The sequence below is a fragment of the Geotrypetes seraphini genome, chromosome 2, assembly GCF_902459505.1.
Source record: "Geotrypetes seraphini chromosome 2, aGeoSer1.1, whole genome shotgun sequence".
Lineage (NCBI taxonomy): Eukaryota > Metazoa > Chordata > Amphibia > Gymnophiona > Dermophiidae > Geotrypetes > Geotrypetes seraphini.
This window is the reverse complement of record NC_047085.1, coordinates 229,985,586-231,117,707: the sequence shown is the minus strand read 5'-3', so window position 1 is coordinate 231,117,707 and position 1,132,122 is coordinate 229,985,586. Positions and strand designations below refer to the sequence as shown.

General features: G+C 44.5%; 2 protein-coding genes across 14 annotated transcripts; one reads left to right on the top strand and one right to left on the bottom strand.

The window, feature by feature from the left end:
• Nucleotides 1-135,065: 135,065 nt before the first annotated feature.
• Nucleotides 135,066-197,081, top strand: MB (myoglobin). The gene is made up of 3 exons (XM_033929469.1): nt 135,066-135,250; nt 187,513-187,732; nt 195,809-197,081. Exons 1-3 carry the CDS (start codon nt 135,156-135,158, stop codon nt 195,953-195,955), a joined length of 462 nt encoding a protein of 153 aa, XP_033785360.1. The 5' UTR covers nt 135,066-135,155; the 3' UTR covers nt 195,956-197,081.
• A 95,156-nt stretch (nt 197,082-292,237) lies between these two features.
• On the bottom strand, nt 292,238-1,131,320 carry RBFOX2 (RNA binding fox-1 homolog 2). Of its 13 annotated transcripts, none has more exons than XM_033935143.1 (16): nt 1,131,093-1,131,320; nt 1,002,892-1,002,927; nt 941,056-941,094; nt 713,001-713,225; nt 687,380-687,523; nt 656,405-656,458; nt 572,206-572,298; nt 522,161-522,221; nt 521,374-521,427; nt 521,126-521,218; nt 464,033-464,177; nt 373,435-373,464; nt 372,886-372,925; nt 328,871-328,962; nt 325,343-325,415; nt 292,238-294,127 (listed from the first exon to the last, which is right to left on the bottom strand). In XM_033935143.1, the coding sequence occupies exons 1-16, from the start codon at nt 1,131,285-1,131,287 to the stop codon at nt 294,083-294,085; spliced, it is 1,419 nt and encodes a 472-aa protein (XP_033791034.1). In that variant the 5' UTR covers nt 1,131,288-1,131,320; the 3' UTR covers nt 292,238-294,082. The 13 variants fall into 13 exon arrangements, 12 of the variants coding, with proteins under 12 accessions (XP_033791034.1, XP_033791035.1, XP_033791036.1 ...); XM_033935144.1 differs by lacking the exon at nt 1,131,093-1,131,320 and adding an exon at nt 1,130,409-1,130,750; XM_033935145.1 differs by lacking the exon at nt 373,435-373,464.
• Between the last annotated feature and the right edge of the window lie 802 nt (nt 1,131,321-1,132,122).

Genomic DNA, 1,132,122 nt, shown 5'->3' with positions numbered 1-1,132,122 from the left:
GGGTCATTCTCTATACAGAGCAAAGAGCGCTACAGCTGACAGTAACGCAGCATTTACTGCTTCCTCTCATTTGCAAGGTTAGAGAAACTTTGCAGCTTTTTTTTTTTTTTCTCTCAAAACTTCGTGATTTTGCAAAAAAGAATGTTACTTTCAGCTGGATCTATTGCTGTTTTAATCTAGGCAAGAGACCGAAAATGGAATCATTGCTTAGCATTTAGTGCTCTTCACATATTCAATCACCCATGAGAAGGCTGTATTCGTATTTGATAAAGCTGTTCAGGTGGAGAAAAAATATATACAGTTATTTATTTATTCTGTAAACAGTGCATTATGTTTTTCAGATTAATGTTTAAAGTGTCCAAATATGTATATAAAAGTCACAGTACTGTATCACTGCTGTATGCGTCCTGGTGCCTGTATGCCAAGCCTCATCTGTTTGATAGTGTGATCTATTATATCAAATGAAACATGATGTACAAACAGAACTGAATAGGTATTTTTCTGTAGTAATGTGCATTTTCACGCTGTAAATACAATAAAGTTGTTTTAACTAAACATGTGTACACGTTTCTCCTGCTGCTCTTTTCGGTTGTGTCCACTATACCTTTGCTAGTTGTCAGTGCATCAATATTTTCTTCTAAATCAGGAGTCACACTTCTCACTTCAGTTTATATTTTATTTTTATTTATTCAGTTTTCTATACTGTTCTCCCGGGGGAGCTCAGAACAGTTTACACGAATTGATTCAGCTACATAAGCATTTTTCTCTGTCTGTCTTGGTGGGCTCACATTCTACCTAATGTACCTGGGGCAATGGGGGGATTAAGGGCCTACCTTTTTAAAAGCTCTGGTAGTCTAGTAGCCTCTTCAGGACAGAAGCATCCCAAGTTGCTCCTGCCCCCACTGGCTGCGTTGTTAAATTGGTGACCTCAGCTTCCCATAGTGGGAAGTCATGGTTACTATTTTAGAACTGGGAATGGCATATGAGCTGACTGTAGTGACTTCCTGCTCATGCCATTCCCAGTTACAAAAATGGCAGCCATGACCTCCTGCAGCAGTTGTTTGAGGCTGCCGTGGGAAGTTACGGTGTCATTTTCAGAATGCAGCCAGTGAGGGCAGGAGCAACCCTTAGCCCTTAAAAGGTCACTAGACTACTAGAGCTTATAAAAGGTAGTCTTGAGGAGATCCTATGAAGGAAGCTGGTGGGTGATCCAAGGGAAGAACAGGTTTTCTGTTGGATAGAGACTGTACAGGAGGAGAATGGGTTTTCTGCGAGTGGGGGGGGGGAGAGAGGAGATAGAGCTGCAGTTTTGGTTTCTGCCAAGAATGCATAGGCATTTTCAGCAAACATCCAATCCTGGAATTTGAGTCAGTTTTCTGTGCTAAATTTGAAACTAAAATCAAAACTTGGTCAGCCTCTAAGATAGAGTCCTATTGTGGATTAAGAACTGGTTAAAAGATAGAAAACAGAGAGTAGGTCAGTATTCTCAATGGAGAAGGGTAGATAATGGGGTTCCCCAAGGGTCTGTGCTGGGACCTCTGCTTTCAAATATATTTATAGATGCTAGAGAAGGGAATAACTAGTGAGAATTAAATTTGCTGGTGACTCAAAGTCATCAAGAAGATTGTGAAAAATTGGAAGAGGACCTTACAAGACTGGGAGCCTGAGGGAGCCTGAACATCAAATGACAGATCCTATACTATAAAGCGAGTATAATTGTATTTTGTAGGTACATTTTATCTTGAAAATGACCCTAAGGATTTTCATGAAATGTGATGAATCTAGGCTTTTCAGGCAGTGGCGTACCTAGCATATGTAACACCCGGGGCCCATCATTTTTTTTACACCCCTCATCTGTACGAAAAACATGATTTTTAGTAACAATCCACACGTCACACATGAGTACCTAGGAAAAGGCAGCATCTTACATACTGCAATGAGCAGTACAACATCAATACACCCATTGTAAAACTAAACAAGCCAGACTAGTACAGATCAATCCTGCAGTCAATCCTAACAAAAAACCATGTCTTTCGAACACACAGGACACAGAAAACACCTTTGCCTAGTATGGAATATGTCATCACAAACTAACCCCTCCGTCTTTTACAAAACTGTAGTGTGGATTTTAGTCACGGTGGTAACAGCTCTGACGCTCATAGAATTCTGAGCATCAGAGCTGCTACCACCACGGCTGGCGTTAAAAAACGCTCCACAGTTTTATAAAAGTGGGGATAAAATAGAAGTACATAGACAGAGGTTAAATTGAACCAGCAAGAAGCTGGACTCTGCATACAATGCAACACCACAGAAACAGTGACACGTGTCTCCTAAAGCAATAAATAAATAGAAAATTTTTGTTCTACCTTTGTCTTCTCTGGTTTCTGCTTTCCTCATCTTTTTGTTACTCTCTTCCTTCCATCCACTGTCTGCCATCTCTCTGCCCCTACATGGCATCTTCTCTCCTATGCCCCTTCCAGAAACTGTATGCCCCCCCTTCCATCTCCACTTTCACCCCCATTGGTCTGGCATCTCTCTCCTCTCCCACACCTCTCTTCTGCAATCCCTTTCTTCCCTTTTCAATTTATTTTCTGCATCCATCTAGATTACGTTCTTACTACCCTCTCATCAATTTCCTTTTTTACTGTCTACCTACAGTTCGCCACCTCTTTCCCTCACCCCCTCCAGTATTTCCCTAATTCAATCATTTTCCCCCCATCATGTGCCCTCCTTTTATTTATCCCCTCCTTCTATCATGTGTCCTCTTTCTCTACCCCTTCCATCTAGTACCTTCTCTGTCCACTTCCATCGTCTGCTCCCCTCTTTCTCTCCTCCCATTTCCTTCCTGCATTTGCTCCCTTATCTCTCCCATCCGCACTTCCATCCAGCATAGGCTCCCCCTCTACCCACCAAACTACCATCCAATGTCTGCCCTTTCTCTCTCCATCCACCCCTTTTCAATCAGCATCTGCCCCCTTTCTTTCCCTCCAATCCAATTACATCCAGTATCCTTCCCCTTATGTCTCTTTCCCCTTTCCCTGTACATCAATTCCATCAACACCACCCTTCCATACCACCCTGCCCCCTTTCTCTCCCTGCAACACTTTTTCATTCCAGCAGTCCTGCTCCTTTTCCGCGATGACTGTAGCTGCCGGCTGCCGGTCCACCCCACTCCAACATACTAGCTCTGAAGCAGAGTCGGCAGCCACGTGCTGGAAGGTCCCGCAATGACTCGTCTGCAGGCTTTGCTCCAGAAGAAGTAAGTTACGTCGGAGGGGGTTGACCCGGCAGACGCAGGGAATTGCGGCAAGGTCCCATGATGACTGCATCTGCTGGATCCACCCCCTCTGACTTAACTTACTTCTTCTGGAGCAAAGACAGCAGATGAGTCATCAAGGGACCTTCCTGCACCTCAGTGCAGCTGCCGACTCTGCTCTAGAGCAGTGTTTTTCAACCTTTTTACACCCATGGACCGGCAGAAATAAAAGAATTATTTTGTGGACCAGCAAACTACTAAGACTGAAATTTACAAAAACACATTTCCGCCCCATCTCCGCAAGCTCGGTCCCCGCAAACCATCTGATCCCATCCGCACAAGCCTCAGTTATGATTTTATATTGAATGTATTTTATTAAAGTATAAAAAGAAACAATATTCTGTACAATTGTCATTTTAGAAATACAAATATACAGAGCAAGGACCAACAAAACCCCTGTCTCCCCTCCCCTTCACATATATCCCCTCTACTATCAAGAAAACTGAACAAGCCAAATTATTACAGAATGCTACATAGAAATATCATGCTAACAGAATACTGCTGTCACACATGACAGGAATAGTGTTAGAGGAGTGCCCCCTGGTCCGAGAGAGCCCTAAGTCAGCTGGAAGCTAAAGAAGCACTGCCTGGGCTTTTCAGTCCAGTTATGTCTCTAGCAGGATATATATTTCAAATCTGATATGTTCTAGTGACAAAATAGAAATAAAATTATTTTATTCTACCTTTTGTTGTCTCTGGTTTCTGCTTTTATCTTCTTTTCACTCTTACTTCCAGCGTCTGCCCTGTCTCTTCAATCCAGCATCTGCCCATTCCATCCACTGTCTGCCCCTTCCAGAAACTGTCTGTTTCCCCTGCCATCTCTCCTCTAGCCCCCCCCCCCCCCCCCACACACACACACTTTGGTCTGGCATCTGGCATCCATCATCTTCCCTCTGTTCCCTCATGGTCTGGCATCTTTCTCCCTTCATCTCTCTTTCTCTCCCCCCTGTGGTTTTTAGCATCTCTCTCTTCTCATTTCCTCTGCTCAGATCTGATATTTCTGTCTCCTTCCCCATTCTCTGGCATCTCTCTCTCCTCTCTCTCTTCCCTTTCCTTCTCTGGTCTTCTTTCTTTATTTTCTGCCTCCGTCTAAATTAAATTATTTCTTACAGTCCTCAGTTTCCCTTTTCACTGTGTCTACCCACATCATGCCACCCATTTCCTTCACCCCTTCACTATCTCACTAACTTTATCTTCTTCCCCCATCCAGCATATGTCCTTTTTCTTTATCCCTCCTTCCATCCAGTATGTGTTCTCGTTCTCCACTTCCATTCAGCATTTGCTCTCCCTTCTCCCCACTTCCATCATCTGCTCTCTTCTCGCTCCCTATTTCCATCATCAGCCCCTTCTCCCCACTTCCATCATCTGCCATCTTCTCTCTCTTTTCCCCCACTTCCATCATCTGCCCCTTCTTTCTCTTTCCCCCAACTTGCATTATCTGCCCCCTTCTCTCAATCTCTCCATCCACCACAGGCCCATCTCTCTCCCTTCCTCTCACCTTTCTTTCCGATTTTGGCAACAAGATCGGCAAGCCCCTCCCCCTGCGATGACACTCGCAACGGGCCTCCTTCTCCCCCCCCCCCTGGCATCAACAGTACTTCAGATTGACAACCACGGTGCTCAGGCTGAAGCTTCCCTCTGACTCAAACTGCCTGGGCGGAAACAGGAAGCTGAGTCAGAGGGAAGTTTTGGGCTGAGCATTGCAGTTGCCGATCTGAAGTGCTGTTGATGCCGGGGGGAAAAGGAGGCCCGTTGCTGATCTTAAATTGCATCGCGGGGGGGAGTGTGCCGATGCAGCCCAGACGCTGCCGATGTTCCCAATCTGATCATGCCGGCCCTGCACGGACCAGCAGGAATTTTCTGCGGACTGGCATCGGACAACCCGGACCTGGCCAGCTATGCACCCACCCCCAAGGCGTGCACCCGTGGCGAACCTCCCCCCCCCCCTGCTCTGCCCCTTGGTATGCCACTGCTACAACCTATTGGTCAGATATTCCTCAAGAAACTTAGCCAGCCAATAGGCTGCAGGGAAAAGCAGTACTGAACATTGCTAATGTACTATTTGTGTGAGAGGCTGAGGGAAGATATATGGAATGTAAAAGGGAGAACACAGCTAAAGTTAATGCAAGCTGGGGAGCCATGGAAAATGATACAGTCATAACTGCAGCCCATTAGTCAGATATTCCTAAGAAAGCTTAGCAACCCAATAGGCTGCAGGGAAAACCATGAATGAAGGTTGCTAAGGCACTGTCTCTGTAGCTACTGCTACCACCTCCCCCTACAGCTCACTCACTCTACTTCTAGTGAAGCTCAGTCTTCCATTTAATGTAAGTACAAACTATAGCTACATGAGGGTTCCACATTAGGAGTTACTACACAGGAAAAGGATGTAGGTGTCATTGTTTTGGGGTTTTTTGGTGGTTTTTTTTGTTAAAATCTTTATTCGTTTTTAAAGCCAAGACAAAGTGCAACATATTATACAGTTAACAGAATAAACATCACTCAAATTCATCAATTATTATTGTACGTACATATCCCTTCCCCCCCCCTTCCCGAGAGTGTTAAAACAGTCATACAGATCAAAGGATAATACAAATGATCAGAGCATATAAAATTACAATGATATGACAAGATAAGTACATATTCCCACCCACCCATCCTGGATGTGTATAACTTTCTTTCAGAAATCAAGGGTAAGACTAGTATTCACTTTGCAAAATTTTGTTAATGGGTCCCAAATTTCCCTGAACTTCTTATAATATCCCATATGCATGGAATTCATACGTTCAAATCTATAGGTTTGGCAAAAGGTTTCCCACCAGAAGCAATAGTTTAACCAGTCCCAGTTTTTCAAATTCTTCATAACTGTATGGCAACTCCTGTCATAATGAGAAATAATTTATTACTATTAGGGGTTAACGGACTCTTAGGCATTAATAATGTACCAATCAATACTGCATCGTACGTCAATACCATTGGGACCTCCAGTATCATATTAATTTGATTCCAAATGGATTGCCACAATTTAAGTATCAGGAGACAAAAGAAGAGCAGATGATCCAATGTCCCTATATCCAGATGGCAATGCCAGCATCTATTAGACTTAGAACTATCTACCTTTTGTAGTCTAACAGGGATCCAGAAAATTCTATACAACAAAAATAACCAAGTTTGTGCATCTCATCCTCCAAGTCCAAATTCGTGGCCATTGAGTAGCAAAAATTTGCTGCTTTGTCTTAATGCTCCAAATGTCTCTTGGACTAGTTTTTGGTTTTTCATTCAGATGCTCAGATATTAATTTATACCACTTGGCTGCCTGATGCCCTAGCAAATCTGTCTGGAAACACAGGCCCAGCAAGTTATACTGAGTTTTTAAATTACACCAATCAGGGAACCCCTTCTGAATGGCCTACTTCAACTGCAACCACTTAAATGCTTGAGATTTTGAAATACCAAATGATTGTTGCAGTCTTGAAAAGTCAAGCATCTTCCCGTCTGATAACACATCATTTAATGTGCATATGCCCGCATGCAACCAGTGCTTCCAGAGGATCTTAGACTCGCCAATTTTAATCTTGGAGTTTAACCATATGGACTGACATGTGGATTGATGAACTGGAATAGGTATTATGTTATTAATAAATTTTAATGTCTGCCATGTAGATAATAAAATTCTATTATCCTTATGCAACCTAGGTAACTTGATACTTAACGTATGACACAATCTCAATGGAGACAGGAGTTGCCATTCTAAATAAAGCCAGTCCGGAAGTTGCTCCAAGACCTCAGGAAGGATCCAATACATACCCTGATGCATTATGAAAGCTTGATGGTATCAATAAAAATTGGGAAAAATTTACCCCACCCTTCACAATTGGTTTTTGTAAGGATACTAAAGCAATACGAGCAGTTTTACTCAGCCCAAAAAATTTCCTGAGAATACCATTCAATTTTTTATAGAAGGACCCCTTAAAGTATATCGGCAACATGCTCATTTGGTAGCAAACTACGGGCGAAATCATCATTTTTACAGTTTGGACTCTTCCCCACCAAGAAAGATGTAATGGGTTCCAGTGCTCACACATTTCTTTGACTTTCAGCAATAAGGATTTTTCATTTACTGTCATTGTATCTTCCAATGTTTTCTGAATCATAATGCCTAAATATTTTATACCCTCTTCCTTCCAAAGGAAAGGGAATGAATCAAATAATCATTTAGCACTATGCACATTTAACGGAAGAACCTCCGATTGTAGGTGTCATTGTTAATGATATGTTGAAATCCTCTACTTAATGTACTGTAATGCTAAGAAAGCAAATAGAATGTTAGAAATTATTAGGAAAAGAATGGAGAACAAAACTGAGAATATTATAATGCCTTTGTGTTGCTCCATGGTGTGACTGCACCTCAAATACTGTATGCAATTCTGGTCACTACATCTCAAAAGATATAATGGAATTAGAAAAGGTACAGAGAAGGGCAACAAAAATGATAAAGGGGACGAGACAACTTCCTCATGAGGAAAGGCTAAAAGACTAGGGCTCTTCAGCTTGAAGGCTGAGGGGAGATATGAAAGAGGTACAAGGGTTCCTCAAAAAGTTTCTTCACTTTCATATCTTTGCGGGAAATGGTTGGGGCAGGAGAAGTGGTAAGAGGGCGTGTTAGTAGGACGCTGGGAAAATGTATCGCAAATCATGGTGATTATGTGGAAAAGTGATGTAATTTGCTTTTGAGATATTTAATAAATAGTGTTTAAAAAATTTTTTTAAAGTGTGGAAACTTTTTAAAGATCCCTCATATATAAAATATTGGGAAGTGGAAAGGATAGACATGAAACTCTTGTTTATTCTTTCCAAAAATTTCAAGGACTAGGGAGCACGTAATGAAGCCACTAAGTAGTATATTTAAAACAAATCAGAGAACATATTTCTTTACTCAGTGTGTAATTAAACTCTGGAATTCTTTGCCAGAGAATGTAGTAAAATCAGTTAGCTTAGCAGGGTTTAAAAAAAAAAAACCCCCAACAAACCACAACCACTTGGAATAATTTCCTAAAAGGAAAGTTCATTAGCCATTATTAAGATGGACTTGGGAAAATCCACTACTTATTTCTAGGATAAGCAGCATAAAATCTGTTTTTCTCTTCTGGGATCTTTCCAGGTAATTGTGACCTGGATTGTTCACTGTTAGAAAAAGGATACTGGGTCTGTCCCAGTATGGCAATGCTTATGTTCTTATGATACTGGGCTAAATAGAATTTTGGGCTGACCTGGTATTGCAATTCTTATGTTCTTGTTGGATTGGGGTAGGGGATCCACCTGGGCCACCAGCGAGTCTTTTTGTGCATTGGGAGGAGAGTATGGACTTTGAGGATCAGGAGGAGGGGGTATTCAATGATCTGCCCCCACATTACTAGATTTTAGCAGTTTTTTTTATATTGGGAGCAAATTTTTAGGCAGTGATATGTATGCATCCTGCACACCCATTCCACCTTTTAATACAGTGGAATGAGCACATAGGACCTCTAAGGGAGAAGAAGAGATAGTAGATGGTATAGATTGGGAGACTGGATAGGCCATATGGTCTTTATCTGCCGTCTCTTCTATGTTTGCATTTTCCTGTGCTAATCTTTTTTCATGCATCAGGAATAAGATCAGTGCATAAAAAAAAATCATGTGTAAACCCCTAATGTGCTAATGGGTAGTACAGCTCACTGCATCTTCACCTCAATGTGTGCCCCACACCCCCACCCTCATATAAAGTTCTTACATTTATTGCCAGCCTTTTTCTTCAGCCTGTAGCATCCCACTGCCCCTCATCACTATTTCATGCCTAACCCTTCTCAATACATTCCAACCTCCTAGGAAAAAATGGATCCTAGTTATTTGGCAGAAACCTAGTATCTCTTGCAGAGCTCAATTCCACCTTCCCCCCCCCCCCCCCCCATACACATATTTTATATAGAAGGCTCATTTATACAGCACAGGAACTTTTCTCTCTCTCTCTCTCTCTTGCACTGATTACAGCTGCCTTCCACTGATCTTATCTCCATTAGGTACATTAGATCAGTGTTCTTCAACCACCGGTCCATGGACCAGTGCCGGTCCACAGAAATTTCCTGCCGGTCCACAGGGCCAGCACATGCATCAGGCCCAAAACAGTGTTCTTCAATCGCCGGTCCACGGTGCGATCAATGCAGTGTTATCATCGAGCCAGCTCTCTCTTCCTAACTGATTCAGTGCACAAAGCCACTGACAATGGCTCCTACAGGCATCCTGCGCCTGAACCGGAAGCCTTCTCTCTGACGTTGCAACGTCAGAGGGAAGGCTTCCAGATGAGGCACGGGAAGTGTAAGGTGCAATTAGTATTATTATGGGGGCGGGGTCTGGGGTGGAGATTGGGTAAAGATGGGCAGGGTCTAGCCCACGACTTAGCCCCGTGTTCCTCAACCTCTGGTCCACGGATCGATGCCGGTCCACAAAATAATTATTTTATTTCTGCCGGTCCAAAGGTATAAAAAGGTTGAAAAACATTGTATTAGATAAATTGTGAGTCTACCAGAACAGATAGGGAAAATGCTTGAGTGCCCGATTGTAAACTGCCTAGATAACCCTGATAGGCAGTATATAAACACATAAATTAAATAAATAATAAATAAATTACCTTCCCATTGGTTAAATTCCACCCACAGTTTCTGCTGCTAGTGACACTAAACCAGGTTCACTCACACAGGGGTAGAGAATTGAAGGGCTGCAATTAGAATATCAGCCATCATCCTTCTAGTTTCTGGACATTAATGCAAAATTACATATATTCCTGAAAAAGTCATGCAATTGGCAATTCTAACCTTCGGACTCATAAGTACATCTAAAAGGGATCCCCTAGACCAGGGGTGCCCAATACGTCGATCGCGATCGACAGGTCGCTCACTCAGGTGACCCCAGTCGATCGCAGAGCGGGTTCCCTTCTTCCCTTCTCTTTTTCCCCTCCTGACTGGCCCGCCTCTTGAAGAACGCCAGCCAATCAGAGTGCTGGCAGGGCGGCGTGAAGGTCGGTGGCGTACCAAGTGGGGGGGGCGGTCTGCCCCGGGTGCACGGCTTGAAGGGGTGCGCAGCCGGCCAGGTGCAGGTCCTCCTGCCCTTCCTTTCCCCCTGTCCGCGCTCGGGGCTCGTGCCTGCCTGGTCCTGTGCCGCCCCCCAAATGGTGCTGTTCAACTCTCGCGAGACTCGCGGGAGTTGACGGCACCATTCGAGCGGCGGCGCAGGACCAAGCAGGCGCGCTCGGGGCTCGCGTCTGACTTTAACTTCCGGCGCAGATGGGGGAGCCTGCCGAGCTGACACAATTCGGCCGGCACGAGACCAGGCAGGCACGCTCGGGGCTCACACCTGCCTATTACTGCCGCAGCAGATGGGGACTTGGGTGGCTGTCCAGCAGGGAAGGCTGCCGATGCAGCGCTGGACCGCCAGGATTGCATCAAGGTACCAGGGGTGAGGGGATGTTTAAAATACCAGGATAGCCATCTAGGGAGGGAAGGAGGGATTTTAAAAAGTACAGGGGGTATAATTAAAAAAAGGTACTGGGGGATACGTAGGGGGATGATTTAAGGTACTGGGGGGTATGGGGGATGGTTTAGGGTACGTGAGGGGTATGGGGCCAGCCTGCCTGTCACTAGGCCTGCCTGCCTTGTGCCCTGTCACTGCCTAGCGGCAGTGGTTTGGGGGGAGGGCAGGGAGAAAGAAAGAAAGGGGGCAGGCAGGGAAACAGAAGGAAAGAAGGGAAACAGAAAAAAAGAAAGGGGGCATGAAGAGAGAAAAAAAGAAAGGGAGGCAGGGAGAAAGAAAGAGAAGGGAGAGAGGAAGAAAAAGTTGGGGGAGGGAATGAGGTCTGGAGGAGAGGAAGCATACAGGCTGAAAGAAGGGAAGAAAGATTGAATGCACAGTCAAAAGAAGAAAGTGCAACCAGAGACTCATGAAATCACCAGACAAGGTAGGAAAAATGATTTTATTTTCAATTTAGTGATCAAAATGTGTCTGAATTTATATCTTCTGTCTATATTTTGCACTATGGCCCCCTTTTACTAAACCGCAATAGCGTTTTTTAGCGCAGGGAGCCTATGAGCATCGAGAGCAGCGCTGGGCATTCAGTGCAGCTCCCTGCACTAAAAACTGCTATTGTGGTTTAGTAAAAAGGGAGGGGGGTATATTTGTCTATTTTTGTATGGTTGTTACTGCCTTGACCTCTTTGAAAAAAAACCCGGAATAGGAATGATATTTAATATTTTCTCAGTGTACAGTGTGCTTTGTGGTGTTTTTTTTTTATTTTATTGTTGGTAGATCATTTTGACTTGGTCATTTTAAAAGTAGCTCGCAAGCCCAAAAAGTGTGGGCACCCCTGCCCTAGACATTCAGGCCCAGTAATGTGCCTACTACTACCACTTATCATTTCTATAGCACTGAAAGGCATATGTAGGTTACCAGATGTCCAGGAAAACCTGGACCTATTCTCTTTTTAGAGGATTGTCCAGGTGCCTGGAAGGACTTTCCAAAACCTAGCAGTTTGTCCAGGTTTTGGAAAGCCCCAACGAGCTCCGGCCATATCTGGAGGGCCTCTGAGCATGCATGAATGATGTCACACGCATCTGCCCATGCTCTAGGGTAGGCCCTCCAGACATCATCAGAGCTTGTTGGGGAAGAAGAGAGGAGGCTTTGTGGGGGCAGGAGGTGGAACTGGGTGGAGTCAGAGACAGAATAGGACGGGGCCATGTGTCCGGGGTTTTGCGGCCCAAAATATGGTAACCGTAGGCATACGCAGCACTGTATATTTAACATTCAATAGATGGTCCTTGCTCAGAAGAGCTTACAATCTAATTTGGACAGACAAACTGGACATCTCAGGTTTGGGAAGTTTCTGGTAGAAGGAATGATACAATGGGTCTATCTGACAGTGGGTGGGAGTTAAAAAGTTGAAAGCAGCTTCGCTGCCCAGATTGACTGACATATGATGAGGAAGATTTAAATCATATGCCAGTCAATCTGTGCAGCGAATCATTTGTTTGGATTAGCATCTGAATATGGGCGCATCGTCACTTCCGGTTATGATGACAGCATACCGGGAGTATTCAAAGCCGATGCAAGCTCTGAGGAGCCATCTTTAGATGCAGGAGAAGCGTTTAGCGTCCCATTCAAAGGTATGTCCCGCTGGTTTTTATTATAAAGTCTTTGTGTAGATAAATACTGGTCTAATTTTAACCTTAAGATTTTGTTTTGGTTCCAGTTTGATCGGATACATTACACCCTGAGACAGCAGACTTGTGAAATGCTAGCTACCGTTGGTGTACCGATCAACAGAAGATAAGTTGATTAATATTTCATCTATCTTCCACTATATTTTACAAACAACGCATAACACAGCACAGTGCTTGTTTCATACAAAGGAGGTTTTTTGCCAATGAGGTGAATGCCTAACCACCGATATACCACCATTTGTGGAGGTGGGAGGGCCCATGTCTGAGGCTTTTTCCTCCATTTAATTATGACCATCTAGCCTGGACTGTGTTATTATTTTACATCACATGACATTGTGCATCCTTCTCAGTGAAAGTGTTTGTTAATGATTATGCTAATATTCTAAACATTTACATGTGAAACCGCTGTGTTTAATTCTAGAATCACCTTCAGATAATTACCTCTAGGGCACAGTGGCAGATCGAGAGTGTAATCTGGTTGTAACTGCTAATTATATGGATAGCTGGACATATCCATATAGCTAAGTGGATAGCAGAAAACAGAAAGGCTGTTCCAAATTAAATGACTTAGCTGAATCTCACCAACTAAGGGGGGAAATTACCACAAGTCATGCTATTTTAGTACAAGGTCTCATTGCATAAAATGGGACCTGTGCTTTATTTTTCACCATGCGAAATGGGCATTAAATTTGCCATCTGAAATCCCTAGAAGCTATTTCTGATACTCACCCTGTTGGAAGCATTATTCAGTCTTATTGCCTAAAGGTCGTCTTCCATCTGATGCAATTATGAATAGACTTCCTTTATGTAGAAAAAGCTCTGTTCTACTTGTCTCTTTTGAAGATTTATATATATACTGTATATATATATTTATATATTGTGATTGACAAGAGATCTCCTTCATTGTTTTATCTCTTTAAAAGGGCAGAGGCAGCATATGAAAGAAATGCTGATGACAGGGTTTAAATACCGGCGCTAGAATATATTTTCTGGATCATTTGGACCGCATAAGTTCAACATCCCAGAGTCAGCCTGTAGCAGGGATGATTTTTTTTTCCTAAGCTATAGAAGGTTGATTGAATCTTCCACATGTTTCCATGGCAACCAGCTATCACCAACAATAGGTTTTCTGTCAGAAGAGAAAGGTTTCAACCTGTGTGAGCAATGTACCACAGAGATACATCAGTCCCAGCATGCGATCTATATTATTTTTGTCTTCGTGGGAATCTACCGTTATAACATGATCTTCTATGTCCTCCCATATTCTCAACCACTGACAGGGAAAGGGAACATCAGCTAGTTAATGGGTAAGGCTGCGACAGGTGTCAACCGAGGTTTATTGGCTTCTGCTGCCTGATGGAGCAAATGAAACCTGTTTGTTTTTAATAACTCTTACTAAAAATCATATCTGGCACCCAAAGGATCAAGCTTCTCCCTCTGCATTTTCTGGTAACCCTATGTAACATGATTTTTGATCCTGGGCAGTACATGTAATTTCCTAATTGCTCATGCCTAAAAAGTATAGAAAATGTATCCTATTTCCATACAGCAAGATCAAAATAATGTTACTGAGATCAATACCACCATATAAATCACAAGAAATAAATAGAGGGAAAAGCCTCAGAAGTCCACTGCGTGAAGCACTTTTTGTCCATCACACTACCAACACGTCACAGGACTAGCTCTCATTCATTGACTAAAAAAACCTCCATTACTGCTACTATGCATCACTTTCATGCATTTAAACATGATCAAAGATGGACTGTGTTGATTTAACAGACACTTATTTTTTAATCCCATCAGGGATCTGTTTCACAAGTTGCTTTATTTCCATAAATCTTTGGGCTCCTTTTACTAAGCTGCGTTAGTGTTTTTAGCGCACACAGCATTTTGGCGCGCGCTAAACCCTTGCTACGCGGCTAGAACTAACGCCAGCTCAATGCTGGCATTAGCGTCTAGCGCGTGTGGCAATTTAGCGCGTGCTATTCTGCATGGCCCTAATGCGGCTCAGTAAAAGGAGCCCTTTGTTTTTGTGACCAGAATAGTCAATTTTTGCAATTTATTAAAAATGTGAAAACACTGAAGTTTCATCTTTTCATTCCTATAAAGTCATTTAAAGCACTGTTCTTCAACCGCCGGTCCGTGGACTGGTGCCGGTCCGCAGAAAATTCCTGCCGGTCCACGCAGAGCTGGCGAGATCAAGTCGGTGGTTAAATTTCCTGCTGACTGCGGTAGTGTTGGCGGAAGGCTGCTGTTCCTCCCAGCCTCGGGCGATCGATAGACTGCCAACGTCAGGGCCTTCCCTCTCTGAATCTCACCTATTCGGAAACAGGAAGTTGTCAAGAAAAGATGGAAGACGTGAGAGTTTGATTTTGAAAACCAGCATTATAAAATCTTAATGCTGGTTTTCAAAATCAAACTCACGTCTTCCATCTTTACTTGACAAACTTATTATCCCTCTCTGTTCTCCTCTGTTCTCCCTAAGACCAGCAGATCAAAACTTACTGGCTGTTCCTTTCATCAAAGAATTCTACTATACTAGGAAAATTAACTTCTCCATAGCTACTCCAACTTTATGGAACACCATGCCACCTCAACTCAGTCATGAAAATCTTCTCGATAAATTCAAGACCAAACTAAAATCATTTCTTTTTCAAGATGCATATCATAACCTCTAAATACTCCCTTCCCCCAAAACAGTAAAATCATCTCAACCGCTTTTATGAAGCGACTCTATCCCTGATGTTATATCCTATCCCCTCTTCCCTTCTTTTAATTTTCATTTTAATAATGTATTTATCAATCTTTCCATCACCTTAATACCCTCAAATTCATGTAAGTCCTTGTCTATTGTCTTTTAATGTTCACTCCTCCCCATATATATATATAATTATTATTTTACTTTTTATCGTTTTTTTTAAGCATTGTAATCTGGCCAGATACATGTTGATGGTTGCTATATTAAACACAATAAAACTTGAAACTTGAAACAAAATAGGCGGGACTCAGAGAGGGAAGGTCCCGATGTCGACAGCCTGTCTTGATCACCGCCCCTGCCGAGTCGCCAAAGATGGCCGCGGGGAAGATGCAGGTGGAAGGGAGAGAGCTGCAGGTACAGGTGCAGGTGGAAGGGAGCGTGTGCAGGAGCAACATCATGGGGAGCCTTAGATAATGGCTGTCTCCCCTCCCAGCAGCTCTCATACTTGCCAGGGCAGTGATTCACTGGCAACTTCCACTTTCCTCAGAGGCAGCAATGGACCCAAAGCTGCCTAAGTAAATCGCTGCTGCAGGCAAGTACTGAGAGCTGCTGGAAGGAGAGGAAACCACTGTTGGAGGCTGGGAAGCTGCTGGATAAAGGGAGAGCTGCTATTGGACCTGGAGGGAGGTAGAAGGAGAGATGCTGTTGGGAGGGGAGGAGGGAAAGGGATCGGAAGAGAGTTACTGTTGGATAGGGGGAGGAGGGAAGGGAGAAGGAAAAAAGGAAGGAAACAGCTGGCAGGGAGATTACAGGAAGGGAAGGGGGGTCAGGGTGGAATGGAGAGATCAGATGAGGGAAAGGGGAGAGACAGGAATGAGAAAGTAGAGAGAGATTGATGCTGGAAAGGGTTCAGCAGAGAAATGAGAGAGGGATAAAGATGCTAGATCTGGTGTAGGAGAGATAAAAATGAAGAAAGCAGTGAACCTGTAATGAACGATGTAAAAAGGAGACAGGAGGTACAGGCTGAATGGAAAGGGGAGAGGGGCATAGAAAGAAGTCAGATACATATGGAAGGGGGAGAGGGCAGACAGTGGATGGAACGAGCAGATGCTGGATTGAAGAGACAGGGCAGACGCTGGAAGGAAAAGAGTGAAAAGAAGATGAAAGTAGAAACCAGAGACAACAAAAGGTAGAAAAAAAATCATTTTATTTCTATTTTGTCATTAGAATATATCAGATTTGAAATATATATCCTGCTAGAGACATAACTGGGGACTGCAAAGCCCAGGCAGTGCATCTTTAGCTTCCAGCTGGCTTAGGGCTCTTTCGGACCAGGGGGCACTCCCCTAACACTATTCCTGTCATGTGTGACTGCAGTATTCTGTTAGCATGATATTTCTGTGTAGCATCTGCTATAATAAAATGCTAAGCACGCATGCACACTCTTACCGCCGTGTTCCCTGATCCCTGATCTGTAGGTCTGTGGCAGGTAAGAGTACGCATGCGCGCGTTTTTGTTCTATTCTAACGACCGGCGGCAGGTAACATGCCGCGACTCCCCCCCGGCGCCGACCCTACCCGACACACACGAAATCCCTGTTGACCCTCCCAGCTGACCCTCCTACTGCGAGATGAACACAAACCTTCTCGCTCCAGCAGCGTCCGAGGCACAGTAAACACGCTGCTTCGCATCCTTCTACTGGCCTGATTTCCTCTGCCGCATCCCTGATGACATCATCAAAGACGCGGCAGAGGAAATTAGGGCAGTAGAAGACTGTGAAGCAGCGTGTTTACTGTGCCTCGGATGCTGCTGGAGCTAGGAGGTTTGTCAGCCGTCTAGCAGTGGGAGGGTTGGCTGGGAGGGTCAACGGGGGTTTCGGGTGTGCCGGGTAGGGTTGGTGCCGGGGGGGTGGGGTTAAATGGAAACATGCTGCTCAAGGGGATTGGAAGGAGGAAGGCAGGCTGACATCGGGGGGGGGGGGTTAAATGGAAACATGCTGCTCAGGGGGATGGGAGGCTGGCAGGCTGGCATCGGAGGGGTGGGGGTGGGACAAAGTCTGGAAGATAATGATGGGGACATAGGAAGAAGGCACTGGGGGCACTAAGGACATAGAAAGGGGCACTGAGGGCACTAAGCAGGACAGAGGCACTGGGGGCACTAAGGACATAGGAAGGAGGCACTGGGAGCATTAAGGACACAGTGCGCTGGCATTGGGGCACTAAGGACACAGTACGGAGGCACTGGGGGCACTAAGGACATGGGAAGGAAGCACTGGGGGCATTATGGACACAGGAAGGAGGTACTGGGGGCACTAAGGATGTAGGAAGGGGTATTAAGGAGGCACTGAGGGCACTAAGGAAAAAGGGAGAGATACAGACAGAAAAAATGACAGACAGACAGGCAGCACGCAAGGAGAGAGAGACAAAGAAAAAAAAAAAAAGACAGACAGACAGACATCTACTCTAGCACCCGTTAATGTAACAGGCTTAAACACTAGTTCTATAATAACTTGGCTTGTTCAGTTTTCTTGATAGTAGAGGGGATGTATATTAAGGGGAGGGGAGACAGGGATTTTGTTAGTCCTTGCTCTGTATATTTATAAAATGACAATTGTACAGAATATTGTTTCTTTTTATACTTTAATAAAATACATTCAATATAAAATCATAACTGAGACTTGTGCGGATGGGATCAGATGGTTTGCGGGGACCGAGCTTGCGGAGACGGGGCGGAAATGATTTTTTAAAATTTCAGTCTTAGTAGTTTGCTGGTCCATAAAATAATTCTTTTATTTGTGCCGGTCCACAGGTGTAAAAAGGTTGAAGAACACTGATATAAAGCACCATATGATTCACAATTAACAAGTATTTATAATGAAGTTACACAAAGATGTCACACAAGATTTAAAAGAGTAGTTTTATGAGATTTGCAATTATATTGTAAGTCACTTTCAAAAATCAGCCCCAAAATGTAGTCTCTTGTCACGCTCTCATTATATTGTCCTTTATAGCAGCATTCAAAGTCCAATATATCCTGGTGGAAGCGCTCATCTTGCTTCTTTAGAGTATGCTCCCATGTTCTTCTTGAATGTCTCAAGATGAGCAACATGGACTTTGAGAGATACCATAAAGCCCATTGTACTGTAATTCTTCATCAGATTCTCAACCAACTCCACATAGTTTTTGGCCAGCTTTGACCTTTATCTCAGATATATTAGGGGTGCTAAATTTGCATGTGCCCATCATTGGTGATAGTGATCAAAACAAGTGCAGAATAAATGCACAATAATGAAAAAAGAATGGAAGGAGAGAGAGAGACTGAATTGGAGGAAGAGGGGAGTACACTGGACTCAGGGATGTAGAGATGAGGACCACAGGAGGAGAGCAAGGAATTGAGAGGGAAACATGCAAGCCACAGGGTGGGAGGTGTGGGCAGAAAAGAATAGAGAAGTGATGCACAGAGAAGAGATGCTAGGCATGGAAGGATGGAGGATAGGGACAGAGACACAAAGGGGAAATGCTGGATGGAGACACAGAAGGCCAATTCTGATTACAGTGGTACAAAGGGACAAGTATACAGAGGGTAGTTGCTGGATAGAATAGATAAGAATGCAGAGGGAAGATGTAAGGTAGGCATGGAGAGAGAAGATATGTCAAATGGGCAGGACACCCTGAAAAGACAGAAGAAAAAAAATTTGAGAAAAACCAGAGACACTGTGACCAAAGTGAATGGAAAAATAAATAAACTACTCAGACAACAAAGGTAGAAAAAAGTATTTCATTCTGAATTTATTAATTGGAATGTTTCTGTGTAGAAATCTTGCAGCAGTCCCATTGTTCTGTTGGATGTGTGTCTTGGGTGTATCGTGTGTTTATATGAGACCGAAATATAAGAGATTATGTAAAGTATGACTTGGGCTCTACTAGAGAGTAATGCAGGAACAAAGATTCATCCCCTTCCTCTCACTGTCCCCACAGTCTTAATTTTCTTCCCTGCATCTCCCCGCTCAAAGCAGAAAGATGATTGTATGCAATTTTATAGGCCTAAAGCATTGCAAATAAACATTTTAAGCCTGTAAGGAGGGGGTGGTTCTAACTTTTATTTTTATTGAAAAAACATCAATAAAAGTACAATTTGTGAGGCATGCTGGACCTAACATTGCACTGGTGATACTTTAGTCCAGACAATAATTATAGCTCTAATTATTCATGCACAAAACATATCAAGAGCAACCCTCAGAATATCACACACAAATACTTAGTGCTTTATCAGAGTAAAAGTAAACCATTAGCACATGGCTTAGTGCTTTTCTCAGTGTGAAGGCAAACCAAACAGCACAAACAGACAATGTCCATTTCCAAGCAACAAAACAAAGTTCAATCAAGTGCAGATTCTATACAGTGTGCCTAACTTTCATAGAATCACGCTTAACACTGCACTAGTCAGTGCCAATTTTATAGGTGACATGTATAGAATTGGGGCCCTATAATGCAAATGTTCCCAGGGACCAAGACTGTGGATAAGAGTATCTTATAAATTACATGTAAAAGTACTGATGCCTACCAGCACATACATGCACAGAGTTACTCCTGCCTCTGAGCAGCTTTGCACAGGAATTTTCAGGGAGGTGATTTTGTAAAGACACACCTAGATGCATAGGTACCTATATAAAATAGATAAAATTTCAAGTTTAGTCATTTCTTATTATACTGCCCAACTAGCAATCTTTACCCCCCCCCCTTTTTTTTTTTACTAAGCCACAGTAGAGGTTTCTACCATGGCCCGGAGTGCTAAATGCTTAGATGCTGCTTAGATGCTGTGTCTCTCCTGCAGCGCTCTCTCTCTCTCTCTGTGCAGTCCCTTCATCAGCCAGGCTGTCTCCTTTCAACTTTCCAAGGGCTCACTTACAGCTTCTCTTTGCCGTTTCCTGGCTGGGCTCATCCTGTGTCTTCTTCCAGCATTTGGGCTTGCCTTTCCAGCTCAGACCTACTGGATCTTCTCTTTTGGCCAGGGAAGGATTAAGCAATAGACCAAGTAGGCACGTGCCTAGGGCCCGAAATGGTCAGGGGGGCCTGATGAAGGAGGGCATCAACATTGTTTTTTCCAAACGGCGATGGGCCACTCCAGAATCGATCGCTAAAGCGGGCCCTACCCCGATCGGCAACGCGACCCCTCCATCAATGGAAAATAAGACAAGCAAGCAATGCGGGAAAGAAAGGCAACGGGAGCTGTAATTGTGCAAGCGGTGCTTCTTGCCCAAAGCTTCCCTCTGACGCAGCCTTCTGTTTCCACCTGGGCGCATGGTGGGGTGGGGTGGAGCAGGGGGCCTGAGTGTACTTGTGTGCCTAGGGGCCCTCGACAAATTAATCCTGCCCTGATTCTGGCCTGCCTTCCTCTTCAACTTGGTCCCTCTTGGTCTCCTTCAGCATGCTGCCCCTCTGCTGCCTGGACTTGCCTCTGCTTACCACCCTCTCTAGTCTGTCTCCTTCCCAGCGAGACCTTGACTAACCTTTTTCTCTCTAGGGGCTACAGCATGATTTCTCTTGCCTGGACTTGCTGGACCTCCTCCTCAGGATTGCCTCCTCCTCTGTCTTGCTAAATGGCCATTCCTCCTCCTCTCTCCTAGCCTGCAACTCCTCTCCAGTCCAGACTTGCCTCTTCTCAGGCTTGCAGCAGCATGGCCATCTCTCTCCCATCTGCTCCTAGACCTGGCAGAAGGTGATGGTAAATGGAGTATATTCACAAGATAGAAATGCAAGTAGTGGAGTACCTCAGGGATCTGTACTGGGGCCACTTCTAGATATATAAGTATGAAAAAAAGTAGCAAGCATGTTGAAATAAGTCTCTGAATGTTGTGACATGTCTGAAGGTTATTCATGCACAGTTGCAGCTCAGTGCGAGTCTAGCATTCTAAGAGGCAATATGTCAGGAGAGTCCTCTTGTGAATCAAGTATGAAACTGCTAGATTTGGAGCACCGTTCAATGATAACATTTCTCACAAAAGAAGGGAAAAAGCCAAAGGAGATCTGTGAATGCAAGATTGCAGTTTATGGTGAGCCTGCCCCATCATTCTACAAAGTAAACCTTTGGAGCATGCAGTTTAAGTGGGGTAGAGAGTCTCATTGAAGAGGGCCCTCAGACTGGACAGCCTATGGAAGCAACTTTCACAGAAATGTGCAAGAAAGTCGAGGATTTATTTTTGTCAGACAGACAAATTAAAATTTCCTGAATAGCTGAAGAAATAGGCATCTCTGTTGTAGTTCCTTCCTATTTCTCCTACTGTAAACTGCGTCGAGCTCTACGAACGTGGAGATGATGCGGTATACAAACCTAAGGAATAGATTAGATTAGATCTCAGCAGGTACAACGGTGCAACGGATGGCCTCCAGGATGCTCTCGGGGCTCAAGGATCTATCGTACGAGGAAAGGCTGAAAAATTTGCGGCTGTACTCACTCGAGGAACGTAGGGAGAGAGGAGACATGATCGAGATGTTTAAGCATATTACCGGCCGTATCGAGATGGAAGAAGAGATTCTCTTTCTCAAAGGACCCTCAGCCACAAGAGGGCATCCGCTCAAACTCAGGGGCGGGAAATTTCATGGCAACACCAGGAAATATTTCTTCACCGGAAGAGTGGTTGATCCTTGGAACGAGCTCCCGGTGCAGGTGATCGAGGCTGACATGGATATAACCTGGACATACAGATGATTCAACTGGACATACTGGCCTCACTTGTGTATGCTGGACACTACAGACCTATATTTTCCCATAGCCAGGCCCAGCCTGTACCTTGCTGTCTGTAAACATCTGCAGCCTTTGCAATGCTAACAATGTTTTTGTTTCCATTCCCTGCTGGGAGGATATTTCTCCAAGGTTCTACTGAACTGTTATCAGTGCTGTATGACTTCATATGCCAGGCACCCTGGAAAGCCATAAAACTTTTATAATGAGCAAGGATCCCTGCAGGACGATGTGGGTGTAGCGAGATGAGAGAACTTGGTATCAAAACATTTGCTCCCTGTCTCTGAACCAAGTTATGGGAACCAAGCAGCTGGATTGTTGAAAGGTCACCTTTGCCAACTTTCAGCATACAAGGACACCAGAAGATGCACAGAATTGTAAAACCACTAATTAGCATCTACAAAGTGATAAAGTGATCTCAGCGCTTAGGAAAGAAAGTTCACCAAGAGTTCTCTGTTTCTGCAAGGCCCCCCCCTTACTGGGGAGGGGGGTGGAGGTGAGAGAGGCGTGGACTGAGAGGAGGAGGAGTTAGCTATACATTATTTTATGTACCAATAGGGAATTACATAACCAGAATTTGGGGATGGACTTTCTTGGAACAAAGGAAGAATTGCTCTGTATAAAAATCACGTGTATTTTAGGTAGAGCCAGAGAGATTCACTTATTTATGCTACGGGGAACTGCTAGCCCCCTGCTAAGCATATGGGTGCAAATTCTTCTCTCCATTGCATATTCTGAACTGACAATACATTTTTCTGATATGCCTTTGCTGTTGTAATACTGTAAGTTTTTATACTAACAATAAACAAATATTGTCTGTTTTGGAAGATACAATGCCGTCTTGTAGTTATTCCAATGAGGTAAACAAAGCAGCCTTTACTTCAAGGCAAACAGCGTGCAAGAATTTAAGAGCAAATGGGATGCCCATGTGGGATCCCTTAGAGGGTTAAGCCAAGGGAACCTGTCACCAGGAGTGGGATCCCTAAGATAGTAGACTTGGGGGTGGGTCAGTAGAGTGGGCAGACCTGATGGGCTATGGCCCTTATCTGCCGTCATCTTCTATGTTTCTATGTTTCTATGTACAGTTTGGAAAATAATTCATGAAAAGTTGGACATGCCCAAGGTTAGTGCAAGATGGGTTCCTAGAATGCTGATGCCATGTCAGAAGGCAACAAGACTCCAGTGCTGTCAGGAGAACTTTGAGATGCTCCGTGAAGACTAAGTTAATTTTTTCATCGTTTGCTGATTCAAGATGAGACTTGGGTGTATCATAGAGATCCTGAGTCCAAAATGGAGTCAATGCAGTGGAAGCACAAGCCATACCCCCCCCCATAAAAGTTCAAGACAGAAAAATCTGCAGGCAAAGTCATGGCAGTTATCTTCTGTGATGAAGAACTTTTGCTTCTGGAGTTCATGCCACACAAGACAACCATAACCAGGGAGAGTTACACCAACACAATGGTCGCTTTGCCGGAGTCAATCAAGGAGAAAAGACGGTGAAAACTCATAGCAAGCATGCTGCTGCTTCAGGACAATGCAGTGGTGCACATGTCACGACAATCACATGCTGCCATCCGAGAATGTGGGTTTCAGCAGCTGAACCATTCATCCTACAGTCCTGACCTGGCTCCCTCGGATTATTTCCTGTTCTGAGTTTTGAAGAAATCTCTCCATGGACAACAGTTTTCAAGTGAAGAATATGTCAAGGAATCTGTGATGTCCTGGTTTAAGCAGAAGAATTATTTTCAAAGGGGTTAAAGCCATTGCAGGAAAAGTGGTTGAAGTATATGGAGCTATCAGGGGACTATACTGAAAAATAAAACAAAAATTGTTTGAAAACTCTTTTCTTTACTAATGAGGTAGATAAATTATTGAGCGTCCCTTATTTATGTGAGCAATATTGCTGAAGGGTTAAAAGGGAAAGTTTGCGTTTTTACAGATGACACTAAGTTGTGTGATAGAGTGGACTCCCTGAAGGAAGTGCACAACATGAGATCTACAAAAATTAGAAATATGGTTGAATGTTTGGCAGTTAAAATGTAATGCAAAGAAGTGCAAAGTAGTGCTATCCGATTCACGATTCAAATCGGTTCACCGATTCACTTCAGGTGAATCGATTCAAAACAAAAAAAAAAAAATCAGCTTCCCGATTCGGCAGACCCTCCCCCCTCGCCCCCTAAAGCTGGAGCGGCAGCGCTGCTCTTGCTGGCCGGCCGCTGCCACACCTGCTTTAGAAGGCGAGGGGGGAGCCTCAGCCAGTTAGTGCTGCTGTCCAGTTCCCCCCCGTGGCGTCCGGCTTCCCCCTCTGCATCTCGCTTGCCCCCCCCCCCCACAGCATCTCGCTTCCCCCTCTGGCCTCCCCGGCATCTCGCTTCCCCCCTGGCCTCCCCGCACCGGCGTTTACCTTAACAAAGCAGCCTGCAGCAAGATCGCGATGCCAGCAATCTTTGCACTGCTTCGGAGATCGAAGCTGTCCTCCGCCGTGGTCCTGCCCCTCCTCTGATGAGATCTGCAGCACCGACTTCAATGGAGAAAATCATTAGGGTTGACAGATTTTACTATAGTAAAATCTGGACCCCCTAGACCCACCCAGTTCCACCCATCCCCTCCCCAGTTCCACCCCGCAACCCCAGCCCCGCTGCTTGCTCTCATTGGGCAGGAGAAAATCCACACATGCCCAAAGCGATTTAGAGAAGGTTTTTCAAAACCCAGGCAAATTGCCAAGTTTTGAAAAGCCTTCTGGACCCCCAGACATGTCCTCGAAAAGGAGGACATGTCCGGGGAAAATCCGTTCGTCTGGTAACCGTAAGAATCATGGTCTACAAATACTGCATTGCTTTGGGATGTAAGCCCAAAAGTTTCCCTCCTGGAATGGCTAACTTGGTAGCCCTGTATTCATTGAAGACATCTTGGGAATCACGTTGGCCAGTGGTTCTAGATTTGAGCTCCACTAATCAACCCTGGAACAGGAATTAAGCTTAGCTCACCTATCAAGGAGCAGAGAGCCCTAATAAGTGGCACAGAGATCCTGAAAATATCATTCCTACCTACGCCTTTACCTACGCCTTGAAATTAGTGTCAAAAAACCATCACTAAATGGATTAGAAGGTGGGAGGACAGTCGCAATGAAAGATATATTCTGCTTTCACATGACACATTAGCAGCTAATAAATTCTAGCTTTAAAGTAACAGTGGAACATAAAGAGAAACACAGAAAACCCCCACAGCCCCTTTTAAATGTTTGGGTATACTGAAGGGAAGAATAAAGATGTTTTGTTTATTAATCATCATACTTTTAGGTACAGTTTAAATATACTGGGACCAATATTCAAAGGATGTATGCTCCTTACTTTGAGAGACATTAAAATAACCTCTTAAAATTCACTAAGTTTTAGCTGAAAACATATCCTCCTGTTTGACTGAAAACAGGACACAAGTTTAGGAGAATAACTTGTTGTTGTTAGGTGCCATCGACTTATGCTCGAGTCCTAGCGACTTGATGAATTGCAGATCTAAAAAGAAATTGGTTTTGTGCTAGTCCGGAAAGAACCTCCAGTGTCATCTCCATGATGATGAGGAGGAGCATAACTTAAATACATAAATTTAGACCAGGAGTGCCCACACATTTTGGGCTTGCGAGCTACTTTTCAAATGACCAAGTCAAAAATGATCTACCAACAATAAAATTTTTAAAAAACACAAAGCACACTGTACGCAGAGAAAATGTTAATTATCATTTATATTCCTGGGGGTTTTCAAAGAGATCGAGGCAGATGACTCTATGCACTGCCACCTCAGTAACAACCATACAAAAATAGACAAATATACCACCCTCCCTTTTTAATAAACCGCGATAGCAGTTTTTAGCGCAGGGAGCTATCGCGGTTTAGTAAAAGGGGGCCATAGTGCAAAATATAGACAGCAGATATAAATTCTCAAAATGGACACATTTTGATCACTAAATTGAAAATAAAAGAGAAGATGATTAAAGCAGAAATGACAAAAGGTAGAAAATACCATTAGCAGTATATAAATTGCATTAAATTAAATAAAATATGGAAGAGATAGAGAGGGAAGACAGTGAATGGAAGGGGCAGAGAAAGAGGGCAGGTGATCGAGGCAGACAGCGTGCCAGACTTTAAGAATAAATGGGATACCCATGTGGGATCCCTACGAGAGTCAAGATAAAGAAATTGGGTCATTAGGGCATAGACAGGGGGTGGGTAAGCAGAGTGGGCAGACTTGATGGGCTGTAGCCCTTTTCTGCCGTCATAAGAACATAAGAACATAAGAAGTTGCCTCCGCTGAGGCAGACCATAGGTCCATCCTGCTCAGCGGTCCGCTCCCGCGGCGGCCCATCAGGCCCATTGTCTGAGCAATGGTCTATACCTATCTATACCCCCCAATCCCTTTTTCTTCTAGGAATCTATCCAAACCTTCTTTGAAACCATTTAATGTTTTCTTGTCTACAGCAGCCTCTGGAAGCGCGTTCCATGTGTCCACTACCCTCTGAGTGAAAAAGAACTTCCTAGCATTTGTTCTAAACCTGTCCCCTTTCAATTTCTCCAAGTGCCCCCTTGTACTTGTGGTGCCCCTTAATTTAAAAAATCTGTCCCTGTCTACTTTTTCTATGCCCTTCAGGATCTTGAAGGTTTCTATCATGTCTCCTCTAAGTCTTCGCTTTTCCAGGGAGAAAAGTCCCAACGGGACAAATAATTCAGTGTTCCCGCTAAGCTGCGCTGGCCTGCGTTCGCGCACAAAATATTACATCGCAGCGCAAAGTTTCTCTTCACAGCGCACACACGCGTCGGTAAGGTAAGGGGACGCATTGGGGGGATTGCACTTCCCCACAATTGCCATGCTTCGGTTCCTCTTCTTCCTTCCTTCCTTCCTCCCCCCCCCCCCCCCCCGCGGGACCCTGCGGCACCATCAACTCTTACTCCCTCTAATGTCGGCCCTGCAGCTCCAGACTTCCTCGCACCTTCTCCCCTCCCCCTTTGGATCGCTATTATTTTAAATGTTATAGCCGCGGAGCTGTATCCATCAGTGGAGATGTCTAACCTCGGCCTGCCCCGGAACTCTTACTGCAACAGTGACTTCCTGTTCCTGCCTAGACGGGCGTCTGCTGCAGTAAGAGTTCCGGGGCAGGCCGAGGTTAGACATCTCCACTGATGGATACAGCTCCGCGGCTATAACATTTAAAATAATAGCGATCCAAAGGGGGAGGGGAGAAGGTGCGAGGAAGTCTGGAGCTGCAGGGCCGACATTAGAGGGAGTAAGAGTTGATGGTGCCGCAGGGTCCCGCGGGGGGGGGGGGGGAGGAAGGAAGGAAGAAGAGGAACCGAAGCATGGCAATTGTGGGGAAGTGCAGAGCTGCAGGGAAGAGTGTTGCGGTACCCAGCTGGAGGGAGAAGGAAGATGAGGGAGGGAATTAAAGGAGATGCCAGGGCTTGGAGCGTAGGAGGAAGGTATGCCAGTCTAAGGGAAAAGGAAGGGGGAGATGTGAGAGCATGGAGGGGGAGCGAAAGATGGAAGAAAAGGAAAGGAGAGAGATGCCAGAGAATCAGGGAAGGGGAGATACCAGACTATGAGGAGAGGTGTGGGAGAGGGAAGGCGAGGAGAGAGATGCCAGACCAATGGGGTGAAAGGAGAGATGGAAGGGGGAGGCATACAGTTTCTGGAAGGGGCATAGAAGGAGAGAAGATGCCATATAGGGGAAGAGAGACTGCAGACAGTGGATGGAAGGAAGAGAGTTACAAGAAGATGAGGAAAGGAGAAACCACAGAAGACAAAGGTAGAAAAAAATTTCTATTTATTTATTGCTTTAGGAGACATGTGTCACTGTTTCTGTGAAGCATTGTATGCAGAGTCCAGCTTCTTGCTGGTTCAATTTAACCTTTGTCTATGTATTTTTATTTTATCCCCCCTTTTACAAAACTGTGAAGCGTTTTTAGCACCAGCCTTGGTGGTAGCAGCTCTGATGCTCAGAATTTTATGAGCATCAGAGCTGTTACCTCCGTAGCTAAAATCCACACTACAGTTTTGTAAAAGAGGGAGGGGTTAGTTTGTGATTACATATTCCTTACTAGGCGAAGGTGTTTTCTGTGTTCTGTGTGTTCGAAAGACATGGTTTTCTGTTAGGATTGACGGTGTAGGATTGATCTGTGCTGGTCTGGCTTGTTTAGTTTTACAATGGGTGTATTGATGTACTGCTCACTGCAATATGTAAGATGCTGCCTTTTCCTAGGTACTCATGTGTGACGTGTGGTTTGTTACTAAAAATCATGATTTTCTTACAGATGGGGAGGGGGGTGCCAAAAAATTATGGGTCCCGGGTGTTACATATGCTAGGTACGCCACTGTATGTAAAGATACCAGAAAGCTGGCGTAGCAAAAACTTCTAAGTTTTGAGTATTTAACCCTCCCACAATCTCACGGGCACTCGTTTCAAGTTTATTGAGATTTTGATTTAAACGCAATATCAAATATTTTCAATGCGTATAACAAAAATAAATTTGGGGAAATAAATAAAACCATTTGAACCAGTGTTCCCGCTAAGCTGCGCTGGCGTGCGCTGGCGCACAAAATATTACATCGCAGCGCACACGTTTCTCGTCACAGCGCACGATCGGAAGAGGCGTACGGCAGATGGCAGGGCGGCGAGAGGAGAATCGGGCGAGTTGGCTCATAACTTGCTGGCGCCCGATATTTTTGGCTCACGGTGAAAAAAGTTTGCTCACAACACCCGCCCGCTTAGAGGGAACACTGGTCCCAACTGCTTCAATCTGTCAGAATATGGGAGATTTTCCATTCCCTTTATCAGTTTGGTTGCTCTTCTTTGTACTCCCTCAAGTACCGCCATGTCTTTCTTGAGGTACGGCGACCAGTACTGGACACAGTACTCCAGATGCGGCCGTACCATTGCACGATACAGCGGCATGATGACTTCCTTCGTCCTGGTCGTAATACCCTTCTTAATGATACCCAGCATTCTGTTTGCTTTCCTAGAGGCTGTGGCGCATTGCGCCGATGCCTTCAGTGTTGCGTCTACCATCACTCCCAGGTCTCTCTCCAGGTTACTAACCCCTAGTGGTGTTCCCCCCATTTTGTATGTGAACATCGGGTTCTTTTTCTCCACGTGCATGACCTTGCATTTCCCCACGTTGAAGCTCATCTGCCACTTTTCGGCCCACTTTTCCAGCCGCGTTAGATCCTTTTGGAGATCCTCGCAGTCTTCCTTGGTTTGAGCCCTGCTGTATAGTTTGGTGTCATCTGCAAATTTAATGACTTCACACTTAGTTCCCGCCTCTAGGTCATTTATGTAGATATTGAACAAGAGTGGTCCCAGCACCGACCCCTGCGGAACTCCGCTCGTGACCCCTTTCCAGTCTGAGTAGTGGCCCTTTACGCCAACCCTCTGCTTCCTGTTTGCCAGCCAGTTTTTGATCCATCGGTGGACCTCCCCTTGTACCCCGTGGTTCCATATCTTTTTAAGCAGTCTCTCGTGTGGCACCTTGTCGAAGGCTTTTTGGAAGTCAAGGTAAATGATGTCTATAGATTCCCCTTTATCCACCTGGCTGTTCACTCCCTCAAAGAAGTACAATAAGTTTGTGAGGCATGACCTACCCTTACAGAAGCCATGTTGACTCGGTTTTAGCTGCCCATTTTTTTCGATGTGCTCATAGATGCTGTCTTTAATCAGTGCCTCCATCATCTTTCCCGGGACTGAGGTCAGGCTCACCGGCCTGTAGTTTCCCGGGTCCCCCCTTGCGCCCTTCTTGAAGATGGGCGTGACATTTGCTATTTTCCAATCCTCCGGGATCTCTCCGGTTTTTAAGGATAGGTTGCATATCTGTCGAAGTGGCTCCGCTATTACGTCTTTTAGTTCCTTGAGTACCCTTGGGTGAATGCCATCTGGACCCGGCGATTTGTCGCTCTTTAGTCTGTCGATCTGCTTGAGTACATCCTCTTGGCTTACCTCTAAATCGACCAGCTTATCGTCTTGGTCTCCTATTACGATCTCCTCGGGTTCCGGAATGGTGGTTATATTCTCCATCGTGAAGACTGACGTGAAGAACTCATTTAACCTGTCAGCTATCTCTTTCTCTTCTTTTACAACTCCCTTTCTGTCTCCATCGTCCAATGGTCCCACTTCTTCTCTCGCCGGTTGCTTCCCCTTGACGTATCTGAAGAACGACTTGAAGTTTGTTGCTTCCTTTGCCAGTCTCTCTTCGTATTCTCTTTTTGCTTTTCTAACCACTCGGTGACACTCTTTCTGGTGTTCTTTGTGCCCTTTTTGGTTCTCCTCTGTTTGGTCTTTTTTCCATTTTCTGAACGATGCTTTCTTGTCGCTTATCGCCTTCTTTACTGCACTTGTTATCCACACTGGGTTTTTTGTTCTATTTTTTTTGCACCCTTTTCTGAACTTGGGGATGCATATGCTTTGTGCTTCGTGCACAGTCTCCTTGAATAAGGTCCAGGCCTTTTCTACGGATTCCGTCTTCCCTATGTTGCTTTTGAGCTTCTTTCCCACCATTTTTCTCATGGCATCATAATTTCCTTTTTTGAAGTTGAGTGCCGTCGTTGTGGTTCTTTTCCCCTTTGATGATCCAATTTCAAGCCTGCACTGGATCATGTTGTGATCGCTGTTACCTAGTGGGGGTAATACCGCCACCTCCTTTGCTGTCCCCCCTAGTCCGTTGAAGATTAGGTCAAGAGTGGCATCGCCCCTTGTTGGTTCCTTGACCAGCTGTTCCATGAAACAGTCCCTCGTGACTTCTATGAATTTTGTCTCTCTTGCGCAGTTTGAGTGCCCAATACTCCAGTCTATCCCAGGATGGTTGAAGTCCCCCATCACCACCACATTTCCGCTTCTGCATACCTGCTTCAGTTCAGCCTCCATCTCCTGGTCGATTTCTTCCGGTTGTCCAGGTGGGCGGTAGTACAGACCCAGTTTAATGTCTGCTCCTGCTCCTCCCTGTAGCTTAACCCATAGTGATTCCAGGCCATCCGCCCATACTGTTGTTTCCGTTCTGGCTGATGGTATGGAGTCTTTTATGTACAGCGCTATTCCTCCACCCTTTTTATGTGTCCTGTCTCTCCTGTATAGTTTGTACCCTGGTATGGCCACATCCCATTGATTGTCCTCAGTCCACCACGTTTCTGTGACTCCAATTATGTCTAGGTCCTTATTGCTGGCTGTGATTTCCAGTTCTCCCATTTTGGCCCTCAGGCTCCTAGCATTTGTGTATAGGCAGTTTAAGACCCAGTTTTTTGTCCTCTCTCTTTGTTTCCCTTGTGCTTTGGTATTCCTGAAGTTTCCCTCATGGTTTGCCAGCCCCTGAGCTTCGTCCTCCTCCTGTTGTGTGTTTGTGACGTCCTCTGCCTGTTTCCCCTGCACCTCCTGCTCTCCTAATTCCCACTCAGTCCTGGGCTCTTTTTCACAATGACTTTGCCCCTCTGTTTCCTGTTGTTCTGTGTTGGTGCCGCTTACCTGGTCCATTTGTGCCCTCGATCCCTGCAATGCGTCTTTAGGTCCTTTTTCAACCCATACACCCTCAGACCTGAGTCCTATTTTGCAATGTCCCAGTTCAGTACCTTTGTCAAGTACTGATGTCCGATGTGTCGAGGTCAGGTCGACTATCGGCTTTCCCCTTCTTCTCAGTTTAAAGCCAAGTCTATGACGTTCTGGACGTTGCGTGCCAGAATCCTCGTCCCAGCTGTGCTAAGGTGCAGTCCATCTCTTCTGTATAGCTTGTTCTTCCCCAAGAAGGTAGTCCAGTTCCTAACAAAGTGGAAGCCCTCCTCCTCGCACCATCTCCTCAGCCAAAAGTTAATTGATTGTAGTTCGCTCTGTCTCTTTGTGTCCGCTCTCGGTACTGGCAGGATCTCTGAGAAGGCTATCTTCCTTGTCCTTAGTCTCAGTTTCCTCCCCAGGGTCCTGAACTGGTCAGTTAGTGTAGTCCTGTTGAAGTTTCTCCTGCTGATGTCGTTGGTTCCGATGTGGATCACTACTGCTGTCTCCTCCGTCTCGGCTCCCTCCAGGATCCTCTCGATATTGTTGATGATGTCTTTTGTTCTTGCCCCTGGGAGACATGTTACCAGTCTGTCCTCTCTCCCTCCGGCTATATGACTGTCTACTCCTCTCAGGATTGAGTCCCCGACCACGATAGCCGATCTCCCCTTCTTCAACTGTCTCTCTGGTCTCAGATCTGTGTCATATGTGTAGTCCGTTTGTCCTTCCTCTGGGCTCTGCTGTGTCTCCGCCCCTGGTCTCAGGTCTGTGTCATCTGCGCAGTTCGCTAGTCCTTTCTCCTGGCTCTGATGGATCTCCTCCTCCTCTGCCTGCCCAGGTCCTCCGCAAGGTCCTAGTTCCATGGTGTCTGGTGATTCCTGTCGTCCAACTGTCGGTTCCCTCCTGGTGTGTTGGTGGTCCTGTGCCTCTACCATCTTGCAGGCCTCCTCAATGAATTTCTCGAGCTCCCTAACTTGTTCTGCGATGTGGCTCTCTCTGGCGGTGTCCACGGTTGTCCAACACTGTTCTTCCAGGGTGCACAGTCCCTCCAGTTCTTGTACTCGAACCTGCAGTCTCCCGACCTCCTTCTTCAGGCTATCCAGTTCCTGACATCGATTGCAAATGTATACCTGCCTCCCGGAGGGGAGGTAGTCATACATATGGCACTCGATGCAGAAAACTGGGTAGCTCCCCTGGGTTCCTGTAGCCTCCATTCCTGTAGCCTCGGTGATTTGGGAGCGGTGCCTGTGCAGTTATCTGAAAAAGTAGAGAGAGAGAAAGAGTGATAAGTGGAGAATAGAAATTTTTTTTTTTTTTTTTAAGGTTAGAAGTTATTGAGGTTAGAAGTTAGAAGTTGGGTTAGATGTGCTGCTGGGCTGCCTGGGCTCCTTCACAGGCTTCCTTCGCAAAGGCGCTCTCCTGTTTCCTCAGCCGCTGCCCGCCCTCGCTGCCTCCACGCGCTGATGATCCTTAGCGCCGCTGGCCCCTCCTTTTAAGGGGGGGAGTCCAGGCACCGACGCTGCTGTGACGCGACACGGGTGGGCGGAGCTACCTCTCGCCACCCGTTCCGCGCTGTCGCTAGCCCCTGCCTCCTCCTCCGACCTGAAAAAAAAAAAAAAAAAAAAAAAAGGAAAAACGCCTCCTCTCCTCTCCCTTTGGCTCTCCTGTTTCCTCAGCCGCTGCCCGCCCTCGCTGCCTCCACGCTCATCTTCTATGTTTCTATGTTGCATGGAAGGGAGAGAGAGGACAGACGCTATACGGAAAGAAAAGAGTGAAGAGAAGATGATTAAAGCAGAAATAACAAAAGGTAGAAAAATATATACATTTTTTTGTTGTTGCTTTCGAATAAAGTAGTATTGTAGCTGTATTGATAAAAATTTATAAACAGGAAATGAAAATCAGACAATCTTTTTATTGGGCTAAATTTCCTTCCTCAAGTCAGAACAGGATACCCTAACAGCAGTATACCGTACTGACCTGAATAAGGAGGTTTTGGCCCCTGAAAACTAATTTAAAAATGGATTAGTCCAATAAAATTGTATTTTCTTATTTCCTATTATTTGTTTTATTTCTATTTGTTAATTTGTAAAGTGATGATTGCTATTTCTCAGATTTTCCAAATTTAGAAACATAGAAACATGATGGCAGATAAAGGCCAAAGGGCCCATCTAGTCTGCCCATCTGCAGTAACCATTATCTCTTTCTCTCTCCGAGAGATCCTACGTGCCTATCCCAGGCCCTCTTTATATGTATATCTTTATATTTTGCACAGAAATTGGAGTAACTGGGAATATGGCTTCTGAATCAGCCATAGGCAGCATGTAGGAACCACTGCCCATCGCTTTGTGAAGAAGTACAGCTGGAAGGAGGAAGAGGAGGAGGAGGCCTACCCAGATTCTGCGGGACTCCCGTCGGCCCCATTCTCATGCCAATTTTTAGGGAGGCCATGGCCCCCTCCCTTTCCAACGCCTATGCATGTAGGTACAGTAGGATTAGGGTGGAATTGGAAAGGCTCACATAATCCACCATAAGTGTAGTAGTTAGAATGAGATATGGACTTGAGATCCCATCTCTATAATCTACTGCACCGCCCACTGGCTGCAGATTCAAGACTTTTTTGGATAGGACTCTTGCATTTCAAGCAAGTAAGCAGCAGTCCTGGTGGGGTAATTGTATTGATGGAGTTATGCTGTCTTATGGTGCATTTCAAAAAGTAATTAAGTCAGTGTTGTTTGATAAATTCATTTCCTCAATGTGGATATTACTGCTAACAAAATTTTACATTGAACATATTTAAGAAACTTGTTGTATTTTAATTATTTGTATTGTATTTCGCCGATTGTCCAGCCTTCTTTTGTGTAAACCGCCTAGAAATTGTTTGATTATGGCGGTATAGAAGAATAAAGTTATGTTATTATGTTATGCTGTATTACTAGGTTATTCAAGGGACCTGCTTGCTGCTCTACTAGGACTGGCCATAATTTCTGAAGCTATCATACAGGCAGGTATGTACTGCTTCATTCACATCTTTTGTGGGGTGTGAGAGGGTCAGTGACCACTAGGGGAATGCGAGGGGATCATGCCTTCATCCCTCCAGTGCATATCTGATCAGTTTAGACACCTTTTTGGCACTTATTCATTGTAGATCTAATTCCAAACGCCCAAATTGTACTCTGGACGTTTTCTAAAATGTTCGATTATTGAAAAAAAACAAAAAAAAAACCTTTCAAATCGTACACCCACCCTAGTCCCGCCTAAACCACATCTCTAATATGTCCCTTTCAGATTTAGATGCATTGCAAACAACCAGCATAGAAATCCATCTAGCAAATTTTTAGGGTTTGGTGAGAAAAACCATCCATCTGCCCCTATATGCCACATTTTTGGACATTTTTTCTTTTTTGAAAATGAGCCCCCGTGTCTCATAATTTAACTCTGATCAAAACACACATCTGCTATAGATGACCACCTCAGCACATATCAGATCCTACAAAATATTCTAAAACCCTGTCTGATGTTATGACAAACTAGAATTGTATAAATGTTTTGACGCCATTTCAATAAGACCAATGCCTATCTTTCCACTTCAAAACATTATGCACAAACTTGTGCAAACACACTCAGAAACTCACCATACCATAACAGCACTAACTCTCGGGACTCAAAGAACAACCTTTTTCTTGAAAAGGCATCACTTACTTCTGGAGGAATTCTGTGCACAATATCTTGAAAACTGACTGTCTAAAGGAAACACCAAGGATCAAGACAGCAGAGAAGGCAGAATCGGTCCAATGTAGGGCTGGTCAGCTCCCTCCGCTTGCTGTGCTGGAGTGGTATGTGTGTAGAGAGGCAGCTTGAAATGGAGTATCTGTGCCACGCTGCAACAGCAAATGGAAAGAATTCTGCACAGTTTGCAGAAAAGGGAAATTTTGCTCAAATCCTGCAAGGAGTAAGCAGTGTAAACAATACACCTGGCATTACAACAAGAACAACATACTACCTAGTGAGAAAAAAGAGCCCGAGAGCTGGTCTATAACGAGGGGCTGGATGGCCCCAGATTGCTCGCCCATGGAGAATCAGCTTATAGGTGATGGGAAGGGGTGGGGAGGGGGAGCTGGGCATGATGGGAGAAGGTGGAGCAATATGTGTCTATGTGATTCAGGGTCTTTCCTGTTCACTGGAGGAAGCTTTCCCTCCCACCCTCCCTTTTTGCACAGGAGGTGCTTGGGGCTGTCGCAGCGGCGGTGATCCCGAGCTACAAGCTTTGGCTCATCAGAAGATGAGCGGTTATGTGGTAGTGTGATCAGATGAGGGATGACGTCACGGGTCATGTGACCTGGCAGGGGAGGCATGGAGGTACATGCATTACCCCCGCAGGCTCATCCAGGGATGAGCCGTTAGGGGAAAGTGAGCTCAGGGGAGCTAATGGGCTTTTAGCCACGTATCACGAAAAGGGGCATGGAGGTCCATGCCACCCCCTAGACTCTTGCTTCATGGCGGGGTCAGGTGGAATTTAACTTTGATTTGTCAAAATTGCAATGTTTTGTAGCTCGGGAGGTGACGCAATTGTGAATTGCTTATTTACTTCTTGTCCCAATAAACAAAGCTGCGGCCTGGTTATGACCATCAATAAGAGTCTGTGGTTATTTAAGGTTGTCATTATTGTGGAGGTGATAAGGGATTTGATAAACTGGAAAGCTTGGAGATTGGTGTACATAAAGGTAAGGGGGTGATGGGTGAGGTGGGGCGACAACTGGGCCATTCCAGATCCATATGTTAAACAGAACAAACCAAGACTGCTGCAGATCTACACAAAAACTATAGATTAGCAGACCATAAAAAGCCTCGCAACAAATATGAAAAGACCACACATTAGCAATATAGAATTGAAAAGACTGAAATGGACCATCGAGAATTCAGATCTTGCGTACAGCAACATAGAGAAACTGAAATGCAAGACATTTTCCAAAGCTAACATATTCCAGTTAATACATTCAGGCCCTCATCTCCAGCACTACCTCCTTCCTACCTACCCCCAGCCCCTATCTCCCTCTTATAAATAAATAGATTTCCCAATCAGAACACCTTTCTGTTACTAGGACATGACAAGTACCAGGTCTAAGCATGGACCTCCACATTTGTGACATTTTTGATGTCCCTTCTCCTGCTGCAATCAAAGTGGGAAAATAGAGGGAAGGCTGAGAAAGAAACGATGAAGAGAGAATGAAGGAAGAAAATGAAAATTGTAGGAAGAGGTGGCAAGAAGCAAATGAGAGATTATGATGGAAGAAAGAGGACTTAAAAGATCTGTTTCTGCAAGACACACAAGAGAAGAATGAGCGACAGAAACACAGAGAAAGAAAAGTAATGGAAAGGAGTCTGAATTAGGGGCATGCATTTTTCTTTTTCTTATTTTGCTTTCCATCTTGTGTTTTGCTTAGTTATGTCACAATGACAGAAGCAAAACAAAATTGCATTTTGTTCTGTTTTAGTTTCATTTTGGATCAGAACATGAAGCGTTAAAATGTTTCTATTCCCTATTATTTTAATATGACAGCAGATCCCTAGTCAGAAGGCAGAGATCAATATAAAGACAAGGAGAAAAAGACAAGAAAGAAAGAAAGAAGAAATGTTTATTGTCATTTCTGTCTGGATCATATGATTTTTTTGTGTGTGAAAAGTAAGTTCTAGAACAAAAAAACTGTAGTGTAAGGTTGGGAGAAGCAAGGGCAGGGCAGACTCTCATATGGAAATATGTCTTAGCAAGGTCATGGTGATGGAAATGGTAACAATGCCAGAATTTAAGAAAGTCTGAGATACCCAGAAAAGGAACCTTAGCTACAAGGAAGCAAACGTAAAGCCAGTGTTCAAGGACAGTCCGTGTAATGCAACAAGAAGGAAAAACAGGAAGACTGCATGGCCTTCAGTCTTAATTTGCTATTATATTACTGTTTCTGGAATTCCACATGATTTCAATAGTTCAGCTGAAATTGACTGAGATACTTTACACACTTCACAAAAATGTAGCGTTAGATATTGAGACGCTAAAGATTGTGGAGGAAGTGAAGGATTTAGGAGTATATTGACAAATCTTTTTGACAGAAAGAAGTCTCAAGAATGTCAAAGGCTGCATTTTTTTAAAACTGTATATGGTGCAGGGGGTTGTGTCTTTTTAGATTAGAGTTCTTCTAGAAAAGTGGTACAGGAGATTTCATATCTGAAACTTCAGTGATCCGTGCACTGGCCTCCCAGTGAAGTTAATGCACAGGTCATAGCCGTCGGAATGAGGAAGGATACAGGGGCCATGGCCTCCTCAAAAATTAGCAGTTTACAGTTGGTTGTCCGCCCTCCCACCTGTTTTCTGGTCTTGTACTTTATATCAACGAGCAGGTGTGCCCCGGAACCCTTCACTTGACTTCCAGGGGCACACTTGCTCAATTGCATACATTCTAGAGTCTATACCGAGCATATAACTTTCCCCCTTTATAGCTTGTCATACAAAACACCGCCATATTGGGTGACTCTCTTCATAAGTTAATAAATTCCAATAAATAGATAAAATGTATTTTCAAATTCTGTGTCACGTCAGTAACAGCAATACAAAATCCCACTACTGCCAGGGAAGTTTGCTGGAGATACCCCTTGGGTGGAAGTCAGATGAGTCAGAAATTATGGATTAAAGTTAAATGCATTCATCAAAATATGAATCTGTCATAATGTAGCATTTGTCTTATCATAGCATCTTCTTTTTTTGTGTTCATTGATGTCACTGTTGAAATATGTTTTTGAAAAAGTTTTCCTTATAATATATTTGAAAATTTGAAATAATTGTACTGGAGGGGTTGTTGGGGGTTTTTTTGGACTGATGATAGAAAATTACCTGCTCTGGACTTGCTGGTCAACGAGCATAGTTTTAAGGTCCTTTTTTCTGTATTTCTTCAGTTCCTCAGTGGTCTTTAGGCTTGTAAGACTATGAGACCCCTTTTCACAATTGCCTCTGTTGTGTTATGTGAGGCCTTGTATTGCACGTTCCAACAAAACTTTCTTCGTTTGCTTCCAAACTCAATTGTTCTTTCAAAGTTTCCAGGATTGCAGCGTAATACTTTTGAGTAATCCTCCAATTGTTCTTTACAAGTTCATCAAGTTTCAAGTTTTATTATATTTGATAAACCGCTTATTGAAGCCTAAGTGGTTTCCATACAAATTTTACAAAAATAAAAAATAGGGGAGACCTCGTGTGACACTTGTCCGGTTCTGTCACTGGACATCCATTTTGTTTTTGATCACACAAATCAGCTATTCCCAATCCACAATATTTACACTCTCTGCCTTACTGACAACACAGTCATTGCCACAGACAACCTGCAAAACGGGGGTGAATTTCAATTGGAAGGGCTTCTTCAGCAGTCAGAAATTCTATCGCAGAATCACAACAGTGAGTGCTCCCTGTATGCTTCCATTTCACAAACAATAGCAAAACAGCCTCTTCATGTAGCCACTTCTCGACAACTTGGGAGAAGGAAGAGATTTGAAAGGACAAGTGAACAAATGTTGTGTCAATGCTGCCACCTATTGAAGAATGATGGTGGTGGCACCATTACATTTCAATGAATCCTCATAGATGACCACACTGCAACGGGGAGACATGTTGAAAACAAAATGAGGAAGTAGGCAGCTGTGTTTTCAGACAGCTGGTTTGTTTTCATTTTATTATGACCCCCTTTTATCCAGCTGCGTTAGGGTTTTTAAATTGCTGGCCTCTGCGGCAAAAGCTCCAATACTCATAGAATTCCTATGAGTGCCAGAGCTTTAACTACAGTGGCCGGTGATAAAAAAAAAACAAAACACTAACTCTAGGGTTATCATATTTCTGCCCACAAAACTCTGGACACATGGCCCTGCCCCTTTCCATCTCCAATCCCGCCCATTTCGGCCTCCAGCTCCACCCTGTTTTCTTCCCCGATGAGCTCCAGCCGCATCTGGATGGCCTGGAGCATGCACAGATGTGTGTGACATCTGTCCTCCAGATACAGCTGGAGCTCGTCAGGGCTTTCCGAAACTATGTTTTAAAATATATATATATGAGAGAGAAAGAGAGAAGAGAGAGTGAGAGTGAGAATGAATGAGAGAGAGAGAGACCAAAATCGCAGCAAAAGAGCTGCATACTGTTCCACAATAAGTGGACTATTACCCTTCCTGAGAAAAGGCACTCTCAGGGCAGGATTAATTCGTTGAGAGCCCCTAGACACAAGTATACTGGGCCCCGCCCACACCCCCATTTAATTACCTGTTTTCTTATTTATTTCCACTTGTATTTCTTGTTTTCTTTTATTATAAAATTCAAAACAAACAACAAAGATTACCATACCAATGCTAGTGTACAGTTTTAGTTCTATGCAAGCCCCAAACATCTCTGAACAAATCCCCCCTTCCTTCCCTTCCCTTCCCACCTACTTGCCCAGGCCTTTAACTCAGAACCCTTTCCTAATGTATATAAAAGTGTTCAAATGCATTGTACAGCAGTAATACTTTCCGAAACATAAGTCTATATTAATAACAAAGTTTGCAACTCCTCTCAACTGCCTCACTCTATGTCGTCCAACTTTAACCCATATGTATAAACAACCAAATCTGTATCTCCTCTGGTGTATTCTACATGTATGTTAATTTGTAACAAAACAACAAGGCAAGCGGTCCACCAAAGAATCCAACGTGGAACAAAAGAAGATAGGCAGACAATAAGGAGATTCAAATCAGGTTTATTCAAGGTGCTCCCAGGAACCATGCCTGATGCATTTCACCAAACAAGGCTGGTCAATGCTAACAGAAAACCATGTCTTTCATATACACAGATCAAAACAAAAAAACCAAAATGGGGAAGACTACAATAAACACACATGATAAAAGTCTCCCATAACCCCAAAATAGGGAGAAGGATAGAGACTCCAAACCTAAAAACAGCCCAAAACTAATAATTAGTAGTGTGAATGGAATCCCTCAGTCTCACAGCTGCTATGGGAAAAAAATCCCTAAAACACCAGCTGCCACAATCAAAACCCAGTAAGGGTATTACTTGTGAAACATCCCTGAGTTTCCAAACTAAATTTACTAGTGCACAAACGTGCTAAAAGTAAAAAAAATAGGTGAGGTAATAAGAGAAAAATCGTAAAACTGTAAATAGGTTCAGCTGATTCTATCCCTCTTCCGAGGGTGAGGAGCGTCCACAGTCACCCGGGCTGGCTCAAACACTAAACAATCCAAAAGCAAAACAACTTAGCTTCTCCTGATGAAATCTAGAGGGCAGAAGAACCAGCTATAAATCAACCCATCCAACGGGGCTCCATTTCGAGGGGAGACCACCCCTCTTCTTCAGGAACTAGCTGAATAGTGCAATTGTGCTCTCAACTGCCAGCCAAAGAGTAGAAGGTCCGGAATGAAAATGGCGCAGAATAGCACACGCTAAATTGCCGCGTGCGCTAGCCACTACCACCTCCTTTTGAGCAGGCAGTAGATTTTTGGCTAGCGCGTGCTAACCCGGTGCGTGCGCTAAAACGCCCTAAGTGTTTTTAGGAAGGGTGGGTGGGGATGGGGGAGGGGGTTATATATTTATTGTGTCATTTGAAGGAAGTGAGTGCTGTCTATAGTGTTAATTGATTGATAATATGTTGCACTTTGTGCTGGTTTTAAAATAAATAAAGATTTTTTTTTTAAAAACTTAGAAATTTTTTATAAGCGTTTTTAAATCAAATTTTAATAAAACTTGGAAATATGGAAACATGCTAACTGATTAATGCAGACACGCCCCCTCAAAAATTAAAAAAATAAAATTTAACAACATGTGACTACCATGTGTGGATGCCAAAATTACCACAGGGTGCTTATCCTATGATAAGCATTTTATCCTGTGATTTTATCCTCTGATAAGCGTTTTTATGTGCACTAAGCCTCCATTAAGTCTTAGGGCCCCTTAGAGTTTTTCTGGCCAATATTCAAAACTATTTAACTGTCCAGAAATGGCTCCTAACCAGTTAAGTTTTAGCAGTCAAATAGGAATATATTAAATAGCTGTCCTATCTTTAACTGCTCAAAAGTTAACTAGTTAGCACTGAATATTGGCATAACTGGTTAACCTTTTAGCAGTTAACACCTCCCCTCCCCCCCCCCCCCCCCCCCCCAGATTTTCAATTACAGTCACTGGAAATGGCCTGACACTGAAGATTCAGCCTTAACATGGGTGACAGATAGCAAAAGTGCTGCCTACCATTGGATGAATATCAGGCCTTAAAACTAGTTGCCTCACTGCTGCCACCTTCTGTATTTGTGCTGTGTCTGCAATAAAGCACAGAACAAATCAAACAGAGACCTGTATTTTCTTTCAGGGACTTTTCTATAAGCTAGAACAGTTCTTGGCTGCACTTGCTGTAAACACAGAAAGTTCAGCGTTAAGGCACAGCTTCGGCACTGTACCATTTAGGCTTCTTAAGTCCCTCTGGGGATTATCCAGGATATGGAATATTATTTCATATCCTGGCCTTGAGCCAGGCCTGATGGATCTTCCAATCTACTAGTCCTTAAACTGTTTTTCTATTGTCATTTTTACATAGGGCCCAAACATATGGTTGGTTGAGTCAAGCTTAATTCTGATATCGATTTCTTCTCTCCCTGATCCATATATTTACTCTCATCTCTATAATGCTCAGGAAGACATAGGGAAATCAGATATGTCAGATCTCCCAAACAAGATGTTGATTATAACACTCCTCTCTCTTCCATTTTGGGTGAACTGGTCTCCTGAGTTGCTGGGCTCTATCCATGGACCAGGCAGTCAGTGGCATAGTAAGGGGCTCCATAACTAACGTGCGCCGGACATTGACGTGCCGACAATTGCAAGCAGGACATATGCGTGGTGTTGGTACCACCACTTTAAACCAATATCATTACCGCTGTGAGGGGGGTTTGGGGGGGGGGAAGGCCCCCAGTACATGTAGAAGTCCTTGCTGTCCCATTCAGTTTTCGGAATTTGGAAATTTTTAAGTGTAGTGGGAAGGGGCTCCCCCCACCCCTCAACAGGAGCGCGAGGACTTGTATATTTAGTAGGGGGGCTCCCCCCCACATCTCCCTCACATTTCTAACTTTAGAGGTTTAAAGCGACGGGACCGGTGGCATGCATGTGTTCTGCGTTCAATTGTTGGCATGTCTTTGTTGGAGCGCTTTTGTCCTGCGCTCAACTGACGTGCCACCTAGTGAGGGGAGGGTGGAGACCACCCCAGATGCTGTCTTGTGCCCTCCCTTCCCCACCCCCTTACCTCTTTAAAATCTTCATCAGCGCAAGCAACTACTGTAGCCTGTTGTTCATGTAGGCCTGGCTCCCTTTGAAATCACTTCCGGGTTGCAGGGCCAGGAAGTGACATCCGAGGGAAAGCCAGCGTGAGCAACAGGCGGTGCAGAGGCGTCTGCAGGCCGCGGTGGCGCAGAGACGGCTGTCTGGAGGGCAGACGTGAAGTAAGGGGAAGGTAAGTGCTGCTGGACAGGGGGAGATATGGGGGAGAAAAAGGAAGGGAGGCCTACTGCTGGATGGGGGAACAGGAAAAAGGTGAAGGGGGGAAGAAAAAGGAAGGGAGGCCTACTGCTGGACGGGGGAGCAGAAAAGAGGTGCTGCTGGACAGGGGGGAGATTAAAAAAAAAAGGGAGAAGGGCTGCTGCTGGATAAGGGGAGCAGTGAAGGGGTGGTGGTGGACACAGGGAAGGTAAAAGGAAGGGCGAATGGGTGGACAGTCGAGGAAAAAGAAAGACAGAAATACAGAAAGCGGCTAAGGAGAGAGAGAGAGAGAAAGAAATAAAGACAGACACACACACATATATATTCTAGCACCCGTTAATGTAACGGGCTATAAGACTAGTCAAAGAATAAATTAATTATATACTCACCCATTCTGGATGTGTATAAATAAAGGGCTAAAACCAATAATCAATCTTTATAAAATTTTGTCAATGGCTCCCAAACATCCTTAAATTTCTCATAATATCCCAATTGTAATGCTCTCATACGTTCAAATTTATATATTTGGCACAAGGATTCCCACCAAAAGCTATAGTTTAACCTGTCCCAATTTTTCCAGTTTTTCAGAATGAGTTGTATGGCAACTCCTGTCATGATAAAAAGTAGTTTGTTGTTCTGGGAAGTTATTGGACTCTTGGCCCTCATTATCGTGCCAAACAGCACTGTATCATATGTCAATGCTACTGGAGCTGACGATGAAAGGGGGAACCAACAAAGGCTGCAGTCAGGAGTACGAAAGCAAAAACAAGGAAAACTGCAGACGGGCGTACAATGGTGCAGGCAAAGTTTATGGATAAAATGCGGTTAAAAACATCACCTAGGGGCGAACAAGGCAAAGGACCCGATACGGTCTGTGTTTCGGAAAACACACCTTCATCGGGGGTCCCAAATGAAGAAAGAATCAGTTAAAGCTGCACACGTATAGACTCTATCTCAGAGTTATTCGCATACAGGCAAAAAGCTTTTTTGCAGCTTTAATTGATTTTTTCTTCATTTGGGACCCCCGATGAAGGTGTGTTTTCCGAAACACAGACCGTGTCGGATCCTTTGCCTTGTTTGCCCAATGCTACTGGAGCTTCCAGTATTCTATTGATTTGATTCCAAATGGATTGCCAAAATTTAAGTATCAAGGGACAAAAGAAAAGCAGATGATCCAGTGTCCCTGTATCGAGATGACAGTGCCAGCAACTATTTGACTTAGAACTACCTACTTTTTGTAATCTAAATTTCTAAGGTTTTAATAAATAAAATATTAGTAATAGTAAATAGTAAATAAAATAGTAAATAAAATATTAGTAAGAAAATATTCTTTAAGACAAATAAACAACAGACATTACATATGTCAGACTTTAAGGGGAGGATAGAAGGCAAGAACTACAGTTTAGATAGGAAAGCACATAAAAGGGAAAAACACCAGGAAGGGGTCGAGAATTATCGAAAAGTTAATTGTTGTATTCGTTTAGGCCCCGACTAAAATTATAGTGAAGAGAGTTAGGGCTCCTTTTACTAGGCTGCGATGGCGGTTTTAGCACGTGCAGAATTGCCGCTTGTGCTAAACCCATGCTATGCGGCTAGAACTAATGCCAGCTCAATGCTGGCGTCAGCGTCTAGCGCGCGTGCTAAAACCACTATCGCAGCTTAGTAAAAGGAGCCCTTAGTCTACCTAAGTATTCTTATTATCTTTCTAAAGCATCTTTATAAAGGAAGCATTTGAGGGAGCCTTTAAATTTCTCCAGGGTAGATTTTTTCTAAGGTAAAGTGGTAGATGATTCCAAATTTGGGGAGCAGTAATCGAGAATATCCATGTGCTAACTGATTAGCGCAGGGTTAATGTAGGAGCCCTTAATACCTCCCTGCAGTCAATTTATAATTTGGAACATGGCCATATATTTAAAAAAAAAAAAAAAACCAGAACGATTCCTATCCTTCCAGATATATTTTTTAGAACATCAGGCTGCCCGGTAGTATAAATTAATATCTGATTTCTTGAATAAGAAAACAAAAAATAGTCTTAGAGACATTTGGAGCATTGAGATAAAGCAGTATATTTCTGCATCTCGATGGCCACGTATTTGGACTTGGAGGATGAGATGTACAGCGTCAGCGTCTACGAGACAAACCTGGTTTTTCTTGTTACATAGATCGTTTTGGACCCGGTTAGGTTACAAAAGTTAGACTGTTACTAAATCTAATAGATGCTGGCATTGTCATCTAGACATCGGGACACTGGATCATCTGTTGTTCTATTGTCCTTTGATACTTAACTTTTGGAGATCAATATGGGGTAATATTAATAACATATTGGAATCATCAATTCCATTGACGTATGAGGCGGTCATATATGGAATACTATTACATGTTAAACCTCTATGGATCGATATAAATGCCGTCTTTTCCTAACCGGGATAGCCATGAAGATGATTACCCGTAATTGGAAGAATTATGACCGCCTAAATTTTCCTTTTCGGTGCGCAAATCTGTGCTCCAGCTCTAAGTACGAAAAAAATGAATGGCGATAGTTTGGGGCACAGTAACTTATTTAAATTGGTTTGGGGGCCGTTGACATCTTATATTTCTTCAATATAGTAGGTCTTTGTTTGAGTCAATTTTCGTTTATTTTTATACACATCCAGGGAAGGGTAGAGGGGGGCTATTTCTGTCCTAATTTTGACCTTTAAGTATTTGGGTGGATGGAAGGTGGGAGGACATCATTAATTTGAATAGGGTAAGTTTATTGGGAAAAATCTATGTTTCTATGTTTTATTGATTAAGCATTGGATGGATGGGGGGAAAATGATTGCTTATGTACATTTGTAAGTTGAATGTGCTTTTATTAACCTAACATATGTTATATATATTGTGCCTTGCACTATTGATGTTTGGAAAATCAACAAAGAATTTTTAAAAAACAAACCAAAAAAAAACAACACCCCAGAGCGAGAAGCCCTTTTTCAGCGCCACACTAAAAACTAGCTTAGTATACAAAGAAATGCATCAGGAAGCATTAAGCTCATTTCTCAGTCCAGTAAAAAGGCCCCTATGAAACATAAAATGCTTTCATTTTCTTTTGATTATGTCAAAAATAAAAATGTCTTGTTACAAGTCCATAATTTTCTTTTAAAAATTGCCATAAACTGTACAAAATGTTTAAAATTGTCATAATGAATGAAATCTGAAAAGAAATGTCAAAATAGAAAAAATTGCTCCCAGCCATTTTTCTCTGCTTTCCTTTGCTCTTTCATTTGTACTTTGCTAACTGAGTAATTGATTTTTTTAAGATCCCACTTCTTTTTTAAAAGTAAGTAATCTAGAGATATGAATTCTGTATTTGTAACTATTTCTCCCATTCCAGATAAAGTTCTGATAGGAGCAGCAATTAAATTCATGGATGAGTTACCACCCAATGGGTGTCCCAAGAGCATATCCATCATAATCGAAAGAGAAATGCAACATATGAGAAGGGAGCCAAAAAGACGCTAGCTGGAGCCAGAAGAAGCACTTAGCAATGTCAATACAGACAGTCTCAAATGAATCCAGTGAATTTTAAGGTCCATAAACAACCAGTGGCGTAGTAAGGGGGGGCCGTCTTGGTCGGGACGCTGGCACCATTCCTTCTTTCCGCCCCCCTCCCCCTGCTCCTTTCCATTCCCCTGCCGTGTATGCGCCTTCACTTCCCCCCCACCATACCTCTAGCTCTTCGCTGGCACGAGCAGCAACTCTGGCTCTCCGTGTGATGTCACTTCCGGGTCTCGTACCTAGGAAGTGATGTCATAGGGAGAGCCAACATTGACAGCAAGTTGGTGATGCTGCTCACACTGGGGAAGTTAGCGGTATAGGGGAAGGAAAGGGGCATGCATGCTTATGGCGGGGGGTGAAGAAAAGGGCGGGGGGAGAGGCATCACCGCCCCGGGCGCCTTTCACCCTCGCTACGCCACTGTAAACAACCCAACATGTTACAAACCTGGACCATAGATCCAAATGAATAAAAAAGCAGCTTGGGAACAAATAGTTATTTTCATGATAGTTTGGCGGTTTCCCCCTCCTTGTTTTCTCTGTTGAGACTCTTTCACAAACATCAGCAGGCATTACAGCTTTTAAATTTTGCGACTCTTGAAGCAGGCTTTTTTTTTTTTTTTTTTTTTTTCCCCGAACCACAGTTCTGTGTCAAGTCCACTGCTATGTTATAGTGCTACACCATAGACCTCATGGCGCCACAGTATTATTTGAAACAAAATTACACCTGCAAATTCCTTTATCACCCCTCAAACTGTCCCAACTCCAAGAATTGCCAGCCCCCAACTGTCTTATCAATCTCAAAACTGCCCCATCTTATTTATTATTTATTTATTAGGATTTATTTACTGCCTTCTTGAAGGAATTCACTCAAGGCGGTATACAGCTTCCTAAAATACCCCTAAAGCTACTCCCAACTGCCCCACAAGCTTCCGCCACCCAACAAAACTAGCCTGCAACTAGCCCCACTCAAAACTAACACCTTCCTGTAAATGTCCCACCACCCACAAACAACTCACCTTCCTATAATAATACTCCTGCAATTGCCCCAACTCCCCAAACATCCCTACCTCTAAAACTACCCCCACAACCATCCCAACCCCCAAATGACCCCATCCACCTACAATAACCCTTCTAACTGTTACAATGCCCAAGCTGCATTATCCCTTAAAATTAATTCCTCTACAACTTTCCTAACCTCCAAACTATCCCTGCCCCTCTAAACTACCCCTGCAACCAGTGTTCCCTCTAAGCGGGCGGGTGTTGTGAGCAAACTTTTTTCACTGTGAGCTAAAAATATCGGGCGCCAGCAAGTTATGAGCCAAATAAATATGTTGCTTTCTACCACAGAACTTCCTTACGTTTGTATGGAATCTATCCCCTTTCAACTTTAGAGAGTGCCCTCTCGTTCTCCCTGCCTTAGCTACTAAGTCTATTCCCTTCAGTACCTTGAATGTTTCTATCATGTCCCCTCTCAATCTCCTCTGCTCAAGGGAGAAGAGGCCCAGTTTCTCTAATCTTTCGCTGTACGGCAACTCCTCCAGCCCCTTAACCATTTTAGTTGCTCTTCTCTGGATCCTTTCGAGTAGTACCGTGTCCTTCTTAAAGTACCAGTGCTGGACGCAGTACTCCAGGTGAGGGCGTACCATGGCCCGGTACAGCAGCATGATAACCTTCTCTGTCTCTTCAGTCCAGCATCTGCCCCTTCCATTCACTGTCTGTCTTTCCCTGCCATCTCTCCTCCTGCCCCCCCCCCACCCTCCAATTTGGTCTAGCATCCATCATCTTCCTTCTGTTCCCCTCATGGTCTGGCATCTCTATCCTTCCCTCCCCCCTGTGGTTTTTAGCATATCTCTCTTCTCATTTCCTCCACTCAGATCTGATCATTCTCTGCTCTCTTCCCTTTTCTTCTCTGGTCTTCCTTCTCTATTTTCTGCCTCCATCTAAATTAAATTCTTTCTTACTATTTAGTCCCGTTTCCCTCTTTTCACTGTGTCTACACACAGCTTGTCACCCCTTTCCCTCACCCCTCCATTATCTTACTATTTTCTTCCCCCTTTATTTATCTCCTCCTTCCATCCAGTATGTGTTCTTTCCCCACTTCCATTCAGCATCTGCTCTCCCCTCTCAACTGACATCCATCTGCCTTCTGCTCTCTCTCCCTTCTTCTCACTTCCATCATCTGTCCCCTTCTCTCTCTCTCTCATCTCCTCCATTCCATCATCTGCCCCTTCTCTCTCTCCCCCCCCCCAACTTCCATCATCTGCCCCCCTTCCCCTCACCTTTGTGGGTCACTTTCTTTCCCCTGAGGGTGGCTCATGTCACAGGGGAAGCTTTGGCCGAGCAGAACCGCTTGATTGACAGTGGAACTTACTTGATTGATGTCGATGCTGGGGCCCGTTGCCGTTTGAAGGAAAAAAAAAAAGGTGGAAAAAAGGAACCTGTAAGGCGAGAGGAAGGGAAACCTCCAGGATAGCTGCTTTTTGCCCTCCTTCAGCGGCCCAAGAGTTCAGACCAGCAGCGGCAGCTCTGTATGCTTTTAACTTCGGCACAGAGCTGCCCCTAATCAATAGTTTAGCGCGGTTTCATGAGGCAGCCTCGGGGCCTTTGATAGCCGGCCCGCTTCGATGATGCGATGTGGGCCGGCCTAGCAAAGGCACCGAGGCTGCCTTATGAAACCGCGCTAAACTATTGATTAGGGGCAGCTCTGTGCCGAAGTTAAAAACATACAGAGCTGCCGCTGCTGGTCTGGAGGTGCGGAGACAAGGCAGGAGGCAAACGCGGTGGAAGGCAGGAGTCCCGGCGAAGGCAGGAGTCCCGGCACAGCGACTGCAACAGGAAGTTGCAAGTCAGCTGACGCCGGCCTTTCGTTGCGGCGGGGACCGAATCCTTCGCGGACCGGCAAGATTTTGTTTGCGGACCGGCGGTTGAAGAACTGTGCTCTACAATGTGTGCGCTGTGACGAGAAACTTGTGCGCTGCCAGGTAATATTTTGTGCGCAAGCGCACACCAGCGCACCTTAGCGGGAACACTGCCTGCAACTGTCCCCAACCCCTCAACTTGCTTTCATCCCCAAAATTACCTCCACAATTGACCCACCATCCACAAACTGCCACATCCATATAACTTCCCCAATACCTCAAAACTGCACACACCCTTCTAAAATATCCCAACTGCCCTCAACCCCAAAACTACTCCCCACTCGCCAGAATTACCTCTCTGCAACTGCCTTACCACTCTCCAATTACCTCACCCCCAAAACTACTACCTGTAATCTACACACATGCAAATATATTCACAAACTCACAAACTTACCCATACAAACATGCTTAAACACACAAATACCTCGACATCCAGACATAAACATACTCACATTCATACACAGTGAGGTTGGAAAAAAATTCCATGCTTTACCCACTTGCTATATATATAAAAGATATATATATATATATATATACACACACACATACATATACATATATATACATAGAGGGGCATAATTAAAAGAAACGTCTAAGTCCATTTTGGGCCTAAGTCGCTAGTCGTCCAAAGTCAGACATGGGAAAAGGTCCATTTACAAAAAATATGTCCAACATTTTTTTTTTTTTTTTTAAATCGTCTAACTGTACGTCCAGCCATCTGATCGTCCAGGCCGCTAAATCGTCCATCTTTATACCCCATTTTTGACCATAAATTCATCCAACTCAAAAACGCCTAGAAAAAGAACTTTTGGGAGTGGGAGGGGCCAGAAAAGTGATGGACTGGACACCCAGACATGGCACCAGAGTAGTGGGGTACCTTACAGGGCACTGCTGTGAACTTCACAAAAAGGGTACCACAAACATCTCACCACAACTCCCTTATAGGTCATGGTGAGCCTCCCAAATCACCCCCAGAATCTGCTAGACCCACCTATCTACCACCCCAATAGCCCTTATGGCTGCAGGTGCCACTTATATGGCAGTACAAAAGGGTTTGGGGGGTGGACGTTTCACCATGAATGCAGTAATTAGAGTAGGTTATGGGCCTGGGTCCTTCTCTCCATGGTTCACTAACCCACCCCCAAGACCACTTAAGCCACCTCTGTGCAGCTCAACTAGGTTTTCTTATGCCAGGCTGCCAGGTGCTGATGTTCTGGAGGCAGATATGTAAAGTTGTTATTAAGATTTTTATGGGGGTGGGGAGAGCCAGTGATCACTGGGGCAGTGTGTGGGGGTCTGTACTTTGTGTCTGCAGTGGTTATCTGGTCACTTTGGATACCTTCTGTGGGACTTAGACCTGGTTTAAATGGCCTAAGTCACAACGTCCCAAGTTCCGTCTAGGCAGTGTTGTAAAACTTTTGGTTATACATGCAGTATGACTAAGCCTAGGATGGCCCACGTCCCGCCCAAATCCTGCCCTCACTACTCCTCTTAAAACGCCCTTTTTAGCTCTGGGCGTACTGCAGCACTGTGAAGGCCTAGGTCATTTTTAGATACGTCTAAAACCTGGTTCGATTATCGGCACTTGGACGACTTGTCTCACTGATCGTCTAGGTGCCAATTTAGGCCGATCTTTAGATGTATTTCTGTTTCAATTATGAGCCCCATATTGTTATTTTATATTCTTATCTCTACACTAATTTGGGCAATCCTTCTGGTACAGGAAGGTGATTTATAAGAGTTTTAGATAAATAAATATTACTCCCTTTTTAGAGTCCATTCATTGACTCCCAAGATAAGACAGATGTTAGTTCAAGTTGTCGCTGCATCTGTTCAAGCTCAAGTGAGGTCTTTGCTACACCTCATACCCCTACTCTTTACTTAAGATCTTCTCAGGATGGACTATTTTGTTATTACCTTTCTTCTCTCAGACACAATATAGGACCTTTTCAGTAGTTGCCCCTCTGCTATGGAACAACTTCCTTAGGCACAGAAACCTAGGGTTACCAGACGTCTGGATTTACCCGGACATGTCCTCTTCTTAGAGGACTGTCCAGGTGTCCATCCGGGTTTTGAAAAGCTTTGAGCTCGGGGTTGCATTTGGAGGGCATCTGTGCATGCGCGGATGCAACGCGATGACATCACATGCGTGTGCACAGGTGTGCGACACCGTTGCGTCACAGCAGCGCATGCTTGGAGGCCCTCCAAAAGTGGCTCTGAGCTCGAGAAGATGTTGGGGGGGGGCAGAGCTGGGGCAGAACGGGATGTGACTTGGGTGGAACAGGGTGGGCCTGGGGGCAGGGCTATGTGTCCAGATTTACATAAACCCACCCTTTTACTAAGGCACGGTAGAGGTTTCTGGGGCACTAAATGTTCCGACGCTCTTAGGGTGAAAGTCAGAACATGACATTTGGGGAGGGGGGGGGGTCTTGGGTTTTGTTTATTTTTGACAACCTGGTTATTCAGATAGGCATTTGCTGGTTGAATGGGTTTTAGATGTTGTTAAAACTAGAATGCAGGATTTGATTAGGGTTCTCCAAGCCCTGGTCTTTAAATTCTCCGTTTCTTATTATTCTCCCCTTACCTATTGTTTTTCCCTTCTATGTTTTACTATCTTTTAAACTTGTATTTCTTTTCCTATTCTCTTCCTCTTGTGTCATTCGTTTGTCTTGTGAGTCATATTTACATTGTCTGTTTCCCTTTAATTATTGTAATTTCATATTTTAATATTTTGTACATCGCTTAGAATGTGGAATAAGCGATTAATCAAATACTTAATAAACTTGGAAACTTGGAATTAAATACGCATTATATATTTGTGGTACAATATTGCATATTAAGCCTTCTTTAGATAGATATAAAAGCTGGCTCTTCTTGATTAGCCATCCAGATGATTACGCGTAACTGGAAGAGTTACGACAGACTGAATTACACATTTTGGTGGGCAAATATTTGTTCCACGTATAAATATGAGAGAATGAATGCGGAGTGTTTGGGGGTCTAGTATGACATTCAATAAGGTGTGGAGCCCATTGACTGCATATGTTGAATTGCAATGAATGTCAGGTATCTTCCTTTTTATAGATTCCTTACACATCCGGGGGGATAGGGTGGGGGGAGGGGAAGGTATTTGGGTTTGCTAAAGGTATTTATCTATAATATTTCAAATAATATATGCATATGCAGTGTAATAGTTATGTGAGGAAGGGAGGGAGAAAAGGATTGGTAATGTATTAATTTTGTGTATTTTAAGTGCGTTATGTATAATGCTCATGTTTAATATAGTTGTATTGCACTGTCAAAATTTGAAAATCAATAAAGAATTAAACGTAAATACACATTATATAAAAAAATTGTCTATGTAAGTATTTGTACTTGTTTTAAGTGATTTATAAACTTTATTAAAATGTAAACTAGATACAGAACTGGGAAACTGCCAATCTCAGGACTGGTCAGTCACATGGGGCTCTGGTAGATGGAGCTGCTGAGAACAGGATGGGTGTGTGCTTGTTCCACACCCTTACTGAGGATATGAGGAAGGAGATTGAAATAATGGAAATCCTTCTGAGAAAGTACAACATGTGGAAAAAATCCGAATTCAAAGAGCTCTACCTTGCCAGTGTTTTCTTTCCTCTTGTTTTTCTGTGATATGGATTGTGGCTGGGGGAGGGGGGTGGACAAGAGTCTTCCTTTCTCTTGGGCTTAAACTTGCTCAGTTGCCAGTGTGGAGGAGCTGAATCAACCTCAGAATTTGGGGGTGGGGTGGGGGGGGGGAGAGGGTCTCTTTTTCTTGTGATATGAACAGTTGCTCTGGAGGTATGGACAAAGTCCACAGGCATTGTTGTTTGCCTCTAATGATAAGGTAGTTTAGTGCAATAACACTGCAATAGCGGTCGGATGAAGAACAGTAATACAGTGCTGAATGTTACTTAAATAGAAGTTCGACTGTTCATGCTACTATTACTCCCATAATCTGGATCAGGGGTTCTTACCCTTTTTGTGCCATGGATCGCTTTCAGAGTCTGGAGAAACCTATTGGACCCCACCTCAGAAAAAATGTATTTAAACACATAAAATAAAATACATAGACAGAAAATGTATTACAAAGAAAACCTATTATGCTCAAATGTAGTTTTGGGAGCTGTAGTTCATCAGTCCCTGAGGAAGGGGCTTCTCAGCCTTGAAACCGAGCTTGGTTGGACATTTGCACAGACATTGATCACTCAACTTACAGCCCTAGGAACGTTGGGCCCGTATTAAGAGTGGAATATGAGCGGTTCCAGCATCTTCAGCTAAGTAGTCATTTACCGATGAACAATTTATCACACCGGTTGTTTTTTCTCCATTGACTCACAGGTTGGGGCAGAGAAACTCTTTTTCATTGTTTATTTAATTTGAAACACTTGTTGTACCTTTAAGGTCACTATTATTAGCACACATTCGGGGTGCCTGTGATGGTGTGTGGCAGGAACTTTGGGGGCTTTTGCCTTTAGCTTTAAGCAGTTGAGCGGGTGCTTTGCAATCTGCTCCTGAGGACCCCAAATTAAAAATTAATATATTTAAATATGTATATTTTGTGGGTTTCTTCTGCCCACAACCTGTGTCCCTTTAAGCCAGGGGTGTCCAACCTTTTGGCTTCCCTGGGCCGCATTGGCTGAAAAAAATGTTTCTGGGGCCGCGCAAACGCTGCAGCAAGACAGAGGAGGGAGCCGGCAAGATGATAAACACCCAGGGGCAGCAGAGAAAAACGCTGCATCGCCCTTGACCGGGGCCGCACAAAATACTTCACGGGGCCGCAGTTTGGACACCCCTGCTTTAAGCAATTGTTTTGGACCTGTTTTAAAGTATTTTGTGCTTAAATTGGGGTTATTTTTGTGGCAAACACAGTTATCTACATATTAAAAAAACAAATATGTCCCATTGGCTGTCCTCCTTCCATCAGGTCCCTGAGAAGTCTATTATATCTACCTCTTCATTGAAGCCCATATTCTATAAATGGCGCCTAAGTTGAGTCCGAAACACCATTTAAAAGAGCTTTTAAGACAAATTTCAAGGCACCCTACTGGTGCCTAAAAAAACTCTTCTGGCAGTTTGTGGTACTTCCTCCTCTCTCACGGCTCACCTGCAGCTTTTCCTGTCCAGGCATGCCTCCTTCTCCCTCCAGCAGGGCTTTTCCTCCCAGCCTGGGCTTGCCCACTCCTCCCCAGAACTGCTGGCATGGTCCTGGGCTGCTCCCATTTCCAGGATTGGTCCTCCTCTTCTGCCCTGGGATTGATGCGATTTTTGCACCACTTTAGGGCTCCAGCCTCCTTTACTCTCCTATTGTTCCCTCCTGCCCTCTTCTGTGCAAGCTTACCCGCAGCACCAGAAAAGTCACGGATTTATTCTGAGCTTGTCTCTTGCCTTTCCTGCAGTGCCTGCAAGTGTCATGCATCGCCCTGCTGGTTTTGCTCTCTGCTGCAGAGACCGGAGACTGCCGCAGTTCACCCTGCCTGAAGTCTGTCTTCTTCTTTTTTCCTCCCCGCAGCCCAGAATGCAGCTGTCACATCATAGCCTGATGCACTTCCAGATGTGCAGGTGTGGCTGGCTTCGCTCTCTTTCACATAAGGGCACAATAAAGACACTTTTTACCACAATTTAGTAAAAGGGCTTCTAAATTAGCTGGGGACCTTTTTTTTTTTTAAATTACTTTTTTATTTGCTTTTCCAGATTTTATACAACATAATACAAGAAAATGAACAAAAATAAAGAAGAAAGCATAGAGGAACCTTTCGCAAATACAATAGTACAAAGCTTATTACTGCAATGGCCCATAGTAGTGGCACAGAAGCCCATTTGTTACTTAATGGGCTTTGGTTCCGTTGCCACGCAGCTTTGTAAAAAGGAGGGATTTCCTCCTCTCAGAAGCAAAGAAGGGTCAACAATCAAGTAGGAAAAAACCAAGAACCTATTTATAATGCAAAAGACAGGATTATATATTAAATTCCCACTTCTAACTAATTCAACCCTCAAAGAAAAATTTTGGGGCTCATAAACATCCAGATGTCCAAAAACCCGCCTAAGTCGGCACTTGGACGTCCTAATAGCCGATATTTGAAACTGACTTTCTGGACATCCAGCAGGACTTCTAGGCTGTTGTATGTCCAGAGTTCAAAGGGGTGTGTTGGGAGGCATGTTATGGGCAGGCTTAGACCTGGACGTCCTGCAGCGATAATCAAAGCTTTCCCAGGATGTCCTAGAAGGAACTTAAGATGCCCAGAGTTAGAATTGTTTTAGATGTGTCTAAGTGCTCCAAAGGTGCCCAAACGGACCAAATTATCACTGTATGCATTAAGGTATAACCCCCCCCCCACACACACACACACACCCCTAATGCTTATATATCCCCTGCCATCCCCAAAATATCCTATGTAGAACAGCAGCATGGGAAAGCCTAGTAGAGCATAACACAGGTGTCTTAAGTACCCTAGTGGGTGGGCTAGTGAACCATAGAGAGGAGGATCCAGGCCCATAAGATACTCTAACCACTACATTTATGGTGGAAAGTGTGAGCCCACCAAAATCCTACTCGTATATGCCACCTGAGAAGGAATGAGAAAGATTGACGATACTCATGGCCATCTTACTGGTGAGTTCTTATTCTTTTTAAATTTGCGATTAAGCTCTGTGCTGTTAGCACTGGCTACACCTAAATGGGGGGAAAAAGGAAGGTAGTGGGTTCCTCCACACCTGTTAAGGGCCCCATGGATAAATATGTAATTCCAGGAGGGAAGCCAGTGATAACATCTGATGCTTCCTCACTCGAGAAAGCTTCTTTCAGCGCCTTAGAAAAAACTCCTTTGCCAGCAGCTTCCTCACCAGTAATTGAGAGCCAAGACCAAGAAGATTGTAAACTGTATATTGGTATTAGGTCCTTAGTATGTGTCAAGTTAGGATAAAAACGTGTACAAAAAAACCCAAAACAACCAACCTTGTACTATAACTGTGTTAAATTGTTACCTGTTAACTGTATATTATATATACAACCCGTTCTGAGTTCTTTGGCGAGGATGGGATAGACAACAAATTAAAGAAAGAAAGAAATTGGGGTGGTAGACAGGTAGGTATAGTAGGTTTTGTGGAGATTTTGGAGGTCTCACCCTAAATTGTAAGGGGATTTTGATGAGATGTTCTTCTGTCACTCATGTGAAGTTCACAGCAGTGCCCTCTAAGGTGTCCCACTGGTCTGCTGGCATGTCTGTGTGGCCAGTCCATTACAATGTTAGCCCCGCCCACATCCAAATGGTCTGTATTTGGACATTTGGAGCTTGGACACATCTGTGGTCAAAAATGCTGCATAAGTTGTTGGCCAAGATGTGGAAGTAGGCGATTTTCAGAAAAAAATTTGCACATCCTGGATGTTCAACAATACTTGTTTTCCCATATCCGATTTTGGATTTCTAGTAGTAAATGCACAAAAGTCAGACAGACATACTATTGAAAACACCCCTCTATATCATCTTGAAAAACTGGTTTTTATCCAGAAGAAATTATTTCCAATGGGTAGAGTCTACTAAGCAAGGGTAGTAATGCACTGGTGCTCCAATTTGATCTCAGTAGAGCCTTCGATCTTGTAGACCACACTAATCTGTTGACTTGCTTGGATGCATTAGGTATCCAAGGAAATGTATATTCATGGTTTAAAGGATTTTTAGAAACTAGACTCTACCAAGTCAGGTTTAAGACTCAGCTCTCCTCGATTTGGAGAAACTCATGTGGTGTCCCTCAGGGGTCTCCTCTTTCACCTACATTGTTTAATGTTTACCTTTCATCGTTAGGATTGTGTTTGAGTAATTTGGATATTGTAATGTTCAGCTACGCTGACGACATCACTATTGTAATACCCTTTAACTCAATTCTATCTCAGATCACCACTAAAATTGAAAGCATAATGAAACAGATGTCTATTTGGATGCAGCAATTTAAACTTAAACTCAATCCTGACAAAACTAAATTTTTCGTGGTGTCTCTTAGTAAAACTCTTCCTGAATCCTCCATTAGTATAAATTCAACTCCATATACAATTCACTCAACGATCAAAATATTAGGAGTTGTTTTAGTTCAAATATTTTATTCAGTTTTCAACAACAGAACAAATAATAGAACAACAAGATCAAGTTCCATAAAGCAATGCATCAGCAATATTGATTAGTTTAGACAAATTCCAATACCTGACAGCGCATTATAAATCTAGGAAAGAGAAAGAAAAATGTAATAATAAGATCCTAATAGTTAAGAGAAAATAGGAAAATAAGTGGTAATAAATGACTGCTTGGCTAGGAAACTCAATGCACATGAGTAAATTATCTAACATATAATAAAATAATTCTATTTCAATCAGTACAATAGTCCAGAAAAGGCTGCCATATGGCATTTATTTTGTGCAGTGACCCTTTCCGTTCCGCTGCTGCTAATTCAAATTTGGCAATAAGGCAGACTTGATTCCACCAAGCTGTATAGGATAATGAAGAGGAATTCTTCCAGTTGAATAATATCTGCTTAATAGTAATAGCAATTAGGGCCTTGAGTAATTTGGCGTGAGGTTCAATAAGAGAAGACTGAAGTCCATGATGGCCATACATCACAACTGCTAAAGTGATGGGTTCCGAAATGTGCAGGATGGCACTTATAGTACGCCAAATTTGAGACCAATAATGGCTAATGATGGCACAATGAAAGATCATATGATCTAAAGTTCCTGGAGAGTTGTGGCACGACCAACATTTTCCTTCTGATACATTGGCCTGGTGCGCAATTTTGGCCAACTTTAAAGGGGTCCAGTATGCCTTGTGGAGGAGAAAGAAAAGGGATTGAGTTATAGCTGAAGAGGCAAGCGTGGAATGGGATGTCTTCCATACCTCATTCCATTCAGATGTATCCAGTTTCAAGCCAGTGTCATTGTTCCATATTGAGTGCAAAGTATTGAGTGAAAAAGTATCATGCTTCCTCATGATTTTGTACCATTGTGATGATTCATGTCTGTTAGAGGAAATCTGAGCACACAAGAGTAATATCTGAGGAAGTTCATCTTGAACAGGTTGTCGTTTTATGTGAGCAGTAATGGCTGATTTCAGTTGAATCCATTTAAAGAAATGCGATTTTGGAATCTGATAGGATTCAGCCAGTTGTTGAAACGGGATCCATTTTGAATTCGAGTAGAGTTGACAGAGACGAGTTATTCCTTTGGATTTCCATGTTGAATTATGGACCGGTGTGTTTTGTATACGAATGTTTTGATTATCCCAGAGTGGCAGCTGGGTGGTTTCATGCCATTTCGGAGAAAGCAGAGCATCAACATGTCTGATGGCTGTGCAAGTGGATGCAATGATTGGTTTTAACAGTTGAGAGTTGGTACGACCAATGAAAGGCAGGTTCTCAAGGGGTACGTCTTTAGAAATAGAACGTTCCAGTTGAAGCCATTTGGGTTCTGTGGTAATATCCGTAGGTAAGAGCCAGCGGGAGCCATGTCGGAGCATGAAAGCTATATGGTAATTTTTAAAGTTAGGAAAATTAACTCCCCCAGACTCTTTAGCATTTCTCAGTTTTTGTAAGCTTATACGTGGTGGTTTATTGTTCCATAGGAAGGCTGTAAGTATTTTGTCCAATTTAGTATAGAAGGTTGGTTTCATCAATATAGGTAACATGCTCAATGTATAGTTTATAACTGGAGAAATCATCATTTTAATTGTATCCAGTCTACCCCACCAGGATAGTTTTAGTGGGGACCAGGTGGTAGTGAGAAGTCGGATTGAGTCGAGTACGTGATCCGAGTTGAGATCTACAGTTGCTTCCAAGTCAGATGTGTAATATAGTCCAAGATATTTCAATTTGGTAGGTGACCACATTAGTCCAAGTTCATTGATGGATTGACCTACTTCTGGACAGTTCAAAGGCATTACCTCTGATTTGGAGAGGTTTAGTTTGTATCCAGAATGAGTGGAATATTCCGACAACAATTGAAGTAATGGGGAGATGGAGTCTGGCGTGAGGTATAACAGAATGTCATCAGCATACGCTGACAGTTTAATATTTACTCCGGCATAGGTGAATCCTTTGATATGAGATGATGTACGAATTGCAATCAGGAGAGGTTCCAGAGCTATATTGAAGAGTAGAGGGGATAATGGACAACCTTGTCTTGTTCCTCTGCTAGGATTGAAAGGTGAGGAAAAATGTTGATTAGCATAAATTTTATTGGTCGGTGAGGAGTACAGTACCTTTACCATATTAAGAAATTTAGATGGGAAGCCAAACCATGTCATTACATTAAAAATAAAAGACCATTCTACACGATCAAAGGCTTTTTCTGCGTCTAAGCCAACGGCCACAATTGGGTAATCCAATGTTTTGGCAAGAGAGATTATGTGAGTGAATGTTCTCGTGTTATCACTAGAAAGGCGGTTAGCCATAAAACCAGTTTGATCAGGGTTAATCAATTTGGGGAGAATCTGTTGTAATCTAGTGGCTAAGATTTTAGCATATATCTTAGCATCTGTATTAATGAGAGATAAAGGTCTATAGTTGTGTACTTTAAGCGGATCTTTATTGGGTTTGAGTAATACAATAGTGGTTGCCTCTGTAAAAGAGCCCCTGATGTCACCAGAGTTCTGCATGTAGTTGAAAAATTCTAGTAGGTAAGGGCATAGCGACTTTCTGAATACCTGGAAGAATTCAGCTGGTAAGCCATCAGGGCCAGGGGCCTTTTTAGTGGACATGAGATCCAATGCCTCACTAATCTCATCAATGGTGATATCCATTTCCAATCCTATTGTGTCAGCATTCGTTAAAGTGGTGTGTATATCTTTAAGGAAAGGAACAGAGGTACTTGTTTGCTGTAGTTCTGATGTATACAATTTGGAGTAAAAAGTGTGGAATTGATTGACAATCTCCTTCGGATCAGTGATCAAGGTATCATCGGGGGTGGATAGAGCTGAGATAATGGTCTTGTTACGTTTCCCTTTCAGATAGGAAGCAAGGTGGTGACCACATCTATTACCATCGGAATAGTATTTAGCTGAGGTCATAAAAATTTGTGAAGCTGCAGTCTTACTTAAGCTAGTATTATATTGAAATCTAGTGTGTTGAAGTTGTTTGAGTGTCTGGATGTCACTAGGATTTGCTTGGTGAATAGTCTCTAAATTTTTAAGTTCAGATTCAAGAGCAACTAAGTCTTTATTGAGAGACCTTTTTATATGAGCATTATAGGAGATTATTACTCCCCTGATATACGCCTTGAACGCATCCCAAATTGAAATCCAATTACTATCCTGAGGGGAATTAAACAAAAAATAATCTTGTATTGCTGCGGATATATGCTCGCAGAAGTTCCTATCTTGTAAGAGAGATGAATTGAATCTCCATGCTCTCTGTGGAGAAGGTGGTTGTAGATTAGTTAAAGATAGAATGACTGCAGCATGATCTGATACGCTGATCGTTTTAATTTCAGATTGGAGTATGGATTTAACTAAAGAAGGACTTATTAAGAAGTAGTCAATCCTCGTGTATGATGAGTGAGGGGCAGAGAAAAATGTGAATTCCTTTTCATCAATGTGGGTTATGCGCCAAGGGTCAGTTAATCGAAATTGGGTAATAATATCCTGTAGGCATAACCATGTCTTTGATTTTTTATGTTTATATATGGATTTCCTATCTTTTGTGGGGTCAATTGTTAAATTGAAATCTCCCCCAACTACAAAAGGAATGTCTTGATAACAGTTAAGCTGATCAGCTATGTTAGTGAAAAAGGCACAGTCATCAGTATTGGGTCCATAAAGATTTAAGAAGTATATTTCCTGTGATAGTATACTTAATTTCGTAGAGATCCACCTGCCCTGATTGTCAGTAGTATGTGATAATATTCTAATATGGTTTGAGTTTCTAATAAGAGTAATGACACCGTTTTTTTTATCTGCAGCAGGGGAAAAGAGTGGTGGATATGCCCAAGGGAGAGTGAGTTTGGCAGAGGAGATAGCATCTAAATGTGTTTCTTGGAGAAAGATTATATCAGCTGATAGGGAAGATATGTAGTTTAGTATTTTCCTAGCTTTGATGGGATTGTTTAAACCTTTAACATTTAATGTAACACAAGTGAAAGACATGAGGTGTTATAAGATATAGATTAAGTATGTGTATACCAAATGATATGCATAGATCAATCCATATAATCTATTGACATCTGAATATAATACAAAACTTAGCCAAGCAGTCAAAAGGAAAAAAAATAAAATGAAACTTAGGAATTGCATGTAATGAGTGAACTAGGTAGTTAAACACGGGTCAGTGAGCCAGGTGGAGTAACAGAGCATCACTGCCCAGCAGAATCAAACAAGTTTAAATTTCAATAACCCTGCATTAAATATGGGACACAGCTATACAGGTAAACATCCTGTAAGCATACTGAAAAGAGCCCATGAGGTGAAATAACACAGCAAGATAACATGAATACGAGCAGTCTATATAACAGACACTAGTTTTCAGGTACAATCAATTGTACTCGGGCTCAAGCTTTCTATGTATTCAGCCAGTTCAAGAGGGTTAGTAAAATCCTTGGTGTGATTGTTGTATGTAACCCTAAGTCGGGCAGGATACATCATGCCAAACCTGGCACCCAGTTGCTTCAATTTGGGGCGATATTCCAGCAGTTGTTTTCTAAGTTTGGCTGTTTGTTTCCCCAAGTCTGGCACAAATAAGAGGGTATTACCCTCAAACTTAATTGGCGCTTTAACACGTGCCTGCTACATAATAGACATGACTTGTGTGTATCTCAGGAGACGCACTACTGTTGGCCTAGGATATTGGCCGGTTCCATGAGGAAGTGAGTTGGAGGGAACACGGTGCGCTCTATCGATTTCAAAAGGTAAATCAAAGTTTAGATCGAGTAATTTCGGCAGATTTGTAGTCAGAAATTCCGACATGTTACGTCCCTCTCGAGATTCAGGGATCCCGAGGATTCTGAAATTATTCCTACGGGATCGATTACTGAAATCCTCAAGCAATGACTCTAATTGCGCTATACGCTTTGATTGCCTGTGCAGATCTTTATATTATTTTCAGCGACAGACATCCTGGTGTCAGTCGCTTGTACCTGGAGTTGCAACGCAGCGATATCTTTTTTAAAGGCAGCCAGTTCCTCTTTGATTTCTTCGGTGTCGGCCTTGACTTTCGACCGCATGGCTCTTATTTCCTCCAGTATGGTTTGTGAGGAGGCTTCGTCGGCCTTGGATGTCGTCGCTTTTTGAGGCGAAACCGGGTCCGTGTTACGGCGCTTTCCAGGCTTGGTGGATGCCATATGGGTTTAGGGCACTATTTGTATAGCGTGAGCCGAAAGAATAATGCTAGAATAGCAGGGAATATCGAGTCTAGACAAGATTCTGCGGGAGCTGCGTCGCTATGCGTCCACCATGAATCGCGCTCACTAGCGCCCCCTCTAGGAGTTGTTTTAGATCAGAAGACTCAGTAGTAGTGATTGCACTAATAGTTGAAAAGCAGCAAATTCAAAATAGGATTTAATTGTTCGTAAACTCCATAAAGTGAAATAACTTTTACGTACTACTGCATCTATCTAACAAAGAATTAGGGAGACTGATACTAATACACAGTGGTCAGGCTAATCTACGGCCTGAAGAAATATGGCTATGTCACATTCTATTACTGTGAATTACATTGGCTTCCTATGGAAGCTCGGGAGCTATTTAAGTACTGTATGGATCAGCTCCTCCTTATTTGGTCAATAAATTTTCCTTAGCTTCAAATAAACAAAGCAGAAAAACTCATCCTTTGTTTAATTTTCCTTATGTCCAAGGCTGTAGAAGTAAAAAATGTCTTGATCACACACTAGCGTACCAAGCAGCCTTTCATGACAAAGAATTTCAAGCGTTATTGCTCACAGCTTATTCTTATAAACATTTTAGAACACAGCTGAAGACATCTATTTTCCAAGTATCTGATTATCTAATTCATTTGTACTATGCTTATCGTTAATAGTCTTTTGCAAACCGTGTTGAACGTGTGGTTTTGCAGTCGACAAGCACAATGTAATGTAATGCGATACCTATTATTTCCATATGCAAACAGACACAGGGAAATCTACGGAAAAAAGTAGCTCCTACTGCCAATTCTCTAGGTTTCAGCTGTAGAAATTGCTTCCTACGATGCTGTGTCTATCTGGATGGCCGGAAATATAGCAATCTGTTGACCATTTTTTCTTAGATAAATACAACTTCAGTATCACATTTTTATCCAGAATGAAATTTCATCAGTTAAATAGCACACTTGGGTGTCCTTTTACTAAGGTACATTAACCAATTTAGTGCACGCTAATTAACATGAGCTAAATACTAAGATGCCCGTAGGGATATAATGAGCATTTTAGTAGAGAATGACACGGGGACCGTTTACCGTGATAAACCGCTATAACTGCAGTAATCTATGAGAATGGGAAAATGTGCAGCCAATTTACTACGGGAACTTGAACAAGACCCTTTTATCATCCCACGGGAGTGGTAAACTAATGTCTTGTTCCTGCTTGTAATGTCAAGTATCTATTTAACAAGGGTGTGCAATAGTAACATCCAAAGAAAGCATCAGAGGAATAGGATATTTTATTGCATAAATATCAGATAAACAGCAGATAATACAGATTTTATATATATATATATATATATATATATATATATATATTGAAAAAAAACATCACCATGCCTGCCATGTCTGTCCCTCACAATCGGGAACCCTTTCGATTGATGGGTCAGTACAGTTCACGGGCTTCCCTTGGTTGCAGTTGGATTCAAAGTTTAGGATGCGACTCAAGTCTTATATAGCATAACAAATGCTGAATTAAGTTGTTCTCACACACACACTGCTGTTCCTGCAGTAAACAGGTGTCCCACTTATCTCATAGCTCCCACATTCCTCATCACAGGACCATGAGAATCCTTCCTCAGTAACAAAGTTGAAAGCAGACATGAAACAGATTCAGGAGACGCCCGCAATATGCTCTCATGAAAACAAGTTTGAAAGTTGAAACAGATACAGAGAGTTAAAACAAGAATTGAAGCAGACATGAAGATTCATATATAAGTTGTGTCACTTACGTCACGCCCTGGCCATAGGCATAACACTGCTGTAAGAAAAATTGCACCCGAGTCAGACTCAGCATCTCCTCCCCAGCTCCCCTTGCACCTATTTTACCTTCAGGAGCCAGCCATGCCACGATCAAGACAGAAGGAAACCAAAACCAGAGCTTGAAACTCATGTGATTTGAAGAATAAAATGACCAGACAAAAAAGTAGAAAAAATAATTTTATTTTCTATTTTGTGATTAGAATATATCAGATTTGAAATGTGTATTCTGCCAGAGCTGGTGTTAGACATAGTGAGCTTTGTGGTCCCCAGTTATGTCTTATGTCTAATACCAGCTCAAACCTGACTATGATTCTTTAGCTTCCAGCAGGCCTAGGGCTCTCTCTGGCCAGGGGGCAGAGAGCCGTTGCCTTAATTGTACTCCCCTAACACTATTCCTGCCATGTGTGACTGAGGTATTCTTTTAGCATGATTTTTCTATATAGCATTTGGCTTGTCCAGTTTTCTTGATAGTGGAGGGAATATTTGTGAGGGGCAGGGGAGGGGAGACGGGTTTTGTTGATCCTTGTTCTGTATTATTTGTGATTTATAAAATAAAATTGTATAGAATATGGTTTCTTTTTATACTTTAATAAAATGATTTCAATATAAAATCGTAACTATTCAATGTTTGTGTGAATGGGATCAGACAGATTTTGTGGGGACGGGACTAAGCTTGCACGGATGGGGTGAGAACGGGGACAAAGTTTGTCCCCTTGTCATTCTCTACCTCTTAGTATTTAGCATATACTAACCATTAGTGTAAGCACACACTATTAGCAAACATTAAATCAGTTAGCACACCTTAATACAAGAACCCTATAGTAATTAACTCTTAAGATAAAACTCTGAAAATTCAGACACATCAAGACTATTTATAGACACTATAGGGCTCATTTTCCAAAACTGCAGATGTCCAAAATATGACATATGACAACAACTTTCCTTCCTCTCATGCCTTTCCTCTCCCTGTGCCAGTAACGTTCGTTCCTCTCCCCCTGTACTCTAAAGCTTGCTTCTTCGGGTCGTGGTATCGGCAGCGACTCTCACATGCTGCCTGCTGCTAACCTGGAAGCTTCTCCTCTGTCGCAGAGAGACTTCTGGAATAACGGCAAGCAGCATGTAGGAATTGTTGCCAATACCGCAACCCAAAGATACTGACAGTGTCGAGATTCTGCGCCACTGTGCGTTTCTGTGGAAATTCTGCATTGCAGAATTCCACCAGGAGTAAGCTGGCTAGGGAAAAGGAGAAACTGAATAGGCTAAAAGAATTTAGTGTGTGGAGCAGGAAGAGAGTGAGAGAGCGAGAAAGAGAATGATTACATTCCATTAGTGATTTCTATTCCGCCATTACCTTGCGGTTCAAGGCAGATTACATACGATCGCCATGATATTGTCATGATGCTGGTAAGCAAGGGGGAGGAAAGAGAGAGTACCAAGACCCTAACTAGAGAATGACACGGTGGCGGTTTACCCGCGGTTACCGCGTTTAGTCGCGGGTAACCCGCCAAAACGGGGAATGAAAAATAGCAGCCTCTGCGGGGACAGGGACAAGGCCATTCACCGCCCCGTGGAGCAGTGAATGGTCTTGTCACCGCCCCGTGGAGCAGTGAATGGTCTTGTCACCGCATTGAGGCATCAAGGATTGCGCGGTCCCCGCAGCCCCCACCCACCCACCCGCATGCTGGCTCGATTGTTTAACCAGCTTCCTCTCTCCACCTCACCTTAGTTTGCCGGCTTTCTTTTTCGGCGACCGGCACGCTATCAAAGAGCCGCGCATGCGCGGCTGCTCAGTATTCAATCTTCTGCTCTGACCCAACCGGAAAGAGGAAGTTGCAGCAGAGCAGAAGATTGAACTTTGAGCAGCCGTGCATGCGCGGCTCTTTGAAAGTTTCAAGTTTCAAGTTTATTAGTATTTTATATACCGCCTATCAAGGTTATCTAAGCGGTTTTTACAATCAGGTACTCAAGCATGCCGGTCGCCAAAAAAGAAAGCCGGCAAACTAAGGTGAGGTGGAGAGAGGAAGCTGGTTACACGATCGAGCCGGCGTGCGGGTGGGGGCTGCGGGGACCGCGTGTTCCCGGCTCACACAAGGAAGGAGGGAGTGAAAGGGAAAAAGTTTCTCTTCCTTGGAAATAGATTCTGAAATGACCTCATCAAAGAAGACCAGCACCAAATATACAAGAAATCCCTTAAACAATGTCAAAAGAGCCCAAAAGAGAAAACTGCTACTGCCGTGAGACTCCATTATTGAAGGAATCAACTTGAAATCACAGTTCAAGAGATAGGAAATGGTTAAATGCCTCATGGAATCCTCAGCCACAACACAAACCAAATTGTGAATGAAATCAAAGCAGACAGTAAGAATTATAAAATTGATGTCTAATGCTGAGGCATTAGAAATAATGCCTCAGCAATACAATTTTCAGAAGTTCTATTTGCTCATGGTAAGGGAGAAGAGAGACTGCTAGTGATGGTGGGGGGACTGATAGAAGATATGAAAGAAGGGTGGTAGAAAGGAACAGATGGTAAAGGAGGGAGGGAAGGGTGGTGGTGGAAAGGAATAGAACAGACCCTGAAGGGAAATGTGGAAGGCAGAGTGGGGAGAAGATGCTGGAAGGGAAGAAGACAGATGCCAGACTATGGGGGAGCGGAGGGAAGAAGATGGGTGCTAGACCAATTGTGGGAGGGGGTGAAGGGAGAGGCACAGTAACAGCAAATGGAAGACGCAGAGAGAAGACACACAGTGGATGGAAGGAATTGAATGAGAAGATGTGGAAAGCAGAAACCAGACAACAAAGGTAGAAAAAAAAATTCTATTTATTTATTTATTTTTTGCTTTAGGATAAAGTAGTATATTAGTTGTGTTGATAAAAATTTATAAACAAAGCCCTGCCAGCTGAACATCTCTTTCTCTAGTTCAGCAGCAGGAACTTTGATTTATAAGAAAGGAATAAGCTAAATATTGCAGTACTAAGGCTTATATGGATGCTGAGGGGACAGTGACGGGGCGGTGAATGGGATGGCAGTGACGGGGCGGTGAAGGAAAAGGCGGTGACGGGGCGGTACAGAGGATGGTGGGCTGGGGACGGTGCAGTGACGGGGACAGATTTTTTCCCCATGTAATTCTCTAACCCTAACTTTTGATATATCCATATTACCTACCCTGCTCATGACATTTAAATACAAGCTGGTCAAGCACTATCAGATGTGCTTTTCTGGATGATGGGAAATTTGTTGTGAGTTATGAGTTGAGCACCCTCAATCACTTTCAAAGGTTGGCTCCTATGGATTTTTATATAAACATATTGGGTTTTCTAAGATTATATATCTTTTCTTGTTAAAATTGGTTCTCTTAGAAAAGCCATTTTGTGCTGTCATATGTTGCCAAGAGACAAGGGATATTTTTAAGATATTGCTTTGCAATTGGGGCAGAAGTGTTCCTGTGTAAAATACATCTTCCTTTATTATGTATTCTTGTCGCTTACAGAGTGTTGAGTTATTAGATGTGGAATGAAAGCGATTAGGCACAAAGTGAAGGTTTTTGCTTCTATTATTTTGAGGAGGCTGCTTTTAATTAACCCCTTATCCATCTGTTCAGTACCCATCATATTTGAATCATTCCCACAATAAATATACTCCCTAATTCCTTATTTGCCCTGTTTGTGTTGAATAGATTGTAGGCTTTGTGAGCAGAGACTGTCTCTTACATATTTGTGTACAGTGCTGCATTCATTTAATAGCATTATAGAAATGATAAGTAATGGCGATACCATGTATAATTGATCCTCTCCAAACTCATCTCATCCCTACTTTCTAGACAGCCTTGTTTTGTGTTGGCACCATCCATTGGTCCTGTGGTTCTCAAACCTGGTCCTTGAGGCATCCCCATTCCCAGCCAGCCAGTTTTTCAAGATATCCACAATGAATATTGCGACTGGGCGTGGTCACACTGACCGCAGCAAGTGGCTTTGCCCGGATCACACAGACCTCGGCCGAGCGGTTTGTCGAGGCTTGGAGTGGGGAAAGGAACGCAGTGAAATACAGACAAGTCTTTTTAAAGTTGAAAAACAAACGGAAATGTACTTTATTGCACAAAATCAGTTCAATAATCTGAATAACTTCTCAGTAGGTCCACCCATGGTGCAAAGAAAGGGGGGAAAAACCCACATCATACTCAGTTCAAGCTTTACTTTCCCTTCCGTTGCTTCCAGGCTGGTCAAACAACACAAACAGGTAAGTCCACCAAAAGAACAAACACAAGTTGTTTGTAGAACAAGTTCACCACTCAATATTTCATGACCAGTGCTTGGGGGGGGGGGGGGGGGGGGGACAGGAATATAACTTCCCCAAGCCTTGGGATTTCACCTCCCATAAATGGAACCAAATCTTCAGGTTCCCTGCCCACAGAAATACACAAAATAAACTGGCAGCCATAAATGGTTCTTAGATATGGCAAAGCAAAAAACAAATACCATTCAAAAATAACTGTGCCTTACCATACCTCTTCCAGCAGAAGGTGAAACAACCAAATCATGCCAAAGGCAACATCTTATTAATCTCTGGATCCTGGCAAGGTCTTGAACAGTCTTGCTGCCTTGCTCTCAAAACCCTTCTTCCTGCAGCTCACCCTTGGTAATTCAAGCAGGGATCATTGGTTTTAAACCACAATCTTTTCCTCTTGGTTGTCATCAAGCACATTTACTCCATAAGAGCTCCAAACTGAGCTCCACGCCTTCTTCATTAGCCCATCCCCCACACTCTACAGACTCCATTTCCCAGGCATTTACTTCCTCCTCCATAGAATCTTGCTTCATTTCAGTGTCCTCAATATCATTAGCAAATTCAGCATTAGAGGCTTTAACCTGGGAGTAGGCTTTAACCTGAGAGTGGGCAGCTTGCTGCTTTCCAGCCTTGAGCTGGAATAAACTCCTCTCTACATCAGACATTTTTGCTCAGGGAGATGGTGTGGGCTTCTTCTGCTCCCTAGCAGCCACTCCCTTTTCTCCCACTCTGTTCTGATTAGAACTCCCATCAGCTGAGCTACCCTGCCTCATGTTAGCAACATTCTGGGTTGTTCTCAGCTGATTTCAGCCTTTCTCACCTGGGTTGCTTGTCTTAGCAGTTCCAGCCCGGGTTTGTATACTTCCCACCCTGGGCATTCTGGGGCTTGTAGTTCCTTGTCTTTCTCTAATGTCAATTGCCTTTGAAAATCTGAACAGGTCTTAGGCATTTTAGATAGTTTTAGAACTAGCATTTAAAGGATGATCTTGGTGCTGCAGTGTTCTGGGCCTATCTTTAGGGACAGTGCTTCACCCCTCCAAGTCTTGTCCATATCTTTATCCCTACTTTCAGAGCGCTGCAGTGTTTCCTTTAAAGGCACTGTGGCAATATTCATGAGGGAGAACTGCATGCAGTCACCCTGGGGTTGTAGGTTCAAACCCCCACTGCTCCTTGTGACCCTGGGCAAGTCACTTAATCCCCCCATTGCCCCAGGTACATTAGATAGATTGTGAGCCCGCCAGGAATAAACTCATGTAAACCATTCTGAGCTCTCCTGGGAGAATGGTATAGAAAATTGAATAAATAAATATGGTGTTTCTGCGCAATTGAATTGACACACAAGTGAAGGGGGATTGGGGAGTAGATTTATTGGGTGGAAGATGTAGATATGGGTAAGGACAATTATTAGAAAATTTGTCATTGCATGGTCTGCTTTGTGTTCAATACTGCTTGCCCTTATTCAATTACTGCAAAACCTCCCCAACCCCAAGAAAACCAACTGTCAAGGGGGAGAGACAAGAAGAAACCTCAATCTAAGTTAATCAGCAAATTACACGTAGTGTGAAACAGGAGAACCCTCAGTAACACAGCCGCCCACTAAGGGAAAGGCTGTCACCGGCTGACACTCAGAAAGAGTGTAAACTGTGAAACATCCCCGGGTTCTTCCTGTAAGTGAGAATAAATCAAGTGCACCCCCAAAAAGTGCTATGTGTGAAAAAAGAGGAGGAATCACCAGTCTTATTACAGTCCAGTTGTTCCTGAGGAAGGGGGTGTGCACCCCCGAAACGGAGTCCCGTTGGACGGACGATGTCACACATCGGCTGGCTGTTCTACAGTTTAAAGAAGCTAAGTACTTCCACTCATTGACTGGCTTGGTTCTGATTTGGACAGATTTGGACACTTTCCTTCCTTGTTTGGCCCCCCTGGCAAGGAGTAGAGACAAGAATTTCTTAACCTCATAGTGTGTTTTTTTGATTTCTAGAATCTTTTTTCACACATAGCACTTTTTGGGGGTGCACTTGATTTATTCTCACTTACAGGAAGAACCCGGGGATGTTTCACAGTTTACACTCTTTCTGAGTGTCAGCCGGTGACAGCCTTTCCCTTAGTGGGCGGCTGTGTTACTGAGGGTTCTCCTGTTTCACACTACGTGTAATTTGCTGATTAACTTAGATTGAGGTTTCTTCTTGTCTCTCCCCCTTGACAGTTGGTTTTCTTGGGGTTGGGGAGGTTTTGCAGTAGTTATATATTTTTCCTCCCTATATATTTTTGGGTTCCATTTTTGTGCCCTTATTCAATGACATCAATAAAGATATGTGAATATTAATAATAATAATAATAATAATCAGTTTATATACTGCAAGGCCATAAAGTTCTATGTGGTTTACAATAGTTAAAATAAAAGAAGTTTAATAGAACTAAAAAAGTTACAAGTTAATAATTAGAGACACTAAAATGATCAAAATATAGAATAATAAAATTTTTACAAATTAGCTGCCTAAATACTTCGAAAACAGATATGTTTCTAGATATCTCCTAAATTCCCCATGTGTCAATCCAATTAGTGCCAATAATTGGGAACTAATAATCAATTATTGGCATTAATTTAACTTTACACATATATCTGTAGGTGCCAGGATCCACATGTATATACAGATCAGAAAAGGGGGCCCAGCTATGGGAGGGGCATTCCTGAAATTTGCACTCAGCGCTAGAGAATAAGGGAGATCCACGCCTAATTTAGGTGCAAGACCTTATACCAGGTTTCAGTCGGTGTAAATCCTCACATTCAAAAACAGGTATGGAGCCTGGCACCAAATGTTATTTCATAAATGGTGTCCAACTCTGAGCACTGTTTATAGAATAACACTTAGGTCCGGATTCTCTATAGGGTGCCAATATCAGCGGCCACTTAAAAAGTGGCAGCCGATCGCATGTCAGTCACATAATAGCGCCTACAGAGAATTGCACCCCTGCGAAAGATAGGCGTCGGCCATGTAGGTTTTCCAGGCCTACATTTCCAGCTCCTCTCTTTGTTGTGAATGGTGCCTACATAGGTGCTTTAAGCTGCCTAATGCCACTTCCAGCGTTAGCCACACCCATAGTGGCATTCAGCGGCCTAAAGCGCCAAGGTAACCATGATTCCAGCATATATTATCTAGGTGCTGGTAGGCACTTTAATGATGCCATTATTTGCTGTTTTAAACAGCATTTATTAATTAACTTAGGCACCGGTTGGGTGCCGTTTCTAGAATTTCCTCCTTAATGCTAATTTTTATCAGCACCCAAATTATAAAATTTAGTCCTATATGCTATAACTGTAATATAGAAACATGATGTCAGATAAAGGCCAAATGGCCCATCTAGTCTGCCCAATCGCAGTTACCATTTCTGTAATAAAGTTGTATGAGCTGGCATGGGTTTACATTATTCCACACACAAGAGTCATGAGGCAAAGATGTCATCGACCAGAAAGGATTTCATCTGATAATGCTTTATTGGACATGGACTCAACCCTGCCAGTGTTTCAGCAGCACTTGCCTTTCTCAAGAATCACAGTCTTTCTGAGAGAGTCTTCATGTATCGTCAATTGGCAAATATAGAACAGCAAGAATCAACCGTCAGATTTAAACATTTCAAAAACAAAGTATAACTAGCCAAACAATAGCATATATGCTTATATGAGAGCCAAGAGTCAAATCTCTTCTAATAATAATAAACTTTTGCTCATTATGACAGGGGTTGCCATACAGTAAATTATGAAAAACTGGAAAAATTGGGATCGGCTGAATTATAATTTTTGGTGGAATTTGTTATGCCAAATCTTTAAAATGGAAAGGGTAATAGCCATACAGCAGGGGCATTTTAAGAAATTTAGGGATGTTTGGGAGCCATTAACAAAATATTGTACAGAATGAATATTATTTTTTCCCTTTGTTCATACACGTCCAGGGTGGGGAAAGGGGGAGGGAATATTTCATGATTTATTATGCTTAAGTACAATTGATGGGTATAAAGGAGGGTGATATTTGATGTGAGTTAAACTTTGATGGTATATTAAGTGATGTTAAAGTATAAAATGACTTTATCTTATGTTACACTTGTTGAAAGTTTTAAAAATGAATAAAGATTTAAAATAAAAAAAACATTTCAAAAACAAAGTATAACTAGCCAAACAATAGCATATATGCCGTAACTCTTGAGAAAGACACGTGCTGCCGAAACAGTGGCAGTATCGAATCCATATCCAATGAAGCACTCGTGTGTGTGGATTACTCTACTTGTCAGAGAGGTGTAGATTTGATTCCATTTCTGCATTCCTATGGAAGCGTAGGTTTACATTATTGCATACCATCTTCTTGTGGTAATATCCTGACTCAAATGGGAAAGGTTAATCAGCTTTCTCTTAACTACTTGAGAATGAACAAAGCAGTTTTCAGTCAGAATGATAACACTTTCAGTGGCTGAAAACGTTATTTCACGGGCGGAATATGTAACAACATGTCTTTGTGTTTAGTTTGTTCAGATATTTGACAGTATCTTTTTCTTTCATTGTTTAGGTACAGAAATGAAGAACCATTAAAAAAAAAAAAAGATATGAAAAAATGGGTCAGTGCTAAGGTTTAGCATCTCTCTGCCTTTTATTAGATAAATCTGATGACTGCATTAATTATCAGGCCACATCAATTAAACGATGAAAAAAAAAAACAGAAATCTGGACTAGGCTCTGACCTGAGGTTGGTGATTTGGAATAACATCGCTATATCTTAACTTTGTGTAGTCCTTGCAGATTTGCAAGGTTGAACTGTGTTTCAGATGAGAGAATCAAAAGACACAAACGTAAAGGCAGTTAAAGTCAATGGGTTCTGAATATAAACAATCGTGTGAACGCCAAGCAATCAATACGTTATAAAATATATATAAAATTTTTTGTGAAGCAGGGTATCCTCAGTGTGAGAGGTCAGCGAGGGGAGGAGACCCTCCAGCGCGATGAACAGTAAGGTGAGGATCTAGCAAACCCCTACCAGCACACCATCATCGGATACCTCACGTGTGCTTAAATGGTGAAAATCAGTGTAATCAAGAAATAGTAAATAATTAAATAATCACACGAGTGAAATCACACAGAAAAACCACTCTGAGAACCCCCCAGCCAACTCCCCAGATGGACTCAGACTTAGCTTGAAAGATGAAAACAATTTCCTTGGGTGTAACAGGAACCCAGGGAATCGCCACGATCAAAGATCCCCTCCGGCCGGGTTCAACCAAGCCCGGTTTCGGTAACTCAGCGTCCCTTCATCAGGAACCCGTTGGTGCTAAATAGCAAAAAGAAATCAATTGAGGAGGACGGAGAATGATTAGAGAATGACACAGGGACAAATTTTTCACCAACCCCGCAGGAACTCATTTTCCCATCCGTCCCCACGAGTTCTTCTCCTGTCCCTGCCCCATTCCTGCAAGCTCCATCTTCATCTGCACAAGCCTCAAACACTTTAAAATCATAAGCGTTCGAGGCTTGTGAGGTTAAGGCAGAGCTTATAGAAATGGGACAGGGACGACGACAAAACTCAAGGGGACGGGACGGGGAAATTGAGTTCCATGTCATTCTCCATTTCAGATTGTTTGATTCCATCATGGATGAATAGGATTTGGACTAGGATGTCTGGTCAGGGCTGACGAAGCTGCCAAAAAAAAGATGACCATTTTTGCCTGAGCTATTTAAGCTAAGTACCAAGAAAGCATGCAAATATATCAAGCAACAACATGTGACATTACAGGCCTTTCAGATCTCAATTAATACGATTCCCTGCAGGAGCGCAAATATGTAGCAGTAAGATATTCAAAAAGTGTAAGCACAACTGTGAAGCACACATCACTGTGTTGCAGAGAGGAAAAACGGAGGAAAAATATAAACAAGGAAAATTAGCCATCTAGCACTGATTTAAGGTTGCAGCAGGGAGACAGGGAAGGACTTAGCCTTGCTTAAGGGAGAAGGGTTGCCTGCAATCTGGGACATTTCCTTCAGGTGAATGGGAGTCTTTCTCCTTTCCCGGCTCTCCAGGCGTCCTGGTCCCTGAGTTTTCTGGATCATTTTGCGTATCGGCAGCTCGCTCATTAAGTTGCTACTCTGCCCAGGGAGTCTCTCCAGCAAGCTTTTTTAGTCACATTGCAGGAATTCTTTTTTTACGATAATTGGGAATGGCTCTCGGTGTCTCAATACCATCGCCAGCTGGTTGCTCTGCAGCCCTGGAGGGACTATCACCAGCTTCTGTCTCTGTGGACTCGGGACTTGAGTTGCCGCCCTCGGGTAGCATCCTTGTCTCCTTTGGTGCAGCAGATTCCCCCAGGTGGTGCACAGCGCTGAGCTCCAGGAATGTCAATTTCGGGTCCTTCATTGGGGTTATATTTCCCAGAAGTAGGCCTTTCACTTCGGGTGTGTCTCTACCTCTACGTGTTTGAAATGCCACTGGGTTGATAACTCTCCGGCGCATGGTCTTTGGTCTTGTGCAGTCATTGCTGCCTTTTGGCTTGAGGTTCGTTGTTATTTGCAGACCCTGGTGGGCTTTGCACTTCCTTTTCAGGTGGAGGGGATCCTCTTTTTGGCTAAGGGTTATCTGGGTGGGCTCTCTGCTGGTGATTCTTTACTTATCCGCAAGGGCTATATAGTGGGTAAGAAATGTATTCTACATCATTGGCTCTAGGATTTCCCACCCACAATTTGGTATTGGCGCAATAAATTCCATCTTCTAATGGTCTGGGAATCCCTGTCAGCTTAGATTTCTCATCTTCATAGTAAGCTTTTCTTGTCCATTTGGGCACCTTATTTGGATACTCTACCCCCCTGATTAAAAGCCAAGTCCTCAACCAGTTGGAGAAGCCAGTGGTACCCGTGCTGCCAGTGGGTTAAGGGTGGGACAGGGGTGGGGGGTGGGGAGGATTCTACTGTTGGGTGGGGCTTGGCCGAGTCTGGGTATAAGAACCCAATCCGGATTCTACCGGTCTCCACCCGTTCAGGTGGTTTGTTGTTTGCTTTCTATATACTGAAAATGTTGTATCAACTTCTCTGTTTGTTTGGATTTTATCGTTTAATAAACTGTTTTGGAAAAAAAAAAAAGGGAGAAGGGTTGCCGTGTCAGGATCACCATCCCATGCAACACTGACTTACCAGAAGGAGAAGCTGGTAGCTAGGGAGCAGAAATATGAACACTAGAGGCAGTGAGGATGCCGAGGAAAGAATGGGCTTCAGATACTATTTCCTCCCTCTCCCTCCCATGACCACACAGGAATTGATCTCTTGGCACAGGCCCAAGCGTCAGCTCTTACCACATCCTCTGGCAACGCATTTGTATCTCAGGATTGCGCCCAAATTATGGTGTGTAAATTTGGGTCATGTGGCCTTTTGTATTATTGTATGCAGGCATTATAGCCAAAACAAAGGCCATGACGAGTCCATGATTTGAAATTATTATCCACCATATTTATGTGACTTAGACTGTTTGCACTTATTTTAATTGCTACCAATAAAGAAGGGTTTTAAAGACCAGATACACTCTGCTCCTTTTCTTAGATCTTACTGCTGCATGTGCAGAGGGGACTGTTTCCTTCAAGGTGTCTGGGTAAATTTGGGTGACATTTATAGAATCTGTGGATTGATACCTAAGTCTCACATCTTTAGAAGTTTCCTGCCCACTCTGCTGAACCAGTGGCCTCTTTTTTTTTTTTTTTTGCCTTCAGGACCTTGCTGGGTTGCTGCCTGGCCTGATGTGCTTTGGCTTTCCAAAACAAAAAGAAAAAAGAAAAGAACATTATAAAATGAAAAAGAAATAAACTTCTCCTTCCCTGGTCCTCTCTGATGCCTTGGACCTTGTTGCCACTTTTACTACTGCTGCTGCTATCTTTCTGCTCTCTTGGTGCCTTAGGATCATGAGAACATAAGAATAGCCTTACTGAGTCAGACCAATGGTCCATCTAGCCCAGTATCCCATCTTCACGGTGGCCAGTCCAGGTCAGAAGTACCTGGCAAAAACTCTGATAGTAGCAACATTCCATGCTACATTCCATAAATGGTGACAGCCCAGCCTACTTGAACAACCGCCTAATCCAAACGACCACAACCAGACACAGGAGAACCCAGACACCATTCACATACCCTCCAATCAGAGACATCAAATGGAAAAAACTGTACGATGGCCTTCTAGCCACACAGGCAGCAAAACTAGACCACCAACTCTCCAATCTACTAATCGCAACCCCAGACTACAAAACTTTCAGAAAAGAAATAAAAACCCTGCTATTCAAGAAATCCATGAAGACTAACTAACACCATATGAAACATTTCAATCCTCTGAAGCAACCCGCTCTACTCTGTAACACCTCTGGACATGTCCAGAAATCCTCTTCTGTAATCCGCTTTGAACCGCAAGGTAATGGCAGAATAAAAATCACAAATGTAATGTAATGTAATTCCTCCAAGTCTGCTCTTCTGGCCTCCAGAGATTAGACTCATTCCCTGTACAGAAATATGATATCTCATCAACTGAGGGATAATCAAACATGTAGCACTCAGTGCAAAAGACTGGATAACCCCCATCTCACTGCCGAGCTGCTACCTGCATCTTTAGTGGTCCTTTTACTAAGCATACGCTAACTGATTTAGCGTATGCTAAATGCTAAGGCACCCATTATATTCTATGGGCACCTTAGTATTTAGCGCACGCTCTAAATGAGTTAGTACACCTTAGAAAAAAGGACCCCTAAAATTGGTGATTCCATTGTTAAGTTTCTAAGAGTATGAATATGTACACTAAATTCTCCTAAGACTACTTTATTATATGTTAAGCTATGCTAATATTTACTTTTTAGTATAATTTTTTAGTGTTATTAGTAGGTTCCCCTCTATAGATCTAAGTAGACTGTATTTCTAAGAGCTAATTACTTGCTGATAGAGATGCCCTAATTACATACCAAATCTTTAAACTATTAGTCCTCCGCCTTCAACAGCCTGTCTATCTATCTGACCAATAAGATTGAGGCTTTTGATAATATCGCAGAAGTACTCAGCAGCACATTATAAGGAAGCCTAGGACATGTACATAGGAGTTCTCAAGAAAAGAAAACATTCAAATTACATCTCCAATATGTATTAATAATATTCCAATCAAATCTGTCGACATGGCCAAAATTTTAGGCGTAATTATAGACAGCCGACTCAATTTTCGTTCACAAATAGGTACTGTGGTAAAAAGCTGCTTTTACAGACTCTGAATGATCAGATCTCTGGCAAAAATCCTGGAACCATCATCAATGAATATTTTAATTCATTCACTAATCATCTCAAAAATAGAATATTGTAGCTCTTTATATAAAGGAATCTGTCAGAAAGACATGTAGGCATCTTCAATTAATGCAAAATACTGCCATCAAAGTGATTACAAACACTGGAAAATACGAACACATTACCCCTCTTTTAAAAAAAGCCCACTGGCTTCCAGTCCAACATAGGATAACTTATAAGATTGCCCTCTTAATATTCAAAACCCTCAAAACTAAAGAACCGGCTTTCCTCGGCAAAAATCTTATACCTTATGAATCTAAGGGCTCCTTTTACAAAGGTGCGCTAGCGTTTTTAGCGCGCGCTTTAGCACGCGCTAGCCAAAAAACTACTGCCTGCTCAAGAGGAGGCGGTAGTGGCTAGCACACGGAATTTTAGCATGCGCTATTCCATGCGTTAAGGCCCTAACGCACCTTCGTAAAAGGAGCCCTAATAGATCCTTAAGATCCTCTGGACAACATCTGCTCTGGGTTCCTTTTCTAAAAATAATAAATACCCATAGATCAACAGTATTCTCAGTTACTTCACCTATACTTTGGAATGCATTACCTACTCATCTTCGGACAGAGCAAAATGTAGACAAATTTAAATGAGCTTTAAAAAGCTTCCTATTCACTGATGCTTTTGACTAATGATCCCGTTATTCTTTTCTCATTGATCCCCTTAGCCCTTTTGTTTTTCTCCCATATACGTTCTCTTTCCTGTATTTATTGTAGTTCTCCCCCCTCTCCTGCTTGTTCTTAGCACGTTTATTTTGTGCTTTGTGTTTGCTAAGTAAAATTGGTCTGTTTATCATTGTTGTTTTTAATTTTGTTCTTACCCCTATTTTATTGTTGTAAAATGCATGGAGGGGAATAATAGAAAGGAACGTCTAAGTCCGTTTTTGTCTAAGTTGCAAGTTGTCCAAAGTAAAAAATCAGCCAAATTTTTTTTTGTTTCGAAAATCATCTAAGTATACGTCCTGACGATCTGATCGTCCAAGTTGCTAAATTGTCTATCTTTATACCACATTTATGGCCAACTTTTCGTCCAAGTCAAAAATGCCTAGAACAAGCCCTTTTGGACGTGGGAGTGGTCTGCAAAGTGATGGACTGAACACCCAGACATGGCACCTAAATAGTGGGGTACCTTACAGGGCACTGCTGTGAACTTCACAAAAAGGATGCCATGTCATCATTTCACTACAGCTCCCTTATAGGTCATGGTGAGCCCCCCATAACCACTTCCAGAATCCCCTAGACCCACTTATCTACCACCCTAATAGCCCTTATGGCTGCAGGAGCCACTTATAAGCCAGTACAAAAGGGTTTTGGGGGTATATAGGGGAGTGCACATGTTTAAGTATCAATGCAGTGATTACAGGGCCTTATGGGCATGGGTCCTCCTCTCCATAGGTCCCTAACCCACCCCCAAGATGGCTTAAGATGCCTCTGTGCAGGATGACTAGGCTTTCCTATGCCAGGCTGACAGGTGATTATGGTCTGGAGGCTGAAATTTAAAGGTGTGATTACGATTTTTATGGGGTTCGGAGTGATCACTGAGGTACTGTGTGGGGGTCTGTTTTATGTGTTTGCAGTGCTTATCTGGTGACTTTAGGTGGGTTTTTGTGACTTAGACCATGTTTTAAATGGTCTAAGTCACAACGTCCAAGTTCCATCGATCCTGTGCTATATAACTTTCGGTTATACATGTTGTACGACTAAGTCTAAGCCGGCCCACGTCCCGCCCAACTCCCGCCCTTGACACTTCTTCTGAAACGCCCCGTTTAGCTATGGTCGTTCAGCAGCACTATGAAGGCCTAGGTCTTTTAGAAATACGTCCAAAATCTGTTTTTATTATCGGCACTTGGACGTATTTTGACAATATTCGTTCATGTGCCGACTTAGGCCGATTTTTGGACGTTTTTCTCTTTCAATTATGAGCCCCATAGTATTTGATAAGCGTTCAATCAAATTTACAATAAACTTGGCAACTTGGATGTTCAGCAGTGCATTTCCCTCAAAATTGGATTGGATGAAGTATTGCATTTCCCATGCAATGCTAGGTACCCTTTATGTTTTCTCTTCATAGTATGATGTGCCGATTGCCTGTAATGAAACTTCCTCACAGGCCTGCCTCCTGTGCACACTAGAGACAGCAGGGTTCAGCTAGAGCAGATTAAAACCCAGCCTTGATTCCCAAGAGTAGGGGGTTACCAAATTTTAGTTGACTCATAGCCCCACCCCTAGGCCTGCCCAGTTCCACCCAGCCCCGCCCTGTTATGTCCATGTCACACATCCAGCCCCGCCCCCTTAGCCTGTTCTCGTCAGGAGGGAGGGCATCCACGCATGCTCTCCAAACACGGTCCCAAAGAAAAAGCTTTTCAAAACCCAGATAAAGTGCCAGGGTTTGAAAAGACACCCGGACATGCCGTCTAAAGAGAGGATGTGTCCGGGTAAATCCGGATGTTTGGTAACCCTACGCAAAAGACTCAAGATGCCATGCCTGAGAAGCAACAGGCTTCAGTATATCACAATTGAAGTAATAAAAAGTTTTTCTGTTTATTTTTACACCTTTATTGGTTGTTTCTTTGAGGATCCATGAGGCCGGCCCTCGACCCTGCTACTGCAGTATCAGCAAGTGCAGCAAAGCTTTACAGGGACCAGCTTCTCCTCCAGGATAGATCAGTAATCACTTCGGGTTGAAAAAACATTGGTCCCCTGCCTTCAACAACTTGCCTGGTTTGACCAGTGATCAAGCACAAACATGCAGTTAAGGATTCTTGAAGATATGATACACAGTGGTTAATTTGCCTTGAAATCTGTTTAAATGCAATAACACAGTGTTCTTCAACCGCCGGTCCATGGACCGGTACCAGTCCACATAAATTTTCTGCCAGTCCACAGGGCCGGTATGTCCATCGGGCCCAAGACAGCATTCTTCAGCCGCCGGTCCACGGTGCGATCAACGCGGTATCTTCGGGCCGGCTCCCTGAGTGCTGCAGTGCACAAAGCCATGGGAAAAGGCTCCTACGCGCGTCCTTCACCTGAACCGAAAGCCTTCTCTCTGACGTCGCAACGTCAGAAGGAAGGCTTCCAGATGAGGCGCGGGACGCTGCCCACAGCTTTGTGCAATGCAGCACTCAGGGAGCCTGCCCAAAGGCGCTGCGTTCATCGCACAGTGGACCGGCCCAAAGATAACACCGGGGGGGGGGGGGGCAGCCAGAAGGCAAGGCACATGGAGGGAGAGAAACAACAACAGTAGGGGAAATGCTTTTATTTTTTTATTTAGTGATTAATTTGTCTGTTCAGGAAGAAATGCATTTGTTTCTTTTCCTCTGGGGTTGTACTGCTTGCAGAGTCTTGCATCTTAGGGTCTGTTTGTGAATATTAGTACTTTTAGTTTTTGGTCCTGCATTTGCATGGGGTTATCTCTTTTCTGGTAGGAATGAATGTTGAAAACCAGACAGTGTGCTTTGTGTATTTTAATTTTGTGGTTAACCATTATGTGTTATTAATACAATTATATTATGTGTATATATGAAAAATGAATGGCAAAAATGGTGTTACAATTAGTACTATTATGGGGGCAGGGTCTGGGGTGGAGATGGGCAAGACTTAGCCCAGTGTTCTTCAACTGACCGGTGCTAGTCCACTAAATAATTATTTTATTTCAAGCCGGTCCATAGGTGTCAAAAGGTTGAAGAACACTGCAATAACACATTTCTCATGCAACACTGGGAACCTCCACCAGCATTTTACATCAAGGCAGCGTATACCAACGTTACAAAAGAGGCTTAAAATAGACAGACGAGAAAACACATTAACTGGATGTGACTTTATAAAACAAATCAATAAAATTATCCTCCGCATTCAACAAGGCAACAGCCTGCGAGCTGTCCACTGTGATGTCGCCTGTCATGCATTGCTCAACCAGAGAGAAGGCTTAAAGTGATTGTTACATTAATAAACCAAAACCTCACTTTGAACTTGAATAAACCACCTGTTCACTTCTGTCACTCAGCTGTTGTCAGCTTAGAAGATGGTGGATGACAGAAGGAAAGAAAGACAAGGACAAAGAGATGAAAACAGACAAAGAGAATGAAAGAAACACAAAAAAAGGCGGGGGGGGGGGGGGGAATAGAGTACTCATGGAGCCAGACAGACATTATAAATGGCAACTGGTTGTTATATCCTGAACATCCTTAAATGGCACTTCTGTATTACCAACAGTGACTGCTACTTGGAGGATACTATTACATATGTTTGTTTCTTTGGGATGTGTTGCTCAATTAACATCAAAAAGGCATCTGTGGAATGGCAGGACAAGCAGACCAAGGGCTAGATTCACTAACCTGCCTGATCCGTGGCAGGCTGACGAATTCTGAACGGGTCAGCATGCAAATGGGGGGCGATCAGAGGAACGTCCCCCACCAACTACACGGATTGCTAGTGAGCAATCCTGAAGCATGCGCAGACCACTTTCTTTGTCTGACTAGCTCACTTAGTCCCTTCCCCCCCTTCCCTTCCCGTGGTCCCGACTCCAAACCTGCAACTCCAGCAGCATCTGCAGCACTGGAGTCACAGGTTTGTCGGGACCGCAGGAAGGGAAAGGGGGGGCGGAAAGGGACTAAGGGAGCCAGCAGACCGCGGGAAGGGAAAAGGGGGGTAGGGGAAACAATGCTGCTGCACAGGAAAAGAGTGTGGGGGGAGGGAAATGGAGGGGAAGGGAATGCTGCTGTGGCTGCTGCACAGGGAAATGGGGGGAGAGAAATGCTGCTGCATAGGAGGCAGGGAGAGAGACAGACAGATAGATAGAAAGAAAGACAGACAGTGGGAGGAAGGGAGACAGAAAGAAAAAAAGAAAGGCACAGGGGCAGGGAGAGACAAAGAAAGATAGACAGACAAAGGGGGCCAGGGAGAGAGACAGACAGAAAGAAAGACCGCGGGAGAGAGAGACAGAAATAAGGAAAGACAGAGAGACATATATTCTAGCACCCTTTAATGTAGGGCTAAAATACTAGTGGTATAATACTAATGGTATAATAATCATTTCTACTGATACAGAACCTTTATCTGAAACAAGATTCTAACAAACTTAGCAGTGTCAGCATTTTGGAAAGCTTCATGCTGCCACCTTTTAGATGGGAGGTCTGGCTACCAGTTTTAGTGGCTCTTCTGAAATCAAGTCTTGCAAGGGGGAAAGAAAGGAAAAACATGAAATACACAAAGAGCTGAAGGTCAGAAGTGGAAAGTCACTAGCAGGGTAAGGATCAGATACTGCAGCATGTTGTTGATTTGTTGATGAGTCAAGAGTAATCCCATTTTTTACTTCCCATGGCTATCGCTCATCATAGGACAGGGGTTCACAGGGTTAACAGATTTTCCATCTGGTAAAAGAGGATGCATGACCCCATCCTGTTCCACCCTGGGATCGTCCCGTTCCACCCCCTGGGTCCGCCCCGGGTCTACCTCCAAGCCCCGCCTTGTTTCACCCCCCAAACCTAGCTCCACACAAGCCTCGTCTCTTCAGGCATGCAAAGATGCACTCCAACCCCGGACCCCATCTCATCAGCTTTTAAAAACCCGGACAAAGTGCCGGGTTTTGAAAAGCCATCTGGGGCAATCCAGATATCTGGTAACCCCATCCCAACCTGGGTTGCCTGCATCCTTTTGGGGTACAAGATGTAATTTCAGGGGATGTGACAAAGAGTGGCTTGTGTCCCTTAGCCACGAACCATGAGTCATACTTCAGTCAACTGCCGGTGTGCCTTGAACAGGTGGTTGCGATATTACGGTTGTGGAGGGTGCAAATATTAATCAAACATTTCCTAAGAGTGTGGGGTATAGTAAAGGTTGGGGAACCACTGTCATAGGGAGAGACAGTGGGCTACTGTACCTTACACATTTGAAGGTCTCCACCTTGGCATTTACACAAAAGTTCATGCAGTTGTGACCTTCTAACTTTTTCTCGTGCCCAAATGCCTAGGACTATAATGCCAAGTTGAGGGTTAGAATACCAATGCCATACTGAACTCTCAAACTTAATATAGTCCTAGGGTTGCCAACTAAGCTTCTTGCTGTAAGGAAGAAGCTGAGCCAGTCCTGATTTGCTACATTGGAAAGATATTTCCGTAGAGACAATGCAACAAATTCGGGACTAGCTCAGTCTGAGCTTTATGACACAGAGCTTGTTGGCAACTTAACTAAAAGCTGGTAACACCTGCTGTCTGCATCAACTATCACCAGACAGGGAAAGAAGCAAGAGTTCAGACTTCTGAAAAGGGAGCAATTTGAGACACAGCTTTTAGTTGTCTGGGGTTTTTAATTTCTTACTTAGCCCTACAGTTTCCTCCTGGTTTTTAATGCTTTCAGCTCAGCTGGTGCCATGAGCCTTCATTCACAACCCAAAGACTTTCTCCTCTATCGTCCCCCCCCCCCCCACACACACACCCCTCCTCTCAGGGCCCTGTAGTTATGTGCCCTGGTTTCAGTCACTAGATGTCTCCCTTAAGCAACTATTTTCAACCCAGTTCTCAGGGCACACCTAGTCCCAGCAGGTTTTCAGGATATCCACAGTGAATATGCATGAGCTAGATTTGCATGTGAATCTATTTCTTGCATATTCATTGTGGATATCCTGAAACCCCAACAGGACTAGGTGTGCCCTGAGGACTGGGGTGGGAATGGCTACCCTTAAGCAATAACCGCAATTCCTTCCTCCTATCAAGGCAGTCTTAGTCAATCTGGAGACTGATCCAGAAACCTTCTGGTTGGCAATGAACAGCATTTACCACCTTAATCACTATGTTTTACTAAATATAAATTTACTCATCCTATAAATATACAGTACTGGCAATCAATGCTATACACTTTGCATGGGAGCATTTAATATAAGCAAGAACCACTATCATAGGAACAAATCTCAAATTGAGCCATATCTTCTCAGCTTGGTACAAAAATCTACATTGTTCCTGCAAAGAGCCCTGGAAGCGCAACAGGAGGGTGCCATAGTCCCATTCCACAGGCCTATGGAGGACTGATTCAAGGAGGCCCAGAAGTCCCCGCCAAAGGGTGAGCTGGATTGGCTCGCTGTTTGTATTTTGCTGGACTCTGGTCTCCCCTTGGATTGACTCGCTACTTGGGGGCATTTGGCCTTCTTTGTTCCTTGTGTTTTTCCTGTATTGTTCTTTTCTTGCCTGTGTTTCCTTGTCTGGACCATTTGCCATTTTCAATAAAAATATAATAATAAAAAAAAAAAGAACCACATCACTCAGAATTGTCCTTTGTGACTTAAATTTTAAAAAAATCTATTTTCAGTCTGCCTTCCTCCTACTAGTTCATATCGTGTTTCCCCGATGGTAAGACACTGTCTTATTTTTTTTGGAAGGCCAAAATATGCTCTAGGGCTTATTTTCGGGGGGATGCCTTATTTACCCATGAAGAAGACTACAGTACACAGTTATTGTTGAAAAAAAACAGAATTTTATTACCTGTATTGGATGTTCTGGCCGTGAACAAACTCCTGCAGTCTCCGTTAGGGAGGGATGAGGGAAGCTGCCTGTGTTTCCTTGCGCGGAGTCACGTGCGCGCGCTGCAGTCCTGTCACTTCCTCCTCTTCACTTCATGACGAGGCGCGGCACGCAGCCATGGAGGCAAATATGGTAGACGGAGGGACCACACGGAGTCACCCACCGTACCACCCGATTTGGGTAAGCGCAGGTATTGGTGGGTGGCTTATTTGCGGGGGGGTGCCTTATTTTACATTTTTTTCTAAAAAGGGGGGGCTGTCTTATTTGATGGCCCTGCCTTATCATCGGGGAAACACGGTAGTTCATTTAATTTGATATACTGTTTATCAGTGTATAACAGGGATCTCAAAGTCCCTCCTTGAGGGCCGCAATCCAGTCGGGTTTTCAGGATTTCCCCAATGAATATGCATTGAAAGAAGGATGCACATAGATCTCATGCATATTCATTGGAGAAATCCTGAAAACCCGACTGGATTGCGGCCCTCAAGGAGGGACTTTGAGACCCCTGGTGTATAACATATCTAAGCAGTGCAACTTTATAGCAAACTAGCTGATGCCCCGGCGTTGCACGGGTATTTAATTATAGCAATAACACTGTAAATGGATTCAAATAAAGATACTTTATAGTGGTGAATGAAAGTATTTTTTTACAGCTTAATAAAAAGTACAATATTCAAATTATAAAGTGAAATAGTTGGCAAAATGAATACAATACAACTAACGCAAAACGTGATTATAAACAACAATTTTAGTTTCACCTCCTGGAGCAAGAACATATAAATTCTTGGGTGAACCCACCCTTGAGCAAGCAACATAGAGTTGTGGGCCACGAGACCCCCAGAACATATCAACCCAGGTAGTGAGGGATTTGCATACCAAGTTTCGTTCAAATCGGTCAAGCCGTTTTTGAATTACTGTGAGAATGGCAGCTTTTTACATATTTTCCATTGACATGAATGGGTGAAATCTGATTTTCTGTTTGTAGCTCCAGCCACGTGTGCAGGTGGGCCGCGAGACCCCCAGAACATATCACCCCAGGTAGTGAGGGATCTGCATACCAAGTTTCGTCCAAATCGGTCAAGCCGTTTTTGAATTACAGTGAGAATGGCAGCTTTTTACATTTTTTCCATTGACTTGAATGGGTGAAATATTATTTTCTGTTTGTAGCTCCGCCCACATGTGCAGGAGGGCCGCGAGACCCCCAGAACATATCACCCCAGGTAGTGAGGGATCTGCATACCAAGTTTCGTTCAAATCGGGCAAGCCGTTTTAGAATTACAGTGAGAATGGCAGCTTTTTACATGTTTTCCATTGACATGAATGGGTGAAATCTGATTTTCTGTTTGTAGCTCCGCCCACGTGTGCAGGTGGGCCGCGAGACCCCCAGAACATATCACCCCAGGTAGTGAGGGATCTGCATACCAAGTTTCGTTCAAATCGGTCAAGCCGTTTTTGCGTGATCGCGGCACATACATACATACACACATACATACCTCCGATTTTATATATATAGATACCAGGCCTTCCTTCAGGGGTGGAGTGATCACTGAGAGGCCTGCCTCACAATAGCCAGACCCCCTGCAACCAGACTCGGAATCCATGATAAGGCAGGAGTGGGTGTACAGAGCCTGGGCTCTTTCATTAACACCGAAGCAACGGGGCAGTATACTGGATGGCACTGATGAAAGGAAGATGGTACAAATGAGGAGACCCTAAACCAGTGGTTCCCAACCCTGTCCTTGAGGACCCCCCAGGCCAGTTGGGTTTTCAGGATAGCCTTGGGTGTTTGTAGTCTGGTAATTCAATATCACTTGATATCGGTTTGTTCTCTATATGATGAAGAAACTAGTTTAAACAACTTTAAAATCAGATTTAAAAGTTTTCTTTTCAAAGATGCTTATGCGATCTACGAATGATGATGAAAAAAAAAAAAAAGGCGAAGACGTCAGTTCCAGACAATCCCTCTTTCCTGTTGATTTTTTCCTGCACCATTTCCTTTTGTTTTTAATATTGTACCCTTTCCCTTTTTCCTTTTGTTTCAATCCTTTTTGTCTTAATAGTCACTATTAGTTTGTTTGTCTATTCCCCGGTTTTTAATTTTTAATACTTGTAAAAATGTAAATCGCTTTGGTATGTAAAAAGTAGTATATATCAAGTAAGAATAAACTTGAAACTTACGGTCTCTTTTACAAAGCCGCGCTAGCGGCCCTGAAGCCCATAGAGATTTAAAGGGCTTCGGGGCTGTTGCTGCGCGGCAGCCGCTAGCACGGCTTTGTAAAACAGGCCGTTAATGTAGCTGATTTTCAAAAAGGTTTGGACAAATTCCTGGAGGAAAAGTCCATAGTCTGCTGTTGAGACAGGCATGAGACTATTTGGGTTTTTGCCAGGTACTTGTGACTTGGATTGGCCTCCGCGAAGACGGAATACTGGGCTAGATGGACCATTGGTCTAACCCAGTAAGGCTATTCTTATGTTCTTATGATTTGCTATTGTCTTCTACAGTCCACTAGTGGTCTCCTATGCAGGAACTAAGGTCCTGATTCTATAAAAGGCACCTCACTTGTAGGCGCCATCGAACACAATTGTCAATCATTCGCTAGGCACCGTTTATAAAATCGCACCTAAGCAGTCTTAAGGACCAGTAGATGCTGAAATCTAAGACACACTCCTATGTATGCCAGGATTTTCTTGGCTTAAATTAGTGCATCTAAGTTAGCCTAAGACAAACCAGGTACAAAATCTACCCAGAATCCGCCCTTAACCACGCCTACCAGCTAATTATTTTTTTTTAATTGGTTTTAAAGTCACTTTTCAATTAACAGCACCGATTAAACTAAATTGAATAATTAACCCCCTCTTTTACAAATGCATAGCACGGGTTTTAGCGCCAATGCCACAATGCGTTCAGTTCTGGTCTCCTTATCTCATTTTCATTCTCGCCTTTCACATTTACAGATCGCTGGATTGGAATTTTTGGAGTCATCACAAGCAGTGCTAGAATTTCTGAAGAAACCGGGGGGGGGGGGGTTCTCCCTCTGAAACAGAGTCCGTTGAATGCAGAGAAGCACGCGGATCATTTGGCAAAGTTTTTGGTCTACAGACTAAGAAAATGATCTTTGTTTACAGCCGATTTTATTTCCATCGTATTTTTCTAAGGCTTGAACTAGAACGCTGTTTGTGTGGAATTGCAGCGGCCAAAGTGTCCTTATTTTGGGACACTATTCACATTTATATATTTTTTATCACAATTTGTACTTATGGGAGTAAGTCCAGAGATGCTTCACAAGTGAACCCTTTTGGGTAAATGAAGTGACAACTGTGCCCTTAAGGTGATATCGGGCGTAAGTTGTGAAGACTGAGGACTCTCCCCACACAATAATTATTTGTGTATTTTTGATAAATACTCTGGCAACATTACCCTTTGGCTGTCTGCTTTTCCCCACTATATGAAGGACTTTTTCTTTTTTTTATGTCGTTACATTCCTTCTTAGTGGATTTTTGTTATTGGTTTAATCTATCATGACAGCAGGATTGGACTTTTGTAATATTGTGTTTCCGGGTTTACCAGCAACAAGTATGTGAGTTTTACAAGTGGCTCAGAACTCTACAATACATTTGTTATGTGGGATTAACAGATTTGAGCATGTTACCAAGCATTTTAAAGCAATGTATTGGATATCCATAGAGTTTCGTGTAAAGTATAAACTGCTATGATGGCTCAACCAAACATCACTCAAACATTTGCAAGCCTGATTGGTGCCTTATGTGCCATCATGATCCCTACATTCCTTAGTTCAATCTGGGTTGGTTGCTCCTACTCAGAAATATCCACACCATCAGAGTGGAATAGACTGGGGGAAATGCAAGGTCATGCATATAGGGAGAAGGAACCCGATGTTCACTTACAAAATGGGGGGATCAATGCTAGGGGTCAGTAAGCTGGAAAGAGACCTGGGAGTGATGGTAGACACGACATTGAAGGCGTCGGCACAGTGCGCCACAGCCTCGAGGAAAGCAAACCAAATGCTAGGTATCATTAAGAAGGGTATCTCGACCAGAACGAAGGAAGTCATCCTGCCACTGTACCGGGCTATGGTGCGCCCCCATCTGGAATACTGTGTACAGTACTGGTCACCGTACCTCAAAAAGGACATGGCAATGCTTGAGGGAGTCCAGAGAAGAGCAACTAAACTGATTAAAGGTATGGAAAACCTTACATACACTGACAGACTGAAGAAGCTGGGGCTGTTCTCCCTGGAAAAGCGGAGACTCAGAGGAGATATGATAGAGACCTTCAAGATCCTGAGGTGCATCGAAAAGGTTGACAAGGACAGATTTTTCAATTTGAAAGAACCCACAAGAACAAGGGGTCACTCGATGAAATTGAAGGGGGACAGGTTTAAAACAAACGCAAGGAAGTACTTTTTCACACAGAGGGTGGTGGACACATGGAACACCCTTCCGGAAGCCGTGATAGGAAATAACACAGTACAGGGTTTCAAGGAAGACCTGGATAGGTTCCTGGAGGACAAAGGGATTGAGGGGTACAGATAAGAGCAGTGGAAGGTTTAGAGATAAGTGTAGAGGTAGGTATAAAATTAGTCAGGGACCGCTGCTCAGGCAATATGCCTGATGGGCCGCCGCGTGAGCGGACCGCTGGGCGGGATGGACCTCTGGTCTGCCCCGGCGGAGGCGACTACTTATGTACTTCGGCAACATATAGGGCTCCTTTTACTAAGCCACGTTAGCAGCTTTAGCGCGCATGACTTTTCATCACGCGATAACCCCCATGCTAGCCGAAAAACTACCGCTTGCTCAAGAGGAGGTGGTAGCGGCTAGCGCGGCCGGCGATTTAGCGCACGCTATTACACGTGTTAAACCGCTACCACGGCTTCATAAAAGGACTCCATAGATTTGTATCAATATTTTTTTAATGTTGAAAAACATATTTTTTTTGTCAGATGAAATTTGCTACTTAACATGCAGATTCGGATTGAAGCATTGATTTTTAGTTTTCCCCCCCTTTTTACAGCATAATTTATGAGTGAAGTTTTGACATTTTATGAATGAGATATTTGTACGCTGTGATATTGAGTATGAAATATTTGTAATCCACTTTGGATAAAAATGGAATAGCAATAATAAACTATAAAACTGTATAGCTTCTGAGCTCTGACTGGTTCAGGCTCACTGCAGGGCAGGTATTAGAGGGTGGCAAAGGAGAATAATTGCCCTGGACCCTACGCCATAAGGGGTCTGAAACCTGAAGGAGACAGACGAACTCCTGCCGGTTCAGAGCGGCAGGAGTTCGTCTGTAGCCCAGATAAGCGTTGCAAAAAGATTCTTCCCTGACACAGCGGGGATGTAATTTGATCCCGCGAAACATAGGCCACGTTTGACTGAGAGTAGCAAGCAACGGTCCTGGTTCTTAAAGAGCATAAGAACAAAGCTAAGTACTTCAAGCTCTATGAGGTTTAAAAGTTCCACCCGCCCCCCGCCCTGCCACGCCCTGGTCCCATCCCAGCCCTGCCTCCAATCCCGTCCCGGCCCCGCCCCTCGCTGCCTGCTCTCGTCGGGCAGGACATCAGCCAATGCACGGATGCATCGTGATGATGTCACGTGCACGTGACATCATTACGTCGTATCAAGTTTCAAGTTTAATAGAGATTTGATTAATTGCTTAATCATAATTCTAAGCGATGTACATAATAATAAAATTACAAAATGTGGGGAACAATACAATAAATAACAAAAATCAGGTCTGACAAGACTATTGACAAACGTAACAAAACTAAGAACATAAGGGAAGAGAGGGATAAGAACTACAAATTATTTAAAAGTTAAAGAGACATATAAGGGAGATACAGAAGGAAAGGGAAGTTAAAAATTACTTCAATAAAATTAGAGAGAAAAAGTAAAATTGGTTGAAAGACTAAATGGCTAATTTCCAAAGGCGTCTTTAAAAAGAAAGCTCTTTAGTTTACTTTTGAATTTTTCTAAGTTGTGTTCTTCCCTCAAGTGAATAGGAAGTGAGTTCCAAGTTTGGGGGCTGTAACAGAAAAAAATCAATTGCCGTCTAGTATTAATAATTCTAAGAGAGGGAATCGTCAGCAAGTGCTGCTCAGTAGATCTTAACGTTCTATTGGAAGTATATGGAATTAATAACTTATAAATGAAAGCTGGAGTTTTGTAAAGAAGGGATTTGAATGTGAGCAAACATAGTTTATATGTTATCCGGTGAGCAACTGGAAGCCACGCATGTACAGATGCTCTACTGCACGAAGGATAGCTTTTCAAAACCCAGACAAAGTGCCGGGTTTTGAAAAGCCATCCGGACTCCCAGACTTGTCCTCAAAAGGAGGACATGGCTGGGGAAATCCAGTCTTATCTAAAATGCCCCTCCACGTCATGTAGAGTGCAGAAAAGGTTACATATACAGTAGGTTGTAGCCACCAGTCATGCTGGTCTACTGGTCAGACTCGTACTGAGTGAAGAGACTCTCCAAAAACTGTTTATAAAGCAAAAGAAACATAGAAACATAGAAACATAGAAATTGACGGCAGAAAAGGGCTACAGCCCATCGAGTCTGCCCATACCAATGACCCACCCCCTGACTCCTACTCTCCCAGAGATCCCACATGAATATCCCATTTTCTCTTGAAATCTAACACGCTGCTGGCCTCAATCACCCTCTGAGGCAGCTCGTTCCAATGATCTACCACCCTTTCAGTGAAGAAGTACTTCCTCGCATCACCTTTAAATTTCCCTCCCCTGATTTTCAGCGACTGACCTCTGGTTACTGAGGGCCCTATAAGACTGAAGATATCATCTTTCACCTCTATACGCCCAGTAATATACTTAAAGGTCTCAATCATGTCCCCTCTCTCTCTTCGCTCCTCCAGTGAGTACATCCGCAGTTTTTTTAACCTTTCTTCATACGTGAGTTCCCTGAGCCCCAAAACCATCCTGGTAGCCATTCGCTGAACCGACTCAATTCTCAACACATCTTTTCGGTAGTGTGGTCTCCAGAATTGAACACAATACTCGAGATGAGGTCTCACCATGGATCTGTACAGCGGCATTATGACTTCAGGTTTTCTGCTGACAAAACCCCTACGGATACAGCCCATCATTTGTCTTGCCTTGGACGATGCCTTCTCTACTTGATTGGCAGCCTTCATATCGTCGCTAATGATCACTCCTAAATCACGTTCCACCGTGGTCCTGGACAAGGTTTCACCATTTAGTGTGTAAGTTCTATGTGGATTTTTTTTGCCTAGGTGCATTACCTTACATTTTTTAGCATTGAAGCCCAGCTGCCAAGTTGATGACCACTGTTCAAGCTGTCTTAGGTCCTGCGTCATAAAGTCAGGCACACTGCTTTTGCCAACTATGTTGCATAGTTTGGCATCGTCGGCAAACAGTGATACTTTTCCTCTAAGTCCTTGGGTCAAATCTCCTATGAATAAATTGAATAGAATCGGCCCTAAGACGGAGCCCTGAGGTACTCCACTCATCACTGCTGACGTTTTGGAGGGGGTACCGTTTACCATCACCCTTTGAAGCCTACCATCTAGCCAATCCCTTACCCATGTTGTGAATGTATCCCCTAATCCCATCGATTTTAGTTTGTTCAACAGCCTGCGGTGTGGAACGCTGTCAAAAGCTTTGCTGAAGTCCAAGTATATCACGTCAAGGGACTCACCGGCATCCAGATGACTGGTCACCCAATCAAAGAAGTCAATCAGATTAGATTGGCAGGACCTTCCCCTGGTGAATCCGTGTTGCTGTGGATCACGTAGATTTTCTTCATCTAGAATTTTGTCAAGTTCCTGTTTGATTAGTGTTTCCATGAGTTTGCACACTATGGATGTAAGACTCACCGGTCTGTAATTTCCTGTCTCCGTTCTGCAGCCCTTTTTGTGGAGTGGAATTACGTTAGCTGTTTTCCAGTCTAGGGGTACTATTCCCGTGCGCATGGAAAGATTGAAGAGTACGGATAGTGGTTCAGCCAGAACTTCACTCAGCTCTCTGAGTACCCTGGGGTGTAGATTGTCTGGCCCCATAGCTTTGTCTACTTTGAGTCTTGAAAGTTCGTGGTAGACATTACTAGGTGTAAACTTGTAATCACGAAACAGGTCATTTTGGCTGTTTCTTATTTGTAGTTGCGGACCATCTCCCGGTGCTTCACAGGTGAATACTGAGCAGAAGTATTCGTTTAGCAGTTCTGCTTTGGTAGTATCAGATTCTGCGTAGTTTCCATCTGATTTCCTAAGGCGTTCTATTCCATTTTTGTTTCTCTTCCTGTCGCTAATGTACCTGAAGAAGGATTTGTCCCCTTTTTTAATGTTCCGTGCTAGATCTTCCTCTGTTTGAAGTTTGGCTTCCCTGACTGCCTTTTTGACAGCCTTAGATCTGGCCTGATAGTCTTCTTTTGCCTCCCTTTTCCCAAGATGTTTGTAGGTAATAAATGTTTCTTTTTTCATTTTAATGAGGTCAGAAATTTCCTTGTTGAACCATTGTGGTTTTTTGTTTCTCCGGCGTTTGCTTACTGTTTTTACGTAGCGGCTAGATGCTTCGTTCAGGATGGATTTTAGGTTTGACCACATATTTTCCGGGTTGTCAGTTTCTGCATGGTTTTGCAGCTTTTGATGGACAAATTTTCTCATGTGGTCGAAATCTGCCTCCCTAAAGTTGAGGACCCTCGTTGCTGTGTTTGATTTAGAGAAGCCTTTCCTGAGGTTGAGCCATACCATGTTGTGGTCGCTGGAGCCCAGCGTGTCTCCCACTGATACTTCCGAGACACTGTCTCCATTTGTGAGTACCAGGTCCAGTATTGCTTTTTTCCTGGTGGGCTCTAATACCATTTGTTTTAGTTGTGCACCCTTAATGGAGGTTATTATTCTCTTGCTACCGCTCGTAGTTGCTGAGAGGGTGTTCCAGTCTGCATCTGGCATGTTGAAGTCACCTAACAGTACTGTGTCACCACGCAAAGTGATGTTCTCTATGTCCTCAATCAATTCTTTGTCTTCGTCTTCCTTTTGTCTCGGAGGCCTGTATACCACACCGAGGTAAAGACATTTTTCGTTCCCTCTGGTCAGGTTTACCCAAAGTGATTCCCCTGTGTATCTAACCTCTGTGATCCTGGTAGTTTTGATATTATCTTTAGTGTATAGTGCTACCCCCCCCCCTAATTTGTCCTCTCTGTCCCGACGAAGTAGATTGTAGCCTGGTATAACCATATCCCACCCATGCGAGTCTGTGAACCAGGTCTCGGATATCGCTACTATATCAAGGTCTGCATTCCTTATTTCTGTTTCTAGTTCCAGGATTTTGTTGCCCAAGCTGTGTGCATTAACATACATTGCTCTCCAAATTTGTGATGATATGCCTATCCCCGTTAGTGTACTTGCCTTAGGCTCAGAAGTGTGTATACTATGGGTACTTACCTTAGGCTCGGAAGTGTGGGTTTTACTTGCTTCATCAGGATGGATCCTTACTGCTCTGGTATGTATGTGTGAACCCTCCCCCAACTTACCTAGTTTAAAGCCTTCCGAAGTAGATGTGCTAGTCGATGTCCAAAAACTTTCTTGCCTCTCTTTGTTAGGTGAAGTCCATCAGGTCCCTGTAGTCCTTGTAGCGCTGCTCCGTGGTCTAGGAATCCAAAGTTCGTCTCTAAACACCATTCGCGAAGCCACTCGTTGGTCCTATGGATGCGCTCTTCCCTGTCTCTGCCTTTGTCTCTTACCGGGAGGATTGATGAGAAGACCACCTGTGCTCCTGTCTGCTTTAGCTTCCTTCCCAGGGCCTCGAAGTCTTTAGGGATGCTGTCTGATGTGCTTCTGGCAGTATCGTTGGTACCTACATGAATGAGAAACATAGGGAAATGGTCAGTAGGTTTTAGAAGTTTGTCTATACTGGTGGTGATGTCGCGGATCCTGGCTCCAGGGAGACAGCAGACCTCCCTTGACTGCAAATCTGGTCTGCAAATTGGTCCTTCGGTGCCTCTTAGCATGGAGTCTCCGATGACCACCACTCTACGCTCCTTCCGAGGGGGGGTAGATCGAGCATCGAGAACCACAACCGGTGTTCTGTGTTCGGAATCCTCCTCTGCTTCATCCTCGTCAGTTCCTTCTTGAAGGACGTGAAATCTGTTTTTCAGGGAAAGTCGTGGCGTTGGTGTTGAACTGCCCTGTTTGAGAGAAAAAGAAGAAGAAGGTGAGAATGGGGGGGGATTTCTTTGCTTGCCAGTAGAAGAGGTTACCAGCTGCCAAGGACCGGAATCTCCAATCATTTCCTGTATACCAAACGTTGTGTTTAGTGCTGTAGGTTTGGGTATGTCGAGAATGGACCTGTCGTGGGTTCTCTCTGTGATGTGTGACAGTTCCAGAATAGCGTCGTCGATGAAGGCCTCGTCATCTCTTATGCTCCTCAGGCGCTTTACCTCCTCCCTGAGGCTCAGTAGTTCCTGCAGGGTATCTTCGCCTAAGTTTCCTAGCTCCTCTGTCTGCGTTGAGACTGCAGTGCACATAGAGAGGGGGGGGGAGGTCCCGGTCTGCACTGAGACCTCTGCCCTCTGAACCATGTTGCCCTCTGCCTTCTGTGTACAGACCTCGAGCGTCCTCTGTGTCCCTCCGGATGCTGGAGTGTCGATCTTGATCGTAGCTTTGGTACTCCGTGTCCTCCCTGCCATTTCCAAGTTGGAGCAATTTAGTTCTGTAAAGAGAAAGAGTGAGACGTTAGAGAGTATGTAAGGAGAAAGAAGATTTTTATTTTTTTTTTATTTTTTTTATTTTTTTTTTTTATTTAAGTGTAAGAGAGTGTATGGGTGTATTTAAGTGTAAGAGAGTGTAAGAGAGTGTATGGGTGTGAGAAGAAAGGATTAACTATCTGGCTGAGAGTGTAAGAAGGTGTATGGTTGTGAGAAGAGAGGAGGAAGAGTGTGATTGATCGAAGAGTTTAGATTAGGCTCTTCTCAAGGCTCTTCGCAAAGGCGCTCTCGCTAAGGCGAGCGCCTTTGCCGCTTGCCTTCGCCGCGCGCCGAACGGCTGCGCGCCGTTGGCCCGCCTCCTTTTATGGAGGGGCCCGGCGCCAACTGCTGATGCGGTGGGGGTGGGCGGGGCTACACGCCGCTACCCCGAAGCCTCGTTGTAAGTTTGCCGCTCGCCCTCGCGCTGCCTTAGCCCTCTCCTGCTCCTGATGCCTCGTGTGCTGCTGCAGGTATCTCTCCCTCTCCTACAGCAGTGGCTTGACCGTCGGCTCTCCTCCTTTTATGGAGGGGCCCGGCGCCAACTGCTGATGCGGTGGGGGTGGGCGGGGCTACACGCCGCTACCCCGAAGCCTCGTTGTAAGTTTGCCGCTCGCCCTCGCGCTGCCTTAGCCCTCTCCTGCTCCTGATGCCTCGTGTGCTGCTGCAGGTATCTCTCCCTCTCCTACAGCAGTGGCTTGACCGTCGGCTCTCCTCCTTTTATGGAGGGGCCCGGCGCCAACTGCTGATGCGGTGGGGGTGGGCGGGGCTACACGCCGCTACCCCGAAGCCTCGTTGTAAGTTTGCCGCTCGCCCTCGCGCTGCCTTAGCCCTCTCCTGCTCCTGATGCCTCGTGTGCTGCTGCAGGTATCTCTCCCTCTCCTACAGAATGTCAGTAATAACCTAATATTAGCCCACTAGCATTCTAGCTGATGAGGGCTACAATCTGACACAGAGACAATCCCCCAAGGCATTTGCCTGCATGCACGCTCTGTTCTCCAGTGATCTTTATAAGACAGCTGTGATGTTAAGAGCCCTGAGAATCCCACAAAACTATGTACTGTAGTCCGGTAAAACTGCAGTCTGATTTGCAAAGCAGCTACAGCATTTCGGCCTACGTTTACCACAAGGACATCCTCTGCAGATGATTTGCTTTGCTTTCTTGGTGTCCCTTCTCCTGACGGAAGATGTGGGGGACTATAAACTTCGCAAGTAAGGTATTCAGATTCAAAATCACAGAGAGACCAAAAATCTCAGTCTGAAAGCAGGATCATATTAGCATCCCTGGGAATTATAAAGCCAGGGTAAATTCATTTGAGCCTTACAATCCAAAGCTAGAGTCACTGGAGAGTTGACTGAGGGCAAAAAAGCTGAACATTAGAGAAGACACACGTGCAGCTGTTGAGAAAGAAAATGAAAATGAAAAGCAGGCAGCAATCTAAGGACAGGAGGACTGTGATCCTGACAGGGCCTTCAGCTCCAGAGAGTGCTGCTGCTCTCAAGTGCATAGCATGGGCACTGCACCCTTTATCTCTAATACTGATTACACTTCTCCCTCAATATTTGCGGAGGGCAGAGCTGTCCCTCGAATATTAAAAAACCACAAATAATATTCTGGCCGGTTCTGACTCCCGGAATCCCAGACCTTACCTTAAGCCCTCTGAGACTCCCCAGAACCATACCTGATGATCTAGCGGGCTTTCAGGGCAGGAGCGATCTTCCTACGCTCCTACCCCTTGCAGATCACTCGTAGGAAATGGCTGCCATGAGCTCCCGTCGTAGTCTCGAGTGATCTGCACGGGGCAGGAGCGTAGGAAGATCACTCCTGCCCCGAAAGCCCGCTAGACCACTAGGTAAAGTTCCGGGGAGTCTCAGAGGACTTAAAAATAGCCTAAAAAATTAAAAATGATTAAAAAAAAAAATTTGCGAATAACCGAATCCGCGGATATTGAAACCGCGGATTCGGAGGGGGAAGTGTAGCTCTTTGGGACTGCTGGTTTTTGGAATCAAAGATTTTCTGGCTCCAGTGGATGATAACATAAAATTAGGGTTACCAGATGTCTGGATTTTCCCGGACATGTCCTCCTTTTGAGGACGTGTCTGGGTGGCTTTTCAAAACACGACACTTTGACCTAGATTCACTAAGCCCAGCGATCTTACCGGATCCGTGGGCGATCCGAGGCAGGCCGACCGATTCTCCAACCCTCTGCATGTAAATGGGGGCGATCGTAGGCATGCCCCCATCCGATGACACAGATCGCTAGGTAGCGATCCCAATGCATGTGCAGACCATCTACTTTGCCTGTAGATGATCTGCGCATGTGTTTGCTGTCTGGTTTAGGTTGGTTTTTTTTACTGGCCCCGACTCTCCTGCTCTCTGCCGCCCTTCCCTAAAGTGCGAACCCGTGGTTTTAACCTGCGGGTTTAAAGCGCGTTAAAACCACGGCTCGCAATGCAGAGAAGGGCGGCAGGGAGCAGGAGAGTCAGGGGAGGCAGAGAGCAGGTTTATTTCAGGGCTGCAGGGCTGGCAGGACAGGCGGAAAGGACATGAGTGACTGGTCCCCAGCAGTCGCTTCTTGTTGATCGGCCAGCCCAGTCTTTGTTCAAGATTTTTGTTTAGTGAATCGCTGCCTGCCTACTTTGCATGCATGGATCGGAATCGAATTGGCACAGAGGTTAGTGAATCGGGTCGGAGGAAAGGGGTCGCAAACCGATCAGTACATGATCAGATTGCTTAGTGAATCTGGCCCTTTGTCTAGGTTTTGAAAAGCTTTCCTCCACATCGCGTCAGGCAGGAGGGTATCTGTGCATGCACAGATGTCCTCCTGCCAGATGAGAGCAGGCAGCGGGGGCTGGGGCGGGAATGGGTAAAACTGGGTGGGCCCGGGGCAGGTCTAGGGCTCCAGATTTTCCAAACGGAAAATCTGGTAACCCTACATAAAATGTCATGAGCTAGGATTCATTTGCAGCATGCTTCTTGTGCCCGTCCATGATGACCAAATGAAAAACCGTCTTCTCTGGTTATGCATTTTTGAACAATTGAAAAGCAGCAGTAGATTTTAAAGAAAAGATCAGGACTGGAAAGGGAAACTCACTGCCCTAGGCATTCTGTATAAGTCTGAACAGGTCATTTTGCGCATCCTCCCCAGGATCACCGCAACAGTTCTGGCCTTATTTGGACATCGGTGTGACTGAGAGGGAGAAACTGTTGAAGCTTTAGAGCTGTGAAGGAGGTGAACGATAAAAGGAATGGTGAGATGGGGTGGAGGAGAAGATTGGGTAAGGTTAATACCAAGAGAAGAAGGTGTAATGGAGCCATAGATTAGACTGATACACTTTAGGACAGGAGCTGCTTCTCTTCTCTTCTGACCTTTCATTTTTGCCATTCTGAATTTTGGTGTACTGCCTGTGCGGTTTAATCTCTGCTCACCACTAGTCTGTTATTTTGAGCTAAGCATTACATTTTAAATTCTGCCTTATTCTGATTTTGAGCTAAGCATAAATCTTAAATTCTGTCTTATTCTAAATCATAGGCGTCAGAACGGAGAGGGGGGGGCACAGGGACCACAGCATTCCCCAAAATTGGCAATCGGAAGTATGGCTCTCCTGACTCCCCCACCTATCACCATTCCACCGGTAATTTAAAATTTCCGGACAACCGGCAGCATAACGAAGCGAGCCTCCTGCCATCTGCCTGTCCCAGAAGTGTTCTTTCTGCAGCGTCCTGCCTACGCAGGAAGAGAAAGTGCTGCAGAAAGAACACTTCTGGGGCAGGCCAACAGTGGGAGGCTGGCTTCGTTATACCACCAGCTGCCCAAAGATTTTAAATTACAGTGGCAGGGAAGTGGTAGGTGGGGGATTCGAGAACTGGTGAGAGGTCTTACCACAAGATCCAGCTGAGAAGGGGGGACTGGGGTTGAGAATGAGGAAAGGATAGAGGCTGCATGGGCTGCGGGGGGGGGGGAGCAAGAAGGACAGATATTACATGGATTAGGAGGGGTTTGGGAAGGCAGGGAAGGACAGATGCTGCATGGGCTGGGAGGAGGTTGGGAAGGACAGGTGCTGCACGGACTGGGGGTTAGGAAGGGAGGGAAAGAGAGATGCATGAGAGGGGTGGTGGGAAGGGAGGGAAAGAGATGCTACCAGTGGGTGAGGGAAGAGAAAAATAAAAATTGTTGGACATAGGTGTGTGGAGTGGGAGAGAAAGAAAGATTATATACATGGGGAAAGGAAGAAAGAGGAAGAATTGTTGGACAGGATAGTGGTGGAGAGGAGGGAGGAAGAAATGTTACACTGGGAGGGAGGAGAGATGACTCAAAGTAGGAAGAGATGTCAGATTATGGAGAAGGGTGATGGAAGGAGGGAAGAAAGAGATGTCATTGTCATACCACTGGAATGGAAGGGAAAGAGGGAAGAGAGATATGCCAGAATGCGAAGGAGAGGAGAGAGATGACAGACTGCGAGAAGGAGAGAGATGTTGGACCATGGGAAGAGGGAGGGAAGGGGAGAGATATGCCAGACCATAGGAGAGGAGAAAGATTCCAGGCTATGGGAAGGAGAGGAGAAAGATGCCAGTCCATAGGAGGGAGAAGGGAGGAGAGAGATGGTACACAAGGATGGAGGTGAAGGGGAGACAGAGGGGAGGAGATGGTAGGGGAGACAGAAGAGAGGAGATGGTGCACAGCAGTGGGTGTGACAGGGAAGAGATAAGAAGAAAGGCTTCTTATGGATAGATGGAAATAGGGGAGAAGAAAGAGGGAGGAGATGGTACACATGGATAGATGGGAAGAGAAGACCTGGAAAAATACATAGATTTTGAGAAGAAAGTAGTAAAATGGAAGTTGAATGTTAAAAGTTAATGCTAAAGACGGATGTAGGCCAGAAAGTGAAGAAGGAGAGAAAAACAGCAAATGGATAAGTAAGCCCTGGATACACAGTTAAGAGGATAGATAGACGGAAGTGCAGTCAGAAATTGGGAAAAGATGGTTAGAAAAATAAAATCACCAGACAACAAAGATAGAGGAAATGATTTTATTTTCAATTTAGTGATTAAAATGTGACAGTTCTGAGAATTTATATCTGCTGTCTTTGGGCTCCTTTTACAAAGGTGCGCTAGTGTTTTTAACACACGCACCAGATTAGCGCACGTTACAGCGCGCGCTAGCTGAAAATCTACTGCCTGCTCAAAAGGAGGCGGTAGCGACTAGCGCAGCTGGCGGATTAGCATGCACTATTACACGTGTTAAAACACTGGCGCGCCTTTTTAAAAGGAGCCTAAGTGTATGGCCCTCGATGGAGACTGCCCCAACATTGTCGGTTGGGCTGAAAACTTTTCAGCGGCCCCTCGTATTAAAATATTCTGAAATTCCTAACAAAGAACGCCAATTCATGTTTTTCTCGCATGGAATTAGCAGGCAGTAGAAATTTCTGATTCTGTCACTTTAATACAAAAGGAGCAGAGCCAGTGTTACACATGTACCATTAAAATGTTTATTTGCAATATAGCACAGCTCACAGGTCATTCAAGGATGTCAAGTTCATTCTAGGAATGGAGACAGACATAAATAAAATATTATATTTGGATAAGAATGTGTTGCTGCAGGTCAGCCCAGGGGCTTTGGCAACGCTGAATGCTGCTATATGGATGATCCCAATTTTGATTCCCGCATCAGACCTTCCACAGCCCGGAGCATCTGTCAGCAACCACTTTGCAATGATGGAGGAAGATCATGGCCGTCACCAAGGAAGATGCATGGTGGCTGGATTTAGAAAGCATGATAGAATATTCCCAAAGGAGTCCTACTATCTAGCTCCTGGCCTCAGGACTGTTGTTGCACTGGCCAGACTATGGATACTAGGAGGGTCCAGGCACCAGGAGCCCAGCATAGATTCCAATCAAGCCAGAAAAAAGTAGCAGAAATGAGGAACTACCACCCCCCCCCAAAAAAAAAAAAAGAACAGAATATGATGTTGAATTGGATAATCTGTTCACAAAACTATTATGCATTTTCAGAGATGGAAAGAATGCACTAAAGCAATACCATCTGTCAACAAGCCATTGAAATAAAATTTATATTGGTTGCTGAAGTGCTTTCTGTGTTAGCATTGGAAAGTGGCTCGGCAGGTTTTTTTTATAAGGCAGGTGGCAGCATAATGGATTTTAGTTTATCAACCAATATTATGTCTATTCAAACAGCTACTTTAATGCTCAGTGCAAGCATTGGAGCGGGGTCTGAATAGACTCATGGTTGGAAAGTGGGCTCGATTCCCACCGTGGCTCCTTGGAACTCTGGGCAAATCGTTTAACCCTTGACTAGGGGAGTTTGAGGGAAGGAAAAGAGGAAACAGTGCTGGAATCAGGGGAGGTGGGTTAAGGGAAGAAGACAGAGAACAGTGTTTGTCTTGAAAGGTCACTTGGACACACAAAGTCAGAGGCGTGAAGAAACTACAAGAAATTTATTACGGTATACCGGACTCTAGTGCAGTTAGTAGCCTGCTTACTAGAGTGTCAGAAACAGGAAATACACGGACTTTTATGCCCTTTTTGCAAACTAATATATGCAAAAATTACAATTTTCATTTGTTACTTCTATAACTTTTCTACAATTATTATTGGTCCTAAGCTCACACTAGCAGGTCACTTATCTAACTCTTACAGTTCTAAATGTTAAATGTACAGAAGGGCAGGGAACATCATGGCTCAAACTCTTATCTATTTAGCTTACAATGTGGTAAGGCAGGGACATACATTTTAGGCAGATGAAGTCAATAGATTGTACACTTTCTTCAGCTATGTAGGCCAGAGCAATATTTTAAACAACAGTTAACCATTTCATGACCCTACAGTCTGTGTAGCTGTGCTGGGGACAGGGAGATAAAACAAGATGCTGGTACGCTGTACCAGTGCATACCAGCACAAAATTTATAAAAAGCCCTGACTCTGGGAATCATACACTATTCAAAGGAATCCTCAGAACTACAGATGACCTGCATACCCTGCAAAGATATTTACCAGCATTATAATTTAGGTCACGTTTTTAAAATTATATTCAATTAAAACTCCCTATACCATCTCCTCTGAACCACACCTGATCATATTTGTGGGCTCAACAATGGAAACCAACAGCTGTGTTAACTGAAAGTTTGAATTTACTTCAGACTATACCGAGGAATGTCAACCAAAACAATAATACAGCAATCCATCCAAAAAATCAATAACGCATGAAGCAGAATATGGAACATAGATAGAAAATTTTGAATAAGTGTTTTTGGACGTGATTATCTTAATTATACAGACTTCAAATAAAGAGAATCCATAAAAGAAAAAAGTAGATAAGGAATTATCTTTCTTGAAAGAGCATGATGCGGTTTTCGATTTACTATTTGATGATTATAAGCAACAGTTGGAATTGTTTAGAAAGAAATTAAGACAGGCTATATTTGAAAAATTCACACAAGATGATTGGGATTTGGTAATGTTTATTAAGCATCATACTGATAAGAGATTGCAGGGATATAATCAGAGAAATCAAGTGGTAAAATAAGATAATTTAGCTCAAAGAGGAGACCCAATTTATAGACAGGACCACTTAAAAGCAAAAAATGTAGTGGAAAGGAGTCAGATTAAACTTTTGACCCCTCTGCCCCTCTATAGATAACACCTCCCCCCCCCCCCCCCCCCCCCCCCGACAGAATATTGAGCAGCAAGTTCTTAAGTTAGGGAAAGTATGGAAAAAAGATTGAGAAACTATTCAGAAGGGCCATTTTCAGAAGGACCCATAAATTCACAGAGGAGATAGAGGAGTAGGACGAACATTGCTCAACAGAACAATAGACAGTTACTTTGTCTTTCACTCCCACACCACATTATAATGCATGCAATACTAGTAGAAAGCTCTTCAAATTCACAAGAAAGTTGAAGATAATAGATTACTTTTCCAGATAGACAGCAAGTGCATCTGACATGTCAGTTATAAAGCGTGATAGCTAATGAATGCCGCCGAGTAACTGTAATTGCATGAGTTTTGGTTATTTGGAGAATAAGGGCAAAACGATTTTCAATAATGTAAGCAAACAAGAGAAAGCTGCAATTGAGTCCCTAAAGAAGGATTTGAATATTATTAAACATAGAAACATAGAAATAGACGGCAGATAAGGGCCCACAGCCCATCTAGTCTGCCCACCTTAATGTCCCTTCCCTTACCTTTGCCCTGTGAATAGATCCCATGTGCCGATCCCATTTGGCCTTAAAATCAGGCACGCTGCTGGCCTCAATCACCTGTAGTGGAAGACTATTCCAGCGATCAACCACTCTTTCAGTGAAAAATAATTTCCTGGTGTCACCTCGTAGTTTCCCGCCCCTGATTTTCAACGGATGCCCTCTTGTTGTCGTGGGACCCTTGAAAAAGAAGATATCTTCCTCCGCCTCGATGCGGCCCATAAGATACTTGAACGTCTCGATCATGTCCCCCCTCTCTCTGCGCTCCTCGAGCGAGTATAGCTGTAATTTGTCAAGCCGTTTTTCATATGGTAGATCCTTGAGTCCCGAGACCATCCGGGTGGCCATTCTTTGCACCGACTCCAGTCTCAGCACATCCTTGCGATAATGCGGCCTCCAGAATTGCACACAGTATTCCAGGTGGGGCCTCACCATGGATCTATACAATGGCATAATGACTTCCGCCTTACGACTGACGAAACCCCTTCGTATGCAGCCCATGATTTGTCTTGCCTTGGACGAAGCCTGCTCCACTTGATTGGCAGACTTCATGTCCTCACTGACGATTACCCCCAAGTCTCGTTCTGCTACCGTTTTTGCTAGGATCTCGCCATTAAGGGTATAAGACTTGCATGGATTCTGGCTGCCCAGGTGCATAACTTTGCATTTTTTGGCATTGAAGTTGAGTTGCTATGTCCTAGACCATCGCTCCAGTAGGAGTAGGTTGTGCATCATGTTGTCGGGCACTGAATCTTCGTCTGTTGTGCATTTGCCCACTACATTACTCAGTTTGGCGTCATCGGCGAATAATGTTATTTTACCTCGAAGCCCTTCTGCCAAGTCTCTTATAAAGATGTTGAATAGGATTGGGCCCAAGACTGAGCCCTGTGGTACTCCACTAATCACCTCCGTCATTTCGGAGGGGGTGCCGTTCACCACCACCCTTTGGAGCCTACCTCCAAGCCAGCTCCCAACCCATTTCGTCAATGTGTTACCTAATCCTATAGAACTCATCTTGCTCAGTAACCTGCGGTGTGGTACGCTATCGAATGCTTTGCTAAAGTCCAGGTACACGATGTCCAGGGACTCCCCAATATCCAGCTTCCCCGTTACCCAGTCAAAGAAGCGGATCAGGTTGGATTGGCAGGATCTCCCCTTAGTAAATCCATGTTGTCGGGGATCCCGTAGATTCTCCTCATCCAGGATCTTATCTAATTGGTGTTTGATTAGAGTTTCCATTAGTTTGCTCACTATCGATGTTAGACTCACTGGTCTGTAGTTTGCTGTCTCCATCTTTGAGTCTTTCTTGTGGAGTGGAATGACGTTAGCCGTCCTCCAGTCCAACGGGACGCTGCCTGTACTAAGGGAGAGGTTGAAGAGCGCGGACAGTGGATAAGGGCAGTGGAGTGCTTGTGATGGCTATAGAACAATATATAAGGGAGAGTGATTGCCAGTTAGATCATAACTTTTATAGGAAACTCCAAAGTGACCATTTAAAATTTAAAAGGAGGATTGATTCTGTTATAAAAATGGGTCTGGAAGAAATTTATATAACGAAGAAAGAATTTGAATTTATAACCGATTATTTGCGATTTCTGGTCCTCTATATTCTACCAAAGATACACAAATCCTTGAAGACACCCCCTGGCAGACCCATTGAGGGGCATATTCGATAGTCCAGCTAAGTCCATCTTTGGACGTTTCTCACAACTCATGCAAACGTTGGGGTAAGGAAACATCCATTTTTGAAACCGCTAGATGTCCAATTTGGTTTGTTTTTTTAAAATAACCTATTTGGACATCTTGGCCCTTAGGACATCTAACGTTTTTGGCCATTTTCAAATACAAAAATGGCCATGTTCAAAACGTTAAAATTAAGCCCTTTAGACATGGGAGGGGCCAGCATCTTAATGGACTGGCCACGCAGACATCCCAACAGGGCAGTTAGGCACCCTAGGGGTCACTGTTGTGAACTTCACATAAAGGGTGCCAGAACCTCCTTTAGTGTATGCTGAGCCCTCCAAAACTCCCCTAAAATCTACTATACCCACCTGTCTATCACCCCAATAGCTCTTATGGTTACAGGTGTCACCTATATAGCAGTACAATAGGTTTTGGGTGGAATTTAGTAGGCTCACACTTTCCACCAAAAATGCAGTGGGTAGAGTGGCTTAGGGGCCTGGGTCCTCCTCGGTTCACTGGCCCACCCACCAGGCTACTTAAAACACTTGGTGTGCTGCTGAACTAGGTTTTCCAATACCAGGTGCTGCTGTTCTAGAGACAGGTATGTATTGTTTCATTCACATCTTTGGGGAGTGAGAGGGGGGTCAGTGAGCACTTGGGGAGTGTGGGGAGCCATACTTTCATCTCTCCAGTGGTTTTCTGACCCTTATTCACTTTTAAAACAGGTCTAACTCTGAACGTCTAAATGACGCCCTGGGTGTCTTAAAAAAAGGTTTGATTATCCTTGCAAAGCATGCAACTCCTAAGCTTGTCCAAATCCTGCCCACACCACACCCCTTATACGCCTCCTTAACATTTAGACCTCCTGGAGGATGAATGCCCTGCAATATGTCTAAAAAATTAGTTTTGAAAATCAGCACATGAATGTTTTGGTGATTAAAACGTCCAAGTGCCAGTTAATGCTGTTTTGGGTTGTTTTTTTTTTTACGTTTTTCTCTTTTGAAAATGAGCCCCATAATATTTGGGAATTAATCTGTTTTAGAATCTATATCCTCTGGTTCCATATACCCCTTCATATGTTAGGGATCCATCTGACACATTGCATTTTGGTCACCCTATATATGGAATCTCTATACACCAACCTTCCACAAGACTGTATTTTAAGAGTTGTTCAAGATGGCTTGCTTAGTAACACATTTTTGAGATACAAACCTGTAGAATTTATGTTGAATCTAGCAGAGAGAGCACATAGAATTATTTTTGTTTTAATAAAGTGGGTTTTTTTCAACAGGTAAAAGGGACAGTCATGGGCTGCACCGTAGCACAGTCCATTGTGAACTTATGTATGGCAGAGTTTGAAAGTAAATTTTTGTTAAAACACCTATTTAATGGACAACTAAGCACATGGAAAGATACATAGACAAAATATTGATTATGTGGGATGATACTGAAGATGAACTTGTGAAGGGGCATAATCGAAAGGGACATCTAAGTCCGTTTACGTCCAACTCGCAAGTCATCCAAAGTAAAACACAGCTTAAGACACATTTTTGAAAAATATGTCCAAATTTTTTTTAGTTTCGAAAATTGTCTAATTATACGTCCTGCTGATCTGATCGTCCAAGCCTCTAAAAAATCATCTATCTTTATACCACATTTTCGTCCAACTTTTCGTCCAAGTCCAAAACACCTAGAACAAGCCCTGTTGGACATGGAAGGGATCTGCAAAGTGATGGACTGCACCCCCAGACATGCCACCTAAATAGTGGGGTACCTTACAGGGCACTGCTGTGAACTTCACAAAAAGGGTGCCATGGCTTCTCCTCACTACAGCTCCCTTATAGGTCACGGTGAGCCCCCAAAACCACCTCCAGAATCCCCTAGACCCACTTATCTACCACCCCAATAGCTCTTATGGCTGCAGGAGCCACTTATATGCCAGTAAAAAAGGGTTTTGGGGGTATATAGGGGAGTGCACATGTTTAAGTATCAATGCAGTGATTACAGGAGCTTATGGGCATGGGTCCTTCTCTCTATGGGTTCCTAACCCACCCCCAAGATGACTTAAGCTGCCTCTGTGCTGGACGACTAGGCTTTCCTATGCCAGGCTGCCAGGTGATGATGGTCTGGAGGCTGAATTTTCAAGTTGTGATTAATATTTTTATGGGGGTGGAGGGTCGGTGATCACTGGGGTAGTGTGTGGGGGTCTGTTTTATGTGTTTGCAGTGCTTATCTGGTGACTTTAGGTGGGTTTTTGTGACTTAGACCATGTTTTAAATGGTCTAAGTCACAACGTCCAAGTTCCATTGATCCTGGGCTGTATAACTTTCGGTTATACATGCTGTACGACAGGGGTGCCCAATACGTCGATCGCGATTGACCGGTAGATCGGGAAGGCAACGTGAGTTGATCGCGGAGCCCATCCCGGGCTCCATGATAGACTCGTGTTGCCATCCCGATCTACTGGGCCAATCAGCCTTCCTCTCCCTGACGTCAAAGACGCCACCGCCGGGCATCCATTTTAATCTGTTTTTTGTCATTTCGGGGATAACAAATCACTTATAGTAAGGAAAAAATAGATTTTATTGATATTTTAATTACCAATAAAAATGGTGAATTTATGACATATTTTCAGAAGACTCACAGACATTAATATGTTATTGCACTATCAGAGCTTCCATATCAGATCTCTTAAAATAAATCTACTACTATCAATTATTTCTATAGCTCTACCAGATGCATGCAGCGCTGTACAGATTCACAAAGAAGAAGAAAATATTCCCTGCTCAAAAGAGCTTACAATCTAAACAGCCAAGACAGACAAATAGTACGACATATTTTTTTTTTTAAATTCTTTATTCATTTTCAAAATTACATTAAGTGTATATGTATATTCAATCACATTAACAATAAATATATCACTTATATTCTATCATTTGTATATTACATAAATAGTACGACATATGGGAACCTGTGAGTGACCTCAAGTTTAGATTTTATGAAAGGTAGCCCAGAAGAATAAGTAGATGGAACTTCTCTCATATGAGGAAAACTAAAAAGGTTATGGCTTTTCAGTTTGGAAAAGAGATGGCTGAGGGGAGATATGATTGAAGTCTACAAAATCCTGAGTGGAGTAGAACTCGATTTTTCGCTCCATCAAAAATTACAAAGACTAGGGGACACTCGATGAAACTGCAGGGAAATATTTTTAAAACCAATAGGAGGAAATATTTTTTCACTCAGAGAATAGTTAAGCTCTGGAATGCGTTGCCAGAGGTTGTGCTAAAAGCGGATAGCATAGCTGATTTTAAGAAAAGTTTGGACAAATTCCTAGAGGAAAATGTCCATAGTCTGTTATTAAGACAAGGGGGAAGCCTCCGCTAGCCCTGGATCGGTAGCATGGAATGTTGCTACTCTTTGGGTTTTGGCCAGGTACTAGTGACCTGGATCGGCCACTGTGAGAACGGGCTACTGGGCTTGATGGACTATTGGTCTTACCCAGGAAGGCTTTTCTTATGTTCTTATAAAAGGGTGAATAAGAAAAAGAGAACTTATGCAAAAGGCAGAGAGATATACGGTACTAATAACAAAATTCTGTTTTCAGTAGAGTTCAATCATTTATCAAATGGCATTACTAGAACTTTGAGGAAACACTGGCACCTGATTACTTCTATAAATACCTTTGCAGACAAGGAATTATTGATGGCGTACAAAAAAGGAAAGAATTTAAAGGACATTTTAATGTCGTCAGCATTTTGCAACACAGCTCTTATCAAGAGCAAAATCCCTTACGGGCATTTTCCATGTGGCAATTGTTCAATCTGTTCAGTTAACATGATTATTAAGTCTTTTACGCACACTGTAATAGGCAAAACATCCCATTTGGAGCATTTTAGCAACTGTGAAACAGAAAGGAAAGTGTATGCATGCACTAGCAATAGCCCAAGTGGCCTCATGTATATTGGGAAGAACAAATGAGCTTTCCACAAAGAGAGAGAGAACGCCATAGTGCTGTCAACAGAAAACATTTGAATAAACCTCTGATTGAACACTCCTACTGAGAAAGATCATAAATTTGAAGACCATAGGGTTTTTTTTGGTCCTACATAAACAAGGAATGTCATGGAGAGGTGGAGGCCACACCTTCAAAAAGATATTAAAAGGATGGAGTCGGTCCAGAGGAAGGCTACTAAAATGGTGTGTTGTCTTCGTGGTAAGGCATATGGGGACAGACTTAAAGATCTAAATCTATATACTTTAGAGGAAAGGTGGGAGAGGGGAGATATGATAGAGACATTTAAATGTAAGTCTCCCTCCATCTTAGGAATCAAGGAAACTCTTATATCTTGGCATCCCAAGTCCTCTAAATTTTCTTCACACTTCTACCTCTAACCCTCTGTTGTAGTTCCTTCCTATTTCTCCTACTGTAAACCGCGTCGAGCTCTACGAACGTGGAGATGATGCGGTATACAAACCTAAGGATTAGATTAGATTAAATCAACTTTCAATCAAAAAATGTTATTAGCCGAGTGGTGGAAATGCTCACTGAAAAACAATTTCATTACAGTGGAGAAAAAGCCTCAACTTTGTTTAATATGCAAATGGAAACCCAATGAGTTTTTCAGCCGTTCTTATTCTGTATCATGGGCAAACAACTCCACCATTTTTCAAAATGCAATCTTTTAAAATGGGGACATATCCCACCACTGTGCACAGGGTGTAAATGTGCATGAGTCGAGTCTTTTTCATTTGAAAGGAAACTCTGCAATGAAAGGGCATAGGATGAAGTTAAGAGGTGATAGAAGACTAAAATGGTTAAGGGGATGGAGGAGTTGCCGTACAATGAGAGATTGGAGAAGCTGGACCTCTTCTTCCTTGAAAAGAGGAGACTGCGAGGGGACATGACTGTTCACCCTCTCCAAGGTAGAGAGAACAAGAGGACATTCTCTAAAGTTGAAAGGGGATAGATTCCGTACAAACATAAGGAAGTTTTTCTTCACCCAGAGAGTGGTGGAAAACTGGAACGCTCTTCCGGAGTTTGTTATAGGGGAAAAATCCCTCCAGGGTTTCAAGACAAAGTTGGACAAGTTCATGCTAAACTGGTGAGACTGGACTCATTTGGAGCACTAGTCTTGACCTAGGGGCCTCCGCATGAGCGGACTGCTGAGCAGGATGGACCACTGGTCTGACCCAGCAGCGGCAATTCTTATGTTCTTATGTTTTTAATATAAGGAAATATTTTTTTTACAGAAAGGGTGGTAGATGCGTGGAACAGTCTCCCGGAAGAAGTGGTGGAAACAGAGACTGTGTCTGAATTCAAGAGGACCTGGGATAGGCACGTGGGATCTCTCGGAGAGAGAGAAAGAGATAATGGTTACTGCGGATGGGCAGACAAGATGGGCCATTTGGCCTTTATCTGCCATCATGTTTCTATGGAGATGTAGATAAGCAAGAATTTAACACTGTGCACCCTTTTGGATTAGATAAGGAGCTGGAACTTTTAGCCTGTCTGTAACCTTTGAAAGTCACCAGTGTATGTTGTCTTATGGGCTGTTGCTGCACCAGCTCACTCCTCACCCATGCATGTTTATTTTTTGCACATATGTAGGAGGGATGAATGCTTAGGGGTGACCTGTAAAGAGTGCCGTTGGCTGCAGCAAGTATAGGAGCATACTGGGCCTCCGGAGCAGGACCCCTTCGGCTGGTAAGGTTTGGGGATCCCCACCAGCTCAGGTACTGATTGAATTTGGGTTCAGCAGAGAGAGAGGAGAGAGGCGCACAAATAGTGTGTGCCCACCTACTCTGTGCTCAGGCCCACCCAAATTGGCATGTCTGGCTATGCCCCTTCAGGACAGTGATTTGGGAGAAGATAATGAAGCTAATAAAAAAGTTTAAAAAATAAATAAACTGAAGGTGTGTGCGGGCCAGGATGGCAGGTGTGCAAGATAGTATTTTTTATGTTGGTGTTTTGTTTCCTCATTCTTCTTTTCTCTTTCTCTCATTTCTTTGATTTGTAGGATTTAAGTTCTGCTCACTCTCTTTTGGGAAATGGGATGCTTCTATCTTGAGAGACTATAAGAGTCAAAGTCTTCTAAGTTTCATTTGCTTTCTAATGAAGATTTACTGAAGGTAGGGGGCGCTGGGTATAGTGGGAAGGTGTAATTGTAAGTACTTGGTATGTGGACTTTTTGGTTGTTTCTAATTGTGGTTGTGAAAGTGGAATTTTGTACAATGCTTTGTTGGAAATTTCAATAAAAATGCTTTAACATTAAAAAAAAAAAAAAAAAAAAGAACCACAAAAGCACTAGGCCCAGTGACCAGGATTCTTGTTAGGACACTAAAAGTTAGGCAGCGGTAAGCGTCCTAATGCCGCCTAACTTCATTGCTTTAATTGGTGCTAAACAATGTGGTAATTGGTTGCATCATTTAAAACCAATTAAAAAGTAACTACAATAAGAGGTGCCACTAACCCGGCCTCCGTGACCAGTACCTAGGTCCCTGGCGGCTAGTGGAACATAGTGACGCTGAAGCCCTAAAGTGGGAGTGGTTAGGGGGCAGCGCCAGACTTCGACATCACAATGCACCACTGGTCATGGTTCTGACAGGACCCTAGGCATCGGAAATGTAGGCCTGTGAAACCCTGGCATGCATTTCTGGTGCCTGGGGTCCTGTCAAGCCGTGATTGTGAAAGCGGCGCCTATCGGCGATTAACACGTGGCAGGCGCCTGCCATTGCAGGCACTGCTTACAGAATCAGCCCCAATGAGTGGTGTAGTAAGGGTGAGTGGCCGCACGCGCACCCCCCTTCCCTTTCCCCATACCTTTTTAACTTCTCCTGCATAAGCAGCATGCCCACATCAGTGTCGGCTCGCCCTATGATGTCACTTCCTAGGCATGGGTCCTGGAAATGAGGTCAGAGAAAGCACCGATGCCGACGTGGGCAGCAACCTCACAACGGGGAAGTAAAAAAAGTATGTGGGAAGGTATGGGGGCTTGTGCGTGTGGCAAGAAAAGGCGCAGAGAGGAGGAGGGGTGCCACACCCTTAGGAAGACCATGCCCAGAGCGGTTCGCCCCTCCCCGCACCCACCTTACTACGCCACTGGCCTCAATATTCCTAACACGGAACATAAAATACTTAATGATTCTTAAACTTATAACACTACTGCAGTGGTCTCAAACCCAAACCCTTTGCAGGGCCACATTTTGGATTTGTAGGTACTTGGAGGGCCTCAGAAAAAATAGTTAATGTCTTATTAAAGAAATGACAATTTTGCGTGAGGTAAAACTCTTAATAGTTTATAAATCTTTCCTTTAACTGTTAAAGGAAATATTTATAAACTATAAAGAGAGTTTTACCTCACAGTTATAGTTTAACATCTTTCCTTTTCCTTTGAAGGCAGGAAGGGAGTGGTGAAGGAGGAGAAAAAAGTGGCGGAAAGACTAAACATGTTCTTTTCATCTGTATTTACAAAAGAGGAAACATCCAACATACCGGAACCTGAGCAAATCTTCAAAAGAGCCCAAACAGATAAACTAACATCCATGGAAGTAAGCCTTGAAGACGTACGCAGGCAGTTAGAAAAATTAAAAACTGACAAATCGCCGGGCCCGGACGGAATCCACCCAAGGGTTCTAAAAGAACTAAAGGAGGAAATAGCGGAACTACTACAGCAGGCGTGATCCCGGAGGATTGGAAGATAGTCAATGTTACGCCCATCTTCAAGAAGGTATCGAGAGGTGTCCCGGGGAACTACAGACCGGTGAGTCTGACCTCGGTTCTGGGGAAAATGGCGGAAGCGCTGATAAAAGACAGCATCGATGAGCATTTTGAAAGAAATAAACTTCTAATAACAAGCCAACATGGATTTTGCAAGGGGAGATCGTGCCTAACGAACTTACTGCACTTCTTCGAAGGAATTAACAAACGGATGGACAAAGGGGCCCCCATAGACATCGTATATTTAGAGTTCCAAAAAGCCTTTGACAAGGTACTCCATGAACACCTACTTCGGAAACTGAAGAACCATGTGGTGGAAGGAGACGTACACAGATGGATCAGAAATTAGTTGGCGGGGAGGAAGCAGAGGGTAGGAGTAAAAGGCCACTACTTGGACTGGAGGAGGGTCACGAGCAATGTTCCCTCTAAGGATTGATGAGGTGTGTGCAAAAAAAAATATGCATGAGCGACAAGTTACATACTCCACAAATTTATGAGCAGGCGCGGAGGACGAGTGCCCGTGAGATTGTGGGAGGGTTAAATACTCAAAACTTAGAAGAATAACAATTTACTTAAAGTTTTTGCTTCGCCAGCTTTCTGGTATCTTTACATACAGTGGCGTACCAAGCATATGTAACATCCGGGGCCCATCATTTTTTGACACCACCACATCTGTATGAAAAACATGATTTTTAGTAACAAGCCACACGTCACACATAAGTACCTAGAAAAAGGCAGCATCTTACATATTGCAGTGAGCAGTATATCAATACACCCATTGTAAAAATAAACAAGCCAGACCAGCACAGATCAATCCTACACCGTCAATCCTAACAGAAAACCATGTCTTTCGAACACACAAAACACAGAAAACACCTTCGCCTAGTATGGAATATGTCATCACAAAGTAACCCCTCCCCCTTTTACAAAATTGTAGTGTGGATTTTAGCCACGGTGGTAACAGCTCTGACGCTCATAGAATTCTGAGCATCAGAGCTGCTACCACCACGGCTGGCGCTAAAAAACGCTCCACAGTTTTGTAAAAGGGGGGATAAAATAGAAATACACAGCTTTAGCTCAGGGGTGCCCAAACTTTTTGGGCTTGCGAGCTACTTTAAAATGACCAAGTCAAAATGATCTACCAACAATAAAATTAAAAAACACAAAGTACACTATACGCTGAGAAAATGCTAATTATCATTCCTATTTTGGGGGCTTTTTCAAAGAGGTCAAGGCAGATGACTATGCATTGTCACCTCAGTAACAACCATACAAAAATAGACAAATATACCACCCTTCCTTTTTATTAAACCACAATAGCAGTTTTTAGCGCAGGGAACTGCGCTAAATGCCCAGTGCTGCTCTCGACGCTCATAGGCTCCCTGCGCTAAAAAACACTATTGCGGTTTAGTAAAAGGGGGCCATAGTGCAAAATATAGACAGCATATATAAATTCAGACACATTTTGATCACTAAATTTAAAATAAAATCATTTTTACTACCTTGTCTGGTGATTTCATGAGTCTCTGGTTGCACTTTCATCTTCTGACTGTGCATCCAATCTTTCTTCCCTTCTTTCACCCTGTGTTTCCTCTCCTCCAGACCTCATTCCCTCCCCTAACTTTTTCTTCCTCTCTCCCTGCCCTTTCTTTCTTTTTACTCTCTTGACTCCCCCTTTCTTTTTTTCTGTTTCCCTTCTGTCTCCCTGCCTGCCCCCTTTCTTTCTTTCTTTCTTTCTCCCTACCCTCCACAAAGCCATTGCTACCACCATCGGGGGAAACAGGCCCCAAAGCCACCACCGCGGCTGCCCCAAGCTCTCTGCTTCCCACCGTCAGGCCGACCAGCATTCCCCCGACATCAATTCTGCCATTGGAGAGGAAGTTCCGCCCAGCCAGGCAGTGATTGGCTGGCCCGAACTTCCTCTCCGACGGCAGCCTTAGGGGAGGTGCACAGCTGGCCAGATCCGGACCTGGCCGACTGTGCACACCCCCTAAGGCTGCACCCGGGGCGGATCTCCCCCCTTGGTACGCCACTGAAGACATGGCAGCGGCTCCTCTCACGAATCCCCACCTGCGTCGGAAGTCCGATGCAGTCGGGGATCTTGAGAGGAGCCGCCGCTGCATCTTTCCACTTAAAATACACTGATATAGAAACAGGGATGAAGTGCGAAATAATAAAACTTGCAGACGATACCAAACTATTTAGTGCTGCTCAGACTGCGAGGAATTACAAAGGGACCTGAATAAGCAAGGGGGAGTGGGCAATGAGATGGCAGATGAGGTTCAATGTAGAGAAATGTAAAGTATTGCATGTGGGAAGCAGAAACCCAAGGTACAGCTATATGATGGGAGGGATGTTATTGACTGAGAGTACCCAAGAAAGGGACTTGGGGGTAATAGTGGACAAAACAATGAAGCTGTCGGCACAGTGTGCGGCGGCCGCTAAGAAAGCGAATAGAATACTAGGTATAATCAAGAAGGGTATTACAACCAGAACAAAAGAAGTTATCCTGCCATTGTATCGGGCGATGGTGCACCCGCATCTGGAGTACTGCGTTCAATATTGGTCGCCATACCTTAAGAAGGATATGGCGATACTCGAGAGGGTTCAGAGGAGAGCGAAGCGTTTGATAAAAGGTATGGAAAACCTTTCATACATGGAGACTGGAGAAACTGGGGCTCTTTTCCCTGAAGAAGAGGAGGATTAGAGGGGATAGGGGAGAGACTTACAAGATCATGAAGGGCATAGAGAAAGTGGAGAGGGACAGATTCTTCAAACTTTCGAAAACTACAAGAACGAGAGGGCATTTAGAAAAGCTGAAAGGGGACAGATTCAAAACCAATGCTAGGAAGTTTTTCTTCACCCAGCGGGTGGTGGACACCTGGAATGAGCTTCCAGAGGGCGTGATAGGACAGAGTACGGTAATAGGGTTCAAGAAGGGATTGGACAATTTTCTGAAGGAAAAGGGGATAGAGGGGTATAGATAGAGGACTACTACACAGGTCCTGGACCTGTTGGGCCGCCGCGCGAGCGGATTGCTGGGCACGATGGACCTCTGGTCTGACCCAGCATAGGCACTTCTTATGTTCTTATGAATTAATATAAGATTATAACAGTTATAACAGGCGTCCGCAACCACCTTCAGCTCTCACCTCCTCCAGCACCGGACACGCACACAAGCTGCACTGCCTCCAACTATTGCTCCAATGGTTACCTTACATTCTGGAATGTTGCCCGCCTCACTGCTATAACCTCACGCAAGCGCTTTCCTGTGTCTGCCCATGTTTGGACTTCACCTCACAATCGCATACAGATGCAGGAAAGCGCTTGCTTGAGGTTACAGCGATTGCTGGACGCGACCACTGGACACTTACGGAGTGGACAATCATGTACAAACTGAGGATCTCAAAATAGTACCTGGCGGGCTGTGAGTTTGAGACCACTGCACTACTGGATGTGTGCAGTGCTGATAACAGTGGGGATAATTACTCAGGCTCTGTTTGTCCTTGCCCTAAAGAACACACTTGTTTCTACACGAGTGCAGGAGGTAATAGGATATAAAATGATTTGCCCAAGGTCACAAGGCGTGCCAGTAGAAAAAGTAGAAACGGAACTTGATTTTCCTGGTTCTTGGCACATTGCTGTTATGGCTAGGCAAATGCCTGAGACTTTGCATGATGGCTGTCTCGGGGCAAACTGATGAAAAGGAGAGAGGAAATAAGCAAAAGTAGAATTCTGCTTTGTGATATTCAGTAACTTTGCAGTGCACTTGGGTTCATTACAATGTAAAATTCCATGGTGGTAAATTTAGATCTGAACTTTGCTGTTGGCAGATTATCACCGGTGCCCAATGTGGCTCCGGTAACTCTATCAGAATCTGTGGAGCTGTATCAACACCTGACTTTCATTTGTGTGCCTGAATCTAAAGGGCATCAAAGCTACATTGCTGGGCGCCAACTTCTTAATAAGTAGTCTAGTTTGAACTTTAGTTACTTTACTGAAAAAGTCGTGTGACCTGGTTAACTACATTTGTCTTGCAGTAGTTTAACTACATGAGACAACTACTGCAAAAGTAGTTAACTGGTAATTAACTACTTCAATAGCATTTAAATTTGCCTTAATATCAATTGCGCAACTGTTGCACTTAGGAGGAAATGTGTTTAATGTTTAAGAACACAGTTGATAAATTCTCAGCAAATCACTAATTAACTAATGCTAAATATTTTATGATGACTCTGCTTTATGTTTAAAGTCTCAGAATTAATAAGGTTACCAGACATCCAGATTTATCCAGATATGTCCTCTTTTTAGAGAACTGTCCAGTTGTCCGGATGGTTTCCTGGACTAGAGGGAGTTTATTTGGGTTTTGGACTCACTCTCTCCAGTCCAGCCCCCAGAGTCGGGTCTGGCTCTTGGGAGTCTCTCCTATCCCTAGTACCTTCTCTGGCGCTACAATTTAAAATCTTTGGGCGGATTGATCTTTTTGGACCCCTGTTCGTTTACAGAAATTGGATGGTTCAAAGTCTAATAGATGCTGGCACTGGTATCTCGATGTAGGGACATTGGATCATCTACTGTTCTATTGTCCCTTGATACTTAGATTTTGGAGATCCATTTGGGGTCAAGTGACTTTGACGTACGATCCATTCTGGAGATCCATTTGGGGTCAAGTGGCTTTGACGTACGATCCATTTTGGAGATCCATTTGGGGTCAAGTGGCTTTGACGTACGATCCATTTTGGAGATCCATTTGGGGTCAAGTGGCTTTGACGTACGATACCATGCTATTTGGCACATTAATGAGGGCTAAAAGTCAAATATCTTCCCATAATAATAAACTTCTCTTTATTATGACAGGGGTTGCCATACAACTTATTTTGAGGAACTGGAAAAACTGGGATCAGTTAAATTATACTTTTTGGTGCGAATCTCTATGCCACCTTTTAAAATGGAACACATGATGGCCATACAACAGGGACATTATAGAAAATTTATGGATATTTGGGAGCCATTGACAAAATTCTGTAAGGAGTGATTGTTGATTTTGCCCTTTGAGCATTCACGTACAGGGTGGGTGGGGAGATACTTTTAATTCGAGTGCAATTGTTGGATATGTAGAAAGGGGGGATGATATATGTATTTGTCATAAAATATAATTTGCAGTGGCGTACCAAGGGGGGGCAGTGGGGTGGTCTGCCCTGGGTGCACGGCTTGGGGGGTGCACAGCCGGCCAGGTCCGGGTCCTCCTGCCTTACTACTTGGGTCCTCCTGCCAGATCCGGGTCCTCCTGCCCTTCCTTTCCCTCGGTCCGCGCCTGCAATCTTACCTCCCCGCTGCTGCTGCTAATCGCTGACAAGAATTCTTCTTTCCGACACAGGAAGGAGGCACTGGAGGCACTATGGACACAGGACGGAGGCATTAGGGGCACTATGGACACAGGACGGATGCACTGGGGGCACTAAGGACACAGGATGAAGGAACTGGGGGCACTATGGACACAGGACGGATGCACTGGGGGCACTAAGGACACAGGACGGAGGAACTGGGGGCACTATGGACACAGGACGGAGGCACTGGAGGCACTATGGACACAGGACGGAGGAACTGGGGGCACTAAGGACACAGGATGGAGGCACTGGGGGCACTAAAAAAAATAGATCCTGCCAGACAAACTCATATATATGTTAATAACCGCACATACATTAACCTGTTTTTCTGCAAAAACACAAAGGAAAAACTTAAAGGAGGAGGATAAAGAGAAAGTGAGCAAAAAGGAAAGCTCAGTTTAACACACCATAATAAAATTAGTTATATGAGAGCTGATAGTCTAAGACACTTATTCAGTTAGCATGTGCTGCTAATTGGATAAGTGCTGATGACAGGGATATTCAGAGGTATTAAGTGAATAGTGCCACTGACTATTTCCTCTGACCACCTCAACACTATCCTGCTTTTCATCTCTTTCCCTCACCCCAGTCCCCTACTGCCCATCTCCCTCTCCTTCCACAGCCTTTCATTCTCCAGTCTTTCAGTAACTCTCCCCTTCCTCTCTTCCCTGAATCCAGCACCTCTCACCTTCTCTCCTCCCCTGTCCAATGTCTCCCCCTAACTCTCCTTCTCTCATCCCCTCACCCACTCCAGCTCACTCCCTGTTATTGATCCCTCCCCCCTTCTTATGTCTTACTCCCTTTTACATTCGCTGTTTCTATTTCCTCTCACCTGTATTACCTTTATCCATTGCATTTTTCATAGTCCTTTGCCTCTTTTTCTTTTTTCCTCAGCAGCTATTGTCCCATCCCTTCTGCATTTCCTTCTCTCCTTAAGAGCATAAGAATAGCCTTACTGGGTCAGCCCAAATGTCCATCAAGCCCAGTAGCCTGTTCTCACGGTGGCCAATCCAGCTCATTAGTACCTGGCCAAAACCCAAAGAGTAGCAACATTCCATGCTACTGATCCAGGGCAAGCAGTGGCTTCCCTCATGTCTTAATAACAGATTATGTACTTTTCCTCCAGGAACTTGTCCAAACCTTTCTTAAAACCAGCTACGCTATCCACTTTTACCACAACCTCTGGCTACGCTTTCCAGAGCTTATCTATTCTCTGAGCGAGAAAATATTTCCTCCTATTGGTTTTAAAAGTATTTCCCTGCAGTTTCATCGAGTGTCCTCTAGTCTTTGTAATTTTAAACGGAGTGAAAAATCGATCCACTTGTACCCGTTCTACTCCACTCACTTATCTCCTTCTCCTTTATTTACCCTATTTTCCTCTACTCGATCCCCGTCATTCGTGTCCCTCAATTTTCACCTTCCTCTGCCCTCTGCCCTCAATTTCCACCTTTCCCCTCGCCCAATCTGTCTTTCTCTTCCTTCTCCCACCACCAATATCCTCCTCCCATCTCCAAGCCCCAGCTCCTGTCCCCCATCCCCACCATCAGAGTGGTCTCATCATTCCCCTTCTCCTACCTGCCCAGTACCACTATATTTATGTGGCGTGAGGAGCTCCTTTCTTCACTCCAGGCACTCTGACTTATGGAGCCACATAGGAGTTGAAAGCAGAGAACAAGTATTTACTGCATTTCACACAAAACAGGAAGTAGATTCTCTGATTTTAGCAGCTATGCGGTGTCGGCAACCATAGTGACTGAAGTTTCAAGTTTTTATTTACAATTTGATACAGTCACTTATCCAATTTCTAAGCGAGATACAAATTAAAATATAAAAGGGAAAACAAAACCAACAAAAAATAAAAACAACGCCCATAACAGGACAATTAAAAGAATTTTAAAAACTACATCAAATAAATGGCGTACTAATGGTTGACAACTTTAACAGACAAACATGAAAGAAAAAAGAAGCTGGATTGGAACTACAAATTATATAGGAAAGAAAGACGAATATGGGACAAACAAGATGAAAGGGAACATTGCTACTTGTTTCTTTAGAGGTGTTTGAAGAATGATAAGAGGGAAAAGTCAAATGTTGAAAGCTACTTTGAATAGATGGCTCTTAAGTAGGCCCTTGAAATGGTCAAGGTTACTCTCCTCTATTACTGGAGCTGGGAGTGTATTCCAAAGCTGTGAAGCCACCACTGAAAAAAATGTCATGCCTTTTAATTCCTATTACTCGAAGGGAGGAGACTATAAGCAATTTACGGTTGGATGATCTAAGACTTTGGGATGGCTCATATGGAATAAGATATTTATCAATGAATTGCGGTGATTTGGAATACATTGTTGTAAATGTTATTAATGAAATTTTATAATAAATTATTTAATTAATTGGTAACCATTGGGCATTTCAAAGCAGGGGGGTTACATGGTCATATTTCCTATCTTTTGTTATTAGTTTAATTGCAGCCTTTTAAATTATTTGAAGGCGCCTCGTTTCTTTCTGAGTTAGTCTTGTTAATAGGCTGTTGCAGTAATCCCGTTTTGCATAATTAATGAGTGGACCAATATGTTCAAAGATTTCGGTTCTAGGAATTTAGAGATTGACCGAATCATCCTAAGCTTGAAAAAACTGAATTTGATTACAGAACTTATCTGATTGTGAAAAAGGAGCTCCTCAATGTCCAGCTGATTTAGTGGCACTGGGACAAGTAGTATAAACGATCAGCTGGCACAGATTTTGGTGGACAGGGGACCGGCAGGTCAGGGGTAGCACCCATGTGCCCCTCCCTCTCCCATATCAGAGATACCAAGGGTGGCTCGTCCTAAAAAGCGAAAATCAACACCACAATGAACTGAGATTGAAGGCGAATGAGCGAGATTTCCCAGCCGTGCATCTCAGGTATAAAATTTGGAAAGCTATGCAAGTTTTGTTTTCTAAATGCTGCTGAGAGCAATGACTATTGACCTTTTTCTCAGTTGGGACACACCTAATGGACTATTACATTACATTACATTAGTGATTTCTATTCCGCCATTACCTTGCGGTTCATGGCGGATTGCATAAGAGTTGTCATGAAGTTCCATGAGATTCAGAGACTATCTTCTGAGAGTTCTATTTCATCTTTTCCACCATGAGCCTTCTTTGTTGAATGAAAATTAAAGGCCCTATCAAGGACTGGTACAGATTCAGAAGAGGTTCTAAAAATTTCACTAAAGTTTCACTTTACCATACTTCACATTTACATATAATATAGAAACATAGAAGATGACAGCAGAAAAGGGCTACAGCCCATCAAGTCTGCCCACTCTGCTTACCCACCCCCTGTCTATGCCCTAATGACCCAATTTCCTTATCTTGACCCTCGTAGGGATCCCACATGGGTATCCCATTTATTCTTAAAGTCTGGCATGCTGTCTGCCTCGATCACCTGCACTGGAAGCTTGTTCCAATGATCAACCACTCTCTCTGTGAAGAAATACTTTCTGGTGTCGCCATGAAATTTTCCGCCCCTGAGTTTGAGTGGGTACCCTCTTGTGGCTGAGGGTCCCTTGAGAAAGAAAATATCATCTTCCACTTTGACACGTCCCGTGAGGTACTTAAATGTTTCGATCATGTCTCCCCTCTCCCTACGTTCCTCAAGAGTGTAGAGCTGCAATTTGTTCAGTCTCTCTTCGTATGAGAGACCCTTGAGCCCCGAGATCATCCTGGTGGCCGTCCGTTGAACCGATTCAATTCTCTGCACATCTTTACTGTAATGTGGCCTCCAGAATTGCACACAGTACTCCAGATGAGGTCTCACCATGGCCCTGTACAACGGCATTATGACTTCAGGCTTTCGGCTGACGAAACTTCTATTGATACAACCCAATATCTGCCTTGCCTTAGATGAAGCCTTCTCCACTTGATTGGCAGTTTTCATGTCTGCACTGATGATTACTCCTAAATCTCGTTCTGCTGAAGTCCTAGTTAAAGTTTCTCCGTTCAAGAAGTACGTCCTGCATGGATTTCCGCTTCCGAGGTGCATGACCTTACATTTCTTAGCATTGAAGCCTAGCTGCCAGGTTGAGGACCAACTTTCCAATGTAAGCAGGTCCTGCGCCATATAATTCTGTAAACTGCATTCACTTACTATATTACATAGTTTGGCATCATCGGCGAATAGTGTTATTTTACCTTGAAGCCCTTGAGTCAGATCCCCTATGAATATGTTGAAAAGGAGTGGACCCAGGGCCGAGCCCTGCGGCACTCCACTGGTCACCTCCGATGTTTTAGAGAGGGTACCATTAACCACCACCCTCTGAAGTCTGCCACTCAGCCAATCATTGACCCATGCAGTTAGTGTCTCTCCTAACCCCATCAATTCCATCTTGCTTAGCAGCCTGCGGTGTGGGACACTGTCAAAAGCTTTACTGAAGTCCAGGTACATGACGTCCAAAGACTCTCCCAAGTCCAACTTTCTTGTTACCCAGTCAAAGAAGCTGATGATATTGGATTGGCAGGACCTACCCTTGGTGAATCCATGCTGACTGGGATCCCGAAGATTCCCTTCATTCAAGATCGTGTCCTATTTGCTTTTATAATGCAATCTTGTGATCTTCCCCACCAACATTCATCCCTTTTATCCCCGCTGATTCTCTGTCAGCCTGTGCCAGGGGCTCAGGGGCAAATCCAAACAGTGGGGACAACTATGCTTGCCTGCAGTAGCGTAGCGAGGGTGAGAGGGTGGTGTCGCTCCACCCTTGTCTCCGCCCCCGCTCTTTCCCCACTTCCCCCCGTCACACTCGCACCCCTCTTCCCTTCCCTTCCGCTGTACTAGTTGTTCACCGCCATGAGCAACAAGAACTTCAACATGATCCTCACGACCCCGTCGTCTCTCCCACTGACATCACTTCCTATACGTGGCACCCAGAAGTGACGTTAGTAAGAGAGATGATGCGGACATAAGAACATAATAATAGCTTTACTGGGTCAGATCAATGGGCCATCAAGCCCAGTAGCCCATTCTCTCGGTGGCCAATCCAAGTCCCTAGTACCTGGCCAAAACCCAAGGAGTAGCAACATTCCATACAGAATCTCAAAGACTAGCAAGATTTCAGAATCCCAGAGAGTAACAAGACTAGAATCTCAGAATGGCAACATTCCATGCTACCGATCCAGGGCAAGCAATGGATTCCCCCATGTCTTCCTCAATAACAGACTATGGACTTTTCCTCCAGGAGCATGTTAAATTTGTTACGAAGGGGGAGCTCACGCGTGGTGAGGGGAGGAGTGGGAAGAGATGGGGACGGAGAGGAGGAGGGGTACCAGCACCCGGGATGGACCATCCCCTCTTACTACGCCATTGCCTGCATGTGTGACACACAACATAGCTGACCCTCATAGACCTTGGTGAGACACAGTATTGGAGTTCTTATGAGTTAAATGGAAACATGCTCTGTATCCACATAAATTCAACCTCTGCACAAGTGCAGATCAGAACTAGAACATTTCTCCAGGGAAGTTACCATATAAAGATTAAAAAAAAAAAAAATAATCCTGATTTTCATGTTATCTGAGCAATAGCAACAGAAAGCTCTCCCCCACTAGGCACATTGTGAACTACAAAACCTGCAAAAAAATCCTACTTCAGCATACAAGTGTTACCCCCCTTTTCTCCCAGATGCTGGCAAGCATGCCTCCAACTATTCTTCTTGAAATATGGAAGAGGCACACTCTTGAACAGTGAACAGTTACTTTCAGAACACAGTCCAACTATGTACAGATTTTCCCTCTCCTTCAGTCCAAGGTGTTGTTTCTAATTTCCAGACTCCAGTATAGATGATCAGATGGTGGGCTCTAATAAAGCACGAATCTTCCAAATCAGCTCTTGCACTGATTAGTTGGTGTGTTCTGACCAAAAGACAAATCTCCCACCCAGATCCAGATCCCCTCTGGAGTGAGGTCACAATTAGAGAATGATACGGGGAAATCCACAGGAATGGGAAAAATTGTAGCCGGTTTACCACAGGAATGGGAGGGAGCAAGCCTTTAACCACCCCGCAGGAATGTTAAAAAGCCTTGCTCCATTGTAAAAAAAAATTGCGCCCAGGTCAGCATCTCCTCCTCAGCTCCCCTCTCACCTATATTACCTTCAGGAGCCGGAGCCACGCTATGAAGAAGAATCTTCAGAGGCCTACACCAAGACCTTCTTTCTGCCTATAAGTCCCTCCTTGATGTAACTTCCGGTTTCGAACCAGAAGTTACATCAAAGAAGGACTCATCGTCAGAAGGAAGGCCTCAGTGCAGGCCTCTGAAGATTCTTCTTCATGGTGTAGCTGAGGCTCCAGCTCCTGAAGGTAAAATAGGGCCATAGATTCCAGAACACACAGGGGAAATCTATTCCTCAGGGATGAGGGAAATATCTATCCCTTCTTGTGGCCCCAGCACTCACAACAATGCTGCACTCCAAGGCAGACCCCTCAGCTGAACACTAAAGGTAGATAGTAAGCATTGGTTGAGTCAGATTGGCATAGATTCTTGTGACAAATTCCAAATCTTCCACTCCTGTTTCACTATGACAGAGGCAGGGCTAGGGCAGGATTAGGGGCATTTTGATGAAAAAAATAAATGGTCACATTAATCATGTCACATGTCTGTACACCCACAAAAAACAAAAGGGAACAAGCCTGAAGAAGTGTTTAATACCTTATTTAACTCAGATGGTGCTCAGAATCCACGGATGGAGTAGAAAAAACTCAGGATGGGGAACAAACCCCAAAGAGATTTTTTCATAGAATCTATCATTGCACCAACTAGTGTGTTAGAAAGGTGATTAAAAGTGCTTCATTCTGTTTTGCATGTCCATAACATAAGTAAGTATTCAATGATTCAAAAAATATATTTTCAAAAAGTGCAAGCAAACTTAACTTCAAAGTCCATACAGCCGGACCATCGCTGTATGGACTTTGAAGTTAAGTTTCTTCTTCAGGCTTGTTCCCTTTTATTTTTTGTGGTTGTCAACGTTTGGAACAATCCGTTTGATATAACTTTTCCCAGTTGTTTGCTTTGGGTATCCAGAACATGTCTGTACACTGCATCTACAAAGAAGGCTGAGATCATACTCCACATAACTGTCTAAGGAGTGAAGTTCATAACTTTAAGGGGTAACAAAAGTGCTTCACTCTTTTGGCTAAGAGTAATGCCTTTTACGGAAGAAAAAGCCTCAGGTCTATTTTAGGTTGAGCAAACGTGCTCAAACCTCCTCCACCCACATCATTGGCTCCAAAAAACTTCCGTACAGACTTTGCTCTTGCCGCTAGGCTGATAAATTCCAGCGTGGGGCAAAAATCGCTAACGTAGCAATGCTCTTATAAGTGTTGAGGTCTAAACGTGGCGTCACTTTAAAGCCAACGTTTCACGGATTACTACTGCTTCTTCAGGGCTTCCTGACACCCCTCTTCTTCACACAATTGTGCCTTGGGCGGGGGAAGGGCACTACTGCCTCAGACGCCTCTAAATAGGAGATTCATGAATTTAAAATCTGGGACTGATGAAGAATTTCACATGAGCAGTTCACCTCTGATGGTCCCTAAAACACCAACAAAATTGATAAAATAATTAGATGTGTATTAGATGGCTTTATAATATATGCATCACAGATGTTTTGTATTGCATTTAGTGGTATAGCCAGATATTTGATGGGGGGAGGGCTTAAGCCCAAATCAAATTTTCACCCCACCTGTATACAAAATACTGTATATAGGTTCTGCCAACCGAAGACCACCTCCTCCAGTCCAGCAGCCAGAAATCTCCAAGCTCTGCAGCTGGTGACAGTATCCCTGATTGGCCACTGCATATGTGAAAGCCAAAGTTGGTTGTGGGGGTGCTGCTGCTGGCTGCAGAGCTTGGACCTGAGGGGGAAAAGGTGAACATCAGCAGGTGAGGCTTGAGGATCCCCATCAACCACAGCAAGGGAAATGTTAATGGAGGAGGGGGGGTAAGTAAGCTCCCCTCCTCCATTGCGGTTGTGCCACTGATCGTGTTCAGTACAAAATTAAGTACTTTTCTGTTTTTATTTCTCCAATGTTGTAATGCTTTCTGAGTTTGCCTTCTTGTAGTTCCCAGTTTAATTTTCATTATTCATATTTCTAATTTGTGATACCTTGTTCTGTATTTGGTGAAAAAGTAAATTAAAATTGTTTTATGTATGGTAGTATTGGCAAGTCAGAAAATGGGAGGTGACAAGGAGGAGGGGGGATTGAAGGACCTCGCCTTAATTTCTGCCCTGGGCCCCAGCATGCCTAACACTGGCCCTGAACACAAGTCTTTTCTTGTGTTCTTACGAGGGTAGTTTGAAATGTTCGGTAAAAAAAAACCAAGTTAAACAAATTTTTTTAAAAAATTTGACAAAACCTAATCCAAGATGGCTGCCGCTATCTGAACGCTGGCAGGATGCCTGAGAGTGTCTTTCTCATACCTTTCCACGATGCCGAAAAGAAGGGGCAGAAGCATTGGTGGTGCCTCCCAGCGATTGGTGCCCACAATTCCCACTGTTGAGGACATTTTCAGACGCCTGCAAATGGAGCAAACTTCTTCGGGGAATTGCCCGTTGAGAGCGCCGGCAGAGAGGAGTGCTTCGGCAGAAACCCACGGGCTAGACGTCACTCTGAGCCCCGACGTCAGGACGCCTCCCCTCCAGCCGCTACCGCTCAGAGCTAGTTCACTGCTAGAGGAGAGTGCGTCCGATGAGGCAGTATTCTCCTCTCGAGAGGCCAGTGTATCGGAGGGCTCGCAGCAGGAAACAATTCAAAAGGACTTGCTTCTTTTGGAGAAACCAGTGACCGGGACATCTTTAGCCATGGAGGAACAAGGCACTGGGGAGGTAAACCAACCATCTGAGCTTGCTTATTCTACACCAATAGTTCCTTTTGCTCCAGTTAAACCCCCAGAAGTTACACTAGATTCGCTTTGGGAATTAGTTTTGGCGTTGGGGAATTCACTGAATCCTCAAATAAAAAATTTAGATAAAGAATTGAAAGACCCGAAAGAAGAAATTAATACTTTGAAAGAGGATATTACATTATTGAAATCAGATATGCAAGAAGAAAAGAAGGACATAAAAATGATTGGAAGCCATCATGATTTACTTGTAAAAGATAATTTGATTACAAGGAGAAAATTGGAAGTACAGTACTTGAAAACAATAGTCGTATTAATAATTTACGCTTAATTAACTTTCCAAGGGTTCCGTCAATTTCCCCAAGAGAAATGATAAAGCGCTACTTTCTGGAAATACTTAAAATTCCTGAGAACTCTTTACCACCATTGTCAAAAATGTATTATTTACCTACATAGACTCAGGATTCTCAGAAGAAAGAAGATTTTGGAAAACCTCAGGAAAGTTCCCTGGATGTCTCCACTTTATTGGAACAATCAGATAGCTCTCTTATTGTCTGTGGCTTTGGTTCCAGACAAAGATTGGATCCTTAAACTTTTCTTTAAAAAAAAATCTAGAGACTTCCTGGGTTTCCATATTCAAATTTTTCCTGATGTCTCTAGGGAGACTCAAAAGAGAAGAAGGGAATTTCTAATATTGAAACCAGGTGTGACTCAAAATGGAGGTTTATTTTTCCTTAGATACCCTTGCAAATGTGTAGTGAGGTATCGTACTTTAAAATATGTGTTCTTTGAACCGGCTCATTTGACGGCTTTCCTCTTCACAATGCGCCTTGAAAATGGAATAATATCTATGTCTAAGTAATAATGTAGCTCTATTTCAGCATCAGATAATGTGTTTTCTTGTTCATTTTTATATAGTTCAATCACTCCTATTCTCTAATCATGGATCCAAATTTTGAGGACTAGTGTGTGATTAAGTAGAGAAATAATTTCCTATCATAGTTTGATTTATTTTCTGGATGGAAAGTAATTTTAAATATTATGTTATCTTAATTACACTGGCTGTACAAGATGATATGCTTGTTAAATAATGTGAAAAATTTATAAATAAATAAATTTTTAAAAAATTTGACAAAACCTATTTTTCCAACAGGTTGGAAAAACTGGACACTCGCTGGACTAAGGGGCTCATAATTGAAAGAGAAAAACGTCCAAAAACCGGCCTATGTCAGCACTTGGATGAACATTGTCAAAATACTTCCAAGTACCGATAATAAAAACGGGTTTTGGACGTATTTCTAAATGACCTAGGCCTTCATGGTGCCGCTGAACGACCAAAGCTAAACGGGGCTTTTCAGGAGGAGTGTCGAGGGTGGGAGTTGGGCGGGACGTGGGCTGGCTTAGACTAAGTCGTATTGCATGTATAACCGAAAGTTATACAGCACAGGATCGACAGAACTTGGGCATTGTGACTTAGACCATTTAAAACATGGTCTAAGTCACAAAAACCCACCTAAAGTCACCAGATAAGCACTGCAAACACATAATACAGACCCCCACACACTACCCCAGTGATCACCGACCCCCCCAAAAAAAATATTAATCACAACTTGAAAATTGTGCCTCCAGAACATCTTCACCTGGCAGCCAGACATAGGAAAGCCTAGTCATGCTGCACAGAGGCATTTTAAACCATCTTGGGGATGGGTTAGGGACCCATAGAGAGGTGGACCCATGCCCATAAGCCCCTGTAATCACTGCATTGATACTTAAACATGTGCACTTCCCCTATACACCCCCAAAACCCTTTCTTACTGGCATTTAAATGACTCCTACAGCCATAAGGGCTATTGGGGTGGTAGATAAGTGGGTCTAGGGGATTCTGGAGGTGGTTTGGGGGGCTCACTGTAACCTATAAGGGAGCTGTAGTGAGATGAAGACATGGCACCCTTTTTGTGAAGTTCACAGCAGTGCCCTGTAAGGTACCCCACTATTTAGGTGCCATGTCTGGGTGTGCAGTCCATCACTTTGCAGACCCCTCCCACGTCCAACAGGGCTTGTTCTAGACGTTTTGGACTTGGATGAAAAGTTGGACGAAAATGTGGTATAAAGATGGACAATTTAGCGGCTTGGATGATCAGATCAGCAGGACGTATAGTTAGACGATTTTCAAAACTAAAAAAAATCCATTTTGGTGGGAGGGGTGGAAGATAAGAGCATATCATTTGTACCATTGAAGATTGTTAAGTAACATAATTATTGTTAATTTGTTTGAATATATTGTTGCACTTATTGTAATTTGAAAATGAATAAAGAATTGGGAAAAAAAAAAAAAACAACTAAAAAAAATTTGGATGTGTTTTTTTACTTTGGATGACTTGCGACTTGGATGAAAACGGACTTAGATGTTCCATTCGATTATGCCCCTCTATGTGTACAGCCCTTGATGGAGACAATGTTGAGAAATATAACTTTTTAAAAAAAATATATATATATTCCACTTGTTTTTTTACCAAACTTTTCAAACCACCCTCATATGTAGTAACCACCAGACTAACTATTGTAGTAACCTGGAGCAATTGGAGACCATAGATCTTTGTTCTTCACTGCCAGTGTTTGCAAACTACCAAAAAGTCAGGTTTTCAGGATATCCCTAAATGAATATGCAGGAGAGAGATTTTTATACAATGTTGTCAGTTTCTTGGTAATGGTTTCTCATAGCTTATATTGAGATTGACTGTTTGTTCATTTATTTGAGCTATGAAGATTTATTTTTTAAAAACCATCCTTTAGTGTACACTAAGCTCCACATGGCCCATAGATATAAAATAGTGGATATATAATTTAGCACATGCTAGTGTCTGTTAGCGCACACTGAGCTGTAGACTATCTTGCTTCCCACTTCTCTTTGAATTATCTTAACAAGAGTACACGTAGAATAAATCTATTCAACTATCCCCCTTTAAAATCCTGCCAATATAAGAAGTTTTTTGACAGAATCTTTTCCTTCCAGGCCGCCAAACTGACTATGTGGCTAGGAAAACCTATATTGGAGGCCACTTCCTATTTTGATTTAAGGAAAACTAATGTTTTCCTTAAATCAAAATAGGAAGTGGCCTCCAATATAGGTTTTCCTAGCCACATAGTCAGTTTGGCGGCCTGGAAAGAAAAGATAATACTATAATAAATAATATAAAATAAGATAATAAATAATTCAAAAATAAGATAATAAATAATTTTTTAAAAAAAGACATGTCGAACAGGCAGATCTTTAATGCCTGTTCGACATGTCTTTTTTTTTTTTAATTATTTATTTATCATTTTAAAATTATTTATCAAGTATAAACATGTACAGAAAGTAAAATTTAAGTCAAAAGTACATAACCAATTAATCAAATCAAATCAGGAATATAAACTTAGTAGTACATAACCATATTAATCAGAATTGAATCCACAACATAAAATGTACTTAAATTTTAACTCAAGTCCTCCACAACGGATCAAGATGGAGCAAGTGCGGGTTTAATAATGGAAAATAATATATCATAGAAGAATGCTACGGCTAATTTAGACTGAGCACAGGGTTCCCTAAAAATACTTCCTATCTAGGGCCAGATCTTATCTTTTTCTTTCTCCAGTCGTGACAACAGGAAAGCCGTCAGCTGGAAAGGTTCAAAGAAAACATATTTCTGTGAGGAATAATAGACTATACATTTGCATGGGTGACGTAAATTAAAGATTGACCCTAAGGCTAACACTCCTGGTTTTAGTAATAGAAATTCTTGACGACGTCTCTGGGTTTCTCTGGCAAGATCTGGATACATTTGTATTTGCATTCCTAAAAAGGGTTTTTGTTTATGTTTAATGAAAAGTCTCAGTAGCCAATTTTTGTCTGGGGCCAAAGCCTCTGTTAATAATAGTTAATAATAGAGAATAATAGAGGCACCGCCCGTTCACGGATTCCAATAAAGTGGACACATCCAAAGTTTCCTGCACAACCTCTTGCTGCTGTTTCTGCTATTAGGGAGATAGTAGACCTGTGTAAATGGTGGTATTACTTCCTCAGTGAGTCCCAGAATTTCCAACATGTATTTTTTCAGCATCTCCCAAGGAGTGATCATTGAAACCTTAGGAAAATTCACCAATCTTAAATTATTACTGCGGGAAAAGTTTTCCAAAGACTCGAGCTTTCTCCTAAGATTGGTGTTATCTTTAATAAATGTTTCATGAAACTGTTTGGTCTTGGATAACTCTTGGTTAATGCTGACAATTATTTTTTTAGTCTCTGACGTTTCTATTTTTAAATTCTGAATATCCTTAGCTTGCCTTTTATTTTCTCCTCTATTTGAATAATTTGAGGTTTTATTAATTTTGGAATGTTAACAACCAGGTCCCAGATAGAATCTAATGTTACCTCTCGGGGTTTTTGAAGCCGAGGAAAATGGGCTGCAAATTCTTCTCCAGCTGATGGTTCTCCTTGTTGAACACTCTCCTGAGTCTGTCCGTCCCCTCCAGAAGTTGACTCCTCAGTCTCTCCATACAGGCTCTCTTGTGAATGTAGAGAATCTGACTCCATGCTCCCTTCACGATTACTGTCAGCCTCCAGAGCAGGACATGTTCCCTCTTCGGAGAGCTCCCCCACCCGCGGAGAGCTGGTGACTTGAGGGTGTGGGGGCGGAGCCCTCATGTCGGGGCTTAGTGTAGTTTCTAGTCCCAGAGAGATCGCCTCCATTCCGCCCATTTGGGGGCGTATCTAGTGGGACAACCTCCGGCTGCTGAAGGGCGCTCTACATGCAGCAGATAAGCTCATCTATGTTGCCCATTCCGGGTGCTCCGGAGCTCCGTGAGGCCCCAGCTGTGCTCCTTCCTCTCCATTTGGGCATCTCGGGGTAAATTTAAATCCAGCAAATGCACAAAAAATAGTGAGCTCGCCGACGCGTGACGCTCAGCTAGATCAGTCGGCAGCCATCTTGTTCCTGTGCGACATGTCTATATCCTAGTACTAAAACTGTTTAATTCACTTTTGTTCTTAATTGTTGCACTTCAATTTTAATTGATTGTTTTTATTATGTCATTTCAATTTTTATTGATTGTATGTATTTTTTATCTTGTTGTGAACCGCTTTGAACCTTTTATTGATATAGCGGTATACAAAAATATATAAATAAATTATTATTTTATTAATCATGTTTCCTGGTGGATGTATACATTACTACTACTACTATTATTTCTATAGCGCTGCCAGACGCATGCAGCACTGTACAGAGTCACGAAGAGTAAGAAAACAGTCCCTGCTCAAAAGAGCTTACAATCTAAACAGTCAAGACAGACAAACAAGATGTCATGGATACAGTTAAGGGAGAACGGTTAATCAGCTGGAGGGCAGAGAAGTAGGAGTGTGTGGCGCAGTGTTTGAAGCTACAGCCTCAGCACCCTGGGGTTGTGGGTTCAAACCCCGCGCTGCTCCTTGTGACCCTGGGCAAGTCACTTAATCCTCCATAGTCTCAGGTACGTTAGATAGATTGTGAGCCCACCGGAACAGATAGGGAAAATGCTTGAGTACCTGATTGTAAAAACCGCTTAGATAACCTTGATAGGCAGTATATAAAATCCTCATAAACTTGTTAAGGATTGAAAGATATATCATATATATATATATATATAGTGTATTCATATCTACTTTTGGGAGCTGGTAGCAATTGTAATTATTCAAGGTAGTTGCTTCGCTGCTGAATTTATACACTGGATCTGGACCAAATAAAATTAATTTAGCTTTGTTTGACATTAATGGAAAGTGTCTGCTGCATTCTACAATCTTTCCATCCGTTATTTCAGGATTGTCCCCCACACTGTACTTGGTGTGTGGTTTTAGTATCCAGGAAGATTATGACCAACTTTTCACCTCTTTTAGAGCTCGGTAATAATGAACCACTGAGTCAGATCTGCATATTTAGAGCGTGTTTTGAAGCACACAGAGTTGTGATGAAAGAGAAAGGAAGGGGAGGGAAAGACCACTTGAAAAAAAGTGATAAAGTGAGAGGAGAAGGGGAAGGACAGGCAATCATAGCAAGGGAGAAGGGAGAGAGTGAAAAAGAAACTCGGAAATTCGAGATGAGAGAAATAGTTTTTAAAAAGCAGGAAAGGGGAGGCAGGGAAGGAAGAGGGAGGGTACAGTGAAAGAAAAGGAGAAGCAAGCAGGGATGGCCAATAAAAAAAGGTAAAATAAGAGATAAGCATGGGAGGAAAAATGAAAACATAAAAAGATAGAATGGACATAATTGGGAGGAACAGGAGAAAAGAATGTCATGCAGTGAGGCAAGGAAGAGGAAAAACTGCAAGTAGAGTGAGAGAAAATTGTTTAGCAATCTTTCCGTGTAATCTTACAGCTGTGCCTAGGCAACATGCACAAACTATAAAATGTCAATAAAGATTCTGTAATCAGAAGAGAAGGGAGAGTGAAAGAGGTGACAAGGAAAGAATGAGAAGAGGAGGATGGGGGGAGAGCATGAAACTAGCAATTGGGCAGAGAGAGACCGAGGACGGTGCCAATAAAGGACAGGGGCTGGACAGAGAGTGAGCCCATAGGTGTACATGAAGCTAGCTACATCCTGACTGACAGGTCAGGGAAAGGCTATAAAACCCGAGCGCGCTCCAGCTGCAGGAGGCTTAGAGAAAGGAGGCTGTCTCTTCTTGCATTTGCTGTCTGACTTTACCAAGCAGCTGTCTCGCAATGGTTCTCAGTGAGTCTGAGTGGCAACATCTCCTGAAGCTGTGGGAGAAAGTGGAAGTAGACCCTTCAGAACACGGAAAGATTGTGCTCCTCAGGTAAAGCAAAACGATGGCTAGACATATGCGAATCGAAGGGCAACCAGCAGCTCTTGTTGCACAGACAAAACTCAGCTCTGGCCACCCTAAACTGCCTAAAACTAGGGTCTCCTTGTACGTAGCTGCGCTAGCTTTTTTAACGCGCGCTAAACCCGCGCTATGTGGATAGAACTAACGCCAGCTCAACGCCGGCATTAGCGTGCGCTATTCCGCACATTAAAGCCCTAACGCGGCTTAGTAAAAGGAGCCCTAGGTACTCTAGAAGCCAATGGCTTCAAGCAAAGGATTAGGTCTGAATTATAAAGTCAGGGGTATAAACTGTTGGTAGAGATTTTAAAGGGGAGGGGGGGGAAAGTTAAGATGCTCAAACAAGATTAGTGGAAAATCCAGAAAATGAGAAGCATTTCGAGGGGTAACTGTATCCCGGGGACTAATCATGGCGGTTCATCTTCTTTTGTGCAGGTAGAGGGGAGGAAGGTTAGTTCTCTTTTTCCTTTTGTTAAACGTTTCTGTGCAGACCCCAAGAGGCTGCAGTCTTTCTGCGAACATCCAAGCTGTGCGATGCACAAGGCGCATGCAGACATGGGAAAGAAGAAATGGAAGGGGAAGGGAATTCAGATTTAGTGCATGCCTTTTTTTTTTTTCAGTAGAAACTCAAGGTGAGTCACATCCAGGTACAGCAGGGGTGTCAAAGTCCCTCCTCGAGGGCCACCATCCAGTCAGGTTTACAGGACTCCCCCAATGAATATGCATGAGATCTATTTGCATGCGCTGCTTCCATGGTATGCTAATAGAGCTCATGCATATTCATTGAGGAAATCCTGAAACCCCGACTGGGATTGCGGCCCTCGAGGAGGGACTTGGACACCCCTGGGGTATAGCAAGCAGTTTTGTGTCCCTGGAGGATTTGCAATCCAGGGTTTGTACCTGAGGCAGTGGGAGACTCAGTGCCTTACATTCACACACCGAGTGCACAGGTGAGTTAGAGAACACTAGGACTTCTGAGCATAAAGGGTAGTTGAGTGCTAAGAAGTATTCTAGTTTAGCACTCAACTCACTTAGCGGCGAATGCACAAGGGGAAGCGTACAGCCAGGTCATGAGCATAACTTACAGTTCTGTGCTTGCTTGCTTATTATATTTAAAATACTTAGAATCCACACAATCCCACTTGTTCTTGGCGGCTTACATATAAGAACGTCCATAGTAAAATCAGAAACAATGCAAAAACAGTTCCTTGGCTCCTACTCATCTCAGATATGATCTATTACAAACAAATGTACATCTAATCAATCTGCATGACATTCAGTTCAATAGAATTATTATATAAGAATAGCCTTACTGGGTCCATCAAGCCCAGTAGCCCGTTCTCAAGGTGGTCAATCCAGGTCACCAGCACCTGGCCAAAACCCAAGGAGTAGCAACATTCCATACAGAATCTCAAAGAATAGCAAGATTCCGGAATCCCAGAGAGTAACAAGATTCTAGAATCTCAAAGAGTAGCAACATTCCATGCTATCGATCGAGGGCAAGCAGTGGCTTCCCCCCATGTCTTTCTCAATAACAGACTATAGACTTTTCCTCCAGGAACTTGTCCAAACCGTTCTTAAAACCAGCTACGCTATCCGCTCTTACCACAACCTCTGGCAACGCGTTCCAGAGCTTAAGTATTCTCTCAGTGGAAAAAATATTTCCTCCTATTGGTTTTAAAACTATTTTGCTGTAACTTCATGGAGTGTCTCCTAGTCTTTGTTCAGTGCCACATTTACCGGTGGGCACATATGCCTTCTATTGGAATGATGCACTCTAGATACATAGATACTGATTTACAGTGGTGTAGTAAGGGGGTGAGGGGCACCGGCACTTGTTCTCCCCGCTCTTCCTGCTCCTTCACCCCCCCCATCCCCACTATTCTGCATGTGTGCCCTTTCCCCCACACCTCTTTAATGTTCCAGGCCCCCCAAATGATCCAGGCAACCCCCAACCTGCTGCTCACACCTGTAACGTTATAGAAGTACTGGAGAAAGGACAGGGCACGCGCGCACATGGCAGGAGGGGGCGGGGAAGGAGCGGATGGGGGTGCAGGGGAGGGAGAAGAGGGCTGGGACACCACCACCCCGGGCGGCTCTCACCCTCACTAGGCCACTGCTGGTTTATACTAATATTCTGGAAGCTGAACATCCAGAAGCCATCATAGAATAAGCACTAGACGAGACCGCCATGATGCGACCTCACCTTGAGTACTGCGTTTCTAGCCATATCTCAAAAAAAATACAGAGGAATTAGAAAAGGTGCAAAGAAGAACAAGCACAATGATAAAGTGGGGTGCCTGGGGATGACAGGCTAATAATGTACTGTCTTTTAGCATATGTGCTTGGATGTGTGGTATCCCTCTCCTTTACAAAGGCACAGATTCACTAAGGGCACAGATCGGATCCAATCTGTGAGCGATCTGATCCGATCCGTGTCCGGGGATCTGATTCACAAATCGCCCTCTTACAAATGAGGGCGATCGGAATCACGCCCCCAACCGACCGCCCGAATCGCTCTATAGCGATCCCGATGCAAGCGCAGACCATCTGTAGATGGACTGTGCATGCGCTGGCCCTCCATGCCCAGCAGAGCAGGAAACTTCTTTTTTTTTCTTCACAAGCCTGTGGTTTTAACCCACTTTAAAGCCCGCGGGTTAAAACCACTACTACTTGCTACTATTTGGGTTTCTGCAAGGTACTTGTGACCTGGATTGACCACTGTTGGAAGCAGGATACTGGGCTAGATGGACCACTGGTTTGACCCACTCTCTTTCCCTGTGGCTATTTTTGTTCTTAGGTGCTGAATTTTATGAACTTTTCCCCTGACTGGTCCAAGGTCACAAGGAGTATCAGTATGATACAGTGGCATAGCAAGGGAGGTTGGCACCGTGCACCCCCCCCCCCATTGTTCCTTGCCACTTGAGCGCCCCCCACTCCTTATGTACCTCTTAAAATGTTTGCCGGCACAAGAAGCATCTTCCAGCTGCTACTTGCACCATCATCGGCACCCTTCTGACATCACGTCCTGATCCCATGACCAGGAAGTGACATCAGAAGGAAGCTGAGGTCGGTGCGAGCAGCAGGTGCAAGATGCTGCTCGCACCCGTGAATATTTAAAGAAGTGTGCAGGGGTGAAGAAGAGGAGAGGCACCGGCACCCCTTACGAAGACGGTGCCCAGGGCAAGCCGCCACTCTGTCCCTCCCCTTCCTATGCCACTGCATGAACCTTGGTTTGTCTGGTCCTCAGCCTATGGCTCTAACCTCTGGGCTGTCTCTGAATGGGGGCGATTAGGGGCTAGGGATATTAGCCAGGATGTCCAGGTCAGAGCTGGGCTGTCCTGAGTACATGGTATGACCTTTAGCAAGGTACTTTAGCTTCCTGTGCCCAGATGTCATTCTGTGATATAATACTGCAGTTCCTAAGACTATAAAATTATATAATCACTGACGATGACAGAAGGCCAGAGAGGTCCCTGGGGTACAGCACAATTTCCGGTTACCTTTGTGGATGTGGAAAACAAATCAAACTACTCTTCATTACAAAAATGGGGAGGGGGGGGAATAAAAGGTCTCCACAACCTTGAGTAAAGTGGTATATTAGCCATGTTAGTCTACTTTTAAAAGTAATAAATATAAATAAAGCAAAACAGAGAAAAGAAAATAAGATGATACCTTTGAAAGCTCATCAGAAATGTATTAAAATTCCAGTAAAATAAAAGTATCTTATTATTTATTTTCTATGTTTTGTTTTATTTGTTTTTATTATCTCCCCTACCTTAAATCTGGCCCTTGAAATTGCAGAATTAGCACCTTTCTTCAGCATGTATCTGTAACATTCATGCATATCGATGTCCTTTTCTATTAAAATCTTGATAGATTTATATTTCAGTTTACTAATGTAGCCATAAAAGTTGTTGATTTTTTTTTTAATCTTTATTAATTTTCAAATATTAACAGTGCAACACACAGGTATAAGAACATATCACAAGTCAATAAAAGCACATTCAACTTACAGATATTCAAAATCAATGATTCCTCTAACCTGCCTGACGTCAGATTTTATTAACCTTTTAGCTAACACCCTATATCAAATTGAGTTTTGGATGATTGCTTTTAAATTGAAATTAAATACGGAAAACACTAAATTTTTTCTGGCAACTCCCAATGAAAAGATAAAAGAAAATTTGATTTATGTATGTGGACGAGAATATAAAATTGAACCTACTATAAAAATATTAGGTGTAACTCTTGACAAGCATCTCACTTTGGAAAAACATACAGACGTGGAGGGGCATAATAAAAAAAAAAACGTCTAAATCCCCTTTTGGCCTAAGGCCTTAAACGTTGAAAGTAGAAGCAGGGAAAATATCCATAATCAAAATAAATGTCCAAAAGGAGGGTTTTTTTTGATAATGGCCTGCCTCTACCTTCAGCTGTTTAAACGCCCAGACCATCCACCACACTACGTCTAAACTTATATCCCATAATGAACCTAAAAAATGCCTAAGCCCCAAACGTCCAACACAAGGGCTTTTAGGCGAAGGAGGAGCCAGTCCTTTGCCTAAAAGCTGGATTCTGTAACTGGTGTCTGTCAAAAACAACACCTGTTACATAATCCCCCCCCCCCCCCCGACATCGGGGCAAGAGGGAGTTCAAGCCCTCTTGCCCTGCGGCACCCCCAAACCCCCAATGAAAATCAGGGCAAGAGGGAGTCCAAGCCCTCTTGCCCCACGGCACCCCCAACCTCCCCGATGACATCGGGGCAAGAGGGAGTCCAAGCCCTCTTGCACTGCGGCACCCCCGAACCCCCAATGAAGATCGGGGCAAGAGGGAGCCCAAACCCTCTTGCCCCGCGATCCCCAGCCCCCCCCCCCCCCGCCAAGTCCGATGGGGCCAGGAGGGAACCCAAGCCCTCCTGGTCTCTCACCCCTCACCCCCTATAAGATCGGGCAGGAGGGAGCCCAACCCCTCCTGCCCAGGCGGACCTCTTACCCCCATCCCCCACTACAATACGGACAGGAGGAATCCCAGGCCCTCCTGCCCTCGACACAACCCCCCTCCCAATGACCATCCCCCCAAACCCCTGATCAGCCCCCCCGCCAACCCGTGACCCACCTGCTGACCCCACGATCCCCCCACCCCCAATCCCACCCCCCATACCTGTTAAATGTTGGACGGACGGACGGGTGCCAAGCCCGCCCGTCCGGCAGGCCAGCCGGCTCCAGAATGGGACCGGATTGGCCCAGGCAGCTGAAACCCCGCCTACAGGTGGGGCCTAAGGCACCTGGGCCAACCAGAATAGGCCCGGGAGCCTTAGGCCCCTCCTGATTTTATTAGTTGCCCATCCTTAATTATCACTCCTCTATTTAAACTATGTTATTATCCTAACTTTTAGATTTTAAAAGATGCATTCTTATAGACTTTATTGTATTTAAGATTGTTAACCTTTTCTTCAATTTGTATTTTAAATTGACTGTGTGTACTTTTGTTGTTAAGCGCTTCGAACTTCTGGTATAGCGGTATATAAGAAATAAATTATTATTATATTCGTCTAGTGGTAAATATTCAGCAGTGAGTAATGAGAAAGAAGTAGATCAGAAGTGGGGCATGTTAATGACAGAAAATAAAACATAAGAACTGCAATACTGGGACAGACCGAAAGTCCAAGCCCAGTATCCTGTTTCCAACAGTGGCCAACTCGGGTCCCAAGAACTTAGCTAAATCCCAAGTAATAAAACAGATTTCATGCTGCTTATCCTAGAAATAAGTAGTGAATTTCCCCAAACCATCTCAATAATGGCTTATGGACTTCTCTTTTAGGAAATGATCCAAACTTTTTTTAAACCCTGCTAAGCTAACTGATTTTACCACATACTCTGACAGCGAATTCCAGACTCAGTCCTTTCCATCTTGCTGCGCCATATGCATGGAACAGAGTGCCTGAGTCATTACATCAGGCTTCTTCTCAAGCAGTATTCAAATCCAAGCTAGAGGCCCACTTTTTAGAGGCTGCTTTCAACTCCTATGTCCCACTCACTGTAAGACACTTATGTCCATTCTATCTGTAAGAAACTCCCCTATCTGTCTGTCCAAATTAGATTGTAAGCTCTTCAGAGCAGGGACCATCTATTACATGTCAAATGTAAAGCACTGTGTACACTTTTCAGGGCTATAGAAATGATAATAGTAGTAGTAGTAGTAATGAAAGTAGATTCAGAATTAATGAGGTGGGGATAATATTCAGAGGGAAAGCCAGTGATTAGAGTTTGCAGAATTGTCATTTAACCTTTAGGTTAGAGTGCTTCCGTGTACCCACTCAGCAGTAGTTTTCTAGTATCTGTTCGGTCTACTGAGTAGAAGAAACAGAAACATTGCAGCAGATAAAGGCTGAAGAGTAAAATTGCATCTCCTCTTCCCATTTACTGCACTCCCAAGTTCCAATGTCCCGGATGCAGTGTCTGCCGGGCAGGAGGTTGCCAGTGATTGTGGTATATGATCTCAGAAAGCAGCCATCTGTGCATCTGAGCGCAGTCCCCTGACTCAGCTCGGAATCTAATTAGACCCTGCCAGGCGGAAACTAGTTTCAGTTGGGTTTGAGCCTGTCCTGCTATTTAAAGGGTAAAAGATCAAATTTGAAATCTATATGCCAGAAATGGCACCAGCGACACACTGCAATCTTTCCAAGAGGCTTGTACACGTCATTGATCTCTCTGGAAAGGCAGGGTAAACGTTGAAAGCATCATGCTGGGTTATCACACGACTCTGCAAGTATATGTAAATCTACTACACCTCAATCCTGCTCTGCAGCACCACTTGCAATTCCCATACTGACACCCCCCCCCCCCCACACACACACACAGCTCTGCTATTGCACCTCAAAATTGTCCTCCAGCACCCCCTGCTATTCCAATACTGAGACCCCCTTTTTCGCCTCCCCACTTACAGCTCTACTAATACCCCTCAGTCTTTCACCGCAGCTGCTTAAGCCAATGAAAGTGTTTGTTAACGTTGGAATATTGTTTAAATCTACCAGGAATTGAGCTGAGATTTAGCAAGTTTACATCATGTGCAATTTACCAGCCTACTACCTAGGTTACTGTTCTTCCGTGCTAGGCCTAGCAGCCAGTGGTGGCCCTCAGGCATCTCTGGGGCAGCCTCCATTGTCTGGCTGTCTTTTTTTTCCTGCTACTCTATACCCAACAGAAAGGGAAAAGCGGTTGCATTTATCAATTGACCAGAATGCATCTGAAAATGCTCACAGCCTTGAAGATGCTCCTCAGTGAAGTTTGAAGGTGGAAATGGAGGTCATTGACACACAAAGATATTTGGTGGCTCTCCTTCAGCTCATTAGAATCCAGCATCTTTATAAACGATCTGGACATTGGTACGACGAGTGAGGTGATTAAATTTGCGGATGATACGAAGTTATTTAAAGTAGTGAAGATCTGCAACGTGATATAATCAAGCTTGAGAAATGGGCATCGACATGGCAAATGAGGTTCAACGTGGATAAGTGTAAAGTGATGCATGTCGGGAACAAAAATCTCATGCATGAATACAGGATGTCCGGGGTGGTACTTGGAGAGACCTCCCAGGAAAGACTTGGGAGTTCTGATCGACAAGTCGATGAAGCCGTCTGCACAATGTGCAGCGGCTGCAAAAAGGGCGAACAGAATATTAGGAATGATTAAGAAGGGGATCACGAACAGATCGGAGAGGGTTATCATGCTGCTGTACCGGGCCATGATACGTCCTCACCTGGAATACTGTGTCCAGCACTGGTCGCCATACATGAAGAAGGACACGGTACTACTCAAAAGGGTCCAGGGTCCAGAGAACATAAGAACATAAGAAGTTGCCTCCGCTGAGGCAGACCAGAGGTCCATCTCGCCCAGCGGTCCATTCCCCGGCGGCCCATCAGGCCTATTGCCTGAGCAGTGGTCCCTGACTATTTCTATAATTACCTCTTGCCAGTAGCGTACTAAGGGGGGAGGCGAGGGGGGGGGGCGGTCCGCCCCGGATGCCAGCCCTGAGGGGGGTGCTCCCGGCCTTGCCGTTCAGTCCCCCTCACCCCCAAAGGACCGCTCGCCCCTCTGGCCTCCCTGTACCACCTATGAAGCAGCCCGCAGTGGGATAGCGATGTCGGCGATCTCTGAGCTGCTTCGGCGCTGCTTCTTGCGCCTCAGTCCCGCCCCTCCCCTCCTCTGACATCAGAGAAGGGGCGGGACCGCGGCGGAGGAAGCAGCTCCGAAGCAGCGAAGGGATCGCTGACATCGCGATCCCGCTGCGGGCTGATGCAGGTGGTGCAGGGAGGCCAGGGGGGCGAGCGGTCCTTCGGGGGAGGGACTGAACTCAAGGACGGGAGCACCCCCTCAGGGCCTGATTCAGGTGGTGCAGGGAGGCCAGGGGAGGCGAGCGGTCCTTCGGGGTGGGGCGGGCAGGCAGGCCTTCAAGGGAGAGGGAGGGGTGACAGGCAGGCAGGCCTTCAAGAGGGGGGACAGGCAGGCCTTCAAAGGGGAGACAGGCAGGCAGGCCTTCAAAGGGGGGACAGGCCTTCAAGGGGGGGTCAGGCAGGCAGGCAGGCTTTCAAGGGAGGGGCAGGCCTTCAAAGGGGGGGGACAGGCAGGCAGGCTTTCAAGGGAGGGAGGCCTTCAAGGGGGGGGACAGGCAGGCCTTCAAGGGGATCAGGCAGGCAGGCCTTCAAGGGGGGGGACAGGCAGGCAGGCAGGCTTTCAAGGGGGGTGCAGGCCTTCGGAGGGGGGTGCAGGCCTTCGGGGGGGGTGCAGGCCTTCAGGGGTGGGATGCAGACCTTTAAGGAGGGGGACAAGCCTTCATGGAGGGGGCCCCTGGTGTAGAAATACACGGAGGGAATGAGGGGGTTTAAAGAGACGCGCATATGCCGGACTTTGGGTGGGAAGAAATAATGGGTATGAAAATAGAGAAGAGGGAGAGATGATGGACCATAGTTTTTAGAGAGGGAAGGAACAAAAAGGGAGAGAAGTTGGACACAAGGGATGGTGTGGAGGGGGGTATAGAGATACTGAATAGGAGGGTAGTTGGGAAAAGAAAGGGAGAGATGGTGGAGCTTGGGGTGGTGGGGAAGGAGGAAGAGATGCTGGATGAAAGGGTAGTTATAAAAAGATAGATCTGTGGAGGGAGACGAAAAAAGGATAGATGCCAGACCTCCTGGGGAGGGAAGGGAAACGGGGAGGACAGAGATGGCAGATGGATGGTTAGCATGAAGGAAGAAGGAGACCCTAGCTAGCAAGTTATCAGAAGACAACCAGAGCCTTGGACCAACAAGATTTGAAAAATAACCAGACAACAAAAGGTAGAAAAACTAATTATATTTTCTGTTTTGTGATTACAGTATGTCAGATTTGAAATGTGTATCCTGCCAGAGCTGGTGTTAGACCGCAAACGTGAGCTAGGATTTAACAGAGAGGAAAAGTCCTTTTTGTTTCTTTATTTTATTTACACCACAGTGCCAGTGTGGTTTGGAGAAGCCAAAGGGGGGGTGAAAAAGCTATAAAGTAAACCCACCAGGATGTTTAAAAAAAAAACAAACAAACACCCAATTGGGCAGGAAAGTTGAATCGAAAAGCCAATTCAATAGGCTGAATCGAATCGAAAAAAATTTTTTTTTCTTGAATCGGGCAGCACTAGTTTGCACTACTGTCTTAGACTATAGGACCTGGGATTGGAGAGAGATGGCATCCTCAGTACTTTATAATGCAAGTGAAACGAGGATTTGGTCAGACTTTTGAAGGGTCTGCAGAAGAAAAATATTGTATAGGCAGGCCGGGGACATGAGACAGCAGGAAATGGGAACTTTTCTTCCTTCTATTTTTGTGAATGGCAAGGCTGAGGATGTCAGAGTTCAATTAAAATATGTGCTTTATAAGAAAATATAATAATGTGTTTTATAAAGTTTATAAGCATTGCTGGCATACCCGTTGAGGTGTTCCTAATGGTGGTGGTGGTGGCGGCAGCGTGTCAATGTATTGAGAGGAAGAGGTGGTCTGGGAAATTCTGCTGAGCAAACTCTGGGCCCATTTCCACCCCCCAGTTAGTCCACTCCACTCAACTGGTTCACACACTGAGTGTGTCTTTGGGTGTTGTGCCTGGGTAGTTGTTTTGGGATCTCTTCTAGTGGTTTGTCAGTATCTCCTTGTGGTCCAAGGAAGGAAACTTTGTTAACCTTAGCATTGTCCTTCAGAATATGTTTTTAACAGAGCTGCTTGTATGGCATTAGACTATGTAGTGATCGAAAGAAAAAAACAGACCTTTGCACATTTTTGCACTATATGGTGGGTATATGAGGAGATTCACATTTCCTGCACAGCTAAGTCCTTGTGAAGTTACCTTGTTTTTTCTGTATTTGACATCTAGCAAGGTCTCTGTTTGGAAGGAAAGAACTAAGCTTAAAAATGAAGTGGCCAGAAGTTATGGTAAAAGCAGATAGCATTGCTGATTTTAAGAAAGGTTTGGACAAATTCCTGGAGGAAAAATCCATAGTCTGTTATTAAGACATGGGGGAAGTGTCTGCTTGCCCTGGATCGGTGGCATGGAATGTTGCTACTCTTTGGGTTTTGACCAGGTACTAATGACCTGGATTGGTTACCATGAGAATGGGCTACTGGGCATGATGGACCATTGGTCTGATCCAGTTAGGCTATTCTTATGTTATGTTCTCATCTGTAGGGGCCTTTGTTTTCACTTCTTATTTTAATGTATTTTTTTCTGGGAACTTATCAGTGTTTTTTAGAATGGGAACAAAAATGGAAGAGAATTAATGTGTGTGGAATGGGGGGGGGTTACTAATTTCTTCAGCTAAGTAATTAAATCCACTTCAACCAGACATAGGAGAACTCACGCACCATTCACACACATAAGAACATAAGAAATGCCTCCACTGGGTCAGACCAGAGGTCCATCGTGCCCAGCAGTCCGCCCACGCGGTGGCCCAACAGGTCTAGGACCTGTGCAGTAGCCCTCTATCTATACCCCTCTATCCCTTTTTCCAGTAGGAAATTATCCAATCCTTTCTTGAACCCCTGCACCGTACTCTGCCCTATTACGCCCTCTGGAAGCGCATTCCAGATGTCCACAACACGCTGGGTAAAGAAAAATTCCTAGCATTCGTTTTGAATCTGTCCCCTTTCAGCTTTTCCGAATGCCCTCTTGTTCTTTTATGTTCTGAAAGTTTGAAGAATCTATCCCTCTCTACTCTCTCTATGCCCTTCATGATCTTGTAGGTTTCTATCATGTCCCCTCTAAGTCTCCGCTTTTCCAGGGAGAAGAGCCCCAGTCTCTCTAATCTTTCAGTGTATGAAAGGTCTTCTATGCCTTTAATCATTCGTGTCGCTCTCCTCTGAACCCTCTCAAGTATTGCCATATCCTTCTTTAGATACGGTGACCAATACTGGACACAGTACTCCAGGTGCGGGCGCACCATTGCCCGATACAACGGCAGGATGACTTCTTTCGTTCTGGTTGTAATACCCTTCTTGATAATACCCAACATTCTGTTTGCCTTCTTTGAGGCTGCTGCGCATTGTGCCGTTGACTTCATTGTTGTGTCCACCAGTACGCCCAAGTCCCTTTCAAGGCTACTTCCCTCTAATACTAATCCCCCCCATTTGGTAGCTGAACATCCGGTTCTTTTTCCCTATATGCATGACCTTGCATTTCCCTACATTGAAGTTCATCTGCCATTTATTCGCCCACTCCTCCAGTTTGTTTAGGTCCCTTTGTAGTTCCTCACACTCTTCGGCAGTTGTAACCCTGCTAGAGAGTTTGGTGTCATCTGCAAATTTTATAACTTCACATTTCGTCCCCGTTTCCAGGTCATTAATAAATACATTGAAAAGCAGTGGTCCGAGTACTGACCCCTGCGGAACTCCGCTCGTGACCCTCATCCAGCCCGAGTAGTGACCTTTCACTCCAACCCTCTGCCTTCTGCCTGCCAACCAGTGTTTGACCCATCTGTGTACGTCCCCTTCCACCCTGTGATTCCACAGCTTCCTAAGTAGCCGCTCATGGAGTACCTTGTCAAAGGCTTTTTGGAAGTCGAGGTAAATGATGTCTACGGGTTCGCCTTGGTCCAACTGGTTGTTTACCCCCTCAAAGAAGTGCAGTAAGTTTGTTTGGCACGATCTTCCCTTGCAGAAACATGGCTCGCTTTCATCAGCCCATTTTTTTCGATGTGCTCACCGATGCTATCCTTTATCAGTGCTTCTACCATCTTGCCCGGAACCAATATCAAACTTACCGGCCTGTAGTTTCCTGGGTCTCCTCTCGATCCCTTTTTAGAGATAGGTGTAATATTTGCTGTCTTCCAGTCCTCCGGGATCTCTCCAGTTTTCAAGGATAGGTTGCAAATTTGTTGGAGTATTCCCGCTATCTCGTTTTTCAGTTCTTTTAGTACCCTAGGATGTATTCCGTCAAGGCCTGGTGATTTGTCGCTTTTTAATCTTTCTATCTGCTGGAGGACATCCTCATGGCTTACCTCTATCACCCTCCAACCAAAATCGTCAAAAGAAAAAAAACTGTTCGACAACCTCCTAACACTCGACCCCCAACTCTACAACCTATTGACCTCGACCACAGACTACAAATCCTTCAAAAAAGAAATAAAAACCCTTCTATTCAAAAACACATAAAACCGAACTAACACAATCAGAACTGTCCCAAGCATCACCTGCAACTACTCCATATGTACTTCTGATGTCATGACAATTCAGACAAAATTTATGTTATGTTTGGATTAATGGTTACATATATGAGGTTCAATAAAAGAAAATTTTCAGTGCCTGTTTCTATGATGACCATTTATTTTTCATGGTTATTACAAAAAATATTTTTTTACATGGGGGGGTGTCAAAAAATGATGGGCCCCGGGTGCCACATACCCTAGGTACGCCACTGCCTCTTTCTCCTATCCCTATAACCTACCTCTACTCCTATCTGTACCCCTCAATCCCTTTGTCCTCTAGGAACCTATCCAAACCTTCTTTGAAGCCCTGTAAAGTGCTCCTGCCTATCACAGCCTCCGGAAGCGTTTTCCATGTATCCACCAGACTCTGGGTAAAAAAGAACTTCCTAGCGTTTGTTCTAAACCTGTCCCCTTTCAGTTTCTCCGAGTGCCCCCTTGTACTTGTGGTTCCCCATAATTTGAAAAATCTGTCCCTGTCTACTTTTTCTATGCCCTTCAGGATCTTGAAGGTTTCTATCATGTCTCCTCTAAGTCTCCGCTTCTCAAGGGAGAACAGCCCCAACTTTTTCAGTCTGTCAGTATATGAGAGGTTTTCCATACCCTTTACTAGCTTAGTTGCTCTTCTCTGTACTCCCTCAAGTACTGCCATGTCCTTCTTGAGGTGTGGTGACCAGTATTGGACACAGTACTCCAGATGCAGGCGCACCATTGCACAATACAGTGGCAGGATGACTTCCTTCGTCCTGGTTGTGATACCCTTCTTAATGATACCCAACATTTTGTTTGCTTTCCTTGAGGCTGCGGCGCACAGCGCCGACGCCTTCAATGTTGTGTCCACCATCACTCCCAGGTCTCTTTCCAGTTTACTTACCCCTAGCGGTGATCCCCCCATTTTGTAAGTGAACATCGGGTTCTTTTCCCCTACATGAATGACCTTGCATTTCCCTATGTTGAAGCTCATTTGCCACTTTTTGGTCCACTCCAGTGTCGTCAAATCCTTTGGGAGATCTTCGCAGTCTTCCATGGTTTTAACCCTGCTGTATAGTTTGGTGTCATCCGCAAATTTAATGACCTCACATTTTGTTCCTGCCTCCAGGTCGTTAATAAATATATTGAACAGGAGTGGTCCCAGTACCGACCCCTGCAGAACTCCGCTCGTGACCCATTGCCAGTCTGAGTAATGGCCCTTTACTCCAACCCTCTGTTTCCTGTCTGCCATCCAGTTTTTGATCCATCGGTGGACCTCCCCTTGCACCCCGTGGTTCTATAGCTTCTTAAGCAGTCTTTCGTGTGGTACCTTGTCGAAGGCTTTTTGAAAGTCAAGGTAAATGATGTCTATGGATTCCCCTTTATCCACCTGGCTGTTTAATCCCTCAAAGAAGTACAATAAGTTTGTGAGGCATGACCTACCCTTGCAGAAGCCATGCTGACTTGACTTTAGCTGCCCATTGTTTTCGATGTGCTCACAGATGCTGTCCTTAATCAGTGCTTCCATCATCTTTCCCGGGACCGAGGTCAAGCTCACCGGCCTGTAGTTTCCTGGGTCACCCCTTGAACCCTTCTTGAAGATGGGCATGACATTTGCTATTTTCCAGTCTTCCGGAATCTCTCCAGTTTTTAAGGATAGCTTGCATATTTGTCGAAGTGGCTCTGCTATTTCGTTCCTTAGTTCCTTGAGTACCCTTGGGTGAATGTCGTCCGGACCTGGCAATTTGTTGCTCTTAAGCCTGTCTATCTGCCTGAGGACATCCACTCGGCTCACTTCTAGTTGGACCAGTTTATCATCCTGATCTCCATTTACGATTTCTTCAGGTTCCGGAATGTTGGTTGTGTCCTCCCTCGTGAAGACTGACTTGAAGAACTCATTTAACTTGTCAGCTATCTCTTTTTCCTCTTTTACCACTCCCTTTCTGTCTCCATCATCTAAGGGACCCACTTCCTCCCTTGCTGGTTGCTTCCCCTTAACGTACCTGAAGAATGATTTGAAGTTTGTTGCCTCCCCCACCAGTCTCTCTTCATATTCTCTTTTTGCTTTCCTTGCCACTTGGTGACACTCCCTCTGGTGTTCTTTATGCTCTGCAAATTCAAAAATAATTTAAAAACTTTTTTATTTAGAGATGCATTTAATGTTTAAATAATTCATTTCTAACAATCCCAATCCTATTCCTCATGTTTTTCCCTTATTTGGTTTTTCTTTTCTTCATAATTATGATAAATATTAATATTGTAACTGTTCTCTCTTATTTTCCATTCCCTTAAGTATCTGAGTCTGTTTGTTTTGTCAGATTGTTTTTATCCCTTTTTAATGATGTATAATGAACTCTTGATCTATCTTATATTTTAATGTTACTCGCTTAGTATGTAATAAGCGATTTATCAAATTTTAATAAACTTGAAACTTGAACTTGAAACTCCTTTTGGTTGTCTTTTGTTTGGTCCTTTTTCCATTTATTGAACGATGCTTTCTTGTCACTTATCGCCATTTTCACTGCATTTGTTTTCCACACTGGGTTTTTTGCTCTATTTTTTTTGCACCCTTTCCTGAACTTGGGGACACACAGGTTCTGTGCTTTGTGCACCGTGCCCTTGAGTAGGGTCCAGGCTTTTTCTACGGACTCTATCTTCCTTGCGTTGCCGTTGAGTTTCTTTCCCACCATTTTCCTCATGGCATCATAATTCCCTTTTTTGAAGTTGAGTGCTGTCGTTGTGGTTCTTTTCACTTTTGGTGATCCAATTTCTAGCCTGCACTGGATCGTGTTGTGATTGCTGTTTCCTAGAGGGGCTAGTATCGCCACCTCTTTTGCGGGTCCCCCTAGTCCGTTGAAGATTAGATCAAGAGTGGCATCTCCCCGTGTTGGTTCCGTGACCAGCTGTTCCATGAAACAGTCCCTCGTGGCCTCCAGGAATTTGGTCTCCCTCGTGCAGTTTGAGTACCCGATACTCCAGTCTATCCCAGGGTAGTTGAAATCCCCCATCACCACCACACTTCCGCTGTTGCATACCTGCCTCAGTTCAGCCTCCAGGTCCTGGTCGATTTCTTCCGATTGTCCAGGTGGGCAATAGTACAGTCCCAATTTTATGTCTGCTCCAGTTCCTCCCGGTAGCTTAACCCATAGTGATTCCAAGTCATCCGCCCTTACTGTTGTTTCCATCCTGGTTGAGGGTATGGAGTCTTTTATATATAGCGCTATTCCTCCACCCTTTTTGTGTGTCCTGTCCCTCCTGTAGAGTTTATACCCTGGTATGGCCACATCCCATTTATTGTCATCAGTCCACCACGTTTCTGTGACTCCAATTATGTCTAGGTCCTTCTTGCTGGCTATGACTTCCAGCTCTCCCATTTTGGCACTTAGGCTCCTAGCATTAGCATATAGGCAATGTAAGTCCAGTTGTTTGCCTTCCCTGCTGGTTTTTCTCATGGTTTGGCGCTCCTGGCGACCCCCTCATGGATTGCTAGTCCCCGAGCCTCGTCTCGGTCATCCTCTTCCTGCGGTATGTCTGTTTCGTCCTCAGCCTGTTTCCCCATTTTTGGTTGCCCCTCTGGCTCCCGTTGTTCTCTGTTAATCCTGCTTGCCAGTTTCATTTGTGCCCTGGGCCCCTGCATTGCATCCTTAGGTCCTTTTTCCAAAAATTCCCACTTAGTCCCGAGCCCTCTTTTACAGTGTCCTTGCTCAGTATCATTATTTGATACTTTGGTCCGATGTGTCAAGGTCAGATCGATTATCGGCTTTCCCCTTCTCCTCAATTTAAAGCCAAGTCTATGACGCTCTGGATGTTGCATGCCAGCATCCTCGTCCCAGCCATGCTCAGGTGCAGTCCGTCTCTCCTGTAGAGCTTGTTCTTCCCCAAGAAAGTTGTCCAGTTCTGAACAAAGTGGAAACCCTCCTCTTCGCACCATCTCCTCAGCCAACCGTTTATTGCTTGTAGTTCGCTCTGCCTCCTTGCGTCCGCTCTCGGTACTGGCAGGATTTCTGAGAAGGCTATCTTCCTTGTCCTCAGTTTCAGTTTCCTCCCCAGGATCCTGAACTGGTCAATTAGTGTAGTCCTCTTGTAGTTCCTCCTGCTGACGTCGTTGGTTCCAATGTGGATTACTACTGCTGTCTCCTCTGTCTCGGCTCCCTCCAGGATCCTTTCAATTCTGTCGATGACGTCCTTCGTTCTTGCCCCTGGAAGACATGTCACTAGTCGGTCTTCTCTCCCTCTGGCTATGTGACTGTCCACTTCTCTCAGGATTGAGTCTCCCACTACGATAGTAGATCTCCCCTTCCTCAACTGTCTCTCTGGTCTCAGGTCTGTGTCAGTGGCACAGTCTGCTGGTCCTTCCTCCGGGCTCTGTTGGGTCTCCACCTCATCTGCCTGTCCAGATCCTCCACAAGAAAAGTGACTAAAATGGTTAAGTTGCCGTACAGTGAGAGATTGGAGAAACTGGGCCTCTTCTCCCTTGAAAAGAGGAGACTGAGAGGGGACTTGATCGAAATGTTCAAAATACTGAAGGGAATAGATTTAGTAGAGAAAGACAGACTGTTCACCCTCTCCAAGGTAGGGAGAATGAGAGGGCACTCTCTAAAGTTGAAAGGGGATAGATTCCGTACAAACGTAAGGAAATTCTTCTCACCCAGAGAGTGGTGGAAAGCTGGAACGCTCTTCCGGAGTCTGTTATAGGGGAAAACACCCTCCAGGGTTTCAAGACAAAGCTGGATAAGTTCCTGCTAAACTGGAACGTACGCAGGTGAGGCTGGACTCATTTAGAGCACTGGTCTTAACCTGAGGGCCGCTGTGTTAGTGGACTGCTGGGCTGGATGGACCACTGGTCTGACCCAGCAGCGGCATTTCTTATGTTCTAAAATGGCCCTAGTTAAAAAAATTATCGAAGACCACTGCCTTAGGTAGTTTCCCTTTGCATGATAAAAGTACTATGACTACACAGGCTACTCAAAACTCCCCCCCCCAATATTTTAAATAAAAATATAATAATATTGATACATACTCAAGTTTTTGAATAGCACTTTCAAAAGACATATAAAATCTTTTAAAACTGAGTCACATGATAATATTTGTGGGAAAAGATGTGACAGCGTTGGAGCTCAAGTCATCTTTTGTCAGCTAAGTCCTTGAATGTGCCTCTGGGTGACTTTGCCCTTTTCTAAACCTGAGCTGTTCTGTGAGGGAGTTTTTTGCCAGTGAAAGTATCAAAATCAGTTTTGATTTGTACCTTTTGGTTCTATACTGTCACATTAGTCTGAGGCTTTTTCTCCCTCTTTTTCGGTGCTTGCTGGGTTTGAAGAGGGGGCTACTTCGGTGCCATGATCACACAACATTTTGAATCATTATATGAACATATTATATGTTGTGCATCCTCGTATAATTTGTTACATAGTAACATAGTAGATGACGACAGATAAAGACCCGAATGGTCCATCCAGTCTGCCCAACCTGATTCAATTTAAATTTTTTAATTTTTTCTTCTTAGCTATTTCTGGGCAAGAATCCAAAGCTTTACCCAGTACTGTGCTTGGGTTCCAACTGCCGAAATCTCTGTTAAGACTTACTCCAGCCCATCTACACCCTCCCAGCCATTGAAGCCCTCCCCAGCCCATCCTCCACCAAACGCCCATATACAGACACAGACCGTGCAAGTCTGCCCAGTACTGGCCTTAGTTCAATATTTAATATTATTTTCTGTTTCTAAATCCTCTGTGTTCATCCCACACTTCTTTGAACTCAGTCACAGTTTTACTCTCCACCACCTCTCTCGGGAGCGCATTCCAGGCATCCACTACCCTCTCCGTAAAGTAGAATTTCCTAACATTGCCCCTGAATCTACCACCCTTCAACCTCAAATTATGTCCTCTGGTTTTACCATTTTCCTTTCTCTGGAAAAAATTTAGTTCTACATTAATACCCTTCAAATATTTGAACGTCTGAATCATATCTCCCCTATCTCTCCTTTCCTCTAGGGCAGGGGTGTCGAAGTCGGTCCTCGAGGGCCGCAATCCAGTTGGGTTTTCAAGATTTCCCCAATGAATATGCATGAGATCTATGTGCATGCACTGCTTTCAATGCATATTCATTGGGGAAATTCTGAAAACCCGACTGGATTGCGGCCCTCGAGGACCGACTTCGACACCTGTGCTCTAGGGTATACATATTCAGGGCTTCCAGTCTCTCCTCATACGTCTTCTGGCGCAAGCCTTCTATCATTTTCGTCGCCCTTCTCTGGATTGCCTCAAGTCTTCTTACGTCCTTCGCCAGATACGGTCTCCAAAACTGAACACAATACTCCAAGTGGGGCCTTACCAATGACCTGTACAGGGGCATCAACACCTTCTTCTTTCTACTGACTACGCCTCTCTTTATACAGCCCAGCATCCTTCTCACAGCAGCCACTGCCTTGTCACACTGTTTTTTCGCCTTTAGATCTTCGGACACTATCACCCCAAGGTCCCTCTCCCCATCCGTGTATATCAGCTTCTCTCCTCCCAGCATATACGGTTCCTTCCTATTATTAATCCCCAAATGCATTACTCTGCATTTCTTTGCATTGAATTTTAGTTGCCAGGCATTAGACCATTCCTCTAATTTTTGCAGATCCTTTTTCATATTTTCTACTCCCTCTTCGGTGTCTACTCTGTTACAAATCTTGATATCATCTGTAAAAAGGCACACTTTTCCTTCTAATCCTTCAGCAATGTCACTCACAAACATATTGAACAGGATTGGCCCCAGCACCGAACCCTGAGGGACTCCACTACTCACCTTTCCTTCCTTCGAGTGACTTCCATTAACCACCACCCTCTGGCGTCTGTCCGACAGCCAGTTTCTGACCCAGTTCACCACTTTGGGTCCTAACTTCAGCCCTTCAAGTTTGTTCAACAGCCTCCTATGAGGAACTGTATCAAAGGCTTTGCTGAAATCTAAGTAAATTACATCTAGCATATGTCCTCGATCCAGCTCTCTGGTCACCCAATGAAAAAATTCAATCAGGTTCGTTTGGCACGATTTCCCTTTTGTAAAGCCATGTTGCCTCGGATCCTGTAATCCATTAGATTCAAGGAAGTACACTATCTTTTCTTTCAGCAACACTTCCATTATTTTTCCAACAACTGAAGTGAGGCTCACCAGTTTGTAGTTTCCTGCTTCATCCCTGTGACCACTTTTATGAATAGGGACCACATCCGCTCTCCTCCAATCCCCAGGAATCACTCCCGTCTCCAGAGATTTGTTGAACAAGTCTTTAATAGGACTCGCCAGAACCTCTCTGAGCTCCCTTAGTATCCTGGGATGGATCCCGTCTGGTCCCATCGCTTTGTCCACCTTCAGTTTTTCAAGTTGCTCATAAACACCCTCCTCCGTGAACGGCGCAGAATCTACTCCATTTTCTCGTGTAACTTTGCCAGACAATCTCGGTCCTTCTCCAGGATTTTCTTCTGTGAACACAGAACAGAAGTATTTGTTTAGCACATTTGCTTTCTCCTCATCACTCTCCACATATTGGTTCCCAGCATTTTTTAGCCTAGCAATTCCATTTTTCATCTTCCTCCTTTCACTAATATATCTGAAAAAATTTTTGTCTCCTTTTTTTACATTTTTAGCCATTTGTTCTTCCGCCTGTGCTTTCGCCAGACGTATCTCTCTCTTGGCTTCTTTCAGTTTCACCCTGTAGTCCTTTCTGCTCTCCTCTTCTTGGGTTTTTTTATATTTCACAAACACATTAATATTTTTTCCCCAAATAGTTGTGATGCATATATTCCTAAGTACAATGGAAAGAAACAAATGAGATGTCGGATAATCAACCAAACATTGTGCAAATCATTCTAGGCATTCCTAGACTTTGCCTACTCTTACATCACAAGTTTTGGATCTCTTTATGAGACTTTATATCTAAGATGGACATTAGGATATAGACTTTGCTCATAGTATACGACTTTTAATGATTTGTACAATAAAGTAACTGTTTGGTTGACTATCCGACATCTCATTTGCCTCTTTCCATTGTACTTCTGTGCTATTTCTGAGGCAAAAGTTCTTACCCCTTTCTGTTTGCATATATTCCTAAGTCTTGGTTTGAGGTTAAAAAAAAAGTCATTCTCTTGGACTAGAAGATGCATATACCCACAGGAAGTCCACAGGATATTGTGACTCTTGAAAATGAAAAATTGGTGATTATAAATCTTGCAGCTAAGATTGTATGTGTGGGTTGGGGAAAGGTCTGTCATTATAAACAGACAATTTTAGGTGAAAAGGTGGTGGAGAGAAAGACTGTGAGCTAGATGCACTAAAGTCAGCGAGCGTCTAACAATGATCGCTAAACTAGTTTTGACTGGTTTAGCGACGATCGTATTTGCCGACCCGATGCAGAAAACAGCTCGCCACATGGTTTTTTGCTTGACCGCTCATTCTCTGACTACCCAAATAAGCTCATTAATATTGAAATGCCATGTAAACTAGCAGAGTGATTGATGCTCTAACATGGTTTCCCAATACACAAAAAAAGTGAACACTTTTAGCAATCTGAAGAAAGCGTCTGAGGCATTCTAGGCCTTAGGCCCCTCCTTGTGCATCACATGATGCACCAAGGAGGGACAGGCCAACCATTTTGGATTGACGGGCCTTGGAGCTGGAGGAACCAAGCCTCACTCATGCTCCTTTTTTTGTGGGGGGCAGGGAAGGGATGGTTCAGGGGGCTCCCTGGTGTGGGGAGGGGGCTTCTGTTGGCAGGAAGATGTGGGCATCCCTCCTGCCATATTTTTCTCGTGCTGGGGGGGTCAGCATGGCAGGAGGGAGTAGGCATCCTTCCTGCCATTTTCCCTGCCGTGGGGGGACAGTCCCTGGTGCCAGTTCATCAGTGGATGTCTGGGAGGTCCGTTATCAGTGGGGAGAGGGGGCTTTTTCCTTCTTTTTTTTAATGCGACAAATATTGTGTGTGTGTATAGCACACCCACAACATCTGTCCATAAAAAAGAAGGTTTCCTGCACCAAATATCTGAGTGGCAGGAGGCTTCCCCTTCTGGCTTTGCGCATGTGTGAGGGTTGTTCTCACAGTGATCAACTGGATGGGAGAGACGGGGATTACGATGAACCTCTGCGCAAATCATTTGCATGCAAACATTTTAGTGCATCAATAGTTCTTTTAGAATCAGTCAAAATTTGGATCGGAGAGGACTCACGTGGTCCTACCGATCCTATTTAGTGCATCTAGCTCTTTGTCTGAATTCAAGAACGCATGGGACAGGCACTTGGGATCTAGCTAGGTACTTGGGACCTGGGTTGGCCACTGTTGGAAATAGGATACTGGGCTTGATGGACCTTTGGTCTGTCCCAGTATGGCAATTCTTATGTTCTTATGCTGCGAATGGGCAGATTGGATTGACCATTTGATCATTATCTGCCATCAATTTTCTTTGTTTCTATTGCAAATGTTGCTGTTAACGGAAGGATGATTTGCCTTTATTTATCATTGATCATGAATAAGATTTTTTTATTTTTATTTTATATGAATCAACACTTTTTTTTCCACAAGAGCCACAGACATCTGAATCATGAGAACATAAGCAATGCCTCCACTGGGTCAGACCTGAGGTCCATCGTGCCCAGCAGTCCGCTCACGCGGCGGCCCAACAGGTCCAGGACCTGCGCAGTAGCCCCCTATCTATACCCCTCTATCCCTTTCTTCAGCAGGAAATTGTCCAATCCTTTCTTGAACTCCAGTACCGTACTCTGTCCTATTACGTCCTCTGGAAGTGCATTCCAGGTGTCCAGAAAAACTTCCTAGCATTTGTTTTGAATCATCATATAGGAAGGCCAACAATTTCTTTAAATTATTCTCGCTAGTGGTACTATATGTAGCTGCCTTTAGGGGACCCACATACCAACCTGCAAGGATCCCCTGGATAATAGTGACCCATTTATGGCTAAAATTTGAATGTATGCAAAAGAGGCGGAAATTTTGATATGGGTAGCAAAGGCAGATTACTTTTTGAACACGCTTTCAACTTGCTGGTTTTCAGAAAATTCACAATGAGCTGTTGTGTATGCTTTGGCATCACAACAGCTCTTTGGAGGAAGAGGGTTACAGGACAGAAATGAGAAAGAGGAGAGGAGGGTAAAAAGAAGAGATATGGGGAAGTCATGGAAGGAGGGAGGCAGGTGAAGATGGAGGGTAAGAGAGATGAGAAAGAATGGTGTGAAGGAGAGCAAGGGGAGAAAAGGGAGGAGAACTAAGTGGAATTAGAGAGGGAAGAAGGGTGATGTGGAGGACAGAGATAGGGAAGAAATGGCAGAGGAAAAGAGGTGAGCCGGAGCCGGAGCAGAGCAGTATGTGCTAGCTAGGGAGTGGAGATGTGGCCCAGTGGTTGGAGCTGCTGCCTCAGCACACTGAGGTTGCAAGTTCAATCCCCAGCTCAGCTGCTCCTTGTGACTCTGGGCAAGTCATGTAACACTCCATTGCTCCAGGTACAAAATAATGGCTTTTATTTGACTACTAATCACAGAAAAGATGGTATATCAAGTCCCATCTCCTTTACCCTGCAGGGAAGGGTTAGTGAAAGGGGGGAAATGCATACATATGAATAGGAAAGGAGTGAAGAGGGGGTGTGAGAAAGCAGATAGGGAGGGAGAAGAGAACAATGAATAGAAATAGGATATAAAGAAACACAAAGAAATCTGAAATGGAGCCTAAACACAACATAAGCAGTGTCTTCAAAGAAGGTATTGTAGTATGTTCAGTGTGCTCCAAAGGTCTAGGGAAAGTTGGTGTTTCAGTTACACAACAGAGTGTGCTGTGGACTCATTTCTTTAACAGCCCCTCATCAAGGCATGGACTTGCTTTTGTACGCCCATACAGACACAGACTACGGGAGAAGTGCCTGACAGGGGTCATTTGAAGACCCATTGAAATGTGAAGTGGTATAGGAACTTGAAGAAGGGTCTCTCCCTCCCCCCCCCCATGTCTTCTAGGCCCACAACTATAAAATTTGCCCTATAGCCCCACAAATCTGCCCCGTTGAACAGGGGATCCACCAGGGTCCAGCTACAGTCCAATAGTATGCATCTGTGTCTCTGATCCTACCACCGTGCCTCTCAAACTAAGCCTTCATAATGGCTGGTATTTTAGTGCCCCTATTTATAGCCCCACGGTTATTCTTTGCATGCGCCAATTTCTAATTTATCATTTTGAGAACGTAATTTTCAGATGATTGTTAGGTGTTTCAATTAAAGTATTCTTTCTCAGATGGTCCGACTCTGATTCTCACACACCCTATTCAGATCTAGCCTGACATTGTCCAGTTAGAATTTCTGTCCTTCCTTTTAAATCCCAGCATGATCTTTCGGTTACAAATAAAGATGCTGTTGTTTTTTGTGCTTTTCTTGTCTTCAGTCCTGATTTTCGGGTGTCCCATTTCTTCTCGCTGTTGGACTGAAGTGGAATAAAATGCAGCACCATATTAAATATTCACTCTAATTAATGGGCTGACAGTTCAGTTCTGTAATCAATAGCTGAAGCAAGCGCTCTGTTAAGGCACAGAGGCAAGCAGTGCCAATAGATCTTTTGTGGGCCCCTGGGGCAACCAAACAAGGCAGCATTCTCTCAGATTAAGGGGAAATAGATTTCAGACGTTTCAGTGGTGGGGAAGCAGTTTGAAACACTACAGAAAGTCATACGAGAGGTTGTAGACAGATAAGGCAAGTGTGATGACACAGTTAAGGAACAGTATTGATTTTGATGATTTGTTTTATAACTTATAAAAGCCCACTCTGGCTACCAATTTCATACCGAATCACTTACAAAATTCTTTTACTAGCATTTACATCTAAAACCAGAGTTCATAAACAGATTAGTAATCCCCTACACACCTAACAGAGAACTCCGATCTCAAAATCAACACCTACTAGTTGTACCATCACCATAGCAGATAATACAGGACACCATACCTTCATCTATATTCCCCACTACAGTTCTTCAGTTATGGAACTCAATGTCTAATCACCTTCAGGAAGAATCCAACCTCGAAACATTTAAATCAAACCTAAAGTCTTTTTCTACTCAAAGATGCATTTGACCTTTAACATCTGACAATCTGCTTCCTTCCTCTACCTCAGACATTAATTCCCCCTCCTACTTGTATTACCCTTCTACGTCTTCCTATCCTATTCGAAATTGTATTTCTTCGTACCTCCTGTTATTATTGTCAGTCCATAATGTCCATATATATTGTCTTGTTTAATAACGAATGTTTGTATATCCCACATTTTTTAAATTTTATTATAAAACCGCTTAGAAATCTGATAAGCGGAATAACAAATTTTAATAAAACTTGAAACTTATGTGGACTGTTTACCTGCTAAGAACAAGCCATTAGCATCAGTAGATATAGATGCTTTTAAATAAATAAAACATTTCCTTGCCTTGCTGCAAAATTTAATATAGATGCATGACCTATATTCAGCTGCATAAGCACCCAAAACAGTGGAAAATAGATCACAAACCTGTCCTGGAAGCTCCCCAAACAGTCAGGTTTTCAGAATATTCACTATGAATATTCATGAAATAGATTTCCGTGCACTGCCTCTTTTGTATGCAAATGTCCCTCGTGTACATTCATTGTGGACTGGTTGGGGAGCCTACAGGACAAGTGTGGGAACCAGTGGACTAAGAGACTGTCTCAGAGGTGCATTTGTAACAACTAGGGCCTGTACGACAATGCACTGTATGGCAGCATTTTTCCTTACCATATAATTTAGGGAGTAATTAATCTATTATCTGTGATATTCTCAATAGCAACCTATTAAATCACAGTTTAAATCCATTAACTAATGTGACTAATTCAGATAGTGCTCAGACCCACAACCTATCGATGTCTTACCGCCTAGATCTCATAAACATAGCAGACAAACAAAAATACTTATCTGCTCGTTGTGGCAGATACAGTGCTGGTCACGTGACAGGCAGACCCATGTTTAGTGATAACTGTGTCAAAACCCATATTTAAAAATCCTATGGCAGAGAAGCCATGAAACTTAAGTCTTCCCCTCGACTCGAGTTTCGCACACAAATGCTTCCTCAGGAGAAATTTCTACAACATAAAACAATTTCCCATTACCACACATACCATATAACTCACTCTAGCAATAAATAAATATCTTTATAAACTCAACCATATATAAATTATCATTCTTAAAGCTGCTATAATACCTTTTTAAGCCTTCAATCTCTAGCATTTTTCCTTAGCAATAGAAAAGGACAGAGAGAAATGGAATGGCTGACCATCATATTACAGAAGGAAACTTTGAGGTCAATATTTAATGCAATTTAACAGACCAGAAATAGCTCCTAGCCAATTAAATTGCCTGTTTAGGGCTAACCACTCATTTTCAGTGGCACTTAACAAGTTAGCACTGCTGAAAATAACTGGTTAGTGCCATATTGAAACTCTTTGGGGGGCATTGTGCAAGCCAAGTCGGCACTGTACATGAAAACACAGAAAAGATAGTCCCTGCTCAAAAGAGCTTACAATCTAGGTTAAGTGCCAATATTCAGCACTTAATCAGCCAAGTTAACTGCATAAAAGTTAGTTCTAAATTTATGCAGTTAGATGCTGAATTTATAGTAAATTTATAGCTAGTTAAGTACTGAATATCATACTTAATCAGCTATGGTGTACCCAGCTCCAGAAACCCGGAATTTCAGTGGCGAAACCCGGTCATAACCCGGCATTTAATTTCCAGTTTAACGCCAACGGTAGTCAGCAAAACACTAATCACTGCCAGCTGAATATTGAGCCCTTTTTGGGGGGAGGGTCCCCCCAAAGAATGTCTGAGGCATATTCTGTCATTAGTATCGACTAACACGGTATGAGTAATTTTATAAACCATTTTCACAGATAGAATACTGATTTACACGTGTACATGGGTTCTTACACCAATCGGCGTAACAGTGTACACTGTGACATGATAATGCATACTATGCTGGCAGACGTGTGCACGGGCGGAGTTTAGGCAGAATGTGGGCGGAGTTCACAAGTATGCTGTATAAAATGCTGTATATTCTACATGCCTACTTGACCATCCAGGCGCAGACACTGGTACCAGCCTGCAGGACCAGCGTGATTTCTGCCGCTTGCTAGTGTTTTATAAAACCACGTAGGTGACTATTCCTCTTTAGAAAATAGCACCTAGGTAAGTGCCTCCTTGCCCTCTTAAACTAGGCACCTTTCATTAAAGTAACCTGTATCAGTATAACAGGAAATGCTGCATGTGAAACGGGTGGGAGTGCCAGGAGACACAGGTGCTAACTCGAGGAACGTAGAGACAGGGGAGATATGATCGAGACATTCAAGTATCTCACGGGCCGCATCGAGATGGAAGAAGATATCTTCTTTTTCAAGGGTCCCACAGCAACAAGGGGGCATCCGTGGAAAATCAGGGGTGGGAAACTGCACGGTGACACTAGGAAGTTCTTCTTCACTGAAAGGGTGGTTGATCGCAGGAACAGTCTTCCACTTCAGGTCATTGAGACCAGCAGCGTGCCAGATTTTAAGGCCAAATGGGATAGACATGTGGGATCTATTCGCAGAGTCAGGTAGGGAGGGTCATTGGAGTGGGCAGACTAGATGGGCCGTGGCCCTTATCTGCCGTCTATTTCTATGTTTCTATGTAACACCGGAATGCTGATGCCACATGTTAATGTTTAGATAAATTAATTTATATATAAAAACTTAAGCTTGAAACTTTACCAGTACATTAAAGAAAGCTAACGACAAATTGGGAGCATAAAGCTTAGCGCGATGAGAAGGTTTGAGTGTCAAGTGGCTCCGCTCAATCGTTGGGGTGGGAGGGGATGTGCACAGATGGATCGAGCACTGGTTGTCGGGTAGACTGCAGAGGGTCGGAGTAAAGGGCCAATATTCTGACTGGCGGGGAGTCACGAGCGGGGTGCCACAGGGATCGGTTCTGGGGCCGTTACTCTTCAACATATTTATCAATGACCTAGAAAAGGAGGCAAAGTGCGAAGTTATAAAATTTGCAGACGATACCAAACTGTGCGGGAGAGTTAGCTCCAGGGAGGAGTGTGAGGACCTGCAAAGGGACCTAGACAAGCTGGAAGACTGGGCAAACAAATGGCAAATGCGCTTTAACGTGGAAAAATGCAAGGTCATGCATATAGGGAAAAAGAACCTTTTGTTCAACTACAAATTGGGGGGGGGGCATTGTTGGGAGACAGCAGACTTGAGAGAGACTTGGGTGTACTGGTGGATGCATCACTGAAGCCATCTGCACAGTGCGCAGCAGCCTCGAAAAAAGCCAACAGGATGCTGGGCATCATAAAGAGGGGCATAACAATCAGGACGCGGGAAGTCATCATGCCATTGTATCGAGCGATGGTGCGTCCACATCTGGAATACTGCGTTCAGTATTGGTCGCCACACCTCAAGAAGGACATGGCGATACTTGAGAGAGTCCAAAGGAGAGCAACGAAACTGGTAAAAGGGCTGGAACACTGCCCATACGCTGAGAGGTTGGATAGGCTGGGGCTCTTCTCTCTGGAAAAGAGGAGGCTCAGGGGTGATATGATAGAGACCTTCAAAATCATGAGGGGCATAGAGAGGGTGGATAGGGACAGATTCTTCAGGCTGAAGGGGACAACAGGTACGAGGGGGCATTCGGAGAAACTGAAGGGAGATAGGTTCAAAACGAATGCAAGAAAGTTTTTCTTCACCCAAAGGGTCGTGGACACTTGGAATGCGCTACCGGAGGAAGTGATCAGGCAGAGTACGGTACAGGGATTCAAACAGAGACTGGACGGATTCCTGAAGGATAAAGGGATCATGGGATATTGAGAAAGCTAACCAGAAAATAAGTATAGAAACCCAGGTCGTGCATGTGCAAGACCGGAGGGCTAGGAAGGGAAACCAAGGCGGCATGGGGGCCCCTTCTGGTGATTTAGACAGGTCGTGACCTGTTTGGGCCGCCGCAGGAGCGGACTGCTGGGCAGGATGGACCTATGGTCTGACCCGGCGGAGGCACTGCTTATGTTCTTATGTTCTTATGTTTATTAATACCCGAAGGCTTGTATTTTGGTGAATGCTTAGGGATAATGGCATTTATGCATAGCTGACAATATTCCTCCAAAGTGCTGCTTTGTGAATATTAGAGTTGTACCAAATAGCACATTTCACTATCTGGCCGAATACAAATAATAAGAACATAAGAACATAAGAAGTTGCCTCCGCTGAGGCAGACCAGAGGTCCATCTCGCCCAGCGGTCCGCTCCCGCGGCGGCCCATCAGGCCCATTATCTGAGCAATGGTCCCAGACTATCCCTATAACCTACCGCTACTCTTATCTGTACCCCTCAATTCCTTTATCCTCTAGGAACCTATCCAAACCTTCTTTGAAGCCTTGTAACGTGCTCCGGCCTATCACAGCCTCCGGAAGCGCGTTCCATGTGTCCACCACCCTCTGGGTGAAAAAGAACTTTCTGGCATTTGTTTTAAACCTGTCTCCTTTTAATTTTTCCGAGTGCCCCCTTGTACTTGTGGTTCCCCATAATCTGAAAAATCTGTCCCTGTCTACTTTTTCTATACCCTTCAGGATCTTGAAGGTTTCTATCATGTCTCCTTTAAGTCTCCGCTTTTCCAGGGAGAACAGCCCCAGCTTTTTCAGTCTGTCAGTATATGAGAGGTTTTCCATACCTCTTATCAGTTTAGTTGCTCTTCTCTGGACTCCCTCAAGTACCGCCATGTCCTTTTTGAGGTACGGCGACCAATACTGGACACAGTACTCCAGATGCGGTCGCACCATTGCACGATACAGTGGCAGGATGACCTCCTTTGTCCTGGTCGTGATACCCTTCTTAATGATACCCAACATTTTGTTTGCTTTTCTTGAGGCTGTGGCGCACTGTGCCGACGCCTTCAAAGACGTGTCCACCATCACTCCCAGGTCTCTTTCAAGGTTACTTACCCCTAGCAGTGATCCTCCCATTTTGTAGCTGAACATCGGGTTCTTTTTCCCTACATGCATGACCTTGCATTTCCCTACATTAAAGTTCATTTGCCATTTTTTGGCCCATTCTTCTAGCGTCGTTAGGTCCCTTTGCAGATCTTTGCAGTCTTCCATGGTTTCAACCCTGCGGTAGAGTTTGGTGTCATCCGCAAATTTAATAACTTCGCAATTTGTTCCCGCCTCCAGGTCATTAATAAATATATTGAACAGGAGCGGTCCCAGCACCGACCCCTGCGGAACTCCGCTTGTGACCCCATGCCAGTCTGAGTAATGGCCCTTCACTCCAACCCTCTGTTTTCTGTCTGCCAGCCAGTTTTTGATCCATCGGTGGACCTCCCCTTGCAACCCGTGTCTCCACAGTTTTTTAAGCAGTCTTTCGTGCGGTACCTTGTCAAAGGCTTTTTGAAAGTCAAGGTAAATGATGTCAATGGATTCCCCTTTATCCACCTGTCTGTTTACCCCCTCAAAGAAGTACAATAAGTTTGTGAGGCATGACCTACCCTTGCAGAAGCCGTGCTGGCTCGACTTTAGCTGTCCATTGTTTTCTATGTGTTCACAGATACTGTCCTTAATCAGTGCTTCCATCATTTTTCCCGGGACCGAGGTCAACCTCACCGGCCTTTAGTTCCCCGGGTCCCCCCTTGAACCCTTCTTGAAGATGGGTGTGACATTTGCAATTTTCCAATCCTCCGGGATCTCTCCAGTTTTTAAGGATAGGTTACATATTTGGCGAAGTGGCTCTGCTATTACGTTCCTTAGTTCCTTGAGTACCCTTGGGTGAATGCCGTCCGGACCTGGCGATTTGTCGCTCTTTAGTCTGTCTATCTGCCTGAGGACATCCTCTTGGCTTACCTCTAGTTGGACCAGCTTTTCATCCCGATCCCCATTTACGATGCCCTCCGGTTCCGGAATATTGGATGTGTCCTCCCTCGTGAAGACTGACGTGAAGAACTTATTTAACCTGTCTGCTATCTCTTTTTCCTCTTTTACCACTCCTTTTTTGTCTCCATCATCCAATGGCCTCACTTCTTCCCTTGCCGGTTGCTTCCCCTTCACATATCTGAAGAACGATTTGAAGTTTCTTGCTTCCCCCGCCAGTCTCTCCTCATATTCTCTTTATATCTGGGTCTTTTCCAGATAAGCCCCGCCACTAATGCAAAAAGTGCACGGGCGAAAATTTAAGCCCCGCCACCTTATAAATTATTAAACTATTGAAGCCCTCTGAGGAAATTATTCACATGATTTGAATAATGACTCGGGAGGGTTCAAGGGGGGGAAGAGCCCCCCCTTGTATATATCACTTTCCCCAAGTATTCACTTAGTATGGTGTTAGCTAAAACTGTGGCGGGGGTTAACTTTTTGGCGGGGCTTATCTGGAAAAGATCCAAAAATCTTATTTGGCAGAATATGAATGACGAATCCAAATCCCTCCAGGGCACTGAGCTTTAACATAACAAATAATAAAAGAAGCAACGTAACATCAGGGATCAAGTGTTTATTTCAGTAGGATTTAGCACAGTAGAGCCTCAGATTATTCGTATTCGAATTTAAATCACTATTTGGCCGAATACAAATAATGTATCCGGGGCACTATTCGGGTCCGAATCGGATACTAATATTTGGTACATCGCTAGCAAATATATACATGAGTGTGCACTTGCAAAAGAGATGTACACGTGGATGGGGTTCAGGTTTATACATGGAACTTATGGATTACTATACGTAATGGGTGTATAATAATAATAATAATAACAGCTTATATACCGCAGTACTATGAAGTTCTATGTGGTTTACAAAAGATTAAGCAAAGGTACAAATTGATTGAGTTCAAGAGGAGCAGAAGAAAGAGAATTAATAGGACAGGAAGTCCATTGTTGAGGAGAAAGTGATCAATAGGACAAGTTAATCGCTATTGAGGGAGAGGGATGAGTGGATCAGTTGTCTAGATGCTTTAAGAACAGGTGTGTTTTTAGACATTTCCTAAATTCCTCATAAGTAGTGGGTACAAGTAATTGTTCTAGGTCTTTACCCCATGATGCTGCTTGGTGTGAGAGAAGGTGTTCGTGGTATTTTTTCAGTTTGCAACCTCTCACTGGGGGGTAAACGAAGTTGGAATGTGAGCTTCTCTTGTGTCTGTTAGCTGAGAAGGAGAAAAGGTCAGTAATGTATTTAGGGGCAAGTCCATATAATGCTTTAAAGCAAAAACAGGCAAATTTGAACTTTACGCGTGCCTCCATCGGCAGCCAATGCAGCTGCCGGTAATAAGGTGTCATGTGGTCAAATTTCTTTAGTCCAAAGATCAGTCTAACTGCTGCATTTTGCATCAGTTGTAGCCGTCGCATATTCTTTTGGGAAATTGCTAAATAGGCGATGTTACAGTAGTCAAGTAGACTCAGTACGAGGGATTGGACTAGGGTTCTGAAAGCCGATGTATCGAAATAAGCTTTAATGGATCTGAGTTTCCAGAAAGTAAAGAATCCCTTTCCGATTAAGGAGTCCACCTGGTCTTTCATGGTTAGGCATTGATCCAGAGTTACACCTAGTTTCTTTTTTGGTGGGCTGGATAGGGTAACTAAGTTTATTGATACATAGTGGTAATTTGGTGTCAAGCGGATGTGGTGAAGCAACGAAGAAAGTCGTTTTTTCTGAATTGAGTTTGAGCCTAAAGTTTGTCATCCATTGCTCCATCACGTTTATGGCTTCTGAAGCTTTGGGAATAGTTTCAGAGACAGAATTAGTGAATGGGATGATAATCGTAAAGTCATCTGCATAACTAAATAGTTTTATCCCCAGCTGGATTAGCTGCGTGCCCAGTGAGGACATGTAGACGTTGAAGAGCAATGGGGATAGTGGAGACCCTTGTATCTGCAGCAACTAGCATAGGGCAGGCACAAGAGCGCTTGCACCTAACTTTTACCCATTCAGCTGGTATTTATAAAGGAAAACAAAAAACAAGTGGGGCAGGGACACATCAACCTATAGACCAATTACAATTTATTGCAAATAATCATCAAAACATATCACATATGTACAAGCCTTATTTAGAGTCCTTTTTGGCTTATATCTTTGGACCCAACACCTAGAAATGGTGCATAACATCAAAATTCTCGGTATACTAGATCCAAAATTATCATACTGTGATCAAATAAGTTCGTTGGTAAAAAGCTGCTTTTGTAAGCTCCGAATGATAAGATCGCAAAAGTTTTAGGACCAGCCGCATTAAACACCCTCGTCATCTCTAGACTGGACCTCTGTAACTCACTATATAAAAACGTCACCCAGATCCAACTAAGACGCTTGCAGTTAATCCAGAACGCATCTATAAAACTCATCACTAATTCCAAAAAATTTGATTAAGTGACGTCCCTTCACAGAATGCCCACTGGTTGCCAATATCCCATCGGATTACTTATAAAATAATCTTGCTTTGTTTTAAAATACGACAACCAAACGTACCAGCATTCCTAGATAAACTCTTAATACCATATACACCATTGAGAACTTAGCAATCTGCAGATCACAATTTACTTGTAATTCACTCCCTAAAAGTTATTAATACTTGAAGAAACTAAATATTCACAATTTTTGCTCTGCAGCTATGGAATACTTTACCCTCTTATTTTAGAGAACAAAAACTCGATCACTTTAAAAGCAGCTTAAAGTCTTTCTTATTTAAATATGCTTTTCACACTTAAGTATCAAATGTATGATACTTATTTTTAAAGAAGTATACAACTCAGGAGACATCAGAGATTTCCCCGTCAACTATGTGCTTCCCTAGACTCCTTTCTTTACCATAACTATTATAGTTCAACCCCTTTCCCTGTTGTATCATGTTGGTCCTTGTATGATTTGAGATGTATTCTTATTTTATAATAATGTACCCCATGTACCCCATTATTTTTTTTTTTTATAAATCTTTATTGATTTTTAAACTAAAAACAGTGCCAATCAAATAAAAGGACAGTAGTTATTACATACATTACACTATTGTCTATACAGGCAACCTATATATCATTCAATATTTTATTTCCTACAATTAATAATATGATAATATAACATAATATATAATTTAAATGAAGAATAAAGTTACCTAATTGTCACCATCAATATTTATTTCTCTCCCTCCAACCCCCCTCCTCCCATGGATGTGTAAAGGTAAATGAACAGAAGGAAAGATAAAATAAATAGACATTATTGTAATTCCACAAATTTAGTCAATGGACTCCAAACTTATTAAATATCCAACTAAATCCCCTACATTCTAAATAAATCCTTTCATATTTGTATGTAGTACATACATTCACCCATCAAAAAGTGTAACTTATTCTGTCATGGTTTTTCCAGTTACTCGTGATCAATTGCATGGCTATGCCTTGTCATGATCATAAAAAGACGGCTCTTATATTTATTTAGAGTGGGTTTTACATGTAATATAGTTCCACAAATTATAGCCTCATATGTTAGTGGAACATTTGAATCCAAAATCTGATTTATTTGTCCCCAAACTGACTTCCAAAATAAATATAAAAGGACAAAAATACAACAGATGATCCAAAGTCCCAATATCAATATGACAATGCCAGCATTTGTGGGTTCAAACCCCGCGCTGCTTCTTGTGACCCTGGGCAAGTCACTTAATCCTCCATAGCCCCAGGTACGTTAGATAGATTGTGAGCCCACCGGGACAGAGAGGGAAAATGCTTGAGTACTTGATTGTAAAAACCACTTCGATAACCTTGATAGGCGGAATATAAAATCCTAATAAACTTGAAACTTGATCTATTAGACTTAGAACTATCTATTTTATTTAACCGAACTGGGGTCCAGAAAATCCTATGTAACAGAAATAACCATGTTTGTCTCATAGATGCTGACGCCATGCATTTCAATCTCCAAGCCCAAATACGTGGCCAACGAGACACAGAAATATACTGTTTTATCTCGATGCTCCAGATGTCTCTAAGACTATTTTTTGGCTTTTTATTCAAAAATCCAGAAATCAATTTGTACCACTGGGCAGCCTGATGTCCTACTAGGTCTGTTTGATAGAAAAGGATCTGCAAGCTATAATAATTTTTTTTATTTTTTCCATTCAGGGAACCCACTCTGAATAGCCTGAATACCCCATTTTAAAGTGTACATCACTTAAAAGTATTATAAGCGATATAATCAAATTTTAAATAAACTTGAAAGCCTTCTTCAGGGGTAGACTTATGATCTAATAGATGGCACTAATATCTAAAGGAATGGCTGTAATACTGTGCTAAATGACTCAATTTTAACACTGCATGAAAAAGCTGGCAGCATCGTAACTGACAGCTTTTTCCTAGAGCCATTCCTTTAGATCAGGGCTGCCCAAGTCCGGTCCTCAAGATCTAATGGCAGGCCAGGTTTTCTGGATATCCACAATGAACATACATGAGAGAGATTTGCATACCAAGAAGGCAGTGCAGGCAAATCTCTCTCATGCATATTCATTGTGGATATCCAGAAAACCTGGCCTGCCATTAGATCTCGAGGACCGGACTTGGGCAGCCCTGCTTTAGATATACATTATATCAGCGCCACCTACTGGATCACAAGTCTACCCCTGAAGAAGGCTTTCTAGTGGAAGCCGAAACACAGACCGTGTTGAGTCCAAAGATATAAGCAAAAAATGACTCTAAATAAGGCTTGCACATATGTGATATGGTTTTAAGATTATCTTCAATAAATTGTAATTGGTCTATAGGTTGATGTGTACAGTCCCTGCCCCACTTGTTTTTTGTTTTGCTCTGCTCTGCGTGGGGTTGAGTTTTCCTGTCTCTTGTGGAGTGCATTTATTCTATAAAAGGAAAGCAGGCACCTGCATTCCTAGATAGAAGAAGCTCCTACCAGGCAACCTCTTGTAGAATTTTCTTCCACATGTTTATGCTTATTATACTGTATTTGCTTAACCACATTTCTACATTGTATCAATCATGGAATCAATCATAATGACAAAATAACAGTTGGTAAATGCACCCAGCCAGTCAGACAAATATATGAGATGGGTGTACCAAATTTGGAGCCTCAACTATCCATAAGTTTTGCTCCTGGTGATGGCCATTGTGAGTCTGTGATGAAATTTGGATGCAGATTGATTGAATCCCAGGAGGCTACAAAAGGAAGCACAAGACAGTGCAGCGCTCCACCGAGAGGTGCAGAGCGGAATGGATCCTTGGCTCGACTGTAATGAAGAACTCTGTCCAGGTTTGCAGTGGTGCTGCCTGATCCACGATTCAAATTGATTCAATCGTTCTGCCGCTTCCTGGCCTTCCGCTGCTGCTCCTGCTTGAGGGGGGAAGGGTCAGTCGGAAAGACCAGCATGTTCCCCCAGATTCCCCGCTCTTACCTTAAACTAATACGGCAGCCTGCAGGGTCGCCGGTGCTATAGCGATCCCTGCAGCTGTCTTGTCGTCCTCAGCAGCACGTTTTCTCTGCTACGATCCCGCCCCTCCTCTGACGTCAGGGTCAGAGGAAATGTGCCACTTAGGAAGATGGCAGCTGCAGGGATCGCTATAGCACCGGCGACCCTGTAGGCTGCCATATTAGCAAGGTAAAAGCAAGGTAAAAGCGGGGAAGCTGGGGGAACATGCAGGCTTGCAGGGGGAGCAGTCTTTCGTGGCGGGGGAGGGCAGGCTTTCGCAGGGGGAGCAGGCCTTCACGGCGGGGAGGCAGGCCTGTGCAGAGGGAGGAGGAGGAAGGAGTATGAGAGGGAAGGGGAGATGCCAGACCTGATGTGAAGGGAAGGGAAGAGAGAGACCAAACCAAAAAGAGGGGGAGGAAAGCAGAGGAAAGGTGCTGGACTAATGGAGAGAAGGAGAGAGAAAAATACAAGACCACAAGGGGAAGGGTACAAGAGGGACAGATACTGCTCCAAAGTAGGTAGGCAGGGTGCAGGATGGCAGGAGAGATAGTAGGAGAAAGCCTGTACATGGGGAAGGGGATACAGGAGGTAAGGAAGAGAGAAAGAAGCAGCTAGATATGGGGAGAGACATGAAACAGAGATATGATGCTGGGCATGGAGGGAGCATAGGACAGGGACACAAGGGGGATACTACTGAAGAGGAGAACAAGGACAGGGACACAGAAGAGAGATGCTGGATGAAAGGGTAATTGAGAAAAGGAGAGATGGTGGATCTGTGGATGGTGGGGTCCATCGCTGCAGCTGCGGGGGGATGGAAATGAAAAAAAAAGGAAAGATGCCAGACCTCCAGGGGGGAGGAAAGGGAAACAGAAGGGGAGGACAGAGATGGAAGATGGATGGTTAGCACATAGAAAGAAGAAAGAAGGAGAGCCTGATCAGAAGACAACCAGAGCCTGGGACCAACATGATTTGAAAAATAACCAGACAACAAAAGGTAGGAAAAATAATTTTATTTTCTGTTTTGTGATTACAATATGTCAGATTTGAAATGTGTATCCTTCCAGAGCTGGTATTAGACTGCAAATGTGAGCTAGGATTTAACAGAGAGGAAAAGAATTTTTTGTTTATTTTGTTTACACCACAGGACCAGTGTGGGTAGGAGAGGGAAAAGGGGGTAAAGAGGCTATAAAATAAACCCAACAGGATGTTTGGGGAAAAAAATCCAATTGGGCAGGAAAATCGAATTGAAAAATCGATTCAATAGGCTGAATCGAATCAAATTTTTTTTCCTGAATCGGGCAGCACTAGTGTGCACTGAAGGCCTGTTGTTTCCTGTTCCCTCTGCTAGGAAGTTTGCTTCAGAGGAGGTGGGACATGACAAACCTCAAAATGCTCAAGGGCTTCAGGACTATAGGATACCCCAGTGGAGGTAGAGGCAGCAGTGGACTAAGGGAGGAAGCAGTCGTGGTAAGGGGAAGATGGGGTATAGGGAAGGAGAGATATTTGATACCCAGGGGAGGAAGGGAAGAAGAGATGCTGAACTATGGGAGGGTAGGGAAGGGAAAGGGTATATACTGGACACCTCGGGTTAGGATCTTGATCTACCCTTGGAGGTAGCACACAGCTGAGGGTTCACCTAGGGTGTTGGATTCCCTTGGGCCAGCACTGTAAATTCAGGAGTAACACAAGGAAATATGTATTCACTAAAAAGGAAGCAGTACTGGCAAAATCAGAAAAGCACGAGATAAGCACAGAGGATCTTTACTTACAGAAAGTGAAACTAACATTGGAGACCAAGTGGAGTCTATGGTTGTTCTGCCTCCATTTGCATGGAAGCAGGTGATTGGTTAATGTAACTGAACTACAAATCTGTGTAATCCTGTAGTTCTCTATGATAGGCTCTTTCTGAGCACATGTGCCAATTCCCTGTGTCTTATTGGATACGTTAGTTCTCTGCATGTTTGGCTACTGGTCTTCCTCTAGTCCCTTCTTTCCCTGGGGCTGAAAGAAGTTGGAGCTTTCTGATATTGCTGTGATTGCCTTCAAAGACTTCTGCAATTCCATCAAGTTTTTCACCATCCTATTGTACCTCATACAGTACCTCCATTGTACTTCACTGTAAACAACATTGCTATTCAGCATGTGCTGAACTCTTTCCCAGTCTCTTGAGCCTAGGACGTGCTGGTTGAGAATGGACTCTAGTAGCAGAGGCTACAATTCTTTCTAAGCAACTGAACTATAAATCACTTTCTCCTTGATTTTGTTACTATACTTAAAAAAAGAATTGGTTAAGAATTTGGAGTCTATTCTGGTGAATTATATGCTTGCAGTTTAAACTGCATGTAAATCACCCAGAGAGTGAGAGGGTACAACAATGGTATTGGAAAAGAAAGAAAAAAAATCGGTAGATGGGTCTTGTGACCTTTAGGCTGATGCAAGTCTTATAGGTCAGTGTTCTTCAACCACCGGTCCATGGACCAGTGCCAGTCCACAGAAATTTCCTGCCGGTCCACAGGGCCAGCACGTGCAGCAGGCCCAAAACAGTGTTCTTCAACCGCCAGTCCAAATTGCGATCGATGCGGCGTTATCTTTGAGCCAGCTCCCTCTTCCTAACTGATTCAGTGCACAAAGCCAAGGGCAGTGGCTCCGACGCGTGTCCTGCATCTGAACCGGAAGCCTTCTCTCTAACATTGCAACGTCAGAGAGAAGGCTTCCAGATGAGGCACGGGTCATGCAAAGTGCAATTAGTACTATTATGGGGGCGGGGTCTGGGATGGAGATTGGGTAGAGATAGGCGGGGTCTGGCCCACAACTTAGCCCAGTGTTCTTCAACCGCCGGTCCACGGACCAATGCCGGTCCACAGAATAATTCTTTTATTTCTGCCGGTCCATAGGTATAAAAAGGTTGAAAAACACTGTTATAGGTGACCCTTCAGTCTTGTGCTCTCCTCAATTAACTTTCAGGCTTCTAGACTCCCTCCACTAAGACATCATACTAAAAGACCTCACAGATATAAACTGGGACATATTCCTGTCAACTAAAACCTGGCTTAAAGACAATGATAGTTACACCAGGTATATGTCCCTTACACCATCATATTTTAGCAAGCTCCCGTACACACAAAGGAGAAACAGCCATTGCATGCCTATGGCAAATGGATTGCATAGAAATGTATATTGGTACTAGATCTCAATATGTCACATTAGGTTAAAAACTTGTATTGAAAAAACATGCCAAGGATAATATGCAAATTGTAACCTGGAAAATCTATTTGTACTAGATCCCTAGTTTATATCAAGTTAGAATACAACCTTGTATAGTAAACTTGTTCTGAAATTATGTCAAATTGTAACCTGTCAACTATATAATATGATGTATGTTTAACCTGTAAGCCATTCGGAGCTCCTTAGGGATAACGGGAGGGAACTGGTGTGGGAGGAGGGAATGCTGCTTCGGACAGACAGACAGAGGGAGGAAGGGAGACAGAAAGAAAAGAAGAAAGACACAGGGGCAGGGAGATATACAGAAAGACAAACAGACAAAGGGGGCCAGGGACAGAGACAGACAGAAAGAAAGACAGCGGGAGTCGCGTCAGGAGGGGTGCGGGATGCCGCAGAGGGAACTTTTCCAATGGGTGCAACTGGGCAGCTGTCGGGAGCCTCTGATCAGGGGCAGAGCAAGGTAAGTGTATATATGTGTATCATAGGGATAAGAAGGAGGAGGGGGGGAGAAAAAGGAAGGGACGACTACTGCTGGACAGGGGGAGAAGGAAAGAGGTGCTGATGGACAGGGGGGGGTGAAGAAAAAGGAACGGAGGCCTAATGTTGGACAGGGGGAGAAGGAAGGTGCTACTGGACAGGGGGTAGGTAAAACAAAGGGAGAAGGGCTGCTGCATAAGGAGAGTTGTGAAGGGGTGGTGGTGGACACAGGGGAGGTAAAAGGAAGGGAGAATGGACAGGGGGAGCAGGCAGAAAGAAAGAAAGCAGCTAAGGAGAGAGAGAAAGAAATAAAAGAGACACACACACATATATTCTAGCACCCGTTAATATAACAGGCTATAAGACTAGTATATATATATATATATATATATATATATATATATATGTATTTATCAATCATATTCACCCCAACACCACTCTTCCCAGAGCAGAACTGTAAATCATATAATTGGACATCACATTTTCAAATATTACATTTTATGTATATACATAAACAAAAATGAGAGCAATTTCCAAAAACATTTACCTGGGCACAGGGGTCATTTGAAAATTGCCTCCCCTCCCTCTCTCTCTCTCTCTTGTAGGTAAAAGTATGTGCTGATGGTGCTTTGAATTTGTGTGGCTGCCAAAATCTATTGTTTTGGGTTTGTGGGTTTTTTTGTTTTTTTTTTATAAGTCTTAATTCATTTTTAAAACTTTCAACAAGTGTAACATAAGATACAATCATTTTATACTTTAACATCACTTAATATACCATCAAAGTTTAACTCGCATCAAATATCCCTCCCCCACTTATACCCAACAATTGTACTTAATGAGAGAGAAATCAAGATGGCGTCAGGGACAGACATTTTGTAAGAGGCTCCCCTTCCATCGGCATTCTTAGCTTAACCTTGGAGATTTACTCACCGGTTTTCATATCAAAAGAATGCCGAAGCGTAGGGGGAAACAGAGGAGTGATCTCCCGGCTTCTTCTGCCTCGTCGACAACACGCCAGACAGCAATAACAGCTTTTGCTGTTCCATTTGGTCAGGGCGAATCCGCTTTCCGAGGGGGGGCAGACCTCGGAATTGGACAGTGATTTTTCGCTGAGCCCGCTGGGTCCTGTAATCCCTCCCCGTCCCGGGATGATGTCGGGCAGTTCTGCGGGTCAGCGGGAGACGTCGGGGAGTGAATCCCTGTTGGACCCGATGATGTTGCCTTTGACCCCGGAGGTGGAACAAGCTATGCCGGGTTACCAGCAATCGGCAGAGGGAGGAGGAGGCGTTCAGGGAGCAACGAGTGTGGGAAATGGAGTTTTTTCTCCACTTCAACCTCTGAAACCCCTGATTAAGCCGAAAGTGGTGGATATGGAGGCGTTGTGGGGAGCCATGGAGAGCCTTCACCAGGTATGCTCCCAATTTATTTCCTCAACTCAACAAACTGCAGTTCAAATTAATAATTGTGAAGAGAAAATTCAACAACAAGCAACTAGAATGGATAACATTGAGAAGACTGTCTCTGAAATAAAACTTGTATCAAACTCTCAAATGAAGGAGAAAAATTTAATGATCAGGAAAATTGAAAATTTAGAAAATGCAAATAGAAATTTAAACTTGAGACTTTTAAATTTTCCTGTATCAAGAATACTATCACCGAGATAACTTTTTCACTCTTTCTTGATTTCAGTTTTGAAATTTTCAGAGACAAATATGCCACCATTACAAAAATTATATTATCTTAATATAGTTGAAGAGGATAAGGACAAGACAACTATCCATCCCGGAGAATTAGATCTCACTGGCATGTTAGAATCTTCACGGATTGAGATTTCAGCGAGAGCCACTTTGTTAGTAACGTTTGTTTTCTTACAAGATAAAGAAGCTTTTCTTCGTCTTTATTACATAACTGAGAATATTGAATTTTACAATCACAACATTGCAATTTTTCCTGATGTTTCTAAGTGGACGCAGCTTAGACGTAAAAAATTTCTGACATTTCGTCAGTCAGTTTTGGCTGTGGGAGCAACCTTTCAACTTAGGTTTCCTTGTAAATGTTGTATTACCTACCAAACAAATAAGTATATCTTTTATGATCCAGAACAATTGCAACTTTTCTTGGAAGGTAAGGCTGCCATTAGGGCTCCTGACCCCTCTATAATTATAACTACTTAGGCCCTAATGTAATTAACCAAAGAACCCTGTATATTTGAGGCATATGCAAATATGACTGAGTTTAGTTTTTCTTTAATTCAACTACCCTTGACTGTGTATGATTCCACTCTTCCTTAATGTGGACTATGATCATTGTACTGGAATTTATGTCTTGATAATAATTTCCTGAATGTATTTTGTTGCCTGTATCAAAGTTTTCTCTTTTTGATCTTTGATGTGAAAATGAATAAAATATAAAATTATTAAAAAAAAAACCACAATTGTACTTAACCATAAGAATTCATAAAATATTCCCTCCCCCCTCCCCACGCTGAACGTGTATGAATAAAAGGAAAAAATTATATTCATTCTGTACAATATTTTGTTAATGGCTCCCAAACATGCCTACATTTCTTAAAATGCCCCTGCTGTATGGCTATTACCCGTTCCATTTTAAAGATTTGGCATTAACGAATTCCACCAAAAATTATAATTCAGCCAATCCCAATTTTTCCAGTTTTTCATAATTTGCTGCATGGTAAGCAAAAGTTTATTATTATTAGAAGAGATTTGACTCTTAGCTCTCATGGAAGTACCAAATAACACAGTGTCATATGATAATGCCACCGGATTTTCCAGTAGATTATTCACTTGGCCCCAAATGGATTTCCAAAAACTAAGTATCAATGGACAACAAAATATTAAATGATCTAATGTCCCAGCTTCGAGATGACAATGGCAACATGTATTAGACTTAGAGCTATCTAATTTCTGTAAACGAACTGGGGTCCAAACTGCTCTATGTAACAAAAAAAAACAAATTTGTCTCATAGATGCCGATGCCGTACATCTCATCCTCTAAGCCCAAATTCATGACCATTGAGACGCAGTAATTTGATGCTTTATCTCAATGCTCCAAATGTCACGCAGACCAGTCTTTTGTTTTGTTTGCATCCTGCTTGCCATCCTGCCTCTTCCCACAGCTCCAACATTAAAAATTTAAGATGCTACTTTAGATCCTAAACTCCCCCTCTTCTACGAAACTGCGCTAGCAGTTTCTAGCACAGAGAGCCGTGCTGAATGGCCCACGCTGCTTCCGACGCTCATCATAGGCCATGAAGTGCCAACACTTGAGGAAGTGGCATCAGTAGCTTTCAAAGAGAAAATAGGAATGAATTATCTTAGCAGTCCATGGGGCTAGCAGCAAAGGTACAGGGGGACAGGTGCTGCAATCCAGAAGCCTTGAAGCAGACTGCAAAGCCAGAGGAGAAAAGAAGGAGCCAGAATAAGGATGCTTTTATTATGGAGCAGCAATGCTCAGTGCTGATTGATTCACTGACTGATCACATTAGCTACTGGGACTCAAGATAGGTGCAGTACTGTCAATCCTCACCGCTTCTTCTTCCTCTCCCTAGCCCAGGCAGCTGGCTTTGTACAGTAGGAAGGAGAGAAGGGAGACAAAGGTTAGAAGTAGAAAAATGGAGGAGAGAGGCAGGGAAAAGAGAGAGGAAGGGGAAGACAAAAAGAAAGAAGGAAAGCAAGAGACGAAGAGGAAAGTCATTGGATGAAAAGGGAAGAGATGAAAAAGGAAGAAGAAGAAGAATGGTCAGGATGGCAGTAAGGAGGTGAATGTTGGAGGAAGGAAAGCAGAGTGATGAGAGAAAAGGGGGAGGTATGATCCTAAGCCTGGCTCTCCTCCTGTCTATCCCTGCCCAGCAGAAGTAACAACACAGCTTTAACTTCCTGTACTGTGTAGGGCCAGTCTTGCAGTATAATCCATGAGTTTTACAAGATCGGGCACCTCATACCACAAGTCTGAGTCACAAAGCTAATGCTGTGATAAGTTTTGTTACTCCTGCCTGCTGTATGGGACAGGGAAAAGATAATCCAGGAATCCTTTCCTCCATCTCATGCTGTTGCTCTGCTGCTAGGTGGCACCTTTGCTTCTTGGCTGATTTATATGAATGGAGGAAGAAAGCCTCGAGGCATCCCCATGACCTACCAATCCAGCTGGGCAGAAAGCAGAGAGACAAAGCCAGGATCTGCACTCCATCAGCAATTCAGCTACAGGACACTACAGGAAATATTTTTCACTCAGAATAGTTAAGCTCTGGAACACATTGTCGGAGGTTATAGTAAGAACGGATAGCATAGCTGGTTTTAAGAAAGGTTTGGACAATTTCCTGGAGGAAAAGTCCTTAGACATGGGGGAAGCCACTGCTTGCCCTGGATTGGTGGCATGGAATGTTGCTATTCTTTGGGTTTTGGCCAGGTACTAGTGACCTGGATTGGCCACCATGAGAACGGGCTACTGGGCTAGATGGACCATTAACTTAAGAACATAAGAATAGCCTTACTGGTTCAGACCAATGGTCCATCAAGCCCAGTAGCCCATTCTCACGGTGGACAATCCAGGTCACTAATACCTGGACAAAACCCAAAGAGTAGCAACATTCCATGCTACTGTCCCATGTCTGTCTCAACAGCAGACTATGGACTTTTCCTCCAGGAACTTGACCAAACCTTTTTTAAAACCAGCAACATTAACTGCTCTTACAATATCTTCTGGCAACGCATTCCAGAGTTTAACTATTCTCTATGTGAAAAAAAAAAATTTCTCCTATTAGTTTTAAAAGTATTACTCTGTAACTTCATTGAGTGTCCCCTTTGTAAATCTCAATGCAGTAAAAATATCGATCCACTTGCACCCGTTCTACACCACTCAGGATTTTGTAGACTTCAATCATATCTCCCCAAGCTCAAGAGCTCTAACCTCTTTAGTCTTTCCTCATCCCCTTTATCATCTTGGTTGCTCTTCTTTGAACTTTTTCTAGTGCCACAATTTCTTTTTTGAGATAAGGAGACCAGAACTGAACGCAATACTCAAGGTGAGATCGCACCATTGAGCAATAAAGAGGCATTATAACATTCTTAGTCTTGTTAACCATCCCTTTTCTAATAATTCCTAGCATCATGTTTGTCTTTTTGGCCACTGCCGCGCATTGGGTGGAAGGCTTCAGCGTATTGTCTATGATGACACCTTTTCTCGAGCCCAAGGTGGTCCCTAGCATCCGATAACTATGATTTGGATTATTCTTCCCAATGTGCATCACTTTGCATTTGTCCACATTAAATTTCATCTGTCATTTGGACGCCGTTTTCCAATTTCCTAAGGTTTTCTTGCAGTTTTTCACAGACCGCATGTGTTTTAACAACTTTGAACAGTTTAGTGTTATCTGCAAATGTAATCACTTTGCTCGTAGTTCCAATTTCTAGATGATTTATAAATAAGTTAAATAGTACCGGTCCTGGCACAGATCTCTGCGGCACACCACTATTTACCCTCCTCCACTGAGCAAAATGGCCCTTCAACCCTACCATCTGTTTTCTGTCCAATAACCAGTTCTTAATCCACAATTGAACATTGCCTCCTATCCCATGACTTTTTAATTTTCTCAGGAGCCTCTCATGAGGAACTTTGTCAAAAGCTTCTGGAAATCTAGATACACTACATCAACTGGCTCACCTTTATCCACATGTTTATTCACATCTTCAAAAAAGTCAAGCAAATTGGTGAGGCAAGACCTCCCTCGGCTGAATCCATATTGACTCTGTCTCATTAAATCAAGTTTGTCTACATCAGGGGTCCCCAAATGGTCGATCGTGATCGACCAGTAGATCACAAAGGCAACGCAAGTTGATCGCGTTGCCTTTGCAATCTTTTTCTCCCTGCTGCTTCCCCAAGCCAGGCCTGGCACGTACAAGCGCCGGACTTACAAAACTTCACCTCCAACGTCAATTCTGACGTCGGAGAGGAAGTTCTAGGCCAGCCAATTGCTGCCTAGCTGGCCTGGAACTTCCTCCCCGACTTTAGAATTGACATCGGCAGTGAAGTCTTGTGGGCCTGGCACTTGTACGCACCAGGCCTGGCTCAGGGAAGCAACATGGAGAAATCGCGTTGGTGGCTTGGGGGTAGGGAAAGAATTGGGGAAGTGGAGAAATCAACACGATGGCTTGGGGCAGCAAGGGGGAGAGAGAAAGGCAGGAATAAAAAGTGGGGGCCAGGGGGAGAGAGAAAGAAAGGCAGAAAGAAAGAGTATGGGTGAGAGAAAGAGAAAGAAAGGCAGAAAGAAAGAAATATTGGCTTTACAGAAGAAGGAAGTGCAACCAGAGACTCATGAAATCACCAGATAAAAAGGTAGGAAAAATGATTTTTTTTCAATTTAGTGATCAAAATGTGTCCATTTTGAGAATTTATATCTGCAGTCTATATTTTGCACTATGGCCCCCTTTTACTAAACCGCAATAGCGGTTTTTAGCGCAGAGAGCCTATGAGCATCAAGAGCAGCGCAGGGCATTCAGCGCAGCTCCCTGTGCTAAAAACCGCTACTCCGGTTTAGTAAAAGGGGAGGGGGTATATTTGTCTATTTTTGTATAGTTGTTACTGAGGTGACATTGCATATTTTAGTGTTATCTGCCTTGACCTCTGAAAAAAACCCTGAATACAAATGATAATTAACATTTTCTCTGCGTACAGTGTGCTTTGTGTTTTTTAAAATTTTATTTTTGGTAGATCATTTTGACTTGGTCATTTTAAAAGTAGCTTGCAAGCCAAAAAAGTGTGGGCACCCCTGGTCTACATGTTCCACAATTTTATTTTTTATAATTGTTTCCACTATTTTGCCAAGCACCGAGGTCAGGCTTACCAGTCTGTACTTTCCCGAATCTCCTCTGGAACCCTTTTTAAAAATCAGCATAACACTGACCACCCTCCATTCTTCAGGTACTACAGATGATTTTAACGGCAGGTTACAGATCACTAACAGCACATCAGCATTTTCTTGTTTGTGTTCTTTCAGCACCCTGGGATGTATACCATCCAGTCCAGGTTATTTATCACTTTTTAACTTGTCAATTTGGCTTAGTACATCTTCCAGATTCACTGAGATTTCTTTCAATTTTTCTGCTTCATCACTTGAAACAAGTTAATCACTACTATCATCCATAATGGAACGAAGATAAGTTCTTTAAATTTAACATATTTTTAAGATATATGCACGGAAAAACGTAAAAAGAAAATTTTTTTTAATAAAAAGTATAAAGAGTATAAAAAGTATAAATTATACTGAAAAAATATATAAAGACATCACTAAGTCATAACGATTGGGGATGTATGAAGAATTGACAGACCGTTGAAGCGTTCTGCTTTTATTGGTCATATCTGACACCCCATATCGGGTCTTTCACACTCACTGGAAGTATAGTCTTTCATCACTTGAAAACCATTTCTGGTTCAGGTAGATTTCTTACATCTTCATCCGTAAAGACCAAAGCAAAGAATTCATTCAGTCTCTCCCCTATGGCTTTATCCTCCCTGAGCACACATTTTACTCCCTGATCATCCAAAGATCCCACGGATTCCTCCACAGGTTTTTTTTGCTTTTGATGTATCAAAAAAAAAATTGTTACTATGAGTTTTTGCCTCTTTAGCAAGTTGTTCTTCATATTCTTGTTCAGCTTTCTTTATCAATGCTTTGTATCTAACTTTTCATTGGGATTCTTGTTCCATTCTTTAAAAGATGTTTTCTTGGCTGTACTAGCCTCTTTCACTTCACCTGGAAACCATGCGGACTCTCGTTTTCTCTTCTTTCTACCTTTGTTAATATGTGGAATACATCTGATCTGCACTCCCACGATGGTATTTTTGAACAACCTCCATGCCTGGTTTACACTTCTGACCTTTGCCACAGACCCTTTTAGCTTCTTTATAACTATTTCCCTCATTTTATCATAGTTGCCTTTGCAAAAATTATATGCCGCTACAGTAGATTTCTTTAGCGAGCGATGTCACTCCAGTTATCAGCTCAAATTTGATCATGTTATGATCACTGTTTCCCAGTGGGCTCAACAGTTACCTCCCATAATATGTCCTGCATTCCACTAAGGACCAAATCTAAAATAGCTCCCCCTCTTGTCGGTTCCTGGACCCAGTTGCTCCAAGAAGCAGCCATTTATGACGTCTAGGAATTTTACCTCCCTAGCACTCCCTGATACAGCATTTATCCAGTCAATGTTGGGGTAGTTGCAATTGCATAGTTTTTGGCTAGTCTCCTGCATTGAATTTTGGTGTTTGAAACTTATCCATCCTCTAATATAACATAGGGTATTTATTATTATTTATTATTTGTTGCCCAATTTGCCAGCTTTCCTGATCTATGAAAACATTTCTTCATCTGTCTGCTTATTCTGTCCAGGGAGACAGTAGTATAACTCCACCCATATATTCCTTCTTTTCCCACATGGAATTTCTATCCATATGGACATTGCTATCTGTATTGCTCAGTGTTTATTTTGCTTTATTCAATTCCCTCTTTAACATATAGCACAACCCCCCCCCCTCCAATTTGATCTACTCTATCTTAGTGATATAATTTGTACCCATTTATTGTCGTCCTTCTACCAGGTCTCTGAGACACCCATTATATCTACCTCATCATTAAGTGCTATATACTCTAACTCTCCTATTTTATTTTTTAGACACCTAGGATTTATATTCAGACACTTCAAATTGGTCTGACCCAGTAAGGTTATTTTTATGTTCTTATGACACTCCCTCATCCAACTTACTCTTCTGCAAGTGCATAGTTCATAGACTAAATCAAGGCAATGCAGGAAAAGCAGCTCACATGAGCCAGTAAAAAAGAGGAAAAACTGTACAGTGTTTTCTTGCACAAGTCTGCAGGAGTCCCCCCCTCTTTCTGCCCTGTGGCACCCCACAGACCATTTCCTGAATGACCCAAGCATGTGCCAGCAGAGAGAGGACTTAGTGCATCAGATATGGCAGAATCCATGAGATAAATGAAATAAAGAATGGGAGAGGGATTTAGGACCAGGGATCACCCTGGAAAGAGGTGTCAATCCATAGACCAAGCTGGTGAGAAGGAAGAAAAGGGCAAGAGAATGAAGATCAAACTGAGAAAAGAGAACAAGAGCAAACTTTTGGATATTGAGGAGTGTGTGGCGCAGTGGTTGGAGCTACAGCCTCAGCACCCTGGGGTTGTGGGTTCAAACCCCGCGCTGCCCCTTGTGACCCTGGACAAGTCACTCAGTCCTCCATAGCCCCAGGTACGTTAGATAGATTGTGAGCCCACCGGGACAGATAGGGAAAATGCTTGAGTACCTGATTGTAAAAACCGCTTAGACGGTATATAAAAATCCTAATAAAACTTGAAGAACGGGAGGAATAGCCAAAGGAGAGAGGGGGTATGGAAGAGAAGCATGGGAATAGCAAAGGGAGAAGAATGAAGCAGGAAAAAAAAAATCAAAGGGATAGAGCTGAGAAGTGGACAAAGGAGATAAAGGCATTAAGAGAAGCAAGAGTTATCCTTCAAAGGAAATGCATGTGATACAGGGATTGTTAGGTCCCACAACTAGTATCATCTTACAGTATATGTTGGCCCTGTCCAGAAGTCAGCTGTGCCTCTTCTCCTCTCTTGTGTAGAAGTCAAACCTGGCTTTCTTACTCTCTCCCCACCCCGACCTTTTCTTCCGACTATGCAGGTGCAACCACAGAGGAGCACAATATGGCCATAGTATTTATGCATGCCTAAGACAGTTTTTGATCCTCTCTGGAGAACCTGTTGGGTCTTTTGTTGCAAACTTTGATGCCAAACTGTTTTTCAGTTGTTGTGAAATCATTTCTCTGGAAGAGTTACAATAAACACTGCTTTCAACTGTTTACAGATTTGACCAATCCTTCTCCAGTCGCATCTCTTGCCCCATCTTCCAAAATCAACCGACCTAGGAACACTCAGGAAACGTGGCCGACAAACTGCAAGTTATGAGGCTCATAATCAAAACTTTGAAACGTCCAAAAACCAGCTTAAGTCAGCACTTGAACGTCCTAATAGCAGGGAGGTCCAAGTGCCGATAATCAAAAACAATTTTCTGGATCTGCAGCAGCACTTCTATGCTACTGTGTGTCCAGAGCTCAAAGGGGTATATTGGGAGGTGTGTTATGGGCAGGAATCAGGAGGGCTTAAACCTGGACATACTGCAGCGATAATCAAAGCTTTCCTATAGGGAACTTAGACACCGACAGTTAGACCTGTTTTAGTTGCGTCTTAAGTGCCCCAAAGCTACCCAAGCTGACCAGACGACCACTGGAGGAATTAAAGCATGATTGCCCCCTTACTCCCCCAGTGATCACCGACCCCCTCCCGCCACATAGAGATGGGGGTTTGCCATCAGCACATTGAGGAATCACCATCAGCTGAGCCGGATTCAGAGATTCCTACCAGGATCGGCTGAGTCGCAAAGCTCTATAACCCTCCTCCTGACATCCCTGTACCCCCTGATATCCCTGTACTCTCCAACATTCCTCCCATATCCCCAACATTCCTGGAACTCCCCCCCACATCACTCCCACACCCTTGACATCAGGCAACCCTCCCCATATCACCCGATACCCCAAACCTTCCGCTGCAAAATCACCAGGAGGGAAGCCCATTCCCTCCTGCCTAGAGGGCCGTGTGCTGCGAATGACAGGCCTTCCCCCTTTCAATGCATCTTGGGATGCAGTGGGAGTGACATAAGGCACTGATTGGCTCAAATTACAACCATTGTTATTTTCAAGGCAAGTTTTTGAGCATCAGAGTCTCAGTGTTCCCTTTATTCTAACTAGTAAGAAAAGTCAGTAGTCCATTCTTTGGAATAGGATTTCAATAAAATTATTTCTTTTTCAACCTAAAAGGATAAAGGAAGGTTATCTTGGGTTTCAGAATAAATTAAAAGCTTGGCTGTTTCCCATATTATCTAGTAGCTATAAGAGGTAACAGCGAGGGGATGTTGTTGGTTTACAATCATTCCTAATTTATAGAAGAATACTAGTCTTTAAGCCTGTTACATTAACGGGTGCTAGAATAGATGTGTGTGTCTATCTTTCTTTCTTTCTCTCTCTCCCCTTGGCCGCTGTCTGTCTATGTTTATTTGTTTTTCTCTCCTTGGACACTGGCTGTCTCTCCTTGGACGCTGCCTGAATGTCTTCCTTTCTGTCTGTCTCAATGGCCCCCTGTGTGTCATTCTTTGTGTCTGTGTCCTTGTGTCATTCCCCCGCCCCCCCAGAGCTGTCTATTTCCAGCATACCCCTTCCCCCAAAGCAGCCCCCTTTCCCTCTCCCTGACCCCCTTGTGTCTTCCCTCTCCTCCCCCCCCGAGCAAAGCTGTCTACCCCCCAGCACACCTCTCCAACAAAAGCATCCCCTTGTACCTGCAGCACTGGCACGACACCCTTCAGCCAATCGTGAGTGCTCAGAGCGCGACAGGGAGTGGGGCCTGCAGCTTCTTTGGCGTCGGTGAGGAAGGAGAGGTTGGCCCAACTCTCCGCTATCTGCACTCAGCACAACCCTCCCACCAGAACAGCCCCCTTTCCTGCCTCCTCCATGGCCCTTCTTTTTCCTCTTCCCCTCCCTCCAGTCACCGCTGCCATTCCTATTTAAAACGGCCTGCTGAGGTTCGCTGCCGGCTGTAGCGAACCTCGCAGGCTGCTCTCCACGTGGTAGCACGTTCCCTCCGACGCGATCGCGTCAGAGGGAACATGCTACTACGTGGAGAGCGGCCTGCGAGGTTCGCTACAGCCGGCCGCGAACCTCAGCAGGCCGTTTTAAATAGGAATGGCAGCGGTGACTGGAGGGAGGGGGAAGAACAGGAGCGGTAGCGGTTGTTGCGGGAGGGGGTGAGTCGGCGACGTGCAGGCCGCTGTGAACAGGAGCGGCAGCGGCGGCAGGACCATGAGCCCACCTCCCGCCAGCCGCTGCCAGAGCCGCTCCTGTCGCCCAATGCAGCTAACTGGCGCATACGCCTCAAGCCGCTGCCAAGGCTGGGGACTGGTGCATACGCACTCCTGCGGCCACAGACCTACACCGCACAGAACACGCAAATAGGAGTGTGCATGCGCGGCTAGCTCTTTATTATATTAGATGATAGCAGATGGGTTTTGCCAATGTGTGGTTTGTATTTTTATATTTTGCATATACCTATTGTAAACCTCCTTGAGTGTCTTAAGGCTGGGAGAGCAGTATTTATTACATTTTAAATGTAATAAATAAAATTGAGAGAAATCTCAAAATTGCTACAGAATCCACTGGCTGGGAGCACATCCAAAATTCAGGTTTCTGCCGTTGTGCTTGCAGCCTCCTAACATCCAAACACACTGATGTTTTAAATAGAGTTCCAAGCCTTCTTTCACCATAATCTCTGCCTCCCTGCAGGCTCTTCCATGACAACCCCAAAACTCTGGAACACTTTGAGAAATTCAAGCATCTGAAGCCCGATGAGCTGAAACACTCAGAGGATCTGAAGAAGCATGGAAACACTGTCTTTACCGCCCTGGGTAAAATCCTGAAGAAGAAGGGTCACCATGAAGCTGAGTTGAAGCCACTGGCACTGAGCCATGCCACGAAACACAAGATCCCCATACAATTTTTGCAGGTATGTGGTGCTGACAGCGTGTGCATGCCATGCTGTTGTCTCCTGATTAGCAACAAGAATTAGGGTTCCATTTCATGTCAGGATCAACAGTTGATGCTATATAACTTTCTCCCCCTTGTGAGACTTAATACAAATGTCTAAACTAGAATCAGGAGTGTCAGATTGCAATACTGGAGGGTTGCAAACCAGTCAGGTTTTCAGGGTATCCCTAATAAATATGCATGGGAGATATTTTCACGTAATAGAGGCAGTGCATGCAAATATCTGGTTTGTGGCCCACCTGAATTACTTACCAAACCAGCCAGACAGTGAAAATGCAGGTTCTTCCCTACATTTTGCTTTACTAAAGTAACTTCAGGAAAAAAAGGAAACATATCATGGATAATCTAGCAGCAATGTTAGGGCCGGATTTTCAGCGAAGCTGATTAGAGCTGGTGCTTGGTTTTACCCTTATATTCAATGGCCCTAACCATTGAGATATTTGCTAATAAATATCCATAGCAGTGCCATCACTTCTACATATACGTCAAGGGGCTCTTTCTTTGGCCAAATTTATGCATATCAGTTATATGCCAAGAGTGCAATTCTATAACTGGGCATCCTCTTTTGGGTGTCTCATGGCTGCGCAGTGACACCCTATTTTGACACAACATTATAAGAATACTAGCGTAACCAAGCATCGCCAAGCAGTTACACCATCCATAGGCCTTGGCGTAATACTGTTCCTTGTGCATAACGTTCACTTCTCTGGTCTTCCTTTATATCTTAGTTCTCCTGCCCCTTATCAACCGCAAAGGTCCTTCTGCCTTCATGCTCCTTCCTGGAGAAAGCTACCGTTTGCCCCTTCTCGGCAGTCGGCATTATGCTCCCTATTCTTTAGAATTCACTTTTTGCAACTATTTGTTGCGAATCCTCATTGCCAAAATATAAAGTGCTTTTTATTTGTTTTATTCTTATTATTACACAAAATAAAACATATAATAATATAAAGACAAAAGACAAAACATAATTCCAACAGATCAAAACCAACAGCAAACATTTATTCTTCACAGAAAACAGAATAATCCCTCGGAAGACCACCACCCAACCAATCCATATAAGGAGCTTTTAAAAATGTGGTTATCCCATATGGCCTTTTCTGAATTTGTTACTTGAAGCCTTTGGGGTTTTTTTTAAAACCAATATCTTCCCTCTTAGCATATATTCCTCTGTGTGTTTTATAGTTAATTATTACTGTGCACCTACAACACTTCCTTCCCTTTCATGTCTTGTCATTTAGGATAATGTATTACTAATGATTTCTCATTATGTTCTGTTGACCTTTTTTTTATTGTTCACCGCCTTGATGGAATTCGAATGGCAGTTTACAAAACTGCTTAAATAAATACCAGTAACTTTGGTCACACAAATGCAACAGGAGCACATGTAACTAACAGCAGCTCTGTCCATGTCTCTCCTAAGTTCCGCCCGTGAGAATGTCCCTTTGTATTTAGGTGTTATGCCACTTGTCTTATGGAATAGAAACATGGTGGCAGATAAAGGCCAAATGGCCCATCCAGTCTGCCCATCTGCAGTAGCCATTATCTCTTCCTCTCTCTAAGAGATCCCATGTGCCTATTCCAGGCTTTCTTAAATTCAGACACAGTCTCTGTTTCCATCACCTCTTCTGGGAGACTGTTCCACACATCTACCACCCTTTCTGTAAAAAAGTATTTCTTTAGATTACTCCGGAATCTATCACCTCTTAACTTCATCCCTCTCATTCCAGAGCTTCCTTTCAAATGAAAAAGACTCGACTCATGTACATTTACGTCATGTAGGTATTTAAATATCTCTATCATATCTCCCCTTTCCCGCCTTTCCTCCTAAGTATACAGATTGAGATCTTTAAGTCTGTCCCCATACGCCTTATAATGAAGACCACACACCATTTTAGTAGCCTTCCTCTGGACAGACTCTATCCTTTTTATATCTTTTTGAAGGTGCAGTCTCCAGAATTGTACACAATATTCTAAATGAGGTCTCATCAGAGTCTTATACAGAGGCATCAATACCTCCTTTTTCCTACTGGCCATACCTCTCCCTATGCACCCTAGCATTCTTCTAGCTTTCTCTGTCACCTTTTCAACTTGTTTGGCCACCTTAAGATCATCACATACAATCACACCCAAGTCCTGTTCTTCTGTCATGCCCATAAGTTCTTCACCCCATAAACTGAACTGTTCCTTTGGGTTTTTGCAGCCCAAATGCATGACCTTGCATTTCTTAGCATTAAATTTTAGCTGCCATTCTGCAAGCTTCGCTAGGTCTTTCTTCAGTTATTCATACCATCTGGGATGTCTACTCTATTGCAGATTTTGGTATCATCCACAAAGAGGCAAATTTTACCTGACAGCCCTTCAGCAATATTGCTTATAAAAATGTTAAAAACAACAGGCCCAAGAACAGAACCTTGAGGCACACCATTGGTAACATCCTTTCCCTCAGAGCGATCTCCATTGACGACTACCCTATGTTGTCTTCCACTCAACCAGTTTCTGACTTAGCCATAATTTTTGGGCCCATCTCGAGAGCAATCAGTTTATTTATTAGACATCTGTGTGGGACACTGTCAAAGGCTTTGCTAAAATCTAAATACACCACATCTAGCGCACTCCCTCTATCCAATTCTCTGGTCACCCTGTCAAAGAAATTGATCAGATTTGTCTGACAAGACCTACCTCTAGTGAATCCATCTTGCCTTTGGTCCTTCAATCCACCGGATTCCAGAAACTTCGCCATTCTCTGTTTTACAGTGTTTCCATTAATTTGCTTACCACAGAAGTCAGACTTACTGGCCTGTAATTCCCTACTTCTTCCTTACTTCCACTTTTAACATAAGAACTTAAGAATAGCCTTACTGGGTCAGACCAATGGTCCATCAAGCCCAGTAGCCTGTTCTCACGGTGGCCAATCCAGATCACTAGTACCTGACCAAAACCCAAGGAATAGCAATATTCCATGCTATCAATCCAGGGCAAGCAGTGGCTTCCCCCATGTCTTTCTCAATAACAGACTATGGACTTTTCCTCCAGGAACTTGTCCAAACCTTTCTTAAAACCAGCTACGCTATCTGCTCTTACCACATCCTCTGGCAATGCATTCCAGAGCTTAACTATTCTCTGGTTTTAACAGTATTTCCCTGTAACTTCATCAAGTGTCCCCTAGTCTTTGTAATTTTTGACGGAGTGAAAAATCAATCCACTTGAATCTGTTCTACTCCACTCAGGATTTTGTAGACTTCAATCTTATCTCCCTTCAGCTGTCTCTTTTCCAAGAGCTGAAAAGCCCTAACCATTTTAGTCTTTCCTCATACGAGAGGAGTTCCATCCCCTTTACCATCTTGGTCGCTCTTCTTTGAAACTTTTCTAGTACCACTATATCTTTCTTGAGATAAGGAGACTAGAATTGAATGCCATACTCCAGATGAGGTCGCACCATGGAGCAATACAGGGGCATTATAACATTCTTAGTCTTGTTAACCATCCCATTTTTAATAATTCCTAGCATCTTGTTTTCTTTTTTGGCTGCTGTCGCACATTGGGCGGAAGGTTTCATCGTATTGTCTACGATGACACCCAGATCCTTTTCTTGGATGCTAATCCCTAAGGTGAACCCTAGCATCTGATAACTGTGATTCAGGTTATTCTTCCCAATGTGCATCACTTTGCATTTGTCCACATTAAATATCATCTGCCATTTGGATGCCCAGTCTTCAAATTTCCTAAGGTCCGCCTGCAATTTTTCACAATCCGCATGTGTTTTAACAACTTTGAACAGTTTAGTGTCATCTGCAAATTTAATCATCTCACTCATTCCAATTTCCAGATCATTTATAAATATGTTAAATAGCACTCCACTGTTTACTCTCCTCCATTGAGAAAAATGACCATTTAATCCTAGCCTCTGTTTTCTATCCGATAACCAATCCACAACTGAACTTTGCCACCTATCCCATGACTCTTTAATTTTCTCAGGAGCCTCTTGTGAGGAACTTTATCAAAAGCTTTCTGAAAATCTAGATACACTATATCAACCGGCTCACCTTTATCCTCTGTAGCCCCAGGTACGTTAGATAGATTGTGAGCCCACCGGGACAGCTAGGGAAAATGCTTGAGTACCTGATTGTAAAACCGCTTAGATAACCTTGATAGGCGGTATATAAAATCATAATAAAACTTAAAAAAAACTTGAAACATGTTTATTCACAGTTTCAAAGAAGTTAAGCAAATTAGTGAGGCAAGATCTCCCTCGGCTGAACCCATGCTGACTCCGTCTCATTAAATCATGTTTGTCTACATGTTCCACAATTTTATTTTTTATAATTGTTTCTACCATTTTGTCTGGCACTGAAGTGAGGCTTACCAGTCTGTAATTTCCCATATCTCCCCTGGAGCCCTTTTTAAAAATCGGCATAACATTGGCCACTTTCCAATCTTCAGGTGCTACAGACAATTTTAGCGACAGGTTACAGATCACTAACAGCAGGTCAGCAATTTCATTTTTGTGTTCTTTCAGTACCCTGGGATGTATACCATTTCGGTCCTGGCGATTTATCCCTTTTTAACTTGTCAATTTGGCTTAGTACATCTTCCAGATTCACCAACATTTCTTTCAGTTCCTTTGCATCATCACCCTTGAAAACCATTTCCGGTTCATGTAGATCTCTTACATCTTCTTCTGTAAAGACCGAAGCAAAGAATTCATTCAATCTTTCTGCTATGTCCTTATCCTCCCTGAGTGCCCCTTTTGCTCCTTGATCATCCAATGGTCCCACAGATTCCCTCACAGGTTTTCTGCTTCTGATGTACCTAAAAAAATTGCTATGAGTTTTTGCTTCTTTTGCAAGTTTCTCTTCATATTCTTTCTTAGCTGCCTTTATCAATGCTTTGCATCTAACTTGCCACTGCTTGTGTTTCTTCTTATTCTTTTCATTCGGATCCTTTTTCCATTCTTTAAAGGATGCTTTTGGGCTCTAATAGCTTCTTTCACTTCACCTTATAACCATGCCGGTTCTCGTTTCCTCTTCTTTCTACCTTTGCTGATACATCTGGTCTGGCCTTCCACGATGGTATTTTTAAATAACATCTATGCCTAGTTTACAGTCCTAACCTTTGCAGCTGATCCTTTTTGGCTTCTTTTTAACCATTTTCCTCATTTTATCATAGTTGCTCTTTTGAAAATTAAACACCCCTACAGTAGATTTCTTTTGCGATGTTACTCCTGGTATCAGCTCAATTTGAATACTGTTTCCCAGCAGACCCAACACAGTTAACTCCTGTACTATGTCTTGCATTCCACTAAGGACCAAATCTAAAATAGCTCCCCCTTTTGTCAGTTCCTGGACCAGTTGCTCCAAGAAGCAGCCATGTCTGACATCTAGGAATTTTACTTCCCTAGCACTCAGCAATGTAACATTTAACCAGTCATTGTTGGGGTAATTGAAATAATATATAAGAAAGAAAAATGATACATGCTGGACACACCATACAGACAGACAGGAACTCCACAACTCAATATATCTTATTATCAAAATTAGAGGAGCACCCAAAAATGTTTTGGAGAAAAAAGGAGACCTTAGTTAAAAGGGCTTCATGGGTCCCCCAAAATACTCCAATAGGAGTGCTTACAACTCAAAAAATAAATATATTGCAGAATCCTAATGCTTTAATAGCAAAGTTCAATCCTGACTGACTGAAAGTTGGCAAAACCATGCTGTCAGTCAAAACTTCCAGGCTCCGGCCTCAATTGTATGGTAAACCAAAAGGAGTACTTAACTGCACATTCAGACATCAATGGTGTTCACATTGAGCTACAAATCTTCAGCTTCATGCAGCACCTCCTCTTCTAGAACCCGAGAGGGAATCCCCATTTTGCTATAAAGAGCTGCAGTTAAGTGCGGTCTGTTTCCCATATATGGCCATTCAGTTGAGGATGGGCTGGGAGGGTTTAGATGAGCTGGAGTGAGCTTTGATGGAGACTCCAGTAGATGCACAGTACCAGGCAGAGCTCTGGGTTTCTGACCCAGAAATATCTAAGAAAAAGAACAATTTAAATTAAATCATTAAAATTATAGAGTGTATATTTGGGCAGACTGGATGGACCATTTGGGTCTTTATCTGCCATCATTTACAATGTTACTATAAGTATTAATGCATGTTATATAATACAAGTCCTGTTATATTCAGTGGGGGTTACTTACTAACTATTGAGCTAATATTCAAAGGCACTTTCATGTGTGGAGCCTCATTTTTTAGTTCAATTTCTGTATTAAATTTTAATAAAAACAATATATAAACACAAACACATAACTATCTCTTCCCAAACAAACACACACCAAAGGGGCCACAAAATACTTAAAACCAAAAATTAAAAATATATACTTATCTGATACAAGGGAGGTCCATTTTATCTAAAGCATAGAGATCAGAACTGAGACATCCAGGTTTGGCCGTGCTTATTGTCAGCACTGGTATTTTAGAAGAGGATCACCAGATTGTGCTAGAATGGTTTAAAAGTGGTAATGGGGCCTAGAGCTTGTTTCTGCTAAACTACCAGTTTGAGTCTTTTATGGGGAACGGGAGGAGTGGCCTAGTGGTTAGAGCTGCTGCCTCCACACCCTGCTCCCTGTCACTCTGGGCAAGTCACTTAACCCATTGCCCCAGGTACCACAGTTAGAGTGTGAGCCTGCTGGGACAGAGAGGGAAATACCAGTACTTAAGAGTATCTGATTACTACTCAATGTATTATAAACCACTTTGGGTGAATCTCTTCATGAATAGGCAGTTAATAAATCCCAATAATAAGGACCTGGTCATCAGGTACAAGGAAATTGGTAAGAATCAAAAGGGCATGTATAGTAGCAGCACTGCCCTTGAACAGGTCAGATGTAGACTGGCAGAGCTGTAGGAAAGCTTTTTGTATTGCAGCTACACTTCCCCCTCCCCATTCGCGGTTTCGGCAATCGCAATTTCACATATTCGTGATTTTTTGGGGAGGGGAAAAAAAAAATTCATCGTTAAGTCTTCCCCCCGGCATCCTGGCCTTACCTGGTTGTCTAGCGGGCTTTCGGGGCAGGAGCGATCTTCCTACGCTCCTGCCCCTTGCAGATCGCCATTAGGAAATAGCTGTAGGGCGTTCCCGTCGTAGTCTCGAGAGACTACGGGAACTCACAGCAGCCATTTCCTAATGGCGATCTGCATGGGGCAGGAGCGTAGGAAGATCGCTCCTACCCCGAAAGCCCACTAGACAACCAGGTAAGGCCGGGAAGGCGGGAGTGGGTCACAGCTGGATATTCACGGTTTTTCGCCATTCGCGGTCCGGCTCTGCCCCTATCCCCCGCGAATCTGGAGGGAGAAGTGTAGATATTTATTTGCATTTATACACCACTTGTAGCCTAAGTGGTTTACATTCAGGTACTCAAGTATTTCTCCCTATCTGTCCCAGTGGGCTCACAATCTGGCTAACATACCTGGAGTGTTAAATGACATGTCCAGGGTCACAAGGAGCACTGCTGGTAGGGTTATCAGATATCTGGATTTCCATGGACTTGGCCTCCTCTTGAGGACATGTCCGGGGGTCCCGACGTCTTTTCTTCAAACCCGGCACTTTGTCTGAGTTTTGAAAAGCTTCCCGACAAAATTGCGTGGATGTGACGTCACTGCGTTGTGTCCGTACATGTCAGGAAAGGGCAGCCATACGTGTGCTGACACAATGCAGTGATATCACATCCACGCACATGTGTGGATGCTATCTGGGGGGGGGGGGGGGCGGGGGGAACTGGGCGGTCCTGGGGGCATGGCCATGGGTCCGGATTTTCCTTCAGGAAAATCTGGTAACCCTAAGTGCTGGGCTTGACCTTGTAACCCCAGGATGCTGAGGCTGAAGCCCTAACCACAAGGCCACTCCTCCACCTTCCAGCATTCAGTTAGCAGTAAAACTTACCAATATGAAGAAAGAAAATCTAAAAGGTCTGAGACTGAGAAAAGCCACCCAGAGACATGTTTCTCACTTTCTTCTCTCTTTGCTGTTCTTTAGGACTTTGGTTCTGCATTTAGCCATACTATGGCAGAGAAACACCCTGCAGAGTGCGGTGCCGATACTCAAGCAGCCATAAAGAAGTTCATGGATATGTTTTGCCATGATATGGCTGCTGGCTACAAGGAACATGGATTTCATGGTTAAACGCGGCTAGGGTGAGAGAGCGGGGAGACTGCCAATATTATCACATTACTTTGTGCCAGCACGCCTCAAAGCCTCTTCCCATTTCTGAGCATTAGCAATACCTAGAGAAGCTCACAAAGTGCGCTACGCACAACTTAGAATTTAGTGCAATAAATATTGCATTTGGTTTGGGAAATAGCTGTTAATTCACCTTAGTAAGGTATAAGGCTGGTAGTCATTTCTCTCCTATTAAAGAGGAATAATGGGACAATAAATACAAAAATCCACTGGAATAAGACTTAAAAAATTGTGAGCTGAAACACAGTACCATGTTCTTGCATTTTGCTCCTTGGCACCAGGGCCAGGCCTCCCATTGAACAACTTTGATTTTCACACATCCTGCTTTTCAGCCTCTACGGACTTCTGCAGACAAAGTCCTACAATGAGATCTCTTAGGGAGAGGAGGAGATAGTGCAGACGGGCAGACTGGATGGGCCATTTAGCCTTTATCTGTATCATGTTTCTCTGTTTCTGTGAGTCTCTGCACATGGCCCCACATCCCTCTGCATCTCCCATAGGCTGCCCGTGGTTGGGACTAGGGTTCAACTTACAAGGCATGTATCGTCCAATAACTCAGTGGTTCCCAAACCTATCCTGGGGGAACCCCAGCCAGTCAGTATTTTAGGATATTGTCAATGAATATTTATGTTAGATTTGCAAACATTGTCCCCATTGCATGCAAATCTTACCCATGGCTATTCATTGCTGATATCCTGTAAACCTGACTGGTTGGGGTTCCCCCAGGACAGGTTTGGGAACCACTTTAGTAGCTGGTAGCAAGATTTCAGTATCCCAAGTTTATCTATAGAAATCATCCATGGCTAGCTAACGAATTAACTGTTCTAACTGTACTTGTGATCTGTATAACTGATTTTTGGCTACTGTAATTCTGCCCAGAATCACCAGAATTAGTTGTGTAGCCAGTTGTCCATCTTAAGCAGAGCACATAATATAGAGGGACAGCTCAGCATTCAAAGAGAAGATTGGTCATCTTGAACAAAATTAACTTTGTAACATGTAATTTCAGTGTGAGCATGAATTAGCTTGTTTTCTCAAGAAATCAATAAAATGTGTTTTGCATATTAAACAAATGCAGTTGTTGCCATTTTTGCTGGGCTGTGACTTAAGTCAGGAAGGGCTCCCTGAGACACACAACTCTCTCTCCAGGTTACAACCCGTGGGCCTGCTTTGCCACTACCCACAGAACCTATGAAAACTACCTCTTTAGTGCCCCTATCTGGTCTGGAGAGCAGACACTAGGCCTGGGAATTGGTCTTTCAGCATAGCAGTGCACAGGGCCAGTGATGTAGAAAGGGGGGGTGAAATGCCCCCCCCCCAGACGCCATCTTGGTGTTGCCACTGTCACCTCTCCACGACCCCAAGCCATGCTCACGCCCTCCACCCTCTTTAATTCTTCGCCAGCATGAGCAACGTTTCCAGCCTGCTGCTCTTGCAGGCCTGGCTCCCCTATGAAATCACTTCCGGGTCGCAGGGCTAGGAAGTGACGTCAGAGGGAGACCAATGTCGGTGTGAACGGCAGGTGGGAAAAGTTGCTCATGCTGGTGATTTAAAGAGGTACGGGGAGGGGGAAGGGAGAGCGCAAGTATAGTGTGGGGGGTGAAGAAGGATCGAGGGGCATGTAAGGAGCGGGGGGCATGTAAGGAGCAAGGACGCAGAAGGAGTGGAGGGCGAAGAAGAGATGCTGGGGGGGGGCACCACTGACCCTCGCTATGCCACCACATAGGGCTTGCCATTTTGCCAATGAGCCACCAGCCCAGCCCTGCCTATTTGTGGTCGCATACAGCAAGCAGTAGTGTTCACTCATTATCAAGTGTCAGCAATGCTATTATTAGATCCACCATTCTCCAAGTAGTTGCCCCATTCTTATACTACAGCCCTTGAGGAGTCGCCAGATTAGCCACAATTAAAATCAAGTCCATATAGTTTCATACTGTGCTCTTACAAGTGACCTAAAGTACGCTGGATGAAGCAGTTGTATTCTATTCTACACAAAGGGGTTTGTGGCATCATTATGAAAACACAGCTGCTCTCGTGGGACTCAGGGAACAGTTAAGGACTCTCACAGATAATGGTTGGCAGTAATATCGAAAAGTGGATAATGATACCGTTTGCTTCTTCAACTCTCCTCAATTGAGTTGATAATGTATTCCATCATACTTTCTTTTTAGTTTCATTTATTTATCATTTTGAGCAAAGCCAAAAATAAATTTCAAAAAGAAACATAATACATTCACTGACACCTAGAGTACAAGCGAGAAGATCAAACTTCCATCACACTTTCTAATTCATTTCCTCTAAGATGTTGCTTTCTCAGTTCTTGGATGGATTGATTTAATAAAGCACTTTTAAAGTCCCACTACCAAGATCCATGCCTGGATGCTCCTTTTCTCCTAGGAGCAAAGGTACAGTTACTATATTTGTAAAGCCAAAAAAGAGGATACATAGACTCACCCCGGACCCCGCCACTTACCCCTGCCTTCCCCTAGGCGGTTGCCTGCTGTGTGCAGTCAAAGGTCGCAGCAAGTTATAATTGCATTCCATGCGATTTGCCCTCCATGCCACCCCTATCCTTTCTTGTGCTGCGCCCATGATATATCAGGCTTTCAGTTGTGAGTCTATAAAATGAGTGGAGTGGACCAACCCTTGAGTTGATAGCCTTGTGGAAACAACATTAAACAGTCCTCCATCTGTAACAGATCCGAAGCATCAGGGGCAACTGCAAACACCAACCAAACACGAAAATAGCTTGATTGACCATTGGTCTGACCCAGTATGGTTGTTCTTATGTTCTTAATTGAGCCAGGTATAAGATAATTAAACCATTGTGACATCACTGATGAGGTTGGCTCTTAGGCACTGTTGAGTGAGGCATTATGACATCACAATCAGAGCTCTGGAAATGTTGCTTTCATTGGGGTTCCAGAATCTTGCTATTCTTTGAGATGCTGGAATGTTGCTACTCTTTAGGTTTTGGCCAGGTACTAGTGACCTGGATTGGCCACTGTGGGAACAAGCTACTGGGCTTGATGGACCATTGGTCTGACCCAGTGATGCTATTCTTATGTTCTTATGACCATAGTCAGGTTCAGTACCTCTCCCTCTCAACCTTTTAAAAACATTCAGCAAATGGTCACATATAACAAACGGCCCAAGAAATCTCAGCAACATATGTAGAGCACAAGTGACAGATTGTCACCCCCACCCCCACCTCCCTACTGCTGCAGCATCAGGTCTAGAACTATGAGGCCAGCCGGCAGGTGACGTACCTAGCATATTTGACACCCAGGGCCATTCGTTTTTAACACCCTCTCCTCTATATGAAAAAAATATATTTTTAGTAATACTCCAAGGCAGCATCTTAACCATTGCAATTAGCACTAGAACATCAATACACCCAATGTAAAAACTAAACAAGCCAGATTAATACAGATCGATCCTGCACAATGCACAGTCAATTCCAACAGAAAAGCATGTCTGGGTGAGAGTATACCTGCAAACTAAAAATAGAATATGTAGACAGCAATGAAACTGCACCCTAAAAAGCTAGATTCTGCATAGAATGCAGCACCACAGCTGCTCCTTGTGACCCTGGGCAAGTCACTTTATCCCCCTCCCCCCCATTGCCCCAGGTACATTAGATAGATTGTGAGCCCACTGAGATAGACAGGGAAAAAATGCTTGCATACCTGAATAAATTCATGTAAAACCATTCTGAACTCCCTTGGGAGAACGGTATAGAAAATTGAGTAAATAAATAAATAAACAGAGATTTATTTATTGAAAATTATTTATAACCCATTTATCCACAAATCTAATTGAGGAACAAAATCACATTAAATAATACAGACATGACAAGATGCTTGTGCAAAATATAAAGATAGCAGATCTAAATTTGAAAAGTCTGAAATATCCATTTTTCAATGTGGTTCTTGGTTTGTCCAATAACATGGTATTTTATTTTCCATTTTTGTTTTATTTCTATTAGCATTCAGAGGCCAAAATCTCCTTCCTCAGTTCAGTACCGTATATTCCCATTACGGTATCCTTTCCTGACCTGAGGAATGGGGTTTTGGTCTCTTAAAGCTAGTCAAAAAATGTCTTATAATTATTCTAATACTAGTCTTTAAGCCCGTTACATTAACGGGTGCTAGAATAGATGTGTGTGTCTGTCTTTCTTTCTTTCTCTCTCTCCCCTTGGCCGCTGTCTATGTTTATTTGTTTTTCTCTCCTTGGACACTGGCTGTCTCTCTGGCCCCGTGTGTGTCATTCTTTGTGTCTGTGTCCTTGTGTCATTCCCCCGCCCCCCCAGAGCAAAGCTGTCTGCCCCCAGCATACCCCTTTCCCTCTCCCTAACCCCCTTGTGTCTTCCCCCTCCCCCTGCGAGCAAAGCTGTCTACCCCCCAGCACACCTCTGCAACAAAAGGATCCCCCTGTACCTGCAGCATTGGCATGACACCCTTCAGCCAATCGTGAGTGCTCAGAGCGCGACAGGGAGCGGGGCCTGCAGCTTCTTCGGCGTCGGTGAGGAAGGAGAGGTTGGCCCAACTCTCCGCAGGGGCTTTGGGGACAGTCTTGTGCGGCTCGAAGCCCTCCTCCCAGCAGCACTCCATACTGCCTTCCTCCCGCCGCGCAGAATAGATGTCTGTATGTCTGGGGGTTTTTTTTATTTGTCTCTCTCTCCTTGGACGCTGTCTGTCATTATTTGTGTCTGTGTCTCTCCCTGGTCCCCTGTCTGTCCGTCTTTCTTTCTGTCTGTCTCCCTGGCCCCCCTGCTTGCCAAAGCAGCCCCCTTTCCATCTCCCCCTGTTCTGCAATGCCTAACTGCTCCGTGGCCCCCAGCACACCCCTCCCCCCAAAGCAGCCTCCTTTCCCTCCCCCCCCCTGTTCTGCAATGCCTGCTCCATGGCCCCTTTCTGTTCCGCCCCCCCTATGATTGCTATCTGCACAACCCTCCCACCAAAACAGCCCCCTTTCTTGCCTGCTCCATGGCCCTTCTTTTTCCTCTTCCCCTCCCTCCAGTCACCGCTGCCATTCCTATTTAAAACGGCCTGCTGAGGTTCGCGGCCGGCTGTAGCGAACCTCTCAGGCCGCTCTCCACGTGGTAGCACATTCCCTCTGACGCGATCGCGTCAGAGGGAACATGCTACTGAGGTGAACAGCGGCCTGCGAGGTTCGCTACAGCCGGCCGCGAACCTCAGCAGGCCGTTTTAAATAGGAATGGCAGTGGTGACTGGAGGGAGGGGAAGAACAGGAGCGGTAGCGGTTGCTGCGGGAGGGGGTGAGTCGGCGACGTGCAGACCGCTGTGAACAGGGGCAGCAGCGGCGGCAGGACCATGAGCTCTCCTCCCGCCATCCGCTGCCAGAGTCGCTCCTGTCGCCCGATGCAGCTAACTGGCACATACGCCATTTGGCTGTGAGTTCGGGCGTGCAATGTAAGTCTGCATGTGGTTCAAGTTGTGTGCATCGTCGGTCTGGAGGAGTGAATCGAGCTGGGGCTCCCGTGCGATATTGCAAGTTCGGCTGCGTGGGAGTTTTGGTTTTGTGAGGAGCCGGCATAGTGTTTCGGGTGGGGAAGAGTCGCGGTTCCTTTTTTGTTTTGGGCCCGTGCAGGAGGAGCTGAAAACAGGGCTGGGGGCTTGGTAGGTGGTGGAAGAAGGCTGGGGAGCCGCTCGATGGATCGCAAAAAAAGGAGGAGGGGGTGGGCACTCGGAGAAGAGAGCCGTTTTCAAAGGCGCCCCCGCGGCTCCTCTCATAAGCTGCAGTTGCGTCGGAAGATGAGAGAGGAGTCGCGGTGGTGACTTTGTGGGTCCGTAGTCAGAGAGAAGTAAAGCTGGGGACTCGCGCATGCGCAGTCCTGCGGCCACAGACCTACAGCGCACGGAACACGCAAATAGGACTGCGCATGCGCGGCTAGCTCTTTATTATATTAGATAAAGATCACCTTATTTCTACTTTCAAATTATACACATTTATTATCACAGCTATAATACTACACTTCTCCCTCCATATTCGCAGTGGATGCGGTCGGAACAAAGCCGCGAATATGGAAAAACCGCAAATAACTTTTCAATAGTTATTCGTGTTTTTTTGTAAAAGTCAGCGTTTTTACTATTGAAACCACGAATGCAGTAATGTACAGTAATAATCTCAGAGTAAAAAAAAAAGTTATGAGGTGTTTGCAAGAAGGTACAGGGCGAGGGGGCTCTTTAAAACCTGTTCTTTACTACTATGGGGATTTAAAAGAGCTCCTGAGCAGGGGGAAAGTACACACTGTTGAGTGCATGGCGGGCTGGCACCAGCGATCGCCTCCCCGCCCCTTGCTTACCTTGGGCACGATTAGCGGCTCCCCCTGCTCCAGGCCCCCTTTCAGAGTAAAGCCCCACAGCACTCCCACTTGCAGATGCACATGAATGCACTGGAAAGGGATGGCTCTGCTCTCCATTCTCTCCTCCAGGCCGGCAGTGGGAGCCCCCCCTCCCCGATCCATGTTCTGCATTATTTAAAACTCATCCGTGGCCAGCTCCATTCACTGTCCGCTCCAATTTTACATACAGGAGAAAGAAGAGTTGGGGGACACGCGCACACGCCTCCGGCAAGTTTCGAGAGGCACTGACAGTGACCTGTTCAACCAAAGCCCTGCAACTGACAAGACACCGCAGCAATGTGCGGCCTGCGCCTGCTAAAATCCAGCCAATCATCTCGCAGTATACAGAGAAAGGGGGGTGTCCTCTGAGGGGTAATTGTTTCACTCTACCCTTCTCACTCCCCCCCCCCACACACACACACACTCCCTTCCGAAAAAATAACAAACACACAAAACACAAATTCTCAGCGCGAGGAAGAAAGAAGGCAGAGCATGGAAGCAGCGATTTTCAGAGTGATGTAATTTGGGGGGACGGAGTCAGCATGCAAAAAATCATGAATAAGCGAAACCATGAATGCTGAAACCGCGAATACAGAGGGAGAAGTGTACTTTATCCTCAAGCAAAAAAACAAAACAAAACCCTTTTATCTACTACCTTGGTTGTGTCTGGGCTTCTTATCTTCTCTTCATTCTCATGCCCTCTTTCTTTGCCCTTTCCATATGACTTGGCCTTCTTTCTCCCCATTCCATCCAGAATGAGCCCCCATCTCTCCTTGATCCAGCATCAGCCTTCTGTGTGCCCATCTCACCTTTGTGCCTATCGCATCTCTTTTCCAGATTCTTCATTGTGTCCCTGTCCTTATCCTCCCCAAATATTCACCATCTGCCCTCGCAATGTCCTTATCTTCCCCTCTTTTTTCAGCTTTGCTTCTCTGTGTCTCTATTTCAAGTTTCAAGTTCAAGTGTATTAGGATTTTATATACCGCCTATCAAGGTTATCTAAGCGGTTTTACAATCAGGTACTCAAGCATTTTCCCTATCTGTCCCGGTGGGCTCACAATTTATCTAACGTACCTTCCCTTTTTCAGCACTATCCCCCTTCAGCACTATCCCACCTTCAGCATTGCTCCCTCTCTGTGTCCTTATCTCCTCTCCCCCTTTTCAGCATTGCTCCATCTGTATCCCCATTAACTCTCCATTTCTGTATTATCCCTTTGTTTGCCTATTCAGCCTCTTTCAGCTTTGCCTCCCACTGTAAACTCATCTATCCCCTTTTCAGAATTGCTCCCTCTATGTTCCTATCTACCCTTTTGTATCCCTATCCTTATAGTTCCCGCTTGCCCCTTCTCTTCTCTGAGTCCCTATTTGCCTCCATTTTCGACATATACTCTTTTCTTCCCTTGTTCTAGCACCCTGTAGCCAGCACCTTTCCACCCTCCCTCCTGCCCAGTATGACATTTTTCCTTTCCATCCCCCTATCTCTCTCCTTCTCTCCCTTTCCCACGAGTCCTGAATCTGGTCCTCCCCCTTCCACCTGCACTCGCACCCTCTTCCCCACAGCCCTCTGTGACAATTCTGCAGCGGCAGTGATCAAGACAGGCTGCTAGCGTCGGGGCCTTCCCTCTGCGAGTTCCACCTCTTTGTTTCAACTTCCTATTTCCGCATAGGCAGGACTCGCAGAAGGAAGGCCCTGACGTCAGCAGCCTGTCTTGATTGCCAGAGGGCCATGGGTGCAGGTGAAGGGTGAAGGGAGAAGGTCAGATGTGAAGTCTGCCTGAAGGAGTTTCAGAGCACGCCGACCCCAGCTTGGATTTCTTTTTCAGGCTGCCACCGCCCAGAGGAAAAAAACGAATTAAACAGGCAAATTGAAAAGGACACCTGGATGCCCGACGTAGTCCTCAAAAAGAGGACATGTCCAGAAAAATCTGGACATCTGTTAACCCTAATAAAAGGATAACATTGAAGTTCATTGATGGATACCATGGTCTCTCCCTAACAGTTCAGAGACTAATTAAATAGAACATGCCTGTGGATTCCATGGTTTGTCCTGGAATCCACAGGCATGTTCTATTCAATTAGTCTCTGAAACTAAAACTTCATTTACATAGTCAGACTCAGAAAGCTATTAGGACAACTTTAAAGGTAAAAAAGGGTATAAATTAGCTGTTTAAAAAAATGTGCTCTCTTAAAGCACACACACTTCTTTCAAAATTAGTACTAATTTTATGGGTCTAAGTACCCAACAATTTTGCACCTGTAACCCAGATCTTGTTTTTTGGCCTGCAGACTTCAAGAAGGTACTCATAATTTGTAAAAACTGCAAAAGGGGTTCTGGTGGACAGGGATGGAGACGACCTCAAAGCCCTGACTGCCAGAGCCAGCCTTAAGAAGGGATGGCCACACAGATGCCAGGCCCCAGCACATCCCATTTTCTTTAGCCCCACCCCACCAACTTAAAGCAGCATTTCTCCATAGAGAGCTTAGGGTAGCAGCAGCGATTCACATAGGCAGTCTGTTGCAAAGTCTGGAGCTTGTTCTCTGTTGTGTCCTGCTCCCTTCTGATGTAAGTTCCTGCTTCCACAAGGGTGGGCTTTGGGGTCAGTGGCAGACAGCCTAGGTGAATTTCTGCTATTGCTCTAAACCAGTGGTCTCAAACATGCGGCCCGCCAGGTACTATTTTGAGGCCCTCGGTATGTTTATCATAATCACAAAAGTAAAATAAAGCAGGTTCTTGATCATATGTCTCTTAAGCTATAAATTACAATATTATTATTAAGACTTAGCCAAAAGGAAAGATTTATAAACTATAAAGAGTTTTATGTCATGCAAAATTGTCATTTCTCTAATAAGACATTAACTGTTTTTTTCTGAGGCCCTCCAAGTACCTAGAAACCCAAAATGTGGCCCTGCAAAGGGTTTGAGTTTGAGACCACTGCTCTAAACCGTCTAAAAAGAAATGCATGTTTTAAAGTAGGGGAGTTCGGAGATAGGGGTACATACCAGACCACTGGGAGCTCACCCAGACTGGTCCACACAGGGCCCCACAGTTGGTAAGGTCAACCCTGCTGACTGCCTGATACACTAGGAAAAACTTCACACTGCTTCATATTGAAATAGAAAGCCAGTCTGGTTCAGAGGATATTTTCTTATGCAATGGGTCCCCAGCAGACTGTGGCAAGCATGGCTCCAGAGGGCACAAATACGGAGAAGATAACCCCTTACCTCCTCACCTCAGTGTATTAAAGGAAAGCAGAGAAGAATTCCCTTCACAGTCCTTGTTCCTGAATGTCCAGTCAGTACGTCTCAGCCTTTCTTTCAGGTATTCAGCCAGTTATAAATTCTCACACCTACCCCCACAAATTCTCTTCTCGCACACATGTCCTTTCACATCACATCCTTTAGCCCTTCTACAACTGCTCATCCCAGGAAACAATGACTCTGACATCATCATTCCCACTATAGACCCTCTCGGCCAATCACCTGCATGCACTTAAGAACCTTAAGATTTTGCATGCAAGCTACAACATGTTTCCATGTTAATATCAAACAACAAAAAATCTAAAACAGTATGTGTTTAACCATAACTTTTTCTAATGGGGGAGGGAGCTAGAAAAGAATCAATTAATATACAAAAAGCCTCAAAGGCTCAACAAGCATAGAGGTAGGCTCAATGGCTGCTCTAAACTATGCTTTTCTGGAGCACAGACTCTTAATAGCCCCAGAAAAAAAAGTTGGAAAAAAGCCCTCTGCTTAAAAAAACCCCCCCAAAAAAAACAAAACCCCAACAACCTGGAACTATTAGTAATTATTTAGAAAAAATGCCTCCTCCCAACATAAGAAGGGTAAATGTAAGGGAAAAAGAACTCAGATGCAAAATGCAAAACAAATTTGGGAAAAAAAAACCCCAGACGCTTAGCTCTATTGGTAGAAGAAGAGATCCATGAGAATTCCCCATGTTGTCTGGAAAAGGTTACAGAATAAACTGTAGTGTCTCCATATAGGTCCTCTTTAACATTGCAATGCTACATATATGAACAGCTTCCACGTTGCAGTTCTCCAGTAGGAGCCTGAGCTTTAAACAAACCGGACCTCTACCAAGTAACTCCTGCTGTAACTTCCATTCTCATAAATCCAGTGTTTCCTTCATATCACCAACCTCACCAACATTCTTCTCCAATATCCTAGAAGCTTGACAAGGGCCACTTGTTTAAATGAAAACTTGCTGCATCAGAGTAAGGTAATATGGAGGGGGGTGAGGCAAAGTTGGCACCTTTCCTTGGGGAATTGAATCAGGGCTCTCTCTAGAACAACACACTTTCTCCTATACAGTGGCGTACCTAGGGTATGTTAGAATAAACACTTTCAAAAAGAGTATGGTAAAGTCCAGTAAAGTAAATCGAACAGACACAGCATAGACCAGATTACTACAAAATGAAGGAAAAAGCCTCAGAAAAGGCCCTCCCACCTCACCAAAACGGCTTAAAGAAGTGGTTGAGCGGTCACCTCACTGGCAAAAAAACCTTCAGTTTAAGAGCACGTCTTATGCTGTGCTGTATAATGCCAATAAATATTTGAAATAGAGGAATGAAATCCACTTATCCTGCTGATCGGAACACCAGCTAGCTAGGTTTTCCAGCAGTACCTAGGGTATGTGGCACCCGGGGCCCATAATTTTTTGGCACCCCCCCCCCCAATGTAAAAAAATATTTTTTGTAATAACCATGAAACTGAATAAATGGTCATAATAGAAACAGGCAGTGAAAATTTTCTTTTATTGAACCTCATATATGTAACCATTATTCCAAACATACCATAACATAACATAAATTATGTCTGAATTGTCATGACATCAGAAGTACATATGGAGTAGTTGCAGGTGATGCTTGGGACAGTTCTGATTGTGTTAGTTCGGTTTTATGTGTTTTTTGAATAGAAGGGTTTTTATTTCTTTTTTGAAGGTTTTGTAGTTTGTGGTCGAGGTCAATAGGTTGTAGAGTTGGGGGTCGAGCGTTGCAGCTCGAATGGCTAGGAGGTTGTCGAACTGTTTTTTACTTTTGACGTTTTTGGTTGGAAGGTGTGTGAATGGTGCGTGAGTTCTCCTATGTCTGGTTGAGGTGGATTGAATTATTTAGCTGAAGAAATTAGTTACCCCCCCCCCCCCATTCCACACACATTCATTCTCTTCCATTTTTGTTCCCATTATAAAAAACACTGATAAGTTCTCAGAAAAAAAATACATTAAAATAAGAAGTGAAAACAAAGGCCCCTACAGATGAGAACATAACACAAGAATAGCCTAACTGGGTCAGACCAATGGTCCATCATGCCCAGTAACCCATTCTCATGGAAGCCAATCCAGGTCACTAGTACCTCGTCAAAACCCAAAGAGTAGCAAGATTCCATGCTACCGATCCAGGGCAAGCAGATGTTTCCCCCATGTCTTAATAACAGACTATGGACTTTTCTTCCAGGAATTTGTCCAAACCTTTCTTAAAACCAGCTACGCTATCTGCTTTTACCATAACTTCTGGCCACTTCATTTTTAAGCTGAGATCTTTCCTTCCAAACAGAGACTTTGCTAGATGTCAAATACAGCACAAGGTAACTTCACACGGATTTAGCTGTGCAGGAAATGTGAATCTCCTCATACACCCACCATATAGTGCAAAAATGTGCAAAGGTCTGGTTTTTTCTTTCGATCACTACATAGACTAATGCCACACAAGCAGCGCTGTTACAAACATATTCTGTAGGTCAGTGCTAAGGTTAACAAAGTTTCCTTCCTTGGACCAGAAGGAGATACTGACAAACCATTGGAAGAGATCCCAAAACAACTACCCAGGAACAACACCCAAAGACCCACTCAGTGTGTGAACCAGTTGACTGGAGTGGACTAACTGGGGGGTGGAAATGGGCCCGGAGTTTGCTCAGCAGAATTTCTCAGATCACCTCTTCCTCTCAACACATTGACACGCTGCCACCACCTCCACTAGGAACACCTCACTGGGTAGGCCAGCAATGCTATAAACTTTATAAAACACATTATTATGTTTTCTTATAAAGCACATATTTTAACTGAACTCTCTGACATCCTCAGCCTTTCCATTCATAAAAATAGAAGGAAGAAAAGTTCCCATTTCCTGCTGTCTCATGTCCCCGGCCTATACAAAATTTTTCTTCTGCAGAGTGCAGACCCTTCAAAAATCTGACCAAATCCTCATTTCACTTGCATTATAAAGTACTGAGGATGCCATTTCTCCCCAATCCCAGGTCCTAAAGTCTAAGACAGTAGCGCAAACTAGTGCTGCCAGATTCAGGAAAAACAAATTTTGATTCGATTCAGCCTATTGAATTGGTTTATCGATTCGATTTTCCTGCCCAATTGGGTGTTTTTTTCAAACATCCTGGTGGGTTTATTTTATAGCTTTTTCACCCCCCTTTGGCTTCTCCTAACCACACTGGCGCTGTGGTATAAATAAAATAAAGAAACAAAAAGGACTTTTCCTCTCTCTGTTAAATCCTAGCTCACGTTTGCGGTCTAACACCAGCTCAGGCAGGATACACATTTCAAATCTGACATATTGTAATCACAAAACAGAAAATAAAATTAGTTTTTCTACCTTTTTGTTGTCTGGTTATTTTTCAAATCTTGTTGGTCCAAGGTTCTGGTTGTCTTCTGATAACTTGCTTGCCAGGGTCTCCTTCTTTCTTCTTTCTCCGTGCTAACCATCCATCTGCCATCTCTGTCCTCCCCTTCCATTTCCCTTCTCTCCCCTGGATGTCTGGCATCTTTCCTTTTTTTGTCTCCCTCCACAGATCCACCTTTTCTTAACTACCCTTTCATCCAGCAGCTCTCCCTCCTTCCCCACCACCCCAGGGTCCACCATCTCTCCCTTTTTTTTCCCAACTACTCTCCTAACCAGTATCTCTAATCCCCCTTCCACACCATCCCTTGTGTCCAACTTCTCTCCCTTTCTGTTCCTCCCTCCCTAAAACCCATGTCCATCATCTCTCCCTCTCTCCTCTATTTTCAGTCTCATTATTTCTTCCCACCCAAAGTCCGGCATATGCACATCTCTGAATCCCTCCCCCTTCCCTCCATGTACTTTTACACCAGGGCCCCCCCTCCCCTGAAGGCCTGTCCTCCCCTTAAAGGTCTGCATCCCACCCCTGAAGGCCTGTCCCCCCCTTGAAAGCCTGCACCCCCCCCGAAGACCTGCACCCCCCCGAAGGCCTGCATCCCCCTAAGGCCTACACCCCCCTCAAAGGCCTGTCCCCCCCTTGAAGGCCTGCCCCCCCTGAAGGCCTGTCCCCCCCTTGAAAGCCTGCACCCCCCTGAAGGCCTGCACCCCCTCCCGAAGGCCTACACCCCCCTCGAAGGCCTGTCCCCCCCTTGAAGGCCTGCCTGCCTGTTCCCCTTGAAGGCCTGCCCCCCCTGAAGGCTTGTCCCCCCCCTTGAAGGCCTGCACCCCCCCCAAAGGCCTGCACCCCCCGAAGGCCTACACCCCCCTCGAAGGCCTGCCCCTCCTTGAAGGCCTGCACCACCCCGAAGGCCTGCACCCCCCCAAAGGCCTACACCCCCCTCGAAGGCCTGTCCCCCCCCTTGAAGGCCTGCCTGCCTGTCCCCCCCTTGAAGGCCTGTCACCCCCCCGAAGGCCTGCCTGTCCCCCTTGAAGGCCTGCACCCCCTCGAAGGCTTGTCCCCCCTTTGAAGGCTTGCCTGCCTGTTCTCCATGAACGCCTGTCCCCCTGAAGGCCTGTCTCCCCCCCTCAACAAGGTCTGCCTTGCCCGCCCCACCCTGAAGGCCTGCTCCCCCCCCCCACTACCTCGAAGGACCGTTCGGCCCCACCACCACCACCACGAAGCACTGCTCATTCCCCTGGCCTCCACGCTTCATTTCCCTGGGGAAACAGCCTGCAGCAAGATCATGCGATGCCAGCGATCTTTGCTTGCTTCGGCTGTTTCCTCCGCCGCGGTCCCACCCCTCCTCTGATGTCAGAGGAGGGGCGGTACCGTGGCGGAGGAAACAGCCGAAGCAGGCAAAGATCGCTAGCATTGCGATCTTGCTGCAGGCTGTTTCCAAACGCAACACCCGGCGCAGGGGGGGGGGGGACCAAACCAGACCGGGAGCACCCCCTCAGGGCTTGGCACCCGGGGCGGACCGCCCCCCACGTCCCCCCCCCCTTGGTACGCCACTGCTCCTATATTTTCAGGCTATGGGAAATGATTTTTCTCTAGTCATCATCTGCCAGCAATCTCCTTTAATTACAGTAGATATTCAGGAAAAACAATTGCGTTCTATTATTTGCTCACCACTGATCTGATTTATTTGAGATTAATCAAGCCCTAAATCCTTGGACATAATTCGCAACCTTAGAATTACAGGGTTCTAAGTGACAATTTTCAGTATTTTTAACTTCGATGACTTCCGTGTTCTATCTGGCATGTAGATGTTACAACACTCACGAGGACTTATTGCAACTTAACCGTTCCTTCATTTCATAAGATATTACATGGTTCTATGTACAGAAATTAGTCTATGCATGGGATTACAAGGTTCTAACTGCGAGCCAACTTTCGGTACAGTTAGAACCATGGAATTCTAAGGTCATAAAATGGTAATCCATTTTAAATTTATGCACACAAACTTACTTGCAGGGGATTTTTTAACGTAAATTTTTCCCTCAGCACCTATAAATAAACATTAAACTGTGTAAAAATAATTTTAATGGCATGCCACACGCCTGGACATTTAAGAGTCTGGCTGCAACTAAAGTTTACTGCAGTGAAGGGCATAATTAAGGGCATCACTGCGGAAATAAGGTTAAGCTGGGAGGGGAATTTCTATTTGTAACCTGTCCAGTTTCTGGTTATAGAGCAGACATCTCAGCTGTTGCAAATGATCAGACCAGCTGCACAAATTCAAATGGAATCACTGCATCATGGCACTGCTAAGACCCAAAGAACTACAGGATTCGAGTGTCTAAAATACATGATCCATGGCTTTAGGATATGATTCTCCATTATTGTAAAACGTTACTTTTATTGTAAATGAATATAAAAAGTTTAAACACAGCTAAAGAGTCTGAAATTATGACTATTGTATCAAGGCCATGGTGGTACTAAAGATAATGAAGTAACAGCCTTAGGTGCAACTGCTGGGGTGGGCTGACCCCTTGCTAAAACAAATTTTGCAGAAAAGGTCTTGGCAGATGGTTCAGACTGCAGATCACTAATGACTTTCAGGAAAGATGATGCTGTATCCTTCCAGCATGATAATTGCTGAGGATGGGTCTTCATCCCCCTCTGACACAGTGTGGACTTTGAGGGGGTGCAAAGCTTATGATTCTCTTTAGAGCAGGGGTCCCCAACCACCGGGCTGCAGACCAGTACCAGTCAATGATATCTTTTCATTGGGGAAATCTTCAAGGAGTGAAAGGAGGCTGCTGGCCTTTCACTGTTTGGCAATGACCAACTCAACCACAACACATTTGTTATATCAAAGATTTATTTTATTAGTAATATTATCAATAGGCAGCTTACAGAATTAGCATTTGGCAAATGATCATACAGCAAATAGTGCCGAGTGGAGGAGACGACCGAAGGCTAGCAGGTCTGTGAAGTCCCAGTCCACTTTGGCAAGTTTCTCATATGTTAGCTTTTTTATACCTTTACATGACATGTTAATTAGCCATTCTGATTGGCTATTTTACATGATTGGTCACTTCTCATGTTCCCTTGGGTCATTACAAGACTTGGGTGTTGTCTAATCAACAACTCTCTTTTCTCCCCTGAAAACTTGTCCTTGGAGCTGACCACAAGACCCACTGGACATGAACTCCACCTTTCTCAGAGTCCCCCCCTCCTTCCACTTTTTCTTGGGTGCTGTGGTTTAGTAGTACGTGCAGGATGCTGCATACTCAGGACATATTAGTTATTTCTCAGCTACCACCCTGTGACTGTCTTTCCACGGTATAGCAGGTTGTTCTGCTTTTAGTCCTTATCTGTGAACAGCACATCTCTTGAAACATCTCCCCAGCATATACTTAGAAACTGTGAGCAGGTCTGGGTCAGAGATGACTTTTATGGAATCCATTTTGTCCTTGGCCTGTTTTTCTTGTTAGGCCTCCATTCCTTGGCCCTGCATCCCAGGGCACACTGCTGAGGGGTCCCCCTCTGGTTCTCTCAGGAGGTGTACATTTCCAAATACATTCTTTTTGTCTATTGAAAAATGTCTTGTCCTTCAAGCATGCAGCAGAGTGTAACCTTCGGGACAAGCACCAGTGGGGTTGAGAGATAGGACGGCAAATTCCAGGACATCGCAGAGGAGAGAAGGGAGGGATTTTGGATGGGTGTGAAAAACCTGCATTTAAAAAATATATATCTAGGAGGGGGAGGCCCATCCAAGTTAACTGTGAGTCCATCCAAAATACTGCGTCTGGCTATGCCACTGTATTGGACCTGGGAGGGAAGGAGAGATGCATAAATGTTGTACATAGTGAAGGGGGGAGAGAGAGAGACACAGCAGAGGGATTGGGACTTGTATACTGCCTTTTTGTAGTTTTACAACCACACTCAAAGTGGTTTACATACAGGTATTTGAAGCATTTTCCCTCTTTGTCCTGGTGGCCTCACAATCTATCTAGCAAACCTGGGGCAGTGGAGGATTAAGTGACATGCCCAGGGTCCAATGAATAGCATGGGAGTTTGCACTCACAACCTCAGGCTCCTGAGGCTGTAGTTCTAACCACTATGCCACACTCTCCTCACCCAAAGCTGGCCGAAAGCAGCTGTTGCTACCGGCAAGCAAGATAATGTTTAGAGGATTGTGGAAGAAGGAGAAGGGAGGGAGGAAGAGAGCAATGCCAGACGAGGGGCTGGAGAGAGAAGCGGAGAAAAGTTGGATTGAGGGGGAGAAAGCTTAAGCTTGGGGGGGGCCTCCCAACTGCCCCTTTCCCCTCCTGTACAACATTAACTGTCAACCCACTTCGCAAACTAATACAAACATAGATATGTCCCATTTGCCAGAGCCAACCGCTCTAAACATTGTGACACTCATATTATTATTTAAAAGAAAAAAAGTCAAAGAAAATTAAAGAAGCAATTCAGATATAGGCCCAATAAAATAAGTTATTCTGCCGCATAATTCTGCACCTACTATGGATTATACCGTAGTGCCAGCAATTTCTTGTTGATCTCTCTGTCTACAGCACAAACTCAAACACTCATTGGCATTGGTCCACTCATTAGTCCCACTGCTGCTCCTTGTGACCTTGGGTAAATCACTTAATCTTCCATTGCTTTGAATACCAAAGGCAGTATACAAGTCCCGTCCCTTCCCTTCCCCATGCAGTCTGCTATGATGATTAGCATCTTTAAACTTCTAATGGGTTCAAAGTCCTTAGGCACTGCAGATCTTTTCATCAACATAATGATCAAGCATTATCCTTGATTGCAAACCTCTCCAACTAAGATAACCTGACCAAAAAACTGTTCTAAACTTACCATGCCTTTAACAACTAACACTAGCATTGAAGTATTTTAGCTTTGCGTGGTCTTTTCCTTGCTTCATAGCATCCTCTGATAATACTATGTAACTGTAGTACAACAAGGTCATTAATATTAAAACGAGCACTTTGGATGATGCCTAGACATTGCTTGGTGATGCATTAAATGAAGCACTGACCTTTAACACTCCAAAATTACCAGAAAGTCTGTAGGTGCAGATAGTATGTTAAAAGCATATCTCAGGCGCTTGTGTTAAAAACACATCACCACTATATCCAACTCAATTTCTTCCTTCACAGCTTCTAGATCCAGAAACTTGTTTCCCATACTTCGAACATTAGTATATACTGCTTTCCAGACATTGCCCCCCTTTCCTATCCATGTAGAGATATTCAGTGATTTACTTACCTGGGGGCATATACTCACCTGGGGGCTTTGATAACCCTTCCCCATCTACTATACAGCCCTCTTCAGTAGATTAGCCAGACTGTCGCCGCAGACACTTCTTCCCTTCTTTGATAGATGTATACCAGAGGTGCCCAATACGTCGATCGTGATCGACCGGTAGATCGGGAAGGCAATGTGAGTCGATCGCGGAGCCCATCCCGTGATAGACTCATGTTGCCGTCCCGATCTACTGGCCGATCAGACTTCCTCTCCCGGACGTCAAAGAGGACGCCGCCAGGCATCCAGTTTAATCTTTTTTTTTGTCATTCGGAGGGGGGGGGGGGCGGTGGCAGCGGCAGCAGCCTGAAAAAGAAATCATCCTGGCTGGGGTCGGTGTCATGCTCCGGAGCTTCTATAGCCTTCTTATCTGGCCTTCTCCTTTCTACTTGCATCTAGCCACACCCCTTGCTCCGCGGCTCTCTTCGGCAACTCAGCAGCAGCGATCTACACAAGCTTCTGACGTCGGGGCCTACCCTCTGCAAGTCCCGCTTGTTTCAACTTCATTTTTCTATAAAAGCAGGACTCGCAGAGGGAAGGTCTCGATGTCGGCAGCCTGTCTTGATCACTGTTGCTGACGAGTTGCTGAAGAGGGCCGCAGGGCAGGGTGTGTGGCTGGATGCAGGTGGAAGGGAGAGGGCCAGATGCAGGACTCGTGGGTGAGGGAGGAGAACGAGAGAGAGAAAGAGAGAGGGGAGGGAAACAACAGGAAATATTTCATACCGGGCTGGGCCGGAGTGGAGGGAGGGTGGAAAAATTCTGGCTACAAGAAAAGGGCGGAAAGCTGAAAATAGAGATAGTGACACAAAGAAGAGAAAGGGTAAGCAGGACCTACTGAATAAGGATAGAGATACAGAGGGGACATGAAGAGGAGGTGAAATAGAGACATAGAAGTAATGCTGAAAAAGGGGGGGAGATAAAGAAATTGCAAGGGCAAATGGTGAATATGGGGTAAAGACAAGGACATAGACAAATGAAGATTCTGAAAAAGTGGTGAGATAGGGATATAGGTGAGATGGACACAAAGAAGGGTGATGCTGGAAAATAGGTGGAATGGTAATTCTGCCGGCCCAGAAGGGAAATGCTGGATCAAGGAGAGATGGGGCTCAGGCTGGATGGAATGGGGAGAAATGCCTGGTTGGCCCAGAACTTCCTCTAAGACGTCAGAATTGATGTCGGGGAGCGGAATGCTGGTCAGCACAACAGTTCTGCAGAGAAAGCTTGGGGCAGCGGTGGTTTGGTGGCTGTTCCCCAATGGCGGCGGCAAACAGAGTGGCTTGGGGGGAGGGTAGGGAGAAAGAAAGAAAGAAAGGGGGCAGGCAGGGAGACAGAAAGAAAAAGTTGGGGGAGACAATGAGGTCTGGAGGAGAAGAAACATACAGGAGGCTGAAAGAAGGGAAGAAAGATTGGATGCACTGTCAGAAGAAGAAAGTGCAACCGGAGACTCATGAAATCACCAAACAACAAAGCTAGGAAAAATGATTTTATTTTCAATTTAATGATCAAAATGTGTCCGTTTTGAGAATTTATATCTGCTGTCTATATTTTGCACTATGGCTCACTTTTACTAAACCACAATAGCGTTTTTTAGCGCAGGGAGCCTGTGAGCATTGAGAGCAGCGCGGGGCATTCAGCGCAACTTCCTGTGCTAAAAACTGCTATCGTGGTTTAGTAAAAAGAGAAGGGGTATATTTGTCTATTTTTGTCTGGTTGTTACTGAGGTGACATTGCATAGAGCAGTGATTCCCAACCCTGTCCTGGAGGACCACCAGGCCAATCGGGTTTTCAGGCTAGCCCTAATGAATATGCATGAGAGAGATTTGCATATGATGGAAGTGATAGGCATGCAAATTTGCTTCATGCATATTCATTAGGGCTAGCCTGAAAACCCGATTGGCCTGGTGTTCCTCCAGGACAGGGTTGGGAACCACTGGCATAGAGTCGTCTGTCGTGACCTCTTTGAAAAAACCCTGGAATATGAATGATAATTAATATTTTCTCTGCCTTTCAGTGTGCTTTGTGGGGGTTTGTTTTTTTTTAAGTTTCATTATTGGTAGATCATTTTGACTTGGCCATTTTAAAAGTAGCTCGCAAGCCCAAAAAGTGTGGGCACCCCTGATGTGTACCATCCTTGCTCAGCAGCCCTTGGAAAATCATCCTAGGGTCCAGGAAGCCAAAATGCTCTTGACACCATCTATGTAGCCACGCATTCATCTCCAGGATGCATGCTTCTCTGACCTGGCCCTTACCCTCGACAGGGAGGATGGACGAGAATACCACTTGCGCTCCTGACCACTTCACCTTGTCTCCCAAAGCCACATAGTTACTTTTGATATGTTTGCAGGAGTATCTGGCAGTATTGGATAATAACTCAAAAACTATCACCCAAAGTGGCTCTGAAAAATATGCTACCCAAAATTGTACAAAAATACCACTTATACTAGTGTTACACCCACATAAACTTCTTTTTTTCTTTTTTTCAATTTTCTTTTTCTTTTTTATCTTAATTTTTATCAACACTTTCAACAAACTTTTTTCTTTTCACTCAGGAAAAAGCCTCAGAGTAGGAGCCCACGCTCAGTCCAATCATAGACTTAACTTTCAGCGTGGTTTTTTTCGCTCCGTGGTTCCAGTCATTGGCTAAAAAAACCTGAGACTCAATTTTATTGCTAAATAGTCTAAAATATTTCTGTATTGCTAAATCGTCTAAAAAGTTTCTGTCATAAATATCTTAATCAATCTTAGCAAACGCTACTTCTTTTGTATCAATACTGGTTGTGGAAGCAACACTATTGTAGTTTGAAAAAGCTAGCAACCAAGCACTTATCTTATCTCAGCGTTCATTTTGTATGTTGTCATGCTATCAGTTCATTGCCGCTGCCTGCCAACGTTTCGCGGATAACACACTTAATCCGCTGCTTCAGGGCTACTGGCAGAAGCATTCAAGCATTGTGCTCAACTGTACATATGTTCTCAGCTGCACAGGAATTTTTCAGGTTTTTTTTAGCCAATGACTGGAACCACGGAGTGAAAAAACCCACGCTGAAAGTTAAGTCTATGATTGGACTGAGCGTGGGCTCCTACTCTGAGGCTTTTTCCTGAGTGAAAAGAAAAGAAAAGTTTGTTGAAAGTGTTGATAAAAATTAAGATAAAATAGAAAAAGAAAAAGAAAATTGAAAAAAAGAAAAAAAGAAGTTTATGTGGGTGTAACACTAGTATAAGCAGTATCGGATAATAGTCATCAGGCTTGATGAGTCTTGGCAATCTCTCCATAACATCTTGTATTTTGGCCCCAGGCAGACAGAATACTTCCTGGGACATTATGTCTGGTCAGCAGATGAACGCTTCTGTACCCCTCAGAAGGTAATCACTAACCACCACTATCTTATGCCTCCTAGTGGTCACGGATCCAGCTATTTGGGGGATTTCATCCTCTCCCTGGGATGCTCTCATATCTTCCACTTCCAGGGCCGCATACCGGTTCTTCAATTCAAGGGTTCAATCTTGCAGAGTTCCATAATCTGAGTTCAGCTGTCTTCCTTCAGCATAGCCTCTTCTTCCCCACTGCTGGAAATCTTTGATGCCTCATGAACCATTTCTTCGATATACCTCTCATTCTCACAGATGTTCTCAGTCTTGCCACTTCCTCTGAAGACAGCTTGCACATGGGACCACTCCCTCTGCCTGGGTAACATTTTCTGTCTGCATAGAGACAGAAGCTGTAACCTGAGCAGCAGCTTTGGTGACATGATGCTTCCAGCCATACTGTGGTTGTAGAAGTACTTATACCTGAAAGAATAGCATCTGACCTCTAAGAAAGTCCTCAGAGTTCAGTCTCAAACTAAGAGGCTGAAACCAGCTGTAGATTGGTTTAAAGTTCAGCTTTGTTAAAATGGTTCTCTGAATGAAGGATTATATGGCTCCCTTAACATGAAAGGTTTAAACTCCCCGAGTAAGTTCAAATTATTATTTAAAGAACTGATATGATTGAGTCTCAATATAGCTTTTATTCAGGAAAATCTTTACCCCCAAGCAATATTATTGTTGCATCATGAAGCTCATCCTTATATTTATGCAAGTTGTAACTTGGAGGGGCCATAAATAATGAGGAGTGGCAATTTTAACACACTGAGATCTAAGGGCCTCTTTTACAAAACTGTACTAGCGGCTGCCCTGCGCTAACAGCCCCGAAGCCCATAGAGCAGGGGTGTCAAAGTCCCTCCTCGGGAGCTGCAATCCAGTTGGGTTTTCAGGATTTCCCCCATGAATATGCATGAGATCTATTTGCATGCACTGCTTTCATTATATGCTAATAGATCTCATGCATATTCATGGGGAAATCCTGAAAACCCAACTGGATTGCAGCTCCCGAGGAGGGACTTTGACACCCCTGCCATAGAGATTTAAAGGGCTTCGGGGCTGTTGCCGCGCGGCTTTGTAAAAGAGCCAGTAAATTGGTAGGTAAAAGATCTCCCCTCGTTACCTCTTTTTGTGCATATCTGTTGGTGTGTGGTGAAATTCTGTGAATATCGGTCTCCTTATTAAATATTTATGCACCAAATGAAAATGAAGCGCCCTTCTGGGAGCAAATTAAAGCATTATTGGAAACATGGTCAGGGTAATGTCCTATTAGGGAGAAATTTTTAATATGATGGTTAACCAACAACTAGACTCATTGCCAGAATGGCCCTCTACTCCTAAAGAAATAAAGAAATTAATACATAAGTTAATGCAGGACTATAAACTTAATGATATTTGGAGAACAGCTAACTCCTCATTAAAGAATTTTACATTCTATTCATGGGTTCATGATACTCATTCTAGATATATTTTGGGGAGACCCATTTTGGCTGCAACAAATGAAAACCTGGGTAATTGAAATGTCACATGGTCAGACCATGCGCCTATATGGTCTGAGTATGAGGGTAGTTTGAAAGACTCTCATTAAGCCTCCAGAGCTTCCTAGCCTATATGAGGGTAGTTTGAAAAGTTTGGTAAAAAAAAAAAAAAAAAAAGCAGCAAGATAAACAACAAAGGGCCTCTTCTATCAAGCTGTGCTAGCAGGTTTTAGCAGAGAGAGCCGCGCTGAATGGCCCACGCTGCTCCTGACGCTCATAGGAACTCTATGAGCATCGGGAGCAGCGCGGGCCAATCAGCGCGGCTCACCGTGCTACAAACTGCTAGCGCAGTTTGATAGAAGAGGCCCTAAGTCTCCATCAAAGTCTATACACTTACCCCCTCTTTTACAAAGGCGTGTTAGCCATTTTAGCATGCGCTAAATGCTAACACATCCATAGATTTATAATGGGTGTTAGTGTTTAGCACGTGAGTAGATTTAACGTGCATTAAAACGCATAGCGCACCTTAGTAAAACTAGCCCTTAGTCTAGTGAGTTTCTAATTATTTCATAAGCTATGTTTGCAACGATATAAAAAAAAATAAAAAAAACCCTGGAAACTCACAGGGCTAAGTGTATAGCCCGGAGATTTCATTGTTTAACTTGCTTTTTTTACCAAATTTTTCAAACCACCCTTGTATAAGCTAGGAAGTTCTAGAGGCTTAATGAGAGTCTCTTACAATGTGAAGAGGTTAAGAAGGACATCAATAATACATACTGGATTATCTCAAAATTAATGTTACTGGTGAAGTTAATGATATCATATAAAAAGGTCTTTAAAACATTTTATTTACTCTCCTTTTACCTGATAGTGTCCTTCTGGCCTTCCTCCTGTGCACATAATCAGCCACAGGGTTATAGGAGGCCAGGAGTTACAGAGAAATAACATCAACATAATTAGAGGAAGTAAGGGAGAGTTGCTTTACCAGGAAGAACTAATTAAAAAAAAAATTGGGGGGAGTTTTATGAATAATTATATTCTAAGGATTAAAACAGCACATATTTCTCAATTCTTATGAGGCGTTGATTTACCCGAGATCTCCATTGAACGGAGTAAGAAATTAGAAGAAGATATAAAGATGGCAGAAATATTAGGGACTATTAAATACCTGTCCAATGGTAAAGCCCTGGGGCTAGAAGGCTAACACCTTCTCTAAGGCATTTCAAAATTTGCTAGCCCCATTACAAGCCTGAGTTTTTAATAGATGCATACACCTTGGGCAACTCCCTATTTCTATGAACACAATCTTAAGCAAGCCAGGTTGAGACACTACCAGCTGTAGGTCTTACCATCCTATTTCATTGATCAATATAGACAAAGATCCTCTTCAAAATATTAGCAGACCATTTGGGTCCAATGATACCTCACATTGTTCAGGCAGACAAGGCTGAGTTTATACCAGGTAGACAGATGACAGATAACATAAAGAGAGTATTGAATTTGGTTTGGGTGGTTAAGGCAAAACAATAACCAGCATTGCTGGTAGTAGATACTACAAAAGCTTTTGATTGTGTCCAATGGGAATTCATGTTCCACATTTTAAAGATGTTTGGAGTGAGTCAGGGATATTTTCAGTGGCTTAGTTATATAAAATAATCCACGAGGCTGTGTTTAAAAAGCAATGGGGATACACTAACACCTTTCTGCTCGGCAGAGGGCTGAGACAGGGTTGCCCTATGTCTCCCTTATTGATTGCACTGGTAATAAAACCTTTCATGCAGAGAATAAGGGATTCACAAGACATTGCGGGGATAGATATAGGAGGGGTATCCCATAAAATTTAATTATTCTCCTTAACTAATCCACATTTCACACTCCCTGTGGTAATGCATGAGATGCAAGCCTACGGGCTAGTCTCTGGTTTTCAGGCAAATCTTAACAAAATCGAGGCTATGAATTTCATTTAGAAGAGGATGCATGGCGAGGGATTAAGGCCAATTTTCCATTTAAATTAATCTCTACCTATAGAGCACGTCTTAGTTCTTCTACGTGCTGTCCTAAATGTAATGCTCCTAGGGCAACCCTTGGGCACATGTTTTGGTTATGCCCTGATATTCGGGCCTATTGGCGGCGCATAGGTCTTTTGATTCAGTCCCTTTGGAATTGCTCCTGGACACTCACAGTTACTTTTCTTTTCACTTTAAAGTTTTCTCTGGTCCCGGTTAAACTGGGCATGACTGCCTTTGTACAAAGAGCCATATTTGTAGGTATAAAAACTATCTTACAATGTTGGTTATCTCCACAAACACCTACTGTCTCTCACTGGCGGATTCATATGATCCATTTGGTGGGTTATGAACGCCAGGCCATTCCTGATCTACATTCTAAGCAGGGTATTTTGTTCCTTTGTTGTTGGAGGCCTTTCTGTTCTACTATGTCACCTACTGTGAGGGCACATTTGCTTGATTGATTACTCACCTGCTTGTTTACTGCAGTGACTGTTCCCCCTTGGGGGGGTGGGGGGGTCTTTTGTATATTGTATGGTTTATATTTTGCATACTAGTGTATCTTGAAAACTCTAATAAAACAGATTTAAACATAAATTAATCTCTACTTTTTTTCCCATGACCTCCCACCTGAGTGCTTTAATGACTTTTGTAAGACAACTCCAGAGGCAGATTTGCTTAGACGTGCACCAATAGTAGGTGGTTGCAAGGTCTTTGCCTCCCATCTACTGCATACTATCAGTGTTCCACTGTGCCTCTGGAAGTCCATGAAGAGTGAGAGAGGACTAATGGGCTGGAAGAGTGGCGTGGCCTAGTGGTTAGAGCAGCTGCCTCAGCGCCCTGAAGTTGGGAGTTCAGTTCCCATTGTAGCTCCTTGTGGCTCTGGGCAAAGTCACAATAAGTACCTATCTAAAACATGTAAACCACACAGAAAAAGGGGTATATTAAGTCCTATCCCCTTTACCCTTTAATGTGGCACAGATTTTAGAAAGGGCAGGTCTGTCTACCTTGACATCTAGAAAAGACTGGAAAATATTGCTCAGAATCTATTTCAGAGAGGTATTTTCAATCCATCTTTTGATTTAAATTTGTTCAGTAAAGTTTCAATTGCACACCAGTTTGGAATTAGTTTTAGAACCCCTTCTACAAGAAGTGGTCTGCAACAGAATTGTATCACAATGCATATAGGGCCTTGGACACGGAGGGCTAGATGCACAAAACACGGTCATTAAGACTGTGTGAGTCACTGTGGGCCGATTTCTAAACAGTGATCGATGTTCATATGGCTACCCCTGCAAATTAGTTTTGTGGAGGACAGTCGTAATCCCATCTGATCACTCACTTAGAAATCGGCTCTCGCACATGTGCCGAGCCACTTTGGGGAAGCCCGAACAGCTTTGCAGCAGGGGATGCCCGAAAACAGCCTCCTGCCACTCAGCTGTTGGCCTTTTTTTAATACAAAAAACCAGTAATGGCTATAATCAATCTTCAGACCTCCACCAAATAAAGCCTTATCAAAACATCAGCTGGAAAGTCCAAAATAGTTTTCAATATATGTTCTATTACTTTCTCACGGACCTCAGTAGTACCGTCTGCATGCCACTAAACTTTTAGATCATGCAGAACACTGGCACCCACTGGCAAAAAAAAAAGGGGGGCGTGTTTTTTACGTTAAGATCGATGTCATCACGCTCTAAAGGGAGCTAATCTATTTAAAAGTGTGAACGCCGCGACCATGTTTCCTGTCTTAAATTTCTAACGCGGGGAGCATGAGCAGGTTGATTTGAGGTAACTTAGAAAGTAATAAGACTGTTAATTAATGATCTATGTTACTTTTGCTAAAGCTATTGCGTAAATTCGATATTACTATCCAATATTATTTGTTGCAGGGGGATTTCCTTGACACAGCCCTACGGGGCGAAACGTAGCCTACGTCGGAGTGCTTACCCCCATCCGCGTAGCATAAGATAAGTACCGATTTATCTAAAGTATTTAAAAAATTGAAAATATTTAAAAATTATGAATAGAAAAAATTGAACTACAAGGGACCGATGACGATGAGGGGTGCCAGTGTTCTGCATGATCTAAAAGTTTAGTGGCATGCAGACGGTACCACTGAGGTCCGTGAGAAAGTAATAGAACATATATTGAAAACTATTTTGGACTTTCCAGCTGATGTTTTGATAAGGCCTTTTTTTAATGGCAGGGGTTTTTCATGGCAGCAGGAGGGAGTTGGCATCCCTCCTGCCAATTTTTATTGGCAGGGGGATGGCAGGTGGTGGGGGGTCCTGCAGGAGGTGTGGTTCAGCACAAGATTTGTTATTTTTTGCAGTGGCAGGAGAGAGTGGGCATCCCTCCTGCCTCTATTTTTTGTTCTGGGGGGCAACAGGGAGGGGTCATCATTGGGGCGGGGGGAATAACCTGACCTTTTTTTTATGGGCCAGATATGCATGTTACACTAACACTTCTGTGTCCATACAAAAAACATGTCAGACCTGTTGGTAATGCAGTTTTAGGCAGGTCTAGACCTGTCAGATTTTTGAGTTGGTATTCCCGATCTGATTAAAGCAGGCAATGTTAGGCCATCAATCGGATATCTACTTTTAATATTAATGACCTCATTTTTAATAGTAATGAGGTCATTTGCATGCCAGAATTGGAGAATGTATGACCGCACAGAAAACCATGCGGTGAGCTGTTTTCTACATCAGGTTGGCAAATTCCATCAGTTGCTAAACCAATCAAACTGGTTTAGTGGCACATCGGTACCCGATCGGAGCGTTTAGTGCATCTAACCCAGAGCCTCTCCAGCTCCCTCTGGATCCAACAAAAATAACTAAAATTGTTTATGGAACCCCTGTGAATTTGTCTCACTGAAAGGGGGGTTCCCAAATGGTTGTTTATATTAATTTTATTCTATGCCCACTACCTCATATGGGAAGGTAGATTCAGGACCAGCTGGGTTCATTTGAGAACTCTACGTCTAATATCTTGAGGGACAAGTCTGAAAAGAACTGTGAAGACCTCCAAAGACTTGGAGGGTCCATAACCTTAAACCGTGTATTTTACTTAATTGTGCGAAAACTCCATACATTTTGCAAATAGTGTATACTAAAAAGCTTTAGCCTACACAGTTCAACCGAAACAACAAGCAACACTTCTTTCTTTTCTTTTATCATTTCAGGTGAGACAATAAATATCTGATATTTTATTGTCTTTTTAAAACAAAAGCAAATTTCTATCAAAATCTTCTAGGCTACACAGGATCTTATATATATATATATATATATATGTGTGTGTGTGTGTATATATATATATATGTATATATACACACACACACATATATATATATATATGTATGTATGTATGTATATATATATATATATATGTATATATGTATGTATGTATGTATGTATATATATATATATATATATACATACATACAAATAAATTTATACATACAAATATATATACATATATTTATACATACATATATATATATATATTTATACATACAAATATATATACATACATACAAATAAAATTCTGTATGTTGAATGCTGCACATTTGGGATGATAATCTGTTGTTAGCAACAGGATCTCATATATATATATATGAGATCATGTTGCTAACAACAGATTATCATCCCAAATGTGCAGCATTCAACATACAGAATTTTATTTGGACAGACTTAGCCCAGAGTCAGTTAGCAACTTGATACCCTGGCAACCTTTCCCTTCTCCTGTTTAGAACTACAGTATCAGGATGCAACCTGAGTTGGAGAGAGCTGAAGCTGTGATCTCACTTTTCTAGACTTCACAATGTGACATTCAGGTATCGAACAAGGGGTATGTTATTCTCCATTTTAAGTATGTCCTATTTGAGAGTGGAAACCATTCAAGATGAGAACAAAAATTGTTAAAAGACAGGAAGCTTTGGTTGCTCAGTGCTTTTGGAAAAAGATATTGCAACATATTTCTATCCTGTGGCAGGCACAATGTATTTTAACCCCTCTTTTCCCAATGTCCAATAGTTGCACTGGTACCCAAAGGCATGTGAGCTTTTTTAAAATATGTTCTCTCTTGGCCGTTAAAACTATACTATTACAATGGCTAATCCCAGAGACTTCTACTTTAGCACAATGGAGGGCGCTTTTTATACAATATTAGCGGAAGATAGGGAGTGGGAGTGGGAGTGGGGCGTTGGAAGGAAGGGGGACAAAATATAAAGCACAGTTACTTACTGTAACAGGTGTTATCCAGGGATAGCAGGCAGCTATTCTTATATGTGGGTGACGTCAACCACGGAGCCCGGATGCGGAGAGCCTCGCAAGCAGACTTGCTTGAAGAAACTCAGAAGTTTCAAATCTGCCACACCGCGAATGCACGAGTGCCTTCCCGCCCAGCACAGGGTGTGTCTCCTCAGTTCAGATAGCTAGCAGAGAAGCCAACCAGGGGAGGAGGGGGGGTTGTGAGAATAGCTGCCTGCTGACCCTGGATAACACCTGTTACGGTATGTAACTGTGCTTTATCCCAGGACAAGCAGGCAGCCTATTCTCACATGTGGGTGACCTCCAAGCTAACCAGAATGGGATGGTGGGAGTGTTGGCAATTCAGGAGAATAAATTTTGTAATACTGCCTGGCCAAAATGGCCATCCCGTTTGGAGAAAACATCTAGACAATAATGAGAAGTGAAAGTATGAACCGAGGACCAGGTGGCAGCTTTGCAAATTTCCTCAATAGGAGTGGATCTGAGGAAAGCCACTGAAGCCGTCATGGCTCTGACTTTGTGGGCTGTGACTCGACTCAGTAGATGCAGTCCAGCCTGAGCATAGCAGAAAGAGATATTTATTTATTTAGATTTTTATCCTGTCCTCCCAGTAGCTCAGAACAGTTTACAAGCTCACATACACAGTGGAGTACATTTGGACAATACAAAGACTATACAGCAATTAAATACATTTGGACAATACAAGGACTATACAGTAATTTAAGTACATGTTAAGAATGGACTGTACAGCAATTTAAGTAGAAGTTTTGAATGGAGAAGACAGGGTAGAGGGGAGGGGGGGTTTTAAGGGGGTGAGGCGTAGACTGTGGTTGAATTTTAGTTGACGATACAAGCAGCCATCCAGTTGGAGATGGTTCACTTAGAAATTGGATGTCCCAACTTGTTTGGATCGAAGGAGACAAAAAGTTGAGGAGCAGATCTGTGTGATTTGGTGCGTTCTAAGTAGAAGGCCAAAGCACGCTTACAGTCCAGGGTATGAAGAGCTGATTCTCCAGGATGAGAATGAGACCTTGGAAAAAATACTGGAAGTACAATGGATTAGTTGAGATTAAATTCTGAAACCACTTTAGGTAAGAATTTAGGATGAGTATGGAGAACCACCTTGTCATGATGGAAAACTGTGAAAGGTGGATCAGCAACTAAAGCTTGCAGCTCACTGACTCTTCGAGCAGATGTGAGGGCAATGAGAAATACCACTTTCCAAGTGAGATATTTCAGATGAGCCATATCCATTGGTTTAAAAGGAGGCTTCATCAATTGAGCAAGAACAACATTGAGATCCCATGCCACTGGAGGCGGTTTGAGAGGAGGTTTGACATTGAAAAGTCCTTTCATAAATCTGGAAACCACAGGATGAGCAGAAAGGGGTTTCCCTTCGATAGGCTGATGGAAAGCGGCAATTGCACTAAGATGGAATCGAATGAATGTAGACTTGAGGCCAGAGGTAGATAAGTGCAGAAGATAATCCAAGACGGAAGACAAGGAGGCATCTCGAGGCTCCTTGTACGAGAAATGCACCACGTAGAAAATCTAGTCCATTTTTGGTGGTAGCATTGTCTAGTGGCAGGCTTTCTGGAAGCCTCTAAAATGTCCCGAACAAGTTGAGAAAACTGAAGAGGAGTCATGTTGAGAGGTACCAAGCTGTCAAGTGTAGAGACTGCAGGTTGGGATGAAGAAGAGATCCTTGACTCTGTGTAAACAGAGATGGAAAAACTGGTAGAAGGTATGGCTCCCTGCTGCTAAGCTGAAGTAGAAGGGAGAACCAGGGTTGCCTGGGCCACCGAGGAGCTATTAGAATCATGGTGGCATGATCGTTTTTGAACTTAACAAAAGTCTTGAGAATGAGAGGGAATGGAGGGAACGTATACAGGAAAAAAAAACAGGGGAAAAACACCAACACAGACACAAATATGCAACAACCAGAGTGGAATTGTCCAAAGAGAAAGTGTCCTTCAATCCGTCTGGTGAAATGACAATCTTTATTGTTCAAACATCAAATTGACAAATTGACTTGACATGCACATGTTTCGGCCAACAGGCCTGCCTCAGGAGTCTTAAAAGTCACTAATGATGATATACGAGGTATACTGACACTCGAATGAAACTGACCACAAATCAATCAAAGAAGAGTGTCATGCCACAAGGAAAACGAATGCTGTCAATTTGATGTTTGAACAATAAAGATCATCATTTCACCAGACGGATTGAAGGACACTTTTTTAGTGCACATCATTCTCTTTTGGACAATTCCACTCTGGTTGTTGCATATTTGGGAACGTATACAGGAACAGATTTGTCCATTCCAGAAGGAAAGCATCTGCCTTGAGGCGATGAGGAGAGTATATCCTGGAGCAGAACTGAGGCAGTTTGTGGTTGTGGGGAGACGCAAAGAGATCTATTTGAGGAGTTCCCCACTGAGAAAAAATGTGATGAAGAGGTGAGGAATTGAGTGTCCATTCGTGAGGTTGCAGAAGATGACTCAATTTGTCCGCCAGACAGTTTTTCTCTCCTTGAACGTAGACTGCTTTCAGGAAGGTGTTGTGATGGATCGCCCAGTCCCACCCCCTTTGAGCTTCCTGACAAACAGGGAGAGATCCTGTTCCTCCCTGCTTGTTGACGTAGTACATGGCAACTTGATTGTCCGAATAAGGACTACCTGGTCGTGAAGACGATGCTGAAAAGCTTTGAGAGCACTGAAGATCACTCTGAGTTCCAACAGATTAATGTGACACTGACGATCCATGCTGGACCAATGGCCTTGAGTACGGAGACCGTCGAGATGAGCGCCCCCAAGCGTAGGTCGAGGAATCTGTTGTGAGGACCTGCTGAGGGGGTGTCTGAAACAGTAAACCTCTGGAGAGATTGGAAGAGAGCATCCACCAGTGAAGAGACTTCTCAATGAAGAAGTGACTGTAATGTGTTGAGAGAGTGGGTCGCAAGCTTGTGCCCACTGAGATGCCAGGGTCCACTGAGGAATTCTGAGGTGAAGTCTGGCAAAAGGAGTCACGTGAACGGTTGAGGCCATGTGACCAAGTAATACTATCATGTGTCTCGCTGAGAGTGAAGAAAGGGAAGACACTTTGCGGCAAAGCTGAAGGAGAGCATCCAGACGCTGCTGAGGAAGGAATGCTCTGAGTTGGACAGTGTCCAGAACAGCTACGATGAACTGTAGGTTCTGAGAGGGCTGAAGGTGGGATTTGGGAAAGTTGATTTCGAATCCCAAGCTTTGTAGGAACCACGTAGATGTTGAATCTTTGATGAGCCAGTTGTCTAGGTAGGGGAACACCTGAAGACCATGGTTCCGCAGAGCTGCTACAACCACCACTAGGCACTTGGTGAACACTCTTGGAGATGATGCCAGGCCGAAGGGTAGCACTCTGTACTGAAAATGCAGATTCCTCACCTGAAATCTGAGGTACTGATGGGAGGTCGAATGAATGAGGATGCAAGTATAAGCCTCCTTGAGATCTAGAGAACGTAACCAATCATTCTGATCTAGAAAGGGATAAAGGGATGCCAGGGACAACATGCAAAATTTTTCTTTGATCAAAAATTTATTGAGAGCCCTGAGATCCAGTATGGGCCGCAGATCGCCCATCTTCTTTGTAACTAAGAAGTAACAGGAGTAAAACCTCCTGTTCTGCAGTTCCAAGGGAACTTCCTCGATGGCATGGAAATGAAGCAGAGCTTGAGATTCCCAAAGAAGAAGGGCGGTCTGGGATGGATTGGAAGGATACTCTCTTGGAGGAAGCACTGGAAGAATCAGAGTGAAATGAAGAGAATATCCTTCCCTGATTATTGACAGCACCCAGAGATCGGATGTAATGGTCTCCTATCAATGGTAAAAATGATGGAGATGACTTCCTATGGGAAGAGGAGATGACAGAGGCTGAACGATGGAGGTTAAGCTCTGTTTGAGACAGTCAAAAAGGCTGAGAAGCCTTTGGTGCAGCAAAAGGCTGAGGTTTCTGTTGCTTCTGCTGTTGTTGCAGTTTCTTGGGAGGTGCTCGAGTGTAAGGAGCTGCCCTTGGAGGATAACGCCTCTGATAGGATGGAAAAGGTCAAAAAGGCTTGGAAGGAGCTGGCTTAGGCTTTGATCCGATTATGGAAGCAAAAGATTTCTCATGCTCAGACAACTTCTTGGTGGCGGCCTCTTAGATTCATCAAAGAGGTCATTGCCTTCACAAGGAATATTGGCCAGACGATCCTGAATGTTGGGATCCATATCAATAGTGCAAAGCCAAGCAAGGTGGTGCATCGCTACTGAGAAAGCAGTGACCCTCAAGGAAAGTTCAAAGATGACTGAAAAAGGTGCAACCTGAGTTGTGCTAAGGTAGCAATGACTTGCTGGAACTCCAAAAGTCTATGCTGAGCAAGGTCTTTAGTAAAACCAGGGAGTATATCAATAAAATACTTAAAATAAGTAGTAATGATGAAATTATAATTCAAAACCCTGGAGGACATCATTGAATTTTGATAAAGACAACAGCCAAACATGTCCATGGTCTTGCCCTCTCTGCCAGGAGGTATGGTAGCATGGTTATAGACAAACGCGTGCCGACAATTCAGCGCAAGACTTCAGCGTGCCACAGGAAAACATTCTTTTAAAGGGCTCCGAGGGGGGGGTGTTGGTGGGGAATCCCCCCACTTTACTTAATAGGGATCGCACTGGCATTGGGGAGGGGTTGGGGGGGTTGAAACCCCACATTATACTGGAAATATAACTTTTTCCCTCTCAATCTGGATGTATGTAAAACTCAATAAAATGGAAGGCTTGGACTAATAATTGGTGGATACAAAATTTGCTAAAGGGCCCCAAATCTTATTAAAATTTTTACCATAACCCTTTATTTCTGAATTCATGCATTCATATCGATAACACAAGCACAGGGATTCCCACCAAAAGGTGTGATTCAGTCTATCGCAATTCTTCCAGTTGTTTGTGATCATTTGTATAGAAATCCCAGTCATTACTAGAAGTAATTTATTCTCAGCTGCAGAAATTAGGGACTTGGGTTGCAGTTTAGTTACAAAGAGAACCACATCATAAGGCATGGACATGGAGGTACCCAATATCCTATTAATTGTAACCCAGATCGACTTCCAGAAGCCTAATATTAAGGGGCAAAAGTACAACATGTGATCCAGCCTCCCTATATCAAGATGACAATGCCAGCATCTATTAGACTTTGAACTATCTAATTTTTGCAAATGAACAGGGGTCCAAAAAAAACCTATATAACAGAAAAAACCAGGTTTGTCTCATAGATGCTGACGCTGTACATCTCATCCTCCAAGACCAAATCCGTGGCCATTAAGTAGCAGAAAGCTTTTGATAAAGTTCCTCATGAGAGGCTCCTGAGAAAATTAAAGAGTCATGGGATAGGTGGCAAAGTTCAGTTGTGGATTAGGAATTGGTTGTCGGATAGAAAACAGAGGGTAGGGTTAAATGGTCAATTTTCTCAATGGAGAAGAGTAAACAGTGGAGTGCTGCAGGGGTCTGTACTGGGACTATTTAACTTATTTATAAATGATCTGGAAATTGGAACGACGAATGAGGTGATTAAATTTGCAGATGACACTAAACTATTCAAAGTTGTTGAAACGCATGTGGATTGTGAAAAATTGCAGGCAGACCTTCGGAAATTGGAAGACTGGGCGTCCAAGTGGCTGTTGAAATTTAATGTGGACAAATGCAAAGTGATGCACATTGGGAAGAATAACCTGAATCACAGTTACCGGATACTAGGGTCCACCTTGGGGGTTAGGGCCCAAGAAAAGGATCTGGGTATCATTGTAGACAATACGATGAAATCCTCACCCAATGTGCGGCAGTGGCCAAAAAAGCAAACAGGATGCTGGAAATTATTAAAAAAGGGATGGTTAACAAGACTAAGAATGTCATAATGCCCCTGTATTGCTCCATGATTCAACCTCATTTGGAGTATTGCATTCAATTCTGGTCTCCTCATCTCAAGAAAGACATAGTGGCACTAGAAAAGGTTCAAAGAAGAGTGACCAAGATGGTAAAGGGGATGGAACTCCTCTTGTATGAGGAAAGGCTAAAATGGTTAGTGCTCTTCAGTTTGGAAAAGAGACGGCTGAGGGGAGATATGATTGAAGTCTACAAAATCCTAAGTGGAGTAAAATGGGTACAAGTGGATCGATTTTTCACTCCATTAAATATTACAAAGACTAAGGGACACTCAATGAAGTTATAGGGAAATACTCTTAAAACCAATAGGAGGAATTTTTTTTTTCACTCATAAACATAAGAATTGCTGCTGCTAGGTCAGAACCAGTGGTCCATCATGCCCAGCAGTCCGCTCACACAGCGGCCCCCAGGTCAAGGACCAGTGCTCTAAATGAGTCCTGCCTCACCTGCGAATGACATGGGGACAAATTTTTCCCTGTCCCCGCGGGAACTCATTTTCCTGTCCCGTCCTCGCAAGTTCTTTGCCTGTCCTTGCCCCATTGCTGCAAGCTCTGTTCTCATCTGCACAAGCCTCAAACACTTTAAAATCGTAAGTGTTCAAGGCTTGTGCGGTTAAGGCAGAGCTTACAGGAATGGGGCAGGGATAGTGACAGCGCCAAAACTTGTGGGGATGGGATGGGGAAATTGAGTTCCTATGGGGACGGGGACAAATTTGTTCCTGTGTCATTCTCTACTGCATATGTTCCAGTTTAGCAGGAACTTATCCAACTTTGTCTTGAATCCCTGGAGGGTGTTTTCCCCTATAAGACGTCGGAAGAGCGTTCCAGTTTTCTACCACTCTCTGGGTGAAGAAGAACTTCCTTATGTTTGTATGGGGAATCTATCCCTTTCCAACTTTAGAGAGTGCCCTCTCATTCTCCCTACCTTGGAGAGGGTAAACAATCTGTCTTTATCTGCTAAGTCTATTCCCTTCAGTATTTTGAATGTTTCGATCATGTCCCCTCTCAGTCTCCTCTTTTCAAGGGAGAAGAGGCCCAGTTTCTCCATTCTCTCACTGTACGGCAACTCCTCCAGCCCCTTAACCATTTTAGTCGTTCTTCATGTATGGCGACCAATGCTGGATGTAGTACTGCAGATGAGGGCGCACCATGGCCCGGTACAGCGGCATGATAGCGTTCTCCGATCTGTTCATGATTCCCTTCTTAATCATTCCTAGTATTCTGTTCGCCCTTTTCGCCGACGACGTGCATTGCACAGATGGCTTCATCAACTTGTCGATCAGAACTCCCAAGTCTCTTTCCTGGGAGGTCTCTAAGTACCGCCCCAGACATCCTGTATTCGTGCATGAGATTTTTGTTACCAACATGCATCACTTTACACTTATCCACGTTGAACCTCATTTGCCATGTCGATGCCCTTTTTTCGAGCTTGATTATGTCACGTTGCAGATCTTCGCAATCCCCGTGTCTTCACTACTCTGAATAACTTCGCATCATCTGCAAATTTAATCACTTCACTCATCGTACCAATGTCCAGATCGTTTATAAAGATGTTGAAGAGTACGGGTCCAAGCACTGAGCCCTGCGGCCCCCCACTGGTGACGCTCTTCCAGTCCAAGTATTGTCCATTTACCCCCACTCTCTGTTTACTATGCTCTAGCCAGTTTTTAATCCACGTGAGTATTTCACCCTTGATTCCATGGCTTACAATTTTCCGAAGTAGTCGTTCACGTGGAACCTTGTCGAACGCCTTCTGAAAATCCAGATATATAATGTTAACCGGGTCGCCCTTGTCTATCTCTCTGTTTACTCCCTTGAAGAAGTGCAGCAAGTTCGTTAAACAAGATCTGCCTTTGCTGAAACCGTGCTGGCTGGTCCTCATCAGACCTTGTCCGTCAAGGTGATCAATGATGCGGTCCTTTATCAGCGCCTCTACCATCTTTCACAGTACCGAGGTCAGACTCACCAGTCAGTAGTTTCCCGGATCTCCCCTTAAACCTTTTTTGAAGATTGGCGTAACATTCGCCACCTTCCAGTCTTCCGGAATCTTTCCCGATTTGATCAACAGATTGCTATTAGTTGAAGCAGTTCAGCTATAGTCCCTTTTTGTTCCTTGATGACCCTCGGATGGATGCCGTCCGGTCCTGGGGATTTATCACTCTTAAGCCTATCGATCAACCTGCATACCTCTTTCTAGACTGACCATCAACCCTATCAGTTTCCTGTCTTTGTTTCCAGCATATAGCCTGATGAGTTCCGGTATGCTGTGTATATCCTCTTCAGTAAATACAGACGCAAAAAATGTGTTCAGTTTATCGGTGATTGCTTTGTCCTCCTTTAGCACTCCCTTTATTCCATGGTCATCCAACAGTCCTACCGCTTCCTTCGCAGGTCGTTTCCACTTAATATATCGAAAGAACAGCTTGAAGTTTTTCACTTCCTTGGCTATTTTTTCCTCATAGTATCTTGGCAAAAACAAAAAAAAGGGTTGGGGAGGGTGGGAGTTAATAGCATTTTATGTGTACTCTTGATGACTATTAAGTGATATATTTATGATCTATTTGTTATATTATATTGATGCACTTATTGTACATTTAAAAATGAATAAAGAATTTTAAAAAAAAAACCCAAAAATGTGCCATCTTCCTGATGGATTTAATTTTTAAAATCCTTGTTACAAATGCTTGTTGCTAGTTCCATTTTACAAACCTACACATTTAAGTGCTACCAATTAAGTAGTGAGCCTGCAATTTATGATTGTTTCTGCCTAAAAAAAAAAAAAGACTATCTGGCCTGATATTCAGATAACAGGAAGCAACCCACCTAAGTCCCACAGTCAGCGGTGAGCCCGAATATTCAATGCTAGGCCATTTCCAGTGACCAGAATTTGAAAATCCAGTTTTCTTTTTTTGACTGGTGCAGTGGTTAAAGCTACAGCCTCAGCCCCTGATGTTGTGTGTTCAAACCCAAGCTGCTCCTTGTAACTCTGAACAAGTCACTCAATCCCCTACCCTCCATTGCCCATCAGGACACACAGGGAAAAATGTATGAGTACCTGAATAAATTCATGTAAAACTGTTCTGGAAAGCCTACTGTGCTTTATGGCAGCAGTTTTTGGACAATAATGCCTGAATGTTAGTGTTCGTATTGTATTGTACTATCTTCTTTGTTGCGTCTGATGTGCTGCCTCTCCTGGACTGGCCTTGCCAGATTGAGCCTACCTGTTTGGAGAGGGTACGATCCCTCGGCGGGGAGAGAGCGTGTGTGTGCGTGAGTGCATGTGCATGAGTGTGTTGGTGCGTGTGTGTGTAGGGTTGCAAGGCTGGTGGGATGGATGATTGTGTTGAATTGTTTGGGGATTCTGTCTGGTTTATTTTCAAAAATGGACGGGGGCTGCTGAATGGCAGTTTTGTTAGTCTTCTTCTTATGGTATTGCTGGTCTTCCTCTGACCTGGTTATTTAGTATTTATGTTTTCTCGCTGGTTGCAACATCTTGCCCATGTATAGGTTAATACCTGTTCTGATGTACCGTTTTTGTATTGGATGTTTCACTTGCTGTTCAGTTGCCTACTGTCTTAATAAACATAATTAAAAAAAAAAAAAACCCTGTTCTGAACTCCTCTGGGAGAATGGTGTAGAAAATTTAATAAATAAATATAGTTTAACCGATTAAGGTGCTATTCATCGCTAACAAGTTATACTATAATGGGCAATGATAGCACTGCTATTTAAAGTGATCTGATTTGCCCACTAAACTTAGCTGGTCAACGCTGAATATTGCTGGTTAACCTTGCAGATTCCATACTATAGGTGTTCAATCTCTTCCCACAATCAGGGAGTTGCAGAAATCCAAACACTTTTCTGAGTATGTGTTCCTCCTACCTTAGAGAGAGATTTAGAGCCCCCTGCAGTTTTCAGTTTCTGCAAGCAATCCATGCAGAAGTCTTCTGATCTGCTCTGCATCTTTTTCTTATTTTTTTTTCGCTTAAAGATCATTTTTATTTTGTGACTTCACTGCCATAAGACCCCATGCGGAGTCCTCTGCCAGAAGAAAGGATGCAGTCCAGTGGAGTCGGACTGCTGCTTCACAGCCTGCTATGTGCCACACTTCTCGAACTTGAGATCCATTTCAATGGAAGCTCGTTTCCCTCTGACCCTGTTAGGGGATTAAGCACAGGCTGTATGCATCCTGAATAAAAGTCCCTCCGGGTTTCAGGGAACAGGCTGTGTTTCCCGCCCCTGGTCATGTGGAGAGGTTCTGTGGGGATAGAGGTTACAGTCTGAGTCCAACGACTGGCAGTCTGAAGATCTTCACGTTTAGTCATTTTGGAGTTGTTCTGAGGCAGAAAATCCTTTTCCTCCTTTCAGCTGCAGTATATAGAGCTAGTAAGCAGGCGCTTCACATACTGTAAGTACACCTCCATTATTTCCTATGGAAGCTTTGGGGGTGGTCTGTGGATCTCTGTAAAACTCATTTTTTAGAGTTTCTGAGGGTAGGGTTCAGGTCTCCCACATCTCAAACCCCAAATTGCTATTTTTTTAAATTTTAGATTTTCTTTATTTTTGCCGTAAATTCGCTGGTGACAGCCATCTTGAATTTTTTTTTCAATTCGTTTTTTTCAAAGCTTGATTTCTACTTTAAAACCCCTTGAATTTGTTGAAAATTGATTGGGACAGACTCCTCAGCCCCTAATTATCATCTACATGTATGGATTGTGCTGGATCAGTACCAGAAAAGTGTCTGTGTATCGTATGCTGCAGCACGCTGGGAGAAAGGCCGGGAGCTTTGAGCTTCACCTCCTCTGGGTCCTCCAGGGCTGGAGAGCCGGCCTGGGTCTGTGATTTGGGTAAAAAGTCTCGCCCAGATGCCATTCTAGAGCCTGGTGCCAAAAGCCTGCGTTCCGAGTCTGGGGACTCCTTTGGTGTGACACGAGTGCCTCGGCTGGGCCAACAGTGACCACATTTTCCACAGATTTCATTTGGCTCCTTTGAAGAGTGTATTCTTTGGACCCAGCTCATTTGACGCAGCCAGTGGGTGCGTCACCTTCTTACAAGCTAGGAAGCTGGGCGCATCGCCAAGGAGGGGCGGGACCGTAATGGAGGAGACAGCTCCGAAGTGGTACTAAGATTGCTAGCACCGCGATCTTGTTTACAGGCTGTTCCTGCAAGGTAAACAGTGCGGGGAGGCCAGGGGGAGAAGCGGAAGGCCAGGGGGGTGGAAGCCGGATGCCCGGGGGGGGGGGGAGTGAGCAGTCCTTTGGGGTAGGATAGGCAGGCAGGCCTTCAAAGGGGGGTCAGGTCTTCAACGGGGTAGAGGCCTTTAAGGGAGACATGCAGGCCTTCAGGGGTGGGATAGGCTTTCAAAGGGGGGGACAGGCAGGCCTTCAGGGGTGGGATAAGCTTTAAAGGGGGGGATAGGCCTTCAAGGGGGGGGAGACAGGCCTTCAAAGGGGGGACAGGTCTTCAAGGGGAGGGCAGGCCTTTAGGGGGACAGGCAGGTCTTCAGGGGTGGGATAGGCCTTCAAGGGGGTGACTAGTCTTCAAGGGGAGGAACAGGCTTTTAAGGAGGACAGGAAGGCCTTCAGGGGGGATAGGCAGGCCTTCAGGGGTGGGATGCAGACTTTTAAGGGGGGGGACAAGCCTTCAAGGGGGAAACAGGCCTTCAGGGATGGTGGCACAGGCCTTTAGGAGTGGGGTGCAGGTCTTCAGGGGGGACAGACCTTCAAGGGGGGGGGACAGACCTTCAAGGGAGGGGGGCCCTGGTATAGAAGTACACGGAGGAAGGGAAGGGGGGGTTCAAAGAGATGTGCATATGCCGGACTTTGGGGAGGAAGAAATGGGTCTGAAAACAGAGGAGAGGGAGAGAGATGATGGACAATGGGATTTAGGGAGGGAAGGAACAGAAAGGGAGAGAAGTTGGATGCAAGGGATGGTGTGGGGGGGATAGAGATACTGGATAGGAGGGTAGTTGGGAAAAGAAAGGGAGAGATGGTGGACCCTGGGGTGGTGGGGAAGGAAGAAGAGATGCTGGATGAAAGAGTAGTTAAGAAAAGGTGGATCTGTGGAGGGAGACGATAAAAAGGAAAGATGCCAGACCTCTTGGGGAGGGAAGAGAAACGGAAGACAGAGATGGAAGATGGATGGTTAGCAGGGAGAAAGAAGAAAGGAGAACCTGGCAAGTAAGTTATCAGAAGACAAACAGAGCCTGAGACCAACAAAATTTGAATAATGACCAGACAAAAAAAGGTAGAAAAACTAATTTCATTTTCTGTTTTGTGATTACAATATGTCAGATTTGAAATGTGTATCCTGCCAGAGCTGGTGTTAGACCGCAAACGTGAGCTAGGATTTAACAGAGAGAGGAAAAGTCTTTTTTTGTTTGTTTATTTTGTTTACACCACAGCGCCAATGTGGTTAGGAGAAGGCAAAGGGGGTGAAGAGGCTGTAAAATAAGCCCACCAGGATGTTTTAAAAAAACACCCAATTGGGCAGGAAAATCGAATTGAATCGAAAAACCAATTCAATAGGCTGAATCGAATCAAAATTTTTTTCCCTGAATCGGGCAGCACTAGATTCCTCCATGGCGATGGATACCTGGCACATGGCCCTCCCTAGCGATGATGGTGTAATGCTTAAAGACTCCCAGGATCGCAGAGTGGATATTATTTTGAAAAAGCTTTTTGAGATGGCTTCTTCAGGTATTTAGGCTGCAGTGGCAGCCTCCTTTGCAGTGTGTTCTTGTCACACGAGATTGCACCGAGTACCTTCTGTGGAGGAAGATGCCTGTCCCCACCTGGTGATGGAGGGTGCGGATTATGTGGCAGACGCCCTTTATGATCTCATCAGTTTTTCAGTAAGGTCTCGGCTTACGTGGTGTCGGTGCGCCGGACTCTTTGGATTTGTCATTGGGCTAGGGACTCTGCCTCCAAGGCCACTTTAAGCAGGCTTCCTTTCATAGAGTTCCTATGAGCGTCAGGAGTAGCGCAGAGCATTCAGCGTGCTAGCCTGCGCTAAAACACTTTCATGAGAGATCAGAATGTTTTCATTAGCAATAAAAGGCACAGAAACCAAGTCTATCAGCAATCTATTGTGCCTTTGTGGTCCCATGAATTGCTTTCCACTTCTCCCTTTCCAAGAGGTACGCGGGGGCAGGGGGCACCCAAGTGGCAGGGAAGAGTAGGGGGCACCCAAGTGGTGGTGAAGAGTGGGGGTGCATAGCACAATGATGCTGGGCACCAGCACCCCAGGAACTAACCTCCCTCGCTGCGCCACTGCTTGGTGTGTCCTGAGAACTGGGCTAAGAACACAACAGGTGGAATAGAGAGAGAAAAGTTAATGATGAAACTTCACTAGGTGCAGTGGTTGGAGCTACAGCCTCAGCACCCTGAGGTTGTGGGTTCAAATCCTACACTGCTTCTTGTGACCCTGGGCAAGTCACTTAATCCACCTTTGCCCCAGGTATATTAGATAGAGCGTGAGCCTACCAGGACAGATAGGGAAAATGCTTGAGTACCTGAATGTAAACCACTTAGGCTAAGTGGTATATAAATATTACAAAATAAATAAATAAATAATAACCCCATTGCTGAATTCAGAGTCCCATATGTGTAGCCTTATTTAAGAATGAGTGAGAAAGAAAAGGATGGAAGTGAATTAAAAATAAAACACACGCACACAAATGACAAGGAGAAAAGCATCATCACAGTAAGAAAGGAGGTGAAAATGCAAAATGAGAGAGAAGTAAGGAGACTGAAAATTTTTGAAGGAGGACAAAAAGAGAAGGGAAAATGAATGGAAGAGAGAAAGAAAAAGGAGAGAAAGAGAGAGTGATATGGGGAGAGAGGGACAATGCCAAAGTGAAGTCCAGAGAATGACTTTCTGAGCACGTACACCCAGACTCCAGTTACAACGGGCAGCAGCTTCCAGTCCTGTGACTTGTGAAAATAACAGCAAGGTGACCTCCATGGAAGCAGCTTATCTACTCCCTAGCAAGGGAGGAAGAGAAGCAGTTTGATTCCAAACTGGCTGTCATCACCCTCCTTCTGTTCTCATTCCTTTCAGCCAACGGATTCCCTAATATGAACAGCTTCAATACCATGGTTCTATTTAGTCAGTTTTAACAATGAGATTTCACCTTAAAACTAGTATAACAAGAGCTCCCCCAGATCTGTCCAAATAGTCGATTGGATACAAATAAGCACATGAAATGAAAATGGTACTTCGTACAGGCAAATCTTTGTTATATATGTTCATTTTATGTATTCTGTAAATCCAAAAAAGTCACCAGAACATGTTTTTGAAGCAAACAGATCTCTGCACAAGAGAATCAGTTTGTGAAGATTTCAGTCAACTGTAAGTCCCCAGATCACATCATTTACTTCACTCTCATCCAAAAGTCAAAGCTCCTATCCAGGAAAGGAAAACTTAGATCTATATGCTCAAAACTCACCATGCCTTCAACGATTGACGCTAAACTAGTTTTAACCAGTTGATCTAAGTATTTCAGCTATCAATACACAAAATGGCTAATCACAGGCTCTTCCGTAGTTTGTAGCAGCCTCTGATAATCATATGTAAATGGATTACAATGAGCTCATCAGTATTAAAATGAGCACTCTGATTGATGCCCATATGATATGCAAAATGAAGTGCCAGCTTTTAATGCTCCAAAATCTCCAACAGGTCTGGAAGTGCAGGTTGTGTTAAAAAAAAAAAAAGTACAGCTTTTTTTTTTAACATATTTTAATGGGCACAGATATTTTATATATTTATTTATTTTATTAGTTTTCTATCCTGCTTTCCCCAAATAGCTCAGAATAGGATACAGGTTAAACATAAATAAAATACAGTTAACAGGTTACAATATGGCATAATTACAGTACAAGTTTACGATACAAGGTTGTGTGTGTAACACACACACACATCTGTGCCCATTAAAAAGAAACCCAAACTACTCTTCCTGCTCTGAATAGCTGAGCGGCAGGAGGCTAGTGCAGGGCTTCCTCTGCTGCTCAGCTGTTCGGGCTTCCCCTGCCAGTTCTGTGTATGTGTCTGTTTCCTCCTCCAACAACTGATTGGATGGGATTATGGCGGACCTCTGTGCAACTCATTTGCATGCAAAATTTTCTTCAACATTAATCGCTGTTTTCAAATTGGACAATTCACTGGCACTACAGCGACCCACAGGATTTTAACTGCAGTTTTAGAGCATCCAGCCCTTACCCCTTCTTTTGCAAATTAACTCCCTCTTTTACGAACTCATAGCGTGGGTTTTAGCGCCAGCAACGGCGGTAACTGCTCCGACGCTCATAGGAATTCTATGAGCATCGGAGCAGTTACCACCACTGCCGGCGCTACAATTCATGCTATGAGTTCATAAAAGAGGGAGTTAATTTGCAAATAATAAAACACAAATACACAAAGGGGCTCATAATCAAAACAGAAATACGTCTAAAAACCCGTCCAAATCGGCACTTAGACGACCTAAAAGACAGGTCATCCAAGTGCCGATAATCAAAATGGGTTTATAGACATATCCAGAGACTTTTTAGGCCTCTGAATACCGCTGTGAAGTTAAATAGCAACTATATAGGAGCCTGTGAAATCCTAGTGGGTGGAGGGAAAGTTGGTGCTCAGAACTGCAAATTCTGCAGAACTGCTTGCTCATACCAATTGTTTCTTCTGGAGTTTTGTTCTAAATAGTAGTGAGAGATGAAGGTTTCAAGTTTCAAGTTTATTAAAATTTTGATGTAAACGCAATATCAAATATTTTCAATGCGTATAACAATAATAATTTTGGGGGACAAAATAAAACAATTTATACCAATAAACATACAGTCAATATACATAATTAAATAGTGATACATAAGGAAAGAGGGGGTGAATTATAATTGTTTAAGAAAACAGAAAAACATTTAAGGAGAAACAACATCAGGAGGGTAATTAAAAATATTTTAAATAAAAACTAGGTCTAAAAGTAAAAAGGAGAAATTGTGACCTATATACAGATCTGGTTAAATTTAAGTGTTTGATCCTAAGATTGTTGATAGAAAAAGTTATCCAATCTATGACTCATATGCATCTTTGTATAGGTGGCTTTTTAGTGTGCTTTTAAATTTTTCTAATGAGGTTTCAGCACGTAGATAAATTGGTAGCTTGTTCCAAAGCTGGGGTGCTAGGATAGAAAAAATTGTAGCTCTTCTAGTGCCTATTATTTTCAGAGATGGAATGGTCAACAGATACTGATCTGTTGATCTTAGAGATCTAGCTGGAGAATATGGTATTAAATAATGATGTAAGAATATTGGTGCATTGGTTTGTTGAATTTTGAAGGTTAGCAATGCAATTTTATATATTATTCTGTGTGAGCCAGTGTGCTTTTTGCAAAAGAGGAGCGACATGATCATATTTTTTGGAGTTAGTAATAATTTTTATTGCTATGTTTTGTATAATTTGTAACCTTCTTATTTATTTCTGAGTTATGCCATGGTAAAATGTATTGCAATAATCCAGCCTGGAAATAACCAAGGAATGAATTAGAACATTAAGAGCTTTGGGTTCTAAGACTTTGGCCAAGGATCTGAGACGTAGTTTATAAAAACAGTTTTTAACTACGGAACTAATCTGATCATGGAAGATAGTTCATGGTCCAATAATACTCCTACTATTTTTGTCGTTGTCACTTTTTGTAGTGGGAAATTGTCCAAGAAAATTTGTGATGCAAATGTAAGATCCTTTTTCCATGGAAAAAATATTATTGAAGATTTAGATGGATTCAGAGCCAACATGTTGTCTTTTAGCCATTGACTAATTTGTATTCATTTATTGTTTATGTTTGTTATCTCATTAGAATCGGCAGTATTTAATGGATGTAAAAACTGGATGTCATCTGTGTAAGCAAAAACGGAGAATCCAATGGATTGACTTAGTGTGAGAAGTGGAGCTAAGAAAATATTGAATAAAAGGGGAGACAAAATAGAACCTTGAGGAATACCATAAGAGTTTGTATAGTTGCTTGATGATGAATTATTTAAAATAACTTTAGCTGACCTGTCTTGAAAATATGATTTAAACCAATTTAGAACTTGTTCAGAAATACCAATGGAAGACAGTCTCTTGATGAGTAAATGATGGTCAATAGTGTCAGATGCTGCAGATAGATTGAGTGAAACCAAAAGTACCGATTTATGGTGATCCAAATAATATTGAATGTTCGTTGTAAGACCTATCATAGAATGTTCTGTTGAATAATTGGCTCTAAAACCTGTCTGGTTGGGATGTAGTGTATAAGTTTTTTCAATGAAATTGCTTACATGATTAAAAACAACTTTTTCTATTAGTTTAGTGATGAATGGTAAATTGGCGATAGGTCAATAATTTGATTCAGTTGAAATTGAGTCTTTAGGATTTTTAATTATTGGGCGGATGATTGCTTCTTTCCATTCTTTTGGTATAATTCCTGTAGTTAAACTATTTTCAATCATTGTCTGAATGAAAGGACCAAAGAAGGAAAATAAATGTTTTATAAAAAAAAAGGGAGAAATTGAGTAAGAACCTGCACCTTTGATGTTGATACTTTGTAACAATTGTTTAAGGCCCTTTAGGGATGGTATTTGAAAATTGGTACATTTTGAAATAGATAAAGTTTGTATTGGTTCCATATCGACGTTAAAATTACTTTTTGAGCTAATGCTATCTCTAATTTTATTAACTTTGTTAACAAAGTAGTTTGCTAGATTTTGTGCTTTTTGTTTATCTTCTAATTCTAGGTTTTCTATTCTTTTTGGGGCTGTAAGATTTTTATAATGTAAAAAAGGACAGAGGAATTTTTAGCACTTTCAATTTTTTTAGAATAATATGTTGTTTATGCTAAGTTTATTTTGGTTTTATAATATAACAGTTGTTCTTTATATTTACTCAAATTCTCTCGTGATTTAGTTCTTCTCCATTTCCGTTCTAAGGCCCTAAGTTGTTTTGATTAGAGTGAGTTCTTCTGTATACCAAGGGTTTCTTATTTTCTTTTGACTTATAGTTTTTGTGCATAATGGAGCTAATTTTCTCATTAGTTCTTCTGTTGCAGTGGATCAAGCTTTGATTTGTTCATTGATTGGTAAAAGACAAAAGTCTTCTATTTTTAAGTTGAATGATGCAATAATTGAGGAAAGTTCAATTTTATTGTAGTCTCGATAGGTGATTGATTTTGAATAGTAGTTGTTCCTAACAGTTTTAGAAAGAAAATTCAAAGTAATTAGAGAGTGGTCTGACCATGGAACAGAGGGAATTTTGAGATTTGAAACGACTTCATTAAGGGATGTAGAAAGAATTGTATCTAATGTATGACCAGCAGAATGAGTTGGTTCTTTGATCAAAGAAGTAAGATTTAAATTTGAGATTAATTCTAGAAATTCTTCTGTAAAAGGATTACATATGTCGTCTAAATGTATGTTAAAGTCACCTAGTATGACATTATTTGATAATGAATTAAAATCAAATAATAGTGTTTCTAATGAGTCAAAGGTATCACGTCTCATTGGTGGAGGAATATATAAAAGCAGAAAATCAGTTGGTGGGGAGGTATTTATTCTAAAATGTTGGAATTCAATAAGTGCTCCTGTTGGTGATTGGTCTACTTTAAATAATAAGGAATGTTTAAAAATGACAGCTAATCCGCCACCCGTTTTTCCAATTCTGTGATTATAAATGTAAGAAAATTCTAGAGGGCACGCGAAAGAAAGATATGCCTCTTCTCCCGTAGAGAGTCAAGTCTTTATTATACAAAGGATATCCAAATTGGATTGTAGTATTAAATCTTTAATTATATGAAATTTGGTTTGAATCAAGGAGCAAGTAGCCATTAGGTATCTCCCTCCCTGGCATTCTGAGGACCTGTATAGATCGGTCACAGTTTAAGAAAAATGTTAAAAAACACAATTATATGTAGAGGTTTTCCTTTGAAGTTATGCTGAAGGGAGATACCTAAAGAGGAATCTTATTATGGCCTGTGTCTTAGATTTATTGAGAACTGATGATATGGAATTTTATTGCAGGTTTTTTTTTAGTGAGCTAAACACAGGGCTCCTTTTACTAAGTTGCGATAGCATTTTTAGCGAACGCTAAACCCATGCTACATGGCTAGAATTAACGCCAGCTCAATGCTGGCGTTAGCGTCTAGTGCGCGGCATTTTACCACGTGCTATTCCGCACATTAATACCCTAACACAGCTTAGTAAAAGGAGCCATAGTATATTGAAAGTATTGTTGTTGTTTCCGGAACCTGGAGCCTAAGAGGATGGCTGGCTGTTGAGCTCCCTCTCATGAGCAATACTTATTTGTTTTAATTAACAGATATTTCTTCAATTTCATTCAAAATAGCAGAAAATGTCCTCAAATAAACAAAAGATACCAGAGTCTCATACTAAAGCAACAGAAAAAACCAAAAGACTAAAAGAAGACCTGCAATCTTCCAGTGAAGTTCCTCTTCCCATGGATGCCTTGGACTTAATTGAGGTATTGGAAGAAATAAGGAAAGTTAATATGAATATTATAGACATGAAAAAAGAGTTAAACATGATAAACAGCAAATTTGATGTTTTAACTAACAAAATGGAGAAGTTGGAAAATAGAATTGAAAAAATTGAACATGTTCAACAAAGTAATAAAGAAGATCACAGTAAATTATTAGAATTAAATAAAAGGATAATTGACATGGAGAATAGATCTAGAAATCAAAATTTAAGAATAGTTGGTTTAAAAGAAGGAATTGAGGGAAAAGACATGAGTGGTTTTTTAGAAGAAATAATTCCAAAGATTCTTCCACTTAAAATAAAAGGTTCATTAACTATTGAAAAAGCGCACAGGATTGGTGTGAAAAGAAGTCAAGATAAAGACAAGCCAAGAACTGTTATTTTCAGATTAGTAAAATTTCAACATGTATTGGAGATTCTGAGAGCAGCAAAAGAAATAAAAGATGTGTCATATAAAGATTCCAAAATTATATTTTTTCAAGATTTTGCAAAAGAGACTATTCAAATTAGGAAAACATTTTTGCAATTTAGACAACAATTGAAAGAAATGGGGGCTAAGTATGGACTTTACTACCCTGCGTTAATGAGAGTCACCTACAAAGAAAAATTTTATCAATTCGAGGATCCAGGGAAACTTAAGGAATTTTTATCATCCCAGGAAATACCCATGAATTAACAGTTAACTTCAGATATAGATATAAAACTTTAGGTGGTGAGTAGGGTGTTTTAAATTTTGTTTGAGTAGGGTGCACGAATGTTTGGAATTAAATAAAATATAAAATTTTCTTTTTTCATATACTTTAATGACATCCAAGATGGCTGCTATAACTAAAGGAATAACTGTATTAGAATCAATAGAACAGTTTTAAAATAATTTGAAACAGATTCTAATACAGAATGGTGAAAGTAACTGGATATAGAGAGTTTTCAGTCTTTCCTGCATTCCCAACGTCAAAAGAATTCTAAGATGGGAAAGGGGTGGAGTGGCAATTGAGGCCTTACGATTTTAATCTCAGATAAGCATCCAGGAATTTTCCTAGTGCTAAGAATGATGTTTCAGAGAGAGACATTTCGGGAAGTTTGAAACAAGGAACTCAGCACCGGGTCTTTGGAGCACTCCCCCTCCCCCTCCCCACCTGAATCAGAAGAGAGTTCTAAGAATAGAGGATACGGATTTAACATTCATTGGAAATATACTGGAAGATTAGAACTTTGCTCCGTTTATCATCCTTTGAACTTACATGACGTTTGGTGCTTGAAAGGGATGAATTAATTAAATATGAAGACCAGCGTTCTGTGGATCGGCATCGAGGAATTGAACTTCCGGTTGCAACGTCATTGTCGTCAAAAGAAGCGGGGTAGAGCGGATCTGGAGGGGAGGAACAGCGATGATGTGCAGGGCGGTGCTTAGAGACGAAGCAAATTATGAAGAATGGGGTTTTAACCACGATCACGTCTCAGCACAAGTTCTGTAAGGGTCTCTTCGGGAAAGCAGTACATGGCCTCCTTCTCAGCGGCGAGGATTAAGGTAAAACATAATCCTATATAAAAGATTGGTTTTGCGGTGTGGATATACCATTAGTGGAACTAATTCGTGGAAGGATATCAACATATTTCCGGGCCTATAATTGTGGAGTTAGACACTGATCCGCTCCCTCACATTTGTAGTGGGACTTAGCCTTTAAAAGCTTAGTGCTAATGTTAATGACAGTATCTGAGTATAGCAGTGGAAATGTTTAAGTGCTTTAAGAAAAACACTATAACAATTATTGAACTGAAACTTGGAATCATAAATAAAACTGCTACTGAATAATTCAGAGACTAATGAAATTATCATCCAGCAATTTCTGAATTTAAGGGAAATTCAGATAGTAAAGGATTGTTATGAGTGCTGGTTTGGAATCCTGAAAAAAGAACAGGGTTAACTGAAACCCATGGAATGAGGATCTTCGAGACTCAACACTTAAGAATTAGAACTGTGCTTTCCTTGCCCACATGAACCAAAAAAGGAGCACTTAGATAAAGGATAAAGTTTGTTTGGACAGAGTGATAGGAAGAAAGTACTGTAGAAGAATATATGGTGTATAATATTTGCAGGATAGAATGTAATGGTTAAAGTTATAGCATATATAAAGGTACTTATGGATACAAAGGGTCAAAATAAAAAATAAAAAAATTATTAAAAAAAAAATATATATATATTAAGGGGGGAAGATTAGTACAGATAAAGATATGTTAAAATTTTACTATGTTTTTATTAATGAATTTTAAAAAAAAATAAAAAATTAAATTATTAAATATTATTAGACGGAGGTATGAAGTAGAATAAAATACATGAGTGGAAGATATTTAAGATGAGTATTTAAGTCTCTAAAATGTATGGTTGGAATAAATGGTATTTTAAATAGAAGAAATAGTAATATATAATGCTTATGGGAGAGGAGGGAGGGTTTGCTAGGGCGTTCTTATGACTTCAAGTTATCGCAATATACATGGGGGAGGGATATGGGTGGGAATAGGGGAGGGTTTTTGGGGTATTATGAGTAGAGTATACAAAAGATTACGAGAGGGGAGGGAATTGATAAATGATAAATTAAGGAAAATGTTTGATATAAGAGAATATAATAATAATTTGAAATTTTTGTTGGAAAACATAAATGACAGTGATAAATGTATAAATGGAAATTAAAATACTTTCGCTAAATGTTAATGGTTTAAATCATCCAATTAAGAAGAAGAAAACACTTTTATTTTTGAAAAATCAAGATGTAGATATATGTTTCATCCAAGAGACACACTTGTCAGCTGAGGAGTCTCAAAAGTTAACAGGAAGTTGGATTAAGCAAGTTTTTTATGCCCCAGCTGTCAAGAAGAAAGCAGGGGTTGCAATATTGGTAAATAAAAGATGTAATGCAAATTTCAAACTAATTGCTGCTGATCCATTGGGAAGGTGGATACATGTGGCTATGGTTCTAGGAAATACATCCAAGGCGCTTTTCAATATATATGCACCTAATTCTAATCAATTTGAATATTTTAAATCATTACAACAATTATTGTTATCACTGGCTGCTTCTAATTTAGTGGTAGCTGGGGATTTCAATGCTGTTATGGATCCTATTATGGATAAAAAAAACCTAGTAGAGTTATGAAGTCATTAGGATTAGATAATTTGGTACAAAATTATGATTTAAAAGATATATGGTGAATCTTTTACTTTAATGATCAGGAATTTTCATTTTGTTCCCACGTTCATAAGTCTTTTTCAAGGATTGATTATATATTTGTTTCTAATACATTAGTTCAACAAGTAACACAAGCCTCCATAGATCCAATTATTTTGTCTGATCATGGTGGGGTGTGGATTAAAATAAAGATAATTGATAAGGAAGATAATAGACCAATCTGGAGATTTGATAATACACTGCTGGTGGAACCAAATTTTATTGAGGACATTCAAGTGAAAATAAATGAATATTTTCAATTTAATAATACGATAGATATCTCTATAGCAGTGGTTCCCAACCCTGTCCTGGAGGAACACCAGGCCAATTGGGTTTTCAGGCTAGCCCTAATGAATATGCATGAAGCAAATTTGCATGCCTATCACTTCCATCATATGCAAATCTCTCTCATGCATATTCATTAGGGCTAGCCTGAAAACCCGATTGGCCTGGTGTTCCTCCAGGACAGGGTTGGGAATCACTGCTCTATAGAAACATTATGGGATGCTTTTAAGGCAACTCTGAGAGGTCAAATTATTTCTTTTTCGGCATATCTTAAAAAACAAATTAAAAAACAATTTTATAATTTGGAACAAGAAATAAAGATACTAGAGTCAAAATTAATTGAGAAATGGGAACATTCTGTATTAAAAGATCTCATGAAAGCGAAAGGGAAATATAATGAAATGTCCTCTAAGTTGATTAGAAAAGATTTATTTTCTCAACAAGCAGTGTATTATGGAAATTCAAATAAGGCGGGAAGAATGTTAGCAAACTATCTAAAAGCAAAAAAACAGAAAACAAAGATAGTAATGATTAAAGATGAAAGGGGGAATTCTTATTCTCAAACTGGAATGATTTTAAAACAATTTTTAAATTTTTATAAAAACTTATATTCTTCTGAGACTTATTTAGATAAAGAAAAGGATGGTTTGAGATTTTTAAAGTTAATTAAGGGACCGAAAATTCCTGAACATGTAAAAGAAAGTTTAGAAAAGCTAATATCATTAAATGAATTGCAAGCAGCACTGAAGTCCCTTAGAGTTGGATCCGCTCCAGGTGGAGATGGTTATTCTGTGGAGTTTTATAAATCATTTCAAATTACCCTGTTACCATATTTATTAAATTTATATCAGACTCAACTTAATAAAGGTTGTATTATGGGTACCATGGCTGAATCATTAACTATAGTTTTGCCAAAGCCAAATAAAGATCCTACACTGGTGTCAAATTACAGGCCTATTTCGTTAATAAATGTTCATGGGAAAATTTTAGCTAAGATTTTGGCTATATGTTTGGCTAAAGCTCTCCCTTTTATTATTGGTATGCACCAAACAGGATTCGTTGCTCAAAGACATTCTTCTAACAACATTAGGCTTGCATTACATATGTTGAATTTATCCAAAGCCTTAATAGATCCAGTTTTTTCTATATCACTTGATGCAGAAAAGGCTTTTGATCGTGTTGAATGGACCTTTATGTATCAAGCGATGGAATGGTTTGGTATTGGCTCAGGTTTTATATAAATGGTTCAAGCATTGTATAGCTCCTCCATTGCTAAATTATATATTAATAATAATTTTTCAGAAGGTTTTAAGTTGCAAAGGGGGGTTAGACAAGGTTGTCCCTTATCTCCTTTGCTGTTTGATATTGTTTTGGAACCCTTGTTATTAGTCATTCAGCAAACAGAGGGGATTCAGGGGATTCCTCATAAAGATCGGGAATATAAGATCTCGGCTTATGCGGATGATATATTGCTCTATTTGAGAAATCCTGAGAAAACCATTCCTTGCTTACTTGAAATAATTGAGAATTTTGGAAAATTTTCAGGATATAAAATAAATTGGAATAAATCAGAAATTCTTCCACTCAATGTTCATTGTACAAAAGTATTGTTTGTTTCTTTTCCCTTTCTTTGGAAAGAGGAGGGAATAAAGTATTTAGGTATTTGGATTAAAAATACATTGGACGAAACAGTGAAAACAAATGAAAAATCGTTATTACAGAAGGTTATGGAGATGTGTGAGCAATGGAATCCTTTACATCTTTCATGGTAGGGGAGAGTCCAAACTATAAAAATGATGATTTTACCTGTGATTTGCTATCAGATGGGAATATTGCCGGTTTATTTTCAAGGGTCCTTTTATAAAAAATTAAATAGTATTCTTTTAAATTTATTTGGCTGGGTAAAACTCCTAGAGTGGCTATGGCATCCTTACAAAGACCAATTTCGGAGGGAGGGGTAAATTTTCCAAATTTTTATAGGTATCATCAAGCCTATATTTTGCGTCATGGTATGTATTGGGTCCTCCCAGAACTCATGGAAACACTCCCTGACTGGTTATGGGTAGAATGGCAACTCGTGTCTCTGTTGCGTTTATGCCAGGTACTCAGTATCAAAATGCCTAGCTACAGTAAAGATAATATCATACTAGCAGATACATGGAAAACATTGAGATATGTAAGTAATTTAAAATCTATTCCAATTCATAAATCTATAAAACAGTCTATATGGGTTAACTCCAAGATCCAAATTGGCGGGGAGAGACTAGTCTGGAAGCATTGGATGATAGCAGGAATACGAATATTGGATGATGTTATTGCTAATGGTACCATGCTTGAATTTTCACAGTTGCAAAACAAATTTGGTCTTAATAAATCAGAAAACTTTAGATGGATGCAACTGAAGCATGCCATTCAGGCGGGGTTCCCTGATAGGAAAAACCTCAATAAACATCACAGTTTAGAATTTTTGTGTTTTCAGACAGACTTCTTGGGTCACCAGGCCGCCCAGTGGTACAAAGTGTTAGGCGGATTTAATAAAAAGAAATTAAAAAATGGCTTAAGAGATATTTGGAGTACTGAGATTAAGCATGAAATTACTGCATCTCAATGGCCACGAATTTGGTCTTGGAGGATGAAATGTACGGTGTCAGCATCTATGAGACAAACTTGGTTCTTTCTGTTACATAGAGCGTTATGGACCCCCGTTAGGTTACAAAAATTAGATAGCTCTTTGTCTAATAGATGTTGGCATTGTCATTTGGAAGCAGGAACTTTAGATCATTTATTGTTTTATTGCCCATATATTATGAATTTTTGGAAATCAATTTGAGACCAAATTAATAATTTATTAGATAACCCAGTGGCATTATCCTATGATACTGTGATATTCGGTATGAAAATGAGAGCAAAAAGTCAAATTTCTGCAAATAATAATAAATTGCTGCTTATAATGACTGGTGTTGCCATTCAGCAAATTACATATAATTGGAAGGATTGGAAGAGATTGAATTACACCTTTTGGTGGAATTCTTTATGTCACATCTATAAAATGGAAAGATTTATCGCAGTGCAAAGAGGATATTTTAAGAAGTTTCAGGATGTGTGGAAACCATTGACAAGATATTGTACAGATTAACTAGAAATGTTTGCCTTAAATATATCAGTTTAAAAGGGTAGGGTGGGGACTATGGTATTGATGTATATTTATATGATTATTGATTATGTGGTAGGGAGGGGTGGGAGGGGGGAGGAGTAAGAAGTTATGTAATTAACAAATGATAGAATGTAAGTGATATCTGTATTGTTTATCTGATTGAATATGTACTTACACTTTATGCAATTTTGAAAATGAATAAAAATTTGGAAGAGAAAGTATTGTTGTTTGTTTTCTGAATTATTGTATTGAAAGTATTATGTATGTTATCCTCTGAACCATTGTGAATATTTTAAATTGTAAATGGCTTAGTTATAGGCGGTTAAGAAATTTTAGAAATAAATAAATAATAAATAAATTTTGTAGATGTCCTCATTAAATGCAGAGCAGAAATGAACTACTAAACCAGCCATTGTCTGGAGACTGTGCTGTTACACGGTCCTGTAGTGTCAGCCCAGCCTAAATATACACAAAGGAAATAAGTTTGCTAGTCAAGTGGAGATGATTCTCTTGGTAACAAACTCCAAGCATGTTAGGGTCAAAAACCACAAAAAGGATTTTCTATGAGGTTTAGCCCAGTCCAGGTGATTATGCCAATGCATATTTGCAGTTCAAGGTGTGAAGAGCTGCTTTTCCAGCATGGGAGTGTAGTTTTGGAAAGAAAACAGGCAAAACTATAGACCAGTTGAGATGGAATTCTGAGACAACCTTGGATAGGGACTTTGGGTGAGTTTGAAGAATCACTCTTTCATGGAAGAATCTTGTATAGGGAGGATCTAATGTGGTAAAAAAAAAAAAAGCAGATCAGTTGGAAAAGTCCTTTAAGCAGATTATTTATTAAAGAACTACACTTAAAAAATCAACAGTAGGCCAACACAGCCATGCTTTGCATCCTCCAGGGATAGCATCAGAAACTATAAGAACTGTTAATAAACATATTAAAAAAACAATCTATAATAATAAAACCCTAGAGTGTGCATGCGCTCTTGAAACTCCGTGATTCCTGGCGCCATGAGGTGTGCCTCCGTGCCGAATTCGATTTTTGAACACGGAGGCAGGCCAGAACATGGAGCAACTCCTCCCTCGCCGTCACTCACCGCCAGAGGAGGTGGAGGATCCTCTGCAAACTCCAGCCGTCTCCCTCTCGAGCGCTCGGTCCTGTGAGCACTGCAGCTCCGCTCACGCTCCTCTCCTCCTCCCGCCTCTCGATTCCTGGAACACCAAGATGATGGCGGGGCTGCGGCTGCGGGCGCTGGGCCGGCAATGGCAGCCACCTTCACTCACTGAGAGAGCTGGGACATGGGGAGCCATGACCGGGGGGGGGGGGGGGGGGAGGAGGAGGAGGGAGGCGCCATTGATCAGGACAAAGGAAACTGGTGCGAGGCTTACAAGCCCCCGACTGATGCCTCTGAATGTTGGAACCAGGCGTCCGGCAGCAACTTCCAGCGGCCGCAGCACTCTAAACACGCTGCTTTGCAGCCTTCTACTGCCCTGATTTGCTCTGCCCGACACGGCAGAGCAAATCAGGGCAGTAGAAGGCCGCGAGGAAGCGTGTTTAGAGTGTTGCGGCCGCTGCTAGAGTCTGCACGTTTGGCGGGACCGCGGGAAGGGAATGGGGCGGGGCGGGGGGGGGCGGCAAGGGACTAGAGACAGTCAGGGAGGAACTGGAGGGGGAAAGGGAAAGAAGGTTGCTTTGGGGGAGGGGTGTGCTGGGAGTCAGATAGCTTTGCTTGGGGGGGAGACAGAATGGGGGCCACGGAGAGACAGGGAGGAACTGGAGGGGGAGAGGGAAAGGGGGCTGCTTTGGGGGAGGGGTGTGCTGAGAGCCAGACAGCTTTGCTTGGGGGGAAGACAGAAGGGGGGCCACAGAGAGACAGTCAGGGAGGAACTGGAGGGGGGAGAGGGAAAGGGGCCTGCTGTGGGGGAGGGGTGTGCCGAGAGCCAGACAGCTTTGCTTGGGGGGGGGGGGGAAGACAGAAGGGAAGCTACAGAGAGAAAGTCAGGAAGGAACTGGAGGGGGGAGGGGTGTGCTGGGAGGCAGACAGCTTTGCTTGGGGGGAAGACAGAAGGGGGTCACGGAGAGACAATCAGGGAGGAACTGGAGGGGGAGAGGGAAAGGAGGTTGCTTTGGGGGGAGGGGTATGTTGGGAGGTAGACAGCTTTGCTTGGGGAAGGGGAGACAGAAGGGGGCCACGGAGAGACAGTCAGGGAGGAACTGGAGGGGGAGAGGGAAAAGGGGCTGCTTTCTAGCACCCGTTAATGTAACGGGCTTAAACACTAGTGTTAATATAAAATCATTACAACTCAAAACATGCAAAGATTAAAACCATTAAGTGCATAAATAAATAGATAAATATTACCACAGACCATACATATAAAATTAAAAGCACAAAGTCAAATATAAAACATAGGGACAACAATACAACTACATATGAACAGATACAATCATGTGAAAAAATTAGGATGCCCCATTAAATAGTCAGTTCTTTCTTAAGAAATGTTCACATATTGATGTCAAATCTATTTTTAAAAATTTATCTCTGGAAAAGAAAGTGATGTAATTGCAGGTAAATAACAAAACTTTTCCTTGATTTACTCATAAAACAAAAGATATCCACAAAAATGTCTATTCTAACTGAGGATTAAATTAGGATACCTCCACATATCTACCCACTTACAGTGGCTCAAATCACACACTGGTTTATCACATCAGGTGCACATGATTAGAACATTGTTACTCAGCATTTTGAAGGAGGTTTGCCCTACTACTTAAACCTCAGGACATTTAGTTTGGTGTGCTCACGACTGCTGCCGTGAACAGCATGGTGAGATCAAAAGAGCTGTCTGAGGCCTTCAGAAAGAAGATTATAGCAGCTTATAAGTCTGGTAAGGTATTTAAAAGATCTCTAAAGAATTTGACATTAGCTATTCCACGTTCCAGAAAATAGTATTCATGTGGAGGACTTTCCAAACAATTGACAAGTCCAGGTCTGTCCGTCCAAGCAAGTTGACCCCCAGAGCAGACCACAAGATGCTAAAAGAAGTCTCCAAAACTCTAAAATGTCATCTTGGGACCTACGGCAGGTTCTTGCTACTGTTGATGTGAAAGTGCATGCCTTTACAATCAGAAAGAGACAAATTTAACTTGAATGGGAGGTGTGCAAGGAGGAAACCTTTGCTCTCTAAGAGAAACAACAAGGCCAGGCTGAAGTTTGCCAGAAAGAATGTAGACAAACACCAGATCTTCTGGAATAGTGTTCTATGGACAGATGAGTCTAAAATTGTATTATTTGGACACCAGAAGAAGACATGTTTGGCTTACACCAAATACAGCATTCTAGGAAAAGAACCTCATATCAACTGTGAAGCATGGAGGTGGAAGTGTCTTGGTTTGGGGATGCTTTGCTGCAGCAGGACCTGGGCAGCTCACCATCATAGAATCCACCATAAATTTTATCGTGTATCAGAGGGTGCTTGAGGAACATGTGAGACTATCTGTAAAGCTGAAGTGGGACTGGATCCCTCAACATGACAATGACCCAAAACATACCAGTAAATCCACCAAGACTGGCTGAAAACTAAGAATTGGAGAGTCCTTGAGTGGCCGAGTCAATCCCATTGAGATGCTGTGGGATGATTTGAAACGGACTGTACATGCAGGAAATCCCTCAAACATTTCACAGCTGAAAGAATTCTGCACTGAGGACTGGGCCAAACTTTCTTCAAACCGATGTGAAAAATTTAGGACAGGTAAACCTCAAAATTTTTCCTTGATTTACTCATGAAACAAAAGATATCCACAAAAATGTGTATTCTAACTGAGGAATAAATTAGGACACCATACACCCTAATAGCTAGTGTTATCCCCTTTGGCTGAAATAACTGCAGCGAGACACTTGTAACCATTTGCCAGTCTCTGACATTCATTTTTTTCACACTCTCATATATCACTCATACTCAATTCATAGTTTCACATTTTGGCATATTAAAAATGTTTTATTTATTAATTTTTCATTTTCCCTTATGTTTGAATCCACCAGCCATGATCGATAAGTTTTTAGATTTTTTTCTGCCAGCAGTCTAGTGTTCTTGATGCTTAACAATAGAGATTGCATTTCTAAAAGAGAAAATTGTACCATACAGATGACGTCACACTGTCCATAATAAGCGCCATCAGTGGGAGACCACATAGCTTAATATAGCATCATCCTGTTGGCATTTGCCATTTTCAAACACTTTTTGACAGAACTTATACCAGTGGTTATTCAATCGGCAGGCGAGTCTTTATATGGCACTTTTACTGTTTTTAAATCCATTTTTATCATTTACACATACGATCTTGTAAGCTGTATTGAGGGTCCATTTTTATTTCAGGATATACATTTTTGTTTCTGGAGTGTACCTGATTCACTATCACAGGTATTTCTTTTTATCTTTTATTTCTCTTGCGGCACATCACAAAAAGTTTTTCTTGTTTTGTACTTTCTTTGGTAACTCTCAATTAGATTTTTTTTTAAGTCTTGTGCTCCTCGCTCACAACGTTCATATTATTTATGTTCTTTCCTTTTCAACAGTTTTCTCCTTGTTTTACAGCTCACTTTTTTTCAAGTTGTACTTATACCATGATATGTTTGTCTAGTTATTTTTTATGTCACAAGAGCGCCACCTGCTGGGTATATTACTTCATTTTTTAAAATTTTCAGACATTCACCTGACATCATATTAAAATTTCATTCGCCATTCATCTATTACATTATAATTTAACATTTTCACTACATAAAATATGATACCTTGCACAGTCCCTTTATTATTAAGACTAAGAATGTTATAATGCCCCTGTATTGCTCCATGGTGCAACCTCATCTGGAGTATGGCATTCAATTCTGGGTCTCCTTATCTCAAGAAAGATATAGTGGCACTAGAAAAGGTTCAAAGAAGAGCGACCAAGATGATAAAGGGGATGGAACTCCTCTCATATGAGGAAAGACTAAAAAGGTTAGGGCACTTCAGCTTGGAAAAGAGATGGCTGAGGGGCGATATGACTGAAGTCTACAAAATCCTGAGTGGAGTAGAACGGGTACAAGTGGATTGATTTTTCACTCCATCAAAATTTACAAAGACTAGGGGGACACTCAAAGTTACAGGGAAATACTTTTAAAACCAATAGGAGGGAAAATTTTTTCACTCAGAGAATAGTTAAGCTTTGGAACGCATTGGCAAGAGGTTGTGGTAAATGTGGATAGCATAGCTGGTTTTAAGAAAGGTTTGGACAATTTCCTGGAGGAAAAGTCTATAGTCTGTTATTAAGAAAGACATAGGGCAGGGGTAGGGAACTCGAGAGCCGTATTCCAGTCGGGTTGTCAGGATTTCCCCAATGAATATGCATGAGATCTATGTGCATGCACTGCTTTCAATGTATATTCATTGGCACGCACTGCACAAACAGGGACGAAGTGTGAGATAATAAAATTTGCGGATGACACAAAACTATTTAGTGAAGCTCGGACTAAAGAGGACTGCGAAGAATTGCAAAGAGACTTGAACAAACTAGGGGAATGGGCGACGAGATGGCAGATGAAGTTCAACGTTGAGAAATGTAAAGTACTACATGTGGGTAGCAGAAACCCAAGGTGCAGCTATACGATGGGAGGGATATTATTGAAGGAGAGTACCCAAGAAAGGGACTTGGGGGTAATGGTGGACATGACAAAGAAAGCCGACGGCACAGTGCGCAGCGGCCGCTAAGAAGGCGAATAGAATGCTAGGCATAATCAAGAAGGGTATTACAACCAGAACAAAAGAAGTTATCCTGCCGTTGTATCGGGCGATGGTGCGTCCTCATCTGGAGTACTGCGTCCAATATTGGTCGCCGTACCTTAAGAAAGATATGGCGTTACTCGAGAGGGTTCAGAGAAGAGCGACACGTCTAATAAAAGGGATAGAAAACCTTTCATACGCTGAGAGATTAGAAAAACTGGGACTCTTTTCCCTGGAGAAGAGGAGACTTAGAGGGGATATGATAGAGACTTACAAGATCATGAAGGGCATAGAGAGAGTGGAGAGGGACAGATTCTTCAAACTTTCGAATAATAAAAGAAGAGGGCACTCGGAAAAGTTGAAAGGGGACAGATTCAGAACGAATGCTAGGAAGTTCTTCTTTACCCAACGTGTGGTGGACACCTGGAATGCGCTTCCAGAGGACGTAATAGGGCAGAGTACGGTACTGGGGTTCAAGAAAGGATTGGACAATTTCCTGTTGGAAAAGGGGATAGAGGGGTATAGATAGAGGATTACAGTCCAGGTCCTGGACCTGTTGGGCCACCGCGTGTGCGGACTGCTGGGCACGATGGACCTCTGGTCTGACCCAGCGGAGGCACTGCTTATGTTCTTATGTTCAATGTATATTCATTGGGGAAATCCTGAAAACCCGACTGGAATATGGCTCTCGAGGACCGGAGTTCCCTACCCCTGACATAGGGGAAACCACTGCTTACCCTGGATCGATAGCATGGAATGTTGCTACTCTTTGGGTTTTTGCCAGGTACTAGTAACCTGGATTGGCCACGAGGCTTGATGGACCATTAGTCTGACACAGTAAGGCTATTCTTATGTTCTTTCTATGGATTTACCTTTTTTTCTTGGGTTCCTTTGTTCTGTTCACATATTTAATTATAGTTTGGGTTGCATAATTTTGGGTCCTTTTATCTTACTGACAATTTGCATGTAATTTTTCATTATTATCTTTATTTTTATTTACAACGATATTGGTTTATTGTTATGCTGATATTTTAATAAAATTCATTCTTCAGATGTTGATTATACCCCTGAGGCAGGCTCCTAAGTCGAAACATGGACCGTGTCAGGTCCATGACACACAGTGATTATATGATAAAGACTGTTACATTACTATCTTAATAAATATTTACTCATTTGACCTATCCCTGGTTGATGTGTACATTTTCTAACCCCACTTGTATGATTTACACTGTTCCTCTGTGGGGCTCATTTCCTTGTTTTTTGCATCACAACTAGTTACTGTATGCATCCACTTGTCTGAGCTTTTGTTCTGCAATAATGTTGGGAGGGTGGGAGGGTTATGAGAAGGAAAATTTGTATTTCTGAAAATATAAGTAGCTGTTGTGTTTTGTGAATCTGTTTCAATAAAAAAAATTTGAACATATTTATTGTAAAATAGAACAAATTGAGAATTATACAACAGTAGACTAAATCTATGTGTCAATGTTGATGCACTCCCAGTATCAGATGCAGCCCTAGAAACCACTGGGATCAGTGCTTCTGATGCCAATGGAATGGACTTTGAGGAGCCCAAAAGTTGCTTATGGTGGGCCTGTGTTCTTTTTTGCATTTTTAAACAAAAAGCACGGTTAGATGGATCATGATCAGGCCCCTGGCACCTTACACACCAATTGTGTGTGTCAGTGATGTAAATGCGCATGTGTTGAGTCTTTTTCATTTGAAAGGAAATGCTGCAATGAGATGGATTAGGATGAAGACTACATGTTTTATAGAAGCTTTCCAATTAATGATCTGGTTCATTTTGGGTTTTGGATTAATATATCACAGAGCGCTATGAGTTAATTGTTTCCATTGAATAATCTGTAATATTTAGAAAAAAATGGGAGAGGGTGAATTAAAGTTTTACTATAGGTTTAATCAATAGTAAAGAATATTTATATTTGTATATTTTTGATTGAATGCTAAAGGAAAGGGTGGGTGGGAAGGGAATAAATTTATTTATTTGATGTTATACTAGAAAGAAATTCAAGTGATGTATTTAATTTTAAATGTTTTATTATTTGTACACTTGTTGTAAGAATAAAAAATGAATAAAGAATTTAAAAAAAGAAAGAATAATCTGTAATATGTGATGTTTGTACAAATCTTGTTTGTTTTTATTATATGTATGTTGCTAATTGTAAAGCCGCCTAGGTATAGGCGGTTGAAAAATCTTTTAAATAAAATAAATATAAATAAAGTTAAGAGGTGATAGGCTCTGGAATAATCTAAGGAAATACTTTTTTACAAAAAGGGTGGTAGATGCGGAAGAGGTGGTGGAAACAGAGACTGTGTCTGAATTCAAGTGGGCCTGGGATCTCTCAGAGAGATAAAGAGATAATGGTTACTGTGGATGGGCAGATTAAATGGGCCATTTGGTCTTTATCTGCCATCATGTTTCTATTACCCAATTGCACTGGGTACATCTCTTGTAGTCATTGGGATTTTCTGGGCTATGGCAAAAGAGACCATTGGCCAATTCAAATCGCTCAATGATGAAGCCAAAAAGGAACTTACCTTTAATTGAGCTCAGGGCTCCAGCTTAAGGTAGCCTTGGATGCTGGGAAAAATAAAAGAAAAATTTAAAGTGCTAAAAAAAGAAGTAAAAAGACCATAAGGAATAATAAAACCAAAACTATGAAGAAACATGAAAGAACAAAAAATAAAGGTACCTGTATGGGAAGGCACAAAACAATAGGGAAAAAAAAGAGTACTGATAAGCAGATGTGACTTCCCTGCTCTGCAGACAAAATGAGACTGAGGCTCCTCCATTTGTGCTTACGTTGTGGAGCCACTGCCAAAAGCCTCTTAAAGACACAATGTGCTGGGCAGCACCTGCACCTGGCTATGTCAGGCTCTTAGGCAACAGAATGCTTTTTTGTTGGGGGGGGGGGGGCAAAAGCTCCGCCCCTACCCCCAAATAATAATAGTACCAATTGTAATATATTTTCCAATCATTTTCCATATATACATACACAAAATAATATTAATAACACATAATGGTTAACCACAAAATTAAATTACACAAAACACATTGTATGCTTCTTAACATTCATTCCTACCAGAATACCTGGCTTTGGTCACACATGCAGAACACAGATAACCTCTATGGAAATACAGGACCACAAGGATCACAAACTAAAAGTACTAATATACACAAATGAAATAATAAGATAGCAGACTCTACATGCAGTACAATACCAGAGAAATAGAAATTAATTTCTTCCTGAACAGTGCACAATATAGACAGCAGATATAAATTCTCAAAACTGACACATTTCAAGCACTAAATTGAAAATAAAATCATATTCCTACCTTTGTTGTCTGGTGATTTTATTTTTCTAATCATCTTTTCCCAGTCTCTGGTTGCACTTCCTTCTGTCTGTGCTAACTGTTTTTCCAGGGCCTTATCATCTATTTATTGTTTTTATCTCTCTTCACTTTCTGCCCTACATACATCTTTGGATCACTCTCTGGAGACAGTACTCTCATTAAAGTCAGTTTCTTTCATATTCATCCTAAATACTTTACTGACTTCTAGTATTGAATTTACGTTCCCTGATTCTTCTAAGGAAACAACATACATCTTTGGCATTAACTTTTAACATTCAACTTTCTTCCAATTTTCTTCTCAAAATCTATTCTTTCATCTAACTGTGTGTACCATCTTCTCCCTCTTCCCGCTTCCCTATTTCCATCTATCTATAAGCATTTCACTGCCACACCCACTATTGTGCACCATCTCCTCCTTCTCTCTCCCCGTTCCCTCCTCTCCATCCCTGTGCACCATCTCCTCCTTCTCTCTCCCATGGTCCGACATCTGTCTTCCCCCTTCCTATGGTCTGGCATCTTTCTCCACTCCTTCCCACAGCCTGGTATCTCTCTCCTCTCCCATGGTCTAGCATCTCTCTCCTTCCCTCTCTTTTCCTGTGCTCTAACATCTCTCTCTCCTTCTCTTCCCACAGTTTCATATCTCTCTCCTCTCTTTCTCTCAGTCTAGCATCTTTCTCCTCTTCTTCTAACAGTCTGGTATATCTATCACCCTCCTCTTCCATTCCCTGGTCTGGCATCTCTCTCTCCTTCCCTTCCAGTGGTCTAACATCTCTCAATCCCTTCTTCCATCACCCTTCTCTGGAATCTGATATCTCTCCCTTGAGTCATCTCTCCTCTCTCCCAGTGTAACATTTCTCCCTCCCTCTTCTTTACCACTATCATGTCCAACAATTCTCCCTTTTTCTTCCGTTCCCACATACATCTCTCTTTCCTCCCACTCTATGTACCTATGTCCAACAATTCTTTTTCTCTTCCTCTTTCACTGGCAGCATCTCTCTCTCTCCCCCCCTTCCCACTACCCATGCAGCATCTCTTTCCCTCCCTTCCTAGCCCCCTAGCCCATGCAGCGTCTAGCCTCCCCAACCCCCTCCCAGTGTGTGCATCTGTACTTCCCAGTCTTCCCGAGCCCGTGCAGCATCTGTCCTTTCCTCCCTTCACAACCCCCCAGTTCATGAGCATCTGTCCTTCCATGCCTTCCCAACCCCTCAACCCATGCAGCATATGTTCTTCCCTCCATTCCCAACCCCATCCCCAGCCCCCCACCTCAGCAGGATCTTGTGGGATGACCTCTCTTCCCAGTTCTCAACTCCCCCACCTACCACCTTTGAGTCACTTTCATTTTAAATTTTTGTGTAGCCGGCGGTGGCAATGAAGTAAGCCTGCTGCTATCGACCTGTCCTGGAAGTCTTTGATCTATAGCAACCTCCTCTTTTCGGGTAGATGGAATGCTGCAAAATGAAGGCTTTCGGGGCAGGCCAATGATAGCAGGTTCATCTTGTTGCTGCCGCCAGCTACCCCAAGATTTAAAATTACAGTGGCCAGGGAGGAGGTAGTTGGGGGAAATTGGGAGAGACATAGCTGACTCTGACTTCCAATTTTTGGAGAGGCAATGGCGCCTGTGCCCTCCCCCCCCCCCCCCGTTCCAATGCCTATGGGTCACTTAAATGTAAGGATACTACTGTCCTGTTTGTCCTTGGAGAATACCCATTGTAGAACAGAAAATTGTTACTTTAGCACATGAAGAACCTCAGCAAATAATATTTCCTGGGCTATCACCTGTGATAAGTACAGACCAAACTTATTACTATTTTTAAAGAAACTCTTATCATAGCTAAATTAGGTCACTAGCCACTTTCCATTGTCCAAATACTATCATCAGATTGTCTAAATTTGCTACATGGTGCTGTAGTGGAAGGATGTGCTGAATGGTCGCGCTGGAAGGATGTGCTGAGTGGAGGCACGCTGGAAGGTCATACTGAAAGACCACATGAGCAGGGTTAGGTGTTTGAAGAGTTTTGGCTGCCATACCTTATTTCCCTGTCATTTTTCAATGGGGAAAAGGAGAAGAAAAGTGCAGGAGCCTCCCCCAATGGCACCATCCACTCTGGGAATGAGACAGCCGACTCTTGATTTCTTCCGAGCACCAGTGGTACCGGTGACCTTCAGCCGCTCTCAGAGTACTTGTATTGGGCAGCAGTTTGGAGGCATCTTTATGCCCCGTAGAACAAATGGCTCACCCACACCCAGGTGAAAACTTATCAGAAGTCCAGTGTTCAGCAGGGGAAGGGGGGCTACCTTCTGAGGATTTGGAGTCTGCTCCAAAGGAAGAACTGATGCAAGCTGCTTCTAAAACCTTGGGTCAAGAAACAGTGAGTAATCTAATGAAAGTTAAGAACTGGGTAACTTTGATTTCAGAGGAGCGGGAAAAGCCAAGACCAGCTGTTACACTTGATTCACTGTAGGATGCCATTAATGGCATACAGTCATCTCTGTTTAAAGAAGTTATACAAAATATTGTGGATCTGAAGAATATTTTGAAGCAGTTTTGGTTCAAATGCAGGTTGCAAATAAACATGGTTTCCTTAAGGCAGGGGTGTCCAATGTCGGTCCTCGAGGGCCGCAGTCCAGTCGGGTTTTCAGGATTTCCCCAATGAATATGCATGAGATCTATTTGCATGCACTGCTTTCAATGCATATTCATTGGGGAAATCCTGAAAACCCGACTGGATTGCGGCCCTCGAGGACCGACATTGGACACCCCTGCCTTAAGGGCTAGGCTCCAGGGAGTGGAGACATGAGAATCTTCAATGGTAAAAGATAGAAAATATATTGCAAAATGCTTAGAGTACCTTGAAAATCAATAGAAACGATTTTAATTTATGATTTTTCAATTTTCCTAAGTCTCCTCTGGTGTCAGCTATGGGTATGTTTAAGAAATTTCTGATGGAAGTTTTGAAGATGCCAGAGGTACTTCCTCCTATTACACGTGCTCAGTATCTCCAGGGTTGGAGGAGTCCTGCTAACCTGGAGGCAACAGCTGAGAAGGAAGAACCCCTGGGACTTGCTGCCTTTTTGGAATCCTTTCTGGAAATGGTTACCTTTAGGCCTACATTGCTGTTTACCTTCGCTTTTGAACTTGACCGTATCAATGTTTTGAAGCTTTCCTTTAGACATTTGGATTCTGTTTCTAGGGCCTAAAATAAGAGTATTTCTTGACTTAGCACACGATACACAGATAAGGTGAAAAGCCTTTTTGACCCTTCAGACTAGTGTTCTGCTAACTTTGTATTAAGATTTCCTTGTAATTGTTCATGAAGGTAAACAATTTAAATTCTTTGACCCTAAGCAGCATGAGGAATTTTTAAGTGCTAGAGAAGAAATTAATGTTATAGTGTAAATTCCATATGTTTGCTGTAGGTTGGCTAGGGGCAGGGTCTCAGAGTGGCCTTTCAATGCATTTGAGTTCCTTTATTACTTAGTTACTTTTTCCTAATTTTGGATCACACTTACCTAAATGTTGTGAACGAAAGGTGTTAATTATTTCTTATTGTATTCTCAGTTTTATTTTACTTTATTTCAAGAATTTCTGTTAATCTCCAAAATACTGATGATGTAAAAGTGAAATTAATAAAGAATGTTTTAAAAAAATTGCTACAGTTCCCCTTGATTGGTGGACAGTGAGTGTTCTAATCTGTTTATCTTAAAGGTGCTTTATTTGTATTTTGACCCCATGGTCAGGAAGACATACTTATTTATCCTGATATGTAGCTTAATAATAAGCTAATATATCCTCTGGAATAAACAAAGAAAAGCTCTGAAAAATTGGAGAAACAGGAAGGAAAAACCCCTATGTGAGAAACCTCGAAAGAAGTATAGGTGGACCAAAAGACTTTCAGCAGTCAGGTGTGAATAAATCAAACATTTATTTCTAAAGCACTCAAAATTGCTTTTCAGACAATTTATCTGGTGCAATCATATACTACAACATTCCATCACCACATCTCTGGTTACCAATGCCTATACTGACATTCCAGGCTTTATCTAATATGCTGTCTCTTGACATGGAAGAGACATTACATAAACTGCTAAACTTTGTAAAGTTCCATGTTTATATGAGTCATCTTTAGGCAACCTTCAAAGAAGTGACTCATACCATCACTTACAGTCATGTGAAAAAATTAGGAAACCCCATGAAATACTCAGTTCTTTAAGAAATGGAAAAGAACAGATAAACAACAAAATTTTGCCTTGATTTACTCATGAAACAAAAGATATCCACAAAAATGTGTATTCTGAGGAATAAATTAGGACACCCCCACATATCCTCACATTTAAAGTGGCTCAAATCACACACTGGTGTATCACATCAATTCCCTCGCTAAAAATTATTAGTACAAGAAGACAATTTATCTTCTCATGTACAGCTCCCCAGATTTGGAATGCGCTTCCCATGTTTTTACGGGAGGAGAAGGTATTTGGGAAATTTAAAAGCGAATTAAAAACCTTTCTGTTTAAAGATGCATTTGCAACTTAATTAAATTTTATTATAAAATGTTATTTTAGTGAATTATTCTGCTTTTTTTTTTTATTTTTTTATTATTCCAACTTCCTTTTCTATTTTCCCTGTATGTCCTTTCTTTACTATAAAAATGGATTTCATCCCCTCTTTCCTTTTGTTTATATTATAATTAATTATGTGTATGTTATGTTTTTGTCTCCTTATGTATGTATATTTTATTGTACATCGCTTAGAAATCCGATTAAGCGATTGAACAAACCAATTAATAAACTTGAAACTTGAATAACATCATTACTCAGCATTACCCAGTAGGTTTGCCCTACTTAAACCTCAGACATTTAGTTTGGTGTGCTCTTGACTGCTGCGGTGAGAGTGAATACCATGGTGAGATCAAAAGAGCTGTCTGAGCCTTCCGAAAGAAGATTGTAGCAGCTTATAAGTCTGGTAAGGAATTTTAAAAGATCTCAAAAGAATTTGACATTAGCCATTCCACGGTCTGGAAAAGTGTACAAGTGGAGGACTTTCCAAACAACTGCCAACTTGCCCAGGACTGGCTGTCCAAGCCCAAGTTGACCTCCAGAGCAGACCGCAAGATGCTAAAAGAAGTCTCTAAAAACCCTAAAATGTCATTACGGGACCTACAAGTCTCTTGCTACTGTTGATGTGAAAGTGTATGCCTCTACAATCAGAAGAGACTACAAAAATGTAAAGCATGGGAGGTGTGAAAGGAGGAAACCTTTGCTAAGATAAACATCAAGACTAGACTGAAGTTTGCCACAGAGAATGTAGACAAACACCAGGACTTCTGGAATAGTGTTCTATGGACAGATGAGTCTAAAATTGAATTATTTGGACACTAGAAAAGAGAACATGTTTGGCATACACCAAATACAGCATTCCAGGAAAAGAACCTCATACCAACTGTGAAGCATGGAAGTGGAAGTGTCATGGTTTGGGGATGCTTTGCTGCAGCAGGACCTGGCCAGCTCATCATCATAGAATCCACCATGAATTCTACCGTGTATCAGAGGTTGCTTGTGGAACATGTGAGACTATCTGTAAGAAAATTAAAGCTGAAGAACTGGACCCTGCAACACAAAAATGACCCACAACATACCAGTAAATCCATAAAGGTCTGGCTGAAAACTAAGAAATAGAGATTCCTGGAGTACCGAGTCAAAGTCCTGATCTTAATCCCATTGAGATGCTGTGGGGTGTACATGCAAGAAAACCCTCAAACATCTCACAGCTGAAATAATTCTGCATTGAGGAGTGCACCAAACTTTCCTCAGACCGATGTCAGAGACTGGTAGATAGCGGCTTCAAGTTTCAGCCAAAGGAGGCAACACTAGCTATTAGGGTGTAGAGTGTCCTAATTTATTCCTCAGTTAGAATACACATTTTTGTGGATATCTTTTGTTTCATGTATAAATCAAAGAAAATTGTTGTTGTTTACCTGCAATTACATAATTTTGTTTTCCAGAGATAAAATACAAAAAGATTTGACATCGATATGTGAACATTTCTTATGAACTGAATATTTCATGGGGTGTCCTAATTTTGAAAATGGAAGAATTCTATAAACTGTTGAAAAATTGATACCAGATGCTCATGTTTCTGCATGGGAAAGCCTATTTGGATCTTCATGTTTTAAAATGATGATAGTCCGAAAAAGAAATATAAACCGATATTCAAATTTTTCTATGCATTGTCATGCAGTGGCGTACCTAGGATATACTATTCTATACTCAGAATATCATTATAATTCCTATTTATTTTATTACCTTTATCTTCTAAAACTTTTACATCATTTCTTACATTTTATTTCTACAATGATTATGTTACTACAAATATAAAGTGCAAAGTGCAATCATGTACAAAAACAAAACTGGACTATGGCAGTAATCATTTCATATAGTTAATATAATTCATCAGTTGGTCTTTTTATGTAGTTCATCCAAAGGTATAATCCATAAATTCAATCCAAGGGAAATTTATAAATCAATTGGCACTTATCTCTGTCCTTTCACCAATTGGAATCCTCTTCTATACTGCCGCGACCAGATGGATTAAACTCAGTGCGTGATTCAGTGTCCAAAATCCACTAGATAAAACAATGTTGTATTCACTTCATAGAGTGAACTCTATCTTCCACTCTCATTAGCCGCCAATAGCCTCCAACTCCAGCAGAGTTTCAGTCTATTTGTCATCAGGGAGGTTTAGATTGTAAATATTAAAACAATTAAAACATTAATAAACTTACTACTTTTCAAATTACACTTCACTAATTCAATTCATTTGCTGTAGTAAACCTAGTCATCTAACTTTTCACAAATAAATTAATTTACCTCATAATTCTTCTGATAGTTTCTTCGGTTGAGAGTTCCAGTTAGGAAAAATGAATGTGAGGGTAACCACCACGGAGCTCCTTTTCAATATGGAAACTCCCGGTCATGTGATCACTTACGGACCTATTCACTACTAACATTTTTATAGCCAACTAAGGCTATTATCCAATGAGATCCTAGCCTATTTTAGCAGGACCGATCATTTTTTAAACTCTCCCCCCATATAAAAAATATTTGTAGTAATTGTATTTATTTTTATATCCCATCCTCCCCATGCCCACGCTGTTGTGTAAACAAAAACAAGAAAGACTTTTCCTTTCTCTTTTAGGTCCTAGCTCATGCTTGCTGTCTAACACCAACTCTGGCAGGATACACATTTCAAATCTGACATATTGTAATCATAAAACAGAAAATACAATTATTTTTCTACCTTTTGTTGTCTGGTAATTTTATTATTCAAATCATGTTAGTCCCAGGCTCTGGTTTCTTTGTGTCTTCTATTAACTTGCTCAACAGATTCTCCTGCTCATTTGATGTTTTCTTTTTTCTCTGTGCTCACCATCCATCTTACATCTCGGTACCTTCCACTGCCATATCCATAATTTATTCCCACCATCTACCACAGGGATCTCAAAGTCCTTCCTTGAGGGGCGCAATCCAGTTGGGTTTTCAGTATTTCCACAATGAATATGCATTGAAAGCAGTGCATGCACATAGATCTCACGCATATTCCATTGGGGAAATCCTGAAAACCTGACCGGATTGCGGCCCTCAAGGAGGGACTTTGAAACCCCTGATCTACCATCTCTCTCTCTCCCTGTCTTGTGCCCTAGGTTAAACCTCTCTATTCCCCTCCATGCAGCATCTCTCCCTTCCTCCCCTCTATTATCATGTGCAACATTTCTTTTTCTCTCCCAATGCACCATCTCTCCCTGCCTTGCACCCTATGTCCAACATTTCTCCTTCTCTCTTCTCCATGCATGTCTCCCTTCCCTCCCCCATATGCAGGATTTCTCCCTCACCCTTTTCTCCCTCTTTGTTGCATCATCTCTCTTCCTCTTCTCCAGGCAATGTGCAATAATTTTTCCTCTACTCTTTCTACCTCTTTGTTGCGTCTCCCTTCCTCTTCTCCAGCTCACGTGCAACAATTTTTTCTCTCTCTTTTCCTTCCCTCGTACAGCTTTCCATCCCTCCCTTCAATCCCTCTAATCTCTCCTGCCATTACTACCACACATAAAAACAATTTTAAATGACTTCACACACAAAACACAGACCTTTACCAAATATAGAACTGGGAACCCCAATAAATTATACTCAGCAAGAGAAAGAAAAACAGATACTGTAGTACCTCGGAATCCGAACTTAATCCGTTCTAGAACCCCGACTGCATCCCCATGCATAACAACACTATGGATCCTAGTCCTTTTCTTAAAGTTCTCGAACCACCCTCTACTGGCTTTAAACTCCTCCTTTTCATCAGTAGTATCAGGCAGGCCTTTCACTAGATCATCGTGAAGAACCTTGGCTTTCTCACAAATGATTTGTCTCTGAAATCACATCAATAGCAAGCTGTCTTTCATTAATCCAAATACATAGCAGTTTTTCTATCTCTTCCATACTTTTTGATCTCCTAGAGGTCAGTGTAGTAACCCTTTTGCCCACATCTGCTGCTTTGATAGCTTCTTTATTTTTCAAAATCGTGCAGTCGATTTAGGCATCCCAAACAAAGTAGTGAGATCTACCACATGTGTACCGCTTTCATTATTAGCAATAAGCTCTTTCTTAACTTCAATTGTAGCTCTAACAGCTTTTCTCTTGCTCTTTTCTGCTGGACACATGGCTAATATAGATGGCCTGAGGGCTGTGCAGGAACAATGGGCTGTGGCACAGACAGCAAGATCGGGCACTCCAACCAGCATAGACAGCAAGATCGGGCACCCAAACTGGCAGAGACAGCAAGATCGGCAACAGCAACTGCAAGCTGTGCTCAGCCCAAAGCTTCCCTCTGACACAAATTGCCCAGGTGGAAACAGGAAGCTGGATCAGAGGGGAAGATTTGGGCTGAGCAATGCTTGCAGTTCCCACAGGTTTGGATTCCAAAGCAAAGTTCGGATTCTGGGGCAAAATTTAATTAAAAAAAAATAGTCCAGATTCCAAGTTGTTCGAGTTCTGGGGCATTCAGATTCCAAGGTGCACTTTTTGAATTGAACACACAGGGGTCCTGGGCCCAGAATCTCCTAAAATTAGCCACCTCCCTTGCTGGTGGGGATCCCAAATTGCTACCAATTGAAGACCACTTCCTCTGGTGTAGCAGCCAGAAATCTCCAAGCTCTAGTTAGCAGCAGTGTCCCCAAGATACCACCAGCTGCAAAGCTTGGCAAGTTCTGGCTAATGGACTGAAGGAAGCGGTCTTCAGCTGCCAGGGCTTTGGGATAACTCCATCTGCTTAGTTATTTATATTTTGCATTTGGGCAAGGAGCATGTGGAAGAGCAGGGAGAAAATTTGGTGGTCATCCATTTTGGGCTCATGGCCACTGGCCTACTCTCCTTCTTAAGAACATAAGAATTGCCGCTGCTGGGTCAGACCAGTGGTCCATCATGCCCAGCAATCCACTCACATGGCGGTCCTCTGGTCAAAGACCAGCACCCTGAGACTAGCCCTACCAGCGTACGTCCTTGTTCAGCAGGAACTTGTCTAACTTTGTCTTGAATCCCTGGAGGGTGTTTACCCCTATGACAGACTCCGGAAGAGTGTTCCAGTTTTCCACCACTCTCTGGGTGAAGAAGAACTTCCTTACGTTTGTATGGAATCTATTCCCTTTCAACTTCAGAGTGCCCTCTCGTTCTCCCTACCTTGGAGAGGGTGAACAACCTGTACTTATCTTCCCCTATCAGCTGTCTACTAAACCAGTGTTCTTCAACCGCTGGTCTGTAGAAATTTCCTGCCGGTCCGCACAAGGCTGGCGAAATCAGGGGAGCTCCGACGTTTTGCTTCCCAACTCTCAGTACTTGCCTGCAACAGAGCCAGTAGTGTCAGCGCAGCGATTCACTTAGGCAGGCTTGGGTCCTTTGATGGGTCGCACCGCCTCAGAGGAAGTTGCATCATCAGAGGTGGGCCACGACTCAGCAAAAGCCCACTGGCTGCCTAAGTGAATCACTTCGCTGATGCAGGCAAGTACTGAGAACTGCTGGGAGGGGAGTAGAGGGAAGATGAAGAAGCCACTGTTGGAGGCTGGGAAGCTGCTGGATAGAAAGAGCTGCTACTGGACCTGGAGGGAAAAGGAGAATTACTGTTGGATAGGGGGAGGAGGGAAAGGAGAAAGGGTACTGCTGGACAGGGGAGGAGAAAAAAGGGAGGGACAGGAGAAGGGGTACTGCTGGACAAGGGAGGAGGAAAAAATGAAGGAAACAGCTGACAGGGAGATAAGAGTAGGGGAAGGGGTCAGGGTGGAATGGAGAGATCAAATGAGGGAAAGGGGAGAGACAGAGGAATGAGAAAGTAGAGACTGATTGATGATGGGAAGGGGGTCAGCAGAGAAATAAGGAGAGGGACAAAGATGCTAGATCTGGGGTAGGAGAGATAAAAATGAAGAGAGCAGTGAAGCTGGAATGAATCATGTAAAAAGGAGAGAGGGGTGCAGGCTGGATGGAAGGGGAGAGGGGCATAAAAAGGCAAATACTATATGGAAGGAGGAGAGGGTAGACAGTGGATGGAAGGGGCAAATGCTGGATTGAAGAGACAGAGAGGGAAGACGCTAGAAGGAAGATGAAAGCAGAAACTAGAGACAACAAAAGGTACAAAAAACAAGTTTATTTCTATTTTGTGATTAAAATATATCAGATTTGAAATATGTATCCTGCTAGAGCTGGTGTTAGACATAACTGGGGACTGCAAAGCCCAGGCAGTGCTTCTTTAGCTTTCAGCTGGCTTAGGGCTTTATCTGACCAGGGGGCAGTCGCCCTAGTTGCACTACCCTAACACTACTCCTGTTATGTGTGACTGCGGTATTCTGTTAGCATATTTCTATGTAGAATTCTGTAATAATTTGGCTTATTCAGTTTTCTTGATAGTAGAGGGGATATATATGAAGGGGAGGGAGATAGGGGTTTAGTTGATCCTTGCTCTATATTATTTGTATTTATAAAATGACAATTTTACAGAATATCATTTCTTTTTATACTTTAACAAAATACATTCCATACAAAATCATAACTATTTGAGGCTTGTGCGGATGGGACCAGATGGTTTGCGGGGACTGAGCTCATGGAGACGGGTTTTTTTTATTTCAGTCTTAGTAGTTTGCCAGTCCACAAAATTCTTCTTTTATTTCCGCTGGTCCATAGGTGTAAAAAGATTGAAGAACACTGTGCTAAACTGAACACAAAACAAAGATCTGTGATAAACATATCCCAAAGCTAACATATTCCAGTTAATAAATTTAAAATAAAACACTTTTTCTACTTTTGTTGTCTGGACATTTTATTTTTCCTTCATGTTGGTCTCATTTTGTCACTTTTGCTTTCATGTGTCTTCTGATAATTTTCTTTCTAGTGGTTGCTGTCCATATTCTTTTTCTCCTCTCTTCTGTCTTGGTTCATTCCCTCTCTACATCTTTGATATATTAATCTCTCCTTTTTAGCTCCTCACCCTTTTTTCTTTTCTGCCTCTCCAGCCACTCAAATGTCACCCTTTTTTTACTTTTCAGCTACCTACCAATTTTCAATCTCCATTTCTCATGCTCTAGCTCTATTTCTCGTCTCACTCTGTTTCCTTCTTCCTACTCCCCATTTATCACATTTCTACCAATGTACTTACTTCTCTCTCATGGTTTGTCTCATTCATCTTCTTTGTCATCCCTCTTTTGACCTCTTCCGCATAGCTTCATTTCCAGAAACCCCCCTCCCTCTCTCCACTCGTCAGGCTATATCTCTGTCCCTTTCTCCCTATCCCCAAGCATCTTATTATTCTACCTCTCTTCCTTCCTGCCCTCCCATGGGGTCATCTCTTCTATTCCTCCCAAAGGTTCAACATTTCCCCCTCTTTTCTGTTCTTCCCTATCCCCTTGAGGCTGAATAAGATGGAAGGAATAAAAGAGATGCTGCATCTCTCTCTCCCTTACTCCCCCAGACCTAACATTTGTCCCTCCCTCTCTCCCATCCCAAGGCCGAACTTCTCTCCCTTTCTCTTCCCAACTACCCCACTCTCCTCTATCCTATATCTTTCTATCCCTCTCCCGGGTTCATTTCTTCCTCTCTCTTCCCAACTGTCCTCCCTTCAAGTGGCTCTTTCTCCCTCCTTCCACACCACCTTGCGTCAAACTTCTCTCCATTTCTCGTCTCCCTCTAGAGCTTTGCCCACTGTTTTTCTATATCTCCTGTTTCTGGGCTCCAAAAGTTCTTCCCCTTCATGTCACCCCCCTCTAGTCTGGAACTTTTTAAACCCCTCACCCATTCCCTTAAAAAAATAAAAAGCTAGCTGGTCCAGAGGGCTTTCTCAGCTGGCATGCATTGCCATTCCCCTTCTTTCAGCGCCGGTCCGACGTTGCCCTATCAGTCTTATCCCACTGACAAACTGACCAAAGTGCTGCTCGTGGCCTCCTCCATGCGTTCTTTTTGCTGCACTCTGTCTCCAATGATGCAACTTCCTATTTCTTCTTGGACTTGGAACTTGGCAGAAACACAGAGGAGTCCGCAGGCAGTTGTTCAGTCAGTTTGTCAGCAGGATGGAGAAGACAGGGTGACAGTGGGCTGACACTGAAATGGAAAGATAGGTTGATCCATAGGGGGCCCCCACCAAGTCGTGGGGGCCTAACGCTAATCCTGCTCCCATCCCCTTGAGCAGCACCTCCGGACCCAACCGACACCCCCCTCCCCCCGATGAGATTTTTTGTGGCCTGCATTTTTTAAACTCTAATTTTAGTAACTGTAAACCGTACAGATATTTGTTTGATGGTTGGTATATCAAATTGTAAATAAACTGGAAACTTCTCTCTGCCACATCATCAGTGATAGGGCAGAGGGAATGCCCCAGCAGAAAACAAGAAATAGAGCATTCTCTCGTTGGCAGCCTTAACTACCTGCTCTGCTGGCATCGACCTAAATTAGCCACCTATGTTATAAAGATTTACACACAAGTTCCTCAGAATGTCACACCGTATGTTCGTGTGGTAGCCGTCCTCATAGGAACTTTATAGTGTGTATTTATATTGTTTTATAATATTTCTTAATAATTTATAAAGGGCAAGTGCTTAAATAAGTTATAATTTTCATTATTAAAGTGTTGCTGCAATGGCAGTTACTTAGCTTTTGAAACTGGGTCTGCCTCAATCCCCACCAACGCGTTTCATGATTTCATCAGGGTCAGGGATGGAGAAAGCTGAGATAGAATGGAAAGATACATATATTAAAGAACCCAGTCGTTAAAATGTTAAAACTAAACTATTGCTAAATTCCTTACCAGAGCAGTTCTGAATCTTAGCGAAATGCTAAATCCCTGTTCAGTATGCCGGTGTAGAGAATGGCCGCGGCGTGGTAGGTGGACCTAATAAGTCAGCTCCCCTGATCATGTGACCCCATATTAGCCAATGAGTTACTTACAGAAGGAAATTTAAAACCGGAGAAAAATCCAGCAGAATCATATAGCCGATGTTAACCAATCACTGGTCAGATTAAGACCGTGAGGATCAAGAAAATAATTCTTAAACACTGGCATGTAGTACAATTGGCTTTGGGATCTGAGTATGACCCCCCGATTTTTGCATTTAAAAGAGCTAGAAATCTGGGGGAGCTCATTGCTCCATATAGACAAAAGGATCCTTCTGTCAAGAATGGCCACTATACTTGTGGCCAATGTCAGTGGTGTGAATATGCCCTGACAGGGGAAACTTGGGGTCATCCGCAGACTGGCAAAGTATATTCTGCTAAATCTAGAACTGACTGCAAATCGGATCATGTTATATATATGATCACTTGCCCCTGTCCAAAAATATACATAGGGCGCACCACTAGACCCGTGAATGTCAGACTTAATGAACACAAGTCTCGGGTTAACTCTGGAGTTGAAACTGCTCCATTAGTTCGCCACTGGTCTTTATTGAAACACAAAATCACCGACCTGAAATGGCGTATCATTGACACTGTTTATGTCGGGTGGGAGGGAGGTAATCTTGAACACAATTTAAACATCAAAGAATTCCGTTGGATGTTGGACTGAGGAGGCCTTCCGGAGGCCGTGATAGGAAATAGCACAGTACAGGGTTTCAAGGAAGACCTGGATAGGTTCCTGGAAGACAAAGGGATTGAGGGGTACAGATAAGAGCAGTGGAAGGTTTAGAGATAACTGTAGAGGTAGGCAATAAAATTAGTCAGGGACCGCTGACCAGGCAATATGCCTGATGGGCCGCCGCGTGAGCGGACCGCTGGGCTGGATGGACCTCTGGTCTGCCCCGGCGGAGGCGACTACTTATGTACTTATGTACTTATGTTTCAACTTAATACAATGTATCCTTACGGTCTTAATCTGACCAGGTGAAGATGCTATGCTGCTAGTTGAATGTGCCTTTAAGGATACTGGAAATTGCTTTCTGATTTCAATATAAGTTGAAGAAATGGCCATACAAATCAATCTAGAAATGGTTGCTTTTAAAGCTGACCGGCACTGGTAGCTAGTACCCACCAACACAAAGATATGATCAGACAGGCTAAATGCATTCGCCACTTCCAGATAACAAAGCAACACTATGAACACCCAACAATTTCAGAATGTTTATCACTCTTCTTGTATCTGCCCAGCACATGAGACACAGACAGTCCTCAGCCTTCTTGTGGGAGCTAAATGAGGGGGATAAAAAAATTGGGGGAGTCAGATTTTAGAGGTGGGGGATCCTGGGGCTTCTCAAAGCTTTGCAGTAAAACCGATGTGTTGCTGCCATATCGCACAACCTCTCGACACCCACTCTGGCAGTGGGAGACATGCCTTCTCTCCTGCCATCGTCCAACAAGAACTCCCCCGTGCCCGATTATATCACCCTGCAACTGGAGAGATGCCCACTTTCTCCTGCCATAACCCAACCACCCATGCCCTGATTCTATAACCCCCGCAGTGGGAGATGCCCACTGTATCCCAGTTGTCCAACTCCAACTCCCCCGTGCTCCCGATGACCACCCGCCCTTCCCCTCCTAAGGAAGTCCAGCCAGAGTGATGCATATCTGCTCTGGCTGGCAGGACCACCTCTTAAAAAATGGCAGGTCTTCTCCTTTCCAGTGCATCCTGGGATGCACTGGGGAGTGGCCTAAGATTCTGATTGGCCCAGGTTGCTTAAGACCCCTAAGGGAGTTAGCGTTGTTGGGTGATTATGCGACATGGCAGTAGAGAGTGGGCATCTCTCCTGCTGATCTTCAATTTGTTTTGTTTTTTTAAATTTTAATTTGTGTTGAGCTGTCAAACCTTACTTTCCTTCAATCAGTGCTCAGGTACTGACCAGGAAATCTGCCACAGCTTAGACCTGTCGGCAAATTTTGGCCGCAAATGTGGCACAATGAAGTTAGGGAATCACTCAGCGATGATAGAGAATCGCTCGGAGTGCTCATTTTAATATTAATGACCTCGTTGTACTACATTTATATGGCAGTATTGGAGACTACTAGAAAGTTTAGAAGAGACCACAGTAAGCCGTTTAAATCACTGTTCTTCAACCGCCAGTCTGCGGACCGGTGCCAGTCCGCGCAGGGCTGGCAAGATTAAGGTGACCATAGGTCCCATTTTCAGACCTCCTGTCCCGTTGTCACCACACAGCTTCGGGACAGCATCCCAAAGCTTTGCTCGGGGACAACGGGACAGGCAATCATTTCCTGTCCCTACCTGTTGCGCAAAAAAAAAAAAAAAAGCCTCCCTCCTTCCTTTCCCCGGGTCGGCTACTATCTTACCGCTCTGCTGCTGCTGCTAAAGCCAACAGGAAGTCTTCTTTCCGACGACAATTCTGACGTCAGAGAGGACGTTCTGGGCCAGCCAATCGTTGCCTGGCTGGCCCAGAACGTCCTCTCCGACATTGGAAAGAAGACTTTGTGTCAGCTTTAGCAGTAGCAGCAGCAGGGCGGTAAGATAGCAGCCAACCTGGGGATAGAAAGGAGGGAGGCTTTTTTTTTTTTTTTTGCGCAGGAGGGAAGGAGGTAGGCAGGCTGGCTTTGGCCAGGGAGGGAGATAGGTAGACAGGCAGGCAGGCTGGCTTCGGGGGTAGGGGTGGGACAAAGTGTGGAAGGCAGTGAGAGGGACATAGGAAGGAGGCACTAAAGATATGGGAAGGATGCACTGGGGGCACTAAAGAAATAGGAAGGGGCACTAAGGACATGGGAAGGAGGCACTAGGGGCACTAAAGACATGGGAAGGAGGCACTGGAGGCACTAAGGACATGGGAAGGAGGCACTGGAGGCACTAAGGACATGGGAAGGAGGCACTAAGGACATGGGAAGGAGGCACTGGAGGCACTAAAGACATAGGAAGGGGCACTAAGGACTTGGGAAGGAGGCACTGGGGGCACTAAAGACATGGGAAGGAAGCACTGGGGGCACTAAAGACAGGAAGGGGCACTAAAGACTTGGGAAGGAGGCGCTGGGGGCACTAAAGACATGGGAAGGAGGCACTGGGGGCACTAAAGACATGGGAAGGAGGCACGGGGGGCACTAAGGACATAGGAAGGAAAGAGGGAAGGAATAGAAAGGGACAATTCTTGGGCCTGAGTGCAGAAAGAAAGGATACACAGACAGAAGGAAACGCAACCAGAGTCATGAAATCACCAGACAGCAAAGGTAGGAAAAATGATTTTATTTTCAATTTAGTGATCAAAACGTGTCAGTTTTGAGAATTTATATCTGCTGTCTATATTTTGCACGATATTTGTCTATTTTTCTATAGTTACTGAGGTGACCGAGCTTGCGGAGATGGGGCTGGAACGGGTTTTCTAAATTTTAGTCCTAGTAGTTTGCCGGTCCACAAAATAATTCTTTTATTTCTGCTGGTCCACTGGTGTAAAAAAGTTGAAAAACACTGGTTTAAATAATCCGCTGCTAAAATACATGCATGTTAAACCAGCTGGAACCATTTTAGCTACGGTGTTAAAGGAAACCTTAAGTTTTGGGAATGTAGCCCCCTATCACTAGCTCCAGAAACCTTCAAAAACTACTTTTATAACCCTCCCTCCCCCCCCCAAAAAAAAAAAAAATTCTCTCATAGGCCTGTACTCACTGTGCCATGCAGGTGCCGGGAGCTGCTTAGGCTGAAGCTGCAGCCAGAGAACTTCTTCCTCAGACAAGCCTGGAAACCCAGATAGCTTGTTTCTTCAGACAGCCGAACTTGGGGTGGGCGGGAAGGAAATGCAGACAGTATCCAACCATGAAAACCCGCCATGGGGCCACTCAGCCTGCACTCAAGCTCTCTGTGGGCAAATCCTGGAGTAAGCCTTGCTCCCATGGGAATAGTCCTTGAGCTCCTGAACTGGTAATGCAGGCTGGCCAAGCAGGCAGCCTCTTGGCTACAGACTACTGTCCTCAGAATCTGAATTCTCTTGCAGCCAGAAGCACTGAAAAGCCTAATGGCCGAAAAGCCCAAATTAAAGGAAAAATAAACACAGGCAGAACAGACAGGCGTGTAGAGTAAAACTGAGGAATTACAGGACAGTCCAGAATGAGGGATGGTGGAGCAGAAAAATCTAAATGAGGCTCTCTACACCAGATCCTGCGATCAGAGGTACACTACCCACAGGTTCAAGAATGATGTGTCTATTGCACTAGAAAACACGTTCGTTCTTTTGACTCTTATCTGCTTCAATATTTTTTTGCAACAGACAAAAACAAACACACTGTAGATTTTTTAAATTTTTTTATTTTATTTAAAAACAGTGCTTAATTACCGTTTTACAAGGGGAAATGGAGCCTGCTACCCCTTTTTCCCACCTTGCTTAGAGTTTATAAAAGCCGGTAACATCCTCAATAATTTATACACATGAATAATACAAAAAATATAATAAAGAATAAAAGCTAGAAATCTAACTACTCCGACCTTCACAATTCCAGCTACTCTAATAATGGTAACTACCCCAATGAATACTGAATGGTCTGATCACTACTACTATACAATAATATACTTAGCAATTCAAAGGGTGGGGAATGGGCATATTTTCATCACCCAGTTCTGGGAGCAGGGGGCTCAATGGAAGATTAGGTTTTTACTTTCGATAATCTTCTATCTGTTAGTCCCTGTAGGATTCCATACTCCCTTCCCATAATCCGGGAGTTGAGGAAATCCAAACACTTTTCTGAGCATTTGCTCCTCCTTAGAGAGCGAGTTAGAGCCCCCTACGGTTTAGAACCAAAGCCAGGCAACCATACCAGAACCAATTCATGACAAATAAGGGGGCAAAGGGGAATCTACTCGACAACAAAACATTTCTGTTAAGATCAGCTCTGCAAAATATAAAAACAATAGCTCTGCAAAATATAAAAACAATAAACGGGCAAAATGCAACAGAAAAGACATTGAGGAACAATGTAGAACCTACTGTGTGAAACGAGCACCCACATGAAACATCCATCAGCAAGATGCTTACTCAAAGAAGAGCGAACTGCCCCCAGAATCTGTTGACTTACTTACTGGTAGATCCTGAAACCTGTAAGGAGAATAACTGAGGCATAAAGAAATGCAGGTGATTCTGAAACAGAGCTTGCATAGAGAGGGCAGGTTGTATGGTATCCTATTGGGACTAACAAAAAGAAGATTATCAAAAGTAAAAACCTAATCTTCCATTCTGTTATGTCCCTTCCGGATTCCATACTCTAGGTGATGTACCAAAGCAATGGCAGCATCTAGAGAGGAACAGAAGAGCCTGCCCACAAATTTCATCTGGATGAATCACTTGAGAATCCGCCCATGAAGCAGCAACACATCTAGTCGAGTGGGCCCTAACAGAAACTGGTGGCTATCTATCGCAGGCGATGTAAATCGCAGAAATGGCCATATGAATCCAACAGGCAATCAAGGATTTAGAAGCTGGCCCACCTTGCAGAGACAGAATAGTCAGAACAAAGAGATGATCAGATAGCCAAAAGCCATTAGTCTTCTCCTAATAGTGGAGCAAGACTCTCCTGACGTTCAGTTTGTGGAAGATCTGACGCTTTTGAACTGATCCTGTGAAGTAAAATGCAGGCAAACAAATCTCCTGGGTGACATGGAAATCAGAAACTACCTATGATAGGAAAAAGAAGGTACTGTACGAAGAAACACCCATGATCTGTAGAAAGGGTTCACTGCACGAGTCTGAAGCTCCGAAACACACTGTTTTGAGACAAAGGCAACCAGAAAGACAGAGTTGATCATCAGATCAAGAAGCATCTCAGTGGCTCGAGTGGAGCTTCCACAAGGCCCTAAACTAGGTTAAGATGCCACATAAGGAAGAAAAGACGCAAGGGAGGTCACAAGTGAAGCACCCTTCTCAGAAAGCTGGTCATATTGGGATGAGCAGTAAGCAAACTGGAACCACTATGTGCTCGGAAGCACGAAAAGCCTGCTACCTGAACTTAAGGGAGACCACAGCTAAACTCATATCCAAGCCTGCTGGAGAAAAGACAGGACCACAGGAAAGGGAGTCTGCTAATATCTACTGGGTCCTTGGCACACCACTGTTGGAAAGCCTACCAGGCTGTGGCATAAGAAGACAAAGTAGAATTTTCTTAAGACTTTAAAAATGTCAAAACGACATCATAATAACCACGCTCCATCAAGGCTGAGCGCTCAAGAGCCATGCCAAAAGACCAAAGCGCTGTGGAGTCTCCATGGGCACTGGACCCTGACTGAGAAAGTCATGAAGGAGCTTTTGCTTCCGGTCCTGCTGAAGATGTATGAGATCCATAAACCATGGAAGACGAGGCCAATTCGGAGCCACTAGGATAACTAGGCTGGGATGCATTGCTATCCAGCAGATGAATCAACCAGAGTCCACGGAGGGAATAAAGAAGGTTGTGAGTAGGCCAGGGCAGAACCAAGGTGTCCAGACTTAAAATTTCGGGCTTTGTTCTTTGACTGAAAAAGCGGCTGAGCTAAAAGGTCCTGGCTGAAGCCATCAAGTCCAGCTGTGGCAGCCCACAGCACTACTCAATAAGATAGAATGCTATTCGCGAGAGGGACCATTCTCCAGGTCTAGGATTGTCGAATGAGAAAGTCTGGCTGTACAGTTTTGATTCCGGACATGTGTGCTGCAGAGAGAGACAGAAGATGTAACACTGCTCAGCGAAACATTATGCAAGCTTCCTAGCCCATGGGAGCGCTTCTAGTGCCCCCTTGATGATTTGCATATGCCACTGCCATGGTGTTGTTGAACACTCGGGACCTCTTTCCCTGCCAGAGTGGGCAGGAGAGCGAGAAAACGCCAGTCGAATTGGCCGACGCTCCAGACGATCGATCGACCAACACTTTGACGTGGTAGTTCACTGCCACTGAATGAAGCAGTCTTCACAGAGCACCCCAGCCCAACAGGCTGGCATCTGTCATGAGTGAACCACTCCATGGCCGAGAGGTGTGCCCTGGCGGAGAGCCTCAACCCTGAAGTCACCAGCAGAGATTGCTGCAAGCTAATTCAGTAAAGGGGAATGGCATCTGAAGGGGATGACACTGTGGAAACCACCAAAGGAGGAGAGACTCTTGCAGAGGGCACATGTGCGCTCTGGCCCAGTGGCTACTGCTAGGAAGGCCACCATGGATCCCAGCACCTGCAAATAATGCCAGGCTGAGGGAACAAAAAGAGCCAGGAGATCCCTGATGTGCTTCTGAAGTTTCTGTCTGTGTAGCTCAGGAAGAAACACATGGCCCTACAGGGTGTCGAAGAGAGGCCCAAATACTCCAAGGTCTGCGATGGCAGAAACCGGCTCTTCTTGAATTTGACAATCCAACCCAAGCATTGTAGCACAGATACCACCATCTCCACCGCTCGCTCACACTCCTGTCAAGATGGAGACTGGATCAACCAGCCGTCTAAGTAGGGATGGTTCTGGACACCCTGCCTAAGAAAAAAGGCTGTTACAACCATCACCACTGTAAAAAGAGTGGGGTGCTGTTGTGAGTCCAAAGGGCAGAGCTGCAAACTAGAAATGCTGCTGCAGAACATGGAAACAAAGAAACCTGCGATGCTATGGGTAGATTGGAATATGGAGGTATGCCTCCATGAGATCCAAGGATGGCAGAACACTCTGGGAAAGACAGATGCTATGATCATGTACATGGTTTCTATTTGGAAAGGAGGAATCTGCAAGAAGCGATATTGTGTTCCCTCTAAGCTGAGCAGGTGTCCTCCAGCTGCATTGCTACCACTAGGGGGTGGAATATTTTCAGTCGCTAAGGACAGGTATGTTCCCTGGAGTCCTGCAGAACTTGCCTGTCCCTCACAATTGAAAAATGTGACAGTAAAACAGCACCCTCTATTGGTGAGACTGTGGGTGGAGGACTCCTGCTCAGCTTAGAGGGAACACCTCAGAGCCTGTCTTTGGCACGATGAAATATAAGGAGTATCTGCCTAAGCCCAATTCGTTTTCCAGAATGGGCTCGATCGCTTGAATGTCCAAGAGATGGTGCAGGGTAGCGCAAACCAACTCCTGCCGACCTGCTGCAGTCCAGAAACAAATCCGAAGGCAGGCAAAAGATCAACTTGTGCCCCTCCTGAACGCTGTCCGGCACTTATGCGCATGACATCTTTATATTGATTGAGATCGACTCAAATACTACCAATTTAACTTTTAAAATAAACCACTGTATTTCCAAACTTCAAACTTGGGCTATGTCTGTCCAGATGAAGTTAAATGCAGCCAAAACTAAACTTCTGTGGTTAGGCCCAAAATTGGATTATCTTCCTTCCACTGTACTTTTGGATTCTGGAGCCTCCTTACAAATTGAGTTCTCCTCCAAGATTTTGGGAATACTTTTCGACTCTTCCCTTACCTTTAAGGATCAAATAAATTCTCTAGTTAAGAAATGTTTTTTTCAGTTTACGAATGCTGAGGAAGGTTAGATCTCTTTTCCATGAACGTCGTTTTTCTATCTTGGTCCAATCAATTATACTATCTCAGCTAGATTATTGTAATGCCATTTATCTTGGCATCACAAAGATCTGCCTTCAAAGACTACAACTGATTCAGAATACCCCTGCAAAGTTAATGTATGGAAAAAGCAAATTCGATCATGTGACTCCTTTGCTTTTGAGTCTCCATTGGCTCCTGGTTTATCTCAGAGTCCAGTTTAAATGTTTATGTATTATTTTTAAAAGTTTATATGGTATTTTTGTTCCTCTTTTATGGAATGTTTATAGATTTTCATATGCGAGAGGCACTCATCAATTTAAACTTTCCCTCCCTTCTAGGAAAGGAATTCAAGGAGTCAAAAATTTTAGCCTTTCTTTGGCTTTTAAATTTCCACAATTATGGAAAGAACTTCCTTTAATTTTGAGGTGTCCCAGCTCTTTCCAATCTTTCCGTAAATCTTTAAAAACTTTTCTATTTGCTAAACATTTTGAAAACTAATCCTCTTGTATTTTATCTTTTAACTTATTGTTAACTGTGTCGAGCTTCCTCTGGTTGGAGACCCGGTATATAAAGTAAAATTTTAGTTTAGTTTAGAATATGTGAAGCCACTCAGGGTGAAACAGAGAGGGAGCCCCATGTGACTTCTGGAGCCATGGGGCTTTTTTTTTTTTTTTAAATTAGGGACAGCAGTGGTATGGGATCCGGACGCCTGAGGATATCTTGAATTGGAAGTGTGGTAACGGGGATGGTATCTGGACAGAAAAGCCTGACGATCCCTAATGAAAGTTGTGGGAGGGACGAAAAGTGCTACAGTCCCTTCCCCAAGTCCGGTCAACAAAACTGGTCAGGAGCTGCTTAGGCCTTTTCCAAAAAGAAGCTGACCCTTGTAAAGGAATGCTAAAAATGGCCTTGGAAGAAGAGTCCCCAGCACAATGATGGATCCAAAGAGTCCGGGGGTGCTGACACCTTTTAAGGCGAGACCTTATTGAGACACTGAAGAGATCATAAGGGGCATCCTCCACATACTTCACACCACCTATCAACATGTGGGGGGCAGGCATCCTCCTCTACAGAGAGTACATGGCACAATTTCGAGAGACAAGCACACACTGCAGCCTTGCTACCTGAAGAAGCTCCCTCAAAAAGCTGAATGAAATCTGCAGAAAATGCACCCTGCACTCACTGCTGAGTCCAGTTAAGGTGACCGCGCCACTCCAAAAAATCACCCAGACTCAGAACGCAGCATTTTGCGCCAGTGTCCAGAACGGTCAGTGGGCGAGACTTTTAGCCCAAAACACAGACTCAGAGGCAAAGCCCAAAGCTCCTGCCCCTTCCCCCAGCATGCTGCGGAACACAGTACACAAATGCTGTTCCAGCGCCAATTTAGCACAATCCATGCATGCAGTCAACAGATTAGAGGCTGAGTCCATCCCAATAGATATGCAACAAAATCGAGGGGTTATGAGATAGAAATCAAGCTTTTGAAGGAAAAAAAGGCTGCCGCCAGCAAATTCATGCCAAAAACAGCAAAAATAAAGAAAATCTGAAAATAAAAAAAATAGCGATTTGGGGTTTGGGGATGTGGGAGACATGAACCCTACCCTCAGAAACGTAAGTTTTACAGAGCTCCACAGACCACCCCCGAAGCTCCCACAGGAAATAATGGAGGTGTACTTACAGTCTGTGAAGTGCATGACTGCCAGCTCTGTTACACTTTGCCTGTTGTCAACTCTGTTCAGCTCTGCAGCTTAACGGAGGAAAAAAATTTTCTGCCTCAGAAACTGCTCCAAATGATCAAACTTGAAGATCTTCAGACTGCCAGTCAGATGGACACTGACTGTAACCTCCACCCCCATGGAAACTCTCCACATGACTGGGGGCGGGAAACAAAGCCTGCGCCCTGAAACCCAGAAGAATATTTTACTCAGGACACTTACAGCCGGCACTTAAACCCCTGACAGGGTCAGAGGGCAAGCAAACTCCCAGGGGAATGGACCCAGAGTCTGAGAAGGGTGGCGCAGACAGGTTGGCTCCACAGATCCACCAAAGTTTCTCTGTGAAGCAGCAGTCTGGCTTTGCAGGACTGCATCCTTTCCTTCGGCAGAGGATACTGCACGGGGTCTCGTTGCACTGAAGCCACCGAAAAAAGAACTTTAAGTGGAGAAAAAAATGAGAAAAAGATGCAGAGCAGAAGAAAAGCCTTCTGCATGGATTGTTTGCAGAAACTGAAACTGTAGGGGCTCTAACTCACTCTCTAAGGTAGGAGGAGCACATGCTCAGAAAAGTGTTTGGATTTCTGCAATTCCCAGATTGCAGGAAGGGATTGAACATTTAGAGTATAGCATCTGGAAGGGACGTAACAGAATATTCATTTACTTCAACTTATCAGATAACTTGAGAAAAGCATTTATAGGAAGCTCTAGACAAAAATCTACAAACTCTAAATGTGAGAAATTTTCCCCTGCAGAGGAGATGCAAATACAATTTCTGATGACATTAAACTTGACTTTTAGGCATCTCTTTGGGGATACAAATCACTTTGCAAATTGAAGGGCCTTTCTACTAAAGCTCAGTGCATTCTAACGGACATTATCATGTGCTAAATGCCACATGGCCCATAGATATAAATTAGGACATGCAGAATTTAGTGCTTGCTAAGCATTAGTAAAATGGAAAATGGCACCTAAGAGAAGTCTAAGCATGGTTTCTGGATAACATCCTTGCAACTTATAAGCCATATCTGCTCAGTTTATCTCACAAAAGTCATTTCTTTGGCCCTTTCATTTTAGTGTTCAATGAAAACAATACATAAATATCAAGAGGTGCTTTTTCCTGAACAGAAACATATTGAATAGCTTTTTTTATTACAAGATAGCCTGAACAATGTCAGTTTAGAGAAAGATACTAAGTTCAGCATTCCATTTTCAGTGGGCATGAAAAACTTGAAGCAGCACTTCAGCATAGCTAACTGTAAAGATAACTTAAAATATCATGTAAATATTTCAGTATTGTATAGAGAGCTTCTGATTTTAGATTTTAATTGATTAAACACCCTGATGCAAAACAAAACAAAAAAAGTGTTTACTGGATGTGCAGGAAAATCACCACTTTCCCTAGTTGTCTCTTACTCCTCTCCTTGTCTGTTTGGATATTCCTAGCTATTAGTACTATTTCCATTCTAATGATTCCTTCCATACCTAAACAAATGTATATATTTGATTCAACCAAAAGGATTACCTAGAAAGTGATGTGTAGACAACAAACATCGATTATTCATACCCTTAAAAATGCATTCTTAAATTTACAATTTATGAATATCTAAAAATAGAAGCCCTGATTAAACAGCACTATATACCAAAAAGAAATAAAAATAGCTTTTAAAAGGACTATTTTTTTTTTGCACTTTTGAAAATTGGTGTTGATGACCCTGTCTGCTCTCAAGTATTTGAAAAACAGCAGTCCCTTAAGAAAACCTATCTTGAGAGAATTTAGGAATAGATTTACTGAAGTACACCAAACATGTTAGCACACACAAATGCTGTAAGCATGGATTAGACTCCATTAGATAACATGGGCCTTTGCTAATTAAAGCATGTTAGAATGCAGTAACGTGATAGCATCTTTTAGTAAATATAACTCTTAGCTTCCAGCCAAATAAGCAGAGACAAAAGTAATATCTTAGGTTAACTTTCAGTGCTTTCATATCTACAGACCTCTAGAACAGTGTTCATGTTATCTTGATACAGCTAATCTAAACGCTGGCCAATACTGAAGTGCTACAAAAGTGATTTAACTGGTAGTCAGTAAGGTGGACCACATGTCCTGGCAAAGGCAAATCTGAAGGTTTCATTGTTATGCAAGGCAATTTTCTTTCTCTGAACATACTACAGAGATACTAAGCACATGTCTGTTCAGCTCTTGGTTTAATTACTGTAGCTAATTTTTGCAAAAGATATGTTTAAATTAAATACCCCCTGTCATTCACAATGGAAATGTATAAAGTAAATCACTGTGGAAACTAATTGATAAAAATAATTTTTCAATTCAGAAATCCTACCCATTGTAATTTAAATTTATATATACAGTCACAACAAAATATAATTATGAAAGCATAACACCCAGCTTGGTGAAGTTAGAAGAATTTACAAAGCAAGTCATCAAATCCTCCCCTTCTCTCACCCATCTCAAAGCAAACCTGGAAACTTCCAGAAATCATGGACATTTATACAATTCTCTTGTTAAACAATTTGTGATTTAAATATCTGAAGCTACTTTGCTACATGTGTGAGCAAGTGATTATACTCACAGTAAGGGGCTTTCAATAATTCAAAGGGAGTAAAAGTGATTTTAACCCTTAACCAACCATGTAATCCTAAACCACCACTTGCCCTAACACAGCAAAATTGACCTCAAAATGGGTGAATTATTAAGTCAAAGCAGTCAGTAAAGTTTAAGCGGGACACCTTATTTACACTCTTGTTGGCTAAGGCAAAAAATATGATCAAATGGTTGCAAGCTAGTGAGGAGTACAATATAGTGGCTTTGGTTCATTTGATTAACTTCACTGAATTCTGAGGCTTTCTGCCATGTTCTGACTAAAATAAGCGTGGCAAATTGTTGACACAGAAATGAATATAATTGTTTGAAGTGTGATGTAGCAATTACATAGTGAAAGAGAAAATAATGGCCCCTCTAAACTGCTGTTATTTTTTTTTTGAGTGCAATTAAACAGGAACAATTGAAAAAAAAAATCTTTAACTTAAGCAGGCTCTCCTGGCCTAATTAAAAACTGTTCTCCCTTAAAAATTTTTAGCTTTAAATTCAAACATATCCAAACATAATTATTGTTTCCCAGAGCCAGTGTGATATAAAGTCATCAAGCTTGCTTCATTTTGCTGTGTCATCAGTCTTGAATGAATCACACTAATGAGATGAGAGTAGGTAGAACATGGGAATGGCAGTGGGATAGGGATGATGCACTATAATGCACAAGACTTCCCAAGATGTCTCAGCTGAAATGGATTGTTTTTCCTGCCTCACTCGTCATATTTTGAAAGCTACAATTGGAAAATCCACAGGGCTTAACATAAGCATTGCCAGGGGAAAGGATTGTCAGCATTTTATCTACTTGAAGAGAAATGTAGCATAATGTTTTATGCAACAAAGCAAGTAAGATCAGTGAAAAATATATAACCAAAAAAAGTCAACTTCTTCCACAAGCATTACAATTTCAAGAGAACAAAAAACTTCTGATAAAATTTACAATAGTTGCTGTCTAGGAACTTTACTACTTTCCTATGTAAACAGTGATAGTGTGTGATGTTCTTTAATCTCTTCTCCTTTCCTCGTTGCAAGCCAAAGTCAAGTCAGCTCCTTGGTCATTTCTAGAACTAAGGTAAGTTTTGCAAAAAAGGACTTGCTAAATCACCACCACAATAATAGCTTCATATAGTCTTGTGCCAAAGGCAGTGATGTATACATCCAGGAGCTCTTAATCATGGAGATTTTTGGCTCAAATTTAGGGGTGCCCTTTAAAATCAATCCATGATGTTGTCCTACTACTTATAAAACAGTTATGCAATTTTATTCAGGTTCTGGATTCCATCAGAGTCCCTTTTTGTAATAATTCATATACAGTATAATAAACTTACCAAACTAGCTTTAAAGAGACCTCCCTGCTTTTCTTGTATGACAAGAGGAAAGAAATGCAATTTAGAAAGCTCACACACTAAGAATTCATGACAGCTATGTGTGTTTTTCTTTTTTTTTAAACATTTAACCATTTCTTGTGTAATTTTTATTCAAATGTCAAGTTTTAGAAAACCCCAAATTTTTTCCTCTTCCTTTTTTTTTTTTTTTTACCATTTTATCTAAAGTATTTATTAAAAAAAAAGAAAAAGAAAACCTGGTCCTAACAGCAACAAACCAAGTTTTACCAGGAAAATAATATATTGGCCATTGGGATAGCAGTATTGATAATTCTAGTCCCTTTATTTTTCCTCTAGACAGCCAATAACTATATAAATTTGCTTAACTAAACTGGCAAGAATGTTTTTGTGATTGTTTTTTCCAGACACACAGATAGACCAATAAAAGGGTATGGCCATCTGGGCAATTATACTTCTAGAGCAGGGGTGTCAAATGTTGGTCCTCGAGGGCCGCAATCCAGTTGGGTTTTCAGGATTTCCCCAATGAATATACATGGGATCTATTAGCATACAAAGAAAGCAGTGCATGCAGATAGATCTCATGCAAATTCATTGGTGAAATCCTGAAAAACCGACTGGATTGCAGCCCTCGAGGACCGACATTTGACACCCCTGTTCTAGAGTTAGAACAGAGAATGGAGAAAGAGCAATAGATAAACTAATGAGTAGAAGGGAACTGCTCTTCTACTGCTAGAGAGAAGATTCAGAATCACATATGCCCTTACAAAGTGGAGAAAAAGACCTCATAAATGCTCCAAAGGAGTTAACACCATGTTGTGGATGCCAGACTAACAAAGTATTGGCAAATAGTGCAGGTATACATTAGTGCTGCCCAATTCGAATCGGTTCACCAATTCACTTCAGATTAATCGATTCGAATCGATTTAAAACAAACAAAATCGGCCTCCCGATTCAGTGACTGACCTTCCCCCCTTGCCCCCTAAAGCAGGAGCGGCAGCGCTGCCTCTTGCTGGCCAGCTGCTGCCGTTCCTGCTTTAGAGGGCAAGGGTCAGTCGGGAAGTGCTGGTGTCTGGCTTCCCCCCTAGCCTCCCACGCATCCATTTACCTTATTTCAGCAGCTTGCAGAGAAGATCACTTGTGCTAGTGATCTCTGCAATTTGCTATAGGCCTTCGGAGCTGTTTCCTCTGCCGCGATCCTGCCTCTGACGTCAGAGGAGGGGTGGGACTGTGGCAGAAGGAAGACAGTTCTGAAGGACTATAGCAGCTTGCACAGATCGCTATCACAAGTGATCCTCTCTGCAGGCTGCTGAAATGAGGTAAATGGCTGCACGGGAGGTCAGTGGGAACACGCAGGCCTTCCGATTGGGGGGGGGAAGTCCTTCAAGGGGGGGGCAGACCTTCAGGGGAGGGGGGCTCTGGTGTAGAAGTACACGGAGGGAGGGAGGGAAGGGGGAAATTCAAAGATACATGCATATGCCGGACTTTGGGGGGAATAAATAATGGGTCTAAAAACAGAGGAGAGGGAGAGAGATGGTGGACAATGGGCTTTAGGGAGGAAAGGAACAGAAAGAGAGGGAAGTTGGACACAAGGGATGGTGTGGAGGGGGGATAGAGATATTGGATAGGAGGGTAGTTGGGAAAAGAAAGGGAGAGATGGTGGACCCTGGGGTGGTTGGGAAGGAGGGAGAGATGCTGGATGAAAGAGTAGTTGAGAAAAGGTGGATCTGTGGATGGAGACGAAAAAAAGAAAAGATGCCAGACCTCCGGGGGAGGGAAGGGAAACAGAAGGGGAGGACATAGATGGATGGTTAGCACGGAGAAAGAAGGAGACCCTGGCAAGCAAGTTATCAAAAGACAACCACAGCCTGAGACCAACAAGATTTGAATAATGACCAGACAACAAAAGGTAGAAAAAGTAATTTTATTTTCTGTTTTGTGATTACAATATGTCAGATTTGAAATGTGTATCGTGCCAGAGCTGGTGTTAGACTGCAAATGTGAGCTAGGATTTAACAGAGAGAGGAAAAGTCTTTTTTGTTTATACCACAGTGCCAGTGTTGTTAGTAAAAGGTAAAGGGGATGAAGAGGCTATAAAATAAACTCACCAGGATGTTTGAAAAAAACACCCAATTAGGCAGGAAAATCGAATCGAAAAATCGATTCAATAGGCTGAATCGAATTGAAATTTTTTTCCTGAAATCGGGCAGCACTAGTATACACCACTCATAAGTCAAAAAACTCCACTTGGTAAGGCAGCATTCAACTCTTCACATATAATACGTTGCAGAGTAATATGTTCATAGGGACAAAAAGAATACAGTCCTCAAAAAACAGCGGTTAACAAAAAATGGCCACTTATCACATGCTGTTCCATCGGCTTCCAGACCGAATCCAAATGAAGTAAGTCCCAACTGAAGAAATTTAAATCCCAACGGAGTACCCCATTTCGCCGGTCGTATCGTCAGGGGAAAGCAAAACGAACAATCCTCCGCTCAGGCTATGTTGCAAAAAATAGCAAGGGAAACAACAACACACGCTTCTTTTAAAGGTCACACTGAAATACGTCACACGTACTAGACTGATGCATGAGGAACAGCATGAGATAAGTGGCCATTTTTTGTTAACCGCTGTTTTTTGAGGCCTGTATTCTTTTTGGTCCCTGTGAACATATTACTCTGCAACATGCTATTTGTGAGGAGTTGAATACTGCCTTACCAAGTGGAGTTTTTTTGACTTATGACTGGTGTATACCTGCTGTATTTGCCAATACTTTGTAAGTCTGGCATCCACAGCATTGGAGCATTTATGAGGTCTTTCTCCACTTCTAAGTTTGTATGGGCATATGTGATTCTGTAGCAGTTCCCTTCTACTTCTGGAGTTATCAAATGCAGAACCACAAACAATAATTTTCCCTATATCACTGTTTGCACTGATGGAGCAGAGCAAGAGAGGATTCCCATCACAAAAAGACACAAAAAGAGAAGGAAACAAGAGAGGCTGACATACAGATGGGTGTCAATAAAAAATAGAAATTTACTAAATAAAAAAATGGAAGTGGTGGAAACAGTCATGTGCTCCTTGGTTTTATTCATATACCAACATGTTTTGGGACACGTGAGTTCTTATTGCAAACCTTTTACTACTGGTTCAACTTGCCAGAGCCTTTTTATCATTGGTTCAACTTCCAACTGTGCATTACTATCTAATAAAGTCATACAGAGTCTGAAAACTCAAATGTTTTCAAATGAGGACTCATATATAGGTACATTATATCTACACATCTTACATAAGCTCTCAAAATTCTGCTTCAAACTCTAGTACATTGCCTGGAATTAGAAATCATTAAAATGTTGGTGGATCTAGTTAAACTTGGAGGGCAAATATTTTTGATGGAAGTTGATGGAATAATTGCATGCTCATTACTTCAGGACTTGCAAAACTGTCAGCTGCCTCAAATTAATTTAGGGAAATACTACATTAATTTCTCAGATAAACCCAAAGCATGATGTAAACTTGCTCATTTTTCATGGCATCTCAGACCAGAAGTGGTATGACCAACTAATCTTCCTTTTGAAATAGTATCACACTTGTAAGGTGGTATACACCAAGGAGGAGAGAAAAAGTCTTGATCAAGAGACAAGCCCTATTGGTCAACTAATCGTGTGGAGGAACCCCACAAGCTCTGGGTTCTTGTGATGCTTGACAAGGCCTTTTGCAGGCAAAAGTGGTAAGATTTAAAAACAAACAAACAAACAAAAAACAACATACAACCTCCCCACCCCAGAAAACAAATTCATGCAAATCTCAGAGGAGCTAGTAAAATTGATGATAGCTAAACAATCTTAAGACTAATGTCATTTGTAAATTCTCACTTCCAATCTTTGTCACCATGGGATTCTGGGAGAATTCTCTTCAGAAGGTGTAAATATATAGGAAAGACTGAACTTTTATTTTCAAAATCAATCCAAACTGGTTCAACCAGATTATCAATGCCATAACAGGCCCACACAATCTTTTATGTTCCTATTAAAGAATTGGTTTAACAAAAAAACAACTAATTAGTATAGTCCCGAATCACCACTGGTGACAGGGTTAACCAAGCTAATAAATATATTAATATAAGGCAGCATGTGATTTTATATCTGGCTTTCTGCTGCCTTATACACACAGGGTCAATTAAATAGAAATTTATGAAAAGTCAAACTAGATCCTGTGTAATTTCTGAACTTTTTAAAATCAGCTCAGCACTTCTGATGCCAATTCTTCTAGTGCAATTTGTGCATGGCCTTTTCCTATTCAATACCATACTGATAAAGCAGGAATTCTCAACCCAGTCCTTGGGATACACCTGATGGAAGCAGTACATGCATATTTATCTCATGCATATTCATTGTGGATAGCTTGAAAACTAACTGGCTTGGTGTGTCCTGAGGACTGGGTTGAGAACACCTAAGATAAAGTATACCATCTGAAAATAACTCAAGACTGGATGGACTAAACTTAAGCCTAGATTTCTTGCACATCTATTCATGATATCATTAAACCCACATCCATTATATTTTAGAACAATTTCAAAGATGGAGGTCCATGAAAGAACTCAGAAAAAAGTGGAGATGGAGAATCACTACTTTCCCATAGCAGAAATCTGATTCTTTCTAAGAATGGCAGCAAAATTCTGCTTAGTAATTTAAAAAAAAAAAAAAACCTCAAAAGGTAAAAGCACTGATTCCCTTGGGGACAACAGTTTTCTGCTTGGACATCAATTGAAGGCCACATTTTATACACACATTTATTTATGGTTCAAGAGATAAATATAAACTTGATGAGAGAGGAGATAAGGGGTAAAGGTCATCAACCCAGAGGATTCTGGGCGCACAACAAAATACATAAAAGTTGGAAGGTTCATTTACTGTTAAGGTGGGACAAAGCCTAGCATTTCCAGCTCCTATCCTCTGTTTCTAACAGTTCTTTCTATATTTGGTTGCAAAATTTTAAAGGATTCTCTCCTCATCTTCCAAAATTCTCATGCTGCCAAGTACTGCATTACATTGTGCACATATTGGTAAAGTAGAGAAGTAGAGAAGCATATGAGAATATCATTGATAGAATGGGGTCAATTTTTAGAATGTAACAAAAAAAAAAAAAAAATTCTCAACAGAATCCCTTTCAGCAATATCTGAATAGTTTACTGGACTCGCAAAGGATCTTAGAGATTCCAACTGCATGAAGTTCTCTATGCGGGCAGAAAGATTTCTTATTCCAAATGGGTACAATTCCTTGCACCCACTTCCTACCCTGGTAATGTAGCTTTTGCACCTGCATGAGCTGCTACAAATGCCATGATCTATGTTCCTAAAAATCATAACTTTTTGCCAGTTGTGTTTTGTTATCATTTCTTCCATGATCTGCATAATAAACTAAGCAAGTACATATTGTATATACATGGAAAAAAAAGACTGCACTTTTCTCTTTTACCACAGTTTTAAAAAAACCCACAGAACAAAACTCAAGAAAAAAAAAAACCTACACAATCTTTGGAACAAAAAAAATCAAGGCAGAAATTTAAAGGCAAAAAATATTTAAAGGACACAGTGAGGTATAAAAAAGTATTTTCTTATTTTCTGCTTTTTTTGTTGTTGTAATTCCTCTTCGACTTTGCTATAGAGTTCCTTTACTAGTAGGTATTGCAATAGCCAGGCCTCAGGAACCAGAGGGGTCTTGTCCCACTGCACATAGGAATTTGGGGTTAGGGAGGGGAGGGTTTCACGTCACTTTAGTAAGGAGCAAATCTGCTGTAACCGCCTCGGTATAAACTTGCCTGGAGGGAGAGAGACAGAGAGAGGATTATTCAAAGAAAGGTTAAAACAGGCAAAGAAAACAGAATAAATACGGAATGATGTATCTATTGATTTTGCTAACAAGATTACAACTACATTATCATTTCAGTCACTTAAGAGGGTGATGATAGCTTTCCTAGATCTCAGAACTAGTGAGGCTCTTCTCATGTGCAATGGCTTCTCAGACCCTCAACAACTTGAGAAAGAACATAACTCTCATAGGCCAATGCTCAGGATCTAATGCCAGTGCTAGAGGCAATTAGTGCTGGAATAGCGCAGAATGCTTTAATGGTTTTGAAACCATTAGTGCAGACTGCATTTAAATGCAGTCATTAGAAAGCCCACAGCATGTTTTAAATGTCTGATCCAGGGCAGCTTTGAGGGTTGGTTGGTTGTGAGAAGAGGTGTCTAAAGGCACCCCTTCTCTCCACCAAGACCACCCTGCCCCGACAGACTTCTTGCATGCCTGAGTTACCCCTTCCCAAAACCCACTGGTGTCCATTGGACCCCCCCTCTGCCCCCCTCACAAAAGAATAGCCTGGTGGCCCAGCAGACTCACTCACATGACCCCCGGCAGGGCCAAGCTCAACTGTGGTCACCTGGTTACCTTGATGGCCTAACGGAATCCCATGACCCCTCCACATACTTTGCATAGTAGGCAGGAAGAATATCTTCTCCCTCCTGCCTTTGGGCCCACCCTCCTCAAAATGACAATGTCCTGCCCCTGCCTGGTACATTCTGGGATTCACTGGACAGGGTCTAAGTACCATATACAATGATATATAATGAAAAAAAAAGAATACAGGACTTTGGGCTAGATTCACTAACCTGACTTCTGTGGGCAATCCATGGCCGATTCCAGCAGGCCCGACGAATTCACAACAAGAAAAAATTCAAATGAGGGCACTCGGAGAAACACCCCCTCCGACCGCATGGATCGCTAATGTGCGATCCTGACGAATGCGCAGACCATCTGCTTTCCCTGCAGATGGTCTGCGCATGTGCTTTGCGTCCGGGTTTGTTTTTTTTTTTTTTTTAATGCACGCCGACGCTCCTGCTCTCCCCTTCAAGCCAAGCCCTGCTCTTGCCACCCCGACTCTCCTGCTCTTTGCCACCCTTCCCCGCAATGCAGCCTTGCTTTAAAACCACAGGCTTGCACTGCAGGGAAGGGCGGCAGAGAGCAGGAGAGTCGGCGCGGCATCTGCATTATCATAGTGATCTCTGATCTTGCTTCCACTGGCGCTGCTTTGAACCTGACGAATGTGCTCCCATTATCCTGCTGCTGCTGTCGCAGTGACCACCGAGGACCCCTTCTGATTATTAATATAATAATGACAACAACTTTATTTTTATATACCGCCATACCACAAACAGTTCTAAGCGGTTTACAAGGGAAGAGACTGTATACAGACAGCGACATTACAGAGAACTTTCGAAATTACATTGGCATGCTAAGTTTAGTCAGGTTTATCTGGAAGTGTTTTGGAAGTACATCAGGTTGAAGTGGGGTCAGCATACTGGGCCAGATCCAAAAAATACGGCTGCTTCTTAAGACAGCTTTCAAGACGCTGCACTGCACTTGAGCCAGAAAATACTTTTTTTTCCCTCCCTGCTGTTTTTTTGCAAGTTCTATGGAAGGGGCAGAGAGCAGAGTAGAGCAGAGAGCTGGGATTTCAGGCCGAGGACAGTGGGAAAGGACGTTTACGACCCCAGCAGTCGCTTCTTGTGTTGATCGGCCAGCCCAGTCGGTTTCAAAAATTTGGGGGATGAATCGCGTCTCTGCCTACTTTGAATGCCGTTCCCCTCATTTGGATGCACGGATCAGCACAGAAGTAAGTGAATCAGGCTGGAGTAAAATCGGGTCGCAAACTGATTGGTACACGATCGATTTGCTTTGTGAATCTAGCCCTTTGTGGATGTTGTGAAATTGCATACATCCTGGAGTATATACCATTAAACTAAATAACTTGGGATTAATATGGATTATAATTTAAATACATGTTTCTTTCTTGCTATGTAAAATTCTCAAGTTATAGCAATCACAATTGCATTAGAAATATTGTGCTTTCCCAGTGACCATCAATGCTGTTTAAATTCTGACAGAACAGGAAGAACCAGCTCTCCGTAAGAAAAATGATAGGAGAAACCAGGAAAACAAAAAGCAGAGACCGACTGACATGCACTAGCAAACTCCACTCCAAAACCCGACATGGGCGGTGTTTCAGCCAAAAGACCTGCCTCAGGGGTTCCAATATATTAAAGATTAAATATTCAATGTACATAAAATGTATTAGTATGATACATACTAATTTGTTTTGGTGGTAAACAATGGCTAACTAGCACTGTGCACCAGATTCTTCCCTCAATAATTCAACACAACTGTACTTCTTTGCTCGAGCTAATGCAAATTTTACCACTTAAACTTGATCAAATACTTTGACATCTGAAAAGTGACATTCAAAGCAAATTACTGCCCTTACACACTTCATAAAACGGAACTAAGAAAAGCAATACATAATGCTTTTTTTGCATATGCATCTGATAAGTAAAGGCAAAGGAAACATGTTGGTAAGAAAGATTAGGAATTGTACTTACCTCAATAATCCTCTTTCTTGTAGATGTGTTTAGTGGTCCTGAATGCTAGGATTATGCATCTGAACCCATAAGTTTTTTGCAGAATGCTGCCAATCCTCTTTTGAACTATGCCTTCTTTCCAGGGAGCAGCTCCTGCCCCCTCAGTTTGTACAAAAGCAATCAAGTAGTTCTGTAATGACAGACAATTCCAAAAGGAGGGAAACAGGGAAAAATCCCCGATGCCACAATTCTGTTCTGCTCTGTAACAAACCTATCCATTAACATAACATTCAAGTAACTGAACAGATATAAAAACTGTGTGCAACCAGCACTAATCAATAATAATAAAAACCTTAGCCACACATGCACGATTGAAACTCCTTGCCTCCGCATGCACAGTACACCGCCAAGCAGGGAAGCGCTGGGGAAGCCAAAACTGTGCGATCCTGGAAGCCTTTTCACAGGCGAACAGACAACCTGGAAAAGTCTGTCTTCAGCTCCCTCCTTCCACCCAACTCGCACTCAGTCCTTCCCCTCCTCAACCTTAGTGACGACCACCACGCCGGCGACTCCCCCCCTCTCTCCATCTGCCAAGGAAACCCCGGGAGAAGTACGTGGCAGTGGCCCACCAAGGGGGGGGGGGGGGGGGGGCGGCAGACTGCTCCGGGTGGAAGCATGAGAGGGGTGTTCCTGGCCTTGGGGTCATGGTCCGAGAACTTCCAGGTGGGGGAGAATAGCAGGCAGGGTCGTGGCTCTGCTGTGATCCCAGGGCAGGCAGGAGGTTTAATTGCGGCTCTGCCGCGATCCCTCAGGGGCTCCAGGCAGCGCTGAAGATGAGGCAGCAGTCCAGGAAGAGCAGAAGAGGCCGGGAAGAGCAGAAGAGGGTCCAGGGAAGGAGTAAGAAGACAGCGGGAATGTGAGCGGACCCCAGCTAGGTAAACGCTGGGGTCTGGAAGAGTTGTGGATGTTGGAAAGGGGAAACAGAGACAAAGGGAGCCATGTTGGATGAGGGGGAAGGGATTGAGAAATGAGCTGGTGATGGATGAGGGAAGAAATTTATAGAGAAAGATGGGGTGATTCTTGATGGAGGGGAAGGAAGACACAGAAACATGCTGGATGGGATAACATAGAGAGAGAAGAAGATGGAATGATGCTGGATGGGGAGAAGTGATAGAGTGATGCTGGATTGGGAAGAGCGGATGATGATGGATGAGATGAGAGATGGGGTGAAGCTAGATAGAGAATGACACGGTGGTTGTTACTCGCGGCTACCCGAGGGTAACCCGCCAAAATGGTGACCAAAAAAAAGGTCACCGCGAGTTCGGGGACAAGGCCATTCACCGCCCTGTGGAGCGGTGAATGGTAGCACGGGGCGGTGAACAAGTAGTGAACGCGCGGTGAACAAGCGTTCGATCTGGCAGCCCACTCACTCCTGCCGGCCGTCCATGCATCTCCCTCCCTCCTTTTCCCTTACCTTTTCTTCTTGAAACTGGTGATTTCTATAAGGCTACGAGCTGTATTACAGCCGGAGCCTTATAGAAGTTGCGTCGCGTTGCCTGCTGGAAAAAGTCTCCTCTGATGCAACTTCTTGTTTCCGGTTGCATCGGAGGAGAATTTTCTAGCAGGCAACCATAGAAACATAGAAGATGACGGCAGAAAAGGGCTACAGCCCATCAAGTCTGCCCACTCTGCTTACCCACCCCCTGTTTATGCCCTAATGACCCAATTTCCTTATCTTGACCCTCTTAGGGATCCCACATGGGTATCCCATTTATTCTTAAAGTCTGGCACGCTGTCTGCCTCGATCACCTGCACTGGAAGCTTGTTCCAATGATCAACCACTCTCTCTGTGAAGAAATACTTTCTGGTGTCGTCATGAAATTTTACGCCCCTGAGTTTGAGCAAGTGCCCTCTTGTGGCCGAGGGTCCCTTGAGAAAGAAAATATCATCTTCCACTTCGACACGTCCCGTGAGGTACTTAAATGTTTCGATCATGTCTCCCCTCTCCCTACGTTCATCGAGAGTGTAGAGCTGCAATTTGTTCAGTCTCTCTTCGTATGAGAGACCCTTGAGCATCGAGATCATCCTGGTGGCTGTCCGCTGAACCGATTCAATTCTGCGCACATCTTTACTGTAATGTGGCCTCCAGAATTGCACACAGTACTCCAGATGAGGTCTCACCATGGCCCTGTACAACGGTATTATGACTTCAGGCTTTCGGCTGACGAAACTTCTATTGATACAACCCAATATCTGCCTTGCCTTAGATGAAGCCTTCTCCACTTGATTGGCAGTTTTCATGTCTGCACTAATGATTACTCCTAAATCTCGTTCTGCTGAAGTCCTAGTTAAAGTTTCTCCGTTCAAGAAGTACGTCTTGCATGGATTTCCGCTTCCGAGGTGCATGACCTTACATTTCTTAGCATTGAAGCCTAGCTGCCAGGTTGAGGCCCAACTTTCCAATGTAAGCAGGTCCTGTGCCATATAATTCTGTAAACTGCATTCACTTACTATATTACAGAGTTTGGCGTCATCGGCGAATAGTGTTATTTTACCTTGAAGTCCTTGAGTCAGATCCCCTATGAATATGTTGAAAAGGAGTGGCCCCAGGACCGAGCCCTGCGGCACTCCACTGGTCACCTCAGATGTTCTAGAGAGGGTACCATTTACCACCACCCTCTGAAGTCTGCCACTCAGCCAATCATTGACCCATGCAGTTAGTGTCTCTCCTAACCCCATCAATTCCATCTTGCTTAGCAGCCTACGGTGTGGGACACTGTCAAAAGCTTTACTGAAGTCCAGGTACACGATGTCCAAAGACTCCCCAAGTCCAACTTTCTTGTTACCCAGTCAAAGAAGCTGATGAGATTGGACTGGCAGGACCTACCCTTGGTAAATCCATGCTGACTGGAATCCCGAAAATTCCCTTCATTCAAGATCGTGTCCAATTTGCTTTTAATTAGTGTTTCCATGAGTTTGCACACTATTGATGTGAGACTCACCGGTCTATAATTCGCAGCCTCTGCCCTGCAACCCTTTTTATGCAGAGGAACGACATTAGCTAATTTCCAGTCCAGGGGAACTTTCCCCTTACTTAGGGAGAGATTGAATAGCTCAGCCAATGGTTTCGCCAGGACATCGCTCAATTCTCTGAGCACTCCTGGGTGCAAATTGTCTGGTCCCATGGCTTTGTTCACCTTGAGTCTTGCCAGTTCACTGTAAACCTCACCTGGTGTGAACTCAAAATTCTGAAACGGGTCTTCTGTGCTTTGTGTTGCCTTCAACTGCGGACCGTGTCCCGGTGCCTTACAGGTGAAGACTGAGCAGAAGTATTCATTCAGTAGTTCGGCTTTATCGGAATCTGCTTCCACGTAACTTCCGTCCGGTCTTCTAAGGCGTACTATTCCGCCTGTGTTCCTTTTTCTGTCACTAATATACCTGAAGAAGGATTTGTCCCCCTTTTTAATGTTTTTTGCCAGAATTTCTTCCACTCGAAGTTTTGCCTCCCTGCCATTTTGACCACTGTAGAACTGGTCCTATATTCTACCTTTGCCTCTCTTTTCTCCGTGCGCTTGTAGGAGAGAAACGCGAGATCTCTGCGGTGAACCATTGGGGTTTATTGTTTCTTTGTCGTTTATTTATTTTATGAAGCGGCTAGTTGCTTCATGTATGGTTGATTTCAGTGTTAACCACTTAGCTTCTACATCATCGGTCTCCGCTTGGTCCTGCAGCGTCCGATGGACGAAATCTCCCATGCGTGCGAAGTCTGTGCCCCGGAAATTGAGCTCATAGCCTGATAGAAATCGCCAGTTTCAAGAAGAAAAGGTAAGGGAAAAGGAGGGAGGGAGGGAAATGCATGGCTGGCCGGCGGGAGGGAGCTGCTGGACCGCATGAAGGGTGCTGGGGATGGGGGGATGGAGAGGAGAAGACGCTGAAGATGGGGACGGTGACGGGGCAGTGAAAGAGACAGCGGGGACGGTGACGGGGCGGTGAAGGGGACGGCAGAGATAGGGACGGGGCGGTGAAAGGACCAGCGGGGACGGGGCGGTGCAGAGGATGGTGGTCTGGGGATGGGACGGTGACAGAATTTTTCCCCGTGTCATTCTCTAATGCTAAATAAGGGAAGAGAGATAGATTGGGGGCTGAAAGGGAGACAGAACAATGCTGGGTGGGGAACTGGAAGATAGATATTAGGGTGATGCAGAATAGGGAGGGAGAGAGAGCAATGCTGGATTGGGGAAGAGAGATAGATTGGGGGAATGAAAAGGAGGGAGACAGAACAATGCTGGGTGTGGTGCAGGAAGATAAATAGTTTCATGCTAGAGAAGAAGAGGGAGAGATGCTGGATGGGGAAGAGAGAAAGAGACGGGGCAATGGTGCTATGCTGAATTGTTTGAGAAAGGGAGATAAGATGTAATGCTGAATGGGGAGGAGAGAGATTGGGTGATTCTGAATAAGGGGGAAGAAAAAGAAAGATGGGGTGATGTTGGGTAAGGGAAAAGATGGGACATGTGAGGGAAGGAGGCTTTAAAGGGAGATTCTTGGGAAAAGAGACCTGGTGTAGGAGGCTGTTAAAAGAAGACAGTTCGGATAACAGGGTTGGAACTTGGAACTGCAAAAGGTGAGTTGTGAGAGAAGGAGTCTGGGTCTGGATTTGGGGGCTGAAAAGGAAGACAGGTGTGATAAGGAGACTGGGGCTATAACTGAGGGCTGGAAGAGCAATGATAAGAAGGGGGTTAAGGTTGGGGGATATAAAAAGGGAATGTGTGAGAGAAGGGAGCTGGGGATGAAAAAAGAGGGAAGTGGGAGAAGAGGGCTACAAAAGGGGACATGTGAGAAAAAAGGACTGCGACTGAAGCTGGGGGCTAAAAAGGGGGCATGTGAGATAAAGGGGCTGAAGATAGGAGCTGGAAGAATAAGTGAAGATGCAGAAGCAAAGGTTGATGGGGAAAGGGAGAATGGAGAGTGAGTTCTATGGAGCTGAAGGACAGAGAAAGGGGACAGATTTTTAAGTTGGTGGAAATAGGGAAGGTAAAAGGGGAAATGGTAGCCTGAATATGGGGGTAAGTCATAAGAAGAATAGCCATACTGGATCAGACTAATCTATTCTAGCGCCTGTTAATGTAACAGGCTTACATATTAGTCTTATATAGAACTGTAGCTACTTGCATGTCCTGCTATCAAGCAGAGACTTAAACCAGATTTTACATTCTTAAGTGTTTTCCTTTTTTTTAATATATCCTCTCAGTTCATCAGAGACAGAGAATTCTCCAAATTTGGACTGATCATAAGGCAGGTGGCAGGCAAAGCCCACTAACAGGGCAGGACTTCAGGATCACTAAACACATCTACAAGAAAGAAGATTATTACTACTACTGCTATTAATTATTTCTATAGCACTACCAGACGCATGCAGCGCTGCACAGAGTCACAAAGAATAAGTAAACAGTCCCTGCTCGAAAACGCTTACAATCTAAACAGGCAAGACAGACAAATAGGATATCATGGATACAGTCAAGGGGAATGGTCAATCAGTGGGCTGGGTTGGAGGGCAGAGGAGTAGGGTTAAGGATTGAGAGCTATATCAAAACGGTGGGTTTTCAGTCTGCTTTTAAACAAGGGAAAGGAAGGGGGGCTTGACAGACAAACTCGAGTAATTTATTCCAGGCATAAGGGGCAGCTAGATGAAAGGAACACAGTCTGGAATTGGCAGTGGAGGAGACGGGTAACGCTAAGAGTGACTTATCTGAGGAACGGAGTTCTCTGGTAGGTGTATAAGGAGAGAGAAGCAAAGAGAGATATTGAGGGGCAGCAGAATGAACACACTTGTAGGTTAGCAATAAGATCTTGAACTGTATGTGACAGAAGATAGGGAGCCAGTAAAGTGACTTAAGGAGAGAGGTGACATGAGTGTAGCGAGGTTGGTAGAAGATGAGTTGTGCAGCAGAGTTTTGCACAGATTGCAAGGGGGAGAGACGACACTTTGGGAAACCAGTTAGGAGTAGATTGCAGTAATCTAAGCGTGAGGTTACGAGAGCTTAGATAAGGGTTCAGGTAGTGTGCTCCGAGAGGAAGGGGCTAATTTTGGCGATACTGAAGAGATAGAAGCGACAGGTCTTAGCAGCTTGTTGGATATGTGTAGAAAATGAGAGATCAGAATCGAAGACCATTCCAAGGTTGCGAGCAGAGGAGACTGGAACAATGACAGTATTATTTACAGAGATGGAGAAAGGAGGAGGAGCAGAGGGTTTAGGAGGAAGGAGGAGCAGCTCTGTCTTGGATATATTTAGTTTCAGATGATGGCAGGACATCCAGGCAGCAATATCAGCTAAACAAGCAGAGACTTTTTCTTGGACTTTAGGTGAAATTTCAGACTTAGAGAGGTAGATCTGTGAGACATCAACATATAGGTGATACTGGAAGCCAAAGGAGGAGAAAAGGGCACCGAGGGAAGAGGTGTAGAGAGAGAAGAGGTCCTAAGACAGAACCCTAGGGTACACCAACCGTTAGCAGGGAAGCAGCAGAAGAAGACCCATCAACACATACACTAATGGTGTGTTGGGAAAGGTAGGAGGCAAACCAGGAGAGGACAGATTCACAGAAGGTCAAGAAGGATAAGGATAGAGTAAAGGCCCTTAGATCTGGCCGTGAACAAGTCACTGCAGACCTCAGTGAGGGCAGTCTCTGTGGGGTGTTGGGGGCGAAAACAAGGTTGTAGAGGTTTGAGAATCTGATTATTGAGGTAAGAACCTAATCTTTCTTTCTAGTGCAATGTGTCTAGCAGTTGTGAACACTAAGGACGTACCAAAGCAGTCCCTGGTGTTTAGGGTGGGCCTGCTGAGCCTGCCTTCAAAACAGAGGACCCAAAAGTGGCTTTTTTCCTGGCAGCTATGTCCACCCTATAGAACCTGGTAAAGGTATGAGGGGTAGACCAATTAGCTGCTCTACAAATTTCCTCAAGCAAAACCAAGTCTCCGCCCATGAGGTGGCAACTCCTATAGTGGAGTGTGCTTTCAATACGATCAGCGGCTACTTACTGCAGCCTACATATGCAAAGAAACATAGAAACCATAGAAACATGATGGCAGATAAAGGCCAAATGGCCCATCCAGTTTGCCCATCTGCAGTAACCATTATCTCTTCCACTCTCTAAGACCCATGTTTCAAACACAAGGCCTGCAGGGCAAATCCGGCACACCTGGCCTTTTTATGTGGCCCACGGCAATGCTCCCGAGCTTCCCCTTCTCACAGCCCTGTGTGTCCTCCCTCCCGAGCTGGTCCGACGTCGCCGTCACACCAGAAAGTCTGCCGGCTTCGGCAGTGATTTGGCAATCGGCATGTTGTCCGTGGCTTCCCCCTCCTGTTCCCATCTGCCGTTGTCCACCCGGGCAGAAAGAGGAAGTTGCACGTCATTGGAGACAGACCGCAGCAGGCGAAAAGCAGGAGGGGGAGCCATGTAAAACACTGCCGAATCGCTGAGGCTGGCAGATTCCTTGGTTTGGCAGCGACATCGGACCGGTGGCATAGGGAAAGACACGCCGGGCTGTGAGGAGAGAGGGACTGGTGCTGGAGGGAAAGGCAAGCTGGGCTGTGAGAAGAGGGATCGGCGCTGGAGGGTAAGGCAAGCTGGGCTGTGAGGAGAGAGGGACTGGTGCTGGAGGGAAAGGCATGCTGGACTGTGAAGAGAGCAAGATGAAGGGAGAGAGGTTGGACCTGGGGTAGTGTGGAGAAAGAGGGAAAAAGATACTTGAAGGGAGACCATTGGGAAGAGAAAGGGAGACATGGTGGACCTGGAGGGAGGAAGGCAGACAGGGGGAGAGATGGGATGGGGCAGTTGGGAAGAGAAAGGGAGAGTTGGATCTGGAGATGGGAAGAGAAAGGGAGAGTTGGATCTGGAGATGGAAAATTGATAGGTAGCTGAAAATTTAAAAAGGAGAAGGATGAGAAAGAGGGTGAGATTTGAGTAGACAGAGGCAGAAAAGTTGAAAGGGAAAAATCAATATGTTTGAGACAGGGACTGGAGCAAGAGAGGAGAAAAAAATGGACAGCAGACACTGGAAAGAGAAACGGAAGACAGACAAAATCAGAAAGAGAAACTGGGACTAAAAGCAAAATGACCAGACAACAAAAGGTAGAAAAAATAATTTTATTTTCTATTTTGTGATTACAATATGTCAGATTTGAAATGTGTATCCTGCAAGTGTTGGTGTTAGACAGCAACCGTAAACTAGGACCTAAAAGAGAGGAAAATCTTTTTTATTTATTTTGTAGCCTGCATGGGGTTGGAGAGGTTGTATCCCTATACTTCTACTAAGACTAACCCCCTCCTTTGCTGGCACACAGCGTGGGTTTTGGCAGTGGTGGCGATTGATCTAACATAGAAGTCCTGTGAGCATTGGAGCCGCCACCGGAGCTGGGGCCCTCACCGTGCATCACCAAAGGAGGGGGTAAGTATCTTAATAAAAAACCCAGCCCACGATTTAGCCTGTGTTTTAGATTTCGGTCCCTTATGTGATTTGAGTTTGACCCCCCTGCCTTAAGGGGTATCAGTTGGTGTTGGAGGCATGGGGCAGAGATCTGGGTAAATGAATACATCTTGCAACTTCAAGATGTTATGTAAGATATACCTCAGGTTGTAGTCATTTTTGTATTATACAAGGGTCTATTTTTCCCAGAAACAGGTTTTTCTTGTCAGTTGTACCAACTCTCTTCAAAGTTTGAAAAGTCAGGCTGTGAAGAGCTCTCTTGCTCATACCTCTACTAAGACTAACCTCCTCCTTTACTGGCGCGCAGCGTGGATTTTGGCAGCAGTGGCGATTGATCCAATGCTCACATAAATCTTGTGCTCGTCCGAGCAGCCGCTGGGGCCCACACTGTACGTCAACAAAGGAGGGGGGTAAGTATCTTAAAAAAAAAATATCCAGCCTGCGACTTAGTCTGTGTTTTATATTTCGGCCCCTTATGTGATTTGAGTTTGACACCCGTGCTCTAAGAGATCCCACGTGCCTATCCCAGGTTTTCTTGAATTCAAACACAGTCTCTTGTCTCCACCACCTTTTCCGGGAGACTGTTCCATGCATCTACCACCCTTTCTGTAAAATATGACCATTTTAATTATCTGGAAATCCTAGGCTTTAGACAGCGGCCTCCCTTTCTTGGCATGACTTGTCAGAACAAAAAAGGTGATCCAAAAAGCGAAATTCATTGGTAACTTCGAGGTACCAGAGAAGCACTAGTTTCATATCCAGCAAATGCCACGCTTTAGCCTTTTTCTTAGACTCTGTACGGTGTAAAACGGGCAAATGGACTTCCTGATCAACGTGAAAGGCCGAGACTACTTTCAGTAAGAAGAATAGAACCACGCTCAAGAAAAGCCCCGCTTCTATAAACTTTAGGAACGGTTCCCTGCAGGACAGAGTCTGTAACTTGGAAACTCAACTAGCTGATATAGTCATCACCAAAAACACCATCTTGACTGTAGGATTTAAAAGGGAAATCTCCTGTAAGGGCTCATGTAGAGTTGACATTGGAGGGAAGCCTTCTGGGTCAGCAGGGGAATCCCAATTACCTCCTTCCAGGTGGGCTGTTCCTTCCTGCCATCAGCAGCACTTATTGCAGGGACGCGTCAGTGGCTCTTTTACACTGCACATGGCTGACCTGGAAGCCTTCTCTCTGACATCAGAGCTAATATCACAGGGAAGGCTTGTGAGTCAGCCATGTGCAGTGTGTTAAGAGCTGCTGAAAGCAGAAAAAGCATTCCAGCTTGAGGATCCTGAAGGAAGCAAGTTTGGCCCTAGAGCGAGCAAGTAAAGGAGAGAGGGGACATGATCTGGTATAAGGGGGGGGAGGAGTGCATTGGGACATGGGAGGAGCACTGTTTTGTGACAAAGGCTGAAAGGCAAGGAGGGGGCCACGAACTCGGGAAGCAGCAGGGAGGGAGGAAGGGGGCACTAACTTGGGACATAGGAGAAAGGGAGGGAATAGAAATGGAGAACGGTTGGGCATGAGTGTGTGAGTGAGAGGAAAAGAGATGGTGCATATGGGGAAAGGAAGAAACAGGAAAATTGGGCATAGAGAGAGGAAGAGGAGTGAGGTAAAGATGCACGGGGAAGTGAAGGATGAGAGGGAGAAATGTTGAATATGGTGATGGAGAGAGAACAGAGGGACAGATTGAAGGGGATGCAAGGGGGAGGAATGCTGGACATAATGATGGAAGGAGAGATGTGGCATGGTGCTAGAATGGTGATAGAAGGAGAAATGGGCATGAGGCTGGTGGGCAGTGGTAACAAAATGCTGCACATGATCCAGGGGATGAGAGAGGGGAAAATTTTGGATGTGGCAGAAGAGGACCCCCTGGATCTCTCTCTCTTTCCCCATTTCTTCTGCAGCAAGGGAGGGAATGAGAGAAAGACAGATGGACAGTGAGAGAAAGACAGGTGGACAGTGAGAGAGAGCGGAAGACATGTTGCCAATAGGTGTGGAGGAGAGAGGAAGAAAAGTTGGACTCAGGGAGGGACAGAGAGAGAAGTTGGTTGGGGAAGGGAATGAGGTCCGGAGAGGAAGCGTGCAGGAGACAGAAGGAAATACTGGATGCACAGTCAGAAGGAAGTGCAACCAGAGATTCATGAAATCACCAGACAACAAAGGTAGGAAAAATGATTTTATTTTCAATTTAGTGATTGAAATGTGTCTGTTTTGAGAATTTATATCTGCTGTCTATATTTTGCACTATATTTGTCTATTTTCTATAGTTGTTACTGAGGTGACATTGCATATTTTAAAGTCATCTGCCTTGACCTCTGAAACACTCCCCAAATATAAATAATTAACATTTTCTCTGAGTGTGCTTTGTGTTTTAAAAAAATATTTTATGGTTACCGTTATGTATTAATAAGATTATATTGTATGTAAATGAAAAATGAATGAAAGAAATTGCATTACAATTAGTACTATTATTATGGGGGTGGGGTCAGAGCTTGAACGGGGTACTTGGTTGATATTTGTTGAGACTTAGGGGGGTACTTGGCTTGAAGAAGTTGAGAAACTCTGCTCTACATCAACCACAGCACACCAGTACTGTAAGGACTTCCAGGCCTTGGAATAGGCTGCTACTGTCAATGGTTTCTTAGCTCTAAGCAGAGTTGAACCAACCACGTCCAAGTAACCTTTGCTTGTCAGGGCCGCAGGCTCAAGAGCCATGCCATAAGTCCGAAGTGTTACAGATTCTCGATAGGGACCTGTCCCTAAGTGAGAAGATCCATTTGGACTGGCTGTCTGAGGCCTTCATCCCTCTGGAGGCGAACTAGGTCCACATAATATCAAGTTTCAAGTTTAATATAAATTTGATCGCTTATTCAAAATTCTAAGCGATGTACAATTCAATAAAATTACAAAATTTAGGGGACAACAAAACAGATGACACAAACTAAATCTTGTAAGACATATTTAAAAACTAATATTATAAACATATTAAAACAAAAGGGAAGAAAGGGTTTGCGGGGTCAAGAGGGCACCACTAGGACTACCAACTCTGAGATGACTTGGCCTAGCATTAGCCATGGGGGAAACACGTACAAGAGTCCTTTCTCTGGCTACTGTTGGACTAATGCATCCAACCCCGCGCTTCTGGGCTTATATCTTCGGCTGTAAAAGCAATCTACCTTTGTGTTTACAGTCGAGGCATTCACCTCTGTGGATGCCCCTACGGCTGAACTAAGGAGGTAAATGCCTGGAGGGATAGAGACGATTCCCCCAGATTGAGAATTTGCTGACTGAGAAAAGTCAGTCTTCACATTCATTACATGCATAGCCGAGAGGGTCTGCAAATAAGCTTCTGCCCATCGAAAGAGGAATTGAGCTTCTAGGCCTAACAGGGTGCTTCTGGTGCCTCCTTGCCTATTGACACAGACCACCATTGTTGCATTGTTTGAGAAGAATTTAACTGCCTTGCCTTCCAGAGACACTTCCAGTGCCTGAAGCGCTAGTTGAATGGCTCTGAGTTCTAGTCGATTTATACATCACTTTTGCTGAGCCAGTGTCCAACAACCCTGAACTGGGTGTCTGTTGCATTGACTGGCATTGGTTGCTAGAATCTCCTAGAAGGAAATTCGGAGAGGCATGCTCCTTCAGAGGGCAGCCAGCTGCAGCCACCACCGCAGACTGTTCTTTGCTTCCAGTAACCATGGAAACAGTTGCTGAAGAGTCTATCTGAGGAGCCCATCAAGATAAAAGAGTCTTGGAATGGCCACATGTGCACTCTAGCCAAGGGATCACCTCTATGGCAACTGCTATTGACCACAGGACCTGCAGATGCCATGCCATGGGAGTCGGACTCTGTAGCAGGTCCAAAAGCTGCTTCTCGAGCTTCAGTCTGCATGGCTCTTGAAGAAAGACCTGATCTAAGGCTGTGTCAAACAAAGCTCCCAAGTACTCCATGCACTGGGTCGGCTACAGCTGGATTTTCTCAAAGTTGACAATTCATCCCAAGTCCTGGAGGAGTAGGACCCCTCTCAAAACTACCAGTTCGCATTCCTCCTTGGACAGGGCTCTGATTAGCCAATCGTCCAAATATGGGTGCACCTGATACCTGGCTTGTGGAGGTGTGCAGCCACCATCACCACCACATTGGTAAAAGTGTGAAATACTGTCATGAGGCCACAGGGGAGCACTGAGAACTGGAAATGCTGCTCCAGGACATGAAACTGCAAGTAACTCCTGTGGGCCAGAAAGCCCAGTTACTTACCGTAACAGGTGTTATCCAGGGACAGCAAGCAGATATTCTCACTAATGGGTGACGTCACCGACGAAGCCCCGGTACGGAGACTTGAAAAGTGAATCGCAACTTTAAGTTTAGAAAGTTCGCGAATAACCCGCACCACGCATGTGCGAGTGCCTTCCCGCCAGACTTAGGCACACGGTCCCTCAGTTAAGATAAGCCATCTAAGAAGCCAAACTGGGGAGGTGGGTGGGTTGTGAGAATAACTGCCTGCTGTCCCTGGATAACACCTATTACGGTAAGTAACTGTGCTTTATCCCAGGACAAGCAGGCGGCATATTCTCACTAATAGGTGACCTCCAAGCTAACTAGAAAGGGATGGGGGAAGAGCTGGCATTTAAGAAAACAAATATTGCAAAACTGACTGGCCGAAGTGCTCATCCCTTCTGGAAAAAATTTTCAGACAGTAATGTGAAGTGAAGGTATGAAGTGAGGACCAGGTGCCAGCTTTGCAGATTTCCTCAATAAGCATAGATCTGAGGAAAGCTACAGAAGCTGTCATAGCACAGATTTGTGAGCAGTGACACGACTCTCCAGAGGCAGTCTGGTCTGAGTATAGCAGAATGAGATACAGGCAGCCAACCAGTTGGATATTGTACGTTTTGTGACAGGATGACCCAACTTGTTAGGATCAAATGAGATGAAGAGTTGGGAAGATATTCAATGAGGCTCTGTCCGATCAATGTAGTAGGCCAAAGTGCGTTTACAGTCCAAAGTGTGCAGCACCGTTTCTCCTGGATGAGAATGAGGCTTAGGGAAAAAAACTGGAAGAACTATGGACTGATTGAGATGAAAGTCCGTAACTACTTTCGGGAGATATGTGCGTAGAACCATTTTATCATGGTGAAAAACTGTGAAAAGTGGATCTGTGACTAATGCCTGTAGCTCACTGACCCTCCTGGCAGAAGTGAGTGAGATGAGAAAAACAAATTTCCAGGTGAGAAGTTTGAGATGAGCTGTTGCCATTGGTTCAAATGGTGGCTTCATCAACCTGGAGAGAACCAAATTAAGGTCCCAGACAACAGGCAGAGGCTTGAGAGGTGGTTTAACATTGAAAAGCCCTTTCATGAATCTGGAGACCAATGGATGAGCAGTGAGAGGCTTTCCCTCGACTGGTATGTGAAAAGCTGTAATAATGCTGAGATGAACTCTGATAGATGTAGATTTAAGACCAGAATCAGAGAGATGAAGTAGATAATCCAGCACCAATTCCAATGACAAGGAAGCTGGATCATGATGATGATGACGGAAACACCAGGAAGAAAACTGAGTCCACTTTTGTTGATAACACTGTTGAGCGGCTAGTTTCCTGGAAGCGTCAATAATAGTGCGGACAGGCTGAGAGAGATGCAATGATGTCAGCCCAAGAGATACCAAGCTGTCAGAGGTAGGATTGCAGGTTGGGATGAAGAGCTCCTTGATTCTGTGTAAGCAGAGTAGGAAATATTGGAAGAAGTATGGGCTCCCTAGTACTGAGTTGAAGTAGAAGGGAGAACCAATGTTGTCTGGGTCATCGAGGAGCTATGAGTATCATGGTGGCTGACTCCTGCTTGAGTTTGAAAAGAGGTTTCAGGATGAGAGGAGTGGGAGGAAATGCACAGAGGAACAACTGCGTCCAATCCAGAAGAAATGCATCTGCTTCCAGGCAGTGAGGAGAATAAAGCCTGGAGCAGAAGTGGGGCAGTTTGTAGTTGTGGGGAGCTGCAAAAAGTCCACCTGAGGAATAACTCACTGTGCAAAGATGGAATGAAGAGTTGTTGAGCTGAGTGTCCATTTGTGAGGCTGGAGAATTCTGCTGAGGTTGTCTGCCAAGGAATTCTGTTTGCCCTGTATGTAGACTGCTCGCAGGAAAAGATTGCAGGTGGTTGTCCAAAGACAATTCTTTTGAGCCTCTTGACAAAGGGGAAGATAGTCGGTGTCTCCTTGCTTGTTGATGTAGTACATTACTAATTGATTGTCCGTGCGAAGGAGAACTTAGTCGGTCGGGAGATGTTGAAAAGCTTTTAAAGTGTAATACATTGCTCTGAGCTCCAGCAAATTGATGTGAAATTTGCGTTCTTTGGAAGTCCAATAACCCTATGTTTGAAGGCCGCTCATGTGCGCTCCTCAGGTGTAGGGAGAAGCATCCATCGTGAGTACCTGGTGATGTGGAGGAAGATGGAAAAGACCTCTGGATAGATTAGAAGAGGTCATCCATCAGTGGAGCGACTGCAGAAGAGATGAGGTTACAGAGATATGCTGTGAGAACGGATCTGTCGCCTGACACCACTGAGAAGCTAGGGCCCACTGAGGAGTCTGAAGATGCAATCTGGCTAGTGGGGTGACATGAACTATGGAGGACATGTGGCCCAGGAGAACTATCATGCGCCTCACAGAGATCGTTTGTAGCTGAAACATCTGCTGACAGAGATGAAGCAAGGCAGCTAGGCGATCTGGAGGAAGAAACGCCCTCATGAGAGTATTATCCAGAATAACCCTGATGAACTGAAGACGTTGAGTCGGCTGGAGTTTGGACTTTGGGGAAATTGATTTCGAAGCCCAAGGTTTGAAGAAAAGAAATGGTGTGAGTCGTTTCCCAGGTCACCTCCTGAGACGATGAAGCCTTGATCAACCAGTCGTCCAAATCAGGAAACACCTGAAGACCCTGGGATCGTAGGGCTGCTGTCACTATAATTAAGCACTTCATGAAGACTATGGGAGAAGATGACAGGCCGAAGGGAAGAACTTTGTACTGGTAGTGACGATGACTGATCTGAAAGCGAAGGTATCTTCTGGAAGCCGGATGAATTGGTATATGCGTGTAGGCTTTCTTGAGGTCTAGAGCAGTGGTTCCCAACCCTGTTCTGGAGGACGACCAGGCCAGTCGGGTTTTCAGGATAGCCCTAATGAATATGCATGAGAGAGATCTGCATATAATGGAGGTGCCAAGCATGCAAATCTGCTCCATGCATATTCATTAGGGCTATCCTGAAAACCCGACTGGCCTAGTGGTCCTCCAAGACAGGGTTGGGAATCACTGGTCTAGAGAACATAGCCATTTGTTCTGAGCCAATAGGGGATAAAGGAGAGTGAGAGACAGCATTCAAAACTTCTCCTTGACAAGATATTTGTTGAGAGCTCGGAGATCCAGGATGGGTCTCAGACCTCCTGTCTTTTTGGGGACCAAGAAGTATCGGGTGTAAAATCCTTGGTTGTGTTGAGATGGAGGAACTTCCTTGATGGCATTGAGGAGGAGGAGAGAATAAACCTCCTGAAGAAGTAGGGAAGACTGCGTCAGATTTAAAGCAGACTCTTTTGGAGTATAGTTTGGAGGAAGGGTGTGAAAATGAAGGATATACCCTTGATGAATGATGTTGAGGACCCAAAGATCTGATGTAATGCGCTCCCAGCGATTGATGTAAATCTGAAGATGTCGCCCTATGGGCTGAGGCAGAGAAAGTAGTAGAGGAACTTTGGCTATGCTCTGAAGGAACACGTCAAAAAGGCTGTGCAGGTTTCTGAAGGAGCAGCCGGTTGTTTGGGTTGTTGACATGGCTGTTGTCGCTGTCTACAAGGCTTGGCGGGTGCCTGAGGAGTAGGTTTAGCAGCATATCTACGTTGGTAAGAGGAAGCAGGCTTAAAAGACCAAGCAGGTGGAGGCTTCTTTTTGGGTTTAACCAACACATTACACTGAAAACTGCCAAATACCCAAAAAACGAAGGAAAACAGCAGTTTCCACTGTAAGGGGGGGGGGGGGGGGGGCGGTGGTTTCCACTGTAATGGGGGGTTACCCTCCTCCAACCTCCCAATAGAAGCGCTAACACTTGTAGGCTTAATGGGGGGTTCCCCCCAAATCCCCCTCAGAGCGCTAACAGGAACTGTTATAAGGCCACGCGCATAAGTTCTGTGCAGGATTGTCAGTGCATTCTTGTCCGGTGTGCTTTAGTTGTGGTACATTTAGAGAGAGGAAGAGATAATGGTTACTAAGGATGGGCATACTGGATGGGCCATTTGGCTTTTATCTGCCATCAAGTTTCTGGTTTCTTATGCACTGCTACATCCACTCTATAAAGAACATAAGAAGTTGCCACCTCTGGGTCAGACCAGAGGTCCATTGCGCCCAGTGGTCCGCTCCCGCAGCGGCCCATCAGGTCTGTGACCTGTGAAGTGGTTCCTGACCATTTCTGTAACCTACCTCTACATCTATCTGTAACCCTCAATCCCCTCATCCTTTAGGAACCTATCTCTAAACCTTCCTTGAAACCCTGTAGTGTGCTCTGGCCTATCACAACTTTGTAAAGGAATGAAGTGTGGACCATGTGGCTGCTTCCTTCTCAATCTGTCTGTTTTCCCATGTCTTCCCCTCCTCTCCATCCATGTGCACCATACTTCCTCCTTCCTTATTCCTCCCTTTTTCCCCTTTCCTACTCCTCCCATCCCTGTGCACCATCTCCTCTCTAACCCACCCATGTTCTGACATCTCTCTCTTCCCCCTTCCTATGGTCTGGCATCTTTATCTCCTCCTTCCCTTCCCTCCTACCCCTTAATGTGTTCTGGCATCTCTCTCTCCTCCTTCCTTCAGTCTGACATCTCCCCTTCCCTTGATATGGTATCACTCTCTTCTGGTATCACTTCTCTTTCCCGCAGTCTCGCATATCTTTCTTACCTTCTTCCCTTCCCTCCTATCGTGATCTGGCTTCTTTCTCCTTCCCTCCCCATCTTCCTTCCAGTGGTTAGGCATCTCTCTCCTTCCCTTCCTCTTTTCCCATGGTCTGGTATCTTTCCCTTCCCTTCTCCCCCTACTGTGTTCTTGCATCTCTTTCTTCTTCACTTCCCTGGCATATTTCCTTCCCTCTCTCCCCCTTCCTCTTCCCGTGATCTATTTCCCTCCCTCCCCCTTTTCTCGTGGTCTCTCTCCTCTCTTTGCAATCTAGCATCTCTCTCTCAAACTCCTTCACTTTTATCCCTGCTCTGCATTTCTCTCTCCTTCCCCCCTCCTGGCATCACTATCCTCCCCTTCCCTCTTCCCACAGAGGTCTGGCATTTTCTTACCTTTTCCTCCCCATCTCTACAGTCCATCATCTTTATAGTATCCTCTCCCTCCCCCGGTGGAATCCTTTGCTTTTTGACTATTTTTATTTCTAGCACTCCACTCTTCAGCCACAGACAGTGTGAGTGAAGTAAATATGCTGCCTTTGGCGGCCCCAGAAGCCTTCCCCTTTTTATAACTTCCCACCATGGGGGCAGGAAGCTGTAAGCAAAGGGAAAGCTTCCAGGACCACTTAAGGCAGTATGTTTACTTCACTCAAGGTGCCTGTTGCCCTAAGAGTGCAGCTCCAGAAAAAAGGGTAAAAAAGTGCTGGATTCCACCTTGGAGAAGGGGGGGGGGGGAGAGAGATAAAATTCTGGATAGGCTCCAGGTCTTGGAGGGCTACCATCAGCTTGCGGGCCTTCAAATGAAGACCACTTTTCTAGCATCATCTTATCCCACCTCTCTCCCCATAGTCCAATATCCCTCCCTCTCTTTTCTTTTCTTCTTCACGTCCCCCCCCCTTGATGCTGAATGGGAGGGAGAGAGAAAAAACCTGAGAAGTTGCATCTCTCTCTCCATTCCACCCCAAGACCTAACATTTCTCCCTCCCTCCCATTCTCATATTCAACTTCTCTCCTTTTATCTTCCCAATTGTCCTCCCATCCCATCTCTCTCCCTGCCTTCCTCCCTCAAGTTCACAATCTTTCAAATGTTGTGACAGAGTTGCTATGACTTCTTGAAATTCGAAGTGCTTCTGTGTATCTAAATAGCTGAGAAATTTAGGAAGAAGATCCATAGGTGTTACTGCTGTGCAAAAGCACACTCGTTCATCTTAAAATCCCATAGTCTCTTCTACAGTCGAATTTGGGTTGTAAACTGCAAGGGAGGCGCTCCCTACCCACACCCCTTTTCACCATGCTTAGAAATTTCTTAACATAGTCTAGAAGGTTACCCAGAATCAGACTTTATTCCTCTGACATTCTCCTTAGAAGAAAAAATGTACTCTACAAATTCATATCAATCTCATTTACCAAACAAATCCCTTCTCTTTGTTTCAGGAAGCAGAGCTTTCTTCAGCTGAGTTTGCCTAAATAAGTTTAATTTTTTTTTTTTTAACTTCTAACATAAGCTCCAAAGGCCACAGTAGCCATCCCAATTCATAGTTTCGTGCAAGAGCAACAGTTTTTTATGTTGCAAACCCTACTAATGATTTAAAGGACAATTCCATAATTGGATGCCACAATTTAGATGCTTAGATGCAGCACACTGAATACTAATGGCATCTAGAATCTAAGATTCCATGTCAATAGCATCTGCTCCCCTCTCTTTCTCTCTCCTCCCCATTTCCATCCAGCATCTGCTCTCCCCTCTCCCCCATCCCCACTATCATCCAATGTCTGCCCCTTCTCTCTTTCCATCCACCCCACTTCCATCAGCATTATGCCCCTCTCTCTCCACCCCATTTCCATCCAGCATCTGCCCCTTCTCCTTCCATCCACCACCCTTCCATACCAGCATCCTGCCCCCTCACCTCCCCACCATTGCAGTATGCTTCTTGATCCAGCAGCAGCTGCTTTAAACTTAAATGCAGCTATGGCGGGACTGATCCCCCCCATTTTGTAGCTGAACATTGGGTTCTTTTCCCCAAGTGCATGACCTTGCATTTCTCTAAGTTAAATTTCATTTGCCATTTATTTGCCCACTCCTCCAGTTTGCTTAGGTCCCTTTGTAGGTCTTCGCAATCTTCCGCTGTACTGACTCTGTTACAGAGTTTAGTGTCATCTGCAAATTTTATAATTTCACACTTCGTCCCCATTTCCAGGTTGTTTATAAATACATTGAACAACGAGTACCGACCCCCTGGGGAACACCACTCGTGACCCTCCACCAGTCCAAGTAGTGGCCCTTCACTCCAATCCTTTGCTTTCTGCCTGCCAGCCAGTGTTTAATCCATCTGTGCACGTTCCCTCCACCCCGTGGTTCCACAGCTTCTTAAGTAGCCGCTCATGAGGTACCTTGTCAAAGGCTTTTTGGAAGTCGAGATAAATGATGTCAATGGATTCCCCTTTGTCCATCTGGCTGTTTATCCCTTCAAAGAAGTGGCTTGCCTTCAATTGTCCATTTTTTTTCTATGTGCTCGCAGATGCTGTCTTTTATCAGTGCTTCTACCATCTTGCCCGGAACTGAAGTCAAGCTTATCGGCCTGTAGTTCCCCGGGTCGCCCTTCAATCCCTTTTTGAAGATAGGTGTGACATTAGCTATTTTCCAGTCCTCCGGGATCTTCCCAGTTCTCAAAGATAGGTTGCAAATTTGTCAGAGTGTTTCCGCTATTTCATTTCTTAGTTCTTTAAGTACCCTTGGGTGGATTCCATCCGGTCCCGGTGATTTGTCGCTTTTCAACCTATCTATCTGCTGGAGGACATCCTCCTGGCTTACCTCTATTTGCGACAGTTTTCTTTCTTTGTCTCCACTTATGATCTCCTCCGGTTCTGGCACGATTGACGTGTCTTCGCTTGTGAAGACTGACGAGAAGAACTCGTTCAACCTGTCTGCGACCTCTTTTTCCTCCTTTACCACTCCTTTTCTGTCTCCAACACCCAAAGGTCCTACTTCCTCCCTCACTGGCTGCTTCCCTTTAACGTATCTGAAGAACGGTTTGAAGTTTCTTGCTTCCCCAGCCAGCCTCTCTTCGTATTCCCTTTTAGCTTTCCTAACCACTCGGTGACATTCCTTTTGGTGTTTTTTGTGCTCTTTCCAGTTTTCCCCGGTTTGGTCCTTCTTCCACTTCCAGAATGATTTTTTCTTGTCACTTATTGCTTTCTTTACTTAATTTGTTATCCATACCGGGTCTTTTGTTCGGTTTTTTTTGCACCCTTTCCTAAACCTGGGGACGTACAGATTTTGTGCTTCTTGCACCGTGTCCTTGAATAGAGACCAGGCTTTTTCAACGGTTTCTATCCCTTGTGAGCTATTTCTGAGTTTCATTACTCTCATAGCATCATAGTTTCCTTTCTTGAAGTTGAGTGTTGTCGTTGTGGTTCTCTTCACCTTTGATGCTCCTACTTCTAATTTGTACCGGATCATGTTATGATCTCTGTTTCCTAGTGGTCCTATTACTTCCACTTCCTTCGCAGGTCCCCCTAGTCCATTAAAGATTAGGTCGAGGGTGGCATCCCCTCTCGTTGGTTCCTTGACAAGCTGTTCCATGAAGCAATACCTCACAGCCTCTAGGAATTCTGCTTCCCTCGCACAGTTGGAGTTTCCAATATTCCAGTCTATCCCAGGGTAGTTAAAATCCCCTATTACCATCACTCTTCCGTTTGTGCATTCCCGCCTCAATTCTGCTCCCAGCTCTTTGTCGTTTACTTCTGCTTGCCCAGATGGGCGATAATACAGTCCTAATTTTGTGTCAGCTCCATTTTTTCTTGGTAATTTAATCCTTCCGCCTTTGCGGTCTCAAGTCGGTATCCTCGGTGTGGTTCAGTACTTCTTCCTTGGGGTTCTGGTTAATCCTTCAGTCTGCTCGATTCTTTCATAAGGTCCTTCATTCTTGGTGTCCGATGGTTGCTGGTGGTCCTGCTCTTCCACCTTCCTGTAGGCCTCCTCGATGAATCTCTCAAGCTCCCTTACTTGCTCCTTAATGTGGCTCTCTCTTGTGGGGTCCCCAGTTGTCCAGCGCGGTTCTTTCGAGATGTGGAGTCCCTCCAGCTCCTGAACCCTGTCCTGTAGTATACTGACTTCCTTCCTTAGGCTTTCCAGTTCCTGACACCGACTGCATATGTATGCCTGCCTTCCTGAGGGGAGGTAGTCGTACATATGACACTCCGTGCAGTACACTGGGAAGCTCCTCTGGGTTCCTGCTGCTTCCATTTTACCTTCTCTTGGTAGTCTCTGGGTGTGTGGTGTGCGAAGGTGGTCCCTGTTGTGCTGTTATCTGGGAGAAGAGAAAAAGAAAGACTTAGGGGATAAAGAAGTACTTGTGGCTTATGTTTTAGTTTAATCTGCTGGGCAGCCTGGTCTCCTGGCTCCTTCTTAAGGGCTCCTTCTTAAGGTGCTCTTGCTAAGGCGAGCGCCTTTGCCGCGCGCCGTTGGCATGCTCCCTTTTAAGGGGGAGCCCAGGTGATGACGCGGTGGGGGTGGGCGGAGCCGGTTTACCTCCCGACTCTCCTGTTCTCCCGATTCCTCTCCGTATTCCTCCCAACTCTCCTGCTCTCTCTCCTGCCTCAACCGGCTCCTTGCTGCACTCCTCCTTGTTCTGCTGACTCCAATCCGCTCACTCTCTCTTAAGGGGGAGCCCAGGCGATGACGCTGTGGGGGTGGGCGGAGCCTTCTCTCGCCACTGCCCCTTGGTCTAAGTTCACCTTTCTACTCTCCTGCTCTCCCGACTCCTCCTTGGGTAGGTTTATGAGACTTGGTGATAGTTTTAGTACTAAATCCTCCCGACTCTCCTTCCTACTCTCCTGCTCTCCCAACTCCTCTCCGTATTCCTCCCGACTCTCCAGCTCTCTCTCCTGCCTCAGCCAGCTCCTTGCTGCACTCTTCCCGGCTCTGCTGACTCCATTCCGCTCTCTCTCTCTTAAGGGGGAGCCCAGGCGATGACGCGGTGGGGGTGGACAGAGCCTTCTCTCGCCGCTGCCCCTTGGTCCAGGTTCATCTTCCTACTCTCCTGCTCTCCCGACTCCTCTTTGGGCAGGTTTATGAGACTTGGTGATAGTTTTAGTACTAAATCCTAGCTGTGTTTTCCTCTCTCTTAGCAATTTAGTTTCTTATGTATAGTCTGTATCACAGAATTATTATTTGTGCACGTGTTCAGAGTCATTGTGTCTATCTGCATGTATGTATATAAGCTCTGCATTACCTTATATTCATGCACAATTATTATCTGTTGGGCTAACAGCTTAATAAAGACAACTGCTTTTCCATGACAGCGTGGTCAGTGTTTATAAGCGAGTAACCAAGCAAAAGCTGTTCCTAGGGCAACAACAGAATACAGTGCTAACCCCTAGACATACAAGATTTTTATTACCAGAATTATAGCACTGAATATCCTACAACTCTTCCTCTCCTCTTTTGTCCAACCTTGCAGTCACTGAGATAAATAAGGTTTTCACTAGATGGATGTTTATCACTAGATGGATGGGAAAGGGGAAGAGATTGTGGAAGCACGGAATACCATGAACTAAACACCACCTTTTTAAAACTTACTTTCTCTGATATTGAGAGGGCTATAGTTAGGGACTGAACTGAGGGAGAATGGAAAGCAGAACTGTTCCCCATTCTTCACAAAATGGTGGGAGCACTGGACTATGTGAGCCTAAAGAAGCAGCAGCAGGAAGAGGTGGAATGAGACCACTGACAAAAGTTGGAGGGAATATGGAGAAGGAACATACAGTATTGTCTTACAAACTCTGTGTCTGGCTCTCTGGGATTCCTCCTGTTTAACTGCTGCATCATTGCTCCTCTCTTTACTCTGCAGCAAAGGGTGGCTATTGGCCTAGAATCTGTGAGCACCAGGGTAGTGCTGTAGTGGAAAAGGGGATGGGGAAGCAATAGGGCATGTCAATTTAAGAGGGTAGATTATTTTTTCAAACTTTATAAACTACTAGTGATCAAATTATGCAACTTTGCATGCTGAACCTAAAACTATCTTCAGAAACTGCTTAAAGTGAGTCTTTACCTATATCAAATGACAGTTGAAATATGTAGAAATTATTTAAAATTTACTTGAATGTACAAATAGTGTGAACTACAACTGTAGTCACATAATTTTATTTAAAATGTCATTTATGTAGTTAATTTATTTAACAAAATCCAGGAAAGAGGCCATATCGTTTGCTTCTGTTTTGGCTCATGAGTTCCCTGCTGACCATACGACCCTAATATAATGTTCTCTCCTCTCCCAATTGTACACATGAGCAGCAAAATCAGTTGTCATTTTTACACACTTTTCTATAGACTGGGTGTATTATGGCCAGTCCGAAGTCATTAAGGGCTTGTTCAGAAATACCTTTCATCTTTGCTGATGTCATGGTATAGGTAAGAGGAGGCTCAGAAATGCTAAGCTCCAGAGTAGTTGCCTCAGTGTTGATGGTATTTTCCTGGATCTCACCCAGCTGACTCTAAACTGTGTCTTCTCATCTCCTTCATCTCTGATCTTTAATATCTTCTCCACTGCACCTCTTCTCTCCTGTTCCTCTTCACTGCACAACATAGTTTGTAGAACAGACTCGCTATAACCATACCAAGCTGACCTTCTCACTGTAGACATGAGAATCTTCCTTACCTCTTCACCCACTGTTCTTTCAACAGTTGAAGCAGTGTCCAATTGCTATTTGTTTCTATATTGAACCAGTTTACAATGTAACAGTGGAGTACTAAGGGGGCCGGGGGGCCGCCCAAGTTCACGCTTTAAGGGGGTGCATAGCCGGCACACCGGGTCCTGGACCTCCTGCCCTACTCTGCCACTGCTGCTTTCCTGAACCAGCAGCAGTGACAATAAACTTTTCAGCCATTGTGGGACCTTTCTGCTGCTGCCGGTCCATCCCTTCCGTCACTTCCTTGTTCTGGAGCAGAGCCAGCAGCTGTGAGGAAGTGCAGGAAGGTCCCGCCATAGCTGCATTTAAGTTTAAAGCAGCTGCTGCTGGATCAAGAAGCATACTGCAATGGTGGGGAGGTGAGGGGGCAGGATGCTGGTATGGAAGGGTGGTGGATGGAAGGAGAAGGGGCAGATGCTGGATGGAAATGGGGTGGAGAGAGAGGGGCATAATGCTGATGGAAGTGGGGTGGATGGAAAGAGAGAAGGGGCAGACATTGGATGATAGTGGGGATGGGGGAGAGGGGAGAGCAGATGCTGGATGGAAATGGGGAGGAGAGAGAAAGAGAGGGGAGCAGATGCTATTGACATGGAATCTTAGATTCTAGATGCCATTAGTATTCAGTGTGCTGCATCTAGGCATCTAAATTGTGGCATCCAATTATGGAATTGTCCTTTAAATCATTAGTAGGGTTTGCAACATAAAAAACTGTTGCTCTTGCACGAAACTATGAATTGGGATGGCTACTGTGGCCTTTGGAGCTTATGTTAGAAGTTAAAAAAAAAAAAAATTAAACTTATTTAGGCAAACTCAGCTGAAGAAAGCTCTGCTTCCTGAAACAAAGAGAAGGGATTTGTTTGGTAAATGAGATTGATATGAATTTGTAGAGTACATTTTTTCTTCTAAGGAGAATGTCAGAGGAATAAAGTTTGATTCTGGGTAACCTTCTAGACTATGTTAAGAAATTTCTAAGCATGGTGAAAAGGGGTGTGGGTAGGGAGCGCCTCCCTTGCAGTTTACAACCCAAATTCGACTGTAGAAGAGACTATGGGATTTTAAGATGAACGAGTATGCTTTTTGCACAGCAGTAACACCTATGGATTGAGATGGCATTATACTTAGCTGTTAATATTGCACAAATGGTAAACCTTTATAGTAACCCAACTTTTTGAACATCTTTTGCAGAAACATGTGTGGTTGCTCTGGCAGAGGCAGCAAAACATATGGTGAACATTCATTGACCTCTGTGATAAGGATCAGAGCAGATGCCATTGGAGGTTAGATGGCTGATTGTTGCACAGAAGATTGTACATCAACCATAAAGCAAGGCAACATCTGCACTTGTCTGTGCTATTAATGTATTCTTCTGCTGCTGGAATAGCCTTTTCTGTGCTGAGGGGCTGACATGATGTCTGAACTGATGAAATATGATGAAAGTCAAGCCAACACTACTGTCCAACTGGAGTTGTTTCAAAGGTGCAGATAACAAAGGCAATACCTATGTTGGTCTGCACTTAGGACAAGTGCTCTGTTGCCTCAACATCAGGACTGTGAAAGTGAGCAGAAAATGACAGCATTTTAGGCCTTGAAGCCTCAGAGAGAGTTTGTACTAATTTGAATGATGTTGGGAGCTGATATCGTCATTGTACCACGTATAGGATTCAGAGGCAAAATCCACAGTGAAGGATCTCCTAGTGTGCAGTCAGTTGATCTCTGCACATGCAATGCTCTCCTTTCTCCTCCTGTGTGAGGAAGATTCTTCTTTACATCATAATGATTGTGAAGGTGGTTCAGGTGTTATTTTCAGACATGTGGAACATCTTGTCATATTTGCAGTAGCCTGATTATGGTCTGAGCCCAGACAATTCAGATGTCTGGAATGAGTGATGAGGTTCTGGATCTTTCTCCCAACACTGAGACAACCAGAACCCAGACTTCACCTAAGACATTTCACAGAACAAAACAATGAGAAACAGTATACAGACAAAGAAAACTCTTCAGTATGGGAAAATTTAATTTCTGTGGTTGCTCAGCAGGATGGAAAGAAAAAACTGAGAAGCTGAGGAGACCGCTATGTACAGGAAAGTTTGCACATATTCAACATTTATGCTAGTTTTGAGCCTAGGAAAGCTGTTCTGTCCTGGTGCCATTAGATGATGTCACCTACCTGTGTACACTTAACTCAGTCTTGCTCAGCAATGAAACATTTATTTACTGAAAGAATATACATTTGCAAAGTCCCACTTTTAACACAGAAATAAAGAATATGATAGCATTTAAAGCCCATCTAGCTTGCCCAGCTGCTACAATAGGAGTGGGCAAATTAAATCCCACATGCTTGGATTGTAGATGCCTACATTATAGCCCCTTTCCGCACCACTAATGTTTAAATTACCTCCACTGCTGCCATTACCACTAAGGAGAGAAAAGCAAAGGAAGGAGTTTGCTAGTGCTTCTGCCAATTACTTTGCTTTTGTGTCCATGATAATGTATCGATATTGCCATGTAATTAAATATGGACATGCAGAGCTCCAAGGGATAACCGAAAAACAGAACACTGTGGAAACGATCTTGATAAACAGTTTATTGTGAAAGACTCTTCACAGATAAAAGCAATGCATATACTTGAAAAGTCCAAATAGTACACAGTATCAAGGGATGACAGTGGCAGAGTAACCAGCAGGAATGCTAGCATGCTCTTGCTTGCGCTTTCATGTTAGTATTATTGATTACTGGAAGGAAGGGGGCGGGGGCACCACAGAAAACTGCATCCAGTAAGAGTTGGTTTTCTCATAATATCAGTGCCACAGGTATTTCATTTTTACAATAATTGATTAATTACTTGGTAATTAATTAAATTGCCTAGTAATTCTTTCACTAAAAAATGAATGCATGTGGTACAGGTACTTTGAGATAACCTCTCTTCATTTATACATATAGTTAATGTAAAGGTTACCCCCCTCCCAAACATACACTCTTCAATTCATATCAATTCACAATCCTTCTGGCCTAGTCATGGCTCCTTTACCAAAATGTTTGCCCAAACCTGTCCTAGGACAATACCAGGTCACTGTTAAGGATTACCCTTAATGGCTGGATTCAAGGTTAGGATTACCTCTGAGAAAACCTAGACATGTCCTCTTTTTAGAGAACTGGCCAGTTGTCCAGACAGTGGTTTTTTTTTTTAAATAGGGGAGTCTGGCTTTGGCTGATCCACAAGCCCACCTAGTTTGGCAGGGCCGGCTTATACCCCGGGGATAATTGGCTCTCCCAACTCCCCCTGGCCGCTGCAATTGAATCTTCAGGCACTGGCAGTGACAATGAGGTGAGCCTGCTTCCATTGGCTTGCCCCGGAAGCCACCTCTCTGCAGGTCCTGTCTACACGAAAACAGGAAGTCGCTGCAAAGAGGTGGCTTCTGGCAGCAGGCTCACCTCATTGCCATTGCTGGCTGCCCATATATTCAATTGCAATGACTGAGGAGGAGGTAGGCGAGGGAGTCGGGAGCCGAGAGGAGAGAGGACCATAAAAATGGCTGTAAAATTAAAAGCACCTTTAGAAATGGAAGCAGGGAGAGCTGAAAAAGCAGCTTTGAGGTCAGAAGAGGGAGTGCTGAAGTGGCATATGTGGCACAGTGTTTAGAGCTACAACCTCAGCACCCTGAGGTCGTGGGTTCAAATCCCATGCTGCTTCTTGTGACCCTGGGCAAGTCACCTAATCACCCATTGCCCCAGGTACATTAGGTAGAGTATAAGCCCACCGGAACAGATAGGGAAAAATGCTTGAGTACCTGAATGTAAACCACTTGGGCTATAAGTAGTATATAAATACAAAAATAAAAATAAACATGAGGAGAGGGCTGGAGAAACAGTATGGAGGAAGGAAGGCAGGGATGGAGAGAAGCATCATGGAAAGGAGAGAGGGCTGGAGAAGGGTAGTTCTGGATGGGAGGGAAGACAGAAACAGCAGTAGAGGAGGTTGGAAAGAGAGAGGAAGAGAAGCACCCTTTGGGAAGGGGGGTTAGAGGGAGGGGAAAAGAAAAGCACTAAAAGGGTAAAAAGGATGGGAAGGGGAACAAAGGAAATGGGTGAAAGAAGTGGGGGCATTGGGTGAGGCATGGGGTTGTGGATGGAGTGTGGGTAGGGGTCATATGTCCTCTATTTGTCTTCACAATTATGGTAACCCTATTCAAGGTCCATGATTGCAAGTTTGCAGAAGCAGCACTGTCTCTGGGACAGAATCATGACTGCTAAAGCAGTGACCAGACTACATACTGTATGTTCATCAAGAGAATGGAGTTCTAAAAGGAAAAAAAATCTATAAGTAATTAAAAACGAACCCAATCTCAGTCTTGGTTCCAACTCATTTGGAAGTACAAAAGAGTAGGAAGCTGATAGATAAAAATAAAATAAAAACCAAGAGAAATTGTGTGTAAGGAAATATTGAAAATACAATGTATGAGACCCTCCACCACTCTTTGTTCAATTTTTCTTTGACAACAGAAAATATAAAATATTTGCTTACCACAGCACCCACTCCATAGCTGGCAGCGGGGGCCAAAGCATGATAGGGATCAGCTGTGTAAACCCGTCCGTAGCTGAAAAATAAAGGGTTACCAGATAACTAACTTCTTCATTATGAAGCAGAAGAGGTAGGGTGACAATAGGTTTCCCATTTTAAGCCTGCATGAGTGAGATATCATACACATTTCCCTTGACTGAGGGGAAGATTCTCAAAACTAAAATGTGCCTTTAACGTGCTTGCTAAACTGGCTCCAGTCAGTTTAGCATGCATGTATTTTAGTGGCAGATTATCAAAACGGCTTGCAGTGATCTTTTCCGCATTTTCTAGCAGTCTCTGATATTGCCATGCAAATGTAGTACAATGAGGTCATTAATAATAAAATGAGCACTCTGAGTGATTCTCTATAATCACCAAGTGATTCCCTAACCTCGCTGTGCCACATTTGCGGCCAAAATTTGCCAACAGGTCTGAGCTATCGTAGCCTTACTCTCTGATCAATGCACTGTTAGGAAAGTAAGGTTTGACAGCTCAGAACCCCTCTCCAACGCAAATTTTTTTAAAAAACCAACGACCCCCGAATCGAAGATCAGCAGGAAATTCCCACTTTCTCCCACCGTTGCCCAAACCCCTGTGACAACTTCCCCCATGCCCTCGACTCTATACACACACACACAGCAGGAGAGATGCCCATTCTCTCCTGCTGTTGCCCATCTCCCTCCCCCGACAACTTCCCCATGCCCCTGACTCTACATCCCCCCGCAGTGGGATAGATGTCCACTCTCCCGCTGTAGCCCAACCCCAACTCCCCCCTTGTCGACTCTACTTCGGTTATATTTTTTCTGTTAGAAGTCATAGAATTCTGTTCTAAACATAGAAACCTGATTGCATGTTTCTATGTGTACACCAATAAATGGCTATAGTGTATTAACTTTTATATCAGTCCAAATAGTATAGTAATTTATCAACGGGGGACTAGATATTCAAATCCTCTTGAAAATTCACCAATAAACAGTGTATTTGGAAAGCCTCAGTCCCACCACTCCACCGCTTTACCATTTGCAACCGCGGGAAGAATTACGTGGTAACCTTCATCATTGGCTGTTCCGCATTCATAAATATTTAAATATAGTTGCATATTTAAATATTTATGAATGCGGAACAGCCAATGATGAAGGTTACCACATAATTCTTCCCGCGGTTGCAAATGGTAAAGCGGTGGAGTGGTGGGACTGAGGCTTTCCACATACACTATTTATTGGTGAATTTTCAAGAGGATTTGAATATCTAGTCCCCTGTTGTTGATAAATTTCTATATGTTTCTATGTGTAGCAGATAAAGGCCAAATGGCCCATCCGCAGTAACCATATAGATAGAAACATAGAAACATGATGGTAGATAAAGGCCAAATGGCCCATCTGAAGTTGTTGTCCTCCTATAGTTGCAAACTTTGTGTTTGTGTCCTCCTATAGTTGCAAAAGTGTGTCACTATATCTTTCAACATCCCCCCTTCAATAGTGGAGAATAGCTCCCTCTTCAGTTAGTACCAAAGCAATCAAACGCCACTGAAACATAAAAAAAGAAGGCGGGGCATGGGGAACTTCCCCAGAGAAAACATACATTTCTGTTCTGCTCTGTAATTTATGAAAAAACAATAATTAACATGAACTCGCAACTTTGAAGTATTCAGAAACCAACCTACTCTGTGCATTATCGCATAATAATCCCAAAGTACAATAAAAAATAGTGTTGCTCTTAATAAACTCTTTACTCTTGTTTTGTGTGTATGTGTGTATGTATGTATGTATACTCATCCAACTGACAGTAGAAGAAGTCCTGTGATGGACTCTAGAACTGTCCCTAGTAGCAGAACAGGGCGGGTCTTAAAGAATCCTATCTCTTTTAACAGAAAGAAGATTACCGAGGTAAGAACCTAATCTTCCATTCTGTTGCAAAGACATATGATTTTGTACTGATGCTGATGTACCAAAGCAATGTCAGACGTCTAGGGAAGGACAGATGAGCCTGCCCACAGCACTAAGGACCCAAATGTGGCATCTTCTTGGTCCACCACATCCACTCTGTAGAACCTGATAAAGGTATGGATCATAGACCAAGTAGCTGCTCTACTGATTTCATCAGGTGGAACAGCCCGGGACTCCACTCAGGAAGACACTTCTAGTCAAATGTGCTGTAGTTGAGATAGGTGGCAGTTTTCCACAAGCAATATATGAAGAAAAAATTGCCATGCAAATCCATCTAGCAAGCCAAGTCTTGGAGGCTGACCTGTCCTGTCTTGATTGGCTGGTCAGCACAAAAAGATGGTCAGATAGATGGGAATTATTGATCTTCTCCAGGTAGTGGATTAGGACTCTTCACACATCCAGCCTCTCCAAAATCCTGTCCTGTTTAGCAAAGCTGTAGGGTGAAAAGCGGGCAAACGAATCTCTTGATTGACATGAAAAACTAAGACCACCTTTGGAATAAATAAAGGAACCGTTTGTAAAGAAACATGAAGAAAGGTTCTCTGCAAGAGATAGCCTGTAATTTTGAGACCTCACTGAGACAATGGCCACCAGAAATACCGTTTGATGACAAGGTCCAAAAGGGACCCGCTGGAGTGAGACAACTTCCTAACTACCTCACCTTTATTTCAAGCTAAGTTTTTCAAAACAATTTGCACTTTAACTCATTGGAGTCTGCTGTTTTATAAAGAAATGGACACTTTAAAACAAATATTTATTTAGACACAGTTTAAACCTTTCTACCGATTGAAGATGGTGCAGTGATAGATTACTGAAAACACTTACAGTGATTTGTCCCCGGTTTTGTGATTTTCTTACCATCCGTTGGTTCTGAGCACCTCCTCTGTTTAAAGGATTTACATTTACTCACAGTCCCTTTTTCTTGTTTGCTTATTTGTTCAGAACTTTGGGGACATTTTTTGTCAAAATCTTACCCAGTAGTGTGATTGGGAAGGTCCAAAAGGGACACATTTTGCAGAGGCTCATATGAAGCCTAAGAGGCCCTTCAGAACAACATTAAGGACTCATGACAGGTGAAGCCAACGCAATGGAGGATGCAATCTGAGTGCCCCCCCCCCCTCAAGAACTGAGTGTTGTCTGTAAAAAGAAAGCAGAGCAGATCAGAACATACTAAAGAGGGAGCTATTCTCCACTGGTGAAGGGGAGGAGTTGAAAGATATGATGAGACACACCCATCTGCAAAGTTTGCGACTATAGGAGGACAACAGCTTCAGTACAGAGTCCTATGTCTTTGCAATACAAAGAATCTCATTCTCAACAATATTCCTGACCTCAGCTAGCTTGAGTGGATTGAAATCCTATCTTTGAAATCCATCCTTCTCTCAGGATACTGAATTGAAGAAGATATGAAGAAGGATAACAGAATGATGTCAGAAGCATTACTGGAAAAGGAGAGATCAAATCCAATGGCACCAAAGGTTAAGTGAGCAGAAATGATGAGTGGAGATGTTGGTACTGAGGGAATGTACTACATATACTTCCATACCTGTCGCTGTAGGCAGCTGCTGCTGCGGCGGCTGCTGCTGTAGCTGCTGTGGCAGTGGCTGGCTGTGTGTATCGGTAAGCTGCATATCCACCCTGTAGGAGGAGCGAGATAAAATGAGGCAAGTTACAAATGTTTCCCAACCACAGTGACAAAAGAACAGAGGGGTTGGGGGGAAGAAAAAGTCTCAAACTGCTTGTATTTCACATGTCACAACTGCAAAGTATATGGGGAACAGTGCAGTCAATCAATGTGCCATGTATTTAAGGGAAAAAGGCTTCAGTTAACCTCAACATGGAAGATTTCACTTTCTAAGAACATTCAAACTAAGAAGTTGGAAGTACTGTATAGGATGCCCCAAATATTGTTTTGAAAATCAGCTTATTCTTATTTCCAAAATGAACTGTGCAACATTTCATTTTCAAAAATATTTAACTGAGCCTCTAGGTGACACAGGAACATAGCTTACAACATGCCATCTGCTTGTCTGAAATATTACCTATTATGCCTACAGAAACTGAAAAGTCATATGAAGAAAGACTTCTTGCTATGAAATATAAGGTGTCTGACAAACGTCAAATTATTTTACTTATATCACCTGCTCAACCCTTGGAAGTGTAGTTTTCATTTTTTATTCTTTTACCTTCCCTCTCCCAAGAGTGCATTAGAATTTTCTGCAGTCTCTCCCTGACAGCATAATCGAAATCTGTCTAGCCCCACTGCCCTTAAATTGTAATGGAATAGTGCTTGCATTCTTCTCGTGTACAGTGAATTCTCCATAGCTTTCCCTTCCTTAACCTCCTAGCAATCTAAATAAAAATCTGTTTCTATTAACTTTTAATTTAAAATAATGGTATGCACTAGTTAAAGCAGCATGCCTCCTAGGACTGTACAAAGAATCTGGCAACCACTGAACTTTGTATTTGTTGTTAAATTCTGCCCCATCAGCTAGAAGATGGTTTGCAAGGGAGCAGAGGTTCTATTCTGGGTGGAGGCCAGGGCAGATCAACTGTCAGAGCACAATTGCACCAGGCTGCAAAGAAAGCCATAAGCATGTAAAGAGTAATTTTATAATAGGACTGTATTTTAAAAAGGCATCTATTTTATAATTGTTTTGTAATAGTATACCATTGTGACTTTGTATAAAACCAAATGATATAGCAAATTTTAATGAACTTTAAGCTGATTATTTTAAATAACAAAAAAATCTTAAATCTTTTGTTCCAAATCAAATTCAGTCCAGCAGTGAACACATGTGGATTTATCACTGGTCGGCCCTCTTTTTTGATTTAGGGGCACAGCTGTGTTACTTTAAAAAGACAGGTTCATGGCCTTGCTACAGTAGAATCCCAGTTTTCAGGCACCCATGGGGATTGGTGAATACTGGATAACATTTTTTCTGGTTAACTAAGAGTGTGTTAGAAACCTTGTCTAACGCACTCATATCCCCCCTCCCTTCCTGAAGCACCAGTGTGACAGTGGTCCTGAGCCACAAAGTTTTCAAGTTTTTATTTGATTTTGTTGCTTATCAAACTTCTAAGCAAGTTTAAAATATAAAGGGGGAAAAAAATAAAAACGCCAATAACAATACAAATATTATAAAAAATTAAGATAAAACAACTTTAAACAAATGGTATAACTAATATAACAAACAGGAGAAAGACAAGATGGATGTCACAATCAACCTAAAAGGGTCTTTATTTAAATTGTACAAACGTAAAAAGGGACTCAATAATGTGTGTACTCTTTTTACGTTTGTACAATTTAAATAAAGACACTTTAGGTTGATTGTGACATCCACCTTGTCTTTCTCCTATTTTTGCATCCTTATACCAAGACAAGGGGTTCTTCTTTTGTAACTAATATAAGACATGGTGGACTAGACTAACACGAAACGATAGGTAGATGGGGAAGAAATACAGTTGATATAGGATAGAGAAAAATTAAGGAAAGAACAAAAGGAAGGGGAATGCTGCAAATTGTTCTTTTGAAAGATTGATGTGAGGAAGATAGAGTAAGGTTTAGATATTGAAAGCATCTTTAAAGCCCTCCTCCCTCCCTCCAGCCCCAAAGTGCAAATCCTCCCTCAAGCCCCGAAGCAGCTACGACCCCCCCCTTCCGCCGCAAAGCACCAGCACGGCAGCAGTCCTGAGCCGCAAAGTCCTTCTCCCACAAACCCCGAAATAGAAGAAGCAGGCAGTGGTCCTGGGCCACGAACTCCCTCACTCGTTCTCCCCCTTCCTTACCTGAGAACAGCCAGTCAGCAGGAAGCAGTCTCAAAACAGGCAGCTCGCAACCAGCAGCTGGCACTGATAAGGCCTTTCCTATGATGCGTTGAGCAACTTGTTTTGAGGTTGCCTCCTGCTGACTGGCTGTGCTTGGGTAAGGAAGGGAGGGAAGGAGTTCACAGCTAAGGACTACTGCCTACTTCTGCCATTTGGGGGCTTGAGGGAGGAGGGCTCTGCGGCTCAGGACTGCTGCCATGCTTTGGGGCGGAAAGGGGGAGTCGTAGCTGCTTTGGGGCTTGAAGGAGGATTTGCAGCTCAGGATGCTGCCACTGTGCTTCAGGGGATCTTTTTTTTTTATATCAGTGATTCTTTTTGTCAGTTGTGTAAGAGTCACGGTTAACTGAGACTCTACTGTATTAAACTATGCTTTGGGAAGTTAAACCCCAATTATGCTTCCATTTAGCTTATCTAAATACACCCCTGAAATCAAGCAATTTGCTGAAATATTGATGCTGGATGGATACATGCGTAATGCTTCCTGTTTTGCACTATGTAGGTTGAACATATTGAACCAGATGATATACATTAGAACAGGTGTGCCCAAAAAGATTGTGATCGACCAGATCGCGAAGGCAACGCGAGTCAATTGCGTTGCCTTTGCATTCTACCTGCTTCCCAAAGCATAAGCGCTGAGCCGACCACCCTTCCCCACCTGATGTCAATTCTGACGTCGGAGAATAAGTTCTGGGCCAGCCAATCGCTGTTTGGCTGGTCCAGAACTTCTTCTCTGACGTCAGAATTGATGTCGGGGGGTGAAGGATGGTCGGCCCAGCGCTTCTGCGTCGGGAAGCAGGGAGAGCATGGGGTGGCGGTGGTTTGGGGGCCTGTTCCCCGATGGCGGCGGCAGTGGCTTGGGGAGGGCAGGGAGAAGGAAAGAAAGGGGAGACAGGGAGATAGAAAGGGGGCATGGAGTGAGAAAGACAGACAGAAAGAAAGGGGGACAGGGAGACAGAAAGAAAGGGGAGGGGGCAGGGAGAGAGGAAGAAAAAGTTGGCAGAGGAAATGAGGTCTGGAAGCATACAGCAGGCTGAAAGAAGGGAAGAAATATTGGATGCACAGTCAGAGGAAAGTGCAACCAGAGACTCATGAAATCACCAGACAACAAAGGTAGGAAAAATGATTTTATTTTCAATTTAGTGATCAAACTGTGTTGGTTTTGATAATTTATATCTACTGTCTATATTTTGCACCATGGCCCCCTTTTACTAAACCGCAATAGCGGTTTTTAGCGCAGAGATCCTATGAGCGTCGAAAGCAGCATGGGGCATTCAACACAGTTCCCTGTGCTAAAACCGCTATTGCAGTTTAGTAAAAAGGGAGGGGGTATATTTGTCTATTTTTGTATAGTTGTTACTGAGGTAACATTGCATAGAGTCATCTGCTTTGACCTTTTTGAAAAAACCCCAGAATATAAATAATTCATATTTTCTCTGCAACCTTTGTGGGGTTTTTTTAATTTCTGAAAGTGTCCTTTGTGGGGGTTTTTTAATTTTATTGTTGGTAGATCATTTTGACTTGGCATTTTAAAAGTAGCTCACAAGCCCAAAAAGTGTGGGCATCCCTGCATTAGAACATTCAACTTTGAAATACAAGATAAGTACTGTACAATTATTTTCTACAGAAGCACAGACATTAAGGAGGGAATCATCATTATTTACTGAGGTGGCAGACAAGTGCCAGTGAAATATGAATTGGTAAATATATCCACATTATGCAATTCTTTTACTTTCTCGTGTATAGTTTTATATGAAAATTTGATTTGGGTTGAAAGATTTAAAATTTATTTGATAACCTAACTTGTTCTCTCATTACTACTTGATTTTTGGGATTGTCACTATACAAAGTTTGAATTTTTATAATAGCAATAATGTGTGTACCTTTATAATGAATAATTCCCAGTAGCACACAAATGCATCCAATACAAAATTACAACCATGCTGAGGCAAGTGCAGCTGTGTACTCCATGAAGGTGAGTATATTTATAATGTATGCACATATCTCCCAGCTCCAAATGAGCTCTGCCCAAATGCTGCTCTTGAGAATGCCTAACTATTGACCATGTAAAAATATGCATACTTATTGGTATGTAAATATGTGTACTTTTATACACCCAATTTTTTAATACCCATTATCAACATTACATGGGAAAATGCTTTATAAAAATTACCCCTCATAATGAAGAACTTTTAATGTAGTGAATGAGGTTCATGCCATCTTTACTTCAGTATTCCTCTCCTCTTAATTGTTAATACTGTAATGATAAACAAGACTATACAATAAAGTATAGCAATTGGTGGCAACGTTAAAGTCAATAGTGATAAATTATAATGGATTACCACCACATACTTTAATTGGCACAGCTCCATTAAATTTAATGATCTGATCTATTAATTAACTCATTCACAGTAACCTGCAGTAAAATTAGCATGAACTATATTTCAGTGGGGTATGAGCTGTTTCTGACTGGGCTAGCTGGAACAAAAATCAAAAGTACAACTTCCAAAATCATAGTTGCAATTAAATAAAAAACAAACAGAAGCTTTTGTGCCACTGTTTTAATCCATGTATGGTGGTGGTGAAGAGGGGAGGGGCGAGGAGGTGAGGAGGATAGTTTGTGTTTGTCACACGTGTACACAATGCAGTATGAAACAATATTTTAGAGATTTTTTATAATTAGATTTATTTTGGGGAAAGGAGCAAGAAAAAAGCACAGAAGGGCAGGAGAACAAAGTGAGGTAGAAAAGGATATCAATAAATCACAGTAAAAATAACAATATACATAATTAGAGCATGCGAACATCTGGAGCTAAAACAATCAGCAAAGAAAAAAAAAGATATAGGAAGAATAAAAGGGATACTAAAATCACCACGATCATACTCCATTAGCTAAATTCTATCTATCCCAGCATTCTCTTGGGACAGATGATTCACCCTAGGCGTCTAACACAAGCTTTGGTGAAGAATATAAGACAGCCTTCAACTAGCACGTGCAATCACAACGGAACATTCTGGCAACAAGTCAGTCAAAATTGAAAGGGGGAGAAATAATAAGAAATAAAAATTAAAAAACGCCAGTCACCAGTTAACATTCCGGCCTTGCACACCCACACTACAGGCCCTCCCCCGCCAATCATATGTAGAGAATTAAAACAAATTCTAGTACTCCCTTATCCACCCCCACCCCAAGTCCCCCACCCCAAATGTTAATATTGATAACAAGCAATTCCCATCTGTTATATCAGAGAGGGGAACAGAGACCTAGATCTAGGAGTTTAATGTCTTTCTGGGAGGTTGTATAAACTAATGAGTAATAGTGGTGGGAGGGGCATAAGCAGAAAACAAGGTAGGCAGTAAAAATAAAGCAGGCAGACCTAGAAATTTTTTTTAAGGCTAATTCATATTGCTGTCTCACACTGAGAATTTATTTTGAGACCTTATATCTACCTTTACTAAAAGAAAGTAAAGGTTCAGCATATACTAGTGTGTACAAAAGTTTAATAAGTACTCTTGCTTATAAGGTATGTTCCAAATGAATCTCTAACTGAACAGAAGCTGGCACAACTTTTGCATGGCACAGGGTTAAATAGGACATTTCTTTACAAATTTTAATGCATAATTTATTACTTGTAGTTTTTTTCTTTCTAGATTCAAAATACCAAGAAATCTGTAAATATGACAGATGAAAAGTCTGGACACCCTTTCAGTCAATATTTTGCAACTCTTCCTTTGGCAGAATCATCAAGTTCAAAAGGTTTCCTGTAGCCAGCTAAGATTATTGCTATTCTTGCTTTTGGAATTTCCTCCCTCTTCCTTGCAGAGTTCTACCTCAGAAACATCTTAGATTTTCTTGCATGCACAGCGTATCTTACCATAGATTTTCAATAAATATTCAAGTCTGGAGATTGTGAAAGCAGTTCCAAAACCTTAATCTTATTTTCCTGTAAGTACTCATGGTTAATTCAGAGGTATTTATTTTTTTTAAAAACAACAAAAAACTGAATTCAACAATCTGCAATTCTTTGCGGATCATAAACACACATTATGTAAAAATTCATTAAGTAAAAATACAAAAAGAATAAAACAGAACTATATTTAATCATCATCCTATAAGTATGCCTCTTTTTAATCACAGTTCAATCTGAAATGGAGTGACTGATATACAGTTTCAACTTAGAGCTTCTAATCTAAATGCTCATTCAAGTAGCTCTAAGATAAATATCCTTAGTTCAACTCTTCTTTACTTCATATTCATTAACATGTATCTTTGCTGAAGACCTCAGAAACACCACTCCGGGGAGAATTATGTGTTGAATCCTCACTGGCCACAGCTTAAAGATTTGCATTTTATTTATTCTCAAAATCTATGTTTATAAATGATTATAAATAATTTTATAGATTTAGGGCTCCTTTTACTAAGCTGTGCTAGGGGTTTTAGCGCGCGCTACAATGTTATGCATGCTAGACGCTAATGCCTCCATAGAGCTGGCATTAGTATAGCGCGGGGGTTAGCGTGCTAAAAACGCTACCACAGCTTAGTAAAAGGAGCCCTAAGTTAATGTTTTTACTTATCTTAGCAGTAGTAAACCTTAATTATGTGTTGGTGAACTTAGCGGTTGGACTCGACATGTTTTGCACTAGCTTCATCAGGGATCCACCCAATGCTGCTATAGGTGCAATAGGTGAGTCATTCTAGACATATGGGACATAAAAAAGCAGTCCCAAATTCCTAGGGCGGGCTGACTGCATCAATCCTCAAGACGTAGGACCTAAAAAGAGAGTCCTATCTCGCTACCACATCTAATCTGTAAACTTTGGCAAATGTGTGCAGAGTGGACCAAGTAGCTGCTCTATAAATCTCCTCAGGGGAGATTACCCTAGCTTTGGCCATACTCCTGGTCGAATGTGCCTTAACAGAAACTGGAAACTGTTTTACGCATAGAATGTATGCTGACAAAATGGCCTTACGGATCCATTTGGAAAAAGTGGCCTTGAAAGTGGGAGTGCCCCACTTAGAAGAACGAGTCAGCACAAACAGATGGGCAGAGACGAAACTCATTTGTGACCTCTAGATAACGCAGAACTCTGCGCACATCCAAATTCTTCAAAATGTGATCTTGCTTCCTAGAACCAGAAGACTAAAACGCAGGCAAATGCACTTCCTGATTAACATGGAAGACTGATACCAACTTTGGCAAAAAACGAAGGAAATGTGCAGAGAAAGATCCCAGTCTCCGAGATCCTCAAGAAAAGCTCTCTACAAGACAGAGCCTGGAGTTCTGAGACGTGTCTAACTGAGGTAATGGTGACCAGAAAGACTGCCTTTAGCATTAGGGCTAAGAGGGAAGCATCCTTCAGAAGTTCAAACAGAGGTTTGGTGAGGCCAGACAGAACCACATTAAGGTCCCACGAAGGAAATGACGGTTTAATCGGTGGTCTAATGCAAAGAGCACCTTTCAGAAATCTGGCCACTTCAAGGTGAGATGCAAGTGAAGGGCTATGGTCTTAGGCTCTAAAACAAAGGAGTCCAGCGACTTGGACCTGTAGGGAAGCCACAGTGAAGCTCTTATCAAGGACCGCATGGAGGAAGGCTAGAACCACTGACAGCAGAGCCTGGGAGTGCAGAGCAGAGCAGAACATGGCTCCACAATGTCTTGGTTGCACCAATGTTGGAAAGTCTTTCATGCCTTAGTGTAGGCAGACACAGTAATAGACTTCTTAGATTTCAGAAGAGTAGAAATGACTACATCAGAATATTCTTTGTACCCCTGAAGTGGATGAAGGGTCCTATACGCTATTTGGGAATAACTTTGGGAGCAGATTGGACACTTTTGTTCCAACAAAATTATATACCATTAGTAAAGGACATCCAGAAAAATCTAGATAGGTGGAAAAAGTTGTTCATCTCTTGGCTAGGATGTATGGAAGTGATAAAGATGATGATTCTCCCTAAGTTTCTTTACTTTTTCCAAGTTCTACCGATAGAAATCCCAAAACAGTATTTTTAAAAATGGAATAATATGATACTCAGATTTATATGGGAAGGGAAGCGCCCAAGGGTTGGAAAACAGGCAATGTTTAAGTCTAAGGAAGAAGGAGGACAAGGGTTACTTTCTTTGGAGAACTATTATAAAGCAGCACAGCTGAGAGCAATAGTTGAATGGCACTCATCTCCTCCCAAGCTTTGGGTAAAAATAGAACAAGCAATGTTAGAAGGGAGAAAAGGTATAAGAGATTTGAAATACTTACCATGGGTCAGAGAAAAAGATTCAATAAATATAAATAATCCCTTTAGTAAATGCTCTCTGAAAATCTGGAAAAGTGTTAGGAAAAAACTTTTAGGTGGGAAAAAAGGCATCCTTTTCACACCTATATTATATGCACAGGGTTTTATGCCAGGAAGGGAGGGTGGAATCTTTAAAAAGTGGGAGCTAAAAGGGTTAGTATGTTTTGGCCAACTAGTTGAAGAAGGGGAAGTCAAAAACTTTACAGACCAATATCAATTAGAAATGAGAGATCTTTTCCCTTATTTACAGATAAAAAATTACATAATGACATATAAGGCAAATAGGAATGGAAATTTAAAGAGATCTGAATTTGAAAAAGGTTTAGGAAAACCAGTAGAGAAAGGGTGTTTATCCTGGTTATATAATATTATAAATGAAGATAAAGCAATTAAAACATTATACATGAAAGCATGGGAAAAAGACTTGGGGAAGGATTGGTCCATAGATGAGTGTGTGTGTGTGTGTGTGTGTGTGTGGGGGGGGGGGGGGGGTAATTGTATTACATCTTTTTCAGACAGCTAGGGCAGCCACTTTGCTGGAAAATGCTATCAAACTCTTAGTACATTGGTACACCACCCCGGTTTTAATTAGTAAATGTAGCAAACAGAGTGATACTAATTGTTGGAAAGGCTGTTGTGAAAGAGGTACATTTTACCATATGTGGTGGGAATGTCAAAGGGTCCAGAAGTTTTGGAAGCAGGTATTTGAATATGTGAGCAAACTAATTCAGACTTCACTCAAGCTGAACCCTGAAAGAGCACTGTTGGGAGGTTCTTCACCTTCTCAATCTAAACTTTTGAACTTAGCATTTATAGCTGCTAGACTGACCCTTGCTCAGCAATGGCATACGTCAAATATACCTACTTTAAGAGACGTGAGGGAACGTTTAGGAATAGTCTGTGAAAAATATAGACTTTCGGCCCTCTTAACTAATCAATGGGCAAAATGTAATGATATATGGGAGAGTTATATTGAACTGGAAAAAGAAGCCTTATGAAAATATTATTCTATTGTTATGTAACCAGGTCTCCTGGGGGGGGGGGGGGGCGCGATAGGGAATGGGATTCTTTTAACTTTATTATTTGTAAGTTGTATTACTTTTTTTCCAATTAGTTTATAAATTGTAGGCTGTACTGAGATTATTGCATTGATTGATTGAATGAAAATACATAAATAAAGAATTAAAAAAAAAAAAAATAATCCTTTGTGCTCTAACGCTTCGTGCTCAATAGCCATGCCGTAAGAGCAAAGTGATCTAGATCCTCCATGCAGACTGGACCCTGAGAGAGGTAGTCTTGAAGGGTCTGCAACTGAAGGCTGTGACCTATGTGAAGATGCATTCGATTTGCGTACCTGAGTCTGTGAGGCCAATCTGAAGCCACCAGAATGACCCTGGAAGAGTCGTAATTCAGCAAAGGACACATCCTATCATGGGCCAGGGAGGAAAAACATACAGTAGAACACCCTGCGGCTGTGGCTGTATTAGAGCATCTAGTCCCTCACTTCCAGGCTTGGATCTTCGACTGAAGAATTAGCTTGCTTTCAAGTTCTTTGCTGTTGTCATATGAGATTGAAATGAGGCTGACCCCAGTGCCATACAATGGCTTGAAATGCTGCCATGTCCAGATCCAAGGTTTGTTTGTTGAGGAAGTCTGTTTGAACAGTGTCGACTCCCGCCACATGCGCTATCGAAAGGGCTTGGAGATGATGCTCTGTCCAGAGAAAGTACAGGCAGGCTTCCTGAGCCAGAGAAGCACTCCCTGGCGATTGACATATACTACTCCTGTCGCATTGTCGGAGAAGACTGACTGCTTGGCCCTCTAGCGTCATCTGCAATTTCACCAGAGCTAAGCAATTGGCTTGCAGTTACAATTGGTTGACTGACCATTTCTTTTGAGAGGGCATCCAATGCCCCTGAATGGGATGGCGGTTGCAATGGGCTCCCCAGCCGTGGAGACTTGCATCTGTTGTCACAATCACCCAAGACCCAATCTACAGCGGCATGCCCCTTGAGAGGGACTGCGGAAGGAGCCACCAAGTCATGCTGGCCCAGGCCTCCAGAGTCCAAGAAAAAGCTGCCTGTAACTTTTCCATCTGCAGAGCCCAGCGAGAAAGCAATGCATGCTGGAGAGGACGCATATGCGCCTTTGCCCAAGGAACCACATCTAGAGTGACCATCATGGATCCCAGGGCCTGGAGATAGTCCCGTGCTGATAGAGCTGCTTTGTCCAGGAGACAAGAAATCTGAGAGAGCATAGCTTCTATCTGTGTGCCTTAGGAATATAAGACACGTCCAGCTGCCATGTTGAACAAGACATCCAACTATTCTAGGGACTGAGTTGGGGTCAAATTGCTTTTCCTGTAATTCACAATTTTACCAAGTTTTCTAGGACATGAACAGCCTGATCAAACGAGGGAGCTCTGATCAGTCAGTCGTCCAAGTATGGATGTACCTGCAGCCCCATTTTCCTCAAGTGAGCTGCCACGATTATCACCTTGGTGAAGGTACAAGGAGCTGTTGCCAGGTCATAAGGCAGAGCTGAAAATTATTAATGGTTTTCCAGAACATGAAACCTGAGGAAATTGCACTGCACCAGAAAAATTGGAATATGCAAGTAAGCCTCTGTAAGATTCAGACAGGCCAGGAACTCCTCCAGGGTTACCGCTAATATGACAGACCGCACTGTTTCCATGTGAAAGCATGGGACCTTGAGCGCAGCATTTACGTGCGTAAGATCCAAGATTGGTTTCCAATTGTCAGAGCCTCTCTTTAGCACTATAAAATATATGGAATATCTGATCGAGCCCAAGTCTTTTGGCAGCACCGGTTCTATAGCCTAAATATCAAACAATCTTGCGCTTTGACTGTTTTGTCCGGGCACCCTGCTGGAGAGGCCACAAAACCAGTCTGTTAGAGGCCAGGCAAATTCCAGCTTGTAGCCAGACTGAATGATGTCCAGAGCCCACCAGTTGATGAGAGTCTGCCTCCAATATGTAAAGAGGCCCCCCTTGGCCTGGTGTCATTGTGCTTTTTTGGCAGAGGAAACTAAATAGGAAGTGGAAGGCTGGTTACACCTGGAGCTTAAGAACCTCTGCCTGTAGCCCTGGGAAAATCTCTGAGACATGAAGCTTGAATATGGGCGGTAACGCCTGGAGCTCTGAAAATTAGAGTGTCCCCAACTTATAGAGGTTCTGGGTCTGCTGTGAGGCAGGGTCTTAGGGCGATGGTTCACCACAGAATTCATGAGGTTATCCAGACCTTTGCCAAATAACTGCCCTTTAAAAGGGAGCAGTGCAAGAGTAGCTTTAAAGGAGGAATCACCTGCCCACTATCTGATCTAGAGCATTCTGCAAGCAGAAATCGAATACACCGACACATTACCCGACTCTCATAAGGTCATACAGAGCGTCAGCAACATAATCTACCCAGCTAACAGAAGCTGAGGAGTCGGCTCCACAGCCTCACTCTCCAGAGTATGCAGCTGGAACAAGCAAGCATGCGTGACAAAGGACGCTGCAGAGGCAGTTTTGACTCCTAAAGCCGCTGCTCAAAGTGTCTCCTGAGAACTTTTATCATTTTTGTCACCCTTCTCTGTAACTTTTCTAATTCCACTATATCTTTTTTCAGATGTGGAGACCAGAACTGCACACAATATTTGAGGTGCAGCTGCAACATGGAGCGATACAACAGTATTATAATGTAACATTCTCGTCTCTATTTTCTATTCCTTTCTTGATAATTCCTTACATTATAGTTGCTTTCCTAGCTGCCGCTGTACTCTGAGCTGAGGATTTCAACATATGCTCAACGGTGACACCTAGATCCTTTTCCTGGGAGGAGACTTCTAATATGAAATCCTACATAACGCAGTTATAATTTGGGTTCCTCTTTCCCACAAGCATCCTCAAACAAAGCAAGTCAAACTTAAAGATAAAGTGTACCATATATCACTATTACTTCCATTATTATTTATAGAGCACTACCAAAAGTACACAGTGCTATATGGAGTCACAAAAGACACAGTCCCTGCTCAAAAGAGCTTACAATTTAAACAAACAGGATGCTAGGGTGGGATACAGCTAGTGGGGAAGGAATCTGGTGGTGAGCAGTGAACAGAAAATAGTAGGGTTATAGACTGAAGGCTAAATCAAAAAGATGGGTTTTCAGTCTGCTTTTAAACAAGGTAAGGGAAGGGGTGTGATGGACAAACTCAGGTAGTTTATTCTAGGCATAAGGGGCAGTTAGATCTGCCTAATTGAAGTGTCGATATATATTTTACAACTTCCCTTTATTCCGTATGAGAAAATTATCTTCATTTTCAAATTCTCAGAGAACTACTTAGAGAAGTCCATGGTTGTTGAAATAATTATCGAGAGGTTGGAAGAATAAGAACACCTGACTGTTGCAGGTTTCCGAGTCTTGCTGTGTCTTGTCAGGTAGAACCTATGTTTCAGCCTTCATACTGTGGCTTTCTGCATGGTATGCTGCGAGGTCTTAAGTTTTTTATATAGTAGGTCCTCAAGCCCGATTGGTTGGGGCTTGAGGTGAATGAGGCAGAAAAGTCAGTTGGTCACAAATTTGAATTTTGGTGGGAAAATTAGTGGGTCTGTTTTTCCCTTAGAATGGAAAAGTCTGGTGAGTTTAAAGATGTTCTCCCCGTGAAGCTGGGTTATATGTTCTCTCAGGGTTTCTGCAGCTGGCATCATGCTTGTTGCAGGTTTCCAGGTCTCACTGTGTCTTGAATACCTATTCAAATGTGGAACTGTCTTCATGTGATTAAGGTTTTAACATGTTACTAAAAATTTTGGGCTTCATTAACAATTTCTAATAATGAATCAACCAAAAGAGTGTCCAAATTTTTGAACTTACCATATTTACTTTTTAACTATTTGCATAATGTTAAAACCTACAAGTAAATGTTTATGCATTAAATTTTGCAGACAACACTATCCTTGGGCTGACTTGTACTTAGTTGCAAATGTATAAAACGTCACAGCTGTATTGTGAGTTACAGAATCTCCAATATTATAGTGGAGGGAAAACACTTTAATGGCTTACACAGCAACTTATTGTCTGTGTTAGTTTGCCACATATTCACTCCATATCAATCTAAAAAAAAAAAAACCCCCACCCACCTCATTTCATTATCCAAAAGTCAATATTAGTTCAAAAGTGATTACATGTTTTCCCCACTATACTATTGGAGATTCTGTAACTCACACTTTGGCTGTGGTGTTTTAAATTTTGTGAAATATCTTCTGTTTAAAATTGTATTACAGAGAGTTGTCAACTTCTGTTTACTTAGGGCTCTTTTTATCAAGGTGCGATAGGCGGTTAACGCGTGGAATACCACGCGTTCAACCGCCTGCCGTGCTAGTCACTAACGCCTCCATTGACGAGGCGTTAGTTTTTTTGGCTTGCCGCGGAGGTTAGCACGTGATGAAATGTCCAACGCGCTAACCCCCGTAGCGCACCTTGATAAAAGGAGCCCTTAGAGATGCACTGAAACATGAATAAATCAGATTTCCAAAGCAGCTAAGAATTCTCATTCCTACTAGAGGATTTCCAATGAAAATACAATTGAAATTTAAAGGAAAGATTTCTCTCTGTTAAGCATCGTTGTCAATATAAAGAACATGAGAGTTCAGGAATGCTTTGTGTGTAAAATTAACAAACACAACAGTCTTTGCTAAGTATTGTTGCAAAGATATAAAAATAGTTAATTTTCTAAATATTACCTAGTGTGAATGAGAAAGTCTGGTTATTTTGGAAATATCTGCTTTTAATGATCTTTGTGTTAAGATCAGGATTCTTGCTTAGAATCTAAAGTATACAGCAACAAAAATGTTGAACACCCTTAATGCATTTAAAAAAGAACAATGTTTTAATTTTTTAAGAAACTGTTTTTAAATCAATAGGAAACATACTTTTTTAAAAAACAGTATTTATGCGAAATTTTGGAAGCCCACCTATCCCCTCTTTTATGAAGCCACATTAGGACTTTTTATCGCAGACAGCGATGGTAAAAGTTCCGACGCTCATAGGAATTCATATAAGGGGAGTGGGGTATATTAGGATGTTGTCCTATCAGATAACTGTGAAATTAAAAAAAAAAAAATCCAACCCATGTTTTAGCTATGAATTCTGGACAGGGGAAGGAATTTTTTTGTCTCTTTATATTTAATTTGAGGATATTTGTCACATCAGAGTATTAGCAAAAATCAAGGAGACTAATGCATTAAGGTTCTATTTTGCTACACAGATTTCAAGGGATGTGCCCTTGCCCTGGTATGCACTGACGTGTGCAAAACAACAAAAGTACAATTTATATTGTCTGGGGAAATCCCTGCTATAAAGCTAACATATTAAAGGTTTTCAAATAATATAACTAGTGCAGCCTTTTGAAAGAAGATTGCTACAGGGGAGCAGGCGCTAATGGAGATATGAATTCATGGGATGTCTAATGGTTCCCTCACGTAACCGCAAGAACAAGTCCAGCCATGAAATTCACATTAATAACAATTAGGCTGACTTGTTCCTTTAAAGAAATAAGTATACACTGAGATGTTGGGATACTAGCTTCTGCAAAAGGCAACATTCCCAAAATGACAGATTGTACTGCAAAGCATGGAAAGATTCTCATGTGAAATACATGTTTTTTTTTCTCCTTCCCAAAATTAAACAATTTTGATTATTGGAAAATTAACAAATAAAAGGCAAGGGACCAAATACTAAGCCTTCACAAAGTTAAAGTGTATTGGATAGTATACGCTTTTTATCTGGGTGCTAAAGCTCATGGCTCAAATAAGTGCCATAGTACATTTTATGATACATCAGGCCTAACATGCATTCTGTTCTCAACTGCTGTTTCCTGTAGCAAAATGAAGTCTGATATAGCTCAATATGTACTTTCTAGACAGATAGGCATTTCACTTGGCTCAACAGACATTGTTGAAAAACAAACAAGAATGTTCCCTTAAAGACCATAAAATAAAGATGAAATTCATTCTCTAAACATTTAGAGCAGGACATTTGGCTTGAAAGTTGTGGACACTATGGAAACCTATGAATGTGTTAAATAAATCCAGTTGCTCTTAGGTGTGTGCTACTCTCTGCTAGAAGATTTCAAAGTCTGGAGCAGCACTGCAACCTTGTCAGAATTGGTCATACTATGCAAATGGTAATGATGAATGTTGTGGAAGAATTCTTTGGGTTTAGGTAGGTTACAAACTGTAAACTCTGGCTTTCATTCATTTTCACATGTTTCAAAGTTTTTATGTTCTGAGATGGTTCTGGCTAAAATGGCAGAAAATAGAGTCACAGGGAAGCTAGGTCTTGGCATATCAAGAAAGGCCTACGCTAATGTGGATCTTTCAACATACAATTACATGCATGTTCACTACTTTGCAGGTATATTAGATAGAAATATGCCCATCAGGACAGTTAGGGAAAACACCTGAATGGAGTAGGTGGCTTATGCAAAAACTTCCCTGGGACAATAGTAAAGAACCTTGAATAAATAAGAATATTGTTAATAAAGGACTACGAAGACTATAGTAAAGAGAGGGAAAATAATATATTTAATTGTGTGATTTGCTGGTTAAGCAGGATTTAGGAAAGGCTAAATGCATTTAAAAATTTGCTTTGTAAAGGTAAAGTGGAAAGACACTTTCTTTGTTCTCTAGCTTATAACTATGTGGGCTGCTCTTCTCCCCCCTTTTTCTTTGTCCTAGTACTGAACAGAATTTTCCCACCTTTAGCTTTCTCTTTGCTTTTCCTGCTCTTATAAAAATAACTGAGATAGATGTTAAGAGTTAAGCTTTCTAAAAGTAATAATAATATGGACTGAGTGTATGAAGTGAATGTTGTTGGAGCTCCAATAAGTGAATGTTTGAATGAAAATGTGTGTATAATATTCAAATAGAATTATGTTATACTACTATTAATTATTTCTATAGTGCCTACTAGATGTACACAGCGCTGTACAGTCACAAAGAAGAAGAATATATGGGTTGCTGTTTTTACCTTCAGAATAGTGTAATGGAAAGAAATCAACTAGTAGTGGTCTCCGATCTTTGATGACTTCTTGGTTGCTCCTTGGACTGTTGCCATGAAAGCCATCTATCTTTCTTTCTGTCCTTGTGGTCTGGTTACTGACATTTCTTTATTTTAACTTAACACAATTTAGCCTGGCTAGGTGATCTTTTGACCCTGGCTTCTTGAAACCTGAATCTTCTGCATTCCATTTTGGTAAAACAGTGGAAGAATGGAAAAGGTATCCTTAAAGCTAGATTTTAAAATATAAATATTTCCTAATTTAATAATATTTTTCTGCTCTCAAACTGTTCTTTTTCTCTCTTAGTATGGGCAATATTTTCTCATGCCTTTAGATTAGATTGCTCTGTTAAACCTGAGAAAGAAATGCAAGTTGCTGGAAAAATCTGTCAGCTTATCTTATCTTTAGTAAACAATGGACAGAATGTTGGGGACTAATTAACTTGCATTAGAATCTAGCATTAAAGGACATTGAAACTGTCAGCTTCACTAAGACAGAGGGAGCCAAGATAAGGGTAAGAGAGCTTCTTTGATTTATTCTTTAAGAGCACATAGTATCATATGATGTTGTATATTTCCAAATACATATTTTATTTCCCTTAAGAATATTTTATAAGCTGTTTAAGAGTTTATTATTTTCTTTACAGAAATGTACTAAACTAAACCTTAAGTTTATATACCGCATCATCTCTACAGATGTGGAGCTCGGCACGGTTTACAAGAACTTAAACTATAGGAAGAGAAGGAAAAAAAAAGTTTACATGAACTTATATGTAGAAGAGAAGAGTAAGGGTGGATAGAATTACATTTTAGTGAAAAGCCAGGTTTTCAGTTGCTTGCAGAATAATTGGAGGGAGCCCAGGTTCCGCAGCGGGGTAGTAAGGTCGTTCCAAAGACCTGTGACTCTGAAGAGAAGGGATTTTCCTAGTTTGCCTAACATTTTTCTGGTTAAAAAGAAGCTAAAATGATTGGTGGCAAAAGATTTCAAAACTGGCATGGACAATATTTAAAAATACCATCATGGAAGCCCAGACCAGATGTATTCCGTGTATTAACAAAGGTGGAAAGAAGAGCAAACGACAGCTGGCATGGTTAAAAAGTGAAGTGAAAAGAATGAAAAAAGGAACCAAATGAAGAAAATAAGAAGCAACATAGGCACTAGCAAGTTAGATGCAAAGAAGGATAAAAAAAAATATGAAAAGTTAGATGCAAAGAAAGATAAAAAAAAATATGAAAAGAAACTTGCCAAAGAGGCAGAAAGCTTGTGAGGGAATCCATGGGACCATTGGTTCATCAAGGAGCAAAAAGGGCACTTAGGGAGGATAAGGCCATAGCAGAGAGACTAAGCACCAGATTCTGTAAATGGCACCTAAATTGTCAGCCGCCTACAGAAAAGGCACTAGCTGCTTGTCAATCACGCTTATGCACCGTTTAAAGAATCATGGCTAACGGCGCCTATCACAAAATGGAGGTGTTGGTAATGTAGGCCAGATTTTACTAGCCTACATTGTGGATACGTTAGATCTTTTAAGAATCATGCCTAATAGTACCTAAAGTCATCTCTACCCCTAACCATGCCTACTTTGACCTTAAATGCTTTGCTGCAGACGTGATTCCAGCACCTACTTTTTTTAAAGAAGTTTTTAATTGTGTGTGTAGCAGGTTTTTGTGTCTCACTGTGTCTTGTCAGGTAGAAACCGACATCTTCATCATAAGGCATATGGGGACAGACTTAAAGATCTCAATCTGTATACTTTGGAGGAAAGGCTGGAGAGGGGGGGACATGATAGAGACGTTTAAATACCTACGTAATGTAAATGCACATGAGTTGAGTCTCTTTAATTTGAAAGAAAACTCTGCAATGAGAGGGCATAGGATGAAGTTAAGAGGCGATAGGCTCAGGAGTAATCTAAGGAAATACTTTTTTACAGAAAGTGTGGTAGATGCATGGAACAGTCTCCCAGAAGAGGTGGTAGAGACAGAGACTGTCTGAATTCAAAAGGGCCTGGGATAGGCACGTGGGATCTCTCAGAGAGAGAAAGAGATAATGGTTACTGCGGATGGGCAGACTAGATGGGCCATTTGGCCTTTATCTGCCATCATGTTTCTATATATGCTGTGAGGTCTGCCTTTGTCTTTGTAAATAGTGGGTTCACTCACCTGATTGGGAACAGGGTAGTCCACAAATTTTTTTAAAACTATTTTTATCTAAATTATAATAATAATAAACATACTTGCATACAGATTAGAAACAAATATTAAACAGTCATATAAAGACAGATACAGATTAACAAAGGAAATAATTGATTATTCAGTCCACAAACTTGTGATCCAAGAACAATGAAAAACAAGGAACGATATGGCAATCCATCAATTTGAATTTTGTTGTGAAAGTCAGTTGGTCTCTTTTTCCATAGAACGGAAAAGTATCTGGTGGGTTTAGAGATGTTCTCCCCATGGAGCTGGGTTAGATGTTCTCTCAGGGTTTCCGCAGCTGGCATTGTGCTTGTAGCAGGTTTCCGTGTCTCACTGCTCAACCTTGTATAGTGTCTAAGAGAATTCCTATAAACTCCAATGTCTGAGGTGGATGTAGATGTGACTTTTGGTAGTTGACAGAAAACCTGAGAAGCTCCAGTAGATGAACTGTTGAAGTCATGGCATGCTGAGCTACTTGCGATGACTATGTTACTATGTGTTAACAAGTCTTCCAAGTAGGGGAATATGTGAAACTCCCATGAATGAAGGGCTGCTGCCACTACTACTAGGCATTTCGTGACAACTCAAGGAGCTGAAACCAGTCCAAAAGGCAACACTTTGTATTGGAAATTCTGAAATCCAACGCAAAAGCAAAGACACTTTCCTGTGAGCACGTTAGATGGATATGTGAGTTTAAACCTCTTTGAGATCTAGACGGCAAGCAAATTACCTTTTTCCAGGAGAGGTAGAAGAGCTCCCAGAAAGACCATGTGGAACTTCTCCATCAGCAAGTATTTCTTGAGGGACTGAAAGTTTAGAATAGGTCAAAATGGTATTAGAAAATACTTGGAGTAGAACCTCCGGCCTCTCTCCTGCAAAGAAATAGGTTCTATTGTGTTTAGCTACAGAAGGGCTGAGAGTTCTTGGTGAAGGAGGGTCTTCTGAAGGGAGCTGAACAGAGACTCTTTTGGCGGGAGGTTTGGATGGTTTCTGATCAAGCATAACCCTGAATAACAAATTTAAAGCACACACTGATCTATTGTTATAAGAGTCCAGCAGGTTTGGCTAGATAGATCTTTGGACCTCAATTTCTGATAACTGTTTTAGTAAAGATTTGAAGTAAATTGACATGTAAAATTGGTAGTCCATAATTCTGTAAAAAAATTGCACCCGTGTCAGATTCAGCATCTTCTCCCCAGCTCCTCTTGCACCTATTTTACATTCAGGAGCTATCCATTCCACGATGAAGACAGAAGGAACCCAAAACCAAAGCCTGAAACTAATGTGATTTGAAGAATAAAATTACCAGACAACAAAAGGTAGAAAAAATAAATGTATTTTATATTTTGTGATTAGAATATTTCAGATTTGAAATATATATCCTGCTAGAGCTGGTATTAGACATAACTGGGGACCGCAAAACCCAGGCTGTGCTTCTTTAGCTTCCAGCTGGCTTAGGGCTCACTCTCTCTGACCAGGGGGCAGTTGCCCTAGTTGCACTCCCTTAACACTATTCCTACCATGTGTGACTGAAGTATTCTTTTAGCTTGATTTTTCTGTGCAGCATTCTGTAGTAATTTGGTTTGTTCAGTTTTCACAATAGTGGAGGGGATATTTGTGAAAGGGAGGAAAGACAGGGGTTTTGTTGATCCTTTCTCTGTATTTTTTGTGTTTATAAAATGACAATTATACAGAATATTGTCTCTTTTTATACTTTAATAAAATAAGTTCAGTATAAAATCATAACTATTCGATGCTTGTATGGATGGGATCTGACAGTCTGCAAGGCGGGGACGGGGACCGAGCTTGCGGGGCGAGGACTGAGCTTGCAAGGACAGGGACTAAGCTCGCAGGGATGGGACAGGGATGGGGACTGAGCTTGCAGGGGGATGGGGCAGGGACTGAACTCACGGGGACGGGGCAGAGTTCATGGGGTCGGGGCAGGAACGGTTATAAATTTTTTCCCCATGTCATTCTCTATTCTGAATCTTTCCCTTGAGGAACAGAAGTGAGCTGTGTAAACACTTGAGAGCAGATTCCACAACTAATGAATGATGCTGAAGTTGAGTTTTGTCATATCCTGGACATGTTTATTTTGTACATTGTTTCTATCTTTCTAGGAGCTACTTGGACTAATAGGGGAGTCTCCCAGTTTTTTTTTAAGTCTCCTTCATGAACTTGTGTAAGGGTACTTTAATGCATTCAGTTGGTGGTGTTTCAAAATCAAGGAGTTCAAAAAGTTGAGAAAGAGGTTCATCCTCTGTTTCCATCTTGATGAGCAGAGCCTGTCCATCTGCCTTATAAAGCCAGTAAAAGATATACTTTCTGGTGGCGATGTGTGTTGTTGAGGAGGAGGGTAAAGATCAGAAGGTATACCATAGGACACTTCTGCTAACTACTTTGGCTAGTCCTCATCTGAGTGATTGGAGATACCCGAGTCAGACACCTTGAAGTACTCCCTACTAGAGTGTATGTCAAGAAGAGTGCTGACTGTGCACTGAGGTGTGTTCAGGTGCAGACTGATATTCCAAGGAAGGATATAACTCCCCCATCAATAATGATGTATGCCTCAAGTGGGTCCTTGCTGACTCTGATGCTAGATGTCAATCAGGGATGGGTTTCCTCGTCCTCAATCGATGCTCCTTAGGCTGGGCTGAGGCTGGCATGGAAGCCTTTAATACCTGTGAAGATTGTGACTGCAGTAGCCACAAAAGCTCTTCTCTGAGCATAGCCCGGATCTCCTCCTGGAGAGACGGTGCTAGTGTCTGTACCGGAAGAGATATCAGCATGGAAGCAGTCTGCTGTACTGGCTGGTGTGGTGAGGGAGACCTTGATGTCAAGGCACACCTAATAGGAGACATAATATGGATGGAAGGAGAATGGTCATTTTTGCATCAACGCTTACTGTGTATTGAGAAAGTTGATGCCTGGGAGGATGCAGTGGTAGCTTTCTTACATACTACATCCTTTGATACTCGAGGCACCAATGAGGAAGATGTAGAGTTCTGTGTTGATGCCAAGGTTATATGAGGCTGAATGCTGGGTTCCAAGATTTATGCCATGCTGGATGTTGATGCCAACGTAGTACCAAAAAGTTTTTTGAAATGAAGTTTCCGGGCTTTGAGTGACCTCTTTTGCATATGGAGACAAAGGGCACAGTTACGGCTCCTTTTACTAAGGTGCACTAGCGGTTTAAGTGTACACGCTACAATACCGCACATACTAAATGCTAACGCCTCCATAGAGCTTGCGTTAGTATTTTTCATTTAGCGCGCGCTAAAAACGCTAGCACACCTTAGTAATAGGAGCCCTTAATGTCCCGATGTTCAGGACTCATACATCGGAAATACCAATTCTGTGAATCAAAGCCTGAGATGGTCCAATTACACTTGGTAGATCACAGGACTTGAGTGAAAAGTATCCCATAAGCAATTGATGCTCCTGGGTAAGAAAAGAGGCTTGAGATGGCCGGAAGGCTAAAAAAAACAAAAGCTGACAAATTAAAACCAAAGTTGGGATAAAATACTGGAACACAAGAAAAACAAAGAATTATGAAAAATAAAGATGGGTAGGCACAAAAAAAGTTTGAGATGCTGAAGAGAAAACTGAAAACACAATTTCTCAGCTCCATGGAAAACAAAGAACTAATGGTCCTGAGAGCTGACATCAGGCAGGAACGCACCAGTGCACACGGTATAGGCAGTGCCTAAAAAATTGAAAGTAACAATGCACTAGGTAGTGTCCGTACTGGGTTCCGTGGATGACATCACCCACATGTGAGAATATTATACCTGCTTGTTCTCGGAATAAAGAAATTGATGGCTTTGCCACCTGTGTCTTTCATTTATCACGAACTTGAAACACGAACTTCAGCATGAGCCATTCTAAGGCATTGAAAGATAGCCTACCATTCTCATACTTTATGCACTATTGTGGACTCTGTTCCCGATATTGATTTTAAATTAAATTTTAAATTAAGCTGTGCATTGGAACATACTACTTCAGGTAGATATGTTATTTAAATTATTTGCAGGTTTTGGATGTTTTATTAACACAACCAGTTTTGTACAGTGATCAATAGATTTTACGTACAGCAGAGAAAGAAATTTAAAAGAATTACTATGTCCGTTAAAATTAACTGTAATAAGAAGTAGGAGGTATGCAGGTACCATGGCAGCTTTCGATGTTGTCCACCACGACATACTACTTTTATCAACTTTCCGAGATAGGAATTGAATCCACCGTCCTAAAGTGGTTCTCAAACTTCCTACGCTCTCGCTCCTACACTGTCAACACAAATAGCACCATGTCCGTTCCTTGGACACCATCTTGCGGTGTCCCTCAGGGATCACCCCTATCCCCTATTCTCTTTAACATCTACCGTATTTTCACGCATATAACGCGGGCGTTATACGCGTTTTTACCTACCGCGCATACCCCTCGCGCGTTATATGCGTGAGCGCGGTATACAAAAGTTTTAAAACATAGTTCCCACCCCGCCCGACGCCCGATTCACCCTCCCAGCAGGACCACTCGCACCCCCACCCCGAACGACCACTCGCACGCGCTCCCACCCGCACCCGCATCCACGATCGGAGCAAGAGGGAGCCCAAGCCCTCTTGCCCGGCCGACTCCCCGACGTCCGATACATCCCCCCCCCCCGGCAGGACCACTCGCACCCCCACCCCGAACGACCGCTCGCACGCGCTCCCACCCGCACCCGCATCCACGATCGGAGCAAGAGGGAGCCCAAGCCCTCTTGCCCGGCCGACTCCCCGACGTCCGATACATCCCCCCCCCCGGCAGGACCACTCGCACCCCCACCCCGAACGACCGCTCGCACGCGCTCCCACCCGCACCCGCATCCACGATCGGAGCAAGAGGGAGCCCAAGCCCTCTTGCCCGGCCGACTCCCCGACGTCCGATACATCCCCCCCCCCGGCAGGACCACTCGCACCCCCACCCCGAAGGACCGCCGACTTCCCGACAATATCGGGCCAGAAGGGAGCCCAAACCCTCCTGGCCACGGCGACCCCCTAACCCCACCCCGCACTACATTACGGGCAGGAGGGATCCCAGGCCCTCCTGCCCTCGACGCAAACCCCCCTCCCCCCCAACGACCGTCCCCCCCCAAGAACCTCCGACCGCCCCCCAGCCGACCCGCGATCCCCCTGGCGACCCCCACGACCCCCCCACCCCCCTTCCCCGTACCTTTGGTAGTTGGCCGGACAGACGGGAGCCAAACCCGCCTGTCCGGCAGGCAGCCAACGAAGGAATGAGGCCGGATTGGCCCATCCATCCTAAAGCTCCGCCTACTGGTGGGGCCTAAGGCGCGTGGGCCAATCAGAATAGGCCCTGGAGCCTTAGGTCCCACCTGGGGGCGCGGCCTGAGGCACATGGGCCCAACCCGACCATGTGCCTCAGGCCGCGCCCCCAGGTGGGACCTAAGGCTCCAGGGCCTATTCTGATTGGCCCACGCGCCTTAGGCCCCACCAGTAGGCGGAGCTTTAGGATGGATGGGCCAATCCGGCCTCATTCCTTCGTTGGCTGCCTGCCGGACAGGCGGGTTTGGCTCCCGTCTGTCCGGCCAACTACCAAAGGTACGGGGAAGGGGGGTGGGGGGGTCGTGGGGGTCGCCAGGGGGGTCGCGGGTCGGCTGGGGGGGCGGTCGGAGGTTCTTGGGGGGGGCAGTCGTTGGGGGGGAGGGGGGTTTGCGTCGAGGGCAGGAGGGCCTGGGATCCCTCCTGCCCGTAATGTAGTGCGGGGTGGGGTTAGGGGGTCGCCGTGGCCAGAAGGGTTTGGGCTCCCTTCTGGCCCAACTACCAAAGGTACGGGGAAGGGGGGTGGGGGGGTCGTGGGGGTCGCCAGGGTGGTCGCGGGTCGGCTGGGGGGGCGGTCGTTGGGGGGGGGGGGGTTTGCGTCGAGGGCAGGAGGGCCTGGGATCCCTCCTGCCCGTAATGTAGTGCGGGGTGGGGTTAGGGGGTCGCCGTGGCCAGGAGGATTTGGGCTCCCTCCTGGCCCGATATTGTTGGGGAATCGGCGGTCCTTCGGGGGGAGGGATGTATCGGACGTCGGGGGGGGGGGCATCAGGCTTTCAGGATGGGGACAGACCTTCAAGGGGGGACAGTGCACGGAAGTCAGGGGGGGTGAACGGAGAGTCTGGACAGCGCACGGAAAGTCGGGGCAGTGCACGGAAGTCAGGGGGGGGGTGAACGGAGAGTCGGGACAGCGCACGGAGAGGCGGGGCAGTGCACGGAAGTCAGGGGGGTGAACGGAGAGTCGGGCAGCATGCGCGGTATAATCGTGAGCGCGTTATACCAAAGTTTTTGTGCTTATCATCGTGATTTCTGCGCGCTATACACGTGTGCGCGTTTTATACGGGTGCGTGTTATTTGCGTGAAAATACGGTATATGTCCTCCCTGAAACTCTTCCAATTATCCCCCCTTGAAACAATCTACACATATGCTGATGACATCCTTGCCTCCTTGAGACAGACCAGAACCTCACCAACCTCCACGAGAACATTACAGCTTGCATAATGAGACTCCATTCCTGGTCCTTCTCGGTACAGATGAAATTGAATGAATCAAAAACAAAATTACTCTGGCTCAGCCCAAAATTAGAACACCTGCCCACCCTCTTCACACTACCCTCAGGCGCTGCACTGCAGCTTGAGTTCTCAAGCAAGGTCCTTGGCATCATTATCGATTCTTACTAAATCATGCTGTTTCAGCCTCCACATGCTGAGGAAAGTAAGATCCTATTTTTGCCAACAACATTTCGCTGTCCTTGTCCAATCCATCATCCTCTCCAAATTAGACTACTCCAATGCCATCTACTTAAGCCTATCAAAAAAAAGTCTTCAAAGACTCCAGCTAATCCAGAATACTGCAGCCAAGTTGATCTTTGCAAAACGCAAGTCTGACCATGTCTCCCCACTCCTAGCCAAACTTCACTGGCTCCCAGTGATTTCCAGAATCCATTTCAAATGCTCCTGCCTGGCTTTTAAGATCATTCACGGCATCCTTCCTCCCTTAATCCCACTATCTTATAACTCCTCGAGTCCTGTCTCTACCAGACCCACCCAAAGGTATAAATTATCCTTCCCCTCTCTACACGGTATTCGCTATGCAGGCAAACTGGGAAAATCCCTTCTCTTCAGAATCACAGGTCTTTGGAACGACCTTACTACCCCGCTGCGGAACCTGGGCTCCCTCCAATTATTCCAAAAGCAACTGAAAACCTGGCTTTTCACTAAAATGTAATTCTGTTCCCCCTTACTCTTCTCTTCTATATATAAGTTCATGTAAACCTTTTTTTTTCCTTCTCTTCCTATATTTTAAGTTCTTGTAAACCGTGCCGAGCTCCACAACATCCGTGGAGATGATGCGGTATATAAACTTAAGGTTTAGTTTAGTTTAGAATCATTAACTATAGCTTTGCCTAAGCCAAATAAAGATCCCACACTGGTTTCAAACTACAGGCCTATTTCTTTAATTAATGTAGATGGAAAACTCTTAGCTAAAACATTGGCTATACGTTTGGCTAAAGCTCTCCCTTTTATTATTGGAATGCACCAAACAGGATTCGTTGCTCAAAGACATTCTTCTAACAACACTAGGCTTGCCTTGCATATGTTGAAATTGTCAAAAGCCTTAAATGATCTGGCTTTTTCTGTATCCCGGAATACAGAGGTCTTTGATCAAGTTGAATGGACCTTCATGTATCAAGCATTGGTTCAGGATTTATACAAATAATTCAAACATTGTATAGCTCCCCTGTTGCTAAACTGTATATTAATAATAATTTTTCAGAAGGTTTTAGGTTGCAAAGGGGAGTTAGACAAAGCTGTCCCTTATCTCCTCTGCTTTTTGATATTGTATTGGAACCCTTGTTATTAGCTATTCAGCATTTGAAGGAGATACAGGGTATTCCTCGTAGAGATCGGGAATATAAGATCTCTGCTTATGCGGATGATATATTGCTCTATCTGAGAAATCCTGAGACAACCATTCCTTGCCTACTTGATTGAGAAATTTGGAAAATTTTCAGGATACAACATAAACTGGAGTAAATCAGAAATTCTTCCACTTAATGTCCACTGTACAAAAGGTTTGTTTGATGCATTTCCCTTTCTTTGGAAAGAAGATGGAATAAAGTATTTAGGCATTTGGATTAAAAATACGCAGGAACAATGAAAATAAATGAAAATTCTTTATTACAGAAGGTAACAGAAATGTGTGAGCAATGGAATCCTTTACATCTTTCGTGGTGGGGGAGAGTACAAACTATCAAGATGATGATTTTGCCTGTGGTTTGTTATCAGTTGGGTATGTTGCCGGTTTATTTTCAAGGGTCCTTTTATAAAAAATTAAATAGCATTCTTATAAAATTTATTTGGCTTGGTAAAACTCTTAAGAGTAGCCTTGGTATCTTTACAAAGACCAATTTCAGAGGGAGGGGTAAATTTTCCCAATTTTTATAGGTATCATCAAGCCTATATTTTGCGTCAGGGAATGTATTGGGTCCTCCCAGAGCTCATGGAAAAACTCCCAGATTGGTTGTGGCTAGAATGGCAACTCATGTCTCCATTATGCCTTTGCCATGTGCTCAGTATCAAAATGCCTAGTTACAGTAAAGATAACAGAATATTAGCTGATGGAAAACATTGCGTTTTATAAGTAATTTAACAACTATTCCAATTCACAAATCTACAAATCAATCTATATGGCTGAACTCCAAGATTCAAATTGGCGGAGAAAGGCTCGCCTGGAAGCATTGGATGATAGCAGGAATACATTTATTAGATGATGTTATCTCTAATGGTAAAATGCTTGAATTTTCACAGTTGCAACATAAATATGGCCTTAATAAATCAGAAAGTTTTAGATGGTTGCATCTGAAGCATGCCATTCAGGTGGGGTTCCCTGACTGGAAAAACCTTAATAATCAATATAGTATACAGTTCTTATACTTTCAGGTGGACTTCTTGGGTCACCAGGCTGCCCAGTGGTATAAATTGCTGACTGGATTTGTTAAAAAGAAACCAAACACTGGTCTGAGAGACATTTGGAGCATTGAGATTAAGCATCAAATTACTGCATCTCAATGGCCACGAATTTGGTTTTGGAGGACGAGATGTATAGTTATCAGCATCTATGAGACAAACTTGGTTTTTTCTGTTACATTGAGCATTATGGACCCCTGTTCGGTTACAAAAATTGGATAGCTCTAAGTCTAATAAATGTTGGCACTGTCATCTCGAAGCAGGGACTTTAGATCATTTATTATTCTATTGTCCATTTATTATGAATTTTTGGAAATCAATTTGGGACCAAATTAATTGTTTGTTAGACAACCCAGTGGCATTATCATATGATACTGTGCTGTTTGGTATGGCAAAGAGAGCAAAAAGTCAGATTTCTACAAAAAATAACAAATTACTACTTATAATGACTGGGGTTGCCATTCAACAAATTACTTATAACTGGAAGAACTGGAGTAGATTAAATTATAATTTCTGGTGGAATTCCTTATGTCACGTTTATAAAATGGAAAGATTTATTGCAATACAGCGGGGATGTTTCAGGAAATTTCAAGATGTGTGGGAGCCATTAACAAAGTATTGTACTGATTAGATGACATTTTCTTTTCCCCTTTAATTTACAAGTTCATTTGTGAGGGGGGAGGGGGTAATTTGATTGTTACATATTGTATAAGGTATTGATTATATGATAGGAAGGGGTGGGAGATAAGAGCTTATCATTTGTACCATTGATGATTATTAAGTGATATATTTATTGTTAATTTGTTTGCATATATTATCACATTTATTGTAAGTTTGAAAATGAATAAAGAATTTATAAAAAAAAAAAAAGAAGTAGGAGTTATGGAAAAACATGAAAGTGGAGATACTTACCTGAGCAGGTGTTTTCCAAGGACAGCAGGCTTATATTCTCACGTGGATGACATCATCTGTAGAACCTGGTATGGCACTTTAAATCTTTAGGCAAAGCCCATACTATGTGCATGCAGGTGCCTTTCTGACGTTGGCATGCAGGACTATCAATTCAGTAAAAAAATACCCCAAAATTTAGAAGCCAACTAAGGGAGAGAGGCGGGTTGTTAGAATATTATGCCTGCTTGTCCTCAGAGAAAGAAAAGAAACCTACCTGTTAAGCAGGTGTTCTCAGATGACAGCAGGTATATAGGCTCACATGTGGGAGCCCAAGCTGCCAGGATCATGACTCTGGTAGAGTTTAAGCATTGAAGATACAGGAGCCTGGCAAAATCCAATAGGGACAGAGGGAAAGTTGGCTTTTATGTAGTGAAAAGATTCTGTAGAACTGCTTGCCCAAACCAACTGGAACACAACTCCAGAAGAGACAAACAGTAATGAGAGGTAAACTTATTTACTGAGATGTCTTCAGTAGATATTGAGTGGAAAAGAGATACTGAGGCAGCTATAGCCCTCACTTTGTGAGCTATTACATGGTCCTGTAGCGTTAGTCCAGCCTGAATATACGTGAAGAAGATACAGCCTGTTAGTTCTTTTGGAAACAGTAACCCCTAGCCTATTAGGATCAAAAGCCACAAAGAGTTGGATTTCCTATGAGGTTTAGTCTGGTTCATGTAGTATGCTAGAGCTTGATTGCAGTCCAAGATATGAAGCACTGCTTCTCAAGGATGTGAATCTGGTTTTGGAAAGAAAATAGGCAAAACTATGGATTGGTTAAGGTGGAATTCTCAAACAATTTTAGGAAGAAATTTGGGGTATGTCTATAGTACTATCCTATCATGATCGAATTTTGTATAGGGAGGATCCGAAACAAGAGCTTGAAGTTCACTAACATGGCATGCAGATATGTATATAAGGAAAATGTTATTTTAAGTGAGACATTTCAAAGAACAAGAAGCAAGCGGGGATGTGGCGGTGTCTAGTGGGAACAGCGCAGAGCAAGTAACAGAGACCTTTCAAGTTCTGGACAGAGTGTGAATATTTATTTAAGCAAACATAATAAAAAAATCCGTATAAGGATAATTAACAAAAGATCAGGAAATTATATGGTCTTATAATGATGATATATGATTTCACATTCCTGAGCGGGGGAAGTCTGTATGTTAAAATCTCCTATATGTGCTTTAATAATTATTGAATATGGGAAACATGAATGTGTGAATGTATGAGTGAAATTTGGGATCCCAAAGAATGGAAGATGACCAATGGTATGACAGTAACCTCTATAATAAAACCCTAAGCGTGAATGCGCACTTAGGGTTTTGTGATCCCTGCCACCATGCTGTGTCCCTCTGTGCTGAATTCCATTTCCAGCGCATGGGGTGGAATTCGGCTTGTGGGGTGGCTTGCAACGGCGGCGGTTTGACTCCTGCGCTGCCACGACACCTCTTCTCACCCCCCACCAGCAAACGCATTTGCTAGGCCGGCCCACTTCAATAATGCGAGGTGGGCCAGCCTAGCAAAAACCACGAGGCTGCCCCTCCCCTCCTTCTGTGCCAGCATTTTTCTTTCCTTCCACCCCCTCCCCTCCTCCATGCCAGTATTTTACGTTCCTCCACTCCCCTGTACTCTTGCTCCTTAAGTAAGGCTTGCTTCAGCAGGTTGCGGCTTTGGCAACGATTCCCACACACTGCCTGCTGCTAATCCGGAAGCCTCTTCTCTGTCACAGAAAGGCTTCCAGATTAGCGGCAAGCAGTATGTGGAAATCGCTGACAATACAGCAACCCGATGAAGCAACACCATCGCAGAAGGAGATTCTGCATGGGAAAATGGGAATTCCACGTGACTGCAATTCTGCAGAAATTCTATATTGCTGATTGACTGGTGCTGAAATAGCAGATCATGCTTCAATTTCAGATTGGCAGAATTACTAAAAACCCAGGAATGTTGCTGTTCTTTAATAAGGTAAATTGATAGTATGGTAAGAGTCCAGTAATAGAAAAGCAGGGACTGTTGTAGTACAGGGGTGAGGCACACTGATAGAGCTCTGATTGGTGCTCAGTACTGTCATAATTCAGGATCTGGTAGCCATGAGGACAGAACAAGGCAGTGCTGATAAGATCTGAGATACTTTGGAAATGTATGGTACAATACTGTTTACACAGCATACTGGACAGAGGGAGCAGGGAAAGGATAAAAGGGTACTACTGGACAGGCGATCAGGTAAGGGGTGCTGCTGGACAGGGGGGAGGTAAAAGGAAGGGAGAAGGGCTGCTGCTGGACAGGGGAAGCAGGGAAGGGGTGCTGTTGGATACTGGGGAGGTAAAAGGAAGGGAGAAGGGCTACTGCTGGACAGGGGGAGCAGGCAAGGGGTGGTGGTGGACAGCTGAGGAAAAAGAGAGACAGATAGAAAGAAAGACACATCTATTCTAGCACCCATTAATGTAACGGGCTTAAAGACTAGTGTGTGATATTTAAAAACTTATATTTTATAGACTTTAGAAAATCGAGTTGAGAATATGTGGAGTTTGATATTAGTTGACCTTTAGCAAGTGCAGGGGAAGATTGCTATAGAAATTTTCAATCCTTGACTAGACAGGAGGCCCAGAATGGGAGATAGGTCATCTATTTGACCCTGCATGGTTTAGAGAAAATTACTTAAAACTAAATTTAAAATACAAGGTTTCCTAATTTAAGAATATTTTCTGTTCATAAACTGGTCTTAGTATAGAGAAAACTTGTGATCTTAAAGCAAAGGTATTGAGGAAGAAATTAGTTAATTTTTGTGTTTGTGACAAACTATGGGTTTTTCCATGAAGCAGAGAGTTGGTGTCTGTAACAAACTATCAGTTTTCCAAGGAAAATCTTCACTAGTCAGAGAAAGTGTTTTATGATTCATTCTTTAAGACTATATAAGAAGGGTACTGATTAAGGATAAGAAACTGTCAGCTTAAATGGTGCTAAGGAGTTCTTTTAAGCATATATATATTATCATATAATTTTATGTAATCCTAAATACATATTTGGAATATTTTAGAAATTGTTATAATAAAAATATATACAGTAAAACTATGGAGTGCAAGTAACTTGGTATGCAAGTGTTTTGCAAGACAAGCAAAACATTTTATTCAACTTTAACTTGATATACAAGCAAGTCTTGCAATACAAGTACAGTACATACAGTATACATATATCACATCATCACAACTGAGCCGATGGTTCTTCTCTCCCTCTTTGACACTGCAGGAGTGTAATGACTGTTCTAAACAAGAATGGTCTTGTAATACGAGTACATACAGTATTTTGTATTAAAGTTTTTGGTTTGTCGTGTTTCCATTATTTCTTTTCGGGAAATTCGTTTTGATATATGAGTGTTTGGATTACAAGCATGTTTTCAGAATGAATTATGCTCGCAAACCAAGGTTTTACTGTATTTAACTTGTATACTTTGTAAAACTCTTCTTTAAGTCTGTTATCTATAAAAGCTTAAGGAATGTCTTTGTTTGAAATAGTCCTGCCTTTTATGGTAACGTGGTAACTAAGCATTGGAAGACTGAAGTGACGTGTCACCGATCATTGCAAAAGTATATAAGCAAGCCCCCAGCCTCTGATCTGGAGTGAGAACTTTTTTTTTTTTAACAAGGAACCACATAGAGCTCCTTTTATGAAGGTGCGCTAGCGTTTTTAGTGCACACACCGGATTAGCACGCGCTAGTCGAAAAACTACCGCCTGCTCAAGAGGAGGCAGTAACGGCTAGCATGCGTGGCATTTTAGCATGCGCTATTCTACGCATTAAGGCCCTAACGCACCTTCGTAAAAGGAGCCCTTAGTTTCTGGAAAAGAATTCCTCAACCATACACACACAGACTAATTAAGGTGTTATGGCTTACGGAAATGCATATAATTAATTGGCATTTTAATTCTAATTTTAACCTCAAGTTTAATTTGATATAAAGTGAATAAATATTATTTTTATGAAAATACATGTGTGTGTGTGTGTGTGTGTGTGTGTGTGTGTGTGTGTGTGTGTGTGTTATTGGCATAAGGTTGGGCCGCAATTCAAGAAGCATGCTCAGCAGTTCAGACATTTAATGCGAACAGAAAAAAAACACATTAAGATGCCAAGCAATAGCTGGAGGCTTGATAGATGGTTTTCTGTGAAATAGGACTTTCATTAATTGGAGAGATAAACAGATAAAGGCTTCATCAAGAAGCGAGTGGAATGAGTTGATAGCACCAAGATGGACTCCGAGCTGGTTTTAAGACCAAAATTTGCTAGGTATAAAAAGTAGTCTATTTATCAATAGAAGTTGACAAGTGATAGGTTCTAGAGAGGCTTCTGAGATGCTTCAATGACAGCAGATACTGCTACTGAAAGGCAGTAGGATCTTATTTGTTCAGAAAAAAAAAACCCATATTGTTAGTGCTGAGTGGGGATTTGGATGGAGGGCGCCCCATTTTTTTCTGAGTTACAGGGATAGAAACGGTCACAACTTCCACAGTTCCTTTAAGGAGAGCTCTAGGAGTAGAAACCAAATCTGGCATGATTATAGAGATGCTATTAAGATCAAGGTGCCTTGATCTTGGTGACATTTGAGTAGAGTTTGCCCTATGAGAAGAATTGGAGGAAATGTGTACAGCAGTGGTCTCAAACTCGCAGCCCGGGGGCCACATGCGGCCCGCCAGGCACTATTTTGAGGCCCTTGGTATTTTTATCATAATCACAAAAGTAAAATAAAACAGTTTCTTGATCATATGTCTCTTTAGCTATAAATTACAATATTATTATTAAGACTTAGGGCTCCTTTTACTAAGGTGCACTAACATTTTTAGCGTGCGCTAGCCACGCGCTAAATGAAAAATACTAACGCCAGCTCTATGTAGGTGCCAGTGTTTAGCGCATGTGGTATTGTAGCGCGCCTTAGTAAAAGGAGCCCTTAGCCAAAAGGAAACATTTATAAACTATAAAGAGTTTTACCTCATGCAAAATTGCCATGACTTTATTAAGACATTAACTATTTTTTCTGAGGCCCTCCAAGTACCTACAAATCTAAAATGTGGCCCTGCAAAGGGTTTGAGTTTGAGACCACTGGTGTACAGCATTGTTTTCCTAATGAAGTAGAAAGGTATCTGAAGCGATGTGATTGGGAGCAAAGAGTCTGGAAAAGAATTGTGGATGAGTATTACCTGTTGGAGTAGACGGTCCTGGAATGTTTTAAGAGTGTTGCCCATCACCTTTAACTTGAGAAGATTGATATGTAGGGGTGTTTTTTTTGTGGTGAGACCACACTTTTTGAGTATATAGATCATCCAGATGAGCTCTTCAGCCTAGCACAAACATCTGTGGTTAGGAGTTTTTGATACTTTGGGAGTTGGAAAGGTAGACCCTGAAGTAAAATTGTGCTACTAACCACCACTGTAGGGTGTGAAATAGATTCAGGGTGACATGTTATTGGAGCAGATAGGGGTCCCATGGCCTGGGACCACTGGGTTGATAAGAGTTCACTGTGGTATTCTGAAGTGAAGATGCGCAAATGGGGTCACGTGAACTGTCAGTGCCATGTGACTGAGCAGGTACAACATCTGGCATGTAGAAGTGCTTTTCAGGGTTGAAATTGTTTGACACAGGTGAATGAGATTCTTGATCCTCTGCATGGATAGAAAAGTTCGACCCTGAATGGTGTCAAAGAATGCTTTTATTAACTCTCAAGGTTTAAGCTGAATGTAGATGTGACTTTTGGTAGTTGACAGCAAACCCAAGAAGCTCAAGAAGACGAACTGTTGAATTTATGTCAATCTGAGCTATTTGTGATGATGAGGCCTTGATCAACCAATTGTCTAAATCGGGAAATACCACTACCAATAGACACATACATAACATAGTAACATAGTAGATGACGGCAGATAAAGACCCGAATGGTCCATCCAGTCTGCCCAACCTGATTCAATTTAAATTTAAATTTTTTTTATTTTTTATTTTATTTTATTTTTTTTTAACTTTTCTTCTTAGCTATTTCTCTTCGTGAAGACGAGCAGAAGCCAGACCAAATGGAAAGACTTTGTAATGGCAATGTCAAGATCCTATGCAGAAGTGGAGGTACTTCCAGTGCATAGGTAGGATGGAAATGTGAGTGTATGTTTTTTCTAGAGAGCAAAGCCAATTGCCCTTTTCTAGTAGGGGAAGGAGGTTTTTCAGAGAGACCATGCAAAATTTCTCCTTCATCAAGTATTTGTTAAGGCCTTGGAAGACTAGAATAGGCCAAAGGCCTCTGGTCTTTTTTGGTATCAGGAAATACTTGGAGTAGAACCATCAACTCCTCTTCCTGCAGATGGACAGGCTCTATTGCATTTTACTGGAGAAGGGCTAAGAGTTCCTGGTGAAGGAGGGTCTTCTGGAAAGAGGTTAAAAAAGATTATTTTGGTGGGTAGTTTGGAGGTTTGTTGACCCAGCGTAGGGCATATCCCTGAGTGATGACTCAAAGCACAACTGGTCTGTTGTGATAAAAGTCCAACGTTGGTGAAAAAAGATCAATCTGCCTCTGACAGGGAGTTAGAGAAGGGGGAGGGATGTTGGCAATGCTATCTAGAAAGGCGTCAAAAAGATAACTGCTGCTTCGACTGCAACTGAGTTTGCGACTTCTGAATCATTTGTTGCTTTATGCAGGGGTGCTGGTTAGCAGACCTAGAGGATGATGAAGATGTTTAAATAACAACATTTAGTGTTATAATAATAGGAATATCTGGATGGAGCAAAGTATCTTCTAGAAAAAGATGTAGAGGCTTGAGGTTTAGACAAGGTTGCCATGTTGTCTGTGTGTGTGTTTTTTAAATTCAATCAATCTCATCTCCAAACAAATCATCACCTTAGGAAGGAACATCAGAAATGCATTCCTGTACTGAGATTTAAATATCAGAGACTCTGAGCCAAGATAAATGGCACATTGCTACTGCCTCTGCAGATGTTTGAGAAGAAAACATTGAATGCGTTGAATATGCTTCTAGCGAGAAACTTCCTCATAGTGAACAAGTTCTTAGATAATTGTTGAAATTCTTTTAGCTTCTCTTGAGGGGAGTTCGAGTGATACAAAGTATCATCAACACTTCCTGGGATTAAACTCGGTAGAAGTACTGAAGAACGATTAAAAAAATAAGAATTATGAAGAAAACAAAAAGAAAATAATATTGGGAAGGCACATAAAAAAAACCCTTCAAAAGTTTGACACACCGAGAAAAGACTAAAAAAAACCTTCAGTTTCTCAGTTTCACAGAAAACTTAGAAATGATAATCCTGACACCACCCATGTGTGAGAATATTATGCCTGCTTGTCCTCGGAGAAATCAATGGTCATTTTACCCCTTGGAATGGTCTTGCTTGTGATATTACATTAGACATCTCAATTTGTTAATGATCTTACATAAGAAAATTGATATTGTATATGAGATCAGTATCTTTTTTTAGAATTTTTAAAGAAAGTAAAAAACAAAAAACAACAACATAGTGAGAAAAATATTTTAGAAATAAGAAGGAAGGAAGGGCGGTGGTTTTGGCTGATGATTAAAATAGGAGCACTGTGAGTTATTACAAGTTGACACCAGCTGGTGCTCTGGTTCCATATCTGAGGCTTTTTTCTATCTAGTAGGGGAAGTGTATCTGACTGGTTTGTAGAGATTGAAAATAAAAAAAAAATATATAAAAAAATAAATTAAATTTGCATGCTAGGGATTTGTAGTATTGCTAATTTTCAGTGGATTTACTTGATGTTTGTGTGATATGATCTATAGTACCATATAAACTGCAATACAATTGTATGATGTTTTTTGAATAATGCCTAAGTAAGAAGCTATATAAAGGATGTTTCACATATTCATGATTGAACATTGGAGCACCATTTTCATTCAAAAGACAATTCTCTTTTTCTGGGTAGTTGGAACCACTGGGGTTAAATGGTAAAACAGAATGGCACCATTTTTTCTAATGACAAACCAATTTTTATTTTTGATTGGCTGAGACAGTGAAAGTAGATTTCTATTTGATAGATTTAAATATCAGCATTTGCAATTTATGAAACCACTAGGATTGTAGAGTCCAAAGATAAAAGAAATGCAATAAGTACTGGAAAGTTTTATGTACTGATCTTAATAAATAGAATTTTTTAAAGGTAGAAATAATATTAACTATGCTGGCAAATGTTGGACAAGGACAGCTTATCGAGAACCATCACATTTTTAAGTTACAAAATATAAAAAATTGAAAAATGGAACAAAGTAAATATTTCCAGTGTGACATTTTATGCTATTTCAATGGCAGGCTATTTTTTTGCGTACAGATGAGTTTAAGCTTTAGCTTCAATATTTTCAAGAAACTTTCTGAGGTTTTTATTCTTCCACATTTTGCAGATTTTTTGAGTTTACAGAATGTTATTACAACTGTTTGAATGAGTGGAGCAGGCCCAACTAGAGATATGATAGAGACATTCAAATACTTTAAAGGTATTAAGCATAAGAAACAAATCTATATAAGATAGAATAGTCTAAAACAGTGCTCTCAAACTCATGGCCCCAGGTACTATTTTGAGGCCCTTGGTATGTTTATCATAATCACAAAAGTAAAATAAAACAGTTTCTTGATCATATGTCTCTTTAGCTATAAATTACAATATTATTATTAAGACTTAGCCAAAAGGAAAGATTTATAAACTGCAAAGAGTTTTTACCTCATGCAAAATTGTCATTTCTTTAATAAGACATTAACTATTTTTTCTGTGTTGATGATACTTTGTATCACTCGATCTCCCCTCAAGAGAAGCTAAAAGAATTTCAACAATTATCTAAAAACTTGTTCACTATGAGGAAGTTTCTCGCTAGAAGCATATTCAACGCATTCAATGTTTTCTTCTCAAACATCTGCAGAGGCAGTAGCAATGTGCCATTTATCTTGGCTCAGAGTCTCTGATATTTAAATCTCAGTACAGGAATGCATTTCTGATGTTTCTTCCTAAGGTGATGATTTGTTTGGAGATGAGATTGATTGAATTTAAAAAACACAAGTACCTACAAATTTGTTTGGAGATGAGATTGATTGAATTTAAAAAACACAAGTACCTACAAATCCAAAATGTGGCCCTGCAAAGGGTTTCAGTTTGAGACCACTGGTCTAAAAGAAAAGGCCACTCACTCTATGGAGCTCCAGAAGTATATATTTAGATGCAAACTCAGAAAATACTTCTTTACTGAGAGGATCATGACACACTGAATGGATTCACAATTATGGACTTTAAAAGAGCATTGGATAAACCCTAGTGGTGAAAAAGTTAAAGTGGCTGGAGATGCTGGGAATGACTGGGTCCTGCTGTGTTGTATATCAGATTAACCTGATAGTCATTTCTACTGTGAGTCTGAAACAATAGCAGAAACACAGAACCAGAAGCTACTGATACAGTGCCTTAGGAAAATATCAGTGTTGTCAGATTAGTTAAACCAGGTACTGTCCCACCAATACCTGGGACATACCAACTAGGAAAGCTGTTTAGATTTATAATTCTCTAGGTTATGGAACATGGTAGGATTAATTGGTATGACCCAAGGAGGCAGTTAATCTAGTCAGAACAATGTGCTTTGTGATCCCTCATTAAGTGGCCCATTTACTAAAGTTTAGTGCATACCACCATGGTTCATTTATGTTATGTTAGACTCTAGGCAATTCACTTAACCCTCTATTGCATCAAGTACAACTTAGATTGTAAGCTCTCTGGGAAATACCTTGTTAAAATGCATGTGGACTGTAAAAAACTGCAGGAAGACCCTAGGAAATTGGAAGACTGGGCATCCAAATGGCAGAAGAGATTTAATTTGGACAAATGCAAAGTGATGCACATTAGGAAGAATAACCCAAATCACAGTTACCGGATGCTAGGGTGCTAGCGTCCAAGGAAAGGATCTGGGTTTTATTGTAGACAATATGATGAAACCTTCCGCCCAATGTGCAGCGGCAGCCATAAAAGCAAACAAGATTTTAGGAATTATTCAAAAAGAGATGGTTAAAAGACTAAGAATGTTATAATGCCTCTGTATCGCTCCATGGTGTGACCTCCTTGGAATATGTGTTCAATTCTGGTCTCCTTAAGATATAGTGGCTCTAGAAAAGATTCAAAGAAGAGTGACCAAGATGATAAAGGGGATGAAACTCCTCTTGTAAGAGGAAACACTAAAAAAGTTAGGGCTCTTCAGCGTGGAAAAGAGATGGCTAAATGGAGATATGATTGAAGTTTACAAAATCCTGGGTGGTGTAGAATGGGTACAAATGGCTAGATTTTTTACTGCATCAAGATTTACAAAGACTAGGGGAAACTTGAAATTAAAGTTTAAAACCAATAGGAGGAAATATTTTTTCACTCAAGAGAATAGTTAAGCTCTGGAATATTGCAGTAAGAGCAGTTAACATAGCTGGTTTTAAAAAAGGATTGCACAAATTCCTGGAGAAAAAGTCCATGTGATGTTTCACAGCAGAGTACAGGAGTTGTTTGCCATTGCCTTCTACCACACAGTGTCTGGCTCCACTGTGTCATCACTGCCTAACATAAGGTCCCTCTGCCTACAGCACCTGATACTCCTAGGCGGTCTCCCATCTAGTTAACTAGCCAGGCCCAACTCTGCTTAGCTTCTGATAGTAAGAGCGGGCCTATTCAGGGTGACCAAACTATAGGTGTATGTTTAAGTAATATCATATATTTCATAAGAAAACAGAACACTTTTATAAAAAAACAAACACTTTTCTTCAAAGTTTTAGTCTACTGCCAATTTTAATTTCATGCATCACAGACTCCACACAGAAGGAATTATACTACTGCACACTCATTTAATTTTATTTTCAATTTTATTATTTTACCATTGTCTATTAAATAATTTTTTAAGGTTTCATTTACTTGTTCAAATGATGACCATTATATATTGAATCATTTTTATACTCTTTTGATTTCATTTGTTCAACAGGCATATGAAATGTTATGTTTTGATATTGGTGTACTTGTTCTAATTATGCATATAGCTCTTTGTAGATTTTGACTTTTTGACCCCTGACGCAGGCTCATTAGAGCTGAAACATGGACCATGTTGGGTCAGACTAATTTGCATTAATAAAGAGTCGTTCAAAGGAATGGTCATGACTGATTTTTCTTCATACATCCCCAGTTGGAAGTTTTCTGGCTACTCCACTTTTGGGGGGTTTTTTCTGGTTGTTTTCGTGGAGATTTCATTCTTTTTTCTTTGATCATCTTTGTCTATCCGCCATTTGTTTCCTTCTGTTTTCTTCATTTGGATCCTCCAAAGCAAAAGTGCAAAAAACTTGACATTTATTTTTCCTATTTCTTAATAAATAACTGGAGAAGCTTTTGTCTTCTTTCTACTATTGATTGTGTCTCTGATACCAGAATGCATCAAAAGCACCTGGAACTTACTTACAAAATGTGGAAGAAATTATTATATCCACAGTTTATTATTGAATTCACAATTTTTAAAGTAATTTTTATATGCTTTTATTGCTTTTGATAGTAGATGCACTTACAGCCTTCATTTTATTACATGATCTGGTTTCCCAAGAAACTTATGGAAATCACCAAAATTAAAGTTACATCAACATTTTAAAAAGCTCTCTAGTATCACTTTCCTTTAATTTATGGTCTCATCTTGAAGAGCTGAAAAACAAGTCTAAGCCCAATGAACTGGTACCAAAGACACTATTGAAATGCTTGGACCCTAGAGACCTACCAGTTGTTTGGCTTTTAAGGATATTGGTAAATTTGTATATACTGGGTTTTCAATGCATTTGAATATCCTGAAAAACAAAACAAAAAACTACTTGTGGTATTTACCAGGTCAGGTCTGAGAAGTTCTGCTCATTGTTGAGGGCAAATAAATGTCATGGGATCAGTTTTATTCAGCACCTTATGAAATGAAAAGTTCTGGGAGGACTAGGGTTAAGTGCAGCTAATTAAAATAATGCTAGATGATATTTTATCAGGAATAACACTTTCCAGGCACTTCTTAGGTTCTAAGAGTGTGGCAGTGAGAGTTTTGATCACAAAGAATAAGGGAGGAAGGACATTTCTCAGGAGAAAAATACTTTAAATAGCAAATACTGTATAAATTTGAATCTAAACCGACCCGAATATAAACAGAGGTAACCTTTCCCCCCCCCAAAAGGAGGAAAAAAGGCAGACTTGAATATAAAGTGAGTGTGAGTTTGTGTTTATTCAAGTGCAGTGTGCCCTGCCAGGCTCTGCGCCATTTTTCCCCTCCCCTGCCAGTCTCTGCACCCAGGCCCCCTCCCTCTCTGCCCAAGTACTTTTACCTCCCTGCCGCCTCACCGACATACCTTTTAAATGCCTGGTGGTCCAGCGGTAGGCTGGGACAGGAGGGATTCTTCCTGCCTTCTGTTCCGGCTGACTCAGAACTTTTTACCTCCCTCCTGCCTCCCAGCATACCTTTTAAATCCCTGCTGGTCAAGCAATGAACCACAGCAATCTTCCATCGCTTCTGCCCTGAGGAGAGCTGCTAGCTGAATGGCTGCCACAAGTTCTTGCTCTTACCAGCTCATTAAACAACTTCATATCCAAGCAGAAAGTAAGCAAAATGCTTACAATCAAAATAGAAAGTTCTTCCAAAAAATCTGGGCACAGGGAGCAGAGATTTTGCTCTAGTCACATAATAAAGAATCTGAACCTGGTTCTCTGGTTTAATAATTCTAAGCTCGTTGCAAGCTCCTATCTTTGAGCATAGGAAGTGATTTGATTTATGATATGGAATAAGAAATATCACGTTAACTACTTTGAACCAAGATGATACTTAAAAGAGCAATCACTGGAAATATTTTTTAAATGATAGCAACATACCTTACATGATGTAAACAAAACACAGTTGAGTCAGTCCATCTCTTGTAGTCAGGACTCTTGGATTCAAATCCTGGCTCAGTCACTAAGTTTCACACTGGAGACTAGTTATTTAATTCCTGCCTATATATATAAGGGTTATTGGGTATAAAATATGTCTTAATATATACATGGACTAGCTTAAATTGTTTCCGTGTACTGAACCCAAGTATATTTATTAGATTGATTTCAAAATGCTCACTGAATAATTTAAATTATAGGCTTGTTTAAAAAAAGGCTTCTGTTCCCATCTCCAATGTGCTACTGGAATGGTTAGTAATAAAATTTTCCACAGCAATCCACAATTTGATTGGATGGCGGGTCACACGGGCACTCCTACCTGAGGTATTTTAGCGCTAATGATTGGTTCCTGTAAGACTATTCTATAACAGAACAACAGAAGAACAATTCAAACAAGAAAAACAGCTGCGGAGGGAAAGAAATTATACAAAACACGCAATGCCACCCCCAAAATAACAAACAAAAATTGAATTGAGGGCAAGCCAGCCTTTTCCACCCAAGAATCCATTTATGCGAGCAAGCTTCTCAGTATCTTCATTTTTAATTAAGACTCACTGTTAACTCTGAAAGATCCTGCATTAATTAGGTGGCTTTATTTCATTGACTAATGTTATTTTCCCAGCTTGCACCCACCACCCTCCTCTTGGAAATCATGTATTTACAGCCATGGCACTTTTCTTTCTAGACGTTCCTATAGAAATATGATTTCATAAGGGGTTTCAAGTTGCAAGTAAAGAAAATGTTAAGGGAAAAAAATAATGAAAAGGGGGAAGGATAAGTAAATCTAAAATTAACACCTTTAGCTCAAGAATTAATGTATGTATTCTAGAGTCGCTTACAGAAATATGTGAACATAAAATCACTTCTCTTGGAAAGTATATGAATGTGTAAGTTGTTTATAAGCCTCACTATCATCCTGTACTCTTACATGATTTGTGTATTGCTTTTTTAGCCCTATGCTTGTGTCTTACAAATGAAACCTAACACAATCCTAAAACCTAACCCTGCAGAAGAATCCTGAACTCAGTAATTATCATACAGAGTCAAGGTAAAGATTGCAATACAAAATTCTACTTTCTAAGCACTGGACTACTGGGGTTTCTGTCTAGGAGTAAAGACTGAAAATTTGCCTGTTCCAGTTTGACAAGGAACATGGCTCAGCCCAATAACACAATACATGCTGCTATTTGTTGTCCTCCTGCTTTCAAAAAACAAAATGCAGTGGGACGTATTTAAACACTTACTTAACAAGGTGACCTGTTTTTAAAAATAAAACAAAAAAAATGCAACTACCCAAACTACTATTTCTACCAATGCAGAGTAGCAAAGGAAAATTTTAATGATTTCTTAGTATAAATCAACAGCAATGGAACTTATGTATGTGATCTTATTTTTTGTTTTTTGTAATAGTATAAATAAGTCTATTAAAATTGCTGTTCCTTCTGTCCTCATACTTTATAAGTATAGAGTAAATCAGAATCAGGAACCAGAAATATACAGAAAATGTAGATCATGATGATAGTCAGTGACAGTTATTTGTGGGTGAAACTCTAGAAACAGAGGAAAAGATTGTATGATAAAGAAATATATCTGAGTTGTACCATTAGGGGCAGGAGAATATGTGAAAAGTTATTTTTAAGCTAGATCACAAATTGCTTTCCTCAATTTGTTAACACAGTATATCCTAGTCTAAAATTTTCCTATACAAATTCAATGCAGCAGCCAATTTAATTGAGTTGTGAAATAGGGGGACAATTGGGACTATGCAAGTGTAAAATTGAACAGTTCTTTGGTAGGCATAAGCTTACTCGAAGAACAAATATTACATGAAGCCATGTCATATATCCCCTCTAAAGTGAACTAATTTTTGATATCTTGGGATAGCATAGGTCACATATGATAAATTCTAGCTATGACATTGGTACTGGTCTCAAGTCAAGAATCAATCAATAAATTTAAAATCCCCATAACAAAACCTGACAATTGAGTTAAACTACATCTATGCACTGCTACATTTTACTGGTTTGCCTAATATCCTTCAGAGAGAGATATCTTCAATGTTCCTCCTATAAGATCTAGAAACGTCAAGAAATTAAAGGCTTACAGGATTTCTCTCCCCATTCCCCTTTAGGGCAAGCATAGTGACAAGGAAAAGCATGCTCACATTTCTAATATACACACAGTACTCAACAAGGAAAGAATGAATAGATAAAATGATAACCAAAACTAAAGAAAAAAGGCTGGCTTGCTCAAAAAGGTTATGGATGATAAATGCAATTTGTGTACTTACATACAGCTCAGCGCCATAAAATCCATCCTGATAAACCACACTGCAGAATCACACAAGGAAAGAAAAAAAAAAAAAAAACAAAGAAAAAAAAACAAAACAAAACAAAAAACAGAAAAAAACACATTCCGGTTATTGAGGACTGTGGCATGCACATGCGAGAATTCACAGGCAGGTGATGTATGAATCTGCAAAACACCCAGACTTTTTCAGGCAGGAGCAAGAGACAGAGTGTGAGAGCAGTATAATGGCAAAATCCCATTTTCCAGCATGCTGGGGGTGGAGTTGGGAGAGAAGGCAGAGGAAAGGCAGGGAGGTGGGTGGACAACCTTTTAATCACAGTAAAAATCATTGGGGAGGTTACCATTCCCAAAGTCTTTTAGACCCTTTTCTTCCCCATAGTGAAAAGCATCTTGTTAAACTAAGAGAGACCCTGGTGCATTCAAAGAAAACAGGGAGCAGGATGAGATGGACCAGGTGCACAACTGGATTGCAGCCAAGTTCAGCACAGGGCCCTCTGGAGGTGAGGAACTGAACATGATCTCCACTTACTGTCCAGGTGACAGAGGTTCAAAAGTTCGCCTGCCATGTAGTAAAGCTCAGGTTCAGGTTACTTTGTAAAAAAACAACAAACAAAAAACAACAAAAACAAGGAGATGGGTTACAGATTACCAATTCCCACCTCAGTCACATAACTATTCCAAAGAAAGGAGAAGTGCCAGTAAAGTTACAAGGAAGTACTGTATACTCCATCCCTACATGTGGACACACTGAGGGTAATTTATAAAGTATTACATATTGAAACTGGCTCTTAAAAAACTCTGCATGAGTAATATACATGCAAAAATTCTGCAAAACTGGTCCAACATTTACAAGATTTGTGTGCAGATGTCCTGGGGATGGTTGAGGGACACAGTTTGGGTGGAACTATCATACAGATAAGTATTTTATAGCACATGTGTGTATACATATATACACCTTCTTCAGAACTGATGTAAATTTGTATGAGACAATTTGTACACTATATTTGTGCCTTATATTGTCTTTATAAAATAGACATAAAACAGAAGCCCTTTTATGAAATTATCCTCACTACAATCAAAGCAATAACTCATTGCCTACATGTGTTTCACATGAATTTCCAGGGAATTCTGCGGATCACAGAATGCCTAAATAAACCTCCCTTTTTAACTTTACTGCTGCTCCTTTTTCTAGTTTGTTTGGGATCCTGCTTTCATGAGAGATATGATGCCTTTACTCATGAGGTCTCTAAGTTGTACAACTGGGTTTTGATATGAGGCAGCTTACAAATAATCAGTACTTCACATAAAAAAAGAATACAGTTACAAAATAATGATTACATATCAACACTCAAAATATATTATGTTTTATTCTTATTTGTGCTTGATAAAGAGGCCCATTATAAAGGCAATGTGAGCATATGTGCAGGTGAACTTTTGAGACAATCTAGCAGCATGTGGAGTCATTCCATTGGGCTTGGCCATGTAGATTAAATATATATAAAAAAATTCCAGTTCCTAATAATAATCATCAAAAAATTCTGCAAGGTAGGGTATGCAGACAAAACAGGAAACACATTATAAAGATATGTATACTTCAATGAAGTTTTACCAGGCTCATTCCTTACTAAGAATATTTAGTTAAATAAGACCAATGGCAATGTTGGGCACTGCCTTAAAGAGACCTAGATTCAATTCCCAGAAATGGCTTCTGATTATCTAGCTGATGAGCAAAAGATACCATGGGCGCAGTGTTCAGAATTTCTGAAAAGGGAAAGAATTGCAGTGATCCTTTATGTGCATACTAAGCTCTGGAGAGTCGTGGTCTTTGAATCCCTATTGTGCATTGTTGAGGGAACTCTCACAGTTCACTATGAATACATTTGTTATTATAGTAAATTTTTTAAATTTAATTGAAAGATCACAAGAAGCAGTAGGATGCTCCTGGCCAACACAATGAAAACTACGCAAGCCCTTAAAATTCATGAAATAGTACTATATCTTGGCAAGAAAAACTCCCAGAATTTTCAAGAAGTAGTATATTGCAACCTTATTTCTCTCAAATATACTTTAAAAAAAAAAACACCCCACAAAACTGTTGGATTGCGAGTTCGATTTCTACTGTAGCTCCTTGTGAGTCTCTGGGCAAGTCACTTAACACTTCATTGTCCCATGTAAACTGTTTAATTGTGCAAACCACACAGAAAAAGTGGTATATCAAATCTCATCTATTTTACCTTTTAAGGCAAAGGTCTAATTCAGTGGTTCCCAAACCTGTTGTAGGGGAAAATTTATGTGAGAGATCTGCATGTGCTGCCCACCTTGCATGTATATTTCTCTTATGCATATTTATCATGGATATCCCAAAATCTGACTGGCTGGAGGTTCTCTAGTACAAGTACAGAAGTCATTGGTCTAACTGTGCCACAATGGTTGGGTGCAGGTCATTCTCTTGGATTTCAAAGTTGTCAATAAAGAAAGATCTTAATGGATTACAATTATATAGAGTCTGAAAAGTGAAGGCTGCAAAAGGTCCTTTAATAAGACTTCTTGAAATTACAAAAAGAACCAGAAGAAAAATGAAGGTGGTGGTAAGTTGGAGGCCTTTCAGCCAAAGCAGCACTCAGCCAGAGATCTCGGCGAAACAGCCTTGTCGCTATGCCCATATTACTCCTCTCTTCAAGTCACTTCATTGGCTCCCTATCCATTTCTGCATACAGTTCAAACTCCTCTTAATGACCAAAAGTATATTTACTCTGCAGCTCCTCAGTATCTCTCCCCACAGTCCCTTCCCCCCAGGCACTCCACTCTTCCGACAAGTCTCTCTTATCTGTACCTTTCTCGTCTATGACCAACTCCAGATTCCGTCCCTTCTACTTTGCTGCACCATATGCATGGAACAAACTGCCTAACTCAGTACGTCAAGCTCCATCTCTGGCAGTATTCAAATCCAGACTCAAAGCCCACTTCTTTGACGTTGCTTTCAGTTCCAAACTCCAAACCACTTGCTCAGCACCAATATCTGTATTATCATTCCCTCTGTAATTCTCCCACCTGAGCACTGTATATAGATGCATCATCTTTGTCTGTCTTGACTAGATTGTAAGCTCTTTTGAGCAGGGATTGTTCTATGTTTTGATGTACAGTGCTATGTAGCGGTATAGAAATAAGTAGTAATAGTGATTGCGAGATCAGTTGCAGAGAGCCTTATTTTAAATTTTCTGCTCCACCTCCTATCACTCTGTGCAGCCCTCTAATTCCTGAGTTTGATCAAAGCAGATGGTCAGCCCTAGAGAAGAAACATAACAGGGAGGAGTATGGGGACTCTCCCTGAGAAACAAGCCTGTTCTGCTCATATTACAACTTCTAACATTTAACATGAAATAAACAAGAATCCTGTATGACACATAACAAGGTGGAATGAATTAGCCACCTACCTGGGTGCAACCTGCACTAACAGTCTTGGAGCTCTGAAAGATAACCCTTGAAATCTTCAGATAAGAAGTGGACTTCTCTATCCTTGATTTTGCAGGACAGAGAACAGAAACTAGATATCCGGTAATACTGATATGTCTGAGACAGCAAGCAGGCTAATGAACATCTGACTTGGTGGGTTTCAAAAATGATGTACCTATTTACTAGAAAGAAATTTATTTATTTATTAAATTTTTTTAGCCCATCCTTCCAAAGGTTATCAAGTTAAATACCTAATCTTCCCTTCTAGCACAATAGGCACATCATTCTTGAATACGTTGGATGTACCAAAGCAAACCCCAGCATCTAGGGCGGGATAGATGAGCCTGCTGAAAGTGGTATCCAATTTGGCTTCTAATCCACCCTATAAAACTTTGTGAAAGTATGGAGGGAGGACCATGTGGCTGCTCAACTAATTTCTTCATGTGAAACTGCTCTAGACTCCGCCCAGGAGGATGCTACACTTCTGCTAGAATGTGCCTTTAAGGATACCAGAGGTTGCTTTCCGCTTCTGATATAAGCTGAAGAAATGGCCTTGTGAATGCATCTAGAAATAGTTTATTTTGATGTCAGTTGGCCCCGGCAGCTAGTACTAACCAGCTTGAAGAGATGATCCGACAGTTAAAACTCATTCATCACTTCCAGATAACAAAGCAACACTCTGTGAACATCCAGCAATTTCAGAACTTTGTCACCCTTCTTGGACCCTGAGGGCATGATGACAGGCAACTGTACTACCTGGTTGACATGAAAACTTGGTACTACTTTTGGCAAGAAAGAGGGGCCTGTACGCAGTGATACCCTGGTCTCCAAAACTCTGAGAAAAGGTTCTCTGCTGGATAAAGTCTGCAGTTTGACACCTACCGTGTTGATGTGACCGTCACTAAAAATATTGCCCCAGGTACATTAGATATACTATGAACCCGCCGGGACAGAGAAAAATGCTTGAGTACCTGAATAAATTCATGTAAAGTTGTAAACCATTCTGAGCTCCCCTGGGAGAACGGTATAGAAAATTGAATTAATTAATTAAACTGTCAGGTCCATCACCGATGCCTTCTCCAAAGACCCATAAAGAGCTCTAGAGAGACTGAAAGACAAGATTAAGATTCCATGTTGAAAAGGGGATGAAGAAATAATGTTCCCTTTATAAATCTGGTCAATGGCCTTCTCTTAGTCTGTGGCCTGAAGTATGACAGACTCGCTATCTGTACTTTGAGGGAGCCGACCGCCAAGCCTTTTTCAAGACCCTTTTGAAAGAATGCTAGAACCAAAGGAATTGGAAGCATGACCGGATCCCTCTCTTTTGGGCACACCAGCCCTGGAAGAACATACAGGCCTTCGCATAGGCATCCAAAGTTGTCTATTTCTTGGACCTTAGGAGTGTGGCAATAACCAACTCCAAATAGCCTTTGCATGCCAAGGCTGTGCACTCAAGAGCCATGCCTTAAGACTAAAGTGCTCCGGATCCATCAGGATGATTAGGCCATGATGAGAGGACAGCCTGAAATCTCAGCCCCTCTTTAGATGGACCAGTTCTGCATACCATGGACGCCTTGGCCGGTCTGGCATGATAAGAACTACCAGCCTGAGGTGTGACATTATTCTCCGCAGAACTCTATCATAGGCTATGGAGGAAACACATACAGAAGTCATGCCTGTGGCCATGGCTGCACCAGGGCATCCAAGCCATCATTTCCTCGCTCATATCTTTGATAGAAAAACCATGCCGCTTTCTTGTTGGCCGTGACACCATCAGATCGAACATCGGAAACCCTCAATGACTCACAATGCAGTCAAATACCTTATGGGATAGGGCCCATTCCCTGTGATCTAAAGTGTTGGCTGAGAAAATCCACTTGCTTGAGAACGTGAAACCTTATGTTCTTGTGATCTAGAAAAATGGGGATATGTAAATAAATCTTTGCCAAAATCAGAAAGGTGAGAAATTCCCCCAGCGTCACAGAGGTAACCACCGACCTTACAGTTTCCATGCAGAAGCACGGTACCTTGATCCAGCATTGATCCAGAATTGGCCTCCAGTTTTCTGAGTCTCTTTTGGGCACAATAAAGCATATGAGTATCTACCTAAGCCTGATTCTTCATTCAGGAAGTTTTCTATGACTGCTTCCCCACTAGAGAATCCACAAATAGGTTTTGGAGGGGATGAAAAAAACTTTAGCTTATACTCCTCTTGAACAATTTCCAGCACCCAGTGGTCTGAAGGGATTCTCACCTATGCCTCCCAATAAGTCGACAACCTCCCTCCTATCCTTGGAGGTACAGCTCCCAACCTGGCGTCATAACTGCTTCTTGGGGGCCGCTGTGGGGCAGGATCCTGATGACTGGAGCCACTTGGCACTCCCAAATATCTGTCTTGAGCCTTGAAATGATCTTTGGACCGAAGGTCCTCCCAAGTACTGGCAAAAACACCTGGAGCTGTAAAAATTACCTCGACTTGACCCCCTAGGGACCCTGGGCCTGTTGTCTGGTAAGGACTTTGGTTTATGATCCTGCACGCTGGCCATCAGATCAAGATCATTATCAAAGTGCAATTGACCTTTAAAAGGTAATTTGCTCAGAGTATTTATTTATGCTGTACTTATTATACTACTATTTAAATGTAAACATAGCATAGCGGTATACAATCTAATTCACATAAAAAGAAAGAAAAATGAAGTACAATTTTCATATAGGAAAGGAGAATTGAATAATATAAAGTTTTTTAAAAAAATAGTAGACACCAGATGTTCCTGAGAAAAGCCAAGATCAATTTTTCTAAGGTTCATGATCATAGACGAGATGAATGGAATCACACCATAGTTTGTATTTTTGAGCCAAGATCAGTATTCTTGAGGTTTGTGAAAGGCCTGGTTAAAAAAAATCAGGTTTTGATTGCAATTTTGAAATTTTAAACCTGAGATTCACTATGGACTGTTAAAGACAGAGTTCCATAGGGCTGGAGCTCTAAAGAAAAAGGCAGATTGTCAGATAGATTCTAGATATGCAAGATGAGGATGAGGGAGGACTAGCTTATGATCATTTACTGAGTATAAGGTAAAGATAAGGAATTAAGATAATCAGGATGGCCTGGTCTAATTGCCTTAAAAGTAAGGAATAAAATTTTGTATTTATGCCAATATTCAATAAGGAGCCAATATCGTTCTTTAAGAAGTGAAGTCACATATATCTGTTAACATGACAAAGAAGCCAAATAGCACAGTTTTGCAACGTCTGGAGTTTTCGCAAAAGACTTTGTGTGATGCCAGCACAGACTATAATACAATAATCTAGCTTAATTGTAAAGAGTGCGAGGATACATGTGGAGAGAATTTTTGCATCTATTAGATTTCTGATTGTATGAAGTTCTCGAAGTGTGTAAAAACAGGATTTGCTCAGAGCACAGATCTGATGAGCAAATAAAAGCTGAGAACCAAGAGCACTTTAAAATGTCTGGTGCTAGAACAAGTGTTGGAGTCTCCACGGCATGGTGATTGGCAACGGGGCTCTTAAAACATGAACATTGGATAAACGAACTTGATATGGTGTCTCCACAGGGTTTAAATGCCCATACTGAGTGGCAGTGTTCCCGCTAAGCTGCGTTGGCCTGCGCTCACGCACAAAATATTACATCGCAGCGCAAAGTTTCTCTTCACAGCGCACACACGCGTCGGTAAGGTAAGGGGACGCACTGGGGGGATTGCACTTCCCCACAATTGCCATGCTTCGGTTCCTCTTCTTCCTTCCTTCCTCCCCCCCCCCCCCGCGGGACCCTGCGGCACCATCAACTCTTACTCCCTCTAATGTCGGCCCTGCAGCTCCAGACTTCCTCGCACCTTCTCCCCTCCCCCTTTGGATCGCTATTATTTTAAATGTTATAGCCGCGGAGCTGTATCCATCAGTGGAGATGTCTAACCTCGGCCTGCCCCGGAACTCTTACTGCAGCAGCTGCCCGTCTAGGCAGGAACAGGAAGTCACTGTTGCAGTAAGAGTTCCGGGGCAGGCCGAGGTTAGACATCTCCATTGATGGATACAGCTCCGCGGCTATAACATTTAAAATAATAGCGATCCAAAGGGGGAGGGGAGAAGGTGCGAGGAAGTCTGGAGCTGCAGGGCCGACATTAGAGGGAGTAAGAGTTGATGGTGCCGCAGGGTCCCGCGGGGGGGGGGGGAGGAAGGAAGGAAGAAGAGGAACCGAAGCATGGCAATTGTGGGGAAGTGCAGAGCTGCAGGGAAGAGTGTTGCGGTACCCAGCTGGAGGGAGAAGGAAGATGAGGGAGGGAATTAAAGGAGATGCCAGGGCTTGGAGCGTAGGAGGAAGGTATGCCAGTCTAAGGGAAAAGGAAGGGGGAGATGTGAGAGCATGGAGGGGGAGCGAAAGATGGAAGAAAAGGAAAGGAGAGAGATGCCAGAGAATCAGGGAAGGGGAGATACCAGACTATGAGGAGAGGTGTGGGAGAGGGAAGGCGAGGAGAGAGATGCCAGACCAATGGGGTGAAAGGAGAGATGGAAGGGGGAGGCATACAGTTTCTGGAAGGGGCATAGAAGGAGAGAAGATGCCATATAGGGGAAGAGAGACGGCAGACAGTGAATGGAAGGAAGAGAGTTACAAGAAGATGAGGAAAGGAGAAACCACAGAAGACAAAGGTAGAAAAAAATTTCTATTTATTTATTGCTTTAGGAGACATGTGTCACTGTTTCTGTGAAGCATTGTATGCAGAGTCCAGCTTCTTGCTGGTTCAATTTAACCTTTGTCTATGTATTTTTATTTTATCCCCCCTTTTACAAAACTGTGAAGCGTTTTTAGCACCAGCCTTGGTGGTAGCAGCTCTGATGCTCAGAATTTTATGAGCATCAGAGCTGTTACCTCCGTAGCTAAAATCCACACTACAGTTTTGTAAAAGAGGGAGGGGTTAGTTTGTGATTACATATTCCTTACTAGGCGAAGGTGTTTTCTGTGTTCTGTGTGTTCGAAAGACATGGTTTTCTGTTAGGATTGACGGTGTAGGATTGATCTGTGCTGGTCTGGCTTGTTTAGTTTTACAATGGGTGTATTGATGTACTGCTCACTGCAATATGTAAGATGCTGCCTTTTCCTAGGTACTCATGTGTGACGTGTGGTTTGTTACTAAAAATCATGTTTTTCTTACAGATGGGGGGGGGGTGCCAAAAAATGATGGGCCCCGGATGTTACATATGCTAGGTACGCCACTGTATGTAAAGATACCAGAAAGCTGGCGTAGCAAAAACTTCTAAGTTTTGAGTATTTAACCCTCCCACAATCTCACGGGCACTCGTTTCAAGTTTATTGAGATTTTGATTTAAACGCAATATCAAATATTTTCAATGCGTATAACAAAAATAAATTTGGGGAAATAAATAAAACCATTTGAACCAGTGTTCCCGCTAAGCTGCGCTGGCGTGCGCTGGCGCACAAAATATTACATCGCAGCGCACACGTTTCTCGTCACAGCGCACGATCGGAAGAGGCGTACGGCAGATGGCAGGGCGGCGAGAGGAGAATCGGGCGAGTTGGCTCATAACTTGCTGGCGCCCGATATTTTTGGCTCACGGTGAAAAAAGTTTGCTCACAACACCCGCCCGCTTAGAGGGAACACTGCTGAGTGGGCTCCGTCAAATATACAAAAAAAGGGGGGTTGAACTTGAAATTATCAAAAGAAGAGTGCTTGTACATATTCCTTGTTTTTCAAGCTCAATTCTAATCTCTTAATTTTAATTTTATTTTTACCCCTTCCTTATGTATGTAACTTTAATGTTTTTCCCATATTAGATCGAGAATATTGTAACTTTTTCCCTTTTTTCCCTAATGTATCAAGTTTGTGATGTAACTCCTTAAAGTTCTAACATTGTATGTTATAAATTTTTGCCTTTCAAAAATTTTAAGAAGTTTTGTTTTAACACTATTTGTTATCATTTATGATATTTTACTGTACATCGCTTAGAAATTGTTATAGGCGATACATCAAATAAAATTGAACTTGAACTTGAACTTGAGTGGGTGGCACTTTTTTGAAGGCTGTGTGAAGTCAGCAGATGGAGGAGTCCCGATTGGTGGTTGGAACTGAAGATGAGGAGCTTAGTATTAAAGGAAGTATTTCTTCTGGTTTGCCGATGGCTGGGTGTCACTCAGAAGTTGAAGTTCCTTGCTGTTCTGTGCTGGTTTGGATGGTAGATTCCTGAAGAAGCTAATATGGTAAAACAGGGATGACCCTGTAGAATAACATAGTAACATAGTAGATGACGGCAGATAAAGACCCGAATGGTCCATCCAGTCTGCCCAACCTGATTCAATTTAAATTTTTTTTATTTTTTATTTTATTTTTTTTTAACTTTTCTTCTTAGCTATTTCTGGGCAAGAATCCAAAGCTTTACCCGGTACTGTGCTTGGGTTCCAACTGCCAAAATCTCTGTTAAGACTTATTCCAGCCCATCTACACCCTCCCAGCCATTGAAGCCCTCCCCTGCCCATCCTCCACCAAACGGCCATACACAGACACAGACCTTGCAAGTCTGCCCAGTAACTGGCCTAGTTCAATATTTAATATTATTTTCTGATTCTAAATCTTCTGTGTTCATCCCACGCTTCTTTGAACTCAGTCACAGTTTTACTCTCCACCACCTCTCTCGGGAGCGCATTCCAGGCATCCACTACCCTCTCCGTAAAGTAGAATTTCCTAACATTGCCCCTGAATCTACCACCCCTCAACCTCAAATTATGTCCTCTGGTTTTACCATTTTCCTTTCTCTGGAAAAGATTTTGTTCTACGTTAATACCCTTCAAGTATTTGAACGTCTGAATCATATCTCCCCTGTCTCTCCTTTCCTCTAAGGTATACATATTCAGGGCTTCCAGTCTCTCCTCATACGTCTTCTGGCGCAAGCGTCCTATCATTTTCGTCGCCCTCCTCTGGACCGCCTCAAGTCTTCTTATGTCTTTCGCCAGATACGGTCTCCAAAACTGAACACAATACTCCAAGTGGGGCCTCACCAATGACCTGTACAGGGGCATCAACACCTTCTTCCTTCTACTGACTACGCCTCTCTTTATACAGCCCAGCATCCTTCTGGCAGCAGCCACTGCCTTGTCACACTGTTTTTTCGCCTTTAGATCTTCGGACACTATCACTCCAAGGTCCCTCGTCCGTGCATATCAGCTTCTCTCCTCCCAGCATATATGGTTCCTTCCTATTATTAATCCCCAAATGCATTACTCTGCATTTCTTTGCATTGAATTTTAGTTGCCAGGCATTAGACCATTCCTCTAACTTTTGCAGATTCTTTTTCATATTTTCCACTCCCTCTTCGGTGTCTACTCTGTTACAAATCTTGGTATCATCTGCAAAAAGGCACACTTTTCCTTCTAACCCTTCAGCAATGTCACTCACATACATATTGAACAGGATTGGCCCCAGCACCGAACCCTGAGGGACTCCACTAGTCACCTTTCCTTCCTTCGAGCGACTTCCATTAACCACCACCCTCTGGCGTCTGTCTGACAGCCAGTTTCTGACCCAGTTCACCACTTTGGGTCCTAACTTCAGCCCTTCAAGTTTGTTCAACAGCCTTCTATGAGGAACTGTATCAAAGGCTTTGCTGAAATCCAAGTAAATTACATCTAGCTCGATCCAGCTCTCTGGTCACCCAATCAAAAAATTTAATCAGGTTCGTTTGGCACGATTTACCTTTTGTAAAGCCATGTTGCCTCGGATCCTGTAACCCATTAGATTCAAGGAAGTACACTATCCTTTCTTTCAGCAACACTTCCATTATTTTTCCAACAACTGAAGTGAGGCTCACCAGCCTGTAGTTTCCTGCTTCATCCCTGTGACCACTTTTATGAATAAGGACCACATCCGCTCTCCTCCAATCCCCAGGAATCACTCCCGTCTCCAGAGATTTGTTGAACAAGTCTTTAATAGGACTCGCCAGAACCTCTCTGAGCTCCCTTAGTATCCTGGGATGGATCCCGTCTGGTCCCATCGCTTTGTCCACCTTCAGTTTTTCAAGTTGCTCATAAACACCCTCCTCCGTGAACGGCGCAGAATCTACTCTGGGCATTATCAAAAAAGGTATCACTACAAGAACGAAGGAAGTTATCCTGCCATTGTATCGAGCAATGGTGCGACCACATCTGGAATACTGTGTCCAATACTGGTCACCGTACCTTAAGAAAGACATGGCGATGCTTGAGAGGGTCCAGAGGAGAGCAACCAGGATGATAAGGGGAATGGAGAACCTTTCATATTCCGAAAGGTTAGACAAACTGGGGCTCTTTACCCTGGAAAAGCGGAGACTGAGAGGAGACATGATACAGATGTATAAAATCATGAAAGGCATAGAGAAGGTGGAGAGGGACAGATTCTTCAGACTAGCGGGGACAACAAAAACAAGAGGTCATTCAGAAAAACTGAGAGGGGACAGATTCAAAACGATGCAAGGAAGTTTTTCTTCACTCAGAGGGTGGTGGACACCTGGAACATGCTTCCAAATGAGGTAATAGGACAGAGTACAATACTGGGTTTCAAAATGGGGCTGGATGACTTCCTGGAAGCGAAGGGGATTATAGGGTATAGATAGAAGGTTATTCTACAGGTCATAAGCGAAAAGCGTATGACAGTTTTAGGGTATGAGCACTATCAGGTCCTGGACCTGAGGAGCCGACGCGTGAGCAGACTGCCGGGCACGATGGACCTCCGGTCTGACCCGACAGGGGCATTTCTTATGTTCTTATACTCCATTTTCTCGTGTAACTTTGCCAGACAATCTCGGTCCTTCTCCAGGATTTTCTTCTGTGAACACAGAACATAAGTATTTGTTTAGCACATTTGTTTTCTTCTCATCACTCTCCACATATTTGTTCCCAGCATCTTTTAGCCTAGAAATTCCATTTTTTATCTTCCTCCTTTCACTAATATATCTGAAAAAATTTTTATCTCCCTTTTTTTACATTTTTAGCCATTTGTTCTTCCGCCTGTGCCTTCGCCAAACGTATCTCTCTCTTGGCTTCTTTCAATTTCACCCTGTATTTCTGACTGGATTTCATGGTTTGGATATACAGTGGTGCCTCACACAACGAACTTAATCCGTTCCAGGAGCAAGTTTGTTATGTGAAACGTTCGTTGTGTGAAACGCGTTTTCCCATAAGAATACATGTAAAACAAAATAATTCGTTCTGTAGCATAAAATATGCTAAGATGACATAAAAAAAGATAAATTTTTGGTTATTATTTTTATTTAGATACATCTAAAAACATAATTGTTTTTTAAAACAACACACATTTTTTAAATTTAAAGACAGACTAAGTAGAGTCTAATTTTACAGTGAGAGGGCAGAGTCTCAGCGGCAAAAACTGGGACTTAACTGTTCATTTTTTTTTTTTTCTACCGTGTTTCCCCGATGATAAGGCAGGGCCATCAAATAAGACAGCCCCCCCTTTTTAGAAAAAAATGTAAAATAAGGCACCCCCCCGCAAATAAGCCACCCACCGATACCTGCGCTTACCCGAATCGGGTGGTACGGTGGGTGACTCCGTGTAGTCCCTGGCACCCCCGACACGATCGGGGCAAGAGGGAGCTCAAGCCCTCTTGCCCCCCCGACTCCCCGACACGATCGGGGCAAGAGGGAGCTCAAGCCCTCTTGCCCCCCCCCGACTCCCCGACACGATCGGGGCAAGAGGGAGCTCAAGCCCTCTTGCCCCCCCGACTCCCCGACACGATCGGGGCAAGAGGGAGCTCAAGCCCTCTTGCCCCCCCGACCCCCCGACCCGACCGGGGCAAAAGGGAGCTCAAGCCCTCTTGCCCCCCCGACTCCCCGACACGATCGGGGCAAAAGGGAGCCCAAGCCCTCTTGCCCCGCCGATTCCCCAACTCCCCGACAATATCGGGCCAGGAGGGAGCCCAAGTCCTCCTGGCCACGGCGACCCCCTAACCCCACCCTGCACTACATTACGGGCAGGAGGGATCCCAGGCCCTCCTGCCCTCGACGCAAACCCCCCCTCCCCCCAACGACCGCCCCCCCCCAAGAACCTCCGACCGCCCCCCCAGCCGACCCGCGACCCCCCTGGCCGACCCCCACGACACCCCCAACCCCCTTCCCCGTACCTTTCTGTAGTTGGCCGGACAGACGGGAGCCAAACCCGCCTGTCCGGCAGGCAGCCATCGACGGAATGAGGCCGGATTGGCCCATCCGTCCCAAAGCTCCGCCTACTGGTGGGGCCTAAGGCGCCTGGGCCAATCAGAATAGGCCCGGGAGCCTTAGGTCCCTCCTGGGGGCAGGGCCTGAGGCACATGGTCGGGTTGGGCCCATGTGCCTCAGGCCCCGCCCCCAGGAGGGACCTAAGGCTCCCGGGCCTATTCTGATTGGCCCAGGCGCCTTAGGCCCCACCAGTAGGCGGAGCTTTGGGACGGATGGGCCAATCCGGCCTCATTCCGTCGATGGCTGCCTGCCGGACAGGCGGGTTTGGCTCCCGTCTGTCCGGCCAACTACAGAAAGGTACGGGGAAGGGGGTTGGGGGTGTCGTGGGGGTCGGCCAGGGGGGTCGCGGGTCGGCTGGGGGGGCGGTCGGAGGTTCTTGGGGGGGGGGGCGGTCGTTGGGGGGATGGGGGGTTTGCGTCGAGGGCAGGAGGGCCTGGGATCCCTCCTGCCCGTAATGTAGTGCAGGGTGGGGTTAGGGGGTCGCCGTGGCCAGGAGGACTTGGGCTCCCTCCTGGCCCGATATTGTCGGGGAGTTGGGGAATCGGCGGGGCAAGAGGGCTTGGGCTCCCTTTTGCCCCGATCGTGTCGGGGAATCGGCGGGGCAAGAGGGCTTGGGCTCCCTTTTGCCCCGATCGTGTCGGGGAGTCGGGGGGGCAAGAGGGCTTGAGCTCCCTCTTGCCCCGATCGTGTCGGGGAGTCGGGGGGGCAAGAGGGCTTGAGCTCCCTCTTGCCCCGATCGTGTCGGGGAATCGGCGGGGCAAGAGGGCTTGGGCTCCCTTTTGCCCCGATCGTGTCGGGGAATCGGCGGGGCAAGAGGGCTTGGGCTCCCTTTTGCCCCGATCGTGTCGGGGAATCGGCGGGGCAAGAGGGCTTGGGCTCCCTTTTGCCCCGATCGTGTCGGGGAGTCGGGGGGGGCAAGAGGGCTTGAGCTCCCTCTTGCCCCGATCGTGTCGGGGAATCGGCGGGGCAAGAGGGCTTGGGCTCCCTTTTGCCCCGATCGTGTCGGGGAATCGGCGGGGCAAGAGGGCTTGGGTTCCCTTTTGCCCCGATCGTGTCGGGGAATCGGCGGGGCAAGAGGGCTTGGGCTCCCTTTTGCCCCGATTGTGTCGGGGAGTCGGGGGGGGCAAGAGGGCTTGAGCTCCCTCTTGCCCCGATCGTGTCGGGGAGTCGGGGGGGCAAGAGGGAACCAGGCGGAGAGAGGGCAGTTAAGCGCAGTGCCTGCGCGGAAGGATGCAGCTCGGGCGACTTCGTTGTGTGAAACGAAGTTCGTTGTACGGATCAAGACATAAAGTTCGTTGTGCGCAGCGTTCGCTGTGCGAGGCGTCCGTTATGCGAGGCACCACTGTAGTTGATACTGTACGGAGGAGAATCAGAGCAAGCTAAGTGCAGAGTGCTGTGTTTAATTTCAATTGAATGAAGAAGATTTAGGATTGAAGTATTCTTTTGAATTGAAATATATGAAGCATATGAGACCAAGACAAGCGTGGTTTGGGATATTTTTGTGGCATATGAAGCCAAACAGAGGCCTTTATCTCCCACCCAGTGGATTTTTCCTCAAACTTCAATGATATAGCAATACACTCTGGTTGGTTATAGACTTCTCTTTGTTATTTTGAGTAAGAGATTAGTAAAAAGTTGGTGATTTCAATTACCCCCAACTTTGACTGGTTAAATATTACATCAGGGAGTGCTAGGGAGGTAAATGCTTCTTGGAGCAACTGGTCCAGGAACCGAAAAGAGGAGGAGCTATTTTAGATTTAGTCCTTAGTAGAATTCAGGGCAAAGTACAGGAGTTAACAGTGTTGTGTCTCTGGGAAACAGTGATCATGTGATCAAATTTGAGCTGATGTTGCAAAAAAATAAAAATAAAATAAAAAATAATAATCTACTGTAGAGGCATTTAATTTTCGACTATGATAAAATGAGTAAAATGGTTAAAAAGTAGCTAAAAGGATCAGTTGCAAAGGTAAGGACTGTAAACCAGACGTGGATGTTATTTAAAAATACCATCGTGGAAGCCCAGACCAGATGTATTCCACTTATCAGCAAAGGTGGAAAGAACAGGAAATGAGAGCCAGCATGGTTAAAAGGTGAAGTGAAAGAGGTTATTAGAACAAAAAAAAAAAAAAATAAATCCTTTAAAAAAATAGAAAAAGGATCCGAATGAAGAAAATAAGAAGACACGCAAGTAGTGGCAAGTTAGATGCAAAGCATTGATAAAGAAAGCTAAGAAACTTGCAAAAACTCATAACAATTCTTTTAGGTACATCAGAAACAGAAATCCGGTGAGGAAATCCGTGGGACCGTTGGATGATCAAGGAGCAAAAGGGACGCTCAGGGAGGATAAGGCCACAGAGGAGAGACTGAATGAATTCTTTGCTTCAGTCTTTATGGAAGAAGATGTAAGAGACCTACCTGAATCGGAAATGGTTTTCAAGGGTAATGAAGCGGAGGAACTGAAAGAAATTTTGGTGAATCTGGAAGATGTACTAAGCCAAATCGACAAGTTAAAAAGTGATAAATCGCCTGGACCAGATGGTATACATCTCAGGGTACTAAAAAACTCATTAATGCAGAGTGATTGCGATTTAATAAAAAACTCAAACATGAATTGCCTCCACCGGGCCTGCCGTGAGACCTGATGGTCCAGTGGTGGCCAGGACAGGGGGATCCCTCTCTCCTCCTGTCCCAGCCTGATTCTAATTATTTTTCTCTCTCTCCTGCCTCCCCTGCGTACCTTAAGTATCCCTGGTGGTCCAGCAGTGAATCGCGGCAGGAGCGACCTTCGTTTGCTCCTGTTCGTGCAGAACCGCTAGTTAATTGGCTGCTGCAAGTTCTCTCGGGACCGGGCTGGGACAAGAGGCGAGAGGGAACCCTCCTGTCCCCGACACCGCTGGACCACCAGGCGTATTTGGTACACAGGGGAGGCGGGAGGGAAATAAAATAATTAGAATCGGTCTGAGACAGGAAGCAGGAGGAATTTCTCTTGTCCTGGCCACCGCTAGATTACCAGATCTCATGTTGGGAGGGGGCAGGTCAGTGATGACTCAAATATAAACTGAGACCCCAATTTATGGGTAATTTTTGACCCAAAAATCTCAGTTTATATTTGAGTATATACGGAATATATTCATATTTGTACCACACACAAATCCCATCTGCACTACTTGACGAATGAGCACTCCTCTTACACATTAACACTGCTATAAGGCATATACATTTTCACTTTCTCATGACTACTAACATTTCTTTAGATTATGTTCCGGTTAGATAACATCCATTCACCTCCCTGTTTTTTTTTTTTCAGTACTCATTCTCACACCACACATCACTTTTCACTTAAATGTTTTTATTTTTCAGACTACATATCCTTCTTTTATTCCTGCTCATTGCATTCACATTTACCCATAATCATCCTTTTACCAACATTCACATCATTTGTTAATTTTCACAAAATTGTTTATGTTAATTTTAGGAAGACGGTTTAATTGAAAGATGGACCGTGTTGGGTCTGTACTCTTCACAGTATGTGAATTCTTCTGATGTACTGTAATTCTGCATCTTTTTATTGCCTTAATAAACGCTTGTAACACGAACATCACTTCTGCTGGGTTTTTGCTTTTGTTTAAAATTTTTGAACATTTCTCTTTCACTCTCACCACTACAAATAAAAGCACACAGGGACACAACGTTGTCCCCCATCATAAATACCTATAAGCAATGCATTTAAGTTCTTAAAAAAAATAATATAGCATAATTAAAGAGTAATTGTTGTATATGAAATTTAAAACAATGTGTGTGCAGGCGACCTAATTAAAGGTTCATGCTTAATTTTGAAAAAGTATAAATACATGGCAAACATCATAGTGTGGGGATAAATCATTAAATAAGATTTTTAAAAAGCACTAAGGTAAAATGTATTCTTTCCTAAATTTCTTTTCATTGAATCCTGCTAGACTAGTCCAGAACAATGGGTTATGTCCTTTACTAGCAGATGGAGGCAGAGGAAATAAAAACATGAAGATTTTAATAGCACCACTGGTGGTAGAGTCATAATTATGTCAGTATGCTAATACTAAAGCCATAAGTAATAGTAGAAACTGATAAAATACTTGAGAACCCCCCCCCCCTCTCTCTCACACACACAAAAAAACTCTTCCCAAACACCCCTGAGAACATGAAACTATTTCCAAACCAGTGATAGTCAAAGAACCTTCGTCTTCCAGGACTGGTCTACCAGGACTCAAGATAAAAATAATTATCTCATTTTCCTTTATCACTCTGGATGTACCAAGCTCATCCCTCAGGGTGGGAGGAAACAAAACTCCATCTAAAATTATCTTTCCAAATAACTGACCACTCTGGAACAGACAGCAACCTTATAATATCTGACAAACAAAAGCAGAAATGACCAAGTTGCTGTCCTAAGAAATATTATCTGAAACACTGCTCTGACTTCTGGCCAAGAAGCTGTTTGAGCTCTCACCAAATGAGTATGAAGACCTTGTGGGACTACTTTCTGATTAAGAATGCTTGCAACTTCAATTGCCTCCCTGATCCAATGTACCAGAGATCACATGCTCCTTATGTGGGTCACTAAAAGTTAAAACAGATCATCTGATTTGTGAAAGGAATCAGTAACTAATAAATACACTTTATGCAGAGTGATGACTAATCCTCTTTTGGAAGAGTAGAAAAGAGGAAGAGAAACTACCCAGTTCACATGAAATAGAGATTCCGCTTTTGGCAGAAAAGAGGGATCTATGGGCTAGAATCACTAACCCCCGATTGTGTCTCATCCGTTCCTGATTGCATACAGGCCGAATTCACAAAAGGCCTGCATGCAAATGGGGACGATCGTTGACACGCCCCCAACCCACATCATGGATCGCTAGAGAGCGATCCTGGAGCATGCGCAGACCCTGACAGTAGTGATAGGAAACGTAGCCTCCTGTCACTGCTGTCAGGGCTTCTGCCAGCTTTTTTTTTTAATAGGCCACAAAATATCAGGCCTATTAAAAAAATGGGAAAAAAAAGCCTCCCGACCGGCACGGCCCAACACCATGTTAAAAGTTGGGAGCAGGAGGGGTGCTCAGTCCCTCCTGCTCCTCCGGGTCCAGCGATGCGTCTGCCCGGGCCTTAGGCCCCGCCCTGGTGCAGAGGGTGGAGCCTAAGACCCTGATTGGCTTAGGTGCCCCGGATTCCTCCCCCCCTTGGGAGAGGCCTGAGTCAATCAGGGACGTCCTTAGGCAGCCCTATGGTACATTTACAGTAGCTCAAGTTTCAAGTTTCTTAAAATATTTGTTATACCGCTTATTCAAATTTCTAAGCAGTGTACAGCAATAAAAAGTAAAGTTTATAAAACAAACATTTAGTATTAAAATCATAAAAACAAGACAGTGTTAGTCTAATAGGGGTTAAACAGGGAGCACATAAGTTGACTACACACAAGTAGGAAAGGGGGAAGAACTACAATAATTTAAGTAAATAGAACATTAAAGGTAAAAACACAAGGTAGGTAGGGAGACTAGCATAGTTTAGTCCTAAAAAGGACAATTTTTTTTTTTCTTTTTTATCTAAAGGCATCCTGCAGCAAAGAATTCACAAATTTTGTTTTTGTGTCTAAGTGAATTAAGAGAGAAAACTTGATCTAGATCTTCTGCTAAAGAGAGGATTAAAAAGAATATAAACTTTCAAAGAGGATGTATCATGAGCAGAACACTAGCACTCAGAGAGAGAGTGCGGCCGCCCAGCCCAACGAGGGAGGATCTTCGAGCACTGGCACGTCCTGTGCATTGGTGCTGGTGCCCAATTGGGTAAGTGACCGATGTCTTTGAGGTGCTGGGGGGGTGTAGGATCGCGGGGGAGGGGGGCGACGCGAGCAGGGGGGATGCCGGATCGCACTTTTTAAAAAAATTTGTATAACGCGCTCACATATATAATGCGCATGGTTTGTAAAATCGTGTATAATGTGCGCGTTATATGCGTGAAAATACGGGTAAGTCAAATCGACAAGTTAAAAAGTGATAAATCGCCTGAACCAGATGGTATACATACCAGGGTACTAAAAGAACTCAAACATGAAATTGCTGACCTGCTATTAGTGATCTATAACCTGTCACTAAAATCGTCTGTAGTACCTGAAGATTGGAGGGTGGCCAATGTTACACTGATTTTTAAAAAGGGTTCAAGGGAGGAGATCCGGGAAATTATAGACTGGTAAGCCTGACTTCAGTGCTGGGCAAAATGGTGGAAACAATCATAAAAAAATAAAATTGTGGATCACATAGACACAACAAGAATCAGTACAGGTTCAGCAGAGGAAGATCTTGCCTCACCAATTTCCAAGGTGAGTCGGTTGATGTAGTGTATCTAGATTTTCAGAAAGCTTTTGACAAACTTCCTCATGAGAGGCTCCTTAGAAAATTAAAGTCATGGGATAGGTGGAAAAGTTCAGTTATGGATTAGGAATTGGTTATCGGATATAAAACGGAGGGTAGGTTTAAATGGTAATTTTTCTCAATGGAGGAGATTAAACGGTGGAGTGCTGCAGGGATCTGTACTGGGAATGGTGCTATTTAACTCACACTGGTCAACAAGCATTTTGCTACTGGAGTTCGGTCATCTGTACCTTAACAAGGACCACATGCTGACTCTAAATTTGAAAACAGTTTTCGTCTATCACATCCTGTTTTTAAGTTATGTGTCAGTTTTTGTTTATATCATTTTCGTCAATAACGCTACCGTGAAGCATCAATTTTTACTGTTTTTGTAACACAATATTGCATGTTAAGACAGCTCATCGATCACATATACCAGTAATTTTAAAGTTTATACTAAAAAGTGATTGTGCTGCTTTTCCTACCTGTGAATTTTTATATTTTGCTTGATTTGTCTAAGATATTATAATTAATATGAACAGATGAGGTTGTGTTAACCATCCTGATCATTTCTGTTACATCTGTGGACAATTTATTGCACAAGATCAATGAAAGAATTCGTCCAGCAAATTTCAAAAGTGCATACAAGCATTATTTTAGCTATAAGTCGGTGACCAAGATAAAGCATGGGCACATCATGTATGCTGCACTGTCTGCTATTCCGGATTAACACAAAAGAAACGGTAGAAGATGCCTTTCACTGTACCCATGGTGTGGCGTGAACCAACAAAACATCGCTCAGACTGTTATTTTTGCATGACAAAAATTGCTGGATTCACAAAGAGGAATAAATAAAAAATTGTGTTATCCTGATTGCCTGTCAGCAATCAAACCCGTTCCTCATGACTCGGAGAATCCAGTTCCAATTCTTCCTTCCACATCTGCAGCACAATGTGCCAAAAGTTCAGATGAAGAATGTGCCTCTGCTACTGTGGAGGAGTTGTATGAACCTGAAATGGATGAAAAACAACCTCACCTGCTAACTCATGAAAATCTTAATCTGGTTAGAGACTTGTCACTGTCAAAAGAAAAAGCAGAATTGTTGGGTTCAAGGCTGAAGTAATGGAATCGTTTAAGGCAGGATACCAAAATATCTTTTTTCTGTGACTGTTACACCATCCTGGCTTCATTTTATTAAAAAGCATTCGTTTCTGTACTGATATTTATGGTCTCATGCGTGAAATGGGCCATGAATATGTTTCTGACGAATGGAGACTATTCATTGATTCAAGCAAAGCAAGTCTTAAAGCGGTACTTTTACACAATGGAAACCAGAAGCCATCTGTTCTTGTTGAAGGAAACATACGAGTTGATGGAGACATGCTAGTCAGATCACCAGTGGAACCTCTGTCGTGATCTCAAAGTTGTGTCACTCCTTCTGGGTCTGTAATTGGGGTACACCAAATACATGTGCTTCTTGTGTCTTTGAAACAGTCGTGATGATGCCAACCACTACAGGCAGAAACAATGGGCAAACCGAGATGAATCCATACCTTGCAGATATAATGTGAAGCACCTGCCGTTAGTATATTGTGAAAAAATCTATCTTCCAGCACTTCACAAACTGGGTCTGCTAAAAAATTTTGTCAAGGTGATGAACAGAAATGGTGATCAAGTTTCAGCACCCAGAAAGTATGTTTGATTTTGAGAAAAGTGAAGCCAAAATCAAAGAAGGTGTTTTTGTTGGACCCCAAATCTGTGAACTGATCCTTGATGATGCGTACAAACAGAAGTTGAACCCAGCTGAATTAGCAGCATGGGAAGCATTCGTGTTGGTTGTTCAGAATTTTCTTGGTAATCACAGATCAGAGAATTATGCTGAGCTTGTGGAGAACATGCATATCAACTCATGGGTGCCAGAATGTCACTTACAATGCACTTCTTACATTCTCACCTCGACTTCTTCTCATCCAATCTTGGTGATGTCAGTGATAAGCATGGGGAAAGATTTCATCAAGATATCAAGGTGATGGAAAGCAGATATCAAGGAAAGTTCAATCCCAGTATAATGGGAGACTATTGTTGATTCCTGCAAAGAGAGACAAATGTACAGCACAAGCATAAAAGCAAGTGTCTCAAACATTTCTGAACATGCTGACATCAATTTTGTGTGAGTTAAGAGAGGTGTAAATATATACATTAACATGTCTCCTTATTGTCTTCGTCTTTGTTTTCAGAATAAACTCCTTAATACAAGTTTGTTGGGACACAGTTCATACTCGCAATATTGGACCGATATGGCAAACTCTCTAAAAAAATCAGTAACGTGCATCTCGGAAACCTGACATGCTAGCTGAATTTCAATTACAGATCTGAAATCAGCATCATTAAATTAACTTAGAACACTTCTTAATTTCTCAGTAGCAAATAAAAACTTTTGTTGTTGACCAGTGTTATTTATAAATGATCTGGAAATTGGAACAATGAGTGAGGTGATTAAATTTGCAGATGACACTAAACTGTTCAAAGTTGTTAAAACTCATGCGGATTGTGAAAAATTGCAAGTAGACATTAGGAAATTGGAAGACTGGGTGTCCAAGTGGCAGATGAAATTTAATGTTGACAAGTGTAAAGTGATGTACATTGGGAAGAATAATCCAAATCATAGTTACCGGATGCTAGAGCCAGCATTGGGGGTTAGCGCCCAAGAAAAGGATCTGAGTGTCATTGTAGACAATACGACGAAACATTCCGCTCAATGTGTGGTGGCGACCAAATAAGCAAACAGGATGCTAGGATTATTAAAAATGGGATAGTTAACAAAACTAATAATGTTATAATGCTCCTGTATTGCTCCAAGGTGCGACCACATCTGGAGTATTGCGGTCAATTCTGGTCTCCTTATCTCTAGAAAGATATAGTGACACTAGAAAAGGTTCAAAGAAAAGTGACCAAGATGCTAGGGTCCACCTTGTGGGTTAGGGCCCAAGAAAAGGATCTGGGTGTCGTCATAGACAATATGATGAAACCTTCTGAATCAAAAGTGACTTCATGGCTCTGGGAAAGAAGGTGAAGCAGTCAGGTGAACAGGTGGTATTTATTCCCTGTCGAGGGTAAAGGCCAAGGCAGAGAATCCTGTAGATGAATGTGTGGCTGCGCATATGGTGTCATTGAGAATGTTCTGGCTTCATGGACTATGGGATGATTTTTCCAAGGGCTGCTAAGCAGAGATGATGTGCATCTATCAAAAAAGTGTTTTCAGCAGCAGACTGGCTAACCTACTGAAGAGGGCTTTAAACTAGAATCAATAGAGCACGGTGATCAAAGCCCCCAGGTATGTATAAGCCCTCACGGTAAGTGAATCATTAAATACCTCTACATACATGGGAAAAGAGGGGCAATGTCTGGAAAACAGTACCAGGGGTGCTGAAGTTTCCAGCCCAATCAAGAAGGGAATGATGTGGACCCATAAAACTTACAAGTTATTCCACATATTCAACACACTTGGCACATCATATCTGAAGTTTCTGTAACCCTTCCAAAAAATACTGTAATGTCTGGTCACTGAAATACTGCTGCGCTGCTGCAATCGCCTCCGAATTACTCAAAAACTGCCAACCTTTCAAATTCTTTATAAGGTATGGAAACAGAAAATAGTAAGATGGAGCAAGATCTGGTGAGTAGGGTGGATGGACTATGCACTAAAACCCCAACTGCATCAAAACCTCCATCGTTTTGCCTGCCTTGTGAGCAAATGCATCATCTTGCAAAGAGAGAGCTCCTTTCTGCAGTTTCCTCTCCTTTTTTCTTTAAGTGCTTCCTTTAATCGGCACAAGTTACAGTAGTATCGAAAGATTAGGTTTTTACCTTTGCTAATCTTCTTTCTTGTATATGCTTCCTTTATTCCGGGACCAGTGGGTTGTGCATCTCTTTCCGCTAGGAACTGTAGGAAACCTCAGATGATTAAGTCTTAACTCCTCCCTCTGACAGCATGCCCCTTGGATGCCAGTCAGTCTTAAAAAGCAGCCAGGAACATCTACAGAAGATAATAAACAAGAGAGAGAGGAACGGGGAACTCCCACCAGACAAATCAATTCTGCTCATGGCAACAAGTGCAAGAACAAATGCAATAGTAATAATACAAAAATGTAATAACAGGCTAATAAACATAAAAGCCTGAACCACAAAGCAGTGCTAAGGGGAGACACAGCCTGCACTGTCAGAAGGGGGCACTTGAACTAGAGACACTCCAAAATTCAGTGCTAAATCCAATCAGATTGCATTCTTATAAAGGCTGGTTAGAAACGGAAATCCGGCTTACCAGTACTTCAAGGCAGGCAATCAGTGAATCAGACAGATATAGGGTGGGTTCTCGGAATAAAGAGAGGATTTACAAGAAAGAAGATAGCAAAGGTAAGAACCTAATCTTTCATTCATGTACAATCTCCCTTTATTCTGGGACCAATGGAACATAACAGAGCAGTCCCGAAAACATCAGGGTGGGACAGATGAGCTCGCTGCCAATTCTGAGGCACCAAAAGCAGCATCCTGCTTGGCTGCCACATCAATCCTTGGTGAAGGTGTGCAAGGTAAAACTTGGTGAAGGTGTGCAAGGAGGATCATGTACACAGCCCTACAAATCTCATCTGGGGAAACCGCCGATGACTCAGCCCAGGAGGAGGAAACCCCTCTTGTTGATTGAGCCCTCACCCCGAGAGCTGGCTTCTTTCCTGTCACTATGGAAGCCGCAGAAACGGCTGCTTGAATCCATATTGAAATGGTAGCCTTAGAGGCAGGCCTGCCTTGGTGTGCAGAATCCACCAGGACAAACAGGTGGTCCAAGAGACGAAACTCGTTGGTAACCTCCAAGAGCCTGTACACATCCAGGGACCGAAGCACCCAGTCCTGGGCCTTTGAACCAGAAGGAACAAATGCTGGAAGCTGAACTTCCTGATTCACATGGAAGGCAGAAACTACTTTCGGAAGAAAGGAAGGAACTGTATGCAATATGCATCCTTATTACGCAGGAAAGGATCCTGACAAGAAAGAGCCTGAAGCTCTGAAACTCTCTGAGCTGAAGTGACAACTATATGGAAGACCATCTTTATCGTGAGATCCATCAAGGACGCTTGGTCCAAAGGATCATAAGGCAGGCAAGCCAGGGAGTGGAGAACCAGATTCAGATTTCATGTTGGACAAGGGAGGTGCAAATGAGGCCTCAGACGAACCACGCTCCATAGAAAATGGATCATATTCAGATGAACTGTCAAAGAGCCTTTCAAGGCAAGAGGGTCAAGACCAGACAGACCTGCAATCTGAACCTGGAGCGAAACTACTTTAAGGCCCTTTTTCAGGCCATCCTGCAGAAACTCCAGCACCCAAGGAACCCTGTCGGCTGGCGCACCATGCTTGGTAGCACCGCCGAGCCTTCACGTAGGCTGCCACTGTGGACTTCCATTTACTGTGAAACAATGTAACAATCACCGCAGAATAGCCCTGGGCCTTCATGGCCGCACGCTCAAGACCAAAATGGTCTGGGACCTGCAAAGTGATCAGCCCTTGCATGAGGAGAAAAGGGTGACAAGGCAAACATAGTCCTTGACCCCACTGAAACCGAACCAGGTCGGCATACAATGGCTGCCTTGGCCAATCAGGAATTACCAGGATCACCGGCCCCCTGTGCTCTGCTATCCGATGCAACAGACGCCCTATCGTGGGCCATGGAGGGAAGACATAAAGAAGACCCTCCTGGGGCCAGGGCTACACCAGAGTATCCAGGCCATTGCTACTGGTCTCTCAACGACAATTGTAAAACCAAATGGCCTTCTTGTGTGCTGCAGTTGCAATGAGACTGAACATGCGGGTGGTGGTGGTGGTGGTGGGCACCATTGTATTATGCACTCGAATGCTCTCTGGGAGAGAGTCCACTCTCCGGGGTTTAGTGTCTGGTGACTGAGAAAGTCTGCCTGAACATTGTCTACACCTGCCACGTGAGCCGTGGAGAGAGCTAAAAGGTATCTCTCCGCCCAGCAAAAGAGCAACCGAGCCTCCACACTCAGGGGGGGGGGAATCCTTGTGTCCCCGACGATTGACATAAGCCACCGCCATGGCATTGTCTGAGAACACAGACAGCTCAATGACAGAGATGACCCTGGATGTGGAGAAGGACCAGTCAAACTGCCCTCAATTCCAGGTGATTGATCGACCACTTGCGCTCCAAGGGCACCCACCGGCCCTGTATCAAGACAGACATACATACTGCCCCCCAGCCAGAAGGACTCGAGTCTGTTGACAGGGTCACCCAATCCGAAATACAGAGCGGAAGGCCCCTGGCCAGCGAGAGGGGACGCAACCACCACTCCATGCTGCTGCATGCCACCGCAGTCCAAGGCAGAAGGGGAAGCAACTGATCTTGCAATTGATTCCATCAGGACAACAGAGCCTCCTTCAGAGGACATAGTCTGGCTCTAGCCCATGGAACTACATCGATCGTCGCCACCATAAGCCCCAGGACCTGGAGATAGTGCCAAACTATCGGGGTCAGAGTGGCCAGAAGGTTTCTGATGACTCTCTGAAGCTTCTCTTGATGAGACATGGGGAGGAACACTTTGTTCTGCCCTGCGTGAAAGTGGACCCTCATGTACTCCAAATCCTCAGGGAGTTCCATGTAAGTCTTCCAAAGGTTGATCACCAGCCCAGACGCTGCAGCAAGTGAACCACCTTCTGGACCGCCTGGAGCCCCTCGGCCAGAGAGGAAGCCGTGATCAGCTAGTCATTCAGATACAGATGGCCCAGGACACCCAGGCAGCAGAGATGCGCCGTCACCACCATCATCACCTTGGTGAAAGCCCTGGGCGCCATTGCTAATCCGAAGGGAAGAGTCGTAAACTGAAAGTGCTGCTCCAGGACATGAAACCACAGAAACATCCTGTGCGCAGCAAAGATGGGAATATGGAGATACACCTCCGTGAGGTCCAGGGAAGCCAGAAACTCCCCCGGCGCCACCAAAGTAATGACGGAACGCACCATCTCCATGCAGAAGTAGGGCACCTTCAGCACCGCACTGACTGCTTTGAGATCCAGAATCGGTCTCCAATCTTGGAGTCTTTCTTTGGAATGATGAAGTATTTAGAGTATCTCCCAGAGCCAAGTCGCATTTTTGAATGGGTTTGATTGTCACAATAGATAAGAGTCTGCGGACCATGGCCTGCACCTGAAGCGTCTCTTCGGGGAGGCCCAAAGAGGAATCCAGATACGTCGCACAAACACCTGGCAGACACACGCAGTCTGGCTCCGATTCTGGTCGCGCCTCCATGGAACCGCTCAGCCTGAACTACACCCACTAGTGGATGAACCTGGGGTGAGCTAGCTCCCGATCCCAGAACCATGATCTGATTTACAGGCTATCAAGGGGGCTTACTGCAGAAGCAGACATTTTCCAACAGTCTATCTCCCGCTGCAAGGACGTCTTCGCAGGGAAAATCCACAGCAAGAGGGCAAAACCACAAAAGAAAATACTGAAAAAAAAATACCAAAATAAACACGAGCAGAAAAGATAAGCTCCTACAGGCTGGCTTGTAGGAAGACAAGACTGGTGTCCAAGGGACATGCTCCAGGGTATGCTATCAGAGGGAGGAGTTAAGACTTCAATCATTTGATGCTTCCTACAGTTCCTGGCAGAAAGGGATGCACAACCTACTGGTCCCGGAATAAAGGGGGATTGTACAAGAATCTGCATTAACTGTTTTGCCCCTTGGAAGACAGTCTTTACACCTTCCTGATCCCAAAACACTGTGGTCATGACCATTGCTGCTGACTTTTGGGTCTTGAATTTCCTTGGCCATCAACAGCAACTAGTTGTTCCAAAAAGTTGGCACCAGATAAGTGTCTACTTGACGTCGTTTCTCATCAGCATTCAAACATCTGGGCACTCACTTAGTTGACAGCTACTTGTGAATTATACACACAACACATTCCCAGGATATCTGTAGTGTCTCAGCAATTGTTTTAGCTGATATTTGTTGTTCTGCCAAAATCAAGTCATAGACATGGTCAACAATTTCAGAAGTTGACACCATTTGAGGCCTGGCACATCTTGCTGCATCTTTGGTCTCAAAATCTCTATGCTGAAAATTTGCACACCAGTTCTTCACTGACCTATTAGTTTGTTATCTTATTTTTAATGAACTGTAAACTGAATCGAGTTCCTTCGGGAAATGATCTAGTATATAAATTGAAGACTAGATTAGATTAGATGGGCATTTGGCACTCAATGTTTGCATCATACATTTATGAATTTCCTTTGGCGTTTTCTTCTGCAGGAATAGGGACTTCATAATGGCTCAGAGTTCCACACTTGAAAAGTTGACATGGTTCAATCAATGCTGACATGGTTCAATCAATGATCTGAAAATGTCAAAACATAGCATTACGGTTCTGCAAATTGGCACTTTGCAAAATAAAATAACACTTTTCAGCTACAGTGGCAAAATAATGCTCAGAATTTAGGAAGCTGGTTGGGCTGACAACTTTTCAGCACCCCTCGTACCAATGCTCAAAATATAGGAAACAAGGTTCTGGATCTAAAGGCTGTGATGGAGGAGGCTGAGTTGGATTTAGTGGCGATTACAGAGATGTGCTTCACAGAAAACAATTACTTAGATATAGTTATACCGGGATATAATCTGTTCAGGAAAAGCAATGTTACTTACTGTAACAGTTGTTATCCAGGGACAGCAGGCAGCTATTCTCACTAGTGGGTGATGTCATCCGACTGAGCCCCGATATGGGCATCTTGCAAACATGTCTTGCTTGAAGAAACTCAGAAGTTTCGAGATGCCCGCACCGCACATGCGCCAGTGCCTTCCCGCCCGATGCTCCGGGCGTGTCTCCTCAGTTCAGGTAGCTAGCAGAGAAGCCAACCCAGGGGAGGTGGGTGGGACGTGAGAATAGCTGCCTGCTGTCCCTGGATAACAACTGTTACGGTAAGTAACATTGCTTTATCCCAGGACAAGCAGGCAGGTATTCTCACTAGTGGGTGACCTCCAAGCTAACCTCAATGGGATGGAGGGAGAGTTGGCAACTTAGGAGAACAAATTTTGTAACATAGTTTGGCCAAACTGCCCATCCCTTCTGGAGAAAGTATCCAGACAATAATGAGAGGTGAATGTATGAACCGAGGACCAAGTGGCAGCCTTACAAATCTCCTCAATCGGTGTCGATCTGAGGAAGGCTACAGAGGCTGCCATTGCTCTGACCTTATGGGCTGTGACCTTACAGGGAAGGGGTAATCCAGCCTGGGCATAGCAGAAAGAGATACAAGCCGCCATCCAGTTGGAGATGGTGCGCTTCGATACAGGTCGTCCCAACTTGTTTGGATCAAAGGAGACGAAAAGTTGAGGAGCAGTTCTGTGTGGTGTGGTGCGGTGCGATCCAAGTAGAAAGCCAAAGCACGTTTACAGTCCAGAGTGTGAAGAGCCGATTCTCCAGGATGAGAATGAGGCTTTGGAAAGAACACTGGAAGCACAATGGATTGGTTGAGGTGAAATTCAGAGACCACTTTAGGCAGGAATTTCGGGTGAGTGCAGAGGACCACCTTGTCATGATGAAATACTGTGAAAGGTGGGTCCGCCACCAAGGCCTGAAGCTCACTGACCCTGCGAGCAGATGTGAGGGCCACCAGAAAAACCACTTTCCAAGTGAGAAACTTTAGTGGAGCCTTGCTCAGAGGCTCAAAAGGGGGTTTCATAAGCTGATAAAGGACAACATTTAGATCCCAAACCACTGGAGGCGGTTTGAGAGGAGGATTGACATGAAAAAGTCCTTTCATAAATCTGGAAACCACAGGATGAGAAGAGAGAGGTTTCCCTTGTAGAGGCTGATGGAAAGCCGCAATAGCACTCAGGTGGACTCGTATAGATGTCGACTTGAGACCAGACTGAGACAGGTGTAGAAGATAGTCCAACACAGAAGAGAGGGAAGCACGCTGAGGCTCTTTGGAATTGGAAATACACCAGGAAGAGAATCTAGTCCACTTTTGGGAGTAGCATTGTCGAGTAGTAGGCTTCCTGGAAGCCTCTAAGACATCCCTCACCGCTTGAGAAAACTGGTGAGGGGTTACGTTGAGAGGAACCAAGCTGTCAGGTGGAGAGACTGCAGGTTGGGATAAAGCAGTGATCCTTGATGTTGAGTAAGCAGAGAAGGAAACACTGGGAGAAGGACCGGGTCCCTGCTGCTGAGTTGAAGTAGAAGGGAGAACCAAGGTTGCCTGGGCCACCGAGGAGCTATTAAAATCATGGTGGCATGGTCTGATTTCAACTTGACCAGAGTCTTTTGAATGAGAGGGAATGGAGGAAACGCATACAGAAATCGATTCCCCCAATCCAGCAGAAAGGCATCTGCCTCGAGGCGATGAGGAGTGTAGATCCTGGAGCAAAACTGAGGCAGTTTAAAGTTATGGGGAGCCGCAAAGAGGTCTATTTGAGGCGTCCCCCATTGTGCAAAGACCTGATGAAGGGGGTCGGAATGGAGAGTCCATTCGTGAGGCTGGAGGAGACGACTCAAGTTGCCTGCCAAGACATTGTCCTTCCCCTGAATGTAGACAGCGTTGAGGAAGGCATTGTGGCGAACCGCCCAATCCCAGACTCTGAGAGCTTCCTGGCAGAGGGAGGCCGATCCCGTGCCCCCCTGTTTGTTCACATAATACATGGCGACCTGGTTGTCTGTACGGATGAGGACCACCATGTCGTGAAGCAGATGTTGAAAAGCTTGAAGAGCATAGAAGATGGCTCTGAGCTCCAGAAGATTGATCTGATGGAGGCGGTCCACACTGGTCCAGAATCCCTGAGTGCGAAGCCCATCCAGATGAGCCCCTCAGGCATAGGTCGAGGAATCGGTTGTGAGAACCTTCTGATGAGGAGGAGTGTGAAACAGCAAACCTCTGGATAGATTCGAAGAGGTCATCCACCAAAGTAGAGACCGCCGAAGAGCAGGAGTGACTATGATGTGTCGAGTCAACGGGTCTGACACTTGAGTCCATTGAGAAGCTAGGGTCCACTGAGGAATTCTGAGATGGAGCCTGGCAAAGGGTGTCACATGAACTGTAGAGGCCATGTGGCCCAGGAGGACCATCATGTGTCTTGCTGAGATGGACCGGCGAGAAGACACAGACTGGCAGAGACGAAGAAGAGCATCCATGCGCTGAGGAGGAAGGAATGCTCGAAGCTGAATGGTGTCCAGTACCGCCCCGATGAAGGGAAGGGACTGGGTAGGCTGCAGATGAGATTTGGGAAAATTGATCTCGAAGCCTAGGCTCTGCAGGAAGCAGATCGTGGTCAAGGTCGCCGAAATGACCGTTGGAGCTGACGGGGCCTTGATGAGCCAGTCGTCGAGGTATGGAAATACCTGAAGACCCCTGTTCCGGAGTGCAGCGGCCACCACCACCAGACACTTCGTGAAGACTCTGGGAGACGAGGACAGGCCGAATGGAAGCACCCGATACTGCAGATGTAGATGTCCCACCCGAAATCTGAGGAACTTGCGGGAGGCCGGATGAATGGGAATGTGAGTGTAGGCCTCCTTGAGATCCAGAGAGCAAAACCAGTCGTTCTGCTCGAGGAGAGGGTAGAGAGAAGCAAGAGTCAGCATGCAAAACCTCTCAACTAGGAATTTGTTGAGGGCCCTGAGGTCCAAAATGGGTCGCAGGTCGCCCGTCTTCTTTGGAACAAGGAAGTACCGGGAGTAAAACCCCTGGTCCAGTTGGTCTGTCGGGACCGGCTCCACGGCACGAAGCCGGAGCAAAGCCTGAGCTTCCTGGAGAAGAAGGGCGGTCTGAGTCAAGTTGGAAGGATACTCTCTTGGAGGGTGGTCCGGAGGGACCCGATGGAAATGAAGAGAGTATCCTTCCTTGATGATAGTAAGGACCCAGAGGTCGGTTGTTATGGCCTCCCAGCGATGATAAAATTGATGGAGGCGCCCTCCGATGGGAAAAACAGGGGGAGGCAGAACGAGGTTGGTTATGCCCTCGACGAGACAGTCAAAAAGGCTGAGTGGTCTTAGGGACAGCAGGCGACTGAGACTTAGGCTGACCCTAATGGGGAGGGTGGCGCTTCACCGGTTGCCTCGCAGGTGGAGTTTGCCTCAGCTGATAACGCCGCTGATAAATCAACGGCGGACGAGAAGGTCGAGACTGCTGAGGCTTAGGCTTCGGCCTAAGGATAGATTGGAAGGACTTTTCGTGGTCAGACAACTTCTTCGTAACAGTCTCGATGGATTCATCAAAAAGATCCGCCCCAGCACACGGGACGTTCGCCAGGCGGTCCTGAAGATTCGGGTCCATATCAATGGTCCGCAACCAGGCCAACCGGCGCATCGCCACCGAGCAGGCCGCCGCTCGGGCTGAGAGCTCGATCGCATCATAGGCAGATTGCATTAACTGAAGCCGAAGTTGGGACAGCGAAGCAACCACTTCCTCAAACTCAAACCTAGCCTGGGACTCGATGTACAGTGTGAACTTCCGAAGCACAGGTAGAAAAAATTCCAAGTAGGCTGCAAAGTGGAAATTGTAATTCAGGACTCGAGACGCCATCATCGAGTATCGAGACCCAGCATCGAGAGTAATGTCCATGTCATCTGCCATCTGCCTGAGGAACGATGAAAAGGACAGTTGGTCCGCCGTCGCCGGTCTGCGAGACGGACTAGAAGAAGAAGAGGCTTCAGGCTCCAGAGAGGCCTGCGAGCAACAGGACGAGTAGAAAACCTCAGGGTCCTCGAACTCCGGGCCCGGAGGAGGAGACCCAGTCGAAGCAGCATACCCCAACCGAGGCAATTTCTTCTGAGGCGAGACGGTCGAGTGTCGAGAGGAATGCTTCGAAGAATGTCTGGATCGATGCCCCTCCCGATGCCTGGAAGGGGATCGAGCCCGTCTGTGAGAAACTGGTTCAGACGCCTCCAAGGAGCAGATTGGACTCGATGCCGTCGATCGCAGAGGCGGAAGAGTCGGCGCCTCCCCCGACGCCGCCCAGGTTTGATAGGGGGTTCGGAAGAACTCGTCCTGCTTCCTGCTATGCCCAGGACTGGGTGGCCCCAAAGGTGGACGCCACACTGAGTCATGGGGCGGAGTAATCAGTTCCAAGGGAGGCAGGTCACTAAAAGAGGCTTTCCTCGAGGGGATGGGCTCCAAGGGAGGCATATCACTAAGGGAGGCCCTCCTCGAGGGAATCTGTTCCAAAGGAGGTACAGCGCTAACGGAGGACCTCCTTGAGGACCCGGACACCGCTCGCCGCTCCTCCTCGCCGAGCAACGAGGTCGTGCGCGAGGAGGAGGAGGAGGGGGCGGTCTGCCCCTCGAAGCCAAAGCTGGAAGGTCACCCTGGATGGTGGCAATCAGCCATGGTCTGCATGAGCTCCTCGAACTGAGCCTCCAGAAGGGACCGCAACGAAGCCGATATGGAGGGATCCGCACCAAAAGGGGGCCCTTCCGCACGGTCTCCGCGCTCCTTCGGTGCTGCGTGCTTCTGCTTGCCAGTCTTCGGCACCTTGAGCACCACCGGTGGAACTGTCGGGGTCGATACCTGCTCCGAGGAGACGGAGGAAGGCACCGGCGTGAACGATGCCGGTTTCAGGAGGCCCGAAGCAGCCAGGGAGGCAGAGGGCTTCGCGGAAGGAGTCAAAGCACCCGTCGATGTCGAAGCTGCAGGATCCGATGAAGCTTCCATCTTGAACATGGACTCCCACAGCAGACAGCGGCGCTTAAACACTCTCGCCGTCAAAGTGGAGCAAGGCCGGCACGATTTTGGGAAGTGATCCGGTCCCAGACACTGTAAGCAGCGTCGATGAGGGTCCGTGAGCGAAATCGCGCGCTGGCACTTGCTACACTTTTTAAAACCGGTAATCGGCCGGGACATAGGCCGGAAAAGCTCCGCCGCAAGGTCGAAGGCGCGGGGCCCCAGCCACGCGGCCGACCCGGTATCAGAAGGAAAATTTTTTTTTTTTTTTTTTTAAATAAATCAAAGAAAGAAATAAATGCACAGGAGAGCCAAAAGAACTCAACCCGTGGCAAAATAGAAGGCAAAAAAAAAGATTCAATGGGCACAAATTGAAGATAGACTTCTCAGCTCTGCGGAAGAAAAAGAACTGAGGAGACACACCCGGAGCATCGGGCGGGAAGGCACTGGCGCATGCGCGGTGCGGGCATCTCAAAACTTCTGAGTTTCTTCAAGCAAGACATGCTTGCAAGATGTCCGTATCGGGGCTCTGTCGGATGACATCACCCACTAGTGAGAATACCTGCCTGCTTGTCCTGGGATAAAGATAGGGTTGGAAGAAAAGGAGGGGGAGTGGCATTATATGTCAAAGATCATATTAAATCCACACAATTGCAGGGTCAACAGGTAAGGAAGAGGCACTGTAGGTCAAACTGGAAAAAAGGGAATGGAAAATGTATTTACATTGGTGTGATATACAGGCCTCTTTCACATATTTAATAGAAAACATTCAAAACATAGCTGTAAAAGGCGAAGTATTACTAATAGATGATCATGACAGATGTTGATTAGACTCCCGGGATCTTCTAGAAGTAGGAAGATTCTGGATTCTCTACAAGGAGAACTATTCCAGCAGTTGGTAATGAAACCAATGCGGGATGAGGCTATACTAAACTTAATGCTTACAAACGGGGAAAGTGTTTCTGATGTTATAGTGAGTGATCATCTGGCATCTGATTTGGGTTACTATTAACACAGGTGTAAAGAGGGTTCATTTGAAAGCAAAGGTTCTAGATTTAAAAAAACTAATTTGGTTCAGATGGGGGATTATTATTTATTAATTTGTTTGTGTGTACATTGTAACTGCATAGATTGGTGTGATATGCAGGATAAAAGTTTTTTTTTAAATAAAATATAAATTATGTCAAGGAGTTATTGTCTGGTTGGGAACATATGGAAGAAATAGGAAAGCAATGGGAAAAATTGAAAGGAGCTATTGTAAGGGCAACAAACCATTTTGTAAGGAAAAGAGGAAAAGAAGACCGCTTTGGTTCTCAAAAGAAGTAGCTGAGAAGATAAGAAAAAAGAGGTTAGTTTTCATAAACTACTGTACAAATGATCACAGAAAAAGGAAGACAGGCAAAAATATCTGGAAAAGTTAAGAGAGGCTGGTCAAGTAGTCAAAAAAGCAAAGATGCAAATGGAAGAAAAACAGCCGACACAGTAAAACGACATACAGTGGTACCTTGGATTACGAGCATAATCCGTTCCAGGAGCATGCTCGTAATCCAAAATGCTCGTTTATCAAAGCGAGTTTCCCCATAGGAAATAATGGAAACTCACTTTGATAGGTTCCCACCCTCCACCCCCGAGGCCAGCAGCGCTGCTCCCCCCCCCCCCAACGAGAACCGGCATTGCTCCTCCCGAAGGCCCCACCGCGAACCGGCACCCTCCCCCCCGCGATCCGGCACCCCCCCCCCCCCCCCCCGCCGCCATCGGGCACCCCCCCCGCTGTGACCTGAGGTCCCCCCAACCCACCTGAACCCTCTTCTTACTTTGATGTAGCCTCCGCACCGGCACCAGCATGTCCTGTGCTAGTGCCGGTGTCCGAAGATCTGCTTCCTGTGCTGGGCCTTGAGTATGTGCGCATGCTCAAGGCCTGAGAGTTCACGTCGAACTCTCACATCGAACGTGAAACACTTGCAAACCGGTGCACTCGTAAATCGAGGTACCACTGTATTTAGATATATTAGTGAGAAGAGGAAGTGCAAAAGTGGCATTGTGAGACTCAAAGGTGAAGTGGAGGAATATGTAGAAGCTGCATTGCATAACAAATATTTGTGTGTTCACAGCTAAGTGCTGAGAGCAGGACTGCAGAAGACAAATGCAAATTGGGATGGCAGTGTGGTAAATCCTGAACAAATTTCAGAGGATTGTGTTTGTGAGGAGCTAGCTAAACTAAAGGTGGTCAAAACAATGCAAATCTCTTTTATGCATATTCCTTGTGGATATGCAGCAATATTAGTAACATATACTTAAACACTCATTTCATTTAAGCAAAAAAGTTAAGTAAATTTTCAATCTTACAACGGCTCAGAAATGTGTAGCTCTCCCAGGGAAAAATCTATAGGAGGACCCACTGCCTCATCACTACGTTTGTACTATGATAGATTGGCAAATTTTTGAATGAAAACCAAACTGTGTAAGCTTAAAATTTATAATCACCAAACACTTATCTGAGGTCTTGGGTCCCTACGTGGACCACGTTTAAATATTCTTCATCAGGAGACCCCAAAATTATCTTTCTGACCTATAAAACTGCCATAAATATGTTGGTCAAAACTGCCGATGCTTCAAACAACTAAACAGTACCCTTAACCGCCAATAGAGGCGTCAAAGGAGTTCAGAACTATTCCCACAACAAGTTATACATATGTATAAACTCTTCTTAACCCCAAAGGGTTGGTCTCCAAAAAACAGCATGGAGAAGCAGGAGACTAAAATCTGAAATCAGAATCTCAAACAGGCACAGCAAGGACAGGGTGAGGGGTTTAGAACAGTGTTCTTCAACTACCGGTCCATGGACCGGTGCCAATCCACAGAAATTTCCTGCCGGTCCACAGGGCCAGCATGTGCATCAGGCCCAAAACAATGTTCTTCAACCGCCGGTCCACAGTGCATTCAGTGCGGCGTTATCTTCGAGCCGGCACCCTCTTCCTCACTGATTCAGTGCACAAAGCCACGGGCAGCGGCTCCTACGTGCGTCCTGCGCCTGAACCGGAAGCTTTCTCTCTGACATCGCAACGTCAGAGGGAAGGCTTCCAGATGAGGTGCGGGATGCGCAAGGAGCCGCTTCCCGTGGCTATGTGCACTGCATCAGTGAGGAAGAGAGAGCCAGCCTGAAGATAACACTGGGGGTGGCATAAAATGGCTATGCGGGAGCAGGCCAGAAGGTAAGGCATAGCATAGAGGGAGGTAGACAACAAAGGTAGGGGGGGATTATTTTATTTTTGAATTTAGTGATTGAATTATGTCAATTCTGAGAATTTACATCTGCTGTCAGTGTGCTTTGTGTAGTTTAAATTTGTGGTTAACCATTATGTGTTCTAATAAGATTATATTGTGTGTATCTATGAAAAATGAATGGAAAAAATAGTATTACTATTAGTACTATTATGTGGGCGGGGTCTAGGGTGGAGATTGGGTAGAGATGGGTGGGGTCTGGCCCACGACTTACCCCAGTGTTCTTCAACCGCCGGTCCACAAAATAATTCTTTTATTTCTACCGGTCCATAGGTCCACTGGTCTAGAATGTCTGGCCTATCTAATGGAAAAGAGCTTACCAGGGTAAATACATAATTTCCTTTACCAGTGCAATAGGTGAGACATTCTAGATCAGACATAGGCAACTCTGGTCCTCAAGGGCCGGAATCCAATCAGGTTTCAGGATCTCCCCAATGAATATGCATGAGATCTATTTGCATGCACTGCTTTCAATGCATATTCATTGAGGAAATCCTGAAAATCCGATTGGATTCCGGCCTTCGAGGACTGGAGTTGTCCATGTCTGTTCTAGACCATAGGGGCATATAAAAGCAGTCCCCCAAGAAAGCTAGGGTAGGCTTGCTGCATTGACCCTTAAGACTGAGGACCCTAAGGCAGAGTCCTGTCTGGCAGCAACATCCACTCTGTAGAACTTGGCAAATATGTGAAGAGAAGACCACGTCGCCACCCTGTAAAACTCCTCAGGAGAAATGGATCTAGCTTCGGCCCACGAAGAAGCTACACTCCTGGTAAAATGAACTTTAAAAGAAATAGGAGACAATTGCCCTGCAAGAATATAAGTGGACGGAAAAGGCTCTACAAATCAACCTGGAGATCGTAGCCTTAGAAGCAGGAGAACCTCGCATAATAGAATGAGCCGGTACAAAACACCTGGAGATCATAGCCTTAGAAGTGGGAGAACCTCGCATAATAGAATGAGCCAGCATAAACAGGTGGTCAGAAAGCGAAACTCGTCAGTAACCTCCAAATAACGCTGGAGCACCCTGTGCACGTCCAACTTCTTTAGGAGACGATCCAGCTGTTTGGAACCATCAGTTGAACAACAGGCAAACACACTTCCTGATTGATATGGAAAGCTGAAACCACCTTCGGCAAAAAGGAAGGAACTGTCCACAGGGAAACTCTAGTCTCAGAAATTCAGAGCAAAGGTTGTTGACACGACAACGCCTGCCATTCGGAAACCCTATGGGCCACAGTGATGGTGAACAGAGAAAAGGTCTGGAGTATTAAATCCAGGAGAGAAGCAACCCTCAGAGGCTCAAAAGGAGCTCTGGTAAGGCCAGACAGTTCTGCATTAAGGTCCCAGGCTAGGAACAGATTCTTAACCGGCAGCTGGACCCGAAGAGCTCCCTTCAAAAACCAAGCAACATCCGGATGCAACACCAAAGAGAACCGACGATCCTGGGATCTAAAACGGACCCAACGGCCACCTGGATCTTCAAAGACTCCACCATGAGGCCTTTATCCAAACCAGCTTGGAGAAAACCAAGAGCCCGCAACACCGGAGACGAATAAAGGTCCACCTGTTCCAGGTCACATCAGTGCTGGAAGGTCTTCCACGCCTTAGCGTAAGCAGACACCGTGGACGATTTCTTAGACCTGTGAAGCTTAGCTATCACATGCTCCCAATAGCCTTTATGTTCTAAGTCTGTGCGCTCAAGAATCAAGCCATAAGAGCAAAGCGACCCAGATCCTCCATGGTTACCGGGCCTGAGTGAGAAGGTCAGGATAGATGCTCAGGCGCAGACTGTATTCCACCAGCAGCCGCATCAGATCTGCATATTACGGTCTTCAAGGCCAATTGGGCACCACCAAAATGACATGGCTGGGATGAGTCAAAATCCTCCGAAGGACCCGGCCCGTTCAGCAACCAAGGAGGTCACAGTTGCTCTAGAGCCTCGAGCATCTCGCTTCCAGGCTTGGATCTGCGACTGAAGAAGCATGTAGCCTGCTTGTTTCATGCAGTGGCCATGAGGTTGAGGCGGAGCTTCCTCAGCACCACACAATCGCATGAAACGCCTCCTGCACTAGGGTCTACTTGCCTGGATCTCGAGTCTGACGGCTGAGGAAGTCTGCTTGAATGTTGTCCACTCCGGCCACATGCACCGCCATCAGCGCCAGATGACGTTCCGCCCAAAGGAAAAGAAGTCATGCCTCCTGAGCCAAGGGAGAGTTCAGACGATTAACATAGGCCACTGCCGTCATTAATCGACCACTTCTTTGGTGACGGAGTACAACAGCCCTGAAGAGGATGACGACTGCAGTGAGCCCCCCCCCAGCCATGAAGGCTAGCATCCATGGTTACTACAATCCAGGAGCAATGCTTAACGGAACGTCCTGGCAGAGTGATTGAGGACAAAGCCACCAGGTCATACTCACTCTGGCCTCCAGAGTCCATGACAGACTCAGCTTTAAGACATCTTGGTGGGGCGCCCAGCGAGAGAGCAAGGCATTCTGGATGCATGTGCGCCCTCGCCCAGGGAACTACATCCAGCGTGGCAACCCTGGAACCCAGAACCATTAGGATGTCCCACGTCAAAGGAGCCGCCATATTCAATATCTCCAAAATCTGTACCCAGAGCTTCTGTTTCCAAGCCTCGGGCAGGTAAACATGGCCCGCCGCCATATTGAAACGAATTCCCAGGTATTCTAGAGACTATGTTGGCGTCAGATGGCTCTTCTTGAAGTTGACAATCCAGCGCAGGACTTCCAGTACACGGAGCACTGTCGCTACTGTAGTGTGCCCCTTTTCCGAAGGCGCTCTAAGCAACCAGTTGGCCAGATAAGGGTGAACCTGCAATTCCATCTTCCTCAGATGAGCCGCTATTACCACCATCACTTTGGTGAAGGTCCGGGGCGCTGTTGCCAGCCCAAAGGGCAGGGCTGAAAACTGATAATGCTGATCCAACACATGAAACTGCAGAAACTTGCGGTGATCTGGAAAAATGGGAATGTGCAAATGTGCCTCCATAAGATCCAGAGAGGCCAGAAACTCTCCCAGAATCACTGCTGCAATGACTAATGTAATGTAATGTAATTTATTTCTTATATACCGCTACATCCGTTAAGTTCTAAGCGGTTTACAGAAAATATACATTAAAATTAAAGATATGAAAATAATAAAGGTACTTAAAAAAATTCCCTTTCTGTCCCGAAGGCTCACAATCTAACTAAAGTACCTGTGGATTAATAAATTAACTGCACAGTCTCCATCTGAGGAACCGAGGAAGTTAGAGAGCCGGATGGAAGTGCTCCAATCTTTCGGAATGATCTCTCTTAGGAACGATAAAGTAAACAGTGTATCTGTCTGAGTCCGAATGTTCACTTGGCATCGGCTCTACTGCTAGAATATCCAGCAAAAACTGAACAGCAGCCAGGACTTAGCATGCTGTGACCAATCTCCCGACAGGAGAAGACACGAACAAGTCTGACAGGGGCTGGGCAAATTCCAGCTTGTAGCCTGACTGAATAATTTCCAAGACTGACTGGGCTGTCATTATGCACATCCAGGCAGGCCAAAACTCCAAGAGCAGACCTCCTATCCGCAGAGGGGCCCTCGGCTCCCTGGTGTCACTGGGTTGTACAGACAGGTCAAGGCAGTACGCGCCTGTACCCTGGAACCCTGAGAAAATCTCTGTGATGAGGAAGGAGAATCTTGCCTGTAGTCACAAAAATTTCATAAGGAGCCACGAAAAGAAGGATGCCCAGAACCCTTGTGCCGTGTTCTACTATCCGGCAAGGTCTTCGGGCGACGGTCCATTACTGAATTCATGAGGTCATTCAGATTCAAGCCAAAGTGCCCCTTAAAAGGCAGCCGCGCCAGAGTTGCCTTGGAGGTGGAATCACCAGTCCACTACCGAACCCAGAACATTCAGCAAGCTGAAATAGAATACGCTGATACCTTTGCCAGCACTTTCAAAAGGTCATATAAGCCATCTGCCATGTAGTCCATCCCAGCCAATAGAAGCTGAGGAAAAGGCATTCAAAGGCGCATGCCACAAAGGACAGTCACAGCAGCTTTAATGCCTAAATTAGCCTGTTCAAAACTTTCTGGAGAATCACATCCATCCGGCTGTCTTGTATAGCTTTCAACACAACTCTCCCGTCACTAGGGAGAGAGGTGCACCGGGTTACCTGAGCCACCAGGGAATCCACCTTGGGCTGCCCCAAAAGCTGCTGATATTCCTGTGCCAGAGGATACAAGCTGGACATTGTCCTAACATTCCATAAAAGACCCTCCTGAGAGTCAAACTGCTCCTTAACCATGAACTCATATCCGGATGCCAGGAAAGGATGTAGATTGGAACGAATGCTGCAGAGCCAGGGAGAAGAAGTTGAAGAAATGGAAGGAGCGGGCTGAGTATCCAAGCTCAACTCCTGTAAAGATGCAGCAATCAAATACGGCAGCGCCTCAAATTTAAACAGGTGCCTGACAGTTGGATCATCTCTAGGACCCAGAGCCCAGATGGGATCCGTGAATCCAGTACCCAAGTCCGGATCCCCAAATCTGGGAAGTGCAGCACTGTCCCCCACATCTCGCAGGTGGTTTCCACCTCATAGCAGATGACAGCAGATAAAGGCCCGAATGGTCCATCTGGTCTGCTCAACCTGATTCAATCTAAAAATTTGTGTTTGGTTTTGTTTTTCTTCTTTTTCTTAGCTATTTCTGGGCAAGAATCCAAAGCTCTGCCCGGTACTGTTCTTAGGTTCCAAATATTGAAAGGGGACAGGTTTAGGACAAACGCTAGGAAGTTCTTTTTCACCCAGAGGGTGGTAGATACATGGAATGCGCTTCCGGAGGCTGTGCTAGGCAGGAGCACGTTACAGAGCTTCAAAGAAGGTTTGGATAGGTTCCTAGAGGACAAAGGGATTGAGGGGTACAGATAGAAGAAGTAGAGGAAGGTTATAGGGATAGGAGTAGAGGTAGGTTAAAGAAATAGTCAGGGACCACTGCTCAGACAATAGGCCTGATGGGCCGCCGCGGGAGCGAACCGCTGGGCGAGATGGACCTCTGGTCTGACTCAGCGGAGGCAACTTCTTATGTTCTAATACTGAAGTCTCTGTCAAAGCTTACTCCAGTCCATCTACACACTCCCAGCCATCGAAGCCCTCCTCAGTCCATCTTCCACCAAACAGCCATATACAGACACAGACCGTGCAAGTCTGCCCAGTACTGGCCTTAGTTCTTCAATATTTACTATTATTTTCTGATTCTAGATCCTGTGTGTTCATCCCATGCTTTTTTTAACTCCTTCACCGTTTTCATCTCCACCACCTCTCTTGGAAGTGCATTCCAGGCATCCACACCCTCTTCTCGTAAAGAATTTCCTTACATTGCTCGAGTCTACCACCCCTCAACCTCAAATTATATCCTCTGATTTTACCATTTTCCTTTCTCTGGAAAAGATTTTGTTCCACGTTAATACCTTTCAAGTATTTTAACGTCTGAATCATATCTCCCCTGTCCCTCCTTTACTCTAAGCCTTAGTCTAAGAGTTTCCAGTCTCTCCTCGTACGTCTTTTGTCACAAACCTCCTATCATTTTCATTACACTCCTCAAGCCTTTTTGTGTTCTTCGCCAGATACGGTCTCCAAAACTGAACAAAATAACCCAAATGGGGCCTCACCAATGACCTGTACAGGGGCATCAACACCTTCGTTCTTCTACTTGTTACACCTCTCCTTATACAGCCCAGCATCCTTCTGGCAGTAGCCACCGCCTTGTCGCACTGTTTTTTCACCTTTAGATCTTCGGCCACTATCACCCCAAGGTCCCTCTCCTCATCCGTACATATCAGCCTCTCACCTCCCAGAACATACGGCTCTTTCTGATTATTAATCCCCAAATGCATTACTCTGCATTGAATTTTATTTGCCAGATATTAGACCATTCCTCTAACTTTTGTAGAACCTTTTTCATGTTTTCCACTCCCTTCTCGGTGTCTATTCTGTTATTAATCTCGGTATCATCAGCAAAAAGGCAAACCTTTCCTTTTAACCCTTCAGCAATGTCACTCACAAACATATTGAACAGGATCAGCCCCAGCACCAAATCCTGAGGGACTCCACTACTCACCTTTTCTTCCTCCGAGCGACTTCCATTAACCACCACCCTCTGGCGTCTGTCCGTTAACCAGTTCTTAATCCAGTTTTCTACCTTGGGTCCTAACTTCAGCCCTTCAAGTTTGTTCAAGAGCTTCCTATGATGAATCGTGCCAAAGGCTTTGCTGAAATCTAAGTAAATTACATCTAGCATATGTCCTCGATCCAGCTCTCTGGTCACCCAATCAAAAAATTCAATTAGGTTCATTGGACAAGATTTACCTTTAGTAAAGTCATGTTACCTCAGACTCTGTAACCCATTAGATTCAAGGAAGTTAATATCCTTTCTTTCAGCAACATTTCCATTATTTTTCCAACAACCGAAGTGAGGCATGTAGTTTCCTGCTTCATCCCTGTGATTACTTTTGTGTATAGGGACCACCATCCACTCTTCTCCAATTCCCTGGAACCACTCTTGTCTCCAGAGATTTGTTGAACAAGTCTTTAATAGGACCTGTCAGAACCTCTCTGAGCTCCCTCAGTATCCTAAGATGGATCCTGTCTGTTCCCATCACTTTGTCCACCTTCAGTTAAGTTGTTCGTAAACACTTTCCTCCATGAATGGCACAGAATCTACTCCATTTTCTCGTGTAACTTTGCCAGACAATCTCAGTCCTTCTCCAGGATATTCTTCCATGAACACAGAGCAGAAGAATTTGTTTAGCACATTTGTTTTTTCCTCATCACTCTCCACATATCGGTTCCTAGCATCTTTTAGTTTAGTAATTCCATTTTTTATCTTCCTCCTTTCACTAATATATCTGAAAAAAAATTTGTCTCCCTTTTTACATTTTTAACCATATGCTCTTCCGCCTGAGCTTTTGCCAGATGTATCTCCCTCTTGGCTTCTTTCAGTTTCACCTGGTAGTCCTTTCTGTACTCTTGTTCTTGGGTTTTTTAATATTTCAGGAACGCCAATTCTTTTGCCTTTATTTTCTCCGCCCTAGTTTGGAGAACCATGTCGGTTTCCTTTTTCTCTTGTTTTTATTTATTTTCTTCACATAAATTTCTGTAGACATTTTTATAGCTCCTTTCAGCTTGGACCACTGTTTTTCCAATTCTCTTATATCCTTACATCCTAACAGCTCTTTCTTCAGGTACTTTCCCATTTTATTACAATCCATATGTTTGAAATCTAGGACTTTTAGTATTGTGTGGCTGCCCTACACTTTAGCCATTATATCAAACCAAACCGTTTGATGATCGCTACTTCCCAGGTGAGCACCCACTTGTACATTAGATATACTCTCTCCATTTGTGAGGACCAGATCCAATATCGCTTTTTTCCTCATGAGTTCCATCACCATTTGTCTGAGCAGAGCTTTTTCAAAGGCATCCACAATCTCCTTACTTCTTTCCGATTCCACAGACGGACTTTCCAGTCCACATCTGGCAGGTTGAAATCTCCCAACAGCAGCACCTCCTCTTTTTCCCCAAACTTTTGGATATCCACATTCAGATCTTTATCAATTTGCTGCAATTGAGTCAGAGGTCTTTAGACTACACCCACGTAGATAGAAGTTCCATCTTCTCTTTTCTCAGCGATTCATATCACTTCTTCCTTTCCCCAGGTTCCTTGCATCTCTGTCCTTTCTAAAAAGATTCTATCCCGGCATGTTTGCATCCCATCCATGGGATTCAATGAACCATGTCTCTGTGATATCAACAATATCCAGGTCTCCCTCTAACATCAGGGCTTGCAGATCATGAACTTTGTTGTTTAGGCTGCAAGAATTTGTGGGTCATCGCTTTCCAACTATTTTTCAGCGGCAATCTTTTTTGTATAAATGCCTGGATGAGGAGATGGTGTGAGGAAGAGGGATTCCACTTCGTGAGAAACTGGACAACGTTTTGGGGCAAGAACAAGCTCTTCAGGAGAGACGGACTACACCTAAGCACAGCGGGAACTAGACTTCTAGCAAACAACATCAGGAGAGGCATAAGAAGAAGGGGAAAGCCAACAGTCGATCGGGTGTCAATCATTTGGAAGAAGGTATCCCGAGAAGACACTTAGTGGGAAAAATGCTGGGAAGACCTAACGGGCATACAACAAGAGTTGACGGATCAAGAGGACGATAAGAAGAATGTAGCACAGGGGAAAGACAAAATGGGCAAAAAACAAGAGTTGACACGACAAGAAAAGGATGTTAAGAAGAACATAGAACAAGAAAAGGAAAAGAAGACAAGAAAATATCAGGACTTAAATTGCATGTATACTAATGCAAGGAGCCTAAGGAACAAAATGGGAGAATTAGAAGTCATGGCCATAAAAAAGAACCTACACATCATTGGGGTCTCTGAAACATGGTGGAATGAAGAAAATAAATGGGACATAGTTCTGCCGGGGTACAAACTCTATCGCAAAGATAGGTCGGACCAGAAAGGAGGAGGAATAGCCCTATACATAAAGGATAACATACACTTGACCAGAGTGGACACAGCGGCAATGACCGACAAACTGGAATCGCTATGGATCAAAATACCAAGAAGGAATGGGCCCGAGATAAAGATGGGCCTGTACTATCGTCCACCTGGGCAAACTGAAGAAAACGATGAAGAAATGGAAGCTGAAATGAGGCGGGAATGCAAAAACGGTAACACCATTGTTATGGGAGACTTCATCTATCCCGGGATAGACTGGAGTCTTGGAAACTCAAAATGCGCTAGGGAAACCGGATTCCTGAAGGCAATACAGGACTGCTTCATGGAGCAGCTTGTCAGAGAACCGACGAGAGGGAATGCCACTCTGGACCTGATCCTCAATGGGCTAAGAGGACTTGCAAAGGAAGTGGAAGTACTGGGACCGTTAGGAAAAAGTGATCACAATATGATCCAGTTCAAAGTCGAAGTAGGGATATCGAAGGGGAAGAGAACCACAGCGACAACTTTTAACTTCAAGAAAGGAAACTACGAAGCGATGAGAGCAATGGTAAGAAAGAAACTAAGGAACAGCTCAAAGAAATCACAGACTGTGGAGCAAGCCTGGTCTTTATTTAAAGATACAGTGAGTGCAGCGCAAAATCTGTATATCCCCAGATTTAGAAAAAGATGCAAAAAGGACCGAACAAAAGACCTGGAGTGGATAACTAAAGAAGAGAAGAAAGCGATAGGAGATAAGAAAAAATCATTCTGGATGTGGAAAAAGGACAAAACCGGGGAAAACTGGAAAGAGCACAGGAAGCATCAAAAAGAATGTCACCACGTGGTTAGAAGAGCAAAAAGAGAATATGAAGAGAGGCTAGCCAGGGAAGCACGTAATTTTAAACCGTTCTTCAGATATGTTAAAGGGAAGCAGCCTGCAAGGGAGGAGGTGGGACCGCTGGATGAATGAGATAGGAAGGGAGTGGTGAAGGAGGCTAAGGAAGGGGCGAATAGACTAAACATGTTCTTTTTGTCAGTTTTTACAAGAGAGGACACATCCAGCATGCCGAGATCAAGCAGAAAAATTAACATCCATGGAGGTAAGCCTCGAAGACATGGCTCATGCAGATAGATAGATTAAAAACTGACAAATTTCCGGGCCCAGACGGAATCCACCCTAGGGTATTGAAAGAGCTAAAAGAGGAAATAGCGGATTTACTAGAGCAGGTTTGTAATCTATACCTGAAAACAGGAGTGATCCCGGAGGATTGGAAGATACCAAATGTTACACCGATCTTTAAAAAAGGATCGAGAGGCGACCTGGGGAACTATAGACCGGTAAGCCTGACTTCGGTTCCGGGGAAGATGGTGGAAGCGCTGATAAAAGACAGCATTGATGAACATCTAGAAAGGAATAAACTGATGAAAACAAACCCATGGTTTCTGCAAGGGAAGATCGTGCCTAATGAACTTATTGCACTTCTTCGAAGGAATAAACAAGCAAATGGACGAAGGGGCCCCCATAGACATTGTATACTTGGATTTCCAAAAAGCCTTCAACAAGGTACCCCTTGAATGCCTGCTTAGGAAATTGAAGAACCATGGGGTGGAAGGAGACGTACATAGATGGATCAAAAATTGTTTGGCGGGTAGGAAGCAAAGGGTAGGAGTGAAGAGCCACTACTCGGACTGGAGAAGGGTCATGAGTGGTGTTCCACAAGGGTCGGTATTCGGACTGCTGCTGTTCAATGTATTCATAAATGACCTAGAAACAGGGCTGAAGTGCAAAGCTATAAAATTTGCAGATGGCACAAAACTTTTTATTACAAAGGGACCTGAACAAACTGGGAGAGTGGGCAAATAAATGGCAGATGAAGTTTAATGTAGAGAAATATAAAGTCTTGCATGTAGGAAACAGAAACCCGATGGGAGGGCTGGTAATGGGTGAAAGTAGCCTAGAGAAGGTCTTAGGGGTACTGGTAGACAAAACAATGAAGCCTTCGGCACAGTGTGCAGTGGCCTCTAAGAAAGCAAATAGAATGCTAGGTATTATCAAGAAAGGTATTACAACCAGAACGAAATAAGTTATCCTGCCGTTATATCGGGCGATGGTGCACCTGCATCTGGAGTACTGCATCCAATATTGGTCGCCGTAACTTAAGAAGGATATGGCGATACTCGAGAGGGTTCAGAGGAGAGCGACATGACTGAAAAAGGGTATGGAAAACCTTTCATATGCCGAAAGATTAGAGAAACTGTGCCTCTTTTCCCTGGAGAAGCAGAGGCTTAGAGGGGACATGATAGAGACTTATAAGATCATGAAGGGCATGGAGAAAGTGGAGAGGGACAGATTTTTTAAACTTTTGAAAACTACAAAAATGAGAGGGCATTTGGAAAAATTAAGAGGGGACAAATTCAGAACCAATGCTAGGAAGTTCTTCTTCACCCAAAAGGTGGTGGACACCTGGAATGCGCTTCCAGAGGGTGTGATACGACAGAGTATGCTACTGGGTTTCAAGAAGGGATTGGATGATTTCCTGAAGGAAAAGGGGATTGAAGGGTATAGATAGAGGATTGGATGATTTCCTGAAGGAGAAGGGGATTGAAGGGTACAGATAGATGATTACTACGCAGGTCCTGGACCTGATGGGCCGCCGCATGAGCGGACTGCTGAGCGTGATGGACCTCTGGTCTGACCCAGCAGAGGCACTGCTTATGTTTTTATGTTCTTATGCATAGTTATTTGTTTCGTTTCCCTTCCCGTTGCAATGCTAAGAAGTGAGTTGCTAGTATTGTTTGTGTTGCAATCTTTACTACTATCACATCCTGTCTTTTGCTGGGGGTGGCCTCTATAATTGTCCTTCATATATATGCTGCCCCCCACCTTGTAGCTTAAATACCTAGAAACATATTGTCTACATTTCTCCGCAAGGATTCTTTTTCCTGCTGTAGTAATATGTAGGCCGTCAGTACAATATAGCTTCTTGTCCTTCCATGTATTTCCCCATCCTCCTATGTACCTACAACCTTCTTGATGACACCAGTGCAGGGTTCCCGCAGAAGTGTACTTGCCAGCGTCCTCCTAGACATTCAACTTCCATTCCCTCCTCCTCCCTTCAATGATTCATTGCAGCTGCACTAGCTATCTGCCCTTCAAGAGGTAGCGGTTCTTACACTCTGGTGGCAGCTGACCCGGAAAACTTGCCGCAGTTGCTCCAAATACACTACTCTAGTCTCAAGAAATTGGATACGTTCTCTGAGTGCTAGGAGCACTTTGCACTGAGTATACATATACAACTTCTCACCAACTGGGAGATAATAAAATATGTGACACAGTACAAAAGACTGCATAGCCTCCATCTCGCTTCTGGACTGCAGCCTGTATATTAATATTGGTGATTTCTTTGTTAAGTTGCTAAGAGAGTGGGAATATGTATACTAAGGTTCCCTAGGATCACTAGTTGTATGTTAGATCACATGTGTCAAACACAAGGCTTGCGGGCTGAATCCGGCCCACCTGGCCTTTTTATGTGGTCCGCGGCAACGTTCCCTATCTTCCCCTTCTGAGCCCTGTGTGTTCTCCCCTCCGCGCCGGTCTGATGCCGCCATGCCGGAAAGTCCACCAGCCTCGGCAGCGCTGTTCGTGGCTCCCCCTCCTGCCCTCCGTCCGCCGTGGCCCACCCGGCAGAAACAGGAAGTTGTGCATCATCGGAGACAGACCGCGGCAGGCAAAAAGCAGGAGGAGGAGCCATGCACAGCACTCCCGAATCGCCGAGACCGGCAAATTCCCTGGCCTGGCAGCGACATCGGACTGGTGCCGGAGGGAAAGGCATGACGGGCTGTGAAGAGAGCGAGATGAAGGGAGAGAGGTTGGACATGGGGTAGTGTGGAGAAAGAGGGAAAAAGTTACATGAAGGGAGACATGGTGGACCTGGGGGGAAGGAGGCATGCAGACAGGGGGAGAGATGGGATGGGGGGCAGTTGGGAAGAGAAAGGGAGATAAGTTGAATCTGGAGATGGAAGGGGATGGAGAAATGTTAGGCCTGGGGGGTGGAAGGGAAAGAGAGCTGCAGCATCTCTTTTTTTTCCTTCCATCTCAGCATCAAGGGGGGAGGGAAGAAGAACAACAGAAAAGAGAACGAGCAAAATGTTGGACCAAGAGGAGAGAGATAGAAGGAAATAGGAGGCTGGGAAAGGAGTGAGATGGGAAATGGGAGAGCTACAGAATAAGAGAAAATTGAAAATTGATAGGTAGCTGAAAATTTAAAAAGGAGAAGGATGAGAAAGAGGGCAAGATTTGAGTGGACAGAGGCAGAAAAGAAAAAAGGAGAAAAGTTGAAAGGGAAAAATCAATATGTTGGAGACAGGGACTGGAGCAAGAGAGAAGAGGAGAAAAAAAATGGACAGCAGACACTGGAAAGAGAATTAGAAAGAGAAACTGGGACCAAAAGCAAAATGACCAGAACACAAAAGGTAGAAAAAATAATTTTATTTTCTATTTTGTGATTACAATATGTCAGATTTGAAATATACATCCTGACAGAGCTGGTGTTAGATAGCAAGTCTTTTTTATTTATTTTGTAGCCGGCGTGGGGTTGGAGAAGTTGCATCCCTATACTTCTACTAAGACTAACCCCCTCCTTTGCTGGCACGCAATGTGGGTTTTGGCGCCAGTGCCGGCGACTGATCTGACGCTCACAAAAGTCCTGTGAGCATCAGAGCCGCCATCTGCACTGGGGCCCACACTGCGCATCAGCAAAGGAGGGGGCAAGGATCTTAATAAAAAATCCGGCCAATGACTTAGCCGCGATACAGCCTGTGCTGCCGACACTGCCGTTTGTTTCCAGGCATTTCAGCTTGTGGTTGGGGTTCGCATGGGAGGGAGAGATGAAAGGGTCAGCAGGGAGGGCGGTGTGGCGGCAGGGGGAGAGATGGGAGGAAGGGAGGGATAGAAGCTTCAAGGGTTCTGCTGCACAAAGGATGGGATGGGAGGGAGGGAGGGATACTGCACAAGGGGATCGGTGAGAGGAGAGGAAAGATGCTGCACATGTGGGGGAGAGAAAGGAAATAGGAAGAATTGGGGTGGAGAAGAGGGAGAGATGATCATTGTACAGTACATGAAAAAATGACCTACTTGAAAATAAGATCTAGTGCCCAAAATTAATATAATCACACAATAACTCCAAAAAAATACTGCAAAAAGATACTAAATAGAAACCACATGAAGCAATAAAAAGTCTAATGGACTCTCAGAGTGACTCACTCGGTCTAAGGCACTAAATATTAAATCCAAAATATAACATGTGAAGAAGGAGGGAGTGAGGGAAGGAAGGGAAGAAGACAGAGATGCCATACCATGGAGGGAGAGGAGGGAAGAAGATGGGTGCCAGACCAATTGGAGGGGGGGCAGAGAAAGGAGAGATGGATGGGAGAGGCAGAGAGAAGGCAGACAGTGGATGGAAGGAAGAGAATGACGAGAAGATGAGGAAAGCAGAAACCAGACAACAAAGGTAGAAAAAAATTTATATTTCTTTTCTTTTTTGCTCTAGGATAAAGTACTATTGTAGCTGTGTTGATAAACATTTATAAACAAAGCCCTGCCAGCTGAAGATTTCATCCTCTAGTTCCGCAGCCAAGGCTCTGATTTATAAAATGACAATTGTACAGAATGTTGTTTATTAAAATAAGTTCAGTATAAAACTATTCAAGGCTTGTGCAGATGGGATCAGATGGTTTGTGGGGACGGGGCGAGGACAGGGACAAATCTTTTCCCTATGCCATTCTGTACTTCCATCCATCTTTTTCTCTTCCCTCCATCTGTGTGCCACCATCTCCTTCCTCTCCCCTCCATCCATGTGCTCCCCGTTCCTCATCTCTGCTCCTCCCATTCAGCATCTTTCCCCCTCCCATTCAGCATCTCTCCCTTCTTCCTCCTTCCCTCCCTACCCCACTGGTTCCAAAGCTCCCTTCACCACAAAAGCTATAAAGAGGTTGCAGGCATAGGAATGATTCTCTTGTACTGCCAGCAGCCTCCTCTGCCCCATTCCTATCCTCCACTACCCACTTCCCCCCTGCCCCAGACCGACATCGCACTTACAGGTCCAATGCTCTGTAAACCATCACCGACGCTCTGTACAGATGAAGGGCCTTGAGCGTCTGTGCATGCTGGAATCCCGGAGAGGGCAGGAGCCAGCAGGCCTTGAGCATGCACAGATGCTCAAGGCCTTTCAACCCAGCACAAAGCACTGGCGTTGGCTTCTAGAACATCAGGACTGTAAGTGCAATGTCAATCTGGGGGGAGCGAGTAGTGGAGGATAGGAGTGTTGGTCATCGGGGGAGTGGGAGAGATAGCAATGTCACTCATCGGGCGGGGGAAAGGAACAGCAGTGCTGGACATCTGGAGGGATGGAAAATAGCAGTGTTGGTCATTGGGTGGGGAGGGGAAAAAAAAAGCACCATCAACAAAAGGAGGCTTGAATATAAACCGAGACTCCCATATTTGGTAACTTCGAGGTACCAGAGAAGTACTTGCTTGACATCCAGAAAATGGAATGCTTTATCCTTTTTAATCCCAAGTCCTGGAGGAGTTCGACCACTCTCAAAACTGTCAGTTTGCCTTCCTCATATGGGGTTCTGATTAGCCAATCGTCCAAATACGGGGCACTTGGATCCCTGCCTTATGGAGGTTCACTGCTACTACCACCATCATCTTGGTAAATGTGCATGGTGTGAGGCCAAAGAGGAATGCAGAGAACTGGAAATGCTGCTTCAGCACATGAAAATGCAAGTACCTCCTGTAGGCAAGAAAAATGGGAAAGCGGAGAAATGCCTCCGCCAAATCAAGGGAAGCAAGAAACTTACCCTGCGCCACTGCCGCTATGACCGACCAAACGATCTCCTTGTGGAGATGTGGCAATTTCAGTGCAACATTGACTGACTTGAGGTCTAGGATTGGCATCCAATCATCTGAGCCTTTCTTTGGCACAATGAAGTATATGCCTGAGCCTAATTCTTTGTTCGGGACTAAAGCTGCCCGATTCCCAATTCGAATCAATTCACTTCGGGTGAATCAATTCGAATTGATTCATTTTTGGAAAAAAATAAACCCACTGATTCATCATCAGTGGCACAAGCCTCCTTGCTGTTGGTCTATTCAGCACTGGCCTGCTCAGATCTGTTTCTCTGCTGGAACCCTTCCTTCTAGTATAATTTGAAGCTTCCCGTTTCATGAAGTGCAGGGTTGCATTGGAGGGAGGGACTTTGGCAGAGGGAATGCCTGAGTGAGCCTGCATTCAGCATGTGCAGTACCAGCCGTATTATAAAAGTAAAAAACTCATCTGCAGTGTTCAAAATTTTAAAATCGTTAACACCACCAAAACTTAAATCAGAAAATGACACAAGGAATCAATTTACAGCACAATTCCTGGGAGCTTATTTTGTTGATAAGGTGGAGAAAATCAGCCATCAACATCATCAAATATCAACAAGACAAATAATATACTCAATATACCAATTTCCAAATGCTCCAAATTCAATAACTTCAAGCTGAACGACCTGAAAAAGTTATTCCAAACTGTAAATACCAAAGGTTCTCAACAAGACTTGCTACCCCCAACAATTCTAAAACTTTTTCTAATCAGTTTTCGGGCCAGTAATTCATAAAATAATAACTACTAGTCTGACTACAGGGACAATTCCAAAACAATGGAAAAAATCTACAATCCGTCTAATCATGAAAGATCATGCTGCTCCCCTTAACGACTAATTAAATTACCAGCCCATAGCCAATCTTCCATTTCTTGCTAAGATAATAGAAAAGGTAGTATTTAATCACATGTCAGATTTCATTGAAAAAACTCAAGTATTACACCCTAACCAAACAGGATTCAGAAACAACCATTCAACTGAACATTCAATGATAAGCTTAACATCAAATATACTGTACTTTTTGGATCATCATAAATCTGTCATGCTTATTTCCCTAGATCTCTCAGCTGATTTTGATACGATAGATCACTCATTATTACTTGAAAGGCTTGCTTCAATCGGCGTCTCAGATCAGGTTTTGAACTGGCTTCAATCCTATTTCACAGACTGCCAGTCGAAAGTAATCTTTAATTCATCCTCAAACTACTTTCCAAATACTTTCAGCATTCCACAAGGATCAATACTCTCCCCACTCCTGTTTAATATTTCTCTCTCTCCTCTAATAACGCTTGGTCAATCCATCTGTCTGTCACTATACGCATATGCTGATGACATACAAATCCTGTATCCATTAGACACCAAGAATCTTGAGATTTCTGATTTAAACTTAAAACTTGGACAAATTAGCCGCTGGTTAAGGGATAATATGCTTGCGCTTAATATCAACAAAACAAAAATAATGTTGATCCCTTGGAAGGAAGGTCTTACAGTAAAATCCCCAATCCAGATAAACAACATCATTCTTCAATCAGTCACCTCTGTCAAAATCTTAGGAGTGATACTGAATCAAAAATTATTGTACCACGAACAGATCAGTTCAGTCGTAAAAAAAACCCTGCTTTTTCAAGCTAAGAATGATTAGATCTCTAACTAAGGTACTTGACCCACCAGCCCTAAATAGATCGGAGAAGGTTATCATGCCGCTGTACCGGGCCATGGTACGCCCTCACTGGAGTACTGCGTCCAGACTGGTCACCGTACATGAAGACGGACACGGTACTACTTGAAAGGGTCCAGAGAAGAGTGACTATGATGGTTAAGGGGCTGGAGGAGTTGCTGTACAGTGAAAGATTAGAGAAACTGGGCCTTTTCTCCCTCGGACAGAGGAGATTGAGAGGGGACATGATCGAAACATTCAAGGTCCTGAAGGGAATAGACTTAGTAGATAAGGACAGGTTGTTCACCCTCTCCAAGGTAGGGAGAACGATAGGGAACTCTCTAAAATTGAAAGGGGATAGATTCCGTATGAAAGTAATGAAGTTCTTCTTCACCCAGAGAGTGGTAGAAAACTGGAGTGCTCTTCCGGAGTCTGTCATAGGGGAAAACACCCTCCAGAGATTCAAGACAAAGTTAGACAAGTTCCTGCTGAACCGGAACATGCTCAGGTAGGGCTAGTCTCAGTTAGGGCACTGATCTTTGATCAGAGGGCTGCCGCGTGAGCAGACTGCTGGGCACGATGGACCATTGGTCTGACCCAGCAGCGGCAATTCTTATGTTCTTATATACTGATTCATTCATTATCACTAAACTTGACTACTGTAACTCTCTCTACATAAATCTGCCGCAAACATTATATACTGATTCATTCATTATCACTAAACTTGACTACTGTAACTCTCTCTACATAAATCTGCCGCAAAGGCATCTACAAATAATACAAAACACAGCAATAAAAATAAAAATAATCACAAACTCAAAAAAATTTGATCATGTCTCCCCCCCTTTTGAAAAATGTACACTGGCTACCGATATGGCATAGAATTACTTTCAAACTGGCACTATTAACTTTCAAAATCCGCCAAGCAAAACAATCATTCTTCCTAGATAAGCTTCTTATTCATTATATACCATCAAGATCTCTCAGATTGGCTGATCAAAATTTACTGACCATCCCCTCTCTAAAAATAATCAGTACAAGAAGAGCAGAAATTTTCTCGGTAACTGCACCACAAACTTGGAATAACCTACTTGCCTTCTTTTAGCAGAGCTGAAACAAGGTTAGATAAATTTAAAGGCTCTCTTAAAAGTTTGTTTAATGATGCATTTGAAAGCTGAAGCTAGTGGCAAACATTGGGTCCATCCCCAAACAATTAACTTCTCCAAAGTGGCAACTTAGCCTTTTTAGGCTACTATTTTACTCTTCCTTTTGGTTTTTTCCCTTTCATTGTTTCTTTCCTATTACAATTGTAGTTCTACCCTCCTTCCACTTTTATTCCTGTTAGCGACAGTCTTGTTTTAGTCTTGTATGACCTAAGTGTTCTACCCTGGTTTTTAATTGTAAATCGTTTAGAAATTTGTATAAGCATTTAATCAAATTTTAAATAAAACTCGGAAGCTTTCCCCCTCCCTCCTATCTCCCTGTGAGGCACCTCCCGACCGCCCCCAACTCCTCCTCCATGAGATTTGACATAGGTCTCCCAAAGCTGCAGCAGCAGTGGCGGGCAGAAAGAGGCAGCAGCTTAGAACAGGCTACTCCTGGCCAGCCTCGCTGGGGCCCTTCCTCTGCCATGCCACTGATGACATCACTGGTGACGTATCAGAGAGAAGTCCAGAAGCAGCCTGTTCCAAGCGCTGCCTCTTCCCGTCGGCCACCACTGCTGCTGCTTTGGAAGGCCTATGTCAGATCTCAGGGGTGGGGTGGTCGGGAGCTGTCTCATAGGGAGATAGGAGGGAGGGAAAGCTACTGCACAGGGGGGATGGATGGAAAGCTGCTGCACATGGGAGGAGAGGTAGAAATCCTGCATATGGTGGAAGGTAGGAAAATGCATGGAGAAGAGAGCTATACAGTATATAGAGTGCACTTACAGTTTTTAACCCCCCCCCCTTTACAAAACCATGATAGTGTTTTTTAGCGCAGGCTGGTGCGCTGAATGCTCTGCGCTGCTCCTGACGCTCATAGGAACTGTGTCGGGAGCAGCGCAGAGTATTTAGCACACTGACCTGCGCTAAAAACCGCTATTGTGATTTTGTAAAAGTGGGGGACGAGTATGCAAGGTTTTTTTTAAAAAAAGTGTTATTTTTGGTTCCAGCCATGTAAGTTTACTTATTTATAATATTAACATAACATAATATCCAATTTCTATACTGCATTACTGGTAAGTTCTATGTGGTTTACAAAATTAGTTAAAAACAATATTAGAAATGTTCATAATCAATAATTAGGGAACAGATACACCTTCAGTTGCTTCCTGAAGTGATGGTATGATACATAACTCAGTAACAGGGGCTTCAAATCTCTATCCCAGAAAGTTGCCTGATAGGAAAGAAGGCATTGGTGGAATTTTTTTTATAGTAACAACCCTTATAGTAACCCTACGTCTTATTCGTTCAATTTCCACCTTCCTTGACTCCAAATCAATCAACATTCTGGTCCATTCTCTTATCATATCTAAAATTGATTACTGTAATTCCCTCCTCATTAACATAACTCAGAAAGAAAAAAAGACGACTTCAGATAATCCAAAATACTGCAATAAAATTAATCCATAAAGCGAAAAAATATGATCACGTCACTCCATTACTGATTAAATCACATTGGCTACCCATTTCCCACCGAATTACTTTCAAAACTATATTTTTGGTATATAAAACATTGATCTTCAATGAACCACAATTTATCTCAAAAATGATTATTCCATATAACTCCGCACGTTCCCTACGATCATCCTCTTCAAACTTACTATCTATTCCCTACTTGAAAATTATCGGCACAAGAAGAAATGACATATTTTCCGTTATGGCCCCTACATTATGGAATTCCCTACCAAATTACATAAGAAATGAAAAAGACTTATTATCGTTTAAGAAAATTTTAAGAACTTTTCTATTTCAAGACGCATTTGATACGTGACACGACACACTTAAATTTCTTACGTTTTATTATGACCATCTTATTTACCAATTCCCTTTGTTCCTTATTGTGTTTTCCCTTTTTATGTACATTTTAACAGATAAAGATATTGTAACTTTTCCCTCCTTCCCTGTCCATTCATGTTAGTCTCTATCTTAACTGTTTTAAGGTTAATGGATTTATATTGGCTGTTCTTTTCAATTGTTATACTGTTTAAAATTGTTTGTCTTATGTCTAATTCGTCTAACCTGTACGTGAAACCACCATCCGGTGGCTTTTAAACTGTCCATCGCTTAGATATTTTTATAAGCGATTCATCAAATGCTAATAAACTTGAACTTGAAACTTTATTGATGTAAAATTAAAAAGACCGTGAGAGCTTGGCGGATGTGTTGACTGGGCAATAGAAAATGAGTCAACTAAGTAACTCGGTGACAAACCAAATAAAGCTTTATAGAAAAAAACAACCGAACTTAAATTTAATACGGGCCTCAATGGGCAGCCAGTGAAGTTCCCGATAAAAGGGAGCCACATGATCAAACTTCTTTAGTCCGAAGATCTACTTGATTTTTCATGGTTAAATTTTGGTCGAAAATAACACCAAGGATTGAATTGGATTATTTAGTGCCAAAAATGTTTCAGGAAAAGTTTGACCTGAAGATGCAGCAACAAATTTTGTTTTTTCCAGATTGAGTTTTAATTTGAATTCTGACATCCAAATTTCAATATTTTTAAATATCTCCTCAACTTTGCTTCTGCTGTTGAAAATCGATTGGGAGTAAAATTATGGTACTATCGCTGCATAGCTGAACAACTCTATCCCTAATATAGTTAATCTAGCACCCAATGATGACAGATATACATTAAAAAGCAGGGATGATGGTGGGGAGCCCTGCAGAACACCGTATGGGCTCTTTCATTTTCCAGAGCATTCACTGTTGAATCTGACCCAATACGAACAGGTGGATAAAAAGCCTTCAAATCAATCATAGACTCCTTCTTGTATGCCGATAGCTTCCAAACATTCTAGTAATTTTGCATGATCCACCAAGTTAAATGAACTGGTCATATCAAATTGCATGATCAGCGCACTAGAACCTTTACTGAGAAGATTATAATGAGATCCAAGATGGCAGCTATCACTGTTTCTGTATTAAAAATTTGACGGAAACCTAACTGAGATTCGTGCAAAAGTGAAAGGGACTCCAAATAATTCAGTAGCTGAGAATGGACTAAACCCTCAATGCTATTTGTCTGTAATTATTGGCCAATGAAATTGGATCTTTTGAAGTTTTTTTTATTATAGGTGTTAATATATGTCCGCCATTAGAGGGGAAAGCACCTTTTTCTAGTGTATAAGATAGCCAAATGGAATAAATCTACAAAAGTCCATTGGTGCAGATTTCATTATATTTGGGGGACAATAATCAAGATAACTAAATGATTTCACTTATTTACAATATAATTTATTTATATAGATCCCAGTTTGATTTTTCAAATGTGATCCAAAACAGGTCTGCACGTGCTGCATCAGATGTAGTCAATAGCATTTGAGTTTCAGTTAACTGTTTGAATACATGATGTTCTTGTTAATAATTTTTGAACTAAAGTAATGTGCTAACTCCTCAGATGACTGTGGCATTAAGTGCAGTGATTGTATATATGAAGTGGGAGGAGTGTGTGGCGCAGTGGTTGAAGCTACAGCCTCAGCACCCTGGGGTTGTGGGTTCAAATCCAGCGCTGCTCCTTGTGATCCTGGGCAAGTCACTTAATCCTCCATAGCCCCAGGTATGTTAGATAGATTGTGAGCCCACCGGGACAGATAGGGAAAATGCTTGAATACCTGATTGTTAAACCGCTTAGATAACCTTGATAGGCGGTATATAAAAACCTAATAAACTTGAAAAAAACTTGAAACTTGAAAAAAGTGGTATTGAATATTTCTGATACCAGATCAAACATTTTTTTCAGTATTAGTTACTGAAGGCCCAATTTTAGCTGAGTAAAAAAAGGCTTTCCATTTATCCTTTAAAATGCTGTACTTTATGTTGCCAAGTTTCGCAATCGGCTTGGTTCCCTGTTTTTAACCAGTTACGCCCTAGCTGTCTAACTAAACGTTTGATTTCACGCAACTCTTAATCAAATCAACCATTGGAATTATAGATGAATTTTCTAATATTTTGTATGGTTGCTATTTTATTCAGAATTGTATGGCAAGAACTCTCTCAATGGGAACTAAACTCGCTTATATCATGTTGCCTATAAACCTGTTCATTCCTATTTTAGGTCACATCAATGATTTTTTTTTTTTTTACATCAATGATTTTTTTATTTTTAAACTTAGTTCTTTTAACAGATCTGCTGCTTGATTATTATTATTATTTTTTTTGCAGTGTTTATCTTTGACTTTTAAAAGAGCTGGGCTATTTGTAATTTTACTCCGTTTCCATAATGTTCCTTGAGTGACATCAGCAATATTTTCAATCTCTTTGCTTTCATCAATCCAGTGATAATTTTACATAATGGTTCTTTCAGTGTAGTTTTCTTTAGCAATATTGCTTTTTTTTTTTTAGTTGTATTGACACGTGTTTTAGAATATAGGAACTGTACATTTAGAGTAAACATTGGTATTGATTATGCAAGGATTAATAATCCTTGTGCAGAACCTATTTTGCAAATGGCTTATCCAGTGGGTTTATACTTTATTTTATCCTCTGTTTTTTATTTTGTAAGCTTGTTCTTGTTATGGCCAATATAGCTGGATTTATATATTTTGGATTATGTTTATTTGAAAGCAGTGTTTATTTTGCCTGTTATTTTAATGTTTGTAGTGTCTTATTTTGAAATTTTGTTTTTTTTAGGATGACCTTACCTTGTTGATGGAGTTATTTTACTTTTATTGAAGATTCTGATGGTAATCTTGTTTTATTTTTCTTTTACTATTTTTAAACAAATTTTTATAGCATTATTTATGCATATATATTTTCAATTTTGTATGGTTTTAATGTATATTTGTATATTTATACAGATCCCAGTTTGATTTTTCAAATGTGATCCAAAACAGGTCTGCACGAGCTGCATCAGATGTAGTCAATAGCATTTGAGTTTTAATTAACTGTTTGAATACATGATACTTGATACAGGCAGTAGCCAAAACTTAGCCAAATTTGGTCTTTCTTCAATAAACTTATTTGTGTGCCACTTGTTCCTGTTTACTTGACCACTTCTTGACATATTGAATTGCTAGCTGGTTCTGCAGAGATTACACTCCTGTCTTTTCACTTTAAATCTGAAGGACATAGGGCAGGCTTAATCCGTCTAATTATGCATAAATTACTTAAAGCTTTCCTCATGGTAAAAATTAACCTGGTCTTCCACTGACAAAGCAGTTATCAATCCAAAAAGCAATGTTACTTACCGTAACAGTTGTTATCCAGGGACAGCAGGCAGCTATTCTCACTAATGGGTGACGTGATCCAACGGAGCCCCGATGCGGACGCCTCACAAGCATTTTTGCTTGAAGAAACTCTAAGCTTCGAGTCGCCCACACCGCACATGCGCGAGTGCCTTCCCGCCCAGACCAGGGCGCGTCTCCTCAGTTCAGATAGCTAGCAGAGAAGCCAACCCAGGGGAGGTGGGTGGGACGTGAGAATAGCTGCCTGCTGTCCCTGGATAACAACTGTTACAGTAAGTAACATTGCTTTAAACCAGGACAAGCAGGCAGGTATTCTCACTAATGGGTGACCTCCAAGCTAACCACAATGGGATGGTGGGAGAGTTGGCAACTTAGGAGAATAAATTCTGTAACACTGTTTGACCAAACTGTCCATCCCATCTGGAGAAGGTATCCAGACAATAATGAGAGGTAAAGGTATGAATCGAGGACCAAGTAGAAGCCTTACAAATCTCCTCAATCGGAGTCGATCTGAGGAAGGCTACAGAGGCTGCCACTGCTCTGACCTTATGGGCTGTGACTTTACTGTGAAGGGGTAATCCAGCCTGGGCATAGCAGAAAGAGATACAAGCCACCATCCAGTTGGAGATGGTACGCTTAGAGATAGGACGTCTCAACTTGTTCGGATCAAAGGAGATGAAAAGTTGAGGAGCAGTTCTGTGAGGCTTGGTGCGTTCCAGGTACAAAGCCAAGGCACGTTTACAGTCCAAGGTATGAAGAGCTGATTCTCCAGGATGAGAATGAGGCTTTGAAAAAAACACAGGGAGAACAATGGATTGATTCAGGTGAAATTCAGAGACCACTTTGGGGAGGAATTTTGGATGAGTGCGAATGACCACCTTGTCATGGTGGAATACTGTGAAAGGTGGATCTGCAACCAATGCTTGAAGCTCGCTAACTCGACGAGCAGAGGTGAGGCCAATAAGAAACACCACTTTCCAAGTGAGATACTTCAGATGAGCCTTGTGAAGAGGTTCAAATGGAGGTTTCATAAGTTGAGACAGAACAACATTGAGGTCCCAAACCACTGGAGGCGGTTTGAGGGGAGGATTGACATGAAAAAGTCCTTTCATGAATCTGGAAACCACCGGATGAGCAGAGAGAGGTTTCCCTTGAAGAGGCTGATGGAAAGCAGCAATTGCACTAAGGTGGACTCGTATCGATGTAGACTTGAGGCCAGTATGAGAGAGGTGCAAAAGATAATCCAAGACTGACGACAAGGAGGAGTGTTGTGGCTCATGATGTTGAGAGAAACACCAAGCAGAAAATCTAGTCCACTTTTGGTGGTAATATTGCCTAGTAGCAGGCTTCCTTGAAGCTTCCAGGACATCTCTCACAGGTTGAGAAAACTGGAGAGGGGTTGCATTGAGAGGAACCAAGCTGTCAGGTGTAGAGACTGCAGGTTGGGATGAAGTAGAGATCCTTGATGCTGTGTAAGCAGCGATGGAAACACTGGTAGAAGGAAGGGCTCCCTGCTGCTGAGTTGAAGTAGAAGAGAGTACCAAGGTTGTCTGGGCCACCGTGGAGCAATCAGAAGCATGGTGGCGTGGTCTGACTTGGGTTTGACTAGAGTCTTCTGAATGAGAGGAAATGGAGGAAACGCATATAGAAAGAGGTACGTCCAGTCCAGAAGAAAAGCATCTGCCTCGAGGCGGTGAGGAGTGTAGATCCTGGAGCAGAACTGAGGCAGTTTGAAGTTGGGGGGGGCTGCAAAAAGGTCGATCTGAGGTATTCCCCACTGAGAAAAGATGTGATGGAGGGGCGTTGAGTGGAGGGTCCACTCGTGAGGTTGCAGCAGGCGACTCAAGTTGTCCGCCAAGGCTGAATGTAGACAGCTTTGAGGAAGGTGTTGTGGCAGATTGCCTAATCTCAAACTTGCAGAGCTTCCTGACAGAGGGAGGCCGATCCCGTGCCCCCCTGCTTGTTGACATAATACATGGCAACTTGGTTATCCGTGCGAATGAGGACCACCTTGTCCTGAAGCAGGTGCTGGAAAGCGTTGAGGGCATTGAAAATCGCTCTGAGTTCCAGGAGATTGATGTGGTGCTGGCGGTCAGTGCTGGTCCAATAACCCTGAGTGCGGAGACCGTCCAGATGAGCCCCCCCATGCATAAGTGGACGAGTCGGTCATGAGGACTTTCTGGTGGGGGGGCGTTTGGAACAACAAACCTCTTGATAGATTGGAGGATAGCATCCACCAGCGAAGAGACTGTTGTAGAGCAGGAATGACCTGGATGTGTCAGGACAGAGGGTCGGATATCTGCGTCCACTGAGATGCCAGGGTCCACAGGGGAATCCTGAAGTGAAGTCTGGCATGTGAACTGTAGAGGCCATGTGGCCCAGGAGAACCATCATGTGTCTTGCCGAGATGGACGGGCGAGAGGACACCAAGTGGCAAAGATGGAGGAGAGCTTCCAGACGTCCGGGAGGGAGGAACGCTCTAAGTTGGGTAGTATCCAGAACAGCTCCGATGAAGGGACGAGTCTGGGAAGGTTGTAGATGGGATTTCGGGAAGTTTATCTCGAACCCCAGATATTGTAGTAGCCAAATCGTCTTCTGGGTCGCGAGGACGACTCCCTGAGACGTGGAATCCTTGATGAGCCAGTCGTCCAGGTAAGGGAACACCTGGAGGCCGTGGTTCCTGAGCGCTGCGGCCACCACTACCAGGCACTTTGGTGAAGACTCTGGGTGATGAGGCTAGGCCGAAGGGGAACACTCGGTATTGAAGATGAAGATGTCCCACCCTGAATCTGAGGTATTGACTTGAGGCCGGATGAATGGGAATGTGGGTGTAGGCCTCCTTGAGATCCAGAGAGCATAACCAGTCGTTCTGCTCGAGGAGGGGATACAGGGATGCCAGGGTCAACATGCGAAACTTTTCTTTGACCAGAAACTTGTTGAGGGCCCTGAGATCCAAAATGGGGCACAGATCGCCCGTCTTCTTCGGCACAAGGAAGTACCGGGAGTAAAAACCCTTGTTCTGTTGGGCCAAGGGGACTGGCTCGACAGCCCCAGCTGTAGTAGGGCCTAAGCTTCCTGAAGAAGGGCGGTCTGGGTCAAGTTGGAAGGATACTCTCTTGGAGGATGTTCTGGGGGAACTTGATGGAATTGCAGGGAGTATCCATCCTTGACGATGGAGAGGACCCAGAGATCGGAGGTAATCGTCGTCCATCAATGGTGAAAGTGATGGAGACGACCTCCAATCGGTGGTAAACTTGAAAAGGGCAGAATGACAGAAGTTATGCCCTCTTTGAGACAGTCAAAAGGGCTGAGGAGCCTTAGGGGCAGCAGACGAATGTGGCTTCTGCTGTTGCTTTTGAGGATGTGGTCTCTTAACAGGCTGATGGATGGGCGGAGCCTGTTTAGGTGGGTAACGCCGCTAGTAGATCAACGGTGGACGTGATGAACGAGGAGGAGCAAGCTTGGGCTTCGGATGTGGGACGGACTGGAAGGACTTTTTGTGGTCCGAGAGCTTCTTGGTTGCTGCCTTGATGAATTCGTCGAAGAGGTCGGTACCAGCGCATGGCACACTGGCAAGCCTGTCCTGGAGATTGGGGTCCATGTCGATGGTCCTAAGCCACGTCAGCCAGCGCATAGCCACCGAGCATGCTGTGGCCTGAGCCGAGAGCTCAAAGGCATCGTAGGAGGACTGCATCAATTGAAGCTGGAGTTGGGACAACGAGGCCAGAACCTCCTGGTACTTAAACTGTGCTCTGGGGTCCAGATAGGGCATGAACTTCTGGAGTATAGACAGGAAGTATTCAAAGTATGTGATGAAATGGAAGTTGTAATTCAGAACTCTGGAAGTCATCATGGAGTTCTGATAAATTCTCCTGCCAAATCGGTCCATGGTCTTGCCCTCCCTACCAGGTGGAACAGCGGCGTAGACCTGGGAGGGGTGAGACCGCTTCAGTGAGGACTCCACCAAAAGGGATTGATGGGAGAGTTGGGAGCCATCTAACCCTTTGTGGTGAACCGTGCGGTACCTGGCATCCAATTTTCCCGGCACGGCGGGGATGGAGTAAGGTGTTTCGAGGCACCGCACAAAGATCTGATCCAGCAGCTTGTGTAAGGGAAGCTTGAGGGATTCAGCCGGAGGTTGAGGAAGGTGCATAGTCTTTAGGTATTCCTTTAAAAATTTAGATCCTGTGTCCAGGTGTATGTCCAAGTCAGTTGCCATCTGCAGGAGGAACGAGAAAGACAGCTGATCAGCCAGTGCGGGGCCCCGAGAAGGAATCGAGGATGTCGAGGCCTCTGGATCCAATGAGGACGGGAACCGTGGAGGTGATAAAGATCCCAGGGTGTCCTCGAGCTCCGGCATCGGAGGGGGTGAAGTAGCCGGTGGTGAATAATCGAGGAAAGGCTGCTTCTGATGAGGCGAGGCGTGCCTGGAAGAGTGCCTCGATGAATGCCTCGAACGATGGTGCGAGCTGTGCCTGGAAGTCGGCCTCGATGGGCGAGGCGAGCGGGTCTTCGCTGAGGCCCCCAGAGAGTGGATGGGGCTGGAAGTGGTTGATTGAAGCAGTGGTTGCTGGCTGTGCTCGCCCCGAGGGACTTGTAGAGGCTCGAGTCCCGGTATCGAGTAGATGGGCTCCAATGGAGGCACTCGTAAAGACTCTGCTCCTTGCATCGAGTGGATTGGTTCCAGTGGAGGCACTTGCAAAGATTCTGCTCCTTGCATCAAGTGGATCGGTTCCAGTGGAGGTACTCGCAAAGACTCTGCTCCTTGTGATGCATGCATCGATGCCAGACCAGACACTCGCAGAGACTCTGCTCCCTGTTGAGAGTGTGTGTATCGCTGAGGCACCGGAGGCGGCTCGACCTCGCGGGAGGCCTCCGCGTGCCCAGGCTGGATTTGGAGAGAAGCTTAGGCCCAATGGTGGTGAAGAGTTCAATGAATTGCTTCTCCAGTAAGGTCTGGAACAAGGCCGGCAAGGATGGATCCGCATCAGCAAAGGGACCACCTGCATGGGCCTCGCGCTCCTTGGGGGCAGTGTGTGAGTGCTTGGGCTTGGAAACCTTGGGCACTTTTAGCACTACCGGTGGAATGGGCTGCTGTGCTATCTGACCTGAAGAGACCGAGGTAGGCATCACAGAGGGCGCTGGAGTCTGGGCCAGCACGAACGATGCAGGCTTGATGAGACTCGGCGCCGCAAAGGTGGAAGGCTAGGGAGCGGCGGAAGAGGTAGAAGGTGAGGGTGCCTTCGATGAAGAGTGTTCCGTCGAGGACTCCATGAACAGCGATTCCCACAAGACGCAACGGTGCTTGAAAGCACGTGCGGTAAGTGTGGAGCAAGGCCGGCACGATTTCGGAAGATGTTCAGGCCCGAGACACCGAACACAGCGTCGAAATCGCGCGCTGGCACTTGGCATACTTTTAAAAACCGGTGATAGGCCGGGACATAGGCCGGAAAAGCTCTGCCGCAAGATCGAAGCCGCGCGGCTGCGGCCATGTGGCCTGCCCGGTCGGACGGATGGAAGAAATTTTTTTTTTTAAACAAGAAAGAACGACGAAAATCAGCGATTAGGAGAAAAATAACTCAAAACCGCGGACTTTAGATGGCACAAGTGAAAAATCTTCACGCAGAGAGTCGAAGATGGACTTCTCGGCTCCGCGGAAAAGTAATAACTGAGGAGACACGCCCTGGTCTGGGCGGGAAGGCACTCGCGCATGCGCGGTGCGGGCGACTCGAAACTTTGAGTTTCTTCAAATAAAAATGCTTGTGAGGCGTCCGCTTCGGGGCTCCGTTGGATCACGTCACCCATTAGTGAGAATACCTGCCTGCTTGTCCTGGAATAATCATAGCTTCACATCTTAATTTGATTAGAAATGGAAAAATCCATGCATTCTTGACCTTAAGCTAGATGTTTTTCCTATGCTCCAAACTAGAAAATAATGCTCTAAAAATTAATCCAAAAAAATCATCTGCCATCCAGCTACTAGTTGATAACACATGATTATTTTACCAAATGTTTGCTGGTTGGACCCATCAAAATTGATAAAAATCTGTATATCTTCTGCGTAACAGTGGTAGGTGAGAGTCAACCAACTAATAATGGCTTTGTATATCCTCTGGGGGGGGGGCCTTGAAAAACGAATACATTTTATTAGAAAGCCCTGGGGAGCTCTGCAAATGATGGTCCAAAAGTCTGGCAAAGGATCCCTTATTAACCTACAAATGCTTCCTATTGGAATATTTCCATTTACACTTCATTACTTTACCTAAAAAGCTCATGCTCTATTACACTGTTCTTCAACTGCCGGTCTGCAGAAAATTTCTGCTGGTCTGCAGAGTGCCGGCGAGATTGACCCGGTTAAATTTCCTGTCGGGCATCTCTTCTCCTTTCCCTTCCAGGGCTGGCATTAGGATCGGATGTGGTACTGCTACAACGGACAGCAAAAAGAAACACAGAAGCCGCGGGACTTTTCCTCTTGCCTGCATCACTATAGGCTCTGCCGATCCTGATCCCGCCCCCCCCTCTGAAGTGACTTCCTGTGTTTGAGGGGCAGGATTTAGACCGGCAGAGCTTGTAGCGAATAACAATGCAGGCAAGAGGAAAGGTCCCGCGGCTTCTGATTTCGTTCTAGCCGTCTGATTTAGCCGGACCACAATTGAAGGCAGGGCTGATAGTGGTCAAGTTCGGGAGAGACAACCCTAAGCCCCATGGAATGGGTGGCTCCCCTGCCACTGCAGTTCAGCGCTTGTCTGAGGCAAGTACCAGCGAGCAAGGGAGGCAGACAGCAGAATTATTGGTCTTAACTCTGAATGAAGAACAAGCCCTTCAAGTTGCTTCCAGACTTCTGGGCAAGGGAACTGTAAGTAAACTGATGCGAATTAAGAACCAGGCTGCTTCCGATTTAGTTAAATAATCAATACAGGTTCCACATACAATTGGCTTGTACTTGTTCAAGAGGGAAAGACCTCAGTAACCTGCTCCATGCACCAAATAAGCAATTCAAGCAATGGTTTCTTCAGCAGGACAAAATCACCATCATTGGTCGTAAAACCCTCACAACCAACCAAAACAATTTTTTTATGACAGTGTCTATAGCACCGTACTCTTTAAATCGGTAAATGGTTGAAAAAAGTATATTATGAAATGCACTTATCTGTTCACAAATAAGAGCCCGACGGGACCCGTTTCGCCCTCCTATTGGCTTCTTCGGGGGACTTTCTGACAGCTGAACAGAAATGAGAAAAACAAGTGCTTCAAACTCCTATACGTCAATGGCACACGTAAACAATTGTTTCTAACACTTTTTTCACGAAAAAGTACTCACTGCATTCAGTTCAGACTCTCACTCATCAGAAAAATGGCGCCGGTGGCGATAAAATGCCACGCATGCGTATTTAAAGGCACTCCCCATGACGTCACTTTTCATGTCAGAAAAAAGAGTGCCAGCCGATGTTCCCATTCAAGCCAGTGGGTTTTAAAGCCCTCAGCTGAAAAGTCCATCTGGCCTCTCTTTGCAAAAGTTTTGTATGACGATCACCTCCCCGTTCATTTTTTGTCTCTATCTATACACATGCATTTTAGTTCTTGAAACGTATGGGAGAACTCAAGACAGTGTTCAACTAAAGGGGCACTGGTTTTCTTCAACTTCAGGTTGGAACGATATTCACACATTCTCGTTCTAAACGAGCGTATTGTTTTCCCGATATACACCATCCCACACGGGCAAAAGATGGCATACACCACAAATTCAGAATTGCAAGACATAAAATGCTGTAGATGATATACCTTATTGTCTACAGGATTCGTGAAAGTAGATCCTTGCATAGTCATAGCACAGATACTGCATGAGCCGCACTTGAAGAACCCCCGTGGTGAAGACAATATCTCCACAGGGGTCCTCCGGTACATCGAAGGACACAACAGATCTTTCAAATTTCTGTCCCTTGTGTAAGCGATCCTCAACGGGACATCTTGGAAAACGGGCAACGTTTGCAAAATCTTCCAATTTTTCTTGATTATATTTGCAGGGATACATCCCTGCGCAGTAAATCTCATCACACAAGTTTGTACCCTGTCGTTAGTGTCTTGGCACTTGCTGCCCACCAACAACCAGTCCCGGTTATAATATCTGGCTCGTTTCTGTGCATGTTTCAACACTTGTGGAGGATATCCACGAACCCTTAATTTTTCACTGAACATTTTTGCTTGCATCCGATATCTACTGGTTGTAGAACAATTCCTCTTAATCCGCAAGAATTGGGAGAAGGGCAAGTTATTCCTTAAAGCCACCGGATGGCAACTGGTGTATTCCAGGATCGTATTCCTATCTGTAGGTTTGACGTGTAAATCTGTGATGAACGTGTCCTCTGATTGTGTAACAATGACATCTAAATACACTACCGAAGACCAATACGGGCCTGGTAGCTGGATTCATCACACAAAAAGATCATCGGTTTTTAAACAAACAGTGGCCTACGACCCCAGTGTTCTACACGTTACCAAAAATACACAAGGATTTACAGTATCCTCCAGGGAGACCGATCATGTCTTCTCGTGATTCGTTGCTAGAGCCAGTGTCCATGTTTCTGGACCAATTTCTGAAGTATGAGGTTTTGAAAGTTCCCTCCTATATCAAAGACACCACAGATTTTTTGAATAAACTAGCAACAGTGGAGGCATGCAATTTCCCGTTTGTGTTAGTGACCCTGGACGTCGTTTCTTTATACACCTCGATCCCTCAGGACGGCGCGTTATGCGTATTAAGAGACATCTTTGAGGGAAGAGAGAGACCACATGCAATACCCACTGATTTTTTGTTGAATCTGGCTAGAATCACCATGAAAGAAAATTTTTTCATTTTTGATGGCTCCATGTATAAACAAAAAACCGGAGTGGCCATGGGGGCTACTTTCGCCCCCTCAGTTGCTAATTTGTATATGGCAACGTTTGAACGTGAGTGGATTGAGTGTTCCCCATTTTTAAGCAAAATTTTCCACTGGTTCCGATACATAGACGATGTTTTCATGCAATGGAGTGGCACTGAGCAAGAACTACATCAGTTTCATATATGGTTGAATTCGTGCGAATCATGTATTCAATTTACGATGAAGTTCTCTAAGTCTTCGGTAGTGTATTTAGATGTCATTGTTACACAATCAGAGGACACGTTCATCACAGATTTACACGTCAAACCTACAGATAGGAATACGATCCTGGAATACACCAGTTGCCATCCGGTGGCTTTAAGGAATAACTTGCCCTTCTCCCAATTCTTGCGGATTAAGAGGAATTGTTCTACAACCAGTAGATATCGGATGCAAGCAAAAATGTTCAGAGAAAAATTAAGGGTTCGTGGATATCCTCCACAAGTGTTGAAACATGCACAGAAACGAGCCAGATATTATAACCGGGACTGGTTGTTGGCGGGCAGCAAGTGCCAAGACACTAACGACAGGGTACAAACTTGTGTGATGAGATTTACTGCGCAGGGATGTATCCCTGCAAATATAATCAAGAAAAATTGGAAGATTTTGCAAACGTTGCCCGTTTTCCAAGATGTCCCGTTGAGGATCGCTTACACAAGGGACAGAAATTTGAAAGATCTGTTGTGTCCTTCGATGTACCGGAGGACCCCTGTGGAGATATTGTCTTCACCACGGGGGTTCTTCAAGTGCGGCTCATGCAGTATCTGTGCTATGACTATGCAAGGATCTACTTTCACGAATCCTGTAGACAATAAGGTATATCATCTACAGCATTTTATGTCTTGCAATTCTGAATTTGTGGTGTATGCCATCTTTTGCCCGTGTGGGATGGTGTATATCGGGAAAACAATACGCTCGTTTAGAACGAGAATGTGTGAACATCGTTCCAACCTGAAGTTGAAGAAAACCAGTGCCCCTTTAGTTGAACACTGTCTTGAGTTCTCCCATACGTTTCAAGAACTAAAATGCATGTGTATAGATAAAGAGACAAAAAATGAACGGGGAGGTGATCGTCATACAAAACTTTTGCAAAGAGAGGCCAGATGGACTTTTCAGCTGAGGGCTTTAAAACCCACTGGCTTGAATGGGAACATCGGCTGGCACTCTTTTTTCTGACATGAAAAGTGACGTCATGGGGAGTGCCTTTAAATACGCATGCGTGGCGTTTTATCGCCACCGGCGCCATTTTTCTGATGAGTGAGAGTCTGAACTGAATGCAGTGAGTACTTTTTCGTGAAAAAAGTGTTAGAAACAATTGTTTACGTGTGCCATTGACGTATAGGAGTTTGAAGCACTTGTTTTTCTCATTTCTGTTCAGCTGTCAGAAAGTCCCCCGAAGAAGCCAATAGGAGGGCGAAACGGGTCCCGTCGGGCTCTTATTTGTGAACAGATAAGTGCATTTCATAATATACTTTTTTCAACCATTTACCGATTTAAAGAGTACGGTGCTATAGACACTGTCATAAAAAAATTGTTTCGGTTGGTTGTGAGGGTTTTACGACCAATGATGGTGATTTTGTCCTGCTGAAGAAACCATTGCTTGAATTGCTTATTTGGTGCATGGAGCAGGTTACTGAGGTCTTTCCCTCTTGAACAAGTACAAGCCAATTGTATGTGGAACCTGTATTGATTATTTGAATTTCTAAGAGGTTCTGTTCCATTAGTTTTGGAGTAGTAGTTGCTTCCGATTTAGTGTCAGTTATGGTGAGACCAGCCATTGTGACACTGGAGTCACTCTGGGGCCAGCAGCCAAGAGAGGGAATAAGAGATGCTGGATTCCCACGTGTTGTGGGTAGGGGATAGTAGACCCAGGGGTGGGATTGGTGTGACAGAAGTGAGATGGTGGATCCCTTTGGGGGGAGGATAATTATTGGAACTAGGTGGGAGTTGGAAGAATAGGGACACAAAGACAGATGCTGGACCTTGCAGGGCGCAGAGAGACACGGAAAATTCTGAACAGGAGGAGGGTGGAGTATGAAGACAGAAGTAAGATGTTGGACATGGGTAGAGTGAGTAGGGAGACAGAGGGGATATGCTGGACATGGTGAAGGGGGAAATAGGGAGACAAGGATAAGATGCTGAATAAGGAATGGAGGGAGTAGGAAGGTAACTGCTGGATTAAGATGGGGAAAAGAGGGGAGGTACTGGAATGCGTTCAATATATAATCATAACTGAGGCGTGCAGATGGGATCAGATGGTTTGCGGGGACTGAGCTTGTGGAGACGGGGCGGAAATGTGTTTTTCTTATTTCAGTCTTGGTAGTTTGCCAGTCCACAAAATAATTCTTTTATTTCTGCCGGTCCACGGGTGTAAAAAGGTTGAAAAACACTGTTCTACTAGATCAAAAGCTGCAAGAGTAAGTTAAAACAGAAATCCTTCCTTGCCCTATCCAAAGTGTCCTTCACTTCTTTAAACAAAGCAGCTAACACTAGTTTCACACTATAACATCTTCTAAAGCCCAACTGAGAAGGGTCAAACAACCTCCAGTTTCTAGAAATCCTTCACCAAGTTTTCTAAAATAAAGGGATGAGCTACTGGACAAAGGTTTGCACCCAAGGAGAGATTTAGAGGTAGCTTCTTCAATAAAGGTAATATCATTATCACTAAATAGTAACATAGTAAACGACAGCAGATAAAGACCTAACGCTATATCAAGTATGCCCAATAGCTGCACTCATTGTATATTCATGGTTAAATTATCTTTTTCTTAATATTTCTGGGCAATAGAACATAGAAGTCTGGCCGGTACTGTCATTAGGTTCCCACTGCTGGAGTTGCCATTGAAGCCCACTCCAGCCTACCTAACCATCCTGTCACTAGGGCTTCTATCAAAGCCCTCCCCATCTCATCCTAAACCAAACCACCATTAATGGAACATAGACCATGAAGGATTGCCCAGTACCAGCCTTAGTTTGTTTTATACCATTCATTTTCACTTTTTAAAATTTCATCACCGTTTCCATCTCCACCACACCCCTCGTGAGGGCATTCTAGACATCTACCACCCTCTTCGTGAAAAAGAATTTTCTAATATTACTCCTAAGTCTGCCACCTCACAACCTCAACTCATGCCCTCTAGTTTTACCATTTACTCTTCTCTAGAAAAGATTTGTTTCTATATTAATAGCTTATAAGTATTTAAATGTCTGTATCATATCTCCCCTGTCCCGCCTCTCCTCTAGAATATATATATATAAAAAATCAGGCCTTCCAATCTCTTCTTGTACATCTTTTGGTGCAACCTCATACAATTTTTGGTGCTTTTCTCTGGACAGAATTAAGTGTTTTTACATCCTTAACCAGATACAGCCTCCAAAACTGAACAAAGTAGTCCAGGATTGGTCTCATCAACAACCTGTACTGGGGCATCAACACCTCCTTTCTTCTGCTGTTATGCCGCTTTCTATAAAGCCCAGCATCCTTCTGGCTAGTCACCGCTTTTTGTTGTACTATTTCATTGCCTTCAGATCCACAGAAACTATCACCCCAAGGTCAATCTCCCCATCTGTGCATATCAGCCTCTCACCTCTCAGCACATATTGCTCCCTCAAATTTCTACTCCCCAAGTGCATCACTCTGCACTTCTTCGCATTGAATTTCAGTTGCCAAACATTAGAGCATTCTTCTAACTTTTATAGATTATTTTTCATGTTTTCCACTCCCTTTGGGAGTGCTCTGCTACAAATCTTAGTATTATCTACATCAGGGGTGTCCAACCTTTTGGCTTCCCTGGGCCGCAATGGCTGAAATTTTTTTTTCTGGGGCCGCATAAACACTAACAATAGCCAATGAGTCAAAAAAAGGTTGAGCAGGTCTCAAATTTGCAATCACTAATATAGAAGATGTATGTATCTAATAATAAACCTTCATTAAAGGGACACTGTGGAGAGGAATCCTAAAAAACAGTAATACTTACCCTGATTGAATGATCCTTCACGTGCACTGCTGACAGTGGGAGCAGCCACAGGCTTCCACATCCCCACTCTGATGAGCAAGGATGCGCGATCCTGGTTCTCCCATTCACTTCTATTACAGGTACAGTGAGCCTCTTCAGAGTGGGGATGCTGAATCAGCTGTCTGGAGCGCATGTGGAGGATCGTTTAATCAGGGTAAATATTACTGCTTTTTTGGGCTTCCCACTTGGAACTTAGGCTCCCTCAAAATGAACATCTCCCCTGTTGTAGATCCCCAAGCCTCACCAACTGACAGCCACCTCCTCCTCCTACAACTTCCCAAGTTCTGCAGCTGGCAGCAATATTGCAGAGATGCTGCCTTCCCTCCTCCCTGCCCCCCCTTTGGCTTTCATGCATGCATGAAAGCAGGGGCAGCTTGAGGATATTGCCATTGGCTGCAAAGCTTGGAGATTTTGAGTTGCCAGACTGGAGAAAGATCTCTTCAGTTGGCAGGGCTTGGAAATCCCCACTAGCTCAAGTATTTATAAATTGCACTCAGGCAGGGAGAAACCTTGGTGCCCATCCACTAATTTTAGGCTCATCCCTCCCCCAAATCAACTGAATACAAAAATAATTGTGATGCACATATCCCAAAGCTAACATATTCCAGTTAATAAATTCAAAATAAAACCATTTTTCTACCTTGTTGACTGGATGTTTTGTTTTTCCATCATCTTGGTCCCAGTTTCTCTTTCTGTTTTTTCTCTATCTTCAACTAAATCTCTTTCCAGTGTCTGCTGTCCATTTTTTTCTCCTCTTCTCTCGTTCCATTTCCTTTCATATGCCTGTCTCCAACGTATTGATTTTTCCCTTTCAGCTTTCTTAACTTTTTCTTTTCTGCCTCTGTCTACTCAAATCTTGCCTTTTTTCTCACCCTTCTTTTTAAATGTTCAGCTATCTCTCAATTCTCTATCTTCTCTGTCTCTAGCTCTCCCATTTTCCATCTCACTCCTTTCCCAGCCTCCTATTCTCTTCTATCTACTCCCCATTACCACATTTCTACCACTGTACTCACTGCTCTCTCACTCATCTTGTCATCTCCATTTTGACCTCATCCACATGGCTCACCGCTTTCAGAATCCCCCCTCTCTCCACTGATCAGGCTATAATGCTGTCCCTTTCTTTCCATCCCCCTAGCATCATCTTATCCCAACTCTCTTCCCTCTTGCCCTCCCATGGTTCAATTTCTCCTCCTCTATCTCCATGGTCCAACAATTTGCTCCCTCCCTTTTCTGTTTTTCTTCTTCCCTCCTTGATGCTGAACAATGAAATGCGGGAAAAAAGAGAGAGAGATGCTGCATCTCTCTGCCTTCCAACCACAGGCCTAACATTTCTCCCTCCCTCCCATCCCCAGATCCAACTTCTCTCCCTTTCTCTTTCCAACTGCCCCCATCCCATCTCTCCCCCTGCCTGCCTGCCTCCCTTCTCCAGGTCCACCATTTCTTTCTTTAACTTCCCAACAGTTCTCCCTTCAAGTATCTCTTTCCCTCTTCCTCCGCACTACCCCAGGTCTAACTTCTCTCCCTTCAGACCATTGCCTACCATCTCTCTGTCCTCTATTTCTGGTCCCATAAGCTTTCCCCTCACGCCCAATCTGGCACTTCTTTTAATACCCTCCCACCCCAAAAAAAAACCATCTCTGAACAAATCCCACTTGCTTTAATCATCTTATCCTCACTCTCTTCTTTCTAGACAGCATCTGTCCTCTCTATGTCTTCCATGCAGCATCAGCCCCTTCCATCCACTGTCTGCCCTCTCTCTCTCTGCCCCTTCCATTTCTCTGTCTGCTCTCTCCCCGTTCCATATATCTTCCCTCTTTCTATGCTCCTTCCATAAACTGTCTATCCTGTGCCCCTTTTCTCCTTTGTATATGATTCAGTTCAGCTTCACCCCCTCTCCATTTTACTGTCTCCACCCCTCCCCTATGCTCTGACATCTCTTTCTTCTCCTTTCCTTCCCTCCCCCATGCCCTGGTACCTTCTCTGTGGCACCTCTTCTCCCTCTGGTCTGGCATTTGTCTCCTTAGTTTCCCTTCCCTCCCCCCATGCCCTGGTATCTCTCCTCTCATTCCAACTCCCCCTTCCCCTCCATTATCTGGCATCCCCTCTCATTCCTTTCTCTCCTTCCTTCCTTCCCCCTGGCCAGGCATCTGTCTCCTTCCCTCCCCTCCCCTCCCCTCCCCTGCTCTGGCATCTCTCCCTCCCATGGACTTGACATCTCTCATTCCTCTCCCTTTTCCTTCTCCATTCTTCCCTCTCCCCAATTGAGTGCAGCAGCAGCAGCAGCAGCATTTCTCTTCCCCCCTTCCCTGTGCAGAAGCAGTCCATTTACCCCCACTCTCTGTTTCCTATCCGCTAACCAGTTTTTAAGCCATGTGAATATTTCACCCTCGATTCCATGTGACTTCCAAAGAAGTCATTCATGCGGGACCTTGTCAAAATTAATCCCCCCCCCTCACACACCCATCAGCAGTGCAGCATTCAACCCCAAATTACCCCTCAGGGCCAAGTGAAGCATTTGCTTAATACTGCTGATCCCTTACCCGTTCTCCAGCAGGGTCATGCAGAGCACTGGGTTGTTGGCCTTGTCCATGGAGCAGCTTGTATGTTCCACGTGGCCACGCACAGCAAGGGTTGGCACATGTGCACGCCGGGGAAGGATTCAATGGGTGCATGTGCCACCTGCAACTGCCCCAGCCTGGCTCACCCCCGGCAGGGTCATCAGCTCCTCCTCAGTGGCCGCATTGATGTTCGGTCACTATGGGCTCCCTAGGATCAGGCTGAAGTTACAGGCGGCATTGAACTTGCAGCTCTTGGAGCAAAAGCTCTGCCTGCAGCATTTGCTCAAAGCCGCGTGCAGTGTCTTCCATGCGCCTCCTGCAGCTGATCTGGAAGCGTTCCCTCTGATGTCGCAACGTCAGAGGGAACACTTCCGGATCAGCCATAAGAGGCACATAGGATCTGCTGCTCGTGGCTTTAAGCAAACGCAACATCAAGACGGAGGAGGGAGTCGGCAGAGGAAAACACCGCATGGTGAGCAGAGCCGCACAGAATTCTTCATGGGGCTCCATGCGGGCCGCGGGTTGGACACCCCTGATCTACATAAAGGCAAATCTCATTGTCTAACCCTTCAGCAATGTCACTCAAATATATTGAACAGAATCGGTTTTAACAATGATCCTTGTGGCACTCCACTACACACCTTTCCTTCCTCTGAGCGAATTCCATTAACCACTAACCTCTGGCTTCTGTCCATCTACCACTTTCTAATCCAGTTCACTATGGGTCCTAAATTCTGCCCATCAAGTTTATTCAAGAGCCATGGTGCGCCATAACCTGGAGTACTGCGTCCAGGACTGGTCACCATACATGAAGGTCACGGTACTACTTGAAAGGGTCCAGAGAAGAGCGACTAAAATGGTTTAAGGGGCTGTAGGAGATCTGAGAAAGTTATCATGCCGCTGTACCGGGCCATGGTACGCCCCCACCTGGAATACTGTGTCCAGCAAGTGCACGCCGTACATGAAGAAGAACATTGTACTACTCGAAAGGGTCCAGAGAATAGTGACTAAAATGGTTAAGGGGCTGTAGGAGTTGCCGTACAGTGAGAGATTAGAAAAACTGGGCCTCTTCTCCCTTGAAAAAAGGATAAGGAGAGGGGACATGATCAAAACATTCAAGATAATGAAGGGAATAGACATAGTAGATAAAGACAGGTTGTTCACCCTCTCCAGGGTAGGGAGAACAAGAAGGCACTCTCTAAGGTTGAAGGGGTTAAGATTCCGTACAAACGTAAGGAAGTTCTTCTTCACCCAGAGAGTGGTGGAAAACTGGAACACTCTTCCGGAGTCTGTTGTAGGGGAAAACACCCTCCAGGGACTCAAGACAAAGTTAAGACAAGTTCCTGCTGAACCGGAACGTATGCAGATGAGGCTGGACTCATTTAGAGCACTGATCTTTGACCTAAGGGCCGCTGCGTGAGTGGACTGCTGGGCACGATGGACCACTGGTCTGACCCAGCAGCGGCAATTCTTATGTTCCTAGATTTATGCATGCAATGTTTACATGTGGAACCATGTCAAAGGTTTTGCTGAAATTTAAGTAAATTACATCTAGTAAAGCTTATTCAAGAGCCTCCTATATTTATGCATGCGATGTTTACATGAGAAACCATATCAAAGGTTTTGCTGACGCCATTTTCTGATCTGCTAAGGCAGGTCGAGCTATTCGCGCTCGAACATACAGACCCCTGAAGAAGCCTTAATTGGCGAAACAGGTCCCGTTGGGCCGATTGTTCCAGCTCAATAAGCAAGCAACCAAGTATAAAGATAAGTGTCGCTGCTTTGCATACAATTTTATATACAACTCGTATACAAGTTCAAGCACTAAAGTTAAAATTTTAAAAATTCTAAAAATTTCAAAAATTATATGAAAGCCCGATGAAAGATAACTTGTGAACCTGTATCTGGCTGTTTCAATGTGATCATTGTTCAGCACAGGAATCTGAGGGCTTCATTAGTGAACCAAGAGCAAACAAGTCCGTCTTTGGGTTTATTTGTTATTGCTGGGACTTGACACCATTGTTTTTCAAGTAGTGAACATAGAACAGAAACATTTGTTTAGCAAGTTAGCTTTTTCCTCATCAGTCTCCACATAGTGATTTATAGCTTTTTTCAGCCTCATAATTCAATTTTTTGCCTTCCTCCTTTCACTAATATATCTGAAAACATTTATGTCAACCTTTTTTACTTTTCTAGCCATCTGCTCTTCCACTTGCGCCAGATATTTCTCTTCTCTTGGTTTCTTTCAATTTCATCTGTTATTCCTTTGTGTGCTCTTCGTCTTGAGATTTTTGGATTTCAGAAATGCCAACTCTTTTGCCTTTATTTTCTCTGTCACTTCTTGGAAAACCATTTCGGCTTCCTTTTTCTCTTGATTTTACTTACCTGAAGGTCAGAGGCCAATTTTATTGCTCCTTTCAGCTTGGACCACTGTTTTTCCACTTCTCTTATATCCTCCTATCCTATCAGTTCTTTCTTCAGGTACTCCCTCATTTTGATAAAGTTCGCACGTTTAAAATTCAGGACTTTGAGTTTTGTGTGGCCACCCCTCCACTTTAGCTGATATATTAAACAAAACTGTTTGCTGATTACTATCGTCCGAGGTGGGCACCAACTTGGATGCTAATACACTTTCCCCATTTGTAAGTACCAGATTCAGCATCGCTTCTTCTATCGTCACAAAATGCTTTCCTCAGGCAAATGGTAAGGCATCCACGATCTCCCTGCTTCGTTCCGAATCTGCAGACAGAACTTTTCAATCCACATCTGGCAGGTTGAAATCAACCACCAGTAGCATCTCCCCTTTCTTTCCCAACTTCTGGATATCTCCAAAAAGATTTTTATCAAGTTGTTCCGATTATGTCAGAGGTCTGCAGACAACGCTCATGTAGATAGAAATTCCATCTTCTCTTTTCAAAGCTATCCATATCGCTTCCTCCTTTCCCCAGGAGACCTACCTTCCAACCAAAATTATGAAACTGAGTAAGCCAAAGCAAAAATTAATCATTGATGTCTTTTGCCAAACACCACCGCCATCACATTTGGACAAGGATCCGGGAAACCATCTTTCTTTCTTTAATAATTTGTTTATTGAATTTTCAATCTATACCAAGCAAAAAAACTTGTACAGAAAGGAAATATACATAAGTCACAACAGCAGGAAATATTATATAAGAAACTATTAAGAATATATTCCTCAAGTCTACAATCAAAGATCCAAGATTACAATAAGTGGTATCAAAGACAGGAAATCTAATATAAGAAAAAAAAAAAAAAATAGCACCTAACACCTATGAACTGGGGAACACCTATTAATAGTGAGCTAATTACTCTCTAGATTTCACTCTATACACTTTGTTACTAGGAATGCAGTAAGTTCAGAAGGTTCAAAGAACACACATTTTAAAGACTGATATCTCATACATTTACACCAGTGGTCTCAAACTTGTATATCTGGATTTTCAAAAGGCGTTTGACAAGGTCCCGCATGAATGACTTCTTTGGAAAATTGCGAGCCATGGAATCGAGGGTGAAATATTCACATGGATTAAAAACTGGTTAGCGGATAGGAAACAGAGAATGGGGGTAAATGGACAATGCTTGGACTGGAATAGCGTCACGAGTGGAGTGCCACAGGGTTTGGTGCTCAGGCCTGTGCTCTTCAACATATTTATAAACAACCAGGAAACTGGCACGACAACAGAGGTGATTAAATTTGCGGACGATACAAAGTTATTCAGAGAAGTGAAGACACAGAAGGATTGCAAAGACCTGCAACGTGACATAAACACGCTTGAGGAATGGGCCGTGACATGTCAAATGAGGTTTAATATGGATAAGTGCAAGGTGATGGATGTAGGTAACAAAAATCTTTTACACAAATACAGGATGTCCGGTGCAGTACTCGGAGAGACCCCCCAAGAAAGAGACTTGGGAGTACTGGTAAACAAGTCAATAAAGTCATCCGCACAAGGTACAGCGGCGGCAAAAAGGGCGAACAGATGCTAGGAATGATTAAGAAGGGGATCACAAACAGATCTGAGAAAGTTATCATGCCGCTGTACCGGGCCATGGTACGCCCCCACCTGGAATACTGTGTCCAGCAAGTGCACGCCGTACATGAAGAAGAACATTGTACTACTCGAAAGGGTCCAGAGAATAGTGACTAAAATGGTTAAGGGGCTAGAGGAGTTGCCGTACAGCGAGAGGTTAGAGAAACTGGGCCTCTTCTCCCTTGAAAAGAGGAGACAGAGGGGACATAATCAAAACATTCAAGATAATGAAGGGAATAGACTTAGTAGATAAAGACAGGTTGTTCACCCTCTCCAAGGTAGAGAGAATGAGAGGGCACTCTTTAAAGTTAAAAGAGGATAAATTCCGTACAAATGTAAGGAAGTTCTTCTTCACCCAGAGAGTGGCAGAAATCTGGAACGCTCTTCCGGAGGCTGTTATTGGGAAAAGCACCCTCCAGGGATTCAAGACAAGGTTAGACAAGTTCCTGCTGAACCGGAACATATGCAGGTAAGGCTAGACTCAATCAGGGCACTGGTCTTTGCCTAAAGGTCTCCATGTGAGCGGACTGCTGGGCACGATGGACTGCTGGTCTGACCCAGCAGTGGCAATTCATATGTTCTTAAAATAAAACAGTTTCTTGATCATATGTCTCTTTAGCTATAAATTACAATATTATTATTATTAAGACTTAGCCAAAAGGAAAGATTTATAAACTATAAAGAGTTTTACCTCATGCAAAATTGTCATTTCTTTAATAAGATATTAAATATTTTTTCTGAGGCCCTCCAAGTACCTACAAATCCAAAATGTGGCCCTGCAAAGGGTTTGAGTTTGAGACCACTGATTTATACCGATATCTGAAGAAAAAAGATCCACCAATCTGGGCAACCCCAGGATTTAAAAGCAAAAACTGTCATCTGTGTCTCTGAGCATCTTGAGAAACATCTGGGAAAATTTGAATCTTACAACCCAGAAACAACTTATGTCCATGTCTTATCTGGTGCTAAAACAACTGTAGCAATCAACATTGAGGGTTTGGCTAAATCTTTATCAGAAGACTCCAAAATTGCTTAAACATTTTGAGGAATATCTTGATTGTTCTGTTAATGGGTCTGCAGATTCCTCATTGGCAAATAGTACACTTGTGAAAATGGTGGAATTGTTTCTTCAGGAATAGATAAAACTTCAAGAAAATATCTTTTAAGCATTTCCCTTGGTGTTATAATAAACACCACGGAAATTTCACCTGAGGAAAATTCAAAAATCGCAAATTATTATTACATATACTATTCTCCAAAGATTCAATTTTTCTTCTCATATTGGTAACATCTTTAACCACAGTATCTTATACTAATTTTACTTCAATCAAGTCTTTTTCAACTTTAACAACTTGGGCATTCAATGTCTCATTATCAGCTCTCATTGATTTCTTTACTTTAAAATTTAAAGTTTGGATCTGCGGTGCAGACAAATACATTTTCCCAAATTAACAACTAAGTCTACAGAGAATCCAAGATTACCTCTGCTGGTCTGGTCACTAGAAAATCCAGTAAATGCAAAGCCGATACTTGGGCTGAAAAAGATTATCTTCCAACTTCAATCTTGGGACCGTCTCTCAAGTCTCCCATTGATGTTGAAGGCAAAGAAGATTCAGTTCAAACAAGGACTTCTTCAGGACAGCTAATTTCCAGCTCTTCCAACAATCATAAACAAGCCTCAGACAGAACAGTACCCAAAACAATAGGCTTGGCTCGCCCCACAAACGGAGAGCTGCTATCCTGCAATTGTGGAGGAGGTGCTTTCTCGTTGAGTCTTAGAGTAATATCCAGCCCTGGGAGTTCAAACGAGTCTCCACTCTGAGCGGGAAACTCCAGCAAGGCACTTTCTGACACTTGCACAGCCCCCACTCTCCTCAGAAAGGTATCTATTGGGCCTTCTATGGCAGAGGTTAGATGCTGTGAGGCTATGGCTGCTAAATTCCCACAACGCTTCAGCATCTTGAAAACTACAACAAGAAAAACGCTAACAAGAGAAGACCGCAACAGGCATCAGGTGCATACCGTCATCTTGGATCCCAAGGAAACAACCTCTCTTATTAAACTACTTTACCAAGCTCCTAACTTGATTAATGTTGCTGGGGCAAAATCTGTCTAGATTTTATATGGAAAGTGTAGACAACCTGGGGAACTAATGCTAATGCTATTCACAAGAGGGACCAAAATTAGTGGGGTCATGAACATATTCTCTAGAGAAAAACTCATCTAGCAACCTATGTTCAATTGAATACTGTTGGACCATTCACTTCAAAAGTTCAGCTTAAATATTGGTAGTTTTCAGAAGAATATCAGCAAGCAAAATAGTTCCCTATTTGGACTGACCTCCTTGACAATTTGTTTAGATTAAAACCACTATTTAGTTTCAGCCACTGCAAATTATTATTCTTTAGCTTTTTCTTCACTGTAAACTATTATCTATTGAACTTATAGCATATCATTCTTGCTGCAAATGCCTTTTTTTTTCATATCCCTATGCTACTCTGTATACCACAATGACGACAGCTGTCATAGGACTTATTTACTTATCAGGTATATACCACATGAGAAATCCACAAAAAAATACTACAAGCAGTGGACAACAGAATAAAATGCAGGTTGGATAAAAATCAATGATTTTTTAAAAAAATGTAAAAATTGGATTTTTAAAAAAAGAAAATGATTTCTTGAGGGAAAAAATCTATCTAAAGACAGTTTTCTAGTTTAAGATAGTTATTCATCATGAAATAAGGATTAGGTTTTAATTATGTAGTCTGAGGCTGTATATTTATGCATGAAATGTTTATATTTTTTGATAAATGATTTCCATTAATCCTTTCATATCACAGACAATTTTTCTATCTAGAAGATATTATTACAGATGCTTGGTTTTTTTGCATGTCTCAAACCTGCTTTTGTGTTTGCAGAGATCACATGCTTCTTCACAGCAAAAATTTTATGAAATATACAGAGTTGAGAAAAATACCTTAGCCCCCTTGTTCCTATGCAAATCGATGTATACAGAATCAACCCCTATCAGTTAAGTAGTAAGTTTATATATCTGCATAAGGAGTTAAGTGTGAGGAAGAAGTGCAAGCAGTGAAAATGGAAGTGAAACCTTCTGAGCAGAATATTGCACAAGTCTTGGGATCTTCGAATGTATAGCCTGAGGTTTATTATATTATTCTCTCCTTGGAGGAGAAAACCTATAATGGCAGCAGGCTGTAAAACAGACCCAGTTTAAAATATTCCCAATGAAGTTCCTCTACCCATGGGTAAGGCAAGCATGCGTGCAAAATACAAACACTGTAACAAAGAAATGCAAGACCTGATGGCACAAAAGAAACATGAGAAGTGCTTTGATGAAGATGACAAAAGGAACATGTTTAAACAGGCAGGATCTTCAGGCTGGTAAATGTTTTGATTTCATCATTATTTCTTAAAGGTTGTCTTGAAAAATTGTCATATTTGAGAAAAATGTATTTGCTCTTATTACTGCATGTTACTGTCATTTTAATACAGTTATAAAGAAATAAAGAGTTGAAACAAGCAAATATTCCTTTTTTGGGCAGTACTGAGTGGCAGTGAATACAATGAGTAATACTTAATAAGCAGAAATGGTATCAATAAGAAAACAGCAGTATTGACTTTTTTGCTTAGGGGAATCTTATCATCAAATTAAAGGATTCAGGAAACTATCCACCCTTGAGATCACCATCCTCCTGTTCTACAGTTTCAGAGTTATTTTCCAGGATAGTATTTCAGTCACATTACATATCTACAGTGTATCATCTAAAAGAAAGAAAAAAATCCGACCATCCAGGAACCACCATAGAAAAGTTTGTGATAAAAACCAGCAGATTAGAAAAACAGGTAATTGATGAAAAAATTGCCCAGTTTGTTTATGCGACAAGATCTTCTTTCTGTTTTGACTGAAAACCCACACTTCATTAATATGATTCAGTGATTGAGACCAAGATACAGTTCACCCAGCAGAGCAGATGCTGCAGGTAAACTGCTGGATAAAGTATATGACAGAGAAATGGAGCAATGTGCACAACAGGTCTAGAGGGTAAAATTGTTAACGTAAATCTTGATGGGTGAAGTAATGTTCACAATGATCCTGTTGTATAACAGAAAAAGGGAATGTCTTTCTTGCAGCAACAAGTGATACCTCAGAAAATGCAAATATAGCAGAATACTTACAGGAAGCTATAATAAAATGTGAACAAAAATTCAAATGTGTAATATTCAGTTTAGTCACAGACAATGCTGCAAATGTATCCAAGATGAGAAGAAATTTAGAAGTGCATGAAGAGAACACCAAGCTAATAACCATAAGTTTCAGTACTCCTAGCCAAAGACTTCAGTGTCCCAGAACTAAAAATTAATGTTGCTGAAATTGTTAAATACATCTGTATCAATAATTTTGTAGCATCAGCTCTGAAAAGAATGGATGAAGCCAAGCTAACACTCCCACAAGATATCAGATAGAACTCTGTAGAGGCTGTTTTGAGCGTATATCAAGAACTGGCCTATTTGGACAACATGTTCTCTTAGGCTTCTACAGCTGGCGTCACGATTGTTGTTGTTGTCTGGGTCTTGCGGCTTCTGGGTAGGTAGAACTGATATTTCAGCCATCATGTTGTGGCTTTCTTTAGGGTATGCTGTGAGGTCTGCAGTTTGTCTTTATATATATATAAAGACAAACTGCAGACCTATATATATATATATAGTGGCCCCACTGACCTGATTGAGAACAGGGAAGAACATTGGTCTCAGATTTGAATTTGGTGGGAAAGTTCGTTGGTAACACAAATTTGAATTTTGGCAGGAACAGCATATCCTAAAGAAAGTCACAGCATGATGGTTGAAACATTGGTTCTACCTACCAAGACGCAGAGAGACCAGGACAACAGCAACAATCATTTCAGAAGAGAGTTTGTGAACAAAATTGAAATAAATGGCATAGTTACAGCCAAAATCCTCAACATTGGGATTAAGAGAAATGTTGAAGATATGCTGAGAATCCTGAAATCTATTTCTGAAGCTTTAAAGAAAATACAGAAAAATAGTTGTATTGCTGATGCTGTTGAAATTTGGAAGGAACTAAGTGAGCACTTAGAAACAAAACTGCACAATGACAGAATTAAATTACAATCCACTCAGCAATATCATCTCACATCAAAATTCAGAACATTTCATTTCATTTTACAGGACTAGAACCAAATCCTTAGCTCTTATAGCTCTTACAGCTTAGCTCTTCATTGATCCAAACATAACCATATTTTTATGTGTATATTTCTTATTATATCTTATATTATTCAATAATTTTCTCAATTTTCATAAATTTCATTTTCAATTTTCTCAATTCATTTCTGCAAATGCAGTTAATTAAAAAGACCTATCTGAAATCGTCTTCCTTCAGTTGCACCTCTCCCGACATGAATTCATATTTCAATACTTTCATCATGGTCGAGGTTCAAAATTGAGGTGGTTAATTATTTTACCACAACTGCAATGATAAAAATATTCACTCATTTCTGTTCATATTTAAACATCGCTCTTCAAACATTCTCTTAAAAAGTTTTTTGTTATATTCACACCAAGCAAAAGGGAATTGGCAGAAGGGTACGTTTCTCTGATGTATTATCAGCTGATCATTTTAAAAGCAGCATAACTGGAGATGCCGTAGCCATTTTTGAATTAAGACAAGCAGTGACAATAATGGTAAGATTTGCTTGGTGTGTATATCAGACTAGTATTTTAGCCCGTTACATTAACGGGTGCTAGAAGTGTGGTCGGCTCTCGTAGTCCCTTGCCGCCGCCCCCCTTTCCCTTTCTGATGTCTCAACTCCAAACCTGCCGACTCCAGCAGCGTCTGCAGCACTGTACACACACTGCTTTGGGGCCTTCTACAGCCCCAAAGCAGCATGTGTAGAGTGATGCAGACGCTGCTGGAGTCGGTAGGGTTGGAGTCGGGACCACGGGAAGGGAAGTGAAGGGGGCGGCAAGGTGAAGAACTTACTTTTACCAGAGCAGGGAGTCCAGCGCTGGTGGCAGTCCTGCCGGCGAGTGTAGTTAGGTGCTGTAAGGCTGGGGACCCGAACATGCGCACTCCTGCCACCATGGACCTACATCTCACGGAACAGGGAAAATGGAACACGCAGGTAAGAGTGTGCATGCGCGGCTAGGGTTTTATTATATAGGATTGTAATCTGTCAACTATATAATATGTATTTTAACCTGTAAGCCGTTCTGAGCTCTTTAGGGACAACAGGATATAAAACGAATTAAATAAATATAACAAAAAACTTTTTAAGAGAATGTTTGAAGAACGATGTTATTTAGATATGAACAGAACTGAATGAATATTATTATCATTGCATTTGTGTTCAAACAATTAACCACCTCAGTTTTGAACCTCAACCAGCAAGAGAGGCAGTAGGCCCTCTCGACGACCAAGGAAGAAAAGGGTGCATCAAAGATGACAAACAGATTGCAGATAGGCTAAATTCATTCTTTGCCTCTGTCTTTACCAATGAGGACACTACAACAATGCCAGAAACAGGGAGGGTATTCAAGGGAGACCTAGAGGAAAGCCTGACCACAGTGAATGTGGATCTGGACAAGATATACTATCAGATTGACAAACTAAAAAGTGACAAATTCCCTGGACCGGATGTATTAAAGGAGCTTAAGGTTTAAATTGGAGAACTATTACAAACTCTAGCTAACATGTCAATTAGAACCGGGAAAATACCAGACGACTGGAAGATAGCGAATGTCATCCCAATCTTCAAAAAAGGATTGGGAGGAGAACCGGGCAACTATATACCTGTGAGTCTCACGTCGGTTCCTGGGAAGATGGTTGAAGAACTAATCAAGGATAGCATAGTGCAACACCTGGAAGATCATGACCTGATGAGAGCAAGTCAACACGGCTTCAGGAAGGGGAAGTCATGTTTGACGAATTTACTTCAATTTTTTGAGAAGGTGAACAAACAAATCGATAGAGGAGACCCGGTGGATATAATTTACTTGGACTTCCAGAAAGCGTTCGACAAGGTCCTGCACGCAAGGCTTATGAGGAAACTACTAAGCCACGGAATAGAAGGGGACGTACTCAGATGGATAGGCAAATGGCTAGAGAATAGATTGCAGAGGGTAAGCATAAATGGGAATTTCTCGGACTGGGAGAAGGTGACAAGCGGTGTGCCCCAGGGCTTGGTTCTTGGGCCCATCTTATTCAATATCTTCATAAATGACCTGGAAGAGGAAACAACAAGTAATATAATCAAGTTTGCAGATGACACAAAACTATATCGGGCAGTTGGGTCACAAAAGGACAGCGAGGATCTCCAGAAGGATCTGAACCAGCTGGAGAAATGGGCGGAAAAGTGGCAGATGAAGTTTAACATAGAAAAATGCAAGGAAAAACAAGGAACATGAATATAAAATGTTAGGTGTAACGTTGGGCAAAAGCGAACAAGAAAGGGACCTGGGGGTACTGATAGACAGGAACCTGAAGCCGTCGGCTCAATGCGCAGCGGTGGCAAAGAAAGCAAACAGGATGTTGGGCATGATAAAGAAGGGGATCACGAGTAGATCAGAGGGCGTCATAATGCCGCTTTACAGAGCAATGGTCAGACCACACTTGGAATACTGTATCCAACACTGGTCTCCATACCTAAAGGAGGATATAACCCTGCTGGAGAGGGTGCAGAGGTGAGCCACGAAACTAGTAAAAGGTATAGAAAATTTGAGCTACAAAGAACTCCTCGGAAAATTGGGACTGTTCACCCTCGAAAAGAGGAGACTGTGAGGGGATATGATAGAGACTTTTAAAATACTAAAAGGATTCAACAAAATAGAGCAAGAAACATCGTTATTCACATTGTCAAATGTGACACGGACAAGAGGTCATGGACTGAAACTGAGGGGCAGCAGACCCAGGACAAATGTCAGGAAGTTCTGTTTCGTACAGCGAGTGGTGGACGCTTGGAATGCTCTCCCGGTTGTGACGGAGACTACCATTCTGGGATTCAAGCGCAAGTTGGATGCACACCTTCTTGCAAATCACACTGAGGGATACGGGTAATCAAGGTCTCCATCAGGGAGCACCTAGCTTGGCCTCCATGTGTGCTGGTCGCCAGACTAGATGGACCTAAGGTCTGATCCGGTGAAGGCGTTTCTTTATGTTCTTATGATTTCAGATAAGTCATTTTAATTAACTGTGCATTTGTAAAAATAAATTGAGAAAATTGAAAATGAAATGCATTAAATTTATGAAAAGGAGAAAATTATTGAATAATAAAACCTTAGTCGCACATGCGCACTTGAAACTCCGTGCCTCCGCATGCGCAGTAGAAGAACCGCCAAGTAGGGAGAAACTGCCAAGCAGGGAAGCGTTTCAGTGTAGTGGCAGCAGTCCTGATCTGTCAATCCCCCATTCCTTACCCAAAGCAGAAGTGGCAGCGCTGTAAACATGCTGTTCGTAGCAAGCCCTGGCAGGGCCTTTCCTCTGTTGCATCACTTCAGATGTCTGTTTCCAGTGCTGCCACTGCTGCTTTGGGTAAGGAATGGGGGGTTGGCGGATCAGGACTGCTGCCGCTGCTACTGCTTTGGGGCACAGAGAGGGAGGAGGGCTTGTTAGGTCAGGACCACTGCTGCCGCCTCGGGAAAGTAATGGGGATCCAGAAGGCCAGACCCACACGGAGGGAGGGAGGGCAGACCTGTGGGGGAGGTGGACCAGGGGTGTGTGTGTGTGTGTGGAGGGTCCATCAGGGTGAAAGGCTGTGGAGGGGCAGCCTGCCCAAAGATTCAGTGCAATGGCCAGAGAGGAAGTAGGTAGGGGAGGGGGGTGGGGTTTGAATTGGTGCAGGCTCTGGTGTTGGGGTGCGGTTGGGTGAAGAAGGTTAAAGTAATGGGGAAGGGGAGAGTTGCAATACCTCTGGGAGGGGCAGGGGAAAGACGAGAGAGAAATTGGTCCTGGGGTGGGGTACAAGAGAAAGGGTAAAAAAGGAAGAAAAGCTGGGTGAGGGTGGAATATAGGGATAGGAAGAATGGCCTTGGAGGCAATGGAAGAAAAGATAGATAGGAATGGAGCTGGGACTGAAAGAGTGATAAATGCAGTAGAGGATCGATGAGGGCCAAAAGGGCACAAAGGACTAAGGAAATGGTGATGGATAGCGGCGGAAACAATAGAAGAAAGAAAGAAAGACAAAGACAGACGGGGGCAGGTAGAGAGACAGAAAGAAATAAAGGGGGCAGGTAGAGAGACAGAAAGAAATAAAGGGGGAAGGGAGAGAGACAGAAAGACAGACGGGGGCAGGTAGAGAGACAGAAAGAAATAAAGGGGGCAGGTAGAGAGACAGAAAGAAATAAAGGGGGAAGGGAGAGAGACAGAAAGACAGACGGGGGCAGGTAGAGAGACAGAAAGAAATAAAGGGGAAGGGAGAGAGACAGAAAGACAGACAGGACAGGGAGACAGAAAGAAAGAAAGAAAGACGGGGCAGGGAGCGAGACAGAAAGAAAGAAAGAAAGAAAGATAGCGAGAGGGAGAGAGAGAAAGAAAGAAATTCTATACATCTATTCTAGCACCCGTTAATGTAACAGGCTTAGACACTAGTTATTGAATAATAAGATATAATACAAGAAATATACACATAAAAATATGGTTACATTGGGCTCAATGAAGAGCTGAGCTGTGAGGTCTAAGAATTTGGTTTTAACAGCAATCTTAAGATCCTGTAAACTACAATGAAATGTTTTGAATTTTGATGTGAGATATTGCCGAGTGGATTGATATTAAATTGAGCCTAGTTTAATACAATAATAAATTGAAGAATTAAATTACAAGCATTAAAAACCCAAAATGGACATGCATTGTCTCTAGATCATTTTTAGTAAATATTCTCAATATCTAGTACCAGGGTCAAACCTTAAGTGCTGAAGAGGAGGAGTTAGCTATGACATGGGTATCCAGGAATCATCCATCTGTAATACCAACTATAATAAACTTCAGAGCTAAGGAGGAGCCATTCAAGAAACATCTTTGGTGAGGATGCTTTAAAGAAAGTCACACCAGTGAACTGCTGGCGGTCTCTTATTAAGCACTTGGATTTAAAGACTATTTAAATAATGATTTCACTTTTAAGAGCAACAGCTTCTTCTGTTGGAATAGAAAGAATATTCTCTCTCTTTGGACTCATTCATTCCAAACTGAGAAATCATTTGGGACCCGATAAAGCAGGAAAGCTTGTTTTTCTTTTCCAGATTATGAACAAACAAGAAGATAAAGATGAGTGAGTTATAGAAGGCAGTATTGTTTCATGTGTGGACCTGGCTGATAGTCTAAGTTTTTTTTAACCAGATCAGTTAACATAGATGTTTAAGCAAATACAAGATTGCATATGCATAGCATTATTATTTTGGTTACATAAAACTATTTAAATTATTAAGGTTGTGATTATTTTCCCCTTTCAATAAAGTACAGTAGTGGAAGATGTCCAAATATAAACGATTAACCTATAAACTCACAGTAATTTTAAAATTATTTATCTATTTCTAATATTATAACCAAATCAGTAATTTTTTATATAACTGTAAAAATATGTTTTTCAAAAAATGAAAACATTTGATTGTAAATATTAAGATTATACCAGCAAGAATGAGTCTTTCTGTAGAAAACCATGATTTAAATCAAGTCTTTCTGACTAGTGATTTAAATCTATTATATTTAAATCAAATCCACCCTGGAAAATGTAATTATTAGCTGCAATGGAAAAAAATGAGGTCTTCAAGTATTTACTGAAAAGATTAAGAACATGAGCTCTATGCTAGAAGAACCTATATGCGACACTATGGTAAACTGATTGACTTTAGTAAATGATGATTTTTTTTTTTCAGGCTCACTATGTAACAGGACTATTATACGGCACTTCCAGGAATCTAGTTCCTCCTTGACCCCTCAGGAGTCTGAGGGGGTACACAAAGGATTGTTGAGAACAGTACGATGCAAAACCTTGTGCTTACCCTGGGTAGGTGGGAATAGCTGCTGCTGGGGGCACAGCCCTCACGGCTCCATACACAGTTCGCCCTCGACCTCTCAGGTGAGCTCCTCGAAAAGCAGCTGCTGTTGTGGCAGCGGCAGCAGCAGTAGGGTATGGAAAGCCTGGAACTGCAAGGAAGGAAAAGAAAAAAGGGGTAAGAGAACAATATCCACAAAAGCCTCAAGCAAGGGAGTGTCTAGGCATCCCCTCTAGAGGCTACCTGACATCAACAGTAAAAATAAATACAGAAAATATAATCAGAAAGCAGATGCTTACATTAAATACTAGAGATGGGCAAAACTGACCAGAGTTCAATGCTTTCATATTTATTAATTTCCAAAAAAGTCTCGTATATGGAGCACAAGTGCCTCTATCTGTGCCCAATCTTTAAGATCACATGTATGTATACCAACTTCAAAGGAAAAAAAAGTGAAATTTATTTATGTCTGGTAATTTCGCTTCCATGAATCCCACTAGACCAGTCCAGGCGATTGGGTTGTGTTCCCTTACCAACAGATGAAGGTAGAGAAAATGGCATCACCAGTATAAGGACTGGTACAGTCTGGAAACCTTTAGTATGCCAATGCCAGAGTTCTTCATGCAACTGAAAAACTCCTTAGGATATCAATGTAGAATATCTTAAAATCTCTTATCAATTAACTCTGTTTAAGAGGCTGAAGGAGGGAGAGTGAACAATACCCTCAAATGTACCCTGGCATCGTAGTCTTCCAGGGCAGGGCCTGGACTGGTCGAGCAGGTCTCAAGGAAAGAAAATTCACAGGTATGAATAAATATGACCTCATTTATCCTGTTAGACCAGTCGATGATTAGAATGTGCAAGAGCAATACATCACAGAGATAGGGGAAGACAAAGTTCCTTGAATGATAACTACTAAAGTCCACTTCCTCCCTGGTCAAAACATTTTGTAATGTTTTAGAAATGAATGAAGCGATGATCAAGTTGCTGCCTTACAGATATATTCTGGGGTGGCTACCCAGGCCTTTGACCAAGAAACTGTTTGTGTCTGCATGTACTAGGCCCAAAAGCACAGTAGTATTTTCTAGAAAAGGATACAGATGGCCTCATTGACCGCCTTAATCTACATCAAGGATGTCCAACCTTTTGGCTTCCCTGGGTGCACTGGCCGAAAAAAAATGTTTCTGGGGCCACGCAAACACTGCAGCAAGACAGAGGAGAGAGCCGGCAAGACGGTAAACACCCAGGGGCAGCAAAGAAAAACACTGCATCGCCCTTGGCCGGGGCCGCAGAAAATACTTCACAGGGCCGCAGGTTGGACACCCCTGATCTACATGTTATGGAGGACTTTGAGGATGCCAACCCTTTGCACAAATCATCAGACAAGATGAACAAGCCATCCAACTTACTGAAGGTTTGCTAAAGTCAGAAAATGCAGGAACAATGTGCGAACATGATGAGCCTTCACGATGATTCCACCGAGTCCACTACTGTGGGGCTGGAAGAAATCATGTAAATTTGGGAAAACAAGGAAACTACGTTAAGCAAAGGAACTATACGGAGAGAGAATATCTCATCCTTGAAGTCTAAGCACAGGTCCCTATGACCTATAAGCAACCAGCCACTAGGAAAACCATCTTCAATACAAGGTCCTTCAAGGAGGTTCCCTTCATAATATCAACTGGCTGTTTGCCAGGACACATAGCACCAAGTCAACCCACCGCGGTCAAATGCATCTGACATCTCATAAGATCCACACTACATCAGGGTAAGCCACAGACCCTGGATGGGTTGGCTGAGGCAGTGGGTTCCCTAGCAGTATAGGCTCACATACATGATCTCCATCACTCAAAACGAAAGGGTCTGAGGGATTGCCACTACAAATGTACATCCAAAAAGCCCAGGGTAAGTGAAGCTTCACCTCAGAGAATGCTAAGAGCAAGGGTCCCAATGAAACAACACTCTCTGTAGCATCTATTTGAAGGCTTTTGCCCAGGGTACCACCTCTAACATTGCCACTAGGGACCTGAGCAAGTGAAGGTAGTCCCAAGTTTAAAGGGCCTGCTGCTTATAAGGAATAGTCTTTGAGCTTGCAACTGGAGCATACATTCCACTTGGAGAATACTGTCCTCCGGTTCATTCAAAACATACCATCAGGATTCCAGCTGTTTCAAGTACCCTGATTGGCCCTTGGCTAAGCTCACTAATCAATTACCCCAGGGTAAAACAAACCAGCCAGGCAGCTCTGCCACTGTTTTTCAGAGGCTCTGCACCTGAATGCACTGGGCATCCTCAGATGACCCTGACCAAAATCTCACTGGGGTGGAGGGAAGGGATTGGCCTGAATATTCTCCCTGTCAGAGATATCTGCCCAGAGCTTATACTGCTCATAGTCTCTCCAGAAAACAGCAACCAATCCACTGCTGTCTTTTTTTAAATTTCTTTTTAATAAAGCTTTATTTCCCCATCAAACAGTACCTGATTTTTACCCAAAGGAGTTCTGAGGAAGGGAGACTGGGTAAGAAAGAAAGACTTAGGGGAGGGATCAATACCGAAGCAAGGGGACCACAGCAAGAGTGCCTCACCGAGTGCAAGTTCATGGGTCAGGCTCCAGAGAGACAGTCACCTATCAGCTCAACTGGCGGTAAGGACTTTGGTCCAACCCCCAGGAGTATTCAAGGCAAGAGACTCAACCTCAGGAACTGCAGGCCATGGACTGCTGCCAGATGAGTCAGGCCCTGGAACAAAACCTCACCAGCCAAAACTAAACCATTTGCTAGAAGAAGAAAAATACTGCATGTTTCCAGATTATACCAGCCCTTATAGCGGTGATATTACTGAAGAGTTCAGTGTCTCTACCTCCCTCTGCTGGTAAGACAACCCAACCCAATTGTCTGGACTGGTTTAGCAGGATGAAGGAATCATCCTGACATCCTGCCAGTAGGTGTACCGTGTTAGCAAACAGCACTATACAATTTGCTTGTGTAAATTAAAAAAAAAAAAATTAAAATAGTAGGAAAGGAATGATAAAACACACTTTTCTATTCCTTTTTAACATCCAGCAAACTCAGATAAGGACCAGAGAGGATGTTGCAGTTCTCTAAACAAGGTGCTCTTAAATAGCCTTTATAATTACACAAATATCTGAAATAAATACAAGCTGTACTGTGTGAATTCATAGGCAGTATTCATTTTATTCAAGTCCCACATTTACAAATTAAAGTTCTATTTTTAAATATAATACTAATCTGTACCACCAAACTGCAATCATTTCAGCAGCAGTACCTTAGGAGTTTATTGGCACAGAGGCAACTAGGCCACAACAGGTCAAATATACAGGATTAAAAATATTTAAAACAGGCTCAAAGCTCACTAACTGAATCAAGTTATGTCATTTCCTCTGTAACATTGCCAAAATGGCACCAGTTTGGATTATAATTGTCATTTTAAATCCTAGTCCAATTTGCCCATCCCTAGGTAAAACAGCAACTGTGTTCATTCTTTATCACGCACAGCATGCAGCTTGCAATGAAGGGTGCATGCATACGCTTCCACAGACAGGTGCCACTCACATGCCTCTGTTTTACTATGCTACACAATTAATGAGACCTTCAGATTGTCATGCTGTACCAAGTTTTCATACTCATGCCTAGCTTAATTAGAATATACTTAATCAATACATTTTTCTATTGATACAAATAACTTTTTTTCCAGAAATTTCTTAGTGGGATGCATGCAAGGTCTGACAAAATATTGTTTTCGTCCCCCTCTTCTAAACAGCATGCGGTCAGAAAAAAGCAAGATGAAGCTACCACATGCTTTATAGAATTTTATTTTTGCTTAGAAGTGAAGATAAAAAAAAGGTGGGGGAGGTAAAAGATTTGCATAACTCTGCAGCACTAAAAACGTGCTATATTTACAGGTTTACATGACCTTTCTATAGCAGTATAAGGTGCTTGTCATATTGATCAAGTGGAGGTCAATCTTTATAAACCCAGTATTTCCCAACTCATATTCCCTGAAGACCATCAATAAGTCTGTTTTAAGAATATCTACAATTAATAATCATGAGATGTATTTACTTGTAATTTAGGTCAAAGAATTAAGATCAAAGAACAAATCTGGGAACACTTATTAAGCATGTCCTTCTCATGGTTAAAAGATACTGTGAAAAATCAAACGAGACTGGTTGAATACAATCGCTCTGTGATCAAGTCCTAGTTTGCATTTAAGCTATTACTAAACATATCAAGCCTACAGTAAGCTATATTTAAAATGTTCTCCAGTGAAACAGAATCACACTAAATCTACTCACAAAGAAGAAATGCATACTGATTTGAGTTTGAGACTACTGCTCTAGAGGCTCACGGTTTGCTGAGTCAAGAGTTTTGGGCCAATGATCTGCCACAAAGTTGTCCAGACCCTTTTCAAAGGATAAATTAGGTTATTACCTGCTAATTTTCTTTCTTTTAGCCTTTCTAGATCGGTACAGTTCTTTACCAGTTCCAGCAGGTGGAGACTGAGACCAAACTTTTGTTGTAGTATATTAGCTGAGGCACCCCCTTCTAAACCAGTCTGCCGAATAGCCAAGTAGAACTAAGAAAAAACTAATATGGAACAGTAACAACACTCCGAACAAGAGAAAAACAACAAACATATAGCAACGCTGTTGGAAAATGCAGAGCCAAAACCCTGTCCTCACAGCTCACCAGCTAAGCCATAGTCACTGTTCTTTTATCTCCCCGGCCCTAGAAAAATACTAGAATCCGCAGAAAAGCAAAATCTTCTTGCGAACAAAAACTGCAATCATCGCAGAAAGACAGATCGGGTGAGGAATGTAAGGTTATAGGGGATATGGTTGAAGCGCCCTTACAAACACCAGGTCCTGGGTTCAATGCCTTCACAGAGGTTTCATTAGGAAGTAAAATCACCGACAAACACCACTAAGAGTGCTTGCATAAAGAATATATAATATTACAGAAAAGCCAGATGTATAAAGATTACAATTAAGCATTACAATTAATGAGAGATATAAATTTTACAATTACAGAGATTGATTCTGTGTTCTTGTGAATAAGAGAGAATAGGTGCTGTGAGGACAGAGGTAGAGAGAGAAAGAGGGTTGGGGGGGTGATGTTCCAAGTTTCAGGTTCCAGAGAGAGAGAGAGAGAGAGCGAGGGGTGTTGCAGAGAGGAGGCTTTTATAGGTTGGAATAAATAGAAACTATTGTATTTCCCAGTATCTTTCTGTTTAGACTTTGTAAACTGTTTGAAACAATGGTTAGTTTAATTGATAAGGAAGATGTGATACTTGCAGGCATGGTATATGGGATTAGTCTCTGGCTTCTTTGTCCCATTCAAGTAGCCTATCTTCTTGATAAACAATCCTGTCTGGATGAATGCTTAATGTATGTGAATTCTGTGCAGGAGCACTTAAGAGTATATCTGCATTAACATTCCAGAGTCAGATTGATATAATGTCCCATAGACCTTTGCTGATGTTGGTTAGGTCAATTGAAAATGCTGGCTGCTAGCAATGCTAGGCTGACAGGGAACTGTACCGGTTTAGAGAGGCTGAAAGAAAGAAAATTATCAGGTAAGAACCTAATTTATCCTACTTTGTCGCTCTCTAGACTGGTACAGTTCTTTACTGATGGGACGAACCAAAGCAGTACCCATCAAGGTTGGGATCCCTGAAGGGCCGACACCAGAACCTGTTCACTGAACACTACATCCCGACGTGTCTGAACATCCACATGGTAGTGTCAAACAAAAGAATGCAGAGAAGACCAAACTGCAGCCTTACAAGCGCAGATATTTTCTGTGTGTTGAAATAATGGAAATATGGGTATAAGCTTCAATACCTAGAGAGCAAAGCCAGTTGTTTGTCTGTAACAGTGGTAACAGGGTTCCCAGAGAGAACTTTTTCTTCACCAAGAATTTGTTGACTGCACAGAGATCTAAGATTGGATGGAGTCCTCCGTTCTTTTTTGGTATGAGGAAATACTTTGAGTAGAATTCCCGGCCTTTCTCTAGAAGAGGTACTTTTTCAAAGGCATTTAGCTGGAGATGAGCCAAGAGCTCTTGGTGAAGGAGAGCTGTCTGATGGGAAATGAAAGATAACTTTCTTGAAGGGTGGACTGAGGGTTTTGTTTGAAAGCGAAGGGCATAACCATGTCTCACTACTTTGAGGACCCATTGGCTTGTTGTTATGAGGGCCCATCAATGGTAGAAATGAGTGAGACAACCCTCTATTGGAAGAGGATATCCACAATGAATATACATAAACTTGATTTGCATATACTGCCTCCATGATATGCAAATTTCTTTCATGCATATTTATTATGGACCGAGTTGAGAAACACTGCTCTAGTGCATTGGTGGGGCTGAACTTATTACAGAGTGACTGGATCTTTGAATAAAAGTAATCAGCATATTCATTGACAGGTGGGGGTTCTTCCTTGGGGCCTGGGACTAGTTTGGTGATGTTGGTCAGTTTAGACACTACCCTGAAGTGTTCCTTGATGTTGATGGAGTAGTTGCCCAGTAATTGGTAGTAATAGGCTTTGCGCTTTTCTTTGAGCATTTGTTTTTATTTTTGTACTTGTTCATGCTAGTGTCCCTTGTTGACCTGGGTTTGATCTTTGTGCCATGTCCTCTGTAGGTGGCGGACTGTGTATTTTAGATCATGGAGCTCTTCATCAAACCATTTGTCAAGACTCACGGACTCAACTTTTTTGCAGGGATTTAGGGGCAAATTGGTCATAGATATCAGTGCAGACTTTGTTCTAGGTAGCATAGAAGACTATCGAGTCTGAGAATTCTTCAAAGTTTTTGAACTTGAACCAGAAGGAGGGTGCTTCAATATGATGTCTGGTGTTATAGGTTTTTATTGGCTTGGGTACATGTTGTTTGGCTTCCTGTCAAAGTAAGTTAAACCAGAACATGGTCTGACTAAAGTGAGGGAGACCATTCCCGATCCTGTAGAGCTATACTGGGGTATATATTGTTTATTTCCAGGGTGGTAATGAGGTCTAGATGGTGGCCTTGAAGAGGTCCTTGACAGTATGGGTTTGAGTGAGTTCCAGGTGTAGATTAATATCTCCTAGCAGAAAACAGCAGGGGGAGGAGAGTGAGTTCCTAAGAAATCTTGTTGGGCATCGGTCCACTTGCTTGGGGGAGGGGGTTGGAATAGAATAGGATTCAAGTGAGAGGGTCTCTCAGTGTGCTGTTGATTTGGTATGATAGAATTTCGAGGTTGTCCATTTGCCTGGAGTTAAGGATTGTGAATTCAAGAGAGTCCTTGATCATAATGGTCAGTAAGGAGACTGTTCTATATCCTGGGAGGCAAAATTCTCTGATTAGAGGGTCCTCTGGGGATGGAAACCAAGTTCCTGTCAGGAGCAGGAGATCCAGCAGCTCAGATGTGAACCAATCTTTCACCAAGGCTGCTGTTTTTCTTATGGATCAGATATTAATATAGGCGCAGGGAATAGGTTCAGCCTTGCAGTGTGCATCTGCAGGAATAAATGGAATTTGTCTGAATAGTCTACACTTTCTGTTCTTTTCGGAGTTGTGTCCCCTGTGTGGATTCCCACGTCCTATTATTGTTGGGATGCGGCAAAGGCCTAAATCATGGCAGTGAATCAGGTTACAGTGGTGTGGTGAGGTGAGGGATGGGAGTTAGTTAGTTAGGCTAGACAACATCGCTCTTGGTGTCTTAGCAGAGGATGATGAGAGATGAAGCAAAAATACTCTCCACCACTCCATTCTCGCTGACAAGGGGCAGAAGAGGGAAGGTCAATTAGAGAGAGACAAGCTCATATGGTGTGCAGTGGTGGAGGATGACGTGGAAGATTAGTACATTCTGTTACTACAGCAGTGTTCTTCCCAGGGCCTTTTAGCCGGGCACTCCGCACAGCTAATTTAGATGACCGCTCGGTGAATCCTGCTGCTGCCGCCGATGCTCCTTCCTGGGCTGACTCGCCGTCGAAAATTTAGTTTGACGCATGCCTTTTTTTTTTTTTTGCCAGCATGCTTTTACTTGCTTCGGGCCTTCCTCGTTGCTGGGTCCTGCCTACTTTGTTTCCGCGAAGACAGCAGCGAGGAAGGCCCAAAGCAAGTAAAAGCAGCAAGTTGTAAGCTTCCCTCCGGAGCTCTATCATGTGCCCTTCCTTACTGCCAGGTCTTGCCTTCGCGGAAACAAAGTAGGCAGGACCCGGCAACAAGGAAGCCCCGAAGCAAGTAAAAGCAGCAAGTTGTAAACTTCTCTCTGTCGCTGACCTATGGAAGATAGGTCAGCAATGGAGGGAAGCTTACAACTTGCCTAGCGACTCTGCCAACTGGTGTGTGAGCTGAGAGGGATGGGAAGAGAAATGCTGCTGCTGCACCGAATGGGGGGAGGGGGAAGAGAAATGTTGTGCTGATGCACCCATTTTGGGGGGAAGGGAAAAGAAATGCTGCTGCACCGAATGGGGGAGGGGAAGAGAAATATTCTGCTGCTGCACCCATTTTGGAGGGAGGAGGAAGGGAAGATAAAGTGTTGTTGCTGCTGTACCCAATTTTTTGGGGGAGGGAGAAGAGAAAAACTGGTGCACCCAATTGGGGGAAGAGAAAAGCTGCTGCTGCATCCAATTGGGGAGGGGGAGGGGAAGAGAAGTGCTGCAGCATCATCCAATTGGGGAGGGGAAGAGAAGTGCTGCTGCAGCAGCACCCAATTGGGGAGAGAGAAGGGAGAAAGAAGACCAGGGAAGGGAGAGGAGAGGCAAGAGATGCCAAGACCATGGGAGGGAGGGAAAGGAGCTACCAGACCAAGGAGGGGTAGAGATGTCAGTGCATATGGGGTAGGAGGGAGATGCCAGGGCATGGGGGGAGAGAATGGAAGGAGACAGAAATGCCATGGGGTGGAGTGGGAAAGAAGGAAGGAAAGGAGAAAAGAGAGATGCCAAAGCATAGGGGAAGGGGTAAAGCTGAAATGAATCATGTACAAAGGCGAGAAAGGGCACAAGATATACAGTTTATTGAAGGGACATAGAAAGAGGGAAGATGCCATATGGAACAGAGAGCGGATGGAAAGGGCAGAGAAGGTGGGCAGTGGATGCAAGGGTTAGAGAGAGGGTGGACAGTAAATGGAAGGAGTAGAGAGAGAGAGAGAGAGCAGAGGCTGGGTGGAAGGGAGGACGGAAGTTGCATGGAAGGGAGCAAGGACAAATGCTGAATAGAAAGAAGAGAGCAAAGAGAAGATGATTAAAGCAGAAATGACAAAAAGTTAAAAAAAATTTTTTGTTGCTTTATGTAGAATCAAGTAGAATTGTAACTACTGATTAAAGTTTATATATAGGAAATGGAAATAAGGCAGTTTTTTGGGAACTAACCCCTATCCTCAGGTCAGGACAGGATACCATAGCAGCAGGGGTGCCCAAATGGTCGATCGCGATCGACCAGTAGATCGCAAAGGCAATGTGAGTCGATCACATTGCTTTTGCAATCATTTTCTTCCTGCCTCCCCGAGCCAGCCCAGGCGCGTTTAAGCGCCGGACTCATAAGACTTCACCTCCGACGTCAATTCTGACATCAGAGAGGAAGTTCTGGGCCAGCCAATCGCTGCCTGGTTGGCCTGGAATTTCCTCTCCGACATTAGAATTGACATCGGAGGTGAAGTCTTGTGAGTCCGATGCTTGTATGTGCCTGGCCTGGTTCGTGGAAGCAGCAGGGAGAAATCGGTGTGGTGGCTTAGGGGGTAGGGTAAGAATCAGGGAAGTGGTGAAATCGGCGCGATGGCTTGGGGGGGCAGGGGGAGAGAGAAAGACAGGCAGGCAGGGGGGAGAGAGAAAGAAAGAGAGACAGAAAGAAAAGGGGAGGGGCAGAAAGAAAAAAAATATTGGATTTACAGTCAGAAGAAGGAAGTGCAACCAGAGACTCATGAAATCACCAGACAAAAAGGTAGGAAAAATGATTTTATTTTCAATTTAGTGATCAAATTCTGTTTTGAGAATTTATATCTGCTGTCTATATTTTGCACTATGGCCCTCTTTTACTAAACCGCAATAGCGATTTTTAGCGCAGGGAGCCTAAGAGCATCGAGAGCTACGCAGGGCATTCAGCGCATTTCCCTGCGCTAAAAACCGCTATTGCGATTTAGTAAAAAGGGAGGGGGTATATTTGTTTATTTTTGTATAGTTGCTCCTGAGCTGACATTGCATAGAATCATCTGCCTTGACCACTTTGAAAACCCGCGGAATATAAATGATAATTAACATTTTCTCTGCGTACAGTGTGCTTTGTGTTTTAAAAAAAATTTTATTGTTGGTAGATCATTTTGACTTGGTCATTTTAAAAGTAGCTCGCAAGCCCAAAAAGTGTGGGCACTCCTGCTGTAGAGCCATTTATTGTTTGACTAGATGAGCTATATTTATCTTTTTTTGTTGTTGTTTAAATTCATGCAGAAATAAATGGCTAGATTGAACCTAATAACTTCATTAACGCCTTTCCCTTTTTTTAACCTCTATACCATTTGAAAGAGGGCAAATACTTCTTAAATTTAGTAAACATATTCTGGCACAAGTGTCAAACCTTAAAAAAGGAACTCATATTGAGCATTGGAAAATAATAATAATTAATAAAAATAGCACACATTTAGGGCTCCTTTTACTAAGTTGCGATAGTGGTTTTAGCGTGCGCTTAGCGTGCGCAGAATTGCCACACGCGCTAGACGCTAACGCCAGCATTGAGCTGGCATTAGTTTTCCCACGTAGCACAGGGGTTTACACATGCTAAAAATGCTAGCACACCTTAGTAAAAAAGAGGGTTAATTTTCCCCACCACCAAATTTCCCCATCCTGACCTACCCGGCTACTTTATCATGCCACCCGGTTGGAAAAAAATTTCTGGGGAGAACACTGCTACAGTATTACAGATTAAAGAGCAGTGCCCATCTAGCATTACAATCTAGGTCATGATTAAAACTGTTCTGGTAAACTAAGGTTATGGGTTACAGAGAACTAACAAAACCCACCTTATCTAGAGTAGATTTACTCACTGTCTTTCTGGTTCTCTTGGTCCACATAAAGGGCCACAGAAAGGCAAGGTCCTGCCGCTAGTACAGATCCACCTGTCAGGCGGCCCTTAAAAGAGCCGATTGAAGAGGCCTGAAGATGGGTGGGAGGGGCCAAGAATGGGAAGAGGAGGGATATTCAGCCAGTCCCTTCATCCTTTCCCTGCTGGAGTTTAAGAGCATTGGTGCCCAGATCACCTCTGGAACCATTTTTAAAAATTAGCATCATGTTGGCCACCCTCGAGTCTTCTGGTACTATGCTGGATTTTAAAGAAAAATTACAAATTACTAATATCTCTGCAAGTTCATTTTTCAATTCTATTAGCACCCTGGGATGTATACTATCTGGTCCAGGCAATTTGCTACTGTTCAATTCGTCAAATTGACTCATTACATCTTCCAGCATTACAAAGATTTGCAGAGTTTCTCTGATTCATCAGAATTGAATAGCATTTCTGGCACCGGTAACTCCCCCGCATCTTCCTCAGTGAAGACCAAATCAAAGAATTCATTTAATCTCTGCTATGCCTTGTCTTCCCTGAGAGCCCCTTTTATCCTTTGATTGTCTAGCAGTTCAACTGATTATTGTCCCAGATTTTTGCTTTTATTTATTTATTTAAAAATTTATTTATCGCATACAACTATGCAGTTTACATATCACATACATAAAATCCACATATAACAAACATAACTAGACAACAACATTAATATCCCCCCAACATAAAATGTCAATATACCAAATCAAATCAGATTTCAACAATTAAGGAAGCAAAAAGGCATTAGATCAAACAATCCATTTCAAGGTAGGTGGCAAAACCGATCCACATATACAGGCAAAACAAGTCAAATTCCAACAATTCAAGAATGCAAACAAGTTTTAAATCATACATTACTGTCAGAGCATTCTGAAGAAGATATTTTCAGATGGAATACATATTAGCATATAAAGTCATTAGCAAATAATTGTGTTTTCAGCATTTACTGCACTTGCAGCGCAATCTTCTTTTCAATCTTCTTTAACTTCCTTATTGGTGCCTTGCATTTGACTTGCCATTTCTTGTGCTGTTTACAGTTATTTTCAGTTGAATCCTTCTTCCACTCTCTAAAGGATTCTCTTTTGGCTCTAACAGTATCCTTCACCTCACTCATTAACCACACTGGTTGTTGTTTAGACTTCCTTCCTCCTTTTTTAATACATAGAATATATCTAGTCTGGGCTTCCAGGATGGTATTTCTGATCATCATCCATGCCTGATGTAAATTTTAAACCTTTGCAGCTGCTACTCTAAGTTTCTGTCCCCTTCCCCCCTTCTTACTTTACTTATATTGTTAATTACCCCATATTCCCACTCTGTAATCCACTACTGCACAGTTCTTCAACCGCCGGTCCACGGACCGGTGTCAGTCCGCAGAAAATTTCTGCCGGTCCGTGCAGGGCCGGCGAGATCAAGTCGGCAGTTAAATTTTCTGCCGACTGCGGTTCCTGCTCATTAATGTTCCTCCCAGCCTCAGGCGATTAAGATAGGCTGGCGACATCGGGGCCTTCCCTCTGTGAGTCTCGCCTGTTCGGAAACAGGAAGTTGAAACAAAATAGGCGGGACTCAGAGAGTGAAGGTCCCGACGTCGGCAGCCTGCCTTGATCGCTGCCCCTGCCGAGTTGCTGAAGAGGGCCGCGGAGAGAGCTGCAGATTCAGGTGCAGGGAGATGGTCAGCGTGTGTGAGCAAGATCCTGGGGAGCCTTCACAGTGGCTGTCTCCCCTCCCACCAGCTCTCCTACTTGCCAGGGCAGTGATTTACCGGCAACTTCCTGCAGGCAAGTACTGAGAGCTGCTGGAAGGGGAGGAAGCCACTGTAGGAGGCAGGGAAGCTGCTGGATAAAGGGAGAGCTGTTACTGGACTTGGAGAGAGTTAGAAGGAGAGATGCTGCTGGGAGGGGAGGAGGGAAAGGGATGGGAAGAGAAGAGAGTTAATGTTGGATAGAGGGAGGAGGGAAGGGAGAAGAAGGAGAGATGCTGCTGGAAGGGGAGGAGGGAAAGGGATGGGAAGAGAGTTAATGTTGGATAGAGGGAGGAGGGAAGGGAGAAGAAGGAGAGATGCTGCTGGAAGGGGAGGAGGGAAAGGGATGGGAAGAGAGTTAATGTTGGATAGAGGGAGGAGGGAAGGGAGAAGAAGGAGAGATGCTGCTGGGAGGGGAGGAGGGAAAGGAAAAGGAAAAAAAGGAAGGAGGGGAGAAAGAAAAAAGGAAGGAAACAGCTGGCAGGGAGATTACAGGAGGGGAAGGGGGTCAGGGTGGAATGGAGAGATCAAATGAGGGAAAGGGGAGAGAGAGGCATGAGAAAGTAAAGAGACATTGATGCTGGAAAGGAGGTCAGCAGAGAAATGAGAGAGGGATAAAGATGCTAGATCTGGTGTAGGAGAGATAAAAATGAAGAAGGCAGTGAAGCTGGAATGAATGATATAAAAAGGAGAGAGGAGGAACAGGCTGGATGGACAGGGAAGAGAGACATAGAAAGAAGTCAGATACATATGGAAGGGGGAGAGGGCAGACATTGGATGGAACGGGCAGATGCTGGAAGGAAAAGAGTGAAAAGAAGATGAAAGCAGAAACCAGAGACAACAAAAGGTAGAAAAAAATAATTTTATTTCTATTTTGTCATTAGAATATATCAGATTTGAAATATATATCCTGCTAGAGACATAACTGGGGACTGCAATATTCTGTTAGCATGATATTTCTATGTAGCATTCTATAACAACTTGGCTTGTTCAGTTTTCTTGATAGTAGAGGGGATATATGTGAAGGGGAGGGGAGACAGGGGTTTTGCTGGTCCGAGCTCTGTATATTTGTATTTATAAAATCACAATTGTTCAGAATATTGTTTCTTTTTATACTTTAATAAAATACGTTCAATATATAATTGCGGCTTGTGCAGATGGGATCAGATGGTTTGCGGGGACCGAGCTTGCGGAGATGGGGCGTAAACGGGGTTTTTAAATTTTAGTCCTAGTAGTTTGCCGGTCCACAAAATAATTCTTTTATTTCTGCCGGTCCACGGGTGTAAAAAGGTTGAAGAACACTACACTACTGTATCCACTATTATATACTGTCTAGAACTGAAAAGGTTTATCTTCTACTTTGTTCTTTTCCACTATTGTATACCGTCTTGAACTAAACAGGTAAGATGGGATATAAATAAAGCTTTATTATTATTGTATTAAATTTCCTGTATAACTTATTCCAGGGATTATATAAAATCTGATCATATTACATATGACCACTATTATCAAATGGCCCCAACACCATTACCTCCCGTACCAATTCATGCACTCCACTAAGAACTAGGTCTAGAATTGCTTCCCGTCTTGTTGGTTCCTGAACCTGCTCCTCCATAAAGCAGTCCTTGATTTCATCAAGGAATTTTATCTCTATAGCATGCCCCACTGTTACATTTATCCAGTCAATATCAGGGTAATTGAAATAACCCATTGTTATTGTGTTACCCAGTTTGTTGGCCTCCCTAATTTATGATAACATTTCAGCATCTGCCAATTCATCCTAGTCAGGCAGATGGTAGTACACTCCTATCTTTTCCCCTTTACCCATGGAATTTCTACCCATAGAGATTCCAAGGTATGTTTCTGCTCCTGTACAGTTGTCAGTCCATTCGATTCAAGGCCCTCATTAACACATAACGCTTCCACAAGGTCTCGGAGATGTCTATTACATCTATCTTTTCATTTAGTGTAATATATTCTGATTCTCCCATCTTGTTTCTTAGGCTTCTGGCATTTGCATACAGACATTTCAAACAATGTTTAAAGTATCTATTTACAATTTGCTCAGCAGTTGGCATTGATAATTTGCATATCTTTAAAATCAGTTTAATCTGTATTTAAGGAAACCTGATCTACCGTGCCCTGTATTGCAATCTTGCTATCAGGATGCTCTGTCTTCCCTTTTATGATGATATCTTTTAAAGATACCTTGTTCCAAACCATGCTCTTTTGAGGAGGAGAGTATGGTGTAGTGGTTAGAGCTACAGCCTCAGCACTCTGAGGTTGTGAGTTCAAACTCCATGCTACTCCTTGTGACCCTAGGCAAATCACTTAATCCTCCACTGCCCCAAGTACATTAGATAGATTGTGAGCCCACTGGGACAGATAAGGAAAAACGCTTGAAGTACCTGTATGTAAACTGCTTTGAGTGTGGTTGTAAAACTACAAAAAGGTAGTATATAAGTCCCAATCCCTTTCCCTTCCCCCAGTTTCTAGTTTGGCTAAGGTGGAACCCATCTTTGTGGAATAAGTTCCCCCTTCTCCAGTATGTTGCCCAGTTCCTACCAAATCAAAAATCCTCCTCCCTGCACTATCACCTCATCCATGAACTGAAACTCCAGAGGAACAGGGAATACTTCTGAAAATGCTACCTTGGAGGTTCTGGATTTTAGCTCCCTACCTAAAAAGCTAAATCTGGTTTCCAGAAACTCCCTACCACATTTCCCTCATTTCCCCATCTCATTGGTACCCACATGCACCAAGACAGCAGACTCCTCCCCAGCACTGCCTAAAATCTTATCTAGGTAATGCGTGAGATCTACCATCTTCACACCAGGCAGGTAAGTGACCAAGCAATCCTCAAGTCCACTAGCCACTCAGCTTTCTATATGCCTTTGATTGAATCTCCCACTATAAAGGCAGTCCTAACCCTTCCCTCATGGGCAGAAGCCCCTTGAGACACATCCTCGTTATGAGATGACATTGCATTTCTTGGTGGGCAGGTCCTGGCTACAGGATTGCCTCCTACTTCACCAGGGTGATGCTCTCCTTTAAGAAGACCTCCCTCCTCTGAGGCAACACAGAGGCTGCCAGCCTGGAGGTGGGACTTTTCTACAACATCCCTGTAGGTATGTTCTATGTACCTTTCTGTCTCCCTCAGCTCCTGCAAGTCTGCTACTCTAGCCTCAAGAGATCAGACCTGATTCCTAAGTGCTAGGAGCTCTTTGCACCAAGGACACATGTAAGACCTCTCACCAACTGGGAGATAATCGAACATAAATAAATAAGTAATAACAGTTTATATACCGCAGGACCGTGAAATTCTATGCAGTTTACAAAGATGATACAAATTGATTGAACTTAACAGGTTGGAAGATAGTAATTAACAGCTCAAGGGATCAGTTAGGAATCAAGGAAACTCTTATATCTTGGCATCCCAAGTCCTCTAAATTTTCTTCACAATTCTTCCTCTAACCCTCTGTTGTAGTTCCTTCCTATTTCTCCTACTGTAAACCGCGTCGAGCTCTACGAACGTGGAGATGATGCGGTATACAAACCTAAGGATTAGATTAGATTAGTTATTGAGGAGAAAGAGTTGTACGGGTCAGCTGTCTAGATACTTCAGGAACAGATATATTTTTAGGCGTTTCCTGAATTCCCCATAAGTAGTAGGCGTAAGCAATTGTTCTAGATCTTTACCCCATAATGCTGCCTGATGTGAGATGGTGTCTTTTGAGTTTACATCCTCTAACTGGAGGGGAAACGAAGTTAAAATGTGAGCTTCTCTTATGTCTGTTGGCTGAGAAGGAGAAAAGGTCAGTTATGTATCTAGGGGCTAGACCATATAGTACTTTAAAGCAGAAACAGGCAAACTTAAACATTACACGTGCCTCCATCGGTAGCCAATGTAGCTGTCAGTAGTAAGGTGTCACTTGATCAAACTTCTTCAGCCCGAAAATCAGTTTGACCGCTGCATTTTGCACTAATTGTAGTCGTTGCATATTCTTTTGGGAAACATGTGGCACTCAGTGCAAAAGACCACATAGTTCCCATCTTGCTGCGGAACTGCTGCCTGTATCTTAATATTGGTGATTTCTTTAAATTACTATGAGAGATAGAAAATACACACTAAGGACCCATAAGATTGCTAGTTAAATGTAAAGTTATACTAATATTTTTATTATGATTTTGTAATGTTGTGATTGGTAGGTTACCCTCCTAGGATTTATTAGACTATTTCTTAAGAACTAATCTTTTAATTTTTTCCAGAGAAAGGAAAATGGTAAAACCAGAGGACATAATTTGAGGTTGAGGGGTGGTAGATTCAAAGGCAATGCTAGGAAATTCTACTTTACGGAGAGGGTGGTGGATGCCTGGAATGCGCTCCCGAGAGAGGTGGTGGAGAGTAAAACTGTGACTGAGTTCAAAGAAGCGTGGGATGAACACAGAGAATCTAGAATCAGAAAACAATATTAAAAATTGAATTAAGGCCAGTTCTGGGCAGACTTGCACGGTCTGTGTCTGTATATGGCCGTTTGGTGGGCTAGGGAGGGCTTCAATGGCTGGGAAGATATGATGGGCTGGAGTAGGTTTTAACAGAGATTTCTGCAGTAGAAACCCAAGCACAGTACCGGGTAGAGCTTTAGATTCTTGCCCAGAAATAGCTAAGAAGAAAAAATTTAAAAAATTTAAACTGAATCAGGTTGGGCAGACTGGATGAACCATTTGGGTCTTTATCTGCCGTCATCTACTATGTTACTAATTTCTAACTAATAGAGATTAGCTAATTACCGTTGTTCTAATTGTTTCAAGGGCCTATAAATTTGATATTAGGCCAGGGGTGGGTGAGAATTAAACACTAAACACTTTCCTCAACTGCTATCTGTGTCCTAATCAGATCTTATCTTATGCTCTGAAATGCAACCTAAAATATTAAACTAGATTAATCACCTTTCATATTAGAACCCTAATAGAGACTCAAGGCTACACTATTGCCCAAACTGACTTTGCTAAAAAATCATAGTACTGAACTAAAAAGTAAAAGAGAAGGACAATGAAATAACCTACTGAAGTCCAAGTTTTACCTGTTCTCAAGTTTTAGTGGTAGCAAATAAGATATTACAATGGAGTTTTCTTCCCCTTAGCAGATTCTCACTCAGTCCAAGGTGTGAAGAGCTGCTTCTCCAGAATTAGAATGTGGGTTTGGAAAGAAAACAGGCAAAACACTATGGTCTGGTTGAGATGTAATTCTTAGATAACTGAGGAATTTTGGATAAGTTTGGATCACTACTCTATTGTTGTAGAATCTTGTGTAGGGAGGATTAGACACGTGCTTGAAGTTCACTCACATGGCATACAGACGTGAGAGCAATGAGGAAAACAACCTTCCAAGTGAAAAGTTTGAGAGAGCAAGTTGTAAGTGGCTCAAAGAGATTTCATAAGGGTAAACAGTACAACATTAAGTTCCTAAGCAACATGTGGAGGCTTGATAGGTGGTTTGGTGTGGTATAGTCCTTTCATGAAAGTGGATGTTAAGGGATGAACAGATAGAAGATTCTAGTCCAAGGGAGAATGAAATGTACCGAAATGTATTTGAACAGAGTTGTTTTTTAGATCAGAGAGAGAGAGGTGAAGGTGGTAGTCCAGGATGGACGGAAGAGAACATGCAATGGGTTGAAGAAAATACAGTATATACTAGGAAGAAAATCTCATTCATTTGAAGCAGTAATAGTGCTGAGTGGAAGGTTTTCTGGATGATTCAATGACAGTAGAGACTGCAGCGGAGAGGCAGAAAGCATTTACTTGCTTGGTGAAAGAAACCATGCTCTTAGTGCTAACAATTGAGGGCTGGGATGAAGAAGGGATCCCTCGTCCTGCATTAGTAGAATTGGGAATGGTTGCAAAAGACACGGTTCCAGGGTCGAGAGTTCTAGAAGGCGTGGGAACCATGTTTGATGTAAGGTATGAGGATCAAGATGCCCAAATCCTTGTGAAGTTTGAGTATAATCCTCCCAATAATAAGCAATGGAGGAAATGCATAGAGAAATCTGCCTTCCCAATGAATGATAAAGGCATCTGACTGCAGGCGATTGGGAATATAGAGCATGGAGCAGAAGAGTGGAAGTTTGTAGTTGAAGGACGCAAAGAGATTTATTTCTGGAGTCCCCCATTGGGAGAAAATTTGACAAAAGATGGTTGTGTTGAGAGAGAATTTCTGAGGTTGAAAGAGTGCTCAATTTGTTTGCTAACACATTTTGCTTCCCCGCTGGATATGACCAGAATCTCATCCTTTTGTAATCCGCCTAGAACCGCAAGGTACTGGCAGAATAAAAGAAACTAATGTAATATAATGTAATAAACTACCCTGAAAAGTATTCTGTGAACAGTTGCCCAAGTCCAAATCTGGACTGCTTCCATGAAGAAGGGGGTGAGAGCCTGTGCTTCCTTGTTTGTTCAGATAGAACATGGTGACTTGATTGTCTGTTCAAATAAAGATCACTTGTTGGAGGAGTCAGTCCTGGAATGTCTTAAGAGTAATGCCTATTGCTTGCAATTCAAGGAAATTGATATGGAGAGTTTGCTCATGGTGAGATCATCCCCTTTAGTGTGGAGGCCATTCAGCATCTATAGTGATGAGTTTGACAGTGAGGGAGTTGAAAGGGAAGACCTTCAGTAAGTTTCTGAGGAGCCATCCACCATTAAAAGGGAGAGACGGAGATCCAAGGTGACTTGGATTGGAGAAGACAGATGTCCTATAGCTTGAGACCATTGGGTCAACATAGTCTGTTATGGGATTCTGAGGTGATGATGTGCAAATGGGATGACATGTACTGCGAAGACCATGCTTCTTCTTTGGAGTCCAATGCACGGTTAGATGATACTCTGTATGTGTTATATTGGTTACCATTAAAGTGTGATTCGTTTGAAAACCTGGCTCACTCTACTTCTTCTTTGGACTCTCACAAGGCACAATGTCTGATGTGCAGTTACATGTGGAAGGGTGGATACTGTTTGGCACAGGTGAATTCAATTGTAGACTTTCTGCTGCAGTAGAAAACCAACCCTGAGTAGTGTCTAAGAAAGTTCCTATGAACTCTACAGTCCGAGATAGATGTTGATGTTACTTTTGGTAGTTGACGACAAACCCCAACAGCTCTAGTAGATTAATCGCTAAATTGATAGTATGCTGAGCTAGAAGCCATGATGAAGCCTTGATCAACCAATCATCTAAGGGAAATACATGAAACACCCATGAGTAAAGGGCTGTCTCTACTACCACTAAGCATTTCATGAAGACACGAGGGCCCGTAGCCATTATGAACATAATAACATAAGAATGGCCTTACTGGGTCAGACCAAAGGTCCATCAAGCCCAGTAGCCCATTCTCATGGTGGTTAATCCAGGTCACTAGTACCTGGCCAAAACCCAAGGAGTAGCTTTATCCATGCAACATGGCTTGCCCCCATGTCTTTCTCAATAACAGACTATGGACTTTTCCTCCTGAAGGGTAAGACCTTGTACTGGAAGTGTTGAAATCCAGTGTGAAAGTGAATATACTTTCTGTGAGCAGGTAGGATGGATATGTGTAGACCTCTTTAAGATCCAGAAAGCAAAGCCAATCAACCTAGTCTAATAAAGATAGAAGAGTTCCCAGAGAGACCATGCAGAACCTTTCCATCAAGCATTTGTTGAGACCTTGTAGGTCTAGAATTGGTCGAAGGCCTCTGGTGTTTCTTGGAATTAGGAAATATGTGGAGTAGAAACCCCGGCCTCTCTCCTGCAAAGGAACAGGGGCGGTACTTGGAGAGACCTCCCAGGAAAGAGACTTTGGGGTTCTGATCGACAAATCAATGAAGCCGTTGGCACAATGTGCTGCGGCGGCAAAAAGGGTGAACAGAATGCTAGGAATGATTAAGAAGGGGATCACAAACAGATCAGAGAAGGTTATCATGCCGCTGTACCGGGCCATGGTACACCCTCACCTGGAGTACTGCGTCCAGCACTGGTCGCCATACATGAAGAAGGACACGGTATTACTCAAAAGGGTCCAGAGAAGAGTGACTAAAATGGTTAAGGGGCTGGAGGAGTTGCCGTACAGTGAGAGATTGGAGAAACTGGGCCTCTTCTCCCTTGAAAAGAGGAGACTGAGAGGAGACATGATCGAAACATTCAAAATACTGAAGGGAATAGACTTAGTAGATAAAGACAGACTATTCACACTCTCTAAAGGTAGGGAGAACGGGAAGGCACTCTCTAAAGTTGAAAGGGGATAGATTCCATACAAACGTAAGGAAGTTCTTCTTCAGTCAGAGAGTGGTGGCGAGCTGGAACGCTCTTCCGGAGTCTGTTGTAGACAGACCCCTCCAGGGTTTCAAGACTAAGCTGGACATGTTCCTGCTAAGTTGGGACGTACGCAGGTGAGGCTGGACTCATTTAGAGCACTGGTCTTTGGCCTGAGGGCTGCCTTGTGAGCGGACTGCTGGGCAGGATGGACCACTGGTCTGATCCAGCAGTGGCAATTCTTATGTTCTTATCATGTTTAGCTGGAGAAAAGCCGAGAATTCTTGGTGAAGGAGGGTCTTCTGGGGGGAGTTGAAAAGAGACTCTTGGTGGGTATTTTGGGGAGTCTTCTTAGCAAGCATAGGATGTAGCCCTGAGCTACAACTTGACCTATCCACAGTCTGATACGATAAGAGTCCATTGCTGGTAAAATCAGAGTAACTTGCTTCCTATGGGAAGACTGTGAAGGAGAGTCAGTGGAATTTTGGCAATGCTCTCCAGAAAGGAGTCAAAGGACGACTGCTGTTTGGACAGCCTGAGGTTGTGATTTTTGCAGTCTCTGTTGCCTTGCAGAGGGTTGTTAAGCATCAGGTCTAGAAGAGGAGGAACAAGGCTGATGGTAGCAATGTTTAGTATAATAATATGAACACCTTGATGAGGTAGAGTATCTTCTGAATGATAAAGAATGTGAGGTCTATCATATAAATAAAGTTGCCATAGAATCTGTGTTATTTTATCTTATCTGCAACTTTATCAATTTCTTCACCAAACAAGTTATCTTACTTGCAAGGTGCATTGGAAAACCACTCTGAAGTTCCAGATCAGAGACTCAAAGTCCGACCAACCTGCACACTGCAATTGCTACTGCAGATGTTCAGAAAGTTATTAATTTTTTTAGTAGTTGAAACTTTTATATAGTCTGAGGAAAGGAATTCCTCAAAGTACAATTGTTTTAGCAAAGATTTAAAATAAGAGGACATGTAAAATTGTTATTGTATAACCTTGTTAAGGAGCATTGATAACTGAAATATGCGCTTGCTAAAAGAGTCTAATGCTCTGGCTTCTCTCCCTGGAGGAACGGAAGTATACGATCGTGAACTGCATGAACGCTGGAGGGCATATTCCACAACTAGTGAATGGTATTGAAATTGAGTTCTGTTACATCCATGTTTGAATTCTGTACATTGTGTCTATCTAGGAGCTACTTGGACTGATAGGGGAGTCTCCCAGTTCTTAAACAAAGTATTTTTGTGACTTTGGGTAAGGGTACCTTAATGCACTCAATTGGTGTTTTAAAATCAAGGAATTTGAAAGCTCTGAACAAGGTTCTTCCTCTGTTTCCATTTTGATGGGCAAGGTCTGCCCCATCTGCCTTATAAAATAAAGCCAGTAAAATATATACTCTCTGGTGGAGATGTGCAATGTTGAGGAGGTACTTTTCTGATGAGTATTCTGGCAACTTCTCACAAGAGTGAATGCAGATATTTGAGTCAGACTCTTTGAGTACATACCCCCTTACCAGGGAGAATGCATTGAGAAAAGCATTGAGATGCACTGAGGATTAGGTGGAGGTCTAGTTCTGAAGCAGGAGACAATGCCTCCTCCGATGATGATGCATGTGCCAAGTTGGTTTGTGCTGACTCTGATGCTTGACGTTGACCAGAGGGGTGTGACCTCATCCTTGAGCTGCACACCAATATATCTTTGGGCTAGGCTGAGGCAGGCATGGAAGCTTTTAATGCCTGTGAAAACTGCAACTGCAATAGCTCCAAAAGCTCATCTGAGCATAGCTCGGATTTCCTCCTGGAGAGTCAGTGCTGATACTGAGAGACATCAGAACAGAAGCAGTCTTGGTGTGGTATGGGAAACCTTGATGTCAAGGTATGTCTATGAGGAGACATTCTCTGGACGGAAAGAAAATGGTCATCCGGGTGTCGATGTTTACTATGCATTGAAGTTGATTCTTGGGAGGATGCAGCAGTATGCCTAGAAGGCAAAGAATTTTTGTGCTTTTTAGATTTATGTGCAATGTCTTCGATACGCAAAGCACTGAAGCCGATGTAGAATCTAGGCGCTGCAAGGAACATGATGCTCCCAATGTGGTGTTGAAGTGCTCGGCCCTGATGTTGATGCCTGAATTATAAGAGGCTGAGTCCCCCGATATGCTCGATGTCGATGCCAACGTAATACCAAAAAGTTTTTTGAATTGAAGTTTTGGGGCTTTGAGTGACCTCTTTTGTATACGGTGACATAGGACACAGCTAATGTCCTAATGATCAGGATCCAGACACTGGATGCACCAGTTCTGGGAGTCAGAGCCTGAAATGGTCTGATTATATAGAGAGCTTTTTCTTAAATCCTCTCTGCACCCATCTTTCACATGCAGGGGAAAATGACTGCCACAAAATCAAAGAGCTCAATGACCCGGGGAGCTAGAGTATAAAGTATGCTGAAAATGATTGATGCTCCCTGAATTAAAAAGGGAGCAAAAATGAAAAATTTGACATAATTAAACCAAAATTGGTACTAATCCAAGAACACAGTAAAAATAAAGGAATTATGACAAAAAGTACTAAAAGAAAGATGGGAAGGCACAAAAATATCAAAAAGTTTAACACACTGAAGAGAGCATTAAAGACACAGCTTCTCAGCTCTGCGGAAAACAAAGAACTGATGGTCCCACAAGCTGACATTGGGTGGGAAGACACCAGCACACGTGTAGTATAGGCATTGCCTTACAACATTTAAAGTAACAGTGTACTTGGTAGTGCCCATTGTGGGTTCTTTACACACCATCATCTCCACATGTGAAAATATAATGTCTGCTTGCCTTCGGATTATATCCATTTTCCTTAGAGGCAAGATGCTTTCTTGTTTTTCCAGGTAGGAATATTTACAGTTCTTTAAATTATGGACTAATCCCTTGTAGGAGGGCAAGGCGGTACTCCAGGACTGAGTTGAGAAACACTGCTTTAGGGGATTTAAAGTAATTACTATATCTTCTGGAAACCTGCCTGGTTTACTCTGGGGTTGAGGGACACAGGGACTGAATGCGCACCCTCTTCCTCTTTAACACAGTGAGACCTCCTGGAGGATCATACTATGTGGCTCTTTACAAAAATATGTTCTATTTGCTTTAAATACCTTTAAATCTTAACACAATTTATCAAGTTTTAAAAAAAGCATAGTTACTGTAACCGGTGTTATCCAGGGACAGCAGGCAGATATTCTCACAGATGGGTAATGTCATCCACGGAGCCCCAGTACGGACAGTGCAAAAAATGTACTGTCACTAAAGAAGACTCGAGATCACCTGTATCATGCATGTGCGAGTACTTTCCTGCCCTACGTTGGCTTGCGGGATCCATCAGTTCAGTAAAAAAGCAAAGAAGCCAACTAGGGGAGGACGGAGGGTTGTGAGAATATTTGCCTGCTCTCCTTAGATAACACCTGTTACAGATAACTGTGCTATATCCCAGGACAAGCAGGCAGCATATTCTCACAGATGGGACTCCATAGCTACTTCGAAAGGGATGGAGGAAAGCTGGCACTTTAAAATAGAGAATAAATTTTGCAGAACTGATTGGCCAAACTGACCATCCCAAGTGGATGTGAAATTATGTACGTCCTCAATAGGAGTGGAATGAAGAAAAGCTACTGAAGCTGCCATTGCTGACTTTTGTGTGCTATGACACGACCTTCCAACAGTAGCCCAGCTCAAGAATAGCAGGAGATACAGTCTGTCAACCATGTAGAAATTGGTTTCTTGGTAATTGGAGTTCCCAGTCTGTTTTTCCCTATTAAGGCATAGAGAAAATTGTCTGTTCAGTCTACCAGGAAGGCATCGGATTCCAGATGATGAGGCGAGTGTAGTCTGGAGTAATAAGGTAGTAGTTTGTGATTGATGGGAGATGCAAACAGATCTATCTGATGGCTCCACATGTTAAGAAGAGATGATGTACTATTTTTGAATTGAGTGACCACTCATGAGGTTGACGGAACCTGCTCAGCTTGTCTGCTAGGCAAATACTTCATCCCCAAGACAAGGGATATTAGCAAGATGGTCTTGTACATTAGGGTCTAGGTCAGATACCTGCAACCAGGCTTTGTGCCACATGACAATAGATGGGGCTGAAGCCCTAGCGGTGACATCGAATGCGTCAAACACTGATCTGGCCATGAATTTTCTAGTTTTGAGCAAATTATGCGCAATATCCTGGAATTACTCAAGTAAATCTCCAGGAATGTATTGTTCAAAGCTGGCCAACTGTTGAACTAATTGTTTGAAGTAGAAAGTCATATAAAAATTGTAGCTGAGGATATGACTTGTTAATGTGGAGAGGCATAATCAAAACATACGTCTAAGTCTGATTTGGTTGTATGGTGCTAGATGCCCAAAGTCGGCAGTGGGAAAATGCCCATTCTCGAAAAATACATCTAGAATTTTTTCCCCCCGAAAATTGTCTATCTGGACGTCCAAGCTATCGTTCATCCAGACCACCAGAACATCTATCTTTATACCACATTTTTGACTAAAATTTTGTCCAAGTCCCAAACGCCCAGAACAAGACCATTTAGGCATGGGAGGCGTCCAATCTTGTAATGGACTGGCCATTCAGACATGGCAACAGAGCAGTGGGGCACCTTACAGGGCACTGCTGTGAACTTCACAGATAGGGTGCCATATAAACATCTCACCAGAACTCCCTTATAGGTTATGGTGAGCACCCCTCAAACCTACTACACCCACCTGTCTACAACCCCAATAGAACTTATGGCTGCAGGTGGCACCCATATGGCAGTATAGGGTGTGTGTGTGTGGAGGGGTTTGGTGGGCACACGTGTTCCACCATAAATGTAGTGGTTAGAGTGGCTTATGGGCTTGGGTTCTCCTCTCTATAGTTCACTAGCCCACACCACAAGCTATTTAAGACACCTCTGTACAGCTCTACTAGGCTTTCCTATACCAGGTGCTGATGTTCTGGAGACAGGTATATACATTTTTATTCTGATCTTTGTGGGGGTGTGAGGGAGTCAGTGAACACTGGAGGAGTGTGTGGGAGTCTTTACTTTGTCTCTGAAGGTTATCTGGTCACTTTGGATACCTTTTTGGCACTTATACCTATTTTTACATCATCTAACTCACAACATTTAAGTTTCATCAAGGATGTCTAGTAAAACCTTCAATATAAGCCCCATGGTGTTTTGGTAGAATCAGCGACCAAATTTGTCCAAGGTACGGCCCCTCTCCCCCAGGAGGAGCACTGGCATATGTTCTAGTACTGGATGATCTTTTAAGGGCAGACTCAACCAAGAGAGCGTGATATTGTAGTTCAGGTTTGTGAAACCTTGGACATGCCAGGACTCTGTAAAGGGAGTCTAGCTTTCTTGGTGTCATAGGAAGAAGAAGAGGCATCTCCCAATTTCTAAACATAGTATCCCTCATGAGATGGTGAAATAGAAATTTTAAGCACAGTGAGGGGAAAGGAAGCCAGTTGTTCCCCTCACTGCACCCAGACCAGAGCAGACCCATTGGAGACTTTTCTTTTCGGTGGAAAGCCCCGCCCCTTTTTCTCCTGGAGCCACCATCTTTCTTCAGCCCTTTAAAGGGCTTGGTTATCCTGTGTGCGGCTTCTTCAGCACAGTAAGGGGAAAGGAAAGGCCCATTGGAGTCTTTTTTTTCTCATCAGCGGGCAGCCCCACCTCTTTTCTTCACAGAGCCAGCACTGAGCAGATTCCATCGGAAACTTCTATCTTTGACTTGAAGCCCAGCCCCTTTCTTCCTAGAGCCAGCCATCCTTTCCAGCCATTTAAAGGGCTGCTGAGCAAGGGCCTTTGGCGCGCTCCTTTTGTGCGGGCCAAGCAGGATAAGGCCCAAACCATGCCAGAACCTCTCAAGACCCCTAGACAGTCGAATACATCGAGCCCTATCTCAACCATCACACTTATACTTCCCATAATGGCTCTCCACATCCCTGTCATCACAGGCCAAGGACGCTATGGAGACCTGACAAACCACTCTCACATGAGGCTTATGACAGTCAGAACCCCCACCCCATAAAAATCACAACAAATACAGAACTATTCAAAACAAACTCCATCGCAGCAGCACTAGTAAACGCCAGATCTGTAAACGGCAAAGACCTCATCCTTCTAGATGCCTTAACAGACAACAGATGGGATCTCCTTCTAGTGACTGAAATATGGCTAAACAACAACGACAGGGCCACCCTGGGTGCACTATGCCCACAAGGCTACCAAGCACTAGCATGTTCCTGCCCCCCCCAAAAAAAAGGGGGGTGGGGTTGCAGCTATTGCAAAATCTAAACTAAACCAAAGATACATAAAGTCCATCTCATTAGAAGGCCTGGACGGCCTTATTTTCTCCATAGGCCATGACAAAAAAACATTTGCATTAATATATAGAGCCCCCTCTTCCCCAATGTCTGTATTAAACGAACTAATGACCATTATAAGTGGCCTCTCAGTCAACCACAAACAAATTATCAAAGAAACTAACAGCAGAAAAGGGCCACGGCCCATCTAGTCTGCCCACACTAATGATCCACCCCCTAACTTCCTCCGTGAAGTGATCCCACGTGCCAATCCCATTTTTTCTTAAAATCTGGGACGCTGCTGGCCTCAATTATCTGTGGTGGAAGACTATTCCAGCGATCAACCACCCTTTCGGTGAAGAAATATTTTCTGGTGTCGCCATGAAATTTCCCACACCTGAGCTTCAACGGATGCCCTCTTGTTACCGTGGGATCTTTAAGAAAAAAGATATCTTCTTCCACCTCGATACGGCCCGTGACATATTTGAACGTCTCGATCATGTTTCCCCTCTCTCTGCGTTTCTCGAGTGAGTATAGCTGCAACTTATCCAGCCGTTCCTCATACGGGAGATCCTTGAGTCCTGAGACCATCCGCGTAGCCATTCGCTGAACCGACTCAACTCTCAGCACATCTTTGTGGTAATGTGGCCTCCAGAATTGTACACAGTATTCCAGATGGAGTCTCATCATGGATCTGTACAATGGCATTATGACCTCGGGCTTACGGCTGACGAAACTTCTACGGATACAACCTATGATTTGTCTAGCCTTGGATGAAGCTTTCTCCACTTGACTGGCAGTCTTCATGTCTTCACTAATGATCACCTCCAAGTCTCGTTCTGCTACAGTCCTTGCTAGGGTCTCACCATTTAGGGCAGGGGTGTCCAATGTCGGTCCTCGAGGGCCGCAATCCAGTCGGGTTTTCAGGATTTCCCCAATGAATATGCATGAGATCTATTAGCATACAATGAAAGCAGTGCATGCAAATAGACCTCATGTATATTCATTGGGGAAATCCTGAAAATCCGACTGGACTGCGGCCCTCGAGGACCGACATTGGACACCCCTGATTTAGGGTGTAAGTCCTGCATGGATTTTTGCTGTCATCTTAGGAGACTAACTTTGCGGAATACTCAGATATCACCGGTGCACCAAGGGAATTCACAAAGACACTGTCTGACCTAGGTTTCATCCAACAAGTCCATTCCCCCACCCACTCCTCCGGAAACACTCTAGATCTAATCTTCATCTCCAAACAAACCATTCCTGCTAACAAACACTCAGGTCCCCTGGACTGACCACCATGTAATCTCGTTTAACCTACACGTCAAGACCAAAGGGCCCATAGGAAATCCAGCGTCACAAAAAGCAACTGCACTTGACCCAAAGCTGGTCAACCTTCATGACTTTTCCATTGGCATCTCCAAAATAAATCTACTCACAAGTTTCATGATCAACTCACTAGAGGAAAAGGCATGGCATTCTGGCATGACATTCTGGCATAAAGTCACTGTATGAGAAATTAACAAGAATTTAAAAAGTCAAAACATACAGAAGACCTTTCTCATCACCCTGGCTCACAGAAAGCCTGAGAGAACAGAAAAGGAAAGTCAGGAAAGCGGAAAGAACCTGGTGCAAAACACACAATGCCGAGGACAACTACTACTCTCCACCTCCCGACTTGAACCGGGAGCAGCAGCAGAGCGGGAGCAGTGCAGAAGGCACTCAGGGTATGGGAGTGTGCTCCACCCCTCCCCCTCGACTTTGCACTGTCGGGTTTCGCTTGATCTGTTAACTTCTACTCTCCACCTCATGACTTGGACCGGGAGAAGCAGCAGAGGCAGAGCGGGAGCAGTGCAGAAGGCACTCAGGGTGTGGGAGCGTGCTCCACCCCTCCCCCTCGACTTTGTACCATCGGGTTTCGCTTGATCTGTAACTTCTACTCTCCACCTCCCGACTTGGACCGGGAGCAGCAGCAGAGGCAGAGTGGGAGCAGTGCAGAAAGCACTCAGGGTGTCGGAGTGTGCTCCCACCCCTCCCCCTCAACTTTGCACCGTCGGGTTTTGCTCAACTGCTATTCTCAACCACAGTTTTCATTCCCAACTGTTACGCCCAACCACAGTTTTCACTCCCAACATATACTCACACACCACCAAGGCTCTCTACAGCACCTACACTAAAATAATTCTTACTCCTACCCATCCAGGTACAACACAAGAACAACAACTTTCTCACAGCCAACTAGTCGTACCCACTACCCCCCCTCCTTCCAAAATGAAGCTAATCCCACAAACACACACCCTGGCCACCCTACTGATAATCCTCCTCATTACCAGTTGGAAAGCAGTAGCAAACAACTTACCAGCCCCACCCACATGTTCCACTACAAACAAAATCCAACACCACAACAGGAGAACCCCAATAGCTAGAAGCTCAAACCACCAAACCAGCGCTCAACATACCATCACCTTAGCCTGGAGAAGAAGACCACTTCCCAAAACCAAACCTCAACATCCTCCTAAAACATTCATCTACCCTGAAACGACTCACAATTTCCAAACAGATATCACCACCCTAACATGTGCCTAATTAAACATCAGAGCCTTAGGACCTAAAACAGAACACATAAAAAACTGGATAAAAAACAAAAACCTAGACTGCCTTTTCCTCACAGAAACCTGGTTAACCTCAGACGCAAATCATAGAATAACAGAAGTTTGCCCTCAGGGATACAAAATAACAGTGACCTGCAGAGAGAAAAAAAGAAGAGGAGGACTAGCAATCTTAATATACTCGAAAAAACATCCACCCCACAAATGGTCTTCCTTGCCTGCCATCTCTCAAGCACCACTCTAAAAAACTCACTAAACTGCATGCTCTGCTACATAACACCAGGAAACTGGACCACAGTAAAACCTGAATTTGAAAACTTCATATACCAAAACTCATTAACAGCAGAATACAACCTCATCCTAGGAGACCTAAACATACACCTTGAAGACCAAGCATCCAAACCAGCAGAACACTGTCTATCATTTCTCAATGCCTTATCCTTCCAATCCTAAACCCACAAACCACGCATGAAAAAGGACACCAACTTGACATTGCAGCCTTCATGACCCATCAACCATCCTCCCCAGAAATTCAAACACCTAATGGAATCTGGTCCCCATCCCTCTGGTCAGACCACTACACATACACATTCAACATCAACTGGACCAAGAACGAAACCATACCTAAACCCAAAAAAATAACTTACACCTCACGCAAACACATCGACCCCCCCAAATTATGGACAAAAATAGATGAAACAATCCAGGACTGTGGCCCCAGGACTTCATCTCACAGTGGAACAATCTGACTACCAACATCCTTGATGAACTAGCCCCACTACAAACCAAAACTAGAATCAGCAGAAGATCAGATCAATGGTTTGACAATGAACTACTCCTACTTAAAAGACAATGCAGACGACTAAAAAGAAAATGGAGAAAAACTAATCTAGATCACACGAAAACCGTCTGGAAAAAACTAACAAACAATACAAAATACTACTAAAGGAAAAGAGAAAAACACATTACACTAATCTAATAGGCACAGAAACCCAAGATACCAAAAAACTATTCCAAATATTAAAATACCTACGGACACCAAATCCTACATGACCACTAACAATACCCCACCCCCCCTCAGCCACCCTCTTAGTAGAATACTTCAAGAACAAAATTACAAATGCCAGAGCCACCCTCAATTGTACCCCACCTAAACGAACTCACAATTCTTCCCACAGATAAAGAATCAACTGCAGCTGACAGAACATGGTCTCAATTCCCCAACATACAATGGTCTGAATTCAATAAACTCTACAAAAAGTACAGCCACGCATCCTGTGACCTTAACCATTGCCCATCATATCTCCTTACAACCTCCAGCACAAAATTCCATACTTTACTTCTGCAATGGATACAAACCAGGTTCACTGACGGCCTTTTCCCAACTGACCTCAGCGAAATCATCATCACCCCAATCCAAAAAGATCCAAAAGGACCAACAGACCAACCATCCAACTACAGACCCATTGCCTCAATACCTCTATATGTCAAACTGACAGAAGGACTAGTAGCCAAACATCTCACCAACTATCTAGATGACCATAATATACTTCACTCCACGCAATCTGGTTTCAGATCCAACTTTAGCACAGAGACATTACTAGAATCCCTCATTGACACAGCCAGACAACACCTCAGCACAGGGAAAAAAATGCTTCTCATACAACTAGACCTTACCACAGCATTTGACCTGGTAGACCATAACATCGTACTGCAAATTTTGGATGAAATAGGCATCTTAGATAAAGTATACTCTTGGTTTGAAGGCTTCCTAAAATCTAGAACATACAGAGTAAAATCAGATAAAGAAAAATCTGAACCTTGGTCCAACCCTTGCGGTGTACCACAAGGATCCCTGCTATCCCCTACTCTCTTCAACCTATACACTGCATCTCTCGGAACATAACTAGATAATCTAGGCATCACCACCTACAGTTATGCAGATAACATTACCATTCTCATACCTTTTGATCAGCCAAAGTCCGCCATGACAAACACACTACACCGAACACTAGAAACAGTAGCAATCTGGATGAAAGATCACAAACTGAAATTCATCCTCGAAAATGACAAAGTCCCAACCATAACCAATATAGAAATTAACACAATCAACTATCCCATTCAAACTACCATAAAACTACTAGGAATGACTATAGACCGATGCTGCACTATGCAACCGCAAATAAATAAAACAATACAGAAATCCTTTGCAGTGATGAGAAACCTAAGACAAGTCAGGAAATTCTTTGAAAAAACACAATTCCAGCTTATAGTACAATCCTTAATCCTAAATCTACAAGATTACTGCAACATCCTCTACCTCCCCTGCCCTGCTATAATGACTAAACAACTACAAACAATCCAAAATACAGCTCTGAGACTCATCTACTCATTGAGAAAACACGACCATATTACAGAAGCATACCTCAACTCACATTGTCTACCAATCCAAGAAAAGAATACTATTTAAATTCTACTGTATGTTATTTAAAGCCTTAAACGGAGACAGCCCAACTTACCTGAACAACTGCCTCATCCAAACCACCTCAATCAGACATAGAAACCCCCCCCCCCCATTCACACACCCCTCGATCAAAGAAGTAAAATGGAAAAAACTATACAATGGCCTCCTGGCCACTCAAGCAGCTAAACTAGATAACCAAATCTCCAATCTACTGATAATGACACCAGACTACAAGACGTTCAGAAAATAAATAAAAACTACATTCTTCAAGAAATTCCTGAAACAGCCCTAACTTCAAACTTACCGTCCTTCCCCCCTCCCTCTTCCCGCCACACAGAAACTACTTAACCTACTCTTTACCTCTCTAGAAAGGACAAATGTTCTTCCATTGTAACCCTCCATTTTTTATCTCTTTGGTAATCCGTCTTGTACCGCAAGGTAATGGCGGAATAGAAATCTCTAATGTAATGTAATGTAATGTAATGTAATACCCCTGGAAAAGACTCTTGAAAGATTATAAACTAGCAACACTCGAAACAAAAAAGGCCTGTTTCACAAAACTAATATCCAAAATCTCCAACAGATCAAAGGCCATCTTCTCACTGTCGAAAAATCTTTTCACCTCCTCCCAAGGACCACACCACATCCAATAATCAAACTTGGACAGTGAATCCCTCTCAAATTTCTTCCATGACAAGATATCAAAGATACGAGAATTCTTACTTAGAAGCCAAAGCTCTGCCAAGCATCCCAAAAACAATACAAAATAACAACCTTCACAAGATAGACTCTCTAGACAGCTTCATACCAGTTTCCATTGACGACCTAAAAAGTACAATAGTATCCTTACACCCCACAAAATCAATCCTTGACCCATGCCCATCCACCACATTTCAAGCTACCAGCGAATCCTTCCTGAACTCCATTTTACCTCTAATTAACGAGTCACTATAATCTGGCATAATACCACAGAGATGGAAATCTACTGTAATAAGACCACTCCTAAAAAAAACTACCAGGGACCCAGACAATCCAAGCAGCTATAGGCCAGTCTCAAACCTCCCATTTATCTCAAAAATACTAGAAAAGATTCTACTTACACAACTACGAGACTTCATGGAAACAAACACCACCCTCTCAAACTTCCAATCAGGATTCAGGAAACACCACAGCACAGAAACGGTGCTTCTAGACATCGTAAATGACTGCTGGAAAATCCTTGATGAGGGGAAAGATGCTCTGCTGGTCTTATTAGACCTGAGCGCCACCTTCGATACCATCAATCACTCACTCCTCCTATCCAGACTACACTATATTGGAATCCATATCGTCGCACTGGCATGGTACTCCTCCTTCTTAAATGAAAGGACTCAGAAAGTGTTATTGGAACCCTCCTTATCGGAGCCAAAACCTCTCAACTACGGAGTGCCTTAGGGTGCACTACTAGCCCCACTCCTCTTTAACATATATGTCAAACCAGTACTTGACATCGCAGAAAAACACCAAATCAAAATACACTCATATGCAGATGATATATAGCAGTTGATGCCCAGAAGAAGAAAGAGCGAAGCACACCGAGGACATTGACCTGAGACCGAAGCAAAAATTGAAGAAGGGAAAGTCAGCGATCCTAGTGGGAGACTCGATCCCAAGGCATGTGGACAGCCACATAGCAGGAGGGAGAGAGGATTGACTGATGACCTGCCTCCCAAGAGTGAGGACCAAGGACATCGTGGACAAAATTGGAAAGATCCTGGAAGGAGCGGAGACAGAAGAGACCACAGTAATGATCCACATCGGGACGAATGATGTCAGCAGGAGAGACTACAGAAGAAGCACACTGATAGAACAGTTCAACATTCTGGGAAGGAAGCTGAAGATGAGGACTCAGAAGATAGCGTTCTCAGAGATCCTACCGGTACCAAGGGCAGATGTGAAAAGGAATGAAGAACTACAATCAATAAATGTGTGGATGAGGAAATGGTGTGAGAAAGAAGGATTCCACTTCGTGAGGAACTGGACAACGTTCTGGGGCAAGAGCAAGCTCTACAGGAGAGATGGACTGCACCTGAGCGTGGCGGGAACTAGACTTCTAGCATACGTCAAGAGAGGAATAGAACAGGCTTTAAACTAAGAGGAAGGGGAAAGCCGACAGTTGACCAAGCGTCGATGATTTGAAAGAAGGTATCCCGTGAAGATACTAAGGGGAAACAAGGCTGGGAAGAAACAAGAGACAAATTACAAGAGTCAACTAACCCGGAAGAGGAGGTTAGAAAGATTGTAGCAAATGAGAAGACACTATGGACCGAAGCACAGGGAAAGGAAATGAAGACAACAGAATACCAGGATCTAAATTGCATATATACTAATGCAAGGAGCCTAAGAAACAAAATGGGGAAATTAGAAGCCATGGCCAATGCGGAGGACATAGACATCATTGGAATCTCTGAAACATGGTGGAATGAGGAAAGCAAATGGGGTACAGCACTGTACAAGCTCTATTGCCAGGATAGGTCAGGACAGAAAAGAGGTGGAATAGCACTATACATAAAAGAAAGCATATAATCAATAAGAATGGACACAGCACAGATGACCAACAAGCTGGAATCACTATAGGTTAAAATACCGGGAAGGAAAGGGCCTGAAATAAAGATGGGCCTATACTATCGCCCACCCGGGCAAAGCGGACATATCGATGAAGAAATGGAAGCCGAGATGAAGCGAGAATGCATAAGCAGTAACACGGTTATTATGGGAGACTTCAACTACCCCGGGATAGACTGGAGTCTTGGAAGCTCAAGATGCGCTAGGGAGACAGAATTCCTGAAGGCTACACAAGATTGCTTCATGGAGCAGCTTGTTAGAGAACCGACGAGAGGAAATGCCACTCTGGATCTAATCCTAAATGGGTTAAGGGGACCTGCAAAGGAAGTAGAAGTAGTAGGACCGTTGGGAAACAGCGATTATAATATGATCAAATTCAAAGTTGAGGTAGGAATACCAAAAGGAAAGAGAACCATAGTGACAACTTTTAACTTCAGGAAAGGAAACTACGAAGCAATGAGGGGAATGGTAAGGAAGAAACTTAGGAACATTTCCAAAAAATGGCAAATGGTAGAACATGCCTGGTCTTTTTTCAAGGACACGGTGAGCGAGGTGCAAAATCTGTATATCCCCAGATTCAGAAAGGGGTGCAAAAAGAGTCGAACAAAAGACCCAGCGTGGATAACTAATATAGTGAAGGAAGCGATAGGCAATAAGAAAAATTCATTCAGAAAATGGAAAAAGGACAAAACCGAGGGGAACCGGAAAGAGCACAGGAAGTATCAAAAAGAATGTCACCATGTGGTTCAAAAAGCCAAAAGAGAGTATGAAGAGAGGCTAGCCAGGGAAGCACGAAATTTCAAACCGTTCTTTAGATATGTTAAAGGAAAGCAGCCGGCTAGGGAGGAGGTGGGACCGCTGGACGACGGTGACAGGAAGGGAGTGGTCAAGGAGGAGAAACAGGTCGCAGAAAGACTTAACATGTTCTTTTCGTCTGTATTTACGAAGACACAACCAACATACCGGAACCTGAGCAATTCTCCAATGAAAATCAAGCAGGAAAATTAACATCCATGGAAGTGAGCCTTGAAGATGTGTGCAGGCAGATAGAAAAACTAAAAACTGACAAATCCCCAGGTCCAGACGGAATCGATCCAAGGGTTCTGAAGGAATTAAAGGAGAAGATAGTGGAACTACTGCAGCAAATTTGCAACCTATCCCTGAAAACAGGCGTGATCCCGGAGGATTGGAAGATAGCCAATGTTACGCCCATCTTTAAAAAGGGATCAAGAGGTGACCCAGGAAACTACAGACCGGTGAGTCTGACCGTGGTTCCGGGGAAAATGGCGGAAGCACTGATAAAAGAAAACATCGATGAACAGTTTGAAAGAAACGAACTTCTGATAACCAGCCAACATGGTTTCTGCAAGGGGAGATCGTGCCTAACTAACTTATTGCACTTCTTCGAAGGAATTAACAAACGGATGGACAGAGGAGACCCCATAGACATCATATACCTAGATTTCCAAAAAGCCTTTGACAAGGTGCCTCATGAACGTCTACTCTGGAAACTGAAAAACCATGGGGTGGACGGAGATATACATAGATGGATCAGAAACTGGTTGGCGGGTAGGAAACAGAGTGTAGGGGTGAAGGGCCACTGCTCGGACTGGAGGAGTGGTATACCGCAGGGCTCGGTGCTCGGGCCGCTGCTATTTAATATATTCATAAATGATCTAGAAACAGGGACGAAGTGTGAGATAATAAAATTTGCGGACAACACCAAACTATTTAGTGGAGCTCGGACTAAGGAGGACTGCGAAAAATTGCAAAGGGACTTGAACAAACTAGGGGAATGGGCGACGAGATGGCAGATGAAGTTCAATATTGAGAAATGTAAAGTATTGCATGTGGGAAGCAAAACCTGAGGTACAACTATACGATGGGAGGGATATTATTGAATGAGAGTACCCATGAAAGGGACTTGGGGGTAATGGTGGACATGACAATGAATCCGACGGCACAGTTAGCAGCGGCCGCTAAGAGAGCGAATAGAATGCTAGGTATAATCAAGAAGGCTATTACTACCAGAACGAAAGAAGTTATCCTGTCGTTGTATCGGACGATGGTGCATCAGCATCTGGACTGCTGCGTCCAATATTGGTCGCCATACCTTAAGAAGGATATGGCGATACTCGATAGGGTTCAGAGGAGAGCGACACGTCTGATAAAAGGGATGGAAAACCTTTCATACGCTGAGAGATTGGAGAAACTGGGTCTCTTTTCCCTGGAGAAGAGGAGACTTAGAGGGGATATGATAGAGACTTACAAGATTATGAAGGGCATAGAGAGAGTAGAGAGGGACAGATTCTTCCAACTTTCAAAAAATAAAAGAACAAGAGGGCATTCGGAAAAGTTGAAAGGGGACAGATTCAAAACAAATACTAGGAAGTTCTTCTTTACCCAACGTGTGGTGGACACCTGGAATGCGCTTCCAGAGGACGTAATAGGGCAGAGTACGGTACTGGGGTTTAAGAAAGGATTGGACAATTTCCTGCTGGAAAAGGGTATAGAAGGGTATAGATAGAGGATTACTGCACTGTACATCCTGGACCTGTTGGGCTGCCGCGTGAGCGGGCTGCTGGGCGCGATGGATCTCAGGTCTCACCCAGCGGAGGCACTGCTTATGTTTTTATGTTCTACCTTCCCCTAGGTCAACACCGAGATGTACAAATGGAAAAACTTTACTGCTGCCTAACAGAAATAAAAAACTGGATGAGTACAAATAAACTACAGCTCAACGCGTCAAAAACAGAACTTCTCTGGATACATAAAGACTCCTGCGCATACCCCCTGCCCATCTCTTTCCTGAGGAAACGACACCCTTACAGACAAAGTCCACAGCTTAGGAGTGACTCTCGACTCAAACCTGTCATTAAGACCATGTATCAAATTTAGTATCTTCATCCTTCTATTACTTCCGCCAACTAAAATACATCCGTGCCTACTTTTCAGAAAACAATTTCGCCCAGCTACTATATGTATTTGTACTATCCCACTTAGATTACTGCAACGCTCTACTAGTGAGCTTACCAGCAAAAACACTCTCCCATCTACAAGGTGTGCAAAACGCTGCAATCCGACTCCTAAAACATCTGGGCTTCCATGACCATGTCACCTCTTCACTAATATCCATGCACTGGCTGCCTATCCAAAAATGTTGCGCCTTCAAAGCCTTAGTGTTAGCCTTCAAGACTTTCCACAAAATGACATCAAACTACATAGCATCAAAACTTCAATCACTGAGATCCCAAACTGAAAAACGGCTGGTCCTGCCACCAGGCCACTCACTCACGTCCGAGACAGCCCAAAGACACTCATATTCCCATTACATACCCATAATGTGGCACATCATTCCCTCGTCCATTAGATTACTAAACAGTCTTTGGAACTTCAGAAAAGCCGTGAAAACTTTTCTCTAAAAACCCAGCTCCAAGAAGACCCATGTCTACACCCCGGACGGATGGAATTCCAAAGACAACACCTAATATACCAAACAGAATCTTGCTAAAACTCGCATGCCACCGCAAATATAACTTGAAATATTACCACTTTCTCTTACAACAAAGATGCACCCACCTACAAAGGAAAGCTATTCTATTTCCTAGTATATCTACACTAAAAATACTGCAATCCAAACCATCTTATCTCCACTAAGTCTGTATCTTGTCTGCATGTTATGTCTATACTGTAAATGCTGTAACATTTGTCCTACCTATAATATGAACGTACTCCTGTAACCCATTCTGGGCTCCTTTGGGAGGACGGGCTAAACAAATGACTAAATAAATAAATTAAGCAATCCTAAGAGATCTGTTTAAAGTCCAAGGCATCAAATAACTCAGCTCTTGGCTCAAACTCTGATTCCATCTTTACTGGAGGGACTACCCCATCTGATGGATGAACCTGGTGAATGACACACTCTCTGGTGGAGATCTCCTTTTAGGTGGTAGAGCAGAAGAATCTGATATTATACCATAAGATTCTGGGGCAGAGAGTTCTGGATCAGAATAAGTTGTATCCAAGAGGTCTGACTCAAAATCAGTTCTCTTGGGAGAAGTACATCTGGAGCAGTGGTCTTTCGATTTAGACTGACATTGATGAGATGACCTATGACTGCGGTACCTGGAAGAACTTCTGTTGATGCTGATCTAATGTAGCATGAGAAGAACTGTGATGCCTATGAGATTCGGTACCAGAATCTCTGATGGAGTGTTCAGGATGGGATAGTACCGATGGAGCCAAGGGAGGTACAGGGGCTGTTTGCGCTTCCAACAAGTGCCAACTCCCTCTGAAGCAGCTCTTTTGATTTGCTCCTGTACAGATTGCACTGGTATGCTGTTGGTATAGTCTGTGCCAATGGTGCTGAAGTGCATTGAGGCGCTGGTAACCTCAATAACGAGGCATACCTCTGAGGAGATACTAATTGCAGTGAAGGAGACCTTGACTTCTTTCATCGGCGTTTGCCATACATTGACTAACTGGATGCTAGAGAAGACACCAATGTGTGAGTAGAAGGTGAAGTATGAGTATGCTTTTTAGCATTTCTAGGAGGTAAATTTGATGGTACATTTGGAGCCGACACAGAGCAGGGGGGTCCCGACAGAGAATGATTCTTGGACTTTGATGAAGACGACATGGTCAATGTTGAAAAAAGCTTCCCCTGCTGAAAAAGCCTAGCCTTTGGAGAGCACTTCTGAAGAGTAGAGCAGCAGAGACAAGAATTGACTCGGTGCTCAAGACCAAGAAACTGAAGGCACCAGCTGGGTGGGTCAGTGACAGAGATGGCCCTGTTGCACCAAGAACACTTTTTAAACCCGCTAGAAGGCTGGACATCGATAGAAAAATAGTCGCAGTGAGGTCAAAGGACTCAATTGTACTGGAGGTCGAGTAAATCAAAGTCTAAAAAATGATCGATGCCAGCCTGCTAGAAGGTCGAGAGGGGCTGAAAAGCCTCGGAAAATGAAAAATGTGAAATACTCGAAAAGAAAATAGTAAAGAAATAAAATGATGAAGAAAATAACCAAGAAAAATAATGAGAAGGCAAGGAAAGTGTTAGAAAATCACGCACTTGGAGACCTCTAATAAACTAGCTCCGTGGAAGACTATGAAGTTATGGTCTCATTAGCCAACATCAAGCAGTAAATCACTTGCATATGTACAATATGGGCTGTCTCGAGACAGTATACTTTTGCACCACTGTCTCTACTGGGGGGTCCTTGGATGATGTCACTCATCTGTGAAGATACGCTGCCTGCATGTCTTGAGATAAAAGTGTGTGCAAAATTGAAAGGGTGTGTTAAAATAGAAGTTTGTTAACATTACTTTCATTTTAACTTCAATGAATACAGGTGGAACCAGGTTAAACTAAACCTTTAATCACTGCATTGAAGTATCTTTGATTCAGTCTCAATAACCTGGTAGCTCAAAATGATCTATGGGATAGGGGAGAACTCTTGCCCTAGAAAAGAAAGCCTTTTTCATGTACCCATACTAACACTCCAAATCATCAAGTCCCCATCCATCTACCTCCCTCCAGCTCCCAGCTATGTAACCCCCACCTACATATTTAAACCACACCTTAGTAAAGTAAGTGACTGAATACATGGATGGAAAGTAGACTGATTGATGGGGAAAAGTGGGTAGTGGTTTGGGTAGGTGAGTGTGTGAACAAGTAGGCTGGTAAGTGAGTTAGCTGGTGAATGGAGGGCTAGATAGGTGAGAGGTGGATTAGCTGGCATGGTGGTGACTAAATGAGGGTAAGTAGAGCTGGAGGAGGGGGTAGGTAGCCATATGGGACAGGTCATTGGTTGGATTGAAGACACGTAGAGATGGAGGAAGCCTTGGTTAAGGGTCATAGATCTATGTGAAGTTCAACACTTTGTTTAAACTGATATTATTTTAAGTTAAATTTAAACATATATCATCTTCAGCAGTGAGGTAAAGATTCACGGCCTCTTTTACAAAGCCGCGTTAGCGGCTGCCCTGCGCTAACGGCCCCGAAGCCCACAGAGATTTAAAGGGCTTCAGGGCTGTTGCCGTGTGACAGTCGTTAGCGCGACTTTGTAAAAGAGGCAGTCAGTAATGAGGTATAAATTTTAAAAAAAACCTGCAAAAAAACTTAGCAGTTTGTTGCAATGGAATTAATTACATGGGATATTAATTTGTTTAAAATGACATGAGAAATGTCAGTGTCAAATAATAGAAGAAAACCCAATTATTTCCACAGTGAGTCGAGAAACCAAAAGCAAAAGAATCTGTGGAAATATTAAAATTATTATGTTAGATTGAATAAGAAGATACTAATAAGAAAGTAATTAATTTATTAATAAAGTAATTTAACTGATATTTTAAATAACGGTAGGAAGGACGGGTTCAAGCCTGTGATGTCATCAGGAGAAAAAATTTCTTCTTCTCTTGGAAGAAATTCCAGTATGAGATATATTGCTCCATTTTCTGAGGCTTGTTCCTGTCAGCATTATTTGGTTTAAGAAAGTGAAGAGAAATATTTGCTACAAATTAAGTTGCCCTTCTAATGGTTCTGCCGCTTTATTTAAAGGTTTTACCATGTGCCATCAATAGTGTATACTACGAGTAGAACAGCCCCAAACAAAACAAACCCAAATAAAAATCCTGTAAATGACATTGAAAATCAAGAAAAAAAATGTTGCACCCATGCAACCCTTGTAATTATGTAAGCTCATTAGTTTGCATTTGCATGTACTCAACAGCTTACTACATCAGAGGTTATATTCCATGCACAAAAAAAAAATCTATGCTAAACCCAAAAAGAAATTACTATGCTAAGGGTAGTGCAGTTCAGCCTGAGAATATAGACTGTTCAGAAAAAACCTAAGCTAACACCGAGTCTGCACCATAAACTTTTGGAGGTGAAACTGAAGGATCTACCGTATTTTTCGCTCCATAAGATGCACTTTTTCCACCCCCAAAAAGGGGGTGCAAATAAGGGTGCATCTAATGGAGTGAATACCCACCCCCACTCCCGTTGCCTTATCTCAATTTCACTGCCTTCCCTCACTGAACGTGGCTCCCCCATTGCCTTATTTCAATTCCACTGCTCTCCCTCGCTGGATGCAGCTGCCTCTCTGGAGGCAGAGCGGCGCACGGGGCTGCCTGCCTGGTTGGCTGAAGCGGCTGCCTTCTCTTCTCTAGCGGCAGAGCGGTGCATGGGGCTGCTTGGTCTCGTAATGTTTCGGGCAAGTAGTGCGAGACTGGGCAGGGGGCCTTGTGCGCTGCTCTGCCGCTGGAGAGGTAGCCGTGTCCAGCGAGAGAGGGCAGTGGAATTGAGATAAGACAACGGGGGAGCCGAGTCCAGGAAGGGAGGGCAGTGGAATTGATATAAGGTAACGGGGTGGGGCCTGCCAAATTAAAAATAGGTATGGGGAAATTAGGTACCGGGGGAGGGGGGCACCCAAATTAAAATTAGGTACGGAGGGAATTAGGTAAGGGGGGCCGGGCCTGCTGAATTAAAAATAGGTATGGGGGTGGGGCTGGGGCCTGCCTGCCCTGTCCCCTGTCTGCCAACCACTAGGCCTGCCTGCCCTGTCCATATCTGCCTGCTAGCCACTAGACCACCAAAGGAGGGCCAGGGTACAGAGCCTGGCAGGGAGGGGGGACAGGATGCAGAACTTGGCAAGGAGTGTGGGTTGGGTGCAGAGCCTGGCAGGGAGAATTTGGTTCAGAATGGGTTTTTTTCTTTATTTCCTCCTCTAAATCTAGGGTGCGTCTTATGGTTATATGCGTCTTATGGAGCGAAAAATACGGTAAATGTATGCATCTGAACAGAAAAGATAAAAAGGGATACGATAGGTACATTCCCAGAAACTAAAAATAACACAGAAAAGACCAGATATCTAACTGGAAAAAGTAGTTTTAGAACAGAGTTGGGCAAACCATGGTCTGCAGGCCACATAATCTGACTCATGGTGCTGAGAATGTGTCACGTTTGGCCAGAAGGAAAGATTAGGTTCTTACCTTGCTAATCTTCTTTTTTGCAAACAGGAATAATAGTCTTGACCAGTGGGCAAAACCTTCATTAGATGTAAGGTTTGTAGAGAGCTGACTTTTGTTTTCTTGCTCCACCTCCCATTACTCTGGGATGAGCTCCACCCCCTCAGACGGTACCAAAGTTTCTAGTGAGTTCTAGAGTTCAAACATAAGAGAGGAGTGCGGGGAAACTCCCTGAAACCACATAAGTTTGTTCTGCTCTAAATACAAACATTAAATGCTTTAAAACCACTACTAACAAATGCTTTAAAACCACTACTAATGGAAACAAAGTAGAACAAAAGGGGTCGCCTACCTGTGTGGCACCTGCAACAATAGTTCTGTTGCTCAGTATTTAAAATGAGCATTTTATGAGTGAATTCTTCATTACTGACGTAACTGGGCAGGAGATAGAAACAAAACATCTGATTAAGCAGGCATGTCTGAAAGAGAAGACAGGCTTGTTATAGAGTAGCTCTGACAGGGCAGGCATCAAGACTACCATTCCTGTTTACAAGAAAGATCAGCAAGGTAAGAATCCAATCTTTTCTTCTTGTGCAACAGGACTAGTAGTCTCAATCAGCAGGATGTATCAGAGCTGTCTCAGGTTCCTAGAGTAGAACAGATGAGTATGCTGACGGAGCACGGAGGACCAAAAGGTGGGGTCCAGCCCAGCTGTGACACTCATCCTGCCGTTGTATCGGGCAATGGTGCGCCGGCATCTGGAGTACTGTGTTCAGTATTGGTCACCATACCTTAAGAAGGATATGGCAATACTTGAGAGGGTCCAGAGGAGAGCGACACAAATGATTAAGGGCATGGAAAACCTTTCATACGCTGAGAGACTGGAGAAACTGGGACTCTTTTCCCTGGAGAAGAGGAGACTTAGAGGGGATATGATAGAGACTTACAAGATTATGAAGGGCATAGAGAGAGTAGAGAGGGACAGATTTTTCAAACTTTCAAAACATAAAAGAACAAGAGGGCATTCGGAAAAGTTGGAAGGAGACAGATTCAAAACGAATGCTAGGAAGTTTTTCTTTACCCAGCGTGTGGTGGACACCTGGAATGCGCTTCCAGAGGACGTAATAGGACAGAGTATGGTACTGGAGTTCAAGAAAGGATTGGACAATTTCCTGCTGGAAAAAGGGATAGAGGGGTATAGATAGAGGGCTACTGCACAGGTCCTGGACCTGTTGGGCCGCCGCATGAGCGGACTACTAGGCACGATGGACCTCGGGTCTGACCCAGTGGAGGCATTGCTTATGTTTTTATTTCATCGAAGCACTCTGCCTGTCATTGGCCATGGAGGAAACACATATAGGAGCTCCTCCACAGGCCAGGCTTGCACCAAAGCGTCCTGTACAGCACTTCCAGGCTCATACCTTTGGCCGAAGAAAAGAGCTGCTTTTTTGACAGAGGCTGAGGCCATGAAGTCGAATGTCACATGCCCCCAGCACCTGACTATGCCATTGAAGACCCTCTGAAAGACCACTTCATATGAGATGGGGACCACCACCCTTGCAGCGGATGTTGCAATGAGCTCCCCAGCTGAATAGACTGGCATGGCATCCATTGTCAGAACTGTATACTGGGAGATGTGTAGCGTCATTCCCCTATTCAATGACCGTGGCTCCAGCCACCAATCCAGGCTGCTCCATGCTTTGCCTGATCAGGGCAGGAGGTTCAGGGCATCCACTTGTGGAGACTACCTCGAGAGGAGCGACTTCTGAAGTGGGCACAAGTACACTCTTGGCTAGGGAGCCACATCTATTGTGGCTACTAGGGATTCCAGCAGTTGAAGACACTGCCAAGCAGTGGGGGCTGTCAGGCTGCGAATCTCTCAAATTTGCCTCATGAGCTTCATTTTGTGGTGCTTCCGGGAGGAAGATCCTGTTCTGTGCCATCCTTAAACAGATTCCCAGGTATTCCAGGACTGAATTTGGATCACGTTGACTACCCAAGCCCAATGTTGGTAAGAGTTGGACCACTTGATCCACTGTTGTTGCTCCCTCATCCTTCAAGGGTGCTCTTATGCACCTAAATTCCCGCCTTGTGGAGGTATGTTGCCACAACTATCACCCTGGTAAAGGTTTGTGGTGCTCTTGCAAGGACAGAGAAGAACAGAAAATTGGAAATGCTTATCCAGAATATGGAACTTCAAGAATGTTCTGTGAGCAGGACAGATGGGAATATGAAAGTATGTCTCTGTTAGATCCAGAGAAGCAAGGTATTCCCCTGGAACAACAGAGGCAATGATGGACCGCACCATTTCCATGCGGAAGTGAGGAATCTTGAGGGCTGCGTTGACTGTCTTTAGATCCAAAATCAGTCCATGGGTCTTTTTTTCGGCACAATGAATTATATGGAGTATTTGCTCAAGTGGTATAGGCTCTATGGCTCCTAGAGCAATGATCCTCTGAACCGTCACCCACACCCGGGCTACCTTTTCTGGCTTCCCTGTCAGAGAAGTGAGAAAGAGGTCCGGGAGGGGCTGGTAGAATTCTAGCTTGTACCCCTCCCGAATGACCTCCAGCACCCACTGATCTAAAGAGATCTATGTCCAAGCCTGCCAGTATTCTGCCAACCTGCCCCCCGGGGGGAATGGCTGCTATCCTGGTATCACTGCTGTTTCTTGGACTCTGCAGAGGAATGGAATCCAAACCCTTGGGGGATGCATGGTGCTCTCAAACCTTTGTCTCTGGCCCTGGAATGTCCTTTTCCTAAAGAACACACATGAATACACTTCTCCCTCCGTATTTGCAGGGAATGCAGATGGACCGTAGGCGCGAATATGGAAAAACCGCGAATAACATTTTATATGATATTCACGGTTTTTAGAAAACGTCGTCGTTTTTATTATTGAAACCGCAAATAACTTTTCTACTGTTATTTGCGGTTTTTGAAATAAGCCACTATTACTACTATTGAAATTCGCAACGATTCCCAGCAGCGATTTCAGGGCTTGGAGCAGGCAAGCAGCGCTTGCCCCGATCGTGTCGGGGGTGCCGCGGTTGGCTGGGGCAAGAGGTCTTGAGCTCCCTCTTGCCCCGATCGTGTCGGGGGTGCCGCGGTTGGCTGGGGCAAGAGGTCTTGAGCTCCCTCTTGCCCCGATCGTGTCAGGGGTGCTGCGGTTGGCTGGGGCAAGAGGGCTTGAGCTCCCTCTTGCCCCGATCGTGTCGGGGAGTCGGGGAGTTGGCGGGGCAAGAGGGATTGACGTTAGAGAAAGGGCGAACCGCTGGAAGAGGAAGCAGCGCAGGCGCAGGGCTCACGGAAGGGCCGGGACCGCCAAGAGAAAGAAGCAGGACACCGGTAGGAGCTTCTACATGATGGGGGGGGATCGGGAGGCTGTGGGGGTGCGAGCGGTCCTTCAGGGTGGGGGTGCGAGTGCATGTGAGCGGTCCTTTGGGGTGGGGGTGCGAGCGGTCCAGCAGGGGGTGAATCGGACGTCGGGGGGGGCATCAGGCTTTCAGGGTGGGGACAGGACTTCAAGGGGGAGAGGAGAGTCGGGGCGGGCGAAAGGAGAGTCAGGGTGGCCAGAGGAGAGTCGGGGCGGGCGAAAGGAGAGTCGGGCAGCATGCGCGGTATATGGGTGTGCGCGGTATATAAAAATTTCTGTACATAAATTTGTGTTTTCCGCGCGCTATACCCGTGTGCGCGTTTTACACGGGTGCGCGTTATCTACGTGAAAATACGGTACTCTTCATATGCTTATAATGTGACTGGCATCCAACCTGCAGGTTTCGATAAGAACATTTTGAGCGAGACAGGCATAAGAATCGAGCACGATACTGGGACAAATTTATCCCAGTCTCTGCAGGAATTCATTTTCCCGTCCCATCCCTGCAAGTTCTTTTCCTGTCCCTCCCCCATTCCTGCAAGCTCTATCCTCATCTGCACAAGCCTCAAACACTTTAAAATCATAAGTATTCAAGGCTTGTGCGGTTAAGGCAGAGCTTACAGGAATGGTGCAGGGACAGCGACGATGACAAAACTCATGGGAACGGAATGAGAAAATTGAGTTCCTGTGGGGACAGGGACAAATTTGACCCCATGCCATTCTCTAGTCCAGAATGACACACCTATCTACTAGTAAAGATATTAGCAAGGTAAGAACCTAATCTTTTTTCTAGTTCAATAGGCATGTCATTCTGGACAGACGGGGTGTACAAAAGCAGTCCCAGATATCTAGGGTAGGATCACTGCACCAGCATGTAACACTGAGGACCCGAAGGCAGAGTCCTCTTGCCGCCATATCCACTCTGCAAAACTAGGCAAATTAGAGTGGACCAAGTTGCCATCCTTCAAATCTCCTTGGGGAAGACTGCCCTAGCTTCGGCCCATGACAAAGCCACACTTCTAGTCATATGCACCTTAACAGAAACAGGGGACCATTTCTCACAAACAATGTATACTAATGAAATGGCCCTATGGATACATCTGGAAACTGTGGCCTTGGAAGTTGGTGTACCATGCCTAGCTGGATTTGGCAGCCTGAACTCTTTGGTGACCTTGAGATATCGGAGAAGCACTCTCTTAATATCCAACCTTTCCAGAATCCAGTCCTTTCTCTTGGAACCTGTGGACTGGAATGTTGGCAATCTGACTTCCTGATTGACATGGAATGCTAAAACCACCTTCAGTAGCAAAGAAGGAAAGGTGAGCAAAAAGACTCCACCTTCTGTGAATTTAAGGAAAGACTGTCTGCAAGAAAGAACCTGAAATGCCTGAGACCCATCTTGCTGATGGCCACCAGAACTGTTTTGAGCATCAAGGCCATCAAGGACGCTTCCCTCAGTGGCTTGTATGGAGCCTGGCTGAGACCCTGCAAAATCACGTTTAGATCCCAAGAAGGGAATGGAGGTTTTAGCAGGGGCCTAATACCGAGATCTCTCTTTAGAAATCTGGCTGTGTCAGTATGAGACGAAAGCATAGATCTGCGGTCTTCAGCCCTAAAATAAGATAGTCCCGCCACTTGGACTCTTAAGGGACACCATCATTAGGGACACCATCATAAATCTCTTATCAAGGCTGGCCTGGAGGAAGGCTAATACCACAGAGACTGGAGCAAAGAAGGGCTCATCCTTTTCCTGAACGCACCTGAACTGGAAAGTTTTACAGGCTTTAGGATAAGCAGAGACCATTGTAGGCTTTTTAGACCTGATTAGAGTAATAATGACTACTCTCGGAATATCCCTGAGTGCTAACGCCTCATGCTCAAGAGCCATGCTGTAAGAACAAAGAGATACGGATCTTTTATAGACACTGGATCGGGAGAAAGAATGTCTGGTTGCACTGGGACCGGTCCAAAGAAATACCACATCTGCATACCACAGGTATGCGCAGCCTGTCTGGAGCCACGAGAATGACCATTACAGGACGGTTTGCGATCTTGAGGAGAATCCTTCCTATCATGGGCAATGGAGGAAGCATGCACAACTGCGGCCATGGTTGGACCAGTGTCTAGACCTGCACTTCCAGGCTCAGACCTTTGGCTAAAGAATATGTCCTCTTCTTGTTTTGTGCTGTTGCTATGAGGTCGCATGTCAGGCAACCCCAGCAGCGAACAATGGTTTGGAAGGCTGACTCAGACAGTGTTCACTTGCTTGGATCCCAGGTCTGTCTGCTGAGGAAATCGGCTTGAACACTGTTCACCCCTGCCCCTGAGAGTGCCTGAAGATGAAGTTCTGCCCATCTGAATAGCAAGTAGGCAGGTGGGTTTCCAGACACAGCTGGGCATTCTATACCTCCCTAATGATTGACTTAGGCCACCACAGTAACATTGTCTAAGCACATTCGAACCTCCTGACCTTCTAGAGTATTCTGCAGTTTCTGTAAAGCCAGCCGAATGGCTTGAAGTTCCAGTCTGTTGATCAACCATTTTCTCTGGATGGCCAACCAAAGAGCCTGATTACACTGAGCTCCTCAGCTGAAGAGACTGACATCTGTTGTCACAATAACCAAGGATGCTATGCGTAGTGGTATGTTCTTGGTTAGAGAATGAGGGCGGAACCACCAATCCATATTGGCCTGGGCTTCCAGTGGCCAGGGCAGGGACCTCTGCAATAGCAATGCATTTTGGAGAGGATGTATGTGAGCTTTTGCCCAGGGAACCACATCTATTTTGGCTGCCATGGAATCCAGCACGTTATTTGAGAGCAAAACTTCTGTCTGCCTGCCTCTGGAAGATAGACACAGCCATTTGCTGTGTTGAACAAGACATCCAGATATTCTAGGGACTGGGTTGGAGTTAACTGGCTCTTTCAGAGATTTACAATCCAACCCAGACTCTCCATAACTTGGATCACCTGAGACACTGCTCGCTGTCCTTCAGCGAGCAATGGAACCCTGATCAAATCAGTTGTCCAGATACTGATAACTTGTAAGCCCATCTTTCACAGGTGGGCTGCCACTACAACCTTAGTGAAAGTGCGAGAGGCCTTTCTTCAGCACGATGAAGTATATGGGGTATCTGCTCGAGCCCAAGTCTTCAGGTGATACATGTTCTATGGCCTGAATCTCCAACAACTTTCTCACTGTGGCCTCCATTCATCTGCTTTTTTTGTTCACTCCACTGGGGAGTCCACAAACCAGTCAGTTAAGGGTCGGGTGAATTCCAGCTTGCAACCGGGATCTGGATAATTTACAGAACCCAACGGTCTGAAGATATCTTAGCCCAGGCCTGCAGAAAGTCCAACATCCATCCCCCTATCTTAAGAGGGACCGCTCCAGACTTGGTGTCATCGTGTCTTTTTGGAAGATGACGTAGGACGGGAACCAGAGGTTTGGATGCATCTGGATCCAGCAGACCACTGTCTGCATCCCTGGAAGGATCTTTGGGAAGTGGCTCCTGTGGATGGCCGAGACCACCTGGAGCCACGGAAATTAGAGTGCACTAAGCCTCTATATGTTCTGGGTCTGCTGTTGGGCAAAGATTTCTGATGACGATCTGCTATGCTGATCAGTTTAAAAAAAATTTATACACCACCTAAACCTAGGCAGTTTACGGAAAAACATAAAAAATAGCAAAACTTAACAATAAAAACACAGTAATTGTCCTTTGCAAAGCCCACACAATCTGACAATTCCGAATCATAACTAAGTAGGTTTCAAAAACGCAGTTGCAAAAAGTTAAGTTTTAAGTTTCTTTTAAAGACCTTCTATTTGCACATAGCCGTAAAAGGCCAGATAAGCCATTCCATAGCTTCGCTCCTGCCACAACAATTATTGAGATCCTCATATAAGCATACAGCACTTTCACCATCCTTTCCTAAGACAACATTGCATGTTCTGACTACAACATCCTACTAGGACAATAAATTTTCAAAGGCTGCTTAAAATGGTAAGCATATAGCATTTGATGAATTATAGACAAAACTTTATGTTGATTCCTGTACTTCACTGGCAGCCAGTGTACTTGTCACAGTACTGGAGTTAAATGGGTAGGCATGAGATCGTCCAGTCCGATTCTGGAAAACTGCCAAAGGATCTGCTCAGTCTGCGCTTAAGCACACTGCAGACAGAACCTGGGGCGAGATTGCTCCCAAAGGTACGAGCCCTGAGCTTTAAGAACTACTGATGCAGACTGGCCACCAAAGGAATCATGAGAGGCATGTGCCTATGGGCTACAGACCTCAGCCCTGACAGTCTATCTTCTTACAGCCAGAAATGTCCCGGGGTGACCGGAATCCTCTGCAGCACTAGAGCCTCTGACTGGATAATAAAGAACTCGAAAAACTTGAACAGAACAGATAAGCTTCCTACTCCTTACTTGTAGAGAGTAAGACTGAGGAGGTGGCGCTCATCCCAGAGTGATGGGAGGTGAAGCATGAAAACCAAACAGTGGGCTTTCTACAACCCTTGCGGCAAATGATGGTTTTATCCGCTGTTCAAGACTACCAGTCCTGTTGCACAAGAAGTGTCACTATCTTGCTCCTCAAACTTCAAGATCTCATTCGTACCCCTATATGTGGACCTGCAACCAAATGTTAGCCCATTTCCATTCTGGAACAAGAGGTTATAATAGAAGCTGAACAGGTGAATCAAGAAGAACACACAGCAATAGAGAAACTATGGTGATCTATAAAACAGGCTCGCAATAGTGTGAAGAAGGTAAAAACATTATCTGTATACAAGAAAAGATGAGCTAAGCTCAGAGAAATCTTAAGAGGGAAGCAAGGATAAATGTAGAGAGCAAGCAGTGTGTGAGGCATAGCAGGAAGAAAGGTAAATGGGGAGACCAGATGGGATAAGCAGCCATTATTTATTTGCAAATTTTATGTTAGCTTAAGATTATAGTAAATTGTAACCAACTAGTTTGCCACAACATTTTTTGGCAATAAAACACATGTTTACAGGGAAGAATGCTGCAGAGGTGCAAGAGTCACATCCTACCTTAATATGCTAGTCTGTATTTTCTCTCAAAATCAGCCCACAATAGCGGTTAAAGGAAACCTTAAACTTAATGAAAAGCTGCTTTAAAGGGACAAAAGTGTTTTCCTCAAGTCCTTTTGACTTTCATTACTTTTAACCTCTGCTTCTCCTAATTTAAAGGCAGTATTCTATGACAACAGAGCTTTACAGTCAGCATGAACCATTCTCTTGCATGCATGCACAGCACTGCTATACACTATAAAGAGATTAGGTTCTTACTTTGCTAATATCTTTTCTAGTAGATAGGTGTGTCACTCTAGACAGCAGGTAATATCACAGTGCTCACGAGCCATGCAGAAGGAATACACTTGGATTTTTGAATCCCTCCTACTTCATCAGAGGACTCTACTGCCCCCTTCAGTTGGTTCCAAAACAGGCAACAGCCCCTTCTAGAAAAAAATGTGAAGGAGAGGTAGGGAGAAACTCCCCAAAGAACAACTCTGTACTGCTCTGAAATCACAACAATCATGAACAACTGAACAGCGAAACAATCAAGCCAAAGAGAAATATCAATGAAGCTCAAATAATTCCTCGGTGTCCTAGCAATAAACTATTCTTCAAACCCCTAAAGTCTGTCTGGCATCCAACTGTCAGGTTTGGATACAAACATTCTGAGTCCAAAAGTAGGCAGGTGCAGGAAATAAATGACAGGGAAGGGGTCCAGAATGACACACCTATCTACTAGAAAAGATATTAGAAGGCAAGAACCTAATCTCTTTTTCTAGTGCAATAGGTGAGCTATTCTGGACAGACAGACAAAAGCAGTACCAGAAATCTAGGGCAGGACCCAAAGGCAAAGTCCTCCTTTGCCGCTATATCTACTCTGTAAAACTTGAAAAATGTGTGTAGAGTGGACAAAGGCACTGCCCTACAAATCTGTTCGGGAGAGACCGCCCGAGCTTCTGCCCATGATGAAGTCATGCTTCTAGTCGAATGCGGCTTTACTGGAACAGGGGACTGTTTCCCACAAATATGTGTTGACAAAGTGGCCCTACGTATCCATCTGGAAATCGTGGACTTGGAAGCGGATGCACCACACCTAGCTGGATTTGTAAGCACAAAAAGGTGGTCAGATAGCCTGAATTCGTTGATGACCTCAAAATATCGGAAAACACTCAACGTCCCAACTTCTTTAGAATCTCGTCCTTTGTCTTGGAACCTGTGAACTGGAACACCGGTAATCTGACTTCCTGATTAATATGGAAGGCCGAAACAACCTTCAGCAACAAGGATAGAATGGTGCGCAAAGTCTCCAGCTTCAGTAAATTTGAGGAAAGGCTCTTGGTAAGAAACGGCCGTAACCCTTCTCACTGAGATAATGACCACCAAAAAAACTGTTTTGAGCATTCGATCCACCATGTACACTTCCTTCAGCGGCTCGTATGGAACTGGGCTAAGACCCTGCAAAATTACGTTAAGATCCCAAGAAGGGAATAGAGGTTTTACAGGGGCCTAATATGCAATGATCCCTTTAGAAATCTGGCGATATTAGTGCCTGAATCTCTGAAGGTTCTGGGCCTGCTGACAGGCAGAGTTTGATCGATGATATGCTATGCTGGTTATGAGATCATCCAGTCCCTTACCGAACAACATTTGTCCCTTGAAACAAAGTCTGCTGGGAGTGGCCTTGGAGGTGGAGTCTCCAGCCCATAGCATTCTGCAAGCTGAGATCGAATAAGCAGAAACTCTGCTTATGACTGATGATGTCGTAAAGGGCATCTGCCATGTAATCCACCCCTGCCAATAGGAGCTGGGGTAAAGGCATGTCATTCACCAGCTCAAGAGTCTGCAACCTATAATGACACCAAACCCCCTTGCTTTTTAGGAGCGTGTGTTTGGTAACCCCTGCGCTACCAAGGAATCCATCTTGGGCTGAATGAATAGCTGGTGACACTCCTGTACCATTGGATACAGCCAAGCCATTGCCCTGGCTATTTTAAGGGACCCTTCAGGAGCATCCAAATGCTCTGTGACCAATGCCATTGATATCAGGAGTCAGGGAAACGATGAAAATTGGGCTATCACTCCACTCATAACTGAGGTGGGAACAGAAGAGACCTGCTGGGAGTCCACATTTAACTCCCGTAGAAAACCAGTAATAAGATCCAATAGAGACTAGGGATTGAACAAATGGAGGACCATGAGTCATCCCCTTGATCGAGGGCCATCAAGGGGTCTAATGCACACACCTGCATATCCTCACAGGGAGGGTACACTCTGAGGCTGTAAGGGCATTGTAAGAGAGCCCTCATCCTCTGAATCTTCCATGTAAAGGTTCCCTACTAGCCAGCTTCAGCCAGTGAGGGAGATGCATCCTGGGAGTCCCCACCCCCTTGTATGTGTTAAGGTGCGCTGCCAGACTTCCCCTTTGAATGTTCAGCTGTCCTGAAAGGCTCTCCTAGCCAAATTAACAAATTTCAGAGAAAATGCCATACTAGGCACATGTCTCTTGGGATCTGTGGCCTCTGAGCCATTGTGTTTAAGGTGACTGAAATTCTGGTGTTCTAGAAGGAATTTAGCCCCAACAGATGGGCTTCCTGCCCATTCCTTGGCCCTTGAAAGCAAAAGGGAGGCTAAGCCAACCACTTCCATCCCCCCTTCACGTGCTGCGCAGACATGGTGCAAGGGTGCTCTTCGGGTGCCCATCCAGTGTAAACCTTGCATACTGGCATTAATTAGGATCAAAAGAGCCTGAGGACTCCAACCCTGCCAGTTCTGAAGCAAAATAAGTTGATTTGGAGCTTCTAGAGAACTTTGAAAAAAAATAATTGGGAAATCCAAGATGGCCACAGCAGCAGTGTTTTGATGCCAAAAACAACTCCAAAATGCTGAAATAAAATAAAAAAAAAATTTTTTTTTTTTTTTTTTTAAAAGATGGGGAAAAACGCAAAAACCTATAAAAACAAAATTTATAGCCCCCCCTCTTCCCGATTTTCCTCATAGGCTATAACAGTCTTGTTCACTGTGAGGCGTGCTGGCAATGTGCTGCAGCCAGCCTCAGCTCCAAAGGTAGCTGAATTTGGGAGAAGAAATCACTGCCTCACAACAAAACTTCCTTCCAGCACTGAATCTTTGGGCCGCCAGTCTGACTGGTGTCTGACTGAGCCTCCAACCTCTGTGAACACGAAAGGGGAAGGCAAGACCCTGCTGAGCTCCCTACGGATGTCTAATAGCCTGTGCTCAAGCTCCTGCAAAGCAGTAAGCAAGCAAAGCTACATGGGGTATGAATCCTGAACTCCAAAAAGGCTTCTGCAGGCTGGCCAACAGGTACCACAAGGGGCTGGCCTGCAGCTGCAGACTGTAGTCTGCTTCCCCCTCCATGCAGGCAGAGCTGTGCCCTCGACTAGGGGAGCTCTTAGCACCAAAATGAAGCAAAAAGACTGACAAACACTGACAAAAATAAAGAAATAAGCAGAGCAGAAAACCCCTTTCTGGCTTGCAATCAGAAGGAAAAAAACTGAAGGTGGCAATACAGACCTCTGATAAAGTAGGAGGGATTACAAAACCAGAGTGGATTCCTTCTACATGGCTTGCGAGCACTGCAATATTACCCGTCTGAGCAGAATGACACACCTACTGCACTAGAAATATATTTGAGGCTAAACCAAAAGTAAAAAGCTATTATATATGTCTTCCATTTCCTCTTCTACTCCTCTACCAGCTGAGGTCTGAAATTAACTGCCCTTGGCTTTCTGCACCTGAAACTGGTCTCAGCAGACAGAGGAGAAGAAAAAAAATAAGATGAGCACATATATATTTAAAGCATATAGCATCTATAACACTAGCAAGAGAATAGTTTATATTGCTGAAAAATGTTAGCCAGTGTAAAATGCTGTAGTAGTCAAAGAAGAAAAAAAATAAGAAAGGAAGGAAGGAAGGAAGGAAGAAAATGGCCCCAGTACATGCCCCCGACAGGCTTTCCCTGTTCTTAAGCCCCATCTACAGGGCTCCTCCATCCCATCCACGCATGCCCTTGCAAATGTTACTACAAAATGTAGTTATTGGTCCCTGTTTTATTACCATTCTCATGCTGGAGTAAACTGGCTCAGGCCAATGCAGAAACAAGAACACAGATTATGAGAGCAACAAAGCGAGGGAAAGATAGAAGAGAGCCACAGTATCACAGTGCCAAAAGCACGAGGGAAAGAGACAGACCGCATGTTGGTTTTGGAAGGGAAATAAGCACAGAGAAAGCCTTGGGAACCAAGCAAAAGAAAAGCCCAAACTGAAGCATACTTCCATGTGCCATGGGGTGTCCAACAGTTGGCTCAGAGCTGCATGGTTTGTATAATATATACTTGGCCCTCCCCATCCCTAACTTGGAAGATGATTCCTTTATTTACTATATTTTATTTTTTAAAGAAATTTATGTATCCTATTGTTGGTAGCTGAAAATTACTATTTTTAGTTAGTAGCATTTTTGTTCCTTCCCTCAAGGAGCAGAAATTAATTTATTCTTAATAATTAGCTCAATAATTAAAGGTGTGCCACCAAGAAATTAACTTCCTATTTATCAATGAATAGTTTGTTGCACAACCTTCTATGGTAGGAGTCACTATGAAGCACTTTATTACACTTAACAAATGAAATGTGTTTTTACAAAAAGGTGGCTCTATAAGTAAAAGCAGCAGTACCGGTAATTTCTTACTCTCAAAAAATAAGAACCAATGCTATATTTTTTGTGCTTAGCTACCAATGCTTTCTGTTCCTGAGCTGTTAATTCTAAAGTGGGATATTTACAATTCCCTTTACCCTTTAAAGGGCAACTGAATAAAGAAAAAAAAAGTTCACTTGAACATTTCAAATAAACCTCATTTATATAATTCTTTTATTGCTTGCAAACCTAAAAGTCCTTTTGTGAAGATCTGACTTCAGTGTAAAATTTACTATATTATTCTGTACTCTGTATGTGCAAGGATCACCCTCATGCAGCTGCTGTTATAGTACAGACATCTGGGAAAATTATCAATCAATCACAGGTTTTCGTAATGTTATTTCAATGAAAAAGGTAGAATGACAAATTCCTGACTGGCCATGGGAGATGATGGAGACCAAAAGTAAATGCCCCAGCGCTTATGAAATCACTTAGTTTCTCCCTGACCAAAAGAATTAGAGCATGCTCTGCACATACTAATAGTTAAGGGCATGCTTTGTACAGGCTAGTAATTAAGCACATGCTTTGCACAGGCTACTAGTTATGGCAAAGAGTTGCACAATCAACATATCAAAATTCACATCTGACAGCTGCCAGCAATCGCTACATGACTTAAGCAAGCCATTTGATTATCCAGTACTGAAACTTGCATTGTTAACTCTTTGAAGAAACAAAACAAAACATGAAGCCCTGTAATTTATCTTGCATAGTACGATGTAGAATGACAGCACTTCATAAAGGCTTCTTACGAAGGGGAACAGGAGGGACCCAGAAACGTCTTGTCAAGTATATATTATACAGACTGAACGCAAGAGGGTAACAAATTCATAGTTTACTCAAGCAAAAGGAACAATACAGGGGCCAATCTCATGATTACTTACTGAGTAAAGGAATGTACGTGTTTATGCCCCCCCGTCCCGCCAGGGGCACTGCCGCATCATTGCCTAGTGAGACATCTGCTTGAAAGCTGGATGCTGATTCCAATTTTTTTAAAGGATAAAAATGCAAAAAAATAAGGGTGTTAAAAAATGCCAAAAATCCAGAATATAGAACAGTAACACTACTGCAGTCATAGGGCAAAGTACTAAGACAACATATATACGCTGGTGAGCGCCAAGAGCTGCTGTACCTGCATATAACTCTGGCCCATAGACTGCTCCCATGACCGGGCTTAACTTCCAACCTGCAGGGGTAAGAGAGAGCAGTGAGTGGATAGAGTAGAAGGAAGTACAGCCCACACCAAACAGTAGCATGGGGAAGGCAAGGGCAAGGAATACCGCAAGGCCACACCATGAGACAAACCATATCCTAAAAGGGTGACAGTAAGGCACATTAAGAAAGAAGAAAAAGTGGGTTGACAAAAGTCCCTGAAATTCATCTCTCTCTGAAACTTGCTTATAGTTGAAAACCTAATAATATCTTGTGTTATGTACAAGTGCATATATACTAAATTTCTCACACATGCAGAAGAGGGTGTTAAATTATTCTGTGCAAAAGTGCCACTACATTAAAAGTGGTACGTACAGATTGAGTCTTTCAATATCTGCAGCTGTACTTATGTGGAGTACAACAGCTGCCTCTCAGTCTGCAGGTGCCCCTTCTTGCTGTCGGCTGACACAATATCTCATTTGTAAGTTTAAGTGCTGTACTCTATACCTTAACAGACGAGGATACCAATAGTAACATAGTAGCAACAGTTTATTGGGTAATCGCAAATCCATACGTTAAGAGGATACAGCCGTGTTTCGCAACCAAGCCTTTGTCAGGATTCTTTCAACTACTTAGTCACTATTGGCATCCTTGCTGTTTAGGCCTCACTTTCCTTTTGTTTTTGCGGCTAAACACCCATGAGATCTGCATCTCCTTTTTTGTTCCGTACTCTATACCTTAGACCATTTGCAAGTGCTATGCCTTACCATTTGCATATGGTGTGACCATCTTTTTGTTAGTCATTACTCGTGCTGTAGCATTATTCACCTAAAAGGCAGGGTGTGGGAAGAGGGAGAAGAACATCATATTAGGGTAGAGTAAGCAACCTGACACTTTATACAACTTATATGAGAAAAATAAAACAAGCTATAAAAACAATCAATGTACAAGTCAATTACTGATACAGTTACCATGTAAAGAGCTACTGAATGGGGGCAAATATGTGACTATCTTTGAGAAAAGATGACTAAAGAAGCAGGCCCAAAGTGTTGATAATGGCCAATTTTTCACGTCATGCATCCATAAGCAGTTTGAAAATGTTACATGTTTGAATTTCTGTAACTATTCTATTTTTTTCACATAAAAGAATGAGGTTTAGACTGCTGTATACTAATGATTTGCTCTAACAGAATTAATTAAAATCTATTTTTTTTGTTTCTGGTGACTTTAGTCACTTTTTCCCAGAGATGATCACATATATGAAAGTATATTCTATAAACATAATAGGTTTCCAGGTCATTTCCCATATACCCATTTTATCAGCTATACTTGACTTTTTTAGCTTTTGACCTGCTAATTCAACATGAGGGCAATGTTTATCTTTCTGCTAGAAACATGTAATTTTATAGATAAAATGTCTAATTTTTGTACTAATGAGCATTATGTTACTGGAATCAACAAAAATGCAAGATAAAACACCACAATGATCAATATAAAAATAGTCATATCTGAGTAGATGGAAGGGGATCTGGTTATTATGGTGGAGGTGTATTGAAGTTCTTAAGATGAATGTTCTTTTCCGAGTTTTATTTTTATTTCAGTCTTTGCCCAGAGATGCCTGCTTGGGTGCTTCTTAATTTGTAGCAGAATTTTAATGCTTTTATTTGGGGAGGAAAAGCCCCTAGATTATCTACGTCAGTATTATGGCAGGATGTAGCATGTGGAGGCAGAGAGCTCCTAATCTGTGTTGGTATTACTGGGCAGCTCAATTAAATCAATTACTTGACTGGGAGTGTTCTCTGGACAAGGCAAGAGTAGCTTTGGAGTAGGAGCTTTCCTTATTTTGCACTGAAGTACCTGCTATGGCTATGGATGGATTTCATTATACCAGGAAAGTCATTCCTAATCCATTTATGAAACACCTTTTGATTTTATGAGGTTAGATAAAAGCTAAATATGGATCATTCATGGATCTTCTCATTGTTTATTTGTCATGAGCCTTTCTTTAGGGCAGGGAAGGAGTGTGGAACGTTCGCCAGAAAATAAAGCAAGGGATTGTTGAGATTCTGCCAACTGCTGGATGTGGGGAAGATTTGATCCTTTCAGGATTTAGAATAGTGATATACTCTTCCTGGAAAGGATATTTTTCCTTTCCTCCAGGTTAAACATTTTCTGCCCACTCAGGGTTGGTTATGAGATTATCCCAAGTATAGAGAATATCTGGAAAACCTATAGGCAGCACTGTGGAGATGGACGGGATCCGTGTTTATTTTATATTGGTTCTTTCGGGGGCAAGAGTTTGAGAGATAAATTTGTGCAACAATGGGAAGATCTTGAGAAGGAACTTTCTTCAGCAGATTTTTTGTAGAGATGCTGAACTCTTCCTGTGAGATCACTGGTATAAGGAGTGCAACAAGGAAACAAGCAGTGAGGCAATCTACAAGATCCAAGATAGGCAACAAAACATTACTGATCTGCTGTTTTGTTGCCTAAGGAGTTGAACAGCTTATGATCAAAAAATTCACCAAAGAGCCTTCTACAAATTTAGCTAATCAGAAATAGAGACATTGAGGGAGCAAGGCAGAAACGTAGGCAGACACCACACACCAATGTCTCCAACACTGCTGTCTTTCCAGGTGGACCCTGGGCTGGTCTATCAGAAATTAAAAAAAAAAAAGAAAAAAGAAATAATCAATTCAACATCAAAATTACACTTTCCTTTTCATCCTGCTAGATTAATCTAGATCAATGTTGTAGAACAGCCTATAAGACCATTTTCCCATCATCACCGCTCTGCCAATGGCAGAATCCTCTCTGACTGAAACATCAATCCCTTAGTGTCTCACAAATGAATGCAACAATGACCATGTAGCTGCCTTGCAAATATCCTCTGGGATGATTGTCTGGGCCTTCTCCTATGTCTCTTGAGATCATGCTGAATGAGCCTGGAAACCTGGCTGAAAACCTGGCTGAAAATATTCATTGCTTTAATCCAGCATGCCAAGGAGAATTTAGAGGTCACCCTTTACATGCATGTTAATTAAGACAAAAGGTCTGTCAGATTTCCTGAATGAGATTGTAACTTCTAGACACAACTAGCTTATGAAGTACTTGGTCTGAATACAGACTATGCTTGCCTAGAAAACACCGGAAGAGTAATCATCTGATTCATATGGAAAGGAGAAACCACCTTTGGCAAAAATAGATGCATTGTGTGAATCCAAACAACGTTTGCCACAAAAGACTAACTAGGATCTAAGACTGAGAGGGCTGAAACCCTGAGACATACTTGGTCTACCAAGAACACAGATTTCAGGGTGAAATCATTTAAGGAAGCCTACATAAGAGCTGTCATACTGGGAAAGACCAAAGGTTCATCAAGCCTAGTATCATGTTTCTCCAACAGTGGCCAACCCAGGTCACAAATACCTGACAAGATCTGAAAGAGTAAAACAGATTTTTATGCTGCTTATCCCAGGAATAAAAAGTGGATTTTCCCAACTCCATTTTAATGACGACTTATGTACTTTTGTTTTACAAAAGTATCCAAACCATTTTTAAACCATGCCAAGCTAACCGCTTTCAACATATTCTCCAGTAAAGAGTTTAATTAGACACTGAATGAAGAAATATTTTCTACAGTTTGTTCTAAATCTACTATTTAGTAGTTTCATTGAACGCCCCCTAGTCTTAGTAATTTTGGAAAGAGTAAACAAGCGATTCACATCTACATGTTGTACACCACTCAGTATTTTATAGAACTCTTATCACATCTCTCCTGAGCTGTCTCTTCTCCAAGCTGAAGAGCCTTAATTACTTTAGCCTTCCTCATAGGGAAGGTGCACTATCCACTTTATAATTTCCTTCGCCCTTCTCTGTACCTTTTCTAAATCTGCTATAACTTTTTTGAGATGCGGCAACCAGAACAGCACACAGTATTAGAGGTGCAGCCACACCATGGAGCGAAATAAATACATTATAACATTTTCAATTTTATTTTTCATTCCTTTTCTAATTCATAACATTCTATTTGCTTTCTTAGCCGGTACTGCACACTGAGCAGACGGTTTCAACATATCATCAATGACGACACCTAGATCCTTTTCTTGGGCAGTGACTCCTAACATTGGAACTCTGCATCACATAGCTATAGTTTGGGTTCCTCTTTCCCACATGCATCACTTTGCATTTGTTCAAATTAAATGTCATCTGTCATTTTGAAACCGATTTCCCAAGTTCCTCTTCTCATTTATCACAATCCTCTTGCAATTTAACAACTGTGTGTCATCAGCAAATTTAATTCTCTCATTAGTTATTCCCATCTCTAGATCACTAATAAATATGTTTAAAAAAGCAGTGGTCACACCCTTCTTTGTTGAAAATATTGACCATTTAACCCTATTCTGTTTTCTCTCTTTTAACTAATTTTTAATCCACAGTAGGACATTATCTCCTATCCAATGACTTTTTAATTTCCTCAGGAGTCTGTCATGAGGTAATTTGTCAAATGCCTTTTGAAAATCAAAATACATAACATCAACCTGCTCACCTTTACCCACATGTTTATTCACACCTTCAAATAAACATAGTAGATTGATGAGGCAAAATTTCCCTTGACTAAATCTATGTTGACTTTGTCTCATTAATCCATGTATATGTAAATATTCTGTCATTTTGTTTTTTATAATAGCCTCTACCACCAATCTATAATTTCCTGGATCACTTCTGGAACCCTTTTTATAAATTGGCGTTACATTGGCCATCCTCCAGACTTCTGGTACCATGCTGAATTTTAAAGATAAATGACAAATTATTAACAATAGCTCAACAAGTTCATTTATTAATTCTATCAATACTCTGGTCCAAACAATTTGCTACTCTTCAAATTGCCCCATCACATCTTCCAATTTTACAGAGATTTGTTTCAGTTTCTCTGACTCACTGAATATCAGTTCTGGCATTAGTATCTCCCTCATATTTTCCTTTGAAGACCAAAGCAAGGAATGTATTTAATCTCTTCGCTATGGCTTTGTCTTTCCTGAGAGCCCTTTTCATCCCTTGGTCATCTAGCAGTCCAACTGATTCTTTTTATATTAGAAATTTCTTGCTTTTAATATAGCTAAAATAGTTTTTGCTACATGTTTTTGTCTTTAATGCAATCTTCTTTTCAAGGTCTCTCTCTACCTCTCTTAGCACTTTGCATTTGACTTTCCATTTCTTATGTTTCCTATTATCTTCAGTCAGATCCTTCATCCAGTTTCTGAAGGATTTTCATTTAGCTCTGCTTCCTTGACCCCACTTTTAAACCATGCAGCTATCACCTTGGCCTTCCTTCCTCCTTTATTAATACATAGAATATATCTGATCTGGTCTTTCAGGTTAGTATTTTTGAACAACATCCACATCTGATGTAAATTTTTGATCTTTGAAGCTACGTCTCTAAAATTATTTTTTACCATTCTCCTTATGTTATCATAGTCTCCTTTTTGAAGGTTAAATGTTAATGTTTTGGATTTCCTGCGATTACTTACTCAAAAGATTATATCAAATCTGACCATGTTATACTCACCGTTTGTTCAAATACTCTATGCATTATGCCTTATCCTGCATGGATTACTGCAATGCATTATATATAGATTGACTGCAAAGAATATGTAGAGGCTCTAGTGTGAGCAAAACAGTGCTTCATCTGCTAAGAATTCTAGACATCCATGGACCTGACTCTCCTACATTGGAGTCAGCTAATGGGCTCCCAGAGGGAAATGTTATATCTTCAATAGCCTTGAATTGGCCTGTAAATTCTACCACAATAAGGTCCCAGATTATATGCTGAAGGAACTATCGATTTATATCCTGGGCAGATCTCTCCACTAACAAAAAAAAAAAAAAGAGACTGTGTATTCCACCAGGATGATTCCTTTACTTAGAAAATGACTGTAGAAGAGTTTACTCCCAATTCTTGCCTAGACTGTGGAACCTAAGCCCCCCATCACCTAATAGAGCATTGGAAGGAATGCCAAATTTCAGGAGATATGCGAAAACTTTTCATTTTACATAAAATATATACAAACACAAACTTTGACACAAACTAATAATCGAGAGGCTGCAAATCTCAAATACAGTTACTAAATTCAAATTGTAGAGGCTTAGTTGCTGAATCCTGATATAAAATTTACACTTTGTATGTTGATCTAAAGAACATAAAAAGAGCCTCCATGGGTCAGACCAATGGTCCATCTATTCCAGTATCCTGTCTTCATGGAGGCCAATCCAAGTCACAAATACTTGGCAAAAAAACAAATAGTAGCAGCATTCCATGCTACCAATCCAGGGTAAGAAGAGGCTTCTCCCATGCCTGTCTCAAAAGCAGACTATGGACTTTTTCTCTAGGAACTTGTCCAAACCTTTTTTTCTTTTTTTTAAACTAGCAACATTAATTGCTCTTACCACATCCTCTGGCAATGTGTTCCAGAGCTTAACTATTTTCTGAGTAAAAAAAAATTTCCTCCAATTGATTTAACTTCATCGAATGTCCCGTCGTCTTTGTAAATCTTGGTACAGTAAAAAAAAACAAAAAAATAACGATCCACTTATACCTGTTCTACACCACTCAGGATTTTGTAGACTTCAATCATATCCCCTCAGTCGTCTCTTTTCCAAGCTGAAGAGCCCTAACCTCTTTAGTCTTTCCTCATACGAGTGGAATTCCCTCCCCTTTATCATCTTGGTCGCTCTTCTTTGAAACTTTTTCTAGTGCCACCATATCTTTTTTTGAGATAACTGAACACAATTCTCAAGGTGAGGTCACATCGTTGAGTGATACAGAGCAATACACTCAGTCTTGTTTACCATCCCTTTTCTAATAATTACTAGCATCTTGTTTGCTTTTTTGGCCGCCGCCACTGCACATTGGGCGGAAGGTTTCAGCATATTGTCTACAATGACACCCAGATCATTTTCTTGGGAGCTAACCCCAAGGTGGACCCTAGCATCCGGTAACTATGATCTGAATTATTCTTCCCAATATGCATCACTTTGCATTTGTCCACATTGAATTTCATCTGCCACTTGGACGCCCAGTCTTCCAATTTCTTAAGATCTTCCTGCAGTTTTTCACAGTCCATATCCGTTTTAATAACTTTGAACAGTTTAGTGTCATCTGCAAATTTAATCACCATACTCATCATTCCAGTTTCCAGATCATTTAAATTAAATAGCACAGGTCCAAGTACAGATCCCTTTGGCACACCACTATTTACCCTCCTCCTCTGAGAAAAATAGCCATTTAACCCTACCCCCTGTATTCTATACGATTACCAATTCTTAATCCACAATTGAATATTGCCTCCTTTCCCATGACTCAATTTTCTCAGGAACCTTTCATGAGAAACTTTGTCAAGAGCTTTCAGGAAATATAGATTCACAACATCAACTGGCTTGCCTTTACCTACGTTTATTCACACCTTTAAAGTACTCAAGCAAATTGGTGAGGCAAGACCTCCCTCGGCTGAACCCATGTTGACTCTCTCATTAAATCATGTTTGTTTACATGTTCCACAATTTTATTTTTTATAATTGTTTCCACCGGTACTGAGGTCACACTTACCAGTCTGTAATTCCCCAAATCTCCCCTGGAACTCTTTAAAAATTGGCGTAACATTGGTCACCCCCCAATCTTCAGGTACTATAGACAAATTTAACGACTGGATAAAGATCACTAACAATTTCAAGTTTGAGTTCTTTCAATACCCTGTGATGTATACCATCCGGTCCAGGTGATTTATCACTCTTGTCAATTTGGCTTAGTACATCTTCCAGGTTCACTGAAATTTCTTTCATTTCCTCCTTATCATCCTTGAAAACCATTTCCGGTTCAGGTAAATCTCTTACATCTTCTTCCGTAAAGACCGAAGCAAAGAATTCATTCAGTCTCTCCACTATGGCCTTATCCTCCCTGAGCGCACCTTTTACTCTTTGATCATCCAATGGTCCCACAGATTCCCTCACAGGTTTTCTGTTTCTAATGTACCTAAAAGCACAGTTACTTACCGTAACAGGTGTTATCCAGGGACAGCAGGCAGCTATTCTCATATGTGGGTGATGTCATTCACGGAGCCCGGATGCGGACAGCCTCACAAGCAGACTTGCTTGAAGAAACTCAGAAGTTTTGAGTCTCCCGCACCGCACATGCGCGAGTGCCTTCCGGCCCAGCACAGGGCGCGTCTCCTCAGTTCAGATAGCTAGCAGAGAAGGCAACCAGGGGAGGTGGGTGGGTTGTGAGAATAGCTGCCTGCTGTCCCTGGATAACACCTGTTACAGTAAGTAACTGTGCTTTATCCCAGAACAAGCAGGCAGCCTATTTTCACATGTGGGTGACCTCCACGCTAACCAGAATGGGATGGTGGGAGTGTTGGCAACTTATGAGAATTTTGTAATACTCTCTGGCCAAAATGGCCATCCCGTCTGGAGAAAACATCCAGACAATAATGAGAGGTGAAAGTATGAACTGAGGACCAGGTAGCAGCTTTGCAAATTTCCTCAATAGGAGTGAATCTGAGGAAAGCTATTGAAGCCGCCATGGCTCTGACTTTGTGGCCTGCGACTCGACTCTGTAGATGCAGTCCAGCCTGGGCATAGCAGAAACAGATACAAGCAGCCATTCAGTTGGAGATGGTACGCTTAGAAATCGGATATCTCAACTTGTTCGGATTAAAGGAGACAAAAAGTTGAGGAGCAGATCTGTGTGGTTTGGTGCATTCGAAGTAGAAGGCCAAAGCACGCTTACAGTCCAGAGTATGAACAGCTGATTTTCCAGGATGAGAATAAGGCCTTTGAAAAAACACTGGAAGTACAATAGATTGGTTGAGATGAAATTCTGAAACCACTTTAGGTAAGAATTTAGGATGAGTACGGAGGACCACCTTGTCATGATGGAAAACTGTGAAAGGTGGATCAACAACTAAAGCTTGCAGCTCACTGACTCTTCGAGCAGACGTGAGGGCAATGAGAAACACCACTTTCCAAGTGAGATATTTCAGATGAGCCGTAGACATTGGTTCAAATGTAGGCTTCATCAATTGAGCAAGAACATTGAGATCCCAAACCACAGGAGGTGGTTTGAGAGGAGGTTTGACATTGAAAAGTCCTTTCATAAATTTGGAAACCACCGGATGAGCAGAGAGGGGTTTCCCTTCAATAGGTTGATGGAAAGCACTGAGATGGACTCAGATAGATGTAGACTTGAGGCCAGACGTAGATAAGTGCAAAAAATAATCCAGAACAGAATATAAGGAGGAATCTTGAGGCTCCTTGTCATAAGAGATGCACCGCGTAGAAAATCTAGTCCATTTTTGATGGTAGCATTGTTTCGTGGCAGGCTTTCTAGAAGCCTCTAAAATGTCTCTTCCAAGTTGAGAAAACTGAAGAGGAATTATGGTGAGAAGTACCAAGCTGTCAGGTGTAAAGACTGTAGGTTGGGATGGAGTAGTGATCCTTGACTGTGTAAGCAAAGATGGAAAAACTGGTAGAAGGTATGGTTCCCTGCTGCTGAGTTGAAGTAGAAGGGAGTACCAAGTTTGTCTCAGCCACAGAGGAGCTATCAGAATCATGGTGGCATGATCGTTCTACAACTTGACTACAGTCTTTTTATTTTTTTTTTAATTTTTAAATTCTTTATTAATTTTCAAAACTACAACAGTGCAATACAACCAATGCAACTCATAGTAATACAATAAAAGCACATTCATCTTTCTCATGTTCATAATCATCCATTTCTCCCCCCCCCCCACCTATCCACCCAAACAATTATCATTCTGTATAACACCAACATATATTATCCTAAATATCCTATCTATTCTGAATAATGATATCTTCTCACCCATCCCAATTATAAATATTCAAAAATCAATTTATGACATAAAGAATCCCCCTCCACCCCTGCCCTGGATATATACCAAAGTAAAGAACAAACTGATTTATAGTCAACAAACAATTACAATGAGGTAACATAAGATGCCAATAGGCCCCATATTAATTTAACTATATTACCATGTCCTAAATTATCAGCATTTATTCTTTCAAATCTGTAACTAGAGCAAAGACTAGCCCACAAGAACGAAAAATTTAAACGATCACAGTTCTTCCAATTTCGGGTGATCATCTGGATGGCTATCCTAATCTAATCTAATCTAATCTAATCCTTAGGTTTGTATACCACATCATCTCCACGTTCGTAGAGCTCGGCGCGGTTTACAGTAGAAGAAATAGGAACTACAACAGAGGGTTAGAGATAGAAGTGTGAAGAAAATTTAGAGGACTTGGGATGCCAAGATATAAGAGTTTCCTTGATTCCTAAATTGGAGGGAGACTTACATTTTTGAGAAAAGCAAGGTTTTCAGATGTTTGCGGAAAACTTGGAGAGAGCTCAAGTTCCGAAGAGGGGAGGGGTAAGGTTGTTCCAGAGCTCAGTGATTTTGAAGTGGAGGGAGGTCCCTAGCTTTCCTGTGTGGGAAATGCCTTTTAGCGAGGGGAAGGATAGTTTTAATTTGTGGGAGGATCTGATGGTATTAGGGTTTGAGGAATTCCAAGAAAGAGGGATAAAGGGAGGGAGGATACTGTGTAGGATTTTGAAAGCTAAACAGGAGCATTTATAGTGGACCCTGGCGATAATTGGAAGCCAGTGGAGCTTGGCCAGGAGCGGGGAGACATGGTCAAATTTACTTTTAGCGAAGATGAGCTTGGCCGCGGCATTCTGAATCCGTTGGAGTCTGTGGAGGTTTTTCTTAGTTAGGCTTAAGTAGATAGAGTTGCAATAGTCTAATCTGGAAAGGATGATGGATTGGACAAGGAGGGTAAAATGTTTTTGATGGAAGCAGGATCTAACTTTCCTCAGCATATGAAGGCTGAACAAGCATTTTTTTTACCAAGGATTGGAGGTGGTCATTGAAGGACAATGTGGAATCGATGGTGACGCCTAAGACCTTGCTCGAGAACTCAAGCTGCAGAGAGGAGCCAGAGGGTAGTGGGATGGAGGTGGGTAGGTGGCCTAGTTTTGGGCCGAGCCAAAGAAGTCTTGTTTTAGACTCATTCAATTTCATTTGCACAGTGTGGGCCCAGGATTGTAGGTTCGTTATACAAGAGGATATGTTCTTAGACAGGTCGGTGAAGTTTGAATCGGTCTCGAGAAGGACGAGGATGTCGTCTGCATAAGTGTAAATTGTTTCAAGGGGGGATAGGTGGAGGAGTTTTAGGGAGGACATATAGATGTTGAAAAGGATAGGAGATAGTGGAGAGCCTTGCGGGACTCCACAATTCGGTTTCCAGGGGGAGGATGAGGTGCCATTCATGTTGACAATGTAAGAACGAGAGCGGAGGAATTTAGAGAACCAATCTAGGACTGTGGAGTTGATGCCGATCTCAGAGAGTTGGTAAACAAGAATATCATGGTGGACAACGTCGAAAGCAGCGGAAAGGTCAAATTGTAGGAGGACGGCAAACTTGTTTCGAGAGTGAAGTTGTTGAACCCTTGAAATCAGGGAAGACAGTAGGGATTCGGTGCTGAAGTTAGGACGAAAGCCATATTGATAGGGTAGAAGAATAGAGAATCTCTCCAAGTATGATGAGAGTTGGGTAGAAATGATGGACTCTAGCATCTTGGTTAGGAGAGGGATATTTGCAATTGGGCGATAGCTGGATGGTATGGAAGGGTCAAGGTCAGATTTTTTCAGTAGTGGGGTTAAGGCGATATGACCCATTTCTGGGGGAAATGGCCCGACTGAAGGGCGGAGTTTATGAGATTGGTGATAGAAGAGATAGCCTGAGCAGGAATGTTCTCATATAGGTTGGAGGGGAATGGGTCCAAGGAGCAGTTACAGGATTTCAGTTTGAGGCAGAGATTGAGGACCAGGGATTCAGATACGCACTCAAAGGTGGTCCAGGATCTGTCAGCTGGGATAGGGTTGGAGACCATTATGGTGGGAGTGGAATCAGTGGGTACCAGGGAGTTGTAGGAGACTGAAGGAGGGAAGGAGCATCTCAAGGAAGAAACCTTATCGTTGAAGAATTTTGCCAGAATATCGGCTGAGGGAGAGGAGGGGAGCATGGTGGGGTCTCTTTTGGAGGTTAGGGAGCGCAGATGTTTAACAGTGTACTGCTCTGATTGTTGGACCTGGAGATTTTGTCGCCATAGAAGTCCTTTCTTGCTTTTTTTAGCGCAGTATTGTACAGCTTGATATTGACTCTCCAGGACTGTCTGTCTATGATTTTTTCCATATGCGCTCCAGAGCTCGACATTTCTGTTTTAGCTCTCTGTGATATGGGAGGTACCAAGGGGCCTTGCGGGGGTAGGAGATGGATTTAGTGGAAAGAGGGGCAAGGGAAAGATAGGTGAATTCGGAGAGAGCGACCCAGTTATGCCAATTAGTACCTGAATCTGCAGGCTTAGGGGCAGAGGAGAATAGATTGAGAAATTTAGACCAGAACAGATCGCTTGTGATTTTTTTGCGGTAGGTAATGGGGTTGGAAGTGTGGGGTGGAGCCCCAAGGTGCGACATAAAGATGGGGAGACAGAAAGCCCCTAGGAAGTGGTCGGACCAGGGGACATGTTCCCAGCGAGTGTTGTCAACTGACATCTTGTGAGCGGTAAGATTGAGGAAGCTAATAAGATCTAATGTGTGCCCCTTTTCGTGGGTTGGGGATGGTGCGGGGGGGGGGGGAGGCCAAGGGAGGTGAGGAAGCTAATAAGTTCAATCGTATCCTTGCTGGTGATGTTGTCTAGGTGGAGATTGATGTCTTCGATGATCAATAACCTTTGGAACTTGAGGAAGGCGTTTGCTATAGTCTCAAGGATGAGTTCGGAGGAGTTGTTCCAAGGGATAGGTGGGCGATATAGGAGCAGGATGCCCAGTGGGTGAGGGTGAAGTTCATCGTTGGCGGAAGCAAGCATGTATTCTAGTGAGGTGTGGCAACCCTTTCGAGGAGCTGAACATCGAAAAAGGATTTATAGAGAATTGCCAGGCCACCTCCTTTATGGTTAGATCTAGGTGAAAAGAGACCTTGGTAGCCATGGGAGCAGAGTTCATTTTGTGTAAATAGGTCATCTTTTTTAATCCATGATTCCGTGATGCATAGGAAACCAGGGTCAGAATCTTCGAGTAGGTCCTTCAGAATTTGAATCTTGTTGCAAGCGGATCTTGCGTTGCAATATAGTGTTGGGACTGGGGTGAGCGAGTCAGAGGCAAAGTTGGGGAGATTGGCAGGGGAAACAAAAAGACGACATTTATATTGATCTATAAGGGGTTTAACATATAATATTGTACCACAAATAACTGCCTCATACATTAGAGGAATTGATGATTCCAAAATGTTATTGACTTGACTAGAGTCTTGAGAATGAGAGGGAATAGAGGGAATGCATACAGGAAGAGATTTGTCCATTCCAATAGAAAAGCATCTGCCTCGAGGCGATGAGGAGAATAGATCCTGGAGCAGAACTGAGGCACTTTGTGGTTCTGGGGAGATGCAAAGAGATCTATCTGAGGAGTTCCCCATGGAGAAAAAAAAATGTGATGAAGAGGCAAGGAATTGAGTATTCATTTGTGAGGTTGCAGAAGACGACTTAATTTGTCCGCCAGTTTTTCTCCCCTTGGATGTAGAACGCTTTCAGGAAGTGTTATGGAGGAATGCCCAGTCCCAAACCTTCAGAGCTTCTAGACAAAGGGAGAGAGATCCCGTTCCTCCCTGTTTGTTGACATAGTACATGGCGACTTGGTTGTCCATTCGAATGAAGACTACCTGGTAGTGGAGAAGATGTTGAAAAGCCTTGAAAGCATTGAAGATCACTCTGAATTCCAACAGATTGATATGAAACTGATGATCCATGTGGGACCAATGACCTTTAGTCCGGAAACCGTTGAGATGAGCCCCCCCCAAGCGTAGGTCAAGGAATCTGTTGTGAGGGGGCTTCTGAAACAGTAAACCTCTGGAGAGATTGGAAGATAGCATCCACCAGCAGAGACTGTTTCAACGAAGGAGTGACTGCAATGTGTCGAGAGAGTGGTTCGCAAGCCTGCTTCCACTGAGATGCCAGGGTCCACTGAGGAATTCTGAGGTGAAGTCTGGCAAAAGGAGTCATGTGAACTGTTGAGGCCATGTGACCTAGTAGTACCATCATGTGTCTCGCTGAGAGTGAAGAGCGGGAAGACACTTTGTGACAGAGCTGAAGAAGAGCATCCAGACGTTGTTGAGAAAGGAATGCTCTGAGTTGGATAGTGTCCAGAACAGCTCCGATGAACTGTAGATTCTGAGAGAACTGAAGTTGGGATTTGGGAAAGTTGATTTTGAATCCCAAGCTTTGTAGGAACCACATAGTCCATTGGATCGCTACAATAACCCCCTGAGATGTTGAATCTTTGATGAGCTAGTCATCCAGGTAGGGAAACACCTGGTTCCTTAGAGCTGCTGCTACCACCACTAGGCACTTGGTGAACACTTTGAGAGATGATGCCAGGCCGAAGGGTAGCAGTCTATATTGAAAATGCAGATTTCCCACCCGAGTAGGAGATAGTGAGGGAGTTCGGATGAATGGGAATGTGAGTGTAAGCCTCCTTGAGATCTAGAAAACATAACCAATCGTTCTGATCTAGAAGGGGATAGAGGAATGCCAGGGGCAGCATGAAAAATTTTTCTTGACTAAAAATTTGTTGAGAGCCCTGAGATCCAGAATGGGTCGTAGATCGCCCGTCTTCTTTAGAACTAGGAAGTAACAGGAGTAAAACCCCCTGGCTCTGCTGTTCCAGAGGAACTTCCTCGATGGTACAGAAATGAAGCAGAGCTTGAGTTTCCTGAAAAAGAAGGGCGGACTGGGATGGATTGTAAGGATACTGTCTTCGAGGAAGCTCTGGAAGAACCTGAGTAAAATGAAGAGAATATCCTTCCCTGATTATTGACAGCACCCAGAGGTTGGATGTAATGGTCTCCCATCGATGGTAAAAATGATAGACGATCTCCTATGGGAAGAGGAGAGGACAGAGGCAGAACAATGGAGGTTATGCTCTGTTTGAGACAATCAAAAAGGCTGAGAAGCCTTGGGTGTAGCAGAAGGCTGAGATTTCTGTTGCTTCTGCTGCTGTTTCTTGGAGGGGTGCTCGAGTATAAGGAGCTGCCCTTGGAGGATAATGCCTCTGATAGGATGGAAGAGGTTGAGAAGGCTTTGCAGGAGCTGGCTTAGGCGTTGGTCTAACTATGGAAGCAAAAGATTTCTGATGCTCAGACAACTTCTTGGTAGCAGCCTCTATCGATTCATCAAAGAGGTCATTGCCCTCACAAGGAATATTGGCCAGACCTGAATGTTAGGGTCCATATCAATAGTGCGAAGCCTGGCAAGGCGGCGCACTGCTACTGAGAAAGTAGTGACCCTCGAGGAAAGCTCAAAGACATCATAAGATGACTGAAGAAGGTGCAACCTGAGTTGTGCTAATGTAGCAATGACTTGCTGTAACTCTAAAAGCCTGTATTGAGCAAGGTCTTTAGTAAAACCAGGGAGTATTTCAATAAAATATTTGAAATAAGTAGTAAAGATGAAATTATAATTCAAAACCCTGGAGGTCATCATCGAATTTTGATAAAGACGACGGCCAAACTTGTCCATGGTCCTACCATCTCTGCCAGGAGGTATGGTAGCATAGACCCTGGAAGGATGACTCCTCTTCAATGAAGATTCCACAAGAAGGGATTGATGAGATAGTTGGGAGTTCTCAAAGCCCTTGCAATGTAGAGTTCTATACCTCAATTCCACCTTGCCTAGAACAGCAGGAATGGAATAAGGAGTCTCCAGATTTCGTACAGTCCATCATCCTCTCCAGATTGGACTATTGCAACTCCATCTACCTTAGCTTAACAAGGAAAAGCCTCCACAGACTCCAACTAATCCAGAACACCGCGGCCAAACTTATTTTCTCAAAAAGCAAATTTGACCATGTCTCTCCACTCCTGTCCAAGCTGCACTGGCTTCCTGTCATCTCCAGGGTCCATTTTAAATGTGCCTGCTTAACCTTCAAGATGCTCCACGGCATCCTTCCACCTCTTATTCCTCTATCCTGGAATTCCTCAAATCCATTCTCCACCAGATCCACGCAAAAATTAAAACTATCCTTCCCCTCCTCAAAGGGTATCTCCCTCGTTGGTAAACTCGGGTCCTCCCTCCACTTCAGAATCGCTCAGCTCTGGAATAGTCTCCCTTCCCCTCTCCGCAACTTGAGCCCCCTTCTACCATTCCGTAAGCTTCTGAAGACTTGGCTCTTCTCCAAAACGTAACCCGTCCCCTCCCTATTATTATCACACCTAACCTCTCTCTTACTTACTTTTATAAATCCACTGGAGTTCCGTTGCTTCCTAACCATGTAAACCGTGTCGAGCTCCACCTGTGGAGATGATGCGGTATATAAACCCAAGATTTAGATTTAGATTAGATTCCAGACCAGACACTCGCAAAGACTCGACTCCTTGCATAGAGTGTGTAGATTCCAGACCAGACACTCGCAAAGACTCGACTCCTTGCATAGAGTGTGTAGATTCCAGACCAGACACTCGCAAAGACTCGACTCCTTGCATAGAGTATGTAGATTCCAGACCAGACACTCGCAAAGACTCGACTCCTTGCATAGAGTGTGTAGATTCCAGACCAGACACTCGCAAAGACTCGACTCCTTGCATAGAGTGTGTAGATTCCAGACCAGACACTCGCAAAGACTCGACTCCTTGCATAGAGTGTGTAGATTCCAGACCAGACACTCGCAAAGACTCGACTCCTTGCATAGAGTGTGTAGATTCCAGACCAGACACTCGCAAAGACTCGACTCCTTGCATAGAGTGTGTAGATTCCAGACCGGACACTCGCAAAGACTCGACTCCTTGCATAGAGTGTGTAGATTCCAGACCGGACACTCGCAAAGACTCGACTCCTTGCATAGAGTGTGTAGATTCCAGACCGGACACTCGCAAAGACTCGACTCCTTGCATAGAGTGTGTAGATTCCAGACCGGACACTCGCAAAGACTCGACTCCTTGCATAGAGTGTGTAGATTCCAGACCGGACACTCGCAAAGACTCGACTCCTTGCATAGAGTGTGTAGATTCCAGACCAGACACTCGCAAAGACTCGACTCCTTGCATAGAGTGTGTAGATTCCAGACCAGACACTCGCAAAGACTCGACTCCTTGCATAGAGTGTGTAGATTCCAGACCAGACACTCGCAAAGACTCGACTCCTTGCATAGAGTGTGTAGATTCCAGACCGGACACTCGCAAAGACTCGACTCCTTGCATAGAGTGTGTAGATTCCAGACCGGACACTCGCAAAGACTCGACTCCTTGCATAGAGTGTGTAGATTCCAGACCGGACACTCGCAAAGACTCGACTCCTTGCATAGAGTGTGTAGATTCCAGACCGGACACTCGCAAAGACTCGACTCCTTGCATAGAGTGTGTAGATTCCAGACCAGACACTCGCAAAGACTCGACTCCTTGCATAGAGTGTGTAGATTCCAGACCAGACACTCGCAAAGACTCGACTCCTTGCATAGAGTGTGTAGATTCCAGACCAGACACTCGCAAAGACTCGACTCCTTGCATAGAGTGTGTAGATTCCAGACCAGACACTCGCAAAGACTCGACTCCTTGCATAGAGTGTGTAGATTCCAGACCAGACACTCGCAAAGACTCGACTCCTTGCATAGAGTGTGTAGATTCCAGACCAGACACTCGCAAAGACTCGACTCCTTGCATAGAGTGTGTAGATTCCAGACCAGACACTCGCAAAGACTCGACTCCTTGCATAGAGTGTGTAGATTCCAGACCAGACACTCGCAAAGACTCGACTCCTTGCATAGAGTGTGTAGATTCCAGACCGGACACTCGCAAAGACTCGACTCCTTGCATAGAGTGTGTAGATTCCAGACCGGACACTCGCAAAGACTCGACTCCTTGCATAGAGTGTGTAGATTCCAGACCAGACACTCGCAAAGACTCGACTCCTTGCATAGAGTGTGTAGATTCCAGACCAGACACTCGCAAAGACTCGACTCCTTGCATAGAGTGTGTAGATTCCAGACCAGACACTCGCAAAGACTCGACTCCTTGCATAGTGTGTGTAGATTCCAGACGAGACACTTGCAAAGACTCGACTCCTTGCATAGAGTGTGTAGATTCCAGACCAGACACTTGCAAAGACTCGACTCCTTGCAGAGTGTGTAGATTCCAGACCAGACACTAGCAAAGACTCGACTCCTTGCATAGTGTGTGTAGATTCCAGACGAGACACTTGCAAAGACTCGACTCCTTGCATAGAGTGTGTAGATTCCAGACCAGACACTTGCAAAGACTTGACTCCTTGCAGAGTGTGTAGATTCCAGACCAGACACTAGCAAAGACTCGACTCCTTGCATAGAATGTGTAGATTCAGCTCGAGGCACAGGCAAGGACTCAACCTCTTGTGAGCCTGCTGAGTGCGCAGGCTGGACTGCAGGAAGCAGCATTGAGGCAGGACTATATTTGCTCAGTAACTGAACAAATTCCCACTCTAGAATGGTCTGGATGGTAGCCTGCAATTGTGGTTCTGAGTCTGAAACTGGACCACTTGCTGAGGCTAAAGGCTCTGAGGTGGCAGAGGAAGAATGGTTCGACTTGGAAGAGTTATGCTTGAAGACCACCGCCGGAACAGTCTGCTGAAGTATCTGACCTGACGGAAGCTCAGGGGAAGAATTGGCAGATTCGAGATCGAGATCGAGGACTTTCCCAAACGAGGAAGGTCTGATGATATTCGAGGTCGGAGTTGTAGAGGCAGGAGGACTCCCCGCAGCAGGGGTTTCCATAGTAAAAATCTTCTCCACTTGAACTCGACGACATTTGAGGGCTAACATTGGCTACATTTCTTGAAGCCCCTGCCCAGTCGGGACATAGAAGGAAAGATAGCCGCCACAAAGTCAAAGCCCAAAGGCTGAGGGAGTGCGGCAGGCCCTGCCAGTAAGCTGATGAAAAAACCACTTTTTCTTTTTTTTACACAATAACTAAAAGAAAAATATAGCGACCCAGTAATAAATCAAATAAAACACGAGCTACGGTGAGAGAAGGCACGAAGCGAACTAAGTTCAGTGCAGAGCAGACGGACTTCTTGGCTCCGCGGAAAACTGAGAACTGAGGAGACGTGCCCTGTGCTGGGCAGGAAGGCACTCGCGCATGCGCGGTGTGGCAGACTCGAAACTTCTGAGTTTCTTCAAGCAAGTCTGCTTGCGAGGCTGTCCGCATCCGGGCTCCATGGATGATGTCACCCACATGTGAGAATAGGCTGCCTGCTTGTCCTGGGATAAAAATAGTTACTATGAGTTTTTGCCTCTTTGGCAAGTTGTTCTTCATATTCTTGTATATCTTTCCTTATCAATGCTTTCATCTAACTTGCCACTGCTTATATCTCTTCTTATTTTCTTCATCGAAATCTTTTTTCCATTCTTTAAAGGATGTTTTCTTGGCTGTAATAGCCTCTTTCACTTCATCTTTTAACCATGCTGGCTCTCGTTTTCTCTTCTTTCCATCTTTTTTAATATGTGGAATACATCTGGACTGGGCTTCCACAATGGTATTTTTGAACAACATCCACACCTGGTTTACACTTCTGACTTTTGCCACAGACCCTTTTAGTGTCTTTCTAACCATTTTCCTCATTTTATCGTCATCACCCTTGCAAAAATTAAATGCCACTACAGTAGATTTCTTTTGCGACATCACTCCCGGTATCAGCTTCCCCTCTTGTTGGTTCCTGGACCAGTTGTACCAAGAAGCAGTCATTTATGACGTCTAGGAATTTTACCTCCCTAGCACTCCCTGATGTAACATTTATCCAGTCAATGTTAAAGTATTTGAAATCAAAAACACTAACACCACCACTCCCTTCCAGAAAGGCTGAAGGACCGCTGTAACATTTAAAAGTGGAGAAAGAGACCTCAGTACAGACTGTCCTCTGATAATACCAGCATAAGCTCCAAATTAGCATTTTAAGCTCCAAATGCCATTTTAAAAATTCCACACACACACTTCCCAAGAACACAGCTTACAGTAGTTATTAATGCAGACAGTCCCCAGCTAACCTGTGGGAAAAAAACGAAGAAAGATTTTTCTCTCACACATGTCAGCAGAACAGGGACATAACACGGTACTTAACTTGCAGAGAAATCTTCATCTGTCATCCTCATAGCACTAGTCTCTCAAATCACAGTTAAGCAAACCGGTCCCAAAACCTGACAGGAGTACACCCTGTTTTGCAAAAATGCATCATCAGGAGAAATGACAAGAGAATCCAAACTTGCAGCTACTCCAAAATGATACCTCACCTGCTAGACGCTGAAATTTTATACATCTATATGATGACGTTGACATCAGTAGAACACCAGCTGATCAGATGACACAACTGACATCACCCAATCAAAAAACAGAATGGGAAAAACTAATAAAATACTTTCCACTCAATCGCTGAATTGAGTCCATTCAGCTGCAAAGTTTGTAAAGAAAAAAGAAAAAAATCAAGCGTTGCTCACGCATCCGTAACCGTTTTCTAATATCGCCACACCATTCATCAAATTGTAATTCCAATACAAAAAATTTAAAAGAAAAAGTATGGTTTTTCAGCTCATCAGGCTTTAACGATAGCTCATTTAGACTACTAGTCCAGTCACACATTCTGGGAATGTTACAGTGTCTATGCTCGATTAATCTTTTCTTTGTCTCGACGTTTGCCCAATATATAGCAACTGACATGGACAAATCAGAGCATATGTTACATTACAGGTGGTACAGATTTCCTTTTAATAAATTTTTGAGTATTGATATTAAATAAACTCCGTGATTTCCAACATTAATGAACATACTGAATACCGACCACATTTCCTGTGCATTCCTTGGACCTCCCTTTCCTTTCCCTCTTTTGACCATACAAAAATAGGACATAAGTCCTTCAGATTAGTATGCCGTTCATAAGAAAATAAAATTTTTGATTCACGAAACACAGGATGAATCAAACTATTTAATGTCTCTTTATAATTTGCAAAAAATGAATAATAAATCTACAAGACTGGTTGGCCAAAACATTCACCAACACAATAATCATCCAATTATTACTCAGCTTGCATTGAGAGCAGAACACAAAATGACAGTCCCTGATATATCCCAGAAAAATGGAGAAAAGACTTCAGTGTCTTTGGGGGTGTCTCAAAAGCTCTAACTCCCAAACAGACAAACCTGTTTCAACACTTTGTTGAGCAAACAGACGCATCCTCGATCATAAAAACTCAAATACCAATCACTATAATTTCAAATCTTCAGAATCAATTATTTCAGTTCTCCATACTCAATTATCATAAAGTTCAAGGGAAAAACAGCAAACTTATCTGCATAAATGTCCAGCCTCATGCAGTGAGTAGACAAGCAGAATACTTACTGTTTGGCTTTAAAAATGTCACCAGCACAAAATGCCTCGATCTTCACAGCTCGTAATTTCCAAAAGGGCTCCTGCTTCCCCAAAGCTTCATCAGGGAAATTGAGTGCTGGTAATCCTGCTTCAATATCCCTGTAGGTCTCCTCTATGTATCTTTCTGTCTCCCTCAGCTCTTCAAACTTTGTTACTCTAGTCTCAAGGGAACATACCCTGCTCTGCTTGCCAGAAACTATCTCTAGCAGAAGGTTCAAGCTTACAAAACTGTAGAACTATCAAAGGCTGTTATTCTATGGAGACTAACTAAGTAAATGGAACAGACTCATTCTCTGAAAGCCAGGAGGAGCTCTTTGTAGTGAACACACACATATAATTTCTCAACTGAGAGATAATCATACATATGACACTCGTTGCAAAAGATTGAACAACTCCCCTCATGCTGCTGTTGGCTCTGCCTGACCCCAGAAAAAGGAAATTGTATCAGAGCTTGATATAACTTCCTGTAAAGGTAAATAACTGTCATCTGAAGTGTTGTCTAAGAAAAACTATCCTGTGAAGATCGATGGTGAGCGCATCCATAAGCAGCAAAGACTGCTCTTAGTAAATTATCATGAACTATATGTAATAAACAATGTACAAGACTGGAAATTTGAAGTTCTGTGAATTACAATCACCTTGGTGCATTATTGCTAAAACTCATTCAGTCTGTGTTTGCCAGATTCACCAAAATATCAAACTATAGTTGTCAGCCATCAGTGAAGTTAGACTAAAAATCGCTGAATTCTTTAGTTGTATGTGATATAGAATCGGAAACATACAAACATGATGGCAGATAAAAGGCAAATGGCCCATCCACTCATAAGCTCATTTTTCTGCACCTACCCAGATCATAAAAATTGCTTTTGAAGTGGAATCATTTCCAGAGTATGACAATTTTCAGTGAGGAAAATTATAGCTTCCAGCTGCACAAAATTAACACACGTTATTCATTTTAATCATTACTACTAACAGATAAAATATGAACACTTGTTCTATATGAAAGTGGCCGTTTGTCCCTTGTGTTCCAGCTCAAAATGGGTTGCAGTTCTGAATCTACACAAAATTGAGTGGTGCAAATTTCACAGCTATAAGACACTTAATGGAAGAGGTATTAAGACTTAATTAAAAGATGCCCAAAACATTTAGTCAGTTGCAAACTGTGCCAACTGCCCACTGGATAAAAAGCCCAAACCTCGAAAACTGTTGAAGTAGAAGTCTAAAGGTTTGCAGGTTTTCATCTTATATATTGGTCTCCATTCTGGTATATTATCAATCTTGAAATGGGGAAGTTTCCAAATTTTAGTTGAATTGACATGGAATGAATTCCCCCCCCCCCCCCGTGCATCTCTGAGGATGATGTGAATATACACAGTCACAGCTTCCTTAGGAGTAGTGTGATAAGCAAGGACAGCCAACAACTTGACCCTGGGCTCATCCTCAATCTCCACCTTCAATAGAATGGCCTTTGCTATTTCCCTCAAAACAAAAAAACCCAAACAAACCCCAAAGGAGAGCTCTTTGGTAATGGTGGGGAATTTCCTTCTCTCCTGTGGTAGGGAGGGATCTGAAGGTAAGTCAAGGATCACCTCCTCCAAGTCATCCTCTAGCTCCCCCTCAGAAGCCCAGAAGTCTGACTCAGACTCAGCAAAATACTCCTCTTAGGAAATTTGAGTCTGCACCTGCCTCAGTTGACAGCATTGATATACAGGCTTAGAGTTATTGTGTTGAGGTACAGATTTCACTCTGGGACTCTAGGGTAGCTTCCTCCTGATTCGCTGGAGAAAAGACCTGTGTCTAATGTCCAGCAAGGCACCAACCAGAATTGATGAAGTCTAACAGGCAAGGCATGGGTCACCAAAGATGGGTTGGATCAGTATAAAAGGTGGCACACTGGAAACGCTCCTCAAGGGCGGGCATCAGTAAAGGCAGGGTTAGTGCCAGTGTGATGATGACAGCCTGTGAAGAAGTTGGTGCCAAATAGGACAAAACAATATAAAATCACTCCTCTAGTATAGGGGTAGGCAATTCCGGTCCTCGAGAGCCGGAGCAAGGTCAGGTTTTCAGGATATCCACAATGAATATGTATGAGATAGATTTGCATGCACTGCCTCCTTGAGATGCAAATCTATCTCATGCATATTTATTGTGGATATCCTGAAAATCTGACCTGGCTCTGGCCCTCGAGGACTAGAATTGCCTACCCCTGCTCTAGTACAATAAACAAATTTCTTGTACAAATTGATAATTTTAGATGAAAATATGCTCAGAGACACGGAGGCAAAAACAAAGGGGGCAAAGTCCCAAGAATGTCGCCTCACCACCCAGTTATTGCATATAATTGAATAGTCAAAAGATATTTTTCTTCGCTGCAGAATGCAGTCTAAATTATTTATATGCTACTAAAGTTCAAAAACAAATCTCAATCATGGATTCAGACGTGGCCCACGTCGATCCTGTGTCAGGAAACCGAGTAATGCATTCACAACGTCTTACAGGGTGGTTGTCTCAAAAATACTTGAGGATGTTTCAAAAAGCTAACTTCCTCCACCAATTTTCAACGGCCAAATAGGAACGGTGCCAAATAGGAAGCAGAGTACTGGCTTTGGGGAACTGATGCATCAGCACTGCTTCAACAGAGAGGGAGGGACTTTTTAGGGAGCATACATTGATACATTGTTTTCTGCTTCAAGAGCATTGGTTCCCATGGCTTCTAGAGCTGCATTAGACACTAGTGACGTATTGGCATTGAAATCTTCCTGCCTCGAAGTTGAGTGCCAGTAGCAACAGCCCAGCTGAGCATCCTTGGATTTCTCATCATCCTAATTGACAATGAAGGACTGCAATGCTGAGCACTGCCCAAAAGCGAAGTAGTATCACCACTGGACACTGAATGGGATTTCCTTTTCTGACACTAAGCCACATATAGACATATGAGGGTCTTCTGTTTGGGGGTAATACCTGATCAAGTTAGCAGGGTTTAGAACCAAATAACAAGTTTCCTAATGATGAATTGCAGAAAGGGATAATCCAGGAAAATAATACTTAACAAATAGCAAGTCTCAAAACCAAGAAATGGACTTCAAAATAACCATTGTTAAAATCAGAAACCCATCACTGGCTTAATATCCTGAATATCCACCGAGTTCAAAAAACTTCATATTGGACCAAATAACTTCTTTCAACAGTCTTATAAATCCAAATCCAGCCAGATAGCTGAAATAAATTATTTAGTTCAATTTGAAGCTTTTTGAACTCAATGGATATTCAGGATATTAGGACAAGTGTTCATATGCCTGAGAAGATTAAAGTATAACAAAGGCAAGGGAGAAGTCATTTTAACCAAACCTTTATTAATTCAAGAATATGGACCTGACAAGAATCCTAGTTTCGGCGTATGAAGACACCTTCCTCCAGATGTAGTCCAGCCTGAGCATAACAGAACGAGATACAAGCAGCCACACAATTGGAAATCGTTCTTTTGGAAACAGGATGCCCCAACTTGTTAGGGTCAAAGGAGACAAAAACTTGGGGAGAAGTTCTATGTGGTTTAGTCTTATGCAAATAGTAAGCCAATGCTTGTTTGCAGTCCAGAGTATGAAGAGCCATTTCACCAGGATGAGAATGAAGCTTAGGGAAGAATACTGGATGAATAATTGATTGACTGAGATGAAAATCAGTGACAACCTTCGGCAGGAACTTTAGATTAGTGCGAAGCACAACTTTATTGTAATGGAACACTGTGAAAGGTGGATCTGCTATAACGCTTGAAGTTCACTTACTCTTTGAACAGAAGTTAGGGAAAAGAGAAAAATTACTTTCCAAGTAAGGTATTTTAGATGAACCATAGATACTGGTTCAAAGTGAGGCTTCATCGATCTAGCAAGAACCACAATAAGATCCCAAACCACTGGAGGTGATTTGGCATTGAAAAAACCCTTCATAAATCTGGAAATTGAAAAGATAAGCAGTGAGAGGTTTGCCATCCACTGGCTGATGAAAGGCATCGACAGCACTGAGATGGACTCAGAAGGAAGTAGATTTGATGCCATAGTCAGACAAGTGAAGTAGATAATCCAATACTGAGGAAACAGAAAGCTTTTCTGAAAAAATTAGAGTCCTGGGATAGGTGGCAAAGTTCAGTTGTGGATTAGGAATTGGTTATCGTATAGAAAACAGGGGGAAGGGTTAAATGGCAATTTTTCTCAATGGGGGAGAGTAAACAGTAGAGTGCCGCAGGGGTCTGTACTGGGACCGGTGCTATTTAACTTATTTATAAATGATCTAGACATTGGAACGAGTGAGGTGATTAAATTTGCAGATGACACTAAACTGTTGAAAGTTGTTAAAACGCATGCGGATTGTGAAAAATTGCAGGTAGATCTTAGGAAATTGAAAGACTGGGTATCCAAGTGGCAGATGAAATTTAATGTGGACAAATGCAAAGTGATGCACATTGGGAAGAATAACCCAAATCACAGTTACTGGATGCTAGGGTCCACCTTGGGGTTAGCACCTAAGAAAAGGATCTGGGTGTCATCATAGACAATACGATGAATCTGTCCGCCCAATGTGTGGCAGCAGCAAAAAAAGCAAACAGGATGCTAGGAATTATTTAAAAAAGGGATGGTTAACAAGACTCAGAATGTTATAAAGCCCTGTATAGCTTCATGGTGCGACCTCATTTGGAGTAATGCGTTCAATTCTCAAGAAAGACATAGTGGCAGTAGAAAAGGTTCAAAGAAGAGCAACCAAGATGATAAAGGGGATGGAACTCCTCTAGTATGATGAAAGACTAAAACGGTTAGGGCTCTTCAGCTTTGAAAAGAGATGGCTGAGGGAGATATAATTGAAGTCTACAAAATCCTGAGTGGATCGATTTTTCACTCCATCAAAAATTACAAAGACTAGGGGACACGCAAAATTACAAGGAAATACTTTTAAAACCAATAGGAGGAAATTATTTTTCACTCAGAGAATAGGTAAGCTCTGAAACGCATTTCCAGAGGCTGTGGTAAGAGCAAATAGCGTAGCTGGTTTTAAGAAAGGTTTGAACAATTTCTTGGAGGAAAAGTCCATAGTCTATTATTGAGAAAGACATGGGGAAAGCCACTGCTTGCCCTCGATCGGTAGCATAATGTCGCTACTCCTTGGGTTTTGGTCAGTTACTAGTGACCTGGATTAGCCACCGTGAGAACGGGCTACTGGGCTTGATGGACCATTGGTCTGACCGAGTATGCCTATTCTTATATTCTTCTGGATGTCGGACTCTACTGATGCAGGGTATAACAAGAAGAAAAACGCGTCCATTTTTGCTGGTAACACTGCTGTGTGGACAGTTTTCTGGATGCTTCCAAGATGAAGCGGACAGGCAGAGAAGAGTTAAGATCAGCTGAGCTTAGCCCAAGAGGTACCAAACTGTCAGGTGTAAAGTTTGAAGATTGGGATGCAGAAGAGATCCTTGACTATGCTTGAGGAGAAAATTGGAACAGTTATTGGCTCCTTGGTACTGAGTTGAAGTAAAAGGGAAAATCAGGGCTGCCTGGGCCATCGAGGAGCTATAAGAATCATGGTGGCCCATTCCCTTTTGAGTTTGACAAGTGTATTGAGAATGAGAGGAATGGGAGGAAATGCCTAGAAAAACTTGTGTGTAAAATCCAGCAGAAAAGCGTCCACATCCAAGTGATGAGGCAAGTATTGCTTGGAGCAAAACTGGGATAACTTGTGGTTTAGAGGGGATACATACAGATCGATGTGAGGAGTTCTCTACTGAGAAAAAAAATCTGATGAAGAACTGGAGAGTTAGTCGTCCATTCGTGAAGTTGAAAAATTCTGCTGAGTTTGTCTGCCAATGAATTCCGTTTCCCTTGAATATAGACTGCTTTGAAGAAGATATTGCAAGCAATTGCCCATGGCCAGATTTTCTGAGCCTCCTGACAAAGAAGGAGAGAACCTGTATCTCCTTGTTTGTTTAGATAATACATGACCACTTGATTGTCCATGTGGACTAGAAAGACATGACTCGAGACTAAATGCTGAAAATTCAGGAGAGCATTGAAAATCGCTCTAAAGTCCAGTAGATTGATATGATGGTGCTGGTACCCGGGGACACCAGTGACCTCGAGGGCAAAGTCCGTCTAGATGAGCTCCCCAAGCATAAGTGAATGAGTTTGTGTTCAGAACCTTCTGATGCAGAGGTAAGTAGAATAATAATCCTCTGGAAAGATTGGAAGAGTTCATCCACCACTGTAGCGAACGTCGAAGAGACGACATGACTGTAATGTGCTGTGAAAGAGGGTCCAGGGCTTGGGACCACTGAGATACTAGAGACCATTGAGGCATCTGAAGGTGAAGCCTCGCAAATGGAGTTACATGGACTGTGTAAGTCATATGTCCCAGAAGAACCATCATATGCCTGGCTGAGATGGATAGAAGTTGAAAAATTTGTTGACAGAGATGAATCAAAGCATCTTGTCGCTGCTGAGGAAGAAACGCCCTGAGTTGAATAGTGTCCAATTGAGCCCCTATGATTTGGAGCATTTGAGAGGGTTGAAGTTGTGACTTAAGAACATAAGCAGTGCCTCTGCTGGGTCAGACCTGAGGTTCATCATGCCCAGCAGTCCACTCACACGGCGGCCCATCAGATCCAGGACCTGTATACTAGCCCTTCTATCCCCTTTTCCTTCAGAAAATTGTCCAATCCCTTCTTAAACTCCAATACCGTCCGCTCACGCGGCGGCCCATCAGGTCCAGGACCTGTATACTAGCCCTTCTATCCCTTTTTCCTTCAGAAAATTGTCCAATCCCTTCTTGAACTCCAATACCGTACCCTGTCCTATCACTCCCTCTGGAAGCGCGTTCCAGGTGTCCACCACCGTCAGGTGAAGAAGAACTTCCTAGCATTGGTTCTGAATCTGTCCCCTTTTAATTTTTCAGAATGCCCTCTCATTCTTGTAGTTGTCGAAAGCTTGAAGAATCTGTCCCTCTCCACTTTCTCTATGCCCTTCGTGATCTTATAAGTCTCTATCATTCTAAGTCTCCGCTTCTCCAGCAAAAAAAGCCCCAGTCTCTCTAATCTTTCAGCGTATGAAAGGTTTTCCATACCTTTTATCAAGTCTCTTCTGAATCCTCTCGAGTATCGCCATATCCTTCTTTAGGTACAGCGACCAATAATGGACGCAGTACTCCAGATGCGGGCGCACCATCGCCCGATACAAAGGCAGGATAACTTCTTTCGTTCTGCTTGTAATACCCTTCTTGATTATTCCTAGCATTCTATTTGCTTTCTTAGCAGCCACTGTACATTGTACCGATGGCTTCATTGTCATGTCCACTATTACCCCCAAGCCCCTTTCTTGGGAACTCTCACTCAATAACAGCCCTCCCATTGTGTAGCTGTACCTCGGGTTTCTGTTTCCTACATGTAAGACTTTGCATTTCTCTACATTGAACTTCATCTGCCATCTCGTAGCCCACTCCCCTAGTTTGTTTAGGTCCCTTTGTAAATCTTCGCAGTCCTCTTTAGTCCTAGCCCCATTGAATAGCTTGGTGTCATCTGCAAATTTTATTACTTCGCTCTTCGTCCCCGTTTCTAGATCATTTATAAATACATTGAATAGCAGTGGTCCAAGCACCGACCCCTGCAGAACACCACTCGTGACCTTCCCTCTGCTTTCTGCCCGCCAACCAATTCCTGATCCATTTGTGTACATCTCCTTCCACCCCATGGTTCTTTAGTTTCCTAAGTAGGCATTCATGGGGTACTTTGTCAAAGGCTTTTTGGAAGTCTAAGTATACAATGTCTATGGGGTCCCCTTTGTCCATCCGTTAGTTAATTCCTTCGAAGAAGTGCAATAAGTTCGTCAGGCACGATCTTCCCTTTCAGAAGCCATGTTGGCTTGTTTTCATAAATTTATGCCTCTCTAGATTCTCCTCGATGCTATCTTTTATCAGCGCTTCCGCCATTTTCCCCGGAACCAAGGTCAGACTTACCAGTCTATAGTTCCCCGGGTCACCTCTCAATCCCTTTTTAAAGATGGGTGTAACATTGGCTATCTTCCAATCCTCCGGGATCACGCGTGTTTTCAGGGATAGATTACAAACCTGCTGCAGTAGTTCGCTATTTCCTCCTTTAGTTCTTTCAATATTCTAGGGTGGATTCCGTCCGGGCCCGGCGATTTGTCAGATTTTAATTTTTCTATCTGCCTGTGTACATCCTCAAGGCTTACTTCCATGGATGTTAATGTCTCTGCTTGGTCTCCTTTGAAGATTTGTTCAGGTTCCGGTATGTTGGATGTGCCTTCTTTTGTAAATACTGACGAAAAGAACATGTTTAGTCTTTCCGCCACTCCTTTCTCCTCCTTCACCACTCCCTTCCTATCTCCGTCATCCAGCAGTCCCACCTCCTCCCTAGCCGGCTACTTCTCTTTAACATATTTGAAGAACGGTTTGAAATTTTGCGCTTCCCTGACTAGCCTCTCTTCATATTCTCTTTTTGCTTTTCTAACCACACGGTGACATTCTTTTTGATACTTCCTGTGTTCATTCCAGTTCTGCTCGGTTTTGCCTTTTTTCCATTTCTTGAATGAATTCTTCTTATCCCCTATCGCTTTCTTCACTTCTTTAGTTATCCACGCCGGGTCTTTTGTTCGGCTTTTTTTGCACCCTTTTCGGAATCTAGGGATATACCAATTTTGTGCCTCGCTTACCGTGTCCTTGAATAAAGACCAGGCTTGCTCTATAGTCTGCCATTTCTTTGTGTTGTTCCTGAGTTTCTTCCTTAGCATTACCCTCATTGCTTCATAGTTTCCTTTCTTGAAGTTAAAAGTTGTCACTGTGGTTCTCTTTCCCTTTGGTATTCCTATTTCAACTTTGAACTTGATCATCTTATGATCGCTGTTTCCCAATGGTCCCACTACTTCCACATCATTTGCAGGTCCTCTTAGCCCATTAAGGATTAGATCCAGAGTGGCATTTCCTCTCATTGGTTCTCTGACAAACTGATCCATGAAGCAGTCCTGTATAGCTTCCTGGAATCCGGTCTCCCTAGCGCATAGTTGAAGTCTCCCATAATGATCGTGTTACCGTTTTTGCATTCCCGTTTCATCTCAGCTTCCATTTCTTCATCGGTAGTTTCGTTTTGCCCAGGTGGACGACAGTACAGGCCCATCTTTATCTCAGGCCCTTTCCTTCCCAGTATTTTAACCCATATCGATTCCAATTTGTTGGTTGTCGCTGCTGTGTCCACTCTGGTCGAGTGTATGCTTTCTTTTATGTATAGAGCTATTCCTCCTCCTTTCTGTCCTGACCTGTCCTCACGATAGAGTTTGTACTCCGGCAGTGCTATGTCCCATTTGTTTTCTTCATTCCACCGCGTTTCGGAGACCCCAATGATGTCTAGGTTCTCAGTTTTGGCCATGACTTCTAGATCCCCCATTTTGTTCCTTAGGCTCTTTGCATTAGTATATATGCAATTTAAGTCCAGGTAATTTTTGTCTTCGTTTCCTTTACCTGTGCTTCGATCTTTATTTTCTTCTCCTGTGCTACAATCCTCTTATCCTCCTCCTTGGGAAAGCTGATCTCGAACCCAAAGTGTTGAAGGAAAAGTATTGTCCAATGAGTCACTAAAAGGACACCCTGACAAGAAGGATCCTAGATGAGCCAATCGTCCAAGTAGGGAATAAACTTGAAGACCCTTAGAATGCAAGGCTGCTGTAATCATCACCAGGCACTTCGTGAACACCCAGGGAGAGGATGTTAGGCCTCAAAATAGAACTTTGTATTGATAATAGTGGTGCACCACCTGAATCCTGAGAAACTTCCTGTAAGCTGGATGAATAGGAATGTGACTGTAGGCCTCTTTCAGGTCCAGAGAGCATAGCCAAATTGTTGTGATCCAAAAGAAGGTACAAAGTCGCTAGGGACATCATCCAAAACTTTTCCTTGGCTAGAAATTTGTTGAGGCCCCTGAGATCCAAAATCGACCGAAGACCTCCCATCTTCTTTGGGACAAGAAAGTAGCGGGAGTAAAAACCCTGATTCTTCTGTGCTGAGGGAACATTCTCAATGGCACTGAGAATAAGAGAATCGATTTCTTGAAGAAGAGAGGTCTGCTGAAGGTATAAAACAGACTCTCTTGGAGGATTATTTGGGGGAATGGTGAGAAAATGAAGACAGTATCCCTCTCGAATGACTTTTAGAAGCCAGAGGTCTATGGTGATCAACTCCCAATGCCAGAAATATAATTGGAGATGACACACGATTGGCTATGGGACAAACAGTGACTATGCCCTCTAGAAGCCTGTCAAAAAGACTGAGTGGACTTTGGAGGAGCTGATGGTTGAGATTTTGGAGTACGCAGCTGTTTCTGTTTCTTCTGCTGTGGTCTAATAGGAACAGAAGTTTTAGTTGAAAAACTCCTCTAATAAGAAAAGAAAAGTTTTTAAGGATTTTTAGCAGCTGGTTTTGTTTTGGATTTGACCAACGCATTTCAAAGTTTCTCATGGTCAGTGAGGTTTTGGGTGGCATTTTCAAGAGACTCCCCAAAAAGTTCATGGGATATTAGCATTCATATCTGCAACTCTAAGCCAGGCTAAACATCTCATGGCCACAGACATTGAAGAGGCCCTTAAGTCAATTCAAAAGTATCCTAACCAGATCTAACCATATACTTTCGTAGTTGGATAAGGGTGTGAATGAGAGACTGAAACTCTTTCAGATGTTTAGAAGGAATATATTTTTCAAAAGCAGGGAATTTCTTGAGAAGATATCTCATGTAACAAGAAAAATAGAAATTGTAATTTATGACCCTGTTTGCCAACATGGAATTCTGGTAAAGGCGACGGCCAATTTGTCCATAGTGCACCCCTCTCAACCTGGCGGCACTGAGGCATAGACTTTGGATGGATTAGAATTCTTTAAAGTAGATTCCACAACTAACGAATGGTGCTAAAGCTGTTGCTTGTCAAAACCTGGAATAGAGACAATTTTATAAAGAGTCCAACTTTCTGTGAGCCACAGGTATAGTAAGAAGGGTCTCCCAGTTCTAATGAAGAGTCTCTTTAAGGATACCATGTAATGCGAGTTTTAAGAGCTCTTTAGGAGGCTGATCATAATCTAAAGTCTCCAGAAATTCAGAACTATAGGCAGAATCAGCCTCACGATTGACAGAGAGGTCTTTACCCAATTGTCTAATAAATTTGGTGAAAGAAAGTCTCTCAATAGGAGATTTTGCTCTAGGAGGCGTGAAGATTTTTCCTCAGATGTGCTATAAGCCTCCGTAGAAGAAAGGGAGAAGTCTGCATCTGAATCAAACTGAAGATCAGAGTCAACCAGCGGTTATGAAGATGAACTGCGTCAATGTTTATGCTTGGATCTGTGTCCGTCTGATGACAATGGACGCTTAGAAGCACATTCAGGAAGACATTTCTTCTTGGATGAAGACAGTGTTGAAGATCTGGTGTGCTTTGAAGCATGTTTAGAAGAGTTATGTTTCTTAGACGTGGTGCTCAGCAACATGTGCAGAATGATATTTCCTCTTGGAAGAGCATTTGCTAGAATGAGAATGGTGAGGAAAAGGAGATGATCGATGATGCTTCGCCGAACTTAAATAATGAATAAAAATAGTGCAGGATCGCTGAGATGATTGGTGTCGAGAGGTGCTTCGATGCACTACCGAAGAGGCAATGGTGGTACCCGAAGACCTTGTGGTATCATGCTCAGGCTGAGCCAGTACCGAAGTAGTCAGTGTTGGGGTCATAAGGCAAACGTGTTACCAAATTATAAGCAGAAGAGCATATCCAGCTTTTCCTGAAAAGAAAGCACCGGTACCATCTGCTTTACTGCTGGCACAACAAAGGTGCTCCGGCTCACCTCGGAGAGGGTGACTCTAATGAAGATGCAACCCTCGATGGAGAAGAGGTGAGCCGTAAGAGAAGTTGTCGCTTGACCAGCATGAATTGACTCAATGCCATAGCGGCCTGTGACACCGACTAGGAAGCTGGTGGCTTCTTAACTGGCTTACCAGAGGGAGCAATGTCCTCCGACACCGGGATTGATATCGATGTCGACGCCTTCGATATTGATGGCTGGGATGCCTTTTCGATGTCCAGGGAAGTGTATCAAATAAGACAAATAGATTGCAGATAGGCTAAATTCATTCTTTGCCTCTGTATTTACCAATGAGGACACCACAACAATACCAGAAACAAAGATGGTATTCAAGGGAGACATAGAGAAAAGCCTTACCACAGTGAATGTGGATTTGGACAAAATATACTATCAGATTGACAAACTAAAAAGTGACAAATTCCCTGGACCAGATGGAATTCACCCAAGAGTATTAAAGGAGCTTAAGGTTGAAATTGGAGAACTATTACAAACCCTAGCTAACATGTCAATTAGAACCGGGAAAATACCAGACGACTGGAAGATAGCGAATGTCATCCCAATCTTCAAAAAAGGATTGGGAGGAGAACCGGGCAACTATAGACCTGTGAGTCTCACGTTGGTTCCTGGGAAGATGGTTGAAGCACTAATCAAGGATAGCATAGTGCAACACCTGGAAGATCATGACCTGATGAGAACAAGTCAACACGGCTTCAGGAAGTGGAAGTCATGTTTGACGAATTTACTTCAATTTTTTGAGAAGGTGAACAAACAAATCGATAGAGGAGACCCGGTGGATATAATTTACTTGGACTTCCAGAAAGCGTTCGACAAGGTCCTGCACGCAAGGCTTATGAGGAAACTACTAAGCCACGGAATAGAAGGGAACGTACTCAGATGGATAGACAAATGGCTAGAGAATAGATTGCAGAGGGTAAGCATTAATGGGAATTTCTCGGACTGGGAGAGGGTGACAAGCGGTGTACCCCAGGGCTCGGTTCTTGGGCCCATCTTATTCAATATCTTCATAAATGACCTGGAAGAGGGAACGACAAGTAATATAATCAAGTTTGCAGATGTCACAAAAGGACAGCGAGGATCTCCAGAAGGATTTGAACCAGCTGGAGGAATGGGCGGAAAAGTGGCAGATGAAGTTCAACATAGAAAAATGCAAAATGATGCATCTGGGTAGGAAAAACAAGGAACATGAATATAAAATGTTAGGCGTAATATTGGGCAAAAGCGAACAAGAAAGGGACCTGGGGGTACTGATAGATAGGATCCTTAAGCCGTCGGCTCAATGCGCGGCGGCGGCAAAGAAGGCAAACAGGATGTTGGGCATGATAAAGAAGGGAATCACAAGTAGATTGGCAGATGTCATTTTGCTGCTTTACAGAGCAATGGTCAGACCACACTTGGAATACTGTATCCAACACTGGTCTCCATACCTAAAGAAGGATATAACCCTGCTAGAAAGCGTACAGAGGCGAGCCACGAAACTAGTAAAAGGAATGGATAATTTGAGCTACAAAGAACGCCTCGGAAAACTGGGACTGTTCTCCCTCGAAAAGAGGAGACTACGAGGGGATATGATAGAGACTTTCAAAATACTAAAAGGATTCGACAAAATAGAGCATGGAGCACCCTTATTCACATTGTCAAATGTGACACGAACAAGAGGTCATGGACTGAAACTGAGGGGCGGCAGGTCCAGGACAAATGTCAGGAAGTTCTGTTTCGCACAGCGAGTGGTGCACGCTTGGAATGCTCTCCCGGAGGAGGTTGTGAAGGAGGCTACCATTTTGGGATTCAAGCGCAAGTTGGATGCATACCTTCTTGCAAATCACATTGAGGGATAAGGGTAATCAAAGTCTCCATCAGGGAGCACCTAGCATTGGCCTCCGCGTGTGCGGGCCGCCGGACTAGATGGACCTAGGGTCTGATCCGGTGAAGGCGTTTCTTATGTTCTTATGCTTGTGCCAAATAACTTTTCCTGCTGCAGTTTTAGGCTTTTGATAGTACGTTTCTGAAGTGAAGAACAATGCATGCAGGAATCTACCTGATGTTCCGGGCCAAGGCACTGGAAACACCAACAATGGGGGTCGGTGAGAGATATGGACCGTTGGCACCTGCTGCACTTCTTTAATCCTGTCAACAGGCGGGACATCGAAGAAAAGACCACCTCAGCCAAATTAAACAATGCCTGAGACAGAAAAATAGGCCCCACCAGTGAACGTCCATGAGGGGGAAAAAGAACCCAGCTTTTCTTTTTTTTTAAAGGAAAAAAATAAAACGGGAAGGAGAACAAATAAAAATAAGAAAAAATATGCAAGAGTGGGAAGGCAAAACAGCAAAGTTTGAACAACGTTCAAAATACACAATTTCTTTGCTCCGCAGAAAACTAAGAACTGAGGAGCTGCACACCTAAGTCGGGTGGGAAGGCACTCGCGCATGCGCAGTGTGGTCAGTCGCAAACTTTTTAAAGTTCTTAAAGTGGTGGTGCACTTTTAAAGCTGTCCGTACTGGAGCTCCATGGATGACGTCACCCACATGTGAGAATATGCTGCCTGCTTGTCCTGGGATAAACGAATATAACTGGCCTCTCACTCCACTGTATATAGAGCAGGGAACAAATGGGACCTGTTGGAAGCCAAAGTTCAACTCCTGGAGGGAGTTAGCAATAATCTCTAGCAGAGTTGAGGGTCTGAACAATCGGTGAACTAGGGGTCATCACCCAGATCGAGGGCCACTACTGTATCTTGTGCTTTCATTGGAAGACCTGAACCCCAAGTCTGATAAGTGCACTTTTGATTTTGTTATAATTGTAATCTGTCTGGTTATAGGGTTTGCTGCCTGATATCTATTCACTGAATTCTTAATTACTTAGTTAAATTGTACTGACTCTGTATCTGTACTGTGGTATGCTGCTCTGTTTTCAAACCTAGACCTCTTTGGGCTAGATTCACAATGCAAACCGATCGGTTTATGACCAGATTTCCCTCCGGCCCAATTCACTTACCTCTCCTGCGATCCGCTTCCAATCCGTGCATGCAAATGAGGGGAAATGCATGCAAAGTAGACAGGGTCGCGATTCACTAAACAAATTTTTGAAACCGACTGGGCTGGCCGATCAACCCAAGAAGCGACTACTGGAGACCACTCACAAACGGCTTTCCAACTCTCCAGCTCCATTGAAGCCCTGCTCTCTGCACACCCTGAAATTCTGCCTGCCGCCCCGATGCTCTTCCCTGGATCTCTCCTGCCTGCTCTGCCTCGAATCACCGCTCCGCTCTCTCCTGAATTGCCGCCCTGGCCTGCTCGTTCCTGGATCTCTCCTGCCTGCTGCCCCGAATCTCTCCTGCCCTTCCCGCACTGTGAGCCCATGGTTTTAACCCGGGGGTTTAAAGCGGGTTAAAACCACAGGCTCCCTGAGCTAAAAAGTTAAAAGTAAAAAAAATTGTGGCTTGGATGGGCATGCACCAGCAATCCGTGCCGGCAGATGGGGGGCATTCCTCCGATCGCCTCCATCTGCATATTGGAGTTTGATGAATGCATCAGACCTGCCCAGATCCGTCCCGATCAGGCTGGTTCGTGAATTTAGCCCTTTCTTCCTTAAAAACAAACAACAGCAAAAAGCTTTCTTCCTTTCTGGCTAACTCTGATACATGAGGAGATAGTCTTTAAAAACTGACTAGCCCTTCCATACTGAATCTAGTCTTTTGTGCTGCTAATTTTTCAAAACTTTCCTAACTTGGGTTCTTGAACTGTAGATTAGCTCTGTAGGGTTTGTTTTCCATTGCCAAAGTTTGGATAGGTAGCAGATTAAGTCTTGCAGCTGGCTTATTGGGCAGGAACTTGCTATATATACAAGCAGGAAAACTAGACTACCAACTCTCTAATTTACTGATAACGACCCCAGACTACAAATCGTTCAGAAAAGAAATAAAAACCATGCTATTCAAGAAATCCTTGAAGACAAACTAACATCGCAAAAGACTCATTCCAATTCTCTGAAGCAACCCGCTCTACTCATCAATTCCTCTGGAAATGGCTAGATAACTCCTTTTGTAATCAGCCTTGAACCGCAAGGTAATGGCGGAATAGAAATCACTAATGTAATGTAATGTAATTTCTGGCTGTAGAGGGAAAATTAGATTTCAGGAGAATTTGATTGTGTTGTGAGGGCTTGCCTGCCCCCCCGACCACAATGCTGGTTAGAGTGGAACTTGGCTGACACACTGAAATACAGTCACCTTTTCTGCAGGAGGTAGGCTGGGCCCTTAACAGTGAAAAGCTTACCTGCAGTAATTCATTCATGTGTTCTCACTGGAAAACCTGAACCACAAGTCTGATAAGTGCTTTTTTGATTTTGTTATAATTGTAATCTGTCTGGAAACAGGGTTTGCTGCTTAATATCTATTCTCTGAATTCTTAATTATTTAGTTAAACTGTGCTGACTCTATGGGCTAGATTCACTAACCCCCGAGTCTGTCACCGATCTGTTCCCAATTGCATGCAGGCTGACAAATTCACACAAGGCCTGCATGCAAATGGGGATGATCGTTGACACACTCCCACCCACAGTACGGATCGCTAGAGAGCAATCCTCGAGCATGTGCAAACCCTGACAGTAGTGACAGGAGAAGCAGCCTCCTGTCAGGGCTTCTGCCAGCTTTTTTTTTTCCTTCATTTTTTTTAATAGGCTACAAAATATCAGGCATATTTTTAAAAAATGAAAAAAAAGCCTCCCAACCGACAAGGCATACACCCCGACCGGCACGGCCCGACACCTCCATAAAAGTTGGGAGCAGGAGGGGTGCTCAGTCCCTCCTGCTCTGTAGGCCTCCCTCCTGCGACCAGCACGCCCTCCCCCCCCCCGGGCACAGCCCACCCCCGGCACGGCAGGAGGGGTGCTCAGTCCCTCCTGCTCCATAGGAGCACTGCAGCAGTTGGGCTTGCCAATAGTAAAACCCGATTCAAAATAGCCAAGCAATTGTTAGTGAATCAATCGCTTGGCTATTTTGCATGGGGTTTTACTAATTTGCATGGGAGGATCGGGATCAGATCGCTACAGGCCTTAGTGAATCAGGTTGGAGGGATATCAGGTCGCAAAGGGCTAGCAAACCGATTGGTACATGATTGGTTTGCTTTGTGAATCTAACCCAATATCTGTATTGTGGTGTACTGCTCTGTTTTCAAACCTAGACCTCTTTCTTCCTTTAAAAAAACAAACAAATACTTCTCTCTTCCTTTCTGGATACAAGAGGAGATAGCCTTTAAAAACTGACTCTAACCATTCCATACTAGTCAACTTTCCTAACTTGGTTTTTTGAACTGTAGCTTAGTTCTGTAAGGGTTATTTTCCACTGCCAAAGCTTGGATAGGTAACAGATTAGGTCTTGCAGCAGGAACCTGCTATGGAAAAATGATGTTCTTACCTGTTAATTTTCTTTCCTTTAGACGCAGCAGATGAATCCAGAGACCAATGGGATAGCAAACATCTACCAGCAGGCAGAGATAGAAAAACTGATTAACAGGTGGTCCTATTGGCTGGCACGCCTACTGCATCCTCACTATTGCTCGTTGCCCAAGCATCCGTAACCATCAATATGCTCAGCATGTAAAAAACTTCTTTCCCCATAACAAATTTAAAAAGGGAGCAATCCAGAACACAACCATCAATAACAACAGACTTTGAAAGTGGAAAAAGAAAAAATCAACAGTCAATATCCAGAAAGAGTGGGGCTCTGGATTCATCTGCTGCGTCTAAAGGAAAGAAAATTAACAGGTAAGATCATAATTTTTCCTTCCTTAACAACAGCAGCTGATGAATCCAGAGACGAATAGGATGTAGCAAAGCAATCCTCAATCTGGGTGGGAAGAAAACACTGCCTCCGCAACAACCGAAACACCAAATGCAGCCTCCGCATGCGCCCCCACATCCAACCAGTAAGGCTGAGATAAAGTATTCTTGGAAGACCAATTAGCCGCGGGACAAAACTCTTCCAAAGAAAAAACCTCTGGACTGAATCCAAGTAGCCTCCATTGCTCCGGCTGAATGGTCATGAAGTTCAACCACCAACTGCTTCCCTGTCATCAAGTAAGTGTAAAGAATGTCCTCTAGGACCTTTCGAGCAATGGAGGCTTTGGACGCTGCCATACGTTTGTCGCGTCCCTTGAATAATACAAAGAGGTGAAGAAAAGCTCGCCTCCCCATTCCTTCCTCCCAGGAAGTAAAAGTGAGAGCGGCATGAAAGAAAGGATGGCACCACCGAGAAAGAAATTGTGGTACCGTCCGAAATGACACCCCAGAATGTGTAAATCAGAAATAAGAATCCCTGTCTTGCAAGGCCTGCAACTCAGAAAACTACCGAGCTGAAGCCATGGCCACAAGAAACACCGTGTTCAACGTCACAGCCTTTTAGAGTCTCAAAAGACAAGGGTGAAACGAAGCCTTCTGTAAGCTGCTAAGAAGTACCTTAAGACTGTACTCTGAACAGGGCTTCTTAAGAGGTGTAAGAATATACTGTACATCTTTTAAGGAACTGAACTACATGAAGCTGAAAAGTAAGGGAAGAGTGAGATACCTATCCCTTGGAACAATCTAAGATTGCAACATTAAGTGGAAGGGACGAGAACGCCAAGCCTTTGGTAATACGCATGTGCCAAAAAAGAAAGAATAGAAAACATCTCTGGAAGGGTGCCAATGATGATAAGCACCCAAAAAAGGAAAAGCCTCCAAAAGGAAGCATAAGCCACAGGTGAAGATGTTTGTATCGTCTGGAGAAGAAATAACCTGCTTCGCATAACTCTTACACGTCAGCCATGACTATTCAAAAGCTACAAAGTAGGACAAATATCCATGATGATTGGACCCTAGGTGAGTAAATCCGGAGATACCAGGAATCTCAACAGTTCAGCCGTCGAAAGACTTATCCGATCCGCATATACACACACACACATTTTCAAGCCTCCTCCCCCCACCCTTTGACTGTAGGCAGGCTCTATTACAGAGTACAGAAAGGTGTTTTAATAGAAAATTACATTGGAGATAGGTAACACAGCTCACAGATCTCTCTCTGGTTGCCTAGTCCCCCCACACCCTCCCTTCAGCCCCTCACCCCCTGTGCTTACACTACCTAAATACCTAATTCTCATCTACTTGGTTCTCTGCTGAATTAAGGACAATTGTTCCAAACAAGTATTGTTGTCTATATACCAGTCACTTCCTATACCAACCAATCAAGATGACCTTTATTCAGTTCAATCACTGTGGAGCTTTAGTTCCAAGGCACACCATCTGGTCACTTAAGGGTTTGCACCATCTGTCTTCAGTATTAAGGAACAGCTCAGTAATCTTAAGCAGGAATTGAATGCAATCAAAGCAACTTCTATCACTCCACAAAATCATACCAATTTACCACCACTGCCTCAGAGTAATTCAATCAAGTAATAAATGGATCACAGTAGGTTCAGGCAGACTGCAACATTTGACACTAAAACATCCATCCTCACAGTTGCACCTACATAATTATTTTGCTCCATTACAGCATTGCAGTACTCAAGAAAGAACTGAAACTGGAACCAGTGAAGATAATTCATGAAGAAAAGCACTCACAAAGGAAGAGTAAGAAAGCTCAATCAAATAAATTATTGCTTTTAGGGGATTCCATCATCAGAAGCACTAACATTGAAACACAAGTCAAGGAACCTAAAATAGTGAAGTGCCTCCCAGGATCTTCGGTTACAAGTGGTACCCAACAAATGCTGTCTATAATTAAGGAATAAACTAAGAATTCTAAAGCCAATGTTGTTATTCATTTGGGAACAGCATAGAAAGCCTTTCAGGAGCTGGGGGGGGGGGGGGCCCTTAAAACTTTTTGTAAAGACTGTAGCTTTCTCAGAAGTACTGCCTACATATGGAAAGAGAGAGGAAAGAGAACACAGAGGACTTCAACAGGTGGCTCAAAGTCTGGTGTCATCAAGAAGGCTTTAGGTACATAGGAGGATGGGGAAATACATGGAAGGACCAGAAACTATATTGTACAGATGGACATCATCTTAATACAGCAGGAAAAAGAATCCTTGCGGAGAAATTTAGACAATGTTTCTAGGTGTTTAAACTAGAATGTGGGGGTGGTGTATGTATGAAGGCCAATTATAGAGGCCACCCCCAGCAAAAGACAAGATGTGATGGTAGTAAAGATTGCAACATAAACAATATTAGCAACTCACTTTTTAGTATTGCAACAGGAAGCGGAACAAAACAAAAAACTATATTTAAAAAAAAGAGATTACCACTGAAAAACTAGCTGGAAAGCAATGACCACAAATGCTCACAGACTAAGCAATAAAGTTCATGATCTGCAAGCCCTGATATTAAGAGGCAGACCTGGATATTATTGCTATCACAGAGACATAATTCATTGAATCCTATGGAGTAGCAGCTCTCTATGTAAGGATCGATATCCAAGCGGCTGACATGCAAGGGAGATGGGGAGAGGAAGAAACGATATGGATCGCTTTGAAAAGAGAAAATGAAACATCTATCTACGTAGGTGTAGTCTACAGATCTCCGACTCAATCGCAGCAAATTGATAAAGATCTGATTGCAGATATCCAAAAGTTTGGAAAAAAAAGAGTAGGTGCTGCTGTTGGGAGATTTCAACTTGTTGGATATGGATTGGAAAGCACAGTTACTTACCGTTAACAGGTGTTATCCAGGGACAGCAAGCAGATATTCTCACTTGTAACGTCATCCATGGAGCCCCGGTACAGACACTTAATGCATCGCTACTTTAAGATTTCAGAAAGTTTGCGATAGCCCGCACCGCGCATGCACTGGTGCCTTCCCATACAACATTGGCAAGCGGCTCCTCAGTTCAGTAAGCCAGCTAGGAAGCCATCTGGGGGAGATGGGTGGGTTGTGAGAATATCTGCCTGCTGTCCCTGGATAACACCTGTTACGGTAAGTAATTGTGCTTTATCCCAGGACAAGCAGGCAGCATATTCTCACATGTGGGTAACCCCCAAGCTAACTAGAAAGAGATGGTGGGAGTGTTGGCCTTTAGGAAAATAAATTTTATAATACTGATTGGCCGAAGTGCCTATCCTGTCTGGAAAAAGATTCCAGACAGTAATGTGAGGTGAATGTATGAACTGAGGATCAAGTAACAGCTTTGTAGATTTTGTCAGCTGGAGTGGATCTAATGCTTTCAGCTCAGTGACTCTTTGAGCAGATGTGAGGGCAAGGAGAAAAACCACTTTCCAAGTGAGATACTTCAGATGAGCCGTAGACATTGGTTCAAATGGAGGCTTCATCAACTGAGCAAGAACAACATTGAGATCCCAAACCACTGGAGGCGGTTTGAGAGGAGATTTGACATTGAAAAGTCCTTTCACAAATCTGGAAACCACCAGATGAGCAGAGAGGGGTTTCACTTCAATAAGCTGATGAAAATGTCTGGGACACAGTGCTACCGGGATACAAACTATACCGCAGAGACAGAGTGGCTCAAAAAGGAGGAGGCATTGCCATATACATCAAAGAAGGAATTGAATCTACTGGAGAGAACATGCCACAATGGACAGATAAGTTAGAGTCTCTATGGGTCAAAATTCCAGGAACAAATGGACCAGAAATGAGGATAGGCATCTACTACTGACCCCCAGGGCAGTCCGAAGAAATGACGGATGAGATTAAACGCAACTGCAAGGGAGGCATCACAGTTATCATGGGTGACTTCAACTATCCAGGGATAGACTGGAACCTAGGCACCTCAGGCTGCGCTAGGGAGACCAAATTCCTGGATGCTGTAGATGATTGCTTCCTGGAACAACTTGTCAAGGAAAACACAAGAGGAAACGCAATTCTGGACTTAGTTCTAAATGGGCTGCGAGGACCGGCACAGGATGTAGAAGTAGAAGGGACGCTGGGAAACAGCAATCACAATATGATATGCTTCAGCCTGAAAATAGGGGCGAAACGTCGGTCCAAAACGACAGCCACAGCCCTAAACTTCCGAAAAGGAAATTATGAGGGGATGAGGCGCATGGTGGGGAAAAAATTAAGAAGAGGATAAACACTATAAAGACGCTGGAGCAAGCTTGGTCTCTTTTTAAGGATACGGTCACTGAGGTGCAAAATCTATATATACCACGTATCAATAAGAGATCAAAGAGGAAAAAGAATAAAGATCCGGCATGGCTCACTGTAGAAGTTAAGGAAGTGATCAAAGACAATAAATCTTCATTTAAGGAATGGAAAGGTCAAAAACAGATGAAAACTGGAATAGATTCCGTACAAACTGGATAGATTCCATACAAACATAAGGAAGTTCTTCTTCACCCAGAGAGTGGTGGAAAAATGTAACGCCCTCCCGGAGGTTGTCATAGGGGAAAACACGCTCCAGGGATTCAAGACAAAGTTAGACAAGTTCCTACTGAACAAGGAAGTACGCTGGTAGGGCTAGTCTTAGTTAGGGCGCTGGTCTTTGACCAAAAGGGCAGCCGCGTGAACGGACTGCTGGGCATAATGGACCACTGGTTTGACCCAGCAGCGGCATCTCTTATGTTCTTATGAAGTCTCCTTGAGACCTACTTCCACACATCACTCTTGTCGTTGATCGAGGCCTTCATTGAGGCATCCATCCAGGCATAGGTCTTCTTCCAAAGAGCAACCTTTTTCGTCTAGGCCTTATTTCAGACCTTCCAGCTCTTCCAGACCACCAACTCCTCGATCAAGGTTTCCGCTTCCAGACATTGAGGACTGCTTCCGTTGCCTCATCCAAGTCTCCATATTCTTTTGACGGTCATTTCTCCAGAGAGGCTTCACCTCCGACCCAGGCCGCCTCGGGGTCATAGAGTTCCTCTCGGGGCAAGGCCTTGGCGGATCAGCTGTCTTTCTCTGATTTTCTTCGTCAGATGGCTGATGACCTAGAACTTCAATTAGATGCTGGTTCTAAGTACTCTAAGGAGTATCTCGAAGTCATGCATCTTCCTCAACCTCCTGCAGAGTCACTTAAGTTTCCTCCTCACAAGCTTTTGTCTCAGACTTTCACAGGTTGCCTGGAGACCCCTTATACCACTCCTGCTGTTCAGGCAAATTGGACTCCATGTATAGAACTCTGCATTGTAAAGGATTTGAGAATTCACAGTTGTCTCACCAATCCCTTCTTGTGGAGTCCTCCTTGAAGAGATCCCATCCTTCCAGAGTCTATGCTACTGTTCCAACTGGAAGAGAGGGGAAATCTATGGACAAATTTGAACGTTGTCTTTATTAAAATGCTATGATGTCCTCCAAAGTCCTTAATTATAATTTTAACTTTGTTATTTATCTCAAGTTCCTCATTGATCTCCTTCCCAAATTTCTCAATTTCCTGGATACACTTTGAATTCCAAGAAGTTATTGCTACTCTGTCACAACTCAGATTGTATCTTCTTTAGTCCTCTTATGATGCCTTTGAATTGTCAGCCAGGGCCATTGCTTTCTCTGTAGTAATGCGCCGCTTGGCCTGGCTTTGCACCATTGACATGGACCCTAATCTTCAGGACCGCCTGGCTAACATCCCTTGTGCAGACCTCTTTGATGAATCCATCAAGGCAGCCACTAAGAAATTGTCTGAACATGAAAAATCTTTTTGCTTCCATTGTCAGACCAAAGCCTAAGCCAGCTCCTGTGAAACCTTTACACCCTCCTCCAATTTTCCAGAGGCTTCTTACTATTGAGCTCCTCCAAAGAAACAGTAACAGAAGCAACAGAAACCTCAACCTTCTGCTGCACCTAAGGCTGAGCAGCCTTTTTGACTGTTTAAAACAGAGCATAACCTCCATCGTTCTGTCTCTGTCCTCTCTTCCCCCCATAGGAGGTCATCTCCATCATTTTTATCACTGATGGGATACCATTACATCCGACCTCTGGGTGCTGTCAATAATCAGGGAAGGATACTCTCTTTATTTCATTCAGGCTCCTCCAGAGCTTCTTCCAAGAGAGTATCCTTCCAGTCCATCCCAGACCGCCCTTCTTCTTCAGGAAGTTCAAGCTCTGCTTCGTCTCCGTGCCATCGAACCAGTTCCTTTGGAAAAACAGAACAGGTGGTTTTACTCCCGTTTCTTCCTATTTCCGAAGAAGACGGGCGATCTGCGACCCATTCTGGATCTCAGGGCTCTCAACAAATTTTTAGTCAAAGAAAAATTTTGCATGTTGTCCCTGGCATCCCTTTACCCCCTTCTAGATCAGAAGGACTGGTTATGCTCTCTGAATCTCAAGGAGGCTTATACTCATATTCCCATTCATCCAGCCTCCCGTCAATATCTCAGATTTCGGGTGGGGAATCTGCATTACCAATACAGAGTTCTACCCTTTGGCCTGGCTTCATCTCCCAGAGTTCACCAAGTGCCTGGTGGTGGTAGCAGCAGATCTAAGGAATCATAGTCTTCAGGTGATCCCCTATCTAGACGACTGGCTCATCAAGGATTCAACATCTCAGGGGGTTATTCTAGCGACTCAATGGACTACGTGGTTCCTACAAAGCTTGGTTTTTAAAATCAATTTCCCCAAATCCCAGCTTCAGCCCTCTCAGAATCTACAGTTCATCGGAGCTGTTTTGGACACTATCCAACTGAGAGCATTCCTTCCGCAACAAAGTCTGCAGGCTTTTCTTCAACTCTGTCATGCAGTGTCTTCCCGCTCTTCAATGTCAGCGAGACACATGATGGTATTCCTAGGTCACATGGCCTCCACAGTACACGTGACTCCTTTTGCTAGACTTCACCTTAGAATTCCTCAGTGGACCCTGGCATCTCAGTGGACGCAGGCTTGCGACCCACTCTCGACACATTACAGTCACTCCTTCGTTGAGACAGTCTCTCCGCTGGTGGATGCTCTCTTCCAATCTCTCCAGAGGCTTGCTGTTTCAAATGCCCCCTCATCAAAAGGTCCTCACAACAGATTCCTTGACCTACACTTGGGGGGCTCATGTCGGTAGTCTCCATACTCAAGGCCACTGGACCAGTACGGATCGTCAGTGTCACATCAATCTGTTGAAAACTCAGAGCGCTCTTCATTGCTCTCAAAGCTTTTCAACATCTTCTTCACGAACAGGTAGTCCTCATTCGGACTGACAACCAAGTCGCCATGTACTATGTCAACAAACAGGGGGGGGGGGAACGGGATCTCCCTCCCTTTGTCAAGAAGCTCTGAAAGTTTGTGACTAGATTTTCTACCTGGTGCATTTCTAATGATAAGGAACCTCAAGATTCCTCCTTATCTTTTTCCATGATGCCGATGATGTCGACATCGTCCTTTTGTGCCACAACTTCTAATTCACCCATCTTATTTCTAAGGCTCCTTGCATTCATGTACATACACTTGAGTTTGCAGCTTGTTCCCTTCTTGCGTGTCCTTCCCTCTTGTGTCCCTTTCGGTCTGTCCTGACTGTGATCTGGTGAGTCTTCCCCTCCATCTTCCTGCACGGTATCCTCCTCTTGTGTCCCTTTCAGTCTGTCCTGAGTGCGATCTGGTGAGTCCTCCCCTCCATCTTCCTGCACGGTATCCTCCGGGTACACCGGTTCCCGAATCAACTCTCTCTCTCGGTCAACTGTCGGCTTTACCCTTATTCCTAGTTTAAAAACTTCTCAACTTTGCCCTAGAGATGGAAGTAGGCAATGCTACAGGTGAATGGATAGGGCTAGAAGCAGTAGATCGAAACTCAGGCTTGATGGAGGAATCTCGAAGCAATCCCAAAGACTCTGCTCCTTGTATGAAGTGTGAGGATTCCTGTTGAAGCACTCGCAAAGAATTTACTCCTTGCATAAAGTGCATAGATGCCAGACCAGACTCTTGAAAAGACTCTGCTCCTTGCATAGAGTGTAAAGGTTCAGCTCGAGGCATAGGCAGAGGCTCAACCTTGCGGGAGACCGCTGATTGCCCAGGCTGGATTAGAGAAGACAGTGTCGGACCAAATTTGGTCAGTAATTGAACAAACTGCTGCTCTAACATGGTCTAGAGAGAAGCCAGCAAAGATGGATCCGTGTCTGAAACCGGACCACTTGCTGCGGCTATAGGTTCCAAGGTGGCAGTGGAGATGTGCTTCGACTTAGAAGTCTTGGAAAGCTTGAGGACCACCACCGGTACCTTCTGCTTAGGTATCTGACCTGAGGGAAGCTCAGGGGAAGAGATAGCAGGTTTACTCGAGGACAGAGACGTCTCAAACGAGGAAGGTCTGATGAGGGTCGAGGTCAGAGTCATGGAAGCAGGAGGACCCTCGGTGGAAGATGGGACCGAGGCAGCGCTCGAGGTCGAAGGTGTGACAGAAGAGTCCATCCTGAAAAAGTTTCTCCACTAAAATCCGATGACGTTTAAGGGCTTGAGGTTGAAGAGTAGCACAGCGCTCGCACGACTTAGGATTATGGTCAGGCACAAGGTACTTGAGGCGCCAACGGATGTGGGTCCATGAGTGAAATCACAAGCTGGCACTGGCTACACTTCTTGAAGCCCGTTGCTGGCCGGTACATAGGAGGGAAAATGGCCGCAGCAAAGTCGAAACCCGCAGGCTGCGGCCAAGCGGCCTGCCCCGCCAGTCAAACAAAGAAAAAGTAAAGTCTATTTTTAAAAAAAACTGAAAGAAAGAAAATAACACAGCGATTCGTGACGAAAAGTAACACAAACTGTGGTGAGAGAAGGCACGAAGAAGAAAAGTTTAGCACAGAGTGTCAAAGAAGGACTTCACGGCTCCGCGGAGAACTGAGGAGACTCGCCTTGCGCTGGGCGGGAAGACACTCGCCCATGGGCGGTGCGGCTAATTCGAAACTTCTATGTTTCTACAAGCAAGTCTGCTTGCAAGGCTGTCCGCATCAGGGCTCTGTGGATGATGTCACCCATATGTGAGAATAGGCTGCCTGCTTGTCCTGGGATAATACTACTTATCACTTATACAACGCTGAAAGGCATACGCAGCACTGTACATTTTAGCATTTATAGGCAGTCCCTGCTCAGAAGAGCTTACAATCTAACTCGGACAGACAAGACATGACATAGAGGGTGGGGGGTGCAGGACCCAAGGTGTTGAAAGGGAGGTGCAGAACCCAAGGAATTGAAAGCACTCTCAAAGAGGTGATCTTTAAACTGGGCCTTGAACACTACCAGAGACAGAGCCCGCCGTAGGGATTCAGGCAGCTTGTTCCGAGCATATGGCACAGCAAGGCAGATGGAACGGAGTCTGGAGTTGGCAGTTGAAGAGAAGGGCACAGATAGGAGGGACTTACCAGCTGAGTGTTATTTATATTGGTTTTTGTAGTGATTTTATTATATCTTACCCCTAAAGAAGGCATATCTATGCCTAACATGGATCTGTGTTAGGTTTTCTGAATAGGAAATAAAGGTGTTCCTGAAAATACATAACCAGGTGAGGAATCTTCCTTTTTACCCTACTTTGACTCTTTTCTGGACTTTCATACGGTTTTGTGTTTCCCCTGAGCTACTTATTACCAGCAGTTTGAAAAAATTGTATCACAAATTACAAAACCAGAGAAGCCAACATTATAAATAGGGTGTGTGTTATAACTGACGGTAAATTCAGTGAATGCTGGGAGTATTTTCCTTTTAAACCTAGTTAGGGAGATGGGGGAAAATTTACTCTTGTTTTCTATTCCTTGTGTAAAAAAAAGTTAATGTTATTTTGATATTTTCTGTTTGTACATTATGACAATAAATAACACAAAATAAACTGATGAAACCATCATGCAAATATTGCACATCATCAAAATAAAATAAATTCAGAGCAGTTAAACAATAGAGAAGTTGACCTCCAGCAGCCATTAACAAAGAGCAAATGCTAGGGAATTAAGTCTGAACAGCACAAAGCAACAAACAGAACCAATTAATAAAAGAAAGGAAAATAAAACAGTCAACATGGAAGGGACAATCAAACATCCAACCAAAAAAGGGATCAGTAGCTCCAGAGTAAGAAAATATAGCAATCCATCACAGCACTTAAACAAACAAAAATGTTTTTATGAGAGGAGAAAGAAAAAGGAGATGCTTATTAACCAAATAGGGCACATTAAGAACAGCAACAAATGTGTTTTGAGATGAGAGAGAAAAGGGAGGTGCATATGAATAAATGGGGTGCATTAAGAACAGCCAAGTCACTGAGTAAGATGTGCACGAGATATTCAAAAACTAAAAATCAAATAAAGTTACTATCAATTTTACTACAAAAAAAAAGCAAGTCAGATAACTGCTAATTAAAAGTGGTAAAAGAAAAAAAAATAAATATATATAAAAAAAGCAGCAAGAAAAGAAAAAAAAAGTTAAGTTAAACGATATGTGTCCTTTTTGTTTTTGGCACAGATTTGTTTTGGCTGTGGAGTTTCACTTACCACCTGAGCTGTATTGTTGCCAGCGAGAGTGAACAGATTACCTCATGGAAAGAGTGATTCAACGAAGGGGTCTAAACACTAAAACTGCCAACCAATGAGGCGGGGAAAAAAAAAAAAAATGCATACATCTTACTCAAAAAAGCTGACTTATTTTATTTCAAAGAGAATTTATGTTGGAAGCTAGTTATACTTCCACAGAACTGGGAAGAAATATGGCCTTATCTAGGATGACTTAATAGGCTGTGTCAATACACGATTTCTTTTTAATCCGTGCAAACTTTTCTTCTCTTTTAAATATTCCATGAGCTTTAAAGAAATTTGAAAATGATTTTTGCAAAGCAAGGTTTTTTTTGTTTTTGGGGGAGGGACATTTTCTTATTAGTTTTAGAATAGATTCAGTTTACATTAAATTTGCTCAGTAATCTTTCTTACAAAAGCTAAAAAGAAAAAATATAAATTTTGAATGCTTGCAAAAACTTTGCAAGCCATGTAAAAAAAATGCGACTTTTCCTACAAGTCCTATAACATTTTGGAAACTTTGCAAGCCATGTAAAAAAAATGTGACTTTTCCTACAAGTCCTATAAAATTTTGGACACCCAAAGCGAATGGGTGATATACAAGTGAAATAGCAAAAAGGCAACCAGATTAATTTTCAAAGGAATTTTTATCAAGTTTATTCTCTAAGTGATAGGTTTTGACAATAACATGCTTAGAAACTGATAGAATGATTAATAAATATAAAAATTAGTAAAAATTTCATTAGCCATGGTATGAGTGGGTGGCTAAAATATATCTTTTTGCAAAAATGTACTTGAGTCGAGTCTTTAATAGAGGGGAAAACAGTAAAAGAAAATAAGTTAAAGCTTTCTCTTTGTAGAAGAAAGGGTCCAATTTTTAAACTGCAAACAATAGAACAAAATATCCCAAAAGACAAACACACACACACAAGCACACAAAATGAAAGCAAGACAGCAAGAAAAATTAAAAGAAAATGAGAGAAAGAGAGAAAGAAATTTTAATTATTTAACATGCACCTCAATTTTACGACCCTCTACCACCGTGCTGTGCAATTTCTCCCGGGCCCTGTCGGCATCCGCACTAGTCTCAAAAGTTACGAAACCGAATCCCTGCATGCAGAGGGAAAAGGGGAGAGACATGCACATTTGTTAAATTGAAATACTGACCAAAATGAGTAAAAAATACATTTCACAATAAAGATAGCACAGTTACTTACCGTTAATAGGTCTTATCTAGGGACAGTAGGCAGATATTCTCACATGTGAATGACGTCATCCACGGAGCTTCGGTGCAGACACTTTAAACGTGTATCGCCACTTTAAGATATTTAGAAAGTTCACGATAGCCTGTATCGCGCATGCGCGAGTGCCTTCCCACACGACATAGGCACGCAGCTCCTCAGTTTGTTAAGCAAGCTAAGAAGCCAACCAGGGAAGGTGGGTGGATTGTGAGAATAACTTACTGGTGTCCCTGGATAACATCTGTTATGGTAAGTAACTGTGCTTTATCCCAGGACAAGCAGACAGCATATTCTCAAATGTGAGACTCCTTAACTTACTAGAATGGGATGGAGGGAGAGCTGACCATAAGAAAATAAATTTTGCAATACTGCTTGGCTGAAGTGACCATCTCGTTTGGAATAAGATTCCAAGATAGTAGTGTGATGTGAATGTGTGAACTGAGGACCAAGTAGTAGCTTTACAGGTTTCATCAATAGGAGTGGAGTGAAGAAAAGAAACTCAAGCTGCCCATAGCTCTAACTTTGTGGGATGTGACATGACTCACCAGTTGTAGCCCAGCCTGAGCCTAACAGAAGGAGATACAAGAGGCCAACCATGTGCAAATCGTTCTGGACATCAAAACTTGTTAGGATCAAAAGAAATGAAAAGTTGAGATGTTGTTCTATGAGACTGAGTTTCTGCAAATAGCAGGCCAACGCTGTTTTGCAGTCCAATGTTAAGAGCTGTTTCCCAGGATGAGAATGAGGCTTAGGAAAAAATACTGGAAGTACAATAGATTGATTAAGGTGGAATTCAGTGATGACCTTTAGAAGAAACTTGGGATGGTGAAACACTGTGAAAGGAGGATCCACCACCAATGTTTGAAGTTTACTGACTCATCGAGCACAAGAAAGAAAGATGAGAAAGACCACTTTCCAAGTAAGGTACTTGAGATGAGCCGCCGACATTGGTTCAAAAAAAGGCTTCATCAAAGCACCAAGGACCACATTAAGATCCCAAACTACTGGAGGTGGTTTGACATTGAAAAGTCCTTTCATGAATCTGGACACTAGAGGATGAGCAGTGAGAGGTTTCCCATCGACTGGCTCATGGAAAGCATTGATAGCACTGAGATGAACTCTAAGTGAAATGGTTTTGAGACCTGAATTGGATGGATGTAGCCTCATGATGATGAAATGATGAAGAACACACCAGGTGGAAAACAGTGTCCATTTCTGCTGGTAACACTGCTATGTGGATGGTTTCCTAGATGCTTCCAAGATTAGTCTGACAGGCTGAGAAAGAGGAATATCAGCCGATGTTAGGCCGAGAGATACCAAACTGTCAAGTGCAACGCTGCAAGATTGGGATGCAGAAGTGATCCGTGATTCTGCGTGAGAAGAAATGGGAAAATTTGAAGAGGTTCCTTCACACCGAGTTGAAATAGAAGGAAAAACCATGGTTGTCTGGGCCACCAAGGAGCTATAAGGATCACAGAGGCTGATTCCTGCTTGAGCTTGACAAGCGTTTTAAGAATGAGAGGAACTGGAGGAAAAGCAAAGAGAAACTTGTGAGTCCATTCTAGTAGAAAAGCATCCGTTTCCAGAGGTGAGGAGAGTACTGCCAGGAACAAAACTGGGGCAGTTTGTGTTTGGGGGGGGGACGCAAATAAGTCTATATGAAGATTCCCCCACTGAGAAAATATGGGACCCAGAACTACAGAGTTGAGTGTCCACTTGTGTGGTTGAAGAAATCTGCTGAGCTTGTCTGTGAGAGAATTCTGTTCCCCTTGAATATATATTGCTTTCAGGAATATATTTCGAGCAATGGCCCAGTTCCAGATCTTCTGGGCCTCCTGACAAAGATGGAGGGACCCCGGTGCCTCTTTGTTTATGTAATACATCGCGACCTGAATTGTCCATGCGGATAAGGAGGACGGTATTTGTCACAATATGTTGAAAAGCTCTGAGAGCATTGTAGATCGCTCTGAGTTCCAACATATTTATATGATAAAGGAGGTCCTGGGCAGACCAGTGACCCTACGTGCGAAGACCATCCAGATGAGCTCCCAAGCATAAGTGGACAAGTCCAAGGTCAACACTTTCTGATGAGGAGGGGTATGGAACAACAACTCTCTGGACAGACTGGAAGAGTTCGTCCACCACAGCAGCAACTGTTGAAGCGAAGGAGTAATTGTAATGTGTTGAGAAAAGGGTTGAACGCTCGAGACCACTGAGATGCAAGAGTCAATAGAGGTATCCTAAAATGAAGCCTCACAAACAGCGTAACATGCAATGTGGAAGCCATGTGACCCAGTAGCACCATCATTTGTCTGGCTGAGATTGATGGTAGATAAGTCTGAGTGCAAAACTGGATCAAATTGTTTTGTCTTTGCTACAGTAGAAACGCCCTGAGATGAATGGTGTTGAGCACAGCACCTATGAACTGTAGAGTTTGAGATGGCTGAAGTTGGGATTTGGGAAAATTGATTTCGAAACGCAACTGTTGAAGGAAGAGAATTGTCATACAAGTCACTTTTGTCGCCCCTTGCGAGGTAGGGTCCTTGATCAGCCAGTTAAGGAAAGACTTGAAAGGCCTTGAGAATACTCTGGGAGAGGATGCAAGGCCAAAGGGTAGTACTTTGTACTGATAATGGTGGATGAGCTACTTGAAATCGGAGGAATTTCCTTGAGGCTTGATGCATTGGAATGCAAGGGTAGGCTTCTTACAAATCCAGAGAGCATAGCCAGTTGTTGCAATCTAAGAGGGGATATAAAATTGCCAGGGATAACATCTGAAACTTTGAGACCCCTGAGGTTCAAAATTGGACACAGACCTACTGTCTTCTTTGGAACAAGATAATACTGGAAGTAAAACCACCGGTTCCTCTGACCTGGAGGAACCTTCTCGATGGCATTGAGAAGAAGAAGGGATTCTATCTCCTGAAGAAGGGATGTCTGCTGAGAGTGAGAAGAAGACTCACTTGGAAGATGATTCGGAGGAATGTCTATAAAGTGAAGAGAGTATCTCTCTCAAATGACTTTTAGAACTCAGAGGTCTGTAGTAATCAGTTCCCAATGAGGGTAATAGAGTTGAAGCCATCCTCTGATGGGTTCGGGGAAAGGCTGGGATAAAGGAACAGCGGCTATGCTCTCGCAAAGCACATCAAAAAGACTGAGCAGGCTTCTGTGGAGCTGCTGCCTAGGCTTGAGGACACTATTGCTTCTGTTTCTTCTGCTGTGGTCGAGCAGTAGCAGCAGGTTTGGAAGAAAAATGCCTTTGATAGGACTTAAAAGGCTTGGAAGTTGAAGGCTTAGACTTGGATTTCACTAAGGCATTCCAATGTTTTTCATGATCAGTAGGCTTTTGAGTGGCATTTTCAATAAAGTCACAAAATAGTTCATCACCCAAGCATGGCACATTTGCCATTCTATCCTGGAGGTTGATATCCATATCAGAAACTCTGAGCCATGCTAGACATCTCATTGCCACTGATATAGCCGAGGCTCTCAAAGGTATCAGAAGCCGATCTCGCCATATACCTCCTAGCCAGGGCAAGGGTGCGAAAGATGTGACGACAATCCTGTAATTGCTTTGAAGGAAATGTATCTATCAAAAGAAGCCAATTTTTTAACCAAATGCTTGCTTGACATAGCATAAAATATAGAAATAGTAGTTGAGGACTCTGTTGGCCAACATGGTGTTCTGGTAGAGGCGTCGGCCAAACTTGTCCATAGTGGGCCCCTCTCATCCCGGGGATACCGAGGCATAAACTCTGGATGGAGTAGATTTTTTCAAAGTCGATTCTACCACCAGGAACTGATGCTAAAGCTGCTGTTTGTCAAAATCAGGAGAAGAAATGATTTTGTAGAGAGTCCAATTTTCTGGGAGCCCCATCAATTGTAAAAGGAGTCTCCCAGTTCTTATGAAGAGTCTCTTTGAGAATACCATGTAATGGGAGATGAAGTAGCTCTTTAGGAGGCTCATCATAGTCCAAAGCCTCCAAGTATTATGAGCAGAATCGGTTTCTAACTTGACTGGAAGTTCTTTGCCCAATTGCCAAATGGATTTTGTGAAAGACAGTCGTTCAATAGGATACTTTTGAAGAGACTTCTCAGAAAGAGCATCATAAGCCTCTGTAGTAGACTCAGTAGACTAAGTTCGAATCATAGAAGTCCTTTGGTGAAGGAGTGCGTCAGGATTGACGATGGCATCAAGACTAGTGTCAATCTGATGAAGATGACGATGTATGATGTGATTTCCTTTTACGCTTAGAAGAGCAGGAAGGAGAGCGGTGTTAACACTTCAAAGCAGCTGAAGATGAATGATGCTGTGCGGACATGGATCGTCAAGAAGATGATGAAGAACGCTGATGTCTTGAAGAGCTGGATCAACACCGTGAGGAAGAGTGTCAATGAGATATGTTGCTTTTATGCGTGGAACATAGGCGTGGTATCAGATATCCTTATCGGTACCGCAGACATAGTGGCCTTATGCTCAGGCTGGGACAGTATCAATGGAGCCAGTGTCGGTGCAAGAAGTTTGAACATGTCACTAACTTGGAAAAGCGCTTCGAGTTTCTCATGTTACGAGGGCACCGGTACCATTTGGCGTTTTGCCAGTACAATTGGTGTCTTGTTTGGCCTCAGCGAGGGTGACCGTGAAGAGGATGCACACCTCGATATAGGCGAGGCCAGATGTAAGAGCAGTCGTCGCTTGGTCAGCATCAAGGGACTCAATGTAATGGTGACCTGCAAGATCTGTTGGGAAGCTGGTGGCTTTTTAGCTGGCTTACCCGATGGAGCGATATCTCCCGACGCCGACGTCAATGCTTTCGATGTTGATGTGATGCAGTCTCAGTGTCCATACCAGTGCCGAATAACTTTTCTTGTTGGAGCTTTCGACTCTTAATTGTACGTTTTTGCAGGGTAGAACATCGTGCACAGGATTTGACAAGGTGTTCAGGGCCAAAGCACTGTAAGCACCAACTATGTGGGTCAGTGATGGAAATTTGCCATTGGCACCTGCAACACTTTTTAAAACCAGTTAACGGTAGGGACATCGATGGAAAAACTGCCTCAGACAAATTGAATTCAATAGCTGAGGAAAAAGAAAAGGCCCCTGACAGACGAAGCCCGTAAGATAAGAACAGTGAGGAAAAATAACCTCAATTAGTTTTTAAATATAACAACCAAACACACGTATGAAATACAAGTACAGTGGTGCCTCACACAACGAACTTAATTGGTTCCAGGAGCAAGTTTGTTATGTGAAACGTTCGTTATGTGAAACGCGTTTTCCCATAGGAATACATGTAAAAAAAAATAATTTGTTCTGTAGCATAAAATATGCTAAGATGACATAAAAAAGATAAATTTTTTGTTATTATTTTTATTTAGATACATCTAAAAACATACATCTCCCTGTCCTTTTACTTCCACTATCTTCCTATCCCATCTCTATTCCCTTTTGTCCCTCTCCCCATGATCAATCATCTCACCACCTCTCTCTGCCCTCACCCTCAGGGTTCAAGATTGCTTCCACTCTTTTTCCTGTTGTTCTCTCTGCCTGTCACCCTATGATTTAGCATCCCTTCTGCCCTTGTCCAATATTTCCCCTTCTCTCCCTCCCTCTCATCCCCTGCTCCAACATGTGCTTTCAGCGGCCTTCTCCCCCCTTAAGCGTCTTTTCTTCTCCACTCCACCTTTCCTCCCTCCCTGCCTCCACCTTTGTGGCGCTTTTGCACCCGACCGACAACAGAACAGGCCCGGTCGGACAAATCTCCCTGTCCTGTAGCCGCGAATCTAAATTACCTTCTTACAGCAGCTGGATTATTGAAGCTGCTGTAAGAGGTAATTTAGATTCGCGGCTACAGGGCAGGGAGGTTTGTCGGCCGGGCCTGTTGTCGGTCGATCGGGGGACCTGACCAGCTGTGCACATTCTTCGGGGCGGACCGCCCCCTCCCCCCTCTTTCGTTCGCCATTGCCTTCTTCCTACCTGCCCTGCCGCAGCCGCACACAGCCGACCGGAAGTCTTCCTGATGTCAGCGCTGACGTCAGAGGAAGGGAGGGCTTTGCTTAAGCCCTCCCTCCGACGTCAGCGCTGACATCGGGAAGATTTCCGTTCGGCTGTGTGCTGCGACAGGGCAGGTAAGGAGAAGGAGACTACCCTCGACCAACCCCGCTGCGATCCAACCCCGCAGGAACCCCGGAAGGATGCAGCTCGGGCGACTTCGTTGTGTGAAACGAAGTACGTTATACGCATCACGACATAAAGTTCGTTGTGCGCAGCGTCCGCTGTGCGAGGCGGCCGTTATGCGAGGCACCACTGTATAAAAAAAATACTCATAAAATATACATGAGAGTGGGAGGGCAAAGGCAAAATTGAACGTTAAAAAAAATAAGACTGCTTAGCTCCACGGAAAACTAAGAACTGAGGAGCTGCGCACCTACATTGGGCAGGAAGGAATTCGCGCATGCACAGTGTAGGCTATCGCAAACTTTCTATAAATAAAGTGGTGTCCGTACCAGGGCTCCGTGGATGATGTCACCCACATGTGAGAATATGCTGCCTGCTTGTCCTGGGATAAACATCAGTTCAAATCAGCAAATTATTTTCCTAATAACATTGCTGAATATATTCTTTAATTTTTGCAAAGAGAACTAAAACAAAAAACAAACAAACCATAAACAGAAACTGAGACCAAATCAAAAAACACAGCTCATGTTAATTGAGCAAAGTATATTCCCTATTTGCATGCTCATAATTAACACTCAAGAAAAAAGGATTTATTCCCTTAAATTTGAAATAATATCCTTTATCAATTGTTTAATCACACAAGTATGAGGAGTTGCATATATGGGTCTCTGTATTAGAATAGCTAGATGTTTTATCAGCCAGGACTAAAGGTCATGGGATAAAACAGCAAATTTTAGACAATAAGAGGAAAGACAGATCAACTGGTATCTTTGGCACTACACCAGGAAATAAACTGGACAAATTTGATCATATTCTATTCTGTGCACATTTCTCAGTATGACAGGATTGAGATGCACTGGCAATTATGCATAGTGTCTTAGTATGGGGAGAGCAGAAATTCAAAATGCTAGGATTGAGGTGCACTAGCAGAAATGCATTTTGATCTCAGTACTATAATTACACATGCCAGTGCTGCTTTTTTAAAAATGATAAAAACTTTCATCAAAATAAATGCAGTAGACATTTATCTATTCTTAACATACCTAATGCAAGACTTTTTATTTACAATTAAAAGCAACAAACTTGTAATATATAAATATATAGATGCGACTGTGCTGATGTAGCAGAAACTTCAAGAGATCAAACCAAGCAGAGAACAGTAAACATGCAAGCATGACAGAAGGCTGTAACCAAGAACAGATGCATAGCTCTTCAGCTCATATTACCACCATTATCATTTCTATAGCACCGAAATGTGTATGCAGTGCTGCACATTTAACATGTAATAGATGGCCCCTGTTCAGAAGAGCTTAGCTCATATGATCTTTTACAGTCACTGTCTATCTGTCCTGAGATACTACATCTTTTATTCCTGGGAATTCAGTGCATTTAAAAGATTCTGCCCACTACTTTAGATATCTGCATACCGTGTTAAAATAGTGCCCATTTTAAAAATTAGAGATGCAGAATTTTATTTTTGTGCATATTTCACTCATGAGTACTGTAAAATAGTATATCAAAAGTCCCAGAACATACACCAGTTCACTCCAACCCCCCACGATTTCTTTTTCCCCACAGGGCTAGGTATCTTCCCAGCTTGCTCTCCTCTGAGACTAAATTCCCCAAGCACAAGCTTTCTCTTCCCTTTTCTTTGTCCCTCCTCTAGCTTATCCCCACACACTTTTATAGCTCTAACGCATCTGCCACCTCTCCCTTACGCATCTCTCTCTTACAACCACTATGGACTTAAGTAATCACTTCTCATATCCTTTTCCAGCCCTATACAGCCACCTCTCTTTCTCCTACGTCCCATATACCTTCCAAGTACCTTTCTCATTGTCTCTTCCATTAAAATGGCCAACCCTACCAACTCCCTATTAAATTTTCCCTAAGATACTGGTGTTTTGGAAATTGATTTTGGAACATATTACTAATATTTTAGAATCTGAGATTCCTTTAACTTATGAAGTAATAATCTGTGGTACCATTTTGTGTATCAAAGACCCCCTAGATAAATATAAAAGAAGTCTCTTATTAATTATGACAAGTACAGCTATACAATTGATTACACGTAACTGGAAAAACTGGGATCGTCTCAATTTTGCATTCTGGTGGGCAAGTTTATGTCAAATATATAAATATGAGAGCTGATCAATTAGGGTATTTTAAAAACTTTAATCTAATATGGGGGTCCATTGACATCTTTTGTAGATTTAATACAATTATACATTTGTTGTTAGAAGAATTGCACATCCAGGGAGGGAGGGGGGAGGGTGGGAGGAATGTAAAGGTTACAATCAAATATTATGGATGGGGGCAGGGTTGTTTATAAGTTTAAATATGTCTAAGTGGATAAATGTGTAATTTTATGTTTAAAATATGTAGTGAATTACGGAATTATGATAAATCTATAGATTCTTGAACGATAAAGAATAATTTGGGTGGGAGGGTTATTGGTCTCTAAGAATCTTGTAATATTTTAAGTGATGTCTATAGTGTAAATGTTTTATTTATTATTCTTCACTTATTGAAATTATTTAAAAATGAATAAAGATTTTTTAAAAATAAAAAATTCCAAGATAATTTAACATCCATGCAGGAGGGAAATTTTACACAAATGCTTCATTGTGCAGAATTACTCCTGGAGCCATCTTTAAAAATTCTAAATTTAAACATTAAATTTAGATTCTCTGTAGGCCTATAATACACACAAATTAGAGTTGCTCATTCTATTAATGTCACTTTTGCTTTATATCAGGGGTGTCCAATCTGCGGCCACGTGAAGTATTTTGTGTGGCCCTGGTCGAGGACAATGCAGTGTTTTCCTCTGCTGCCCCCGGGTATTTACCATCTTGCTGGCTCCCTCCTCTGTCTTACTGCAGCATTTGCGCGGCCCCAGAAAATTTTTTTTGGCCAATGCGGTCCAGGGAAGCCAAAAGGTTGGACACCCCTGCTTTACATCATCAATGCATAGAAAATGAAAGAACTCAAGTTTGCTCTCTTAGCTAATCTCATCAAAGCATTTAGTCAGAGTAGAAACCTATTCATAAAGCCATGTAAGCCATTTTAGGGAACAGGGAAATATTTCTTCCTTTACTTTTCATTGCGTCATTGCATTTTTTCTCTGTTTGTTTGTTTTTTTAAATCAAGCATTTTTACTTTCCATTCATCAGAATAGAGGCTTATGAGCTCATACTGAAAGTGCATGTATGCCACCCTTTGTAACCATGGAATGGCTAGACTTAACTGCACCAAATTTTATATGGAGAATCATCAGAATTTTTAATTTCTGAAAGCTGAAACATTATTCATGAAGTATGCAAGAGTGGAGCAAATTTTATGTTTATTAGATTCTTGGTATATTGCCTTTCTGTGGTACCACCAAAGCAGTTGGCACTTTTGCCATAGGAAATGCATGTGGGAGGGTTGAACCAAAGCTACCGTATTTTTTGCTCCATAAGACACACCTCAGCATAAGACGCACCCCAGATTTAGAGAAGGAAAACAAGAAAAAAAAAATCCATTCTGAGCCAAATTGTATACTAATATATACCTGACACCTTTAAATTCTGTCCCAGCCCACCCAATCATCACTTTTGCATACCCCCCAGCACCTTTAAATTCCGTCCCAGCCCCCCAATCATCACTTTTGCATACCCCCCAGAACCTTTAAATTCCGTCCCAGCCCCTCTCATTCCATTAATAATCACTTTTACATACACCCCAGCCCCCCCCCCCAATCAATGAATCATCACTTTTACATACCCCCCAGCACCTTTAAATTCCAGCCCAGCCCCAATCAATCATCAAGTTTCAAGTTTAATCACATTTGATGAATCGCTTATTACAATATCTAAGCGATGTACAATTTAAAAACCATTAGAAGTTGGTATTACATAAAATATAAATAGGTCAGACATTAGACAGACAATTTTTAGACAGACATGAATGAGTAGGGGGAAAGGGGAAAGTTACAATTTTGTTGTTTGTTAGAAATTACATATAAGGGAAAGAACAATAGGAATTAAAGGGGTAAGGTAAAATTTTATAATTATTGTAAAATGTAAAAATTTTGAGTATATCGTATCATGTATCAAATGCGTCTTGAAATAGATATGTTTTTAAAATTTTCTTAAAAGAGACTAGATCTTTTTCGCTTTTAATAAAATTAGGAAGGGAGTTCCACAATGTAGGGGCCATTACGGAGAAAATATCATTCCGTCTGGTACCGATAATTTTCAGTGAGGGGATTGAAAGTAAGTTCGATGAAGATGATCTTAGAGTACGTGCAGAATTATATGGAATAATCATTTTTGATATAAATGAAGGTTCGTTGGAAATTAGTGTTTTGAAAACCAGAAATAGAATTTTGAAAGTGATTCGGTGAGCAATGGGAAGCCAATGATATTTGATAAATAATGGGGTCACGTGATCATATTTTTTTGCTTTGTAAATTAATTTAATTGCTGTGTTTTGGATCATTTGAAGCCGTCTTTTTTCTTTCTGGGTTATGTTTATTAAGAGGGAATTACAGTAGTCTAATTTTGAGATGATTAAAGAGTGAACCAAAATGTTGATTGATTTAGGGTCTAAAAAGGTAGAAATTGAACGAAGAAGTCGAAGTCTATAGAAACATGATTTAACTATTTGGCTAATATGGCTGTGGAAAGATAGATCTACATCTATTATTACCCCAAGAATTTTCAGTTGAAATACAGATTCTAGAGGAGTGTTATCCAGTAAGAATGGAATTTTTGAAGTTATGTTTCCTTTCCAAGTAAATAGCATAGTTTTTGATTTTTGAGTATTCAATGCTAGTTTATTATTGTTTAGCCAGTTTTTTATTACTTCTAGTTTATCATTGATGTTTTTTATTTCTTCCTCTTTTTCTGGATTGAGGGGGTGAATGAGCTGGATGTCGTCTGCGTAAGAGAAGGCTGTAAAGCCTAGTGATTGTGAAATAGTAATGAGAGGTGATAGAAATATATTAAATAAAAGAGGCGATAGTATTGATCCTTGAGGTACCCCACAAGTAGAGGAAAAGTTTGCAGAATAGACGTCATTAAATTTAACTCGAGATGTACGGTTTGATAAAAAAGAAGTTAACCAATTAAGGATTTGGTCTTCTATGCCTAATGAATGCATTTGATTTAGTAGAAGTTCGTGGTCAATTGTATCGAATGCTGCAGTTAAATCTAATGAGATGAGAGCTACAGATTTGTGCTGGTCAAGATAATAGTGGATATTTGTTACGAGACCGATCATTGAGTATTCCGTACTGTGATGTTTTCGGAAGCCAGTTTGGTTGGGATGTAATGCGTTCGAAGATTCTATGAATTCTGAAAGTTGTTCAAAGACTAGTTTTTCGGAAAGTTTCATTAAGAAAGGTAAGTTAGAAATGGGGCGGTAGTTAGCTATGTCGTCTTGGCTGGTTTTGGAATTTTTTATTATTGGTGTGATGATAGAGGTTTTCCAAGAGGTAGGTACAGTTGCAGAAACGAAGCTGGTTTGGATAAGGGAAAGTATAGAGGGTCCAAAGCTATGAAAAAATTTTTTCAGGTAAAATGGTGGTAAAAGTTCTAATGGAGAGCCTTTTAAGTTGATTGATTTGAGATGTCCTTCAATTTCTTTTAGGGATGGTGTCCTGAGGTTTGAGCATTTGGCAGTAGGAATGAGGTTATTTGAATTTGTGTTTTCCAATGCAGGTGAAGTTGTTGTATTTTTTGCAAAGTTTTGTCTAATCATGGCGATTTTTGGGGCAAAAATAGTCTGCTAGTTCTTGTGCTGTTAGGGTTGATTTTGGATTAGATATTTTCATTTTTTTTTCTGGATTAATAGATTTTAAAATATTAAATAATACCGAAGTGTTTTTAGCTTTTTGAATTTTGTTGTTGTAATAAGTTTTTTTTGCCTGGGTAAGTTTGCTTTTATAATAAGAAGCGTTATCTTTGAACTTTTGGAGATTAATAGGAGTTTTTGAGGAACGCCACTTCCTTTCTGAAACACGAAGGTGTGTTTTTAGTTGAGATAATTCTTTGGAATATCCAGGGGTTTTTAAATTTTCGAATGGATACTGTTTTAGTGATTAGTGGTAATTTAGAATTTACAATAGATTCTAGAGATGAATTCCAATGTTGAAGTTGTTCTTCAATAGTTGTGAATTTTGGAATGGTTATGGAAGGGCTGAAGTATGGTGAGATATCTGAAGTTTCCAATTTGGAAAAGTCTCTATAAGAGAATGTTTTAATTTCAGAGAAATGAATTGGGATAAAAGATTCTGTAAGATAAAGGTTTAGAGAAATTAGATTATGATCTGACCATGGAACTAACAGAATGTTTGGAACTGAGTGAGAGATTGTTTGGGAAGTGGGTATCAAAATCATATCAAGTATGTGCTGAGCTTGATGAGTGGGTTCATGAATCAATGTTTTCATTTCTAAGTCATTAAAAAGCTTTATAGTATCTGAGGTGTATGGGTTATTAAGGTTATCGAAATGAATATTGAAGTCTCCCATAATGATTGGGTGGTTAGCAGTTGAACAAAAGTCGTAAAGCAGATTATGAAGTAGTGTTAGTTTTGAGTGGTCTATTGGAGGGGGAATGTATAATAGGAGAAGATCTATTTTTTGTTTAAGATTAATTTTAATGTGAAGATATTCGATTATGGAGTTATTAATAGATTGATCTTGAGGTCTAATTAAATTTTTGAGAAAAATTATGGCTAAACCTCCGCCTTTGCGGTTATGGCGGTGATTCCATATAAAATCATAATTGGGGGGACAGCAAAAAGAAAGATATGCTTCCTCGCCATCAGCGAGCCAGGTTTCAGTGATACAAAGGATATGTAAATTTTGTTGAATAGCATCTTTTAACAGGTGATATTTGTTTTTGAGGGATCTTGAGTTGATTAGGCCCAATTTTAAATTGGAAGATTTAGAAGTGCAGAATGTTTGAAGTGTTATAGATGTTTTTGGTAAAGGGTCGTTAGAATGAGAGGTAAGCGTAGGTATTGGTAAAAGTATACTCGCTGTTAATCTGGGGGGTCTATAAATAGTAGGTCTATTATTTAATTGTACTGGGATGTGTTGATGGTTCAAGGCCATGATTATGTTTTTCTTAATGAGTGTATCTTGGGAGCATAGGAAGAGAGAAAAAAGTGTCAAAAGTGTGTAAATAGCTCGCGTAAAATTGGGTGTATTAAGCATTGAAAAAGTGTTGAAGTGGTGGTGAGTGGTGGCGCCCTCGGAAGGCGAACGAAGGAGCGTGCGCCGCAAAGGGTCCTATTAAGTAGCACATGCGCTAACCTGATTGGGGGAGGAGTCCGGCGGGCCGCCGCTTTGCGGCGGCAGAGGAGAGGAGAGCAAGTAGACTACAAAATAAAGTAAGAACAATGAATATAACTTAAAACTTAAAACAGTTAAAAAAAAATCATCACTTTTACATACCCCCAGCACCTTTAAATTCTATCCCAGCCCCAATCAATCATCACTTTTACATATCCCCAGCACCTTTAAATTCCAGCCCAGCCCCCCCCAATCAATCATCACTTTTACATACCCCCAGCACCTTTAAATTCCATCTGAGCTCCCCAACACCTTTAAATTCGCTGCCTGTTGCTTGTTGGGGCCTGCAGAGCACAAGTGCGCTAATGCCTGGACCCGCGACACTTCCTAATTGTGGCGGTTGCTGGTGTTTCGCAGAACAGCTGCCTGATTACCAGCAAGTTGGGGCCAGTGGCGCACAAGCGCGCTGCTGCGTGGGCATGCACCACTTCTGAATGGCTGCCTCAGTTCTCGCCTCATGAGCACCTTTAAATTCAAATCCCAGCCCTCCAACGGTACCTTTAAATTTTGGAGGTCAGTGGACGGCTGCCTGCTGCTTATTGGGGCCTGCGGAGGACAAGCGCACTAATGCCTGGCCCTGCGACACTTCCTAATTGTGCCGATCGCTGATGCTTTGCAGGACAGCTGCCTGATTACCGGCACGTCAGGGCCAGCGACGCACAAGCGCACTGCAGTGTGGGCATGCACCATTTCTGAATGGCTGCCTCAGTTCTCGCCTTACCAATGTTTCTTCCTCTGACAACACAGTACAAATGCCCTCACCTCTTATTGTGACAGGGCTAATGTGGCACATCCTACTCGGCATAGCTCAGCCAGGGCCACATAGACTAAGAAGATAAAATCTGTTTTATTTTTGGGGGGATCTTTCCAGATAATTGTGATCTGGATTGGCCACTTCTGGAAACAGGATACCGGGCTTGATAGACCTTCAATCTCTCCCAGTATGGCAACTCTTATGTTCTTAATTAAGCTATAGGCAACAAGATCTCCCTTCCCTTTTCTTCCCTGGTCTATCTTCTCAATTTATTTTCTGCCTGTCTAGATTAAATTTTTTCTTACTATCCAGTCCTCAATTTCCCTCTTTTTATTGTGTCTTCTTACAGCTTGCCACCTCTTTCCCTCACCCCTTCCAGTATCTCACTAACTCTATCCTCTTTCCCCAATCCAGCATGTGTCCTTTTTTTTCTTTATCTCCTCCTTCCATCCAGTATGGGCTCTCTCTCTCTCTCCACTTCCATCCAGCATCTGTTCCCCCTCTCTCTCCCATTCAGTGTCGGCTCCCCTCTCTCTGTCCTCTCCACTTCCTTTCAACGACTACTCCCCTCTCTTTCCTCCCCACTTCCATCCAGCATCTGTTCCCCCCTCTCCCCACTTCCATCCAGCATCTGTTCTCTCACTCCCCCGTCTTCCATCCAGTGTCTGTTGTCAGCCCCCCTTTCTCCACAAAATAAGCCTGAAGCACTACTCATCCTCTTCTCCTTGTCGGACCATCTCCTTCCCTCCCTTACCCTCACCTTTGCTGTGCTTTTCAAAACCAAAGTTTTCGCTCTCAAAGGGCCCCTGACGCGACAATTCCAATGCTTCTCCTCTGATGTGAGCTGCCCAGGTGGAAACAAAGTTGAGTCAAAGGAGAAGCATCGAGGCTACCGCATCAGGGGCCCTCTGAGAGCAAAAACTTTGGTATTATAAAGTGGAGTGAAGGTGAGGGGAAGGGAGGGAGAGAGATGGCCTGACAAAGGGAAAAACATGCCCAGATCGCGGGGCCCACTGGAGTTTTGGGATCCAGGGCAGCTGCCCTATTTGCCCTCCCCTAACACCGGCCCTGCACCAGGGCTGTAATCCTCAATAGGTTGATGCACCCTGTGATGAATCTTGAAGACGCTATCCACCATGCACACAAATCCCCACCACCCTCCCCAACATCACGCTTACCATTAGTACTGGAAACCTGCTGCCACTGTCGATGCTGTATTCTGATCCGGTGCAGGGTCTTGAGCATCTGCGCATGCTTAAGGCCTGCCTGCTCCTACCTTCTCTGAGAATCTCAGAGGGGGCAAGTTCAGAATACAGTATTGACAGTGGCAGTACAAATGATAAGAGCGATGTTGGGGAGTGCGGCATGCATGGAGCAGGGGTTTGTGCGTACGGTGGATAGCTGCTCTGAGATTTCCAGTACTAATGGTAAGCATTAGTTTCCAGTACTAATGGTAAACACGATGTCAGGGAGTGTGGTGGCGGGGGATTGTGTGCACGGAAGATAGCGGCTTCAAAATTCATCGTTTGGGGGGGGGGGAATCGTTCTATTGAAGATTACAGCCCTGATGGTCATCGGGAGTTGAATGGGGGACAGCCAAACCATCGGGCGGGTAGTGGCTTAAATATAAACCAAGACCCAATTGTTTGGCCCAAACATCTCGGTTTATATTCAAGCATATATGAGAGTCATTCAAAAAGTATCAGACCTTTATTCATAAAAAATACTGGTATTCAGATACAACAATCTTATACTAATCTCCAAAGTACTCCCCTTGGGCTGCCACACACCTCTTCCAACGGCTGTGCTACTATCGGAAGCAGCGCTGGAACGCCTCTTTTGAGATTGCTCGCAACTGTCCATCACATTCTGCATGATGTCTTCTCTTGACTGAAATCTGGTCCCTTTCAGGGGCATTTTCAGCTTGGGGAAAAGCAAGAAATCACACGGAGCCATGTCAGGAGAGTAGGGAGCCTGAGGAATCACAGGTGTGTTGTGTTTGGCCAAGAAATTCCTTATTAAATGTGAAGAATGGGCAGGTTCGATAGCAGCTTTGGCAAAAACTTCGCTGAAATTCTCCTGAAGCCCAAATCCTTGGTCAAAATGGAATAAACTGAACCAATGCTGATGCTCGCCTCACCTGCAAGTTCTCTGATCGTGATTCGACAATCCTGCATCACCAGGATCCTCACTTGGTCAATGACGATAGCATCGCTCCTTTATCTGTGTGGTGCCTATTGCTTCGTCCCCGAAGGCCTGTTGAATCTTGCGGATCGTTTCCACTTGAGAATCGCCAAGCTTTACACAAAATTTAATGCAGTAGCGTTGTTCAACTTTTCTGTCATTTTGTCAAAAACAAAAATCAGGGAAAAATTCAAGCATGCGCATTAGGGTCGCCTACATACGTGCACCAAACCACGCCTCCTTAGCTTTATTTGTTTACGCACAAAAAATTAAGGTCTGATACTTTTTGAACAGCCCTCATAAAATATTTGAAGATACCACCTCTGAAAACACCTAAAGGAAGGTTTAGAATGCACTACTGATAAATTCACTAAAAAGAAAATGTACCACTATTGATTAAAATTAGGCTTAGTGAAATCATATTTTTACTTGGCAGTCTGTTACTAAGCATCCAGTTTGAAATGCTAGGTGGTTTATCATAGCTCAGTGAGAGTTTATGAAGGATGAAGAAAAAAAATACATGCTGTTATCTATTATTAATTGCTGAATACTTTCGTCTAAAGTATTCTGCAAATTAAACAGACTGGCATGATACACAGAACAGGGCTGAATGGACATAAAAGAATGGAAAGCAAAAGGAAAAGGGGGAAAAAGGCTACCTAAGATGTAGGAGTTTGTGTCAAACAATAGTGAATTGAAAGGATGAGTACAAATGTATATAAAGAACACACAAAAAAAAATAAAGATAAGATAAGATAAGATACATGGGCTCAGATTTAACTTCTGTAGCCAGTATCTCTTGATCCAGAGGTACGCTACATAACATTATCTTAAACTGGTATTCAGTGAAACCATTTCATTATGGTTTTAAAAAAATAATAGGATTTCAGTTATTAGCAGAAATATCAACAAATGGTTAAGAGAAAAGAATATGAGGTTCACCTTTAAAAATATTCTAAATGGAAATAAAAGCCTAATTTGCGGTAATTTTTGTAATTTTTTTAGATTTGTTTATATAAGATATGTATATTTGTTGTAATCTGTTTAGGATTAAGCGGAATAAATATGTAAAAAAATAAAAAAAAAAATCTCATTTGGGCACTCCTAAGACTTTTTCCTGTGAAAAGTCGGATTCATTTATATATCCTTTGTATAGAAGTTTTCATGATTATAGTTTTCCAACTAGCCTATAATGGTACAAGCACTGCCCTCCTACTCTCAAGTTTACCTGTAGGTAACCTGTGTACAATTCTGGACAAAATTAGAATGCATGCCTTGTGACATTTATGGAGATATCTGATTCAAGAGGTAGGACTCATTAGGTTGAGCTTATTAAAAACATGGTGGCCATGGATTATTTAGAGCAATTTATATTTCGATCTGATCTCTTATTTTGCAGTAAATAAGCAAAAGGATAAGCAGCAAAACTGAACACTTCCTTCACAGAATGTGCAGATTTATCATGGGATTATATTGAGACAAACCAGGACCAGAAGTACCTTTTGAGTGGTCAAAATCAATATAATAAAAGCAAAAATACAGGGGAAAAAGAGGAACCTTTTGGAAACACTACTACACTTGCTGAGTATCACCACAAAGGGGAGAAAAATAAGGGCAGAAAATCTCTCTTATCATTCATTGTTAGCTTCTTGCATGTCTGAACTAGAGAGTTGCGCGGGGACAAAAATCCCACCCGTCCCCGCCAAAGTCCCACCCATCCCCGTGAGGACTCCCACCCATCCCCGCGAGGAATCTCTCCATCCCCACCCATCCCTGCGAGGAATCCCCTCCATCTCCGCCCGTCCCTATAAACCACAGAAATAGTTATTTAATTTAATTATGCTAATGAATTAAAGGCTCTGGTAGAAACCCATTTAAAAATAAGCAAAAAGATTTTATTAATTTGGAAATATTAATTGGGAAGAATACATACTTTGTAAACGGGTTTCTACCAGAGCCTCTAATGTTTATAAATTTTTATCAACACAACTAATATACTACTTTATCCTGAAGCACAAAAAAAAAAAAATAATAATAATTTTTTTTTCTACCTTTGTTGCCTGGTTTCTGCTTTCCTCATGTTCTCATTCAATTCCTTCCATCCACTGTCTCTCTTCTCTCTGCGTCTTCCATTTGCTCTGTTACTGTGCCTCTCCCTTTCTCCCCTTTCCCAAATTGGTCTGGCACCCATCTTCTTCCCTCCGCTACCTCCATAGTCTGGCATCTCTGTCTTCTTCCCTGCCTGCATCTTCTCCCCACTCTCTCTTCCCCATTTCCTTTCAGCGTCCTTCTCCCCCCATCTTCCCCATGTCCTGTCAGGCAGCATCCTTCTCCCCCCTCTGCCTTCCACATGTGCTTTCAGTGTCCTTCTCCCCCCTGTCTTCCCCATGTCCTTTCAGCATCCTTCTCCCCCCTCTGTCTTCCCCATGTCCTTTCAACGTCATTCCCCCTCATCTTTCCCATGTCCATTCAGCATCCTTATCCACCCCTTTGTCTTCCTCATGTGCTTTCAGCGTCCTTCTCCACCCCTTTGTCTTCCCCATGTGCTTTCAGCATCCTTCTCCCCCCCTCCCATCTTCCCCATGTCCTTTCAGTGTCCTTCTCCAGCCCTTTGTCTTCCCCAGTGCTTTCAGCGTCCTTCTCCCCCCTCAGTTTTACCCATTTCCCTTAAGCGTCTTTTATTCTCCACTCCACCTTTATTGAAGCTGCTGTAAGAGGGTAATTTAGATTTGCGGCTACAGGGCAGGGAGGTTTGTCGGCCGTGCCTGTTGTCGGTCAGTCGGGGGAAGCGCCAAAAGGGTAAGGGGACCTGACCGGCTGTGCACACTCCACCCCCCCAATGGCTGCACCCGGGGTGGACCGCCCCCCCCCCCTTTGGTACACCATTGCCTTCTCCCTACCTGCCCTGCCGCACACAGCCCTCCCTCCGATGTCAGCGCTGACATCGGGAAGACTTCCGTTCGGCTATGTGCTGCGGCAGGGCAGGTAAGGAGAAGGAGACTAGCCTCGCGGCTCGAGTGCGATCCAACCCCGCAGGAACCTCGCAACCCTCGGAGGCGTCCCCACGGGATCCCTGTTCCCGTGTAGCTCTCTAGTATGAACAAGGCAGTGGCACCTGCTGAATTAGCAGACCAATGTTAATCATCTCAGAATCCCTTCTTGTGTTCTTCCTCACTCTAAATGTTTTACCACGAACACCGTAGGTATAAGAATATGGAAAGAAAGAAAACAAACAATTTAGAGCATGAGAGTAAACAATGGCTGAGTAAAAAAAAGGGGACCATGTCACTGACCTTACCTGTATCACAGGTTGGGGAAATAGTTTATTTTCAGAGTTTTCATCAGGAAAGGTGGCTGAGGGATGGGGATGACAACTCAGCCCTCCAGTGCTCAAGAAGCAGGGAGGTCTTCTTCGGAGCTCCGATTAAGGAACAGAAAGTTCTGCAAGCCTAAAGGGAAAATAGCTTCCCATATCATCTTGTATATTTGACAAGTTACCAGACTATTTTGTATTGGGAAAAATCTCCTTAGCTTGCTAAATTAAAAATTCTGATTAACCCTTATAACAGGTCCTCCACATCTCAAAGAATTTAGCTGGGAGAAATATTCTCCCAGCAGTGAAACATGAAGATCAATTGTATATGAGATGGCTAATCCTCTACTTCTCTGTGGCTTTCCCTTCTTCCTCTGCCTAACTACTTCTTGCTCCCCCCGGCTTTGTTATACTGCAAGGCATCTCAATGGAAATACATAATGTTACCATCACTCCTGTTACTAAGAAAGCAAAGCAGGAGGGAGATTGCTGGAAGCCAATTATTTTGTTGCCAATATGATGGTATTCACCCACTGCCATCCTACTTTTAATATTATAATTCCAAGGTCATCTTTGGCACCTGCTGAAATCATCAGAACAGATCAAATTAACCATCTTTTATGATGTATGACAAAATTGGGCCCTTGTGGATGCTACTTGCAAGCATCAAGGAATAGCTCAAAACTTAAGAATTGTTGGGCAGGTAGAAATGAAAATTTTAAAGACATAAGTGTGTCATTGGCTGGTTTTGGCCCTCAGGCCATAGTTTGTCCACCCCTGTCATACATCACATCCACTCTCTCTAACATTTACCTATCAGAATGTGTTTGCCCAGCCCAGCAAGAAACAAAAAAAAAATTAAAAAAATTAGCAGAAAAAGAAAATTATTTTGTTACATACAGCTCTCTCTCCGGATTTGTGGTTTCCCTACTCGTGAATCTGATTATTCGTGATTTTTTTTTTTCTCTTCTTTTTGACGGATGCCTGAAACTCCCCGGACCTTACCTTGTGGTCTAGTGGTTATGCGGGACAGAAGCGATCTTCCTATGCTCCTGCCCCATGCAGAGCCATCATCAAAATGGCTGCTGTTGAGTTCCCATTGTAGTCTTGAGACTACAACAGGAACTCACGGCAGCCATTTTGATGACAGCTTTGCATGGGGCAGGAGCATAGGAAGATCGCTCCTGCCCCGTGTCACTGCTAGACCACCAGGTAAGGTCCGTGGGCAAAGAAGGGAGGCGGGGGGTGGATCAGAGCCAGCCCAAAAAATTATTCACGATTGTTCCCTATTTGCGGGCCAGCTCTGCACCTAACCCCCACGAATATGGAGGGAGAGCTGTATTTGCTAGTCTGCTCTACTATATATGGACTTTTCTGAAACTGCCTCTGCTGACATGCACCTATCAATATGAAAATTTGAGATAAATTAGAGACAACCCGAATTTCAATTTTAGCACAAAATCCATTTTCTGACTAGTATCTGTTTCAGTCAAAAGGCTACAGACACAGTTTTGGGTTTGGCTGAAACTATGGTTTTGGTGGAAGCTGAAAATTTGTACATTGTATCGGTTGTCTCCCTTCTACCCCTCCAAACTGACATTGCCTTTCCTCCCTGCATGACCCCCCCCCCCCCCGCCCGCAAGGCCTTTATTACAATCTCTGGTAGTCTAGGGGTGCAGTCAGGGAAAGAATCATCCTCAGTTGCTTTTGCCCATGTTGGTTCTGCTCTTAAAATAGCTGCCATGACCCCTAGTGGTAAATCTTGCAAGCGGAAATTAACATACTCATATATTAACCTATTAGATGACGACAGATAAACACCTATATGGTCCAACCAATCAGCCTTGATCAGGGCAAAGACTGTAGAGGGTTGTCCAGTACTGGCTTTGCTTCTCAATTGCTAGTGTTACCATCTAATCACCACTACACTTGTTTGGTTCTATGCCTTCCATATGGGACTCCTTTATGTTTATTCAATACATTTTTTAATTCAGTTACTGTTTTCATCTATATAAGTGTACTGCAAACTTTGTTGAGCTGTGGCACACTAAATGTAGTAGCTATGGTTCAAGGCAACTTGGAAGAACACACTAAATGTAGTAGCCACACCTTGAGGCAACCCAGAAATGCGAGACGTCAACACAATGATGTCAAGCACAAACATGACATCACATCGATGTCCATGAATGCACGAAGGCTCTCCAGATGGGCCCTGAGTCAGCAGTGGGAGGTGCTGGCAGTGAAGACGCGCAGAGAGAAGAGGAGGCACAAGATGATTGCCTACAGGATGTGCCTCTCGCCGCAAGAGGCACATCCTGTAAGCAGTAAGCCAGTGACTCTCCTTCTCCCCAGTGTCTTGCAGCACAACTGAAATTTCAGAAGACATACTAGTGTGCTGCGGCATACAGTTTGCAATATACTGATTTATACCACCTCCTAAAGGAGGGCATTCCTCTCTGTGAAAAAGTACCGCCTGACATTCTCTTTCTTGATGCCTTCGAGACCTAACTGTCCTTTTAAGGGCAATTGAGTTCAACATTATTGAGTTCAACATTATTTATAGCAGCCCCTCCTATTGTTTTTTCTTTAACTGTTCTCTTTTACTTTGACTATTGTAGTTCTTGCCTTTTTACCTTTGTCCCCGTTTGTCTTTGTTTTTAAAGTCCTTGAAAGTTATAGTTACAGTTTGGTGACGCAATGTCAGCTTAAACTTGTATTTTAGCTAAAGTATGTTTTATGTTTTTATGAATTTGTACACCGCCTAGAAGGCTGATTGGGCGGTATAAGAAATTTTAAATAAATTTGAAACCGAGTCGGCCCCCCTACAATCTAAATTAATGTGTTCTAATTCTACCACCTTCCTTCCTCTGGAAAAGGTTTCTTTGTATATTAATACCTCTCACATATTTTAATGTCTCTATCACCTCTCTCCTTTCTTCCACAGCCTCAAACATGTTGTGGTACAAAACCTATACCATTTTCATTGCTTTTCTCTGAACCACTTTAAGTCTTTTTGTCCTTAGCAAGATACGGCCTCCAAAACTGAACACAATATTCCAAGTAGGGCCTCACCAATGACTTGTACAGGGGCATCAATACCTTTCTTCTGCTGGTTAGACCCCTTCTCTATGCAGCCCAGCATTCTTCTGGTCATGGCCACTGCCTTGTTGCATTGTTTTGTCACCCTGAGATCCTCAAATACCACCACTCCAAGGTCTTTCTCCTGAGCTGTGCGCTTATCAATCTCTCTCCTCTTATCTCATCCATCTCCTTTGGATTTCTGAACCCCAAGTGAATCACTCTGCACTTGCATCAAATTTTAACTGTCAGATCTCTGACCATTTTTCTAATTTTTGGAGATCTCATGGTTTCTAATCTCTCCGGGGTATCAATTCTATTGGATATATTTGTGTCATCTGTAAAAGGCAAACTTTCCTTCTATCCCTTAAGCAATGTCTCTCACAAATATATTAAACAGAATTGGTCCCTGTACTCACCTTCCTTTCCTGTACGAGAAAGCACAATTATTTACCGTAACAGGTGTTTACAGGAACAGCAGGCAGATATTCTCACATGTGGGTGATGTCATCGACGGAGCCCCGATACGGAAGGTCCCAAGTACATTGCCACTTTAAAAAGTTTGCAACCGACTGCACTTGAGCAAGTGCCTTCCTGCCTGACGTATGCGCACAGCTCCTCAGTTCAGTTAGCTAGTTAAGAAGCCAACCAGGGGAGGTGAGTGGGTTGTGAGAATATCTGCCTGTTGTCCCTGGATAACACCTGTTATGGTAAGTAACTGTGTTTTATCCCAAGCAGCATAATCTCACATGTGGGTGACCACCAAGCTAACCAGAATGGGATGGTGGGAGTGTTGGCCTTTTAAGAAAATAAATTTTGTAATACAGTTTGGCTTAAGCGCCCATCCCGTCGGGAAAAAGATTCATGACAGTAATGTGAGGTGAAAGAATGAACTGAAGACCAGGTAGCAGTTTCCAGATTTCATCAATAGGAGTAGAGCAAAGAAAAGCTACAGAAGCTGCCATAGCCCAAACTTTATGGGCTGTGACCCGACTTTGCAGGTGCAGCCCAGCCTGAGTGTAAAAGAATGATATACAGGAAGCCAACCAGTTAGAAATCATTCACTTCAAAGCAAGATGCCCCAAATTGTTAGTTTCAAAAGAGACAAAAAGTTGAGGAGATGATCTGTGTGATTTAGTCCTTTGCAAATAGTAAGTTAATGCTCGTTTGCAGTCCAAAGTATGAAGAGCCGTTTCTCCTGGATAAGAATGAGGCTTGGGAAAAAATACTGAAAGAACAATTGATTAAGATGAAATTCAATGGCAACCTTTGGTAAGAATTTTAAGTGAGTGTGAAGCACAATCTTGACATGGTAAAACACTGTATATGGGGACGCGATCCAAGATGGCCGCGTGAAGCTGTGTGTGGGAGGGACGCTCACAGAATTCATCGGCTACCTTTTCTTTTTGACAGATTTGATGCCGAAGTGGAGGGGGAAAAGCGCATCTGGAGCCTCTGTGCACTCAGAGACAACATCCCCCCCCAGGCGACTCTGGACGAATTCTTGAGACGTTTCTGCCAGGAGTCGACACAGCCAGGCAATCGCCCGCTGTAGCTGAGAACTGGGAGTGAGGCTGCCGCGAGTCTCATTGGGCTGGAATCTACACTGAGCCCTGACGCCAGAACTCCACCTCCTCAACCACAGAGTGCAAGCTCGCCGCAGGATAGTAGTCAGTCCGAAGAGGCAGACTCCATATCCCGGGAGGCTGAATCAAGCGAAGCACTGGAGAACATCCCTGTGGTTAAGACAACGAGGGACTATGAAAAACAAGACTCACATGGGGAAAAGACGCCGGGAACAGTATAAGCTGGATTAATGACTGCAAGTATATTTTCATTGCCTAAACCTACCAATGTTACCCTAGATTCTTTATGAGATTTAGTAATGGTGCTTGGACAGACTTTGTCACCGCAAATAAGAGTTAGAAAATAAACTGTGTGAACAAAGGGAAGAATTAAATAGATTCAAACAGGAAATAATGGTTGGAAAGACTAATCTAGAAAAAGTTGAGAAAGAGATATTGGAAGTAAAGGAAGTGCTAACGACCTTAATTAGAGATAATCGCTACTTGAGGAGAAAGATGGAAATATTGGAAAATAATCATTGAATAAATAATCTCAGAATATTGAGCTTTCCAAAGATACCATTACTTTCAGCTAAAGCAGTCTTAAAGAAATATTTCATGGAAGTACTCAATGTTCCAGAAGATAATTTTCATCCCTTTTCAAAAATTTACTATCTTCCTACAAAAACTTTAGAGGAACAACCTCAGGTAGAGGGCGAACAAATGGACTTAACCACAATCCTGGAGACTTCAATGAAGGAGGTAGGTAGGCCTGCTACCTTATTAGTTACAGTTGCCCTGCTACCTGACAAGAATTGGATTCTAAAGTTATACTTTAAAAATAGACATAAATAATTTTTGGAACAGAGTCCAAATATTTTCTGATGTGTCAAAAGAAACCCAGAAGCGTAGAAAACAGTTCTTGCTTCTTAAATCTGGGGTTACTGCGATAGGTGCTTTATTCTTATTACGATACCCATGTAAATGCATAGTAAAGTATAAATCTTCTAATTATGTATTCTTTGAACCTGTACAGTTTACGGGGTTTCTCTCCATGAAACGTCCTTAGACACAAAGAAACTCTTCCAACTTGTGAAGAACCTCACCGACACTCAACCATTCCTAACCACTCAAGGAATCCACCCTCCAACGGCCACCCAACTAGCAGACCATTTCAAGAATAAGATCGCCAATATTAGAGCCTCCTTCAACAACTCACTGACCCTCCTAGACGAGATCATAATAAACCCTACAACAGATGAAGCCACTGCAGCTGACAGGCACTGGTCCAACTTTACAAAGGTGCAATGACTGGACATGAACCGACTCTACAGAAAATACAGTCGAGCGTCATGCGACCTGAACAACTGCCCGTCATATCTACTGACAAACGCATCCCCCAAATTTAGAGCTTGCCTCTTGCAATGGATCCAAACAACTCTCACGGAAGGCCAATTCCCACAAGACCTAGGGGAAATCATAATCACCCCAATACTGAAAGATCCCAAAGAACCAATAGACACCCCCTCCAACTACAGACCCATCACCTCAATTCCATTATATGTTAAACTAATAGAAGGTCTGGTTGCCAAATACCTCACCAACTACCTTGAAGACCACAACCTACTCCACCCAACTCAATCGGGGTTCAGATCTAACCACAGCACCGAGACACTGCTAGCTTCCCTTCTAGATATAGCCAGACAGCACCTTAGCAAAGGAAGAAGGATGCTGATAATTCAACTCGACCTCTCTGCAGCATTCGACCTGGTCGACCACACCATACTTCTTCAGATATTAGAAGCAATAGGGCTCTCAGGCGAAGTATACAACTGGTTTCAAGGATTCCTTAAAACAAGAACATACAGAGTAAAAACAAAGGATCTTATATCAGAGCCTTGGACCAACCCCTGCGGAGTACCCCAAGGTTCCCCACTGTCACCCATGCTCTTCAATCTTTACATTTCCTCCCTCGGTACCCTGTTAGACAAACTCAAAGTAACTTCATTCAGCTATGCAGACGATATCACCATACTCCTCCCCTTTGACACACAAGACCCCACCAAATCAGGCATCCTGGAAAAAACTCTAGAAGCAGTGGAAAAATGGATGACAGAACATAAACTGAAGCTCAACCCTGATAAAACTAAATTTCTACTGCTTGAAAAGGACAAAACCCCTTCTATAACTGAGCTAGAAATAAAAACCACCAAATATCCCCTACAACCCACTCTCAAACTCCTTGGAGTAACAGTAGACAGAGGTTGCACTCTTCAGGTGCAAATCAACAAAATCACACAAAAAGCTTTCTTCACCATGCGCAACCTTCGCAAAATCAGAAAATTCTTTGAAAAAGAACAATTCAGACTCATAGTTCAATACCTAGTCCTAAGTATATTGGATTACTGCAATATCCTCTACCTTTCTTGTCCTACCTACCTAATAAAACAACTACAGACCGTGCAGAACACTGCACTTAGAATGATCTATTCCCTTGGAAAATTTGACCACATCACCAACGCCTTCCTAGACTCACACTGGCTTCCAATACAAGCCCGCATCCAATTCAAACTATACTGTATGTTATTCAAAACCTTAAACGGAACGGCACCCACCCACCTAAACAACCGTCTAAACAGGAACCTCTCAACCAGACAGAGGAGAACCCAATCCCCTTTCTCCTTCCCCCTTTTAAAGGAACTAAACGTAAAAAGATGTATGACAACTTACTTGCAACACATGCAGCTAAATTGGACCCCTCCATCACCAACCTACTGACAGCATCAACTGACCTCAAGGCTTTCCGCAAAGAAATCAAGACCCTACTATTCAAGAAATTCACCCAAACGTCCTAATCCCTTCCTTTTCCCCTCAATCCCCCTCTTAGAACCCACTCATCAAAATTGCTTTAGTCCTTACGCCTTAATTGTAATTTGTATTTCTCTTCCTGGAAATGTCCAGTTATCGTTCTGATGTAATCCGCTTAGAACTGAAAGGTACAGGCGGAATACAAGCCAGTAATGTAATGTAATGAATGTAATGTAATGTAATGTAATGTCTTGATGGAGAGATAGTAACAACTTATGTCAAGCAAATTACTCCTGTGAACCACCCTCAGCTATCAACCTATCTGATAAAATTGATATACTTATTGCTTTTTTATTTTCATTCAGATTACCATCTTGTATTCTTAATATGGACTTTAAAATTGATTAAGCATAAGAATTTTCTATACTTTTATTTTAGTTTCTTCTTTGTGTATTTGCTGATTGATCATACATTGTACAAGAAGTTATTCTTGATAATTTGATTAATAAAATGATAAATAAAGAAAAAACAAAAACAAAATACTGTATATGGTGGATCCACTACCAACGCTTGAAGCTCACTGACTCTTCTGGCAGAAGTGAGGGCGATGAGAAAAACAACTTTCCAAGTAAGAAATTTGAGATGAGCCTTAAACATTGGTTCAAAAGGAGGCTTCATCAATTTGGCAAGAACCACACTGAGATCCCATACCACTGGAGGTGGTTTGAGAGGTGGCTTTACATTGAAAAGTCTTTTCATGAATCTGGAAATGAGAGGATGAGCAGTAAGTGGTTTACCATCCACTGGCTGATGAAAAGCAGTGATCGTACTAAGATGGATGTAGATTTGAGGCCAGAGTCAGATAAATGGAGTAGATTATCCAAAATCAGAGAAACAGAGATGGATCTCGGATCCTTATGAAGAAGATGACACCATGCAGAAATCCATGTCCACTTTTGTTGATAACACTGCTGAGTAGTTTTCTAGAAGCTTCTAAAATTAGTCGAACAGATTGAGAAATATGAAGATCAGCTGAACTCAAGCAGAGAGGTACCAAGCTGTCAGGTGTAGTGACTGAAGATTGGGATGAAAAAGAGAACCATGACTCTGTATGAAAAGAGATGGGAAAATTTGAAGAGGTATTGGCTCCTTGATATTGAGCTGAAGTTGGTTGTCTGGGCCACTGAGGAGCTATCAGAATCAAGAGGAAAAGGTGGAAACGCATAAAGAAACTTCTTTGTCCATTCCAGGAGAAAAGCGACTGCTTCCAGGCGATGAGGTGAGTACAGCCTGGAATAAAAGCAGGGTCGTTTGCGATTATGAGGAGAGGCAAATAGATCTACATGAGGAGTCACCATGAGAAGACAGAATGGAGAGCTGCTGAGTTCAGAGTCCATTCGTGTGAAGAATGTGGCTGAGCTGGCATGCCAGAGAATTCTGCTCCCCTTGAATGTAGAGAGCTCTAGGAAAAATATTGCAAAGAATTGCCCAATTCCAAATCTTTTGAGCTTCTTGACAAAGAAGGAGAGATCATGTGCCTCCTTGCTTGTTTACATAATACATTAGTAACATAGTAGATGACAGCAGATAAAGACCCGAATGGTCCATCCACTCTGCCCAACCTGATTCAATTTAAATTTTTTATTTTATTTTTTTTCTTAGCTAATTCTGGGCAAGAATTCAAAGCTCTACCCGGTACTGTGCTTGGGTTCCAACTGCCGAAATCTCCGTTAAAACCTACTCCAGCCCATCTGCACCCTCCCAGCCACTGAAGCCCTCCCCAGCCCATCCCCCACCAAACGGCCATACACAGACCGTGCAAGTCTGCCCAGTACTGGCCTTAGTTCAATATTTAATATTATTTTCTGATTCTAGATCCTCTGTGCTCATCCCACGCTTCTTTGAACTCAGTCACTGTTTTACTCTCCACCACCTCTCGGTAGCGCATTCCAGGCATCCACAACCCTCTCCATAAAGTAGAATTTCCTAACATTGCCTTTGAATCTACCACCCTCAACCTCAAATTATGTCCTCTGGTTTTACCATTTTCCTTTCTCTGGAGAAGATTTTGTTCTACGTTAATACCCTTCAAGTATTTGAACATCTGAATCATATCTCCTCTGTCGCTCCTTTCCTCTAGGTTATACATATTCAGGGCTTCCAGTCTCTCCTCATACGTCTTCTGGCGCAAGCCTCCTAACATTTTTGTCGCTCTCTTCTGGACCACTTCAAGTCTTCTTATGTCCTTCACCAGATACGGTCTCCAAAACTGAATACAATACTCCAAGTGGAACCTTACCAATGACCTGTACATGGGCATCAACACCTTCTTCCTTCTACTGGCTATGCCTCTTGTTATACAGCCCAGCATCCTTTTGGCAGCAGCCACTGCCTTCTGACACTGTTTTTTCGCCTTTAGATCTTTGGACACTATCACCCCAAGGTCCCTCTCCCCGTCCGTGCATATCAGCTTCTCACCTCCCAGCATATACGGTTCCTTCCGATTATTACTCCCCAAATGAATTACTCTGCATTTCTTTGCATTGAATTTTAGTTGCCAGGCATTAGACCATTCCACTAACTTTTGCAGATCCTTTTTCATATTTTCCACTCCCTCTTCGATGTCTACTCTGTTACAAATCTTGGTATCATCTGCAAAAAGGCACACTTTTCCTTCTAACCCTACAGCAATGTCACTCACAAACATATTGAACAGGATCGGCCCCAGCACCAAACCTTGAGGGACTCCACTATTCACCTTTCCTTCCTCCGAGCGACTTCCATTAACCACCACCCTCTGGCGTCTGTCCGACAGCCAGTTTCTAACCCAGTTCACCACTTTGGGTCCTAACTTCAGCCCTTCAAGTTTGTTCAATAGTCTCCTATGAGGAACTGTATCAAAGGCTTTGCTGAAATCTAAGTAAATTACATCTAGCATATGTCCTTGATCCAGCTCTCTGGTCACCCAATCAAAATATTCAATCAGGTTCATTTGGCACGATTTACCTTTTGTAAAGCCATGTTGCCTCAGATCCTGTAACCCATTAGATTCAAGGAAGTACACTATCCTTTCTTTCAGCAACACTTCCATTATTTTTCCAACAATTGAAGTGAGACTAACCGGCCTGTAGTTTCCTGCTTCATCCCTGTGACCACTTTTGTGAATAGGGACCATATCTGCTCTCCTCCAATCCCTAGGAATAATAATAATAATAACTTTATTCTTATATACCGCCAACAATCTTGCGACTTCTAGGCGGTTTACAGCAAAGAATATTGCAATGTACATCTGATAGTAACAGCATTAATGATAATAACAACAGTTATGTACTGTAGGGTTGTGAAGTACCTTTCGGTTTGCACAGGGTTGGAAGTTAGTGATTGGGGTTAACAGTTTACAAGAACAGATTTGGGGAGTGATTACGAAGGGGGTTATTGTCCTTGTTCGTTGCCTAGGTATTTTGTGAACAGGTATGTTTTCAGGTGTTTCCTGAATTCTCCATAGTTGTTTGTGTGTGTAATTAGTTTATCTAAGTCTTTGCCCCATAAGGCTGCTTGATAGGATAGAAGTTGTTGATGGTATCTCTTATATTTGCATCCTCTGGCTGGTGGGGAGACGAATTTCAGGTGTAATCTTCTCTCATGTCTGTTGGTTGGGTATGAGAAGAGGTCTGTTATGTATTTAGGGGCTAGACCTGATAGTACTTTGAAGCATCTCCCATCTCCAGAAATTTGTTGAACAAGTCTTTAATAGGACTCACCAGAACCTCTCTGAGATCCCATAGTATCCTGGGATGGATCCCGTCTGGTCCCATTGCTTTGTCCACCTTCAATTTTTCAAGCTGCTCATAAACACTCTCCTCCGTGAACGATGCAGAATCCACTCCATTTTCTCGTGTAACTTTCCCAGACAATCTCAATCCTTCTCCAGGATTTTCTTCTGTGAACACAGAACAGAAGTATTTGTTTAGCTCATTTGCTTTTTCCTCACCACTCTCCACATATCGGTTCCCAGCATCTTTTAGTTTAGCAATTCCATTTTTCATCTTCCTCCTTTCACTAATATATCTGAAAAAAATTTTCTCTCCCTTTTTTACATTTTTAGCCATTTGTTCTTCCGCCTGTGCTTTCGTCAGATGTATCTCTCTCTTGGCTTCTTTCAGTTTCACCCTGTAGTCCTTTTTGCACTCCTCTTCTTGGGTTTTTTTTATATTTCACGAATGCCAACTCTTTCACCTTTATTTTCTCTGCCACTAGTTTGGAGAACCATATCGACTTCCTTTTTCTCTTGTTTTTCATCACATAAAGGTCCGTAGCCATTTTTATCGCTCCTTTCAGCTTAGACTACTGTCTTTCCACTTCTCTTATGTCTTCCAATCCTAACAGCTCTTTCTTCAAGTACTCTCCCATTGCATTAAAGTCTGTATGTTTGAAATCTAGGACTTTAAGTATCATGCGGCCGCGCTCCACTTTAGCCGTTATATCAAACCAAACCGTTTGATGATCGCTACTTCCCAGGTGAGCACCCACTCGAACATTAGATACTCTCTCCATTTGTGAGGACCAGATCCAATATCGCTTTTTCCCTCGTGGGTTCCATCACCATTTATCTGAGCAGAGCATCTTGAAAGGCATCCACAATCTCCCTACTTCTTTCCGATTCCGCAGACGGAACATTCCAGTCCTCATCCGGCAGGTTGAAATCTCCCAACAGCAGAACCTCCTTTTTCCTTCCAAACCTTTGGATATCCACAATCAGATCTTTATCAATTTGCTGTGATTGAGTCGGAGGTCTGTAGACTACACCCACGTAGATAGAAGTTCCATCCTCTCTTTCAGAGCGATCCATATCACTTTTTCCTCTCCCCAGGTCCCTTGCATTTCGGTCGCTTGGATATTGATCTTTACATAGAGAGCTACTCCTCCACCTTTTTGACCATCTCTGTCCTTCCTAAAAAGATTATATCCCAGTATGTTTGCATCCCATCCATGTGATTTACTGAACCATGTCTCTGTGATAGCGACAACATCTTGATCTGCCTCTAACATCAGGGCTTGCAGATCATGAACTTTGTTGCTTAGACTGCGAGCATTTGTGGTCATCGCTTTCCAGCTTCTTTCAGTGGTAATCTCCTTTTTCTTATAGATTTTTGTTTCGTTTCACTTTCCATTGCAATACTAAGAAATGAGTTGCTGATATTGTTTACGTTGCAATCTTTACTACTATCACATCTTTTCTTTTGCCGGGGGTGGTCTCTATAATTGTCCTTCATACATACACCACCCCCATCTTCTAGTTTAAATGCCTTGAAACATATTATCTAAATTTCTCTGCAAGGTTTCTTTTTCCTGCTGTAGTAATACGTAGCCCATCAGTGCAATATAGCTTCTTGTCCTTCCATGTATTTTTCCATCCTCCTATGTACCTGAAGCCTTCTTGATGACACCAGGCTTTGAGCCATCTATTAAAGTCCTCTGTGTTTTTCACTCTTTGCTCTCCCTTTCCATATGCAGGCAGTATTTCAGAAAAAGCTAAAGTCTTTACAAAAGGTTTCATGCCCTCACCAAGCTCCCAAAAAGCTTTCTGTGCTGCAAGTGTGGAGTTGTTGGCCAGGTCATTTGTTCCCAGATGGATAACAACATCAGTGTTAAAATCCTTAGTTTCTTCCTTAATTATAGTCTGTATTTGCCTGGAACTCCTGGTAGCTGAGGATCCTGGAAGACATTTCACTATTTTGGTCTCCTCGCCTTGTGTTCCAAGGTTAATGCCTCTGATGATGGAATCCCCCAACAGTAATAGTTTTCTGTTTTTGGCTTTTTTATTTGTGCTTAGGTTGGTGCGCTTGTTCTCTTGAGCTACCTTCATTGGTTCCAGTCCCACCTCCCTTCTGTTTTCTTGAGTATCACAGTGCACTAGTGGAGCGAAGGAATTCTGCAGAGGTAATATTAGTGAAGGTGGATGTTTCTGTGTTACATGTCGCAGTCTTCCTGAGCCTACTGTGACTCATTTATTCCTGGGCTGTTTTATTCTTTGAGGTAGAGGTGGTAAGGTGGTATGATTCTGTGGAGCAATGGAAGCTGCTTTAATTGTATTCAATTCCTGTTTAAGTTTGTAGAGCTCCTCCTTAATACTAGCAGGTTGAAAGCAGATGGGGCAAGCCTTAAGCCTCCAAATAGTGTCTTGGAATTAAAGCACCACAGTGATTGCATAGAATAAAGGTCATCTTGATTGGTTGTGAAGTGACTTGATTTTAGTAGTCCTGATTATTTGGGACATTGTCTGTCTGGACAAGGAGAACTTAATTTTGTATAAGATGTTAAAAAGCTAGAGAGCATTGTAAATCGCTCAGAGTTCCAACAGATTTATATGATGGCGGCCATCCCCGGTGGTCCAAAGACCTTGAGTGTGCAGGCCATCCAAGTTTCAAGTTTATTAAAAGTTTGTTGTACACGCAATATCAAATACTTCAATGCGTATGACAATTTAAAATTAGGAGACAAAAATAAAACAAGCATAAGTTGAGGAATCCATAGTCAGGACTTTCTTATGAGGAGGCATTTGAAAAAAAAAAAACACAACCCTCTGGAGAGATTGGAAGATTGCATCTACCACTGAAGAGACTGTTGAAGTGAGGAAGTCACTGCGATATGCTGTGTGAGCGGGTCAAGAGCCTGTGACCACTAAGAGGCTAAGGTCCATTGAGAAATCCTGAGGTGTAGACTCACAAAGGGAGTCACATGAATCATTGATGCCATATGACCGAGAAAGACCATCATGTGCCTTGCTGAGATTGAAGCTGGGCAACCTGATGACAAAGCAGAATTAGTGCATCTTGACGCTGCTGAGGAAGAAAGGCTCCGAGTTGAGCCCAGTCCAAAAGAGCTCCAATGAACTGGAGCCTCTGAGATGGTTGCAGCTGAGATTTGGGAAAATTGATTTTGAACCTGGAGAAATAGTAGTTTGATGTGTCGCTGAGAGCACAGTGTGAGATTGTTTTTAGTTTGATAAGTCAGTCATCCAGGTACGGGAAAACTTGAAGGCCCAGAGAACTCATGGCTGCTGCTACTACTACATGACACTTGGTAAAGACTCTGGGAGATGATGCCAGCCCAAAAGGTAGAACTTTGTATTGGTACTGGTATTGCGTGAAATCTGAGGTACTTCCTGGAAGCCGGGTGACTTAGAATGTGAGTATAGGCTTCCTTTGGATCCAGATAACATAGTCAATCACAGCGATTGAGAAGGGGATACAAAGTTGCTAGAGATAACAACTAAATTTCTCCTTGACCAGAAATTTGTTGAGAGCTCTGAGATCCAATATCTCACCTCCCATCTTCTTTGTTTTCAGAAAATAATGAGTAAAACCCCATGTTCTCTTGCTTTGGAGGAATTTTCTCGATGGCATTGAGAAAAAGCAGACACTCAATCTCCTGAAGAAGAGAGGGCTGAAGGAGACGGAAACAGACTCTCTTGGAGAATAATTCAGAGGGATGGTGAGAAAATGAAGAAAGTAACCTTCTTGTATAATATTTAGAACCAAGCGGTTGGATGTGATGATTTCCCAGCGGTGAGAATTTGAAGACAACCTCCTATTGGTTGAGGGAGAGACAGAGGTAAATTTATTTAAACTATGCTCTCTCGAGTAACTGGTCAAAAAGACTGAGCAGGCTTTGCTGGAGCAGACTGATAAGGTTTCTGGGAACATTGTTGTTTTTAGTTTTTCTGCTGAGGACGGGAAGCAGTAGAAGATTTAGCTCAGTGGTCTCAAACTCATTGCCCAGGGGCCACATGCGGCCCACCAGATACTATTTTGAGGCCCTCAGTATGTTTATCATAATCACAAAAGTAAAATAAAACAGTTTCTTGATCATATCTCTCTTAAGCAGGGGTGCCCAATAGGTCGATCGCGATCGACCAGTAGATCGCCAAGGCAAAGTGAGTCGATCGCGGAGTCCATCCCGGGCTCCATGATAGACTCACTTTGCCTTGGCGATCTACTGTCAATTCGAAGAGGTAGTTCGGGCCAGCCAATCGCTGCCTGGCTACGCTGGAACTTCCTCTCCGACGGCAGAATTGGGGCAGCGGCTTTGGGGCCTGTTCCCCAATGGTGGCAGCAGTGGCTTGGTGGAGGGCATGGAGACAGAAGGAAAGAAGGGAAACAGAAAAAATGACAGGGAGGCATGGAGAAAGAAAGGGCAGGGAGAGAGGAAGAAAAAGTTGGGGGAGGGAATGAGGTCTGGAGGAGAGAAAGCATACAGGCTGAAAGAAGGGAAGAAAGATTGGATGCACAGTCAGAAGAAGAAAGTACAACCAGAGACTCATGAAATCACCAGACAACAAAGGCAGAAAAAATGATTTTATTTTCAATTTAGTGATCAAAATGTGTCTGAATTTATATCTGCTGTCTATATTTTGCACTATGGCCCCCCCTTTTACTAAACCACAATAGCGGTTTTTAGCACAGGGAGCCTATGAGCTTCGAGAGCAGCGCTGGGCATTCAGCGCAGCTCCCTGCGCTAAAAACTGCTATTGTGGTTTAGTAAAAAGGGAGGAGTATATTTGTCTATTTTTGTATGGTTGTTACTGAGGTGACAGTGCATAGAGTCATCTGCCTTGACCTCTTTGAAAAAACCCCGGAATAGGAATGATAATTAACATTTTCTCAGCGTACAGTGTGCTTTGTGGTGTTTTTTTTACATTTTATTGTTGGTAGATCATTTTGACTTGGTCATTTTAAAAGTAGCTCGCAAGCCCAAAAAGTGTGGGCACCCCTGCTCTTTAGCTATAAATTACAATATTATTATTAAGACTTAGCCAAAAGGAAAGATTTATAAACTATAAAGAGTTTTACCTCATGCAAAATTGTCATTTCTTTAATAAGACATTAACTATTTTTTTCTGAGGCCCTCCAAGTACCCACAAATCCAAAATGTGGCCCTGCAAAGGGTTTGAGTTTGAGACCACTGGTTTAGCTGAATAATGTCTTTGATAAGAGGTCACAGGTTTGAAAGGCCTCAACGTGGATTGTTTTGATTTAGGTTTGATCAAAGAGCCCCGGAAGATCTCTCATGAGAAATAAGCTTTTGAGTGGCATTTTCAATGATATCCCCAAAAAGTTCATCTCCAAGACAGAACCAATCGATCTTGAAGACCAACATCCATTTCAACAATCCTGAGCCATGCTAGTCTTTGCATGGCTTCAGACAGACGACGCTCTGGACGATAGCTCAAAAGAGTCAGAAGCCAATTGGACTAAATGTTTACGTAAATGAAAGAGAGTAGAAACAAGTTGTTGAAACCCTAGTACGGTGAGAAGGTAGGTACTTCTGATACATTGGTAATTGCTTAAGATAACATGAAAAATTTGTATAATTATTCACATGACTGGACAGTATGCAATTTTGAAAGAGACGACCACCAAATTAGTCCATAGTGCGACCTTCTCTCCCTGGTGGAATTGAGGCATAAACATTGGAGGAGGTTGACTTTTTAAGAGTGGATTCCACCACTAGGGATTGGTGAGACAGTTGAGGCTTGGCAAATCCAAGTGTGAGAGCAAGTCTATAGAGAGAGTCCAGCTTCTTGGAAGCAACTGGTACTGACAATGAAGATTCCCAATTTTTGTGAAGGGTATCCTTTAAAATTGCATGGAGAGGTTGTTTAATGACCTCTTTAGCGGGATGTTTAATGTCCATAGTCTCCATATATTAAGGAATATATTTGGAGTACATTTCCAGTTTAAGAGACATCTTTACCTTGCTGTCTTATAAAACGAGTAAAGGAAAGTGTCTCAGGAGGAGACGATTCATTATCAGGAGTCTTTGGAGATTTCTGCTCTGGAGCCTCTTGTTAAGGATGGAGACTCATTAATAGAGAATGACACGGTGACATAATTCATCACCGTTCCCGTCCCCGCGGATAACCGCGGGAAACAATCCTGTGACATTCTTATGTGTCTATCTCACCTCAGTCCTTCTACACCAACTTTCTTCAATGCAAGGCTTAAGGGTCTGTGGTTGAGCCCATTCATACTCTTGATTCTTCCCTTTCTCCTTGAATAATGACATCGAGATGGTTTCCCGCGGTTATCCACAGGGACGGGAATGGTGATGAATTTTGTCACCGTGTCATTCTCTACTCATTAATAGAAGACACAATGTGAAGGTCAGAATCTATGACCAGAGACTGAGATCTATATCTCCTCTTTCACTGGTACCGGAATGGTGACGGTGAAGGTGTATGGTGTTTACATTTTTCCAAATGTTTATAAGAAATATGTTTGGACTTATGAGAAGACTTACTGGACTGAGAACGTCCTGGAGAGGAAGGACGATGCCTTGAGGAACTGGACAGATGAGTGAAGACATGAGACTTGGATGCATGCCTGGTTGATGGGCGGTGCAAAGTTCCAGGAGATGGCATCAAAGGTTTATGAAGGGTACTGGCATCCCTGGTGAAGGTACGCTCAGGCTGGGTCAGTACCTGCAAAGTCGGTACCTGTGAAGTCAGTGCCGGGTGTAATAATTTTTGAAAAATGTCTTCGTTCTCCGCAAGAAAGAACTCTTCAAATTGTTCTTTCAGAGAAAGTACTGGTATCTTTGGCTTTTTCGCCGGTGCCATTGGTACCACGACCCGCTCCAAAGAGGATGACTCTGAAGAAGAGAAACTCCTGGATTGTGGAGTGAGTCGCATGGCCAGCATGACTGGACTCAATGCTTTAGTGGCCTGAGACCCTACCTGGGAAGCTGGTGATTTCTTTGCTGGCTTACCGGATGAAACAACAGGCTGTGACACCAGTGTGGAAGGTGGTTCCAAAGAAGATCTCGATGCCGCGGAATGCAGTACTTTGGATGTTGGTGCCGCTGACTGCAGTGCCTTTACTTTCAGTTTCGTAGACATCGAAGGATGTGGAGATTGGTCTCCTTCCATTGCGATAACGAAAAGCTGTTTCTGTTGTAGAAGTCAACTTTTTAAGGTGTGCTTTTTTAAAGAACACCACCGCACACAAGAATTGATGAGGTGGTCCGGCACAAGACACTGAATGCACCACGAACGTAGGTCTGTCACGGAAATTGTCCGCTGGCACCTGCCGCACTTCTTGAAACTCGTTAACAGCCAGGACATTAAGTTAGAAAAAACCGCCTCAGCCAAAATCAAAGGAGAAAGACTGAGAGGCAAAAAAGTAGGCTCCGCCATCGAAGCCCGAAGGCATCGAGAAAAAAAGAGAAGGGTCTTTTTTTTTTAATAAGGAAAAAGAAAGACCAGAAAAGAAGAAAAAAATATGTGCACGCAGCAAGGCCAGAGAAAAAATATACCGAATGTTCATTTAACTGAGGATCAGCGTGCCTACTTCAGATGTGAGGGCACTCATGCATGCGTGGTGCAGTCGGTTGCAAACTTTCTAAAGTTATTAAAGTAGCGATGCACTTGGCTCCATGGATGGCGTCATCCACATTTTAGAATATGCTGCCTGCTTGTCTTGGGATAATTTCATTTATTACCATCCTATGTCACTTGTTGGTAAATCAGTTTCCAATCCAGTTCAGCTTGGGTCCCAAGTTCAGCCCTCTCAGCTTATTAAGAGTCTTCAGTGAGGACCTGTGCAAAAAGGCTTTGTTAAAATCCAAGTACAGTACTGTAGATTATACCTAGTACATGTCCTTTATCTAGTTCCATAGTCACCTAGCCAAAGAAACCAATCAGATTCATTTGGCAGGATTTTCCTTTGGTAAAGCCATGTTTCCTCAGATCCTGAAATCCTTTAGATTCTAGAAAGTTAACTATCTTTTCCTTCAGCAGCGACTCCATTATTTTTCCTACTACCGACGTGAAGCTTATTTGTAAGTGACACTGCTGAAGGATTAGGTGATTTGCCTTTTTACAGATGACACCAAGATTTCTAACATAGTGGACACACCGAAGGGAGTAGAAAACATGAAAAAAAGATAATGTGGCCAATCTGGGGCTACCAGAATTACCAATCCTCGCTAGGTCCACCATCTGTGAAGCTCATCAAAAACGCAAAAAAAAATACAATCATGTTATTTATACCTCTCCTAATAAAAGCACACTGGCTCCCTATAACCCACAGAATAACATATAAAAATCCTACTCCTGACTTTCAAAGCTCATAACTAATCTCCCGTTTGTATAAGGTTTGTTGTATAGTCGTCCTTTGGCCCCTTGTTATGAGGCAAGGTGGAAGGCGTTGTTGGGCCAAACCCTGGGTTCCACTGCATGGGATACTATCTATACCCAGCTCTTTCGTGTTTCTTGGTTACTAATTTGATTTAACAAGGATACAAAAATTTATTTAATTGGTATTATACCCTGGTAAAGTTGAAAAAATTGTTTTCCTTTGGGGATGGGAAATGTTGTTGGAGGTGTGGGGCTGGTGGTTCTTTTATCCATATTTGGTGGTAATGTGCGGATATTGTTCGTTTCTGGAGGAAGATACAACATGTCTTGGAAACCATATTGCTTTCCCCTGTCCCTTTAAGTTTGGATATTTATTTGTTAAATAATGTGCAGGTGGGCATGACACCAGCTAATGAACGCTTCTTATCCTTTGTGGTCACGGCAGCTAGACTGTGTGTGGCTTCCTACTGGAAACGTACTGCTAATCCTACTAAGGATGATGTTCTTCTCAAACTGGATAACATTTATTTGATGTCTAGACTTACTGCACTTCGGAGGAATTCATCTAGTTTTTTTCATCAGCTGTGGTCACCCTATTGTCATTGGAGAGATATTGTTTGATTTAATTATTTTGTGTGAGTTACACAACTCATATGTACTTTGTATTTGATTTTGGGGTTGGGGAGGAGGCAGGGGGAATGGGATTGAGTTGCTTTGTACTTCATTGTTGGCATTCAGCCCGTCCATAGAGGTGGTGGTGGCCACCACCACCTAGGATCCCATGTCCCTGCCCCCTCCCCTGCGCTGAAGCCACTTCCGACATCTCCAGCACTCCATGCTGAAGCCGCTTTCGATGATCTCCACGCCTCCCCCCCTCCCCATTGAAGCTGCTTCCAACGATCTCCGCCTCCCGAAGCCGACACAGAAACCTTCTTCGAGCTGCATTCACTCCTTCCGACTTCAGTGGCATTCCTTGCATGGGTGGAGCATGCTGCGCGTAAGTGGCTGACCCAGAAACCTTCTCTCTGACATTACAGTTGACGTGGGGGGAGGGGGGGGGGTGAAGGCTTGGTGGTTGGCCACATACAAGTCACTGCTTGCGCCATCCATGTGGTGAGTGCTCCTGAAGGGTGAAGGCTGAAGGAGCAAGTGCGGCTCAAAGGTTTCTGTGTAAGCCTCGGGGGACCATCGGAAGCAGCTTCAGTGAGGGGGGGCATGATCTTTTAAGAACATAAGCAATGCCTCCTCTGGATGAGACCTGAGGTCCATCGTGCCCAGCAGTCCGCTCACGCGGCGGCCCAACAGGTCCAGGACCTGTGCAGTAATCCTCTATCTATATCCCTCTATCCCCTTTTCCAGCAGGAAATTGTCCAGTCCTTTCTTCAACCCCAGTACCATACTCTTCCCTATTACGCCCTCCGGAAGCACATTCCAGGTGTCCACTACACATTGGGTAAAGAAGAACTTCCTAGCATTCGTTTTGAATCTGTCCCCTTTCAACTTTTCCAAATGCCCTCTTGTTCTTTTATTTTTCGAAAGTTTGAAGAATCTGTCCCTTTCCACTCTCTCTATGCCCTTCATAATCTTGTAAGTCTCTATCATATCCCCTCTAAGTCTCCTCTTCTCCAGGGAAAAGAGTCCCAGTTTCTCCAGTCTCTCAGCGTATGAAAGGTTTCCCATACCTTTTATCAGACGTGTCGCTCTCCTCTTAACCCTCTCGAGTAACGCCATATCTTTCTTAAGGTAAGGCGACCAATATTGAAAGCAGTACTCCAGATGCGGACACACCATTGCCCAATACAACGGCAGGATAACTTCTTTCGTTCTGGTAGCAATACCCTTCTTGATTATACCTAGCATTCTATTCGCTCTCTTAGCGGCCGCTGCGCACTGTGCCATCGGCTTCATTGTCATGTCCACCATTACACCCAAGTCCCTTTCTTGGGTACTCTCCTTCAATAATATCCCTCCCATTGTATAGCTGTACCTCGGGTTCTGCTTCGCACATGTAGTACTTTACATTTCTCAACGTTGAACTTCATCTGCCAAGATCAAGAGGGCATTCAAAAAAGTTGAAAGGGGACAGATTCAAAACTAAGTTCTTCTTTAGGTCCCCCAATGTGTGGGGGACACCTGGAATCCGCTTCCAGGGGGCATGATAGGGCACAGTACGGTACTGGGGTTCAAGAAAGGATTGGACAATTTCCTGCTGGAAAAGGGGATAGAAAGGTATAGATAGAGGATTACTATACAGGTCCTGAAGGGCCGCCGTGTGAGCAGACTGCTCGGCTCGATGGACCTCAGGTCTGACCCAGCAGAGGCATTGCTTATGTTCTTATGTTATCTTGTCACCCATTCCCCTAGTTTGTTCAAGTCCCTTTGCAATTCTTCGTAGTCCTCTTTAGTCCGAGCTCCACTAAATAGTTTGATGTCATCCGCAAATTTTATTATCTCACACTTCGTCCCTGTTTCTAGATCATTTATGAATATATTAAATGGAAGCGGCCCGAGCACCGAACCCTGCGGGACACCACTCGTGACCCTCCTCCAGTCCGAGTAGTGGCCCTTCACTCCTACCCTCTGTTTCTGATCCGCCAACCAGTTTCTGATCCATCTATGTACGTCTCCTTCCACCCCATGGTTCTTCAGTTTCCGAAGTACGCGTTCATGGGGTATCTTGTCAAAGGGTTTTTGGAAATCTAGATATATAATGTCTATGGGGTCTCTTCTGTCCATCCATTTGTTAATTCATTCGAAGAAGTGCAATAAGTTTGTTATGCATGATCTCCCCTTGCAGAAACCATGCTGGCTGGTTATCAGAAGTTTGTTTCTTTCAAAATGTTCATCAATGTTGTCTTTTATCAGTGCTTCCGCTATTTTCCCCGGAACCGAGGTCAGACTCACCGGTCTGTAGTTTCCCAGGTCACCTCTTGATCCCTTTTTAAAGATGGGCGTAACGTTGGCTATCTTGCAATTCTCCGGGATCACGCCTGTTTTAAGGGATAGATTGCAAATTTGCTGCAGTAGTTCCGCTGTCTCCTCCTTTAGTTCCTTCAGAACCCTTGGATGGATTCCGTCCGGACCCGGGGATGTCAGTTTTTAATTTTTATAGCTGCCTGCGTACGTCTTCAAGGCTCACTTCCATGGATGTTAATTTTTCTGCTTGATCTCCATTGAAGATTTGCTCAGGTTCCGGTATGTTGGATGTGTCTTCATTTGTAAATACAGACGAAAAGAACATGTTAAGTCTTTCTGCTACTTCTTTCTCCTCCTTCACCACTCCCTTCCTGTCTCCATCGTCTAGCGGTCCCACCTCCTCCCTAGCCGACTGCTTCCCTTTAACATATCTAAAGAACGGTTTGAAATTTCATGCTTCCCTGGCTAGCCTCTCTTCATACTCTCTTTTGGCTTTTCGAACCACACGGTGACATTCTTTTTGATACTTCCTGTGCTCTTTCCAGTTCCCCTCAGTTTTGTCCTTTTTCCATTTCCTGAATCAATTTTTCTTATTGCCTATCGCTTCCTTCACTATTTTAGTTATCCATGCCGGGTCTTTTGTTCGACTCTTTTTGCACCCCTTTCTGAATCTGGGGATATACAGATTTTGCGCCTCGCTCACCGTGTCCTTGAAAAAAGACCAGGCATGTTCTACCGTTTGCCATTTCTTGGAAGTGATCCTAAGTTTCTTCCTTACCATTTCCCTCATTGCTTCGTAGTTCCTTTCCTGAAGTTGAAAGTTATTGCTATGGTTCTCTTTCCTTTCGGTATTCCTACCTCAGTCTTGAACTTGATCATATTATGATCACTGTTTCCCAACGGTCACACTACTTCTACTTCCTTTGCAGGTCCCCTTAACCCATTTAGGATTAGATCCAGAGTGTCATTTCCTCTTGTTGGTTCTCTAACAAGCTGCTCCATGAAGCAATCTTGTGTAGCCTCCAGGAATTCTGTCTCCCTAGCGCATTTTGAGTTTCCAAGACTCCAGTCTATCCCAGGATAGTTGAAGTCTCCCATAATAACCGTGTTACCGCTTTTGCATTCTCGCTTCATCTCAGCTTCCATTTCTTCATCGATATCTCCAGTTTGCCCGGGTGGACGGTAGCATAGGCCCATCTTTATTTCAGCCCCTTTCCTTACCGGTATTTTAACCCATAGCAATTCCAGTTTGTTGGTCGTCTCTGCTGTGTCCATTCTTGTCGATTGTATGCTTTCTTTTATGTAAGGGCTATTCCACCTCCTTTCTGTCCTGACCTGTCCTGGCGATACAGCTTGTACCCCTGCAGTGCTGTATCCCATTTGTTTTCTTCATTCCACCATGTTTCAGAGACTCCAATGATGTCTATGTCCTCTGCATTAGCAATGGCTTCTAATTCCCCCATTTTGTTTCTTAGGCTCCTTGCAATTTAGATCTTGGTATTTTCTTGTCTTCATTTCTTTTCCCAGTGCTTCGGTCTTTAGTTTCTTCTCTTTTGTTACAATCCTTTTAACCTCCTCTTCTGGGTTAGTCGACTCCTGTAATTTGTCCATTGTTTCTTCCCAGCCTTTTTTCCCCTCGGTATCTTCACGGGATACCTTCTTCTGAATCGTCGACGCTTGGTCGACTGTCGGCTTTCCCCTTCTTCTTAGTTTAAAGCCTGTTCTATTCCTCTCCTGACGTTTGCTAGAAGTCTTGTTCCCGCCACGCTCAGGTGTAGTCCATCTCTCCTGTAGAGCTTGCTCTTGCCCCAGAACGTTGTCCAGTTCCTCACAAAGTGGATCCCTTCTTCCTCACATCATCTCCTCATCCACGCATTTATTGATTGTAGTTCCTCCTGCCTTTTCACATCTGCCCTTGGTACTGGTAGGAACTCTGAGAACGCTATCTTCTGGGTCCTCATCTTCAGCTTCCTTCCCAGAATCTTAAACTGTTCTATCAGCGTGCTTCTTATGTAGTCTCTCCTGTTGACATCGTTCGTCCCAATGTGGATCATTACTGTGGTCTCTTCCGTCTCCGCTCTTTCCAGGATCTTTCCAATTTTGTCCATAATGTCCTTGGTTCTTGCTCCTGGGAGTCAGGTCACTAGTCGATCCTCTCTCCCTCCTGCTATGTGGTTGGAAGGCAGGGAAGGGGAGAAGGATGAGAAGGAGAAATGTTGGATGTGGTGGTGGAGAGGGAACCAAGGGACAGATTGAAGGGGATGCAAGGTGGGGGAATATTGGACATAGTGATAGAGAGAGAGATGTGGCATGGTGCTGGAGAGAGGTGATAGGAATGGGCATGGGGCTGGTGGGCAGTGGTGAAAAATGCTGCACATGATCCAGGGAATATGAGAGGAAGAAATGTTGAATATGGTGGTGGAGAGGGAACAGAGGGACAGATTGAAGGGGATGCAAGATAGGGGAATATTGGACAAAGTGACGGAAGGAGAGATGTGGCATGGTGCTGGAAAGGGGCGATAGGAATGGGCATGGGGCTGGTGGGCAGTGGTGAAAAATGCTGCACATACTCTGGGGGAAGAGAGAGGGAGAAAAGCTGGACTCATGGAGGGACAGGGAATGGGGTCCGGAGGAGAGGAAGCGTGCAGGAGGCAGAAAGAAAAATATTGGATGCACAATCAGAAAGAAATGCAACCAGAAACTTATGAAATCACTAGACAACAAAGGTAGGAAAAATAATTTTATTTTCAATTTAGTGATCAAAATGTGTCAGTTTTGTGAATTTATATCTGCTGTCTATTTTTCACTATATTTGCCTATTTTTCTATAGTTGTTACTGATTGCATATTTTAAAGTCATCTGCCTTGACCTCTTTGAAAAAAAAGCCCAAATATAAATAATTAACATTTTCTCTGCATAGTGTGCTTTGTGTTTTTTAAATTTTGTGGTTACCATTAAGTATTAATAAGATTATATTGTGTATATGAAAAATGGATGGAAGAAATTGCGTTACAATTAGTACTATTATTATGGGAGTGAGGTCAGGGGCGGGTCTGGGACAGAATTGGGCAGGGGTAATCAGTTGGTATTTGTTAAGCTTATGGGGTACTTGGCTTGAAGAAGTTGAGAAACAGTGGTCTAGAACTCTCAGATCACACACCCTATACCTTTTAACCATCCCTTCAATTCGACTTCTAAGCATAAAACGAACAATTTTTTCTGTTGCAACATGTACACTCTGGAATGCAATGTCCCCGGAACTACGGGAAGAGACAGTTTTAGAACATTTCAAAGGCAAATTAAAAACATTATTTAAAGATGCTTTCAATCTATAACCTTCTAGAGACGACCTTTGAAAGAAAGAGGGAACAACGTGCAAAAAAACATGCTAGAATCTGTGATCCTAAGAAAAGAATCCCGGCAGGATAAAGCCTGAAGCTCAAAAACCCTGCAGGTGGAGGTAATGGCCATCAGAAAGACTGTCTTGACAGCGAGATCCATTAACAACGCTTGCTACAAAGGCTCATAAGACGGAGAGCCACACTGGAGCACAAGAGATTGAGATTCCAAGTTGGACAGGGTAGTCACAGCAGGGACCGAAACCAGAAAATGTCTGTGTGAGTGGGTCAAGAAGCCTCATAGGGCCGAGACAGAAAAGACCGCTGATCAAAACTCTCAGAGAGCCGACAACCAGTCCCCTTTCCAATCCGTCCTGAAGGAACTCAAGTATCAGAGGTACCGATGGCACTTACGGATCCTCGTGCTTCTGGACACACCACGATTGATAACATCTCCAAATTTTCACAAAGGCCACCACAGTTGACTTCTTTTTGCTGCACAGGAGAGTCTAAGGCCACACATTCAATAGCCAACTGTAAGACTAAAGTGATCTGGATCCTGAAGCGCAATCGGGCCCTGCGTAAGAAGACAAGGATGACATGGAAGTCTGAATCCCTGGTCCAGTTGCAGACGAACCAGGTCGGTGTACCATGGATGCCTCAGCCAGTCGGGTGCCAGGAGAATCATCTGACCCCTGTGCTCAACAGGCGGCTTATCATAGGCCATGGAGGGAAGACAAAGTAGACCCTCCAGCGAACAAAGCTACACCAGCTCGTCTAAGCCTTCACTGCCTGGTTCACAACAGGAGCTGAAGAATCAATCTGTTTTCCTGTTGACTGCTGACGCCATGAGATCAACTGTTGGATGACCCCATCGTTCCACTATGCAGCTGAATGTTCTCTGGACTTTGTCTACCCCTGGCATGTGCGCAGCTGAAAGTGCCATGAGGTGGAATTCTGCCCATTGAAAGAAAAGCTGGGCCTTCACGTGCAGGGAGGCGATCCTGGTGTCCCCCTGGCGACTGATGTATGCCACTGCTATGTCATTGTCCAAGAAGACATGCCAGGAGAGCCAGCCAAATTGCCCAAAGCACCAGCTGACTGATCAACCGCTTCTTCTCGGAGGGGGACCTTGAACCGGATTATCCAGGCAAATTCCAATTGAAGAGGCTGGCATCTGTCGCCAGATCACCCATTCAGAGATCTCATCTCCCTCCTGCGCTGCAGAGCCGCTCACTGGACAGCCATCCACAGCATACAGGGCATGAATCTGAAGTATCCTGCCCTGAGGAATGCATCTGAGTAGTTTTCTTGCAAAAATGAAACTTGTAGCGGCAAAAAAATAAACTTTAAATTCAAATCAGGAAATTCCAAGATGGCCACTGCATGTGTAATTCTAAAAAAAAAAAAAAAAAAAACACAGCACAAGAAAAGCACAAGAACCCCAAAAAAAAAAACTTTTAGGGTTTTAAAGGTGGGGAGACTAGGGCTATCTCCTAAACTACCCAAAATTCACTTTGCAAAACACCAACCCCCCTAAATCACCGAAACAGGCTGTGAGCTCTGTACTCACTGTGAAAAGATGTGCTGGAAGGTGCAGTAAAGGAAGCTGAAACAACTTAAAAGGAGATCCTCTGCCTCAACATGCCTTGCAACTGAAATGCTGGTCTTTTGACTGCCCCCTCTGGCCCAAATCCCACAGCCAGGGACCTCTGTCACCCACGGATCACACCATGCATGCAATCTAGCGGAGGAATGCAGTCGGCTCTGATCCCGCACACATCTCCACGGAGCCATGTAGCCTGCGCTCAAACTCACTAGTGGACGAACCTGGGGTGAGCTAGCTCCCTGAGCCCTGATCCAAAAGTGCAGGCTGTCCAAAGTGCGCACTGCCAGGAAGTCAACCACCTAGAAACAGACTTTTCCTCAAAATCTGCGATTTCCTGCAGCCAGAGCTGTCCCCACTGGGAACCTCTGCAGCACAAAGGTGTGAAGCATGAAAAAAAAGACTAAAGAAAAATAAACAAGCAGAAAAGACTAGCTCCTTCCGTCTTGCTTCTAGGAAAGCAGATAGTCCTGAGTTAAGAGGGAAGGGTTTATAAAATTATGAAAACGAGGATTCCTACAAACAGTCTTGCGACCAGGGATGCATAGCCCACTTGTCCTAATAGAGCGGGATTGTACAAGACAACAAACTTAAAGAGTTAAAATTGAAAACTACTATAACTGTAATGCTAAATGTTTTGACACTGTTACATTAGAAAAGTTACAGTAATATATTTTACTAATGTTAAAGCCAGTTATATTAATGGGTGCTAGAAAGCAGCCCGCTTTCCCTCTCCCCCTTCAGTTCCTCCCTGACTGTCTCTCCGTGGCCCCCCTTCTGTCTTCCCCCCCAAGCAAAGCTGTCTGCCTCCCAGCACACCCCTCCCCCAAAGCAGCACCCTTTCCCTCTCCCCTCCACTTACTCCCTGACTATCTCTCCGTGGCCCCCCTTCTGTCTTCCCCCCAAGCAAAGCTGTCTGCCTCCCAGCACACCCCTCCCCCAAAGCAGCACCCTTTCCCTCTCCCCTCCACTTCCTCCCTGACTATCTCTCCGTGGCCCCCCTTCTGTCTTCCCCCCCAAGCAAAGCTGTCTGCCTCCCAGCACACCCCTCCCCCAAAGCAGCACCCTTTCCCTCTCCACTCCACTTCCTCCCTGACTATCTCTCCGTGGCCCCCCTTCTGTCTTCCCCCCAAGCAAAGCTGTCTGCCTCCCAGCACACCCCTCCCCCAAAGCAGCCCCCTTTCCCTCTCCACCTCCAGTTCCTCCCTGACTGTCTCTCCGTGGCCCCCCTTCTATCTTCTCCCCCAAGCAAAGCTGTCTGCCTCCCAGCACACCCCTCCCCCAAAGCAGCCCCCTTTCCCTCTCCCCCTCCAGTTCCTCCCTGTCTCTCCGTGGCCCCCCTTCTGTCTTCCCCCCCAAGCAAAGCTGTCTGCCTCCCAGCACACCCCTCCCCAAAGCAGCCCCTTTCCCTTTCCCCCTCCTTTGAGAATTTTTACCTGCAGCACTAGCACCATACCCTCCAGCCGTTCCTCTGAGCGAAACTGCCACCACCGCTCAAACTCCAGCGAAACTGCCACCACCTGTTCAAACTCCTTCACGCGCCGCCCGCCTACACGCTGTTGAGGCTGCCACGCACCATCCCTGTGGTCTGGCCGGCTCCTTTAGTCCCTTGCCGCCCCCTTCCCTTCTTGCGGTCCTGACAAACGTCCTGACTCCAGCAGCGGCCGCAGCACTCTAAACATGCTGCTTCGCGGCCTTCTACTGCCCTGATTTGCTCTGCTGTGTCGGGCAGAGCAAATCAGGGCAGTAGAAGGCCGTGAAGCTGCGTGTTTAGAGTGTTACGGCCACTGCTGGAATCAGGACGTTTGTCGGGACCGCGGAAAGGGAAGAGGGGCGGCGGCAAGGGACTAAGGGAGCCGGCCAGACTGTGGGAAGGGAGGGTCGGATGGGAGGCTAAACGGGGGTTCGGGTGTGCCGGGGAAGGGGGGGGCAAAGACGCCGCCAACGAACATGACTGTCTTACAGTGTGTGTGTGGGGGGGGAACCCTAAGCACACATGCGCACTCCTGCGGCCACAGACATACGGATCATAGAAGCACGCAGATAAGAGTGCGCATGCATGGCTAGGGTTTTATTATATTTTATAACGGTAAATGGATAACAATATGGTTAATAAAGAGCATCATTAAAATATACAGTATAAATTATGTATCTATATATCCTTTGTTCTATCCATACACTACTCAAAAAACACTGCACAAATTAAATCATCTTTTCCTTTGACAGTTTGTGCAACCAGTGGCACAATTCACAGAAACATCTGATGCTAAATTGTGTGGGGATTACAAAAATAATGAAGGAACTTAAAACCTTTTCCTTATGAGTCCTTATCACAGTGCCATACCATATAAAGTAATTTCAACAGAACAAAATCCACAGCTAAAAGGTAAACAGAGCAGGAAACAGAGAGCAAACGGTTGCTATGGCAGCAGAAAATACCATCAGAGAAAATACTGAAATAGGAGGTCTTTGAAAGTTGGTTTTAGACCAAGGGCTGTCTGGGAGCCTCTGTTTCTTTGGGCTTTTCTGATTCTCAACAGCACAATGGAAAATGTTGTCTCTTGCCAGAAGCTCAAAACAAAGATGTTTCAACAAAAAATTAGGTTCTTACCTTTGCTAATTTTCACTGCCAGGAGGGGGGGGGGCACATGAACCTAAAGACCCACCCCAAAAAAAAAACAAAAAAAACAAAACCCTAACAACAAACACAACCACCCCAAATTAAGAGCTAAACCCATTCTGCCTGCAAATCTATAAAAGACTTCATATGTCCATGTTCTGTAATCAAATGTTTCACATAGCATATTCCTTTTGTATGCCACTGTTCAAGTACAATTTTGTAGCATCAGGGTCCACAATGGAAGCAAAACAGTTGACCGGGGCAATACCATCTGTTTGCACAACCAATGTCAACAATGTCTCAGGGATTTTAATAAAGGATGCCTTCTTGAAGGAACTATTACATAAGGCTTCTTTACATGAGGGTAGTACAACAAATGAAATGGGTGTATTAACTGTTGTTCAAGGTAAAGAGGAGTATAAAACAGAGTATCTTTAGTAGTCCACTAAATGTCTCATTAAGCATGCAACATTATATATGTGCATATCAGGCAGACCTCGGCCTCTGAGACCCAATGGCAATAACAATTGTCTTAAGGAGAGTCGCGTTTTGTATGATTCCGCAAAACTTCTCAATATTTTATTAAACCTGTTCAAATCTTTGTTGGTCAGATATATTGGAAAGATTTGCATCACATTCAACCATTTGGGAAACAATACATAAGAACATAAGAATTGCCGCTGTTGGGTCAGACCAGTGGTCCATCATGCCCAGCAGTCCGCTCCCACGGCGGCCCCTATGTCAAGGACTTGAGCCCTAACTAAGTCTAGCCTTGCCTGCGTACGTTCTGGTCTAGCAGGAACTTGTCTAACTTTGTCTTGAATCCCTGGAGGGTGTTTTCCCCTGTGACAGCCTCCGGAAGAGCTATACAGCCTCTTAAAGACAGTGGCAACTTAGCCCATAAGGTCAGCATTTCCTGTGATTTTCATAATTCAAGAATATTTTCTGAATATACCTGCTTTATATTTAGAGTTATGTAGACCCAAAGATACCTGATCCTATCTGATGCTTTTTAAGTTGACATGGTTCTGTTCAACCCTCATAATTATACCCACATACTGGCAATGCTTCAGACTTTTCCAAAATCAGCTCCAGACCCAACACCACACAATGATTTTCTACCAGCTACAACATCCTGTGACATAAAAGACTGGGCCAAGTCAGGAGCAAAAGGTGGTCATCTGCGAATGCTATGCATCTTCCCAACCCATCCCCGTTTTTAAATAAAGTATTTTTCATTATTTTGGTGGTACTTCAAAATCAATGAGTTCAAAAAGTTCAGAACGAGGTTTCCTCCTCTGTTTTCATTTTGATGGGTAAAGCCTGTCCAATCTGCCTTATAAAGAGAGTAAAAGATTGTTGTGCATTGTTGAGGAGGAGGGGAAGGATCAGAAAGTATCCCATAGGATTCTTCTATTGAGCAATCTGACAACTCCTCACCTCAGTGGTTAGAGAAATCCAAATGAGACAACTCGAAGTACTGTCTACTAGGCAAATCAGGGATTGTGCGAAGAGGTGCAGGTTGATGTTCTGAGGAAGCAGACAACTCCTTCACCAATGACAATGTATGTATTGAGTGGGTCGGGTGCTGACTCTGATGTTCGATTTGGAGCAGGGATGCGTACCTTCATCCTTGATTGATGCATCAAAGTATCCTCAGGCTGGGAAGAGGCAGGCATGGAAACCATTAATGTCTGTGAAGACTGCGACTGCAATAGCTCCTAAAGCTTTTTCTGAATAAAGCCTGGATCTCCTCCTGGAGATAATGCTGGTACCAGAAGATAAATGAGCTTGGAAGCAGTCTAATACTGGTTGGTGGGGCATGGGTGACTTCAATGTTAAGGCAAGCCTAACTGGATAGAGAACTGTCATCTATGCATCAAGAAAGTCAGCACTTGAGAAGACATAATGGTATGCCTAGAAGGCAAAGAAAGCACAGTTACTTACCGTAAAGCAATGTTACTTACCGTAACAGTTGTTATCCAGGGACAGCAGGCAGCTATTATCACTAGTGGGTGATGTCATCCGACAGAGCCCCGATACGGACATCTTGCAAGCATGTCTTGCTTGAAGAAACTCAGAAGTTTCGAGATGCCCGCACCGCGCATGCGCCAGTGCCTTCCCGCCCGATGTACCGGGCGTGTCTCCTCAGTTCAGGTAGCTAGCCTGAGAAGCCAACCCAGGGGAGGTGGGTGGGACGTGAGAATAGCTGCCTGCTGTCCCTGGATAACAACTGTTACGGTAAGTAACATTGCTTTATCCCAGGACAAGCAGGCAGGTATTCTCACTAGTGGGTGACCTCCAAGCTAACCCCAATGGGATGGTGGGAGAGTTGGCAACTTAAGAGAACAAATTTTGTAACACTGTTTGGCCAAACTGTCCATCCCGCCTGGAGAAAGTATCCAGACAATAATGAGAGGTGAATGTATGAACCGAGGACCAAGTGGCAGCCTTACAAATCTCCTCAATCAGTGTCGATCTGAGGAAGGCAACAGAGGCTGCCATTGCTCTGACCTTATGGGCTGTGACCTTACAGGGAAGGGATAATCCAGCCTGGGCAAAGCAGGAAGAGATATAAGCCGCCATCCAGTTGGAGATGGTGCGCTTCGATACAGGTCGTCCCAACTTGTTTGGATCAAAGGAGACAAAAAGTTGAGGAGCAGTTCTGTGTGGCTTTGTGCGATCCAAGTAGAAAGCTAAAGCACGTTTACAGTCCAGAGTGTGTAAAGCAGATTCTCCAGGGTGAGAATGAGGCTTCGGAAAGAACACTGGAAGCACGATGGATTGGTTGAGGTGAAATTCAGAGACCACTTTAGGTAAGAATTTTGGATGAGTACGAAGAACCACCTTGTCATGATGGAATACAGTGAACGGTGGATCCGCCACTAGGGCTTAAAGCTCACTGACCCTGCGAGCAGACGTGAGGGCCACCAGAAAAACCACCTTCCAGGTGAGATACTTAAGTGGAGCCTTGTTGAGAGGTTCAAACGGAGGCTTCATGAGATGAGACAGGACAACATTGAGATCCCAAACCACAGGAGGCGGTTTGATAGGAGGGTTGACATGAAAAAGGCCTTTCATAAATCTGGAAACCACAGGATAAGCAGACAAAGGTTTCCCTTGTAGAGGCTGATGGAAAGCCGCAATAGCACTCAGGTGGACTCGTATAGAGGTAGACTTGAGACCAGACTGAGACAGGTGTAGAAGATAGTCTAACACAGAGGATAGGGAAGCTCGCTGAGGTTCCGTGGCATTGGAAATACACTAGGAAGAGAATCTAGTCCATTTTTGGGAATAGCATTGTCGGGTAGCAGGCTTCCTGGAAGCCTCCAAGACCTCCCTCACTGCTTGAGAGAACTGGTGAGGAGTTACGTTGAAAGGGACCAAGCTGTCAGGTGGAGGGACTGCAGGTTGGGATGAAGTAGTGAACCTTGATGTTGAGTAAGTAGTGAAGGAAACACTGGAAGTAGTACTGGCTCCCTGTTGCTCAGTTGAAGTAGAAGGGAGTACCACGGTTGTCTGGGCCACCGAGGAGCAATCAGAATCATGGTGGCATGGTCTGATCTCAACTTGACCAGAGTCTTTTGAATGAGAGGAAATGGAGGAAACGCATATAGGAAGCGATTCCCCCAATCCAGTAGAAAGGCATCTGCCTCGAGGCGATGAGGAGTGTAGATCCTGGAGCAAAACTGAGGCAGTTTGAAGTTGTGGGGGGCTGCAAAGAGGTCTATCTGAGGCGGTCCCCACTGTGCAAAGATCTGATGAAGGGGGTCGGAATGGAGCGTCCATTCGTGAGGCTGGAGAAGACGACTCAATTTGTCTGCCAAGACGTTGTCCTTCCCCTGAATATAGACAGCTTTGAGGAAGGCGTTGTGGCGAACAGCCCAATCCCAGACTCGAAGAGCTTCCTGGCAAAGAGGGGCCGAGCCCGTGCCCCCTTGTTTGTTGACACAATACATGGCGACCTGATTGTCTGTGCGAATAAGGACCACCATGTCGTGAAGCAGATGTTGAAAAGCTTGGAGAGCATTGAAGATGGCTCTGAGCTCCAGAAGATTGATTTGATGGAGTCGTTCCGCACTGGTCCAAAATCCCTGAGTGCGAAGACCATCCAGGTGAGCCCCCCAGGCATAGTTCGAAGAATCGGTCGTGAGAACTTTCTGGTGGGGAGGAGAGTGAAACAGCAAACCTCTGGATAGATTCGAAGAGGTCATCCACCAGAGAAGAGACTGCCGTAAAGCAGGAGTGACTACAATGTGACGGGATAATGGATCGGACACCTGAGTCCACTGAGATGCCAGGGTCCATTGAGGAATTCTGAGATGTAGTCTGGCAAAAGGCATCACATGAACTGTAGATGCCATGTGGCCCAAGAGGACCATCATGTGTCTCGCTGAGATGGATTGGCGAGAAGACACCGACTGGCAGAGTAGAAGGAGAGCATCCATGCGTTGAGGAGGAAGGAATGCTCGAAGTTGAATGGTATCCAGGACCGCCCCGATAAAGGGGAGAGACTGGGTGGGCTGAAGATGTGACTTGGGAAAGTTGATCTCGAAGCCCAAGCTTTGCAGGAAACAAATGGTAGTCAAGGTCGCCGAAATGACCTCTGGAGCTGACGGGGCCTTGATGAGCCAGTCGTCGAGGTATGGAAACACCTGAAGACCCATGTTCCGGAGTGCAGCGGCCACCACCAGCAGACACTTCGTGAAGACTCTGGGAGACGAGGAAAGGCCGAATGGAAGCACTCGATACTGCAGATGTAGATGTCCCACCCGAAATCTGAGGAACTTGCGGGAGGCCGGATGAATAGGGATGTGAGTGTAGGCCTCCTTTAGATCCAGAGAGCATAACCAATCGTTCTGCTCGAGAAGGGGATAGAGAGAAGCAAGGGTCAGCATACGGAACCGCTCCTTGACCAAAAACTTGTTGAGGACTCGAAGGTCCAAAATGGGACGCAGATCGCCCGTCTTCTTCGGGACAAGGAAGTACCGGGAGTAAAACCCACGGTTTTGCTGATCTAATGGAACCGGCTCGACGGCCCGAAGCCGAAGCAGAGCCTGAGCCTCCTGAAGGAGAAGAGCGGTCTGCATCAAGTTTGAAGGATACTCTCTTGGCGGGTGGTCTGGGGGGACCCGTTGGAAACGAAGAGAGTATCCCTCTCTTACGATGGTAAGGACCCAAAGGTCCGTGGTGATGGTCTCCCATCGATGACAAAAATGATGGAGACGACCCCCAATGGGAAAAACGGGGGGAGACAGAACGAGGTCGGTTATGCTCCCTGGAAGAGAGTCAAAAAGGCTGAGTAGCCTTGGGTGCAGCCGGCATCTGAGGCTTCTGCTGAGGCTTCTGGGGAGGCTGTCTCTTCACAGGTTGTCTCGCAGGAGGAGCTTGCCTCGGTTGATAACGCCGCTGGTAAATCAAAGGCGGCCTAGTGGGACGAGACTGTTGAGGCTTGGGTTTAGGCCGTAGGATAGACTGAAAGGACTTTTCATGATCCGAAAGCTTCTTAGTAACAGTCTCGATAGACTCATCGAACAGATCCGCCCCCGCACAAGGCACATTTGCAAGCCTGTCTTGGAGGTTCGGATCCATATCAATCGTACGAAGCCATGCCAGGCGATGCATGGCCACCGAACAGGCAGCAGCCCGTGCCGAGAGCTCGAAGGCATCGTAGGAGGATTGCATCAGCTGGAGGCGTAACTGGGAAAGGGTCGCCACCAACTCTTCAAACTCGAATGGAGCCTGAGCATCGATAAAAGGTATGAACTTGCGGAGCACTGGCAAGAAGAACACCAAATATGAAGAAAAGAAGAAATTGTAATTAAGCACTCGAGACGCCATCATAGAGTTCTGGTAGATACGTCTACCAAACTTATCCATCGTCCTTCCCTCTCGGCCCAGTGGAACTGAGGCGTAAACCTGGGATGGATGAGAACGTTTGAGGGAGGACTCGACCAGGAGGGACTGATGAGAGAGTTGCGCCCCCTCAAACCCTTTGTGGTGGACGATGCGGTATCGAGCATCCAACTTGCTGGGAACTGCAGGAATGGAATATGGTGTCTCAAAACAGCGCATGAAAGTCTGGTCAAGCAGTTTATGCAGAGGAAGCCGGAGCGACTCCGCCGGAGGGTGAGGCAAGTGCATGGTGTCCAGATACTCCTTGGAATATCGAGAACCAGTGTCCAAAGTTACATCCAAGTCATCCGCCATTTGTCGGAGGAAGGAAGAAAAGGACAGTTGGTCTGCCAACGCCGGCTGGCAAGACGGACTAGAAGAGGTGGAAGCCTCCGGGTCCAGAGAGAGCTGGGAGCGGCAAGGAGAATAGGAGGTAGATGTTTCCTCATACTCCGGTCCCTCAGGTGGGGATAAATCCGACGAGGAGTATCCCATACGTTGCATCTTCTTTTGCAGAGACACCTCCGAATGACGCGAGGAGTGTCGAGACGAGTGTCGAGATCGATGCCCCTCCCGGTGTCGGGATGGAGAACGAGACCTCCTATGCATCGCACGGTCCCCCGAAGCCTCCAAGGAATGGATGGGACTAGATGCAGTGGATCGTAGAGGTGGCAAGGATGCGGACTCACGCGATGCCACTCAGGCCTGGTATGGAGTGCGGAAGAACTCTTCCTGCGATGCGGTATGCCCAGGACTCCGATTATCAGGGGCTGGCATAGTACTCTGATGGAGAGGAGGCGTGATGGGCTCCAAAGGCGCTGCACTTTTTAAAACCGGTGATTGGCCGGGACATAGGCCGGAAAATCGTCGCCGCAAGGTCGAAGGCGCTGGGCCTAAGCCACGAGGCCGGCCCGGCCTAACCGCCGGAAGAAATAATTTTAACTTTTTTTTTTTTTTTTTTTTAAAGAAATACTCAATTAAAGTTGAAAGAAATCAAATAAACAAATAACGCGGTACAAAGAAGGCAAATTTTACTGAAATTCAGTCAGCGCAGATTGAAGTGAAACTTCTCAGCTCCGCGGAAAGAAAAGAACTGAGGAGACACGCCCGGTACATCGGGCGGGAAGGCACTGGCGCATGCGCGGTGCGGGCATCTCGAAACTTCTGAGTTTCTTCAAGCAAGACATGCTTGCAAGATGTCCGTATCGGGGCTCTGTCGGATGACATCACCCACTAGTGAGAATACCTGCCTGCTTGTCCTGGGATAACAATTGTTATCCAGGGACAGCAGGCAGCTATTCTCACAAGTGGTTGACGTCATCCGATGGAGCCTCGATGCGGACGCCTCACAAGCAGACTTGCATGAAGAAACTCGAAGTTTCGAGTCGCCCGCACCGCGCATGTTCCTTCCCGCCCAGCGCAGGGCACGTCTCCTCAGTTCAGATAGCCAGCAGAGAAGCCAACCCGTGGAGGTGGGTGGAATGTGAGAATAGCTGCCTGCTGTCCCTGGGTAACACCTATTACGGTAAGTAACTGTGCTTTATCCCAGGACAAGCAGGCAGGTATACTCACAAGTGGGTGACCTCCAAGCTAACCAAAATGGGATGGTGGAAGAGTTGGCAACTTAGGAGAATAAATTATGCAATACTGTTTGGCCAAACTGTCCATCCCGTCTGGAGAAAGTATCCAGACAATAGTGAGAAGTGAAGGTATGAACCGAGGACCAAGTAGCAGCTCTACAAATTTCCTCAATAGGTGTAGATCTGAGGAAAGCTACAGAAGCTGCCATTGCTCTTACCTTATGGGCTGTGACTTTACTGTGAAGGGGTAATCCAGCCTAGGCATAGCAGAAAGATACACAAGTTGCCATCCAATTGTAGATGGTACGTTTAGAGATAGGATGTCCCAACTTGTTCGGATCAAAGGAGACAAAAAGTTGAGGAGCAGTTCTGTGTGGTTTGGTGCGTTCCAAATAGAAAGCCAAAGCACGTTTACAGTCCAGAGTATGAAGAGCAACTTCTCCAGGATGAGAATGAGGCTTTGGAAAAAACAGTGGAAGAATAATGGATTGGTTGAGATGAAATTCCGAGACCACTTTAGGAAGGAAATTCGGATGAGTGCGAAGAACCACCTTGTCATGATGGAACACTGTAAAAGATGGATCCGCAACCAATGCTTGGAGCTCATTGACTCGTCGAGCAGAAGTGAGGCCAAAGAGAAACACCACTTTCCAAGTGAGATACTTCATATGAGCCTTGTCCATTGGTTCAAATGGAGGTTTCATCAGCTGAGTAAGAACAATATTGAGGTCCCAAACCACAGGAGGCGGTTTGAGAGGAGGTTTAACATTGAAAAGTCCTTTCATGAATCTGGAAACCACTGGATGAGCAGAAAGGGGTTTCCCTTCAATAGGCTGATGGAAAGCAGCAATTGCACTAAGATGGACTCGTATCGGTGTAGACTTGAGGCCAGAATGAGAAATGTGCAAAAGATAGTCCAAAACTGAAGATAAGAAGGAATGTTGAAGCTCCTTATGATGAGAAAAACACCAAGTAGAAAATCGAGTACATTTTTGATGATAGCATTGTCTAGTAGTAGGCTTCCGTGAAGCTTCCAAAACATCCCTCACAGATTGAGAAAACTGCAGAGGACCTACGTTGAGAGGAATCAAGCTGTCAGGTGTAGAGACTGCAGGTTGGGATGAAGCAGAGATCCCTGATGCTGTGTAAGCAGAGGGAAAAACTGGTAGAAGGTATGGCTCCCTGCTGCTGAGTTGAAGTAGAAGGGAGTACCAGGGTTGTCTGGGCCACCGAGGAGCAACCAGAATCATGGTGGCATGGTCGGTCTTCAGCTTGACCAGCGTCTTTTGACTGAGAGGAAATGGAAGAAACGCATATAGAAAGAGATTCGTCCAGTCCAGAAGAAAAGCATCTGTCTCGAGGTGATGAAGAGTGTACATCCTGGAGCAGAACTGAGGCAGTTTGTAGTTGTGGGGAGCTGCAAAGAGGTCTATCTGAGGCGTCCTTCACTGAGAGAAAATGTGATGAAGGGGCATGGAATGGAGAGTATATTCATGAGGCTGTAGAAGACGACTCAAGTTGTCCGTTAAGGCATTGTCCGCCCCCTGAATGTAGACACCTTTGAGGAAGGTGTTGTGGTGAATTGCCCAATCCCAAACTTTCAGAGCTTCCTGACAGAGGGAGGCAGATCCCATGCCTCCCTGTTTGTTGACATAATACATTGCGACCTGATTGTCCGTTCGAATGAGGACTTCACGGTCGTGAAGAAGATGCTGAAAAGCATTGAGAGCGTTGAAAATCGCCCTGAGTTCCAGCAGAATGATATGACACTGACGATCCGTACTGGTCCAATAGCCTTGAGTACAGAGACCATCTAGATGAGCCCCTCAAGCGTAAGTTGAAGAATCTGTCGTGAGAACTTTCTGATATGGGGGGTGTGAAAAACTAAGCCTCTGGATAGATAGGAAGAGAGCATCCACCAGCGAAGAGACTGTGTCAGAGCAGGAGTGACCTGGATGTGTCGAGTCAGAGGGTCGGAAGCCTGCGTCCATTGAGATGCCAGGGTCCACTGAGGTATTCTGAGGTCAAGTCTGGCAAAAGGAGTCACGTGTACTGTGGAAGCCATGTGACCCAGAAGAACCATCATGAGTCTCGCCGAGATGGATGGGCGACAGGACACTGAATGACAAAGATGGAGAAGAGCTTCCAGGCGTTGTTGAGGAAGGAATGCTCTGAGTTGGACTGTGTCCAGAACAGCTCCGATGAAATGAAGAGTCTGAGACGGCTGTAGATGGGATTTGGGAAAGTTGATTTCGAATCCCAGACTTTGAAAGAACCAGATAGTCCACTGGGTCGCTATGACGACTCCTTGAGACGTGGAATCTTTGATGAGCCAGTCGTCGAGGTATGGAAATACTTGAAGATCATGGTTCCTGAGAGCTGCGGCCACCACTACTAGGCACTTGGTGAATACTCTGGGAGACGAGGCCAGACCGAAAAGGAGTTCTCTGTATTGATAATGCAAATTTCCCACCCAAAATCTGAGGTACTGACGGGAGGACGGATGAATGGGAATGTGTGTGTAGGTCTCCTTGAGATCCAAAGAGCATAACCAGTCGTTCTGCTCGAGGAAGGGATAAAGAGATGCCAGGGTCAACATGCGAAATTTTTCTCTGACTAGAAATTTGTTGAGCACCCTGAGATCCAAAATAGGTCTCAGATCGCCCGTCTTTTTCGGAGCAAGGAAGTAACGGGAGTAAAAACCCTTGTTCTGCTGAGCTAGAGGAACTGGCTCGATAGCTCGAAGCTGAAGTAGAGCGGTCTGGGAGGGATTGGAAGGATACTCTCTTGGAGGATGTTCCAAAGGAACTTGATGGAAATGAAGAGAGTATCCCTCCCTGATGATGGAAAGGACCCAGAGGTCGGTAGTAACCGTCGTCCACCGGTGGTAAAAATGGTGGAAACGACCTCCGATAGGGGGAAAAACGGGAAAGGGCAGAACGATGGAGGTTATGCTCTGTTCTAGGCAGTCAAAAAGGCTGAGGAGCCTTAGGTACAGCTGAGGCTTTTGTTGCTTCTGTGGATGCTGCCTCTTGACAGGCTGACGAGTAGCAGGAGCCTGCTTTGGTGGAAAACGCCGCTGATAGATTTGAGGAGGGCGTGTAGGTCGAGGAGGAGCCGGCTTCGGCTTGAGAATAGATGCAAAAGATTTCTCATGATCAGATAGTTTCTTGGTGGCTGCCTCGAAGGACTCATCAAAGAGGTCATTGCCTGCACAAGGAACATTAGCCAGCCAGTCCTGCAGGTTAGGATCCATGTCGATAGTACGAAGCCAAGCAAGGCGTCGCATGGCCACAGAGCAAGCAGTTGCTCGAGCAGTTAACTCGAAAGCATCATAGAATGACTGGAGAAGATGCAGACGGAGTTGTGATAATGAAGCAATGATTTCTTGGAACTCAAAGTGCATACGAGTATCCAGATAAGGCATAAACTTTGGAAGAATGGAAAGAAAGAACTCAAAAAGGAAAGAAAGAACTCAAAATAGGTGATGAAATGAAAATTATAGTTGAGGACTCTCGAGGTCATCATCGAATTCTGGTAGATGTGACGACCAAATCTGTCCATCGTTTTACCTTCCCTTCCCGGAGGAACCGTAGAATACACCTGAGAAGGATGAAATCTTTTCAAAGAAGATTCAACGAGAAGAGATTGATGAGACAATTGACTATTGTCCTTATGATGTACAGTCTTATACCTATAGTCCAATTTGCCTGGAACAGCTGGAATGGTATAAGGAGTTTCCAGACAGCGGACAAATGTTTGATCCAAAAGCTAATGGAGCGGAAGCTTGAGAGATTCTGCTGATGACTGGCTCATCAAGGATTCTATGTCTCAGGGAGTCGTCCAGGCGACCCAGAGGATGATCTGATTCCTGCAGAGTCTGGGGTTCGAGATCAACTTTCCAAAATCCCATCTGCAACCTTCCCAGACTCTTCCCTTCATATGAGCTGTTCTGGATACCATTCGACTCTGGATGCTCTTCTTCGCCTTTGTCATTCAGTGTCCTCTTGCCCATCCATCTCGGCAAGACACATGATGGTTCTTCTGGGTCACATGGCCTCTACAGTACATGTGACCCCTTTTGCCAGACTTCACCTCAGAATTCCTCAGTGGACCCTGGCATCTCAATGGACGCAGGTATCCGACCCGCCACATCCAGGTCACTCCTGCTCTGACACAGTCTCTTCGCTGGTGGATGCTCTCTTCCAATCTCTCCAGAGGTTTGCTGTTTCACATTCCTTCCCCATCAGAAGGTTCTCATGACCGACTCCTCGGCCTATGCTTGGAGGGCTCATCTGGATGGTCTGCACACTCAAGGCTATTGGACCAGTGCGGACCGCCTGTGTCACATCAATCTGCTGGAACTCAGAGCGATTTTCAATGCTCTCAATGCTTTTCAGCATCTCCTTCACGACATGGTGGTTCTCATTCACACAGACAATCAGGTCGCCATGTATTATGTCAACAAACAGGGAGGCACGGGATCGGCCTCCCTCTGTCAGGAAGCTCTGAAAGTCTGGGATTGGACGATTCGCCACAACACCTTCCTCAAAGCTGTCTACATTCAGAGGGCAATGCCTTGGCAGACAACTTGAGTCGTCTTCTACAGCTTCACGAATAGACTCTCCATTCCACGTCCCTGCATCACATCTTCTCTCTGTGGGGAACGCCTCAGATAGACCTTTTTGAAGCCCCCCACAACTTCAAATTGCCTCAGTTCTGCTCCAGGATCTACACTCCTCATCGCCTCGAGGCAGATGCTTTTCTTCTGGACTGGAGGAATCTCTTTCTGTATGCCTTTCCTCCGTTTCCTCTCATTCAAAAGACTCTGGTCAAGCTCAGGTCCGACCAGGCCACCATGATTCTGATTGCTCCTCGGTGGCCCAGACAACCCTGGTACTCCTTTCTACTTCAGCTGAGCAGCAGGAAGCCCTTCCTTCTTCCAGTGTTTCCATCTCTGCTTACGCAGCATCAGGGATCTCTGTTTCATCCCAACCTGCAGTCGCTACACCTGACAGCTTGGTTCGTCTCAACGTAACCTCCCTTCAGTTTTCCCAAGCTGTGAGGGATGTTTTGGAAGCTTCTCGGAAACCTGCTACCAGACAATGCTATTCCCAAAACTGGACTATTTTCTGCATGGTGCTTTTCTCATCATAAGGAGCCTCAACATGCCTCCTTATCCTCTGTGTTGGACTATCTTTTGCACTTATTTCATTCTGGCCTCAAGTCTGCATCGATCCAAGTCCATTTGAGTGCGATTGCTGCTTTCCATCAGCCTCTTCAAGGGAAGCCTCTTTCTGCTCATCCTATGGTTTCCAGATTCATGAAAGAACTTTTTCATGTCAACCCTCCCCTCAAACCGCCTCCAGTGGTTTGGGATCTCAATGTTCTTCTTTCTCAGCTTATGAAGCCTTCATTTGAACCTCTTAACAAGGCTCCTCTGAAGTATCTCACTTGGAAAGTGGTGTTTCTCATTGGACTCACTTCTGCTTGTCGAGTCAGCGAGCTTCAAGCTTTGGTTGCGGATCCCCCTTTTACAGTGTTTCATCATGACAAGTTGGTCCTTCACACCCATCCCAAATTCCTTCCCAAAGTGGTCTCGGAATTTCATCTGAATCAATCCATTGTTCTTCCAGTGTTTTTTCCAAAGCCTCAATCTCACCCTGGAGAATCAGCTCTTCACACTCTGGACTGTAAACGTGCTTTGGCTTTCTACCTGGAACGCACCAAGCCACACAGAACTGCTTCTCAACTTTTCATCTCCTACGATCCAAACAAGTTGGGACGCCCTATCTCTAAGCGTACCATCTCTAACTGGATGGCGGCTTGTATCTCTTTCTGCTATGCCCAGGCTGGATTACCCCTTCCCAGTAAAGTCACAGCCCATAAGGTCAGAGCAATGGCAGCCTCTGTAGCCTTCCTCAGATCGACACTGATTGAGGAGATTTGTAAGACTGCTACTTGGTCCTCGGTTCATACCTACACTTCTCATTATTGTCTGGATACTTTCTCCAGACGGGATGGACAGTTTGGCCAAACAGTATTACAAAATTTATTCTCCTAAGTTGCCAACACTCCTACCATCCCATTGTGGTTAGCTTGGAGGTCACCCACTACAGAGAATACCTGCCTGCTTGTCCTGGGATAAAGCAATGTTATTTGCCGTAACAGTTGTTATCAAGGGACAGCAGGCAGCTATTCTCAAGTCCCACCCACCTCCCCTGGGTTGGCTTCTCTGCTAGGTATCTGAACTAAGGAGACACGCCCGGTGCATCGGGCGGGAGGGCACTCGTGCATGCGCGGTGCGTGCGACTCGAAACTTCTAAAGTTTCTACAAGCAAGTATGCTTGTGAGACGTCCACATCGGGGCTCCATCGGATGACGTCACCCACTAGTGAGAATAGCTGCCTGCTGTCCCTGGATAACAACTTGTTACTGTAAGTAACATTGCTTTATGGAATATAGCTCTTTTTGTATGTATGAAATTATTTATTAACCAGCGCTTTTGATGAGTTTATCCCGGTGGTGTTTATTATCAATGAATATGCATGAGATCTATTTGCATGAACTCCTTTAATTGTATGCTAATAGAGCTCATGCATATTCATTGGGGAAATTCTGAAAACCCGACTGGATTGCGGCCCTCGAGGACCACATTTGATACCCCTGGCTTAGAGGCTCAGTGCAAATTGCTCACAGCCCAACTAGAAGACCAGGAGAAATGGGGGCAAAGAAATACCTTGCATGTCATTGGCCTTCCTGAAACAGAAGAGGGTACTGATCTGTGGCTCTTGGTTGAAATGTTGCTGCCAGAACACATAGGCCTGAGCTCTGTAGGTACGCATGTGTTGGTGGAGTGGATCCACCAACGAGCAGGGGAACCTAGACTTCAACCTGTCATAGTGTGTTTTTGGAACACTACAGATAAAGTTAAGATCGCAAAACTAGAGCTTTGAAATATGAGGGCACCAAACTTCTATTGTTTAATGATTACTCTCAGGCCATTGCCACCAGCCGCAGAGTACTTCCCCATATTGCTCTGAGTTGTACAACAGAGGCATACATTTAGCAGTTCTGTTCCCGGCGAAGGTGTATAAACTGAGGGGTGTTTGAAACTGTGTGACTCTTTGGATGACCTTAAGCTTTTTGTGGCTAGTCTTCAACAGATCCCTCAAGCTTAGCACAGCTTGACCTGGCAGACCAACTGCATGATTCCCTATCAGTCTAGTATTCGTTCACTAAGATGACTCATTTGTCTGCTCTTGTGTATGTGAGGCAGCATTGCTCTATTTTCTGCCTCATTGCTCAAACAAAAGTGGACTTGAGGGGTGCCATTTGTGGGCTCCGCTGGTGGCTCCCACCAACTGAGAGACTTGGTCTAGGACAGGGGTAGGCAGTTCCGGTCCTCGAGAGCCGGAGTCGGGTCAGGTTTTCAGGATAACCACAAAAAATATGCATGAGATAGAATTGCATCACAAGGAGGCAGTGCATGCAAATCCATCTCATACATATTCATTGTGGATATCTTGAAAACCTGACCTGGCTCCGGCTCTCGAGGACTGGAATTGCCTACCCCTGGTCTAGGAGCTTCATTCTGGTATGGCTGCAGAGTATTTTGCATATTATCTCTTGTTCTACTTGAATTGTTAGAAACATGATGGCAGATGAAGGCCAAATGGCCCATCTAGCCTGCTCATCCACAGGAACTATTATCTCTTTCTCTCTCTGAGAAATTTAATGTGCCTATCCCAGGCCCTTCTGAATTCAGACACAGTCTCTGTCTCCACAACCTCTTCTGGGAGACTGTTCCATGCGTCTACCACCCTTTCTGTAAAAAAGTATTTCCTCAGATTACTCCGGAGCCTATTACCTCTTAACTTCATCCTATGCCCTCTCATTGCAGAGCTTCCTTTCAAATGAAAGACTTCTGTCTTTCCTCCAAAGTAACGTATTTTCACATAGATAACGCGCACCCGTGTAAAATGCGCACACGGGTATAGCACGCAAAAAACACAAATTTATGTACAGAAATTTTTATATACCGCGCGCACCGGTATACCACGCATGCTGCCCGACTCTCCTTTCGCCCGCCCCGACTCTCCTCTGGCTACCCCGACTCTCCTTTCGCCCGCCCCGACTCTCCTCTCCCCCTTGAAGTCCTGTCCCCACCCTGAAAGCCTGATGCCCCCCCCCCGATGTCCGATTCACCCCCCCCTCCCCGCAGGACCGCTCGCACCCCCACCCCGAAGGACCGCTCGCACGCACTCCCACTCGCACCCGCACCCTGAAGGACCGCTCACACCCCCACAGCCTCCCGACCCCCCCATCATGTAGAAGCTCCTACCGGTGTCCTGCTGCTTCCTCTTGGCGGTCCCGACTCCCCGACACGATTGGGGCAAGAGGGAGCTCAAGCCCTCTTGCTCCAGCCAACCGCGGCACCCCCGACACGATAGGGGCAAGAGGGAGCTCAGCACCTCTTGCCCCAGCCAACCGCAGCACCCCCGACACGATCGGGGCAAGAGGGAGCTCAAGCCCTCTTGCCCCGCCGACTCCCCAACAATATCGGGCCAGGAGGGAGCCCAAGTCCTCCTGGCCCTGGCGACCCCCCCCCCCCCCGCTAGTTGTTCGGGCCAGGAGGGAGCCCAAACCCTCCTGGCCACGGCAACCCCCTACCCCCACCCCGCACTACATTACGAGCAGGAGGGATCCCAGGCCCTCCTGCCCTCGACGCAAACCCCCCTCCCCCCCAACGACCCCCCCCAAGAACCTCCGACCGCCCCCCCCAGCTGACCCGCGACCCCCCTGGCCGACCCCCACGACACCCCCACCCCCCTTCCCCGTACCTTTGTGTAGTTGGCCGGACAGACGGGAGCCAAACCCGCCTGTCCGGCAGGCAGCCAACGACGGAATGAGGCCGGATTGGCCCATCCGTCCCAAAGCTCCGCCTACTGGTGGGGCCTAAGGCGCCTGGGCCAATCAGAATAGGCCCGGGAGCCTTAGGTCCCTCCTGAGGGCGGGGCCTTGGGCACATGGTCGGGTTGGGGGATCGGGAGGCTGTGGGGGTGCGAGCGGTCCTTCAGGGTGGGGGTGCGGGTTGGAGTGCGTGCGAGCAGTCCTTCGGGGAGGGGGTTCGAGCAGTCCTGCGGGGGAGGGGGGGGGTGAATCGGACGTCGGGTGGGGGGAACTATGTAAAAAAAAATTTGTACAACGCGCTCACGCGTATAACGTGCAAGGGTATGCGCGCGTTATATGCGAGAAAATACGGTATACAGATTGAGATCTTTAAGTCTGTCCACATACACCTTATGATGAAGACCTTAAGTAGCCTTCCTCTGGACCGACTCCATCCTTTTTATATCTTTTTGAAGGTGCGGCCTCCAGAATTTTACACAATATTCTAAATGAGGTCTCACCAATACCTCCTTTTTCCTACTGGCCATACCTCTCCCTGTGCAACCTAGCATCCTTCTAACTTTCACCGTCACCTTTTCAACCTGTCTGGCCACCTTAAGATCATCAAATACAATCACACCCAAGTCTCGCTCTTCTGTCATGCACATAAGTTCTTCACCACCTACATTGTACCGTTCCCGTGGGTTTTTGCAGGCCAAATGCATAATTTTGCATTTCTTAGCATTACATTTTAGCTGCCAAATTTCAGACCGTTCTTCAAGTTTCGCAAGGTCTTTCTTCGTGTTATTTTCACCATCCAGCGTGTCTACTCTATTGCAGATTTTGGTATCATCCGCAAAGAGGCAAATCTTACCTTACAACCCTTCAGCAATATCGTTTATAAAAATGTTAAAAAGAACAGGCCCAAGAACAGAACCTTTAGGCACACCACTGGTAACATCCCTTTCCTCAGAGCGATCTTCATTGATCACTACCCTCTATCACCTTCCACTCAACCAGTTCTTGACTCAGCCCGTCACTTTGGGAACCATCCCGAGGGCACTCAGTTTATTTATTAGACGTCTGTGTAGAACATTGTCAAAGAATTTGCTAAAATCTAAATACACCACATCTAGCGCACATCCTCTATCCAATTCTATGATCACCCAGTCTAAGAAATTGATCAGATTTGTCTGACAAGTCCTACCTCTAGTGAATCCATGTTGCCTCCAGTCCTGTAATCCACAGGATTCCAGAAACTTGACCATTATCTGTTTTAAAAGTGTTTCCACTAATTTGCTTACCACAGAAGTCAGACTTACCGGCCTGTAATTCCCTACTTCTTCCTTACTTCCACTGTTGAGGAGAGGGACTACATCCGCCCTTCTCCAGTCCTCAGATATCACTCCTGACTCTAGAGACTCATTGAAACGTCAGTCAGCAGAGCAACCAGAACTTCCCTAAGTTCCTTCAGCACCCTAGGATGTACACTATCTGGCCCCAATGCTTTATCTACCTTTATTTTAGCTAGCTCCTCACAAACACAACCCTCTGAAAATCGATCAGGGTCTATTACTCCTCCATCAAATTCATGGTTATCTTCTGCGGTCCCACTTCTAGCACTTCAGCCGTGAACACAGAAAATAAATATTTGTTAAGCAATTTAGCCTTTTCTTTATCAGCTTCTACATATCCCTCCCCTTCACATTCTCTTTTATTCCATATTAAGGTTTATTTGCTGTTCTGCTTTTGGCAGTTTAGCTTTTTCAACTGCCTTCTGAGTTGTTTCTATCTATTGGAGGGGGGGGGTTGAGCTACCAATTTTTGTAACTCTGTGAGAGGGTATATAGTAAATGTTTTATATCTGTTGTGTTTTGGGGTGGGTGGAAGGAAGAGGAATGTGTAGTTGGGATGCAATTTCAGAAGTCGGGGAGTGTGATTGGGGAGTATGCTTGTTGGTTGGGAGTGGGATATCAATGAGCTGTGGGAGTGTGCATTGAGTTCCTTGGATGAGTGGGAGGAGGGGTTTTCAATTAAAGAGTTTGCTCTTCTCTGTATTTCTTAGACCTTGTGGAGTCTAGCTTGGAGGTCCCCAGGGTGCTGTGTAAACAGAGATGGAAAAACTGGCAGAAGGAATGGCTCCCTGCTGCTGAGTTGGAGTAGAAGGGAGTACCAAGGTTGCCTGGGCCACCGTGGCGGAATAAGGATCATGGTGGCATGGTCTGACTTCTGCTTGACCAGAGTCTTTTGAATGAGAGGAAATGGAGGAAACGCATATAGAAAGTGATTCGTCCAGTCCAGGAGGAATGCATCTGCCTCGAAGCGCTGAGGGGTGTAGATCCTGGAGCAGAAATGAGGCAGTTTGAAATTGTGGGGGGCTGCAAAGAGGTCTATCTGAGACGTTCCCCATAGGGAGAAGATGTGATGAAGGGGCGTTGTTGAGAGTCCACTCGTGAGGTTGCAGGAGACGGCTCAAGCTGTCTGCTAAGGCATTATCCGCCCCCTGAATGTAGACCGCTGTGAGGAAGGTGTTGTTGCGAGTCGCCCAATCCCACAACTTCAGAGTTTGCTGGCAGAGGGAGGCCGATCCCGTGCCTCCCTGCTTGTTCACATAGTACATGGCGACCTGGTTGTCTGTGCAAATGAGGACAATCTGGTCGCGAAGGAGATGTTGAAAGGTCTGGAGAGCGTTGAGGATCGCCCTGAGTTCCAGGAGATTGATGTGGCACTGGCAGTCCGTGCTGGTCCAGTAACCCTGGGTGCGGAGGCTGTCCAGATGAGCCCTCCAGGCATAAGTCGACGAGTCGGTAGTGAAGACTTTCTGATGGCGGGGGGTTTGGAACAACAAACCTCTGGAGAGATTGGAGGATAGCATCCACCAGCGAGAGACTGTTGCAGAGCAGGAGTTACCTGGATGTGTTGAGTCAGAGGGTCGGACGTCTAGGACCACTGAGACGCCAAGGTCCATTGAGGGGTCCTGAGGTGAAGTCTGGCAAACGGAATCACATGTACTGTAGAGGCCATGTGGCCTAGCAGGACCATCATCTATCTTGCCGGGATGGACGGGCGAGAGGACACTGAGTGGCAGAGATGAAGCAGAGCCTCCATGCGTGGGGGAGGGAGGAACGTTCGGAGCTTGGTAGTATCCAGAATCGCCCCAATGAACGGGAGAGTCTGGGAAGGCTGTAGATGGGATTTTGGGAAGTTTATCTCGAATCCCAGATGTAGTAACTAAATTGTCTTCTGAGTCGCAAGGGCGACTCCTTGAGAAGTGGAATCCTTGATGAGCCAGTCGTCCAGGTAAGGAAACACCTGGAGGCCGTGGTTCCTGAATGCAGCGGCTACCACTATCAGGCACTTGGTGAAGACTCTGGGGGATGAGGCCAGGCCGAAGGGAAGCACTCGGTATTGCAGATGAAGAATTCCCACCCGGAATCGGAGAAATTGGCGGGAGGCCGGATGAATGGGGATGTGAGTGTAGGCCTCCTTTAGATCCAGAGAGCATAACCAACTGCTCGATGAGGGGGTACAGGGATGCCAGGGTCAACATGCAAAATTTTTCTTTGACCAGAAATTTATTGAGCACCCTGAGGTCCAAGATGGGTCGCAGATCGCCTGTCTTCTTCAGAACAAGGAAGTACCTGGAGTAAAACCCCTTGTTCTGTTGGTCCCGAGGGACCGGCTCGACAGCCCCAAGCTGCAGCAAGGCCTGGGCTTCCTGAAGTAGAAGGGCGGTCTGTGTCAAGTTGGAAGGATACTCTCTTGGAAATGTTCCGGAGGAACCTGGTGGAATTGAAGGGAGTATCCCTCCTTGACGATGGAGAGGACCCAGAGGTCTTTGGTGATAGTCGTCCATCGATGGAAAAAATGATGGATGCGACCTCCGATAGGTGGAATCACTGAAAATGGCAGAACGACAGAGGTTATGCCCTCTTTGAGACAGTCAAAAGGGCTGAGGAGCTTTGGGGCAGCTGATGTTTGAGGCTTTTGTTGATGTTTCTGCGGTCGGCCGGGGAAGCGCCACAAAAGTAAGGGGACCTGGCCGGCTGTGCTGCACCCGGGGCGGGAGAGAAGGAGGAAGGAGAAGGACGCTGAAAGCACTGGAGAAGACAAAGGGGTGAAGAAGGACGCTGAAAGGCCATGGGGAAGACGGGCAGGGGGGGGGAAAGGACTCTGAAAGCACTTGTGGAAGACAGAGGGGGGAGAAGGATGCTGAAAGCACATGGGGAAGACAAAGGGGTGGAGAAGGACGCTGAAAGGACATGGGGAAGACGGGGGGGGGTGGAGAAGGACGCTGAAAGGCCATGGGGAAGACAGAGAGGGAGAAGGACGCTGAAAGGACATGGGGAAACAGAGGGGGGAGAAGGACACTGAAAGCACATGTGGAAGACAGAGGGGGGGAGAAGGACGCTGACAGGACATGGGGAAGATGGGGGGGAGAAGGACGCTGAAAGGAAATGGGGAAGAGAGAGTAAGGAGAAGACGCTGGCAGGGAAGAAGACAGATGCCAGACTATGGGGGGAGCGGAGGGAAGAAGATGGGTGCCAGACCAATTTGGAAGGGGGAAGAAAGGGAGAGGCACAGTAACAGAGCAAATGGAAGATGCAGAAGGAAGAGAGACAGTGGATTGAAGGAATTGAATGAGAACATGAGGAAAGCAGAAACCAGGCAACAAAGGTAGGAAAAGAATTATTTTTCTTTTTTTTTTTTTTTTGCTTCAGGATAAAGTAGTATATTAGTTGTGTTGATAAAAATTTATAAACATTAGAGGCTCTGGTAGAAACCCGTTTACAAAGTATGTATTCTTCCCAATTAATATTTCCAAATTAATAAAGTCTTTTTGCTTATTTGTAAATGGGTTTCTACCAGAGCCTTTTATTCAGTAGCATAATTAAATGAAATAACTATTTCTGAAGTTTATAGGGATAGGCGGGGATGGAGGGGATTCCTCACGGGGACGGGTAGGGACGGAGGGGATTCCTCGCGGGGACGGGTGGGGACGGAGGAATTCCTCACGGGGACGGGTGGGATTCCTCACGGGGACGGGTGGGATTCCTCACGGGGACGGGTGGGACTTTGGCGGGGACGGGTGGGTACAGGTGGGATTTCTGTCCCCGCGCAACTCTCTAGTACAGACAAAAGAAACTCCAAATATGTTGTGAAGTGGAAGTTGTAATTCAGAACTCTCGAGGTCATCATGGAGTTCTGGTAAACTCTCCTGCCGAACCAGTCCATGGTCTTTCCCTCTCTACCAGGTGGGACGGAGGCGTAGACCTGGGAGGAATGAGACCGCTTCAGTGAGGACTCCACCAAGAGGGATTGGTGGGAGAGCTGCAAGCCGTCGAACCCCTTCCGATGGACAGTGCGTTATCTGGTGTCCAATTTACTCGGCACTGCGGGAATTGAATAAGGTGTCTCGAGGCACCGTGCGAAGGTCTGGTCCAGCAGCTTGTGTAAGGGAAGCTTGAGGGACTCCGCATCCTCTCCAAGGTAGAGAGAACGAGAGGGCACTCTCTAAAACTGAAAGGGGACAGATTCCGTACGAAGATAAGGAAGTTCTTCTTCACCCAGAGAGTGGTAGAAAACTGGAATGCTCTTCCAGAGTTTGTCATAGGGGAAAACACCCTCCAGGGATTCAAGACAAAGTTAGACAAGTTCCTGCTGAACCAGAACATTCGCAGGTAGGACTAGTCTCAGTTAGGGTGCTGGTCTTTGACCAGAGAGCTGCCGCGTGAGCGGACTGCTGGGCACGATGGACCACTAATCTAACCCAGCAGCGGCAATTCTTATGTTCCTATTTGGTACATGCATGTGTGTGTGTATGCAATCAGTACTGTTCCATATGCATAATGTGTTAAGTGTAGACAAGATACATCAGTGCTATACCAAAGGTCTTCAGTGAACAGGGGCCAATGTATACATTTGTGCTGTCAACCCCCCCCAACACACACATGGGTATCAACTCTGACCCCCCTCCCCCCAGCCTGCCTCCTAAATGGTCTAATAATCCCAGTTTGACAGCAGTTCCACTGTCCAGCTGGCATGCAGTGAGCCTAGTGCTTCTCTTAACTCGTTCTTCCTGTTGCTGGTGCCTGGTTCACAGTTCCCATGTGGTTCAGTTAACAGCTCACATCAAACATTTGATCTGCCTGGTTATCTGCAGATTTCCAAGGCAGAAGGGAGAGATGCTGGTGGGAAGAATGGAGTGGGGATGAAGCAAGATATTGAGCTAAAGGTCAGAGGATGCTGCAAAGAAGGGGGGAACATGCAGGCCTTCGGGGGGCCTAGTGCACAGGTGTCAAAGTCGGTCCTCGAGGGCCGGAATACAGTCGGGTTTTCAGGATTTCCCCAATGAATATGCATGAGATCTATGTGCATGCACTGCTTTCAATGCATATTCATTGGGGAAATCCTGAAAACCCGACTGGATTACGGCCCTCGAGGAGGGACTTTGACACCCCTGGCCTAGTGTAAAAGTACACGGAGGGAAGGAAAGGGGGTTCAAAGAGATGTGCATATGCTGAACTGAGGGGGAAGAAATTATGGGTTTAAAAACAGAGGAGAGGGAGAAAGATGGTGGACAATGGAATTTAGGGAGGGAAGGAACAGAAAGGGAGCGAAGTTGTACACAAAGGATGGTGTAGAGGGGGGGAAGATAGAGATATTGGATAGGAGGGTAGTTGGGAAGAGAAAGGGAGAACTGGTGGACCCTGGGGTGGTGGAGAAGGAGGGAAAGATGCTGGATGAAAGGGTAGTTGAGAAAAGGAGAGATGGTGGATCTGGGGATGGTGAGGTCCATCGCTGTAGCTGCAGGGATGGAGGCAAAAAAAAAAAGGAAAGATGCCAGACCTCCGGGGAAGGGAAGGGAAATGGAAGGGGAGGGCAGAGATGGAAGATGGATGTTTAGCATGCAGAAAGAAGAAAGAAGACTCTGGCTTCCTTTAATACATCATCAGGGGCTATGCTTCGTTTAATACAGACACCATCATTTTTAGTTAAGAAAACCCTTATTTTGAGCCAAAAACGCCGCTATTTTTAGCACTGCACTCAGCTGATGCGCATTTTTGGCTCAAAGTAAGGGCTTTCTTAACTAAAAATAATGGTGTCTGTATTAAAGGAAGCATAGCCCCTGATGAAATTAGGAGTGAAACGGTTGAGCAGCCGTCGGGCATATAGATAACTGCCTTTCCTTTACAGCACTGTATAGCACATTATAGCACTCTATGCATTTTATAATTTATGCAGAGCCAGAAGAGAAAATTAATTTATATAAAAATTTTTTTGCACATGCTACTTGCTAGGACCAACAATGAAAACACACCCCAGTAAGGGTACGAATAGAAATATTAAGTAGTACCTTGGGTGTTTGAAGTCTAGCGGAAAAATCCATTTAATATAGTTTTGTCCTCATTATCTGGTATTTATTTCAATTAGTGCCACTTTGGGCTTATTCAAACCCACGGTTGGGCATACCATGTGTTTAGACCAGTGGTTCCCAACCCTGTCCTGGAGGAACACCAGGCCAATTGGGTTTTCAGGCTAGCCCTAATGAATATGCATGAAGCAAATTTGCATGCCTATCACTTCCATCATATGCAAATCTCTCTCATGCATATTCATTAGGGCTAGCCTGAAAACCCGATTGGCCTGGTGTTCCTCCAGGACAGGGTTGGGAATCACTGGTTTAGACTGTCCCGCCTACCCACCTCAACTGCACCCTTTCCCTCTGTGACCACCCCCCTCAATTCCACTTTCTTTTTATTTACAAATTAAGTCCTGCAGTAACAGCTGATTTTCATCAACAGAGCTCAGAAGTCAAAAAATCCAATAGGGGGGAAAGAAACAGAAGGATAGTAAAAGAATAACTAATTTTCCTATAGCGAGCAAATTAATCTTCTGCGCTCTATTACTGCAAAAAGAAAATGGCTTACAAAAGCTCCAAATGTTTCTTCCCTGGCAGAAAAATGGATCATTCCATGTCAAGTGGCCAGGAGTCCACGCTCGATCTCCTTGAAATCCAACCAAATTTTACAGGGGTGTTGTCTAGGGTCTCAAATGAAACTGCAAAGTTTTTTGGATCTATCTCAATTTGGTCAGGAGCTAGGGGTGAATGAACAAAAGCAATCGATCCACTCCCATGCCTCGTGTGACCTAAAATGCCAACTTTGCTTAAGCACTGTGGCAGAAGGAAACTACCTAGGAGCCTGAAATTTTGCAGTTTGGTACAATACCTTGGGGCAAGTTTCTGTGCCGAGATTGAAATTTTTTGTGAACATGCTTCCATTTCTACAGGTTAGCAAAATAGGCAAAAACAAAATTTTTTGGCGAAGTTTGGCTCCATACTGCTGCTGATAGGTAAGTCAGCTGAGGGTACAACTTTACCAGCAGACTTGTACCATGAGGTACTTCCAAGATTTGTAATATGAGCCTTTACAGTGAAGTGAACCTGAAGATATGACCATTCAAAAAATATGGCTTTATGCATTTATGCACATTTTTACTGGTTTTCAGATTCAAATATCTCTAATGTGTAGGTTTTTTTTATTTGTTTGTTTTTAAATCATTTGAGAGAGGATTTTTTGCTACAGAAGCTATCCTGTTTCATCTTGGACCCAACCTTTCTTTGGTGAGAATTACACAAGAACCTAAGAAATGCTTTCACCGAATCAGACCTTAGGTCCATCTAGTCCGGCGACCCGCACACGCGGAGGCTAAGCTAGGTGTTCCCTGATGAAGACCTTGTTTACCCATATCCCTCAATGTGATTTGCAAGAAGGTGTGCATCCAACTTGCCCTTGAATCCTAGAATGGTGGTCTCCGTCACAACCTCCTCCGGGAGAGCATTCCAAGCATCCACCACTCGGTGTGTGAAACAGAACTTCCTGACATTTGTCTTGGGCCTATTGCCCCTCAGTTTCAGTCCACGACCTCTTGTCCGAGTCACATTTGACAATGTGAATAACGATGTTTCTTGCTCTATTTTGTCGAATTCTTTTAGTATTTTAAAAGTCTCTATCATATCCCCTCGCAGTCTTCTCTTCTCGAGGGTGAACAATCTCAGTTTTCCGAGACGTTCTTTGTAGCTCAAATTCTCCATACCTTTTACTAGCTTCGTGGCTCGCCTCTGCACCCTTTCCAGCAGTGTTATATCCTTCTTTAGGTAGGGAGACCAGTGTTGGATACAGTATTCCAAGTGTGGTCTGACCATTGCTCTGTAAAGCGGCATTATGACATCCGCCGATCTACTCATGATTCCCTTCTTTATCATGCCCAACATCCTGTTTGCTTTCTTTGTCGCCACTGCGCATTGAGCCGACGGCCTCAGGGTCCTGTCTATCAGTACCCCCAGGTCCTTTTCTTGTTCGCTCTTGCCCAATGTTACACCTAACATTTTATATTCATGTTCCTTGTGTTTTCTGCCCAGGTGCATCACTTTGCATTTTTCTATATTAAACTTCATCTGCCACTTTTTCACCCATTTCTCTAGCTGGTTCAAATCTTTCTAGAGTTCTTCGCTGTCCTTTTGTGATCCAACTGCCCGACAGTTTTGTGTCATCTGCAAACTTGATTATATTACTTGTTGTTTATTCTTCCAGGTCATTTATGAAGATATTGAATAAGATGAGCCCAAGAACAGAGCCCTGGGGCACACCGCTTGTTACCTTCTCCCAGTCTGAGAACTTCCCATTTATGCCCACCCTCTGCATTCTGTTTTCCAGCCATTTGCCTATCCATCTTAGTATATCCCCTTCTATTCCATGGCTTTGTAGTTTCCTCAGAAGCCTTGCGTGTGGAACCTTGTCCACACGCAAGATAAGCATTAGTTGTATATGCGCACAAATGTTTAATATTGAAAAGAGGTATGTTTAACACACACCATGTTGTATGCAAATGAACAAGATACATGAAGTTTCACAGTTAAGTTCAGATTGTTACTGTTTTATGATCCCCTTCCTTGTATCCTTGCATTTTCATATACCCACTGGCACTGGTCGTGAAGATCATAACAAGTGTATTATACACTGAGGCCACATATTTATCAGTTATTGATCCATTGTCTGAAAGACATTCCCAATTGTCAGATAATACCATATAAATTTCTAAGCTTTATTAAAGACAAAAAAGAAGTGCAAAAATAACCACATATTTAAAGTGCACATACATACTGACAAAGATCAGGAAATTGCATAAATTCAACTTTTAACTTAGTTTCTTGCACATGATTTTGAAAATATGGTCAATGTTTGCCAAAATAGCTTGTGGATAAGTGTACTGTCTGCCTGATGAAGTGGTCATAGATGCATTAAGGCCTGCAATAATATGCTGTTCAGGAATCCAGCATATGTCTCTACAGTGAAATGACCATGCAGGACCTTGTAGATGCAAAAAAATTAACCAGGATGTTGCATTCTTCCATTGAAATTTCACATACATGACCAATCCAACAAGAATTGTCATATATGCAAGCTAAATATTGTCCAGGTTGAAAGCTAGAGGCTTGAAAGGTAGAGACATGTTCAGGATAAGTATCAGACTCTAAGATATTGGCAATGAATGAGCTAGTGTCACTTGAAATTTTGCTAATGCAGAGTCTAGCAGTGTCTATGGGCTTAAATTGATGATTTTCTCTTGTTCCAGCAACTGTGTGGCCCATACTAAACCTTTGCTCCTGAGCAGGTCTTATTGCTTCAATATCTTCAAGCTAAGTCATATGTTTTTCATCTAGGAGCTGGCTGGGGGACTTTCAGAGCGACTTGCCTTGCCTTTACTTTAGCACTTTAGTTTTGCGATTTATTTTATATCACTGTATTTAAAATTATATTTATTAGTATGATTTAATTCGAGCACACGGGAAAGGCCCAATGAAGGTGTGCAGGTGGAGGTCATTGAACCTTTACCACGTTGCATAAAGCGCTGGAGAATTTTCTCCCCTTGCTTATCCTTCACACTGAGGTCTCCTCCTTTCATATATTATATTATTTTATTACTCATATCCAGCAATTAGTGCGTTAGACAGGTCGAGTCGCCCTGAAAGTCTTATAGACTTTTCACTGCTCTTTTTTGTGTCTTTTAAGCATCGTTTGCAGTATTTTTTGGAGTTTGAATTGTCAATATCTTTCTAAGCAATGAAGAAAAATTTGATTCCCGAAATAGATACCCAATCCCATCACATGGAGATTTGCCATGGCTGGTGCCAAAGAAGTTCCACTCAGCAGTAATTTGAAAGTCAGTATCATGGCTGCAGAGGTTAATGAAATTCTTGAAGTTTTTATATTGCGCAACACAACCATCACTACAGTAGTGAATATGGCTTAAGACAGGAAAGACTTCCTTCAGATGCAGAATAAGATTCCTCAAAAATGCATGAACAGCAATAGTATTGTGACGCAAGTAGTCACTGATCATGCATATGCATAGGCTTTGGATATCAGGATTGCAGAAGTAGACAACGAAGGGGTGTAATGTTGCTTGACTATTTTCCCAGTGAAACCCCTGTACTACATCGTGAACGATGAAGGAATAATTTTCAGTGAAGTCCATCAAAACAATAGCATGCCCTTCCTTTATATTTGCTTTCAGTTCCATCAGATAAGTACTTTGGTATTTGGAAATAAAATGGTAGCTGGCCAAATTAGAAATTTTTCCAATTAATTCGGAAGTGAAGTCCTCTATTGTGATATGCAGAGTATGCCTGCTAGGAGTATCCCTAAGGTAGCAGAGCCAGTTGAGGCTATTAGTCATTCCATCTTGGAGAAAACCAGAAAATCCTGAAACTTATGTTGTTTTCTCCAGAAGCACCAGAGGGAGCAAGAAAGCAGATGGGTCTAAAGTGCAATTCACATTGAACTGAAAGTAAATAGTTTTAATCAGGAAGCAAGCAGCTGCAGAGTGCCTAGAACTCCTTCACCTGATGGTTGGGGGTGGGGCACTTGCCTATCAAATGCTAGCTGCACTGCTAAGAGGGAGAAGGTTCCTAGGACAGGAAAAGAGAGCAGTCCGATTAGAGAGTTGCGCGGGGACAGAAATCCCACCCGTCCCCGTGAGGAATTCCACCTATCCCCACCCATCCCCGCAAGGAATCTCCTCCGTCCCCGCCCGTCCCTATAAACTTCAGAAATAGGTATTTCATTTAATTATGCTACTGAATTAAAAGCTCTGGTAGAGACCCATTTACAAATAAGCAAAGAGACTTTATTAATTTGGAAATATTAATTGGGAAGAATACATACTTTGTAAACGGGTTTCTACCAGAGCCTCTAATGTAAATATAAAATATAAATACTCAGCTGATGAGAACCCCCAAGCTGAGGACTTCCTTTGCAGTTGGTCGGGGGTCCCTTTTGCCAAGCTTGGCAGGCAGCAATAGCGTCCCTGAGTCACAGATGCTGGCACCTCAGTGGCTCATGGATGTTGCCAGCGACTGCTGTGCTTGGTGGAGGGGAGTTCTGGCCGTCTCTAGAGGAGGTCCTCTGCTGGCGGTGCTTGGGGATCCCCACCAGTCACAGCAAGGGTAAGCAAGTACTTCAAAACTGTAGAAATAAAACCAGAAATGCATTTCCTTTTCTTTTGAACACAATACAAAGACATCTGCTATATACATTTCCCAAAGCTAACATATTTTAGTCAATTAATTCCGTTTTTTACCTTTGTTGTCTGGAGACTTATTTTTCCATAAAGTTGGTCCCAGTTTCTTTTTTCCGCTTTCCCATCTTCTGTAAATTCTTCTGTTGCTGTCCATTGGTTCCTCCTACCATGGTCCAGCATTTATCCCTTTATCATCTTTCGTGCCTGCCCACCAGCCCCATGCCCAACATTTCTCCTTCTATCTCCCCTCTCCAGCACCATGCCACATCTCTCCCTCCATTCCCTTCACCACTATGTCCAACATTCCTCCCTCTTGCATCCATTTCAATCTGTCCCACCCTTCCCTTTCCACCACAATATTTCTCCCTCTCATCTGTACCTCACTCCCTCCCTATGACAAAAAATTTTCCTTTCTTCCATTCCCGTGTACACAACCATCTCTTTCCCTCCCTTCCTCTCTCCCGTCCATGCCTTCTGTGTCCAAAAACGCATTCCCTCCCCCACCTCAACATCTCTTTCCCTCCCTTCTTCCATCCTCTTTCCCAAGTTCATGCCTTGTGTCCAAAACGCACTCTCTCCCCACCTCAGCATCTCTTTCCCTCCCTTCCTCTTTCCCAAGTCCATGCCTTCTGTGTCCAAAAATGCATTCCCTCCCCCACCTCAACATCTCTTTCCCTCCCTTCTTCCATCCTCTCTCCCAAGTTCATGCCTTGTGCCAAAACCGCACTCCCTCCCCCTTTTGTGTTCCGCCTCCCAGCCCTCATCTGCAAGCAAAATGGAAATCGAGCCGCGAGACTCATCTTCTTTTTCCCACCTGCCCTGCCACGGCACACAGCCGACTGGAAGTCTTCCCGATGTCAGCGCTGACATTGGAGGGAGGGAGGGAGGGCTTTGCTTTAGCTCTCCCTCCGATGTCAGCAGTGGCATCGTGGAAGACTTCCTGTCGGCTATGTGCTAAGGCACGGCAGGTAGGAAAAAGAAGATGAGACTCGTGGCTCGAGTGCATCGAACCCTGCAGGATCCCCATGACCCTAGGAGGCGTCCCCACGGGATCCCCGCGACCCTAGGGAGCGTCCCCACGGGATCCCCGCGACCCGAAGGGGGAACCCGCGGGATCCCCACGGGTCCCGCGGGATTCCCGTCGTCCCCGTTCCCGTGCAGCTCTCTAGTCCAGACTGAGGAGGTATCCAAGCCACATGGCCAGGGAGAAGCCAAGGCTGTAGGTCAGGCAACAGGAGATTTGCCATAAGCCATGGACCCAAGAGAAGCAAATGCAGACCACAAGCCATAGAGGGTTGTTTGAACTAAAGCAAGTGAGAGTATTATGAAATGCTGACTGTGTTTAAAAGTGGAGTGGTTTTGCCTCTTGCTGATGACCAGTGCTAGAGACTTTGAGTTTTTTTCTTTTGCAATAAGGAACTCTTTGCTACACAGTATTGTTTGATACTCAGGTTCTAGAAGGAACCATTGAAAGTTTTATTTTTCTTGTGTTTTTTTCTCTGGGATTGTGTAAGAGACTGGCTAGTGCAGAAGCACAGGAGCTGTGCTGATTCGCCCAGCACAGCTCTGAGAAGTTTGGTTTTGTTTTCTTTTCTGTTCTAACTCACTCAGATTTATATGTTTGGACTCAGGGTGAGAACAGAACTCTTTTGCAAAGATTCTACCTGTGTGCACTTCCTGCCTGTTCTACATGAAGAACACCTGAATTAAGACTCTGAAGGGAGTACTCTGAGGCACAGAGAAACCCAGGACCTGTTTCCAAACATTTTTTCTTTTGTTTGTTGCAAGTATGAACTGATGCTGAAATTTCCTTTGATTGGGAGCATTCTGACACTGTGAAATGAATTTTGAATTGTTCTGTTTGGACTTTCTTTTGAGGCTGGGAAAAGCCAAATACCTTTTTGAACTGAGTTATAATAAAGCATAGTTCATATTTCAGTTACAGATGGGTATGGTGTCTTAATGGTTAAACACCAGTATTCAGTCTCCTAAAACCTGTGCGACCCCTAGAGGCACAATCTAACCCCTGTCATGTGCCACGCAGACCAGCTGCGGCCAGAGGGTATTTGTGACACTATAGATAATAGTCAAGTTTCCAGTGTATCCCGATCAGTGTGAATCCACTGCTTAAATTCAAAGATATCATCTGGATCATGTTCACCAAAGAACTCAGTCAAATATTCCTCCAGAGGGATCTGCCCAGGACATATTTCACACCACTGCAACATGCAATTTTTTGAGTCCATATCACAGACAGTTTTATTCAGAAGCACCTTGTAGTCATCTGGAACTGCAATTGCTGAAAGCATAAGCTTCAAATTCTGGTGGATTGTGCAGACACAGACTGAATGGGAGTCCTTGATGAACTGACTGTGACACACCATTTTGGCCGAAGCCCACAGAACTTTGAGAACCCAATTTCAGGCCCATGCTGACTGCGATAGGTGGTGTACAGTTCCTTCAGATTGCATAATAGCAATCTTTTCTGCTTTTGCATTTTTTCACCACTGATCCGAACAGAGACAATCTTTTTTGCCTGGGCATATTCTAGAGATTTCATCGTCTTCATAAAAATCCAGGACTTTCTGTGCAATCTGCTGAGCAAGCACTTTCCTCTCTTTGTTGCTGGAACAGCAAGAATGACACCCTGCTGTTTCAGCTTCCTGGCTTTTTTAATCATTCTTGTTGAAACGCCAAATTCCAAAGCAGTTTTCTCAATAGTCCAGCTATGTGGAGCAAGAGTGAGAATATGTATTTTCTCCCTATTACTAGATAGTTCCAACTTCTGCTTCACTTCAGTCAATAGAAGGTCATAGTCAGAACACCTTTTACATTGGTCACTTTCTGCGTCTGCTTTGATATTAGCTGGAGTTAAGTTACCAATAACTGCAATTTGGTCTGCAATTGCATTATGGGCTTCAGAGAATTTGCATTTAGCATAACTTAAGGCATTTTGCTTGCTAATCCGTTGACTCTTTAGAGGAGAGACTCCGTATGGTGAAAAACTGACATTGAGGTTTTCAGATGCATTATTAGGGTCATCACTGTCAGAATCCGACTTAGGGCTACTTAGACCTTGCAGTTTGACATGCAAGTCTTGCCTGCATCTTGGGAAAAGCTTTTGGTCGTGCTTTATGATAGCTTTTAAATGATTAGCCGCAGGAAGATCAATTTGATGTAGACCTTTGATATTGCTGTGATTGTGTTTTCTGAACGGATTACAGCAGTTTTTCTGTAGAATCAAGGCTTCATGATGAGTGCAGATATTAGAATCCATGGACAAAGTAGAAATTCCAGAGCGTCTTTTACTTAATTCTTGGTTAGGCAAAGAGAAATCAGAAATAAGCTTCAAGCAGCTTTCTCCAGAATAGAAGGTAGATGGTTTCTGGCACTCAGAACTCTCATAGATTCCAATACTGCAGGACACTAGCTTATTATTAGTCTCCATAAGATAAGAGTCACCTAAAAATACTTAATAAAAATAAGGTGAAAAATATCAGTGTGAGAACACGATGAAAATAGAGCAAAGCAAGTTGTACATGTCAGCGAGTGCAGAGTAAGTTTCCAAAATTCACACAGGCATAACCTAGTTAACTAGGGAAAGAACCAGATGCTGCACAGAAAGAATAGATGGAAAGCAATATGCCAAAGGCAAGCTTTGTCAAATAATGAAGTCATATGGTGTTATAAGGGCATGATGAACCTTAAAGCTAGACTTGTTCATACAGCTACTGTGTTGTGATAGTTGCAAGTCAGAACATGTTCAGAAAAGGTGCATGTATCAGACATACTACTACAACTATGCATACATTCTTGTGAATCACCTGATTATGCGTTTGGGCTTGCACACAGTAAGTAGTTTGTGCAAGCCAATTCATGTTTTGACTGTCATCTTGCAAAAGTGAACAGTAAAGTTTGTCAAATGCTGAGCATAGTGCGAGACGAGTATTTGTGGCTGACAAAGCTTGGTTATGAGTTTTCAGATCAATATAGTTTCACTGCATATTCACAATGAAGTGCCAATGACCCTTCAACATAACATGTTTATGCAAGCAAGTAATGCTTATCTTTGAAGCTTTAATTCTCACCAAAGAAAGGTCAGGGTTAAGATGAAACAGGATAGCTTCTGTAGCAAAAAACATGCTCTTTCAAATGATATAGAAAAACAAAACAAAACTACACAGAGATGTTTGAATCTGAAAAACTGTGAAAATTTGCATAAATGCATAAAGTCATATTTTTTTGAATTGTCATTATCTTCAGCTTCACTTCACTGTAAAGGCTTGTATTGCAAATCTTGGAAGTTCCTCATGGTACATGTCTGCTGGTGAAATTGTATCCTCAGCTGACTTACCTACCAGCAGCAGTATGGAGCCAAAGTTTGCCCAAAATTTTCGGTTTGTCAATTTTTTTGCCTACTTTGCTGACCTGTAGAAATGGAAGCATATTCATAAAAGATTTCAAACTTGTACCAAATTGCAAAATTTAAGACTCCTAGGTAGTTTCCTTCTGCCGCTATGCTTAAGCAAAGTTGGCGTTTTAGGTCACAAAATCAGTTTGGTGTTGTACCAAACTGCAAAATTTCAGACTCCTAGTTAGTTTCCTTCTGCCGCAATGCTTAAGCAAAGTTGGCGTTTTAGGTCACACGAGGCATGGGAGTAGATCAATTGCTTTTGTTCAACCACCCCTAGCTCCTGACCAAATTGAGATAGATCCAAAAAATTTTGCAGAGTTTCATTTGAGACCCTAGACAACACCCCTGTAAAATTTAGTTGGATTTCAAGTGGGTTGAGCGTGGGTGGTTTTCAGTATTCGTCCACTTGACATGGAATGATCCAAATGTTAATCTAGTATCTTTTCATATTGTGAGTAAAAGTAAAAGAACTTTGATATTTGTATGCTATGCAGTGAGAAAAATAAAAGAAAACAGATTGACACTAGAAAACAGTAAAAGATTCTTGGAAAATTTTATAGAAGACATGAAAGTAACCAGTATGCCTCATTTTCAGTGACCATTGGAAAGTTAACAGACCAAAAAAAATAAAACACCTCAGACATTGTTAGCTCCATCTTTTCACCGTAAGCTGATTTCTTTCAGCCTAGAGATTACTATCACTATTACCCTGAACCCACAGGGGAAAAAAGGAAACATGAGCACTACATATGAAAATAGGACCTTACCTTGGAACCACGTTCATTGAAGATAATTTCCACATCCAGAATTTTGCCAAATTGCTAGTGGAGGGGGGAAAAAAAAAAAGCATTTAATGCCACATGATGCTTTTTTATCATCACTATTATTTCTAACTTCACTATAGAACAATGGTTCTCAATCAATCAGTGAGTCGCAAGACCAGCACAGAGGAGAGCTTTTTTTTTGTGGGAAAGGTGAGGGTGTTAAAGGCTGCAACTTGTCTTGCTCTTTCCACCACAGATATAGCAACTTACCCTCTTCCTTCCCCAACACACACACCCCTCCCCCCATCATTCATTAAACTACACCTTTTCATTGGCAGCAGCAGACCCTGAACCTTTCCTCTACAAAACCCTGCACTCGTGTACACAGGAAGTTGCAACAGAGAGTGAGAATGCAGTAGAAGAAAGGTTCTGAGTTAACCCAGGCAGCCTATTATGGCTTCTGTTGCCAGCAAAGAGGTATGGCTTCATGAATGGGGGCGGGAGAGAAGAATGGGGCAGGGGAGAAAAAGGAGAGGTGTAACTCATGAGGGGGCAACTGAGGGAAAGAGGAGTAAGATACTAGACTTGAAGGTAGGTTGAGGGATGAAAAGGAAGAGGTGCTTCACCTGCAGGGAAGATGAGGTGCTGGACCTGTAGAGGGAATGGGACAGAAAATATGCTGGACTTGTGTGGCTGGGGAGACTGGAAGATGTTAGATGAGAGAGACTGGACTGTATGAAGTGAAGGGAAGAGATGGAAAGATATTCTGGGACCCTTAGAAGATGCAACTACACAAAGCCTGAACAAACCCAAAAAGTGGGAAAAGACAAGATGCTTCCATACATGATCTTTATTATAAAAATAGTAAAATAAAATGACTCAATGCTGTCGGTGTTTCGGTACTCAAAAAGTACCTTTCATGGGAGCCTACAAACAAACATTTTCATTTAAATAAATCATATTAAAAAGTAAATAAACCTATACATAGAAAGTCAAATATGGCCCAGACAATGAATATAATTTAAAGTAAAACATTAACAAATAAATAATTTGATTAAAAAAAAATTTGATAGTTATACTTAAAAAAATCTTTTAAGTAGAAAGTCCCCACAACGTGAACCGGTTATTTTATGCACATTAGTGATAACACAGTGATTATTTAATAAATACCTTCCAAAACACAGGTTGGACAGCATTAGTCTTATGCTCTCAAATGAGAACAAATAAACAGAAATAGAGGCACTGGAAATGTCAAATCCAACCTGTAGTGACACATGCTTTATTGACAGTTTCTACCAAAGTTCAACGATGAGTCCATTAAATGATAAAACATACGAAGTCCCAACAATGATCCAAGTTTCAGCGACTCCGTCACCTTCCTCGGGGAACAACTGTGTACTTGTAATACGCACTATTCATAGTGTATTACAAGTATCTGAGGTTTGTGGTACAGTGGAACCTTGGTTTACGAACACAATTCGTTCCAGAATCATGCTCTTAAACCAAATTACTCGTATATCAAAGCGAGTTTCCCCATAGGAAGGGAAACTTGCTTGATTCGTTCCCACCCACACCCACCCCACTCCGAGGCCAGCGGCGCTGCTCCACCCCCGCCTCCCCAGAACCGGCATCACTCCCCCCCCTCTCCCCCCCGCGTGCGAACTGGCATCCCCCGCCAGCCTGAACAGAAGCCTTACCCCATCTGGCACCAACACACAGCCCCAGAACGTGCCGGTGCACGAAGATCCTTCCTGTTGTCTGGGCCTTGAGCATCTGCGCATGCTCAAAGCCTTCTGGCTCTCGCTCTCACCGAGATTCTCGGAGATCTCCTATGAGCAATGATTCACTCTGGGGCAGTAAAGGCATGGACTCTGACCCCCAATCTCCCCAGTCCTCCTCTGACTGGTCCTCTGGTTCCTGATTGGAAACCCTCTCTGGGGGAAAGTGTGTATTGGGAGGGCAAACACCCTTGAGCAGCCACAAGCACACATTCAGAGGGCGCAGGAGGACCCCAACAATTTACATAAGGTTTCTACATAAGACTCACAAAATCAAGGATAAAGCCCTGAGCAGGAAGCCCAGAGGACCCCTTAAGGGTCTCACCTTGTCATCTCTTGGGCTCTGCGGTGTCCAAGCATCTGCATTTCACCAAATTACTCTCCACAGCCTCCAGGAGAGATTTTTTCCCCTGAAGAATGAGCCCCTTGCGATTCTCCAGCACTAGACATAAAAGAGGGGGTTAAGTCCATGTCCCCTGCTCCCCCACACTAGGAGCACTGCAGAACATGGTACATGGATGCTCCTCAGTCAATCATTCAGTGCAAACCTGGCATGATATAGGGGTAGAAATGTCTGAGGAGTCCATTATAAATGATTTTATGTCAAATCAAAGAGATTTGAGACAGATAAGAGGTGTGTTTTGGTTTTTTTAATCAAAATTGGGAAATCCAAGATGGCTGCTGCTGCAGCATTCTGGTGCCAAATTATGGAAAGGGGTTATTAGGACCCTATCCCATGCCCCAGAAACCACTAAAACTGCACCTGATAGAGTCCTCAGGACCGACATGGGGTCACACAGCTTGAGCTCAAGCTCTGGTAACAACCAGGCGCAAGCTTTGCTACCATGGGAATGGTCCCCGAGCCACCAAAATTATTAAAACAGACTAGGCAGGTTGGTGCTCTGCAAAAGGGTTGCCCTCCCAGTTACTTATCCAGAGAGTCTGTGTCTTCTCCCAGGCAGACCTGCCCCAGGGTTACTGGGCACCTCTTGAGCATCGCAAAGCCTTCAAATTCGGATAAAAACCTGAAAATAACAAAACTTCTCAGAGCAGATCAGAAAGACATCTTCCAGCTTGTGAGCAGAAGAAAAAACTGAAGACAGGCAGTACTGCCCACTGAGGAATGAGGTGGAGCTGAACAAATTGTAAATGATTCCTTCTGTACAGCTTGCAGTTAGGGGAAGTTAACCCACTAGTCAGGATTCATATGCCCTGTGCACCAGAGAAGCGCTAAGGGCTTTGAGAAAAATAATACTGAAAAGAGAAGGGGATATGGGCTATGGGCTATGAAATAAACCCAAATAGTTTATAGTTTATTTGGTTATATCTCCCCCTTTAACAAGGTGGGCTACAATACCATATTCACAGTAAGCATTACAAACAGCCATAAGACAAAAATGTTGGCCAAAAAGAGGAGCAGAGAGGTGAAAGACACAGGGAGAGGAGCTTATAGAGGATGCAGGCTGAAAAAAGGGTTCAGAGAAAGGAATGTTTCAGAGGAATCAGGCATGAAGGGGTAAAGAAGGGAACAAAAAAGACAGGGCAGGGAGACGAGAGAAGGTAAAATGTTGTGGATACAGCCTATATACAGAATGAGGTATACACATGAAGAAAAAAAATGAAATGTTAAGGACAGGTTAAAGAAGGCAGGAAAATAAATTTTAAGAGACGAGAAATGAGGAGCTAGAGTGAAAATGAAAATAAGCCAAGAACAAGTACAAACAGCAATAGATTCAAACTACATAGACAAAAATTAGAAAATTGTTATCACCTCTCCCCTCACCCCCACTTGAAACTGACTCAGCCTAAGTAGCACTGGCTGGGAGATATATTATTGAACTGGCTCAGCTGTGAGGGGGCAGCTTGTATCTGATGCTGTCTTCCAGCCCTGCAATTAAGATTAAGAAAGTATTATGCTGAAAATATGAGGAGCTTATAGAACCATGAACTGACCATCTTCCCGTTAAAAACTGCTTTCCCTTGGCAACTTTGATATTGAAAGGGATTGAACTGAGAATAGAAGGTAACACTTTTTACCTTCTTCATAGAAATTAATAGGCACAATATTCAGCCTGCAGTTGTCAATAACATAAGGCAATGACCATAGTGGGCAGTCATTTACCTGTATGCTCAATGCTTAGCACAAACCAGGTACCTGAATCTCCAGGTTTTGCCTGGCTACAGCACAATTACTTACCTGTAATAACTCTTATTCAAGAACAGCAGGCAGATATTCTCACATGTAGGTGACATCATCAATGCTGCCTGATTCAGGGAGTGCAAAAGTGTACTGTCACTTTAAACTTTTTGAAAATCTCAAGACTGCCCATACCGCGCATGCACTGGTGCCTTCCTGCCCGATGTCAGCTCGTGGGACCTGAAGATTAGTAAAAAAGCTAAGCCAACTAGGTGGGAGGGTTGTAACAATATCTGCCTGATGTCCTTGAATAACACCTGTTACAGGTGATTTATCCCAGGATAGGCAAGCAGCATATATTTATTTATTTTGGATTTACTATTCTCACACGTGCGACTCCCTAGCCGAAACCAAATGGATTGGAGATAAGTTGGCTTTATGTAGAGAATAAATTTTGTAGAACTGCTTGGTCAAACCAACTATCCGATATGGAAAGATTCTATAGACAGTAATGGGATGTGAAAATATGAACCAAGGACCACGTAAGCTGCTTTAAAGATGTCTTCAAAGGGAGTGGAACAAAGATGAGCTACTGAAATTGTCATTGTCAAACTTTGTGTGGGGTGACACGATCCTCCAGCCCAGCCCAGCAATAGCAAAAAGAGACACGGTGAAACACGTGGGGATTATTCTTTTGGTAACTGGATCTCCAAGTTTGTTAGGACCAAATGACAAGAACAGCTGAGTGGATTTTCTGTGAAGTTTAGTCCAAGCCAGATAAAGAGCATGAGCACATTTACAGTCCAATGTGTGGAGTGCAGCCACACCAAGATGAGAATGTGGTCTTGGAAAGAAAACAAGAAGAACTATAGACTGGTTCAGAAGAAATTTGGAGACAACTTTAGGGAGGAATTTAGGATGAGTTTGTAGAATGACTCTGTCGTGTTAGAATGTTGTATAAGGAGGGCCTTATATAAGTTTACTGATTCAACGTGCAGAAGTGACAGATGAAGAAAATCACTTTCCAAGTGATTTAAAAGATGGTTCAAAAGGAGGCTTCATCAGGGTTGAAAGTACAACTTTAAGATTACAAGCTCCAAGAGGCAGCTTGATTGGTGGCTTGTTTCAAGAAGGCCTTTCAAGAATTTGGAGATTAGGGATGTACAGATAAATGGCCTTTTGTCAAGAGGTGTATGAAAAGCACTAACAGCACTAGTTTTAAGGCGAGAGTTGGAAAGATGCAAGATATATTCAAGTATCGATGGCAGAGGAGATGTTTCTGGGTGCAGAGAATATTGAATAGACCAGAATATGAAGCGAGTCCACTTGAAACTGTAACATCCCTGAATGGAAATAGTTTTCTGGAAGCATCAATGATAGCCGACACTGGTGCAGAAAAAATAAAAGCATCTACTCAGTGAGTGAAAGATAACATTCTGTGAGAGCTAACGAACATAGGTTAGGATAGAGAAGAGATCATTCATTCTGTGTCAGCAGTGTTGGAAAGATTTGCAGCATGATAGGTTCCCATACACTGAACTGATGGAGAGGGACCCATGGATTTCTCAGCCATCAAGGTGCAATGAATATCATAGTAGTCTGTTTTTAGCGTTGTTTGAACAGAGTATTTCCGAGAAGTATTGGAGGGAAAGCATATAGGAATTTGTCTGTCTGTCTAGGAGAAAGGTAGGCATCGGTCTCTGAGCAATTGGGAGTGTAGATTCTGAAACAGAAGAATTGAAGTCTGAGATTGTGAGGGGAAGCAAAGAGATACACTTGTGGGGTCCTCCAACTGACAAATATTTGACATAGGATAGCTGAGTTGAGCGACCACTTATGAGGCTGCAGAGGTATGCTCAGCTTGTCTGCTAAGATGTTCTGTTTTCCTGAAAGATAAACTGCTTTGAGAACTATGTTGAAGGAATTGCCCAGGCTCAAATTTTTACTACTTCTTGACAAAGTGGGTGAGACCCTATGCCTCCTTACTTGTTCACATAATGACAGACAAATACAAACAAAACAAAATTAATACTTCTCGAAAAAAATTAAACCCCAACAAACCTAGTAATAAACTCAATCACATACCCCATTCAACCTACTTTAAAACTTCAGGAAATGACAATAGACAGATGCTGCACACCATGCAACCACAAATCAACAAAACAATACAGAAATCATTTGCAGTCATGAGAAACCTAAGGCAAATTTGAAAATCCTTCAACAGAAAACAATTCCAGCTCATGGTCTAGTCCAGGGGTGTCCAACCTGTGGCCCAAGGACCGCATGCAGCCCCGTGAAGTATTTTGTGCGGCCCCAGTCAAGGGTGATGCAGCGTTTTCCTCTGCTGCCGCCGGGTGTTTACAGTCTTGCCGGCTCCCTCCTCTGTCTTGCTGCAGCATTTGCACATTTGTGCAGCCCCAGAAACATTTTTTTCGGCCAATGCGACCCAGGGAAGCCAAAAGGTTGGACACCCCTGGTCTAGTGCCTAGTCCTAGGTCTCTTTGACTACTGCAACATCCTATATCTCCCCTGCCCCACAACAATGATAAAACAACTACAAACAGTACAAAACACAGCCCTGAGACTAATCTATTCACTAAGAAAACACGACCACATCACCAATGCATACCTCGACTCACACTGGCTACCAATTCAAACAAGAATACTATTTAAATTCTACTGTCTACTATTTAAATCCATAAATGGTGATAGCCCAGCCTACTTGAACAACCGCCTAATCCAAACTACCACAACCAGACACAGGAAAACCCAGACACCATTCACATACCCTCCAATCAGACACATAAAACGGAAAAAAATGTACGATGACCTACTAGTCACACAGGCAGAAAAACTAGACCACCAACTCTCCAATCTACTATTCGTGACCACAGACTACAAAACTTTCAGAAAAGAAATAAAAACCCTGCTATTCAAAAAAACCATGAAGACTAACTCACACCGTTTGAAACATTTCAATCCTCTGAAGCAACCCGCTCTATCTGTAACACCTCTGGACATGTCCAGAAATCCTCTTATGTAATTCTGAAATCCTCTTCTGTAATCCATCTTGAGCCGCAAGGTAATGGCAGAATAAAAATCACTAATGTAATGTAACCAACGAGAGGGGCAGCTACTCTGGATTTAGTCCTCGACGGACTGAGGAGACCTGCCCACGAGGTGGAAGTGGTGGGACCATTGGGAAACAGTGATCACAACATGATCCAATTCAAAATGGAAATAGGTAGGCCAAAGGGGAGGAGAACCATTGCAACAACGTTCAACCTCAAGAAAGGGAATTATGATGTCATGAGACAAATGGTAAAGAGAAAACTTAGGAACAGCCACAGAAAGGTACAGACAGTGGAGCAAGCCTGGACCCTATTCAAGGACACGGTAAACGAAACGCAAAACCTGTATATACCCAGGTTCAAAAAGGGGCGCAGAAAGAACCAAGTGAGAGATCCAGCATGGTTAACCAATGAAGTTAAGAAGGTGATAGGAGACAAGAAAAAAATCCTTCAGGACGTAGAAAAGGGACAAAACCGAGGAAAATTGAAAAGAGCACAGGAAGCATCAAAAAGAATGTCACCACATGGTCAGAACAGCCAAAAAAGAGTATGAAGAGAAACTTGCCAAGGAGGCACGGAATTTTAAACCATTCTTTCGTTACGTGAAAGGAAAACAACCGGCAAGGGAGGAGGTGGGACCCCTGGATGAGGGAGACAGGAGGGGAGTGGTAAAAGAGGAAAAGGCGGTGGCGGACAGATTAAACACGTTCTTCTCGTCGGTATTCACAAAAGAGGACACATCCAACGTGCCGGAACCCGAGTAATTCTTCAAGGGGGACCAAGAGGAAAAATTATTGTGCATGGAGGTAAGCCTCGAGGACGTACTCAAGCAGATAGATAGACTAAAAATGGACAAATCTCCGGGCCCAGACAGAATCCACCCAAGAATACTAAAAGAGCTTAGAGACGAAATAGCTGAGTCACTACAGCGGATTTGCAACCTATCCTTGAAAACAGGGGTGATCCCGGAGGACTGGAGGATAGCGAATGTTACACCCATCTTCAAGAAAGGATCCAGAGGCGACCCAGGGAATTATAGACCGGTCAGCTTAACCTCAGTTCCAGGGAAGATGGCCGAATCATTAATTAAGGACAGTATCAATGAGCATATAGAAAAATAAGCTGATGAGAACAAGCCAGCATAGTTTCTGTAATGGTAGATCCTGCCAGACGAATAAGCAAACAATTGGACAAAGGTGATCCCATAGATGTAGTGTACCTAGACTTCCAGCAAGCCTTTGACAAGGTGCCTCACGAGCGCCTTCTAAGGAAACTGTGGAACCACGGAGTGGAAGGGGACATACACAGATGGATCAGAAACTGGCTGGCGAACAGGAAACAGAGTAGGAGTGAAAGGTCACTATTCTGACTGGAAAGGAGTCACGAGTGGCGTCCCACAGGGGTCAGTGCTGGGACCGCTACTGTTCAATATATTCATTAATGACCTGGAAGCAGGGACGAAGTGCAAAATTATAAAATTTGCAGATGACACAAAACTCTCCGGTAAGGTTAGCACAGTTGAGGAATGTAGAGAACTCCAAAGGGACCTGAACAAACTGAGTGAGTGGGCAGATGAGCTTCAATGTGGAGAAATGTAAAGTCATGCACATGGGGAAAGGAAACCCGATGTACAATTACACGATGGGGGGGATACCATTGGGAGAGGGCAACCTAGAAAGGGACTTGGGGGTTATGGTGGATAAAACAATGAAACCGGCGGCACAATGTGCCGTGGCCTCGAAAAAGGCGAACAGAATGTTGGGCATTATCAAGAAAGGTATCGCTAACAGAAGCAAGGAGTTTATCCTTCCACTGTATAGGGCGATGGTGCGACCGCATCTGGAGTACTGCGTTCAATACTGGTCGCCGTACCTTAATAAGGATATGGCGAAACTGGAGAGGGTCCAGAGAAGAGCAACAAAAATGATAAAGGGCATGGAGAACCTTTCGTATGCTGAGAGACTGAACAGGCTGGGGCTCTTTTCCCTGGAGAAGCGGAGGCTTAGAGGGGATATGATAGAAACTTACAAGATCATGAAAGGTATAGAGAAGGTAGAGAAGGACAGATTCTTCAGACTGGCAGGGGCAACAAAAACTAGAGGGCATTCGGAAAAAGTGAAGGGAGACAGATTCAGAACAAATGCCAGGAAGTTCTTCTTCACTCAGAGGGTGGTGGACACCTGGAATGCACTTCCGGAGGAGGTAGTAAAGCAGAGTACGATGTTAGGTTTCAAAATGGGACTGGACAAATTCCTGAAGGAAAAGGGGATTGACGGGTATAATTAGAGGGGTACTACGCAGCACAAATGCTTTAGAGTAATAGATCACTTAAAGGTCATTGACCTAGGGAGCCGCCGCGGGAGCGGACTGCTGGGCATGATGGACCTGTGGTCTGACTCGGCAGAGGCGATTCTTATGTTCTTATGTAATGTAATTGTCTGTTCAAATGAGTACTACTTTTGACTGAGGAGACAATCTTAGAATGTGAGTAGAGCACTGCGGATAATGCAAAGCTCAAGGAGATCGATGTGGAGAGTGGTCTCTAAAGAGTTCCAGTTGACTTGAGTATGGAGGTCTTCAAGGTGGGCTCGCTCCTCAACTGAGTTTGGAAGTATCTGTAGTCAATATCTCTTGATGCGGTGGGGTATGGAAGATGAAGCCTTTGGACAGATTGAGTGATAATAGCTATCAAGGGGCGTGATGAAGGCACCAGCTAAGATGGTCGTGTGAAGGACTAGCTCTTGCTACCCTCGTCAAAAAGCTTTTTTTTTTTTTTTCCTAATAGGCAGAAAATTGCAAAGTATGTGCTGACCTATGTCAATCTGTCGAAGAACAGGTTTCCCTTTATGCTGTAAGTTTAAACAGAGTGCTTATAAGCATGAGATGTGGCCTACCACGAGGAGCACTATGATGACTCCGGCCGAACAGCGATCTGCAATGCCGCTGTCCGGCTCCTCGACGCCTGCAGACCCTGTGCTTATTAATGCGGCCCCAGCTGTGCTTTCTACAGACCCGATACAAGAAATGTACCAATGGGATGAAGGAGATTAGCGAGGATATCAAGGCAATTAGAATGGAGGTGACTTCATTGGGAACCGAACTTAAGGCTGAAATACATGAGCTGGGATCGAGAGTGATGGAGGCTGAACATCACTTGGATTCTCAGGCTGAACTTTTTGAAGCAACCAATAAGCATCTTACCGACCTTCAGGATAATTACTCATCATCATAATTTGCGCTTTCGAGGCTTACCTGATTCTCCGACATATAAGGACTGTGAGAATGTTGTCCAACAGATAGCGAGCATATTGTTGCAGGAGCAAGCTCAAACCATTCAGCTTAATAGAGATCACTGTGTTTGTCACAACCCGGGCTCCTGTAAGGCGCAGCGAGCACCTGGGAATGTGACCAAAGCTGGAACCCGGCGTGTCCCTTTCCACTAAGGGATCCTTCAGGTCTTTAAAACAGGCACATTCTAAAACTTATAAGCATGCAAGGTATGAAGGAATCTTAGTCAGAAATGGCAAAGCAAAAATAAACTTTATTTCAACCACTGGTTGAATAAATCAAAAATATAGGCAACAGCCTTGTAGTTCAAGATGGACAGATATTGCATGAAATACAAAGGTTCAAAATAATATAATCAGGCAGTTGAATCTGGGTCAGCACTGCCTTGTGTACAGTCCCCTGCTTCTGGACTTTAATCAGTCAAGAAATACAGTTCTATTCACCAGAGCAGTAATAATCAGATAAGTCATGCTTTTATCCAACAGTCCAGAACACATAAGAATCACAGCATTATTCAGAGTTCAAAATCAAGCAAACGTTTCCCTCTAAACGTTGCTGTAGCAATCAGGCATAGAAACATAGAAAGATGACGGCAGAAAAGGGCCACAGCCCATCAAGTCTGCCCACTCCATTTACCCACCCTATTAAGTCTGAGTGCTAATGACTTAGTTCCTTAACTCGACCGTCGTAGGGATCCCACGTGGATGTCCCATTTATTCTTAAAGTCGAGCACACTAGTGGCCTTGATCACCTGCACCGGAAGTTTGTTCCAGTGATCTATCACCCTTTCTGTGAAGAAATACTTCCTGATGTCACCACTAAATTTCCCTCCTCTGAGTTTGAGCGGGTGCCCCCTTGTGACCGAGGGTCCCTTGGGAAAGAATATATCGTTTTCCACCTCTACACGACCTGTGACGTACTTGAATGTCTCGATCATGTCACCCCTTTCCCTTCGCTCCTCTAGGGTATAGAGCTGCAGCTTGCCCAGTCTTTCTTCGTATGAGAGACCCTTGAGTCCAGCGACCATCCTAGTGGCCATCCGCTGGACCGACTCAGCTCGAAGCACATCTTTCCGGTAATGTGGCCTCCAGAATTGCACACAGTATTCCAGATGAGGTCTCACCATGGTTCTGTAGAGTGGCATTATGACTTCAGGTTTGCGGCTGACAAAGCTTCTATTGATACATCCCATCATTTGTCTTGCCTTGGATGAGGCCTTCTCTACTTGTTTGGCAGCCTTCATGTCTGCGCTGATGATCACTCCCAAGTCCCATTCTTCTGAAGTCTTAGCTAGTATTTCTCCATTCAAGGTGTATGTTCTGCATGGATTTCTGCTACCGAGATGCATGACCTTACACTTCTTAGCGTTGAAGCCCAGCTGCCATGTTGAGGACCAGTTTTCCAATGTGATCAGATCCTGCATCATACTATCTTTGAGATTGCTTTCACCTACTATATTACACAGTTTGGCGTCGTCGGCAAACAGTGCTACTTTACCCTGAAGCCCTCGGGTCAAGTCCCTTATGAATATGTTGAAAAGGGATGGTCCCAGGACTGAGCCCTGCGGCACTCCGCTAGTCACTTCCGATGTCTCAGAGAGGGTGCCATTGACCACCACCCTCTGAAGTCTTCCACTCAGCCACTCCTTGACCCATGCAGTTAGTTTCTCACCTAACCCCATTGATTTCATCTTGTTTAATAGTCTACGGTGTGGGACACTGTCAAAGGCTTTACTGAAATCCAAGTACACTATGTCCAGAAACTCTCCCAAGTCCAGCTTTCCTGTCACCCAGTCAAAGAAGCTGATAAGATTGGACTGGCATGACCTGCCCCTAGTGAATCAATGTTGGCAGGGATCCCTCAGATTCCCCTCATCCAGTATTGTGTCCAGTTTGCCTTTAAATAGGGTTTCCATGAGTTTACACACTATTGATGTGAGACTCACTGGTCTGTAATTCGCAGCCTCCGCTCTGCAACCCTTCTTGTGCAGAGGAACAACGTTGGCAGTTTTCCAGTCCAGGGGGACTCTCCCCGTTCTCAGGGAGAGATTGAAGAGCACGGCTAATGGTTCCGCCAAAATATCGCATAGCTCTCTGAGCACTCTTGGGTGCAAATTGTCCGGTCCCATGGCTTTGTTCACCTTGAGTCCTGACAGTTCTCTGTAAGCATCAGCTGGTGTGAACTCAAAATTCTGAAATGGGTCTTCCATGCTTTGCTTTGCTTCCAGCTGTGGTCCGTGTCCCGGTGCCTCGCATGTAAAGACTGAACAGAAGTAATCATTCAGTATTTTGGCTTTATCGGAATCTGTTTCCGCATAATTCCCGTCTGGCGTTCTAAGGCGTACTATCCCGTTTGCGTTCTTTTTCCTGTCGCTAATGTATCTGAAGAAAGATTTGTCCCCTTTCTTAATGTTCTTCGCTAGAGTTTCTTCCGTTCGAAGTTTGGCCTCCCTGACTGCTGTTTTGACCGCTGCAGACTTTGTCCTGTATTCAATGTTAGTTTCTTTTTCCCCGGTGCGTTTGTATGAGAGAAATGCTTTTTTCTTCTCCTTGACTAGGTACGAGAACTCATCTGTGAACCATTGGGGTTTCTTTTTCCTTTGTTGTTTGGTTACCGATTTTATGTAGCGGATAGTTGCCTCATGAAGGGTCGATTTCAAGGTTGACCACATAGCTTCCACATTATCAGTCACTTTTTGAACCTGCAGTGTCTGATAGATGAAATCTCCTATGCGTGTGAAGTCAGTGCCCCGGAAATTGAGTACCCTTGTTTTTGTTTGTGATCTAGGGAAGCCTTTCTTAAGGTTAAACCATACCATGTTATGGTTACTGGTGGCTAGCGTTTCTCCCACCGAGACCTCCGAGACGCTTTCCCCGTTCGTAAGTACCAGGTCCAGGATGGCCTGGGCCCTTGTGGGCTCTAGTACCAGTTGTTTGAGCTATACTCCCTTCATGGACGTTAATATCCTTCTGCTATCACAAGTTGTCGCTGAGAGTGTGTTCCAGTCTACATCAGGCATGTTGAAGTCTCCTAACAGAACTACGTCCCCCCGTAAGGTGATATTCTCCATGTCTTCAATTAATTCTGTGTCCTTGTCCTCCGATTGTCTTGGGGGTCTGTATACCACACCAAGGTATAGGCATTTTTCTCCGCCTCTGGCCAGGTTTACCCAGATGGATTCCCCAGTATACTTGACATCCGTGATCCTGGTTGTCTTGATGTTCTCTTTGATGTAAAGTGCTACCCCACCTCCTAACTTACCCTCTCTGTCTTGCCGAAGCAGGTTGTATCCTGGTATAGTTATATCCCACCCATGAGAGTCTGTGAACCATGTTTCGGATATTGCTACTATGTCTAGATCTGCATTAACTATTTCTGTTTCTAGTTCTAAAAATGTATTCCCTAGGCTGCGTGCGTTAACATACATAGCTCTCCACTCTTTCTGATTTTTAAGCTCCTGTAGTGAGCCACCCATTGGAGTTAAAGTGTCTCCTAGCGATTCTTTTGCATTAAGGGTACTTACCTCAGACTTGAAAGCGGAGTTCTGGTTTGCCACATCAGGATTGTTACTTACTGCTCCGGTGTAAAAATGGGTACTCTCCCCCGACTTACCTAGTTTAAAGCCCTACGAAGTAGGCGGGCTAGTCTGTGTCCGAAGACATTCTTACCTCTGTTGGTCAGGTGGAGTCCGTCTGGTCCCTGTAGTCCCTGTAATGCCTCTCCGTGATTCAGGAATCCAAAGTTCATTTCCTGGCACCATCGTTGCAGCCACTCATTCGTCTTCTGGATGCGTTCGTCCCTGCCCCTTCCTCTGCCCCTAACAGGAAGAATGGAAGAGAATACTACCTGTGCTCCTGTCTGTTTCAGTCTCTTTCCCAGTGCTCCAAAGTCTGCACAGCTGTGCAGGACCATCGAGATTTCCCAGCTGAATCATCATACAGGAAATACGTTCATAATGGTTTGTCAGAAAACACACACATTCCTGCTTTACAGAAAACCTCAAAAATGTGGCTTCCCAGGAGAGCTTCACTGGCTTCAAACGGGTAAGAGACAAGCTTGCAGCATAAAGAAATTAAATACCAATCTTAGGCTTACTGGGTCTCCATGGGTGTTGGCAGAGTGTCAGCTCCTACACAGCTTTCCTGCACCTCCATGGCTTCTCCTTCTCCAGTGTCCCAGACAGGAGGTAACTCATCTGCCTCAAGCATTGGACAGTCTGTGAGAGACTGCCTCCTCTCAGCTTCCCATTCTCCCGTCTCTCCTGTGTGTCTCATGTGTCCCGTGTGCCTCGTTATATCCTGTGGATAACCACTCCCCCTCTGAGAAGGTGGGGGGAAGGGTTTTCCACACACCGGCTTGCTTCCTGCTATTACAGGCAGGTTTCTCCCTAGCCCTGATTTTAACAGGCTGTTCAAACTTAATAAGCTTTCTGACAGTGGCAGGTCTGCATGGAGTGTAGGTTTTTCTCTTAATCTTATCCTGCCCTGTCTCTTCTACCTCCATGTCAGAATCAGAGCAGAAGTCAGCTTCATCAATCAATTGGCAGGTCACCTGATCAGCCCTCTTGCATCTAGGTGCACTGTGAATACTCCTGATCACTGGGGCAAAACCCGGTACGGATTCGGGTTTGTTTTGGCCAAAACCCGAAACGGACCTGGGTTTGTCACAGAGCGCAGCTATTAACAACAGGCCCAAGGATATTGTGGCATGTTTCACTAGATACAAAACATTGCTATTCGCAGAATGGAGAATTTCACCTGGGACTCTTACTCTATAGAAATTTATCAGGATGTGACGTCGGGTGGATCTTAGACCTTTCATGCAACATTTACATAGAATATACTATATAAGTGGTGCCATTTCTTCACATTATTGTTTTATAAGGATGGGAAATTGCACAAGCTTCGCACTCTGCAGGAAGCGCAAGAACATTTTCCCCAGGATGGATCTTCTCTGCCAACTTTGGCACCATGACCTACAGTTCTGAATAAGCAGCCCTAGCCTAAATGACAGTGAGTCAACCAAGGGTAAGGGCAGTTTGTGCCGTCAACAATCAGCCACTCTTGCAGCTCCTCCGAAGATTAGAACTTGAACTCTGCTATGTGGATCTGTTGGGACACTGATAATTATTGCAAACATTTACTCATTGACACTTTCTGTCGTGTATTTTTCTCTGGTGGCGCTCTCTTTTTTCATCTTTTCTTTTTTCTCTCTTTTGTAATATGTTCTAGAGCAGTGGTTCCCAAACCTGTCCTGGGGGACCCCCAGCCAGTCAGGTTTTCAAGATATCCCTAATGAATATGCATGAGAGAGATTTGCATACCTGTCACTTCCATTATATGCAAATCTCTCTCATGCATATTTATGCTTAAATCTTTTATTGATTTTTCAATTTAAATTTCAAGTATTACACTTGTACAGAAAGCAATAATAGAATAGATATCAAATACAATGCAAATATAACTCATAAGTTAACAAATTTACTATTTATGCTCAAGTCCTCAACTTAGGATCCAAGAATCAAAGAAAAATTGGCGAAATAATAAAGAAAAATAATAATAATACATAAGAAACTGAGAGCTATAGCAGTGAAGTGAGGTCATCAATAATCAAGTTATAGGGCTCAAAGATTAAGTTATAGGGCTCAAAGATTATTTGCATTCAGACGAGACATTGCCACAAAGTTTGTCAATTGGGATGGTTCAAAAAACACATATTTAAAAGTACGGTAACACACAATACATTTACATGGATGTCTCAAATAAAAAGTCGCCCCCAAAGATAAAACCCCAGGTTTCAAAAGAAGAAATTCACGGCGACACCTTTGCGTCTCCCGTGCCAAGTCTGGAAACATTTGTATTTTGTGACCAAGAAAACTTTTTTGTCTATTTTTAAAGTAAAGTTTTAACAACCATGTTTTATCAATTGGCAAAGCTAAGGTAATAATCATAGTGGCTGATGATGCTAAGTCCTTCTCAGATGTCTCTAAAATTTGTGAGATATTTAAGGGTTCTCGGTCTGAAGATTTTACTTTTTGTTGTTGATTTTGTTCTTTATCAGGCAATAATAAACCCGTGAGAATAGTGGTAATGATTCTTCAGGTATCTCCAAAATTTCCACTAAATATCTCTTGAGCATATCTCTAGGTGTTAACAAATCAAGTCTTGGAAAATTAATTAACCTTAAATTGTTACTACATGAATTGTTCTCAAGCATTTCAATCTTCTTCCTTAGGTTAATATTATCTTTAACTAAAGTCTCTTGCAATTGTTTCGATGTTATAATTTCCTTTTCTATTTTCTGAATGGATGAGTTAGAAGTATTCATTTCTTTTCTTAAATCCTTCAATTCTTTATTATGCTCCTTAATTTTTCCTTCGATTTGTTGAAAAGTAAGAGTAATATTTTTAACAAAACCAGCCATTAAGTCCCAAATGGAATCTAGAGTCACTTCTGCAGGTTTAATCAATACAATTGGAGTTTGTGTGAATGTAAAGTGCTCACCGTTCTGAAGATTTCCTTCGGGGCTTGTCTTCTCTCCTTCCCCCTCATACTGAGATGGTACTGCCCCAGATATCTCCATGAGGGCCCTGTAGATCCTTCCTTGCCTCTGGAGAGGAGAAAACCTCAAAGTCCGGGGTTTCCCCACCCCTAGGAGAGCTGGTAATCTGAGGCAGCGCCCTAACATCGGGGCTTAGAGTAGTGTCGGGCCCAGGAGTATCCACCGCGGGTTCGCCTCCCTGTGTCCTCAACAGGCCGCCATCCAATGTTGCAGTGACCTCCTGCATGCGCCGCAGAAGATCCTGAATATTTCTGAGACCCGGAGCTCCAGGGCGCCGCGAGGCAGAAGCAGCACTCCGTCCCTGTCTCTTAGGCATCGCGGTAAGTGAATACCGCTAAAATTGTTCCAAACAATCGCTATTCTGGGACAAGCAGCTCAGCGCGTCCTGCTCTCAGTCGCCATCTTGGATCATCTCATGCATATTTATTAGGGATATCTTGAAAACCTGACTGGCTGGGTGTCCCCCAGGACAGGTTTGGGAACCACTGTTCTAGTGCTCAATTGGTGTCGGAAGTTAGCCTCCACACGCCTCGCTAATCCTGTCTGTCAGATACAGCTGGTGTGATCTTATATATGACTAGGGGTTTTGTTGGGGAGGATTGGAGGGAGGTTAGGGGGTCCTCCTGCTAGCTAAAATATTGTTTCTTTTCTGTTTCTCCAATTGTTTTGCTTTTTTTTGTCTGGGGATGACAGTTATTTTTTGGTTCCTGCAGTGTATACATTATTTTTTTGTTATTGTTTCTATGGCGCTTTTAAAATGTTTTACTTTGAATGCGAGGGGTTTGAATTCGCCTCTTAAGTGCCACCTTATGTTTAGGGATATGTTACGAGCTCAGGAGCCCTTCATACAGGAAACACACTTATTGCCTGTACATGAAAAACATTGTCATCATAATCAATATCTTTTCCTGTATTTTGCCTCTAACCAGCAGTGTAAGAAATCTCAGGGTGTGTTTATTGCGCTGACCCTGGATCTTTCCTGACAAATGCATCGGGTGGTAAGGGATAAGGAGGGTCGCTATCTTCCGCTTAAGGTAACCATTGGCGCCCAAGTTTGTAAATGTCTATCTTCCTAATGAGGGTCAGTTTTCTTCAGAGCCTCACGCAACTCCTTTTGCAGCATGTGGAGGGCTCCCTGCTATTAGGGGAGGACTAATTTATCATTGAGCCCTTTCTTGGATAATTCTGCCACGATTTTTGGTTTAGAGATTTCACTATTTTGGGTAATGTAAGTAATATTGCGATTTTGGCCTGCACGTGGTCAGATCATGCATCCTTGACTCTGGATCTGACACTTTTGGAGCTGGATTGTAGGTCTTTTCGTTGGCGCCTTGATGATGCTTTACTGTTGGCTCCTGATCAAGTCGCGCAAATAGAAAAGGACATGCTGGAATATTTAGATTTTAATGACACAGGGGATGTGCCTTCCGCTACTCTTTGGGAAGGGCACAAAGTGGTGTTGCAAGGCCGTCTGATAGCTTTGAAGGCTTATTTGCATAACACTGCTCAGGCCCGAGAAACTGAGTTGATCTGTTAAACAGCAGACCTAGAGGCAAGGGTCAAGAGTGGGGACATTACTCAAGCTCTGTTCCAGAAATTACATGAGCGGCCCTTACACCTCCACACAATGCTTTTCACCCAAATCAAACGGGTTCTCTCCTCCACCACTCCAAGGAAATTTCTCTCCTCGGTCTTACCACCGCCATCTACTACTTTCACGACCAAAGTAAATCCGTTCTTCTAATATCTCATTACTGATCAGCAGCTTTCGATACCATTGACCATAACTTTCTCCTTACTCAACTTAAAAATCGTGGAATCTCATATTCTGCTCTTCTTTGGTTCACCTCTTATTTCGAAGACCAAAATTTCTCAAAGTCCACTCCAAAGGAACTTTTTCTCCCCTAATTACCCAATCCTACAGCTTCCCACAAGACTCGATTCTCTCCCCTTTACTTTTCAATATTTTCTTGGCCCCTTATACCAATTCTAGCCCAAACCATTGGATTCACCACTTTTGCATTTGCGGACAACATTCCACTTCTACATCCCATCAACCCCACAAATTCCATCAACACTAAACTCAATAAAATCAGTGATTAGCTACAAACAAATAAATTATCCCTAACATAGCCAAATCCCACAGTCAACTTTTCCCCGATCAAAAACAATGAAACCTTAACCCTTTCAGGACCAAGGGACATATTTGTCCCATAACTTTAAAATCCTATAAATTTTGATTGGGATAGTCTACAGTTCTAAATTTGATATGTACGGATTCCATATGATACTGCCTTTATGTAAACAAACTGGTTCCGACATTCATTCATTAGCGTCGTTGCCAGACTGACGAGAAGATTCACTTGCCACACTGTCCATAAGCCAGAAGTTTGATTTAAAAAAAAAAAAAATAATGATATTTCACAAAAAAAAATCAATTTTTTGGCATCTGCAAGCCCTTTTTACCATAAAAATGTCGTCAAAACCACAAAAATTGGCCTACGATCCTTATGGTCCTGAAAGGGTTAAAAGGACAAGTATGGATCGAATTTTGTCCTATTCAAATGGAATCTAAAATAAATATACTAGGAGTCATCCTAGATAAAGACCTCTTATACCATGACCAAATCAGCTCTGTCACAAAAAAATGCATCTACAAACTTTGTCTCATCCGTTCCTTAACTTCTGTCCTTGCAACCGCTTCTATCGAAACCCTAATTCATTCACTAATCATCTCTCATCTCGACTATTGCAACTCTTTATATCACAGGATCACGTAAAAAGAAACACGTCATCTGCAACTTATTCAAAATACAGCCATCAAACTAATATACAAAGCTAGAAAATACAACCATGTCACTCCTCTTCTCCGTGAAGCGCACTGGTTACTTGTCTCACATCGCACCACATATAAAATTATTCTGCTCGTCTTCAAAATAAAATCTATGCGCTCTCCAGCATTTCTCAGTAAACATATCATTCCCTACTCTTCAACTAGGGCCCTCAGATCAGCAAACCAGAACTTACTAACCGTTCCTCCAATCAAAGAACTTTATTACACTAGAAATACAATCTTTTCCACCACAACCCCTGCACACTGGAATGCCATGCCATCTCATCTCCGCCATGAAAATTATCTCGATAAATTCAAAACCAAACTCAAAACCTTTTTATTCGAAGACGCATTCCACAATATAAAATAAAAACCATTCTTCAACTGTATCATACTTTATAAAGAACCGCTTCTATGATGCGACCCCCCATCCCATGCTGTTTTCCCCCACCCCTCGTACCTTCCTTTACTTTTAATTTTTATGATGTAATTATTAACTTTCCTCACCCCCAGCTCCTCTCACGCCCTATTATGTCAATGTCTTAGTCCTCATTTTATTCAAATTTTTCTTGTTCCCCACTATACATTTATTTTTTATACTTTTAGCTTTGTAAACCGGTCAGATACATGTAGATGGTAGGTATATTAAATTATAAATAAAATTGGAATTTGGATTCATCTTGAATCTTTAGCTTCTCGATTGGAGAGACTGCGACAGACCCATTTTGAATTTGGCAAGCTGATTACTGGCCTATAAAGCTGCGGAAACAGGAGTCTATAAATTTTATCCCTTCTATTCGTGGGCCAGCAGGTGCCTTACATAACATCACGGAAACAATTTGTGAGGTTTTCACCCACAATTTTATGCTGACCTTTATACTCTTGAACATGACCCTCTAGAGGACATCGCTTGTTTTTTTGGATTCCATCACATTGCCTTCTTTGTGGGAGTCGGAGGGAGAGGATACATCGAGACCTATAGAACTTGAGGAAGTACAGTGGGCCATTGGGGATTTGCCTTTGGGCAAATCTTCTGGACCCAATGGATTTTCTAATAGATATTATAAGACCTTTAGCAAGATTCTAGGCCCTCTCCTTCTTCAGGTATTTAATTAATTGGATCAAGCTGCTACCCTCCCACACTCCTAGACTATACTTGGCCTTCTTGGATTTCTCTGACCCGGACTCCATGTATATCAAAAGGTGGGAAAGGGGTCTCCAAATCATTTTCACTCCTCAGCAGTGGCGCAGTACTCTTTCCCATCTACTTAAGGTCTCCTGTGGTACCCATCTGAATGAAAATGGGCACAAAATGCTGTTCCATTGGTACTGCACCCAGCTTGGTTCCACCAGGGAGATGGGGAATGTTGGCAAGCCTGTGGTGATCAGAGGGACATGTATCATATTTGGTGGAACTGACCAAAATTGGGCCCTTCATATTACTGAGGAGCAGTATCCGGAACGGGCGGAGTATTTTTTGCTCAATGTGTGCCCAAAGTACATAAATTAGTCTCTCATATTTTTGAGGCAGCTCGACTGGTCCTAGCCCAGGAATGGAGGAAGCCCTTGCTCCCTGGTTTAGTGGCTGTATGTCAAAAACTGGATTATATATTCTTGATACTTTGAAATTGAATCGCTTGACATCCCTTTTATAAGATCTGAGATCCCTATATTTCTTGGAAGGAAGCATGCCAGTAGTGGGCTGCAACCTAGATTGTTACTCTTTGTTAAACTCTTTTACTGGAATGTGTTTTTTTTGTTATTTTATTAGGGGGAGGACCCTTTAGGGAGGGTGGGAGGATACCAGGTTTTGTTTAGTATTTTCTTTGCTTGTGAATTATGCTGTTTTCGTGATCTCATTTCAGCTTTGTTTTGTAAGTATTTTGGATTTGTGAAAGTATCGCTTGATGTGTTTTGATGTTTTTGAAAATCTTTAATAAAAATTATTGGGGGAAAAAAAGTAATAGCTGTCACTGAAGGAAGTGACAAAACACTGAGGTTGCTTCCAGTTGCTGGGACTTGGGACCATTGAGCTGAGAGCGTCCATTGAGGCTCTCAGCAGTGTAGACAGGCAAATGGAGTTACATGAACTGTAGATGTCATATGACCTAGAAGACACCACATTTAACGTGCGGTGATGCTTTGAAGAGTGAAGACCTTTTGGAAGATATGAATTAGACTGTTGAACCTCTGCTGCGGTAGAAAGACTCTAGCTTGAGTTGTATTCTAGACTCTAGTTTGAGTTGTATTCTAGAGCTTGAGTGGATTGGAGGTGAAATTTCTTGCAACTGACTGCAAATCCCAGAGATTCTAAAACATTATTAGTCTTGTTTACCATCCCTTTTCTAATAATTCCTAGCATCTTATTTGCTTTCTTGGCCACTGTCACACATTGGGTGGAAAGTCTCAGCGTATTGACCATCAAACTGAGGCCAAGACGGTCCAGTTGTACTGAGTGCACAGCTTAATGCCAATGGAAGACTTTGACACTGAGGGAAAAAAACGCCAGCACAAGATCGAAGGACTAAATGGTCCAAAAAATGGCTCGATGTTCCCAGCCTGAAACAGGCGCAAGAGGGTCCGAAGGCCCAAAAAACAGACCTTAGAAAAAATGAAAAATTTCAATTGGGAACGAAAAAGAAAATATTAGGTGGAAGAAAAATATAAGTAGGAAGGCAAGAAAATACTGTAGTAGTTTGATGCTCTTTTGGAAGAACTTCAAAAAAATATAGCTTCTCAGAACTGATGGTCCCATGAGCCGATATTGGGCGGGAAGGCACCGGTACATATGCAGTATGGGCAGACTTGAGACTTTAAAAAAGTTTAAGTGCCAGTACAGTTTTGCACTGTCCATACTGAGTTCCGTGGATGATATCACTCATATTTGAGAATATTCTGCCTGCTTCCCCTGGGATAAGGAAAGATTAGGCTTTAATCTTCCTTCTTGTAAACAGAAATGGTAGTCTTGACCAGCAGGTTAAACCCCCATTAACTGTGAGAGTTGTAGAGCCCACTGGTTTGTTTTTATGCTCCATCTGCACTCTGGGATAATCTCCACCCCCTCAGTCAGTACCACAGCATCTAACAAGTCCTAGAGTACAAACATAAGAAAAGGTTACAGGGAAATTCCCCAGAACTACATAAGTCTATTCTGCTCTAAATACAAACATTAAACAACAATGCTTTTAAACCATTACTAAACAAAACAAACAAGGTAAAAATAAAAAGAAGCCTCCTACCTCTGTGTCATCTGCACCAATAATTCTGTTGCTCAGTATTTCAATGATTCTCTTATGAGTGAACTCATCTTCATTCCTGACCCTACCGGAGAGGCAACAGAAACAAGACATCTGCCTAAGCAGGCATGTCTGAAATAGAAAGGAGGATAGTATACATCTGACAGGCCGAGCATCAAGACTACTATTCATGTTTACAAGAAAGAAAATTAGCAAGATAAGAACCTAATCTTTCTTTCTTCTGCAACAGAACTAGTAGTCCTGACCAGCAGGACATAGAGCGGTCCCCAGTTCCGAGGGTTGGACAGATGAACCTGCTGCCAGTATTGAGCACCCGAAAGTGGTTCCAGCCTGGCTGCTATATCCACCCTATAAAACTTAGGGCCTCTTCTATCAAACTTCAGAAAATTGCAAGCCTTGGAATCGAGGGTGAAATACTCACGTGGATTAAAAAACTGTCTGGAGCATAGGAAACAGAGAGTGGGAGTAAATGGACAATACTTGGACTGGAAAAGCGTCACCAGTGGGGTGCCGTAGGGCTCGATGCTTGGACCTGTGCTCTTCAACATCTTTATAAATGATCTAGACATTGGTACAACGAGTGAGGTGATTAAATTTGCGGACGATACAAAGTTATTCAGAGTAGTGAAGACACAGGGGGATTGCAAAGATCTGCAACATGACATAATCAGGCTCGAGGAATGGGCATCAACATGGCAGATGAGGTTCAACGTGGATAAGCGTAAAGTGATGCATGAAGGTAACAAATCTCATGTACAAATACAGGATGCCCAGGGTGGTACTTGGAGACACCTCCCAGGAAAGAGACAAATCGATGAAGATGTCCACGCAATGTGCAGCAGCGGCAAAAAGGGCGAACAGAATGCTAGGAATAATAAAGAAGGGGATCACGAACAGATCAGAGAAAGTTATCATGCCGCTGTACCAGGCTATGGTGCACCTAGAGTACTGCATCCAGCACTGGTCACCATACATGAAGGAGGACATGGTACTACTCAAAAGGGTCCAGAGAAGAGTGACTAAGATGGTTAAGGGGCTGGAGGAGTTGCTGTACAGAGAAATATTAGAGAAACTGGGCCTTTTCTCCCTCAGAGGAGATTGAGGGGACATGATCGAAACATTCAAGGTACTGAAGGGAATAGACTTAGTAGATAAGGACAGGTTGTTCATCCTCTTCAAGGTAGGGAGAACGAGAGGGCACTCTCTAAAATTGAAAGGGGATAGATTCCATACGAATGTAAGGAAGTTCTTCACCCAGAGAGTTCTAAAAAAAACTGGAACGCTCTTCCGGAGTCTGTCATAGGGGAAAACACCCTCCAGGGATTCAAGACAAAGTTGGACAAGTTCCTGCTCAACTGGAAAGTATGCAGGTGAGGCTGGGCTCATTTAGAGCACTGGTCTTTGACTCCTGGGCACGATGGATCATTGGTCTGATGCAGCAGAGGCAATTCTTATGTTTTTGGTGCAGAGAGCCACATTGAATGGCCCATGCTGCTCCTGACAATCATAGGAATTCTATGAGCATCGGGAGCAGAGCAGGCCATTCAGCGCGGCTCACCACACTACAAACTGCTAGCGCAGTTTGATAGAAAAGGCCCTAAGTGTTGCTTGCACCATTTCCTGAAACACTTCCTCGCTTTTGCATAGGCTGCAAATGTGGACTGCTTCTTAGACTTCAGGAGTGTGGCAATAACTTCATGCAAATAGCCTTTATGCCCTAAGCCTTTGCGCTCAAGAGCCATGCCGTAAGATCAAAGTGGTCTAGATCCACCAGAATGATGGGACCCTGTGAGAGAAGATTCGGATGACAAGGAAGCCTGAAATTTGTAAGGCTGCTACTTGGTCCTCAGTTCATACTTTCACTTCTCATTATTGTCTGGATACTTTCTCCAGATGGGATGGACAGTTTGGCCAAACAGTATTACAAAATTTATTCTCCTAAATTGCCAACACTCCCACCATCCCATTCTGGTTAGCTTGGAGATCACCTAATGGAGGTGGATTTGAGGCCAGATTGAAGGGGTCGACTGAGGCTCCTTGTGATGGAGATCGTATCAAGCAGAAAACCTAGTCCACTTCTGATTGTAACATTGCCTGGTGGCAGGTTTTCTGGAAGCATCTAAAATGTCTCTGACCGACTGAGAAATTTGAAGATGTGAAGTCATGTCGATAGGTACCAAGCTGTCAGATGTAGAGACTGGAGGTTGGAATGAAGAAGCAAACCGTGACTGTGTAAGCAGAGATGGAAATACTGGTAGAAGAAGTGGCTCCCTGCTGCTGAGTTGAATTAGAAAGGAGAACCAAGGTTGTCTGGGCCACCAAGCAGCTATCAGAATCATGGTGGTACGTTCTTGTTTGAGTTTGACGACTGTCTTGAGAATCAGAGGGAATGGAGGAAACACATATAGGAATTTGTTTGTCCATTGACATGGCGCTTTGACTCAAGTGAACCTGGGCCTATTAAAAATGGACAGGTATTTGGTGATATAGGTGAACATGAAATAAATAAACAATCGCTAAACTTTCTTACTATTGTTCAAAATATTCACTAGTCAGGGATTGATTGAGAAGATAAGGTCACATTTCCTGAGCAAGTAAGAAAAGTTTGTGATAAATAAATTTGGATAAAATTGTATACAGAACCATATAGACAAATATGGGATAAAATATAAGATATTAATATGAGAAAACATGTGCTCTTGCTCTGAGGAGAAACAGGACAAGAGCAGGAATCCATCTTGAAGAGGTATGCGAACTGACAAACTCTGTTGATCTGTAGTGAAGGTTAGAGAAAATCCAGACCAGGTGTCCTCAGTTAAGTTCTTAGAGGCTTATTGTCCAATCTGTGTCCAGTCTGGTCTAGGGAGGGGTATACTCCAGAGACCCAATGGCAGGCATAGATTGGCCTCTGACCTTGTTGCTATAGAGACCCACATTCCGAAGAGGGGCCCTTTTTGAAGAGTAGAGACACTAATTGTTTACATATGGACATATATGAATATATGAATCAAATATAAGTAAGCTGTTCAAATGTAAATTAGTACTTAAATATTTAGGAACTTACTCATGACTTTATTTTGATTAAAATATATCTACCTCAAATTGTATTAAATGACTTACATAGGAAAAGTTAGATTTCTTTAAAGTTGTTTAGCCACTCCCCTTTTTACTGTGAAACAAAGGACTTTTCACTGCAAGTTGTTAGATCGAGCAGTAGCATGTGAGAGACGTAGTTTGGATTTTAGGAACACAGGAGAGATGATTTAAGGCTATGTGCATGAATATTTTTCTTTGTAAGTATATTGTAATATTGGATTTAAGTTAGTATTAAAATGTAACTTTTAGAAATTCCTTTGTTAGGGGGATAAAGCCACACCCCCATAAGAATACAGTATATAGAAGAGTCTTATATGGTATCAAATATGTTTGACCAATTATATGAAAGTAGAGAAATATTAGGTATATAGGTAAAGGAGGCAAGACGCATACGAGACCGTTCCTCAGAAAGATGTATTTACACTTCTGACTGCAATGTGTCTCCATTGTACAAATGTCTTTTGAAACAAGATTACTCTGTTATTTTTAATAAACAATATTTGATTGGAAATATTTGTACACTTATTATTCCAGAGTATCTGGATAACTCTTCACCATTCCAGGAGAAAAACATCTGCCCCCAGGCGGTGAGGAGAGTAAATTCTAGAGCAAAACTGGGGCATTTTGTTGTTGTGGGAAGATGCAAAAAGATCTGAGGAGTCCCCCACTGAGTAAAAATACGATGGAGAGACAGAAAATTGAGTGTCCATTCGTGAAGTTGAAGACGATTCAATTTATCCATCAGTAAATTTTTCTCTCCTTGAATGTAGACAGCCCTCAGAAAAATGTGAAGAATTGCCTAAGACAAAATCTTCTGGGTTTCCTTGCAAAGAGGAAGGGATCCCATTCCTCCTGCTGGTTGATGTAGTACATGGCTACTTGATTGTCTGTATGAATAAGCATCACTTGATCATGAAGATGTTGAAAAGCTTTGAGAGCATTGAAGATCGCTCTGAGTTCCAACAGATTTATGTGATTTCGACGATCTGTGACAGAGCAATGCCCTTGAGTATGGAGATCCATCGAGATGAGCCCCACAAGCATAAGTTGATGAATCTCTCATGAAAAACATCTGGTGAGGGGCGTTTGGAACAGCACACTTCTGGAAAGATTGGAAGAGAGCATTCACCACTGAAGAGATTGCTGTAGAGAAGATGTCTCTGTAATGTGCTGGGAAAGTGGGTCGTAGGCTTGTGACCACTGAGAAGCCAGCGTCCACTGAGAAATCCAGAGGTGAAGTCTGGCAAAAGGAGTCACGTGAATTGTAGAGGCCATGTGACCAAGTAGAACCATCATGTGTCTTGCTGAGAGAGAAGAGAGGGTTGACACTTTGTGGCAAAGTTGTATGAGGGCCTCATGACACTGCTGAGGGAGGAATGCTGAGTTGCACAGTGTCTAGAAGAGCTCCAATGAACAGCAGAGTTTGAGAGGGCTGCAGCTGAGATTTGAGAAAATTGATTTTGAATCCCAAACTTTGCAGGAACCAAATAGTCTGTTGTGTCACTACAGTAACCCCCTGAGACGTTGGGTCTGATGAGCTAGTCATCCAGATATGAATAAACCTGTAGTCTATGACTTCATAAAGCTGCTGCTACCTCTACCAGGCACTTGGTGAAAACTCTGGGAGATGAGGCCAGGCCAAAAGGAAGTACTTTGTATTGATAATGATGATTTCCCATCTGAAATCTGAGAAATTTTTGAGAGGCTGGATGAAAAGGAATGTGAATATAAGCCTCCTTGAGATAACCAATCGTTGTGATCCAGAAGGGGATACAAAGATGCTAGAGACAGCATCCGAGATTTTTCTTTGATGAGAAATTTGTTGAGTGCTCTGAGATCCAATATGGGACAGAGACCTCCCATCTTCTTCGCGACAAGGAAGTAAATGGAGTAAAACCCCTTGTCTTCTGCTGTTCCAGGCACTGAGAGTTAGCAGAGATTGTACTTCCTGGAGAAAAAGGGAGGTCTGCGACGAATTGGAAGGAAACTCTCTTGGTGAGTGATCTGATGGAATCTGAAGGAAATGAAAAGAATAACCTTCCTTGATTATTGTGAGCACCCATTGGTTGGAAGTGATAAGTTCCCATCGGTGCTAACAATGGTGAAGACAACCTCCGATGGGAAGAGAAGACAGAGAGAGAGGGATTGATGTTATACTCTGGCTGAGATGCTGAAAAAGGTTGTGTGTGTTTGGCCACAGCCGGTGTCTGAGGTTTCTACTGACGTTGCTGAGGCTGTTTCTTCTGCGGTGGCCTAGAATATGGAGCTGGGAGATAGAGCATACTGAAGATGCAGGAGGCGTGCCAGCCAATAGGACCACCTGTTAAATCAGTTTCTCCATCTCCACCTGCTGGCAGATGTGTACTATCCCATTGGTCTCTGGATTCATCTGCTGCTGTTGCTAAGGAAACATGGTTTCTATCCATCACAGTTCATATAGCCAAGCTATGGCTCAGCAGTAAACGGAGTTCTCACCATACTAACAGATTGCTAATAAACTAGTCACATATACAGCTAACAATTATACTCAAGAGTTCTTATGTATGTTAATTCTATTTTAGGAAGGAAAAGCCAAGAAAGGAGGAAGATCAAGTCCATATAGTCAATAATGGGCACCACACAAGACTGGAAAATGAAGTCCCTCTTAACACAAAGCAAATACAACACAAAAGAAAGCTGTACATACTTTAACACAGCGGTTCTCAACCAGGAGGGTGGGGGGTCGAACAACCTTTTCACAGGGGTCGCCTAAGACCATCGGAAAACACATATTTCCGATGGTCTTAGGCAGTGTTCTTCAACCACCGGTCCGTGGACTGGTGCTGGTCCACAGAAATTTTTCTACCAGTCCACAGGGCCAGCACGTCCATCGGGCCCAAGACAGCGTTCTTGAGCCGCCAGTCCACGGTGAAATCAACGCAGCATCTTCGGGCCGGCTCCCTGAGTGATACAGTGCACAAAGCCGTGGGAAAAGGCTCGGCCTGCGCCTGAACCAGAAGCCTTCTCTCTGACGTCACAACGTCAGAAAGAAGGCTTCCAGATGAGGCGCGGGATGCACGCGAGGAGCCGCTGCCCACTGCTTTGTGCAATGCAACACTCAGGGAGCCGGTCCGAAGACGCTGCGTTGATCGCACAGCGGACCGGCGCAAAGATAACACCAGGAGGCAGGCAAGAAGGCAAGGCACATGGAGGGAGAGAGACAACAACGGTAGGGGAAATGCTTTTATTTTTTTTATTTAGCGATTGATTTGTCTGCTTTTTAATTTAGTGATTGATTTGTCTTTTCAGGAATAAATGCATTTGTTTCTTTTCCTGTGGGGTTGTACTGCTTGCAGAGTCTTGCATCTTAGAGTGTGTTTATAAATATTAGTACTTTTAGTTTTTTGTCCTGCATTTGAATGGGGTTATCTGTTTTCTGGTAGGAATGAATGTTAAAAAGCATACAGTGTGCTTTGTTTGTGGTTAACCATTATGTGTTGTTAATACAATTATATTGTGTGTATATATGAAAAATGAATGGAAAAAATGGTGTTACAATTAGTACTATTATGGAGCGGGGTCTGGGGCGGAGATTGAGTGGAGATTGGCACGATTTAGCCCAGTGTTCAACTGCCGGTCCGCGGATGATGTCATTAGGGATGCGGCAGAGGAAATCAGGGCAGTAAAAAGGCCGCAAAGCAGAATGTTTAGAGTGCTGTAGACGCTGCTGCAGCCGGGAGGTTTGTGCTCATCTCGTGGTGGGAGGGTCAGATGGGACGGTCAGTGGGGTCGGCTGCACGGCGGCGGTAGTGACGGTAGATGGAAACATGATGCAAATGCCGAATTCTACTGTATGGGAGAATGGGGGGGTAGAAATGAAAGGTAGGCAGGCTGGCTTCAGGGGGGGGGGGGTGGAACAAAGTCTAAAAGGCATTGAGAGGGCATAGGAAGGAGGCACTGGGGGCACTAAGGACATAGGAAGGGACACTGAGGGCACTAAGACATGGGACAGAGGCACTGGGGGCACTAAGGACATGAGAAGGAGGCACTGGGGGCACTAAGGACACAGGACGGAGGCAATGGGGCATTAAAGACACAGCACAGGGGCACTAAGGACATAGGAAGGAGGCACTGAGGGCACTAAGGACATGGAATGCGACATTGGGGGCACTAAGGACATAGGAAGGAGGTAATAAGGATGGGGCACTATGGACATAGGAAGGGGGCCACGGAGAGACAGGCAGGCATAGCACAACAGAGAAATACAGGCAGGCAGGCAGGAGGCCAGGGAGACAGAGACAGAAAGAAAGACAGATAGGGGGCCAGGGAGAGACACAGACAGAAAGAATGACAGACAGATAGACAGTGTCCAAGGAGAGAGAGACACAGAAAAAACTCCCCAGACAGACATCTACTCTAGCACCCGTTAATGTTTAAGGATGTCTTAGGTATGGCATGAGTCAGAATTCAGATCCTTGATTATGGTGCAAAGTGGAACTGGACAAGGGCCAATAAATTACAATTTTTCCTCAAAGGCTAAATTGATAAATTGGATAACCATTCATCTCTTGGGCAAATGGTCCAATTACATATTTTGAAAACAGATACACTTTTCCCTCCTTATTCGCTGTGATAGGGGATTAACAGAACTGCAAATAAAGAAAAACCACAAATAACTTTTTCATATGTTATTCGTTGTTTTCTATTAAAAACCATCATGAATATGGTGAAACCGTAAATAACATGGTGGGAGACCTGGCCTGTTCCTGAAGGAGAGGCAAAACACGGTCAAGAAAGTGCTGGGAATCAGTGATTTCTCTATGCAAGCTGATGTAATTTAGGGGTATGCAAGCTAAAAACCGTGAATAATCAAAACCGCAACTGCTGAAACCGCAAATACGGAGGCAGAAGTGTATATACAAGATACATGCATTTATTTTTCAAACACTTCAAGAAAAGAAAATGATTTGTGATTTACCCCAAACATCTGTCGAAGGTCTGGATCCCGAAAACGAAAGGGTATATTAGACACATGTAGACGTTTTGGGGTGGATTTACTCTCACTGTTCTCATTACTCTGTGTCTGTGATGATTGTCCATCCGTCTGCGCCCCTTCTGTCTGCTGCAAAAAAAGATGAATAGGAAATATTGAAGGAACAAATAGTGCAAATGATTTATCTGATGATCACAGAACAAAAATTTCAGCCATACTTGTTAGGTTTACAGTTAAAAATATTCCTAATTCTAGTAGACAATAATATAGCTGAATAGCTTTAAAGCAGGGGTGCCCAACGCGTCGATCGCGATCGACCAGTAGCTCAGGAAGGCAACGCGAGTCGATCGCGGAGCCTATCCCGGGCTCTATGATAGACTCGTGTTGCCGTCCTGATCTACGGGCCGATCAGCCTTCCTCTCCAGTTTTCTTTCTCCCTAGGGCCTTTTAGCTGGGCGATCCGCCCAGCTGTCATCTGCCGCTGCTGAACAAAAAACCGGGTCCTGCCTTCGCGGAAACAGAAAGTAGGCAGGACCCGGCAGGAAGAAGAACAAATGCTTGTCTCCCGCATTAGCCCGTAGCGAACGCTTGCTTCAGGGCTCTCAACATGTGCGTGCCGGCTTCTCTTCTCTTCCCTCCGAAACAGGAAGTTATGTCCGGGAGGGGGAGGGGAGAAGGGAAGCCGGCGCGCACATGTTGAGAGCCCTGAAGCAAGCGTTCGCTACGGGCTAATGCGGGAGACAAGCATTTGTTCTTCTTCCTGCCGGGTCCTGCCTACTTTCTGTTTCCGCGAAGGCAGGACCCGGCAGCATTTCCCCTAATAGGTCGATCGCGATCTTGGGCTGATCAGCCTTCCTCTTCCCGATGGCAGAATTGACGTCAGGGAGAGGAATGCTGGTTGGCCGAAGCAGGGAGAGCTTGGGGCCTGTTATTGGTGGCGTTTGGGTCCTGGTCCCCGATGGCAATGGCAGTGGCAGTGGCTTGGGGGAGGGCAGGGAGAAAGAAAGAAAAAGGGCAGGCAGGGAGACAGAAGGAAAGAAGAGAAACAGAAAAAAATGAAAGGGAGGCAGAGAGAAAGAAAGGGCAGGGAAGAGGAAGGAAAAGTTGGGGGAAGAAATGAGGTCTGGAGGAGAAGAAGCATACAGGCTAAAAGAAGGGAAGAAAGATTGTATGCACAGTCAGAAGAAGAAAGTGCAACCAGAGACTCATGAAATCACCAGACAAGGTAGGGAAAATGATTTTATTTTAAATTTTGTGATCAAAATGTGTCTGATATCTGCTGTCTATATTTTACACTAAGGTCCCCTTTTACTAAACCGCAATAGAGGTTTTTAGCGCAGGGAGCCTAGGAGTGTCGAGAGCAGCGCTGGGCATTCAGCGCAGCTCCCTGCACTAAAAACTGCTAACGTGGTTTAGTAAAAAGGGAGGGAGTATATTTGTCTATTTTTGTATGGTTGTTACTGAAGTGATAGTGCATAGAGTCATCTGCTTTGACCTCTTTGAAAACCCTGGAATAGGAATGATGATTAACATTTTCTATGCGTACAGTGTGCTTTCTGTTTTTTTTTAATTTTATTGTTGGTAGATCATTGTGACTTGGTCATTTAAAAAGTAGCTCGCAAGCCCAAAAAGTGTGGGCACCCCTGCTTTAAAGCAAGCTTTTGCATAACTAGAATTGAACAGCTAAATTTGAAAATTAATTCATTAGTGTGGAGAAAGAGTTATTTACCGTTAACACATACCATTATGGAAAAAAAATCATATGGGGTGGATCATTATAAGGCCCTAAAGCTCACCAACTCTGCTTGTGTTAATAACCACAACCAAAAGAATAACTTTCTAGGTCAACTAGTTCAGTTCATAATGGCTCAAAGTAGAATTAAAATTGCATTGAGAGTCATATGATGGTTCTAGATCAATAACCACATGCAGAATTCCTATTTTAAATTTCATCTGCTATTTGGATGCCTGCTCTGCCTGCAATTTTTCTCAGTCTGGTTTAAAGCAATGTTACTTACCGTAACAGTTGTTATCCAGGGACAGCAGGCAGCTATTCTCACTAGTGGGTGATGTCATCAGACAGAGCCCCGGTACGGACGTCTCACAAGCACGTGTTGCTTGTAGAAACTTAAAGTTTCTAGATGCCCGCACCGCGCATGCGCCGGTGCCTTCCTACCCGGAGATCCGGGCGTGTCTCCTCAGTTCAGGTAGCTAGCCTGAGAAGCCAACCCAGGGGAGGTGGGTGGGACGTGAGAATAGCTGCCTGCTGTCCCTGGATAACAACTGTTACGGTAAGTAACATTGCTTTATCCCAGGACAAGCAGGCAGGTATTCTCACTAGTGGGTGACCTCCAAGCTAACCTCAGTGGGATGGAGGGGGAGTTGGCGACTTAAGAGAATAAATTTTTCAATACTGTTTGGCCAAACTGTCCATCCCGTCTGGAGAGGGTATCCAGACAATAATGTGAGGTGAATGTGTGAACCGAGGACCAGGTGGCAGCCTTACAAATTTCCTCGATTGGTGTTGATCTGAGGAATGCTACTGAGGCTGCCATTGCTCTGACCTTATGGGCTGTGACCTTACAAGGAAGTGATAATCCAGCCTGGGCATAGCAGAAAGAGATACAAGCCGCCATCCAATTAGAGATGGTGCGCTTTGATACGGGTCTTCCCAACTTGTTAGGATCGAAGGAGACAAAAAGTTGAGGAGTGGTTCTGTGTGGCTTGGTGCGATCCAGGTAGAAAGCCAAGGCACGTTTACAGTCTAGAGTGTGAAGGGCCGATTCTCCGTGGTGAGAATGGGGCTTAGGGAAGAATACTGGAAGTACAATGGATTGGTTGAGATGAAATTCGGAGACCACCTTAGGCAGGAATTTCGGGTGAGTGCGGAGGACCACCTTGTCATGATGGAATACTGTGAATGGTGGATCCGCCATCAATGCCTGGAGTTCGCTGACTCTGCGAGCGGACGTGAGGGCTACGAGGAAAAGCGCTTTCCAGGTGAGATACTTAAGAGGGGCCCTGTTGAGTGGTTCAAACGGGGGCTTCATGAGATGGGAAAGGACTACATTGAGGTCCCAAACTACTGGGGGTGGTTTGAGAGAAGGGTTAACATGGAAGAGTCCTTTCATAAATCTGGCGACCACCGGATGGGCCAAGAGGGGTTTCCCTTGTAGGGGCTGGTGGAACGCCGCAATAGCGCTCAGGTGGACTCGTATGGATGTGGACTTGAGCCCAGATTGAGATAGGTGTAGGAGATAGTCCAGCACGGAGGATAAGGAAGCTCGCTGAGGTTCCTTTGACTTAGAAACACACCATGAGGAGAATCTGGTCCATTTCTGGGAGTAGCATTGTCGAGTGGCGGGCTTCCTGGAAGCTTCCAAGACCTCCCTCACTTCTTGTGAGAATTGGTGAGGGGTTACGTTGAGAGGAACCAAGCTGTCAGGTGGAGAGACTGCAGGTTGGGATGAAGTAGTGATCCTTGATGTTGAGTAAGTAGTGAAGGAAACACTGGAAGTGGTACTGGTTCCCTGCTGCTGAGTTGAAGTAGGAGGGAGAACCAAGGTTGTCTGGGCCACCGAGGAGCTATTAGAATCATGGTGGCCCGTTCGAGTTTCAGCTTGACCAGAGTCTTCTGGATCAGCGGGAATGGTGGGAACGCATAAAGAAATCGTTTCCCCCAGTTCAGTAGAAACGCATCTGCCTCGAGGCGATGAGGAGTGTAGATCCTGGAGCAAAACTGAGGCAGTTTGGAGTTGTGGGGAGCCGCAAAGAGGTCTATCTGAGGCGTCCCCCATTGCGTGAAGATTTGGTGAAGGGGGCTGGAATGGAGAGTCCATTCGTGCGGTTGTAGCAGACGGCTTAGTTTGTCTGCTAAGACGTTGTTCTCCCCCTGGATGTATACTGCTCTGAGTAGGGCGTTGTGGCGCACCGCCCAGTCCCAGACTCGTAGAGCTTCCTGGCAAAGGAGGGCCGAGCCCGTGCCTCCTTGCTTGTTGATATAATACATGGCGGCCTGATTGTCTGTGCGAATGAGAATTACCATGTCGTGAAGTAGGTGTTGGAAAGCTTGGAGCGCATTGAAGATGGCTCTGAGTTCCAGTAGATTGATTTGGTGTAGTCTTTCCGCACTGGTCCAGAATCCTTGGGTGCGGAGACCCTCCAGGTGGGCCCCCCATGCATAATTCGACGAATCGGTTGTGAGAACTTTCTGATGGGGGGGAGAGTGCATCAGCAAACCTCTGGATAGATTCGAAGAGGTCATCCACCAAAGTAGAGACTGCCGAAGAGCAGGTGTGACTAAGATGTGTTTGGATAGTGGATCGGACGTCTGATTCCACTGTGATGCCAGGGTCCACTGGGGGATCCTGAGGTGGAGTCTGGCAAAGGGTGTCACATGTACTGTGGAGGCCATATGGCCCAGGAGCACCATCAGTTGTCTCGCCGGTAGGGTTTGGCGAGTAGACACCGACTGGCAGAGATGAAGGAGAGACTCCATGCGTTGCAGAGGCAGGAATGCTCGGAGTCGGGTGGTGTCCAGGACCGCTCCGATGAAGGGGAGGGACTGGGTGGGTTGTAGATGAGACTTGGAGAAGTTGATCTCGAAGCCCAAATTCTGGAGGAAGTAGGTTGTAGCCAAGGCCGCCGAAGTGACCTCTGGGGCTGACGGGGCCTTGATGAGCCAGTCGTCGAGATATGGGAACACCTGTAGACCCCTGTCCCGGAGTGCCGCGGCCACTACCACCAGGCACTTTGTGAAGACTCTGGGGGACGAAGATAGGCCGAATGGTAGCACTCGATATTGTAGGTGCAGATTTCCCACCCGAAATCTGAGGAACTTTCGGGAGGCCGGGTGAATGGTGATGTGAGTGTAGGCCTCCTTGAGATCCAGGGAGCATAACCAGTCGTTCTGCTCGAGGAGGGGGTATAGAGAAGCCAAAGTCAACATGCGAAACTTCTCTTTGACCAGGAACTTGTTGAGGGCCCGAAGGTCTAAAATGGGTCGCAGGTCGCCCGTTTTCTTCGGGACGAGGAAGTACCGGGAGTAAAACCCTCGGTTCAATTGGTCTGACGGGACCGGCTCGACAGCCCGAAGCTGAAGTAAGGTTTGGACTTCCTGAATAAGAAGGGCGGTCTGCGTCGAGCTTGAAGGATACTCTCTTGGAGGATGGTCCGGGGGGACCCGATGGAATTGAAGGGAGTATCCTTCTCTTATGATGGTAAGGACCCATAGGTCCGTGGTTATGGCCTCCCATCGATGGTAAAAAAGATGTTGGCGGCCCCCTATGGGAGAGGCTGAGTGCAGAACGGTGTCGGTTATGCTCCCGGGAGGGGAGTCAAAAGGGCTGGGGAGCCTTAGGTGCAGCCGGTGGCTGAGGTTTTTGCTGAGACTTCTGGGGAGGTTGTCTCTTCGCAGGTTGTCTCGCAGCAGGCGCTTGTCTGGGCATGTAACGCCGCTGGTAAATCAGGGGTGGCCTGGAAGGTCGAGACTGTTGAGGTTTGGGTTTGGGCCGCAGGATGGATTGAAAAGATTTTTCATGATCCGACAGCTTCTTGGTAACAGTTTCGATAGACTCATCGAACAGGTCAGCTCCAGCACATGGTACGTTGGCGAGTCTGTCCTGTAGGTTGGGATCCATATCGATTGCACGGAGCCATGCCAGGCGACGCATAGCTACCGCGCTTGCGGCGGCGCGTGCCGAGAGTTCGAATGCATCTAAGGAGGATTGCATCAGCTGGAGGCGTAATTGGGAGAGGGAGGCTACCACTTCCTCGAACTCGAATCGAGCTTGGTTGTCTATGAACGAAGTGAACTTGCGGAGTACCGGCAAGAAGAACTCCAGATAGGAAGAGAAAAAGAAATTGTAGTTTAGCACCCGTGACGCCATCATGGAGTTTTGGTAGAATTTTCTACCAAATTTGTCCATCGTTCTCCCCTCTCGGCCCGGCGGTACAGAGGCGTAGACCTGGGAGGGATGAGAGCGTTTAAGGGAGGACTCGACCAGTAGGGATTGGTGGGAGAGTTGAGGGCCCTCGAACCCTTTATGGTGCACGATGCGGTATCGAGCATCGAGTTTGCTGGGGATCGCCGGTATGGAATACGGTGTTTCGAAGCACTGCATGAAGGTCTGGTCCAGTAATTTATGCAAGGGGAGCCGAAGCGACTCCGTTGGAGGGTTAGGTAAATGCATGGTGTCCAGATACTCTTTGGAGTATCGGGAGCCCGTGTCAAGGGTCACATCCAGATCATCCGCCATTTGTCGGAGGAATGATGAGAAGGACAATTGTTCCGCCAGCGTCGGTCTGTGGGACGGGCTGGAGGAGGAGGAGGCCTCCAGGTCCATGGACATCGGGGAGTGGCAAGGAGAATCGGGCACCGATGTCTCCTCGTACTCCGGGCCCCCCGGAGGGGACACCTCTGATGAGGAGTATCCCCTACGTTGCAGTTTTTTCTGCGGTGACACCTCCGAATGGCGTGAGGAGTGCCAGGATGAGTGTCTCGATCGGTGCCCGTCTCGGTGGCGGGACGGGGATCGGGATCGTCTGTGCATCGCATGGTCTCCCGAGGCCCCCAAGTGGATAGGGCTGGAAGCGGTGGATCGCAACTGGGTTTGCGATGCGGGTTCTTGCGATGCTACCCAAGTCTGGTAAGGAGTACGGAGGAACTCTTCCTGACTATGCCCAGGGCTTCGAGTATCGATCGGAGGTCTGGTCCCATGTTGGCGCGGAGGCGTAATGGGTTCTAATGGCGGCATATCGGTAAGCGAGGCTTGCCGCGTGGGCATCGCCGCCCTCCCCCGTTCGTCCTCGTCGGTTGTCGAGGTCGAACGGTGTGGGGGAGGGGGAGGGGGCGGACCGCCCCTTTGGACCGGTACCGGGAGGTCACCCTGTATGGCAGCGATGAGCCCGGGTCCGATGGTCTGCATGAGCTCAACGAATTGAGCTTCCAGCACGGACCGTAGCGAAGCCGATAAGGAGGGATCCGCACCGAAAGGGGGTCCTCCTGCACGGACATCGCGCTCCTTCGAGGCCGAGTGCTTCTGCTTAGTAGCTTTCAGCACTTTGATGACCATTGGTGGCACTGTGGAAGGAAGAGGTACCTGAACCGAGGAGACCGGGGCAGGCACCGACGTCGAGCTCGTGGATGGTGTCGGGGTGAGCGATGCTGGTTTCACCACACTCGATGCAGGAGGGGTCGATGCTGGTTTCGCCCGAACCGGGGAGGTATCAGATGAAGTGGAGGCTGAGGGATCCTTAGCTGCGTCCATCTTGAACATCGATTCCCACAATAGGCAACGCCGCTTGAATGAGCGTGCCGTAAGGGTAGAGCAAGGCCTGCACGATTTCGGGATGTGGTCAGGGCCCAAACACTGCAAACAGCGCCAGTGAGGGTCCGTGAGTGAAATCGCGCGTTGGCACTTGCTGCACTTTTTAAACCCGGTGATTGGCCGGGACATAGGCCGGAAAATCTCCGCCGCGAGGTCGAAGCCAGTGGGCCTGAGCCACGTGGCCGGCCCGTTCGACCCGCCGGAGGAAATAATCTTCTTTTTTTTTTTTTTTACTGAAAAAGAAAAGTACTGTTAACTGTAATTAAAAGAAAGCGAAAACGCGGACAAGGAAGGCAAATTTAACTGAATTCAGCTAGCGCATGATGAAGTTGAACTTCTCAGCTCCGCGGAAAAGAAAGAACTGAGGAGACACGCCCGGATCTCCGGGTAGGAAGGCACCGGCGCATGCGCGGTGCGGGCATCTAGAAACTTTAAGTTTCTACAAGCAACACGTGCTTGTGAGACGTCCGTACCGGGGCTCTGTCTGATGACATCACCCACTAGTGAGAATACCTGCCTGCTTGTCCTGGGATAATGGGTAATATTATTTCCTCAAATGTACACTGTATTGAATGGGTTTGGCCATATAAATGTCATGATGTGGAATTGACTTTCATGGGGTGTTTGGGCACTGGTTACTGGGGAATTGACCTAGATGGTAATTTTCCAAGTGGCAGTTGGTGGGTGGGAACTGCCCTGTGGGAATTCTGCAGGTGGTTATTGACCTAGAATCATCATATGACTCTCAATGTAATTTGAATTCTACTTTGAGCAATTACCCATTAAACCAGACTGAATTGCAGGCAAACCAGGCATAATTTGAATTGGGCAAAGTGGTGCACATTGGGAAGAATAATCCAAATCATAATTACCAGATGCTAGGGTCCACCTTAGGGGTCAGCGCCCAAGAAAAAGAAGATCTAGGTGTCATCATAGACCATACATTGAAACCTTCCACCCAATGTGTGGCGGTGGCCAAAAAAGCAAAAAACATGTTAGGAATTATTATGGAAAGGGATAGTATATAAGGCTAAGAATATTATAATGCCTATGCATTGCTCCATGGTGCAACCTTACCTTGAGTATTATGTTCAATGATGGTTATCATATGTCAAAAAAAACCCCAACAAAACAGCTGAATTAGAAAAGGTTCAGAGAAGAGCGACCAAGATAATAAAGGAAATACAGCTTCTCTCATATAAGGAAAGACTAAAGAGGTTAGGGCTCTTCAGCTTGGAAAAGAGGCAGCTGAGGGGAGCTAAGACTGAAATATACTAAATCCTGAATGGTATTGAATGGGTACAAATAAATCTATATTTAACCAGGTGTGGATTTTATTTAAAAATATCATCGTGGAAGCCCAGACAAGATGTATTCCACTTATCAGCAAAGGTGGGAAGAGGAGGAAACGAGAGCCGGCGTGGTTAAAAGGTGAAGTGAAAGAGACTATTAGAGCCAAAAAAACATTCTTTAAAGAATGGAAAAAGGATCCGAATGAAGAAAATAAGAGTGAATATAAGGATGAATATAAGGATGAAAATAAGGATGAATCCGCGTCTGAAACCGGACCAAATGCTTTGGCTGGAGGTTCCTTCGAGGTAGTATAAGTGTGCTTCGACCTGGGAGTCTTAAGCACTTTAATCACTACCGGTGGATCCGACTGCTGAGCTATCTGACCTGGGGAAACAGGGGAAGATACAGTAGATGTCGTCTAAGAAAGAGCTGCTGCAAACAAGGAAGGTCTGATGAGACTCGAGGTGGAAGCAGTAGGAGTAGAAGGAACCTCGATAGGAGTCGAGGCCGAGGACGCCTTCAAAAGCGAGGGATCAGTAGAAGATTCCATCTCGAAGAGCTTGTCCACCAAAATACAACGACAATTGAAAGCACGAGGCTAAAGCGTTTGGCAAGGCAGGCACGACCTAGGATGATGTTTCGGCCCAAGACACTTAAGGCAGCGACGGTGTGGGTCCGTAAGAGAGATCACGCGTTGGCATTTGCTATACTTCTTGAAGCCCGTAGCAGGCTGGGACATAGAAGAAAAATAGCCGCTGCAAGATCGAAGCCCTCGGGCTGCGGCCTAGCGGCCTGTCCCGAAAAACGGACAGAAGAGGAAAAATTTTTTTTTTAAACTAAAAATAAAAGAAATAGAATAAGAACAGCGATTCGAGAGGAAAAAAAAACAAACCGTGGTTCAGAGAAGGCATGAAGTACCGAAGTTAAACGCAGAAAGTGAAAGACGGACTTTACGGCTCCGCGGAAAACTGAGAACTGAGGAGACGCGCCCTGCGCAGGGCGGGAAGACACTCGTTCATGCGCGGTGCGGGCGACTCGAAACTTCGAGTTTCTTCAAGCAAGTCTGCTTGTGAGGCGTCCGCATCTGGGCTCCGTCAATGATGTCACCCACATGTGAGAATACCTGCCTACTTGACCTGGGATAAACTGTGTTTCCCCGAAAATAAGACCTACCCCGAAAATAAGCCCTAGAATGATTTTTGGGGTAGATCTTAATATAAGCCCTACCCCTGAAAATAAGCCCTAGTCATAGGCAGCCGCGCTCTCCCCAACCCCGTAGCCGAACCCCCACTGGCCCTCCATCCTTCTCTCCCAACCTTCCCTCCCAGCCAATCCCCACCGACCGTGACCATAAATACCTTGCTGCAGAGGAGTGTTGGGCCAGCAGCACTCACAGACTGCTTCGCAGCCTTCTCACTGGGGTTTTCTGTGTACTGATGACGTCGCTATGGACGGGGAGCCGACATTGATACCGACACCGACAGTGTCGACCATGGCGACACCGCATTCATCGACACTGGCAGAAACATCTCTGGTGTCACAATATCCAGTGGGTAAGCCGCTAAGCCTTCCCCTACCCCATCTGGGATTCAAGTGAAAATGGCATTGAGTCGAGTCATGCTGACCTTGAAAAAGTCCCGAAAGCGCCCGGTCCCCATCTCGGTGCCTCGACATTGGCTTCCTCATCATCTGACTGGAGTGCTGCACCAGTGGTACCGGCGAAAAAGCAAGCGGTACCCTCAAGCAAAAGAATGACAATTTGCTTTGGGAGGAGGGTGAGCATTTTCAAATGTTGATGCCGACTCAACTTATGGCCACATCGACACCGGCTCTCCAGGAGATTCAGTCTGAGCAAATGACACTGACCATACCTCAATCAGATGCTCCTCCGGTGCGGAGACCATCGACATGGGAGTCGATCAATCCCTCTCCATGGCACCAGTTGTCCTCGACACAAACATTGAGAGAGGTTTCACCGGTGCAGTTCAGAAAGTACTCTCATAAGACCCAACATCTTGAGGCTTTGACACCGAGTCTTTAACACCGTCCTCATGCCATACAGGATTAGGATTTATTTGGAGACTGGGAACAGGAACTCTCTACTGCAGATGAGGACTCTTCTGGTTCAGGTTCACCTCAGCGATCGCCTCAAAGACCTTCTGCTTTTCTGAGCGGTCCTCTTTTTCTGAATTTCTTCGTCAGATATCTGAGGATCTTTCCATCCCTCTAGAAGCGGATTCCAAGCATAGCAAGGAGTTCTGGGAGACTTTGGATTATGACCAGCCTCCTAAAGACCTGCTGAAGCTCCCGCTCCATGACATTTTACTAGAGACTTTCTACAAGAACCTCGAGACTCCTCTCTTCATTCCAGTGGCTCCTAAAAAACTGGACTCTTTGTATAGGGTGGTTCCTATTCCAGGTTTTGCTAAACTGAAGCTCCTTCATGAATCTTTAGTGGTTGAATCCACTCTAAAGAAATCATCTGGAGCTAATGTCTATGCAACTGTACCTCCTGGCAGAGAAGGTAGTGCAATGGACAAGTTTGGTAAGCGTCTTTACCAGAACGCAATTTTGGCCAACAGAGCTGGTAATTATAATTTCCATTTCTCGATTTAGCTGAAATATTTGGTCAAGCAACTTGCGTCTTTTCAAAAGTATATTTCATCCCGTAAGCAGCTGAGATTCCAACAACTCATTGCTTTGACTTTTCAATTGCAGAAATATATGGTTTGCACTACCAATGATACTTTTGAACTGACATCACGAGCTGCGGCTATGTCTGTGGCCATGAGGCGTCTTGCCTTGCTTCGATTCTCTGAGCTTGATGTAAATCACCAGGACTGCTTGGCCAATGCTCCCTGTCCAAGGGATGAGCTTTTTGGACCATCCATGGATACGACTACTCAAATGCTATCTGCTCATGAGACACATTGGGACACTTTGATTAAACTAAAGAAGAAGCCTCAAGCACCCCGTACTTTCAAACCCGCTTCTTCATACCAGTGCAGGTTTTTGGCTAAGCCTACTCCTTCTTTTTTTTTTTTTTAATAATTTTTGAGAAAGCAGCGAATACAAACAATAAACACTAGTCAGGAAACAACATGACGTCCAGAAAAAGAACATATAAGAATCGTGAACAAATTCACAGCAACAGAGAAAGTGCCAAAAGAATGCCCACATAACAGAATGCCCACATAAGAAAAATACAGTAACAGTTTATGAGGGAGGGGGAAACCTTCCAAAAATGGGGCATAGAAAGTGTAGCAGGAAGTCATCCTCCTGAAGTTAACTAAGACTGCTATATTTTTGTGTAATTGCCAACCCATCTCTCTTCACTCTCCCTCCCATCCTCTCCACAGAGCACCCCAACCTATATAGCACACTCAAACCACAACATGCATACTCCACGCATACCACATTAAGACATCAAGCACACTAGCTCGAGAGCAACAGACAGTGCCAGTAGGTTGAGATCCCATAGGGTGGATCCCTCAAATCCCTAAAGGCAGAGTTAGGTCGAGGCAGCAGATACAACAGAATCGGCCACAGGTTGAAATGCCCTCCACAGTGAAACATAAAGCTTTTTGTCGCTATTCAAGGTAGCAATGTAGGTCTGTAGTTCAAAAGAAGCTAGCTCCTGCATTTTGTGAAGCCACTGGAGGAAGGAGGCCGGAGCTGCCTCCACCCAGTGCAGGAGCAATTGCTTTTTTACCACCAGGAGTGCAGTGTATAAAAACTTCCGGTGTGGCAAGGTGAACTCTTCATGAGATACCTCCCTCTGGTCTCCCAAGAGCAACAGAGCATAATTCCCGAGTACTGGCCGGCCCAGCAGGTCATCAAAAAAAGGTACAACTTTGAGCCAAATAGTCACATGGGGACATTCCAAAAACATATGTACTAGTGTGCCCGTGGCCCTCTGACAATGACAGCAGGTTGTGTCAACACAAAGGCCCATGACTTTGACCCAGGCCCTGAAGATGTGAGCGTGGTGTATGATCTTAAATTGCATCTCCCTGAGATCTGTAGATCCCGTTAATTGAATAAGGTTAGCAAAAATGTCCAAAAATTTGGTGCTGGTATACTCAAAAGCCACGTCTCAAGACCATTGGGCTACAATCCAGGCCAAATAAGGGGTGGAGAGAGCAGTCTTAAGGATCTTGTACCAAGTGGCTACGGTATTCATCTGGAAGGGTAACAAAACTAGATGGGCATCTAGCCATCCGAAAGACCACTGCTCACCCCACCTGCATGATAAGGAAAGATAATAATGTTGCACCTGCAAATATGCCCAAAACTGTGTAGCAGGGCGCTCCCAACGGGACTGTAGTTGTGTAAAGGTAGGGAAAGTCCCTGTGTCCTCATCAGAAAGATGCCTTAGGCTGACACAGCCCCGGGACTCCCACAATTGAAACTCCAAGGAACCCATCCCCGGGAGGAAGTCTACATTACCCACCAGGGGCAAGAATGGGGATGCCTGGGGAGTGTGCTGCTGTTTCTTCCGCCGCCACCACCATGTCTGGCGAAGGGGTTTCAAAAAATGAATTCAGAAATCAGCCCCTGGCGAAGTCTGAGGGTGCACATGCAGTAAGGATACAAAGGACTGAGGTGTGCACCACTCGGTTAACCAGCCGGGGGGGGGGGGGGGGAGTATTTATAATGGCCTGAGATGCCCTCACGGACAAAGCGCATCAGGGAAGCGACATTATACAATCGAATATCAGGGAGATTCAGTCCACCCTTCCATTTATCCAAGGACAGGGTGGCGAAGCTGATTTGGGCCCATTTGTTACATTGGCTACAGTTTCTACGCAGACAGAAATGACGGATCAACTAGAGAACAGCCTTTTACAAGAACTGAATAGCTTGAGAGAGGAGGTCATGCGCTTAAGAAGTATCCGGGATGACGAGGCCTACATCGATGAAGTCATCCAGGAACTGTCCCAGATCACCGTACAGGAACCTGGCAGGACCATCCTCGGGACGCCCAAAACCACCATTCCTGATTCATTGGGACCAACAATTGGAATTCAGGAGGAGGCAGACGACGCTGACTCCTGGCAGCTGGTAACCTCCTCCACAGGCAAACACAAAAAACCTTCCTCATATACTGTCTCTTTTTCTCACACACAGGGTAGTTCTACATCAACCCCGCAAATCCCATTGAGGAACAGATTCCAGCTGCTTCAGGGAAGACCTGACAATGAGGAACAGGAAGATATCCAACAGGAGGTTCCGGTCCCAGAGACATCAGTACGGCCCTCCCCTAAGAAGCGTAGAGTTGTGGTAATTGGGGATTCAATGCTGAGGGGCACGGAGGGCCCAATCTGCAGACCAGATATTCAATCGAGAGAGGTTTGCTGTTTGCCAGGAGCCAGGATCCGGGATGTAACCGCCTGCTTGGACAGTCTCATCAAGCCCCAGGACCACTTCCCCATGCTTCTTATCCATGTCGGAACCAACGATACCGCCAGGAGCACCCCGGAGAGGATACCTGAGGACTTTGGTGCCCTGGGTGAGAAGCTGAGGAGGTTGGATGCGCAGGTTGTGTTCTCCTCGATCCTTCCAGTAAGAGGCAAGGGAAGAGCCAGAGAGAATCGGATCCAGAAGGCAAACGACTGGCTGCAAGGATGGTGCAAGGAGATGAACTTCGGGTTCCTGAACCACGGAGAGGCACTACAAGGACTACAGGGACCAGATGGGTTGCACCTGTCCAGCAGAGGGAAGAACGTCTTTGGACACCGATTAGCCCGACTACTCCATAGGGCTTTAAACTAGGTAAGTTGGGGGAGGGTACGGGCACTAATAACCTATCTAATGAAGTAAGCTGCAAATACCATTCAGGATCTGAGGTATATAAACATAGCAATCATGGATCTGGGGGGGGTGCTCACATTTCCGAGTTCAGGGGGGATACTGACATTTTCGAATCCGGGGTAAGTTCACACTGTGTTTCAGGGTCTAAGGAGAATACACACATCGCAAACAATACCAAAGGAGCCGATGGAGCTCAATCGGGAATATCACTAGATAACCATAACAAACCTAGGATTTGGAAGGCTATGTACGTCAATGCCCACAGTTTGGGCAACAAGATTCTGGAATTGGAGACGGAAATGAGGGGCGCCGACCTAGATGTGGTGGCAATATCCGAAACCTGGCTTACGGACTCCCACAGGTGGGACATGGTCATACCGGGTTACAATTTGTTCCGCCAAGACAGAGAGGGCAAAATGAGAGGAGGGGTAGCACTATATGCCAAAGATGACATCAAAGTTACCAGAATCACAGATGTTAGGTACACAGGGGAATCCCTTTGGGTAAATATGGCCAGGGGAAAGGACAAATGCCTGTACCTTGGCATAGTATACAGACCCCCAAGGCAACAGGAAGACCTTGATATGGAATTAATCGAGGACATAGAGAATATCACCTTGCGTGGGGACACAGTATTGATGGGGGACTTCAATATGCCTGACGTGAATTGGAACACACTTTCCTCTGCGACCGGCAGCAGCAAAAGGCTATTAAACTCTATAAAGGGAGCAAGACTCAAGCAAATGGTTTTGGAGCCAACTAGGGATCAGGCGATTCTAGACCTAATACTTACCAACGGAGAAAGTGTCACAGATGTCTCTGTGGGAGACACGCTGTCATCCAGTGACCACAACATGGTATGGTTTAACCTCAGAAAAGGCTTCATCAAACCCAACACTTTAACTAAGGTCCTCAGCTTCAAGGACACCAACTTCGAGGACATGGGGGAATTCATCCATCAGTCGCTGCAAAACCAAGCAGAGACTGATAATGTAGAGGAATTGTGGTCAACACTGAAAACTACCATACACGAAGCAACAAACAGATTTATTAAATCTGTAAGTAAACGACGAAGAAAAAACAAACCGCAGTGGTTCTCTACGGAGGTCTCCAACCTCATAAAAGAGAAGAAGAGAGCATTCATCTCCTTCAAACATTCAGGGAAGCAGGGCTCCAGAGAAGACTATCTGGCCAAGTCAAGAACCGTCAAAACAGCAGTCAGAGAGGCCAAATTGCAGGTGGAGGAGAATCTAGCAAAGAATATCAAAAAGGGCGATAAAACATTCTTTAGGTATATTAGTGATAGAAACAGGAACACAGGAGGGATAGTGCGCCTTAGAAAACCGGACGGGAACTATGTAGAATCGGACTCTGAGAAGGCTAAACTGTTAAATGAATACTTTTGCTCAGTTTTCACCCATGAGGCGCAGGGATCCGGCCCTCAACTACCAACAGGGGATAGCTCGATAGACCCGTTTTGCAGCTTCGAGATAACGCCCAGTAGTGTCTACAGTGAACTATCCAAACTCAAGGTTCACAAAGCCATGGGGCCAGACAACATACACCCCAGAGTACTCAGAGAGTTAAAAGACACCTTGGCGAAACCACTATCAACACTCTTCAATCTCTCCCTTAGCAAAGGAAAAGTCCCGCTAGACTGGAAAACGGCTAATGTCATTCCACTCCACAAAAAAGGAAGTAGGACGGAAGCTACAAACTACAGACCAGTGAGCCTCACATCAATAGTAAGCAAACTAATGGAAACTCTAATCAAACACCAATTGGATGCGGTCCTTAACGAGGGGAATCTGCGAGATCCCCGTCAACATGGGTTTACAAAGGGGAGGTCCTGTCAATCCAACCTGATCAGCTTCTTTGACTGGGTGACGAGGAAGCTGGATATTGGGGAGTCCCTGGACGTCGTGTACTTAGATTTCAGCAAAGCATTCGATAGCGTACCACACCGCAGGTTGTTGAGCAAGATGAGCTCCATAGGTTTGGGAGATACCTTGACCACATGGGTGGGGGACTGGCTAGGAGGTAGACTTCAGAGGGTGGTGGTGAATGGCTCCCCCTCCGAAACGACAGAGGTGTTAAGTGGAGTGCCGCAGGGCTCGGTCTTGGGCCCAATCTTATTCAACATCTTCATAAGGGACTTGGCTGAAGGGCTTCAGGGTAAATTAACGTTATTCGCCGATGATGCCAAATTATGCAATATAGTGGACAAGAACACAACAGGACCTGACAACAAATCCAAGACCGATAGTATGGCACACGACCTCCTCCTACTGGAGAATTGGTCCAGGACCTGGCAACTAAACTTCAATGCCAAAAAATGCAAGGTCATGCACCTTGGCAACAAAAATCCATGTAAGACTTACACTCTTAATGGTGAGATCCTAGAGAGAACTGTAGCGGAACGAGACTTAGGGGTAATCATCAGTGAGGACATGAAGACTGCAACTCAGGTGGAGAAAGCTTCATCTAAAGCCAGACAAATCATGGGTTGCATACGAAGGAGTTTCGTTAGCCGTAAGCCCGAAGTCATAATGCCATTATATAGGTCCATGGTGAGACCCCATCTGGAATACTGTGTACAATTCTGGAGACCACATTACCGCAAAGATGTGCTGAGACTTGAGTCGGTCCAGCGAATGGCCACAAGGATGGTCACGGGGCTCAGGGATCTCCCGTATGAGGAACGGCTGAATAAACTGCAGCTCTACTCCCTTGAGGAACGCAGGGAGAGGGGGGACATGATCGAGCCATTCAAGTACCTCACGCGCCGTATCGAGGTGGGGGAGGATATCTTCTTCTTCAAGGAACCCACGTCAACACGAGGGCATCCATGGAAAATCAGGGGAGGGACATTACATGGCGACACCAGGAAATACTTCTTCACCGAGAGGGTGGTGGATCGATGGAATGGTCTTCCGATGCAGGTGATTGAGGCCAGCAGTGTGCCTGATTTTAAAGCTAAATGGGATCGAAAGGTGGGATCTCTTCGCAAAGGGAGGTAGGGGAGGGTCATTGATGTGGGCAGACTTGATGGGCCTTGGCCCTTATCTGCCGTCACCTTCTATGTTTCTAAGTAAGGAAACAAGGAAAGATTTAAAGGTCTGTTCATCTTTGTGATCCATAAGGGGACCATTTGGAGCGGATATAAAATTTTTGGCAGTAAGACCATTTTGAATAACACCACTCTTCCCCAAAGGGAAAGCGGCAAATCCTTCCACTTCACACAAAGTTTATGGATAGCCTCAATGTGATAAAGAACATTATATTGATAGATGATATGAGGTTGGATATTCAGATAGACCCCCAGGTATCGCATCGGTTTCCGGACATGGGCCACCGGAAGAGCATCATGCCTACGCTTGTGCTTGTGAGAAGCCAGGGGTAGGAGTTCCGATTTGGCACAGTTAACATGAAGGCCCGATATGGTCCCAAAGTCTCGGACAATAGAGAGAGCCACCGGTAAGTGTAGGTGAGCTTGTTCCAGATATAACAGAACATCATCTGCGAATAGATTGATGCGACTCTCTCTGGCTCCAATTTTAATGCCCTGGATGATAGGTTCGGAGAGGATCTTAACCGCCAATGGTTCAATAGCCAGCAGAAAAAGGAGTGGGGACAACGGGCACCCTGCCGGGTACCGCGTTCGAGCAGGAAGGGCAGAGTAAGGTATCCATTAACGAGGAGTCTAGCCTGCGGCAAGAAGTATAGACTATGCACCCATTCCACAAAGGTACCCTCCAACCCAAATTGACCCATGACCCAAAAAAGATAAGACCAAGAAATGCTATTGAACGCCTTCTCCATGTCGAGGCCCACAATAGCCGCCCTATTGTCACCTCCTCTCCAAGAGTAAATGGCCATCAAAGCCCTCATGAGATTCATAAAGGTATATCTCCCAGGTACAAATCTGACCTGATCCTCATGAATAATGTGTAGAAAGGCGTTCAGACACTTAGCGAGCAATTTTGCTTCTTGGTTAAGAAGCGATATGGGTCTGTAACATCCCACCTGAGAGGGATCCTTTCCTGGCTTTGGTAATAAAACAACATGGGCCAAATTATACCGATCCACACTTTTCTGTGAATGTAAGGAATTATGCCAAGGATGGAGAAATGACGTCAGACAGAATTTTAAAGTATTCGGGCCCATAGCAGTCAGGCCCCGGAGATTTAGTTAATTTGAGCCCCTTAATACCCATCTCCACCTCAAGGCAGGCAATGGAGGCATTCAGAGCTTGAATCTGGTCTGGAGTGAGCTTAGGGAGTAGAACATTCTGGGAAAAAAAATCCCAGTTGATATCTTCAGAAGGTTTGTGGGCATGTGTGGATATGGGCTTGTTTTATATAAGTGTGGCCTTGTGGATAGTTAATAGCCGTAATGACTTGGCGCTTGCGATAAGGACGGACTAAGTGTGCCATTAACCTGCTGGCTCTCCTCCCCAGCGATAAAAGTTATATTGACGGAAATACAGCTCTCGCTCTGCCCGTTGCATGAGAACCGCATCTACCTGTTATCTAAGGGTACGTATTCGTAAACGATTAGCGTCCATCAAGGTCCCCTGGTGGCAACTCTGTAACTGCTATAGCTTGCCCAATAGTGTCAGTAATTCTGCTTCTTGTTTATTTTTTTCTCAGAGACATAGGCAATAACGAAGCCGCGCAGTACCGCCTTGGAAGCTTCCCAGAAGAGACCCGGATCGAGATCAGGGGTGTAGTTAGTACCATAATAATCGCAGATACTTGAGGAAAGCAAGATCTTTATAGAGATAACCTGGGAAATGCCAGGTCCATTCAGAGGGATCAGCGGCAATTTGAAGAGAGAGCACCACAGGGGAGTGATCAGATAGAGGAACCTCCAAGATCTCTGCTTCAGCTACTATAGGCAAGAAATAATCGAGGTGTGTATAAAGGTTATATGGGTTAGAATAGAAAGTGTAGGTGCGTTCGTGGGATGGAGCGAGGGCCAAATGTCCAAAACCCCGAGCTGTGTAGTCAGAAAATTAACCCCATTACCCATGTGGTCCACAGGGAAGCACTCTGTGGGAGCGCAGTCCTGAGTGGGATCCGCCGTGATATTAAAGTCCCCTACCAAGAGGATTTGGTAGCCTGGGTACTGTGCCAGCCTAGACATCACTCCCGAAAAGAAACAATGATTGTAAACATTAGGGGTATATACATTACAAAGCAGGAATTTCCTTCTCCACAGCTCCCCCAACACGATGACATATCGGCCTTCCTTATCCTGGATAACTTTGTGCATTTGGAACGTAAGTTGTTTATGGACCAAAATAACTACCCCCCACCCCCATCGGCGGCTAATATAAGAAGAATAATACACCTTGCCCACCCAATCTCTCCGAAGTTTCTCATGTTCTACTATCGTGAGGTATGTCTCTTGTAGGAAGGCAATGTCAACATGCTATTTACAAAACCTTGAAAGTATCTTTTTCCTTTTGATAGGGGAGTGTATCCCATCCACATTGAGGGTGACACATTTCAGTTTAATCATATTCTATCTGCCCATCAACAACATGTGTGGCAAAGGTCTGCCATGTAGCAGAGGGAAAAAGGGCCCCCCAGCTAGACCCCCCCTCCAGATGTACAAAAAGGATCCGCCCTCTGAACCCCAAATGACAGCCGTGTATCTGCCTGCCTAAATATGGCCTAGCCGTCAAGTCAGAGGCCTGTGCTCCCGAGCCCACATGCATACTCTTCCATTCACACCCCACCCGACTCTCTCCCCACCACCCCTTCCCATCCCACTCACCCCTTCCCATCCCACTCACCCCCCTCCCCTTTCCTTCGGCGGAGGGCCCGGTTCTGGAAAGTAGCGCACTGGGGGCAGGAGTCGGTTGGATGAGCGGCCCCCAGGCAGAGGATGCACCGGTGATGCGGGTCTGTGATGGAAAGAAGCCGCTCGCACCGGGAGCACTTTTTAAAGCCGGTCAAAGGCCGGGACATAGAATCGAAACTGGCCGCGGCTCGAATAGCCACGCGGCCAAGGGGACCCAGAAGCCTCCGGGTCGGTGAAAAACGAAGCAGGAACAGTTGAAACAAGAAAAAACTCGCGCACAGCAACTAAATCCAGAAAAACAAGAAAAAATTGCGGTGCTAGAAGGCAGTTGGGGCAGAGCCTGGAAAAACACGACTTCTAGGCTCAGCGGAAAATTTTGAACTGGAGACCACGAGGGGATGCGCCCCCTAGTGGAGCAGGAAGGCACGCATGCGTGGAGCAGCAGAGCAAACTTAAATCTTCAATCAAGTTTGCTTGAAAATGCTTCCGCATCGGGGCTCCGTAGATGACGTCACCCACATGTGAGAATATCATGCCTGCTTGTCCTCTGATAACAGCATCTTTTGAATGAGAGGAAACGGAGGAAACACATATAGAGATTAGTCCAGTCCAGAAGTAGAGGCGATGAGGAGTGTAGATCCTGGAGCACAACTGAGGCAGTTTGAAGTTGTGGGGGGCTGCAAAGAGATCTATCTGAGGCGTGCGCACTGAGAGAAGATGTGATGAAGGGGCGTGGAATGGAGAGTCCGTTCGTGAGGTTGTAGAAGACGACTCAAGTTGTCTGGTAAGGTATTGTCCGCCCCCTGAATGTAGACAGCTTTGAGGAAGGCGCTGTAGCAAATTGCCCAATCCCAAACTTTCAGAGCTTCCTCACAGAGGGAGGCAGATCCTGTGCCTCCCTGTTTGTTGACATAATACATTGCAACTTGATTGTCTGTGCGAATGAGGACTACATGGTCGTGAAGCAGATGCTGAAAAGCATTGAGAGCATTGAAAATTGCCCTGAGTTCCAGGAGATTGATGTGACACTGATGATCCGTACTGGTCCAATATCCTTGAGTACGGAGACCATCTAGATGAGCCCCCCAAGGGTAAGTTGAAGAATAGGTCATGAAAACCTTCTGATGGGGGGTTGCGTGTGAAAAAGTAAGCCTCTGGATAAATTGGAAGAGAGCATCCAGCAACGAAGAGACTGTGTCAGAGCAGGAGTGACCCGGATGTGTCGAGTCAGAGGGTCGGAAACCTGCGTCCATTGAGATGCTAGGGTCCACTGAGGAATTCTGAGGTCAAGTCTGGCAAAAGGAATCACATGTACTGTGGAAGCCATGTGACCCAGAAGAACTATCGTGTGTCTCGCCGAGATGATCGGGCGAGAGGAGACCTAATGACAAAGATGGAGAAGAGCCTCCAGACGTTGTTGAGGAAGGAACGCTCCGAGTTGGACAGTATCCAGAACAGCTCCGATGAATGGAAGAGTCTGAGAAGGCTGGAGATGGGATTTCGGAAAGTTTATTTCGAATCCCAGACTGCAGGAACCAGATAGTTCGCTGGGTCACTGGTCGACTTCTTGAGACGTGGAAGCCTTGATGAGCCAGTCGTCCAGGTAGGGTAAGAACTGAATACCATGGTTCCTGAGCGCAGCGGCCACAACTACCAGGCATTTGGTGAAGACTCTGGGTGACGAGGCCAGGCCGAAAGGGAGCACTCTATTGATAATCAAGATTTCCCACCCGAAATCTGAGGTATTGACGGGAGGCTGGATGGATGGGAATGTGCGTGTAGGCCTCCTTGAGATCTAGAGAGCATAACCAGTCATTCTGCTCGAGGAGGGGGATACAGAGATGCTAGGGTCAACATGAATTTTTCTCTGACCAGAAATTTGTTGAGCACCCTGAGATCCAAAATAGGACACAAATTGCCTGTCTTCTTTGGAACAAGGAAGTACCGGGAGTAAAATCCCTAATTCTGCTAAGCCAAAGGAACTGGCTCGATAGCTCGGAGCTGAAGCAAACTGAGCTTCCTGAAGAAGGGCGGTCTGGGCAGAATTGGAAGGATACTCTCTTGGAGGATGTTCCGGAGGAACTTCATGGAACTGAAGAGAGTAGCTCTCCCTGACGATGGAAAGGACCCAGAGGTCGGTAGTAACAGTCATCCATCAGTGGTAAAAATGATGGAGACGACCTCCGATAGGGGGGAAAATGGGAAAAGGCAGAACGACGGAAGTTATGCTTTCTTCTAGACAGTCAAAAAGGCTGAGGAGCTTTGGGTACAGCAGGTAGCTGAGGCTTCTGCTGCTTCTGAGGATGTTGCCTCTTGACTGGCTGATGAATGGAAGGAGTCTGCTTCGGTGGGAAACACCGTTGGTAAATCAGAGAAGGGCATGTTGGGCGAGGAGGAGCCGGCTTCGGCTTCGGGCGGAGAATGGATTGAAAAGACTTCTCGTGGTCCGAAAGCTTCTTGGTGGCAGCCTCTATAGACTCATCAAAGAGGTCATTGCCAGCGCAAGGAACATTAGCTAGCCGGTCCTGCAGATTAGGATCCATGTCGATGGTACGGAGACACGCCAGACGCCGCATGGCCACCGAACAGCAGTAGCTCGAGCAGACAGCTCAAAAGCATCATAGGAAGACTGAAGAAGCTGCAGCCGAAGTTGGGACAAGGATGCAAGGAATTCCTGATATTCAAAATGCGCACGAAAATCCAGATAAGGCATGAACTTTTGAAGAATGGAGAGAAAGAACTCAAAATAGGTGATGAAATGAAAATTATAATTGAGGACTCTGGAGGTCATCATGGAGTTTTGGTAGAAGCGACGACCAAATCTGTCCATCGTTTTGCCTTCCTTGCCCGGAGGAACAGTGGCATACACCTGGGAAGGGTAAGATCTTTTTAAAGAAGACTCAACCAGAAGGGATTGATGAGACAATTGAGCATTGTCAAACCCCTTGTGATGAACAGTCCTGTATCTGGAATCCAATTTGCCCGGAACAGCTGGAATGGAATAAGGAGTTTCCAGACAGCGGACAAAGGTTTGATCCAAAAGCTTGTGGAGAGGAAGCTTGAGGGATTCAGCAGGAGGTTGAGGAAGATGCATGGTCTCGAGATACTCCTTTGAAAACTTAGATCCAGTGTCAAGTTGAATATCCAAATCAGCCGCCATCTGACGCAGAAAAGATGAAAAAGACAGCTGATCTGTCAAAGCCTGGCCTCGAGAGGGACTCGAGGATGTCGAGGCGGCTTGCTCCAAAGAAGAAGGAGACCTGGATGGAGAAAAAGAACCCACCGGGTCTTCGAAATCCGGAAGCGGAAGAGTCGAAGTAGGCGGTGGGGAATATTGAAAAAAAGGCTGCTTCCGATGAGGCGAGGCATGCCTGGATGAATGCTTCGAAGAATGCATCAATCGATGATGCGAGCTGTGCCTCGAAGCAGGCCTCGACAATCGAGGAGAGCGTGTCCCCGCCGAAGCCCCCAGAGAATGAATAGGGCTGGAGGCTGTGGAACGAAGCAAAGGAGGCTGAGTGGAAGAACCTTGAGGCACTCACAAAGACTCTGCTCCTTACATCGAGTGCATGGGTTCCAATGGAGGCATGGACAAAGACTCTGCTTCTTGCGATGCATGCCGCGCTGCCAGACCGGACACTCACAGAGACTCTGCTCCCTGTAGAGAGTGTGCGTACGACTGAGGCACAGGAGGCGGCTCGACCTCGCGGGAGACCTCCAAATGCCCAGGCTGGATTTGTGAGAGAAGCTTCGGCCACATGGCAGTAAAGAGCTAAATGAATTGCTTCTCCAACAAGGTCTGGAACAAAGCCGGTAAGGATGGATCCGCGTCTGCAACGGGACCACCTGCATGGGCTTCATTCTCCCTCGAGGCAGTGTGAGAGTGCTTGGACTTAGAAGCCTTGGGCACTTAAGCACCACCGGGGGAATAGCCTGCTGTGCTAGTTGACCTGAAGAGACAGAGGAAGGCACAGCAGCAGGCGTCGAAGACATAGCCGGTACAAACGAGACAGGTATGATGAGGCTCGGAGCAGAGGCTGTGGAAGCCTGGAGAGCTTCAGATGATGTCAAGGGCGAAGCGCCCTTCGAGGACAAAAGCTCCATTGAAGACTCCATGCTGAAAAGCTGCTCCCATAGGATGCAACGACGCTTGAAAGCACGAGACGTAAGTGTTGAGCAAGGCCGGCACGATTTCGGGAGATGTTGAGGCCCGAGACAAGACAGCGTCGATGAGGGTCAGTCAGGGAAATCGCGCGCTGGCACTTGGAACACTTTTTAAAACCGGTGGCAGGCCGGGACATAGGCCGAAAAAGCTCCGCCACAAGATCGAAGCCGCGGGGCTGCTGCCATGTGCACTGCCCGGTCAAATGAACGGAAGAAATTTTTTTTTTTTTAAACAAAAAATAACAATGAAATATAGCGATTCTGAGAAAAAATAACCCAAAACCACGGAGAAAAGAAGGCATAAGTGAAAACACTTCACGCAGAGAGTCGAAGACGGACTTCTCGGCTCTGTGGAAAAGTAAGAACTGAGGAGACGCGCCCTGCGCTGGGCGGGAAGGCACTCGCGCATGCGCGGTGCGGGCGACTCAAAACTTCGAGTTTCTTCAAGCAAGTCTGCTTGTGAGGCGTCCGCATCGGGACTCCGTTGGATCACATCACCCACTTGTGAGAATACCTGTCTGCTTGTCCTGGGATAATAAGCTGCCTGCTTGTTCTGGGATAACAGTATTCATGTTTGAATAGAAAGCTGGGTTTTAATTCATCAAACAGATCTTTTATCATTTCTATCTTGTTGATCACTAATCTCGCGCTAACATATCCACATGGGATTCAGGTGAGTAAGACTTCATTAGTTTAAGTGGTTGGGATTCTTATTAGGTTGGGTTTTGTTTACCTATAGTTAAAAAATAATTATCCTCAATTTTCATATTTAGCAAAAAATAAAAAATAAACATAAGTCACTAAGTAAAAATGACAATTAAAAGAAGAGGAATTCCTGATAGATAATATATTTTGTGATGTCAAACAGCTAAGCTTTAAAGGCCACTCACCACAACATATCTATGTCCATCCTATCATTCTCGCTGCAACAAACTCCCCAATCTCTATCTGTCCCATCTGTCCTGTTTGTCCTAATTAGACTGTAAGCTCTTCTGAGCAGGGATTGTGTATTATTCATGTAAAGCACTGTGTATACCTTTTGGCGCTTTAGAAATGTTAAATAGTAATAGTAGTAGTTAAGAAGTGATAGTCATTAGTTAAGTAGTGAGCACTACCTACTAAGACCATGGTAATAAACCCAAGTTTGGATGGATTTTCAAGGAAGTTCCAAGTTAGTAGGATACATGAACACATACCGTGAGAACACCATTTTGAGTGTTTGATGTGCTTGTGCTCTGCTCGCCATGCGTCTGTGTGGTTCCATAGAGTGACATGTTGTGTTCACTGGTCTGACCCCCATAGTCCTGAGTCTGCTGTACCCCATATTCTGTAGAGATGCCATTCTGTGGTGGTGGAGGAAATGGAATGGTGGCAAAGGGTGGAACCATTGCATCAGGAGTGACTGTCGGCTCCTGATTACCCTAGAAGCAAAAAACAAAATGATTGGTGAGATCTCATAGAACACTACAATACACTGCTTAATGCAGAATTCTGAAGAGAAGAGCTCATTGTCGAACATACTCTGATTTAATTTCTGGAACAGACTTCTGCTCCTAAGATCAATGGGAGACAAGGGAGCAATCTGCAACTGGGAATATGGTAGAAGCCTATTCTATAAAGGAACAGAGACACCCACTTTCCTTCAGAGAATGCTAACAACCACAAAAATACATGCATGTATAATATACTGTAAGTTATGCCTGTGTGAATCCTAAGCTCTGCCCAGACACCATCTATGTGTACACCCTACCAGCAAGGTACATATATTTTACAGAACAGTGCTTAGGTGGAATTTTGGCATATACACATCATGTGCACATCTATATATGTATATAATACTGTTATCCTGAAGAAATGCATGTGTAACTGGCACATTAACAGTGATCGTGTGCTTTATAGAACTGCTTTACAAGTGTGCAGTTGATATGTCATAATATGAGTATTCAATATTGCTAGCAAGGGTAGGGGGAAAAAAAGAGCTTTTTTTTAAAGTTACTCCTAACAATTTCTAGTTCAGGGTTTCCCAAATCTATCCTTGGGGGAATCCCATTTAGACAGGTTTTCAAGATATTTCCAGGAATATTCATGAGATCAATTTGCATAGCAAGGAGACAGTTTATGCAAATCAATATCATAAAAATTTATTATGGTACTAGTGTTTAAGCCCGTTATATTAACGGGTGCTAGAAAGCAGCCCCCTTTCCCTCTCCCCCTCCAGTTCCTCCCTGATTGTCTCTCCGTGACCCCCTTCTGTCTTTCCCCCCAAGCAAAGCTGTCTGCCTCCCAGCACACCCCTCCCCCAAAGCAGCCCCCTTTCCCTCTCCCCCTCCAGTTCCTCCCTGACTGTCTCTCCATGGCCCTCCTTTTGTCTTCCCCCCCCCCTCAAGCAAAGCTGTCTGGCTCTCAGCACACCCCTCCCCCACAGCAGGCCCCTTTCCCCCTCCAGTTCCTCCTTGACTGTCTCTCTGTGGCCCCCCTTCTGTCTCCCCCCAAGCAAAGCTGTCTGGCTCTCAGCACACCCCGCCCCCACAGCAGGCCCCTTTCCCTCTCCCCTGCAGTTCCTCCCTGACTGTCTCTCCATGGCCTCCATTCTGTCTTCCCCCCCAAGCCAAGCTGTCTGCCTCCCAGCACATCCCTCCCCCAAAGCAGCCCCCTTTCCCTCTCCCCTCCACTTCCTCCCTGACTATCTCTCCGTGGCCCCCCTTCTGTCTTCCCCTCCAAGCCAAGCTGTCTGCCTCCCAGCACATCCCTCCCCCAAAGCAGCCCCCTTTCCTTCTCCCTCTCCAGTTCCTCCCTGTCTCCCCGTGGCCCCCCTTCTGTCTTCCCCCCCAAACCAAGCTGTCTGCCTCCCAGCACATCCCTCCCCCAAAGAACCCCCCTTTCCCTCTCCCCCTCCAGTTCCTCCCTGACTGTCTCTAGTCCCTTGCCGCCCCTCCCCCTTCCCGCGGTCCCGACAAACGTGCAGACTCTAGCAGCAGCCTCAGCACTCTAAACACGCAGCTTCGCAGCCTTCTACTGCCCTGATTTGCTCTGCCCTGTCGGGCAGAGCAAATCAGGGCAGTACAAGGCCACGAAGCAGTGTGTTTAGAGTGCTGCGGCTGCTGGAAGTTGCCTGGTTCCAACATTCAGAGGCATCACTCGGGAGCTTTACTCGCCCGTGGACTTGTAAGCCTCGCACCAGTTTCCTTTGGCCTGACCAATGGCCCCTCCCTCCTCCTCCTCCCTCCCTCCCGTCATGGCTCCCCATGTCCCAGCTCTCTCAGTGAGTGAAGGTGGCTGCCGCTGCTGGCCCAGCACCCGCAGCCCCGTCGTCATCTTGGTGTTCCAGGAATCGAGAGGCGGGAGGAAGAGAGGGTCGGAGCCGCAGCGCTCATAGGACCGAGCGCTCGAGAGGGAGACGGCTGGAGTTCGCAGAGGATCCTCCACCTCCTCTGGCAGTGAGTGACGGCGAGGGAGGAGTTGCTCCGTGTTCTGGCCTGCCTCCATGTTCGAAAATCGAATTCGGCACGGAGGCACTCCTCACGGCGCCAGAAATCATGGAGTTTCAAGACCGCATACGTGCTCTAGGGTTTTATTATTATAGATATCCTGAAAACAGGCTGGCTGGGATTCCTCCAGGACAGGTTTGGGAATCACTGAACTAGTTGCTCAGAAATGAATTGACAATGAGGTATAATTACCTCTGCATGGCTTATGTTTTATTGTGATTTCAGTTCCAACATAAATAGAAATGCATAAGAACATTATGATAAAAAACAAAAACAAAATCCTTAGTTATGTTTATGTAATATGTAGAAACCGCATGGAAATAAGATTTTATGTATGTGATATGTAAACTGCATAGTTGTATGCAGTATATAAATTTTATAATAATAAAAAAATAGAAGCAGATATTTTTAATGGACATCAAGATAGACATCTTCATAAGAGAGTAATATTTTCCAGTAGAATCAAATATGAGAAAGCTTCCCTTAATTTTATAACGCTAAAGAACCAGACACTTCAATCACACAAGTAGAGAACATACCAGGCTATGAAGTAGAGAGCTGCACGGGAACGGGGATGACGGGAATCCCGCGGGACCCGCGGGCATCCCGCGGGTTCCCCCTTTGGGTCACGGGGATCCCGTGGGGACGCCCCTAGGGTCGCGGGGATCCCGTGGGGACGCCCCCTAGGGTCGCGGGGATCCCGTGGGGATGCCTCCGAGGGTCGCGGGGTTCCTGCGGGGCTGGATGTACTCAGTCGCACGGCTCTTCTCTCTACTCTGCTTGCAGCACAGAGCCGAACGGAAGTCTTCCCGACGTCAGCGCTGACGTCGGAGGGGAGGGAGGGCTTAAAGCTTAAAGCCCTCCCTCCCTCCGACGTCAGCGCTGACGTCGGGAAGACTTCTGTTCGGCTCTGTGCTGCAAGCAGAGAAGGTAGAGAGAAGAGCCGCGCGACTGAGTCGGGAAGACTTCCGTTTGGCTCTGTGCTGCAGGCAGTGCAGGTAAGGAGGAGAGTAGCCTCGCGGTTCGAGTGGCTACCAAGGGACGGGGCGGTCCGCCCCGCCACACCCCGCCCCGGTTGCAGCACAGCCGGCCAGGTCCCCTTACTTTTGTGGCACTTCCCCGACCGACCGACAACAGCCCCGGTCCGACAATCCTCCCTGCCCTGTAGCCGCGAATCTAAATTATCTTCTTACAGCAGCTGTAATAAGGTAATTTAGATTCGCAGTTAAGGGCAGGGAGGTTTGTCGGACCGGGGCTGTTGTCAGTCAGTCGGGGAAGTGCCACAAAAGTAAGGGGACCTGGCCGGCTGTGCTGCACCCGGGGCGGTAGAGAAGGAGGAGGGGGGGGGGGGAAAGGACGCTGAAAGCACTTGAAGACAGAGGAGGGAGAAGGACGCTGAAAGCACATGGGGGAATACAAAGGGGTGGAGAAGGACGCTGAAAGGCCATGGGAAGGGCGGGGGGGGAGGAAGGACTCTGAAAGCACTTGTGGAAGACAGAGGGGGAGAAGGATGCTGAAAGCACATGGGGAAGACAAAGGGGTGGAGAAGGATGCTGAAAGGACATGGGGAAGATAAAGGGGTGGAGAAGGACGCTGAAAGGCCATGGGAAGGGCGGGGGGGGGGGGAAAGGACTCTGAAAGCACTTGTGGAAGACAGAGGGGGGAGAAGGATGCTGAAAGCACATGGGGAAGACAAAGGGGTGGAGAAAGACGCTGAAAGGACATGGGGAAAACGGGGTGGGGGGTGGAGAAGGACGCTGAAAGGCCATGGGGAAGACAGAGAGGGAGAAGGACGCTGAAAGGACATGGGGAAGCAGAGGGGGGAGAAGGACACTGAAAGCACATGTGGAAGACAGAGGGGGGAGAAGGACGCTGACAGGACATGGGGAAGATGGGGGAGAAGGACGCTGAAAGGAAATGGGGAAGAGAGAGTAGGGAGAAGACGCTGGCAGGGAAGAAGACAGATGCCAGACTAAGGGGGGAGCGGAGAGAAGAAGATGGGTGCCAGACCAATTTGGAAGGGGGAAGAAAGGGAGAGGCACAGTAACAGAGCAAATGGAAGATGCAGAAGGAAGAGAGACAGTGGATGGAAGGAATTGAATGAGAACATGAGGAAAGCAGAAACCAGGCAACAAAGGTAGGAAAAGAATTATATTTCTTTTTTATTTTGCTTCAGGATAAAGTAGTATATTAGTTGTGTTGATAAAAATTTATAAACATTAGAGGCTCTGGTAGAAACCCATTTGCAAAGTATGTATTCTTCCCAATTAATATTTTCAAATTAATAAAGTCTTTTTGCTTATTTGTAAATGGTTTCTACCAGAGCCTTTAATTCAGTAGCATAATTAAATGAAATAACTATTTCTGGACGGGCGGGGACGGAGGGGATTCCTCGCGGGGACGGGTGGGGACGGAGGGGATTCCTCGCGGGGACGGAGGGATTCCTCACGGGGATGGGTGGGGACGGGTGGGATTCCTCACGGGGTCGGGTGGGGACGGGTGGGACTTTGGCGGGGACGGGTGGGATTTCTGTCCCCGCGCAACTCTCTACTATGAAGTCACACAGGGGCAAGTACTATGATAGCTTACAAATGAATACACTAGGCCAAAATGGTAGTACATCATATTAGTGGTACTGTTTCACTATAAAAAATTTGGGATACTACTCTCCTGTGCATGCTCCCATTTGACACCTTCTCAATGATCGCTTTTCTAGACTAACTCTTTTAAAACAACCCTGTCGGCATCCTTGTCTCAGACGTTGTTTTTTAATCTCTCAAAAAGCACTATGGACCCCTCGAAAAATGTTTCATATTGGTCAATTTTCTTCTGATGTTTGTTGGCATTGTCATGTCGAATGTGGAACACTGACTCTCATGCTCTATACTTGTAAAAATTTGCAGCCTTTTTGGGTTTCAGTTTGGTCTATTATTTCACAGATAATATAACTTAAGTTTGAACTCTCCCTTCAGATTGTCATTTGGAGGACCACAGCTTTGTTAGATATTTTATCTAAGGATCACGCAAGATTATTCGATACTAGTGTTTAAGCCCATTACATTAACAGGTACTAGAATAGATGTGTAAACTTTTAGCACAATGGGACGCTGAGGCCTTTCTTTCTTTGCTTCCTGCACCCCCTGTCCAGCAGTAGCCCTTCCCTGCTCCCCCTTGTCGAGCAGCACCCCCTTCCCTGATCCTCCTGTACAGCAGTAGCCCTTCTCCCTTCTTTTACCTCCCTCCTGTCCAGCAGCACACCTTCACTGCTCCCCCTGTTCAGCAGTAGCTCTTCTCCCTTCCTTTTACCTCTCCCCTGTCCAGCAGCATCACTTCCCTGCTCCCCCTGTCAAGCAGTAGCCCTTCTTCCTTCCTTTGACCTCCCCCCCTGTGCAATACCAGCATTTCTCTTCCCTCCCACCCCCCACCCCCCTTCCCTGGTCTTCCTTCTCCCTCTTTCACTCTGTCTCACCAAAAGGGTGCTGCAGCAGCATTTTCTCCGCAGTGTCACATAGCCGTTGGCAGCATTTCTTCTCCCCCTCCCCCACGGTCTCACACAGCCATCAGCAGCATTTCTCATTCTGTCTTTCCCACCCCCCTCCCTTCCGGGTCTCACACAACCGTCGGCAGCGCAGCATTCACAACTCGCTGCTCCTGCTTCATTTGGGCCTTCATCGCTGCCGGGTCCCACCTATTTTCTGTTTCCGCGAAGGCAGGACCCGGTAGTGAGAAAGGCCCAAAGCAAACAGGAACAGCGACTTAAAGCCTCCCTCCCTGCCCTATCTTCCGCCAATGCCACCTTAGCCTGGAAGCGACTTCGCCCATGCTCTGGGGGCTCTAACACTGTGCTTGCCAACTTTGCTTCTCCTCCCTTCCCCCTCTCCGGTTTCGGAGGAACAAGGTCGGGAAGCTGGCAAGCACAGCATAGTCAGAAGTCAGCCAGCGTCGGAGATCATGAAATCAGCTGAGGCAGGCACTGTGCAGGCACGACACCACGGATCACGGACCCACCAAGTTTGAAGTGCGCATGAACACTAAGGGTTTTATTACAGCGGATCTTACTAGCTTTGGCTCTTAAAGTGATCCTTAAAAACTGGAAATTTCAATGTGACCTACATATTTCTATGTGGTGGAATTTAGTATGTCTGACTCAAATTTGAGTTAGCAAGTACTTTGTTTACTTCTTGTCATCAAAAAGTTCTACGTACCTGGTTTTGTTTTCTACAATATGTGTTCTGATAGATGGGGGGGTCCCTTTCTTTTTGTATTTTTGCTATCTGAGAGAGATGGTCTGTGGTTTCTATAAAAATTTGGGATATTTTATGGGACTTGAATGCATCTCTGTGTGGGGTTATTCTTTCCTTAAATCTAAGAGAACTAATGAGTCCCCTTTCAAAGAAAAGACATTTAAAAATGTGTAAAGAAATCATCTTGAACCAGAAATTAATTAATTTATTTACCACTTATAGCCCAAGGGGCTCATAATAAAAAAAATAAAAAATAAAAAAGTCTAAAAAGTGGCATAAATGGGTACTTGGACAATCAAAAAAGCCTGATTGTCCAAGTACCCATAATCAAAGCTGGATTTAGACGTATCTAAAACCAGTTTAGGCCTTTCCCCTGCCTCTAAACGCATAGAGTGAAAAGAGGCATTTTTAGAGGAGGGGAAAGGGCGGGAGATGGGCGAGAGATGGCCCGACCTAGATCTAGGCGTGCAGCAGGTATAACCAAAACTTTAGGCAGGTTGCCTAGTTAGCACTTATACGTTTTGACTTAGACCAAGTCAAAACACATATAAGTGCCGAAAAAGGGGCCGCTGAGCTGATGGCGGCTGGCTCGATCAGCTCAGCGGCCCGGAAACCTACCCACCCCCCCACTGCAACCATCGGGGCAGGAAAGATGCCTCATCTCCCCTGCCGCAATAGCGGCACTTGGGATCGCTAAAGCAGCAGAAGAGATGAGCCATCTCTCCTGCAGTGATCCACCCCTCCCCCCCAGCCAACGATCAGGACAGGAGGGAGCCCAAGCCCGCTGAAACCCCACCCGGCCGATCCAATCAGGCCAGGAGGGAGCCCAAGCCTTCCTGGCCCAGTGACTGCACAACCCCCAACTAACATTTGAGCCGCCTGGGCCAATCAGCCATTTCTGGGATGGCTGGCATGCCGGACGGACGGGCTTGGCACCAGTCCGTCTGGCCAACGATTTGAAGGTATAGGGAGGGGAATTGGGGTGGGGGGCTCGGCAGGTGGGGGGGCTTGCGGGTCAGCAGGGTGGGCCGATTTGAGGTTCGGAGGGCATTTGTGGGAAGGGTATGCGTCGAGGGCAGGAGGGCCTGGGATGACTCCTGCCCATATCTTACTGGGGGTGGGGAGTAGGGGGTTTGCCTGGGCAGGAGGGCTTGGGCTCCCTCCTGCCCAATCGTAATTGGCGGGGGGGTTTCAGGACGCCGCAGAGCAAGAGGGCTTGGGCTCCCTCTTGCCCCAATTTTAATTGGAGGTTGGGCAGTCACCGGGCCAGGAGGGCTTGGGCTCCCTCTTGCCCCGATCTTAGTAAGTGGTTCGGAGTGCCGCTGGGCAGGAGGGTTTGGGCTCCCTCTTGCCCCAATTTTAGTTGGAGGTTGGGCAGTCGCCGGGCCAGGAGGGCTTGGGCTCCCTCTTGCCCCAATCTTAGTCAGTGGTTCGGAGTGCCGCAGGGCAGGAGGGCTTGGGCTCCCTCTTGCCCCAATCTTAGGGGTTTGGGGTGCCACAGGGCAGGAGGGCTTGGGCTCCCTCTTGCCCCGATCTTAGTCAGTGGTTCGGAGTGCCGCAGGGCAGGAGGGCTTGGGCTCCCTCTTGCTCCAATTTTAGTTGGAGGTTGGGCAGTCGCCGGGCCAGGAGGGCTTGGGCTCCCTCTTGCCCCAATCTTAGTCAGTGGTTCGGAGTGCCGCAGGGCAGGAGGGCTTGGGCTCCCTCTTGCCTCGATCTTAGGGGTTTGGGGTGCCGCAGGGCAGGAGGGCTTGGGCTCCCTCTTGCCCCGACCTTAGTCAGGGGTTTGGGGTGCCACAGGGCAGGAGGGCTTGGGCTCCCTTTCCACAATCTTAGTCGGGGGTTCGGGATGCCGCGGGGCAGGAGGGCTTGGCTACTCTCTCCTGCCCAGATCTTTGGAGGGGGGGTGGATTCTGTAACCGGCGTTCTTTATGACAGACACCGGTTACAGAATCCAGCTTTTAGGTGAAGGACTGGCTCCTCCACCTAAAAGCCCTTGTTTTGGGCATTTGGGACAGGCTTTTTTTAGGTTGATTATATGGTGTAAGTTTATACGTAGTGGTGATCTGGGCGTTTAAACAGCTGAACGCAGAGGCATGCCATTATAAAACAAAAACCTCCTTTTGGACATTTTTTTTGATAATGGACATTTTCTCTGCTTCTACTTTCAACGTTTAAGGCCTTAGGCCAAAGGGGGACTTAAACGTTTGGTTTTTTATTATGCCCCTCCACGTGTTTTACATTCTGTAGTCAAACATTATTCCCTATCTGTACTGGTGTGGATTGAGTGACTTGCCCAGGAAGCAGCATGGGATTTGAACCTATAACCTAAGGATGCTAAGGCTGTATGCTCTAACTATTGCGCCAACAGACTCCCCCCAGAAATCACTGAAGGCCCCTTAGGTTTAGGATGAAACCAAATGCTCATACTCTGTGATCAGAAAATATTCAGAATTAAATCTCTGCTCAATTGCACTGGTTTTCAAAATGGAAGAGAGTTCTTTGATTTAGTTTTTCCCAATGCTTAGAACTGGCCTAAAAACATTCGGTAGTCAATGAAAGGACACATTTGAAAGGACACATATATCTTATAAGTTTTCTGTCTCTATCTGTGCTGGAGGTGCTCAAACACAGACAGTGTGTGTGTTTGTTCTCTTGATGTTTTGGGAAAAGGCCATTTAATCTTGTTAATGAAATTAGCTGTTTGAGACAATGGAGGTTCGACCCCCCACTGCCATGTACCGGTTGAGAGAGATAAGGGAAACTTTAGCACCTTTAGATTTAGACAATGAAGCACATATCCTGCTCGTCCACCCACTCCCCTCTCCTGTCCAACCCCCTTTTCCTGTGTTGGTTACCACTGGCCCTTGTACAAAAAAAGTATAAAGCTGGATGTACACTAATAAAAGATTAGGCAATCTCTTTAGGACACTGTCTGCGTATCCTTTCTTTCTAAGGGGAATGCCTCCGGATATCTGTACCCAGGCGACAGGGTGTGGGCAGGGTGGTTTTGGGTCCAAGAAACGGACTCCGTTCGCTTCAGTTGGGGGCTCGTTCCGGGATGGGCTGGACATCACCAATATCATGTGAGTATTTCTGAATTTTGAATTCTGTTTTTTAGTACTCACTGGTATTGGCGTCCTGTTCCAACCCTTTATTTATTGTGGAGTTTTTGGGAAACTCCCACTGCGAAAGTGAGCAGTTAGCGTTCTTTCGGAAAGAATGAGAATACGTAAAGGCTTTTGGGAAGCCTATTTGTATTGTGGAGTTTTCGGGAAGCTCCCGCCGTGAAAATAAGCAACTGCCGTTCTTTCGGGAAGAATGAAATTATTTATAGAAATGCCTGCCCACTCTGTCGTCTGTACCACTCTTTGCATGCGCTTTTCTCTTCTATTGCTTAGATAAGATTTTATAGAGTATAAGATTATATTGTATATTATTAATGTATTTCGCTTATAGGTAAGGTAAGCGAGCATCGCACATTGCTATATTGTTTTTGTAATGGGTCAAAGATGAGACTTGTAAGGCTTATGTTGCCCGTGTGTGTGACACTCTCTTTCCAGCTCACATTTCTCTGTGTCACCAATCCTTTCCCATATACGTTTGCACTGCTTATAAGTTTAAATTTCTGCCGTTTCTTGTGCTGTGTCGCCGGAAAAAAAAAAAATTCCGTTTTAGGTTTCAGGTTTGTTTGGGGATTTGATATACCGCCTTGTCAAGGTTCAGAGCGATTTTACATAATATATAAAAACAAAGAGTAGAAAGGCATACATTAAAAAAACAAATTATAATTATTAAAACAGACAGACACATAGACGAACATTAACTTACCGAAACAAAATGAAAAAGGGTAGAAATACATTTGTGTAATGAAAAAGAGAGGGAGAAGGATCAAAACAAAAGGGAGGGAACAAAAAATAAATAATCTAGCACTTTGTAGAAAAGATTAAAATGAATAAGAAAAGCAAGGAGCAAAGTTCTATTACAGTCCTTAAAAGGACTATTATACTCCAAATGCGTCTTTAAAAAGAAAGGCCTTCAAGCTACTTTTAAATTTATCAAGTGATGAAATTTCTCTTATATAATTTGGTGCTGAGTTCCATATGGTAGGGGCCATCACAGAAAAGATATTAGTACGCATGGTGCCAATGTGTCTTAAAGAGGGAATGGATAACAGGTTTTGATAAGAAGAACGTAATGTGCGATGGGGGTATTGGGGGATTAATAACCTGTTGATGAAATCTGGTAGACCGGAAGTTATGGTTTTATGTATCAGTAACATTATTTTATAAGTAATTCGACGATCTATGGGAAGCCAATGGGAGTTAATCAAAAGTGGTGTGACATGATCAAATTTTCAAGCTTTTAAGTTGAAATGATTTTAATGGCAGTATTTTGAATAATTTGGAGGCGTTATCTTTCTTTCTTAGTGATGCCTTTATATAATGCATTGCTATAGCCTAGACATGAAATGACTAGCGAATGAATAAGAGTATTTAATTATTATCCCCCAAGATTACTAAACACCTTCTGTTGTTTTCGGAGGACCCTAAAGCTACCTTTTTTACACTTTACTGCTCAGGATTGGGTCTGTGTGGAAGACCCAGCCAGCTCAGTATCAGAAGCTAGGAGGTGGCGTGCTGAGGGAGCACCCCAATACAAGAAAACACCACACACAGGAAATAGAGAGCATGGCAGAGGTAGTTACAGAAATGCCTCCACTTACATTTCTTTCCATGAGCTCAGAGCACAGACAGAAGCATTAGAAAAAGAGATTGCAACAGGATCGAGATACAATGCAGATAAAATTGGAAAAAATAAAAAGTGATTTGACAGCCAGGAAAAACAGTGTTAGTGCATAGGGATGTCCTGACTCTCTGTGTCCAAATACCAAGGTGACTCAGGCCTTCACAGCCCAGCCAGACTCCTTTCACTTACCTGTGGACTCACTTTTGGAGACGCAGAATAAGGGAAGGAAGTCAGACTCAGAATTCAGCTTGAGGTATGTGGCACTTTTGGTATTGGACACTTCCGACTGCCCCAATGTTAACACTACCATAGAGGGTCAGGATAAATTAAATTTGATTAATAGAGGGGCCAGAATCAGTTTTAAAGATAGAGCGCTTCCTACTGGAGATCAGAAAAATATGGAAATTTGTGAGATTCAAGTTTCAAGTTTATTTTTAACTTATTGAATAGCTTAATTTAATATGCTAAGCGATTTACAAATAAAAACAAAAGGTGTACACATAAGCTTATTTATAGTAAATTACATGAGTTTGACATATTGACATACAAACTAACAGATACATAAGGGAAAAAGGGCAGAACTACAATTGTATTTATAAAGCACAAAAGAAGACATGAATGGTGAAAACAATAGGAAAGGAGAATTTTTTAAAAAAAGGGTAATCATTAAATATAATTATAAATTAAAGGCGTCTTTAAAAAGGAAGCTCTTCAGATTGCCTTTAAAATGGTTTAGGTCATTTTCTTCTCTTAAATGCTGAGGTAAGGTGTTCCATAATTGTGGGGCCATTACAGAGAAGATATCATGACGACGAGTTCCGATAACTTTCAGTGATGGAATTGTTAAGAGTTTTTGATTAATGGACCCTAAAGAACGTGATATACTATGGGGAATAAGTAGTTTATTAATGAATTGGGGTTCGTTCGAAGACAGTGTTTTAAAAACTAAAAGTAGGATTTTAAAGGTAATGCGATGAGCAACAGGAATCCAATGTGATTCGATCAGGATTGCAGACAGAGCTTGATAGGTGTTGAAGAGGTTTATTGAAACCTGGACCCAAGAGGCAGGACTTAGTGCCCATGCAAATATGGATTCCCTACTTATTCAGACTTTCCTTTCTAACCTCCGCTCTCCCTTGCAAATTCTGGTCAAACAAATGATTTCAGAATGGCCCACTAGTTCTCGTGCAGAATTTCAGAATAAATTATTGGAAAAAGAAGCCGCAGGTTGCTTTGAGATCTCTAAGCCTCGGGAAATCCTGCATTATCAGGGCCAGCTACCCACCTGGGGACCGCGTCTGTCCGCTCCTCGCGGAAGAGGGGGTCGCGGGTTTCGTAGGGGGCAGGCCCCTGCCTCCGATCGAGGTGGTAATAATCCATCCAGAAGTACTGGATGTTTTAATTGTGGGGACCTTGGTCACTGGCTTAATCAATGCCCATCTGGCCGGTGCCCAAAGCCGCCCTTCGTTCGGACTTTGGTGCAAAGAGGGGAAACCCTGTATACCAGCAGCTAGCTCTCCCTTATTCATTGCCCAATATCATGGCATTGGTCACCGCAGTGCTCGCTCGACATTTCAACTTCTTGCCAGTGATTTTTTCCATTCTTGACCTTCGCTCCCTGATACAGACATATATAGCTCGACACCTTACTTACCCCACTTCTTCTTTTACACACTTACAGATTGACTTTACTCATATTCCTCATGCCACCGGGACTCGCCAGGATTACGCCCTTGTTATTGTTGACATGTTCTCCCGATGGCCTGAAGTTTTTCCCACTACAAATGAAACTGCTCAGACCGTGAACATTTTACTTCGCGAAATCATCCCTAGGTGGGGATGTTCCACACACATCAACTCAGATAATGGTCCTGCTTTCACTGCCAGAGTATGCAAAGGTTTAGCTATCGCACTCCGCATTGAGTGGAAATTTCATCTCCCATATCGCCATAGAGTTCCGGTATTGTCGAACGCATGAACAAGACTATTAAAGACAAAATCAGGAAAGCCACAGCTGGCACGTTTGTGAATTGGAAAAATTCCTTCCTATTGTTTTAGCTGAAATTAGGATGTTGCCAACTTAAAATGTTTTTTCTTTTTCTTAGCAGCAGTTCGTATATATACATAGCCATCCCAGACCAGTTTTGGCTCAAAGATATTTCTAATGTATTCCAAGGATCCTCTTTATCACTGCAGAGATAAAGATAATCCAAAGAGACATTAGATTTTCCGAATATGAGATGGTTATGATATGCATTATTTGTATTACTCGTGTTAATCTTTATTTTGGTTCTCTATAACAATATGTTTATTTGCAGAGTTAAATTCAGCCCTGCATACTTGACAGATGGAAAAATAGTTTCACGCCTAAAACTTTGTGTTTTATGTTTTGTCTGTGCCATGTGGTCTGTGTTTTGTCCACTTGTTTTAATTTAGTGGGTACCCCAGGATACATAACATTGGCCATTTCTAGAGCTCTTTTCCCACTTTTTACTAGCCTAATTGCGCAATGTTCTTTTTACTTATAGCTTTCATATTCTAAATGCAGCTTAGTTAGGGGTTATATGTTTAAGAAAAGGTTATACAGTGTTTATTCTATGGTGCTCACTAGATATGAACCATTCAGTATACATTTCCAAATACATTCAGTACAGAATTATGGTCTCTCTGAAGTGCCATAATAGTTATATGTAGCACACAAAAACATATCTTTTTGGAATGTCCGATTAAGAACCTTAAGTAACTGAATATTGTCTCTCTTTTGCCATAACTATACCAAGTAAATGCATTAATATTTTCACATGTTGCCACATTCAGTACAGGCAACCAGGTCTCTCTCTCTCTTCATTCAGTACAGGCAACATGGTTTCTCTCTCGTTTTCTATCTCTTATTTGGATCACACTGGAGTACAGCTGCTGAATGATATTTGAACTCTTTTCAAGCCGGTGTATCCCTCCCTGTATGCACAGATATCATTTCATCCCAAGGGTGAACACCACTAGTTTCTAGTGACTGACAGATCCTGTGCAAACATCATTTCATCCCAAGTATGCATCTCACCAGTTTAAAGAGACTGGCAGTTCCTGCTGGACTAATTCATCTTCCTGCTCCCTGTCCGCAAAGATCTCCTACTCCTCTACTTCTTCACACACATTGTACTACCTTGGAGCTGGACATTTTTGTACGCTTTGCTATACAATTCAACTTATTTACTGCTATGGACATTCCAGACTTTATTTCATATGCTGTGCATCCACTACCTCTTGGGGAACAAGACATTTCAAAAGCTGCTGAACTTTACTGAACTCCATGCATACATTTTACAACCTAAGAAAACCTCCAAAGAAGTGAATCATACTATCACTTTTGAAAATGGACAGATTGCACAAACTGTAGAAAATTTGCTCCGAGATGCTCATGTCTCAAGTTTGAGAACTTTTCTTTGAGTATTCGCCCACTGCAAACCACGTATTTAATGTTTTAATTCACTCTATCATTATCTTAATTATTTTACAAATTTTGCTATGTATTGTTATGATTCTCCTTTGCTGTAAAGTGAAACACATGTACATTTCTTTATCTCACAATGTTCCTTCTAGCTTTTAAGACAGTTATACATATATTTCCAGTATCTTCTCTGACACTTGCTAATTTGGCTAATTTGGTTTTAATCTGGCATATTGCATTGCATACCAGGGTCAGACATAATTACCTCATACTTGCATACTCTCTCATGACATCTTTGTACCTAACGGATGTAGCGGTATATAAGAAATAAATTACATTACATTTATGCCTGAACCTCCTGAGAAAAATTTCCTGCATCCCTTATGCACCATTCATTCGCTCAATGACGGGTAAGATATAGCATACTGTACAACCTAAGACAGAGGTTTGAACTCATAATGGGAACTGTTTATCTTCATAGCTTGGAGATTCTGCAGGACAGGGGACGTTCTGCTATAATGTTGGAGGTAAGCGAGGCATCTGCAAAATGCAGACTGGCTATAGAAGGGTACCACAAGCTTGCCTTCATTTCAAAAAATACAAATAAAAATAAACAAAGTATGGGAGATGTCAGCATAACTATTGCTGGCAAACAGCATTTTCAGTTGGCATAACTAATGTCAGCAAAGGCCTATGGGAAATTATCTGACTCTGGAATGTTGATGCAGAATTCTGTGCTCCTGCACAGAATTCACATACATTAAGCATCCAGGAAGACGGTTTCATGTAGTCCTGATTAAATCATGATTAGCTAAAAGATGTTAAAGTCTCATTAAGAGGGTGCTTAGGACAATGGGTCCAGGTGCACAGATAACTAAGATTAATCAGAAACTATTGTCAGAGGCATACTGGAAATTACATTTGACTGCAAGCCTATTACTATGTTTATTCTGTATTTTAGAATAAGTCTCAAAACTATAAAAGCCCCCCTCTACCTGAAGCATGGGACATCGCCCTCTCCACCCCCGTTTTTCTTTCTTTGTGTGTTCTCTCTCATTCACAAGAACACAGAAGCAGTCTCTGTACAGCTCCTAAAACCTCTCCTCAAGAGACATATCTAGAATATCTCTCCCTCCACGCTCATGCTGTGCATTTATGACATCATTTTCATGACGTAAGAGGGGATTTTAAAAGACACAAATATCTTATAAGTTTTCTGTCTCTGTCTGTGGTGGAGGTGCTCAAACACAGACTGTGTGTGTGTTTGTTCTCTTGATGTTCTGGGAAAAAGCCATTTAATCTTGTTAATGAAGTTAGCTGTTTGAGACAATGGAGGTTAGACCCCCCCCCCCCCCCCCCCACAGCCATGTACCGGTTGAGAGAGATAAGGGAAACTTTAACACCTTTAGATTTAGACAATGAAGCACATATCCTGCTCGTCTACCCACTCTCCTCTCTTGTCCAACCCCCTTTTCCTATGTTGGTTACCACTGACCCTTGTACAAAAAAAAGTATAAAGCTGGATGTAAACTAATAAAAGATTAGGCAATCTCTTTAGGACACTGTCTGCGTATCCTTTCTTTCTAAGGGGAATGCCTCCGGATATCTGTACCCAGGTGACAGGGTGTGGGCAGGGCGGTTTTGGGACCAAGAAACGGACTCCGTTCGCTTCAGTCAAGTTGGAAGCAATCTGAATAGATGCAACTAGAACCTGTTTCAAATCCTTAAAGTCCAGTTGTTCAAGGTTATGCTTAAAACCTTAGGCTTCTCCTGGCAAGGTTTTCTGGAATGGATACTGGAATGCTGGTTATATCTCTCTGGAGCCAGTCAAAATCCTGTCCACATTGTGGCTGAGGAGCGATATACATTTTAATTTTAATTTTATTTAATTTTATTTTTTTTAAAATAAAGATAAGGTTTCTGCTGTGTTTAATGAGAATGAGAAAATGAAGGATGGATCCTTCTGAGGGCAACATGGTCTCCTCACTGTGCCAGTTACATACTATCTGAAGGATGAATGGAGTGTCAAAAATTTCTTTGGAAAGGGATTTAATCATCTTGAGGGTTTTTTCCATTATTTCAACTTATCTCCTCTGCATCACATCTGCAAATGTTTTTTCTAGAAATCTTATTAGAGGTCAGAAGTATGCAGTTACAAGTCTATGAACACCATTCCCACCAAAGCCTTCAATGCCATTTCAAAAACCTCAAAGATCAATTTAACATTCTTCTTAACCTTTTCCTATCACGTGTCCCAGATGACGGGGCATTCCAAAAATGACAGACAGTGGATAAACAGTCTGTATGGACTAATAAAGAGCCAGGAACACAAAATATTTGAATTTACAGACTTATGACTTATTTACATTATGTTTACAATAGCCGTAAATGATAACGGTGAATAATACAAAACTTTGCTAAAATAATTATGATTGGAACCAGCGTAATGTAAAATTTATTACAATAGGAAAAGGTTAAGCCTTCCATTTGCCCAGTATTAATTTAAGTACCTCAGATCTCTATGGAGGTGGATGAAACTTATAAAGGAATGTCATGAATACGAGATCTGATCAAAATGTTCCAGGACTGATTTTATAAAATTTATTAAACAATCTTATAACTTATTCCATTGGGTCCCTTTCAAATTACTCCCCTTCCCTACATATTTGCAAATTTTAACAGCAATGTGAGCCGGCGCGTTGTCATGATGCAGGAACCATAACTGCTCCTTCTAAAGTTTGGGCCGCTTCCTCCTGACTCTCTCATGGAGTTATTTCAACAAATAGTAATTTTGGTTGTCAGTGTCAGTCTAGCATTGCTAGCAGTCAGCATTTTCTGGTGGCCTAACCAATGTCAGCAAAGGCTTATGAGAGATCATATCATTCATATCTGACCTTAGGGCATGCCAGAGCAGACTAGTGCTGCCCGATTCGAACCGATTCACTTCGGGTGAATCGATTCATCACACAAAAAAAAAAAAAAAAAAATCGGCCTCTCGATTTGTTGACTGACCCTCCCCCCTCCCCCCTAAAGCAGGAGCGGCAGCGCTGCCTCTTGCTTGCCTGCTGTTCCTGCTTTAGAGGGCGAGTGGGGAGGGTCAGTCGGGAAGTGGCTTCTCCGCTAGTGTCCAGCTTCACCGCAGCAATTTACCTAAATTCAGCGATCTTTGTAAGCTGCCATACGTCGTCCGAGTTGTCTTCTCTCTGCCGCGGTCTTCTCTTAACGTCAGAAATAATGGGTCTAAAAACAGAGGAGAGGGAGATAGATGGTGGACAATGGGATTTAGGGATGAAAGGAACAGAAAGGGAGAGATGGTGGACCCTGGGGTGGTGGGGAAGGAGGGAGAAATGCTGGATGAAAGTGTAGTTGAGAAAAGGTGGATCTGTGGATGAAGACAAAAAAAAAGAAAGATGCCAGACCTCCGGGGAAGGGAAGGGAAACGGAAGGGGAGGACAGAGATGGAAGATGGATGGTTAGCACGGAGAAAGAAGAAAGAAGGAGACCCTGGCAAGCAAGTTATCAGAAGACAACCAGAGCCTGGGACCAACAAGATTTGAATGACCAGACAACAAAAGGTAGAAAAACTAATTTTATTTTCTCTTTTGTGATTACAATATGTCAGATTTGAAACGTGTATCCTGCCAGAGCTGGTGTTAGACCGCAAACATGAGCTAGGATTTAACAGAGAGGAAAAGTCTTGTTTATTTTGTTTACACCACAGCGCCAGTGTGGTTAGGAGAGGGCAAAGGGGGTGAAGAGACTATAAAATAAACCCACCAGGATGTTTAAAAAAAACCACCCAATTGGGAAGGAAAATCGAATCTAATTTTTTTTTCCTGAATCGGGCAGCACTAGTGCAGACAGCCTTAGATTGCCCCAGAATGCCTAAATTACATCAGTGCTTAAAGTAACAAAAGACTTTGGTACAGCTAAGAGGTGTGAAGATGTGCTAAAGACAGCTAAGATGTGTTAATGTCTGGTGCTTAAGATGGACAACTTAAGATAGACAGTAACCTCAGCTACATGTTCTAGCACAGATAGGGCTAGATTCACTAACCCTACCTTTGCTGGGCGATCCATGGCCAAGTCTTCCTGGACGATTGATTCAGCAAGCCTCCTCATGCAAATTAATGCAATCAGAGGCACGCCTCACAGTGACTGAACAGATTGCTGCAGAGCAATCGCGACACATGCGCAGACCATCTTTTCCTGTAGATGGTCTGCGCATGCATTTGTTCTCAGCACAAGCGTGGGAGGGAGAGGGGGGGATCGAGTTTTACAGTCTTCTACTGTAAGGCCGTATTGATAATAATGCTGGGAGCAAAGGTTTTTAAAATACAGGCACACTTGGAGGGGCACAAGGAAGCCCTCCGGTAAGGGAGAGCTGACACAGAAGAGTACACTCCAGCCCTTGTCTTCCTCCCTAGTGAAGAAGGCTCATAAATTTGGAAGGCAAGTGGCACAACAGCAACATTGTCCCCCGAAGAAGGCTATCTGTTAGCTGAAACGCTCTAAATCTAGTGTGAGCATCGGGTAGTTCATGGTCCCCCAACGTTGGTTTTGGTTGGAAAGCCACCAAGATAAGTGTTGTAGCTCTTCTACAAAGTACATATTTAGAAGTACATAATTGATGTCAAATATAGATTAAAAGATTGTACCCCCAGTTAGCTAGTTAGTTTTTTACTAATTAATTAATAAATATTTAATAAACAAATAATTAAACTTGAGGTTATGAAGGAGGTCTTGAAGTAAATGATTACATCACAGGCATTCAGAATGAGGACTTGAAATAACATCTAAGTTATAAGAGGTATCTTTACTGAGAACACTGCATATTTATGATACTTCAACCTCTATAGATTTTGGGGATGAGTTCTATTTTTAAATCAGGGTATTGTTTAAACATTTAGAATAGTGGGTTAATAAAAATTAAACTATTAACTGCAAATAAAACAAGGCACTGAGGTGTAAAAGAAAACTGTTGAAGGAAAATATCATAAATTATCCTTTATACCCCCTTCTCCATTGTTTACAGATATCAAAGAGAAGGGCGGCAGGGCGGAATAGGGCAGAGAGGTAGGGCGGAATAGGGCAGAAGAGAGCAGGGCACTTTATTGATGGTTTCAGGGCTGCAGGGCTGGGATTTCAGGCAGAGAGCAGGATAATTGGAAAGGACACGAGAGACTGGTCCCCAGCAATTGCTTCTTTTGATCGGCCAGCCCATATCTTCAGTTTCACTTGACTGTGAAAGCTCATATTGCAAATCTTGGAAGTACCTCATGGTACATGTCTGCTGGTAAAGTTGTACCCTCAGCTGACTTACCTACCAGCAGCAGTATGGAGCCAAACTTTGCCAAAAATTTTCATTTGTGAATTTTTTTTTCCTACTTTGCTGACCTGTAGAAATGGAAGCACTTTCGCGAAAGATTTCAAATTTGGTACAGAAACTTGCCCCAAGGTGTTGTACCAAACTGCAAAATTTCAGACTCGTAGGTAGTTTCCTTCTGCTATAGTGCTTAAGCACAGTTGGCATTTAAGGTCACACGCGGCATGGGAGTGGATCGATTGCTTTTGTTCAACCACCCCTACCTAACTCCTGACCAAATTGAGATAGATCCAAAAAACTTTGCAGAGTTTCATTTGAGACCTTAGACAACACCTCTGTAAAATTTGGTTGGATTTCAAGGGGGTCGAGTGTGGGCTCCAGGTCCACTTGACATGGAATGACCCTCATGCACAGTTGCAACTCAGTGCGAGTCTAACATTCCAAGAGACAGGAAGTCAGGAGAGTCCTCGTGCAAATCAAGTAAGAAATTGCTAGATTTAGAGCACCGTTCAGTGATAAAATTTCTCACAAAAGGGTAAAAGCGAAAGGAGGTCCATGAACACATGGATGTAGTTGATGGTGAGTCTGCCCCATCATTCTGCAAAGTAAAATTTTGGAGCAAGCAGTGAGGTAGAGTCCCCATTAAAGATGACCCTCATACTAGACATAAGAACACAAGAATAGCCTTACTGGGTCAGATCAATGGTCCATCAAGCCCAGTAGCTCGTTCTCACTGTAGCCAATCCAGGTCACTAGTAACTGGCCAAAACTCAAAGAGTAGCAACATTCCATGCTACCGGATCCAGGGCAAGCAGTGGATTCCCCATCTCTCTCTCAATAACAGACTATGGACTTTTCCTCCAAGAAATTGTCCAAACCTTTCTTAAAACCAGCTAAGCTATCTGAAAGAAATGTGCAAGAAAGTCTAGGATTTAATATTGTCAGACAGACAAATTAAGACTTCCCGAATAGCTGATGAAACGGGCATCTCAGCAGGTAAAATTTGGAAAACAATTCATGAAAAGTTGGGCATGTCCAAGGTTAGTGCAAGATGGGTTCTAAGAATGCTGATGCCATGTCAGAAGGCCATAAGGCTCAAGTGCTGTTAGGAGAAAATGGAGATACACCGTGAAGACCAAGTGAATTTTTTTCATCATTTGGTAACTAGAGATGAGACTTGGGTCTATCACAGAGATCCTGAGTAGAGAATGAAACAGGGACAAATTTGTCCCCATCCCTGCAGCAACTCAATTTCCGTATCCCCGAGAGTTTTGTTGCTGTCCCTGCTCCATTCCTGTAAGCTCTGTCTTAACCGCACAAGCCTCGAACACTTATGATTTTAAAGTGTTTGAGGCTTGTGCAAATGAGGACAGAGCTTGAAAGAATGGGTCAGGAACAGGAAAATAACTCTTCGGAACAGGAAAATGAGTTCCCAAGGGGACAGGGAAATCCAGAGTCCAAAATGGAGTCAATGCAGTGGAAGCACAAGTCATCCCCCACTCCAAATGAAGTTCGATGATGAAGGACTTTTGCTTCTGGAGTTCAGGCCACATGGGACAACCATAACCAGGGAGAGTTAAGCCAACACAATGATCGCTTTGCGGGAGTCAATCAAGGAGATTCACAACAATGTGCCGATGCACGTCACGACAATTGCCAGCTGCCATCCGAGAATGTGGGTTTCAGCAGCTGAACCATCCACCCTAGTCCTGACCTGGCTCCCTCGGATTATTTCTTGTTCCAAGTTTTGAAGATATTTATCCGTAGACAGCAGTTTTCTTCTTTATTTATTCATTTTCGCATCAAAGAAAAGTACACTTTGACAAAGGAAATAAATAAAAATTCTAAGAGAAACATTAATACAAAGAAAAATAGATGTAAACATTCACACCTACTAACACTATGAACATAGTCTACATTTAGGGGGGGGAAAAATCATACCAAATCAAGAGAAGTTGAAATTAGAAATTATAATGATTTACGGTCTAGCGAATGCACAACCTGAAGAAATACAAAGCAGTTTTGGATTATTAATTAAGCCTGGATAGCAGGAGTCTGAGGCCCTTATGGTAGTCTTGCCTTCCAAGAAAAATTGCAGTTGATCAGGATCATAGAAGATATATTTATTTGCCTCATAGGTAATGCAACATTTGCAAGGGAATCAAAGTTGGAAAGTAGCTCCCAAACTCAGAACTGATTGACGGTATGACAAAAACTTATTTTGCCTAAGCTGTGTCCACTTAGAAACGTCAGGAATATTGCAATCTTGTGGTCATAAGATTCAACATTCTCAGTCCTATAAAAAAGACGGAGAACAGCTTCTTCGTCTTGCATGACACAAGTAAGGTAGCCCTTGCTGAGATTTCAATTTGCGAGGATTCTAGTATCTCAGTTAGATCCAAATCTTAAGATAAAGTTTCTGTAGTGGGGGCATACTAGTATCAGAGTATTTCAAAACTGTTATCAAAAAGGAATGAAAAAGTTCTCTAGGAGATTGCATTCTAGAAACAGGGAAATTAAGCAATCAAGTTTAAATTCCTGTTTAAATTCCTGTTTTCTAGATTTTCAATCTTCCTAATTAATAAATTGTATCTTTAATTAGAAGATTAGAGGAAACTTTTAACTCTGAAACCGAAGTCTCTACTTGATCCAATCTATCACAAGATTTAAGTTGGTTTGCAGTATTCTGTGTTGTAATTATGAAGTGGGAACATACCTGGTGAAGGCTTTCCATGGCTCCCCATAACATCTCCATGTCCACTACTGCTGTTTTAATAAGGGGTCTCAGAGGCAAAATTGGAGGAGCTAAGGTTGCCTGGTCCTGAATAGAGAGTTGCACAGGGACAGAAATCCCACCCATCCCCGCCCGTCACTGTCTGGATCCTCTCTGTCCCCACCCATCCCCACCAGGATCCTCTCCGTCCCCGCCAGGATCCTCTCCGTCCCCACCCATCCCCGCAAGGAATTACCTCCATCCCCGCCCCATCCCCATAAAAAGCAGCAATTACTTCTGACAGGATCATCAATTCCATGGCTTCTTTTGTGTTTGCGCTGCTGTTTTCCTTGTGGAATCTCTTTGGTGGAACCCTTTTTTTGTTTTCTGTTCAGGTAATTAACTTATAAACCTCCTCTTTTACTAAGGCTGACATGTCCATTATATTATATGGACAAACCCTGCTTCCAAAGCCTTCCATCCCCATGGGAGTCCTGTTGGCTAGAGGGGGGTCCCTGTGGGAGTACCGTGGGCCAGAGGGGGGGTCCCCGTGGGAGTCCCGTGGGTTAGGAGGGATTCCCACGGGACCAGCGGGATTCCCGCGATCCCCGTTCCCATGCAGACCTCTAGTTCTGAATAGAGGAAACTTGTGCTCCAGTTTCTTGACTCGTCCCCCACCCCCACCCCGAGTGCCTCCTCCTTCTGCTGCCGCTTGACTCGGCAGAGATCGTTATCACCTCCGGGGTCAAAGGCAAGACCAGTAGTTCCAACGGAGAAACAAACTTGGTGTCACCCTCCCCCGGCATATTTTTCTTTCTGGGTGCTTCTGAGCTTACCTCCATTCAGCAGCCTTGTCTCCTGCTGCCCATGTTCTCCAGTATCTCATCCTCCTCCCCATAGTGGCTCTCTGATCTTGCCTATATACAGGCTGTTCCGCTCTAGTCAGAGTTCCAGCTCTAATGGCCTGCCCACAGGAAACGAAGTATCATCAGAGGAAGCAGGATGCTAGAGAGGGTAGACTCTGGCTAGAGCAGAGCAGCCTGTATGCAGGTAAGATCAGGGGGCTGCCAGGGGGAGGGAGATAAGATACCAGAGGGATATCTGCAGGCATCAGAAAACAAAAGGCTGCTGAAGCGGAAGTAAGAGAATGCAGCAGCAGCAGGGTGGAAGCTAAAGAAGAGCCCAGGGCAGCAACAGGAGAGGAGAAAATGAGGAGAGATCAGCTTGATATGATTAATGCATTTAAATTAAAGCAGGTTAGAATTTTTAATGTGTTAATTGCAGGATTTTTAGCAGGTCACTACAATATGGCATTACAAATTAACCAAGAAAACCAGTTCATCGCTTTCTTTATAATGATGCAAGATCAAATTAGAACTGAATGTATAAAAGGTGGGAGGACAGTCAGTGAAAACCTAACAATAAAATACAAGACATACTTAAGATACAGATGGCTTTATTGCCAGAAAGCAAACTAATGTTCAATCTCTCATAAAATTGTAAAATTATTTTTTTAAACTTCTACATAATCATCACAAAGGCACTGCTAGTCCTCTGAAGTTACCTAAGATATCTCTACTGCCATTGTATAGGTTCATGTGAGTTGTTAATCATTTAAAGGTCAATGAATATTTTAGGAGGGATTCAGACAAATGAAAAAAAAGGCTATTAGGATTAAAGAGGTGATATGAATACCTCTGCCCTCTTTACATGCACCCTGCAGTTTAAAAATTTCATAAAGAGAGGCTTCACGGTATTTAAAAGGTGTGCAGAAGTGGTATGAAGAAGAAATCAGATGAAAGAAAGCCACAAACCTTTAGACTTAGAAACCTGTTGGTAAGAGACAGGTCAGCAAAAACATTGCAAAACAGGAATCTGGCATGATGTTCCTTTCAGTTTTATACAAGCAGAGGTAGAAGATCAGGTGATGCAGTAAAAGGGGAAGACGTATTTGTTTGCATATCAGGGGTTCCTATGCTTTGCTAACCCCTAATTTTGTTCTCTATGAGGCTTCTCCAGGAAGTATTTGCCCCAATTGCTAGCTAAATAGCACATGGACAAATTTATTACAAAGATAGGGAACAAAATGTCAGGAAAAGGTGTGAAAAAGGACAAGGAGGAGCAGTTTGGCAGGGAAGATAAGATCGTACGATACCTGCCTTCACAGAGTTACAATTACAATAACTTATCAAGACAGTGGAAAAAGCGTTTTCAGTCCCATCTGAATCAGCTTTCTGGGCACATGGTTCCAACTAGAGCAGGGCTGCCCAATTCTGGTCCTCGAGATCTACTGGCAGGCTAGGTTTTCAGGATATCCACAATGAATATGCATGAGAAAGATTTGCCTACACTGCCTTCTTAGTATGCAAATCTCTCTCATGCATGTTCATTGTAGTTATCCTGAAAACCTGGCCTGCCAGTAGATCTTGAGGACCGGAATTGGGCAGCCTGATCTAGAGATTTTGTTGATAGAGACCACCTCAAGAACAGATGGCCAGGAGAAGTACTTCTCAACCAGAGGACACAGAGGTGCATGCGAATGACTATCTAGCTGCCTTGGAGAAGGCATTGTGTGCACATGAGGAAAAACTGGAGGACTTAAGAGGAATGGTCTTGCCAGGAAAACCTAAGGAGAGTCAGTGTGCCATAATCATTACCAGAGTGCAATTTGTCCTTGCTTGAGCAGTGGTTGAAAGTAATGTAGAGCTCGCCCTCTCAGACAGCACGGGACTGCTATATATAGAGCAGGACCACAGACAGGTCCAATTTCAAGAAGGATGGCCATAACCCCTAGTTGCAATTATAAAAGTACATAATTACATGCACAAAGTAAACATTTAATGAGGCTTTAAGCAAAACAGATATATAATTCAGTTCAAAGGTGTGCCAGTAAAAATTTTCCAGGATTATTCACTGGTGCTGCAAGAGTGTGTGATGTTTTTCCCCTTTCTGTTCAGCACTGCATGAAAAGAAGATCCATTTCATGTTATATCCCGCAACTCTGAAGGTTTGTTTGAATAGAAGTGGCACTCCTAGGAGTCCCCTACAACAGTGGTCCCCAACCTTTTTGACATCAAGGACATCCAGAGACCGGTAAAGGAGGGGGGGAGGGATTCGGGGTGGGTTCGTAGGGCAGTTATATACGTACATTACATTTCTATTATTAAGTTATAATATTATAGTAAAAATTATACAACTTACCATAATGCAGAATCAGTGGGAGCCCTGAGCTTGTTTTCCTGCAACCAGATGATCCCATCTAGGGACGATGAAAGACAGTGACACGCCAGGCCGCAAGAGATCCCCTTGCGCAACATCTTGCTATCCTGCCCAGCAGAACCTCACCAACATACCGCTGTTCCGAACAGCAGCAGCAGTAGCACTGAACAGGCTATTTTGCTGCCTTCCCTATCAGGGTCTTCCCTCTGCTGCCGTGTCACTGATGACATCATCAGTTATCTTTCCATCTCTTCCTCTCATACCCCCTGTGCAGCAGGACCCTGCAAACCCATTCTCTGGCGCAGCACCTTTCCATCTCATCCTCCCATCCCCCATGTGCAGCAGAACCCCGATGACCCTCCGACCACGAAGCTCCAACATGCCTCCATTCTGAAAAGCAGCGGCGGCAACACTGAACAGGCAGGCGGGACATCGACGGGAAGACCTACCTGGCAAGATCGAAATCGGAGGCCAAGATGGTACAACAGGCCCCGCTGGGCCAAACCCACGAAAGAGAAAAAAACAAAAATTATTTTTTTTAATCAAGGAACAAGACATAAAGTAAAATGAAAAAATGACTGGAAAGTCACAAACCACGAAAGCGGGAAGGTAGTGAAAAAGAAAAATGTTCAACGACCGTTGAAACGCTACTTCTTAGCTCCGCGGAAACTGAAGGGACCGCGCGCCTAAGTTGGGCGGGAAAGTACTTGCACATGCACGGTGCGGGCTATCGCAAACGTTTTAAACATTACATTTGAAAAGCTGATTCATTAAGCACTAGGAGTTTGGGCTTTTGCTCTTCTCCACAGCTCACTACCTCCCACCGAGAGTCCATTATTTCAAAAAATTTATTAATTGAACTTTATTATTTGAAACGCTATGGGGGGTTTTCCTTTTTTGTACCAACATTGTTGATACACTCCACGACAGGTTCTATTGGCAAGTGCTGCTCTATTAGTGGACTTAAGGGCTCCTTTTACGAAGGCGCGGTAGCGGTTTAACGCGCGTAATACCTTGCTCTAAACCACCGGCCGCGCTAGCCGCTATCGCCTCCTCTTGAGCAGGCGATAGTTTTTAGGCTACAGCGGGGGTTAACGTGTGATGAAAAGTCACGCATGCTGAAGCCGCTTCCACGGCTTCGTAAAAGGAGCCCTAAGCATCTGCAAGGCAATGTGGCTTTTTCCCAGGATATGATAATGCAAACTTCAGGCATTGGGTGAAAAAATACTGTAGAATATACTAGTTCAAGTTATTTGACATACCGCAAATATAAAACAGAGGTTAAAATCTCAGTGATTTACAATATAGCAATGTTACTTACCGTAACAGTTGTTATCCAGGGACAGCAGGCAGCTATTCTCACTAGTGGGTGACGTCATCCAAAGGAGCCCCGATGCGGACATCTCACAAGCACACTTGCTTGTAGAAACTTTTAGAAGTTTCGAGTTGCCCACACCGCGCATGCGCTAGTGCCTTCCCGCCCGATGCACCGGGCGTGTCTTCTCAGTTCAGATAGCTAGCAGAGAAGCCAACCCAGGGGAGGTGGGTGGGACGTAAGAATAGCTGCCTGCTGTCCCTGGATAACAACTGTTACGATAAGTAACATTGCTTTATCCCAGGACAAGCAGGCAGGTATTCTCACTAGTGGGTGACCTCCAAGCTAACCACAATGGGATGGTGGGAGAGTTGGCAACTTAGGAGAATAAATTCTGTAATACTGTTTGGCCAAACTGTCCATTCCGTCTGGAGAAAGTATCCAGACCATGGTGGGAGGTGAAGGTATGAAGCGAGGACCAAGTGGCAGCTTTACAAATCTCCTCAATCGGTGTCGATCTGAGGAAAGCTACAGAGGCTGCCATTGCTCTGACCTTATGGGCTGTGACTTTACTGTGAAGGGGTAATCCAGCCTGGGCATAGCAGAAAGAGATACAAGCCGCCATCCAGTTGGAGATGGTACGCTTAGAGATAGGGCGTCCCAACTTGTTCAGATCGAAGGAGTTGAAAAGTTGAGGAGCAGTTCTGTGAGGCTTGGTGCGTTCCAAGTAGAAAGCCAAAGCATGCTTACAGTCCAGAGTGTGAAGAGCTGATTCTCCAGGATGAGAATGAGGCTTTGGAAAAAACACAGGAAGAACAATGGATTGATTCAGATGAAATTCCGAGACCACCTTGGGGAGGAATTTGGGATGAGTGCGAAGGACCACCTTGTCATGATGAAACACTGTAAAGGGTGGATCCGCAACCAATGATTGAAGCTCACTCACTCGACGAGCAGACGTGAGGCCAATGAGAAGCACCACTTTCCAAGTGAAAAATTTCAGAGGAGCCCTGTTAAGAGGTTCAAATGGAAGCTTTATAAGTTGAGAAAGAACAACATTGAGGTCCCAAACCACTGGAGGCGGTTTGAGGGGAGGATTGACATGGAAAAGCCCTTTCATGAACCAGGAAACCACAGGATGTGCAGAAAGAAGTTTCCCCTGAAGAGGCTTGTGAAAAGCAGCAATTGCACTAAGATGGACTCTGATCGATGTAGACTTGAGACCAGAATGAGACAGGTGCAAAAGGTAGTCCAAAACAGCTGACAAGGAGGCATGTTGAGGTACCTTGTGATGAGAAAATCTAGTCCATTTCTGGGAATAGCATTGTCTAGTAGCAGGCTTCCTTGAAGCTTCCAAAACATCCCGCACAGCTGGTGAAAATTGAAGGGAAGTTACGCTGAGAGGAACCAAGCTGTCAGGTGTAGCGACTGCAGGTTGAGATGAAGCAGAGATCCCTGATGCTGCGTAAGCAGAGATGGAAACACTGGTAGAAGGAAGGGCTCCCTGCTGCTGAGTTGCAGAAGAAGGGAGTACCAAAGTTGCCTGGTCCACCGAGGAGCAATCAGAATCATGGTGGCCCGGTCGGACTTGAGCTTGACCAGAGTCTTTTGAATGAAAGGAAACGGAGGAAACGTATACAGAAAGAGATTCCCCCAGTCCAGAAGAAAAGCATCTGCCTCGAGACGATGAGGAGTGTAAATCCTGGAGCAGAACTGAGGCAGTTTGAAGTTGTGGGGAGCTGCAAAGAGGTCTATCTAAGGCGTTCCCCACAGGGAGAAGATTTGATGAAGAGGCGTGGAGTGGAGAGTCCACTCGTGAGGCTGCAGAAGACAACTCATGTTGTCCGCCAAGGCATTGTCCGCTCCCTGAATGTAGACAGCTTTGAGGAAGGTGTTGTGGCGAATCGCCCAATCCCAAACTTTCAGAGCTTCCTGACAGAGGGAGGCCGATCCCGTGCCTCCCTGCTTGTTGACATAATACATGGCGACCTGATGGTCCGTACGTATGAGGACCACCATGTCGTGAAGTAGATGCTGAAAAGCAGTGAGAGCATTGAAAATCGCCCTGAGTACCAGGAGATTGATATGGCACAGACGATCCGCACTCGTCCAATAGCCCTGGGTGCGGAGCCCGTCCAGATGAGCCCCCCAAGCATAGGTCGAGGAGTCGTTCGTGAGGACCTTCTGATGGGCAGCATGTGAAACAGCAAACCTCTGGAAAGATTGGAAGAGAGCATCCACCAGCGAAGCGACTGCAACAGAGCAGGAGTGACCTGAATTGACGAGTCAGAGGGTCGGAGATCTGCAACCATTGAGAAGCCAGGGTCCACTGAGGAATCCGCAGGTGAAGTCTGGCAAAAGGAGTCACGTGAACCGTAGAGGCCATGTGACCCAGGAGCACCATCATGTGTCTCGCCGAGACGGGCGAGAAGAGACTGAGTGACAAAGATGAAGAAGCGCCGCCAGGCGCTGAGGAGGAAGAAACGCTCTGAGTTGAATAGTATCCAGAACAGCTCCGATGAAGGGGAGAGTCTGTGAAGGTTGAAGATGGGATTTGGGAAAGTTGATCTCGAATCCCAGACTCTGCAAAAACCAGATTGTCCTCCGAGTGGCCTGGACGGCCCCCTGAGACATGGAATCCTTGATGAGCCAGTCGTCGAGGTAGGGAAACACCTGCAGACCATGGTTCCGGAGTGCTGCGGCCACCACAACCAGGCACTTGGTGAAGACTCTGGGAGACGAAGCGAGGCCGAAGGGAAGCACTCTGTACTGAAGATGAAGATGTCCCACCCGAATCTGAGGTATTGACGGGAGGCCGGATGGATGGGAATATGAGTGTAGGCCTCCTTGAGATCCAGGGAGCATAACCAGTCGTTCTGCTCGAGGAGAGGATAGAGAGAAGCCAGGGTCAACATGCGAAACTTCTCCCTGACCAGAAATTTGTTGAGCACCCTGAGGTCCAAAATAGGACGCAGGTCGCCCGTCTTCTTCGGAACAAGGAAGTACCGAGAGTAAAAACCCCTGTTCCTTTGGTCCACAGGGACCGGCTCGACGGCACGAAGCCGGAGCAAAGCCTAAGCTTCCTGAAGAAGAAGGGCGGTCTGGGTTAAGTTAGAATGATACTCTCTTGGAGGATGTTCCGATGGAAAGGACCCAGAGGTCGGTGTTAATAGTCGTCCATCGATGGTAAAAATGATGGAGACGACCTCCGATGGGAAAAAGTGGGGAGGGCAGAACAATGGAAGTTATGCTCCCTACGAGACAGTCAAAAAGGCTGGGGAGCCTTGGTAACAGCAGAAGGTTGAGGCTTTTGTTGGGGCTTCTGCTGATGCTGCCTCTTCACTGGCGGCCGAAAGGCGGGGGCCTGCTTCGGCGGGTAGCGCAGCTGATAAATCATGGGAGGACGAGCCGGATGAGAAATGGCAGGCTTGGGCTTCTGGCGGAGGATGGACTGAAAAGATTTTTCATGCTTGGACAACTTCTCCGTAGCTGCCTCAATGGACTCGTCGAACAGGTCCGCCCCCGCACAAGGAACGTTCGCCAGTCTGTCCTGGAGGTTCGGGGCCATATCGATGGTGCAAAGCCACGTCAAGCGCCTCATGGCCACCGAACAGGCTGCCGCCCTGGCCGAGAGCTCGAAAGCGTCGTAAGACGACTGCATCATCTGCAGGCGGAGCTGGGACAACGATGCCAGTACCTCGGAGTAATGTAATGTAATGTAATTTATTTCTTATATACCGCTAATCCGTTAGGTTCTAAGAGGTTTACAGAAAATATACATTAGGGTGCAATAAAATTATAAGTAAGATAGGTACTTAGAAATTCCCTTACTGTCCCGAAGGCTCAAAATCTAACTAAAGTACCTGGGAAAAAACATTTAGTAGAATAAAAGAGGTAAAATAGAGATAGAATGTTTATATTCTTATGTTTTCCTCTAACAAAACTACATTGATCGAAAGGACTTTGGAAGGTTGAAAAGAGGAGAGATAGGATTAGATGCAGAAGGGAGGAACCGTTAAACAATAGAATTCTGGGGAAATTTAAAAAATAAAATAAAAACAAAACAAGGGGCAAAACAATGAATGAAATTAAAAATAATTCATAAAATGGAAAGAAAGTGAGAAATAAAATCAAAAATAATCTAGACTGAAGTCTAGCTTGAAATGACTTCACTGCTTAGGCTACCAAATTTCTGCAGGTGACAGCCGATCTTTGCCAGCACACCGGGTGCCTCAAGAGGGAGAGAAATGAAAATCCAGCAGTCAGCCATCCCCAACATGGCTATCCCATCGGCTGCACGTCAATATCAACTGGTTAACCATCACCATCCTCTTCTGTGCAACGGCCAGGGAACCATCATCATCATCCTCAACACATCTGCCGCAGGCCATCTCCGACAACTCAAGGTGTCACTCCCAGGGGAGACTTCCATATCTGCAGACCAATTGGGCTTCTCCACGGTGCGACCCGGACCGAAAATGCCTCGGATATCCTTCCGGAGGATGCCGACTCCAGCTGCACCATCAACCCGTCCTGAAGCGAGCCTGAGAGTCCAGATAGGGCAAAAACTTTTCCAGGATAGAGAGGAAAAACTCGAAGTAGGTGGCAAAATGAAAGCTGTAATTAAGGACTCGGGAAGCCATCATCGAGTTCTGGTAGATGCGCCTGCCAAAACGGTCCATGGTTTTGCCCTCCCGGCCAGGAGGGGTGGAAGCATAGACCTGGGAGGGGTGAGATCGCTTCAGAGAGGATTCAACCAAGAGAGACTGGTGCGAAAGCTGTACCCCATCGAAGCCCTTATGGTGCACCGTGCGGTAGCGAGCATCCAACTTCCCCGGAACCACCGGGATGGAGTAAGGGGTCTCGAAGCACCGCATGAAAGTCTGGTCCAGAAGCTTGTGCAGAGGCAGGCGCAAAGACTCGGCAGGAGGCTGAGGAAGATGCATCGTCTCGAGATACTCCTTCGAGAACTTGGAACCCGAATCCAGGGTGATATCCAGATCCACCGCCATCTGCCTCAGGAAGGACGAGAAGGACAACTGGTCCGCCAGAGCCGGGCCACAAGGCGGGCTCGAAGATGATGAGGCAGCCTGGTCCGCCGATGTCGAGGACCGGCACAGAGAGAACGAACCCCCGCAGTCTTCAGGTTCTGGCATGGGAAGAGGGGGCGAATATTCCGGAGAAAACTCCCGGAAAGGTTGCTTCCGACGAGGCGAGGCGTGTCTCGATGAATGCCTTCGATCGACGATCAGAGCTGTGTCGAGAAGCAGGCCTCGAGCAACGAGGTGAGCGACGCCCAGACGAGGCAGCTACCGAGTAGATGGGACTGGAGGCCGTGGACCGAAGCATCAACGGCTGAGACGAGGTCCCCTGAGGTGCTCCCCAAGGTTCGAGGCCCGGCATCACCGAGGAAGGGTCCGGACCAGGCACGCCATGGAATGAGGGTATCGGCTCCAAAGGTGGCATGGGCAAAGACTCTGCTCCCTGCGAGACATGCCCCAAAGCCAGACCAGACACTCATAAGAACATAAGAAGTTGCCTCCGCTGAGGCAGACCAGAGGTCCATCTCGCCCAGCGGTCCGCTCCCGCAGCGGCCCATCAGGCCCATTGCCTGAGCAGAGGTCCCAGACTATCCCTATAACCTACCGCCGAGACTCTGCTCCCAGCAATGAAAGTGTGCGCCGAGGAGGCACCGGAGGCGGCTCAACCTCGCGGGAGGCTTCCGTGTGCCCAGGCTGGATCTTGGAGAGAAGCGTCGGCCCAATTTTGGTAAAGAGCTCGACAAACCTCTGCTCCATCAAGGCATGAAACGACGCCAGCAAAGAGGGATCCACATCAGAAACAGGACCTCCTGCACGGACGTCGGTCAGTCGACCGCCAGGGGGCTTGGATTTGGAGGCCTTGGGCACCTTAAACACCACTGGAGGGATAGGGGGCTGCGCTATCTGACCTGAAGAGACATCAGAAGGCACCGCAGCCTGCGTCGAGGTCGAAGCCGGCACGAATGAGGCAGACTTGAGCAGACTCGAGGCCGAAAGGTGTGGAATCGGAAGTCGAAGGCGTGGTGCCCTGGGAAGAGGGCCGCACCGGGGATGCCTCCATGCCAAACAGTGACTCCCACAAAATACAGTGACGCTTAAACGCACGTGCTATGACCGTGGAGCAAGGCCGGCACGATTACGGAAGATGTTGAGACCCGAGACACTGAAGACAGCGTCGATGCGGGTCCATCAACGAAATTGCGCGCTGGCACTCGACACACTTTTAAAACCGGTAACAGGCCGGGACATAGGCCGAAAAAGCTCCGCCTGCAAGGTCGAAGCCGCAGCCGCACGACCTGCCTGGTCGAACGAAATTTTTTTTTTGCAAAAACAACAAAACGCAACGTGAGCCAACAGGGAATGAGCAAAAGAACCCAAACCCGCGGGCACAGAAAGCACAAAAAGGGAACTTCACGCAGAGAGTTCAAAGGCAAACTTCTCAGCTCCGCGGAAGAGAAAGAACTGAGGAGACACGACCGGTGCATCGGGCAGGAAGGCACTCGCGCATGTGCGGTGTGGACAACTCGAAACTTCTAAAAGTTTCTACAAGCAAGTGTGCTTGTGAGATGTCCGCATCGGGGCTCCGTTGGATGACGTCACCCACTAGTGAGAATACCTGCCTGCTTGTCCTGGGATAAAAAATAATATTTAGAAAAAATAAAACAGGGGTGGGAAGAGACAAAATTATCAAAATTGGAAACATAGGGAAAGGATAAGAATGTGTTGGTTAGAATAAAAACAAGAGTGGGGAAAAGGAAGGAGTGAAACATAGAAGGTAGGGGCAAAGTGCTAGGTGTGTTTGACTTCTGCCCATACATACTGGAATTTGATGGAAATGCTAAAAGAAGGTAAATTGCCCATAGATTATATTTGGAGACCAAACAGAACATTCAGTGCAGAAGTAGTACAGAAAATTACCAGGGAGTTATAAGCAAAATGCCAGAGAGAGCTAATGTGCAAAACTGACATTTAAATCACAAATATTCAGAATAGTGCAGCGTGCATACTTTGCTATTAAAAAACTAGCACAGTTGAAGAATGTGTTGACAAACTAGGATTTTAGACAAGTGTTGCAAACTTCCCAGTTAGACTTTTGTAATGGGATATATTTAGGAATACCCTTTGCCCGTGTCAAGGCTCTACAAACGGTCCAAAATTCAGCAGCACAGATATTGATGGGAATGTCCAGCTAATATATTTCCACAATTCTGAAAAGATTGCATTTGTTGCCACTCCATTTTCAGATTCAGTTTAAAATCCTGAAAGTTGTCCTGCAGGGGATCTACACACCTCGGATAGGCACATGGGATCTCTTAGAGAGGAAGAGATAATGGGTACTGCGGATGGACAGACTGGATGCGCTATTTGGCCTAAGCAGACTTAAAGTTATTTATTTATTTGTTCATTTTTATAGCCCATCCTCCCCAGGCTTTCTTGAATTCAGATGCAGTCTGTCTCTACCACCTCTCCCGGGAGACACTTCCACGCATACACCACCCTTGCTGTAAAAAAAGTATCTCCATAGATTACTCCTGAGTCTTTCACCTCAACTTCATCTTATGCCCTCTCATTCCACAGCTTCCTTTCAAATAAAAGACTCAACATATGTGCATTTACATCACGTAGGTATTAAACATCTCTATCATATCTCCCCTCTCCCGCCTTGCTTCCAAAGTATTGAGATCTTTAAGTCTGTCCCCATATGCCTTATGACGAAGACCATACACCATTTTAGTAGTCTTCCTCTGGACTGACTCCATCCTTTTTATATCTTTTTGAAGGTGCGGCCTCAAGAATTGTATACAATACTAAAGTATTATACAGGAGCATCAATACCTCCTTTTTCCTACTAGCCATATCTCTCCCTATGAATTTTAGCATCCTTACAGCTTTAGCCATCACCTTTTCAACCTGTTTGGCCACCTTAAGGTCATCACATACAATTACACCCAAGTCCCGCTCTCCTGTCGTGCATATAAGTTTTTCACTTCCTAAACCACAGATGTCAAACTCAAGGTCTGCGGGCCAAATCCGGCCTGCCTGGTCGTTTTATGCAGCCCGCGGTCTGATGCTCTCTCCTCCTCCTCACAACCGTAGTGTGCACAGAGCTGCATGCAGAGGCTCCTTGCGCGTCTCACATCTCATCCAGAAGCTTTCCCTTTGATGTTGCAACGTCAGAGAGAAGGCTTCCGGTTCAGATACAGGACGCACGAGGAACCGCTAAATGCGGCTCCGTGCACACTAAGGCTGTGAGGAGGAGGGAGCCGGTCACAAGATAACACCGGGGGCATTGGACCGTGGGCCGCATAAAACGACCAGGTTGGAGCCGGCCAGAAGGTTACACACCCACCAGAGGGAGGCAGAGCATGGAGGTAGGGAGACAACAAAGGTAGGGGGAATGATTTTATTTTCAAGTCAGTGCTTGAATTGTGTCAATTTTGAGCACTTTAATCTGCTATCTTTTGAACTGCTCAGGAAGAAATACACTTGTTTCTTTTTCTCTGGGGGTTGTACTGCACACAAAATCTTGAATCTTAGGGTGTTTTTGGTTGTTTTTTTTTTTTTTTTTTTTAATATATTAGTACTTTTAGTTTTTGGTCCCATATTTGCATAAAGGTTATCTGTATTGTGGTAGGAGTGAATGTTGAGAAGCATACAGTGTGTTTTGTGTAGTTTAATTTTGTGGTTAACCATTACCATTACGTGTTAATAAGATTATAATTCTGGGACCAGAGAGAGTGCACACGTTGCAAATTGCACTAAAGGAGCTCGAGTAGCCCAAACGGGAATACCCCCACAGGGTACACACATTACCGAGTCTGAGATAGGAGCACACTATAGTCATGGGGAGTCCGAGACAGGTTCAAGCTTTAGCTCTGGGTCTATGGAGTGTAAGAGACAGGCGAATAATGTTAGGGAGTGTAAGAGACATGCGAATAATGCTAATGGGGTCCTAGTTGATAAAGAGGGATCGTCCCCACTGAGATACAACAAACACACAACGTGGAGGGCTATGTACGTCAACGCCCACAGTCTGGGAAATAAGATCCTAGACTTGGAAACAGAAATGAGGAATGCTGACCTGGATGTAGTGGCGATATCTGAGACCTGGCTCACAGACTCCCACGGGTGGGACATGGTCATACCAGGTTACAACTTGCTTCGCCGGGACAGGGCGGGTAAAATGGGAGGTGGTGTAGCATTATATACTAAAGTGTATACAGACCCCCAAGACATCAAGATGACCTAGATAAGGAATTAATCGGAGATATAGAAAATATCACCTTGCAGGGTGACACAGTATTGGTAGGTGACTTCAACATGCCTGATGTGGATTGGGTCACACTTTCCTCTGCTTCCGGCAACAGCAGGAAGCTATTAAACTCTTTGAATGGAGCAAGACTCAGGCAACTGGTATCTGAACCAACAAGGGATCAGGCAATACTGGACCTAGTACTTACCAATGGGGAAAGTATCACAGAGGTCTCGGTGGGTGAAACTTTGGCCTCCAGTGACCACAATATGATATGGTTCAATCTCAGGAAAGGTTTCACGAAATCTACCTCAATGACCAAGGTTCTCAAATTCAAAGACACAAACTTCCAAGACATGGAAGACTTCGTTCACCAGGCGCTACAAAGCCAAGCAGACACCAACAGCGTGGAAGAAATGTGGTCAACTCTGAAAGCCACCATACAGGAAGCAACAACCCGCTATGTTAAATCAGTAAGCAAACGGAGTAGGAACAACAAGCCACAGTGGTTCTCTACGGAGATCTCGGACATCATCAAAGAGAAGAAAAAAGCATTCATCTCTTATAAACAATCGGGGACACAGGACTCTAGAGTAAAATATCTGGCCAAGTCAAGGGCCGTCAAAGCAGCAGTTAGGGAGGCCAAATTCCGCATGGAGGAGTCTCTAGCAAAGAACATCCAGAAAGGAGATAAATCTTTCTTCAGGTATATCAGTGACAGAAATAAGAACTCGGGAGGGATAGTACGTCTCAGAAAACCAGACGGAGACTATGTAGAAACGGACTCGGAAAAAGCCCAACTGTTAAATAAATACTTCTGCTCAGTCTTCACCCGCGAGGCGCCGGGAATCGGCCCTCAGCCATAGACAAGGGTTAAATCAGTTGACCCGTTTAGTAATTTCAAGTTTACACCCAGCAGCGTCTATTGCGAGCTGTCAAAAATCAAGGTCAACAAGGCAATGGGGCCTGACAACCTACACCCTAGGGTGCTCAGGGAGTTGGGTGATGTCCTAGCGGAACCGCTATCCGCGCTCTTCAATCTCTCCCTTAGTACAGGTAACGTCCCGATGGACTGGAAGACAGCTAACGTCATCCCACTCCACAAGAAAGGCTCCAAGATGGAGATGGCAAATTACAGACCAGTGAGTCTCACATCGATAGTGAGCAAACTAATGGAAACCCTAATCAAACACCAATTGGATAGAATCATGGACGAGGAGAAACTACGGGATCCCCGCCAACATGGATTTACTAAGGGGAGATCCTGCCAATCCAACCTGATCAGCTTCTTTGACTGGGTGACGAGGAAGCTGGATGCTGGTGAGTCCCTGGACATCGTCTACCTGGATTTCAGCAAAGCATTTGATAGCGTACCACACCGCAGGTTGCTAAGCAAGATGAGTTCTTTAGGTTTGGGCGACACATTGACAAATTGGGTTGGGAACTGGCTTGGAGGTAGGCTTCAGAGGGTAGTGGTGAATGGCACCCCCTCCGAAATGTCAGAGGTGATAAGTGGAGTGCCACAGGGCTCCGTCCTGGGCCCGATCTTGTTCAACATCTACATAAGAGACTTGACAGAAGGGCTCCGAGGAAGAATAACATTATTCGCCGATGATGCCAAGCTAAGCAATGTAGTGAACAAGAGCACAACAGACAATAATTCAATGGCAGATGATATGATGCATGACCTACTTCTACTGGAGCACTGGTCTAGGTCCTGGCAACTCAGTTTCAATGCCAAAAAATGCAAAGTCATGCACCTGGGAAGCCGAAATCCATGCAAGATTTACACCCTAAATGGCGAGATCTTGACAAAAACTGAAGCAGAAAGAGACTTAGGGGTGATTGTCAGGGAAGACATGAAGTCTGCAAATCAAGTTGAGCAAGCTTCATCCAAAGCAAGGCAAATCATAGGTTGCATACGCAGGAGTTTCGTCAGCCGTAAACCTGAAGTCATTATGCCACTGTATAGATCCATGGTGAGACCGCACCTGGAGTACTGTGTGCAATTTTGGAAGCCACATTACCGCAAGGATGTACTGAGACTGGAATCGGTCCAGAGAATGGCCACCAGGATGGTCTCGGGACTCAAGGAGCTCCCATACGAGGAGCGGTTAGGGAAGTTGCAACTCTACTCACTCGAGAAACGTAGAGAGAGGGGAGATATGATCGAGACATTCAAGTACCTCACGGGTCGCATCGAAGTGGAAGAGGATATCTTCTTTTTCAAGGGTCCCGCGGCAACAAGGGGACATCAGTGGAAAATCAGGGGTGGGAAACTGGACGGTGACACTAGGAAGTTCTTCTTCACCGAAAGGGTGGTTGATCGCTGGAATAGTCTTCCACTTCAGGTTATTGAGGCCAGAAGCGTGCCAGATTTTAAGGCCAAATGGGACAAACATGTGGGATCTATCCGCAAAGATAGATAGGGAGGGTCATTAGAGTGGGCAGACTTGATGGGCCGTGGCCCTTATCTGCCGTCTATTTCTATGTTTCTATGTTTCCTTCAGCATCTTATTTCCAGGATAAAATAAAAAATATGTTGGATAGTATATTCCCAGTGGACAGAATTTGGAATAAATCCCAGTTAGCAACTCAGCAGGAGATTTAAAAAATTGTTACCAAATATGCAAATCCCAGTTATTGAATGTGTGACTATCTGATGTTTTTGTTACATATGAATAGCCATACTGGGTCAGACCAATGGTCCATCAATTCCAGTAGCCTGTTCTCATGGTGGCCAATCCAGGTCATTAGTACCTGGCCAAAACCCAAGGAGTAGCAATATTCCATGCTACCGATACAGGGCAAGCAGTGACTTCCTCCATATCTTTCTCAATGATAGACTATGGGAAGATATGATACTTCTGGGGGAAGCATCATATTTATACCTTTATTTTATTTTTTTAAGTTCAATCTGTTTATTAAAAATTTAACAATAACAAACATGAACATCATAGGACAAATACCATTCAGTATGTCATTAAAGAAGGTAATAAATATCAGGAAAGTAGGCAATGCAAATTGTATAATATGGTATGGTTATTTAAACATCAATCAAATAAATGTCAATGGACTTCCATAAATTGCGACTGGGACCATTTGAATGAAGAAATAGTTTGTTTGTTGCATACTGTTCATATCGTTTATATAGACATTGGGAGTTCTACCAAAAAGTGTAATTGAGTAGAGAAGCAGATTTTCAATTCTGTAAGATGTGTTAATTCCAACGGATATCATATTATCAATTAGTTCTGGATCGCAGGAGGAATTTTCAAAACAAGGATGAAGAGATCTCAGTATAATGATATCAAATGATAAGTTCGTTGAATGTATTAGAACTTATAGTTGACCAAATCTGTGTCCAAAAAGGCTGGATTTTGGAACATGAAAAAAGAATGTGTGATATTGAGCCTTGTGATTCTAAACAATGCCAACAGTGATCTTCTGATGTTAAGTTTGGCTTTTTTCTTTTTATATAGTGTCCAAATAGCCCTCCACATAAGAAAAAACAAAGACTTGCTAATAAAAGCAATTTGTTAATTTTGGACCAAAATCGATTCCATTTTGTTGCTGTAAGTGCCACATTAAGTTCTTGAGACCATTTAGAATTTATTTCAGCAGAAGGCTGAAAATGAGAGTCTTGAAATTGTTTGCAGAAAATAGAAATGGCTTTACCTTGGGAAGCAATTATATTACTCCATTGCCAGAGACATGGTACAGCAGACAAATACAATTTAGAGATTAAACATGTCAGAATAAACCACTGATCATGTTTATGTGGCAATGCAGGATATCTTTTAGCAAAATCAACAAAAGACATTAATACATCACCCTGGAATAGATATACGACTTGCCAAATACCATTATCTTTCCATTTTTTCCAATTCAAAAACCTTTTCTTACATTTGAGTATTGGATTATTCCACAAAACCATATTAGAATGAGATAAAATAGAATTATTAGCTGTATGATCTAAGGCTCTTAGAGCTGTATGCATAGCTAAGAAAAGAGTATATCATTTTAATATTTTTAGGTATTGACATTGTAATAAGCGCCTTAAGGGGAATATATTTACAAAGATACATTTCAAGTTCCAGCCAGTAAGGGGGTGAAGATTGAGTCTACGATGAGGTGTGAGTGACCCAGAATGATCCATATTTAGCAAGGGATTATAGATGGTATGTGTAAAAAATCTGGTAAATTAACGCCACCATGAGTCTTGGAGGCCTTCAGTTTATTTAGTGAGATTCTCAGTTTTTTGTTTTACCATAGAAAATTATTCAACTTTTGATCTATCCAGTGATATATGGATGGTTTGCAGAGCATTGGTAGCATGGATAAAATATATGTGATTTGGGGGGCTAACGTCATTTTAATAGAGGATATTCTGCCCCACTATGAGATACACAAAGGTGACCATTTAGTAAGAGAAAGGTTGACTATTTCAACACAGATATTTTTTTCCATAGAAAGAATGTTTTTCATGAATGTAAGTACCTAAGTATTTAATCGGGGAGTTGGACCATGAAAACTGAAATTGAAGTAGATCAACTTTGGCTATTAAGTCATTAAGAGGAAATATAATCGATTTCTCCCAATTGATTTTGTATCCGGAATGTTTGGAATATAAATTAGTGATGTGAATAAAAGCTGGGAGAGATGTCACCGGATTTCGAAGAAATAACATGATATCATCTGCATATGCAGCAGTTTTATTTTACCTCATTAAGGACGTGATACCTTGTATTTTTTCAGTTTGTGTTACTGCTGAAAATAATGGTTCCAAGGAGAGGTTGAAAAGAAGGGGCGAGATAAAGCACCCTCGGCGTATACCTCTTTTCAGTGAAATAGGATTTGTAAAAGAGCCATTAATAAGCATTCTGGAAGATGGTTGCCAGTAAAACGAATGTATCCAAGAAAGCACAGTTACTTACCGTAACAATTGTTATCCAGGGACAGCAAGCAGCTATTCTCACATGTGGGTGACATCATCCACGGAGCCCGGATGCAGACTTGCTTAGAGAAACGGAGAAGTTTCGAGTCTGCCGCACCGTGCATGCGCGAGTGCCTTCCCGCCCAGCACAAGGCGAGTCTCTACACTTCAGATAGCTAGCAGAGAAGTCAAACAGGGGAGGTGGGTGGGTTGTGAGAATAGCTGCCTGCTGTCCCTGGATAACAACTGTTACGGGTAAGTAACTGTGCTTTATCCCAGGACAAGCAGGCAGGTATTCTAACATGTGGGTGACCTCCAAGCTAACCAGAATGAGATGGTGGGAATGTTGGCAACTTAGGAAAATAAATTTTGTAATACTCTCTGGCCAAAATAGCCATCCCATCTGGAGAAAACATCCAGACAATAATGAGAGGTGAAAGTATGAACCGAGGACCAGGTGGCAGCTTTGCAAATTTCATCGATAAGAGTGGATCTGAGGAAAGCTACTGAAGCCGCCATGGCTCTGACTTTGTGGGCTGTGACTCGACTCTTTAGATGCAGTCCACCCTGTGCATAGCAGAAAGAGATACATGCAGCCATCCAGTTAGAAACTGGATGTCCCAACTTGTTTGGATCGAAGGAGACTTGAGGCCAGAAGTAGACAAGTGCAAAAGATAATCCAAAACAGAAGCCAAAGAGGTATCTCGAGGCTTCATGTCATGAGAGATGCACCACGTAGAAAATCTAGTCCATTTTTGGTTGTAGCATTGTCTAGTGGCAGGTTTTCTAGAAGCCTCTAAAATGTCTCTTACAAGTTGAGAAAACTGAAGAGGAGTTATATTGAGAGGTACCAAGCTGTCAGGTGCAGAGACTGCAGATTGGGATGAAGTAGAGATCCTTGACTCTCTGCAAGCAGAGACGGAAAAACTAGTAGAGGCTATAGCTCCCTGCTGCTGAGTTGAAGTAGAAGGGAGTACCAAGGTTGTCTCGGCCACCGAGGAGCTATCAGAATCATGGTGGCATGATCGCTCTTCAAATTGACATGAGTTTTTTTATTTACAGTCAAACCTCGGTTTGCGAGTAACCCAGTTTGCGAGTGTTTTGCAAGACGAGCAAATCACTCAGTAAACTTTTGACTAGCAAACCGAGTGTTGACTAGATTTGCGAGCCCCCCCCCACCCCGATATCTGGCATCGTTCCCCCCCCCCCGCTTGCAAAGGCCCCCTTGCTCAAACCGGCACCTCCCCCCGCGTGAACCGCACCCCCCCCCCCCGCCCGAACAACTTAAACTTATCCCCTCCCCCGCGTTTGTCACCGGCACGCAGACACAGATCGTGCCAGTGCCTAGGAAGATCTTCCGGCTTCTGCCTGCCTTGAGCATGCATCTGCGCATGCTCAAGGACTTTTAATTCTCCCTCTCGCCGAGAATCGGCCCCACCCGATATGACGGGAGGCCGGATGAATGAGGATGTAAGTGTAAGCCTTCTTGAGATCTAGAGAACATAACCAATCAATTCTGATCTAGAAGAGGATAAAAGGATGCCTGGGACAGCATACAAAATTTTTGACTAAAAATTTGTGAGAGCCCTGAGATCCAGAATGGGTTGCAGATTGCCCGTCTTCTTCAGAATTAGGAAGTAATGGGAGTAAAATCCCCTGCTCTGCTGTTCCAGGGGAACTTCCTCGATGGCAAGGAGATGAAGCAGAGCTTGAGCTTTCTGAAGAAGGGCGGACTGAGATGGATTGAAAGGATACTCTCTTGGAGGAAGCTCTAGTGGAATCTGAGAGAAATGAAGAGAGTATCCTTCCCTGATTATTGACAACACCAGAGGTCGGATGTAATAGTCTCCCATCGATGGTAAAAATGATGGAGACGACCTCCTATGGGGGGGAAGACAGAGGCAGAACGATGGAAGTTATGCTCTGTGTGAGACAGTCAAAAAGGCTGAGTAGTCTTAGGTGCAGCAGAAGGCTGAGGTTTCTGTTGCTGTTGTTTTTTAGCGGGTGCTTGAGTATAAGGAGCCGCCCTTGGAGGACAACACCTCTAGAAAGTTGGAAGAGGTCGAGAAGGCTTTGCAGGAGCAGGCTTAGGCTTTGCTTTGACAATTGAAGCAAAAGATTTTTCATGCTCATACAACTTCTTGGTGGCGGCCTCTATGGATTCATCAAAGAGGTTATTGCCCTCACACGGAATATTAGCCAGATGATTCTGAAGATTAGGGTCCATATCAATGGTATGAAGCCAGGCCAGGCGGCTCATCGCTACTGAGAAAGCAGTGACCCTGGAAAAAAGTTCAAAAGCATGGTAAGATGACTGGAGAAGATGAAGTTGGAGTTCCGCCAAGGTGGCACCGAGCTCCAGAAACTCCACATGTCAATGTTCATCCAAGTTCTTCACAAAACTTGGAAGATGGTCAATCAAAAACTTCAAATAAGTCGTGAAGATGAAATTGTAATCGAGGACTCTAGAGGCCATCATGGAATTCTGATAAAGGTGACGGCCAAACTTGTCCATGGTCTTACCCTCTCTTCCAGGAGGTACTTTGGCATAGACTCTGGAAGGATGGGTTCTCTTCAATGAGGATTTCACAAGGAGGGATTGGTGAGATAGTTGTGAATTCTCAAAACCCTTGCAATGTAGAGTTCTATACCTCGATTCCAACTTGCCTGGAACAGCAGATATAGCATAAGGAGTCTCCAGATTTCATTTGAAAGTTTGAGACAAAAGTCTATTAAGAGGAAGCTTGAGTGACTCCGCAGGAGGCTGAGGCAGATGCATTTCCTCTAAATACTCCTTACAATATTTAGAACCAGCATCCAATTTAATTTCCAGGTCGTCAGTCATTTGACGAAGAAAGGAGGAAAAAGATAATTGATCTCCCAGAGCCTGGCCTCGAGAAGGACTCGATGACCTCGAGGCACCTCGAGTAGAGAAGGAAGCTGAAGACGCTCTAAAGTACTGGTAACCCAAAGAATATACAGACTTGGAGGAGGTATTGCAATCAGCTGAGTCCTCGCAGTCTGGAAGTGGAGACCTTGATCGAGGGGTTGGCGGCCTTGAAAAGCTTGAAGGTCTGGATTGAGTCCTGGATGAGGAAGGTTTTTCTGCGGAAGAAGACCTGCGCCTCGATGGATGCCTCAATGAGGGCCTTGATCTATGAAGAGAGTGCTGCCTGGAAGTAGGACTTGGTTGAGATCGAGGAGAGTTCGCCCTATGCCTGGAAACGGGCAGTGCCGCTGGTGAATGAATAGGGCTAGAAGCTGTAAATCGAAACCCCATAGACTCAGTGGTTTGGATCGAAGAATCTCGAAGCACTTCCAAAGACTTGGCTCCTTGCATGGAGTGTGAGGATTCCTGTCGAGACACTCACAAAGACTCGGCTCCTTGCATAGTGTGTGTAGATTCCAGACCAGACACTCGCAAAGACTTGACTCCTTGCATAGAGTGTGTAGACTCAGCTCGAGGCATAGGCAGGGACTCAACCTCGCAGGAGACTGCTGATTGCCCAGGCTGGACTGCAGGTAACAGAGTCGAGGCAGGAATGTATTTGGTCAGTAACTGAACAAATTTCTGCTCTAACATGGTCTGGAGAGAAGCCTGCAATTATGGATCCGAGTCTGAAACTGGACCACTTGCTGAGGATATAGGCTCCGAGGTGGCAGAAGAAGCATGCTTTGGTTTGGACTGATGCTTGGATAACTTAAGGACCACCGCAGAAACCTTCTGCTTAGGTATGTGATCTGAGGGAAGCTCAGGGGAAGATAAAGCAGGTGTACTCAAGGCTAAAGACGATCCAAACGAGGAAGGTCTTATGAGACTCGAGGTCGGAGATGTGGAAGCAGGAGGACCCCCTGCTGAAGTCTAGAACGAGTCAGGACCCAAGGTCGAAAGTGTAGCTGAAGAGTCACATAAGAACATAAACAGTGCCTCCTCTGGGTCAGACCAGGGGTCCATCATGCCCAGCAGTCCACTTACGCAGCGGCCCATCAGGTCCAGGTCCTGTATAGTAACCCTCTATCTATACTCTTCTATCCCCTTTTACTTCGGGAAATTGTCCAATCTCTTCTTGAACTCCAATACCGTACCCTGTCCTATCACGCCATCTGGAAGCGCATTCCAGGCATCCACCACCTGTTGGGTGAAGAACTTCCTCGCACTGGTTCTGAATCTGTCCCCTTTTAATTTTTCCGAATGCTCTCTCATTCTTGTAGTTGTCGAAAGTTTGAAGAATCTGTCCCTCTCCACTTTCTCTATGCCCTTCATGATTTTGTAAGTCCATCCTGAACAGCTTTTCCATTTGAACTCGACGACGTTTAAGGGCTCGAGGTTGAAGAGTAGCACAGCGCGGGCACGACTTTGGCCTATGGTCAGGCTCGAGACACTTAAGACACCAGCGGTGTGGGTCCTTGAGGGAAATCGCACGCTGGCACTGGCTACACTTCTTGAAGCCCGTTACTGGCCAGGATATAGAAGGGAAGAAAGCTGCTGCAAAGTCGAAGCACGTAGGCTGCAGGCGTGCGACCTGCCCTGCCAGTCAGTCAACAAAGAAAAAATAAAAGTCTTTTTTTAAAAAACAAAAAATAAAGAAACAAACACAGCGATTCGCGAAATAACTAACAAACCGCGGTGAAGAGAAGGCACGAAGCAACGAAGTTTCACAAAAAGTGTCAAAGACAGACTTCTCAACTCCGCGGAAAACTGAGAACTGAGGAGACTCACCCTGTGCTGGGCGGGAAGGCACTCGTGCATGCGTGGTGCAGCAGACTTGAAACTTCTACGTTTCTCCAAGCAAGTCTGCTTGGGAGGCTGTCCGCATCCAGGCTCCTTGGATGACATCACCCACATATGAATAGGCTGCGTGCTTAGAACCTATCGAAAGCTTTCTCCGCATCAAATGTAAGTCCCACTACAGGTTCTGAGAGCGTCTTAGCATGGTTATTAACATTATGAAAAATTCTAAGGTTATCTCCAATATAATGATTTTTGATATATCCGACTTGATCGGGAAGTAGAGAGTTGCGCGGGGACAGAAATCCCACCCGTCCCCGCGAGGAATCCCACCCGTCCCCACCCATCCCCGTGAGGAATTCCTCTGTCCCCACCCGTCCCCGCGAGGAATCCCCTCCGTCCCCGCCCATCCCTATAAACTTCAGAAATAGTTATTTCATTTAATTATGCTACTGAATTAAAGGCTCTGGTAGAAACCCATTTACAAATAAGCAAAAAAGATTTTATTAATTTGGAAATATTAATTGGGAAGAATACATACTTTGTAAATGGGTTTCTAATGTTTATAAATTTTTATAAATTATAAATCAGAGCCTCTAATGTTTATAAATTTTTATCAACACAACTAATTTAATACTTTATCCTGAAGCAAAAAAAAAAAAAAAAAAAAAAAAAAAGAAATAGAATTCTTTTCCTACCTTTGTTTCCTGGTTTCTGCTTTCCTCATGTTCTCATTCAATTCCTTCCATCCACTGTCTCTCTTCCTTCTGCATCTTCCATTTGTTCTGTTACTGTGCCTCTCCCTTTCTTCCCCCTTCCAAATTGGTCTGGCACCCATCTTCTTCCCTCCGCTCCCCCCATAGTCTGGCATCTGTCTTCTTCCCTGCCAGCATCTTCTCCCTACTCTCTCTTCCCCATTTCCTTTCAGCGTCCTTCTCCCCCCCCATCTTCCCCATGTGCTTTCAGTGTCCTTCTCCCCCCTCTGCTTTCCCATGTCCTTTCAGCGTCCTTCTCCCTCTCTGTCTTCCCCATGGCCTTTCAGCGTCCTTCTCCACCCACCCACCCCCGTCTTCCCCATGTCCTTTCAGCGTCCTTCTCCACCCCTTTGTCTTCCCATGTGCTTTCAGCATCCTTCTCCCCCCTCTGTCTTCCACAAGTGCTTTCAGAGTCCTTCCCCCCCCCCCGCCCTTCCCATGGCCTTTCAGCGTCCTTCTCCACCCCTTTGTCTTCCCCATGTGCTTTCAGTGTCCTTCTCCCTCCTCTGTCTTCCACAAGTGCTTTTAGAGTCCTTCCCCCCCTCCGGCCCGTCTTCCCCATGGCCTTTCAGCGTCCTTCTCCACCCCTTTGTCTTCTCCAGTGCTTTCAGCGTCCTTCTCCCCCCCCCCTCCTTCTCTCCCGCCCCGGGTGCAGCATAGCCAGCCAGGTCCCCTTACTTTTGTGGCACTTCCCCGACCGACCGACAACAGCCCCGGTCCGACAAACCTCCCTGCCCTTAACCGCGAATCTAAATTACCTTCTTACAGCTGCTGTAAGAAGGTAATTTAGATTCGCGGCTACAGGGCAGGGAGGATTGTCAGACCGGGGCTGTTGTCGGTCGGTCGGTCGGGGAAGCACCACAAAAGTAAGGGGACCTGGCCGGCTGTGCTGCATCCGGGGCGGACCGTCTCCTCCCTTGGTAGCCACTCGAACTGCGAGGCTACTCTCCGTCTCCTTATCTGCCCTGCCTGCAGCACAGAGCCAAACGGAAGTCTTCCCGACGTCAGCGCTGACGTCGGGAAGACTTCCGTTCGGCTCTGTGCTGCAAGCAGAGCAGGTACCCTGCGACCCTCGGAGGCGTCCCCACGGGATCCCCGCGACCTTAGGGGGCGTCCCCACGGGATTCCCATGACCCGAAGGGGGAACCCGCGGGTCCCGCGGGATTCCCGTCGTCCCCGTTCCCGTGCAGCTCTCTATTGAGAAGGATCAGATGTTATTTAACCTATTTGCAAGGATTTTTGCCATAGTCGGAGATCAATAATGAAATCGGTGTGTAGTTTTTAACTAGAGTAGGATCTCTACCAGGTTTGAGAAATATGACTATATTGGCTTCAGCAAAGTTACATTGGGACTCAGGATGTTCATGCACAAAATTATAATATAGGAGCAAAAGTGAGCATATTTCTGAGGAGAAAATTTTATAAAACTCACTTGTGATACCATCCGGTCCCAGAGATTTGTTGGGAGCCAATTTTGATATTGTCAAATAAAATTTCTTGGGATGTTATCAGGGCATCTAATTCTCCAGGGGTTCTAGTAGGTTGTAATTTGTTATTAGAGTTCTGATCTCATCTAATGTTTTGGATTTAGCAGGACGGCAGTTAGACGTTCTGTTCAGAATGAGCTCCAAAGGTTGATTATAATCTAAACTAAATCTAAACTAAAGCTTAACTTTATATACAAGTCATCAACCAAAGCTCGACACGGTTTACAACAATTAAGTAAAAACTAAAAAAAAGTAAAAAGCAAAAGATTTGAAAAGAAATTAATTTTCGAAATGTTTAGCAAATAGAAAAGTTTTTAGAGATTTACAAAAAGATTGAAAATGACTGGGGCTCCTCAGAGTTAAGGGAAGGTCATTCCATAGTTGCAAAAGTTTAAAAGCCAAAGATTGACTAAAGATCTTAACTCCTTTAATTCCTTTTCTGGAAGGAAGGGAGAGTTTGAATTGTTGAATGCCTCTTGCATAGGAAAATCTGTAAACATTCCATAATAAGGGAAAGAAGGGAATAAAAAAAAACATATAATCTCTATCAATTATGAATGGTGTATCTGGAAATGACAGTAAAGCACAGTTACTTACCGTAACAGGTGTTATCCAGGGACAGCAGGCAGATATTCTTGACTGATGGGTGACGGCACCGACGGAGCCCCGGTACGGACAATTTTAGAGTGATTGCACTCTAAGAACTTTAGAAAGTTCTAGCTCGGCCGCACCGCGCACGCGCGAGTGCCTTCCCGCCCGACAGAGGCGCGCGGTCCCTCAGTTAGTATAAGCCAGCTAAGAAGCCAACCCGGGGAGGTGGGTGGGACGCAAGAATATCTGCCTGCTGTCCCTGGATAACACCTGTTACGGTAAGTAACTGTGCTTTATCCCAGGACAAGCAGGCAGCATATTCTTGACTGATGGGTGACCTCCAAGCTAACAAAAAGAGGGATGGAGGGAAGGTTGGCCATTAGGAAAACAAATTTTGCAAAACAGATTGGCCGAAGTGTCCATCCCGTCTGGAAAAAGCATCCAGACAATAATGAGATGTAAAAGTGTGAACTGAGGACCAAGTAGCAGCCTTGCAGATTTCCTCAATAGAAGTGGAGCGGAGGAAAGCTACAGATGCTGCCATTGCTCTGACTCTATGGGCCGTGACAGAACCTTCCAGTGTCAGTCCGGTCTGAGCATAACAAAATGAAATGCACGCTGCCAGCCAATTAGACAACGTACGTTTAGAAACGGGACGTCCCAATTTATTTGGATCAAAGGACAGAAAAAGTTGAGGAACTGATCTGTGGGGTTTCGTACGCTCTAGATAGTAAGCCAGAGCCCTTTTACAATCCAAAGTGTGTAAAGCTTGTTCTCCAGAATGAGAATGAGGTTTTGGAAAGAAAACAGGGAGAACAATGGATTGGTTGAGATGGAATTCAGATACAACCTTAGGGAGAAACTTTGGATGTGTACGCAGAACCACCTTGTCATGGTGAAAAACCGTAAAGGGAGGATCTGCGACCAGTGCATGAAGCTCACTGACCCTCCTGGCAGAGGTAAGGGCAATAAGGAAAAGCACCTTCCAAGTAAGAAACTTGAAAGGAGAGGTAGCCAAGGGTTCAAATGGAGGCTTCATTAAAGCAGAAAGAACCACATTGAGATCCCAGATAACAGGAGGGGCTTTAAGAGGTGGTTTCACGTTGAAAAGCCCACGCATGAACCTGGACACCAGGGGATGAGCTGAGAGAAGTTTTCCATGGACTGGCTCATGAAAAGCTGAAATGGCACTGAGGTGGACTCTGATGGACGAAGACTTAAGGCCAGAGTCAGACAAAGAGAGCAAATAGTCCAACAACGTCTCCACTGCCAGGGAAGTGGGATCAAGATGATGAAGAAGACACCAGGAGGAAAATCTCGTCCACTTCTGATGGTAACATTGCAGAGTGGTTGGTTTCCTGGAGGCATCCAGAATGGAACGAACAGGCTGAGATAAGAGAGTATCATGAGATGTCAGCCCGAGAGATACCAAGCTGTCAGGTGTAGAGACTGGAGGTTGGGATGAAGGAGGGTTTCCTGCTGTTGCGTAAGCAGAGAAGGAAACAGAGGAAGAAGAAAAGGTTCCCTGGAACTGAGTTGAAGTAGAAGGGAGAACCAATGTTGCCTGGGCCACCTCGGAGCAATCAGAATCATGGTGGCTCGTTCCCTCTTGAGCTTGAATAAGGTTCTCAACATTAGAGGCAGAGGAGGGAAGGCGTACAGGAACAGATTCGACCAGTCGAGGAGAAAAGCATCCGCTGTCAGACGGTGAGGAGAGTAAAGTCTGGAGCAGAAGAGGGGCAGCTGGTGATTGTGAGGAGCTGCAAAGAGGTCTATCTGAGGAGTGCCCCATTGAGTGAAGATAGACTGCAGAGTTATAGGATCGAGTGTCCACTCGTGAGGCTGGAGAATTCTGCTGAGTTTGTCCGCTAAAGAATTCTGTGTTCCCTGAATGTAGATAGCTTTCAGGAAGAGATGGTGATCTATGGCCCAATTCCAGATCTTTTGGGCTTCTTGGCATAGAAGGCGAGAGCCTGTCCCACCCTGTTTGTTGATGTAGTACATCGCAACTTGATTGTCTGTGCACAACAAGAGGACCTGAGGAAAGAGAAGATGTTGGAAAGCCTTGAGGGCATAAAACATCGCTCTGAGTTCCAGGAAATTGATTTGATGCTTCTTTTCCTGGGCTGTCCAAAGACCTTGAGTCTGGAACTCGTTCAAGTGAGCTCCCCATGCATAAAGAGAGGCGTCGGTGGTGATAACCAGGTGATGAGGGGGCTGATGGAACAGAAGACCTCTGGATAGATTTGAGGATACCAACCACCATTGAAGAGACTGACGAAGAGATGATGTCACAGATATGTGTCGTGAGCAAGGATCCGTCGCTTGGGACCACTGAGTAGCAAGGGTCCATTGAGGAGTGCGTAGGTGAAGACGTGCGAGGGGCGTGACATGAACTGTAGACGCCATGTGCCCCAAGAGTACCATCATTTGCCTGGCTGAGATGGAAGGCAGTGAAAGTACCTGTTGACATAGAGACTGAAGGGTCTGAAGACGATTGGATGGCAGGAAAGCTCTCATGAGGAGTGTGTCCAGGATCGCTCCAATGAATTGAAGTCTCTGAGTAGGGATGAGATGAGATTTGGGTAGATTGATCTCGAACCCCAGAATTTGTAGAAACAAGATGGTTTGGTTGGTGGCCAGAAGAACTGCTTGAGCGGATGTGGCCTTGATTAACCAGTCGTCCAGGTAAGGGAAGACCTGGAAGTGATGAGAGCGTAGAAATGCCGCTACCACAATGAGACACTTGGTGAAGACCCTTGGAGAGGAGGCAAGGCCGAAGGGCAGCACCTTGTATTGGTAATGAGAATGATTGATCATGAAGCGTAGGTACTGTCTGGAAGCCAGATTTACTGGTATGTGAGTGTACGCTTCTTTGAGATCGAGGGAACATAGCCAGTCGCCTTGATTGAGAAGAGGATAAAGAGTGGCCAGAGAAAGCATCTTGAACTTTTCTTTGACCAAATATTTGTTGAGATCGCGGAGATCTAGAATGGGTCTGAGATCTCCTGTTTTTTTGGGGACTAAAAAATATCGGGAGTAGAACCCCTGCCCCTGCTGGTCTAGGGGAACTTCTTCTATGGCATTTAGAAGAAGGAGGGATTGAACCTCTTGGAGAAGAAGGGTTAATTGAGGACTGGAAGCAGACTCTTTTGGTTGACTTGGAGGAGGTAGTGACTGAAAGTTGAGAGAGTAGCCGTGGCGGATGATGTTGAGGACCCACTGGTCTGACGTGATAAGTTCCCAACGGCTTATGAAATAAGTAAGGCGTCCTCCTATAGGTTGTGGAAGTTGGGTAGAAGGAACAAAACTGGCTATGTTCTGGAGAATTAAGTCAAAAGGGTTGTGTAGACTTTTGCACTGGTGCAGGTTTTACCTGTTGTTGTTGCTGAGGCTGTCTAGCAGCCGGCCTTTGTTGTCTCTGGCGTCGTTGCTGGGGAGCAGCTTGAGGCAGAGGACGAGCCACAAATCTACGCTGGTAGGAGGATTGTGGACGAAAAGGTCTGGTTGTTGGCGGCTTCTTAGACTTAAGAAGTGTATCCCATCTAGTCTCATGAGCCGATAACTTTTGAGTGGTGGAGTCCATGGAATCTCCAAACAACTCATCCCCTAGGCAAGGTGCATTGGCTAGCCGATCCTGATGGTTAACATCGAGTTCAGAAACCCTAAGCCAGGCCAGCCGTCTCATTGCCACTGAGATGGCTGTAGCCCTAGAGGTCAGCTCGAAGGTGTCATAAATGGATCTAACCATGAATTTCCGGAGCTGGAAAAGCGAAGAACAAGTTTGGTGAAAAACCGACTTTTTCCGATCAGGGAGATATTTCTCAAAAGCAGAGATATTCTGAATAAGCTGCTTTAAGTAGAAGGAGAAATGGAATGCATAATTCCCTGATCGATTCGCCAACATTGCATTTTGGTATAGTCGTTTCCCAAACTTGTCCATAGACTTTCCCTCTCTGCCAGGAGGGACAGAAGCATACACACTAGCCCCCTTGGACTTTTTGAGGGTGGATTCGACCAAAAGGGACTCATGATGTAACTGGGGTTTATCAAACCCAGGGATAGGAAGGACTCTATATAGAGAGTCTAATTTTCGGGGAGCCCCAGGAATGGTGAGGGGAGATTCCAAATTTTTATAGAACGTCTCTCTCAAGATATCATGGAGAGGTAACTTAAGGTATTCCTTTGGAGGCTGATCAAAATCCAGAGCATCAAGAAAAGCTTTGGATTTCTGTGACTCAGCCTCCAAAGGAATAGAGAGAGAGTCACACATTTCCTTTAAAAAGGAAGAAAAAGAAGATACTTCTGGTTTAGAGGAGGGCCCCAAGGCAGAGGTGTCCTCTTCACCAGAAGAACATTCTCCCTCAGAAAGGAGAGGGTCTTCTGAGTCGCCCCACAAGTCAGGGTCTTGAACTTGGAAGCTCCGGTCCCGAGAATCCGGCGTGGAAGACTGTAAGTGATGGGATTTTCTATGAGATTTCCCTGACCTGCCTGACTCGGTACCGGGGGATGTGACTGTATGCACCGGTGCCGAAGTCTGAACAGCTTGATGGTGGGATCTCGGCTCCGGTGCAAGAATCGGCATGGAGACAGAGGAAACAGACTGTACCGGTACCGACGAAGTGGAAGTTGACAAAGTAGGACGATCCACTGTCGGTACCGGCGGCTCAGACCGGACTGGTACCGGAAGACTCGGTACCAGGAGTGAAGGCAGAATGTGCTCTAACTGTTCTTTAAGTTGTAATTTTAGAACAGCAGCAATACGGTCTTCGAGAGAAGGCACCGGTACCGCCTTTTTCTTTTGCGGTACCTGCGGTGCCGCTCTACGCTCCGAGGATGAGGAACCCGATGTAGAGGGGCTCACCTCTATTGGAGCGGAGCGCTTCCGTGAGCGCCTCGAGGTCTGCAGGATTGGGCTCGCTGCTATTGAGACCGGAGGACGCTCCAACGGGGAAGGCTTCTTAGCCGGCTTACCTGGAGGAGCCGACACCGACGCGGTATCGCGTGGTGTCGACGATGTGGGTGCCGACTGAGCCGGAGTCGAAGTCGGTGCCGGAGTGGTATCGGACATCTCGGTGCCGAAAAGAAGTTTTTGTTGAATCTCTCTATTTTTAAGAGTTCTTTTCTTTAGAGTCGCACAGCGGGTGCAGGTAGACGATTGATGGTCCGGGCCAAGGCACTGTAGACACCAATTATGTGGGTCAGACAGTGAAATTGGCCGTGCACACCGCTGGCACTTTTTAAACCCGGGTTGAGGGGGCATGAATGTGAAGACGGCTTCAGCCAAATCGAAGGCCGAGGCTTCGATAGTGGCAGTAGGCCCCGCCGGGGCGAAACCGAAAAAAGAAAGAAAACTAAATCAGTTTTTTTTTTTTTTTTTAAGAAAGAAAGTAAAATAAAATGAAGGAAATAAACCTTCTAAAGACGTTTACGCGAGCGGGAAGGCGAAAAATGGAAAAAGTTTTCAACAGCCGTTGAAACGTGCGACTTCTTAGCTCCGCGGAAACTAAGAAACTGAGGGACCGCGCGCCTCTGTCGGGCGGGAAGGCACTCGCGCGTGCGCGGTGCGGCCGAGCTAGAACTTTCTAAAGTTCTTAGAGTGCAATCACTCTAAAATTGTCCGTACCGGGGCTCCGTCGGTGCCGTCACCCATCAGTCAAGAATATGCTGCCTGCTTGTCCTGGGATAATGTATTTTAGAGAGCGAAAGAAATCAGGAGAGTCTGAGACAGGGGCATATTTGTTTAGTATGAGGAAGGTTGTATTGTGAAGTGATACTAAGAGTAAGCACCATCTTCCTTCCAAGTCAGTATTACGGGAAAGAATTGTGATTGGAAGTGAGGATTTGAAATAAATCGAGACCATTTATTTTTTAGTGGTGCGTGCATTGTCGGGGCGGCAGCCGGCTTGGCTCGGGAGCTGAGAGATCATGCCCATGCTTGCACAGGATGGCGGCTGGCTTGGATTCGGAGCCGGGAGGCGCTGGTGGACAGCAGAGGCATCGCCTGAGTTGCACGGGGACTCCGAGGGAAAAAAGCCACCCCACTGAAGGAGCTGCGGCATCCACCCTGGGCCACCATAGTAAACCTTGGTTGTGGAATGAATCATCTGAGTTTACATTTTAGCCTATGGAGAACTTTGCTTTGATATACAAGCGCTTTGGCTTACGAGCATGCTTCTGGAATGAATTATGCTCGTAAACCAAGGTGCCACTGTAAGAATGAAAAACCATATTATTGTTAGAGAAGACAGTCACAGAGACGTGATTGAAAAATTCCTGATATTTGAAGTTAGAAATTAACAGACTTCCTGAACAGATTAAACTAACAAAATGTCACATCTAATAAAGACATACTTCACCAGAGATGTGACATTAGAGAACAACTAGAAAGTACGGGTAGGATTGAACCACAAACGGCTTACCGTCATGCCGGTCAGTACCTCCATTGACGATATGAGAATATATTTATACTTTTCATGCCTTATACAGCTGAGAAGAAAATGCAAGTTAATGATACAGCAATAACAATTAGTGCATTTTAACTGAATCTATGTATTGTTGTAGTTCAGCAGGATCTAAGTATGTTGAGGTTTTGTTGTTGTGGGTGATCATCATTCACACAGGGTAAAGGAGGCCGAATCTAGCCCCGATATCCTTGAGGTCTTGTTACTGTTGTATGAAGATCTTCCTGCGGATTGCCGTGGCTTTGGCAAAATCTGGAACAAATAGGACTTTCCTACCTTGATAGAGAATTTGTTTCGTCTTTGATCGCTGTAAGGATTTAAAGGGTATCATAATACTCGAGCCACAATTGGTTGTGGCGTTTTCTGGTTTGGGTTAGGCCGCGAGGGGACATGGTGTGCCCATTCCAGCTCCAGAGGTATAGCAAATTTAAGGCCTAACAAAGACGGGATAAGGTTGCAAAGGAAGGCAATTGTGTCAGCACCCTCCAAAGTCTCAGGAATACAAGCACTCTAACGTTGTTTCTGCGACTCCTGTTAGCCAGGTCTTCAAGATCTATTTTCAGTAAAGCAATATACCGGTCGTGTTTAAGAATGAGAGAGACATGTTATTCATGTTTCATTTTGAAATCTTCCAACGCATCAATTTTGTGCCAGGCATCCATAAATTCCTCCACTTGTTTGGACATTATGGGCTCCTTTTACAAAGCCGCGCTAGCGGTTTTAGCGCACGTACCGGATTAGTGCGCGTTATAGCGCACACTAGCTGAAAAATCTACCGCTTGTTCAAAAGGAGGCGGTAGCGACCAGCGCGCACTATTCCACGTGTTAAGGCCCTAGAATGGCTTTGTAAAAGGAGCCCTATGTTTTTGAAAGCAAGCATTTCAGAGATCAGGAGGTCCAATTGTGAGTCAATGGACTTTGGCGGTTGTTTTTCAGAGGAAGGTGCCTCGTGCTTAGGCCTCTTTCTACTAGGCAGCAAAGAGGTCATTTGTTCCTCTTTATTATTTTATGGTGATGTCATTATCGTTAAGGGTATGATTAGTGATCTTCTTAGGATAATTGATAATGCTGTGTAAGGCTTTTGAAGATTATTTAGTATGCCGTCTTCAGCGAGGACTTAGGCAGCACGCCTGGTCGCCATGATTGTCAAGCCACCTTTAATTTTAAAAAATCAAAAACTTGTAACAAAGGATGTTGCAAACTATAGACCGGTGGCATCAACTTAAATAATGGAAGGCTGGATCACTTTGAAACTGACAGAATTTATAGATCCAATTTGATTTACTGTATCCTATTCAATCTGGTTTTAGGTTGGGTTATATTACTGAAATGGTTCTTTGTTCACTTGTAGTTCAAAGGAAGCATATACTTAAGTCAAGGGCAAAAATGCCATTTTAGTTCAATTTGATCTTTCAAGTGCTTTTGATTTTTTAGATCATACTTTAACTTAATCAAACTTTGATGGAATAGTGAATCATGAGTCATTTTTTAAATTGGTTTGATGGCTTTTTATCACACAATTCATATAAAGTTAAAATGTATGGTTTACTTTCTGACCCTTGGAATCTGGATTGTGTTGTTCCTCAGGGATCAATAACCAGAAAGAAACCTCCAGCCCACTGTTCCCTCTAAGCTGTGCGCTTGTGCACGCGCACACAACTTGCCGAACCCGCGAACACAAATTAAAATAGCTTGCACAAAAAAATAAGTTTTTGCCTAAAATAATTTTCACTTCTAAAATGAAATGTTGCAGAAGACCAGCTGTTCCGATTTCCCATTTATCACATTTATTGAAGCGCTATAATATAAATTTTAAGTCATTCACGTGATTCCGTTATCTTTGGCAGTTGAACTTGACACGTCACGTGCCCCATAGGGCCATAGCCTATGGCCCACAGGATATGAAACACTTCCGATTCTTTGACTTCCTGAAGTTCTGCCATATTGTTTATTTCATGGAATCGTAGTGTGCAGCGTGGTACTGCAGTTGTATAACTGTATTCGTTTATTAAATTGCAACCAGATATAACTCTTAAAATGTCTAAACCGGGAATGGTGAAAAATGTAAAACGCAAGAGAGCTGCAACAGCTTTTAGGTCTGAATGGCTTGAAGAAATTGTTGAAACGGAGACACCGGAATCTCGAAATACAATGCGTGTTCAACTGTGTGAAATATTTACCTATGACGAAGACGATGAAGTTGTGTGTTATTGTCAAGATGCCAAAGCAACTGGAAAATTCTCTACTGGAAAAATATGGGATGATGTTTGGAAACTGGACTTTCTGAAACGCCATCTATCAAGTAAATCTCATACCGACAGTATTAGGAAACTCAGAAGTAAAAATCCGAATTTAAGAGGGGGACTGGTTAACATGTTGCTTGAAAGCCCAACCAAAAAAGAAAAAGGCAAATTAGTAATGAACGGAAGCGTTCCAGTCCTGATGAAATTAAGGTTCTTGTCGACAGTGTTGTGCTAGCCATTAAGATGAATATCTCAATGCTCTCTGTTCAAGATATCAATGAGCACATGGCGAAGTATGTTAGTATACCTGATAGCTGGAGAAGCAAAAACTATGCATTTGAATTTCTTGAAATTATCAATGGCATTGTGCAAGATGATTGTATGGCAGACATTAAATTAGCAACGTATCATACGTCAACTGTTGATGAAAGCACAGACATTTCTGTCAACAAGTACTTAATACTCTACTTTAAGTATCGGACAGTCAATTCAAATGAGTATAGGACATCATTTGGTGGGATGCTACAGTTGGAAGCATGTGATACTACATCAATAGTAACAGCAATTAGGGAATTCTATAGCAAACATGAACTTGACCTGAATAAAATGGTTATGTTCACCTCTGATGGTGCCTCTTATGTTGGGCAAAATAGATGGTGTTGCAGCACAGCTGAGAAAAGACATTCCACATTTAGTGCAGCAACATTGTGTTGCACATCGGGAAGATTTGGGACTTTCTGATTCATGGAAAGAAGTAAAATTGATGAAAGAAGTAGAAACTGTAATGAGAACTGTGTACACAGTGTTCTGTCATCTTCTACTAAACGATGCAAATTTCAAGAAATAGCAGATGCATCTGAATGTGAATCAATTGCTTTCAGACCTCTGAATGAAGTGCGCTGGTTATCTAGACACTTTGCACTTAAAGCAATTATTCAAAATTATGATCCCCTGTTAAAATATTTTGAAGAAGACAAAGATAATGATCCTATTGCAAAGTACTGCTATAAGAAGCTGAACAGTGAACAATTTCATATTACACTTGAAGTTTTGAATGATGTCTAATCAGAACTGGCTTCCTTAACCATGGCATTTCAAAAACGTGGTTTGACACCATTGGAAGCTTATCATCTTGCACAGGGTAAATTGAACAAACTTCGAATGCAATACTTAGGCGACAAGGTTAAGTGGAGTGATAAAGTCAACAGTCTTCTTGACAACAGGATGAGGTCTGGAGAAAAAGTTTCAGTGAATACTAATTCCATATTAACCTTCATCAACATCCTATGTTTGCATCTGGGTGAAAGTTTTACTGAAAATGAAGTTGAGGAATGGTCTGCTTTTGACTGTACAGCAATATCACAATGCGACTTTGACTTCGGAAATGGACATATCAGATATCTTTGTTTAAAGTATAAACAATTTCTTCAGGAGGAAAGTGTTATTATTCAGCAATACAATGACTTTAAATTCCTTGTTGCAGAAAAAAATCAAAAGCAATCTGATAAACAGCTTTCCAGATATGACAAAATTTGCATTTCAGAATGATCAATTTGCAGATTTAGCAAAATTGATGGACATTGGTGCAACATTCTTAGCATCTAGTTCAGATTGTGAGCGTGGTTTTAGTCTAATGAACAATTTGAAGACTGAACAAAGGAATCATTTATATTTAGAGCATTTGGAAATGCTGATGCATGTTAAGAGTCACCTTCAAGATGGAGGCTCAACAGATCTTGACAGAATTTATTCGGACTGGATAAATATGAAAGATCGCAGGGAAAAACTTTGAAAACTAAATTGCTGTTATTTTCTAAATTTTAAGTATAAAGTACAATGATACCTTATTTATAGGTAGCGCTCAATGAAACATTTCAATGAAATATAATTTATGTTTATTGAAATGAGACTATGTTACATAAAGTGTAACTAACATAAAAGTGTAACTAAAATTACATTGTATTTTCATTAATTTAGACTAAACTCAAAGACCTGCCCATAAATGCCCATAACTGAACTCCGGGCCCTCTGGCAATCATTTTTATAGCGCACACAAATTTAGTTTTTCTTTAAAATGCGCACAGATGAAATTTTTTGCGCACACAGCCTATGAAAAATTAGAGGGAACATTGCTCCAAACTCCACTAAATACAAGGAAAGCCACAAAAAACGCCAGCAAAGTGGAGATGTACTGGAAATAACCAAGTTTACTGATGATAGAAAAAAGTAATATAATAAAACCAATTAAAATCAAAAAATGATCGTCACTAACATAAAACACAAAAATCCCTTATATTTGCCAGTTTTGAGATTACGCAATCTTGTGTGCTAAAAATGATGCTACCTTGTTGATGATTCTAATTTCAGCAAATCCAAACAGCTGACAAATGGTATGACAATAAAATGGACTTCAATAGATGAATGTGGTTCCTCGGCTTATTTGATTACGTTCATCAGGGGTCCTATAAAAACATGTATAGTGGTTACATAACATACCTGAATAAAATGTATATATCTGAGAACAAGTCCGATGTAATATGAAAGTGATCGGAAGAGTAGTTGAGAAATGTGGAAAACCATGCGAGAATGAATTTTAATGAAAGAGCTGAACCAATCAAGAAATAAACAGAAATGGAATGTGATCGAGTGTAATGAAACACCCTCAGAGACCACAAATATGAAATGGAAATGAACAATGTGACAAATAAAAACAAAACACTGGAGATCTTAAACATACCATTGCTAGAAGATCAGAACCAAAGATGAACATGGAATAAAAACTGAAAACAGACAGAGGAAGAACTTCTAATGAATATTAAAAAAACAATTAATATCAATGAGCAAATGGTATATTAAATATAAACCCTGAATTAATAAGAAAGTTACTCAAAAGCATACAGAAAAAGCAAAACACAAAAAATGCTAATTCAAAACTTGATAAATGTCTATATGGAAAAGCAATTCAAAGGCCGTAAAAAAAAAGTCTTACAAAACTTACACACAGCAACAGAAATGAAAATGCCAACGCTTATAGCCCCTTTTATTAAACTGTGCTAGCAGTTTTTAGCAGGGGAGCCGTGCTGAATGCCCCGCGCTGCTCCCCGACACTCAAGAGTTCCTATGAGTGTCGGGAGCAGCGCGAGGCATTCAGCGCGGTTCCCAGAGCTAAAAACTGCTAGCGCAGTTTAATAAAAGGAAGCCTTAATCTTAAGCTGAAACATACTTCTAAAACATCATGACAAGTACCACACGAAGTAAAATGCATATTAATGAAACATTCTAACAGCTAATGTGGTATTGAATGCATGAAAGTGTGTGGCACAGTGGTTAGAGCTACAGCCTTAGCACCCTGAGGTTGTAGGTTCAAATCCCATGCTACTCCTTGAGACCCTGGGCAAGTCACTTAATCCCCCATTGCTCCAGGTATATTAGACAGAGTGTGAGCCTACCAAGACAGATATGGAAAAATGTTTGAGTACCTCAATGTAAACTACTTAGGCTATAAGTGGTATGTAAATACTAAAAATAAATAAAATAAACAAGAGCTGGCACTACATTGTTAATAAAAATAGTAATCAAAAAATGATTATATGTGTCTATATTTTTGCAAAGAAGTCAAAGTAAACACCAACTCTAGCTGTGTAACTTCTATCCTCAGGCCCGGCTATGTACTCCAAAAGGTGAATAAAAAAAAATATCTTACACCACTTGTAAAACAAAAAACACAAAAACGAAACAATACTGACTCAAATGTTAAAGTGGGAGAGACCACATGAAAGATGAAATCGGTGCCAATAAGGATAATCTGAGGTGCAATTAATGCTAATTTTTTTTTTTAAACTAAATGCGAGGGCAATATATGGACTCAATGAGATGAACTTTTGCCAAATGCAAAAAAAACCCCACACCATATGTTAACCTATAAAACAATGGTATATGTCTTTAAACTACTCATAAGTGGTAAATACAAACAAACAAATACGACACTAAAAAGTGACGCAACACTTAAAATATTGGCCCCCAAAAAGCTTTATGAAAGTTGATAACTAAAAATGTATAATGTATGCTAAGACAACTGGCCACATGCCATTAAAAAAGGGATTGCTTAAGCCCCAGCACTATGCATAAAACGTAGATCCGTCCTCACATGAAAATGTATTATAAACAAATGGATACTTCATAAAATAAGCATAAAGTGTTGACCCATCTGTATATGAGAACATGTTGGAAGCATAGACCAGTACATCATCATAAGGTAAGCATATTAATACATATTAAACTATGTTCGTTAGAAAATTTGCTAAAGGTACAGCACAAAGTTGCCAAGCCTGAGAACTTTACTATTAATGCTAGTTAAGATCTATAAAACAGTTTAAAAAATACTAAGAAAACCTTGCCGTACTGAAACCTGTCGGTAACTTGAAAATGCCAATGTTGCGCGCAAATGCTGAGTAAAATTACTCGCATCAAGACAGGAAGTCAAAGTAAACTAAATTCAGAGCACATAAAAATGTGATGACATAGGGATGTCCTCTTTGAAGGAAGCATACGCTAATAAACAAAATTAGCGATGGAACTAATGTGTTGCCATAATTAGAGTAGGGAACTTGCCTGATAATATGAAAACCTAGCTCCCCACAAAGCAGAATCAGAACAACTAGATTTGTGAAGCGCCAAATTGAAAGTGGTCTGATGATGTTGGTTCAAAATAACGCTCATTAAACCCTCCATAGAACAAAAAAAAAAAAAAATCAATTTGAGAATTATTTTTAAAATCTGTTGTACATATTTTTAATATGAATTTGACACTATTTATTTTAAAAATTTATATACCGTTTAACACTAAACGGTTTACATAATTTACATGCAAAATTAAAATAAACACTTGATAAACAAATACATAATAAAAGAGACATTTGATAAAATTGACAATCTTCAGAAAAATACCATAATGTGGGCAATAAAGAGCATGGATAATTCATCGACTTTACCAGAAATAGCTAAAAAAAAAGGCATCTATGAAAAGCTGCATCTTAAGGAATTTTCTAAACCTGCCTTTTTCACAGCAATTTCGTATCTGACCCACCAAGAAGTTCCATAACAACTCCTGCCCAGCAGAAAGTCATTTTACCGGTCTCAACAAGTCTTGGGTTCAGTAAAGCTAAATTCTCAAAACGCAAAGATCTTTTTGGTATTTAACTGAATATATTACTTTTAAGCAATTCTGGGATGTTTCCGTACAAAAATTGATAGAAAATCATTAAACTTTATACTGTACTCTGAAGCCAACTGGAAGCCAATGCAATTTTTGGAGATATGGTGAGATATGATCATATTTAGACAAACCTGTAATCAAACATGCTGCTGCATTTTGTATGACCTGCAATGCTCTGCATCTTGCTTTTGTTATTCCAAGGTACAGGGCATTGCAGTAATCAAGTCTCAACAAGACCATGGCCTGAACAATTGTTCGAAAATCATATGGCACTGGCATTGGTTTTAATCGGTATAACAAGTGCATTTGTGCAAAGCATGCCTGTATGGTCTTAGTTACATGGAGCTTCATTGTTAGGCCTTACACCTAAGATGGTTAATGACTCATGTACGTAAAGAACATCATCAATAACTTTCACCTCTGTAGCCACTGATAATCTGGTTTTCCTACAAACATTATTTCAGTTTTGTCTACATTTGGTTTCAGACCTACAACAGGAACTCACGGCAGCCATTTTGATGACGGCCTTGCACGGGGCAGGAGCATAGGAAGATCGCTCCACTAGACCACCAGGTAAAGTCAGGAACACAGGAAAGAGGCGGAGGTGGATCAGAGCCGGCCCCCAAAATTATTCATGATTTTCCCTATTCGCGGTTCTGCACCTAACCCCTGCGAATACGGAGGGAGTGTAAATAATAAATAAAAATTAAAAGACTTTCAAAAGGTATACAGAACATTGTGTTTAACATGTATGTGTATATATATATATATATACACATACATAAATAATACATACATACATAAATAATTATATATATATATATATATATATATATATATATATATATATATATATATATATATATATATATATAATTATTTATGTATATAATTTAAAAATAAAATATTTACAAGTCATACAAAAAAGTACATGAACCATGATAATATGTAAGTATTTGACCAATAAAATTTTAAAAACAAAATATGAAAGGTTTAGTATTTTATTACATGAACGGTACTTAAATAAAAAGTAAATGATATGCAAAAGGGTAAGGGGCCTAGACTTTGGGTACCTGTGTGGTGGGGAAAGAAAGTATTCTTCAGTATTGAACCCAGAGTTTGGCACCCTCTTTCTGGCACTGGCATAAGAAGCTTCATGAACTTTTGTTGCTGGAACTTAAAAGGTTTACACCTTACATTTAAATGACAGAAACACTTTTATACCATATGGGATGAATATATTCATTCTTTCAGCCCACGAGTTAGAAGTCATATTTTAAATCAGTTGCAGATGTCCTGATTTTAGAAATATAGGTTATAGGGCATCCTCATTTAGCATGTGTCATTGGCTGTATTGGATGCTTGTCTCTCTTTGTAAGCATTGTCTAAGTTTCTTTCTTTCATTGAGGGGAGCGGTTGGGAGGATTGGTGGGTGGTTGGTTGTTTTTGGGGTTGTTGTTTTTTTTTTTTTTTTGGGGGGGGTGAAAGGGTGGCCGCTTGGGCTTCCTTGATAGGGGGTTATTTCTACTTTGTATGGATAATGGGTCCTGGGGTTACTCTGTTTACTAATTCTAATCATATAAGGAAGCTATTGTCTATACATTTCAAAATTATTTTAATTATAATTTACCTTCACTTCAATAATTACACAAATTTTTAACACTACCTAACCATTATAATAAATTTAAGGATGTTTGAATATATATGTCCAGGATGGGGAGGCAACTTTGATATATTTATGGTTGAGGATAATTGTTGGGTATATAATGGGGGGGGTTGATATATATAATTGATTTGTAATATAATTTGATAGAATATTAAGTGCTGTTAAATTGTAAAATGTTTTTATTATTTTGCACTTATTGTTAGTTTTAAACTGAATAAAGAATTAAAATAAAAAAAAAAACCCAAACAAAAAATACTCCCTTAACCAACATTAGTATATTTGTCACCTGACAAATATACTAATGATGGTTGGAGAGATAGGGTTGGCTCACTTAGCTGCTTCCTGGATACGGTAAATAATCTAGCGTATGAAGGATGATGTAAAGCCCCTCCGTGGTGCTGCACAAGAAAGCAATGTTACTTACCGTAACAATTGTTATCCAGGGACAGCAGGCAGCTATTCTCACTAGTGGGTGATGTCATCAGACAGAGCCCGATACGGACGTCTCACAAGCACGTGTTGCTTGTAGAAACTTAGAAGTTTCGAGATGCCCGCACCGCGCATGCGCCGGTGCCTTCCCGCCCGGAGAGCCGGGCGTGTCTCCTCAGTTCAGGTAGCTAGCCTGAGAAGCCAACCCAGGGGAGGTGGGTGGGACGTGAGAATAGCTGCCTGCTGTAGCTGGATAACAACTGTTACGGTAAGTAACATTGCTTTATCCCAGGACAAGCAGGCAGGTATTCTCACTAGTGGGTGACCTCCAAGCTAACCTCAGTGGGATGGAGGGGGAGTTGGCGACTTAAGAGAATAAATTTTTCAAAACTGTTTGGCCAAACTGTCCATCCCGTCTGGAGAAAGTATCCAGACAATAATGTGAGGTGAAGGTGTGAACCGAGGACCAAGTGGCAGCCTTACAGATCTCCTCAATTGGTGTTGATCTGAGGAATGCTACTGAGGCTGCCATTGCTCTGACCTTATGGGCTGTGACCTTACAAGGGAGTGATAATCCAGCCTGGGCATAGCAGAAAGAGATACAAGCCGCCATCCAATTAGAGATGGTGCGCTTTGATACGGGTCTCCCCAACTTATTAGGATCGAAGGAGACAAAAAGTTGGGGGGTGGTTCTGTGTGGCTTGGTACGATCCAGGTAGAAAGCCAAAGCACGTTTACAGTCTAGAGTGTGAAGGGCCGATTCTCCGTGGTGAGAATGGGGCTTAGGAAAGAATACTGGAAGTACGATGGATTGGTTGAGATGAAATTCGGAGACCACTTTAGGCAGGAATTTCGGGTGAGTGCGGAGGACCACCTTGTCGTGATGAAATACTGTGAATGGTGGGTCCGCCATCAATGCCTGGAGTTCGCTGACTCTGCGAGCAGACGTAAGGGCTACAAGAAAAAGCACTTTCCAGGTGAGATACTTAAGAGGAGCCCTGTTGAGTGGTTCAAACGGAGGCTTCATGAGATGGGAAAGGACTACATTGAGATCCCAAACTACTGGGGGTGGTTTGAGAGGAGGGTTAATATGAAAGAGCCCTTTCATAAATCTGGCGACCACCGGATGGGCCGAGAGGGGTTTCCCTTGTAGAGGCTGGTGGAAAGCTGCAATAGCGCTCAGGTGGACTCGTATGGATGTAGACTTGAGCCCAGATTGAGATAGGTGTAGGAGATAGTCCAGCACGGAGGATAAGGAAGCTCGCTGAGGTTCCTTTGATTTAGAAACACACCATGAGGAGAATCTAGTCCATTTCTGGGAGTAGCATTGTCGAGTGGAGGGCTTCCTGGAAGCCTCCAAGATCTCCCTCACTTCTTGTGAGAATTGGTGAGGGGTTACGTTGAGAGGAACCAAGCTGTCAGGTGGAGAGACTGCAGGTTGGGATGAAGCAGTGATCCTTGATGTTGAGTAAGTAGTGAAGGAAACACTGGAAGTGGTACTGGTTCCCTGCTGCTGAGTTGAAGTAGAAGGGAGAACCAAGGTTGTCTGGGCCACCGAGGAGCTATTAGAATCATGGTGGCCTGTTCGAGTTTCAGCTTGACCAGAGTCTTCTGGATCAGCGGGAATGGTGGGAACGCATATAGAAATCGTTTCCCCCAGTCCAGTAGAAAAGCATCTGCCTCGAGGCGATGAGGAGTGTAGATCCTGGAGCAAAACTGAGGCAGTTTGGAGTTGTGGGGAGCCGCAAAGAGGTCTATCTGAGGCGTCCCCCACTGTGTGAAGATTTGGTGAAGGGGGCTGGAATGGAGAGTCCATTCGTGAGGTTGTAGGAGACGACTTAGGTTGTCTGCTAGGACGTTGTTCTTCCCCTGAATGTAGACAGCTCTGAGGAAGGCGTTGTGGCGAACCGCCCAGTCCCAGATTCGTAGAGCTTCCTGGCAAAGGAGGGCCGAGCCCGTGCCTCCTTGCTTGTTGATATAATACATGGCGGCCTGATTGTCTGTGCGAATGAGGATCACCATGTTGTGAAGTAGGTGTTGGAAAGCTTGGAGAGCATTGAAGATGGCTCTGAGCTCCAGTAGATTGATTTGATGTAGTCTGTCCGCACTGGTCCAGAATCCTTGGGTGCGGAGACCATCCAGGTGGGCCCCCCATGCATAGTTCGACGAATCGGTTGTGAGAACTTTCTGATGGGGGGGAGAGTGCAACTGCAAACCTCTGGATAGATTCGAAGAGGTCATCCACCAAAGTAGAGACTGCCGAAGAGCAGGTGTGACTACGATGCATTTGGTTAGTGGATCGGACGTCTGATTCCACTGTGATGCCAGGGTCCTCTGGGGGATTCTGAGATGGAGTCTGGCAAAGGGTGTCACATGTACTGTGGAGGCCATGTGGCCCAGGAGCACCATCAGCTGTCTTGCCGGTAGAGTTTGGCGAGTAGACACCGACTGGCAGAGATGAAGAAGAGCCTCCATGCGTTGAAGAGGCAGGAATGCTCGGAGTCGACTGGTGTCCAGGACTGCCCCGATGAAGGGGAGGGACTGAGTGGGTTGTAGGTGAGACTTGGAAAAGTTGATCTCGAAGCCCAAGTTCTGGAGGAGGTTGGTTGTAGCCGAGACCGCCGAAGTGACCTCTGGGGCTGACGGGGCCTTGATGAGCCAGTCGTCGAGGTATGGGAACACCTGTAGTCCCCTGTCCCGGAGTGCCGCGGCCACTACCACCAGGCACTTTGTGAAGACTCTGGGGGACGAAGAGAGGCCGAATGGTAGCACTCGATACTGTAGATGCAGATTTCCCACCCGAAATCTGAGGAACTTTCGGGAGGCCGGGTAAATGGGGATGTGAGTGTAGGCCTCCTTGAGATCCAGGGAGCATAACCAGTCGTTCTGCTCGAGGAGGGGGTATAGAGAAGCCAGAGTCAGCATACGAAACTTCTCTTTGACCAGAAACTTGTTGAGGGCCCGAAGGTCCAGAATGGGTCGCAGGTCGCCCGTTTTCTTCGGGACGAGGAAGTACCGGGAGTAAAACCCTCGGTTCAATTGGTCTGACGGGACCGGCTCGACGGCCCGAAGCTGAAGTAAGGTTTGGACTTCCTGAAGAAGAAGGGCGGTCTGTGTCGAGCTTGAAGGATACTCTCTTGGAGGATGGTCCAGGGGAACCCGATGGAAGTGAAGAGAGTATCCGTCTCTTATGATGGTAAGGACCCATAGGTCCGTGGTTATGGCCTCCCATCGATGGTAGAAAAGATGGAGGCGGCCCCCTATGGGAGAGGCTGAGGGGTGCAGAACGGTGTCGGTTATGCTCCCGGGAAGGGAGTCAAAAGGGCTGGGTAGCCTTAGGTGCAGCCGGTGGCTGGGGTTTTTGCTGAGACTTCTGGGGGGGTTGTCTCTTCGTAGGTTGCCTCGCAGCAGGCGTTTGTCGGGGCATGTAACGCCGCTGGTAAATCAGGGGAGGCCTGGAAGGTCAAGACTGTTGAGGTTTGGGTTTGGGCCGCAGGATGGATTGAAAAGATTTTTCGTGATCCGACAGCTTCTTGGTAACAGTTTCGATGGACTCATCGAACAGATCAGCTCCCGCACACGGTACGTTGGCGAGTCTGTCTTGGAGGTTGGGATCCATATCGATTGTACGGAGCCATGCCAGGCGGCGCATGGCTACCGCGCTTGCGGCAGCACGTGCCGAGAGTTCGAATGCATCGAAGGAGGACTGCATCAGCTGGAGGCGTAACTGGGAGAGGGAGGCTACCACCTCCTCGAACTCGAATCGAGCTTGGGTGTCTATGAAAGGAGTGAACTTGCGGAGCACCGGCAAGAAGAACTCCAGATAGGAAGAGAAAAAGAAGTTGTAGTTCAGCACCCGTGACGCCATCATGGAGTTTTGGTAGAATTTTCTACCAAATTTGTCCATCGTTCTCCCTTCTCGGCCCGGCGGTACCGAGGCATAGACCTGAGAGGGATGAGAGCGTTTCAGAGAGAGGACTCAACCAGTAGGGATTGGTGAGAGAGTTGAGGGCCTTCGAACCCTTTATGGTGCACAATGCGGTATCGAGCATCGAGTTTGCTGGGAATCGCCGGTATGGAGTACGGTGTTTCGAAACACTGCATGAAGGTCTGATCCAGCAATTTATGCAGAGGGAGCCGAAGCGACTCCGTTGGAGGGTTAGGTAAATGCATGGTGTCCAGATACTCTTTGGAGTATCGGGAGCCCGTGTCAAGGGTCACATCCAGATCATCCGCCATTTGTCGGAGGAATGATGAGAAAGACAATTGATCCGCCAGCGTCGGTTTGTGAGACGGGCTGGAGGAGGAAGAGGCCTCCGGGTCCTTGGACATCGGGGAATGGCAAGGAGAGTCGGGTACGGGTGTTTCCTCGTACTCCGGTCCCTCCGGTGGGGATATCTCTGATGAGGGGTATCCCATACGTTGCAGTTTTTTCTGCGGTGACACCTCCGAATGGCGTGAAGAGTGCCAGGATGAGTGTCTGGATCGATGTCCCTCTCGGTGGCGGGACGGAGATCGGGATCGTCTGTGCATCGCATGGTCTCCCGAGGCCCCCCAGTGATGGATAGGGCTGGAAGCAGTGGATCGTAACAGGGGTTGCGATGCAGGTTCTTGCGATGCTACCCAAGTCTGGTAAGGAGTGTGGAAGAACTCTTCCTGACTATGCCCAGGGCTTCGATTATCGATCGAAGGTTTGGTCCCATGTTGGCGCGGAGGCGTAATGGGCTCTAATGGCGGCATATCAGTAAGCGAGGCTTGCCGCGTGGGCATCGCCACCCTCCCCCGTTCGTCCTCGTCGGTTGTCGAGGTCGAACGGTGTGGGGGAGGGGGAGGGGGCGGACCACCCCTTTGGACCGGTACCGGGAGGTCACCCTGTATGGCAGCGATGAGCCCGGGTCCGATGGTCTGCATGAGCTCAACGAATTGAGCTTCCAGCATGGACCGTAGCGAAGCCGATAAGGAGGGATCCGCACCGAAAGGGGGTCCTCCTGCACGGACATCGCGTTCCTTCGAGGTCGAGTGCTTCTGCTTGGTAGCTTTCGGCACTTTGATGACCACTGGTGGTACTGTGGAAGGAAGAGGTACCTGAACCGAGGAGACCGGGGCAGGCACCGACGTCGAGCTCGTGGATGGTGTCGGGATGAACGATGCCGGTTTCACCACACTCGATGCAGGAGGGGTCGATACCGGTTTCGCACGAACCGGGGAGGTATCAGATGAAGTGGAAGCTGAAGGATCCTTAGCTGCGTCCATCTTGAACATCGACTCCCACAGTAGGCAACGCCGTTTGAATGAGCGTGCCGTAAGGGTAGAGCAAGGCCTGCACGATTTCGGAATGTGGTCAGGACCAAGACACTGCAAACAGCGTCGGTGCGGGTCCGTGAGTGAAATCGCGCGTTGGCACTTGCTGCACTTTTTAAACCCGGTGATTGGCCGGGACATAGGCCGGAAAATCTCCGCCGCGAGGTCAAAGCCAGTAGGCCTGAGCCACGTGGCCGGCCCGTTCGACCCGCCGGAGGAAATAATCTTTTTTTTTTTTTTTACTGAAAAAGAAATGTACTACAATTAAAATTAAAAGAGAGCGAAAAACACGGACAAGGAAGGCAAATTTAACTGAATTCAGCTAGCGCATGATGAAGTTGAACTTCTCAGCTCCGCGGAAAGAAAAGAACTGAGGAGACACGCCCGGCTCTCCGGGCGGGAAGGCACCGGCGCATGCGCGGTGCGGGCATCTCGAAACTTCTAAGTTTCTACAAGCAACACGTGCTTGTGAGACGTCCGTATCGGGCTCTGTCTGATGACATCACCCACTAGTGAGAATACCTGCCTGCTTATCCTGGGATAATAAAAAATATTTATAACAAGAGGAATTTGGGAGTCCCCTTCAACCACAGCTCCTGAAGACACTTTTATAGTGAAACACAGCTTTGCATCAGGCTAGGCTGCATATTATTCCTGGAAGAAAGGATTGAAGTTTGAATTTTGATGAGATTCAGAGGTCAAACATAGATCATCTGGGGGCCATTATGACTCGATAATCGTATTAAGAATTCCAACTGCATATAAAATAGGATTTGATTAACTAGTGATTTGTGATGGACACTGAATATATATCTCAGAAGCCCTGTCAGAAACACTATTTCAAACAATATTTTATAAAGCTAAATCCAGCAAAAATTAATATCATGCTACAACTCGACTCTTTAGTGTTGATGTCATTGAATTACCACAAACACTGAATCAAGATGTGATTACTATTCCTGTAGAAAACCATAATCTGTCTGGTAGATTTTTTTTTTGTATCAAGATTAAATTTATTTTTATACCCATCAACCAAACTCCTCGCAGATCAGCAAAAGGGTGGGCTATAAGTAAATATAGCAGGTGAGACCTAATTTTTCATTTCATAGCATCCCTAGGGTCAGGGATTTTACTCATTACTCTGCCATACATTGCACATATTCCAGGATTGATTATTTTTTGGTTGACAGAGATCTACTGTCCCGTGTGTCTGCGGCAGAGATAAAACAAATTTCTTGAGCCGATCATGCCCCTGTCTGGCTTTCTTTGGCTGGTTCCATGTAGGTCTCAGGACAGAAGTATTGGAGGTTAAAAGACAGTCTTCTGGAGGATGAAAAGTTGGTGGATAAACTGTGTGCTATCATTTCAGATTATATTGATCTCAATGTGGGAGGCGAGGCATCCCCGGAAGCAGTCTGGAAAGGCTTGAAAGCTGTTGTATGAAGGCACCTTCTTTCATGGACAGCTTATAAAAATAAACAACAGCGAGCCAGGGTTTGTGCTTTTGTATAGGATTATTTTTCAATTGGAGGGAACTCATAAACATTGTCCGTGGGACAAGGATGTCTGGCGACATTTAGAGGTGGCTCATAGAGAATTACAGGAGTATGAGACTCAGCAGCTACAGTTTCACTTACAATTGTTGAAGCAAAATTTTTTTTAATTTGGCAATAAGGCCAGTTGGTTGGTTGTTCACTGGTTGAAAGCTCAAAGGGTTCAAAACAACATTTTTGCACTCAAAGCTAGCGATGGTACCTTATTTCGCTCGGAGGTTAAGCTCCAGGAGTGCTTTCTGCACTACCACCAGAATTTATTTGCAGATCCTGGAGGGCCCTCTGCTGCTGAGCTAGATGCGTACTGGCGGTCTTCATTTGATTATTATTGATCCTTCTGATGCTCAGCTCTTGGACCACCCAATTAATCTGATAGAGGCTCATCAAGCCATTTGAGACATGAAGCCTGGCCGGTCCCCTGGGTTGGATGGATTCACAGTGAAATTTTATAAACTGTTCCAAGAAGCGTTGTTCCCACTTTTATTATAACTGTTTAACTCGCTGGAAGAGGGAGCTCAATTACCTTATTTTATGTGATTAGCAGGCTCCACTGTGCTCCACTGGCAAAGATCCCCTTCCTTGTTCTTCCTATCAACCTATATTCCCTTTTGGGAGTAAATACTAAGATTGCTGACAAAATCCTGGTCAACTGGTTGATGAGTTGGGTCCCCTAGCTTATTCATCCAGATCAGTCGGGTTTTTTACTGGGTCGCCAGGTGGAAGATAATATTCAGCAGGTACTTAATTTGCGGGAGCAGATGTTGCGACAAGGGAGGCCCATGAAGATGCTATCTGTGGATGCAGAGGTTTTCGACTGGGTCTCATGGACGTTCCTATTCCATACCTTGGTATACTTTGGGTTGAGGCCCCGGATGCTGAGCTGGATTAAAGTGCTATATACTGGTCCTATGGTTTGCGTTAAAGTCAATGGCAGTTATTCTGCTTCTTTTCCACTTTTTAGGGGTATGCAGCAGGGCTGTCCCTTGTCCCCTATTTTATTTGTGCTGGCTATCAAACCTTTGGCTCAAATGATCAGAGAAAATGAGTGTATCTGGGAAGTGGCAGTGCAGGACCAGACTTACAAGGTAAGACACTTTGCTGATCATGATCTTTTTACTTTGATGGATCCGGAACTTTCCCTGCAAGGGATAGTTGAGGACTTGCCCACATATGGGATATTCTCAGGGTTTCAGATCAATATGTCAACATCTGAGGCTTTGAACATAACTTTGCCATTTGATTGCATGAAGTCCTTGCAGTCTGCTTTCCCATTTTGTTGGATGCACACAACTGTGCATTACTTAGGAATTTACTTGGGCCCCCTAGGGTCTTCATTGTTTGATCTCAACTATCTACAGGCAGATGCATTGTGATTTGTCCACCTGGCAGGGTCTTTGTTTCTCATTGTTGGGGAAAAATAGCGATTATTAAAATGATGATTTTGCCCCATTTTTTTGTTTTTGGTTTTATTCCAAGCTTTGCCTATTTGGGTGGGTAGGACAGTGTTTGATAGGGCTCCTTGGTGGTTTGGTTTGGGAGGATGGGGAGTAAATAGCTTAGAATCAAAAGACAGTCCCTCTATCTTGGTATCTCAGAAGGGGGGTGTAACGCATTTGCAAACATTATCAAGCTGCTCAACCGCATCATCTGTTAAAGAGTAGCAAGCACAGGATTGTAAGCAATGGATTGCCACTGAGCAGACTGGTATGAGCCCTGACACTCTGCTCCATCTTCCTTGGGTTTGCCTTGGTGGTCCCAAATCAGTACGTACGACCCTTAGGATCTGGCTCGGGTGCTGTTCTTGGAGGGAAAATCTATTCTTGGTTTACCACATTGCTCTTTAATAGGAAGTTTGGCCAAGGGAGGGAGGGAAATGTGTTTACTCTTTGGGCTCAGAAGGGGCTGGATCTTGCTCGGAAAACAGTTAGGGGGTTTGGAGAACTGTGGGTCCAATAAGTGTTGGATTCTAAAGATATCTATCCTTATCTTCAGGTTAAGAGTTATATCCAAAGTTCTGGGATGTTAGGGGACTGGTTAAAGGGGAAAACTAGATTTGAACGTCTCCTGGACCCTGTTCTGCAGGGGGGGGGCTATCTCTGAGATTTTAAAATGCTTATCCATTAGGCAGGGACCCCTTGTTTCATATATGGATGTGTGGGAGGGGGATTTGGGTAGATCCCTGTCTCTGGAAGACTGAACTGTCACTTGGCATTACACAAAGTCCTTGGACTAGCCATAGTTATTGTGGAAAATGGGTTTAAAGTATTAATGAGATGGTACTAACCCGTTCGCTTAGCGAAATGGGGATTGGAAAATGGTTTATGCTGGCAGGGTTGTCGGGGGAAAAGAACTTATTTCCATATGTGGTGGGTATGTCCTGTTGTACGGGGGTTTGGGGGCAAGGTATTTGATCTCTTATCCTATTTTGGGGACACGAGTTGAGCTCCAGCCTGCATTAGTGTGCCTTCATCATTTTCCCCCTAACTTTGTGGAGGAGGAAGAAACATTTTATAATCTGTTGCTGACTGCTCATAAGTGTCATAGAATGGGACAGTTTACCCAAGTATGGCATTGCTTTGAACATTGGAAACAACTTTATGTTACCTGAAATACTTGTGTGGGGGGAGGGGCTTCTGTTAATGTATCTATATGCTTTTCAGAGGGGAGTACTGCAGAACCACTATACTTCTGTTTTTTGTTGCTGTGTCTTGTGTATTTCATTTTTGTATATTTTCTTAATAAAAATTGGCAATTTAAAAAAAATATACAGTGGTACCTTGGAATACGAGCATAATCCGTTCCAGGAGCATGCTCGTAATCCAAAATGCTCGTTTCTGAAAGCGAGTTTCCCCATAGAAAATAATGGAAACTCGCTTTGATACATTTCCCCCCCCCCCCCCCCGATAAACGGCATCGCTCAACCCCGCTCGCAAAGGCCCCCTCGCTCCAACCAGCATCCCCCCCGCCCGAATAATTTAAACTCTCCCCCCCCCGGTCTGGCACTGGCACGCAGGCACAGATCGGTGCCTAGAAGATCTTCCGGTTTCTGCCTGCCTTGAGCATGCATCTGCGAGAGGGAGAATTAGAAGTCCTTGAGCATGCGCAGATGCATGCTCAAGACAGGCAGAAGCCGGAAGATCTTCTAGGCACCGGCACGATCTGTGCCTGAGTGCCGGTGCCAGACGGGAGGGGGGGTAAGTTTAAGTTGTTTGGGCGGGGGGGGGGGGTGCTGGTTGGAGCGAGGGGGCCTTTGCGAGCGGGGTTGAGCGATGCCGGTTATCGGGAGGGGGGGGAATGCATCAAAGTGAGTTTCCATTATTTTCTATGGCGAAACTCGCATTGATAAACGAGCATGCTCCTAGAACGGATTATGCTCGTAATCCAAGGTACCACTGTGTATGTGTGTGTGTGTGTGTATATATATAGATATATATATATATATAGACTAAGTGCACATGCGCACTTAGGATTTCGTGTTGCCTGCCGCTGTGGTGTGTGATCCGTGGCAGCCAACCCAGCGGCAGGGAACATTCTGGCCACTCCCTTCCTCCCGCCCTCACTCACCAAGTTTCCAAGTTTATTCAATATTTGATTAATCGCTTATTCAACATTCTAAGCGATGTACATAGTATAATAATAAACATAAGTTAATAGGGGGAGACTGACAATTTAATTAAAAAAAAAAAAAAAAAAAAAACAACTTAAGACAACATGGGATATAAAGGGAAAGGAGAAGGGAAAGAAATACAATTTTGAGAAGGATAAAGAAAACATTTATGGTAAACAACATTAGGAAAGGAAAAACAAAGGGAGGCGAAAGTAGTATACATGAGATCTATAAAAGACTTTGATCGGGTTGTGTGTTCTGGAAGCCAGGCAAACTCTCTCCCTGCCCGCATCCTCAGCAGGGAACACACCTCGGCCCTCACTCGCCGCCGCCGCTGCTGCTCCTCCTGTAAAGAGCAGCCTGCAATGGTGGCCGGCTTTTGCGAACCTCGCAGGCCGCTCTCCAACTCGGTAGCACGTTCCCTCTGACGCGATCCCGTGCGTCAGAGGGAAAGTGCTACCGAGGCTGGAGGGCCGAACGGAGCAAGCCAGATCGCAAGGAGGGGCTGAAACGGAGCAGGACAGCTCAGGTAAGAGAAGGGAATTGCTTCAGCAGGGACCTGGAGGGGAAGGGAAATATCATTGCTGCTTCTGCAAAGGAAGTGGGGGGGGGGGGGAGAGAAGGGTATGGGGGTGGGGGAAAATGCTGCTACTACTTCACAGGGACCTGGAGGGGAAGGGAAATACCGCTGCTGCTTCTGCAAAGGAAAGTGGGGGGGGGAGAAGGGAATGGGGGGGGGGGGAAAATGCTGCTACAACTTCACAAGATCTGAAGGGGAAGGGAAATATCACTGCTGCTTCTGCAAAGGAAAGTGGGGGGGAGAGAAGGGAATGGGGGGTGGGGGAAAATGCTGCTAGTACTTCACAGGGACCTGGAGGGGAAGGGAAATACGCTGCTGCTTCTGCAAAGGAAAGTGGGGGGGGGGGGGAGAGAAGGGAATGGGGGGGTGAGGGAAAATGCTGCTACTACTTCACAGGATCTGGAGGGGAAGGGAAATATCACTGCTGCTTCTGCAAAGGAAAGTGGGGGGGAGAGAAGGGAATGGGGGAAAATGCTGCTACTACTTCACAGGGACCTGGAGGGGAAGGGAAATACCGCTGCTGCTACTACAAAGGAAAGTGTGTGGGGGGGAGAGAGACAGACAGAAATACAGACAGACAAAAGAAGGCCAGGGAGAGAGACAGACATCAAAAAAGATAAGACAGGGAACCAGAGAGAAAGACAGAAAGAAAGACAAACAGACAAAGGGTGCCAGGGAGAGAGAGAAAAAAATAGCAGGAGGGAGAGAGACAGAAAGAAAGGAAGAAAGAGACAGGAGCAGGGAGAGAGACATAAAGAAAGAAAGAAAGACAGACAGGCATATATTCTAGCACCCGTTAATGCAACGGGCTTAAACACTAGTATATATATATATATATATATATATACATATATACACATTAGAGAATGACACGGGGAGCGATCCCCACAGCGAACCGCTGCGTGGCTGCGGTTTGGCTGCGGGTTATGGTGACCTCATTAGCAAATCGCCGCAGACGCGGGGACAAATCCTTTCACCGACTGCAAAAACGGTGAATAGATTTGTCCCCGCAGGCCAATGTCCCCCCCTCTAGGAACCGCAATTTACCTGTGTTTTCACCGTGCTCCTCATTTGTCAGATCAACCCTTCCTGCCAATAGAACCCGCCCCCCCCCCCCCCGACGATCGCCCTCACTGGTAGGAGGGTGCCCAACCCCTCCTGCCGGCACCCCCAACGGCCCCCTATATCGCCAATAGGAGGGTGCCCAACCCCTCCTGCCGGTCCCTCCCCCAACAAACCCCGCCATCCCGAAACACCACCCTTAGTCTTACTTTCCAAGTTGGACCGGACAGCTCCTCGCTCGTCTGGCCAGCAGGCCTGCCTCCGTCCAAATGAGGCGGGCCCGCCCCTCCCCTCCCCTGCCTAACCCACAGGATCCTAGGGCCTGATTGGCCCAAGCACCTAAGGCCCCTCCTATAGCGGTAGTGGCTTTAGGTGCCTAGACCAATCAGGCCCTAGGATCCTGTGGGTTGGGCAGGGTAGGGGCGGGCCCGCCTCATTTAGACGGAGGCAAGCCTGCTGGCCATACGTGTGAGGAGCCGTCCGGTCCAACTTGGAAAGTAAGACTAAGGGGGTTCCGGGGTGGGAGGGTTCATTGGGGGGGGGTCCAGCAGGAGGGGTTGCGTACCCTCCTGCCGGCGATCTTAGGGGAGGCCATTGGGAGGACCGGCAGGAGGGGTTGGGTACCCTTCTGCTGCGATTGTCGGGAGGGCCGTTGGGGGGGTCTACAGGAGGGGTTGGGTGCCCTCCTGCCGTGATCGCTGGGGGGAGGGGAGACTTGCAGCCGTAGCCGCGGTCACTATGCTAATCACGGCAGGGAGATCTTTGCCGCGATTAGGTACAGCGGCCGCGTCTACTTACCATATAGGCTAACATTGTAAGCATTTAAAGTACATGTCGTGTTTGTTTTTGCATTGCTAGCCCCAGGGGTGGTGGAAGATTAGTGATTGAAAATCTGTATGAAAAATAACTATTTTAAATTTAGTGATCAAAATGTGTCAGTTTTGAGAATTTATATTAATTAATTTTTTCTCTGCGTGTTTTGTTTTTGTATAGTTATTAACTAATATTTAACTAAGTTTTAAAGTTTTAAAGTTCTAAAGAATGTTTCCTTTATACGTAAATAAAGAAAAGTGAATGGGATTGCAGTGGCGGTGACGGGGCGGTGAATGGGGTGGCAGTGGCGGTGACGGGGCGGTGAAGAGGATGGTGAGACGGGGACGGGGCGGTGACGGGGATGGTGAGACGGGGACGGGGCGGTGACGGGGATGGTGAGACGGGGACGGGGCGGTGACGGGGATGGTGAGACGGGGACGGGGCGGTGACGGGGACCAATTTTTTCACCGTGTCATTCTCTAATACACATATATACACACATACACTAGTGTTTAAGCCCGTTAGATTAACGGGTGCTAGATGACCGCCTCTCCTGCTTTTGAACCTGGGCAGAGGCAGAGCCGGGGCGGGAGGGAGTGACGGTGGGAGACCAATTTCAAAGCCTCGGCAGCAGCGGCTCCTTGACCAATCCGCGCTTACAACGACCCCACACTCGCGGTCTGGCTGGCTCCCCCACCAAAGCCCTTCGCAGCGGCAGCCCCTCCCGCATCCATCCCTGCGTCCCAAGCCTCTCCGAAGGCCGGCTCCCACGAAAATGGTACCCCTCTGTCCAAAGCCGCCGCAGCAGCCTCCCTCAAGACACATTTCAAATCTGACATATTGTAATCACAAAACAGAAAATAAAATTATTTTTCTTACCTTTTGTTGTCTGGTCATTATTCATATCATGTAGGGGTCCCAGGCTATGGTTGGCTTTTGATAACTCGCTTGCCAGGGCCCCTTCTTTCTTCTTCCCTCCCTCCATCCCGGCAGGTGAAGACAGGCACCTCCCCCCCAGTGGTCTGAGACAGGAGGGAGCATCCACAATGCGCAGATAGTGAGTTAGGAGAGGGTCTGAGGGAAAAGAGGGGCTCAACAGCACACAACCACCTTTCCTTCCCTCCCTCCATCAGGTGCAGTGCAGCTCCACCAATGTTAAAAGGAGCCGCGTCGAAATCGGAGCCTGCCACTGCCGTAGCACTTTCCCCTCTGCCTTGGTCCCACCCCTTCTCTGACATATGGGACCGCGGCAGAGGGAACGTGTTACGGTGGCGGCAGGGCTCCAATTTCAAAGCAGCTCCTTTTAACATAGGCGGAGCTGAACTGTACCTGATGGAGGAAGGGAAGGAACGGTGGGCCAAATTTTGGCAACGGCAGGAATTGTTTGGCGGGCCAAATTTTTGTACCCTGTGGGCCACATTTGGCCCATGGACCAGAGTTTGACATGTGTGCTTTATGTCTAGTAAGTACACAGGGCCGGACGCAAGAGGAGCCGCCACCACGAAAATCCCCAGCAAGGGAGCCAGCGAAACCGTGAGTGCGGGGCTGTTGCAAACAGCTGACTTCTTCGGCTTCCCCCATTATCTGCACCGCCGTAGTCTCTTTTTTAATTTGGGGAAACCGCCATGCCATTGCTGGAGAGCAGGGAGTGTCACACACGGAGAGCATGAAGTCCAGCTCTGGCGGTGAGTGGTAGGTGCTGGAAAGTAAGGCTGGGGACTCGCGCATGCGCATTCCTGCGGCCAAGGAACTACTGATCATGGAAGCACGCAGATAGGAATGCGCATGCGCGAGTTAGCCTTTTATTATATAGGATATATAATTTTTTTTATTTTTTTTTTTAGAAACATATAACTGCTAAAAGCAAAGAAGCTGCTCATAAATATTACCTAAAAATATTGTACATGTTTAAAACTGGATCCAAGCACACCTAATGTGAAAAGGTCAGAACTCTACAAAGATTGTTAACAGTAAGGTCTTTCAGCTCTTGTTGCATAAGCAAACTCCTTTTAAGGAGTTTTCATATTTCTACAGACTCCAACTCCTTTAGGTGATTTTGACTGTTACACGCTGTTAAAGACTTTTGAAAGGAAAGGATTGTTGAAGGGTAAAGAGATTAAAAGGAAAGAGAGGGAGAAAAAGAGAGAGAGAGAGAGAGAGAGAATAAGAGTAGGTCAAGAAAGACAGATGGAAAAACATGAAAGAAGAGAAGGAAAAAGAAGGGATCTGTTTTTCACCAGAATATTAACAAGTATTGCACCCACTTTTTTTTTTTTTTTTTTAAACCAAAATGATTGTTGTGTTGTAGAATATGATCTCTCCAGGAGAAGCAGAATCTGAGCCTTTGCCAAGATAAATCAAGTCTCAGATTCCAAAGCAGGAGGCCTGCCAGACCTTGCTAGGAGAAGCACTGGCAGAGACACTACAGAATACCACATGTCTGCCTTGAAATAGGGAAAAGTCTGGAGAATTTTAAGGAACTTCTGCAATTTGTAAGAGGAGGACTAAAAGGGCCTTTTATTAAAGCTTAGTACACGTTAATGGACATTAATGCATGCTAAATGATGTGCATCCTATTTTATACCTATGGGCCATTAGCAGGCACTAAAACTTTAATAAAAGTCTCCTAAAGTTTCCAAAGATCAATAGTTGATTTGGAGTATCCCTCTCCTTGCTCCTCAACCAGCAGTACTAAAACAAAAAATTAGGATAGGAAGGGAGCTTAAACCAGAAAAAAATACACCAACATCCAGCACAGGATGGAGATATAAACCTATATAAAATGTGGTTTTGGTTGTTTTCTGTTTTAGAAAGAAGCCTTGGGATATTTTTTTAATTCTGACTTTTTCTACTATTTTCATCTAAGAACATCTAAAAATAGCATAACAGGAGATAACTTTTAAATATAGGAAGTGACTGATCATATAGCAAAGGAAAAGCAGTTAAAAGCAAGGCCAGAGAAAAGACTCCACACTCCTCTTTCAATACACACGGAAGTTTCCCCTCCCTTGTAGAGTGAGTCGAAGGTATTTTAAAGAAAAAAAAATATGGTTTTAAAAAATAAAGTTATGCAACAATAATGTCATCCAAGTGTGAAAACTGATTTGATTCAATTCTTTCACTAAAAAACTCTTAATTTCAACTTAGAACTATCAACGAGTCTATTATACAGAAAATAAGCTGCTTTGAAATATTCCTTCAAGAAGTACTATAAATGCATTCTTAGCAGATGAGTTCCTTCAATATATGTGTCCGCTATCATGGATGTGTGATATCCAGCAGGACTAAAACACACTAGCACATGTCAATAACTACCATCACTTTCCAAAACTTGTCGGATGCCCTCTGAAAGATCAACCAGAAGTACATATAGCCTCCTACTGCACTGGGTTCGCAGATATTCAATAGAAACAGTGTGTCTGTGCAGGATCAAATACGCAAGAGAAAGCAGACAGTGAGACCGATCATTCATCTAACACACTTCCATACACACTCTGCCACATAGGAAAGAACTGCAATCCCCATTCTCTCCCTACCCCCTTCAGGTCCTCTGTCTCCAGTTTTTGATGAGAAACAGATCTACATCAGAAGAAAAAAATTAAAAAAAAAACCACCCTGCCAGCACAGCACTAAGGCATCCAAGAAAGGGCAGGGCTCTATCCCCAACTAAAGCACATATCTTCAACTTGCAGTGTGAATAAAAAAATAAAACACTAGTTCTGTATGCCTTATTATTTCTTTATCACGTGTGCTTGGTTTCCACTTTCTTGTTGAGAAAGAGGAGCAGAAGCTGGCCAGTTGCCCCTTCACATAATGACTGAAGGATGGTGGTGAAGGGAGAACAGGGTTAAAATGTAAATGGTTAAAGAATGTTTATTTCGACACGGCTCTGGACTCCTGGAGTGGGAAAGGGGAAAAAGGGGGGGGGGGGTCGGGGTGAGGTTGAGATTTTTGTTTTAGTGGATGAATCTGCTAACTGTATTTGACTGTTTACAGGTTTTGTAGTTGGAAATTCAATAAAATATATTTGAACATAAATAAAAAAAAAAAAGAATGTTTATTTGCAGACCATTTACACACCAAGGTCTCCTTACAGGTTGATGCTTTTCTAAGCTATACCTCTTGCCCCTCCCCCCCCATCTTGCACAGGTAGTCTTTATGTTTGAAAATATATAAGAAAACAGTATTTGATTATTATTAATTTGCAAAAAAAATATATTTACAAAAGAAAAAAAAAAACAAAAATCTTTTGTTAACTGTGTTTTTGAAAATTCATTTATTTTTACACAATCATTCATTCGATTCAACAGTGTGTTAGAGAATGACATGAGGAAAAAATTTATCACCATTCCCGCCCCGTCCCCGCGAGCTCAGTCCCTGTCCCTGGGAGCTCAGTTCCCGTCCCCACCCTACAAACTGTCAGATCCCACCCATACAAGCCTCGAATAGTTATGATTTTATACTGAACTTATTTTATTAAAGTATAAAAAGAGACTATTCTGTACAATTGTCATTTTATAAGCACAAATAATACAGAGCAAGGATCAACAAAACCCCCATCTCTCCTCCATTTCACAAATATCCCCTCCACTATTGTGAAAACTGAACAAACCAAATTACTACAGAATGCTACATAGAAAAATCAAGCTAACAGAATACTTCAGTCACACATGGCAGGAATAGTGTTAGGGGAGTTCAACTAGGGCAACTTCCCCCTGGTCCAAGAGAGAGTCCTAAGCCAACTGGAAGCTAGAGAAGCACAGCCTGGGCTTTGCAGTCCCCAGTTATGTCTAATATCAGCTCTAGCAAGATACATATTTCAAATCTGAAATATTCTAATCACAAAATATAAAATAATTTTTTTTTCTACCTTTTGTTGTCTGGTAATTTTATTCTTCAAATCATATTGGTTTCAGGCTTTGGTTTTGGGTTCCATCTGTCTTCATCGTGGCACAGCTGGCTCCTGAAGGTAAAATAGGTCCAAGAGGAGCTGAGGAGACGATGCCGAATCCGACGCGGGTGCAATTTTTTTTACCACAGGAGCAAGACTTTTCACCACTTCCATGGGGCAGTGAAAGGTCTTGTCCCCATTCCTGCGGTAAATCAGTTGCACACGTCCCAATTACTGTGAATTTACTGCGGTGACCATGGTATACCACGGTAAACGGTACCCGTGTCATTCTCTACTGTGTGTATGTGCCTTTTCAGGTGTTCCACAACACCACAGTATATATATGCCAGCAGTACTAATACTGTACACAGGTTTTGGGAGAAGCAGCCTGTAGTAACCACCTAAAGGATTAATGTTCATATATTAAAGGAAGATCAAAATGTTATTAACCCAACTATCAGATTGTATTGCAGTATGTGTGAAAACTACAGGACAGTATAACTCCTTGATCGTTTTATGCTCCCATACCATGATTAACCCTATTGCAGACAGTGAAAGAAGAAGGTAAAAGTGTTTCATGTTGCTTTTTACATAAGAACATAAACCACAGTTACATACCTGTAACTGGTGCTTATCCAGGGACAGTAGGAAGATATTCTCAGATATGGGTATCATCATCCTTGGGAAACCGGCATGGACCATCTAAAGTGAACTGTCACTTTACGAAATTAAGACTGCACCTACTGCATATATGCCTTCCTTTCTGCTGCCAGCTCGCAGGACCATTAGTTCAGTAACAAAGCCAAAAAGCCAAGAGGGGAGGTGGATGGGTTGAGAGAATATCTGCCTGCAGTCCCTGGATAGCACAAATTCCAGGTAAATACTGTATTTTTCACTCCATAAGATGCACTTTCCCCCCCCCAAAAAAAAAAAAAGTGGAAATAAGGGTGAGTCTTATGGAGCAGGAACCCCCCAACCCTACCCCCCCCCCCCCGGTACCTTTTTTTAATCCCGGCGGTCCAGCGCTGTATCAGAAGGAGCTTTTCGTGTTCCTGCACTTCCATCACTGAGCGGCTTCCTCCTGATCTCTTCTGGCAGTGGCAGAGCGGCACACAGGGCAGGCGCACCTGCTTGGTCCCACACCACATCCTGAATGGCTGCCATCAGTTCTCGCAAGTCCCGGCAGCCATTCAGGGAGCGGCACTGGACCAGACCTGCCTTGTGCGCCGCTCTGCTTCTGCTGGAAGATATCAGGAGGCAGCCGTCCAGTGAGGAAAGGGCAGGAGCGTGGAAAGCTCCTGCCAATACAGCATTGGACCGCCGGGATTAAAAAAAGGTACGGGGGCATTGATGGTAATTTTCATCAGCTTCCTGCTTTCTTAAAATAGACAGCAACGTGCCTGCTTTTCCATCCCATTAAAAGGCCTAATGATTGCATCATTCTATGTTTCCCTTCACTTAACAATGACAGCCCTCTGCAGCTATCTGTTCTGAAGAAAACTGTGGAACAGTGAAAAGGTCTTTAACTTTGGTTGAGGAGGGAGGAGTGCAGGCAAAGCCTTCTTAAGTGAGCATTCAAATTCATGTAAAAGACTGAACAGGAGGAATCTGACAGGCCAACATGGTGCTAGGAATGATGGCTATACCTGCAGCAAAATTGCTTCATTTTATACTTCCAGGGTCCACTGCAAAGTTTTTAGGCAGCAGTTCAAGATGACTGGAAAGAAATTTGCACAACTACAGTACCTCAGGAATACCATTAATGCAAAATGTCATGGTATCTTACATGCTTCAATGTTTGGCCCAGTTTGACAGGTAAAAAGACTTACAGGGCATTACCTGCCCTGTCCCAGCCTACCACTAGACAACCAGAGGGGGGACAGGGTACAGGGCAGGGCAGTGGTACAGGGTACACCATTTGGTTCAGTATTTTTTTCTTGGTTTTTCCTCCTCTATAGCTAGGTGCATCTTCTGGTCAGGTGCATCTTATAGAGCGAAAAATACGGTAACTCTGCTAATCCTAGGACAAGCAAGCAGCATGTGGGGACAATCCAGCTAACATACTGGGATGGAGGGAAACTGGCGACTAAATTTTGGAAAATGTTATGGCCGGACTATCCTGACACCAAATATTTTCGAAGCAGTAGTGGGTCATGAACGTATGAAATGAGGTCCAGGTGGCTGCTTTACATAGTAACATAGTAGATGACGGCAGATAAAGACCCGAATGGTCCATCCAGTCTGCCCAACCTGATTCAATTTTAATTTTATTTTTTTTTTGTTTCTTCTTAGCTATTTCTGGGCAAGAATCCAAAGCTTTACCCGGTACTATGCTTGGGTTCCAACTGCCTTAATAGGAGTGGAGTGTAGATGGGCTACTGAACTCGCCTTATGAGCGGTAACACGACACACTAGCGTTAGACCAGTCCGAACATACCAGAACGAGATACATTCTGCAATCTATGTGGAGATAGTTCTCTTGGTCACAGGGGTTCCCAGCCTGTTTGGGTCAAAATATAAGAACAGCTGAGTAGGCTTTGTTCTATCCAAAAAGCAAGCTAGAGCATGTTCGCACTCCAATGTATGAAGCGCCTCCTCACTATGGAGACCATGTGACTTTAGGAAAAAACATTAGAATATTGATGGACTGGTTGAGATAAAACCCCAAAACAACTTTTGGGAAGAATTTTGGATAGGGTTGAAAGAACCACCTTGTCAGGATAAAAAATAATATGAGGTGGATCTGTTACCAGCACCTGGAGTTCACCAACTCGGCATGCTGAATGAGAGCAACAAAGAAGACCACTTTCCAAGTAAGGTGCTTGAGAGATTAAGATGAAAGTGGTTCAAATAGATATTAAGGTCCCAAGACATTGGAGATAGTTTTAAAGGCAGTTTGGTACTATAAAGGCCTTTCATAAATCTAGAAACCAGAGGATGTCCCACCAAAGGTTTCTTATCCAGTGGTGTGTGAAAAAGCAGTTATTTCCGTTAACAGGTGTTATCCAGGGACAGCAGACAGCTATTCTCACATATGGGCGACGTCATCCATGGAGCCCGGAAGCAGAGAGCCTCGCAAGCAAACTTGCTTGTAAAAACTAAAAGTTTCGAGTCAGCCGCACCACACATGCGAGAGTGCCTTCCAGCCCAGCGCAGGGCGAGTCTCTTCAGTTCAGATAGCTAGCAGAGAAGCCAACCAGGGGAGGTGGGTGGGTTGTGAGAATAGCTGCCTGCTATCCCTGGATAACACTAGTTATGGTAAGTAACTGTGCTTTATCTCAGGACAAGCAGGCAGCCTATTCTCATATATGGGTGACCTCCAAGCTAACCAGATTGGGATGGTGGGAGTGTTGGCAACTTAGGAGAATAAATTTTGTAATACTCTCTGGCCAAAATGTCCATCCCGTCTGGAGAAAGTATCCAGACAATAGTGAGAGGTGAAAGTATGAACCGAGGACCAAGTAGCAGCTTTGCAAATCTCAATAGGTGTAGATCTGAGGAAAGCTACTGAAGCTGCCATTTCACTGACTTTATGGGCTGCGACTCGACTCTGTAGATGTAATCCAGCCTGAGCATAGCAGAAAGAGATGCAAGCAGCCATCCAATTGGAGATGGTACACTTAAGAGATTGGAAGTCCCAACTTGTTTGGATCGAAGGAGACAAAAAGTTGAGGAGCAGTTCTGTGTGGATTGGTGCGTTCCAAGTAGAAGGCCAAAGCACGCTTACAGTCGAGAGTATGAAGAGTGGACTCTCCAGAGTGAGAATGAGCCTTGGGAAAAACACTGGAAGAACAATAGATTGGTTGAGATGAAATTCTGAAACCACTTTAGGTAGGAATTTAGGATGAGTACGAAGGACCACTTTGTCATGATGGAAGACAGTGAAAGGTGGATCAACAACTAAAGCTTGCAGTTCACAGACTCTTCGTGCAGATGTGAAGGCAATGAGAAACACCACTTTCCAAGTGAGATACTTCAGATGAGCAGTAGACATTGGTTCAAATGAAGGCTTCATCAATTGAGCAAGAACATTGAGATCCCAAACCACTGGAGGTGATTTGAGAGGAGGTTTGACAATGAAAAGTCCTTTCATGAATCTGGAAACCACTGGATAAGCAGAGGGGTTTCCCTTAAATAGGCTAATGGAAAGCAGCAATTGCACTGAGATGGACTCGAATCGATGTAGACTTGAGGCCAGAGGTGGATAAGTGCAAAAGATAATCTAGCACAGAAGATAAGGAGGAATGTTGAGGATCCTTATCGCAAGAGATGCACCACGTAGAAAATCTAGTCCATTTTTGGTGGTAGCATTGTCTTGTGGTAAGCTTCCTAGAAGCCTCTAAAATGTCTCTTACAGGTTGAGAAAACTGAAGAGGAGTTGTTGAGAGAGGATGTGTAGAGACTGCAGGTTGGGATGAAGCAGAGATCCTTGACTCTGTGTAAGCAGAGACGGAACAACTGGTAGAAGATATGGCTCACTGCTACTGAGTTGAAGTAGAAGGGAGTACCAAGGTTGTCTCGGCCACTGAGGAGCAATCAGAATCATGGTGGCATGAGTGTTCTTCAACTTGACAAGAGTCTTGAGAATGAGAGGGAACGGAGGGAATGCATACAGGAAGAGATTTGTTCATTCCAGAAGGAAAGCATCTGCCTCGAGGTGATGAGAATATATACTGGAGCAGAACTGAGGCAGTTTGTGGTTGTGGGGAGCTGCAAAGAGATCTATCTAAGGTGTTCCCCACTGTGAAAAAATGTGATAAAGAGGCGAGGAATGGAGTGTCCATTCGTGAGGTTGCAGAAGACGACTCAACTTGTCCGGAAAGCAGTTTTTCACCCCTTGGATGTAGACAGCTTTGAGGAAGGTGTTGTGACAGATTGCCCAATCCCAAACTTCAGAGCTTCTTGACAAAGGGAGGAAGATCCCATTCCTCCCTGTTTGTTGACATAGTACATGGCGACTTGGTTGTCCGTCCGAATGAGGACTAACTGGTCGTGACGAAGATGTTGAAACGCTTTGAGAGCGTTGAAGATTGCTCTGAGTTCCAACAGACTGATGTGACACCGACGATCCATACTGGTCCAGTGGCCTTGAGTACGAAGACCATCGAGATGAGCGCCCCAAGCGTACGTTGAAGAATCTGTTGCGAGGACCTTCTGATGGGGGGGCGTTTGAAACAGTAATCCCCTGGAGAGTTTGGAAGAGAGCATCCACCAGAGGAGAGACTGTCTCAAGGAAGGAGTGACTGCAATGTGTTGAGAAAGTGGGTCGCAAGCCTGTGTCCACTGAGATGCCAGGGTCCACTGAGGAATTCTAAGGTGAAGTCTGGCAAAAGGCGTCACGTGTACTGTGGAGGCCATGTGACCTAGTAGTACCATCATGTGTCTCGCTGAGATTGAAGAGTGGGAAGACACATTGTGACAGAGTTGAAGGAGAGCTTCCAAACGTTGTTACGGAAGGAATGCTCTGAGTTGGATAGTGTCCAGAACAGCTCCGGTGAATTGTAGATTCTGAGAGGGCTGAAGTTTGAATTTGGGAAAGTTGATTTTGAATCCCAAACTTTGTAGGAACCACATAGTCCATTGGGTCGCTACAATAACCCCCTTGAGATGTGGAATCCTTGATGAGCCAGTCATCTAGGTAGGGAAATACCTGAAGACCATGGTTCCTTAGAGCTGCTGCTACCACTTCAAGGCACTTGGTGAACACTGGGAGATGAAGCCAGACCAAAGGTTAGCACTCTGTATTGATATTGCAGATTCCCCACCTGAAATCTGAGATATTGACGGGAGGCTGGATGAATGGGAATATGAGTATAAGCCTCCTTGAGATCCAGAGAGCATAACCAGTCGTTCTGATCTAGAAGGGGTTAAAGGGACACCAGGGACAACATGCAAAATTTTTCTTTGACTAAAAATTTGTTGAGAGCCCTGAGATCCAGAATGGGTCGAAGATCGCCCGTCTTTTTCAGAACAAGGAAGTAACAGGAGTAAAACTCCCTGTTCTGCTGTTCCAAAGGAACTAGTTTGATGGCAAGGAGACGAAGCAGAGCTTGAGCTTCCTGAAGAAGGGCGGTCATGAATGGACTGGAACGATACTATCTTGGAGGAAGCTCTGGTGTAACCTGAGTGAAATGAAGAGAGTATCCTTCCCTGATGATTGACAACACCCAGAGGTCATATGTAATTATCTCCCATCGGTGATAAAAATGATAAAGACGACCTCCAACGGGAGGGAACAGAGGACAGAGACGGTGGAGGTTATGCTCTGTTTAGGTGCAGCAGAGGGTTGAGATTTCTGTTGCTTCAGATTCTGCGGATGAGTGTAAGGAGCCGCTCTCGGAGCAAAACGCCTCTGGAAAATTGGAGGAGAGCTTGTAGGCTTGGCAGGAGCTGGCTTAGGCTTTGGTCTGACAATAGAAGCAAAGGATTTTTCATGTTCAGACAATTTCTTGGTGGCTGCCTCGATAGATTCATCGCAGAGGTCATTGCCTGCACAAGGAATATTAGCCAGGGGTCCTGAAGATTAGGGTCCATGTCAATGGTGCGAAGCCAGGCTAGGCGGCGTATTGCTACAAAACAACCAGTTACCTTGGTGGACAACTCGATGGCATCATAAGAAGATTGGAGTAGATGTAATCTGAGTTATGACAGAGTAGCTATGACTTCTTGAGATTTGAAGTGCTTTTGAGTATCTAAATAGCTGAGAAATTCAGGAAGAAGATCAATGAGGAACTTGAAATAAGTGACAAAATGAAAATTGTAATTGAGGACTTTGGAGGACATCATGGCATTTTAGTAGCGGCGACGTCCAAATTTCTCCATGGTTTTCCCTTCCCTTCCAGGAGGAACGGTAGCATAAACCTTGGAAGGGTGGGATCTTTTCAAGAAGGACTCCACAAGCATGGTCTGGTAAGACAACTGCAAATTTTCAAATCCTTTGCAATGTAGTTTTATACCTGGAGTCCAACTTGCCTGGGACAGCAGGAATTGCATAAGGAATCTCCAGGAATCGTGTAAAAGTCTGAGACAAAAGCTTGTAAAGAGGGAGCTTAAGTGACTCTGCAGAAGGTTGAGGAAGATGCATGACTTCGAGATACTCCTTAGAGTATTTAGAACCAGCATCCAATTGAAGGTCCAGGTCAGCAGCCATCTGACGAAGGAAAGAAGAGAAAGATAGTTGATCCGCTAATGCCTTGCTTCGAGAAGGATTCGAGGACGTTGAGGCAGCCTGGGTCGAAGATGAAGCTTCGGCAGGAAAATAGGCATCAAAAGAATAAGGAAACTTGGACGAAGCAATAGAAACCGCTGAATCCTTGAGGTCTGGAAGCGGGGATCTCAATCGAGGAGTTGGTGGTCTAGTAGAGCTGGAAGGTGTAGAGCGAGGCTTAGTTGAAAGACGCTCCTTGGAAGAAGAGCTATGCCTGGAAGTATGCCTCGAGGAAGGTCTCGATCGCTGGTGAGAATGGTGCTTGAAAGCAGATCTCGAAGATCGAGGAGACTTTGCCCCGGAGATGGAAGCAGATGTTGCTACCAAGGAATGGATCGAAGCTCAGGAGGCTTGGTGGAGGAATCTCGACGAACTCCCAAAGACTCTCCTCCTTGTATGGAGTGTGAGGATTCCTGTCGAGGCACTTGCAAAGAATCTGCTCCTTGCTTCATTTGCATAGATGCCAGACCTGACACGCGCAGAAACTCTGTTCCCTGCATAGAGTGGGCAGCTTCAGTCAGAGGCATAGGAAGAGGCTCGACCTCGCAGGAGTCTGCAGAATGCCCAGACTAAATTAGAGTAGCTAGCTTCGGTCCCATATTAGTTAGGAACTGAATAAATTGCTTCTCTAACATGGTCTGGAAAGAAGCCAGCAAGGATGGATCTGCATCTAAAACCAGCCCACCTGCTTTGGTTGGAAGTTCCAAAGTGGCAGTGGAAATGTCCTTCGACTTGGAAGTCTTAGCAACCTTGATTACCACCGCTGGAACTTTCTGCTGAGCTATCTGACCTGAGGATGCAGGGGAAGATACAGCAGGTGTACTCAAGGAAAGAGCCGCTGCAAACGAGGAAGGTCTAATGAGGCTCGAGGTCGGAGTCATACAGCCAGAAGGACCCTTGGCCAAAGGTGGAACCGAGGCCGCTTTCGAAGTCGAGGGTATGGTTGAAGAATCCATCCCGAAAAGCTTCTCCACTAAAATCTGATGACATTTAAGGGCTTGAGGTTGAAGAGTAGCACAGCGCTCGCACAACTTCAGCTGATGGTCCGGTCCAAGGCACTTGAGGCACCAACGGTGTGGGTCCATGAGGGAAATCGCACACGGGCACTGGCTACACTTCTTGAAGCCTGTTGCTGGCCAGGACATAGAAGGAAATATAGCCGCCACAAAGTCGAAGCCCACGGGCTGCAACCAAGCGGCCTGCCCCACCAGTCGAACAGAAGAAATTAAATTAAAAATTTTTTTTTAAAAACTAGAAATAAATAAAAGAACACAGCGATTCGTGAAGAAAATAAACACAAACCGCGGTGAGAGAAGGCACGAAGTAACAAAGTTAAACGCAGAGAGTCAAAGACGGACTTCTTGGGTCTGCGGAAAACTGAGAACTGAGGAGACTCGCCCTGCACTGGGCGGGAAGGCACTCTTGCGGTGCAACTGACTCGAAACTTCTAGTTTCTACAAGCAAGTCAGCTTGCGAGGCTGTTCGCATCCGGGCCCCGTGGATGATGTTACCCATATTTGAGAATAGGCTGCCTTCTTCTCCTGGGATAAACACTTATAACACTGAGATGAACTCACTGAATTAGTCTTTAGTCCAGAATTAGAGAGGCGTAAGAAATAATCCAGTATGGACAGAAGCAGACAGATCAATGGATCCGGAGATTTGACAATACACCACAATGAAAAATGAATCCACTTAAAGCAGTAGCAGCACCATGTGGAAGGTTTCCTAGATGCTTCAATGATAGCTGACACTGGTGCAGACAGCATAAGAGTATCTACTGGTTGGGAGAGAGATACCATAGATATTTTTGCACGATAAATCTAAATTGGATAATTTACCTCAGACTAATTCAGAGGTTTAAAGAGAGGAGATACAAAAGAAGTTGAATAAATTTCCTGCCTGTAGATAAGGTGATTATATACTTTATATACTTTATATATGAATTATTTATAGGTATTCCTCCACTGGGTTAACAGTAGTCCTAATAATGTAGACTAGAAATTTAAGTTGGTGTATGATTCTTCTTTGTTTCTTGAACTGATTTGTAATTGCTTACAGTTTTTATTTGTTGTAATAAATGAATAATCTTCTAAATAAATAAAAATAAAATAAAAAAGGGAGAGATACCATACTGTGAGAACTAAAGAATGTAGATTGGGATGCAGTAGAGAGCTCTTATTCTGTGTCAGTAGTATTAGAAAGATTTGCAGAGTGATTGGTTCCCATTTGCTCAATTGAAGGACAGGGAACCAAGGTTGACATGGCTACCGAGATGTTATGAGTATTTTGGTAGTTGGTTCCTGGCGAAGCCTGAGAAACGTTTTCCTGAGTAGAGGAACTGGAGGAAATGCAGAGGAACTTCCCTTACCAGTCGAGAAAAAAAGCATCTGTTTCCAGGCGACTGGGAATGTGGAATTTGGAGCAGAAAAGAGGGAGCTTGCATTGTAGGGGGAAGCAAATAGGTCCATTTCAGGAATCCCCCAAGTCACAAAGATCTGTTGCAAGATGAAGATGTTGAGTGACCACAGGCGGTTGGAGAATTCAGCTCAATTTGTTGGCCAATACGTTCTATTTTCTTGCTAGGTAGACAGTTTTCAGGAAAATGTTGCAAGCAATACCCCAGGGTCAGATCTGAATGGCCTCTTGGCAGAGGCAACGACATCCTGCTCTACCCTATTTGTTCACGTAATGCATGGCTACTTGGCTGTCTGTTTAAACCAATACTGAATGATTGAACAGACGATCCCAGAACATGGACAGGTAATTGCAAATTGCTTATAGCTCCAGGAAGTTATGTGAAGAGGTGTCTCTGTGAGACTCCAAGAGCCTTAGGTGTGAAAGCCATCTAAGTGAATTCCCCATACTAAGATGGAAGCATCCGTTGTCAAAATCTTTTGATGAGATGATACTTGAAATATAGAAAACCTCTGATGAGATTGGTTGGAGACATCCACCACATAAGTGAGCCTCTGAGCTCTAAGGTCACTGACAAACACTGGAACAGAAGACCAGGTGCTTGAAACCACTGGGAGGATGATGCCCACTGAGGATGCCCAAGGTGAAGACAGACAATAGGATCAAATACTGTGGAGGCCATGTGGCCAAGGAGTTATAACATGTGAATTGCCAACAGGTGGCAACAAGAAGAGACTTCTTGGCAGAGGTATGTGATGAGCCTCTACTGAGGGAGGAAAGCACACATTTAGGTTGTGCCTAGAAAAGCTCCAATACACTCCAAATACACTCCATGTGTGGGATCTATGTGGGATTTGAGATACAATACAGACTCATAGTCCAATCCCTAGTCCTGAGTCTAGTGGACTACTGCAATATCCTCTACCTACCATGCCCCACATACTTAATAAAACAACTACAGACTGCACAGAACACAGCCCTCAGGCTGATCTACTCACTTGAAAAATTTGATCACATCACCAACGCCTACCTAGATTCACACTGGCTACCTATACAAGCCCGCATTCAATTCAAACTAAACTGCCTACTACACAAAGCACTAAACGGAACTGCACCCACCCACCTAAATAACTGCCTAAATCGGAACCTCTCATCCAGGCAAAGGAGAACCCAGTCCCCATTCTCCTACCCCCCTTTCAAAGAAACTCAGCGCAAAAAGATGTAGGACCACCTACTAGCAACACAGGCAGCAAAATTGGATCCCTACATCTCCAACCTGCTCACAGCAACATCTGACTTCAAAACGTTCCGAAAAGAAATCAAAACCCTGCTATTCAAAAAATTTATCCAGATAGCTTAACCCCCCTTCCCCTCCCCCCTTGCAATCTCCCCCCCCCCCCTCTCTCCCTCTCTACCTGTATTATTCCCCTAAGACTCAACAATGTAACCAGCTTCTACTCTTTAACCTCCTCGTAATCTTCCAGCTTCATCGTTCCTGGAAAGGTCCAGTTATCTTCTGATGTAATCCGCTTAGAACTGCAAGGTACAGGCGAAATAGAAGTCAGTAATGTAATGTAATTTAATAGTTTCATTATTACAGGAGCCACAGAAGGCTAAACTTTGAACTTTTTGAGCATAGTCCATTTTTTCAGCCCACTTTGAGGCTTTTTACATATCTCAGTTTCAAAAAAAGAAAATCTATATTAATTCCATTGAATAGATTGTAAAAAGTTGTATAAGATTTCCAAGTTTCATTGGTTTTGCTTCAATGGCCAAGGAAATAATTTGACTCAAATTTGCCAATATTGTTCAAGGATACTGTAGTTGGTCGTGCTATGGTATCAAACAAAGAGCTGTATCTCCATAAGTATCCCACTGGCAGATCTTAAACTTTACCAGAGTTCATTTGGGTCATGTAAGATTCAGCATACAGTTTCATCAAAATCCGTGATAGTGAGGTAGGAAACCCTAGACCACATGACATGGAATGACCAAAAACCAGTAAGATAACATATTACCTACCCCAGAGAGAAGCAGTGGCTTTCCCCAGATATACCTTAACAATATGAATATAGTCTCCAGAAATTTTTCCAAAGCTTTTACCACATCCCATGGCATGTGTATTAAGCAAAAAAGTATATTTTTTCCTACTTGTTTTAAAATATTGCTATGTATCTTCATAGAGTGTACCCTATTTCTCTGTACTTCTTGAAAGAGTAAAAAATTGAGTCACACTCCACTTGGAATTTTGCAGAAGTCTATGAACACTCAGCTTCTCTTCTCCAAACTAAAGAGTGGTAACCACTTTAGCATTTTCTCATATGAGTGTCCTTCCATCCCCTTAAACCATTTTAGCTACCCTTCTTTGTAACTTCTCTAATCCCGATACTTGGTATTTTGTGCAATTCTGGTTACTGCAAGAAAGGACTAAACCACTGAGCTATAGCACAGCTATTTACCTGTAACAGATGTTATCCGAGGAGAGCAGGCAGATATCCTCACATGTGGGCGACATCTACACTACAGAACCTGGTATGGACAGTGCACAAGTATACAGTCATTTTAAATATTTTGCAAGTCTCAAGAATGCCCATATCATGAATACACTGATTTCTTCCGCACCGATGTCAGCTTGCAGGACCATCAGTTCGGTAAAAAGAGCTAAGAAGCCAACTAGGGGAGGTGGGAGGGTTGTGAGACTGTCTACTATCTTCAGATTAACACCTGTTACAGGTAAGTAACTGTGCTTTGTGCAGGGATACTGTATGTGGTCATGGTATGGTATGGTATCGAAGAAAGTGCTATATCTCCTCAAGTATTCCACTGGCAGATCTTAAACTTTGCCAGAACTTGGTTGGGTCATGTAAGATTCAGCACACAAAGTTTCATCAAAATCCGTGATGGTGAGGTGGACATGGAATGACCCAAAAGCAGTAGGACAAGAAGGGATCATATTCTCACATGTGGAACTCCCTAGCTGGAAACAAGAGGATTTGAGGGTAGTTGGCTTTTAATTTGAGAATAAATTTTGTAGAATTGCTTGGTCAAATCGACTATCAAGTCTGGAATGATTCTCCAGACAGAAGTGTGACGTGAAGGTATGAACTGAGAATCAAGTGGCTGCTTTATAGACATCTTCAATGGGAGTGTAACGTAGATGTGCTACTGAAGTCCCCATAGCCCTAACTTTATGTGCTGTGACACGACCTTCTAATATCAGTTCAGCCTGAGCATAGCAAAAGATAATACAGTCCGCGAACCAGAGACCAAGTCAGTTTGGATCAATGAGATGATCAGTTGAGTGAAAGCCCTGTGAGATATGGTTCTATCTAAGTAATAAGTAAGAGCATGCTTACATTACAATGTGTGGAGTGCAGCTTCAGAGGTGAGAATGTGGTCTTTGAAAGAAGATAGGAAGAGCTACAAACTGGTTCAAATGAAAATCCAAGATGATCTTAGAAGAAATTTTGGATGCATGCAGATGGTGGATCTAAGACAAAAGCTTGCAGTTCACTGACTTGGCATGCCGAAGTGATGCAGTTTAAGAATACCACTTTCCACGTGAGATGTATTTATTTATATTACACATATTCTACAATTCTACGTGGATTACAAATTATTCAGGTTTGAGAAATGAAGACATCATTGGCTCAAAACGAGGCTTCACAGGGCCGATAGTATAATAATAAGATTCCAAACAAAGCAGGTTTGATTCGTGGTTTAGTATGAAAAAGGCACTTCATGAATCCAGAAATCAAAGGATGGACAGATAGCGGTTTTTTATCCAGAAGTGTATGAAAAGCACTAATAGCACTAAGTTGAACTCTAACTGAAGTAATTTTTAGACCAGAGTTGGAGAGGTGTAGGAGATAGTCCAGGACTAATTAGAAAGGACATGTGTCTGGATGTAATGAGTGCTAGTTACACCAAACTATGAATCTAGTCCACTTAAAGCAGTAACAACGTTGCATGGAAGGTTTCTTGGAAGCTTCAAAGATGGCTAATACTGATGCAGACAGTAAAACTGTATCTACTTGCTGGCAGAGAGAAATCATGCAGTGAGAGTTAATGAACAAAGATTGTGATGGAGAATGGACCCCCCATTCTGTATTAAGGTTGGAAAGAATTGAAATAGGAAGGGCTCCCAGATACTATACTTCTCCCTCCATATTCGCTGTGATTGGGGTTGAACTTACCCGCGAATACGGAAAAACCGCAAATAACTTTTGCAACCAAACTTCCATTTGCATGTGAGCTGGATGTGATGCGTTCATAATTTGTACGAGCTATAAGAAGGTTTTACGCTCAGAGGAGAGCGGATTTCGTACTGCAAAAACAAACACAAATCTCGTATCACCATATGCCAATAGGGAGATGTGTACACAGAAGGGGATCAAGCTGGGTTTGCTGCACTGTGGGGCTGCAGAAAGCTGAACTCCTTCCTCGCTTCGCTGCTCTGCAGATTTATGGCAGCGCTTAGAGTCACCTTCTTTGCCCAGCTGTTCGATTGACTCCTTTTTCTCCTGTGGTTTAGGCTTATTGAAACTTTTGGGTGCATCTGAATCTCAAGACACAAAAAAGCTATTCCAGTTACTAAAAGAACTCACAGACACCACACCATTTCTGACCAATAACAACTCCCCCCCTCCCTCAGCCACCTTATTAGTCACATTTAATGGAACACCTACTCACCTAGAAGAAATTTCAACTTTCCCCACAGAAAAAGAATCGATAGCAGCAGACAGAATCTGGCACTACTTCTCACCTATACAATGGTCAGACTTCTACAAACTATATAACAAATACAGTCACGCAGCCTGTGAACATAACCACTGCCCACCATACCTATTGAAAATCTCCAGTATGCTATTCCACACTCTGCTCCTACAATGGATACAAACCCTACTCACAGATGGCCAGTTCCCACAAAACCTCAACGAGATCATCATAACTCCGATCCTAAAAGACCCCAAAGGAGCAACGGACCAACCATCCAACTACACATCCATAGCCTCAATCCCACACTTTGTCAAACTAATGGAAGGCCTAGTAGCTAAAGCCCTAAATGTATACCTAGAAAACCACAACATACTCCACCCCACACAGTCTGGCTTCAGATCCAACTACAGCACTGAGACCCTACTAGGAACACTCATGGATATCATGAGACAACATCTCTGCACAGGCAAGAAAATGATGATCATACAACTAGACCACTCCGCAGCCTTTGATCTAGTAGACCATGACATCCTCTTACAAACTGTAGACTCAATAGGAATCACAGGAAAAGTTCTAACATGGTTTAAAGGATTCCTACAATCCAGAACTTAAAGTCAAAACAAACAAAGATAAATCAGAACCATAGTCCAAACCATGTGGAGTGCCACAATGATCTCCCCTATCTTCCACAATCTTCAACTTATACATTGCCTCTCTAAGCTCCTACCTAGACAAACTAGGTATTACCTCCTATAGCTATGCAGATGATATCACCATACTCCTCCCCTTCAACCAACTTGAGCCCTCCATGATAGGCACAATACACGGAACACTTGAAAAAGTAGCAACATGGTGAAAGAACACAAACTAAAACTTATCCCGGACAAAACAAACTTCATCCTCCTTGAAAACAGCAAAAACTCCAACCTTGACTAACCTAGTACTATAAACTCGATCTCATACCACATTTAACCCACACTAAAACTCCTCGGAGTGCTGATAGACAGAGGTTGTACCATGCAACCACAAAATAATAAAAACATCATTCGCCACTATGAGAAACCTAAGACAAGTTAGAAAATTCTTCGACAGAAAACAATTCCAACTCGTAATTCAAATCACTAATCCTAGGCCTAATAGATTACTGCAACATACTATATCTCCCCTGCCCAGCAACAATGATAAAACAACTTCAAACAATACAAAATACAGCCCTAAGACTTATCTATTCATTGAGAAAATACAACCACGACACACTGGCTCCCAATACAAGCCAGAGTACACTTCAAATTCCTTTGCCTACTATTCACAGCTATAAACGGAAACAGCCCTACCTATTGGAACAATCGACTAACTCATTCCACCTCAGACACAGAAGAACCCACACAATATTCACACACCCACCAACCAAAAATGTCAAATGAAGAAAAATGTATGACAACCTACTGGCCACCAGAGCAGCGAAACTGAACAGACAACTCACCAACCTGCTGACTTCGACCATAGACTACAAAACCTTCAAAAAAGAAACAAAAACCCTACTCTTAAAAAAATACATAAAACCAATATAACACAACCAATAATGTTCCGAATCCCACCTACATTACCAACTATTCCTTAGCAAATTAGAAAATGTTCAATCTATTCCTAAGTACTTCTTAGCATCTTTTCAATATGTACTTAAGATCATAGCAATTCTTATGTAATCCGCCTTGAACCGCAAGGTAAAGGCGGAACTGAAATCACTAATATAATATAATGTAATGTTATGATATAGCAATTTCATGCAGAAAAGGGGAGGGGAAGAGAGGCAGCGCCTCAGACCACCACAACGGGAGGAGGTCATGCATTGGTTGTGGGAGGGGGATTGCAATTGTAGGAGAAATGTTCTTAGATAAATAAGCACACGAGCCTTGGAAGGTGAGAAAAACTAGAGCGAAAGAATGAGGAGGGAAAGGGCTTTGATTACCTGCTGTCCTTTTTCACCACCGATCACTCTCCCATGACTTTGCTTCCTGGTTTTTCAGTTTAGATGAAGTAATTGGGAGGGGGGGAAGAGCCAGAAAGCCAAAACCCATAAATAAGTGAAACCGTGAGTGAAGAAACCATGAATATGGAGGAAGAAGTAAATTGAAGAAGAGGGAACCATGGTTGTTACAGCCACCAAAGTGTTATGAGGATCATTGTAGATGGCTGTTGGCAGAGATTTTAACTACCATATTTTTCGCTCCATTAGATGCACTTTTTTCCCCAAAAAGTGGGTGGAAATTAGGGTGCGTCATATGGAGTGAAAACCCAAAGCGCCCCCCCCCATTACCTTATTTTAATGCTGCTACCCTCCCTCCCTGAGAGTGGCGCACAAGGCTGGCTGGCTCCCGCCGCTTCCTCCGAGAACTGTCATCTGACGCGGCTGCCTCCTTTTCCATTCTCTCACGGCATAGCGGCGCTGCCTGTCTGATCACGCACCATTTCCCTCAAGAACTGAGTTCTTGCGGGAAGCAGCGCGGGACCAGGCAGGCAGCCTGGCATGCCGCCGCTATGCCGCGAGAGAATGGAAGAGGAGGCAGCCATGTCAGACGGCAGATCCCGGAGGAAGCAGCGGGAACCAGGAAGCCAGCCAACCTTGTGCGCCGCTCTCAGTGAGGCGCTGCATCCAAAAGTAAATTAACAAAATGGTACACGCGGAGGGTAGAGGAAGAGGGCCAGGGCCTGCCTGCCTCCTGTCTGGGGGGTGAGAAGGGAGAGGCCAGGGCCTGCCTGCCCTGTCCCGTCCCTACCTGTCAGCCACTATCCCAGCCTACCACTAGATCACCAGAGGGGGGGACAGGGTACAGAGCCTGGCAGGAAGGAGGGGATAGGGTGCAGAGCTTGGCAAGGAGTGTTGGGTTGGGTGCAGAGCCTTGTAGGGAGAATTTGGTTCAGAATGGGTTTTTTTCTTGTTTTCCTCCTCTAAATCTAGGGTGCATCTTATGGTCAGGTGCATCTAATGGAGCAAAAAATACAGTGCATTTTCCCTATTAAGGGAGTTGGAGGAAAAGCATACAGAAACTTGTCAGTCCAGTCCAATCCAGAAGGAAGCATCTGACTCCAGGCTATTCTGGAACAGAACAGTGGAAAGTTTGCAATTATGAGGAGAAGCAAAGAGATCTATTTTCGGAGTTCACCAACTGGAAATATCTGACATAACACAATTGAGTTGAAAGAAAATTCATGAGGTTCTAAAAATCTGCTCAGTTTGTCTGCTAGAATGTTTTGTTTTCATGCTAAGAAAACAGCTCTGAAGAATATGTTACGGGTATTTGGCCAGGACCAGAACTGCATCGCTTCTTGACAAAGGGGGTGAGATTCTGTCCCTTCTTGCTTGTTCACATAGAACATGGCTACTGGGTTGTCTGTTCAGATAAGCATTATTCGATTGAGGTGATCTTGAAACAGTATGAAGAGCGTTGTGGACAGCTTGCAGCTCAAAGACATTTATCTTGAAGATTTCAGCTGCCTTGAGTGTGGAGGCCTTTGAGGTGGGCTCCCTACATGAACACGGAAGCAACTGTTGTTAATATCTTCTGATGAGATAGTGTGTGGAAAAGAGGGCAGATGTAATCATTATTGAAGGGATTGACAAAGTGATGAGATCACTTATAATCTTTGGGATAACTGGAGCAAGGCTTGAGACAATTGATTCGACAGTGCTCATTGCAGTTCTCCGAGATGCAGACAAGCAAATCGAGTTACAAGAACCGTTGATGCCATGTGACTTAGACGATGCATCATTTGACGTTCTGTGACGTGTTGGAGAGTGGACATCTTGTGGCAAATTTCAACCAGAGTGTCTAGTCTCTTTTGTGGTAGAAATGCACGAGCTTACTTGAGTTGGTTGGAGTTGGGATTTCTGGTAACTGATTGCAAATCCCAGAAGCTTTAGGAGACACACTGTTGAATTGATAGTTGAGTGAGCTGCTTGAGGTGAAGGGGCTTTGATCAACCAATCAACTAGATAAGGGAATACATGAAAACCGCAAGAGTGGAATGTTACAGTAACTACAACTAAACATCTGCATAAAGCATTTCTCAAGCTGTGCCTTGTTGCATCATTGCAGTGGTTTGAACTGCTTGAGACTAACATTCCAGCCAATTCCCTTTGCAGCATCTCCCTAATTTGATATTGGAGGGAAGGCACTGGTACCCTGGTAGCCATCAGTATATATCAGGGATCTCAAAGTCCCTCCTTGAGGGCCGCAATCCAGTTGGGTTTTCAGGATTTCCCTAATGAATATACATTGAAAGCAGTGCATGCACATAGATCTCATGCATATTCATTGGGAAATCCTGAAAACCCAACTGGATTGCGGCCCACAAGGAGGGACTTTGAGACCCCTGGTATAGTTGGTAGTAGGTGATGAGGCATTGGTAACCTCAATAAAGGACAAGTCTTCTACAAGACATTACCAGCAAAGATGTGGAGTTTGTTCCCATATGTGAACGTTTTGAATGTATCAATAGTGTGGATGCCTGGGATGATGCCAATGCATGTTTGGAAGGGAAAGCATGCCTACGCTTCTTAGCCTTTTCACTTGTATCTCCTGATGATTGTAATGGTAATAATATAGACTTCAAGCAAGGCATCAATATTGGTGCTGGTTTCTATGCTGAAGATGAAACTTGTGTGTCTGTGTTGGAGGATGCAGACATCATTGATGTTCCCAATGTGGTCCTGAAAAATTTCTCAAATGTCTAGCCTTCAGTGACCTCTTTTGAATTTGAGAGCAGCACTGACAACTGTCTACATCAGGGGTGTCCATCCCGCGCCCTCGTGAAGTATTTTGTGCAGCCTCGCTCGCGCTCAAGGTGATGTGGTGTTTTTCTTTGCTGCCGCGTTTGCTCAAAGCCGCGAGCAGCAGATCCTATGTGCCTCTTGAGTCTGACCTGGAAGTGTTCCCTCTGACATTGCAACGTCAGAGGGAACGTTTCCAGATCAGCCGCAGGAGGTGCTTGGAAGCCGCTGCCTGCATCTTTGAGCAAACGCTGCAACAAGATGGAGGAGGGAGCAGGCAAGACAGTAAACACCCGCAGCACAGAAGAGAGGGAGGGAGAAGGGTGTGTTGGGACTTTAGAGGGAGGCGCTGCCAGTGGTTTTCAGCAAAAAATGACCAGCAGTGAGGAGGGACCCGGGGCACAGAAGGGTGGGAGGGAAAAGGGCGTGAGACTTGAGAGGACTTGAGAGGGAGGGAGCACAAATTTAGGAAAAATGATGGAAGGAGGGAGGGGCATGAATTTAGGACACAGAATGAAGGGAAAAATAGAGGGGAGCATGAGCCATAAGATGGAAGAATGGAGGGAGTGAACGAAAGAGATGCAGAGGTGAAGGAGATAATAGAAAGGGAGAATTGGGTATCTGAGAGAGGAAAAGAGATGGTGCAATTGGGGAGATACAGAGAGAGGAAGGACGGAGACAGAGAGAGAATTATTGGACATGGTGGTGGGAGAGGAGTGAGGTAGAGATGCATGGGCGCAGAGAGAAGGGGGAAAACATGCTGGGCCGAAGAAGCCTCCTGGACTTTTTTATTTTGGGGGGGGGAAGGTATTAAAAGATGTGCCAGATTGGGTATAGGGGAGAGCTTATTGGACCAGAAACAGAGGACAGAGAGAGATAGTGGGCAATGGTCTGAAGGGAGAGAAGTTGGACCTGGGGTGGTGTGAAGGAAGAGGGAAAGAGATACTTGAAGGGAGAACTGTTGGAAAGAGAAAGAAAGAAATGTTGGACCTAGGGAAGGGAGGTAGGCAGGCAGTGGGAGAGATGGGATGGGCAGAAGTTGGGAAGAGAAAGGGAGAGAAGTTGGATCTGGAGATGGGAGGGAGAAATGTTAGGCCTGTGGATGGAAGGCAGAGAGATGCAGCATCTCTCTTTTTTTTCTCCATTTCATTGTTCAGCATCAAGGGGGGAGGGAAGAAGAAAAACAGAAAAGAGAGGGAACAAAATGTTGGACCATGGAGATACAGGAGAAAAGATGGATCCATGGGAGGGCAGGAGGAAAGAGAGCGTGGATAAGAAAGGGGATGAAAAGAAAGGGACAGGGAGTTATAGCCTGACCAGTGGAGAGAGAGCGGGGGATTCTGAAAGTGGTGAACCATGTGGATGAGGCCAAAATGGAGATGACAAGATGAGTGAGAGAGCAATTAAGTACAGTGGTAGAAATATAGTAATGGGGAGTAGATAGAAGGGAATAGGAGGTTGGGGAAAGGAGTGAGATGGGAAATGAGAGAGCTAGAGAGAGAGAAGATGGAGAATTGAGAGGTAGCTGAAAATTTAAAAAGAAGGGTGAAAAGAAGGCAAGATTTGAATGGACAGAGGCAGAAAAGAAAAAGTTAAGAAAGCTAAAAGGGAAATGGAACAAGAGACAAGGAGAAAACAATGGACAGCAGACACTGGAAAGAGAATTAGTTGAAGACAGAGAAAAAGCAGAAAGAGAAACTGGGACCAAGATGATGGAAAAACAAAACATCCAGACAAGGTAGAAAAAATTGTTTTATTTTGAATTTATTAACTGGAATATGTTAGCTTTGGAATATGTGCATCACAATTATTTTTGTATTCAGTGGCATAGTCATATACAGCTATCTGGGGAAGGGACTGGAGCCCAAAATTAGTGGATGGGCACCAAAGTTTCTCCCTGCTTGAGTGCAATTTATAAATACTTGAGCTAGTGGGGATTCCCAAGCCCTGCCAACTGAAGACATCTTCCTCCAGTCTGGCAACTCAAAATCTCCAAGCTTTGCAGCCAATGGCAATATCCTCAAGCTGCCCCTGCTTTCATGCATGCATGAAAGCCAAACAGGGAGGCAGGGAGGAGGGAAAGCAGCAGCTCTGCAATATTGCTGCCAGCTGCAGAACTTGGGTAGTTGTAGGGGGAGGAGGTGGCTGTCAGTTTGTGAGGCTTGGGGATCCCTACTAAGTACAGCAGGGGAGATATTAATTTTGAGGGAGCCTAAGCTCAAAGTGGGAGGCCCAAAAAAGCAGTAATATTTATCCTGATTAAATGATCCTCCACATGCACTGCTGACAGCTGATTCAGCATCCCCACTCTGATGAGGCTCACCACAGCGCACATCCCTGCTCATCAGAATGGGGATGCGGAAGCCTGTGGCTGCTCCTACTGTCAGCAGTGTACATGGAGGATCACTCAGTCAGGGTAAGTATTACTGCTTTTTTGGATTCCTCTCCACAGTGTCCCTTTAAAGAAGGTTTATTATTAGATACATACATTTTCTATATTAGTGATTGCAAATTTGGGACCTGCTCAACCTTATTTTGGCTCATCAGCTAGTGTTAGTGTTTGTGCGGCCCCTAGGAAAAAAAAATTTCAGCCAATGCGGCCCAGGGAAGCCAAAAGGTTGGACCCCCTGGTCTACATGGTGGTCAAGGCTGCGACACTGAACACACTAATTAGGTGGATCAGTGATTGAAATTGTCTTGCTACACTGAGTGCATTGCTTAAAGCAATTAGAAGGCCTTCACATGGAGGGAAAGACCGCACTCAAGATCGAAGGACTCTATGGTTTGCGGAGGTCAAAGTAAAAATCAGTCCAAAAAGTTTTTCTTGCTGCAACATGCAATTTTTAATAGTCCTCTTTTGCAACGAAGAGCAGCGCTTGCACCTTTGTACACAGTGCTCGGGACCCAAGCACTGCAGGCAACAGCTGTGAGGGTCCGTTAGAGAAATAGTGTGAGCACAGCAAATGCACTTTTTGAGTCCCGTCAGCAGGCGCGACATGGATGGATCACTGCCTCAGCCAAACTGAACTCGAAAGCCGAGGTGGACGAGTAGGCCCTGCTGGGCCAGAACCCACGGACGGCAAAAAGAAATAAATTATAATTGTTTTTATTTAAATTTACTATTTTTTATATATATATCCAGGATGGGGTGGGTGGGTGGGGGGGATATCTTTTTAGTTTATTTCTCGATTGAATTGTTGGAAGGAAGGGGAGGGATATTTCTCTTCTGTAAGGTTATTGATGGATTTTAAGTGCTTATGTTGATTATTAATGGTTGTATACTTCATGGCACTTTGTATTAGTTTTGAAAATTAATAAAGATTTAAAATATATAACACACACACACACACTGTTTTATTTTCTATTCTTTTCAAAATAATTCCTAACACTGTATTTGCTTTGTTGGCCGCCACTGCACACTGAGCAGAATTATTCATCTTGTTGTCCATGATGACATCTACATCTTTTTCTGGGTGGCAACTCCTAAAGTGGAGCCTAGTATCATATAACCATAATTTGGATTATTATTCCCAAAGCATACCCTTTTCCACTTGGTAGATGAAATTTAATGTTGATATCTGGATACACACAGTCTTCCAATCTTATAAGATCCTCTTCAGAGAAACACAAGGGGATAAATTTGTCCCCTTGTCATTCTCTAATCCTCTTACAATTTCTCATAGTCTGCATAAAATTTAACAGCTTTGAATAGTTGTGCTATCTGAAAAATGTAATCACCTCACTCATTCCTATTTTCAGATCATTTGTAAATATATTAAAAAGCAGTAGTCCCAATATGAATCCCTGTGGCATTCCATTCTTCACCTTTCTCCATTTAGAGCTTGTGTGGGCAATCTTTATACATAGAGGGTCGAATACTACTACAAGCGTAACAGGACAAAACATTAAATAATTTTGCAAGCAGAAATGCATAGAGCGCCATAGACCTCCTGTGATACATATGTATAACTAAAAACAATGGAAAGAACCTGTTAGTGTGTCTATTCAGAAAATATTTGCAAAATGCAGTATTTCAATTGACAAAACTCTGGTTAGTGATATTTTATGTGTATAAGTTCCATGGTCTCATGGGCCATGTAAAATTCAGTGGCAGGCCACAGGTTGCCCACCCCTGATTTTGAGAATTAGTTATTTAACTTTGTCCTGTTTTTTTAACCAGTCCCCAATCCAGAACAGGACACTTACTCTGGAGCTACCAAGATCATACGACCTGGGTGCGTTCTGACCCGTAGAAACACTCTGCCTATCATTGGCCACAGGAGGAACACATACAGGAGCTTCTCTGCAGGCCAGGCTTGGACCAGAGCATTCAGCCCAACACTTCTGGGCTCGTACCTTCGGCTGAAGAAACGAGCCGCCTTTTTGATGGATGCCGAGACTATGAAATCAATCATCAGACTCCCCCAGTGCCTGACTATGCAGTCGAAGATCCTCCGAGAGACCACTCCTTGGGATCCATGGAGGTACGCTGAAGTATGCCTGCTACACGAGCTGCCAAGATAGCCAAGAAAAGGGCTTCCAGCCACCAAGAGTAGGCTAGCTTCCAAGCTCAGCGGTGTACTTCTGGTGCCTCCTTGCCCATTTACATAGGCTACTGCAGTCGCGTTGCCCGAGAAGACTCTGTGACTTCAGCCACCAATTCAGGCTGATCCATGCCTTGCCTGACCACAGCAGTTGTGGAGACCACCTTAAATGGAGCAACTCCTGAAGAGGGCACAAGTGCGTTTTTCCCAGAGAACCCCATCTATTGTAACCATCACAGATCCCAGCAGCTGAAGGTATTGCCAAGTTGTGGGAGCCTGCAGACCACAAATCTCCCAAATTTACCTCATAAGCTTCATTTTACATGCTTCTGGGAGGAAGACCCCGTTCTGTGCCATCTCAAAACATATTCACATGTATTCCAGGGACTGAGTCAGTATCAAAGTGACTCTTCCTGAAGTTGACTACCCAGACCAATATCCGTAAGAGCTAGACCACTTGCTCTACCATTGTTGTTCTCTTGTCCCTCGAGGGTGCTCTTTATGAGACAATTGTCCAGGAAAGGATGCACCTGAATTCCCGCCTTGCAGAGGTGTGCTCCTACCACAACTATCATCTTTGTAAAGGTTTGTCAAGCAGTTGCTAGGCCAAAGGGATGAGGAGAGAATTGGAAATACTTGAACAGAATATGGAACCTCAAGAACTTTCTTTGAGCCGGGAATATGCAAATACACCTCTGTTAGATCCAGAGAGGCAAGGTATTCCCCCAGTGCAACAAGGATGATGACAGGTCACACTGTTTCCATACAGAAATTGGGGATCTTAAGAGCTGTATTAACTGATTTTAGATCCAGAATTGGTCTCCAGTCTTCTGAATCTCTTTTGAGCATGATGAAGCATAATTTGCCCAATCCCCATTCTTCTCGTGAAACGGACACTATGGCTCCTAGATCAATGAGCCTTTAAACTGTCACCAGCACGCAGGCTCATTTTTCAAGCTTCCCTGCCAGAGAAGCGAGAAAGAGGTCTGGGAGGGGCAGATAAAATTCTAGCTTGTACTCCTCCCAAATGATTTCCAGCACCCACCAATTTGAAGATATCTGTGTCCAAACCTGCCAGTACTCTGCTAGCTTACCTCCCACTCTCAGGGGAATGGCCACTGTACTGGCATCATTGTTGTTTCTTAGAAGCTGCAGAGGAACAGCATCCAAACACTTGGGGGCACCTGGTACTCCCGAACCTTTGTCTCTGGCCCTGGAATGTCCTCTGATTGGACGACGCTCCCAAAATACTAGTAAAACTGTTGGGAACCACAAAAATTTTTCCTGCCAGACCCCTTCCCATTTCAGTATCTGCTATCTGGTAGGAATTTTGGCTTATGATCCACCACACTAGTTATGAGATTGTCCAGGCCCTTGCCATAGAGCAACTGTGCTTGAAAGAGGAGTTTGCTCAGGGTCACCTTCGAGGCTATCCAGCCCACTACCTAATCCAGTATTCTGCGGGAAATGGCGGAATAAGCCAATAATTTGCTCAGGTCTCTGAAAAGGTCATAGAGAGCATCCGCAACATAGTCAACCCCCTCCAAGAGGAACTAGGGGGTTAATGTTGCTGCCCAGATCTGGAGCCAATCTCAGCCGAGAGGCATGCCCAGGCAATATAACATGCCACTGCTACTGCATTCAGTCCTAATGCAGCAGCCTCGAATCGTCTTTGGAGGGCAAGCCTATCCTGTGGTCCTTTTGTCCCTTTGAGGACTACTCCCCCCTTCATTAGGAAGTGATGTTTGCTTCAAAATCTGTGCCAGCAGCGAATCCACTTTAGGCATAACAACCTCTGCTGGCACTCAGCATCCATTAGGTAAAGCTTAGTCATGTACTTAGTTACCCCTAAGGGTCCCTCGGGAACATCCCATTGATCTGTTAACAACTTAGTGATTTCTAGATGCAAGAGACAACAGGTATTCTGTTCCTTGGTGCTGCTCATAAGCGATCACTGAGCCATGGAGGCTTAAGGCAGCTCCAACTTTAATTCCTTATTCCTGGAGCGCCTCCGCAATTAAACTTTGTAGGCCTGAAGGTTTGAAAAATCTTCACACTCTTGGGTCATCTCCAAGATCCAGAGCTACCACCTAACTGTCCTGAGTTCAGCCCCACTCTCAATGGGATGCTGAATCTTCAAGAGCTGAGTATTCTGAAGGAGAAATTAAAGGCATGGACTCTGAACCTTCGTCCTCAGAGTCCACCAGAGCTTGGGTCCCCATGACTTTTGCATGGCTCTCTGGAGTGGACTCTGCCTTTTACTAAAATCTCCGGCACTACCTCTACCATGGCCCCCGTGGGGTTAGGTCAGGTTTTGAAACTTAAAAAAGGCTTCATATATCATGTGTATGAATTTGGGAATGAACCACTAACCAAGTTGCCCAGAGGGTCCTGGTAGGGTCTCCCATGCTGGCTTCTGGTGTTTTGTCTACTGGCATGCAGCTACACTTTGCCAGAGATGCCAAGTCTGTTTTCTTCAGCTCCTGCTGTAATTTCTGGTCCAGAAAACACTCAAGCTAAGCACCTAAGCCACAAGAAGCATAAGGGGAAGCGAAGCCAGAAGCTCCTGACCCCTCACACGATGCATGGCATATGGAACAATAACCCCCTTCAGATAGGCATCTGCAGAAAATCCGACATGAATCCAAAGTATCTCCACCTGAGGAATTTCCAAATTTATTAAAAATATGATAGTCCACATATCAAGTTTCTAAGCGGTGTACATTAATCTAAAAATTGGGGCAATACATAAAATTAAGACATACAGTCAAATTGAAACAGGAAGGGGAAAGAACTACATCGTCAAATAGGAAGACATTTAGCGATAATGCACGGGAAGGGGGCCATCTGTATAGCACAGTTACTTACCGTAACAGTTGTTATCCAGGGACAGCAGGCAGCTATTCTCACAAGTGGGTGACGTCATCCGACGGAGCCTCGATGCGGACGCCTCACAAGCAGACTTGCTTGAAGAAACTCGAAGTTTCGAGTCGCCCGCACCGCGCATACGTGAGTGCCTTCCCATCCAGCACAAGGCGCATCTCCTCAGTTCAGATAGTCAGCAGAAAAGCCAACCCAGGGAGGTGGGTGGGATGTGACAATAGCTGCCTGCTGTCCCTGGATAACAACTGTTATGGTAAGTAACTGTGCTTTATCCCAGGACAAGCAGGCAGGTATTCTCACAAGTGGGTGAACTCCAAGCTAACCAAAATGGGATGGTGGGAGAGTTGGCAACTTAGGAGCATAAATTTTGCAATACTGTTTGGCCAAACTGCCAATCCCGTCTGAAGAAAGTATCTAGACAATAGTGAGAAGTGAAAGTATGAACCGAGGACCAAGTAGCAGCTCTACAAATTTCCTCAATAGGTGTAGATCTGAGGAAAGCTACAGAAGCTGCCATTGCTCTGACCTTATTGGCTGTGACTTTATTGTGAAGGGGCAATCCAGCTTGGGCATAGCAGAAAGAGATACAAGCCGCCATCCAATTGAAGATGGTATGCTTAGAAACAGGATGTCCCAACTTGTTCGGATCAAAGGAGACAAAAAGTTGAGGAGCAGTTCTGTGTGGTTTGGTGCGTTCCAAATAGAAAGCCAAAGCACGTTTACAGTCCAGAGTATGAAGAGCTGATTCTCCAGGATGAGAATGAGGCTTTGGAAAGAACACTGGAAGAACAATGGATTGGTTGAGATGAAATTCCGAGACCACTTTAGGAAGGAATTTCGGATGAGTGCGAAGAACCACCTTGTCATGATGAAACACTGTAAAAGGTGGATCCGCAACTAACGCTTGAAGCTCACTGACTCGTCGAGCGGAAGTGAGGCCAATGAGAAAGACCACTTCCCAAGTGAGATACTTCAGATGAGCCTTGTCCATTGGTTCAAATGGAGATTTCATCAGCTGAGTAAGAACAATATTGAGGTCCCAAACCACAGGAGGCGGTTTGAGAGGAGGTTTGACATTGAAAAATCATTTCATGAATCTGGAAACCACAGGATGAGCAGAGAGAGGTTTCCCTTCAATAGGCTGATGGAAAGCAGCAATTGCACTAAGATGGACTCATATCGATGTAGACTTGAGGTCAGAATGAGAAAGGTGCAACAGATAGTCCAAAACTGAAGGTAAGGAGAAATGTTGAGGCTCCTTATGATGAGAAAAACACCAAGTAGAAAATCTAGTCCATTTTTGGTGATAGCATTGTCTAGTAGTAGGCTTCCGTGAAGTTTCCAAAACATCCCTCACAGATTGAGAAAACTGGAGAGGAGCTATGTTGAGAGGAACCAAGCTGTCAGGTGTAGAGACTGCAGGTTGGGATGAAGCAGAGATCCCTGATGCTGTGTAAGCAGAGAGGGAAAAACTGGTAGAAGGTATGGCTCCCTGCTGCTGAGTTCAAGTAGAAGGGAGTATTACCAGGGTTGTCTGGGCCACCGAGGAGCAACCAGAATCATGGTGGCAGGGTCGGTCTTCAGCTTGACCAACATCTTTTAAATTAGAGGAAATGGAGGAAACGCATAGAGAAAGAGATTCGTCCAATCCAGAAGAAAAGCATCTGCCTCGAGGCGATGAGGAGTGTACCGTATTTTCGCGGATATAACGCGCGCGTTATACGTGATTTTACGTACCGCGCATACCCCTCGCGCGTTATATGCCTGAGCGCGGTATACAAAAGTTTTTAAACATAGTTCCCACCCCGCCCGACGCCCGATTCACCCCCCCAGCAGGACCGCTCGCACCCCCACTCCGAACGACCGCTCGCACGCGCTCCCACCCGCACCCGCATCCACGATCGGAGCAAGAGGGAGCCCAAGCCCTCTTGCCCGGCCGACTCCCCGACGTCCGATACATCCCCCCCCCCGGCAGGACCACTCGCACCCTCACCCCGAAGGACCGCCGACTCCCCAACAATATCGGGCCAGGAGGGAGCCCAAACCCTCCTGGCCACGGCGACCCCCTAACCCCCCCCCGCACTACATTACGGGCAGGAGGGATCCCAGGCCCTCCTGCCCTCGACGCAAACCCCCCTCCCTCCAACGACCGCCCCCCCCCCAAGAACCTCCGACCGACCCGCGACCCCCCTGGCCGACCCCCCCACCCCCCTTCCCCGTACCTTTGGAAGTTGGCCGGACAGACGGGAGCCAAACCCGCCTGTCCGGCAGGCAGCCAACGAAGGAATGAGGCCGGATTGGCCCATCCGTCCTAAAGCTCCGCCTACTGGTGGGGCCTAAGGCGCGTGGGCCAATCAGAATAGGCCCTGGAGCCTTAGGTCCCACCTGGGGGCGCGGCCTGAGACACATGGTCGGGTTTGGCCCATGTGCCTCAGGCCGCGCCCCCAGGTGGGACCTAAGGCTCCAGGGCCTATTCTGATTGGCCCACGCGCCTTAGGCCCCACCAGTAGGCGGAGCTTTAGGACGGATGGGCCAATCCGGCCTCATTCCTTCGTTGGCTGCCTGCCGGACAGGCGGGTTTGGCTCCCGTCTGTCCGGCCAACTTCCAAAGGTACGGGGAAGGGGGGTGGGGGGGTCGGCCAGGGGGGTCGCGGGTCGGTCGGAGGTTCTTGGGGGGGGGCGGTCGTTGGAGGGAGGGGGGTTTGCGTCGAGGGCAGGAGGGCCTGGGATCCCTCCTGCCCGTAATGTAGTGCGGGGTGGGGTTAGGGGGTCGCCGTGGCCAGGAGGGTTTGGGCTCCCTTCTGGCCCAACTACACAAAGTACGGGGAAGGCGGGTGGGGGTGTCGTGGGGGTCGGCCAGGGGGGTCGCGGGTCGGCTGGGGGACGGGCGGAGGTTCTTGGGGGGGGGGGCGGTCGTTGGGGGGGGGGGTTTGCGTCGAGGGCAGGAGGGCCTGGGATCCCTCCTGCCCGTAATGTAGTGCGGGGTGGGGTTAGGGGGTCGCCGTGGCCAGGAGGATATGGGCTCCCTCCTGGCCCAATATTGTCGGGGAGTCGGCGGTCCTTCGGGGTGGGGGTGCGAGTGGTCCTGCCGAGGGGGGAGAAGAATCGGACGTCGAGGGGGGGCATCAGGCTTTCAGGATGGGGACAGGACTTCAAGGGGGGACAGGCAGATCTTCAAGGGGGACAGGCAGACCTTCAAGGGGGGACAGGACTTCAAGGGGGACAGGCACGGAGAGGCGGGGCAGTGCACCGAAAGTCAGGGCGGGTGAACGGTGAGTCGGGGTAACCAGAGGAGAGTCGGGGAGGGCGAAAGGAGAGTCGGGGTGGCCAGAGGAGAGTCGGGGAGAGCGAAAGGAGAGTCGGGGTGGCCAGAGGAGAGTCGGGCAGCATGCGCGTTATATGCCTGAGCGCGGTATAGAAAAGTTTTTGTACATATCATCGTGATTTCTGCGCGCTATACCCCTGTGCGCGTTTTACAATGGTGCGCGTTATATCCGCGAAAATACGGTACATCCTGGAGCAAAACTGAGTTAGTTTGTAGTTGTGGGGGGCTGCAAAAAGGTCTATCTGAGGTGTCCCCCACTGAGAGAAAATATGAAGGGGCGTAGCTTTGTAAAAGGGGCCCTAAATTAATTGTTTGTTTTGTTCTTTACTGAGGAAAATATAAAGGATATACCAATGCAGGAAATTTCATTTAATTGTGACAATTTGGAGGAACTGAAACAAATCTTAGAGGCAGATGCTCAGAATTAAAATGTGCCTTTAACGTGCGCACTAAACCGGTTCCAGCCGGTTTAGTGTGCATGTATTTTAGCGGTGGATTATTAAAATGGCTTACCGTGGTCTTTTCCAAGTTTTCTAGCAGTCTAAGATACTGCCATGCAAATGTAGTACAATGAGGTCATTAATATTAAAATAAGCACTCCGATCAATTCTCTATAATTGCCGAGTGATTCCTTAACCTTATTGTGCCACATTTGCGGTTCAAAATGTACCGACAGGTCTGAGCTGTTGCTGCTTTACTTTCTGATCAGTGCCTGAGCACTAATTGGCTTAGGCACTAATAGGAAAATAAGGCTCAACAGCTCAGACCTGTCAGAAAATATTGCCATCCAACAACCCCCCGACCCTGGTAGTGGGAGAGTTGTCTAATCCCTCCCACTGCCAAGCAAATCGCCACCCACCCAGTAGTGGGAGATGCTCACTCCTTCCAGAGGCTGTCAAGCAACCCCGCCCTCCCGGGAGAGATTCCCATTTCCTCCCGCAGCCAAGCAATGCCCCCCTCCAATACCTCCCCCCAGGCCCCCTTACCTTGCTTACAATGGTTGGTCAGAGGGATGCTTACTCCCTCCAGCCACCAGGCCCTCTTCAAAATCCAGGAATGCGCCAGGGAGGTGCCTAGGGCTCTGCATGGCCCAGGTGGAGCCTTAAACAACCTGAGCCAACCAGACCCTTAGGACCCACCTTGGCACATCCCAGGATGCATCAGGGAAGTGAAGGCCCGCCATTTTGAAGAGGCAAGCCAGCTGGACGTACAGAGACAGCATACCTCCAAACCAGCCATCATAAACAAAGTAAGGGGGAGCGTCAAAGGCACATGGGGGTGGTGTCAGGGAGGTGTTGCTTGGCATTTCTCCTGCCACCTTGCGATATAAGTTGTACCCCGGTAATACACTGTCCCATTGATTGTCCTTCCATCAGATCTCTGAGATGCCTAAAATATCTACCTCATCATTCAGTGCTATATACTCTTAATTCTCCTATTTTATTTTTTAGGCTTCTTACATTTGTATACAGACACTTCAAATTGTGGTTTTTCCTTGTATCGACAGGTTGCTGAGAAGAGGACAGGGATAGCTTTACATCTTTACTGCTTCCCTCTTAAGCATTCTTGGCTTTCTTTCACCATTTTTGAAACCTCTCTATTGAGACTCCCTAAATGTTCTGATTCAACAGTATTCTTCAAGGATACTCTACACCGAACCAGCTGCTCCTGGGCCACTGTCGGCTTTCCCCGCCATCTTAGTTTAAAAGCTGCTTTATCTTTTTAAATGTTAGCGCCAGCAGCCTGGTTCCATCCCTGTTAAGGTGGAGTCCAACCTTTTGGAATAGTCTCCCCCTTTCCCAGAAGATAGCCCAGGTCCTAACAAATCTAAAACCCTCATTCCTCCACCATCATCTCAACAATGCATTGAGACTTTGGAGCTCTGCCTGCTTTTTGGGTCCTACGCATGGAACTGGAAGCATTTTTGAAAACACTAACCTGGAGGATCTAGATTTCAGCTTTCTACCTAAGAACCTAAATGAGGCTTCCAGAACCTCCCTCCCACATTTTCCTATGTCATCGGTACCTAAATGTACCAAGACAGCTGGCTCCTCCCCAGCACTAATCTAAAATCCTATCTTAGGCCTAGATTCACTATGCTCACCGTTGTTGGGCAATCCGTGGGCAAGTCTTGCTGGACGACTGATTCACTAAACAGTCCTCATGCAAATTATTTGATCGGACACACCCCACACCAACCCAACAGATCACTGCAGAGCAATAAAGACACATATGCAGACCATCCACTATGCTCCACGCATGCGCTTGCTCTCCGCACAAGATCAAAACAAAGGGGGAGGGTAAAGATAGGTCCCAATAGGAAATATGCAGGCAGAATGGAAGAGAACACGCTTTGCAACCATACTACAGAACAGAACATGCTTTAAACCTGTGGGTTAAAACCACAGCCTCAGAGAGGCAGGGCGGCAGAAAGCAGGAGAGTCGGCAGGGACAGTAAGCGATTGGTCCTCAGCAGTCGCTTCTTTTTGGATCGGCAAGCCCAATCGTTGTTCCTTCTTTTGTTTAGTGAATCGCTGCCTTCTTATTTATGCATGCCATTTCCCCTTATTTGCATATGTGGATCGGATCTGGCAGAAGGTTAGTGAAATGGGTCGGGGTCGGAGAAGGCTCACAAACTGGTCGGGACACGATCGGTGAGTTTAGTGAATCTGCCACCTTCGCACCAGGCAGGCAAGTCACCCAGCTGTCTACATGCCTAATGATCAAATCACCAACTATAATAGCTGTCCTAACCCTTCCCCTCCTAAGCAGAAACTCCTGGAGACACATCCTCAATGCGAGAGGATATTGCATCCCCTGGTGGGCAGGTCCTGACTACAGGATTATTTCCTACTTCACCAGGGTGCTCTCCTTCTAGAAGACCTCTCTCCTCCAAGGCAGCACAGGGGCTACCAGACTGAAGGTGGGACTTCTCTACAACATTCCTGAAGGTCTCTTCTATGTACTTCTCTGTCTCCCTCTGCTCCTCCAAGTCTGCTACTCTAGCCCTCAAGGTAAGTGCTAGTATCTCTCTGCAGCAAGCACACACATATAACTTCTCGTTAACTGGGAGAAAATCATATATGTGACACTTAGTGCAAAAGACTGGATAGCACCCCTCTTGCTGCTGGACTACTGCCTACATCTTATTGTAACCATGGGTTACAAAAATAAGTTTGGAATATGTTATAGTTTATAGGGCAGAAGATCTGATAGAAGTTTTTATTTTGAAGTGAAAAGTTTTGTTTGTTAGCTGGGTAATTTAATGCTGTATTTGCCTGCCTGAGAGTGAGAATTCTGGAATGTTTATGTCTGCATCAGGTCTGATGAGATCACGTAGCAGTGAGCAGTGCAGGTCAGGATTCAAAAACTGCCAGAGAGAGAAAAAAAAGTTGGGAAGAGTTCAGTTTGAAAGACAGGTTGGTCTGGGGTTTATTTGAGAATAGTTTAAAATACATCAGGGTTGGAAAAGTTAGGGAATTTCAATTATTTTTTCTTTTCTATGGGTAGTTAGAGAAAATTAAAGCAACAAACATATTTTTCAGGATGTTAGGGTTCTTTAAGTTAGGAAGTAGGTTTGCTGTTGATCAAAATTGAATCTCAAAAGAAGAAAAAAAAGAAGCGCTGGTACCCAATGGCTGTGTAAAATAAACAACGGAGTCCTGTGAGAAAATTTACATTTGAAATCTGTGAGAAAAATCTTTTGAAAGGACTAAATTCTATGATGAAAAGTTTATTTGGGATTTTATGTTAAAGTTATTTGGATATATATCTTTTAGAATTGTAATAATAAAATAACAAAAACTCTTACTTCCTGTAATTTTTTTTTTTTAAAGGTAATTTTAGATTTTATGTTTAACTTTTCCCTCTTAAGAGACTGAAAATAGGGAGTTTTGAAGAGGGAGGGGTTACATTATTATTGAGCTGATTAATTAATTAAACATTATTAAGCTACTAGGATTACATTAGACTAGTATAGAGAGCCTTAGGATTATATTATTTGCTTTATTTAATGTTTGTTTCTTAGAAAGCCTTAGGATTATACTGTATGCTTAGTGTTTGATTCTTAGCAGACAATGAAATATAATAAGAATATGTAATAAAGAGTTTTCCTGTTATTCTAATTAGAATAACGGACTATAAATTAAGACTATAAGTAAAGAAATGAGCTAGAAGTGGGTGGGAGAGGGGAGGGCAGGAGAATGAAAACTGAGTCAAGACCCCCATCTCTAGCAGAAGGTTCAAGCTTTCAAAACTGTAGAGCAGGGGTGCCCAAAAGGTCGATCGCGATCAACCAGTCGATCCCAAAGGCAACGCGAGTCGATCGCGGAGGCCATCCCAGGCTCCACAATTGACTCGCGTTGCCTTTGCATTCTCTCTGTTCACCAACACCACAACAGGCCAGCAGTGACTACAGAAGTGCCCCCAACGTCATAATTGATGTCAGGGGGAAGGCTGCTGGCCTGTTGCAGCATTGGGAAACAGGGAGAACTCGGCGGCAATGTCGGCAGTGGTTTGGGAGCCTGTTTCCAGCTGACAGCCCGGGTGGTGGCTTGGGAGGAAAAAAGGGGAGACAGAAAGAATGAAGGAGGGGAATGGAGACAAAGAAAGAAAGGGGACAAGGAGACAGAAAGAAAGGGGGCAGAGAGAAAGAAAGTAAGAAAGGGGGGCAGGGAGACAGAAAGGAAGAAAAGGGAGAGGGGCAGGGAAAGAAGAAGGAAAAGGGGGAGGGAATGGAGTGTGCCAGGTGGTAGGGGGCAGGCAGGAAGAGAGGAAGAAAAAGTTGGACTCATGGAAGGATAGAGCAGTGTTTTTCAACCGCTGTTCCGCGGCACACTAGTGTGCCGCGAGATGTTGCCTGGTGTGCCGTACGGTCAGGGCCGCCATCAGGGCAGTACCACCAGTCTAGGGAGAGGGGCGGTCCGCCCCACGTGGACAGGAGAGAGCTGGACGGGGGACCCGCGGAGTTCAATACATCTCGAGCCGCGAGGCTCGTCTTCTGTTCCTGCCTGCCCTGCAGCTAACATATAGCCGATCGCAAGCGTTCCCCGATGTCAGCGCTGACGTCGGAGGGAGGGCTTAAGCAAAGCCTGCCCTCCGACGTCAGCGCTGACGTCGGAGAATACTTCCGTTCAGCTATTTGTGCGTGGCAGGGCAGGCAGGAAGCAGAAGACAAGCCTCGCGGCTTGAGCTTCGTTTTGCTGAGAAAGTTGCAAAGATGGGCTGGGAGGCAAACACGGAACACAAAAGGGGGGAGGGAGTGCGTTTTGGACACAAGGCATGAACTTGGGAGAGAGGAAGGGAGGGAAAGAGATGCTGAGGTGGGGGAGGGAATGCGTTTTTGGACACAGAAGAAATGGACTTGGGAGAGAGGAAGGGAGGGAAAGAGATGCTGAGGTGGGGGAGGGAATGCGTTTTTGGACACAGAAGAAATGGACTTGGGAGAGAGGAAGGGAGGGAAAGAGATGGTTGTGTACACGGGGAATAGAAGAAAGGAGAATTTTTGGTCATAGGGAGGGAGTGAGGTACAGATAGTGGCATACCAGGTTGGGGGGGGGGACGGTCTGCCCCACCTCGGGTTTACATCTCAAGGGGGTGCACAGCTGGCCACCCTCCAGTGTTGTCCCTAGGCCGGCAAACTGCGACTCTTTAGCCACTTGAGTGCCACCGCCACCAACGGTGTTGTTGGCGGTGGCAGCATTATAAAATACTTTCTTTGTGTTTATTTGATTCCTATTCAAGAGAATTACTTTATATATAGGCACAGAGTTAAATTTTTTAACATTTTCTAATGGTGGTGTGCCTCGTGATTTTTTTCATGAAACAAGTGTGCCTTTGCCCAAAAAAGGTTGAAAAACACTGGGATAGAGATGCTGGTTGGGGAATGGAATGAGGACTGGAATCTGGAGGACACGAAGCATGCAGGAGGCAGAAAGGAGGGAAGAAATATTGCATGCACAGTCAGAAGAAGAAAGTGCAACCAGAGACTCATGAAATTAGACAACAAAGGTAGGAAAAATGATTTTATTTTCAATTTAGTGATCAAAATATGTCCATTTTGAGAATTTATATCTGCTGTCTATATTTTGCACTATGGCCCCCTTTTACTAAACCGCAGTAGTGGATTTTAGCGCAGGGAGCCTATGAGCATCGAGAGCAGCACGGGGCATTCAGAGCAGCTCCCTGCACTAAAAACTACTATCGCGGTTTAGTAAAAGGGAGGGGGTATATTTGTCTATTTCTGTAGTTGTTACTGAGGTAACATTGCATATTTTACCTTGACATCTTTGAAAACCCCCCCAAATATAAATGATAATTAACATTTTCTGTGCGTACAGTGTGCTTTGTGTTTTTTAAAATTTTATTGTTGGTAGATCATTTTGACTTGGTTATTTTAAAAGTAGCTCGCAAGCCAAAAAAGTGTGGGCACCCCTGCTGTAGAACTATAAAAGGCTATTATTCTATGGGGACTAGCTAAGTAAACTTTGCTCTAAGATCTAAACTGTCTATAGAAGGGAACCTACAATTTAGCTTTTCTCCCCAAACCTATCAAAGCTCAGAGATATGTCTTCTACTTTTCTCCTCTCAGAAAGAGAATGAGGGCTGAGGGGGAGACATGATTGAAGTCTACAAAATCCTGAGTGGAGTAGAACGGGTACAAGTGGATCGATTTTTCGCTCCATCAAAAATTACAAAGACTGTTAGATAAAAATCCTAGCAGAATCTTTAAATCATTAGGATTGGATAATTTGGTTCAAGTATGTGGATTAAAAGATATCTGGAGAATTCTACATTTTGATGCTCGGGAGTTTTCATTTTGTTCACATGTTCATAAGTCATTTTCTAGGATTGATTATGTTTTTGTTTCAGATAATCTTGTGCAGCAGGTCAAGAAAGCTAACATAAATCCAATTATTTTATCAGATCATGGGGGTGTCTGGATTGAATTTGAGATGACGGAACAAGACTGTAATAGACCTGTCTGGAGGTTCAATAATGGCTTGGAGACACAAAATTTATTGAAGAATTTCAGTTTAAAATGGAGGAATATTTTCAAATCAACACATCAGAAGAGATCTCATTGGGAACATTGTGGGATGCTTTTAAAGCTACTATGAGAGGGCATATAATTTCATATTTGACATATACTCAGTTTAATACTCAGTTTAAAAGGGAATTTTCAGATTTGGAACAAAAGATTAATGGTTTAGAATCAAAATTAATTGTAAAATGGGAACAAAACACATTTCAGGATCTCCTAAAAGCTAAGTATAAGTACAATGAGATCTCTTCTAAATTGGCTAGGAAAGAGATGTTCACTCTACAGGCTTTCAGTGTTCTCCCCAGAAATTTTTTCCAGCCAGGTGGCATGAAAAAGTAGCCGGGTAGGGCGGGATGGGGAAATTTGGTGGTGGGGAAAATTAACCCCCTCTTTTACTAAGGTGCGCTAGCATTTTTAGCCCTGTGCTATGTGGGAAAACTAACGCCAGCTCAATGCTGGCGTTAGCATCTAGCACATGTGGCAATTCTCCGCGCACGCTAAAACCACTATTGTAACTTAGTAAAAGGAGCCCTAAATGTGTACTATTTTTATTAGTTAATTATTATTATTATTTTCCAATGCTCAATATGACTTCCTTTTTTAAGGTTTGACACTTGTGCCAGAATATTTTTACTAAATTTAAGAAGTTTTTGCCCTCTTTCAAATGGTATAGATGTTAAAAAAAGGGAAAGGCGTTAATGAAGTCATTAGGTTCAATCTAGCCATTTATTTCTGCATGAATTTAAACAACTAAAAAAAATAAAAAAGATAAATATAGCTGATCCAGTCATACAAGAAATGGCTCTATAGCAAGGATGCCCACACTTTTTGGGCTTGCGAGCTACTTTTAAAATGACCAAGTCAAAATGATCTACCAACAATAAAATTTTTTTAAAAACCCACAAAGCACACTGTATGCAGAGAAAATGTTAATTATCATATATATTCTGCAGGTTTCCAAAGAGGTCAAGGCAGATGATTTTATGCAATGTCACCTCAGGAACAACTATACAAAAATAGACAAATATACCCCCTCCCTTTTTACTAAATCGCAATAGCGATTTTTAGCGCAGGGAGATGCGCTGAATGCCCTGCACTGCTCTCGATGCTCATAGGCTCCCTGTGCTAAAAACCGCTATTGTGATTTAGTAAAAGGGGGCCATAGTGCAAAATATAGACAGCAGATATAAATTCTCAAAACAGACACATTTTGATCACTAAACTGAAAATAAAATCATTTCTCCCACAAATGGACATGCTTAGTTACGTCAGCTCTATGGCTGCTTTAACTGTAAGGCACCTGAATCTAAGGTTATATGCTACCATTCTGTAATGGAACCTGGGAGCCCATTCACTGCTATAGAATAGGCATTCCCTGTACAGTCTCAGGGTGCCTACGAGGAAGAACCCACTTGGAGAATTGCCCCTTATTTTTTAAGGATTATAAAAACAGAAGCAATAATGTGAAAAACAAAACCCAGCCTTAAAACAGGCTGAATTAATTTGTGAACCATTATTTAAAGGATACTCAGAAAAAATATTGTTTTCCCTTAGCTTAAATGAAATAAACATATTCCTATCCATCATTTGACTATAGCTAAGTGCAAAAGAACCTCATAGAGCTGCAGTGAAATAGAAAAGTGATTTCGTTTTACTGTAATTTCTGCATTAAGTGGATTTGCACACCCCAAGCTCCTTAAATCCTGATGCACTTCTTGCTTTTCCTGTATCAGACTTTGCAAGATTAATAAATGGAGCATCCTTCTGCCTGCCAGTTAAAGGATGAAAAACAAATGCCTATAAAGTTCAAATCACAGCTTGATTTCATTCTTCCTGGCTGACCACTTTATCTTCCACAATAGACACCAAGGTTGCTTGGATCGGAGCTTTAAAAGAGCAAACAGAATCAGGTCCGATGTCCGTGCGTTTGTTTTTCTCAAATGGTATACCACTACACTTGCTGCTTTTACTTGCTTCGGGCCTTCCTCGTTGCCAGGACCTGCCTACTTTCTGTTTCCGCGAAGGCAGGACCCGGCAGCGAGGAAGGCCCGAAGCAAGTAAAAGCAGTAAGTTGTAAGCTTCCCTCTGGGGCTCTATCGTGTGCATGCTGGCTTCTCTTCCCCCCCCCCCCCCGGGACGCTACTTCCGGTTTCGGAGGGAAGCCAGCACGCACACGATAGAGCCCCGAAAGGAAGCTTACAACTTGCTGCTTTTACTTGCTTTGGGCCTTCCTCGCTGCCGGGTCCTGCCTTCGCGGAAACAGAAAGTAGGCAGGTCCCGGCAACGAGGAAGGCCCGAAGCAAGTAAAAGCATGCTGGCAAAAAAAAAAAAAAAAAGGCAGGCGTCAAACAAAATTTTCGGCGGCGAGTCAGCCCGGGAAGGAGCATCGGCGGCAGCAGCAGGATTAGCTGGGCGGTCATCTAAATCAGCCAGGCGCAGCGCCCGGCTGTAAGGCCCTGGGGAGAACACTGGGCTTTGTATTATGGAAACTCGAATAAAGCGGGAAAAATATTGGCTAATTATTTAAAAGCAAAAAAAAGAGAAAAATAAAGATTGTGGCTATTACAGATGAAAAAGATGTTACTCATTCTCAAATTGATAATATAGTAAAACAATTTTTGAAATATTATAAGACCTTGTATTCTTCTGAGCTTTATTCAACTAAAGAACTTCATGGTTTAGAGTTTTTGAAATTAATTAAGGGTCCTAAAATTCCCGAGCATGTAAAAATATCTCTTGACGCTCCTATTACATTGACACAGATTAAGACAGCATTGAGATCCCTTAGAGTTGGATCTGCTCCAGGAGGTGATGGATACACTGTGGAATTCTATAAAACATTTCAAAATACTTTATTGCCTTATCTATTAAATTTGTATCAAGTTCAATAGCTTAAAGGTTCTATTTCAGGCACTATGGCAGAGGCTTTAATGATAGTTTTGCCCAAACCAAATAAAAACCCTTTGTTGGTTTCAAATTACAGGCCAATTTCTTTGATTAATGTTGATGGAAAACTTCTGGCTAAGTTGTTAGCTATACGCTTGGCTAGGGCTCTCCCTTATATCATAGGCATGCACCAAACAGGGTTCGGTGCTCAAAGACATTCCTCAAATAATACCAGGTTGGCTCTTCATATGTTGAATTTAACAAAATCAATGGATGACCCTGCTTTCTCTTTATCTTTGGATGCAGAAAAGGCATTTGATCGGGTAGAATGGACCTTTATGTATCAAGCAATGGATTGGTTTGGTATGGGTTCAAATGATTTATTCAAATTTATTCAAATGATCAAAGCGTTGTATAGCTCCCCTTCTGCTAGACTATATATAATTAATACATTTTCAGAAGTTTTTCACCTGGAGAGGGGAGTTAGACAGGGCTGTCCTTTATCTCCTCTGCTGTTTGATATTGTACTGGAACCCTTGTTATTGGCTATTCAACAAGTAGAGGAGATTCAAGGTATTCCTCATAGAGGTCGTGAATACAAAGTATCTGCATATGCAGATGATATTTTTCTTCATTTGAGGAATCCTGAAAATACCATTCCACATTTGCTGGTTTTGATTGAAAAATTTGGAAAATTCTCAGGAAACAGAATAAATTGGAAATTCTTCCGCTCAATGTACATTGTCAAAAAGGCCTATTTGATCCATTCCCTTTTCTATGGAAAGAAGAGGGTATAAAATATTTAGGAATTTGGATTTATAAAACATTATAAGAGACAATGAGAGTAAATTAAAAATCATTATTACAGAAGATTACAGAAATGTGTGAGCAATGGAACCCATTACATTTGTCTTGGTGGGGGAGAATCCAAACTGTTAAAATGATGATATTGCCTGTAGTTTGTTACCAAATGGGAATGCTGCCAATTTATTTTCAAGAGTCTTTTTATAAGAAATTGAATAGTATCCTTATAAAGTTTGTTTGGATGGGCAAAACTCCTAGAATCGCCTTAGTGTCTTTACAAAAACCGATTGTGGAGGGAGGGGTTAATTTCCCAAATTTTTATAGGCATCTGTCAGCCTAGCTATCGCTACCATTCAGCATTTTAGTTGGCATTACTTATGTCAGCGAGGCTTGTGGGAAATTATATCAATCTGACTCTGGCAGGGGAATGCAGTTAGACCCTGAGTGCAGGGAAACTGTTTTAAGTATCCCTCATATGTTTTAAGTTTCCCTGATTGAATCATGACTAGCTAAAAGGTGTTAATGTCTGATTAAGAGGGTGCTTAGGACAATGGCCTGCTTGAATGGGACAAAGAAGCCAGAGACTAATCCCATCACCATGCTTGCAGGTATCACACCCTCCTTAGCAATTAAATTAACCATTGTTTCAAACATTTTATAAATTCTAAACAGAAAGATACTGGGAGATACAATAATTTCTTTATTCAGAATAAGATTCCAAGGTATAAAAGCCTGCTCTCTGCTCTATCAATCTATCTCTCTCTCTTTCTATCTAGCTATCTCTTGGCTCTTTGCTTGGCACTCTGGTTCTGTCTTGGCTCTCCCTCTCTCTGTCTATCCTTCCCTTTATCTATGGAACACGAAGCTTAGACCATCCCCCTTTTCTCTCTCTCTGGCTCTTCCTAGAACTGCAAGCTTCTATGTCCCTCTTTGCCTCTGAACTCTGTAAGGCTATGCTCTCTATTTAATTGTAATGATTATAAATATTGCTTTTCTGTAAGACTATTTCTATAATATATTCTTTATGCAAACACATCTGGCTATGCCTTCTTTATTCTACTTTCTGGTGAGTCATCTGTGAGGGAACTGAACCTGGGACCTGGCGTTGGTCAGTACGCCTTTTCACTTAACCCCTACCACCATACATTGGGGGGGGGGGACACGAACGAAACTGACAGCATCATCAGGCCTATATTCTGCGTCAGGCTATGTATTGGATCCTACCCGAGCTCATGGAACATCTTCCGGACTGGTTTTTGGAATGGAAAATTATGTCCCAAATGCGGTTGTCTCATGTATTGGATATAAAACTTCCTAGTTATGTTAAAAATAATACTATTATTTTGGATACTTGGAAGACTTTAAGATGTATAAATAAGTTAACAGAAATTCCTATAGAACAGTCTTTATGTCAATCCTTATGGCTGAACTCCAAGATACAAATAGGCGGATCTAAAATTGCTTGGAAAGAATGGATGCAGGCGGGTATAAGAACATTAGAAGATGTAATATATCAAATGGTAAATTTATTGAATTTTCAAGATTACAACAATCTTTTGGTATTTCTAAATTTCAGTTTTATAATTGGGTGCAATTAAGGCAGGCCATTCGGAAAGGGTTCTCTGAATGGCGAATTTTAAGAAATTATTATACCTTGCAGTTCCTTTGTTTTCAGGCAGATATGATGGGTCATCAGGCCGTCAGGTGGTATAAATTGATATCTGATTTTATGAATAAGAAACCTAAAAATGCTCTTCGAGATTAGACAGTATATTTCTGTGTCTCGATGGTCACATATTTGGTCTTGGAGGATGAAGTGTACAGTGTCAGCATCTATGAGACAAACATGTTTGGGGTTTTTTTGTTGTTGAATCGTTCTTTTTGGACCCCAGTTAGATTAAATAAGTTGGATAACTCTAAGTCTAATAGATGCTGGCACTGTCAACTAGATATAGGTACATTGGATCATTTACTATTTTATTGTCCTATGATACTGATTTTTTGGAAGTCGACTTGAGGACATATTAATAATATCTTAGAATCTAAAATCCCTTTATCTTATGAAGTAGTTATTTGTGGAACTGTGTTGCATATTAAGGATCCGTTAGATAAATATAAAGGTCGACTGTTCCTAATTATGACAGGTACTGCTGTACAGTTGATCATGTGTAACTGGAAAAATTGGGACTGTCTTAACTTTACATTCTGGTGGGCAAATTTATGCTTGATATACAGATATGAAAAAATGATTTCAGAATCGTTAGGAAATATAAAAATTTTCAAGTTAATATGGGGTCCATTGACATCTTTTGTTGATTTATTGTAGATTTGGGGAGGGAGGGAGGGTGGATTTATTTTTAAATGATTCTCTGAATTCTTGTAAAATTAATGAATGGGTTTCTTTATTAGTGCTTATTATCTCTTATGGAATGAAATGTATATCATAATGAGCTTTTTGAACATTTGATTATTAAATTAAAAATTTATAATAGTTATGGGATAGGGTGGGGGGAGGGATATAGATTGATTTGTTTCTTGAAAGAGTATTAAGTGATGTCTTAAATATAAAATGTATTTTATTTGTATTGCACTTATTGAAAATGTTGAAAATGAGTAAAGAATTAAAAAAAAAAAAAATTTACAAAGACTAGGGGACACTCAATGAAGTTACACGGAATTACTTTAAAAACCAATAGGAAGAAATTTTTTTTCAATCAGACAATAGTTAAGCTCTGGAACGCGTTGCCAGAGGATGTGGCAAGAGCGGATAGAGTAGCTGGTTTTAAGAAAGGTTTGGACAAGTCTATTATTGAGAAAGACATGGGGGAAGCCATTGCTTGCCCTGTATTGGTAGCATGGAATATTGCAACACCTTGGGTTTTGGCCAGGTACTAGCGACTTTGATTGGCCACTGTGAGAACAGACTACTGGGCTTGATGGACCATTGGTCTGACCCAGTAAGGCTATTCTTTCTGTTCCCTCTTTCTCTCGTCTCAGGACAAAAGCAGCTGAGATCTGGGTTAGCTATTTATTTGTTAGCTGTGCTTCTAAAGTGAAGTGATGTCAGCAACACCTCCTGAATGAGTCACCCTTTAATCAAGCATTTTATTGTTAACTGAAACTTTTCCCAAGTTTGAATGCTAGCTGGTAAGATATTCCAATGGAGTTTGTCTTCCTCCTAGCAGATCCTCTCTCAAAGTTTTGAGAATCTAGCCCTTAGTGAATTGGAAAATGTTATACAGCAAACTAAGAGTAACAAATCTATTAATAAAATTTTGTAAATACCTGAAGCTTAGAGGGTAGCAAACTAATATCCATTTTCAAAAAAGATTCTAGATGATCTGGGATACTACAAAGCAGTGAGCCTAAAATTAAAGCCCCCCCAAAACCGTATACAAACCGTATACACCAGCAAAACTAAAATCATTGAATATATATGTATACAGGGCAAAGCAAACGTGGATTTAGCCAAGGGAAGCCTTGTTCAAATCACATGTTCAAAAAAAGTAGTAGATTGGCAAGACATTTGACTAAAGATGTGCCAGTTAATATAGTATTAAAAACAAGTTAAGTTTTTTAAAGCTGTTCTTAAGTCGGATTTGTGTGTAACTCAGAACTTGTAGATTTTAAGATTCTTGCTAACCTCTGCTCCCAGCTGACAAAAGGGCCAACTACCCCTACTCGTGTTCCCTCTGAGGTACAGCATGCAAAACAACACACTGTTCTTAATGTGACCATGCATCATGTCTGAATCTGCTGCAGAAGTGTTAAGAGTCAATGTCACTGGAAATACTGCTCAGTGAAATCAAATGAAATCTCAACCATGCTCTTAAATACGAGTCGTACTTAAATCGGGCGTCTTTAATTCAGGGACTGCCTGTAACTGGATTTTCAGAAAAAAATGTTTTGATGCACGAGACTCCTGAGGAAATTATAAAAGACAAGGAATAGAAGGCATTGCTTTTATGGATTGAGAACTGGTTAAAAGATAGAAAACCCAAAAACGCTCTTTAGAGACATTTGGAGCATTGAGATTAAGCAGTATATTTCTGCATCTCGATGGCCACGTATTTGGTCTTGAAGGATGAAGTGTACAGCTTCAGCATCTATGAAACAAACTTGTTTTTTTCTGTTGCATCGTTCTTTTTAGACCCCGGTTAGATAATTCAAAATCTAATAGATGCTTGCACTGTCATCTTGACATAGGAAAATTGGATCATTTACTGTTCTATTGCCCTAAAATACTGGTTTCTTTGAAATCGATTTTGAGACATATTACTAATATTTTAGAATCTGAGATTCTTTTAACTTATGAAGTAATAATCTGTGGTACCATTTTGTATATCAAAGACCCCCTAGATCAGGGGTGTCCAATGTTGGTCCTCGAGGGCCGCAATCCAGTCAGGTTTTCAGGATTTCCCCAATGAATATGCATGAGATCTATTAGCATATAATGAAAGCAGTGCATGCAAATAGACCTCATGTATATTCATTGGGGAAATCCTGAAAATCCGACTGGACTGCGGCCCTCGAGGACCGACATTGGACATCCCTGCCCTAGATAAATATAAAAGAAGTCTCATATTAATTATGACAAGTAAAGCTATACAATTGATTACACGTAACTGGAAAAACTGGGATCGTCTCAATTTTGCATTCTGGTGGGCAAGTTTATGTCAAATATATAAATATGAAAAAATGAGAGCTGATCAGTTAGGGAATTTTAAAAACTTTAATCTAATATGAGGTCCATTGACATCTTTTGTAGATTTAATATAATTATACATTTGTTGTTAGAAGAATTGCACATCCAGGGAGGGAGGGGGGAGGGTGGGAGGAATATAAAGGTTTATAATCAAATATTATGGATGGGAGCAGGGTGGTTTAAATATGTCTAAGTGGATAAATGTGCAATTTTATGTTTAAAATATGTAGTGAATTACGGAATTATGATAGATTTATAGATTCTTGAATGATAAAGAATAATTTGGGTGGGAGGGTTATTGGTCTGTAAGAATCTTGTAATATTTTAAGTGATGTCTATAGTGTAAATGTTTTATTTATTATTCTTCACACTTATTGAAATTATTTTAAAATGAATAAAGATTAAAAAAAAAAAAAAAAAAGATAGAAAACAGCGAGTGGGGTTAAATAGTCAGTTTTTTCCAGGCAGAAAGATGACTACTAGAATGCCCTAAGAATCTGTCCTGGAACCGGTGCTTTTTTAAATATTTATAAAACACTAGTTTTTTTAGCCCGTTACATTAACAGGTGCTAGACTTAGGCATTTATTTCTTTCTCTCTGCCCCGTCTGTCTTCCCTTCTCCCTTACTTTTACCTCCCCCATGTACAGCAGCACCCCTTCCCTGCTCCCCCTGTCCAGCTGTAGCCCTTCTCCGTTCCTTTAATCCCTTCCCTGCTCCCCCTGTCCAGCAGTAGCCCTTCTCTGTTCCATTTACCTCCCCCCTGTCCAGCAGTACCACTTCTCCCTTACCTGCTCACTACCCAGCATCCTCTAGGCCAGGCAGCCTCGGTGCTTTTGCTAGGCCGGCCCACTTCGCATTATCGAAGTGGGCCAACTTAGCAAATGTCCTGCGGCTGTTATCGCTGTTGGTCCGGAGATAAGAAGGAGAGGCATCGTAAGAAGTCAGCCGGCATCAGAGATCAGGGCAGGACATTGCTGTTGAAATCACCGCACGCATCAGAAACCGCCAAAGGCTCCTACTGCGCATGCGGCGACATGGAGCCACGGATCAGGGATCACGGCCGCACAAAGTTTCAACTGCACATGTGCGCTAAGGATTTTATTATAGCGGATTATGAGAAATTGCTAAGAGCATCCAAAGAGCAGATGAAATTTAAGGTGAACAAATGCAAAGAGATGCACATTGGAAAGAACCCAAACAACTGCTAAATAATTTTCCACATCAGGAATCACCACCCAAGATATTCTAGACATCATCTTTCTTAGACAATACACAGACATCGTCTGATCAACGTGCAGCACCTTAAAAAAAAAAGCAAATAGAATGCAGTGTTCTCCCCAGGGCCTTTCAGCTGCGCGCTCCGCCCAGCTAATTTAGATGACCGCCCAGCTGTAATCTCGATCGCAATCCTGCTGCTGCTGCCACCTTCTGCTCAACATTAAAAAAAAAAACCTTCTCACTCGCTTGGAGATTTACTGGGCTGACTCTGCACAGCCTGAATCGCAGGAGCCTGACTTTTTTTTGTTGTTGTTTTTAATGCCAGCAAGCGACTTGAGCCCATGCTCCGGGGCTCTAACATGTGCACACCGCTTCCCTTCTCTTCCCTCTGAAACCGGAAGTCACGTCTCGGGGGGGGAGGGTAGAGAAGGGAAGTCAGCATGCACACGCCATGGAGCATGGGTTCGCTATAGGAGTTAGGTCAGCTTACAACTTGCTCTTGCTTGCTTCGGGCTTTCCTCGCTGCAGGGTCCTGCCTACTTTCTGTTTCCGTGAAGGCAGGACCCGGCAATGAGGAAGGCCCGAAGCAAGCAAGAGCAGCGAGGTGTAAGCTTCCCTCCGTTGCTGACTTATGGAAGATAGGTCAGCGATGGAAGGAAGCTTACAACTTGCCTTATCCAGCCCTGCACAACATGCGGCCCAAAATGGATCTCACTGCGGTCTGCGCCCGATATGGCTCTCACTCCGCTCTTCTTTGAAGATCAGCTCAGGAGGCAAGATTTAGCCCGAGATCAGATGAACATTAAAGGGCATCTGAGCAGATTGAGGAGAACATGTCCTGTTTTTCATGCCTAAAAATACCACCTTGTCTAATGTAATCTCTGATCAGATCCTTAAGAGTGATGCGACTATGTATGCTGGACAGTCTCCTCCAGTAAACAGAGCTTTAAAGCCTGCAGCCATACAGAACCAGATGGTCAAAGGGCTCCGAAGTGTAGTATTGCCAAGGGATCTGTCTCACAAGTTTCTGCTGCTGGCAGATGTAAACACAGCACAAGAAATAGAGACTTGTGGCATTCTGTGTGGAAAGCTGATGCATAATGAATTTACTATTACCCATGTAATAGTGCCAAAGCAGTCTGCTGGACCAGACTACAGTACAGTGATATGGAGAATGTGGAAAAATTATTCAGTGTTCAAGATCAACATGATCTCCTCACAGAAGAAAGACGGAGATAAAGAGAGAGGCCTGGACCAAAGGGGAAAGACAGGAGGCAGATACTGGAGAGGGGGGAGAGAAGGGAAGGAGATAGAGATGTCAGACCATGGGGTGGAGTGGGAAGGAAGGAAGGAAGAAGAGAGAGATGCCAAAGCATAGAGGAGGGGTCGAGACAAAAAATGGAGAGGGGGTGAAGCTGAAATAAATCATGTACAAAGGAGAGAAAGGGCACAGGATATAGAGTTTATTGAAGGGACATAGAAAGAGGGAAGATACCATATGGAACAGAGAGAGGGCAGACACTGGATGGAAAAGGCAGAGGGTGGACAGTAGAAACATAGAAACATAGAAATAGACGGCAGATAAGGGTCCACGGCCCATCTAGTCTGCCCACCTTAATGTCCCTCCCCTACCTTTGCCCTGTGAATAGATCCCATGTGCCGATCCCATTTGGCCTTAAATTCAGGCACGCTGCTGGCCTCAATCACCTGTAGTGGAAGACTATTCCAGCGATCAACCACTCTTTCAGTGAAAAAGAATTTCCTGGTGTCACCTCATAGTTTCCCGCCCCTGATTTTCAACGGATGCCCTCTTGTTGTCGTGGGACCCTTGAAAAAGAAGATATCTTCCTCCGCCTCGATGCGGCCCGTAAGATACTTGAACGTCTCGATCATGTCCCCCCTCTCTCTGCGCTCCTCGAGCGAGTATAGCTGTAATTAGTCAAGCCGTTTTTTGTATGGTAGATCCTTGAGTCCCGAGACCATCCGGGTGGCCATTCTTTGCACCGACTCCAGTCTCAGCACATCCTTGCGATAATGCGGCCTCCAGAACTGCACACAGTACTCCAGGTGGGGCCTCACCATGGATCTATACAATGGCATAATGACTTGCGCCTTACGACTGACGAAACCCCTTCGTATGCAGCCCATGATTTGTCTTGCCTTGGACGAAGCCTGCTCCACTTGATTGGCAGACTTCATGTCTTCACTGACGATTACCCCCAAGTCTCGTTCTGCTACCGTTTTTGCTAGGATCTCGCCATTAAGGGTATAAGACTTGCATGGATTCTGGCTGCCCAGGTGCATAACTTTGCATTTTTTGGCATTGAAGTTGAGTTGCCATGTCCTAGACCATCGCTCCAGTAGGAGTAGGTCGTGCATCATGTTGTCGGGCACTGAATCTTCGTCTGTTGTGCATTTGCCCACTACATTACTCAGTTTGGCGTCAACGGCGAATAATGTTATTTTACCTCGAAGCCCTTCTGCCAAGTCTCTAATAAAGATGTTGAATAGGATTGGGCCCAAGACTGAGCCCTGTGGTACTCCACTAATCACCTCCGTCATTTCGGAGGCGGTGCCGTTCACTACCACCCTTTGGAGCCTACCTCCAAGCCAGCTCCCAACCCATTTCGTCAATGTGTTACCTAATCCTATAGAACTCATCTTGCTCAGTAACCTGCGGTGTGGTACGCTATCGAATGCTTTGCTAAAGTCCAGGTACACGATGTCCAGGGACTCCCCAATATCCAGCTTCCCCGTTACCCAGTCAAAGAAACTGATCAGGTTGGATTGGCAGGATCTCCCCTTAGTAAATCCATGTTGGCGGGGATCCCGTAGATTCTCCTCATCCAGGATCTTATCTAATTGGTGTTTGATTAGAGTTTCCATTAGTTTGCTCACTATCGATGTTAGACTCACTGGTCTGTAGTTTGCTGTCTCCATCTTTGAGCCTTTCTTGTGGAGTGGAATGACGTTAGCCATCCTCCAGTCCAACGGGACGCTGCCTGTACTAAGGGAGAGGTTGAAGAGCGCGGACAGTGGCTCCGCCAAGACATCACTCAGCTCCCTAAGCACCCTGGGGTGCAGGTTGTCCGGCCCCATTGCTTTGTTAACCTTGAGCTTTGACAGCTCACCGTAGACACTGCTGGGCGTAAACTCAAAGTTACTAAACGAGTCAACTGAGCCAACCCTTGTCTGTAGCTGAGGGCCGAGCCCTGGCGCTTCTCGGGTGAAGACTGAGCAGAAGTATTCATTTAATAGTTGGGCTTTTTCCGAATCCTTTTCCACATAGTCTCCGTCTGGTTTCCTAAGACGTACAATCCCGCCTGAGTTTTTTCTTCTATCACTGATATACCTGAAGAAGGATTTATCTCCCTTCTGGATGTTCTTTGCTAGAGACTCCTCCATGAGGAATTTAGCCTCCCTGACTGCTGTTTTGACGGCTTTTGATTTGGCCAGGTAGTCTGCTCTAGAGTCCTGCTTCCCTGATTGTTTGTAAGAGATGAATGCTTTTTTCTTCTCCTTGATCAGGTCTGAGATCTCCGCAGTAAACCACTGTGGCTTATTGTTCCTTCGCCGTTTACTTACTGATTTTACATAGCGGTTTGTTGCTTCTTGTATGGTTGGAAGGGGTAGAGAGAGGGCAGAGGCTGGGTGGAAGGGGCAAAGAGAGAGGACAGATGTTGCATGGAAGGGAGCGAGGACAAATGCTGAAGAGAAAGAAGAGAAAATGACTAAAGCAGAAACGACAAAAGATAGAAAAAAAATATTTTTGTTGCTTTACGTAGAATCAAGTAGTATTGTAACTGTATTGATTAAAATTTATCAAAAGAAAATGAAAATAAGGCAATTTGGTGGGGGGGGGGACTAAACCCCTTTCCTCAGGTCAGGACAGGATACCATAACAGCTGTATACTGTATTGTCTTGAAGAAAAATTTGGCCTCTGAAAGCTAATTGAAAAATGGATTAGTCCAATAAAATGGTATTTCATATTTCTCATTATTTTATTTCTATTTGTTAATTTGTAAAGTGGTGACTTATGTAGAATTTATTTTTCAAATTTACATCTACTGTCTTTATATTTTGCACAGTATTAGGGGACATGTCACTGTTTCTGTGATGTTGCATTGTATGCAGAGTCTGGTTTCTTGGTTCAGTTTAACTTTTGTCTACATATTTCTATTTTTAGTTTGTGATTATTCCATATTGAGCGAGGGTGTATCTGTGTTCTGTGTGTATGAAAAGGACATGGCTTTCTGTTAGCAGTGACTGTACAGGATCAATTGACTGTGTAGGATCTGGTTTGTTTAGTTTTACAATGCGTGTGTTGGTGTTCTAGTGCTCACTGCAGTGTTTAAGATGCTGCCTTTTCCTAGATGCACCCTTATTGTGTGACTCATGGATTATTACTACATAGTAACATAGTAACATAGTAACATAGTAACATAGTAGATGACGGCAGATAAAGACCCGAATGGTCCATCCAGTCTGCCCAACCTGATTCAATTAAAATTTTTTTTTTTTTTTCCTTCTTAGCTATTTCTGGGCGAGAATCCAAAGCTCTACCCGGTACTGTGCCTGAGTTCCAACTGCCAAAATCTCCGTCAAGACCCACTCCAGCCCATCTACACCCTCCCAGCCATTGAAGCCCTCCCCAGCCCATCCTCCACCAAACGGCCATACACAGACACAGACCGTGCAAGTCTGCCCAGTTACTGGCCTAGTTCAATATTTAATATTATTTTCTGATTCTAAATCCTCTGTGTTCATCCCACGCTTCTTTGAACTCAGTCACAGTTTTACTCTCCACCACCTCTCTCGGGAGCGCATTCCAGGCATCCACCACCCTCTCCGTAAAGTAGAATTTCCTAACATTGCCCCTGAATCTACCACCCCTCAACCTCAAATTATGTCCTCTGGTTTTACCATTTTCCTTTCTCTGGAAAAGATTTTGTTCTACGTTAATACCCTTTAAGTATTTGAACGTCTGAATCATATCTCCCCTGTCTCTCCTTTCCTCTAGGGTATACATATTCAGGTCTTCCAGTCTCTCCTCATACGTCTTCTGGCGCAAGCCTCCTATCATTTTCGTCGCCCTCCTCTGGACCGCCTCAAGTCTTCTTACGTCTTTCGCCAGATACGGTCTCCAAAACTGAACACAATACTCCAAGTGGGGCCTCACCAATGACCTGTACAGGGGCATCAACACCTTCTTCCTTCTACTGACTACGCCTCTCTTTATACAGCCCAGAATCCTTCTGGCAGCAGCCACTGCCTTATCACACTGTTTTTTTCGCCTTTAGATCTTCGGACACTATCACCCCAAGGTCCCTCTCTCCGTCCGTGCATATCAGCTTCTCTCCTCCCAGCATATACGGTTCCTTCCTATTATTAATCCCCAAATGCATTACTCTGCATTTCTTTGCATTGAATTTTAGTTGCCAGGCATTAGACCATTCCTCTAACTTTTGCAGATCCTTTTTCATATTTTCCACTCCCTCTTCGGTGTCTACTCTGTTACAAATCTTGGTATCATCTGCAAAAAGGCACACTTTTCCTTCTAGCCCTTCAGCAATGTCACTTACATACATATTGAACAGGATTGGCCCCAGCACCGAACCCTGAGGGACTCCACTAGTCACCTTTCCTTCCTTCGAGCGACTTCCATTAACCACCACCCTCTGGCGTCTGTCCGATAGCCAGTTTCTGACCCAGTTCACCACTTTGGGTCCTAACTTCAGCCCTTCAAGTTTGTTCAACAGCCTCCTATGAGGAACTGTATCAAAGGCTTTGCTGAAATCCAAGTAAATTACATCTAGCATATGTCCTTGATCCAGCTCTCTGGTCACCCAATCAAAAAATTCAATCAGGTTCGTTTGGCACGATTTACCTTTTGTAAAGCCATGTTGCCTCGGATCCTGTAACCCATTAGATTCAAGGAAATACACTATCCTTTCTTTCAGCAACACTTCCATTATTTTTCCAACAACTGAAGTGAGGCTCACCGGCCTGTAGTTTCCTGCTTCATCCCTGTGACCACTTTTATGAATAGGGACCACATCCGCTCTCCTCCAATCCCCAGGAATCACTCCCGTCTCCAGAGATTTGTTGAACAAGTCTTTAATAGGACTCGCCAGAACCTCTCTGAGTTCCCTTAGTATCCTGGGATGGATCCCGTCTGGTCCCATCGCTTTGTCCACCTTCAGTTTTTCAAGTTGCTCATAAACACCCTCCTCCGTGAACGGCGCAGAATCTACTCCATTTTCTCGTGTAACTTTGCCGGACAATCTCGGTCCTTCTCCAGGATTTTCTTCTGTGAACACAGAACAGAAGTATTTGTTTAGCACATTTGCTTTCTCCTCATCACTCTCCACATATTTGTTCCCAGCATCTTTTAGCCTAGCAATTCCATTTTTTATCTTCCTCCTTTCACTAATATATCTGAAAAAATTTTTATCTCCCTTTTTTACATTTTTAGCCATTTGTTCTTCCGCCTGTGCCTTCGCTAAACGTATCTCTCTCTTGGCTTCTTTCAGTTTCACCCTGTAGTCCTTTCTGCTCTCCTCTTCTTGGGTTTTTTTATATTTCATGAACGCCAACTCTTTCGCCTTTATTTTCTCAGCCACTAGGTTGGAGAACCATATCGGCTTCCTTTTTCTCTTGTTTTTATTGATTTTCTTCACATAAAGGTCCGTAGCCATTTTTATCGCTCCTTTCAGCTTAGACCACTGTCTTTCCACTTCTCTTATGTCCTCCCATCCTAACAGCTCTTTCTTCAGGTACTTTCCCATTGCATTAAAGTCCGTACGTTTGAAATCTAGGACTTTAAGTATCGTGCGGCCGCTCTCCACTTTAGCCGTTATATCAAACCAAACCGTTTGATGATCGCTACTACCCAGGTGAGCACCCACTCGAACATTAGATATACTCTCTCCATTTGTGAGGACCAGATCCAATATCGCTTTTTCCCTTGTGGGTTCCGTCACCATTTGTCTGAGCAGAGCCTCTTGAAAGGCATCCACAATCTCCCTACTTCTTTCCGATTCCGCAGTCGGAACATTCCAGTCCGCATCCGGCAGGTTGAAATCTCCCAACAGCAGAACCTCCTCTTTCCTTCCAAACTTTTGGATATCCACAATCAGATCCTTATCAATTTGCTGCGATTGAGTCGGAGGTCTGTAGACTACACCCACGTAGATAGAAGTTCCATCTTCTCTTTTCAGAGCAATCCATATCGCTTCTTCCTCTCCCCAGGTCCCTTGCATTTCGGTCGCTTGGATATTGATCTTTACATAGAGAGCTACTCCTCCACCTTTATGACCATCTCTGTCCTTCCTAAAAAGATTATATCCCGGTATGTTTGCATCCCATCCATGTGATTCACTGAACCATGTCTCTGTGATAGCAACAATATCTAGATCTGCCTCTAATATTAGGGCTTGCAGATCATGAACTTTGTTGCTTAGACTGCGAGCATTTGTGGTCATCGCTTTCCAGCTATTTTTCAGCGATAATCTCCTTTTTCGTATGGATTTTTGTGTCGTTTCACTTTCCGCTGCAATACTAAGAAATGAGTTGCTGATATTGCTTTTGTTGCAGCCTTTACTACTATCACATCTTTTCTTTTGCCGGGGGTGGTCTCTACATACACCACCCCCACCTTCTAGTTTAAATGCCTAGAAAAATATTGTCTAAATTTCTCTGCAAGGTTTCTTTTTCCTGCTGTAGTAATATGTAGCCCATCAGTGCAATATAGCTTCTTGTCCTTCCATGTATTTCCCCATCCTCCTATGTACCTGAAGCCTTCTTGATGACACCAGGCTCTGAGCCATCTATTAAAGTCCTCTGTGTTTTTCATTCTTTGCTCTCCTTTTCCATATGCAGGCAGTATTTCAGAAAAAGCTAAAGTCTTTACAAAAGGTTTCACGCCCTCACCAAGCTCCCGAAAAGCTTTCTGTGCTGCAAGTGTGGAGTTGTTGGCCAGGTCATTTGTTCCCAGATGGATAACAACATCAGTGTTAAAATCCTTAGTTTCTTCCTTAATTATAGTCAGTATTTGCCTGGAACTCCTGGTAGCTGAGGATCCTGGAAGACATTTCACTATTTTGGACTCCTCGCCCTGTGTTCCAAGGTTAATGCCTCTGATGATGGAATCTCCCAACAGTAATAGTTTTCTGTTTTTGGCTTTTTTATTTGTACTTAGGGTGCTCTTGTTCTCTTGAGTTTCTTTCATTGGTTCCAGTCCCACCTCCCTTCTGTTTTCCTGAGTATCGCAGTGCACTAGTGGAGCGAAGGAATTCTGTAGAGGTAATATTAGTGAAGGTGGATGTTTCTGTGTTACATGTCGCAGTCTTCCTGAGCCTACTGTGACCCATTTATTCCTGGGCTGTTTTATTCTTTGAGGTAGAGGTGGTAAGTTGGTATGATTTTGTGGAGTGATGGAAGCTGCTTTAATTGTATTCAATTCCTGTTTAAGTTTACAGAGCTCCTCCTTAATACTGGCAAGTTGAAGACAGATGGGGCAAGCCTTAAGCCTCCAAATAGTATGTCTTGGAATTAAAGCACCACAGTGATTGCATAGAATAAAGGTCATCTTGATTGGTTGTGAAGTCCTGATTATATGGGTCTCTATATATGAATAGTGGTCCCTGGGGTTGGTGGGACTATAAGTAAGACTACTAGTAAGGCAGAAATATAGGCTCTATACCACCTAAAACACAGTATTTTAAACAAAACTGCAGGAAGAAGAAATAAGATTTAACAGAGGAAAGAGAAGGATTTTTTTGTGCTTTTTTTATATTTTTTTTTTTAGTAAGAAACAGGGAGGAGAAGAGAAATTAAGCAGATATAATGCTGAAAACCAGTGAAAAGCTGAAATATGAAATGCTGAAATATGAAAATCTGAGTAACTTAGCTTTTAGAAGTTCACAGGGCAGCCTTGTTTCAGCAATGTCCCAAAGATAATGCAATTAACCTTAGAAGTAAAACAGAGCCCCTCCCTTCTCCACCTAATCAGACACAATGTTTAAAAACTAGTGAGTCAGAAATATAGGCTCTATACCACCTAAAACACAGTATTCTAAACAAAAATGCAGGTTCTATCAGTGCTACCCTAAAACACAGGATTTATAACAGGATTTTCCCTACTTTAGTCACCTTGAGCCACAGGCACCAGAAATATAGGCTCTATACCACCTAAAACACAGTTTTTTAAACAAAACTGCAGGTTCTATCAGTGCTACCCTAAAACACAGGATTTATAACAGGATTTTCCCTACTTTAGTCACCTTGAGCCACAGGCACCAGAAATATAGGCTCTATACCACCTAAAACACAGTTTTTTAAACAAAACTGCAGGTTCTATCAGTGCTACCCTAAAACACAGGATTTATAACAGGATTTTCCCTACTTTAGTCACCCTGAGCCACAGGCACCAGAAATATAGGCTCTATACCACCTAAAACACAGTATTTTAAACAAAACTGCAGGAAGAGGAAATAAGATTTAACAGAGGAAAGAGAAGGATTTTTTTGTGCTTTTTTTTATATTTTTTTTTTTAGTAAGAAACAGGGAGGAGAAGAGAAATTAAGCAGATATAATGCTGAAAACCAGTGAAAAGCTGAAATATGAAATGCTGAAATATGAAAATCTGAGTAACTTAGCTTTTAGAAGTTCACAGGGCAGCCTTGTTTCAGCAATGTCCCAAAGATAATATCTTTTTTTATATAGAGGAGGGGGTTGTTAAAAAATGATTAGCACTGGCCGACATATATACTAGGTACACCATTGGATTTAATGACCCTATTCTAACTTTACTGTTGACGTAGGTGTTGTCCTCCCCAACACACAGACACACACATTATAAAAAATTAAATTAAAGTTGTATTATCATCAAGCAGCTTTCAAATGACATTATAAGCAAATAAAAATAAAATATTTGTAATACATTGCTAATTATTACCTGCATCTTTATCTATACTGTTTTTTCCTAGCTCTTACTTTGCACTATAGCAAAATAAAAAAGAAGCAGATAAAGATCAATCACACAGGTGTCCTTCAAAGCTCAGTGACGCCTCTCCATAAATTATGTGGAAGAGGTCTGGAAGTGGGGATAGCATCTATTTCATATCCTCAGTGAGACCTCAGGAAGGAACCTAGTGATCAAAATATTATTAGAGGTGTTGTACAGCCATTTCTTGTATGACTGGATGAGCTATATTTATCTTTTTTTTTTTTTTTAGTTTAAATTCATGCAGAAATAAATGGTTAGATTGAACCTAATGGCTTCATTAACGCATTTCCCTTTTTTAAACCTCTATACCAGGGATCTCAAAGTCCCTCCTTGAGGGCCGCAATCCAGTCGGGTTTTCAGGATTTCCCCAATGAATATTCATTGAAAGCAGTGCATGCACATAGATCTCATGCATATTCATTGGGTAAATCCTGAAAACCCGACAGGATTGCGGCCCTCAAGGAGGGACTTTGAGACCCCTGCTCTATACCATTTGAAAGAGGGTGACTATCTAACTATTCACTTCTAGAATTGGATACTTCTTAAATTTAGTAAAAATATTCTGGCACAAGTATCAAACCTTAAAAAAGGAAGTCATATTGAGCACTGGAAAATAATAATAATTAACTAATAAAAATAGTATACATTTAATTTTCCCCACTAGCAAATTTCCCCACCCCGCCCGGCTAGTTTTTCATGCCACCCGGCTGAAAAAAATTTCTGGGGAGAACACTGAGAATGTTACAGAATATTACAATACTAGTCTTTAAGCCCGTTACATTAACGGGTGCTAGAATATGTGTTTGTGTGAGTGTGTGTGTGTATATTTATTTATTTCTCTCTCCTTAGCCTGTTTCTATATTTCTTTCTGTCTTTCCTTTTCCTCGGCTGTCCACCACCACCCCTTGCCTGCTCCCCATCCATTCTCCCTTCCTTTTTCTTCCCCTGTGTCCACCACCACCCCTTCATTGCTCCCCTTATCCAGCATCATCTCTTCTCCCTTTGTTTTAACTCCCCCCGGTCCAGCAGCACCTCTTTCCTGCTCCCCTTGTCCAGCAGTAGGCCTCTCTTCCTTTTTTTCTGCCCTCCCCTGTCCAGCAGCACCTCTTCCCCTGTCCAGCAGTACCTCTTTTCTGTTCCCCCTGTCCAGCAGTAGGCCTCCCTTCCTTTATCTGCCCCCCCTGTCCAGCAGCACCTCTTTTCTACTCCCCCTGTCCAGCAGTAGTCCTCCCTTCCTTTTTTTGCCCCCCCCCCGTCCATCAGCACCTCTTCCCATGTCCAGTAGCAACCCTTACCTCCGTTCTTTTCTGTCTGCCCTCCACTGACATCCGCCTGAAGCCGCTGCAGCCTGCAAGCACTGACAGCCTCTGCGGCCTGTTCCCATTCCCTCCTCGCCGTCGCTTGCCGTTCCCCCCCCCCCCCCCCCGGGGAAGCTTCATGCGTTTCCGGCTTCAGCAGCCTCCTGTCTGCGGGCCGCCCGCCCTTCTATGCGAACACATCAGCGGGAGGAGGAGGAGGCCAGGGTTGCGCGGAGCAGCAACGGCAGCAGCTCGGCCGTGCAGCCAGCGCTAGGCAGAGCCGGGGTCGGGCATGGACCTTGCGCCGCCCGGGCCAGCTCCTCACTTCGCTCGTGGTGATTGTCGGCTGGCTGCGGTCCCCGGCCTGTTCGAGAGAGGAGCCACAGCGAATGGGTGAGCAGGCAAGAGGGAGGAGGGTGAGAAGATGCTGGCAGATGCACCTGTGGCCCCCCCCCCTCCTCTGAATCAGCGGCAACAGTGAGGCGGCACTCTGGCGGTGAGTGACGGCGAGGGGGGAAAGTTGCTCCGTGTTCTGGCCTGCCTCCATGTTCAAAAATCGAATTCGGCACAGAGGCACATCTCACGGAGCCTGGAATCACAAAACTCTAAAGTGCACATCCGTGCTTAGAGTTTTATTATATAGGATTCCTATAGGAGTACTGTGTGCAATTCTGGTTCCCACATCTAAAAAAATATAAGAAAATTGAAAATGTACAGAGAAAGGTGACCAAAATGACAAATGGAATAAGTGATTAGGGCTTTTCATTCTAGGAAAAGATATATGAAGGAAGAAATGACAGATCTACAAAATCTCAAGTGGAGTAGAACAGGTAAATGTGAATCAACTGTTTACACCAAACATGTCAAACACATGGCCCGGGGGTCGAATCCAGCCCGCCTGGCTGTTTATTGTGGCCCGCAGTGACTGTGCCGCATCTAAGCACCTGACCATGCAGCCGCAGTCCCAGTGGCGCTCCAAGCACCTGAACGCGTTGCCCCCTTCCCAGCGATGCTCCAAGCTCCCCACCATGCTGCCTCAATACCCATTTGTAGGCAGAAGGACCCAGTCCCAGTGTAAAACCTAGGTTGGAGCAGGGCATGCCACACAAGCACCCGACCGCACCACAGGTATCTGAGGGTGAGGAAGGATCTATACTTCTACTGACTAAGTAGCTTAATAAAAAATTTGGCCCGTGACTTAGCCTGTGTTTTAGATTGCGACCCCTTATGTGATTGAATTTAACACCCCTGGTTTACACTTTCAAAAAATACAAAGACTAGGGACATGCCATGAAGTTACTATGTGGTACGTTTAAAATTAAATCAGAGAACATTTTTCATTTACGTATAAATAAAGCGCTGATATTTGCTGCCATAAGACATGCAAAAGCAGTTATAACTGGGTTTTAAAAAAAAGTTTGGACAAATTCATGTAGGAAAAGTCCATAAACTATCTACTGCAGATCTCCGAGGTTAAGCCTTATGGAGTATATCTACTTTCAAAGACTGAATCTTGCCAAAATGGTTTGTGGCCTGTGCCAGAAAACAAATGGGAAGAAACTTGAAGACAAATATGAATACCCTGGAGGAAAGGATACAACATATCCACTCACAGAACTTAACTTTCACAAGAATATTAAAAAGAAGAATAAGTGTGTATGTGTGGAGGGTAGGGGTAGACCACAGTGGTGATCAGATGTTGGTCTTTATCTGCTATCATTCACTGTGTTACTCTTTGGGATCCTGCCAAGTACTTGTGACCTGGATTGGCAATGGTTGCAAACAGAATACAGGGCTTCACAGTCTTCCAATCTGACCTAATATAACAATTCTTAAGAGGAAATCACACCATGCAGGGGAGAACACTTCAAAAGAAGCGGTGCCAATGGCTCACCGAGACCAGCAGCAGTATCGGGAGCCCCTCTCCAGCAGGGCACCTGATCACAGTTACACTCTTCCCCCAATCCAGCAGGGGTGAACACTTTAAAAGAAGCGGTGCCAACGGCTCACCGAGACCTGCAGCAGTATCGGGAGCCCCTCTCCAGCAGGACACCTGATCACAGTTACACCGCTCCCCCGATCCAGCAGGGGAGAATACTTTAAATATATATTTTTTATTTCTCTTGATACTTATTTTTTATCTCTATTTTTTATTTATTTTACTTATTTATTTTTAATTCTATCTTTAAATTTATTTATTCATTACTTGGTGAAATACTCATTTCTATCTCTATCTTTATATTTTATCTTTATTTTTCATAAATTGTCTCTTCAGGTACTTTAGTTAGATTGTGAGCCTTTGGGACAGTTAGGGAATTTCCAAGTACCTATCTTATTTATTTTTATTTATTGTATCTTTTAATGCATTCATTTTTGTAAACTGCTTAGAAACCTCACGGTTATTAGCGGTATATAAGAATTAAATTAATCAAGAAGAAAGGGTAGAATTTATTGCAAAGCAGCTGATAAAGCACTAGTGAACTTGTGACAAGACAACAAGAGAAAAAGTTAAGATTGCTGCACCAGCTCCAATACTATTATTCCAACTAAAGACCAATGAGAAAAACCAAGACTTAATTGCAGATTTAAAGCACAGATATAACCTCTTGTCCTCAGCAGTTGAGGCAGAGCCAGCTAACAGCAATGATTGCAAAAACTTATTTCAAGCCTAATTGAGGAGGGAAGTATGTGGCAAACAGGGCCAAGAAATAAAGCTTAAAAAACTGTTGTGCGGGGCATGATAAAGTAACATAGTAAATGATGGCAGATAAAGACCCAAATGGTCTACCTAGTCTGCCCAACTGTACAAGCTCTATAAATTAATTATTTAAATCAGTGGTTCCCAACCCTGTCCTGGAGAACCACAGGCCAGTTGGATTCTTGGGATAGCCCTAATGAATATGCTTGAGGCAGATTTGCATGCCTATCATCTCCATTATATGCAAATCTCTCTCATGCATATTCATTAGGGCTATTCCCCAAACCCGACTGGCCTGGTGGTCCTCCAGGACAGGGTTGGGAACCACTGATTTAAATTGTTCCATTTTTTAGATATTTCTGGGCCGGAAACCCAGAGCTCTGCCCAGTACTGTGTTTAGGTTCCATCTACTGGAGTCTGTCAAAGCTCACTCCAGCCCATCTAAACCATCCCAGCTGTCAAAGCCCTCCTTAGCCCATCCTCATTTGAATGGCCATATATGGGATACAAGACCGTGCAAGTCTGCCCAGTACTAGCCTTAGTTCTTCAATATATACCCATTATTTTTGATTAGAGATCCCTGTGTTCATCCCATGCTTTTTGAACTCTCTCACTGTTTTCCTCTCCACCACCTCCCTCAGGAATGCATTCCAGGCATCAACCACCCTCTCTGTAAAGAAGAATTTCCTAACATTACTCGAGTCTTCCATCCTTCAACCTCAAATTATGCCCTCTAGTTTTAACATTTTCCTTTCGCTGGAAAAGATTTTGTTCTATGTTAATACCTTTCAAGTATTTGAACATCTGAATCATATCTCCCCAGGGCAGGGGTAGGAAATTCCGGTCCTTGAGAGCCTCAGGCAGTTCAGGTTTTCAGGATATCCACAATGAATACGTACGAGATGGATCTGCATGCACTGCCTCCTTGAGATGCAAATCTATCTCATGATATTTATTGTGGATATCCTGAAAACTTGACCTGCCTGAGGCTCTCGAGGACCGGAACTGCCTACCCCTACTCTAAGGCAGTGGTGGTTCCCAACCCTGGTTTTCAGATAGTCCTAATGAATCTGCATGGGACAGCTTTGCATGCCTAGCATCTCCCTTATAGGCAAATCTCTCTCATGCATACTCATTAGGGCTATTCCGAAAATCTGAATGGCTAGTGGTCTTCCAGGACAGGGTTGGGAACCACTGCTCTAGGGTATACATATTTAGGGTTTCCAGTCTCTTCTCATACATCTATTAATGAATAATCAATAGAATTTTAATGAGATAAGAAAAGAACTCTTCACAGAATCTGACACTATTAAATGGAAATCTAAAAAAAATAAAAATAAAAATTAGCAATACATTAGACAATATACTGTACATTTTATTTAAATTTTAGTAACAAGACTCTAAACTGAAGCAGGGTGTTTTGTTTTTTTGTGGTTACAGTAGTGGAAAACCAGGGTTCAAAACACTTTTCTCCAACTAGTGGTTCTGGTGACCTTGGCCAAGTCATTTCACCTTCCACTGCCTCAGGTACAAAAAAGTAATCTTTCTAGGGCCTTGAGCACAAACTAGAAGAATCTAAATTCACATCCAAACCTTTGTATTTGGAACTTCTTGTCTTACCCCACTATATTGCCATATTCAATTTGCTGAAATAATCACTGAATAACCAACTGTAGATTAAAGATGCAGACAGTGGCTGAAGTTTAGTTCCATAAAATTATCATTGGGCACTCCTGACATTTCCCCTTACAAAACTTTTTTTTTCTACAACCCTAAGTGATTCCCTATTGAAAACCTCAGAAAGGATTTCATCTGGAAGCTCACCTGATGTTGACCTTCCATTCTTAATGTCACTGCTACAGTACTTTCTATTGCACCTTCCCTCTCTTCTAGTAGTTGAGTATTGTCTTTAACAGTTGCCAGTCTGGTGTGGTATACTTAATCTAAATAACTTTGCTGCCTCACTTTCATATTTCAATAGAATTAATCCATTTTAAATCAAAAACATCATAAAAGGGAAACTGGGAAGCAAAAAGAATGCTTTCCCTGAAAGGCTGAGAACTATCGCAATAGGTATATGAGCAGCCCTAGCAAGAGAGACTTGGAGAAACAATGGCAGAAATTAATATCAATATAGATTTATATGCTCTATCAATCTATTTACTAACACCCCCTTTTATCAGCCCGTGCTGCCAAGTCGCCCATAGGATTAGAATGGGGGGGCCCTCGGCATTTAGCTTATGGTGCTTGGCATGAGAGTGTGGCGCAGTGGTTAAAAAGTACAACCTCAGTATCCTGGGGTTGTGGGTTGAAACTCACGCTACTCCTTGTGACCCTGGGCAAGTCACTTAATCCCCCCATTGCCGATAGACAGATAGATAGAATCCCCCTTTGCCGACAGATAGATAGATAGATAGAGATACTCTGTAGGAAAAACAAAGGCATCCTCGAGTATGATTTTTTTTTTTTTTATTCATTCAGTTTTCTATACCGTTCTCCCAGGGGAGCTCAGAATGGTTTGCATGCATTTATTCAGGTATTCAAGCAGTTTTCCCTCTCTGTCCCAGCGGGCTCACAATCTATCTAACGTACCTGGGCAATGGGGGGATTAAGTGACTTGCCCAGGGTCACAAGGAGCAGCATGGGTTTGAACCCACAACCTCAGGATGCTGAGGCTATAGCTTTAACCACTGCGCCACATTCTCATGCCATGTATCCTTTCACTTGTGTAACTGAAAATACATGAAACTATTTTCCATACTTTCCTTAAAAAGGCCAAGGTTTTTTTCCCTTTCTTTTTAATAGATAATTTTCTAAACTAAAACTAAACTAAACTTTAGGCTTATATACCGCATCTTCTCTATAACAGTAGAGCTCGGCACAGTTTACAAGAAATTAGAAAGGAGCACAGATCCAGCACAGGGCCATCTTTTCTCCAGCATAGTGAAGGGAAGGGAAGCCAGTCGTCACCCTCACTGCACCGAGAACAGCCTGCTCCTTTATACTTCGGCCATGGTGGAGATTTCCAAATAACTTACCTAGATGCTAAATATAAATTTTAAAACAGATTGTATTTGTCAATATATATTAGAAATGCAAAAAATCACTATTGATGTTATGGATTCCCCCCTCCTCAACTGCTCCTTGCGACTTTTCATTACCCAGTCACAAGGAGACGCAATGGGGAAAAAATAAACCTTTGTAAAATTAATCACAATTACAAATTTCAATTGAAATGCAGCCCTAAAAAAACTAAAGAATAAAAATAATGAAAAGATAAGAAATATAAATACAAACTGAAAAATTACAAATTAAAGAATCAAAAAACATGCAGAATAGCTATAAACAGCCCTACAGTTTTCACACCTATTTCAGAAAAGCAAGCCTATATATATATATAAAAAACACACACAGTATGGCTTTATTATTATTTAAACTTATAGGCCGCGGTATTCAATGATCACAGCAAATTAAAACAAAACACTGCAAAGCTAATATAATACAAAAATTAAAATCAAATAAAAACTAAATTAATTACAACACTATAGGTTTCATCATTATGCATCTGCATATATCTCAATGTACTTTCAAGTTCAAGGTGCAGTTTCTGTATTACACATATATATGCATCTTCTATTATTTGTATGCAGTCCCTCTTTGTATGTTCTGTCTCTCAATTACCCTGCAGACAGGCTACTTAATAGGCCTCCTCATGACCAAGCAGGATCTGGCAAAGCAGTGCATAACTTCTAACTATGAAGCCTATAATTTAACAGCATTGCAGTGGACTTTACATAATTGCATTTCACTGTCCTATCCTCTCACACTCCACCTCCCTTGAATTTTAAACTGCAGTTCTGGATATAGCACAAGAAATCCTAGTTATCCAAAAACATCCTTATAAGGATAGTCAGAACCTGATGTAAATTTTTCTTAACATTGCTTTAGGAGGTGAGATAATCTGATCCATTTCAGCGTAAATTAGGGGGCATTCTCATTCAAGGTCTGTTCAGTAGCACAATTATGGTAAATCTTGAACATTCAAGTCATCTTCCTCACCCAACCAATATCTAAAGACGTTAGTGAGCCCTTGACATTGAACAGTGAAAGGAAACCACCATCTCTGCTTCTCAGACATAAGTGAACTCCATCCCAAACACAGCTTGTCTTGTGAGAAATTGATCTGCCTGGTATACATATGGTTTAAGCCATGTTGTTCTTGCAGCCATATGCCCCATAACAGTTTTGCAATTCTTTAAAAATAAAATTTTTATAAAGCTCAAATGTAACTAGATGCGATTTAAAGAGCTGTGAATGCCAGACCGCATCAAACTCCCAGCTCTTCTGCTTCTTTCAGATCTGTAGGAAATGATGTCAAAACCCAAGAAGCTCAATTATGAAATTAACAGCAAAAAATGAGCCTCCATTTTCAACATTTAAGAGAGGCCTAGAGTTTTAAGTAGACGATCAACTTCAATTCCCAAAATCCAATGGTTGTTTACAACCCTTCTTGCAGCAGAGAATATCCCATCTCTCCCTACTCCCCAGAGAGAGATACACACGTACGTACATATGTGTGCGCGCACGCATACACACAAGAAACAAGCAGCCAAGTTCTATGCAAAAACAAGTTAATATTAGAAAACAATGTAAAGAAATGGAGGATTCCCTAGGCCCCTCCCTCTGTCTATCCAAAAATTCCACTTTCAACCTTTAATTTTTGTGCTCCCATCCCCCACCCCTTCTTGCTAAAGCCAACCTCCATACCTCTGCAGTCCCCCTCCCATGCTGCATACAGCACAGAGACAAAGGAACGATACTATTCCCTGTAGAGCTAGCTGCAGCTGCTCTGCGCAGGAAACGGGAAGCTGCCAGAGTGAAATTAAAGACAGAAAAGGCAAACCGTGCAGAGTGCGGGTATACCCTTACATTGCCTTTGATCTGCTCCCTACCGCCCCCACACTTCGACATATAGAGCCAGAAGCACTCCAATCCATACCTGAGTTACCATTTTCTTTTTCTCCATAAACCAATGCGGCACGGAGAGCAAAAAGATATAAAAGACTAGTTCCTGAGCCGCCGCCGCCGCCGCAGTTGTCTCCCGACAGTCTTTTTTCCTGCGATACTCCTTATCGGCCTCAAATGCAGCTTATTTTCTTGTCAATTATGCTTTATTCCTTGTTTTCTGCCGTTTTTTCCTTCTCGCGCTTGCTTCTTCCTTTCTTTCCCGTCCTCTCTCTCATCCAGATGGCTGGTTTAAGCCCCACCTCCCAAGGCCTGGGGTAATTAATCAGAGCCGGGCCACTCCTCTCGCATTTTCCCCTCCTCCTCTACCTCGCTCTGTTTTGCGAGCAGCAGCCACGCTCTGACTTCCAATCCCAAGGGAGGAGCTTGTCGGGGTGCGAAGGTATATTGGTAGTTCCTTTAAGCTCAGTTTGGTTTTCCAACTTTTCCCTTAACTCACAGCATTAGTTTTGTTTTGGGGGGGTTTTCCCCCCAATTACTTTGACATTACTATCATTTTAGATGCCTGTTCTACTTTTTTGTTGTTTTGTTTTGGACTGCTTACCTCTTTCTTTTACCCTCCCTTTTCTCCATCTGGCATTTGTGGTCAGTGTTCCTCAGTTAATAGTGTCCAGTATATGTTCGTCGTTGTGCAGAGTTAACTTCTCTAAAGGACCAGCTTTCCATTCTGTATCTGTATCATCCCTTCCTAAGGCTATTACTACTATGACACTATCAAAGTTTCAGTTTAGACAAAGGCAATTTAGCCAAGCAATTGCTCTCCCTATCACCACTGGAAAGGTACCACTCAAAGCTGCTACCACACAGTTTGCAGCCCGACAAGCAGAAAAGAGCTCAGCTATGGCTTATAAGGCAGATCCACTAACTCCTTCGCTCCTGGGCTTTCTATTATATTTCCTCCCTTCATTGTCCATGGTTATCTAAATTTGACAAATTGACATCCAGCCTTTGTTACCACTCACTTAAATTTTCTTAACCTTATACCTTTCTTCTCAACATTGCTATTTTTATGTATACATTTCAGCATCCCCCCTCTCTAATTTTTCCTTTGTCTTCCAATTGCCTCGCTGCCACAGCAGCCACCTACTTACCTCTCTCTTATTCCTTCATCTAATTGAAATATTCCTATTCTGCTTTAACCAAGAATAGCTCAAGGTAGATTACAGTAAGCAAAATCTATAACAATAATTCCACGGTACAAATAGAGTAACAATACTGATTTTTCAAAGTGCAAAACATTAGATCAGACTATTTATTAAATACAATACAAAGGTGGCTTTTTCCTGCCCTTCTAAAACTATGGTAGTATTTAATATCCCTAATCTCATAAAGTAACATTCCAGAGAAAGGGCTCAGGCACTGACAGGAAAGTAAGGCTTGATAGCTCAGACCCCACCATAAAAAAATATCCTCCCTGCCCACAAATTAATTTTAAAAAGACCCCCAATTTCCTTCTTCCCATTGATCCCCTCCAGGACCACTTGATACGCCCCCCCCCCCCCCCATTCGACAGGAGGGATGGCCACTCCCTCCTGCCACCAGGGACCCCGCCCCCATGACAATCCTCCAACAGCCCCCTGTATCCTATCCCTTTAAATTAAAGGACAGCCAGGGGCCTGCCTCTTCAAAATGGGATGCTGACTGGCTCTGGTGCCTAAGGCCCCTCTCCGGTACAACCTGGGATAGGACGTGTCCTTAGGTGCCTGACCCTCTATCCCTCCTCCACATCCAGCGTCTGCCCTCTTTACCACTCCCATCCAGTATCTGTCCTCCTCACTTCAATTCCCTACATCCAACATCTGCCTCCTCTCTTCCCCCTTCCAGTCTGCCATAGAGAGGAGACTTCAACTGGCCAGAAAACCAGCCAGCAGTGCTAGCATGTAAGGCAAAGCACTGCCACCTGGGAAGGTAGGCATGTAGGGACAAGATGGGTTGCACAGAGTTCGTTGAGATAAAGACATGAGAGGCTAAACTCAGGCAAGTTGATTATACAGTTAAACAAGATATAAGAAACTGATTTAAAGTGTATACTATATACTAAGCTAGTCCTAGAAACAAATAAACATGATGGTAGATAAAGGCCAAACAGCCCATCCACAGCATCCACTATCTCCTCCTCTCCCTAAGAGATCCCACTTGTCGATCCCATGCTTTCTTTAATTCAGACAGTCTTTGTCTTCACCGCCTCTACAAGGAAACTTTTCCATGCCACTACCACCTAAAGGGGTGGTGGTGGAAAGGAACAGACGCTGAAAGGAAATGGGAAACAGAGTGAGGAGAAGACATTGAAGGGAAATGGGGAACAGAGTGGGGAGAAGATGCTGGAAGGGAAGAAGACAGATGCCAGACTATGGGGGGAGCAGATGGAAGAAGATGGGTGCCACACCAATTGGGGGAGGGAAAGGAGAGATGGGAGAGGCACAGTATCAGAGCAAATGGAAGAGGCAGAGAGAAGGCAGACAGTGGATGGAAGGAATTGAATGAGAAGATCAGGCAAGCAGAACCCAAACAAAGGTAGAAAAAAAAAATATATTTTCTTTTTGCTTTAGGATAAAGTAGTATATTAATTGTATTGATAAAAATTTATAAATAAAGCCCTGCCAGCTGAACATCTCTGTCTCTAGTTCAGCAGCCAGAACTTTGATTTATAAAAATCAATTGTACATAAGATTTGCCGCTGCCGGGTCAGACCAGTGGTCCATCGTGCCCAGCAGTCCGCTCACGCGGTGACCCTTAGATCAAAGATCAGTGCCCTAATTGAGTCTAGCCTTACTTGCGTATGTTCTGTTCCAGTAGGAACTTATCCAACCTCACTTGAATCCCTGAAGGGTGCTTTCCCCTATAACAGCCTCTGGAAGAGCATTCCAGATCTCTACCATTCTCTGGGTGAAGAAGAACTTCCTTACATTTGTACGGAATCTTTTCCCTTCTAACTTTAGCAGGTGCCCTCTCGCTCTCTTCACCTTGGAGAGGGTGAACAAGCTCTCTTTCTCTACTAAGTCAATTCCCTTCAATATCTTGAATGTTTCGATCATGTTCTCTCTCAGTCTTCTCTTTTCAAGGGAGAACAGGCCCAGTTTCTCTAGCCTCACATTGTATGGCAACTCCCCCAGTCCCTTAACCATTTTTGTTGCTCTTCTCTGAACCCTTTCGAGTAGTACTATGTCCTTTTTCATGTACGGTGACCAGTGTTGGACGCAGTATTCCAGGTGGGGGCGTACCATGGCCCAGTATAACGGCATGATAACCTTTTCATATCTGTTCGTGATCCCTTTCTTAATCATTCCTAGCATTCTGTTTGCCCTTTTCACCGCCACCACACATTGCGCGGATGGTTTCATTGACTTGTTTACAAGTACTCCTTTCCTGGGGGCTATCGCTGAGTATAGCACCGGATATCCTGTATTCGTGCATATGATTTTTGTTACTGACATGCATCACCTTGCACTTATTCACAATGAACCTCATTTGCCATTTTGCGGCCCATTCCTCGAGCATATTTATGTCTCTTTGTAGTCTTTGCAATCCTTCTGTCCCCTCACTACTCTGAATAACTTTGTATCATCTGAAAATTTAATCACCTCACTTGTGCCAATTTCTAGGTCATTTATAAATATGTTGACGAGCATAGGCCCGAGCACCGAACCCTGCGGCACTCCACTCATGACTCTTTTCAAGTCCGAGTACTGTTCATTCACCCCCCCACTCTCAGTTTCTTATCCGCCAACCAGTTTTTAATCCATGTGAGTATATCACCCTCGATTCCATGGGTCGCAATTTTTCGAAGTAGGCGTTCATGCGGAACCTTGTTGAATGCCTTCTGAAAATCTAGATATATGATGTCGGCTGGGTCACCCTTGTCTATCTGCCCATTTACTCCTTCGAAGAAGTGCAGTAAGTTTATCAAGCAAGATCTTCCTTTGCTGGAGCCGTGCTGACTGGTCCTCATCAGTTTATATCCGTCAAGTGATCGATGATGCAGTCCTTTATCAGTGTCTCTACCATCTTTCCCAGTACCGAAGTCAGACTCACTGGTCTGTAGTTTCCCGGATCTCCCTCGAACCTTTCTTGAAGATCGGCATAACATTCGCCACTTTCCAGTCTTCTGGAATCTTTTCTGATTTGATCGACAGATTGGTTATTAGTTGGAGCAGTTCAGCTTGATTACCCTCGGGTGGATGCTGTCCAATCCCGGGGATTTAGCCTATCAATCTGTTTGCATACCTCTTCTAGACTGACCATCATCCCTGTCAGTTTCCCGTCGGCTTCCAGTATATTGGATATATCCTCTTCGGTAAATACAGACGCAAAAAATGTGTTCAGTTTGTCGGCGATGGCTTTGTCCAACTTTAGTACTCCCTTTATTCCCTGGTCATCTAACAGCCCTACCGCTTCCTTCGCGGGTCGTTGCCCCTTAATATATAGAAAGAACAGCATTAAAGTTTTTGGCCTCCTTGGCTATTTTTTCTTCATAGTCTCTTTTGGCCCCTCTTACTGCCTTATGACACTTGCTTTGATGTTGTTTGTGCTTTTTCCAATTTTCTTACATTTTTGTCCTTTTCCATTCCTTAAACAAAGTCTTCTTGTCTCTGATCGCTTCCTTCACTGTTACAGTGAGTCACACCTCTTCCTCTTGGAACCTTTGTTGATAAGCGATATATATAGATTTTGCGCCTCTGTGACTGTGTCCTTAAAAAGGGACCATGTTTGCTATAGCGTATTTACAGTGCTTATCCTCTTCCTAATCTTCCTCACCATGACTCTACCTTCGTAGTTCCCTTTTTGAAAGTTCAGTGCTGTGGCCGTCGTTCTGGATCAATTTTTAGTTCCTGTGTCTAAGTTGAAGTGGATCATGTTGTGATCACTATTTCCCAGCGTCCCTTATACTTCTATGCCTTGACATGATGTGCTGAGCCGAGCAAGACGTGCCTTGCTTGAGCTCCGGGGCCCCTCCTCCTCCTCCCTCCTCCTTTTGTTGATTTGAGCCTCTGGATCTTGCTTTTCAAGGGGAGACCGGTGTATGGACAAGTTTGTGCGCCCCCTCAGCCCAGCTATGAGTGGCAGAGCGACTCGAAAAGAGAAAGAAAAAGACCCGAAGTCGCAGAAACCGGATCCCAAGATGGCGGCGGCTGAATCGGGCCCCACGTTTTCCCTGACTGAGGCACACATCGAGGCGCTTTCAGCATCGGTGGTTCGGGCCCTTGAATCCCGCTTTGATCATTTGTCGGGTCAATTGGCCGCCATGGAAACTCTTTTGACCGACACGACCGGCCGCACCAGTACATTAGAGGCATGGGTGGCCCTGGTTGAAGACGTACACACCTCCTCCGCGGCGGATCTACTTTCCCTCCGGGAGCAACTGAAACAGCAAGCGGACAAACTCAAAGATCTTGAGAACTGCTCCCGGAGGGATAATCTTCGGCTGGTAGGCCTCCCTGAAACTGTTCCTGATTCCCGGCTCTTGCCTGCTCTTGAGTCCTGGCTGCAGACGGAGTTTCCGCTCCCTCAGGGCATGGGGCCGGTGCGGCTTGAACGCGCACACCGCATCGGTAGACGGTTTGAAGACCGCACACGTGGTCGTGTAGTGATCCTTAAGGTGCTCAACTCTGCCCACAAGACTGAACTGATGCGGCAATACAAGCTGAAAAAGAATACTACCTGTTATGATGGGGACCCAGTTCGCCTCTTCCAAGACTATTCCCCGGCATTACAAGACTATCGTCGGCGCTTCTCTGGAGTGTGTTCATCACTTTACGAGCGAAAGAGACGCTTCATGTAGCTTTACCCGGCCACCTTGAAGATCTGGACGGGAGCCGGGTGGAAGTCGTATGCAACTGTAGAGGAGGCCCAGGTCTATGTGGATACCATGCCTCCTGAGCATGGATCCTCAGTTTTGCCCTGAGTTTGTTGGGGAACTGGTGCTTTGTTCCTGGATCCTTGATCCCTATTTTGTATCCTGGTGTCCTGCCGGGATGGTTGTTCTGGGACTTAGGAGGGTTCTATTATGTGCCTAGGGTTTTGGGTGCTTGCGGGTGACCGCTCGGAGTGCTGTTTTTTGCACTTTGTTTGCTTGTGAGGGAGGGTTGTCCTGGCTCTTTGGTGACCCTATTTGGGGACCGTTGACTTTATATTTCAACAGGACTGTCCCCAGTTTTGTGGACACTAGATCCGCTTTGTCCTGCTTGTTCCTTCTACCCGCTCGAACGGGGTTGGCATGGTCTCTGTGGGGTATGTGGAGGGATGCATGTGGGTTTCTCTACTTGGGGCGCTTTGGATTTGGTATGAATGTTGTTGGGTTTTGGTGGTTTGCTGGGGGATTGTGGTGCCTCGACTTAGGGCCCGTTGGCTCTACTCAGCTTATCTTCTTCTTTGCGGAGAATCTGCCCCTGTTGTTTTGCTGTTTTTCCATGTGAGTTTTTGGGTTCTGCAGTTATCTGGATTATGATTGGCCATTCCTGTATGCTGGGTTGAATTTGGGGTAATTTCCCGTGAAACCTTGGCCTGCATCAGGATGACCTGGGGCTTCCGGGATTGGTGTAGGTGATTGCTGCTTGATGTCTGGGTTGCCTGATTGCAAGGGTTGAGGGGGGCTTCTTCCTGGGTTTGTTTGACCTCCTGTATGCGTGGTCCCCCTTTTTACTTTTGTTTTACACCTTGGGGTGGGTTTTGAGTTGGTCATTTGGGGTAGGCTTGAGTGTGGTGTGGGGTCGGGTTTGTGCTTGTGTGATTGGTTATCTTTGAAAGCATGTTAGATATGATATTGATAGGTGGGGTGGGGTGGGGAGGGTCTGGGGCCCTGGTCACATTGGTTCGTGACTTCCTCTCTTGGTCCTGCTTTAGTGGGACAAGGGGTGTGATTGTGTTGGGAACTGGAATTTGGTTTTGGGGAGGGAGGTTTGGGTTGGGATGGGTTGGGTTTTGGGAGGGGGCGGTTTACTCTCACTGATGCTGGGGTTTTGTTCTTTTGTTTTGGGTTTGTGGTATTTTTTGCATTGTCTGCTACCTTTTGTGGAGTTGGGGGCTTTGTTTTTCCTTTTCTTTGCTCTTTATTTTCTGCCCTTATGGGCCTGCCTTTGAATTTCTCCCTCTCCTTTTGTTTCCTGTCCTGGCGCACTGTGGTACTGATGGCCCTGGGGAAGGCTGGGCTCCTGGGGTCTCACATTTGTGGCATCACTTATATTTGAGTCTTCTTCTTTCTCTCTTCTGGCCGCTGTAAGTTTACCTTTTAGGCTCACTTCTTGGAATGTAGGGGGCATTACGTCCCCGATTAAGAGGTCTAAAATCTTGGCTGCGCTACAGCGTCATCATACTGATATTGCCTGTTTACAAGAAACTAGGCTCACGGATGAGGAACATCTTAAGTTACAGCGTTCTTGGGTGGGGGAGGTTTATTTTGTGTCTTCTCCTGGAAATCATAGGGGTGTGGCGGTGTTGCTTCAGAAATCTTCACCTCTCGGAGTGCAGGTCCTTGATAAATCTCCGGAGGGTCATCATTTACTTTTGTGACTTACGTTGGGAGACCGGAGTTACCTGTTACTGATGGTTTACGGCCCTAACTCATCGAAATCTGCATTTTTACGTGACTTGGTTGGCTCTTCATTCCCGGTATTCTGGCGATCCTTTGCTCTTGGTGGGTGATTTCAATTTGGTTAGCGATCCTGAATTAGATAAATCGGAGCCTTCCCCCTCTACTTTTGGGACTCGAGGACGTCTTCTTGCTGATCTTTGCGACACTCTCTCCGTGGTGGGCCCCTGGCGCCTCTTACATCCTGAGGTTCGAGACTATACTCATCTCTCTAGAGCTCACAATACCTGGTCTCGCATTAATTACATTTTTGCATCCGTGGGTCAGTTCTCCTCCATTTCGTCCGCAGAGATTGGGCCCTTGGCCGTTTCCAATCATGCTCCAATTTGGATTGATATTAATCTAGACCCAACCTATATTCGTTCTCTTTCTTGGAGATTTCCCTTCTACTAGGCCCAGGATGTGGAGTTTCAAATCTTTTTGGCGTCTCAATGGGAAGATTACCGTATTTGCCGGCGTATAAGACGACTTTTCAGTACCTTAAAATCCTCCCCAAAGTCGGGGGTCGTCTTATACGCCGGGTACTGTTTACATGCCCTTACTTTACATTAGAGAGCTGCACGGTGACGCCCCTAGGGTCGCGGGGATCCCGTGGGGACGCCCCCTAGGGTCGCGGGGATCCCATGGGGACGCCTCCGAGGGTCGCGGGGTTCCTGCGGGGCTGGATGTACTCAGTCTTCTGGATGTACGCGGCTCTTCTTCTCCCTACCTTCTCTGCTTGCAGCACAGAGCCGAACGGAAGTCTTCCCGACGTCAGCGCTGACGTCGGAGGGGAGGGAGGGCTTAAACAAAGCTTAAACAAAGCCCTCCCTCCCTCCAACGTCAGCGCTGACATCGGGAAGACTTCCGTTCGGCTCTGTGCTGCAGGCAGGGCAGATAAGGAGAAGGAGAGTAGCCTCGCGGTTCGAGTGGCTACCAAGGGAGAGGGGCGGCCCGCCCCGGTTGCAGCACAGCCGGCCAGGTTCCCTTACTTTTGTGGCACTTCCCCGACCGACCGATAACAGCCCGGGTCCGACAATCCTCCCTGCCCTGTAGCCGCAAATCTAAATTACCTTCTTACAGCAGCTGTAAGAAGGTAATTTAGATTTGCGGTTAAGAGCAGGGAGGTTTGTCGGACCGTGGCTGTTGTCGGTCGGTCGGGGAAGTGCCACAAAAGTAAGGGGACCTGGCCGGCTGTGCTGCACCCGGGGCGGTAGAGAAGGAGGGGGGGAGAAGGACGCTGAAAGGCCATGGTGAAGACAGGAGGGGGGGAAGGACTCTGAAAGCACTTGAAGACAGAGGAGGGAGAAGGAGGCTGAAAGCACATGGGGGAATACAAAGGGGTGGAGAAGGACGCTGAAAGGCCATGGGAAGGGCGGGGCGGGGGGAAGGACTCTGAAAGCACTTGTGGAAGACAGAGGGGGGAGAAGGATGCTGAAAGCACATGGGGAAGACAAAGGGGTGGAGAAGGACGCTGAAAGGACATGGGGAAGATGGGGGGGAGAAGGACACAAAGGAAATGAGGAAGAGAAAGTAGGGAGAAGACGCTGGCAGGGAAGAAGACAGATGCCAGACTATGGGGGGAGCAGAGAGAAGAAGATGGGTGCCAGACCAATTTGGAAGGGGGAAGAAAGGGAGAGGCACAGTAACAGAGCAAATGGAAGATGCAGAAGGAAGAGAGATAGTGGATGGAAGGAATTGAATGAGAACATGAGGAAAGCAGAAACCAGGCAACAAAGGTAGGAAAAGAATTCTATTTCTTTTTTTTTGCTTCAGGATAAAGTAGTATATTAGTTGTGTTGATAAAAATTTATAAACATTAGAGGCTCTGGTAGAAACCCGTTTACAAAGTATGTATTCTTCCCAATTAATATTTTCAAATTAATAAAGTCTTTTTGCTTATTTGTAAATGGTTTCTACCAGAGCCTTTAATTCAGTAGCATAATTAAATGAAATAACTATTTCTGAAGTTTATGGGGACGGGCGGGGACGGAGGGGATTTCTGCGGGGACGGGTGGGGATGGAGGGGATTCCTCACGGGGACGGGTGGGGACGGAGGGATTCCTCACAGGGACGGGTGGGGACGGGTGGGATTCCTTGTGGGGACGGGTGGGACTTTGGCAGGGATGGGTGGGGACGGGTGGGATTTCTGTCCCCGTGCAACTCTCTACTTTACATGCCCTAACATCTCCTTCCTTACCTCCTTACGGTGCTTACGGTACTAGTAAACCTGCCGGGACATCAGCGGGGCCATGGCGGGACATCAGTGTGACAAGGGTGCCAGCTCCTTCATCCTGCGCAGCGGGAAGCAGCGGCGCTCTGGCCCCACCCCCTTTCTCTTTACTACGTCTCTCGCACATGCGGCCGTGTGTGGAGTCTAGCCCTTAAGGAAGTTGCGGGGGCGAACAGGAGGCTTTTGAAGGCTTTTAAAGGGAAACTGTCATGCCAGCAAACTTGCTAGGGACTTGCCCGGCACTTGCTCTCTCCCTCTATGTGTTATCTTCCTTCTATCATTGACAGTTTCAGTTTGGTTAACAGTTTAGAAAACAAATAGCATGGCAGCTCCCATGGGTTTATTGTTCTATTCAGCTTTAGTGAATTAATTAAAATTGTTGAAATAAATTCTGATGTTCTTTTAAGTTTTATTTGTTGTGCAGAAGGTGTGCGGAAGAAGGGGTAGTCTTATATGGCGAGTATATAACAAACTCTATATTTTAACTGTAAAAGTTGGGGGGTCGTCTTATACGCCCAGTCGTCTTATACGCCGGCAAATACGGTATCTACAACACAATGCACAACATCAAGAAGACCCCATTTTATTTTGGGAGGCCGCCAAAACCGTGCTTCGCGGTCACATTATTTCCTTTCTCTGTGCCAGACATAAACGTATTAACAGTAGTATTTTAGCCCTCCAACGCGATCTTGGCGCAGCTAAACGTGCCTTTCAGACTGTTCCCTCTCCTGCCACTCGCGAGCACTATCTGCTCAAGCAACACTTAACTCGCTGCTTCACTCCCGTTCTATGAAATGGGCGGCCTTCCATAAGCATCGCTTTCACAGATTTGGTAACAGACTGGGGCGGCTACTGGCCCGTCTCGTGGATGCTCGGTTGGCCCGCAAGCGAATCCTGACCCTTAAGACGCCTGGAGAGGGTCGGGTTACTAAAACGTCGCAGGTGGCGGAGACACTTATTGATTTCTTTTCTCAACTTTATGCTGCCCCGGAGATCTCTGGGGACCTCATTTCTGACAATTTGCGCTCATCTGGCATGCTGCACTTGGCTGCGGATGTGGTGGCTCATCTTAACGAACCTCTTCAAGCAATGGAATTGCAGGTTGCCATCAAATCTCTCCGATCCGGTCGGGCTCCTGGCCCGGACGGGTTTTCCGGCGAGTTTTATCGTATTCTCTCCCATCAAGTTTGCGGGCCCTTACTTGATTACTATAATGCGGCTATAAATAGGGGCTCCTTTCCTCGCTATGTTAATGAGGCCTTGGTTACTTTGTTATTGAAGCCGGGTAAGCCAGCTGATGACCCAGGGTCTTATCGCCCGATCTCTTTACTTAATATTGATTTAAAATTGTTCTCTCGTATTTTGGCCAACCGTCTTGCGCCACTTCTCCCTTCTGTTATCCATGAAGATCAGGTCAGCTTTGTGCGGGGTCAGCACTCCGTTCGTAATGTGCACAAGGTCCTCTTTGCGCTGGCTCATTGCCAGGAATTGAAAATTGACTCGCTATTTGTTAGCCTGGACGCCTCTAAAGCATTCGATAGTATTAATTGGTCCTTCTTGTTTCCTACACTTGAACATGTGGGGTTGGGTGAGTTTTACCTTAGTGCAATCCATTCCTTATATTCTAATCCGCCGGGTCAGACCATAGGTCCATCCTGCCCAGCAGTCCGCTCCCGCGGCGGCCCAGGTCACGACCTGTCTAAATCACCAGAAGGGGCCCCCATGCCACCTCGGTTTCCTAATTGAGTCCTATCTTCCCATCAACGTCCTAGCCCTCCGGTCTTGCACCTGCACGACCTGGTTGGGCTTCTACATTTATTTTCTGGTTAGCTTTCTCAGTATCCCATGATCCCTTTATCCCTCAGGAATCCATCCAGTCTCTGTTTGAATCCCTGTACCGTACTCTGCCTGATCACTTCCTCCGGTAGCGCATTCTGAAGGATGAATCCCCTATGCTTGCTTGTCTCAAATTGAGGGATGCTTGGGTGGGGGATTTGAATATGGAATTCTCTGATGAAGTAATTTTGAATGCCATAAAAAAGCTACCTTTGTATAGTAAATATGCTATTTTCTGGGAACAACACTACAAATTGACTCTTCGCCTTTGTATTTCTCGTCGGAGAGCTTTTCCTGGCGAGACTTTGCCCGACTGCGGACTGCCGGCGCTGTGGTGCTACAAACGCAGGTCTCGGCCACATGTTTTGGTCTTGTCCATCAATACAAACTTTTTGGGATGCTGTTTTTCTTTTTGTAGATGACATCTGGAACATTACAGTTCGGAGATCAGCCTTTGTGTTATTTGGAGTAGAAAGCTGCACGGGAACGGGGACGACGGGAATCCCGCGGGACCCGCGGGCATCCCGCGGGTTCCCCCTTTGGGTCGCAGGGATCCCGTGGGGACGCCCCCTAGGGTCGCGGGGATCCCGTGGGGACGCCTCCGAGGGTCGCGGGGTTCCTGCGGGGCTGGATGTACTCAGTCGCGCGGCTCTTCTCCCTACCTTCTCTGCTTGCAGCACAGAGCCGAACGGAAGTCTTCCCGACGTCAGCGCTGATGTCGGAGGGGAGGGAGGGCTTAAACAAAGCCCTCCCTCCTTCCGACGTCAGCGCTGACGTCGGGAAGACTTCCGTTTGGCTCTGTGCTGCAGGCAGTGCAGGTAAGGAGGAGAGTAGCCTCGCGGTTCGAGTGGCTACCAAGGGAAGGGGGCGGTCCGCCCCGCCACACCCCGCCCCGGTTGCAGCACAGCCGGCCAGGTCCCCTTACTTTTGTGGCATTTCCCCGACCGACCGACAACAGCCCCGGTCCGACAATCCTCCCTGCCCTGTAGCCGCGAATCTAAATTATCTTCTTACAGCAGCTGTAATAAGGTAATTTAGATTCGCAGTTAAGGGCAGGGAGGTTTGTCGGACCGGGGCTGTTGTCAGTCGGTCGGGGAAGTGCCACAAAAGTAAGGGGACCTGGCCGGCTGTGCTGCACCCGGGGCGGTAGAGAAGGAGTGGGGAGAAGGACGCTGAAAGGCCATGGGGAAGACGGGAGGGGGGGGGAAGGACTCTGAAAGCACTTGAAGACAGAGGAGGGAGAAGGACGCTGAAAGCACATGGGGAATACAAAGGGGTGGAGAAGGACGCTGAAAGGACATGGGGAAGACGGGGGGGGGTGGGGTGGAGAAGGACGCTGAAAGGCCATGGGGAAGACAGAGAGGGAGAAGGACCCTGAAAGGACATGGGGAAGCAGAGGGGGGAGAAGGACACTGAAAGCACATGTGGAAGACAAAGGGGGGAGAAGGACGCTGAAAGGCCATGGGAAGGGCGGGGGGAAGGACTCTGAAAGCACTTGTGGAAGACAGAGGGGGGAGAAGGATGCTTAAAGCACATGGGGAAGACAAAGGGGTGGAGAAGGACGCTGAAAGGACATGGGGAAGACGGGGGGGGGGTGGAGAAGGACGCTGAAAGGCCATGGGGAAGACAGAGAGGGAGAAGGACGCTGAAAGGACATGGGGAAGCAGAGGGGGGAGAAGGACACTGAAAGCACATGTGGAAGACAGAGGGGGGAGAAGGACGCTGACAGGACATGGGGAAGATGGGGGGAGAAGGACGCTGAAAGGAAATGGGGAAGAGAGAGTAGGGAGAAGACGCTGGCAGGGAAGAAGACAGATGCCAGACTATGGGGGGAGCGGAGAGAAGAAGATGGGTGCCAGACCAATTTGGAAGGGGGAAGAAAGGGAGAGGCACAGTAACAGAGCAAATGGAAGATGCAGAAGGAAGAGAGACAGTGGATAGAAGGAATTGAATGAGAACATGAGGAAAGCAGAAACCAGGCAACAAAGGTAGGAAAAGAATTATATTTCTTTTTTTTTATTTTGCTTCAGGATAAAGTAGTATATTAGTTGTGTTGATAAAAATTTATAAACATTAGAGGCTCTGGTAGAAACCCATTTGCAAAGTATGTATTCTTCCCAATTAATATTTTCAAATTAATAAAGTCTTTTTGCTTATTTGTAAATGGGTTTCTACCAGAGCCTTTAATTCAGTAGCATAATTAAATGAAATAACTATTTCTGAAGTTTATAGGGACGGGCGGGGACGGAGGGGATTCCTCGCGGGGACGGGTGGGGACGGAGGGAATCCTCACGGGGACGGGTGGGGACGGGTGGGATTCCTCACGGGGACGGGTGGGACTTTGGCGGGGACGGGTGGGGACGGGTGGGATTTCTGTCCCCACGCAACTCTCTAATTTGGAGCCTCCTTGCATTTCCTTCCACGTCGACCCGGGGCCTCCGCATTCCTTCGTTGGACTGAGATGGTGGCTATCAAATGCATTTTGCTTAAGTGGATGGAGGCGGAGGCTCCTGACTATTCCCTTTGGCGTAGTCACATGATTACGTTGCTTTCTTGGGAACGGAGAAGAATCCAGCACATTTCCTCCTTGCCTGGGTGGGCCTTCCAACGTATTTGGGAGCCCTTTTGGACAACGTTGTCTCCAGTGGCTCGTAGCCGCCTTTTGAACTGCTAGGCCCCTGGTGTTTGCCCTTTTTCTTTTGTTTCTTATATTTTTGTTTGGCATCAGTGAAAATGGGTGGGGGGGGGTTGTGGGTTGGGTTGGTGGGGTGGGCTTCCTGGATTTTTTGTGTGAAATATGGAGCTACCTTGTTGTTCTTTGTTTTTGTTTCTGATGTTGTTTCTATAAAATATATTTGACGATACTTCTATGCCTTGTTCTGGTCCTCGTAGTCCATTTACAATTAAGTCTAGAATTGCATTTCCTCTCGTATGTTCCATGACAAGTTGTTCCAGGAAGCAATCACTTACATCATCCAGGAACTTGGTCTCTCTACTGCAGCTGGAGTTGCCTAGGTTCCAATTTATCCCCGGATAATTGAAGTCACCCATGATAACTGCGTTGCCTCCCTTGCATTCGTGTTTAATCTCGTTCGTCATTTCTTCATCAGTCTCATCGGACTGCTCTGGGGGTCGGTAGTAGATGCCTATCTTCGTATCTGTTCCATTTGTTCCCGGAATTTTGGCCCATAGAGACCCTACCTTATTGTTTGTTTCCAGCATGTTCTCCCTGGTACTCAATTCCCTCTTTGATGTATAGGACAATACCCCCACCTTTTTGTCCTACTCTGTCTCTGCGGTATAGCTTGTATCCTGGTAGTACAGTGTCCCAGACATTGTCCTCGTTCCACCATGTTTCCGTGATACCAATGATGGCTAGGTTATCTTTTTGTGCTATAGCTTCCAATTCCCCCATTTTATTCCGTAGGCTCCTTGCGTTTGTGTACATACACTTAAAGTTTTGCGGCCTGTTACTTTCTTCCACTTTCTCCCTCCTTCTGTCCCCCTGGCTTCTAACCCTTTCGATCAGTCAGGATTTCTATTTTGCCTATGATCCAGTGAGTCTTCCCTGCAATCTTCTTGAACGGTATCCTTTGGGTATACCGTTTCCCGAACCATCGACTCTTGGTCGACTGTCAGCTTTCCCCTTCTTCTTAGTTTAAAAACTTCTCTATTTCTCGGTTGATGTTGCTTACGAGTAGCCTCGTTCCATCTCCGCTGAGGTGGAGCCCATCCTTCCTGTATAGCTTGCTCTTCCCCCAGAACGCCGTACAGTTGCGCATGAAGTGGAATCCTTCTTCCTCACACCAGTGTCTCATCCATTCTTTTTATACTTTAAGAAAATAAGTTCAGTATAAAACTATTCAAGGCTTGTGTAGCTGGGATCAGATAGGTGCTTTGCGGGGACCACTCTCAATGGGATGGGGACAATCTCAAGGGAACGGGGGGGGGGAGAGGGGGAGACAAGGACAAATTTTTTCCCCATGTCATTCTCTACCTGTAGCAAACAGGCTCAAAAACAAACTGTTCTGCTCAAGAAGTAAAATCAAACAGTAATGTTAACCACTAACAAAGGCATCAAAGGAGCTCACAAACTACTTCCATATAAAATGTAAACATATACAGTATTCTTCCTAGCTCCCAAGGGCTGACAGGCATCCAAGAATCAGCTTGGAGAAGCATTACAGACTGAAACAGTAGACAAGTGCAGGAAGGACAGAACGAGAGTCTAGAATATCTCGCCTATCTACTGAAAAAGAGCTTACCAAAGTAAGTTCATAAACTCTTCTGCAAGTGAAATAAGTGAGACATTCTAGACAGATGGGACATACGAAAACAGTTCCTAAAATGCTAGGGCAGGCTTGCTGCGCCTGCCCGTAAGACGAGGACCCAAAGGCAGAGTCCTGTTTTGTTGCCACATCCACTCTGTAGAACTTAGCAAACGTGTGTAGGGAAGATCACATTGTCGCCCTATAAATCTCCTCAGGGAAAACAGCTCTAGCTTCGTCCCACGAAAAAGCCACTCCTGGTAAAATGTGCTTTGATGGAAACAGGTGACTGTTTTCCAGAAAGAAGGTAGGCTGACGAAATGGACTTATTTGTCCATCTGGAAATCGTGGCCTTGAAAGCAAGAGCGCCCCAATTAACCAAATGAGTCAGTACAAACAGATGGTGAGGCAAGTAAGTAAACGTAAGAGGAAAAGAAGGACACTTTGGTTCTTAAAAGTAGTAGCTGAGAGGATAAGGAAGAAGAGGTTAGCTTTCATAAACTACAAAAGATCGCAGGAAGAGGAAGACAGGCAAAAAATATCTGGAAAAGTTAAGAAAGACTAGTCGAGAAGTCAGGAAAGCAATAATACAAATGGAAGAAAAATAGCAGACACGGTAAAAACAGGGAGCCAAAACATTTTTTAGATACATCAGCGTTAGGAAGAAGTACAAAAGTGGTATTGTGAGACTCGAAAGTGAAGGGGAGGAATATATATAAGCTGATAAAGAAAAGGCTCCTCTCAAGCTCAGCCCCAGACCTGCACAAACTCCGCCCCTGACTCCACCCCCATAATAATAGTACTAATTTCAATGCAATTTCTTCCATCCATTTTTCATATACATACAATATAATTTTATTAATACATAATGGTAACCACAAAATTATAAAAACACAAAGCAGATTTCACAGAGAAAATGTTAATTATCATTTCTATTCAGGGGGTTTTCAAAGAGGTCAAGGCAGATGACTTTAGAATATGAAAAGTCACCTCAGTAACAACTACATAAATATAGTGAAAAATATAGGCAGCAGATATAAATTCTCAAAACTGACACATTTTGATCACTAAATTGAAAATAAAATAATTTTCCTACCTTTGTTGTCTGGTGATTTCATGAGTCTCTGGTTGCACTTCCTTCTGACTGTGCATCCAATATTTATTTATTTATTTATTTATTTATTTCTGCCTCCTGCATGCTTCCTCTCCTCCAGACCTCATTCCATTCCCCAACCAACATCTCTCTCTGTCCTTCCAGTAGTTCAACTTTTGTTCTGCTCTCATCTCCCCAGATAATGTGCAGCATTTTTCACCACTGCACACCAGCCACTTGCCCATTTATCCTTCTATCACCACTCTCCAACACCATGCCACATCTCTCCCTCCACTATATCCAACATTCATAGAAACATGACAGCAGATAAAGGCCAAATGACCCATCTAATCTGCCCATCCACCGTAACCATTCCTCCCCTTTGCATCCCCTTCAATCTGTCCCTCTGTTCTCTCTCCACCATATCCAATATTTCTCCCTTTCATCTTTCTATTCCCCATGCATCTCTACCTACTCCTCTCTATGCCCAATTTTCCTCTTCCTTTCACCATGTGCACCCTTCTCTTTCCCTCTCACTCAAATACTCAGGCCCAACAATTGTCCCTTTCTATTCCTTATCTCCCTATGTCCCAAGTTAGTGCCCCCTTTCTCCCTCCCTTGTGTCCCACATTCATGCCCCCTCCCATCCTTCTGTGTCCCAATTTAAGAACATAAGAAGTTGCCTCCACTGGGGCAGACCAGAGGTCCATCCTGCCCAGCGGTCCGCTCCCACGGCGGCCCATCAGGCCCACTGCCTGAACAGTGGTCTCTGACTAATTTTATAATTTATCTTTAATCCTGTCCCTATAACCTTACCTCTACTCCTATCTGTACTCCTCAATCCCTTTGTCCTCTAGGTACCTGTCCAGACCTTCTTTGAAGCCCTGTAGCGTACTTCTGCCTATCACATCCTCCGGCAGCGCGTTCCATGTATCCACCACCCTCTGGGTGAAAAAGAACTTCCTGGCGTTTGTTCTAAACCTTTCCTCTTTCAATTTCTCCGAGTGCCCCCTTGTACTTGTGGTTCCCCTTAGTTTGAAAATCTGTCCCTGTCCACTTTTTCTATACCCTTCATGATCTTGAAGGTTTCTATCATGTCTCCCCTGAGTCGTCGCTTTTCCAGGGAAAAAAGCCCCAGCTTTTTCAGTCTATCAGTATATGAGAGGTCCCCCATACCCTTTATTAGCTTAGTTGCTCTTCTCTGGACTCTCTCAAGTACCGCCATGTCTTTCTTGAGGTACGGCGACCAGTACTAGACACAGTACTCCAGGTGCGGGCGCACCATTGCACGATACAGTGGCAGGATGACTTCCTTCGTCCTGGTTGTGATACCTTTCTTAATGATATCCAACATTTTGTTCGCTTTCCTTGAGGCTGTGGCGCACTGCGCCGACGCCTTTAATGTTGTGTCCACCATCACTCCCAGGTCTCTTTCAAGGTTGCTCACCCCTAGCGGTAATCCTCCCATCTTATAAGTGAACATCGGGTTCTTTTTCCCAATATGCATGACCTTACATTTCCCTATGTTGAAGCTCATTTGCCACTTTTTGGCCCACTCTTCCAGCGTTGTCAGATCTTTTTGGAGGTCTTCGCAGTCCTCCATGGTTATGACCCTGCTGTATAGTTTAGTGTCATCCGCAAATTTAATAACCTCACATTTTGTTCCCGCCTCCAGGTCGTTAATAAATATATTGAACAGGAGCGGTCCCAGCACCGACCCCTGTGGAACTCCGCTCGTGACCCTTTGCCAATCTGAGTAATGGCCCTTTACTCCAACCCTCTGTTTCCTGTCCGCAAGCCAGTTTTTGATCCATCGGTGGACCTCCCCTTGCACCCCGTGGTTCCATAGCTTCTCACTGCCTTCTAGTCTTTGTACCACCCCCTTCCTCCCTCCCCTGAAGCCTGCCTGCACCCTGCTGAAGCTGCCACCGATTCCTATCACCCAATATGCTACATCTACCGCTGCCACTCTCTATACAATCATCCCCCGCCACAACTCCGGGCAAGAAAGGGCCAGGTGCGTGCAGCAATTGCACAAAACTGGCCCACAAGCCTTCCTCCTGACGTCAATTTTGATGTCGAAGAGAAGATTCTGGGCCAGCCAATCGCTGCTTGGCTGGCCCAGAACCTTCTCTTCGACGTCAGAATTCATGTCAGGAGAAGGCTTTTAGACGGCAGCGTGCAATCGCTGCATGTACCTGGCCTTTCCTTGCCTGGAGTTGTGGTGGTGGTGGGGGGATTATTGGATGGAACATGTCAGGTGGCGGGGGCTGCAGCAGCAGACGGAGGGGGTGGATGTAGCGTTATCGGGTGGCAGGGAGAGAGATACCGGGCATTGGCCTACCCACGTACCCCAAACAGGCGGCCTGCATACCCCAAGCCGCAGGTTGAGAAACACTGCTCTAGAGTTGGGAGTGCTACCAGAGGATAGGAGAAGGGTGGATGTGGTCCCTCTACACCAGCGGTCTCGAACTCAAACCCTTTGCAGGGCCACATTTTGGATTTGTAGGTACTTGGAGGGCCGCAGAAAAAAATAGTTAATGTCTTATTAAAGAAATGACAACTTTACATAAGGTAAAACTCATTATAACTATAATGAGTTTTACCTCATGCAAAGTTGTCATATAGATGTAATATAGTTTATAAATCTTATAACTATAAGTCATATAGTTGTAATATACAGTGGAACCTTGGTTTACGAGCATAATTTGTTCCAGAAGCATGCTCGTAAACCAAGTTACTCGTATATCAATGCGAGTTTCCCCATAGGAATGAATGGAAACTCGCTTTGATTCGTTCTACCGCTTCCTCCCCCCCCCCCCCCCCCGAGGCTACCAGCGCTGCTCCATCACCCCCTCCCCCCCCCCCCCCCCCCCGGAGAGAACGAGATCCAGAAGGCCTTGAGCATGCGCAGATGCCCAAGCAAGAGGCGGGAGCTTACTTTCACTCACACAAGCAGCAGATGGGGTAAGGTAAGGAGCATGTTTGGGCGGGCGAGCGGGTGGATGCCGCTTTCAGCACAGGGTGCAATACAGTTCTTACGGGGGGGAGGGGTTGCGATGCCGGTTAGAGCGGGGGGAAGTGCTCGTGTATCGGAACATGCTCGGTTTGCGAGACAAAAGTTTGCTAAGTGTTTTGCTCGTCTTGCAAAACACTCATAAACCAGGTTACTCGCAAACAGAGGTTCCACTGTAGTTTATAAATCTTTCCTTAATTGCTTCTGATAATTTCAGCAATACACAGAAAGTGAAAAACTATCAAAGTATCAACTGCAAAAGACAAGATTTTGGACCAACTATTTTGAGGCCCTTGGTATTATAAAGAATGATTCTTTAAGGAAAACTTGTGCCTTAAGTGTCCAGTGGTCACATCTAAAAGCCTTCAGCTCTCACCTCCTCCAGCACTGGACACACGCACAAGCTACACTGCCTCCAATAGTTACCTTACGTTCTAGAAAGTTTCCCACCTCACTGCTGTAACCTCACACAAGCACTTTCCTGCTTCTGCACGTGATTGGACTCGACCTCACAATCACGTACACATGCAGGAAAAGTGCTTGTGTGAGATTGTAGCAACCGTTGGATGAAACCACTGGACACTTAAGGCACAAATTTTCCATAAAGAATCATTCTTTATAATACCGAGGGTCTCAAAATAGTACCCGACGGGCCTCAAGTTTAAGACCACTGCTCTACACAAAAGTGGAAGTAAGGAAGAATTAGGGAATTATAGGCCAGTAAGCAAATTAATGGAAACGCTTTTAAAACAGAGAATGGTGAAGTTTCTGGAATCTGGTGGATTACAGGACCGGAGGCAACATGGATTCACTAGAGGTAGGTCTTGTCAGACAAATCTGATCAATTTCTTTGACTGGGTGACTAGAGAATTGGATAGAGAGAGTGCGCTAGATATGATCTATTTAGATTTTAGCAAAGCCTTTGATAGTGTTCCACACAGACTAATAACTAAACAAAACTAAACTGAGTGCTCTTGGAATGGACCCCAAAGTGACAGGCTGGATCAGAAACTAGTTAAGTGGAAGATGACAGAGGGTAGTGGGCAATGGAGATCGTTCTGAGGAAAGGGATGTTACCAGTGATGTGCCTCAAGGTTATGTTATTGGGCCTCTTCTTTTTAACATTTTTATAAGCGATATTGCTGAAGGGCTATCAGGTAAGATTTGCCTCTTTGTGGATGATACCAAAATCTGCAATAGAGTAGACATCATGGATGATGTGAATAACATGGAGACCTAGTGAAGCTTGAAGTATGGTCTGAAATTTAGCAGCTAAAATTTAATGCTAAGAAATGCAAAGTCATGCGTTTGGGCTGCAAAAACCCAAAGGAACAGTACAATTTAGGGTGTGAAGAACTTATGCACACAACAGAAGAGCAGGACTTGGGTGTGATTGTATGTGGCCAAACAGATTGAAAAGGTTATGGCAAAAGCTAGGGTGCATAGAAAGAGCTATGGACACAGTAGGAAAAAGGAGGTATTGATGCCCCTGTATAAGACTCTAGTGAGACCTCATTTAGAATATTGTGTACAATTCTGGAGACTACATCTTCAAAAAGATATGAAAAGGATGAAGTCGGTCCAGAGGAAGGCTACTAAAATGGTGCGTAGTCTTCATTATAAGGCATATGTGGACAAGACTTAAATCCGTATACTTTTGAGGAAAGATATGATAGAGACATTTAAATATCTACGTCAGGGGTGCCCACACTTTTTGGACTTGCGAGCTACTTTTAAAATGACCAAGTCAAAAAGATCTACCAACAATAAAATTTAAAAAAACACAAAGCACACAGAGAAAATGTTAATTATCATTTGTATTCATGGTTTTTTTCAGAGGACTTTAAAATATACAATGTCACCTCAAACAACTATACAAAAATAGACAAATATACCCCCTCCCTTTTTACTAAACCGTGATTGCGTTTTTTAGCACAGGGAGCTGTGCTGAATGCCCTGCGCTGCTCTTAATGCTCATAGGCTCCCTGCGCTAAAAAACGCTGTTACGGTTTAGTAAAAGGGGGCCATAGTGCAAAATATAGACAGCAGTTATAAATTATCAAAACGGGCACATTTTGATCACTAAATTGAAAATAAAATCATTCTTCCTACCTTTGTTGTCTGGTGATTTCATGAGTCTCTGCCTACACTTTCTTCTTCTGACTGTGCATCCAATATTTCTTCCCTTCTTTCAGCCTGCTGTATGCTTCCAGACGTTATTCCCTCTGCCAACTTTTTCTTCCTCTCTCCATGCCCCCTCCCCATTCTTTCTGTCTCCCTTCCCCCTTTCCATTCTTTTTTTTTAAGGTTGGATGCAGGGCCTAGCATTTTTCTCTTTATCTCCCTCTCTTTGTCCATTTCACCTCCCATTGTGTGTCCAACAGCAGCTCTCCCTACTTATCTCCCTCCTTCCCTGATCTGTGGCCCTATGAACTTGCTATTTTTGCCATAGAGGCAGGGTTCCTCCAGGCCAGCCCTAGGGGCCTGTCATAACTTCCTGTCAGGGCCGGCAGTGCAGCCACACAGGACACAAGTAAGACCGGGGCTTCAAAACTGTGTCTTGCCCATTGCCTTCTCTGCTTGGCTGGGGTGGGGTGGGGCTCATGTCATATCGGCCACGTTTCCAGCTTGGGACGATCTTGCTTCATGTTACTTTGTAGGCTGAAAGGTCCAAGGCCAGCTGGAGGTAGCATAGACAAAGCGTTTGTTGGATCATGGAGGGGGTGATGCTGGGCTATAGGGAGCAGGGATCGGATGTCAGGGAAAAGGAGCTGGCTCCAAAGGAGTGAAAATGGCAAAGACACAGTAAAGCTGCTGGACTGGGAGGAAGAGGCAATGCAGGATGAAATGCATTGCTGTCTTGGTCTCTTCACTGCTTTTTAGGGGGGGGAGTTTGACTGTGGCTTTCGGTGAGGTCTTACTGCAGCCAGGCAAACGGCACTGAAAGTTGCAAAACAACAAGAAGGGCGGAGGCTGCGACTTCGCTGCCATCCACCAGGGATTTGAGTATCACTGACAGCCGGAGGGAGGGAGCATGAAGTGCATCGATCGGAGGCCACACCTGTTGCCCTGATGCTCAACTCCATGTATGTGCCCTCGAGCCGGGGCTGAAGTCCTCAGGCAAAAACCCCCACAAGCCCAGCCTGAAGGAGGAGCTGGCCCGGGGCAATGGCGCGGACAGGGTGGTGCCATATTTCCTCTACCCGACATAATTTCTGAAGTCGGAGAGGAAGTTCCGGGCCAGCCAGGCAGCGAGTGGCTGGCCCGGAACTTCCTCTCCAACCTCAGAATTGATGTCAGGTAGGGGAAGTTGGTTGGCTCAGCGCTTCTGAGTTGGGAAGGAGGCAGAAGGTGAAGGCAACACGATCGACTCACGTTGGCAATGCGATCTATCGGTCGATCGCGATCGACCTTTTGGGCACCCCTGATCTACGTGATGTAAATGTGCATAAGTTGAATCTTTTTAAAATGAAAGGAAGCTCTGGAATCAGAGGGCATAGGATGAAGTTAAGAGGTGATAGGCTCCGGAGTAATCTAAGGGAATACTTTTTTACAGAAAGGGTGGTAGATGCGTGGAACAATATGCCAGAAGAAGTGGTGGAGACAGAGCCTGTCTGAATTCAAGAAGGCATGGGTTAGACATGTGGGATCTCTTAGAGCAGACATGTCAAAATCAGGCCCATGGGCCAAATTTGGCCCGCCAAACAATTCCTGCTGTTGCCGAGATTTGGCCCGTCATTCCTTACCTCCCTCCATCAGGTGCAGCGCAGCTCCGCCAATGTTAAAAGGAGCCGCTTTGAAATTGGAGCCCTGCTGCAGCACGTTCCCCCTCCCGCGGTCCCAAACATCAGCGGAGGGGCGGGACCGATGCAGAGGGAACGTGCTATGGCAGCGGCAGGGCTCCAATTTCGACACAGGTCTTTTTAACATTGATGGAGCTGTGCTGCACCTGATGGAGGGAGGGAAGGAAGAAACGGTGGTTGTGCGCAGTTGAGCCCCTCTTTGGCCTCAGGCCCACTCCTGCCTCAGTATCTGCACATTGTGGATGCTCCTGTCTCAGACCGCTGAGGGGAGGTGCCTGTCTTCAGCTGCCAGGATGGAGGAAAGAAAGAATAAAGAAGGGGCCCTGGCAAGCAAGTTATCAGAAGACAACCAGAGCCTGGGACCCCAATATGATCTGAATAATGACCAGACAAAAAAAGGTAGGAAAAATATTTTTATTTTCTGTTTTGTGATTACAATATGTCGGATTTGAAATGTGTATCCTGCCAGAGCTAGTGTTAGACAGCAAGCGTGGACCAGGACCTAAAAGAGAGAGGAAAAGTATTTTTATTTGTTTTGTTTACATCACAGAACCGGCATGGGGTTGGAGAGGTTGTAACCCTATACTTCTACTAAGACTAAGGGGGTCCTTTTATTAAGGTGCGCATTTAATGCGTGCTAAATCAGTTAGCATGCCTTAATAAAAGGACCCCTAAGTACCTTAATTAAAAAATTTGGCCCGCAACTTAGCCTATGTTTTAGTTTTCAGCCCCTTATGTGATTGAGTTTGACACCCCTGTCTTAGAGAGAGAAAGAAATAATGGTTACTGCAGATGGGCAGACTAGATGGGCCATTTGGCTTTTATTTGCCATCATGTTTCTATGAGAGATGAAACTCTTTAGTGACCTCAATATAACACAGAAGAACTCTGCACACATCCAGTTTCTTCAACAGATGATTTTGTGTCCTGAAACCCTTAGGCTGAAAAGCAGGCAAACGGACTTCCTGATTAACATGAAAAGCCAAAACCACCTTCAGCAGGAAGGAAGGAACTGTCCGTAGAGAAACCCCAGTCTCTGAGATACAGAGGCAGGGTTCTCTGCAAGAAAGAGCCTGGAGTTCTGACACATCATGCCGAAGTAAAGGCAACCAGAAAAATGGTCTTGAGCGTCAAGTCCAAGAGGGAAGCATCCTGAAGGGGCTCAAAAGAAGCCTTGATAGAGCTAGACAGCACCAGATTAAGGTCCCAGGAAGGGAAAGACTGCTTAAACGGTGGTCTGACACGAAGAACTCCTTTCAGGAATCTAGCAACATCAGGATGAGACGCCAATGAGGACTGATGATCCCTGGATCCAAAACAAGAGAGCCCGGTTATCTGAATCCGAAGAGATGCCACTGTGAGGCCCTTATCCAGGCCAGCTTGAAGAAAGGTGAGAATCACCAAGATTGGAGCTGAATAAGGGACCATCTGGTCCTGAGAGCACCAATGTTGGAAGGCCTTCCACGCCTTAGTGTAAGCAGAAACTGTTGAAGACTTCTTAGACTTTAGAAGAGTATCAATAAACAGCAGAATATCCTTTGTGTACTAAGCCTGTGTGCTCAAGAGCCAAGCGACCCAGGCCATCCATGGAGACCAGTCCCTGCATAAGCAGGTCTAGATGGGTGCTCCAGTCAAAGGCTGTGACCAATGCACAGATGCACCAGATCTGTGTACCACGGTCAGTGAGGCCAATCTGGATCCAACAGAATGACACGCCCCTGATGGACTGCAAACTGTCAAATGACCCAGCCTATCACTGGAAAAGAAGGAAAGACAAAGGAGAAACTCCTGAGGCCATGGCTGCACTAGAACATCGAGTCCCTTGCTTCTGAGCTCAGATCTTCGATTGAAAAAGCGATCTGCTTTCTTGTTTCTTGCCATGGTACTATGGTTCAGAACGCCACTGCAGATAAGGCCCATTCATCCAGATCCAGAGACTGTCTATTGAGGAAGTCTGCTTGAACACTATTAAATCCCGCTACATGAGCTACAATTAGCGATTGGAGGTGATATTCCACCCAAAGAAAAAGAAGGTGGTTCCTCTCTGGTGACTGTCATAGGCTACTGTCATCACATTGTCAGAGAAGACCCTGATTGCTTGGCCCTTCACAGTCTTCTGCAATTGCATCAGAGCCAACCAAATGGCTTTCAGCTCCAACTGCTTGACTGACCATTTCCTTTCAGAGCGCATCCAACACCCCTGAACAGGACAGCAAATGCAGTGGACTTCTCATCTGTCATCACCACAATCCAGGAAGCAATTCACAGCGGTACACCCCTGCAGAGCAACTGTGCGAGAAACCACCAGTCCATGCTGGCCCAAGCTTCCAGAGTCCAAGGAAGACAGGCCTGTAAGGTATCTCTGTGCAGAGCCCAGCGAGGGACTAAAGCATGCTCAACAGGACGCAAGTAAGCCCTCGCCCAAGGAATCACATCAAACTTGGCAACCATATGGCGACGACCAAAAAAGCAAATAGGATGCTAGGAATTATTTAAAAAGGGATGGTTAACAAGACTAAGAATGTTGTAATGCCCCTGTATCACTCCATGGTGTAACCTCATCTGGAGTATTGCATTCAATTCTTTTCTCCTTATCTCAAGAACCATAGAGTGGCGCTAGAAAAGGTTCAAAGAAGAGCGACCAAGATGGTAAAGGGGATGGAACTCCTCTCGTATGAGGAAAGACTAAAACGGTTAGGGTTCTTCAGCTTGGAAAAGAGATGGCTGAGGGGAGATATGATTGAAGTCTACAAAAATCCGGAGTGGAGTAGAATGGGTACAAGTGGATTAATTTTTCACTCCATCAAAAATTACAAAGACTAGGGGACACTCGAATTTACAGAAAAATACTTTTAAAATCAATTGGAGGAAGTTTTTTTTCACTCAGAGAATAGTTAAGCTCTGGAACTAGGATGTGGTAAGCTCTGTCAGGAACAAAAATCCGGAGTGCAGTAGAATGGGTACAAGTGGATCAATTTTTCACTCCATCAAAAATTACAAAGACTAGGGGACACTCGAATTTACAGAAAAATACTTTTAAAATCAATTGGAGGAAGTTTTTTTTCACTCAGAGAATAGTTAAGCTCTGGAACTAGGATGTTAAGCTCTGTCAGAGGATGTGGTAAGAGCGGATAGCGTAGCTGGTTTTAAGAAAGGTTTGGACAAGTTCCTGGAGGAAAAGTCCTTAGTCTGTTATTGAGAAAGACAGAGGGGAAGCCACTGCTTGCCCTGTATCGGTAGCATGGAATATTGCTACACCTTGGGTTTTGGCCAGGTACTAGTGACCTGGATTGGCCACTGTGAGAACAGGCTACTGGGCTTTATAGACCTTTGGTCTGACCCAGTAAAGCTATTCTTATGTTCTTATGGACCCCAAGACTTGAAGATAGGCCCAAGCCGAAGAAGCTGGCTACTCCAGAAGGTAAGAAATTTGGACACAAAGTTTCTGCCTGCAGGCTTCTGATAGACAGATGCAGCCCACAACCATGTTGAAGAGGACTCCCAGATATTCCAGCAACTGCATTGGTGTCAGATTGTTCTTTCTGTAGTTCACAAGCCAGCCAAGGCCCTCCAGCATCTAGAGCATCTGCTCCACCATGCGCCATCCCTCTAATCAGCCAGTCATCTAAGTAAGGATGAACCTGGAGATCCATTTTCCGCAGGTAAGCTGTCACGATCATTACTTTGGTGAAGGTCCAGGGCGCTGTCGGTATCGACATGCATCCTGAAGATATTGGAAGCAGAGCAGCAGCTGAGCCCTGGCAGCACAGATAAGTTTTGGCTTGAAAGAAAACTTTTGCCGATTTTTTTAGGGCCCATGAAGCCTTAACTAAGGCCCTTTTTTGTCTATTTCTACTTAAAAATTGGATGCCAATTCTAGTGATATTTTTGTGAATGTATGCATTTGGATGGACTGAGTTTATAAAGAAATCTAAGAAGATTTTGAGTGTGGTGGTGGAGATTTTTTTAGGGCCCATGAAGCCTTAACTAAGGCCCTTTTTTGTCCATTAGATATTTTTTCTCTCACATATAGGCACTTTAGCTGAGAGAAGAACAGTGCTTTATATCTTATAAGAACATAAGAATTGCCGCTGCTGGGTCAGACCAGTGGTCCATCGTGCCCAGCAGTCCGCTCCCGTGGCGGCCCTTAGGTCAAAGACCAGTGCACTAACTGAGTCTAGCCTTACCTATGTATGTTCTGGTTCAGCAGGAACTTGTCTAACTTCTTCCCTGATTATTATAAGGACCCAGAGGTCGGATGTAATAAGTTCCCATCATTGATAAAAATGATAGAGACAACCTCCAATGGGAAGAGAAGAGGACAGAGGCAGAACGATTAAAGTTATGCTCTGTGTTAGATGGTCAAAAAGGATGAGTGAACTTGGGCACAGCAGGAGTTTGAAGTTTACGCTACTGTTGTTGTTGCTGTTGTTTCTTAGGAGGCAGCCTTGAATAAGGTGCTGACTTCTTAGGATAACACCTCTGATAAGATGGAGGAGACCTATAACTCTTAGCAGGGGAAGGCTTTGGACTAACTATAGAGGCAAACAATTTTTCATGCTCAGACAAGCGTTTTGTAGCTGCCTCAGTCGAGTATCAAACAGCTCATTCCCTTGACATGGGATGTTAGCCAGTCGATCCTGCAGATTCTGATCCATATCCACAGTGCAAAATATAGACAGCAGTTATAAATTATCAAAACGGACACATTTTGATCACTAAATTGAAAATAAAATCATTCTTCCTACCTTTGTTGTCCGGTGATTTCATGAGTCTCTGCCTACACTTTCTTCTTCTGACTGTGCATCCAATATTTCTTCCCTTCTTTCAGCCTGCTGTATGCTTCCAGACGTTATTCCCTCTTCCAACTTTTTCTTCCTCTCTCCCTGCCCCCTCCCCATTCTTTCTGTCTCCCTTCCCCCTTTCCATTCTTTTTTTTTAAGGTTGGATGCAGGGCCTAGCATTTTTCTCTTTATCTCCCTCTTTTGTCCATGCTAGACGGTGCATGGCCATTGAGAACGCCATTACCTGGAAAACATTTCAAAAGCATCATATGCAGCCTGAACCATATGCATGCAAAGTTGACCCAGAGTATGATGCATATGTTGAAACTCTGAAAGCCGATGTTTAAGTAGATACTTAAAGAAAGTAGGCATGGCGTTGACCCAATGCTTCAGATAGGATGTGAAAACAAAGTTATAGTTCAAAATCCTATTCATCATCATAGAATTTTGATAGATGACAGCCAAACTTCTCCATGGTCCTTCCCTCCCAGCCAGGAGGAACTGTGGCATAAACTTTGGCAAGATTGGTTCTTTTTAAAGAAAGCTCCACGAGAAGAGATTGATGGGACAGTTGAGACTTCTCAAATCCTTTACAATGAACCATCTTGTAACAGGATTCTAGCTTTGCTGGCACCGCAGAAATGGAATACGGTGTATCCAGATTGCTCTTGAAAGGCTGAGAGAGAATGCCATTCAAGGTGAGAGGGGAAAAGACCCTTAGGAGACCCACAGGAGGGGCATTGTGCTGCTGAATCAAACCTACTATAAGGTCTATGAACTGTGCAAAAAGTGCATATTTTCCTGTCAGCATAAATAATACTTTTGCAAGAGGACTTCATCTTTGCCCTAAAAGCTGGCAAACACCTGCTGATTGTGACAGCATTAGATATTCTGGGACTTTCTAAGAAAGTGCTTGGGTCAAAACCAAACTACATAAATCTAGGTCAAGATGACTTCCCAGAAAGCGCAGTTACTTACCGTAACAGGTGTTATCCAGGGACAGCAGGCAGCTATTCTCACATATAGGTAACGTCATTGACGGAGCCCCGATGCTGAAGCCTCGCAAGCAGACTTGCTTGTAGAAACTAGAAGTTTCGAGTCAGCCGCACCGCACATGCACGAGTGCCTTCCTGCGTCTCCTCAGTTCAGATAGCTAGCAGAGAACCCAACCAGGGGAGGTGGGTGGGTTGTAAGAATAGCTGCCTGCTATTTGTGAGGTTGCAGAATAATAATAATTTTATTTTGTATACCACCATACCCAGGGAGTTCTAGGTGGTTCACATCAATTAATCAAAGTTACAAACAGTGAAGTCGTTGAAATTATCAGGAAAGGAAAGTACAGGTCATTTAAGTTAACAGGTTAGGAATGTACAATAAGAAGGAGAGGATGGAGTTCAGTTCAATGATGGATGGGGAGGGAGGTAGGAGAGGGGTATTAAGGGTTCTGTTCAGGGAATAGGTGGGTTTTCAGTTGTTTTCTGAAGTGGAGGTAAGTGGGGGCATCGAGTGCAATTGGGACTAGCCATGGGTTCAGTTTGGCTGCCTGGAAGGCGAAGGTTTTGTCGAAGAACCTTTTGAGATGACATAGTTTTAGGGAGGGGAAGGCGAACAGATGAATTCTGCGGGAGTTTTTATTGTTGCAATTTAAATAGAAGTGAGGATTGAGGTAGTTTGGAGATATACCAAAAACTGTTTTGTAGCAGAAGCAAGCGAATTTGAATAGGACTCTGGATTCAAATGGTAACCAATGTAGTTTGTGGTAGAAGGGGGTGATGTTTTCCCATTTGTTCAGGCCAAATATAAGGCGGACGGCGGTGTTCTGAATCAGTTTTAGTCTCCGGATGTTTTTTTTTCGTGAAGCCCAGGTAAATGATATTGCAGTAGTCCAGGATGCTGAGGAAGAAGGATTGTACCAGCAAGCAGAAAGAGGTGTCATCAAAGTATTTTTTTATGGTGCGGAGTTTCCAGAGCACCGAGATGCTTTTTCTGACTATTAGGTCGGTGTTTCTCGAGGGATAGGTGTTTGTCTAGCATGACTCCCAATACTTTTAAGGTTTGTTCGAAGGGGAAAATCGATCCCTTCACTTGTATTGTGGTATCTTTGATTTTGTCGTTGGGAGTAGCTAGGAAGAATTTAGTTTTGTCAGGGTTTAATTTTAATCTATAGGATAACATCCAGAGTTCTATCTGATTAAGCAAGCTTGACAGGGAGTTGAGCAGCTCTGGTGTGAAACTGGTTAGCGGGATGACAATTGTAATGTCATCTGCGTAGATGAAGAATTTGAGCTTGAGGCTTTGCAGGAGGTTTCCCAGGGAGGCGAGATAGACGTTAAACAGGGTGGGGGACAGGGGGAGAGCCCTGTGGAACCCCAAAGGAGTTGTCCCAGCTATAAGAAAAAGATGACTCAAGTTGTCTACCAGGCAATTTTTCACCCCTTGGATGTAGACAGCTTTGAGGAAGGTGTTATGGTGGATTGCCCAATCCCAAACCTTCAGAGCTTCTTGACAAAGGGAGGAAGATCCCGTCTCTCCCTGTTTGTTTACATAGTACATGGCGACTTGGTTGTCCATCCGAATGAGGACTACTTGGTCTTGAAGATATTGAAAAGCTTTGAGAGCCTTGAAAATCGCTCTGAGTTCCAACAGATTGATGTGACACTGACGATCTGTACTGGTCCAGTGGCCTTGAGTATGGAGACCATCGAGATGAGTGCCCCAAGCATAGATCGAGGAATCTGTTGTGAGGACCTTCTGATGAGGGGAGTGTTTCAAACAGTAAGCCTCTGGAGAGACTGAAAGCGAGTATCAACCAGCGGAGAGACTGTCTCAATGAAGGAGTGACTGCAATGTGTCGAGAAAGTGGGTCGCAAACCTGCGTCCATTGAGATGCCAGGGACCACTGAGGAATTCTGAGGTGAAGTCTGACAAAAGGAGTCACGTGTACTGTAGAGGCCATGTGACCCAGAAGTACCATCATGTGTCTCGCTGATATGGAGGAGCGGGAAGACACTGTATGACAGAGTTGAAGAAGAGCTGCCAGACGTTGTTGCGGAAGGAATGCTTTGAGTTGGATAGTATCCAGAACAGCTCCGATGAATTGTAGATTCTGAGAGGGTTGAAGCTGGGATTTGGGAAAGTTGATTTCGAATCCCAAACTCTGTAGGAACCACATAGTCCGTTGGGTCGCTACAATAACCCCTTTGGATGTTGAATTTTGATGAGCCAGTCATCCAGGTAGGGAAATACCTGAAGACCATGGTTTCTGAGAGCTGTGGCTACCACTACCAGGCACTTGGTGAACACTCTGGGAGATGAAGCCAGGCCAAAGGGCAGCACTTTGTATTGATAATGCAGATTCCCCACCCGAAATCTGAAATGGGAATATGAGTATAAGCCTCCTTGAGATCAAGAGAGCATAACCAGCCGTTCTGATCTAGGAGGGGATAAAGGGATGCCAGGGATAACATGCAAAACTTTTCTCTGACTAAAAATTTGTTGAGAGCCCTGAGAATGGGACGCAGATCGCCTGTCTTCTTTGGAACAATGAAGTAACGGGAGTAAAAACCCCTGTTCTGCTGTTCCAAAGGAACTGGTTCGATGGCATAGAGACAAAGCAGAGCTTGAGCTTCCTGAAGAAGAGCGGTCTGGGATGGCCTGGAAGGAAGCTCTAGTGGAACCTGATTGAAATGAAGAGAATATCCTTCCCTGATGATACCCAGAGGTCGGATGTTATTGTCTCCCATCGGTGGTAAAAATGATTGAGACGACCTCCAACAGGGATAAGATAATTCAGAGAGAGAACGGTGGAGGTTATGCTCTGTTTTAAACACTCAAAAAGGCTGCATAGCCTTAGGTGCAGCAGAAGGTTGAGATTTCTGTTGCTTTTGGGAGGAGGGCGAGTATAAACAGCCGCTCTCGGAGCAAAACACCTCTGGTAAATAGGAGGAGGGCGTGCAGGCTTGGCAGGAATTGGCTTTGCCTTAGGTCTGACTATAGAAGCAGAATATTTTTCATGTTCAGACAATTTCTTGGTAGCTGCCTCAATAGATTCATCAAAGAGGTCATTGCCTGCACAAGGAACATTAGCCAAGCGGTCCTGAAGATTAGGATCCATATCAATGGTACGAAGCCAGGGAAGGCGGCGCATTGCTACAGAACAAGCAACCGCCCAGGCAGACAACTCAAAGGCATCGTTAGAAGACTGAAGTAGATGTAAGCTGAGCTGTGATAGAGAAGCTATGCTTTTAAGTGTCCAAATAACTGAGAAATTTAGGCAAAAGAGCAATGAGGACAAAAAATAAGTGACAAAATGGAAATTGTAATTAAGGACTTTAGAGGACATCATGGCATTTTGATAGATGCGACGTCCGAACTTGTCCATAGTTTTCCCTTCCCTTCCAGGAGGAATGGTAGCATAAACCTTGGAAGGATGGGACCTTTTCAAGGAGGACTCCACAAGTAGGGATTGATGAGATAGCTGCGAATTCTCCAATCCTTTGCAATGGAGAGTTTTATATCTGGAGTTCAATTTGCCTGCAACAGCTAGAATTGCATAAGGAGTTTCCAAGCATCTGGTAAAAGTCTGAGACAAAAGCTTGTGAAGAGGAAGTTAAGTGACTCTGCCGGAGGTTGAGGAAGATGCATGACTTCGAGATACTTCTTAGAGTATTTGGAACCAGCATCCAATTGAAGGTCCAAGTCAACAGCCATCTGATGAAGAAAAGATGAGAAGATAGCTGATCTGCCAATGCCTTGCCTCGAGAAGGACTCGAGGTCGTCGAGGCAGCCTGAAGATGATGCTTCAGCATGAAAAAAGGCATCAAAAGAACATGGAGACTTGGATGAAGCAATCGAAACTGCTGAGTCCTCGAGGTGCGGAAGTGGGGACCTCAATCGAGGAGTCAGTGGTCTAGTAGAACTGGAAGGTGTCGATCGAGGCTTAGTCGAAGAAGGGCATTCTTTGGAAGAAGAGGTATGCCTGGAAGTATGCCTCGAGGAAGGCCTTGATCGTCTGTGAGAATGATGCTTGGGAGCAGATCTCGAGGATCGAGGAGACTTCGCCCCGGAAATAGCAGTTGAAGCCACCAGGGAATGGATAGGGCTGGAAGCTGTGGATCGAAACTCCAGAGGCTTGATGGAGGAACCTCGATGCACTCCCAAAGACTCTGCTCCTTGTATAGAGTGTGAGGATTCCTGTCGAGGCACTTGCAAAGAATCTGCTCCTTTCTTTATGTGCATAGATGCCAGACCAGACACTCGCAGAGACTCTGCTCCCTGCATAGAGTGTGTAGGCTCAGACTGAGGCATAAGAGAGACTCGACCTCGCGGGAGTCTGCAGAATGCCCAGGCTGGATTAGAGTAACAAGCTTCAGTCCCATATTAGTAAGGAACTGAATGAACTGTTTCTCTAACATGATCTGGAAAGAAGCCTGCAAGGATGGATTCGCATCTGACACCGGACGTTTTCGCAAGCAGACTTGCTTTGAAGACATTCAAGCTTGAGATTGGCCCGCGCATGCATGCGTGCCCCTCCCGCCCGGTCTAGGGCATGCTTCTCCTCAGCGTGGCCTCAGTTCAGATAGCTAGCAAAGAAGCCAACCACGGGGAGGTGGGTGGGTTGCGAGAATATCTGCCTGCTGTCCCTGGATAACACCTGTTACGGTAAGTAACTGTGCTTTATCCCAGGACAAGCAGGCAGCATATTCTCTACATGTGGGAGACCTCCAAGCTAACCAAAATGGGATGGAGGGAGAGTTAGCAATTTAGGAGAACAGATTTTGCAAAACAGACTGGCCAAAATGGCTATCACGCCTGGAGAAAACATCCAGACAGTAGTGCGAGGTAAACGCATGAACCGAGGACCAAGTGGCAGCCTTACAGATTTCCTCAAGTGGAGTCGAGCAGAGGAAAGCAACAGATGCCGCCATCACTCTGACCTTGTGGCCAGTGACTCGACCCGGGAGAGACCAGCCTCAGCATAACAAAAAGAGATACAAGCGGCTAACCAGTTAGAAATGGTCAGCTTAGAAACCGAACGACCCAAGCGATTAGGATCGAAAGAGATGAACAGCTGGGGAGCAGTACGATGAGGAGCGGTGTGCTTCAAGTAGAAGGCTAGCGCACGCTTACAATCAAGAGAATGCAAAGCCACTTCTCCAGGGTGAGAATGGGGCTTCGGAAAAAACACAGGAAGAACAATGGATTGGTTGATGTGAAACTCAGAAACAACCTTAGGCAAGAACTTAGGATGGGTACGGAGAACCACCTTATAATGATGGAAGACAATGAAAGGAGGGTCCACTACCAAGGCTTGAAGTTCACTGACCCAACGGGCAGAAGTGAGAGCAATAAGAAACACAACCTTCCAAGAAAAATACTTCAAGTGAGCCCACGCTAGCGGCTCGAACAGGGGTTTCATCAAGCGAGCAAGGACCACGTTAAGATCCCAAACCACAGGAGGAGGTTTAAGGGGTGGATGAACATGGAAAAGGCCTTTCATGAAGGATGAACAGAGATAGGCTTCCCGTCAATCGGCTGATGAAAAGCAGCAATGGCACTAAGGTGAACTCGAACCGAGGAGGACTTGAGTCCAGCGCCAGATAAGTGTAACAGATAGTCAAGGACAGCAGATAAGGAGGCAGACAATGGATCCTGCTGTCGAGTAGCACACCAGAAAGAAAAACGGGTCCACTTCTGATAGTAACATTGGCGAGTGGACTCCTTCCGAGACGCCTCCAGGACATCCAGCACAGGCTGGGAGAACTGGAACGAGGGCATCAAGTCTTGAGGAACCAAGTCGTTAAGTGTAGAGACTGTAGATTGGGATGAAGTAGAGAACCCCGACTCTGCGTAAGCAGTGAAGGAAAAACAGGCAGAAGAGGCGGCTCCCCAGAACTGAGTTGTAACAGGAGGGAGAACCACGGCTGTCGGGACCACCGAGGAGCTATCAGAATCATGGTGGCACTCGTGGACTTGAGCCTGACAAGAGTCTTCAGAATCAGAGGGAATGGAGGAAACGCATACAGAAACAGGTTCGTCCAATCCAGCAGGAAAGCATCCGCCTCGAGTCTGAGTGGGGTGTAGACCCTGGAGTAGAAGCGGGGTAACTTGTGATTGTGGGGGGACATGAACAGATCGACGTCCGGAGTTCCCCAATGAGCAAATACCTGACGCAGGGTCAAGGAATGGATGGACCATTCTTGAGGCTGCAGAAGATGACTCAACTTGTCCGCCAGACAATTGTGCTGGCTCTGAATGTAGACCGCTCAAAGGAATATGTTGAGGTGGATGGCCCAATCCCAGAGCCACATCGCCTCCTGGCACAGGGACAGGGACCCTATTCCCCCCCGTTTGTTGATATAATACATGGCGACCTGGTTGTCCGTGCGGACCAGCACCACTCGGTCGCGAAGCAGGTGATAAAAAGCCTTCAGGGGAAGATTGCTCGAAGCTCCAGCAGATTGATGTGACAATGTCAGTCGGCACTGGACCAAAGACCCTGAGTGCGAAGACCGTCCAGATGAGCCCTCCAAGCGTAGGCCAATGAGTCTGTAGTCAGGACCTTCTGCGGAAGAGGAGCATGAAACAGAAAACCTCTGGAAAGATTGGAAGAGAGCATCCACCAACAGAGAGACTGCCTCAACAAAGGAGTCATGACAATGAGTTGAGAGACAGGGTCCCAATCCTGGTTCCATTGGGACGCTACAGTCCATTGAGGAATACGGAGGTGAAGTCTGGCAAAAGGAGTCACGTGAACCGTGGAGGCCATGTGACCTAGGAGGACCATCATGAGCGAAGACAAATGGGCTACCCTCCGGCATAAGCGAATAAGGGCTTCCTGTTGAGGCCGAGACAAGAAGGAGCAGAGACGAGCCATGTCCAGGACCGCTCTGATAAATTTCAGAGCTGAGATTTGGGAAAGTTCACCTCAAAGCCGAGGCTCTGAAGGAGCAAGATGGTTTGATTCGTCGCTCGCAGAACTTCGTGGCGAGAAGATGCTTTGATCAACCAGTCGTCGAAGTAGGGAAACACCTGCAGGCCGGGGAGACGCAGGGCCGCAGCAACCACCACTAGACATTTCGTGAAGACCTGCGGAGAGGCCGCCAGGCCGAAGGGAAGAACACGATACTGGAGATGGAGATTCCCCAACTGGAATCTCAGATACCGGCGAGAGGCCAGGTGTATCGGAATATGCGTGTACGCCTCCTTGAGGTCCAGTGAGTACAGCCAGTCCCCCTCGTCCAAGAGGGGGTACAAATTAGGAAGGGTGAGCATTCTGAACCATTCCCTGACCAGAAACTTGTTCAGAGCAAGGAGGTCCAGGATTGGACGTAGATCCCCCCGTCTTCTTGGGTACCAGAAAGTACCGAGAATAAAATCCGGTGTTCCATTGGTCTGGGGGAACTTCCTCAACTGCCTGAAGGCGAAGAAGGGCCTGAGCTTCCTGCAGAAGGAGAGGCAGCTGAGACCGAGCAGAAGCAAACTCTCTTGGAGGCAGGTCCGGGAGTAGGTGACTTAAATGAAGGGAGTACCCTTCCCGGATGATAGAAAGCACCCAACTGTCGGTGGTAAGACTTTCCCACTGGGCAGAAAAATGATGGAGACGACCCCCGATGGGGAGGGAGAAGGCTCCAGGAGGAAGGGAGCTCGAAGGCTCGGACTGGAATTGTCAAAAAAACAGCCCAGTCTTCGCCGGAGCCGGCAGCTGAGTCTTAGTTTGACGTTAATGCTGCTGCTGCTGCGGCCACTTCGAAGGAGGCCGAGAGAAGGCAGGCATAGATTTCTGTGGATACCTCCGGAGAAGAATTTTGTATTGCCGAGTCAGAGGGGCCTTCGATTTAAGTTTCACCAGAGAGGCGAAGGACCATTCAAGGTCCGAGAGGCGCTTGGTGGCCGCTATCATGGAATCATTGAAGAGCTCATGACCCACACATGGGAGATTGACAAGACGATCCTGTAGATTCAGATCCATATCCACAATGCGGAGCCAAGCGAGGCGACGCATGGTGACCGCAAAGGCCGTGACCCTCGAGGACAACTCAAAGGCATCGTAGGCCGCCTGAAACATATAGAGGTGGAGCTGGGAGAGGGTCTCCTCAAGGAGACGAAACTCTTCATGCCAAGAATCTGGTATGTCCTCCCGGAACGAGCGGAGGGCGTCTACAAAGAACCGGAGGTAGGACGTGAAGATAAAGTATAGTTAAGGACACAATTCGCCATCATTGAGTTTTGGTAAAGACGGCGAACAAACTTGTCCATCATACGGCTCTCCCAGCCTGGAGGGACAGCAGCATAAACCTTAGAAGGTTTGGATTTCTTCAAGGAAGACTCAACCACCAATGACTGATGAGAAAGCTGAGAATTTTCAAACCCCTTAACCGGAATCGTCGGGTAATGGGACTCCAACTTGGAGGGAATGGCCGTGATCGTATAGGGGGTCTCCAGGTTCTGGAGAAAGGTTTGCCGGAGAACCTGGTGCAATGGCAAGCGCAACGCCTTGCGGGGCGGATGATCAACACTCATCTCCTCGAGATATTCCTGGGTATAACGGGACTCAGACTGGAGGTCCAGTTTCAAGGCCCTACCCATGTCAGAGATGAAATGAGTAAAGGAGGAGTTTCGAGAAGAAGACTCATCCTCCTGAGGAGACCCCGAACGAGATCTGGGGGCAGCCAAGAAAGAGGAAAAAATTTCCCCCGAAAAGTAAGCCGGGGCCTCGGAGTCCCGCGAATGGGAGATTGAAGCGGCTCTACTAAAGTGTCTGGGGGGGCGTCAAGGAACGACCCCATGCTAGGTGGGCTGGGGAAGACCCCGGGGTCCGAGAAATTAGCTGGCAACGCCTCTGGGAAGACTGGGTAAAGGAAAATTCCTCCACCGGTTTTGAAGAAGACCCCTTAGAGGCTGGTAGCTGCCTCGATGGGGAACACAACCCAGAGTCCAACTCGAGGACAAGCGTGTGTCTAGAAGGTTTCGCAGTCGAAGACCTGCCCCAAAGGGGCGGAGAAGACCGGGGCTTTTTAGGAGGGACAAACCTCGACAAAGTAGCTTTGGAAAAACGGCCTGGATCCCCGAAAAGTTACAGGTGACTCGGGGGATGATGAATCATTCGAGGGAACCCGGCAAGTCTTGCGGGCAGGGCCTCGAGAAACGAAGGGACACTCAGGCTGGTCAGACCGAGACTAGGTCGAGACCGAGATCAGAGGCATCGAAGTCGGGACCAGTTGGCTCACCATCGAGGAAAGCTGCATGGTAAGAATAGCCTTAAGCATGTCCTCGAACATAGGCACCGAGACCAAGGATAGTTGGGTCTTAGGTGCAGCAGTGCGCTCCTTCGGGGGTGACCTCAAGGAAGAGTATTCCCTACGTGAGGAGGCATGCTTAGAGTGATGTCTCGAAGATGCCGACGAGGCAGCACTGACATGAGACTCGGAGGTAGGCTTCTTTGCCGGCACACCTGAGGAGGAAAGAGACTTACCAGAGGCCAGAGTAACAGGAGGGGCCGAGGCCGGAGCACCCAACGAGGGTGCTAAGGCCGAGCTCGAGGCCTGTCCCACAGGATCCATGGAGCCAAAGAGTTGGAGGCCATCCTCCTACGAAGAGCCCGCAGTTGCAAAGTCACACAACGGGGGCACGACTCAGCGTGGTGCTCTGCACCCAGGCACTCCACACACCAACGATGAAGGTCAGTGATGGAGATAACCCGAGTGCACTTAGTACAGTATTTAAACCCAGAACAAGGCCAGGACATAAGAAAAAAGATGGCCGCGGCCCCACGAGGCCAAAGACCAGGAACCCGGTTAAAAAGATACGAAAGAAAGAAAAACACAGACGTGAGCACAGAGACTCAAAATAAACTAACTAAACAAACCACAGTGCAAGAGGGACAACGATATTGCGCGAAGCAAAGGAGCAGTGCTTCTGGCTCTGCGGAAAACAGAGAACTGAGGACACGCTGAGGAGACGCATACCCTAGACCAGGCAGGTGGGGCATGCGAGCATGCGCGGGCCAATCGCAAGCTTGAAGGTCTTCAAGCAAGTCTGCTTGCGAAAACGTCCGCTAGGGGGCTCCACTGGTGATGTCACCCACATGTAGATAATATGCTGCCTGCTTGTCCTGGGATAAAAATGAAGTGGGCCAAACAGCCGAACTGAGGATGAAAGAAAAAATAAATTTTTTTCTTTTTCTCTCTTTTTTTTTCTTTTTTAGAAAATAAGAAAAGAAACAAGGTTTTAGAAAAAAAAAAAAAAGTTTCAGAAAACCCTAGCAAAGAGAGTCATTTGACGGGAAAGCAAACAATATGGAAATAATCCAAAAATACCCTACTTCTTCACTCCGTGGAAAATGAAGAACTGAGGAGCCGCACATATGCGATGTAGGCAGTTTCATAAGAACATAAGTATCGCCTCTGCTGGGTCAGACCAGGGGTCCATCGCGCCCAGCAGCCCGCTCCCGCGGCAGCCCTCCAGGTCCTTGGCCTGTAAGTTCCCACCACCTGAATTGTTTATGCCCTAATCCTGAAGTACCTTGTATAGTTTCGAAGTTTCGCATAGCTTAAAATGCTAGAATGCTTTTTAGCACTGTCCGTACCAGGCTCCATGGATGATGTGAGAATATGATGCCTGTTGTCCTAGGATAATGTGTTTTTTCCTTGTATCTACAAGCTGCTGAGAAAGTGATAACTTTACGTCTTTATTCTGCTTCCCTTTCATTATTTTTGTAACCTCTCTATTGGGCTCCCTAAATGTTCTGATTCAACAGTATCCTTCAGTATCCTACTGCGAGACTGTCAGCTTTCCTCCTCACCTTAATTTAAAAGCTGTTCTATCTCCTTTTTAAACATTAGCGCCAGCAGCCTGGTTCCATCCCGGATCCATAGCCGGAAGAGAAGGCTCCTGAAAAGGGATCTCTGCCACTGGCACAACTGGTTTAGAAGAACAAGCTGGGTCCGAATAATACACTTTCCAGAGGAGCCCAAAAAAATCTGTAGGGTCCTACTGAAGTGCTCGCACCGCTTCAAGAGTCCCCTGACTCAAAATGAAGGTGTTCCAAGTTTCCAGGTTTATTCAACATTTGATATACCATCTATTAACTAGTACCTAGACGGTTTACAATGGCGCCAAACTCCAGAACAGCCTCTGGGCGAGATATTTTTCCAAAATCATGGACCCAAGCCAGTCCCTAGCCTTACAGAACTTGAAGGAAGCAAAGCCCAAAGCTCCCAACTCCTCCCCCAGTATGCTGCGGCACATGACATACGGTCACTGATCCGGCGCAATCAACGTACACATTCAACAGATTAGGGGCTGGGGAGTCCATCCCAAACTATTTTTAATCAAATCGAGATGTTTTGAGGCAGAAATAAAACTTTGAAAAAAAGATAGATAAAAATCGAAGATGGCCACTGCCAGCGAATTCACGCCAAAAATGGCAAAAAAAATAAAGAAAATTTGAAAAATAAAAAATAGAGATTTGGAAGTTGGGGAAGTGGGAGACCTGAATCCTACCATCAGAAACTCAAAAAAATACATTTTACAAAGTCCCACAGACCACCCCCAAAGCTCCCATAGGAAACGTTTTACTGGAAGCAAGGCAGCTGGTCCGACTCCCTCTGGTCAGATCACTCCCTATACACCTTCTCAATAGGTTGCCAACAAAAAACCCCAAAAACCAACAAAACCAGAATGATCAAAACCCACACTTCGAGAGGAAAAATCGACCCAGTGGAATTCTGGTCCCGCTTCGAAACATACACCAAACAAACTGAAGAAACGGAAAAAAATCATGACCTCATGGATCGTGGATAGCACGAACATACTAAACGAAATAGCCCCCATGAAGACCCGCAGAATAAGAAACTCAAACCAAGAAGGCTGGTTCGATTCAGAACTACTGCTATTAAAAAAGGAGCTCAGAAAAACAGAAAGACTATGGCAAAAATCAGGAACCCAAGAACATAGACTGGCCTGGAGACAAAAATTAAAAAATTACAAAAACCTTACCAACGAAAAAAGAAAAAACTTTTACTCCCACAAAATTGGCAACACTAAAACCAACAGTAGTAACCTCTTTAAATTGGTTAACGACCTATACAACATCGAAACCATCACAAACATCTATGAAGAACCCACTATAACTGCCAACGACCTCGCAGACTTCTTCATCACCAAAACTCAAAAACTAAGATCAACCTTACCCACCAAGATGAATCCCCTCGAACTATTCCCCATTCTCCCAGACCCCGATACATCTAACCCAAACCCAGGATCCATAACAGACCTTAGCTGGAAACAATTCTCAACAATAGACTGGCAAACCTTTAACACCTACTACAATAAATACACCCACTCCTTCTGCAAATTGGACACATGCCCACCATATATCATGAAAACTGCCCCATACCACTTCAAAGCAAACATGATGACATGGGTCAACCACCTACTATCTACAGGAAACTTCCCACCAGAGCAAGGACATATTCTGATAACCCCAATTATAAAAAACGCAAAAGAATCCCCAAATTCCCCATCTAATTACAGACCGATCGCAAACATCCCCCTTTTCACCAAAATAGCAGAAGGGGTGGTAAAGACTGAACTCTCCACTTACCTAGAAAAATTCAACATCCTCAGCGACAATCAATCAGGCTTTCGCACGGACCACAGCACCGAAACCATAATTGCCTCCCTCCTCGACTATCTTCACACGCTCTTCAGTCTAGGATCAAATGCCTTGATCATACAGCTAGACCTAAGCAGTGCCTTTGACCTGGTCGACCACACCATACTCCTCGAATGCCTGGCACACATTGGCATATCCGATCAGGTCCTCAACTGGTTCCAGGGGTTCCTAAAAAATAGATCCTACAAGGTACTCAAGGACAACAATATCTCACATAGCTGGGACAACACCTGTGGCGTCCCGCAGGGCTCCCCCCTCTCCCCCACTCTATTCAACATCTACCTGGCCTCCCTAGGCAACCTCCTTCACACCCTCAAACTCAAATTTTTCATATATGCAGATGACATCACAATAGCCATCCCCCTTACCAATTTCACACCAGAACTACTTGACTACATTACTAACATTTTCAACCAGATTGAACGTTGGATGTTATCGTTCAGGCTGAAACTAAACCCGGACAAAACAAAATTTTTTCTAGCCACCCCCAAGGAAAAAATCAAAAACACCACAATTCATCTGAAAGGAATGACCTTCCCCCTAGAACCCACCTTAAAAATACTGGGAGTCATCCTAGACAAAAACCTATCCTTAGAAAACAACACAGACCTCATTGTCAGGAAATGTTTCATGGTACTTTGGAAACTTCGTACCATAAAAAAATTCTTCAATGACACCTCCTTCCGCCTACTAGTACAATCCTCCATTCTCAGCATTCTGGACTACTGCAACATTATCTATCTGAGCGCCACAAAGAAAACCACCAGGAGACTAAAAACGATCCAAAACACCACCATTCGCCTCATCTATGGCCTGAAGAAATGGGAACACATCTCCCCATACTACAACCAACTTCACTGGCTGCAATTCGAATCCAGAGTTCTTTTCAAATTCGCATGCATATGCTACAAATCGATAAATGGTCTTTCGCCAAGATACATCACTCCCCACTTAAATCTTCACTGCACCAACAAGAAATCCCGCAGAATTCAGCTGTTCGCATACCCTTCACCAAAGCTTTGTCAACTCAAAAGATTCCTTGATAAAACCCTCGCCTTCCAAGCAGCCAAGATGAACCCATGGCTAGCCCAAATGATACTCGAGGCCCCCACCTACCTCGACTTCAGAAAATCACTCAAAACCCACCTTTTCAGCAAACAAAACCCTTAACTGACCCTTCAGATAATCTCAAGGCCCCCTACCCGACTCTTCTCCTTCACGATAGCTCCTATCTCCCCCTGCTTCTCCTTCCCACTTCCTTAAAGTCTAACCAAATCTGTTGTAAATCCGATTAATTTGTTGTAATTCTGCCCTCTTCATCTACGAAGTTGGCTAAACTTGTTGTAAATTTCCCTTTTCATCTGCCAAGTTTTGGCTACAGTTGTTGTAAATCCTATAAATTTGTTGTAAATCTACAAGTCTATGCGGATCCTAATCTAATTTAATGTAAACCGCCTAGAACTCGCTGGGTATGGCGGTATATAAGAATAAAATTATTATTATTATTATTATTATTATAATAGAGGTATATTCAGTGCTGTACCTAGGGTATGTGGCACCCAGGGCCCATCATTTTTTTTGACACTCCCCCCCCCCCATGTAAAAAAATATTTTTTGTAATGACCATGAAACGGAATAAATGGTCAGAATAGAAACAGGCAGTGAAAATTTTCTTTTATTGAACCTCATATATGTAACCATTATTCCAAACATAACATAACATAAATTACGTCTGAATTGTCATGACATCAGAAGTACATATGGAGTAGTTGCAGGTGATGCTTGGGTCAGTTCTGATTGTGTTAGTTCGGTTTTATGTGTTTTTTGAATAGAAGGGGACTTTTTATTTCTTTTTTGAAGGTTTTGTAGTCTGTGATTGAGGTCAATAGGTTGTAGAGTTGGGTGTCGAGTGTTGCAGCTTGAATGGCTAGGAGCTTGTTGAACAGTTTTTTTTCTTTTGATGTTTTTGGTTGGAGGGTGTGTGAATGGTGTGTGAGTTCTCCTATGTCTGGTGAGGTGGATTGAATTATTTAGCTGAAGAAATTAGTTACCCCCCCCCCCCCATTCCACACACATTAATTTTCTTCCATTTTTGTTCCCATTATAAAAAAACACTGATAAGTTCCCAGAAAAAAATACATTAAAATAAAAAGTGAAAACAAAGGCTCCTAGAGATGAGAACATAACATAAGAATAGCCTAACTGGGTCAGAACAATGGTCCATCATGCCCATTAGACCATTCTCATGGTAGCCAATCCAGGTCTCTAATACCTGGTCAAAACCCAAAGAGTAGCAACATTCCATGCTACCGATCCAGGGCAAACAGACACATCCCCCATGTCTTAGTAACAGACTATAGACTTTTCCTCCAGGAATTTGTCAAAATCTTTCTTAAAACCAGCTACACTATCTACTTTTACCATAACTTCTGGCCACTTCATTTTTAAGTTTAGATCTTTCCTTCCAAACAGAGGCCTTGCTAGCACAAGGTAACTTCACACGGACTTAGCTGTGCAGGAAATGTGAATCTCCTCATACACCCACCATATAGTGCAAAAATGTGCATTGCTCTGGTTTTTTCTTTCGATCACTACATAGCCTAATGCCACACAAACTGTTACAAACATTCTGTAGGTCAGTGCTAAGGTTAACAAAGTTTCCTTCCTTGGACCAGAAGGAGATACTGATAAACTACTGGAAGAGATCCCAAAACAACTACCCAGGAACAACACCCAAAGACCCACTCAGTGTGTGAACCAGTTGAGTGGAGTGGACTAACTGGGGGGTGGAAATGGGCCCGGAGTTTGCTCAGCAGAATTTCCCAGACCACCTCTTCCTCTCAACACATTGACACGCTGCCGCCACCACCACCACCACCATTAGGAACACCTCACCGGGTAGGCCAGCAATGCTATAAACTTTATAAAACACATTATTATATTTTCAAAGCACATATTTTAACTGAACTCTCTGACATCCTCAGCCTTTCCATTCACAAAAATAGAAAGAAGAAAAGTTCCCATTTCCTGCTGTCTCATGTCCCTGGCCTATACAATATTTTTCTTTTGCAGACCCTTCAAAAGTCTGACCAAATCCTCGTTTCACTTGCATTATAAAATACCGAGGATGCCATCTCTCCCAAATCCCAGGTCCTAAAGTCTAAGACAGTAACGCAAACTAGTGCTGCCAGATTCAGGAAAAAAAATTTCAATTCGATACAGCCTATTGAATTGGTTTATCGATTCGATTTTCCTGTCCAATTGGGTGTTTTTTTTCAAACATCCTGTGGGTTTATTTTATGGCTTTTTCACCCCCCTTTGGCTTCTCCTAACCACACTGGCGCTGTGGTGTAAATAAAATAAAGAAACAAAAAGGACTTTTCCTCTCTCTGTTAAATCCTAGCTTACGTTTGTGGTCTTAACACCAGCTCTGGCAGGATACACATTTAAAATCTGACATATTGTAATCACAAAATAGAAAATAAAATTAGTTTTTCTATCTTTTGTTGTCTGGTTATTTTTCAAATCTTGTTGGTCCAAGGCTCTGGTTGTCTTCTGATTATTTGCTTGCCAGGATTACTTGCTTGCCAGGGTCTCTTTCTTTCTTCTTTCTCCATGCTAACCATCCATCTGCCATCTCTGTCCTCCCCTTCCGTTTCCCTTTCCTCCCCCGGATGTCTGGCATCTTTCCTTTTTTTAGTCTCCCTCCACAGATCCACCTTTTCTTAACTACCCTTTCATCCAGCAGTTCTCCCTCCTTCCCCACCACCCCAGGGTCCACCATCTCTCTCTTTCTTTTCCCAACTACCCTCCTAACCAGTATCTCTTTCCCCCCCCTCCACACCATCCCTTGTGTCCAACTTCTCTCCCTTTCTGTTCCTTCCCTCCCTAAAACCCAAGGACCATCATCTCTCTCCCTCTCCTCTATTTTCAGACCCATTATTTCTTCTCACCTAAAGTCCGGCATATGCACGTCTCTTTGAACCCCTCCCCTTTCCCTCCGTGTACTTCTACACCAAGGCCCCTCTCCCCTGAAGGTCTGTCTCCCTTAAAGGTCTGCATCCCACCCCTGAAGGCCTGTCCCCTCCTTGAAGGCCTGTAGCCCCCCGAAGGCCTGCACACTCCCCCGAAGGCCTGTCCCCCCCCTTGAAGGCCTGCCTGCCTGTTCCCGTTGAAGGCCTGTTCCCCCTGTAGGCCTGTGCCTCCCCCTTGAAGGCCTACATGCCTGTCCCCCTTGAAGGTCTGCCCCCCCCGAAGGCTTGTCTCCCCCCTTGAAGGCTTGCCTACCTGTTCCACTTGAAGGCCTGTCCCCCCTCCGAAGGCCTGCACCCCCACCGAAGGCTTGTCCCCCTCTTTGAAGGCTTGCCTGCCTGTTCACCTTGAAGGCCTGCACCCCCCCGAAGGCCTGCACCCCCCCCTTGAAGGCTTGCCTGCCTGTCCCCCGAAGGCCTGCACCCCCCCTTTGAAGGCTTGCCTGCCTGTCCCCCCCCCGAAGGCCTGCACCCCCCCCTTGAAGGCTTGCCTGCCTGTTCCCCTTGAAGGCCTGTCCCTCTGAAGGCCTGTCTCTCCCCCCAAGGCCTGCCTGCCTGCCCACCCCATCTTGAAGGCCTGCTGCCCCCCCCCCCCACTACCTCGAAGGACCGCTCGCCCCCACCACCACCATCAGGAAGCACTGCTCATCCCCCCGGCCTCCCCGCACCATTTCCCTGGGGAAACAGCTTGCAGCAAAATCGCGATGCCAGCGATCTTTGCCTGCTTCGGCTGTTTCCTTCGCCGCGGTCCCGCCCCTCCTCTGACATCAGAGGAGGGGCGGGACCGTGGCGGAGGAAACAGCCGAAGCAGGCAAAGATCGCTGGCATTGCAATCTTGCTGCAGGCTGTTTCCAGATGCGACACCCGGCGCAGGGGGGGACGGAACTGGACTGGGAGCACCCCTTCAGGGCTTGCACCCGGGGCGGACCGCCCCCCTATTAGTACGCCACTGGGTATATTTACAGTCTGAAATGCCTGCTTGCCAGCTCTGTTACACTGGAGCTGAATGGAGGAAAAGGATTTTCTGCCTCAGAAACTGCTCCAAATAACCGAACTTGAATATCTTTAGACTGTCAGTTGGACAGACACAGACTGTAACTCCCGCCCCCACGAAAACTCTCCATGACAGGGGGCAGGAACACCCAGAGGGAAATTTTACTAAAGACATATACAGCCTGCGTTTAAACCCCTGACAGGTCAGAGGGCATGTGAACTCCCAAGGGAATGGGCTCAGAGTCTGAGAAGGGTGGTACAAGAAGGCTGGCTCCACAGATCCACCAAAGCTTCTCTGTGAAGCAGAAGTCCAGCTCCGCAGGACTGCATCCTTTCCTCTGCCAGAAGACACTGCACGGGGGTCTTTAGGCACTTAAGGCACTAAAAAAAAACCCCAACCTTTAAACGAAAAAATAAGAAAGATAGAGAGCATATCCAAAAGACCTCTGTATGGATTGTTGCAAAAATTGAAAACTACAGGATTTTTAATGCTCTCTCTAAGGTGGGAGGAACATGTGTTCAGAAAAGTGTTTGGATTTCTGCAACTCCCAGTTTGTGGGAAGAGATTGAACACCTAGAATACAGAATCCGGAAGGGACATAAGAGAAAGCACAGTTACTTACCGTAACAGGTGTTATCCAGGGACAGCAGGCAGATATTCTTGACTGATGGGTGACGGCACCGACGGAGCCCTGGTACGGTCAATTTTAGAGTGATTGCACTCCAAGAACGTGGAAAGTTATAACAGGCCACACCGCGCACGCGTGAGTGCCTTCCCGCCCGACGGAGGCGCGCGGTCCCCAGTTAGGATAAGCCAGCTAAGAAGCCAACCCGGGGAGGTAGGTGGGACGCAAGAATATCTGCCTGCTGTCCCTGGATAACACCTGTTACGGTATGTAACTGTGCTTTATCCCAGGACAAGCAGGCAGCATATTCTTGACTGATGGGTGACCTCCAAGCTAACAAAAAGAGGGATGGAGGGCAGGTTGGCCATTAGGAAAACAAATTTTGTAAAACAGATTGGCCGAAGTGTCCATCCCGTCTGGAGAAAGCATCCAGACAATAATGAGATGTAAAAGTATGAACTGAGGACCAAGTAGCAGCCTTGCAGATTTCCTCAATAGGAGTGGAACGGAGGAAAGCTACAGATGCTGCCATAGCTCGAACTCTATGGGCCGTGACAGAACCTACCAGTGTCAGTCCGGACTGAGCATAACAGAATGAAATGCATGCTGCAAGCCAATTGGACAGCGTACGTTTAGAAACAGGACGTCCCAATTTATTCGGATCAAAGGACAGAAAAAGTTGAGGAGATGATCTGTGGGGCTTAGTACGGTCTAAATAGTAAGCTAAAGCCCGCTTACAATCCAAAGTATGCAGAGCCTGTTCTCCAGAATGAGAGTGAGGTTTCGGAAAAAAAAGACAGGATCAATAATAGATTGGTTGAGATGAAATTCAGAGACAACCTTCGGGAGAAACTTTGGATGTGTACGCAGAACCACCTTGTCATGATGAAAGACTGTAAAAGGTGGATCAGCAACTAGTGCATGCAGCTCACTGACCCTCCTGGCAGAGGTAAGAGCAATAAGGAAGAGCACTTTCCAAGTGAGAAACTTGAAAGGAGCTGTAGCCAAAGGTTCAAATGGAGGCTTCATTAAAGCGGAAAGAACCAAATTGAGATCCCAGATTACGGGAAGGGGTTTAAGAGGTGGTTTCACATTGAAAAGGCCCCGCATGAATCTGGATACCAAAGGATGAGCTGAGAGAAGTTTCCCCTGAACTGGCTCATGAAAAGCAGCAATAGCACTGAGGTGGACTCTGATGGAAGTAGACTTGAGACCAGAGTCAGACAAAGAAAGAAGATAATCTAACAAAGTCTCCACTGCAAGGGAAGTGGGATCATGATCAGTGTTCCCTCTAAGCGGGCGGGTGTTGTGAGCAAACTTTTTTCACCGTGAGCCAAAAATATCGGGCGCCAGCAAGTTATGAGCCAACTCGCCCGATTCTCCTCTCGCCGCCCTGCCATCTGCCGTACGCCTCTTCCGATCGTGCGCTGTGACGAGAAACGTGTGCGCTGCGATGTAATATTTTGTGCGCCAGCGCACGCCAGCGCAGCTTAGCGGGAACACTGGTTCAAATGGTTTTATTTATTTCCCCAAATTTATTTTTGTTATACGCATTGAAAATATTTGATATTGCGTTTAAATCAAAATCTCAATAAACTTGAAACGAGTGCCCGTGAGATTGTGGGAGGGTTAAATACTCAAAACTTAGAAGTTTTTGCTACGCCAGCTTTCTGGTATCTTTACATACAGTGGCGTACCTAGCATATGTAACATCCGGGGCCCATCATTTTTTGGCACCCCCCCCCCCCATCTGTAAGAAAAACATGATTTTTAGTAACAAACCACACGTCACACATGAGTACCTAGGAAAAGGCAGCATCTTACATATTGCAGTGAGCAGTACATCAATACACCCATTGTAAAACTAAACAAGCCAGACCAGCACAGATCAATCCTACACCGTCAATCCTAACAGAAAACCATGTCTTTCGAACACACAGAACACAGAAAACACCTTCGCCTAGTAAGGAATATGTAATCACAAACTAACCCCTCCCTCTTTTACAAAACTGTAGTGTGGATTTTAGCTACGGAGGTAACAGCTCTGATGCTCATAAAATTCTGAGCATCAGAGCTGCTACCACCAAGGCTGGTGCTAAAAACGCTTCACAGTTTTGTAAAAGGGGGGATAAAATAAAAATACATAGACAAAGGTTAAATTGAACCAGCAAGAAGCTGGACTCTGCATACAATGCTTCACAGAAACAGTGACACATGTCTCCTAAAGCAATAAATAAATAGAAATTTTTTTCTACCTTTGTCTTCTGTGGTTTCTCCTTTCCTCATCTTCTTGTAACTCTCTTCCTTCCATTCACTGTCTGCCGTCTCTCTTCCCCTATATGGCATCTTCTCTCCTTCTATGCCCCTTCCAGAAACTGTATGCCTCCCCCTTCCATCTCTCCTTTCACCCCATTGGTCTGGCATCTCTCTCCTCGCCTTCCCTCTCCCACACCTCTCCTCATAGTCTGGTATCTCCCCTTCCCTGATTCTCTGGCATCTCTCTCCTTTCCTTTTCTTCCATCTTTCGCTCCCCCTCCATGCTCTCACATCTCCCCCTTCCTTTTCCCTTAGACTGGCATACCTTCCTCCTACGCTCCAAGCCCTGGCATCTCCTTTAATTCCCTCCCTCATCTTCCTTCTCCCTCCAGCTGGGTACCGCAACACTCTTCCCTGCAGCTCTGCACTTCCCCACAATTGCCATGCTTCGGTTCCTCTTCTTCCTTCCTTCCTCCCCCCCCCCCCCCCGCGGGACCCTGCGGCACCATCAACTCTTACTCCCTCTAATGTCGGCCCTGCAGCTCCAGACTTCCTCGCACCTTCTCCCCTCCCCCTTTGGATCGCTATTATTTTAAATGTTATAGCCGCGGAGCTGTATCCATCAGTGGAGATGTCTAACCTCGGCCTGCCCCGGAACTCTTACTGCAACAGTGACTTCCTGTTCCTGCCTAGACGGGCGGCTGCTGCAGTAAGAGTTCCGGGGCAGGCCGAGGTTAGACATCTCCACTGATGGATACAGCTCCGCGGCTATAACATTTAAAATAATAGCGATCCAAAGGGGGAGGGGAGAAGGTGCGAGGAAGTCTGGAGCTGCAGGGCCGACATTAGAGGGAGTAAGAGTTGATGGTGCCGCAGGGTCCCGCGGGGGGGGGGGGGGGGAGGAAGGAAGGAAGAAGAGGAACCGAAGCATGGCAATTGTGGGGAAGTGCAATCCCCCCAGTGCGTCCCCTTACCTTACCGACGCGTGTGTGCGCTGTGAAGAGAAACTTTGCGCTGCGATGTAATATTTTGTGCGTGAGCGCAGGCCAACGCAGCTTAGCGGGAACACTGATGATTCATGATGATGAAGAAGACACCAAGAAGAAAACCGTGTCCACTTCTGATGGTAACATTGCAGAGTGGCCGGTTTCCTGGAAGCATCCAAAATAGAACGAACGGGCTGAGACAGAAGAGGATCATGTGAATTCAGCCGAGAGATACCAAGCTGTCAGGTGCAGAGACTGGAGGTTGGGATGCAGAAGGGTCTCCTGATGCTGTGTAAGCAGAGAAGGAAACAATGGAAGAAGAATAGGCTCCCTGGAACTGAGTTGAAGTAGAAGGGAGAACCAATGTTGCCTGGGCCACCGTGGAGCAATTAGAATCATGGTGGCTTGTTCCCTCTTGAGCTTGAACAAGGTTCGTAACATGAGAGGCAGAGGGGGGAAAGCATACAGGAACAGATTGGACCAATCCAGAAGAAACGCATCCGCTGCCAGACGGTGAGGAGAGTAGAGTCTGGAGCAGAAGTGGGGTAGCTGATGATTGTGAGGAGCTGCAAAGAGGTCTATCTGAGGAGTGCCCCATTGAGCGAAAATGGACTGGAGAGTCAAAGGATCGATAGTCTATTTGTGGGGTTGGAGAATTCTGCTGAGATTGTCCGCCAAGGAATTCTGCTCTCCCTGAATGTAAACAGCCTTCAGGAATAAGTGGTGATCTGTCGCCCAAGCCCAAATCCTCTGGGCTTCCTGGCACAAGAGACGAGAGCCTGTCCCACCCTGTTTGTTGATGTAGTACATCGCAACTTGATTGTCTGTGCACAGTAGTAGAACTTGAGGAAAGAGAAGATGTTGTAAGGCCTTGAGGGCATAAAACATCGCTCTGAGTTCCAGGAAATTGATGTGATGCTTCTTTTCCTGCGCTGTCCAAAGGCCTTGAGTTTGGAACTCGTTCAAATGAGCTCCCCAGGCATAAGGGGAGGCGTCGGTGGTGATGACAAGTTGATGAGGAGGTAGATGGAACAGAAGACCTCTGGAGAGATTTGAGGATATCAATCACCATTGTAGAGATTGACGAAGAGATGATGTCACAAATATGTGTCATGAGCAAGGATCCGTTGCTTGGGACCACTGGGTAGCTAGGGTCCATTGAGGAGTGCGCAGGTGAAGACGTGCGAAGGGTGTGACATGAACTGTCGAGGCCATGTGACCCAAGAGTATCATCATTTGCTTGGCTGGGATGGAACGTTGTGGAAGCACCTGCTGACATAGAGATTGAAGAGTGTGAAGACGGTTGGACGGTAGGAACGCTCTCATGAGGACTGTGTCCAGGACCGCTCCAATGAATTGAAGTCTCTGAGTGGGGATGAGATGAGACTTGGGTAGATTGATCTCGATCCCCAGAAGTTGTAGAAACAGAATGGTCTGGTTGGTGGCCAGGAGCACTGTCTGAGATGAAGTGGCCTTGATTAACCAATAGTCCAGGTAAGGAAAAACCTGAAGGTGGTGAGAGCGTAGAAAAGCAGCCACCACAATCAGACATTTGATGAACACTCTTGGAGAGGAGGCAAGACCGAATGGAAGCACCTTGTATTGGTAATGACAGTGATTGATCATGAAGCGGAGGTACTGTCTGGAGGCTAGATTGACTGGAATATGGGTATATGCCTCTTTGAGATCGAGGGAGCATAGCCAGTCGCCGTGAGTGAGAAGAGGGTAAAGAGTGGCCAAAGAGAGCATTCTGAATTTTTCTTTGACCAAGCATTTGTTGAGATCGCGAAGATCTAGAATGGGTCTGAGATCTCCTGTTTTTTTGGGAACCAGAAAATAACGGGAGTAGAATCCCTGCCCCTTTTGATCTAGAGGAACTTCCTCTATGGCGTTCAGAAGGAGGAGGGATTGAACCTCCTGAAGAAGGAGAGAAGACTGAGGAGTGTTCAAAGCAGACTCTCTTGGCAGACTTTGGGTAGGAAGAGTCTGAAAGTTGAGAGAATAGCCGTGGCGGATGATGTTGAGGACCCACTGATCCGAGGATATGATTTCCCAATGGCTGATGTAGAAAGAAAGACGACTTCCTATGGGTCGGGGAAGATGGGCAGATGGCGGAACACTGGCTATGCCCTGGAGAACCAAGTCAAAAGAGTTGGGTAGACTTCTGTGGTGGAGGAGGCTGTTGCTGCTGTGCTGGCCTAGGAGGTTGCCGTTGTTGTTGGCGCTGACGTCTAGGCTGTTGAGGAGCTGGTGGTAAAGGACGAGCCACATAGCGGCATTGGTAAGCCGATTGCTGCCGGAAAGGCCGGGCAGGTGGAGTCTTCTTTTTGGTTTTCAGGAGAGTATCCCATCTAGTCTCATGGGCAGAGTTTTTGTGTAGTGGAGTCCATGGATTCTCCAAAGAGCTCATCGCCTAGGCATGGAGCATTAGCTAGGTGATCCTGATGGTTAACATCAAGCTCTGAGACTCTGAGCCATGCCAGATGACGCAAGGCAACAGACATGGCCGTGGCTCTAGAAGTCAGTTCAAATGTATCATAAATGGACCGGACCATGAACTTCCGAAGTTGGAGAAGAGAGGAAGAACAGTGGCGAAAGGCAGGTCTTTTGCGGTCAGGGAGGTACTTTTCAAAAGCAGTCAGATCTTGAATGAGATGCTTTAAATAAAAGGAAAAATGAAAAGCATAATTCCCTGACCTGTTAGCCAACATCGCATTTTGGTATAGTTTTTTGCCAAATTTATCCATGGCTTTTCCTTCTCTGCCAGGAGGGACTGAGGCATACACACTAGCTCCGGCAGACTTCTTAAGTGTGGATTCCACTAAAAGAGACTCGTGTGGAAGTTGTGGCTTGTCAAAGCCAGGAATGGGAATGACCTTATACAAGGAGTCCAATTTACGAGGAGCTCCTGGGATAGTCAAAGGCGTCTCCAGATTCTTGTAGAAAGTCTCCCTCAAGATATCGTGGAGGGGCAATTTAAGAAATTCCCTTGGAGGCTGGTCAAAATCCAGTGCATCAAGGAACGCTTTGGATTTTTTGGACTCAGCCTCCAAGGGAATAGAAAGAGATTCACACATCTCTTTCAAGAAAGAGGTGAAAGAGGTAGCATCCGGCTTAGAGGATGGATCTAGAACAGAAGGATCCTCTTCACCCGATGAACACTCCCCCTCAGAGAGAAGAGGCTCTTCGGAGTCACCCCACAGATCAGGATCTCTAATTTGGAAGCTGCGATCCCGGGACTTTTGTGTGGAGGGTTCCAGGTGTCGGGTTTTGCGTGCCGACTTACCCGACCTCAAAGAAGCGGTACTGGGAGATGTTAAGGGCTGTATCGGTGCTGAAGTTTGCACAGCCTGGTGTAGAGCTCTCGGTTCCGGAGACCGAGGAAGCAGAATGTACCGGTACCGACAAAGTGGATGCGGACAATAGAGACTGCTGCACTGTCGGTACCGGCGGCTCAGACCGGACCGGGACTGGAAAGTTCGGTGCCAATAGAGCAGGAAGGAGCTGTTGCAACTGCTCTTTAAGTTGCACCTATAGGACGGCTGCAATGCGCTCGTCCAGAGAAGGCACCGGTACCGCTTTTTTCTTCTGCGGTACCTGCGGTGCCGCTCGACGCCCCGAGGATGAGGAGCCCGAGGTCGAGGGACTCACCTCAATAGGGGCGGAGCGCTTCCGCGGGCGCCTTGCGGTCGGCAGGACTGGGCTCGCTGCCACCAAGACCGGAGGACGCTCCAGCGGGGAAGGCTTCTTAGCCAGCTTACCTGAGTGTTGCGACGCCAGTGCGGTGTCGAAGAGGTGGGTGCCGACAGAGTTGGGGCCGATGCCGGTGTCGATGTCGCAGGGTCAGACATATCGGCACCAAAAAGTAACCGTTGTTGAATTTGACGGTTCTTTAATGTTCGTTTTTTCAATGTGGCACAGCGGGTGCAGGTGGAAGCCTTATGCTCGGGACCCAGGCACTGTAAGCACCAGTTGTGCGGGTCTGTGAGAGAAATAGGCCGTGCACACCGCTGGCACTTCTTAAACCCTGGCTGGGGGGGCATGAAAGTAAAAACGGCTTCTGCCAAATCGAAGGCCGAGGCCTCGATGGTGGCAACAGGCCCCGCCGGGGCGAAACCGAAGAAAAGAAAAAGAAAAAGTTTTTTGGGTTTTTTTTTTTTTTTTAAACAATAAAATAATAAAAGAAAGAAAGGAAATACAATTTCCTCAGAGGTTTTCGCGAGCGGGAAGGCGTTCGGAAAAAATCTTTTCAACAGCCGTTGAAAAGGTGCGTCTTCTTAGCTCCGCGGAAACTAAGAAACTGGGGACCGCGCGCCTCCGTCGGGCGGGAAGGCACTCGCGCGTGCGCGGTGCGGCCTGCTAGAACTTTCCAAGTTCTTAGAGTGCAATCACTCTAAAATTGTCCGTACCGGGGCTCCGTCGGTGCCGTCACCCATCAGTCAAGAATATGCTGCCTGCTTGTCCTGGGATAAAGCCTGTTATTCCCAAACAAGAGTCATCCCTGCAGCATCCATCTTCTGTTGGCTATCAATATTATATTTCAAAAAGCAAAAATACTCTAAATTAAACAAAATCTATAGCAGAGACATGAAACACAAACATACATAAGCTACAGGGAGCACGCTATAAATCTGACAAAGTTACTAGATTACCACTATTATAAATAAGTTCACAGAAACTTTCATAGAGAACACCACAGACTGGAACAACTTTCTCACCAACAATCTATGCTTATTAAAGGCCTTCTATCTCTTACAACCACTTGTCTTAATCTTCTCTTTTTTGCACCATTTCTTAACCTAGGGCTTTCCCTTTCTCAAGATACTGCATAAATAAGTTCAGAGAAACTTTCATACAGAACAGCACAGACTGGCATTCAACTTTCTCACCAACAATCTATAAATGAAATTATTTTGGTTTTAAAATTTCAATCAATATTTGAACAAATTATACATTACAGAAACAAACAATGCAAACAGATCAATTAAGGTCTAATTATCCACCTTAGTCAGTGTCAAATCTACCCCAATGGGAGATCAGTACCCAACTTATATGACCTATCACCCCAATGAGATTTGTTATTTGATTGTTCAAAATCTATTTGTGTGTGTCTGCACAATACACATCCAGCCTTAAGTGATAAAAACACACTAGTTTATCAAGCTTTACAAGCCTAATATTTATGCTGTATAGTAATGAGCGAAGAAAGATACTGTGCCTGCTTATTCTCTTTAATTAATGCTTATCGAAGGCCTATCTCCTCCTACAACCACCTGTTCTAACCCTTTCTCAGTTTTACACCATTTCTTAACCCAGAGCTTTCCCTTTCTCAAGGCACCAAATCCCAAGGCTTTCTGCTTTTTAGACTGTTTGCTTTAGGAGGAGGTTCCTTTCCTTATACTCTCTCATCAGGCTTTCCTCTCAACTCCTTATATGTTCAGAATATGACCACCTCAGCATTACTTACCCAAAGGTACATCATTTTAGTCAAAGAAAACTGTAGGACTTCCACACAAGCAGGTCAGTGTGATAACCCTGCACTCTCACCGACAGAAGAACCAGACTCAACAGTGAAAGAAACCTCAAATTAGCTTTGTTGTTCTCTCCTTGCCTTATTCACGCTCTTCTGTGCTGTTGTTCTCTCTTTCTCCCTCTCTCTGGGAGCTCCCAGCCTGTGTGTCTGTGCTGGCGTGTAAGAGCACACTCCTTGCATTGCCTTTTGCCTGCAGGGAATTACTCTCCACTGCCACTCAACTAATAAGAAGGGGAAAAAAAAATCAACGCCTCGCCATATTCTTACTAAAGGAAGAGGAGGGTGGAGCTCATAAAAGCTGAAAATGTACACATACAGCAATGCAAAGACACAGACATTAATTTATACTTTTCACACACTAGATATACTCGATTCCTGCCTTAAAAAGTCAGTTCTATTTGCTGTCATTTTCAAATGCCTTTAAAAGAGGGTACACATGATCTTCTCAAATCACAGACCAATATTAATCAATTATGGTATTTAAATTCTGCATAGAAAGCAATAATAGCTAGCATAATTGAAGGCTAAAATATCAGTATTTTGCATTTATGCACCATACCTTCCAACACATAAATCACTGTCCTTAATTCCACTACAACATAATTTTTTAATTGCATTCAATAAATTCTTTCATCCCCTTCAACTTGAAAGATAAAAATTATACAGCTATAAAATTGTACTAAGTTCTGACTCAAAACATTCTTACCTACCAACATGTCCTCCTTTGAAGCAAAACTGAAAAATGTTTTAACAGCGAAATGCCCTCTTGTTTTGTTTCTTGGCAGAGTTCCAGAAACTGATCATCTCCTGAATGTTCTGATGGATTAGTTTTCTCTTCATTGCTCCTCTCTCAGGTCTAAAACAACCTTTCCACATTACAGGAGTATTCAGTAAGATGCTACTTTCAAAATTAATGCCAGTGAGATTATTTTCCATTTACTTCCTCTAAGAGCAGCTCAAGCCTGAGCTGCTGAGTCTGCACTACCATACGTTCACTTTCAGTTACTCAGACATGAGGGAATCTTCTGGAACAAACAGGACCAAACAACATTGTTTGTTCTGATTCTCTCATTGCATTTGCTGTACTGTCTTCTACTATGATGCAACAGCAGCCAACTTTCACCAGCTGGGGGCAGATGGGAGCCATCTGTCAATTTATAAAATTTAGGAAGGCCATAGTCAAGCCTGGAATCATGAGTTCTCTCTTAAATGCATCCAACATATTGTATATAACCCTTAAAGCAAAGTTACCCACCTGAAGCAGGTGTTTGCTAAAGACAGCAGGACCATTCACACAACACAGGAAAATTAGCAGCTTCTTCACTAGAAGCTTTTTGAGTTCCACTGCACTTGTGTGTGCAACTTTCCACTTGCTATGCCCACAAAGAACCAGTCAGTCTATTAGTAAGGTATTAAAATACAACTCCTAGGGGAGGAAATCTGCATATGCGTGTGTCCTCCTGTCCTCAGAGAACATATGTTACAGGTGGGTAATTGCTTTTTCCAAGCACAAGCAGGACAATTCACACATATGGAATCTCTAGCTACCAGGCTGCTCAAAAATAATAGGAAAAATAAATGAGACCTGCAACAGGTCTGTAAGCTGCAACAATAAGAAAATGGGTTGAGTAAGGAGATGAAGTTAGATTCTATTCCTCAAACATATTCTATAGGACTGACTGTTGTGTTGGGAATCTGGTTTGAAATTGTAGTGAGGTGAATGTGTGGACAGATGACCACATTGCAGCTCTGATTGAATAGGGGTTGATCTCAAGTGGGTTACTGACAGCAGATATAAGCCATGACATTCTCAAATCATCCCAGCATGAGCATAAGTAAAGGAAATATTGTCTGCTAGCCAACTGGATAGAGTATGTTTGCTGATGGCGCTTCTCAACCTGTTAGGGTCAAAAGACATAAAAGCTGAATGGACCATGTACAGGCTTTAGTCCACTCCAGAGAAAAGTCCAAGGCTCCCTTGCAGTTCAAGGTGTCTCGTGTGCTTTTGCTGGAATGTGCATGGTGTCTGGGGAAATGTTGGCAAGACAATCAATTGATGAAGATACTGTAGAATTCCAACACTACGTCAGGGATGTGCCTGCTGAATTATCCTGTTGTAATGAAGTCTTGTGTAAGATGGATCAGCTACAAGGCCTGAAGCTCACTTAACCCTGCAGGATGAAGTGACTGCCACCAAGACCTTCCAGGTCAAAAACTTCCAATGGAAGGAATGAAGCATCTCAAATGCAAGTTTCATTAGTTGAGTGAGAATGATACAGATCCCATGACACTGTAGGAGGTTTCAGAGGAGGAAGTAGGGAAGGACAGATTAAATTCCAACAAGCAGAAGTGATAAACGTGTGCATCAGGAGTCACAAGATCTAGGCAATACTGTGTCTGACTTGTATATAAGGCAAATATTGTCAATGAGTTTGGCATGTGTTGAGCAAAAAAAAGCAGAACAAGTTACAATCACCTGGAATGTTGAAGGTTTGACAGGGGGCTTTGTGCAACAATAAACCTCTCATAATGGAACTAGAGGATGGGCTTACCTTCCTACAATGATAAGCACCAACTACACTGAGGTGAGCCCTGAGTTGGCCTCAAGACCAGGTTCTGACACATGTAGAAGGGACTCAAACAGTTTTTGTGAAGGACAGGAAAAAGTGTCTAAGATCTTGGCCTCACATCAGACGGCAAAACCTCCTCCACTTGAAGTTGATAAGACCTCTTAGTGGAATTTTTCTTGGAAGCAAGTAGGATTTGAGACACCCTCAACCAGGTGGAGTGAATCAACTACTATCTCCCAACATCTAAGCCATGAGGGCCAGGGATTGGAGGTTGAGATGGCGAAGTGATACCTAATTCTGAGTGATGAGGGTCAGAAAGCAGTACAGTCTCCATGGATCTTCAGAAGCTAGCTCAAAAAGAAAAAAGAGAACCATATCTGCTTCAGTCAACAGGGTTGAGAAGGATCATGAACTCTCTGTCCTGACTGACTTTCAGCAAAGTCTTTGCTATGAGAAGAATAGGAGACTATGTACACAGAAGACCTGCTCCCCAATGAAGTAGAAAGGCATCCAAGCCTAATCTGTCATGTGATTCCCAATCTGGAACAGTAACGAGGGACCTTTTTGTTGAGATGATTAGCAAGTAAATCCACCAAATCTCAGAAGATCTCCCAGAATATGCCTATGAAGAAGGATCACTCATGAGGTTTTATCACTCTGCTCAGCTCATCTGCCAGCAAGGTTACCCTACTCTAATACAAAGCGAGGTAACCTTTTTTTTCCCCACAAAAAAAGGAAGAAAAAAGGTTGACTCAAATATAAACTGGAAGGGGGGGGGAGGTGTAAATATTCAAGTGCAGTGCCTTGCTTTGCCCTGCCCTACACCCTGTTCCTCCTCCCTCACTGCTCTGCCAGGTTCTACATCCAGCCCCCTCACTCACTCCCCTGTCTTGCCAGTTTCTGCACCCAGCCCCACTCCCTCCCTCATAATGACTTGAAGGCCTCCACCGAGCCTGCCGTGAGTCCTGGTGATCCAACAGTGGCCAGGACAGGAGGGATCCCTCCCACTTCCTATCCCAGCTGATTCTAAGAATTTTTGCCTCCCCTACCTACCTTTAGTATCCCTAGTGGTCCAGCGATGAACCGTAGCAGAAGCAACCTTCCTTTGTTCCTGCCCATGCAGAGCCGCTAGCTGACTGGCTGCCACAAATTCTTGCCAAGTTATAGGGCTTAACTAATAACCAAGGGTTCCAAAGAACTTCTCCTTAGCAAGCAAAATATTTCTTATCTAATCCTGCGAACTGTAGGAGAAATCTCTCTGTCTCTCCGTTCATTTAGCTGGCTCTGCATATCATGCGTCAGCAATGGACAGTGTGAAGAATTTCTCCTCTTCAGAGCTAAAAGCCTTTATCAGCAAGCTCTGGCATTCAGACGGGGAGATGTAAAATCACAGTACAAGGTCAATCACAGTACATGATCTCTTGGCCAGATAAAATCCCAGCACTCGGCTGCAGATCCTTTGGGGTACAGGTCATAATTCAGAGATAAAGTTCATTAATGTCTAAACACAGTCTCTGCCCCTCCGCCAAGGGTTGGCATGGCACCCAGAAGATTCTTCTCTTACAAGTTCTGTTTCTCCTGTATGCACAAGAGAACTACCTGATTTTTTTCCAATGGTTCTGCTGCAGCACAACAGCCAATCACAAATGACCTTAGGGACTCTGAGGTTGTTTGTGATTGGTCCATTGTGCAACTCCAAACAATGCACGATCCTCACTGGACAGGATTGAACATCCAATTAAATATAAATCAATGATAATTGTTGACCAAAGATGACAGACCAACTTGTGTCATTCTTCACATTTCTTTATTCCAGTATTCTTGCTCCAATGCTATAATGCCCGACGGGAGCAGTGACACTGCTCCTGCCCTGGAAGTAAGAGAAAGTCGTAAATAAGTGCTCCCTGCTGGAACCCTTGAAAACAGGTACCGTCGGGCATTATAGCATTGGAGCAAGAATACTGGAATAAAGAAATGTGAAGAATGACACAAGTTGGTCTGTCATCTTTGTTCAACAATTATCATTGATTTATATTTAATTGGATGTTCAATCCTGTCCAGTGAAGATCGTGTATTGTTTGGAGTTGTTCTATTCACCTCACTACCTATCTTCAAGAACTTTTTGTATTGGTCCATTGTGCCCCAGCTGAACCAATGAAAATTCATGACGAAACTGGAACAGCCATGCCGGAGCAGTGAGCATGGCAGCAGGCAGGAGAAGGTGAGACGAAGCCTATTTCTGTATGGGACAGACCACGACAGAGGAAAAGTGCAGCGGAGGCCGTGAGTAACTGTTAGAAATGCTCCAGCGCCAGCAGTCCTCTGTAGATGGTAATTAATTTCTAAAGTTAGACTAGGATTAATTTCTAAAGTTAGACTGGATGAAGGTAGAAAAAAGGAGGGAACCATACTGGCCTTCGGGGGCAGGGGGGCGCTAAAACTGCAGGGCAGAGGACAATTGCACCGATTGCCCTAAAGGCTCTTCTTAAAGTACACAGGGGGAGGGGGGTTCAAAGAGAGGTGAATATGTCGGACTGAGGGTGGGAGGGGGAGATGAAGAGGAAGAAATAATGGGCCTGGAAACAGAGGAGAGGGAGAGAGATGGTGGACAATGGGATGGAGGGAGAGAAAATAAAGGGGGAGAAGTTGGACTCAGAGGGTAGTGTGGAGGGAGGGAATATAAAGATACTAGATAGGAAGGTAGTTGGGAAAAGAAGGGGAGATATGGTGGACCTTGAGGCAATGGGGAAGAAGAGGGGGATATGTTGGATGAACGAGCAGTTAAGAAAAGAAGAGATGGTGGGTCTGGGGATGGTGGGATCCATTGCTGCAGTTGCTCTTTCACTCTTTGGGCCACCGGCAGCATGACTAAGTAAACATGCTGCCTTCCACGGCCTGGAAGCTTTCCCTCTGCTACTGCTTCCTGTCCCCACTTAGAAGCGAAGCAGTAGCAGAGGGAAAAATTCCAGGCCGTTAAAAGACAACTGTGTTTACTTCACACTGCCAGTGTCAGGAAGAAAGCAAGAGTAGTTGCCTTATCAGATCCTGTGGAGGGAAGAAATGCAGTGGGGTCACTGGGGGATTACAAGGGGGTAATCATTAGAGAAATGCTGGACTTCAGGGATGGAGAAGAAAAACAAGAAAGAGATGTCAGACTTCTGGGAGAAGGAAGGGGAAGGGGAGGACAGAGATGCCAGACTGTGGTAAGAAGGAGGAGGGAAGGAGAGAAGAGGAGATACCAGACCACAAGAAAGGAGAAAGGGGAAAAAGAGAAATGTAGGACTACTGGAGGGAGATGGAAAGAGTGAGAGATGACAGACCATTGAAGGGAAACAGGAGAAAAAGGTGGGTGGAGAGGGGAGAAGGAGATGGAGATGGAGATGTGAGACCACAAAAAGGGAGGAGGGAAGAGGAGAAGATAAGAGATGCCAGAATGTGGGAAGAAGAGAAGAAACATATCAGACCACCTCTTTAGTCTTTCCTCATACGAGAGGCGTTCCATCCCCTTTATCATCTTGGTCGCTCTTCTTTAAACCTTTTCTAGCACTACTATATCTTTCTTGAGATAAGGAGACCAGAATTGAACGCAATACTCTAGATGAGGTTGCACCATGGAGTGATATAGGGGCATTATAACATTTTTAGTCTTGTTAACCATCCCTCTTTAAATAATTCTCAGCATCCTGTTTGTTTTTTTGGCCACCACTCCACATTGGGCGGAAGGTTTCATCGTATTGTCTACAATGACACTCAGATCCTTTTCTTGGGTGCTAATCCCCCAAGGTGGACCCTAGCATCCAGTAACTGTGATTTGGGTTATTCTTCCCAATGTGCATCACTTTGCATTTATCTACATTTGTTATCTGCCACTTGGACGTCCAGTCTTCCAATTTCCTAAGGTCTGCCTGGCTTTGTGGTGTGTGCGCACAGTTTGCTACCTTCCCTGGTACCCTGTTATGTGCGTTCTAGTCTCAGAGCAGTTTGACTCTCCAGAAGATGCTCTGAATATTACTAGAAATATGACACACTGGGATTTTCTGGCACAGGAGTGTCAGCAAATTTTGGATTAGCCCAGGATATATTTCTTTTTTGTTGCGCAGGTGATAAAATGCACCTTTGTCCCATCCCCTTTATCATCTTGGCCGCTCTTCTTTGAACCTTTTCTAGTACTATTATATCTTTTTTGAGATAAGTGCTGTTGCACTGGATTTCCTATGTAAACTTATTCTAGGGATATCAAATCTGATCATGCTATGATCACTGTTATCAAGCGACCCCAGCACCATTACATCCCTCACCAATTCATGTGCTCCAAAAGTAACTTTGTGGCTCTTGGAGAGAAGGTGAAAAAGTCAGGTGCGCAGGTGGTGTTCTCATCTATCCTCCCTGTCAAGCGTAAAGGCCAGGGCAGAGCTCCTCACATCCTGGAGATTAATGTGTAGCTGCATAGATGGTGTAGAGAGTATTTTGGCTTCTTGGACTATGGGATGATTTTCCAAACCCTGCTGAACAGGGAAGGTATGAATCTATCAAAGAAGGGACGTAATATCTTCAGCAGCAAACTGGCTAACCTACTGAAGAGGGCTTTAAACTAGAATTGTTGGGGAAGGATGATCAAAGCCCCCAGCTAAGTATACACATTCAGGTAAGTGAACCACTAAGTACCTTTACAAAAATGAAAAAAAGTTCTAGAACAGTGTGGCTTTAATATGATTTTATATAATATAATATAAACCTTACCCGTGCATGCACTTTTAAAACTGCGTGATCCCTGCTGCTGTGATTTCTGATCCATGGCCATGTTCCATTTTAGAACACGGTGGCAGTGATCACTCTAGCCACTCCCCTCCTCCCACCCTCACTCACCAACCGCTGGAGGAAGCGCAGGCAAGCTCTCTCCCTGCCCGTGTCCTCGCCGTCCCGATTGGTGCTGGCAGCAGCTGCTGGGAGAAGGGCTTCGTGGAGCACCACCACCCGCCAACACCTTCACAGTCTCCTGAGCCGCGTCCTCGCCACTCTGATTGCTGGCAGCGGTGGCCACCGATACGCTCAGAGTGAAACTGCTTCCAACGTTTTCAGGCTTCCGGCGTATGCAGGCAGGTCCGTGGTGGCGAAGGAGGGTGTCGTCAGACGCAGGCGGGGATTGGAAAGGGTAAGGGAGCTGGCCAGAAACGAGTCAGCGGGGGTTGTGCTGGGAGGGGAGAGAAGCCGTCTGCCTCGGGTGCTTCAAGGCCTGGCTTCTTCAGGCAGCAGCAGCGTTTACAATTCGCTGCTGTTGCCGGCTTCAGGCCTTCCTCTCTGGTGGGTCCTGCCTACTTTCTGTTTTCATGAAGACCCGACCCAACAGAGAGGAAGACCGGAAGCCGGCAACAGCAATGAATTGTGAATGCTGCTGCTGCCCAATAAAGTTCAAGGAGGAAAGGGAGCATAGGGGGAGAGAATGGCTTGGAGGGAAGAAGAGATGGCAGGGCATGGAGGGAAGGAGGAATGTATGCCAGACCAAGGGAAAAGGAAGGGGGAAAGGAAGGAGGAGATGCCATATGGAACAGAGAGAGAGAGGGCGGACACTGGATGGAAAGAGAAGAGAGGGCAGTGAATGGAAAGGGCAAGACAGAGGGTGAACAGTAGATAGAAGAGGTAGAGAGGGAGACAGACACTGAATGGAAGTGTGGGGGAGAGGAGGGACAGCTGCTGAATGGAAGTCTGAGGGACAGGGGGAGTAGACGTTGGAAGGAAGTGGGGAGGAGAAAGAAAAAAGGGCACATGCAGGATTGAGGGAAGAGGATAGAGTTAGAAATAAAGATAAACAGACAGGGGGCCAGGGAGAGACAGACAGAAAGAATGATAGACAGACAGCATCCAAGGAGAGAGAGACAAATTAAAAAAACTAGACAGACATGTACTCTAGCACTCATTAATGTAATGGGCTTAAACACTAGTGTGTGTGTGTGTATGTATATATATATATATATATATATATATATATATATATATATTTAAATATATATATATATATATATATATATATATAAATTTCATTGAAAATAATATACTATATCATCCACCCCCTATCTCTCCCAATAACTTTCTAAGCTCATTCTCTCTATCTTCTACTATAGGTGGATAAATAGCCTCAGAATTAGTGACTGCTTTATGTATTTGAATAGCAGCACTCTTCACAATTTCAATCATAGGTTACACCACCTCCCCCCTCATTTTATATCATCCTATCTACTTTTAAACCTGTATATTTTTTGTTTTATATGTAACTTTTTTAACATTTTCTTTCCTTTTTCTTTTTTTAATTAAAATTCTTCAATAAATATTTTAAAAAAACTAATTTATCTATTTGAGGAAGGCTAATTTAATTACTCTTTTATAATGAATTCGTCAGGTTAGAGTCCATATTCTTTATAAATAAGTTCTTAAATTTTCTACTTGATCGTTCTCAATCATTTGAAAAAACTGATGATGCAAATCTTAGTTGTATATCATAATTTTCACATTGTTAGAGGATATAGTATATAATCCTACAGAGAAGTACCACCATCTTGTTCTCTACATTCACATGACTTCAAAAACACTGTGGGCTCCTTTTACTAAGCTGTGATATTACTAAGCTGTGCTAACGGTAAATTGCCGCACACGCTAGACGCTAACGTCAGCATTGAGCAATTTTGCGCGCGCTAAAAACGCTATCACAGCTTAGTTAAAGGAGCCCTATATTTTCTTCAATTCTACTTAGATTGGTAGCTCGTTCACTTTTTTCTCTCTTATAGCCAAGCTGCTTCAATATATCTCCAACACGGCCAGCGTTTCGCGGTTTTTAATCCTTAACCGCTGCCTCAGGGATTTGTTCAGAGCGATTAACTTCTCTGTCTCCAGCCTGCAGTAATTACTACGGGAAGGACTGTAGGTCTGGTGACAGACAAGTTAATCGCTCTGAACAAATCCCTGAGGCAGCAGTTAAGGATTATTTATAAAGAATATGGACTCTAATTCAATGAATTCATTATAAAAGAGTAATGAAATTAGCCCTCCTCAAATAGATAAATTCATTTTTTAAAATATTTATTGAGGTGAAGTTTGCTGCTATTCAAATACATAACAAAGCAGTCACTCTTAATTCTGAGGCTACTTATCCATCTATAGTAGAAGATAGAGAGAATGAGCTTAGAAAGTTATTGGGAGAGATAGGGGGTGGATGATATAGTATATTATTTTCAATGAAATTTATATTTATATTTATATTTATATTTATATATATATATATATATATATATATATATTTATATTTATATTTATATTTATATATATATATATTTATATTTATATATATATATATAAATATATATAATCATATATATATAAATAATCATATTAATCATATATATATGTAATCATATTAATCATATATATATATATATATAAATATATATAATCATATATATATAAATAATCATATTAATCATATATATATATATAATCATATTAAAGCCACACAAATGGGGTGAAGAGGCGGCCGTAGGCAAAAAAATTCACAAATGAACATTTCTGGCACAGTTTGGCTCCATACTGTTGCTGGTAGGTAAGTCAGCCGAGGGTACAACTTTACCAGCAAACATGTGCCATGAGGTATTTCCAAGATTTGCAATATGAGCTTTTATAGTCAAGTGAAGCTGAAAATATGACCATCCTATGACCATCCAAAAAATATGGCTTTATGCATATATGCAAATTTTCATTGGTTTACAGATTCATATGGTGTTATAAGGTCATAATGAACCTTAAAGCCAGACTTGTTCATACAGCTACTGTGCTGTAATAGTTGCAAGTCAGAAACAAAGAAACCAAAATGGAATTGTTCAGATCAGAATGATGTGCACTAAAAAAGTGTCCTCCAACTCATCTGGTAATATGAAGAACTTTATTCCTCCAATATCACAATGATACATTCAACAACTCAATGACTCAACATGTACATGTTTTAGCCAACAGGCCTGCCTCAGGAGTCTATAAATACATATATAACCATATAAAACAGCATAAGTAACTTCATATAAAATTAAAGCGTTAAATCAAGAAATATTTAAGAATAAATCATATTTAAAAGTTGAAAGTACATAAAAATAAATATATGTTGTAAATACATTAATAAGTCAATTAAACAATACTGTAATGTCAATAATAGAATTAATAAACCAATACAGTGCAATAAATCTTATTTAATAAAATTAAATAAAAGTAGCGCATATTATATCATTAAAAACATAAATAAAAACAAATGTAAATATAAAAGAGTACATGTACATGTCGAGACATTGAGTCACTGAATGTATCATTGTGATATTGGAGGAATAAAGATCTTCATATTACCAGATGAGTTGGAGGACACTTTTTTAGTGCACATCATTCTGATCTGGACAATTCCATTTTGGTTTCTTTGTATTTGTGTTTATGGTTTTGTTTTCCTCTGGTCTGTTCTTCATATAGTTTCAAGTCAGAACATGTTCAGAAAAGCTGCATATCAGACATACTACTACAGCTATACATAGATTCTTGTGAATCACATGATTATGCATTTGGGCTTGCACGCAGTAAAGTAGTTTATGCAAGCCAATGCATGTTTTGACTGTCATCTTGTAAAAGTGCACATAGTAAGTTTGTCAAACGCTGAGCATAGTTAGAAACAAGTACTTGTGGCTGGCAAAACTTGATTATGAGTTTTCAGATCAATATAGTTCCACTGAACATTCACAATGAAGTGCCAATGACCCTTCAACATAACATGTTTACGCAAGCCAGTAATGCTTATCTTTAAACCATCAATTCTCACCACAAAAAGGTCGGGTCTAAGATGAAACAGGATAGCTTCTGTAGCAAAAAAAACATGCTCTTTCAAATGATATTTAAAAATAAAACTACACAGATATTTGAATCTGAAAAACAGTGAAAATTTGCATAAATGCATAAAGTCATATTTTTTGGATGGTCATATCTTCAGTTTCACTTGACTGTAAAAGCTCATATTGCATATCTTGGAAGTACCTCATGGTACATTCGTTAATTTTTTTGCCTACTTTACTGACCTGTAGAAATGGAAGCACGTTCGCAAAATATTTCAAACTTGGCACAGAACCTTGCCCCAAGGTGTTGTACCATACTGCAAAATTTCAGACTCCTAGGTAGTTTCCTTCTGCCGCAGTGCTTAAGCAAAGTTGGCTTTTTAGGTCACACGAGGCATGGAAGTGGATTGATTGCTTTTGTTCAACCACCCCTAGCTCCTGACCAAATTGAGATAGATCTCAAAAATTTTGCAGAGTTTCATTTGAGACCCTAGACAACACCCCTGTAAAATTTGGTTGGATTTCAAGGGGGTCGAGCGTGGGCGGATTTCAGTATTGGTCCACTTGACATGGAATGACCCTTATGTTATGCAAATGAGGTACCAAAAAGTTTCTTGAATTGAAGTTTCAATGTTTTAAGTGATTTTTTTTGCATGCAGGAGCAAAAGACACAATCATGCGGATCAAAGCCTGAAATGGTCCCACTGCAGAGATCATTTTTTTAAAGCTGCTTGGAGAGGAAAACGGTTGACACAAAGTCAAAGTGCTCAATGGCTCAGGGCTCGAGTAAGGAAAAGGGGATGGGACATGATATACCACCTCTCTGTGGTTACATTCAAAGTACTTTACAAGTACATGTTATTTAGATACTTATTTTCTACCTGGGGAAACAAAGGTGACTTGCCCAGAATCACAAAGAGAAAGGAGCCTAAAATCGATGTATGCTTTCAGGGAGAAAAGGGGCTTGAAGTGGCCCAAAGGCTAAAAACAAAAAAGTTGGCAAAAATTAGCCAAAACTGGTAGGATGAGAGGAACAAAATATAAATGAAGAATGAGAAAAGATTAAGAAAAATGATGATGGGAAGGCACCAAAAAATTGAGAACATTTGATACGCTGAGAACACTGAAGTAGAGGTCTGTACGGGAACGGGGATCGCGGAGATCCCCCTAGATTGACGGGACTCCCACGGGGACCCCTCCCAGACCCACGGTTCTCCCATGGGGACCCCTCCAAAGCTGATGGGACTCCCATGGGGATGGACCTAGAGTTCCTATCCCGAGGCCTACCTAATTTTGTTGTTAAAAAAGAAAATAAAATCACATGCTCTCTTCCTGTACGCAAACTCAAATGCACCAAGGAGGAAGGGCCATGACTCAGGGCTGCTGACTTTAGGAGGGGTGGTGGGAATGAATGTAGGGAAGGGTTTTTGTTTCCTGCTGGAACTCTTGGAGGGAGGATGCTGTAAGTAGAGCGTCTCACCTCTGCTGCCCGCTCCATCTTCCAGCCTGCAATAACGTCTCCTCCAAGCTCCTTTCTGGGGTGATTTTTTTTTTCCTGTTTTGTAAACCAGAAACCTTATTGACAACAGGCCTAGGGAAGGATGTGAATAAGATTTCGGCATGTTCACGAAAGACGTCTTCTTCCTCACGAGTTTACAGGTATGCAGGAAATACATCTCAGAATTCAACAGTAAAAAATAAAATCTACTGTATGCAGTCAAGGTAAAATAATAAAATTGTGCGGAGGCAGGCAAGGAAACCGTGGTTGTTTTCCCCAGAGTAAACACGTGGGTGGGTACATTGCTATCGATTTGGCATCTATACAGTGAGGAGAAACATGTTCTGCCCTGGTTGTGGGAAGAGAAACTTTTTACTGTTTTTAAAGCATATGTTGTTAACTGAAGGCTTGGCAATAAAGTGGCAGAGCTACTAAGGTACCAGAGTTGGGCAAGTTATTTTGTAACAAATGAGTTCCTCTGGGAGGATGAGGTATAAAGGCATCCATGAGCCATTGAGGTGCCAGCATCTGTGATTCAGGGACGCTACTGCTGCCTGTCAAGCATGGCAAAAGAGACCCCCGGCCAACTGCAGAGGAAGTCCTCAGCTGAAAGCTTGGTGGTCCTCATCAGCTGAGAATTTCTATTTTATATTTACATTAGAGGCTCTGGTAGAAACCTGTTTACAATGTATGTATTCTTCCCAATTAATATTTCCCAATTAATAAAGTGTCTTTGCTTATTTTTAAATGAGTCTCTACCAGAATTCAGTAGCATAATTAAATGAAATAACTGTTTCTGAAGTTTATAGGAGCGGACAGGGATGGAGGGGATTCCTCGCGGGGAAATGCGATTCTAGACTTAATTCTAAATGGACTACGAGGACCGGCACAAGGTGTAGAAGTAGAAGGGATGATGGGAAGCAGTGATCACAATATGATCCGATTCAACCTGGGCAACCTGGACATGGGGGCAAAACATCGATCTAGAACAACGGCCACGGCACTGAACTTCCAAAAAGCAATGCTACTTACCGTAACAGTTGTTATCCAGGGACAGCAGGCAGCTATTCTCACTAGTGGGTGATGTCATCAGACAGAGCCCCGGTACGGACGTCTCACAAGCACGTGTTGCTTGTAGAAACTTAAAGTTTCTAGATGCCCGCACCGCGCATGCGCCGGTGCCTTCCTACCCGGAGATCCGGGCGTGTCTCCTCAGTTCAGGTAGCTAGCCTGAGAAGCCAACCCAGGGGAGGTGGGTGGGACGTGAGAATAGCTGCCTGCTGTCCCTGGATAACAACTGTTACGGTAAGTAACATTGCTTTATCCCAGGACAAGCAGGCAGGTATTCTCACTAGTGGGTGACCTCCAAGCTAACCTCAGTGGGATGGAGGGGGAGTTGGCGACTTAAGAGAATAAATTTTTCAATACTGTTTGGCCAAACTGTCCATCCTGTCTGGAGAGGGTATCCAGACAATAATGTGAGGTGAATGTGTGAACCGAGGACCAGGTGGCAGCCTTGCAAATTTCCTCGATTGGTGTTGATCTGAGGAATGCTACTGAGGCTGCCATTGCTCTGACCTTATGGGCTGTGACCTTACAAGGAAGTGATAATCCAGCCTGGGCATAGCAGAAAGAGATACAAGCCGCCATCCAGTTAGAGATGGTGCGCTTTGATACGGGTCTTCCCAACTTGTTAGGATCGAAGGAGACAAAAAGTTGAGGAGTGGTTCTGTGTGGCTTGGTGCGATCCAGGTAGAAAGCCAAGGCACGTTTACAGTCTAGAGTGTGAAGGGCCGATTCTCCGTGGTGAGAATGAGGCTTAGGGAAGAATACTGGAAGTACAATGGATTGGTTGAGATGAAATTCGGAGACCACCTTAGGCAGGAATTTCGGGTGAGTGCGGAGGACCACCTTGTCATGGTGGAATACTGTGAATGGTGGGTCCGCCATCAATGCCTGGAGTTCGCTGACTCTGCGAGCGGACGTAAGGGCTACAAGGAAAAGCACTTTCCAGGTGAGATACTTCAGAGGGGCCCTGTTGAGTGGTTCAAACGGGGGCTTCATGAGGTGGGAAAGGACTACATTGAGGTCCCAAACCACTGGGGGTGGTTTGAGAGGAGGGTTAACATGGAAGAGTCCTTTCATAAATCTGGCGACCACCGGATGGGCCGAGAGGGGTTTCCCTTGTAGAGGCTGGTGGAACGCCGCAATCGCGCTCAGGTGGACTCGTATGGATGTGGACTTGAGCCCAGATTGAGATAGGTGCAGGAGATAGTCCAGCACGGAGGATAAGGAAGCTCGCTGAGGTTCCTTTGACTTAGAAACGCACCATGAGGAGAATCTGGTCCATTTCTGGGAGTAGCATTGTCGAGTGGCGGGCTTCCTGGAAGCTTCCAAGACCTCCCTCACTTCTTGTGAGAATTGGTGAGGGGTTACGTTGAGAGGAACCAAGCTGTCAGGTGGAGAGACTGCAGGTTGGGATGAAGTAGTGATCCTTGATGTTGAGTAAGTAGTGAAGGAAACACTGGAAGTGGTACTGGTTCCCTGCTGCTGAGTTGAAGTAGGAGGGAGAACCAAGGTTGTCTGGGCCACCGAGGAGCTATTAGGATCATGGTGGCCCGTTCGAGTTTCAGCTTGACCAGAGTCTTCTGGATCAGCGGGAATGGTGGGAACGCATATAGAAATCGTTTCCCCCAGTTCAGTAGAAAAGCATCTGCCTCGAGGCGATGAGGAGTGTAGATCCTGGAGCAAAACTGAGGCAGTTTGGCGTTGTGGGGAGCCGCAAAGAGGTCTATCTGAGGCGTCCCCCATTGCGTGAAGATCTGGTGAAGGGGGTTGGAATGGAGAGTCCATTCGTGTGGTTGTAGCAGACGGCTTAGTTTGTCTGCTAGGACGTTGTTCTCCCCCTGGATGTATACTGCTCTGAGTAGGGCGTTGTGGCGCACCGCCCAGTCCCAGACTCGTAGAGCTTCCTGGCAAAGGAGGGACGAGCCCGTGCCCCCTTGCTTGTTGATGTAATACATGGCAGCCTGATTGTCTGTGCGAATGAGGATTACCATGTCGTGAAGTAGATGTTGGAAAGCTTGGAGCGCATTGAAGATGGCTCTGAGTTCCAGTAGATTGATTTGGTGTAGTCTTTCCGCACTGGTCCAGAATCCTTGGGTGCGGAGACCCTCCAGGTGGGCCCCCCATGTGTAATTCGACGAATCGGTTGTGAGAACTTTCTGATGGGGGGGAGAGTGCATCAGCAAACCTCTGGATAGATTCGAAGAGGTCATCCACCAAAGTAGAGACTGCCGAAGAGCAGGTGTGACTACGATGCGTTTGGATAGTGGATCGGATGTCTGATTCCACTGTGATGCCAGGGTCCACTGGGGGATCCTGAGGTGGAGTCTGGCAAAGGGTGTCACGTGTACTGTGGAGGCCATATGGCCCAGGAGCACCATCAGTTGTCTCGCCGGTATGGTTTGGTGAGTGACCACCGACTGGCAGAGATGAAGAAGAGACTCCATGCGTTGCCGGGGCAGGAATGCTCGGAGTCGGGTGGTGTCCAGGACCGCTCCGATGAAGGGGAGGGACTGGGTGGGTTGTAGATGGGACTTGGAGAAGTTGATCTCGAAGCCCAAATTCTGGAGGAAGTAGGTTGTAGCCAAGGCCGCCGAAGTGACCTCTGGGGCTGACGGGGCCTTGATGAGCCAGTCGTCGAGGTATGGAAAGACCTGTAGACCCCTGTCCCGGAGTGCTGCGGCCACTACCACCAGGCACTTTGTGAAGACTCTGGGGGACGAAGATAGGCCGAATGGTAGCACTCGATACTGTAGGTGCAGATTTCCCACCCGAAATCTGAGGAACTTTCGGGAGGCCGGGTGAATGGGGATGTGAGTGTAGGCCTCCTTGAGATCCAAGGAGCATAACCAGTCGTTCTGCTCGAGGAGGGGGTATAGAGAAGCCAAAGTCAACATGCGGAACTTCTCTTTGACCAGGAACTTGTTGAGGGCCCGAAGGTCTAAAATGGGTCGCAGGTCGCCCGTTTTCTTCGGGACGAGGAAGTACCAGGAGTAAAACCCTCGGTTCAATTGGTCTGACGGGACCGTCTCGACAGCCCGAAGCTGAAGTAAGGTTTGGACTTCCTGAAGAAGAAGGGCGGTCTGCGTCGAGCTTGAAGGATACTCTCTTGGAGGATGGTCCGGGGGGGCCCGGTGGAATTGAAGAGAGTATCCTTCTCTTATGATGGAGAGGACCCATAGGTCCGTGGTTATGGCCTCCCATCGGTGGTAAAAAAGATGGAGGCGGCCCCCTATGGGAGAGGCCGAGGTTATGCTCCCGGGAGGGGCGTCAAAAGGGCTGGGGAGCCTTAGGTACAGCCGGTGGCTGGAGTTTTTGCTGAGACTTCTGGGGGGGTTGTCTCTTCGCAGGCTGTCTCGCAGCGGGCGTTTGTCTGGGCATGTAACGCCGCTGGTAAATCAGGGGTGGCCTGGAAGGTCGAGACTGTTGAGGTTTGGGTTTGGGCCGTAGGATGGATTGAAAGGATTTTTCATGATCCGACAGCTTCTTGGTAACAGTTTCGATAGACTCATCGAACAGGTCAGCTCCAGCACATGGTACGTTGGCGAGTCTGTCCTGTAGGTTGGGATCCATATCGATAGTACGGAGCCATGCCAGGCGACGCATAGCTAGCGCGCTTGCGGCGGCGCGTGCCGAGAGTTCGAATGCATCGAAGGAGGATTGCATCAGCTGGAGTCGTAATTGGGAGAGGGAGGCTACCACTTCCTCGAACTCGAATCGAGCTTGGTTGTCTATGAACGGAGTGAACTTGCGGAGTACCGGCAAGAAGAACTCCAGATAGGAAGAGAAAAAGAAGTTGTAGTTTAGCACCCGTGACGCCATCATGGAGTTTTGGTAGAATTTTCTACCAAATTTGTCCATCGTTCTTCCCTCTCGGCCCGGCGGTACAGAGGCGTAGACCTGGGAGGGATGAGAGCGTTTAAGGGAGGACTCGACCAGTAGGGATTGGTGGGAGAGTTGGGGGCCCTCGAACCCTTTATGGTGCACGATGCGGTATCGAGCATCGAGTTTGCTGGGGATCGCCGGTATGGGATACGGCGTTTCGAAGCACTGCATGAAGGTCTGGTCCAGTAATTTATGCAAGGGGAGCCGAAGCGACTCCGTTGGAGGGTTAGGTAAGTGCATGGTGTCCAGATACTCTTTGGAGTATCTGGAGCCCGTGTCAAGGGTCACATCCAGATCATCCGCCATTTGTCGGAGGAATGATGAGAAGGACAATTGTTCCGCCAGCGTCGGTCTGTGGGACGGGCTGGAGGAGGATGAGGCCTCCAGGTCCGTGGACATCGGGGAGTGACAAGGAGAATCGGGTACCGGTGTCTCCTCGTACTCCGGGCCCCTCGGAGGGGACACCTCTGATGAGGAGTATCCCCTACGTTGCAGTTTTTTCTGCGGTGACACCTCCGAATGGCGTGAGGAGTGCCAGGATGAGTGTCTCGATCGGTGCCCGTCTCGGTGGCGGGACGGGGATCGGGATCGTCTGTGCATCGCATGGTCTCCCGAGGCCCCCAAGTGGATAGGGCTGGAAGCGGTGGATCGCAACTGGGTTTGCGATGCGGGTTCTTGCGATGCTACCCAAGTCTGGTAAGGAGTACGGAAGAACTCTTCCTGACTATGCCCAGGGCTTCGAGTATCGAGCGGAGGTCTGGTCCCATGTTGGCGCGGAGGCGTAATGGGTTCTAATGGCGGCATATCGGTAAGCGAGGCTTGCCGCGTGGGCATCGCCGCCCTCCCCCGTTCGTCCTCGTAGGTTGTCGAGGTCGAACGGTGTGGGGGAGGGGGAGGGGGCGGACCGCCCCTTTGGATCGGTACCGGGAGGTCACCCTGTATGGCAGCGATGAGCCCGGGTCCGATGGTCTGCATGAGCTCAACGAATTGAGCTTCCAGCACGGACCGTAGCGAAGCCGATAGGGAGGGATCCGCACCGAAAGGGGGTCCTCCTGCACGGACATCGCGCTCCTTCGAGGTCGAGTGCTTCTGCTTAGTAGCTTTCGGCACTTTGATGACCATTGGTGGCACTGTGGAAGGAAGAGGTACCTGAACCGAGGAGACCGGGGCAGGCACCGACGTCGAGCTCGTGGATGGTGTCGGGGTGAGCGATGCCGGTTTCACCACACTCGATGCAGGGGTGGTCGATGCCGGTTTCGCCCGAACCGGGGAGGTATCAGATGAAGTGGAGGCTGTGGGATCCTTAGCTGCGTCCATCTTGAACATCGATTCCCACAATAGGCAACGCCGCTTGAATGAGCGTGCCGTAAGGGTAGAGCAAGGCCCGCACGATTTTGGGATGTGGTCAGGGCCCAAACACTGCAAACAGCGCCAGTGAGGGTCCGTGAGTGAAATCGCGCGTTGGCACTTGCTGCACTTTTTAAACCCGGTGATTGGCCGGGACATAGGCCGGAAAATCTCCGCCGCGAGGTCGAAGCCAGTGGGCCTGAGCCACGTGGCCGGCCCGTTCGACCCGCCGGAGGAAATAATCTTCTTTTTTTTTTTTTTTTTTGAAAAAGAAAAGAACTGTTAACTGTAATTAAAAGAAAACGAAAACGCGGACAAGGAAGGCAAATTTAACTGAATTCAGCTAGCGCATGAAGAAGTTGAACTTCTCAGCTCCGCGGAAAAGAAAGAACTGAGGAGACACGCCCGGATCTCCGGGTAGGAAGGCACCGGCGCATGCGCGGTGCGGGCATCTAGAAACTTTAAGTTTCTACAAGCAACACGTGCTTGTGAGACGTCCGTACCGGGGCTCTGTCTGATGACATCACCCACTAGTGAGAATACCTGCCTGCTTGTCCTGGGATAAAGGAAATTATGAAGGGATGAGACTCATGGTGGGGAAGAAGATTAAGAAGAAGAAAAGCACTGTAAAAATGCTAGAGCAAGCATGGTCCCTTTTTAAGTACACAGTCACCGAGGCATAAAATCTATATATACTTTGTATCAACAAGGGATCCAAGAGGAAAAAGAATAAGGAACCTGCATGGCTCACTGTAGCGGTGAAGGAAGTGATCAGAGACAAGAAGACTTTGTTTAAGGAATAGAAAAGGTCAAAAACGGACGGCAACTGGAAAAAGCACAAACATTATCAAAGCAGGTGCCATAAGGTGGTAAGAGGGGCCAAAAGAGACTACGAGGAAAAAATAGCCAAGGAGGCGAAAAACTTCAAGCTGTTCTTTAGATATATTAAGGGGAAACGACCCGCGAAGGAAGTAGAGGGGCCGTTGGATGAACATAGAATAAAGGGAGTCCTAAAGGAGGACAAAACCATCGCCGACAAACTGAACACATTTTTTGTGTCTGTATTTACCGAAGAGGATATACACAACATACCGAAAGCTGACAGGCTATACGCAGGAAACGAAGACGGGAAACTGACAGGGTTGACGGTCAGTCTAGAAGAGGTATGCAGGCAGATTGATAGGCTTAAAAATGATAAATCCCCAGGACCAGATGGCATCCATCCAAGGATAATCAAGGAACTGAAAGGGGCTATAGCTGAACTGCTTCAACTAAAAGCCAATCTGTCGATCAAATCGGGAAGGATTCCGGAAGACTGGAAGGTGGCGAATGTTACACCGATCTTCAAGAAAGGTTCAAGGGGAGATCCGAGAAACTACAGACCGGTGAGTCTGACCTCGGTACCGGGAAAGATGGTAGAGGCGCTGATAAAGGACTGAATCATTGAGCACCTTGACGGACACGATCTTCTGAGGACCAGCAGCATGGCTTCAGCAAAGGAAGATCTTGCTTGACGAACTTGCTGCACTTCTTCGAGGGAGTAAACAGGAAGATAGACAAGGGTGACCTGGTCGACATCATATATCTGGATTTTCAGAAGGCGTTCGACAAGGTTCCGCATGAATGACTACTTCAAAAAATTACGAGCCCATGGAATCGAAGGTGATGTACTCATGTGGATTAAAAACTGGCTAGCAGATAGGAAACAGAGAGTGGGGGTAAATGGACAATATTCGGACTGGAAAAGCGTGACTAGTAGAGTGCCGCAGGGTTTGGTGCTTGGACCCGAGCTCTTCAACATATTTATAAATGACCTGGAAATTAATACGAGTGAGGTGATTAAATTTGCAGACAATACAAAGTTATTCAGAGTAGTGAAGACGCAGGAGGATTGCGAGAACCTACAACGTGACATAAAAACACTTGAGAAATGGGACGCGACATGGCAAATGAGGTTTAACGTGGATAAGTGTAAGGTGATGCATGTTGGTAACAAAAACCTTATACACAAATACAGGATGTCTGGTGCAGTATTTGGAGAGACCCTCCAGGAAAGAGACTTGGGAGTACTGGTCGATGCGGCGAAAAGGGCAAACAGAATGCTAGGAATGATTAAGAAGGGGATCACGAACAGATCAGAGAAGGTTATCATGCCGTTGTACCGGGCCATGGTACGCCCTCACCTGGAATACTGTGTCCAGCACTGGTCACCATACATGAAGGACACAGTGCTACTCGAAAGGGTCCAGAGAAGAGCGACTAAAATTGTTAAGGGGTTGGAGGAGTTGCCGTACAGTGAGAACATAACATAAGAACATAAGAAGTTGCCTCTGCTGAGGCAAACCAGAGGTCCATCTTGCCCAGCGGTCTGCTCCCGCGGCGGCCCATCAGATTAGAGAAACTGGACCTCTTCTCCCTTGAAAAGAGGAGACAGAGGGGACATGATCAAAACATTCAAGATAATGACTTAGTAGATAAATACAGGTTGTTCACCCTCTCCAAGGTAGAGAGAACGAGAGGGCACTCTCTAAAGTTAAATGGGGATAGATTCCGTACAAACGTAAGGAAGTTCTTCTACACCCAGAGAGTGGTGGAAAACTGGAACACCCTTCTGGAGGCTGTTATAGGGGAAAACACCCTCCAGGGATTCAAGATAAAATTAGACTAGTTCCTGCTGAGCCAGAACGTATGCAGGTAAGGCTAGTATCAGGGCACTGATCTTTGAGCTAAGGGCCGCCACATGAGTGGACTGCTGGGTATAACAGACCACTGGTCTGACCTGCAGCGGCAATTCTTATGTTCTTACAGCTTCTTAATTCTGAGGGATAAAAACCCGCTGAGAACACTGTGAGAAAATAAAAAGAACTGAAGGTCCTGTGAGATGACTCTGGGCAAGAAGGCACCAGCATTTGTGCGGTAAAGGTGCTGCCTTAAAATGTATTAAGTGACAATGCACTTGGTAGTGTCCATACCGGATTCCATAGATGTCATCGCTTACATATGAGACTACTATGCCTGTTTTTCCTCGGAGAATGCAATTTTCATAAGTTTCTTATATTTTTAACAATATTCTTCAAAGAAATCCACACTAAAAACACCAATAAATTATATTTTACATAGGCTGAATACATTCTGTGCTCAATGCAAACCTCTGTTCTGCACAGAGCAGGACACATGGTGTTTCCTTCTACTGTATACAGAAGAAATCCAGGCATGACAGCTGAACTACATTTACATCTATAAATACCACTGCTTTTGTTCTGAACAAATCACAAACACATTTATCTACATAAAAAGGGGAATATGACTTATGTCTAGCCCTAAAAGGAAAGGAGGCACCTGTTTCCTCAGCTAAGCTTCAGCAAAATTATATGAAAATTTGTATTGTTGGTCCAATAGCATTATTAATTGAAATTTTAAAATGCTGAATATGCAGACTAATATTTATTTAAAACTATGGGACTATAAAAACAGTACTGAATCTACAATTCCACACTTGCAAAAATGTAAATTTTATTTTTTGATAAAAAGGAAAGCATGCAAAGCATGCAATTCTTTCAGAAAATAATTCTCAACTGTTAGCTACTAAAGACCTCTGCATCACTATATAACGGCATTTAAACTAAGATGAGACCTCATAACTTCAGAATGTAAATATATATCACACTTACCATCCTTATTGGAGTCCCAGTATTATGATAGGTTTCTACCTGTAAAAAAAGAACAATGGTTTAAAAAAAAAAACCTCCCTAGCTTTAACACTGCATTTTAAGGAATCATTAGCAGATAGCTTTTAAGTAAACAGTTTGTTTTTTTTATTCATTTATGCACATTTACAGCAATAAATCATGGGCACTCCAAATTCAGCCCTGGATATGTCAGCTCTTTTTATTTGGCCTCAGACCCACCACTCCACCGCATCAGAAAACCTTTTAGCAGGGAGAATTACGTGGCTCTTCATCATCGGCCCGATATCCTATATTTGAAATTCTCTATTCTAGTTATAGCAAATTGTAGCGATTTTAATCATTTATAATAGCAACTCAAGTTTTTGATAGCAGCACAAACATTTAATAAAACTTATTAAATTTCATTGGTTATGTTCACCAGATAAATAAATTAATTAGACTTAGCTTTAGTAAATACAGCCCGGGAAGACTTGACCCAACATGTTTCTTTGAACTGCATAGGAGTCTGATGACATTAGCGGCCGTGGGGGACCCTTGATATAGCACATTAGTGCGAAACATGTCGGGTCAAGTCTTCCCGGGCTGTATTTACTAAAGCTAAGTCTAATTAATTTATTTATCTGGTGAACATAACCAATGAAATTTAATAAGTTTTATAAATTGTTTGAGCTGCTATCAAAAACTTGAGTTGCTATTATAAATTATTAAAATTGCTACAATTTGCTATAACTAGAATAGAGAATTTAAATTATAGGATATAGGGCCGATGATGGAGCCATGTAATTCTCCCTGCTAAAAGGTTTTCTGATGTGGTGGAGTGGTGGGTCTGAGGCCAAATAAATAGAGCTGACATATCCAGGGCTGAATTTGGAGTGCCAATGATTTACTATTGATGTTCTGGATAAATTTTTTATTGAAACCATCAATTTTTGGTGCATTTACAGCAATATTCACATCACAAAAAGAGATTATGTACTTACCCTGGTAAGCTCTTTTCCAGTAGATAGGTGAGACATTCTAGACAGATGGGTGTCGTCTCCATGGCCATGTTCCATCTGCAGAAGAAATCTACTCCAGGATTTTTCCTTTTGCCTCTGATATACTTCATTGGGCTCCTTAGCTCCACCTGCAGTTAAGTACCCAAGCACTGAGAGCCACCAAATAAACGTGAAGTAGAGAAACCTTTAGCAACAGGCTTAGAAACAAATTGTTCTGCTCCAAGTAATGTTAACCACCAGCAAAGGCTTCAAAGGAGCACAGAAACTACTTCCATATAAAAAGCAAACATAGATATAGTATTCTTCCCAACTCCCAAGGGCTGGCAAGCATCTAAGAATCAGCTTGGAGAAGCATAAACAGAATGAAACAGTAGGCAGGTGCAGGAAGGACTGGGCAGGAGTCTACAATGTCTCACCTATCTACTGGAAAAGAGCTTACCATAGTAAGTTTTTTCCAGTGCAATAAATGAGACATTCTAGATCAGGGGTGGGCAACTCCGGTCCTCGAGGGCTGGAATCCAGTCGGGTTTTCAGGATTTCCTCAATGAATATGCATGAGATCCATTTGCATGCACTGATTTCAATGCATATTCATTGGGGAAATCCTGAAAACCCGACTGGATTCTGACCCTCAAGGACAGGAGTTGCCCAGCCCTGTTATAGACAGAAGGGATGTACAAAAGCAGTCTCCAAAAAGCTAGGGCAGGTATGCTACACCGGCCCATAAGACCGGGGGTCCAAAGGCAGAGTCCTGTATCACCACCACATCTACTCTGTAAAATTTGACAAACGTGTGTAGGGAAGACCACGTTGCTGTCCTACAGATCTCCTCAGGGGAGACAGTTCTAGCTTTGACCCATGAAGAAGCCACAATCCTGGTAAAATGCGCCTTGACGGAAGCAGGGGACTGTTTCCCAGAAAGCATGTAGGTTGACAAAATTGCCCTATGGATTCATCTGGAAATCGTGGCCTTGGAATCATGCGCGCCATGCATAACAGCATGAGTCAGCACAAACAGATAGTCAGAGAGACGAAACTTGTTAGTGACCTCCAGATAATGCAGAAGCACTATCTTCAACACGCGATCTTGTGTCCTGGAACCAGTGAGAAGGAATAACCCTATACATAAAAGAAAACATACACTCAACCAGAGTGGACACAGCAGCGATGACAAACAAATTGGAATCACTATGGATTAAAATACCAGGAAGGAAAGGGCTCGAGATAAAGATGAGCCTGTACTATCATCCACCTGGGCAAACAGAAGAAACTGATGAAGAAATGAAAGCCGAGATGATGCGAGAATGCAAAAGCAGTAACACGATTGTTATGGGAGACTACAACTATCCCGGGATAGACTGGAGTCTTGGAATCTCACAAAGCGCTAGGGAGACCGGATTCCTGGAGGCTATACAGGACTGCTTCATGGAGCAGCTTGTCAGAGAACCGACGAGAGGGAATGCCACTCTGGATCTAATCCTTAATGGACTAAGAGGATCTGCAAAGGAAGTGGAAGTAGTGGGACCGCTGGGAAACAGCGATCACAATATGGTCAAGTTCAAAGTTGAAATAGGAATAACGAAGGGAAAGAGAACCACAGCAACAACTTTTAACTTCAAGAAAGGAAACTACGAAGCGATGAGAGTAATGGTAAGGAAGAAACTTAGGAACAGCTCAAAGAAATCACAGACTGTAGAGCAAGCCTGGTCTTTATTCAAGGACACGGTAAGCGAGGCGCAAAATCTGTATATCCCCAGATTTAGAAAAGTATGCAAAAACAGGCAAACAAAAGACCCGGCGTGGATAACTAAAGAAGTGAAGAAAGCGAAAGGAGATACGAAAAATTCATTCCAGAAATGGAAAAAAGACAAAACCGGGGAGAACTGGAAAGAGCACAGGAAGCATCAAAAAGAATGTCACTTTGTGGTTAGAACAGCAAAAAAAGAATATGAAGAGAGGCTAGTCAGGGAAGCACGAAATTTCAAACCGTTCTTCAGATATGTTAAAGGGAAGCAGCCAGCAAGGGAGGAGGTGGGACCGCTGGATGACGGAGATAGGAAAGGAGTGGTGAAGGAGGAAAAAGAAGTGACGGATAGACTAAACATGTTCTTTTCGTCAGTATTTTCAAATGAGGACACGTCCAACGTGCCGGAACCTGAAAAAATCTTCAAAGGAGATCAAGCAGAAAAATTAACATCCATGGAGGTAAGCCTTGAAGACGTACACAAGCAGATAGATTAAAAACTGACAAATCTCGGGGCCGGACAGAATCCACCCTAGGGTATTGAAAGAACTAAAGGAGGAAATAGTGGAACTACTACAGCAGGTTTGCAATCTATCCCTGAAAACAGGCGTGATCCCGGAGGATTGGAAGATAGCTAATGTTACGCCCATCTTCAAAAATGGATCGAGAGGCGATCCAGGGAACTACAGACCGGTAAGTTTGACTTCGGTTCCAGGGAAGATGGCGGAAGCGCTGATAAAAAAAACAGCATCTATACGCATCTAGAAAGGAACAAACTGATGAAAACAAGCCAACATGGCTTCTGCAAGGGAAGATCGTGCCAAACGAACTTATTGCACTTCTTCGAAGGAATTAACAAACGGATAGGCAAAGGGGACCCCATTGACATCATATACTTGGATTTCCAAAAAGCATTTGACAAGGTATCCCATGAATGACTACTGCAGAAACTGAAGAACCATGGGGTGGAAGGAGATGTACATAGATGGATCAAAAATTGGTTGGCAGGTAGGAGGCAAAGGGTGGGAGTGAAGGGCTACTACTCGGACTGGAGGAGGGTTACGAGTGGTGTTCCGCAGGGGTCGGTACTCAGATCACTGCTGTTCAATGTATTTATAAATGATCTAGAAACAGGGACGAAGTGCGAAGTAATAAAATTTGCAGACAACACCAAACTATTTAGTGGGGTTAGGACTAAAGAGGACTGTGAAGATTTACAAAGGGACCTGAACAAACTAGGAGAGTGGGCGAAAAGATATCAGATGAAGTTTAATGTAGAGAAATGTAAAGTCTTGCATGTAGGAAACAGAAACCCAATGTACAGCTATACGATGGGAGGGCTGGTAATAAACATAGAAACATAGAAAGATGACGGCAGAAAAGGGCTATAGCCCATCAAGTCTGCCCACTCTACTGACCCACCCCATTAAGTCTGAGTACTAATGACCTATTTCCTAAACTCGACCCTCGTAAGGATCCCACTAGGGAATCCCATTTATTCTTAAAGTCAAGAACGCTGGTGGCCTTGATCACCTGCTCTGGAAGCTTGTTCCAGTGATCTACATCCCTTTCTGTGAAGAAATACTTCCTTACGTCACTATCGAATTTCCCTCCTCTGAGTTTGAGCGGATGCCCCCTAGTGACCGAGGGTCCTTTGAGAAAGAAGATGTCTTCTTCCACCTCGACACGTCCCGTGATGTATTTAAATGTCTCAATCATGTCCCCCCTCTCCCTGCGTTCCTCCAGAGTGTAGAGCTGCAATTTGTTTAGTCTTTCTTCGTACGAGAGGCCCTTGAGCCCCGAGATCATCCTAGTGGCCATCCGCTGAACCGACTCAACTCTAAGCACGTCTTTACGGTAATGTGGCCTCCAGAATTGCACACAGTACTCCAGATGAGGTCTCACCATGGTTCTGTACAGCGGCATTATGACTTCAGATTTGCGGCTAACGAAGCTTCTATTGATACATCCCATAAGTTGCCTTGCTTTGGATGAGGCCTTCTCCACTTGTTTGGCGGCCTTCATGTCTGCACTGATGATTACTCCCAAGTCTCTTTCTTCTGAAGTCCTAGCTAGTGTTTCTCCATTTAAGGTGTAAGGTTTGCATGGATTTCTGCTACCGAGATGCATAACCTTACATTTCTTAGCGTTGAAGCCCAGCTGCCATGTCGAGGACCAGTTTTCCAACGTAAGCAGATCCTGCGTCATACTATCCTGCAGATTGCTTTCAGTTACTATATTACATAGTTTGGCGTCATCAGTGAATAGAGTTACTTTACCCTGAAGCCCTCGGGTCAAGTCCCTTATGAATATGTTAAAAAGGAGTGGACCCAGGACCGAGCCCTGTGGCACTCCGCTGGTCACCTCCGATGTCTCAGAGAGGGTGCCGTTGACCACCACCCTCTGACGTCTTCCACTCAGCCAATCATTGGCCCCTGCAATTAGTGTCTCACCTAACCCCATCGATTTCATCTTGTTTAATAGTCTACGGTGTGGGACGCTGTCGAAAGCCTTACTGAAATCCAAGTACACTATGTCCAGACACTCTCCCGAGTCTAGCTTTCCTGTTACCCAATCAAAGAAGCTGATAAGATTGGATTGGCATGACCTACCCCTAGTGAATCCATGTTGACTAGGATCCCTTAGATTCCCCTCATCCAAAATCGTGTCTAATTTACCTTTAAGTAGTGTTTCCATGAGTTTACACACTATTGATGTGAGACTCACTGGTCTGTAATTCGCAGCCTCCGCTCTGCAGCCCTTTTTGTGCAGAGGAACGACGTTAGCTGTTTTCCAGTCCAGGGGGACTCTCCCCGTACTTAGGGAGAGATTGAAGAGCATGGCTAACGGTTCCGCCAGGACATCGCACAGCTCTCTGAGCACTCTTGGGTGCAATTTGTCTGGTCCCATGGCTTTGCTCACCTTGAGTCTTGACAGTTCGCTGTAAACATCAGCTGGTGAGAACCCAAAATTCTGAAATGGGTCTTCCTTGCTTGGCTTTGCTTCCAGCTGTGGCCCGTGTCCAGGTGCCTCGCAGGTAAAGACTGAGCAGACGTAATCGTTCAGTAGTTTGGCTTTTTCGGAATCTGTTTCCACATAATTCCCATCTGCTGTTCTAAGGCATACTATCCCGTTTGTGTTCTTCTGCCTGTCACTAATATACCTGAAGAAGGATTTGTCCCCTTTCTTAATGTTCTTTGCTAGAGTTTCTTCCACTCGAAGTTTGGCCTCCCTGACTGCTGTTTTGACCGCTGTAGACCTTGTCTTGTATTCAATGTTAGCTTCTTTCTCCCCGGTGCGTTTGTATGAAAGAAATGCTCTTTTCTTGTCCTTGACTAGGTGTGAGATTTCATCAGTGAACCAAAGGGTGAAAGTAGCCTAGAAAAAGACTTGGGGGTACTGGTGGACAGGACAATGAAGCCGTCGGCACAGTGCGCAGCGGCCTCTAAGAAGGTGAACACGATGCTAGGTATTATCAAGAAAGGTATTACAACCAGAACAAAAGAAGTTATCATTCCATTGTATTGGGCGATGGTGCGCCCGCATCTGGAGTACTACGTCCAATATTGGTCGCAGTACCTTAAGAAGGATATGGCGATACTCGAGAAGGTTCAGAGGAGAGTGATGCGACTGGTAAAAGGTATGGAAAACCTTTCAAATGCTGAAAGATTATAGAAACTGGGGTTCTTTTCCCTGGAAAAGCGGAGAATTAGAGGGGACACGATTATGTGAAGAAAATCAATAAAAACAAGAGAAAAAGGAAGCCGATATGGTTCTCCAACCTAGTGGCTGAGAAAATAAAGGCGAAAGAGTTGGCGTTCATGAAATATAAAAAAACACAAAAAGAGGAGAGCAGAAAGGACTACAGGGTGAAACTGAAAGAAGCCAAGAGAGAGATACGTTTGGCGAAGGCACAGGCAGAAGAACAAATGGCTAAAAATGTAAAAAAGGGAGACAAAAATTTTTTCAGATATATTAGTGAAAGGAGGAAGATAAAAAATGGAATTGCTAGGCTAAAAGATGCTGGGAACAAATATGTGGAGAGTGATGAGGAGAAAGCAAATGTGCTAAACAAATACTTCTGTTCTGTGTTCACAGAAGAAAATCCTGGAGAAGGACCGAGATTGTCTGGCAAAGTTACACGAGAAAATGGAGTAGATTCTGCGCCATTCACGGAGGAGGGTGTTTATGAGCAACTTGAAAAACTGAAGGTGGACAAAGCGATGGGACCAGACGGGATCCATCCCAGGATACTAAGGGAGCTCAGAGAGGTTCTGGCGAGTCCTATTAAAGACTTATTCAACAAATCTCTGGAGACGGGAGTGATTCCTGGGGATTGGAGGAGAGCGGATGTGGTCCCTATTCATAAAAGTGGTCACAGGGATGAAGCAGGAAACTACAGGCCGGTGAGCCTCACTTCAGTTGTTGGAAAAATAATGGAAATATTGCTGAAAGAAAGGATAGTGTACTTCCTTGAATCTAATGGGTTACAGGATCCGAGGCAACATGGCTTTACAAAAGGTAAATCGTGCCAAACGAACCTGATTGAATTTTTTGATTGGGTGACCAGAGAGCTGGATCGAGGACATATGCTAGATGTAATTTACTTGGATTTCAGCAAAGCCTTTGATACAGTTCCTCATAGGAGGCTGTTAAACAAACTTGAAGGGCTGAAGTTAGGACCCAAAGTGGTGAACTGGGTCAGAAACTGGCTGTCGGACAGACGCCAGAGGGTGGTGGTTAATGGAAGTCGCTCAAAGGAAGGAAAGGTGACTAGTAGAGTCCCTCAGGGTTCGGTGCTGGGGCCAATCCTGTTCAATATGTATGTGAGTGACATTGCTGAAGGGTTAGAAGGAAAAGTGTGCCTTTTTGCAGATGATACCAAGATTTGTAACAGAGTAGACACCGAAGAGGGAGTGGAAAATATGAAAAAGAATCTGCAAAAGTTAGAGGAATGGTCTAATGCCTGGCAACTAAAATTCAATGCAAAGAAATGCAGAGTAATGCATTTGGGGATTAATAATAGGAAGGAACCGTATATGCTGGGAGGAGAGAAGCTGATATGCACGGACGGGGAGAGGGACCTTGGGGTGATAGTGTCCGAAGATCTAAAGACGAAAAAACAGTGTGACAAGGCAGTGGCTGCTGCCAGAAGGATGCTGGGCTGTATAAAGAGAGGCATAGTCAGTAGAAGGAAGAAGGTGTTGATGCCCCTATACAGGTCATTGGTGAGGCCCCACTTGGAGTATTGTGTTCAGTTTTGGAGACCGTATCTGGCGAAAGACGTAAGAAGACTTGAGGCGGTCCAGAGGAGGGCAACGAAAATGATAGGAGGCTTGCGCCAGAAGACATATGAGGAGAGACTGGAAGCCCTGAATATGTATACCCTAGAGGAAAGGAGAGACAGGGGAGATATGATTCAGACGTTCAAATACTTCAAGGGTATTAACGTAGAACAAAATCTTTTCCAGAGAAAGGAAAATGGTAAAACCAGAGGACATAATTTGAGGTTGAGGGGTGGTAGATTCAGGGGCAATGTTAGGAAATTCTACTTTACGGAGAGGGTAGTGGATGCCTGGAATGCGCTCCCGAGAGAGGTGGTGGAAAGTAAAACTGTGATTGAGTTCAAAGAAGCGTGGGATGAACACAGAAGATTTAGAATCAGAAAATAATATTAAATATTGAACTAGGTCAGTTACTGGGCAGATATGCACGGTCTGTTTCTGTGTATGGCCGTTTGGTGGAGGATGGGCAGGGGAGGGCTTCAATGGCTGGGAGGGTGTAGATGGGCTGGAGTAAGTCTTAACAGAGATTTTGGCAGTTGGAACCCAAGCACAGTACCCGGTAAAGCTTTGGATTCTTGCCCAGAAATAGCTAAGAAGAAAAATTTAAAAAAAAAAAAAAAATTTAAATTGAATCAGGTTGGGCAGACTGGATGGACCATTCGGGTCTTTATCTGCCGTCATCTACTATGTTACTATGTTAGTGACTTACAAGATCATGAAGGGCATAGAGAAAGTGGAGAGGGACAGATTCTTCAAACTTTCGAAAACTACAAGAATGAGAGGGCATTCGGAAAAATTAAAAGGGGACAAATTGAGAACCAATGCTAGGAAGTTCTTCTTCACCCAAACGGTGGTGGACACCTGGAATGCGCTTCCAGAGGGTGTGATAGGTCAGAGTATGGTATTGTGGTTCAAGAAGGGATTAGATAATTTCCTGAAGGAAAAGGGGATAGAAGGGTATAGATAGAGGATTACTATAATGGTCCTAGACCTGATGGGCCGCCGCATGAGCAGACTGCTGGGCATGATGGACCTCTGGTCTGACCCAGCAGAGGCACTGCTTATGTTCTTATGTTAAGTAAGCCAAAAAGCAGGCAAACATTTCCTGATTAGATAAGGACAGGTTGTTCACCCTCTCCAAGGTAGGGAGAACGAGAGGGCACTCTCTAAAGTTGAAAGGGGATAGATTCCGTACAAACGTAAGGAAGTTGTTCTTCACCCAGAGAGTGGTAGAAAACTGTAACATTCTTCCGGAGTCTGTCATAGGGGAAAACACCCTCCAGGGATTCAAGACAAAGTTAGTCAAGTTCCTGCTGAACAAGAGCGTGCGCTGGTAGGGCTAGTCTCGGTTAGGGCACTGCTTGAGTGGACTGCTGGGCATGATGGACCACTGGTCTGACCCAGCAGTGGCAATTCTTATGTTCTTATTAACATGGAAAGCCGAAACCAACTTCAGCAGGAAGGAAGGAACCGTCCGTAGAGAAACCCCAGTCTCCGAGATACAAAGAAACGGCTCTCTGTAAACCAGTCAAATACATGTAGATGGTCGGTATGTTAAACTATTAATAAACTTGGAAACTTGTAAGTAACGCCGAATTAATGGCAACCAGAAAAACGGTCCAGCATGAAAAAGGATTGAAAGATTTCTTCTTATGCCTGCGTTGTTTTATGTAGATGTTATATATGTATCACTTATTTATATCGTTTCAATAAATTGATTGTCCATAAAAGTTGATTGACTGTGTCCCTTTCACCTCTTCTTTATGATTTCCATTTTCACACATGCGGTTATGTGTTTCATTTGTATTGTAGGATACATTTATCGGGGTAAGGAGTTTAACATATCACTTACTTGGAAAAGCGCATCAAGCTTTTCACAGAAAGCACAGTTACTTACCGTAACAGGAGTTATCCAGGGACAGCAGGCATATATTCTCACATGTGGGTGACGTCATCTACGGAGCCCCGATGCGGAAGCATTTTCAAGCAAACTTGATTGAAGATTTAAGTTTGCTCTGCTGCTCCACGCATGCGTGCCTTCCTGCTCCACTAGGGGGTGCATCCCCTCGTGGTCTCCAGTTCACTTAACTAGCAAAGAAGCCAACCTCGGGGAGGTGGGCGGGTTGTGAGAATATATGCCTGCTGTCCCTGGATAACACCTGTTACGGTAAGTAACTGTGCTTTATCCCAGGACAAGCAGGCATGATATTCTCACATGTGGGTGACCTCCAAGCTAACTGAAAAGGGATGGAGGGAAGTTGGCAATTTAAGCAAATAGATTTCGCAACACCGATTGGCCGAACCGGCCGTCGCTACTGGACAGTGAGTCCAGACAGTAGTGGGAGGTGAAGGTATGAACCGAAGACCACGTGGCAGCCTTACAGATTTCCTCAATAGGTGTGGATCTGAGGAACGCTACGGAGGCTGCCATCGCTCGGACCTTGTGTCCCGTTACTCGACCATACAGCGTGAGACCAGCCTGAGCGTAGCAGAAGGAGATGCAGTCGGCCAACCAGTTGGACAAGGTGCGCTTGGAGACTGGGTGACCTAATCGGTTTGAGTCGAAGGACAAAAACAATTGTGGGACTTTCCGGTGTGACTGAGTGCGTTGGAGGTAAAAGGCCAACGCTCTCTTACAGTCAAGAGTATGGAGTGCCACCTCTCCGGGGTGAGAGTGGGGCTTGGGAAAAAACACAGGCAAGACAATGGACTAATTGAGGTGAAAATCAGACACTACTTTAGGCAAGAACTTTGGATGGGTGCGGAGTACCACCTTGTCGTGATGGAATACCGTGAAGGGTGGGTCCGCTACCAGAGCTTGTAACTCACTAATCCGCCGGGCGGAAGTGAGCGCGAGCAGGAAAATCGCCTTCCAAGTGAGGAATTTTGGATGGCATTTGTCTAGGGGCTCAAATGGAGGTTTCATTAGTTGAGCCAGAACCACGTTAAGGTCCCAAACCACCGGGGGAGGTTTGAGAGGAGGTTGGACATTCAGAAGACCCTTCATGAAGCGAGAGACTAAGGGATGGAGCGAGAGGGCTTTCCCTTCCAGGGGCTGATGAAAGGTCGCAATCGCACTGAGGTGTACTCGAATGGAGTTGGTCTTTAGGCCGGAATGAGATAATTGAAGCAAATAGTCAAGGACCAGAGGGACGGGGATCGACACCGGGTCCTGGCTGTGGGAGGAGCACCAGGTTGAGAATCTGGTCCACTTTTGGGAGTAGCAGGTTCTCGTCGAGGCATTTCTAGAGGCCTCCAATATCTCCTTGACTGATTGAGACACGGGGAGAGCAGTCAGGGGGAGAGGAACCAAGCATTCAGATGAAGAGATTGAAGATTGGGATGTAAAAGCGAACCCTGACCCTGTGGATAGTAGAGAGGGAAACAGAGGCAGAGGCAGTGGATCTCTGGCACTGAGTTGAAATAGAAGGGAAAACCAGGGCTGGCGTGGCCAGCGAGGAGCAATCAGGATCAGGATGGCTTGAACTGTTTTCAGGTGGACAAGCGTCCGCAGTATCAGAGGAAACGGCGGGAACGCGTACAGGAACCTTCCCTCCCAGTCGAGGAGGAAGGCGTCGGCCTCGAGCCGGTCCGGGGAGTACATCCGGGAGCAGAAGAGAGGCAGCTAGTGGTTGTGGGGGGATGCGAATAGATCTATTTGAGGCGTCCTCCACTTTTCGAACACCTGTCGTAGGATCTGAGAGTGCAGTGACCACTCGTGTGGCTGGAGGAGGCGGCTGAGTCTGTCCGCCAGACAGTTTTGTTCTCCTTGTATGTACACCGCTCGAAGGAAGGTGTTGTTGGAGATTGCCCATTTCCAGAGGCGCAGGGCTTCCCGGCAAAGGGACCAAGACCCTGTTCCCCCTTGTTTGTTTACGTAGTACATTGCTACCTGGTTGTCAGTTAGGATGAGAACCACTCGGTCGTGGAGCAGATGTTGAAAAGCTACAGCTGCGAGATAGATGGCCCGAAGCTCTAGCACGTTGATGTGGCAGCGACGGCCTTCTGCTGACCACATCCCTTGAGTGCGTAGGCCGTCCAGATGGGCTCCCCAAGCGTACTCCGACGAGTCCGTGGTGAGTATCTTGCTGTGGGATGGGGTGAGGAAGAGCAAACCTTTGGAAAGATTTGAAGAGTCGGCCCACCAGCGGAGCGATCGTTGCAAGGAAGGCGTCACTGTCACGGGGCGGTCGATCGGGTCCCGGTCTTGATGCCATTGAGAGGCCAGGGTCCATTGAGGAATTCTCAGATGGAGGCGGGCGAAGGGTGTGACGTGGACAGTGGAGGCCATGTGGCCCAGAAGAGTCATCATCTGCCGAGCTGATACCGAGGTCAGCAGGGAAAACCTTCGACTCAGACTTACTAACGCCTCTAGACGCGGAGGGGGAAGGAAGGAACGGAGGCGAACCGTGTCCAGCGTGTCCCCGATGAACTGTAGGGACTGGGAGGGGCGTAGTTGGGATTTTGGGAAGTTTATTTCGAACCCCAGACTTTGTAGGTAGGTAATAGTCTGTTGGGTCGCTGAGCTAACGGCTTCCTTGGACGGGGCTTTGATCAGCCAGTCGTCCAGGTAGGGGAATACCTGGAGGCCCTGGGAGCGTAAGGCTGCTGCGACCACCACGAGGCACTTGGTGAAGACCCGAGGTGACGATGTTAGGCCGAAGGGGAGGACGCGGTATTGTAGGTGCCAGTCCCCTACCTGAAAATGCAAGAACTTGCGGTGAGCGGGGTGCACTGGGACATGTGTGTACGCCTCCTTCAGATCGAGGGAGCAGAGCCAGTCGCCCTCGTCGATCAGGGGGTAGAGGGACGGTAGGGAAAGCATCCAAAATTTTTCCCGTACTAGAAATTTGTTGAGGCGTCTCAAGTCTAGTATTGGGCGTAGGTCTCCCGTTTTTTTCGGTACCAGGAAGTAACGGGAGTAGAAGCCCTTCCTCCGTTGGTCAGGGGAAACCTCCTCCACTGCTCTCAGGTGAAGCAGGTCTCGAGCTTCGGAGAGGAGTAGGGGTAGCTGCGTCCGGTTGGGAGGGCAATTCCTTGGGGGGTTGTCCGGAGGAATGGCCCGAAAGTTGAGAGAGTATCCTGATGAGATCACGCCAAGGACCCATGCGTCCGACATGATTCGTTCCCAGCGAGGGTAAAAGGCTTTGAGGCGACCCCCAATGGGAAGGAGGCCTGGGACTATGGCGGAGGGGGCCCGCCCCCTTCCGCGTATCCCGTCAAAAGGACGGAGATGGTTTGGTAGTCGCAGGCGGTTGGGACTTGGGCATGGCCCGGTGGTGGGCTTGCGGACGCCTGGGTGGAGGCCGCGAGAAGGCAGGAGTGGATTTTTGTGGGTAGCGGCGCGGAGGGGCCCTATACGGCCTGGACGCGGGCAGTTTGGGTTTTTGTCGGACGAGGGAGGCAAACGAGCGTTCGTGTTCAGAGAGGCGTTTTGTAGCCGCCTCGATAGTGTCATCGAACAGTTCTTTTCCCACGCAGGAGAGGTTAGCCAACCGGTCCTGTAAGTTGGGGTCCATGTCGACCAGGCGTTGCCAAGCTAGTCGGCGCATGGCGATAGCAAAGGCTGCCTCTCTGGAGGAGACTTCGAAACCATCGTAGGCCGCGTGGAATAGATGGAGGCATAGGTTGGAGAGGGATTCCAAGAGCAGGCTAAACGCTCCTTGGCGGGAGGCCGGTAGGTCAGTCTCAAAGGTTCTCAGTAGTCTAATGAGGTGTTTGAGGTAGGATGTGAAGGTTAAAGTGTAGCTTTGTACCCTAGAGGCCATCATCGCGTTTTGATATAGTCTCCTGCCGAACTTCTCGGCCTGGGGGGACTGCCGCTGAGACCCGGGAGGGGTGAGCCTTTTTTAAGGAGGATTCTACTAACAGCGACTGGTGGGAGAGCTGTGGTTGTTCAAATCCCGGAAGGGTACTGTACGGTACTTGGCCTCCATTTTGGAGGGCACGGCTGTGACCATATAGGGGGTCTCCAGGTTCCTAAAGAGAGCCTGTTGGAGTACCGGGTTAGGCGGTAAGCGAAGGGACTCTCTGGGCAGTGAAAGCATATCCAGTTCCGCTAGGTACTCTTTAGAGTATCTGGAGTCGGACTGGAGGTCTAAATTCAAAGCGTGGCCCATGTCCTGGATAAAGCGTGAGAAGGATGGTCGGGATGTTCCCGAGGCCCCGTGCGGGGTCGGTGAACGAGACCTCCGTCGGGTGGAGAAGGACGGGGAGGCTTCTCTCGAGTAGCGAGATTCCTGCTCCGATCCAAGCTCCGAGACCGGGGAAGCACTGTGAAAGTGTTCCGGGGTCGTGGATCTCCGACGTCTCGAGGAGCCCCTCGGAGACGATGCCGGGGTTCGGGGTACCGATCGATGTAGAATCGGTGACCTCAACCCGGACTCCCTCGGTGAAAGCCCGAAACCTCGGATCGGAGCCCCGGTCCGAGGGGGAGTTCGGAGGATGTGTGGGTTGGAGAGTGATAACTTTGTCACCCTCAGCGGTCCCGTACGAGGTGTAGGTGAACGGCCTCGTAGAGTGGGGGAACCCCGGGCCTTCTTAGAGGTACGGCGGTTCGAGGTTTCTGTCGGTTTAGCCCGACGTTTTCCCCTGTGGCGGTCTGTGGGTGGAGAGCGCCTCGGGTGACTCGGCGAAGAGTCCGAGGAGGATGAGATGCGGCGAAGTTTGCGCACTTTTCCCTGAGGTGGCTCGACGCGAGGCTCAGGCTGGTCTGGCACATGCGGGGTCGAGGTCGAGGCAGAGGCCGGTTGTAGATGGGCCATTGCAGCGGACAGCTCCGACGAGATCATTGCTCGGAGTAGGTCCTGGAAGACGGGCACGGACAGCATCGAAGGCATGTCCCCTGCCTCGGTGCACTCCACCGGGGGCGACCTCGTATCAGAGTATTCCCGTGTGGTGGAGGCACGGCCCGAAGGCTTGGAGGGCTTCGTCGGGGCTGTAAGCATGGGACTTCCGCCATGCGTCGCCGGTGTCCCCGAGGTTGGTTTCTTCGCTGGTACAGAACCTGAAGAGGGAAGAGGGGAATTACCCAGAGCCGAGGCTTTCTGCTGTCCCGAGGACTTCGGAGTCGAGTCTCGAGGCGATGCCGAGGTATTCGGGGCCGAGGTCAAGGCCGGGGCCGAGGCAGAGGGTTGGTCTGGGGCGAAAAGATCCGCCATGCGGGCTTTCCTTCGACGGAGGGCCCGGTTCTGGAAAGTAGCGCACTGGGGGCAGGAGTTGGTTGGATGAGCGGCCCCCAGGCAGAGGATGCACCGGCGATGCGGGTCTGTGATGGAAAGAAGCCGCTCGCACCGGGTGCACTTTTTAAAGCCGGTCAAAGGCCGGGACATAGAATCGAAAGTGGCCGCGGCTCGAGTAGCCACGCGGCCACGGGGACCCGGAAGCCTCCGGGTCGGTCAAAAGCAGGAATCAAGTTGAAGAAGAAAAACTTTCGCGCACAGCGACTTAAACGATGAAAAATCGCGGTGCTAGAAGGCAGTTGGGGCAGAGCCTGAAAAAACACGACTTCTAGGCTCAGCGGAAAATTTTGAACTGGAGACCACGATGGGATGCACCCCCTAGTGGAGCAGGAAGGCACGCATGCGTGGAGCAGCAGAGCAAACTTAAATCTTCAATCAAGTTTGCTTGAAAATGCTTCCGAATCGGGGCTCCGTAGATGACGTCACCCACATGTGAGAATATCATGCCTGCTTGTCCTGGGATAAGGAAAGCACTGGTTCCTTTGGCTTTTCTGCTAGTACTATTGGTGCCGCATCTTGCCTCGGAGAGGGTGACGTCGAAGAGGATGCACACCTCGATGTAGGAGAGGCAAGGGGCAAGAGAGGTCGTCGCTTGGTCGGCATCAAGAGACTCGATGCAAGCATGACCTGCGACACCTCCTGGGAAGCTATCGGTTTCTTAGCTGGCTAACCAGACGGAGCTATGTCTCCTAAAGCCGGTATCTATGTCGATGCCTTCACATTGAAGGTTGTGACGGCTTCTCTGTCTCCATGTTGGTGTCAAACAATTTTTCTTGTTTAAATTTCCAACTCTTGATGGAACGTTTCTGCAGGGTACAACACCAAGAACATAATTCTACACAGTGTTCCGGGCCTAGGCACTCCAAGCACCAACTATGGGGGTCAATGATGGAAATTTGCCATTGGCACCTGTACCACTTTTCAAAACCTGTTAACAGCCATGACATCGATGGAAAGAGCACCTCAGCCAAATCGAACTCAAAGGCTATGGAAAAAGAAAAAGCCCAAAAGGAGAAAAGAGAAGAAAAAATTTCCCTTTTTTTTTTTTTTTTTTAAAGAAAATTAAGTAAACTTAAAATTAAGTAAAAAAAAAAAAGAAATAATGTGTGAGCTGGAAGGCAAAATGCAAAAAATTTAAACAGTGTTCAAAAACACGACTTCTTTACTCTGTGGAAAACTAGGAACTGAGGAGCCGCAAGCGGCATCAGGTGGGAAGGCACTCGCACATACGCGGTGCAGGCAGTTCGCAAACTTTCTCAAGTTCTTCAAGTGGTGATGCACTTTTAAACCTGTCCGTATAGGAGCTTTGTGGATGACGTCACCCACATATAAGAAAACACAGTTAGTTACCGTAAAGCACAGTTACTTACCGTAACAGGTGTTATCCAGGGACAGCAGGCAGCTATTCTCACATATGGGTGACGAGATCCAACGGAGCCCCGATGCGGACGCCTCACAAGCAGACTTGCTTGAAGAAACTAGAAGTTTCGAGTCGCCCACACCGCGCATGCACGAGTGCCTTCCCACCCAGCACAGGGAGCATTTCCTCAGTTCAGATAGCTAGCAGAGAAGCCAACCAGGGGAGGAGGGTGGGTTGTGAGAATAGCTGCCTCCTGTCCCTGGATAACACCTGTTACGGTAAGTAACTGTGCTTTATCCCAGGACAAGCAGACAGGTATTCTCACATATGGATGACCTCCAAGCTAACCAGAATGGGATGGTGGGAGTGTTGGCAATTTAGGAGAATAAATTTTGTAATACTGTTTGGCCAAACTGTCCATCCCGTTTGGAGAAAGTATCCAGACAATAGTGAGAAGTGAAGGTATGAACCGAGCACCAAGTAGCAGCACTGCAAATTTCCTCAATAGGTGTAGATCTGAGGAAAGCTACTGAAGCTGCCATTGCTCTGACTTTATGGGCTGTGACCTTACTGTGAAGGGGTAATTCAGCCTGGGCATAGCAGAAAGCCGCCATCCAGTTGGAGATGGTACGCTTAGAAATAGGATGTCCCAACTTATTTGGATCGAAGGAGACAAAAAGTTGAGGAGCAGTTCTATGTGGTTTGGTGCGTTCCAAGTAGAAGGCCAAAGAACGTTTACAGTCCAGAGTAGGAAGAGCTGATTCTCCAGAGTGAGAATGAGGCTTTGAAAAAAAACACTGGAAGTACGATGGATTGGTTGAGATGAAATTATGAGGCCACTTTAGGTAGGAATTTAGGATGAGTATGAAGAACTACTTTGTCATGATGGAACACCGTGAATGATGGGACAGTGACTAAAGCTTGCAGCTCACTGACTCGTCGAGCAGAAGTGAGAGCAATGAGAAATATCACTTTCCAAGTGAGATACTTTAGATGATCCTTATCCATTGGTTCAAATGGAGGCTTCATGACTTGAGTGAGGACAACATTGAGGTCCGAAACCACAGGAGGCGGTTTGAGAGGAGGGTTGACATTGAAAAGTCCTTTCATGAATCTGGAAACCACAGGATGAGCAGAGAGGGGTTTCCCTTCAATAGGCTGATGGAAAGCCGCAATTGCACTGAGATGGACTCGGATAGATGTAGACTTGAGGCCAGAATTGGATAAGTGCAACAGGTAGTCCAAAACAGAAGATAAGGAGGAATGCTGAGGCTCCTTGTGATGAGATAAACACCATGTAAAAAATCTAGTCCATTTTTAGTGATAGCAATGTCTAGTTGTAAGCTTTCTAGAAGCTTCTAAAATGTCTCTTACAGATTGAGAAAACTGAAGAGGGGTTATGTTGAGAGGTATCAGGCTATCAGTTGTAGAGACTGCAGGTTGGGATGAAGCAGAGATCCCTGACTCTGTGTAAGCAGAGATGGAAAAACAGGTAGAAGGTATGGCTCCCTGCTGCTGAGTTGAAGTAGAAGGGAATACCAGGGTTGTCTCGGCCACCGAGGAGTGATCAGAATCATGATGGCATGATCGTTCTTCAACTTGACCAGAGTCTTGATAATGAAAGGGAATGGAGGGAATGCGTAGAGGAAGAGATTCGTCCATTCCATAAGGAAAGCATCAAGGCGGTGAGGGGAGTATATCTTGGAGCAGAATTGAGGCAGTTTGTAGTTGTGGGGAGCTGAAAAGAGATCTATCTGAGATGTTCCCCACTGTGAAAAAATGTGATTGAAGAGGCGAGGAATGGAGTGTCCATTCGTGAGGTTGCAGGAGACGACTCAAGTTGTCCGCCAAGCAATTCTTCGCCCCTTGAATGTAGACAGCATTGAGGAAGGTGTGGCGGATTGCCCAGTCCCAAACTTCCAGAGCTTCTTGATAAAGGGAGGCCGACCCTGTCCCTCCCTGTTTGTTGACATAATACATGGCGACTTGGTTGTCGGTGCGGACGAGGACTACTGTGTCTTGAAGGAGATGTTGAAAAGCATGGAGAACTCTGAGGATCGCTCTGAGTTTCAACTGATTGATATGACACTGACGATCCGTACAGGTCCAGAGGCCTTGATTACGGAGACCATCGAGATGAGCGCCCCAAGCGTAGGTCGAAGAGTCTGTGGTGAAGACCTTCTGATGAGGGGGCGTTTGAAAAAGCAAGCCTTTGAAAAGATTGGAAGAGAGCATCCACCAATGGAGAGACTGCTTCAAAGAAGGAGTGACTGTGATGTGTCGAGAAAGAGGATCGCACACTTGCGTCCATTGAGGAATTCTGAGGTGAAGTCTGGCAAAAGGAGTCACGTGTACTGTGGAGGCCATGTGACCCAGAAGTACCATCATGTGTCTCGCTGAGATGGAAGAGCGGGAAGACACTGTGTGACAGAGTTGAAGAAGAGTTTCCAGACGTTGTTGTGGAAGGAACGCTCTGAGTTGGACAGTGTCCAGGACAGCTCCAATGAATTGTAGATTCTGTGAGGGCTGAAGTTGAGATTTGGGAAAGTTGATTTCGAATCCCAAACTTTGTAGGAACCAGGTAGTCCGTTGGGTCGCTACAATAACCCCTTGAGATGTGGAATCTTTGATGAGCCAGTTGTCGAGGTAAGGAAATACCTGAAGACCATGATTACTCAGAGCTGCCGCTACCACTACCAGGCACTTGGGATACGAGGCCAGGCCGAAAGGTAGTACTCTGTATTGATAGTGCAGATCCCCATCCCGAAATCTGAGGTACTGACGGGAGGCCGGATGAATGGGAATATGAGTGTAGGCTTCCTTGAGATCCAAAGAGCATAACCAGTCGTTCTACTTGAGAAGGGGATAAAGGGATGCCAGGGACAACATTCGAAACTTTTCTTTGACTAGAAATTTGTTGAGAGCCCTGAGATCCAGAATGGGTCGCAGATCGCCCGTCTTCTTCGGAACAAGGAAGTAACGGGAGTAAAACCCCCTGTTCTGCTGTTCCAAGGGAACTGGTTCAATGGCATGGAGACGAAGCAGAGCTTGAGCTTCCTGAAGGAGAAGGGCGGTCTGGGATGGATTGGAAGGCTACTCTCTTGCTGGAATCACTGGTGGAACCTGAGTGAAATGGAGAGAGTATCCTTCCCTGATGATGGTAAGTACCCAGAGGTCAGATGTAATTAACGTCCATTGGTTGTAAAAATGATGGAGACGACCTCCTATAGGGGGAAAAAAGAGACAGAGACAGAACGGTGGAGGTTATGCTCTGTTTTAAACAGTCAAAAAGGCTGAGAAGCTTTAGGTGCAGCAGAAGGTTGGGATTTCTGTTGCTTCTGAGGTTGCTGTTTTTTCAGAGGAGGGTGAGTATAAGAAGCCAGCTTTGGAGCAAAATGCCTTTGATAGATAACAGCAGGGTGTGCAGGCTTGGCAGGAGCTGGCTTTGGTTTAGGTCTGACGATTGAAGCAAATGATTTTTCATGGTCAGATAATTTTTTAGTGGCTGCCTTGACTGACTCGTCAAAGAGGTCATTGCCTTGACAGGGAATGTTAGCCAGGCGGTCTTGGAGGTTAGGGTCCATGTCAATGGTTCGAAGCCATGCAAGACCACGCATAGCCACAGAGCAAGCAGCCGCTCAGGCAGATAACTCAAAGGCATTGTAAGATGATTGCAGGAGATGGAGACGTAACTGAGAGAAAGAAGCAATGACTTCTTGAAACTCAAAATGCATGTGGTTATCCATATAAGCCAAAAACTTCGGTAGAAGGGAAAGAAGAAATTCAAAATAAGTGATGAAATAAAAATTATAATTGAGGAATTTAGAGGATATCATCGCATTATGGTAAATGTGACGTCCAAATTTGTCCATAGTTTTCCTCTCCCTTCCAGGAGGGACTGTGGCATAGACCTTGGAAGGATGGGATCTCTTCAAAGAAGATTCAACAAGCAGGGATTGATGAGATAACTGTGAGTGTCAAATCCCTTGCGATGCAGTCTTATACCTCGAGTCCAATTTTCCTGGAACTGCTGGTATGGAAAAGGGAGTCTCCATGCATCGAGCAAAAGTCTGGTTCAAAAGTTTCTGAAGCGGAAGCTTGAGACACTCTGCTGGAGGTTGAGGAAGACGCATGACTTTGAGATATTCCTTAGAATATTTGGAACCAGTATCCAATTGAACATCCAAGTCTACAGCCATCTGTCGCAGGAAAGACGAGAAGGATAGCTGATCTGGCAATGGTTTCTCTCAAGAAGGACTCGAGGACGTCAAGGCAGCATGTGTCGAAGAAGAAGTTTCGACATGGAAAAAAGTCTTATAGGATCCCAGGAACTTGGACAAGGCAATCGAGACCGGAACATCCTCGAGGTCCGGCATCAGAGAACTCGAATGAGGAGTCGGTGGTCTGGTCGAGGTTGGAGTAGAGTGAGGCTTCGAGGAAGATGGTTTATCCTTCGAAGAACGATGCCTGGAAGAAGGCCTCGATGAAGGCCTCGAACGGTGGTGAGAACTGTGTCTAGAACCAGATCATGAGGATCGAGGAGATTTCACCTCGGAGACGGAAGCAGCCGATGCCAATGTATGAATAGGGCTAGAGGCTGTAGATCGAAGCTCCAGAGGCTTGGAGGAGAAACCTCGATGCACTCGCAAAGACTCTGCTCCCTGCTGAGAGTGTGAGGATTCCCGTCGATGCACTCGCAAAGAATCTACTACTTGCTGTTCATGCTTGGATGGCAGACCAGACACTCGCAGAGACTCTGCTCCCTGCAAAGAATGTGATTCCGACTGGGACATAGGAAGCAGCTCGACCTCGTGGGAGTCTGCTGAAGACCCAGGCAGGATAATAGGGAGCAGTTTAGGACCCATAATGGTAAGGTACTGAAGAAACTGCTTCTCTAATATGGTCTGGAAAGAAGCCGGCAAGGTGGGATCCACGTCTGAAACCGGACCAACTGCCTTGGCTGGAGGTTCTTTCGAGGCAGTGTGAGTGACACTGCCTCGAAGGAACCTCCAGCCAAGTCTTAGACACTTTAATCACCACCGGTGGAACCGACTGCTGAGCTATCTGACCTGAGGAAACAGGGGAAGATACAGCAGATAACATCGAAGCAAGAGCCGCTGCAAACGATGAAGATTTGATGAGGCTCGAGGTGGAAGCAGTAGGCGCAGAAGGAGCCTCAATGGAAGTTGAGGCCGGAGACGCCTTCGAAGTCGAGGGATCAGTGGAAAACTCCATCTCGAAGAGCTTGTCCGCCAAAATGCAACGACGCTTAAAAGCATGAGGCTGAAGTGTTTGGCAAGGCAGGCACGACCTAGGATGATGTTTCGGCCCAAGGCACTTGAGGCAGCGTCTGTGAGGGTCCGTGATAGAGATCGTGCGCTGACACTTGCTACACTTCTTAAAGCCTGTAGCAGGCCGGGACATAGGACGAAAAATAGCAGCTGCAAGGTCGAAGCTCGTGGGCTGTGGCCAAGCGTCCCGTCCCGGAGAACTGACGGAAGACAAAAAAGTTTTATTTATTTTTTTTTAAACTAAACAAAATAAAACAGCGATTCGTAAAGAAAAAACACCAACCGCGGTTGTAGAGAAGGCAAAAAGTGAACGAAGTTGAACGCAGAGAGTCAAAGACGGACTTCTCGGCTCCGCGGAAAACTAAGAACTGAGGAGATGCGCCCTGTGCTGGGCGGGAAGGCACTCGAGCATGCGCAGTGTGGGCGACTCAAAACTTCTAGTTTCTTCAAGCAAGTCTGCTTGTGAGGCATCCGCATCGGGGCTCCGTTGGATGACATCACCCATATGTTAGAATACCTGCCTACTTGTCCCGGGATAACAGTTGTTATCCAGGGAAAGCAGGCAGCTATTCTCACATATAGCCTATTCTCACATATGGGTGATGTCATTCATGGAGCCCGGATGTAGACAGCCTCACAAGCAGACTTGCTTGTAGAAACTCAGAAGTTTCGAGTCTGCTGCACCGCACATGTGCGAGTGCCTTCCCACCCAGCATAGGGCGAGCCTCCTCAGTTCAGATAGCTAGCAGAGAAGCCAACCAGGGGAGGTAAGTGGGTTTTGAGAATTGCTGCCTGCTGTCTCTGGATAACAATTGCTACGGTAAGTAACTGTGCTTTATCCCAGGACAAGCAGGGAGCCTATTCTCACATATTGGTGACCTCCAAGCTAACCAGAATGGGATGGTGGGAGTGTTGGCAACTTAGGAGAATAAATTTTGTAATACTGTTTGGCCAAACTGTCCATCCCATCTGGAGAAAACATCCAAACAATAGTGAGATGTGAAAGTATGAACCGAGGACCAGGGGGCAGCTTTGCAAATTTCATCAATAGGAGTGGATCTGAGGAAAGTTACTGAAGCCGCCATGGCTCTGACTTTGTGGGCTGTGACTCGACTCTGTAGATGCAGTCCAGCCTGAGCATAGCAAACAGAGATACAAGCAGCCATCCAGTTGGAGATGGTATGCTTAGAAATCGGATGGCCCAACTTGTTCGGATCGAAGGAGACAAAAAATAGAGGAGCAGATCTGTGTGGTTTGGTGCATTCTAAGTAGAAGGCCAAAGCACGTTTACAGTCCAGAGTATGAAGAGCTGATTCTCCAGGATGAGAATGAGGCCTTGGAAAAAACACTGGAAGTATAATAGATTAGTTGAGATGAAATTCTGAAACCACATTAGTTAAGAATTTTGGATGAGTACGGAGGACCACCTTGTCATGATAGAAAACTGTGAAAGGTGGATCAGCAACTAAAGCTTGCAGCTCACTGACTCTTCGAGCAATTGTGAGGGCAATGAGAAAAAACACTTTCCATGTGAGATATTTCAGATGAGCCGTAGACATTAGTTCAAATGGAGGCTTCATTAACTGAGCAACAACAACATTGCGATCCTAAACCACAGGAGGTGGTTTGAGAGGAGGTTTGACATTGAAAACTCCTTTCATAAATTTGGAAACCACCGGATGCGCAGAGAGGGGTTTCCCTTCAATAGGCTGATGGAAAGCCGCAATTGCACTGAGATGGACTCGGATAGATGTAGACTTGAGGCCAGAGGTAGATAAGTGCAAAAGATAATCCAGAACAAGGAGGAATAAGGAGGAATCTTGATGCTCCTTGTCATGAGAGATGCACCCCGTAGAAAATCTAGTCCATTTTTGGTGATAGCATTGTCCAGTGGCAGGCTTTCTAGAAGCCTCTAAAATGTCTCGTACAGGTTGAGGAAACTGAAGAGGAGTTATGTTGAGAGGTACCAAGCTGTCAGGTGCTGAGACTATAGGTTGGGATAAAGTAGAGACCTTTGACTCTGTGTAAGCAGAGACGGGAAGACTAGTAGAAGGTATGGCTCCTTGCTGCTGAGTTGAAGTAGAAGGGAGAACATAAGAAATGCCGCTGCTGGGTCAGACCAGTGGTCCATCATGCCCAGCAGTCCGCTCACGCGGCGGCCCTTTTGGTCAAAGACCACTGCTCTAACTGAGACTAGCCCTACCAGCATACATCCTTGTTCAGTAGGAACTTGTCTAACTTAGTCTTGAATCCCTGGAGGGTGTTTTCCCCTATGACAGCCTCCGGGAGAGAGTTCCAGTTTTCCACCACTCTCTGGGTGAAGAACTTCCTTACGTTTGTGTGCAATCTAACTCCTTTCAACTTTAAATAGTGCCCTCTCGTTCTCCCTACCTTGGAGAGAGTGAACAACCTGTCCTTATCTATTCACTTCAGTACCTTTGAATGTTTCAATCATGTCCCCTCTCAATTAGAGGTCTGCACGGGAACAGAGATCATGGGAATCCCCCCTAACTCAAGGGACTCCCATGGGGACTCCACTCTGGCCCACGGGACTCCCACGGGGATGGAAGGCTTTGGAAGCAGGGTTCGTCCAAATAATATAATGGACACGTCAGCCTTAGTAAAAGAGGAGGTTTATAAGTTAATTACCTGAACAGAAAACAAAAAAAGGCTTCCACCAAAGAGATTCCACAAGGAAAACAGCAGCGCAAACACAACAGAAACTGTGGAATTGATGATCCTGTCAAAAGTGGAATTGATGATCCTGCTGCTTTTTATGGGGACGGGGCGGGGATGGAGGTAATTCCTTGGGGGGATGGGTGGGGACGGCAGGGATGAGTGGGATTTCTGTCCCCGCGCAACTCTCTATTCTCAATCTCTTCTGTTCAAGGGAGAAGAGCCCCAGTTTCTCTAATCTTTCGCTGTACGGCAGCTCCCCCAACCCCTTAACCATTTTAGTCGCTCTTCTCTGGACCCTCTTGAGTAGTACCATGTCTTTCTTCATGTATGGCGACCAGTGCTGTACGCAGTACTCCAAGTGAGAACACACCATGGCCCGGTACAGCGGCATGATAACCTTCTCCGATCTGTTTGTGATCCCCTTCTTTATGATTCCTAGCATTCTGTTCGCACTTTTCGCTGCCGCCGCACATTCTGTAAAGTGCTTCATCGACTTCTCTATCAGAACTCCCAAGTCCCTTTCCTGGGAGGTCCCTCCAAGTACCGCCCCGGACATCCTGTACTCGTGCTTGAGATTTTTGATACCGATATGCATCACTTTACACTTATCCATGTTGAACCTCATCTGCCATGTCGATGCCTATTAATCAAGCCTGATTATGTCACGCTGTAGATCTTCACAATCCCCCTGCGTCTTCACTACACTAAATAACTCGCTCGTCGTAACTATGTCCAGATCATTTATAAAGATGTTGAAGAGTACAGGTCCAAGCACCAAGCCCTGCAGCACCCCACTGGTGATGCTCTTCCAGTCCGAGTATTGTCCATTTACTCTCACTCTTTGTTTCCTATGCTCCAGCCAGTTTTTAAATCCACATGAGTATTTCTCCCTCGATTTTTAATCTACATGAGTATTTCTCCCTCGATACCAAGGTTGTCTCGGCCACCAAGGAGTTATCAGAATCATGGTGGCATGATCAATCTTTAGCTTGACAAGAGTCTTGAGGAAAAGAGGGGGATGGAGGTTATGCATACAGGAAGAGATTCGTCCATTCCAATAGAAAAGCATCTGCCTTGAGGCGACGAGGAGAGCATATCCTGGAGCAGAACTGAGGCAGTTTGTGGTTGTGGGGAGATGCAAAGAGATCTATCTTAGGAGTTCCCCACTGAGAAAAAATGTGATGAAGAGGCGAGGAATTGAGTGTTCATTCGTGAGGTTGCAGAAGATGACTCAATTTGTCCGCCAAACAGTTTTTCGCCCCTTGAATGTAGACAGCTTTCAGGAAGGTGTTGTGAAGAATTGCCCAATCCCAAACCTTCAGAGCTTCTTGGCAAAGAGGGTGAGATCCTGTTCCTCCCTGCTTGTTGACATAGTACATGGTGACTTGGTTGTCCATCCAAATGAGGACTACCTGGTCGTGAAGAAGATGTTGAAAAACTTTCAGAGCATTGAAGATCGCTCTAAGTTCCAACAGATTGATATGACACTGATGATCCGTGCTGGACCAATGGCCTTGAGTACGGAGACCGTCGAGGTGAGTCCCCTAAGCATAGGTCGAGGAATCTGTTACGAGGACCTTCTGAAGAGGTGGCGTCTGAAACAGTAAACTTCTGGAGAGTTTGGAAGAGAGCATCCACCGGCGGAGAGACTGTCTCAATGAACGAGTGACTGTAATGTGTCGAGAGTGGTTCGCAAGCCTGCACCCACTGAGATGCCAGTGTCCACTGAAGAATTCTGAGGTGAAGTCTGGCAAAAGGAGTCACGTGAACTGTCAAGGCCATCTGACCTAGTAGAACCATCATGTGTCTCACTGAGAGTGAAGAGCGGGAAGACACTTTGTAACAGAGCTGAAGAAGAGCATCCATACGTTGTTGTGGAAGGAATGCTCCGAGTTGGACAGTGTCCAGAACAGCTCAGATGAACTGTAGATTCTTAGAGGACTGAAGGTGGGATTTCAGAAAGTTGATTTCACATCCCAAGCTTTGTAAGAACCAGGTAGTCCGTTGGATCGCTACAATAACCCCCTGAGATGTTGAATCATTGATGAGCCAGTTGTCTAGGTAGGGAAACACCTGAAGACCATGGTTCCTTAGAGCTGCTGCTACCACAAACAGGCATTTAGTGAACACTCTGGGAGATGCCAGACCGAAGGGTAGCACTCTGTATTGAAAATGCAGATTCCCCACCTGAAATCTGAGGTACTGACGGGAGGCCGGATGAATGGGAATGTGAATGTAAGCCTCCTTGAGATCTAGAGAACATAACCAATCATTCTGATCTAGAAGGGGATAGAGGGATGCTAGGCACAGCATGCAAAATTTTTCTTTGACTAAAAATTTGTTGAGAGCCCTGAGATCCAAAATGGGATGCAGATCGCCCGTCTTCTTCGGAACTAGGAAGTAACAGGAATAAAACCACCTGCTCTGCTGTTCCAGAGGAACTTCCTCAATGGCACAGAGACGAAGCAGAGGTTGAGCTTCCTGAAGAAGAAGGGTGGTCTGGAATGGATTGGAAGGATACTGTCTTGGAGGAAGCTCTGGTGGAACCTGTGTGAAATGAAGTCAGTATCCGTCCCTGATTATTGACAGCACCTAGAGGTCAGATGTAATGGTCTGCCATCGATGGTAAAAATGAAGGAGATGACCTCCTATGGGGGGAAGGGAGGACAGAGGCAGAACGATGGAGATTATGCTCTGTTTGAGACAGTCAAAAAGGCTGCATAGCCTTAGGTGCAGCAGAAGGCTGAGGTTTCTGTTGCTACTGCTGCTGTTGTTCCTTGGGGGGGGGTGCTCGAGCATAATGAGCCGCCCTTGGAGGATAACTCCTCTGGAAGGATGGAAGAGGTCAAAAAGGTTTTGAAGGAGCTGGCTTGGGCTTTGGTCTGACAATTGAAGCAAAAGATTTCTCATGCTCAGACAACTTCTTGGTGGCAGCCTCTATGGATTCATCAAAGAGGTCATTGCCCCCACAAGGAATATTAGCCAGACGGTCCTGAAGATTGGGGTCCATATCAATGGTGCGAAGACAGACCAGGCGGCACATCGCTACTGAGAAAGCAGTGACCCTGGAAGAAAGTTCAAAGGCATTTAAGATGACTGGAGAAGATGTAACCTGAGTTGCGCCAAGGTAGCAGTAACTTGTTGAAACTCTAAATGTCTATGTTGATCCAGGTTTTTTGTAAAAGCTGGAAGGATATCAATCAGGAACTTAAAATAAGTAATGAAGATAAAATTATAGTTGAGGACTCTGGAAGCCATCATGGAATTCTGATAAAGGCGACAGCCAAACTTGTCCATGGTCTTATCCTCTCTTTCAGGAGGTACTGTGGCATAGACTCTGGAAGGATGGGTTCTCTTCAATGAGGATTCCACAAGGAGGGATTGGTGAGATAGTTGTGAATTCTCAAAACCCTTGCAATGTAGAGTTCTATACCTCGATTCCAACTTGCCTGGAACAGCAGATATAGCATAAGGAGTCTCCAGATTTCATTTGAAAGTTTGAGACAGAAGCCTGTTAAGAGGAAGCTTAAGTGACTCTGCAGGAGGTTGAGGCAGATGCATTTCTTCTAAATACTCCTTAGAGTATTTAGAACCAGCGTCCAATTTAAGATCCAGGTCGTCAGCCATTTGACGAATGAAGGAGGAAAAGGACAATTGGTCTGCCAGAGCATGGCCTCGAGAAGGACTCGATGACTTCGCCCTAAGTCTGGAAATAGGCAGTGCCACTGGTGAATGAATAGGGCTAGAAGCTGTAGATCGAAACCCCATAGACTCAGTGGTTTGGATCGAGGAATCTCGAAGCACTCCCAAAGACTCGGCTCCTTGTATGGAGTATGAAGATTCCAATCGAGACACTCACAAAGACTAGACTCCTTGCATAGAGTGTGAAGATTCCAATTGAGGCACTCGCAAAGACTCGACTCCTTGCATAGAGTGTGAAAATTCCAGACCAGACACTCACAAAGACTCGACTCTTTGCATAGAGTGTATAGACTCAGCTCAAGGCACAGGCAGAGACTTGACCTCATGTGAGACTGCTGATTGCCCAGGCTGGACTGCAGGAAGCAGACCGAGGCAGGAAGCAGATCGAGGCAGGACCGTATTTGCTCAGCAACTGAACAAATTGCTGCTCTAACATGGTCTGGAAAGAAGCCTGCAATTGTGGATCCGAGTCTGAAACTGGACCACTTCCTGAGGCTAAAGGCTCTGAGGTGGCTTGGAGGATTGATGCTTGGATATTTTAAGGATCACCGCAGGAACCTTCTGCTTAGGTATCTGACCCGAGGGAAGCTCAGGGGAAGATAATGCAGGTTAACTCGAGGCCAAAGACGATCCAAATGAGGAAGGTTTGATGAGACTCAAGGTCAGAGTTCTGGAATCAGGAGGACGCCTCGTTGAAGTCTTGACCGAGTCAGAAATCAAGGTCGAGGGTGTAGCTGAAGAGTCCATCCTGAACAGCTTTTCCACTTGAACTCGACGATGTTTAAGGGTAGCACAGCACACGCACGACTTCGGACTATGGTTATGCCTGAGAAAACGAAGACACCAGCGGTATGGGTACGTGAGGGAAATCGCATGATGGCACTGGCTACACTTCTTGAAACCTGTGACTGACCGGGACATAGGAGGGAAGATAGCTGCCGCAAAGTCGAAGCCCGCAGGCTGCGGGCGCACGACCCATCCCGCGAGTCAGCCAACAAAAAAATAAAACTTTTTTTTTTTTTTTTACTAACAGAAAGAAAAAAGGCACAGCAATTCGGCTAAAAGAAAATAAACATAAACCGCAGTAAAGAGAAGGCATGAAGAAAACGAAGTTCAGTGCAGAGCGTCAAAGATGGACTTCTCGGTTACGCTGAAAACTGAGAACTGAGGAGACTCGCCCTGTGCTGGGTGGGAAGTCACTCGCGCATGCGCGGGCAGCAGACTCAAAACTTCTGAGTTTCTACAAGCAAGTCTGTTTGTGAGGCTGTCCGCATTCGGCTCCGTGGATGACGTCACCCATATGTCGGACCTTTGAAAAAGAAGATATCTTCTTCTACCTCGATACGGCCCGTGAGGTATTTGAACGTCTCAATCATGTCTCCCCTCTCTCTGCGATCCTCGAGTGAGTATAGCCGTAATTTATCCAGCCGTTCCTCGTACAGGAGATCCTTGAGTCCCGAGACCATCCGGGTAGCCATTCGCTGGACTGACTCAAGCCTCAGTACATCCTTGCGGTAATGAGGCCTCCAGAATTGTACGCAGTATTCCAGATGGGGCCTCACCATGGATCTATACAATGGCATAATGACTTCAGGCTTGCAGCTGATGAAACTCCTACGTATACATCCTATCGCAGTGTTCCCGCTAAGCTGCGCTGGCCTGTGCTCGCGCACAAAATATTACATCGCAGCGCAAAGTTTCTCTTCACAGCGCACACACGCGTCGGTAAGGTAAGGGGACGCATTGGGGGGATTGCCCCTCCCCACAATTGCCATGCTTCGGTTCCTCTTCTTCCTTCCTTCCCCCCCCCCCCCCCCCCCCGCGGGACCCTGCGGCACCATCAACTCTTACTCCCTCTAATGTCGGCCCTGCAGCTCCAGACTTCCTCGCACCTTCTCCCCTCCCCCTTTGGATCGCTATTATTTTAAATGTTATAGCCGCGGAGCTGTATCCATCAGTGGAGATGTCTAACCTTGGCCTGCCCCGGAACTCTTACTGCAGCAGACGCCCGTCTAGGCAGGAACAGGAAGTCACTGTTGCAGTAAGAGTTCCGGGGCAGGCCGAGGTTAGACATCTCCACTGATGGATACAGCTCCGCGGCTATAACATTTAAAATAATAGCGATCCAAAGGGGGAGGGGAGAAGGTGCGAGGAAGTCTGGAGCTGCAGGGCCGACATTAGAGGGAGTAAGAGTTGATGGTGCCGCAGGGTCCCGCGGGGGGGGGGGGGGGAAGGAAGGAAGAAGAGGAACCGAAGCATGGCAATTGTGGGGAAGTGCAGAGCTGCAGGGAAGAGTGTTGCGGTACCCAGCTGGAGGGAGAAGGAAGATGAGGGAGGGAATTAAAGGAGATGCCAGGGCTTGGAGCATAGGAGGAAGGTATGCCAGTCTAAGGGAAAAGGAAGGGGGAGATGTGAGAGCATGGAGGGGGAGCGAAAGATGGAAGAAAAGGAAAGGAGAGAGATGCCAGAGAATCAGGGAAGGGGAGATACCAGACTATGAGGAGAGGTGTGGGAGAGGGAAGGCGAGGAGAGAGATGCCAGACCAATGGGGTGAAAGGAGAGATGGAAGGGGGAGGCATACAGTTTCTGGAAGGGGCATAGAAGGAGAGAAGATGCCATATAGGGGAAGAGAGACGGCAGACAGTGAATGGAAGGAAGAGAGTTACAAGAAGATGAGGAAAGGAGAAACCACAGAAGACAAAGGTAGAAAAAAATTTCTATTTATTTATTGCTTTAGGAGACATGTGTCACTGTTTCTGTGAAGCATTGTATGCAGAGTCCAGCTTCTTGCTGGTTCAATTTAACCTTTGTCTATGTATTTTTATTTTATCCCCCCTTTTACAAAACTGTGAAGCGTTTTTAGCACCAGCCTTGGTGGTAGCAGCTCTGATGCTCAGAATTTTATGAGCATCAGAGCTGTTACCTCCGTAGCTAAAATCCACACTACAGTTTTGTAAAAGAGGGAGGGGTTAGTTTGTGATTACATATTCCTTACTAGGCGAAGGTGTTTTCTGTGTTCTGTGTGTTCGAAAGACATGGTTTTCTGTTAGGATTGACGGTGTAGGATTGATCTGTGCTGGTCTGGCTTGTTTAGTTTTACAATGGGTGTATTGATGTACTGCTCACTGCAATATGTAAGATGCTGCCTTTTCCTAGGTACTCATGTGTGACGTGTGGTTTGTTACTAAAAATCATGTTTTTCTTACAGATGGGGGGGGTGCCAAAAAATGATGGGCCCCGGATGTTACATATGCTAGGTACGCCACTGTATGTAAAGATACCAGAAAGCTGGCGTAGCAAAAACTTCTAAGTTTTGAGTATTTAACCCTCCCACAATCTCACGGGCACTCGTTTCAAGTTTATTGAGATTTTGATTTAAACGCAATATCAAATATTTTCAATGCGTATAACAAAAATAAATTTGGGGAAATAAATAAAACCATTTGAACCAGTGTTCCCGCTAAGCTGCGCTGGCGTGCGCTGGCGCACAAAATATTACATCGCAGCGCACACGTTTCTCGTCACAGCGCACGATCGGAAGAGGCGTACGGCAGATGGCAGGGCGGCGAGAGGAGAATCGGGCGAGTTGGCTCATAACTTGCTGGCGCCCGATATTTTTGGCTCACGGTGAAAAAAGTTTGCTCACAACACCCGCCCGCTTAGAGGGAACACTGATCCTATGATCTGCCTAGCCTTAGATGAAGCCTGCTCCACTTGATTGGCAGTCTTCATGTCTTCACTGATGATTACCCCTAAGTCCCGTTCTGCAACAGTTCTTGCTAGGATCTCGCCATTTAGGGTGTAAGTCTCGCATGGATTTTGACTGCCAAGGTGCATGACTTTGCATTTCTTGGCATTGAAACTCAGTTGCCAGGTCCTAGACCATTGCTCCAATAGGAGTAGGTCGTGTTTCATATTGTCCGTTGTGCTCTTGCTTGTTATATTACACAGTTTGGCGTCATCGGCGAATAACGTTATTTTACCACGAAGCCCCTCAGCCAAGTCCCTTATAAAGATATTGAAAAGGATCGGGCCCAAGACCGAGCCCTGCGGCACTCCGCTGATCACTGCCGTCGTTACGGAGGGGGTGCCGTTCACCACCACCCTCTGAAGCCTACCACCAAGCCAGTCCCCAACCCATTTTGTCAAAGTGTCACCTAATCCTATAGAACTCATTTTGCACAACAACCTGCGGTGTGGGACACTATCAAATGCTTTGCTGAAGTCCAAGTATACAATGTCCAAGGACTCTCCAACATCGAGCTTTCCCGTCACCCAATCAAAGAAGCTGATCAAGTTGGATTGGCAGGATTTCCCCTTGGTAAATCCGTGTTGACGGGGATCCCGTAGATTCTCAACATCCAGGATCTTATCTAATTGGTGTTTGATTAGAGTTTCCATTAGTTTGCTCACTATTGATGTGAGACTCACTGGTCTGTAGTTCTCAGCCTCTGTCCTGCAACCTTTTTTGTGGAGTGGAATGACGTTAGCCGTTTTCCAGTCCAACGGGACTCTACCTGTACTAAGGGAGAGATTGAAAAGCGCGGATAGTGGTTCTGCCAGGACGTCCCTTAACTCCCTGAGCACCCTGGGGTGTAGGTTGTCTGGCCCCATTGTTTGTTATGATGTTTGTTAACCTTGAGTTTTGACAGCTCACAGTAGACACTGCTTGTTGTAAACTTAAAATTACTAAACGGGTCTACTGAGCCATCCTTGTTTTGTAGCTGAGGGCCGGAATCCGGCGCCTCGCGGGTGAAGACCGAACAAAAGTATTCGTTTAACAGTTCAGCTTTTTCCGAGTCTGCTTCTACATAGTTCCCGTCTGGTTTCCTAAGGCGTACTATCCTGCTTGTGCTGCGATTCCTGTCGCACAAGTGGGATAGTTCGCCTTAGGAAACCAGACAGGAACTATGTAGAAGCAGACTCGGAAAAAGCTGAACTGTTAAACGAATACTTCTGTTCGGTCTTCACCCACGAGGCGCTGGGTTCCGGCTCTCAGCTACAAAAAAAGGATGGCTCAGTAGACCCGTTTAGTCCCCCCATTATTAGAGATTCGATGGATTTTTTGCATATTTTACATGAATCTGCTAGGTTTATTTCCATTGAAGATGATATTTGGCTTGTCACACTAGATATTACCGCTTTGTACACTAGTATTCCTCAGAATGAGGCATTACAGACTATTGAACATTATTTATTAAAATCTGATATGGATGGTGGTAAAAAGGAATTGCTGATGCAAATGGCAAAGTTTGTCATTCAATGTAATTATTTTAGTTTTGAAATGCAATTTTACCTCCAGAAAGCAGGAGTAGCCATGGGTGCTACTGTAGCTCCTGTAGTACCATGTCTGTATATGGCAGAATTTGAACAAACAGTTTGTGTATCAATCTCAGTTTTTTGCCAAAATTGTCATATGGCATAGGTTCATTGATGATATTTTCTTTATTTGGAAGGGAGAAAAGGATGAGGTTCATCGATTTGTGCACTATTTAAATCGGTGTAATCCGCACCTTGTTTTTTTTAGAGACTGTTCATGCGTGTCAGATAAATTTTTTAGATGTGACTGTTAATTATGAACATGGGAGATTTGATACTTCTATTTATCGTAAGGAGACTGATAGGAATACTTTGTTGCATTATGGTAGCCATCATCCTAAGAATCTGAAACAAAGTATTTCAGTAGGACAGAAGTTTAGATTAAAAGATTATGTTCATCTAAACAGGAATTCAAACATCAGGCCCATGTAATGAATGATAGATTTAGGGAACAGGGATATCCTGACGGCTGTTTGAAAAAGGCATATAAATGTGCCTCTAATGTCCATCGAGAGTGGTTGAATTGTAAATCTCAACCTGTTAAATGAGATACTTTAACGTGTGTTCTTCCCTATTCTGTTGAGACTGTGCAGTTACGTGCTGCTATACAAAAGCATTGGGATATTTTGCGATATTATCTAGAGTTTTCCAACTTACCCCGTTTTGCTTATAAACAGGGACAGAATTTAGGGGAGTTAATAAAAAAAGTCTAAATCTCGGAAATTGTCTTCTAATGTCAATAAGGGACATTATCAATGTGGGAGGTGCATTTATTGCCAACATGCTCTAGTAACTATGAGTGTGCAAATACCTCATGGCACTCAAAAATATGAGTTATATGAGTACACTGACTGCACTTCTATGCAGGTGATATATGCTATTACTTGTCCATGCGGTTTGATGTATATTGGCCAAACTCGCCGGGTAGTTAAGCTGAGAATAGCGGAACATCTGAGCTGCTTGCGTAATATGAAAGAGGAAGTGCCATTGGTGGAACACTGGCTCGCTAAACATCATCAGGAGACTGATTTGAAATTTGTTGTGTTGAAGCAGTTTCATGCTACCCATGGTGGGAATATCTCAAGACAATTAGTGAATTGTGAACAAAGATTTATTTTCACTTGGGATACGGTGTCTCCGAGGAGGTTAAACAAAGCAGTGGAGTGGCCTTTAGGCTGCTAGTGTTTTTGTAGGCTACCAGTTTAAAATACGTCAACGGTGAACATGTGATTTAAAGAAAGAAAGTGTGAGTGGGTAATTTACTGCTTTGAGAGCGTTTTTGGTGATGGGTGTGCCGCTATGAAGTCCTGTACGGGAGTTCAATCCAATGTGAGGCTGGATGCTGTTTGAAAAGAATGTAAGTGTTATAAGATATGTTATGATATTTTAATACTGTGGATACAGTTTGTACTTATATTGATACATGGCTGTTTTTTAGAGTGCTGCAATTCTCTTCCTCTTGAGAAAGCTGGAAGTGAAACACGTATGGTTAAACTACTACCGGAGACTGCATACTGTGTTGAAGAAGTCTGTGATATTTGATACTATGAATTGATTTGAATGTTTGTATCACTGAACATGGATTGTTGAACTGAGGAATTTGGACAGTGTTTTTAGAAGTGGAAGTTTTGGGGACGTTGGACTGTTTTCACTTATGTTTCTGTTTGAGAGCACTGAGCACTTTAAAATCAGCAGCTGAGCCCAGGATTAGAGAATGACACGGTGGTTGTTACCCGCAGCAAAACAGTGACCAAAAAAAAGGTCACCGTGAGTTCAGGGACAAGGCCATTCACCACCCCGTGAAGCGGTAAATGGTAGCACGGGGCGGTGAACAAGTAGTGAATGCGCAGTGAACGAGGGTTCGATCCGGCAGCCCACTCTCTCCCGCTGGCTGTCCATGCATCTCCCTCCCTCCTTTTCCCTTCCCTTTTCTTCTTGAAACTGGCGATTTCTATAAAGCTACGAGCTGTATTACAGCCGGAGCCTTAAAGTCGCATCGCGTTGCCTGCTGGAAAAAGTCTCCTCTGACGCAAATTCCTGTTCCCGGTTGAATCGGAGGAGACTTTTCTAGCAGGCAACCTGACGCGACTTCAAGGCTCCGACTGTAATACAGCTCGTAGCCTTATAGAAATCGCCAGTTTCAAGAAGAAAAGGGAAGGGAAAAGGAGGGAGGGAAGGAAATGCACGGCTGGCCGGCGGGAGGGAGCTGCTAGACCGCTGGGGATGGGGGGATGGAGAGAAGACGCTGAAGACGGGGACGGTGACAGGGCGGTGAAAGAGACAGCGGGGACGGTGACGGGGCGGTGAAGGGGACGGCAGAGACAGGGATGGGGCGGTGAAAGGACCAGCGGGGATGGGGCGGTGCAGAGGATGGTGGTCCGGGGACGGGATGGTGAAGGGGACAGAATTTTTCCCCGTGTCATTCTCTACCCAGGATGTGACAACAATTGTAGAGAAGATAAGTACTCCCTTATTTTTCCACTGTTATGGATTGACTGTTTCTTTAAAGGAGTATTTTGTTGATTTGTTGTATAACATTGATATCCTCTGCTTATATATTTAATATATTGTATATTCACTGTGTGTATTTATATGCCAAATATTTAAATTATTTAGAATAAAAATATTCAAGATTAGCAATTCTTTTTTAGTAGAAGTTTTAGGAAATTTCTAAAAGAATTGGATATAATTAATTGTTACTCCCATTATAGTGAGTGAGGTCAAAGCTTTCACAGATATTCAGGATCAATTTCAACTAGAAATGAGAGATCTTTTCCCTTATTTACAAATAAAAAATTATATATTAACACATAAGATGAAAAATGATGGAATCTTAAAGAAATCTGAATTTGAAAAAAGGCTAGGAGAACCGGTAGCAAAAGGGTGTGTTTCTTGGTTATATAAAATTATAAATGAGGATAAAATAAATAAAACATCATATATGAAAGCATGGGAAAAAGATCTGGGGAAAGAATGGCCCATAGATGAGTGGGGGGTAATAGGAACACATTGTTCAGACAGCTAGAGCTGACACATTGGTGGAAAATGCTATTAAATTTCTAGTTCGTTGGTACACCACCCCCATTTTAATTAGTAAATGTATCAAGAAGAGTGAAGCTACCTGTTGGAAAGGATGTGGTGATTGGGGTACATTTTATCATATGTGGTGGGAATGTCAAAGAGTTCAAAGATTCTGGGAGCAAGTTTTTGATTATGCAAGCAGATTAATTCAGATACCACTTAAGCTGGTTGCTGAAAGGGCATTGTTGGGAGTAAGAATAGAAGGTTTAACACTTTCTCAATCTAAACTTTTGGACCTGCTGTTTATAGCTGCTAGACTGACATTAGCTCAACAATGGCGTATGTTAAATATACCCATTCTGAGGGATTTAAGGGAACGTTTAGGAATAGTTTGTGAAAAATGTAGACTTTCAGCCCTTTTAACTAATCAATGGGCAAAATTTAATGACATTGATTTGGAAAAAGAAGCTATATGAAAAATTCTCCTACCTTTAGGAGTTTTGGAACCAGGTCTCCTGGGGGGGGTTAAGATGGGGGATAGGGGATGAGATTATTTCTATTGTATATATTAATAAGATGTAGTATTTTTGTTAGTTACTAAGTTTATGAATTATATTTAATGTTAACTATGCATTTCAATGAGATTACTGTATTTCAAATTACTCTATTTTAAATTACTAAATAAAGAATTTAAAAAAAAAAGAGGTAAAGGCAGGAGCCACTAGAAGAATGGTCGGCATAGTTGGCATGAATAGACTCGATGTCAAAGTGACCGGCAACAACAGCTGAAAAGCTGTTGCTCATGAAAACAAAGACACCAGTACCTTAGGCTTCTCTAACGGTACCGTCGGTGTCGCAGCTCACCTCGAAGAAGGTGTTACGATGCGACCCTCGATGGAAGACAGGCAAGCCACAAGGAAGGTCGGCATGAATAGACTTGATGCCATAATGACCTGCGACACCATTGAAAACTCCTCAGATACCGATGTTAATGTAGATGTCTCTGATGTTGATGATGTTGATGTCTTATCGACAACTGATTGAAAAACTGCCCATGGCACCTGCCAAAAATCCTATGAAAGGGCAGAACATCGATGGGGAGACCATCTCAGCCAAAATTAAATCCAAGGCTGAGGCGAGTGAAGAGGCCTCGCTGACCGAATGCCCGCAAGGGAAAAGTGAGGCAAGAAAAGAAAAAAAAACTTGTCGCATGAGCGGGAAGGCAAAAGGCAAAAACAAAGGAATGTTTGAAAACACGACTTCTTAGCTCCATGGGAAACTTAGAACTGAGGAACCGCGTGCCTACGTCAGGCAGGCAGGTACTTGCACATGTGCGGTGCAGTCAGTCGCAAACTTTATATAAGTTCTTGAAGTGCTGGTGCACTTGTATAGCTGTTCATACCGGGGCTCTGTGGATGACATCATCCACATGTGAGAATATGCTGCCTGCTTGTCCTGGGATAATACATCACTAGTCTTCCTTTTCAATAACAGAGAAAACATCCACCCCTACTCCCCTCCTCCCGACTGAACCAAATACAACAAAAGAAAACTGGTAGAGTTATGCAAGAAGATATCAAAGTACAGAACTAAGAATGTCCAGTAGATGCTACCAACCCTAATTTCCGCCCTTACCTTCACCAAGGTATCGATATATGTGCAATAGCATGTTAAACTAAAAAGAACAAGGAAGAATGAGAATCATATGAATAGACATGCCAGATCCTCAAAATTGCAACAATTAACCTATCCCCCTAAGTACCCCCTAGATTGGAAACAGCCATAGTACTACACATGTAAAATTCAGGTCAACTTATTGAGAACCAGACTCCTAGCTTTAAGTGGTAAAGACTAAATATAGGGATCCAATGTTTATAAAAATGTTTTTTTTACGTTTGACAGACAGTCAAGTCTCCATTGTTCAAAGATCACCAGCCTATGTAATTGGATGTGCCACTGCCAGAAACTCAGTGGTGTGTCTTGGAGGCAACATTTATGCCCTACTACACAGGACTTTTGGAAAAGCAAACTCCTACCTCTCCCAAACACCCTGCAGGCAGAAGACTTTCCAAATAGCATCCCCTGAGGGGAAGGCGAAATTGAAACTATCCATAATCCCCCCCAAATAACTTAAGATTTGATACCAAAAGTCTTTAATCTAAGGGCAACACCATAAAACGTGTGCAAAAATATGAGCGACACCCTTGCATTTAATACTTTTAAGGTAGAAATCATACACATGCGTCAGCTCAGAAGGAGAATTTCTTGCCTCCGATTCAAAATGTTTGATGATTTCATTAAACGTTGTTTTCCGCATTACTCTGTACATGTAATATATTGGACATCCCGGACCCCTGAGGAAAGAGTGTTTCTCCGAAACACAGACCATGTTGGGTTCGTACTCCATGTATGAGAGCCATTTTTTAAGGATTAAACTTTTGTATGTTTTTTAAATAAAGATTCCTGTACCTTGTACATTCCATCCTGCAATCTTTTCCTTGTTTTACAATAAATAATAATAATAATAACTTTATTTTGTATACCGCCATACCCAGAGAGTTCTAGGCGGTTCACAGCAGTTAATAAGATTACAAACGAAGATCATTGGAATTAACAATTTTTTGGAATGTACATGTCGTTGAAGTTGACAGGAATTAACAATTTTTGGAGTGTACAGGTCAATGAAGTTGACAGAATATACAATAGAATACAGTAGGAATATACAAGAATGTACAATAGGAGCTTACTTTTTTTTTTTTTTTTTTTATTTATAATTTTCAAATTAATAAATCAAGATACATCTTGTACAGAAAGTGATTACAGCAAAAAGAACAAATAGAAACATAATGAATTATATAGAAATCAAATATTTGTATAATCTCTCAAGTCCACCATTTGAATCCATGATGTGAATTAAACGGAATTTTAACAAAGAACCATATTATAAAAGATAAGTGGTACGTGGTTAACTGAAATTCCAGGCGCCTTATATCTCAAACCCTCATTCTTTCCCCTTTTCCAGGCTAGACATGGAGAGAAGGGCCGTTAACTGGTTTGGTTCAAAGAAAACATATTTTTGAGAGTTATATTGAACTATACACTTGCATGGATGTCGAAGATAGAAAGTTCCCCCAAGAGCCAAAACACCAGGTTTTAATAATAAAAACTCTTTTCTACGTCTTTGTGTATCTCTTGCCAAATCTGGGAACATCTGAATCTTTAAATCAAGAAACTTTTTCTCTTTATTTTTAAAGAATAATCTCAAAAGCCAATTCTTATCTAGCGTAATAGCCAGGGTAACAATCAATGTAGCAGGTATTGCTATTTCTTTATCAGATAGTTCAAGTAAAGCAGATACATCAATTGGTCCCTGCATTTTTTCTTGAAGATCCTTATTTTTACTAGGCAAATAATAGACCTGGGTGAAAGGAGGCAATGAATCTTCCGATACTTCCAATATCTCCAGCAAATACCTTTTTAACATTTCTCTTGGAGTCACTGTTGAAATTCGTGGAAAATTAATCAATCTTAAGTTATTATTCCTGGAGAAATTTTCAAATGTCTCAATCTTCCTTCTTAAATTTATATTATCCTTAATTAAGGTGTCCTGAAGAAGCTTGGAAGATTTAAGTTGATCTTTAATGCACTGGATATCTAGTTTTGATTCTCCCAAGTCTTGTTTTATCTGAAGAACTTCTTTCTCTTGAGTTTTTATTTTCCCCTCTATTTGAAGATGGTTACTATTTACTGTTCTAGTCAGATTGGCAATCAAATCCCACAAAGCTCCCATTGTTACTTCTTGGGGCTTTACAAGGTCAACAGTTTGCAAGTTTAATAGTTGTATATTAGGCTCACCAGCTACAGGAACCTCTCCTCTCCGTCCCTCCTGTATTGGAGTTAATCCCAGCGTTGTTGTATCCTCAAATATACTCAGGCTCTGCTGCAATCCTTGTGAGCCTGAGTCGATGTTCATCTCACCGTTCCCTGCAGCCTCTGGGGGAGAGCTCACGCCGACTTCCGGCTGACTCCCCGCTCCCGGGGAACTGGTGGCTCGAGGATTGGGAGGAGGGATTCTCGTGTCGGGGCTCAAAGAGATCTCATGAGCCCGAAGAGACACCTCGAGTCCGTTACCAAGGAGCGTCCCAGCCGGGGGCACCACCGACGTTCCCATGACGCCCTGCATTCGTCTCAGCAAATCTTCAATATTGCCAGAGGAGGCTGAACCGGGACGCCGCGGGGCCGAAGAGGCTCCCTTTCCCCTCCTTTTCGGCATGGTAAGAATTCTGCGGTGTTAACCGCCTAAAGAAAAGTTTCCTTTAGTGAAGATTTGCGGGCGGTTGCTCAGCGCTCCACAACCACGGCCATCTTGGATCCAAGCCCTCAGTTACTAGATCTTCGGAGCTTACTTTTTTATTATTTTTTCTTTACATAAAATTATGATCTGCGTTGAACCTTAAATTATATATTATATCATATGATGAAAACCTCCCACTCTTCACAACTAGGACCAAGTGCCTCCAGCAGTATAAAAATGGCTCCTCAAGCAGTTTGTGAGTTTTGTTTCTTTTTATTTTTCTAATAACTATTTTCCATCTGCTGGAGGTAGAGAAATACAGGAGAATTCCTGGCTGCACGAGCCCTTATACTGGTGATGTCACAGGAATAGTTTCAGTAGCTCTACCTCAGTCTTCCAGTATGAGGACTTAAACCATTGATCTGGACTGACATGGCAGGATAAGGAACTATGGTTTACTGTAGCAAATATTGAGCAGTGGCGTATCTAGGGTATGTTGCACCCGGAGCCCATCATTTTTTGACACCCCCCCCCCCCCCCATGTAAAAAAATATTTTTTGTAATGACCATGAAACGGAATAAATGGTCAGAATAGAAACAGGCAGTGAAAATTTTATTTTATTGAAACTCATATATGTAACCATTATTCCAACATAACATAACATAAAGCACAGTTACTTACCATAAAGCACAGTTACTTACCGTAACAGGTGTTATCCAGGGACAGCAGGCAGATATTCTTGACTGATGGGTGACGGCACCGACGGAGCCCCGGTACGGACAATTTTAGAGTGATTGCACTCTAAGAACTTGGAAAGTTCTAGCAGGCCGCACCGCGCACGTGCGAGTGCCTTCCCGCCCGACGGAGGCGCGCGGTCCCCAGTTAGGATAAGCCAGCTAAGAAGCCAACCCGGGGAGGTGGGTGGGACGCAAGAATATCTGCCTGCTGTCCCTGGATAACACCTGTTACGGTAAGTAACTGTGCTTTATCCCAGGACAAGTAGGCAGCATATTCTTGACTGATGGGTGACCTCCAAGCTAACAAAAAGAGGGATGGTGGGAAGGTTGGCCATTAGGAAAATAAATTTTGCAAAACAGATTGGCCGAAGTGACCATCCCGTCTGGAGAATGCATCCAGACAATAGTGAGATGTGAAAGTATGAACTGAGGACCAAGTAGCAGCCTTGCAGATTTCCTCAACAGGTGTGGAACGTAGGAAAACCACAGAAGCTGCCATGGCTCGAACTCTATGGGCCGTGACAGAGAAAGCATCTTGAATTTCTCTTTTACCAAGCATTTGTTGAGATCGCGAAGATCTAAAATGGGTCTGAGATCTCCTGTCTTTTTGGGAACTAGAAAGTAACGGGAGTAAAATCCCTGCCCCTTTTGATCTAGAGGAACTTCCTCTATGGCGTTCAGAAGAAGGAGGGATTGAACCTCTTGAAGAAGGAGGGAGGACTGAGGAGTGTTCAAAGCAGACTCTCTTGGCAGACTTTGGGCAGGAAGGGTCTGGAAATTGAGAGAGTAGCCGTGGCGGATGATGTTGAGGACCCACTGATCCGAGGTGATGATTTCCCAACGGCTTATGAAATGAGTAAGGCGTCCTCCTATGGGCTGCGGAAGATGGGCAGAAGGAGGGAGACTGGCTATATCCTGGAGAACCAAGTCAAAAGGGTTGAGTTGATTTCTGCGAAGGGGGAGGTTTCACCTGCTGTTGCTGCTGTGCTGGTCTAGCAGCTTGCCTCTGTTGTTGCCTCTGACGCCTGGGTTGTTGCTGGGCCTGAGGTAAAGGACGAGCCACAAATCTACGTTGATAGGCCGACTGTTGGCGAAAAGGCCTAGCAGGTGGGGTCTTCTTCTTTGTCTTAAGGAGAATGTCCCATCGAGTCTCATGAGCTGAGAGTTTCTGAGTAGTGGAGTCCATGGATTCTCCAAACAGCTCATCTCCCAAACAAGGTGCATTGGCCAGTCGATCTTGATGATTAACATCGAGTTCTGAAACTCTGAGCCAGGCCAGTCACCGCATAGCCACCAACATAGCCGTGGCCCTAGAGGTCAGCTCAAAGGTGTCACAGATTGATCTGACCATGAACTTGCGGAGTTGTAAGAGCGATGAAGAAGTTTGGCGAAAGGCGGGTCTTTTACGGTCAGGGAGATATTTCTCAAAAGATGACAAAGACTGAATGAGATGCTTAAGGTAAAAAGAAAAATGAAAAGCATAGTTCCCTGATCTATTTGCTAGCATCGCATTTTGATACAACCTCTTGCCAAACTTATCCATGGCCTTACCTTCTCTGCCAGGAGGGACAGAAGCATATACACTAGCCCCCGTGGATTTCTTTAAAGTAGATTCCACCAGTAAAGACTCATGGGGGAGTTGCGGCTTGTCAAAGCCTGGAATAGGTATGACCTTATATAAGGAGTCCAGTTTGCGGGGAGCTCCTGGGATGGTCAAGGGTGTCTCTAGATTTTTGTAAAATGTCTCTCTTAATATGTCATGGAGAGGTAGTTTGAGAAATTCCCTTGGAGGCTGGTCAAAATCCAGAGCATCGAGAAATGCCTTGGATTTTTTGGATTCAGCCTCCAAGGGAATAGAGAGAGATTCACACATTTCTTTGAGAAAAGAAGTAAAAGAAGTTGCATCAGGTTTAGAGGACGGATCTAAAACACAAGGATCCTCTTCCCCTGATGAACACTCTCCCTCTGAGAGAAGAGGGACCTCCGAATCGCCCCACAGATCAGGGTCCCTTACTTGAAAACTGCGGTCCCAGGATTCCGGTGTGGAGGGTTCTAGGTGTCGAGTTTTATGCATCAACTTCCCAGACCTCTGTGAAACGGTACCGGGAGATGTTATAGGCTGTGTCGGCGCCGAGGTTTGAACAGCCTGGTGTAAGGATCTCGGTTCCGGCGCTAAGACCGGCATAGATACCGAGGAAGTAGTATGCATCGGTACCGACAAGGTGGATGCCGACAAAGGAGGCTGCTCCACTGTCGGTACCGGCTCAGACTGGACCGGGGCTGGAAGGCTCGGTGTCAGGAGAGCAGGTAACAGCTGCTGTAGTTGTTCTTTAAGCTATACTTGCAGGACGGCGGCAATGCGCTCGTCCAGTGAAGGCACCGGTACCACTTTTTTCTTCTGCGGTACCTTGGGTGCCGCTCTACACTCTGAAGAGGAACCTGATGTCGAGGGGCTTACCTCAATCGGAGCAGAGCGCTTCCGCGGGCGCCTCGCAATCGGCAGGATTGGGCTCGCTGCCACCGAGACCGGAGGGCGCTCCAGCGGGGAAGGCTTCTTAGCCGGCTTACCTGATGGGTGCGACGCCGGCGCGGTGTCGACGAGGCAGGTGCCGACTGCGTCGGGGTCGAAGAGGGACTGGTGCCGCTGAATCCGACATCTCGGTACCAAACAATAATCGCTGTTGGATTTGGCGATTTTTTAAAGTTCTCTTTTTAAGAGTGGCACAGCGGGTGCAGGTGGACGCTCGATGGTCAGGACCAAGACACTGTAGACACCAGTTGTGCGGATCTGTAAGTGAAATTGGTCGAGCGCACCGCTGGCACTTTTTAAACCCGGGTTGAGGGGGCATGAATGTAAAAACGGCTTCAGCCAAATCGAAGGCCGAGGCCTCGATGGTGGCAACAGGCCCCGCTGGGGCGAAATCTGAAAAAATGAAAGAAAAAATGAAGTATTTTTTTTTTTTTTTTTTTTTACAAAGAAAAGAAAAGAAAATGAGGGAAACAATATTTCCCAACGAGTTTACGCGAGCGGGAAGGCGAAACAGGAAAAAATTTTCAACAGCCGTTGAAAAGTGCATCTTCTTAGCTCCGCGGAAACTAAGAAACTGGGGACCGCGCGCCTCCGTCGGGCGGGAAGGCACTCGCGCGTGCGCGGTGCGGCCTGCTAGAACTTTCCAAGTTCTTAGAGTGCAATCACTCTAAAATTGTCCGTACCGGGGCTCCGTCGGTGCCGTCACCCATCAGTCAAGAATATGCTGCCTGCTTGTCCTGGGATAACAGGTGTTATCCAGGGACAGCAGGCAGCTATTCTCACTAGTGGGTGACGTGATCCAACGGAGCCCCGATGCGGATGCCTCACAAGCAGACTTGCTTGAAGAAACTCGAAGTTTCGAGTCGCCCACAATGCGCATGTGCGAGTGCCTTCCTGCCCAGCAAAGGGCGTGTCTCCTCAGTTCAGATAGCTAGCAGAGAAGCCAACCCGGGGAGGAGGGTGGGATGTGAGAATAGTTGCCTACTGTCCCTGGATAACACCTGTTACGGTAAGTAACTGTGCTTTATCCCAGGACAAGCAGGCAGGTATTCTCACTAGTGGGTGACCTCCAAGCTAACCAAAGTGGGTTGGTGGGAAAGTTGGAAATTTAGAAGAATAAATTTTGCAATACTGTTTGGCCAAACTGTCCATCCCGTCTGGAAAAAGTAATCAGACAATAATGAGAAGTGAAAGTATGAACCGAGGACCAAGTGGCAGCCTTACAAATTTCCTCAATAGGTGTAGATCTGAGGAAAGCCACAGAAGCTGCCATTGCTCTGACCTTATGGGCTGTGACTTTACTGTGAAGGGGTAATCCAGCCTGGGCATAGCAGAAAGAGATACAAGCCGCCATCCAGTTAGAGATGGTGTGTTTAGAAATTGGATGTCCCAACTTATTTAGATCGAAGGAGACAAAAAGTTGAGGAGCAGTTCTGTGTGGTTTGGTGCGTTTCAAGTAGAAGGTCAAAGCACGTTTATAGTCCAGAGTATGAAGAGCTGATTCTCCAGGGTGAGAATGAGGCTTTGGAAAAAACACTAGTAGTACAATGGATTGGTTGAGATGAAACTCTGAGACTACTTTAGGAAGGAATTTCGGATGAGTGCGGAGAACCACCTTTTCATGATGGAACACTGTAAAAGGCAGATCCGCAACCAACGCTTGAAGCTCACTGACTTGTCGAGCAGAAGTGAGGCCAATGAGAAACACCACTTTCCAAGTGAGATAATTCAGATGAGCCTTGTCCATTGGTTCAAATGGATGTTTCATCAGTTGAGCAAGAACAACATTGAGGTCCCAAACCACCGGAGGCGGTTTGAGAGGAGGGTTGACATTGAAAAGTCCTTTCATGAATCTGGAAACCACAGGATGAGCAGAGACATGTTTCCCTTCAATAGGCTGATGGAAAGCAGCAATTGCACTAAGATGGACTCGGATCGAAGTAGACTTGAGACCAGACTGAGAAAGGTGCAAAAGATAGTCCAAAACTGAAGATAAGGAGGAAAGTTGAGGCTCCTTATGATGAGAAAAACACCAATTAGAAAATCTAGTCCATTTTTGGTGATAGCATTGTCTAGTAGTAGGCTTCCGTGAAGCTTCCAAAACATCTCTCACAGTTTGAGAAAACTGCAGATGAGCTATGTTGAGAGGAACCAAGCTGTCAGGTGTAGAGGACTGCAGGTTGGTATGAAGCAGAGATCCCTGATGCTGCGTAAGTAGAGAGGGAAAAACTAGCAGAAGGTAAGGCTCCCTGCTGCTGAGTTGAAGTAGAAGGGAGTACCAGGGTTGTCTGGGCCACCGAGGAGCAACCAGAATCATGGTGGCATGGTCGGACTTCAGCTTGACCAGCGTCTTTTCAATGAGAGGAAACAGAGGAAACGCATATAGAAAGAGATTCGTCCAATCCAGAAGAAAAGCATCTGCCTCGAGGCGATGAGGAGTGTAGATCCTGGAGCAGAAATGAGGCAGCACAGAGAAAATGTGATGAAGGGGCGTGGAATAGAGAGTCCATTCGTGAGGCTGCAGAAGACGACTCAAGTTGACCGCTAAGGCATTGTCCACCCCCTAATATAGACAGCTTTGAGGAAGGTGTTGTGGCGAATGGCCCAATCCCAAATTTTCAGAGCCTCCTGATAGAGGGAGGCAGATCCCGTGCCTCCCTTTTGGTGACATAATACATGGCGACCTGAAGAAGAAGGGGGGAGGCATAGCACTATATATAAAGGACTCTATCTACTCGGTCAGGATGGATATGGCAACGAAGGCAGAGGGGCTGGAATCGCTATGGGTCAAATTGCCGGGAAACAAGGGTGCAGGCATAAAACTGAGGCTGTACTATCGCCCACCTGGTATGCCAGAAGGAGTCGGAGATGACTTGGAAGCTGAACTGAGACAGGAATGCAGGACTGGAAGTGTAACAGTGATGGGGGACTTCAACTACCCGGGGATAGACTGGAGTACGGGTCACTCCAACTGCACTAGGGAAACAGGATTTGTAGAAGCTGTGAGGGACTGCTTCATGGAGCAACTGGTCACGGAACCAACACGAGGGGGTGCTACTCTTGACCTCATCCTAAACGGATTGGGGGGGCCTGCAAGAGGGGTAGAAGTGGGAGGACCACTAGGCAACAGTGACCACAGCGCGATCAGATTCACATTAGAAAGGGGGACACCCATAGTAAGGAGGACTGCTACAACCGCGCTCAACTTCAGGAAAGGGAACTATGTTGCTATGAGGGAAATGGTAGGGAGGAAGCTCAGAAACATCTTTAGGATGGAGACTGTAGGAAGCGCCTGGACCCTATTCAGGGACACCCTGCAGGAAGCACAAAGAATGTACGTCCCCAGTTTCAGGAAAGGCTGCAAGAACAAGCGGTCAAAGGACCCGGTTTGGATGTCAGCTGAAGTAAAGAGGGCAATAAATGACAAAAAAGTATCCTTCCGGAGATGGAAAAAGGACCCAACGGAGGAAAATCACCAGACGCACAGGAAATGCCAAAAGGAATGCCACCGAGAGATTAGAAAAGCAAAAGGGGAATACGAAGAGGGGCTGGCCAGGGAGGCGAAAAACTTCAAGGCATTCTTCAGTTACGTAAAGGGGAAGCGACCAGCGAGAGAGGAGGTGGGGCCGTTGGACGATGGGGACAGGAAGGGAGTGATTAAGGAGGATAAAGAGGTAGCTGAGAGGTTGAACGCATTCTTCTTGTCGGTTTTCACAAGAGAAGACACATCTAATATACCGGACTCAGAGGAGCTCACGAGTGGGGAACAGGCCGAAAAATTGGAGCACATAGAGGTAAATAAGGAGGATGTCCTCAAACAGATAGACAGGTTAAAATGCGGCAAATCACCGGGCCCGGACGGGATCCACCCAAGGGTTCTGAAAGAACTAAGACAAGAAATAGCGGGCACAATCCAGCATGTTTGCAACCTATCCTTGAAAACTGGAGAGGTACCAGAGGACTGGAAATTGGCGAATGTCACACCTATCTTCAAGAAGGGATCGAGGGGTGACCCCGGAAACTACAGGCCGGTGAGCCTGACTTAAATTATAGGGAAGATGGTGGAAGCTATGATCAAGGACGGCATTTGTGAGCACATCGAGAGAAATGGCCTACTGAGAACATGCCAGCACGGATTCTGTAAGGGAAGGTCGTGCTTAACGAACCTTCTGTACTTCTTTGAGGGAATAAGCAGTCGGGTGGACAATGGGGAACCCATAGACATCATTTACCTCGATTTTCAAAAGGCTTTCGACAAGGTGCCACATGAAAGGCTGCTTAGGAAGCTGTGGAACCACGGGGTGGGAGGGGATGTGCACAGATGGATCAAGCACTGGTTGTCGGGTAGACTGCAGAGGGTTGGAGTAAAGGGCCAATATTCTGACTGGCGGGGAGTCACAAGCGGTGTGCCACAGGGATCGGTGCTGGGGCCGTTACTCTTCAACATATTTATCAATGACCTGGAAAAGGAGGCAAAGTGCGAGGTTATAAAATTTGCAGATGATACCAAACTGTGCGGCAGAGTTAGGTCCAGGGAGGAGTGTGAGGACCTGCAAAGGGACCTGGAGAAGCTGGAGGACTGGGCAAACAAATGGCAAATGCGCTTTAACGTGGAAAAATGCAAGGTCATGCATATAGGGAAAAAGAACCCGTTGTTCAACTACAAATTGGGGGGGGGGGGGCATTGTTGGGAGACAGCAGACTTGAGAGAGACTTGGGTGTGCTGGTGGATGCATCACTGAAGCCATCTGCACAGTGCGCAGCAGCCTCGAAGAAAGCCAACAGGATGCTGGGCATCATAAAGAGGGGCATCACAACCAGGACGCGGGAAGTCATCATGCCATTGTATCGAGCGATGGTGCGTCCACATCTGGAATACTGCGTTCAGTATTGGTCGCCATACCTCAAGAAGGACATGGCGGTACTTGAGAGAGTCCAAAGGAGAGCAACGAAACTGGTAAGAGGGCTGGAACACTGCCCATACGCCGAGAGGTTGGATAGGCTGGGGCTCTTCTCTCTGGAAAAGAGGAGGCTCAGGGGAGATATGATAGAGACCTTCAAGATCATGAGGGGCATAGAGAGGGTGGATAGGGACAGATTCTTCAGACTGAAGGGGACAACAGGTACGAGGGGGCATTCGGAGAAACTGAAGGGAGATAGGTTCAAAACAAATGCAAGGAAGTTTTTTTTCACCCAAAGGGTCGTGGACACTTGGCATGCGCTACCGGAGGAAGTGATCAGGCAGAGTTCGGTACAGGGATTCAAACAGGGATTGGACGGATTCCTGAAGGATAAAGGGATCGTGGGATACTGAGAGAAGTATCCAGGAAATAAGTATAGAAACCCGACCAGGTCGTGCATGTGCAAGGTTAGGACTTCGATGGGAAGATAGGACTTCAATGGGAAACCAAGGTGGCAAGGGGGCCCCTTCTGGTGATTGAGACAGGTCATGAGCTAGAGGAGCTAGAGGGACTCCGCTCCATAGAGGAACCAAGGGAATTTGAACCAACCGAGGACACCAGCAGAGATAACCACATCCACGAACAGGTCAGAGAGCTCGAAAGATTCATCGAGGAGGCCTGCAAGATGGTAGAAATACAGGATCACCCGCTCTTCAGAAGGGAACAAACGGATGGAGGACAGGACCTGCCAGGAGCCACCAGGACCCACCAGGACCCACCAGGAGCCGAGGGAGAGGAACCTTGCGGAGGAATCAACCAGGAGAAGGAAGGATTGGAGGATCCAATCATCGACACAGACCTGAGACCCAGGAGGAAGCTGAGGAGAGGAAAATCTGCTATCGTGGTGGGAGATTCAATCCTGAGAGAGGTGGACAGTCACATAGCAGGAGGCAGAGCTGATCGCCTAGTGACATGTCTCCCAGGGGCGAGGACAAAGGACATCTCCGACAGAATCGAGAGTATCATGGAGGGAGCTGAGACAGAGGACACAGCAGTGATAATCCACGTCGGAACAAATGACGTCAGCAGAAGGAATTTCAACATGACTACACTGACCGAGCAGTTTAAGATCCTGGGGAGGAAGCTGAAGCTGAGAACAGGGAAGATAGCCTTTTCAGAGATCCTGCCAGTACCAAGAGCAGATGCGAAGAGGCAGACCGAGCTGCAAGCAACAAATGGATGGCTGAGGCAATGGTGTGACGAGGAGGGTTTCCTCTTTGTACGGAACTGGTCAACCTTCCTGGGGAAAAACAAGCTCTATAGGAGAGACGGACTGCATTTGAGCACGGCTGGGATGAGGATGCTGGCACGTAACATCCAGACCTGCATAGACATGAATTTAAACTGATAACAAGGGGAAAGCCGATAGTCGATCTGACCTCGACACATCAGACCACAGTATCAAGCAAGGATACTGAAACAGAAAATGGCGATAGTGGACTAGAGACAAAATGGACACTTTATGGACATAAACCCAAAGATGCAGCACAGGGACCCGAGAGGCAACTAGAAATAAAGAGTAAGACAAGGAGGAAACAGCAGGACCCAGAGGGCTATCAAAGAAAAAAAAAGCGGGCAGAGGACGGGATAGACACACCACAGGAGGCAACACGTGAGGAGACCAGCAGGAGCAACAAATCAAGAGTAGATCCAAAAGAAAAGGTAACAAACTGGGACTTAAATTGCCTATATACAAATGCTAGGAGCCTAAGGACTAAAATGGGGGAGCTAGAAGTTATAGCCGGAAATAAGGACATAGACATAATAGGAATCACAGAGACATGGTGGACAGAGGACAACAAATGGGATGTGGCCCTTCCAGGGTATAAACTCTACAGGAAGGACAGAGCACACAAAAAGGGGGGAGGAATAGCACTGTATATAAAGGACTCCATTCCTTCATCCAGAACAGAAACAACAATAAGGGCGGACAGTCTGGAGTCACTATGGGTTAAGCTGACAGGAGGGGAAGGAGCTGACATCAAATTGGGATTGTACTATCGCCCACCAGGACAGTCAGAAGCAAACGACCTGGAACTGGAGGCCGAACTGAGGCAGGAGTGCAAAAGTGGAAGGGTGGTGGTTATGGGGGATTTCAACTATCCGGGAATAGACTGGGACATTGGGCACTCAAATTGCACGAGAGAAACTAAATTCCTAGAGGCGATAAGGGACTGTTTCATGGAGCAGCTGGTCACGGAACCAACGCGAGGGGATGCCACGCTAGACCTAATCCTCAACGGGCTAGAAGGACCCGCAAAGGAAGTGGTGGTAATAGCACCATTAGGGAACAGTGATCACAACATGATCCAGTACAAATTAAACATGGGAACATCAAAGGTGAAAAGAACCAAAACGACAGCACTCAACTTCAGAAAGGGAAACTACAAGGACATGAGGAAAATGGTAGGAAAAAAGCTCAACAGCAACTCAGGGAAGGTGAAGACCGTAAAGGAAGCCTGGACACTGCTTAAAGGCACAGTGCTCGAGGCACAAGACCTGTGCGTCCCAAGGTTTAGGAAAGGGTGCAAAAAAAAATCGAACTAGAAACCCAGCATGGATAACATCTGCAGTTAAAAAGGCGATAAGTGACAAGAAATCATCCTTCAAGAAATGGAAAAAGGATCCAACAAAGGAAAACCAGGAAGAGCACAAAAGACACCAGAAAGAATGTCATCGAGAGGTCAGGAAGGCAAAGAGAGAATATGAGGAAAGACTGGCAGGAGAAGCAAGAAACTTCAAACCCTTCTTCAGGTATGTGAAAGGGAAACAACCAGCCAGAGAGGAAGTGGGACCACTGGACGACGGAGACAGGAAAGGAGCGATAAAGGAGGAAAAAGAGATAGCTGAAAGGTTAAACAAATTCTTCTCGTCAGTCTTCACCAGAGAGGATACATCCAATATCCCAGAACCCGAGGTGATTATAAACGGAGAGCACGACGAAAGGCTGGTACAACTAGAGGTAAGCAAAGAGGATGTCCTCAGACAGATAGACAGACTAAAGAGCGAAAAATCACCAGGCCCGGACGGCATCCACCCAAGGGTACTAAAAGAACTGAGAAACGAAACAGCAGAGACACTTCGCCAAATATGTAACCTCTCCCTAAAAACTGGGGAGATCCCAGAGGACTGGAAAATAGCAAATGTCACGTCCATCTTTAAGAAGGGATCAAGGGGTGACCCGGGAAACTACAGGCCTGTGAGCTTGACCTCGGTTCCTGGAAAGATGCTGGAAGCAATGGTAAAGGACACAATCTGCGAACACATAGAAAACAATGGACAACTGAAGGCGAGCCAGCATGGCTTCTGCAAGGGAAGGTCATGCCTCACGAACTTGCTGTACTTCTTTGAGGGAATAAACAGTCAGATGGATAAGGGTGAATCCATAGACATCATTTACCTTGACTTCCAAAAAGCCTTCGACAAAGTACCACCTGAACGGCTACTTAAAAAACTGTGGAACCACGGGGTGCAAGGGGATATCTACCGATGGATCAAACACTGGCTAGCGGGCAGGAAACAGAGGGTTGGAGTCAAGGGCCAATACTCAGATTGGCAATGGGTCACGAGCGGAGTTCCGCAGGGGTCGGTGCTGGGACCTCTACTATTCAATATATTTATTAACGATCTGGAAACGGGGACAAAATGTGAGGTTATCAAATTTGCTGATGACACCAAACTCTGCAGCAGGGTTAGAAACACGGAAGACTGTGAAGACCTACAAAAGGACCTAACGAGACTGGAAGACTGGGCAAAAAAGTGGCAAATGAGTTTTAACGTGGAGAAATGCAAGGTCATGCATGTAGGGAAAAAGAACCCGATGTTCAACTACAAAATGGTCCTGCTGGAGCGCTGGTCTAAGACATGGCAACTCAACTTCAATGCCAAAAAATGCAAAATTATGCACCTGGGCAGCCAAAATCCATGCAAGTCTTATACCCTTAATGGCGAGATCCTAGCAAAAACGGTAGCAGAACGAGACTTGGGGGTAATCGTCAGTGAGGACATGAAGTCTGCCAATCAAGTGGAGCAGGCTTCATCCAAGGCAAGACAAATAATGGGTTGCATACGAAGGGGTTTCGTCAGCCGTAAGGAGGAAGTCATTATGCCATTGTATAGATCCATGGTGAGGCCCCACCTGGAATACTGTGTGCAATTTTGGAGGCCACATTATCGCAAGGATGTGCTGAGACTGGAGTCGGTGCAGAGAATGGCCACCCGGATGGTCTCGGGACTCAAGGATCTTCCATATGAAGAACGGCTTGACAAATTGCAGCTGTACTCGCTCGAGGAGCGCAGAGAGAGGGGAGACATGATCGAGACGTTCAAGTATCTTACGGGCCGCATCGAGGCGGAGGAAGATATCTTCTTTTTCAAGGGTCCCACGACAACAAGAGGGCATCCGTGGAAACTCAGGGGAGGGAAACTGCGAGGAGACACCAGGAAGTTCTTTTTCACTGAAAGAGTGGTTGATCGCTGGAACAGTCTTCCACTACAGGTGATTGAGGCCAGCAGCGTGCCCGATTTTAAGGCCAAATGGGATGGACACGTGGGATCTATTCACAGAGAAAGATAGGGGAGGGTCATTAGGGTGGGCAGACTAGATGGGCCGTGGCCCTTATCTGCCGTCTATTTCTATGTTTCTATGAACACTGCTAGGGGTGAGTAACCTGGAAAGGGACTTGGGGGTGATGGTCGACTCATCACTGAAACCATCGGCGCAATGTGCGATAGCCTCAAAGAAAGCAAACAGAATGCTGGGCATCATCAAAAAGGGTATCACAACCCGGACGAAGGAAGTCATCATGCCGCTGTATCGCGCAATGGTGCGCCCGCACCTGGAGTACTGTGTTCAATACTGGTCGCCGTACCTCAAGAAGGACATGGCGGTACTCGAGGGAGTGCAGAGGAGGGCGACCAAGCTGATAAAAGGTATGGAAAATTTTCCATAAGCTGACAGGTTAAAAATGCTGGGGCTGTTCTCCCTGGAGAAGAGGAGACTTAGAGGGGACATGATAGAAACCTTCAAAATCCTTAAGGGCATAGAGAGAGTAAATAAGGACAGATTCTTCAAACTGAGGGGAGCCACAAGCACTAGGGGTCACTCAGAGAAATTGAAAGGGGACAGGTTTAGAACAAATGCTAGAAAATTCTTTTTTACGCAGAGGGTGGTAGACACATGGAACGCGCTTCCGGAGGAAGTGATAGGCCAGAACTCTGTACAGGGGTTCAAGAAGGGTTTGGATAGGTTCCTGGAGGATAAAGGGATAGAGGGGTACAGATAGAACTTGAGGTAGGTTATAAAAGTGGTCAGAAACCACTTCACAGGTCGCAGACCTGATGGGCCGCCGCGGGAGCGGACCGCTGGGCGAGATGGACCTCGGTCTGACCCAGTGGAGGCAACTTCTTATGTTCTTATGTTCTTATGACTTGTTTGGGCCGCCGCGGGAGCGGACTGCTGGGCATGATGGACCTGTGGTCTGACCCGGCGGAGGCACTGCTTATGTTCTTATGTTCTTATGATTGTCTGTTCGAATGAGGACTACACAGTCGTGAAGATGATGCTGAAAAGCATTGAGAGCGTTGAAAATCGCCCTGAGTTCCAGCAGATTGATGTGACACTGACAATCCGTAGGGGTCCAATAGCCTTGAGTACGGAGACCATCTAGATGAGCCCCCCAAGCGTAAGTTGAAGAATCAGTCGTGAGAACCTTCTGATGAGTGGGCGTGTGAAAAAGTAAGCTCTGGATAGATTGGAAGAGAGCATCCACCAGCGAAGAGACTGTCAGAGCAGGAGTGACCTGGATGTGTCGAGTCAGAGGGTTGGAAACCTGCGTCCATTGAGATGTAAGGGTCCACTGCGGAATCCTGAGGTGAAGTCTGGCAAAAGGAGTCACGTGTACTGTAGAAGCCATGTGACCCAGAAGAACCATCATATGTCTCGCCAAGATGGACTGGTGAGAGGAGACCGAATGACAAAGCCAGAGAAGAGCTTCCAGACGTTGCTAAGGAAGAAACGCTCTGAGTTGGACAGTATCCAGAACAGCTCCGATGAATGGAAGAGTCTGAGAAGGCTGGAGATGGGATTTCGGAAAGTTGATTTCGAATCCCAGACTCTCCAGGAACCTGATAGTTCGCTGGGTCGCTAGGACGACTCCCTGAGACATGGAATCCTTGATGAGCCTATCGTACAGGTAGGAAAACACTTGCAGACCATGGTTCCTGAGTGCAGCGGCCACCACCACCATGCACTTGGTGAAGACTCTGGGCGACGAGGCCAAGCCGAAAGGGAGCACTCTGTATTGAAAATGAAGATTTCCCACCCGAAATCTGAGGTATGGACGGGAGGCCAGATGGATGGGAATGTGTGTATCGGCCTCTCTGAGATCCAGAGAGCATAACCAGTCGTTCTGCTCGAGGAGGGGATACAGGGATGCTAGGGTCAACATGCAAAACTTTTCTCTGACCAGAAATTTGTTGAGCACCCTGAGATCCAAAATAGGACGCAGATCGCCCGTCTTCTTTGGAACAAGGAAGTACCGGGAGTAAAAACCCTTGTTCTGTTGAGCCAAAGTAACTGGCTCGATAGCTCGGAGCTGAAGCAAAGCTTGAGCTTCCTGAAGAAGAAGGGTGGTCTGGGCAGAGGAGGAAGGATACTCTCTTGGAGGATGTTCCGGAGGAACTTGATGGAACTGAAGAGAGTATCCCTCCCTGACGATGGAAAGGACCCAGAGGTCAGATGCAACAGTGGTCCATTGGTGGTAAAAATGATGGAGACGACCTCCGATAGGGGAAAAACGGGAAATGGCAGAACGACTGAGGTTATGCTTTGTATCAGACAGTGGTACCTTGGGTGCTGAGGTGCCTTGGGTACAGCAGGTGGCTGAGGCTTCTACTACTTCTGAGGATGTTGCCTCTTGACAGGCTGACGAATAGAAGGAGCCTGTTTTGGTGGAAAACGCCGTTGGTAAATTAGAGGAGGGCGTGAAGGTCGAGGAGGAGCCGGCTTCAGCTTTGGACAGAGAATGGATTGAAAAGACTTCTCGTGGTCTGAAAGCGTCTTGGTGGCTGCCTCAATGGACTCGTCAAAGAGATCATTGCCAGCGCAAAGAACATTAGCCAGCCGGTCCTACAGGTTAGGATCCATGTCGATGGTACGGAGCCACGCCAGGTGCCGCATGGCCACCGAGCAAGCTGTAGCTCGAGCAGACAGCTCAAAGGCATCATAGGAGGACTGAAGAAGCTGCAGCCGAAGTTGGGACAAGGATGCAAGGACATCTTGGCACTCAAAATGCACACGAGAATCCAAATAAGGCATGAACTGAAGGATGGAGAGAAAAAACTCAAAATAGGTGATGAAATGAAAAATTATAATTGAGGACTCTGGAGGTCATCATAGAGTTTTGGAAGATGCGACGACCAAATCTGTCCATCGTTTTGCCCTCCCTGCCTGGAGGAACAGTGGCATACACCTGGGAAGGGTGAGATCTTTTTAAAGAAGATTCAACCAGAAGGGATTGGTGAGACAATTGAGCAATGTCAAACCCTTGTGATGAACAGTCCTGTATCTGGAATCCAATTTGCCTGGAACTGCTGGAATGGAATAAGGAGTTTCCAGACAGCGGACAAAGGTTTGATCCAAAAACTTGTGAAGAGGAAGCTTGAGGAATTCAGCAGGAGGTTGAGGAAGATGCATGGTCTCGAAATACTCTTTGGAAAACTTAGATCCAGTGTCAAGTTGAATATCCAAATCAGCTGCCATCTGACGGAGGAAAAATGAAAAAGACAGCTGATCTGCTAAAGCCTGGCCTCGAGAGGGACTCAAGGATGTCGAGTCAGCGTGCTCCAATGAAAAAGGAGATCTGGATGCAGAAAAAGAACCCACCGAGTCTTCAAGGTCCAGCAGCGGAAGGGTCGAAGCAGGCAGTGGGGAATATTGAAGAAATGGCTGCTTCCGATGAGGCAAGGCATGCCTGGATGAATGCTTCGAAGAATGCCTTGATCGATGATGTGAGCTGTGCCTTGAAGCAGGCCTCAACAAGCGAGGCGAGCGTGTCCCCGCCGAAACCCCCAGAGAATGGATAGGGCTGGAGGCCATGAAACAAAGCAGAGGCAGTTGAGTGGAAGAACCTCGAGGCAATCGCAAAGACTCTGCTCCTTGCATCAAGTGGACAGGTTCCAACGGAGGCATGGGCAAAGACTCTGCTCCTTTCGATGCATGCCGAGATGCCAGATCAGACACTCGCAGAGACTCTGCTCCCTGTAGAAAGTGTGAGTACGACTGAGGCACAGGAGGCGGCTCGACCTCACGGGAGACCTCCGCATGCCCAGGCTGGATTTGCGAGAGAAGCTTCGGCCCCATTGTGGTAAAGAGCTGAATGAATTGCTTCTCCAATAAGATCTGGAACGAAGCCAGCAAGAATGGATCTGCGTCTCCAACGGGACCACCTGCATGGACTTCGTACTCCCTCGAGGCAGTGTGAGAGTGCTTGGACTTAAAAGCCTTGGGCACTTTAAACTCCACCGGGGGAATGGGCTGCTGTGCTATCTGACCTGACGAGACAGAGGAAGGCACTGCAGCAAGCATCAAAGACATAGCCGGTACAAACGAGATAGGTTTGATGAGGCTTGGAGCAGAAGATGTGGAAAACTGTGGAGCCTCGGATGATGTCGAGGGCGAAGCACCCTTCGAGGACGAAAGCTCCATCGAGGACTCCATGCTGAAAAGCTGCTCCCACAGGATGCAATGACGCTTGAAGGCACGGGAATTAAGTATTGAGCAAGGCCGGCACGATTTCGGTAGATGTTGAGGCCCGAGACACCGAAGAGAGCGTCGATGAGGGTCCGTCAAGGAAATCACGCGCTGCACTTTTTAAAGCCGGTTGCAGGCCGGGACATAGGCCAAAATAGCTCTACCGCAAGATCGAAGCCGCGGGGCTGCGGCCATGTGGCCTGCCCGGTTGAATGGACGGAATTTTTTTTTTTTTTTTTTTTAAACAATAAAAGAACGATGAAAATCAGCGATTCTGAGAAAAAAGAACCCAAAACCGCGGACTAAAGAAGGCACAAGTGAAAAACACTTCACGCAGAGAGTCGAAGACGGACTTCTCGGATCCACGGAAAAGTAAGAACTGAGGAGACACGCCCTGTGCTGGGCAGGAAGGCACTCGTGCATGCGTGGTGTGGGCGACTCGAAACTTCGAGTTTCTTCAAGCAAGTCTGCTTGTGAGGCGTCTGCATCGGGGCTCCGTTGGATCACGTCACCCACTAGTGAGAATACCTGCCTGCTTGTCCTGGGATAACATAAATTATGTCTGAATTGTCATGACATCAGACGTACATATGGAGTAGTTGCAGGTGATGCTTGGGACAGTTCTGATTGTGTTAGTTCGGTTTTATGTGTTTTTTGAATAGAAGGGTTTTTCTTTCTTTTTTGAAGGTTTTGTAGTCTGTGGTCGAGGTCAATAGGTTGTAGAGTTGGGGGTCGAGTGCTGCAGCTCGAATGTCTAAGAGGTTGTCAAACAGTTTTTTTCTTTTGATGTTTTTGGTTGGAGGGTGTGTGAATGGTGCGTGAGTTCTCCTATGTCTGGTTGAGGTGGATTGAATTATTTAGCTGAAGAAATTAGTTACCCCTCCCCCATTCCACACACATTAATTTTCTTCCATTTTTGATCCCATTATAAAAAAACACTGATAGGTTCCCAGAAAAAAATACATTAAAATAAGAAGTGAAAACAAAGGCCCCTATAGATGAGAACATAACATAAGAATAGCCTAACTGGGTCAGACAAATGGTCCATCATGCCCAGTAGCCCATTCTCATGGTAGCCAATCCAGGTCACTAATACCTGGTCAAAACCCAAAGAGTAGCAACATTCCATGCTACCGATCCAGGGCAAGAAGACACTTCCCCCATGTCTTAATAACAGACTAGGGACTTTTTTCCTCCAGGAAATTCTTAAAACCACCTACACAATCTGCTTTTACCATAACTTCTGGCCACTTCATTTTTAAGTTTAGATCTTTCCTTCCAAACAGAGACCTTGCTAGCACAAGGTAACTTAACATGGGCTTAGCTGTGTAGGAAATGTAAATCTCCTCATACACCCACCATATAGTGCAAAAATGTGCAAAGGTCTGTTTTTTTTCTTTCGATCACTACATAGCCTAATGCCACACAAGCATATGTTACAAACATATTCTGAAGGTCAATGTTAAGGTTAACAAAGTTTCCTTCCTTGGACCAGCAGGAGATACTGACAAACCACTGGAAGAGATCCCAAAACAACTATCCAGGAACAACACCCAAAGACCCACTCAGTGTGTGAATCAGTTGAGTGGAGTGGACTAACTGGGGGGTGGAAATGGGCCCGGAGTTTGCTCAGCAGAATTTTCCAGACCACCTCTTCCTCTCAACACATTGACACGCTGCCACCACCACCACCACTAGAACACCTCACCGGGTAGGCCAGCAATGCTATAAACTTTATAAAACACATTATTATATTTTCTTATAAAGCACATATTTTAACTGAACTTCTGACATCCTCAGCCTTTCCATTCACAAAAATAGAAGGAAGAGAAGTTCCCATTTCCTGCTGTCTCATGTCCCTGACCTATACAATATTTTTCTTCTGCAGACCCTTCAAAAGTCTGACCAAATCCTCGTTTCACTTGCATTATAAAGTACTGAGGATGCCATCTCTCCCCAATCCCAGGTCCTAAAATCTAAGATAGTAGCACAAACTAGTGCTGCCAGATTCAAGAAAAAAAAATTTCGATTCAATTCAGCCAATTGAATTGGTTTATCGATTCGATTTTCCTGTCCAATTGGGTGTTTTTTTCAAACATCCTGGTGGGTTTATTTTATAACTTTTTCACCCCCCTTTGGCTTCTCCTAACCATACTGGCACTGTGGTGTAAATAAAATAAAGAAACAAAAATGACTTTTCCTCTCTCTGTTAAATCCTAGCTCACGTTTGTGGCCTAACACCAGCTCTGGCAGGATACACATTTCAAATCTGACATATTGTAATCACAAAACAGAAAATAAAATTAGTTTTTCTACCTTTTCTTGTCTGGTTATTTTGCAAATCTTGTTGGTCCAAGGCTCTGGTTGTCTTCTGATTACTTGCTTGCAAGGGTCTCCTTCTTTCTTCTTTCTCCTTGCTAACCATCCATCTGCCATCTTTGTCCTCCCCTTCCGTTTCCCTTCCCTCCCCCGGATGTCTGGCATCTTTTCTTTTTTTCGTCTCCCTCCACAGATCCACCTTTTCTTAACTACCCTTTCATCCAGCAGCTCTCCCTCCTTCCCCACCACCCCAGGGTCCACCATCTCTCCCTTTCTTTTCCCAACTACCCTCCTAACCAGTATCTCTATCCCCCCTCCCTCCACACCATCCCTTGTGTCCAACTTCTCTCCCTTTCTGTATCTTCCCTCCCTAAAATCCATGGTCCATCATCTCTCTCCCTCTCCTCTATTTTCAGACCCATTATTTCTTCCCACCCAAAGTCCGGCATAAGCACGTCTCTTTGATCCCCTCCCCCTTCCCTCCGTGTACTTCTACACCAGGGCCCCCCCTCCCCTGAAGGCCTGTCCCCCCTTAAAGGCCTGCACCCCCCGAAGGCCTGTCCCCCCCTTGAAGGCTGCCTGCCTGTTCCCCTTGAAGGCCTGTCCCCCCCCTTGAAGGCCTGCCCCCCCTTGAAGGCCTGCCTGCCTGTCCCCCTTGAAGGCCTGTCCCTCCCTTGAAGGCCTGTCTCCCCCCCTAAGGCCTGCCTGCTCGCCACACCCTGAAGGCCTACTGCCCCCCCGAAGGACCACTCATCCCCCTGGCCTCCCCGCACCATTTACCTAGGGAAGCAGCCTGCAGCAAGATCGCGATACCAGCGATCTTTGCGCTGCTTCGGTTCTGTTTCCTCCACCGCAGTCCCGCCCCTCTTCTGACATCAGAGAAGGGGCGGAACTGTGGCGGAAGAAATAGAGCCGAAGCAGCGCAAAGATCGCAGGCATCGCGATTTTGCTGCAGGCTGCTTCCCCAGGTAAATGGTGCAGGGAGGACAGGGGGGTGAATCCAGACGCAAGACCCGGACGTCGGAGGCTGAACCGGACGCAGGGGGGGGAACCAGACCGGGAGCACCCCCTCAGGGCTTGCACCCGGGGCTGACCTCCCCCCTCTTGGTACGCCACTGCTATTGGGATCATGCCATTGAAAAATGAGCAGGTCAAGATCTACTGAAATTTTAAAATACAAACAGAAGAACTTGAAAAACAATACTCCTGAAATCAGGGTCATAAAAAAAGTATGTTTACAGATATGGTAATACCTGGTATTAGAAGTGATTTAAAACAGCTCGAAACAAAATACTAAGGAGGAAAAAAAATCAATGGCAATAAATGTGATTGGAAATCTACAGTGATACTGATTGGACTACAAAATACTTGGAAATTTTACAATCCCATTACTTTTGCAAAAAACTTCCTTACTTAGAACATCATAAATTTTACACAGATATCTATGATTCCCAGATCCTTTAACAGGACCCAAATTAATGGAGTTAAAAATCAGTGAACATTGGCTGTGATGTGTCAAGAATTAAGACAATGATAATAATAACGAAAACAAACAGTTAGAGGATGAGTATGTAAGAATCATACCTGGAATCCATGAAAGCTGGACATCAATGGTTCTGTCTAGAGGAGGGAGAGAGAAGAAATATCAGCATATGAAGTTCTGGAAATATGCACTAGTAAACTTGAGTCAATAAAGGTATTTGCTCCCATCTTAAACCAAAACAGCATTTATACATACAAGTATGTACCAAAGATACAAGGGAAATCAATAATTTATCTACCTCAGTAGAAAAGAGTTTTCAAAACAATTTTGATTTATTTTTCAATGACTTTAACCCCTTTCAAAAGCATTCTTCTGTTTGACCTTCAAATCAGGACATTACAGCTTCCTTGACATCTTCATCACATGAAAACCACTATCCATTGAGAGATTTCTTAAAAACTTGGAACAGGAAATAATTTGAGGGAGTCGGGTCAGGTCTGTAGGGTGGATGGTTCAGCTGCTGAAACCCACATTTTTGGATGGCAGCCTATGATTGTCCTGACGTGTGCACAGGTGCATTGTCGTGAAGAAGCAGCACGCCTACTATGAGTTTTCCTAATCTTTTTTCCTTGATAATAATAATAAAGCACAGTTACTTACCGTAACAGGTGTTATCCAGGAACAGCAGGCAGATATTCTCTACATGTGGGTGACATCATCCACGGAGCCCCGACGCGGACAGCTTTTCAAGCAAACTTGATTCAAGATCTCAAGTTTGCTAGCACTGCACCGCGCATGTGCGTGCCTTCCCATTCAGCTAGAGGGCACGTCTCCTCAACGTGGTCTTCAGTTCAGATAGCTAGCAAAGAAGCCAACCCGGGGAGGTGGGTGGATTGCGAGAATATCTGCCTGCTGTCCCTGGATAACACCTGTTACAGTACGTAACTGTGCTTTATCCCAGGACAAGCAGGCAGCATATTCCCTACATGTGGATGACCTCCAAGCTAACAAGGAAGGGACAGTGGGAGAGTTGGAAAATTAGGAAAACAGATTACGCAAAACCAACTGGCCGAACCGTCCGTCGCCCTGGAAAAAGCATCCATACAGTAATAAGAGGTGAAAGTATGAACCGAGGACCAAGTGGCGGCCTTGCAGATCTCTCAATGGGTGTAGACCTGAGGAAAGCAACAGACGCTACCATCGCTCTGACCTTGTGCCCCGTGACCCGACCCTACAGCGGGAAAGACTAGCCTGAGCGTAGCAAAAAGAAATACAAGCAGCCAACCAGTTGGACATGGTGTGATTGGAAACAGGACGGCCCAACCGATTAGGATCAAAAGAGAGGAAAAGATGAGGAGCCGTCCGATGAGACTGGGTGCATTGGAGGTAGAAGGCCAACGCCCTCTTACAGTCAAGAGAGTGAAGCACCACTTCACCAGGATGAGAATGGGGCTTCGGAAAAAACACCGGAAGAACAATGGTCTAGTTGAGGTGGAAATCCGAAACCACCTTGGGGAAGAACTTCGGATGAGTATGAAGGACCACCTTGTCATGATGAAAAACAGTAAAAGGCGGGTCCACAACCAGAGCTTGCAGCTCACTGACTCTACGAGCAGACGAAAGCACAACAAGAAATACTCCTTCTAAGTAAGGAACTTCAGGTGAATCTTATCCATGGGCTCAAACGGAGGTTTCATTAATTGAGCCAGAACCACATTAAGATCCCAAACCACCGGGGGAGGTTTGAGAGAAGGATGAACATTAAAAAGGCCCTTCATGAATCGAGAAACCACTGGATGGATGGAGAGCGATTTCCCATCAATTGGCTGATGGAAGGCAGCAATTGAACTAAGGTGGACTCGAATAGAAGTCGATTTGAGACCAGACTGAGACAAGTGGAGCAAATAATCCAGCACCGAGAGCAAGGCGGCAGACAGCGGCTCCAGCTCACGCGAAGCACACCACGCAGCAAACCTAGACCACTTCTGGGAGTAGCATTGTCGAGTATAACTTTTGCGAGAAGCCTCAACAACATCCCAGACCGACTGAGAAAACCCAAAGGAGGGAGTTAGATGCACAGGAACCAAGCCATTAAGTGCAGAGACTGAAGATTGGGATGCAGCAGCGAACACTGACCCTGAGACAGCAGCGAAGGAAACACAGGCAGAAGCAGTGGATCCCGGACACTGAGCTGAAGGAGAAGGGAGAACCACGGCTGCCGGGGCCAACGAGGAACTATCGGCATGAGCCGACTTGAGCTGCACGAGGGTCTGCAGAATCAGGGGAAAAAGAGGGAACGCGTAGAGGAACCGGCCCGTCCAATCCACAAGGAAAGCATCCGCCTCGAGACGGTCCGGGGAGTAAATCCTGGAACAGAAGAGAGGCAATTTGTGATTGAGGGGTGAGGTGAAAAGATCTACTTGCAGCGTCCCCCTGCGAGCAAACACCTGACGCAGAATCAAGGCATGAAGTGACCATTCGTGCGGCTGGAGAAGACAACTCAGCCTGTCCGCAAAGCAGTTGTGCTCTCCCTGGATGTAGACCGCTCGAAGGAAGATATTGTGGTGTATCGCCCACTCCCAGAGCTGAAGAGCCTCCCGGCAAAGAGACAGGGAACCCGTACCCCCCTGTTTGTTCACATAATACATCGCCACCTGGTTGTCCGTATGAACCAGGACCACCTGATCCCAAAGCAAATGCCGAAAGGCGACCAGGGCATTGTAAATGATGTGGCAGCGACGGTCGGCGCTCAACCAAAGACCCTGTGTTCGGAGGCCGTCAAGGTGAGCCCCCCCAGGCATACGCGGAGGAGTCCGTCGTCAGGACCCTCCGCAGCAGTGGCGTGAAAAAGAGAAAACCTCTCAAAAGATTTGAAGAGAGCATCCACCAACGGAGCGAACGCCTCAAAGAGGGAGTCACCACAATGCGTTGAGAGGCGGGATCCCGGTCCTGCCTCCACTGGGACGCCAGAGTCCACTGAGGTATTCGGAGGTGAAGTCTTGCAAAAGGAGTCACATGAACAGTGGAGGCCATGTGACCCAACAGGATCAACATCTGCTTGGCGGAGACCGTGGACTGAAGGGAGACCTGCCGGCAGAGGTGGATGAGGACGGCCTGCCGAGGCTGAGGCAGAAATGAGCGGAGGTGAACCGTGTCCAGCACCACCCCAATGAACTGCAGAGATTGACAGAGGCACAACTGGGACTTGGGAAAGTTGACCTCGAAGCCCTGGCGCTGAGGGTCTCCATCTGGAAGCATCTGGCTTGGCCTCCGCGTGTGCAGGTCGCTGGACTAGATGGACCTAGGGTCTGATCCGGTGAAGGCGTTTCTTATGTTCTTATGAAGGAAGATAATAGTCCTTGGGTCGTGAGATAACCCCCCTCCGTGACGGTGCTTTGATAAACCAATCGTTGAGGTACGGGAACATCTGAAGGCCCTGGAACCATAGGGCTGCCGTCACCACCACGAGACATTTGGTAAAGACTCGGGGGGGACGATGCGAGCCCGAACGGGAGGACCCGATACTGCAGGTGGAGGTCCCCCACCTGAAAGCGAAGGTACCTGTGAAAAGCCGGGTGGATCGGGATGTGAGTATAGGCCTCCTTGAGGTCCACGGAGCAAAGCCAGTCCCCCTCGTCCAGCAGGTGGTACAATGTGGGGAGTGTGAGCATACGGAACTTCTCCTTGGCCAGGAATTTGTTCAGCTTCCAGAGATCCAGGATAGGGCGCAGATCTCCGGTCTTTTTGGGGACCAAAAAGTACCGGGAGTAGAACCCGGAGCCCCGCTGACCCAAGGGGACCTCCTCCATCACCCGGAGGCGAAGAAGAGTGTGAGCCTCCCGGAGAAAGAGGGGGAGTTGCGCTCTGCTGGAAGGAAACCCTCTTGGGGTGCAGTTCGGAGACGGTGTCCGGAAAAACAGGGAATACCCCTCTCTGATGACGGAGAGGACCCAATTGTCCGTACTCAGCACTTCCCAGCGGAGATAAAAGGCCCGGAGACGGCCCCCTATAGGCAGAGGAGAAGGCTCTAGGATGGAGGGGACCAGCCCGCTTTAACCCAGACAGTCAAAAAAACGGCACAGGCATAGCCGCCGCAGGGGCCTGAGGCTTTTGAGGGGCCCGCCGTTGCTGCTGATGCCGAGGAGGTGGTCTCGAAAACGCCAGCATCGATTTCTGGGGATAGCGCCGGGGAGGCAATTTGTAGGACTTGGGAGGAGCGGCCTTCGCCTTGGATCGGACCAAGGAGGTAAAGGAGCGCTCATGCACGGAGAGACGTTTAGTGGCCGCCTCGATAGAGTCATCAAAGAGTTCGTTGCCCAAGCAGGGGAGATTTGCCAGCCGATACTGAAGATTCGGGTCCATATCGACTATGCAGAGCCAAGCCAGGCGGCGCATGGCTACCGCAAAGGCGGTGACCCTGGAGGACAGTTCAAAGGCATCATATGTCGCCTGAAACATATAAAGCCTAATCTGCGACAGCGTATCCAGGAGCCGGCAAAACTCCGCCTGGCGATGGACCGGAAACTCATCCAGGAAGGAGGGCAGAGTCTTAATGCACTTCTTAAGATAGAAAGTGAACGTAAAATTGTAGTTCAGGACCCTGTTCGCCATCATCGAGTTATGATATAGGCGCCTGCCAAACTTATCCATAGTCCGGCCCTCGCAGCCCGGCAGAACAGCCGCATAGATACGGGAAGGATTGGATTTCTCCAGGGTAGATTCCACCACCAGAGACTGGTGGGAGAGTTGAGCTTTTTCAAACCCCTTACAGGGGACGATCCGGTACCGGGATTCCATTTTGGACAGAATGGCCGGGATAGCATAAGGAGTCTCCAAATTCCGGAAGAAAGTCTGCTGTAAAACCAGATTCAAAGGGAGACAAAGTGATTCCTTCGGCAGATAAGGAAGTTCCATCTCCTCCAAATATTCCTGGGTCTACCTGGAATCAGATTGGAGATCCAATTGCAGGGCCTTGCCCATGTCCACCACAAATCTGGTGAAGGAGGACGGCCTGCCCGCAGAAGGGCCCACCAGGGGGGAAGCCGAGCGAGACTTTGGGGCAGCCAAAAATGAGGGGGAAGCCTCTCTTGAATACTGCGCCGGTACATCAGTGTCCACAAGCACGGACGTCGAGGAGGCCCCACTAAAAGAACGAGGGGTGGGTCGACGACAGCTTGCGTTTAGCAACCCAGGCAGGAGAGGACCCGGGGGTCTGTGGGACGGAGGTCCGAGGCGCCCGCCCTGGCGAGTCCCGGGAAGAAGAAAACCGCCGACATGGAAGGGAGGCGGGAGTCCTTGATCTCGGGGCCCCATGGTCCGGGGACCGAGATGGCCTGGGAGAGTGGAGGAGAGTAGGGTCCAACCGTACGAGGTCTGACGGTTGAACGGACCCCGTAGTGCGAGGGCCCTGTGATCTGCCCCGCTTCGGGGGAGAATCCTGGGCCGCTTCGCAGCCCTCTGCCTCGAGGGAGAAAGACCCCTTGACCGGTGCTTCGCGCGAGGACGGGCAGCGGGAGAAGTACACCTCGAGGGAACAGGCGAGGAATCACTCAAGGAGAGGCGTCGAGACCGTCGCTGCTTGCCTCGAGGGCCCTCAGCATGATGCTCAGGCTGGTACACAACGGGCGAGGTTGAGGCCGGGGCAAGCTGGGCCAAAGCCGAGGAGATCTGGGTGGTTAAAATAGCCTTAAGCATATCCTTGAACATCGGCATCGAGACCAAGGGGTTCGGACAGACGGACGCCCCCATGCACTCCAACGAGGGTGACCTTGAGGTAGAGTATTCCTGTAAAGTGGAGGCATGCTTGGGAGGAGGTCTCGTCGAGGCCGGCAGGACTACACTCACTGCCTGGGAGGCCAGAGACTCTGAGGATGGCTTCTTCGGTAGCTGAGCTGAACCAGAAAGAGGAAGAAGAGACTTACCCAATGTCGAAGTCTTCGAAGCCGGAGCCCCTGAGTGCTTCGAGGCCAAGGGGGACTTGCTCGGGACCAAGGTCTTCGAGGCCGACGTCGAGACCGAGGTCGGGGTGGGACCCGCTTCCATGGCAAAGAGGTCCAAAATCTTGGCCCAACGCCAACGGAGAGCCCGAGGTAGAAGGGTAGCATAACGAGGGCAAGAGTCCATAGGGTGATCAACCCCCAGGCAACGGATACACCAACGGTACGGGTCTGTGATGGAAATAACCCGACCGCACTGTGTGCACTTTTTGAACCCGGTGAGAGGCCGGGACATAGGGCAGAGAGAACAAGCCGCAGCCACGCTAGGCCGAGCGGCCACCGAAGAACCAGGAGTCCCCGGGTGCAGGTCGATGAAGGAAAAAACAAAAAATATATTTTTTTTTTATGGGCAAGAAACGCAGCGCACAGCGACTTCCGACTAGGAAAAACGAAGCCGTGGTGCAAGAAAGGCACTTTTAGGATTGCAGAGAAGAGAGACAGGGCTTTCTGGCTCCGCGGAAAACTAAGTACTGAAGATTACATTGAGGAGATGCGCCCTCTAGCTGAACGGGAAGGCATGCACATGCGTGGTGCAGTGCTAGCAAACGAGATCTTCAATCAAGTTTGCTTGAAAAGCTGTCCGCGTCGGGGCTCGGTGGACGACGTCACCCACATGTAGAGAATATGCTGCCTGCTTGTCCTGGGATAATAATAATAACAACTTTACTTTTCTATACCGCCATAGTCGGACGACTTCTAGGCAGTTCACATCGAAAGAAGGCTGGACATTCAGCGAATTACAAATGCATGAGGGGAATGTTAGAGAAGAAAGGGGGTTGTTGGGGAGGGAATGTAAGAGGGGTTGTAAGGGGAAGGGATCACTGTGTTGGTGTAACTCTCCCTGGTTTTGGCTGTCTTATGTAGCATGAACTCCAGAAGCAATAAATCTGGAACCTAATGGTGTGTTCATAACATCATAAAGAAAACTAGTAGGAACATCACTCTACAATGCAATGTAATTATAACAGAGGAAAAAGACCTAAAAAATCCCAATATCTGTCAATCATATCAAGTGGGGTTAAAGGGTATTATCATTGGTCAAAAACCTCTAAAATCTTTTAAATTATTCTTACTGCATTCTTCTTTTATTTCTTCTGTTCTGTTTTTCCGAATAATTTTTTTTAATAAATTTATTTTATATATTTTATCAATGATAACTAAAGGTCTGCTGATAAAATCAGAACCAACTGGTGTTTATCAAAATTGACAGGCAAGCAACTAGAGGCAAACAGAGTCAAACAAATCAACCACAACATTTATCTTGGCTCTCAACGGAGGCCAATCCATTTCACTGAACAATGGCTTTTTTAGGGGAAGTGCTTTTTCACCGATAAACACTTGCAATAATGTGAATGTTGTTCAGTCTCTGAGGATAAAAGCAAAACCAAATTAGAACATCGTACTGTTATTATCAAGAAACATGTGAGCAGTGGTACCAAAGAAAGTAACAACTTCATTACTTTTCCTATTTATCCAGCATAACCTTATGCTCTAAGTATGTTCAAAAAGCACAGTTACTTACCGTAACAGGTGTTATCCAGGGACAGCAGGCAGATATTCTTGACTGATGGGTGACGGCACCGACGGAGCCCCAGTACGGACAATTTTAGAGTGATTGCACTCTAAGAACTTAGAAAGTTCTAGCTAGGTCGCACCGCGCATGCGCGAGTGCCTTCCCGCCCGACAAAGGCGCGCGGTCCTCAGTTAAGATAAGCCAGCTAAGAAGCCAACCCGGGGAGGTGGGAGGGACGCAAGAATATCTGCCTGCTGTCCCTGGATAACACCTGTTACGGTAAGTAACTGTGCTTTATCCCAGGACAAGCAGGCAGCAAGCATATTCTTGACTGATGTGTGACCTCCAAGCTAACAAAAAGAGGGATGGAGGGAAGGTTGGCCATTAAGAAAACAAATTTTGTAAAACAGATTGGCCAAAGTGTCCGTCCCGTCTGGAGAATGCATCCAGACAATAGTGAGATGTGAAAGTATGAACTGAGGACCAAGTATCAGCCTTGCAGATTTCCTCAATAGGAGTGGAACGGAGGAAAGCTACAGATGCTGCAATAGCTCTAACTTTGTGGCCCGTGACAGAACCTTCCAGTGTCAGGCCCGACTGAGCATAACAGAATGAAACGCAAGCAGCAAGCCAATTGGATAGGGTGCGTTTAGATACAGGATGACCCAACTTGTTAGGATCAAAAGACAAAAACAGTTGAGGAGATGATCTGTGAGGTTTAGTGCGTTCGAGATAGTAAGCCAAAGTTTACAGTCCAAGGTATGCAAAGCCTGTTCACCTGGATGAGAATGAGGCTTTGGAAAAAATACAGGTAGGACAATGGACTGATTAAGATGAAAGTCAGACACAACCTTAGGGAGAAACTTGGGGTGTGTACGTAGAACCACCTTATGGTGAAAAACCGTGAAAGGTGGATCAGCCACTAGTGCATGCAACTCACTGACCCTCCTGGCAGAAGTGAGAGCTATCAGGAAGACCACTTTCCAAGTGAGAAATTTGAAATGTGCTGTGGTCAAAGGTTCAAAAGGAGGCTTCATTAAAGCGGAAAGAATCACATTGAGATCCCAAACCACAGGAGGGGGCTTGAGAGGTGGTTTTACATTGAAAAGGCCCCTCATGAATCTAGAAACCAGAGGATGAGCCGAGAGGGGTTTTCCATGAACTGGCTCATGAAAGGCAGCAATGGCACTAAGATGAACTCTGATAGAAGTAGATTTAAGGCCAGAGTCAGACAAGGAAAGAAGATAGTCCAACACTAGTCCCACTGCCAGAGACATGGGATTATGGTGATGTAAGAGGCACCAGGAAGAAAACCGAGACCATTTCTGTTGATAACACTGAAGAGTGGCCGGTTTCCTGGAAGCATCAATGATAGAACGGACAGGCTGAGAAAGGAGTGAATGAGCCGAAGTCAGCCCGAGAGAAACCAAGCTGTCAGGTGCAGAGACTGTAAGTTGGGATGCAGTAGGGACTGTTGATGCTGAGTAAGCAGAGAAGGAAACAGTGGAAGAGGTATGGGTTCCCTGCAACTGAGTTGAAGTAGAAGGGAGAACTAATGTTGCCTGGGCCACTGTGGAGCGATAAGAATCATGGTGGCTCGTTCCCTCTTGAGCTTGAACAATGTCCGCAGCATGAGCGGTAGAGGGGGAAATGCATATAGGAAGAGATTGGTCCAATCCAGTAGAAATGCATCGGGTGCCAGACGGTGAGGAGAGTAGAGTCTGGAGCAAAACAGGCACAGCTGATGATTGTGAGGAGCTGCAAAAAGGTCCACTTGAGGAGTGCCCCATTGAGCGAAAATGGACTGGAGAATTAAGGGGTCGAGAGTCCATTTGTGAGGTTGGAGAATTCTGCTGAGATTGTCTGCTAAGGAACTCTGCTCCCCTTGAATGTAGACAGCCTTCAGGAATAAATGACGAGCTGTCGCCCAAGACCAAATCCGTTGGGCTTCCTGACACAATAGGCGAGAGCCCGTCCCTCCCTGTTTGTTGATGTAGTACATTGCAACTTGATTGTCTGTGCAAATGAGTAGTACTTGAGGAAAGAGAAGATGTTGAAACATCTTGAGGGCATAAAACATTGCTCGGAGTTCCAGGAAATTGATGTGGTGTTTCTTTTCCTGGGCAGTCCAAAACCCCTGAGTTTGGAACTCGTTCAAGTGAGCTCCCCAGGCATAGGGGGAGGAATCTGTGGTGATGACTAGTTGATGAGGAGGTAGATGGAACAGTAGACCTCTGGATAGATTTGAAGATGTCAACCACCAAAGAAGCGACTGTCGAAGAGACGAGGTCACAGATATGTGTTGTGCGCAAGGATCAGTCGCTTGTGACCACTGGTTCGCTAGGGTCCATTGAGGAGTACGAGGGTGGAGACGTGCGAAGGGGGTGACATGTACTGTCGAAGCCATGTGCCCCAATAGCACCATCACGTGATTCGCAGAAATAGTAATCTGTTGAACCACCTGTCGACAGAGATGAAGGATGGTCTGAAGGCGGTTGGATGGAAGAAACGCCCGCATCAGAACAGTGTCCAGAATGGCTCCAATGAATTGAAGTCGCTGGGTTGGAATGAGGTGCGACTTGGGTAGATTGATTTCGAAACCCAACAGCCGAAGAAAGTGAATGGTCTGGTTGGTGGCAAGCAGAACCGCCTGAGGAGAGTGAGCTTTGATCAGCCAGTCGTCCAAGTAAGGGAAGACTTGAAAATTGTGAGAGCGGAGATAGGCCGCTACTACAATCAGGCACTTGGTGAATACCCTGGGAGAGGAGGCCAGACTGAAGGCTAGTACCTTGTATTGATAATGGGTTTGATTGATGAGAAAGTGCAGATACTGCCTGGACGTCAGATGGATAGGAATATGTGTGTAAGCCTCTTTTAGATCGAGGGAGCATAGCCAGTCGCCCTGAGAGATGAGAGGGTAGAGGGTGGCAAGAGAAGAGCATTTTGAACTTCTCCTTGACCAAGCATTTGTTGAGATCTCTGAGATCTAATATAGGTCTGAGGTCTCCGGTCTTTTTGGGAACTAGAAAGTACCGGGAGTAAAATCCCTGACCTCTCTGATCTTGAGGAACTTCTTCGATGGCATTGAGAAGAAGGAGGGATTGAACTTCTTGAGCTAGAAGGAGGGACTGAGACTTGTTGGAAGCAGACTCTTTTGGCAGGCCTAACGGCGGAGGAGTCTGAAAATTGAGGGAGTAGCTTTGGGCGATGATAGAGAGCACCCACTGGTCGGTGGTGATCACTTCCCATCGAGTTAGAAAAATATTTAGTCGACCTCCTATAGGTTGCGGAAGAGGACATGAGGGAGGAAGACTGGCAATGCCCTGGAGAAGCGAGTCAAAAGGGCTGAGTCGGTTTAGGCTGAGCAACAGGCTTCATGGCAGGCGGCTGTTGTTGACGAGCCTGTTGTTGTTGCTGCCTTTGCCTCCGAGGCTAAGGAGGATGAGGCTGAATCGGCCGAGCAGAAAAACGCCTCTGATAGGACGTCTGCTGCCTGAAAGGACGAGGAGGAGGGGGTTTCTTCTTGTTTTTCAATAAAGTATCCCACCTCGTCTCATGAGCAGAAAGCTTCTGAGTGGTGGTATCCAGAGATTCACCAAACAGCTCATCCCCCAGGCAGGGAGCATTGGCAAGGCGGTCCTGGTGGTTCACATCAAGGTCTGAGACGCGAAGCCACGCCAATCGTCTCATCGCTACAGCCATAGCAGTAGCTCGGGAGGTCAGTTCAAAAGTGTCATAGATGGAACGGACCATAAACTTCCTGAGTTGCAAGAGACTGGCAGTGCATTGTTGAAAAGCAGAAAGCTTGCAGTCAGGAATATATTTCTGAAAAGTGGCCATCTGCTGGATAAGATGTTTCAGGTAAAAGGAAAAGTGAAACGCATAGTTACCTGAACGGTTGGCCAACATAGCATTTTGGTAAAGTTGTTTACCAAATTTATCCATGGCCTTGCCTTCTCTGCCAGGAGGGACAGAGGCATATACACTAGAGCAGGCCTGCAGATTTTTTGAGGGTTGACTCCACCAGCAAAGATTCATGTGGAAGCTGAGGTTTGTCAAACCCTGGGATAGGAATAACTTTATAAAGTGATTCCAACTTTCCTTGGAGCTCCTGGAATAGTGAGAGGAGTTTTCAAATTTTTGTAAAAAGTTTCCCTTAATATATCATGAAGGGGTAACTTTAAAAATTCTTTGGGAGGTTGTTCAAAGTCCAAAGCCTCCAAGAATGCTTTTGACTTCTTAGAATCAGATTCCAAGGGAAGAGAAAGGGTGTCTGACATTTCCCTAAGAAATTTGGTGAAGGAAGAGTGCTCTGGCTTACTAGCAGGATCCTGCACCGATGGGTCAGCCTCATCCGATGAAAAATCCTCTTCGGTACCGAGGGGATCATCGGAGTCATCCCATAAATCAGGGTCCCGTACCGATGGGAGACGGCCCTGAGACAAAGGGGTAGAAGATTCGGTATGCCTGGTTTTGCGTACCGATTTGCTGGAACGCATCGACACCGTACCCGGTGACTGTAAAACGGGATGGGTGCCAGAGAGCGGTACCGGATCAGAGGCCGAGTGAGCCGTACGTCGAAGAGACTTTGGCTCTGCCGATAAGACAGGCATAGAAATGGAAGAGGCAGATTTAAGCGATGCCGATAACGTCGATGCCGACAACATAGGCTGGTCGACTATCGGTACCGCAGGCTCAGTGGGTACCGACACCGGAAGGTTCGGAGTTAGCAGAGCCGGGAGCAGGTGTTGCAATTGCTCCTTAAGCTGGACCTGAAGGATGGATGCTATACGCTCATCCAGAAACGGTCCCAATAGCACCGGTACCGCTTTTTTCTTGCTCGGTACCTGTGGTGCCGCTCGACGCTCAGGCGAAGTCGATGCCGATGAAGAGGCAGTGACTTCTATGGGAGCGGAGCGTTTGCGGGGCCGGCGCGCAGTCTGCAGGACTTGGCTCACTGCTTGTTCGACTGGCGGGCCAAGAACAGAAGGGGATGGCTTCTTAGCCGGCTTACCTGAAGGGTGTGACACCGAAGAGACCTCTTGCGGTGTCGAAACTACCGGTGCCGATTTGGAGGAAGTCGCCGGAGTCGACGCCGGTGGAACTTCCATAGCGGCACCGAAAAGAATCCGCTGCTGAATTTGGCAGTTCTTCAAAGTTCTCTTTTGAAGAGAACTACAGCGGGTGCACGTTTCTGCCCTATGGTCCGGACCCAAACACTGAAGGCACCACTTGTGCGGGTCGGATAAAGAAATAGGGCGTGCACACCGTTGACACTTCTTAAAACCCAGAGAAGGGGGCATGAAGGGAAAAACGGCAGTAGCAAAATCGAAGCCCGAGGCTTCGATGGTGCCAACAGGCCCCGCCGGGGCCGACCGAAAAAAGTCGAAAAAAATAGACTTTTTTTTTTTTTTTTAGGAAAATAAGAAAAGAAGAAAAAGTGAATAAATTCACGAGAAAAATTACGCGAGCGGGAAGGCGAAAAAAGAGAGTCCAACAGCCGTTGGAAACATGCGTCTTCTTAGCTCCATGGAAACTAAGAAACTGGGGACCGCGCACCTCTGTCGGGTGGGAAGGCACTCGCGCACGCGCGGTGCGGCCTAGCTAGAACTTTCTAAGTTCTTAGAGTGCAATCACTCTAAAATTGTCCGTACCGGGGCTCCGTCGGTGCCGTCACCCATCAGTCAAGAATATGCTGCCTGCTTGTCCTGGGATAATGTCTGATTCTTTTAAATGAAATACCATGAACAGCTCAGCCAATCGCAGAAATTCTGTGTGCACTGACTGAGGGCGTTAGTGTTTTTTAGCGCATGCAGCATTTTAACGTGCACTAAACCCACGCTATGCAGCTAGAACAAACGCCAGCTCAATGCTGGTGTTAAGGTCTAGCGCATGCTATTCCATGCGTTAAAGCCCTAACGCAGCTTAGTAAAAGGAGCTCTGATTTTATCCAAACTAGTTAAAATTTAATGTCATCAAATGCTACCAGTGAAACAACGATGTCATAGCACTGTCATACCGCTGGGCCAAAATACTGGCATACTTATGCACTTGCACTGTCACATTTTGTTATAAACCAACTGCTTTTATATTGATGAAAATATTCAAATAATTGAAAAAATATTCAAAAAACTATGTTCTGCTTGATCTAGCTGTTAAGGCATATAAAATACAGAGTTGTATTGTCAGATGCTGAAATAATACGTATATTATCAACATATATCTTAGTACAGGTGTAGGCAATTCCGGTCAAGAGTTACAGGAAGGTCAGGTTTTCAGGAAATCCACAATGAATATGTATGAGATGGATTTGCATGCACTGCCTCCTTGAGATGCAAATCTATCTCATGCATATTCATTGTGGATATCCTGAAAACCTGACCTGCCTGTGGCTCTCAAGTACTGGAATTGCCTACCCTTGTCTTAGTATTGCCAGATGCTGAAATTCGTATATTATCCACGTTTGTCTCAGTAAGTTAAAGATGTCAATCATGGTCATTAAAGAGGAGGATTTACCAAAACGGAACCAAAATGTTCCTGTGCATTTGCGCTTATGCTGTCATCCCCAACGACTATCATATGTTCACTCACTGTTCACACATTGTCAAAAATAAAAAATTCATTCCACTCGATCTATTAAAACCTGTGGGCTCAAGTGTGTGTAATCTGTGAATCCTCTGTGTTAACAATTTGGAACGATCACCTCCCCTTTTGTTTCTATAAACTACATCAATGATTAAACATCTCAGCTGGTCACAGCTGTGATTGAATTTTTTACAGTGAGTAACAATGGGTGCCTCTAACTTCTCTCTTGATATTAGACCTATGTTCATTCAATCTTATTCTAAAACATCTTATGGTTTTCCCCAATATACACTTTGTTACAGAGACAAATTAAGGCATAAACTGCAAACTCGGTATCGCTGAAATGTGTCAATGGATATTTCTTCTCATGTGTATGCGAGACGCTTGTGGGTACGCAGCACTGCGCAGGTCTCCTGCCCCCCCTTCCTCCTTAATGGCCATGCCCTCCTTATTGCCTGCCCACCCGCCTGCCTCCCCCCTCTGCCGCCTGGGATCCCATGCCCTCCTTCCTGCCCACCCCCTCCAAGGAAACCGACCCAGGCTTCCCTCTGATGTTAGAGCTGACATCAGATGGAAGCCTTCTGGGTCAGCGGAGAATCCAAGTTACCTCCTTCCAGGTGGGATGTTCCTTTCTGCCTACAGTGGCAGGGACATGCGAATGGCTTTTTCATGCAGCACATGGCTGACCTGGAAGCCTTCTTTCCAATGTCAGAGCTGACATCAGAGGGAAGGGTTTGTGGGTCAGCCACATGCAGTATGTAAAAGCCACTGCCCGTGCGTCCCTGCAACAAGTGCCGCTGAAGGCAGGCAGAAGGAGCAGCCCAGCTGGACTACCTGAAGGAAGCGAGTGCGGCCCTAGAGCGATCAAGTAAGGGAGAGGCATGATTCTGGGACAAAGGCTAGAAGGCAGGGAGGTGGAGAACAAACTCAGGACACAGAAGAAAGGGAGGAAGGGGGCATGAGCATGGAACACAGAAGTGAGTGAGGGAATAGAAAGGAATAATTGTTGGACATGAGTGTGTGAGTGAGAGGTAAAGAGATTGTAACATGGTGAAGAAGAAAGGAAAATTGGGCACAGAGAGAGAGAGAGAGAAAGGAGTGAGGTAGAAATGCATGGGGAAGAGAAGGATGAGAGGGAGAAATGTTGGATATGGTGGTGGAAAGAGAACAGAGGGACAGATTGAAGGGGATGAATGTTGGACATAGTGATGGAGGGAGAGATGTGTCATGGAGCTGGAGAGAGGTGATAGAAGGAGAAATGGGCATGGGGCTGGTGGTCAGTGGTGAAAAAATGTTGCACATGATCCGGGGAGGAGAGGGAAAAATGTTGGATGTGGCCATAGAGGTGGTGGGAGAGATGCACCCTGAATCTCTCTCTCTCTCTCTCTCTCTTTTTCCTCATTCCCTTTACACCAAGGGAGGAAATGAGAGAAAGACAGATAGATAGAGAGAGAGAGAGAGAGAGAGAGAGGGAGACATGTTGCCAATAGGGGTGGAGGAGAGAGGAAGAAAAGTTGGACTCATGGAGGGACAGAGAGAGAGGTTGGTTGAGGAAGGGAATGAGGTCCAGAGGAGAGGAAGCATGCAGGAGGCAGAAAGAAAGAAATATTGGATGCAAAGTCAGAAGGAGGTGCAACAAGACACTCATGAATCACAAGTCAATAAAGGTAGGAAAAATGATTTTATTTTCAATTTTGTTATCAAAATATTTTTAGAATTTATATCTACTGTCTATATTTTACACTATATTTGTCTTTTTCTATAGTTGTTACTGAGATGATATTGCATATTTTAAAGTCATCTGCCTTGACCTCTATAAAAAAATATATGAATATAAATTAACATATTCTCTGTGTACTGTGTGCTTTGTGGTTTGCTTTTTAATTTTGTGGTTACCATTATGTATTAATAAGATTATATTAGCTAGAATGGAAAATGAAAAGAAGAAATTGCATTACAATTAGTATTATTATTATTATGAGGGTGGGGACTGGGACAGAGCTTGGGCAGGCCAGGAACAAAGCCTAGGTAGGTCTGAGGCAGAGCCTAGGTAGGGGTAATCGGTTGATATTTGTTAGGCTTTGGGGGTACATAGAACATAAGAATTGCCGCTGCTGGGTCAGACCCGTGGTCCATCTTGCTCAGCAGTCCGCTCATGCGGCGGCCCTCTGGTCAAAGACCAGCACCCTAACTGACACTAGCCCTACCTATGTACGTTCTTATTCAGCAGGAACTTATCTAACTTTGTCTTGAATCCCTGGAGGGTGTTTTCCCCTATGAGAGCGTTCCAGTTTTCTACCACTCTCTGGGTGAAGAAGAACTTCCTTATGTTCGTAAGGAATCTATCCCCTTTCAATTTTAGAGTGCCCTCTCGTTCTCCCTACCTTGGAGAGGGTGAACAACCTGCCCTTATCTACTAAGTCTATTCCCTTCAGTACCTTGAATGTTTCAATTATGTCCCCTCTCAATCTCCTCTGTTCAAGGGAGAAGAGGCCCAGTTTTTCTAATCTTTCGCTGTACGGCAACTCCTCCAGCCCCTTAACCATCTTAGTCGCTCTTCATTGGATCCTTTCGAGTAGTACCGTGTCATTCTTCATGTACGGTGATCAGTGCTGGACGCAGTACTCCAGGTGAAGGCGCACCATGGGCCAGTACAGCGGCATGATAACCTTCTCTGATCCATTCATGATCCCCTTCTTTATCATTCCTAGCATTGATCTGTTCGTGATCCCCTTCTTTATCATTCCTAGCATTCTGTTTGCCCTTTTCGCCATCTCTCCAAGTACCGCCCCGGACATCCTGTATTCATGCATGAGATTTTTGTTACCTACATACATCACTTTACACTTATACACGTTGAACCTCATCTGCCATGTCGATGCCCATTCCTCAAGCCTGATTATGTCACGTTGCAGATCTTCGCAATCCCCTTGCATCTTCACTATTCTGAATAACTTTGTATCGTCCGCAAATTTAATCATCTCGCTCGTCTAACTAATGTCCAGATGGTTTATAAAGATGTTGAAGAGCACAGGTCCAAGCACCTTGCGGCACCCCACTGGTGACGCTCTTCCAGTCCGAGTATTGTCCATTTACCCCCACTCGCTGTTTCCTATGCTCCAGCCAGTTTTTAATCCACGTGAGTATTTCACTCTAGATTCCATGGCTTACAATTTTCCAAAGTAGTCATTCATGAGAAACCTGGTCAAGCGCCTTCTGAAAATCCAGATATGCAATGTCTACCGGGTTGCCCTTGTCTATCTGTCTGTTTACTCCCTCAAAGAAGTGCAACAAGTTCATCAAACATGATCTGCCTTTGCTAAAACCATGCTGACTGGTCCTCATCAGCCTGTGTCCGTCAAGGTGATCAATGATGCGGTCCTTTATCAGCAACTCTACTATCTTTCCCGGAACCGAGGTCAGACTCACCAGTCAGTAGTTTCTCGGATCTCCCCGCAAACCTTTCTTGAAGATCGGCGTAACATTTGCCACCTTCCAGTCTTACGGAATCTTTCCCGATTCGATCGACAGATTGGCTATTAGTTGAAGCAGTTCAGCTATGGTCCCTTTCAGTTCCTTGATGACCCTCGGATGGAAGCCATCCAGTCCTGGGGATTTATCGCTCTTAAGCCTATCAATCTGCCTACACACCTCCTCTAGACTGACCGTCAATCCTGTCAGCTTTCTGTCTTCATTTCCAGCATATAACCTAATGGGTTCCGGTATGCTGTGTAAATCTTCTTCGGTAAATACAGACGCAAAAAATTCATTTCAGATTGTCGGCGATTGCTTTGTCCTCCTTTAGTGCTCTCTTTATTCCATGGTCATCCAACGATCCCACCGCTTCCTTCGCAGGTCGTTTCTCCTTAATATATCGAAAGAACAGCTTGAAGTTCTTCGCCTCCTTGGCTATTTTTTCCTCGTAGTCCCTTTTGGCCTCTTTTACCGCCTTATGGCACCTGCGTTGATGTTGTTTGTGCTTGTTCTAGTTTTTATCCATTATTGACCTTTTCCATTCCTTAAATGAAGTTTTCTTGTCTCCGATTGCTTCTTTCACTGGTCTGTAAAGTGACATTACAGTTTTTACATTTGCCACATTTGAAATGTCCATTCAAGAATCTCTCTTAATTTTCAACATGGATAGACTCAGGAGTTCTTTAAATTTTTCCATGGGAATATGCGGATCTTAATGTGCGTTTTGAAACATTTCATGCGTCTGTATTACGTTCCAATGTTTATGCATAAGATTTGTTAATGTTTGCCTGGCATCAGTATATCTTGTAACAAAAGTGCATACATTTTCTTCAATTTTTCTTTCACATACAGAATGTAGTAGATGTTCTCTGAGACTATATTTGGCACATATATAAGATGTCTTGAGAATCTTGGAATTGTATCCTTTTTCTAAAAGATTTCCCCATAGCTTTTTGGATTGATGTTTAAAATTCTTTATGTCACTACATATACGATATCTTAAAAATTGTGAATATGGTAAACTTTGTTTGCTGTGTTTTGGATGTCAACTTGATGCATGTAAAAAAGTATTTCAATCAGTACTGTTATGATGTTAACAGTGGTTTAAAATTCTTCTGGGGTTTGTTGAATGTTGACATCCAAAAAAAGACACATGATGGCGAGAATAACCAGAGGTGAACTGTATATGTTGATCACATGTGTTTAACCAGCTGACAAAGGCTATGAGTTCACCTTTATTGCATTTCCACAGTAAAAAGACATCATCAATATATCGGTGCCATGAAAAAATCTTCTAGAAAGGTGAACAAAAAAACCCATTCTGTTTCAAATTTGTTCATATAGAGACATGCTATGGAAGGGGCAAACGTCACTCCCATGGCTACTCCAGATCATCCATAAACATAAAAAATTTCTCTTTCATAGCATGCCAAACCAACTTCATAATAAAATCTGTAGGAACTAGATATGGGCGGGTTCTTTCATCCAACACACCTCTGGTGACAATCTATGTTTCTTCCTGTGGGATGGATGTATACAATGCAGTGATATCAAGTGTTACCATTAAAAACGAACCTTTTCCTGAAACTATGGATTCCAAAATATTCAACAGGTGTGTAGTGTTTTTGATATATGTGAAATGCTTTGATATATGTGAAATAAAAATGTCTTCATAAGATGAAAGTGGTTTCAAAATGGACCCTCTAGCTCAGTGTTCTTTAACTGCTGATCCGTGGACTGGTGCCGGTCCGCAGGGCCAGCACGTCTATCGAGCCCAAGACAGTGTTCTTCAGCCGCCGGTCCACGGTGCAATCAACACGGCGTCTTCGGGCCAGCTCCTCAAGTGCTACAGTGCACAAAACCATGGGAAAAGGCTCCTACACGCGGCCTGCACCAGAACTGGAAGCCTTCTCTCTGACATCGCAACATCAGAGGGAAGGCTTTCAGATGAGGCGCGGGACGTGCACAAGTAGCCGTTGCCCACAGCTTTGTGCAATGCAGCACTCAGGGAGCCGGCCTGAAGACGCTACATTGATCGCACAGTGGACCGGCCCAAAGATAACAACAGGGGGCAAGCCAGAAGGCAAAGCACATGGAGACAACAGTAGGGGAAATGATTTTCTTTTCTTTTTATTTAGTGATTGATTTGTCTGTTCAGGAAGAAATGCATTTGTTTCTTTTCCTCTGGGGTTGTACTGCTTGCAGAGTTTTGCATCTTAGGGTTTGTTTGTAAATATTAGTACTTTTAGTTTTTGGTCCTACGTTTGCATAGGGTTATCTGTTTTCTGGTAGGAATGAATGTTAAAAAGCATACAGTGTATTTTAATTTTGTGGTTAACTATTATCTGTTGTTAATACAATTATATTGTGTGTATATATGAAAAATGAATGGAAAAATGGTGTTACAATTAGAACTATTATGGAGGCAGGGGCTGGCCCAGTGTTCTTCAACTGCCAGTCCGCAGACTGGTGCCAGTCCACAAAATAATTATTTTATTTCCGCCGGTCCATAGGTGTCAAAAGGTTGAAGAACACTGCTCTAGCTAATATAATTGGACATCCAGGGGGCTGATGCATTCTCAATAAGATGAAAGTAGTTTCAATATGGACCCTCTAGCTCAGGGCTGCCCAAGTCCGGTCCTTAAGATCTACTGGCAGGCCAGGTTTTCATGATATCCACAATGAACATGCATGAGAGAGATTTGCATACCAAGAAGTGCAGTGCAGTGCAGTGCAGTGCAGTGCAGGCAAATCTCTCTCATGCATATTCATTGTGAATATCCTCAAAACCTGGCCTGCCAGTAGATCACGAGGATCAGACTTGGGCAACCCTGCTCTAGCTAATATAATTGGACATCAAGAGGGCTGAAGCATGCTCTTGTGAACTTTTGCCAACATATAAAAAACTGGGATGCTAGGGTGTGGTATGTTCAAAAAAGCACAGTTACTTACCGTAACAGGTGTTATCCAGGGACAGCAGGCATATATTCTCACATGTGGGTGACGTCATCTACGGAGCCCCGATGCGGAAGCATTTTCAAGCAAACTTGATTGAAGATTTAAGTTTGCTCTGCTGCTCCACGCATGCGTGCCTTCCTGCTCCACTAGGGGGTGCATCCCCTCGTGGTCTCCAGTTCACTTAACTAGCAAAGAAGCCAACCTCGGGGAGGTGGGCGGGTTGTGAGAATATATGCCTGCTGTCCCTGGATAACACCTGTTACGGTAAGTAACTGTGCTTTATCCCAGGACAAGCAGGCATGATATTCTCACATGTGGGTGACCTCCAAGCTAACTGAAAAGGGATGGAGGGAAGTTGGCAATTTAAGCGAATAGATTTCGTAAAACCGATTGGCCGAACCGGCCATCGCTCCTGGATAGTGAGTCCAGACAGTAGTGGGAGGTGAAGGTATGAACCGAAGACCACGTGGCAGCCTTGCAGATTTCCTCAATAGGTGTGGACCTGAGGAAAGCTACGGAGGCTGCCATCGCTCGGACTTTGTGTCCCGTTACTCGACCATGCAGCGCGAGACCAGCCTGAGCGTAGCAAAAGGAGATGCAATCGGCCAACCAGTTGGACAAGGTGCGTTTGGAAACTGGGTGACCTAACCGGTTTGGGTCGAAGGACAAAAACAGTTGTGGGACTTTCCGGTATGACTGAGTGCGTTGGAGGTAAAAGGCCAACGCTCTCTTGCAGTCAAGAGTGTGGAGCGCCACTTCTCCGGGGAGAGAGTGGGGCTTGGGAAAAAACACAGGCAAGACAATGGACTGATTGAGATGAAAATCAGACACTACTTTAGGTAAGAACTTTGGATGGGTGCGGAGTACCACCTTGTCGTGATGGAATACCGTGAAGGGTGGGTCCGCTACCAGAGCTTGTAACTCACTAACCCGCCGGGCGGAAGTGAGCGCGAGCAGGAAAATCACCTTCCAAGTGAGGAATTTTGGATGGCATTTGTCTAGGGGCTCAAATGGAGGTTTCATTAGTTGAGCCAGAACCATGTTAAGGTCCCAAACCACCGGGGGGAGTTTGAGAGGAGGGTGGACGTTCAGAAGACCCTTCATGAAGCGAGAGACTAAGGGATGGAGCGAGAGGGCTTTACCTTCCAGGGGCTGATGAAAGGCCGCAATCACACTGAGGTGTACTCGAATGGAGTTGGTCTTTAGGCCGGAATGAGATAATTGAAGTAAGTAGTCAAGGACTAGGGGGACGGGGACCGACACCGGGTCCTGGCTGTGGGAGGAGCACCAGGTTGAGAATCTGGTCCACTTTTGGGAGTAGCAGGTTCTCGTCGAGGTCTTTCTAGAGGCCTCCAATATCTCCTTGACTGATTGAGACACGGGGAGAGCAGTCAGGGGGAGAGGAACCAAGCATTCAGATGAAGAGATTGAAGATTGGGATGTAACAGCGAACCCTGACCCTGTGATAGTAGAGAGGGAAACAGAGGCAGAGGCAGTGGATCTCTGGCACTGAGTTGAAGTAGAAGGGAAAACCACGGCTGGCGTGGCCAGCGAGGGGCAATCAGGATCAGGGTGGCTTGTACTGTTTTCAGGTGGACAAGCGTCCACAGTATCAGAGGAAACGGCGGAAACGCGTACAGGAACCTTCCCTCCCAGTCGAGGAGGAAGGTGTCGGCCTCGAGCCGGTCCGGGGAGTACATCCGGGAGCAGAAGAGAGGCAGCTTGTGGTTGTGGGGGGATGCGAATAGATCTATTTGAGGCATCCCCCACTTTTCGAACACCTGTCGTAGGATCTGAGAGTGCAGTGACCACTCGTGTGGCTGGAGGAGGCGGCTGAGTCTGTCCGCCAGACAGTTCTGTTCTCCTTGTATGTACACCGCTCGAAGGAAGGTGTTGTTGGAGATTGCCCATTTCCAGAGGCGCAGGGCTTCCCGGCAAAGGGACCAAGACCCTGTTCCCCCTTGTTTGTTTACGTAGTACATTGCTACTTGGTTGTCGGTTCGGATGAGAACCACTCGGTCGTGGAGCAGATGTTGAAAAGCTACAGCTGCGAGATAGATGGCCCGAAGTTCTAGCACGTTGATGTGGCAGCGACGGTCTTCTGCTGACCACATCCCTTGAGTGCGTAGGCCGTCTAGATGGGCTCCCCAAGCGTACTCCGACGAGTCCGTGGTGAGTATCTTGCTGTGAGGTGGGGTGAGGAAGAGCAAACCTTTGGAAAGATTTGAAGAGTCGGCCCACCAGCGGAGCGATCGTTGCAATGTCACGGGGCGGTCGATCGGGTCCCGATCTTGACGCCATTGAGAGGCCAAGGTCCATTGAGGAATTCTCAGATGGAGGCGGGCGAAGGGTGTGACGTGGACGGTGGAGGCCATGTGGCCCAGAAGAGTCATCATCTGCCGAGCTGATACCGAGGTCAGCAGGGAAAACCTTCGACTCAGACTTACTAGCGCCTCTAGACGCAGAGGGGGAATGAAGGAACGGAGGCGAACCGTGTCCAGCGTGGCCCCGATGAACTGTAGGGACTGAGAGGGGCGTAGTTGGGATTTTGGGAAGTTTATCTCGAACCCCAGACTTTGTAGGCAGGTAATAGTCTGTTGGGTCGCTGAGATAACCGCTTCCCTGGACGGGGCTTTGATCAGCCAGTCGTCCAGGTAGGGGAATACCTGGAGGCCCTGGGAGCGTAAGGTTGCTGCGACCACCACGAGGCACTTGGTGAAGACCCGAGGTGACGATGTTAGGCCGAAGGGGAGGACACGGTATTGTAGGTGCCAGTCCCCTACCTGAAAACGCAAGAACTTGCGGTAAGCGGGGTGCACTGGGACATGTGTGTACGCCTCCTTGAGATCAAGGGAGCAGAGCCAGTTGCCCTCGTCGATCAGGGGGTAGAGTGTCAGTAGGGAGAGCATCCGAAATTTTTCCCGTACCAGAAATTTGTTGAGGCGTCTCAAGTCTAGTATTGGGCGTAGGTCTCCCGTTTTTTTCGGTACCAGGAAGTAACGGGAGTAGAAGCCCTTCCCCTGTTGGTCGGGGGGAACCTCCTCCACTGCTCTCAGGCGAAGCAGGTCTCGAGCTTCGGAGGGGAGTAGGGGTAGCTGTGTCCGGTTGGGAGGGCAATTCCTTGGGGGGTTGTCCGGAGGAATGGCCCGAAAGTTGAGAGAGTATCCTGATGAGATCACGCCAAGGACCCATGCGTCCGACGTGACTTGTTCCCAGCGAGGGTAAAAGGCTTTGAGCCGACCCCCGATGAGAAGGAGGCCTGGGACTATGGCGGAGGGGGCCCGCCCCCTTCCGCGTACCCCGTCAAAAGGACGGGGATGGTTTGGTAGTCGCAGGCGGTTGGGACTTGGGCATGGCCCGGTAGTGGGCTTGCGGACCCCTGGGTGGGGGCCGCGAGAAGGCAGGGGTGGATTTTTGTGGGTAGCGGCGCGGAGGGGCCCTATATGGCCTGGACGCGGGCGGTTTGGGCTTTTGTCGGACAAGGGAGGCAAACGAGCGTTCATGTTCGGAGAGGCGTTTTGTAGCCGCCTCGATAGTGTCATCGAACAGTTCTTTTCCCACGCAGGGGAGGTTAGCCAACCGGTCCTGTAAGTTGGGGTCCATGTCGACCAGGCATAGCCAAGCTAGTCGGCGCATGGCGATAGCAAAGGCTGCCTCTCTGGAGGAGAGTTTGAAGCTATCGTAGGCCGCATGGAATAGATGGAGGCGTAGGTTGGAGAGGGATTCCAAGAGCAGGCTAAACGCTCCTTGGCGGGAGGCCGGTAGGTCAGTCTCAAAGGCTCTCAGTAGTCCAATGAGGTGTTTGAGGTAGGATGTGAAGGTGAAAGTGTAGCTTTGCACCCTAGAAGCCATCATCGCATTTTGGTATAGTCTCCTGCCGAACTTGTCTAGGGTTCGGCCTTCTCGGCCTGGGGGGACCGCCGCTGAGACCCGGGAGGGGTGGGCCTTTTTTAGGGAGGATTCTACTAACAGCGACTGGTGGGAGAGCTGCGGTTGTTCAAATCCCGGAAAGGGTACTGTGCGGTACTTGGCTTCCATTTTGGAGGGCACGGCTGTGACCATATAGGGGGTCTCCAGGTTCCTGAAGAGAGCCTGTTGGAGTATTGGGTTAGGCGGCAAGCGAAGGAACTCTCTGGGCAGTGATGGCATATCCAGTTCCGCTAGGTATTCTTTCGAGTATCTGGAGTCGGACTGGAGGTCTAAATTCAAAGCGTGGCCCATGTCCTGGACAAAGCACGAGAAGGATGGTCGGGATGTTCCCGAGGCCCCGTGCGGGGTCGGTGAACGAGACCTCCGTCGGGTGGAGAAGGAAGGGGAGGCTTCCCTCGAGTAGCGAGGTTCCTGCTCCGATCCAAGCTCCGAGGCCGGGGAAGCACTGTGAAAGTGTTCCGGGGTCGTGGATCTCCGACGTCTCGAGGAGCCCCTCGGAGACGATGCCGGGGTTCGGGGTACCGATCGATGTCGGATCGGTGACCTCGACCCGGACTCCCTCGGTGAAAGCCCGAGACCTCGGATCGGAGCCCCGGTCCGAGGGGGAGTTCGGAGGATGCGTGGGTTGGAGAGTGATAACTCTGCCACCCTCAGCGGTCCCGTACGAGGTGTAGGTGAGCGTCCTCATAGAGTGGGAGAACCCCGGGCCTTCTTAGAGGTACGGCGGTTCGAGGTGTCTGTCGGTTTGGACCGACGTTTTGCCCTGTGGCGGTCTGTGGAGGGAGAGCGCCTCGGGTGCCTCGGCGAGGAGTCCGAGGAGGATGAGATGCGGCGAAGTTTGCGCACTTTTCCCCGAGGTGGCTCGACGCGAGGCTCAGGCTGGTCTGGCACATGCAGGGTCGAGGTCGAGGCAGAGGCCGGTTGTAGATGGGCCATTGCAGCGGACAGCTCCGACGAGATCATTGCTCGGAGTAGATCCTGGAAGACGGGCACGGACAGCATCGAAGGCATGTCCCCTGCCTCGGTGCACTCCACCGGGGGCGACCTCGTATCAGAGTATTCCCGTGTGGTGGAGGCACGGCCCGAAGGCTTGGAGGGCTTCGTCGGGGCTGTAAGCATGGGACTTCCGCCATGCGTCGCCGGTGTCCCCGAGGTTGGTTTCTTCACTGGTACAGAACCTGAAGAGGGAAGAGGGGACTTACCCGGAGCCGAGGCTTTCTGTTGTCCCGAGGACTTCGGAGTCGAGTCTCGAGGCGATGCCGAGGTATTCGGGGCCGAGGTCAAGGCCGGGGCCGACCTCGAGGCCGAGGTAGAGGGTTGGTGTGGGGCGAAAAGATCCGCCATGCGGGCTTTCCTTCGGCGGAGGGCCCGGTTCTGGAAAGTAGCGCACTGGGGGCAGGAGTCGGTTGGATGAGCGGCCCCCAGGCAGAGGATGCACCGGCGATGCGGGTCTGTGATGGAAAGAAGCCGCTCGCACCGGGTGCACTTTTTAAAGCCGGTCAAAGGCCGGGACATAGAATCGAAAGTAGCCGCGGCTCGAGTAGCCACACGGCCACGGGGACCCGGAAGCCTCCGGGTCGATCAAACGAAGCAGGAATCAAGTTGAAGAAGGTAAAACTTTTGCGCACAGCGACTTAAACGATGAAAAAACAAGAAAATTGCGGTGCTAGAAGGCAGTTGGGGCAGAGCCTGAAAAAACACGACTTCTAGGCTCAGCGGAAAATTTTGAACTGGAGACCACGAGGGGATGCACCCCCTAGTGGAGCAGGAAGGCACGCATGCGTGGAGCAGCAGAGCAAACTTAAATCTTCAATCAAGTTTGCTTGAAAATGCTTCCGCATCGGGGCTCCGTAGATGACGTCACCCACATGTGAGAATATAATGCCTGCTTGTCCTGGGATAATCTATATTATCTCTGTCAAAAAACACTCAATCAGGGGGGAAGAGACAAGATGGCGTCTGGAGCAGGACGCTGAGAGGAGCACTCCCATCTCAAGATCTACTTTTTTGTTAAATTCTTTTTTGAGAAAATTGTTTCCATGCCGAAGAGAAGGGGAAAACAGAGGGGTGTCCCTCCACCTACCTCCGGATCCTCGACGCCGAGACAGACTGTAATCACTGCCTTTACAGTCCAACCTTCCACTTCGGGCGATTCTGCTGTTGCTGCGAGCCGGGAAGCTCACAGCCTGGACAGCGAGATGTCTCTCTCGCTGAGCCCGCGAGGACCGCATACCCCTCCCAAACCCGGGGAAACGTCGGTGGAGCAGAACATGCAGGAGGGCTCCTCCGTTGTAAGGAGAGAGGCATGTTCGTTTGCCGCGAGGAACCCGGAAGTAGTTACAATCACGCTGACCCCGGTGTCGGAGGTGCAGCGTTCAGGGAGTGAGGAGCCTCTGGCAGCGAATGGTAGTGAGGTCGTAGGAGCCCAGAGTCTTTCTCTTGGGGCAGAAGCTATAGAAAATCTGGCTGCTATCTCCTCCCTCAAGCCATTGGTGAGACCTCAGGCAGTAACACTGGACTCCATCTGGACTGCAATAGAGAATCTACATCTGGTATGCACTAACTTTGTTTCTATTACCTTGAATTCTACCACTAGGATAAGCTCTTTAGAGACTTTTACTCAACAACATCAAGTGGATCTTAAAAATTTAGAGAAAGTAACAACTGAGACTAAGAATTTACTTACTAAACAAATGACAGATAAAATGATGATCTTGAGGAAGATTGAAAACTTAGAAAATCAACAAAAAAACTTGAATTTGAGAATCCTTAATTTTCCGGTTGCTAAGTTTATGCCGCCTCAAGAATTGTTTAAGAATTTCATGTTGACTGTATTAAATATTCCAGAAGCAAGTCTTCCCCCGACACAAAAAATGTATTATTTAAAACAAATGCAAAAGGAAAAAGTAGTGGAAATTGAAAAAACACAATTGGATGTTTCAGCCATTTTGCAATCATCTGATATTGAAATTCAGGGGCGGGCAACATTATTAGTCTCGTTGGTATTTCTACAAGATAAAGAAATGTTGTTGAAATTGTATTTTAATCTGAAACAGGTCACCTTTTTAGGTGAAAGGATATATATATTTCCGGATGTCTCTAAATGGACACAATCTAGGAGGAAAGAATTCTTGATTTATCGACCAAAAGTGATTGCATTGGGGGCAGTGTTCCAGTTAAGATTTCCCTGTAAATGTTTCGTCTCCTATCAAGGGAGTAAATATATTTTCTTTGAACCTGCCCAATTAGGGTTTTTCCTGGAGGGTAAAGGAATCTCTAAACAGTCCGAATGAAACAGGATATTAATGCGGTATTAATTAATGGATAGGATAACATCTTACACTGCTCTATTTCCTAATTTGTGATTTTCTTGGGTATATGTTCCCCTTTCCCGAGGGGCTTTATTTAATTTTGTCTCTTCTCCTCTAATTGTGGACTGTATTTGATGATTGTTTTCATTGTATATTTTGTATCTTAGTTTTTTAACTAAGTAAGATTATAATTTTGTATTTCCTTTAACATCTTTGTAAAATGGGATGTAATAAAATGATAAACATAAAAAAAAACAAAAAAACACTCAATCAGACCCAGTAAAGTGATCTTAGCAATAACCGATTTCAAGCGTTGTGTAGGATCTAGATGTATTTTCTTATATACAGATGTTACTTCCAATTGTCTAATTCCCTCAGCAATATAATCTTCTCTATTTCACACAACCGCAGCACCTCCCTTGTCAGCCTTTATCACCATATTAAAATTATTTTGCAAAGATAATGCAATTTTCTCATTTCTAGACATTAATATTTGCTAAATCAAATTTGACTCTTCCTAGTCCCTTAGATCACTCTCTTTCTGTATTCAAAAAGGTCATTTTAAAAGAAGTCAACAATATGTCTTAAGTATACTGTAGAGCAGGGGTCCCCAAAGTCCCTCCTTGAGGGCCGAATCCAGTCGGGTTTTCAGGATTTCCCCAATGAATATGCATTGAAAGCAGTGCATGCACATAGATCTCATGCATATTCATTGGGGAAATCCTGAAAACCCGACTGAATTTGGCCTTCAAGGAGGGACTTTGGGGACCCCTGTTGTAGAGTGAACAATTTGTTCACAAGAGAATGTATCTTCAACTTACTCAAACATGTATACATATTGTTTCAGCGTCTGGCAACACAGTTTTGTAATCTACTAAGACATACATTGATAATATATGTATTATTTCAGTGTCTGGCAATATAGTTTTGAATTTACATGCCTTAACAACTAGATCAAGCAGAACATCATTTTTTAAAATATTTTTTCAATTATATAGTCTGGTCATCAATATGTAAGCAATCTAATATAATAAAATGATAGGCCACGCATGCGCACTAAAAAAAATGTGTTCCCTGGTCCGTCGCGAAAATACGAGTGCGCATGCGCGCCTACAACGTCACCACAGCCTGCTCTCCGTCTCCACCTCGCGCCGCTGCAGGCCCCACACTCGCAACTCACACATCCGCTGCAGCCTAGCAACTCCGACCACAACCTTCCACCCTCAACCGCCTATGCCGGCTCAGGCTGGCGCGTTGAGGAGTCGAAATGCAGACCCGGAAGAGCGAATGAAGCATCACACTGAGCAACTGTATTTACACTGTGCAACGAGCCTCTGCCACGGTCCCGGGTTCCTCTCAGCCCACCCTTCTCACAGTCTGGCAGGCTACCTTAGTCCTTTGCCGCCGCCGCCACCCCCTTCTCTTCCCTTCCCGCGGTCGACAAAACTCTTGCCTCCAGCAGCCACCGCAGCACTGTAAACATGCTGCTTCGCGGCCTCTACTGCCTTCATTTGCTCTTCCATTTCTCTGATGACGTCATCAGGGACACGGAAAAGCAAATCGGGGCGGTAGAGGCCGCGAAGCAGCGTGTTTACAGTGCTGCGGCGGCTGCTGGAGGCAAGAGGTTTGTCGACCGCGGGAAGGGAAGGGGGTGGCGGCGGCGGCAAGGGACTAAGGGAGCTGGCCAGACCGCGAGAAGAGAAAATCGCATGGGCCACGAAGAGACAGGGAGGAACTGGGAAGAAGGAAGAGGGAAAGGGGCCTGCTTTGGGGTAAGGGTATGCTTGGAGGCACACAGATTTGCTTGGGGGGGAGACAGAAGGGGGGCCACGGAGAGACAGGGAGGAACTGGAGCTGGAGAGGGAAAGGGGCCTGCTTTGGGGAAGGGCTGTGCTTGGAGGCAGACAGCTTTGCTTGGGGGGGAGACAGAAGGGGGGGCCAGGGAGACACAGTCAGGGAGGAACTGGAGGGCCAGAGGGAAAGGGGTCTGCTTTGGGGGAGGGGTGTGCTTGGAGGCAGACAGCTTTGCTTGGGAGGGAGACAGAAGGGGGGGCCAGGGAGACACAGTCAGGGAGGAACTGGAGGGCCAGAGGGAAAGGGGTCTGCTTTGGGGGAGGGGTGTGCTGGGAGGTAGATAGCTTTGCTTGGGGGGGGAGAAAAAATGGGGGGCCACGGAGAGACAGTCAGGGAGGAATTGGAGGGGTAGAGGGAAAGGGGTCTGCTTTGGGGGGAAGGGTGTGCTGGGAGGCAGACAGCTTTGCTTGGGAGGGGAGACAGAAGGGGGGGCCAGGGAGACACAGTCAGGGAGGAACTGGAGGGCCAGAGGAAAAGGGGTCTGCTTTGGGGGAGGGGTGTGCTGGGAGGTAGATAGCTTTGCTTGGGGGGGAGAAAAAATGGGGGGCCACGGAGAGACAGTCAGGGAGGAATTGGAGGGGTAGAGGGAAAGGGGTCTGCTTTGGGGGGAAGGGTGTGCTGGGAGGCAGACAGCTTTGCTTGGGAGGGGAGACAGAAGCGGGACCACGGAGACACTGTCAGGGAGGAATTGGAGGGGTAGAGGGAAAGGGAGCTGCTTCGGGGGAGGGGTGTTTTGGGAGGCAGATCATTTTGCTTAGGGGGGGAAGACAGAAGGGGGGCTACGGAGAGACAGGGAGGAACTGGAGGGGGAGAGGGAAAGGGGGCTGCTTTCTAGAACCCGTTAATGTAACGGGCTTAAAGACTAGTTGGTTTATAACAAGATTGTTGCAAATGTGACACTGCAAGTGGCCCAGCGGTATAACTACAATCAGGCTCATTCCCTGTGGATCTAGGCCAAATTCTCATCACTCCAATCGTAAAAAATCCCAAAGATCCCATCTCCCTTATATCTAACTACAGACCCATTGCGAATATACCCTTCTTTACAAAGTTGATGGAAGGCCTGGTCAACCAAGATTTAACAACCTATCTGGACAAATTCAACATTCTAAACGACAACCAGTCAGGTTTCCGCTCCGAACACAGCACTGAAACCGTCATCGCTTCTCTGGTAGACTACCTTCACAACCTGTTCAGCCTAGGCACAAGTGCACTAGTCCTGCAATTTGATCTTAGTAGCGCCTTTGACTTGGTCGATCATGCCATTCACCTGGACTGTTTGGAGTCTATCGGTCTCTCAGGCAACGTGTTAAAATGGTTCCAGGGTTTCCTAGGTCAACGCTCCTACCAAGTTTACAGTGACAACTCCCATTCCGCCAGCTGGGCCAACACCTGCGGAGTCCCACAGGGCTCCCCCCTGTCCCCCACGCTGTTCAACATCTACCTGGTCGCTCTAGGTAATCTACTGCTAAACCTGAAGATCAAATTCTACATCTATGCCGATGACATCACCTTAGTCTTCCCTCTATCCAACATAACCGGTGTGGGAGGAAGAAGGCAGAAGGCACCGGTAAAGGAAAGTGGCCAGCGTGTAGGAGAGGCAGGAGAGAAGGACAAGGAAGCAGGCAGCGTGGGGCAGCGAGAGGAAGCTCCACCCCCCCCATTGCATCAAAGCCAGCGTCATCATCTGAGCGCCCGGACTCCCCCTTAAAAGGAGGGGAGCCAACGGCGCGCAGCCGTTCAGCGCGCAGCGAAGGCAAGCGGCAAAGGCGCTCGCCTTAGCGAGAGCGCCTTTGCGAAGGAGCCTGTAGAAGGAACCAGGAAGTTAGGCCGTCTAACAGAAAGTCTCCAAAACCTAAGTTACTTTCTTTCTTCTTTCTTCCTTTTTACCTAGCCACACAACTCAGCAGCATCAATTCTACTCGCAACTGACAATCAACAGGAGGACAGGACACACACAACTGAGAAGAGGAACAGGATATGAGCGCCCACGGAAGACAGATGATGAGCTTTCCAGTCTTCTGCACTGGCTGCAGTATGTATGACTACCTCCCCTCGGGGACTAGGGCATACGTTTGCAGCCAATGCAAGGAGCTGGATAGCTTGAAACTGCAAGTCCGGCTGCTGGAGGGAACTGTGATAGAACTGGAAGAACTCCTTGCCAAGAAAACAGAAAATCACATGCAGGAGAACTTGCTAGGGGAGTACAATACCAACGAAGTGATTGAGGACTTGGAGAGGTTCATCGAGGAGGCCCATCAGCAACATGTGGAGGTCTCAGGGCAACCAGAGAAGAGGGCCCAGGTGATATGGAATGAGGTACCACTACAACAGATGAAGAGACTGAGGTGGAGGTAAAGGACGACCACACACTAAGCGGAAATGAGAGACCATCTGGGGATCCACCACAGAATGGAGAGATCAGATCCTGTACCATGGATACAGACTTGAGAGACTTCCTAAGAATCATCGAATAAAGAAAGCAGGGATCATCATTGGAGATTCAATCATATGCAATGTGGACAGCCACATCGCAAGAGGAAGGGAAGATAGAATGGTCACCTGCCTGCCTGGTGCAGGGGTGAAGGATGTGGCCAGCAGGATCACCAGGATCATAGACAGCATGGGAGTAGAGGACACTGCTGTGATTATCCACGTGGGAACCAATGATGTGAGCGGACGGAAGTACAACAGGGAAGAAATTGGGGGGGGGGGTATTGTTGGGAGACAGCAGACTCGAGAGAGACTTGGGTGTGCTGGTGGATGCATCACTGAAGCCATCTGCACAGTGCGCAGCAGCCTCGAAAAAAGCCAACAGGATACTGGGCATCATAAAGAAGGGCATAACAACCAGAACACGGGAAGTCATCATGCCATTGTATCGAGTGATGGTGTGTCCGCATCTGGAATACTGCGTTCAGTATTGGTCGCCGCACCTCAAGAAGGACATGGCGGTACTTGAGAGAGTCCAAAGGAGAGCAACAAAAATGGTAAAAGGGCTGGAACACTGCTCATACGCCGAGAGGCTGGATAGGCTGGGGCTCTTCTCTCTGGAGAAAAGGAGACTCAGGGGAGATATGATAGAGACCTTCAAGATCATGAGGGGCATAGAGAGGGTGGATAGGGACAGATTCTTCAGACTGAAGGGGACAGCAAATACGAGGGGGCATTCTGAGAAACTGAAGGGAGACAGGTTCAAAACAAATGCAAGGAAGTTCTTTTTCACCCAAAGGGTCGTGGACACTTGGAATGCGCTACCGGAGGAAGTGATCAGGCAGAGTACGGTACAGGGATTCAAGCAGGGATTGGATGGATTCCTGAGGGATAGAGGGATCGTGGGGTACTGAGTAAACCAACCTGGTCGTGCATGTGCAAGACCGGAGGGCTAGGACTTCGATAGGAGGGCAGAACTTAAATGGGAAACCAAGGTGGCAGGGGAGCCCCTTCTGATGATTCAGACAGGCCTAGACCTGTTTTTGGCCGCCGCGGGAGCGGACTGCTGGGCAGGATGGACCTATGGTCTGACCCGGCAGAGGCACTGCTTATGTTCTTATGTTCTTAAATGAAAGACCAACTCAGCTCACTCGGAAGAAAACTGAAGGTCAGGGAGGTGAAAGTGGCCTTCTCAGAAATCCTCCCGGTGCCGAGAGCAGATGGAAAGAGACAGGACGAGCTGCAAGAAATCAACGCCTGGATGAGAATATGGTGCGACGAGGAAGGATTCGACTTTGTGCGCAACTGGACGGCATTCTGAGGAAGAAGCAGATACTAAAGAAATGACGGTCTTCACCTTACCAAACAAGGAGCGAGAGTCTTGGCAGATAACATGAGGAAGACCATTGAGAAGGCTTTAAACTAAGGAACAGGGGAGAGCCGACAGTCGACAGCCAGTCGATGGCCCGGGCATCAGATGATCCCAAAGATGGATCAACAAACAACTGCTCACATAAACGGGACGATCATGTTGAAATCGAAAGTGACAGGGAAAGAGTACAAGAATTTAAAAAAAGGGCTGGGAAGACTAAAAAGTCCAAGAAGGCAGCAACAAGGGAGCTCAACTGCATGTACACGAATGCCAGAAGCTTGAGAAACAAAATGGGGGAACTGGAAGCACTAGCAAGATGAGAAGAACTAGATATCATTGGAATAACTGAAACTTGGTGGAATGAAGAAAATGTATGGGACACAGCACTGAAGGGATACAAACTATACAGAAGAGATAGAATAGGGCAAAAAGGGGGAGATATTGCCCTGTATGTTCAAGAGGGAGTAGATTCTAGCGGAGAAGGAATGACGGATGGAAAGGATAAACTGGAGTCCCTCTGGATAAGGATCCCAAACCAGAACGGAGCAGACACAAAAATTGGCCTCTATTATCGACCCCCAACACAGACGGAAGAAACAGACGCAGCAATGAAAGAGGAAATCAACCACGAATGTATAACAGGTAACGTAACAATCATGGGAGACTTCAACTTTCCGGGGATAAACTGGAACCTAGGCACCTCAAACTGCGACAGGGAAACAAAGTTCCTGGAACTAATAGGGGACTGCTTCCTGGAACAAATGGTGGGAGAACCGACAAGAGGAACCGCAACCTTGGACTTGGTCCTAAACGGCATAAGTGGAAGGACATCAGATGTGGAAGTCACGGTCCCACTAGGGACAAGTGATCACAACAAGATCAATTTTAAAATCGGCATCGGAAAGGGGAAACGAACCAGGACCCAAACCACAACCTTTAACTTCAGAAAAGGGAATTACGACAGCATGAGAGCCATGGTTAAAAAAAAGGCTCAAAACATAGTAACATAGTAGATGATGGCAGATAAAGACCCGAATGGTCCATCCAGTCTGCCCAACCTGATTCAATTTAAATTTTTTTTTTTTTTTTTTCTTCTTAGCTATTTCTGGGCGAGAATCCAAAGCTTTACCCGGTACTGTGCTTGGGTTCCAACTGCCGAAATCTCTGTTAAGACTTACTCCAGCCCATCTACACCCTCCCAGCCATTGAAGCCCTCCCCTTCCCATCCTCCTCCAAACGGCCATGCACAGACACAGACTGTACAAGTCTGCCCAGTAACTGGCCTAGTTCAATCTTTAATATTATTTTCTGATTCAAAATCTTCTGTGTTCATCCCACGCTTCTTTGAACTCAGTCACAGTTTTACTCTCCACCACCTCTCTCGGGAGCGAATTCCAGGCATCCACCACCCTCTCCGTAAAGTAGAATTTCCTAACATTGCCCCTGAATCTACCACCCCTCAACCTCAAATTATGTCCTCTGGTTTTACCATTTTCCTTTCTCTGGAAAAGATTTTGTTCTACGTTAATACCCTTTAAGTATTTGAACGTCTGAATCATATCTCCCCTGTCTCTCCTTTCCTCTAGGGTATACATATTCAGGGCTTCCAGTCTCTCCTCATACGTCTTCTGGCGCAAGCCTCCTATCATTTTCGTCGCCCTCCTCTGGACCGCCTCAAGTCTTCTTACGTCTTTCACCAGATACGGTCTCCAAAACTGAACACAATACTCCAAGTGGGGCCTCACCAATGACCTGTACAGGGGCATCAACACCTTCTTCCTTCTACTGACTACGCCTCTCTTTATACAGCCCAGAATCCTTCTGGCAGCAGCCACTGCCTTGTCACACTGTTTTTTCGCCTTTAGATCTTCGGACACTATCACCCCAAGGTCCCTCTCCCCGTCCGTGCATATCAGCTTCTCTCCTCCCAGCATATACGGTTCCTTCCTATTATTAATCCCCAAATGCATTACTCTGCATTTCTTTGCATTGAATTTTAGTTGCCAGGCATTAGACCATTCCTCTAACTTTTGCAGATCCTTTTTCATATTTTCCACTCCCTCTACGGTGTCTACTCTGTTACAAATCTTGGTATCATCTGCAAAAAGGCACACTTTTCCTTCTAACCCTTCAGCAATGTCACTTACATACATATTGAACAGGATTGGCCCCAGCACCGAACCCTGAGGGACTCCACTAGTCACCTTTCCTTCCTTCGAGCGACTTCCATTAACCACCACCCTCTGGCGTCTGTCCGACAGCCAGTTTCTGACCCAGTTCACCACTTTGGGTCCTAACTTCAGCCCTTCAAGTTTGTTCAACAGCCTCCTATGAGGAACTGTATCAAAGGCTTTGCTGAAATCCAAGTAAATTACATCTAGCATATGTCCTCGATCCAGCTCTCTGGTCACCCAATCAAAAAATTCAATCAGGTTCGTTTGGCACGATTTACCTTTTGTAAAGCCATGTTGCCTCGGATCCTGTAACCCATTAGATTCAAGGAAATACACTATCCTTTCTTTCAGCAACACTTCCATTATTTTTCCAACAACTGAAGTGAGGCTCACCGGCCTGTAGTTTCCTGCTTCATCCCTGTGACCACTTTTATGAATAGGGACCACATCCGCTCTCCTCCAATCCCCAGGAATCACTTCCGTCTCCAGAGATTTGTTGAACAAGTCTTTAATAGGACTCGCCAGAACCTCTCTGAGTTCCCTTAGTATCCTGGGATGGATCCCGTCTGGTCCCATCGCTTTGTCCACCTTCAGTTTTTCAAGTTGCTCATAAACACCCTCCTCCGTGAACGGCGCAGAATCTACTCCATTTTCTCGTGTAACTTTGCCGGACAATCTTGGTCCTTCTCCAGGATTTTCTTCTGTGAACACAGAACAGAAGTATTTGTTTAGCACATTTGCTTTCTCCTCATCACTCTCCACATATTTGTTCCCAGCATCTTTTAGCCTAGCAATTCCATTTTTTATCTTCCTCCTTTCACTAATATATCTGAAAAAAATTTTATCTCCCTTTTTTACATTTTTAGCCATTTGTTCTTCCGCCTGTGCCTTCGCCAAACGTATCTCTCTCTTGGCTTCTTTCAGTTTTACCCTGTAGTCCTTTCTGCTCTCCTCTTCTTGGGTTTTTTTTATATTTCATGAACGCCAACTCTTTCGCCTTTATTTTCTCAGCCACTAGGTTGGAGAACCATATCGGCTTCCTTTTTCTCTTGTTTTTATTGATTTTCTTCACATAAAGGTCCGTAGCCATTTTTATCGCTCCTTTCAGCTTAGACCACTGTCTTTCCACTTCTCTTATGTCCTCCCATCCTAACAGCTCTTTCTTCAGGTACTTTCCCATTGCATTAAAGTCCGTACGTTTGAAATCTAGGACTTTAAGTATCGTGCGGCCGCTCTCCACTTTAGCCGTTATATCAAACCAAACCGTTTGATGATCACTACTACCCAGGTGAGCACCCACTCGAACATTAGAGATACTCTCTCCATTTGTGAGGACCAGATCCAATATCGCTTTTTCCCTTGTGGGTTCCGTTACCATTTGTCTGAGCAGAGCCTCTTGAAAGGCATCCACAATCTCCCTACTTCTTTCCGATTCCGCAGACGGAACATTCCAGTCCGCATCCGGCAGGTTGAAATCTCCCAACAGCAGAACCTCCTCTTTCCTTCCAAACTTTTGGATATCCACAATCAGATCCTTATCAATTTGCTGCGATTGAGTCGGAGGTCTGTAGACTACACCCACGTAGATAGAAGTTCCATCTTCTCTTTTCAGAGAAATCCATATCGCTTCTTCCTCTCCCCAGGTCCCTTGCATTTCGGTCGCTTGGATATTGATCTTTACATAGAGAGCTACTCCTCCACCTTTATGACCATCTCTGTCCTTCCTAAAAAAATTATATCCCGGTATGTTTGCATCCCATCCATGTGATTCACTGAACCATGTCTCTGTGATAGCGACAACATCTTGATCTGCCTCTAACATCAGGGCTTGCAGATCATGAACTTTGTTGCTTAGACTGCGAGCATTTGTGGTCATCGCTTTCCAGCTTCTTTCAGTGGTAATCTCCTTTTTCTTATAGATTTTTGTTTCGTTTCACTTTCCGTTGCAATACTAAGAAATGAGTTGCTGATATTGCTTATGTTGCAGCCTTTACTACTATCACATCTTTTCTTTTGCCGGGGGTGGTCTCTATAATTGTCCTTCGTACATACACCACCCCCACCTTCTAGTTTAAATGCCTAGAAAAATATTGTCTAAATTTCTCTGCAAGGTTTCTTTTTCCTGCTGTAGTAATATGTAGCCCATCAGTGCAATATAGCTTCTTGTCCTTCCATGTATTTCCCCATCCTCCTATGTACCTGAAGCCTTCTTGATGACACCAGGCTCTGAGCCATCTATTAAAGTCCTCTGTGTTTTTCATTCTTTGCTCTCCTTTTCCATATGCAGGCAGTATTTCAGAAAAAGCTAAAGTCTTTACAAAAGGTTTCACGCCCTCACCAAGCTCCCGAAAAGCTCATCTCAAGAAAAGGACAGCCGAAATCAAAACTGTCGATCAAGCATGGTCCTTACTAAAAACTACTATCACCGAAGCGCAGAATCTCTACATTCCGCGGATAGCCAAAGGAAGGAAAAATATGAACAAAGGAGAGCCAGCTTGGCTGACTAAAGGGGTGAAGGATGCGGTAAGGGAAAAGAAGAACTCGTTTAAAAAATGGAAACACGAACATACAATGGAGGCCTGGAACTGTCACAAGGCCGACCAGAAGAAGTGTCACAAGGCAGTAAGAGACGCCAAAAAGATCTATGAGGAAAAGATAGCACAAGAAGCCAAAAACTTCAAGCCCTTTTTCAGATATATAAAAGGGAAAAAACCAGCAAAGGAGGCAATAGGCCCTCTCGATGATCAGGGAAGAAAAGGGTACATCAAGGAAGACAAAAAGATTGCCGATAGGCTAAATTCATTCTTTGCGTCTGTCTTTACCAGGGAAGATACTGCATCAATGCCCGAACCAGGGAAAGTATTCAAGGGAGAAATCAAGGATAGCCTCACCACAGTGAGTGTGAACCTGGACATGATATACTATCAGATCGATAGGCTAAAAGTGATAAGCCCCCTGGACCAGACGGAATTCACCCGAGAGTGCTAAAGGAACTTAAGGTAGAAATCGGAGAGCTCTTACAATCCTTAGCTAATTTGTCGATCAGAACCGGGAAAATACCAGAGGATTGGAAGATAGCGAATGTCATTCCAATCTACAAAAAAGGATCGAGAGGAGAACCAGGCAACTATAGACCTGTGAGTCTTACGTCGGTTCCAGGGAAGATGGTTGAAGCGCTAATCAAAGACAGCATAGTGCAGCACCTGGAAATTCATGACCTGATGAGAGACAGTCAACACGGCTTCAGGAAGGGGAAGTCATGTCTGACGAATTTGCTTCAATTTTTTGAGAAGGTGAACAAACATATTGATAGCGGACACCCGGTGGATATAATATACTTGGACTTCCAGAAGGCGTTTGACAAGGTTCCACACGCTAGGCTTCTGAAGAAACTACAAAGCCATGGAATTGAGGGGGATATACTAAGATGGATAGCGAATTGGCTGAAAAGCAGATTGCAGAGGGTAGGCATAAATGGGAAGTTCTCGGACTGGGAAAAGGTGACAAGCGGTGTGCCCCAGGGCTCGGTCCTCGGGCCAATCTTATTCAATATATTCATAAATGACCTGGAAGAGGAAACAACGAGTAACATAATCAAGTTCGCAGATGACACAAAACTATGTCGGTCAGTTGGATCACAAATGGATAGTGAGGAGGAGGAGTGTGTGGCGCAGTGGTTGGATCTACAGCCTCAGCACCCTGGGATTGTGGGTTCAAACCCCGCGCTGCTCCTTGTGACCCTGGGCAAGTCACTTAATCCTCCGTAGCTCCAGGTATGTTAGATAGATTGTGAGCCCACCGGGACAGAGAGGGAAATGCTTGAGTACCTGAATGTAAAAACCGCTTAGATAACCTTGATAGGCGGTATATAAAATCCTAATAAAAATTATAAAAAAAAAAAAATTTGAAGAACTCCAGAGAGATTTGAACCAGCTAGAGAAATGGGCGGAAAAGTGGCAGATGAAATTCAATATAGAAAAATGCTAAGTGATGCACCTAGGCACGAAGAACAAGGAACATGAATACAAAATGTTAGGTGTGACATTGAGCAAGAGTGAACAGGAAAGGGACCTGGGGTACTGATAGACCGGACACTGAAACCGTCGGTACAATGCGCGGCGGCTGCAAAGAAAGCGAACAGGATGTTGGGCATGATCAGGAAGGGAATCACAAGTAGATCGGCTAATGTCATAATGCCGCTTTACAGAGCAATGGTCAGGCCACACCTGGAGTATTGTATCCAACACTGGTCTCCCTACCTAAAAAAGGATATAACCCTGCTGGAAAGGGTACAAAGGCGAGCTACAAAGCTAGTAAAAGGTATGGGAAATTTGAGCTACAAAGAACGCCTCAGAAAACTGAGCTTGTTCACTCTGGAGAAAAGAAGAATGCGTGGAGATATGATAGAGACGTTTAAAATACTAAAAGGACTAGATAAAATCCAGCAAGATGCATCGTTATTCACGTTGTCAAATGTGACTCGGACGAGAGGTCATGTACTGAAGTTGAGAGGCGACAGGCCCAGGACAAATGTCAGGAAGTTCTGTTTCGCACAGCGAGTGGTGGACGCTTGGAACGCTCTCCCGGAGGACATTGTGACGGAGACCTCCATTATAGGATTCAAGGGCAAGTTGGATGCATACCTCCTTGCAAATCACATTGAGGGATACAGGTAAACAAGGTCTTATTATGAAGCACCTAGTTGGGCCTCCGCGTGTGCGGATCACTGGACTGGATGGACCAAGGGTCTGATTCGGTGAAGGCATTTCTTATGTTCTTAACCCCCGAAATAAATATCACCTAGCTTCAATCCTACGCAAATCGAGCTATGGATGACCGACTTCAGACTGAAGCTCAACTCAGATAAAACCAAATTATTCCTGGCAAGTCCAAACGACAAAATCAAAGACACCTCAATCTCCCTGAATGGCCAAGTCTTTCCCATAACAAAACTCCTTAAAAATCCTTGGAGTGACTCTCGACCGCAATCTTACCTTTGAAGCTCACACCGACCGTCTGGTCAAAAAAGGCTTCGCCATCTTATGGAAGCTAAGATCCATCAGAAAATACTTCGACGCTCCCTCATTCCACCTACTAGTGCAATCCTCCATCTTAAGTCTATTCGACTACTGCAACATCATCTACCTGGGATCTTTCAAAAAAACCATACAAAGACTGCGAATCATCCAAAACACAGCAATCCGACTGATCTTCGGACTAAAAAAATGGGAACACTTAACTCCCTACTACCACAAACTTCACTGGCTACCCCTGGAAGCAAGAGTGCAATTCAAGTTCGCCTGTTTCTGTTACAAATCCATCCTTGGCTCGGCCCCCCCTTTATTTGGTATCCCATTTCAGCCTAGACCACCCATCCAAACTCACACGTAGAACCCACCTGTTTAGCTATCCTACCCTAAAGGCCTGCCGTTACAAAAGATATCTAAATAGAACTCTTGCCTTCCAAGCAGGTCAGCTCAATGACTGGCTGGCCCACATCATCTCACGCACTTCATCCTACTTAAACTTCAGGAAATTACTAAAAACTAATCTTTTCACACGAATCACACCCTAACCCCCTATGCCATTTCCTGGCCCCTTCTATCTCACCATGTCCTTTACGCAGATCGTCTTGACCTTCTTCCCTGTACCATTTATTACCCTGATTGTACCATTCTTCGCTGATTGTACCACCGTTCACTGATTGTTCTATTTTTCTCTGCCACCCATTTTCTCTGTTTGTACCATTGTACCAATTTCACTGATTGTCCAGCCCTTCTTCATTGTAAACCGCCTCGAACTACTATGGCTTTGGCGGTATATTAAGAAATAAAATTATTATTATTATTATAACAACATTGATTCCACTGGTAGCATTTGATGTCACATTTTAATTAGTTTGGATAAACTCAGTCAATGCACACAGAATTTCTGTGATTGGCTGAACTGCTCATGGCATTTAATTTAAAAGAATCAGCCATTTTGAAAATACTTAAGAGCGTAAGGCTATGCTGGATAAATAGGAAAAGTAATAAAGTTGTTACTTTCTTTGGTACCACTGTTCACATGTTTCTTGATAATAATAACTCTACAATATTCTAATTTGATTTTGCCTTTTATCCTCATAGAAGATTGGACAACATTCACATTATCACAAACTTCATTCGTTAATTTTTTTGCCTACTTTGCTGACCTGTAGAAATGGAAGCACGTTCGCAAAAGATTTTAAACTTGGCACAGAAACTTGCCCCAAGGTGTTGTACCAAAATTTCAGACTCCTAGGTAGTTTCCTTCTACCGCAGTGCTTAAGCAAAGTTGGCATTTTAGGTCACACTAAGATTGAGAGTGGCTTGATTGCTTTTGTTCAACCACCCCTAGCTCCTGACCAAATTGAGATAGATCCAAAAATTTTTGCAGTTTTATTTGAGACCCTAGACCAGTGATTCCCAACCCTGTCCTGGAGGAACACCAGGCCAATCGGGTTTTCAGGCTAGCCCTAATGAATATGCATGAGAGAGATTTGCATATGATGGAAGTGATAGGCATGCAAATTTGCTTCATGCATATTCATTAGGGCTAGCCTGAAAACCCAATTGGCCTGGTGTTCCTCCAGGACAGGGTTGGGAACCACTGCCCTAGACAACACCCCTGTAAAATTTGGTTGGATTTCAAGGGGGGATCAAGCATGGGTAGTTTCAGTATTGGTCCACTTGACATGGCGTGACCCTTAAAGGAGTTTATCACAAAAGCTTTTTTTGGGGGGAGGGGTTAAGTATGTTTTTAATTTCTTTTATAATTAGGTAATAGTTTTTAATTAGGCAGCTCTTAATACAGCAACTAAATTATTTTTTTCTTTCTTTCCCTTCTTATCCTTGTATCATGATTTCGTGTTCTTCTCCTTTTAATTGATATGCACTGCACTGATGTTATAATCGAAGAGCAGTATATAAATACAAATAAACAAACATATATATGAAGTCATTAGTAGATTGACCTATGTACTCAGGCTAATAAATCTATTACATATTTACGTGATCTCTGTGCTCTAAAATGTCACATTTCCTATATAAAGTGCAGGCTTTCGTCCAGCGTTTAGAACATACTGATATGTATGTCCTCATGTATCAATATAGTAATAAACAAATATTAATTCAGAGCACAAACTAGTATTTATTTACAGTTTCCAAAGTAAATTGTGGAGAATGCAGGCAGTCAAACTCTCTCTGGATCTACCTACAATAGCAAAGTAAGGGAACCTCATTTATAAAATAAATCTTCAGAAATAGAACAAGCCCGTCCATATGAAATTCGTGCAGGGATACAACAAATTTCTCAGTTAAGTATATAACAGTTTATGCTCAGAAATTGCCTGCAATGTCCTGTTTTCCCGTGTTTCCTTAATGTGGTCTGTTAACTGTTCATTGTTCTGTGTGGCAAGGTCAGGGAATTGTAAGAGCGGTGCTGACTGCAGTCTAATGCTGGCATTCTTAGCCTAACACTGTCTCCTGTCATAGTCCATTCTATTCTCTTCCTTTAGAAGTCTTTTACTCCTCTTAGTTAAATATTTAGCACTGAAGTTTTGAGGTTTAGAAATTGTGCACAAATAAGAACTACATAAGTGACTTAGTCTCTAGGAAGGTGAGACAGATAGGGGGATTGGACATCCCCCTGGGCTCAAGGAGCAGGTTAATTTCCAAGGCAGGGAATAGGTGGGATATAATATTCCAGGATTTAGGAGTAATTATGGGAACTGGCACAAGCCACATTCCTGAGCGTAAGACCCGAGTGGGGTATATGTTGTAACAGACTGCCTATGCCTGCTATCCAAAATACCGAGTTTGTAGGGATTGGGGATGAAAATTCAAATCAGCCCATCCATAGAAAGGCACACTCCTAACTAAAGGGAGCCCTCAGCCAAATGTTATTTCACCAGAAACCACTAGAGAGTAGAAGAGCAGATTCTCTCCAAGAAGAAAGCACACATCTAGCTAGTAGTTATTTCCATGTCCACCATGGAGAGGGAGAGCCCAAAAGCTCCCTGGAACTTTGGGGCAGCGCACACCTTCACCTGGAACTATGGGGCAGCGCACACAGCTCTTAAACCACAAGGCAAACAGGTTAGAGAAGGAAAGGAGGGACTTGGGACAGAGAAAGGAACTCACAGAGCTGAAGAACACGGAAGCCGAGCTCCCTGAGTCCATAGAGGTTGAAGACTGCAGAGAGTCCATAGAGGTTGAAGATTGCAACCTATAGAACTGGAAATGGGCTCTGACCTGTGAGCAACTATGTGCAGGGCATGGACACCAGTTAAGGAACAAAGGCAAGTGAGATGTCATCAGTTATTACGTAACTAGTGAATGTAGTTTTTGAAAGGGACTCTCTTGAAGGCTGGGAACCATGAGACTTTTTTGTTTTCCACAAGGACTGAAAGAAGTACAGTATTTTGAAAGTTTTTCTCTTTGGAACTGAGATACCTGATGCAGCTAAGGGTGGTTAGGAGAGTCTGCAATGCCAGGGTGGGTTTTGCGGGTTTAATTATTTAAATTTCATCTCTCAGACTTGCAACTCTCCTTCCAGCAAGAACACACACTGGGAGTGCCAGTCCCCAGGGCTGGAGGTGCAAGTTGTTCAAACGGCTATTACTAGCTGGTGAAAAGAAAGTCAAGCGACTAGAGGACAAGATACAGGAACTAGAAGGACTTTACACCACGGAAGACCCAGTCAGGACAGCTGAAGATTTCACGAGCGAGAGACACATCTTGAGAAATTCATTGAAGAAGCGTACAAGAAGAGGGTGGAAGAGAACGAGCTTCAGATGATAGAAGAAGCTACACCTACATCGAAGGAAGAACAAGAAGCAGAAGACCTCAAAGAAGACACCCACAAAGAGAAATTGGCCAGTCGATGCCCAGAAGAAGAGAGAGCGAAGCACACCGAGGACATTGACCTGAGACCGAAGTGAACATTGAAGAAGGGAAAATCAGCGATCCTAGTGGGGGACTCGATCCTGAGGCATGTGGACAGCCACAGTAGCAGGAGGGAGGGAGGACCGACTGGTGACCTGCCTCCCAGGAGCGAGAACCAAGGACATCGTGGACAAAATTGGAAAGATCCTGGAAGGAGCGGAGACGGAAGAGACCGCAGTAATGATCCACATTGGGACGAATGATGTCAGCAGAAGAGACTACAGAAGAAGTTCGCTGATAGAACAGTTCAAGATTCTGGGAAGGAAGCTGAAGATGAGGACCCAGAAGATAGCGTTCTCAGAGATCCTACCGGTACCGAGGGCAGATGTGAAAAGGCAGGAGGAACTACAATCAATAAATGCGTGGATGAGGAGATGGTGTGAGGAAGAAGGATTCTACTTCGTGAGGAACTGGACGACGTTCTGGGGCAAGAGCAAGCTCTACAGGAGAGATGGATTGCACCTGAGCACAGCGGGAACTAGACTTTTAGCAAACAATGTCAAGAGAGGAATAGAACAGGCTTTAAACTAAGAAGAAGGGGAAAGCTGACAGTCGACCAAGCGTCGATGTTTCGGAAGAAGGTATCCCATGAAGATACTGAGGGGAAAAAAGGCAGGGAAGAAACAAGGGACAAATTACAGGAGTCGACTAACCAAGAAGAGGAGGTTAGAAAGATTGTAGCCAAAGAGAAGAATCTAAAGACCGAAGCACAGGGAAAGGAATTAAAGGCAACAAAATTCCAGGAGCTAAATTGCATATATACTAATGCAAGGAGCCTAAGAAACAAGATGGGGGAATTAGAAGCCATGATCATTGCGGAGGACATAGACATCATTGGAATCTCTGAAACATGGTGGAATGAGGAAAGCAAATGGGATACAGCACTGCCGGGGTACAAGCTCTATCGCCAGGACAGAAAGGCGGTGGAATAGCACTATACATAAAAGAAAGCATACAATCGACAAGAATGGACACAGCGGAGACGGCCAACAAGCTAGAATCACTATGGGTTAAAATACCAGGAAGGAAAGGGCCTGAAATAAAGATAGGCCTATACTATCGTCCATCCGGACAAACCGGAGATATCGATGAAGAAATGGAAGCCGAGATGAAGCGAGAATGCAAAGGCGGTAACACGGTTATTATGGGAGACTTCAACTACCCTGGGATAGACTGGAGTCTTGGAAGCTCAAGATGCACTAGGGAGACAGAATTTCTGGAGACTGTATAAGATTGCTTCATGTAACAGCTTGTTAGAGAACCGACAAGAGGAAATGCCACTCTGGATCTAATCCTAAATAGGCTAAGGGGACCTGCAAAGGAAGTGGAAGTAGTGGGACCGTTGGGAAACAGCGATCATAATATGATCAAGTTCAAGATGGAAGTAGGAATACTGAAAGGAAAGAGAACCATAGCGACAACTTTTAACTTCAGGAAGGGAAACTACGAAGCAATGAGGGGAATGGTAAAGAAGAAACTTAGGAACACTTCCCAAAAATGGCAGACGGTAGAACATGCCTGGTCCTTTCTCAAGGACACGGTGAGCGAGGCGCAAAATCTATATATCCCCCAGATTCAGAAAAGGGTGCAACAAGAGTCGAATAAAAGACCCGGCGTGGTTAACTAAAATAGTGAAGGAAGCGATAGCCAATAAGAAAAATTCATTCAGAAAATGGAAAAGGGACAAAACTGAGGTAAACTGGAGAGAGCACAGGAAGTATCAAAAAGAATGTCACCGTGTGGTTCGAAAAGCCAAAAGAGAGTATGAAGAGAGACTAGCCAGGGAAGCACAAAATTTCAAACCATTCTTTAGATATGTTAAAGGGAAACAGCCGGCTAGGGAGGAGGTGGGACCGCTGGACGACGGAGACAGGAAGGGAGCAGTGAAGGAAGAGAAAGAGGTCGCAGAAAGACTTAACATGTTCTTTTCGTCTGTATTTACAAGTGAAGACAAAACCAACATACCGGAACCTGAACAAATCTTCAATGGCAATCAAGCACAAAAGTTAACATCCATAGAAGTGAGCCTTGATGATGTGCGCAGACAGATAGAAAAACTAAAAACTGACAAATCCACGGGTCCGGATGGAATCCATCCAAGGGTGCTGAAGGAACTAAAGGAGGAAATAGCGGAACTACTACAGCAAATTTGCAACCTATCTCTGAAAACAGGTGTGATTCCGGAGGATTGGAAGATAACAAACGTTACGCCCATCTTTAAAAAGGGATCAAGAGGAGACCCGGGAAACTACAGACCGGTGAGTCTGACCTCTGAACCGGGGAAAATGGCGGAAGCACTGATAAAAGAAAAAAATCGATGAACATTTTGAAAAACACGAACTTCTGATAACCAGCCAACATGGTTTCTGCAGGGGGAGATCGTGTCTGACCAACTTATTGCACTTCTTCGAGGGAATTAACAAACAGATGGACAGAGGAGACCCCCATAGACATCATATACCTAGATTTCCAGAAAGCCTTTGACAAGGTGCCTCATGAACGTCTACTCCGGAAACTGAAGAACCATGGGGTGGACGGAGACGTGCATAGATGGATCAGAAACTGGTTAGCGGGTAGGAAACAGAGGGTAGGGGTGAAGGGACACTACTCAGACTGGAGGAAGGTCACGAGTGATGTTCCGCAGGGCTCAGTGCTCGGGCCGCTGCTATTTAATATATTCATAAATGATCTAGAAACAGGAACAAAGAGTGAGATAATAAAATTTGCGGACGATACCAAAACTATTTAGTGGAGCTTGGACAAAGGAGGACTGTGAAAAATTGCAAAGGGACTTGGACAAATTAGGGGAATGGGCAGAGAGATGGCAGATGAAGTTCAATGTTGAGAAGTGTAAAGTATTGCATGTGGGAATCAGAAACCCGAGGCACAGCTATACGATGGGAGGGATGTTATTGAATGAGAGTACCCAAGAAAGGGACTTGGGGGTAATGGTGGACGTGACAATGAAGTCGACGGCACAGTGCGCAGCAGCCGCTAAGAGAGCGAATAGAATGCTAGGTATAATCAAAAAGGGTATTACAACAAGAATGAAAGAAGTTATCCTGCCGCTTTACCGGTCAATGGTGCGTCCGCATCTTGAGTACTGCGTCCAGTATTGGTCACCATACCTTAAGAAGGATATGGCGTTACTCGAGAGAGTTCAGAGGAGAGCGACACGACTGATTAAGGGAATGGAAAGCCTTTCATACGCTGAGAGATTGGAGAAACTGGGTCTCTTTTCCCTGGAGAAGAGAAGACTTAGAGGGGATATGATAGAGACTTACAAGATCATGAAGGGCATAGAGATAGTAGAGAGGGACAGATTCTTCAAACTTTCAGAAAATAAAAAAACAAGAGGGCATTCGGAAAAGTTGAAAGGGGACAGATTCAAAACGAATGCTAGGAAGTTCTTCTTTACCCAACGTGTGGTGGACACCTGGAATGCGCTTCCAGAGGACGTTATAGGGCAGCGAACGGTACTGGGGTTTAAGAAAGGATTGGACAATTTCCTGCTGGAAAAGGGAATAGAGGGGTATAGATAAAAGATTACTGCACAGGTCCTGGACCTGATGGGCCACCGCGTGAGCGGACTGCTGGGCGCGATGGACCTCAGGTCTGACCCAGCGGAGGCATTTCTTATGTTCTTATGAAATATTTCATGTGATTACTCTTCATGAGAAAATGCCTGAGAAGTGAATTACTCTGAAAGAATGAACTGTGGAAATTTGAACTTTCCTTTTTGGGTTTTTGTGATCATTTTTAAAAAAAAAGTGCCCCTACAAGTGGTAAGGACAGCACTGTTTGATACTGTTGACTTTTAAAGCAGAAGCTTAAGAAAACTTTTGGTTTTCACTGAGTGACTGATCAGCACAGTTACTTACCATAACAGGTGTTATCCAGGGACAGCAGGCAGATATTTTCACATGGCGGTGACATCCACAGAGCCTGGTACAGACAGTGAAAAGTGTAGTGTCACTTTAATCTTCAAAGAAGCTTTGCAAGTATCCACACTGCACATGTGCAAGAGCCTTCCTTCATGCCCGATTGTCTCGCGGCACTTCAGTTCTGTAAGAAAGCTACGAAGCCAACCAGGGGAGGTTTGAAGGTATGTGAGAATATCTGCCTGCTGTCCCCGGATAACACCTATGATGATAAGTAACTGTGCTTTATCCTAGGACAAGCAGGCAGCATATTCTCACTTGTGGAACTCCCTAGCTTAACTGAAAACGGAATGGAGGGAGAGTTGTTCTTCAAGAAGTAAATAAGTTTTGAAGTACTACACGGCCGAATCTACCATCTCATCTGGAAAATGTTTCCAGACAATAATATATGTGCAGTTCAGGTTGCGGTATCTCAAAAAGATACAACGGAATTAGAAAAGGTTCAGAGAAGGGCAATGAAAATTAGAAAAGGGATGGGACGACTTCCCTATAAGGAAAGTCTAAATTGGCTAGGGCTCTTCAGCTTGGAAAAGAGGTAGCTCAGGAGTAATATGATAGAGGTCTATAAAATACTGAGTGAAGAGGAAAGGGTAGATGTGAATTGCATGTTCACTCTTTCCAAAAATACTAGGACTAGGGGGTATGTGATGAAGCTACTAAGTCAGGGGTGTCCAATGTCAGTCCTCGAGGGCCGCAATCCAGTCAGGTTTTCAGGATTTCCCCAATGAATATGCATGAGATCTATGTGCATGCACTGCTTTCAATGCATATTCATTGGGGAAATCCTGAAAACCCGACTGGATTGCGGCCCTCGAGGACCGACATTGGACACCCCTGTACTAAGTAGTTGAAATAAAACAAACCAGAGAAAATATTTCTTCATACAACATGTAATTAAACTCTGGAATTCATTGCCAGAGAATATAGTGAAATCGGTTAGCTTAGCAGGGTTTAAAAAAGATCTTACAGATCATGCGGCCACCTCCCTACACCTACTTATCTCTGCCCCCCGCAAAGAATTTTCTTCTTGGAGACTAAACAATGCTTTACTCTTAGACTCAGAAATAGCTGACAAAATTCAATCTTTCACTGCTGAATTCTTCGAACTTAACTCCAAAGATCCAGAAATTTGCCCATCCATTGTCTGGGAGGCTTATAAAGTCTCCCTTAGGGGTGAACTTATCAACCTCGCCTCTTGGAAAAAGAAACAATCCATGAAAAAAGAGAAAGACTTAGAATCTTCTATCAAAGAGTTAGAACTACAACATATGTCTACCCACTTACATGATCCATCTATTTTTCAACGTATACAAAATCTTAAATACGAATTTAACACTTTAGTTTCCAGTACTGCTAGACGGGATATTTTTATCTCAACCTCTGGACATTATATGGGAGACAACCTTATGGGACGCCCTTTGGCTAGATATCTTAAAACTAAATCCAAACGCCTACATATCACAGCCATTCAAAACCCATTGGGGCAGATGGTTAAAACCCGGTCTCTGATCTCTTCTCAATTTGAAAACTTCTATACTACTTTATATAAATCTGATTTTTCTGCTTCAGAATCGGGGATAGACTCTTTTCTTGCTTCTTTGGTTCATCCGACCTTATCGAACTCTGTGAAATTGAAACTGGACTCTCCCATTACTGTATCTGAAATAGAAGCCGCAATATCAGCTATGCCTACCGGCAAAGCCCCAGGTCCTGACGGGTTTACCAATGAATTTTTTAAGCAGTTTCGTAATCTTCTGGCTCCTCATCTTCTTTCTTACTACGAATTCCTCCACTCTGATCCAGACAAACAATTCAACTTCACTGAGGCCACTATAGTAGTCATTCCCAAACCTGACAGAGACCCTACCTTGGTTAAAAACTTTCGCCCCATTTCTCTTCTTAATTTAGATTACAAGATCATGGCAAAACTTCTTGCACTGAGACTCAACAAAGTGATCCCCTCTCTTATTCACAAAGATCAAACGGGGTTTATTAAACAAAGGTTCATAGGAGACAATATACGCCTCTTTCATCATATTAATGCCCATGCTAAAACACTCTCAGATCCCGTAATCGGTTTGGCCATAGATGCCGAAAAGGCCTTTGACCGAGTTGAATGGCCTTTTCTATTCCAAATTTTAAAGTGGTACAACTTTGGCCCGTTCTATACAGATTGGATTAAAACTTTATATCATCAACCCACAGCTCGCATTTTAATTAATAATTCTCTCTCCAACAAATTCTCCCTACATAGAGGCACTCGCCAGGGCTGCCCTCTGTCGCCGCTGCTATTTAATTTAGCGTTGGAACCTCTCCTCTCTGCTATCCGACAATGCCCAACAATAACAGGAATTGAAACCACTTATTGTCACATCAAATTAGCAGCATACGCTGATGATGTCCTTCTCTTTATCCGAGATCCTGTTGCTTCCCTTCCCTCACTCGTTAATATTGTCTCTCATTACTCCAAGCTTTCTGGATACTCAGTTAACTGGGAAAAATCAGAAATTTTCCCTCTTAATGATCTCATTTACCCCTCAGATCTCGCCCAATTTCCCTTCACGTGGTCACACGGAGCTGTAAAATACTTGGGAGTGTTAATACATAAAGATCCGATTCAAACTCAAGATCTAAACATATCTAAAATTAAAAGTTTAGTTCTTAACACCCTGTCTCGTTGGTCTCCACTCTTCCTTTCATGGTGGGGCAGAATAGCTTCTATCAAAATGACCCTCACTCCTCAGATAAACTATACCCTCTCAATGCTTCCCTCCTTATGCAAGAAGAAATTTTTTCATTGGTTGAATAAGAAAATATCTGACTTTGTGTGGAATAACAAAAAACCTCGTATTGCTCTCGACAAGCTGAAAGCCTCTAAAATTAATGGGGGTTTGAATGTACCAGATTTTTATTTTTATTATATCGCATCATTGGCCAAATATGGAGCCTATTGGATTATTAACCCTAATACCCAAGACTCACCAACCTGGTTTGACCTGGAACGGTTTTTATGTGCACCATTACATGTTTCATGCTTGTTGACGGTGCCAGTGCCCAAACTTTTGAGAAAATACTCCTTATTGAGTGCAACGCAGCATGCCCTTCATATACTAGACGTAATCGCAGAGATTTCAATTAAAGACAGTCCACTCTTGTCCATTTGGAATAACCCCAAAATCCAAATCAATAGTAAATCTCTTTCATGGAAAAGGTGGCAGCGGGCTGGTTTGTGGTCTCTCCATCAGATAACCACTCTCACTTCGTTTGTTCCCTTTGTCACAATTTGCTCTACTTACTCATTGTCTCCTTCTGCTTACTCACAGTGGCTTTCTCTTACTAAGACGTTATCTTCTATGTCTATACGCTTTGATTATATGACATCCATTCACACTTTGTATCACTGGTCCACATTGGCTACATCAAAAGGTAAAGCGATATCTCTCTTTTATAGTATTCTAAGAGATCACTCTTTCACATTTTCCTCTCATTCCATGAAACATTGGGAATCTATGCTGACAACCTCACTTACTGATGTTGACTGGGAACTCTTCTGGTCATCGACAAACCGACCTCTTTTATCATCCAGAGTCTCACAATCAATGTTCTTCATTATGTGGAATGCGGTATGGACACCCTTTCGGATGTGGAAAGCTAACCTAAAACAAGACTCTATATGTTGGAATTGTATGAAAGAAGCTGGGACTCTTGATCACATGCTTTTCCACTGTGCTAAAGTTCGTTCCTTTTGGACATGCATTTGGGACACCATAAAGTCTATTACCAATTGTTCAGAAGAAATTTCCTTTGACATTATAATTCTCCGATCTCAACACCCTTGTTTTACACAGTCTAACTGTCCTCCTAAACTCATTGATGCAATGTTTGTGACTGCCCTTATGCACATCTTGAAAAATTGGAAGTCCTCTTCATTACTAAACTATACCTTTTGGTGGAATTCTTTGAGCATGTATCATAAATTTGAATCATATGCTTATGAAAAGAAAAATATAATTCGACTTTCCAAAAGTTTGACACAATGTAAATCACCCTGGAAATTCCTGGACTCATATGTTCAATCTATTTCATAGACACTCCTCTCTTCTTCTTCTTCTTTTTCTTTACCTTCATCTTTTTCCTCATTTTATTCTTTTTCTTTCTTCTTTCAATTTCTCTTTCCTCTTATCTTTTCTTTTATTATCTTTTCATGAACAGTCCTAGTACTTTAGATCTTTTAAAACGATTCAATTCTACATTGCACAATATAACTGAATACTTGTTATACTAAATGTTTTGTTTTATTTTTTGATACCCTGTACTTGAACTGTTTCTTATATTTTTTCAAAAAACTCAATAAAAAATATTGAACGAGAAAAAAGGTTTGGATAATTTCCTAAAAGAAAAAAATCCATAGGCCATTATTGAGATGGCTTGGGAAAATCCACTGCTTTTTCCTACGATAAGTAGCATAAAATCTGTTTTATTACTTGAGATTTAGCCAGGTACTTGGGACCTGGGTTGGCCACTGTTAGAAACAAGATACTGGACTTGAGGGACCTTTGGTCTGTCCCAGTATGGCAGTTCTTATGAAAGTATAAATTGAGGACCAAGTAGCTGTTCTGCATATATCAGCAATGAGAGTAGATCTGAGAAAAGCTACTGAGGTTGCCATGGCTCAGACTTTGTATGCTGTTGCACGTCCCTGAAGCGGCAACACAGCCTGAGCATAGCAAAAAGGAATGAAGGCCGCAAACCAAGCTGAAATAGTACATTTGGTGACAGGAACTCCCAGTCTGTTAAGATCAAAAGAAATAATCAGTTGAGAAGCCCTGTGTGGTTTCATGCATTGTAAATAATACGCCAAGGCACATTTATAGTCCAGAGTATGAAGAGCTGTTTCTCCAAGATGGGAATGAGGCTTTTGTACAACTTTGTCATTGTGAAAAACCGTATATGGAGGGTCAGAAACTGATGCTTGGAGTTCACCAACTTGTTGAGCTGAAGTAATACAAATCAGGGAGACTACTAAGGTGTTTGAGAGTAGAAGACAAGAGAGGTTCGAATGGAGGCTTCATGAGACTGGTAAGAACCACATTCAAGTCCCAAACAACCTGAGGCTGTTTGAGCAGAGGTTTTGAGTTTAATATTCTTTTCATGAATCTTGAAATGAGAGGCTGCGTAGATACTATCAAGTTTACTATCAAGGAGAGCATGAAAATCACTGATAACATAAAATGAACTCTGACTGAAGAGGTTTTGAGATATAAAAGATAGTCCAGCACTGCAGACACTGGGGGAAAGTTACAGGATCTAGATAAAGCAATGTTACTTACCGTAATAGTTGTTATCCAGGGACAGCAGGCAGCTATTCTCACTAGTGGGTGATGTCATCCGACAGAGCCCCGATACGGACGTCTCACAAGCATGTCTTGCTTGAAGAAACTCAGAAGTTTCGAGATGCCCGCACCGCGCATGCGCCAGTGCCTTCCCGCCCGATGGTCCGGGCGTGTCTCTTCTGTTCAGGTAGCTAGCAGAGAAGCCAACCCAGGGGAGGTGGGTGGGACGTGAGAATAGCTGCCTGCTGTCCCTGGATAACAACTGTTACGGTAAGTAACATTGCTTTATCCCAGGACAAGCAGGCAGGTATTCTCACTAGTGGGTGACCTCCAAGCTAACCTCAATGGGATGGTGGGAGAGTTGGCAACTTAGGAGAATAAATTTTGTAACACTGTTTGGCCAAAATGTCCATCCCTTCTGGAGAAAGTATCCAGACAATAATGAGAGGTGGATGTATGAACCGAGGACCAAGTGGCAGCCTTACAAATCTCCTCAGTCGGTGTCGATCTGAGGAAGGCTACAGAGGCTGCCATTGCTCTGACCTTATGGGCTGTGACCTTACAGGGAAGGGGTAATCCAGCATGGGCATAGCAGAAAGAAATACAAGTTGCCATCCAGTTGGAGATGGTGCGCTTTGATACAGGTCGTCCCAACTTGTTAGGATCAAAGGAGACGAATAGTTGAGGAGCAGTTCTGTGTGGTTTGGTGCGATCCAAGTAGAAAGCCAAAGCACGTTTACAGTCCAGAGTGTGAAGAGCTGATTCTCCAGGATGAGAATGAGGCTTTGGAAAAAACACTGGAAGTACAATGGATTGGTTGAGATGAAATTCAGAGACTACTTTAGGTAGGAATTTTGGATGAGTGCGGAGGACCACCTTGTCATGATGGAATACTGTGAAAGGTGGGTCCGCCACCAAGGCCTGAAGCTCACTGACCCTGCGAGCAGATGTGAGGGCCACCAAAAAAACCACTTTCCAAGTGAGAAACTTTAGTGGAGCCTTTCTCAGAGGCTCAAAAGGAGATTTCATAAGCTGAGAAAGGACAACATTGAGATCCCAAACCACTGGAGGCAGTTTGAGAGGAGGATTGACATGAAAAAGTCCCTTCATAAATCTGGAAACCACAGGATGAGCAGAGAGGTTTCCCTTGGAGAGGCTGATGGAAAGCCGCAATAGCACTCAGGTGGACTCGTATAGATGTTGACGAGACCAGACTGAGACAGGTGTAAAAGATAGTCCAACACAGACGATAGGGAGGCTCGCTGAGGCTCCTTAGAATTGGAAATACACCAGGAAGAGAATCTAGTCCATTTTTGGGAGTAGCATTGACGAGTAGCAGGCTTCCTGGAAGCCTCCAAGACATCCCTCACCGCCTGGGAAAACTGGTGAGGAGTTACGTTGAGAGGAACCAAGCTGTCAGGTGGAGAGACTGCAGGTTGGGATGAAGTAGAGATCCCTGATGCTGAGTAAGCAGTGAAGGAAACACTGGAAGGAGGAATGGCTCCCTGCTGCTGAGTTGAAGTAGAAGGGAGATCCAAGGCTGTCAGGGCCACCGAGGAGCTATCAGAATCATGGTGGCATGGTCGGACCTCAGCTTGACCAGAGTCTTTTGAATGAGAGGAAATGGAGGAAACGCATACAGAAAGCGATTCCCCCAATCCAGCAGAAAAGCATCTGCCTCGAGGCGATGAGGAGTGTAGATCCTGGAGCAAAATTGAGGCAGCTTGAAGTTGTGGGGAGCCGCGAAGAGGTCTATCTGAGGCGTCCCCCACTGAGCAAAGACCTGATGAAGGGGTGTGGAATGGAGTGTCCATTCGTGAGGCTGGAGTAGACGACTCAAGTTGTCCGCCAAGACATTGTCCTTCCCCTGAATGTAGACAGCTTTGAGGAAGGTGTTGTGGCGAACCGCCCAATCCCAGACTCTGAGAGCTTCCTGGCAGAGGGAGGCCGAGCCCGTGCCCCCCTGCTTGTTGACATAATACATAATACATAATGAGGACCACCATGTCGCGAAGCAGATGTTGAAAAGCTTGAAGAGCATTGAAGATGGCTCTGAGCTCCAGAAGATTGATTTGATGGAGTCGGTCCGCACTGGTCCAGAATCCCTGAGTGCGAAGACCATCCAGATGCGCTCCCCAGGCATAGGTCGAGGAATCGGTTGTGAGAACCTTCTGGTGGGGAGGAGTGTGAAACAGCAAACCTCTGGATAGATTCGAAGAGGTCATCCACCAAAGTAGAGACTGCCGAAGAGCAGGAGTGACGATGATGTGTCGAGTCAACGGATCCGACACCTGAGTCCATTGAGACGCCAGGGTCCACTGAGGAATTCTGAGATGGAGTCTGGCAAACGGCGTCACATGAACTGTAGAGGTCATGTGGCCCAGGAGGACCATCATGTGTCTCGCTGAGATGGACTGGCGAGAAGACACAGACTGGCAGAGATGAAGAAGAGCATCCATGCGCTGAGGAGGAAGGAATGCTCTGAGACGAATGGTGTCCAGGACCGCCCCGATGAAGGGGAGCGACTGGGTAGGCTGTAGATGAGATTTGGGAAAGTTGATCTCGAAGCCCAAACTCTGCAGGAACAGAATCGTGGACAGGGTCGCTGAGAGGACCCCTGAGGCCGAGGGGGCCTTGATGAGCCAGTCGTCGAGGTATGGAAAAACCTGAAGACCCTGGTTCCGGAGAGCAGCAGCCACCACTACCAGACACTTTGTGAAGACTCTGGGAGACGAGGACAGACCGAATGGAAGCACTCGATACTGCAGATGCAGATGTCCCACCCGAAATCTGAGGAATTTGCGAGAGGCCGGATGAATGGGTATGTGAGTGTAGGCCTCCTTGAGATCCAGAGAGCATAACCAGTCATTCTGCTCGAGGAGGGGGTAGAGAGAAGCAAGGGTCAGCATGCGAAATCTCTCTTTGACTAGGAATTTGTTGAGGACCCTGAGATCCAGAATGGGTCGCAGGTCGCCCGTCTTCTTCGGAACAAGGAAGTACCGGGAGTAAAACCCTCGGTTGAGTTGGTCCCCCGGGACCGGCTCGACGGCCCGAAGCTGGAGCAACGCGTGAGCTTCCCGAAGAAGAAGGGTGGTCTGAGTCAAGTTGGAAGGATACTCTCTTGGAGGGTGGTCCGGAGGTACCCGATGGAATTGAAGAGAGTACCCCTCCCTGATGATAGTAAGGACCCAGAGGTCGGTGGTTATCGCCTCCCAGCGATGATAAAAATTATGGAGGCGCCCCCGATGGGAAAAACAGGGGGAGGCAGAACGAGGCTGGTTATGCCCTCGAAGAGACAGTCAAAAAGGCTGAGGAGCCTTGGGGACAGTAGACGGCCGAGGCTTTTGCTGAGCTTTCTGAGGAGGCTGCTGCTTTGCAGGTTGCCTCGCAGGCGGAGCTTGCCTCGGCTGATAACGCCGTTGATAGAGTAATGGCGGTCGAGAGGGTCGAGACTGCTGAGGCTTAGGCTTCGGCCGAAGAATGGACTGAAAGGACTTTTCATGATCAGACAATTTCTTCGTGACTGTCTCGATGGATTCGTCAAAAAGATCCGCCCTAGCACACGGGACGTTCGCCAGGCGATCCTGAAGATTCGGGTCCATGTCAATGGTCCGCAACCAGGCCAAACGGCGCATCGCCACAGAGCAGGCTGCCGCCTGGGCCGAGAGCGCGAAGGCATCATAGGAAGAATGCATCAACTGAAGACGAAGCAAGGACAGCAAAGCAACCACCTCCTCAAACTCAAAACGAGCCTGGGACTCGATGTAGGGCGTAAACTTCCGAAGCACAGGAAGAAAAAATTCCAAATAGGTGGCAAAGTGGAAATTATAATTTAGAACTCGGGATGCCATCATAGAATTCTGATAAATGCATCGTCCAAATTTATCCATGGTTCTGCCCTCGCGGCCCGGAGGCACCGAAGCATACACCTGGGCCGGATGAGACCGCTTGAGCGAGGATTCGACCAGGAGGGACTGATGTGAAAGCTGAGGTCCCTCGAAGCCCTTATGATGCACCGTGCGGTACCGAGCATCCAATTTTCCAAGGACCGCAGGGATAGAGTAAGGAGACTCAAAACACCTCATGAAGGTCTGGTCGAGGAGCTTGTGCAGCGGCAGGCGTAAGGACTCAGCTGGGGGACGAGGCAAGTGCATGGTATCGAGGTACTCCTTGGAGAATCGAGAACCAGAATCGAGGGTAATGTCCAGGTCATCCGCCATCTGTCTTAGAAACGAGGAAAAAGACAGTTGGTCCGCCAGCGCCGGTCTTCGAGAAGGACTAGAAGAAGTCGAGGCCTCGGGCTCTACAGAGGCCTGCGAACAACAGGGCGAGTAAAAAACTTCGGGGTCCTCGAATTCCGGAACCGGAGGAGACACAGGCGAAGCAGAGTACCCCATATGAGGCAATTTCTTCTGAGGAGAGACGGTCAAGTGACGAGAGGAATGCCTCGAAGATTGCCTGGATCGATGCCCCTCTCGATGTCTGGATGGGGAGCGAGCCCACCTGTGAGAATACTGATCCCCAGAAGCCTCCAAAGAGCAGATAGGACTCGAGGCCGTAGATCGGAGAGGCGGAAGATTCGGCGCCTCCCCAGACGCCACCCAGGCTTGATAGGGGATTCGGAAGAACTCATCCTGTTTCCTGCTATGCCCAGGACTGGGAGGCCTCGAAGGTGGACGCCACACTGTGTCATGGGGAGGGGTAATAGGCTCCAAGGGAGGCAAGTCACTAAGGGAAGCCTTCCTCGAGGGAATAGGCTCCAAGGGAGGCATGTCACTAAGGGAGGCCTTCCTCGAGGAAATAGGCTCAAAGGGGGGCATGGCACTACAAGAGGCCTTCCTCGAGGAACCGGACACCGACCGCCGCTCCTCCTCGCCGAGCAACGAGGTCGTGCGGCACGGCGGAGGGGGCGACCCGCCCCTCGGAATCGGAACTGGGAGGTCACCCTGGATCGAGGCAATCAGCCAGGGTCCCATGGTGGTCATGAGTTCCACAAACTGAGCCTCCAGAATGGACTGTAACGAAGCCGATATGGAGGGATCCGCACCAAAAGGGGGCCCTTCCACACGGTCACTGCGCTCTTTCGGTGCCGAGTGCTTTTGCTTGCCAGCCTTCGGCACTTTGAGCACCACCGGTGGAACTGTAGGGGTCGGTACCTGTTCCGAGGAGATGGAGGAAGGCACCGGCGCCGAGGTCGAGGCCGAAACCGGCATGAATGATGCCGGTTTCAGAAGGCCCGAAGCAGCCGGGGAGGCAGAGGGCTTCGCAGACGGAGTCGAAGCACCAGTCGATGTCGAAGCCGAAGGATCCAACGCAACTTCCATCTTAAACATCGACTCCCACAGAAGACAGCGGCGCTTAAACGCTCGCGCTGTCAGAGTGGAGCAAGGCCGGCACGATTTCGGAAAGTGATCCGGACCCAGACACTGTAGGCAGCGTCGATGCGGGTCCGTGAGCGAAATCGCGCGCTGGCACTTGCTACACTTTTTAAAACCGGTTATCGGCCGGGACATAGGCCGGAAAAGCTCCGCCGCAAGGTCGAAGGCGCGGGGCCCAAGCCACACGGCCGACCCGGTGTCGGAAGAAAAAAATTTAAAAAAAAAAAAAAAATCAAAGAAAAAAACAAACGCACGGCAAGAGCAAAAAGAACTCAACCCGCGGCGATGCAGAAGGCAAAAAAAACGGATTCAATGGGCGCAGAATTGAAGTAAACTTCTCAGCTCCGCGGAAGAAAAAGAATTGAGGAGACACGCCCGGACCATCAGGCGGGAAGGCACTGGTGCATGCGTGATGCGGGCATCTCAAAACTTCTGAGTTTCTTCAAGCAAGACATGCTTGTGAGACGTCCATATCGGGGCTCTGTCGGATGACATCACCCACTAGAGAGAATACCTGCCTGCTTGTCCTGGGATAATGGAGAGTACACCATGAAGTAAAACAAGTCCATTTCAGATGATAACACTGCTGAGTAGAAGGTTTGCTAGAGGCAGCTAAGATTGCTTGAACTGATTGTTTTCTACGCTGAAATGAACCAAGCTGTGAGATGTAACAATTGCAGACTGGGATTTAGAAGAGAGCTCTGGCTCTAAGTTAGTAGAGACAGGAAGATCTGTAGTGGAATGGGATCCCTGATCAACAGTTGAAGTAGAAGGGAAAACCAAGGTTGCCTGGGCCACTGTGGAGCTATGAGGATCATGGTAGCTGGTTTCTTCTTGAGTTTGAACATTGTCTTGAGAATCAGAGGAATTGGTGAAAAAGCGTAGAAGAACTTGTGTGACCAATCCAGAAGAAATGTATCCGCTTCCAGACGATGTGCATAACTTGTGATTGGTGGGAGACGCAAAGAGGTATATTTGTGAAGCCCCCAGAGAGAAAAAATTTGGCATAGAATTTTTGAACTTAGGGTTCATTCATGAGATTGAAGAAATCTGCTGAGTTTGTCCGCTAAAGCTTTCTTTTTGCCTTGAACATATACAGCCTTGAGAAAAATGTTTCATGCAATTGCCCAGTTCCATATAAGGAAAGCTTACCGGCAAAGAGGAAGAGATCCCATGCCTCCATGTTTGTTGATATAGTACATAGCTACTTGATTGTCCGTTCCAACAAGGGGTATTTGGTTGAAAAGACGATCCTAGAAAGTTTGAAGAGCATTGCAGATAGCTTGGAGTTCTAGAAGACTGATGTGAAGGGAACATTCCCGAAGAGACCAAGCCCCTTGAGTCTAGAGACTGTTGAGATACAAGCATACATGGAGGCATCCATTGTCAGCACTTCCTAATGTGAAGGTACATGAAAGAGTAGCCCCCTGGATAAATGCATTTGTTGTAACCACCATTGCAGGGAGTGACAGAGAAATGAGACCTTGATCATATGAGAAAGTAAATGTGTCACTTGAGACCATTGGAATGCTAGAGTCCATTCAGCACGTCTCAGATGAAGCCAAGCAAATGGCACCACATGCACTGTAGATCATTTGTCTTGCTGAAATCTTCTGAAGAGTAGACACATGAGCACATAGTTGAAATAGTGTCATCTGTCTCTGTTCAGGCAGGAACACCCACAGATAAGGTGTGTCGAGTACTTCTCCTATGAATGCTAGTACCCGAATAGGTTGAAGATGTGACTTTGGATAACTGATTTCGAATCTGAGAAGCTCTAGAAGGCAACTATAGCTTTTACAGCCACTTGGACTCGTGGTGGTAAAGAATCCTTAATAAGCCAATCGTCCAGGTAAAGAAAGACTTGAAAACCTTAAGAACAGAGAACTGCTGCTATCACTACGAGGCACTTGGTGAATACTCTGGGAGAGGAAGCCAGACCGAATGGTAGCCGCCACAACTCCATCTTTGTATTGAAGATGAAGGTGACCCACGCGAAAATCAAAGAAACTTTCTGTGAGAAGGGTATATGTGCATGTAGGCCTCTTTGAGATCTAGAGAGCACAGCCACTCATCCCTGTTGAGTAGAGGGTTTAAAGTTGCTAGAGACAGTATGCAAAACTTCTGACTAAATATTAGTTGAGAACTTGGAGGTTGAATACATGATGAAGACCTCCCGTCTTCTTTGGGATAAGGAAGTACCTGTAATAAAACTGCTGATTTTTTGAGATGGGGGTATTGGTTCTATTGCACTGAGTTCCAGAAGAGTCTTTATTTCTTGAAGAAGGGGGGTCTACTGGAAACCTAAAGAGGACTCTCTTAGAGGGTTGTCTGGAGGATTGTTTAGAAACAATAGGGAATAACCCTCTTGTATAATTTGAAGGACCTAATTAAGAGTCTAGTGTTGATGAAAGGATTGGAGTCAACCTCCAATAAGGAGAAGGAGGGATCAATGGAGTTGTAGCGGCTATGCTCTCCAAAAGCACATCAAAAAGGCTGCATCAGTTTCTGGGACTGCTGTGGCTGAGGCTTCTGAGAACATTGTTGTCTTTGTTTCTTTGGTGGCGGAGGTTGGTATGTTTGCCTGGAGTAAGACTTAGATGGTTGTGTCTTAGGTGACTTAGCAGAGACTAAGGTAGACATACTCTGCTCATGTGCTGTTAGCTTTTGAGTGGCCTCCTCTATTTTCTCCCCAAACAATTCCACCCCCAAACAGGGAATATTGGTTAAACATTCTTGAATGTTGAAGATTTGATATACCGCTCCTGCATTTTACTGACCTAAGCAGTTTACAATGTATCAAATTAAAATGAAATTAGGTACTTGAGAAAAACTATCCTATCTGTCCCGAAGGCTCACAATCTAGCTAAAGTACCTGATTAAAATAAAAATATGTCACATCAGTAATGCGGCAGACTGAAATCCCCGATGGACACGGCCAAGCAGCCTGTTTAGAGTGCTGCCGGTCCAACACTGCTTCGGTTGAAGGTAGGGCTCGCTCGTTGTCGGCGGGGAGGGAAGGATGGAGGGTCAGCAGGGGTTCGGCTGTGCGGTGGGGGGTGTTCAAGGGTTCTGCTGCACAAGGGATGGGAGGGAGGGTAGGATGGATAGAAGCTGGGCAAGGGTTTTGCTGCATAAGGGATGGGAGGGTAGGATGGATAGAAGCTGGGCAAGGGTTCTGCTGCATAAAGGATGGGAGAGAGGGAAGGATAGAAGCTGGGCAAACTTCTGCTGCACAGGGGGATGGGAGGGAGGAAGAGGAGGAAAGATGCTGCACATGTGGGAAGAGAAAGGCAAGAGGAAGAATTGGGGTGAAGGAGAGGGAGGGAGAGATGATCATGTGTATACCCCGAAAATAAGACCTAATGCAATGAATATAAGATACTGTCTTATTTTCGGAGAAACACGGTACCTCCACTAAAAACTATATCTAGAAGAGTGACAATGTACAGAATTGACAATGTACAGAAATTACAATCCTATGGCCATTGAATTTATAACTAAGTGGAACAGATATACTAGGGCAAATTCAGCTTTGCACTGTCCCTAAGAAGGCACTTTTTGCTTGGATAAACTGCAATATTTAAAGAAAACACTGGGGAAAAAGAAAACAGGAGGCAAGCAGTGGCAAGCATTCTTTCACTTGTGGGAGGAAGCCATGAAGCATAATAGATAATCTAAAATTACCAGCTTGCAGAATACAGTTAAGGATTATAAAGGTAAATTGTCAGCCCAAAGTCAAGTCATACAGGGTTTGTGTTACAGTGACAGAGTGGAAGCCCTAATTTTAAACAAGGGTCCGATGATGAAGAGGATTATCTAGATCAGGGATCTCAAAGTCCCTCCTTGAGGGCCGCAATCCAGTCGGGTTTTCAGGATTTCCCCAATGAATATGCATTGAAAGCAGTGCATGCACATAGATCTCATGCATATTCATTTGGGAAATCCTGAAAACCCGACTGGATTGCGGCCCTCAAGGAGGGACTTTGAAACCTCTGATCTAGATTGATTATTAGGGCAATGGACAATTCCTGGCACTTTAGGGAATCGTCCTGTGCCACCACCACTCCTTCCTTCCTTCCTTACCTGTTTTAGGAAAAACTCATATAAAAGGCCACCAATTAGATTTGGTGACCTTTTCATCAAATGAATTAATTGATCCTAACATAGGTTTCCTTCACCCTATTTGAACAGAATCTATTTGGTCCGATCATTATATGTATAATTTTAAAATTAATTAGCAAGAAAATACATTATGAGTGATAAATTAAAAAAGTTTTAAGAAACTCATGTCAATTTCTAGTAGAGGTTAAATTAATCAGGTTGAATTTTGGTCCCATTATGATTTATTATCAACCTCAGGTCAAGTGGAGAACTTTTTATCAGATTGGAATGATTTTCGATTATCAATATTAGAACAAATAGCGAGCACCACTCAAAACGTATTTAAAAAGAACAAGAAAATCAAATAAATGGTATGATAATGAATTATTAGAGTTAAAAAGATTAGTGAGAAAGAAGGAAAAAATTTGGAGAAGATCAGGCAAGGTGGAAGATAAATCAATATGGAGATTAGAAATAAGGAATTATAAAACCTTGATTAGGGAGAAACAAACCAAATATTATGCTCAGGAAGCAGGAAAATCCAATATAAATAGTAAAGAGTTATTTAAATTAGTTAATAATCTAATACAGAATCTAAAACAAGATCAAGGTTAGAAAGCCACCATCAGCAGAGGCTTTAGCTCAATACTTTGAAGCTAAGATCCATAATTTAAGAACTTGCATAGATTCAACTTTGTATGCAAATTTTGAATTCTTTTCATCCCAATCAAATGAGGGAATCAGGGCAGATATGACCTGGTCCCAATTCAACTTTCCTGATTGGGCAATGTTTTTTAACTTATTTTCTAAGTATGCAAAAAAGAATTGTCAACTTGATGATTGTCCTCCAATTGTAATGAAAAATGCTCCACTCACTTTAAAATCAAAACTTTTTGATTGGATTGTATCATTATTAGTGGCTGGGTCGTTCCCAAATGAGATTGGTCAGATTTTAATCACCCTTATTATAAATGATATGAAAGAAACTCTAACTAATACATCCAATTTCAGACCAGTCGCTTCTATTCCCTTATTTACAAAAGTGATTGAAGGTTTAGTAAATGTGCAATTAGTGAATTATTTAGATAAATTTGAAATTTTACACAATTTTCAATCTGGCTTCCGCTCAGGATATAGCACTGAAATAGTTATAGCTTCAATAGTAGATCATATCCATAGCCCATTCAAATTGGGTTCAAGTGCAATTATTCTACAACTGGATTTGAGTAGTGCTTTTGATTTAGTTGACCATGATATATTACTAGCATGCTTGAATTCCATCGGAATTTCAGGTAGGGTATGGAACTGGTTTCAAGGGTTTTTGAAAAATAGGTCTTACCAGGTAATAATAATATAAGAATAATAACTTTATTCTTCTATACCACCATAGTCAAAAGACTTCTAGGCGGTTCACATTCAAAGAAGGCTGGACAATCCAGCGAGTTACAGGTAGTCAGTGCTGGTCAATACTCTACCAGAAGGGTAAATGAAAGTGAAGTCCCTCAGGGTTCACCACTTTCTCCAACTTTATTTAATGTTTAACTAGCACCTTTAAGTTATTTATTACATAGTTTACAGCAGGGATCTCAAAGTCCCTCCTTGAGGGCCGCAATCCAGTCGGGTTTTCAGGATTTCCCCAATGAATATGTATTGAAAGCAGTGCACGCACATATATCTCATGCATATTCATTGGGGAAATCCTGAAAACCCGACTGGATTACGGCCCTCAAGGAGGGACTTTGAGACCCCTGATTTACGGGTAAAATTTTATGTTTACGGAGATATTTCAATACTCATCCCTTTAACCAACCTCACTTCAGAAGTGTTAAATTATATAGCTTTTATTCATACACAAGTGGAAATTTGGACATCTACATTTAGATTGAAATTAAATCTGGGCAAATCTCAGAGAGTGATAGAAAACTGGAACGCTCTTCCGGAGTCTGTCATAGGGGAAAACACCCTCCAGGGATTCAAGACAAAGTTAGACAAGTTCCGCTGAACCAGAACGTATGCAGGTAGGGCTAGTCTCAGTTAGGGCGCTGGTCTTTGACCAGAGGGACGCCGCATGAGTGGACTGCTGAGCACGATGGACCACTGATCTAACCCAGAAGCTGCAATTCTTATGTTCTTAAATCAAAATTCTTTCTAGCTAGTCCTAATGAAAAAATTACTGAAACAACTTTACTTTTAAATGGTCAATCTTATCCAATATCTCCTACGCTGAAATTTTAGGGGTTATTTTAAATCGGTCCTTATCTTTTAAAGCCCATACAGATTCTCTGGTAGAGATGTTTCATTGTCCTCTGGAAACTGCGTACTATTAGGAAATATTTTGATTTTATATCATTTAAAATCCTGGTTCAATTTTCAATCCTTTCAATATTGGATTATTGTAATGTTATTTATCTGGGATCGTATAAAATAACTACTAGCCGACTAAAAATCATACAAAATACAGCTATTTGTTTGATTTTTAATCTGAAAAAACACGATCATATCAGTGTATATTATCAAAAGCTTCACTGGCTACCGTTTGAGGCTAGGGTGTTATTTAAATTTGGATGCATTTGTTTTAAAGTTTTATTTGGCTTAGCATCGGCTTACCTTGTTTCTCATTTTAGTTTTTTTTATTTCTAAGAAAACTATTCGTAGATCTGGTTGGTTTTATTTTCCTTCAGCAAATGCACGTCGTTCCAAAAATTTTTGGCTAGGACCTTAGTAATTCAAGCAGGATTAATGAATTCATGTTTGAATCTTCTTGTTTCTCCATTTCTTACTATCAATTTCGAAAAGATCTTAAAACCCATTTATTTAAACAATATCATATACATTATTGATTTTCATATTATCATGTAGTTATAATGTACTTTTAATCTTACCTATACTTATTTTAGTTATATTGTGTTTTCCTTAGTAGTTTTAATGCTTGTATTTGTTATTTAGAATTTTATTATGTATGATGTTATTATTATATTGTATGCTGAGTACCTATTGTGTAAACCACTATGAACTGCTGGTTAGGTGGTATATAAAAATAAAAATTATTATTATTCCTGCACCCTCCTCCCTTTGTGGTGTCAATCAGCGGAGCTCAGCTCCAGGCTGAAGCTGTTTTACAGCCACTCAAAGCTCATGTGCTGCCAACCACCCCTGCACAAGAAACAGCTGAAGGAACATCTGCTACTATGTAGAAAAGAGCGGCAAGCAGGTCACATAGCCCTCCTCCCTATGACAGTGGGCCTGTTGGGGATACCTCTTCAGGGGTAGGGAGTTCCCAGTTAGTGCATCGGCATCCATATGACACACGAAGTAAAAAACAGGAAAGTGAAGAAGAGAATAAAAATAGGGGTCCTATTGAGATGAATCCACTTAGGGAAGTAATGATTCACTGATGGTACAAGAGTGGTTCATGAACCCTGGAGCAGGCACGAATTGCATGCTATTCTAAGGATATCCCAGACCCTAAAACTAATCCTATTAAGTTTAGAGAAGAACATAAAGATATAATTGACGTACACAACCCAGCATACCAAGATTTGGAACAATTGTTGAGAATAGCCCTGTCTAAGGATCAATACAGGTTATTACTGCAAAAAGCTCATTGGCAAGCAGAAGGAACAAAACATAGACCAGAGCCTTTTGATCCAAATGATCTGGCCCACAAAACCATTTATAATGGGGTTAAAACTAAACTGTTAGATGCTATTAAAAAGGCTTTCCCACTTAAACCGAATTGGTCACTCATTCATGCATCAGGAAAACCCCCAGGGGCATACTGAGAAAGAATAGCAAGGGGTTTTTGAACAGTATTCTGGTATTACAAATCCAGTAGTATCAGCCTTTCTAGATGGACTGGAACCAGAAGTACTGAAATTATTGAAGGCAATTTATGTGGACTGGCAGACTAAAGGTAAAGCTGATATTCTGCTGCATGCCAATCACTGCCCCAACATTATAGCTCAAAGGGAAAAAGGTAAGGACAAATTACTGGCTTTGCAAGTGAAATCTTTAGAAAATACAGGCAGACCAAGAGCAATGAGGGGCAGAGGAATGGTCAGAGCCCAAGGAAGAGACAGGAATTCTAAAATCCAAGAATGGTTTGTCAGCAAGAGCGGGTGAAGTTTCTGAAAAAAGTTAATTGTTTATTCTTCCAGCACACTCCAAGTCGCTGTCTGTATGGTTTCCTGAATCAGCAATCGAAACAAGCCACGTCGAAACCATCTATTAGCTAAGTGTTTTTACTTTTAACACTTCAAGTTCACACTGTAGAGTTGACAAGTTTTTTAACTATGAGAAGCTTTATTTTTTGTACAAGCACTTTAAAAATGGAGGATCTTGCAATGATTGGGTGGTGAGGTAGTTGGGACTTTGTCCCCTTGTCAACCCCTCCATTTCTCTGAGCTGAATCCTACCGACAAAAAGAATATTTTATAGGAATTATTGTATTTTATCTTTATTTTTGGAAGCTTATGTATTTATAATGGACTCTTTTTGCTTCCTGCACTAATATCATTGGTGTTATCTTTTCCCCTGGCTTAGTCTTCTCTATGCGGGCAGAGACGAATACTAAAAATCCCCAAAAGGGTCAAATAAACCAAAGAAAATATGAAAAACAGGAGAACAGAGCAGAAACACTCCTTCAGGCTCATGTGCAAAAGTGAAAAACTCCAAGTGGCAGTAGAGTTCCCTGTGAAGTAGAGGAGAATCACAGAGAAAATCTGGAGTAGATTCCTTCTTCAGATGGCTCACGGCCATTGGGAGTTAACCTAATTGTCCAGAATGACTCATCTATTGCACTGGCAAACAACAAAGTAGACAGTCACCTCTATACGAACAAAATCCAACAAGCAAAAGGAAGTCCAAAGACTCGTCAGATATTTTATGACTGATTGATTGCCTTATTTATTTATATTGCACTTTTGGTTGCTATTAAAGTTTGAAGACCTGGCCTTTTCTGCCTTCACCTATTGCACTCAAAATGACATTTTATTCACTGCTGTGCACAATGCTACCAGCAACCAGGTCTAGCTAAGTGTCTATTGCAACTAAGGATCTGATAATTGCTCGCTGCTCCTTCACCATGGAAACAGATAAGGGTGCCGCCATTTTGTATATTGTACCCTACCAATTCAGCATACCATGCCATCTATTGGGCAGTGGCAACACTTCCTTTAAGAATGTTACCTACCCTGTGCAAGAGTTTGAAATGCCAGGGGTGCTCGTTTCATGAAATACTGTCAATTTGCTGTTACTTTTTGAAATGCCCTCGTTTATAGCCTTCGATGGAGAATGCCCCAACTTTGTTGGTTAGGCTGAGAACTTTTCAACGACCCCTCGTATACTTAGAATCCTGAAAACCATTTCTGAAGCTTTAAACAAATACAGAAAAATAGCTGTTTTATTGCTGATGTAGTTGAAATTTGGAAGGAACTGAGTGAACACACAGCAACTGCACAATGACAGAATTAAATTACAAGCATTAAAAATAACGAACGGGACAAGCACTGTCTCCAGCTCATTTTCTTGCAAATACTGTCAATACCTGTACCAGGGTCAAACTTAAGAGCTGAAGAAGAGGAGTTAGCTATAACATGGATATTCAGGAATCATCCATCTGTAATGCCAACTATAATAAACTTCAGAGCTAAGAGGGAACCATTCAAGAAATATTTATTTATTAACACTTGATATATTGCCAAAGTGACCTATGACATCATAGCGGTTTGCATAAAAATGAAACAATATTACACTTGCTTTACAAATTTTGACCAAATGAAACATAAGACAAATAAGACAAGGACAGTGTCACAAAATCAAACATACAGGATACAGAGAGAGAAACTACATAGAAAGTAAAGGGTAATGTTACTGGAATGAATGGAGAAATCAGTAGCCAGATGTTTTTGTGAATAAATAGGTTCTGAGTGCTTTCTTGAATTCAGGAAGAATAGGTATGTTCTTAATATGTACTGGAAGATCATTCCAGAGTTTGGGTCCTTTGTCATTCCATGTCAATTAGTCCAGAGCTCCCCACTTTACAATTTCAGATATTGATTGGGACCTCTAATGAAAATATCCTAAGTTTGGAGGCATGGTCTCAACTAGATCCAGAATTAGGGGCCCCTTTATTTGGGTCACCTTTTTGTATCCGTGGAAGATGGCAAGTGGGGACCCTCCTGAAATGGAAGGCAGAATGCCGGGAGAAGGAAAATCAGATCTCTGGTAGGGGCAGAAGAGAAAGTTATTACAATCTTCTCATTATTCGCATGTTCCCGATGCATGATTTCGTATATCTTTGGTTGCTTCTATTGTGACCAATATTCCCCATTCATGCCACTGTGTTTGCATATTTGTGGGCCTGCTCTTAAAAAAAACAGCTTTCTTTGTTTCATTTTCACTTCGCATTTGGCATTTGCTTTCAAATATGGCCCACAAGCATCTACAATAGGAACCACTGTTCATTTTCTGTGATTTTGAGACATGTGTACTGGTGGAACCTTATCTTTATTTTCCCACAGACACGTTTCGTTATTCGTGATTCCACAGTTCATTAATATTTTCTGGAGTCATATTACTACGAATAACAAGAATGGACTGTGTCAGAGAAGTGCAGGAGCCGAGGGGGCGTATAGGATAATCAACTTACTAAGGTAGGAGGGTACAGAAAGGAAGCGAGATTTGTTGACTAATGTAAGAAGTTTGACATTAATCCATGCTGAGAGTGGCAACCGGTACTCTGATTTGAGTAGAGGAGTGACATGGTCAAATCTGTGTACTCAGTATATTAGTTTAATGGCCATAGATTGAATAAGCTGCAAATCTTTTAAAGGGAAGTTAGTGGGAGCACAGAATATAGGGAGTTAAAGCAATCTAAGAAAGAGATAACCAAAGCCATGAACAAGCAAACAAAGAAGAGTAGGAAATATTAAATCTGTTCAACATTTCCTATGTTGTAAGGCAAAGAAAGAACAGCAGATGACTGAATTGATCTGTAGCTTAAAAGTCAGATTATTATCAAAAGATCACACCCAATATTCTAAACAGACTCAGAATACCTAAGTTTATGATTATCAATAGTTGGCAGGGAAGGAATGATGTTTGCAGAAGATGCATTCACATTTTGTGGAGTTAAAGCTAGGAGATTGTCCTTCAGCCATTATGAAGCTTGATTAAGATAGGTATTCAGATTGTGGATAGTTAAAGATGAGTCTATATCATCTACATAACAAAGATGGAGACCTCCGCTGTCTTGGATTACTGTCAGAACTGGTGCCAAGAACATACTGAATAATAGCATAATAATAATAATAATAATCAGTTTATATACTGCAAGGCCGTAAAGTTCTATGTGGTTTACAATAGTTTTTAAAAATTACAATAGAACGCTTGGCTATTGAAGATATGAACTCTAAGTATGGCTCTTTATATTTACGCTGTTGGTTACCCTTTTGTTCTACTCTAACACCTACTTGTATGCAGTAGATTGTTGACTTGATAAGTTACTTATAAGAATGGCTGTTCCCATGGGAGGGTGGGTGGGTGGATGGGAGGTTAGTTGGGGTTGGGGATGGGAGGATTTCTTGTATGCTGATTTAATGATTGCTTGTTACTGTTTTCTGGTTCTTATGTCAAACTAATAAAAAGAATTAAACATAAAAATTACAATAAAAAAAGTTGGGGGGTCACGTGATGTCATGAACGAGTGAAGACGTCTCCTCGTTCCCTCCGGGATAGCCCTGCCGACATTTTACAGTTTTGCGACGCTCTCCTGATCTTTTCCGCACGAGTAGTGTCTGGGAGGATTCCTAACTATATGGACCGTTATTTAACGAGATCACAGGAATCGATGCAGCCGAAATCAGCACGGAAGGAGCGCGAACGTGCACGGCCGACAGAATCCAAGATGGCGGCGAGTCCCGCGGCGGCGGTCTCTAACCTTTCGGAATCGGCCCTGAGTGAAATAAAAGCAGCATTGGCTCAGGTATTGGGGCCCCAGATGGACACGCTCACGGCCAAAATAGCTAATGTGGAGACCCTCCTAGCTGCAGCTGCAGTTCGCATGTCGGAACTCGAACAGAGGGTGTCTGACCTGGAAGACTCCTCTGCGGCGCGGGACACGGATCTTGGCGCGCTTCGGGCGCAGGTTGGAGCTCAGGCTGAGAAACTGGATGATCTGGAGAACAGATCCCGCCGCTCCAACCTGCGCCTGATGGGAATTCCTGAAACGCTGCCTGAGCGTCTGCTGCCTGAACAATTAGAAAGCTGGCTTCGGGCGGAATTTACCCTGTCACCCTCGCTGGGGCCGCTGTGCATAGAACGAGCACATCGTTTGGGCCCCAGACCTGGCTTGGAGACGCGTCCACGTGTTGTGATCCTGAAACTGTTGAATTTTCGCCACAAAGTGGAAGTGCTCCGTCAATACAGAACCAAGAAAGAAGACCTGAAATTTGATGGTAGCCCAGTCCGCCTTAGTCAAGACTTTTCAGTAGCCTTGCAAGAGCGGAGGAGACCTTACTATCCTTTGTGCGCGCGCTTGGCTGATTTGAAACAACGCTTCCAATTTAATTATCCAGCCTTGTTGCGGATTCAAAGCAATGGAGTCTGGAAATCTTTTCAGACCCCGGAAGCAGCAGATGAATATATAAAGCAACTAGGTCTCCCGAGTACTGGAGCAAATTGAACATCTTCTCGGATACAGATATAGAAGGGTTTGTGGCTGTTTGAGACAAAGCTGACTATTACACTTGAAGGCAGAGTGTCTTATTGAGGCCTCGGATGAGGACTACTATTTGAGGGTCAGGGTGGCCCCGGAGGTGACAATATTTGTGGCCGCTAGTTCTCCCCACATGGGGGTTCTGGGGTTGGTTTCTAGGGATGTTGGAGAGGTTGGGGTAGGGGACTACTTGGGGGCAGCTGCGGTACAGGGTGGCAAAGTTCATTTATATGCAGTTTTTTCTGTTTCTTTGTTCATGGATTCACAAGTGCATAGGGGGTCTGACGGGGAGATGTCTGTGTGGTCTTGGGGTGAGGCTGGGCGCCCTGGGACACTTCAATCTAGAGGGTATAGTAGTTTTCATAGGAGGGGTGGGAGTCCTAAGGGGTGCTAAGAAGTTACGTATAATTTCCTGGAATGTATCTGGAATAACATCGCCTGTGAAACGTACTAAAATACTATCCCAATTGAAACATCATTCTGTAGACATAGCTTGCTTACAAGAGACTAGGCTTACAGATAGTGAACATCAGAAACTCCGGAGAGGTTGGGTTGGTGACGTACATTATGCATCGTCACCTGGGAAGAGGGCAGGGGTGGCCATTCTGATCCGTAAGGGTCTCCCATGTACAGTGCAAGTCTTAAGACGTGACTCTCAGGGCCGCTATCTTCTGTTGAAGGTGCGGGGACCGGGTGGCACCTTTAGACTTTTAGTGGGCTATGGCCCCAACAGTTATCAACATTCCTACTTTCAAAATTTGGTTAATATTTGTTTGCAAGACCCTGACGGCCCCTTAATATTGGTGGGCGATCTAAACCAGGTGATGGACCCGAGTGTGGACCGATCTGGGACTTCTGGGGTGGTGTTCGTGAAACTGACTAGGGGCATTCCTTACCTTTGTCGAGCACTGGGATTAGTGGATCCTTGGAGATTGCTTCACCCTACTGAACGAGATTATATCCACCAGTACAGAGCCCATGGCTCCTTTTCCAGGCTTGATTACATTTTAATTTCTACCACATTATTTGCTCAGGTCTCTGAAGCCATGATAGGCCCCCTTGAGGTCTCAGATCACAACATGATTTGGATTGATGTTGCGCTGGGTGGCCCAGTAGGTCCAGGATTAGGTTGGAGATTTCCCTCATACCTACATGGAGATCCCCATTTTCAGAAATATTTGACAGAGAAGTGGGAGGATTATCGCACTAATAATGCCGAACATATAGACCAACCACTTTTGTTTTGGGATACTGCTAAAGTTGTTTTACGCGGAGATATTATAGCCTATGTCGCGACTAGAACTCGACGCATTGCACACAAAATTATACAACTCGAACAACAGTTGGGATCGATGAAACGGGTATTACTGCAGGACCCGTCGGAGGGTAACAAGGAAGCTTATAACTCCCTAATTCACGAACGTACCAAGAAATTGTTATTTTATCGAAAGTTCCAATTTTATAAGTATGGTAATAAAGCTGGGAAATTATTGGCATCCATAACTAAAAGTTGGAAGGGATCTAGGTATATCTCTATGATACAGGGCACTCAGGGAAGGGCTTTAACCACTTCGGTTGATATCTCGGCCGGCTTTCGAGACTATTTTGAAGCCTTTTATGAGTCCCCAGGCCCCTATACGGGTCCGGATGTAGGGGATTACTTGGAAGATGCGGGCATGCCCCGACTGACAGAGTCCCAGAGGTCTAAACTAGATAGGCCCTTACAATTACAAGAGGTGTTCCTGGCCATACAGAAATTGCAGCCTTGCACGGCACCGGGATCGGATGGTTACTCTCCAGAGTTTTATAAGATCTTATCTCTCTCCATAAGTAGTTCCCTTCTAAATTACTATCGGGCTATTCAAGATCACGGGGAATTCCCACGCTATGCTAATGAGGCTCTGATAACATTAATTCCGAAACCTGATAAACCCCCAACAGACATGGAATCGTATCGACCGATCTCGTTACTAAATGTAGATGTAAAAATCCTTGCTAGAATATTGGCAGATAGGTTGGCTTCTATGTTACCGTCTCTTATTGTTCAGGAACAGGTGGGCTTTGTTCGGAATCGCCAATCGGTGTTTAATGTTCGACGGACTCTCTTGGCTTTTTCTCGGGCGCAGATTGAACGGAATCCGGGCCTACTGGTTGGGTTAGATGCGGCAAAGGCCTTTGATAAAGTCCAATGGTATTACTTATTCCAGGTGTTACAATATATAGGGATTCCCGATAAATATTTGACAGCGGTTCGGGCATTATATACGGGACCTACAGCCTCGGTATTGGTCAATGGGGTGCGATCCTCTCCTTTTTCCATTCATAAGGGTACGAGACAGGGTTGTCCATTATCCCCCTTACTTTTTCTTTTGTATTTGGACCCCCTCCTGCGTACTCTGCAAAGAGATGTTGAGATCCTGGGCCTATCTGAGGGAGATTCACAGTTGAGGGTTCTTGCCTTTGCCGATGACCTCTTGCTTACTTTGGGAAATCCTCATAGATCATTGCCTCGGGCTTTAGAAATATTGGACGAATTTCATATTTATTCAGGATTAGTACTGAATAGGCAGAAGTCATTGGCACTCCCCATTACCGCAGACATACAGCAGACTTGGCCGGGAGAGTTTCCTTTGCAATGGGCCGCCTCTAAATTGAAATACTTAGGAGTGATCATTCCCCAAAATTTAACTAGGCTCTATACTGTTAATATACTACCCCTGCTTCGTCGCACTTCCACTACGTTGGCAGGCTGGCGGAAGTTCCCTATTTCGTTAAAGGGCCGTATAGCCCTCTATAACATGATGATCTTGCCCCAATGGTTATATATACTACAAATGCTGCCGATAATGATTATTAAGTCTCATCTATCCTTACATAGATCCCAGTTGTCCACATTCCTTTGGCAGGGTAAACGAGCTAGGATTTCCTTAGCTAAGTTGATGCTGCCCGTTAAACAGGGGGGGATGGGACTTTTATGTATATCTAGGTTTAATCTGGCATGTCAACTACGCCATATTCATGACTGGTTTAGTTCTACAACTGACTTTTCATTGCCTGAGATTGAATGTTTTTCTTTTCAGCCTTACCACTTCAGCTACCTTTTACATATTCCCCACTTGCCGGATTTGCCTCATCTGCGCTCTCATCCACTACTACCAGCTATGCGTCTTGCCTGGAAGGCGCTGTGTAGATTATTGCGAATTTCGCCACATATCACACCTTGTTTATCCATAATTGGCAATGGAGACTTTTTACCTGGAATGGAGTCAACAGTGTTCCGGCGTTGGGCTGTTGCGGGCCTCAAGTATGTGTCCCAGGCGGTAGATTCTACAGGAGCTCCTTTATCCTTTGCGGACTTGCAAACACAGTTTCGTTTATTGCCCATGGACTGGTTGGCATTCCAACAACTTCAACACTATCTACTCTCCTTGACTCAGATGAAGCTGCGAGACGAGGTGCATGGGAATCTGCGGGAGGCGCTATTCCTCACAGAGCAGGAACCCGTACCACTCAGCTTTTACCATAAGTGGATTCTGTTACATGCGGGTGAATTGGACTTTTCCGCATTGGCTCAGAAGTGGACTGCGGACCTCCAGGTGCCAATTTCAGCAGACATGATCCGTAAGGGACTCCGTCTAGGCTCGGCTGCTACAGTATCCTCAGTGGAGAGTGAGAGGAATTATAAATTTCTGTTACGTGCCTTTTACACGCCGAAGAGGGCACATGTGATGGGACTCACTGCGGGACCTGGCTGTGGGAAATGTGAGGGTCCGGAGGCATCATTTGGACACATGTTTTGGACATGCCCACTGATTTCTTCCTTTTGGACTCATTTGATCTCTTGGGTGGCGCAGATTTGGAAGTGCTTGTGGAGGCTACATCCCAGTTTTCTTTTCACCTTACAGATTCGTTTCCATCCTCCTAGACCGGTCTGTGCAGCCTTTTTCCGAAAAACTGTGTTATTGGGACGGAAATGTATACTGCTGCAGTGGCTTTCATCGCAACCTCCGACTATCTCTCAATGGAGAGCCTTAATGTTATCTCAAATGCTCTTGGAACGTAGAGATATAGTGGACATGTCGACTAAAGCGGGACGATTGTTCCACCTTTGCTGGTACCCCTTTAGCTTGACTTGTACGCAATTTGTCCAACGAAAAATTTGGACTTCTTAATGGACCTCTTGTGCTCATTGCTTTTACTTTCGTAGACTTGCCGTTGCCGCTGCTGCCGGGGTGGGAGGGCGGGTGGGTGGGTGGATGGTTGGGGGGGGTGGGGTTTGGAGTTCTGTTCTGATGTAAAACTGTACTGTTTGACATACTGTTATTTTGGTGACTATCAATAAAAATGATTGAAACATAAAAAAAAAGTTGAGTAGAATTAAAAAGTAAGAAGCCAATAATTAGAGACACTATAATGATCTAAATAGTTCATAATAAATTTTTTATGAATTAGCTGCCTAAATACTTCGTAAACAGATATGTTTTTAAATGTTTCCTAAATTCCCCATAAGTGTCAGTAAGCGTAAGCAATTGTTGATGTTTAAGTTTACATCCTCTAACAGGCGGAAAAACAAAATTCAGAGCAAGGATAGACCCTTGAGGTACACAAGAGACTAAGGGATCCTTTTACTACGCTGCGCTAGAGGTTTTAGTGCTCGCACTAGACGCTAACGCTAGCATTGAGCTGGCATTAGTTGTAAACGCGTAGCGTGGGGTTAGCTCGCGCCGCAATGCAGCACGCGCTAAAACGCTAGCGCACCTTAGTAAAAGAAGCCCTAAATATCAACTAGCTGTCCAAATATTAACACAATTTGATATGATCTGTCCAAGAGATAACTAGTGAACCAGGAAAGAACCCAATCCATAATACCAATGGAGTGGAGGCTTCTTACCAAAAGAACGTACCTGTAGTTTACAAGATCCAACGCTGAGGATAAATCTAGCGAAACAAGTACAATAGTATAGTGAGAGTCCAAGGTAATGTGAATTGAATTGTTTAAAGCCTGTAAAATAAATAGTCTCTGTGCTACAATGATTCCTGAATCCTTATTGAAATGGGTGAAATATATTGATTGTTTCTGCGAAATGTGACAAGTTGTTGGAATACAATTTTCACTAAGATTTTTGAGAAGAAAGGGAGATTGGATACTGGTTGAAAACTGAAGGCCAGGGAAAAGGTTGAGATATGTTTAGAGGGCTCAAACTCTATCTAGTGTATCTGGGGCAATGAGGGGATTAAGTGTCTCACCCAGGGTCACAAGGAGCAGTGAGGGATTTGAACCCACAACCTAAGGCTGTAGCTCTAACCACTGCACCACACACTCCCACACATTTCCAAATCTGTGAAACAGAACCATTTTCAAGACTATGGTAAAAAATGGGAAGTAGAAAAGGAGCTAAAGAATTTGCTAGTCTTTTGACTAGAAAAGCAGGCCATGATCAGAACCTGGTGCTGAAGGATTCAGTGATTCAATTACTTGCAACATACAAAAAAGGTCTGGTAGATTGAACGAAGACAAATGTGAGAGGCAGTGTGGCATGGAGGATGAGAATGGGGAGGAAGACAAAATGTAAGGAGAAATCAAGTTTGATGGGGCAGAATCTGGTGCTCCTAAAGAAGTACGAAGTGGGGTAATCATGTGTTCCCAATCTTAAGCAAAGGAATATAAAAGGGAGAATCATAGAGCGTTAGTCTGAATTTAGGAGACACATTGTAAAAAAGAGAAAAAAGTGAGAGACTACAGTTGAAGTACTCTCTCTTTGTCTGTTTGAGAACCGACCAATAGTCATGATATCTAATCTTAAAAAAAGGACTTTTTCTTTCTTTTTTATGGGGTGTCCTCCAGTGTTTCCTTGGTATCTCCAATTAGATATGAGCCTACTTTCCAAACAGGTAGAGCAGGGGGCAGTTCATATTGGGAGAAACTTGGGTTAATTAGATTTTGGCAGTTTCAGGATGTTGAGGAAATGATCTCTTTTGAGGAGCTCAGGAAATCTATCCCCCTTCTACCAGGTATGGTTTCCCCTTATTTACAGGTGAAGCATTTTATTGCTAGACCAGGGCTGGCTTAGAGAAGACTGGGATAATGCAGAACATCTTGAAAATTTGTGTTTAGTATTGGGAAAATTAAAGGGTTCAATATTTTATACACATTTCTCAGTAAGCAGAAATTTCATAAATAAAGAGATTATGTATTTACTACTACTATTTATTATTTCTATAGCACTGAAAGGCGTATGCAGCGCTATACATTTTAACATACAATAGACAGCCCCTGCTCAGAAGAGCTTACAATCTAATTTAGACAGGACATTTCAGGGTTGGGGAGATTATGGTAGAGGAAATGATACAGTGGGGGAATAGGTATCTGACAGCAGTAAGTGGGAGTTATAAGTTGAAAACAGTTTCAAAAAAGTGGGCTTTTAGCTTGGATTTGAATACTGCTAGGGATGGAGCATGACGTATTGATTCAGGCAGCTTGTTCCAGGCATACAGTGCCACAAGAAAGAAGGGACAGGGTCTGGAGTTGGCAGTGGAAGAAAAAGGTAGAGATAAGAGGGACTTGCCCAATGAACAGAAATCACGGGGAGGAGTATAAGGGGGAGATATGTGAAGAGAGATATTGGGGGGCTTCAGAGTGAATGCACTGAGAGCCACCTCACAGAATGGGACATAGATACAGCCATGACAATCAAGTCCATAAACAGTTCTGCTCAAGAATATAAGATCATTAACAGCAAACAGCCAACATCAAAGGAACTCAGAACTCAGAAACGACCCCTGCATAAAACAGGAACATATATACAGATTCTTCTCAGCCCAAGGGTTGACATCCAAGAATCAACTTGGAGAAGCATAAACAGACTGAGACAGTAGGCAGGCACAGGGCAGAAGTCTAAAATGTTTCACCTATCTACTGGAAAAGAGCTTACCAGGGTAAGTATATAATCTCTTTTTCAAGTACAATAGACAAGACATTCTAGACAAGTAGAACATACAAAAGCAGTCCCAAAAAGCTAAGGCGGGCCAACTGCGCTGACCCTCAAGTTTGAGGACCCTAAGGTAGAGTCCTGGCTCGCTACCACATCCACTCTGTAGAATTTGGCAAATGTGTACAGAGTGAACTAAGTAGCTATCCTACAGATCTCCTCAGGGGAGATCACCTTAGCCTTGGCCCACGAGGAGGCCAGACTTCAGGAAGAATGCGCCGAAGCAGGAGACTGTTTACCGCAAAGATTGTAGGCTGATGAAATGGTCTTGCGTATCCATCTGGAAATTGTGGCCTTGGAAGCAGGAGTGTCCCTCCTAGAGGAATGAATCAGCACAAAGAGATGGTCAAAGACGAAACTCATTTGTAACCTCCAGATGGTTTCTTGGTCTCTGTGGACATCTAATTTCCGCAAAATGCATTCCTGTGTCATAGAACTAGTAGGCTGAAAAACAGACAAATGCACTTCCTGTTTAACATGGAATGCCGGGGGGGCATGTGTTGATGTCTAGCTGAGTGGAGGCTCCCAGCTAGAGCTCGCTAAATACCCCCTTTATCAATATCAAAACTTGCATAGCTTATCACATGAAGGAGCTGACCAGCTGCTAAATCTTCCAGCCATCATTAAAGACAGAACTGCGGGTTGCGTTTTATGCTGTTGCTGAGGTATGCCCACAAAAGCTTTGCGCCTGGTCAGAGACAAGCAGACCACGACAGTATCTAAGATGGCGGCAGAGGTGTCCTCACTACGGCCCACTATTACCTTGTAAGATGAGACAGTGCAGGAGATCACTAAATATCTCTCCGCACTAACTAATGACAAATTTACCAAATGCCAGGCCACAGTAAAGCAGATAAAAGACTGCTTGGAACGGAAATGACAGCAAATCGCACAACTAGAACACAGAATGTCTACACAGGAAGACCACATGGAACAAGCCTCTACATGAATACACACCTTAGAAACGCTTCCCTAACCGCCAGATTTGAAGACCAAGAAAATTGGGGGCGCAGAAAATCTCTGTATCGTCGGACTCCCGGAATCTGTGAAGGACGCAGATCTATAGCCTCTGGTGGAATCCTGGTTGTCAAAGCAGGTGGGCCCGGGATGTGAGGGCATACACGTGGTGGTGGAAAGGGTGCACAGAGTAGGGGGGCCTACACAGGATGTGGTCCCCCTCACCCCATTATTGCATGCATAATGAATGCGGCAGAGAAGGACAAAATCCTGGCTTTGTATCGCAAGAAGTGAGCCTTGGAATATGAGGGAGCCAAACTTTTGCTTTTCAATGATTATTCACAGGACGTCACAGCCAGCTGGAAAGCACTTGCTCCATACTGTGCGGAGCTCTGATATAAGGGCATTCACTTCACAGTTTTGTTTACAGCACATGTGTGCATCCAGGCGGAAGAGGGCTCCAGACTTTGTGACTCCCTGGAAGAGCTCACAAAATTTGTGGTGGAGCTGAATCCTGCGGCTTGAGCCTGATCTATGAATGGGGACCCTGAGACTATCGCTTGAATGGACAGGCCTCCTGTGCACAGTGTGTCCTGCTAGGAGCCACCAGAGGCAGGATATTTTCTTTGGTGCCTAGTCATGCTGGAAGTATTGGGGGCCTTTATGGTTTCGAAGGCCTGGAGTTACGGAGGGCTGGGCCCTGGTGAGCCTGAACTGATTGCCTGAAAAGCTGTTATTTTATTGCACCTGTACTCTTTCCTGCTCATCTCAAAGGCTTTGAGGCATGCAGGGCAGAGGCTGTATATCTCTTTTTCTTTATAATAATAACAGTTTATATACCGCAGGACTGTGAAGTTCTATGCGGTTTAAAAATATTAAAAGATGGTACAAATTGATTGAACTTAACAGAGAGCCGTTATTAAAGAAAAAGAGAACCGTTATTGAAGAGAAGGAGTTGTACGGGTCAGTTGTCTAGATACTTCAGGAACAGATATGTTTTTAGGCGTTTTCTGAATTCCTCATAAGTAGTGGGCAAAAGCAATTGTTCTAGATCTTTACCCCATAATGCTGCTTGATGTGAGAGAAGGTGTTGAAGGTGTTTTTTGAGTTTACATCCTCTAACTGGGGGGGGGAAACGAAGTTCGAATGTGAGCTTCTCTTATGCCTGTTGGTAGAGAAGGCGAAAAGGTCAGTTATGTATTTAGGGGCTAGTCCGTATAGTACTTTAAAGCAGAGGCAGGCGAACTTAAACTTTACGCGTGCCTCCATCGGTAACCAGTGCAGCTATCGGTAGTAAGGTATCATGTGATCAAACTTCTTCAGCCCGAAAATTAGTCTGACCACTGCATTTTGCATTAATTGTAATTGTCACATATTCTTTTGGGAAATTGCTAAATAGGTCATGTTACAGTAATCAAGTTGACTCAGTACGAGGGATTGTACCAGAATTCTGAATGCTGATTTATCAAAATATGCTCTAATGGATCGAAGTTTCTAGAGAGTGAAAAAACCCTTTTTGATTAAGGAGTCTACTTGGTCCTTTCATGGTTAGGCATTGATCCAGAGTTAAACCCAATACCTTCATAGTAGTCTGAATAGGGTAACTAAATTTATTGATGCATAGTGGTATTTTGGTGTCAAGCGGATGTGGCGAAGCGACAAAATTTTTGTTTTTTCTGAATTAAGTTTTAGCTTGAAGTCAGTTATCCATTGCTCCATCACATTTAGTGCTTCTGATGCCTTGGGAGTAGTTTCCGAGAGAGATTTAGCAAATGGGATGATGATCATAAAGTCATCTGCGTAACTGAATAATTTTATCCCCAGCTGTGTTAATTGCGCGCCTAGTGAGGACATGTAGATTTGAAAAGCAATGGGGATAGCGGTGACCCTTGTGGTATGCCAGATGGATTGCTCCAGGTATCGGAGAGATCATAGTTGAAACGTACTTGATAGGTACGGGACAAAAGGAAACCACGAAACCAGTTCAACACCTCTTCCCTGATACCAATATGGTATCAGGGAAGGACACCATACAGTCTCTGTATTGGTTGAGTTTCTCTCTAGTTTTCCCTATATGGTCCTAAGTCGTAGGTTTTGCTGAATTGATGTGGTTTTTCATGCTATGCAGGGATTATTGTGTTCTTTTTTGAACAGATGGGGGGAGACGTGGGTGGGCTTTTGGGGGTATGTTTTTTATACTCTGGTTGCTGGGTATTCTCTCTCCACAATTTTGTGGCCCCCTATTGGCTTACTATAATGATGCTATTACTCAAGGCTCTTTTCCCCGTTATGCCAATGAGACGCTTATTACCTTATTGTTGAAACCTGGCAAGGAGACTGATGATCCTAATTCTTATCGCCCTATCTCTTTGATTAACGTCGATCTTAAACTTCTTTCCAGTTTGTTGGCGGATCGTCTGACTCCCCATCTTCCGGCCATCATTCATGAAGATCAGATGGGTTTCGTTTGTGGTCGTCAGTCGGTCTGTAATGTTTGGAAGGTGCTCTTTGCACTTGCCTATTGTCAACATCAACACATCCCTGCTTTGTTTGTCAGTTTGGATGCCTCCAAGGCCTTTGATAGCGTTCATTGGTCCTTTTTGTTCCATACTCTTGAGTATGTAAGCCTTGGGGGCTTTTACCTCAATGCGGTGCATTATTTGTATTCCAATCCAAGGGCGTCCTTGTTACATAGAAACATAGAAGATGACGGCAGAAAAGGGCTACAGTCCATCAAGTCTGCCCACTCTGCTTACCCACCCCCTGTCTATGCCCTAATGACCCAATTTTCTTATCTTGACCCTCGTAGGGATCCCACATGGGTATCCCATTTATTCTTAAAGTCTGGCACGTTGTCTGCCTCGATCACCTGCACTGGAAGCTTGTTCCAATGATCAACCACTCTCTCTATGAAGAAATACTTTCTGGTGTCGCCATGAAATTTTCCGCCCCTGAGTTTGAGCGGGTGCCCTCTTGTGGCCGAGGGTCCCTTGAGAAAGAAAATATCATCTTCCACTTCGACATGTCCCGTGAGGTACTTAAATGTTTCGATCATGTCTCCCCTCGAGAGTGTAGAGCTGCAATTTCTTCAGTCTCTCTTCATACGAGAGACCCTTGAGCCCCGAGATCATCCTGGTGGCTGTCCGCTGAACCGATTCAATTCTGCGCACATCTTTACTGTAATGTGGCCTCCAGAATTGCACACAGTACTCCAGATGAGATCTCACCATGGCCCTGTACAACGGCATTATGACTTCAGGCTTTCGGCTGACGAAACTTCTATTGATACAACCCAATATCTGCCTTGCCTTAGATGAAGCCTTCTCCACTTGATTGGCAGTTTTCATGTCTGCACTGATGATTACTCCTAAATCTCATTCTGCTGAAGTCCTAGTTAAAGTTTCTCCATTCAAGAAGTACGTCCTGCATGGATTTCCGCTTCCGAGGTGCATGACCTTACATTTCTTAGCATTGAAGCCTAGCTGCCAGGTTGAGGACCAACTTTCCAATGTAAGCAGGTCCTGCGCCATATAATTCTGTAAACTGCATTCACTTACTATATTACATAGTTTGGCGTCTTCGGCGAATAGTGTTATTTTACCTTGAAGCCCTTGAGTCAGATCCCCTATGAATATGTTGAAAAGGAGTGGACTAGGACCGAGCCCTGCGGCACTCCACTGGTCACCTCCGATGTTTTAGAGAGGGTACCATTAACCACCACCCTCTGAAGTCTGCCACTCAGCCAATCATTAACCCATGCAGTTAGTGTCTCTCCTAACCCCATCGATTCCATCTTGCTTAGCAGCCTGCGGTGTGGAACACTGTCAAAAGCTTTACTGAAGTCCAGGTACACGACGTCCAAAGTCTCTCCCAAGTCCAACTTTCTTGTTACCCAGTCAAAGAAGCTGATGAGATTGGATTGGCAGGACCTACCCTTGGTGAATCCATGCTGACTGGGATCCCGAAGATTCCCTTCATTCAAGATCGTGTCCAATTTGCTTTTAATTAGTGTTTCCATGAGTTTGCACACTACTGATGTGAGACTCACCGGCCTATAATTCGCAGCCTCTGCCCTGCAACCCTTTTTATGCAGAGGAACGACATTAGCTAATTTCCAGTCCAGGAACTTTCCCCTTACTTAGGGAGAGATTGAATAGCTCAGCCAACGGTTTCGCCAGGACATCGCTCAATTCTCTGAGCACTCTTGGGTGCAAATTGTCTGGTCCCATGGCTTTGTTCACCTTGAGTCTTGCCAGTTCACTGTAAACTTCACCTGATGTGAACTCAAAATTCTGAAACAGGTATTCTGTGCTTTGTGTTGCCTTCAACTGCGGACCGTGTCCCGGTGCCTCACAGGTGAAGACTGAGCAGAAGTATTCATTCAGTAGTTTGGCTTTATCGGAATCTGCTTCCACGTAACTTCCGTCCGGTCTTCTAAGGCGTACTATCCTGCCTGTGTTCCTGTTGGTCAATGGAACGCACTGACTCTTTTTCTATTTTTCGCGGAACTCTTAAGAGATGTCCTCTATCTCCCCTGCTTTTTCTTCTTTCCTTGGAACCTTTGCTTTGTACCCTCCGTCGTTTTGATGAGGTCCGGGGCCTCCCCATCACTGGAATGGAAATGAAGACTTTAGCTTTTGCTGATATGTTTTTGATCCTTACTCAGCCGGAGGTTTCCTTGCCATCTGCACTGGACCTTATTTCTTAGTTTGGTTTCTACTCTGGTCTTTCCCTAAATTTAGTTAAGTCGATTGCCTTACCTTCCAGTCCCGCAGTCCATATTGCTTGGAGAGGTTCCTTTCTCTTGCGGTGGGCTGAGTCCTCCTTGATCTATTTGGGGGTGCTCATCCTGTTGGACCTCTCTCGCCTGTATTCTCTCAATGTGGAGCCGCTCTTCCAGGCCCTTACCAATAAATTGCAATTGTGGTGTGGGCTTCCTTTTTCTCTTCTGGGTCGGGTGCATTTATACAATATGCTTATAGTCCCGTGTTGGTTGTATGTCTTTCAGGTGCTCCCCCTCTATCTGATTTCTCGGGATGAACGTCGGTTGGGGCACCTGGTTCCTTTGGGCTGGCAGGAGAGTTCGCTTACCTTATCGTGTAGCAGCAACTCCATGGTATAAGGGTGGGCTGGGTTTATTGAACCTTCGCTTTTTGACTGTTGGCTGTGGTATGCGACATATTATCTTTTTCAGGGTTCTTCTGTCTTCACTAACACTTCTTTGGAACTCTTGTTTTCAGACTGCTCACTTCAGCGCCTATTTACATTCCTGTTCCTTCCTCTCTACCTGAGCTTCTTCCTAGCACTGTGCTTCACCGTCTTCTTGTGGAGAGTTTGGCACTGGGTCTGTAAATTTCATTCAGTCAGCCATACCATTACTCCTTTTCTTCCTCTTCATTTTAATGGTAATTTTCTTCCTGGGGTGGACGGGGCCAGTTTTGTCCAATGGGAAGCAAAGGGGATTCATTATGTGTTTCAGTTGGTGGACGATACTGGCAGGATTAAGTCCTTTGCTCAGTTACAGGAGGATTTTGATCTTCCTTCTACTGATGGGTTTGCCTATTTGCAGATTCATCACTACCTTACTTCCTTGCCTTCTTGCCACTCAATGGCTTCTCGTCAGGAGTTGCTGTCTACAGCATTCACCATTGGCTCCCAGCTCCCCGTTCCACTTAAATTCCATCATCGCCACCTGAAGGATGAATCCCCTTTGCTTGACCACGTTAGACTATGAGATGCCTGGGCCAGGGATCTCAATTTGGTATTGTCTGATACAGTGATATTGCAAGCTGTTCGCAAATTATATGTTTATCGTAAATATACTACCTTTTGGGAACAACATTATAAGTTAGTTCTACGGTTATACATCTCTCCTAAGAGGGCTTATCTCTCTGGTTTTCGTGAGTCAGCTGCCTGTCTTAGATGTCAGGCTCCGGAAGCGGGTTTGGGACATATGTTCTGGACCTGTCCTATTGTTAGGTCTTTTTGGGAAGATATATTTTTGTTTGTAGAGCATATCTGGCATGCTACTGTACAACATTCTCCACTGCTTCTTTTTGGTGTGTCTCTCCATTACTTTCCACGCCGAAGTGAGACTGCTGCTTTCCTCAGATGGACTGTTCTTGTAGCTTTGAAATGTATTCTACTCAAGTGGCTGGAGGTGGAAGCGCCTGATTACTCCCTTTGGCGGTGTCGTATGATTACGCTCCTGATGTGGAAACGCCGAGATGTAATGGACTTTTCTTCCCTTCGTGGACGATCCTTTCAGCGCATATGGGAGCCCTTTTGAAAAACCATGACTCCACTGGCTCGTAGCCGCCTGTTGAACTGTTGATAATTTGGTTATTCTTCCCTTTATTATCTATGGCTGAGCTGTTGTGACTGCATTCATTGGTGGTTCCTGTTTTAGTATGTGGCCCGAAGGAGGACTTGGGGAGTGGAATCGGGGGGGGGGGGGGTTTGGGGGGTTGTGGTTGGTTCTGTTATGTCTGGAAAATTGTGAGCTTGCTCTTGGTATTTTTCTTGTTTTTGTTTCTTCTTGTTGAGCTCAATAAACATATTTTGACAATACTCTGGTTGCTGGGATGAGAGGGGTTACTTTTGGAACTGGGGTGGCAGACAAGAGGGGTACGATTGGGGTGAAATGGTTGAGTTTCTGGAGTGGGTTATGCTTGCAGCCTGTGTGGTGAACTATACAATAAATGTATGTGTGGGGGCGGAAGAAGAGGTATGGGGGAAGGGAGTTGCTATAGGATCTTGCTCTCCTCTACAAGTAGGGTTTGTGGCAGTGGTCTCAAACATGCGGCCCGCCAGGTACTATTTTGAGGCCCTCAGTATGTTTATCATAATCACAAAAGTAAAATATAACAGTTTCTTGATCATATGTCTCTTTAGCTATAAATGACAATATTATTATTAAGACTTAGTCAAAAGGAAAGATTTATAAACTGAAAAGAGTTTTACCTCATGCAAAATTGTCGTTTCTTTAATAAGATATCAACTATTTTTTTTACGGCCCTCCAAGTACCTACAAATCCAAAATGTGGCCCCGTAAAGGGTTTGAGTTTGAGACCACTGGTCTGTGGGGTCTAGCAGGGGGGTCCCGGGGGACCTTTCTCAAGTAAAACATTTATTGACAGTTTTCATTGTTCTAATTTTGGACTCTGGCTGAGCTGAAATTTCTCACCTTGAATGTTGCTGGCCTTAATTCTCCTATCAAACACTCCAAAGTTCAAGCTTACCTGAAATGGGACTGAGCCCAGGTGGCTTTGCTGCAGGAGACACATCTCACAGTGACAGAGCATCAGAAACTACGTTGGGACTGGGTTGGAGTTCTGGCATACTCTTCGTATAACTCCAGGCAGAGGGGAGTAGCCATATTGATTCATAAGGCTTTGTCCTTCACCATTCATAAAATAAAAATACTCGAAAAATAAAAAGATAAGGGAAGTAAAACCTATCAGAACCACTACACTCACCGAACCTATCACATCTGCTTCCGTCCCCTGTGCATATCTTAACACCAGATCTGTTAGGAACAAAGCATTCTTAATTAAAGATTAGATCATGAACAAGCAAATAGCCTGTCTCTTTCTAACTGAAACGTGGCTTCTGTCTGAAACTGACCCAATAATAAATGATCTCATACCAGATAATTCTAAAATCCTCACGCTAAATCACGAAGGAAGAAGAGGGGGAGGATTAGCAATTGTCGCCAAGGAAGGATTTGTAGTTGAATTATTGGATTTAAAAATGACCAATCAATTAGAAATATTAGCCTGTCAAATTAGCAACAAGGAACTAGAAGACTCCCTTTCTTGTATACTATTCTATGTTCCGCCGAAAAGCTGGCCAAAAGCTAGAGAGGACTTCCGCGAATTTGTCCTACACAACTCAAATCACTTCATCACATAATCTAATCGCAGGAGACATAAACTTACATCTAGATGAAACTGACAATCCAGAAGTGAAAGACTTTAAAAACTTTCTTTCTTTACTCAATTATAATCTCCCTTCACCCACTCAAACGCATGAAAAAGGCCATCATCTAGATATGGTAGCGATGTCTATAAAGGAAATCATAAATTCTCCCATCTCCCTTTCGAAAGGTACTTGGTGTCATGATATCTGGTCCGACCATTTCACTTATTACTTCAATCTAACCTGGACCCGGTTAAAATCTAAGACACGCCCATGGACAAAAAGAGAACACCTCACAAGGGGCCATATCAATCCAGAGGAATATTGGTCACAATATGATTCACAAGCGAAGATAGAAGAAGGAGCTGACTTCTATGTTCACTGGATGAAAACTAGCACGTCCATCTTACATAAAATCGCCCCTATACGAAAGAGTAAAAGCTGCTCAAACAAACATAATAAATGGTTTGACGTCGAACTCCTAACAATGAAACAATCAGTAAGACGATTAGAAAGAATCTGGAAAAAAACGGGAAAACTGTCGGACCGAAACAATTGGAGATCCAACATAAAACTCTACAAACAACAGATAAAAGAAAAACGTAAAACTTTTTACTCATCCAAAATTAACTCAGCTAATACTAGCTCAAAAGGAACCAACACAAAAGAACTGTTCAACATAGTTACAAACTTATTCGACATCACACATCACACTCAACCCATGCATAATACCAAACTACCCTCAGCAAATGAACTAGCACAACATTTTGTCTCAAAAATCAAAAACCTAAGAAATAACTATTCAACAATTGATACATATTAACATCAATCAATTGTTATACCAAGAAATGAAATACCAGCGGACATGATCTGGAGTTCCTTCCACAATTCAGATTGGAATAACTATATCAAATTATATAACAAATACTCTAAATCACACTGTGTCCTGGACTCATCTCCCCCAGAGATTATGAAAGCAGCTCCACTAGGCTTTAAATTATCCCTATTGAATTATTTAACCAATAACCTAAACAATGGAAAATTCCTCACCAATAATGGTCATATTATAATAACCCCAATCCCAAAAAATTGTAAAGAACCAGCAACATCAATAACCAACTATAGACCAGTAGCATCTATTCCATTTATGGTAAAAATCATGGAAGGATTGATACACACCCAACTAATGGAATATCTTGACCAATTCTCTCTTCTGCATGAAACTCAATCTGGTTTTAGGCCTCTATTTAGCACTGAAACAGTAATTGCAGCCATTCTGGACAATTTGCGTTACTTATTTAGTAAGGTCCTTAACACCCTAATCATACAATTTGACATGAGTTCTGCCTTTGATCTGGTGGACCATGGAAAACTATTACAATGCCTAGACGCAATCGGAATCAAAGGAGAAGTATTGAACTGGTTCCGAGGTTTCCTTATTTCACGCACCTACCAAGTCCGCTTTAATCACGATCTCAAACACATGGAGCAATCCATCTGGCGTGCCACAAGGATCACCGCTATCCCCTCTGCTCTTCAATGTCTACATGTCCTCATTGGGTGCACAACTGTCCCAACTAGGGATAAAACTATTTAGCTAAGCTGACGACTTTACGATAATTATCCCATTCACCAACTCTGTCTCAGAAGTCACCCCCAAAGCAACAGAAGTACTAAATCGGATGAAGCAATGGATGACTAAATTCAGACTAAAACTAAACCCAGAGAAAACAACATTTTTCGTAGCATCGCCATACCCACTTGACACTAAAGCACCAATGTGCATCAATAACCTTAGATATCCCATTCAACCCACTATGAAGATATTGGGAGTAACGCTGGACCAGAACCTGACCATGAAAAACCAGGTAGACTCCTTGATCAGAAAACTCTTTCACACCCTTTGGAAGCTTCGGTCCATCAGAGCTTACTTCGATGACTCATCATTCCGAATTCTGGTACAATCCCTTATACTGAGTCAACTCGATTATTGTAACATCGCCTACTTGGCACTCCCCCAGAAATATATGCGGCAATTGCAACTAGTTCAAAATGCAGCGGTTAGACTACTTTGTGGACTGAAGGAGTTGACAACGTAACACCTTCCTATCGACTTTTACACTGGCTGCCAGTGGAGGCATGCGTGAAATTCAAGTTTGGTTGTTTCTGCTTCAAGGTACTTTACGGCCTAGTCCCTAAATACATAACAGACCTTTTCTCTTTCACAACCAACATACACAAACGAAGCTCACATCCGAACTTTGTCTCTCCACCGGTCAGAGGTTGTAAATTTAAAAGTCATCACCAACATCTTCTCGCACATCAAGCAGCATTATGGGGTAAAGACCTTGAACAATTGCTTGTGCCCACTACCTATGTGGAATTCAGGAAACGCCTAAAAACACATCTGTTCCTGAAATACTTAGGAAACCAACCTATACAATCTCAGTCCTCAACAAATGATCGCTAGAACTATCAATAATTAAGTCTGTACTTTGTTTATTCCATTTAATCTGTTAACATTTCTAATCTGTAACATTTCTAATAATTGTAAACTGCACAGAACTTCACGGTCCTGCGGTATATAAACTGTTGTTATTATTATTATTATTATTATTATTATAAGGCTATTTGTGACTCCCAGGGGTGTTATATCATTTGGGCTGGTGAGCTGCAGGGACATTTGGTAGTTCTGTGCAACATTTATGCGCCTAATGTATATTCTCACTCCTTTTTCTCTGAAATTCTTGCGAAGCTTTTGGCACTCCTCAACTATGTGCTCATTTCGGTAGGAGACTAATATGGTTAGCAACCCAAGTGTGGACTGTAAACCTGCCCATTTGGAAGGATCAGGAAAATTTGGGAGTGAATCTTTTGTTACGGGATCTTGACCTGGTGGAAGCCTGGAAAGTATTTCACCCAGACGAACTTGACTTCACTTTTTATTCTCAAGTGCATGATAGCTTTTCACATATCAACTACTTGCTACTATCTACCTCAGCGATGGAACATGTGGCTCGTGACTCGGATATGGTTTTTACTGACCACTCTGCCGTGTCGATGAACTTGAACTGGATCTCTGGGAAGCCATCTTGCTCATGGCGCCTGAACCCAATCCTGTACCTAGATGAGGAATTTTGGGGATATCTGGCGGACGTGTGGAGGGAATATGTGGACCACAACAGTGGAGGCAAAGTATCCCATACTATTTTCTAGGAGGCTGCTAAAGCATTTCTCTAGCCTAGTAGAAAGCTGTATCATATTAGTAGACTTAAGGGGGCGGGGAGCACGACATCTCTGATAAATTTGTCCAATTCTGCAAAGAGTTATATAATATAGGACCATATGACACTGTTGCTCGGGATGTTTTCTATCGAGACCTAGAGATCCCCCAGGTAATTCCTGAACAACTGGACATGCTTAACGCACCAGTACAGGTAGATGAGATCCAGGCAGCCATAGGTAAACTTAAGCTGTCTAAGGCCCCGGGACCAGATGGAATTGGTTCCAAATTCTAAAACCTTTTGCATAATCAGGTGGCTCCAGCGCTGGCGGCGATGTGTCCTGAGATTCATGAGGGGGGTTCCCTTTTGCCAGAGCAATGCAACACGTGTATGGTGGTCCTGCCCAAGCTGGGGAGGGATCCTGAGCTAGTGGGCCCTTGCAGGCCAATATCACTCCTTAACCAGGACATGAAATTTATCACTGCTATTCTAGCTCAGCGGCTCAGTATTGATACCTTTTTGATCCACAAAAACCAGGTGGGGTTTGTTCCAGGCTGTTATGCGTCTACAAATAGCTTGAAAACTCTTGTGGCGCTTCGTGCAGGTAGGGATCACCCCGGAGATACACTGCTGGCTAGCCTCAATGCGGAAAAAGTGTTTGACAAAGTCACATGGGAATATCTATTCTGGGTGATGCGTCGCTTCAGAGCCCCTTCCATATACAGGTCACTACCTTGTATTCAGCCAACACTGCTCAATTGCTGATTAATGACATCAGAACCCCCCGTTTCCTTTAGCCTGCGGAACACGACAGGGGTGCCGCTTATCCCCCTTATTGTTCATTCTTTCCTTGGAACCCCTAGCCATTAAAATACAGGGCTCTGAGGATCTTCAGGGTATAGATGTAGTAAGCAGAGAATGCCAGATTGCGATGTTCGCGGATAATATGTTGTTGTTCGTGCATGAGGCGTCCACACTTGTCCCGAAACTAATATCTTTAATTGGTCATGTTGGTGAATTTTCTGGCTTATGCATAAATTTCAGACAATCTGAGGCCTTGCTCGTTTCTCATCCCTGCACATCTCTCTGGGTGCACAACTTTCCCCTTAAATGGGCCTCGGGGGAGTTGAAATATTTGGAAGTTCAGTTGAGCACGGATTGGCCTCGGGTATGCCATACCAACATCGTCAACCAGATTGAGGGTCTGCGGGACTTCTGCACACACTGGGGGGAATTACCTCTGTCGCTCCATGGCCATATTGTTTTGGTCAAGATGGCGTTATTGCCCAAATTGCTTTATCCCATGCAAATGTTACCTTGCTGGATTAAAAGCCCACACAAACGCCTTTTTGGTCATTTTATTTGGATGGCCCGATCCCCCGCATTAATTATCATAAATTAACACAGAGCAAGGAACAGGGGGGACTGGAACTCCCCAATTTACACCTTTATAATGTGGCTGCACTCCTTTGCTCACATGTGGTGAGAAGTATTCCCCTGTGGGACTGTTTTGAGAGTTGGACCAAGCCTCATAATGTGATGGTCTACCTGATTGGCGGTGGGGTGAGGATCAAGGTGCCTACGGGATGTAAACCCTGGCTTGATTCGCTTCACAGGGCTTAGCGATGGTGGCAGGGACAGGTTGGGGAGGTGCTGTGTCTAATTGGGCAACAACTCTGCTTGTGGAGAATGCTGCCTTTCCTGTAGGAATTGGCAGGACCCACAGATTGGAGGGGTGGTTCAGCAGAGGACGATATTTGGGTCACTGTGTTGAGGGAGTCCTGGGGATAGTTTTTCCATACAGGAGGAGTTCAAAGATGTTGTGGAGTAACAAACCAACCCTTAGTTACGTATCTCTAGCTTAAACACTTATCACAGCGAACGTTCCAAATTGCTTCAAGGGGGTACATTCCTGAAGATAGATCAAATCTTTTTATATCTTCCTATGCCCACTAACTCGGTCTCTGCCTGGTATAGGCTGGGCTGAGATAAGCAACCAGTGTCTTACTCATCTCCTCTCGTACATTCCTGGTAAGAGGATGTGGGTGAGCCTATCTCCCCATCTCTCTTGTGGGACTGTTTTTTACTTGCTTCTCGCCAGTCCCGAGATGCTGTTCTGCAGGAGATGCAGTACAAGTTCAATTTATTTAATATACCGAAAATATAAAACCAGGATTAAAACCTAAGCGGTTTACAAACTCATATAAAAGGAGGGTTAAGGAACAAACCAATACCAATACAAGGACAAAAACAACCAACATCATTTACATGGCTGAAATGCCAGGGAAGTGAATCTAAGAAGGATGAGAACATGTCTTGACCAAGAATACAAAAATACATTATTTTGCAAGAATATCCTGTGATGGGCAGGCTTTTACTGGCCGATGGCTTGAAATTGCTGACATGATGATTAAAACGGCATATGCAGGAAAAGATAGATTTTCTGGTAAACAGAAAACGCATATGGTATTACACAGATATGATGAACCAATTAATAAACTGATAAATGTAATGACGTTTGTAAGTGACCAATAAAAACTAACAATATGATATGTGCCAACATGGCCTCAAACTGTCAAGAATTGTATAAGACAGTGTTGTTCAACCACTGGTCCATGGACCAGTGCCTGTCCACAGAAATTTCCTGCCGGTCCACAGGGCCAGCACGTGCTTCAGGCCCAAAACAGTGTTCTTCAACCGCCGGTCCACGGTGCGATCGATCTGGTGTTATCTTCAAGCCAGCTCCCTCTTCCTAACTGATTCAGTGCACAAAGCCAAGGGCAGTGGCTCCTACGGGCATCCTGCGCCTTAACCAGAAGCCTTCTCTCTGACATTGTAATGTCAGAGGGAAGGCTTCCAGATGAGACACGGGACACGCAAGGTACAATTATTACTATTATGGGGGCGGGGTCCGGGGTGGAGATTGGGTAGAGATGGGCGGGGTCTGGCCCACGACTTAGCCCAGTGTTCTTCAACCTCCGGTCCACAGAATAATTCTTTTATTTCTGCCAGTCCATAGGTGTAAAAAGGTTGAAAAACACTGGTATAAGAGATAGCCTTTGTGATTACGAAATGAGGACAGACATCCAGGTATACTCAAGCGCTTGAGGAATACTATCTGTCAGCTCCATATGCTGTAAAGATTTGCTCTTGTAACCTGTTATTGATTGTTAATAAAATATATATTAATTATAACAGCATATTGAGTTTCCACAAAGCCAGTGGTATTGAAAGGCCGTAAACAGGCGGCTTTTCACCATTCAGGTTAAATATTTGGGTTCTTATATCCCTTTAGACCTGTTATAATGCCCCGTATCGCTCTGTAGTGTGACCTCATCTGGAGTACTGTGTTCAATTTTGGTCTTTTTATCTCAAGAAAGATATAGCGGCACTAGAAAAGGTTCAAAGAAGAGCGACCAAGATGATAAAGGGGATGAAACTCTTCTCATATGAGGAAAGACTAAAAAGGTTAGGGCTCTTTAGCTTGGAAAAGAGATGGCTGAGAGGAGATATGATTGAAGTCTAAAAAATCCTGAGTGGAGTAGAACAGGTACAAGTGGATCGATTTTTCACTCTGTCAAAAATTACAAAGACTAGGGAACACTCAATGAAATTACAGGGAAATATTTTTAAAACCAATAGGAAGAAATATTTTTTCACTCAAGAGAATAGTTAAGCTCTGGAACACATTGCCAGAGGTTGTGGTAAGAGCAGATAGTGTAGCTGGTTTTAAGAAAGGGTTGGACAATTTCCTGGAGAAAAAGTCCATAGTCTGTTATTGAGAAAGACATGGGGGAAGCCACTGCTTGCCCTGGATCGGTAGCATTGAGAGTTGCTATTCCTTGGGTTTTGGCCAGGTACTAAAGACCGGGATTGGCCACCGAGAGAACGGACTACTGGGCTTGATGGACCATTGATTTGACCCAGTAAGGCTATTCTTATGTTAAGTTATACGATTCTAATGTGGGCTCGTTACTCAAAAAGTCTATTGAGAGCTTGCGGCTTTGGGGCTCCCTCCCTATATCATTGACAGGTCGTATTTATCTATATAATATGATGCTGGTTCCCTGCTGGTTATATCTTTTGCAGTCCTTGCCTTTATGGCTAAAATGGCATGATCTGGCTACCTTATATATCCCGGGTTATCTTTACAAGTGCTGATGCTCCCTGTGAATAGGGGGGGTTTCGATCTTTTTGACATTCAGATCTATAATTTAGCTTGTAGACTGCGAGTGCTGAGAGATTAGTGCCTTGAAACATCTATTTCACTTAATTTCTCGCGCGAAAGGGATCTGTTAGCGCCCCTTTCGGGGTTACACCTTCTTCATGCTCCCTCTTCCCACTTGTCTACTTTTCTGAAAGAACATGTTGTTTGGTCCTATATGCGTTGGGCTGAGGGTACAACTTTACCAGCAGACACGTACCATGAGGTACTTCCAAGATTTGCAATACGAACCTTTACAGTGAAGTGAAGTTGAAGATATGACCATTCAAAAAAAATAAGGCTTTATGCATTTATGCAAATTTTCACTGTTTTTCAGATTTAAATCTCTCTAATGTGTAGGGGGTTTTTGTTTTCATATCATTTGAAAGAGCATGTTTTTTGCTACAGAAGCTATCCTGTTTCATCTTTGACCTGATCTTTCTTTGATGAGAATTGATGGTTTAAAGATAAGCATTACTTGCTTGCATAAACATGTTATGTTGAAGAGTCACTGGCACTTCATTATGAATGTACAGTGGAACTATATTGATCTGAAAACTCATAACCAAGCTTTGCCAGCCACAAGTACTCGTCTCGTACTATGCTCAGCGTTTGACAAACTTACTGTGAACATAAGAACATAAGAATTGCCACTGCTGAGTGAGACCAGTGGTCCATCATGCCCAGCAGTCCGCTCATGCGGCGGCCCTCTGGTCTAAGACCAGCACCCTAACTGAGACTAGCCCTACCAGCGCACGTTCTTGTTCAACAGAAACTTGTCTAACTTTGTCTTGAATCCTTGGAGTGTGTTTTCCCCTATAACAGCCTCTGGAAGGGCGTTCCAGCTTTCTACCACTCTCTGGGTGAAGAAGAACTTCCTTACGTTTGTACGGAATCTATCCCCTTTCAACTTTAGAGAGTGCCCTCTTGTTCTCCCTGTTCCCCCTTCTTTCTGTCTCTGTGCCCTCCCCCAAGCCACTCGGTTTGCTGCCACCGCAATCGGGGAACAGCCCCCAAGCCACCGCCGTCCCAAGCTTTCCCTGCAGAAGTGTTGCGCTGACCAGCATTCCGCTCCCTGACGTCAATTCTGACGTAGGAGAGGAAGTTCCGGGCCAACAAGGCATTTCTCCTCATTCCATCCAGCCTGAGCCCCATCTCTCCTTGATCCAGCATTTCCCTTCTGTGTCTGTCAGAATTACCATTCCACCTATTTTCCAGCATCACCCTTCTTTGTGTCCATCTCACCTATATCCCTATCTCACCACTTTTTCAGAATCTTCATTTGTCTCTGTCCTTATCTTTACGCCATGTTCACCATTTGCCCTTTCAATGTCTTTATCTCCCCCCCCCCCACTTTTTCAGCATTACTTCTATGTCTCTATTTCACCTCCTCTTCATGTCCCCTCTGTATCTCTATCCTTATTCAGTAGGTCCTGCTTACCCTTTCTCTTCTTTCTTCTTTGTGTCACTATCTCCATTTTCAGCTTTCCCCCCCTTTTCCTTTGTTACTGCACCCTGTAGCTAGAATCTTTCCACCCTCCCTTCACTCCGGCCCAGCCCAGTATGAAAGATTTCCTTTTGTTTCCCTCCCCTCTCTCTTTCTCTCTCTCTTCTCCTCCCTCACCCACGAGTCCTGCATCTGGCCCTCTCCCTTCTACCTGCACCTGGCAACACCCCCCTGCTCCGCGGCTCTCTTCAGCAACTCGTCAGCAGCAGTGATCAAGACAAGCTGCCGACATCGAGGCCTTCCCTCTACGAGTCCCGCCTTTGTGGAAAAAGGAAGTTGAAACAAGCGGGACTCGCAGAGGGTAGGCCCCGACGTCAGAAGCTTGTGTCGATCGCTGCTGCTGAGTTGCCGAAGAGAGCCGCGGAGCAGGGGATGTGGCCGGAAGCAGGTAGAAGGGAGAGGGAGATAGGAAGGCTGTAGATCTCCGGAGCATGACACCAACCCCGGCCAGGATGATTTCTTTTTCAGGCACCTTACAAGTCCAGCGTCGCGGCGGGAAATAGCCATGCTGAGCAGTGAGCTCAGCACTACACAGAAGATGAAAGCCTTGCTTGCTGATTGGTCCGGCGGCACGGCGGGGCGGGGCCGCCGGACCAATCAGCAAGCAAGGCTTTCATCTGTGTATGTGCTGAGCTCACTGCTCAGCATGGCTATTTCCCGCCGCGACGCTGGATTTGTAAGGTGCATGCCTGCGTGACACACTACCGGAACCGCAGCAAAGGTGGAAAAGAGCCGCATGCGGCTCTGGAGCCGCAGGTTGCCGACCCCCGCCCTAGGAGGATGAGGCATACCCATTTCTTCCAAATACTCCGTGGAGTATTTGGAGTCAGATTCCAGAGTGATGTTCAGATCCTTACTCATTTGGCAGAGACACTTGGAAGAGGATACCTGATATGAAGGAAGGCCTAGTGAGGGAGAAGGTGACTTTGAGGCGCCTCGTATAGCAGAGAACAAAGGTGAAGCTTCTCTGGAGTATTGATATCTGAGATCTGAACATGCAGATATAGATGACTCACTGAGAGAATGTAGGGAATCTCTCACAGGAGAACTTGAATGGTGAGAGTGGGAAAGCTCTGCAGGTGGTCTTTTCGACTGAGGTGTTGGAGGCCTTGAAGAGTCTCTATGCCTGGATAATCGAGACCTGTCTCGAGGAGACCTAAGCCTCGACAGATGATGTGGAGAACTGTTCCTCAAATCAGTCAGATTCCGCTTAGATGAATGTTGAGGAGTCCTCACCCTGTGCCTCAAAAAGGGCAATGCCTTATGTGAGGAAGGAGGGCTGGAAGTCGGAGATTGACGTCGAGACACCAAAAAGGACTCAGCTCCTTGTGTCGGGGTATTTCGAGGCACTCGCAAGGACTCAATTCCTTCCATAGAGTGTGTAGATTCAGCTTGAGGCACTCCTAAGGACTCGACTCCTTGTATAGAATGACTAGGTTGAGCTCGAGGCACTGCCAAGGACTCGACTCCTTGTTTGACTGCTGAGTGCTCAGGCTGGAATGCAAGAAGCAGAGTCGAGGCAGGAGTATATTGGGCAAGCATGTCACCAAATTCCTGATGCATAATAACCTGGATCATAGCCTGCAAATATGGAACCAAGACCTGAGGATCTGGGGAACATGAGGAAGAATGACGCCTCGATTTGGAGACATGCCTTCTTGGGCAGTTTCAGAACCACCGGTTCTAAGGGTGGCATGCTTGAAAGAGTTTTCTGAGCTATCTTACCTGAGGGAGACAGTGAGGAAAGCGACTTCTCAGGTAAGGACTTAGCAGATTTGCTCGAGGACGAGGACTTCCCAAACAAGGAAGGTTTGACTAAGGCCGAGGTAGAAGGCTGGAACCCCAAAGACTTGACCGGATTCGGGGTCGAGATTGGGGTTGCAATCAGGTGAGGACCTTAGGCAAAAGTCTATCCAAACCGCTGAAGATCTTTTCTACCTGAACTCGATGACGTTTAATGGCTCGAGGCTGAAAGGCAGTGCAGCGGGCACAAGACTCCAGACAATGGTCAGGTCCTAAACACTAAACACACCACTTATGTGGGTCAGTCAGGGATATCACGCTCTGGCAACGACTACACTTCATAAAGCCTGTGACCGGCCGGAACATAAACTGGAAATTAGCCGCGGTGAAATCAAAGTCCTTAGGCAGAGGCCACGGGGTAGGACCTGCCGTGACACAAAATAAGAGACGAAATTGAAAAGTTTTTTTTTAATGAAAACATGCAAAAAAGCACAGTTACATACCGTTAACAGTTGTTATCCAGGGAAAGCAGTTATTCTCACAAGTGGGTGACGTCATCCGATGGAGCCTCGATGCGGACGCCTCACAAGCAGACTTGCTTGAATAAACTCGAAGTTTCGAGTCGCCCACACCACGCGAGTGACTTCCCGCCCAGCGCAGGGCGCGTCTCCTCAGTTCAGATAGCCAGCAGAGAAGTCAACCCGGGGAGGTGGGTGGGATGTGAAAATAGTTGCCTGCTGTCCCTGGATAACAACTGTTACGGTAAGTAACTGTGCTTTATCCTAGGACAAGCAGGCAAGTATTCTCACAAGTGGGTGACCTCCAAGCTAACCAAAGTGGGATGGTGGGAGAGTTGGCAACTTAGGAGAATAAATTTTGCAATACTGTTTGGCCAAACTGTCCATCCCATCTGGAGAAAGTATCTAGACAATAGTGAGAAGTGAAGGTATGAACCGAGGACCAAGTAGCAGCTCTACAAATTTCCTCAATAGGTGTAGATCTGAGGAAAGCTACAGAAGCTGCCATTGCTCTGACCTTATGGGCTGTGACTTTACTGTGAAGGGGTAATCCAGCCTGGGCATAGCAGAAAGAGATACAAACCGCCATCTAATTGGAGATGGTACGCTTAGAAATAGGATGTCCCAACTTGTTCGGATCAAAGGAGACAAAAAGTTGAGGAGCAGTTCTATGGGGTTTGGTGCGTTCCAAATAGAAAGCCAAAGCACGTTTACAGTCCAGAGTATGAAGAGCAACTTCTCCAGGATGAGAATGAGGCTTTGGAAAAAACACTGGAAGAACAATGGATTGGTTGAGATGAAATTCGGAGATCACTTTAGGAAGGAATTTCGGAAGAGTGCAAAAAACCACCTTGTCATGATGGAACACTATAAAAGGTGGATCCGCAACCAACGCTTGGAGCTCACTGACTGGTCGAGCAGAAGTGACGCCAATGAGAAACACCACTTTCCAAGTGAGATACTTCAGATGAGCCTTGTCCATTAGTTCAAATGGAGGTTTCATCAGCTGAGTAAGAACAATATTGAGGTCCCAAACCACAGGAGGCGATTTGAGAGGAGGATTGACATTGAAAAGTCCTTTCATGAATCTGGAAACCACTGGATGAGCAGAGAGGGGTTTCCCTTCAATAGGCTGATGGAAAGCAGCAATTGCACTAAGATGGACACGTATCGATGTAGACTTGAGGCCAGAATGAGAAAGGTGCAAAAGATAGTCCAAAACTGAAGATAAGGAGGAATGCTGAGGCTCCTTATGATGAGAAAAACACCAAGTAGAAAATCTAGTCCATTTTTGGTGATACCATTGTCTAGTAGTAGGCTTCCTTGAAGCTTCCAAAACATCCCTCACAGATTGAGAAAACTGGAGAGGAGCTATGTTGAGAGGAACCAAGCTGTCAGGTGTAGAGACTGCAGGTTGGGATAAAGCAGAGATCCCTGATGCTGTGTAAACAGAGAGGGAAAAACTGGTAGAAGGTATGGCTCCCTGCTGCTGAGTTCAAGTAGAAGGGAGTACCAGGGTTGTCTGGGCCACTGAGGAGCAACCAGAATCATGGTAGCATGGTCGGTCTTCAGCTTGACCAGCGTCTTTTGAATTAGAGGAAACGCATAAAGAGATTCGTCCAGTCCAGAAGAAAAGCATCTGTCTCGAAGCGATGAGGAGTGTACATCCTGGAGCAGAACTGAGGCAGTTTGTAGTTGTGGGGGGCTGCAAAGAGGTCTATCTGAGGCGTCCCCCACTGAGAGAAAATGTGATGAAGGGGCGTGGAATAGAGAGTCCATTCGTGAGGCTGCAGAAGACGACTCAAGTTGACCACTAAGGCATTGTCCACCCCCCTGAATATAGACAGCTTTGAGGAAGGTGTTGTGGCGAATGGCCCAATCCCAAATTTTCAGAGCCTCGATGCTGAAAAGCATTGAGAGCGTTGAAAATCGCCCTGAGTTCCAGCAGATTGATGTGACACTGACGATCCGCAGGGGTCCAATAGCCTTGAGTACGGAGACCATCTAGATGAGCCCTCCAAGCATAAGTTGAAGAATCTGTCATGAGAACTTTCTGATGAGGGTGTGTGTGAAAAAGTAAGCCTCTGGATAGATTGGAAGAGAGCATACACCAGCGAAGAGACTGTGTCAGAGCAGGAGTGACCTGGATGTGTCGAGTCAGAGGGTCGGAAACCTGCGTCCATTGAGATGCCAGTGTCCACTGAGGTATTCTGAGGTGAAGTCTGGCAAAAGGAGTCACGTGTACTGTGGAAGCCATGTGACCTAGAAGAACCATCATGTGTATCGCCGAGATGGAAGGGCAAGAGGACACTGAATGACAAAGATGGAGAAGAGCTTCCAGACGTTGTTGAGGAAGGAATGCTCTGAGTTGGACTGTGTCCAGAACAGCTCTGATAAATTGAAGAGTCTGTGATGGCTGTAGGTGGGATTTGGGAAAGCTGATTTCGAATCCCAGATTTTGCAGGAACCAGATAGTCCGCTGGGTTGCTACGATGACTCCTTGAGACGTGGAATCTTTGATGAGCCAGTCATCGATGTATGGAAATACTTGAAGACCATGGTTCCTGAGAGCTGCGGCCACCACTACCAGGCACTTGGTGAATACTCTGGGAGACGAGGCCAGACTGAAAGGAAGTACTCTGTATTGATAATGTAGATTTCCTACCCGAAATCTGAGGTACTGACGGGAGGCCGGATGAATGGGAATGTGTGTGTAGGCCTTGAGATCCAAAGAGCATAACCAGTCGTTCTGCTCGAGGAGGGGATAAAGAGATGCCAGGATCAACATGCAAAATTTTTCTCTGACTAGAAATTTGTTGAGCACCCTGAGATCCAAATAGGTCTCAGATCGCCCGTCTTCTTCGAAACAAGGAAGTAACGGGAGTAAAAACCTTGTTCTGCTGAGCTAGAGGAACTGGCTCGATAGCTCGAAGCTGAAGTAGAGCTTGAGCTTCCTGAAGAAGGGCGGTCTGGGAGGGATTGAAAGGATACTCTCTTGGAGGATGTTCCGGAGGAACTTGATGGAAATGAAGAGAGTATCCCTCCCTGATGATAGAAAGGACCCAGAGGTCGGTAGTAACCGTCATCCACCGGTTGTAAAAATGGTGGAGACGACCTCCGATAGGGGGAAAATCGGGAAAGGGCAGAACGACGGAGGTTATGCTCTGTTCTAGGCAGTCAAAGAGGCTGATGAGCGTTAGGTACAGCAGACGGCTGAGGCTTTTGCTGCTTCTGTGGATGCTGCCTCTTGACAGGCTGACGAGTAGCAGGAGGCTGCTTTGGTGGAAAACGCCGCTGATAGATTCGAGGAGGAGCCGGCTTCGGCTTCGGTCTGAGAATAGATGCAAAAGACTTCTCATGATCAGATAGTTTCTTGGTGGCTGCCTCGATGGACTCATCAATGAGGTCATTGCCTGCGAAAGGAACATTAGCCAGCCGGTCCTGCAGGTTAGGATCCATGTCGATAGTGCGAAACCAAGCAAGACGTCGCATGGCCACAGAGCAAGCAGTTGCTCGAGCAGTTAACTCGAAAGCATCATAGGATGACTGGAGAAGATGCAGACGGAGATGTGATAATGAAGCAATGACTTCTTGGAACTCAAAGTGCATACGAGAGTCCAGATAAGGCATAAACTTTGGAAGAATGGAAAGAAAGAACTCAAAATAGGTGATGAAATGAAAATTATAGTTGAGGACTCTTGAGGTCATCATTAAATTCTGGTAGATGCGATGACCAAATCTGTCCATCGTTTTATCTTCCCTTCCTGGAGGGACAGTAGCATACACCTGAGAAGGATGAGATCTTTTCAAAGAAGATTCAACAAGAAGGGATTGGTGAGACAACTGAGTATGGTCAAAGCCCTTATGATATACAGTCTTATACCTATAGTCCAGTTTGCCTGGAACAGCTGGAATGGTATAAGGAGTTTCCAGACAGCAGACAAAGGTTTGATTCAAAAGCTTACAGAGCGGAAGCCTGAGAGATTCAGCTGGAGGTTGAGGAAGATGCATGGTCTCGAGATATTCCTTGGAGAACTTCGAGATAGTATCTAATTGAATATCCAAGTCAACTGCCATCTGACGAAGGAATATGAAAAGGAAAGTTGATCCGCTAAAGCCGTGCCTAGAGAAGGACTCGAGGATGTCGAGGCAGCTTGGCCCAGCGAAGATGGAGACCTGGACGAAGAAATGGAAACCACCGGGTCCTCGAGATCCAGAAGCGGAAGGCTCGATGGAGGAGGTGGCGACAGCTGAAGAAAAGGCTGCTTGCGGTGTGGCAATGCATGCCTGGATGAATGCTTCAATGAATGCCTCGATCTGTGATGCGAGCTGTGCCTCGAAGCAGGCCTCGAGGATCGAGGAGAACGTGCCTCAGTCGAAGCCCCTAGAGAATGGATAGGGCTGGAGGTTGTGGAACAAAGCAATGGAGGCTGAGAAGAGGAACCTCGATGCACTCGCAAAGACTCTGCTCCTTGCTTCGAGTGTGAGGGTTCCCGCTGAGGCACTGGCAAAGAATCTGCTCCATGCTGTCCATACCTAGTTGCCAGACCAGACACTCACAGAGACTCTGCTCCCTGCAAAGAGTGTCCATGAGACGGAGACATAGGGGGCAGCTCGACCTCACGGGAGATCGCAGTATGCCCAGGCTGGATTTGTGAGAGAAGCTTCGGCCCCATGGTAGTAAAGAGCTGAATGAACTGCTTCTCTAACAAGGTCTGGAACGAAGCCGGCAAGGATGGATCCGCATCTCCAACGGGACCACCTGCACGGGCCTCGTGTTCCCTCGAGGCAGTGTGAGAGTGCTTGGACTTAGAAGCCTTAGGCACTTTAAGCATCGCCGTGGGAATGGGCTGCTGTCCTATCTGACCTGAAGAGACAGAGGAAGGCATCGCAGCAGGCGTCGAAGACAGAGCCGGTACAACGAGGCAGGTTTGATGAGGCTCGGAGTGGAAGCTGTGGAAGCCGGAAGAGCTTCGGATGAGGTCGAGGCACCCTTCGAAGACGAGAGTTCCACCAAAGACTCCATGCTGAAGAGCTGCTCCCACAGGATACAATGACGCTTAAAAGCACGAGACTTAAGTGTTGAGCAAGGCCGGCACGATTTTGGGAGATGTTGAGGTCCAAGACACCGAAGACAGCGTCGATGAGGGTCCGTGAGGGAAATCGCACGCTGGCACTCGGAACACTTTTTAAAACCGATTGCAGGCCGGGACATAGACCGAAAAAGAGCCACCTCAAGATCGAAGCTGCGGGGCTGCGGCCGCGAGGCCTGCCCGGTCGAACGAACGGAAGAAAATATATATATATTTTTTTAAAAAAAAAAAAAAGAAAAGAAGAACAAACAGCGATTCGTGACAAAAATAACACAAAACCGCGGTCGTAGAGAAGGCACAAGTGAAATTACTTCACGCAGAGAGTCAAAGATGGACTTCTCAGCTCCGCGGAAAAGTAAGAACTGAGGAGACGCGCCCTGCGCTGGGCGGGAAGGCACTCGCGCATGCGCGGTGCGGGCAACTCGAAACTTCGAGTTTCTTCAAGCAAGTCTGCTTGTGAGGTGTCCGCATCGAGGCTCCGTCGGATGACGTCACCCACTTGTGAGAATACCTGCCTGCTTGTCCTGGGATAAATATAGCAACCCTGTATGAAAAAAAATACACAAGTCTGCTTGTGAGGTGTCCGTATCGAGGCTCCGTCGGATGACGTCACCCACTTGTGAGAATACCTGCTTGCTTGTCCTGGGATAAATATAGCAACCCTGTATGAAAAAAAATACACAAGCCGTGGTGAAAGAAGGCACGAAGTAGAACTAAGTCTAGCACAGAGCATCAAAAGAGGACTTCTCGGCTCCATAGAAAACTGAGAACTGAGGAGACGCGCCCTACGTTGGGCAGGAAGGTACTCATGCATGCGCGGTGCAGCAGTCACAAGCTTCCTAAAGTTTTACAAGCAAGTCTGCTTGCAAGGCTGTCCACATCGGGGTTCCATGGAATACATCACCCACATGTGAGAATATGCTGCCTGCTTATCCTGGGATAACATTAAGTCCAAAAATCACCTAGAAATAACCGCTGCAAATAAATCTGCTTTGTCAAGAAACCTAGGTTCTTTGTTCACCCGCAATCCTCTAGGGATGCGTTGTAGATGACCATATTCTATTAAGGTTGCTAAGTGCAATTCAGATCTAATGATGTATTTATTCAATTTAACTAAACTCCCCCAATCAGATTCATGTACAAAACTCCATTATCAAAAAGACAAGCACCTGTGGAAATACGATGAGGATAAACCAGATTTTTATTCCCACTTTGCTGCTGCCATTTCCCTACTGTTTCTCGATACAAAACCAACTAGGGTATTACATAAATATACAGCCTCCTATTTCAAGAATTCATTTTAAAAAGTCTGTTAAGTATCAATAATCTACAATATACTCACAAAATTTTAAATAGTGAAAATTTAATCTACTTCTATTTATAAAATAATTAACATACTACAATCTTTGTTACTGCTCAAATACATACACAAAATGTCCAGAGAACACCCCTGTATCCCAAATGCAAGTGGTTTATCACAGTCTTGAATTCCTGTTCAAAAGATTTGGTCTTAAATGCTTTGTAATGCTCTGATGTTATGTTGACAAAAAGCATCTTCTTCTATTAATCAGTTCTATCAACTGTCTTCACAAAAATAAAGAACATGGAAAGTCTCTCTCAAATTCTTTCTCAACACCAGTCTGTGTTTTGCTAAACAGCATCTTCAGGAATAGACAACCAAACAGGAGAGTCTCAGGGGAACATTTGAAGAATTGCAGGTAGAGTGAAGATGTAGTCAGCAGTGTGCGACATCACCTGGAAACAACTGAGGATCAGGGTCAGATCAGGAAGGTATGCAGTAACATGGGTGGGGTTCTGGAAAACAGTAGGATAATAGAGTCAGAAATGTCCAAATATCACAACTCGTGAACAGCACAATGCAACAAGCGCCTCACAGGTAGAGTGGAGATGTAGTTGGCAGCATGTGATGTCACCTGGAAACAGCTGAGGATCGGAGTCAGATCAGGAAGATATGTAGTAACACAGTGGGGGTCTGGAAACAGCGAAACATGGTGGCAAATACCATGGCCCATCCAGTCTACCAACTGCAGCATGCACCATCTCCTCCTCTCTCTAAGAGATCCCACATGCCTGTCCCATGCTTTCTTGAATTCAGACAGTATCTCCACCACCTCTACCGGGAGACTATTCCACGCATCTAACACAGTTTCTGCAAAAAAGTATTTTCTTAGATTATTCCTGAGCCTATCACCTCTTAACTTCATTCTATGCCCTCTCATTCCAAAGCTTCCTTTCAAATGAAAAATTTGCCTCATGCGCATTTATGCCACAAAGGTATTTAAATGTCTATCATATCCCCCTCTAGCATTTCCTCCAAAGAATACATATTGGAGATCTTTAAGTCTGTCCTCATATGTCTTATGACAAAGACCACCAAACATTTTAGTTGCCTTCCTCTGGACTAACTCTATCCAGTTTATATCTTTTTGAAGGTGCTGTCTCCAGAATTGTACAAAGTATTCTAAATGAAGTCTCATCAGTCTTATACAGGAGCATTAATACCTCCTTTTCCCTACTGATCATACCTCTTCCTATGCACCCTAGCATCCTTCTAGCTTTCTCCATCGCCTTTTCAACCTGTTTGACCTTAAGATCATCACATATCACACCCAAGTCCCGTTCCTCTTTCATGCACAAAAGTTCTTCACCCCCCTAAACTGTACTGTTCCTTTGGATTTTTGCAGCTCAAATGCAGGACTTTGCACTTCTTAGCATTAAATCTTAGCAGTCAAATTTCAGATCATTCTTCAAACTTCGCTAGGTCCTTCCTCATGTTTTCCACACCATCAGGGTGTCTACTCTATTGCAGATTTCTGTATATCTGTAAAGAGGCCAATCTTACCTGATTGCCCTTCAGCAATATCACTTACAAAAGATCAGGCCCAAGAACCAAACCTTAAGGCAAATCATTAGTAACATCCCTTTCCTCAGTGTTTGGATATGAGTTCTAGTGTTCAAGGTGCTGCATTGTCTGCAGTCTTGTTCAATTTGTATATTCTACCTTTATGCAAATTGTTGAAAAAAATTAGATATGTCATACAGATTGTATGCTGATGACATACAGTTTATTTTCCCCAATAACAGGATCACTAACTGGCAGTACAGAGGCTGGATGCTATCATGAATGAAGTTAAACAATGGATGACTGCAAATAGACTGGTCCCTAAATGTTTCAAAGACAAAAATAATGATGGTCTCTAGGGATTTTGACATCAAATCTACTCCCGTTAATTGACATCTTAAATACCTCAATGCAACTCTCTACTGAGGTGCATTATTTAGGAGTAATATTAAACTCTCAGTTATCTTTCCAACAGCATTTACAGTATGTTATTAGGCAGATGTATTTTAAATTATAAATTTTGGTCAAACTTCAGTTTTATTTGTCTAGAAGTGATTTTAAACAAATTGTTTAGTTTGTTGTATTAGGTTTAGATTATTGTAATACTAGTTGTTTAGCCCGTTACATTAACGGGTGCTAGCAGCCCTTCTCCCTTACTTTTACCTCATCCCTGTCCAGCAGCACCCCCACCCATTCCCTGCTCCCCCTATATAGCAGTAGTCCTTCTCCTTTTATCTCCCCCTGTTCAGCATCACCCCCCCCCATTTCCCGCTCCCCATATCCAGCAGTAGCTCTTCTCCTTTACTTCCTGCTCCCCCCCCTGTCCAGCAGTAGCCCTTCTCCCTTACTTGTATGTTCTCCACTGTCCATTAGGAACCCTTCTCCCTTAAACCATGTAAACCATGCAGCCTTACATTTTAGAAGTCCCCCACCCCATTCTGCCCAGCTCCCTTGTCAAATTTCAAAACTGCAGGCAGTGGCTGCTCCTCACCCGATCCCCGCTTACAGCGGCCCCGCACTTGCGGTCTGGTTGGCTCCCTTGCTGGAGCTTTTCACGGTGTTGTCTCCTCTTTTACTAAAACCTGCTTCCTACCTCCCCTTAAAGTAACGGTGCACACATGGAAAATTGTTATGGCAACCATAGAACGTGTCCCGAGGAAAATGTAGCACAGTTGGTTGCGCTGTGAAAGGAAAGGAAAATAATAGCATTAAGAGATCAGGGAGCAAGGCAGAACTTAAAAGAGGAAAACCTTAGCAGAATTATTATTAAGTTTATACTTGCCGCTGCGGCTGCTCTCACGATCCCCGCCAGCGTCGGATCGTGAAAGGAGCAGCTGTTACAGGGACCGATTGCGGCGGCGGCAGCAGTGACGGCAAAGTTACTTTAAGGGGAGGTAGGAAGCAGGTTTTAGTAAAGAAGCACAAACAGGGAACGGCGGCAGCGAAGGGAGAGAGTACTATAGGGGCATGGGGCTCCTACCTGCGGGTGCGTACATCGCGGCGAAGGCAATAATGGAGCAGCCACCTCTGCGTCTTTTAACAGGGAGCAGGCAGTTCAAGTTGGAGCTTTGGTCTGGCCTGCTCCCTGCTCGTCTTGCCATATTGTATTTTTTTAGTTGAAAGACGCGGCGGTGGCTCCTCTCATGATCCCCACTTGCGTCGGAAGTCCAACACAGGTGGGGATCGTGAGAGGAGCCACCGCCGCGTCTTTCAACTAAAAAATACAATACGGCAGGGAGCAGGCCAGACTGAAAAACAGCAAAGAGCAGCAGAGAGCATGGCAGAGCGAAAAACAGAACCCTAAGCCGCGCATGCGCACTCCTACCTGTCGCTACAGCTCACGGAAAAGCGGTGCACACTTAGGAACTGCGCATGCGCGGCCTAGCGTTTTATTATATTAGATTGTGGTTTGGGGATTATCATTATTGAATATACGTGCTTTACAAGTTGCACAAAATTCAATAATAAATGTCCCAAGTGGGACTGATAAATCTGATCATGTGTCTTCCCATTATGTTTCCCTGTATTGGTTGACTATGGAATATCGAGTGAAGTATAAACTGTTACTGATGGTCTACTTTAGCTTGCATAAATAATCACCACAATATTTACAGGATTGGTTGAAACTCTGTACCACCGAGATCTTTACGTTCAGCTGAACAATCAGAATTGGCTGTATAAACACAAAAGCAACTCCATTTGGAGAGAGTAAGGAAAAGCACATTTTCATGTATGGGACAATCAGAATGGAATAAGCTTCCATGCATCTCCAAAAGACAAATGATTTGTGTCAATTTTAAAAACTTTTAAAATGTCTTCTATTTTGCCAGATGAAATATGCACATTGAGGTACTTACTTGGCAGAAATATTGGATTTATTTAAAAAATTTATATACCGCCTGGAGTCTCAGCAGTTCCCAAAGATCCTCTCAAGAAATTATAAAGAAAACTTTTGTCATGTTATTTAAAGCACAGTTAACTTACTATACCAGGTATTATCCAGGGACGGAGCCCCGGTACAAACCACTTTAAAAGTGCATCGCCATGGTTTCGGGGGACTCAACATTTTCCAGCTACCGGTCAGGAACTCTCCCTTTGTGATTCTTACCACTTCAGTTACTTACTCCATGCTAAACACTTGCCTCTGAAGACATCATCAGCACGGGACCTTTTCTTACTACCTTTGAGACAATTATGGAGGATTATTTGTCAGCATCTTCATATTTCTTACCACGTAACACCATACTTGCCATTGCTGGGAAGTGGAGACTTCCTTCCCGGACTGTCGCCAGAATCCTCCTCCGTATGGTCTCAAGCCTCTAATCGTTACATCATTCAATTGGTCCATTCTAATGGAACCTTGAGATCCTTGGGAGAACTTCAAAGGGACCATGGTTGGACTCTACTTAACATTGGTATTCTTACTTTCAGCTATCTTCTAATGTCCATTCTCTCCCGCAGGACTGTCTCACGGATAGGCGCATGGAGTTAATTTCTAAAGCCTTCAGTTTGTCTGCACAGGTATCGATCCCTCTGCGATTTCATCATCGTCATCTTCATGAGTGTCTTGGTGAACTTTCTTATGACACAAATGCCACCAAATGGTCCATGGATTTGCCCTGCAAGGTTTCTGCCCTTATAATTAAACAAGGGCTTCATAGAGCGGCTCGCTTGATGCCTCAAGTGACATTGATTGAAATGAACTATAAATTTTTGTTACGGCTTTACTGATCTCCCTTTTATATGTATCGGGCGAAAATGTGCGCTTCAGACCAATGCCTTAAATGTCAATATTCTCCTGCTACTCTTGGCCACCAGTTTTGGTCCTGTGTGAAGGTGCAGATGTTTTGGCAACAAATACACCAGCATATAATGGCAATGTGGCATTATATATATACATTTTGCCTGGTTATGTTGTTTACTTTGGAGTCTCTTCCTAGATCCTCCCCGAAGGGATTTCGGAGATTTCTGGATCGTGCGATACTGTTGGGGAAGAAAGTGATACTTCACTGTTGAATCTCTTCAGACTCTCCTACGCTTGCACATTGGCATACGTTGATGTTACAGCAAGCCTCCATGGAACGTCTGCATCATTCCTCATTGGACTCAATGCAGGGGTGAGCGCATTGTACTTGTTGGGAGCCATTCTAGAATACATTGACACCCAGAGCTCACAGCCATTTACTCAATGCTTGATCTCCACAGGTATGAGACACACTGGACTGGAATATTTCTATTGCACTTTGTGATTTCTGTTGTTGTTCGGGGGGGAGAAGACAGGGACAGGAGTGGAACTGGGGGGAATTTTGGTACTCACTGCTTACTGTTGTACACTACGCTGCTGTTTGGTGTTTATTTTTTGAAAACTTAATAAAAAACATTGGGGGAAAAAAAAGCGCATCGCCATTTTAAGTCTTTAGAAAGTTTGCGATGCGTCAGTGCCTTCCCACCCGACGTAGGGTGCACGGTCCCTCAGTTATGATAAGCCAGCTAAGAAGCCAACCCGGGGAGGTGGGTGGTTGTGAGAATATCTGCCTGCTGTCCCTGCATAACACCTGTTACGGTAAGTAACTATGCTTTATCTAGGACAAGCAGGCAGCATATTCTCACATACTGGTGACCTCCAAGCTAATAGAAATGGGATGGTGGGAGTGTTTATTTATGACAAAAAACAGCACAGCAAAACATCAGGAAAATACAAAAACAGCAAAACATCAGGAAAATACAAAAACAGTACAATCAGGCAATCTGCAGAACAACAAGACCCCTGATGTCACCCCCCCCTTCCAGCCCCTCCCCCCAGTAACAGCAGATAGCACCCTGCACCTCCCATGAACCATACAGCACCACCATTGGCCACGGTAGCACCCCAAGGAGAGGAAAAGAAGAAAGATCAGAAAAAAAGGACAAAAGAGCACAGAACCAAAATAATACAAACCCCCAAAGATCCAGGACAATAAATTTTGTAACACAGATTGGCCAAAGTGCCCATCCCGTCTGGAAAATGACTCCAGACAGTAGTGAAAAGTGAAGGTATGAACTGAGGACCAGGTGGCAGCTTTACAGATTTCCTCAATGAAAGTAGATCTGAGGAAAGCAACAGAAGCTGCCATAGCTCTGATTTTGTGGGCTATGACACGACTCTCCATTGCCAGGCCAGTCTGAGCATAACAGAACGAGATGCAGGCAGCCAGCCAGTTGGAAATCATTCTCTTAGAAACAGGATGCCCCAACTTGTTTGGCTCAAGAGAGACGAAAAGTTGGGGGGATGTTCAATGTGGCTTTGTCCGATCAATGTAATAGGCCAAAGCCCATTTACAGTAAAAAGTATGCAAGGCGGTTTCTCCAGGATGAGAATGAGGCTTAGGAAAAAACACTGGTAAAACAATGGACTGATTGAAATGAAATTCAGTGACAACTTTTGGAAGAAACTTTGGATGTGTACATAGAACCACCTTGTCATGATGAAAAACTGTGAAGGGTGGATTTGCTACTAATGCTTGTAACTCACTGACCCTCCTGGCAGAAATGAGAGCAATAAGGAAGACAACTTTCCAGGTAAGAAACTTAAGATGAGTTGTAGCCATTGGTTCAAATGGTGGCTTCATTAAACTAGAAAGGACCACATTAAGGTCCCAGACGACAGGTGGAGGATTGAGAGGTGGTTTCGCATTGAAAAGTCCTTTTATGAATCTAGTGACCAAAGGATGAGCAGTAAGAGGCTTACCCTCAACTGGCATGTGAAAAGTTGTAATAGCGCCAAGATGGACTCTGACAGATGTAGATTTGAGGCCAGAATCAGACAGATGAAGCAGATAATCCAACACCAAATCCCCTGATAATGAAGTTGGATCATGATGATGAAGAAGACACCATGAAGAGAACCGAGTCCACTTTTGTTGATAACATTGCTTAGTGGCTGGTTTCCTGGATGCATCAAGAATTAAACGAACAGGCTGAGAAAGATGTAAGTAAGATGGATTCAGCCCAAGAGAAACCAAGCTGTCAGGTGTAGTGATTGCAGGTTGGGATGTAGAAGTGATTCCTGATTCTGAGTAAGCAGAGTAGAAAATACTGGAAGAGGTATGGGCTCCCTGGAGCTGAGTTGAAGTAGAAGAGAGAACCAATGTTGCCTGGGCCACTGTGGAGCAATGAGAATCATGGTGGCTGCTTCTCGTTTGAGTTTGAACAGAGTTCGCAACATGAGCGGAATTGGAGGGAATGCATATAGAAATAGGCCCATCCAATCTAGAAGAAATGCATCTGCTTCCATACAGAGGGGAGAGTAAAGTCTGGAGCAAAACTGGGGCATCTGGTGATTGTGAGGAGCTGCAAACAAGTCCACTTGAGGAGTGCCCCATTGAGCAAAGATGGACTGGAGAGTTGCAGAATTGAAGAGTCCATTCGTGAGGCTGAAGAATTCTGCTGAGGTTGTCTGCTAGGGAATTCTTCTCTCCTTGAATGTGGACAGCCTTCAAGCATAGATTGCGAGCTGTCACCCAAGTCCAGATTTTCTGGACTTCCTGACAGAACAAGAGAGAGCCTGTGCCTACTTGCTTGTTATGTAGTACATTGCTACTTGATTGTCCGTGCAAAGGAGGAGGACTTGAGGGCAGAGGAGATGATGAAAAGCCTTGAGGGCATAAAACATTGCTCTGAGTTCCAGGAAATTGATGTGAAATTTCCACTCCCAGGTGGTCCAAAGACCCTGAGTCTGAAGAGCGTCCATATGAGCCCCCCAGGCATAAGAGGATGTGTCTGTCATGATGGCCTGGTGATGAGGGGGCAAGTGAAAAAGGAGACCTCTGGAGAGATTGGAAGAGATCATCCACCATTGAATCAACTGCAGAAGAGATGATGTCACAGATATATGTTGTGAGAGACAATCCATTGCTTGAGGCCACTGAGAAGCAAGGGTCCACTGAGGAGTGCAAAGATGCAGTCTTGCTAATGGTGTTACATGGACAGTGGAGGCCATGTGGCCTAAAAGAACCGTCATGTGTGTGGCAGAGATGGATTGAAGAGGAAGTAGTTGCAGATAAAGATGGATGAGAGTCTGAAGGAAGAAACACTCTCATGAGAGTAGTGTCTAGGATTGCCCCAATGAACTGCAGACGTTGAGTCAAAATGAGATGTGATTTGGGGAAGTTGACTTTGAATCCTAGAACCTGGAGAAAAGAAATGGTCTGAGATGTTGCTTGGAACATGTCCTGAGATGAGACAGCTTTGATCAACCAGTAATCTAGATAAGGAAAGACTTGAAGGCCTTGTGATCGGAGAGATACGGCCACCACAATGAGGTACTTTGTGAAGACTCTGGAAGAAGATGCCAAACCTTGCACTAATGACAGCGATTGATTTGAAAGCCGGATTAATTGGGATATGTGTGTAGGTTTCCTTGAGATCTAGGGAGCATAGCCAGTCGTTCTGATTGAGGAGAGGATAAAGCAGGGTGAGGGATAGCATCCTGAATTTATCCTTGACTAGAAATTTGTTTAGAGCTCTGAGATCCAGGATGGGTCTCAGTTGCCCGGTCTTCTTGGGGACTAAGAAGTAACGGGAGTATAATTCCTGATCCTGCTGATTGAAGGGAACTTCCTCGATAGCATGCAGCAGGAGAAGGGACTGAACCTCCTGCAGAAGAAGGGAGGACTGTGCAGGATCCAAAGCAGACTCTCTTGGCAGATGGTCTGATGGTAGGGTTTGAAAATTGAGAGAGTAACCCTGATGAATGATGCTGAGAACCCAGAGGTATGATGTTATGAGTAGAGAATGACACGGTGACAAAAATCATCACCGTTCCTGTCCCCGCAGATAACCGTGGGAAATAATCCCATGTCATCTTTTAGTGTCTATTTCAGCCTCAGTCCTTCTACACCAGCATTCTTCAAAGCAAAGCTTGAGGGTCAGTGGTTGTGGCCATTCATACTCTGATTCTTCCCTCTCTCCTTAAAAAATGACATGAAGATGGTTTACCGCAGTTATCCGCGGGGACGGGAACGGTGATGAATTTTGTCACCGTGTCATTCTCTAGTTATGAGCTCCCAATGACCTAAGAAAAATTGAAGACATCCCCCGAAGGGTTGAAGTAAAGTCTGTAAAATGGTGACATTGACTATGCTCCAAAGAAACACGTCAAAAAGGCTGTGTGGATTTTGGAGGGGCAGCCTGTTTCTATTGTTATTGACGTGCTTGCTGCTGTTGTGGCCACTGTCTCCTGGGTTAAGAGGAAGCTGGAGTCATAGGCTTTGCAGTAAATCGTCTCCGATAGGAAGATTGTCTGAAAGGACACGAAGGTGGAGGTTTTTTCTTAGGATTTACAAGTGTATCCCACCTAGTCTCATGGGCCGATAATTTTTGGGTAGTCGTGTCCAGAGGCCCCAAAAAGCTCATCCCCTAAGCAAGGAGCATTAGCCAACCGATCCTGATGGTTGACATCAAGCTCTGAAACTCTCAGCCTAGCTAAAAACCGCATGGCCACTGACATGGCCGCAGCGCATGAGGAGAGTACAAAGGTATCATAAAAAGAGCAGACCAGGTATTTACGAAGTTGAAGTCAGAAATGAAATGCTGAAAATCAGGTAGTTTTCGGTCAGGCAAATATTTATGAAATTTAGCAACTTGGTTGACTAAGTGCTTTAAATAAAAAGAAAAATGAAAAGCATAGTTTCCAGACCGGTTGGCCAACAGTGTTCTGGAACAGTCGTTTGCCAAACTTGTCCATGGTTTCCCTTCTCTGCCAGGAGGTACTGAGGCATAGATGCTAGCCCTCACAGATTTCTTCAGGGTTGACTCCACCAGTTGTGATAAATGTGGAAGCTGGGATATGTCAAACCCTAGAATGGGAACAACCCTATAAAGTGAACGAGCTTACGAGAAGCCACTAGAATGGTTAAAGGAGTTTCTAAATTTTTATAAAAAGTCTCCCTTATGATGTCGTGAGAAACTCCATGGGCGGTTGATCATAATCTAAGGCATCTAAAAACTGCTTAGATCTCTTGGAGTTAGCTTCCAGTGTAATAATTTTACCCGAGCACTGGTTGTCGGGTAGACTGCAGAGGGTTGGAGTAAAGGGACAATACTCTGACTGGCGGGGAGTCACGAGCGGTGTGCCACAGGGATCGGTGCTGGGGCCGTTACTCTTCAACATATTTATCAATGACCTGGAAAAGGAGGCAAAGTGCGAGGTTATAAAATTTGCAGACGATACCAAACTGTGCGGCAGAGTTAGGTCCAGGGAGGAGTGTGAGGACCTACAAAGGGACCTGGACAAGCTGGAAGACTGGGCAAACAAATGGCAAATGCGATTTAACGTGGAAAAATGCAAGGTCATGCATATAGGGAAAAAGAACCCGTTGTTCGACTACAAATTGGGGGGGGCATCGTTGGGAGACAGCAGTCTTGAGAGAGACTTAGGTGTGCTGGTGGATGCATCACTGAAGCCATCTGCACAGTGCGCAGCAGCCTCGAAAAAAGCCAACAGGATGCTGGGCATCATAAAGAGGGGCATAACAACCAGGACGCGGGAAGTCATCATGCCATTGTATCGAGCGATGGTGCGTCCGCATCTGGAATACTGCGTTCAATATTGGTCGCCGTACCTCAAGAAGGACATGGCGGTACTTGAGAGAGTCCAAAGGAGAGCAACGAAACTGGTAAGAGGGCTGGAACACTGCCCATACGCCGAGAGGTTGGATAGGCTGGGGCTCTTCTCTCTGGAAAAGAGGAGGCTCAGGGGAGATATGATAGAGACCTTCAAGATCATGAGGGGCATAGAGAGGGTGGATAGGGACAGATTCTTCAGGCTGAAGGGGTCAACAGGCACGAGGGGGCATTCGGAGAAACTGAAGGGAGATAGGTTCAGAACAAATGCAAGGAAGTTTTTTTTTCACCCAAAGGGTCGTGGACACTTGGAATGCGCTACCAGAGGAAGTGATAAGGCAGAGTACGGTACAAGGGTTCAAACAGGGATTGGACGGATTCCTGAGGGATAGGGGGATCGTGGGATACTGAGAGAGGTTCTGGGATGTAACACAGGTATAGAAAGCTAACCAGGAAATAAGTATAGAAATCCAACCAGGTCGTGGATGTGCAAGACCGGAGGGTTAGGACTTCGATGGGAAGATAGGACTCAATGGGAAACCAAGGTGGCAAGGGGGCCCCTTCTGGTGACTCAGACAGGCCGTGACCTGTTCGGGCCACCGCGGGAGCGGACTGCTGGGCGGGATGGACCTATGGTCTGACCCGGCGGAGGCACTGCTTATGTTCTTATGTTCTTATGTTCTTAATAGAGAGCCTCAGACATTTCCTTTAAAAATCTGGAAAAAGATGACTTGTCAGATTTCTGAGTAGGCTCTTGAGAAGATGGAAAATAAGAATCCTCATCTGAAGAGACTTCATCATCAGATACAAGAGGTTCTTGATCAGAATCACCCCACAGATCTGAATCTCGTTGGAGGAGGTTGGTGTCAAGCACTGGGTGTCGAGGGCTCGAGATGTTTCATTTTCATTAACACCTTGCCTGATCTGACAGACACTGTCTCATGAGATGTCTGAAAAGATCGGTGCCAGATTGTTCCCGATACTGGTTCCTTAACCAGAGGAAGCGGTACCGATGGAGACTCTTGAAAAGTCAGTGCCGTTGTCGAGGGCTCAGACCTGACTGGCACTGGAGGAGCCAGCGTTGCCATAACGGGAAGGAGAAGTTGTAACTGCTCCCGTAATTCTTCATGCAGCAATTCTTTAATCTGCTCCTTAATGGAATGCACCAGTACTGCTGGCTTTTTCACCAGTACCTTCAGTGTGGCTTTACACTCCGGCGATGAGGAGGCTGATGTCGAGGCACTCACCAAAATCGGAGCCAAGCGTTTTTGGGTCCCTTGAGGTCAACAGGACTTGGCTCACTGCCGGTTTGACCTGAGGCCCAGAAGGGGTGGAGGAAGGCTTCTTAGGCAGCTTACCCACTGTGAGTTGCGATACCGGAGCCAATGTTAGAGGATCCACTCTCGGTGTCGTCTTGGTCGGTGCGGTCTTGGGCAGCGCAGACAGTGTCAGAAATGAACTGGGCTCCGTGTCCATTGCAGCGCTTCTGAAGGGACAAGCAGCGGGAGCAAGAGTCAGCACGGTGCTCAGGTTCGAGACACTGCAAGCACCAACGGTGAGTGTCGGTTAACAAAATTGCCCAAACATAGCGACCGCACTTTTTTAAACCTGTCAACAGGCGGGACATGGACAGCCATTGACAAATCAAACTCTATGGCTAGAAGGGTCCATATAAGGCCCAAAAAGGTTCCAGAGCCCGCAACGGAAAAATAAAAAGGAAAACAAACTGGGGTGGTTTTCATTTTTTTTTAATTTTGGAAGAAAAAGCAACAAGAAAACAAATTATGACAAAAAGTCACAAACCGTGAGAGCGGGAAGGCAAGCAAAGAAAAAAATAACTCCAACCGAAGCTGAAGCACGTCTTACTAGCTCCGCGGAAACTAAGGGACCGCGTGCCCTACGTCGAGCGGGAAGGCACTCACGCATGTGCGGTTCAGGCTATCGCGAACTTTCTAAAGACTTAACGTGGCAATACACTTTTAAAGTGGTCCGTACTGGGGCTCGGTCGGTGACATCACCCATATGTGAGAATATGCTGCCTGCTTGTCCTGGGATAATGATATTTTACTATGATGTATGTGGTCAGTGTTCTCCCTAGGGCCTTTTAGCCAGGCGCTCCGCCCAGCTAATTTAGATGACCGCCCGGCTGTCATCCGATCGCAAATTCTGCTGCTGCCGCTGCTCTACATTAAAAAAAACAAACAACCGGCTTGGAGATTTCAGGCCTTAGCCCATAGTGAACTCATGCTCCAGGGCTCTAAAGTGTGTGTGCCGGCTTCCCTTCTCTTCCCTCTGAAACCGGAAGTTATGTCCGGGGCGGGAAGGGGGGGAAGAGAAGGGAAACCGGTACACACACGTCAGAGCCCTGTAGCATGAGTTCGCTAAGGGCTAAGGCGGGAAACTTACAATTTGCTGCTCTTGCTGCTGGGTCCTGCCTACTTTCTGTTTCCGTGAAGGCAGGACCCGGCAGCACTTCTCTACATCGCTCCTTAGTTTTTATCAAGTGGTGAAGTGAGGGGTCATCGGCTGTGGTTACCACAGCCAGCACTTTACTGGCGCAGGCAGCAGCAGCAGGAGGACGATGGTGGCCTTATGTAATCAATAAGGCGAGCCCAGAGTTGGCGCTGCAGTGCCGGCGGGAGGTGTGCGAGAGTGTGACAGCCACCCTGGAGCCGCTGCACTTCAACAAACTGGACTTTTGCGAGACCGGCGTGCTCAATTGCTTCTACAACGCAGGTGCACGGGAAGCGCGAGAGTGGGGGTAGAAAATGGCCAGAGTGAGAAGGTTTCAGGCGCCATGGGGTTGTTGGGGGTGTATATGGGGTTTTTATTACTTATAACCAGCTGAATTTCAAAATAAACGTGTGAGCAGAGAGGCTGTACTGCTATAAATAATTTGTTTAAAAAGTGCACTAATTGCCATCTTAATGGAAATTCTTGCAAGCCCCCTTGTTAGTACTAGTGCTCTGCTGTTTTCTTGATAGTTATTTCAGCTGGGGGTTTTGGGGGGGGGGGTTTGGGCAGCTCAGAAGAGCCAAACTGAGCAGTCTTTTACCTCTCCTTTACTGTCACTACAGAATTTGCTTTTTCTTCATTGTCATTTTCAGAGCCCCCACTCCCTTTTTCCTGCTCCTCCTTTTCACAGCTGGGCCTTCCTCCCACAAAAGGACAAACGGTGAGTGAGAGAAGTGTCACCACCACATTGTCCTGTCCAGAAGGCTGAGCCAATCTTCCATGTCTACTTTCAAAGGCTGTTCAAAAAATATCTAAAGTTGGAAAAACTGAATTGAAGTTTTCCCCATGAATTTGATTGTACTTGATCAGAAAATAAATTTTTTTTTTTTAATTTGAAAGCCCTTCCTGGGGTCCCTCAAAGTCACTGATTACAAAGCTCCATTTTTCTTAAAATTTGCTATTATTTTTGATTAATGAAGCAATTTTCTTGGTATTATAGCTATAACTGTTTAGATTGCTGCGGCTGCCAATGCTGCTGGAGGGAGGTATGTCGGTCATCTCTCGGTGGGGTTCGCATGGAAGGGAGAGATAGGAGGGTCAGCGGAGTGGGGGGGGGGGAGAAGTGGGCTGCTCTGGTTGCTCCAAGGCCTAGCATCATTAACTTCTTTGGGCAGTGTTTGGGCTGTTGCCAGCTTCAGGCCTTCCTCTCTGCCAGGTCCTGCCTAATTCCTATTTCCATGAAGGTAGAATCCAACAGAGAAGGCCCAAAGCCGGCAACAGCAGCAAATTGTGAACAGCAGCAAAGAAGTTCATGACCGGGGATGGGGTGACAGAAGGAGGAAAGGTTGTGAGAATTGTTGCACACAACTGGAGGGAGAAAGAAAGGGAGAAGGAAGATGAGGGAGGGTAGGAAAGGAAGGAATGAAAGGAGATGCCAGGGCATGGAGGGGGAGGGAGAGATGGAAGAAAAGGAGAGAGATGCCAGGGAATCAGGGAAGGGAAGGAGACAGAGATGCCAGACCGTGGGGTGGGAAGGAAAGAAAGGAGAAGAGAGAGATGCCAGAAGAGGTGGTGACAGAGAGAGAAAAATGGAGAGGTGGCAGAGCTGAAATCAATCATGTACAAAGGAGAGAGAGTTTATGGAAGGAGCATAGAAAGAGGGAAGATGCCATATGAACAGGGAGAGGGCGGACAGTGGATGGAAAGGGCTGATGCTGCATGGAAGATAGAGAGAGGACAGATGCTGGCTAGAAAGAAGAGAGTGAAGACAAGATGATTAAAGCAGAAACAACAAAAGATAGAAAAAATATTTTTTGTTGCTTTAGAATAAAATAGTATTGTAGTTGTATTGATAAAACTTTTAGAAAGAGAAAATAAGGTAATCTTTTTACTGGACTTATTTTAATACATTTTTTACTAACTTTTAGAGACCAAAACCCCCTTTCTCAGGACAGGACAGTATAATGTAACAGCAGTATACTATATTGACCAGAAGAAGGAGGCTATGGCCTCTGAAAGTTAATTGAAAAATTGATTAGCCCAATAAAATGGTATATTCTTATCTTCAATTTATGTTTTATTTTTATTTGATAATTTGTAAAGTGGTGATTGTTATGAATCAGTTTTTTCAAATTTACATTTACTGTCTTTATATTTTGCACAGTATTAGGGGACAAGTGTCACTGTTTCTGTGGTGTTGCATTGTATGCAGAGTCTAGTTTCTTGGTGATTCAGTTTAACTTTTGTCTACATATTTTTATTTTTAGTTTGTGATTATTCCATATTGAGCGAGGGTGTATCTGTGTTCTGTGTGTATGAAAAGGACATGGTTTTCTGTTAGCATCGACTGTACAGGATCAATTGATTGTGCAGGATCTGGTTTGTTTAGTTTTACAGTGCATGTGTTGGTGTTCTAGTGCTCACTGCAGTGTTTAAGATGCTGCCTTGTCCTAGGTGTACCCTTGTTGTGTGACTATAGCACAGTTACTTACCGTAACAGGTGTTATCCAGGGACAGCAGGCAGATATTCTCACATGTCGTCGAGGCCTTCCCGGGCGCGGAGTCAACCGCGAAGAGCTCCGCCATCCTGGCACGGCGTCGACGGAGCGCTCTGGCCTGAAAGGTGGAGCACCGATCGCAGGAGTCAGTCGGATGCTCGGGTCCCAGGCAGAGCAAGCACCACCGGTGTGGGTCAGTGATGGAAAGTAACCGCTCACACCGGGTGCACTTCTTGAAACCCGTCAAGGGACGGGACATGAAACCCGAATCGACCGAACAAGGAGGCCGGGTCGCGGCTCACGGGAGCCCCCGGAGCCGAACGGAGAAAAGCTTTTTTTTTTTTTTTGATTAAACGTAATACCAAACAAAAGAAAAGCGAAATCAAGTACCACGACCGATTAAAATACACCGGACGCGGCGACAGAAGGCAAAATAGCAGAGCTCAAATTCCACAGGGCTTCTGGCTCCGCGGAAAAAACTGAACTGAGGACCACGAGGTGGGATGCGCCCTCTAGTGGGCGAGAAGGCATGCACATGCGTGGTGCAGTGTAGCAAACTTGAAACTTCAATCAAGTTTGCTTGAAAAGCTGTCCGCGCTGGGGCTCCGTAGATGACGTCACCCACATGTGAGAATATGCTGCCTGCTTGTCCTGGGATAATGGATTATTACTAAAAATAACTTTTTTATATAGAGAAGAGGGTTGTTAAAAATGATTAGCACTGGCTGACATATATACTAGGTACGCCACTGGATTTAAAGACCCTATTCTAACCACCAAATTTCCCCATCCCGCCCCACCCAGCTACTTTTTCATGTCACCCGGCTGAAAAATATTTCTGCGGAGAACACTGCAACACATTGCAATAATCTAATTTTTGAATGATAACAGTTTAAACAACAATTCTAAAATCATAATGTGGCAACATCAGCTTTAATCTACTATGTACTCACATCTGGAAGAGTCTATCCAAACCCCCGTATATTAATTTTCTTATACACTTCTCCCTCCGTATTCGCTGTGATAGGGGGGATTAACAGAACCACGAATACAGAAAAACCGCAAATAACTTTTCATGTTATTCGTGGTTTTCTATTAAAAGCCATCATGAATATGGTGAAACCACGAATAACATGGTGGGAGAACTGGCCTGTTCCTGAAGGAGAGGCAAAACACGGTGAAGAAAGTGCCAGAAATCAGCAATTTTCTCTGCAAAAGCTTGGAATCAACGATTTCTCTATGCAAGATGATGTAATTTGGGGGGGAGGAGCCAGCAAGTTAAAAACCGCAAATAATCAAAACCGCGATTGCTGAAACCACGAATACGGAGGGAGAAGTGTACATTGGAATTCTCATATTATTGATTTCAATATATTGTGGCCACCTAGAGTCTTCTTCCTTTCTAATCAATATTACATCAATTTAGATTGAGCGCCAACTTATGATCCATCATCCTTGTACTGACAGCTTGTAAAATACATGGACAATTTTGTCTGCAGCTCAATTAACCATCCATTGTAAAAAAAAAAAAACCCTGAATCTCATCTGCATAGATTCAATAACTCACTTGTAGATCTTAAAATACATTCCCTAATGACAAATACAAGTTTGATATATGTACAAGGTTGATAAACATATTATGAGGAAAACTCTGGAAATTGTTTCACAGGCTAAACCCTAAAAATAATGAATATTTGAGTTAACTAGAAATGTTATAAGTGTAAAGTTTTCTTCCCTCTTCAATGAATAAAGTTATACATGCAGTATTTTCAGATGTGAAACTGTTTTTTAAGTTAACATTTAATTAACTACAATGATACAAGAGCATACAAAACAGATTACCTATTAGTGCACAGAAAAACTACAGACAAAATTGACTACCAGTGTTCCCCCAGTCGTTCGTGGTCGGCGGTTCGTGGTCCCGGTCATTCGCGATATATTCCGACCACGAACTGCCGACAAGAAGAGGACAGCTGGAGAGTCAGGAAAGAGCAGCCAGAGCGCCAGCGAGTGAAGGAAATCACTCGCTGTATGCTCCGACCGCCTCTTCCTTCACTAAGTCGGGCCTTACCAATCAGGAGCTCCTGATTGGTAAGGCCCGACTTAGTGCAGGAAGAGGCGGTCGGAGCATACAGTGAGTGATTTCCTTCACTCGCCAGCACTCCGTCTTCTCTCTCCTGCCCTCTTCAGTCTCCCCCATGAAAAACCATATTCATGGTTTTTCAAGATTCGCAATATCAAGGGAGTACTACATTGCAAGGAAAACTAACTACACCTCAAGGAGCAAATTCACCTATTTTTCAATCCAAGTCATGTATATACATTTTAAAAAATAAACAAAGCTTCCAATAAAGCACAAAAAAACATACATCTACTACCTAAGCATCTAGGTCTGACTCTAAAAATTCTATTGTATATTTAAATTTGATGGCATCAACAGACCATTTTGCAAACCTCCTTGATAAATCACACTATCTATCACTGGCTAGCCAACAAGGTAAATGCTCCAACACGCATAGGAATTCTATGAGTATCGGAGCATTTACCTAACTGGTTCGCAATAGAAACCTCTACCATGGCTTTGTAAATAAAAGGAGCCCCATATGTTTGTCTTTTATATTGCATCCTGCCATACCATGGCATCCTGCAACACAAAATAAGAAATACACGTAATGCAGGCAAAAAGAAAAAATTATCTAATAGATGTTCAATGATTTATCCATATATTCTACTAACTCACTTTGTAATTTTAAACATTATCAAATCATTCAATCAACCGAATAACTGAAGTTATTTAGTGAACAATGATTTATCCAGCCAAAGACCACAACAAATGGCAGCATGCTTTGAAAATAAGTTAAAAAAAGAATTACTGTAAAATGAATGGTGAAAAAAAATTGTGGAAAACTGCTAGAAAAAAGTGGTAGTATATTTTGCATACAATGGTAACAGTATAAGCAGCAAGTAAACAAATCAATATGTTTAGCAGTATCTGAAAAAGATGGGCAATAATCATAACTGTATAACAGTTTTCAGGCTGCTGCACTAACCACTAGGCTACTCCTCCACTCCTGTGTACCCAGAACTGCATTCTACGATTTAGAATGTAGAACTTTCTTCTATACAACCAGGTTCCATGCTGGAACCAGGCACTATACATTTGACATTTGTAATTTTGTATATAATTGGAAATTTTATTTTTATTTTTAAAAGGTTATTTAGACCTACCTCCATGGCAGTGCGAACTTTGCTGAGATAGAAGGCTCATTTCTGTTTTAGGACTTTTAATGACTCCCATACTACAAATATATATTTAGGATTTCCTAAACATGGACATTATGGCCCATATTCTATAAACAGCACCTTAAGTTAGATGCCAATAGGTGTTCTACAGCGCCTAACTTAAGTTGAAAAAGTCATTTAAAAATGATTGAAACTGGGTTGTTGTTTTTTTAATGTAGGCACTTATCAGCACCTAGAAAAATGGCACCATCATGGCTACAGATGTACTCTACAACGTCTAATGCCACTGTAAGCTTGCTAATGTCAGAAGTGGCGCTAGACGTCATAACCGCAATTCACGTGAAAGGTAAGTGCCGGAAACGTAGGCCTTTAAAACCCTGGCCTACTTTTCATAAAACCGTGATTCTATAAATGGTACCATTGTACAACACACACACGATTAGGGGCTGTTTTTAGGAGGACAGCGGACCCGTTTATTTATAACATTTATATACCACTTATAACCTAAGTGGTGTATATTCAGGTGCTCAAGCATTTTTCCAGATCTGTCCTGGCAGGCTCACACTCTATCTAATGTACCTGGGGCAATGGGGGATTAAGTAACTTGCCAAAAAAATCTCAGGAAGGACATACAAAACTCCTAATTTTACTAATAAATTATGCCCTATTGGAAACCATAGGAGGGACCCACCTAGACACCACCAGGTCCACCCACTGCACCCACACAAAGACCCACTCATTCACCCAACACACAAAAAAACAAGAAGATTGTGAACCCACTAAGAACAGAGAAAGTACTTGTATATAATATGTAAAAAAAACAAACCACTTTGATTGTATCTATCAAATGCATGAGCAAAATACATAGGTTCTCTATTGTACTTAGTACAAAGCTAGCTCAAAACATGAGCCAGGTGAAACACCAGTCCAGTGTTTACTTTGGCAAGAGGGTGTTTTGCTGTCACCACTGTGCTCTCTTCTCTGCAAAGCCACCTGCCACCCACACCACTGCAAGTTTTAACATGAAAACAGGTACTACCCGTCTTGCGTTTAAAGCTGGGGTAGCACCAATGGCCAAATGTGGAAGAAAGCAACGTGCTCTTGCTGCTGTAAAAGAGCAGTTAGAGCTGATGTCAGTATTTTTATTTTTTTTTGGGGGGGGAGCAAGAGCTGATGCAGACAGAGGATGTCAGTGTAGGTAGAGGGACACCAGAGCAAAAGTTGGTTCAGGGCACCACAAACTTTTCAGTCAGCATCTTTGCTACTCACCCACAGTGACCACCCAAAAAGCATTCAACACTACTGGCGTTTAAGTTTGATAACATTTATTATCACACAATGGTATAGCATGGTATTTCAACTCTTTTGAGACAGAGATGTATTAAGGATTTATCTGAAGACACAAATAGAAAAAACCACTTTAATGTTTTATATCAAGCCTATTTACTAAAGTTTTTCTACCATTTGTATCTATAATGCAAATGCTTAGTAAACAAGGCTCATAGGCCATTAAAGACCCATTCTTTCAGTGTAAATGTTAATTATGAATTGGTAGCTTTAAGAAGTTGTTTCAAAGGAAAACATCATTGTGCATAGATATAAAATTCAACATTTACTTTTAAAAATTGAATCATGTTTTTCCCCCACTAATTTTGTTGTTCTTCAAATATACACTAATAACTTTCTGGAAAAAAAACCAAATACCCTAAGAGTTTAACCTTTTCCTATCGTAATAAATTTTACGTTATGCTGGTTCCAATCGTAATTATTTTAGCAAAGTTTTGTATTATTCAACGTCACTCGTTTCCCCCTCATCGCTACTGCCCGCTATATTTTCTGCATCAAAGTCTGAATCATTATCCAACTCAGACTCTGAACTACTTGGTAATAAATCCATTTGTGCCAAAACTGCAGCCCCAGTCATTCATTTGACACAAGAACGGCAACCTCGTTCTGCCATGTTTACTGCTCGTTCGGCTGTCAATCAAACCTCCTCAGGCTGCCAGCAAGCCTCCAACCAGAGTGACCCTAGCCACGTGACCTAGAGGTGTGCGCCGAGTTTGTCCCATACCCTGGGACGAACGATAGTTAGAGCAGATCATTTCTACGATGGCCCAATAGATGGGACAAATGATAGGTAGGTGTACTGTATGTCCTATGCCATGGGACATACGATGGCAACGACATTTTTGGAATGTCCCGTCATCCAGGACACACGATAGGAAAAGGTTAAAATAAAGGTCCTTATATTTAGAATGCTGTACCTGGTCCTGAAGAACAGTTCAGGAAGGAGGCCATGAGTATATATAGAACTTTTACATTAAAGTAGTAATACCAACAGGGACCATATCCAAAATCTTTATAATCAGTCTCAAAAGATACATTTTCTTTTTTAATGGGGTTTTGTTTTTTTGTTTTTTTTAATTTTACTTTCATTTACATATGACCTGTTAGCCCCTTTGGATTGTAGGACCGCTGGGCTTTTCCCCGATATCCTCAGACGACCCTCTCATCTTTGCAAATTAACTAGCAAGAGCCCATTAAATACCCCAAAGTACAGAACAACGTCTAAACCAGGGGTCTCAAAGTCTCTCCTTGAGGGCCGCAATCCAGTCGGGTTTTCAGGATTTCCCCAATGAATATGCATGAGATCTATGTGCATGCACTGCTTTCAATGAATATTCATTGGGGAAATCCTGAAAACCCGACTGGATTGCGGCCCTCAAGGAGGGACTTTGAGATCCCTGGTCTAAACAAACTGGAATACAAAACTACGAATAAAACAAGTTCCTTGTAATCTTGGGATAAGATTCTAAGAATTACAAACAAACAAAAGTTATCTGAAGAAATTAGAGGGGTATAATGTCCGATTAATTAAATGTATGAAGAGGTATCTCTGGACGTTATTCAACAAGTCGTTTCGTTTTTTTGTTTTTATGGAGGGGGGTGTCCTCCATAAATACGGTACGGGAGTCTGGGACCCGGATAGGGGTTGGGGCTGGAGGCCGAGGGATACTGGACCGGTCATTATCTGTTCTCAGGGGGAACTGATTCTTCAGATTTTCGTATCTGATTCTGTGTATCGTTCTTTTTACTTTTCTTTGCGGGGACTTTGAAGGGGGCACAGTAGGGTCACCGCTCTGACCGCCCCCATCAACAAACGAGCCCTTCAGGATTACCCCGTCACAGGCCACACGAATGCCCACGGGGTAGATAGATACTCGAGGATATCGGGAAGCACCTCTTTCCCTCCACACGTGCCCACCTGCAGCAGCAGCAGCCCACCCGCCGCCTCCTCTCCTTCCAGCTTCTGCCTCTTGCCCTCTCCGCTTCCGTCGCCGGCTCCTCCGGGCCCTCGCTCCGGCTCCCGCTTTAGGCCCCGACCGGGGTTCAGCAATAGCTGTTGCGGCGGCAGTGGTAGCGGCACCTCCGCCATGACCAACTCCGACCCGACGACCCCCCCTCAACCGTGAAACTCGAGAGCGAGCGCACGCGGGAACAGATGAATAAAAAGGGGAGGCGGGGGTAGATGGAGTCCGTCTGTGTGGAGAGGGAAAAAAAAAAACAACACACACGCGAGCTAACTGCAGTACTGCCGCGCGGAGACCCTGCTGGTGACGACGAGGGAGCGCGCGGGAGAAAGGGGTGGAGCGAGAGACAAGAAGCCGCGCGCTCGTGCGTCTAGTTACACATACACTGTACTCATAAGTCTGTCGCCGTGAGAGGAACTGCGGCGGTGTATAGAGTCAATAACAATCTGGTAAAAAAAATGGTGATTTTTTTTTTAAAAACCCGCTGTATGCAACGACTCGCATTCAAAATCTGTAACTTAAAACGAAATAAAGGATGTAGCGTCAAAGAAATACAAAATTATAAAATATATTATCAGATTTTAAAACATACGTTGCGTTATGTTCTGCTGGGCTTAGAATTAAAAAAAAAGTGATACCTGGTCGATATTTAAGAGGGCAGCGAGGATACACGGGCAGGGGGAGGAAGGAGACGGTCGAAGAAGAAAAAAAAAATTATACTGATAGTGGTTATGGAGGCACGTGCACGAGCTAAAGCGCGCGACAAACAGCAAAGAGCCCGGAGTTCTTCGAGACACTTCGGTCACTTTCGGCCAGAAGGTGGCAACTTCCATCTATCTGAAAAATCGGAGGTTGCCGAAGCTCAGCAGTTACCAAGTCTTCCGGATTTTAATAAGAACTGAGAAAAATAAAGGCAGATAGAAACTATATGGCCTATTTAGTCAGTCTAATGGGGATGTTGATCGCCATAACTCTTTTTGTGCCTGTGGGTTTTTGTTTTTTTTTCTCCACCGACTTGTCTTATATGAAAAGCAGAATTACGTAGAAACCCACACGTCTAGGGACAGCCCAAGGGTATCGGGATGCCTAGGCAAAACTTTCCCAGTGCACACAGGGCAGGATTAACCAATAGGCCAAGTAGGCACGTGCCTAGGGCCCAAAATGGTCAGAGGGGCCCGATGAAGGAGGGCATCAACATTGTTTTTTCCAAACGGCAATGTACCCCTCCAGCATCGATTGGCAACGCAGGCCCCCCCAATCGGCAACGCCCCCCCCCCCCCCATCGACGGAAAGTAAGACAAGCAAGCAACGCGGGTAAGAAGGGCAACAGGAACTGTAACTGTGCCTCCTTCTTGTGTCCAAATCTTGCCAAAATCTTCCCTCTGATGCAGCTTCCTGTTTCCTCCTGGGCACAAGGTGGGGTGGGGCAGGGGGGCCCAGTGTACTTGTGTGCCTAGGGGCCCTCGACAAATTAATCCTGCCCTGAGTGCACACCACCTCAGGGGCAGCTCAAGGACCTACCAATCTTCTCTCATTCCCCTCCCCCCCCCCCCCTTAGTTAGGTATCTCCCCCTCCGCTCTGCACATTCCAGGTTAGCAGCATTGCCCTTTCCCCTCACTTCCACTTCCACCACCACCTCAACCCGCCAAGGTGGCAAGACTAGGCAA

Bases quoted from the DNA above. Each gene is read 5' to 3' on its own strand.
- MB (XM_033929469.1), top strand. From the start codon at position 135,156: ATGGTTCTCAGTGAGTCTGAGTGGCAACATCTCCTGAAGCTGTGGGAG. The intron at 135,251-187,512 runs GTAAAGCAAAAC...GCCTCCCTGCAG, and splicing joins GGAAAGATTGTGCTCCTCAG to GCTCTTCCATGACAACCCCA. The intron at 187,733-195,808 runs GTATGTGGTGCT...GCTGTTCTTTAG, and splicing joins TCCCCATACAATTTTTGCAG to GACTTTGGTTCTGCATTTAG.
- RBFOX2 (XM_033935143.1), bottom strand. From the start codon at position 1,131,287: ATGGAAGTTGCCACCTTCTGGCCGAAAGTGACCGAAGTGTCTCGAAGA. The intron at 572,299-656,404 runs GTAAGGTCCTAT...CTCTGCATGCAG, and splicing joins TCAATGAACGTGGTTCCAAG to GGATTCGGTTTCGTAACTTT. The intron at 521,219-521,373 runs GTACAGCAGCTC...AATTGGAATCAG, and splicing joins TGGGCCAGAGTTATATGCAG to CATCCAGCTTTCAAGCAGAT.